The 1,153,433-nt window shown below is 38.4% G+C and overlaps 5 protein-coding genes across 7 annotated transcripts in view; all 5 read left to right on the top strand.

Moving 5' to 3' along the window:
- The first annotated feature begins 41,295 nt into the window (after nt 1-41,295).
- Nucleotides 41,296-641,706, top strand: xkr7 (XK, Kell blood group complex subunit-related family, member 7). The gene is made up of 3 exons (XM_039734772.1): nt 41,296-42,788; nt 566,526-566,725; nt 639,256-641,706. Exons 1-3 carry the CDS (start codon nt 42,268-42,270, stop codon nt 640,197-640,199), a joined length of 1,665 nt encoding a protein of 554 aa, XP_039590706.1. The 5' UTR covers nt 41,296-42,267; the 3' UTR covers nt 640,200-641,706.
- Nucleotides 641,707-721,638: 79,932 nt separating this feature from the next.
- On the top strand, nt 721,639-791,348 carry ccm2l (CCM2 like scaffold protein). Of its 2 annotated transcripts, XM_039735838.1 has the most exons (10): nt 721,639-721,704; nt 734,950-735,117; nt 739,458-739,541; nt 742,561-742,744; nt 748,143-748,738; nt 748,878-749,013; nt 754,156-754,219; nt 769,456-769,615; nt 784,738-784,876; nt 790,764-791,348. In XM_039735838.1, exons 1-10 carry the CDS (start codon nt 721,675-721,677, stop codon nt 791,039-791,041), a joined length of 1,839 nt encoding a protein of 612 aa, XP_039591772.1. In that variant the 5' UTR covers nt 721,639-721,674; the 3' UTR covers nt 791,042-791,348. The 2 variants fall into 2 exon arrangements, with proteins under 2 accessions (XP_039591772.1, XP_039591773.1); XM_039735839.1 differs by lacking the exon at nt 734,950-735,117 and having other exon boundaries at nt 721,644-721,704.
- Nucleotides 791,349-795,848: 4,500 nt separating this feature from the next.
- cables2b (Cdk5 and Abl enzyme substrate 2b) lies at nt 795,849-857,053 on the top strand. The gene is made up of 9 exons (XM_039735537.1): nt 795,849-796,376; nt 825,784-825,876; nt 828,874-828,951; nt 835,931-836,039; nt 836,472-836,631; nt 842,073-842,176; nt 846,725-846,831; nt 852,450-852,654; nt 855,360-857,053. The coding sequence occupies exons 1-9, from the start codon at nt 795,850-795,852 to the stop codon at nt 855,498-855,500; spliced, it is 1,524 nt and encodes a 507-aa protein (XP_039591471.1). The 5' UTR covers nt 795,849; the 3' UTR covers nt 855,501-857,053.
- Nucleotides 857,054-872,320: 15,267 nt separating this feature from the next.
- rps21 (ribosomal protein S21) lies at nt 872,321-885,198 on the top strand. Its single transcript, XM_039735232.1, has 6 exons — nt 872,321-872,424; nt 872,972-873,062; nt 879,184-879,247; nt 879,338-879,409; nt 883,785-883,840; nt 885,134-885,198. Exons 2-6 carry the CDS (start codon nt 873,013-873,015, stop codon nt 885,141-885,143), a joined length of 252 nt encoding a protein of 83 aa, XP_039591166.1. The 5' UTR covers nt 872,321-872,424; nt 872,972-873,012; the 3' UTR covers nt 885,144-885,198.
- A 131,084-nt stretch (nt 885,199-1,016,282) lies between these two features.
- Nucleotides 1,016,283-1,153,433, top strand: part of lama5 (laminin, alpha 5) — a 262,210-nt gene continuing 125,059 nt past the window's right edge. For both annotated transcript variants that reach the window (XM_039735916.1, XM_039735917.1), the window contains exons 1-20: nt 1,016,283-1,016,802; nt 1,028,398-1,028,550; nt 1,099,923-1,100,040; nt 1,118,607-1,118,725; nt 1,120,714-1,120,884; nt 1,122,228-1,122,325; nt 1,126,561-1,126,676; nt 1,127,455-1,127,573; nt 1,130,197-1,130,287; nt 1,132,087-1,132,221; nt 1,132,315-1,132,374; nt 1,133,691-1,133,831; nt 1,135,650-1,135,787; nt 1,139,712-1,139,846; nt 1,140,163-1,140,297; nt 1,141,522-1,141,659; nt 1,147,561-1,147,613; nt 1,148,997-1,149,096; nt 1,152,611-1,152,663; nt 1,152,872-1,152,977. In XM_039735916.1, the coding sequence (XP_039591850.1) occupies nt 1,016,527-1,016,802; nt 1,028,398-1,028,550; nt 1,099,923-1,100,040; nt 1,118,607-1,118,725; nt 1,120,714-1,120,884; nt 1,122,228-1,122,325; nt 1,126,561-1,126,676; nt 1,127,455-1,127,573; nt 1,130,197-1,130,287; nt 1,132,087-1,132,221; nt 1,132,315-1,132,374; nt 1,133,691-1,133,831; nt 1,135,650-1,135,787; nt 1,139,712-1,139,846; nt 1,140,163-1,140,297; nt 1,141,522-1,141,659; nt 1,147,561-1,147,613; nt 1,148,997-1,149,096; nt 1,152,611-1,152,663; nt 1,152,872-1,152,977 (2,455 nt within the window). In that variant the 5' untranslated portion in view covers nt 1,016,283-1,016,526. The remainder of the gene's footprint in view (nt 1,016,803-1,028,397; nt 1,028,551-1,099,922; nt 1,100,041-1,118,606; nt 1,118,726-1,120,713; nt 1,120,885-1,122,227; nt 1,122,326-1,126,560; nt 1,126,677-1,127,454; nt 1,127,574-1,130,196; nt 1,130,288-1,132,086; nt 1,132,222-1,132,314; nt 1,132,375-1,133,690; nt 1,133,832-1,135,649; nt 1,135,788-1,139,711; nt 1,139,847-1,140,162; nt 1,140,298-1,141,521; nt 1,141,660-1,147,560; nt 1,147,614-1,148,996; nt 1,149,097-1,152,610; nt 1,152,664-1,152,871; nt 1,152,978-1,153,433) is intronic.

The raw sequence follows: 1,153,433 nt of genomic DNA on the forward strand, positions 1-1,153,433 counted from the left end.
ATACCATAGCATCTTAATTGGATTCAGGTCAGGACTTTGACTAGGCCACTCCAAAGTCTTCATTTTGTTTTTCTTCAGCCATTCAGAGGTGGATTTGCTGGTGTGTTTTGGGTCATTGTCCTGTTGCAGCACCCAAGATCGATTCAGCTTGAGTTGACGAACAGTATGGCCGGACATTCTCCTTCAGGATTTTTTGGTAGACAGTAGAATTCATGGTTCCATCTATCACAGCAAGCCTTCCAGGTCCTGAAGCAGCAAAACAACCCCAGACCATCACACTCCCACCACCATATTTTACTGTTGGTATGATGTTCTTTTTCTGAAATGCTGTGTTCCTTTTACGCCAGATGTAACGGGACATTTGCCTTCCAAAAGTTCAACTTTTGTCTCATCAGTCCACAAGGTATTTTCCCAAAAGTCTTGGCAATCATTGAGATGTTTCTTAGCAAAATTGAGACGAGCCCTAATGTTCTTTTGCTTAACAGTGGTTTGCGTCTTGGAAATCTGCCATGCAGGCCATTTTTGCCCAGTCTCTTTCTTATGGTGGAGTCGTGAACACTGACCTTAATTGAGGCAAGTGAGGCCTGCAGTTCTTTAGACGTTGTCCTGAGGTCTTTTGTGACCTCTCAGATGAGTCGTCTCTGCGCTCTTGGGGTAATTGTGGTCAGCCGGCCACTCCTGGGAAGGTTCACCACTGTTCCATGTTTTTGCCATTTGTGGATAATGGCTCTCACTGTGGTTCGCTGGAGTCCCAAAGCTTTAGAAATGGCTTTATAACCTTTACCAGACTGATAGATCTCAATTACTTCTGTTCTCATTTGTTCCTGAATTTCTTTGGATCTTGGCATGATGTCTAGCTTTTGAGGTGCTTTTGGTCTACTTCTCTGTGTCAGGCAGCTCCTATTTAAGTGATTTCTTGATTGAAACAGGTGTGGCAGTAATCAGGCCTGGGGGTGGCTACGGAAATTGAGGTATCACTCAGGTGTGATACACCACAGTTAGGTTATTTTTAACAAGGGGCAATTACTTTTTCACACAGGGCCATGTAGGTTTGGATTTTTTCTCCCTAAATAATAAAAACCATCATTTAAAAACTGCATTTTGTGTTTACTTGTGTTATATTTGACATTTAATGGTTAAATGTGTTTGATGATCAGAAACATTTTGTGTGACAAACATGCAAAAGAATAAGAATATCAGGAAGGGGGCAAATAGTTTTTCACACCACTGTAGATTAGTGGCTGACCAAGAATTTGAGCTCAGTCTCCTTAAGCTCTTCATTAGCCAGACGTTCTTATGTGTGTTTGGGGGTTGACATTTGTTTATTATAATACATTATGTATATTGTGGCTGATTATGGAAATTATAACTTTGAAGACAGCAAGGAAATGTTGGGGTGCCAAACAGGTTAACATGTTTATTTCCCTAAACCATAAACAAAACAGTGCAGATGAGGCAATACCAACAGAAATGCCCAAGGTTTAAAGAAAATAACCTCTGTGGCCAGATTAGAGCCATTCTCTAAGCAGGTCTCTCGTAAGGGACAGAGCTCCATCCTGTGGTCAGGTCTGTGATGCAATCTTCTGGGGAGCTGGGGCTTTGTAGGGCTCTTGACTGGATGGGGCACAGTCAATTGCCCTCATGGGGCATTTTCTCAAATCTGTGAACAGAAATGGAGATGATAAAGTCAGCAACAGCACCCCCTTTTGTCTCAGGGTGATACGACATACTTCTGATAAGCCCAGAAGGTGTACCTCTGACCTGCATGTGTGACACTATATCTACTCCCTATATATAAAATCCTAAGCCTAAAATTGCAACGATTTTATGTGACTTTTTATTTCACGTTTTTTAAAACACATGAAAATCGAGTTTATTTTAAAAGCTTCATATATATGTTTGGTATCATTCTTTTCAGAATTTATTGAACTTTAATATGATGTTAGATTTTCAGATTCTTATTCCATTTTTAAATTATAAACTAAAAAATATCAAGAACTCACGTCCTGCAAGACGAGACTTTGTGCCAACAGATTTAAACACGCCCGGGGCTAGAAATAAAAGACAAAGAGTAAGTGACAAAGACAGCTGCTGTACAGGCTTATAAATGTTCAAAGTGCTGTGTGAGATGCAGGTCATGCGGCATGACAGCAGCAGCAAGCCTGCAGCTGATTGAGCAAAGAGGAGGTAAAAAAAAAAACTGTATTTGTTGCCAATTGTATCACCGTTTAAGAGGGGGTTTTGGAAGAGCGACCTCATCTCTTTGGGATGCGTTCAGCCCCCCTCTTTACAACACGAGCAGCAGAGACAAGAAGTGGGTGGCACGTAATGCAGGCAAGGGGGGGTTGGCGAGCGAAGCGAGCGGGGGTAAGCCTCCTGGTGCTGCCTTCTCCATGCAGATGTCCAGATCGTCTGCCCTTGACTGCCTTTCACATTTTTTTTTTTTATAACCTCCATCTTCTGTCCCATTCTTTCATATCTTTCATTCCCATCCCCTTGTGCTGGCCCATACATATACATCTCAGTGGGCGCAGCGCCTTAATTATACGCCGCAGGAAGCCAATTTGAAACAAGAACTCACCCCAATTACCTCATCAACTTCCCACAGTTGTGCAATTGCGTCCATGGAGACGGACACGACTAACTGGATTTAAAAACTGGCCATATTTTTTTTGAAACCGCAGACCTGCTATACCACACCCCGAATTTATAGTCTTCCAACCACAAGGGGTGGAGTCAGTTGCCCTCACTGGGAGTCTTCTCTGTACTGTGGGAACAGAAGGTACAATACCATTAGCAACATCATCCCCCCTCATGCTGGGGTGGTATTGCTTACCATGGATGAGCCAGGAAGGCAATCCTCAGATGCACATGTGTGGTATTATATATTGTGAACAGGCCGAACGCACCCCCTAGGAGACGTGGTCGCTCATCTGAAACCCCCCCTTAAATGGTGATTCAATGGGAAACGAATACAATTTTTTACCTCCTCTTTGCTAGATCAGCTGCAGGCTTGTTGCTTCTGCCATGCACATGATCTGCATTTTGTGCGGCGCTTCGAACTTTTAAAAGCCTGTACTGCAAATGTCCTTTTGTCTCACTGCCTTGTCTCTCTTCTCCCCCAGCCACCCTCTGCTCTTGTTGTGGCGGAAGATTTTCTATTCTTTTAATTGAGAGATGGAGCTGTTCCCCCTCAGGTACACACGGAGCCCAAATTACTCCTGAAACTCACTTATGTTTGTTTGAAGTGTTTGAATAAAGTTTCTGTCTCTAGAATCTCCTGAGTGTATTGACCCAAGCGTGACAATATACAGTACACTACATGTCAAAACATTGTGACTATATTTGGGTAGGGTATGTTTGGTATTTCCAGTTAGACAGTAGTGTTAACTTGCTTTATTTGTTTGTTTAGATGTGGTTAGAAGGTGGATGCTGTGCAGCCTCATCCATGGTTCTCCTAGAGTTGTTAAGGATCATACAAACATTCAGTGCCTTATTTATATACTAGCATTAATAAAGGTGAGAAAAAAAATATTTTACAATTTTCAAGTTTGACATAACATAGTTCACAGCACTTTGGTACCTTTCAAGCATTTGAGAATCAAAATGGCATGTACGTGTTTCGGAGCCATGTCTTTGGTATTGCCATTCGTTTTCCTGATATCTATCCCGAATCTGCAATATTAATAAAAACAATTCATCAAACAGATGTGACTTTATAAGCATGAATAGCAGCTACATACCAGCTTCATATTCTTTACAGCCCACACTCTTAAAAATAAGGGTTCTTTGGTGGCACTTTATGGTTCTTTACTGTTGTTCCTTGTAAAACTCTTCCTTGACAAAGCACAATTTCATTCTGCGATTGTTCATTGTATATGAAGTTGGTTCTTTTTGCTTTGAAAAATTTCCTCTTATGCAGAAAAAAAGATAATTCTTTAATGTACGAGGTGTGGCAGAAAAGTAATGAGACTGGCAACACTGCAAGCGATCTGGCAACGCTGCGCTGTTGTCCTTGATAGAGCACGTGTATCAGTACCCTCCCATAGCTCAGTGCGAGTTTCAACTCCTTCCGTTAACTACGTGATTTTTGTGACTGCTATTAGCGAAGTTGTGTTTTTGGTTGTGCGTCACGCAAAATGGAACAGCAGAATTTGGAGCAACGTTGTGCCATTAAACTGCAAGTGTGACGTTTGAAAAGATAAAACAGGCCTATGGGGAACATTCTTTATCGCGAGCTCAATTTTTTCGCTGGCACAAATCATTTTTGGAAGGCAGAAAACACGTTGAAGATGAACACTGTTCAGGGAGGACTTCAACTTCGAAAACCAATGAAAACATCGAACGTGTGAACACTCTTGTGAGATCAGACCGTCGTTTAACATTAAGAATGTTGAGTGAACAATTAAATTTGAACAGATTTACCGTTCATCAAATTTTGACTGAACATTTGCACATGCGAAAGGTCTGTGCCAAAATGGTGCCGAAAAACTGCCCTCTCCGTAACAGAATTTTTGACCTCAAAAGGCATTCCTGTGGTTCCCCAGCCCCTTATTCACCTGACCTCAGTACGTGTGACTTTTTCCTTTTTCCTAAACTGAAAAATGTCCTCAAAGGACGTCATTTTGGGACTTTAGAAAACATCCAAAAGAGTGTAACGGACATGCTGAAGACCATACTGGTTGAAGACTTCCAGCGCTGCTACCAACACTGGGAACAGTGTCTCCATCTGTGTGTAGCTGCCCAAGGGAATTACTTTGAAGGGGATAACATTGATGTTTGAAAAAAATAAAAACTTTGGTAAATAAAAAATCAATTTCATTACTTTTCTGTCACACCTCGTATGGTAGGCTACCTTTAAGGACACTAACAGATTAAGAAAACCTGAAATTAGTCTGTATTACTTTATGTATGCTGTGGGAGATCTTTTAAAATCATAACCCACTGGTATTTCATAAATCTGTTACCATCTGTGCATGGTTACTAACTGCATGTAGCCTGTTACAGGTCTAAATAAATAAAGGTTCTTCCTGAAACTTTCATGTGGATGGGCCTTTTGGGAATCAAACACGGTTCCCTTATGGCATTTCTCTGAAGAGTCATTCTGGCATCTTTATTTTTAAGAGTCCAGGACGTCTGTGAACTGGTCAGCACAAAATGGTCAGCATCACTGCCAAATGTGTCTCTGGAAAAAGTATCGAATTTGTGTCACAAATGAAAAAAAATCTGACTAAAAATGTAATGAATATAAGAGAGAGAGAGAGAAAGAGGTTCGGAGCACACACTGATACAGTGCATTGCTGCACCCACCACATGACAAACCAACTCAGGATCCCAGATTAGGACCTGAGTGCAGCCATGCAATGGGTGACACCTCAGCACCACACAAAGTGCAGGGTGGCTTATAATAATGTTGATAGCACCATTGTATTTTTTTTTCTTTGCAGACCCATAATCTGTAACCATGTAAATTATATTTAGGCTCGTGAACTAAACTGATTAGCCTAATATTATCAAATATTGAATGAAATCTAAATATAATGATTAACTCTTACACCTACCCATAGTTCCTTTTACTCTATTGTTACTCTACTGTTTTACTCTCTTGTCTACAGTATGAGGATTATTACTTTTTATTATTGCTAGATTATTATCTACATGCTTTAACCTATAAATTGTGCCCTCTATCCTCCATTGTTTATGCCAGGTCAGTGCATATGCATTTCAAATTGTATAAATTCTGCTTATACAGCTTTGTAAAATTTTGTTAATTTCTGCAATCTGTTTAAGGTGTCAGTCATAATTAATTTCTGCTAAGAGTCTCATAAATTTGCACTGTGGCTTTAAGTTGCAGTACAGAGTTTGAAATGAAGAAAGCTGTTTAGACAAGCATGTGGAATGAGCTTCACATTAACCATTTGAATTATTTTTAATGCCTATTTTGCATTTTGTTATTTTAATGGTGATCTTCTTAAATTTTTTTCCAAAAGTAAATGTAGCTGCTGGTGAGTAAGGCAGGATCAAGTATGGGTTAAACGTGTGCTGAAAGAAATCTCTCATTCCAAAAGTTCATTTTTAAAGATTTTGTGACAATTCAAAGCAAATAGTCCACACAAGAATAAAGAAAAAAAAGTTATTACACACGTAGAATAAAATATGTAAAAAAATGTTTCTTCTAGCTTTTCTTGTCAAACTTCAGTTGTTTCTGTACTTAGAAATGTTTTATTTTGCCTTCAGTAAGCTCTAACGAACAGCGCTGTACGTTCAATAGAGCATGTTAACTTTCATACTATTGAGGACATAAGGCACAGTTTAAAACTGTGTGCCCTCCATGTCTTACTGGTCACTAACTGAGGCTAATCTCCCTGTACAGTCAGAGGGGCAAGAAGTAGTTACAATATACCAATTTAATTAAACTTGTGGGGGTTATAAGAACCTCCCATAGACTATGCACTAATATTTAGGCAAACATTTAATATAACTTAAATAACTAACAAATGGCTCTTACAGCAAAATATTTATATTTATGCCTGTTGTCCAGGGAATGCATTGTATCATGAAGCCTGAATATGTAATATATATGAATTAAGAGTATCATCTCATGTCTAGTAAGGATAAATCTTGGACGTGGGAGTTGGCGGTTAAAGGGTGGCAGAAATGCACTTTGCCTCAGATGGCATTGTTCCACAAACTGGCCCTGGAACAACATTTAGTACATATTTTACAGCTCATCTTTTTATGAACACAAGATGACAAGTCTTTAAACCTCATGTTTACTCTGACATTAACATTGTAACAGTGAGAAGACATGCATTGCTCACGTTTACCACTAGCCCCGTGATGTCTTTAAGAGGCGAAGTATAATCTGGTATTCCCCTTGCGAAAGGCTGTTTATTTTTTACCACATGTAATGTGTTCTCTGCACACATGACACACATTTATGTTTAACTAGAGTCTTTTTAGGAGACTTTTCAGCCATCGAAGGTTTATCCTTACTGTGAGTATAGGTTTCATGGTCAGTCCCTGCTACATGAAAACACCATCCCTTTTTTGAGCTCCACCTTCATGACGTGTCGGATTGATCCCCATCTAATTGTTCGATCATGTTTGTCTCCAGACGTGTATGTCTAATTTCTGGATCAGTCGCACAATTTATTGACCAAGAGTATACATTAAAAACTATATGAGTTGCAATACATTGAAGATCCTGAAAACATTTTGGGTAATAGATGGGTTTTAGTACAGGTGTTTGTGTATGCATCTACTGAACCTGGTTACTGAATTATGGGTTTTCTTTATTTTAATAGTATTATCCACTCCATGTGACGTGCAAAAACACAGAGTGCTTTGCCATGAAAGCCACACATATTTAATATCCAGTACCTTTCTTTCCCTTAGTGGTATATACTGTAAAACACACAGCTCTAACATACTGATTTTTACCCCATGATTAGGAATAAACATCATCCTTAGTCAGAATTATGAGAGGAGGCAATGATGTGTCCTTTTTATATGTGTGCTTGTAAGATAGAGAGATAGTGGTAGAGGGATAACTCCTGACAGTTAATGATTTGCTATTTGTAATGCTGTTGGGCAAAAAAAAAATGTCGATCTAGCTTGCTCACTAAGAGCAGAAAACTTTATGTGTTGGTGCTAGTACAACACTGTGTGCTTTCTGACTCACATACCCCACATGAACTGATGCGATAGCTGCCAAATAAAAAATAACTTTGCCAGGATTTTACTTACTGAGACAAGTGTCTAATAGAAATGCCAGCTGACATTTCAGTTAATGGAGTTAAAAAGTGTTGCACTCTATCTAGTTAAGGCTAGGTTGGTGGCAGCAGGGTGCCAAGTGCCAGATTAGGCAATATCTGGTTAGCCACTCAGTTTAACTCAATCCATTTATTCTGAGCTCAAGGAGGAGCCAAAGGAGCTATAAATAAGGGGATCAAATGAAAAGATACTGAGCCGATGAAAGAGTTTGAGACAGTAAACAAAATGGACACGGTGGTATACTTTACATGTTATTGAACACAGATCCCACAAGGTGCCAGGCATTAGCATTAACTACAAAGAAAGAATTCACACCCTTGAAAATGGTCACATTTTGTGGTTATTCAAATTTGTTATACAACATTGAATTATAGTGGATTTAATGTGTCTTTTTTGATACTGATCAATAGAAAAAGACTCTTTAATATTAAAGTCACAACAAGTTTCTGAATAGTGATGCAAATGAAATTTAAGTATAAAACACAAAATAATTAATTGCATAAGTATTCATAGCTTTGATATGGCACAACTAAACCATCACTGGGGAAGCTAGCTGGTTTTAGAAATCCCATAATTAGTTAAATGGAAATCACCTCCCTGAATGTATGATAAATTCACTTTATCTGAAAGGTCCAAGTTGTGGTGAGTTAGTATGGTGGCCTAACCTACACATTGAAGTCAAAAGTGCACTGCAAGTTAAGTCCATTAAAAGGAGATTGAAAAGCATAAGTCAGGGGATGGAGACTAGAAAATATCCAAGTCACTGAATATCCCTTGGAGTCTAGAAATGCAAACAATATGGCACAGCTGTTAATCAACCCTTCTCAAAAACAGAGTGACAATGCAAGAAGAAGACTACTGAAGGAGGCCACCAAGAGACCAATGATCAATCTGAAAGAGTTACAAGCTACTTTTATCTGGGTCTTTCACCTTTCCGCAGCTTTATGAGAGCTTTAGGACAAAGAGAAAATCATTGCAAAAAAACAACACAATGTGACATCTCACTAGAGTTTGTCACAAGGCAAATACAAGACTCTAAAGTCAGCTGAAAGAATGTTCTATGGTGTGATGAGACCAAAATTCAGCTTTTGGCTATTAGATGAGAGACCATGTTTGATGTTAGTCAAGCACTGCACATTAGGAAAACACACCGTCCCCACCATGAAGCATGGTGGAGGAAGCATCATGCTGTGTGAATGTGTCTCTGCAGCAGGCCCTGGAAGGCACGTGCTGATAGAGGTTACAATGAATGCAGGAAAATGTAGGGAAACCCTGGAGGAAAATTTGAGAGATATTTGTTTTCCTTTAAGATAGCAACCCTAAGCATAAAGCCAAAACTACATAAGAATGGCTAAAAATAACAATATTAACGTCCTGGAATAGCTGATTCAGAATCCAGATCTTAGTCTAATTGACAGTTTATGACTGGACATGAAACAGTCTGTTCATTTACAATCTCCAAGCAACTTGATAGAGTATGAGCAGTTATATAAAGAAGAATGGGAAAAATTCCAGTGTCCAGATGTACAAAGCTGATAAAGTCCAGTTCAGACAGACCACACAGGCCATCATGGCTGCCAATGGTGTGCCTAGTAAATACTGAACTGAGGGGGGTAGATACTTATGCAATTAATTATATTTTGTTTTCAGAATTAACAAGCCGTCCCCCGTGGCTCTGCCCATGTAGTAGTGAAACAGGTCAGTGAGGAGGGCCCCAGTTGGCTCCCCACTCCTGACGTCACGCTTCATCCTTCCCTTGGCCCCTGTCTTGGATTAGAGTGAATATATCACTCCTGCAAGCAAACTATGATTCTTAGCGCAATGAAAGGAGTTGCAAAATCAACCGGAATCTTCAAGCAAATTCTAGAAAAAACCCCATCTAAATCATTTAAGTAGTTCTCTCGTAAAAAGCGGACAGAACGACAGACAGATGCTGGATTGTATATATATATATATATATATATATATATATATATATATATTGTCACGCATGCGCGAGTAGGAGACCGCAGATGGATCTTAAACCTCTTCGAAAGACGTTCGCCGGTAGGGAGTGGCGGGTACTAACCTTTCTCCTTTGTCTTCCAGGAAAAGAGACGCTCCGCCATCATAGCATTCCCGCAGCACGTCCACTTCCGCTCTTCCTCCGCCATCTTTCCTGACGTCAGCAGTCCCATCCTCCCTCACGGTTCCTTCCCAGCATTCCTCCACTTCCGGCTCCTTCTCTATAATGGCCGACGCCTCTGAAGGGCGTCGCACATATGAACTGCTTTGTTTATATTTTGACCACCTTTTCTTTGAATTTATTGTGGATAATCTGTAATATATGGGGTCGGAAAACCCCAAACCTTTATGTTGTCTGTTGCTTCATCTTTTACAATATATACATATACTAGCAAAATACCCGCGCTTCGCAGCGGAGAAGTAGTGTGTTAAAGAAGCAATGAAAAAGAAAAGGAAACATTTTGAAAATAACGTAACATGATTGTCAATGTAATTGTTTTGTCACTGTTGTGAGTGATGAGTGTTGTTGTCATATATATATATATATATATATATATTTACACACACACACATAAACATATATATATACATATCTATACATATACACATACATATACATACACACATACATACATACACACACATATATACACACAAATACATATATATATACATACATACACACACACATATATAAACATATATATACATATACATACATATCTACATATATACACACACAGCTATTTCGTATCAGTGCAATACGCTGCTTGTTAAAACGGATGACACCCGCTCTTACGTGCAAGTCTGCGTGGATATTATGAACTATCGTATTTGTTCAAGTTCTATTTAAATTTTAAATAGAAGGAATTTTTATTTAGTCAACAGAAATATCTTAGGTAGAAATGGTAAAAACAGACAGGAATATTATTCGTGAATAAATCAACTCAAACCTTAAACAACTTATAATATTTTGCTCTCTATAAAAATATATCCTGTCTAAATTATACAAGTTAGAAATAAAGTAAACGTTAAAAGAACAAACATTCAAATTTCTTTACTCTTATGTAATTTTATATAAAAATAAACTTAGATTTTAAATATCCCAAAAGATTTTGCTCTCCATAAAAATATATCCTGTCAAAATTATACAAATTCAAATATGAACATGCTGCATAACAAAACCTAGAAATATAAATAAAATGTGTTCCTTTCAGCAATAACAAATCAAATCATTCAGTTGTCTTTGCTCATATGTGATTTTAGAGCTGGACACCTGGCATCTTTTTTTGGCCACAAGTTCGTTTATGTTTGGTGTGAGGTTCTGTGTTGTGGAGATTCTCAGGATGGATTGCAGGTCCTCATCAGTGAGGCGACACCTGTGTGCTGTTTTGTTAGTCTTTATCACTGAGAAGAGCTTCTCACACAGATATGTGCTACCAAACATGCACAAGGTTCGAGCCGCATGTAGACAGACTTTTTTTGTTCTTCAAAGTCACCAAAGCGCTGTGCAAACAGTGCGCTCAGTTTATCAGCAAAGTGCGTATTTGGGAACACCGTAGTGACGACTTGGTTTAACGTTACTTGGCAACAGGGAAAGTGAGGCAAGGTGCAAGGGTGCATTTGTGTCTCCCATAAAAGCAGCTTCACTTGAAATCACTTTGTGATTGTGCACGGGTAAAAACGTCCGCTAAAGTGTCAGATTCTTATTTAATTATTCTGCTTTCTGTATCTTCTGCATTGCATTCAGGTTACCCTGATGTTTTGTCTCATAGTGCCGTCTTAGATTAAATTCTGTAATTACAGCCACATTAGCTCCACAAATGAGACACACGGGTTCAGTAAACATATACTCAGCCTCCCATCGGTTTTTAAAGGCTCTATTTTCAGAATCAACTTTTCTCTCCAGCATCGTGTGAGCTAGCTTCGCAATAACTTGCAGCACTGTCTTCCTTTAGCGGGACATTGACTTTTTCCACCGTGTGCTTTGTTTCCGCAGTAGCTGGATTTATGAATATGCTTATCAGACGCTTCATATTTTTTGCTGCCTTTTCAATTGTGTAATTCGGTTTTTGTTCAGCGTTCTTTGGAACTGTTGCCTTTTATCTGTGCACTGCGTCAGTTCACGTGAGCCGCTCGGTGTACATGCATCGAAGGTTCCCAGCTGTGCTGGTGCCATCTCGTGCTATGTCCATGGCTGTATTTAATGTTACCTTAGTCCTGGCACTTAAAACTTTCTCTCGCAGTTTCGCTGAGTTTGTGTCAAACACACACAAGTGAGTGAGTGAGTGAGTGAGTGAATGAGGGCTTTGCCTTTTATTAGTATAGATATATATATACTAGCCATGTGTGCCCAACTACGTTGCGCGTGTTAAAGTTGTCTGTGAACGGCTCCCTGTTTAAATGTGGCTGCCAGTCATGAACTGGGCCCTTTGTCGCACAGCATTATGATTTTTTTATAAGAGAAACAAAATTACAAAAGAAAACCTTTGGACATTGATTCGATAGGAACGGCCTACTCGGAATCACTGTTCGAATAGTAATTATGTGGTGGTGTAGGAGCATTTCTGCTTCTGTCCGTTCACAGTCCGTCTCATTTTCACGATGCTATTGTTTCCTCTCACGATGTCTTCTCAACCTTTCTCCAATCTCGCAGGTTGCTTTGTGGCAATCCAAAGAGTAAGGCAATATACACGGAGCAATGGTTATAAAAGGGGGACACATAGGTATCCAGGCTCTTTAAAGCATAAATAGGGATCACTTCACGGTACAACTGTGAGACGCGCAGCACTCGCCGGCTACAATGTAACAATAATAATTTCCGGAACGTGCTGTTACATTGTCATTCATTTTACTCACTGTCTTTCTTTCATTCATATGTTACATAGGCACATACCTTTTATCTTCGGCAATCTCATTCTCTAACCAGGCCTCAGGAGCTAACCAGCGTAACCCCTTTTGTTATTCCGGCACATTGTTGACTTCTGTGAGTAACAACAACGTACTAAACTGGAAGGTGATCTACGCATGTGTGGAATTCGCGGACAAACAAAGATCAAGATCTAAATGAAGATCTATTTAGTTAATTTAATCACAACAATTTGTTTAGTTTGAATGTCTGTGTTTTGAGGTGTGACTAGAGTACTACAGTCTTCAGTAATATAAGCCTGGAGGAGATTCTTAATGCAATGCCTATGTTTTAGCTGTCTCTCTACTGCCATCTAGTGCTTCTTCTTCTAATTCATTTCGCGGACAAACAAAGATCAAGATCTAAATGAAGATCTATTTAGTTAATTTAATCACAACAATTTGTTTAGTTTGAATGTCTGTGTTTTGAGGTGTGACTAGAGTACTACAGTCTTCAGTAATATAAGCCTGGAGGAGATTCTTAATGCAATGCCTATGTTTTAGCTGTCTCTCTACTGCCATCTAGTGCTTCTTCTTCTAATTCATTCGCGGACAAACAAAGATCAAGATCCAAATGAAGATTATATATAGAGATAAATTAGAATACTTTGCAGTGATCTGTTATCACTTTGACATTAAAGAGTCTTTTCTGTTGATCACTGTCAAAAAAGCCAAATTAAATACACTGGGATTAAATGTTCTATATTAATAATATGTGAAAACATCCAAGTGGGTGAATATTTTTATAGACGTTGTATTATTTAAAAAAAACAGTAGAAATGACACTAATATATGCAGATAAGTAAAACCTTTTAAAACCTCTGGGACACATAAATTTTAGAATGTGTTATGATTTTTTCTGGGGGGGGGTGCAGGTGGAATTCTGACTGATGATTATAATTCAATAGGTAAATGACGGGATTAATTTCACTTGGGATTCAGTTTAGGTGTCTTTTCTCAGATCTGATACTCCTGCTTTAGTCAAATGAATCTTTCATGATCTGCATCTTAAGTCTAGCTGTGCAGACTATGGGAAAACCACGACTATTAATGAAACGTTTTTAATTCATATTATCTGGCAACACAGTATGTTTGATTTAATACAATAATAAAATTACAATATCTACATTTGGTTTCAAATCCAATTTTCTTTTCATTTTTTTTGAAGCAACAAATAGGTTTGGAAAATTGTGAAGAAAATTTTGACGTAAAGACCACTGGGCTTCTGCATCTCAGTGCACCAGGGATTAGCTAAATATTTTATGCATGCTTTTCTAATTATCAATCTGGACTCAATTTGTAAGATAATAACATTGAGATGTGCCTAATTATTTGTCTTTAATTCATAATATAACCTAGTGAATTATGATAAGAATAACAAGTTCTTTCTTTTTCCCTTCATTCCTTCCTTCTTTTCTTCATTTCCACTCCTAAAGAAATTTGACTTGATAAAACAATAGGACATAATGCAAATGTCATTACTGAAATCCCAAGATTTATAGCAATAAGTAAAAAGTCAAGTTACATGAATTATGATCCTGGCTCATATTGAAATAATGAGCATTTGCCCTTGTTACAGAGAACCTTGCCTAGCAGGCAACACTAGAACCTAAAGAATGGGTTGTGTGATCCTTATTGAACTACAGAAGTGCATGGCAACTTGTTTCAAGCCAATGAGAGGTGTAAATGTCTGAGCTGACGTCATAAAATAGCAGTCAAAGTTCTAGCACATAACAGGACTCTAAGGTGAAATCTTCAACATACAGTAGCCCACATTTCAGGGGTGGCATATTTTCCCTGAGATATACATCATATTTTATTTTTTTGCTGTTTTGTGAGGCCATTTAGTATGGTGTTTTGTTTATGTTTGCCGCCATTTTCTTTATTTTATCTGAGGTTGTGGGGCATGTGTCAACCTGCCTGCATCACTTAATTAATTTTCTGATGATATATAATTTTGCAACAGACAGTATGTATTGACCACACTTTTGAATAACATAAAAAGCAAATGGTCATTTTTACTTCAGTTAATCTTTAGAGAAAGGAGCTTTAGCATCAGTGAACATTTGGGGCAACCACCCATACAGTTTCCCTGGCTGCAAAAGGCTTAAGTTTGTGTACAATGTGTACAAGTTAGAATCCAAAACAGAACTGATCAAGTATGGAGGATGAGACGTTTTATAGGCCGGGATAGGAAGTGATGTCCTCTGAGCCAGAACAGGCAGGATTTTTCGTATTTGGTCTGTGAAGAGAAAAGAGAGAGGTTCAGTGCAACCCGTCGCCCCCTGGCCTGGCGTGGAATTTGCGTTTTCTGTTCCCTTTGGTTGACTCCCAAGCGCACATATGTGACACTGGATAAGAACAGGCCAAACAGCCCAACAAAGCTTGCCAGTCCTATCCACTTAATTCCTCCAAAATAACATCATATAAGTTTTTCAGGATCTTTGAAATCCTGCTGTATGCCGAACTACTTTGTAACTTATTCCATGAGTCTGTGGTTCTCTTTGTGAAGAAATCCAGTATTCTCTAATGTTTGTGCGAAATTTATCCTTAATATGTTTCCAGCTGTCTCCACAAGTTCTTGCTATTGGAAATTCCTCCAGAGTTTATAATTAATTCTATCTGGCTGGAGACACAATTAAAGTGAAGAAATGGTTTTAATGATTAATATTGATTTCATTCAGGCACACCAGATACAGCTAAAGATAATTAGATAGATAGATAGATAGATAGATAGATAGATAGATAGATAGATAGATAGATAGATAGATAGATAGATAGATAGATAGATAGATAGAGGCTCAGAAACAGTTTCATCCTAAGAGCTATAAACGCACTCAAAAAGTCCATCAAGTGTTCCCGGTAGAACTGCTTGTACTTATAATTACAATTACCTCACTGTAAACTTGCACTACAACTGTAACATTGCACAACCTGAGCCACTTTGTGATATCTGCTTGGCCGTGTCATTTTTTGTGGGCATGCTTGCGTAACCACAGGGAATTGATGAGGTAATTGGGGTGAGACACGTGAAGGTGCAATCGTTCTGGATTGTTTCATTGGCTTCCTGCGGTGTGTGATTGACGCGCTGCTCCCATGGAGCCATATAAATACAGGCCAGCACAGGAGAAGGGAAAAAAAAGAGGGAGAAAGGAAAGAGAGGAAAGAAACAGAAGAGGAAAAACAAAAGAGAGAGAAGGCTTGCAGAACAAGAGTGCGGCATTGGGACAGAGAAAGAGGATAAGCCAGTCAGCTAGAGAAAGAGAGAAGGCAGCGTGGTCAGGGGTCCCATGACATAGTGAGGGATCGACGCTCTAGGGATGGATTGTACCCACTGATTGTGCTGAGAAACGGGTGTATGATGAGAGGACAACCGACCCTAATCAGTCTGACAGACACTGACAGAGGCAGCCGAGATGGGGGTCGGGATTGAGAAGACCACGGCTGCTAAAGTTTTCACCAGTTGAGTGATCCATAGGTGAGCTGTGGAGACATGGAAGAAGTTGTGCCCAATGACTGTTGCTGGTTTTTAGTCTCGTTTTATGGCCCAGTTTTAAACATTTGGATTTTTCACTGTTTTTAAGGATTATTTATGAACTATGAGATCTACACTTTTGGACACAAACTGTTTTGAATTTTTTGTTATAATAAAAGCACTTTTGCACTTTGCACCATCCCGTTGCTTCGATAAAAGTTTTGAAGAATCGGTGTTCTAAGTTTACAGCTGGTTTTACATTTATTACAGAGCTCACTATGTGGCGATTGGTTACATGGAGAAAGAAAACAGAAGGACAGGAGCTGAGGGTTGGTATGTTTGACAGAGACAGTACTGCTGCAATAAATTATTCCATTCAGGGTCGTGTAGGAGGCAGGAACAATCCCTGGAAGGGGAAGGCAGTACCACTCTGCCACCATACCTCCACATGTTTAATACAGGCTTTAATGCATTTCATCATGAAAATGATATCAAGTATACGTCTTACTATTCTAAAATGTTCTGAGGGCTATAATATCATGAATGCAATGTATTCTGTGAATCGATCACTGCCTGTGCACTCCTGTCTACAAAAGAGAAAGTCCATTTATGAAGCACATAGTGATTCACACACACAGAACACATAGAATACAAAACATTTAATGTGCTACTTCAGTTACGATGAGATGTGAGAAACTCTAGTAAATTAAACATTGATTTTAAGATGAATTTTACGATGTTCTACTTTAATGACAAAATAAACTATGAGATTAAAGTGGAAATTAAGAGATTAAGTCTACATTTCAACCTTTTTTTGTTCTTTACTGTGTCCCTATTTTTTTTTTCTTTTCTCAGTGCCCTAGTACACTCCCGCATGACACTCTGACGGTGGGCTACGACTCAACTTTTCATCTCGACTTTGACATCTGACCACTTCTTTTTCATTTAAAACTATTAAGTACCACTCCATCAATTCCCTTTTGTTGCTCATATCACTGCCTAAGCCACCAAACAGTACATTTTTCATTGCCTCCACTTCACTGAGTAGGACCTCCACTTCGCATTTGCTGAAGTTTTTTTTTACTGTACTTTTGCCATCACGAAACGCTGAACAAAAGGGGTTGTTTATATTCATTAGCATATTTAAGGGGGCTAATTCTGGGAGGAGTCATGGTGGGGTGGCAGGCACGTGGATGTGTGTTACATTTCATGCTAACTGCGATTTATGGAGCTGAAGTGTGTGTAAGTTGGCTTGCACACAGTTTTGTGCATCTGTTTTTTTTTTTGTGTATACGCACATTTCCACTTTTGTCTGTATGCCATGTTTTAGTGTGATTTCTATGTGCAGTGTTATACATGAGGCCCCTGGTGTTTTCTGAATGTGTGTGTACAGAGCAGACAAATAAGCATCCTAGGCCACTAAGCATTAATGTGGTATTAAATGGTAGTTTATATGACGCCTCACTTAATATTTACACTCAAAGTGAAGCACTATTTGTCCTGACAACAGTGTGACAATGTTATGCTAAATCCACTACCCCCTCGGGTTGACCCTTTGGTGGAATACAACCCCAAAATTATGAAGTTTCCCATAAAACAGAAAAATGAACAAAATGGTCATCTTAGCTAAAGTGCCATTACTCTGTTGTGTAGGGCTCACTACACTATTTAGCATAAGTGCTGCCCCTTATTTTGACTTTAATACAAAACGAGCGGACAAGTATAACATTTATAAATACAGGATATCTGAATATTTTGAGGTAAATCAATTTTGAATTTAAGTGTAAGAAAAGATGAGATGCAGCTGAACTTTAAACATCTTTGTTTCAATTTCTTGTTAATTGCAAAACAAAATGAATGTGAAAAGGTTTGACTTTTTTTAGTGGTTTGCTTACTTTTTATGGGTATCCAAAGTGGGATTTTAAGTCTACTATTGAAGAGATAATAAACTACAAACGGTGGCACAGTGGGTAGCACTATTGCCTCACAGTTAGAAGAACCGGGTTTGCTTCCCGGGTCCTCGCTGCATGGAGTTTGTATGTTCTCCCCGTGTCTGCGTTGGCTTCCTCCGGGTGCTCCGGTTTCCTCCTACAGTCCAAAGACATGCAGGTTAGGTGCATTGGCGATCCTAAATTGTCCCCTGTGTGTGTGTGTGTGTGTGGCCTGGCAGCCCTGCTCAGGGTTCGTTTCCTGCCTTGCGCCCTGTGTTAGCTGGGATTGGCTCCAGCAGACCCCCATGACCCTGTAGTTAGGATATAGTGGGTTGGATGATGGATGGATAAACTACAAACACAATACTGTTGTCTCCTTGGCCTCAAAATACTAAAGGTATATATCATGCAAAGGATACAAGCCCATAGTGCAGAATGGATAGGAGTAATATACTTACATTAATCATTATATAAAGTATTAGTAAGGATATCTGATACTTGTACACTTTGTCATGAGTACTAAAGGTACCACTTTGGGTATCTGATGTAAATTTATACACTAAATCTGTATTTACATTTTTATCTTTGAATGTATGCTGCAATGGCAAAGTTAATAGTACTTTCGCCTTGCTGCACATTGACTCTGTTTAATTCCTGGCAGAGGTCTCACATCTGTGAAGCATATTGCTCCTACATTTGCATGGGCTTCCTCTGGAGGCTCCAGCTCACTTACTACATTCTAAACCTGTGATTTGCTACTCCAGTCTTCTACTTCATTAATAATTTGGTGGATGACTTGAAGTGTTATGAAGGATATGCATCTTCAGCTTGTTCTACACTTTACACCAATTCCAGAAGGATAGGCTTTTGCTTCTTAGAATCTGAATAAACGGGCATTGAAAACAGGTGGCAGATTTCAAAAATATCCATATTTTAGGCAATTGTTAATTCTATGATAATTTGATATTCTAATCTAAAGTATAATCATTCTACAGGGTGGTCCAGATCTAATTATGTAGATCCAGATTGTCTGGATGACTTTGATTAATGCGGGGACGATTCCAGTTCGGCGCAAAGATGATTCTTCATGTTGTCAGTTCACACACTTCACGGTGGTCTGGGATTTTTCGGGTGATTTTCTCTGTAATAAACTTAATAAGTTATAGCATAATGAAAATTGCATAATTAGATCTGGACCGCCCTATAAGTCTTGATAGTACTGTGATCAAGAATTGCCCCCGTATGATTTTTACACTTTTTTTACACAGTTTTGTGATGTTTTTTTTCTTTTGATTGTAGTGGCATTTACAGCAGAGTTTGAGTTTTTCTCTTTTCCTTGATGTGTAAGGTATTCAAACATGCACTCTTCAGGTGTGAAATTGATCACCCTGCTCCCCTCCTCTCAAGATGAATTCAATTTAAATAAAAGGGGGCAATATGATTTAGCTGTTTGAATGTTGTGGGTAAAAATCAGGCCTGACCATTATAAATTGGGCTAATGTTTGCACTTTTAAAAAGTTATGTTCTTATGTTTCTAGTCATGTTCTGCCTGTCATTGACTTGCTGACAACGCATTGGCCTGTTTTGGTGATGGTGCTCTGGCCAACAGATGAGTGAGTCATGTGAGACTCAGAGACCGAATTGTAAGTCTTGGATCTGAGACAGCAGTCAGTCAGAGAAATGAGCAGGACTAGCGGCTATGTGAATGATAAAGACAGCATGTGCCTCGTGGTGTCTCTGGAGATTTGACTTCATGCAGAAACAGACTTTTCTTAAAAGAGGCAAATAACTGTTACTTGTACTTGTAAAGCAATGTTCTCTGTTTTATCCTCACTGGCTAAGATGAAGTCTGGCAGCATCACTAATTTAAAATTCAATCCCTTTAATTAAACTGTGATTTGCATTGAGTCTGCAAAGTAATAGCCATGTAAAAGAAAGAAATTAGGATGCTGATGAGACAAATAATGTTTTTTGTACTGTATATACAGCAGTTTGATATGTAATGGGATTTCAAGTGTGTCAGGAGTTCAGATCCAGTTCTATCTTGACCTTACCCTACATGATAAGAAAAAGCAGTGTTGTTCGGCTCTGACTACGATACATGATTTCATGTGCACTTGTAATTTTTGTGACTGAGAGCTTTTGTCTAGTGTTAATGAAAATGGCCACTCTTCAAGTAGTTTTATGGCAAACTTCATACAGTAAGTGTGGGGTTGTAATCCACCAAAGGGTCAATCTGAATAACATTGAGAAGGCCAAAAGATGCAGAAACAATGATGCATTTTGTAAAAAAATATGTTTAAGGAAACAGGAGGAGAACATGTAGCATAAAATAAACAACTTAACAAACACTAGTGTCTGTAGTGTCTTCATGAAACAGGAAAATCACTCTGTTTTTTACTTGAGGTGATTAGACCACATCTCATTTTCTGCATTTTCCTGGCACTCTTCTCTATTTCTCCGACCTCTCCATGCCCTTCTTCTAGCTCCACATTTCCTTAATTCTCTACTACAGCAGCATCTGTGAACCTCCACTTGGACTTCATGTCCTGAGCTTTTATTTGGAAGAGTTTCAGACAGAACCCTGGTAGAACCTACAGTTACACATTTCTGGTCAGGTCACACTTTCTTTTCCCTGATGATGCCCTCTCTGTAACTCCTCGCACCTGTAGGGTGTAATGCCTACAGATGGAATCTCTATATAGACGTGGTGGCGTGTTGTACGCTGCCTTTGAATTGCATATATTCTCATAGTGCCGCTGCATCTTATCACAGTAACCAGACTGCAGTTTTGGGCCAGACCTGAACCTAGGTAAAAGTATGTGTGACATTTGTTATTTATATCTCCTCCTTCATAACTCATTTAGGAAGTATCAGCTTTAATAGTCCAGGGAAAGCCCCCAATCCTCCTTTACTCACCTTGCAAACCCCAGAGAAGTAAAATGACTGTTTTTATAGTTGTGGAGAATTTTACAAGTCATGTTCTGACTGATCAAACTCCACAGAGATACAAGAAGAGTATATATTTTACACTTTTTACAGTAATACTGAGTTTTTCATTTAATGCTATGAATTATGGCACTCCATCGGGATTTAAAGGGGGATTCATAGTTCACACAGTGACAGGTTTTATCTAGCTGGATTATGGAGCATTTTCTGTTGCATTCTCATTTTTTTCACTCTTGTTCTTTAGACTGCCTCTCCTGTAGAACTGTATTCAACTTCAGTTCTAATTTATAACACAGCCCCGGTGTTCTGAGCTCAAATTCCCTGCCCAGTCATTTTACATGTGGAGTTTACACATTTTTCTTCTGTCTGTGTTAGGTTTCTTCTAGATCCTGTGGTTTTCTTCCCATATCACCATACTCTTACCCATACTCCCAACTCTTTGAACTTGCTACAAAACCTACCAGACTTTTGAGGGTGTGTGGGTCTAAAACTAGCCAGTTACAGAGACAGATAAGCTAGACAGAGAGAGAGAGATCTTGAAAACTTTACAACTGGGCACAATAGGATGCTGCATCTGTGAGATTGTAGTTATAACCACTGCAGCTCACGGCCGCAGTCACTAATTAAACAAGTCTGTTCATATTTGGAAGGCTGAATGGCACCAGAGTAGCCAAAGATGAGCTTTGAGAAAATATGCAGATTCAAAGAAGCAGTGCCCAGGCTAGGATCTGTTACTTGGTGCCAACCAGCATGTGTCTTACTCACAAGTAGATGCCATTAATAGTTTGCATAATGGCAGGTGGAATGCTGAAAACTCTATAAAGTTGAGCTGGTTAAGGTGAAGACTGAATCAACAGCTTTATAAACAGTTAGTAGTGGTGTGCCCTGTGAAAACAGCTGAATTGGCCAATTGAACTTTATAGTTTATAGTCTAGCTCCTTACCTGCTTGACCACAATGCCCACATGAAACATCACAGATAAAGTCACCACCACAATGACCAACCTTTGCCAGTTATAACATTCTCATAAAGTTACTTTCAACTTCCAGTTTTAATGGCTTCACTTTTGTCTTGAAGTCAATGCTCAGTATGCACATATATTTCATGTATACTAGCATAAACAGATGGTAGCTTTATACCTTCACCCCATAAAAAAACCTCACACTGTTCCAGTTGTGCTGAGGTGTCACCCCGGCTGCACTTGGGTCCCAATCTGGGTGGCTTGTTTTTTGGTAGGTGTGGCAACCCCCTTTAAAATAATAAAAAAAAAAATTAGATACAGTAATCAGCTGAAATCTGGAATGGTGCAGCTTAAGTACTGTCAGCCCAAACTCTGTTATCACAGGAAGCAACATTTGCTACTTTATTGTGAAAGGTTTTTCTTTCGTTACTCTGATTATTTTGCCAGCAGAAGCCTGTGGTGTGAAGGTCTGTCTAACGTTGGCATTTCACTGCTAGCATTTTTTAAGTGAAGGCAGCATTTATTGGGGTCATGTGAATAGTCAGACTTTAATTGAAATTCATTTTTAGATACAATAAATGTCTCTGGCCATCTACTAATCTCCTACATTTTCTTATTCCTATTGGGGTCAACTCATCAGTAATGAAATAAAGCCAAGACATTATCTATAGCCAGGGCACTGAGTTTCCTGGACATGTCTCTCCATGAAATGAAACATATGCACTACTTTGCTGTGACTTCATATACGGTACCTAGTTAGTCACCTTTAATCTGAACTAAGTTGTGTAAAAAAAAACAAACAAATCACCATTTATTAGCCGAGCTGAAGCTCTGTACCTAAAATCTGTCATTTTGTAACACGACTTATGTTGATACACAATGACAATTTCACAACAAGCAAAATGGAAAACTATATTGTAGGCACCCAATATGACAGCTAAATGACTGAAGTCTTCATTGATAGAAAACACCTAAAAAACAAGAACAATAAAAAAGCAATAATCAGATATTGAACAGAAACCAGTTGTCACAAGTACTAATAACTTCACAAAAACATTGCTGTGTGCTCTGTTTGCAGTATCGGCTGTGAGTCCTTGAATAAAATGTAATGCTAGTGGAGATTATATCCATCTATTCATTCATTATCAAACCTTCTTATTCAAGTTAATGGTTACTGGGGCCAGAAGCTATACCAGCAACATGAAGCAAAAGGCAGGAACCAAACCTAAACAGAGAGGCAGTCCATCACTCTCATTTGCTCATACTGGGCCAGTTAATCAGGACTGGCAAGAAAACTTGTTTAAATTAAAAATTTCTAACTAATTCAAGAGTGAACAAAGCTCAAATATTACACAGTAATATGCTAAAAACACCAAAATGCTAATAAATAGAGGTAGATAGATAGATATTCATTCAGGCACACCAGATACAGCTAAAGATAGATAGATAGATAGATAGATAGATAGATAGATAGATAGATAGATAGATAGATAGATAGATAGATAGATAGATAGATAGATAGATATTTGTCCTCAGGGAGAAATATGGCTTTTTACAGAAGCTCCTTTTTGTAATCTTTTTAGTTAGCCAATAAAAGGTGTCATTTTGCTTGGCTCTTCTCTACATTCATAATGGCTAACATGGTACAACACCCTAGTACTACAGAAATAAATACATGCACCCACATTATGGTCTGGACACACATTAGAATGACTAGAAAGAAAGAAAATTTCTGATTACAGTCACACTGAGGCTTTAGGCAGGTATATTGCAGTTGGTATAAGGGTGTGGCACCCTATGCAGTGGCAAGGATGGTACCAGACTACTCAGTGGGCATCTTGTACTTCGGGACCGACAGGGATCAGACTTGAGAGAAGTCAGACATGGAGACACAGACAATATAAGGTGTCTCCAAAAAAAATAATGCCCCAATCAAAAATAGTGAATGATATTTACAGTGGATTTTGCCAGTCCCAAAATGAAAAATAAAGACAAAACGGTAGTCTTCTAAAGATAGAAAACATTCAGGAAGAAACTACACACAGCAAAGTCCAGAGAGTCCCAAATATATTTACAAGGAAAAAAAAATGTATTTACAAAAAAAGCAAAGTGCCCTGCAAACCCAAAATCTATATAAATACCTCAATTATCAAAACAAATCTTACTGGAAGATATCTATATCTATTTATATACAAGGGCGTTGCATATTGTAATCTTTTTAGTTAGCCAATAAAAGGTGTCATTTTGATTGACTTCTCACCATATTTATACACAAGAAATAGCATGCCACAACTTAGAGAATGGCACTGGCCATCACAGAGTTGTAGAAGAAATGAAGGATGTCCCTTCACACATTAAGGGAATGCAGTCTCCTACGGCAAAAGAGAGCCTATGGTAAGAATGCAATAAAAATATAAATGTTTCAGAGAATATACCAAACAGTTTTCCTGTTCATCCATATAAAACTTGTAACTGAAAAGCTTTCTGATTAATAAAACTCCTTGATAAATGGATCAATATACAAAACTGAGTAATGACATATTGTATATTAGTCAGATATGAAAGTAACAATTTTGCTGTACCCTGTACACATGATAGCAAGCTTGAGGTGGAATTAAACTTGAAATTAGCCAGCCATTATGGATACTACTGTATCTTACAATGTCTGAATGCAGTTGTCTAGTTATTTTATACATTCTGCACGTACATTTTACGAAGCAGGTTTTTATTGTATCAGGTATGACATGTTCTATATACAGAGTAACATGTAACTTCTTTTCTTCTGTATAATGCTTTATTTGTAGTTTTTGCATACAACTTTAAAGCTGATAGTCTGGGAAACAAAGGAATGACACCACATATGTTCTTGTAAGACAAAGTATGTGAAATAATATGACAAGCAAGAAAAACAGCAGTGTACGTAAGAAGTAATCATATAAATTCTAATCTGAATTTACATCACCTAATTGACCATAAAATGTATAAATGGGCTAATATCGGTTCAGCTCTGACTGATAGGATGTGAATGTTCCACATATGACAGTTCTGTTAAGTGATATTTTAGCCTGTGAATGAAATAAATGGGTTAATCACAAAGCATATCATTTGAGTTGTACAGTATATATACAGCATGTACATAAAGGGTTTATTTAAGAAAGCAATTTGAATATTGTATTTGAAGGAAAAAAAAAATGATGAACTAGCAGTCTATTTTATCTGCACTCCATTAAGTAATTAGTAAAAAAAAAAAAAAATTAGCTTTAACTAAATTAATGCTCTCAAATCAGATTGAATGTCTAAGTTTTGGCAGCCAAGTCCCTATGACAGTTTTCATTAAGATATTGCCTTAAATATATATGAAGTGCTGACTGGCGCTTAGGAGAGTACCCAGAATTAATCTTTAGCACTTGTTAAAGTGTCTCTTCCTCCTTATGCAGCTTTCTTAATTTCTTGAAGTGTATTAAATCCCTTGTTTGCTGTGCATGGCCCTATCTTAGTCTCCATCTTTCTCTCTTTCTGGTTGTCAAATTTTTGACTGCATGTTTAATTACAGGATGAGAAATTAATGACATTGCAAATGTACAGAATTAAACAAATAACAAAACTGAATGCAGCTATTTGTGGTCAAATATATCTCTAGGAATACAGCTTGACAAATGCTACCTAATTTCAAGTCATTTGATTGAATTTACTATTAACCTATACAAGAGGCATGATGATGATGTTACAATGTAGGCCTCCGTTCTGCCCGAGGTTTTCTCTCTCACCTGACCTTTAAATTTTACAGAAATTATGCTGCTTTGAATTGTAGAGTTAAGATAGCTCTTTTCACATTTTATACATGTCTGTCTCAATCTAGCTATGTTGGTTTTTTTTTACACAATGGAAACTGGAACATTACATACAATTTATTCCTGGTCATACATTTTTATTAAATGAACGTCTTGCAAAGGTGGGGCCAATGAATTACTTTATGTAGTTTATATTGTCAAGTTCTGAGTGTAGAAAGCTACCACAACATTTTTTCCACTTCAATTTACACACATGTACACTGTACATGCATACATTACTTACATACATACATACGTACATACATATCTACAGCATGTTCTCAAATATGCTTAATCCAGTTCATGATCACAAGGCGCTGCATCCACTTCTGAGCACAAGACAGAAGCCATCCATAGACAGGCAACTTGTTTATCATAGACATTTGAAATTTCATTATACTGTATGTAATGAGATAACACTGTTAATTATATACAAGGAATCAGAATAATCATTGGAATCGCCAATGTGCAAAGCGTTACTGGAGAAAGAACTAGAAAAAAATGAAGGGAACAGAACAAACAAAAAAAACAATATTTTCATTTTAACATCAAATTACCGGTAAGTAGAACTGAAGGGGAGTTGCTGAAGAAACGCTGGTTTAAAATAGAGTTTGATTTCACTCACAATTGCGTTTACTGTAGTAGTACCAGTATGCACTATGAAAAACGTCTGGGAAGCAAGCATAATGAGCAGTTTAAAAAAAACGAAAAAATTTAAACTTGGCACAGAAATTCAGTGTCTTCAGCAATATAAAGGTTGGAGTAGTTCAAATTTTTGGAATTCATCTAAGGGTCAGTATTAACAGCATTGTACAATATCGTGTAGTTAAAATGTAGCCTAAATAGATTTGTGGTGAATCAATAACTTTCATATGCAGCAGATTCCAAAACAAGTGATGTAAAAATGGAATTTATTGATGTAAATTAGTGGTGGAGGGTCTGTGACTAACTGATGTTCAATTTTATTAAACCTAGGGATTCATCAAGATTGTGTAAATAAGAACTTGAAAAGGAACTGATTTATTGTATTAGGGAAATGCTTAAAGTGACACTTATCATTAAGTTTTTAATGATTTTAAGTTGACTCCAAAGAAACCTAGAAGCAAAAGCAGCAACTCTGTTCCGAATCAACCATAACGTTAGCTCAGTCTGTTGTGTTATACTGCTAAGTAATTCATTGCACACAAACGGTAACCTTGTCCTTCATTTGGGTTTGCGACACAATTAGCCTCTTCATATACCACACTTATTGCATGCCCAGCAGCTCTGATCTTCTGTCCATGTATTATTAGTTAGTTAAAGCACTGTTTAGCTGCAGGTTAATAATGACACTTCTTTACAGTAATAATGTGCAGATAATATTTGTTCCATCAATTCAGTTGAATTTTAAGTTACATATTTGCTTTCTTTTTACATTCATTTTTGGAGAAGTCACTTTTTGGTATGTGGTTATCTCACCTAAAGTAGAAGGAAAAGAATGTTATTGTATGAGCTGCTTGTACGCTTAATTTTCCTAATTCACTTACATTGGACATCCAAGTGGCTGTCAGATGAGTCAATGAGGAAAATATACAAAATATACAATTTGATGTTGTCACTGTAAAGGTAAACTTGAAACGGTAAACTAATTTGTTGTTAAAGTCACACAGAGTGTTTCAATCATAGAATCATGAATACTTTTCAATGCGAGAATTTGAAATTCCAAAGTTTTCTGCAGCGCAAGCTGTTCAAGATATCTTCACAAATTGTTTTGAAGAATAAGTGCACCAAATTTCAATATAGTCAGTCCATTGGTGGCGGAGTTGTTTCTGGCAGATGAACAGACAGACAGACAGACAGATTTACAGGTATATTTCAATAGGTGCCTCTTGCATTGTGTTAAAAATAAATTTCTGGTTAGTTTGCCAATGCTGGTCGAGTTAGCTTTGTGCTGTTGAAGCTTTTGCTTATCATAAACACATACTTCACATGCAGTCACAAGCCAGATTTAGATGAACAATGGACATGCTGTCATTGGCCAGTTTTGTTTCTGTAACAGATTTCAGTTGAAATGTTATCAAAGTTCTTCATGAAAGTCCATAATGATAAAAAAGTACTATTTATTGCTGAAAAGCACACCTTATTATTATCACAACTAGTCCTTATTTTGGAAGTACATGATCCTCGTATTGCAGGTTATGAAGTATGTTAGTACTGAAGTATTTTAAACATGCAAACACTGCAACTTCCTGTACACTTAATTTGTGAGGGGAAGTTGTACATGTTTTAAATTCGAGGGAAGAAGTGGAGAAAAAAATGTCCTGTAAATATTACATTTTTAAAATGAATACATTATGTAGTGGGTTGGCATGCTGAGACGGTGGGAAGCACTGCCACACTCAAAAGCTGTCCATGATGAGTCTAAACATTCTTCTTCTGTCTCTGTGGGCTTTCCAGTGGGTACTTTGACTTTTATCCTGCATCCCCAAAAATGTGCATGTTAGGTTAACTTGTGATTCCAGATTGATCCACGCGTCAGTGCAAGTGTAGCTGTGTGCCTCACGTGTGTCCTACAATCCTGGGTTGTTTCCTGTCTTGGTTCACTGCTGGCGGGATAGGCTCTGGCACCCTCCATCCTTAAATTGCATTAAACAAGTTTGAAAATGAAATAAGATGGGACATTCTGCATGAATTTACTGTATGAGCCTATTAAAAGGAACATCACTTAATGTATCTATCATAGGGCACAGTACAGCCCTGGTAGGCACCAGCATGGGACTCTTTTCAAAGAACCACACCCAACACATACCTGCAACAATAAAACTGCACACAAACCACCTCCTGTAAAGAAATGTTAATTGAAACTGCAACCCTGCCTGACCTACTGATTTAAGAACTGTGATCAGAACTGAACTAAGCAAATGTTTATTAATAGGAGTTGTTCTGCCCAACATCTTGTTAGTTGAGACTGTTATTTGTTGAACTGTGCTCCCCCTTCATCTTGTCATTTATTAACACACCAATCAGGCACGTCCCACACTCACAGTGGTGCTATAAAAGTCTATGAAATTCACGTCAAGCATGTAGGCCCCATAATAAACATTTGAATACAATACACCCCATGTGTCTCACGTAGTCACCCCTTAATCTCTTGTTTCCGTCACGTCCAAAACGTATCCTTAGGGTATATAAACCCCTCTGTCTGGTTAGTTGTGATACGCAGCAATTTGAACCTACGCGCTTCTCTTTGACTTGATCTAACCGTGGAAATCACTCACCTTGTAAGTGTCTTTTAAAGCTTTATTGTTTAATGCACACTGTCTGCAATGTATTACTTAGTAAATCATTCCTTATTGTCTTTGATTGTACACCTGTAAATGCAGTATGTTTCTTTTGTATATATTTCAATTTACAACGAGGTACGTCCAGTAAAAGCCTTCAAGAAAAGCTTGCTAACCCCTTGTCGTTTTTTATGTGGATGTGCTGAGTTGTTTAATCTCTCTGTGGCCACATTGCACAAACAGCGTGGAGTGAGGCAGAAAAGGAGTAAATACAAACAACAGAGTATCAGAATAGTTATTTGGAAATGTGTACTTAATAGTATAAAATGAACATAACCAAAATGTTTAAAGGTGTGGCATAACAGGAAACCTGAAATTAGCAAAGCTTACGCATCAACTTCAAAGAAGGGTGATAGAAGGCCTAAAAATTAAGGGCCTGTCTGGTTCTGCATTAAGATAGAAATGAAGACAGTTTCAGAGTCAGACAGCAAAAGCACAAACTGCTAGGGGGTGGTAAAGCCTATAAGGCATGATGGTCAAGGTAGGCTACTTTGCAGGACAACCAATGTATTGTAGGTGAGAACAAGTGTCAGTGAAAACACTAGAAAGCAAAGAACCAGCAGGTACCACTGATATGAGATCCCCATCAAGAGAGATGAGCCCTGTGATATGAGATCCTCATCAAGAACCTCCATCAAGAGAGACAGCAAAGTAAGCAAGATGGAAAGTTAAGTTTCAAGGGTGGCAAGAGGCCAATTTTACAACTATCTCATCCATATGTTAAAGGAAAGCATAGAAAATGGACAACTATGGCGTTTTGACTTGTAAAGGTTACAGAATGCTTAGTGCTCCAATCCACAAGGAAAAATTTAATGTTGGTGTCCATATTGCAGAAGAAATGCTGCCATTGACTCTTATTTTTTCCACAGACACCATGGCGGCATCATTCTAGGTGAGGAGAGTTGCAACGAGTGTGTCACCTTATACTTTATATACTGCATATAATCACATGAACATTATATACACAAAGGGGAAAAAATGCTGTGGAAGGGCTAAGGAGCTGATGGAGGTTCAGAGTGGGGCTGTCTTCATTCTTCTAACAAAGAAACTAGACATTCCTGCCTTAAAAGGACCACTAGAAGACCAAGGAGCTCAAAAGGAGAAAACAAATTCCAAAATTCTTATTTTGACCTGAAAGATACAAAAACTGTTTGAGAGGTTTACTGGAGTACTCATTGTGGAGGATGATCACCAAAGAAGCACTTGTAGACATTAAATGTAAAGCATAATTATAGCTAAAGATTTATATTTACACATGGCATGGGTAGCTTTACATGTTATCCCTGTTGTATTGAGGACCTTATAATGTTTACCATCTCTGTTTTTCTCTCTTTTGCTGCTATATATAGAGTTTATGGTTCAGTCACAATATAAATAATTAATTCATTCTTCCATCCATTTTTTTTAACTCCCTGAATTCAGTCTGGAATCATGGGTGCTTGAGCTTACCCTGACTACATCAGGCACTAGGCAGAAGCAATCTTGCAAAGGATGCCAATCAATGTCAAGAAAAATTAATAATTCTTTTTATATACTGCAGCTCAGTGGTTCTCATGTTCAGTCCTGGAGGCCCCCTGTGGCTGCAGGTTTTCATCACAACCAGTTTCTGCTTTTAATTGGACTGCTATGTAACTTCCCAGTGTTTTTTGTATCACCCCAGAAATTACAAGCTGGTTATTCTAGATTTGCACTGAATCAAGAAGGAATTTATGTGCATAAGATTTTTTTTTTCCTTTTTAGCATTTTGTTGTTTTCCATTTTTTCCATTATTTATGCTACTATTTACTCATGAGCACTCAACTAGGTAACACTGAAACAGAAAAAATGCCTGCCTTTTTAGATGTCAGTGTCTCTTACCCTGGGATGTGCTGTGCTTGCCATTAATTGCCATTATTTGGATCCGATTAAGACAGCAGACCACACAGAAAAGGTGAACTTAAAAGAAAAGTGACAGTTAAGATATGGTAAATGTAACACTAATGCACTTTTCTGAATGGAAAATATGAGAGGAAAATAGGAAAGACATATTAAACAGTGAGATTAATGTAAGATAAAAATGACCTACTGATCATGAAATTGGAAGGAACAAAAACCTACAGCCACAGCAGGCCTCAGCATTGGGACTCACAATGGATAAAGATATGCAAATTGATCCCTGCTCTTTATTCACAAAGACTTTACACTACCATTTTTTATTATTATAAAAAAGAAACTAATGTAATATTCTAATAACAGATACCTACAATAAAATCCAGCAGATTGATATACATCAGGAAGGAAGAACAAGACAAAAAGCTATGTAATGAAATAAAGAGGATTTGAGTCTTCTGCTGAAACTAAAAGTTTAGGCCCAGTCAAGCTAACAAACAAACAATGGGAAAGAATTCCAGATAATGCATGTATTCGCTATGGTAAATTCACGAAAAAAGAGTTGAAGTCTTGGTTATTGCACAGCTTTCTTGGCAAGATCTGAATAGCTCTGCTGTGTCACTGGCAGTATCATGGCCTAATATGACACCAGCTCAGCTCAGGCTTGTAAAACGCTGCTGAAGATGATGAAGGAAGAACAGAATAGTACCATCAACCGAATGTCTTATGTATAACACACACTAAAGAAAAGCAAATGATTTAATTAAAGAACTTGTCCATCTTGCACAGCTGCTTTCCTTTCTCTCACTTTCTGGAAAATGGTACAGGACTATCGGCACTCACACAGAGAGATTCAGAAACAGACTCTGTGCACAAGTTGTAAGGCTACTGAACAACTAGTTATAGTAACAATACTGTACATGATTTGTTATATATATATATATATAATCTATCTATATATATCTGTCTATATATATATTGTGAAAGAAACAGTCGGACACACAACGAAGGTTTGGGGCAGCCACCCGTATAGTTTCCCTAGCTGCAAAAGGCTTTAAAGTAGAGCACAATGTGTACTGGTTAGAGTCTAAAACAGAACTGTTTAAGAATGGAGGATGAGGGATTTCTATAGCTGGATCACAGGAACTGACGTCCTCGGGGCCGGGACAGGAATGATTTCTTGTGTTTGGTCCACGGAGAGAAAAGAGAGAGGTTCAGTGCACCCCACTGCCCCCTGGCCTGGTGTTGTCGTTTCCTGGTCCCTTTGGTTGACTCCCAAGCGCACGTGTGACAACATATATATATATATATATATATATATATATATATATATATATATATATATATATATATATATATATATATATATATATACTATATATATACTGTATATATATATATATATATATATATACACACACACACACACTGGGGTGGGCAAAAGTAGGTTTACAGTTGTTTGTATGGAAGAAGACATAAAGGTTGTGATTATTACAATAGCTTTATTAACTCAATAGCTTTAAGAAGACAAATACAATAATTAATAAATAAAACAAGAATAAACTGTTTTAGCATACTCGCAACTGTAAGCCTATATTTGCCCATACCTGTATGTGTGTGTGTATGTGTATATACAGTGTGTCCCAAAAGTCACTTTATACTTTTAATAAATTCTTACAAATTACACAAGAAACTGATTTTATTAATATTTCTAGCATCAACAAAGGAGTCGTTGCAGTTTAACTTGCTAGGCTTGCCAACATGTTCCAATGCCTTGAAGACTAGTTGTATACCTCCACATGAGTGCCTCCATTTTCAACAACTTTCAGCCACCTTCAGATGCAAGCGTCTCCGATTTTTTGCAGCATCTCTTCCCCAACATCGCTGCAGGCTATACGTTGTAATAAAGCACAAACACAAGCATAAAGGGTTGGGATTTTTAGCATTGTATACTGAAACAAAAGGTTGGATATTTTCCATACAAAAATCATCAGACAAAAAGGGGTTGGCCGATGGACAACTTATAGTGTCGGACCATAAATGAAAAACAGTGCAATGCTGGGAAATTCGTGGTGGTGGATGGATACTGATGTCATCAAGGAGGGACCAGAGGGTAGAAAGGTACCCGGAAGCAATGCGGTTCTGTAGATGTCCGGGCGGAATTATGGTGGCGGTGCTTCGTTCTTTCTGAGGAAGCAAAAAGAGAGAGGTTAGTACCCCGCCGTTGTCCCCTGGCACAACTTGTCTCAATGCGCGCTGGGTCCTTAAGCTGATACCCATGCGCTCATGCGTGACAATGGATTCTTTCCTCAAGCTGTGACAGGTTACGGGGCTTAGTGGCATACACCTTGCTTTTGATATAGCCCTACAAATAAAAGTCACAAGGTGTAAGGTCATGGGAGTGTGGAGACCATTCGAGGGGACCCCTCGACCAATCCATCAGTCAGGAAACATGATATTCAGGAGATCTCTGACTAACCTGGCCAAGTGGTGAGGGGTGCCATAGTAAAGGGAATGATATGCTTACAAAAACTGTAAAGCCCAAGTTGTCATATACTGATGGCTTAAGTCTCTCTGAATGATACCTGGAACGAAATAGAAAAAAGTAAGTGTATAGTGACTTTTGGGACACCATGTATATGAGTATATATGTATATATATATATATATATATATATATATATATATATATATATATATATATATATATATATATATATATATATATATATATATATATATATATATACGAGGTGTGGCAGAAAAGTAATGAGACTGGCAACACTGCAAGCAATCTGGCAACGCTGCGCTGTTGTCTTTGATAGAGCACGTGTATCAGTACCCTCCCATAGCTTAGTGCGAGTTTCAACTCCTTCCGTTAACTACGTGATTTTTGTGACTGCTGTTAGCGAAGTTGTGTTTTTGGTTGTGCATCACGCAAAATGGAACAGCTTATGGGGAACATTCTTTATCCCGGGCTCAAGTTTTTCGCTGGCACAAATCATTTTTGGAAGGCAGAAAACACGTTGAAGATGAAAACCGTTCAGGGAGGACTTCAACTTCGAAAACCAATGAAAACATCGAACGTGTGAACACTCTTGTGAGATCAGTCTGTCGTTTAACATTAAGAATGTTGGGTGAACAATTAAATTTGAACAGATTTACCGTTCATCAAATTTTGACTGAACATTTGCACATGCGAAAGGTCTGTGCCAAAATGGTGCCGAAAAACCTCACAATTGAGCAGAAGGACAATCTAAAAAACGCATTCTTGTGGTTCCCCAGCCCCCTTATTTACCTGACCTCAGTCCGTGTGACTTTTTCCTTTTTCCTAAACTGAAAAATGTCCTCAAAGGACGTCATTTCGGGATTTTAGAAAACATCCAAAAGAGTGTAACGGACATGCTGAAGACCATACCGGTTGAAGACTTCCAGCGCAGTGGGAACAACATCTCCATCGGTGTGTAGCTGCCCAAGGGAACTACTTTGAAGGGGATAACATTGATGTTTGAAAAAAATAAAAACTTTGGTAAATAAAAAATCAGTCTCATTACTTTTCTGCCACACCTATACTGTATATATATATACAGTATATGTGTATGTGTGTGTGTGTATGTTTATATAATAAATATACACACACATGTATGTATATAAGGATATGATCTGTGCCAATAGAAGTCAAAGAAGCCATTATAAGGCTGTAAAACAAGAATTAAACTATTACAAACATTGGTCACACTTTAGGATTACCTAAATCAACTGTTTGGAATTTCATTAAGAAGAAAGAATGCACTGATGAGTTCAACAATCATAAAGAGACTGGTAGGCCATGGAACACTTCCACTGTTGATAACAGAAGAATCTTCACTATGGTAAAGTAAAAGCCCCAAACCCCTGTCTGACAGATCAGAAACAGTCTAGAGGAGGCAGATGTGGGTGTGACCGAGACGACTTTTTGTAGAAGACTTCATGAACAGAAATACAGAGGTCACATGGCAAGATGCAAACTAGTAGTATAGATTTTGCCCTACTTTCCTTCAGGCCTGAAAAAGTCTCACGTTCTGATTTAAATTGAGTTATTTCACTAAGCCTGCCAAAAAAAAGCTGCATCTATTTGTCTAGAGAAGTGTTTTCCAACCTTTTTTTCCTCTACTGGCATTTGTAACCAAAATCATCACAAGGCACACTACTATGCTACTAACCACAAACACATATATATCTCATCTATTGTTCTGGATGGGATGTGTCAATTTTTGGTCACCTCTTCATTGTGCCTTTTAATGCCAATCATGTAGCCTTCATCTAGCTGTTCAGCAATACTAAGCCTGCCAAAAAAATGTAGCTTCATGCTAGTGTCTAGATGACTACAGCTACTATCATGCTGCTTGCATTTCTCAGAAAGATGTTTTAGATCTCAAGCTCCTGTCTTTGTCCACAATGCTTCGGTACAAACACTTTGACATAGCAAACAGGGAATGCAAAAAAGGCATTACTTACACCACACCCAGTTAGCCAACTCCGTTTGTCATAATGAGCTGGAATATCCTTGCCATTGATTACCTGCCTGCTGCTGAATTCTTAAGTCAGGTTGCTCCATTCCACACTCACTAAGCACTCCTTTACAATAGTCAAATAATTATGCTCCCTGGGTAGCAGCTTTCTGCCGAGAAACAAGATGGGGTGCTCTTCCCCCTCAAAACATTGTGAGAGCACTGCTCCTAAACTGATAGCACTAGAATCTGTTTGCAGAATAAATTCTTCAAAAAGTCAGGATTGCGTGGAACTGGGAATGATGATAAGTGGCTTTTAGGTCTGCAAAAGCTCTCTAACAGGCATCGGTCCAGACAACTCTGATTCTTTCTGCCCTTTGTCAAGTCAGTGAGGGGCGTGGCCCAATGTGCAAAATTGGGAATGAACTGCGTATAATACCCCACAAGCCCTGCCTCTGTGTTTCAGGACAAGAATATGCAAGCACCTCCCCTTTGTCCATTTGAGACTTGAGGAAACCCTTCCCCATTGAATATCCCAGATAATGGGTTTCCGTCATACCTAGCTCACACTTCTCAGGGTTTGCCATTAACCCCGCCAACTGTAAACTGTCAAGCACCACCCTAAGGTGCACAAGATGAGATTCACAGTCATTACTGAAAAAGACCACATCATCAAGATAGGTACCCAGGGACGCAGGATCTGGTCCATCATTTGCTGAAAGGTCAGTGGTGCACTATGGAGACCAAAAGGGAGTGCTGTAAATTCAAACAACCCATCTGGAGTGGCAAATGTGGTCTTCTCACTCCTCCAAGGGGACCTGCCAATAACCCTTCGTGAGGTCAAGTGGGGAGATATATGAAGCCCGCCCAAGCTTGTCCAACAGCTCGTCCCCACGTGGCATCGGGTATGCATCAAACTTGAAAACCTTATTCAAACACCTAAAATCAATACACCGAACTGTCTGACTTTGAGATGAGTACAATTGGACTTCATCATTTGCTTTTGCTTGGCCAAATAATGCCTAATTGGACCATCTGCTGGACTTCCTCATGTATTACTTTCCTTGTTGCCTCTGGCAGGCGATATGGGGCACCTGTATAGTAACACCGGGTGAAGTGACAATCTTGTGTTCTGCAGTCGTCATCCGGCCAGGTGTTGCAGAAAAGATCAAGTTCCACTTGATCAACAAAAGCATTTCTGCTTTTAGGGTGTTGGTTAAATCGTCCCCAATAAAGACCTAAGTCTGGGGGACCACTGAGGCCATGACCAGGACTTTGTGATGGTTGTGCCACTGCTTTAAAAGATTAATATGCAAAATCTGTACGAGTTCTGCCACCCGGGAATTCTGACTTTATAATTCACTGGGGACATACGCTCTTCTATCACTGCCGGTCCTTGCCATTTGACCCAAAATTTATGTGGCTCGGACGGGATCAACATCAGCACGCGATCCCCCTTTTTAAACTCACGGAGTTTACTTGTCCTTTCATAATTACGTTTTTGTGCCTCCTGCTTGCACTGCTGATGTTCCACCACAATAGAGGACAACCTGGCAATCTGCTCTTGTAATGAAATGACTCGGTCGACATACCTTCCCCCAGGGGTTGTATCGCGAGTCCCCATCCATTCTTCCCAAAAAATGTCCAACAACCTGCACAGTCTCCGGCCAAACAATAGTTCAAAAGGGCTCATCCCAATGGACGCTTCCTGGACAGCAAACAGGTGGAAAGGTACTACAGTATCCCAGGAAACTGGATCATCATGGGCTACCTGCCAAATCATCTGTTTTAGGGTTTTATTAAATCGTTCAGTCAGGCCGTTCATCATAGATGATAAACTGTGGAGTGTAACTGCTTAATTCCAAAACTTTTGCTTTGCTGTTTCAAAATGCAAGACATAAAGGTTGTGCCCTGATCAGTGAGAATCTCGCGAGGGACACCCATACGTGTGAACATATCAGAGAGCACTTTTGCGATAGTTCGGTCATCCACCCGTTGCAACACTGCTACTTCTGGGTATCTTGTGGCATAATCGATTAACACGAGCATATACTGAAAGCCACTTTTAATCCTGGGAAAAGGGCCTACAATATCTAATCCCTCCTTCTCAAAGGAGATATCTTAAAAGAGGCTTTGGTATGAGGGGTGCCCTGACGGGTCAATGACCGGAAACTATTTGACAGTCAGGACAGGTCTTACAAAATTGCTCCACATCCCAGCCCATAGCCACCCAATAAAAGCATTTTGAAATATGTTCCCTTGTCTTTTCATTGCTGAGGTGACCCCCCCAAAACGTGACTGTGAGCAATTTTTAAATCCTTCTCCCTATGCTCACTTGGTACTACTAATTATTAGATACGTCCATCACCCATAAAATCAGAAATCGCTCGATACAGAAATCCATCCTTAAGTAAAAAATGTGGTGTTTTAAAATTCGGGTCCTCTCTCTCCAGATAGTAAGATTCATTTGCAACGTGGGCTTGTCTGAATGCAAAATTCATGTTATCGGCTTATTGTAGGCTAGCAAACTCCCCCTGGATGGCAGTCTCTGCTTCCTCCATGTTTGATGCAGAATTACACTCACCTCCCACTGCTATTTTGTTTTCGTCCAGGTCCGGCATGGAAAAGTTTGCTAGCTATCCCGGGTCTTCACGGCAGACTACACAGAAGTCGCTACCAGAGTCCAACAGTGCAGAGAAATCCCATCTGGCCAATGTAATAGAGACATTAAAATTGTCCTCTTTTAACATCTTGGGGGAAAGTTGTGAGCCACATACCTTGGCCAGACCAATAGCCATTGTTTGTGCAGGTGGGAGGTGACACTCCTGAGCCAGATGTCCCTGTTGATCATAGAAGAAGTAGCTGTGTTTAGTCTACACTATGGTGTTCACTTTCTGGCATCTTGTACCCATGTTGCTGGTGACCCTGAAGGTCTGTGCTGGCTGGATCGAAATTGAGGTCAAGCCTAGAAGCCCCGTTGTTTCCAGGTGGCTTGTGCACCCTCTAGTCTGTGGGTCAGATCCAGCAGTGAGTGGATGTCAGTCTGTAGAATTTCATCACAAAGGCTCTTGTCTATCCCTGACAGGACTGCATCAGTAGCGAGCTTCTCCACAATGTGGTCAAAAGGGTCTCCGTGGATCCAGCTTTGAATTAGATCCACTAATCCCTAGATCTGTCCTCATACAGAGTGATCCAGATCAATATGCCAGAGCCAAAACTGACTCCCCTTGACCGACTCACAGCCGTGCGGAGAAGGATCTGTTGCTTTAGTTTGTCATAATCATCAAGCCTTTCAAGATGGAAATTCCATATGGCTTGGAGGGCTTCTCTGGTTAAAAACGGGGCCAAAATAGCTGCCCAGACTCCCCTGTTCCAGCACATCAATGTTGCCATATGTTCAGAGCAAAATAGGAAACACTCTGGGCCATCTGAGGGAGCTGTCTCCAGCAGCACATCTCGTGGCCATGCAAGCTTCATCTTACTCCAGGGTTTGCCGTACCTATTGGGGATCCATTAGTTCAAGAACCCCACTTCTGGTAGCATGTGACATGTGAGTCTCTATCTTGCACCCCAAAACATGAGGCTGAGTCTCAGTACCTTAGCAAAACCAGCTTTATTCAGCTTGAAACAAGAATAGCACAGTTATTTATTGTAGCAGGATCTATTACTCTCCTGTACACAGACACAGCAAACAGGCAGGGTCGTGGCCAAATATTACTGTTCCCTAAATTTAAAATGTTCCCTGCACCACCCATCGATGACAGGCACTTGCAGCATGACGCGGTCGGCTCGGATTTGCTTTTGCTGCGAGCTGCTACAGCGCTGGGAGGCTGCAGTTGCCCCGGCAACAGATAGGCTGTCTTCCACAGACGTGGTGATCATGCTTTGGGATGCTCTTCGGCGTGTTGTCCCATTAGGGGAGTCCCAAAAGACTTTAGAAACTTTACTATATATATATATATATATATATATATATATATATATATATATATATATATATATATATATATATATATATCCATTTTCCAGTCCGCTGAATCCAAACACAGGGGTCTGCCAGAGCCAATCCCAGCCAACACAGGGCACAAGGCAGGAACCAATCCTGGGCAGGGTGCCAACCCACCGCAGGACACACACAAACACCAAGCACACACTAGGGCCAATTTAGAATTGCCAATCCACCTAACCTGCATGTCTTTGGACTGTGGGAGAAAACCAGAGCACCCGAAGGAAACCCACGCAGACACAGGGAGAACATGCAAACTCCACGCAGGGAGGACCTGGGCTGCCCTATATATATATATATATATATATATATATATATATATATATATGCGACTTTTAGCTGATATTTGTGATGTGATAGTATGAAATAATACTAATGTCAAAGGAATAGCATATTGTACCTGATTATTATTGGCTGCCAAAAATATAAAAACGTATTCTTTTGTCACCCTTGCAACGAAACATTTTTTTCAAACCTTACTTTAACAGGAACTATATGGGTTAGATATTATCTGGGAGGGTCTGCCACTAAGGTTTACCATTAACAGGAGAAAGGGAGGCTAGCAAAAGTTCACCACAGCAGCACTCAACACACCATGTCTGTGTGCCACACCCCATGTTGTCGACCTCTTTTTCCCATACACAAATTTAGGGTCAGTCAAAATGAACACAGCCCGAAGTCCCCACCCAATGGAAGTCCAAAGCTCAAATAATGTGAACAATGCACCAGCCAACACGTTAAACACTAAAAGAGAGGATCAGTTGCATTCAGAAAATGTTTTTATTTTGTTTATGCTAATTATTTTGATAGGTTCCTGGTAATAGATATATAATGGTATTTGTATTTTTACATTTTCCATTCTTTAGGGTTACTACAGCTATAAATTATGATAAAGTAACTAAAGACAATATGACATTTTTACATGAATATATCCGTTTTACTAAAAAGTGAGCATGTTTATTGGACGCAGAACAGATCAGTATATCCCGCCTCAGCCCCACACCCAACTGAGAAATGAACAAAACAACAAATGAAGCCTTGACTTTCCTGGGGGCATGGATGTCGTATCCCCTTCAGAAGATGTGCACAGGGTTTAATGCATGTTGATCTGCTAAGCGCTCTGATGTGCTCATTCACGCCGTCCTGTCCGTTTTATGTTTTTGCATAATTTTCTTTGACAAATATGAAAGACACTATCAAGGCTCCAAAAAATGGTCTCTGCAGGTGCGAAGTCACAAGTTCCTCATTAACTGACATTTGGAAGCTAATACACCAACACATCCAAATCATTAAATTTATTGCAATCCGAACTTTGACAGTTTCATTAATAGCTCGTAAATACATATTGATGGTCTCTATGTATCTGAATATTTTTAAAGCTGTCAAGTTTATGCACATTGGGAGTTGCGAGAGTTCACGTTTTATCGGTTTGGGAAAACAAACATAAGAATCTCTATTTCACGGAGATTAATATACAAAAGCGTGTATCAGACGGCAGTTCATTGAAAATAAATATTTACCAACACATTCATGCGATAATTTTACAATCAATCCATACTGATGCTCGCACATAAAAATCTCACCTGCCCGCGTCACTTTTAAAAGAACTAACTCACAAACGTTTCATGTTTCTTTCCAAATGAATTTTTGGAGGAGAACTGACCGCCTATCATTTTAAAACGAGTCTGCATAAAGCACATCATATACCGTAAACGCTAAACAAATCGCCGGCAGAAGTGAAAGCGCACTCGCAGAGCAGGAAGCAAGGAAGCCACACTCTTCATCCACGGAATAGAGGGGAGGACTCCGTAGCCACGTTTCTCTTTACAGTCTGCCGTGACAATTGGATTATTTCGCGATGATGCATATGAAGAGGAGTTTCGGAGAGAAATTATTGAGCGTAAAGGGCATCAAGGATAAAATGAGATGCAGCTGTCTTTAATCAATGCAGTTTTAATGGAGTTCAGCTCTGCTTGTCAAGACCCTCTCTATTTCTCTTCTGTGGTTTTAAAATGGTCGGCTAAAGAGTACCTGTCGTCCGGGATCCTTTTACATTTATTACATGGATACTCGTATGTGCGAAATGCAAAGAACTAGTTAAACATGCTACATCACCTTATTTACAGATGACTGAAAAGCGGGATAAACAGCGGGAATAGCCGCCCTGTGTTTGGATAAAAAAATGGAACGTACAATTAGGTAAACGGCACTTTCTTCTTTTACTTTACCTCAGCATTAGTCCTTTTCTTACACGACGGCAGTGCTTGTAAAGTGAGCCCACCAAAACGTTCTTTATTTCCACGTGGCGATGAAGACTGTTTTTTAAGTTTAAGACAAAGAAAGTCTTGAATGAAATATTTTCAAAAGCAGCTCAGTAGTTCCCAACAAACAGCATGAATAACGGGACGAATTTCCTAATCGATATTGTATTACTAGAGGTTTGGTCTCTATGCTAATGAGCCAAACCATCCCCGTCTCTGACAAGCAGCCCAGGTTGATCAAACCGCGGCGGCGACAGCTCTGAGGCTGCAGCTCTGCACAGTACAAGGAATAAAGGAAACCGAAACATCATGCCGACAGTTTTATTGCCTGTGTACGCGTTCAGTTGTTTTTGCACTTCGATATACAAAGCAAGCCAAACAGGCAGGCGAAGTAAATAAATAAATAAATAAATAGATAGATAGCTTGTCTCTTTCAAAATTACTCCCAGTCTAATCCGGAAGTCTTAATTTTTTTTTTCTTCAACAAACATGGCCGCTAAATCTGACGGAGCAGCAGTATCTGTGCAGAACGTGAATCCGTCCCGGAGCCCTGATCGCCTGCACCAAGCCCACCGTCATCGTACCGAGCAGCGCTACTCCTTGCTGGACTGCTGTTGGGTGCTGTGCGCCTTGCTAGTCTTCTTCTCAGACGGTGCCACGGACCTGTGGCTGGCGGTGGACTACTACCTTAAGCGAGATTACTGGTGGTTCGGACTCACGCTGGTCTTCGTGGTAGTCCCTTCAGTGGTCGTGCAGGTGTTAAGTTTCAGGTGGTTCGTCTACGATTACTCGGATCACAATGCCCGCACGGCGGCGGCTGCTGCAGCAGCAGGAGGGGATTTTAATTTCAGCACCAAGAACAGCGACCCGCGGAGAGGTCCTGGAAGTAGCATGGGGGCAAGGGCAGTGCCCGCGACGGGCAGCAGGAGCGGTGCCCAGAGCTGCTGCCGAGTTTGTATGTGGTGTTTCCAGTCTATTGTGCATGTTCTGCAACTCGGCCAAGTCTGGAGGTAAGAAAAAATAGTTTCTTAACAATGAAATGGAGCAGTATTTAAAAAAAATAAATAAAATGATCTGCAATGGAGGAGTGTTTCTGGGTGTGAAAGGCAAATTCGTTAATTGTTAAAATTTAATAATGGGAAAATAAATACTATTGAATGAAAAATGAATTGGAAATTCAATTTAAATAATAATTTCAAATGTTTCCATTACTGACTTCTTTCCCTGAGTGCCCTAGAAGTTTTCTTAAGGATGTATTAGTATGTGATGGATGAACTACATACTTTTCAAATGCTTAGCTAACTGTCCATTAGTCGTTTAGAAGAATATTTCTGCGTACTGTTTGATATTTTTACTGTTTCAGATATTTGTGTAAAATGCTTTTAATATGTAGAATCAACTTCTTTGCAAGTTATGAAATGGTTTTTTGCAGTGTTATCTCTGCAATTAGGATTGTTGTCATTTTTGGAAAAGATATTTATGATGCCACTGTCCAACATATAATTTACAAAGATTTCATATTATTTCTTTCAACACAGGAAAGTGACATGTATTTTTGTGTTTTATCTATATCTATATATGAGGATTTTAAATAGCAGTTTTCTTAAACATTTGAAAAATGAAATAATAATGTGGACTGTGTCTGTGCCTGGGATAATGCAATGACAGTAGTTCTGCAAATGTGGGAAAATGTGCCAAATGAATGCATCTTGATTCCTAAAGGTATTATTTTGAATTCTAATGACCTAATGATCATTCTGTAGGTGCTTCATGCTAGTTCATTAGCTTATTGAACCATTCTTTCAACATGTAATACTAGTGTGCAAGAGACTGCCCTCCCTGTCAAACCTAAAGAAAGCTCTTGAACTTATGCTTCATTGAATTCTCCACTGTATTCTCCATTGATAAATTTCTGGGAATAAAGTACTTAGGATATACAAGCAGCCTGAATCTGTCAATCAGCTATTGCATTTTTAATGACTAAATGATATGTGGTAGTAGCTTATGTACTGTTTATTTTTTAGAGTCTAGTCATTTTATATATAGAAGCAACAAAATTGTAGATATTAATTGCAAAATCAGAGAGTTAATTCTATGCATAAAAAATATATAAATCTAGGTAAATGCTGAGCTTTAATTTACAACTTCTCTCACAACGTCTTTGGGAATGTATAAAATCTTAATTTCAATTTAGGAATTTTTAATTTTCCAAACCTTTTGCTTCAAAATTGTGCTGTAAACAGAACGCATTAGTAAATTTATTTTCTAAAGGAGACTCTATGCAAATCCCCTATACTGTATTAGTATTTTATCCGGAAAGTCCTTTACATATAGCAAGTATGCTTTTATTATTTAAATGAAATATTCAAGGCCACCTTGATCTTATTTAGTTTAAAATGTCATACAGATCAATGAATAATTGTGTCAGTTAAGTTTAAAAAGGGGAATGTTGATCAATAGAATTGTGTTTTTGCTTTGGGACAGCCCTAATCCTTTAGATAGATGGAATAGATAGAAAGTTTCTAATCAACATGCACTTCATGATTTTCACACTAGAGGTCAGTGAAATCAATGTGGTATTTTATGTTCTTTGACTAGAAGCATCTAATCAGACTACATAACCCTAAATACAACCTCAACAGCAGTATAAAGTGTAATGTGAAGTCAGAGTCCCATTTCATTCTTTTGGCATCTTTCATTGATTATTGTAGAATATACTAGTGATGTCCTAGTAGAAAAAAAGAAAGGAAGAGCTCTACATTACCATTACATTTCAGAAAGTCCAACCTATAAACATAGTTGTCTAGTGACTTCCTCTTCATTTTGGTGGTATTGACAAAAAGTGCAGATGCTACCATGTCATAAAGCATCTAGCTAAGGTACTGTCAATTTTGAATTGTGGCACAAGTGAATGTGAATCAGCTTCTTATTACAGAATCAAACAGTTTTCTTAAAATCTGAAGTTCAAGTGGGAATGAGGTTTAATGTGTTTTATTAAAGTAGAACAAAATGTAGATTGTTTGTTCTTTCAGTATGAGTGCCTATAGCTTGGTTTTCACTATGGCTGGGGTACAGTGTGTTACATCTTTTTAAGAATATTCAGTCCTTCAGCAAGTTGGTACTGCCTTTTGACTCAAGTGTGAGATATATTCAATCTCCGCTTTCATGAATGCTTCAAGAATTTAATATATACGCTGTTTATATTTAAATTATTTTTTTTAAGCTTTGACAGAATACTGTATTTTGTAACACATATGATATGCGATTGTTCTTAAGTAGGAATATTTCTGCAATGAATGCATACTGCTGAATATCGAGCCTAAAGACTGCCATTAAAACTTGAGGTATGTCATAATGAGTGAGGATTGTTCAGATTATTAAGAACTCGTGGGACATTGGTTTCATTATTACATTTTTGAAAGTATATTTGACATACATCAGCTTGACCGATTCTATTGCATATATTGTGTACCTTATTCTCAAAAAGACATAATTGAAGAGAAGGCAGTAATCACCACTTTTGAAGGTGTTCCCCTTTCCTAGCATCTGTTAACCTACGGAATGACTAAATGAAGTCTTTAAGCTGATAAAAGAATAAAAGAGCTTAATAAGAAAGTGTTTGCTTGTGTGTTTTCTCGTGGTACCTAAATTGAATAACTGGGATGATGCACTTCTTTTACTCTTTTCCTCCAGTAGCCAAGTGTTTTGTTCTAGGGGAACTATTTCTTACAAAAAGATGTCTTTTTTTCCCCCTATACTAAAATTCAGATCAGGGTGGTATATAACAGGGAGTAAAACCGCTTCAGACGGAAAACAGCTGCCACAAAAAACAACAAAAAAACAATTAATTTGAAACAGTGAAATATAGCATAAATTGAGCTGCTTCAATGACTAATTCAGAGACAGTCCCACTGCTGCCAATCTCATTCACTTATTTATTTATTTTTTAAAAAAGGTTAAAACTATCAAGACTAAGAATTTTTTATATGTTTATTATAAGCAGTGGTGTAATTAGTACTGTTGATTACTATAGTTAGACTCTCACACTTTTATGAATGCCTGTTTTGATAACCACTGTAAAGAATAATACACCATTTATATAGGTTTACATATACTTAAACTATATTAATATTAAGATGATTGAATACTCAAAAAGTAAAAAAATACCATATTCCGGATTACACAAATGCGACTGTCCTATGTACTGTATATAACTTTAAATAAAGCAAACATTCATTTTAGCGTTTATTTAATATTTTTTTTGAAAGACCTACACTAACTGTCATGAGCATCTTAAGCAGCTCTCAGGTCTTTACTGCTGTGATCAACTTCAAACTACTTTGATACTTCCAAAATAAGTCTTCTTGACTACGGGCTACACTGATCATTTGAATCCTTACCCACTGCAGATCACTGCTGCTTCTCTGCCAATACTTTCATTAATCTTCTTAACAGCAGCTCAAAAGGAAGAACATGAAAGTGAGGTTCTGCTTTAGACACCAAGCTGACAATAACAGAAGATGGCCATTGTTTTGGTCTGGCTGCACTCCGGTGCCTACAAAACATAATTAGGCCACTGATAGAGTAAGTGGCAGTTAAAGGAGATTGTGAATGATTGCCAGTTCCCGCCTTTTCACTGTCCTCTGGGAACATTAGGAACTTGTATATATTCTTACTAATAGCCAGCATGGAAACTGTCTTTAGAGGAAAAATGAACTGGGCGGACATGTATTACAGTTGTTGTTGTTTTATTTTGTATTTATCTATACCTAATTTGCAGAAAAATACATTTGTAATACTATATGTTTTAATATGCTGCTTCCTTTAAAGATGGAATATGTTCAAACAGGTTTTTCTAGAACATCACTGATTCCATCGTTGATGGTGCTTCCATCTATCATTGAATGAGATACAAAATTGCATCTGCTTTTATTCTTACTTCATTTCTGCATCTTCCCTTCAGTTTACTATTTCTGTCTTTACCAATATAATCAGCCTTTGCACTGTGACTCACTGGAAGTTTGTTGAACAGCATGCAGCAGCATAAAAAAATTCCAAAAGCTCACTCGGCATTTACTGGTAATAGACGTGCACCTGTTCACAGTGCTAACTAATTAGTGGTTAAATTAAATATCACAGTGTAAAAATGCAACCCCGTTTTTATGTTGAAACCTTCGCCACTCTAGGCTGCTGTAAAATCCTTGGGTGAACTGTTAAGCGATCGAGATTTATTTAAAGCCTCTGGCACTGTAATTATAGCAATGAACTGAAATCATTGATGCAAAACAAATTTTACTGTATTTCATCATACATTTTAGATAGTTATGGGGACTGCATGCATTTGACTATGAAAGCTTACCGTATCAATAGGAAGAGCTTCTTTTTTGTAAGTTATGATTTAAGCTGACTGTTCTCATACTCCCCACTGAGTACAACAGCTATTAAAATACTGATTCATATGTATTTTCTTTGGTCATCCTTTGAGCGGCAGATACTGTACATATCTCAGTTTAAGCCTCATTACTTAAAAAAAAACCAAAATATACTGAATTTTGTAAGGTGCACGAAAAGTAGGTTGGCATTTTCATTTGTGCACAGCAGGATTTATAAAGATCAAAGTCAGTGCTCAACTCCACTTAGGGAAGAGATATCTGCTAATACTGATGCCATGTGCTGCTTGTAATCAGATGCAAGTAGTCCCTGTGGTATGCAAAATGTAAAATAAAATACACCAAAATTAGGTCTGCATCAGTGGTTTCAATTCACGGCTATAATTACATTTAGTGTAAGCAACAATTATATGGGTAAGGGTTTACAGCAAGGGAGGACTGGCAATTTTCTGATTATCAATCTTTTGATTAAGGCAATGAACATTCTCTTTGAAAGATGGAGATCACAAAATACACAAGCTTTTGCAGAATGGACAAACAAACAAACTTACTGCGCAGAAGGTCGGTGAGAGGAGACATTAATAATGATTAAACTGATTTTTGGTACCTTTCTGGTACTGGTAATATTTTTAGAATCATTTGGTGGTAGCCCTTTGTTCATGTGTGTTCATTTGAGACCTTCTTGAGACATCAGAGGTGTTTTGGTAATTTAATGAGACATGCCACCAACTACAAGTCCAATGCAGTCACTTTAACGGTGAGAATTAGCACCTCTTGAACAGTTGTAATTATCAGGTATCAAGTCTTAATGGTCCATATACTAATAGTGTTTTTTACTTGTGACTTTATTCTTTTGACACCTAATGTAACTTAATTTCCCTTTAACGATTCTTTGCTGAATATTATGCATTGATGCAGTATATTTGAGTAATCGAAGCAAAAAAAATGGTAGACTATCTTCAAAATGCATTTTGTCTCATAGATTTGAAGAAACGTCTAATATTTGTGAGTTTGTGGGAAGAAGGCCTATTACTGCTGGAGTGATGACAGTGGAGAAGTTTCTATAGGGGGGAAAAAAATAATTATATATATTGTAATAAATACAGACAACAATGTCATAAAGGTTTGGGGTTGTTAGCCCCGGATACTGTAAAGAAAGGTCAAAATAATTCCACAAAATCATTAAACATAGAAGGGCGGGTAGACGGACAATTTATGGTACCGGACCGGAAATTAAAGATTGGGATGCTAGAAAAATCTTTGTGATTGATGGGTAGTTGACATCATCAAACGGGGACCAGAGGGTAGAAAAGGACCCGGAAGTGTTGCTTTTCTTTGAGTCATCCGGGCGAGATTATGGTGACGGTGCTTCGTCTGTTCTGAGGAATCAGACAGAGAGAGAGGTTAGTACCCCGCCGTTGTCCCCTGGCATGACTTGTTGCGTTGCACGTCGGGTCCTTAAGCTGCTTCCCATGCTCTCATGTGTGACATGACTCCCCTTCAGCCCAGGCCCATCGGGTCGGGCAGCCTGAACCAAGAGGTCGTGAACCCATGAGAGAGCATCAGCATTGGCTTGGAGGTTATCCCAGCGATATGTGATGGTGAACTTGTATGGCTGCAAGTCCAAAAACCGCCTAGTGACCCAAGGCTTCGAGTCCCTGTGAAGAGCCATCCATTGGAGTGCGGCATGGTCTGTCACCAGGGTGAACTCCCATCCCAACCGGTAGTACTGCAGGTATGTTACCGCCCACTTGATGGCCAGGGCTTCCAGTTCCACCGCTGCATACCCTGTCTCCTGGTCCAACAGTTTCTGGCTCAGGTAGATCATGGGGTGCTCGACACCATCGATGCTTTGGCTCAGCATGGCACCTAGACCTGTGTCCGAAGCATTGGTCTGGAGGAGAAAAGGAAGAGAAAAATCAGGAGTTCTCAAAACAGGTGCCGTTGTGTGGGCCATTTTTAAGTCACTGAATGCCTGTCAAGCTGTTCCACAGCACATGCAAAGGGGCCCTTTTCTTTGCCAAATCGGCCAAGGGGGTGGCCCTCTCAGAAACCTGATGTTCAAACTGGCGGTAGTAACTCGCTAGTCCTAAGAAGGCTTGCACTTGCTTCTTGACTATTGGACATGGCCATTCCAGGATGTCTTTTATTTTGGAACACTGTGGCTTCACCATTCCCCTTCCTATCAGATAGCCCAGATATTTGGCTTTGTTCAACTTGAAATAACATTTCCAGGGATTGATATGCAGCCCGGCTTTTGCTACCATCAGGAGGACAGAGTATACCTGCAACACATGTTCCTCCCAGGTGCCGGAAAAGATGGCAACGTCATCCAGGTAGGCGGCACAATAGGGCTGGTGGGGCCTTAGCATTCTATCTACCAGACGCTGGAAAGTTGCTGGCGCTCTGTGCAGCCCGAATGGAAGGACCTTGCATTGCCAGTGCCCACTAGGGGTGCTAAAGGCCATCTTCTCTCTTGCGGATGCCGTTAAGGGAATTTGCCAGTATCCCTTTGTCATGTCAAGAGTAGTCAGATAGCGGGCCATCCCCAGCCTCTGGCGGAGCTGATCCACTCGGGGCATAGGATAGGCATCAAACTTGGAGACTTGATTAAGACGTCTAAAGTTATTGCAGAATCTCCACAACCCATCTGGCTTAGATACGAGGATTATAGGACTGGACCAGGGGCTATGGCTTTCTTCAATGATGTCCACGTCCAACATTTGTTGCACCTCTAGCTCCACTTCAGCACGTTTCACCTCCGGGTGACGATAAAGCCGTTCCCTGACTACCACCCCCTGAGTCTGTCACGATGTCTTGATGAATCAGCGAGGTCCAGCCGGGTGCTTCACTGACCACTTTCGGGATAGACAGGATTGCACCTTAGAGCTCCTGCCGCAGGTGTGCAGTCAGATTGTGGCCATGGTTAAGTTTGGTTTTCTCCAAGAAGAGGGAAAGGGTGGGGGCGGAAGGAGGGCGTTCTTCCCTTCTTCACATTAATCTATTGGATAGATTAATGTGGTACACCCCCTCGCGCGTTCAACGATTTGGTTGACTCACCAAATAGTCCACGAACCCTTTCCTTTCTTTAACCTCATATGGGCCTTGCCAATTTGGAGTGAGAAGTGGGCACAAGCACCATTACGCTGTCTCCCGGCTGGAATTCCTGTTGTAATTCCGGGCTTGCGCTGCTTGAGCCCTGGACATTTATTTTTTTTAAGGAGGGGTTCAAATTTTCTCTAGCCAATCGCGTAACTGCGCGATATACTCTAGGATGTTAGTGGAGGGAAGTGCCTCCCTTTCCCAACCTTCTTTTAGCGCGTCTAAAATGCCCTGGGGTTGTCGTCAATATAGGAGTTCAAAAGGAGAAAACCCTGTGGAGGCTTGTGGCACCTCCCGGTAAGCGAAAAGTACTAGCAGTAAAAGTTGATCCCAGTTCCTACCGTTCACGCTGACTACCTTGTGGAGCATCTGTTTCAGGGTCTGGTTAAACCTTTCTACCAGCCCATCCGTCTGGGGATGGTAGACCGGTGTCCTGAGATGCTTAATGCAGAGTAACTTGGCGACTTCCCTGAACATATTCGAAGTAAAGGGCGTACCTTGGGCCGTAAGGACTTCTTTAGGTACGCCCACTCGGGGGGGAAAAAAGTCCTACAAGTTCCTGTGCAAAATTTTTTGAGTTAGTGGCTCGCAGGGGAACCTTTTCAGGATATTGAGTTGCATAGTTGACCATAACCAATAAATATTTACGGCCTTGTGTCGAAGGTTCTAGGGCTCCTATCAGATCGACACCAATCCTCTCAAAGGGCGCGTCTACAAGGAGAATCAGGACGAGAGGAGCGCGATCCCTCCAGGGTCAAGACTGACAGAAACGTCGGACCTCCTCATTGATCCCGGGCCAATAAAACTGGAGCTTCACTCTCTCCAATGTTTTCTCGGCCCCAAGGTGGGCGCCTAGGAGGTGGGCATGAGCTAGTTTGCGTACCTCCCACCAGTAGTCTGCAGGGCTAACAACAACTTCTGCACCTCACCTTTGTGTTCTGCAACTCGATGTAGCAACACATTTTCCAAAACAAAGTAGGGTCCCGGTGGAGTGGAATCAGCTGACGATATGCTGTCTATGGACACAAAATGGCATTCTGGGCAAAGTTCAGGGAATCATCATTCACTGTTCTCTTTTACAGGACACTGGCGTGGACCGAAACTGATATTCCACACCGACGGGTGGGTCGGGAACTTGGTTGGGGGTAGCACCACTCCGGCCTGGAACCTCCTCTGGTTGTACTTCCGGGGTAAGGTCGGTAGCCAAAAAAGGCTCCCCCGGACCATCCACGTCATCAGTAGTTGCTGAGGAGCACGGCGTGGGAGCAGATGGGAGGACCCCTTGCCCTTCCATAGTCGGACCCAGCTTAAGTTTCGGAGTGGTGACAGCTCTACCGCGGTTACTTTCTGACCAGTCTTGTCCCAGTATAACCAGAAAGGGGGGCTCGGGCAGCACAGCAGCGAGCAGTTCTCTAGGATTCCCATCGAGTTACGCTCGTTCTTTGAGACACCCCTGGTTGCGGTAGAATATAATGGTTCAAACCATTGTTCCCAGAGTCGAACAATGCCACCACCAAGTGTCCATTTATTAGCACCACTCCCGTATTGGTGACTGCCAGAGGATTGGATAGAGCACAGTACCTATAGGCTCGAGCTTGAGGGGACAGGTGTTGAGGATATGTCCCACCTCAATGCACTTGAAACAGCGTGGCGGGGCAGGCACCCTGTTCCTCGGCTTAGCCGGAACCTCCACAACGCGACAGGTGGGTTCCAGGATGGCCTTACATCCCTGTCGGACCCCGCGAGCAGGCTTCTCAGACTCCCCAAGATGGGCTACCACCAGTTGGCACTCTACAGCCTCCAAAAGGCTGTTCATATCCTTAAATGGATGCCTCCTGACCTGCTGGGCTTCGTAGTCCAGCATGGCTTGAACTAATGCCTCGCAGGCCACCTGCTTGACCACCTGGTGAGCCTGGGTGACATCTGACCTTAGCCAGCATCCGATCTTGCCCCTAGAACTTGAAGGCCTGGGCTCTAGCCAGGCTGCCAGGGTCAAATCTCCACTGCTGCCATTCCCTCGCCTGCTGGCTGGAGGTTACGCTGTAGCGTTCACAGATTTCGGCCTTGAGGAGGTCATATCGGGCAGCTTCCTCCTCGGGAAGGTCATGATAGGCCTTCTGCGCCGGGCCCTTCAAATACAGTGCCAAAATGGACGCCCACTCCACCCGCGGCCACTGATTTCGAATGGCCATCCTCTCAAAGATCGAGAGATATGACTCTATGTTGTCCACCTCTGAAAGAGGAACAATAGGAGAAGGTGGAGGCTGTGCGGGCTCCGGCTTTACCGTCTCCACTGCCATCAGCCGTCTCTTGGTTTCTGCGAGCTCCGCCTTCATGGCTGCTTGGTCCACTTTGAGCACCTGGAGCTCGTTGGCCATCGTTGTGAGCATGCTATTTAGGTCCTGCCCTTCCGATATCTTTCTTGGGCCTAGATCCTGCCAGCTATGCCACTGTAATAAATGCAGACAATGTCATAAAGGTTTGGGGTTGTTAGCCCCATATACTGTAAAGAAAGGTCAAAATAATTCCACAAAATCATTAGACATAGAAGGGTGGGTAGACGGACAATTTGTGGAGTCGGACCGGAAATTAAACAGTGGGATGCTGGGAAAATCGTGGTGATGGATGGGTAGTTGACATCATCAAATGGGAACCAGAGGGTAGAAAGGGACCCGGAAATGTTGCGATTCTTTGAGTCGTCCAGGCGAGTTTATGGCAGCGGTGTTTCGTCTTTTCTGAGGAAATAGAGAGAGAGAGAGAGAGTGGTACCCCGCCGTTGTCCCCTGGCACGACTTGTCGCGTTGTACGTCGGGTTCTTATGCTGCCCCCCATGCACTTGTGCGTGACAATATACATATATATATATTGTGGTAGATAGGGGGCACTCTCGCTCCCTTGAACCCCTGTAAACGACTCCAAACACCAGGTAAAAGTCCTCAAATCGACTTTATTCAATTGCCACAGTGTACAAAGCAGACTCTCTTCCACAATACTCATATAAATCACTAATGCTAACAATAATCACTAATACTAACAATAATCACAAATACTACAATCCTCCAGCTCCCAGACACGTTGCCACCCTTCCACCCAGCTCAGCTGTGGGGAGCTCCCACAGTCCTTTTATATTCCCTGACCTGGAAGTGTTCTCAATCCCCAGTCCATGTGATCCTCAATCACTTCCGGGTCAGGTAAAAGTTCTTTTCTTCACCCCGGAAGCCCGTCGCTCTTCCTATGACGAACGTCCGGGTCATAGGGCACAAATGAGTCCTCAGTCCTCCCTGTAGCACCCTCTTGCAGTCCCTAAGGTTTCCAGCAGGGCTGAGGATAAAAACTACAGCATCCATGATTTGGGGCACCTCCATACTGCAGGGAGGGCTCCATCTGGCGGCCTGGGGGTATTGGCCGGGATGACAAGCCAGCCACATCTCACAATATACTGTATATAATATACTAAGGAGTTCCCCCTGGCAGGTGCTAAGTACCAGCCACTTTGCGTCTCTGCCACTCGCGTTGTGAATAGGGGGGCTTAACGCACCACAAGAAGACATGGCCGCTCCTCCGAAACTGATGCAATGGGAAACAAATATAGGTTTTTTCTTTTTTTTTACCTTCTCTTTGCTTAATCAGCTGCTGGCTTGGATCTGCATTTCACATGGCGCTTTAAACATTTGAAAGCCTATACAGCAGCTGCTTACTCTTTTTTAAATATTTTGGCACAAAGTCTTGTCTCGCGGTTCATGAGTTCTTGATATTTTTTAGTTTAGAATTTAAAAATGAAATACGAATTTGTAAATCTAACAACATCACATTAAAGTTTGATAAATTTTGAAAAGAATGATACCAAATATATATATATATATACTGTATGTAGGTTTTATAATGAGCCCAATTTAAAGCATGACATAAACATGTTACATAAAATCGTTGCACAAACACTATATATTACATATATATTCAGTATATATACACTATATATATATATATATGTATATACTTAAATTCATACATAATAATATATATTATGCTACAAAAGTTGCCAGGATCAAGTTTATTCTGTGATCCTCCTCCTTTACAGTCTAATCAGTACTATTCCACATCTGCAGAACCTAGTTACGCAATTCCACAGTAAATATGCTTTTCATAAAGTCTTCATACAGCTACATGCAGATACCTCAAATGATCAAAGTGAACATTTGCTCCAATCTCAGTGGATAAATAGGTTTTATAATATATCATGACGTGAATCGCTTCAATTGGAATTGGTCTGCTCTCACTGAAAATCATAGCCGCATTATCAATTATGGTAAGAGTAAACTAAAATGGTAGATTTTATCACAGCTGGAAACAAAAGAAAAGTGTTAAAGGTAACCTTTTATGCCAAATCTCACTTTCCTTAGGTGAGAAATACATGAAATACATTTCTGGCAGTGAAATATTATTTGCTTTTCTTTATGTCATAGAACACAGAGTAACATTGAGTATGCATGAAGTGAGCCATTTGAATATTGCTTTCACTGTCAACATTACTCTTAAAGGTCAAATATTAAATGGAAAAATCTTTGTTCATAACTCAATATATAACAAAAAAAAATTTGCTTCTGTTTAAGAGCATGATGAATTGAATCTGACTGACTTGGGCTGGAAGCAAACAGTTTTAACTCCAATAAGAATCAATAGTTTGAAAGATGCAACAAATCCAAAAATAATGCATTTTTTGAGAAACTTGTGTGATAAGTGTAAAGAGCAGTGCACATCTCCCTGCAAAGTGATTGTAAAGAGATGTCTTTGCTCATGTGATGGTTTGATTGGCAAGCTGGACAGCATTCTTTCCTGTCCTGTTTTAAAGTTGCAGTTCCTTCTATAACGTGTTCTTTTCAGATTTCTTCATTGAATTTAAACTTTGTCTACTAGGTAATCATGGAAATTTACAAAATGAATGAAGAAAATTAATACAATTATCATGCTGCATTTGTGCATTATGATCTGTCTTATATGTATATTTTGCTAAAAGATAATGTGCTTCTGCACTCTATAGAATTCTCATTCTCTTTTTAGTGTGAGAAAAACCATTTTCCTAGGATGGTTCATTTTTCCTTGTAAGCTGGCAACCAGTTCGAAGGACAAGGTGGGCTTATCAATATGTCTGGTGGGTAAATCTGAAATAACAGAGTGGGTTCTTCTAGAAACTGAAAGAAGGCTGGCTTCCTTTTGATTTTGCTTTCTTCTGGTATCCAATAGACTTAACTCGGGCACAGCTGGTGCAGTTGCCATTTGGGTATTTAAGCTATTAATACAAACTTAAAGTAGTTGTAAGACTACAGATTTGCATGGCATTCTTATTTTTTAGAGGTCGTGGTACCTTCATACATACCTTTATATCTTGTATTTTCACTTGTTTTGGGAGCATTGAAACATTGTCTGCTTATCTGTATGAGTCCATTTCTGTCAGTGCAGAGCGGGTGCCTTCTAGTCTTTCTGTTTGTTCATCATTCTTCCCACTCACAGTTCTGGTTCAGAAGGTCTCCCTTGAAGGGTGCTGGGTTTATCAACATGTCTAGATGCAGGGCTCATGGCACATTTCACATTTTCCGACAGGGTTTCAACTAAGGAGTTTATTGGATGGAAAGTTTATACATAAAATGTTCTATAAATCTTTTTTTTTTCTTCAAGATTCCAAATGTATATTGAGTAACACAGCTATGAATAGTTGGAGAGAGTCCAAAAAATGTAAATAAATAAAAAAGCCATTCTAAAGGAAGCAGCTCAGTGAAAATTCTTTTGGTGCTTTTTTGTTTCTGTATAACCACTGACAAAAAATGCATAGGCTTTTAAATCAAAAATGCATTAGTATTGATTTATATCTCAGGAATACACTTCCAAGTGCAGCATATGAAAAGCAAGGAGGGAAGTTTATGTGGCAAATGTGTCCTAGCTGCCAAATGTTGATCATTCAAGAACACAAAAAGTACAAATGTTACTAAATGAAGAATTAATCTGTATTATCGCCAATATTTTTTTCTGTCTCTCTATATACAATTCATATATACATTTTTGTCACGGGTGTGTATACAGTAGATGTGTATATACAGTAATATGCAGTATACACTTAGTGGCCAGTTTATTAGGTACCGGGTAAGAAGTTCTCTTGCCTACAGAACAGCATGAAGCATGGAGTTAACAAGATGCTGGAACAAATCCTCACATATTGTAATCCATGTTGATTTCATAGCATCACGTGGTTCCTGCAGACTGTTCATCTGCTACCAATTCTTGTTTCAAACTTCCCATTTCACCCTGTCCCAAAGTTGCTCTTTTGGATTGAAATTAGGGGTCTGTGCAGATGATTACAGTAACCGGAAGTAATAGTAATGTTCAGGAAACCATTTCATGATTACTTTGCTAGAAATATCCATTTCAAAAGGGTAGACTTGTGTATGTAATAGGATGTGCATGGTGTGCTAAAATTCAGATGGTGCATAGTTGGTACTAAGACAGGCTAATAAGTGCCAGGAAAACACACCAGACTCATTTACCCTACCATTAGCTTCTTACATTGTTGACAAGCTTCAGAATGCGTCCATTGATTCATGCTGCCAAATTCTGATCCTACCATCTGCATGTTAAGATTAAGATAGGACTTCGTGTGTCCCCAGGGAGAAATTTGGCTTTTCGCAGAAGCTCTGTTAATAAATGCATACAAAGATAAACAGATAACTAAATATATATATGTACACACACACACACACACTGTGGTCTGAACACACACCAGAATGACTGAAAACGAAGAAAATGTTAAAAGAAAGAAAACATCTGACTTGGCAGTCACAGTTACAGTGTGGCAATATAAAGGTGTTTTACTTTTGGTATGAAGGAGCTCCAGTAGTGTTTCTTGACACATTTCTGCTAAATCATTTGTAGGCTGAAAGTCCTCAGTGTTAATGAGTGTCAGAGAATGTGCAGCTTGTTCATAATGGCCCTCAGTTTTGTTTTAATTCTGTCCTTCACTACTACCTCCAGGGGGTCCAGAGTGCATTCCATAACACGCCCTTTTAATAAGCTTGTTGATTTGGTTGGCATCTCTTGAAACAATTTTTTTCAGACCAACACACCACAGAATATAAAACTACACTGTCCATCACAGTTGTAGAAGATGTGAAGAATGTTACTTTCCGCTTTAAAGAAACTCCAAGACTAGTCCAGCCTGACATGTCAATAATTTCTTCTGCAAGTGTTCAGTTGTCAGATATTTGTGCTTTCCTTTTTTTTTTTTTTTTTTTTTGCTAACAGGAGTGGAGCCCAATGTGGTCTTCTGGTATTTCTGTCAGATATATTGTGTATTCAGAAATGTTCTTCTACACACTATTGCAAAACAATGTTAGCTGAGTATTTGTGGCCTCTTGTCACTTTGAATAAAACTGGCCATTCTCCCCTAATCCCTGTCATTAAGTAAGGTGTTTTTTCCCCCACAGAGCTTCCACTCAATGGATGCTGTAGTGATTTATAATCCCAAGAGGGCAGCCATTTCTGAGAGGCTGAAACTGCTACATTTTGCTCTGACAATCATTCCATTGTCAGAGTCACTTAGATCAAACTTCTAGCCCACTCAAATATTTGGGTAAACAGTCACTAAATCTACTGACTTTGTCTTCAAGCATATAATATTTACAGTATATATTGAGCTGCTGACACATAATTGCTTGAAGAAGCAAGCTATTTGTGTTAATGCATATATAATAGTATTTTAATGTAATTCTTTTTATTAGTTGTTTATAGTGCACTGCAGGTTTTGCTGTATAAATAAATCATAAAAACAGCATGGCGGTATAGTGAGATCTCTGGAGTCTTTGTTTCAGATCATAGCCTGGGTTTTACGAGTCTACTTATTCTCCCAGTATACATCTGTGTTTTCTCTGCGTATTCCAGTTTCCCCTCACGTGTCTTTGTCATGCTTGTTAGTTTATGTGTCTTCTCCATTGGATGTTTCTTTTGTCAGTAGCCGATTACTGCATTGTATGCTTTACTGCTGGAGAAGCCACTGGCCCTCCAAAGCTCTCAAATTAAACTAACCATTTAGAAAATGGATACATGAACACAGTAAGTAATGGTTCTGTTTAGTTTTGTTAAATGTTTGATATGCTCCCAGTGGTTTGGTTACCAAAATAAAAGGTGTGAGTTTTCACTCCCATCTTTTTAAACTCACCTGGACATTTTTGTAAGGCTTCATCCATCTTGACATTCAGTTAAGGATATTCAATTGCTGCTTTTTTAATTCATGAGCTGCTGTTAGCCATATTGTTCACTAAATGTTTACTTGCTTAATATTAATTTACTCTGCTCTCTTCAGGAGCTTTACCCATGATTTATTAATTTATCCTGAACTGGTTGTTGTAATACCATCTTTGTGGCTTTATACTCAAAGTCTGTTTGATTTGTGTAGGCCTGTTGATACTTGCTGTTTTAAATTAATTTGGAATTTTTCTTTTTTTTTTTCTCTCTTTCTGGTGCAGTGTTTTTTGTTTTTATTTTACCACTTGGCGTATGTATTATATGCTGTAATATATCTTTGTAGCTTTCTGGCGGTACTTGCTTGTAGTTGTGCTACATGTCTATTGCACACTTACGGATTGATTTGAAAAGCAGTTCCAGTGTAGAAAATACTATTTATAAAAGTGAAGCTTACCCCAGGAAAAGCATTTTTGAGGATACGAGGGAAAAAAAGAGCTTCACAATTTCTGTGTACAAGCTGCATATTTATATCTCTGTCTCACCCAGTCCAGTTCAGGGTTGTGAGGGACTGAAGCCCATACCCTCAGCAACATTTACAGTCTGAATAAGAATCATGAATGGGGCACCAAACCATCCTCGGTCCCCTTACTCATTCTCAATGGACCCGTTTAGAGCCGTCAGTTATCTTTACAAGGACATATTTGAGGATACGAAAGAACAACCAGAAGATATGATGAAAAATTCATGCTGTCATGGTGAGAATGTCCAGACTCCACACAGACGTTTGACAGGGCCAGGATTCGATCTCATGACTCTGAAGCTGTAAAGCAGAAGTAAGCTTACAAACAATGTTTTCACCACATTGTGTTAGGGTTTTGGTTAATTGCGAGCATGCTAGCTAATATCTTACTGCGTTGACCACTTGTGGCGATTACTGAAATGTCCTGCAGGTATTGGATGCTTTATGGTTGGTACAATGTGAGAAACAACCCTGGATGGGGCACCAGACCATCACAGCTTCCTTGGACACTCAACCATTCACAATAGGGCCTATCTATAGTTGTCGGTTATCCTTACAAGTATGTTTATGGGAATTTAGGTGAAAAAACAGAAGACATGTTGAAAAATTCATACCATTAATGAGAGAATGTCCAAACTTCACACAGACAGTGACAGGGCCAGGATTTGATCTCATGACTCTTGAGGTGTGAAGTTGAACTAAATCTTGCAAAAAATAATGGTAACGGTAGGGTTTTAGTTAATGGAGAGCACTCCAGTAAATGTCTTACTTCAGTGTCCACGTATGGCCATTTGTGATATTTAGGGCATTTAGTTTATGCTTTGAAGTGAAGACGAGTTGTTTTTTTTTGTTTACAGAAGGAAATATGAAGCTAATTGCAAGGTGAGGTTTTGAAACAAATACATCCAGTCACTTATCCCATGATGGCAGGAGATACTTAGGTCAATTATATTTAATATAGACAAATGAGGTAGATGAACTCAAATGTGTTCTCTTTGGGTGGTCTCAAGAGTAACACAGCAGTTATACTATAAAATAAAAGCATATACAGAAATTTATGAACTCAAACTAACTATTATTGCCCTGTTCATAATGAATGCTTTCCTGAAATGCTTCACATTTAAGTTGATTATTTATTCAGTTACTACCCAGGAGGGATTAGTGACTTGATCAAGGCCACAAAGTGAGTAAATGGGAGATGTTGCACCATTAAGCATATCTTTTGCTATAAGCCATTAGAATGAATTGACTTAAAGAAAAACAAAATCTCCCTACCATCCACTATAACAATGTGAAAATCTTGTCATTGTAAGATATTCTACCACACGATTTTAAGTAGAATTAAACCCATTTTGATTTGCTGGTTAATATAGTGTATGCTGTCTGTGACCACCCCAGGTTGTGCCGAGTTTGTTCAAGCGCCTTTGATCGATTTTCTTTAGGCATTATCCCCATCTTTCATCCTATAGATGTGTTTTTTTTTAAGATTAATTGCCAACTCTAAATTTGTCCAGTGAGTATGTCTGATAGGATACTCTTTTTGCTAATATTATTTATGTTGTTATTGTCACTGTCAGGGTGGATCAAACATTTTAGTTTTTTTAGTCAACTTAGTTTTTTTGGGTCAGAGAATTAATTTCTGATTTTTATTTTTAGACAAACCCATTCACTGGCGACTTGCATAATTTTATGTAGTGTTTTTGCCACCCATTTCAGTCCATTATGGCAGCCACTATTAACCATCATTAGAACGAGTATTATTGTGGGGCGTGTATTCTTAGTTCGTGAGCTTATTAATTGATAGTGAGAGTGTAAAGGTCGGCTGAAGGTTCAGGTCTTTCTCTGAACTACACATTCAAAACCCTAAATAAGTCTTTGCTGAACCTTTTTTTTATTGTTCTTTTGTTATAGACCTTTGCTAGTTGGACACTTTGCTTTGTATTTTTTGATCTCTTAGTTTTGATATTTTTCTGGATTACATTCATCTCCCAGTTTTCCCATTAAATTATTTTTTGTTAGTTTTCTGGCAGAGCAATGTCTATATACTGTACACACAATGACAGACAAGCATTGATGACTTTCTGTCTTACCCATAATATTCCAGGCGTTCTGTTGATTCTGTACAACACTAAAATATGCAAAGAAAGTAGAGAAAATAGATAGATGGATACAGGCATTAAACAATAGCCTTCTAAAGCTGACTCTGCAATGATTCTTTGATTCATTGGAGAATTCACACTTTTAAAATGAAATATTGCATTGAAATCAGATTTAGCTGAAAGTATACCACAAAATAGTATTACTAATAATGAAAAATGTGAGTAGGCTTTCCCATACTGCATTTATTAACTTGTGCCCTTGGAATTGTTCACTGTACTTCATTAAGAATTTAGTCTTTCTTTTTGTCCCAGTTTCCTCTCTTAATGATTTTTAGCCGAATGGCTATTGTAGTTTCTTTTTCATCCTCCCAGCAGTGTAATATGCTTCCTTTCCATTCAACAACATCTACAGCAATAGATCTGGACAACTGTGAGAAGGCCTCCGGGGTCAAGTAATCTCCTCTCTAACTTCCTTATCTTTCCATAGTGAAGAAAATGCTCTATAAAATTAGATTGATGGTGGCATGTTACTATCAAATCAGGGACACATGACTCTCTGAAAGAAACAAATTGGGAGTTGCTTTTTCATTTAGAGGTGAGCTGATAAATGAATTTCGACTACTTTCTCCTCTGTTCAAGGCACCTGCAGTGAAGTGTATTGTGGATGATTACTAGGCCAGCCTAACCCAAATTAAAGTTATTGTAACTTAGTGTTTGGAGGCTAGAAGTCGCAACTGGATACTGATCTCTGGAAATAAGTGCCATTCTAAAAAGCTGATTTCGATGTGTTAGTCATCATATTTGGTGGTATTGCAGTATCTACTAATCAGACATAATTCCCTTTAAAGTTTGACTTCCAAAGTTGTGAATAGTACAAAGGAGCAAGGTGACAAAAGTTGAAGGCTGCCTTAAGTGGCATTTATGAGAGTTTGTTGGCGAAGGGGCACCATTGGAATCTGTTCCTGTAGTGCAGCATATCAGCACTTTTATTTCTTAGCTCTATTACCCTTTTCCAGCTGTAAGCTATATTTAATTTATGGGCAGTGACTGTACACTTCTTACACTTGATCCTGGCCACAGCAGCTATACAGTTTCAGTGTATGCTGGACTATGTAATGTGAATTCCATGAAGGTGTATGTCATGATAAGGAAAATATACTGAAAGTCTCCAGAATTCTTAGAGTTTATATGTATGGTTTTCTTGCAGTTTTGCTATAGTGTTTTGCACTTGCTCTGTAAGGTTGAACTAATCGTACAATGTAATATTTATAAGTGCATTACGTTGAATCTCTCTGTCTGTGTGGCACAGTTTGTAATTGCAAAACCCTGACTGTTCAAGTCATGCATTTTATATCATTAGATCATCCGGCCATAAACAGAAAACCTACATTGCATATAATAAAAGAAATTCTGGCCGAATATTGTCTCTAGGAGAAAGAAAAAATAGAAACAACCTAATGATGATTAAGAAGTCCTGAATCTCTTATTTTAAATGCAATGAGGGTGATTTGGAAATCTAAATTAAAGTGAGTGGGATTTTGAGAGTTCAAACTGGTTTCGAGTATCTTTGGTGAATTGTTTAAATTAATTTAAATGACTAATCAAGGGCTGTGCTTCATCTTTGAAAAGAAACCTCAAGTTTGTAACAAATACAGACTTTAGTGGTGGCTACTTTCTTATTACCGGTACCTATTTAGGTTATATTAGTGGGAGTTTAGGTGGGTTAAATGGAAGGAAACTAACAACCAATTAAGCTTCTTCTGTTTAAAACTGCATAGTCATCACCACATACACTCACCTAAAGGATTATTAGGAACACCATACTAATACGGTGTTTGACCCCCTTTCACCTTCAGAACTGCCTTAATTCTACGTGGCATTGATTCAACAAGGTGCTGAAAGCATTCTTTAGAAATGTTGGCCCATATTGATAGGATAGCATCTTGCAGTTGATGGAGATTTGTGGGATGCACATCCAGGGCACAAAGCTCCCGTTCCACCACATCCCAAAGATGCTCTATTGGGTTGAGATCTGGTGACTGTGGGGGCCATTTTAGTACAGTGAACTCATTGTCATGTTCAAGAAACCAATTTGAAATGATTCGAGCTTTGTGACATGGTGCATTATCCTGCTGGAAGTAGCCATCAGAGGATGGGTACATGGTGGTCATGAAGGGATGGACATGGTCAGAAACAATGCTCAGTTAGCCCGTGGCATTTAAATGATGCCCAATTGGCACTAAGGGGCCTAAAGTGTGCCAAGAAAACATCCCCCACACCATTACACCACCACCACCACCACCAGCCTGCACAGTGGTAACAAGGCATGATGGATCCATGTTCTCATTCTGTTTATGCCAAATTCTGACTCTACCATTTGAATGTCTCAACAGAAATCGAGCCTCATCAGACCAGGCAACATTTTTCCAGTCTTCAACTGTCCAATTTTGGTGAGCTCATGCAAATTGTAGCCTCTTTTTCCTATTTGTAGTGGAGATGAGTGGTACCCGGTGGGGTCTTCTGCTGTTGTAGCCCATCCGCCTCAAGGTTGTGCGTGTTGTGGCTTCACAAATGCTTTGCTGCATACCTCGGTTGTAACGAGTGGTAATTTCAGTCAAAGTTGCTCTTCTATCAGCTTGAATCAGTTGGCCCATTCTCCTCTGACCTCTAGCATCAACAAGGCATTTTCGCCCACAGGACTGCCGCATACTGGATGTTTTCCCCTTTTCACACCATTCTTTGTAAACCCTAGAAATGGTTGTGCGTGAAAATCCCAGTAACTGAGCAGATTGTGAAATACTCAGACCGGCCCGTCTGGCACCAACAACCATGCCACGCTCAAAATTGCTTAAATCACCTTTCTTTCCCATTCTGACATTCAGTTTGGAGTTCAGGAGATTGTCTTGACCAGGACCACACCCCTAAATGCATTGAAGCAACTGCCATGGGATTGGTTGATTAGATAATTGCATTAACGAGAAATTGAACAGGTGTTCCTTATAATCCTTTAGGTGAGTGTATGTCTGAATTTTCTATGATTTTTCCTGCAGCTTCATTATTACCAATTAAGTAGGCGACCCTTCCAATGGTGCTATTCCCTTTAGTGAAGTAGAACTTTTCTTTAAAATAACCAAATGTGCAAACATTCCTTCCACACTTAACCCCAGTGAATAACTGAAGGGTAAACTGAACCTTTGAACATTTAACACATCTATGACAGACAGAGGACTAGCATGTTAAGCAGCAGCAGCGATGTTGTTGTTATGTAGAGTGTCAGACCACACAGTGATTAGGGGAGCAACTTCTTTTGGGAAACCTGGCCTGACCATTGTCTGTGTGCAGGAGTTTGTCTGTTCTCCCTATAGCTAGGTGTACATTTACATGCTCATACAAAACCGAGATAAAATGAGGAACCTGGTTAAAGCAGAAACCTGCTTTCTTAAAAAATCCTGTTTATGGCGATCTCCCTTAGCAAAACACTCCATCATCAAACTGTGCAAAGCTGCAAAACAAGCACGGAGCCTGTGTCTCCTGTCAGTGGGCTGCTGCGTTCAGCACTGTATGTTCATATCATCAACATAAAATTAGAACAAAATTAGAACAGGATAACCTAACCGAACACGGACATGCACAGGCTAACAAGTGCAATAGACATGCGCAGATTATATAATCCTTAAGTGCAGTGTGGTCAAGGGTTCAGGAGTATGTGTGAGTTAACCCAGTTATTCAGAGGCCAATATTCAGATTTCTCTAACTGGAGTAAGGGTATGCGTAACATTTCTGAAACCGGGTTTCTGTGAATAAATGGATTAAGAAAGAACATGTAAATGGACTCTGTGCTGGTCTTGTGGATTCTCCGGTTTTTACTCTCGTATCCCAAAGAAACATAATTTAATTTAACTGCCAAATCTAAACTAGCCCCATATGACTGAGCCAATATTTCTGCATGACTGTGCTTTTTTATGCACTGGTAGGGAGGTAAACACTAAATTACATTCCTTTGCCTAAATTACAAATAAAGACATACAAAATATTTATCAAGTTATATGTAAAATCTCACATCACAACAGGTGCACTGGCAATTCTGAATTGTCCCTAGTGTGTGCTTGGTGTGTGGGTGTGTGTGTGTGTGTGCCCTGAGGTGGGTTGGCGCCCTGCCCAGGGTTTGTTTCCTGCCTTGCGTCCTGTGTTGGCTGGGATTGGCCAAAACCCGTGACCCTGTAGTTAGGATATAGCGGGTTGGATAATGGATGGATGGATAATTCAGGAAGTGGATGAAGTTTTATTGGCCTATAAAATAATTAATAAAAATATAATTTGTTACTCAAGATATCAGCTTCATGTTAACATAGCATTGTTGAACATACTTCATCCAAGTCAGAGTCATGGAGAGCCAGAGTCTGTCCGTGCAGGACCAGTGTGCACAGCAGGAGATAGCCCTGGATAGGACACTGTTACATCACAGTACACCACACACTGGAAAGTCTTTAATATGAGAACACTTTGCCAGAATTTTGTAACTATTCATTCAATACTGCATTTTTTTAAAATCACCTATTCCAGTTTAGACCTAGAATGTTATTGTTGGAGCCATCCTCAGATGGGATGCAAGCTCATTCATTCACACATCCAGCTCACTCATATTAGGTCAACTTAAGTGCCAGAAGGCCTAATCCTCCACAGCTTTGAATTTTTTTTTTTTGGCAGCAGCGTCAACCTTTGTGCTAACCTGTTGCCATAATGTATATTTGTGATGTCAGACCTAATGTTTGCTTTCTGCACATTCTATTGGTTAGCACACAGTTTCTCATCTAAACAAGTAGCTGAATAAAACTAGATTCTAGTCCTCTTTCATACTACATTATATGTTTTGTGCTGATTTCTATGTGGTTATACATTTAAAGTAAAAGTTCATCGCAAGTTTCAAACAGAAGAGAGAAATCTATCCCCAATATCGTTAAATTTCAACTTGTTTTCTTGTCGTTTTTTTGGAAATCTTCCAAAAGGACTTTCTCCTATTTAAAAAGTAATAAAACAGTGTAAAGTAAGTTAACCGACTCCCAATCATAACACATATTATAATCATATTAACACTAAATGTGTTAGAGAATCTTAAAGACTATTGCTCCCTGTCAATTAACATAGATGTGTCTTAAACAAGATGTCCGTCTATACATGGAAAAGCGTAATAAAACTGTAATTTCATTAAAAAGTGGTGCTCTCACTTGCACCACTGAAGAGACAACCCTTTAATGTGCAACACAAATGTGCGCATAACCTTTACAGAACTAAGCTCCACTCTTGCAGCACTAGGTGGTCTGATGAAAAAGCAATTTGAAAGCATTTGTTTATTGAATAGGGAGTGGGAGGTATTTGCACATGCATGATTCTGATTATCTATTTATAGAGGGAATTCTTTGCCTTTCAACATATTATAAGTGCAAATACCTAAAAGGTCAATTCTCCCGTGGCTTTTTTCCCCAAGCTGTGCAGTTACTATGGCACAAGTGAGTGATTTGAAAATGTCATCCATACATGCTTTTCTGCCCCTTAGTGTACGAGAGATGTGAACATGACTGATAAGAAAAATGCACATGTAGAACAGATTCTTGTGTAGGTTAGTTACATCCTGATGGTTTGTATTTCTAAAGGCATTCTTTGTGTTTTCATTCCTAATGCTTAAGCCTGCATTACACGGTACGTTTATCTTTCTGAGCTTTCCTGTAAGTCCTGTTTATTGTGTGTATATTGAGGTGCAGAGTGAAACTTTTCATGATTTTTGCTAAAAGTAAAGTACATCTGAAATGCATTTTGAAATATATGCATTTCCAATAGTATTGTAAATATTTCTGTTTATTATACTTTGCATACCGAATAATTTCACATACTGTAATATTTTCACATAATAAAGATCCATCATTTTTCAGACTGGCTTAATCCAATCATTTAGTTGTTAGAGGCAGGGATCTGTCTGACAATGTCAGTTGTGGGAAAGGAAATTGACCTTGACTGAGCTAATTCTCCATCACAGGGGATACCCACACACACCCACATTTTTATTTCATTCAGACAAACCCAGTTTAGAATCACTATTCTTTGTGTTGAGGAAGAAAATTCATAATTCAGTGACGAAGCGAGGAAATAGTCCTACCCTGGACAATAGTTCATTGCAGAGCCCACTCACACACGCACACTCACACGCATACCCACACACATTCAAACAAGACTAAATTGAACTAATCAATTAACTTACAATGCCCATCTTTGGAGATGTGGAAGGAATACTAGAGTAGCAGTGACTTTTCATGGATTGAACTTGGTCTATAGGTTTTGTGCAGCAGAAGTGATAATCTTTCTGTAGGCATGCTGTCTCAAGAGAGACAATAGTTAGTGCACTGTAGTTTGATCATTTAGGAGTTGAGCCACAGCACTTATTATGACTGTATAGTAAGATTTTTTTTTTTAAATGTCAGAACTTGTTGCACAGAATACAGATAAAAGTGGGGTTAGTCTGTGTTGTTGCTTAGGCAGCCTTGTGATATCTTCATTTTCTTTTCTGGGCCCATAGTCTGCTTTTCCTGTCCTAAAATTCTCACCGCACTTGCACTGATGGCCTGCCTTCCTTTCTTGCGATCTGGCGTAGTGGTCTCCAATGTTGTTGGATTGATATTGCATGTCTAAATGTTAAGTTTGCATATATCTTTGTAACACAGTGTTGGCATTCCAACAGTTCTTGAGCCTGTAGCCTGTTCCCCGACACACAGGACTCCTAAAGGATCCGACCATCTGTAGAATGCATTTGGTAAGTAAAGCAAACATGCTTGGAAGGGCTGCCTGCTCCAGAACAGCGGTTAGGGTGTAGTCCTGCCATGTGATGCCATTATGCTTTGAACACAAGCAGCAGAGGTTTATTTGTGGTGCTGGCTTGTCCTTACATAAGTAAAGGGCCCCAGGAAGCAGATACTGGTTTAGGGTACAGGCCAAGTCTCTGTTTAAAATACTATAGTAGATTAAAACCTAGCGCACGGTCTGTTGCCCCATTTCTGTTTTTCACTTTTGTGTGTAGTTCTCTCCCTTTTTTCTTTTCGTACCCCATTTCTCTCTCTCAATTTCCCTTAACTACTCGCATTTATATATTTTGCACACCAATCTCAATTAACACAAAAGTGTGACCGGTGACGAATGAGCATTGGAGAAGTGAATCAGGTTTATTTTCACATAGTCCTAGACTGTGTCATACTATTCAGTAATATGGTATTAAATTACATTAAAACATACAATTTAAAATTCTTGCAATATTTTATATTACAACCTCACAGTGTGCATATAAATATCCATTTTAAAACTGGTGCATAAAGTACACCGTGTGAGTACTTATGAGATGAGAAATGGTGGGAGTAGTTAAAGGTTGAGTAAAAGATCCACTCCTATCTTCCTTCAAGGCTGACAGACAGTTTCACTGCCAATAAGGGAATCCTTTATATAGTATTATAGTATTGTATATAGGGAATCCTTTATATAGTATTATAGTATTGTATATAGGGAATCCTTTATATAGCATTATAGTATTGTATATAGGGAATCCTTTATATAGTATTATAGTACATACAGATACATGTATAGGTACATAAATGTATATTGTAAAATATGTATATTTGCCATCCGCATTTAGAACATTTGTATATCTATTTATATATATCTATATATCTATTCCCATCTTCACTGTGCTCTTAACTGTACATATCGTATTTAACTGTATATATCGCATTTAACTGTAAATATCGTATTTAACTGTACATAATATGCACATATTATATTTATTGTACTTCTGCTCTTTGCACTTCTGATTAGATGCTAAACTGAATCTCGTTGCCCTGTATTTATACATGTGTAATGACAATAAAGTGAATCTAATCTAATCTAATCTTTATATGAGGCACCACTTGATGGAGAAAGGTTTAGGTTTCTTCTTCCAGGTCTGTGGAGAAAACATATACTTTGTGAAGATTTTTAATTCCTCACAAATTAAATAAAACCACAGTTGGAAAGTTGATAGCAAACATTTTTTTCTTATTTTACTAGTTGATTGTAGAGTTTGTTAAGTCTGTGACCTGAAGTTTTTTCTGGAGTTGTTATTTTCTGAAACACGCAGATAAACCATGAATACATCTTTGGTCATTCACATGAAACATTATACACTGATTCATCTTTTTAACAACTCTAAACCTCCACCTCCTTGTCTCATCCTCCAGATTACAGGTAATTGTGCTATAAGAAGTTTTACTAATAGTAAAAATGTGAGTCAGTGATCTGATTTTTGCCTTCAATGAGTTCATGGGAACAGTATACACACACCGGGATTCACTTCTTTTTTCAAAGACCCTGTGATGTTCAGAATCAACCTCAAGGAAGAAAATGTTTGGTTGAGTAGAGAGGTTTTCGAAGGAGCATCACATATTCTTTTGAGACTACAAGCCCTCTAGCTGAGTACCACCATGGAATGATATCAAAAGGTTTAACTGATAATTAAAGTATGATCTAAAAGTGCTTATATTGTTTTCTGCTGCCTCATTGTTGTTCCCTCATGACTGTGACACTTCTTTCTTAATGTATTAGGATACGTACAAACTTCCTGGTTCTTACCACCTCTCTTATTTTTGCAGACTGATTATTCTGCTGTGCTCTTTTCAGAACAGCCAAGGCCAGAAACAAACCGGTATAGAAACCCTGATTTTCATTTTTTTTTAATGTAATAGATAATGGTTATCCAGGCGTTCATTTCCTGAACCACATGACCCAATTCAGGGTCACAGCCTACCCCAGCACCTCGTTTCTCAAGGCTTGAACCAACACTGGGCAGACTACCAGCCCAGTTCACTCATACTGTATTGAACAAAGTTAAAATCTTTGGAATATGGGAAGAGAACTACAGTATCCCCTTGTTAGACTTGCAGAGAACATGAAAACACCATGCCCAGTCAGGATACAACCCCAGTTTCTTGAAGGAGTGATGCAAGAATGCTTTAGAAAAGTATGGAACTCAGATAAAGATAGGAAAACATTTGCTTGTATAAACTGTATTGGAAAAGCACCTTGACAGTTGTTTCAAACATTATTTATTGACTACATCATAAAGCCTGGTGGTATAGTGGTTAGATCCTCGGTTCAAATCCTGTACCTGGTTATTGTCCTGGTGGTGTGTACAAGTTCTCTGTGGAGGGTTGCCTTTGATAGGCCCATATTCTTTCCACGTCCCCAAGATGCACAGTTTATGTTAATTGGTGACCCTAAATTGCCCCCCTGTGAGTGCAGGTGTTTGTATGAATGACAGATTATCCAGGATTGCTTCCTGCCTTGTGCCAAGTGCTACCAGTATAGTGAGTTGGAGAATCTTATGTAATCATAATCCCTGAGAGTTGACAAGTGTTAAGTACAAAAGAAATTAATGTAATACTAAGTTGTAGCAATCCATAAATGTTATATTCATTAAAAAATAACCAAATTTCAAATTCCAAATAAGCCTAGAGCACCTCCATTTAGTGGCATCCAAGAAGGATGCTTCACTGGATGCCCACACTTTTTGTTGTAACATTTCACACACTACCACACTAATGATTAAGCTTCATTAAACTGCTGTATTACTGAATTTAAAAATTATGGATCCATTCATTTGAATTGTTTAGATTGTTTAAGCAGTGAAACTGTTCTGCCAAAAGTTGGAAATATGGCAGAGTAGAAGGATCATGATATGAAATTGTTAGCCAGAAAGAATGAAGGGTCAAAAGTTGCAATTTAAAATTACCCAAAATCACCTAATCAGAATTGTCACCTATAAAGGGAAGCACTAAGTTAAGACTGTTAATCAAAGGTTACTTAAAGAAGCACTATAGAGTTTTATTTAAGGCATATCCACAGTCTTGGATTCTGACTTAAAACCATCGCCTTCATCACAACACGTATTGTGACTTCTAGGACAGTGTCCCCAGAAAAGGTGTGTCATATCATGGCAATACATCTACAAAATAGCACCAAAGGATTTCTCAAAACATAATAATAATAATGAAAAGCATCTAATACCAACAGCAGTAATTCCTTGATTTTCAAAATCTGCAAAAAAAATACATCTGAAGTCTTGAAAAAATGTGCTAAACGTAGAAAAAAAATTTCAACAAAGTTTGAAATAACAACAGAAACACTTTATAATTCATATGCAAAATTTATGTTAGTTTCATACAATAAACTGTGCTTATTTTATTTCAGATTAAATCAATAATTTATATTTCAGTTTGTGAATATGGGCAGAATTGTGGAGCCGGATTTGAATCCCATGCCTGAATGTTTTCTGTATGAGTCTGTATATTCTTAGGGTGACCAAATTGTTCGTGAACGTATGCGAGACAGCTCCAATGGGAGAGTGAGGTGTTATTGTAGAGAAGGACCTGGGGTATTGTAGTTTTACTTTGCAGTATACAAACCCGATTACACTTCTTATACACAAGACAACCCTGAAGAATAACATCACTTTTAAGGTACTTCATTACTTATGTTCTTTAAACAGCCCCTTTTCACATGCTGTGCAATTACTGCTATGCTGTGGTGCTATCTACAGGGTGGTCCAGATCTAATTATGTAGAACCAGATCATCTGGATGACTTTGATTTATGCGGAGACGATTCCAGTTCGGCGTGAAGACGATTCTTCATGTCGTCAGTTCGCACACATCTCGAATGTCCAGGATTTTTCGGGTGATTTTCTATGTAATAAACTTAAGTTATAGCATAATGGAAAATTGCATAATTAGATCTTGGCCACCCTATATAATGAATTTGACTCGGCTTACACATACGACAACTCAATTGAATGTGAATGCCTGGGACAGCCACTCACATCAAATTTTTCATACTGCTGAATGATTTGTGGACAGCTCTATTCTTGTATTAATTGTGTCTGCTTCAAATCGTGGCCCACCTACACTTCTTGGCGTCATTATTTTTTTGGCGTTGATATGTTGAGTAACATCTCTGCATCCTCCACATGTTTGGCATATCAGATTGTTGATCTTGGCATCCTAGCACATCTTTTTTTTATTCCAGAAATTTCAGGTCTCTCTGAAGTTCTTTGTTAAATGGTTACAAATACGTAGTCATATTGATGAGTTCAGCACGTGACTAAGGAAAGCCATCTCTGGAGTAAGCACCCTGATCTCACATTTGTGCTGTTCCCAGTTCGTAAACTTTGCATCATGAGTACAGAGTATCTGGTTGATCTGATACTGCCAATTCTGGATAGAATCAATGTGATTGGTAATTTTGTAGGATGTGCGGTCAAAAGTGCTTTTGCTTTGACAACTTGCATACTGTTCGGTCGATGAACTGTTAAGTGAGTCATATTTAAGATACAGGACAAATGAGGATTTAAATGAGGATATAAATTGGGCAAAAATACATGACTGCCCAAGGGAATTTTTATTTTGTGTCCATATGGTTTTTCCTCCAGGCATTCCTGTTTTCCTCCCACCTCCACAGAAGATGTGTAGGTTATTGCAGTGGGAAATTTGATCCTTAGAGGGTATTTGTGTGAGTGGGCCTTGTCCAGTGCAATGCGTCCAGTGCTCCTGGAATAAGCTCCAGTCTAACCACAACCATAAAACTTGATAAAACAGGCATGAAAATGTTATATTGTCAATGTCCTTAGATGGCTAATTATGTTAATTTTATTTTGTGAAAGAGCCTGGCTCCTGTTACAGCCAAGACGGAAAGTCATTGCTCACATTTGTAAGGAATGAACAAAAAATCTACTGTATTATAAAATATTATAGTCTGTGTGTGTTTGGTTCATCAGCACCAACTGATTAATTAGTTTGGCTTTGATGTGATTGGGTCAGTTTGGCTTTGGTATGTGATCGAAAGAGGAAGTGCAAGTGTGAGACACAGAACGAGGAGTAAAGGTGTAGGAGGCATGTCTCATTCAATGACAGAAAGTATAAAAGCCGAAAGGAAGCAAACAAGGCTCCTCGAAATTAGAGTCTGAGAAGCAGGCTTGACAGAAACGTGATTGAGAGGGGGAGCGATGGACAAGAGAGGTTCAGACACATGAGGATACCAAGTTAAGGCACTGAAGTTACACATGGGACAAGAGATATCAAATTTTTAAAGTTAATTCTGTTACCGGTCTTGGACAGGTGATGTGGCTAGTAATTTATAATTAGACACTTCTGACATGGGAAAAACACTAGAAACTGTAACAGTTAATAAGGGTTGGGTACCTTTTCATTAACCATTCCTGTTGTAAATTTTGAAGTTGTGATATGCACGTTTCAAAGCTTTTTACCTCGGTTACATCTCTGGTGTGTCTTCTGCCTGGAGTTTGTATGTTCTTCTTGTGTCTGTAGAGGTGTTCTCTTTGAGCTTCTGTTAACTTCCACATTCAAAAGATGTGTGTGTGGCCTGTGGACTTTAAATTTTCCTTTAGTGAAATTCTGTACCTACAAGTGATTTTTTGTCTGTATTGTTTCTACCATCACAGGCTTGTACACTGAACACTGTTAATTGTACTGTGTAGAAGGTGTATTAAAAATACCCTGCTTTTGTAGATGTCCATTCATTTCTCTGAAAAAAAGCCCAGCTTCTAGTCAGAAGAGCTGCACAACACCCTGCAAAGTTGTGCTCAACTATGAATTAGCCTTGACCATCATCTGTTCAGATTAAATACAGTACATGATTCAAAAGAATGATTAAGAAAATAAGCAGGTGGTCATATATGGGCAGAGACATACCTCGTATACACGATACAAGCAAAGATGATCAAATACCGTAATAATAGGCAAAAAATGAACAAAGGTACAATTAAAAAATAAAAATCCACAAAATGTCAAAAAAAACAGGAATTAAAAAATTGCACAGAGCCATGCAGATTGTTGAAGCAACATAAACATACAAAAGGAAGGGCCATTAGAGCTTCTACTTTGTATGTTCCCCACATTTGCCATTATATATTGTAATGGCCACATGATTCACACTACATACTGTAACAGCAAACCCAATTAAGGAAGTCACGGTTAATAAAAGGTAACAAGAAAGGCCAAGGTGGTTGATCCCATCTTCAGTGTAGCTGTACGCCCTAATTATTTCAATTCGATTGCTCACCTGAGTCATACCCCCAGTACACTAGGCAGAGTGACATCTGGCAGGATGATAGTTATCTTTCCACATTTTTACAAAATAAAATAGGTAATCCACCTGAACTAAGCATGTTTACAAATGGTCAGTACTTGAATGACAAACCATCTAGGAAAAACTTGGATTGCCACTGGAAGAAGTGTTAGTGAGGTCAGTAGAGGACACTTATCTTGTGATTTATGTGTGGATCCTAATGGCTCAATGCAGTGATATGGATACTGTGCTGTAAGAATTTCCACTGTCCTTCAGATGAGGTCTTGATTCTCTGTGGGCACCTTCAAAAAGTACTGCCGACATTGCCCACCGTGACATTACCTGTTCTGGCTGTCCTAATCATCTCCTATCTTTAATTGGCTAACTGTCTGTCGCCCTTTCCCTGCCTAATAATTAACATGTGGTGAGCATACAGGTGCAAAATGGCTGCTGTTGCATCATCCAGGTGGGTGCTACAAATTGGTGATGTTAATGTCGTGCTCCACTGCCTATATAAAGTGTTTTGAGTAGGTTAGAAAAGAGCTATACAGATGTAATTAATAATTATTAAGTGACATCTTGCTTCTTGGTCAACTCCACATGTGATCATGCTCCATTGGCAGGAGGCTCTGTAGACCCATTGTGTGAGTGTTCTTCTTTACCTCCGTATATCCATGCTAATAGATTTGCAGTAGTCTTTATTTTAAACAACACATCAGTTTAAAAGCAGCCCCTTTTAAGTTGATTTATCTGTACCGATAAGCAAGTATCTCAGTGTTTCAATTTTTAAGAGTAATGCTAGAAACCTCTAGCTGTCAACATATTGAATTCTGCTTTCACATTATGATAGATGGTTAGAATACCACCAGATGTTACACTTAAGCATAATTTGCCTTTGCATGAGAAGAATAAAAATATTGAATGGTCAAGTCAAGTAAATATAGTGGGTGTAGTACAATAATATTTTAGTATGAAGAAGAGATGGTAGAGACAGAAGCATGTGCAGGTGTACTGTCTTGGTGCAGAAACCTTCTGTGATTTCTGAGCAGTCGAAGTCATTTTTTCCTTATTTTTTTTTTTGCCAAATCAGAATGTTACTTTAAAAGACTTGGTTTACAGTTGGAAAGATGTAGACTGTTAATTGTTATGCCACATGTATGGACCAGCTCATAGCAGCACCTGAAGTAAACGTCTTTAGCTTTTTGATAGGACCTCATTCATTTGATAGGTTTAATTTCAGAATGTGCAGCCCCACTACTGTCATGCTGTGCAGCTAGTGAAACATATTTTGGAATACAGTATATTGGATTAATTTCATTATCTGGATTTTGTTAAAGAATTTAAACTGTTTTTCATATGTTTTGTTTTGGATGATATCATTCAAGATTTTGTCTCTTTGGTTACTGGTGGCTTCTTACTTCTCCGGTTGCAATCCTGATGGATCACGGGCCTCAATTTGTGATGTTGTGAATGCCATGTTATTTAAGGCTGATAAACAGCAGTGAATGTTGTCTGTCATTGTAAAAATTAAAAAATAATCACATAGAAAAGTTTTACCCAGAATTCCGGGTTTCCATTCATAGCATGTGCTCTATTATGATTCTTGTTTTGCCCATTGCAGACGTTTGATTTAATTGACTAACCTGCCCTGGTTTTTAGGTTTAGATTTCTCGTTTGTCTTTTCAGTTCTTCCTGTTAGAGATATGTTTGTTATGTTTCAAAGAGACATTCTTATTGGTCACTCCAACCTCTCTTCATCTCCTTTACCATTGTGGTATCTGTTACTCATGTTAAATGGAGTAGAAAGCCCAAATCGGTGTTGTCCTGCTCAGATCATGGATGGCCACAATGGATGTAGGTGTTCATTCTGGACACTTTTTAAATTAATAAACAACTACTGCTGCTAATTCTTTTATCTTAATTTATTTGGTTGCTTTTTTAAACTTTTTTTTCCCCTAATTAGCAGGCAAAAAAAAAACAACCCAAGAGATGCAAAGCATGCCAACAGATGACCAGCTAACTTCATATCCTTGGCATCCATGTGCACATCATATAAAATATTTGGAAAACAAAGGTGAAGGTTTGAGAAATATCGATCTGTTCTGGTCCAAAAACATGTTGATGGTGCTGCCAGAAAAAAGAGAATAAACAATTGTGGAAATGTCTGAAGTGGCAAGAGGAGCGCACTAACAGGCAAAAGAATTAAATAATGTGTTTCGGTGACAGCAAGAAATGGCTTTTAATTAAGAAATTGGTTGATGAGTCAATGAACATTTGAGACCCCTGTAGTAATCCATCTCCTGACTCAGTTTGCATCTATACATTGTTTGTCTGCTGGTTAAGTAAATAAAAAAACACGATTAACTGTTTGGAATCTTGAAAAGCAGGTCAGTTAATATTAAGGCAAAGGATGTATGTTCAATTAACAGTGTTGATTTGCTTAGTAATTAAGAAGATGGCTGGAATGAAAACCTCCTGCCACTACACCCCTTCTCGATCAGAGTTTCACACTCTGACCAAAATATCCCTACTTGAAAAACATGAATGTGGCTAGAGATGAGATAGGTAAGCACTTCAAACATGTCCTTAGCGCCAGCAAAACAGTAAAGGCCACACTGCCCATTTCCATTTGACCATGTAAGATTAGGTTGAAACACATTTATAGGATTAGATTTAAAAATTCGAACTCAGCGAATGACGGCTGACATATGTATGGCTGTTGTTCATAAAGTCTTACGGCATCATCAGCAAGGCACTTTAAATATTCAGTTAATTTTGAGTTCCCTGGATTAACCTATACAAAAATATATGCGTATCTCAAACATATATATTTTGTTCCGGCCTAATTTCCGCTTGCAACATGGAGTTTTACCACAAAAGGCAAAGCATGTGGGCATAGAATTTATGGAGCCAGAAGTGTTGATCCTATAGCTGCAAGCCTCTGCCTGTGAAAGCCTGATAGCTATGTACAAATATTTCAACTCCAAGCTCATCGCTCTATTGTGGCTGAAAGCAAACTGTATCTGTTTCTTGCAGCTGTTTACAACCTTAGGAGGGTTTAATTATGTTTACCAACGATTTAGTGAGAATATTAAACTAAAACTGAGGAAACGCTACAACTGCACCATTGCCGCTGAAAGTTAGACTACCAGCAAAAAAGATGTATTCTTGCTGAATTTGAATTCCTAAAACAAACCTGTTCTGTTTAAATTTGTAAAAATCTTCTACCAGCATGCTATTAGGCAGAAGGGGTTAACTGGAAGATTAAAAGCCTACTATGTAGTAGCAGCTTCTTTTCCAGCCAGATCGCAAGGAATGTACTGCTGGGAAAATCCATTGACAGGAAGGTTTTAAATGTTAATGGCTGGGCATTCTGGCAGTATCGTTAAGTTGTGTGCTTTTCTCAAACACAGCCAGCTCAGTTACCTGCTGAGAGATGTACTTTCAGTATATTTTTTCTGTTTATTTATAGACTCCCATATGATTATGGGATCAAGAAAATATAATTAAGGTCCTATTTTTCCCAATGCATTATGTCATTATTTAGTAACTATATAGCTGCTGTAATGTACAGTATGCACTTTATACAAAATTCTCTGTTTGATGTGATATAAATGAAAGCATTTGCAGTACTCTAAAAATAAAGGAAAATTAACCATCTGTGACCACCTGGAGGTCCATGCTAATATTACATTTTTAAATGGCCGATAAACATTGTCTATGAAGGGAAGACCCAAAGCATTCAGAATATCTTTGGCGACCAATTTTAATTATAGTTTTGCTTCCTTGATTGTGTGCAGCCTGCAGTTATAAAACATATGGATTATTTCAACCTTGAGCATACAAGTGTATACTACTGGGGACTAAGCAGGATGTTAAATTATAGTGTGTCCCTGAGGCTACTCACTGCCCATGATTTTACGTAACACTGCCCCACTTGCACTTGCTTTCGTCTGGATTATTTTGCAATGTGACATGTCAGTGTGGCTTGAGAGGCACCAGGGTTTGATACATAGAAATGTGCATTCACTGAACTGTAACTGGACAGGAAAAGTAGGGAAAAGGAGCAAAAAATCAGCTTGTGATGCAGGACTCTGAAAAGTGAGACTAGAGAAGAGTAGAGATTGGTGTCTGTGTGACTACAAGCATGCTGAAGAGCCTTGTAGATCCAACTGAGAGCATGCTGTTGCAAACTAAATCTAAATAAATGGTATTTTATGGGCAAGCATCCATCATTCTCCTTTTATTTTATATAATACCTGACATAGATAACATTATCTCAAAGTGCATGAAAAAAATAAGTTAGAATTCATATTGCAATACTGAATGTATAGTATTGCATAGAAATGAAATCAAAATTTATACGGTCTAATTCCACATAGTCAAATATAGTTAAGAGAAATACATTAATATACAGTGCATCCGGAAAGTATTCACAGCGCATCACTTTTTCCACATTTTGTTAAGTTACAGCCTTATTCCAAAATGGATTAAATTCATTTTTTTCCTCAGAATTCTACCAACAATGCCCCATAATGACAATGTAAAAAAGTTTACTTGAGGTTTTTGCAAATTTATTAAAAATTAAAAAACTGAGAAATCACAGGTACATAAGTATTCACAGCCTTTTCTCAATGCTTTGTCGATGCACCTTTTGCAGCAATTACAGCCTCAAGTCTTGTTGAATATGATGCCACAAACTTGGCACACCTATCTTTGGCCAGTTTCGCCCATTCCTCTTTGCAGCACCTCTCAAGCTCCATCAGGTTGGATGGGAAGCGTCGGTGCACAGCCATTTTATGATCTCTCCAGAGATGTTCAATCGGATTCAAGTCTGGGCTCTGGCTGGGCAGGACATTCACAGAGTTTTCCTGAAGCCACTCCTTTGATATCTTGGCTGTGTTCTTAGGGTTGTTGTCCTGCTGAAAGATGAACTGTCGCCCCAGTCTGAGGTCAAGAGCGCTCTGGAGCAGGTTTTCATCCAGGATGTCTCTGTACATTGCTGCAGTCATCTTTCCCTTTATCCTGACTAGTCTCCCAGTTCCTGCCACTGAAAAACATCCCCACAGCATGATGCTGCCACCACCATGCTTCACTGTAGGGATTGGTATTGGCCTGGTGATGAGCGTTGCCTGGTTTCCTCCAAAAGTGATGCCTGGCATTCACACCAAAGAGTTCAATCTTTGTCTCATAAGACCAGAGAATTTTGTTTCTCATGGTCTGAGAGTTCTTCAGGTGCCTTTTGGCAAACTCCAGGCGGGCTACCATGTGCCTTTTACTAAGGAGTGGGTTCTGTCTGGCCACTCTACCATACAGGACTGATTGGTGGATTGCTGCAGAGATGGTTGTCCTTCTGGAAAGTTCTCCTCTCTCCATAGAGGACGTCTGGAGCTCTGACAGAGTGACCATCGGGTTCTTGGTCACCTCCCTGACTAAGGCCCTTCTCCCCCAATCGCTCAGTTTAGATGGCCAGCCAGCTCTAGGAAGAGTCTTGGTGGTTTGGAACTTCTTCTACTCATGGATGATGGAGGCCACTGTGCTCATTGGGACCTTCAAAGCTGCAGAAATTTTTCTGTAACCTTCCCCAGATTTGTGTCTCGAGACAATCCTGTCTCGGAGGTCTACAGACAATTCCTTTGACTTCATGCTTGGTTTGTGCTCTGACGTGAACTGTCAACTGTGGGACCTTATATAGACAGGTGTGTGCTTTTTCAAATCATGTCCAATCAACTGAATTTACCACAGGTGGACTCCAATTAAGCTGCAGAAACATCTCAAGGATGATCAGGGGAAACAGGATGCACCTGAGCTCAATTTTGAGCTTCATGGCAAAGGCTGTGAATACTTATGTACATGTGCTTTCTCAATTTTTTTATTTTTAATAAATTTGCAAAAATCTCAAGTAAACTTTTTTCACGTTGTCATTATGGGGTGTTGTGTGTAGAATTCTGAGAAAAAAAATTAACTTAATCCATTTTGGAATAAGGCTGTAACATAACAAAATGTGGAAAAAGTGACGCGCTGTGAATACTTTCCGGATGCACTGTAAATAGAACATAACTGAGTAAATACAACACAGAAGGAATGTCATGGGAATTACATGGTGTAGCACTGCATCACCATTCATCTCCAATGAATGTAAAAGGAAAACTAAATACACATGAAGATAATAATTCTTTGTTCACATTTAGATGCTTGTGACCGTGAAATGGCAAATGGTAAGGACCAATTTTTAAATGCAACCGATAGCCATGCTTAACCTAATATTGCATCTCCATTTATTTTCCTCATTTTATACATATATAAACTGCTCAAAAAAAATGAAAGGAACACTTTGAAAACCAACCAGATCTCAATGGAGAAAAAAATCACTCTGGATATCTATACTGAGATGGACTGGGCAATGTGATAGGAACAAAAGGATGTCACGTAAATGAAAATTATCAACCTACAGAGGGCTGAATTCAAAGACACCCTGAAAATCAAAGTGAAAAAATGATGCAACAGGCTAGTCCATTTTGCCAAAGTTCATTGCAGCAACACAAATTTGTACTCAGTAGTTTGTATGGCCCCCATATCTTTGTATGCATGCCTGACAACGAGACGATGAGACGATGGATAGTGTCCTCGGGGGATCTCCTCCCAGATCCAAACCAGGGCATCAATGAGCTCCTGGGCAGTCTGAAGTGCAACCTGGCGGTGTTGGATGGACTGAAACATAATGTCCCAGAGGTGTTCTATTCGATTAAGGTCAGACGAGTGTGGGGGCCAGTCAATGGTATCAATTCTTTCATCATCCAGGAACTGCCTGCATATTCTTGCCACATAAGGCTGGGCCTTGTCGTGCCCCAGGGGGAACCCAGGACCCACTGCACCAGCATAGGGTTTGACGATGGGTCCAAGGATTTCATCCCGATACCTAAGTGCCATTGTCTAGCCTGTAGAGGTCTGTGTGTCCCTCCATGGATATGCCTCCCCATACCATCACTAACCCACCACCAAACCAGTCATGCTGAATGATGTTACAGGCAGCATAACATTCTCCACAGCTTCTCCAGACCCTTTCACGTGTGTCACATGTGCTCAGGGTGAACCTGTTCTCATCTGTGAAAAGCACAGGGCGCCAGTGGTGGACCTACCAATTCTGGTATTCTATGGTAAATGCCAATCGAGCTCCACGGTGCCGCGCACAGGGCCAACTAGATGAAGTCGGGCCCTCAGGCCACCCTTATGAAGTCTGCTTCTGATTGTTTGTTCAGAGACATTCACATCAGCGGCCTGCTGGAGGTCATTTTAAAGGGCTCTGGCAGTGTTCATCCTGTTCCTCCTTGCCCAAAGGAGAAGATACCAGTCCTGCTGATGGGTTAAGGACCTTCTACAGCCCTAGAGTAACTGCCTGCCTCATGGAATCTCCACCATGCCCTTGAGACTGTGCTGCAAACAGCAAACCTTCTGGCAATGGCACGTATTGATGTGCCATCCTGGAGAAGTTGGACTACCTGTGCAACCTCTGTAGGGTCCAGGTATCGCCTCATGCTACCAGTAGTGACACTGACTGTAGCCAAATGCAAAACTAGTGAAGAAACAGTCAGAAAAGATGAGGAGGGAAAAATGTCAGTGGCTTCCACCTGTTAAACCATTCCTGTTTTGGGGGTTGTCTCATTGTTGCCCCTCCAGTGCAAATGTTGTTTATTTCATTAACACCAAAGCAGCTGAAACTGATTAACAACCCCCTCTGCTACTTCACTGACCAGATCAACATCCTAGATGTTTCATTGACTTGATGCCATACTCTGATTAAAAAGTGTTCCTTTAATTTTTTTGAGCAGTATATTTATACAATACTCTCTCTCTTTCTTTATATTTCCAAAACATATTATACCACTTTGGTGTTTGCACCTCCTTAAATGTGAACAAGCTGTAAAGTGTATATACAGTGGACCTGGAAGCCCTAGAGGTGGCAATCTGTTTCATTAGTATTAAAAGTCTGAATTAGCATAAGCCGCTCTAACTCGGGGTGTTCATAAGAAACATGATGATTTACTTTTTGTAGCAGAAGTACATAATATACAGGAACAGTTGCATCAGGTACTTGAAATATTAAAATGTGTGCTTCAGTTTAGATGATTAAAGTCTAAATATTCTCGATTGTAATAGACATTGATCATTTTTCACTCTTTGGTGCAGATACCTGAAGGCTAGATGGATTAAAAAAGAGTAAAGGAGAAGGATCAAAAATCTCATCATATTTGTAATTACTGACCATAAAATAGTATAAATTGGTACCTGATATTCTTATGTTTGAAATTTGTCATTTTTAACCTTCAGGGAGTGGCTTTTAGAGGGCTAGGATTACCGGTAAAGAAACAACTAACAAAATATGATCATATTCATGATCAGGAACCTTGAAATAGTATAAAATGACACTCTACATGCTCATATTACTGATCCCAATTTTTTAGAAACTTTTGTGAAAAGGAGTAACTTTCAGCTCTCATCTCATTAGGGGGTCAATGTGGTATGCACAACTTCAAGTCCTTCAGATAATTTTTGCTGAAAACACCTATTGGTTTACTATTTATTATGAGCGTGTAATTTTCTGTGCAAAATATGGTCCAGAAATTGCCTAAAAGTGAGGTTTTTTTTCAGGTCTATTAGGAAAAAAATAGGGGGAACCCCAAAAACCTCAATGTCTTGCATAACTAAACATTAAGACAAGGTGAGCGGTACATTATATGTGGAGGTTTTCTCATACCAGTGAGTCAGGAGGTACTGCACAAAAAAAAAAACTGAAGTGATTTCAAAGTGTTCATAAGTAGTTCTTATGAACGCAGTAACACTATTATTCTTTATTTAATTGATTTGAGTGACTAATAATTACAAATGTATTAAATAATAGATGACAGATATTGAAAGCTGAAGACAAAAAATGTAACACTACAGTTGGTGTCATAGAGGGGGCCTTGAGGGACCAGGCCCATCCATCCAGACAAGTTTGTCTCCCTTGCATAAACTCAAAATGTTTATTTTCATCGAAATGGGTGTTTTTACACAATATAATTTGTGCATAATAAGATGTACCTGAATAAAAATTAACATTTGCTGAGCAGTGTAAAATGTGTCCATTTTCCTAGACTGCAATCTTGAACATGTTATTTACTTGACCATTGCAGAGGTTTAGTTTCCTGACTCGTTGAATTCAATTCTTCTAATGGCGTGTTCAGTGATTTAGCAACTGGCTCTGAACAGTATCTGTGGGTATAAACTTTGCAGTACCACAAATCAGACTTAGTGCAGGTTTATGTTATCTGTGCTAAATATTAATCCATAGGTGTATTAACTTCATTATTTCAGTAGACTTATTCATTGCATGCATTGGTAGACTACACCACAGGACAGTCATTCATTAGTTTATATGCCCATGTTTTAATTTTTGATTTCTTTTTTTTATAATTTTATCATTGCACTGAACATTATATCCAGATTTCCATATGCTTGAGCCACTGCAATTAGAGGTGGTTGATCAACAATAGGAATCCTGTGGCATTGCATTATATACAAGTTCTTCTTGCTCTAGTCTGTTGCGTTTGCGCTCCCAGGTAATTTGAAAAAACCTGGACCTCCCTGAAAAGCAACAATGCTGCTAAACTTGTTCTAGTGTTGACCCTGTTTAGTACACTAAGTAGACTCTGTGCTGGATGAAAGCTTCAGCTCGGTCTAAATCAGTGCTGCTTTGGAGGTTGATTGGGTCAGTAAAGCTGTAGAAATCCAGTAGGGAAGCAGAAGGATAGAAAGGCGACTGTACTCTGTTTACTGAACCTGCTTCATCCAAGATAGATGGAGTCTGCTGGAAGCAAATGTGTGTACTTTTTTTTTTTTGTCCCCCCAGAACTTTTCAAAATTTTGGAATACTGCTCAAGGTTGTTTACTGCTTGCATCTTTGCTGCTGAGAGTCTCTGGCCACCACAACTTTTAAATGATAATGAATGGATAGATGAATGGCATTTGATAATAAGGTAACACAAGGCATGGTATAGACAACAAAATGCAACAGCATATCCCAGTTTAGTAATTATAAAATGAACATATAGCACATAACAAACATGCCAAACAAATCTACAGTATATAAAACCTAACTTTGTGCTGTTAAGTTGCATTACATTATATTAAGAGATACATAGAAATCCAGGTGGTGATGCCGATTCCTGTACACAGTAACTGCCAAGATCACCCTGCATATGTGTGTGTGCCTTACTTTCCAATCTCCAACCATGTTGTTATGTTGACTAGTGACTGTAAAACTTCTCAGTGTGAGTGATTGTGTTTATGAGAATGCCAGTTTTGCTTCTCAGTTATACCCAGTGTGGTCAGAATAGGCTCTGACCCTGGATGACAAATCAGTGGAGAAAATAGATGGATAAATGTCTAAATATATAGATGGATATCACATTTAGTAACTGTAAACATGCCCATCTGCTAGTTTTAGTTTTTATTCACTTGGATGCATAGTGGCAGAGGACCTAACACTGCTGCTTCAAAGGCCCAGCATCTTCACTTTGCAAAATTTAGGTGAATAGAGTTTGATGAGCTCTGTTGGTAGAATTATTTGTTCTAGTCAAAAATTTTTTATATACCCTGTGTCAATGAAAGCTTCTTACATTATGTTTTCTTAACCATGTTGTATTTTGGCCTGTAAGGGACATTATTAAGCTAACTCTGAGCTCCTAAAATGCCAAGGAGTTTTAAGAAATATAATAAAAAATGCCACCATAAAAGGAAAAAAATAAAGATTGAAGTAACAAATAAAATAGACCAAACAAAAGACTAGCTGCCCTTCTAGACCTAACACTAGGTATCTCCCTACTATCTGTTAGGAAATTAACATTAGTTCTGTATACCTGTTATTTATTTATTGATATAGTTAATTTTCATGTTACTTTCAGACATTGCCATTTTGTCTTATAAGCTCATAGGTGTTGCCATGTTATTTGACTTTGACTTTGATTTTAGTTCATCCCCCAGATTCACTTGGCTCTTATTGCCTTTTTAACTGTCCTTTTAAGAGCATGTATTTTCCAAGTTCTTCCGCTACATAAATCCCGATCAGCGTGAAAAGTAACGCATGTGCATGCGCCTGCTGTCCCGACCCAACTCCTCCCAGAATTACGCCTCTTTAAATATGTAAATCAATATTAATAGCCCTTAAGCTCAGCATTCTGTGAAAAGACAATGGCAAAAACCATGAGGAAAAATAGAACAATTTCAGCGCATACCAAGTGGAGGCAAGGAAAAACGTACTATTTGTTGGTTTATACAGTGGTATAAATAAGAAAAGGAAGCTGATCAAGTGACATAGCGTGTCGGAGAAACTCGAAAGCTCAAGTTCTCAAAGTCGCACAGTGCCCGAAATAAAAAAAGAGTCTCATATCAAAGTCCCCGTGAAAAGGCGAGTTGTAGCCCACCGTCTGAGTGTCATATGAAAGCTTATTAGGGTACAGAGAAAAAAAAAGGCACACAGTGGGGAAAAAGCAGGAAATGTCAACTTTAATCTCGAAATTTCCACTTTAATCACGTAGTTTATTTGGTCATTAAAGTAGAACATCATAAACTTCATCTTAAAATCGTTTAATTTACTAGTTTCTCAAATCCCATCGTAACTAAAGTAGTACGTTAAATGTTTTGTTTTGTATTTGATGTTCTATGTGCTGTATATGTGTTAATCACTATGTGCTTTTTAAACCGGCTTTCTCTACCTCCGACAGGACACAGAATCCATTACATTCATGATATTACTGCTCTCTGAATAACAGATGTATATGTGATATCATTTTCATGATGATAGGAGTTAAAGCATGTTATTAAACAAGGGAACATGGAGGCGCAGTGATTGTGTGCGACCTTCGATAAAATAATTTATTGCAGCAGTACTGTCTCTTTCAAATGTACTAACCTCCAATTCCTGTCCTTCCTTTTCTTTCTCCAAATACCCAATCACCACACGATCAGCTCTGTAATAGACGTTAAGCCATCTGTAAGCTTATAATGCCGATTCTTCAAAACTTTTAAGGAACATTGAAATATCTTCGTAGTACATGTTTAATTATTCTGTCCTTCACGCCAGTCCCAGTGAAGCATACAGTGCGAGGCATGCAGGAACAATCAGTGAACGGAGTGCCAGATCCTTGCTAGCGTAGCGACACCGTGTCCTTTAATTATTAGCAAATAGCAAAATACCCGCGCTTCGCAGCGGAGAAGTAGTGTGTTAAAGAAGTTATGAAAAAGAAAAGGAAACATTTTAAACATAACGTAACATGATTGTCAATGTAATTGTTTTGTGACTGTTATGAGTGTTGCTGTCGTCAAGGATTTGATTATCATTATTTCTTTCAATCAGGTTCATATTTGGAGGATGTGTTGTGTTCAAGTTATATTCCGTGTTTGTCAACCATTGTAAAGATAACAGGTTTCATTCATTGAAGTGTTCACTACCCAAATCGGTACTCGTGAATCTAAGATGTTTAACAAGCATTCCCGGTATTAAGTTGTGGATTTGCCTGCGAATATTTAGCGGCAGCGTGTCTGTGAACTTAATTTAAACTTAAGCTTTATACCTTGCTTTCCTATTGATATGTCTACAAAGGCTTGTTCAGATTCAGAGGGTTGTTCCTTTCTTACTGCATCAATAAACGTCTTCCTCTTTATCTGAGACATTACACACTGCATGCACGGGTTTACCTTTCCCAGTCCTGCAAACTTTAGCGAAGTGGTTCAATTTACCACATTTTTTTACTTTAGCTGGACATTGACTTTTTCCACCGTGTGCTTTGTTTCCGTAGTATCTGCACTTATGAATATGCTTGTATGCGTCACACGCTTCATATTCCTTTGCTGCCTTCTCAATTGTGCAATGTGTTTTTTGTTCAGCGCTCTTTGGAGGTCTTGCTTTTTGTGTGCGTTCTGCGTTCACAGTCAGTTCGCGTGAGCCGTGATCAAAAGTCTTGTTTATACCCTGCGTCTTCTCATTAAACTTGTATCTCATGAATATTGTATTCGTCGTAGGCATGACAAACGCCAGCGGCAGCGTGTCTATGAACTTAATTTAAACTTAAGGTTTACACCGTGCTTTGTTTCCGCAGTAGCTGCACTTATGAATATGCTTGTATGCGTCACTCGCTTCATATTCTTTTGCTGCCTTCTCAATTGTGTAATGCTGACGGACGGCCTTATATGGGCAGGCACTCAATTACGTGGGAGACGTGACGATGAGGGACGCAATTTTGTCTCTCACGGCGACCGAGCTGCAGGCTATGGCTGTATTTGTGCCAAACACTATTCTATCCCTGACCATCTCATCTTCGTTTGCATCAGCACAGTCCTTCACCACCAATTTTAACTCCGTTAGAAAGTGATCAAAAGTCTCGTTTATACCCTGCGTCCTCTCAGTAAACTTGTATCTCCCGAATATCGTATTCGTATTAGGCATGACAAACGCCAGCGGCAGCGTGTATACAACTTAATTTAAACTTAAGCTTTACACCTTGCTTTCCTATTTGTTTGCCTAAGCACAGTCCTTCACCAGCAATTTTAACTCCATTACAGCAATTTTAACTCTATTACAAAGTGATCAAAAGTCTCGTTTATACCCTGCGTCTTCTCATTAAACTTGTATCTCGCGAATATGATATTCGTCTTAGACATGACAAATGCCAGCGGCAGTGTGTCTATAAACTTAATTTAAACTTACGGTTCACACCGTGCTTTGTTTTTGCGGTAGCTGCGCTTATGAATATGCTTGTATGCGTCACTCGCTTCATATTCTTTTGCTGCCTTCTCAATTGTGTAATGCTGACAGACGGCTTTATATGGGCAGGCACTCAATTACGTGGAAGGTATGATGATGAGGGACGCAACTCCTCACACGGCGACCGAGCTGCAGGCTATGGCCATATGTATGTACGTAAGTAGGTTCCAGTTATGACCGTTACGCATAGAATTTTGAAATGAAACCTGTCTAACTTTTGTAAGTAAGCTGTAAGGAATAAGCCTGCCAAATTTCATCCTTCTACCTACACAGGAAGTTGGAGAATAAGTGATGATTGAGTCAGTGAGTCAGTCAGTCAGTGAAAGCTTTGCCTTTTATTAGTATAGATATAGATTATTTAAATAAAGTTAAAGTTTTATCTGTATAATATAATAAGCATATTTTGCTGCATTTCATCTTGAAAATGATGTTGTCATCATATGTAAATACGCGCTTTATAAAATGGGTCAGGTTGTGCAGTATTATAACTGTATCACAAGTTTACAGTGAGGTAATTGTACTTATAAGTACAAACAGTTCTACAAGGAGCAGTTGATGGACTGATTGAGTGCATTTAGAGCTCTTGGGATGAAACTGTTTCTGAACCGCAAGGTCCATACAGTAAAGGTTTTGAAGCGTTTGCCGTGTGAGAAGTAGTTCAATAGACAGCATGGCTGAGGCAGTGTGTGCTTGATGCCGTATACCAATAATTCTCTTTCCGGTCAGCTGCTCTGAGTGGTGCAGTGAGAGTAATATGGAAAAAGATGATCCGCTGTGGCAACCCCTAAGAGGAGCAGCTGAAAGAAGAAGAAGGTACAGTGAGAGTAACAACGCTAAAGCAGCTATTGTATTTAGAATAGTTTGACCATTCTGTGGACCATTATATTGTTACAGGTTAATTACAATCACATGCGTTAAACTAATAAAAGATATGCGCTTAATTTCAGTGTATTTATAAAGCTGCGTCAGGGATGTGGATCAGAAAAAGAAAGATAAACCACACAGGAACAGTAGCACTGCTTTGACACTGGGTGCCGCCAGTCTGCAAAACCGAGCGGAGAACTTGCGTACAACAGGGTATGAGGTACTGTGGAAATGTGCATGGCTTTACGCCAAGTTTAGGTTTTATACATTGCGATTTGAACGTGAAAACGTTCTTACCCAACATTTCTGTGCGTATGCACCGCTTATACATGAGGCCCCAGGTCACCTTGGCATATCGGCACGGGTGACAACAATGTAGACATTTCTGGACATTTACCCTTGTTTTTACTCACAAGAGCAATCTTTCGTCTGAGATAAAAGTTACTCAGTCATATTGATGTAATTATGGCACAGCAAATGAGCGTTATAAATTGGAAAAGCTGATATGTACACAAAGTGCCTCCAGCCCCATAAAATTCTAGGCCACTGTGTTCTCAAGTTTTGTTTTATTTAAAAAGACTACAGCTTGTGTTGTATAAAGAAGGTATTTAATTCAAAAAGTTTGAGCTGTGCATGAAAATGATGTAAGGTGAAAGAATGAGATCTAAGATAAACCAGGCATATAACCTTTACACCGGACTGTGACTTTTCTCTCAAGATTCTGCACAGTAAGTCTGTGCTGCAGCTACTTGCAGTCTTCTGTGTTCATTTCAACAGTACTGTTAGGAGAGTCAGACTTCCAGACCGTTAATTGTGTTTCTGAAATGTGATTTTCACTGGTTAGGAAACACTAGCATTTTGCTTGAGGTAAAATAAACGTGATATTGTAAACTCATTCTTTTGCTGTCTTTGAAAGCTGTGTCGGATATTTCTAAGATTGCATTCTGCAGACACAATTGGGTCAAGGAAACATGTGAGCTCATCACAGAAGCCCTGGAGCAGTTTGAAGACACATTTTTATCTGTGTGTAACTCCTGCAGCTGTAGTCATCAATGCAGTATAGAATGGAGAAAAGAAATTCAAAAATCAAACAGATTGCGGTATAAGGTACCTTTATAATTTTGAAAAGTTGTGGTTTTAAAAAATTTAAGAACATAAGGCTACAAATAACAAATGGAAGATACAGTATGCAGAATTTGCACCAAAATGTCATTTAAAGCAGTGTGGCCAACTTATTTTCTTGCTTGACTAGTGATAACATTAATTCTTTGTACTATCCTTCCCAGACTTCCTGAGTTGTTGTTCATTAATGCTATTCTGAGGATTACTTACACTTGGACTTGTAGTTATTTAATAAATCTCCATTAGTATCATATTGTCAGTCGTATTTAGCTTTGACATATTCTTGAGTCAGCTTAAAATGTTTAAGGACAGTATACGGTGTTGTCTTTAGCTTCCTCTGCACCTCTGACCAGCACATTCCACACAGAACGTTGCCCGGGGTATAGTTTTTAAAACTTTGTGATGATTCAAGTGTAAAGATAAGTCTACACCAGAAAACAGGAAAATGTATATGCCAAAAAAATCGGATTTATTTGACGCATCCAGACACCGCCACCTGTCTTTCCTCTCCACTCTAAGGCGTAAGGTGCTGGTGTCTGAGCAGAAAGCCATAATCACCTGGCACATGTAATGACATGATTGCTGTTGCAGTGAGCAAGTTCTCTCTGGTAGGGGCCTGTTGCCAAAAAATCAAATCTGGCTTTTTGTTAAATTGTTAAAATCTGGATATGAACAGGTAGAAACTTATTTCAGGGAATCTTTCTAATGCCGGGTTAAACTCGGCACAGAATTCCAAGAGAATGGCCTTTGGGAGTCTAAATCGGTTCATGAGTCAGTCATCATCATGGACAATAAAATTCGGCTGGTCCCTAAAGCCTTGTTCCTTTCATGTATGACCATTTATGTATTCTTCAAGCAGTTGCAAACAAGCCGTGTTTGTCAAACCATAAATATCTTGTAGGGCATGAGATTTAGAGTTTTCTGTATGCAGGGAGATAATCATGAGTGTGTTTTTACTGCTCTTTGGTTTCTGATCCTTAATATTGACAACAGGTAGACTATATAAACTGATGAAAAAACAAAAAGTTTATTGGCGCAAATACTATACATCGCATTGGCCCATTTAAAATGGAACTAAAATGGGGTCTGCACACTATATTTGTCACCTTTTGAGTTTTAATAAGTTTGTCACATGATAATTGATTAATTGATAATAATGATTGTCACACCTGATATGTATTATTATATGTGCGAGTCATCATTAAGCTGGTTTGGCTGCATTTCCCTATTCAATCAAGGGTGTCGCCATTTCCCACTTTCTACAAAATGTTGCACACGGATGGTTCAGAGTTGCCGTAAATATACACAAGATTTCCTGTCAAGTTTTCTTCTATTAATACCAATTTCTGCGTGAAAAGCTGTGCATGCACATTTCAAGCCTCTTTTTGTGCTTACACAAGTTTTCTAAATCTGACCCCAGGCCAGGATTAAAGTGTAGTCTTCTAAAGCTATAAGACAGCAGTTCAAAGCATTTTGAAAGATAAAGAATAATCAAGCATGCTCCAAAGCTGTCTTTTTTCTTACATATGTGAAAAATACGTAATTTTGAAGTCATGAATCCTTTCATGTGGTTTTAGGGGGTACTGGACAGTGTCAAAAGTAGAGGACATTCAGTTAATATAATATTCTGGTGCCAGGGTATAAAGGATCAACTTCTTATTTATTAGGACTCTGTAATACATGTGTTTAAAGACAATTTCAAATCTTTAGCCACTGACTCACTTACATTCTGTGAGCTGTAAGTAGTTCGCTGTAATGCTGGTATTGAATAATTGGACATGGACTAATGCCATTAAGATCAGTGCAGATTATGGAAAAGACAGGATTACTTACAGTTTCCGAGTTTCAGAAGTGTGTGCCTGCTTAAACAGTTAAACTCTTTAGTCAGTGAGCCAGCTACTAAATCATTCCCTTACCTCCATGTTACAAAATATCAATTTATCGTTTGTCTGTCATGTGCATGCCAATTACCTTCTGACCCCAACTCAGACACTGAAAAAGATGTTGCGCAGCTGATCAAAGAGAGTCGTCTTTATAAACAGTATGAGCAAATGATTTCTGTGCAGAAGATTTGTAAACATTTCTGTAAATATTAAACTTATAGCATGCAGAGAACTTCATATTTAACAATAAAGAAATTCATATTATTTAGTATTTCACAAATAAAACTATTCATATTTAACAATAAAAATATCCACGTTTTTGCAGATCTGCTTTTTCTTTGGCCAGGTGGTAACGGAAGCCTAGCAAAACTTTTGGATAAATTAAAATTTTGCTTTTGCTTGCCAGCAGCCTGCCAGGAATAAAGTACAGTAATGAAAAATGCACATCCTTTATAATTCCATTCTCCCATGGATGCACAGCAATTTGTCCTGAATATCATGCTGCAAAATTTACACTTGGTTTGCATTTGATTTGTCAGGGTGCTTTTTTAAATGTTATTTATGTAACTATTTGGTTACTGTCCTGCCCAGGATGATAATGTTTATTTGCATTAAAACATGTCCTGCTATGTGCTTAATGTTGCTGTGATAGGCTAAACGTCACCCACAACCTTAACATTAGATTAAGCAGGTTTGAAAATGGATGGGCATTAAAACATGAAATTAATATCTCACTTCAGAATATACATCTATTATAATTAATAATATAATTAAACCCCCTTTGTCCAGTTCATGCTTGCCTTGGCAGTGAAGGTTTCCCATCAGCATTGGTCTTAAAACAGGAACCAAAGCCTGATGGTCACCAATGCATCGCGAGACACGCTCACTCAAACCAGCGTCGTTTAGGGTCATGCCTTTGAGATGCTGGAGAAAAACTGGATTATTTGGAATGCAGATTAAGACCCTGGGATTTGAAGCCATGGCTGCCTAGCTCGCTTTGAGCAAGCAGTGCCAGTTGTATTGCTCAGCTTTGTTAGGTTACACACACAATATTGAATAAATCTAGTAAATGTATTTACCTTTTTTGACACACAAATAAAATGTATTTTATCACACTTTTTTCCACACATTCACAATATACCACAGTCTCAGAGCGTACTGCCTGGTTTCATTCATGTTGAACTGAACATACCGTGGCAGTGCATGGGAACCACATCAAAAGATGAATAGACATTTGTGATGAAGGCTGCACGGCAAGATGTTGACTCCATTAAATTCCTGGGTTATCCTCTTTCAGATTTTTGCACTTACTGGAATCTCATGATACTCAGACTTGTGCCCTGAAGGTTTATCCATGCACAAAGCACTCTCAATGTAAAGGCAATCAAAAACCAGCAGGCATAAATTGTAAGACCAGTCTCCTTATTCCCTGGCTACAACTGAATAATAATAATAATAATAATATTATATTTATTTATATGCAGTAGATATAAAATGTTGTGCTGTCATCTGATTTGAAGGCTTATAGTTTAAGTTATGACAAAGTACATTAACAAATACCTTAATACATTTATATACTAGTCAAGCCCTCAGCATCACACAGCGTGCTGATTCTAGTGTGATATAGTGCAGAGGTGTCCACTCTTTCCAAAGAATTACCCAGAGCAGATGACATGCATCTGAAGTGGTGGTTGTGTTATTTTGGAAAAGCTATAGCTTCTAGAATTTATTGCTGACTACTGACTGACTATTGTGAGCTGTGCTCATTGCCAGTGGTAATGGCAAAATTTGTATAATGCCATTCACTCATACAGAGCTCATGCTACATGAATATAGTGAAGCATAATGGAAGATGCTAGCTGAATAATACACACACACACACACACACCAAGCAGTAGTAAGTTACTGTGTAGAACATAAGTAGCATCTGATTGATACAGAATTACAGTACATGCTTACCAAGTCAGTAAATCTCTCTCACGTTAAGGAATTGATTTTTCTTTTTACTTATTTTTGTCACACAAGTAACAGTTGTAGTATCTGAATGACCTAAAGGTACCAGACATATACTCTATTACTTTACGGAATAATTTTACAAATATTTTCAAAGTGGTTTCTTAATAAAACTAAAGCATAGACACATGGAACAATCTACTAAGTAGTGTTGTAGACAGTAGGACTTTAGGAACTTTTAAAAGTAGACCTGATATTTTTTTTTTTACAAGAATTAAATGGGTATGACTGGCGAGCTTTGTTGGACTAAATGGTCTGTTCTCATGTAGATTATTCTAATGTTCTAATGTACTGTTGCAATAATTCCGACTTATCTATTAGGTCTGTCGTGGTTTACCCATTGATTTTTGTGAACGTTATTTCTTCCACTAAATATTCTTTAGTGAACCTGTCCCAGAAACTCAGAGCTCAAGAAGCAGCCTGGATGTGGGACTGTCCATTATAGTGGACCCACAGTCACACCAGGCCTACTTAAAACATCTGCAAAAGGGGTACCATTTAGTATAACTCCAAAGAAAACAATGGAGGGCAAATGAAGTTCCAGGAAGACCTGAATCCAGAGTAAAGCCAAAAGGGGCAGGTGAATGTTTGCTACTTTCATAGATTGAGTATATTTGTAAATTATATTAGCCTGCATCTGAAAACAAGCTGAGAAGACTTGCATTCTAGTCGTACAATCCTGTTTTAGGAAATCTACGGTGGTGTGTGAAGTTGTTTAAAAGCAGTGTCTCCGGGCATATAAAATTGAAATACAGTATATTACGATGAACAAAGATGCAAATCTGCAAGTAGACAAAAAGTGTTTTTGCAGTAAATTGTATTATGCAGAGCTATTCAAGTAGCATCAATGTGTAAATCTCGAAGGGTCTGCATACAGTTGTTGTGTTAAAGATTCAATATGGGGTGCTTCACGTGATTTGTGTTTAAGGCAGCGACTGACAGTAATGTAAATCAAAGTGTCACCTATACAGATGCTATATTTTCAGCACTGCATTTCCATTATAGCTACAACACTTTGTGCAAACTGGTGTTCAGTTCATCTTTGATTACTGATACACTATTTGTTGTTGAAGGTTGCTAAAGTTTAGCCTCCTGGAGAGACCTCTAGCCAACCCCAACTTGCATATGGAAACCCAAGACGTAAAGAGATTTTATATCTGCTGATTTCACATTTATTTAAAAAAATAATCTGCATGACTGAAATTTACTTAAATTTGTAAGTTGTGGTAAGTTGATAAAATACAGTTAGTATATGTAGTGAGGGTAACTATAAATGTAAAGTTCTTCAGCTTTGTAGTTGTCATGCAGCAGGTGATGTGCTCTTTCTGGCGCTAGCCGTTACTGCTGCTGTCTCAAAGTTCCTAGAGAATGGCTTTAGATTATAGCCCGGGCATTCCCTGGTCAGAGTTTGCACATTGTTTTCTCTGCCTCTGTGGGATTTCCAATCATATACCAAAAGATGAACACCTTATCTTAAGTGCAAACTCTAAATATATGTGTTGTGAGCTGGTGTACAAGTGGGCCTGAGCCTGATGATGTTTTGCTGGTTTCTGCCATGTACTCAATGCTGACAGGACCTTGAGCTGTATTTGCTAGCTTTGAAAATGGGCGAATGGGTTTGACTTGATGTTTAAAAGTGTGGTTTTGATTAGAGAAATGTAAAGGGAGGAAAGGGACAGTGTAATGGTTGGGCATCATTGAGATGCCAGCCAGAGTGTGGTCTTTAAGGTACATAGAGCTTACAAATGAGACAGCAAAGATTATGCTGTAGTGCATTGAATTATGCAGGAAAGCACAATGTAGTGGAAAGCAGAAGATGCTAGGGCAGGTAGAGTGTGGCAGATCCTGGATTTTCAGGGTGGTGATACACTGACCAAAGCAGCGGTTTTAAAATAGCAACATTCTCACTATGTGTAGCTATTCAATGTTCAGTTTTAACTGTATTAGCTTCTTTTTTTTCCAATTTGTTCTCCTTGTCCCACATTTGAAGGTGTACAGATTTATCACAGTGAGTGCTTATCTTTCTGCCGGATAAGCGTTCTGTCTTTTGTCTTAGCATTCCTCATTCATCTTTATGCAGATTGTCCCGTTTTCATTTCCTCAGCATTTCCTTCTATTATCTCTTCAGGTTTGACTAAAGCAAATGCATGGATTACACCACCCAAGATTTTGTTGTAAAACATCTGACATTTTTTGCTCCATAGCGTTTTGAAAGAGACGTGTTACTACAGCATTTTAACACCTGCCATTCACTATAAGGAGCAAAAAAAAAATATGCCAGAAAGCTATCAGTAACAGATCAGGGAAGCAGTCAGAAGCCTATTTTGATTAAATGAAATGGGAGGGGTATGCTTAGAGCACCGAAGGAGGATGGGATGTCGGAAACAAAATTAAACATGAATTGAATTTGTCTGACTTGCGCTGGCTGTCATTCACAACATGCAGAGTAGGCTGTCTAGTTGTGATGATCTCTGCGGCAGCCTCTCAGTGGAGGAGTTTCATGGGGGAGGGGGTGTGTTAAATAACAAAAAACAACAATTTCATCAGCTGTTGTGCACATCCTTCAGGGCTGTGCTGCCAGCCAATAGCTCAGAAATCCAAACCCTGCTGCATGGGGAAGTGCCTACAAGAAATGGAGGATAATTACTAACAGAAACATTTAACTATTGGCTGGGGAATATCTTTTTAGGATTGTCTTGAAGAGCTTTTTTGATATTTCAATATGCAGCTTTAAACACATTTTGTCACATTGAATATTTATGTAAGAATCACACAGCCAATCAAACCTGCTGACTGCATTAGGTGTGACTCTATATAATACAAGTTAGTGCTCATCTCAGTTCACTGTCATATTTAGAGATTAAGGGTTCTTAGTAACATGCCAAAAATGTTGTCGGTTTGCTCTTATTAATAAAAGGATACAATTTTAATGTCAGCATGGTGGAATTTTAATGTCTGGATGCTTCACAAGCATTTCTGAAGATTAAGGACCTAGTCTTCACTATTTGGGACTCTTCAAAGAAGAGCCTTCCAGAAACGCCCTTGTGTTCTTATCAAAACCCTGCTGTGATTGGAGTCTTCTGGGGTTATGAGAGGCCAGATAGGCCACAAATGACATATTTTTGTATGTAATATGTTGGTTTACATGTTCACACTATTGGTTTATGAGTAATGTACTATTTGCTTGCATGCTTACTTTATTGGTTTGTGTAAGGACAATACTGGTTTCATTCACATGAACTGTATTGGTTCGTGCATGTGTGTTAATGTATATTGGTTTCTCTGGCTTGCTTATGGACTGTATTAATTTGCACATGTATCGTGGGTTCATCTGCATTTATTATTGGTTTGTGCTTCTATACGCCAGTGGTTAGTAAAGGCATGTAAAGGTTGTGTCTGTATACGATTGGTTGGTTTACATACAGAGGATTCTGCCTGTGCCTGGCTGTTCTGACTTCTTCTCTACAATCTGGCTGTGGTTCTACCATTAACTGATGCACAGAAAGTGTTGTTTTTAACTTATGTTAATAATTTTCTACATTTTTGATGTATTTGAACAATTCAGTATCCTCATACTGTATGTGACAGTTCTGTATTTAGTAGGTAGTATGATCTATTCTTGTATTTTGCCTCGTGGTTTCTACTGTTGTATTGTATTTCTAAGATGACAAAGATAGATTGGCAATCTGTGAAGAGAGTTACTCGCATTCTGTTTTGTTTCTATTTTGCAGCTGTCAAGAAACAGAGCCTGTTAAAGCCCATTTAGTCATTCATTGTGTGATTTTGGGCAGTACAACAAATTATTGTTGTTGTTATATGTATGAGCTATGCCGATTTTATGCATGTTTTGTACTTGTTTCATGTGAGTAATATAGTATATTGGTTCTGCCTTGTGCCCCGTGTTGGCTGGGATTGGCTCCAGCAGATCCCCGTGACCCTGTGTTTGGATTCAGCGGGTTAGAAAATGGATGGATGGATGGATGGTTTTGCGTATGAACCCTATTGTTTTTATGTATGTAATCGATCGATGTTATATGAATCTGGTACTGGTTTTGCATGAGTACCATACTGGTTTATGTGCACTGCATATTGGTTTTGTTTAAAAAAAATACTAGTCTTATGTATGCCTTTTCTGTAAAATATATTGGTTTTGTATGCAAACTATATTGGTTATGCACATGATCTTGAGTGATGATGGGTTGGTCAAGAAAAAAGTAAAGGTAGGACTGGAACTGATATTTTTGTGTAACAAAGGGAATGGGTAAGAGCTGAAATGTTGAACATTTTCTTTTCTGATGCAATAAATACTGTATGTAAAAGTGCTGGTCATAAAAATTGCTGATTAAGGTTATTTAATCTTAAGTTTGAAATGAAACATACAAAGTTTAACATGTACAATATGAATTTTTTCAGTTGTTTAGAGGTTTTTGGAGAACCAAACAAAAAATGTGCATGTTTATTTTCACATGTTTATTGCAGCAAAAAAAAGTTCAGCTTTTTTGATATACAGTATGTTATGCTTTCTCCTGTTTGTTTATTAAATTATGATGTCCTGTTTACTTCATATTAGTTTGCACAACTTTATTTCAATTAAAACAAAAAAACCTAAAACGCCACCATATAATAGAAGTATTGTGTTTTTCAGTTGACTGACTTATGGCTTACGTTTACTCAATTTGACATTGCTGGATGAAAATGGCAGGTGGCTTCATTTTTTGTCACCAAGAATGAAAAAAGACTGGTGAATGTCTGATTTTCTTTTTGTCATATTAATGAGTAAAAAAAAATCATCTCTTTTAAGAGTGTTCTTGTTGTCTGTGTCATTCATTTTATCAGCCAAACCCATTTCTCACTAATCTACTGAAGGTGTAGCTTTCTGTTTAATAACAGCTTTTACTTCTACTTTAATGCTTTTTGCAAATCAGCAATGAAATACAGGCCACAAGCAATGATTCAAGTTATCTTCATTACATTTATACTGTAAAAAACAGAAATATTTTAAAGACTCCTGTATCTTATTGGTTCACTACCTTCTCTCCTACACCGTGTGAAAAGGCTCCTTCAGTCTTATTTCACAGCTGCTCAAATGTACCTCTTTTATTCCTTTCATAATGAGTATCTTATGTTAATAAAAAACTGGGTGTTATACCACTACAAGAAAACTGCAACCAGTCAGATGCTTGAATCACATCTTACATGTCCATAAGTAAACATTGCTTGCGTCAAATACATCATTGATGAAGAGTACATGAGGAGATACATGCATAACAAGATGAAAAAAGCAGGCACCGTTGATTTAAATGGATCAGAGCAAACTAAATAAATGCCTGGAAGGATGGATAAATACACTAATCTTTTGAAACATATGGCAAACAGCCAAGAGAAAAATCATTAGTTAAGTACAAAGAAAAATGCCCAAACTTCTAGAGAAAAAAGTGGCAAATTATTCAAGAAGAAAATGCCACAAACTGGGGGTAAGCATTACGACGAACGGAAAAAATGAGGAAATTGAATGAACAAAGTCATAGATGCAAGACAAACGTATCATCATCAGGAGTGCCTAATTGCTTCCTATAACTTAAAGACATTGTCAAAAGACAGTCCAGGCAAGAAGTCAGAAACTTTAGAAAGCAAATAAGAGCTAAATGTAACCAAAGCCAGAAACATTAAACAGATCCTGAAGTTAAGACATCATAGCAAGATTCCTAACACTAAAGTCTTCTTAGATGCACCCTTTAGGTACCACTAAGACTACTGGGGAAATGGTGGAGAATATTTTAAAAAAATCTAATACCTGGATGTTAGAAGCTTCATTTATAGGCAAGATAAATGACACAAAGCACCACATGGCATCTGATTATAAATAATATGGACCTGGACATGTGGAGATAGGCATTAAAGGGTAGCAACCATCCATCAAACATAACACAAGTCAGCTGTATCAGAATAATGATGAAAATAATGTACAGTAACACAAAGAAAAGAGGCTCCAAAAATTACAACAGTAAGAGTGTAGTACTAGGGTGTTGTACCATGTTAGCTATTATGAATGTAGTGAGAAGTCAAGCAAAATGGCACCTTTTATTGGCTAACTAAAAAGATTACAGTATTCAAGCTTTCGAAGCAGTTCAGGCCCCTTCTTAAGGCAAGATGTAATAAACATCAAGAGGCAAGACAGTAAGACTGATAAGGCATTTTAACTCAAGTATGGAGGGAGACACCACACCAGTGTATTAAGTAGTCTAAGGTAACTGAATAAAAAAATACCATTGTCCAGCTACAGTAGTTCTGATTGACAGTGAGAGGCCATATTAAGCCACATTTGTTCTTTTAGACATGGGTGTACCTAACCATTTGTTTAAAATCTGGTGGTTAGCAGAAGTGAAAAATGCAGACTTGACGAACACACTTCCCATGTATAAGTGGGACAAACAGCCCGCCAAATGATTCCTTGAGATTTTCATCAATCTATCACTTGGACCTCTTTCCCATTAGTTGAGTCGGGCCGCTGACTGATGCTAAAGTATCCTCCAGCAAGTCCTAGTTTGGCTTAAGATAACCTGCACACTTGTGATATGAAAGAGTAGAGCTCGGCCAATAGATTTTCATGCAGTGCACCATTTTTTCACAGGATAGTTCTTTTGTTGGTTTGTAACAGAATATTAAACATGACATTGTCCCCTCTGTTTGAATTTTGAAGAGAGACCTTAAATGTCACCACATAATCCCAAATGTTATAGTTTTCCTTGTAGTCTATAATGTGTTGTTGCTTCTTCACCCTCCTGTGCTTTAATGTGTTGGTTTTTCTATTAACTCCGTTTTGCCTACTTCCTTGACCTTCAGATTTATTCTGTTTTGTTTATCCATATCCACCTTTTAAACACATTTCTACCTGATTCTGCATTGTCTGTCTTCCACTTCAGATTCTCTTTAAATCACCTTGTAGATGACTTTCATTGTTCTTGCTTTCCAGTTATATGCTATATGCTGGCTTTAGGATAGCAATGGTTAGTTCATGTTTCTTGTCACATGTACAGAGTACAGTGAAATTGTTGTGAAACAAAAGTGTTTTTCCACAATAACTGATATTTGGATGGTGCTTAACACTTCCGTGAAATTATCAGCAGCCTAACAAAGGCCATTGGAATTAGCTTATGTATGAATGCATGTTTGATTCCACAAACTCCTGTAACATGCATGTTACACTTTATAAGCCTGGGAAGTTCGGGAAGGTAGGCGGAGACTCCCAGGGCATTGGATAAATTAGAGCCTCTTGGAAGATAAGTGGGGGAGAGGCATGGCACGCCACCATGGAACATGACCGGGATTACTGGAAGAGTGAACATGGCTTAAGAAAAAGCATCGTGGCTAGTTTCAGCATAATGTTCACTATATGAGGCATTTACCATGGCCATAATAAAGGGTTAGGTGATTCTTGGGAATGTACAGATCTGAATCATTCAATATTAAATAAACATGCCCATAATTGGTCTTTTCTCTCATTCAGTGCGTGAGTCTGTCTTCCCGTTTCAGTACTCATTACAATAATATTCTTGATGTAGTTGCAAATCGGCAGCAATTACATGTTAGCACAATATCATACCTTTTTACATTTTCTTCTTTTTTAAATATTTATTAATAGGGGGTTTCGCCCCCTGCTCGCTTCACTCGCCATCCCCTGCCTTCGCTACACGCCAGCAACTTTGCATCAGTGCTGCTCGCAAACAACAAAACTTTTAATTCTCGTGGGTAAGCCTCTTCATTGGGAAGAAACACTACTTTTCCCTGATGGCAACACGAGTTAGACAATCTACAAGTCTCCGACTTAAAGTTTAAATCCGAATTATATACTCGATCTCTTTTTGCTGTTCCATTATTTCACAGAGTAACAATTTCTTTGTTTGTGCTAATGCGATATTTACTATAGTTTTTTTGAGACTTTCGAATTTTCGTACTTCCATTATCTCTAACCTGCTCTGTATATGTATCATGCCAACATTTTTTAATTCTTTATGACATTCTACTTAGTCATTTACTCTTTGTGTTTTATTTCCGGCCCCGGGAGTGGTTAAATCTCTTGGCACAAAATTGCGTTTTGCGGGACATGAAAGTGTCTCTCTTCAAAAGATCACGTCTCTTTGCAGGATAAAAAGTCTCGTCTCCCAAGATTTTTTTATTATAATAGAGAGATTATCATCTTTCTGGTGAGGCCTTAGCATTAGTGTTAGAATAATACAAAGCATCCTCATGATTTCAAAGAAGCTACAAAACGTCATCATGAGTACGTACCACTTTGCACCACAGGGTGCAGTAAAATAATGACATCATTCATTCTCAAACTCCTACTTTGAGAGTTAAGTGTAGGATGCTACAATATTGCTTCTCATGTCTTACTCTGGGTAGGACAAATTCTTATCCTAGTCAGACTTTCAGTAGAGTTCTTAGGAGTAATTCTGAGGCACGAATAATACTGACCTGTGAAAAGGTTGGATGCATGTCAAAGTCTGTACTTTGAGGAAACAGCAACATCAAGTTTTTGTAAAGCAGTGAGGACTTGTTTTGAAGTTTTAATTACCTTATGAGTTTAATCGCATTGAGTCGTGATTCACGTTCTTTAAGTCTGTTCTCTCTCTGCTGTCACATTAGACCTGTGCAGGTGTTCTCAAGCCAAACTAGGACCTTCTGGTTAGCATTTGGATATTCTTGGACAAAGAGGACTCTGTTGCACATTGTATAGATGGCCTTTTCACAAAAACTTTTACAAGTCTGGTCTATGCTTTTTTATCAGTTAGCTGGGGAACTGCAACTGGTTGTGAAATAAATAAATGTATGTAATATAAATATGTAAAATTGCCCTGGGCAGAAAAAAGTGGACACAAATGTACATACTGGTGTTCATCTACCTACCTGTTTGATGTGTCATTACAGCGTAGTTCAGGAAATGTGTTTAGAAGTAATTTATTTTTCCATCTTTCTTTTGTAACCTTTCTCTGTAAATCTGAATTAATGCAGACACTGGGATTTTTAAGATGACAATGGAATACTATGGAGTGAAAGGTCAGTGCATTGAGTTGTTAATATGATACCCCTCTCCTGCATTTCAGACTTTCCAATTCATCCATCATGCAGGAAAAAAGCATGAGCTGACGAAGAAGACAAATGGTACTCAGGCAAATTTTGTTATAGGCATGTTTAGTGTAGTTGTCTTAGACATTGCAAAGGTAAAACATACATTAATTCAAATATAATTATTTCAAAATTGAGTTCATAACTCACTGTTTGCTTTGGTTTCTGAATCTGAATCATTACGTCTTCCAGTTTTACTCTAAACTTCTCCTGATCTTAGAAAAACCTATAGAAACTGCATGTATATTCCTCGTAGGTCTGAGTCAACACTATAACTGAGGCAGTGCCTGCTACTTGAAAATTCCTTGCACAAAAGGAGCCAAGACTCAAGAGGTTAAAGGCTTGGGGTTTGGAGCTGAGGCAGCAGAAACCACCCCATAAAAAATGAGGATGTTCCGCTAGATTAGCACAAAGAAATCAGATGCATACCAATGCCACCCCTCTGATGTAAAGTTAAAGCTTTCGATATTCAGCAAAATTGAATTACTGGTCCTTACTGCAAATGCTGATAAATCACATCCTAACAAATGTTTCTGTGTTTCATTTTCCAAAATTCTCAGTATTTGCAACAAGCTTTGCTCTTTATGAGAAATAATTGACCTGAGTGGTTAGATGAAGGATTGCAGCAGAGAAGTTCAGCATGTTCCTGCAGGTCTATTGGTAAGCAAGTGCATCCAAAGGTTAAGATATTAATTTTCAATTTAAGCTGAATTATGTCAACACTTTACAGAATAGTGCAGTAACAATGTCTACATATATAAAGTGATAAGACATCTGTCCGTCCTTTGGATGAACAAAGGCAAGTGGCCAGCGTAAGATAGTAAACCATGCAGCCTATGTCTGGGTGTCACATTGTCCAACGTCCACAATAGAGCTGGAATGTCCGATGAAGAAAGGCAAAAAGAAGCACAAAGAGAGGAATGTAAGAATTAGTGTACAATGAAAAAGAGGCAAAGAAATAAGGCTGTAAAGCATATCTGGAGACTAGAGGTTAGTAAATGCATGATGTGATCAAAACAGATGAACTTACCAATGTACCATTTTTTTTTAATAAACAGGCTTTTTGTTATGCTTGCCTTTATTATTTATTTTTGTATTCACTTATAACACATTACCAGCATCTCTAATGAGGAACTGGCAAACTGTGATTTGCAGGTAAAATTCAAGAAGCAATGTTTTAGAGTGTCTCAATGTGTGGATGTTTTGAGTTTTTCTTATAATGATGGAGCTTCCCTGGAGTATAACAAATTGTAAAAATAAAAATAATAATAATGCAGTCACATCTCCGATATACGTTCAGGTTACCGGTAGTTTGAATTTGTCAGTCACTACCAGGTACTTTAAATCACATTGTATATACAGAACTATGCACACATAATGCTGGCTCCAAGGACTTTAAAACTCATTGTCATCTAGCACTGTCTGCATTATCATTCCACTTGTTTTCTCAGTTATAATCAAGAATTGAACAAATTATACATTTTCTACCCATTTTTAATGTGTCACAGATCTGTAGTGCCCTGTAATATACACATGTGGATGAATACTCCACTGCTTCTGTCACTGAAAAACCGTGTGTAGATTCTGCTTACATCATGCTATCTCATAAATCAAGGCTGTACCATTTCCTGTGTGGGGTAGGAAGATGTTCATTCTACAACCTAACCTCTGCACTTCTTGCCCTTTTCAATTGCATCTTGATTCAGCCTGAAATGAAATGTGCCATGTAATTGTAAATGACTTAATTATGGGCATGTTAATGAGACATTGACCTCTTTTTCTTTTTCCATAAGAAAGACCAGGGTAATACCACTTACTGTATGTAATTGAAAGTTCCTTACTGTTAAAATACTGTAGAGACAGTATATATTTTATATAAGTATATTCTAGTGGAGTTTCAGTAATAAGACGTAATGATAATAATGAACAGATTTAAGTTGTTGATATGTCTGTCTATACTCTATATATGTACAACGTCCTGGAACCTTGCATCCATCCTTGTAACGTCTAGTCTAACACTCTTAATTAGGTTTATGGATATGTGGGCCTATAGCTATCTTTATAAGTCACTTTGGACAAAAAATACACAGCTTTGTGTTCTCATATTTTTTAACAAATTATTTCCTACAAGTTTAAGGAAATAAGGATTATGCTATCTGTTACAGAGGTGTGGAATAATTAGACAACTTGTGACCTCAGTTCTTCTTTGGTAGAAGTTCTCTGTGGAATCGCCACACCTTGTCTGATTAAAAACAGTCAGGAAGAGATAATGTCCAAAACATTTATTTATTGAAATACAAATCCATGCTTCTCATATATTCAGGAATTTGTTTCATAGACTAGTTGATGATTATTATTATGAAGTATGATAAATGATGACGATGTGTATATACTGTGGTATGTGTGTGGTTTCCTGCCGATGTATTCCAGAGGTAGCCAAATAGACCAACAGGAACAAGGTTTAACTCTGATGATTTCCTCTCCAAACAAGTCACCCTAACTTCTATTTTATGTCCAGGAATTTAGACTCTTAATTCATAGTTTCCTTGCATTCTACAATCCATGAAACCGGTCTTGACCCAAAAAAGCACATGGCAATATCATTAAGCAAGCTTGAAAATACTGACACAGTTTAAACAATGTCATCAGAGGTGCTATTCATGAACTGTATTAGTTAAGCGTAGGTATTACTAATTGCAAATCACAATACATTTTAAGCTACAACTTTCTGAACAATAAATAATAAATAAATATAAAATAACATGCAATAAAATATTGCTTACCTCTTTGTGGTTTATATACAGACTTTACTTTTACACAACAACGAAGACGTGTTATATAAACATAATACCTACTTCTTAACGAAGCACAATGACTAAGTTTCAGAGCTGTTCTTTTTACATCTGTAATCTCTGGCAGTTTGGCAGAGTAATAAAAACAGTCGTGAGTTCCATCCATCCATCCATTTTCTAACCTGCTGAATCCGAATACAGGGTCACGGGGGTCTGCTGGAGCCAATCCCAGCCAACACAGGGCACAAGGCAGGAACTAATCCTGGGCAGGGCGCCAACCCACCGCAGCAGTCGTGAGTTAAGTTACACATTTAATTATGTTTTTTTTTAATCAAATGTCCAGTAATATCAAGGAAGCAGAATACTATGTGAATATTGGCAAAAAATACCCTTATAGCCTACGTAGCAGAGCATCTTGCATCCATAACTATCTCTTGACTTACCATCAGTCTAGCTTTCTTTGCTATCCCATGACTTTTGAGTGGTGTATTGAAACAGGCCACGTCCCTGTTTCGGTATGGCTACTGAAATAAAGTTGTCCTCCACATGGTCTTCATGACCAGATGATGAGAGAGAGAGAGTGGTGTAAATGCAAGGTGACCAACATTATACGTTCTTACCACAAAACAAAAACCAACGGGACATCATAGTACAGAATCGTCTCTTATTCAAAACCAATCATATCTACCAATGAAAGTACTTGGGTACAACTCATCCCCGAGTTGCTTTATTTAGTCAGTTTATGGCCTTCCTGTGGGCAGTGGCTTATAGAATGTAAATCCAAACACAGTCACCCTTGTCAAGGTTGTCTGATGCTCCATCCCTCTCACCATAAATTTCACATCCTGTGTCAGTCCTAAAGACTAGCGGGGTTGGTTAGTTAAACATCAAAGCACTGCTGTTTCAATAAAGTAAAACATTCCTCCTGAAACATTAATATTACAATCTAGCTTGCAAATAAAGCTTATATTTATCAAATTATATGCAACATATCATTCAACCACAAGTGCCATATCAACAAACTGAAAAACGCTAAGTTCTTCACCTAAAATAGTCGCCTTTATTTTTGTATACCTCTCACAACCAGGTGGGTCTGTTTTTTCATATAAAATCTTGTGCTGTTTGGCATTGGGCATGGCGGACAGCCTGTCTATGGTTTCATTTCATTGCACAAGTGCACATGCAGGTAGCTGACCGTATTGAGGACAGCTTAATTTTACACTTCTAATAGATGTTGTGTCACTGAGATATGTGTAGGACAGAGTTTATGCAGTTCTATCATATTGTATTTATTATTAATGATTCTGTTTAATAACAAAGGTGAGGTATTCACATGATGGCAGGGCAGGCAGCAAGTTCCATTTACCGTGCAGGTTGCAATGTAGTTCTGTCAATGCATTGCACTGAAATGCCTCTGAAAAAAATTGTAAACTTCAAGCTCCACTTTTCATTTGTAAAATGTGACACCTACGATATGCCAGTTAATGGAAGCCATTGTTTAATTTTACTCTTGGTTTACTGTTGACTATATCTGAGCAAAGCGAATAGTAGTCAATTTTGCCAAAAGTATTAGAATGCATTTATGTGGTCACAGGAGCAAAATGGAGGATTAATGTTTACTGTTTGATTTAACATGATTGCCTTCATTTTGCCAAAAGAAAAAAATGTAACAAAAGGCAACCTGCTTGTCAAGCCTACCTCAGCATATATCTAAAACTGGTTGCTGTCTGAGGAACTGTAGGATTTAAACAAACAATAGAAAAGCTTTCTTCTGAAAGCATACAAAAGAAAAAGAATACAGTTGTTCATGGTCAAATGCAACACATTTTAGATAAGTAATGCGTAACCTAGTTAGAAATCTCTGGAATTCAGAAACAAAGCATGATGAAGTCCAGTATAAGCAGTTTCTGTTTTATTTTTGGGGTGATTTAAGGGTTGTTACGATGTTACATTTTTAGTTTTGGGAAAATCAAACTCAGCAAGAAAGATTGCGCTTTCATCTGCTGTGGGTGGTGAATATCAGACTTGCTTCCTTTGTCATTTTTTAACTGATGACTTTTTATCAATAAAACTTATTGCTTGAACCTGTTAACAGCAGGTTCATGATGTAGAACAAATTCATATAATTTCATAATAAAATATTTTTCATTCATCTGAATCATTAGTATGTTCTTCAAGAATCCTGAATTAGAGAATGTTTTACTTTTCTTTTAAATGAAGTTACTGTTGGATTTGTAGTAGGAACCCCTGATAGCAGATATGGGTAAAGTTAAAGAAAGATTGTGTTTTGTCCTTATTGTTAAAAAAAGGAAATGGGAAAAAAAATCTAAAATGTTAACAACTGATAAGGTTGCACTTCAGGATAAAATTGGAAGCAAGTGTTTTTTGGCTTTTAGTACACCTACATACAGTACATACTCATTGCACATCCTCCACAGTTGACAAATTTAATTTTCAGAATACTAATCTCTGCAGCTTTGGAGGTTTTTATATTTCAAATGCAGCTGACATTTATATAATGGTATAGTAAAAGACTAGTCACACACGATATGATATGATTCTAACTGATGTGCCGCTTTTTGTGGAGGAGTTTTACAGCAATGCATAAACCCAATAAATATCAATCAATCTTATATATGGTACCTTTTCAATTCAGGTCTGTCTCAAACTCTCTCAAAGTGCTTTGTAAAGCAAACAGTATTGAAATTCATAGGAATCAGCAATTGCATGAGGATACCAAAATGTGTGTTACCAGCAGAGAAGAAAAGACAACAGATTAGTACAACAATCCAGTAAAGGTGGAGTTACAGTAGGCTCGGATAAGGTAGAATCAGAAAGATAATTGTGAGTGATGATTAAAAATGGAAGAAATAACAGACAAGTCTTCCTCTTGGATTTGTATGTAGAGACCAAAGACACCTCCTGAACAGACACAAGGGAAGAGTTCTAAAGGATGGGAGCCACAATCTTAACCTTTCACAGAGATGTTCATCATGACCCTGGAGTACTGCAGTGAGAAGGATGGCATGGAATGGTTACAATTTTCATACTCTGTTTATACTGAAAATACAGGCAGGCCATCAAAGACCTTCTTTTCAGCACCAGTGCTAATTTTGTAAAGAGTTTTCTGTAAATTTTAAGTGTTGGTTAAAGTTTGGCATTCTTTTCTGATGTGTACAATGAGAATGGGCCAGGTGTACAGGAACACTTTTTTTTACATTCAATGAGCTTTCCTGGACTGGGCAAACCAAATACATTTGTGACTCTGAGAGAAATAATTTTATACGTACATGTGATGCGTCCAGTAGCTTTCACAATGAGATGTTCAGATTGGTAGTTCAGACAAATATTGCTTTGACCAGAACTGATCTAGATACTGAATTGGTTGTCTTAAGAAATTATCTACACAGCCATTTATCCATTCATTTTCTGTAATTACTTGTTGCTTGTAATGGTTATTAATCTCAATTGCAATGGGTGTAAAACCACTTGGAAAAACATATTACTCCAGTGCTGCACATAGCTAGTTGCACACCTGCAATAGAGAATAATATCTAGCATATGGGTTAACAACTGTTTAGTTTTTTATTAATATCTAGCAATAACATATTTTCAAATGCAGAGAGGCTGTCTAATCCAGTCCTTGCTCTGGGGCATGTACGAATAACTAGATTAGATAAGTCCTTTGGTGAAGTACTCTGCCCATCTGTTACAGGCAAGAGGAAAGTTGACCAAAATGGGCCAGGGGTGCAGGAACTCTATACACTCTATGAAGACACAAGTAAAGTTATGACGCTGAGAGAGAAGTGGGTTTAAGAAGGCAGTTTGTGATTTACTGTAAGTAGCTTTATATTCTTTCTTTCTTGTTTGTCCAAAAACTACAGTCTAACTTCTTTCGAACTGTAGAAAATGTGTGACAGGACATGAACAGGCCACAGCTGAACTAGAATGTGGGCTGAGTTTGCTTGACCAAGTGGTGTGTCAAGGACTGCCAAGACTGTACTTAAATCAAGGGCTGAGAGAGAGGTAAAGTATTTCTGTTTCATGCATGTGGAGTTCTGTGTTCTCTCTGTTATTTTGGAACCTCAAGAGCTGCCATTTCTACTGCCTTGTGCAGATGCCATACTAAATTGAAGGCCATGCTGGACAAAGCAGGACCAGAATGTAAGACAGAAAGCCACCTGGTATCAAGCATCTACCTTGGTTGTATCAGTATTATTGTTACCCTCACATTTTTTATTTTACTTATATTTGGGCACAATAGAAATTTTAGTTTAGTCTTTGTATAAATAAATGTGTAACTTTATCTCTTGCCTATTCTAGAACACTGTTTTACTGTCTGAGGTCATAAATATAAAATATGTGGTAAGAGTTCAGGATTTGAGGCATTTTGTTAAGGTCTGCATATTAAAGAGTATAAAGGAGAGAACAGGGTTACCCTGGGACCCTACCACGACAAAATAACACTTAAATCATCATATTATATTTGCCAGTCAGCATTTTAGGGGTCAAACGTAGCGTTTCATCAAAAATAAAGAGAACATAAACTTCATAAAAAGAGCAACCCAGCTAGGAAGCAAACTGAGATCTAGACATTATAAGGGAACAAAGTGACTTAGTACATCACACTATAATTTCGTTACATTCAGGTTTATCCAGACACACCAATGTCCAATTTGTAGCCTTTGAGCCAAGGTGTTCACACTTTTATAATGACAAGGTCAAAATGATCTACCTACATTAAAAATGATATATATATAGTAGCAGTAGGGGCGCTATTGCTCCCTAGAACCCCCAGGTACCACGCCAAACACCAGATAAAAGTCCAATAATTACTATTTTTATTATAATAATTATATGCACCAAGCACCCTCCACTCCACACTACTCATTAAATAATCAATATAATAACAATAATCAATCCTCCATCTCCCAGACACTTAGCCACCCTTCCTCCCAGCTCAGCTCACTCGTCTGGGTTTCCCATCGTCCTTTTATTTCTCCTGACCCAGAAGCGAATCCACCATACAGTTCATGAGATTCCCTATAACTTCTGGGTCAGATACAAAGTCTTTTTCTTCACCCCGTAAGCACGTCATTCCTACTGCTCATGTGACCAGGACGTACTTCTGGGTTATAGGGTTTCTTAGCACTCCTTAAACCTCCCTACAGTGACTCCTGGTGATCTCCATGGTATCCAGCAGGGCTGTTTATAAAAACTCCAAGGTCCATGATGCTCTGCTGTAACCCGGGGCATCTCCACGTTGCAGGAAGTGCTCCCTCTGGCAGCCTGGGGGTATTGGCCGGGATAAATGGCTGGTCATGGACCACAGTACTCCCCCCCAGCGAAGAACCAGGGTTCGAAGGGGCCAGCCCCGTGAGGGACTTCTTCTTCCAAGAGGTTGTTTTGGTCGGGCCTCGGCAACGTTCAGCATATCCACGGGAGAACCTAGGGGGAATATTAAATAAATAAGATCTACTTTCCCCTGTCCCCCGAGGACAATCTCACCATACATGGCCCGGCCTACAGCATTCATAGCACAGTTGCACTCCCCTTGTTCTTATCCCTCTGTTGGACTGAAAACACTTTGAAATCTCTGGCTCCGCCCCTTTTCCTGCTGAGTAGGAGTCCCCAGCTGCCTCTGCTACTTCAGCGCCTCTTTTTACCTTATCAGGAGACCCTTTGTCTCATTTGGGATCTCCTTTTTACTCTTGGGCTTGTCTACAGTTTGAGTCTCTCCATAGGAGAGAGAGAGAGCCCTTTCACTGTCTGCACGCCCTTTCATTTATTTGTAATAGGAGGCGGCGTCTTTAGCACTGCATCGCTCTGAGAGACAGCACTTTTCAGCTCCTCCGGTTTGATCGGCGCTTCCCCCACCCCTTCTGTCATCACACCACATTCCTTTGTAGGTCTCGCGGTGAATTGGTACCCGCTACTTATTAATTGCGGGCCTGGATTACACTGCATCCCTATATGCTGTAAGGTACTGGTCCCACTCACCTGTACCACCACATCAATCATGACGGGAGACTCCTGACCAAAATGCTGTAGGTATTCCTGTACCCTTTTCAGCGGCGCTTTGGCTGTCGCTCCCAGCTCCTCCACCCGTTTCTTCACGTCCGCCAATACCTGGAAGAAACTATGTATGGGCTCGAGCAGCTTCTCGAGATCCCGCAGTCCCACAACGTCATTTAATTTGGCCAAAGGCAGGCTACCATCATCATTTGCCTTACCTTTCGGCCAGGAGCCAATCAGCATGTCCGCTCCTGGCACGTGCTCGGCTGGGTTGCGCAAAGGCTCTTGGGAACTGGAGTCTCGCATTTTAGAGGGCCGGGGTGGCGCCACTGGCCGACTGCGATCCGCCTTTTCTAATTTAGCGGCGGACCGTTCAGTCATGTCCCATCCCTCATTACTTTCATTTATGGCTAGCGCTGCTTCGCTTGCTTCCCCCTTCCCCTTCAGGGAGCTCGATCCCATCGGGGAAACAATGACCTCACCTATGGACTGTTGTTGAACTTCTCCTTCCCATAATCCTTCTGGGGAGATCACGTGCCCATTTTCGGCGAATGGAAGGTGACCCTCATGGTCATATGATCGATTGTAGTCCTTTAGGTGTTCCCAGCCTGCTCCGGGATAGTCCATGTGACTATTCTCGTCGAATAGGATGCCCAGTTTTCGAATCCTAGATGGGCTAGACTCCTCGTCATCACGACCATCTTGCCTAGGTGGGAAGTATATCTCCGACTCATCGTCAGAAACGAGAAGACAGGCCTCTGAAAAATAATTACAGTAAAGTTCTGGCTCATCAGCCATTTTTCCGGCACCTACCTCTGAACCTTGACTACATATTTTAAGTTCATATAGGTAGTGAGTATATATATTGAGTATCAGAGGTGGGTAGTGACGAGTTACATTTACTCCGTTACATTTACTTGAGTAACTTTTTAAAACAATTGTACTTCTAAGAGTAGTTTTACTGCACCATACTTTTTACTTTTACTTGAGTACATTTGTGAAGAAGAAACGCTATTCTTACTCTGCTACATTGGCAAACACTCAAATTGTTACTTTTTTTCCATTAGATAAAGTCTGACAGACAATTTTCAATCTGCTCTGTGTAGCGTATGCTGTCAAGTTGCGCACACGCCTTCCATTGCGTCTCCAGCTCTGACGTGAGGTTTTGGATGTTCCCCAAATCAAGGCCCTGCAGCTTTGAGGACAGATGTTACATTTTTAGTTTGAAAGTATTAACTGAGCTAATCATATTGACCATTGTTTTCTCCTTTCCTTGCAGCTGTATATTAAGTTTATTCATCATGTTCGTCAGTTTCGGAAAAAAAATGCCAAGTCTAGCGGCCATTGATCATTATTAAGTTGCTTGTATTCTGCAAGTTTAATGACAAGGAGAAACTCCTTTTTCATTTGCCAGGGGTCTTGAAATCTCAGCAGGAATTTCTCCCAAGCCACCTGCCTCAACAAAGGCCTATTTTATCATCTCTCCATCTTGGAAGGACTACTTATGCTTAATGATCTAGTAACTCACCCGGAATGATGCTTCAGTGTGTCTGCCTTTGCTTTTGAATTCAGCCGAGTGAAAAATGACGGCTGTCCTATTAACTGGGATTTTAGTTACCTCTCCTTTCTCTTTCTCAGATTGCTTTTCGGAAAGAAGTGAATTTCGTAGTTTTTATGAACAGTTCGAAAGTGCCTTTCCACATTTTCCTTCTTTATAATAGCAATGATAGACTGACAGATCAGACAAACGCACTTTGATTGTGACATTGTGAGAGAAAAAAAATCCTCTTCCAATTCCACATCCAGCCCATACCCTCCCCAAACATTTTTTTTTAAATCCCTTCTTTAGTCGATATAAATTGGAAGGCTAACTAGATCACTTAGACAGCCGGAGTTTTGCAGTAGCTCACATGTTTGATCGTACGTGTGGGATGACCAGTGTGTTAGAAGAAAAGAGATCTCAGACTGGCCGCCCTGTATGTCAGTCAAGTGGCAAATGCCATAGGTAGGATATATAGACTAACATTTAAAAAAAAAAAAAGCGCGATCTATCTGCACTACCATTCCGATCTACTGGTCGATTGCAATCAACGTATTGGGCACCCCTGCTTTAAGCCACGAGTACAAAAGTTATTTCAATTACCAAATGATAATCAGATGATTGGAGCATTGTTAGACGTTAAACCAATGCCATTGGCTTCTAATCGGAAAAATAACAAATCTATCATAGAGCATTTTACTAAGGGGTGCATGCAGTAATAATGCAAGATATTAGAATGTTCTACCCCTTAACCATGGTCAGTTAAGGTCATTCTTTGTTTTTTATATTGTTTGACAAGAAATTGACTGCCTTTTGTTGCTAAATTGATAATCTTATACTATGATAAGAGCCTCCTTTGGCTTTGGCGTCATGTATGTTGCTTCTTTACAGACTCTCATATAGTGCCCTGCAGTTGGACCTTGAAAGCGCTATGTGTATGCTTGTATTTCACATGGGTCAGACTGCAATGTGTTCTCTTTGAAGACAGAAGCATTCATTTTTGCAGATTCAGTAGTGTAATATAGTGGTCCAGCATTTACTCTAGTGGGCCTTCTAAGGTCTGTAGTTAATGTGAAGCACCCTCATGTCTGCTGAACTTTAATGTGATATGATATTAAATTTTACTCTACCACAGATCCAAACCCAGTTTTACATTTATGGGTATTATGGGTGTGACGATAACTTCTATTCATCCATTTTCAAATTCAGCTTAAAATTTATTGTCCCCTTTACGGAGAATAGTGAGCAATTTAACATATCACCACTCTCTTTCTATTACTAGTCAAATGTGAACTTAACCTTGAAACCCCTGGATTATTCCTCTAGTGACATGGGAAACCTGTTTTTAACTTTTAGTTTAGTTCAAGTCCAGCTAATTCAGTTACTGGGCTTTTGGGAGAGCAGAGTATATTGGGAACAAAGCAGGAACCGTCCCTGCATGGGTACCAATCCATTATGGGGCACATTCATATTCAATCCCTCCTTCTAATTTCAGTTTTTAAATACTGTGCATTAGTATATGAACATGTAAGCAATATCTTTATATCTTTGTGCCAGTCTGTTAGCTACTCTCTTCTCACAAAATCACATAAAATCACTGTTAGTGAGACTTCAATAAGTGCATGGACACGCACAAATACATGTGCACATATCCTCACACCACATAGACCAGATGGATGGACTTTGGGTGAAATCATTGTCAACAGAGACTACTGTAAATAGTATGTGCTGATTTTGCAAAGTAGATTGAAAATCCAAACTCTGAATGCCAAGGAAGCTACGCTCATCATGATGGCCCTGTGCATTTTACTTTGCTGTTATGTGTTTTACATTTTACTGTGGCACTGCAATTTGATTTTCTTTAAGTATTTAGATAGAATTATTAAGTTTACAGGCTTTCAGTATTCATTTAAAAGGTTAAAATGCCCCAGAGGTTTACCATAGGAGCTGCTTCACAGAGAATATGGATGATTTGCTAGATGAGCACAAAGAAATCAAATGCATATCCATGGTCCCCAGCTGCATCTTAAGAACTTTCAACAAAACAGAAATTACTGGTGCCTGCTATCTCTGTTGACAACATGATCATTTTTCATTGTTCATATTAATGCTAGGTGATCGCTTATTAAATAAACAGAATTACCCTATCAAAATTCATTACTAAATTCTAATAACACTTGAACCAAACAATGCCATTTTAGACATGAAGTTACACTTTAACAAATAATCTGAATCAAGAAGCCAGGACAATTAATCCACAAAATGCCATCAGATGGGACTGAATCTCAGTGGATCACTGCCTTGTACTCTAATCTGTCCATTCTCTGCACATTTCAGTACTTCAATGGAGGGGAAACCCATCCACCACTTTCATCTTACAGACAAGATAAAGAAATATCTCCATATTACTTGCAAAATATTGATTTGATTTTGATGGATTAATACAAATCCCACTTGTATTTTTCCTTTTACTTTTTGTATTGACATGAATGGAAATGTTTGATTCAGTGTAATGGCACAAGTGCTTAAGGTTGCTGCTTCACAGTTAACTTGGATTTGAATCCTGAGCCTGGTCATCTCTTGTTGAGTCAATAGATTCTCTTTGTACCTTAATGGCATTTGTATTAGGTACATTTATGTTTGTACCTTAATGGATTTTCTCTTAGGTACTTACATTTATTTTCCATATTTGAAAAGACTTGGAGGGGCAGGTTACTTGTCACTTCCAAACTGGCTCAGCTGAAGTGCAGATTTGTGTGAGTGGACCCTGCCATGCAATGGCTATCATTCCAGGGCTCTCCGGATGGGTTCTAGGTCCTCATGACACTTTATTGGATTAAGTAGGCTTGACATTTACATTTATTTGCTCAGCAGACACTTTTATCCAAAGCAACTTTCAAAAGAAGTCAACACGATCAAGTAAGCATCAGTCTGGGGTACCTGGGGTACTGCTTGGGAACAAGTGATAGACGACAAGAGAAAAAAAATGATCTCCACAAGTGAGTGGCTTAAAACAAAATGCAAGAGTGATGCAATTCTTAGGTTACGAAACCTAACAGCTTATGTCAATTACACAGAAATTCACCAAATGCGAGAGTCTTCAAGCACTTCTTAAACACATTGAAGCAGTCTGTATTTCAAATGGATGTGGACAGCTTGCTCCATTAGACAGGAGCTACACGTGAAAAGAGTCTGGACTGAGATTTGATAGCACTCAGAAGTAGCATCCCCAGACCCATACCTGAATGGTCCAAAAAGAGCATAGAACCTCACAAATATCTCTGTATTTGTAGGTGCTGACCCATTGACTTCTCTGTAGGCAAGCATCAAGGATTTTAACTTGATACCTATCACTACAGGAAGCCACTGCAGTAATCTGGAAAGAACAGTAACACATGCCCGCCTCAGGTGGTTGAACACCAGACATGCTGCTTCATTTTGAATCATGTCTGGCGACTTGGTGACACATGTCGGTACCCTGGCCAACGGAGAGTTGCAATAGTCCAGATGTGACAAGACCAAAACGCTGGACCAGCTTTTGTGTTACATACTCTTTCTGATACTGTATGATCTTGCAGGTATTATATAGAGTGAACCGACAAGACTGAGAGACCATTGCAGCATGGATCTTGAAGGACAGCTGGTCATCAATCACCACCACAAGGTTTCGCAAAAGCTTGGTGGGTGTTATTGATAATGAACCAAACTAAATGTACTGTAGATGGTGTGCATGAATAAATGGATGCACTGGAATAACAAGAAGGTCTGTCTTTGATAGAGTGAGGCTGGAGATGGTGTTCCTTCATCCAGTTTGCAATATCAGTGAGACATGCAGAGGTTCTAGCTGATCCTGTGTGGTCCTCTAGAGGAAAAGACAAGTACTGCTGCATATCATCAGCATAAGAAAAGCCACAGCACTGGATAATATGGCCTTGTGAGGAAGTGTATATAATACAACGTGTATAATAATAATAATAATAATACATTTTATTTATATAGCACCCATATATATATATATATATATATATCACAGAGTTTAAGATAGAACGGCAGGATATACAGTGTACTGTATAGCATTGCAAGGTTGGACTCAAACCAATTGAGGGAAGTCCCAGTGATACCAATGTCAGAGAGGGTGGCAAATAGGATCAACTGGTAGTTGACCATATTGAATGCAGAGAAGTGATTTGTAGGATGAAGACAGGTGACATGTTGATAGGTCTAGTCTGCCCATGCGTAAGTAAGTAAGTCACAACAGTAAGTAGAGCTATCTTGGTGAAATAGCCCTTCTAGAAACCTGACTGATTGTGATCAAGCAGTTTGTTTTATGTAGTAAAGGAAAGAGGCTTAAAGATTAGAGACAGCACGTTCCAGTGTTTTGGAAATGAAATGATAAAGGATAGGATAGGGGACATACACATACTCAGATCAGTTCATATAATGCAAATTCGGAGTGGACAACTGGCCTAACATGCACGTTTGTAGAACATGCATAGAAAGAAAATAATGCTGACATGTGAAAGACAGGCCTCATTTATAAAATAATCATACAAACAATTTTGATATTAAATTGTGTTGATTCAATCCTACTTGAAAATTGATGTTCAAACTAGGATTTATAAACTCAAAAACTGATCTGAAAACATTCTCATATGTGCACAAATTAAAATGCATGTAATTTTTCCCTTATTTAAGCTTACTGGTATGCTACTCGTTCACTTTTCTTTCAGTCTTGAGACTAATTTATTAATGCACAAAATAAATATAAAAACCTAATCACCCAAAGAAAAGGACAAGAATTAAAATGCCATTAACATATTTGATATAGGCCAGCAAAAGGACAATGCAGAAAGACATGAGAACAAACAGTGAAAGGTTTGTTTCATAACATTTAAAAAAAAGAAAAAACCTTTAAAATGCCTCTCATTGATTTTGCTGTGGACTATAACAAAACACCCACAGTTTGTGTCTCATTATTTCAAATATCATTTAGTTAAAATGTGACATTCTGTTCACCAGTTTGGCAATGTTAGTCACCAATTAGGGCAGCATGTTTACTATCTACATACATATACGGGGGTGAGTCAAATGAAAACATTTAATGCTTTTTATCATAATTCTTTGCAGCAAATGTGTCACACAACTTCATCAGTTTTATATGTAATCTCCATGGCATCCGATACAAGTCCTACAGCACTTACAATGTGCATTGTTTCTTCTAGGAAAAAAAAAGTAATTTGGCTGTGTGTGCAGCTGCTCGTGCACCGCCTGCTACATGCCTTCATCTGGCTTGAAAGTCTTTCTGCTCAACACCTCTATGAGTGTTCCAAAGATGTGGAAATGACTTGGGGCAACTATGGCAGATGTTGAATACATACTAAGTGCAGGTCACTGATGGTTATAACCGTTGTATGCGCTTGAGCATTGCCACGTTGCAGTCAGACCCTCTGATGATGAGAGGCTCATAAGCTATTTTTGCAACCAAGAGTTCACCTAATGGACCACTGCAACAGTGGCATCCCACCTTTAAGAACCTTTCTACATGTAGTCATACTATTTCTGAGGAGGTGCAAATCTTTTCTGTGCTTGGGTTCCTTGCAACGTGTAGACGGCTCTGGAGTATCATAGCTTATTATCAGTAAAATATTGCCTACTTGCTTTATTTTGTTTGCTTTATTGATCAATATTCTTGTAGTCTTCCAAGTGATATATTTTCAAGTAATCCCAGTGCTCAGGGAACCATATAACCTATTCCCTCTGACCTCTACCTCTTGTCACAACCTCTTTCTCATCTGGAGACAGAATTTTCTTCTTGCCTCAAATTTACCATTGCATCAGCCACTTTCAGGTTGTTAGAGACATCTTGCTGTACAGGGTTGCCTAAATATTCTAGTTCCAAGAGGTCTTTTTTATGTTTTATCAAACGCTACCCATATTCTGGTGTGGTTTCATGTCATCTGTTCCTGAGTTCCCATTGATCTGTATATAGTTTTGTTTTAAAAACGTCCTTTTATCCGTTAATGACTCCTATTGAGTTAGTCCAGACTCTTTATAAAGTGTGTACTCTTACAGGCCAGACACGATTCACAGATGAAAATACACATCTGGGGACAAACCATTAAAATGTGTGTAGTGAATAGCAGCAAAATATGGTGCCTGCAAAGGCTATACCTGAAAGGCTTCTGCCTAAAACACCTACCCCTAATTTCTCCAGTCCGTGCATTTTTAAACCATGGCTGGGGTTTCTGAGAGAGAGCAAAAGATACTGAAGAAAAGGCTTGATGCTGGGAGAAAGTAAAAAGCTAAAATTATTGTTATCTATTCAGAAGCTTCGTAGCACAAGGTAACCTTATTAATTTGTTTGTTGTAATGAGCACTGCAACAGTGGACAGACAGACAGACACACACACACAAGACCACTGCAACTACTGGGCTTGCACATTTGAAAAGTGCTTCTGTCAGAACTTTTTACTGTTGCATTACTATATGACATAACTATAGAAACTAGAGTTTAGATAAGCATTGTACTTTATGGATACACTGTATGTTAAAATGCTGAGGCTATTTTGTCATGGTATGTTTGCATTTCCAATTAGACAGTAATGTTAACAGTGGTGATTTGTAATACGGGGTGTGCCCCCCCCCCCCCATTTTAAAAACACTACTCAAATGAATTAGATAGTGTCAAATAATCATGAAATACATTTGTTTATTTGCACAATGTGCCTGGTGTCAGAACATATTTAATTTTTTTGTGAATTAAAAAAAAAAATTCTGTGTGAATACCTGTATTTCTGGAGTGAAGGATGCCATCCAAATGAGAGTCTATGCAAGTCCTTGAACTTTTGGCAAGCAGGTGACCTTAGGCTGCCCTTTAATTGGTTGCTTTCAGATTTTTCCAGGGACGCAACTCCATATTTATTTGCAGCAAATTAGTATTGTTGTAGTTTTTTTTTTTATTGAATGTAATTGGACAATTGTTGAAGCACTATGTCATGTTGATGTCAGTGGTTCACAGTTTACACCTGCCTTTAATGTTACATATCTATAGATGAACAAGTGTGACATTGATGGCAACTTCAAGAAATTAAAGAAAATTGGGTTTCTTTAACGAAACATCACTTTATAAATAATTCACTTGTAGATAAAAAAGAAGGTAAGGAATATTCAACTGGACTGAACTGAATTAAGAATTCAAAGAAGAGCTTACACACTGACTTTTTCCAGCTCTTGTTATGGCAAATGGAGTTGGCTAACTGGGTATGGTGTAAGTAATGCCCTTTTCTGCTTTGTTTGTTTGCAGTTTAAAAGTGTTGGTACCGAAGCGTTGTGACAATGACAAGGGTACAAGATCTAAAACATGTTACTGAAAAATGCAAGTGGCATGACAGTAGCTGCAGTCATTTAGACAATAACATGAGGCTAAATTCTTTTGGCAGGCTTAGTATTGCTGAACAGCTAGATGAAGGCTACAGGATTGGCATTAGAAGGCACAATGAACAGGTGACCAAAAATCAACACATCCTGTCCATCTATTGGCTAACTTTTTTGGCAGGCTTAGTGAAATGACTTTAATTTAATCAGAAAGTAACTGAGAAAATTTCGGGCCATGAGGAAAGAAGGGCAAAATTTATGCAAAAAGCAAATATAGGTATCATGATCATAAAGGCAGAATAAAATGTAGCTTGGATTTGCCCTGTTGATGTAGTGTAAGACAGGTTGGAGGGAGAGTTATGTTTTAAGATGTGGGAGTCTGTGGATCTTACAATGTGAATTTGTGCTCAGGTGAGGTAGGCCAGGCAAACTTGCATAGGACTGGGCAGACTGGCAGCAAGTGTAGAATAAAATTCTGTGGGCATAGTAAATGATACAGTGGGATGTAAGACTAGAGAAAAATCAGAGGACTACTGATTGTACGAGGTGAATTTATGGAATAGAGTGGAAATTGCCAAGGTCTGGGCCATTACCAAAGGCAGAATAAGATTTGCATTGGACTTGTGTTATGAATGTGTTATAGGACAAATGGAAGTGCATGTTATTAGAGGATTACAGAGGTCGGAGTGCGGACATTATGGTGTGGGTTTATGGCAGAATGGGAAACTACACAAGTTAGCAGAGGACTTGGCAATTTAGAGACAGATGTAGTAAAGAATTTGGGTGGCAGGTGCACCTGTTCCTTTCCACATTTATAGAAATAACCCTATATAGAAATATGAAAAGAATAAGGGGACTGTGAATGTCACAGACTGAAAATTTAAAGCACAATAGAAATGGGAAAACTGGCATCAGATTGGGCAGCATAGTCAAAAGTGTGTAAAACATTTTAGCCTGTATTTGGCCTATGGGTCTGGTACTGGACAGGCAAAGATGTACATTAAAACTATGATGAGGAGTACAAGAACATGTGGAATGACCAGATAGATAGATATGAAAGATACTATATAATAAATAGATACATTGATGTGAACAGCACTAACAGATAGATGTGAAAGGCACTATATAACAGATCCCTCCAAAAGCTGTGCCCCTGCCCACATGTTTTATCAGCCTCCACTGAATGTTAAATTTCTTTAGTTTTTCATTCAGACATGCAGTCAAAAGGTGGATGTTGTACAGCCTTATCTGTGCATCAACTGGTGTTTTTTACACAGATTTTTTGATTTGGGTGTTTTGAGTACTAAAATCTACATCTCCTGTGACTGTTCATTATCAGATCTCTTCATGGCAGTCCTCTTTGACGGAGTATGACACACCGTTTACTTCAAATGCATATTTTGCAGCTGATATGTCCATGAATATAGCTACCAGTTCTTACAAGCTTACATCAACTCTTACACTTTTGTTGTAATGGTAAACAGCAGAGAGCACACACAGCACCTGCGACAACGTATTGTTAACATTTGCCACTTGTCCATTGATGCCATCAAATGCCAGTGTATAATCTGCTACAGAAAGGTTTTTCCTTGCATCAAGGTATGTTTATTTTTAAAACATGCAATGTGTTGTCTGCACACGCAACACACATTTATATGTCTAATGGATTTTTAGGAGACTTCGACTGTAGAGAATTTATAAATAGAAGCTTACTTTCTGCCAGAGCAGCGTAGCAAGAGCACCTATGATCTTTGCTGTTCAAAATCTCTGTCCCTACTTTGAGCACCACCTTCATGAGGTGTTGGATTTGTTTAGAAATGTGACACTCAGTGAGTCATCTAATTGTCCCCATCCAGTTTTAAGCAAAATTCACTCATGGATGTCTCCAGATGTATATATTATACATATGGCTTCAGTCTGTATTCAAACAACTAACATTGCAGGGTGAGCCTTCAACCTATGTCACATTACACAGCTTCTAGTCATTGGGTATGTTAAACGTATCAGTGAAGCATGTTAGTTTACAGGTTTGGAAGTGGCTGGGCATGTCACATTTGTCAACTGCATGCTGGTCTTTCAACACAGTTGGGCTTACCCCTTTTTATAATAGCTAATACCATGTTGCCTGATGGAGCGGGTACTGCACAAATAGCAGTGTGGAGAGTTCAGCCGCTATCTCTGCCCTTTTTTTAGACAGATGAGCCTCTCCTCTTTTTTTGAGGTCAAAAAAACCTGCATTCCTTATTTTAGGTGCTGCATTAGTCTTTTAAATGAGCATTCAATGGTTGTCAGCTCTCAGTTGGTTATCAGTTTGTGCGAGTCATGAACTAGTTGGAGTGAGTTGCTGGGCATATCTCATTACACAACTGGTTTCACAGGAGACTGTTTTCGACTCACTAAGTTTATTTAATTGAAGGCTACAACTGAAAATTATTGGAAAAGTCATTGAATGTTTCATGGCCTTTAGCAAACTACTTGGCAAAAACAGAAATCTTAGATCTGTCCAGGAAAGTTGAGAAGGTATCTTATTACTGAACAAGAATAAGTGCCTTGCTACTGAGCCACAGGCCATTAGTCCTTTAGATTTACCCATGTTGCTTTACAGTAGAAGAATAACTATTTGGGCAGTTTCTGGTAGACTTAACAGCTTGACACCAAGTCTGAAGATCATGGTTGCATGGTGTGCCAGCTATAAATTTAAGGCAACAAAAATTTCTCAGTAATTCTGTCTATGCACCTCAGGGAAGGTGTGCAGTAGAGCAGTAGTCTTTGAAGAGGTCTAGCTCCACAGGTTAGTGTAAGTCTCATGCCAAGTCTGCCAGTGCTTCCCTTTAGATTCTGTTTTTAAGAACATGCTTATACAATTTGAACTTTTGAATGATTTTACACACTATCCTTTCCACTTTAGGTCACCCTAAATATATCACAATCTCCTCAGTTCTTAATTAGAGTAACAGAGGCTGTTCGAAATGCTGGTGATGTTGACGAGTTACTCGGTAGGGTTTGTTTGGGGACAAGAAAGAAGGGCAATCCACTGTTTTGATAGTTTTTATTATCCCATTTCTAACTATTGAGCCTTGTACATTATGACCGAATCAGAAAAGTAAGCCATCTTTGCTTAATACATAGAAAGGCAATGCAGCGTAACAGATGAGACAGTAGAACTTATAGTGCAAGGTTATTGCTTTCTCCTCACTCTGTGACCTTCAACAAGTCTGAGATCAAATTGTAAAGATATGATATGTGCACAGTATAGTATAATTGAAAGTTAATAAAGTAATTATTTTATCTTTTGATATCTACTATATATAGTATATATGTGTGTATATAGTTATGTGAAAAAGACAAACAGTGGCTCTTCATGTATACAGTGCTTACAGATATAGGTAATATACCTGAATAAAACACATGGAAAATTTGCCTTTTCAATCAAGCAAACGTCTGGGTAACTGCTGGTGTTTTCTTGTCAATGTCCCCCCTAGTGACCCCAGGTGTTTTTCCAATTCCTTCTATTAAAGATCCTGACAACTCAGGGCTGCTTGTCCATAAAGGGGACCAAAGAGACACATATTTTGTAATGGTTCTTTCTGCTGCCGCCTAACAGTGTATGTGACTCCTGCCACGGTTCCCATCATCCTCTGCTTCTCCTTGACTTAACAGTACTTATTGAAAAGTCTTATGCCACCCAAGAAAATTAATTTTAAACTGAGTTATGGGGGCAGTAAGTGTTTATTTATTTAAGAAAACACTATAGAATATTCAAATAAATGTACTGGCGTTTAAAAAACACAAGACATTCTTGTTATATAGTGTATATATAGTAACATAAGGATGAGAGTTGGAGTCCCAGCAAAGAAAAGAGCTAGAATACCAAGAAAAGGCTCAGTTCTGTGCATCATCTGGATCAAAAAACAAAACAACAACAACAAAACTAATCAGAATGGTTAGGGAATGTTCTGTGGATGTGCACCAACGAGATTCCAAAAACAGTGTTGACCGATTTATGGAGGAGACCCACAAACAAAATAAACCAAAAACAACGTGGTTACAATGGAACTTGGCACAAATTGATATGCCAAGAATGGTAAGCAAAGCTTGTACAGTCGCACAAGATAAGGTGAATTGAGAGTGGTGATTGAGATGACTTGACGTTCATAAGAACATGACTAAATGATTGACTGATTGATGGAGGCATTATATGTAAATGATGGCACTCTGTTCATTTAAAGAAGAAATAGGAGCAAACACAGTCAGGCATTGTATATGTTTAGTATGGTGACGGTTTGGGTACTACTTCATGTTTTTTAGTTAGATTCTTTTAATACATCATGATTCATTTTTAAAGTTGGTAAAACATGGAATGGAGAGATTAAAAATGGTATAATGAAACTCACTTTAAAGGTGGTTATTTGTGAACATTTGTTGTCATCCTGAAAACTGTGGGCTCTAAGGATGTTCAGGTTACAAATTCAGATACCATTGCCGGGACATTTGTGCCCCCCCCCCAAGGTCTGTGTCTTGAGATTACAGTACGTTCACAGAGGACTGATTTACTGCCTGAAGCATAACGACAGCAATAATCTGACTTGACAGAATTATTTTTATAGTTCTCAGTTGGTTCTCAGTCCAGTAAATAAATAAATAAATAATAATTTGCACACAGACAAGAATTTTGCAAGTCAGTATAAAGTGTAGAGTATTTCAGCAGTATGGGAAGTTCCAGCTTTTTTAATGGAAGGATGTTTGAACAAGCATCCTTTGTGTGCCTTGGTAAGAGATACCGCTGAGTTTAATTTCAGAAATCAGCAAATCTATCTTACTAGACAGAATGATTGAAAGAACTCTGCAACATATGTTTGGTAGAGCGAAAAAAACAAAGGATCACAGTCGATTTAATTTCTTGATAGAGCATTCCAGCAATTTAAAGCTTGATGGACTGCTCTCAAAAGCTAAGAGTAAATCAAGAAAGAACATAAAGTATGAACTGGCATACACTTAACTGAAAGGCTGTGGCAGCTCTACACTGCAGCTTTTTAATAAATATAGGGATGGTTTATAAGTCACATATTAAAAGTGCCTTTGTTAAAAATGACCTGCATTGACCATCAATTATACTATGAAGACATGTACAACTAATGAAAGACAAAAGAAAGTTCTTTCTTTCTTTCTTTCTTTCTTGCTCTGTCTGTCTCTCTCTCATATCTACAAATACTTTTGCCTCAGGCCAAGTTAGTATCAGATTTTTAGCATGAGTTGAAGAGGAGTCACAACGAAAAATGCTAAGCGGTCTTTTCTTAGCTGAGCTGTAAGGTATTTACATATACCAACAAAAAAATTTAAAAACAGTTACCATCTTCTTGTATAAAACTGCCTCAGAGAAGCCTCTTCATATAGAAGTTGTGCTTCCAGCGTCTCTACCGTCTGTCTTGGAATCATCCCATATGCTACACTGAACTTGTATGGATTTTTTTTTCTTCTTCTAACAATTTCATTCCCATTAGGGTCAAAGTGCCTATATCTGAGAACACTGGGGAAGACAGACACAAGGAATTAAACCATGTAAAGATCAAAGTAATTATATTCAAGTCTGTTTAACAGTACTGACAAAAAATCTACTTGTCTTCCCTCTTCAAGTCTTTGTCGGCAAATTTGATGTGTTATTTAATATAGAATTGCAGATATGTACATTCCACTTGCTGTTACTTATCCAATTTAAAAATGCATTTCCCTATAATGTGAGATTTTATCCGATTTTTCTTAACCCATTTATGCCATTTCAGTACTGTGCATAAGGCAGGAACCTACTGTGATCGTCACAAGACACACTATTTGTGGAGTTTACAAACTACCAATCATGTTTGTCTTTGAAACATCCAGGGTAACTGGTGAATGCACATTGACCCTCAAAATTGTGAAACAGCACTGTTAACCAATATGCCATTGTGTCAATTGTAGCCTTGCAGTTATTTGTGAAATAATGAAGCTGTTTAACAAGACTCGATGTTGAGTCAAATTGTGTGTCTGCATTGGGCATGAACAAACAGTTATTTATTATTGCTTCATTCAAGTGGCTAGCAGCTGAACCTTTATAAGGCAGAAAGGTGTGTATTACAAAACATAGAACAATAGTCTTTATTTCAATAGAATTTCAAATTCAGTGCCTGGAGGCCGCTAAACTAATTGTATGAAGTGTTTATTATTATTTATCCCAGGTGAACAGTTCTATTGCTGGTGTTCTTGTTATAGTTTAGGCTATATCAATATTATACACTTAAAAATCCTGTGGTTTGAGCTGAGAAAAGAGCTATGGTAACTCAGATTACCACTCCCTACAGCTGTGGTGAGCAGAAAAGCATCTCAAAATACACAACACATCAAACCCTAGGCTACAACAGAACTAGAACATGTCAGGTTCCACTCCTGTTAGCTGAAACATAAAGCTGAGGCTGCAGTGGGCACAGCTTCATCAAAACTGGACAGTTAAAGACTGGTAGAACGTAGCCTGGTCTAATTAATCTCCGTTTCTGTTGAGGCACACAGATGGTAGTGTCAAAGTTTGGTGCCAATGGCATGAATCTATCCACCCAACCCACCTTGTGTCAACAGTTCAGGGTATCAGTGGTGGTGTAATGGTTTAGGTAATGATTTCTTGACATACTTTGGGCCCATAAATACCAATCAGTCATCACTTGAATGCCACATCCTATTTCAGTCTTGTGTGCTTCAATGCATGGTTTCAATTTACCCATCTTTTAATTGCTACATCAAGCATGAAACTGCACTGTGTGTCAAGGCAAAACTTTTCTCAAAGTGGCTTCATGAACATGACAATGAATTCAGTGTTCTTCAGTGGCCTTCCCAGTCACCAGATCTGAATCCAGTAGAGTACCTTTGGGATGTGGTAGAACGGGAGATTCACACAGCATGAAATCCCAAGGGAATGTTTCCAACATTTTGTGGAATCTATGCCACAAAGAACTGTTTATGAAAGCAAAAGCAGGCCCTATCCAGTATTATTATAATGTAATTTTCCTAAAAATGTATATAAAGCAACATGCATGGGGACAACATAACTTAAGTGTAGCTAACAAAATGGCTAGATTAGCAAAGATGCAATAGATTGCTTGCAATCATTTTCACTAATCAACCCAAATTTTGTAATGCTCATGAGATTGAGGCAGAGTGAAGAGAGTTGAAAGAATGAGACATAATTGTGTTAGGAATATATTTTAGATCATAAAGTTTTGATATTTATATTAATTCTTTAAGGCATTCACATCACAATTTTGATAGTTTTTAGGATCGGAGCGCTTACCGGGATAGTTTAAAGTCACATACTTTTCTATCACTGTGCATTTTGTCATGATGTTGGCATTATGCTAAATGGTGGCATGCACCTTTATGCATTCTATCATTGGATTTGAACAAATAGAGAAAATAAATAACTTTTTTTTTCTATTTGTACTTACTGTGAGGATTATTTGTTTCATATCATTTGGTTTAGTGTTTCTGAATTTGTCAGAAAGGCTTGCTGACCTTTGCTTCTTTCTGGAATAAGATTACTGCTAGCTCCTGTTAATATTTCATTCCCTGATTATTTTCTTTCTCCTTAAATATTGCCACACTTTTGCTTTCAAATTGCTAATAACAGTTAGCTCTCTGTGCAAGCTTAGGTTTGCTCAACCAGTTATGCTTTACAAGGCAGAACGCTGTGTTGTGGTTTAGCGGCTTCGAATTTTCCGCAAGAATTCTGGTCTTGATGGGCTGCACTGTGGACACTCATGCTAAAAATATAAATATGATTTTTCAAAAATAAAAAAAGATAAGGAGAACTTCCAAACTTTGTCTCCTTTTACTGTATAAGGTGGAAAATGGATGCCTCGAAATCACACTCAGAAACATGTGGCATGCCTGCCATATCATGGAGCCATGCCATTATGGAGCTGCAATGTCATTTCCACTTCAGATCCTAGAAAGCAAGGGAGGATCACCAGCCAGAAGCAGATATTGTATGAAATAATTTTAAAATGAGGTTGATTGGCCTGACATGAAGATGAAAGTCACTTTGGATGAAAGCATCTGTGAAATAAACAAATGTTAGAATGTGAAGCTGTTGGATACTCACTCCTACAGGAAACTTTGAATTATGATGGCCAGTTGTGGGACACCAAACCGTTGGTTATTGATCATGATTTGGCATAAGCAGATCAAGAGTTACCTTTTCCATATGCCAAGCTGTTTGTAAGCATACAGTATGCTCTATCCAGTGCCAAGTTGCTGCATAGACTATAAACATTTTAAAAATGTAATTGGTGCTAAGCTTTGATTAAATTAATCATTCCTATACAAAACAATTCTGCCCCGAGGGTCTGAAATAAATTATCATATGACAAAAGGAAAGCACTTCTGTTTTTAATTTTTTTTATCCATTCTCATAAACATTCCATGTTTTCATGCTGTTCACTCTACCTTATACCCAAATGAAAGGTGAGAAGCAGACAGGAAAACAAGCCTCAGGTCAGTTAGCCAGTGAAGATGATTGATGGAACTCCTTTGTGAATTTGTATTCTATTTTATACAACATTTAACCTTTACTTATGTATGCACTCTGTTGTAATAAGCTTTTGCACAGCGCATTTCATGGACCTGTCGCACAGACAAGTTCATAATTACAAATGTGCTGTATGCTGCCGCAAGGGCTTTACAACAAGTAAAGAAGATAGTAGCAAAGATCTTGTTTTTAATATTGGAAGTGTACATGTTTTAGGAGGTCTTTCCTTTAGAGGATTACACAAAATCAACCTGAAGCACTACAAATTCAACCCAAATTGATAGTCCTGAATTAAACACACAGATTTTTGTATCATATTATGCATGCTGTTAATCTTCTATGACGCAAAAGATGGGCTTATCTGATTTTCTTTTCAAACAGTAGCATTTTTCATGAAACTTGACGATAAAATGTGTAATAGCTCTGCACAATGACAGCAACTTTAAACTAGACGTTCTGGTTCCAGATGTTAAAAATGTACTGCAGATACAGTTGTTTCCTTTTTTTTTTTGGGTGGTCAGAATGGTGGTCTAACGCCACTGACCATGTTTCAGAGCATTGCTACAACATTAAATTTAAACTAAAAAAGTCTTAGAAAGGCCCTTGTACTTGAAGTGTAAGGGTCCAGTTAATGGCTGGTAAGACCCTCCATGTTCCTGATGGATTAAATGGGGATGGAAGTTGATGGCATCTGTAAGATGATTTGTATTTGTTTGTCTGTACCTCCATTTTCCAAGTAAATGGAAGATAGTAGCAAAGATCTTGTTCTTAACATTGGAAGTGTACATGTTTTAGGAGGTCTTTTCTTTAGAGGATTACACAAAATCTTCTCTGGACTGGGCTGACAGCAGAGCCTCAGGAAAGTAAGCCCAGTGTAATACAGAATGGAAAGGAGAAACAGAAGAGAGACTGGAGAGGAAATCATTTTGTAATTGTGAGGGATTTCCACAGTTGTTCCAGTTCCCATCCATAACCTAAAGACATGGCACTCAGATCCTTTAGGTCACAGTGTGCTGTGTGAACGTACTAGGACTGTTTGTTGAGGAGTATTTGCCTTACTTTGAATTGGTATCCTGTATGATTCTTTTTTAGTTCAGGAATTTTTTACACTGATAACAAATCACCAATTTCACACCCAAGTGTTCCTCAATAGTGGAATTAGGTAATTGTTTTATGGATTAAATGACTAATTATAGGCCTTTTTTTAAGTCTACCATCCCATGACAATAATTAGGCACAATTTACAGATAATCATTTTAGTTTAGGATATTACTCTCTCTTTTGTTGAAATGGGCATATTAATTGGATACAGAATTTTTCCTACAAGAAGGCTGTGGACCATCAAATGAGCAGAGATATGAAGAGAGCAGGATATCCTCCCAGTGTTCAAAAGAAAAGCTGCTTGGATCCAGAGAGCTTTCTCCAAAATCTACATTGTATTCTTTTTCTGTGTATTTTTCTTACTGAAGTCTCCTTTGGTTAGCTCACTGTTCTGAAGCTCCTAATAAAATTCTGGTATTGCTGTTAAAATGCCTCCTGTGACTGCCTCAGCCTTGCTTCCACGGTAGGCAAAGAGAGACGTGTGTTTGAAAGAAAAACCTTTAGAAGGAATTCATTACTTTTGTTGCATGTGACAAGAAGTCTAAATTTGTTTTCGAAGTAAACACATCAAATAGCAAAATAATTTAAAACACTGAAAACCTAAAGGAATTCTCATTTATCTTCAGTGTTTATTTTTGGGATGCTCTCTCTGTGGTGTTTTTTTTATATCCAAAGCAAAGAAAAGAAAGCAATCAAATAGAAGTTCAGATTCCCTTGCTGCCAGTAATATTGTCTCTAAGAAGGCTTTGTGGGGGTTGTTTACTGTAGACTCAAATGCTCCTGATCTTGGAATATCATCTCTGTTTCATGGTCTGCAAAGTATACGCTCTGTGCACTGTATTCTGGGATACACTATATTTGTATAATGGCACTCCTGATATACTGTAATATTGTGGGTTCTTTCAATGCATCTAGAAATTAACATCTGTGTACAGACACATTCAAGCACAATCTATACAAGAAGACATTCTGCCCCTATAGATATTATACAATGTTTGCATATGAATATACAGCATTTTGCTTCTATCCATCCACCTATCTGATTTCCATCAGTCCATCCATTTTCAAATCTCATTATCTTGAGCAGGGTCCTGGAGAAGGTAGAGCCTATCGTGGGCAGCAACAAACGCTATAAAAGGTGCCAGTTAATCACAAGGTGAACACATACATACACACGCACATGGGCCAATTCTGTGCCATTTCATCTAACCTCTGCATGCATTTGGACTCTGGGTGGAAACCAGCAGAGCACCCTCCAGAAACCCACATGGACATGAGGAGAACATGTAAACTTCCATGCAGGGAGCACTGAGGATGTGAACCCAAGTCTCCTTGTTGACAGTCATTGTGCTGCCCCCATCCAATTTCCAACCTGCAGCCTATTGTCATATACACACTCTGGACACGATGCCAGTCCACCTAAGGGCACATGGATATATACACCCACGTTACACATACAGAGGAATTTCAGAGTCACTCCATTCTCCATTACTAAACACACTTTAAACATTGTAGAGCTGTAGACACCTGGAAACTATCTAAGTAACATTGGGCAGAAGGCAATAACCAGTCTTTTGGCTTTCCTTCACTGGCTTCCAGTTCGTTTTTGAGTCCATTTTGAGATCCTTGTATTTGTTTTTAAATCCTTTAATAGTTGTACCCCATTTCATCTGTCAGAACTGCTGCACCCTTATGTACCATCTCGACCTTGAAGGTCAGCAAACAAGATGCTTTTACTTGTTCCTAAGGAATGATGCAAACTCCGAGGTGATCGGGCTTTTCCAGTTGCAGCTCCAAAACTCTGGAATGATTTGCCGTTGCACTTTAGGCAGGCTCCTTCACTTGCTGTCTTTATATTTCTAAAAATATACTTTTATTCCCTGGCTTTAACCCAGTATGATATGTTGCCTATCTGTGTACTTTTTATTATTAATCTCTTTGGCTTTTATGTGTTTATGTGTTTCTGTTTCTTTTACGCTTTGGTTATTGTTTGTCTGATATTTTGGGTTTTTATTGTAAAACACTTTGGTCAACATTGATGTTGTTTTTAAAGTGCTTTATAAATAAATAAATAAATAAATCTGTGTCAGAACATACTGAGACACTCACTGAAACCAGGCACATTTAGAGATGCAAGTTAAACTAACATACATCCATCCATCCATCCATTTTCTAACCCGCTGAATCTGAATACAGGGTCACGGGGGTCTGCTGGAGCCAATTCCAGCCAACACAGGGCACAAGGCAGGAACCAATCCTGGGCAGGGTGCCAACCCACCACAGGACACACACAAACACACCCACACACCAAGCACACACTAGGGCCAATTTAGAATCGCCAATCCACCTAACCTGCATGTCTTTGGATTGTGGGAGGAAACCGGAGTGCCCGGAGGAAACCCACACAGACACGGGGAGAAGATGGAAACTCCACGCAGGGAGGACCCGGGAAGCGAACGCGGGTCTCCCAACTGTGAGGCAGCAGCGCTACCACTGCGCCGCCCAACTAACATACACATCTCTGGAATGTGGGAGAAAAACCCAAAGAAAATCCTGAGAAAATGTATAAACTGATTACAGCCACAATTCAAACCTATAGCCTTCCAATATGTTGTGCCACCCAAAATGGCAATTTTCTGCGTTACCCCGAGGCTGGTGAAATACAGTATATAAGATTTGTACAAGAATGCACATGCCATATTAGGGTATGTTATAGGGAGGAAATGGGTTTAAAATGGTTAACATTTGTGAATTTCCTCTTGGGATTAATAAAGTATCTATCTATCTATCTATCTATCTATCTATCTATCTATCTATCTATCTATCTATCTATCTATCTATATCCTCAAGAAGATATATTCATATCCAGTGTGGAGCTTGCATGATGTACTTACACCTGTGTGGTCTTTTATCTTGTTTTCTTTTCAAATCCCAAAGATGTGCATGTTACTTTATACAAATGGGATCAAGTTAACTGGTCATTTGTCGACTTGGTTTGCATCTCATTATTGCTTGGCTGCTGGTTAAGGAAAACAAAAAAGCAAATAAGAGTTCTAGATCTTAAAAGCAAGTCAATCAGAAATGAAGGCAGAAGAAGCCTAGTCTATTTCCAGCAATAATTGGTGACAAATTAAGAATGTGGCAGAAATGAAAGCTTGCAATAACTGGAGCCCTCTAGGATCTGAGTTTGACACCCCTTCCACAGCAGCTAGGCCGCTACCTCATTGAAACTAGTAATTTGACTGATACATGCATCATTTTCTCAAAAATCCAATTATTTAATAATAATAATGATGATGATGATAATAATGCATTTTATAAACATAGTGTCTTCCCCATGCTCAAAGTGCTTCACAAATAATTCAAGAAGTACAGAAGGAACAATAGCACAGACAAAGATCTCATTAGTAACTCTGGATACAAACTAATGTCACACATTAAACACTAAATAATAGATGAATATATGAAAAGCAAAGATGTGAATTAGAATAAGAAAAAACAAGCAGGAATAAAAATATGGAAACATAAAATGCTAGAAGAGGACCATGAGCAAATAACATTGTAAGAGCCAGTTAAAGGTTTGAGTTAAATTCATATTAGTTTTTGTTTAATTTGAAAAGAATCTAAATTTCTTTCATTGTCATAGACAATGGTATAGTCTTTTCCCCTGTAAGTTAGTATGAAATAGAACTTTCTTGCTATAATTAAGATACAGTGTGTTAATTGTTTCAGTTGTTATTTAGAATAGGTCCCAATACACAGGGACTTAAAAGACCCATTTTCAGCTTAATAATGGAATAGGCATACAGCTTTCTAACCATTTTCAAATGGTTCAGAAACGTTTTGAAGTGATTTGTAACAATTTAAAATGAAATAATATTTAAGCTTTGAACAGAATTTTTCTTAACAAGAGCTTTTCTTTTTTTTTTTTTTTGCTATTTCAATTTTCTCTTTTTTGTGTGAACTGTTTTACTTTGAATTTTAACTAAAACTTTTAAAATCAAAGATATTTTATCTTTGGAATCATTTGAACCTTGGTAATTTTGGGAAAACTCAGTTACAAACATAATTTGTGTAAGGTCACATGTGGGAATATCCACTAAGGTGTTCAATTGTCCACACAAGTGACTATCTAGTAAAATGTCCTGACTGAGTTCACAGTTATGTCAGAGGATATTAAAGAATGATCATTAAGATAGGACCAGATTTTGTTTCCAGTTTTAGAGCCAAACCCTCGATTGAAAATGTGTGGCATTGATCGTTTCACCAAAAATTACTGACATGCACAGTGCTCACATGATATTCTCAATCCTATGTAATTCAGTTTGGGGGAGGGGCCTATTCTGGAAGCATAGCGTGCTCAGTAGGAAGCAGCCCTTTAGCAAATATTAATTTCTGATTTAGATGTATGATAGTCTCACTTAAAAGAACTATGATAAAATTATTTTCATTACATTTTACATTCACTTCAAAATGGGTTTTAAATAAAACCAGTTATTTGACAGTGATCTGAACTTATTAAGCACTGCACAATTCCCCGAACAACAGGATAATTAGTTTTGCTTTAAGCGTTTTTGATTCTAATGGGGTCTGGAGAAAGTCATCTGAAGTTAAAAGTGCCTAGCTGTGTCAATGAAACTGCGCACACATTGTAAATACGGCGGCTTCCAGATTGCTTTTTTCATTACATTTATTCTAATAGCTTACGCAAGTTTCTACTAAGTGAAAGCAATCTGTCAGTAACCAACACTGCTTGTTATTTTTGACTCATTTCTTTCATTGCTATAATGATTGAATAGTTTTGAAATTATGAAGAACTAGCTAGTCGAGCGTTCCCTGTAGTCCAATATGTGCACAGACTTGAATCTGTATAAGGCCACAGCTGCTCGGTGCTGATGGAGGTCACCATGTAGTTTTTACCAGACCATCAAATGGATGGGGCAAGTGAATTAAACAAAACCAAATATCTCCCCAGACAGTTGGCGCATCTGGAGGGAGGAAAGAGTGTGTGCTCAAGTGTTGCCTTACTTTTTTTTTTTCAGCTCTCCAACAGTACACTCGTTTTGTTTTTGTGTCTAAAAGCAAGATTTCATGTCTGTTTGGATGGTGGCTACTGAGGAGAAGGAGGAGGACGGCGGTGGGTGGAGTAATTACAAAAGCGACAGTCTGAGGGGAGATAATGTACCAGATGAATACACTGACCTTTCAACCCCTGAGACCTCATCTCAAGCCAGATCAAAGCGATACTAAATTCAAAGGTGGGATGGGCACAGAAATCAATCAGAGAGCCGCCAGGGCTGCCCATACGGACTACTGAGCTGTCAGAAAGTGGCAGCAGTTCAGCTCAAGTCTAAATGAGAAGCTCCTGACTTTAAAGTGGCTTTTCAAATAAGGCTTTAATAGCAGAATGGAACTGTAAGCAGCTACTCTGTTTTGTCATCAGGGTGTTTCCCCATTAATCATTGATCTCCTTGCCCTTGAACTTGGCCCTGTTGTGATCAAGAGTCCAGCTGCAGGCGAAACAGTCTGAATCTTCGGGCAGAATGACACCCGTAAGATGACACCCCTGTCAGCAGCAGCTCTTTTGACTCTACCCACTTTCCAGGACCCACTTCTCTGTTTCGTTGGTGTACTGACGCCTATTCTACACACCCCTCATGTTGATTTCAAATCCCTTTGGTCCTGCTGTCGAACTAGTGGACTCAGTAGTTTTGAGGCCTGTGTAGTCAGCATTTATTACACTTCTAAACTATCAAGGTCTTATAGTTCTAAATCCGAAGCAAAACCACAGAATGGATGTGTATTTTGTTATTGTGTTTATATGTGTGGGTGTATATATATATATATATATATATATATATATATATATATATATATATATATATATATATATATATATATATATATATATATATATATATATATATATATATATATATATATTTGCAGCTGGAGATCCACAAAGGGAGAAAAAATGAATCACGTATCATAAAGTAGCTTTTATTCCTGAACGTTCAACCCTGGTCTTTATCAGAGGATAATGCTTAGACTTACAAGAATCAAAGGCAATATATAGCAAAATTAGGTGGGGGTTAGGAGGAGTATGGGTCGTAAAGTTTTATCTATTATGAGAATGTTCTTCTTCTTAAGTTTGCATATGCTGGGTTCATGTCCAAATGTCTGTTAATTTTAATCCAATTCACCATGGAAAAAGAAATAAATTGACGCATCAGCTTCCTGGACATCTCCATTGAATGAAATAACGACAACACCCTGATCACAAGTATTTACCGTAAAGAATGCTATGCAGACAAGATATTACACTAAGCCACCAATCACCCAGCATCTTATAAACGAAGCTGTATTAAAACTTTATGCAGAAGAGTCCACGCCCATTGTAATACAAAGGAGACAAAAATGAACGAAAGACGCTATCTTTTCCATCTTTTCACTTCAAATGGATACTCAAAGACATTCATTAAACAAAGCCTACACAGGAGACACCAGAGAACCCAGCAAACAATTGACTCGAATCAGACCCCCCATCCCACCTGGCACACACTTCCTTATCATCACAGAGTGTTGGAAGGTGCAGTACGCATCCTGGCCAAATCAGGTGTTAGAATAGCACACAAGCCTTCGAACGATCTGCACACTGTCCTTTTTAATGCCAAAAACAAGAAATCAACAGCAGAGACACAAAACTCAGTTTATAGCATTCCATGCAGTTCTTGCCCATTGGTATACATAGGACAAATCACAACACGTATACATGAACATCGCAACATCACCAGAAGGAAGAACTCACGATTACTGATCTATACACATACAAAATCAACAGGACATACATTTAACTGAGACAATGTACAAGTAAGATTTAAGATCAGTACTTAAAGTGCTGGCTGAATCTTGGCTATCAAATGAAAATGCCATCAACAGACATTTGGACATGAACCCAGCAAATGCAAACTTAAGAAGAAGAACATTCTCATAATAATAAAACTTTACAACCAATACTCCTCCATTACAACCGCACACACTGACCTACCCCCCCTCCCCACCTAATTTTGCTATTGATTCTTGTATGTCTAAGCATTATTCTCTGATGACAGCTCCTGGCAGGGGCTGAAAGCTCAGGAATGAAAACTACTTTATGATACGTGATTCAATTTCTCCTTTTGTGGATCTCCAGCTGCATATACTGTATATATATAATTATAATAATAATTAACTTTTTTGTCTAAAAAATAAAATGATATCAATTTTCCTAGGTAAAACAGCACATCACATTAAAAGTATCTACTGTATCCCGTTAGTAAATGATTTAATTGTACAGTCATGCAAGACGGTAAATAAACATTGTCATGTTTCTCATAGAAAGGTTTTGGACCTCAAACTGAAGAGCTTGGATCTGTTGGAGGCCTAAGACTTTCCTGAGCGCTGCAGGGTACTCCTCCTCGCTACAGGCACCAATGTCTCAAGACTCTATGCTCTCTAAGCAGGGTAGAAAATAAACAGGTGATGATTGTGCTGAGAGGTTTGCATCAATGGTACAGTGTGAAAGAGCGTTGTTAAGAAACAAGATAAATACTCTATGCAATAATGTAAGACGGAATGAAAATCAATAATTGCAAAAACAGAAGAAAGTTAGTATAATCTGAACACTGAATGGTGAACTGAATGGTAATGCTTAATAACTAGATTGGTGCACTGGTCTAAAAACCTTTGCATTCCTTTTAATATCCATCTATCCGCTTTTAAAACTGTGCCTTTACACCAATAAACAGACATCTGGCATTTTAGCAGCCAATCAATATGAGGCTGTAATTTTTGAGGACACACTGATATCATGCTTGTCACATTTATTTAGTCATGCATGCTTCAAAGGAAAATTCGGTTAAACACATTTAAGATCACGGATGTTACCATTTGCCAATGGAGTGCTAAGGCTAACAACAAACACCACAGATTTCTTCATGTTAGATGGCTAGTTTGGTAATTTTGCTCTATGAAATCCCTGGCAAATGAATTTCCCTTCACGTCTGTAACTATGGATGGCACACTGGGTAATGCTGAAGTGCTATGGGTTCTGATTCCAGCCAGGACATTTTTTACAGAGTCTCTGTGAATTGATGTTTTTCTTCCATATCTTAAAGGTTGGCAATTCTAAATTAATCAGCAGAAGTGCCTGGCATTCTGTGTAGGGTTCCTACTTTTTGCCAATAGAATTCACTCTCCTATGACCCTTTAGTTGAATAAGTAAGATTGTAAAATAGGCAAATGGATGGTAAGGTATGGTAGTACTGCTTCAATCCAAGAAACCACAGTGTGATTCTTACTCATTATTTGGGGGGAGTTTGCAAATTCTCTGTAGGTTTTCTTTGAGAAGTCTATATTGCTAGTTCCACATCTAAAAAATAATTTATAATCTCTAAGTTTGTAAGTGTTCTCTATTATGAATTGTGAATCCTGTTCAGGACTGCTTTATTCTTTATGCCTAATTTGACAGGATAGGTTTCAGCCCCTGTAAAGGAAACGGTGGGCTTGGAAGATATATATATATTATTTTTTGTTCATCTGTCTGATAGTAATAATTACAATAGTAATAAAGATCATGGAGAGGCGCAGTAGTTCTGGGATAGACCTTGGTTAACGGAAATCCTGTAGAGGTTAAGCAGTTTTAGAAACAGGATGTATGAATAGATGGTATAACAAAATGACAAACACCAAAAAAAAGGATTTGGAGTACCACGGGGAGATGAAAGATGACAAAAATTAAAAAAAATGAATAATGACCATTCAGGTTGTTGTTAATCAGAATCGTTATACAGAGATATGATGCCCTTGTTGTAAGCTGTCAGATGCAAAAATCTGCAAATGAATGCCAAATTGAAGGGTCAGACATCTTAATATACTGCCCGAGGCAGAAGAGGTGGGACTTCTGGTCCAGTGTGAGTGGATGTGATGTCAGTAGTTGGGTAACTGGTCTGTCCTGGAGGCAAAACAGGAGAAAGTATTACCAACAGCACCTTCTCAAGCTTAGCAGTGGTATAGTCCTTATTACTGGAGCTTGTAGTTGGCCCCTACTCACACATGTCTAACAATAGATGTAGGTGACTCGGCATCACTTGATGAGCCCTCTGAGGTTTGATCACATTATATCCAGTTCCTTAATGGCTTTAGAAAACAAGAGTTCAAGAGTCAGGGCAATACATGTGTAGATTGGGTGTAGTTTGTCACGTTGGGCTTCAACCACTCATTTCCTTTCCAAGCAGCAGTGGCTTTTAGCAATAAATTAATTTTCTTTGGTTTTCTTCAGTAAACATTTTTATTAGTATTTTATTTGAAGCTTTTGTGATGAAGGTAATATATAGGGTGGTCCAGATCTAATTATGCAATTTTCATTACGCTATAACTTATTAAGTTTATTACATAGAAAATCACCGGAAAAATTCTGGACCATCGAGAAGTGTGCAAACTAATGACATGAAGAATTGTCTTCACGCCGAACTGGAATCGTCCCCACATAAATCAAAGTCATCCAGATGATCTGGATCTGCATAATTAGATCTGGACCACCCTGTACAAACCAAAACCAATTGATTAGCTGATATCATTACCATCTGTGCAAAATAAGCATCCTTTGGATTACGAAAAATGTTAAAAACTAGTAAGCATTTTTTGTTATTGTCTAATAAAGCAGAGTTTTGCTGGTTCTGGTCCCTTAAGAGTGGCCAAATGGCACAATGGAATATGAATCCTGACCTCTGTGTTATTTGCATGTTCTCCCCATATCTTAGTGGTATTCCTTCCACATGATGTGTGAGGTTACTTGGTCCAGCGTGAGTGTGCCATGTGAAGCACTGACACAGGATTGGTACCTGGCTTGTGCCTGATTGTTGCCATTAATTATGATGTCTGTTTAAGCTGGTTTAGAAAATTAAAGAATGGATCATTAGTAAAATGAATAGAATATATTTTATATTTTTTAAGAATATTTAGTGCTAGAATGCCATTGTGTTGCAGTGACTACAAAGCTCTCACTGTACTGCCGGGGGTTCTGTGTCTAAATCCTTGGTTAGTCAAAGTGAGTGAAGAGGCTTCTAATGCTCTGTGTCCTAATCAGAATAATTCATTTTACCCATTTTATAGACTTATAGCTTGGTTTAATGCAGACTCTAATGAGCAAATGTGGATGTATGTGTTTGAATTTGCCCTGTGATGGATTGGTGGACTGGCCCCTTATCCAGTGTTGGTTCTTGCTCTGTATCCATACTAATGGATAGGCTTGTGACTTTGGAAATGGATGGATGGATAATAGCTGGGGAATGTTTTATTGCATAAATAATACATACTCATAGGCTTTACACATTAACCACTGTGTCTAAGGTGCTTGAGAAAACAAATAAAACACTGGAAAAAAATTAACTCCTGGCAGCTGGATAAAACACAAATTTCAATTTGTTTCTGTAATGCTGTTGATGAGTAATCAGCTGGCTCTGTTAGCCTTATTTTCCTTCTTATTACACTCTGTCTGTGCTGAGAGTCACCAGATTGCATGTGAGTGCCGTTCATTTCCATAAAGCCAGTCACTGTGTGTAAAAATTGTTGCTGCTGGCTTGTGCTGCTGTCCAGTGAGCAGCATATGGCCATTCTTTGCATTAACCCCAGCACCAGGGTCACCTGAGGGAATGCCCTGCTTCAAAGACCTCAGAACGGCACATTCACTTTGTGATCTTCTTCCTTACGATTGCGTCTCTGTAAACAGGTGTGTTTGTATTCTTTCTAAGTCAGGGGGCAAATTTATGTAGTGATATCACAGATGGCTTATTGGCTTAATGACTAAAGCATAAGCAGGTAACTTCAGACTTTCAGTTTTCTTTGATATTGTGGTCAGAGCAGAAGATCTGTAAAGCCTCACTTATTTGCTTCACTCACTTTTTAATGGAGTATCAGCATCTCCAAATGAATGTGTTACTGTCTCACCGTGCATATTACGCAGGCAGCCATTTTTTTGACATGGTGTTATATGCAGGACCATGTATTTCAATTCTCTCTTTAAGGTCCATAACCACCTAGGCTTCTTTCTCCATTTGTGTTACTCCACATGAGAAGGAGCAAGTAACCAACAATGTCAACATGTTGCCCATTTATTTTGGGTTATTGGGCGCATCTGGGAAGATGTCTGTGATATGACCCTGTGCTAACCTAGTGGAACGAGATCATAATGTAGTAATGGACTGGGTTGTTGTATATTCCTGAATACTCCGTGATCCGCCTGTGGTGGTCGGTGACATAAAATGCTCAACAGAATATAAAGATTCATTAATAGGGCAGCCAGAGACAGAAAGCTTAGCACTGTTGGTTCACTTATTCTTTGGTTCAAGTCTCAGCCCAGTCATTGTCTAGATGGGATTTTCATGTTTTCTCTGTGTTCTCTAGGCATCTTATTCCTCCAAAACCCCACAGATGTACAGGCAACTCTAAACTGGCACTGTGTGAGCATGTCTAGCAATGGATTACCTTGCATTTCAGAATTGGTTACTACCTTGCATCAAACAATTTTGGGATAGGCTCAGTCTCCTTATAATCAGTATAGGACAGTAGGATTTTGGGGACTTTCAAAATGATGTTATTTTAGAAGAATTAGGTGGATAAGACTGGTGAGTGTTGTTGGGCTGAATGGCTTGTTCTCGTCTACATTGTTCTAATGTTCTAATAATTAAAAATCCACTATTGGAAAAAGTAGTTTAGGAATGACTGACTGATTGGGTAGTTGTGTTGTTGCCTCAGTGTGTAAATTCCACAGGACAGAACAATCTTCACATAATCACCTGCACCATTTGTACACTTTTTTAAATGGTCTTTCAAGTTGCTTTCCCTCCTGGGGCAGACAGGTCTCATTCCAACAATGGACAATTATTTTAAGAATTCCATTGTCATAATACACATGACTATTGAATGATCCAAAGATACAGCATTGAAAAGAGAGAAACATTCAGACCATTTTGGCAGTAAGCTTTTGAAGCACGGCTATGAATGTGACTGCTGGAAGTACAACTAAAGCCGAGCCACAGATGTCAGCTCTAGTTAAGTCCCCAAACATCCCCAGATAGATCTTTTTAAATTCTTCACAATAGCCAAAATAAATACAATTTAAAAATGGTTTCTGCAGCTTTTCAAATCTGTGAAGGTCTTAATGGCTACTGCAGCTTCTGGAGAGCATTTCTACTTTCTGCTTACAACATAGCACATCGTTTATGCCTACACTTGAGTTGTTGAACCCCATGAAATATAAAGTTTGTGCTTTGCTTTCTGGTTTATACCCTTCACTGGGATTCCACTGCAATTAATTTACTTTTGAGTGTCTTTCTTCACCTGCATATCTGTGGCCTTGCCTTAACAATAAGATTTAAAATACAGTCAATAAGTGAAATTAGATGGAGTTTCAATTATTGTGCCTACAGTAGAGCCTTCTAAAAATTATTTTGTGCATCACTGTTATAGCAGGTAGATGCATTTGTAAGAACTTAATACTTGTTTCTTTTTAATCTAAAACCACCAGTTTTGATCAAAGAGTCTAATGCTATGATTTCAAAGAGTGATGTGAAAGTATAACCTCAGAATACAATGTCTTATGATCTTCAACCCTCTAATTCCTCCTCCTGCTCTGATGTGATTAATCTGTCCATGGAAGAACAAAGTAATCTATCTATTGAACTGAGTGGCAGCGATAATCAATGCTTTAGATGAGTTGGCAGAGAAGAACAGGCTGGATTGAGCTCTAGAGTAAGTTAAATGTTCTATCACATTTATGAGTCAGAACAAAGTTAGACAAAACACAGGCATTTATACTTTAATTTGATATCACTGTGAGGCACCATCTTTTTAAATTCAGCCGGCAAAAAACAATCTTTAGGTAGGTGTGAACGTCATACTTACATGACATATACCATTACGTACTTATGTACAGGTTGTACATAAAGTAGTATTCAAATGAATGCGAGGACCCAAGGTTTTGCAAAATTGCCCAGTGCATCACAGTGCTTCACTTGGTTTTGCCTTCTTCCTATAGTGCATCCTGCTCTTATCACTCCCCAGGTAAATAACACACATCAATCCATCCATCCATCCATTTTCTAACCCGCTGAATCCGAATACAGGGTCACGGGTGTCTGCTGGAGCCAATCCCAGCCAACACAGGGCACAAGGCAGGAACCAATCCTGGGCAGGGTGCCAACCCACCGCAGACACATCAATCCAAATGATCAAAAAAAAATATATATATATATATATATATATATATATATGATTCATCGGACCAAGGCACCTTCTTCCATTGCTCCATTATCTGGTTGCTCAAGTGCCAAGTGCCCATTTGTAGGTGCTTGATAGGGTGGATAGGGGTAAGCATGTACAAACTGACTGGTCTGCAGCTCCACAGCCCCATACGCATATGTTCAGATACCATTCAATCATGGCCATCAATATGTTTTTCACAAATTTCTGCTACAGTCGCTCTTCTATGGAATCAAATCAGACAGGCTAGTCTTCACTCCCCACATGCATCAGTGAGCCTAGGGCACCCATGACCCTGTCACTGGTTGTCCTTCCTTGGACCACTTTTGTCAGGTACTAACTACGGCATACTGGGAACACCTCACAATACCTGCAGGTTTGAAGATGCTCTGACAAAATCGTCTAGCCATCACAATTTGGCCCTGAACTGACTGTTCACTTTCTGCCTAATATGTCACCCCTTGACAGGTGCCACTTTAATAAATATTATTCACTTCACCTGTCAGTGGCTTTAATGTTGTTGCTGACTGGTGTGTGGGTGTATACAGTATATATATATATATATATATATATATATATATATATATATATATATATATATATATATATATATGTATGTATATATGTATGTATATATGTGTATGTATGCATATACTGTATGTATAGGTATGTATGCATATGTGTGTGTGTGTATACTGTATATAAATTATATGGAATAAGCATACTGTAGCTAAAAATTATAAACGAGAAAAGCATTCACCTTGGTCACATGTACACAAATTTTGGCACACTTTCTACTTTCGTTATAGCTGACTGACCACATGTTCTTATTTGTGGAAACAAAATCCCCCAGATTTTTGCAAATGAGAACATCCACAGGGGTTATAAAGAATTGGATCACCTCTCTAATGAGCTGGACGCATTCAGATCCTTTGTCCTGTTTGTATAAAAAAATCTCAGTCAAAGATCATTTCTGCACAACAAAATGCTAATAAAAAATAATTAAATTAAAATCAAAATGAGGGTGGCTTCTGATTTGAACCAGTAACAGTTCCTGCTGTGAGGGTTAACCTCATGGCCTGCATTAACATACATAAAATTTGATCGCATGAAGCCATGATTCTGTTTTGTTGTGCTGGAGCAAAGATTATTATGAAGAGGTCAGCAGATGGCTGGCAGGCTAACATAGATATACATAATTAATCACTAAATGTATTTAAGGAGGGGTGAGTACTGAAAATTACAGATGGCACTTGAAACCGATAATGCTGTTCCCCCAGAGAATCAATTGAGTGGTGTGAGCTGGGCTCTGCTTTTAGTTTTCAATGCATAATAATCTGTTATAATGCTTGCTTTTTTGTTGCCAAATTGTTTCAGGTTCAATCCCAATGATTAATTTGTTAAGGTATATTAGTAATATATAAATAATAGTGGTGATTGGACTAGTAAGAATTTTTAGATCCATGTGCTGTACAGGATGCATGTGTGTGTATATGTAGAGTATATATGGTACTCTTATGTGACTGTGTATAAATATGTGTGTGCTTGTAATTCTAAAATAATGATGATATAGAAAAAATTATACCTGAAAATTTTTCTTTTGAATATTTTAATTCCCAAGACAAATGGCATAACACTCTTTATATGTGAAAAGCTTATTGGCCTTAAAGCAGACACTGACATTGTATGTATGACTAATACGTACTGCAATGTATATTTAACCATAGATGTTTCAATAAAAAGGTTATTAAATACAGTAAATCTTGTTTATAATTTGTTTATCTTAGAATATTCTTGATTAAGTGATGTAGTTTCCTCACTTCTGCATGGCCTGTCATCATCTGAGAAAATCTCACCTCTCCTTGAGCTGGAGAAGTGTTTGCATAGCTGGTGTGTATTTTAATTGAAATATCCAAATAAAAGGGAACACAGACACACTCAGAATGACTTAATGACATTACGTAATAATTCAGAAAGATGCCTGGACAATCCTGCAGATTGATAGATGTTCTTCAGTTAGGTAGATGTTTCTAAGTTTCTCCATTTCTTCATTTCTTCACAGTCTTAGCCCTACATTCAATGCTGAACAAGTCTTTGGTTTCATTATTTTATATTGTAAGTGTTCAGAAGATTTCCATGAATTGTTTGTACTGATATAAGTGGGCCATACTAAAATATTCCCTGTATTAAATGCTGTTCTACATTTGCTATTCTAAAACACCACCAGAGATCAAATAACCTGAAATGAAGTGCCAAAATGACTCTATAAACCTATAAATAAGCAGAAGTTATCAAAACCAGGCCATTTTTGATATCTTGGCCTTGATAATTTGTTTAAACTACACTAGGCAGAAGGTAACAGAAACGAAAACCCTGCTGGGCTAATTATACTAACTTTTTTCCTCTCAATTAGGTGTTGTTGATTCCCCCTAATCTGCTCATTAAAGTGGCTCATCTCCTCTACCATTTCACTCTGTCTCTCATTCTGCTTGTTACTTTATGTCTCTGTCTTCAGACTCCACCAGGTTTTAAATCTGGATGATCTCTTGAAACACTTCTATGGCGAAGAGCTTCCTACATGACTCATTTGCTGCTAGTGTACAGTAGAAAGTCATCCCTACAAGCTCCTGGAAAAATTACAAGGTATATATCATATTTTGCTCTCACAAAGAAGGAAGCAGTCCATATTATCTTTCAAGCTTCCTACCCTTAGTATTCAGCAGGAAGTTGCTAGACTTTAGCAAAGCATACCTACTGACCTCTAATGTTTCCTGTCAATCCTACATGCTTTCTTCTTGCTCTCTGTTTCTTACATGAAGGTTTTTAAAGAGTTCCTTTACTGGTCTTCCTTTGCACAAGCAGAGCTTATAGTCTTTGACAAAATATACTTGATATGTAGAGATACTCTCCCATTTTCAGTGCACATGTCCCTGTTTGGTCTGTCCCATGTCTTGTGTGCTTATAGTTTCTTTTTCACCCTGATCAGTTCTTGCCATTTATACAAACTGTTTTCAGTGGATTTCTGCCTTCTATGGTTTTGACTGTGTAGTTAGGGTGTGTATGCTAACTTGTAATAAATGTATGAAGTAATCGATGCAGAAGTTAAATGCTTAGCCCAATAGATACGCCCACATATCTAATGTTACATTCTCAAATCCTTTGAATCCCATTCAGAATTGTAATGTGGCAGAGCTTATCCAAGAAGAGTTGGGTGTAAGACATGAGCCATCTCTGGATGGGTAGGCAGTGAAATGTTGGTTTCTGGTTGGAAATGTAAGGAAGGATTTTACGGTACTCTGCTACATGTGACAATACAACTGCTACTACTACTAGTAGTACTGTACTCACCCATATTCACACTGGGCTAGTTTAGAACTGTCAAATGATACACATATTTGGGATGTGGGAGGAAAACCCACACACAAACAGGGGGAGCACGGAGGCTGGGGTCAAGGTTTATGGCAGTAATGCAGGATCCCTCAAGTGAAAGTGCTAACCCCAACCTTTTATGTCTAACAAAGAAACAAAGACTTTTACTAATAGTTTAGATTTCCTGTATTTGTTTCTTTTTCTGCTATAGGGCACACTCCATACTGTTGGCTTCAGGGATTGTGACCTTTAAAGCACCTCATTTTAGTTATAAGACCTTGATATTTATTCTAGAACGAAGAAGAATTGGCTATGACTTTTGCTACCTTGTGCTTTACTTACAAAACAATGGCTGAACTGAGCACTTGCATTTTATTTTTTTGCTTCTATTGACAATTTAAAATACTTATGATTTTGTGTAAAAACAAAATTGATATATTAAAATGAAAGTAATCCTACTTTCCAAGTATGAAATGAAAATGGAAAATTAATGTGCATGCAATAATCGAGAAACAATAAAACTCAGAGTCATGGGGAGCAGGAGCCCAACCCAGCAAATATACAGCACCTTGGACAGGGTGCCAGTGCATTGCAGATGATCTTTAATTTATATGAATGATGGTGAGGGTCAGCAGGCCCTGCTCTGCAACTTTTCCTTACACTCAAAAATCTTTCTGGCATCTTCTGTCTTATTGGGATAGCACAAGATGATCAGTTTATGCTGCAAACTGTTTTTTTTTTGTAATGGACTAGAGCAGGGCTATTCAATTACAAATTCAGTTGGGCCAGATTGTCAAACCAAGAAGGTTAGCTGGGCCAGTCATTTTAGCGGCAAAGCAGTTCGTAATGACAAATTTTAAAACCAACACAAACAAATTTATTGAAAAACATAAGATTTATTCTTTGTTTCTCTTTAACTTTGGTCAGTTTGCAGAGCAAAAGGTGCATACAAAAAGAGCTGAATTAACAGAATCTGAGGTAGCCCCTATTTTTTCCACTTACAAAAGAAAAAAAAACTGACCTAGGCGACATATCTGACCTATCTGATCACAAAGTGCATAAAACAAAATAGTGCACAGTAGTAGGCTATTAGAAATAACATTGTTTCCTTTTGAAACAAAATAAACAACTTGCACACATTTGACCCAGGAACATCTCAAAGTGCATAAAATAAAAAGTGCACAGTATTCACAACTATAACAACACTGAGGGAACATATTTTAAATCACCATGTGTGATTAGGCATGCCTCTGTTACGCATCCCACATTATATTGATGTATTGTAGGCTACAGTTACCCTGCTGACTTAGAGGGAGAAGTGACATTTTTTGTTTTGAACGAGAGCAGTGACTTTAGGCTCGTAATTTGTCAAGTTGTCAATGCAATTCGAAGGCATTGGTGGAGAGTATGGTCAGTCAGGGAGCAACGAGTTGCTTTTATGGAGTTCATGTGTGAAAACTTGACTCACATATATATGTTGATCCAAACATACTGAGCATGACGATCGCTACTTTCTTAATGTTAGGGAACTGATGTGCGTTGACATCAGTCCAAAACATTGCAGGCCCGTTAGTGGAAAGCTCCTGTGCCATGGTTACAGATGACTGCATGTCAACAAGTTTGAGTGTGAATTTTCCCCTCGTCAATGGAAGGGACCAGTTTCTTAGCTATGGCGGATAAGTACCCTTCTGTTTCAACAGTGAACGGGTCTCTGACAAAAACGGCCAACTGGGCAGATCAAGTCCATCCAATCGACCAGCAAAGTTATTTTTCAACATCGCAATGAAATCTGTCATCACATCCGTGATTTGTGCGGGGGGTAAGATGCCTTTGCGGAGTGTCGGAAAATGCAGCATTCGGCCTGTGCTCAAATCATTTGTGAAAAGGTCCAGTTTAACTTGGAATGCGCATCTGTTCCACAAGGTCGATGACAGTTTTGTCTCTGCCTTGTAGTCCCAAATTGAGATCGTTCAGGTGTTTGAATATGTCGCTCAGAAAGCAGGCATCGGCCATGAAGTTGTCGTCCAGTATGCGAATCAAGTGCGTTTCTGCCTTTTTTTGCTTGCTGCCGCGTAGGAAAATTATGATCTCTTCTCTGAGACCGCAGAAACGCTCCAGTGCTTTGCCTTTGGACAGCCACCTCACGTCATTGTGCAAAAGAAGGTTGTGGTGCTCAGCAGACATTTCTGACAGCAGCATGCGGAATAAGCGGTGTTGGAGGCTTGATGTGGAGCGAATAAAATGAATTATAGCCATAACGCTGTCCATTGTCGTTTTGAGCGCCCCGCTTAGTTTTGCGCACAACACCGCCTGATGCACAATGCAGTGTAAGGAGATCAACTGAGGTGCAACAGCGGACCAACGTGCTGCCAAACCATTCACTTTCCCTGTCATGGACGGAGCCCCATCTGTCACAAGCATGCACACACGCTTCATATCCAGACCACTGTCTTTAAAAAAGGCGGAAATTTTCCCAAAGACTATATCGCCAGTTGTGTGTCCTTCTAACGGCAGTAGGCCGAGCAGCTCCTCTCGGAAGCATTTGCCATCAAAAAAACGGACATATATGCACAACTGAGCAGTACCAGTTTTGTCTGTGGAATTATCTACTGCTATAGACATAGTATCTGCTTTCATCAGGTCTCCTAACAGCGTTTCATACACATCTGCAGCAAGAATTTCAACCCTACGAATGTCTGAAGTATCTGACAGGGGTACGTTTTTTATAGCAGATACCACGCTCATTTTAATTTTATCGTCATTTATCACCTCATCCATGACAGCCAGCATACAGTCCTTCACGGTTTCAGAGTCTGTGAATGGCCTTTTCTTTTTTGCCAGTATCCAGGAAACACGAAGGGATGCTGCAGTTAGGGTTACCACTTTTAATGCAAAAAAATAAGGGACGCATACTGCAGCGGGGGCCACATCCCTTGGGGGCCAAGAGCAATTTCATTCTCAAATACGGGACGATTCCGTATTATAAAGGACGGGTGGCAACCCTAGCTGCAGTAGCTCTCTCTTGGGCTGTGAATGACTGCACCATGGTAGTACTGCTCCGGTTGTAAGATGCAATCAAACTCTGCACTTTTGCAGCCCTCTCTTGAGATCCCTCTGGAAAATTGTTGCGAAAAGTGTGGTGTTTCTCAACATGATGCCTCCGCACATTGTAATCTTTAAATACTCCAACGCAGTCATTACAAATTAAACACATCGGTTTGGCGTTTGGATGTGGCGGTAAAATAAACAAGTATTTGTCAGTCCAGGCAGGGTTAAACTTACGGTTTTCATTGGCAATTTTACGTTTCAGTGTTGAGAAAGACATATTGATAGTAATCTAAAGCCGCTTTTCCACTGCATAGTACGGCACAGCACGGTTCAGTACAGCTCACCTTGGTTCGGCTCAGTTCGGCTCGGTTTGCGTTTCGACTGCAGTTTAGTACCGCTTTAGAGTGGGTGGGATTATTCACGTGTCGTTATAGTTGCGCCGCCTCTACTGCCGTGACACCGTGGAACTTTTACAACAACACGCAGACAACGACAACACTTTAGCTCGACGACGCGCAAGGTTAAGCATCTAAAAAGCACATTACTAGCTAACTTTTATCACTGTTGCAAAGCATAAAATGAACTTAACTGCTAGTGTAACATTAAAATGCTGATTCTGTATATTACAGATCTTCCACATTTTGCAAAAAAGTCGCCGCAACAGACCATCTGTTTGGACATTTAACCGTGCTTCAGAGTGGAGGGATGTGATTGTTCCCGGTTTTACAAACACTCAGTGGCTGGAGAACTTTCGAAACTTCCGCGTGTCTGTACCTTTAAAGAAAAGAATAGCCAGTGACGCAGTAATGACGATTTTCTCCGGCCAATCAGTGACCAGCAGAGTTTACTCGTCACATTTTGGTAACGGTTCGGCACGCTTGGAACCTCGGCTGAGGTGGTACTAAAAAAAGGACCAGGTACCAGGTACTGTTCCCAGTGGAAAGCCCCGCAAAAGTGAGCTGTACTGAACCGTGTCGTGCCGTACTATGCAGTGGAAAAGCGGCTTAAGCTACTATCGGTACGCTCTGCATTGTTTGCGCGTTGCAGGCTACGTAATTTACGTAGGAATGCGCGTTTTTGGTGGGACCATAGACATATTAAATACTTTATATTTATATTAATATACTATATATATATTAAATTATATTATATTATAATATATATTATATTATAACAATTTATGAATAATATATTTTAATTTATTATCTATGGGCGGAACCACGGGCTGGGCCACTCGGAGGTTGATTCTGGGCCGCATGTGGCCTGCGGGCCGCCAATTGAATAGCCCTGGACTAGAGGTTTTTTAAAAGAAATCTGGATTCTGTGTCACTGCTACACCTTTTTCAAGAAAGACACTGTCACTGTTCTTGGCAGCCAGGAGATTTTGTAGCCTCTATGATCTCACTCTTACTTCAAGTGAAAAATCAGATATGTCTAATACTTCTGGTGCTGTGTTGCATTTAGAATCTAGGAGAAAATTCAATGTCCTGTCCCAGCCTCTTTTAGGCCTCTAAGATTTTGCTCTTTCATGTGGAGTCAGATATCTCCAAAACCTGTGGAAAATGTAATGCCACATTTCAGTGCACAGTTCTTTAGATTGATAGACTTACCTATCCCTTGAGGTGTCATAAATGACAAGGGTCTACTGTCACTCAGCAGTCCCCACCTTTCCACACTGCTTAAGACCATTCTTTCCATATTAGGGTCTCTGTTGAAGAGCCCCCACTTTAGGAATCTCACTCCACCTAGAGGCCAAGAGAGTAAAAGTTAGGAATGATATGTAATATTTAAGCCATTCTAAGGAACATGTTTGTAGCCCAAATCATATGGAACCTAAGGGAGTTATCGACTTACAGTAGAGATAATGAAACTGAGGGAAATGAGAGTTGGGAAGTTTCATATATAACATTAAAGTTTAAAAGTAGTGTCCAATCAGAGTTGAGGTCAAGGGAACTTATTTGGGAACTGGAACACCATTATAATAGAATTTATAGAATAATGGATAGAGGAAGGCAAATTACACCTTTACTAGAAGGAAAGAATAGAAAGAAAATGTGGGAGGGCAGTTTAGAGTGAAGACAAACACCGAAAGAAAATGTGGGAGGGCTGTTTAGAGTGAAGACAGACACCATGTGTTATTAAGGCAGGGCACAGTTGTACATCAGAGTAGAAGGTGAATGAATGGATATCAAAACAAGATTAGTACAGAACATGCATGGCCTGTCATCACCTGAGAAAATGCCACCTCTCTTTGAGTAGGAGCGCTGTTCACATACTGTAACTGGTATGTATTTTAATTGATATTTCAAAATAAAAAGGAATTTAGGCATAATTCAGTTTGAATACAAACAAAAAAAAAACAGGCACATGTTAACTAGGTTTAGTATGCTCTGACTCAGGGTTGGACAGCTGTGGAATATTCTGGAGTTTGTGGACCATTTCTTTTCTCCCCTTCCAGTGTCCTTCACGATTCTTATATTTATGCGCTGCTTCACTGCAGTTCAGAAGGCTGCAGGGCCTTGATTTATAGAAACTCTCCCTCTTGCGCTAAGAGTTCCTCTGAGTTTAACTGTGCCGTTTGATACATTGCTGCTCTAATAAAGTGTCTCTTCCATGGAATACATTAAAGAACAAAAAGAACAGCAGATTTATTTTTGGTGGATCAAACATTTACCTACTGCATGTTCAAAATAGCTTTCATCAAAACATTGTTTGGCAATTTAGCATAATCAGAAAATAACACTTTAAAATAATAAGAGCACAAAGAGACATATTTAACCCTTCTCTGCACTAAATACTTGTTATAGGTTTGCAGTTGTAAATCTAAGACATACTTTTTTCATTATGATTTTAGTTATTCTAATAGTACATTGCATTTGTTCTTATTCTTTGCAACCTTTTCCATCTCATATGTGAAGCAAAAAGTTGGTGCCTACTGTTCTGAGAATGATCCTTTCATCTCATCCATTTTGAAAACTTGCTTTTTTCCATTACATGTTTGAAGGAGTGAACGGTAATCCCGCCAGCATGCGGAACAAACTCTAAAATGGCACTTTACCACAAGGTGTGTATACATAGACATCAAACAAGTGACATTTCAGTAACCAGTTATTCAAATATGCAGGTGTTTAAAAAATGCAGGCAACTGACAAGGTGATCATCCAGATCCTAAAATGGCCAGGACCTGAACTCAAAATGACGAATCTAAATACAAGCTGACCAAAGTATGAGCCAGAATAGGGCACCAAAGATTTTCATTATATCGTTATTAGTCAATGAAAATAAAAGCACTTTGAAAGCTCAAGATGACAGCATTTTGTTTTTATCCAGTTTACCTTCATGCAAGCTTTGAAACTGTCGGTTAATGCCATTATTTCAAGTAAGTCATCACCAAGGAAATCTGATATACAGAAGGATTTTTTTTTGCTGACTCCCAGTAGTTGTTTTTTTTTTTTTGCATATAAATTGGATATTTTCAAATAACATTACATTTTCAAATAATTGTAAACTAGTGATATGAACATTGTGTAAAGGGTATTAGGCTTTCATGAAAGTCCCACAAAACAAGCCAGGATATTCACAAGCATGTCTAGAGATGGCTTTACTCCCAGGCAGATAGTCCCTAACTATTATAGACAGGCTTTGGCCTGCACAGGCCTAAAATAAAGCCTGACTGTTAAGAGGAATGTCCTTCCCAATCTTCTTTTTCTGTTTTTGAAGCATCCCCATATACATTAACAAATCTTTTTCTATGAAATTAGATTCAATCATAGCCTCATTTATTTGGAATTTGAAACACCCAAAGGGCAACTCTACAATGACCTAACGCAGAAGAGGGAATGGCACTACCTACAACAACTACATTTATTTATATAGCACATTTTCATACAATGGTGTACCTCAAAGTACTTTACAAGAAGAAGAAAGAAAAGTTTATTTGTAACAAAAATAAGATTAGGCCATACTAAGTAACAAAGAATAAAGTAAGGTCAGATGACCAGAAGGACAGACAAAAACAACAACAAAAAAAAAAAAACTCTAGATGGGCCGGAGAATGCCACTAGGAATTCTGCCTAACGTGAAATGATCTAAATAAGTCCTTTTGGCTTTCAGGTTCACATGCAAGAATTTGATAATGATGGTCATGTGGACATCTGGAATACTGCCTTCAATCCATCAATGTAGTAACTGCATAGTGCCTTGATCAGGTGGTGGTGGTGCAGATCGCCACCACAAAAAAATGGAAAAAGAACAGTAGAGAATAGTAGGGATTAGTATGGATTGCAGAGCTTTAATGAAAATGATCATCCATTGCACATATAGCTTCACAGGGATACTCTAGAATGTAGTTATGAGAAAGCCATGTTAAAATGACAGGTTTTTAGTAGTTTTTTTAAATGCTTCGCCATATTAGCCTGACAAATTTCGGTAAACTATTCTAGATTTTAGGTGCATAACTGCTGAAGGCTCACCACTTCTTTTAAATTTAGCTCTTGGAATTATAAGCAGACACTCATTCGAAGATCTAAAGTTATGACTTGGAGTGTAAGGAGATACCTAACTTTCAGTTTTATTACTGGGTTGCAAATATACTAGCCAAAAAGACCTGGACATTGCCACAAATGTATGAACATACACAACCCTGGCCTCCAATAGAATTAAAATCTTGAAGTACTTCATTATATTGCCTGCTGTGTGCTCCAGTAAATACAAACTATCATCAATACACTGATAATACAATTGCCCTTCATTCACTTAGAATTTGTGACCCATGTAGAAAGCACTTTAAGACAGTGAAGCTCTTATCTGTTGCACCCCTTAACACTAGAATTACCGGGCCGGATTTACGAGCTTTCTTGTAGGCTCTGGTAATTCTAGTGTTAATGACAATTACTTTTTTCCACCCTCTCAAACATACACAGTATTTAATGTTTAGGAAATGTCTTAGATGAAAACATTTAGAGACGTGTACATAAATAATGTCTTTGCATCCTGGGAGCAATTAAACTTCAAATTTAACTCCACATCAACACAATTTTTCTACTACTTTCAAGCTAAAAACTGTGCTAATTGGGACCTGACCAATTTTTCTCACCTTCCACCTATTTATATTCCAGTCATGAAGACTTAGCATCTCTACAGTTTATTAAAACATTTCAAACTTGTCTTCCATTCAAAGATCTCAGAGTATGATGGGAAAATGATCTTTCACTTAAAATCTTCAAAAAGGAGTGGAAGGCAGCCATGCATTGAATGCATTCTATCTCCATATGCACAAAGCACTCAATCATTCAACTTAAAATCTTCTATTGAGTGCATTACTGTCATTTAAAATTATCAAAATTGATTCCAGTACAAGATATTACGTGTGAACATTGCAATCTAGCTCAAGTTTCAAAAATGAAAAAAAATCTTTGAATGATAGGCCTTGGTGTCATAATCACTCCTAACCCATTAACAGCTGTGTGTGGTGTACTGGGGGCAAAAGGATAATTTTCCTTCCTTACTGCTTGTAAAGATCTGATTTGTTGGTTGGCTCTCCTCTCTTTCTTTTGGTGTGGGTTGAATTTTGGTTAGGTTTGACTGATTGCATGGATTGTTATTTGCTTTTATAATTAAAATCAATAAAAATGGGGCTTGACATTTCAAAAATTCAAAGTATATGTTCCAAAAATACACAAAAATGCCCTTCAAGGGAGAGAATAACCATCAGCCTCTGGCTTGATAAGACAAGTCCAATAGGTATACTTGGAACATTTATTTAATTTTCACATAAAGAACAAAGTAAGCAAAAGGAGCAAAAATTATTTGCTTAAAGTGGTAAACTAGAGCAAACAAAATCCAAGAATTGAAAACTAAAATCAACACAAAAACTACACCAAACCAGAAGCTCAAAAGAAGACAATACTCGCAACACTCACTGAAAGTCTGTAAGAATCGGTCTCTTCCACAAGAAAATAGTAATAAAGGGCAGGCCTTCAGAGGTGACATCATGGTGGCCCTGCCAGTTGGGTTTCCACCTATAATCTGAAGGTCCCTCACCCATTACTATTTACTGCCTAACTTATTCAAAGTATCTAAATTAACACCACTAAAACCTGTTAAATATACTTTGATCATTGTTGACTGGTAAAACATTTTCTTAAACATTACACATCTGAAACAATAAATAACATGGGTCTTTATATCTGATCAACAAACAGAAGTGAAAAACAGCAGGTGACATCACAGAAGTGGCATACTCAAGTGGAGCTGATGCACATTTCTGTAAATGAAGCTGCTTGTGATGTGTGCAACAGACAGTGAAGATGAACACAAATTGATGGACTGTTTGTTTGCCGATTGCTTATCAGATTGATGATTAAATTAAATAGCAGATGGCATGATAATTGCACAATAATAACTCTAAACAAACTGTCTGCTATCTGAAGGCCTATACTATCTCACTTGGTTTTTGAAATGAACAGACTTATCCGTTTGTATACAGAAGAAGCTGATCTTTTCTTCTCCTCCTTGTGTCATAGTGCTCACATAAGGCATGCAGGTATCACTTCAGCTCAAAAGAAGGCCTTTTTCAAACTAACACCTATTCTAATGTAAATTTACAGTGTGCTAGTGATCAAAGTTATGAAACACCATTTATTACCACACAGTTCATATCAGTGGATTTGTTAATAGAAAATTCAATAAAATACTATTCAAATCCAAAACTTGTCAACAGCCTCATCTTTAAAGGCAGCGTTGAGGCTGTAGCTGTCTCCAGAAATGCCTTGTAAAGAACAGAGCTCAATTTACATCTTGAAAAATGAGGACATATTTAAAAATCAGCAGAAACTGTACACATAGAAAGGAAGTAGAACAAGCAGACAACCTTGAATCACAATAAAGTCTGTGCAGAACTGCTTTTGTTACACAACGAAAACATTGTTTTTAAGGGATTTACGCAATTTGCATTTATTTTATTTATTTCCTAAAATGATTTAATCATTATTAAGTTTCTGTTGTGCCTCTAAGAACAGGTGATATGAGAGGCAAAAACCCATAGACAGAAACTAGAAAGTAATAAACCCAAAACATTAAACAAAACTAAAAGTCTCAAGAACATGTTTAGTCTGTTTGCCATGAATAAATCTTCCAAACACAACTTCCAAATTCATAACATAATTATTCCAACAAAATCAACCAACCCACTTGGTTTGTGTAGGAAGTGAGAGTCTCTGCACAAGCCTAAGAGCAAAAGCCTCCCATGCAACATATAATGTCAAACCTTGACACGGTATATTGCTAGCCTTAAAATGGAGCCAAAATCCATCCATCCATTTTCTAACCCGCTGAATCCGAATACAGGGTCACGGGGGTCTGCTGGAGCCAATCCCAGCCAACACAGGGCACAAGGCAGGAACCAATCCTGGGCAGGGTGCCAACCCACCGCAGGACACACACAAACACACCCACACACCAAGCACACACTAGGGCCAATTTAGAATCGCCAATCCACCTAACCTGCATGTCTTTGGATCGTGGGAGGAAACCAGAGCACCCAGAGGAAACCCACGCAGACACGGGGAGAACATGCAAACTCCACGCAGGGAGGACGCGGCAAGCGAACCCAGGTCTCCTAACTGCGACGCAGCAGCGCTACCACTGCGCCACCGTGCCGCCCTGGAGCCAAAATACAAAGGTCAAATCTGCAAGGCTTGTTTATATTTCCCTTTATGGACAAGTATAACTTTCTACTTGCAATAAACTAGCTCCTAAAGAGCAAACAAAAAGCCAACCAGTATAACTTAAAACAGAAAAAGCCAAGCAAACCAGAATGAAACACATAGGTTTTGCTAATGAGCTTGAAATTCATGAATGATAAATTCACAAAAACATTGTCATCCTTTAAATCTGGGATTGTCTGAAGAATTGTTCTGAAATCTTAAACCTATAATTTTCTCCAGGCTCTGTTCTTAGTGTCTGTTGCTAAACAATGCTTATCATGCTGTACTCACATTATAGAGAGAGATTAAGGATGTAAATTGTGTGGTAAATCGTGTACACCTGTGCAGTGCATTGCGCAGAAGTTGCCCCTCTTGAGCTCCTCTCTGTTCCATAATGTTCTTTTCTATTTTTGCCTAGCATTTATTTTTTGTTGGCCTTGGGCTGTATTTCTAGATTCTATAGTTTTACTTTGTGTTTTGGTACTTCCCTTGACTTATGTTTGTTGACTTCTTGCCAGTTTTTGGAGACTAGCTTTAAATTTTATATTCTTACTGACCACAGTTTCTCTTGTTCATGACTGCTTGCCTGTTTTTTTTTTTTTTTTTTAATTTGCCTTTTGCTAATATGGATTAGTTGTTTAATATTTCTTATTTACCATCATGTCTACTTGTGTGGCAGCTTTTTCCAATCTGCTGAATGACTTTGGTGCAAGTCACTATTTGCACACTTTATGACTACACAACATTTCCCAGTTGGCTCATGCTGGGTATTGGGGAATCTTACTGAATGTATTTCTAGCCCTGAGAATGTAATTACCATTCAGCATACAATCACACAGAATAAAATGCTTCAAAAATTTAACAAAATCAAACATCAGATGACAGAGTCTGGCAATACCAATAAGACATCAGAAGGACTGATGATCTTAGCACGCCTCCAGGCCTTTTGTTTTAAGATGGAGGAAACAACTAGCATGACATCAAATGCTATTACAGTGTTTAAGCCATCTTAGATCTCTGGAACAAGACAATAGTTCTCCAGTTAAACAAAACCAAATAAAAAAGTGAATTAAGTAATTTAGAAAACTACATAAAATGTGCTCGTCAGGACATTAAAGCTGATGCTAGCCTTTACTCTTGCTTCTTCCTAGATATTTGGTATTTTACTAAAAGATTTTTGTAAAATTCAGGTAAATTTAGGGAGCATTATGCAAATGACAGTGGTTTGGCCATTTTTTGTAATGAGTCAGACTTCATTAAGGGCTTTATTATTACAGCATATGCCTGCTCTAGCAGTGTAAATAGAAAAGCATTTAAGAGCATCATCATGTCTGACTCTACATTGTTTGTCCTATTATGTAGGCTGGCCTTTCCTAGCTTAACTGGTTGTTTAGTTTGTGACAACATCATATTTGAGTAATGCTGTTTAAAGCATGTAGGCAGGTACTACAGCATTGTGTGTATCTGCATTTTATCAGGAACAGCAACTCTGTAGTGGCTTTCACACCTGGTTATGCAAAAAGTGTGTGAAGAATGGAGCGCCACCTGAAAAAAATATCCAGACAAAGAAACATACTGCAGATGAAATGGGTAGCTACACATAGACACAATTTATTTTAAGTAACAGAAACTCCACACCAAGTCAACCAACAAGTGTGCTGAAAAAGACGTATTAGAAGCTACAATTCATTATTCTTTGTCACTGATAGGCTTGGGCACACCAGCATTGTGATTCCTCTGTCAGCAAAACAGAAAAGAATAAAACATGATTTCAGAGCTCTGGTAACACCAAACGATTAGAATTTCTTGTCTTGATTTTGAAAATCCTGATTTCTACAAATTCATGTTGTTAGGAGGCTTAAGATTATTGAAAACTCTTGAGTCTATAAATTCATCTTATTTGGTTTCACAAATGCAGAATGGTAGTGGTTATATGTGTGTTCTTGTGGAGCATATTAACTTGATTAAATATTTTGGGACAGGGTCCTCAAGCTTGTAGTTGCAGGTTTTTGTTTTGCTTAAGTAGAAGCCAATCCTTTCCAATAACAGAACTGTTTTATCGTAGTATTTCACTCTACTTACCCTTTACCTGTTTTCTCAAGGGTAAATGTTCTCATCAAGTTCGTTATCGGGTTGGTCTACTGTTGCACTTTAAGATGAACACACACACACACATAGATAAACACACACAGACCCTAACCACAACAGTGCCCTATGAATGACACACACACGCTGATTAACCCTTAGCACTTTAAACCACACAAGTGCTATAGGAATAACAGCCTGTCATTCAGCACTTCAAGAGACTTACTTATTTTCAGCACGAACAACACACAATGTTTTAGTGATATCTCAGACCTAAATATTACTTTTGGTCTACAAGAATACATTTAAACATACAAAGACTCAGCACTCTTGACTATAGGTCATTTATCAACCAAGAAGACCTTCTTTATCGTATTGTCCCTATCTTTTGAGAGGTGCCCTCACTCTCAGCCTTATAAACTCCGCAGCACAGAAATAATAGCAAAAATCCAGGTGTCACCAGGTGCTCAAAGAAATCTAACTTATTACTTCAATCACTCTAGACATTAAGACAAAGCATAGAAAGTTAAAAGCAGCATGGTATTTATTACAAGAATAATAATAATACCACTGGAACAAAGAATAATAGAAAATAGGTACTGATAGGAAAGTCCGAATATATATAGTCTTTGGGAAAAGCTTACGAAAAAAGGTAGAGATGACAAGGATGAATGTCCCAGGGAAACGTTTGATTTAGCAATCGATGTTCATGATGCCTTTCTGATGACCAGTGCCATTTTTGTCAGTTCTTCTTCTTCTTCTTCTCTTTGCTTCTTTCTGTCTTCTATCTCAAACCCAGGCATATTTATTATGTAAATGTCATGCCTTGGTTTCACAACACATGCACCTGATTGGCTGGCTATCAATATGATGGATGAATTTTGCTCCCCAGGTAATAAAGTTCTTTGATATTGCCTCAGTTTTTCCTTTCCCAGGCAGTAATCCCAATTGATGTCACAGATGTCCATCTGTAAAGTAATCAATAGGCTGAGGTATCAGCTCAGCATCCTTTCCCAGGCTGTGATACCAAATTCACACTAAGCTGTGAACAACTGTTATAAAAGTAGGGTTTAAGGGAAGAAAACCTGCTTTAATTTGTCTAAGTTCATCTGTTGTCTTGGCTCGAACAAACTATAATGGAAACCAAAATGTACAGATTTTATTCACCATAACAAGAACTTATTTACTTTTATGGCAGGTTATTTTTTTTTTCATTTTTCAGGGTCAAGACTTTCTTCTTTTTCTTCTCTGAAAATATCATCCAAATGATCTGTGGATTTAAGCAGATTAGTAATTCTCAGTCCTTCACTTCTCTTTCATTTCTTTCCAAAAATGTATTGTATTAAATCAGTTACATCATGATGAACACACATACAGTAGGTATAAGTGGGACCAAGTTATGCTATGAACTGCTGGTCCCACTGTTATTTACATGTTCTCTTTAATTGGCAGCTGGTTAAGAAAACAAAAAAGCCACTTTCCACGTTTTTTTTTTTAAGACTAAAAGACGAAATGAAGAATTGGGAGTCTTAACAAGCAAGTTAGAACTCTTTAGTACAATAATATTGCATGAGCAGTAATTGGACTTTAATTAAGAAATTGGGTAGGAACAAAAATCTGCAGCCTCTGCGGCCCTCCAGGGATGAATATGAGGGCCTCTGCTCTTGGTGATTGAGAATCTGAGCATTATTCTTCTTTGTATTTTTTGATTGTTTTTGTGTAACAATGTGAAGAACGTTTTGGCATGGTTTCAGGATCATGATCAGAGAATTTATTTTTATACCTACTGTAGAATCTCTAGAGTGAGCCAGAGCAAGAAATTTTCTCTAGATACCCACTCACAAGATAATTTGTGTAATATATGGGACATATTGGATGACATGCACCAGCATGCCTAATTCACTTTTTGACCTTTTTTGAGTCAGTGTCAGTAGAAATTCACAATATTCTGAGGGTAAATTTAAGACCAGCATGATACAGTATTATGTAGCTGTGCCTAATAAAGTGTTCAGTCAATGTATATTTTTGTCACAATGGTTGGTGAGAATGTCAGCAACACATAAGAGGAAGATCTTGTTGCTAATTTATTTGTTTTTTCTCTGCTTACTTTGATAAAGAAAAGTCCTTGATGGGACATCTTTTATTGAAAAACTGCATAATGGATTCTAATATATTGGAGCTTATTTTGGGTCTTATTTTTCCTACTCTGTCATCCTCTTACATGTTTATTGATGCAGCAGACAAAGAAGAAAGGCTTGCTGGGCAGTAGAAGGAATGTGAATGACATTTAGTAACCAATGTAAAGGCTTCCATTTATAATATGGGAGTGCTAGTGAAATGCACAAAGCCCAGCAGTATCCATGCAGAAGGTTGTGTCTTTTTCTGACTTTTTCCGAGGCCTGCAAGTGCCATCAGTTCAAGAACCACTGTAGATTCTAGATTTAGCTTTGTTTCTGAGATTAGTTCTTTTGAACAGTGTTGTAGGTTTTTTTTTATTATTACAACAAGATGAGTGATCTTTTGAAATGTTTGATGCTGTCGAATGTCTTATCTTTGTGAACACCTAAGTAGAACGTTCCTGGTTCACCACTGCATCGCTGACTTATGTTAAGTTTAGGTATGCAAATGTCAGAAATTCTAAAGTACAGAAGCTAATGAAAAATTTGATAGCAATGTACATAATGTATGTCATGCCAGCATCTTTGTTACTTTGCATTTAATTACAAGATGTCCAATGGCCTTCAACAGTTACAGAATGGTAGGTAACAAAATAATCAAGAACTGTTAATAATATAAAAATTCTTTTTTTTGTCTGCCTGGGCAGAGAGAGATAGATCCCAAATTAGAAATGAAAATATGTAATTTACTGCTTTACTGAAAATGTGAGGTGAACCTGTTTAAATTCATAATGAGAACTCTTATGATGTTGGAGCAAACAGAAATGTAAGCCTTTAGGAAGCATGAAGGGAATTGCTGAGGGGGCTGTAGTAACTCTTAACTGTGTTAAATAGCCTAATTTTACATATGCTAATGGGGCCTACTCAATTAAAGCAGTAGTACTTGAGTGAAAATGTCAAGAAGGATCCTACTATACCCCGTTCACCGAGAGGATTTCAGAGTGATGTCATATGCCTATGTTTGTTCAAAAATAGCCAGAAAACCAAAAGACTACCCTACCTCCTATGATGAGAAAATGAGTTGATCACTCAAGGCTAACCATTTTGTATAGCGCTTAAATCCCATAGCTGCTTATTTCAGGTTTTATACAATAATGTAGTAGGAATGTGCACAAGAGAACAGGTACCTGAGCAACAATTTGTACCTTTTCAACAGAAGTCACAGCATGTTCATTTAGTCCATGTGATGGCCTCCCTGCTGTCTGTTTTACTTACTTTTTTTTTTACTCTTGTCCTGTTCTTTCCCTCATCATTTGAAATATCTCTCATTCAAACGACAAACTTAGTCCTGATGATTCTTCCTATGAGAACACAAGCATTGTTGTTTAAATTGAGACACACACAGAATTTAGTGAGGATGACCGATAGCTGCCAGAAGGTGATCAGCCAGTCTAATGTGGCTGTAAAGATTGCAAGTCAACCCTGAAGGACTTTATTTTTTTTTTTTACCTAAGGCAATACCTTTGATTGAGCCTCAAAAACCGGGTGGTCACCAAGACTTTGTGGTACATGATCAACAGTGAAAGCTGATTGATGCACTAAATTGATGTCATTAAGTAGGCAGAATAGTTAAAGAAAAGAAAGAAAAGGTTTTGCTAGGAAAAGGGAAAACAATAAATGCCACAATAGATGGGAGACAACTTATGAAAAGAACTGGAAAATCAAGTCTGATCAAACAAATATGATTCTTCTGAGTTTATAGAGTGTGACTAATGCAGCTGGTTTATAAACATGCCAAAACTCATTGCTTGGTAAAAGCAAAGTTGCTTATGGAAGTAGAAAAAGATTGTGGTTATCGGAAAAAATAACAGAGCATTACAGGAACTGAGTCCTCAAAAGTGGAGAGCCAAGCGAATGTGTCTGGAGCATTTCTGTAGAAATAATTCAAAGCATAGACATAAAAATTTTAGGTAAGATTTCTGCAGTTGGTTATTCCTGAAAAAGTAATCTATAAGATGAAGTTGAAAATATTCTGAGTGTCTGTACACGTTTCCATTAACTATTTCTATTATGAGGTTTTTAGAGATGTCAAAGTAGCCTGAATGTTGTCCTGTTCAGTTTTTAAAGGAGGAAGGAATTGGGAGTGTTGCTTAAACTGGCGCCATTAAGCTGCATATTCTTTTCCACAGAGCTGAAAGTAAAACTGTCGACAAAGTATGAAAGGCCATTTTTTCATTAAAGAAAAAGTTGTATAGAAAGAACCGTTGGGAGATTTAGAGTACATAGATAAGTTGCCTACCCTAGTAGAGAAATTTCCAAATAAATACCTGACAGCAGAAAAAATATTGGGAATGTTTTTGTCTTTTTTTTTTTTTTTGGTTTACACCCTCTTGCTATCGCTAATTATGCATAGAGTCAAATATTATTACCTGTGGGAAATGGAAACTGCAGATACTGAAGCATTGATGCTGTGAGAAAAACGGGGTTAGGTTCTGACTGACCCTATTCACAATAATGTTGTACACTTAATATTATCATCATAATGTCCCGATCTCATCAACCCAAACACCCCAAACTAAGCCCCAGAGTGGAATAGGTCTGATAATTTTTTCTTACTCTACATGGTATGGTGACATGTGTAAGGAGTCCATAGCAGTGCAGTGTTCTGTGCAGCCCTGGAGAGGTTAGTGAGGAAATTGGTTGATCACACATGCAAGTGAATGCATGATTGGTAAAGGCAATTTCTTCATTGATGCTCCGTGGATCGTTTGGTGAACCTGTCCTCACTGGGGATAAAAGGGGTCTGAGTGAGAGACTGGAGTTTGGGACAAATCCAGAAAATAAGGAATTCATGCTGACTCTTGGAGAACACGTACATTTCGCACATGGGTCAAAATGTAATCCTAGACTTCCTAGTTGTTTGGCAGTGCTAACTAAAATACTACTGTACCACTCAGTTATGCTTTTTTGCCAAAATAACAACAATGTTTAGATGGAATTTATTCACATTTGACATTTTAGATGTTGCCGCTTTATTTTTTTAATTTTTAAAAGAAATAAAGTTGAATGCACTCTGAAACATTAATGCAAAAGCAGTGCAGCAGTAAATGTACACTTTCTACTTGTCACTCAGGCTTACTACCTTAATTTACTGAACTGAGGCATCCTTTGTTGAGTATAATGTTTTAAGTATTAATGGGCACGACTGAAATGTTAGCGATTAGTCCACATTTCCCAAAAGTACCATGGCTCCTGAGACTGCTGCTGACATGCACTGACACTTTGTATTCTGAGTTCAGAAGATCATGTAGGCAGGTGCACGCCACACATCTGTCATGGCCTGTCAGAGAACCGGTGATGCCTGACCAGCCCTTTACTCATAATCTATCACAATTCACTGGAGAGCCATTTAACCAAGCCTAGTGTGCCACTTGTGCTGTGCTCTACTGTGTGCAGAGACCACATTCAATCCGCTAGGCTGGGTCAGGAGTGACAGCTTTACCCAGTGCAATCAGGCACATGCAGGCAGTGGAAGACACATTTCTATCAATTACACTTAGCCAAGGAAGCAATGTCTCCTATAACTGGCATCTCAATTTCATTAATTGAATATCAGATAAACAACTGATTTATGAGACAAAAAGTCTTTAGCTCTTTCTAGATAACTTCAAAGTTATTTACAAATCCTTCACGTTTTACTCTGAGCGCACGCAATTAGAATTTCATTGTGCATTCATAAAGTTTTTATATATTTAAAGATTTTTTTATTCAATAAATAACATGCTTGGTCTCTCTTAAATTGAAAGGTGGCTTGATCATTACAGCATAAGTAGATTTCCTCAAAATATAGACTGTGGATGATAACTACTGCATGACATGATGTACTTTTTAGATTGACAGGAATATAAAGAAAGGTGATCTCAGTCCTCATTTCAAAATAGCCTTTTCAAGATGAATATAAGGACACAACTGGAAATTTGTAAAGAATAGATTCTACAAGTCAGAAGATTGATAACAGAATCAATAGTTTCCCAAGCCTGGTGAATGACAGTGTTTTCAGCTCAGTTCACTGCTGTCAAGGACTCACAACACATCTTGTGACTCCTTCTGACAGATGTAAGTGCTCTTAAATGCATACATCTGTGCAGCCTTTTCAGAGTACCAGTTGCTGTGCAGTTTTTTAAAGACATTTTGTATTGTCTTCCTACATTTCATTCTTTTTTATTCTATCAGAGACCTACTCATGATGTTTAGTTTCACAGGAGAAACAGACCTAAACGTATTACTCCCTAATTGAATAATGTAAAGATCACAGCTGCCATTTCTTTACTTTTATATTTACTGATTGTCATATTGTGATCAGTACTGTTAATTCTGTCTTCTGTGATTTGCAGGTCAAATATGCAGAACCCTCATGTGCCTAACTAAACATGAAGATCATAAAAGATTGCATCACTTAAACAGTTTAGTTTTGGAGTTCATACTTGTAGAACCAATATAATGAGAAAAGAGCTGCTAAAAATCTCGACATCTGTCATATTTTACTGAGAGAATTTGTGGTTCCCTCCTGCTTCAAAAGGTCAACAGTTTATTTGAATAAAAAAACAAAAGTGGACTATCTGAGTGACTATATAACAGAGGGCACTCACGCCAATCATAGTAAAGCACTCTCAGAGACTGGTGTTGGAACACTATAAGCAGGATATTCCAGAGAGTCGTGATCACCTCCAGTTTGGATATCACTGAAACTGGTCCACAAAGGATATATACAGTATTGCTTATACTTCATACCATCCTGGTACATCTGGATAATAAAATCATTTATGCCAGAGTCCTGTATAGATTACAACTCAGCATTTAATACTATTGTACCATCAAAGATAACCGTCAAAAATCACGATTTAATAACTAGCATCGCTCTCTACAACTGGATTTTAGACATTTTGAGCAACAGAGTTCAACATGTGCAGATTTCTGTGTTTCTTGTTCACCTCCGACTGTGTGGGCAATCACAGCTCTAACTCCATCTTTAAATTTGCTTATGACACCATTATTAGCCTGTTAACAAACAATGAAGAGACAGCTTATAGAGAAGAGGTCTACCTGCTGACTTAATGGAGTCACAACAATAATCTAACCCTAAATGTCAAGGAGCTGTTCATAGATTTTAGAAAGCAGAAAGTAGACCATACTGTATTCTACATCAGAGGGGATGCTTTTAAAAAAGTGAGCCCTCTTTCTCATGGGTGGGGGTTGATTTGTTTCGAACCTAGTTTTGTTAATCTTGACTTGGATGTATGGAATGTTATTTGATTTTAATAAAATCAATGAAATGCTTAAAAACAAAGTGAGCAACTTTACATTTTTTACTGACAAACTGAAGCGGGCACAACAGGTTTCATCTCTTTCTTAAAGGCACACCAGAACCTCTAATTTCACCGGTTTCCAAAGGCAGCTCACATTTTTCCATCTGTAGTCTTAATCGTCTACAGTATAGATGCTCAGTAGAGACTATCATCAATGGAGTTCATCAATTCAGGTCATACAGGATACAACATTGAGCCCTTATGCACCCCTGATCCTCAATTAAAATTATGTGGCTATCCATTTACTGCTTCAGGCAGGTTTAATGTTGTCCTACTGTTTTTATTTTCTATGCAGAACAGTTTTATGAAAATTATTACTTAAACTGAGATGTTCACTACTTAAAGAGGATAATTGGTATAGTGTTTATCTGACTTTTAATTGGCCATTCAGTCAATGATGGCCCAAATTGTTGAATCTAATAGGCTGGCAACCCAGAAAATCAGATTCACCCCAATGTGCAATGTACGAGGTGTGGCAGAAAAGTAATGAGACTGGCAACACTGCAAGTGATCTGGCAACGCTGCGCTGTTGTCCTTGATAGAGCACGTGTATCAGTATCCTCCCATAGCTCAGTGCGAGTTTCAACTCCTTCCATTAACTACGTGATTTTTGTGACTGCTATTAGCGAAGTTGTGTTTTTGGTTGTGCGTCACGCAAAATGGAACAGCGGAATTTGGAGCAACGTTGTGCCATTAAATTTTGTGTTAAGCTTGGAGAATCGGCAAGTGTGTTGTTTGAAAAGTTAAAAGAGGCCTATGGGGAACATTCTTTATCCCGAGCTCAAGTTTTTCAGGGAGGCCTTCAACTTCGAAAACCAATGAAAACATCGAACGTGTGAACACTCTTGTGAGATCAGACCGTCGTTTAACATTAAGAATGTTGAGTGAACAATTAAATTTGAACAGATTTACCGTTCATCAAATTTTGACTGAACATTTGCACATGCGAAAGGTCTGTGCCAAAATGGTGCCGAAAAACCTCACATCTGAGCAAAAGGACAATCGAAAAAACGCATTCCTGTGGTTCCCCAGCCCCCTTATTCACCTGACCTCAGTCCGTGTGACTTTTTCCTTTTTCCTAAACTGAAAAATGTCCTCAAAGGACGTCATTTCGGGACTTTTGAAAACATCCAAAAGAGTGTAACGGACATGCTGAAGACCATACCGGTTGAAGACTTCCAGCGCTGCTACCAACAGTGGGAACAACGTCTCCATCGGTGTGTAGCTGCCCAAGGGAACTACTTTGAAGGGGATAACATTGATGTTTGAAAAAAATAAAAACTTTGGTAAATAAAAAATCAGTCTCATTACTTTTCTGCCACACCTCGTATTCTTCCTAAGGCATCCACCACACACCCTTGGTTAAGCTTTTAGTCTGGAGGGTTCAAGGCTTAGCTGCACATGGTTTTGCTTCAGATGTTGTTAAAGATGGGTGCAAATTTTACAATCTGTGAACTCACTGTGAGAATATTAAGGCTTGTTGGAAATACATGAGTCCACAGTTAAGCAAGACCACCAAAGTCCAAAGTTTTTGTCACATCAAAAGCGTCTGTCATCTTCTAGTGACTTTTCTCAGTTTGAAGTAAATGCTGAGAGCTTTAATTTCTTTACCTTTCTTCTCGTTCCTCTGAAACTCTCCTAATGCCGTATAAATTAATCCACTCTTTTTAAATGTGCAGTTCTATCATTCCCAGCATTTGTAATAATTTAATACATATAAGAAAATGCACAGCATAGTGGCCCTGTGCTGAACAAGGTTTCATGCCTTAGGTGTTCCCTGCGTGGAGCTTGCATGTTCTCCATGTGTCTGAACCATCTCTACAATGAGAGGAAAGCAATAGTTGAAATGCATTTCAGCAGTACATCCGCCAGGCATTCCAGCTTAAGGAGGAGGAGAAAGTTGGGGAGGAAACTTAGAACATTAGTAGGTGCAGTGTGAAGAAGCAGAGACCAGATTTTCTAAATTTTCATTTTCATTAAAGCTTGTCCTTCTCCAAATTAAATTCTACTTGCTATGGATGTGCTTGAATTAACCAGATAGCTGCATTTAATAGTAAACCTCTATTACACTGCGTGAAATATTCAGTCAAGAGGTAATCTGTTAAATAACAGCATGCAAGATTATATTTCCTAATAGCAAGGCCACATTACTTATCTAGTCATTAAATTTCTGAACTCACCTTTCTCATAACAAGCAAAACTCTACAAAGACAGGTTCTTGTGGAGAAACTTGAGTATACTGGATACAAGTCAGGAGCCTGCCTTTGATAAGATGCCTGTCCATCCCAGGGAATCATCATATCTGAATAATATTGAGTAGTCAGTCATGTAGGAGAAAAAAAAAACAGGGTTTGCAGAGAAATCTCACCTTGACACAAAATCTGTAACAAGGCTAAAAACCCTGCATTCAAGTTTGCGTTGTAGCTCAGAAAGTAGGCACATCCTTTCGGGGATAGTTATATGCACTATTGCACCCAAATAAGATTCTGTATTAGTAATGTTACTGCAAAAATGGAAATCATGAAGCGAGGGAAAAAATGAATAAAAAAACATAAAGGAAGGATAAAAGAGAGGTGCCAGCAGTCTGGGACAAAAGACAAGGCAAGGCAGCTTATAGATTAGGTTGGCAAATGAGTTGTTCGGTCAGGGCACAAAGGAGTCCCATTTGTCTTACCAGAATAGGTGCTCTGCTCTATTGAACAGCACCCATCTCCTCTTGTATGCATTCCCTACAAGGCATGGAACAATTCTGAAGCTCTCACGACAAGCAAAAATCTTTTTACTTTGAGCCACAGGACAGAAAAGACAGCTTACACAAGGTGTGGAAAGCCAAGGCTTGAGCCTGTGGGATATTTTTTGTTTGTAGTCAGACGGGCTGTGAACCATGACTGCTGGCAAAAGTACTTCCTTAAAAGGCTACACCTCCCACCCTCCCCCACCACACATGCCAGCCGCTAGGCCACAGCCAGCTTTCCATCATAGCCACCCGTGGGTATGTAGCTGCTCATGTGGTCCATTTAATACAGAGCACTTCTGAACACAGCTGTACTTTACAATCAGCTACACAGCCCATCAGCAACAAATGCGGTCAATTATTTTGAACAATTTACAATTATTACAAGCGCAGATAATGTGGCTGGGCTACAATTAGCCTCTTGCTTCAGACTAGAATCATTCACAAGCTTCACTCTATCAATAAGTGTGTAGATTACAGCCTCCGAAGACAATCATCTCAGTTTTGTTTTCTGAAAAGACATTTCCAAGAACCTTTTAGGATGCTATTTGGGGTGAAATGTGCGGTTTTTAATTGCTTGTTTCAAATTGTGATCTCTGAGGTGGGGGTGCAATTTAAATAATGAGTTAGGCTATCGCATGTGAAAAAACTGTATAATTGTTAGATTATGCAGACATTAACATTACAGACATGAATAAACAAGGATTGAGCTATGCTGTGCAGCTCAGAGAATACAAAGCCTGGTTTTCAGTAGCTATTTAAAGGAGGAGCAAAATAACATATATTTTTAAGCAAATATGTTTATTTATAAGGTACAGTAAAACCACAATAAATTACTTGAAATATTAAATCGGATCAATCAATATTTTTTATTATAAAACACATTTAACAACGGCAAATCTTGACCAAAATGTTGTGCATAAATTTAGAATAAAACATCTTCAGAGTAAAATAAAAAAAAGTATTTTATTTAAAACAGGGTGAAGAAGAAAAAATATAATAAAACACATAAATCATACCAAACCCATTAAAAAGAAAAGAATAAAAATAAAAATAGGCCAACAGTTACTACTGTGTTTAAGCTTCTCCATATGATGATGAGAAAAGAAAATATTTGAACTGAGATTTAAAAATATCAATAGAGCTGGAAGACCTAATCTAAAAGAGTAAACTATTCCATAGAACAGGGGCAGCCACATTGAAAGCAGGATAACCCTTAAGTTTCAACCAAGGCCACAGGACAGAAGGAGTTTTTGATCAGATGATCTAAAAGGTGTACAGGAGGAGTACATGTAAAGGTGATCTAAGATATAATGTGGTGTCAAACCATTGAGTGCTTCAACAGCAAATAATACAACTTTAAAGTGTATTCTGTATTTTACTGCCAGTCAGTAACAAGTGGCCAGCACAGGAGAAAAATGTATTCTTCAGGAGCCAAGTGTCTGCATTTTTTTACCAGCTGCAAAAACGGGTAGGAAAGATTAAGTACCACCCATAATGAGAGAATTACAGTAGTCAAGACAGGCAGAAATAAATGCATGAACACTTATCTCTAGGTCTTTAAGGGAAAGCACAGATTTCAATTTGGCAGTTTTCATATGCTGAAAGAAACTGCTCTTTTCTATTCTCTTAATTTATTTGTCATATTTAAGATCTAGATCAAAAATGACCCCTAGGTTTCTGACATGGGTTCCGCACATTTGCTGACAGAGGTCCTGAATTGTAAGTTATTCTACTGAGTCAGAGGAAGCAAATATTAGCTGAAGAAAATTTTTCAACATACAATCCTTAACGTCTTCATAAGGTTGTTTAATGCTTCATCAGATTTTAGTTGGGTGTGATCACAATAACTGTGGTTAGAAATGTTACATTTTTGAAAAACTGAACCTAAAGGATGCATCTACAAAGAGAAACAAGAGAAGTCACCAGTCTGAAAAAGTCCTATCTCTTAGGTAGGAGCTAAAAAACTCCAAGAGGATTATGTGATCAATGGTAGCAGAGGCTGCACTTAGGTCTAGCAAAATCCAAACGGCATCAAAAAACATCCAGAATCGACAGCCAATAAGAATCATACGATTGAAGGACATTTGAAATGTTCTTGGTGCCTCTTTTTGGTTTTTCATTTCCCAAACTGAATCTTTGATGACTGAGGTTTTCACTTAACATGTGCTTCTTTTTCAAAGGATGAATTTGAACGCTGTACCCTGTAGAAATATTAATGTTTTTACATGGTGGTTCCTTGTTTACTGATTTTTATTTTTACTTTTTCTGTAATTGTGCATTAGGTTGATTTAAGTTTTAGTTTCAAACCCAAACTAGAAATGCTTCTTGATTAGGTGTGTAGCTCATTGCTGGATCTAACTTTTTTTTTTTGCTTATTTTGACTTCTACAATTTCTTGCATTAGGAATTTGTTACTTTATTAAACTGAGAATTAATTGGATTCTGAAGACATCAACCTTAATTAAAGCAGGATTGATTCCATTTACTTCTCAGGTATTTTTCCTTTTTTTACCATTAGGTAATGGACATTAGATGAATTTTTTAGTTTTTTGTTCTTTATTTCGCCTTATACAATTTCTTGTATTAGGAATTTGTTCGTTTTCGCATACCCCTTGGGGTCAGAGCGCATGGTCAGCCATTGTACAGCGCCCCTGGAGCAATTGAAGGTTAAGGGCCTTGCTCAAGGGCCGATCAGAGTAGGATCTCTTTTGTGGAAATGCAGCCAAAAGCACCAAATATTGTGCATTCTGTAGTCAACTGTCAGGATCTCCAAGGGTCAATAAGCCTACAGTATCCACTAATACTCAAAAAAAAAAAATTAATGGCTTAATGTTAATGGTCACAGTAACGACTCGTATATTTATTTATTAAGCTTTACACCATAGATTTTATGAATGCAAAGGGAGAAATTATGTCTGCTCCAATGCAGTGAGATGTGTCTTTATTTGAGGATTCCCTTCACTTCCTGGCAGCATCAGATGCTTTGGTTTCAATATCATTGTTGTATTTGTTTTCCGTAATCTTTTTAGTAATCTTTTTAGTGTTCAGGTTTTGTACTTGAAGCACTTCTGCCTCTTTAATTTACTCTATTTGCACTGTGCTGGTTGTAAATATCTTGGCATTTGGTATTAAACAAAAAAAAAATAATAATGATGATATTAATAATAATAATGCTTTTTATTTATATAGCATACATTTATTGTATAGCAAGGCGATGCCCACACTCACACAAAAGAGACCAATTTAAAATTGTCGAGTAAATCAGTGTGAGTGTCTTTGGCACCAGAATGGAAGGAAGTTGGAGTCTATCTATCTATCTATCTATCTATCTATCTATCTATCTATCTATCTATCTATCTATCTATCTATCTACATAAAGAAAATTTCCTCGCATAATCTACAAAACACATTGCACAGTTATGGCCGTGACTGTAACTGAAGTTTGGCCTAACCATACCTATGCTAATACTAAAACTTAGATTCAAGCTGCTACTGTTGACTATGAGGTTTATTTTGACATTTGCAGGCTTATTCCTGAATTTATATCATTTTATTCCTAGAATTACTGCATTCATGTAGGCTTAGTAAGGCAAATTCTAATAATGTATACTGTGAAAGGCACTACACAAAACTGACTGATCACACTGGCTGATTATTGTTTCCTTATCGCAACATTGATTCTTTGGACATTTAAGAACAGATCATATTGATTGTAGGCTGTTTGGTTGTTCAATGGAAAGTGCTGCTGTCTTGCACAGCTCTTGAGTCTTGGGTTCAGATCAATATCTGCCCACTGCCTGTGTGAAGTTTGTTTGTCGTCGTTATGTTTACTTTTATTTTCTCTATAGACTTCAATTTAATTTCCAGTTACATCTCATAGACATACAGTTTAGATAGCCAAGTAACTTTGCGCAGGTGTAATATGGGCATGGAGGCACTCTGATTGACTATTTTTTTCTGCCTTGTCCTTCATTCTGCTGGGACAGGCTAACACCACCATGGTCCAATTGTAGATTTAGCATATTGAATAATAGATAGATGAAATTCTTTTTTTTTTATTGAGTGTGGGCAGCATGTTACAGTGGTTAATGATGCTGCCTCACAAATCTATAGTCATTAGTTTTAATCTTGTTCCTGATCTTTGTCAGCATGGAATTTACACATTCTTCTTGGCATTGAGTGGGGTTTTCCCTGGCTACTTCAGGTTTCCCCTCACTTCTTAAAGGTGCAAGTGTTAGGTGAATTTCTAACACCAAATTGCCTCTGTGTGTTTGTATGACTGGGCCTTGCAAAGGACACATGACCCATCCAGAGTGTAGACTCCTGCCTTATGCTTGATGCTCAAGGGATAGGCCTTGAACTGGATTAAGGAAGTTTCAGAATATTTTGTTATGACTAATTTTGAGTTATGTTAAACAGGGGTGGTTCCAGTGCCTTGAATAGACTCAGCATCCTGGTTCAAATCCCCATATGGACATAGACTATGTATTGTTTCCACATTCTCCTGATATTTGCCTGAATTTTCTCCCACATCCTAAAGACGTACCAGCTTAGGTTAATTTGTGAACCGAAATTGGTCTGCGATGAGCAAAAGAATGTGCCCTGTTGTCGGTCATGCTGCACCAAACTCTTGTAATCCTGTGTTGGATTAGGTAGGCTCAGAAAATGAATGAACATTATTGATCGATGAAATATATACTTTAGACATTTTATGTTATCATACTTCCACCTGGTGTGCCTTGAAAGCACAAAAGCATTTTTTGTACAGTTTAAATTGCTACTGATCCATCAGTTTGTAGTTTCAGTTTACAGAAGGTTGCACAGCTGGGTTTTAGTACCATAATTGGCAGGAAATAATAGCATGACAGTAAGATAAAAAAAAAAGCAACACACACTCGCATATTATTAATTTTGTTTACATTACTTTTAAATTTGGTAGATTGCGCTTTCTATATTTGATCAACAAATCAAATATTAGGAAAAAAAAGAAACAGCAGGAAAGATATATTGCTGCATATGATCTCATTTCGCCATTGCGCCTTTAATGGAGAAAAAAAGGCTTTGATCTTTGAAGAATGAACATCCAGGTTCCATCAGAGCCTACTCATGGGAAAAAATGCTCTCTGAGTGTTTCATTCATAATTTCTAAGGAGAATTGAGAAGGCGTGCTCTTTTGGAGTAGCTAGGCTGCTTGCCAGATCGAGCTGTAATCGAATCTGGATGAGATAACTTGGACGGAAACGGTCATCACTGGGAAACCTGATGGGGATAGCTTATGTTGCTGATGATGGAAAGAATCACTCATACTTAAGAAGTTAAATGAGGAATCACCTCATGTTTGTCTTTTTATTTATTGCTGATGAATATAGTATAATGTTTTTATGTATCTCATTTTTTGTAAGATATAGATGTCAAAGTTAGTAGTGATTATTTAATTAGCTGGCTTCAGTATTTATCTTTGTTTGTTTTTGATGGACTGTGTTTTATTCATCTTAAAATTTACACAAAGGTTATTGTTTAAATGTATCATGTGCAGTGAAATTTGTCTTTCAAAGTCAATGGCTTTTCATCTGCTTACTGAATTATTCAAAGAGAATCCAAGTGTAAGATTTATATGTAATACTTCACACACTTTTTGTCCAACCTTCATCTTACATCAACTGCTATGCTGTACTCTTTGACAAAACATGGCCAGGTTCCTCTCCTGGGATTCCCAGCAGTCAGTTTGGTCGCATGTTTGTGTCTCTGAGGATAGATTGGAAATTTATATAGAAAAAGTTCATGCTGGAGTCACTGGAGAGAGAAAGGCGGAGGAGGAGAGAGACAGAGAGGGGAAATATTGTACTTAAGGATACTATATATAAATCAAACCGCAAAGGAATCTGTGATGTGGCATGTTGAAGCAGTTGGTAATGATGATGGACTACAGTTTTTTAAGATGGGTCAATTTTAAGATGGGTTCAACATCCACTCTTACTAACTGTGTGGATTTAGCACATTTTCCTTATATCTGTTTGGATTTTTCTCCAGATGCTTTGGCTTTTTCCCCATATACCCAAAGATGTGTATTTAATGAATTGGAGGTTGTTCATTAGCCATCTAGGTGTGTGTGTGAATATACATGTGTGTTCCTCTACTGTAGATGAACTCTATACCAATTAAGGAAAATGTGTGTTCATAAAATGAGAATAGTTTTGATGGACAGACAGAAATATGACATGACCCGTGAAGGTTTGGAATGTAATCCTTCTATAATTGGTTATTGCTTTGTACCCAGTGAAACCAAAATATAAACTCAAGCTTCCTCACACCTTGTAACTGCATATGTGGGCTCAGAAAAAAAAAGCCATCAATGGATAAATGCATTAATACAACAATAGCTGGATGAATAAATAAATGGAATGATGCATGAATGGATAGCAGTACTATGCCCCTTCATTTTATAATGTTCTGTCCAGGGTTTCTCCTTATATTACCAATATGGGCTGCTATTTCCTGTAAACCTGCTATAGAAGAGAGTATTTAGAAAAGGAGAGGGTTGGATTATGATACTTTCAGGCCTGTGACAGATCAGCATCTTAGCATGCACTAGATGGAAAACGCAGGTTAAAAAATGAAATGAATGGATGGATGGGTGGTCACAGCTACTGAATGCCTTGCAATAGACTGTCCTGCAGTTCATGGCTGGATCCTACCTAATAGCAAATAATACTTGGGTAGACTGCAACTGTCTACAACCCTGTGATGAAGAAGCAGGTAGTACTTTGGAGATACTGCAGCTTTACTATTAGAGAGATTCATTGTATGAGATGCATGTTGTAGAACAGAGGAACTAACAGTGATTTTAAGGTTCATGTGAAGACACAAATAAATATATAGTTAATATACACATCAATCAAATTCAGGGTAAAGCTTTTTCGGTAGTATCGGATGGAAACCTAAACAAACATTAATAGAATATGCATTAAATCCAGGATTCCTTACCCATGAGGCAGCAGTGCTAATTATTGTGGCACCATAGTGACCAAAACAGAAGGTAATGGCAACCTAATTGAATACTTTTATACATATTAGCTGTGAAAAAATCTGCAAAGACATAGTAGATTGTGATACTAGTGATAACCCTAGTACACTTTAAAAGGTAAATTAGAAAGGTTGAAGCCACAGAATCATACAGTACTTTTTCTGACTGCTGGACCAAATGCTGTTCTTTTGAGTAAGCTGTTAAAGGAAATCAGCCCTGGCAGTAATTTATTCTCAAGATCTGGAAACCTTTCGTTGCGGAACAATTTTATCCGCTGAGCAATCCACATTTCAGTGCTCTCTCAGCTGTACTCCTGCCCTCCAATCTAGCGCCTGGGTCCAAGCACTTGTTTGCCATTTTCTTCTGCTAACAGCTGCTGTATTCACGTCATCATTCATGACAGCATCCACTTTTACAGATTTCTGTTTTGCTTCTTTCATCCACTTGATCATTGATTGTTGTTCAAGTGGTAACTTCTCCTTGCAGATGAAGATGAGATGTGAAGATAATCTGCAAATAGGTTAAGGGACACAGCTTGTTCTTGTCTCTGGGCATTTTTAAATGTTGCAAGTAGGCTTATACGGTAAGAGGAGAACGCTGTGAAATATCATTAATGGAGGCCTCAACAGATAGGTGTGCTTTTCAATTAAGTTTTCAGCATAATCATTCTATGTTAAATATCAGTTGAATGACATTAAATTATGCTTTTGGTCTTGATCAAACCCACTGGTATTTTTATATTTGCCAAAGGAGTAATGTCCAAACTAAAATTGGCCTTTAGAGAATTAATGCAACTTCGGACTAGCTCAGTTATTAGCTACTAATTTATCAAAAGAAATAAGGAATATTCAGCCACAGATAACACAGATTTAACAGATACTTTATGTAAGAGAAAGACATATTCTAATACAGTATACTTCACAATTAAACATGTTATGCTCATGAATCCCAGATTTTGTAAAGTATGGTTAAGCTTCTGGTGGGTATTTCAAACTTTCACTTTTAAAAATAAATGTCATGATCATAGGAAATCAGTAGATATATTAGGAGCTTTATAAAACAAAAGTAAATGTGAAAGTCATTAAGTTTATTAAAGCACATTCTAAGCAAAATGTGGTTTAAAAGTGCAACTGCCCATCTTTAAGCTGGGATTAAAACGTCACTACAATGTACACTGTTGGTTCTGACTTTTGAAGATCTGTACAATTCTAGCACAAAGATTGTTTTATGGGTTGAATTTTGCACTAAAACTGTTAATTCAAATGACATAATCTGAACACTCTGGTGAGTGCAAAGTGGTTTGGTGTACATGAGCGTGCATCATAACAGACTAGTGTGCCATCCAAGGATTTTTTCATTCCTTTCACCTGCTACTGCTGGGCCAGACTACAGGTCCTTGAAATCTCATTTGAAGTAGCGGTCTAAGAGCAATGATGGATGAATCATTAACACAATAGGGAAATGTCCAGAGTGATAGCACGGCATCCCAACTTGGCATTGATGTTGGTTACTGCAATTGATTAAATTGATTTATTTGCATGATATTATTGCTAAGTCATAATTTATAAACTGGGAAAAGTCTTTCTCCAAAATATAGTGCCTTATATCTGAAATGTAAGAAATCAAACAGGAGGCACACATTATCAGCTCATGGCATCAGTATTGAGCCATAGCAGAGTTGCCATTGGCAGGGATCATGGATGTTAAAGTTTTGTTGATAATGGTCAAGAGAACATGTCAAACATTTTGCATCTCTTCCACTTGTTGTTATAAGGTAGTGTGATCAGGGAAGTGACAGTTCATATGATGAAGCACCTACAATGAAACTGTCAAGCAGCAAGCTTAATGGAAACTCTTTATTAAAAATACTTACAGGCTAAACAGAGAATGTCATTCAACAGTAAGAGCAGAAAGCAGAACTAACTAACTTTAGCAGAAAGTAAATCAAATTCCTAATACTACTTTGCTTATATCATAAGGTTAAATCTCTCAAACATTCATACTTTCAAGTACCTTTAGCAAAATCAGCATCACAGTCTAATCACTGTCATCAAAGATCTTACATGCATAAAAGCAGTTTTTATCATGTATGCAATTCTCCACACAAATTCAGTCCAGTAAAAAATAATTGAACACTCCAATTCATCTTTGAAGCAACATGCACGATCAACTGTTCAAACTAGGATAATGCAGCAAAAAATATTTTTCACATTCAGACATGCCATTTAAACTTACAGTCACCAAAGTCAATTTTCAGCTCCTTACTGTCTGGCACATGGATGGCGAGGTAGAGCCACACCTTTGTCTAAGGCAGTCCTCGCATGTCCCTGCTGGTCCTCAATGGCAGTAAGTTCTATTTTATATTCTAAGACCACAAGTGATTCGATTTGCATACAGTCAGATTAGTTTAAACATTATTAATTTTTATACAGATAATGAATTTCCAGACAAGACAACAGCGTGTCACTGACACACATTTTAAATTCTTTATCACAATATAAATTAAAGAAAAACATACACATTTCTACAGGCATTGTTAGAAAGTCCATTTTGAGAATTGTAATCATAACTCAAACCCCACTCCCGTAGTGACAGCTGGCCTTGTGCAGTTTCCTTGCAGTTCTTCCACATGTGTTTGACTCCAAGTACCAAATATTCAGTTCTCTTCGGTGCTACAACACTTGGCTGTTATGATTTGTTTTCATCCTCCTCAGGCTAAGAAGCTTGTGGATGTAGAAAACTCATTTAGGTGAGAGAATGTGATTGCTTGTCACAAGCTTCACTTGCAGAATTTAGGACTTATTCAGATTTACTAAAAGCCGTGGCACAAGACTCCAAGGCAGATATTCAGTACCTGGCATACTGGCATCTTTATTTCAGCTTCAGTCTGGCTGCATAACCCTGTCTTTTTCTTTCTTTTGGCAGTTTGTTTACCTTCTGGGAAGCCTGGAGCAAGAACTCTGCTGATTAACAGAGTTCTCGGATCTTCAAATAAGAAAAGCAAACACCTTACAGTTTTTTTTTTTTTTTGTTGTTGTCCTTTGTGGGGACGGCATGGTGGCGCAATGGTAGTGCTGGTACTTTGCAGTAACGAGTTCCTGGGTCCTCCCTCTGTGGAGTTGGCATATTCTCCCTGTATCTGTGTGGGCTTCCTCCGGGTGCTCCGGTTTCATCCCACATTGCAAAGACAGCAGGTTAACTGAATTGGAGATCCTAAATGGGCCCTAGTGTGTGGTTGGGGTGTGTATGTTTGTGTGTGTGTGTTTTCACCCTATGATGGACTGGCACCTTGTCCACGGTTTGTTCCTACCTTGTGCCCAAAGCTAGCAGGGATAGACTCCAGCAGACCTCTGTTACCCTATTCAGGGCTAAGTGGATTCAAAAATGACTAACTGTCCTTTGTGGTAAGATTGCACACCACTTTCTTCTGGTTTTTCTTCATGGGCGAGAAATGTGACCTGTACTTCTGGGTCTTCATAAAGAGATGGCGACAGGCTCAGGGTCTTTGAAATTCTTAACCTCATTTATAGGAGTCTTTTTGACTTTCCTTGTCACTCTCCACAAAGAAACACTGTGCTGGAGCAATATGTTTTATTAAACAAACAAATCACAAAACTTTAGTTTGAAAAGCAGTATGGTTGCAACATTGCCTCTTTTAAGTTACTGTTTTGTTGTGGCAGATAAGGATTCACTCTGTTGCCTACACACTAAATGAATCATTCAGGCCTTGTGGAATCAAAAAAGTTGGCCCTGCTTAATTCAAATGCTGCGTTTAAATGTAAACCGGCGACACAGCTGGGCAGATCTGACCACAACCTGATCCATCATACTCCCAGTTACAAGCTCTCGTATCCTTATCCAGGTTCTTGTTGTGTGTTTGGTAGGGGTTATTATTTGTTATATTTCCATATTTCATAAGCTGCTGTAAGGTCTTAATTTCCCCTTAGACACTAAGTATCCTCAGATACCAATATGTGACACTATCTGTCTGTTGTTGCCACCAGGGGGCGCTCCAGCTCCCCAAACAGAGAGGCTCTCGATACAAGTCTCAATAAACCAAGAGGATTTTTATTCATGAGAAACTCTTCCCCAAGCGTTTTCCATGGCACAAGCACAGTACAGAATGTACAAGCAACTCTTTGCCTTTTATTCTCTTCCTCTCTTTTACTGCCTCCTCTGCTTCTCCCGACTCTGGCTCCATGAACTATCACAAGCACCTCCTTTCATGTCCCACCTGGAAGCACTTCCAAAGCAGTAGTTCAGAAGCATTTCTGAGTGAGGTGAGAGTCCGACAAAGTAAGGCTCCCAAGTCCCAGCGGCACCCATAGAACCCAACAGGTTTGAGCCGACAATCTGCAAGTCCCATGATGTCCTGTAGGAAACCGTGGCACAGCTGCAACCCTATGTATGTATGTATGTATGTATGTGTTTGTGTCTGTCTGTCTGTTTGTGTGTCTGTCTATCCGTCAGACTATATTTATATAATTATAACAAGCATACAGTATGTGAGAAAATGTAAACAAAACTGCTAAACTTTATTTTATACAGAGCCTTTCATAGTAAGCACTATGACAACACAATCGACCACACTGCAGAATGGAGTTAAATGTTAATTTCAGCAGCTGAGACTTAAGTGGAGTATTTACGAATAAATGTTAATTATTTATATTCCTTCTCCCAGCACAGACATGAAAGCTTCTTTGATAACAATATGAAAAGAGAGAATTCAAACTGTTGTCAGATGATGAAATAAGACAGCACTAAGTGGTTTTGTTCAGCATTTTGTGTCTTCCATAGTACCTTTCACAATGACTTCTGAACCAAAGTGCCTGCACAACCTGAATATATACAACTGACAAATTAATTTATTTACAATTAGATGCATCGTAGTAACAGAGTTAAATTTAATGTTTTCATCTTTATAATTTAACATTCAGCACTACATTTCATTGATCTTTTTTGATTGGTTTTTCAAATCTATAAAGAAAATTTCTGGGGTTTTTTTTTCTTCTTACGTTGCTACTTTTCCCAATAACTTTTTTTAATTAATCATTGTGATTTCTTCATTTTCTCTGCATGTCTAAATTGGCAAGTTTCAGTGTCTGGATATTTCTAAAGGGCCAGAACTTTCTTTGGTTGATATCATATTTATATAATAAATTCTGGGCAATTACAGAGTCCCAGTGAAATGATGAAAGTGAAATAATGTGTTTGGTCATCTGTAGAATTTATTTGTTTCATATAACTTTTCATTTTTACAAATTTCACTACATCCTGTGACAGATAGAGGTTGTATCGCTCCCTTGAACCCCTGTCCAAGACTCCAGACACCAGGAAAAAGTCCACAAGTTGACTTTATTTATATGCCACAGTGCACAAAGCACCCTCTCCTCCACTATACTCATATAAATCACCAGTAATCACTAATACAAATACAATCCACCACTCCCAAACGCGTTGCCACCCTTCCACCCAGCTCAGCTCGCTGTCTGGGAGCTCTCACAGTCCTTTTATTCTCCCTGACCCGGAAGTGTTCCCAATCCCCAGTCCATGTGATTTTTTATCACTTCCGGGTCAGGTACAAGTCCTTTTTTTCATCCCGGAAGTACGCTACTTCTGTTGTCGCTCCTCCTATGACGCACTTCCGGGTTATAGGGCACATATGACTCTTCGGTCCTCCCTGCAGCTCCCTCTTGCGGCCCCTGTGGTATCCAGCAGGGCTGTGTATAAAAACTACATAGTCCATGATTCCCTGCTAGTTTTCAGGGCACCTCCATACTGCAGGGAGGGCTCCATCTGGCGGCCTGGGGGTATTGGCCGGGATGACAAGCCGGCCATATACCACAATCCCTAATGTGTGTTGGTTGTTTTTTTTATTGTAGAGATGTAGTAATATTGTCACATTTACAAGGTACGGTAAAATTCTTACTTTCATGTCCAATCAGGATCTAATATGCCCAGTGCCATAGTACAAGAATGTATTAAAATACATAGCCATATAAACTTGTGGATGGACACCACTTAAACTATCCAAAATTTTTCTGTTTGTATATATTTTTTTTTTAATTATTGTGTAAAGAAATTTTTCCACATATAGGTAGGGAGATCAGTACTTATGAAATAAAATGATATTCTTCTCTAAGTCTAAAAGAAACCTCAAATAAACTGTCAGTATGGTGACAGATTTCAATCTTAAAACTGATTTATGAGGTCTGGAAAGCCACTTCTTACAAACAACAGTAGCAGCCAAAGAATGTCACTTTCAAAGTTGTCATCTTTTCTTGAGTGCATACAGGAATTTAAGCAGAAGCAAAAAGAGGCTTCTCAAAGAATTAGCCTCAGCTTACAGATGGGTAAATCCCTTAAGCTCTTGCCATCTTCTTTTACTGTCTTGGCGGTTTGAATCAGCTGGACTTCTATTTGTTATTTGTGACATGTCAGAAAGTTATACAAGGGCAGTGGGACCAAGCAGTTAACAAGTCAGGCTGGAAATCGCAGGGTCATCGGCTCTGTTCTCCACCCCTTTGTCTTTGAATGACAACAACATGAGCAAGTCACTTGCACTCATTCAATCACTCTCTTCATCCACTTGTTCTACTTGAGCAGGCAAGGTCACTCTACCCCTGAAAATAACCTGCAGGTACTTGTAGTTGATTTCCAGGTGCACTCAGGCTAGATGAGAGATACTGTATAATTCCTTCAGCATGTCCTGTTGAAAACACCTCATTACATGCCAAAACTGCTTCAACTGTCTCTCCGCGTTCTGGCAAAGTAGAGGTCATACTCCAAGGTTATTAAAAATTGTTAAGTTCTTCACCCTGTCACAGAACAATTAGCCCTGAATTCCTGCCCCAAAAACCCGATTTTGGCCTTGTGTATGTGTAATGTCATTCTTTGGGTCCTTGCACAAAGTCTGTGATTATAAATGAAGATGATCAAGTACCCTGTTAGGCAAATGGAAGGTATTTTCAACAAACTTGGTTCCTGCTTCACCACCCCAGTCTGGTAAACCATTTGTAGCCACTGTAGGTTAAACTGTCAATTGCCTCTTTCTGACTCATGAACAAGAGTTCAGATCTGGAGATACTGGTTATCATCTAACCATATCACACCCAGTCTTGCACCCTTCAGATCAATGTCTGCGGTCACACTCTGATGAAGCAAGAGGGCAATGCTGTTCTAAAATAGCAGAGTGGTACTCTTTGGGTCCAAAGCTGGATTTTTCCCCTACCTTCCACCCAGTCTTGCTACCTTGTCCAATAAAGTCACGGACACAGAGGAGAGATGATGCACTGTTTGTAGAGTATTTTGTCCACGTTTTGCACCAGTTTACACAGGCTTTCTCATGAAAGCTGAGCACTGTAGTGATTTGATAAGAGTAATCCACCCTCTGGCCTTTCACTGTCTGCCATTTCTGAAGCATTCTCCCTGCCACCCACCCAAAATCGAAGAGTTGTTATAGCCAAGAAATCTTATGATATGTGGATCTTTAAATATTTCCATTTTTTATTTAACAAATTTAGTCTAAACTGAACCAATTCAGTAAACATTGTCATGAGATATCTGTAAAAATTTGAAAATGGGAAATGTAAAAATAACGTCTATTATTGAATATGGAAGTTAGTTATTTTCTTATTTCCTGAACAGATATACATGTAGGCAAAGTCATTTATCATTCATGAAAATAGGGAGCCTGCTAATTAAACTTCGGCCATGTACTCATACACTTGATATTATGAAAGAAAATCATTGGCTGACTCTCTCAGCATTCCAATTAGTTAGTGATATTAGCAATAGACTCTGCATTTTTATATGGTTATTTCTACCTGAAGAAATGTTATTTGATTTTGTCCTCAGGAAAGCCCACTGAGTCGGGCAGAATGCACAAGAACATGACAGCATACTCACACACTGAATGTACAAGAAAGGCTTTACTGTGAAGAAGAGAGTCACGGTGAAGAATACACATCAAAGATGACAGCTTGCTATATGGATACTGCACTCTTGCACATTAGTCTTTTCCAGCATGTCCTTATGTCTGGTATTTTTATTTAGTGGCAAGTCCCAGTTACCCTTCTTCTGTCTTTTCTCTTTCTATTGATTTCATCTGGCTCACTTCACCAGCCTGTGGCAGATTTCTGATAGTGTCAGAGTGATCAGGTTTAATGAGGAAGAATTACTTTCTTCTCAAAGTCAGATCCTAAATACTGCAAATTGCCTAAATGCATGCTCAAACGTGGTTATTGTTGTATTTATTTTATTATCACATTATGCTGAAAAGCATTTAGCATTGATTACACTGTCACACTCATCCAGAGTATCTTCATAATGTGAATCACGTACAGAAACATTAGTTACAGTGGGCTGGAAATATGAACACTTTAAAGAATAAGTAATGGCTACATTTGTGCTGGTTAAACATCATTACTAAACATCCAAAACAAATTATCCTTTAGTCTTGTATTGTTGCACAGTATATTCTAAATGGTTGCTGCTGGCATAAAGGCAACCTAGAATACTTCTCCTCCACCCTGTTGAGAGAGAGAAAGTAAAACCGTGCCTCATTTCTAAGTGGGGCAGCAAGGTGCAATTTGTATTCATTTGTTTTTTGCTGCTCCCATCCTTAAAAGTACATTACAGAAAAAATAATCTCTTCAAAAGTGCTGCTGTCAGGACCTGGACATTGAAAAATGTTTTCAATTGTTATTGGGAGAAGCCTGTACTAAATAAAGTTTTACATCATTTATGCAAAGAACTGTGTTGAATTACCATACATATGGTGCACATACTGTAAGGATGCCATCCAGTGATAAAATGGAGGCATGACACCAAAACAAATGTTTGACTTTAATGGTGACATGGTGGCCCTAGGCCTGATCCTGATCACTGTATGGGGTTGACAATTTCAGTAAGAGTCATTGGGCTTTCCTCTCACCTCATTAATACATGTGTGTTTAGGTTAATTGTAGTCTGTTCATTCCACGTCCCAAGAGCCAGCTTCTGTAGCCGAGGATCGGACTGCCAAGGTCCCTGCCTTCGGCCACCACCCAACTCACATTGCACCCAACCTCCTTGGCCCCTCCTACAGGAGGTGAGCCCATGAGAAGGGGGACCAAACGTTGTCTCTTCGGACTGTGCCCGGCCGAGCCCCATGGGTGCAGACCCGGCCACCAGGTGCTCGTCATCGAGCCCCACCTCCAGGCCTGGCTCCAGAGAGCCCTAGTGACCCACGTCCGGGCGAGGGAAAACGTTGTCCAAGGTTTTTGTTCTTCATAGGAGGTTTGGTTGAAACGTTCCTACCGTCACCTATGGTCATGAGCTGTGGGTAGTGACCAGAAGAGTGAGATTGCGAATACAAGCAGCTGAAATGAGTTTCCTCCGCAGGATTTCTGGGCTTTCCCTTAAAGATAGGGTGAGAATCTCTGTCATTCGGGAGGGGCTCAGAGTAGAACTGCTGCTCCTCCGCATCGAGAGGAGTCAGATGAGGTGGCTCGAGCATCTGATCAGGATGCCTCCTGGATGCCTCCCTGGTGAGGCGTTCCGGGCACGTCCAACCGGGAGGAGGCCCTGGGAAAGACTCAGGACACGCTTGAGGGACTATGTCTCCCGGCTGGCCTGGGAACGCCTCGGGATTCCCCCGGTAAAGCTAGAAGAAGTGGCCGGGGAGAGGGAAGTCTGGGCATCTCTGCTCAAGCTGCTGCTCCCGCGACCCAACCACGCATAAGAGGAAGAGGATGGATGGATGGATGGATAGTCTGTTCATTTTTTCAGTTTGAACAAAGGTGGCTGTGCATATAGGTATGTGAATCTGCTTAGAGAAGAACTGATGCTGCATTCAGGCCTGGTTGTTAAAATGTATTCTAGCTTCTGCCACCCCAAACTGGATTAACTATGCTGTGCAGTTTTGTTTCATTACATCAGGTAAAGTTAATGACTTTTCAGGCTCAGGGTCTATATTTATGAAGCATCTCAGAGTAGGAAAACAGTCCTAACTGGCTCAAAAGTATCAAAGTGACGCAAATTTGGTTCTACTCTTAGGAGTAGGAGCAAGGGCATTTTATCAGTTTTTCTAATTTAGGTAACTACTCCTAACTTTACCAGGATTAAGGAGAACTTATGACTTGTGAGTAGTCAGAGCTACAAACGAGATTGTTGGCCGAGTTTATTTCTGGTTTTAGCTGTTTGTTAATTTGTGTTTTTTATTGGTTTTATCTTTCTCAAAAGTCTGTTGTTTTTATGGATGATTATTTATTTGAACTTCATTGGACACTATTTGTTGTTGACAATAAATGTGCACTCTGCATTTTTCCCATATTCCATTCTCAGTAATGACTGTCAGTGTCCCAGGAGATGGAAGAGACCCATGGCTGCGGGCACCCATGGTAGTATAACATTGTTGATAAAACACCACTAGGGCAAGGTAGAAGAGAAGAGAATGTGAATTACCATCATCTTATAGAATATGGTCACCAAAACATCATGTGTCACGTGTGTCATTTGCCTATTAACAGTGTAACATCTTAGCAAATGCGAGCCCTCATTCAAAACAAACACACAAAGTGCCAATTAAATGTCAATGAAGATTTTTAAAAACAAAATAACAGTAAATAAAAAAAGCTGTGTATAATTCTAAACCCAGTATATTACTAAAAAGATCTCCACAGCCTGTTTTTGACATTTGGATCTGTTTCTGCCATTGACAGTTGCTGTTTAAAGTGAGTACTTTATGTTCTAAAAAAAAGCAAAATTCAGAGTTTGAGCTCATTTAATACTCAAAATGCTCAGAGTAATTAAAAAAATCAAAGAGAGAATTTAAATCAAATCAGGATTCTGTCTTTGCTCTTAAAGAAGTCTGCTTTCGCTTGAAGGCTGTTATGCAAATATAAAGCTGAGGCTAATACTAACTGCTTTAAATTACTTGAATCAGTAGTTTTAAAATAGTAATTAATTAAGATGCGGATGAAACTGTGATAGGAAAATCAGACAAAGACACGTGAGATCTTAATTGAGCGAGGAGACGCCAAACTGAGAAAGCCTGGTGAAAATTGTTAAAAAAAAATAAATGCAGACTACATTTTTCTAACATTCGGTGAGCTCTTTCCTCTGGTATAATGAGGAGAGCCTCTGTGAGCTTACTGCATGTGTGAGGCCTTCCTAAAAGTCCTAGATGAGATCTTGCCTTATAGCATCATTAACAGCTGTGAAAAGAGTGGCAAAGGGTAGACGATAATGTAGCAGAAAAAATGAGGAGGTGTGTGCAATTGTAACTTTAGGCTAACACTTCACATCTTGAAAAGGTATCGCTTTAGCTTACAGTATGACAGAAGCTTTCAGGCGGGGTGGTGACACCGATCTTCAACTTTTCCGAGACCTTTTTTCTATTGTATTTGATTTTTAAGTGGCAATTTAACCAGCAAGCATATCCATTTGTTCATGCCATATCAAGGCTGGCTCCTGCAGAGAAGGACATGCAGCAGGATCTTTCCTTGAAGATGGATGACTGGTTATTATGTTTAAGAAAATCAGAGAATTATCACTTGTGCCAAACTACTTCAAGATCTGTGACCATTATAGAGATGACTTCAGAAAAGAATTGCTAAGGGTTTATTTTTAATAATAGGTTTTTCAGAAAATTACCCCTTTAACAAAGGTGCCTTCCCTTAAAATGATGTTTACTTTGGCACACTCAGTGAATAAAAATGTTTTTTATATAGGGACTTTTGTAACAGTGCTCTTTTTTTGGGAAGTTTCTGATATGGATGTGATCAGCACTGGAGTGCCACAAGGAACAGTCCTGTCTTTTTTCCCTCCACTCTTAATTCCTCTGACTATAAATATAACACCAGGTCACATCACTTGCAGAAATTCAGGTGGACAAGTTTATTTCTTGGTGCAAAGAGAATTGTCTGCATTTCAACATCAGCAAAGCCAAGGAACTGGCTATTGACTTCTGCAGCACCAAAGTGCCAGTATGTCCGTTCACTATTCAGGGAATGGATGTAAAGGTGGTCCACTAACACAAGTACTTGGAGATTCACATTAATGACAGATTGGACTGGTCTCAGAACACTGAGGACTTTCAGCCAATGAATTATTCAGCAGAAGAGGCTTCTTTATACCAGCAGCAATGCACCTGCATAATGCTTCACTGTGAATGTGACTGTGACAGGCAAGTCAGACATTTTCTTTCTTTTTAATTTTCTTGCTTTTTAGTCATTCTTGCGTGTATTTAGACCATATTGTCTGTGTTTATTTATTTAAAAAGCTTATGTAAAAGCCAAATTTCACCCTGGGGGCAAATAAAGATAGATCTGTCTATCTTATTTATTTTAATTTAAAACAACATCAAGGCTGACCAACGTGCTGTACAACATATAAGACACACAATAACCAAAGGGTAAAAGAAACAGAAACACATAAACACATAACAGCTGAAAAAAATCATAATAAAAAGTATACAGATAGTCAACATGGGCGGCACGGTGGCGCAGTGGTAGCGCTACTGCCTCGCAGTTAGGAGACCTTGGTTCGCTTCCCGGGTCCTCCCTGCGTGGAGTTTGCATGTTCTCCCCATGTCTGCGTGGGTTTCCTCTGGGTGCTCCGGTTTCCTCCCACAGTCCAAAGACATGCAGGTTAGGTGGATTGGCGATTCTAAAGTGTGTGCTGGGTGTGTTTGTGTGTGTCCCACGGTGGGTTGGCACCCTGCCCAGGATTGGTTCCTGCCCTGTGTTGGCTGGGATTGGCTCCAGCAGACTCCTGTGACCCCGTGTTCAGATTCACCAGGTTGGAAAATGGATGGATAGTCAACATATAATAGTAGGGTAAAGGCCAGGGAGTAAAAGTGTGTTTTTAAATAGGATTTAAAGACAGCAAATGTGTTTTGGAGCTGCAACTGAAAAAGCCCGTTCACCTCGGAGTTTGCATCGTGTCTTAGGAACACGTAAAAGCATCTGGTCTGCTGACTTGAGAGAGCGAGACGGTACATAAAGGTGTAGCAGTTCCGACAGTTGAAATGGGGCACAGCCATTAAAGGATTTAAAAAGAAATACAAGGATCTAAAAATGGATTGGAAAACGAACTGGAAACCATTGAAGGGAAGCCAAAATAGGGGTAACGTGCTCATGCTTGCTTGGACCAGTTAAAAATTGAGCAGTGGCATTTTGCACCAGCTGTAGGCGAGCAATGGAGGCCAGGCTAATTCCAAAAAGAAGCATGATGATCTATCTATCAGAATTAGTAATCTAAGAGAGAGTCTCAAGGTTTTCTGTTTTCAGTTCAGTGTAAACACACTTCATTACGTTTATCAGTAACATTTTTGTTTTAGCTGCTGTCATCTTAGAATGATACACTCCTGTATCCAATTTTTAATGTGTCTAACATAATGTGTGCACAGACATGTAAAATTTGGAGACTTAATAGATAAGTTTACTGTGAAAACAACAAGTTGCAATATCTACATATATCCACAAAGGTAACAATAAAATAAAAAGTCAAAGAAGCAATCAGTTTTTCTCATTATGATCAGAGTGGACATTATGATGGTCTTCTAGAAGCTGCAAAGTTTAGCTGAAAAACTTATGTATCACTTAGCTTTCTGCTTTCTAGAAATATCTACCAAGATCTGTTGCTGTTCTGTGTCTGTAGTTGATATCGCTGTTACCACAGTGCAATATTTTATACCATAAAATCCTGCCTTCACCATATGTCTCAGAATACTGTTTTCTTGTCTTGACCAGTGCTTCTGTTTCCTTTGTTGTAATTGTAAATTTTAAACTGGAGAGTGAGTTGTAATGTTAGTTGCTCAATGAAGTGCCTCATAATGACTCCTATTTAAAATAAAGATTAATAGACTGAATTAATGCTGGAAATGGCTTTAGTGTTTGCTTTAGAAATTAACTGTAACTGAAAATTATGGTGATAGCTGAAGCGTCTTTTGGCAGCAAGGGGTGCACAGCAAAATCTTAAACTGTAATTTAAAAAAATATAATATTCTTAAACCACTTAAACCAATTAGGGTCCACATGAGCCCGAAGCCTATCCTAGCAGCATCTGGCACAAGGCAGGGACCTAAAGAGAATGAAACAACTGTCCATCATGGAGCCCACTCACAGCCACAACACTCTCACATAGGTGTACTTTAGAACCACCAATGGATGACACACATTCATCTTTGCAAGGCAGACTGTAGTACCACTTCAGAAAATGTAAAGAAAATATAATACACATCTTACTTGTTAACTAATAGGAGTAGTTTTATAAAGAAAATCTGTGGCACCGTTGATGATCAGTGGAGCCACTTCTCCACATTTGTGTGATGTTTCTGATATGCTGTAACATTACGTGACTAAAATCCAACATATTTTCAGGATTTTATAGTATCAAATTCTCCACCTTATTTATGAAGTTCTGTTTTGTTGTATCTCTTTGTAGGTGTGGATGATCGGTAGTCTTTATACTTTTTGCAAGAATATCTTACTGTATAAAAAATGTACTTTACTACAATAATTTAATTAACTGTAAATTATGTTTTGTCTCCTTATAGTAATCATAACATTATAACTAATAATAGTAATATGGCTTGTGAATGAATCCCTACAAGCAGAAGCCTTATGCTGGACATGTTCCGGTTAGATTTTGTTGCGGGATTCTTTTAGGTTTTTTTTTCTTTATATTCTGTTCCTAGCCTTTAGTCATAATTTGTTTCCCTAAGTTTAAAAAGAGATTGCTTTTTAACGTACTGTAGAATTATAAATGATTTACTGTCAACCTGTATGAAGCATTACATTTGTTATGCATGCAAGTGTAATCTTTGTCGTCTAGGTTGCTGTCATTTCCTTATTTTTTCCTATATTTTATGGTTAGTGCATTCTTAAAGTCCAAAAAAGGTATAATAAAATAATGTTATGTTCAGCATTTCACATTAATGAAAATCTAGATTAGATTTTTTGAGGTAAATACCATGACAAGGAAAATGACTGTGTTCTCCATATTTTAAGCGCACAGCTTATTACCACATCATTCACTTTTTTCATTGATTACTATTTTACTGGAACATTATTACATATAATATTGGAGTCCTTGAACAGAAAAAAAACATTTAAAAATGTAATACACATTGTGGTTTTAGCTCAGAAAATCCCAAGGAGACTGACTAAGAGGGATAAAAGACAAAAAGGGGAAGAACTGTTCAAGAGGTTTTCTTTTTATTTATCTGAATTATAAATATTTCCCAAGAGGGGGTTCTTTGTGGAATAGGAATATTTCTCTGCCATGCAAGGAACTACTTATAACACAGGGAACATTTCTTGAAGTATCTCTAAGAACAGAACAGCCTACAACCTTCAGCTTAATTTCAGCAGTTCTCATCCTTGATAAATATGTGAATTAAAACCATAAAAATGTAGGGTGACATTAGCAAATCTCTGCCCAATTAAAAAGAATTTAATATGTCAATTACAAACGTGTATCTTCATTTTTTGCAATGTTTTCAATCGAGGATTCAAAGTAACTGGAGCCAATGCCAGCAGCCAAGCAGGAAACAGTCGTAGAAGCTACTTCAGACTATTATGTAGTTGTTTAAAATTATACACATTTTTACATAATTACATAGATGTGTAAGGCATCCTACTATCATAGATAATAGGACAGATGTGAAGATAACTGTTTGACAGATAATTGGATGTCACTGTGTCTTGTGATGGACTTCCTCACTTCAATAATCTGTTTAATTGCTTGTAAAGCAAATTTACCACTCTGCTGTCTGACAGGCTTTTGGCCATCCAATCTGCACTGTTTTAAATGTAATGATGGGCTGGACAATCTGCACCACGAGGAGTCTCTGGGTACTGTGGGGTGCTTCCTAACCCTGTGTCTCCTCTATCTCACCAGACTGAGAATCTGTGCATTGTAGTGCTTTCTCTTGTACTTCACGTTTCATCTTTGACTGGTGGATCCTTTCAGGCCTCTCTCATTCTTACAGATTTTTCCCGCAGATGCATTTTGTTATTTGTCCATTGCACTGGGCCAATAGCTTTGTGTCCATCTCTTGGACTTCCCTGGAGGTATCTTTCTATTCTCTGATCCATGTGGGTTCTCCTTCACAGGGGCTGTGTTTCGGGCAACCAACCCTCTCACCCGTTTGTGGTCTTTCCAAGCTGTTAACTGTCACCAAACTTTCTTGGTTGTCAGCTAGATCCTTCCTAGTAGTCACCGTTATCCCAGGGCAGTAATTGTTACAGAAACATCTACAGTACATGATGCTAAGCTAGCACACATCGTCAGTGAAGTTACCTGAGGTCCTGGGGTGCTTTAAGGCTTTTATACATCATACAACCTTGCCCAGGTGACCCGAGAACTTTGTTTTGAAATACAAAATGCCTATTGCAGAAAGAAAATTCATACTCTCACTCTCTTTCATTATGCACTCTCTTTTAATTTCTCTTAGCACTGCATTGTTTCATGTTCACAACATGAGGGTACATACAATATGTCCAGGAGGCAAGAAAAACTGATGATATAAAGACACTGTATATTCAGAAGAGAGTTTAAAACATGGAGAGCACAGAGACACAAACCTACAAAAAATGTTTGTTTAGCATATTTAAAAACCTAAATTCTGAGCAACATATTAATAAAAAGTTAACATTGTAGTAATAAATTCCTTTGAGATTATTAAGGTATTTGTCTTTCTGTCTATCACTACATGCAGTTGTAGATTCTGTGCTCCACCTGTTCGAATACTATTTGTGCTGTCAGAAACTAGTATCTTCACTTCCCAGGACAGACAGAGACAAGACACCTGGTCTTCTTCATAGCTTAAAGGTGATTGAGATTTTATACTGACACTTGGATGTTCATTGTAGGATATTCACTTTGTTTTTCTGATAATATTTATTGCATGTTTGCCAGCTTCCATCACACTTGCTCTCATTTTGAGCTTGAAAAGGCTAGTGATTCACACCATTGCTGACAAAAAAAAAAGAAACTGTTACTAACAAAAAAGAGACAGATGTGGCTTTTATATAGACTAAGGCAGGTGAAGCTACCTAGGAAGTGTGAGCGGTAACTACCAGTAGTATCTTTTGTTGGAAGTAAGGGTTCAGTACAATGGAAATTTTGTGCAAACTTAAATCACTGAAATTCTTTAGCCAGTTTTCTCTGTTTCTTTTTATATTAATCACCAGATATTAAATATGTTACCTGTCCCAGAGATTGACTTTACAGTGGCTTCAGAAAGTATTCAGAACCCTTTACTTTTTTCACGTATTTATGTTGCAGCCTTGTGCTAAAAAGTTTTAAGTTCATTTTTCCCTTATCAAGTAAAACTCAATAGTGTAAAATGACAAAGGAAAAACGGGATTTTAGGACTTTTTCTGAAAAAAATGTAAAAATAAAAATAGAAATATTGTATCAAAATGTGTAAAAAGTTAAAAGGTCTGAATACTTTCTGAAAGTATTGTACATGAGAATCTCATAATGTTCAAGGTAAACTGCCATCCTTAATTTATGCCATGAATTTAAAAAAAAAAAAAAGATTTTATGCCAGTGCTGAATATGATACATTTTTCTTCATGCGGTGCTTGCTGGTCGGATGAAGTGAAAGGGCCTGCCTTTGTATTTAAACGTGAGTTTAGCCTTGATGTTATTGTGTTTCTATGGAGAGGTGCAGCTTGTAATTTTAAATTATTTAATTTTCTTTGGTAAGTATGAGAAAGATTTTTTAATAAAGGAAGGGCAAAATGCAACTTCTGAGAAAATCCTACATGCTTAAATCATTGTCATGAACCTAAACCCTTTGCATATCCTTAAATCACTCAACTGAATCTGAAAACACTTCTGATGCACATGGACTTTTTCACTGCCTGTCTTAAATGCATTAGATGTCTCCTAGAACTCTACAGTTAACTGAAAAAGAGACAGAATTAGTTTTGGTAGTTTTATGAGGAACTATCAAAAGTCTTCTCTCACTAAATTATTTTTTTTTTCTAACATACTGTCTTGGTAGTTTTTCAGTTTTCTTTGATGAATTCCAAGGTCCAAACCCTAGAATGTGCTAATACTGTTAAAAGACTAGGGGGCTTTGCCACTTCACTGTTCTGCTGCTTGCACATGGGGAACCGAATGTATAATTTAAACAGATTGTTATTTTCATAGGAATTGTTACATATGCATAATAGAACTAACTATTTTAATTCTCATAAAATTAAAGAAAATTATGTTGCGTTAGAGGTATTTGTTGCGTAATACATTTTTGTTCGGGTTGACTTTGAAATTAACACGCAAATACTTACACTTTTACTGTAAAACTTCAGTAAAACAATTTTTTGAATTAACTTTTGATCAATATTGCATTCAATTTTGATTCTGTGTTTGGACTTTCATCATGACAACACAACATATAACTGCCCATGAGTGACTATCGTTTCTTTCTCTCTTATAAATAAACCGACTTTTTCGAACATTTGTCCCTGTGATTTGTTAATTGTCATAGCTAAAGCTATTCTAATGGGAAACTGTAAACGTTTTAATATGAATGGCATATCAAGATCTCTTTTGGTGTCTAATGTTATCCACGGAAGATGTACTACATTACTTTTTTTGTTGCCTGTTAAAATTTTACATATCATAATTGTTCGACCAATTTTGAATACAACTAATCTTGTCCTATTGCAAAGACCATCACTCAGACATTAATTATACAATAACATTACGATAAGTCCTTCTTTGAACAGTAATTCAGCCGGTGGAACACTGAACGGTGTTAACGGTTGTAGATATTCTACGGGATATTGTAAGTTGATGTTTCCATCTTCCTCATCATACCCACCAACTGTTTCAGCATAGTCTATTAATATGCATTTAACCAATTTGCCATGTAACTGATTGACAATTTTCGCGTTAATTTGTTTCTCGGTGCTAGAAAATGCCCGTGTACTCATTTCCTCTGTTGATAACCCTTCGGGATGAAATTCTTCAATAAGATTTGGAAATAATAAGTCTTCTTTATTTGGGAACTTAAAGTGAGGAAAACGTAAAAATTTATAAGAGCTGAGAGGTCAGAAACTGTGTCTGACAAAAGCATTCACATGAATGAGAGGTGATAGGATCGTGGGCATGTGCTGTTAACTGGAAATGGTTGAGAGGAGGGGGACTTGAAAAAATCTCTTGGTAATAGTCTCATCTCGTGGGACTTGAAAAAATCTCTTGGTAATAGTCTTGTCTCAAGATTTTATTTTATAATAAAGAGATTTGTTTTCAGATCTCTTTTTAGCATTCTCTCTAGGCGAAATATTAACAGATTACAATGTGCTCAAAATGCAACTGATATAGTGCTGTCTTGGACCATTTGCAACATGCATATTACTGCTCATGTACAGTAGTTTGCTGAAGCAGACTTTCTGTGCAGTGCAGAAACTGTCAGTAATCTTCTGCTGATTTCCAGACCTTTAATTCCCAAATGTCTGTCCTTGCCTGCCTTAAATAAATGTGTGAAACACAAGAGATCTTCTAATAGCAGCCTTCTCTTACTTTCTCAAAGCTTACCTGACAGCATTCAGTGAGCCCTATTGTATTGCATGTTCACCTCTTGGTTTGTTTTCAAGCCTTTTTCTGTGATACATTTTAAATTTATAGCTGAGGAACTGTCATTAATCTCTCGATTATAGATATGCTTTCCTCAATTTAAATTAGCATGGTTACCTAGTTAACACTACTATCTTGGTAAATTTGATTTCAACATATTCCTATTATTCTTGCATATACCATCAGGAAATTAGCTTTAAACTTAGAGCCTGACATCGTAAAGCAGGAATGGCATTAAAAGGCAGCTTTTCCTTTGTCAATCACAAAACACATACACAATCATTAGAGCTTGGCGGAGAAAAATATATCACCTCAATTTCTGAGATAAGCAGTTTTTTTTTAGATAATTATTAAAAGACATGAAATGTTGTGCATTTCTGCATACAGTCATCTGCTGGATAACTTTAATACTCCAGGGCTAAATGTAAATGACTGTCATGCAATGACAACTTTAATGTAGGTTCTGAAGCAACAGGAACTAGTGGAAATCGAATCAAATCTGTTGCTTCCAAGTTCTTTGGTTCCTCCCTGTCTGGTCGACACCTGCATGGATTATTCATGTTCTCACTCCATGTGGCTCCATGTTAATTGGCAGGTCTAGATTGAGTGTGTCCATGAGTATACAGACCATCCAGGGCAAGTTTTCTTGTGCCCTTTACCATCAGAAAAGACCAAGGTTCCTTACTATTTATTAAAATAAACAGATAAATGGGTGTCTCATTTCTTCTGTGGGATATTGGTTTATATTAGAATTAAACATCGTGATTTCCAACCAAAATTTTTGCAATATTTTCTCTAAATGGTTCCTTTATTATGTTTGTGTTGCAGTTTTTTTTTTTTTTTTGGCATTTACAACATCTATTGTATGTTTACTAGAAAAAGAAAACTAAAAATGAATGAATGAATCTTATTTGGTCTAGAAAGAAGCATTAACACTGCTTTATTTAAAAGGTGCCATGCAGATTGATTGACAAGGGAGGTTTATTATAAGAAACATTTTTGTGGGTGATAGTTATCAAGTCACAATTACTATTGTATAAGAAAGATGAAGAAAAGTGAAGAAAGTGAAAAAAATAAGCCAATTATCAAATTGAACTGGTATGTCAATACGTAGGCAAATATGATGTAATTGCATATTCAGTTATCTTAGAAAGTTTTCATTAACCATTGCTCATAAAATTTAAATATATCATCTCTGAATGGCATAATAATAATAATGATGGTAATTTTAAAAATGTAGCAATTAACTTCAGAGTTGAATAAATTGGAATATCTGAGTGTTTTAAAGATCCTCTAAAATGGTCAATGATTTTTCAGAAGTGCTACTGTGAGCTAAGATATCTACCACATACATATCGGCAGGGTTTACATCAACATGTATTAATCAATTTAAATAAAGATCTAAGATGTTCAGTAAGGATTGTTCAATATTGCCACATTAATATTAATTTTCCAATTGAAAAAAATCTTAATTTATAGTTAAGGGTCACACATGTCAACTGATAACAAATAATGTCATATTTTTGAAGATGCCTTGTACAAGCTGTCTGGTCTCACTAATCATATTGTATATGGAGATATGGTAGCTAACACAAAGTCACAATGTGACAGCCAATTCATATTTCACAGGGCAATGAAAAAGAAACTCTCGTGAGGCACCACCAGGGAATTATTGTTACTTGTGTTATGCGTGACAGATCTTAGTATTCCATATATTTCACAAAAATGGGGGAACCATACAGAAGGTCATAATACAAAGTCAAGCATTCTTTGTGTCTCTTTTGCCAGGTTTACAGTTAAGAAAGCAAAGATAAAACAGAATGGTTCAGCGTGACTTAATTTTTTTGTAAATGTAAACTATCCATCACTGTTCCTTCAACATTTGTCAATAGGATTGAGGATGTGCTTTGTGCTAAAGATTTAACAAAAAATTACTTTAAAACTTGCAGAAAAATGTTTTCCCGATAAGACATGTGTGATATAAGTTGATTAATTGATTGTACCTTGACTTGTGGTCAATGATAAATGTAAAGTGCTTTTAAAGAAAGGGTATTCAAGTTGCAAGACGGCAGGGAGACATTCTTTATGTATTAATTTTATTTAACAAATAATGTAACATCTGCCTGTGGCCATTTAAACACCATGTAGAACTAATTTCTGGGCTCTTCATCATTATCATTTCTGCACTCAGAAGATGCATTTCTTTGGCTGCCAGCTCACAGGTTACTTCTGATGTTCTTTGACCCCCTCAGCCCAGATTCAACCACATTTCTGGAAAGAATGCTGGGCTGCCCTCCTCTATTAAGTAGACAGCAGGCTCCAGAGACTTCTTTCTTCTTTCAAGGCCCTTAAAGTATTTGGCATGATAAGGAACATGCAATCTAAGGTCTTTCGGTTCTGACAAATAATGGACCACTCTTTAGTTGGGAGTCTTTTTAAGCCAGATACCTTACTTTTAAAAAAGTCACATTAATTTTAACAAATGGTTAGATCTTCTTATGCTTTGAGCCTGAAACCTCATTCCTAAGTTTGCCCAGAGACACAGAAGTGCTGCCCTAACACTAATGGTCTGCAAGCTAAAGAGACAAGTCATAAAAACCAAAGCAGTCCTATGATTCTTAACGTCTCAGCACTTTAAACATATTCTTATAATGACTTTTTTGTCTGATTAGAAATGTTGCTTCTGCTCTTGATCCAGATTCATCAAGGCACAATTGTAATGGTCCACATGAACTTCTTTCTCCTTTATACATTTCAAAAAATGTTCCATATGTTTGTGATTTGCCACAGCAGATTTTTTGTGTCTCAGCATTAAGAGCAGTTACAATCAAGCTAGCAAAATATGAAAAGAAACCCTGGTAGGTCCTCAACAATAAATACTCCATGTAGGCAATGAAAGAAGTAATAGATGTGTTACACTTGAAGAGAATCAGAAATCAAATCATAGAAGATGAAAGAATCCTTAGAGGTTAACAAACAACAAGTAGTGAAATGTTTATAAAATCAAAAGCTGTGTCCACCTTGCCAACACTAACTTGATAGAGTTACTCATAACAAATGACACTGTTTATTTTGTTTCTAAAGTTATAATTGTTTTGTGCCTTGCACATCTAAATTTTTTAAAACCAATGCCCTTGGTATCCAGAAGCGTCAGTGAAATATTTTGGCTTTTTATTTTTTTAAAGTCATAGAAATGTTCGGGAAATTAGCAGAACTCCATGAAATGCATTGAAATTGATGGGGAAGAAGTAGCTGAACTAGTTTCAAGAGTATTATAATGGTACAGTGGTCTTTTAATTGTCTTTGAAGACAGGGACGTGTCTGCCAAAAGACTGCTGAGCTGAACTGATTATTGTGGCCAGAGATGTGATATGAGCTGTGAGGCTGCGCCACTGTGCCTCAAACAACAAAAAACACAGGCGGAACGATGGACACCAACAAAAATACAACAAATGATCACAAACTAGTAATAAGTAAATAAAATATAGACCATTTTGCTCACAGAGTTCCAATCTTGAGGCATAATTTAGCCATATGATGAAGCAGTAACATCGGACTGGCTTGCTCCATTGTTTGAAGTTGCAACTCTGGACACAGCTGGAGAATCTTTTTTGTTTCACATTCTCTGTGCTGTTGTTTCAATTTTTTTTCATTCTTCAAGAATAAAAAAAATGCCTTATAAATCGTAATAAATCTTTCGTTACTATTATTATTTCACAGAAATAATAAATCACTGATTTAAGGAGGAGGGAGTTGCTTTGAGATCATAGTGGAGTACATGGCTAATTATGCAGGCAAATTAGCCATGCAGTGCTGCACTCTGGCCAGCCAGCAGCTCACAGGGAACAGTATTATATATCTAATGGCAGTACTCATTATGTTCTGCTAATGTAGCACTCAAATGAAAATACTGCAAGCTTGTTTTTTTAGTTTTTTTTTTTTTTAATTAATGTGGGATGAAAATCTGGGTTTACTGATCATATACTTGAGCAGATTGGTAATGATCTTACAGTAGGCATGTGTGAAAGTATGTGCATGGCAGTTACAGCTCTGCAATGTCCCACTGGCCTTACAAAACACCATGGGGCACTGGGACAAAACAGAAAATGGGTGCATTGTGGATTTGCATTTAATATTAGCAGAAGAAGTTCATCTATGAAAACAGCATATTTGCTGTGAAAAAATGCTTTGGCGAATTTTGCCAATCAACACTAGTTCAGATTTGTTATTCCAGTATTACTAGCCACAAGTCCTTGATAGGATGCCAATCCATTGCACAGCAACAAAAACAATATGGATTGAAACAAAAAACTAGTTTAAATTATTATTTTTTAACAGGTAATAAAACAGAGTTTAATTTAGGTTAACTGGTGATTCTAAAATTGTTATGTCAGTGATTTGACATGGTAATTTGTGAGAGAACCAAATAAGGAACAATCAGGTACAAAAGATACCAAAAGAACAGCGACAAAATCGAGCATGAGACAAAATCAAGACCAAAAAAGAGGTCTGTATCAAAAACCAATAAATAAAAAAGGTATTGTAGCAAAAGTTTGAAAGAGGTTTTGACTCTGTAGATTGGGTGAGGAATTGCACTTGTAGCCCATCTTTGGACCAGTCACCCTGATCACTATAGGTCATGACCTTTTCAGCCACACCCCAAAATGCAGAATACGGACCGAATGATTGGGAAAATGGCGGTGATCATTAAAAGTCAAAATAGTGGATGAAATGGCACAAAAAATTATACAATTCCTAAAATATTAGGAGAATCAAACAACAATTTAATCGAATTCTATGGCTTAGAAAAAAAAGAGCCCAAAATCAAGCATAACAATGTACAAAAAGGCCTAAAAAAATTATTAACGAAACACAGATAATAACAAAAAATTGGCTCTGTATGAGTGTGGCTGTTTGTATGAGTAAACTCCTCAGTAGCTTGGTGCCCCATCTAAGGCTGCAGGACTAAGCTGTAGATTGATACTGCTATGTTATGTTTTGCAGTGTCCTGCAAATCTTTATAAATTGCAAAATTTATATAATTTAAATTATAAAAGTACTTCAGCGACCCTAATAGAAGCCAATAAGGTAAAAATAACAAAATGTCATTGTTATAAACTGAGTGTTGTTGCTTTTGATCACAGTTTGATACTCTAAATCAGTACGCTACCAATCAAGTTACATCCTGGCTTTCGATGCTATTGGGAAAAACAGGACAGAAATGTATTTTCTAGAACAATATTTGTATCTATTTAGTGTCAAGTAAAGTATATCTTTCTTTGACCACTTCTGATTTGCTGTATTATATAGTATGTCTGTACTGTAAGGCTTCAATCGACATTCTTGAATGATATTCAGTTCATTGAGATAGTCCAGCATCTTGTGATAGTGCTTATGATAAATGATTCTATATAAAATGAGGCTTGATTGATTAATTGATTCTCCATAGAAAATTCAGACAAAGCAATAGTCTAATGTGTCATCTTAATGGCAAATCTGACAGCTCAGTGACTTCCATTGTATAGGACCCTACCGACATGTCTAATAGGTGGCAGAAATGAAACCGGCTCATCCTTACGGAGTATCTTAACATTTGGTAGCAAACTGCTCATTATCTGTCCAGAGTCTGCAATATATTTGTTCAGGAGTTTCTCTGTTTGATTTGGAAAATAAGTATTCTGAGTAGAATGTTCATGTCTCCCAAAGTTTTGAGTTTTTATTACTTGAGGCCTGCATAGTTTTGAGTTTGCAATACTTCAAATGCTTACATGAATTGCATCACTATGCTGTGTTCTTATAAAGATAAACATATACACATCTCTGCAATAAAAAATGTAATAATAATTCAGGAAAGAGTGCAAAATTTTGGAGTGATATTATGGTGTCCTGCACTTAATTTCAGGCCTTTGCAAAAAATAGTTATCCTTAAAAGTAAAATTTGTTCAAAGCAAAACACAAGATTTTAAGTGTAAATATGAAGAATACAAGTCAAACATAAAAGGCTGACTGTTATGAAGGAACAGATGTGAATTTCCTCTTGGGATTAATAAAGTATCTATCTATCTATCTATCTATCTATCTATCTATCTATCTATCTATCTATCTATCTATCTATCTATCTATCTACATAAAAGTTCATAGACAATCCACAATAAATTATTTTTTAACCTGTAACAGTAGAAGGCCAAGACATTAACTTCATTGAGTCCACAAGGCATGGCGGTACTGAGCTGCTTTTTTAGCAGTGTGGTATTAAAATCAATGGCTCTAGCATGCAGCCTTATTACCTACAACCCAAAACACCAATACTGTTGTAAGTTGTGTTCTTTTAAAATAAAGTGTCATCATTTATCAATCATCTGTGAAAATGTGACAATTTTGGCTTCCCAACATATGATTTATGGTTGAAGTTTTGTGAAAGCTGGGTTGTAAATTATTGTGTAATGCTCTGATTTTTTTAGACAGAGCAGTGAGATCAGGAAGCACCTAGAGAGACAGGGCACCTAATGTGTTATTACTGGAAAGCTGTGCAAATACTGTATGTAGACATTTTGGGAAGGTGATACAAAAAAACAATAAAACGTTTTAGTTACATTATATGTTAGTGTTCTGAGAGTAGAAACCAATTGTAGTGTGCAGAAAATATGCTTAATAATTTTTGCTTGTACACTTGAGTTGAATTAATGATTACTGTTGTCACCACTATTTTTTGTTATTCATTTTCATCACTTTCTGCTTTTCATAGTGAGGGTTACAGGAGCATCACCACAGACAGGACTCAATCTCCCCAGAACTTTCACTAAAATTCCCAGACATAACCAGGACTATTACATAATAGGAAGGTGCCCGGATGGCATTCTAACTGCGTGCTTCAACTGCTTCTTCTCAATTAAAATAAACAGCACCTACAGTCATGGCCGAAATTATCGCCACCCCGGAATTTTCCCAGAAAATGCACCATATCTCCTAGAAAATTGTTGTAATTACAAATGCTTTGGTATACACATGGTAAAGCTCATCGTTCTACTGTTTACAGAAAATGAAATGAGGCCTACAAAGAAAAGAACACAGTACTTACAGTCAAACATGGTGGAGGTTCTAAGATGTTTCGGGGATGTTTTGCTGCCTCTGCACTGAATGCCTTGACTGTGTGCAAGGAATAATGAAATCTGAAGATTACCAAAAGATATTGCGGTGCAATATTGGGCTCAGTGTCAGAAAGCTGGGTCTGCGTCAGAGGTCATGGGTTCCAGCAGGACAATGACCCGAAACATACCTCTAAAAGCACCCAGAAATCGTTGAAGAATGGTCGGAAATTCCGGTTGAGAGGTGTAACAAGCTTATTGATGGTTATAGGAAGCGCTTGATGTCAGTTATTTTTTCCAAAGGGCATGCAACCAAATATTAAGTTGAGGGTGCCAATAATTTTGTCCGGCCCATTTTTGGAGTTCTGTGTGACATGATGTCAAATTTGGCTTTTTTTCCCTCTGTTTTTTGTGTTGTTCCAATGCACATAAAGAAAATAAACAAGTGTATACCAAAACATTTGTAATTGCAACAGTTTTCTGTGAGAAGTGGTACATTTTCTGGGAAAATTCCAGGTGTGCCGATAATTTCGGCCATGACTGTATATTCTGAGGTCCTCCCATATGAGACAGAGACTGAGCTCAGCAACCCTGTACAGAAACCTCATTTCATTGGCTTGTACTCGCAATCTCATTATTCTAATCACCACTCAAAGCTTTAGATTAGATTATAGGTGAGGGCAGGAATAAGGACTGGTAAATCGACAGTGTCATCCATGGACTTAGCTCCCAAATCACCACCATAATCTTGTGCAACATTCATAAAATTGCTGCTGTTACACCAGTTCATCAGTTAATCTTAAATCACTTGTATCTTCATCTGTGAACATGATACCTAGATAACAAAAGTCATCCACCTGTTGCTTACCTCTTACCTGAAAGGAATATGACACTTTGTTTCTGTGAGAGGACCAGGACCTCAGACTATATATTACTAAAAAAGCAATAATTTGCTTTTAATGCAGACACTAAATTTGTCTTTTGTATCTTCCCACAGATGCCTTTATATATAGCCCATTGTATCAAAATAATGTTTGAATGGATACAAATATACTGAGGGAAAGTTATTTATTAAACAGAAAGGAGGTTTAACATAAGGAGCAATGTAATATATAAAAACAACAAAACCCTCCTACCTCTCTGGGCTTGCATATTCTTTCCATGGTCTCTCTTTAATTTACATAACATATGGAGTGACTCATCCTTCTACTCAACAACCAATAGTATCTCTGTTTTATCATGGAAAGGTTCTAGGATGACCATACCCGCAGACTCTTTATTACATAGACAGAGTGAACAGAGTGTCTCCGATTCCCACTATAGCCCTCATATTTACACTTAAGAGTTATATACCATAACAAGCAGAAGACAAGGTGTGCACTTTTAGTCATTCACTAATGATTTCTTAAGATTCCTAATATGTCGAAAGCAGTAACAAAACTAAATGTGTGACAAAATAAAACCAATAAAGCCTGGCATGCAAAATGCCTAGACTTCCAGGTGGCTCTTCGTCTTAGTAAGCTGATTGGTCTCTGATCCAGCATGGCCGATGGATGGATGGAATGAAAGATACTCTGGGCTTCTCTATTAGCCTAAATTTATGCCATTATTGTACTTCCTTGATGTACCTCATGGACCACTGGGGGTCATTGTATATTTACCAATCCTGTTCAGGGATGGATCTGCTTTTCAATCTTACCACTGAGCTAGGACAAACTAGTTTTTTATCCCTGAATATTTACAAATTGCATGTAGAGAGCAGTTTATACTATTTCTGATTTGGTATTCTTTGAGTAGAACAAACATTATCTGTCTAACCTTTTAGTGGATCAAGTTTCTCTAGTTCCCTTTACTGTTACGCTGGAAAATGTCTGGTAATTGTAATCTAAGATTAACTTGTTTAAAAATAAAAGAAAGCATTCATACTGTCAGAAGGCTATGTCCTTCTTTTAAGAAACTAATACAAAAGATGCAAATGAACAGCAAAGAGGTCAAATAACTCCAAAGAACATGAACAATGAACATGAACAATATTTCAGAAAACAAATACATTTTGTGCCATATTTAAATTAATTTCTTTTCATTTCTGAGCATTTTTAGTCTCTATTACAATATCTCACAAGCTCCCTTCAAGGTTCCATCACCCTTTTCTTTCTTTCTGTCTTTCTCTCCATCTTTTCCTATTTTAATCCTGTCCTTTGTTGCTCCTGTCAGTCAAAGAGCCTTCCAAAGCTTTCCTTTCGAATGCACAGTCCTTCAAATAAGGTGGCAGTGTTCTACCACATGGTAGGGTCAGTACTGGCCAGCTGTTACAAGCCTTACCTTTGTCAGAGGCAACTATATACTTGCTCCAAGGACACTACGCTAGACCTCCTTCAGTTGAACCCTGCATCTGTCTTAGATATCCTTTTAGGTGACAATGCTCATTCAGTGTCATATAGGAGTCTTATGTACCAACACCCAGACTGCAGCCCCCGATTAGTTCCCCATCCTATTAGAATTCTTTCATTAGGACTATTGGGATTTGACAGGCTTCATCAGTATGGTATACAAACTCAGAAACCAAAATATTAAAAAAAAAAACAAAACATGTTTTTGACAAAGAAATCAACCTGTATTAGACATGTATAGGGAATCAGAAGAATTTTGAATGAGGAAAAACAGACTGTCAGACAAATAAATCATATTGAAAATCTTTTAACAGTAAAGATCAGTCATTATAAAATATTAGATGATGATATTGTCTCTCTCTTAGGTAATCATAATAACTATGAAATGAAAATAAAAAGTGATAGGTATAATACTCTTAATTTTTCAGTATTTTATAACAACAAACATTAGAAACTGATAATTGTGTGATTAAATAAGAATTATCACGCCGACCTTACTTTTAAGTGGTTATCTCTTTCATTGTTGGATAATAGTCAGTATGAAAACAAGGAGTTCTATTCTAATAGCTTTTTGAAAGCTTCCCAGATTTTATCTATAACAATGCACATCTGGGGCTGGTGGCACTGCGATTATGTTTCATCCATTTCATCTCATTGCTAGGCAAACTGTTTTTAGCCACAGCTAACAGGATTTTATGTTTAAAAATGTGTGTGTAATTGGATGGTATAAGAAACAAAAATAAAGAAAAATGCAATAATAACAACAGAACATTTGGCACTTCTGGGATCATCAATTTCTGGTTCACTAAAAGAAGAAAAATATTGCTATACAAATCTTTTGCGATAATTTTTTACCCAATTTTCTAAGACAAGAAAGGCTGTGTCAATCATTCTGTCTGTTCTGATGGCACAAAAACAATTGGTACTGGACATAAGGCATAGTCAGTCATGGACAGAGCAGCAGTTCATTATAGGGGATCTCTTACACACACACATACCTGGGCCAGTTTAGTGTCGACGGATAACATAGCAGGCATACTTTGATTACAAGATGAAACCCTTACATTGAGAAGCTCGATTAATTCATAGAAAGAGGGAACTCTCCTTTAGCCCACCTGCTAAAATGGTTGAATTTTCCACTCTGAATGCAGTGGCTTAAGTTTGTGTCCAGCAGCTCAAATGTCTAAACATGCAACTATGAGGATCCCCATCAATTAAATTTCTTCCCACTGCCATGGACATATTGTATGAGCAAATTTTTGAGTAACTTATATTGCCAATCTCTATATCTTAATAGAGGCCCAGTTTTCTTCATTATTTATTAGTAAGCCATTGTTGTGAGCACAGCAGAAAGCTCATCCAAAAGGACAGATAATAACTATAGATGAGGAAAGGAAGGTATTACAAAGAACAAAGGTATAAGAATAATCTGGATGAAAAGCGAAGGTCAGACACCAGAAGAAATACCAATTGACTAGTTAAATATACAAAACAAAAGATACAGTGAAAGCAAAGATTCCTGGCTGCCTAAAAAATCCTTTTCTTACATAACTAAACCACAGGAGAAATTTAGTTTTGCATTTTGATTCAAACCTTGTTGCAAGACCAAAAAAAAAAAAAAAAATTTATCTGGCAATTTTTTTTTTAATCAGTTTAGCTGAGTCACAGTGTAGGGATGCCCACTTATGCTTTTAAACCCAAATGTTTCTGTTACAAAAAGAACTGGCAAGAAGAGCTGAGGATTGCAACTGTAGATATGGTGAAAATTAACACTAGAACACTAAAAAAACTCATAGATGTAATAAGATCATAAAGAAATCTCTCAAAACACACAAATGCAATGGGCACATCATAGGATATATCAATAGTATAGACCCGTCTAGACACAGCTCTAGTAACCAACTGATGCGTCCTAGTAATCACTTCAGAAAATGGTGGCACCTGCGTAATTAAACAAGACAGCACTGCAGTAGAGTCAAAACATAGTTAAATGAATAATTTCATAATTGTACAAGATTAATAAAACAAACATTATTATGTCCAAATAAATGAAACTTTCAATTTAATAATAAATGCATTAGCAAGAATGTTGTCAGTAATACCGGTCTGCTGTTTTTTAACAGCACCATTGAATCGGTGTCAAACAGCCAGAGTTCCAAAGCACATTAGTCCCAAAAAGTTTCAAAGTCAATTCCAATAATGGCCGCTACATGGGGGGATATCACTGTCAAACCCTGGCTAGTAAGAAGGGCAAGAACTGAATCTTTATCTAATAAAAAGGTTTATTTCACACAATCTGTAAATAAATGAAGCTCTGTAGAAGACACAAAGCAGAAAGGAGTTGCCAGCAAGGGTAATCCAAGGTGAACAAGTCTCAAAATAGAAATCCAAGGAAAGGTCAAAAACAGAGCAAACAGGTTGTTCACACAAAAAAGCACAGACAAAGACACAAGAACTCGCCAGCCTCAGAGTGTATTCAGTAACTTTGGAAGACTCTCTGCATTTATAGGGCAGCGGACAGTTCCTGACGGTGATCGGCAGGTGGCCCCGGATTGGGGGGAATTGAACATCCACAAAACACATGGAACTTAGCAAAGGCATCTGATATATGCGGTCAAAGCTAAAAAATAAACATTGATGTACAAAATCTACATAACTGAAAGGATCAGAAATGAACAAAAGAGACAAAAAACATACATTTGACCTGGCTGAATCATGACACACAGCAGTGTCACCGAATTATATGTATTATATTATATTATAATTATTATGAATGCTGTTCCTATAAACAACATGGTTGCAGCCATAGGGGAAAGCTCACAACAAAATGGTGCTACAATGCCATACATAAGAATGGTAAAAAATAAATCAGATCCTAGAGAATCAAAATTAAGATTTATACCAGCAGCAAGCATTTTCATATGTTGCTGTATTTTTTTATTATCAAATTTACTAGGCAAATAGTATGTTTTACGTTTGTAACGCTAACTCCTTGGTTCCTAAAGTAGGTGGTGTTGCACTGATGTCTCTAGTGAGCTGCAGCTCTGTATCACTCAGCTCGAAAACGTGTGAGAAACACTTCCTATTTGTGAACTCGTGTCAAACATTATACAGTCGGTATGCATTTGATTTTGGTTTATAGATAACTGAATCCTTTTCATCTCGCTTCTTTTTTGCATCTTGTTCAGTTAATTGTGACCAATTAGCTGGGAGTGAGTGAAACATGTCAGGGAAATGCTGTATATGAGGGGACCTGAGCAGAAATGATGATGTTTTAATGGGAAGTTTAAATTAGGGCATCTTGTAAATTTTTTAATTGATTTGTTTACATTATATCTGGTACTTTGGTAACGGTTTATTTGTATTCCAATGGCAAATAGTCATCTAGACAAATATCAGTAGAACAAAAACAGTATTGTCAACAGATTTTCAAATGTAAAAATGTATACTAGATTCGATTAACTTTATTAATCCCATGGGAAATTCACATGCATACAGCAGCAGAAACATAAAAACATGGATACAGACACACAGCACAAATAATACAGCCAAACAATGAATCGATATATGAATAAAAATAAATAAATCAATAACTATAAATAAATAAATGTATATTGTTCAGATATTTCAATATAGGCATGCTTTCAGATCACAAGTGCATTAGACCAAATCAGATTGCTTGTTCAAGTACTGTATTTTAAGAAATGGAGTTCTTCCCTATACGTTTCATGCTCTTCTGTCTATTATTAATCAGAATTCTTTTCTAGCACATTCATTTAACATCAGAGAGTTAAGGAATAGTTGAACTATTTGCATAACATTTCACATACAAAATAAATGAGGTTTGGGGAAGGTTATCTATTTTCTTTAGTTTGTATGACAAAAATATATGAAGACAGGTATTTTAATTTTTAGTTTGTTTCCATATTATGAAATTGTATAAAATGTGCACTGCTGAGTCATTGTGAAATTTGAATGATCTTCCCATGTTGGTGAGGATTATCCTCCGGGTTCCTTGGTTTCTAACTCACATTCCCAGAGATGTACCATTTAGGTTAGTTGGGGATTCCAAATTGGCTTTGTGTGTCTGTCAAGACAGTCTGTCCTCAATTTAATTAAGCAGATTTGAGATATATATTATTATGTTATATTAATGCTAGTTATTTATTAAAATGCATTAGAGTTTCATATGACCTTAGTAGCTAGTGCAAGTGGCTTCTATTTCTTGTTTTCAAAAAGTCCACTATCAAAAGTATTTACTAATTATCATTGCAATGGATAACTAAGTACAATAAATTAGATTTTAAAGATATATTTTCATATCAAAGTTTATTTGAAACCTACTTTTCTCAATGATGAAGCCATCAAGACTATACTTGCTATATGTACATTTTCTTATTTCCTACAAGAAATCATTCTGTTGATGGGTAAAAAGCTTTTTATTTTTCTTTGTTCTTAAGTTTAAGATAGTGAAAATTGGAAAGACAGTGGTTGCCTTGTCATTGAAAATTTAGAAACATTTACATAACATCCCTTCCACTTTAAATTATAGCCTTCAGATTACCAGCAGAAGACCTCAGGATTTAACAGTAGTCTAATTTCCAAAGCTTTAATTCACTGGCGCTGTTTTTTTTGTGTGTGCTTGGAAGTGTTTGTTTTTTTAGCATGGTAGCTTAGCCTTCAGGGAGGTTTGAGGATTACAAAAGAGACATTACCGATTAATTAGGGTATTGAATCAATTAAATGTCACTAGTAATGGGCAATGAGATGGACAGGTATCTAGTTCAACATTACTTCCTTTCTTTACACCTTTAGGCTTCAAAGAAAGGTTTCATTTCCCCATGTGTTGAGGATGGATGATACTATAGTGTAAAATGTGGAAACTGTTTTCATTTTTTTAAAGATAGAGCATCTTTAGTGTAGCTGAGATTCTGTTTTCTTGAATTGTATGTTATTTTGTGATATTTGCATAGTAATTCTGACACAACGATTCAAGCTTTGTGTTACTCACATCTAATGTTAATGGCCAGACTTAACTGGCATGCTTTCATTTCCATGGAGACTGATCTTTTTAACTGCAGAAATTCCTTCACTTCTGAATGATATAGCACCTATCTTTGCTCTCCAGTTTGTTTCTCTGTTGAGTATACAGCACACAATTTTCCTTCTACTGAAGCCAAATAATTTAAATATCGAAATAAAAAACAGGTCTTTCTATAATGCATTTTGGTTCAAAAGACTTAACAAATAAATTGACTGCCTAAGCTCTTCATAGGTAATGGCGAGGTGTGGCAGAAAAGTAATGAGACTAATTTTTTATTTACCAAAGTTTTTATTGTTTTCAAACATCAATGTTATCCCCTTCAAAGTAGTTCCCTTGGGCAGCTACACACCGATGGAGACGTTGTTCCCACTGTTGGTAGCAGCACTGGAAGTCTTCAACCGGTATGGTCTTCAGCATGTCCGTTACACTCTTTAGGATGTTTTCTAAAGTCCCGAAATGACGTCCTTTGAGGAGATTTTCCAGTTTAGGAAAAAGGAAAAAGTCACACGGACTGAGGTCAGGTGAATAAGGGGGCCGGGGAACCACAGGAATGCCTTTTGAGGTAAAAAATTCTGTTATGGGGAGGGCAGTTTTTTGGCACCATTTTGGCACAGACCATTCGCATGTGCAAATGTTCAGTCAAAATTTGATGAACGGTAAATCTGTTCAAATTTAATTGTTCACTCAACATTCTTAATGTTAAACGACAGTCTGATCTCACAAGATCTCGATGTTTTCATTGGTTTTCGAAGTTCAAGTCCTCCCTGAACGATGTTCATCTTCAACATGTTTTCTGCCTTCCAAAAATGATTTGTGCCAGCGAAAAACTTGAGCTCAGGATAAAGAATGTTCCCCATAGGCCTGTTTTAACTTTTCAAATGTCACACTTGCCGTTTAATGGCACAACGTTGCTCCAAATTCCGCTGTTCCATTTTGTGTGACGCACAACCAAAAACACAACTTCACTAATAGCAGTCACAAAAATCACGTAGTAAAACGGAAGGAGTTGAAACTCGCACTGAGCTATGGGAGGGTACTGATACACGTGCTCTATCAAGGACAACAGCGCAGCGTTGCCAGATCGCTTGCAGTGTTGCCAGTCTCATTACTTTTCTGCCACACCTCGTATTCTCAAATCTGCTTAATCCAGTTCAGGTTCACAAGGTGGTCCATGCCTATCCCAGGATGTTGGGAGTAAGAGAGGAATCAGCCCCAAACAGGGTGCTGGTCTATTACAGGGCCCACTGGGCTGGAGTACCCAGAAGGAAATCCATGCAGACATGAGGAGAACATGCTAGCTCGACACAGACACAGGATTCAAACCCTATATCAATAAAGGTGCAGACATAGCCACTATAGTACCATGTCACCCTTTGTGTGTAAAATTGCCGTGAAATACATTTTCATACTTAATTAATATTGTATGAAGATGACTCTTTGTACTTACCTCTTTTGTAACATTACCAGTGCTATATTTTAGATAGTGTCTACAAATGATTTGGTATATGGTTTTTACAATCTACCACAGTTTGGTTTTGAGCCTATATTGACAAAGCATTAAAAACATATCTTTCAATGCTATTTTAAACTGTCTAGCCTTGTGTAAATTATGCAATAATCTGTAAATCCAAAGATCTGCAGTAAAGGCCAGATTTTGATTTTAAGAGGAAACCTTTTATTAGGATTAGCAAGCCATCAGCAGTAAGATCTAATTCCCTACCATAAAGAATATCGATAGAGTCATCAGGTAAGAGTCCCCTAAGTTTCTTCTGAACCTGAACATACTGATAACCATGTATACCATGTTTAGTAACTCCCATTTGCCTACTGCATAATCAATTTCTGCGGTACTAACCTTTGTAGAATTCTTCTTTCCACTCTGCCTTTATGAATGTCAGGGACATGTCTCTGTCATTTGTAAAACTGGTGCTTTTGTATATAATGCATGAGGCACCTATTGTGATAGCCCATGTCTGTCTGTCTGTCTGCACGAAACAACTCAAGCTCCCGTGGACCAATTTTGTTGAGATTTGGCACACATATTCTTCAAGGGCATTTGTCTAGACAGTTCAGTTTTCATTGAGACATCTTAAATAGATCGCGCTTTACACAGTTTTAAAATTTCAGAATCTCCCATGGAAAAGCATTGGCAAGCTGATCTATCTTAAAACACAGAAACGTTCCATGCAAATTCAACTATGAATGAGTTTGTTTCAATTTAAACTTGACAGTGGTTATACCAACTTTTATTTATTTATTTATTGTACATCTTCCTCTTTTTCACCTCCGATAGCTGCAGATTGCATGTGCGGGTAGGAAGTTGCTGACACTTGCTGCTTGCGCGTGCAGAGGATGGCAATCCTTCAGTGAGACAGGTGCGCGTGGGGACTTTTCTACTTCACAAAGTTGTTTCTGCTTTATGACGTCTTCCCAGTGGCTTTAGTGCAAACACAAGGGAAGAATTGAGCAGGAGCTTCTCACTCTTCCAGATGTTTTAAGATATTACAGGTAAGTTAAATGATTTTCTAATTTGTAAATGCTCAAAATACAAGCACTGAAAACAAAAGGTTGTCTAGATATTAATGTAGTAGCCTGTGACATGTAAGCTGCTGGGTACAGAACAAATAAAAATTTTACACTGCAAAGAATGCATATACAAAAACTAGACCAAAAAAACAACTTTAAGTGGGAATTGTTTTGCTTTTATTTAGCAAAAATATCTACCAGTGGGATAAGCAAAGTTTACTTGACAAGATTTCTTAAAGTAAGCTAAAAAAATCGTAAATGCAAATTTTCCGATAAGTCAATAATTCTTACAGTATGGAAAACAAGATTTAATGTCTTGATATGCTTTTTCACTTACTTAGATTTCATTTTTTGCAATGTAGTATTTACCTTATACTAAACCACCCTCAAAGCTAAATTATTTCCAGTTTGTAATGATTCACTATTTTAATAACACTATAAATGAGTGACCAGACATCAAGGTGACAGCAACAGTCTCGACTTCAGGCTATGTGTCCTGATAAATAACTGAAGAATATCAAAATGTCCCAGTGTTAACAGGCTGCCCATCTAATAAAACACAGCTCTTCTCACACAAGCATCCTTACAATATATATAGAATATATTTATGAAACTCTAAGGGGTACGAAACCCCATACACCTGTGTAATTTATGAATCATAATGTCATCAAAATGCAGACAGGGAAAGCTTGACTAAGAACTTGTGCTGAATTTGAACTCCTTGAGAGGAAGACTGAGAAACAGACAAAAACAGACAACACTGTCATTTATTTAGTTACACTTCATGTACATACTGTATGGGCTTCTATGCCCTGATCCTTCTCTGATTACAATAAGATAAAGCAGCCATTAAACAAATGAGGATGGGCTTTATGTGTGGTCATAAATGCGACACAAGTGTCCTGGTTTGAGAAGACTTTAAAAATCTGGTCACCCTATAATTTGTCATCAAAGTGCCACATTCTCTTCATATCCATAATAGTCAGTGGCTATAAAAAAGTTTGCCTTTCACTTCTGTTCACTTTCACTTTAGTTATGCCCTAAAATTTGGAATAAGTGAACAGCTCTGCTAGTCACAGTTCATGAAAATTACTATGGCCAGATATGTTCAGGCACAGAAGGAATTACAAAAGGGTCTTTATCTATTTATTATTACGGTTATATTAATTGGCACTTGCATTTTGTCACTGTGTGCAAATGTGGTGTGTATGTGTGAGTGAGAGTGGTCTATGTGATGGACTAGAGAGTCCTGTCCAGGCCTGTTTTTCAGCCTTGTACCCAGTCCCGGTGGAATAACCTCTGGCCTCCACAACCCAGAAATGGATTGAGAAAGTTCTACAATTGATTTGCTGAACACAGTCCATTGAGGGCTATAGTGTCTGCAAAACCCTTGAACACATCCTTAAAAAAAATGCCCATATTTTGGAATCATTGGATTAAAGTAATTTTTTCTGTATCTCATCCTTTACTTTATTCCTATTGAGAATCAACTGAACAATACTGAGGTATTGTAAATGTGCTTGTTTTTGACCTTTTGATTTCATTGTGCTTATTCGTGGAATGGAATGTGGTGGAAACTTTACTAAAATGGCATGTTGTATTATCCTACATACATAATACTATATCTGATTATTAACATACTGCACTAAAAATCTTATTGCAATGCATGAAAAACAAAAGTGTAACCTCTCTCTCTCTCTCTCTCTCTCTCTCTATATATATATATATATATATATATATATATATATATATATAGTAAAAGGCTATATAGCGCCCGACCCGCACAGACCACGCAGAACACGTGTACAAAACACACAGGCTTTATTTTTTATTCAGCTGTGTGACACGTCTTCCCCGTGCCACACAGCCCAAACACAGTCCCAAAGCACAAAACAAAACAAACCACAATTATCCACCTCGCTCCACCACTCCTCCCAGACAAGCTTCGTCTCCTTCCTCCCAGCTGTGGCTCAACGAGTGGTGGTGGCTGGGCCCTTTTATAGCCCACCCGGAAGCCTTCCAGGTGATTAACCACCTGGTCCTGATTGCACCTGCGGGTAGGGCTGAAAGCTCGACTGGGCCGGGCTGTGGAAAGCAGGCAGCTCCCCCTAGCGGCCACGCCGGGGCTCAACCAAGCTGTGGGGACTCCATCTCCCATGGAGCCCTGCGGGCGTTGGGAGTCACCGTCGGTCAGGAGGCTGCCACCAAGCGTCCGGGGAGGTATTGGACTGCCCATGGCGGCTCCCCCGGAACATAAGTAGCAGGGGCGTCCCTGCCGGGCATGGGACCCGGCTGTCCTTCACAATATATATATATATATATATATATATATATATCCATCCATCCATTTTCCAACCCGCTGAATCCGAACCCACCGCAGGACACACATAAACACACCAAGCACACACTAGGGCCAATTTAGAATAGCCAATCCACCTAACCTGCATGTCTTTGGACTGTGGGAGGAAACGGAGCGCCCGGAGGAAACCCGCGAACACGGGAGAACATGCAAACTCCACGCAGGTTAGACCCAGGAAGCGAACCCGGGTCTCTTAACTGCGAGGCAGCAGCGCTACCACTGCGCCACCGTGCTGCCCATATATGTATGTATGTATGTATGTATGTATGTATGTATGTATGTATGTATGTATGTATGTATGTATGTATGTATGTATGTATGTATGTATGTATGTATGTATGTATGTATGTATGTATGGAAATAGGATTCTTTCAGACACTAAAGCCATTTTTTTCTTTTTCTTGGGTGTCAGACCTTTTTCCCTTTCAATAGACCCTGTGTGTTTAAAGCCTGATTAAACAAAAAGCAAGGATCAAAGCAATATGGATTATAGCCTCTTAAGGCTTCAAGTTATTTTAAGCACAGTGTTTACAAAATGCCTTTCAGTAATAAAATGCAATGATGCTTAAAGTGGTTCCTTTTGAAAATGTCATCTTATTTGTTGTGTCAAGAATGGTTTAGATGCATTTTTGAAATGATTTGAATAAGTGAATTGCTTTCCTAATGAGCTGAGAGTGGAAGAAATTCAATACATGCAATTTTAACAGAGTACCTTATGGTGCTTTTTCTACATAACACCATTATTAATGTACAAGAGCATGTTGACTATAATTTTGACCCTCATCTCAGGAGGTATTGTGTTGTGGCAAACAGTTGCCATGATTCTGTCACTTTATAGTAAGTCATACTGTAACAAATGAGAAGTGCAGTGATGCCTAAAATGGTGGACAGTGACAGAGTCAAAGCAGTGAGTAACAAACTCCTGTCCTTTCTGTTTGTATTTTGCTTTCATATCCCCCCTCAAAAGTTTATCGAAATTATCACATGGATTATGGATCTTCCATCTATAGAAGCTTTCTTACATTTTAATTATGATTGTCTTGTTGTACAACCTTATCGTTGTAATTTCATATCACTTCTCCTTTTCTTTAGAATTATCTCTTGTGTAGAAGACAGTTCTATCCTGGAGTGCTATTCTCAAACCCTTGACACACTCATGACCTTCTTTAACTGGTTCTCTTGGACAGTTTTGTTTAACCATTACAGTGTAAAATCAGTCATCTATTGACTGTTTAATTGAATGCAAACAATTTAACACAACATCTGTACACTCCACTGAAGATTCATTGTTTCGCAGAGCAGATGGAATTTAACTAGGGACTAGGAGAGAAAATGTAAATTTGTAACTAAGCCAAGTTTATAAACACAAAAATGTAGTCAATCTTTCTCTAAATCATAAACAAAAATCCAAAGTCAAAGTTGATGAGGTAAACTAATGATTTAAATACCAGAAACCCCAAAATGCAACATGCTTATGGTAAACAGCAGTTTTGTCTTAATTTTGGACAATCTGGTAATGCATGAGGCTGACATTTTAAGCTGCTGCTACAATGATGTCACGGCATCGATGGTAAAATCCTTAGCAATGTGGTGACCCCATTAAAACCAACATGGCATCAAGAAAAAATGCAAATAATTCTAGCTACAAAAAAAATGAAGTCAAAATCAAAAAAAGATTATAAAAACTAGAACAATACATTCCTTTATGAAATCTTGTTCCAATAACAAAGAAAAAATTAAAAACACAAAATACATCACTATAGACATTTTTTACAACTTTTTGTAGACAATATGACTATCACTGCATCATAATGCTGTCATCAGTGAATACAGTAAAGAGTGGATCCACGTGTATGTCAATTGTAGGAGATTTAACAAGAGAGAGATAACAGAAGGTTGGAGACCAACTGGGTACACTGGTTAATGAAACAAAAATCAGAAAAGTCCAAAACTCTCATGAATGTCTTGCGTCTGTAGGCAGCTAAACAAGTGTCTCCTTTGAGAAAACCTTTCTCCTCTGTGGAGCACCATCTTCCTTCATTTCAGGTTTGTTAATGAATGCCAACTTCTGTTGCCTGTGTTTCTTAAATAGCCCATGGGACAAAATGGGCTTGGCTTGTGAGGTTAACCTGAAGTGGTGCCACAGTTTGTCGCAGGGCTTATCCTCTGATCTACATGTGAGAGAGAAGAAGGTGTTAGTAATCATCTTCCCTCAGATATCTATGCCAGCAGGGTTACCTTATCTGAGCCCTGTTAATGCTTCATATGTACACATAAAAAAGCACAGTGCTACACACACATAAAGACTTCTAACTGAATTATTTCTGTTATGTTAAACATCAAAGTTTTGGGAATTCCAGCTGAGATTTTCAAAGTCCTTTTTTCATACTTACAGATTATACAAAGAAATGACAGCTTTGTTTTGTTTGATAAATGTTGACTGTTGGCTCTGTAAACATAGATAATGTTTATTATTTTGAAATAATTTTAATTCTTTAAATAGTTACCCTTTCCTTTGGGTTGAAACTAAATTCAGCCCATCCTCTACTGTCTGGTTCTGGTTTCTGTATGATACTTGCTACTTTAGCTGCTGTTTCTGATAAAGTATAGGGTGTCCCAAAATTCATGCAAGAAGTAATTTTGATATAGAACACAGGTTTTTAAATAAAAATTGTATATTTTGAATTGATTCATAAAGTATACAGTATAGGGTTATGTATGGAATAGTATATTGGGTAAATGGCCTCCACGGCTTTACTGGCACATACGCACTCTTTTGTCGAAATTTTCCATGACCGTTTTGCATAAATGTGGCTGAATTTCATTAAAACAGCGCTCAATTTACTCCTTTAAGGCGTGGGTGGTTGTGGGCTTGATGGCATAAACCTTAGACTTCAAAAAACCCCAAAGAAAAAAGCCCAACGGCGTTAAATCGCATGATCTGGGCGGCCAATTCTGATCACCAAAATGGGAAATTACACGACCAGGAAATGACTCATACAGTAATTGAATTGTTTCTCGGGCTGTATGGCATGTGGCACCGTCTTGTTGAAACCACAAGTCATCCACATCCATATCTTTCAATTTAGGCACAAAAAGCTGGATTATCATGTCGCGATAGCGAGAACCATTAACTGTTATTGCCCGACCAGCCGCATTTTCGAAGAAGAATGGTCCGATGATGCCTCCAGCCCAAAATCCGCACCAAAGAGTGACACGTTGTGGATGCATTTGTTTCTCAACAATCACTCGTGGATTTTCTAAACCCCAAATACGACAATTTTGAAGATTACTGAAGCCATCAAGGTTAAAATGAGCCTCATCGCTGAAGATGATTTTGTTCGAAAAAGTTGATGAAGTTAAATCACTATTCCGACCATATTTTGTACGAAAAATGCGAACTGAGCTGCCAAACCTTCATTATTTTAAAATATTGCTCAACAATGAAAACGCGTGGTTCTTTCGTGTAGTGCTCCATTTTTAATAACCCTGAACTGTGAGCTGTCACGCTGTCTTTTTTTTTCGTTGGCAACACTTTATTGCACAAATGGCGCCAAATTCAAATCTTGCGTGAATTTTGGGACACCCGTTATAATATCAGATTATTATAGTACACACCCAGCCAAGGTAATAATCTTGATGTTTAAACATATAGTGTAAAATTAACATTTTATTAAAGATGTTTTTTGCCCTAACCAGAGTTAGATCCTGCCTTGTGTGCAGTGCTAGCAAAATGTGATCCAGACCTGGAACTGGATTAGGCAGGTTTGATAGTAAATAGATGCATATACATACAGACTTCTTTAAATGTTCTGTCTGAAAAATGTACATTTCCAAGAAATAATCACTGTCCTTGGCCATGAAAAGCTCTTTCTCTTGGGATGAAAGCAAGCAAACTACAGCTAGTGTTCTGTTTTATATTCTAACTAGAAGGATAAATAGAGCCATTGGTTTCTTGAATCTCTGAATTTACAGCTACCCCTTTGGGTCTGTGACTTTCATCCCTTCCTAAATATTACTTACGTGTACACTTCTGATTTCATTCTGAAAAAAAGAAAAGACTTTGGGGTATCCAGAGTTCCCTTTTTGTAGGATCATATGGGTTCTTCTAGCATTCATCTTGATAAAACAGTGAGCGTGTAACCTTATACTGTATGATTACATGTTGTTGTTGAGTATAACTGTCACAGTTTGTTTTTGGCACAATATGCCTAATACTGAAGGTGTTTGGAGTCATTGAATATCATTTAGATTTGCACCATCACCAGACAAGTGTGGGGTCAGAGGAGAGGCCTAAACGTCAAAACACTAATGATAACCAGAAATGAACGTCTTAAATAATTATGATACAAGCCAAAAAACATAAACTAGTGGAATACTCTGGCTGTTCTACAAGTAGTGCTCTGCAATGGTCAGAAAAAGGCAGCAAACATACAGAAAGACAATACAAAATGGTGTTAAGGTAATGTCACTGTTATATTGTTAAAATAAACAAACAGACAAGAAATACAGAATTTATAATTCCAAAAATGTAACCAAAATGACAATAACGCATTTATGACAGGGACCAACCAAAGAGTCAATACCTCACCATATACAGTATTTTATCTATTCCTATCCAAGTGAGCAGGTATTTTATTTATAGAAAGGCAAACTGCAATTCAGTGACATGGTCTTGGTCTATGTGATGATGATTATTCTGTAACTCGCTCCCACTACAGAATGCTATTTGGATCTTTTCTTCATGTGAGCAGTCCTAATGTTCTGAGTTAGTTCCTCTTTTCTCTCAATAACACCTAACTCTTTTAAAACAGAGTTCCTCCTTTGAAATGCACCAGAAGTGAACTGCTGGTCTGGACCTGCTTCCATTTTCATTTTCCCTGAGGGTCATATGGCCAGGTACGATGGGTTTAAAAAAAACAAGAAAAAAAACCCAAAACATATGGGGTGGTGCTTTGAGTTGTTCGGTCCAAAGTGGCTTTATAGTGCATGGTGCTTTTGTCTTTTAGTTTATTGTACTTCCTGGAAGAAAGCAGAACAAGCTCTGACGTATCCAGACATCTTCTTTGTATCGACACCAGTTCTCTGTGTGTGTGCATATACTAATATAGAGTTTAGTAAGCATATTAAAATATAGTTTAGTAAGGACACCTGTCAGACAAAACTTTTTCAGGATCATTCAGTTTACTACATGAGACAATAATGTAGCTTGATCGCTTAAAACATTACCACAGGAAATTCAGAGAGAGGCTTTATATTTTTTGTCAGACACTGTCATGTTATATACCTGTATTTGTTTTACATTAAGCCCATTTAGAATTTTGACTTCCTCCTGTTTTTTGGCAAAATGTAAAGAATGACACTACCCTGATAATTCAGCCCCATGGAGCCTTAAGCATCTGTACGTTTATATGAGATCAGAAACGTCCCACCTCAGGCCTTACTGAGCTGTGGGTGAAGAACTCCACACAGACTTCTAGTAGCCCTGCATTCAGGAAGCAAGATTAAGTGATCTGTCAATTCAAAAATCTCTGTCTTAATCGTACTGGGCAACTCTGGGATTTGATCATTCACAAAGCTTTACTTGGGTTCGTTACTCTTAGCTCCAAGGGAAAAATCCTTCAGTGGGCATTAATGCATCTGTAAAGTCTCTTCAAGGTAGAAAAACAAATTAGGAAGCAAATAATTACATGTGAGTGGTTGTTGTTTTATGCACAGGGTGCAGGGCTACTGTAATATTTTAAATAGAGTTTTTCAATTTGAGTTTTTGGAATTACAAAATGTAATTCGGAATTGATCATTTTGATCATTATGATCATTTGTTAAACTTTACAAGCAGTAAATGAAATACCAAGACTTTGTTACAAATTGATTCATCATATTAAAAGATGCACAAGGATCAATTCACTCATCTGTTTCAGTTTACACCAGTGAACACTACCTTTTTAACTTATTGAAATTGACATTACAATTATCCATCCATCCATCCATATTCTAATCCCACTTTATCCTGAGAGGGGTCATGGGGAAGCTGAAGCCAATACTGCCAAGCATCATTAACAAGGCATGAACAATTCCTGGACAGGGTGCATTACAGTTAGAGATTATAAAATATACTGTATATATACATAAATTTACCCATGTGGGTTGATGACTTTTATTGTAGACCACACAACAGTTTTTCATATCTGTCACATGTAACCCTATGAGTATCCCATCAGTCTTAATCTTTATTTTCTCTTTATTATGTAAACTAGCCATGTGCGCCCAACTACGTTGCACGTGTTAAAGTTGTCTGTGAAGGGCTCCCAGTTTAAACGCGGCTGCCAGTCGTGAACTGGGCCCTTCGTCGCACAGCATTATGATTTTTTATAAGGGAAACAAAATTACAAAAGAAAACCCTTGGATATTGACTCGATAGAAATGGCCTACTCAGAATCACTGTCCGAATAGTAATTATGTGGTGGTGTAGGAGCATTTCTTCTTCTGTCCGTTCACAGTCCGTCTCGTTTTCACGACGCTGTCGTTTCCTCTCACGATCTCTTCTCAACCTTTCTCTAATCTCGCAGGTTGCTTTGTGGCAATCCAAAAAGTAAGGCAATATACACGGAGCAATGGTTATAAAAGGGAGACACATAGGTATCCAGGCTCTTTAAAGCATAAATAGGGATCACTTCACTGACATGTGAGCAAGCCACGGTACAACTGTGAGACGTGCAGCACTCGCCGGCTACAACGTAACAATAATAATTTCCGGAACGTGCTGTTACATTGCCATTCATTTTACTCACTGTCTTTCTTTCATACATATGTTACGTAGGCACATACCTTTTATCTTCGGCAATCTCATTCTCTAACCAGGCCTCAGGAGCTAACCAGCGTAACACTGTCCACCACCCCTTTCGTTATTCCAGCACATTGTTGACATCCGTGAGTAACAACAACGTACTAACCTGGAAGATGGTCTACGCATTCGTGGAATTCGTGGACAAACAAAGATCAAGATCTAAATGAAGATCTCTTGAGTTAATTTAAAGCACAACAATTTGTTTAGTTTGAATGTCTGTGTTTTGAGGTGTGACTAGAGTACTACAGTCTTTAGTATAAGCCTGGGGGAGATTATTAATGCAATGCCTATGTTTTAGCTGTGTCTCTACTGCCATCTAGTGCTTCTTCTTCTAATTCATTTGCGGACAAACAAAGATCAAGATCCAAATACAGATTATATATAGAGATATTCACTTTATAATATTCAGGTTTAACGCAATCGTTTTTGTGTAGTTTCTTATTAGAATTCAGTGTAGACTTTTCCACATAAGCAGAGTTTGTCTTTCTAAACAAATGGGAACAGCTTTGAACACCTAGAACTACAGATGAGCATTCATATTGTGTTCTTTTGGGTGTTAGTAGATATTCATTTTGAGTTTCAGGCTTCTGGTTTTCACAACATTACTTTAACAGTTGAGACCATGATCTGTACTTTGTCATTGTGAAGCCTTTATTTACACTGGATTATACATTTGAAAACCAGAGTGGTTTAATCTCATTATGTTTATTGTAGATATGGAGGCTGTTACAGAGCAACAATGTAGATTTGATTGTGCTGTATAGAATGATATTTTCATGTCATAATTTAGAAACAATCAGAAATGTACTAGATCTTTTCAGTGGTTGAGTATGAGCTTAATGAATAAAACAGAGTTCCATAAGACCTAGTGAATTAGCCATATTCTATCAGAATTAGCAGCGATGTTTATGAACACATGAGAAAATTGGTGTAGACGGAGATTGTAAACTCCAAAAGGCAGATGGAGAGAAATAGTACAAAAAATAATGGCTGTGAAGAAGCCTTCAACATGCTAGGAGATCCAGGAAATATGAGTACAATGAATAATTTGTGCATTATAATGAAAAACTAATAAAAATCAAAAGGCTAAAAACAAATAAATCATTGAGAATGAATGTGTTTTACCCAACAGTTTCCAGAGAAACTAATAAATTAAGTTAGAATTTTCAAGACCGAATAATTGTTATTCAGTACGGTTGAGTTAGGTGACAATTGAACATTTAATTGAAAGATTATGTTACAATAAAGCACAGTGGTACTGCTGCTGCCTCGCAGTTAGGAGACCCGGGTTCGCTTCCCGGGTCCTCCCTGCGTGGAGTTTGCATGTTCTCCCCGTGTCTTCATGGGTTTCCTCCGGGTGCTCCGGTTTCCTCCCACAGTCCAAAAACATGCAGGTTAGGTTCATTGGTGATCCTAAATTGTCCCTAGTGTGTGCTTGGTGTGTAGGTGTGTGTGTCCTGTGGTGGGCTGGTGCCCTGCCCGGGATTTGTTCCTGTCTTGTGCCGTGTGCTGGCTGGGATTGGGTACGGCAGACCCCTGCGTTAGGATATAATGGGTTGGATAATGAATGGATGGATGTTACGATAATATATGAGCATGTGATTATTGAAAAGTATACAGTATTATCAACTTTGTGTTTTAAAAAGAACTTCTTGTGGCAGTTCAAAAGTGCTTCATGACACCCAGAAAAAAGGAGAGCAGGCAATGCAGCTGCACAACTTAGAAGGACAGCAACCCATTTCAATTCAAATGAGCACAGTTTTGCAATGACTATCAACAAAAGCCAAGTTATTAGGAAAAGCAGGAATTAATCTGTGGCAGAATTGTTTTGACTAATGGACATTTGTATATAGCATATTCAAGAGTAAGTAGCACCAGTGATCTAATAATGATATTATTACTTATTATTTCTCCAACTCCTTTATCCAAGCTGACTTACAACATTTGAGATAAATTATGTACACTTCTTTTTGTTTTTCCATTTGGAGCAGGCAGGTGAAGTGAGTTGCTCATGGTCATACAGTTTCAAGAGCAGGATGTGGAAGTCCTTGGTCCAAAGCCTTAACAACTACACCACACTGCATGCCAATAATATATTAGCCCTTGTTTAAAATGAAAAAAACTACAAATAGTGTATATAGAAATTAGTTACATAGTAGTTCTGATACACTTGATTAAACAATAGCACTATAACGGATGCCTAATGTCTAATTAAATTTCCAAAGCAAAGCTGGGTAACGCAGTGTCACACACGTGTAAATGGGGGACAGTTTCCAGGCTCAAATAGTGTTATTCGTTAGCCAAAGTGGGGGTTGGCATTCTCACCTGATCCCCTCCCCTCTTGTTCCTCTGCAGTTCAGCCAAAGGCCCCGCCTCTCGCTGACATCTCGACCAGCCTACCCACTGCTGACATCACTTCCGCCAAGCCTGGATGACATCATTTCCGGTACCCAGAATCCACCTTCCTGCCATATCAGTTCCTGTTCTGGCTGCCCTTTTCCTCCTATCCACCATATTTAGAGAGCAAACTCAACCTGCTAGTCAGTTCAGTTATTAACTTTGCTTATGTAAAGACATATTTATTTTCTTTTGCTGATTTTTCAGAACACAGGGTGGCCATACCCAAATCTTTTTCTGTCTGTTGCCTAATTTTTTTTTACCACAACAGTTAGTATAAATATAGGAGAACCATGACCTCAGACTTGGAGGTGCTGACCCTCATCCCAGCCGTTTCACGCTCGCCAGCAATCCATTCAAAAGCTTCATCTGCAAAAAGTAACAATTCTATTCCTAGCCATCCCAACTAGACACCATCATATTGTTGGCTGCGACTTGATGTTCTATTCATGAAAACCACAAAATGTTTTTTTTTATTAAATTACAATTAAAGTATACTATAAAAAAAAAATAGGTAGCAAAAAAAATATCTCAATATACAGTAGTGTTCTGTTGTTGTGGAATGCACATCAATATCATTACCAATAGTGGTAACTCTATAATATGTTAAAGATTTGACAAACAATACATACATACTGTACATTTGCTTTAATTTGCATTTTCACTATTATTAGGGAGACGTGACGTTGGAGACTTTGGTAAAGCACACAAAGCGGAACATTCATTTTCTTTTGGTCTGCTTGTCACAGTTCTTTTTGCTTCAAACACAATACAACAATACAGTATTCAACCTCATTGTTCTTTTATAGACTGATTGATCTTGGTATGCTTTTCCATTTTAATAAATCCTCAACTCTAAATTCCTCTATTACCCAATCAAGTATTAGAGTGAGAATCTAAGTGAGTTCGGTTTGTCTACACCCGTAAGTGGCATCATTGCATATCCATTACTGTGCCCACCTTGCTCCATGCAACTTCACTTATCTGTTAATATATTAATAATGGCTTGAGTAGGCTGTCTAGAAATGTATTCCTGTATTCCTCATTTATGATATTATGAATATTAAAAGTGTTTTAAAGCGAAAAGGTTTAAACTTTGTATTGAATTGTTGACATTTTTGTTTATAAAATGTTTGACTCATTGGGAACATCTTTATAAATAAAGGATAAATCATAAAAAAACTATCAATGCCAGTTTTCCCAATTGCTATTACCGTTGAAGTCCGCATCAAACTTGAAATCCTTATCTTCTTCTTTTATTAAACAACTGTTTCAACTTCTTGTTCTGTATTTGAAGCATAGTCTAAAAATATGTTTGTTCAGTAAATGATGTTGCTTTTTACTGCAATTCTCCACCTGCTTTATGTAATAGCCCAGTCCCACTCCAGCTTGCTTGTTCACAGATTTCTGACTAAGTAGGCTATAGCCACAGGCAGTTAATGTTGAAAGCACACAGGGGTGCAAATAGCAATGTAGCCTTCTTTGAAGCAGTGAGTGGATCATCTGGTGTTCTCAGCAATGTTTATTTAGAAGACAAAGCTTCAGCTGTTTATGTATTGGGTTAGAACAGAATTAGAAATTAAGGAACTGTCCTTTCTTTAAGTTGGTTGACACAGATATGCCATTGGTTCTCCTAGGAGTAAAGAGGCCCATAGACAAAATTTTTTGTGACAGGCACCTCATGCAAGTTCTTACATATGTCTGCTGGATTTTTGAGTTAATAGTGGCTCTCAAATATCAACCAACATCTTCATTATTACTTCCTACCACTACCAAATATTCAGTGAGGTCTGTAAATTTCAGCTTAAGAATTTGACTTAAAGCTATGCTAGCCCTTGCAGTTATAGCTGACTTATAGGATTTGCTTGTAATTAGAAATTAATTGTTAATATTTTGGAAAGAAAACCAAATAGTAATTCTGCACACTGAGAAACAGAGTGATAAGAGACTTTTTTGAGTGAAACTGAAGGCTGCTTATTCAGTACATGAAGTATCTGTTTTGTTCATTCATTAACCACGTACAAAATAGCATCCAGTCCAAGGAAGGAACCAAACCTGGCTGAGACCCCAGTCTATCACAGGGTTACACTCACAATGGGCTCACATAACATAATGGGACCTGGCATAACATTCTCAAAACCACCAAAATATTTCATGATCTCAGAGAGTTGGAGTATACTGTATTTCATCAGCATTGGGAGTGACACCAACGCCAACACAGGGTACACTCACACCAGGGCGAATTAAAATTTTTCAATTAACCTAATTTACATTTCCGAGAGAATATCTGTGAGAGTACCCATAGAACATACAAAGTCTACCACAGGCAGTTCAATGACGTGATTCAACAGTGCTAATAACTACTATTCTATAGTGGAACCCTTGGTTAATATTTAGCATATAAATAAAGTGTTTCCCCGAAAATAAGACCTACTCTGTAAATAAGCCCTAGCATGATTTTCAGGCTGCTCTGTATAAACCCTACCCCAAAAATAAGCCCTAGTCAAGATCGTCAGCTGAAAAGTAAGACGCCTAAGGCCGGGTTTATACTTCACGCGATGTGACGCGTGTGCCTTAAACAGCCATTGAATTCCGAGGACACTTTGCCACAATATCTCTGAAAAGGTTGTTTAATGATTACATCCATCAATCTAGGGATGCACCCATTCCAGCAGCATCGGCGCAAGACAGAAACAAAATCCCTGGACCGGGTATCAGCTCATTGCAAGGTGAACACAAGCACACACGTACACTAGCGTCATTTTAGCGTTACCAAATCCCCAGACCTTCATGTCTTTGGATGGAAAACTGAGCACACTGTGGAAACCCACCAGGAAAAACATGCAAACTCCAGGCAAGGATCACAAGGGACGTGACTCCTTGCGAGACAGCAGTGCTACCCGCTCTGCCACCATGCCACTCCCATATGTGTAACTATTAACAGTATTCATTATTTAAACAAAGTTAACGATTTATCTGTAAATGTAACATACATATTTTAATGAATTTCATCATGAAAGTGATATCAAGTATAAATCTAAGAACTGTAAATGTGCAGAGAGCTGGAATATCATAAATGTGATGTGTTCTGTGTGGTAATCTATTGCTACTTGCCACTGCTGTCAGGTCAGGAGGAAACACCAGAAGCACATTGCAACTGGGATGATGTTTACGATGGTCTACTTTAATGACAAAGTAAGCTATGGGATTAAAGTGGACATTTCGAGTTTAAAGCCCAGATTTCCACTTTAATCACAAAATAGACCTTTTCATTATGTCTTTATTTTTTTTTCTCTGTGGCTCAATGGCCGTACATTTTGATGGTATTGTAAAGTACAACAAAAAAAAAGACGGCACAGAAGATAGCATGTGAGACTTTTAAAATATATCGTGTCGTTACTTTGGGGAATATGCAACACTTGAATATAAAGGCAACATGAATACAATTGTATGTCATCATTTTGCTTCACCACATCGAAACATTCATCAAACATTGAAGCACGCACATTGATCTGCAGAGCGGCTGGAGCAGCAAGAAATTCAGGCTGGAATTCAGGGTTTGAATGTGGAGAGTTATGACGATATTCCAGAAGAAGATGACATGACTGTATTAGGATAAATGTATATTGTTGAACATGAATAAATATAAGATATTCCTTGAAAATAAGCCCTAGTGCATCTTTTGGAGCAAAAATTAATATAAGACCCGGTCTTATTTTCGGGGAAACATGGTTCTAGAAAGGTTAATTGTGTTTTCCGGAAAAATCAATTTATTGCTAACATTTTTTATGATAAAAGCCTATTTGCTCATGGGACCTATGATGTCTTACCACTAGTGCCATCTTGCATTTGAGCTGGCAATGATTCAGTCTGCCATTTTCAACAGTAATGTTTATCCTATGTCAGGATCTTTAACAGCCGTATAGCAGTGTGTACCTGAATCTAAGAAATGAGTGAAAAAATTGGAAGCTGCTGTGAAATGGAGGAACATATTTAATGAACAGTAACCCTTGTATTCTGAAAAAACACTGACTAGGAAATTTGATTCACTGTGTTCCATTATTATGCTGTCGTTCACAGAGTTGAACACTCTTTCATTTTGCCTGGTATGCTCTGAATGTTCTGCTCATTTATGAGTTTTATAATGGAAGGGTATCAGGGTGACCCTTTCCTATTTGTTATTTGACTCACAAATATTTCCTCCACCCCAGCTCTCATTCTGGTATTCTTGCATGGATTTGTTTTGCACCTAGAACTGACTGTTACTGTGCTTCACTTTCCCTATTAGAGGACACCTTTTTTTATTCATCTATACCTTAGGTGGTAGGTAGAGCAAATATTAAATGCAAGCAAGGGGAGCAGGCAATACATTTTCATTTAGTCATTGTGATGGTGAGGGTCCTGCTCCATGCTGCCTCTTTCAGTTTTGAGAGCTTCTTGAACCCAAAACCGTTGATAGTGGTGACTGGAATGAGCTAGGCAAATGAGGATGCCACATGAAGCAAGGGGAGGATGCAGAAGTGATCAGTGCTTTTAGTAACAAAAAACAAAAACAGTGTTCAAATAAATAGTGCAGTCTTTTAAAACAATCCATAAATACATAAAAATGGGTGAACCTGTAGGTTAAAAATCCAATAAATAATTCCATTAAAAATAAGGTTAAAAGCCACTGGCAGGAACAATTATATTTTTACCTGGCGGCTCCTTTGCTTATCCCTCACGGGCCTTGCAGCAGATGAGTCACCCTAGTGCAGCTGACCTTCCACAGGTCCGGTTGCCTTGTGTCCCATGGCTACATACATTCTCCTTAACCGGAACAAGACATGGGTCCTCAATAGCCAGGGCACTCATGCTGGGGCTTAACCCCTCCACTTGACGTTCCGGTCTTAAGTGGCGAGTCATTCACCTTTCTGGTCACTCCTGCTCCTTGGCACTACTCAGCTGGAGCGATCCATTCCGACTGCCCTCAGTGTCGGCCATACACTCTTCTGCAGGGGCTCACCTCCCAGCTGCCTGCCTTCTCTCTCACAATCCTGCTCTTCCAGCTTGCTCTGCCCCCACAATGGCTCTTTCCGCCTCTTGCCTTCTTCTTCACAACAACCTCCATTCTGTCTTTTCGATCCCTTCTCACACTCGCACTTTAAAATGGGGACGTGGTACAGGAGTGACGATTAGCACCTGTGCACTTAAGTACGGGACCACCCACGTCGTGCACGGGAACTGTTCTTGCCATGCTACCATGCCCCCTCCTTAAAGCCGTGAGTCTGGCGATTTCTTATTTAAAATGGTGCCAATCAGCCATGGACCCCACTTTACTGCAGTCTTTATAGTCTTTAACTTGCTTATATTGTTAATGTGCCAAAAAGCAAAAACAAATAAAAGTAAATGGGTGTGACAAATTTGTAACGGCTGACTCACACTTTCTAACCGTCAGCTACACCCCCAAGACCCACTGTGACCTGGCAAGCTGAGGAAATTAGCTTCTTCCAAATAAACTTCCCCAATCAATGATCAAAGATAAGCCAAAAGACAAACAATATGTACAATAATAAAGTGAGTATATATTAATAAAAAAAAGAAATTAACAAACTCCAAACTATATATATATATATATATATATCATACCCCAACCAGCCCCGACATAACACTCAACCCCAAAATTGATCGGCGGAATGTAATAATAAAAATGTGCAGCAAAAAGTTAATATACAACACAAACCCTCCCTGAACATGAAATCAATGAGACACACAGAAAACACGAAACGCACATAAAAGTCCAGAAGATTAAACGGAAAAATGAATAATGTTTGTGAACCTTGTCAGCTGGAAAAGTGTCCTTTGGCTATTATATACGGATGAAAATGATGGATTTGGGATTGACAGGGCAGATTATCATGAGGGACCATGGTTCCACGGTGTTGTCCTCACCCCATCGTTTCCTGGGGAGCACATTTACATAGACACACAGACCATGTAAACAGGAGAACGCTACGAAAGACGTGACTCAACATAAAACACATTTATGATGACATTAATTCTATAGCACTACTACAGTAATACAATCTGGAATATTTCAGGAGCCGTCAGACATGATACTGGCCAACATTTCCAATGTGTGTGTGGAATTCGGTCTATTAAGGCTACATTGCCGCATCATTGCAGAGACTATGTTGTTCTTGGTTTTCTCTGTCTTCCATTCAATTTAATACTTTCATTTTAAGCTAATGATTTTTGGAAGTTTGTCAGGGCCAATGTGAACAGTCCTAGCCCCATTTCACTCAATGTGATATCAATAGACCATATCACCTTAAGGACTTTGCTTTTATGCATGCTGAAAGTCCAGAAAAATAACCTGTTTACCATGAAACCTTGTGTCTTGCCAAACTTTTTTTTACAACCATAAATTTACTTTTTCCTAGTTTAGCCTTTGGTCTGGTCCTCTACTAATACTTCTTCTTTATATGATTAAAACTTGCTGTTTTCTCAGTTATGAGCACAAGAGTAAGCTCCTATTATCCTACAGCATGCTACAGGGCGTGGGCTTATTCCATTTCTACGTAAAGCAAAACATTAGACTAACAAATTCTATAGCTGTATTGTATTGTATGCCTTCCCCTATGTTCTGTGCATGTCCTTCAGCAGGATGCAGATGCATCCAGCACACCCAAAGTGGAGAAGACATCTCCACGATGGTTTATTAATTCTGTCCTAAAGTTCCTGTCATAATTTCAGTCTGTGCTTTAATCTTCCTCTGCCTTTTTTTTTTTTTTTTTTTTTTTTTGTCACAATATTTCCTCAGTAGCCAAACTATTCTACCTCGTAAAGCTTTTTTCTTATTCTCTGAAGATACAAAAAGACTTAAAAATAGGGACTGAGACAATTTATGATTTCCACCAAAAAAAAATAATGAAATGAACAGAAAGAGGCAGAGAGCGAGTAAGAAAGACACTAGAGAAGCGTGACAGTTTTTGAATTAACTTGGCATCTGTGTCAATTTTCTGAACGCTGGAGTGGCAGATAATTGAAAACTCAACCAGTTCCCTCCTCTCTCGCTTACAGAAATATTAAAGGAGTGACTGCAAGCCTGATTGAATTGGAATCTTATTCATGTGCCGAAAATAACAAAACACACAAAACATTGTGATTTAAATTACAGGCTTAGAACCCTAAAAAAATATTGTACGGCTGGTCCTGGTGATGAGTGAACAGTAGATTTTAAAAAAGCAGAAAAAGAGTCAACTGCATATTACTCAGTGCTTGGCTTAATATATGTAAATATATATATATATATATATATATATATATATATATATATATATATATATATATATATATATTATAAATACTTCTATCATAAGGGACTTAACTTTCATAGGAGAACTTTGTGAAGTCCTAGTACTCCTTGCTGTGTTAGGACTGTTCTGTCCAACCCTGAAGCTGTAGAGTGGCTGAATCTGAAGCAGATTTTTCATTTGTTGGCAATCTTTGTTTTCAGTTACACGACTTGTTTAATTAAAGAGCTCACCTCAGCTCTCAATCTGCAGTCTCGCAACATTCATCATGATGTGACTTTTATTTCCCCATGTAATTCACACAGGTGCTTAATGCTGTCAAAGCTCCTAATCCACACAAGTCTATTCAGTTTCTCCATTTTTTTACTTCATTTTAACTTGCTTTCTTTTTAAAATTTTTTTAGTCTGCTTAATTTTTGCGTTTTGCTAATCTGCAGTTAATTACCAATGAAGAGCAAATGTCACGTTAGTCTACAAAAATGCACCTGTGTTATTGTTTATGGGTTTGAGGGTGTTGAATCCATACCTGGTGACAGAATTTCTTTGTTACATCCAGTTTTTAAGAGATGAAGATTTGAAGTGAAATGACGCTATTTTAGTGAACGATCACAATATAATTTTAAAATTATTTTCATTAAAAAATATTAATTGCACTTGTAACTATTTTAAAAATAACTGTTACTTGCAAAATGTAGTCAATTGGTCATTTGTTTCCTGTTCTAGTCCTCTAAAGATGTTTCATGCTGAAAGGGCCAACAGATGGCGGCTAACACAGACTCACTCCACTTTCCTCTATAATGTCTCTTCATCTGAGGTGGGCTGGCATCCTGCCCGGTATTTGCTTCCTGCCCTACCCCCGTGTTGGCTGGGATTGGCTCCAGCAGACCCCCGTGACCCTGTAGTTAGGATATAGTGGGTTGGATAATAAATAGATGGATGGATGGATGTCTCTTCATTTGAGCGATGTCCTGGTGGAACCTCTCCCCTTTCTCATCAGAGACTGCTCCGATGTTATTGAGGGATAAAATCCAAGTGAGAGTGTAGGAAATGGATTTTTAAAGACATGTTGCACCCAAGTTCTTGGTAAAAAGAGAGAAGCTCCTGAACTAGTTTCTTGTAGTTTTCTGCCTTTGTATTCCCTAAAAAATGTGGCTAATGCTTTTTTTTTTTCAATAAAGAAAGGGTGTGCGTTCTTTAACTCTTTGCTTACCAATTACATTGTCTATACAATGGAAGAATCAATGTGACATTACATATCGCTGTTAAAAATATTCAAACAACTTTTCTCTTTTCTAGACAATAAAAGTGCATTTCTAACCTACTAAATATAAATTCCTAACTATTCTGAAGTAATAGGAACAGTGAGAAAAGTACTGATTGAGAACATAAAATGTGTAATACAGTAAATACTAGATTTTGGGATGTTTCTACCTCAACTAATGTTAAGAAAAAGAATAAGGAAGACTACCATTTTTCATCTCAAAGTATACTTCAGGTAGTATTCTGAGCATAAAAATATATACCATAAAACAAATGTAACATATTTTAAAAAATCTACTTTTTTTTTTTTTAAATTGATTTTTTTTCACTGAAATCGATGGAAACAGCTTGCAGTAGAAGAAATACCATTCCGGAAATGGATTCAGCTTACCTAAATCTATAAAGTACAAACATTTTTTTTTCTTTCTTTTTTGTTTAGGAGGATTTGATGCAGACCAGTGATACAGATTACTAGAGTAAAAAGTGTGGCTGAGGTGTCGGACTATCAGTGACAAACCTACTGGTTCAGTCCTCACTGCAGTTTTATTCTGTGTACCCTCTGTACCTTGCAGGAATAAATTATTCAACCTATTTAACAGCTTTCACTGCAGTAAAATACGGTGGTTCCAAAACTCAGACCTGGGGACCCCATGTGGCTGCAGATTTTTGTTCCAATCATCTTCTGTTTTTAATTGGACTCCTAGCTTAAGTAGCTGGTTTGCCCATTTTTTATTAAAATATACTAAGCAGTTATATAGGAATTGTGTAGGTTTTTCTTTTTTTTTTTACTTTTTTAATAATATTTCCATCCTGATTTTCTTTCTGCTTTTCCAGATATTCTGTTTATATAATTGATTATTGTAGCTCCCTACTGGCAGGTGCCGCTTCTAATCTTATATCACATTTCCAGTTGATTGAAAACTCTGCTGCAAGAGTCTTAACACGGGCCAGCAACAGCGAGCACATCACAGCCATCCTGCTTCACCTTCACTGGCTCCCTGTGTCTCACAGGACTGACTATAAAATTCTGTTATTAACCTACAAAGCTTTAAATGGCCTTGCATCAGAATACATCAGTGACCTTCTCCATCGCTCTGCTCCTCTTCATCCAGTAAGGTCCTCTGATTCTGGCAATCTTGTTGTGCCCCACACTAACCTACACACTATGGGTGACAGGGCCTTTCACTGTTTAGTGCCCTCCCTAAATTAATTACATGAGCTGACTCCATTCATTCTTTTAAAAACAACTTAAAACTCATCTGTACAAGAAGGCTTTCAAACTAACCTGACATTCTGTCCCCTCTTTCAGTCTTCCTCTCTGTCTAGATGCTCAGTATAGTTTGTGTGTCTGTTAAATCACAAATCTAATCTAAATGTTATGTGCTAGGCTTTTCTTTCAGCATTGAATTTAGTATTTTACTCTGGTTTATTGTCTTTTTTTCTATTTATCTATCTATTTTAGTGTTCTATTCAGGAAACATCTGTATCCAATGTTACATATACCTGCTGTTTCTTTATGAGACTCTGTGTAGTGCCTTGAGCATGGGAAAGGCACTATATAAATAAAATGTATTATTATTATTATTAGTGGTCTGACACTAAAGTAGTTACACCCTTCCATTATTCAGTGTTGTTTTCCTGGATGTGAATGTGGTCAGATTAAAAACCTGCAGCCATAGTGGATCCTCAGGACTGAGTTTGGCCAACACTGCTCTAATATAACAACTTTATAATAGTTCTAATTTTTTTTTTTTGTTTATCTCTTAGTATTCTGAAGGGTTTAATTTTTAACCCTTAAACCGCTGGAATTGGCTCTAGTCGGTTTCCAATGCAATTTGCCAGCACGCCGGAGCAGAGTATCTTCAGCAACGTACATTCGTTGAACACCGCAACTGGCTATAGTCTGTTCCCAGTGAAATTTGCCAGCATGCCAAAGCTGATCAGTCCGTGCCATACATTTGTTGAGAAGCCAACTCATGACCACAGCTGCCCCCTGCAGCACTGCAGTATCACTGTCCCTGGCATTCAGCCGCTGTACTAGACTAGCCTGCAAGTGTCAGCGTTGACCTCTGTGTGATTGCGTGCAGTCAGTTCAAGCTCAGTTGGCTCAGTGATTTACTGAATTGGTGCCAGTTGCACCTTGTACATACTGTGGCAGTAGTTTTTTTTAAAATATTTTTTACAGTTCTTTGGCAGTGTGTAAAATGATCAGTGTTGCAATAATTGTGATGCTCTTTGCATGAAAAAAATGTGTTTCATTAAGATTTCACTGGTGAATTCTGATGTTAACTTAAAAAGTGCAGCAAAAGGGTATTGGGCATCCAGGGGTGCAGTAACCCCCAAATATGTGGCAGTTTAAGGGTTAACACTGTTGCCTCACAACTGTTTCATATTGGGTTTCATTCCCAGGCTCATTTACCACCAATGTTTTGTTTCTTCATCTATACTAATAAAAGGCAAAGCCCTCACTCACTCACTCACTCACTCACTGACTCACTGACTCACTCACTGACTCATCACTAATTCTCCAACTTCCCGTGTGGGTGGAAGGCTGAAATTTGGCAGGTTCATTCCTTACAGCTTCCTTACAAAAGTTGGGCAGGTTTTATATCGAAATTCTACGCGTAATGGTCATAACTGGAAGCAGTTTTTCTCCATTTACTGTAATGGAGATGTGCTTCAACGCTGTGGGGGCGGAGTTTCGTGTGACATCATCACGCCTCCCACGTAATCACGCAGTACATAGAAAACCAGGAAGACCTAAAAAAAAGCGCTGAAGAAAACATGCATTATATAATTGAGAAGGCAGCGAAACAATAAGAAGCGAGCGAGTGACATATACAACCATATTCAAGACTTCTGCTACTGAAACAAAGCACATGTAAACCTACACTTTAAATTAAGTTCATAGACAGGCTGCGCTGGCGCTTGTAATTTAGTGCCTGCCCATATAAGGCCGTCCGTCAGCGCAATCCAATAGCAAACTCCACTAAATATTCACGGGTTAAGGACTGTGCTTATGCAGAGGAAGATGAGATGGTCAGGGTGGTGTTTGGTACAAACTCAGAAACTGCGAGAGAAAGTTTTAAGTGCCAGGACTAAGGTAACATTAAATACAGCCATGGACATAGCACGAGATGGCACCAGCACAGCTGGGAAACTTCGATGCATGTACACCGAAGCTCACGTGAACTGACGCAGTGCACAGATAAAAGCAACAGTTCCAAAGAGCTCTGAACAAAACCGAATTACACAATTGAAAAGGCAGCAAAAATATGAAGCGCTGATACATACAAGCATATTCATAAATCCAAAACAAAGCACACGTTGGAAAAGTCAATGTCCCGCTAAAGGAAGACAGTGTAAAAACCCGTGCATGCAGTGTGTCAGGTCTCAGATAAAGAAGAAGACGAGCTGTTTATTGATGCAGTAAGAAACGAATCGATGAATGAAACCTGTCATCTTTACAACGATTGACAAACACGGAATGTAACTTGAACACAACACATCCTACAAATACGAACCTGATTGAAAGAAATAATGATAATCAAATCCTTGATGACAGCAACACTCAGTAACACTCACAAAACAAATACTGTATATTGACAGTCATGTTACGTTATTTTTAAAATGTTCCCTTTTCTTTTCTAGCTTTTTAACACACTACTTCTCATGATACGGGTATATATATATATATGTATATATATATAACCCGATCTACATACTCGATAATGGATACTTTATTCGCCATCAATGATTGTTTTGGTAAAGCCATACTCAGTGTATTCATTAGATGAACGGTAAAAAGTAAGAGCGAGGGAAGGATGACTTATTGAGGCATGCAGGCTGTAGTGCCAACTCTATCTGAATTGCGCGATCACATTTGAAAAAATATATCTTTTCAAGTTCTATTTAGTCCATATGTGTCAAACTCAAGGGTCAGGCCACATCCGCCCGGCGTAATTATATCCGCCCGAGATCATTTTATATACTGTATTATTGTTATTAAAGCCCGGTATATGAAGCGCTGGTAACACAATAAACTACAGATCCCATAATGCAGCGCTTCAGCTGCCTTGCCAACACTTACCGAAGTTAATCAAGTTATTGTGAAGCTAGCTCACACGATGCTGAAGAGAAAAGTTGATTCTGAAAATAGAGCCTTTAAAAACCGATGGGAGGCTGAGTATATGTTTACTAAACCCGTGTGTCTCATTTGTGGAGCTAATGTGGCTGTAATTACAGAATTTAATCTAAGACGGCACTATGAGACAAAACATCAGGTTAACCTGAATGCAATGCAGAAGATACAGAAAGCAGCATAATTAAATAAGAATCTGACACTTCAGCGGACGTTTTAACCCGTGCACAATCACAAAGTGATTTCAAGTGAAGCTGCTTTTATGGGAGACACAAATGCACCAGTGCACCTTGCCCCACTTTCCCTGTTGCCAAGTAATGTTAAACCAAGTCGTCACTACGGTGTTCCCAAATCGCACTTTGCTGATAAACTGAGCGCGCACTGAGTTTGCACGGCGCTTTGGTGACTTTGAAGAACAAAAAGTCCGTCTACATGCGGCTCGAACCTTGTGCATGTTTGGTAGCACATATCTGTGTGAGAAGCTCTTCTCAGTGATAAAGACTAACAAAACAGCACACAGGAGTCGCCTCACTGATGAGCACCTGCAATCCATCCTGAGAATCTCCACAACACAGAACCTCACACCAAACATAAACGAACTTGTTGCCAAAAAAAGATGCCAGGCGTCCAGCTCTAAAATGACATATGAGCAAAGAAAACTGAATGATTTGATTTGTTATTGCTGAAAGGAACACATTTCATTTATATTTCTAGGTTTTGTTATGCAGCATGTTCATATTTGAATTTGTATCATTTTGACAGGATATATTTTTATGGAGAGCAAAATCTTTTGGGATATTTAAAATCTAAGTTTATTTTTATATAAAATTACATAAGAGTAAAGAAATGTGAATGTTTGTTCTTTTAACGTTTACTTTATTTCTAACTTGTATAATTTAGACAGGATAAATTTTTATGGAGAGCAAAATATTATAAGTTGTTTAAGGTTTGAGTTGATTTATTCACGAATAATATTCCTGTCTGTTTTACCATTCCTACCAAAGATATTTCTGTCGACTAAATAAAAATTCCTTCTATTTAAAATTTAAATAGAACTTGAACAAATACTATAGTTCATAATATCCACGCAGACTTGCACGTAAGAGCGGGAGTTATCCGTTTTAACAAGCAGCGTATTGCACTGATACAAATAGCTGTGTGTGTGTATATGTATGTGTATATATATAGATATATATATGTATATATATATGTGTATATGTATAGATATGTATATATATATATGTTTATGTGTGTGTGTGTAAATATATATATATATACTGTATGACAACACTCATCACTCACAACAGTGACAAAACAATTACATTGACAATCATGTTACGTTATTTTTAAAATGTTTCTTTTTCTTTTCATTGCTTCTTTAACACACTACTTCTCCGCTGCGAAGCGCGGGTATTTTGCTAGTCTATACTAATAAAAGGCAAAGCCCTCACTGACTCACTCACTCACTGACTCACTCATCACTAATTCTCCAACTTCCAATGTAGGTAGAAGGCTGAAATTTGGCAGGCTCATTCCTTACAGCTTACTTACAAAAGTTAAGCAGGTTTCATTTCGAAATTCTACATGTAACGGTCATAACGGTGAACAACATCAGCCATATTGAACTTTCTTATTTATGACCCCATCTTCACGAAATTTGGTAGGCGGCTTCACTGCGCTTAACCAAACCATGTACGTGATTTAATTGGTGGTATGACGCCACTGTCGGGCGCCATATTGAACTTTCCAGCATTACTAATTCTCCAACTTCCCGTGTAGGTAGAAGGCTGAAATTTGGCAGGCTCATTCCTTACAGCTTACTTACAAAAGTTATGCAGGTTTCATTTCAAAATTCTACATGTAACGGTCATAACGGTCAACAACATCAGCCATATTGAACTTTCTTTTTTATGGCCCCATCTTCACGAAATTTGGTAGGTGGCTTCCCTGCACTAACCAAAACTGATGTAATGCATTTATTTCGGTGGTATGACGCCACTGTCGGCCGCCATATTGAACTTTCCAATTCTAATTCTCCAACTTCCCATGTAGGTAGAAGGGTGAAATTTGGCAGGTTCATTCCTTACAGCTTACTTACAAAAGTTAATCAGGTTTCATTTTGAAATTCTACATGGAACGGTCAAAACGGTCGACAACGTCCACCATGTTGAACTTTCATATTTATGGCCACATCTTCACGAAATTTGGTAGGCGGCTTACCTGCGCTAACCGAAATCAATGTACGTACTTATTTCGGTGGTATGACGCCACTGTCGGCCACCATATTGAATTTTCCAACGGTCTTTGTTACTTATGGGCCCATCTTCAAGAAATGTGGTACGCGGGTTCCCAACGCTAACTGAATCCTACTTATGTACATATATACGTCCATAGCCGGCACCTCGGTCACCGTGTGAGGCGGCATTGGGTCCCCCATCCCAATGCCTCCCACGTTGTTGGCTGCCTGCCTATATTAGGCTGTCCGTCGCTCCGGTCTCTACATTCCCTTCCTTGCTTCGCCACGGGATTCACGTCTCCCTGCTGATAACTGCAGCCTTTTTATTTAATCCATGGCTTCTCCTCTGTTTTATTGTTCGTTTATTATGATTATAGTTAATGTGTAGGTATTTTAGACTTACTTTACATTGTTTAGGTGCCCATTTCCTTTATCGTTCCAACCGTACCCCCATTAACATGTCTATAGAGTGTCACAAGAACGAGACATGGACAGATAAAGAGTTGGGGCAGCCACCCGTATAATATAGTATCCTGGCTGCAAAAGGTCGTTTTCTCAAAATAATCAGCACTGAAGTGCATTCAACGGAGTCCAGTACAAGACTGAGGAAACAAAGGAAAAGGGGCAGGTTTTAAAGGGGGAGACAGGAAGTGAGGTCATATGGATCTGGCATGTGGTCTTCCACCATTGGTTCGTAGCCGGAGGTGACATCAGAGGGACTGGAGCTGGTGTGGCCGACTTCCATTGGCTCATTCCCGGAAGTGATGTCAGGAGAGCCAGGTGAAATCCCCCGGGGATGGTCTACAGGCAAGGGAGAAAGAGTCAGTGCACTCTGCCACACCCCGGCATGCCTCCGAACTGCCTTCACTCAAGCCCTTTAGCTGCCTCCCATGCGCGCGTGTGTGACAAGACCCTAACCGAGAGGTTGTGAACCCGAGAAAGAGCATCAGCGTTGGCGTGGAGAGCGGGTGACCCGCGGATTCGACTCCTTGTGGAGGGCCATCCACTGTAGAGGTGCATGGTCCGTGACAAGGGTGAATTCCCGGCCCAACAGGTAGTACCTCAGCTGAGTAATCGCCCATTTAATCGCCAGAGCCTCCCTCTCCACCGCAGCATACCTGGTCTCCGGTCCAACAGTTTCCGCTCAGGAACATGATGGGGTGCTCCACACCATCGACGCTTTGGCTCAGCACGGCGCCCAGGCCTGTGTCCGAAGCGTCCGTCTGGAGGATGAAAGGCAAAGAAAAGTTAGGTTCCATCAAAATAGGTGTGGACGTAAGGGCCTGCTTTAAGTCACCAAATGCAGCGCCTGTTTTTTCAGTCCATGCCACAATGTTCGGGCCCTCTTCTTTGTTAAATCAGTCAAGGCGCCGCTTCTCCAAAACCGGGTACAAACCGGCGGTAGTACCCGCTAACCCGAAAGGCTTGGACCTGCCGCTTGGTTCATGGACGGGCCATTTCAGAATGGCATCAATTTTGGAGCACTGTGGCCTTACGGTACCCCACCCACCAGGTAGCCTAAATATTTGGCCTCGCTTAATCCAAGAAGCATTTCTTGGGATTAATCCGAGCCCGCCTCACCAAGTGTCCGTAATACCGCTTGGACATGCTGTAGGTGTTCCTTCCATGTGCTGGAATAGATGACCACGCCATCCAGGTAGGCAGCACTGTATGAGTTATGAGGCGAAGCACTTTGTCCACCAGACGCTGAAAGGTTGCTGGAGCCCCGTAACCCAAATGGAAGGACACGATACTGCCAGTGTCCGCTAGGGGTACTAAACGCGTTTTTCCTTCGGAGTCCGTTAAAGGAACCTGCCAGTACCCTTTCGTCATGTCAAGTGTGGTCAGGTATTGAGCCTGTCCAAGCCTCTCGAGGAGGTCGCCCACGCGGCATTGGATAAGCATCAAATTGGGAGACTTGATTGCCGACGGAAGTCATTGCAGAACCTCCAACTTCCGCCAGGCTTACCGACGAGCACAATGGGGCTGGACCAGGGACTATAACTTTCCTCAATCACACCTAGCTCCAGCATGCGCTTGATCTCAAGCTCCACTTCAGCCTTTTTTGCCTCGGGAAGACGATACGGGCGTTCTCGGACAACAACCCCGGCTCTGTCACGATGTTGTGCTCAATCAGAGAGGTCCTTCCGGGTTCTCACTGACTACCTCCCAACGGTCCGGATAACTGTTTCCAGCTCCTGCCGCTGTCTGGGACTTAAGTCCGTGCCGAAGTTAAGGTCGTGTGTGTGAGCGAAGAGTGAGCGGGGCTGGCCGGAGGAGGGATCGGGGTCCCTGTCCTTCCACGGTTTCAGCAGGTTCACATGATAAACCGCTCCTTTGGCCGACGATTGGGTTGACTCACCAAATAGTCGACCAGTCCCTTCCTCTCCTTAACTTCAGTAGGGGCCCTGCCAGTGGGCAAGCAATTTAGAGTGGGAGGTAGGCACTAGGACCATGACCCGATCTCCGGGCGGAACTCCCAAGAGACGTGCGCGGTTGTAGTACCGGCCTGTGCTGCTTGAGCCTCCTCCATGTGACTTTTAAGGACAGGCGAATCTTTCCAAATCTATCGCAGAACTGCGATATACTCAGTATGTTTGTGGAGGGAAGAGCCTCTTCTTCCCAGCCTTCTTTCAAAATATCTAATATGCCCCGAGGTTGTCGCCCGTACAGTAGTTCAAAAGGGGAGAACCCCGTGGAGGCTTGTGGGACTTCCCGATAGGCAAAAAGGACGAGGGGGAGGAGCTGATCCCAGTTCCTTCCATCCTCGCTGACCACCTTACGCAGCATTTGCTTGAGAGTTTGATTAAACCTCTCTACTAATCCGCCGGTTTGAGGATGATACACCGAGGTCTTTAAATGCTTTATTTTCAGTAATCTGGCAGTCTCCTTGAACGCTCCGAGGTGAAGGGGTCCCCTGGTCTGTCAAGACTTCTTTGGGGATCCCCACGCCAATACCCCTAGTAATTCCCGCGATGGCTTTAGAGGTAGCTGAGCGCAACGGAACAGCTTCGGGTATCGTAGCGTAATCCACGAGGACTAAAATGTACTTGTGTCCTCGGGCTGAGGGCTCCAGGGGTCCCACCAGGTCGACCCCGATTCTGTGGAAGGGAACGTCAATCAGTGGAATAGGAACAAGAGGAGCACGGTCCCTCCTAGGAATTTGTCGCAGTTGACACTCCGGCAGGAAGCGCAAAAGTTTACTAACCTCCTCATTAATTCCTGGCCAGTAGAAACGGAGCTTGATCCGCTCCAGAGTTTTTTCGGTGCCCAGGTGGCCACCTAGGAGGTGGGCGTGTGCTAGCTCGCAGACCTGCCGCCGAAGGTACGCTGCACTAGCAGCAGCCTCGCCTCCTGCCCGCCATGCATTGCTACACGGTAAAGGAGGTCATTATCTAGCACAAAGTAGGGGCCCTGTGGCATCGACTGATTAGTGCGCTGGCCCTTGACAAGGACCACTGCATTTTTTACAAACTTCAGGGAGTCGTCATTCCATTGCTCCCTTCTAACAGAAGCCGGCGCTTTTTAAATTGGAACCGCAACACGGAGAGAGGGTCAGCGCCGACCTCAATGGGCGTGGTTTCTCCCGCCCGCCGGGCGTTGGTGGATGACGGTTAGCCCGCGACGCCCGGGAGTTGCCACGCCAGTCAGGGCGACTGCTTCGCTCTCTCTGCCGGCTGATTACACGGCGTGGAGGCAGCTTGAGACGGGTTATCTCCGCCCATAACGAGGCCCAAATTAACCCGGGAGTGGTATGTGTCTCACCGCTTTGATTTTAGACCAGTCCCGCCCTAGTATCACCGGGTGTGGAGGATCAGGTAGGACCGCTACGGTGAGTTTACTTAACTGACCCTCCGTAACTGATGACACAGCGGCGGACCTGTACCAGCGGATGTCTCCGTGGACACAGGTTATACCGGTCTTAAATTTTAGCCACTGTTGCGGTTGCACAAAGCGGCGGGCAACAATGGAAATGTTGCTGCCGGAGTCGAACAAACCTGTGAGTCTTGTGTCCGCTGGACGATCACCACGCCAGTATGTGGGACCGCCAACGGATTAGCCAGAGCACACCAACCCTCCTCACCCTCCACCTGCATTCCTCCTTGCCCCCAAGGGGTTTGCGCCCCCGCTGCACCGCTGGACGCCAATACGAGCTCCGGATTGTACAGGGAGGGGCTAGGTCTTGGAACGCACTCGGCTGAGTTTGACATGAGGACGGTTCTGCTCCCCAGAGTGTGAGGCCGCCTCTGCGTCTCCATAAGCTCTATGAGCTCAGACATGTTCTTAAACTGCTTGCCCCAAACCGGCTGGGTGAAGCCACGGGGAAGCGCTTCCAGGAGCAGATAGCAAGCTACCTGCTCTATTATTTGGTAGGGCGTGTTTTCAAATGGCCGTAGCCAATGCCCTACCATTGCCCATAAGGACCAGGCTTGTTTGTTGGTCGGCCGCTCAGGGTCCAACCTCCATTTTTATTTTATTCCCCTGCCAGTCTGGGGCACCCCTAGGTGGTAAATGGGGCTTTGGTTTCGCAGGAGGCAGGCACTCTCCCCAAGAGAGCATACTGAGTCCCTTTGCCTCCCTCCAGGGCAGCCCACCTGTGAGCCCCACCCGCACACCCCTGGCCTCTCCAGATGGCCTAGTTATGAGTGCCGGGAGCGGAGCCCGCACCGGGTCACGCCGAACCACGGGGCACCCTCCCCGCCTGAAGACTCGGCCCCGCACGCCCCACCTGGGTATATTGCAGGTCCTGTCCCCTTCTCTTCTGGGACTTCTCCATCCTGCCGACTACGCCACTGTCACAAGAACGAGACATGGACAGATAAAGAGTTGGGGCAGCCACCCGTATATTATGGTATCCTGGCTGCAAAAGTCGCTTTCTCAAAATAATCAGAGCACTGAAGTGCATTCAACGAGTCCAAAACAAGACTGAGGAAACAAAGGAAAAGGGGCAGGTTTTAAAGGGGAGACAGGAAGTGAGGTCATATGGATCTAGCACGTGGTCTTCCACCATTGGTTCGTAGCCGGAGGTGACATCAGAGGGACTGGAGCTGGTGTGGCCGACTTCCATTGGCTCAGTCCCAGGAAGTGATGTCAGGAGATCCAGGTGAAATCCCCGGGATGGTCTACAGGCAAGGGAGAAAAGAGTCAGTGCACTCTGCCACACCCGGCATGCCTCCGAACTGCCTTCACTCAAGCCCTTTAGCTGCCTCCCATGCGCGCGTGTGTGACAAGAGTCAATCACCATTGATCAATGAACTGTCACTTACAGAGTGGTTTCCATGCCCGGAGATGGCACCTGTCTTTTCCATTCTCTTTGTTACATATTGCACGGCCATATCAGGCTCACTCTTGATATCCGGAGGAACATTGTGTCTTATGTATTGAATGACTGGGACAGGTTCAAGGTGTGGACTGATGACGGTACAGGAGATAATTATACTACAAAGGAGCACTATAAGAGTGAAATGCTTAAGCCCTTAACCTATGGTTCTGCAAGTGAGTTGATGGCTGCCGCTAAATTGTTAGGTTGTTGCTTTCAGGTGTACCAAAATGGCCAAATATTTTGCACCTTTTGACAACCGCCAATGCCTCTTAAACATCTTAGATTGACAGGTGACGATTTCAGTAGTGGACACTTTGATGTTTATGAATGTTTAAACTCTCAAAAGCTGGATGTGAAGTTATCGATGAAACCGGTTGTATGGTTACAACGCTTGACAGATGCCGACTGTCACTTCAACACAAGTCCTGCAAATGCTGTTGTAATTGAAACAAACCATGAAACTCAAACCGATTATGACAGCAGCAATCCAAGCTGTGAGATCTGAAACAAGATTACTGTTCACATGGCCAACTGTACATTGCATGCTCAAGAGTAAGCTCAGTGCACAGCTTGGTCATATTATAACCAGAGGGCCAAACTGACAATATGGTATACAAAGAGATCCTTAACAAATAATTATTGGTATATTTTCCCTCAGTTTAAAAAGGTTTAATTTTCTTCTTAATGAAAATTTTAAGGCAGTACTTTGCAGCTGCGAAGCGCGGGTATTTTGCTAGTATATAATAAATGGAGGCAGAGCAGGTAAAGTAGCATAATCAGTGCAATAGAGGGTATGGATTCTCCTCATATTTGTGTGGATTTGGCTAGACCATTTTTCATCCTCAGTTCAAATATATATGGATAGTATGACTCTTGACTCTGTTTCCCTAATGTGTATTTGCATATGCTTTGCAATAGATTTGCTGGCTCCTGTCTTGTACCCTTTGGTACTGGGATTAAGTTCAGAATTTCGTGTCCGGGATGTTTATAAACAGCTCACAGGATGAATGTAAAGATGGTGTAGAAAACTGAATTCTACTAATTATGTTTAATGGTAGAGTGTTAAGACATCAGACATTTATTGTATCATACTCCTGCGATGTGAACTGCAAGCACGTTCGCTTTATAAGCCTTCTCTTTTCAAGCTGCAGTGCCTTTTTCAGTAAAATTTCCCATCAAATAGGATTGGGGCCATGTTCGTTCTTGCAAAGCGTGATTACCCTGTGTGTCTTCTGGCCTACAATTCAACTAATTTCCTAGTAGGGTCTTTAGGACCAGAGGGCCTACAGCAAAAATTTTCTTTTCTTTTTCAAATCACAGGCTTGACTTTTGAGATTTGCGGTTTAGGGCATATGTTTCCATCGTTCACTTCTCAAATACTAATTCTTCCCATCTTATGTTCAAAATGATCTCCCATAAGGCCTGGCTATGTGAATTTTAAACTGATTTTTTTCAGGCCTGCTTGTTTTCTGTATCTTTACATTTTGGCATCAACTCTCCCTGTTTGTAAAAATGTAGCTGTCTACATCTGCACAGTCAATGGGTAAGAAATGGTAAGAATATCAAGAGTGTTTTAGACTAATTACACTGAATTAAGCAAAAGGTTAAGAAAGGTTCCTTCTGCACAATCCAAGTACTTGTTGCAATGTTGGAACTGATTTGTCCAGAGTGGCTACAGGCTGAAGCAGTTTCTTCATTTTGTGGTGTTGTGGTGCAAGGTTCACAAGACCCAAGAGTGGCTTTACCTTCAGAATTATGCCTTTAAAGAGAAGGCCTATAAACATAAAGTAGGCCTGGCCCTGAAACTCAAGATGCAACAACCGTGCCCAGCTTATAGATTTGAAGACAAGGACAATGATAACCCCGGCCCAATAATATCACTACTAATATTAAAATAATATTAACAGTAGTAGTCATATTGGTAGTAGTAATTAAAATTATTCAAAAAAAGAAAAAGAGTTCAAAAAGTGATTTCAAAAAAGCATATAAAGTGATCAAAACTACAATAAAATGTAATCTCTATGTCACAACACAAAATGAGCAAAATCCACATAACTAAATCGTTAACCAAGGGCAGTGTCCTGTGTATAGTAGAAAAATGCAGATCATTAAAGGGATCGGTAGATATAGACACAGAGAACCTAAGGTACACTGCAAGTCAATACTGGTAGATCAGAAAGTCAGTAACGAAGCCAAGACTTCAGAAAGATATGTGTTGGTAAGGAACTACAGAAATTTGAAATTATAAATCAGAAATCAATAGCAAACCAAACCTCTAAGCAAACTGGTGGATATAAACTCTTGATAGATTTGTAACATTATGAATTCAGAACAACACACTTTTTCCTTAACGAATGTAGTGAAGCATGTGCCACCAGTTTTTAGGGAGTCGTGTTGATGATATAACATGGCTCGACCCTCAGAGCCTCACCCCAGGCAACCTCGCATATAGCATCATGGTAATAGGACTGCAGAATTGTGTTGAAGAAAGGCACAAGCCTAATAATACAAAATGTTAACATGTCACAGAAGTATTGTTTTCAAAGATGCCAAATGAAACCACATAAAAAAGCAAAATAAAAAAGTAGGCTTGAACTTAAATAAAATCATTAGTCTTGCAGTTATAACAAAATTCAAAATAACCGACAGGCCTCCTTAAATAGGGAAGAAAATGTCCAACACCAACTCACATGGTCACACCCATCTTGTGACATTGGCCAACATTTTTTAATAACTGAGGGGCTCCTACAGTATCTGTCACAATTCTTTATAGATGTCATTCTATTGCTGTTTATGAAAGGCTGATTGAATAAGGTACAGAACTCAATAATGCTTCAGTAGTTTGCCCTCTGAGGCCTATTTTGAGGTATGTGTGGGTGTGTTTCTGGGTTAGGACCAGGTCACAAGATAAAAGAACCTATTTTTCTGGTAGTGCATGTCTCCAGCAACATACAGATTTTTTTTTTTTTTTACTTAGCATATCTGTTTAGCTCCATCTCAGTATTTTAAGCAGCATCTACCAATACAGCAGCCACACACCATCACAGTGAAAGCTCTACCGCAGTTAACATGAAACAGAGTTTTTAAAACTATTAAAATTATTTTTAAAAAGGTAGATACATGGTACTTATTTTCCTTTGCTGTTAATGAGAAATGAAAACTGCCATTGTTCGCTTACTGCACCGAATATTTAAAAGTTTTAAAACATTACAGCCATAAGTCAGATTGCTTGGGTTTAGGTCATCACTTGTGCACCATTGTCAAATGACGACCTACCGTGACATTCAAAATAAACACAAAAGTCACAAGTCACATACGAATTAAAACCAAAAAAGTGGCTTATGCATGCCAGGGGCTCCTTTTCCTTATCCATTCGGTCTTGGTACAACAAACTATGAGATCAAACTGACAAGCCTCTCTTCTGTTTACATGGTACAAAACACCCATGCTTCTTGTTTTGTTACAGCTGCATTGTATGCCTTGCCCACTCTTACAACTGGCGAAAAGAACAAGCCTGTTTGATTTTGTCAGGGTAAGTCATAGGTGCTGTGGAGATTTCACATTACACAAATGGTGGTCACGGATGTGCACAGTGACTATCAATGACTCAGTAAGATTATGTAAATGAAAGGTACAGCTGAAAATCACTGTGAAATTGGTGTAACATGACACTAGTCTAAGAAAGATAACAAATTAGAGGTAGCTATTTGTGTTCTGCTATCAGATATATTGGAGTGTCAGCTTTTTCAGGTGCCAAGCAACAATATGCAATATTCCCAGTAAAATGATACCTCATTTTAGTTTTAAATACAGTACCAAATAGTTTAAACCAGTTTTCTCGTATTCATGGTTCACTGCTCAAAAAGCTCAAACAGTTCATTTCCATTCAATTCAGTTAAAATTATGAGATCAAAATTTTAAAGTTTGAAGAACTTGGCGTACTCCTATATACTGAAGAATGTATAAGCCGATCCTTCATGTGTTGAAGTAAGTCACCACTTTTCCTTTAAGAATTGCTATTTATTAATGTTTTCATACTTAAAGTAAAGACTCCAGGGCTGTCCACTCCTAGACTGCAACTCACTTGGGTGCATTACAGCTTGAGTGCGGATTTCCTACACTTAAAGTGAACACATTTTTTATATGTTGTATAACCTTGCATTTTGTTGTATGTCGTTCTGCACATTTCGTGCACCTGAAAATAATTTTAGAATCTATTTCATTGCTTTCATTTTTTCTTTCATCAGTTCTCACTGAAAGTTTATACTGCTTTCTATATAAAAAACCTTTACCCTTACCTCCTCTGATTGTCATTTTCCACATGTCAGTCTAGTTCTAAAGCTGACTCATGTCCTGATGGAATCTGTATTTTGTTTCAGTTGTGTTATTTAAGCCTCATTAGTTACTAATGAGACACACAGCTCTGTTATTGTAAAACACAACAAAACAACATTGTTTGAAATGCCTTCACAGTGCACTAGTCATTTTGCCTTGTCGTCAGTCCTAGTTTGAAGCACATATATTTCTCTGAATAGCCATTGCATCCAACTAGATTATCATATTGTTGTGTTAGAAAATGTTGAATGGTTGGTTTGATATACTATTTTTTGCATATATAGAAAAAATAGGAACCTGTTTACTTAAGAGCAGTAGCACACATCACAACGACATCTGAGAGGCTGAATGTGAACTATTTGAGTCCTCTTTAGAAATGCCACTTGGACTCAGTGCAGTTTACCAATTGAACAAAATTGACGATTTAATTACCTACTTGCTCCACAAGACATATTCCTATCTGGACAAAGCTGGCAGCACTGTGAGGATTATGTCCTTTGGTCTTCTCCCATCTCTGGTAAAAAGTCAACTCAGGGATATCTACTGTATATGGCTGATTTTTGGATGAGGACTATTTGTCTGTTAGACTGCAGTTTGTGAGGCTCAAGAATGGTGTCTCTGATGTGGATGTGAGCAACACTGGAGCACCACAAGGAACAGTCCAGTGTCCTTTTGTTATTCACACGGTACACCTTGGATTATAAATATAAGACCAGGTCATGTCACTTGTTAAAATTCTCTGGTGATTCTACACTGATGGGGTCTAAGAACAAGATGAGACAGAGTGTAGGACTTGGGTGGAGAGCTTTGCTTCTTGGTACAAAGAGAATCTTCTGCAGCTCAGCTTTAATAAAACCAAGGAAGTGGTTATTGACTTTTGTCACACCAAGGAACTTCTATGCCCAGCTAATTTTCAGGGAGTACATGTGAAGTTAATGCACTGCTACAGATACTTAGGGGTTCACATCAGTGACAAGCTGTACTGGTCTAGTAACACAGAAACACTAAAGAACAAAGGTCAGAGCAGGCTCTTTTTTTTTCTTAGGAGACTACATTTATTTAATATGGGTCGTGACATTCTATATGGTGATTTTCTGTGTTGTGGTGTACTGGGCCAGTAGCATCACTTCAAGAGAGGTTGACTGAATCAGCAAGCTAATTATGAAGGCAGGCTGAGTTTAGCAACAAACTCTCAACTCACTTTAAGTGGTAGGTGGAAGAGAAAATGAAGACAAACCTGATAGCCGTTACGAGCAATCCTGCACATCTTGTCTATGACACACTTCTATTGAGTACATTTAGCCAACAAATTATTCAGCAGAAATGTGCCAAGCAACGTTACTGGGGCTCGTTTATACCTATGGCAGTATACCTTTCTAAGGCATCAGAGTGACTGATCTCTTATCATTAACAAAATAGGAAGGCTTTTCTTTTTTTTTTTTTTTTGTGTGTGTTAAAGAGGGATTTTTTTTTGTAATAGTCTATTATACATACAGTGTATATTTCTGGCATGCTGAATATGTCTTCTACTAAATTTTTTAGGTCTGGTATTATAATAGCACAGTTGTACTTGAATTCAGAGCAAAAACATGAGTATTTAAAGTAAACTTGGCACACAAGGGATATTCTTTAGGTATGAGACCTGGGATCATTCTTGTTCCATGTGAGGTGATGCTGATGCCACTGCATCGTGCTTGTTACAGTTTTACAGTTTCACTCCTTAATTCTGTTACATCAATAGCTAGAAATGTAGAGGACAGTGGCGACAGCACAATTTATCGTAGGCATTTTGAAGATCTTTTGCAATGTGGAAAATGTTTGCATTAATAACAAGGAGAGCTAAAAAAACGAGATATACATTGTTCACATTTAACATTTCAACAAACTGGAAATTTTAACTTGCCTTATAGATCTTATTCATTCAGGTCACATCAACGATTCTTCTTAAAGTCTGTGAAAAAATCTTCTTCAGTAATTTGCCTCTAGCAATTTCACAATATTCTCATGAGCACACAATAATAGGATGCTGGTCTTTGTTTTACTGTAGTTTCAAGTGGCCCCTTAACTGTTTTCCATCATTTGTAAAAATGATCAACATTCACTTACATTGCTAACAAATTCCACTTCAAAACACTTGCTCATAGTTAAAGCCAAAACCCAGCCGTCCATATTTTTATCTAAACTGTTAATTCTACACATGAGAGCCACAGATAACTTGTGCAGCTAAAGAAAGTGATCATTAAGTAGGAGATGTCTTTACACACTTTGCTCACTGATGTTTTGCTGTTCCTTTTTTGTGTGTACTGTACTGAAAAACAAAATCTGTGTACAGTTTACCACCCTTTCTCTGTTGGGAAATAGGCCTACAATTCCATCCATCCATCCATTTTCCAACCCGTTGAATCCGAACACAGGGTCACGGGGGTCTGCTGGAGCCAATCCCAGCCAACACAGGGTGCAAGGCAGGAACCAATCCTGGGCAGGATGCCAACCCACCACAGGACACACACACCCACACACCAAGCACAAGTTTAGAACCGCCAATCCACCTAACCTGCATGTCTTTGGACTGTGGGAGGAAACCGGAGTACCTGGAGGAAACCCACGCAGACACGGGGAGAACATGCAGACTCCACGCAGGGAAGACCCAGGAAGCAAACCCGGGTCTCCTAACTGCGAGCCATCAGCGCTACCACTGCGCCACCGTGCCGCCCGCCTACAATTACCTAAGAAAATATTATGCTGAGGCAGAATCACCTTTCCTTACAGTGGTATAACTGTTTAGCTGGTTGTGGTCTTCCTCCTCTAGCTCCTATTATCATTCCATCCATCCATCCATTATCCAACCCGCTATATCCTAACACAGGGTCACGGGGTCCTGTTGGAGCCAATCCCAGCCACCACAGGGCGCAAGGCTGGAAACAAACCCTGGGCGTGGTGCCAGCCCACCACAGGGCACACACACACACACTAAGGACAATTTCTGATTGCCAATGCACCTAACCTGCTTGTCTTTGGACTGTGGGAGGAAACTGGAGCGCCCGGAGGAAACTCACGCAGACACGGGGAGAACATGCAAACTCCACACAGGGAGGACCCAGGAAGTGAACCCGGGTCTCCTTACTGCGAGGCAACAGTATCACTGTGCCACCGTGCCGCCCTAGCTCCAATTATGTGAAATAGAATAAAGTGGCCGTGTAAGAATAGGAACGGAAAACGTTGAGAAAGGAATTCAGCAATCAAGAAGAAAGAAATACTTCTTGAAAGATGCAGTTCTGAATAGGTGTTTTGCTGGAGACAATTTGTGTCAAGAAATAACCCACTGATAGGAACAGGCAGTTGCCACATCCCGGAATAGAGATGACGTTGTACAAAAGCCCATCGACAGTGAAGATACTGTCGTTCATTTTATAACAAAGGCTTAGGAAACAACTGTCGTAGTATAACGAAAATAGCAAGGTGTATGGGAGGCTGCAGACAGCGTGGGGAAGGGTTTGGAAGAGGACGAATAGGAATCAAGAAATGCCATGTTGGCTGCGTGTGGGCGGGACTGGTTTTGAAGTGGAAGCAGGAAAAGCAGAAGAGAAATATATATAAGAGATAATCAAAACTCTAACATTCAAAACACAAACAGAACCATTTTCCAATCACTATAAAGTGATCTTTAGAGGCAATCCCAAGGTATACTTAATTATGACATACAATCCGCTCATCTTCGTTTAGATACTATTTATTCCATTTTGGGGTTGTGGGATGCTAAAGCCTGTCTCAGCAGCAAAGGCTAAAGGACAGGAACAAACCCCAGACAGGATTCCATTCATTGCAGATTAGCTACAGTCATTTAAGTGTGTCTGTCGGATTATATTTGCCACACAGATTTACTTTTTGATGTCCATCCATCAGCATTGAATATCCACATTATCCAACTTGAGGGTCATGAGGGTTTAATCATATTCTAGAAACATTAAGTACAAAGTAGAAACTGCTATTGAATAGCACAACAATTGAATCAGCGAAAACTCTGATGGCAATAGGTCTAACGGAAAACTCATATAAGTGCTGACAATTAACCTAACATAGAATACGCTCCATTTTCTACCCAATCCTAAAAATATGTAATTAGATAAAAACCTAGGAAGAATTTGGAGGCTCCACATAAATCATGACTGGGCCAAAGTCTGAGCCTGGCAGCAGCAGTTGGGGTGCAATGGCACTTTCTTCTGTACTTTTCATAGTAGGCTACACAATATACTGTACATGCTTATTAAGAGCAAAATTTGTGTTATTATTATGATTAGAATAAATGTATATATGGTATACAGAAAGGGTTCAATATCATTAATAAAATATATTGCTTCTATCTGTCCTGGATCAGGTTCGGGATATTGAAATGAATGCACTTCTTTTATTGCAGGAGATTTTTTGCATTTATTTGTATAACACTGTTTAGATAAATAATCACAACCTTCCTACCTGATGTATTCCAATCTACATTTTATCATAGGTCTAAGATGTTTTATTCCACATGTGCTTAAAAATATCTTGGAGGAAAAGAGTGATTCATTAGTTGCTTAAAGTGGAAACCAAGCTAATGCAATTAAAAATGCAAAGATGTGACAGCTAGGCGATATCCCTGCTAGCTGTCTACACCTTATATAGACAGCTCGTTATAGTAGGACTGACAAATCTGAGAGTCTAAAATAGCAGTAACAACTTTGTAAAAGAAATTCCTTTATAACAAAATCAGTATTGAAAGCACTATGGTGCATGCATGGATTTAAATACCAGTGACTAGAATTCTGTAGTATTCAACGCGCAACTTCCTTGAAGTGTCAACAGAAGGCGTGATAGGCACTTAATAGGACAGTGGTCGATGTAAGGAATTGTCATCTTCAACTGTGAAGCAAAGACTTCGAGCTGCATGTTTGACAGGTCAAGTGGCAATAAGAAAGCCATTGTGAAAACTGCAAAATGAAAAAAAGAGGCTTGTCAGGGCAAGGAATCACCATCAGTCTCAATGCGCTGTGAAAATAAAATATAGAAAAAATAAACTATTGCAGGTATGGATACTGCACCACTGTCAATCTGTGCTTGAAGCTGTTGTCCTGTGAGGTGCCTGTCATGCAAGCAGTTGACTCTCAGTAACTTGTCTTCTGATTCTGTTGCAGCATTGGGTCTGCCAGATCTGTTCTTGTCAGAGTTTCCTCCCGTTTCCAAGTTCCTTTTGGTGTAGAAAACTGAACAGTTTGTTCCAACCCTCCTTCTATACCGGGGTTCTTAATCTGAGGTCTGTGGACCCCTAGGGGGTCCATGGATGGGTTTCAGGGGTTAGGGTCAGATAAAAATAAACATTTATATTCACTATACAGCCTGGTACTATTGATTTAGAGTAGATGTAGTAGTAGTAGTAATTGTAGAAAACGTTCTAGTAGTAGATCTGTTTTAATATGCACAAGAGGATTATATTTCATAATTATAATGAGTGGCCATTACTTTTTACTTAAAAAAAGGAGTTTTTTTAAAGTGCTTACTTTAAAGTTTAATAATACATTCTGCATGTCATATGTATGAGACAATCAAATCTTGATGTATAAAGTACATTATATTCATTACATGCAAAGTTGTGTTTATGTGACTATTTCTGGGGAAGGGGGTCCATAGCTTTTATCAGATTCTTAAAGGGGTCTGTGACTCAAAAAAGGTTAAGAATCACTGTTCTATACAAACAGGATTTGTAAGTAAGGGACACCTTTAGGAAGTGTTTGTATAAACTTCCATGGCTTCATTAACTTCTACCGCTCCAAGTGGGCTACTGCAAAACACCAATGAATGGTGGCAGGAGAAAAGAGCAAGACTCATATTGGGGTTTGCTGCAGAATGCCGGGTGATGGCAAGAACATGATCCTGTTTTAAGGGTTGACTGTGCTTGTCGGTGGGTGGCTCTGCCTGCTTAAAGGACCTGTTCAGGTGAGAGTCAGAGAAGCAGTTTTTTGATGAGGCTCATGGTTTTTAATGGAAGTGTTCTGCCAGTTATTTTAACCTCATATTAGATATGTTTTTATTATTTGTTGACTTTTAACTTCCATCTGAGAACGCCTGTTTTAACCTGGATTATTGACTATGTATATATTTAATTGTATTGGCTCTGTATGGTTTTGGCCAATGTGCATTTTTAATAAAAGCACCAAAGCAGACTGCACCATCTCTTGCGGGTTTTGTGTCCTCATGGCCAAGTTCACCCTGGTAATAACTGTCGATGGTTCTGGGTTCAAGAGGAACGTGGTAGCTTCAGCCAAGCCACACCTTCATATTTGGTGGCAACAATGAGGTAGTAACCTAAAATTATTATTATTTTAACCTCAAGCAGTTTACTGCTTCCTTTTGCAACATTTCATTGGACTTCAGCTGCTTAAACTTCAATAAAAAGTGGAAAAATAAGAGTGTTCTAAAACTTTTGACCAGTAGTGTGTATGTATATGTGTATGTGAATCTTCGTCTCTGTAATCAACCTGCTTAGTTCAATGTGGGTTGCAGTCAGTTACAGCCAGCTTCTGGTACATATTGTATGTGAAATGTTTAAATCAAATGTCAAACTGAATCTAAGGATCTGTCATTTCCCTTTTACCTTGTCACATTTAACTATATTTATATTTAATAACCACTAGGAATTTTGATATTTCATCTAAGGCAATGGAAAACAATCTTGTCTTAAAAAGGCCAATCACTTAAGACATTAGTGCATTGTATTTCTCTGTTACAGGATTCACATTCTTTTAAGGTTTTGCTCACAGATGTGACATTCTTCTGTACAATTCTTTACTCCTCCAGTGACTGCAGGCTGTCAGGGTTCCAAGCAGATCTGTTCCAGTATATTGCCACAACCATGCCTCATTTTCACAAAATGCAATGACTCTCAATTAAACCAAAATGAGCGAAACCTCATTCTAATAGCCTTGTGCATTATCAAGTTGTCATGGAGCAAAATAGTAAGGCACACAGCGATGTTCTTTTCAAAGTGCAGTGGTTTTTACTTTCATTGTTTCAAGTGCTGTTTGGACTCAGGGTCAGAGTGGCATATTCAAGTTCTATCCAGAGTGATGAAATGCTTCTGAAATTTTTCTCAGTCCAAATTCATTAGCTCTTCTGTTTCTTTTTCCGGTTTCTTTGTGGTGGCGGCCTGCGCCACCACCACCTACTCAAAGCATCATGATGCTCCAACAATGATGGACTGAAAGCCAGAAGTCTACGTGACCATCATCATCAGGTCCTTCCATGAAAATATGATGATTTATGTTAGGTAGAATGCCCAGAGGGGACTGGGCGGTCTCTTGGTCTGGAACCCCTACAGATTTTATTTTTTTCTCCAGCTTTTGGAGTTTTTTTTTGTTTTTTCTGTCCACCCTGGCCATTGGACCTTACTCTTATTCTATGTTAATTAATGTTGACTTATGTTTATTTTTTATTGTGTCTTCTATTTTTCTATTCATTTTGTAAAGCACTTTGAGCTACATTTTTTTTGTATGAATATGTGCTATATAAATAAATGTTGATTGATTGATTGATGATTGATAAGTTGCTCCTTGAATGCAGTGATGCGTAATTTCAGGAGTAAATATTCTGGGTCATTACAATACACAGACTTTGTTAATTCTTAATTGTTCATGAAGAATGAATTCATCTGGCCCTAATATGATTGCTACCTTACACCCTGGCACACATTCTCAGTAACAATTTGTTAAACACTTGAAGACCTGTTAGACCATGGAATGTTCTGCCCCTATGGCTTTCTGTAGCCTATTTCCTGAACGTGGTCATGCAGGGCTGGTTTTCTTCTTCACATTATGCCTTCTGTAAGACATATATGGCATACTGTTGATTCTTATATTGTGACCAATAATGGGGCATTAAATAACCAAAGTACAAGTTGTTTTGAGTAAGTTTAGAGCCACAGCCCTAGGGATAACCTTATTATATGTCTGATTCTCCAACCAGAAACTGATCAATAGAAACAGTTTTTTTCCCCTCAGTTGGCAGAGTAACTTCTGGGGTTGACCATTTACAGATGCTACTGTTCTCCTCATTTAAGGAAAACCAGGGAATTTAAAGTTTACATCAAGCAAACCACTTTGAAAAAGAGATACAAAAAATGTAATGTTGTATCTGATGCTATTTTATAAAAATAAATGATTGAATACTTATTTTCTTTTGAATTGTGCTCTTTCATTCCCTACTGGCTTCGCTGAGCAAAAGTTAGTACTGCTGACTCAAAGCTTCAAATGCCTGAGTTTGAATCCTTACTTGTCGCATATTCTCACCATGTCTGGTAACTTTAATCTGACGTGGTGGTACAGTATGAGCGAGAGTAGCAGGGTGCTGGAGTGTGCCCTAAATGATCTAATACCCAATACATGTTTGGCTCCTGCTCTGCACTCCATGTTGCTAGAATCCTTAAATGGATAGTTCATCCCAATACATTATATGATGAACTGCAATCTTGCATGTAATATGTTCTTGTAATTAACAAATAACATAGTTAGACTGGCATCTGCTTTGTAAAATAACAAACGTTTGTTTCCACATTGTTGTTTGTCTTGATTATGTTATGTATGTTATGGTAAACATCATAGAAATATGTGCAGCTTTTGGAGTGCTTAGCTTATTAATAAAAAATCTTGGATTTGTTTTTAGATTGCCTGGATTAGCAAATAGAAGTTTTAATGTTCTGGCCCTCAACTCACACTTCTGAAATTAAAATGTCTGCTTATGAGGACTGAACATTGCTGCTCAACATGTCTGCCATACACTTGGCTTTAGCAAGAAAGTAAAACAATAACGGAAGTGATGTTTGTTTGATTTAATGTGGATGCTGCTTGGCAGATAGAACAGCCTGGCCTTCAATATCCTCTAGTGATGAGTGAAACAGTCAAGTTTCTATTTGCATAGTTTGTTTGAAACTGGTACTAAAATTCGTTACGGGGCGATTTCACAGTTGCAAAACACTAAAATCACTAGAAAGAGTTTTTCAAGAGTGGAAAACAAGAAATATTGCTCCCAAAAGCCTAGTTTAATCCTTCACACCTCTGTGATTACTGATGTTCTTTTCTGCAGCTGTGTAATATAAATAACCTTTGACCCATCAGTAAAATCAATTCACCACGGAGGAAGGTCCTTTTAAATAGGACATTGTGTATGCTTTCCACTGTGACGGATGGCCGGGGCCCATGCCTGGCCAGGACACCCCTTCACCACATCTGCCAGGGGGACAAGGGTGGGAAAGCCCAGTATCTGCCCCTGGGTGCTAGATGGCAGCCTCCCTGGGTTGCAGCAGTGCCTCGGACTCCCCCAGAGCTTCATTGGGGTTGGAGTTCTGTGCAACTCTGTGGGGTTCTGCAGGCGCTGCCAGGGGGTGCTGCAGCAGGAGCTGCTGGCCCTTTTAGGGCACTGGTTTCACCTTACCCGGAAGTGCAGCCGGATGTCACCAATCAAGCACCTGGAGCACTTCCGAATACCGAATAAAAGGGAGCCAGCGACCACCACTCAGGGGCCAGAGTCGGGTGGAAGGAGGGCAGAGCTTGCTGAGGAGGAGTTGTGGTGGAAGAGAGAGGAAGAGTGCTTGGTGTGACTTTTATACTGTGCTTCAGACTGTGTTATGGTTGGAGGGATTATGGGGAAAACGTACCCTCCAGCTGAAGAAAATAAAAGTCTTTGTATTTTATATGTGCCTCCGTGTCCATCTATGTTGGGTCAGGTGCTTATATAGCGCCTTTTCTTACACCACATAAAGACAAACTAAAATACAGCATTGTGCACATTACTGTGTTTTCTCCATCAGAAAATCTCAGTAAACGGCACACCAAGTTTTACTTCAAATTCAGTTTCACATGAATTGTTTTGCTTGTCATTAATATCCTCACATGAAGGAAAATGCTGCAGTCCTACAGACAGGGCAATGGAGAGAGATGATGGTTTGCTTTCCATAAGAAACAGTGGATAGCTCAGGAGCTCTTCTGAAGGGGGATCAGTATCACTTGAAACAGCCACATAGCATGAAATCTTGGGCCACACTGGCACGTTTTGTTTATGGGTGTGTCCTGTTTTTGATGCATTATTGTTCTGCAATGCATATTGTATATACTAGAGGGTTTTCCCTCTGCTTGCTTTGCTCGCCAACCCCCCATGGCCTGCGCTACATGCCAGCCACTTTGCGTCTCTGCTGTTCGCTTTGCGAAGAGGGGGCCTGAACACACCCCAAGGAGATGCAGTTGCTCCTCCGAAACCCCCTCTTAAACGGTGATACAATGGGAAACAAATACAGGTTTTTTTTTTTTTACTTCCTCTTTTCGTGATCAGCTGCTGGCTTGCTGCTGCTGCCGTGCCACATGATCTGCATCTCGCGCAGCACTTCAAACATTTAAAAACCTGTTACAGCAGCTGTCCTACTCTTTGTCTTTTATTTCCGGCCCTGGGCGTGATTAAATCTCTTGGCACAAAGTCTTGTCATGAGTTCTTGATATTTTTTAATTTATAATTTAAAAACGGAATAAGAATCTGAAAATTTAACAACATCACATTAAAGTTCGATAAATTCTGAAAAGAATGATACCAAACATATATATGTAGGTTTTAAAATGAACCTGATTTAAAGTGTGACATAAAAACATCATGTAAAATCGTTGCACTTTTAGGCTTAGGATTTTCTATATATAGAGTAGATTTGTTTTCTCTCAATATATCTACATATTAACACAACTTATTGTGCAAGTATGAATAACACCTTTGTTATATTTATGACATATATCCATCCATCCATCCATTTTCTAACCCGCTGAATCCAAATACAGGGTCACGGGGGTCTGCTAAAGCCAATCCCAGGGCACAAGGCAGGAACCAATCCTGGGCAGGGTGCCAACCCACCGCAGGACACACACAAACACACCCACACACCAAGCACACACTAGGGCCAATTTAGAATCGCCAATCCACCTAACCTGCATGTCTTTGGATTGTGGGAGGAAACCGAGCCCGGAGGAAACCCACGCAGACACGGGAGAACATGCAAACTCCACGCAGGGAGGACCCGGGAAGCGAACCCGGGTCTCCTAACTGCGAGGCAGCAGCGCTACCACTGCGCCACCGTGCCACCATGACATATATGAAAAAAGTTTAAAAAAAAAAGTGTATAGCCCCAAATGTGGAGGCTCTCATTGTGAAATTAGAAACTGAATATCTGATAAAACTAGACTTGCTTCATTATTTGTTTAATGTGATTATCTTGCTGACATTGTATTGATTGTGTGTGTATTGCTTTACACATTAAAAGAAAAAAGCTCACTCTTAAGCAATACCATCCCTATTAAAGGCAGCTAGTGAAGTTAAACTGACTGGGGATACCCATCAGTCCATTTTCTTTGCAGCATTCTCTTGTCTTGCACAGAAGGTTTCTGGATGAAGCAGCGTAACCAAAAGAATTTAAACATTTAAAAGCAAATCCCTTATGCTGTGGTTTTATTTCCTAATTTCTCACCTCAAAACAGAACTGCCAAAATGATCCATTGATGTTGTTATTTTGTTTTGATTTTTATTTTTAATGTCATGCACCACAGGGGAATGTTTTGGTGGAGGGAAATGCCAGAAACTGCAGAAAGAGAAAGAGTTTCCAGCAGGAAAGTTGCATCGATTGATAATAGAGATTTTTAATTGATTTAAATCACAGAGACTATCCCCCTCTGGAGTTTGTGGCAAAGTAGCTTGATTATAGTAAAGAAAGTCAGGGAAGTCTGTGACATTCACACTATCTAGGAAAAAGTAATTAAAGGTCACAAAATAAATTATCCTGGTTAATTAAGCCACTGCCCTTCAATACATTGAATGAGAGTCTGGCTCTGTTAATAAGATGGGCTGTATTTGTCTATAGCAGACTGATAAATGCAACTCTTTCTCACTGCTACTGTCAACATCATCAGAAAGCCTTTTTATCTGAGCAGCTTTTACATGTTTTATGATGTAGATGGAAAAGAGAGTAACTCTCTACACTTACAGTGTATGAAGGATCCCACTGTGCACAGAAGAAATTAAAGTGACTGCTAAAGAAATCAAAAGCAATTTAAATGGGTTGGTATAAGAGCACTGCAGAGCGGAGATTAAGTTGTGCTCAGCTCTACAAGGAAGGCCTGTAATCTCAGTGATTTTCTGTAGATTGATGAATGGTTTGAAAGTGCAGGCATAAACTTTTCTGCTTAGTACTGGCCAGCTAATGGAATCTATTGATGCACCGTGTACTATTGCCGACATAAAGCTATAACATTAACGCGAGCATGTTAAATCAAGGATTTATTGCAGGAATAATTTCCTAAACCTTTACCATTTCCATCTCAATCTATCATGTCTGTGAATGTCCTTGAAAACATTCAAGCTTTTCTTAGTGAATGATCACCTAAAAACATTGACTTGCAAACCTGAACTTTCATATAGCATACTTAGCAATTTACCATTGCACATGTAATCATATAAATGTGTGCATGTGTATATACAGTAAATATGTGTCTGTGTATTTTTGTAATACAAAGAAAGGATAGAATAAGGTTATAATTTGTTCAAGTAACATTTTTTCAATTAAAGTCATTTTTGTTTGAATTAGAACATACAGTATATGTGACATTATATATTACTCATTCTCAGATATGCTTAATCTAGATCAGGATCACTGGTGCCTATCCCAGCATACCTGGAAGCAAACAACAACAACAATTTATTTCTTTTATAGCCCAGAATTTGTCAAGGAATGCCTAGGGCCTCTTTTCGACAGACCTCCCCAAGAATACATGAAAAAAAACTCCCAAAAAAACATTGTTTAGAAAAAAATGGAAGAAATCTTGGGAAAGGCAATTCAGAGAAAGAGAGATTACCTTCCAGGTTGGCCTGGCATGCAATGGGTGTCAAAAACTGGGGAAAATATGAAACACAAAACTAAGAACAAGTAATCCTCTTCATAGTGCAGGATGCACAATCTATTATTGCCACCTTTGGAATACAATACAGTAGTATAAGCTACATGGCAAAATGCAAGAATAAACTATATCACTCACTAAATACAGAACCATCACATGCATAATGATACAGATTTGTTGAAATACATAAAAAACAAAGTTGAAAGTAATTAACATAAATGAAAAACGAAGCAATATCTGTTAATCAGCTATCTGTAGTACCATGACCAGATTGTAGAAGAGGAGTCGGACAAACCAGACACAGTCAGAGTCCTAGAGACCTCAGCCAACAAGCAGATATTGGCCATTCTACAGCTGAGTCAGTGCTGGGCCAGCTAATCTGTTGAAAGGACCCTTCTACCCCATGATCCCCAGTGCTCCTTTACCTGTGATGACTTTTTCATAGGCAGGCAGACAACCTGACAGTAAAGCAGTGGTACTGAGAAGATAAAAAGAATAGAGGAGTGTTATTAACAGTTTATAAATATCATATTACTTATATTTTACTTCAGAACTAATGACTAACAACAGAAATGCAGTATGCACAGCTAATCAGCAGTTCTAGTCAAGGTATGCTAAACTGAAATAGTGAGTCTTCAGCCTGGATTTAAAAGCTAAAAGCAAACAACCCCGGACAGATAGCCAGCCCATCACAGGGCACACTCAAGCACACACTCGCCAAGGAAAATTTGGAATCAACAGTTAACCCAACCTGCACATATTTAGGGATGTGGCAGGAGCACCAGGATAGTTGGAAGAACAAACATGAATGTGAAAATGCATTCCTGATTGATTCCATACCCAGATGTTCATGGTCTGTGACTGGTCTTCATCTCACGGAAGCCATTAAGTAAAGACAAATAAAAATACCTGATCATATCCAGCTTGCTTTATATTTTTTAGGAAGGATTTGGAAAAAATAATGTTCAAGGGTTCTGCATGCACTTGTACATTATTGGTGAACAAGTTTCATATGGTTATCGATTAGTATCTGGTTGAAGAAAAGTTGTTTATTTTTGGGCTGAGAGTTTTTAAACATTCATATAGAAGTGAAAATAGCCTAATCTCAATTGAAATTAAGATGATGATGATATAATCAAATATATCATTGCTTTTTAAAAATGACATTGCATTGATTTGTATTTCTGCATCAACTTTACATTAAATTAATCAACAATAATCCTGTCAGACAGCAAACTGAACAATAAAATGTTTCCAGGGGATTGCACAGATGTTAAAATTACATTTCTGATTAAATATACTGCAGATGTGTAGGGCAGATATTCTGAGGTTATAGTACTTCTGTCTATCTGCATATTCCGCCTTCTTTTACAGGAGTTTTAAAATAGACTGGATATGTGTATATGCTTGTAAGCAGTCAATCTAATTGTGACTACATCAAATCATCTTATCCTGTGTGAGTCGTGACCAGCTGGGCAGAGATGGCCTGGCAAGCCAAGAGATAATCTGTCAGTCTTGACATTATTGTTGAAAAGCACATGATCTATCTATCTATCTATCTATCTATCTATCTATCTATCTATCTATCTATCTATCTATCTATCTATCTATCTATCTATCTATCTATCTATCTAAAGAATTAAAAGAATTCTGCTTTAAAGTATGTCCTATGGATCACATATCATACACAATATCTTTTGTCAGTAATCTTTATAAACATGAAACAGTCTGATTTTGTATGTTATTGCATTTTTTCCAAAGTGTTTGTAAGTTGTTAGTTGTATAGAAAAGAAAGGCCGAGAAAAGAAATACAATACAAATTTTGTCATTAACTTGGTTTGCAAGTGGTGAAAAAAATTATTGGCCTCTGAGGAAACTCACCGAGAATTAGGGTCAGCTATCTGAGTAATTTGTTTAATGAACAGGCCCATATTATTTATTATAAATATGAACCATTTTGGTTCTTATCATCAGGGTAGTTACTTAAAGAAGGTAATCCATTGAAGGAGGCCTGGTGTTAGCACTGCTACCTTACAATAAGGAGACCAAAGTTTAAGCTTGGGTGCTTCCCATGTGGAGTCAGCATGTTCTCTCCATGTTCTCATGCATTTGTTCCAGTTTCCTCCTGCAGTCTAACAACATGCAGGTTAGGTGAATATGTGATGCTAAATTGGCCCCTGAGATATATATCTTCTTATATAATATGCTACCGTGGCTGTCTGTTTGTCTGTCCAGGATTTTAAATCACCTGTTGCTCGCAAACCGTTTGAACTATTGACCTAAAATTTGGTACACTTATACTATGTGACGTCTACTATCCGCTTTCAGGGTGATGATTGACCTCCAAGGTTATTCCTCTTTTTGATTTTTTATTTTATTTTATTGTAGAATCAACTTTGCCATGAATACATCTGGGTGCCCCTCGACAGTTCTAGAAAAATATGTCAAAAGTAGAACATTTTAGCAAGTATGGGACCTGTTATCTTTTAGCAAAGTTAACACTGTACTCTACTGTAAGAACCTCATATGAACAGTCAAACTAAATAATGGCAGTGTAATAATTTTGAGAGTTTATTTTATCAGGAACTTAGCAACTTCACTCAATTTACCAAACCCTGATTTCTGCCATGTACGAGAAGACTCTGCAAAAGGAAATTGGCTCATCGGTCGTTGAGCTAAACGTAAAACACATTCAACAAGAAATTAATCTGAAAGTCTGAAAAATATAGAGTTTTAGAATGGCATAACCAGGAGGTGACAAACCTAGAAAAAGTGGTGAAAAGCTAGCTAAGCTTTATGACTGGACACAGCTTGTCTAATGCTTAGACTTTATGATCATTCATTTATCCTTTCCCAAACCTGTTTACTTGAATATAAAACTGCAGGTGACCAAAGCTTATTCTAACAGCATCAGGAACAAGGTAGGAACAAATCTTGAAAAGGATGTTAGTAAATCATAGGCAGTGGTTTATAATGGCTAATATTGTAATTAATCAGATTATAACAAATTCTAATACTGATCTTTGACTAAGAATCGATTTTATAAGTACTTGCAATGCTACTTTTTGCTCTTGCAGTTTACTGTTAGTAATCATTCTGTAGCTCAGTTACTACTTGGTCTGTCTGAAACAAGCTGAACTTAAACATTTTTGTGCAGAATTTGTTGTATGTTTATTGATAGTTATAGTCCCTCTTTAGTAATATTTTGTGCCACACTATGATATTATTTGATATTCTTATTTTTACTACATAGTTATCAACGTGGGGACTAGCAACGAATACTTTTCCTTGGAAAAAAAGGTATACTGAACATAAAATGAAGTCATTGGAAACTATTAAAAGCAGTTTTATCATTACACCTCCAATAATGATACTATAACTGTATAACTGTAATAACTGCTCAACATCTACTATTTTAATTATACATCATCCATTTTCAGAAACCACTTTTTCCATTTTAGAATTTCCTGTCTCACATGGTGCACATCCACACAAATGCCTGCAGGTTAGGACACTTCAGCGAATACTCAGCCACTAGGAGACCATGGGTTCGTGTCCGGGGTCCTCTCTTTGTGGAGAGTGCTTTGAGATGGGGGAAAAGTGCTATATAAATGTAAATGATTATTATTCTAAAATTCTTGTGTAATAGGAATAGTTAGGTCATTATTATGATATTATGGTAACTTCCAGCTGGATGTGTAGTCTTTTACTTAGAACATTTTTGACCACTGAAATACCTGATGATGTCTATGATATCCAAATAGCATCATTATGCATGTGAAGAAAAGAAAATATAGCAAACTAAGTTCAAGCAGGTAGTTAACAGCCTACAGGCTAACTTTGCACATCTACTATCTAGCATAACAGGCTTATTTGGCTTACATTTGTGCTAATAATGATAGAGATGCCATCACACTGATAAACACGCAACACTTACACAATGACAGAATGTTTGTACCTCTGTGCTAAGTTCACCTCTGCTGCTCTTCCTTTTTTTATCTTGCCATATTGAGCGCCTGATGGCTTTTGGCTTTTCATTTTGAAACTGACCTGGATGAGTCGTCATCCTCTTGACGCCACTTCACTTGCATGCGTCTTTGGTGGAAGTGGTGAGAGGTCACATCAAAATAACCCAACAATGGCCTTGACACCTTTCCCATCCCATCCATCCATCCATCCATTGTCTAACCCGCTGAATCCAAATACAGGGTCACGGGGGTCTGCTGGAGCCAATCCCAGCCAACACAGGGCACAAGGCAGGAACCAATCCTGGGCAGGGTGCCAACCCACCGCAGGACACACACAAACACACCCACACACCAAGCACACACTAGGGCCAATTTAGAATTGCCAATCCACCTAACCTGCATGTCTTTGGATTGTGGGAGGAAACCGGAGCGCCCGGAGGAAATCCATCCAAAATAAAATGAAATTGTCTTACCATATTGCTGCCCCTCCAAAAGATGGCACCCTATGTGGCTGCCTGTATCGCCTGATGGGTTGACCATCAATGGTGTGTCCTCTTCCTTTATTGTTCCTGCAAGTAAACCACAATGTCAGAAGCATTTCTAAACTTTAACATAATGTTTTCATACTTGTGTAATCCAGTTTAGGTTTTTCTAGAGTTGGGGTCTACTATATCATTATTGGAAGTAAGGAAGGACCAATATACTATAAACATATGCTTTTCATCCATCCATCCATCATCCAACCCACTATATCCTAACTGCAGGGTCATGGGGGTCTGCTGGAGTCAATCCCAGCCAACATAGGACGCAAGGCAGGAAATAAACCCTGGGCAGGGTGCCAGCCCACCACAGTATATGCTTTCCTTATTTTACAAATTACATTTGAAATGATATTAAATTTACATGACAAAGATGCTGGAAATGCTGTTTTCCGGTAATTTCCATTCGAAATATGCATGTGTAGTAAATGGTGCCCTAATCTTGACTGATGTAGATAGAAGGATTTTTTTTTATTATTCTGAAGAAAAATTGAGCCAGCTGGGTGTTTTTATGAGGCAAGCAGCTTCTGAACACATACCTTACAGCCATTCTGTGGTGTTATGCATATTCAAGAATTCGCTGTACATTGCTCTTTATAATGAATGGCCACACATCAACATCTTTTGGTACACTGGTGCAGGACATTTGGAAGAAAGTATCAGGGTTCATTACATTTCTTACAACATGCTCCACAAGATGCCATTTCAGTGTACACAGAGAATCAAATCAACCTGAGGATATCATTTAGATCTTTTGAACTGAACTAGAAATACAGTTCAGTGCATGCATGTTAGTTTGAGTGGAAACTCTAAAGTGGTCCATGGGTTATGTGTGAGGATGTGTCCCAATATGGACTGGCAACCCTTCCATGAATGAGCATCACATGTGTGGTGTGCTGCCAGTTTCAGCTTGTGGCCTCCAAGCTGTTTGACTGGTCTAAGTGAAAATGAAAGTGAATTGGTGACTTTGATCAACTGAAAATGCTTGGGAATTTTTCAAACTGATAGTGTCTGGTGAAATGGACGATAAAGATAAATACTCAGAGAGATCTATTTAGATGAATTGACGTGGTAGTATGAGTGCACTGGCATGGTTTGATCTGCCACACAGAATATACAATATAGATCTTCTAAACCAAAGTAAATATTTTTGATTCTTTTAATCCATATCAGGTTAATAAGAGACTGGAGGCAGCAATGGACACAAGGTGAAGGATGGGTTGAGAGCCCATTGCAGGATACACCAATGTGCATACCCACATTTAAAAACTGGACCATTAATTACTGTGCCACCGGGTCACTACCCCACAAGGAGCCTGGTAGGTTCTCCAAATTATCTTGTTTGACCCCCAACCCAACCCCATTTTTAAAGGTTTGCATCACACAGAAATGGAAAAAACATGCAAAGACAACAAACCTGCTAGGAACTGCAAACTGGCATTAACAAAAGTGTCACCTTTTACAGATGGCAATGTTATTCTAAGTTTCACATGCTATGAAACCTCCATATGCTCATCTAATGTGCACCTCATTTTTGTTATTTGTTTTTTAATATGCGAATACATTTAAGAGCCCAAATCATTTGTCATGTAACACTGGGTGCATCCATTTTTTTATGCCAGCTCATGGAACAGGAGGCCAGGAGCTAACCCAGAAAAGTGTAGCAGACCTGAACTGCAAAATTTTAGTAGGCCTAAAAGGGTGTTTGATTTATATTAATGGGAAAATAAAGAGACAAAATGAATTAATTAAGAACAGACTGACCTTGTGTTCTTAGTTCCAGCACTGCCATTAAATAAAAGATGTAAAGAGCAATTAAAGTGAGTGAAAGAAATATTTGCAAAGTTCGCGGTATTACAAAGACCCATACTGGAAAATTAATCTTGGTTTATATAATGCAAATAGGCAGACTGAAGTGATAGATTTTGTGAAGATATTTGCATAGGTAATGTTTCTTAATATTCTCTGAGGAACACCAGAACCTTAATTGCCACCATTTCTATTAATATTGAAGAAAAGGTATGAGAGTTTAATTGTAAATTTTCGTGCTGGGCTTTGGGAACAGTATAATAGGAGCAACTTGACATTTTCCTTCACTCCATTTTGGGCTTTAGGAACACACAATGAACTGCTGACGTGAGACTTACCAGTTTCTAGCCCAGAGGTTTCACTGGAGGACGGAAACGAAATCAGAAGGCTGAGGTTAATAAGCATGCTGAGCTTTGTAAAATTGCCAAGGAGTGTATTTTTGTTTTATTCGTTCCACAGAGACAGCTTCCGACATCTCAGTTTAGCATTTCACCTCCACCCCTCTCGCGTATGTTGCCTGGAGCACTGGTGTGACACTGGACTACTGAGAACAGTGCTCCCCGCAGAGCCACCTAGTCCAATGCAGGCAGTAAGGCAGTAGCAGGTGCTCCTTGGAGGTCTCCTGTCAGTGACTGCCCAGTCCTGACCTTGCTTTGCTGTTGAGTTCTGACAGGATCACAATCCAAAGAGGCAGAGCTGCAAGCTATAGAAAGAATGTGTTTTCTTTCACACGCTAAGTTGACAGCATAATACATTATTCAGCATCAGCCAGTCGGCTATAATTCTATCATCAATGCCAATTTAAATAATTAGTAAATTATTGGTTTAAGCCTGTGTTAGCCTTGCCCAGCCCCTTGTCAATATACATTGAATGATCTTTAAAATATAAATGGCTATTTTTTTAATTTTATATTTTTGTTTGCTTTGAACACTCTACATTTTATTTTACCAAAGCCATTTTCCACCATGACATATTTTTTTTTAATTTCACATTTAGCACAGGAGCCCACTTTGTGTTTGTCATACTTTATTGTTCATAGTATCATTGGCTAGACATTAAAAGAATTTCAGCCATGCATCCATCATACAATACCAAATAAGTCCACTCAAGATTATGGGGGACAGGAGCCTAGGTGGAAACCAACATTGGAGACGAAAGTAGCCCTCCAAGACACATTCTGTTATGAAGTACCAGAAGACTCGGAGAAAAACAAACATGGGCATTAAAAAAAACATGCAAACACCTTGGAGACAGTGGGCCAGGATGTCAAAGATATTAATATTTGGCAAAAAGCTGACATACGTCTGGAGATCTCTTAACTTCTGTAGATGCATCTATACTTCTATAATGATAGTCCACAGCTGATATTTCAAGGCCCTATTTTGTTCTTTAAGGAATGCCATTCTTACTGCCACTTGTCCTGTCAAACCATCAGCACAAAGTCTCCTCTTTACAGTAGAAACTGAGACTTGCTTTTTTTGACCTGCACTGTTAAGTTGAGCTTAAATCAGTTGTGCTGTGAGGTGCCTGTGATCACGCCAGCTAGTGACCCTCAGTAACTTGTCTTCTGATTGGGTTGTGACTTTGGGTCTACCAGATCTCTTCCTATCAGAGTTTCTTCCAGTTTGCATTTGCCTTTGGATTGTGAAAGACACTGTACTCACTGACACTTTGACTTTTTTTGTATGATTTCTCTAAACGAAAGGCCTTCACTTCTAAGAGTAATAATGTTCTGCCACATTTCATTTGTTAATTACCATTTTCTTGCCGTTATCACTGGAATATTGTCCAAGTAGTAGTTCAGAGGGTGTAGTAATACAGTCTGTTCCTGCTCTGCTTTAAGATAAACAGTGGGTTTCTAAGCAATAAAACAAAACACCTGCACCCCTCTCCATCCAACCTTGAAACTACTATAAAGTTACTCTCCATTTGATGATATAAGGACACTCTCTACCAGATATGGTTTCAGCAGAAGACTGGTATTTAAAAGTTTGTAAAAGGAGGATTTCCAAAGGCTCAAGTATAAAGAATCTGCCTCTGTCCAGCGATAATCAGGGCCACTTTAGCAACTATTGTTCCTAAAATAAAAATAAAAAAAAATCTGGTAAAGAGAAGTTTGAGAGAAAGAGAGTGAGAGAAGAAAGATCTATGAGGAGAAAAAGATCATTCTAAGGAACAGGAATGAGAGAGATGATGTTTTATCTTGGTAGAGTAATATATATATTGCTCTACTTTCCCCTATTGTATTATTAATATGCAGCCTTAGAATGCCTAATCTCACAGACTTACCACTGTTTATAAGGTATTATTCTATATAACTTTTCCCCACCTTCCCTTCTATATCTATAACCTCAGGCAATTAGATGTAGTAAAAAGACAAGCAGGAGTTAAGTTACACATAAAATAATGTATTACTGATAATATTCATAAATAATAACAAAATGCAAAGTACATTTGAATATTGGCAACCATACAACCTGATTAAATGGTGATGTGTAATTCAGGTGGCACACAGACTTGCAGTTACTTAAAATGTCTCTAGTTAAGGCATCGTTGGTGCTCAGCTTTCAGCCACATGTCTGTTCAATATGGCTACTGAGCTGTGCTCTTCATTGTGTTGTCTTCATCATTACAGGTTAGCAAGAGAGATGCTTCTTCATCATATGCTGGTTAGAGAGAGAGAATGTGGTTGAGCAAGCAAATTTATAGGTTTTCTTTTCAACTCCCTATAGCCAATAGGATATCATGGTACTTGAAGGCCTCTGAGACAAGCCAATTCCAAACAGCCATGCCTCAGACCAGTGGGTGAAATAGAACATCTTATCTTCTGCCCCCCCAAGACCATATATTACGCTAACCTGGCTTTGTGTGGGGGATGGGAGAAAAGACTTTAGCAAAGAAATACTCATCAAACTGGTTTAAGACACATCCCCTAAATCCTGTCGTAAAATTACAAAGAAAAGTCTTAAACGGGGGGTTTGGGGGCAAACAAGAATACCTCTCACCAAAGTAACACTGAATTACATTGGTTTGCCTAAATTATAAATAAAGACATACAAAACATCCATCCATCCATCCATTTTCTAACCCGCTGAATCTGAATACAGGGTCACGGGGGTCTGCTGGAACCAATCCCAGCCAACACAGGGCACAAGGCAGGAACCAATCCTGGGCAGGGTGCCAACCCACCGCAGGACACACACAAACACCAAGCACACACTAGGGCCAATTTAGAATCGCCAATCCACCTAACCTGCATGTCTTTGGATTGTGGAAGGAAACCAGAGCACCCGGAGGAAACCCACGCAGATACGGGGAGAACATGCAAACTCCACGCAGGGAGGACCCGGGAAGCAAACCTGGATCTCCTAACTGCGAGGCAGCAGCGCTACCACTGCGCCACCGTGCCGCCCATCATACAAAACATTTATCAAGTTATATGCAAAATCTCACATCACAACATATGACTAGTACAGAGAAACAGAAGGACAGCTCCAGAACATGTGCAGAAACTTACCAGCTAATTTTGAGGGGCAGAACTGGCAAAAATATTTATAAATTGGTGTCAAGCCCTGCTATAATATACCTTTTTTGTGTTAACTTAAGCTTTGTTCTGTTTATATTGTATATTGAAGGTTAATAATAATAATTTAATAAAAATAATCTCAAGTTTTGAGTTCCCACTGATTTCAAAATTGGTGTGTGTTGGTATCCATGACATATCATTTGCCATACCATCCACTGCATTTCATGCACAATTACAGGTTACCATTTTGCAGTTTGCTTGTTTACCAATTAGTATTTTGCATTATTAAAACATTTGGAGCAGATATGTCTTGTGAAAAACTTCACAACAGAGGACAGCATTCTAACTCTTTATACTTGGGGGTCCATTATGCCTGTTAACATATTTGGTATCCATTTCTTGAGGTATTTAAAAAACACAAACAGTAATCTTGTTAGCTATGGAATAGCTAGTGTATAGTTATTTTTAATTCTTGACCATAATTTTTGGTATTAAGATCAAAAAATTGTTACTGTAGTTCATGTACTATAAGTGGTTCTTGATGTTTCCATCTTATAATTAGGGTCCTACTTATTTTTGACCCCAGGCCAGGAGTATTAATGAGTGCTACAGCAGATCATAGAAAGGCTGTGAATTCTTTGCTCATTAGTTGAGTGCAGGAATTTGCGGTCAGAAGAGGCAGGTGAGGCAGAGCCTCACCTGTCATCATGAAAAGTAAAAAAAAACTAATAATGATAAAATAAATTTGTCCACTGGTCTGTGCTATAAATTTCTTTTCTTTATGATTCCAATAATTTTGATAATTTTTATAGTCAAAATCACACACTGGGTTGGTGCATGCAATTGGCACGTGCCTGTTGCTGTCTCTCTGTGTATCGCCAATATGATGTTTGCAGACATGTTTGTTATACACCCTGACTTTCCACAGTCTGGCTAATATCTTTAATGAATGTGCATGACATTTTTAGTCTTTCTAATTGGACATAAAATTGCAGTGAAAAGGCACATGGTGAAGTAGACAGTACCATGCCTCAATGAAGGGGGCAGATGTGAACCCAACTGGTTCTTCTTCCTGCTGTTCTTCTACACAGAGGCTCTGGGCTCCAATAAGTTAGCTATATCAGAAAGTCAAGTGCACTGCAGCGGTCCATTTATTTTTATTTTTTGTTCCGACTGACTGCCAAAATGTAAGATTAAGACTTTTAAAACTAAAGGAAAATCAGGAGGACTTTTACTAGGAAGTGAGAGAGATTTTCATGGAGAAGGATAGGCGCATGGACTTCATTTGCAAATAAAGGAAAGACAATAATCGGTTTTCGATTTTATAAAAAATGTGATAAGACTAAGAAAAAAATAATCTAATATTTAAAAACTAAACTTTGACCTTATATAAAATATTCTATTCTATCCTTTTGTTGAACAGTCTGCATTAAAATTGATTAAAGCATCAGAATTCAAAACTTTTAAAAACAACTAAATATTTCAATAAAGGTCAAAATTGAAATCTGTTTTTTTTTGTAAACCACTCTATAGCATCTGTAGTGAATGAGTATAAATTGTGGAATTCCAATGGCAAATTTAGAACACATGGAGGTTGCAGTGCAAAAATGCTCTGTCACTCTGCTATAAATGTAATGTTCTTTCTCAGCCAAATATGTACTTTAGCTATATGTGTTTAAAGAATGCTGATGAAATGTTGTTATGGGGTACAAAATCTGTAAATTTTGTTCTGTATTTTCATTATATTATATTTTGTGCAAGACAACAGATGAACTACATTCAGGACAAATCAAAGTATATCCTCATCCCAGTTGTACCTCACTTTTAAAACAGCTATTCCAACAAAGAAAGGAAGACATGCTGGTGCCTAAGGATATCATTATTCTACTGGCATTATTATTCCTGTAATAAATACCATGCTGCTTTTAACTTTCTATTCTTTGTCTTAATGTCTGGAGTGATTGAAATAATAAGGTAGATTTCTTTGAGCACCTGGTGCAGCTGGAGATTTGCCATTACCTCTGTGCTGCGAGGTTTATTAAGGGCTGAGGGTGAGCACTCCATCCAAAAGTAGGGAACAGTACATAAAGTAAGGAATTCTTGGCTGATAAATGACCTATTGTAAAGGATGCTGAGCCTTTGTATGTTTAAATGTATTCTTGGTGACCAAAAGTAATATTTAGTTCTGAGATATCTTTAAAATATTGTATGTTGTTTGTGCCAATAATAAGTAAGTCTCTTGAAGTGGTGAGAGAGTGACAGGCTGTGTTATTCCTAAGGCACGTGTGTGGTTTAAAGTGCCAGAGGTTAACCAGCTGTGTGTGTGTCATTCATGGGGCACTGTTGTGGTTAGGGTCTGCGTGTATGGAAGTCTCATGAAGTCCTGGGAGAGTGACAAGTTGCGTTATTCATAAAGCACTTGTGTGGTTTAAAGTGCTAGTGATTAAACAGCTGTGTGTGCGTCATTCATAGGGCACTGTTGAGTTTCTGTGTGTATGCGTATGGCTATGTATACGTGTGTTAATCTTAAGGTGCAACAGTAGACCAACCTGGTAATGAATCTGATGAGTACACTTACCTCTAGCTAAAGGATAAGTAGAGGGAAATATCACAATAATACAAATGTGAAACATAGCCAGTAGTGAATTTGCAAGCTGCCAAATTAAAAGTGAATAAGCTACTCTTTTGGGTTCATATATTTGTAAATCTGACTCTGAAGGAATCAGTGCCTCACCAGCCATGAACATCACTGCACGTCACTGGTTGAGTGCTGGATCACTTCTTCTCTAACACATACAATGCTTTGTTATTAATATGATGCAGGATATCCTGCCACCTCCTTAGTGATATGCTTACCCCAACAAAATTAGCCACAAATGTTAGATTTTTTTCAACAATAAAAAAATGCTATTATGTGTAAAAGAAACATGTAAATTTCAAAATGTCAACATAACTACAGTAGGAAAGGTATGTCTACTGTCCTCTACTGTAAGGATGCAGATTTAGTACATGTCCTTTGTATGATATGTTTTGAAAATTCACCAACACAGAAACCAACGTCACAACTAGGACAGTAAAAATGTGTGTAGTTTGCATTTATCTTATATTTTTACTGTTACTTGTACATGAGAGGGTGGAAAGTCAGCCCCTGATCTGCAAGATTAGTGCTGCCCATTGTGATATTGTAGGATACCACAGCGCAAGGCTAAGCAACTTCCACATTTTCCTTTACACAGATGTTTGACAGTTGCTTCATTGTCAACAGTGCTTATTAGGCTAAGATCTTTTTTGTCCTTCTGCTTGATAGTTACTTTGCTCTTTTGTCACACAGCTAACTTTCACCATGCTAAAGCTTCACATGAAGTCACCAGGCATATCACATTGCTTCGGTCATACAGTGGTGTATGCATCAGTTTCATTATCCGTGTCAATGCCTGATGACTAATTCACACTGTCATCACTATCAGTTGATTCAACTAATGGTTCGGTTTCAGTTTGTTCCGAAACTGGCTTTACAGCTTTTCGTTTATACACCATTGTGTTTTTTGGTTGAAGGCTCCACCCCATTCATGAATATCAATGAGTTACCATAAATTGCAAAATTCATAGAAAGTTTCACAATTGTTTGCAGCAGGATGTTATTTCATACACAGGATGACAGTAGAATAGTCTCCCAAATGTTATTCAGACTTACCACTATATATCTCATCAAAACAAATTACCCCAAAACTTCTCAGGGTTAGCAATTTTTACATAGTATTTTGAATGTGAGAGAAGCTCTGGGTTAATATTAAGGAGGTTAAGTTATACTATGCAGATGTATTATACCTTGTGATAGTTAAGTATGATGCCTGAGGTTTACACATCAACCACATGTTGTAGCTGGCAACTATATGTTTATAAAATGGTGACAAGATTTTTGTCCTTTTTGGTTGCTCAGTTAATTTATAACATTTACTTAATTAATATCTTAAGCTTACCTCTCTATCATTAAAAAAATAAATCCTTCAGTAATATATCTGGATGCTATTGGCATCACAAACTTGATTTGACATTCTGGGTTATTTAGTCTGTCACCCTGAAACTCTGACTGAATTGATCCCATTATCTTGCTTTTTAACAGTTTTCAAAAGAAATCTTTGTATGCCGCAACATGCTTGATACCAGCAACATGAAAGTTGTCAACCTTGGCATTATAACTTTAAATATTCTTGAGCTATGCAATTAATGTTTATCAGTTATATCGTATGTAAGCTTATGTGAGATAAATTTGCCAGTTACAACTAATTGTAAACCACCAAACAATGTTTTTTAGGAATGCCATTGATTTTTGTCCTTAATTGTCAACTGGCCAAATGTCAATTATTATGTTGCATTGCCATGATATGTTTTCATTAATCATTGAGATTTAATTTTGTTTTACTGAGTGTTTAACTTAAATTGTGTGTTTATGAATGTAAATATTATACTGTTCAGCCATTCACTGTTTTTGTATTATATTTGTCAGCATACTGTATGTAAGCACTCAGTTTTCTGTAGTCAGTGAAGAGTGTTAAAGAAGGATAAATTGGACTCAACTGAATGTATGAGCTGCCCATCAGTCATATGGCACAGTTGGCACTTGCTTATTTTAAACATCTGTGCCCATATCAAGCTGTTTGTAAACCTTTGTGTCTATCACTACAAAACCTCTTGCCATCAATCTGGCAATCATGTAATCAGTCTTTATTTACTGTAACGCCACTAAAAGATGTGCAATCACATGGAGCTTTACAAAGCAAACTATACTACAGTTTCAGTGTAAAACACACAAATGGAACAAAGCTGGTCTTGACTCTGTCCTTCAGACTTTAATTAAATTGATTCTAGGTGGTACTGGATCAAACTACTTGGCCTTTAAATATATTCTCACAAAGCCTTCTCTTAATTAAAGTCTGAAATGCATTATTAAAGAATCAGTAAAAGAGACTTGCTCAGTATCATGACCTGTCTGCTTTGGGCATCACAAGTGGGCATTGCAGTCTTATATCCTATGCATGCTCTATGCCTTAAGCCTAGCTGCTTCTAAGCTGTTCAGCCTATCTTTATGCAGCATTAACTACATTGATCCCTTGTTCGTGCACTGCTCTCCTATTCATCATTATAGCTTTTGGATGCAAATTACAGAATACTGTACAATAAAGTAGATGAAAAAGTCAAAAACTCTACCAAACACGTTATTTGTATGCAGGTCATGTGCTGAGCCCAAGGCCTCTTAGATCATCAATCAATCAAGCAGTCAGTCTGTATTTACATAGGACCACAAACGGCATTGTAAAATATGAAATACTTAAAAAAAAATGATAATAATAATTAAACACTGTGAATTTTAATACATTTAAAATAAACTACAGCTTTCTCAAGCTGCACCGGCACTGTTCAAAGCTGCTTATGACTTTGTATTTCAATTATATTTTGTAAGATTCTGTAACACCTTCTAGGTTAATCAGCGGGAGTGTCAGTATTATGTGCGTTAGGCTTAGAAAGTAGTAAACACAAATCCCATTGCCATAATTCACTGTTGTGCTTTTGTCTAGACATCTACCTCTTTATGAATGTTACTATTAAACTGGATCTTTAGATGACGGTTATTTTGTAACATATTATTACAGTGCTCAAAGATAAAAGCTTATCATTGCTAAAAACAATTGATCAATACTTCCAGGTCTTCTAAGTGATCTGTGACTGTTCTTCATTATGTACAATTGTGCTGACATTTTCTTAACAGCCAGCTATATGGTGTTCTACTTTTAAAAGTGCCAGCTCACAGCCAGCAGCCATCATTTCATTTTGAACATTTTATACATACAGTATACCAGCACACAGATACTCATTTTCTTTTGAAGAGAATACTTCAGTGTGTTTAATAAAAAATAAAATAAAAACCAGAGTACACCTGTGCCTTTCCAAAAAGTTGAAAAGGGAAAGATTGGCAACAAGATTAGATAAAACTGGTTGGATCCTTTCAATAGATTTATGAAGAAGGCAACTGCTGTTATGTAGTCATGTTTAACTGGTAAGCCTGTACATAGCATTTGTATCATTTTCTATATCTCCACTAGTGTGATGTTCTAATGCCATCTTGCCCTTTACCTTAGCCTGACAGAATCTCTTTCACGCTGACATCGCATTACTTTTATTGATGAAGCTACAGTAAATTGACATATTTGCATATTCCCTCCTTTGTTTTCACTGACATAATAGACTCCAGCAGCTCTAAATGTGAATCCCTTTGGGATTAATAAAGTATCTATCTATCTATCTAAATGGGAATAAGCAGAAAAATGCGAAGACCGATCTGGGCATCAGTTACAAGACTTAAGGCCAGTTGTTTCTCCAGAATGGTCATAAACTGCACTGTGGTGCTCTAGCATAATTATGAGGCTGCACCTCTGTTTATCTCTTTACACAGTGGTGGGGTTCAATAATGTATAATAGTTTCAGTATATAATTAGTTCGTTTTTTCTATTATTTTATATGTAGTATTAAAAAAAAGATCTTTCTCTATTTTTCTTTTTATAATTGGGCCTTTCGAGAGTAACAAATCATCTACATAACATCCAAGAGGGAACACAAGAAAAAAAGATGTCAGTCCAAATGATTTACCTTATCTCTCACAAAACCCATCAAATGCTTGTCCATGTGCATTGAGCTTAGAAATTAGTCGTGGGTCTAAGATGATGATCTTTGGGGGGAATAAAAATTGGCTCAGCCAGTAAAGTACATTGTGCAAACAGAGGAAGGAATTTGCCTTTTCTAAAGAATGTCGTCAAAAAATTCATAGAACGTTTTAGGACCTTTCATGTAAAGTAACTGCATACAGAGCTCATCGAGCAGCATTTTTGAATGGCAGGCAGAGAAGCCCAGACACTGCTTGCATTGGTCCATTGCATTGTGCAGGTATTCACTTGCTAACACATACCCTTTTATGCTTTCGGTGCTTTGAAGGTGACTGCTTGTCTCAGCACTTCTGTACAGCAGTAGGTGACATGTACCTGTGAAAAGTTGAAAAGTAGACAACTTTGAATTCACATGGTTGTGTAACATCAATACTGTATGAAAAACATCTGAATTCAAAGGTGGAAAGAGCTTTTTTAGTTCTTTCTCCACTTTCCTGAGTTATAACCACCTGGTCTATACAAGTGCGGTGGCACACAGTCGAGCCAAGTATACAGTCAGGGTAAAATAAGAAGGTGTACATTCAAGAGAGGGAAAGTGTGCAAATCAGACAGGAAATTAGTTTAAAGACATCTCCTCCTCTGTATGAATACGTGTGAATGTCAGATGAGAAACTAGAGAAAAGGCATGTAAAACAAATCTGACATACTATAACAGTGAAGAGCTGGCAGATTTTTCTTGTAGGACAACAGTGTTGGTCATTTTATGTTGCTGTGTGAATATTGTTGGGCAAGCATATTTTTGTGCAGTCATGCACATTTGAGTGGCTTATATATACCTTAATATTAATAATAAGGGCAACTTGGGGATTCAGTGATTAATGCTTCTGCCGCACAGCTCATTGGGTCTACGTTTTCTCATTCAGGTCAGTGTAAAAGTTGTCAAGCACTCAGGGTTTCTGCATCCTAAGAACATGAATATTAAGTTATTTGATTACTCTAAATTGCCTGGGGGTGAATTATTAATGCTATGGATGCAAATGTGTTTAGTAATAAATTGGGAGTTGATTGGAATTATCAGTAGGAAATTGTCTCTTAGTGACTTTCTTAACCCAGAATGGCTCAGGAATAAATTTGTTGGTTAAATCGATAAAATGAAAAAGAAAAAAAAAAGCAACAAATAATAAAGCCGACCTTCTTTCTCTAGAAGCAGCCTCAAAAGGTGTCGGTCTTTGCCTGATATGTAGGTTGGATTTCCTATCTCAAAATACCACAGAACTGTCTCTCAGTTTTTCTTCATTCTCATCACTCTTTCTCTAGCCATTAAGCCATTGCCTCAACTCACCTATTGATATCAGACACAATGAGCTTTTGGTTTGAGGTGACTCGCGGCCACAGAAGATGCTACATTTAATGCGCAAGTGGAGCTCCCTCTAGTGGTCCCTGGCAGCCTGCCATTTTTTGGCCTTCCAACAACCACATCTCCAAAATACACTTCTTAAAGGGGCATACCAGATATTAGCACGGGGAACAGGAGATCTTTTCTTCTCTCTATAGCGTTTTGCAGCATAATGCTCTTTGATAGTAGATCTACCATTAGCAGTAACTATAACTATAATTGGATAGGCCCTAGTGCAGAAAAATAAATTAGGCCCCCTCATGTGAATTTAAATTAAATCCAATTAAAAAATTACTACTGTCAATTAGATATATCAAGCATACAAGCTACATAAATGGTAAATAGTCATAATTAAGCTTTATGGAGTTGTGGGATTAATAATGCTGTTAACCTTTTCATTCGCATGTTAATAATCCTTTTGAAACAATAACCATCGTTCCTGGTGCAAATGTCCCATCACACTGCCTGCTTCAATGTATACTAATATGGGAAATCAATAATAACTTCCTATCTCTCTTTTTTCCCCAGATATCACTGTGTCTGGCATATTAAGGGGATCCAAGAAACATACAGGTCATATTGCCCACTGGCAGTGCCTTTCTCTCAGTACTTGTAGTGTTATCTGCCATTGCTTCATTCTGTTTCCAGTGGCTTTGCTGGGAGTTTCCCTACTCCTGTGCTATCATTCCATTCCATCAAACCCCACACCACCCATCAGAGTGGATGTGAACATCCAAATGAGCATATTAGACTGATAATGGTAGCCTGGCTTTTGTGTCTAAGCAGCATTTCTCCCTCTCATTCTAAAGGTTACAACAACCAGAGAGGAAAATTTATCAACACTTAAGTGTCAACCAGAGCTTAAACCTAGAATCAGAAAGAACTCTTGCATGACCACAACTCCAGCTTGCAGAAAATATCAAGTTAAGTGTTTGTTTTCACCACTCGGCTTTGGCACTGCTGTCAGGTTTCAATGTGCCATTTATAAGAAGGTTTATAACACTGAATGAACTGTAAATTAAAGGCCACATGAAGCCAAATGTTTTGCGTTGGTCTTTTAATGGCAAAGTGGTGGCTCTGTGGCTAAAGGATCTGGTCTGGTAACTCAAATGTTGCCAGTTTGAATCCTGGCCGTGACAGAAGGAATGCTACTCCGTTGGGCCCCTGAGCAAGGCCCTTAACCAGATCCGCTGTACAAGTAGCTGACCCTGCGCTGTATCCCCAAAACTTTGTATGTCTCTTGGAAGTAAGTTGGGTTATGTGAAAAATGACACATTCTTAATAGAAGAAATTGTGTATGGGGATTAAAGAGTTAAAAATCAAAAGACACTAACAAATATTTAATTACATCCTTTGCATGATAAAAATGTAAGATTTGAAAACTGACGCCTATTCCTTGTCATTAACTCAATTGAGAAAATTCTTAAGAAAGTGTTAAGCATGAAATTAAATATGAAAAGAATTTGTGAAGGTGCTTGAAAACCATATTAATGTCGAAAGGTGCTAAATGCTCTTCCGTTTTGCTCTTTTTACACATTACCCTTACACACAAACAACCCTAGCTCTTACTGTACATTGGGCATATCAAAAAGACTTGGTGCCAGCTATACCAACTACCTTTTTATACCTGAAGTATGCGATTTACAGCATTTGCTTTGAAACATAAAAATAATTAAGTTCTTACTCATTTAGTGATATAGATTAACTCCTGATAAGACGATGAAACAAGGTGCCTGCCAGTACATCACTGGACCACTTCCGTCCTAGTTTAGTGTTGGTCCTATACTGCTTGCATAGTTTACAAAACCCCATAACACATTAAAGGAAGAAGCAAGTGAGAAAAATGAAAGACTAATTTACAAAATTAACATAAATTTACCTAGTTAACTCAAAGTGTAATAGCACTGAATATGTCCTATGAAACTCCATTTTATTGTGCAGTATGGTGACATCATGTTTTTGGGATTCTTCTTATCAATAGATACTGGGAAATGTCTTAAGTTTTCTCTTTCTTCTGTTGCTGATCATACCTATTGTACTTCTAAGGGAACAACGACTGACATGGTCTTGTATTCTGTGGTGGTCTCTGCAGTCTCACAATGACATGGGATATTTGCACTGTCACTGCCAGTGTGTGGGGGTTTTGAACCAGTCAGGATTTCTTTCAGGATTTAACAAGATGCTCTGCCATCTGGTGGTGCCCTTGCTGCTAGCAAATCTATGTCAGCCAGACCCCCATTCATTAAATGTATATGAACAATCTCTGTCGACAGCAGCGACAACATTTATTTGAATAGGACATTTTCATAAACAGGATGTAACTCAAAGTGTTTTACAAGAAAGAAATAGTTACATGAAAAAAACAGATAAAAATAATAATGATTAAATAATATACAACAAATAAATCAATACCCGCACAAAATAGATCTATAATTTATAGAAAAGTAGATTCCATGTATATAGTGTCACTTTTTTAGTTTCTAAAGATGAATCTGAAGGTACCGGGGAAGATGCAAGAGGAAAAAAATAAAATCCTAATTTATTGATGCTAAAAAACCACCAGCCCCACTGGGACAGAAATGTTGTTAAGTCATTCCTTATTGATTTTTGGGGTGTTTGCTTTCCTTCGAGTACTGCACAGTGGCTCAGTCAGGTGGTGGTGGTGCAAAACTGCAACTGAGTGATGTCTTTCTGAGTGTGTTACAGTAATAGGTGACCAAAAACAAAAGCACACATTCATTTCTCAGCATCCTGCAATGTTAAAGGAGTCCTAACTTTTGCAGTGTTCCTTACATAAAAAATACATTCGTAGTTTTCTAGGTAATATGTGATTGAACGTTTAGGTCAGGATTCATGATTACACCTAAATTCTCCATGTTACGGGATCAAGTTTATTTCTAAGTCCTTCACTATTTTATCTATCTATCTATCTATCTATCTATCTATCTATCTATCTATCTATCTATCTATCTATCTATCTATCGGATTAGAGAATTCTGCTTTAAGTATGTCCTATGGATCGCTTATCATACACAATATCTTTTGTCAGTAATCTTCATAAACATGAAACACTCTGATTTTGTATGTTATTGCATTTTTTCCAAAGTGTTTGTAACTTGTTAGTTGTATAGAGAAGAAAGGCTAAGAAAAAAAATACAATCAAAATTTTGTCATTAATTTGGTTTGCAAGTAGTGAAAAAAGTCATTGCCCACTGAGGAAACTCACCAAGAATTAGGGTCAGCTATCTGAGTAATTTGTTTAATGAACAGGCCCATATTATTCATTATAAATATGACTAATTTTGGTTCTTATCATCAGAGTTAGGGCAGTTACTTAAAGAAGGTAATCCATTGAAGGAGGCCTGGTGGTAGCACTGCTGCCTCACAACAAGGAGACCAGAGTTTAAGCTTGGGTGCTCCCCGTGTGGAGTTAGCATGTTCTCGCCATGTCCTCATGCATTTGTTCCAGTTTCCTCCTGCAGTCTAACGACATGCTGCTTAGGTGAATACGTGATGCTAAATTGGCCCCTGAGATATATATTTTCTTATATAATTTGCAACCGTATTATACCGTATTTCTGTCTATCTGAGAATGGTAATGTAATTAATTGAAATAAAATAAAGTGAGTTGACAATGAGTAATCATGCATGCGTTGCAAATTACATAACAGTTAATAGAAAAATTGTTGGGTATAGTCAATGCATAGGTGGCAGTTAAAAAGATAATTTCTGAAGCTTCTAGAGATTAGGTTTGAATCCCAGTGATGTCATTGTCCATGTTAAGTTTACACGTTCTGCTTGTTGTGTGAATGAGGAACTGGACCCTGCCATATACTGGAACATTATTTATTTTTCCTTCATGCTTTGCTCACAAGGTTGTTTGAGTCTCCAAGCATCACTAAAACTGGATTACGTGAGTTCAAGACTTTGATAGCTTATTATTATTATTAGTGTTGCTGTCTCTATGAAGTCTGTATGTTCTCCACACGACTGTATTTCTTTCTTCTCTAGGCACTCCAATTTCTTTCCAGATTCACGAGCAGTGTACTACATAAAGTGGCATCTCTAATAATGTCTAGAAGATGTGAGTGCTGATGTTTGTTTGTGATGCATGAATGTCCCAGCCGGGGTTTGTTTCTTAATTTGTTGTCTGCTAAGTGGTTTATGAAAATGAATGAACAAATGATTGGGTGCTAATTATCACTGTTTTTGAGATGTGATGCCATTTGAAGAAGGTGTGTATTTTCCTTTGGTGTTCAGCCTGGATAAAATGTTGCTTCTCACTGCATGTGAACAAAATACTGTGTCATGCAGCCTTGTGATCAAACTAATGCTAGAATCTATGCACCCCCTACAGACATTTTAATTATATCTGTAAGCTACTAAAATCGGCACATTCAGAGATACAGGGGAGTCCAGATCTAATTATGCAGATCCAGATCGTCTGGATGACTTTGATTTATGCGGGGATGATTCCAGTTCGGGGCAAAGACGATTCTTCATGTCGTCAGTTCACACACTTCTTGATGGTCCGGGACTTTTTGGTTGATTTTCTATGTAATAAACGTAATAATTTATAGCATAATGAACATTGCATCATTAGATCTGGGCCACCCTATAGATATGAGCTTTAATTGGTGTTAGGACTCTGATGTTATAGGAGGCTCAAGGTTTGATTCCAGCCTATCCTCTGGGTTGCCCTGTGTTTTTGAGAGTTTTCAATCAACATTTATTTATATAGCACATATTCATACAAAAAAATGTAGCTCAAAGTGCTTTATAAAATGAATAGAAAAATAGAAGACACAATAAAAATTAAACATAAGTCAACATTAATTAACAAAGAATAAGTAAGGTCCGATGGCCAGGGTGGACAGAAAAAACAAAAAAACTCCAAAAGATGGAGAAAAAAAATAAAATCTGTAGGGGTTCCAGACCACGAGACCGCCCAGTCCCCTCTGGGCAATCTACCTAACATAAGTCAGTTTTCCTCATATAGCAGCTTCCATGTACATTTTCAAGAGTTCTGCCTTTTTTTTTTTTTTTTTTGAAAATCATTCTTGTTTCAGATGGGATGACTGGGAGTGTTGCTGTACCTGGGAAAAATATATTTATCATTATTAGAATTCATAAGTGATTAAATAATTTTGCAGTGAAAGACAAAATGCATCCTTTGTCTGATTCTACCTGTTAAAGAACCTTCTGCACCTTCTTTAAGTAAAAAAAAATATATGAGGGCATCACACTGTCTATACCTCTTTGCACTGTCAAGTTATACTTAATGCAAAATGAAAAAATGACTCATTTTTCTAAATGAATAATGCATGTTGTACATTTGATTATTCTGAAAAATGGCAAGCAAAGGATTTCATGCCAAGGGATGTACTTGTCAGTACATTTTTAAGAGCATTTAGCTTGGGAGATCCCTCGGATAGATGCTGCCAGGGCGATGAAGAAAGAAACTTCTGTACAATGACTCCCACCGGCTGCATAAAGGGAGCCTGAAGTTCTCAAGGCTAAAAAGACAATGGCTCCAATAAATAATGGAAAGCAAAGATGTTTGCATGGCACTCAGTCAAATCTGACAGTACTGAGTTCACCAGTGAGCAGTACGGAAAAAAAAAAAAGTATGACTGATACAATTTCATGCTCTTTAATTTAAAAGGCAAAGTAGCTATGGAAAACAAAAACGATCTTGGTTCTCATTTTAAAAAAGAACATTTCCTAGTAATTTTGCCATTTCATACACTCAACAGCTGTACAAGGATGTCTTGTCAATTGAGTGCCTGTTAAATTGCACCTGGGGAATATGGACAGTTTTCAAAGAATAAAAAAAAATGTTGCCTTAGGAAGGCCAGCATAAGAGTACGTATTTGAGTGTGTATACACACCTGTGTCTCTGTGCACGTACTGTAAATATAGCCGTATAAAAGGAGCCTTGTGTGGCTTGTTTCCTGCACTGAGCTTCACTTTGACAGATTACTAAAATCTGCATTAGGGCCACCTGCCAGGTTAATCAATACTACAGATAAGACAGGAAATCTTCCAAACTACCAGCCGGCTGCTAATGTTTTTATCTGCCATGTCTCCTTCTGCTGTTTCAAATATGTTAAATGCATATTTGACAGGTGTCAGGAGACAGCCTGCATAAACAATAAACATTCATGTGAGGTGCTCGCTTTTATTGCTAAATTCTCAACATGATTGTGCCTTTGTAGTGGGAAATTTAAGCAGTTTTTAAGGACCCTTCAGAGGAAGCAGTTTATTGAGCAAGATAATTGTTGACGATGGGAAAATCATTTCCTCTCCTACTTCAATGATGCCAGCCAGTCCCATTCACCTACTTATCTTTAAAGTCCAGTGATCGCACCCAAAGGTTGTACCATTCTGCAGGTTGCCACAGCTGGGAGGATAATTATCTCTGAATAAATTATTTAACGTTGCAATACCCATCACAGTCCTTGAAGTAAAAAGCGTGTAATCACAACATCTAGAAAAAAAAAAAAAAAAAAAAAAAGCCTTGACATGATGCCGCCTTTTTAGTTGTCTTAAATTGATGCAAAATCTGCTAAGTGTAGCAAATTGCTTCATTGCAAAACTAAATATCTGCTTGGGAATCATTATATACAAAAGGTAGTGCTTATTGCAAACAAAAAAACACAACTGTCTGTTGATTATACCATAGCATTTGGCAAATGAGCTCTGTGTAGGAAATAGCCATTTAGACGCTGATGTAATAATTTCAGGAAGAGAGAGAGAGGGGGGGGGAATGGAATTTAAATAAGAGATGAAACAGAGTGACCTCATGGCCTCGAAGAAACGCTACCACAGGCTTACTCAGTGTTTGTAAAAATAAAGAATTAACTGATTTCAAATCATAATGAACAAAATTATTAGAGCCAGGCCCAATTTGCTAATGCGTTCAATTATGTGTATAAAGTGCAGCCACACTGACTTGCTAGAGACTGCTGTCACCAGTAATTTTATGCAGAATTCACACGGTATAGCATAAAATTAAAAAAAAAAAAAGAAAAGTAACTTTATATTGAGGTTAAAGGACTTGTTTCTGTTGCTCATAATAAAAACATTAACAGGTGTTCCAGCTTAATGTGCTTAAAAAGTCGCAGCCAAGCCCAGTTTATACAGTAAATCTGCCTGCTTTCAATACAAGTGGCTACATGTTTTATTTAAGTGTTCTATCATTATTTGTTATATACAGGTGCCAGTCATAAAATTAGAATATCATGACAAAGTTGATTTACTTCAGTAATTCCATTCAAAAAGTGAAACTTGTATATTAGATTCATTCATTACACACAGACTGATGTATTTCAACTGTGTATTTCTTTTAATTTTGAAGATTGTTACTGACAACTAATGAAAGTCCCAAATTCAGTATCTCAGAAAATTAGAATATCAATTAAGACCAATGCAAAAAAAGGATTTTTAAAAATGTTGGCCAACTGAAAGGTATGAACATGAAAATTATGAGCATGTACAGCACTCAATATTTAGTTGGGGCTCCTTTGGCCTGGATTACTGCAGCAATGCCACGTGGCATTGAGTCAATCAGTCTGTGGCACTGCTCAGGTGTTATGAGAGCCCATGTTGCTCTGATAGTGGCCTTCAGCTCTTCTGAATTGTTGGGTCTGGCGTATTGCATCTTCCTCTTCACAATACACCATAGATTTTCTATGGGGTTAAGGTCAGGCGAGTTTGCTTGCCAATCAAGAACAGGGATACCATGGTCCTTAAACCAGGTACTGGTAGTTTTGGCACTTTGTGCAGGTGCCAGGTCCTGTTGGAAAATGAAATCTGCATCTCCATAAAGTTCGTCATCTGCAGGAAGCATGAAGTGCTCTAAAACTTCCTGGTAGACGGCTGCGTTGACCTTGGACCTCAGAAAACACAATGGACCAAAACCAGCAGATGACATGGCACCCCAAACCATCACTGAGTGTGGAAACTTTACACTGGACCTCAAGCAACGTGGATTCTGTGCCTCTCCTCTCTTCCTCCAGACTCTGGGACCTTGATTTCCAAAGGAAATGCAAAATTTACTTTCATCAGAGAACATAACTTTGGACCACTCAGCAGCAGTTTTGTCTTTAGCCCAAGCAAGACGCTTCTGACGCTGTCTCTTGTTCAAGAGTGGCTTGACACAAGGAATGCGACAGCTGAAACCCATGTCTTGCATACGTCTGTGCGTGGTGGTTCTTGAAGCACTGACTCCAGCTGCAGTCCACTCTTTGTGAATCTCCCCCACAGTTTTGAATGGGTTTTGTTTCACAATCCTCTCCAGGGTGCGGTTATCCCTATTTGCTTGTACACTTTTTTCTACCACATCTTGTCCTTCCCTTCACCTCTCTATTAATGTGCTTGGACACAGAGCTCTGTGAACAGCCAGCCTCTTTAGCAATGACCTTTTGTGTCTTACCCTCCTTGTGCAAAGTGTCAATGGTCGTCTTTTGGACAACTGTCAAGTCAGCAGTCTTCCCCATGATTGTGTAGCCTACAGAACTAGACTGAGAGACCATTTAAAGGGTTTTGCAGGTGTTTTGAGTTAATTAGCTGATTAGAGTGTGGCACCAGGTGTCTTCAATATTGAACCTTTTCACAATATTCTAATTTTCCGAGATACTGAATTTGGGACTTTCATTAGTTGTCAGTTATAATCATCAAAATTAAAAGAAATCAACATTTGACATACATTAGTCTGTGTGTAATGAATGAATATAATATACAAGTTTCACTTTTTGAATGGAATTACTGAAATAAATCAACTTTGTCATGATATTCTAATTTTATGACCAGCACCTATAGAAGTGTGAAGTGAGGAAGCCAATAGAAGACCAACTAAGTCAGGGCCACAAACTCCAACCAGTTTCACTCCAAGCGGTTCCTTAATTAGGTGCCTATTCTTGTTGTTAATTAAACTTGTTCTTTAATTCCATGGCTTGTTGCTGTTCTCATTGCAGTATAGCATACATTTCTGAAACTGTTGATTTTCTCTTTTCTAAGAGCACTGTTCATATGTTTTGGCGACCTGATCAACATTCCTGGGACCTTCACCTTTCATGATTTTCAGATATTGTATGATGGTCACAGTTTGCTGGTCATGTTTTGTATCTCTTTATTATTTGGCTGCTAATTAAGGAAAAAGAAACAATTAAGGGGTCTGAGTCATCAAGAGCAAGTAACTTCAAATTAATTCAAAAGAAATTAATTATCAGAAAAAATAGGTCACTAATTGAGAAAAGGGTTAGAATGAAAACCTGCAGCCACTGGAATGGAGTTGGGGACCCCTGGTGTAGAGTGTAAGTTAACAAAATATTAACAAATATCAACAAAAAAAATGTTTAGGCTAATTTAGTTTTTTCTATAACTTCACAACATTTTAATCAAATCTGTCAATGATTTGTTGGGGTATTTAGATTCTCAGTGGGGAGTGGTTTACCCCTTCATTTTGATATATAATAAAATAATGCAGGATACTGAAAAATGGGGAGCAGGAATTTGTCAAGAGTGTCCACTGACAACAAAGTCTCTTTATCTTGTTGGTACAAACAGTATAATACTCCAACATAGAATGCACTTAATAATCCATTAACAAAAAATTACATGAAATTTAGTGGGAAGCCATGAGTGGCTTAAAAGTAGTTCACAAGTCCAATAGGTGACAACGTGCATAGGCTCTTATATTATGGTGCCAAGGCCACCTGGGGCCAGTACTCGGAGAAGTTCTAGGAAGACAGCCTCAGCAGTGCTAGAGGACATTTCTAGCCAGACTACTAGGTGTGGCCAAATGCAGGAATGACAAGCTGTAGCAGCGTAAAAATGTTGTGATGCCAACCATCTCATCCCATTTATTATAATTCTCACATCTTAAAGTAATGCCTTTTGGCACTCTTAAACAGCTCTCTTGGGGCAAAACAACAAAAGACATAAAGGGCACAAATGCCAACAAAAATCAGGGTCTTTCAGGGATCTCCAGTAGTCAGCTCAACTCACAAAAGATGCCACCTTCAATGTGGACGAGCTTCTTACGTCAGGGGTACCGGAAGGGGCGGGGCTAAGTGAAGTCACAGGGCGTTTTCTCAGAGCTGTGTGGAGAAAAGGTGAAGAAGTGGTCAGCAACAGCACCCCCTCTTGACTTGGCGGGTTATCACAAATCTCGAGTGAGCCAGCAAGGAGATGCTCTGATGCACATTTGTGACATAGAATAATCCTGAAAGTAGTATCTTGCCAGGGCTTTAAAGTTCCTTTTGATCAGCTGAGCATTGAACTTTGAGAGAGTACTGGATGGCAAGAGCTGAACACCTGGAAGAAAGAGGGGCCAAGTTTTGAGAGCAACAAAAGAGAAAAGTGAGGGGCGAAAGATGGAAAAGTGTTCTTTGAGGCGGTTAAAGGGACATGCTGGCCAGCACAGTAGATAAGGCATGTGATCTGTGTTGACAGGTACAAGGAAATGTCATTGATTGTTATTTTTCTGTTTATCTTATAACTTTTATTTCCATTAATTCCACACACTGCATTATTTTTGTTTATGTATAAAACAAAACTTTCCTTTTAAAATTCTTTAGTCTTTTTGCCATTATTTCAGGATGGGTTCTCCATCAGGCCACAGTGTCATGAGGGTAATATTAATTATGTGAAATAGATTTCAAAACAACATTTAAAAGAGCCCATAAAAAAAATGTGTGGTCTTTGTTGGTTCTGCCCACATGGCAGAGTATGTTGAACTACATGGTTCAGTAAGTAGGTTCACAAGAAACCAATGAATACATCATAGCAAAACTTTTAAGGAAAAAAACATGCATGGCCATATGAAGGATAGCTGAAAGTTTAGCACTGTTTTTTTTTTTTTTATAGTGACTAGTTTTGAATTCCCAGCCCAGCACTCTCTGTGTGGACTTTGCTTGTTCTCCCTGTGTCTATAGGGTTTCTTTCTGTGTACTCAGGACTGCCACATTGCAAAGATCTTCAAGCCATGTTGACTATTAAATCTAAGTTAGAGCGGGTTAAAGTGTGTATGTGTGCAATAAGGTTCACATTGATGGATTGGTGGCAAGTCCTGCCCTGAATCCACTGCTGTAGTGCTATTCTGAAATAATCATATTTGGAAGAAAGTATCAATGAATGTCCTTTCTTCTTTTCTCTATTAAACTCTTAAAGATCGACCTGTTAAGTTAATTATCAACTTTAAATTGGTTTAACATGGGAATGCTGGGGCAGCATGGTGGTGCAGTTGTAGCGCTGCTGCCTCGCAGTTAGGAGACCCGGGTTCGCTTCTTGGGTCCTCCCTGTGTGGAGTTTGCATTTTCTTTCCGTGTCTGCGTGGGTTTCCTCCCACAGTCCAAAGACATGCAGGCTAGGTGGATTGACGATTCTAAATTGGTCATAGTGTGTGCTTGTGTGTCCTGCAGGATTGGTTCCTGCCTTGTGCCCTGTGTTGGCTGGGATTGGCTCCAGCTGAACCCCTTGACCCTGTGTTCGGTTTCAGCGGGTTGGAAAAGGGATGGATGGGAATGCTATGTGAACCCTGTCTGTGGATGTTTCCTGCCATGTACTGGATACTGTCAGATAGGCTTAGTGCTGAGCATGAAGCGGATGGATGGATAGATGGATCCATTGTCACTGAGAAGAGTGGTGCAATAGCATAATAATTAGTGGTGCTGCCTCATAGCTCCAATGACCTGGGTTTAATCGCCAAGTCAGCTGTTAATCTGAGCGGAGTTTCCACGCTCTTGCCATATTCTTCAGATATCCTTATTTTCTCACTTATTCCTTTGCCTACTAAGTTTGGCATGTTGGCTTGATAGGCAACTCTAAACTTGAGCAAAAATGAGTGAATGTGGATGTATTTTTCTGAGTGTGCACCGTGATAGTCTGGTAAGCCATTTTGGACTACAGTATTACATTTTTAGCTACTGAGTTGTGCCTAGTGTTGCCTAGAGAATCTTTGGCTGTACATGACCATTGTGATGGACAGCCATGGCCACTACCTGGCCGGGACGCCAGCAGGGTGGAAGGACCAGGGAAAGGGCATTGATGATGCAATCCCTCCCCTGGGACACTAGAGGGCAGCCCTCCTGGGCGGGTGTGGCACCACAGATTCCTACAGGGCATGTCGGGAACTGGACTTTGGTGAAGCCCTGTTGGGTTCTGTGGGGGCGGCCAGGAGGAGCTGCAGAGCCCTGTAGAGGACTTCCAACGCACCTGGGAGTGATTCCATGTAATAGTGATGAGCCACCTGGAACACTCCCAGGACCTGAATAAGAGGAGCTGCCTCACTCCATTGAGGGGTCAGAGTCAGGAGGAAGGAGACGAAGCCTGAGGAGGAGTGAAGGCGGATGGACAGGCAGCAAGGAAGGGAATGGACTGTATATTGTGGTGTTGGTAATTTGCATAAACTGTAAGTAAACACAGGTTTTGAGTGAACCTATGTCCTGCCTGTCTGTGTCCGGGGGTTAGGGTGGTAGTACGGCCCCTAGTGGCTTACACCATGAAAAAAGAATGTTGTGAAAATGGGTGGATGTATGGATGGACAGAAGTGGATAAATTTAAACAAAAAAACATGTGGCAATTTGAAGTGAAATTAACAAATGTTATTATGTGTATGAGAGTGTTTGGCAAAGGACAACAGACTCCTGCCTTGCAAATGACACTGCAGGGCGTATTCTCTTGCATTATAATAGAAACTGGATATTTAAAAACTGCATGGATGGTAGTAAGAGAACAGTTGTGCATAATTATTCCAGTTCCATATGACAAATATAGTTTGAGCCTATTGGTGACTCAGAATTGGCCCAATGTGAAGGAAGGTTACTGTAGGAGTGTGGCTGGGTACACCCTGTTTAGGATGGGATGCTGCTGTGTAACTCTAAACTAGATAAATGAGTTAGATAGATAGATGTATGGATAAAAGTAGGTTCTGTTTGGATCTATAGTATTAATATAATGCTCCACTCAAAAATATTTTTAATGTTACTTGCCCCATGTAGTTTGTAGTGATAGCCGAGGAAAATCTTTAATGTCATGTTTTCATACAGAATGGAGATAAAAAAGTTACTGATAGAATGGGCATCTATAGAGACCAACAGAAAACAATATCACAAATGTCAAATTACTCGTCATCCACATGTCAAGTCATCCAGTCATATGCTTGCAATGTCCCAAACAAGAGTATTTTTACTAAATTAGTGTTAAATAAACAACTTCTGGAAAACACTCCTGTGAATGAAAATTGAACTTTCTCAGACATGAGTGAGCATTTGAATTTCCTCTTGTCATTACATTTATATTCATGTCCACAACTGGAGAACCTTGGGATTCTTAAGCAGCAGTCAGTGAAACTGGTGAATTAATATTCTGCTTGTTGAAGCGTCTCAGATATGCACAAGTACTGTAGTGTTTGTGGCACAATCTCTTCCTGATAATATTTTCACTTGTGTTTCTTTAACTTTTCATCTTTAGCTGCAGTCACCTGTTAGTCAGTCGCACTGTTAGGGTCATGTGAAGCACAGTGTTAGCCAATGAAAAAGCTGTTACTGGGCTGAACTCATGAACACCAAATGAGGGGGGAGGCAGCCCTGCAGTTCAAATGCTCGATCATGTTTGAGTGCGTTCCATTTTACTTCCTGAGTATTTTTCCAGAAGTGGTTTATTTAAAAACATTTAAGTAAAAAAAAAAAATACATGAATTTAAACAAACTGACTTGACATGTGGATTACTTGGCGTGAGTAATGCCAGATTTTTGTCACAAATGTCACAAAATTTTTGTTAAATATTGCTTGCTCTTGTGTGGCGCTGCTCACCATAGATGCCTATTCAATCAGATACTTTCTCTGTTCAGCATGAAGACGTGAGATTAAAAATGACTACAAACTAGGCAGTGTAAGTATCATATAAAAAGTATCTTTTTGGGTGGAATGTTTCTTTAAGAGAGGAATTGTAAGTATTCTAGTTGTTTGGCTAGATATACCAAAGAAAATTTCATTTGTCAGACTAAATTGTAGGCGTACACATAAGACTGCCCAGAAATGCACTGACATCTTGTTCAGAAGTGGCTCCTATCTTGTCTATGATGCTGCCAGGACAGGTTCTGACAAACTGCAATTAAAAAAACTAATTCAGAAAATATAAGAATTGACAAACAGATGTGTATACTTTTTACCGCGCAGGTTGCATTTCTATGTGCCACTTTAAGGTTTGTTAAAAGCATATTTTTCTATTTCGCCTCGTCTTAGAATTGCTTCTTCTTCTTCTTTTTTTCCACTATTATGACTCTGTGAAGTTTACATGTTCCTCACGTATTTTGATTTCTTCCGGATGCACTTTTTTTTTTTTTTTTGTGAGTCTGCCGAGTTGTTCTTTTGAGAGTACAGTATGTCACTATGCTCATGGGCGATGCTGTCCTGCAGACTCCAGTTCCCCACACTGAAATGAAAGTGTGGATATTGTCTTCTCAATTTATGGTTGCCTGCCCACGCTCTGTTAAACTTAATGAATAAGAACAGGAGACACATTCTTATTAAATCACACCCTTGTCATTAATAAAACTTCCATCTGCTAATATCCACTTGGCAGATAGCTTTAATAAAATACAAATAATCAAATGTTACCCAGAAGTTCTTTCATATGACTAACCTGAGCTTAGGAGAGAAGCTGAATAGCAGCAAGCAGCAGTGCTCAGTTATTGCATTGTCATATGGCTGCGTTTACTTTTAAGCGTGTTTCCACATGACAGTTTCCTAAAATCAAATGGACTTGGAGGAAAGGTTTACTGTGACATCTGTGCTGCCTCATGAAATACTTGGAAAACGATTAATAATAAATTTGCTAGATACAAATCTCACTTTTATTTTCATGCGGGCTCTCTTGATCTCCTTGGTTATAGGTGACTTGAATTGTTTTGTCACCCAGTGATCCCATTAGCCCTCGCTCGCTCTTTACGACGCTAAGCATGCATTAAATACATCTCTGTCGGATTTAAAGTAGCACAACACTTCAATTACAGTCCTTCTGTCGGGATTACACAGGTCAAACATACTTAATATTTACGCTTGTGACAACTCTCTAAACCTTTCTGTTTGTGCTACAATCAAATACTTTAGGAGGTTTATTTTTGGTGACACCTCCAGTGGAAAACATATTTATCGATGTTTTCGTTTTTGTATGAACATGTGTCTGGGTGGCATCTAAGAAATCACAGATAATGCAACATAATGCGGCTGTGAGCACATTAATTCATCAGATGGGTTTACTGACTATTTACTAGCTTCATCTCATGTTCTGTGTCACAAGTGTAGCCTGTGCATATGCTGTAAAAGCTAAACGTGCTACATTAAAGCCAATCCGCTATCAATGGCTCTTTCACAAACCTGCAATGAAATGTATCTGTTATGAATAATTTTGTTATACTGGATCAGATTAGATAATCTTTATTAATCCCATGGAGAATTCAGATGCATAGAGCAGCAGAAACCTAAAGAACAAGAATACAGACACACAGGGCAAATAATACAGCCAATCAATCAATCAATCAATTAATCAATCAGTCAGTAAATAAATAAATAATAGTAACAAGTACAGTGGGTGGAAGTATTGAACCGCCTGATAGCAATGGGCAGAAAAGAGGCGCTGTTTAGCTCACCATGGTGGAATGAGCCTGTGGCTAAAAGTTCTCCAAGAGAGCGCCTCCTGGAGAGGACAGAGGGAATTTTTCATGATGGCATCTAATTTCACCATTATCTTCTTTTCCACAGCAGCTTCCAGTATGTCCAGGGTTCACCCTGTGATGGAGAATGCTTTCCTGATAAGTTTGTTCAGACATTGTGCTTCTTTTGAGCTCAGGTTGCTTCCTCAGGAGACTGCAGTGTATAACACCAGACTAGATGGTCTTGTCTTTTGGCCTTGGAAACCATAACCTTTTTTTTTTTCCCTTTAGCACAAGTGCCGGCTTTATTTTTTTGCTTTCATCAACATCCTGGCCATTTGAGCATAGAACATATTTTCAAATCATTCTCTTAGTTTTGTTTCTTTAGTTATTAGATACATTTTCTTTCCATTGTAATTTGCCTATCGTTGTTTGTAAAGCACTTTAAGCTTGACTTCTGTGCTATACCAATACATGTCACTGTTGTCATCTAGGACAAAGCAGAAATTAGTCTTAGATGGGATATCAGTTTATTGCAGAGCATGTTTGCCAAACACCCACAGTAAGTTCACCTGCTTATGCTGTCGGAGGCAAACAGAGACGACACAGAAAAGCATGGAAGTCCAGTGCTTTAGCCAATTGACATCTTGGAAGGTTTTTCAGCCCAGTATGGAACTTCAGACAGTGTTGTCACCTATGTTTTAGAAGCAGCATTTCATCTTTCCTTCCTTTTCATTTAACCCAGTTATAGGGAAGAAGGGTGCATCTTAGCAGCACTGAGCACAAACCAACTTTGAATAAGATTTTCTTTTACCTTCACAATGGCTGAACTGAGGTTTCAGGTGTTCCTCTGCATCACTGTGGCACAATGAATTCAAACAAATGCATTTCTTTTTCTTATCGATTACACATCTTATGAATAGTGCATGCAGTGTGGTTGGAGAGTTCTAACTTTTGGTAAACACTTGTCAGACAGTAATGGCAGTAGACACTTCTTTAAAGTTGATAGGTATAGTTTTATTGTATCTTTTTTTTTTTCTTCTCTTCTTTAATTCTGAACAGCAAGTTGCACAAATTGATCCCACTTTAACAGTCCTGTTTCACTCTAGCAGGTGGTTGGCAGTCATGAAGGCTGTGTGCAGATGCACATCCATTCTTACTTTATGCCTTGATATAGGTCCCCTGTTGTGCTTTGGAGACACAGTGTGGGCTATTAGGATGGGAGATTTAGAGCTGATGTTATGTGCAGCTTCAACTGGAGAATTGGCCTGAGAAGTGCTAGGATGGTGCTGTTTATTGTTAGACTTTAAAGCTGCTCTTTCATTTTCTTCACAAACTCATCTCAGGCTGTGCATTCATATCCCATTAGGTCATTAAGATGAGCTGTGTTTTCCAGTTCTTGGCCCAAGGGGTAGCTGTAAATGCCTGGTTTCACCCCAAGTTTTATTATGAATTACTATTGTCTGCTTTCACCTTAAAAGTCCTAGATTCAGTAAAGATTTTTTCCTTGATTTAAACTTTCCCACAGGGTTCTTTTCTGTACTAAGATTTTTCACAAAGTTGTGAACGTTTAATCTACACAAGTGTTTTAGCAGTCTTGCACTTTAGGTTAGTTTTTCTTATTCTTTGTCATTGTTATTTGAAAGTCTCTACACTAATCAATACAAAATTCACCATCCTACCGTATATCTACACAAAGTTATCATGTTCATTTGTATCAAGAAAGCAATCCAATGCTATAAAATTCCAATGATTAGAGTTCTCATGCCTACAAACTTCAGAGGCAGTTAGCACCCACACCCATAAAGGTTTTTGTTTTTCTAACATTTTACACATGTTTTAGCAAAAGAAGAGAAAAGGGATAAGCAGATTGAGGTAGAATTTTGATAATATTTGATATCATGTGGAATGAATATCAGATCCACTGGGAACTTAAGGGACAGCACAGTCAAACACTTAGACACACTGTTTCTAATGCTGATAACATGTTGTTCTGTGTTGGAATTTAGGCTGCCAGACCTTAATGAAAACTGTGCTTTAGCTGTTTGGAGTTGAAACTGTGCTATTTGTAGACTGCACCTCAACACAGCTGGTGCCGGAATTATTACTGTCTCATACTGCGCTCAGTCTGTAACTGTGTGTTGATACAGATGGCAGTGCAGCTGTCCTGGTCTTAAACTACATCTTGGCATCATTTTCACTTCACCATCATATCATATATTTCATTTCCTTTAGAAGTCCAAGCACTGAACGCGCTAGTCAAGTTTGATTTCTGTATTAGTTTGTCCTTGTCTTCCATTACCACTATCTTTGAAATATAAGTCAACATTGATGCCTGAAATAATCAAAAAATAAAGGGTGTTATAGGTAGTGTTTTGTCCAAACCAAAGACTTATCTTCAATATAAGCAACTAGAGGACAATATTTAATGGAATAATTTGCTGATTTTTCACCCAAAGCTCAAAAAATCGGGTATGTTGAGTATAATTTAATGAAGATCTCATACTGCTCTGTGTTCCAGTGCTCTGTGGGTCATCTCTGAAGTAATTACTCATTTTGCAATCAATTTTGTTATTCAGAAGATATTAGAAGAGAAACACTGAATAGGCACCAACTTTGCCCTACAGTTTAACGAATGGGATGATGTTTATGGAGTGGCAGAGATCAGCAAGGACGTCGGGATTTTCCAAAAGTATAGTCAAAACCATGAGCAAAGGTTGGCACAAAAGGAGCTGTATCACTTGTGGAAGTACCAAAGGTTAATGTTCTGCCACAGAAGTCAAACACAGAGAAAATAATTAGCAGGACTAGGAGATGAGTTAGAAAGGGAGATCAAAAATGACAAAGATGGTAATTTAGTGAAATGCCAAAGCCCAATGCATACACCAGAGTCAAAGTCAAAATAGACAGAAGAAAAACTCTGACTCCCTAAAAGATATTCAAATTATAATGTGTTTATTTATCTAGAAACTGAGACACTAATATTGCATGCCACCATCTTACATAGGCACACACATTTTTTGCAAAGCTGATCTTTTGAAAAAGCTTTAAATTTCAACATTTTGATACAACTTAATATGTGAGACAATTTTAACTTAAACATAGTGGCACATGGTAGCAGCATGACATGTCCTTGATGTCACAACAGCTATGCACGTGAAAAATAAATTCAAAAGACAGCAAAAATAGAGACAATAAGTTATAAAAATATATAAAGCGCAAAAGTAAATGACATTGACGAAATAACAAAATGTTCCTGACTTACGGGAATATTATGGCAATTTCAATAGAAGTTCATCTGCCAGTAAAAAGTCACCCATTTGATATATTTATATTTATGTTAAATTGGGTATTTCATTTTTAAACACATACAGTACACATTTAAAAAGGTATTTTCTATCCCATCTAGGAAAAACAGGAAGTAGATGGGAATATTAAAAAAAAAACAGAAGATGGAATTTAGTCAAAAAACCCAGAGAAAAATCTAAACCAGAGATCCATCCTATCTTTCCCCTTAAACCCAACAGAAACCAAAAATCAGTGTCAATAAATGAGTTGACAACCCAAACAAATCAGGAACATTGTTAAACAGAACCTTCCAGATTTTCCTCATCTTGCACCCTCATCCACGCTGGAAAAAATATTGCTCAATCTCAAGGACTTAGACTCCATCTCTACAATATATAAAATCATTTTACAATCCCTTCCTTTCAAAGATCCAAGAGGACACTGGGAAAAAGATCTCTCAATTAATATATCAGAAAAGGAGTGGAAAGTAGCAATGCAGAGAATTCACTCGAGCTCCATATGCGCAAAGCATACAATTATACAACTCAAAATTATATATCGAGCACATCTGTCTCGACTAAAACTCTCCAAAATGTTTCCAGGGCATGATCCAACCTGCGAACGTTGCAACCAAGTCCCAGCCTCACTGGGTCACATGTTCTGGGCCTGCACCAAATTAACATTATTCTGGACAAAAATTTTTAATTACCTCTCAGACAGCCTTGGACTCACAATCCCTCCTAACTCATTAACAGCTGTGTTTGGGGTTCTTCCAGAGGGGCTTAAAGTGGAGAAGGACAAACAAATTGTGATTGCATTCACTACACTGTTGGCACACAGACTTATTCTGATAAACTCCAAGAACCCAAACTCTCCTCTTTTAAGTCAGTGGGAAACCGATGTGTTATATTATTTGAAATTGGAAAAAATCAAATACTCAGTTAGAGGATCCGTACAGACCTTTTTCAAAACATGGCAGGATCTAATCAGTAATATTTTAAAATAAGGTCATGAAGCACAGAGAATGTATTAATTTAGGTATGTTTACAAGCCTTAAATTTTACGCCGTTTGGCTTGCTCTCTCTCTCAGGCGTGGGGATCGATCTGTTCTTAACTCAATTCTTCTTTTTGTAAAAACTTGATTGCTTTGTATGGATTGTAATAAAATTAATAAAAAATAAATAAATGAGTTGACAACCCAAACCAAGCCCAAAGTCACAGAAAGAAACACACTCACTAACTCTCAGGTAATTTGTATCATCAGATGGCCAGAAAGTGTATTGTACAGACCTTTATACCGTCTCACTAGTGTATTACAAGTCATAACCACAGAAACCACACCTTCTTATAACAGGTCAACATATCATGGCAACGAAGCTGCAAAACGCAATTGGAAATGAAGCCGAGATAATTTAAAACTAACTCAAAGCAAAAAACAAATGTTGGGTTTTAATTACTTAGGTATCAACCCCCCAGAAATAATGTGTAACTGGAGAAATTAAATAAAAATATTGATCATAACATTTTCACTTTAAGTGAAGGATTGCTTGAATTTAAAACCTGCACGGACATATTCAGAATACTTGGTCTGCTTCTCTCACTTCTCAGATATCATCCAAGTAACTTTTGGCATACTTTGGCCATTGATAATATTTTAAATACTATTTCTTCCCACTCTCTCTTATGAATATTAGCCTATACTGGTGTAAATACTTTTTCCACATTTGTGCATCTATGCTGCAAATATTATGGTCATTTAAATAAATCCATTTCTGAATTGATGTATAATTATGTTAATTGATTATTGTCTGCCTTTGAAGTGCAAAACTTTTACCGACCCTAAATACAATTCCATGTAGACAAAATGCCAGAAGTTCCATTCTTCTTAATACAATATAGGCACAATGCATCCAAGAAGAATTTATGAATAACAATTAATTTATTTCATGTTCATTTAATGGAAAATAAAGAGAAAGGAGTAAAAAGTCAGAACCATTCAAAGAAAAATTATACAGATGATGTCTGCTTCCATTGTGTCTGTCAAATCTCTAAACATCTTTTTAGTTAAGTTTACATATAAATCACATCTCAACACTGCATTGGGAAGCCTCTACTATTGAAAATCTCTGCAGCTCTTTCTATTATTTGTTTGGATAAAGAAAAACTCTTTTCAGATAAAATTGTAGATTTCAGTGTGTCTCAAGCCTCTTTTTAACACAGCAAAACTAAGGAACAAAGACCATTCAGGACCACGACAGTGTAGTAGGTAGCTCTTCTGTCTAAAGAATCCAGAGTCCCTGGTTCATACCCTGTAGCTTGTCATTGAGTGGAGTCTACATGTTGTTCATCTTCTTGTGTGCACACAAGCCCTCCTAAGTGTATTCTAGTCATGCTGGTTAGATTAATTGGTGATTGCAAATTGTTCCTCTGGGTAAGTTAAACTGATTCAGAAAGTATTCAGACCCCTTGACTTTCTGTACACTTTATTGTGTTGTAGATGTAATTTTAAATGGATAAATTTGCCATTTGTGCCCACCAATCTATACTCAATAACCCATAATGACAAAGTGAAAAGTTTTTAGAAAGGTTTGCAAATGTGCTAAAAATTAAAAACTGATCTCTGTCATTCATGCATATATTCTAGACATTTAATTTAGCACCTACATCAAATTATCTTTGGTAAGTCTCTAGATCTTTGCAAAACTGACCTTGGGCAGTTTATTTAATTCTTCCTAGGGAATCCCCTCAAGCTCCAGTAAATTGAATGGGAAGCATCAGTAAACTGCCATCTTCAATTCTCACCACAGATGTTCTGTGGGGTTTAAGTGTGGACTTTTGCTGGGCCACTCAAGGACTGTCAGAGACTTGTCCTGACTGTATGCTTCACGTCATTGTCATGGTGAAAGGTGAACCGTTGCCCCAGTCTGTGGTTGTATACACTCTGGTGCAGGTTTTCTTCAAGGACCTCTCTGCATTTGACTTCATTCATCCTTCCCTCAATTCTGAGCAGTCTTCCTTTTCCACCCCTGGATAGACACTTTCCCATATCATGATACTACCACCACCATGATTCACCGTATTTGGCAGTAACTGGAAATGCTGGAAGTGTTTAGAGTTCTGCTCAAAGAATTATATTTTTGTCTCATTAGATCATAAAATGTTTTGTATCAGGTTCTCAGTTTCCTTTAAATGCCTTTTATTCAAGAGTGATTTCTGTCTAGCCACTCTACTGTGAGCGCCTGATTGATGAAGTGTTACTGAGATGGTCATCCTTCTGACAGGTTTTCCCATCTCAGTAGAGGACTTCTGAAGCTCTGTTAGGGCGACCATTGGATTCTTGGTCTCATCATTGACTAAGGCCCTTCTTGCACAGTTACTCAGTTTGGCCAGATGGCCAACTCTAGGAAGAGCCCATAGGATGGGTTCCATACATCACTCATTTCAGTTATTTATTGAAGCCACTGTGCTCCTGGATACACTCAAAGTGTCAGAAATGGTTTTATATCCTTGCCTTGTTCTATGACTGACTGCAATGTGATCATGGAAGTCTACAGAGAGTTCTTTTGATGGCATGGCATGGTTTTTGCCCTGACATGCAGTGTGAATTGTGGGACTTTATGTTCGCAGGTTTGTGCCTTTCTAAACTAGTCCCAATCAATTCAGTTTGTCACAGGTGGACCAATCAATTTTAAGACTCCTCTCAAGAACAACTAAAGCAAATATGATGCACGTAAACACAGCTTGGAATGCCATAGTAAAGCGTCGGAATACTTATGTAAATAAAATATATCAGTTTTGGATTTTAAATTAATTTGCAAACCTTTTTAAAAATGTGTTTTCAATTTGTTATTAAGTCTTACTGAGTGTAGATTGATTGGCAAAAAGGGCAAATGCATCGATTTAAAATTAAATGCACACAATGAAATGTGCAGAAAGCGAAGGAGCGTGAATGCTTTCTGAATCTTCTGTTTGTCCTGTCCACAGCTACTCTGTGCCTTGTGCTTATGTAGCCAGAATAGACTGAGGCTCCTCTTGACACTAAATTGAACTGAGCAGCTTTGAGAATGTCATATTATGTTATGTTAAGAACAATAGACATGCTTCCCATTCATTTAATTTTAATCCCTCAGTTTCAATGCCTAGTTTTGTTGTTTATATTTTTTAATTAAGAAGAACATTTAGCTGCCTCTCTTTTCTGCTCTAACAAATAATGGTGTAAAATAGACAGAGCAGCTTGCCTGGTGGACTCCCAGGTCTCAGTGTAGTAGCTGAAAGGTGCAAGAAACACCTTCCAGGCTCTGTAGTTCTGATCCCCTGGCTGCTTTGAAGTCCCAGCACCAACCATAAATATCTTCTTGTTTCTGTCTGGCCAAATGAGCATGTACTGGAAAGATGAGCTTGCTGACCGGCAGGCATACAGATTACTGAGGGGTCTGATGGGATAATCCCTTCAGAAAATGAAATAGAACAAGCTGCATGCCAAGTGTTGGTGCGTTTGGTTGCATTTCAACATAAAGTGATATTGTGTTGAATTATTTAAAAACAAAAGGAAGATTATCTTCTCAGATCAAGTCCGCTGCAATTAGTGGACACATCACAGGTCTGTCAACAAGTCACATGAAGTCTGGCGTCTCTTGATGATAAAATCTGCATGCTCTGTTGTTGCAATTGAATAATTAGGCCATTATACTCTTCAGACATGGGACAGTTAAGTGGATGATGGTTTGTTAATCAAATTTTACTTCCATGGATTGCCAATTATCAGCCCAGAGAGCATTTCCTTAAGCTTGAAAGAACTGTAGGAAAAAGACAGCAAAATAATATATTTTAAAGCACATTTTTTTACATTATTTTTCTGTTAATCTTTAGTAAGAACACAGTTTAAGTAATGGGTGCAATATAACAAGGTAATTTTATTCCATCTGTTTATTCATTTTCTAAATGCACCCCTTTCCATTATCGGGTCAAAGGATACCGGACAGTATTGCCCTAATGGCAGGAGCAAATCCATCCCAACAGAGAGCACATCACGTCAAAAACCAAGTAGTTTGAGCAATTAGAAGAGTTAAGTGGATAGGACGGGCGAGCTTGTTGGGCGGAATGGCCTGAGATTGTTCTAATATTCTAATATGGGGAACTTTCTTAATGTCCCTAAACTTAGAATAATGAAAAAGATGCCAAACTATGAAACACAGTGAGAGATAAGCAAAAGGAACCCATGAAAACAGACAAATTAATTATCTAGTAGTTTCTCTGCTTCCACTGACAATACACACCACACAAATAGCAAGTGGGCCCTCATTCAATCCCAGTTTCCTTAAAGGGCACTGCCATGCTAACCACAAGCCAAATTATTGTTTCCAAGACACTGTATTTATTCTTCAGTGGGAGAGAAATGGCAAACTTATAATACAGTATGTACTGGATATTTATCAGGTGTGACTATAGTTGGGAAATAAGCTCCCGTGAAATTGTTGTGCCATACAAGTACATTTTTGTAATGCAAAGCACTGATAATACAAAACATGCAAGCAGTTTTGGTATTCTGCATTGAAATATCCATTTCTTCAGCCTGAATTACAGGGAATTAGAACCAATACCAGCAACCTTATTGCAAGGCAAAAGACAAGTATGGAAGATCAATTACATTGCACCGTCACTCATATTGGTCAATCAATATAAAATGAATGGCTTTGGGAAATACTCACATGAACACAGGAAGATCATAAACTAGACTGGGATGGGGACAGGAACTAAACTGAAGTCCCTACAGCTATGAAGCCATGCTAAAAATATCCATTTATGCCAAGAGATAGCTAAGAAAGTAATCTTATATACCACATACCTCAGTTTCCTGTCATTGATTTGGCTGAATTTTCCCATGTACCTGATGTCATCAGTAAGCTTCTTTTCAGGAGGTCCCTGCAAGACTGTAAAGACAAAAATCGAGTTTAGGAAATGAAGATGGATAACCATATAATCATATAAAACACAACAATCAAGCACAAAATGTTCAAATGGGTTTTTCATTAAACACAGGTTTAAACCATCACTGTCTTTCAGTAATTCTGCACTGGTTAACATGAGTGTAAATGAGAAGCAATGTAAGTCCTGAAGGGCCGCAGTGGCTGTAGGTTTTTATTCCAAGCTAATTTCTTAATGAGAAGTCCACTATTGTTGATGAAGCACGTAAGCAAATTGTTTTGCTTCATGTTAGTTGTCTCACTTGTTAACATTTCCTACCCTTAACTGCTTATTCTAGTCTTAAAATGCTGCATTCACTGTTTTTAATTGCTCCTTATTGGCAACAAGATGTAAATGTCGAAGGAACCAGCAGTTCTCCAACTAATTTGTCTACATTTACACTTGTGCATATTCATTGTCAAAGATCTGGTTTATTAAAATATTTGGAAGGAAACTGAAGACAAAAAAAATGAAGGACTGAGAATTACTCATTTGTTTAAGGCTTTAAATCATTTGGAAGATATCCTTAGAAAGGGAGAAAAAATCTATGGTATAAAAATGACCTGACATGGCAGAATTAAAACACTAACAAGCCAAGAAATTCAACAAGATCTGTTGTTGGTGAGGGTTTGTTTCTATTTAGGAAACTAGGTTGGAACATGAACCTGCAGCCACAGTCGCCCAATGTTACTCACCAGTTACTCAACACTGCTTTGGAGCAATAGTTCCCAATTTCTTTCTTGGGACGCCCAAGGATGTATGTTTTCATCCCATCCAAGTTCTGTTTTTGTAACTCCTACATTATCCTTATTAAGATAAGTTATTTTCTAGTTGCTGTTTTTTGTGTCAGCACAGGGGGGTTTGTTAAATGTTTGACCTGAATGTATTATTTCTGTATGTTGCACAGTGATAATCTGATTTTCTTCATTTTTATTCAAAATTTTACTTGTTCTTTGTCCATTATGCAGCTGCTTTACCCAACCCTCCGACCAGTCAGCCTACTGCCTTGGCATCCTACTGAACTAAATTTAATCTCTCCTTATTGTCCATTGACTTTTCCATTGTTATCCCTACAAATGAAACACCAGTTCTCCAGATTTTAGCTTATGCCCTCAGGATCTGGCTCCATTGTGTTCCTGCCTATTTTGGTACTCCCAGGCTCCCATTTCTTTGAATGAGGCCTTCAGAATTAGTTGTCACACTTCTTTTCTATCATGGTGTTTGTGTAACACTTGGTGACATTTTTGATGGTTCCAGGTTCTCAATATTCTAGTTATTACAGTCCAGGAGTTCCATTTCTACTACTTATTCTTCCTTTTATCTCTAGCTAAGAACAATCCAAGGGAGAGGAGGTACCTCGCTGTCTTTCCTGCTCTTCTTCATCCCTTTCCACCCAATTGCTCTGCTCCTTGTCGTCAAACCAGAAGCCAGTTTTAACATTTATACTGCTCTTAGTAAAGCTTCCTATTGGGCTCATTGTATTTGCTCTATCTGGATATGTTACCTTCCTTCTGGTCCTTCATTGTCCTAAAATAATATCTTTAGTAATACCTCTATGACCTCCAAAAATATGAACCACCAACATGTTAAGTTTAAATTCATACATTTGTATCTATCTGCCTCGGAAACGTTTTGCTATGGAACTAGCATCAAATCCTTTGTGTAATCTATGCACCCATATTAGTACCTTTATCTTTTTGTTTTGGGACCATCTGCATGTCTTGTGTTTTTGGACCTGTTTCTCTATCTTTCTTTCTAAGATATTAAGTCGAGAGGATTATGGTTGGTATTTGCATTTTTTCTTTATATTACTTTAGTTAAAAAAAAAAAATCCATTTAAAAAAAATACAAAACAAATAAACACACTAGAAAGCAATGAGCAATACAAGCTCAGGAGTCCCTTAAACTCCCCCCACCCATGGGTACTTATTTATAGTGTATAGCCTCCTTGGCTGTGCACTAACTGCTGTTTCTCCTGTTGGCTACACCCTTTCAAAATATTGTTTACCTCAGTCTCTTGACATCTAATACAGTTAATTTCTTGTACAAAGCTAACACTGGGGTCCAGAAATCTGAGACCAACCTGCAGAAATAATAATACGGCAGGAGGCAGCAGGTGACCTCAGCCTACTTGGCATAATGATGTTAAACGTTTACTTGACAGCCTTGTAGAGTCGTGCTGGGTAAACACTAATCTCAGCATATGCAGTGCGTTGTTTTTTATGATGAGTGCTTCTTTGTGATTGTATCTTTATTGTGAAACAGTAAACAGTTTCACAGAATAAGCATCCTGCCAGGGAAGCGATTTAGCGAACAAGGTGCGATAATTGGAGATAACAGTGAAGTTGTTTTCATCAGCCAGGACTAAGTCCTTGAAGGACATCAGAACAAGTTGGCAGTAAATTACAGAATGGATTGTTCTGAGTGAAACCTGTGTAAAGGACTTATAGAAAAGAATCTTTTTAAAAGAACAGCGAACAGGCTGAAACCATTTAATAGCTTTTGAGTAACAGAGGGGTGAGCAATTATACAAAGTTACCATTAATAATACTGTACTGTATATTGGGCCAATTACATTCAACTATTTACTGTACTCATTGTAGCTGGAACCCAGGAAGATTTAGCGACTTGGTCAGAATGATGAGGCGAGTTGAACTGTGGTTTGAAGTGCAGTTGCCTACCCACTCCACTACATTGCTGCCACATGCAGGTTTCTTGGTGAAGATTATATTTGATTACATGTCACAACAGTGCATAGCTCGTAGTGACACAACTCAGGGAATGAAGCTGCATCTCTCCATTTTAGAGTATGGGTAGAGAGAGACATATATAAACACTCAAGATAGCCAATTAGTCATATTTTATGTTTCCTCCTTTCTCCTGAGGTCAGTCTTCTGTAAACTAAACATCATAGCAGGAAAGATGTGGGAGATTCTTTTCCTTGCTTATTATATGAAACAGTGACTTCAGCACTGTCCTTACTGGTCTCCTATTGCCAGGCACATTATTGCTGCTACATGGTGCTCCTCTTTCACTAGAATTTCACATCCATTGATTCTGAGATTTCGACCCTGAATTGATCATAAAGGCGAGAGAGACAAGAGTTTATCTTGACGAGGGGTACATGAAACTTTCAGACAAATCAAGTTAACGATCCAATTAACTAGACAAAGCAATTCAATTAATCAGTGTTTAAATATTTGTTGCTTTTTCTGCATTGCTTTAAATGTATTTTTGCTGTATATAGGGACCTAGTGACTGACAGATTTTATCTTCCACCCATCCAAATTTCCCTTTTCCTTTAATAGGATAAAAGGAGGTTGGAGCCCATGCCAGCAGCACTAAATGCAAGGCTGGCCCTGTGCCTGAATGATGTGCCATATTTCGCTCATGTCTTTGTGATGTGATGTATATGGAGACTTGAGTAGCTGATGTGCGCACAGATAGTGCCAAGGCTGACAATTAAACTCCGATACCTGGAGCAGTGAGGTTACCACTCTAACCACTGCACTAATATGCTACTTGTCTCCATACCAACACTAAATTTTCTTTTTTAAGGCTAGTTTTCTGCACTTCCTTGCTGCCAGCTAAGCATTACAAAAGATGCATTTAATTGGGAGGTCATTAATGTTTGGGTACATTGAAATGTTATCTTCAGTAAAAACCTTATAGGATCAGATGTACCATGAAGTTGAAGGATGTAATGCAGTAAAAACCTAACAGTTTGTGACAATGAAAAGGCCCATTAGCTTAGCATAGCTCATCAATTTCTATTCACCTAACTATTCTAAAACCTTATTATTTGGAGATTTTAAAGGTCCTGAGATACTATTTTCAACAGTGCTACTCTTTTTAAAAGATTTATTCTTCAGTGTTCTACTGTATTACTAAATTATTATAGAATTACATAAATTATATGTATTCTACTGTAATTGTTACTTGTTCCTTTAAAGCTGAAATTAAATTCTGCAGTATTATTATGGGTAAATGCTTAAGTTTATTTTATTTAATAATTGTGCAGCAATTAATAAACATTATGGCAACAATACTTTGGTAAGGAAAAACAATCACCAAATAGTGTCCATCTGTGTGCAGGTATTGACATGACAGCAGAATAAACTCATCTATCTACAGTGCTCTGTAATATTATTTATCTGTTGTGGTTGTCCGAGAGAATGACAGACTGATACTCCGACAAATTTTTGGAGCACCAAGCTGGCTGTCCCCATTTACTTGAAGAGTTTAACAAAAACAATGCACATTGGTGTTCAAAAAGAAACAGAATTGCTACCACCATAACATTCTCGCTAGCTTAGTCTGAATGAATCAGTCAATTACAAGTAGGCAGTAGAGCACTTCTGCTTAGGTCCCTTGGAGAAGAAGTGATTCCTTCTACTGGGCAGTCCTGCTTTTTATGCTCACTGGGCAGTTTCTCTGCACTGTGGAAGAAGAAGCCAAGGTAGTTAGTGGAGGTATCCCAGCTTGGCCCTGGGCGGAAGCATATACCTGGGTGAACTTAGAGAACTATCTATCTATCTATCCATCTATCTATCTATCTATCTATCTATCTATCTATCTATCTATCTATCTATCTATCTATCTATCTATCTATCTATCTATCTGTCTGTCTGTCTTTAGTTTCTATTCAAATAAATCTACATCTTTTATTATCTATGTTATTTTCTATTTCATATTGTATACTTGTATCATATTTCTTTTACTTTTTGCTGTATTATTAGGTACTAGCAGAATACCCGCGCTTCGCAGCGGAGAAGTAGTGTGTTAAAGAAGGTACGAAAAGAAAAGGAAAAATTTTAAAAATAACGTAACATGATTGTTAATGTAATTGTTTTGTCATTGATATGAGTGTTGTTCTCATATCTATCTATCTATCTATCTATATATATATATATATACAGTATATATATATATATGTTGTTCTCATATCTATCTATATATATATATCTATATATATATATAGATATATATATATATACCAGCTTGGCAGCGAGAAGTAGTGTGTTAAAGAAGTTATGAAAAGAAAAGGAAACATTTTAAAAATAATATAACATGATTGTCAAAGTAATTGTTTTGTGTATTTGGCGGCAGCGTCACGAAGTTTTTTTCGTCAGCTGCATCAGAAAATGTACCACGACGTCTGACACGCCTCCTTTTTACTGTTTTCTCACAGCTTGGATTGCTGCTGTCATATATATACACACACACACACACACATACACACATACATACATACATATATATATATATATATATATATATATATATATACATATATATATACACATACATATCTTCATATCTACATATCTATATACATATCTACATATACACACATATATATACATACATACCTATCTACATCATATATACACACACATACATACATACACACACAAATTATATATATGTATGTATATGTATGTATGTATGTATGTGTGTGTGTGTGTGTATATATATATATATATATATATATATATATATATATATATATATATATATATATACATACATACATATATATACACATACATATACTTGTGTGTATAGGTTTTTTATAAGTGTGTATATAGCTTTGGTCACTGAGTGCAAGAGAGAAATAATAAAATATAGTCTATAAGTTTTTAAACAGTAAAACATTAACGTTTTAAGAAGTACAGGTACATTGAGCACTACTGGAGTGGTTGGGTAAACTACATTTTAAAGACTGTGTAACACAACAGGTAAGTAACTAACAGCAGCTAAAATATATATGGATCATCTCTCGGTAGTAGATCCCTTTTGAAAGGCGCTACACGACGGCTGTGGTATAGAAATTACATTTTCTATGTGAGCGTTCAAATTTGTGCCTCTGGTAATGTGCCTTACCGGCATTTAAAGAAAATTAGTTTTGTGTCCTCTGCAGTGTTAAGAGAAAGGCTTTGGTTTGGGATAAAAGGAAAAAAGGTGTAAAGAAAGGAAAGTTGCCTTTTTCTTTTATATAGTATAGAGAGATGTGTTCGCTGGCGTTATGATCGCCTTTGGGGACAGTCGCGGTGGGTCTTGTGTAGACTGGTGAGACGTCCTCGCCATTAATCGGCTGTGATGGCACTGTCAGTCCTCCACTCGTGTGCGTGTCTTCATAATCCGGGTGAGAACCTCATAATCGTATCGTGCAAAAGAAAGTGTGAATCGCCTTAATATTATTTTGCGTGGTGTAGAAAAGGGGTCCCGTGTTTGCACTTGTCTGGGCTATAGCGCAAGGGGAGGATGAAAAAAATTAAAAGTGCTCACTTTGACTTAAGGCAGAAGCGCAGTCAGCGTCTCAAAGGCGGCACAGCTAGGCACGCGCTGGCTGCTCGACTTTTGCAGGGCAGGAGACCACAGTTTTGCAGACACGTTCATGATATCAAAAGTCTCCGTGCTTTGGAGGTCATTCATATATATATATATATATATATATATATCAAAATACCCGCCTCACGCAGGAGAAGTAGTGTGTTAAAGAAGTAATGAAAAAGAAAAGGAAACATTTTAATAATAACGTAACATGATTGACATTGTCATGAGTGTTGCTGTCATATATATGCCTGCCTAAATAAGTCACCCTCGCTTTGCTCTTACTTTATTTACCGTTCATTTAATCACGGCTAGTGGCGGAAAAATTATAAAATGGAAGGAGGATGGCTTTACCAAAACAATTATTGATGGCGAATCGATTATTCATAAAGCTTGAATTGGTGATCTGTTTTTCTGTGTTAACCTCATATTTTTCATACTTCTTCTCAAACTAAGGTGGTGTGATGGTAAAATGAATCGGGATGCTGATCAAAGTAATCGGTGTACCAGGAAATCATGCATTGACAAAAGCTCCCTTTGCTTGTAATGCAAAGTGTGATTAAATGCATTATTTTTAACGCTTATGGAGCACATGCATCGAAGCTTCTCAGCTGTGCTTGTGCTAAGAAAAGGAAAGATTTTAAAATAACGTAACACGATTGTCAATGTAACCTTTTGTAAGTAGTGCCTGGAGGATTCAGTGTGGAGAAACTCTATAGAGACAGCGTGTGTATTAACTTGTGGATTTTTCTGTGAGTATTTGGTGGCAGTCTGACCAAGTTGCTTTGGAAGACGGCGTTAGCCGTGGAGCTCAGCTCAGAGCCAAATGAGATGAATGGGAGGGGAGATGATGACGTGACTCCCCCACCCGCCTTAACTGTCAGTCCCCCACAAACACAGTCTCGGAATTTGCATAAGCACACCCCTTCACCTACAATTTTAACTTAGTTATAAAGTGATCAAAACTCTCGTTTATATCCTGCGTCCTCTCATTAAACTTATATCCCGCATTACCTGTGGGCATGTGAAACGCCAGCGGTAGCCTGTCTATGAACTTAATTTAAAGTTTAGGTTTACACCTTGCTTTCTTTCCGAGGTAGCAGCAGTCATGAATATGGTAGTATATGTCACTCGCTCGCTTCTTATTGTTTCGCTGCCTTCTCAATTATATAATGCATGTTTTCTTAAGCGCTTTTTGGAGGTCTTCCTGGTTTTCTACGCACTGCGTTGACAGTCAGTTCACGTGATTACGTGAGAGGCGTGATGATGTCACACGAAACTCCGCCCCCCCACGTCATTCCAGCTCAACTCCATTACAGTTAATGGAGAAAAATACCTTCCAGTTATGACCATTAGGCGTAGAATTTCGAAATGAAACCTGCCCAACTTTTGTAAGTAAGCTGTAAGGAATGAGCCTGCCAAATTTCAGCCTTCTACCTACACGGGAAGTTGGAGAATTAGTGATGAGTGAGTGAGTGAGTGAGTGAGTGAGTGAGTGAGTGAGTGAGGGCTTTGCCTTTTATTAGTATAGATTGTTCTGACGGCACTGCTTGTGCTCCAACTAATGATGTATTATTATTAAACGTTGCGGGTCAGATGTGTAAAAAGTCCAAATCTTGAATTAAAAAAAAACCTTTTAATCTACTTATAAAGTAAAGAAAAATCTGTTCAGTGATCACGCTGACTTGGATTATGAATTTCCAAAAACAATACAATTCCATAAGCTTTCAAAGCAACTTAGCCAATAAATAGATTAAAATTACAAATACTTCAAAGAATATATTGAAGGAAGCGATTATTAAAATACTGTATGATGTCAACCATACCCCACCCAAATCAGGCTATTTTAGTTGTTTATGAGCACTGTGATGTAATGGAAATTTTTAAAAGTGCTACTTGATTCAATGACACAAAGGAAAGAAAATGTCCATAAGCCAACTACATCCCTAGTGGTGCATGGGAATTAACTGAATTAAGTGCTGGGTTTTATTGGCAATGGTGTTAATACTGTATGGTTATGTGAGTAAATATGTAATATAATGGATGTAATGTTCATTTGTACCATCTGCCTTGTACCTAATGCTCTCAGAAAGAGTTCAGGCCTCCAAATTAAATTAAGCAAAGTGGGTTAAAATGGGTTAAAACTATAGGCTGATGATGGATGGATGGATTGGATTTGACTGGCAGTGGTTATTTGTCAAGATTAAACAACATTTGTGCTGCCTGTTTCAATGAATAAAGTGATAATGTGGACTCAAACCCAATACCAGGACATCTTTTTCTTCAAAGATGACGATAACAGCAGTTTCTTGTGAGGAATATTCAGAAAATTTGTCAGGATTTCATAGAATATGAGCAAAGATCAGACAACTTGCTTCATGATTCTCAAAATGTACAGGTCAGATAGTCATCTCCTATTCCGGAGGACAAGGACACAAAGCATAAGGCCAAGGCTAATCCAAAGTAGAAGACACCAAAAAAGGTAATTTTCTTAAGTAGCCCAGTCAATGCCCATATTTTGGTATCTAAAGAAAACACTTGACAAGGAATTCTAAATCGGTGTCCATCATCATCCAGCTGGTAAGAACTGGCAAATATTATTTTATGTACACAGGTGAAATGTGTTATCTAGTAAAGGCCATGGCTCTAATTTATGCACAATTTGGCTCCTTTGGGTATTCATGGGGGGATAAAATGGGGCTTTTTGCTGTGGCAAGGGGATTAGTCAAGCTGTGAATTCATCTGTAGTCAGTGTATTTTAGCTGCTGATCTTGTTTACCAGGGCATCATGGCAGAGCTGTGGTTAGAGCCACAAGTCCTGAGTTCAAATTCCATGCTCAGTCCTAGTCTGTGTGACGTTTGAACTTTCTCAAAATGGTCAGTGGATTGGCAACTCTCATTTGCTGCCAGACTCAAAAATAAAGCAAACAACCTGGCATCCCATTATGCCTTACATTATACTGCCTTTGTTTTACTGATAGGAAATTCCAGAAAACACATGAATTAACATCCCATGCCAAGTTGTTTCCTAGTTTTAACTTTGTTGCACTGATGCAATAGCTCCAATTTGTCCTGTGGAGTCACTGCATCCAATCAGCAATGTTGAAAAGCAGAAAACGGCCTTGCATGGAATATTAATTCATCAAAGGGTACAAAGTGAGGAAGAAAATATGGACAGATGATGTACATACAGAACAGATTAGCTATCAGACTCAGTACCCTATTTGTGAAATAAAGCAGAATACACAGTATATACAAAATCTAGATGTTGTTTTTTTGTCTTCAAAATGTGCACAGAACCATCCATAAATTTTGTGACTCAATTTGGTTTCTGCTTCACGTGTGAAACTCATGCCATTTAGAATACCTTGTGTGAGACTATGGTGATGTTGTCATCATCTACTGACTTCTGCCTATGCTTTCAAGATAATGTGAAAAATGAGGGCAAAGCATTCTTGCTGTGGGAGACACTGTAAAAACTTCAGTGGTTAGGACTGAAATTGATTTGTAAAAAAATCCAACACAGGTACGCTGGACTACATAAAATATCCAAGCAGTATGGGTTCATGGCAGCATTCAACTAAAGTTGGCATGTTTGATCCGCAACAGAAAGTTTTATTGGTGAATATTGTGTGCAGCATTAAGAAAAGAATAATAAAAAATATCATGAGTATAAGGAGCAGCAAAATGAACAATAACCTCCATATCTTTTCTAAGCCCACTTAATCCTGAGCAGGTTAGCAGAGGGGCTGGAGCCTGTCCCAGCAAGCGCAGCGCGCAAGACATGAACAATTTTATTATTTTTTTCTTTTAATCCCCGAGGGGAAATTTTCTTTTTGCATGATCTTTGGGGGTTAGAGCTGATGATCATCCATTATACAGTGCCCCTGGATCAGTTTTCAGATTAAGGGCCTTACTCAAAGGCCCAACAGAGTATGATCTCTTCTGGCAGCAATAGGATTTGAACCAACAGCCTTCCAGATACCAGAGCAGATTCTTAGTCTCAGAGCCAACACTCCACTAATTCCCAGGACAGTGTGCCAGTCCATTCCAGGGTGAACACCGACACACACACTAGCGGCAGCCTAATTTCCTACATACTAGGCTAAATACACAAATATTAATTGTTTAAGTTTGATGTTCTATATTGGATGTACAAGCAATGCCTGTTTTAGCATTATTTGTTTTAAAGGAAAATATCTACAGTCAGGCCACCAACTGTCAGGGATGAGTCTGAGCTCCATAGCTGACCATCTCCTTTAGGAAAATTTGGTATCACACTTCCCTCTGTCCAAACAGCATGACAGCATGAGTGGGAGCCTGCAACTAAAGCTTAGGACTGAGAGGTGAAAGTTCTCTGAAGACACACACCTAACAGTCAGCCTTGTTCTAGTTCCAGGTATTAGTGAAACTGCCTTGCTGAGACCTCATTTTATCTATCCATATACATGGTATATAGTAGAGTGTATAAATATGTACACCGTATAGAAAATACTATATTAATAAATCATTCTGCTTGAATGAAAATCAATTTGACCGGCTATTGTCAATTGTTTTATTACAGATCAGAGTCTGATTAGTTCACTAAAGATAAAAAGCCTAAAGATTGTTATGGAGGAACAGCAGAAAGTGATTTCAGTGTCTCTTTATCCAATGAATCATTCTTTCTCCAAGTAGCTTATATGGAACCCTATAATTAAAACAGCGTGTAATGTAATGTATAGTTTAATCTTCAAAAGTGCCTCCTTGGCATGATAAAGAACATCACGTTCTCCTGACTCACCCTACTAAACCTTGACCACATGAACAGTATGTAATAATTTATTATCCATGAGTTTCAGAACTGGAAAGTGCCAGATCATCTCATTTGATGGATGGCTCAAGTATGATTGTTCCTGGGTGTCTGTGTTGCCAATGATATTTCCCACTAAGGATATGGCCATCTGGAATATCGGGGGACTTACTTGGGATCTTATTTTCATTGTGTTTGTTATTTGTGTTCCATAACAATGTACTCGTCAGATTTATTTATTTATCAATTGAAAGACTGGTTGGCTGTATTATCTGTCCTATGAGTCTGTATCATTGCGTTTCTGCTGCTGTATGCATCTGAATTTCCCCTTGGGTTTAATATATTTTATCTAATCTAATCTAATAATGGAACAATGTTTTATACTACAGTATTTCTATTTATACATAGAATTCTTACCATTATTTAAATAATAACTGAATGATATAAATAAATTAGTTATTATAGCTGGAGCTACCAAAATGAGCTAAACTACTTTCTTGTTTTTTCTATATTGTGTATGTTGATTCTTTTTCATTTTAGAAGTCTAATTAGCCAAATCTTACAACATGAATATAATTTTTGAGTAGGCTGGGTTGCTATGATTTCTGTGTAAAAACCTTTTTCTTTTAAATGTGTGTGTTTCCAACATTTAAAAGTCATCAAGCAGTGACACTTTTCAATGTACTGCATAGAATAACAGCCACGTATTGTTTTTTTTTTTTCAACCTTCTGACAGTTTATTAAGGAAGATATCATACTCCTACAGTAAAGTCGTTACTGACACCACAAAATGGGCAGAAATCACATTGCAACTGCTGATTATAAGGCTCATTAAAAAACAGTTTCATGCTCCATTTCATAAAATTGGTTAAATCTGCAATGTTTTTATGATTCCTATGTAAAAATGGTGATAACGAATCTTCAACCTAATGCTTTAACACTTAAGAAAACTTGCAATAACAGAATTTATGTGAAGCCCTATTTATTTATTTATTATTTTTAGCAAAACTGTATAGTGCAAATCCATATGAGATCATTAAAACATCTATCCATCGAATCCATCCATTTCCTAAACCCCTTTTGTTTAATTTCTGGATTTGGAGAACTTGGGACCAGCACCAGGTACTTGGTGGTAAGCAAGTCCAACCCTGTCCACACCCACACACACATCCTCAGTCATACACCCCAGGCCAGTTTAAAGTTTCCATTTAACCTAACATGTTAATTCTTTCCTTAGTTCTTTCTAAACCTTAACTTCACCATCAGTGGTTTGTGGTGGATAAATGTATTCATAAATTAAGTGTTTTTGCTAATAGATAATAATGTAATGGAGGAGATTTTACCATCAGCTTTCTGATCATAGCTGATGGTCTTCAATTGACCGAAGTTACCTGTTTCTTAGTAAGGAATCATATTAATATACATGAAAGTCTGTTGGCTCTAATTTGTTTTATTTTCTTTAATTATTTACATTTTAGGCACACAGGCAGATGGAAAAATTAAATATAATGGCAATCTTTTATGTTAAACATGAAAACAGAGAAGAGACCATTTAACCAATCTCTTTACAGTAGGTGAAGGTAAAGATACAGTGTAACGAACTGGTTCCTGATATGCTGAAACTGTCTGATCGCTACCACTCACCTTCCAAAACTATAATGTATCTAATATAAGGGTAGGCCAATATCACCCCAAGAAGCACCCCGCTATATGTCCCCATTTTGATATAATCAGCTCTGAACAGTCAAATTAATTTATACAATATGTAATAAAGACAGTTGTGGAGAATTTCACTAAAACCTGAAAAAACATATTATATTGTAGCATTGGTGTAGAGAGATGCAATGAATAGATTTTGTGATCTTCACATTGTGCTTTGAGGTGGCTTGCTCTCCTTAAAAGGACTGTTCGTCCTTTACCACACTAGTTGGAAAAAAATGGCACTGTGCAGGCTTGCCATTTATACAGGCACCCCTGCCACTGGTGATCAATTCCAGCTCATACTTGGGTGGCCCAACCCTTGCTGACATAACTTTAATTATTACATAACATTACATTATTACATAACATTTAATTATTATAACATTACTATAAATTTAAAAAAGAAACGTGAAATCAACGACATTTTTCCTCCACATACACACAATAACCCTGTGTAAGTTTGAATAAAAATATATGCAGTGAAATGCACACCTCAACCCCCCAGAAGTTCAAACAATAGTTCAAGGTTCAAGTTGTCTTATTATAATGGGTGGATGAATTATAGAGCCGGAATAGAATCTGAAAATTGAAATGCAAAATGTTTCCACAGTCAATACTGCGCCATTATAAGAAAGGACGTCAACAAGCTCACCCGAATCCACTAGTCATAACTAAATGCAGGATTCACGTCTCTGGAACGATCAGTGACCTTCGCCTATCTAGACAGGTCTTTGTATCTGCAGTATCTTTTTTCATGGCCAGTGCCAATGCTGCTCCTTTTACCTAGTTTTCTCTTCTTTTCCCTCCAATTCTTCTTTCAGAAAACTAGGCAATTTATGCAAATTACTTCTACAACCGTGCATCTAGACTTCAGGGGTGTCATTGTCAATCACCTGTCTATTCCCAAAATAGCATGTATGGGATATCTTCTTTGTCTGCACAAGCAGACCAGACTGACAAGTGGCAAACGCATGACATTTTCTAAGTGCTGGTGCTACAAAGGGAATGCCATTCTCATATTAAAAACTGGATGGTTACCTAACCAGAAAAATGACTTACCAAATGTAACTAGAAAGTGACATTATCTCACCCCTATTCCATCACACATGGTACTGGTACATGAGTTTAAATGTGTCGTAGGTGGCCCGGACACAGACAGGTAGACATGTTTAGTTCACCCACGACACGTTTATTATACATACTACTTTCTATTTACAAGTGAAACACACAACCCCAAACAACTCCCCCAAAATCCAGGCCTCAACAAAATGCCTCACTCTCCTCAGGCCACCTCCTTTCCTCTCCTCCCGAGCTCTGTCCTTCTCCGCTCCCAACTCAAGCCAGCAAATGAAGGGAGGCGGCCCCTTTTATCCCCACCCGGACGTGCTTCAGGTGCCTCCCGATAATCTTCCGCCGGCACTCCCCTGTGTGGCGGAAGTATCGGCTGCGCACCCGGAAGCACTCCGGGTGTTCCTGGTCTTCTTCCTCCCAGCACTTCCGGATGTGGCAGAAGTCCTGAAGGCTAGGGCTCCTCAGGCATTGGGGCGCCCCCCAGCAGTGACCACAGGCCCCTATAGGGTTGAGCTTCCAAGCTCAGTTCCCGTGGTCCTCAAAGCCACCAGGGCGGTCGCCCCCTCGTGGTCTGGAGGAGCCATAAGCCCTCCTCCGGTCCTCCTGGGCGTCCCGGCTGGGTACCAACCCCAGCCACTCGCCACTAATGTTAAATACAATACCTGGTGAGCCCTCCTTACTCAAATGTTAATTCAATATTTGCAGTGCTATGGGCCATTTCTATATGGAAAAATTACATATTCACTTTATGTTTAAAAGAATGCTTGGACAGGTGTCTCTATTCAACTCACAATCAATTAAATAGACGATTTTACCATCTTTGATTACTTATTATCAGATATCCTTTTCTAAAGTATATCTACCCTTTAGTTTTAATATAGTGTAATTTACAGTATCACACGTCTGATGATACTTAGTCATGCAAAATTAACAAATTATCTCTAAACATAATTGCGAAAATATCCTGCCATTAACATTTGGAAAGATAATCTGCTTCTGTGAGTAATTCCTCATTTTCTGTTGCTTTTGACTTACTTGAACCAGAACTGTCAAAACACATTCTACAAAAAGCCTTCTGTGCACACTTAACTGATTTTCATGACACAACATAGCTACCAAAATCTTCTGACTGTTTAACAGAAAAAAAGATAAAAGGCATCTTCTCAGGAAAGGTAACATTGTGTAAATAACTGTGTTTGACTTCCTCGTTATCAGTCAAATAGTTTGTCTACACATTCTACTTTGCCCTATTTCTTTTATCTTATTCTGTTTTCCTCTACTATCAGCTTTCTTTTTAGCAATGAATAGGCTTGCTATGTTCTAAAGGAAAGTTGACTGAGGGTGCCATTGTGGTTTTTATTCTTCAGGTGGAGTCAGGCTATGAAGTAGCTGTGCTGTGCTTTCAGAAAGTATTCAGACCCCTTCATCTTTTACACACTTTGCTGTATGGCATCCTAGTGTTAAAATCATTTAAATTCATATTTTTCTTCCCTCATCAAGCAACACTCAGTACTCCAGAAAGACTAAGCAAACCTGGATTTTAAACATTTTTTGCAAATTGATTAAAAGTTTAAATTAACAGATATATTCATACCCTTTAATTGTTATTTAGTTGAAGCACCTTTGGTAGCAATTTCAGTGTGGAGTCATCTTGGGTATGACGTGATAAGCTTTGCACACCTGGATTTGGAACTTTTGTGCCATTCTTCTCTGTAGATCCTCTCAAGCTCTCCCAGGATGGATAGAGACCAAGGATATTTGATTAGGTTCATGACAGGGCTCTGGCTGGACAACTTGAGGACATTCACTGAGTTGACCCTAAGCCACTCCCGTGTTGCCTTTGCTTTTTTCCTAATGTCATTATCCTCTTCGAAGGTGAACTTTTGGCCGTCTAAGATCCAGAGTGTTCTGGAGCAGGTTTTCATTAAGGATATCTCTGTACTTTGCTCTGTTCAGCTGTTTCTCAATCCTGTCTAGTGTCCCTGTCCCTGCTTCTGAAAAACAGCCCCACAGCATGATGCTACAACTGCCATGCTTCACTACTGGAATGGTATTGCAGTTGTGATGAGCAGTGCATGGTTTGCTCCAGAAATTATAATAATCTTGGTTTTAGTAGACCAGAAAATCTTCTTTCTAGCAGTCTGCAAGTCTCATGAGCCACCCCTCAATCCAACTCTGATCATTTTAGGACTGGGATGAAGTGGCTTCATGCAACTTCCAGGGCAACCCCAGAAATCACTTTCTGGGTTAGATGTGTAGTGCAGTGGCCCTGAGTCTGTATACCTCTAGAATATCATGTGGTTTCTCCAGCTCTTTCATGTCTTAAACAATATTTAAAGGGAGCTAGTCTTCCCTAATACTCATCTGGGTTCCATTAACAATATACGTCCTCTAATAGACTTGGGACTATGCAATTCTTCTAAATACACTCCTCTGAGACAAGAATCTCTGCTCCCTCATTTAGATGACTAGTGTTCCTATTAGTAAATTAAAAGGGGTGAAATGTTTTATCTGTTCTCATTCTCCTGTTATTCTCAGGACTTTGCAATGTTGGTAAGTATACATTTCTGATTACCAACCTATTTTCACAAGGATTTTATACTGCATTCTGTAGGTATCTTCCAAAATTGAGGCTCCAGATCTCTGCTGAATAAAATATTGAGACACTGACCAGAGTGAATTTCTAATATTGTGTTTACGTCTAAGTGAAAGGATCTATCCTCTTCAAGCTTAATGAAAGCCATGAATCCAGCACACTCTTAAACAATGTATGTAATGGACAATATTCAGTTGCATTATGACACACATTGGAAAAATGTTTAGACTTTCTCATTTATCTACTTCTTCTTCACTTTAATCCATTTAACCTCAAGTATAACCAGAAGCAAATTATCCTGGTATTCCCTGTAACATTTTTAAACACTTCTGTTGGTCATTCTCATTGCCCTGCTCTTTCTTAAAAATAAATGCATGTTTTAAGCTCTTACTATTGTATCTCTTTTGTAGTATAGAAGTAAATCTTTTTAGTACCATTAACATGTTTTATTTTAAGACATGACATCGTTGAATTGAGCCAAAATTCTGTTTAGTTACGTTTCCTATTTCCCAAAGCTGACACATTACTATTCTGCTAATATTGCTAAGCCTAGGCAGGTTTTCCTTTTCTTCTTTTGCTTTTTGTTTTCTTATTTTTTAATTGTCTGTGAACCGCTGAACGAAATATACCAGAAGTCAACCTTCTTGTGTGTTTTTGCATTGATTATGGAAATTCATGTACTGTAGGTTCATGCCTGGAGCTAATCTTCAATTATGGCCTCCTCTGTCTGACTTTCAAGAAACAGAATAAAAGGAGTCAAGACTGCAGCTGGTTGTTACACATTTTTATTAATATCTTCCCTATCACATATTCCTTCTACAGATTTGCTATAAATAAAATTCTGTTCTGCAAAGACATATTTTCAACGCTCTTCTTTTAGTTGTAAATGTCATATGCCATTGTTTACTTCAATGAGAGGAGAAAAGAGAGAAAGGCTTTGAATAGCACCCTGTAGGAACATATCTATGATTGAAGTACAGATGGATTGGGATTTGCTCTGCTTTACTGAGCAGAGTTGCGTTAATAAGAGTTGTGACTTATGATAGAAGTGAGAGTTGTGTCAAAGTCAAGTAATGGGAAACATAGCCCCCAAGAGAGAACGTAGAGCTGCAAAACGGGGAGCGTCTTGAATACAAGGAGAAGAAATTGTCTCAAAAATTTGTAAGTACCTTACCACACCATATGAAACACTTGATATAATTGGTCAGTGAGCTCTAAAGTGGACTAAAAGCTTTCATTCAGCATGCAACTCCGATGCCTTTGTGAGGAGGATTATATAGCGCATCATAGATAATAGTCCAAGATACTCCTGACCGAATTTAAGGTGGCTAGGAGAAACACTGTATATTCCCGTCTTTTTCAGAGTTAGCCATGTGGTGATCTTTTGCTTTGTCACATGTGCTTCATCTTATACTTCTCAAAAATTATTATATGTGGGAAGTACTTTCAAAAAGTGCTCAATTTGACATATATACATTCTTCTTGGTCACCATGCACTCCTGCTGGTAAATTCCATGGTAAAACCATTTTTTCTTTATATATATATATATATATACAAAAAATAAGCATTGATGGCCTAATAAAATAATAAAAAGTTCCTCAACTGGATATTCCAAAAAACGGCATTTTCTCAATGCAAGTTGATGAGGTTTAGTCAAATGGCAATACATAAATATGAACTTTACTGCTCAGTGGGGATTAGGTCAGGTCAGCTAGGAGGGCATACACTGGTAAAGCAAGTTTTAACACCCATCACATGACGAAACAGCTCAGGATCTTGGTTGCCAACCCCCACAGGTAGACACGTGGTTCTGTCCCCCCATCCCCACTCTTCCCCCCCCCAAGAAATAACCATATATCTTCCACAGCCAGGTGTAACGTGGATGTCCCCTTCACCTGCTTAATCCTGTGAGCCGGATCACCCTGGGGAATCACGCCATAGCGCCGTAACTGACGCTCCCTCACAATGCAGGTAATTTGTATTGCTCTGCTCATTTGACTCAAAGTCAAACCAGCGCTACCCAAGGATTCTCTAAAGAGACACAGTACCAAACGAGTCCAGTCTCAGGTCACTGGATAGCATCCATGTCTCGCAACCACATAGAAAAACAGGAAACACCAGGACTCTAAAGACATGGACCTTCGTCCTTTTGGAAAGAGATTGGGAGCACTACACACATTCCCTCAGAACAGTAAACATCCCTTTAGAAACAAATATGAAATTTCTTGGTACTGTAAAGATTGTAAAATCTAATGATCTGACTGATGGCGTCTTACAAAAAGAATGAATAGTGTTGGCATAGTCTGTTTAAGTATATAGTTTGTTATTCAATTTACTGTACAGTGGTTGATGTTTCTAATCTCGTTAGAGAACATCTACTGCTAAATATTAAATACTTTTGTTTGAAACATACTGTAAAATGGTGAAAGCAAATGTGTAAAAGAAGTCCACAGGATAGAAGAAGTGTGACAAAAAGTAGGTGTGATAATTAAGGGGAAAAAATAGATTAATGATTCTGAACACTTAAGAGAAAATCTATCATGTCAAGACCATTTAGAGTTATTTATACAGATGAGCATACATAATATTATAGCCATGCACGTGTACAGTGTACTGGCAATAATCTGTTTCAGAAACTGAGTGTCTGCAGCATGCAATTACGTACCGGCACCTCAAACTCTGCTCAATCACCATTCCTGGCTCTTTGATATAACATATGTCTATCAGCATGCTTGAAAACTGAACTGAGGGTCACCGCCCCTGCTTTTATATACAGTACATGTCTATCAGCATCAAGCAAGGAGTCCCCTTCCTCACCCTGGTCTTCGATATAATGTATGTATAACAATGTGCTCAAAACTGCGAATGGGACTCGATTGCAAAATTGTGCAAAATGTGCACCACATAATGAGGAAGAACAGGAAGCCAACAAAAACCAAAAAAAAAAACAGTAATTGTTTGTTTCCACTTAAAGCACTGACCAAAACAACTTTAATAAACTCTTGCCAAATTCTGAAAGGAGTTAACTTGCAAAGAAGATTTGAGTTTTTCATTTATAAATAATATAAAACATCACTTTCCCATTTTCCCATTAAGTGATGAAGAGTTAGTTATGATTCTTTCTATGAAGCAAACTAATGCTGTGTAGAGTATTACCATGATTTTATTATACATTAAATGAATTACATCTGGTGTTACTTCAAATATAAAGACATTAAAAGATTACAAATAAGTGTAAATCTGACAGTACCTGACATAAAAATAAATATCTTATCCCAGAGTGGACCTAATTTAAGACACTCAGAAAACATTTGACGTAGCTATTAGTTTGCTAATGCCATGCCTGCAACTCAGTCAATGAGAGCTGCTGTCAGAGGCACACAACTTGCTCCATAAATCCCAACTTTCATTAAGAGATACATTACATGAAATGAAAAGGTAGTGTGTGGGAGAAAATATTACTTGAATGAGATTAATTTCTCTTTATTACTGTATAGGACATAGCAACAGAAATGCAACACAGAAAGAGGGCATGTTTAACACTGTGTACTCATTGTGTGTATGTGAAAAAGACTTCCTTGAGGAATTATTTTCCTGTCACCTGATTTACATTGTGTTACCTGATCATTAGCTTCTGTCATTTTTCCATCTCCCGATCTTGTCTTTGTGTAATAATTATTTCCCAGTATTCCCATTAATTGCATTGTGCTCAAATAACTGATTAAGAGTATATAACCTGCTTTGCCACCTTCAGGATCTGCATTCATATTCCATTTGACACAGTACTTTCTAATGCACCTTATATTGACTAGGTGAATTCTGGGTATATTACAGTTTGAGATCAATTAATACTTACCATTAAACCAGTATCAGTACTGGACTGGTATGCCATTAAATCCATTAACATTCTTTGTAGCATGTAGCATTTTATAAGGGGCAACAATGCACATTAGTCTTTAACCAGTCTTCATGTCCACTGCAGCTCCTTCACACCGTTTGCAATGAATATCATAATATTATGTGGATGAACTCGTTTTTGGTTAAAAGTTTAAATGTTCCCACATCTCATAAATTTCATCCAACGTAAGTTTGTAGCAAAGATCCATAGATTTATACATTTTCAAACTGAAAAATGTCAAGGCCAGAATACAACCTTTAGACTCCTGCTAGTACATTTGTATTATAACATGAATTACCCCCACTGTCCTATTACAGTGAGGGTCCAGAGATATAAGCTGTACTGGGAACAACTTTTTCACTTTGCGAACTTTTAAAAAATAGTTTCACAGAACCATTTGATAATGGACTTTTTGCTGTAGTAAGGAATCCTGACGAGTTGTGTTGTCCCTATAGATTTTTTTAAAAGTTTGACCTCACTGTTAATATTAATAAGTATGAATCAATATCAGAGTCCCTTAGAATTTTTGACTCTACAAACTGACCACTTCTGCCTTCAACTGACTGTTAACATTTCAGACATCATCCTTCCAAAAGGAAACATCATCTTAATTAAAGGGACTTGAGAGTGTTACATCTATCGATCATCTAAGTCTATTCATTCACTGACTTCCTAATTATCGTGGCAGCCCACTCTTAGACCAGCCAGACGTCCATTACCCCTTGATCTCACATTTTCAATTAATTATTTCTAATTATGAGTCTGACACTAAACCTTTAAACCATGCACACAAGTTTAACAATTAAATATTTGCAATTTGAAAGGTTTAATTATAATAATAAACTTGTAATTATAATCATGCCTGTCAAACTGAATCTGTCAAGGTGGAGAAATAAAGGAAAAGCAAGGAATATAGTCATTTAGGGCATTTAAATATTTACTTTGTAAAGTTAATTCCATATTACTTGCCTTGGGTTGCATATATACTTAGTTCCAAAGCAAAAGAAAAAATATTAATTAAGCATATTTCCCTAGTAATCATTAGGCTGAGAGTTAAAATTGCTTTAATTACCAACCTGGACAGTGAAGTTAGTGTTTCAAAATATATTTTAATTTTTTTTTAGTTTCCCTGACCTGGATCAATGAATCATTTAAATTAATGGATACAATAAGGAAGATCCAAATACAGCTTGTACAGCTTGTTCTTCCTGGGTCTGCAAGGGGCTTCCTCAATTTGTCCCTCTAAGACCCCAAAGATATGCAGCTTATGTAAACTGACAACTCTAAAATGGCCCCATATCATTGAATATGCATGTGAGTGTGTGTTGAGTGGCACCCCATTCAGGGTTCAATCTTGGATCTGGAGAGTTGCAACATGGTGCATTCTGATTAGCATGAACAATTAAGAATTTCACTATACTCTGTACACATAACATAACATAATGACCCTGCACTCTTAAAAAATAAAGGCACCAGAGTGTACTTCAGAGCGATGCCATAGGGGAACTATTTTTGGTTCCCAAAAGATCCATCCACATGAAGGTTCCAGAAATAACTTTTATTTACTTACTAGGCTGACCCGCCTTTTAAGGCGACCGACTTTTAAGTTGACCACTTCTTAAGGCAATTCAATATGTAGATCAATTTGATATTTTATACAAACTCATTAATTTGGTTATATTGCATTTGAGCGGTATTACTTTAATACTCGTAGTTTCTATTATTTTTGTGATGAAATTTAAACTTTTTTTCTATATTGAGTTCGCCCTTTTGAACCCCCCTGATATTTACTACGTGGTGAGGCATTTGTACTCCATCAACATTAATTATTTCTAGAGACATAATTTTGTCTATTTTTCCAGCGCATCGCGCACAAAAGCAAGGGAACGATGGGAGCACCAGAACTCTGCTCACATCATGTCGCCTCGCACGCAAGCTGCAAGTAGTAAGTCTGTGATAAGCAGAATACCGCTATGCTTTGCACTCACGGACGGAAGGACAATCCCGACCACTTTTATATAGTAAGAAAGAAGAAGATATTGCACAGTCTGGAGTAGAAAATCATCTTTTACCTGGAAAACGAAACTACAAATCCCATCGTGCATTGTAAAATGGACGGGCGTAGTGAAACTCCGTGCCTGCGTAGCACTCACGGACGGAAGGACAATCCCAACCGCTTTTATATAGAAGGATTTGGATTGGTAGAAGGCTCTATACATTTAATAACCATGAACAGATGGTAACAGATTTGTGAAATTCCAGTGAGTCTTGATTTTACATGGACTCTTGCTGAATATGTTCAGTAACACAGGCTAAGTGCAGGTTTTCATAATCTGTTAGTGTCCTGGAAGGTAGCATACTATACATTAAAGATTTTGCCTTTTTTCTACATATCAGGAATCTTTTAATGCACAAAGAGCCAACGTCATTTGCAAAGCAATTGCTTTATGAGGAACCACACAACCCAGTAAAGAACCATAAAGTGCAACAGCAACAATATTTATTTATATAGCATATTTTCATACAAAAAATGTAGCGCAAAGTGCTTTACAAAATGAAGAATAAAAAATAGAAGACACAATAAAAATAAAAATAAGTCAACATTAATTAACATAGAATAAGTAAGGTCCGATGGCCAGGGTGGACAGAAAAACAAAAAAAACTCAAGAGGCTGGCGAAAAAAATAAAATCTGTAGGGGTTCCAGACCAAGAGACCGCCCAGTCCCTCTGGGCAATCTACCTAACATAAATCAAACAGTCCTCTTTGTATTTAGCGTTTTCATCGAAGGACCTGATGATGATGGTCACGTAGACTTCTGGCTTTCGATCCATCAATGTTGGAGCATCATGATGCTTTGAGTAGGTGGTGGTGGCGCAGGCCGCCACCTCAAAGAAACCGGAAAAAGAAACAGAAGAGAGAGTAGGGGTCAGTACGGATTTTAGAGCCATTATGAATAGTTGTTATGATGAATTGAACATACAGAGTATCAGTATTAAGTTACAGTGAAGTTATAAAAGGCCATGTTAAAGTAATATGTTTTCAGCAGTGTTTTAAACTGCTCCACTGTATTTGCCTGGCAATTCCTATTGGCAGGCTATTCCAGATTTTAGGTGCATAACAGCAGAAGGCCGCCTCACCACTTCTTTTAAGTTTAGCTTTTGGAATTATAAGGAGACACTCATTTGAGGATCTAAGGTTACGATTTGGAATATAAGGTGTCAGACATTCCGATATATAAGATGGAGCGAGATTATTTAAGGCTTTATAAACCATAAGCAGAATTTTAAAGTCAATCCTGAATGACACAGGCAACCAGTGTAGTGACATCAAAACTGGAGAAATGTGTTCGGATTTTCTTTTCCTAGTTAGGATTCTAGCAGCTGCATTCTGCACTAGTTGCAAACGATTTATGTCTTTTTTGGGTAGTCCTGAGAGGAGTGCGTTACAGTAATCTAGTCGACTGAAAACAAAAGCGTGAATTAATTTCTCAGCATCTTTCAATGATATAAGAGGTCTAACTTTTGCTATGTTTCTTAAGTGAAAAATGCTGTCCTAGTGGTCTGATGAATATGCAATTTAAAATTCAGGTTACAGTCAACGGTTACCCCTAAGTTTTTTACTTCCGTCTTAACTTTTAATCCTAATGCATCGAGTTTATTTCTGATAACCTCATTGTATCCATTTTTGCCAATTACTAAAATTTCAGTTTTCTCTTTATTTAGTTTGAGAAAATTACTATTCATCCATTCAGAAATACCAGTAAGACATTGTGTTAGTGAATCGAGAGAGTCGGAGTCATCAGGTGCTACTGATAAGTACAGCTGTGTGTCATCAGCATAGCTGTGGTAGCTCACATTGTAACCTGAGATAATCTGACCTAACGGAAGCATGTAGATTGAGAAGAGCAGCGGACCCAGGATAGAGCCTTGTGGAACACCATATTGGATATCATGTGTCTTTGAGATGTGATAACCACAACTCACAAAGAATTTTCTCCCTGCCTGATAGGATTCAAACCAATTTAAGACACTGCCAGAGAGGCCCACCCATTGACTAAGGCGATTTCTAAGAATATTGTGATCAATGGTGTCAAATGCAGCACTCAGATCTAGGAGGATGAGAACAGATAAATGGCCTCTGTCTGCATTTACCCGCAAGTCATTTACTACTTTAACGAGTGCAGTTTCTGTGCTGTGATTTGTTCTGAAAAGTGCCATTAAATAATATTTTTTAAGAGTGTATAAACATTCATGACTTTCATTTGATGCTTCCCAGAATAATAAATGGTTATTATGCCAACAATATTTTGACAGGAGTACATCATTCAGTGAAATGTAGCTCATCAATTTCTATTCATCTACCTCATTCCAAATATCACTAAATCTAGATCTGTCAGTCCCAAAATCATTTCTGTCTTTCATACTATCTGGTTACTTGATCCACAGATATATGATATTGTATGAAGAAAACCGTTATAGCAATTGTGCAAAATTTACACTTAACCTGTGTGCGAACATTCTAGTAGAGAAGTTATTTCAAGTAACAGCTGGCATCAACCATATGAATTTCATTTATAAGTTTCTCCTCTCAACCACCTCATACTTAAACTAAAAATACTCCTTTAAAGTCTAGTCTCTTTTGCTGGACTTCCTTCAGTGCCGTTATACCTTTGTTGTGATACAGAGAACAAAACTGCACACAATATTTTAGATAAGGCCACAACAGTGTATTAAATCTTTAGAAATTTTTTGATGAGAACAGATCCTTCACCCCAACAAAGCTCAACAATGCTATCCGCATAATTTCTCCAAAATTACCTTGCATTGAAATTTAAAGTTCCCTAAAGCCCTTATGCTTACTATACCACGTATTAACTTATTCCAGGTGTCTATGGTTCTCAATGTCAAGAAAAACCTTTCAACATTTGTGTGAAATTTAACATTAAAAAGTCTCTGTCCATGTCCATGTTCTTGTTAAACTCATTTTAAAGTAACAGCCTGGATCCACTGTACTAATTCCTTTCCTAATTTTAAAAACTTCATTCATTCATGTCACCTCTTAATCTCCATTGTCTTAAACTTAGAAGGTTCAGCCCACTTTCCTCATACTTCTTAGTCTCAGAATCAGCATGGTTGCTATCCTATGGGCCTTTTCTAGTGCTGTTATATGTTTTCTTTTTTGTAACCCAAAGATCAAAACTATACACAGTACTTCAGATGAGTCCTCCCCAGTTTGTTATAAAGCTTATGAATCACCTACTTTGACTTGTAGGTCGGCCTGCGTAGTAGTGAAACAGGACAGTGAGGAGGGCCGTGCCCGGCTCTCTACTCCCGATGTCACGCTTCCCCATCCCTTTGGCCCGCAGCCTCTGTTAGCGCAAATATATCACTCCTGCGAGCGAATTTCTTAGCTCGATGAGAGAAATCGCAAAATCAACCGGAATATTCAAGCTAATTACAGTATAGAAAAAAAAAAAAAACAGCTCTAAATCCATTAAGTAGTTCTCTTGTTCGCTAGCTAAGCGGACGTAAGGTACATGCCCAGAGGCTGGCGCGTGAGTGAGGAGGGCCCCGTCCCCATCCCCTCGGCCCACTGCGTGTCTCTTGGATTCACACAATTAATTCGGTACCGCAATGAGTGAAGCCAGAAAAATCAACCAGAATGTTCAAGCAAATTATAGAAAAAAACCCTATCTAAATCTGTTAAGTAGTTCTCTTGTGAAAAGCGGACAGACATACAGACAGACAGACAGATGCTGGATTTTATATATATATAAAGATGACTAAGTAGCTTCTATACACTAGTGTGTATACTAGCAAGTAATATACTTTTTTTTAAATTAGTAGCTATTAAGATAATTCATTAGTCACCACTACAAAGTCTATTCCAGCATCAATTCACCATCATGCGGTGACCACCATTACCAGTTTAATGTCCATTTTCCAGGTTTACCTATGTTAGACAGTTGCCCCCAGATATTTTTTCTCCACTCTCCATGGTCCGAGTCATAATCTGGGGTGAGATCCATCCACCTCCAATCACGTCTTTCATGCCTCTGTCTTGGTGCAGCTCTTCACCTGATCAACTCCTGCAATTCACCCCACATACCAAACTCACTGTGACTAAGCTCACAATAAGGCCACCGTACCTCTTGAATGTATTAAAGGTAAGTAAGGAAGTTCAGGGTTTTAAGCACTTCTGCTTTAATATCTCCTTGATGTTGTAATACATCACTTGGAGCTTTACTTGATTTGAGCAGCCACTGATATAACTTCTAGAATCCACACGTTAAAGTTGCTTACTTTGCCTGTTAAAATCTGCAAGCTGCTGTAAAGATAGTTATTAGCTGAGTTAAACTAGAGTTAGGTGGTTCAGAAGCCCATCTCCAAAATGTTAAGAATTGCTTGCATAGCTTATTGTGTTCAGTCTGATGAAAGAAATTGCTGATTTCCAGACTCTAATTGGAAAAAGTAGTAATCAGTGTATCTTTTTGTCTCTGGCTCATCCTTGCTGTTTCTTTGCACAGTGATGTGTACATACAGCATTTTAAGTACTGTTCTATTTGCTGTCACATTTTTCAGCACAAAATTACTTGCTGAAAGCTAAATGGGTATTAAATTTCCAAGTATCATTTCCACATTTGGACTGTGTACTCCTATGAACATGACAATCAGACAAAACATTTATTCATTTTAGAAACAACAGTAGCAGCCATTTAATCCATCTGCAATATCCTGCTACCCATCATTTGTTTTCTCTTTTCAACAACAAATAAGCAGGAAGAAAGAAAGATTACCTTTTAGCAAAGTGTCCTCACTGCTGATTTGAGCAGAGCTGCTATTGTGACCTTGGCAATAGCGTAGGGCATTGCAGTTTACAATTATCATTTTAATTCCCTTCTCTGTACACTTTACTGAAACTTGCATTCACTTTACTCAAAGGAAACATTTAATTAGGCTTTTTTAAAGCTTAAGTGGAGACCCCAGGATTGTCCATGAGTAAAAGACAATTTGTGATATTTAAAATTAGGCTGCATTCAGATTATTGTTTGTTGGCAGCTTCCTCACAGCCCTCTATGGCATAGTTGGTCAGAACTGGCATACCCCTGCAGCCAATTGTACACTAAAGGGTCTATAAAATTTCAGCTGCCATATAGTTTCTGACCAGAAAATATGAATGTACTGTATGTCTGAAAAACTAATATAAAAGATTAATGTTGAGCTGCATTCAAGACTAGCTACTGCTTAAAGGATGAGCTTTGGCTCCCTACAAGCTTGAATTGGAATAAGTAGTTTCCAAAAAATAAATGCTTGAATAGATAGTTTAATACAAATAGTTTATAGCCCAAAAACAAAACACTTGGATACTTAGGTATGAAATCAAAATATTTTTGAATATTGCCTTATTCAGATTCCCTGAAATAAGTTGGATTATCTGTGATTGATTGTTAGTAATTTCTTGGAACATGTTTGTTTTATTCAGCTTAATGCGTAGACATAATTAGAACTATTAACAGTTTTTTTTTTATCTGGATAAAGTTTGTCTCATGGCTAGAAGTGTAAATCGTCAGTTCAATGTCACAATAAATGTAAAAAAACAAAAAACTGAACCATATATCTAGATAGTGGAAGAGAGCAGAAGAATGTTAATGTATTCTGTGAGCATTGACAGCCAAGAGCCTTTTAGAAATGTTCAAGATTCCTCCCACTGGTGGAAAGAAAACTTGGACTGGAAGAACATTTAATTATTCAGCAGTTCAGTGACTACACTTGATATAATCCATTCATCATTTAAGTAAATCATCTGAAATTGAGAAAATATTGCAGCACTGGATAATGCAGATCTAAGTCATAGATCTTACATTTTGTTTGCATTACTTCATGATGTTTTAACTGTATGTTGCATTTATGTGTGTATGCAAACTTACAATTTTTATATAATACCCAATAATGAGCCTGTGGTGTACATCAGGGGTGTCAATCTCAAGGCCCGCAGGCTGGATCTGGCCTTTTGACCTTTTAAAGCAGCCTGCTTCATCAATATTCAAAACATAGTACATGCAGCCTGCAACAGCCGATAGTTTTCTCAAAGACCGCCCTTTAATATGTATTTCATGTATAGATTGCATCATGTATAATTTAGCTATATTATACTTACGCCTACAGTAGAAAACAATGTATTTTTGTATAATCCAAAACCACACAAGGAGTGCCGCAATGGGCTTTAATAGGCCCTGTTTCTGACACCCCCCCAGCCTTGACTCTCTCAGAAGACAAGAAAAAACTCCCAAAAAAAACCCTTGCAGGAAAAAAATGGAAGAAACCTTGGGAAAAGGCAATTCAGAGAGAGATTCCTTTCCAGGTAGGCTGGGCGTGCAGACATCTGTCACTAAAATGTGTCTCCAGTGTCCAATCATGTTGTTTATCTGTGCAGCACAGAACATCGTAGCTTCCAAGCTGTAGTTAGAATGCAAACTGACCCAACAAGAAAAAGTGAAAAGAAGGCGACATGCCTCACTGGCATAAAGAACTTTAGTGTTTTAGCATGATGCCAGAGATGTGACAGTCATTTGAAGGAGATGGTAGCTGGACTTCACACATGGTGCTGCTGCCACTCTGGTCACATTTTAAAGCTGTGCAGCTGTCAGGGCTGGCCATCATTCTGCAGCTTATCTTACCTTACGACTGCTTCCACTGCCCTACATGATTCTCTTGTCTTTTCTTTAGACTTGCTTGTTGTATGTTAAAAAGCCTTTGAATTTCCACTTGCATTAATGTGATCCTTTTCCATTTCTGGCCAGTTCTGAATCTGGTGTGTGATCTGTCACTAGTGCGCTTACACCTGTGGTTTTTAATGTGGTCAAGTGCAATCGTGGCAAAGACAGAGGTCCTTGTTGTTGTAACCAGTCCATCTTTTCAACACGTTATCTCTCTGTAGAGCTTGGCTCGTTATCACTAACACCTACCAAGTTAGTATGCAACTTTGGAGTGATGATTGATGACCAGCAATCCTTCACTAACCACATTGCTACCATCTCTTGTTCATGCAGGTTAACGCTGTATAACCTCCACAACGTCAAGCTATATCTGACAAGAGTATGCAGCACAACATCTGGTCCAGTTATTGGTCTTTTCACCTCTGAACTACTGCAATTCCTGAAGAGGCATTAGCTCTCTTGGAAATGTGTTCTTTTAATATTGTGGCATATTAAATAATTAAACAATATCATAATATACCAGAAACGGCAATATCCCTCCCATCGTGATTACGGCGGTACAAGAATCACATGAGAAACAATATCTTTTAGCTTACATTTACTGACGGTTAACGTGGTTACAGACGGAGAGGCGCATGGACAGACTTAATCCAGGTGGGAAATCTGGATCAACACAGTCAGCCATTTTCTGGTCACCACGCTGGGAGGTTTTTCTTCAAGCTTTGTCGATTCCGCCTCTAAGGGTCTGGCTGTTGTCCAAGCCTTTATAATGTCTTGCTTCATTTGTTGGTCTTCTCTGTCTCCAAACAAGGGCTGAATTCCTCCTCCACAAAATATAGAAATATCATAGTGTTTACATGCCGATTCTCATTCTCCCAATAAGGAAAGAAGATTTGTGCTGATGGAGGACAGAAATACCCTAACCTGTGTTTATGCTGACTATACAAGCCTCCAGTTGTCTTTGGCTATTTAATCCAATGCTTGGCTAGCAATTCTAACTGCTGAGCCCCTGTGTGCCACAGTTAACATGCACATGTGAATAAAACTCATAACAGTATTGTCCAGATATAGTGACATAAAGAAAAATGTAGTATTACAAACCTACATGTACTATCAAGGCAATTCAAATGCTTCAAAATGCTGCAGATCTTTTGTTAAATCAGCAAAGATACAGGTCACAACCGTGCATCCTTGTAGCAGCACGCATTAAAATCAGATCCTTAATGCTTACCTACTGAGTAGTTGGTGGGTCAGCACCCATGTATACAGAGACACTTGTAAAGTCCTACACTCTTTCTTGTCCTCTGAAGTCTGCTAGTCAATGGCATCTAGTGATGCCTGTTCTGCGTACCTTCAAATCTCAAACCAGACTCTCTTCACGTGTAGCTCCTTACTGATGGAACAAGCTGCCCACTTCCATCAGAACTGCAGACTCCTTCAGTGTGTTTAAGAAGTGTTTTAAAGACTCTATCCTGTTAATATCTTTCTAGTGGATAATGGTTTTGATGTGAGGTTCAAAGAGTAACTACTCTTGTGTTGTTCTGTTTGGTTTAAAGCCCTCCACTTACCGTATGGTGGTCAATTTTGTAACCTTGTCCTATAATATTTGTTTTAAACAAGTCCTCTTGCAGGTGTTACTCAATTATGCTTGAAGTTTTTTGTAAGCCGCTCTGGATAAAAGCATGTCAAAGTGAATACATGAAAAACAGAATAAGTGTAATTTTTTCACATTTCAGGCTACTGTCTAGTGGTAGGTTTCTTAACCTTCTGACATGCTGCTCAAGGGGGACACAAGATAGAATGTACGATTGAGATGAGCAGAAATATACTTAAGTGTCTTCTTTGTAAAGAAAATGTGGCTGTAGTTATTTTCTTGATTTATTATGACCCACGTCAGGTGTATAAAGAGTACATTTTGGCCCTCAATAAAGCTGCGTTTGACACTTATGGTTTACAAGGTATATTTCCCAGACTAATCACATCTGTTAAACTACAATGCAAGTTGCTTGTTCATGTACTGAACAAGACTGTCAGAGATGCTACTATTGTTTTTAAATTATTTTGGTGTGTTTCATGATATTTATATTGGCTTTTTTCCCATGTTGTTTATTATTGTATTTATATTTTTATGTTACTTGTTTATTAAATCTTTTTTTAATGATGTTTTCCATTTTGCTCATTATATTCATTGGTGTGGATGTTCTGCCATTGGTTTAAGGAAGGGGTAGACACAGGTCCTTCACAGCATTTTAAAACAGTTAAAATTAAGAAAGTAGTTTTTTTATTTAAATAAGATAAAAAGAATGTTGGGTTTCCAACATTTGAAATTTCCAACTTTGAGCAAGGCTTATCCCGAGTACAAAATGCCCTTGCAGCTGAGCATTGGCTGTTTCACATTTCTCATTCCCAGCCTGCATATTAAAAACTCTGCCATTCAGTTTGTCTGCAAGTGGTTACTGACGTTTATGGCCAGGCACTTACTTTAGATGCCATGTGGTTTCCTTCTAGGGCACAGAATGTTATCCAACAACAAAAAAAAAAAAAAACAGCATGAAACTACTTCTATTCTCTTAGACAAAAACTCCATGGGAGTTTTCACAGATAACATTTGTTCTTCTCTCTCCTTTGCTTGGAAAATTAACTACTGAGAGTATTTGATTGATTACCATCCGTTGTCTAACACAATGACACACTAAAAACCAAAAGGCAGAATAGTCCTAATGAGCCCTATTTCCCTTGTAGAGGTTCTTACTTAATTTAATTGAAATGCCATATGAACCAGGAGACTAAAACCTTTCCACTAAGATGCATGTCTGAACCTCAGTATTAGAAATATCCTGCCCAAGTCTCATAAATGTGTGCAGCACGCTTGTCTACTCTGCTGGCAGTCAATCAGAAATCAGAGGTGTTTGCGCCCTCCATTGATTATCAAATCCCCCTTAATCTATTTTATGGTCACAGGAATTATAGTCCATTCTAGATGCACTGAGTTCAAGACAAGATCAAGCTCTGGATGGGTCAAGATGTTTTAATTTAATGCCATCAGAATGTAATCCAAATGAATTTTACAGTCTTCCAAGATTTCATCCCCTTCAGCCTTTAAAGAATTATATGTCACTACTCCTAAATCAGGTATGGATATATTTCCTTTCTATATAATTGGTGAGCATTAATATTACATAAGATTCAAATCTTTGCATCTGTGAAAATTCCTTACATATTTAATAATACAGCATTTATCCTGTTTTACTGGCCAAGTTACTCTGTTTTCTTCATCACAAGGAATATTGTATTGCTGTATTTTGTAATAAAATATTGTTTTGGCAATCTAGAGAACTCATTAAAAATGTACATGTTATTCATGTTGGTATATTTCATAGGTAAAGAAAATATATCTTGCACACACATAATGTTTCAGTGTAATTTAAGCAATGCTACTATCCTTGTGAAATTGTGTTATTTCAGCTGATCACTTGAACTACAAAAAAAAAAGGAAAAAAGAAAACTAATTATAATAAAGAATCTTTTCATGAGACACAAGACTGGATTTCTGTTTGTGATGTGCAAAAGCATAAGCTTCTAGAAGTATTAAAAAAATAATGCAATTCAACCCATCAAAGCTCAATTCTTTATAGTCTAATTAGACCTGCTCTGTTTTAATTTAATGCTGTCAGAATTGAATCCAAAATTTTACAACTCTTCAGGATTTCATCTTGTTCAGCCTTTTACAGAATCTGATGTAATTATGGCTTCTATGGGTAAAATCATGTCTTCTGCTCTTAGTGATCAGTCCTTCTTTCTGTATCACTTTAAGGAGTACCTTTGGGGAAGTGGTTCTTCTAAATGCATTTCACTTATATCCAAAGTGTTGAAGTGCTTTCAATGACTCCTATCTACAATTTCATTAGCCTTTTGTTTAGTTTGTGCTTTTTTTGTTTTTGCATAACTTTAGGAAGACAAGAATAGCAATGAAAAAAGAATGTTAATGTGACAGTAAAAGGCATTTGCGTGCCGCCTTTGCCATTCATTAGCCCCCCCTTATTATTTGCTAGACTATGACAGCACTCCCTGATGGATAGCAGCCTATTTTAATATGGCTTAGTATTCACCATGCTTAATTAGCACCTTGGATATTTTAAAAATTGTATAGGTGATTGCATTTAAATAACATTTTCATGTTATTTAAAGTATCTTATGTAAAGTATCTTAAGGTGCTATATATGGATTAGTACTGTAGATTGCATTTATAAATTTAAGTAGAAGAAAAATAACTTGATGGAATTAAGTATTCATTCTGAAATAATTCACAAGTGATAAAACACAAAGGCTATAAATATAATAAAAAAGCCATTTTTCATTCATATGGAGCAGACTTCTGGGTATACTATATAAGGACCAGCCCTGCAGGAAATTTCTGTTCATTGACCTGGAAACTGATGGAATTGTTGCTTGTAGGAGACCCTGAGGAGAAAGAGAAAACTGTTCATGTATGATAGTGGTATTTAATTAGGGGAGTTTGGTACACAGACACAGCCTACTGAGGAGCCGTTCTGCCACTGTAGGCTTGTGAGTCAAGACTTAATTTGAAGTGGACATTTTTAACTTCCTGCAAACAGTTTTACATGCACCTTCCCATGTACTTTTAATTAGCAGTCTGCTTGTATGTATGTATATGTATATATATGTACTGTGGAAGTTGACCCGGACACAGACAGGCGGACATGTTGTTCTCAACCACCACACGTTTATTTACAATATTTACAGTATTTATATTGGTCACACAGACCCAGTAATGGTCACTAAGACCCCAAATTAGTGCACAAAAACCCCAGTCACAGTCCTGGCCACAATGCCTTTCTTCGGGCCGCCTCCACAGCTCTCCTGAGCTTCGTCCTTCCTCTTCCCGACTCCAGCCTCGAATGAAGGGAGACGGCCCCTTTTATATATGACCCGGATGAGCCCCAGGTGTTCCCGGCATTCCTCCTCTAGCCACACCCCAGCGTGGCGGAAGTGCCGGCTGTCCTCCCGGCAGCTCTCCGAGCGCCGTCCTAATTCTTCCCCCCAGCACTTCCTGGTGTGGCGGAAGTGCTGGGGTAACAGGTCCCAAGGCATTGGGGCGCCTCCTGGCGGTGACCACGGGCCCCTACAGGGTGGAGCTTCCATGCCCTGTACCCGTGGCCCCCAAAGCAACCAGGAAGGCGACCCCACGTGATCCAGGGTGGCGCAGACCCACATCCGGTCCCTCATGGCGTCCCGGCCGGGTCATGGCCCTTGGCATCCCTGACAGTACTGTATATGTATATATATATATATATATATATATATATATATATATATATATATATATATATATATATATATATATATAAAAATACTGGAAAAGAAAAGCAGGGTGACAATACGTGATCTTCTCGCAAGTTCTCGGAAGACATTTAAAAGACCCGCAAGACAAAGAAGACTGGCCACGGAGTGTCTCACAGGGACCATAAACATGAGACTTGGTGCCAAGAGATTGTCCCAGGGCCGTCTCGCAAGGACATGGAACATGAGATTCTTGCAAGACATGCCCTTCTTGTCAAATAAGAGCACGGCCAGCAAAACAATCAGTTCATGTAAAGGCATGTAGCACACACACGTAGCACACTTTCTTCTTTACTCTCAGCTAAGAAGAAAGAGCAGCACGGAGAAAAGAGACCCAAAATCATTGGAGAGAAAAAAAGGCAGATAAGAGATTATAAAAACTTTGGAATTCAAAAAGCTCAACCAAACGATGGCACGATCCACATGCAGAGAAAGGTACAGAATATGAAAGCAGTAAATTTCGAAAGTATTGTAGCGTCCCAGCCAAGATGAAGCCTTTTTTGTTTTAAATGTGACTGTTAGGTCTGATTGAGGGAGGGTGGAGTACAGCACGGAAGACTGATAGCGGGGTATTGATTGATGCGGTAAGGGGGTGCGAGACCTGGGGGAGGAGGGGTTGGAGAGGGCACTAGAAAGTTGTGTTTGGGGTTACGAAGTCGGCGGTTGTTCAAGTAGAACTTTTGTGACACTTTATTACGTCAGTCGGTACAATAGCAAAAAAAAAAGATAGTAAAGATCGCATTAGCGCAAACAAAAGGTAATTAATCATCAGAACCAGGTGTGATTGAAAAAATAGCAGGACAAATCGAGGTCAGAAATAAAAGGCAAAGAGTGGAAAACGAAGTCTTTTCGCCTTTGCATCATTCAATGCACAAAACGTGGATTTACACAATAATGGACCATACGCTATGAGAATCTGTGGTCCCGCACCAGTTAAAGCAACGATTCCGAAGAAAAAAAAAAAACGCTTTTGAAATTGTATATTCGATTAACGAAACACAGGGGTTGGCGAGCGAGGCGAGCAGGGGGCAGAGCCCCCTAGTATATATATATAATGTAAAATATTGCTCACTTTATTACTAAAACAGGTATGTATTTGTTTGTAATACAAGGTGGCAACACAAGTGCTATGATGCTATAATGTATTCTCTAAAAGGGTGGTATGGTTGTAAGAGACTGTCAGCTGGCAAAGTGTCATGAATGACTAAGGAAGGGAAAACATTTTACCTTAAACATTGAGAGAAACAGATCATTTACAAAATTACATGATAATATCTAAAGACAGGGACTGCCAGGAAATTGTAGACCCTGTTACACACGGTGCACCAGAAATAATACTCCAGGAGCAGAAACTAACATTGAAAGGATTGGAACATTACAGTTAGTCCCCTACGGCACTTCAGGTCAGAGAAACACTGAAAGGGCTTTGTGTACCTTGAGAGAGGGAGACCACAAGACCCCACTAGCTATCAGAGAGTAGTATTGAGTGCCAAAATGCCATGATGGCATGGCAAAAAAGTAACATGGTTCTTGACTGGGAAGAGTGTAAATTTCTTGGCTCTTTAAGGAAATGGTCTATGAGGTGGTGCCCAATAAACCCAGCATTTTAAGGTCTTCTCAGATCTCAACGATGCAGGAACTGCAAGGGTTACAACAGAAAATTCTAGTTTGGTGATGTCTGTATTGTCATCAATGCTGTGCTTGAACACTGAACACTATATTGAGAGGACATCCAAGAAGTGGGTAAAAGCTGTCTGTGCAACTAGCAGCAACTAAGCTTTGGTTTGTCCTTGTATTTAAATGCTATTATAACTGAATGTCTAACCTCTTTACATGTTGTTGGGTTTGAAAAGTGCAATTCAAGAAAAGAGAGAGAGGGAGAAGAAGAGGAGGAATGCTCAAAAATCAAATAAAACTTAAGTATGTTGCCGCAAAATGATAAAGAAGAGGATTCAAATGGTGTCAGTAAGCAATTAAAAAAGAAAATAAAAGATTGTGTTATTTTGTAAGAACTGTGAATGTAAATCAAGGAATGTTATGACCAGACTGCAGTTCTGGTTGTAATGTCTGGTTTTACAGAAAGCAATTTTAAAAAGATGAATATTTTCGGGATAAATTGTGAGAGATAAAACAGGAAAGGTTTCAAATACAAAGAAAGAGATGATTATCAACCCAAACTCCAAACTTGAAATCAACTTAACAAATAAAAAAATTAAATCTAACTTTTTCCAAAGTATAGTGAATAAAAAAGTGTTTTTGTTTACATGGGGAATTCAAAGCTAGGATATTGAAAGCAGCACTGTGTCTTAATAGAGAAACATGGTGTACCATCTACAATTAGATGATTGGTATTGGATATCATTAGATAGATAGATAGATAGATAGATAGATAGATACTTTATTAATCCCAAGGGGAAATCCACAAAATAATTCACATTATCAACCTCAAACAGCACACTGGAGTTACGAAAACATTAATGACTATAAAAAATAAACACCATACAAAAAATAAAACCAAATACACAAAGTAATGAAAATTTGAATTTTCATGATCAAAAGCTAAGATTATGATGCTGGTCACCATGCAACAAAAAAGACACAGCAGCTCCTGAGGTTGTACAGAAAGCAGCAATCAGATGCATCCGTGGAATAAACAGAAAGGCAGGCTCAGTGAATTAAATGTCTTTAATCTTCAAAAGACTGTGTGGGAACCAGTTGTCTAAAAAAATCATAAAAACACTAATAAAATTAATCAAACACCATTCTGTCAGTTAAACAGTGAATCATGTACTGTACTTACGGACACTGGTGAAAGTATGATGTCCTTGAAAGAAGAAGAGGTGTACAAAGGAATTAATATGATTTAGCAGTCTGCAATTGGTTGGCCCTTTTTCAAAATATATAATGAAAAATAAGGCAAATAACAGTCAGACTTGGTTTGTCACTTGTCTCCTCTCTAGCACCCTTTAGTGTTCACACTGTGTTTGTTATTAAATAAAAGAAACGTTCTGCTTATATTATAACATATATAGCCATTATATACAGCTATTTACATTGATGCATATTAAACAAACTCACACTTTACACAGACTTTTGTTAGAGTAATAACTCACCTTACAAACAGTCATAAATAACAAAGGTTATAGAACAAAGAAGAAACGGGGACATTACACAAAATACCTAAATTAAATCTTCAATGAATATTACATTAAGTTGAGCTAATAACTATAAATGTAATTAAATCTTTGCCATTACACAAAGTAATTTCTAAAACAAATAAATAATTTATAACATAAAATAACTATGCATTCAAACTATTCAGCCAATTAGAGGTGGGAAGCAGGGATCAACCATAGTTTGACTGAAAGATACATCATAATTTTGTCTCTGAGTAAAGCCTGCAAATATCCGCCCATCAAATGAAATTATTCATCCACTCATCCATACCTCTATTATTAAACATACAGTAATGCTTAATCAGAATCGGGGTTGATGGGAGGCAAAGTCTAATTTGGCAGCATTAGGCACAAAGAAGAAACATGCAACCCATCACATGGCATACTCTCACATACGCTGTACATCACTTCCACCATACTCATTGGCCCACCATCCATGATAGAAATAGAACCAGCGTACTCTGACAAACAGCTTCAAATCAGATAAAGGAAATGTAAATAGGACAAATAAGGTCAGCATCTTAACAGTAAGATCAATTTTTACTGGAATCAATTCTGGGGATAGAAGATTCTTAGTGAAAACAGAATGTAAAGGCGGGTTTCCAGACATAATATGAATAAGTTGTGTTTGAAGGAAAGTTAAAGAGAAAAGCAGACACAAAGGTGAATGAGTTTTCTTTGAGAATAGTGGAGACAAGTTCTGGAATAATGAGAAGATCAATTTAGAAAGATACACTAATTTTCCTTTCTGGAATTACTCCCTCCATTCATGACCTTTCATCACTCACATGAATTTGACCAATGGAGAAGAAGATAGAAGATACAGGGTCTTATGATGGGTGGAGGATTATACACAAAAAATAATTTTAGTGGGAAACTGACACGAGAAAATCTTTGCACATGGCATTAAACAATGACAACAAAATTTGCTTTGTCGTTCAATGGTCAATTATTGTATTTGGACACAATTGTTGAAAAAATGTTTAAAGAAGAACGTATTATTCTGTGTGAATTTTTTTATAATGAAGTCTCCCTCCCTTACATACTGTATACAAAGATTAGAAAATAACTTTGTGTAAGCAATGTATTTTCACAATTTGGGGTGACTTAACTATCTTTTATGTCCAGACATTTTTAGCATTTGAAAAATAAAACTATGCTAAAATTATAAACAGCAACTACCATGCTTTGCATGCTTTGCTGTCTGTATATTGTTTTTGATTTCTCCATGCACATTTAAACAAGTACTACAGTTTGCTTAGCCAGGAGGAAGATTTTTATGTTATTTTGCGGCTTCATTATCTATAACGTGAAAATGCACTTGCTAAATGCCTTGTTTACCATATTTCCTGTTACGTTCTAATTACTAAGTTGTGTTGGTGTTTTCGTGCATATAATACATGTTTACAGTTCTGGCATAGTAGCTGAAATGCTTTTTTTAATATAACAACACACAAAAGAGTCAAATATATTTATTTGTTTTAATGGCTGAATCTAAAGGATTCAAATTACCAATCATAATTCACTCGTTAGGCAAGAGTTTTCAGGGTTCACTGTTATGGATATGCAGACCTTTAATCCTTTAAACAATGTTGGGTGAAACAGTTATTTTTTTTCTCCATGTTCATTAACATTGAAGGAGGTTTCTGATTTGTTCCCTGCAGCTCATCTGTATATTTTCATAGTTCAGAAAGGAATGCTTCATGGATCACAAATACATTAACAAATCTGAAATTCCCCCATACACTCAAGGCACATCTAACATAGTTGAATTAGAATAAGGTTATAACGTCAAACTGACTGAAGCAGCGCTGACAGCCATGAGTTCCAAAAAAAAAAGGAAAATAAGGAGAAATGGCAGCTGTTACGCCTGCCATTCTCTAATGATGGCCTTGGGAAGTTTGTTAAACTGAAGTTGTGCCTTCTTTTAGGAGTAATCTTTTGATTCTGACTGAGAGTTTCCTTTGGAATGAAACTCACCAGATCTGAGGTACGTTTGCACCCGTAATAGGAAATCAATGTAATAGAAAATAATTAAATGATTCAATTCAGTTTATACTTAATTAAACCTTCAATTCTCATGGACTATGTATGTGGTGCCCTCTGAACCATGTCTGGGCATTCCATTTAATTTATCTTACTATTGATAATATTTAATGTTATTTTAGTAATGCCATGGCTGTGCTATTTTGCTTCAGAGCCAGTCTATAGTCCACTAATAAAATCTTTAGGAGAAGAGTGAGAGGAAAGGAAAAATAGATTTTCCTTTGGGCTTAAAACAAGGTCCAAAACTGTAGTCAAATGGGCAAAGTCAGTTTCACTTAGAGAACAAATGAACAAAACCAGTGCAAATGAGATGTTAAATGGGCAAATGATTCAAACACTATGTAAATCTAACATAGAAATATATATTTTGCACCTTTTTGTCCTAGCCATCTTTACTTTGAAAATTCAATCATAATTCGGAGACACTGCAAAAACTGTCAGCTAGTTTTAAATAACCTGACTGTAGTAACATCATATGCACTCCGGCAACATGCTCAGACTCATTTTAAGAAATCATGAACTCAAAGCCTGAGGAGGAGCGGGAATGACTGTGGTGCTACTCGATGGGAGAGACCTCGCTTTAGGCTGGGAGAAAGGCATAGGAAGCCACAGGAGTGTTGGAAGGCTTAGTGAGGTGTCCTGAGGGGAGCCATGGACTGTAGAGACATGAGCCTGGCAACGGGTGTCAGAGGCTTGGTGTAGTGTCCTGCTGAAGCCACAGAATTCTGCAGGGGTCCGAGCCTAGAAGCAGGTGCAGAAGGTTGGCTGAACTGCCGATTAGTTGCCCCCTTGGCTGAAAGAGCCTATATTAGGTGTAGCTAAGGAGACATCTGTTTTTAAAGGAGTGCACCAAAGCTCATGTTTCTATGGACAGCTTCCTAAACTGTATTTATGACCTTGTTTTAATTGGTTATTTATTTGAATGGTTTTAACGTCCAACTTCCCTTTTTATTGGATTATTTATTTTTTATTTGAGCTTTCGCACTACACTTTTGAACACTATTTGATTTTGGCTGTATTTAATAAAAGCACATTAGCTCTTTTGTTTATGTACCGCTTTCTCTGGGTGAGTGTCCTCATCCACTGGCTCATCCTCTGATATGTTATCGGTGGTAGCGGGTTCATGAGGCTCCCTAGAGCAACTGGGGGAGTGGAAGCGACCCGCATAGTCACACATTTCCTTTAATGTCTTCACACTTTGCTTTTGCCGTCACTCTGATACTGTATAAAAAATATTATTTTCCAGAATTCTGCATGCTCTTTTAAGTACTTTTTCATGAATTGTAATCTGGCCATACTGTTTTTTGTGCAACTAGTAGTTTGCATCAGTGTGCCCTCTGTTCATGACACCTTCTGCAGATAGTCGTCTCTGACACATCCACATCTGCCTCCTGAAGATTGTTTCTAATGAGGTGAGACTTTTTCTTTACCATAGTGAGGATTCTTCTGGCATTGGCAGTGAAAGTCTTCTTTGGTCTCTCAATGAATTCTTTCTTCTTAATTATATTCCAGACAGTTGGTTTAGGTAATCCTAAGGTTTTGCTGATGTCTGTAATTGGTTTTATTCTTGTTTTGTAGCCTTATAATGGCTTCTTTTACTTTTATTGGCACAGTTCTTGTCCTCATGTTAGACAATGGCAGCTACAGACTCCAAAGGTCGTCTGTAGGTAGAAGCAAGCTGAGGTATCTTGCACCTGCACTAATGATGCAATGAAACACAACTGAGTAATCACAAACACCTATGACTCCAGTGACAGCAGTTGTCTAAAACATTATGGAGCTCTGAAATAGGGGGAGCATGTATAGAAAGTGTTGTCATTTCTAAATGATGGGACTAAAATGCATGCAAATACCCTTAACACTAGAATTACCAAAGCTTACGAAAAAACCCGTAAATCCAGCCCAGCTTAAATCTGCTCACACCTCTTTGTCAGCCTCTTTTGACTTGTAAATGTGTCGATAAGCCCAAGCAGCAAGCAACCTATTATCCCATCTTCCCACCGCTGCAGAAACTGCAAAAACCTCTCCCAGCTCAAGTTTATCAGGGAGTCAGGTACCTAAAGCTGTATAGGCTAAAAAAATATATTATTTGGAATACATGCATTTCACGTGTGTTTCGTGTCTACAAAGATCTATATAAGTGTAGGATGACACAAAATGCAAGAAATGTTCAACACATACATAAAAGACAAACTTTTTCCATGTTTCAGTACTAAAGACAAAATTTTGACATGAAGTGTATAATATGTGAAGACTATCAAATAATATCAAATAAGCACTTTCACAAAAGGTACAAATATAACAGAACAAGTGTGCTTTTATTCAAGATTGCAACAGAAATTATGCAATGTGCAGTTCATCCATGTCTGAATTGATTGATTTATAATTTAAAACTACAGAGGAGATGGCTAAATCAAGGAAAAATGTGTCTTTGTTCCAAACATATTTTGAGCATTTTGGGAAAAAAGTGATTCCAGTTTTTGTGCATTTGTGGTACAAATTATATGGAACTTGTGGATCTGTAACTCAAGAATAAATGGATTGATTCTTATTACTTATTGTGGATAACTTATGTTCATTTGTCTCTGATTAGTTTTGGGGTCAATACCATCTTTTCATCTTCAAGCTTTTAAAGACCACAGTTTTTAAAGCCAATGCCGACAACAGCGAAACCACTACTCAGAAGTTCATAAAATTTGGTATACCCATTCAGGTCTTTGAAAGAAAGACCTTTGCAAACATTAGGTTAAATTCAAAGCTTGAGCTTTCAAAGCTCAACATTAGAAATGCAGTAGTCACATCTCCTAAACTGTAAGCAACATAGAGTCATTGATTACATTTTACCCTTTTATTAAAATACTGGGATTTCTATTTATTTGTGGCAGGTACAAGGTTTTTTTTTGTTGAGAAAAATGTGTTCAACTTCAAGCTTTGAATTCTGCATCTTCAGTTTATGTGTTGCATGTGTTAGCACTAAGACCTGAGCAGTGTCAGAAGAGCGGGTTTGTATTCTTTGTCTCCTGATTTTTAACACCTTAATTTAAACAGACCATGAGTAAAAGTTAAAAGAAGTTAAAACAAAATGCACATAGTTACTGGAAGATTGATCAATTAATTGTCAAATATTTCATATTTTCAGTTACATAAAAAGTTGTTATTATTACATTTGCTTTGAATGCAGACTAAAATATGATTATCACCCTGTATACTGTCCTCAAGTTGCAATTATGAGGAAAGTATTGTGCGGACCATATCAGGTTTTTGGAAAGAACATTTATAAAAATAGTAAAAAGCTGCATTATTTTTTTCATAAGACTAAAAGGCTGGCAACAAAGAAATAAAAAAATGAGGTACAGAGATCGCAAGGTTGAAAAGAAAATAAATGCAAAAAAGCCGAAATATTATAAGATTATAAGATCTAGGCCCTTTATTTAAATAACCCAAAGGACCAAAAGATTTGATGTGTTTATTATTATTTTTTTTAATCCAAAGCTTGGATATAAGAGAATGCATGGCAACAATCCATTAACAGATTAGTTCTATGATGTCATATGTCACAACGGCAAATACATGTGACAACCAATAGGACTGATTTCTATGAAAAACTTGAATGAAACCATGCTAAAATATATTTCGAGGGAGGAAGAGATAAGGTATTAGTGAACAGCGCACAACTCTGTATATGCAGGATATTCACTCGAAAGAGGCCCCGAATATTCTGTAATAAATCTCGCTAGGATGAAGCAATTTGAACAAAACAATGTGCAATGTGCTCCTCAGTATATGGAGCTTCAAACAAGCCAGGATGCCCCTGTGTCAGAGCGATGACAGAGGCACTGGACAGCAATCGCAACGTTTAACCTCCATTTTCAACTTCTGTGTGCATATGACCTGTACCCCTTCACTCAGTCACTGAACTCATCAGGATGGTGGTGTACAGTATTGAGCAGCACATCTTCATGGTGCGAAGCTGTTAGGTCAACAATTCATTTAAGCGATGTCAGAATCAACTTGATGATTGTGAGTAAATAGAGGGATACTTCCAGCAAGGTGGAGCAATGTGTCACACATCAGCAAGGAGCATGGCAGAAATTGAGATCTTCTTCTGTAACAGGGGCATTTCAAAGAAGTTTTGGCCACCACGGTCACCGGATCTGACTCCACCAGACTTCTTCCTTTGGGGTATGCTCAAAGGAAAGGTCTAACAGAACAAGCCTTGCACTGTGGAAAATTCGAAGGAATGCATCCAATGTAAAATTGCTGCTATTCCCCCCCAGAGACGCGTCCCGATAAGTTCAAGAACATGGAGCGCCATGTCGAAATGTTTCTAACAGAAAACGGAAAGCACTTCCAGCATTGCATGTAATGCAATCGATTACACATACGTCAAGGTATATAGTGTATTTGTTTGGTTCAGATTGCTTCATCCCAGAGGGAGTTGCAACAAAATATTCGGGGCCTCTTTCGAGTGAATCTCCCTGTATGTATGTATGTGTGTGTGTGTATATTTATATATATAACTGTACTGTGCAAAAGTTTTAGGCAGGTGTGAAAAAATGTTGTTTCATGTTTAATGAAGACAGTTTCATGTCATGGCAAGACTGAGCACAGCAACAAAACACAAGGTAGTTATACTGCATCAGCAAGGTCTCTCCCAGACAAAGATTTCAAAGCAGACTGGGGCTTCAAGTTGTGCTGTTCAAGCTCTTTTGAAGAAGCACAAAGAAACGGGCAACGTTGAGGATCGTAGATGCAGTGGTCGACCAAGGAATCTTAGTGCAGCAGATGAAAGACACATCGAGCTTATTACCCTTCGAAATCGGAAGATGTCCAGCAGTGCCATCAGCTCAGAACTGGCAGAAACCAGTGGGACCCAGGTACACCCATCTACTGTTCGGAGAAGTCTGGCCAGAAGTGGTCTTCATGGAAGAGTTGCAGCCAAAAAGCCATACCTCCGATGTGGAAACAAGGCCAAGCAACTCAAGTATGCACGAAAACATAGGAACTGGGGTGCAGAAAAATGGCAGCAGGTGCTCTGGACTGATGAGTCAAAATTTGAAATATTTGGCTGTAGCAGAAGGCAGTTTGTTCATCGAATGGCTGGAGAGCAGTACAATAATGAGTGTCTGCAGGCAACAGTGAAGCATGGTGGAGGTTCCTTGAACGTTTGGGGCTGCATTTCAACAAATGGAGTTGGAGATTTGGTCAGGATTAATGGTGTTCTCAATGCTGAGAAATATAGGCAGACACTCATCCATCATGCAATACCATCAGGGAGGCGCATGATTGGCCCCAGATTTATTCTGCAGCAGGACAACAACCCCAAACATACAGCCAAAGTCATTAAGAACTAAAGAAGAACAAGAAGTCCTGGAGTGATGGTATGGCCCCCACAGAGCCCTGATCTCAACATCATCGAGTGTGTCTGGGATTACATGAAGAGACAGAAGGATGTGAGGAAGCCTATATCCACAGAAGATCTGTGGTTAGTTCTCCAAGATGTTTGGAACAACCTACCAGCCAAGTGCCTTCAAAAAATGTGTGCAAGTGTACCTAGAAGAATTGATGCTGTTTTGAAGGCAATGGGTGGTCACACCAAATATTGATTTGATTTAGCATTCTTTGTTTACAGCATTTTTTCACACCTGCCCTAAAACTTTTGCACAGTACTATATATATATATATATATTGTGGACGCGGCCCGGACACAGACAGGCGGACATGTTGTTCATCACTACCACACGTTTATTTACACAAATAATTTACAATAAAGTCAAGTGCGCACAAACCCCAAACACAGTCCTGGCCAAACAGTGCCTTCTTCTTTGGGCCGCCCCCACTCTCTCTCCTGCTTTGTCCTGCTTCCACCCGAATCCAGCCTCAAATGAAGGGAGACGGCCCCTTTTATTTCATCCCGGATGAGCTCCAGGTGTTTCCCGGCACTCCTCCCTGGACACGCCCCAGTGTGGCGGAAGTGCCGGCTGTTCTCCCGGAAGCTCTCCGGGTGGCCCTTCTTCTCTTCCCCCCAGCACTTCCAGGTGTGGCGGAAGTACTGAGGTCCAGGGTCCCCAAGGCATTAGGGTGTCCCCTGGTGGTGACCACGGGTCCCTATAGGGTTGGGCTTCCAAGCCCCCTTCCCGTGGCCCCCAAAGCAACCAGGATGGCGGCCCCCACGTGATCCAGGGTGGGCATAGACCCTCCTCCGGTCCCTGGCATCCCTGACAATATATATATACACTGTATATTTAATATCATAGAAAGAGATAAATTACCTGCACAGGAAGATAAAGAACAAGCTGATTAAGTTTGCAGATGATACCAAGCTAGTTGGATTGGCAGATAATCAAGAATCTGTTGAATTATTACAAAGGGACTTAGACAGCATTCGGGCACTTGTGCCAAATAATATTTAATATACTTAAATGTAAAGCAATACATTTAGGAAGTAAAAATGTTACAATATAATACACAATAGGTGTAACTTAAAAGTACCCTTTGTGAGATGGACCTAGGAGTCATAATGTACTTGTCATTATCAACCTGCATGCAGTGCTGAGAAGAAGGCAAACAGAATGTTAGGTTATCTAATATGATGTGTAGAGTACAAGTCCAAGAAGGTTATGGTTAAGATGTATAATGCACTAGTGAGACATCACCTTGAGTACTGCATGCAGTTTTTGTCCCCAGGGCTTAAAAAAGACATATCAGTGCAAGAAAAAGTCTGGAGAAGAGCAAATAGGCTTTCTAAGACTGCAGGGTGTGATTTATTATGGAAAGCTAAAGGAGTTGAAATGGAGATTAAGAAGTGACATGATTAAAGTGTTTAAAATTATGAAAGGAATTAGTACAGTGGATCGAGACTTACTGTACTTTAAAGTGAGTTCATCAAGAACATGGGGACAGATTTGGAAACTTATTAAAAGTAAGTTTTGCACAAACTTTAGGATGTTTTTCTTTACACAGAGAGCTGTGGACACATGGAATAAGTTACCAATTAGTGTGGTGGACATTAAGACTTTAGGGAAACTTAAAACTTGACTTGAATTAGATGGTCAGGATTTGCAAGTTTTATTGGGCTGAATTGCCTGTACTTGTCAAAAGTTTTTCAAATGTTCTAAAAGCCAGAATTACAAGAGCAAAATTCCAGAAAATAAACTTTTTACCTGAAGACCAAGAACATAAAGAAAGTCAAAACCTGATTAACAAAATCAAAACTGACACCAGAAAGACTGGGAGCCAAACCTCAAAGAAGCTTAACATTTGAAATGGAACACAACACCATACTTCTTTGTCTTCAGACGACCACATTACATTAGCAGAAGCACCTGAGAGTGGGTCAAAATTGGAGGTCCTATTTCCATTGGCTTTGATCTTGATTGGAAGGAGAAAAACAACAACACAAAGGAACATAATTATTAAATTAAAATTAGTTAAATTGAAATAAAAAAGAAACGTTAGGGAGGCAGGAGGCAAAGCTCCAGCCAAACCATGACAGAGAACTCTGCCTCTGCTATAATTTATGAGGTTGTGTCCATGATGCTGTGGGTTTCTTCTGTTTTAGATGCCCTGGCTTGTTTAACAGTTTAGTTTATTAACATACCTCTTGTTTTTTTGGCCTTTAGAAAATTCATATTTTTTGTATTTTTATGTTATTGTTTAGCTGAATTATAACACAATAGATATTGAAAGCAGGAAAAATAATAAGTACACTTCCTAACAGCCTGTTTTGTTTGTATTATTAACTGTTGACAAGGTTTTGTTTCAGGCATCACTCTGTAGTCACATACAAAATGTTATGAAAGAGTAAAAACAAAAATCTTTTGTTGGATCATGTAATTATTATTATAAAGAGATCACACAATACATTTCAAATAATCAAAGTAAACAAGGCACTCTATTAATAAATCTATAGAAAAGTAAAGCAGGGAAGTGAAAATTCTATCTTTAATACTGCAGTCATATGTGATACCATCCCTTACTTATGATTAGAGGCATGCCAGAACCGACTATAACACTCACTCATAGCAGGCCCCTTCTGCTCCACTTCATAAAATTGATTTTTATTAGTTGTTGGAACATTAATAGGAATAGTGCTCACATCATTTCTTGGACAGCCATAGTGACTGCATGTTTTTTGAGTAGTTTTGTAATGACCAAATAGTTTCTGCTCAGGAAGAGCTGGTAAATAGTTCATTTAATACACCAAGTTAATCTTTTGATAAAAGGCACACGTTAAATGAAGATGTTCAGAAACAGTGTTTTCTCTAGGTCTGTCTCATCTAGATTCTTACTATTTATTTATTTTTTTACTGTGCAAACCACTTTCCAATGTATTAGCAAGAGCACTGTCAATTGCTCTTCTCTTGAAATGCTCTTCAGTTAAAACCAAGGGTTGTGTTTTGCCAAAAGAGGTCAGTGGTGATTAGATATAATGAATACTTCTATTTCATTTCAACATTTACCCAGAAATTATGTTTACACAGTATGTACAATAATATGGATGGAAAGGGAAAAAAGAGCAATCTTGCTAGCAAAGAAGAATGATATGTTCATTTTTTGCTTGCCTCATTAGTATTATCTTTGTAAGACTTAAGTGTCTGTAATTAAGAGTGAAGATCAGGACTATGCCATTTAATGAAGTAGTTTTCTGGGAGCTGGTGTTAAAAGAAAGGGATGGAGCTCTGTGCACATTTACGAGTATGTTCTATTTAAAATAAAATATAACACAATACAACTACCCCAGCAGCACAGTACAGCCTGCCAATTCATTCCTTACAGTTTGGAGTCATCAATTAACTTAATCTGTACTTGGAGGAAAACCCACACAGGCATGGCGAAACTCCAAACAGACAACAAGACCAGGGCACATGTTTTAAACCCTCAACCAGAGTGCAGCATTCAGGTGACCAGAACACAAACTCTACAAACAAACTTGCCTTTTTATTAATGAACAAAATGTTTTATTACAAGTTGCACCAATGGAGTTATGTTCTCAGCATAAGGCACTCTCTAGGGTTTAAGAGTCCCAGACCCCTTCAAACTGGTCTTAAGATCTTCCCCTCCTGCCCTAAACTGCAGATTTAACTTAGGGCAGAGTGGAGTTTTTTCTTTTGTCTTTACAGAAACTGAATTTGATGACTTTGGTTTCAATATTTTCTTTAATCACTATTTTGGGATCACCTGACTGATAGTGTTGGGGCTCTTGGAGCTCTTCTTGGCCTCGCTGTACTCTCATTTTTTCCCAGGTCTTACATTATCCTTAATGGGTGTTACCCTCATACGCCATTCCCGGACCATTCCTAAATAAACAAAAGAACATGACTTGAGGTATCCACAGTTCTTCATCTATTCCTCGAGATTTTTCCTTGTGTTCACAGATCAGTTTTCCAACAGATGGGGAGCCAAGTGCTATCATATGTACTGTATACTGTACTTGTAATAAAAAATAATATAAATGTTATTTTAACACTTCAGAGACACATTCATATCCTTTATAATGTACAAGAAAATTAATAAGCTGTTTTACAGTATTTTTGAGTGGAAATAACATTTTATTTTTGCTGATACATGCTAAAATTTAGCAAAATTTATACTCATGTACTGTATATCGATTACCTCCGTTCTGTTTCCATGTGACTGTGCATTTCTGCGATGAGATGCATGCTCTCTTGGGTTCGGTGGCCATGAGTAGGACTCAAATCGAAATATCAGGGTTGCATTGACACCAGAATGATTGGTTGCATTGCATGTGTCATGGCATATGATGTGCAAGATTGAGTTTTAAAGACCGGGGTGCATGACAGACTGAAAACCCTTATGAGTTTTATATATACAGTATACATGAATATGCATGTGTAAGAACATAACACTCCACTGCACACAGACTCCAAAGAAAATTAATTTCTGGTGCCATTGGCAATTACAAAAAATAAAAAAATGCTGTTGAGGCTCTGTTTGCCATTAGCAGTATGGTGGTGAAGCCCTTCCATTGGCATTCCACAACATACCATCGTTCATGCAAATGTGAGATTATAGTGAAGGTTTGAAAATGGTTCTGTTATTGGTGTCAATAACGCCATTATTAGGTGGTATACCAAGGCAAGGAAGGAAAATATGTGCAAAATGAGAATGATTTTAAAGGACACCAAATCCATAAAATCCATATTAGTTGAGGAGCTGAGACAGTTAGAGCCATTGACAGGTACTGGTAAGTAGATTGTCTTAGAGTTTAGGATCTTTGTTTGTTTTTTAATAATTGTACTAATCATGGAAATGGTGGACACAATAATGAAAAAAAAAAATACTAATTTAATTTTTTAAACTGAAAAATAAAGATCAAATAAACTTACAGCTGAGGCAGCTCATACAGCAGTGGAGTTTGCTGTCCTCCATTACAGACAAAGAGCAGACATAATTCTTTTATATTTGGTTTTATTTTGCCAGTCCTTCTGCAGCTGGTTATATCATGAAGGGAATACAACTTCATCTCTTCAGCTTTCTTACTGACTTCATAAAAAATGTCTTCAGAAAATGTCAAGCCAGGTATTCCCAAGAAGGGAGGAAAAACAAAAGAATAACATGCATAACCTTTGCAATGAATTTTTCTGTTTGAAGCACATGATAAGTGATTTTACTATACACAGTCTTGTTCAAGAAGCTTTACTGTCTTTTCCATTGCAGAGCATTATGAGCTCTGCTGCTTTTGTAAATGACACTGACCTGAGCATTTTAATTGCAGTTATAACTGATATTGAGAGTTGTTGGCATGGTAGCTGAGTGATTAGTTCGGGGTTCAAATCTTGCTTTGGTCAGTGACTGCATGGAGTTTGTATGTTCTCCTTCCGGTTTTCATCTCAAAAGTGGATCCTGTTAGGACAGGTCCAGGACATAGCGGCCTTCAAGTGGATTAGCTGGAATATTAAAAATGGGCAGCTTCTTAGTAGGCTATTAATAAACTTTCAAAAATATATATCATTGAGTGTGATGCCTGAGGAGTATATTGTCAGAACACAAAAAGTTCCTGATGGGCTGCCGTAAAACAGCACAAGTACTAGACTACTCTTGGGATGGACAGAAAACAGACAGAAAAAGGCTGTCGGACATTAGAAAACAGTAGTACCTTGGGTCTCTTCATCAATTATTTAATTCACTGAGCTACAGGACCTTTTGATGAAGGTGCACACTAATGACAGTTGTAGGCCTATGAAAGGCTAGTGTACATGAAGTAGAGAGAAGGGGAGATGTCCAGAGTAGATGGAAAAGTAGATTGAGGAATTTGTTGTTGGAGCTGACCTGCTGACATTTGTTGATACCGTTCAGCAAGATGAATACATTTATTAAAGCCACTTTTTTTGAGTGAGCTCAAGTTGAACTTTGAGGGAAGATTATCCAGCAAAACCTATACTAGCATATCTGATTTCATGAAAGTATATCTGATATATTTTATCTGATATCTCCCTAACAGGAGCTAATTAATTAAGTAATATACTGTATTTCCCCAACGATAGACCACAGCTTATACATTAATAGTACATCTAAAAACATTTCATTTCATTCCTCGTGCATTCATTTTGATGGCTATTGTTGAAACTATCTGATTTTCCTCACGCTGCGCGAAAATCCATTCTTTAAGTAAGTTTGGCCGATTTGCTTTACTCGTACGCCTTGCGCGCCTACGTGGCGAAAGAGCATGCAAAGCTTCGTCATCTTTCTGCCAATTTCTTACTTGTTTGTCATCTACTTCAAAGTGCATCTAGCTGAACGATTGCCATTTTCTTTCGCTAAAGCAACGACCTGGAGCTTAAATTCTGCAGTGTAGGACTTGTGTTGTGGCATGATATCGGTAAGTGCAAATTTTTATCAATTTAATTGTTCAAGCTATAATGTCACTATAGAGTTGCAAAGGCCTACAGGGGAGTGCCAAATTAGATGCTTTTACTTCAGATTGGCAAATTCAGTAACGCCGCGGCTAATAACATGGGGCGGCTTATCTTAGAGTTTTAAAACATAAATGAGCATTTTCTGCGGCTTATAGAATGGGGCAGCCTATAATGTGTGGCAGCTTATCGTTGGGGAAAATAGGGTAACAACTTCGTAATTTTCCGATTGTGAGCTTCTGACTTTTCTCTAGGTGATATCAGATTGACGTTCACTTCACTCTCCCGCAATGACTATACTCCTGCCTAAGAAACCAGGCCTTCATCCAACCAGAGCTTTTCTATGTGTTATATCTGCTAGCCCAGATCCTCTAAGGCACGGGTGTCGAACTCCAGTCCTGGAGGGCTGCAGTGGCTGCAGGTTTTCATTCTAACCATCTTCTTCATTATTGAGCAGTTTTTGCTACTAATTAACTTCTTTTGCCTTAGTTTTAATTAACTTGACTCAGGCCCTTTACCTTTATCCATCCATCCATTTTCCAACCCACTATATCCTAAATACAGGGTCACTGGGGCCAATCCAAGCCAACACAGGGCGCAAGGCAGGAAACAAACCACGGGCAGGGCGCCAGCCTACCGTAGGGCACGCGCACACACTGAGCACACACTAGGGACAATCTGGAATCGCCAATGCACCTAACCTGCATGTCTTTGGACTGTGGGAGGAAACCGGAGTATCCAGAGGAAACCCACGCAGACACGGGGAGAACATGCAAACTCCACGCAGGGAGGACCCGAGAAGTGAACTCGGGTCTCCTAATTGCAAGGCAGCAGCGCTACCACTGTGCCACCATGCTGCCCCCTTACCTTTAGTTGTTTCTTTTTGCTTAATTAGCAGCCAAATAATAATGAGACACAAAACGAGCCGCCACATGACCAGCTCACCTGTGCCCATAACACAATATCTGAAAATAAAGAAAGGTGAAGGTCTCAGATCACCAAAACATTTTGACGGTGTTCTTTTTAAAAACAGAAAAAATCAATAGTTTTGGAAATGTCTGCTGTGGCAGAAGAAGAGCAACAACAAGCCATAGAATTAAATAACAAGTTTAATTAACAGCAAGACTTGACTTTGTCCCCCACTCATTTGAAAAAGTGACACTAGTTAGCTCACAGTTCAGTGTCTCTGGTCCATTTGAATTCTTTAGTATTTGGCTGAGGACTCGAAGGCTTTTTGATCATTTTATTATTCACTTTCATGTGTTTTGACATAGACTTCACTATTAGTTTTTGAATTTTTCAGGTTTCATTATGCTATTTTGGGATTATTATTTATCCTTTTTTTAACTTTTCTGTTTTGTATTATTTTGTTGTATTTTAACCCTTTATATTTTTGTTTTATATTTACTTTTTTAATTTCACATTTCCTTCTTCTTGATTTTTGCCTTAAATTAAATCTGTTTTGATTCTTTAATTAATTGTCATGGACTGGGAGTCCCAAAGCACATAAACCCCAATAAGTTCCAAAAGCACTACCAAAAATGCCCACCAGATGGGGGTTATCACTGTCAAGCAGTAAGGGAAGAACTGAATCTTTATGAAATAAAAGACTTATTCATCACAAAAAGTATTTTAATCACTATGAAGCTCCATGGAGCACAAAGGTAAAATGAAATTGCCTGAAACACAAGGCAATCTGAGCAAAGTCCCAATCAAAAGGAACAGAGCAGAAGGTCAAATAATCCATAAATCACACAAAGTTTAATAAAACAGATCTTAACTCGCCATTCTCAGGCACATTCAAAGTGAAGCGCCAGGATCTGTGGACAACTTTCTAGTTTTATAAAGCTGAACGCAGTTCCTGGTGGTGAGTGGCATGTGGGGGGCCACCCACATAACACATGACACATAACATAGGGAATTTATAGACAACATCAAAAGCAAAAGAATAATGCATATACCCAAAACAAGTGTCATTAACATAAAGGGCACAAAAATGATAAAAAAACAGACATGAAACACGACTTTCAACCCCAGCTAGGAGAGGAACCTTGGCTAAACTATCATATTAATAATTTCTTTAATCGAGTTTGTGTGACTAGATTTTTTTAGTTTATTAAGGTTTTCTTTTTAATTTTGGTAGCAGATCATCACAGGCTGAAGGTTATGTGCAGAATGGCAGGTAGTCATCTGTTTATTCTACCCAAGAGAAGGAGAGAAAGGAGAAAGTGATGACCTTTGGTGTCATGCAACCTTTTGGAAGAAGTGTCTTCCCTGGTTTATCTGGAATTAACTTCTTGGCCTGACATTATAATCAGGTGGGCATGCCATGTATATACTTTTAGGCTCATGCGTAATTGACAGATGATTATTTCTCTGTCATACTTGAAAAATGTGCAACCCTGAATTAAGGGCAATGCATTGATTTGGAAATCACACTTTCAGCGTTGTGCTGTTCCACTGCGCTTTCCTTCACTTGTTATTTGAGAGTAAAAGCCAACAATTAAGATAGTCAAGTACCCATACCCTTCTGTGCCTAACATTATCTCCCTCCACTGTGGGCATGGCGAGTAAAAGAATGGATTTGTTGCTTTGAGTAGTGTTGTAGTTTTCCCCTTGGGATTAATAAAGTATCTATCTATCTATCTATCTATCTATCTATCTATCTATCTATCTATCTATCTATCTATCAATCTATCTATCTATCTATCTATCTGTAGTTTTTAAACAGCACACATTTCCTGGGGCTACTGCATCCTGGTTGGTCACACACACACACACACCCAATGGTCCAAGATGGCACCATTGCAAAATGGTGATGCCTTGTAACCTCAGTCTTTTTTGTTTTGTTTTCTTTAAGTCTCTTTTTCATTATTAAAATATACAGTATGTGTTGCTTGGCAGTCTCTAGGGTAATGACTATGATCACTAAGTTAATTTTATCTATTTATTTTCTTGCTTATTTGACAGATGCATTGTGATATACTTGAGATACAATTGATTACATTTCTTTTGTTTTTCCAATTGGAGCACAGGCAGGTGAAGTGACTTGCTCATGGTCATAAGGGGGCAGTATTGGGACTTGAATCCACAGCTTCAGGGTTTGCTGTCCAAAGCCTTAACCTTTACACCACTATGAAGAACCTGAGCTTTCATGTGCTTTGATCCAAATAGGAGACTTTTCACAGATAATGCTTTCTTGTCTAGCCTGTGAATATCATTAATAATAAACCTGCAGAAAGCATTTGAATAGAGGAGAGGCTGAGATCAGATATCTGTTAAAACATCTGGCTGGATTTATTCCTAGTGCCCAGTTGTTACCATTGTTCCCTTAACTTGGTGGGAAGGATTCACTGGATAAACGTAAGCCACTCCGGGCTTGAGCTGTTATGTCTGAGAATCATCTCCATGTACAGTGCATGTCTTGGTCTGCCTTCATCTATTGTTGTGAATCCTGGTCCCTGGAGTAGAGAGGTAGCCATGCTAACCAATGCCCCAGTTTGACATTCAATCTAAAAGCATGTAAAGATATTAATTATAAGAATTATCAGGCCTTGTTTTGTTGGTCTTTGGACAGTGCTTAGGGGTTTCAATAACAGCTAGCTGGTGATGATCTACTGTGTATTCGGCTTCAGGATTTTTTGTGCCAATTTTTGGATAGATGTTTAATTGATTTCGACTTTAAGTACTGCCAGTCTTCATAATTGTTCTTGACTAATACTGCTTTACTGCTACACAGTTTTTAATTATTTTGCATTTTGAAAACTGCCATTCACATCTGCCGTTATCATTTTTGACAATTACAGTAAGGTTGTGCAAGCCAGTGGGAAACAAACTGACAGAGAGTGGTTTCCAATCAACAGTACATTAAAATGGTCCCTGATGACTGAAACATGATAATCAACACTATCGGACTCGGTCAGACCATGACAAACATCTATACTTGTTAAAAAAAGGGTGTTTTGTTTTTGAATTCTGGGAATGCTGCCGCCTCATGAAATGTCCAGGGAATTTTTCTACTCTAATGAAAGTAATGATTTTTCTAATGTGCCAGCCTCCAGGGTCTATCCAGAAGAACACCTTGTTTTTATAATTGTGTGAAATCTCATTCTGCTTACTATGTAAAGGAAGCAAAACTAAAATCCAAAAAAATAAATAATATTATCATTCTCCACTTGTTCACATAGATTTTCCTCTGAGTGGTCCTCCCACCTCCAAATGAAGTGCAGGTTGGGTTAATTGACATCTATAAATTGTTCTGTACAAGTTTATCAATATCCTGCTGGGATGGATACACTAAACTGGATAAGTAGGTGAACAAACTGGATGGATGGATGGATAACAGATAATTGTCTGTTTAATCATGTGACCATAAGGGGGCGCCATTGCACTCCAAACCTCAAGCACAATATTACCTATCATAGTACCAGGTTCAAATAAAGGATTTTATTTCACCAAAATAAGTCTATAAAAATAACCAACCCACAATTATAGAGAAGCTCCTGCTGTTGAGTGTTGCCCGCTGCTTTCCATCTCTGACTCATCCTGGTGAGGTGGCAAGCTCCTTTTAAGCTGAACTCAGGAATGCTTCCGCGGCCATAGTGTGTCATATTGGAAGCAGTTTTAGCTCATGCAGTTGGGTCCTTCCCCAAGCACCCTCTAAGAGCACCTGGGGACCTTGACACAGCTGCACTTCCAGACTCCAACTCCCATGTACCCCTTCAGGTGTCTAAACTGGAATGCCTCGCGAGGACCACTGTCGCCTTTCATATGGGGGATGGAATTGCTCCTTGCCTCCAGCTCCCACTGGTCCACTTCTCCAGCTGGGCAAGAAGTCATTCTTTCATCCAGCCAGAATGCCCATCTGTCCTCCATAGCACTTACAATCAGTAACATCTTTAGGAAGATACTGTATTATATAAAAGTTACAGCATCAGGTTTTGCTTTGTCACCATTCAAACAACCAACTTGTGCTTGTTTGAGGTGCTGAGAGGTTACATTCCGATATTTCAAACCCCTGCATTTGAAAAGAAATATAAAGTGTGATGTGTCTGACCTCTTTGTAAGCAGTGTTTATCTAATCAGAAATTCCAAAAGCAAGAATGAAATTTACTTCCTAATTTCAGTCACTGATCGGGAGTTAATCATGCAATTGAGTTAAATAAAAGGGCTTTTGCTGATTTTTTTTTAAATATTACATTGTGCTCTGCTTTCTTTTTCACAAGCTCTTTTATGCCACTACAGGGGTGTTGGGATTTGGAGCCCTTCTGGCAGGATCAAATAATCCTGCATTGAATGTTGATGTATCACAGGACCCACTCACATATTTATTCAATTAGCTGTTTCCAGTTAATCTAAGGTACACCTATACGGGAAAATGAAGGATCTGAATAACGCAGGATAACAAACCCCGACAGACAGAAATGGGCTCCTCCTATTTCCTTCTAATGTAATGCATGACAATTAGTGTGATGGATTTTTCGTTTCTTTTTTTTTTATGTGTTATTTCACCATAAGAAAAAAAAAATCACTCTTATTGTGGAGACATAGATATAAAATTTGAAATGAACTTTAGAATTTTCAACTGCTATCCTAGCAGCTTCAACTGGAGGGATCTGGCACTGTGTGAGAGTTCTCTCTCTCCCTCTCTCTCTCTCTCTCTCTCTCCTCTGTGCTCTAAGCGTGACTGTTGTCGTGGTGATTGTGCATATCCCATATGCAGAGGACACTCCACATTTGTGGTGTCGATCCAACAAGCAAACATAATCCTTTTCTGTCAGCCTTCATCCCGCACTTTGCCAGCAAAATACCAAAAAAGTAAGCATTTTATCATTTCCTGCATTGGTCTTTAAATCTAGTGTCCCATTTCCTGTCTTTAATATGCCAAGTTTGTTCTAGTATTGGCATCATTACAGGATAATTTCACAAATTGAAATTGATATAAAGGCTGTCAGTTGTCAACCACTGGACATGTCAAAGCTCTGTCGACCTTAACTGAAATGACAGCTGGGTAGTGCATTGACAATCGCTTTCCAATGTAAGTGTTTTTGAAAGTCCAGTAGCATTGCCTAGTGTCAACTGTGTTGCAAATGTGATAATTTAATCTGATTTCTTAAGGTGTATTTAATAGTCAGCAGTGCAACGCAATAATGTCTGCCTGACAAAGAGCATACAAGGATCCTTTGCCACATTTCACATTTATGGTTCAGGCTTGTGTGCAAAGTTCATAATGTTGTTTAAATCTGCCAGTCTATAGTTTTAGTAGATAAAATGGCAATGTTTGAAACATGAATAAAAGTACGCTTTCCTGTTCCACAATAATTATTACCTGTTGTATGAAAGGATTCCTTTGTAACATACTAAGAACACTAAAAAAAATTGTTCACACTGAAAGATGTCACATTCATGAAAAACAAATGTATTGAACTGCATTCTTATAAATCATTCACCACCATTGGTCCCAGTCAGGAAATTTGGAAATGCTGCTCTCTGGAGATGGTGATTGGAATTCTCCAGTTTTATTTGAACTTATCACATCTGTAAATTCAAAAGAGAATGATAATTGTCTGGATTATTTGAAATGTCAGGGAACAGAAAAAAGTGAGAAATCAGCTCACTTACTGAGTCAAGAACCATTTCAATAAATGCTGCTTATCTTGCAGATGTTCAATCCATACCCAAATACTGTATGCGTTAATTGCTGATCAACTGATATTATTTAGGCACTGTAAGAAAACAACCTCATTTGAAATGCAAAAAGGTTCCTCTCTGCTAAAGAAATTATTACTTATCTAACCTTTCATCAGTTTTCTGAACCTGCTTCATATTTTATAAGGCAAAAGCAGGTGCAAGGCAGGGTACCAGGGCCAAATGTGATGTCAGTCAATTGCAAAATATAATCTGTCTGTCCATTTCCTGAATGTGATTGTTTCATTTGAGGGTGGTTCAGAGACGGGGCTTGCCACAACAGCACTGAACACAAAGCACAAGCCAGCTCTAGAAGAGGCATCAGTCCATTACAGGACACGATGACAGCCTCACCCATGCACATTCAGTTTAGTTAGTTAATTAACCTAAACTGCACATCTTTGATATGAGGAAGGAAAAAATGGAGCACCTGTAAAAAAATCCCGCACACCACACTTGGCTACCTTCTTTTAAATTACACTCAGTACAATGATGGTCATAATAGTGGAATTTATTCAACATCCACTTTAAACATATACTGTACAGTACACTAGGCACCCATAACAATATTTAAGATTTTTTCCTGGAATAGGAATTACTTTAGGGAAATTAATACAGTGTCATTCAAGAGATAAGGAGTGCCAGCAAGACTATCTGAGTGATCCTGTTTATGGAAGCCATCCGGAGGGAGATTTAAAAGAGAATCCTTATTTGAAGCCATTTTTTCCAATTTCTCTTTGTTTATGGGATATTTAGAAAGAAGATCTATTAGCTCTTGATGGGGGACCAGATGGTGGGACCAGATCTGGCATCACTAATCCTGCATTTGACCTAAGGTTATGGTGACTACAATTGCAATTGTTCTCTGTATTGAATTTTTATGTTTTCAACATGCTGTTAGAGGTCTTTTCTGGCTTCTCATCCTAAAGGTGCGCATGTTAGGTTAACAGATGACTGTAAATTGGACCAGTGTGAGCAAGTGTGCATGAGTGTGTGAGTGACTTGTGTGCCATCCAGAACTACTTTCCTACCTTGTGGCCAATGTTCCCGAATTAGTTCTCGTCTTGTGTCTTATAACTGGATTACGGGTAACTCCAAATTAATTGATTAATTCATTAAATGCAGTGGATTCAGAAAGTACTCACAACCCTTCACGTTCTACACAATTTATTATGGTGCTTTTTGACAAACTGAAAACATGTTTACAGAAAGGTTTGCAAAACAACTTAAATCTGTCATTCATATTCAAAACTTTCATTTATTAATTTTCAGAAGCAGGTCTTCTTTGGTTTGTCTCCACAAGCTTGCTTACCTGGATTTGAGCAGTTTATTCCATTCTTCCTCAAGCTTTGTGGTAGTGAATGGGAAGCATCTTTAAACTGCCATTTTCAGGTCTCTCCACAGATGCTCTATGAGGTTTAGGTCTGGGCTTTGGCTAGGTCACTCAAGGGCTTTTCAGTCAATTCTGAGCTGTCCCTGATGCTGAGGAGCAACCCCGTAGCATAGCACTGCCACCACCATGCTTCACTGCAGAGATGGTATTAGGAAAGCGATGTCCTCAAGCGCTCAGAGTCCTTTAAAATGTTAAATGCCTTTTACTCAAGAGTGGCTTCACATTACTAGAGTGCTATTGAAATGACCGTCCTTCTGAAAGGTCCTCCCATTTTAGCAGAGTGACTGTCAGGTTTCTGGTCAAGGCTCCTTTTATCCATTTACTCAGTTTGGCTTGGTGGCCAGCCCTTGAAAGAGTACTGGTGGTTCTAAACTTCTTCCATTTCCCAGCTATGGAGGTCGGTATGCTCCCTGGGGCACTAAAAGCTTCAAAAATGGCTTTATCCCTTTGCTCTGATCTATGCCTCACCAAAGTTTTATACTTCATAGGTTGCTTTTTGTCGTAACATACAGAGTGTATTGTGGGAGCATATACTGTATACACAATAGATGTCTAATAAATTCAGTTTGTCATAGGTGGACTCCACACCTTAAGGATGATTAAAACAAATAGGATGCATGTGCCCACAATTTGGAGTGCCACAGCAGAAGGTCTGATTGCTTATATAAATGAGATATTTCACTTTTTGATTTTCAATAAATCTGCAAACCTTTCTGAACATGTTTTCACTTTGTCATTATGGGTTATTGAATGTAGATTTATGGGGAAGAATTGCAAATATATCTATTTAAAATTAAATCTACAACAAAATAAAGTGTTCAGAAAGTGAATTAAATGCAGGCACACTGGTTGTACCAGGTAGGAACTTTGGCACTTGTCTTGCTTAACCATTTATAGCAGAGCTCACTTATAATGTGACTGGTCGTCAAACTGGGGAGTAAATATGCAACTTTTTAATTTTATTTGCCAAACTTCTCTATACTTTATCCACCACCAGAAGGCGTCTCAGAGTTCAAATGCATATAAAAGAGCTATGACTTCTTCTTTCTCAAAGCCTTTGGTTATTAGGATGCAAGGTCTGCCATGAAATTAATGAGACTCATTTTAAAGGGAATTTCATTAACTTATTACATGTTTTAACCAGTTACTCCATCCATCCCTGTAAGCACTTTTGGAAACTGTGAGTGCCTTCAGACCATTGGTTATGGATGTTTTCAATCAATCTCATTTCATGAAAGATCTCATATTAGTCACCATGACATGAAGGGAAAGATATTTTCATTCATGGTGATTTCTTTTTTTTTCTTGGGGATGGTGATACTTCCAGAAATGTTACTGTTCTGCTAAATACTGCAGAAGTGTGTGTTTTAGCAGATCTGACAGTATAGGACTAATTTTTTTTCATTTCTGTTCACTTATTTTATGACACAGAGTACTACTCAAAAATATGGAATCATATGTGTCAAATACCTGCATTCTTCCTTATTTAAATGCCTGTATTCTTCACCAGTACAAAACATATCACCCATTTTTGAATTTTTAGGAACAGACTGAGTCTGAACTAAGAGTATTGCAATGATTAGAGGGGCTGCAAAGGGAATTGCAAAGAGAAAGGCGATGTCCCAAAGTTCAGAAAGATAGGCTCAGAATTGTGGGAGGGCAGAGTGTAATATTATGTCCTGAATTTATAGTTAAATAACTACAATAGACATGAAGCTTAGGGAGACAGGGTCCTTTCTTGAATGTATATGATTGGTGTAGGAAATAAGTAAAAAAAGAGTCAGTTGAACTTGCATGCCAGGTTTGGTGGTATCCTTTTATAAAACTTAGCCCTACCTGTGAAATGAAATATGTTACACAGAGGGCAAAATCAGCAAAAATAATAAGAACAACATTCAAATTCTAACATGCCTCCATCGAGAGAGACAGGAAGAAAGCAAACCTGCTGAACAACTTTTTAGCAGGTTTGACCACCCTAACCCATTCTCACCTCAGAGTACTGCATCCTCTACCATCCTTCTGTTGATACCAGCATAGGAGAGAGTTTCCCCCCACCTACAATTACAGCAGCCCAGGTAAGCAGAGAGCTGAGGAGACTTTGTGCCAGCAAAGCAGCGGGTCCAGATGGAGTATCACCATGACTGTTGAAGGCCTGCGTGTTGGAGCTGGGGAGTCCTCTCCAGCACATCTTCAACCTGAGCCTGGAACAGGGGAGAGTCCTGAGGCTTTGGAAATTATCTTGCATCACCCCTGTCCCAAAGGTATCACGCCCTGGTGAGCTGAATGACTTCACGCCTGTCACCCTGACGTCACATGTGATGAAGACCATGGAGTGGCTGCTGCTTCACCACCTGAGGCCACAGGTCCGTCACACCCTCGACCCCCTGCAGTTTGCATACCAGGAGAAGGTGGGAGTGGAGGATACCATCATCTATATGCTACACTGATCCCTGTCCCACTTGGACAGAGGCAGTGGTGCAGTAAGAATTATGTTTTTGGACTTCTCTAGCACTTTCAACACTATCCAACCTCTACTTCTTAGGGACAAGCTGACAGAGATGGGAGTAGATTCATACCTGGTGGCATGGATCGTGAACTATCGTACAGACAGACCTCAGTATTTGCATCTTGGGAACTGCAGATCTGACATTGTGGTCAGCAGCACAGGAGCGCCGCAGAGAACTATGCTTTCTCCGGTCCTGTTCAGCCTATATACATCGGACTTCCAATACAACTCAGAGTCCTGCCACATGGAAAAGTTCGCTGATGACACTGCTATTGTATGCTACATCAGGAGTGGGCAGGAGGAGGAGTATAGGAACTTAATCAAGGACTTTGTTAAATGGTGCAACTCAAACCACATACACCTGTACACCAGCAAAACCAAGGAGCTGATGGTGGATTTTAGGAGGCCCAGGCCCCTCATGGACCCTGTGATTATCAGAGGTGACTGTGTGCAGAGAGTGGGGCTCTATTAAGATGTTCCACTCTCCCAATTCCTGTTTTCCTTTTTCCAGGTTTCTGTATGTCTGGCTCAGATGTTAGTTTATTTCTTCATGCGAACAGACCAGATTCCCACTGTGCTGTTGCTCTAGCACCTTCTTAGTGAACATGAAGGGGTTGACAATAAAGGCTGCGCATTTCTGGGCCCTTTCACTCCGCCATCTTCCGATGCCATTTGGCTTGACAGAGGATCAACCAGCCCAGTTGTCTAAATATAATATGGCTACTGCTGTCTGAAAATATCAGAAGCATCCCTGGCCTTACAAAATAAAACGTTTAATAATATTCACAACAGGTATCAATTATAAAATGGAAAAAAAAAAATACACAGGAACGATACAAAAGGCAAAAGCCCAATATACACAATAATATGCTTCAATTTAATTTTAATAGATGTTAGGTAGTCCCCTTGTGGATTAGCACATGCAAGTAAAAACTCCAGTGTACTTGTACACGTGACAACAAAAACCCTATAAACCTTGTGTGGTGGTCGAGAGGAGAAGGGCCAATAAACAAAAAACAGTTTGGGGTGCCAACATGGCCATCCATTTAGTAACTTTCTTTCAAATAAAAATGACACATGATGGTGTAAAGTGACAACACAAGCAGCTACCTTGTAGCAAAGTGGCCTCTGTCTTTTAGTTTCTGCCTGTGATATCACGTTCTTGTAAGGAGATTCTCTCTCGGGATCATCTCCTTGGTCAGAGACAACCTCCTTTCACGTTACCATTCTTTTAAAGTCCTCGGACCATAAGGGTTCGGGGTCAGTTGATATCACTGGGCATTTTCCCTGGGCTGTGTAGGAAGAAATAACAAGCGTATTAGCGGCACTGCCCACTCTCAGCTCTTGGTGGTACTATATACTTGCAAAGAGTTTGGATGGTGAATCTCAGATGCGCATGCAATTTTTTTCAGTAAAGATGACTGCCCTATTGCATCTTCATTTCCTTGTTGCTTGTTAAGTTTTATCTTGCATCTTATGTTACAGTATCTACTAAATAACAAAGACATGTCAATCTAAGTAGACTCTTGCGAACTTGGTTTAAACCATCTATTTTTAGATTTGCTCTGGAGACAGTGAACTTGCAAGAAATTTTTTCTAAGATAGGACACTAGTCCACAGTCCAGAAAGAAAATGATCTTCTTTCATGAGTATCTTTTTGTGAAACGTCATTGTTGCTGAGCTTCTGCCAGATGTTTTAAATTAACATAAGATGAAGGATTCCTGATGTATGTTCTGAAGCATACGACAACAATACCTTCCTGACTGAAATCAAAAGGTTCATTCTGCTGGAAAGAGACTTGTCCTCTAATCAGAAACTGAGGAAATGGTGAGTTATTTTGGATACTTAGAAGTTGGAACCGACTCATCATGAATAGAGTAACTGGACTGCTATGCTTCCCTTAGCATTTCACACCAGTCAATATCAAGCATTGGAAATTGTCCACTGATTCAAAATCAGGACTACACCAGCTGTGCTGACCACAGTCTTTTTTTCATACAAGCTGTTGTTTGTTTTCTCTCTTTGTTTCATTGTTGGAGTGGACCGTGCACTGAATATATATTATGTCATTGCTCTACCCTTTTTATGCTGCTTCTATCGGTTATTACCTTTAATTAGTTAAACTGCTTGTAACAATTTCATTGTACCTGAGATATGTAGCAAATACATTTGATAACTAATTATAAAACTTCTGCAAACAAGGCCACTAACTACCACCTGTCAGGTTGGCATTTTGATCTGTGGCACATGAAGAGACACATGTAGGATGAGGGACCTGCTCCTGGGAGAAGAGGCTCTGCTTATTACACTCTAGTTTTGCTGAACCTTTACCATTTTATTTTAATAGAAGAAGATTCACCCTCATTTGGGCTCTCTAAATGCTGTAGGAGAAGGAGGTTGTAGTTTGTTTGATGGCTATACTGTATATTGTTTTTGGACAATAGTTCAGTTATACCTCACAGTGTATGGATGTTATTGTTTGTGTTTAATTCTTTTCATAAAATAAAAATAATAGAGAAAGCTCAGAGATTTGACACTTTGCAATCTCTCAAACTTCTAAATGAGCAGGGTCCAGCCTGCATTCTATTTCTCTGGCAAGGTGCAGACATTTCTTTTCTTACAGCAAGCCCATGTAGCACTTCTTATTAAATGTAAACATGAAGACTCCTTGCCCAACTTTCTGAAGTTGCAACTGCTTCTGTGCCTTAAACCTCCAAATGGTTCTGACACCAGCTATACCCTGCAACACCCCCAATTACAAATGCTTGTATTTTAATGAAGATGCCATCTTCTGTGAATCCATTGGTGAGGGCTTGGTGACACAGTATGTCTTAGGCAAGCATTTCTTTTTAAATTACTCATGTCATTTACTTCTCTAACCACTTAAGGGCTCAGAAGAAATCATTAATATAATGAGTGCGATGAAGCACAAAGGTCTAATTGAGTTTGACTCACTGGTTATATCAGCATTCTCCGCAAAGGTCTTCAAGTAAAAAATCCTGAGACAACATCAAGGTTTAAAACATGATTGATATGTCTTCAGACTGCAGACACACCTCTTTTCTGCTGCATTATGAAAGAGACAATGCCATTTTACATCCTTAAGACACTGCACATTCTGTACTCTACCTCACTTTTATTCTAGTATGCACTTCTGGCAGTTTACTGTTGTCGATTGTCAGAGCCGGCACGTGGGGTGAGGTGGCAGGGTGATTATCTCAGGCGGCACTTTGGTGAGGGCAGCATTTTCATTCAACATTATATTTTTAACGTTACAAAATAATACAAAAAGCAGATATATGGAAAAAAATAAAAGTTATGCCTGAACCTTTCAAATTACATAGAAATCCAGTTACTTGTTTATATCCTTTAGAATCTGCCTGCAGTTTGCACAGCTCCGCTACAGTGTGAACTTCAAAATTGGCACATACACTCCTCAAAGGCATTTTGTCATATCATATTGTGTTATAAATTGATTGTCATTTTGTAGAATTTTGTTAATTTCTGTAATGTTATGATGTTATCAGTCACATGTACAATGTCTGTTAATTGGCCCTTACATTTGCACTGCATATGATTAGGTACAATTGACAGGTGCTTTTTTATTACAGAATAGAGCTTGCATGGGGCAAATTATTTAGGAAAGTGTGAGTGGAGTAGCAGAGTATCATTTTGGATTCAATATTCTGTTTCAAATTTTGAAAACTGAAAAGAATATTTTTGAGGTGGTCATACAGAAGTAGTGAAGAATTGATACATCTTAATTGTTTTTAATGACTATTTTGGGTGTTTTATTGTTTTAAATGTAATCTTTTTTCACCTTTTCCAATTTTGTCATGTTCTTTGTTATTGCAGTTTCTATTGTATGTAAATTTAGTGCATTGGCTCATGCCTAGTAAGGATGTGGGGTTGGAAAATGTGTACCTCACCCCAGGAGCAAATTTTTAACACACTTGATAGTACAAATATTCCTTTCACCTTATCATATAGTGGTTTTCATATCTATCTATCTATCTATCTATCTATCTATCTATCTATCTATCTATCTATCTATCTATCTATCTATCTATCTATCTATCTATCTATCTATCACCTTTGAACTATCAATCCATTTTCTGAGTCTACTTTAAGACATGCAGGTTAGATGCATTGGCAATCCTAAATTGTCCCTAGTGTGTGCTTGGTGTGTGTGTGTGTGTGTGTGTGTGCGCGTGTGCCCTGTTCCTGCCTTGCGCCCTGTGCTGGCTGGGATTGGCTCCAGCAGACCATCGTAACCCTGTGTTTGGATATAGTGGGTTGGAAAATGACTGGCTGGATGACACTTTATTCTAAACACCTTTAAAAGATGCTATTTCTTAACTAGAATATTTACATTTTAGAACTCAAAAATCCCACTTTCTATATTTCTGCTGAGAAAATCCAAATCCATGTCTAAATGAATATCTTGGGATACGCTGTTAAATTAATTCCAGTAGAAATTCCATGAAAAATAATATTATTAGAAAAGAGATTATTTTGAGTACACACATTTTTCTTTTCTGGAAGCAAACATAAATTACTATTTTTATGGACTCAACTACATGTAATTCACACTTTTCATTGTAAACACCATCCTAATGTAGAATAAATAGATAGATCTGAGTGCAGGCAGGTTAGGTGGCCTGCTGAGAATTTCCTACTGGCATAGTGGAAATTGAAATTTTCTGCTTTTAAGTCCAGCAATTTATTTGGCACATTTTAAATACTTTTAGCTATTCTTTTTTATTAATAAACAAAATGTAATACAAAACAACAACACCTTAATTATTTACCCATCACATAATCAAGGACATGCATGCTAGGGCTACAATCTATCCCAGCAGCATTGGACATGGCTTGGACATCATACCACTGCATCACTGGGCACACTTACATACATACCCATTCTCTGTTACACTTATTATGTTAACATGAAGTACCAGTAAAACACACCCATACAAAGTCCAAAGGATGTTGGATAGTGTGAGGAAGTGCCACCATTCTACCAGCATGTTGCAATCTTCATTCTTATAATTAAGTCAATTGACCTGCTGATATTATGAAACAAGTCTTTTCTATTTTCTTTGCTTAGCTCACTGCAAACACACAAATGGAAATTTTAGACGAATACAATGATCAAATTTAAGAAACAAATCTTGTCTGCCCACTTGGCCAGAATGTAGCCCATATCATGCCTTTTATTCCTTTCTGCTGCTCCTCTCAAACAGTTGATTTCAATCCTGAGCAGTTGCCTGAACTCACTTTCAGTCCTTATATTCAGCAGAATTCTACTTGGGCTCCCATTTTATTACTCTGTTTCCATAATTAAAAGCATTCAATGGGCATAATGAGAATCAGTCGTCATCTTAGAAATGCCTTCCTGACAGCCAAAGACTTCACAAAACCCCAGATGATGTAAATATATATATATATATACACTAGGGGCTTACCCCCCGCTCGCCAACACCCCTTGCCTGCACTACGCACAAGCCACTTTGCGTCTCTGCTGCTCGTGTTGGTGAAGCGGGGGGCTGAACGTTCCCCAAAGAGACGCAGTTGCTCCTCCTAAACCCCTTCATAAACAGTGATACAATGGGAAAAAAATACAGTTTTTTGTTTTTTTTTTTACCTCCTCTTTGCTTGATCAGCTGCTAGCTTATGATACCAGCATAGGTGAGACATCCCCACCCACAATTACAGCAGCCCATGTGAGCAGAGAGCTGAAAAGACTTCGTGCCAGCAAAGCAGCGGGTCCAGATGGTGTATCGCCACGACTGCTGAAGGCATGTGCGTTGGAACTGGGGAGTTCTCTACAGCGCATCTTCAACCTGAGCCTGGAACAGGGGAGAGTCCCAAGGCTTTGGAAAACATCTTGAATCACACCAGTCCCAAAGGTATCACGTCCTAGTGAGCTGAATGACTTCCGGCCTGTTGCTCTGACGTCACATCTGATGAAGACCATGGAGCGGCTGCTGCTTCACCACCTAAGGCCACAGGTCCGTCACGCCCTCGACCCTCTGCAGTTCGCATACCAGGATAAGGTGGGAGCGGAGGATGCCATCATCTATATGCTTCACCGATCCCTCTCCCACCTGGACAGAGGCAGTGGTGCTGTAAGAATTATGTTTTTGGACTTCTCTAGCGTCTTCAACACCATCCAACCTCTGCTCCTTAGAGACAAGCTGACTGAGATGGGAGTAGATTCACACCTTGTGGCATGGATTGTGGACAATCTTACAGACAGACCTCAATATGTGCATCTTGGGAACTGCAGGTCTGACATTGTGTTCAGCAATACAGGGGCGCCGCAGGGGACTGTACTTTCTCCGGTCCTGTTCAATCTATATACATCAGACTTCCAATATGACTCGGAGTCCTGCCACGTGCAAAAGTTCGCTGATGACACTGCTATTGTGGGCTGCATCAGGTGTGGGCAGGAGGAGGAGTACAGGAAGCTAATCAAAGACTTTGTTAAATGGTGCGACTCAAACCACTTACACCTTAACACCAACAAGACCAAGGAACTGGTGGTGGATTTTAGGAGGCCTAGGCCCCTCATGGACCCTGTGATCATCAGAGGTGACTGTGTGCAGAGGGTACAGACCTATAAATATCTGGGAGTGCAGCTGGATGACAAATTGGACTGGACTGCCAATACTGATGCTCGGGATCCCCACCCTTGGGGTTTGGGGGGGGGGAGCCCAAAAGGTAAAGACGTACCATCCCTTGTTAAAAAGGGGGGATTTTAAAAATTAAAAATTGAAAAAAGTAACCACTGTCCACTTACGGCATTAGGGAAAACTTTTGTCAATTTAAAACCTCCCCCACCTACAATTTTAAATTTCCCCCCGGGGAGTAAAACTCATTAAATTTTTTTTTTTTTTTCCTTTTTAATATTTAATTTTATTTTTTTTTACAGAAAATGCTAATTTTTTATTTAAATTTTTTCATTTTCCCTTTTATTACTAAATTATTTTTGTTTTTGGGGAAATACCCCCATTTGGTTTTCCCCATTTAAAAGCTCACTTTCTTCTTTTATCACTTTTCTTTTATTTCCCCCGATTAAATCGTTCAAAATCATCCCAACAGTTAACATTTTGCTTATAATTTAAAAAAAATGCTAAAAAAAACCCACATTTAAATTGGTTACAAAAATTTATTAAAAATAAAAATTAAAATTGACAAAAAAAATTTAAAACCCAATAAAATCGAAACAAAACATTATTTTTTAAAAGTGAGATATAAAATATATATGCGTTAAATTTTAGGCGAATTAAGGCGTGGGCAAAGTTTATAAAAAAAACCTAAAAAAAAAGGGCCCCTTTAAAACTACTTTAATAGTTGAGTTATATAAAATATTAAAGAAAGTCTTTTTTTAGCAAAACCCTGCCCCCCCGGCTTGACCTTGCATGAAAAAAATCCGAAATGTTTCTTTAATTTTTTTTTTATTTTTAAATTAAAGGTTTAAGAACATTGTTGTCTCTGGCAAAAAAAGATAACAAAACCCAAAATTGAGGCCAACAACAATAGCCTCTAAAAAGGTTTTTTTTGTTTCTTAATTGCTTAAACAAACGATTTTGCCCGTAAATAAAGGGGCACTAACTAAAAGGGGGGAAATGTAAAATAATTGAATTTTAAATTTTTATTTTTTTTTTATATAGTAAATAAGAACCATATAGGAATTTCCCAATCTGGCAATAGTATTTTTTTGTTTAATTTTTTTGGGGAAAAGCTGTCCCTTCCAATTTCTTTTTTTCTATTCAAAATCCAGGGAATGCATTAATATGCTAAGAAAATTTTAATTTTTTAAAAGAACTAAATTTAAAAAAGAAAATTTTTAAAAAAAGGTGCAAAATGGCCCATAGTTTTCTTTTTTTCCAAAAATTTCTAAAAATGTGGAACCTTTTTTTCTGTAACCTTATAAGGAAAAAAGGGAAAAATTTTGGGCCAAAAAGGGAAATTTTCTTTAAATTTTGAAATTGCTGCCATTTTTGTTAAAATTTTGTTTTTGAAAATTTTTCTTCCTTATTCCAACCTTTTTTGGATGGGGTTTTTTAGTTTACTGAAATTCAAAAATTTGGAAAAAAAAAGTTTCTTAAAATTTATTTCCAAATGAAATTGAATAGTTTAAAATTTTGAAACATTTATAAATAAAATTAAAAAATATTTTAAAAAAGGAATGCAGTTTTGGTTCTATTTTAACCCTCAAACCCCAAAGATCATTTCTTTGGGAAAGAAGTAGGGTGAAGGCTCCCCTTCCGTTCATTTATTTTGAAAATTTGTAAAATTGTACATTTCTGGGGGAACAAAAGTTTGAAAAAGACCAAACCCCGGTTTTTTTTTCCCTTTTTTAAAAAGTTGTTAAAAATTGCAGCTAAAATTTCCCCCATACCATTTATGGAGTCTGAAAGGTTTTACCCCTTCCAGAAACCTTTAAAATGGGGGTTTTTTTTGCAAGGGGTTGTGATTTTTTGTCCTTTTAGGGGGTTTAACTTTTGCCAAAAAAAAAAAATTTTTTTGGTAAATTTTAAATTTTCCAAATGAAAATTAGTGGATTTTTAAAATTTTTTTAAACTTTTTTTAATTTTTATTTTATAAAATTTAATGATTCTGTTTGTAAAACCCAAATTTCAAATTCAGGGTTAATCCCTTTTAAATTTTTGTCTTTGTTCTACGGTGGGGCAATTTACATTTTAAAGAACTCAATATTTTTCAAACCTAATTCCCTGGGTATTGTTTTCCTTTGGAGTGGACGCCTTTTAAAACCAACCCCAACCCTTGTTTTCCTGTTCTTTTCCACCCACTTTCCCGGAAAAAATGTCAGTATTGGGGTGTTTTTTGGTAAATTTTCCCCCAAAAAATATTATTTAGTTTAGTTTTTTTTGACTGGTGTTTTTTCCCCAACCAAACCCGTGGTTAAAAAAACGAAAAAACGAAAATAATTCGGATTTGTTTTTGTGGTGCTCTAAAAAAAATTTTTTCCAAGGGGTTTGATGCAATAAGACCCTTTTGTTACTCAAAAACTAAAAAAGATTTTTTCTAATCTAAAAGGGGGTAATATACAAAAAAATGTTAATAACTGAATTTTTTAAAAAAATAAAAAAAGGGGAATTTTTTAAATTTCTAAATTGAACCTCTAAAAATTGTGGTTATCGCTAATGCCAAACCCTGCCTGACCCTCTTAAGCCACGAAAATTAAAAGTGTGTATCGTTTTTCACCTCATAGCATACCGTGTGTGGTGTTCATCATAATTGTATAGCACTTATTACTCTCAATTAAATAAAAATATTACTTTAAAAAGGTCAATGTGCACAATAACTATTTATGTTTTATTAGTGATGACAAGATTTACTATCTTTAAGTGCTGACCTGTGTGTTTTATAGAATTGGCTTAACTAAGAAAAGCTTTGATAAAAACCAGGCTGTTTTCAGCTTATCTTTTTAAAAAATATCAAGTCAAGAATTGTGCGTCCTCAAGGTACTGCTATTTAGGACACTTCTTAGTACATTAAATGGATGTTGACAGTATTATCCATGGTTTAATACCATAAGGTAGTTATTTCAGGTAAAGATGGCAAGTTTTGAGGTGAGGTTGCTCTCTTCGTTAACAATGGCACCAGAGAGTGGAAACATGTTGCATGTTGATTTAGCACATAAGACTTTCACTGTACTCTCTACAGGTGACAATTTTTCTTTCTTGAAAAGTATGAAGTTAGACAAAGCAAAGTTATGTTTATTGTAGCACAAAGCTATTCCTGAGGAGGACCTATTAGAAATACACTTTGAATGTTGCAAAGGTGGTGAATACAGATGATCCACAGCTCATTGGAAGCTTCGATATTTGGCAGTAAATTGAAAGAAATGATGCCATATGGAGCTGTCAAGCACAGCTTGCATGCGGTTTTAAACCTTTCTACATGGATGACCTGCATGGACCTCTAAATAAATCCTTGGCGACTGCTCATTGCCTTTTCTTTCTTTTTTTTTTTTTTTTAAACCACATCTCAATTCTGTACTTGCATTGCTCAATACTAAAAAGGCATTGTACTTGATGGAGATCTCCATGGAAACAACAAGGTCTGCAATAATGGCTAATTCATATAGCTAACTTTGTCAGGCTTCACACCGAGGTACTTTTCCCTGATATTTATCTTTGATTGTTAGGTTAGAGCACATCGGAACCACTTTTATCATGGTCTTTTCCATTTTTCAGGAAGAACATACTGGACAGGGCATATTTACTAGAAAAAAGGTTTTGTTTCTGTCATAAGATGCTATCCTTTCAAGTCAAATGTTACTTTTGTTTGGAAAAGGTCATATTTTGTTACATTATAATAAGGTACTTTAAACCCTGTAGGTCATGGAATTACTCTAGTAACTCATCAGTGGGACAGGATATAAAATTGCATACAGCATTAGTAATGTCAAGTCATGTCAATGTATCTGTGCATAGTGCTGTTCACTGAGCTTGTATTCAGATGTGGTCTCATTGTTGTATTATAAACCTTGACCATAAAATCCAATGCCTCGTAGAATTCTATTAGCCTTTCATTAATTTCTGCACATTGTCTGTGGACAGTGACGAATCCACCGGGACTCTCTTGTCTTTCTCATTAGGTATACTTTATAGTTTAGAGTTTAGACTTTATATTTCACACAATATGATTTTACCTTATTATATTATCTACCAATTGCATACATATTTATCTTGTTGAAACTTCACTTGCCACAAATCAGCCCAAATCTCACTTTTGCCCCAATTCTTTTGTAGACATTTAGTTTCTAATCCAAATGATTTACCAAAAGATGAATATAAAACTAGTTCAGTTTAATTGTTTTCTGAATTATTGATATTCATTAGAAACAGAAGAATCGTCAGATTCTTGAACCATAACTTCTTGTTTTGTGTGTGTAGGCCATCATGCCATGAAACTCTGGCACTTCCGTTTTACTAATTAATCTGTCATGACATACTGTACCTTATCATATACTCTGCTATCGGTATGTTACATGTTTGCTAATAAAAAGCACATTTTAGTAAAATTGGATGTTACATTTTAACTCACTCCTAACTCTATGTTAACTGCCTAAAACATTAACCCAAAACTAGTGCATAGCTAATTTCAAAAACAAAAATCTATAGTAGTTTGGCCTGTAACATATAAATATATTTTGGAGTAATTTATCGTTTGCTATTTTTTTTTTTTTACAATGGAGTCTTCCATAGATATTTTAAAGTTCAGACAGTTCTAATGTGTGCAGCCATCTATTATAGCATGGCATGTGCATAATTTGCCTCACAACCATGCGGTGTGTATACATTGGATACAGTATACAGGGAGTGCAGAATTATTAGGCAAGTTGTATTTTTGAGGATTAATTTTAATATGGAACAAACACAGTGCTATCAGTCAATCCAAAATGTTAATAAACCTGAAACCTGAATGTTTCACAACGGAAATGTGAGTGTGAACATCATCAGGGGAATACATATGTGCGCACAATTATTAGGCAACTATTAGTGTGCAGATTTATTATGCAACTAAAGGAAAAATGAAAATTTTCCCATCTCACTTGTTTATTTTCATCTGTTATAGTGAGAATAATAAACAAACACCTCAAAATTTACAAATAAACATCTCTGACATTTCAAAAAAAATCAATCAATCAATCAATGACCAATATAGCCACCCTTCTTTCCAATAACAGTCATAAGCCTTTCCATTCATGGAGTCTGTCAGTTTCTTGATCTGTTGACGATCAGCTTTTTGTGGAGCAGTGACTACAGCCTCCCAGACACTCTTCAGAGAGGTGTATTGTTTTTCTCCCCCGTAAATCTAGCGTTTAAGAAGTGCCCACAAGTTCTCGATAGGGTTTAGGTCAGATGAGGAAGGGGGCCATGTCATTATTCCTTCATCTTTAAGGCCTTTACTGGCTGGCCACGCAGTGGAGAACTTCGATGCAAGTGATGGAGCATTGGCCTGCATAAAAATCATGGTCTTCTTCCTGTATCACTGTTTGAAGAAAGTGTCTTCGAAAAACTGGCAGTAGGTTTGGGAGTTGATTTTGAGTTCATCTTCAATGCAAAAGGTCCAACTAGCTCATCTTTAAAAATACCAGCTCATACCAGTACCCCACCTCCACGTTGGAGTGGAGCTCTGTGCCCATTACTGATCCACAGGTCCATCCATCTGGTCCATCAAGAGTCACTCTCATCTCATCGGTCCATAAAACCTTTGAAAAAATCTGTCTTCAGATATTTCTTGGCCCAGTTTTGACGTTTCAACTTATGTTTCTTGTTCAGTGGTGGTTGGGTTTCAGCCCTCCTTACCTTGGCCATGTCTTTGAGCACTGAACACCTTGTACTTCTGGGCACTCCAGGTAGGTTGCAGCTCTGGAATATGAAAGTACTGGAGGATAATGGGTTCCTGGTAGCTTCACGTTTGATTCTTCTCAAATCTTTGGCAGCTAATTTGCGTCTTTTGTTCTCAACACGTTTCTTGCGACCCTGTTGACTATTTGCAACAAAATGTTTGATGGTTCTGTGATCACACACCAATATCTTAGCAATTCCAAAAGTGCTGCATCCCTCTGAAAGACTTTTACAATTTTTGACTTTTCAGAGTCAGTTAAATCTCTTTTTGGCCCATTTTGCCTGAGGAAAACTAGCTGCCTAATAATTCTGCACACCTTGATATAGGGTGTTGATCTCCTTAGGCCACACCCTCCCTCATTACACAAATACACATCACCTGACGTGCTTAAATCCAATAAGCATTCAAGTTAATACAGCTTGGAGTTGGAATATACGCATTAAAAATGATGATATGGTCAAAATACTCACTTGCCTAATAATTGTGCACACAGTGTATATATATATATATATATATATATATATATATATATATATATATATATATATATATATATATATATATATATATATATATATATATATATATATATATATATATTGTGGTCCCCAGACGGGCTCCAGCCCAGGAGGACCAGAGGAGGGCTTGTGCCTCCTCCAGACCGCGAGGGGGCATCCGTCCTGGTTATGTTGGGGGCCTCGGGTACAGGGCTTGGAAGCCCAGCCCTATAGGGACCCGTGGCCACCGCCAGGCGGCGCCCCGGTGCCGGAATATCCCTTGTGGTCCCGAGGACCAGAGAAGGGCTTGTGCCTCCTCCAGACTGCGAGGGGGCGATCGCCCTGGTTGTATTGGGGGCCACGGGTACAGAGCTTTGAAGCTCAACCCTGTGGGGGTCCGTGGTCACCTCCAGGCGGCGCCCAGGTGCCTGAGGAACCCTGGAGCCCAGCACTTCCGCTACACCAGGAAGTGCTGGGGGGAAGACGACAAGGGACACCCGGACGGCTTCCGGGTGCGCAGTCGGCACTTCCGCCACACTGGGGTGTGGCTAGGACTGATTGCTGGGAAGCAGCTGGAGCCCATCCGGGTTCCCATTTAAGGGGCCGCCTCCCGTCCCCAGTCAGGAGCGAGAGTCGGGTGGAAGAGGACAGAGCTGAGAGAGAGGACGGGAGGCGGCCAGGAGAAAGGCATTGGACTTGTGAGGCCTGGACAGTTGGGGGAATCGGTGCAAGAGGCACTGGGGTTTAAGCACGTGACTTTAATTGTAAATATTGTAAATAAACAAGTGTGTGGTGGAACCAACGATGTCTGTCTGCCTGTGTCCGGGTTCAAGTTCACAATATATATATATTACAGTCATATTAAAACGTTTAGGAACCCCTCTTATTTTTTTGGATTTTTGTTTATCATTGGCTGAGCTTTCAAAGTAGCAACTTCCTTTTAATATACACATGCCTTATAGAAACAGTAGTAGTTCAGCAGTGACTTTAAGTTTATTGGATTAACAGAAATTTGCAATATGCATCATAACAAAATTAGACATGTTGCAAAAATTTCGGAACCCCAACAGAGATATCATTACATCATTACTTAGTTGAGCCTCCTTTTGCAAATATAACAGCCTCTAGATGCCTCTGAATTCTGGATGGAGGTATTTTTGACCATTCCTCTCCAGTTCAGTTAAATTTGATGGCTGCTGAGCATGGACAGCCTACTTCAAATCATCCCATAGATTTTCAATGATATTAAAGTCAGGGGACTGTGATGGCCATTCCAGAACATTGTACTTCTCCCTCTGCATGAATGCCTTTGTAGATTTCAAACATGTTTTGGGTCATTGTCTCGTTGAAATGTCCAACCCCTGCGTAACTTCAACTTTGTATCTGATGCTTGAACATTATCCTGAAGAATTGGTTGATATTGGGTTGAATTCATCTGACCCTCGACTTTAACAAGTGCCTTAGTCCCTGAACTAGCCACATAGCCCCACAGCATGATGGAACCTTCACCAAATTTGACAGTAGGTAGCAGGTGTTTTTCTTGGAATGCGGTGTTCTTCCTCTGCCATGCAAAGCGCTTTTTGTTATGACCAAATAACTCAATTTTTGTCTCATCAGTCCAAAGCACTTTTGGACTCACTTTAAACAGCAGTTCCCAAATGAATCTGGCTTGTCTAAATGAGCATTTGCATACAACAAGTGACTCTATCTGTAACGTGAGTGCAGAAAGGGCTTCTTTCTCATCACCCTGCCATACAGATGTTCTTTGTGCAAATTGCGCTGAATTGTAGAACAATGTACAGATAACCATCTGCAGCAAGATATTTGTGCAGGTCTTTGGAGGTGATCTGTGGGTTGTCTGTAACCATTCTTATAATCCTGTAAATATGCCGCTCCTGTATTTTTCTTGGCCTTCCAGAACTAGGTTTAACAGCAGCTGTGCCTGTGGCCTTCCATTTTCTGATTACATTCCTTACAGTTGAAACTGACAGTTTAAACCTCTGAGATAGCTTTTTGTAGCCTTCCCCTAAACCGGGATACTGAACAATCTTTGTTTTCAGATCTTTTGAGAGTTGCTTTGAGGATCCCATGCTGTCGCTCTTCAGAGGAGAGTCAAAGCGAAGCACAACTTGCAATTGACCACCTTAAATACCTCTTCTCATGATTGGACACGCCTGTCTATGAAGTTCAAGGCTTAACGAGCTAATCCAACCAATTTGGAATTTGCTGTTGCAAGTAATCAGTATTGAGCAGTTAAATGCATTCCACTCAGCAAAATCACAAGGGTACGCACATTTTTGTACATCCAGTTTTTCACATTTGATTTAATTACATACAACTAAATACTGCTTCATTTAAAATCAGATGTTCCTAGGAAATAAAAGACATACCACTGTTATCTTTTTTGTTGAAAGTAGAGTAAAATATTATGCAGGCTGAGAGGGGTTCCCAAACTTTTTCACATGACTGTGTGTATATGTATATATATATATATATTGTCATTACCTCTGAGCTGAGAGGGGGCCCCACCACTAACTGTTTTGTCATCTTCTTACTCTACAGTGCATAGAAACTGCCCAATGACAGCTATTAACCCGGCTCATTCTGGCGCCTGTGCCATAAAGTTATGACTAACCCCAAGGAGGCATCACTTCATATCCTAGCTTCCTAAGCAGAGGAGCTGTTCAGCCTAAATATAACTGAAGAAGCCTTTCAGACTAACTTCAGACTGTTACAGTGGTAATTTTGTTTCTTTTTGAAAGCCATTGTGTGTTGTTTTTGTTCAAACCTATAAGTAAATGAGGATGACCAGACTGGTGCCTTTAAAATTGTATTTATTGTATCAACCTGTCATTCCTTTGGACAACCACAATATATATATATATAATTTCACTGCAAGCATGAGATATATTCTAAATATACAGCACCTGCAAAGCACATTGGGGTAATGTTGACTATACTGTATACACAAGAAGCTGAGGCTGGCAGTGTGGTTCAGTGTTCAAAACTACTGCCTCACAGGCCCAGAGAGTTGCCGCTGTCATCACAACCTATGTGGGGATTCCATATTCTCCAAGTGCTTGTATGTGTTTTTCCTGGATGTATTTTCTACAATGTCACGTGTACACTACCAGATCTTGATTCCTGAATAAGAACTGGTAAAGAAATTTTGTTTTGTGGTGTTTACATTGTACTGTGTGGATATAGCCTTATGGTTTACATACACATTTAGCTTATATGAAATATATGTGTTGTGCATGAGTTGTAATTTACGACTCAGGTCAGACGTAAACATGAATTCCCACATTTTTTTTCTGCTGATTCTCTTCAATTTTCTACCTATCAAACATTATTTTTGCAATATGCTGAGTCAGTGTAAAAGGTCTATGACATTTTATGCTTTAGGTTTTTTTTTTTTTTAAAAAAAAAACATGCTTTCCTTTATGTCCATTCAGAGTAGAATTTGGACACTCAATGGCCGTCAGCTGATGAGACTATATTGTAAGCTGCTTTAGTGTCTTCAAATGGCTGGAGAACTTTTAACTGAGATTAATATTTGTTTCTTTGCTGCACCATTGACTCCTTTTATTTACCATATTTGTTTTAACATGTTTCATGAGTGTGCCCTGCAAGTACTAGCATGGATGGTTCCTGCCTTCTGGTTGTTATTGCTGTGATAGGCTCCAGCTCCTTCCAATCTTGTAATGAATAAGTAGAGTCAAAAGTATATTGAAAACAGCCAACATCCAGAAAGGATGTGACAATTTGATTTAAAAATATGACAGCTATCAAAAGGAGGTTTACTTGTTGATTTCAATATACCGGTAAAGGGTGTCAATAAAAGGTTTATTTCTCATGCTGTCTACAAGCTGTTACAGTACATATTTAAAAAGATGGTTAGGCTTTTGAGGTTAGAAAGTTAATCACATGCTAAAGTTTGTATAGCAAAATTAAGCCAAATTAATATAAGAGTGCAAATACTAATACTATGCCAATGGTTATAACTTGGTAAGTTGTTTTTGTTATGCTCTCAGTCACAAATGCCTTTGTTAAATGGTTTCTTTTTTCTTTCTTTCTCTTTCTTTCTTTCTTTCTTTCTTTCTTTCTTTCTGGTAAATGCATCCATTGCAGTAGTTTTCATATTATAATGCCACTCAGTCTGTCCAACTGGTGAAGCTATAAACTATTTAATATCTTTGAATTTCTAGGATTAGGCAGTGATGGGAAAATATTTTTGGCAAGCAATTTTACGGATTTTGATTAAATCTCTTAAATTTAGCCAGAACAGTCAATTTACTTACTTTTTTTTTTTTCTAAAACTTGTATCTTACCTATTACTGGTGTAATTTCATGAAAACTGTTTTTTTTTTTTTAATAATAATAGTCTTCTTGGTCACTCGTCATGGAATGATTAACAAGTTTCAGTACACTGACAACTCTTCTTAAATCACTTACTTGAAGAAATTGTAAGCGTTTTTTACCATCTCACATGTTAGTGACCTTCAATGAAACATGAGGCACTTAAAAGCTCACTCTCTTTATGTTTATATAACATAACAATTGTTCCATGAAAGATACAACCAGCCTTCACAACTTCAGGCCACTTTGCAGATGATGTGCTAAGTCTTCTTTTAAAGTAATCCAAAATTGTGTTATGCTGCCAAAGGTAAGACTGCAAGAGATACAAATAACAAATCCCACAAAAATAGGATTTAAAGCAATACGATAGGATAGTTCAGGATGCTCATCCTTCTATCCATCCCTTATCTGTAAACACTGTTTTTATTACGGGATTACAGGGATTGAGAAAACTGGAATGTGTCTCAGGAGCCTCTGGCACAACGTAAGAAAATGGACGAAACATCAAAAGAAAATCATTTCAATACACAAGTCATAAAAAAATGAAAATGTACACAGGAGGAGCCGATAAGCACCACAATAAGGTAGTACAGTAGGTACAGGTCAGGAGAGCCAAACACGGAGTGGCAAGCAAAGGAAGAAAAGATATCATTAGAATGTCAGCACAGATAACAGAGCCAGTGAAAGACTTCCAGGGAGCAGACGCAACACAACAGAAAAGGAGTCTGACAGGGACAATGCATGAGTGCATCCCATGATGGGTTTGCAAATCATTCAGAACGGGCAGTTGGCTGCTACCTTATGCTGATCCTGCTCTCCTGAAATTAAAATTGAATTGGTTCACAATTTGGATGGCTGCCTGGATGGTGGCTTAATAAGGCCTTTTAATGGAGTAGTAAGAAATTCTTTATCAGAAACTTTAATGTGATTGGGATTTTGATGCAGATAGTAGGTATTCTAGAATGTGGTGGTTTACTGATTTGGAAATTGCTAGAAAATAATTTGATTACAGAAAGGAAGCTAATGCAATTGACCCAGCAGATGGATGATAGGTTCATTACGTTTAGTCATTGTCAAAACCCTGCCCGTTGCATTTCCAATCTTCTATAACTTGTTATATAATAATAATAACAATTCTTTGCATTTATATAGTGCTTTTGTCACTACTCAAAGCGCTCAGCAATTGCAGGTTAAGGGCCTTGCTCAAGGGCCCAACAGAGTAGAGTCCCATTTACAGGATTCGAACCGGCAACCTTCCGATTGCCAGTGCAGATCCCTATATCGGCATGGTGGCACTGTGGTTAAAAATGCTGCCTCACAGCTTCAGAGACCCGGGTTTGAATTGCATTCTAGTCATCACCTGTCTAGAGTCTGCATATTATGCTCATGTCTGGGTTGATTTTTTTTTGAGGGGGGACTCATTTTTTTCCTTCCATTTCTCAAGTACACTTATGTTATATTTATTAGGAATTCTGTAGTGCCCTAATGTAAGTGAGTAGAAGAGTGCTACCCCATCCCCACATTGAGCCTGATGCTGCCAGGTATAGACTCTAGTCATCATGACCTTCATTTAAACTAAGTGGGCACTGAAAAGGGATGGAAGTGTAATTTATTAATACTTGTGCAGTTGGAATATTCCCTTTGGCAGAGTTTAAGGAGTGACTCCTTAAACTATACATTACATTACTAAATTAATTTCCAATGAGGGGATTTTTTTTCCTCAAAAGTATTGTATTTTGGGCGGCACGGTGACGCAGTGGTAGCGCTGCTGTCTTGCAGTAAGGAGACCCAGGTTCACTTCTCGGGTCCTCCCTGTGTGGTGTTTGCATGTTCTTCCCGTGTCTGCATGGGTTTCCTCCCACAGTCCAAAGACATGCAGGTTAGGTGCATTGGCGATCCTAAATTGTCCCTAGTGTGTGCTTTTTGTGTGGGTGTGCGCCCTGCGGTGGGCTGGCGCTCTGCCAGAGGTTTGTTTCCTGCCTTGCACCCTGTGTTGGCTGGGTTTGGCTCCAGCAGAACCCAGTGGCCTGTAGTTAGGATAGAGCGGGTTGGATAATGGATGCGTATTTTATTTTTTATAAGACCACATCTAATCTGATCAGCTCTGTCTTGTGTGTCTGTAAACAGTGAGGCATTCTGTACAAGTTCAATTACAGATTAGTCTACAGTTTGAATTTTAGCTTGAGATAGGTCATTGCAACTAATTCTGTATATTTGTATGTTTCGTTTACATGCCTGATCATCTAGGCAAACAGATCCTTACTAGTCAGTCCCAGTGATTAAAACAACCAGAGATTCGCCAACATGCCCGGGGTTTATGCCCTGGGCAAATCTCTATCTGTTATACTTAAGCCAGTGCTCCTTCTCTGGTTTATGTTTAAATCTCTTTTTTATGTCTTTTTGTTCATATTTAATTATATCATTTATGTTATTTAACTATAGTATATTATTTGCCTAATTATGCATTTTTTGTTCATTTATTTTCTGTATGTGCAATTACTGTCTGTTGTTATTTAGTTATGTTGCGGTTCATTCAAGTGTGCTCTGTGAGTATTGTGCTCTATGTGTTATCTGGATTTACAGTTTTGCTACATTTTTGCCTATGTGTATTGGATTATGCTTGGATTGAGATTTTGGGACTTAATTCAATTTTCTGCCTCATTTTTGTTCTCTTGAGTTTTTTGTAATATTTTCATTTTTTTGTATATAAATTTACCTTTTAAAAATATCTTTTTTGCCACACTCTTTATAAACCACTGATGGTTATCCTCTTTTTTGTAGGGCATTTTGATTATGTTTTGTGACAATCGTTTATTTTTGAAAATCGTGAAGCCAAAGGGATGTTTAGCCAGGTGTAGGTTGAAGTCAGCCTTTCAAGTGGTCACTCAGACTGCTGGAAGGCAAGGTTGTTCTCGAATGGTTTAGTCGGATGTTGGCCTGTTTTCAGGCTTATTTTAGAGGTTTCACACCTCAACATTGTTGTGTTCTCGGAATGATAACACAATCGCATGTCACACACACGCCTGTTACAAAATATTCAATAAACAAAAGCAAGATAAAGTACATTGAAAGTTAAAAATGCTCCAACTTTCCATCCATCAACCTATTTTGTAAACCTGTTTATCCAGATGAGGATTGTGGAGTAGCTGGAACCTATCCCAGTAAGCACTAGGTGCCTAGCAGCCAGCCCATTGCAGGAAGAACAAACACATGCATATCAGAAGCCAGTTTTGCAACACCACCTGACCTGAATGTCTTTCAAAACATTTATGCCAATCCCAGGTCATTAGAATGATGTGGATGAGAACAGGCCATTCAGCTCATCAAAGCTTGCTGTTCCTGTCGACTTAATTCTTCTAAAATAACATTAAGTCGAGTTTTGAAAATCCCTAAAGTCCTACTGTCTACCACACTATTTAGTAATTTATTCCATGTGTCTATTGTTCTCTGCATAAAGAAAAACTTCCTAATGTTTGTGCGAAATTCACCTTTAACAAGTTTCTGTGTCCCTGTGTTTCTGATGAACTCATTTTAAAATAACAGTCTTGATCCACCGTATTGATTCCCTTCATAATTTTAAACATTTCGATCATGTCTCGTCTTAATCTTCTCTTGTGTAAACTGAAAAGGCTCTGCACTTTTAAACTTTCCTCATAATGTATCCCTTGTATCCCTTGAATCAGCCTAGTTGCTCTTGTCTGGACTTTTTCCAGCTCTTCTATGTCATTTTTACAGCCTGGAGACCAAAACTGAACACAGTATTTGAGATGAGGCCTCACCATTTATAAAGCCTGAGCAGAACACCCTGAATGTTACCACATGCATACATTTTCTAACTTGTTTAAAAAATTAGAAAGTGCTTATTTTGTCACAAAAGCAAACTAAAAATCAATTTCTTCATATCATCAATGGAACATGTGCAACTTTTTGCAATTTCATCCATCCATTTTCTAACCCGCTGAATCTGAACACAGGGTCACGGGGGTCTGCTGGAGCCAATCCCAGCCAACACAGGGCACAAGGCCGGAACCAAGATTTAAATGTGTTATATTTTTGGAGATTTAGGTTATATTGAAACTTGTACTATGAACAAATGATGATATTTGACATGGGGAATGGTGTAAATATGTAGAAGTAAGGTTTATGCACATTTCCAATTATTTTGTAAATGACAAACTCCACCTATGACTTTACCAGTACTTTGGAGGTGATAGAAAGAAGTTTAAAGAACAGCAATGTGACATTCAAAGATTAGAGTGTTATTGAATGTGACTCTATGATAAGTAATAGAGAAGAGATTGAGGTAAGTTTGTAGAATATGAGATACAAACTTCTTTGACTCATCTGGAGGTCCCAAAAGAAGTAGTTTAGTTATCCTTAATGATCAGCTGAGGGAGTCATGCTGGCAATGAGAAATCAGTTGCCAACATGCTTCCAAGAGTGATCTAAGAAAACAGGAACATGAAGCTGTTCTGAAGAATTAGGTGTCCCAGTGGTAGCAACTTGATAATAAGTCAGACAAAGCACTGAATGGTGAGTCTCATGCCATGTAACTAGAGAGACAGCAACACATCCATGTGATCAAGAAGGAGAAACAATACAGTCTGAATGTTTAGACAAGAAAGGAAGATTTGAAAGTTAATGAACATTCTCAGAGTAAATATGGCAAGGGTTGGCATCTTCTGTTTCCTTTCCAACTTGGTTCACTCTTACCTTTTGTGAGTGTACATTTAGTATATTAGTTTTTCTCAGCATTTCAACCAGTTTCATTCACAGTTCCTCTATTAAAGTACCCTTGCCCTCATCTTTTCCTTCAGGTCACTATTTGCGAATCCCAATTTTGTCTGCTTATTCAAATTATCAATCCTGCCCAGCATTCAATCTTTAAAATGTGCAGTCATTGCATTAGCATCTGCAGACTGAATGTCCTTCAATAACTCATCCCTGACCTTGATGTTTAAAAGTAATTATGAGAAATAATAAATCAGAGCTGTTTACGAAGCTGCTACCTTCACTTGCATTTGAGCACAGTGCATCATCCTTATTGGTAAACCTGCAGAAATTTATCAGATCAGGTTGAATATCATGTGACTAAGCTGTCAAACTTTTACTAAGCAGCTTGTAGCATCTTCCAAGGCTAAGTGATGTATCGGGGAGAATTTCGGTACCTCCATTTATGACTTGACTAATATTACATAAAATTTGGAATGATTAAAAACAAGTGGCCTGAACTTAACATGGGATTGCATAGTTTCAGGAACTGGAAGGATGATCTGGAAATAAGGAAATAATTCACACACAAAAAAACAAAGAGTAACCTTGTGGTGCTCTGGTTAGTATTATTGCCCTATGGCTCCATGGACCCAGGTGCATAAACTTTGTCATCACTTTGTCTGTGCGGGTTTTTCCCAGGTACTCTCACATCTCAAAAACATGCAGGGTAGGTTAAGTGGTTACTGTATACTGGCAAGGTCCTTGTGTCCAATGCTGCTGGGAAAGGCTCAAACTCTTGTTAGCTTGTGCTGGATTAATCAACACATGATTGGGATGTGAGAGATAATAAACTGGATGGTGTGAGAAAAACTGGATGATGGATTATGTGTAATACACAGCTCTTCAAGAAACTTTCCAAAGCAGGCAAAGGAACAATTATTTTATTTTACTTTCCTCCATTTCTGCTGTGAGAGTGGGTGCCCAAATATCCCTTAATTGCATTTGATTTAATTCATGTCCAAGTAATGCCTCCTTAGACTTTTTTGCTTGTAATGAAATAATTCCTGGAATCAGGAGGTCAGCTTCATTGTTGGTTTCAGACGGCTACTGGTTTTAATAAAAATCAGCAACACTGGCACAGCATGCAGTATAAAAGGAAGTATATAGGTGATTGCTTCCTGAAGCTATTCCTGCAGTGCTAAAAGTGGTCTGATACTAGCAGACTAAGCTAAGTATCATGAAGTATTACCTTGCCAGATGGGTCCAAACCTGACTCTGTAATTGGCAGCCCACCTAGGCGATAAAGTGATCGAAGTTTAGCAACCCATTCAGTGGAAATTTTACAATTACAGAACAATTAAGTGTCCCACTCCAAAAGGAGTCTGGGTGTTGACTGACTGATATAGCAGTACCAGCTTACAGTCCTTGTACCCTAGTTTAATGTTGTTCTGCAGATTTTTTTTTAAAGCAAAATGTGTGTGTTTGTCTCTCTATAATTTTGCCGGCCACTCTCCCATTTCCCCAATTCACAATCCCTCTTCACACTTACATACAAATATAAATAAATATATTTTTATATATTTTAATAAACCAACACACAAAATTCTAATTTTAACTAAATGCAAAATTTAAAATTAGTAGGCGTGAAGATGCATTACTCAAAATTGGAGGCACATCCATCCTGCTCTAACCATGACACAGTTGATGAGTAGCAAGCTGAATGCATTTTCAGAATGCAGCATAGCTAAACTAGCTAAAAATGGAAAACGTTTGTGATAAGATAAATGGTAAGCACATGCAGAGATGGGCAAAAATTACTGTCGTGGGTGTGAAAAAAGAGAAAAGGAAACAGGAAGGGAGAAGACACAATTTTGGCACTTAAAGGGTCTTTTAAAATTTTGGTTGGGAAAACTAGAAGCTAAGGTAAAAAAGGACATGAATAATGATCTCAACAACAATGACAAAGATACCAGTGAAACACCTGAAGGTATCGATAGCATTAGCAGCATCTTCTTATCCCAGCTAGGTAGCTAGTTTATCATTTAACCGCTACTCCACACATGAATCCTACAACAGCCACTGCTTGACTCAAATTCTACCTTGGGCCAAACCCTCACCCCTTAAGGTGGCTGTGAGTAGAGACGTCGACTTAGAGAGAGAAAACTATAATTTAGATTTCTACTGTGTTCATTCCGCACTTAATTATATCTCACTAAATGGAATCATGTTTTGTTTTATTTATTTTATTTCATATTTATCCATTTTCAACTTCATGTTTTGTCTTATTAACGTTCAGAACAAAACTTTAGTTCAAACTATCAAAACCTTTGTGTTTGAAAGCAAAATTGACCTTTTGTTTTACTTTGGTCCACTATATTCATAATTCTTGACCTAAAAGGCTCTCCATGGCTCTGCTCCTCAGTACCTCCTGCTTCCTTCTGACTCAGCACGAGGTCTTTGTTCTTAAGGTCATCTTAAAACAACCTGCGAAAATCTGGACAAAAGGAGATTCATTAGGCAGCCACAGATCTGTTACACAAAGCTAGAAATCCATTGTAATGTTTCATTATGCTAAATTAAAACTTCAAATTGGAGTTCAAACCAGGCCATAGTCTAAATGGAATATTTCTTTCTTTCTTTGTATTACTCTAGCACTTGATTTCATTATCAACTTTACGATTCAAAATTTGGGGATTAGAGGATGCATGCCACTATCTTTTACACTAGTCTGTTGCTGTTGCCAGGAATAACATGTTGACACGCATGAAACTATTGTGCAAAATTCTAACAATAAAAGGGCAAAAGTAAAAAATTAGATACAAAAAAGTCAGTTAATTCTACAAACAGGAATTGTTAACAAATAATAGTAATACTTGCAATATGGGGAACAAAATTAAGAGCACAAATCAGAACATTTACTAATGAGATTCTGGTTTCACCAGACATGCTAAAACTGGACTATGCTTCTCAATTCGCACTCCAGTATGTTATGATCTGGAATTTTCTCCAACGTGAAATTGGTGTTTGCATCAAAAAAACAGGCTAGGAATCAAAAAACCCAGTAAATCCAGTGCTTACCTGAAACTCAAATGTAACGAATGTTTCCCACACCTGAGGCTCTTCAGTTTAAGTAGTCTGAAGGTGGGCTGAGAAGTGGTGACATCAGGGCAGTCCTGCGTTTTGAGGCTCCACCTATGAAGACCATGGAACATCAGTACATTTAAAGTCAGTTCACTTTTATCATCTCACTTATAAAACCAATAGAAATAACATACAGACAAGAAAAATAATATTTCCAAATTAACAAAAACAACAAATAACAAAAAAACAAACCACCCACAACTTCAAACAGATACATGAAACAATTGCTGAAATGGGCTTTCCTTGATCGCCTGTCTTTCTCTGCCTTGGCTCATCTCATTCATTCTTCCCCTCTGCTCTCTCTCTAGGTGTTACAGTTGTACATACAGTAATTAATTAATTGGAAAATGACTATTTTGTCACTTGAAATCTGGATTTTCTTGTAGCATATGGGTTATCTTTGATACTGCTTCTTTTTTCTTAATTTTAATTTTGTTCTCTGTTGTTAATGTTGTACTTTTGGTTTGCTTTTGTAAGATTGCAAAAATAAATAACAATAATAAGCTAAAAGACATCTTTTCTATTTGTTGTAGTCCTTCCTCGGTCTGTAAAAATATCCAAGGCATTGTTTTGGAGGTTTTACAGATCAAGGAATCTAGTTGTTACATTTATTTTTGAAGTAGATGTGCGTTTAATTATATTGAAAATGAATATGGTTTTCCCGCTATGCCATTTTGTTTTTGTTATTTGAGCTGCTATTTAGTGAATTTTTGTTATTTTGTGCCATTTGTTGTCTTTGTTGCCAGGCAGTTGCTAGGTAAGGTCAACCGGAAGTGTGCTGTGCATGATATCATGGGTTCAAAGGTATAAAGGTCAATGTCCGGCACTTCCTGGTTTGTCCAAGTGTGTGGATATTCAAGAAATACTTAGCATTTTATTCAAAAGCTCTTTGGTTTCAAACTCTCTTCTGTCCTTGATTAGGATTAAAGCCTGTCATTTTGGCTCCAGTTACATGTACTAATTTGGCCTGTGATCCTTTTAGTTTGTTCTTTTACTAAGATTACAGTTACACATTCTGAATTTTTTATCTAGATTTCTGACTACCTGATTTTAACTTTGTCTTGATTTTCCTCATTGTTCTCTCTTCTGTTTCCGATTTCTAATAATACTTTCTGCCACCCTGTACAATCAGTCCACTAATAGTGGATCACCGTATAGAAAGAGGAGTATGTTGACTGCACTGTGCTATGTTAACTCAAATATGTCTAGGAACATGCATTTCATAATGGTGGTTAACTAATTGAGCATTTGTGGGGTACATGCTTAATTTGGGGGAAATTTGTTAGTGTGTTTTATATATAAAATATAGTGAGACATATCAATTATTGGAAAATTCTGCACAAACTATGAATAAGCATACATCTATATAGATTTAGAGGCACTAAAATGTAAAAAAAAATATCCTAACTGAGCTAATTAAAAAAAATATTGGCGTTTTAATGGCACACAAATCAGCACACCCAGGGTACACCCAATTATTAAGCTCTCAACTGGGCCTGACAAGAAGTCTCTGGCCCATTTCTGGCATTTAAACTAGACCCATGCAGATTAAACACATGTCCAATGAGAAGCTCACACATACAGTATACAGTAGGAAGAGCGCTAAGATACATTGGGTACTCTACTGCATCAACCCACCATCACATCCTGCAGTTAGTCCTGTTTACATGGTCAGTAGTCAGATCATAAAACTTTCATCTTCAAAGGTCAACACACGACACCAGCTTTACAATATCTGACTTGGTCGTCAGTGCTTGCCAGGTGATTCAATATATTGCTTGGTTGAAAGAATCGCATAGTTACAAAAAAATTAGAGTGCTTCCACCAACTTTACCAAGTAGCAACATTCACAAACAAAAAAAAAGATGATGACTGCTGTAATTTTTTTCATAAAAGAAGATATTTTTTTTCAGCTCTGAATTCAACACTTATGAATCAGTATTTTACCTCTTTAGGCACCTTCTCATAAATGACTAAATACAGCCAATATGCTGTCATGTGCCAAGACCTTAGGACATTTACCATATGTATGAACTGAATTCTTTTTTTAATTGGTATAGATTCTCAGTCGTACGTGCAATTGACTCTACAAGATCAATACCTTATTTTGTGTGGGGATAATGAAAACATCTGCTTTTTGTAGGATTAAAAACAATCATATCATATCAAAATGAACAGGAGTCACAGAGGTGCCGTAATTAGCACCATTTTCTCTCCACTCCAGGAGACTGGATTTGAATCTATGCATGAAGCAGACCTATTCTCTTTGTGCCTGCTTGGCTTTTTCTCTGCGTACATTCATTTTAATTTCACTTCTAGGACTGGCCCCAAATGAGTGGTTTTAGAAATTAGTGTGTTATGAGGTAAAGAGGGCCTAAGTACAAGATCTCAAAATATCTCCAAAAATGCCCAGAGGTGGGAGAGTTAAACACAGGCTAGTCAAACAGTGGCACATGTTGAATCTTTATAAATAAAAAGATTTATTTAACAAAAACTGCTCTGTAACAAGAGGCAATGAAGAGCACAAAGACAGTTTCAAAATGAAATCCAAAGAATGGCCAGAAAACAAAGCAAAAAGTTACAAAAATCAAGAAAATCACAAAAGGCACAGAAGAAAAAATTCACCACACCACAAGAACATTCAAAATGAGCCACAAGGTATTGTGGGTTTTCCTTCTCCTTTCTAGGACTATAGGCAGGCTCTTGACAGTGATGGCCGTGCCTCTTGGGGGACAATAACATTCTTAGGAAAAGATGCGTAGACATAAAGAAACTAAATCACTTTATTATATAAAAAAATCTTGGGATGAGACTTTTTCAGAGAGACGAGACACTTTCACATCCTGCGAGACAAAGAGTAGATGACAAAGTAGAACGTCATAAAGAATTCAAAACGTTGAAGCAATACACATGCAGAGCAGGTTAGATATAATGGAAGTACGAAAATTCGAAAGTCTCCAAAAAATGACGGAACAGTGAAAAGAAATCAAATATATTGTTTGGATTTAAACTTTAAGTCGGAGACTTGTAGATCGTCTAATTCGTATTGCCATCAGGGAAAACTGGTGTTTCTTCCCAATGAAGAGGCGTATCAACAAGAATTAAAAGATTTGTGGTTTGGTGATATTGAAATCCACATACGCTGAGGGTCACAGAGTTGCACAGATACACAGGAGATTTTAGAGACAGAAACATTATTCAAACGCTTCAAACAAACATAGGTCTCTTACAGGAGTGAATCGAGCTCTGTGTGTAGTTGGAGAGGACGGTTCAATCTCTCAGTTAAAAAAATAGAAAATCTTCCTCTTCATAGGGCCGTGACTCGGGAGCGGGATCGACAAAAGGAGCAGAGGATGTCTGGGGGAGCAGAGAGACAAGGTAGTGAGACAAAAGGACAGCTGCTGTACAGGCTTTTAAATGTTTGAAGTGCTGTGCGACATGCAGATCATGCCGCATGGCGGCGGCAGCAGCATCAGCAGCAGCAAGCCAGCACCTGATCGAGCAAAAAGGAGGTAAAAATAAAAACTATATTTTTTTCCAAATGTATCACCGTTTAAGAGGGGGTTTCGGAGGATCGACTGCGTCTCCTTGGGGTGCGTTGAGTCCTCCTCTTCACAACGCGAGCAGCAGAGATGTGAAGTGTCTGGCGCGCAGCGCAGGCCAGGGGAGGGGGATTGGGGGGGTTGGCGAGCAAAGTGAGCAGGAGGCAAAGCCCCCTAGTAATCAAGATCATTAATATTAAAAAAAAGACATTAAAGAGATATTTGAACATCAGCCAGATGTTAGGGAGGTGTGTAATTGGGATGCTAGCTGAAATATGACATAGTGGTGTATCCATCAAATATCTGCATAAATGTCTGACATACAAATTCCTTTTGAAAAGTGTTAAACTTGCAGCACACATGGAAAAACATATTACTCTGTGTCATTTATTTTAATATTGAGTTAGATTATGGACCTGTACAGTTCTACGTTGTATTGTTTTCATGCAAAGAAAAATGGAAGAACAGTCTGACATGACTATAATAATAACACTTCAGCTGCAACTAAGAACTTTATCGGGTCTCTTTATCATCAAGGCTTGCCTCTAGCGTCTCAGCTCCTTACACACAAGTCCAGTTATCTTCGTCTTTGCATCATCAGGTGAACCAGTGCACACAAAAAGTGCTATACTCCTTTTCTACCAAAGCTAAAAACAAGCTTTTTGAAATGAGCAGGAAGTACTAATCACAAAACCAAGCCAAGCTACCATACATCAGCTTGAATGATCAGTTCATGGCCTTAAATGTGAATAGCAAACATATTTTTTCCTTAACGGTCTTCAGCTCACCACAATCAGGAAAACTGAAAAGCAGTTGCAGTTTATACAAAAGCTACAGCAACTGACCTTAATTAATTTTTCTTTTTCTTCTTGTGGATACTTCTCGATCAAGGAAAGATGGACTTAATAAAAACAATTAGAATTCATCATCCGTCTTGTGTCTCAGTGAAACAGCTGTAATAGATAGATAGATAGATAGACAGATAAATAGATAGATAGATAATGTTGTAATATAAAAGGAACTAAGGACAGCAAAGTAGTAAAACAACAAGCCTGTTTATTACGCCCAAATAAACTTAAGGGTGGTAAACACAAAAAGCCCAAGAAACAAACGGAAGACCCTAAGCAGAGCACCTTATCTGCCATCTCTCTTCAAAGGTCAGCACAGTTCCCTTTGTTCCCTTTTGGGACTATTTTCTCTCTAGCAGTGAGGAGGTGTTGTCACTTCTTTTGTTGCCTTCCAGGTCTCTCTCTGCCTTTTTGTCCCTAAATATTTTAGATCAAGTTGGGACTCTGTCTGTCTTACTTGTGGTGGTGCCCCTGTCTACTACTCTTCCAGCACACCTGGCACACATGCAGGGTACACAACCTCCTGTCCGCTTTTTTCCCACACTGTCACTTGGAAACATTTCGTTGTTACCCTTGTGGTTAATCTTGCACCCTTGCCTTATGCCTCTTTTGGTTTTATCATCTCCTTGCCAGAAAAGGAGTGCCTAATGATAGATAGATAGATAGATAGATAGATAGATAGATAGATAGATAGATGGTATTTCTAAAGGCTGCATCCACACTTTTACCTTTTATGCTGACAATAAGCTCAGTTTTTGCCTTCCCTCCACACTACTCCAGCTGTTTAACCCCTGAGAACAGAGACTTGAATATGCTCTGTAGAGCCATATATTTCTGAAAACATCAACTCGACGTTGTATTGTGAAAACAGAGAGTTTGGAAGATGCAGGTGCTTAATAAATAGCCCTTCCCTGATTAGATCCTGCTAATCACAATGTCCTTCTGTGACTGGTAAACCTTCATGGAAAAAAAACATTTTCCAACATAGCAGACAAATAGGAGTTGCTTTCATTGCGCTTGATGTGTTGCTTACCTATATGCATCTAAATTGCATTTTGCAGTTTGAACGCTATGTACATGCGCAATAAGCAAATAATTTACTCGTCGCTACAGTTAAGGATTTTTCCACCAAAACACATATGCCAATTGTGGGCAAATACGTTATGTGCGTTTTCCTTCTTTTTAGTGTGGACAGAGACTCTTTCGTAAATAACATCAAAACACTAGTATGGACAGAATTGTTTTTCATTTAAAATACCTTTTTAAGCAAAAAAGTAGTAGTGGAGATGATGACTAAATGTTTGAGTTTTTATTATTAAGAAGAAACGGTGCAATGTAATCATAAATTGTAGACCTGATTAAAAATGTACTGAATACGGATTAAATACATATAAATTAGTATAATAATTGTGGGTATTTTCTAACAGTCTTGTAAATAATGACACAAATATTTAGTGATAACAATATTAAATGTTCAAATCATACTCCAAGTAATATGCTTCAGACATAGCAAACAGTATAAAGATGTGATAATCAGAAGAGTAGTAATAAAAGGTTATCTTGTTAGAACAGGGCAAGAATGTATACAATGGCAGTTCAGCAGCAGTTCATTCATAGCTCAAATGGTAATCATTAAAACAGTTATTGTAAAAATAATTAGTATGGAAAGACAAGAATAAATTGTATAATGCACAATGAAAATGCCCCTTCAGGCAAAACTCAGTTTTTAAAAAATATGATGTACAGTAATTGTAATAGTGAGCTCTTTTAAAAAAATAAGTATCTTTATATCTTACATTTGTGATCAGAATAAATAATCTGAAATGTGCTGACATTCACTGTAAGTATTACCTTCACAGGTCTGTAATAGCATGTTCAGTCCCCCATTGTATAGTTGGATTGGTATTACTTGCTTATTTATTTATTAGTCTTGTGTCTTATTTATTTGTTTATTATTTTTCATCTAGCTTCTGAGTTTTCTTTTTAAGGAAACTGGGCCTTCAGTGGCTGCAGGTTCCCCTCTGGCGCTGGCTGCTCCCTCTAGACAGCGAATTGCAAGCGTGAAAGAAAAGGGTTGGTCAGTAATTTCTGTTTTACCCCTCAAGGGGGACGTGTACACCTCATCACCATGGAGAATTTATTTTTTTTTTTTAACTTTCCCAAACCATAACACAGCAGCAATGCACAGGCTCATCTGACTGTCATAAAAGAGATCCAGCGATGCAGAAATGTTGTACTAATACTGTATCTAACAATAGCACATTGGATGCTTCAGAGCTTTTTCTTCGTGGCAAGCAGAGGTGCATACAAAAGTAGTGCGTGCATGGATTATACAAGGCCAGTGACTGCTGACAGATGGTGTAAAATATTCTGGTGTGCAGCAATAATGTGTGTTGAATGTAGGACAAAAACTGAAAGGCATAGTAATGTTTTTAAATATCTGGAGCTAATATGATTTTAAATGCAGTTGATACATTTGTGAAGATGTCTTTGTACTTTTCTGTCACATAAAAAATACACATAATATGCAGCTGCAGAAGAGGTTTCGGTAAGTGCCAGGATGGCAATTCATTTCAGTCAGTATATTAGTGCAGGAAGGGAGTCAAACTGTAAGAGGTACTAGATAGATAGATAGATACTAGCGACACTCCTTCCATTATATAAGGATGTCCGTTGTATAACTGGATCTTGAAAGCAGGGATTGCAGGTCCACCAGGCTACAGGTTCCTGTATTGGCTTTGGCAGTGCCTGCTCTCCCTGCCATAACCAGGGTAAGATGTATTGGATGTAGCAATTAAAAAATTGAGGTGTTTATTTAAGTGAACATTAAAGGTGTGTAACAAAACATGGTAATTTGGCTTGCAATAAAATAGTGCTTTAAGCAAGTCACTTATGGCATACTCAAAGCAGAATTAAAACAAAAAAAGGCAAACCAAGCCAAAAGAAAAAATTAAATACATGCTGTCAAACATGCACATGATCGGGTCACCCTCCAAGTTCCTCCCATGTATGTGATACTACCCTGGACTGAGATGGGATGCTGCCACTAACTCTCTAGTCTTCTTCTTCCTTCCTTCCTTTGCTCAATGAGCACAGCTAACTCTGCCCCTTCTGTTCCCTGGGCCATAAAAGCACAAGTGCCTGGGAGGAGGCTTCACTTCTTATCCAAGCAAACAGAGCAACGGAGCTCCATAGTTAAATAATGACTGATGAAGCCATTGACAAAGATTTCGCCACATGTTTTCAGTGGCAGTATCTTCTATTTCTTTCGAGTGCCATCATATGTTATTTTTATTTAAAATGTTAAGTAAAGATGGCCAGATTGGTACCTGTAAATGTATCTATGTATCAGCCTGTTGTTTCCTCAGATGACCACAATGCATACAAAATTAACAACCAAAGTTTAAAGAGTAGCTGATAACCTTGAATTGAAGGGAAAGATTTGTTTTTTAGTAAGTTCTAGAGAAGACAAAACAAATGGTTACTGCTTGAGGAAAATTAGGCAATGTCAGAAGTTTTAAACTGCGTTTATGTGCTGACAGTACATAAGAATTTCCAAGTCAGAAATTCCATCTGAACACCCTACAGAATTGGAGTTATGAGGTTATGAGACACTTTAGAGAAAACCAAGCTACTTGAATTCTCTGAGTTATGATGTAACGCTGACCTTTCTCCTTAGTCGATTGTAAAAAATAAAAAGTACAACCTGGTCAGCCAGAAATGCCATTTTTGTGCTAGAACTGCATTTAGAGCGAAGTGATACACATTGAATACATTTAGTTTGCTCCTTATTTTGAGAAAAAAAACATGTAGTTTATCTTTAATGTCTTTTTCTTATAGACCAAGCAATAAATCAGCAGTGAATTTATTTCTATGAATAGTCTGACTGGAAAGTCACGTGAACACACAGAGGTAGAAAGGTGTTGAACATCACAATTTTGAGCTTCAATTACTCTTAAAGACATATGAATGCAGCATTAGCTGGCTGACAGAGAAACCCACCCAACCCAAAAAAAGCCTGTCACAATAGTGTCACATCAGCGTGGTCACGTGAACCAAGGGACAAAATGATTATGGAGGTCTTGTGATGAATGTGTCAGTTTCTGGCATCCAAGCTTTCGGATCTGCTGTGAATCGTTTTCATCTGTATTTTGTTATGGAAATATTGTCATGTTTCACCACTGTTTTTTGCAGTTTTGAATTTTGTGGTATTCAGTTATGTCAGCGGGAGATTAAACTGAAAGTTATTTGAATGGCTGGCTTTTATACCATGTTTATTTATTCACACATGCATCCATTAGTTGTTTTGCTGCCTTTGTTATAATTCAATGGCACTCGTACATGATGTCACTTAAGCAACGGGATGAATGATCACCCTTCTGTCTTTGCTTACGTTTATTTTTCTGCTCAATTCTCTGGTTAAAGACCCTTGGCTACATTATTTTTTGACTTTCATTTTTGCTGTACATTTTGAGGCTAGCCAATAGTTCTCTTGAATTCTTGGTTAGGATCTTTGCTTCGGTTATCGACTATCTCTCTTCTTCTGATCCTTTTTCCATTTCTCTGGTCCTGATTCTCTATTCAGCGTAACACCACTCACAATTGAAACCAAAGAACGCTGTTAAGTGATAGTTTGAAGCAACTAAAACAAACCAGTATTAGGACCTTGGAAACATATCAACAACAACAACATTTATTTCTATAGCACATTTTCATACAAATGATGTAGCTCAAAGTGCTTTACATGATGAAGAAAGAGAAAAAATAAAAAATAAAAAATAGAATTAGGGAACACTAATTAAAATAGAAGAAAAGTAAGGTTCGATGGCCAGGGAGGACAGAAAAAACAAAAAAGAAACTCCAGATGGCTAGAGAATAAAATAAAATCTGCAGGGGTTCAGAGACCATGAGACTGCCCAGCCCTGTCTAGGCATTCTACCTAACATAAATGACCTCAATCAGTCCTCATGGTATTCAAGGTTCACATGGAAGAACTTGATGATAATGGTCATGTGGACTTCTGGCCTTTAATCCATCAATGTAGGGACATCACGGTGCTTTGATCAGGTGGTGGTGGCGCAGATCGCCACCACAGAAAACCGGAAAAAGAACAGAAGAGAAACTAGGGGTTAGTACGGATTTCGGAGCCACCATGAATGATAATGATAATTAATTGAATATACAGAGCATTAAACTAAAATGAAGCTATGAGAAAGCCATGTTAAAGTAATGGGTTTTTAGCAGTTTTTTAAAGTGCTCCACTATATTTGTCTGGTGAATTTCTATTGGCAAGCTATTCCAGATTTTAGGTGCATATCAGCAGAAAGCCATCTCACCACTTCTTTGAAGTTTAGCTCTTGGAATTCTAAGCAGACACTCATTTGAAGATCTAAGGTTATGATTTGGAGTGTAAAGTGAAAAACATTCTGAAATATAGGATGGAGCGAGATTATTTAACACTTTATATTTCTGGATTGTGAAACTTTTTTGAAGTTTTTTGGCTATGACAATCACTTCAATTTGACATTCTCATTAATCTGACCCTTGTCTGTTCTTGGGCTTTGAAATTTCCAAAACATTAAGTTTATTCTTCTTTAACCATTCTTTGTTAGAACGACTTGTGTGCTTAGGGTCATTGTCTTGCTGCATGACCCACCTTCTCTTGAGATTCAGTTCATGGACAGATGTCCTGAAATTTTCCTTTAGAATTCTCTTATATAATTCTGAATTAATTGTTCCATCAATGAAGGCAAGCCGTCCTGGCCCAGATGCAGCAAAACAGGCCCAAACCATGATACTACCACCACCATGTTTCACAGATGGGATAAGGTTCTTATGCTGGAATGCAGTGTTTTCCTTTTTCCAAACATAACGCTTTTCATTTAAACCAGAAAGTTCTATTTTGATCTCATCCGTCCACAAAACATTCTTCCAATGGCCATCTGGTTTGTCCACATTATCTTTAGCAAACTGCAGACGAGCAGTAATTTTTTTTTTGGAGAGCAGTGGCTTTCTCCTTGCAACCCTGCCATGCACACAATTGTTCTTCAGTGTTCTCCTGATGGTGGACTCATGAACATGAACATTAGCCAATGTGAGAAAGGCCTTCAGTTGTTTAGAAGTTACCCTGGGGTCCTTTGTGACCTCACCGACTATTACACACCTTGCTCTTGGTGTGATCTTTGTTGTTCGATCAGTCCTGTGGAGGGTAACAATGGTCTTGAATTTCCTCCATTTGTACACAGTCTGTCTGACTGTGGATTGGTGGAGTCCAAACTCTTTAGAGATGCTTTGTAACCTTTTCCAGCCTGATGAGCATCAACAACTTTTTTTCTGAGGTCCTCAGAAATCTCTTTTATTCGTGCCATGATACACTTCCACAAGCATGTGTTGTGAAGAGCAGACTTTGATAGATCCCTGTTCTTTAAATAACACAGGGTGCCCACTCACACCTGATTGTCATCCCATTGATTGAAAACACCTGACATTAATTTCACCTTCAAACTAACTGCTAATCCTAGAAGTTCACATATTTTTGCCACTCACAAATATGTAATATTCGATCATTTTCCTTAATAAATAAATGACCGAGTATTTTTATATTTTTTGTCTCATTTGTTTAACGGGTTTCTCTTTATCTACTTTTAGGACCTGAGTGAAAATCTGATGCTGTTTTAGGTCATATTTATGCAGAAATATAGAAAATTATAAAGGGTTCACAAACTTTCAAGCATCACTGTATGGCACACTTCCTTTGGTTTTAGAGGCTTGTTTATGTAGGCGGGTACTCACAGTAATTTTCGGAGGCCAAAGGCGCAAAGCAAATCATTGCAGGCTCCATGATAAGGTCTCCAAACCAGAAAAACTCAAGAAAAGAATGTTTGGGAAAATTACACCTTGAGCAGTTGTTTGTTATTCGTACAATAACTGTTTAAATCAAAGCAACTCAGTAGAAAAATGCTCCATCATCCCCATCTAAACTCACTGTTTTCTACCTATTTTAATAAGCTATATGGGTTTTCTTTACTCTTTGAATGTGCTTTGAACCAGACAATAGTTCTTTGCTTTTCATTGTACTGTAAAAGGTTTGATACTTTACCTTGTAATCATAGGTGCTATCATATACAGTATAATAAAGCCCAGTATTGATTGTTTTGTGTCTATAACACCATTGTACATCACTACCATGTTATTATTTTTTAATCTGTTACTCTTTCATGTAATGCTCAGTCAGAGGATGGATCCTCTGCTGCAATGATAGGCTCTGCTTTTGCTGATTAAGAATTAGAATAAATGGATCGAGAAAATGAATGGATGGATGAATAAAGGCAACCTCTAATCATTCCTGTCTCTGTGATCACCATAAATGAGTTCTGAAGAGAAACATTTGAACATTGTGAAATGTATCTCATCAGACATGCATTGCCACATCTTTAACTTTCATACTTCAGAAAATTTCAAACACCTTACATTTTACAGCTTATTAATCACAACATGTTTTTCTTTTCCTTCTTCTGTATCCTCCTGGTTGTACAACATTCTGTAAGCTGGTGTACATGTACTGTATTTGTATTGTGAATATGGTACATTTAACACTTGTGCTATGCCATACAAAACAGCATGACTGATGTGAATTTTAGAAAGACGTTATAATTATAGAGCAGTAGAAGATCAGAGGATCATCAGAGAGCACCTTATAGTGTATTAAAATTGTGTATACACAAACATGTAATTAAATAAAGATATACAGATTGCATCGCTGTCATGGCTTATACACACAGTGATCTTCCAGGATTGAAGACAACCCCTCTTGTTCCTCTACTGATTGAGACAGACAATTCCCTTGTTGCTCAGACAAGTCCTCATTATCTTGAGGTCTTTTTCAATGTTTTCCATTTGTTCTATAAAAAGTCGGCAACCATACTTGGAATTGAATATTTGTATATTTGTGTATGTATGCCTTTTACATATGTGCATCTTACAAAGCAATAGCACAGTCTTCAATTTAATCAGACAGAAAAATAACTGAGAGTGTTTAATAGATGGGTCACATTAAGTTGTTTCCTGGCTAAAGCATGCTAAGTAACAGCTTGGGGTGCTGTGGCCAATGAGGGCCTATGTTTGAATTGTTTTTGATAGCTTGTGTTCTTGATATATCAAGGAATAATGAATGGACTGGGTTAAAGTGGATACCAGGAACAGTTCATACCGCCACAAGGAAGATAGCAGTGTTCCTCCAGGCTGTTCCCAATCAACACACCCGCACACTTGCATGGGAATTTGAGTATAAAAGAGCAGCCCTGTCAGGGTCCTTGAGTGCCAGTAGAGTATGTTGCCAGGGGAGGAAAACACTGATTTCCACGTGACCAGGAAGTGCTCCCAATATGCAGTACAGTGACACTGGAAACACTGAAAACTCACCAGGAGGAGTTGAGGACATTTATACAGTGATATTATGGTATTTGTAATAGTGTACTCTGAGAAAGGAGGTCAGCAAAACTAAAAATCTGTTATTTTAAACCTGGTAATTATATATATATATATATATATATATATAGAGAGAGAGAGAGAGAGAGAGAGAGAGAGAGAGAGAGAGAGAGAGAGAGAGAGAGAGAATCTTAGAAAGCTTACTGTGTCAGTGTCAAAGAGGTTGTTGCCCTGAGTGGCTGAAGCATGAGTTTTGTTCTCCAACATCCAAATGAAATTGTGTCACTTTCTGTGGTGTATCTCTGCCTCTAATGTTGCTCTCAGGTCTTATTGATAGGCCTTTATTTATGGACCTTGTGATATTTCACACATATGACTTGCTAGTTATCGTGGCGATGAATGTTTCTGCCTATAAGTTTTGACCCTTGTACTTTACGTCTGCAGTCTTTTTCTTTCTCCCATTTTGTTGTTCAGTGACAATTTTGAGCTAAGAAATACCATAAATTACTTAGATAACAAGTAAGAAAGAACTTACGAATTTAGTTAGGTAAAAAAGAAAGAATGAATACACAAATGCATTTACTTTAAGTCATAAAACTTTAGCTCACAAGAAAAAAAGAATGCAGAAAGAGCTACACAAAAGTCTGTTTGAACACATACTTGTTATTAAAGCAGATTGTAGCTTGTTTTTAGTATATTTTTATTATACTGTCTGTAGATTTTTATCCCTCTATTAATAATAACGGAGGAAAAGGGTTGGCAACCAACAAACCTGGATAAACTGAAAAAATCACTGTTAAAAAACTGATGACGATGAAGGTTACTCATTCTGGTGGTCCTCAGTATAAATATGTTTACAAGATCATTAACACCTATAAGACATCTTGTCTTCTATGTTTGTCAGACCTTTTTTGTTGAAAAGTAGCATTTTTATGGAGATTTTAAATGATAGTAACTAATGGACAAAATGCTGAATATCAGAAAGTAGAAGTTTAAATTCAGTTCTTACTCACACTTACCGTGCGTAATTGTTGATTTTGGTACTGAAGTAAATACAGTGAGATGAAAGGAGCTGCAGTTTTGAAAATAAATCCTGTTGTAGTACAGAGCATTTTTAAATATTGTGCAGTACCATTCACTAAGACAACAGCAGCTGGATAAAGCTTGTATTTTCAAGGCACAGAAGAACTAAAAAAAGCTGGATAATGTGTTAAAGAAATGTACTATTCTCAAATGTGTACATCCAGAGGACTTATGCTGAAACAACACAAAAGGGGTTTATCCTCCGTCTCCCATCCCCCAAAGCTACTACGGCATATACTATTTTTGGCTCTGGAAAAAAAAAAGGTTCTTCACTTAGAAAAATGCACAGAAACAGAGCAACTAATTGGGACAAGGGTGTGAGCTCCCAGGAGGGAGTGCAGTGTAAGACTCAGAAGGAAAAAATTAATAAAAATAATAAGGATCAATGAGCTGCTGAAAGCAAAGGTTGATTAAAGAAAAAAATGAAGATTACACCATGTGAAGTGATACCTAAGCAGCTCTTTTAACCAGCAGCATTAAAATCATCTAAGAACGTCACATGCCTGCCACCTTTACTGTTTTGGACTTGTGACCTGGATACCCAGCATCGCTTGAAATGGCTACACTGGTGGCAGGTTTTTGTTCCAACTGATTTCTCAATTCTCATGTCAATCTTGTTGTTAATTCCTTATTTACTCAGGCTCACTGTGGCTCTCTTTGTGCTGTTTTAAAAGCTAAGAGATACTTTCTGATGCTATAACTTTAACTCTTTGAGGGCTGAATATTTCTTTCAAAAACTCTGAAGAGCACACAAAGCAATGGTTTAACACATAAATCAACCTAAAATGTCTGTTGCTACATGCTGTGGCTGCAGTTGGCGTATGTTTGGCATCTCTGTGGCTGTGCAGGGGCACCTCGATAGCAAGTAGGAATGCACAGTGGGCTGGCTACCTGCCTGTCTTCGCACAGCAGGTGGGCAGTGGTGGCAGTCGCAGTGTGACGCAATATTGCTTGTACCTCTTGTCATCATCATAAGTGGTGGTCCTCCCAAGTGAACACTGCTGTGGGTGCATCAGCTACCCAAACATTTTCAGCACCACGAGGTCAGCTGGGGACTGATCAGCTGATTCTGGTACCTCACTTTTATTTTTGATATTCATCTCCTGATCACTTGCATCAAATTCCAAGTCCAACAAGTCAGAGTTATATTCAGCAATAATACGTAAAATGTCCATGGAGTATTTTAATTTACACATCTGCTTTAGTCTCTCGCCAGATGTCGATGCCATTTTAGAAATTGTTTGCTCTTTGCCACTCATGCAGGGAATCAAGGTCAAATCAACAAAGCTACTTAACTTTCCTTGTAGCAAGAGAGTCGAACTAAAACGTAAGGGCGAGTTTAGTCGTAGTTTACATCCAATTACTCTCCTCTGCCCCTGAATTTCGTCAAAAGTCGACATTAGCCCTAAAAGAGTTAAATTCAAAGAGGCTCCACATTTTCTGCCATTTTTATTCATTTTAAATCACTAAATTGTCAGGAATTTTAAATTCTTTATTGCTTTATTGTTGTCCACAAAGTGAATAACTATTAGTCACAAATAACAAGGAAGACAACGGTGCTAATCAGTTATATTTGCACCATTACCAACTGTATATATATATATATATATATATATATATATATATATATATATATATATATATATAAAAATACCTAAAGCGGAGAAGTAGTGTGTTAAAGAAGTTATGAAAAGAAAAGGAAACATTTTAAAAATAACGTAACATGATTGTCAATATATTTATATATATAATTGTTTTGTCACTGTTATGAGTGTTGCTGTCATATATATATATATACACACACACACACATATAAACATATATACATATACATACTGTACATATATACATATCTACATATACACATACATACACACACACATATACATATATACATATACACATACATACACATACATATATATATACACATACATACATACATACATACATACACACACACACATATATATATATATATATATATATATATATATATATATATAGCAAAATACCCAGCGCTTCAGCAGTGGTGAAGTACTGCTGTAAAATTTTTATTAAAAAGAAAATTAAACCTTTTTAAACTGAGGGAATATATACCAATAATTATTTGTTAAGGAGCTCTTTGTATACCACATTGTCAGTTCGGCCTCCGGTTGTAATATGACCAAGCTGTGCGCTGAGCTTACTCCTGAGCATGCAACGTACAGTTGGCCATGTGAACAGTAATCTTGTTTCAAATCTCACAGCTTGGATTGCTGCTGTCAAAATCGGTTTGAGTTTCATGGTCTGTTTCAATTACGACAGTATTTGTAGGACTTGTGTTGAAGAGGCATTCGGCATCTGTCAAGCGTTGTAAGTATACAACCAGTTTCATCGATAACTTCACATCCAGCTTTTGAGAGTTTAAACATTCATAAACATCAAAGTGTCCACTACTGAAATCATCACCTGTGAATCGAAGATGTTTAAGAGGCATTGGCAGTTGTCGAAAGGTGTCAAATATTTGGCCATTTTGATACACTTGAAAGCGACAACCGAACAATTCAGCGGCAGCCATCAACTTACATGCAGATGCATAGGTGAAGGGCTTAAGCATTTCACTCTTCTAGTGCTCCTGTGTAGTATAATTATCTCCTGTACCGTCATCAGTCCACACCTTGAACCCGTCCAGTCATTCAATACATAAGACACAATGTTCCTCCGGATATCAAGAGTGAGCCTGATATGGCCGTGCGATATGTAACAAAGAGAATGGAAAAGGTAGGTGCCATCTCTGGGCATGGAAACCACTCGGTAAGTGACAGTTCTTTGATCGATGGTGATCACCTCAATAGACATGTTAATGGGGGTATGGTTGGAATGATAAAGGAAATGGGTACCTGAACAATGTAAAGTAAGTCTAAAATACCTACACAATAACTATAATCATAATAAATGAACAATAAAACAGCGGATAAGCCGTGGATTAAATAAAACAGCTGTAGTTATCAGCAGGGAGGCAGGCAGCCAACAACGTAGGAGGTGTTGGGATGGGGCACCCAATGCCGCCTCACACGGTGACCGAGCTGCAGGCTATGGATGTATATATGTACGTAAGTAGGATTCAGTAAGCGTTGGGAACCCGCGTACCAAATTTCTTGAAGATGGGCCTATGAGGAACAAAGACCATTGAAAAATTCAATAGGGCGGCCAACAGTGGCATCATACCACCAAAATAAGTACCAAATTTCAGCCTCCTACCTACACGGGAAGTTGGAGAATTAGTGACGTTGGAAAGTTCAATATGGTGGCCAACAGTGGTGTCATACCACCGAAATAAGTACGTACATCGGTTTTGGTTAGCACAGGGAAGCCACCTACCAAATTTCGTGAAGATGGGGTCAGACTTCTACCTACACGGGAAGTTGGAAAATTAGTGATGTTGAAAAGTTCAATATGGCAGCCGACAGTGGCGTCATACCATCGAAATAAGTACATACATTGGTTTTGGTTAGTGCAGGGAAGCCGCCTACCAAATTTCATGAAGATGGGGCCATAAATAAGAAAGTTCAACATGGCGGACGTTGTCAACCGTTATTGACCGTTATGACCGTTACGTATAGAATATCGAAATGAAACCTGCTTAACCTTTATCAGTAAGCTGTAAGGAATAAGCCTGCCAAATTTTAGCCTTCTACCTACACGGGAAGTTGGAGAATTAGTGATGAGTGAGTGAGTGAGTGAGGGCTTTGCCTTTTATTAGTATAGACATATATATATATATATATATATATATGTCAGGGATGCCAGGGGCAACGACCCGGCTGGGACGCCATGAGGGACCGGATATGGATCTGCGCCCAACCTGGATCTCTTGGGGGCCGCCTTCCTGGTTGCTCTGGGGGCCACGGGTTGAGGGCATGGAAGCCCCACCCTGTAGGGGCCCGTGGTCACCGCCAGGAGGCGCCCCAATGCCTTGGGGACCTGTTACTTCAGCACTTCCGCCACACCAGGAAGTGCTGGGGGGAAGAATAAGGAGGATACCCGGTGAGCTGCTGGGAGAACAGCCGGCACTTCCGCCACGCTGGGCCGTGGCCAACGGGGGAGTGTCAGGAGCACCTGGAGCTCATCCGGGTCATGTATAAAAGGGGCCGTCTCCATTCAGGGCTAAAGTCGGGTGGAAGACGGACAAGGCAAGAGAGAGTGGAGGCGGCCCGAAGAGAGGCATTTTGTGGCCAGGACTGAGAGTGACCATATTTGTGTAAATATTGTAAATAATAAACGTGTGGTGGTGAGAAACAACATGTCCGGCTGTCTGTGTTCGGGTCGCATCCACAATATATATATATATATATATATATATATATATATATATGTTTTTTTTTCCCACCTTTAAGTAACTGCATGGAGGAAACAAGAAAAAAAAAAAAAAAACCTTCAGGTATTGAGAAGTGCTTATGCAAGCCATTTTGTTCATCTTCATAGAATATAAGATTCTGCCTTTGCCCCAACCCAACTCACTTCCTGACTCCAAACTCAAGGAGCATTGCCAGAGACCAGCCCTTAAACTTTACCTTAATGTTAATTCCGTGGTCAAATTAACTCCTTAAAAGTTCATGAGCCATTTTCTCTGAGTTATAATAGTTACCTCTGTATTTCCAACCACAAACTCATATCTTGTTGGCTCATCCATAATATTCAGGAGAGTCTGGCCTGGGCTTCAGAAAAGCCTTTTACAGTCACCTCATCTAGCCTTTTGTTAAGTGAGTCTGTTTCTAGACATATGCCAGTGCTAGAACTATTCCAACCTTGCCTTATCAGCCAGGAATCCTATTACTAATAATAAATATTTCAAATAACATACAACTATGTAGATGTTGTGGACTAGGAGTCCTAGGCACTAAAGCTTTCTTAAAGCATTTCCAAAAATGGGTATACTGCCAAACCCTGCTGGTAATAAAGGCAAGAACCAAATCTTTATTAAATCTTCTTCTTCTTTCGGCTGCTTCTGTTAGGGGTCACCACAGCAGATCATCTTCTTCCATATCTTTCTGTCCTCTGCATCTTGTTCTGTTACAACCATCACCTGCATGTCCTCTCTCACCACATCCATAAACCTTCTCTTAGGTCTTTCTCTTTTCCTCTTTCCTGGCAGTTCTATCCTTAGCATCCTTCTCCCAATATACCCAGCATCTCTCCTCTGCACATGTCTAAACCACCGCGATCTCGCCTCTCTGACTTTGTCTTCCAACTATCCAAACTTGAGCTGACCCTCTAATGTACTCATTTCTAATCCTGTCCATCCTCGTCACACCCAATGCAAATCTTACCATCTTTAACTCTGCCACCTCCAGCTCTGTCTCCTGCTTTCTGGTCAGTGCTACCGTCTCCAACCTATATAAAATAGCTGGTCTCACTACTGTCTTGTAGACCTTCCATTTCACTTCTGCTGATACCCATCTGTCACAAATCACTCCTGACACTCTTCTCCACCAATTCCACCCTACCTGCACTCTCTTTTTCACATAAAAAGGTTTATTTCACAATAAGCAAAAAGGAGTTGCCAGCAAGGGTAATCCAAGGTACACAAGTCCCAGAACAGAAATCCAGGACAAAGTGAAAACAGAGTATACAAGTAAAAAAATCCAGAAATTCACAAAAGGTACAGAAAGAAATAACCAAAACCAGCATGCATTAACAGTGAACTGCCTGGAACTGCTAAAGACCCTCCAAACTTATAGGGCAAAGGGCAGTTCCTGGTGATGATTGTCTAGTGGTTCTGTTCACGAAACATGTGGAATATAATAAGTGCTGCTTAAATACATAGACAAAACCAAAAATAAAAAATTATATACATAATAAACATAAATAAAAAGAATCAAAAATGAATTTTTACCCCAAAAAGGGTTGAAACCCTGGATGAGACATGACAGTAGAGAAGGAGATACCCACAAACCTGTCTAAATATATGTAAGTGGTATAGCAGGTTTACACAGATTGGCCTTCTTCTGGACTCCATCCAGGATTTCACTCTTTGTGGCCCCAACTTGTTTTGTAAACAAAGACAATTATCCCAACAACTTATTGGAATGTTCCAGTTATCATGAAATGGAGCCTTCCAAAAGGCAAAAAGGATGCAAGGCCTTCAAACATAAGCTAAGAAGTGGGCCAGGACCTTAATTAACCCAGCTCAGAAGAGGCTTACCTAAGCTCAGCCAGGCCACAAATACTACTTACTGGCTTTAGTAGGATCAGGTCCCAAAAATGGGGAGCTGGCAGAACAATACAAAATATCCACAAATATATCAAACAGCCCCACAAGAAGAGGGAGATCTGACAACCTCCTGCTTGTGAACAAAAAAGGGCAACAAGGAATCCTTATAAATCAAAAGTGTATTTAGAAACAAATTAGAAAAATACCCAACAGAGACAAAGAAGCTGCCTGAAAGGCAGTCCTTCAGCAAGCAAGCATAAAAAATGACTATCTATATGTCATTCCATTGTGGTCCCTGGCCAGGGCTGGAGCCCGGCCGGGACGCCCAGAAGGACCAGAGGAAGGCTTGTGCCTCCTCCAGACCGCAAGGGGGCGATCGCCCTGGTTGTATTGGGGGCCACGGGTAGAGGGCTTGGAAGCCCAACCCTGTAGGGGCTCTTGGCCACCGCCAGGCGGCGCCCAGGTACCTGAGGAACCCTGGAGCCCAGCACTTCCGCCACACCAGGAAGTGCTGGGGGGAAGAGAACAGGAGACACCCGGACGGCTTCCGGGTGCACAACCGGCACTTCCGCCACACAGGGGTGTGTCCAAAGGAGAGTGCCGGGAAGCAGCTGGAGCCCATCCGGGTTCCCATTTAAGGGGCGGGTGGAAGAGGACGGAGCTGAGAGAGAGGCGGCCAGGAGAAAGGCATTGGACTTGTGAGGCCTGGACAGTTGGGGGAATCGGTGCAAGAGGCACTGGGGTTTGAGCACAGTTTTGTAAATATTGTAAATAAACAAGTGTGTGGTGGAACCAACGATGTCTGTCTGCCTGTGTCCGGGTTCAAGTTCATACCATATAAGTAAGAAAGTCACAAAAACCAACTCCAATGAAAAATAGCAATATCTATTCACAGTGAACAACATGATCTCCTGCTCCTGAGCCTTCCTAGCATACTTAAATAGGCAGAGGAAGGGCTCAGGAGTGATGATGTCAGGATTGTCCCAGCTCCTGGGGCTCTTCCCACAAAGAGCAAGTAACAGAGGTAACTGTATATATAAATAGACAGTACATAGTAATGGAAAATATCTAAAACTATAACACAAACAGTAGCAACCTCAAAAATAGCAATAAAATTCATAAACACAAGGTAATACTTAACACCACTAGTCAGAAATTGTGACTACCACTGTAGCCATCACTGCAGAAGCATGTCACCTTTGATAAAGACTTGCTCATATATGACCGATGTAACCAGCCCACTTCTCACCTCCTACAGATCAGTCTTCTTCTGAATTTATTTTTGTTTCAGAGTTGGGAAGATTGGAAACAAGAGTAATAGATTGATTTAGCCTGCTGAGATCATTTTTTCTTTCCTTTAGATTGTGAAACTAATAATACTTTTCATTGCAGAGAGAGCCACCGCTTAATTGAGCTTCTATAGAATTAAATTGAAAGATGAAATTTCTTATTTATTAATGTAATTTCCTTTTGTTTAGAGACTCTGGTCTGAAGTCAAACCACCAAACATACATTGACAAAAACAGTAAACTGAGCTGAAATCGTATTTGTGAGCTCTCCAACAAATGTCTTTATTTACCAAGGGACACAAAGTAAACTTCCCAAGCAAAGGGCACAGCAGCCCACAATCAAAATGCTGTAAAGTGGTGACATTAAATTGGCTATCTACCGCCTTTCAAAATTTAGCTGTCACACTAGAAAACATCTTTCACTTTTAAAAAGTTTAATATGCAGGAAAGAGCCCCTGTATGTAATAAGATTGGGGGGAAATGATTATCAGCTCCCTGCTCTTTCTATCTAAAGGTAGAGAGGATTTAAATTTAATTTTTCATTCTTGATTGCCCAAATCATTAAAGATTTAATGAAAAGCTCTGATCTCTCTGATATTCAGGTGAAAGGAAAAAAGAAATCAATCCTCCCAGTTCATATTCAGAAAAAGCATCATTCACTCCAGGTCTCAGCCAACACTCCTTTTAATTCCAAGAAAGAAGCATAAAGGTTTCTTTAAAGTGATGGAACGTCTTGTTATTTGAGACGCTTGTGTATTCTTTAAAGCTAACACCTTGGCATACTCTTCTAGGCTTTTTAGATTCTTTAAAATATAATGCAAGAGCTTCTAGCAGTTACATCAACACAGGCATTTTGAAATGAATCAATCATGGATTTATCCTCTGTTTTCTTTTTCTTGTGGTTTTTGTAATAGCAAGTCAGGACAAATGCATCTGAAATATGCATTTCTGGTAAGAGCATTGTTGTGATGTTTTTCTTTTTCTTACGTTTTATTTATCCTCTTATATCTGGACTTGGTGGAATGTACAAAAGGGAGCTTTAGTGCCACAAGGTTTAGAGCTGCATAGAACATTCAGTGAGATCCTGCGGCTGTGCTGTTTTCCACTAGAAATTCTAAACATAAAGTAAGCTTGTGATAGCATATTTAATATTCGGCCATAGATAAAATATTTGGGTATGGGAGTAAAAAGCCAAATACCCCATATTGGTGATAAGGGGGGTTTATGTACTGTTTACAAGTGTATGTTGGACTAAAATGCACTCTGTTTTAATAGAGGATATGCTGTCCACAAATACCTTGGGCCCAGACATGTTATATTCACTGGTATGTAAAACATAATATCGAAAAGGACAAAAATCCCCTCTGTTCTACTTTACCCACCATGCATCACCTTGTCACCTTTTGGCCTGAGTGATTTAGGAAGGTAGAATATGCTAATGTGTGAGTATTTAGGGCCATTTAAATCAGTTCTGAGTGATGTGCCAATGTAGAGTTTACTCCTGCTGCCTCACAACTCAAGGTTTTCATTCCTTCATTTGGCCTTACCTGCAATAAACTGGTAATAGACTGGCATATTCTTCCAGGATTCACACAGAGTTTCCCAAAATGTGCATTTTTAGGTACTTGCCAACTGTAAATTTACTTTTTTCAGTAAGAATGAGCATTTATATTGGTGTACTCTATGATGGTCTGGCATCCTTCTGAAAGTGGGTATACGAGGTGTGGCAAAAAAGTAATGAGACTGATTTTTTATTTACCAAAGTTTTTATTTTTATTTTTTTCAAACTTCAATGTTATCCCCTTCAAAATAGTTCCCTTGGGCAGCTACACACCGATGGAGACGTTGTTCCCACTGTTGGTAGCAGCGCTGGAAGTCTTCAACCGGTATGGTCTTCAGCATGTCCGTTACACTTTTTGGATGTTTTCTAAAGTCTCGAAATGACGTCCTTTGAGGACATTTTTCAGTTTAGGAAAAAGGAAAAAGTCACACGGACTGAGGTCAGGTGAATAAGGGGGCTGGGGAACCATAGGAATGCCTTTTGAGGTCAAAAATTTTGTTATGGGGAGGGCAGTTTTCCGGCACCATTTTGGCACAGACCTTTCGCAAGTGCAAATGTTCAGTCAAAATTTGATGAACGGTAAATCTGTTCAAATTTAATTGTTCACTCAACATTCTTAATGTTAAACGACAGTCTGATCTCACAAGAGTGTTCACACGTTCGATGTTTTCATTGGTTTTCGAAGTTGAAGTCCTCCCTGAACGGTGTTCATCTTCAACGTGTTTTCTGCCTTCCATAAATGATTTGTTCCTGCGAAAAACTTGAGCTTGGGATAAAGAATGTTCCCCATAGGCCTGTTTTAACTTTTCAAACGTCACACTTGCCGTTTAATGGCACAACGTTGCTCCAAATTCTGCTGTTCCATTTTGCGTGACGCACAACCAAAAACACAACTTTGCTAATAGCAGTCACAAAAATCACGTAGTTAATGGAAGGAGTTGAAACTCGCACTGAGTTATGGGAGGGTACTGATACACGTGCTCTATCAAGGACAACAGCGCAGCGTTGCCAGATCGCTTGCAGTGTTGCCAGTCTCATTACTTTTCTGCCACACCTCATATACTTTGTACCCAGTGTTAAAAGGCTATACTGTAGATTCCAGACCCTGTAATGGTTTTCAAAAGTGAAATCATGGCTAGATCAATCAGTTGTACCCTAGAGGGCCAAACATTGTCCAGGTTTAAGGAGTAATTTCTGTAGGCAGACATTCTTGTGAAAATGCTTGGGTTGTGCAGCAGGTTGTGGTCAACTACTGAATGCCAGCCCTTTGGTAGTATTTCTCATTCTACCACTGGGCAATCTGTCATACAGCGAGAATGTGCCATGTCCATTAGACAGTGACAATGTGTGAGTTGTGATACAGCAGTGCACTGCCATGCCACTCAGCTCTCAATGTGTAGTTACATTTTTTGAAGACAGGAGTTCCACATGCTTTATACAAAGATATATTTAAATGAAGTAAAAACAGTACTTATTTAGTGGTGAGATAAGTAAAAGGTATATTTTAAGACAGAAGTCATATACCAGAATAGTCAACAAAGGCAGATCATTCAGTATGCAGTAGGCTGACTTCTGTTTAAAAAACAACATTAGATTGACCTTTTAAATTCTGCATTTGATTTAGAAGTTTACTGTAGTTTCAAATATTTGATTATAGGTAAAAGCAGAATATCTTTCATAAAATATATTATTTTCCACAGGAAAATCTTGCACTGTAATGACCTGTTCCACTGAAAAAGCAATTTAAGTTTCTATAAAGAAATACCTAAATAAAAAGAGAGAATCTTTAGAGAATTACTATCGAAAAGATGATAAATGAAAGAGATCCATTCATTTATTTTTTTTATTATCTAGTATATAATCATGCTGAAGGTCTCATCCAGCGATTTCTTGAATGGCTGTGGCATATCCTTTTCAGCAATATCACTGAGTGGTTTAGCTACCTTCTCAATCAACAAGTGCTTTTAATTTGAAGAGTCACGTATTCTACTTCTTAGTTAAATGGAGTCCAAATTGAAATATACTCAGAGTGGCCACTTAGGTTCACCTCGCTAACAACGACTTTATACTCCATTTTCCCTCAGGGCAGCCTTTATTAGACATTTAACTGAACTGGTTGTTAAAAGTGTGGGACAGGGATTATGGCCCATATTGACTGCAATGTGTCCAATAATTTTTGCTAATTAGTTACTGGGGGATTTTACTCCAAATGGATCACTCCGTGTCATCCCACAGATGTTCTGTTGAACTGAGATGGAATAAATTGTTTAAACTTCTAGAATGTGCTAACTTCATTCTCATATTCATGGAAATATTCCAGGATTCTTCTTGCCTTGTGAGGATGAATCTTTTCCTCCTGAAAAGGGCTATTACATTGAGTGATTTGCTATTTTGAATAATCAGCAACAATGTTCAGATATCTTGACCATATTTATAACATGAGATTCAACGTGTTCTGTAAAATCATACCATACACCATTACACTTCTTGCACCATGCTGCATTGTTGACACCTGGCAGACTGGATCCATGGATTGAGGAATTTTTACAACATGTCCTAGTATTCCCATTAGCAGTCCCAGATTTTTATCAGAGCATAGCAATGTTTTACCAGTACTCCAGAGTCTAATGAATGTTTTCCTTATCCCACTTCAACTTCATGTTCTTGACTTACATTGCCATGAGTTGTAATTTGGCTTGGGCATTGGCTACAACAACAACAACAACATTTATTTATATAGCACATTTTCATACAAATGATGTAGCTCAAAGTGCTTTACATAATGAAGAAAGAAAAAAAAGACAAATAAGAAAATAGAATTAGGGAATGCTAATTAACACAGAATAATAGTGAGGTCCGATGGCCAGGGAGGACAGAGAAAACAAAACAAACTCCAGATGGCTGGAGAAACAAAATAAAATCTGCATGGGTTCCTAGGCCACAAGACCACCCAGCCCCCTGTAGACTAACATCAATGACCTCACAATCAGTCCTTCAGGGTTCACATGGAAGAACTTGATGACAGTCATGAGGACTTCTGGCCTTTAATCCATCAATGTAGGAACATCACGGTGCTTTGATCAGGTGGTTGTGGCGGCTCAGATTGCCACAACAGAAAACTAGAAAGAGAACAGCAGAGAAAGTAGGGGTTAGTATGGGTTACAGAGCCACCAGGAATGATATTGATAATTAAATGCATATACTGAGTATCAGGATTAAACTAAAATGAAGCTATGAGAAATGTATGTTAAAGTAATATGTTTTAACAGTTTTGTTAAAGTGCTCCACTGTATTAGCCTGGCGAATTCCTGTTGGTAAGCTATTCCAGATTTTAGGTGCATAATAGCAGAAGGCTGCTTCACCACTTCTTTTGCTCTCGGAATAATAAGCAGACACTCATTTGAAAAACTAAGGTTGTGGGATTGTAACCTTACAGGAGTGTAATGTAAAAGATATTCTCAAATATAGGATGGACCAAGATTATTTAAGGCTTTGTAAACTATAAGCAGTATTTTAAAGTCAATTCTAAATGACACAAGTAACCAATTAAGTGACGTCAAAACTGGAGAAATGTGCTCAGATTTTCTTTTCCAAGTCAAGATTCTAGCAGCTGCATTCTGCACTCGTTGCAATCAATTGATATCTTTTTTAGGTAGTCCTGAGAAGAGTGCGTTACAGTAATCTAGTTGACTGAAAACAAAAGCGTGAACTAATTTCTCAGCATCTTGCAGTGTTATAAGAGGTCTAACTTTTGATATATTTCTTAAGTGAAAAAATGCTGTCCTAGTAATCTGATTAATATGTGATTTAAAGTTAAGGTCAGAGTCAATAGTTACCCCTAAATTCTTTACCTCCGTCTTGACTTTTAATCCTAATGCATCAAGTTTTGTTTCTAATAACCTAATTATATCCATTTTTACCACTAAAATTTCTGTTTTCTCCTTATTTAGTTTGAGAAAATTACTACTCATCCATTCAGAAACACAAGTAAGACATCAAGAGAGTCAGGGTCATCAGGCGCTATTGATAAATACAGTTGTGTATCATCAGCATAGCTGTGGTAAGCTCATGTTATGATCCTAGATAATTTGACCTAATGGAAGCATGTAAATTGAAAAGAACAGTGGACCCAGGATAGATCCTTGTGGAACACCATATAGAGTATCATGTGTCTTTGAAGTATAATTACCACAACTAACAAAGAATTTTCTACCTGCCAGGAAGGATTCAAACCAATTTAAGACACTGCCAGAGTGGCCCACCCATTGACTAAGGCGATTTCTAAGAATATTGTGATCAATGGTGTCAAATGCAGCACTCAGATCTAAGAGGATGAGAACAGATAAATGGCCTTTGTCTGCATTTACCCACAAGTCATTTACTACCTTAACGAGTGCAGTTTCTGTACTGTGATTTGTTCTACTATTTCCCATCCTTAAATGGGTGTGATGTGATGCATGTATTGTTACGCCTTTTTCAGCTCTACTGTAGTGCTGAACATTTAGCTGACTGACAAATCCCTGTGGTTCTACAACCAGTTGCAAGCAACATAAATATGTTTCAAATACTATTTATTTGTGTTTTGATTATTAAATATTGTTTTTCCTGCAGTCTACTGTTGTGCTGCTAAGACACCCCTGAGTTGTCAGTGTGATCCCATTAAGAAGTATTTTTGAAGATGAGGGACAGGGAGACGCCTTTTTTATTTTTTATTTGGGAGATCCTAAAGAGAAGTCAGACAAAGAGGATGAATTTCACTACAGCACACCAAACCAAATCAAATAACAAATTAACTTGTGTGTCATTAATGGGCAAAGCTTACAATCTCCATTAAACCAAACAAGATGTTTAAAATGAAAAATAAATTGTTATTTGGAACAAATCTTAAAGAGCACATGGCAACCAACTTGAAAGCCAACCTTACATAATATGGCAACTGTGACATGAATCACCACGCCACGCACATGCAAGAGTTCCAATAACTTGATTGGCAGGAATCCACAGATGATATCACCATAAAAAGAGTAAACACAAATAAGATAGAATTACTTTAAAAAGTTATGAACTCAGTGAGATAGAATAGAAGGAGCACTGCTGTAACATACTGTAAGCTAGCTTGCCTGACATTGCTTCTGTGAGGCACTGACTATAGACAGCGAGGGAATTCTTTTCATGTGTTCCACAGGCCAAAAGAAGGAATTTCATAAGGGAAAATTGTGAATCTAATAAAGAAAAGAAAATGAAAATGAGGATTGCCAAAACTATTTTAATCATTGTCATAGCCTTGGGCAGCATGACAGCTCTGTGGATTGCACTGCCACTTCACAGATCCACTGTTGTGGATTCAAATCCCATGCCTGGATGTGATCCATATAGAGCACTATAAGTATAGCTTTGTAAATATATCTGGTTATTCTATTCGAACAGAATAGATTTGATAAACTTTATTAATCCCATGCAAACATTTATATGTATATAGCACCAGAAAAATATAAAAACAAGGATACCTATTCATAGGACAAATAATGCAGCCAATCAATCAACTGATAATAAATAAATGTATATCGTGCAGATATTTCAAAATGAACTAACAAGCACATTAGAAGGAAGCATTGAACTGCCACATAGCAGTGAGAAGACAAAACTCCCAGAGGTGCTTCTTAGCACACGTGGAGGAATGAGCCTGTGGCTAAAAGTGCTCCAAGAGAGCACCTCCTGGAGGGGATTTTTCATGATGGCATCCAATTTCGCCATCATCCTCTTTTCTACAACAGCTTCCAGTGTGTCTAGGGTTCGCCCTGTGATGGAGCAGGCTTTCCTTAGAAGTTTGTTCAGGCATTGTGCTTCTTATGTGCTCAGGTTGCTTCTCCAGGAGACAGCAGTGTAGAACACCAGACTGGCTACTACGGATTGGTAGGACATTTCCAGCAGCTTGTTAGCAATTAAAGTCCTTCTTGTACAGTGCGTGCCACTGTGTTGTCAGACCAGTCCAGTTTGTTGTTTATGTGAATCACCAGGTACTTGTAGCTCTGCATCACTTTCATGTCATCCCCGTAATGATAACTGGAATCAGGGGCTCCTTGGCACATTGGAAGTCCACCACCAGCTCTTTTGTCTTGCTGATGTTGAGTTGCAGGTTGTTGTCCCTGCACCACAAAACAAAGTCCTCCACAACCTTCCTGTACTGTAACTTGTCTTCATTTTTAATGCACCCTATTATGGACGAGTCATCAGAAAATGTCTCTTTACCAGTTCCTCCTACAAATTAGATTTCAAGTTGACAACACATTTGTATTTATTGTTTCTTGTTTTCTGTTACATAGTTTCTTAAACTCTGGGTTGCCACTTTCTGGGTCGTGTAGGGTGTAAATGCACCATTGTATTCAATAGGAAAGAGTCACGTATGGTTTTTGAAGTGTCTCTCGATGGGTCGCCACAAGCAGTTTAAACAATTGACATTGCTCTGGTATGACTTTTGGCAGAGATTCTCCGATGGGGACCTGACAGTTGGCTTGGAATGGGTCTTGAAAACAATAAGAAGGGCAAGATTGGGTCATGAGAATAAAACAAATTAAGAAACACTGCGCTATGATATTCTGCTCTTCTTAATTTCATAGCTTATATTCCTTAATAATTTTGTAACTAGGGCAATGCCTTTCCCCAAAGTCCAATGTCACTCTCCCCTGACCTGGATGTCATTCTAAGAGGCCCATCAGAGAGCTGTCAATGGTACTGCTAACAAAGATTTCCTGTAGGCTGGGAGGTTGGCCTGGCTGTTATGTATTGGTGATGGGGGAGTTTCAGTGCCTTCACTGAACACTGTTATACACATCCTCATTTAATTTGTCATTCTCAGCAGAGGACATTCTATTTCTGACAGGATTATAACTGAGAAAATGAGAGTTGTAATGCCATTTTTCAATTTTATAGGACATGTGTGAGCATTGTTGTTTTTTTTTTTGCTCAATATTATGAGATAGAAGCTTGATCAGGAAGCTGGAAAAAGAAATGTAAAACATTTTAAACCTGAAACTAAAACATGGATTCTGTTTAAGAGTGATGGGCAGTTGCAACTGGAATGAGTTGTCATAAATGACAGTATTTACAAACCACACTACACCACCCCCATGCCAGCACAATGGAACAAAAAATAAGCACACTGCTGTTAATGCAATTTGACTCAACACAACAAAATAAATAGCCTTCATCCTGTTTCAAAACCAGTTGACAGGTTTTGACAAGGAAAACGTAGTCAATGTTATGCTGCCGTGAACTTTACCAAACTCACAGCATCAACATGATACCATCTGACATCTGTGTTATAGGAATTGAGCTAAGCCATTATGAGAATTGGGACTCATGGTTTCTACTTCATAAGACAAGCGCTGAAGAAATTAGACTTTGGACATTACTTTGTGGTCACTTACTCACAGCATAAAGAATTCTTCAGTTCTAAGATTACAGTACATCTCTAATTGTGAATTCTACAGTGTGAAGGTTATACTTCTCTAACTTGAAGAGGCCTAACAACCAAGTAAAGTGACCCACTTGTGTATTGGATAGAATGGTATTCATTTTTTTTTTGTAATTTAAAACCTAATTTAAAAACACAGAAGAGTATTTTCTTTGATGATACATATACAGTATATGTTTGTTTAGAAAGAGATATTCATGAATTTTGCTGACAGTGCTGTGTTATACAATAAAACCAATAAAAAAACAATATGGGATTAATGTAAAAAAGGGTTAAAAATTCAATTACAGAAAAAAAAACCCAAAAGGAAGCAGTAAACAAACCAAAAGCAACAACATAAAACTTCATAAAAGGCTAATATAAAAAGATTAGTTTTTAAGTAAGCTTTACAACACTTCATTGACTGTACCTTCTGTGTGAGAAGCAAGGAATTACACTGCAAGGGCCCCTGATATAAAATGAGCTCTCCTCTTATGTTTTGAATCTTGTTTATGGAAAGAAATATCAAAGATATGGAAAACAGTGTAAACGGCACTATATAGCGCCTGACCTGACACAGATTGGACACTGGAGGCACGTGTAAAATAAAATTCTTTTTTATTCTTCTTCAGCTGGAGGGCACGTCTTCCCCGTAATCCCCCCAGCCACAACACAGTCCCAAGCACCAGTAACCACCAGTGCAGCACAATCACAAACACTCCTCCCTCACAACCTTGTCCTCCTCCACCCGACTCTGGCCCATGAGTGGTGGTCACTGGCTCCTTTTATAGGTCACCTGGAAGTGCTCCAGGTGTTTGATCACCAAGATTTCACGGCACTTCCAGGTGTGATGAAGCTGCTGTCCATATGGGCTCAGGAGTCCCAAACACAGCACCCCCTGGCGGTACGTGCGGGACCCAACAGGGCTGCCCCCAATTCCAATTCCCAGAGAGCCCTGTGGGAAACTGAGGCACTTCACCAGGCCAGGGGGGCAGCCATCTATCGTCCAGGGGGAGGTATTGCACTGTCCACGGCTGCTCCCCCTGAATACAGTGTGCAGGGGCGTCCCGACTGGGCATAGACGCCAGGCGCCTGTCACAACAGCTATGCAGGTTATTGTACATGAGTATACTAGTGTGTGCTGTACAGGTAACATTTCATCAGTAGATTATCACAGGATGTAAAGCGTGAACTGTAGAGCATTTGGATATCTGTGTTTTTATACTTTTTCTAATGTTGAACGTTTTTAATTTTTAGCATTTGTCTGTTTGAATTGTTCTCAATAGACAGAAATACAGTTGGAGAAAATAAAATAACAGTTCTAAAACCTACAAATGATCTTTTCTGCACCCCTTTAATTCAAGGGTGACTTCTTTTTTCCCTGATGAACACAGGGTGTAGTTTTACATAAATGTGCTTCCAGCCTGAGGTTGCCAAACTGGTGGGCCTCTGCCTCCTATTAGAAATTAAAGTAAACTAAACTTCATCCTTCTCGATTCCCCCCATTTTACTCTCAATGAGTCATGTGACCAAAAGGGGTGGGCTTTTTTTCCCCCAGGGTCTTGGCCTTTATGGGCTCACTTGGTTTCCTGCAGAGTGAGTTCTAAAATATCTACGGTTCTCCTCCCAATTTCCTAAGGAGTGCTAACTTTTATTTTGTATATGAATGCTAAATTAATTACAAATTGCTCAAGTATTCACCCCCTTTAATATTACACACCTAAGTCATCACTGGAATAGCCAATTGTTTTCACAACTCACATAATTAGATTTGCTTTCACTTTGTCATATTTTTTATTAAAGTCAAAAGCCAAATTAAATGCACTGTGATTGGATGCTATATAATAATAAAATGTAAAAAAACTTTGAAGAGACAAGAATACTTTTTTCTAGGCACTGTATATGTGTAGTATATATAAAGCTAGGTGTGAGTGTCTGTATTATACTCTATATCACTGTGTAAATATTGCATAGCATTTTGTGTTCAGAAGTTTGTTTTTGTGTTTTGTCTTTTTGTCTTCTATTATACCCATACTACATTTGTAATAGTTATCTGTATTTGCAGGTGGTCTGCTTTAGTTTTACTTGACAGTTCATGTTATAAGAATGAAATATATTCAATTAAAGATCTTTAGAGACTTCAAAGAGAGTTGTATCAAAAATGCAACAAAGCGATAGATAGATAGATAGATAGATAGATAGATAGATAGATAGATAGATAGATAGATAGATAGATACTTTATTAATCCCAAGGGGAAATTCACATCATCCAAATGTAGTTAATAGATGACCTAACACATTAAAAACAATAAAAGACCATTCCTAGCAATAAATAAATAAATCTTTAAAACATGAGATTGCACATTAAACTGTCCACTTAAAAACAGGAGCACAGAGTGTTCAAAAATATCAAAGAACATCTGACTAGGAAAAGATTTTTTTATTAGTGTTGATAAATCCACAGACCTTTTTGTTACATATAATCATAAAGAATGAACTCAGCACACCTTATAAAATCTTTAACTAGACAGACCGCTGTCTTCCCAACTAATTTTGATTAGCTGATCACTAAAGCCCTTTGCACTCTGTACTGCTTTTCACACTTCATATTGAGGTTAAGTTAATACCAATAAGATGATGGAGCTCACATTCTTTTACACTTTTCACCGTATTTACAAACCACACAATTATAAAACTTTTGATGTTTCTCTCAAATGCTCTTCCTTAAAATGATTGAAAGGATTTCGAAGCTTCATGCCAACCTTACTGGTTTAGCAGCTCCCATTCAATGTGCCATAATAACTTATTAGTGATGTTCACACTGATGTTTTCGGACTGCAGCTGCATGTACTCCTGCTATTTGTCGGTGAATTACAGCTTGGTTGGTGTCTTTGGAACACAGAAATTAGATCTCATTGCACACTTCTAGATTTGACCATGGTCCAAGATGTTCTGCTATCTTCCAAATGACATAACCTTAAACAATGTATTAACAACTGTGCCTCTTCAGACACGTCACACAAATTCTGTTTTTAAATATTTTATTAGCTTTCCAAAACATATACAGTCCAGGATGTATACTCTAAAAACTATGAGCCAGATATCCTTAACAAACTGCTCTCTCTACAACTGAATATCATTTGAACGTTGTCTAGTTTAAGTTTTCAAAAGTGAAGAATCACTTTCATTAGCCATGTTAAGTTGATTCAACAAACGTCATTCACCCTTTTGAACACCTCTTAGATAGTGGTTCTTCATCATTGTTATATATCAAATAATTATCAACTTAGTGTAGGCAACATTCTCATATTACTTGAGAGTATGCTGCTTCCTAAATCAATCAATCAATCAACATTTATTTATATAGCACATATTCATACAAAAAAATGTAGCTCAAAGTGCTTTACAAAATGAATAGAGAAATAGAAGACACAATAAAAGATAAACATAAGTCACCATTAATTAACATAGAATAAGAGTAAGGTCCGATGGCCAGGGTGGACAGAAAAAACAAAAAAAAACTCCAAAGGCTGGAGAAAAAAATAAAATCTGTAGGGGTTCCAGACCAAGAGACCGCCCAGTCCCCTCTGGGCAATCTACCTAACATAAATCAAACAGTCCTCTTTGTATTTAGGGTTTTCATTGAAGGACTTGATGATGATGGTCACGTAGACTTCTGGCTTTGAGTCCATCAATGTTGGTGCATCATGATGTTTGAGTAGGTGGAGGTGGCGCAGGCCGCCACCACAAAGAAACCGGAAAAAGAAACAGAAGAGAGAGTAGGGGTCAGTATGGATTTTGGAGCCACTGTGAATAATTATTATGAAGAATTGAACATACAGAGTATCAGTATTAAGTTAAAGTGAAGTTATAAAAAGGCCATGTTAAAGTAATGTGTTTTCAGCAGTATAAAATGGAAGTGCCTATGTGTACTGTTTATTTATTAAAATAAAAACTTAATTGAATTACTGCCAACCTTTTTCTGCAATACATTTAAGCTAGTGTCACTGTTAGTTTTGATTCTGATATGGGATGTCTTTTTTTCTGCAAAATCTTCTGCAAGCATGTTATTTTTTTCTTTTGAGTTGACTCTAGGCTGTTGAACTCACTTGTTTCATCATCAGGTGCGAACTTTGATTTCCTTACAACCAATGCATTCATTATTCTTAAATTCAGGCTAAATTATTCAGCAATCAACATCAGCCTACAGTTTTGTTTCTTCTTATCAAATGACTTATATGATTTCTCAATTATTTTAACTAATCATACATACAGGATTGTTTTACATTGCAGATATGCATTGCCTGAATGGGGCTATTTTTGTGTATTTTTGTTTCGGACAAATCCTCCACATTGTAATAATGTATCAAATTGTAATAATCTTTACTTTGAGGGATCTTGTACCCCTTGTGTAACAAGATGGTTTGAAAGAGACCCTGCCTTATTGGCTGTTTACTACAAAACTGTCAGTTATGGAATTAGACCTAACAAACATTAGTCATTGATTAAAAGCAAATAAAAGCCTATACAATCAAATCAAACTTAACAAAACCAAAATTCAACCCCCAGAAAGGAAAGCCAGCCGACAAAGCAAAATCTTTGAATCAGGAAGGAAGTGTAACCTTTTCCCTGCTACTGAAGTTTGTTCTAAAATGTTATTAATTAGATCATGCCATATCTTAAAAAAATCTTTGAACAGATCCTCTGAGTGAGAATTTGATTTTTTACCAATTACAGATAGTATAGGACAGTGATGGCGAACCATTTAGAAAGCTTGTGCCCAAACTGCAATCCAAAACCCACTTATTTATCGCAAAGTGCCAACATGGCAATTTAACCTGATTACCACCTAAAACTGAACACCAGCATAACCAAGGAGCTGGTGGTGGATTTTAGGAGGCCCAGGCCCCTCATGGACCCCGTGATCATCAGAGGTGACTGTGCAGAGGGTGCAGACCTATAAATACCTGGGAGTGCAGCTGGATGATAAATTGGACTGAACTGCCAATACTGATGCTCTGTCTGTCTATCTATCTACTGAGCTTTTAGTTTAGAAAAGCAACTCATACATTAACATCTTTTGTCTTAAAAGAAAAACATAATAACGGAGCTTTCAATGATACAAACAACTTTTTGTTGAAAGGTAAAAGTTTGCATTCGGTATGCTTTTGAACAATTAATGTGCTTTTTGCTGTTGTATGCATGCTGATAATTTGTCTAACCTTGGCTCATACTTTGTAAGTCTGAGAGCAACACATGCAGCACTCAGGTCATCTGTTAGTCTGTTTCTGGTGTCAGATTTGATTTAATTCAAAGCTGGAAACAGCTGCGCACAAGCATAAGATGTTCCAAACAAAGTAAGGAAAGCAATCTCAAGTGCCTTCATTGACTTAAGATTATTTGGCAGAGAATTCCACACTTTAAGGATTTCATTTTCATAACTAACTGTGCAGTCCTTTGTCATCCCTTCAATCCTCTCAAGTGTTTCACGCAGGTCTTCCCTATTAAGCTCCGCCCCCAAAGCTTCCATTATATATTACGGGTCGTGGATCAGGTGTGGCGATTAGCAACTCCCGGCAATAATTACAGATGCGGACGACTCCTCACCTGTGCGCTTAAGCGAGGACTGCCCGCATCACAAAGCTCCCGGAAACCGCTCCGGCCACTCTACCTTAACCCCCTTTAAGCCGCGAGTGCGGCAATTATCTGTTAAAACTGGCCTTTTCAATTTTGAGCTGTGGACCCGCTATACCACATCCCCTCTAACCCCACCACGGGAATCACAGACTCAAAAGGCTGCAGTCCGTGCCGCACCCTCAAGCAGCATGTGTGTCGCCCGCCTTACCCCAGACAGGAGAGGAAGGAAGCGCTCTCATTGGGCTGCTGGGCGGAGGGGCGGGTGATGTGAGAAAAGTCCTCCGGCGCGTGAAGAGGGGGAGCGGTGAGGGGAGCAGCCCGGCCCCGCATTCCTCTGGCTTTATAGTAACGAACTCTGCTTGGGTGACGGCGCGCATGCCCACTGAGAGGGCTCTGAGTGCCTCCTTTGGCACGCGTGCCATAGGTTCGCCACCACTGGTATAGGACATCAGTTAGCTACTGACTGTGGTTGGGTGGGAACATAAGTCTACGTTCTATTAGTGTAGTAAAGGCAATTACGATTTGTTTGTCTTTCTCCACTTTAAGCCCATCTGGGAGGACACCAAACACAGCTGTTAATGGGTTCAGAGTGAGTGTGACTTCAAGGCTGTCTGACAGGCATTCAAAGATCTTGGTCCAAAGTTATGTTGATTTGGTACACGCACAAAACATGTGGCCTAGTGGGACTGGAGCTAAATTGCAATGTTCACAGGTTGAATCTTGCCCTGGAAACATTTTGGACAATTTTAAACAAGATAAATGCGCTCAACAGAAGATTTTAAGTTGAATAATTGAGTGCTTTGTGCATATGGAGCTAGAGTGAATTCTGTATGTGGCTGCCTTCCGCTACTTTTCTGAAATGTTAAGTGAGAGATCCTTTCCCCATTGTGCCCTGTGAACTTTGAAAGGAAGGGATTTAAAATGTTTATAGCAATTGTGGAGATGCTATCTGAGTCTTTAAAACTGATCGATATTTCTTCTGGAATAGAAATAGGTGGAAGGTGAGAGCAATTGGGCAGGTTCAGTTTAGCAAAGTTTCTAGCTTGAAAGTAGTGGAAAAGTTGTGTTAAAGAGAAGTTAATTTTGAAGCTCAATTGTTCGTAGGATGCAAAAACATTATCAAAGTCTCTCAGTGTTTTAATCTCAGACATTTTCCAAGCATTAAATACGATGTAGTTTGAGAGGGTGGAAAAAAGAGTGGTTGTCATGTAGAGGTGCAAAAGGTAAGAGTTTATCTGTCTTAAAGTGCTTCCTGCATTGGTTCCATATTCTCAGTAAATAAAGAGGAATTGAATTATTAATGTATTGACGATAATTTAGATTTACTGAGGCATAGAGCAAGGAATTTAAAGAAGTAGTTTAAGATTTATTTCCATTGCAGTCCAGGCTTGTGTATATTCATCGATTTGGGTCGATGTCCTTTATGGCTGTAATATTTGCCACCTAGTAATAAAATTGAAAGTAAGATAGTGCCATGCCCCCTTCTGCTTTAGGTTGTTGTAGAGTCACTCTTTGGATGTGTGGACGTTTAGAATTCCAAATAAATTAGGTTGTGATTGAATCTAATTTCTTAAAAAAAAATTTGTTGATGCATATGGGGATGGTTTGAAATAGAAAAAGAAGCTTGGGAAGGATGTTCATCTTAACAGTGTTGATTCTACCTGCTAATGTGAGATGTAGGGTGGGCCAACTATTCACATCATGTTTATTTTTTTCCATGCAGACAGCAGTATTTTGTTGAAAAAGAGCTTGTGATACTTGTGATTTTTACCCTTAGATATTTAAACTGATCTGCTAAGATATATGGGAAGGTGTCTATATTGTGTGCTAGAGAGTTAAATGGAAAAAGCACACTTTTATTCAAATTAATTGAGTCCGCTACAGCTACTGCTTTTAGGATTACTGCCACAGATGTTTGTGGGTCAGATATATACAGTAGCATATCATCTGCATATAAAGATATATCTCTGAAAATCCCCTATATCTCTGATGCATTTCGAAAGTAAATAGTCAATGTCTCAATGATAATAGGGGACATCCTTGTCTAGTAATCTGAAATAATGTTGTTAATGTGAACTGAAGCTTCTGGACTAGTATAGAGTAGTTTGATCCATGCACATATGTTTGGGTCAAACCCAGGTTTGTGCCATGTGGTGAACAGGTAGTCCCATTCAACCATGTCAAATGCTTTTCCTGTATCCGAAGATAGTAAGATCTCTGAGGTGCTAGATTTAAAGGTTGAATATATTATATTAAACAAACGTCGAAGATTTGAAGCTAAGTATCTGCCTTTATCACCAGTTCAAAAATAATTTAGTCTTGTGATATTACATAAGGAAACACTTTCTTCATCATTATTCCGGAGTGAGATTGGTCTATATGATGCTCATTATAGTCTTTATTCTTCTTAGGAAAGACAGTACTTATACTTATTACTTTCTAAATGTGTGAGTTATATTTTTATGGTCTATGAGTTTATCTCCGTCTGTGTTGGTAATTGCTGTTTTTGCGTTGTCAACTTGCTGCTTGTGGATTTGTTGAGCTAAAACCTTATTGGCCTTCTCTCCATATTCGTAATAATAATGTCATGATTTAAAGGTGAGCTGTTCCATTTCTTTAGTAATCAAGAGATTAAATTATGATTGGCCTTTTCCTATAAAGTGCCTCATTTGGAGACCTGCCACATTCTAGATCTATTCTGGTAATTTCTCTGATTAACTCATAAGCCTTCTTGGTTCCCAATTTATTTTTGTGAGAAAGATCTGAAATAATATGTCCTTTTAAAAACACCTCCAGAGCTTCCCAGAGTATTCCTGCAGAGACCTCTGGCGATGCTTTTGTCTCCAGAAAATAATCAGTTTGCTTAGATATGAATTCTGTACAGTGCACATCAGCTGATGACAGGGAGTTAAGATGGCAACTATGAAATGAGTGTGTAGGGCAGAGGGGCATGGTCGAAAATGACAATAGTGTCGTACTTACTCTATTTGATAATGGGCAAAAAAATTGTCTATGACGAAATAATCAAGTTTTGAGTAACAATGATGAACTTGTGAGAAGAAGGAATATGCTCTAAGGTTAGCATTTAAAAACCTCCATGGGTTTGATCATAGGCTCTGGTCCATTACAAGCTGTGTAATTATTAATTATTTTTTGCAGTATTAAATGTTATCACTGCTGTAGCTGAAGACCTATCCAGATCTGGTTTTAATACACAATTAAAGTCTTTGGCCATTATAATTTTAAAAGTGTTCATGTTAGGAATAGATGCAAATACATTTTGGATGAAATCTCTATCATCCACATTAATTGCATAAATATTTATCAGAATCACTTTAGTATTAAATAAACTGTCCATCACTAGGACATATTACCCTCAGGATCACATATTGTGTCTGATGCTACAAATGGGACAGTTCTGTGTACTAAGATTCCTACACCCCTAGTTTTCTTTATATAACCAGAGTGAAAAATTTGTCCAATCCAATCCCATTGCAACCAAAACTGGTTCTTAATTATTATGTTAATCTCCTGTAAAAATACAGGAGATTGGCATTTAAACCTGTTATGTGAGTGAATACTTTCTTTCTCTTTAATTCATGATTGAGACTTTTAACATTCCAGCTCACAAAGTTCACTGGTCATAAAAACATTGCTTCTGATCTTTTGCTGACATTTTGTAGTCTTAATGTAGTACATTTTTATATATGATAGCTTTGACCTAGATTTCATATTATTGTCAGGTGTGAAGCCTATTGTTGTGTTGGCATTAACGGTTATTGGAGTAGAACATGCAGCATATTTAGCCAGCAGTCATTCATATTTGCTGTTTTCAGTATTTGACCTCAGTAAGCAGGGCACAAGCAGGCCAGTATATTCAGTATTTTTTGTTTATTATGGCCTATTGATTACACACAGAGAGGTCAACAGCTCAGTTCACTAATGTGACTAGTAAAATTGCTATAAAGAAAGAAAAGCTTAAGACATGTCAGCAAATCATTATCTATGCAGTTTAGTAAGGATAATGTCTATTGATACAAAATTAGTTTATTATAAATAGCATTGCTATTTTCTTCGAAAGCATTGCTTTTTTGTTTGCAAGCTTCATAAACAATCATAATATTGCCTGCTCCTAACATGAGATTTTTATTTTGACAGATATCTAATCCAGAAACATGACAGACTGCCCTGACACAATCATTCATAAGTGTACTTTTTAACATCTGTCAGAATTGACTAAGTAAGGTTCCAGAGAACAACTGAAATGTTTTGTAAACATATCTGATCGGATGTAGACGATGCTTAGGAATTACTGTTCTGTGAAACAATGGGTCTGTTTTCATTTTAATCCATTCCCTTGGCACTGCATATTGTCACGACTCAGCTGTCAGAAGACTAAGTAGGGGGATCTTGGAATTTGTGCATTGTAGTGCCAGGCTACAGTAACATTTCTTATGAAGACAATTTATAGGCAAGACTTGTGTCTTGTTGGTACTTGCTTTACAACAAAGCACTTTCAACACTAAATAAATACATATCCTTTGGAGTGTCAAAACATCAGATGTGTTCAAGGACGCTTAATATAGAAATAATAACCAGCAATATGCACTGCCTGTCTGTTTTCTACGGTACATTCCAAATTTATTCACATGATTCACTATTTTTGGCTGCCTGGCTTTACAAGCTGGCTTAGCAAACTTTAAAACAATATTTTATGAAGGACGAAGTAGCCCTAAAAGATTCTGAAATTCTACCAAAATGAAATCAGTGTTGACATTACATGAATTATTTTGGATTAAAGTGATGAACTATGGTTCCTATACCATAATTTCAAAATTGTAATACTGTAATTTTGAAAAGTATAATTAGTAGAAATTAACCATAATTTACCACAAATGAGCACATATTGTATTGCTAGAATTTATATGAAAATGTTAATTGCTAGATTGAAAATGAAAACACAGCAGGACTACAAGGCTCAGCAGAGAATGGTACAGTTAGCCTGAACATCACTGGATGTGCGCTCTCTAACCTCCAGGACATCTGCACTAAGCAATAGTGGACCAGGGCAAAGAAAATGAATACTGTAGTGAGATCAGCCATCTCAGCTACTTCTCTTGGCTTCAGTCTAGAAAACAGTACTCGGTTCAGAGAGTGTGGGGAGAAGCTTCTTTAAACAGTGCATCTGCATTTTGAATGAGAAAAGTTTCTATAAGTACGTGATGCCCTATTGTTGATTCTCTAATACTGAGTTTTTGTAATTCTGGTGTAAAGCATACTATTACATTGTGTATTGCATTGAATTTTGGAGTCGCAGTGAACTCGATACTATCACCTTCCAGACAGTTTTCAGAAGCAATTAACGAGTCTAACAAAATATTAGGTTATGTAGTATGATGTGTAGAGTACAAGTCCAAGGAGGTTATGCTCAAGTTTATAACACATTGGTGAGGCTTCATCTGAGGTACTCTGTACAGTTTCAGTCTCCGGGCTACAATAAAGACATAGCAGCACTAGACAAAGTCCAAAGAAGAGCGACTAGGCTGATTCCAGGGCTACAGGGGATGAATTATGAGGAAAGATTAAAAGAGCTGAGCCTATACAGTTTAAGCAAAAGAAGATTAAGAGGTGACATGATTGAAATGTTTAAAATTATGAAGGGAATTAATACAGTGGATTGAGACTGTTACTTTAAAATGAGTTAATCAAGAACTGGAGACACAGTTGGAAATTTGTTAAGGGTGAATTTCGTACAAACATTTGGAAGGGATGATGCACACAGAGAACCATAGACACATAGAATAAGGTACAGAGTAGTGTGGTAGATAGTAGGACTGTAAGGACTTTCAAAACTAGACTTGGTGTTATTTTAGAAGACTTAAGTGCATATGACTGACAAGCTTTGTTGGGCAGAAACGCCTGTACTCATCTAGATTGTCTAATGTTGTACTGCATGGTATGGACATGTAATGAGAGGAGAACATGAATATGTGGGCATAAGAGTGATGGGAATGGAAGCACAGAGAAAAAGAGGGTAAGGGAGGCCAAATGGATGTGGATGGAAAAAGTAAAAAGATTTAATGGAAAAGGGTTTGACTTTGGAGGAGGTGCAGGACTAAGCTGTTTGGTGAAGGCTGATCAAGCACATTGACCCCACATTGACGTGGGAAGATGATGCAGAAGAAGAAGGTGTAATGATTTCTATTGATATTTGTAAAGCCATGTATTATTGTTTATTGTCCATTTACGTTCTTCGTTACTTCACAGTCTAAACATTTCACTACATTTTGTATTGTGTGTATAATTCTAAGTGACAAATAATATTTGACTTGATTTGATGAAGGCAAAGTGGGTTGATAAAATGTAAAGGGTACAACTTGGAATTTAGTAACAACAATCAATTAAACAATCAATCACTCATTCATTCGTCAATACGCTTACTTGGAAAATGATGCACTAAACACCTTTTCATAGTGTTTAAAAAATTCAAACTCAAGACAATCATGTAATAAACAAAGAAGAGACTATAGACCGTACAAAACACACAACAAATCAAAACTTCGGAGATAAACTGCAGATCAGGGGAGGACAAAACTCAAGAAATAAGTTAAATTGATGACGTTTTTCAGTTAGTATTTTTAAAAGTTTCTAGTATTACAATGTTGAGACCAAATAGGACATTGACACAGAATTTGACGAGTTTAATTCTGCTCAAGAAAAAAAAAAACACATCCCTGGTCCTTTCTATAATACTTGAGTTTTGGTGCATAATTTTTATAGATTGTTCTTCAACACCTTTATTCCATATAATTCCCATGTATTTTGCCTAGTATATTATACTACTGAACACACTTAGCAGTTCTTTGTGCATAAAGTGGCACTTACAGGCACAATGTGTGTTTCTTTAACTTACAAATGTATCATCAAAAAATCAACACTCTACTAAAAAATGTAAATAGTTTGCCATCAATGCTTGATAGCTTTAATTTTTTACTGTGGATCAAAATGTCTGCAGGGTGAGCTAAGACACGTGTCAGTCTTCTTTTCACTCCATGTGATTAATGCCATGATGCCTGCCAACAGCACCCACAAAGTTTCCAACACATGACATGGGCACCAAAAAAAAGAATTAAATTCATAGTAGTAAACTGTCTAGATCATTGTCACATGCTGAATTCAGAAAGAACCCATTAAAATTGTGCATATGTGTTGGAGCTATATATCACTTTTTCCACTTGGATTTAGTATGTAGCGCTTTCTACACTTTTTAAACCATGGGCAGTGCCCTGAGATTTAGTATAAAAAAAATGTACATTTAGTATGTAGCGCTTTCTACACTTTTTAAACCATGGGCAGTGCCCTGAGATTTAGTATAAAAAAAATGTACAAGAGTTTTGTTTTTCTAAAATCCCCTTTCTATTTAAAAGTAAATCATTTGAGTTTATATCTATTCACTGCTCAACAGCATTCACACTTCTTAACTACTTCATTTATCAAATTCAGTGCCTATTGAAAATGCCGAGCCCAAAGAAATCAATTGTTTAAAGTTCAAAAAATTCAAAATATTTATTAATATAAAAGTAAGGCAACTCAATAAACATATACAAATGAATTATTTAAGTAACCAGTTAAACTCTGTTATTGAATTTCCTTTCTCTCCCAATGCACTTCAAGACCCTGCATTTATTTCTACATTTGCTTTATATTTCAGGTCTCAAAATTTCACAATAAACTGTTTCAAATCTTACAGGCTTCAGTACCTCTCATTAAACCTTTATGGGCCCGGACACAAGCACACACAGGTGATAAACAGCAAACGGGACATCCAATAAATATAAAATAATTTAAAGATACACATGAAATCCCCTCTTGTTGCAGGCCTGAGTGATGCTGGGATGCATAGCAGTAAAAAAAAATGAAACTGCCTGTTTACTTTCTTCTGAGAAAATACGTAAGAAAAATTGAATATTCACAAAAGTAACACAGAGTGTTCAAAAACCTGAACAACTCATACCCCAGGGCTTCGTCTTTTGTGACTCCCATAGTGTTGTCTCATTTCTCTTTTTTATTATTTCAAGATTGTAACCCAGTCCAAATGACTACTTCACTGACACGCTACTGAGTACAATGCCAGCATTCACGCTCACCAGTTACTTTTGTACTTTACCACTGAATTTCTTCCTTTCAATGTTTTCATGTTCTGAGTGATTTTTTTGTTGGTTTGTTTCTATCATTTCCCTTTCCCAAGTAAAACACAGCAGGAGTCAGGCAGCCCCCCAATCGCTTCCCAGTCTTTTTCTAAGTCTTCCCCATTTGCTCCTTTAGACCAATCCCATTGCATGAACAGAATACAGACCCTCACTCAACCAATCACAACAGAGATACTGTCAATATGAGTTGTGCTCAGCATGTTAACCAGGCACTTCTCAAACAGCAATTCCAAAAAAAAAAAATGATTGTACTAGGGTGTTCTACCATGTTAGCCATTGTGAATGTAGTGAGAAGTCAAGCAAAATGACACCTTTTATTGGCTAACTAAAAAAGATTACAATATGCAAGCTTTCGCGGCAACTCAGGCCCCTTCTTCAGACAGATGTATGGTTTATTAAAATTAAACTAAAGGCACTCTGAAATTTAAAAGTAAATGTCAACAAAAATATCACATTCCAACATAGATTTGTGGAAGGCTGGAGCCAATTTTGGCTTCACTGGATGCAATATAGGAAATAGCCATGGACAGGACGCCATTATTTCACAGGGTTTGTTTGTAATCACCAAGAAGCCCCTTTCTCAAAATGCAAATATGACACATCAAAGAGTAAACCTACTTCTGGATAGCCAGTAGTGGATTGAGTTTATTACCCATCTCACCTTTTCCTTCAAAAGATTGATTTTCTGTGTAAGAAGTATTGTTGAAAAGCACTCCAAAAGTGAGCAAAGGTTACATATTTTCAACAGAAAACTTCCTTCATAATTACCAAGGTAAGTTTCTTAACTGTTTTATACCAGTAGTAATGGTTTCAGCTAACCAGTGTTTTATATTTAATATTAGCTTTCTCAGTTTCAACAGATGTCAGTATGTTGTAATATTGAATAAACAATGCACTTTCGCTGTATTGATCTAAATTGACTGTACAGTACATAATCTATATGTTTTCCTAGTGACCGTTTACCTACACGTTTAGTTTAATTCAGTGTCAAATGTAGTCAACAGCGACGTGGTCATGAGAGATACATTTTATAGATCAACTGGAAAGAACAAGATGCAACATCACCCTTCATGGTACTCTTTATAAAAAAAAAATCAATTTCTGAAATTTGCTATGCTATTATAATTAATTAAATTCAGGTTGCATTTAAATGTAATGACTGCAAGATTGTCGGAGCAACATACAGGGTTGTTTGTGATTTTAAGCTTACCATTTAAGTTATTAGTAAGAAAAAAAAAATCATTTTACATTTACGTGAAGTTTTGAATATGAACTCACAGAGTCGTTTTCAATTGAGAGGAGAGGGTGTGTAGACTGTCACACATTTACTTCGAGACAAGTTGATTTCTATGTTAGTAGGACACCAATGTTCTTCCAGCTAAAATCCTCGGCTTAAAGTGTAGATTCTGTATAGTCAGATTGCAAGGTCCAGCTATGGATGTACATGCTGCTCTGCCATTGCATATAAAAACAACTGTAGTCCATTGTCTCTTTCGATGGCTTGCTTCACTTTTCCTCTCTGAGTTTCAGCTACAGAAAGTGAGCACTGATGGACTCTACAACAGCTCTTGTTTCATGATTCTGCTATTGTTTTAAACAACCCAGTAGAGCTTTTACCCCTCGATCAACCTTCCAGAGGGAAAAATAAGGAAGCGTGGGAAGGTCCTATTAACCCAGCATGCACTTCCAAGGGGATGTGAGACCCACATAGACGTGGGGTGATTATCCAATCTCCACATGGAAGGGTATATGATTCAAACCTAGGATGCTGAATCTCTGAGGCAACAGTGCTAACTATTGTGGCACCATGACTCGCACAGTGAGTTTGATATGACAAAATACATAAATAAATAAAATGAAATCCCCTTTACTTGAAATTCTTTTCAGGTCTCACAGTAGTTAGCTTTATTCATTCATAATTTTATTTGACTGAAACAGCACTTAATAATGTATTTACATAATGCCTTTGGCATTAAACATTTGAGTTACAATTGGTTAGATTTCTTTTTTTGTTTTTTCCAATTATTGCACGGGTGGGTGAAGTGACTTACTCATGGTCACACACTGTCCGTGGTGGGACTCTGACCCACACCCTCTGGGTTTGAAGTCTAAAGCCTTAAATCACTGCACCACTGCCTGCCCTGTACTGATAATCCTTGTAATGTATAATGATATGTCAAAGGCTATTTAACAGCTAACAGTCCTTTACTGTTGTATTTTAATTGTTTAGATTTTTATTTGGCCAACTAAGATTAAGAAAAATATTAACTTTTCATTTGATTTGGTTTTGGGCTCAGTATTTTCAGTCTAGATCAGATTTATTGCGGAATTCATGTCCACACAGGTGGCATTATTTATAGTGGCTGCATGGTGGGTCACTGGAGTTGATAGTGAAGTCGACAGTTTGGAAGAAATTGTATTTACTTGTGATGATCATGCTATAAGAAGGTTTTATTATACTCATTATTAACAACACACTAGTAAAATTATGAAATTAAAATTGAATATATTCATGTATAAAGCATGTTCAATAGTGAGTCTTCACGTATAAGATTCACAGTATTATGGAACAGGATAGGAAAAAGGATTTGAAGACGTAATGGAGTGTCAATAAAACAGTAGTGCGGCAATGCGTGTTTCTAACTTTTGGAATGAACCGAAAGACAGAAGGCTATCAGTTAATGCAATGCAGCTTCTTGTAAAGTGAATGCCAATAATTAGGATCTTTGAATGAAAGGGAGGATCAAATGTATCGTGAGAACCCAACTGTTTTTTTTCACATATGATGGAAGTCTGCTTCTTTTCACTTTTTTTCTACCCTGCACCTCAAACAGTATTAGTAGAATCAAACAAAAAAGCTGAAAGGACTTCAGTTTGTGTTTCAGAGCCTTTTATCAGCAAATATCCAGCAGATGGATTTCTTTTGATAATGGCAGAGTAATCACTTAAATTGTCATGCATGGTTTAATATTTTTTGACATCTTATGGTTAGCGCTGAATCTTTTCTTAGAAATAAATAGATGATGTTCACTTTTAATTAAATAATATGGTGTACAAAGTCATTTTTCTCTTAAGAGTTCTGGGTCATTGTAGAATCTATAAACTCAGCTGTCTGAAACAAGTTTTACCTTTTCAGGATAGCAAATTGCATACACTTTCATAGCATGCTTCAAGAAAACATCAAATGGGCACAAATGAAAATCAAACCAAGCAAATCTTACAGCATATCAATTGTCAAAGGCCAACTCACAGATGAACAATTCTATATTAATAATGAACCAATTCCAATATTTACTTGAGAAGCCCATCAAGGGCCTCAAAAGGTGGTATAACGCAGACCTTAAAGACACCTGACAAATGCAACAACTCGAGCAGGATACAGTCAATGACCTCAAGAAATTTAACAGCACTTGAGGGAAGTTGAAGCTGTGATGCTTTCAGTTTGGGTTGCTACCCCAACTCATGTGGCCAGTTACCATGGATGAGCTCAAACTATTCCATGCCAATTGACCGGAGAGGCTGGTGAACTCACATGTCAGGAAATGGCTTGGGATACCAAGGTGCCTCAGCAGCATTGGAATCTAATGGAACAGAGTTTTCTCATTGCCAGTCTCTAGCCTATTGGAGGGATTCAAACATGCCAAGGCAAGTTTGGACATGTCCCTCACCGAATCCCGGGACCCAGTGGTAAGTGGAGTTGCACCTACTCTAGCAACAGGGAAGAAATGACTCCAGCCACAGCTCTGCTGTATGCTAAATCTGCCCTCTGGTACCAAGACATAGTAGGCCACATCCAATAAGGCAGAGGAGGCTTTGACCTGGAAACAAAAACACCTACCTGTCAGAAGGCAACCCTGAATGAAAAGTGGAATATGGTATTAGAGGAAGTGTGCCGAAAGAAAGAAGCAGCCAGGAGATCCAAAGCTGTAGGTCAAGCGAGACAAGGGCGCTGGACGGAATATCTATCATTTTCAGTTTAAAGTCCCCGATTAACCTAGCACACATGTCTTTGGTACTTGAGGAAAAACTGAGGTCCCTGGAGAAAACAGATTTTATGAAGTTTTATGATGTCTCTAATTATTGTGAATTTCCCCTTGGGATTAATAAAGTATTTATCTATCTATCTATAAGTGTGAATACATCATTGGGTAAGATATTAAAATGGAGGGAAATTTTCATGTTATCTTATTTAAAGTGATTCATTCTAATACAAATAATAAACTAAGTAAAGTAAAGACGGGGATTTTGTTTTATAAAAATTTTTGTACAGTTCATATGACAAAAGAGAATCAATTTATTGTGTGAATCATTTGTTTCACATAAAGATTCAGAGAAGACTAATTGAAAATATTAATATTGTATTTAGAACATACATTCTTGGAAGAACAAACTCATCTGTTTGTTGATTGCCTGTAAAGTGGGTCCAGATGGAAAGCATTAACGGCTCAGTGGTACGGCTGGCTGTCGTAATTATATGTAACAGTTGTTGATGACATACTAGCTAACTAGAATGATGTCATTATTCCAAAATTAAACCACCAGGGACACCAGAGAGCCCCAAACCCATGACACAGTATAACACAAGACATTATATGAATGAAATAACAGGTATTTATTTACACCAAACACCTTTCCAATAACCACCTCTACAAAATAAGACATAATTTCACAAAACAAATTAATTCTTCCTCCACCATTCAAGTAAGGCAGCAGGCTTCCTTTTAAACCAGACCCAGGGACTGCTTCCAGTCCCCTGTCTAGGTTGTCCAGAGCATTTCTGGGTTGTGTGGAAACCAGGGCAGTCCTCCCCCAACAGCTCCCTCTAGTGGTCCCCAAAGACCCTGACAGGGCTGCATTTCCAGATCGGGTTTAGGTTAGAGGGACACTGCCACCTGTTGTGTGAGGGAAAGATCCGCTCCTGGTGAGCCCGTTCACCTGTCCCTTCTGTTATGTCCTTTTGACCAGGCATGATTCCTTCCTTTATCCTGGCCAGGATGCCTGACCTTCTTTTCTGGCGCTTGCATCTGTGCCTTGTAAGGGTCAGCGTCCAACCCTGCAAGGGTGTAAGCACTGCAGAGGCGGTCATGCATTTTCCAGCTCTACAGTCCATCCTCTGCAAAAAGAAAAGACACAGTCACTGGGTGCACCTTGTTGTCATCAATATGCCTCTTGTTGGGTTTACGGCCATTGCTGCCTCAGTGGCGACTCTGTCCCAGTGAACTGTCACCAAGGACAGTGTGTCTATTGGTGTTCCAACCCTTGGCATTCGAAACACCGACCTTTTTAACTTTTAAAACAGAGGGGAAACTGGATAGGGTCTGCTCCTCTGATACTCTCTCTATTTGTGATTCACCCGACTCTGAGATTTCATTAGCTGACGTGGCTAACATTGGCAGGGGTAAGAAGTCACAACACCTTGGCCAGCATACCTGATTTGTCTCTTCAGATTTTTTGGGTGAGTCTTTCATTTATGAGCGACTGCCCATTTTCTTTTGCGGCCTGCAGACAGTTTGGGACACTCTACTGATTATACAGGGGCCCTCCACCGTCTGTGTGGCCTTGTTTTGTGGCAGAACGTGCTACTTGACACCCACTCATATCATCAGATGTTTCTTCGCACTGCATCCCTATTTCTCTACCTGATTGGTCCTCAATAGTCTGAGAAGACAACTCCAAGATCTGAGGTCCGATCCAGGGAAAATTTTCTAACATTTTAACCAGCACTCTCGGATTGAATCCTGCAGGGTTCCCCTCAGCTTTGTCAGCATCAGTTTTGCACTGCATCCCCTGATTCTGTACCATACAGGCTTGACTGGCCTGTAAGACCAAATTGACATACTCTGGCATTCCTCTTCCTGCTGTCTGGACGTATCCATCCAGAACCTCAAGCTGAGCCCTGGCAGTCTCCTTAATCTCCTTCTGCGTGGTTTCTGAATTTCTCAAAATAAACTAATTTGTCTTTACCAGGTGAAGGAGTTCTTCAAGGTGTTGCAAATTAATATGAACTTCATCTGGGCTCTGCAAACTTTGGGTGGAATTTCAGTTCCTATCAGCTTATGAACGCAAGTCTCTCGGCATTCAGGCAGTCATTTTCCTACGGCCTCATGGAAGTTTGAGTCAAGAAGCCCACTTTCCAGGAGCATCTGCTCTGTTTCGAATATTTTATCAGTGGAGCTTAGACATGAATTCATTTTTAAAAAAAGGAGGAACATCACTTACCCCTGGCTTAGACTGTGGGGCATCTGGGCTAAGACATCCAAACTTTGAGATCTTACTTGCACTGTCAATGTCAGTGTCATCACAGTCTCTCACCATCTCTTGGCGTTCCTGTCAGGGACCTGAAAAAAACAGAAGACTGCCTGCCACAGCTTCACTGTTTTCACGGAGTGAGTCAAGAGGGTCTTCTCAACTCTTTTCAGGGATCTTGACCCTGTGCTAGTGCAGACCTCATTAATATTCCAGTTGAAGAGGCCATTCAGTATACTCCTCCTGTCCATATGGATCCCAATCTTGGAGTTGGTACATTGGCTATCGTCTTCCATGCATTTAGCACTTCCAGACAAATCCAGGGATCCAGTGCTATCTATTGATTTCCCTTTGGCTGGCTTTTTTGCCCGATTTCCTGCCCATTTTTGGAGCGTGGTGTAGTGCTGGTAATGTGGGATTACCAGTCTGGGATTTGGCCACAATCAAAGGTATTAAATGGCAGATTTCTACCAAAAAGACGGCCAGAAAATCCTGCTGACTATACCAATCCCAACACATAGTATAACACCAGACATTATATGAATAAAAGAATGGGTATTTATTTACACCAAGCACCTTTCCAATAATCACGTAATCAAAGAATCCGATAGGGCTTCATTTTCGGACTCCAACTCCCCTGCCACCCTGCCTGCAGTTGTCCTGATCGGGTTTAGGTGGAGGGACAATGCCTGCTGTCATGTGAGGGAATGATCTTCTCCCTGTGATCCTGCTCCCCTCTCCCTTCCATTATGGCCTCCTGGCCAGGCATGAAATCTTCCTTTAATTCCTGGGAAATTGATTATAAATCCCTAAAACACCTCTGCGACCTAATTGTCTCTAAGAATAACTAGCATACATGTGCAGACCCATAGAGATCCATAGGTTTGTCTGGAATATATGATCTGTCCATTTCTCATGAACTTACTTGGACCCAGGTTATAATCCATTACAGACAACATTGTAGCTAGGCTGAGTGTTATAAGAGCAAAAAATTGGAAAGAGATATTAACTCCATTATTCCATCAGAAATATCTGTCACTTTTTTACCTTAAAACAGAGACACCCGATTGCTGTGTTCTCTGTCACACAAAATCAAGTCCAGGATGGCTTTGCTCAGCATCTACTTTGCTGAAAAATGCTCTGTAACAAAGTGGATTGATGCTTTCTACAATTTGTATGTAATTCTTTTTTTTATTCATGTTAGGATATACTATTTCCAAAATTGATGCTATTTGCTACAGACAGTAGAGTTTGCTTTTCTAACATGGTTACTGTCTTTGTGATACAAGCATAATTTTCCCATACCTGTATAAGATTTCTCTAGATACTCTCCCTTAATTTACAGACATGCATGGGGGGGGTTAGATTGTGATTCCATATTGGCCAGCCATATGTGCAATGGTACCCAACTAAGGGTTATGCCCTTTTGAATGCCCACAAGAATGAGCTCAGGTTCCTGGTGACCCTTTGTTGGAGAAAATGGAAGCAGGCGGCAGTGAAGATTAATGATATTCAGTGCATCACTGAAGTCTCTGAATTTAATGTGCTTTGCACTCATATACTGTAAATAGCCTGGTTATGAAATATTATTCTTTCATTTATGATATACAGCATATGTTTTTATTTCTGAGTATTATTATCAGTATGTTACAGTGCTTTTTTCCTTTTTATTATGCATCTCTTGCTTTTGTTTACATTCTTGTGTTGTATAAATCCACAAGAACATATTTCTAGGTTTCTGTTGAGATAACGGTATTGAAAGTTGTTTGTATTGGAGACCTCTAGAAAAATGATTGAATTCAATACCAGTGAGTGTTTCTGTATAAAAATAATATTATCCTAAAGTTATAAATACAGTATTAGTACCAACCATCACTAGACCCTGGACACATTGGTTCCCTGCCGCTGCTTTAACTTCTTAAACCTGGGGTTTTATAATTGCTGCTCTCCTTAACTATACACACCAAACTTCTGTATCTTCATCAATGTTAATCTTTGGTCTCCTAGCAGATACTTGCTGTCGATTTACAAGCTAGAAGTTTTGATTAATATTATTATTACATATTATTTGGCTGACTCCTTTATCCAAGCTGACTTACAACATTTGAGGTAGAATTGGTTCCATTTCTTTTGTTTTTCCAATTGGAGCACAGGCAGGTGAAGTGACTTGCTCGTGGTCACACAGTGTCAGTAGCTGGGTTTGAATTCAAAACCTCGGGGTTTGATGTCCAAAGTCTTAGCCACTATGCCACACTGCCTCCCTTTAGTATAAATGTATTACCTGGGTCATGACTAGTTCTTACTATTCTTGTTTTTGTGGTATTTTATCATCATTGTGGCCCTGAAGCAGCGCTGTAAGTGGAACAACCTTTCCACCATGTGATTTCCAGCATTAAGCCTAGTCCATTTATGGAGTCAATGCTCCCTGTCGGGGACAATGGTTTATGAAAATGAGTGAATGAATAGTTTCAAAGTGAAATCCATTCTTTTAGAAATCTTTTCTAAGACTGATGAAATTTTGCCAGTGAATTTTGGAGCCTGTGATTTATCCAGCTGTTTCAGATAAGACCACAAACAGTGAAAGCCTTAGCAGGAGGAATGCATTGTGTAGAGGAGCAAAAAAAAAGCAAAACAAAAGTCTGACAAATGAGATCAAGTTTTTCTGGTTAGCTTATAAGTAAGCTATCCCAACATTTCTTCTATGTTCTTATTAAAAGTTCTCAAAGTTTTGCCTTCATCTATATGAATTCGTAGTTTGTTGCAGATTGCACCTTGAATACATTCTGCCTTCAATTTCCACAGGTGTCTTCAAGTACATGATATATTCATTAACTCAAAGAATTCTGCTGGATCAATTTTATCGATTAATTTAAGAATTTTGAAGATGTGGATTAGTTCCCTACCTAATCTTCACTTGTCAAGACTTAATTCCCTTCACCTTTAGCTAAGGGATGCACTTGATTGCTTGCCTGTGCATATCTTTTGCTGGAGCTATGTGGGTTTTTTTTTTTTGCAGCATTGCGACCTTAAACACGCACCCACACCCCCCTCCAGATGAAGTCACATGAGGGAGTTAGAGTCTGTCCATAATGCCACTGATTTACATGCAGCAGTTTTTATAATATAATCTAACCTTTTTCTTTTTGCCCCTTTAATTGATTCCACGCGTTTCCAAGACAATGTAAATTTTCTATCTACATAAACCTCTACAAGCTTTCCAGAGGCTGCTTCCTGTAGGTCAGTGTCACCCAGCTTGTATTATGATCAATGATCATTTCCCATGTACCCTGTATAGTACTGTACTTCTGTATATTAAACTGCATTTTCCAACCATTTGCCTAATTTTGAAGATTGACCAGATTTGTAACCTTCTCTGTGTTTGCTAAGGTGGTCTTTAGTGATTTGAAAATTGTCACGGGAGAAGTGCTGTCAGGTAAACAGGCTCAAATGTAACAAATCACCAAGACCAGATAACATTAATAAAGTATCTATCTATCTATCTATCTATCTATCTATCTATCTATCTATCTATCTATCTATCTATCTATCTATCTATCTATCTATCTATCTATCTATCTATCTATCTATTTGTCCTATTGGGCTAATGAGTATTTATATATAAATCCATATTTTTCCAGAATCCCTGTACACTGGGGGAATTCCTAATGATTAGAAGATACCAAATATCATCCCATTGTATAAAAAAAGATGATCAGGCTGGTCCCAGTAACTAAGTTTAACATGTACCACAAGTAAATTTATGCAAGAAATTGTTAAAGAAAAAATCCAGCAGAACATATTTAAGACAAGTGTGCTAGCAAACAGTCCTCATGGGTTTAGATGGGAAAAGTCATTTTTCATTTGTATGCTTGAATTCTATGAGGAAACAACAAAAACATATGATCAGAGAGGTGTATATGATATTATTTATCACTGGGCACTGAAGGTTGATGACTACAAAATTGACAGTAGTTACAAATATGGTGGAAATGGTGTGAAGCCTCCTAAAAGACCCATTAAATCAGTCTTTGACCTTACTGACCAGGCCAGAAGATGCTAACCCAGTCTAACTTACTCCAACTACTAACAGAAGGCTTTTCGCCTGACTAGATCAAAAAATTGGAGAAACTGGTGTTCATTGTTAGAAATATCAAAATATACCTCACAAGAGGGAGAAACAATGAACAACTGTGGGTTTTGGACACAAAGCAACCATAAATCTTTATAAATTAATAAATTATTAACATAAAAGAGAGCAAACAGAGCAAAATTCTCAAAAGAGAAATATGAGTATCCCTAAAAAGAAAAAAAAGTAAAAATATGCAATCCAGAATCAAAATCCAAAGATAGGAGAATAATAAATTACAAAAATCAGAAAGTCAGAACAAATAGCAATGTTTACCCAAACTCCAATATACTGTAATATAAATGAACCACTCCTGGATTTCTCTTCATTTCAGCCCATTATGAGGATCCAGTAGCAGTGATGTTAGGGTGGCCCTGCCTCCTAGGGCTCCACCCACAAGAAATGCAAGAGAAAAGAAAATGTAAAGGGGTAGTACTGTCATAATTAAAAATACCAAGAATAACAAAACAACAAAATAAAAAAAAATCAAATATAATAAAAGTATCAGAACAAATAAACATAAATAAAAGCTAGGGAAATTGTAACACAACAACATGAAGCAAATGGTTATGATGAGAGGACATTTTACAAATTTCAGTAATATAAGTGGTGTCCCTCAGGTCAAGTTTGCAGATGGTAACTAAACTATATGGAAGAGCAGATCATTTAGAATCAGCCGAGTCATTACAGATGAACTTGGACAGCATACAGGCTTTGGAAAGATTAGTGGCAGATGAAATTTAATACAAGCAATTGTAAAGTGTTACATGTAGGACATAGAAATGTTTGATTTGAATACACAATGGGAGATCAGATACTGGAAAGTACACCTTATGAGAAGGACCTAGGAGTCATAGTGGACTCATCACCATCTTCATCAAGACACTGAAAAGAAGGGATCAAGAAGGCTAATGACAGTTGGATTATATATTTTATGATGTGGAGAATACAAGTCAAGTGAGGGTATGGTTAAAGTTTAAAGTTTATAACACTCTGCGGAAGCCTCATCTGGAATATTATGTGCAATTTTAGTTTCCAGACTACAAAAACAGACACAGCAGCACTACAGTAAATCGAGAGAAGAGCATCTAGGCTGATTTAAATTCTGTACGGTTTGAGTTATGAGGAGAGACTGAAGGAGCTGAAACTTTCCAGTTTAAGCAAATTAAGATTAAGAGATGACATGTTAAAATTATGTGTTAAAACTTATGATGTAAAATTAGTACAGTGGATCCCATCTGTTACTTTGAAATGAATTATTCAACAAGTAGATGGGGGCATGATTAGAAACTTATGGACAAATTTTGCACAAATGTAAGAATTAATTTTTTTCACACAAAGAAATATAGACAAATTAAGTACATTTCCAAGTAGTGTGGTGGAAGGAAAGACTTTAGGGACCTTTACATTTTAACTTAATTTTATTTTGCAAATTCTAGGTGAGTAGGATTGACAAGCTTTTTCTGGGCTGAAGGGCCTGTTCTTGTCAAAATTGTTCTAATGATCTAATTGCTCCAATGTTGGTAGTTTTATAATTCCTGGTTGCATTTATTTTCCCTCAGACATTTCTAAAGATATTAAAATGATTTAAATATGTTTATGGGGTTTTATGACCCCAAGATCTGTTTTCTGGCATTATTAAGAGTTAATTTTGAAGTTTACAGTGTTTTTCCAGTCTTTTTTAATTTCATTTTGTTTTTTTTCTTGGTGCTGCTGTGTTAAGGTTCTTGTGTTTCCCGTTGTCATGGGAATTCTTCCCATAATGCAGCGGTATTGAGTGATAGTATAGTAACCGGTGCGACCGCATAAAGGTCACCTCAGCCTCACATTATCTGAGACAAGATTAATTATTACAGACTACAGTGTGTTATATTTTGAGAATTTTTTTGCGATTGATATTTTATTGCTCTCTATTTATACTTCTTGGGTTAGCATTACTAGTATTGTCATTTCTTTCCTTGATCTCTGGTTTTGACTATTTTTTTTGTTTCTTCTTCTCTCACTGATGTTAGTACAGGTGTCATCTGCAATTTTGTAATTTTACAACGTCGACATTTATGTCATTAATGTAGCTATAACTTATAGCAGCAAAAAGGTTCTCTTTAGTTGAATTCCCTGACAGTAGCCAACACCCATCAATGAAGAAAACAGTCATCTCCAAGCCAGGTTAGCCATATTCTATCAGTAGTCAGGCTAAACTAGTCTAAATATGTGTTTACGCCCAGTGTTGGAATGGCAGAGTGAAAGGGGAAGAAAGTCTGTGGAGATATTGACAAATATAAAGATACCATATCGTACTGCCATTATTATCGTGGTGGACGGCCATGTTGGTATTTCAGGTAGAAGAACTGATAAATTGATTGGTAATTTGCATTATATTTTATTTTTGTTGAGTCACATTGCATGATAGCAACTGTGTTGTTACAGGAGATCAGCAAGGAATAGACTACCAAAGCTCGAGAATGGTTCTGCCACTTTGTCACCCCTCTGACATTGTCTCAAGTACCCTTCATCACAGGAATCATTCAGTTGTTTGAAATCACCATGGTAGGAATCCACGTTAACCTGTTTTTAAGATATTTAACTAAGATTGCTACTTAGAGTGAAGTTTCTTTCTTTCCCCTTCTCTGTGGGAGGTTGGCCATTGTTTTACTACCTGAACCTGAAACATGAAAATCCCACCCAGTGTGGCTGTCGCCTCTGGTGCAACAGAGTCCGTTTAAGCTGCATGTGATTAATTTTCTGCCTGTTTTGACTTACTAGCCAATGGAGGGGGGGTTTCAAAACCCAGTTAACCACTATATTTTAGCAGCTCATTCTACTGTATATTGTGTTTGATTGTTAGTATATATTTTGTAGGAGAAAAAAATAGAAAAATGAATGTTGATAAATGTGCAGAGTCATAAACTGCAAATTGTACAGATTCAGAATTGCTGGAGAGGGCTTCAGTTGAAATTCATCATTAGTTATTTTCAGAGACTTAAAGGCCACAGTTAAAATCAGCTTTGGATTCTAAATTGTAAAGTGATGGAAAAGACTTTATTCGAGGACCTTTGCTATAGGAAATACAAATAAATGTTGAATAAAATGGACAGAATTCAGTGTACAGTAGCTTTCAGGTTTCCTTGGGAACTTTGAGTTCCATTATGTTTAAAAGAGAGTGCAAGCCAAATAGTCCCACTCCTGTTTTATTAGTATTTTAAAAAGCATCAACAGATTACCATCAAACCTTTTAGCCCATTAACCAAGCATGCAGTCCTTCAGCCGCCATCAGCTTTACCATTTAATCCATGTGGCATCTCTTGTAAGTCTTTTAAGCAACTGAATTTGAATCTGAACAAATAAAATAATATGAATACTGAAAACTTCAACTGGACAGTGATCGGGGATTAGTTCACACATTAGTGACATTGCAGAGGGTTAAAGATATTGTTTTTATTGCATACCATCTCTTTTATAACAAAATGGGGGGGAAGCAGTGCCATATGCAGGACAAGATAACTGACTCTGCCTTCAAACAGAGAATCCATTAATCAGCCTATAAGGTATCTCTGCAGAAATTTCAAAAAAAGAAGCTATGCAAAGGCTGAACAAAGACAAAAAAAGGGGAAAATGCTTGTATTTATAAGGTGACAGTGCTGATTGATGATGCTATAAAACGAAAAAGGCCATAACTGCCTGCTGAAACCCTCATATTAGTCATAATAGGTTTGACTGCAGATGTGACGCAAATGGACCAAATCCTAATGCTATGTGCACAGCTTAGTGGCGATAAGGACATCTTTTAGCTGATCAAATTATTATTGTGATTTTTTTTTCTTCACTGTGAATGGTTTAGTGCACCATATTGGAAATAGAGGTGTTTGCAAAAACCTTGTGGCTTCTAGTCTCTGAAATGCTGGGTCTTTCTCTGGGAAACTTCATTGAATGCAGAACATGTGTATACTCAAAAATCTGTTATGCAGAGTTTGTGATCATTTGGTCAGGGGCAGCAAATAAGTGTAGACCTTAGCTGCAAATGTTCTGGATTCCAGCCTGAATACTGTCTGTGTGGAGTCTGCATTTTCTCTTTGTGCATATGTGTTTTAATTTCTTGCCCTCATTCGAAAGAAGTCCATATTTGGGTGATCAACACTTTGTGGAAGCCAGCCCGGACACAGACAGGCAGACACGTTTAAATCACCCACAACACGTTTATTTTCCATATCTACAACAAGTGCACACACACCCCAATGTCCCTAAAAGTCCAGGCCAACTATCAAATGTCTCACACTCTTCAGGCCGCCTCCTTGCCTCTCCAAGACCTTGTCTTTCTCCTCACCCGACTCCAGCCGTCAAACGGAGGGAGGCGGCCCCTTTTATAATCAACTAGATGTGCTCCAGGTGTCTCCCGACAATCTTCCCAGTGTGGCGGAAGTGCTGGCTGCACACCCGGAAGCACTCCGGGTGTCCCCGATCCTCTTCCCACCAGCACTTCCAGGTGTGGCGGAAGTGCTGAGGTCCAGGGCGACCCCTGGAGGTGACCACGGACCCCCACAGGGTTGAGCTTCAAAGCTCTGTACCCGTTGTCCCCATAGCCACCAGGGCGGTCTCCCCCACGTCGTCTGGGGGAGGCGTAAGCCCTCCTCTAGTCCTCCGGGGCGTCCCAGCCGGGTCAAAGCCACCTGTGACAGCTTCTGAGTTATGAATGTGAGCGGGAGACACCCCATCCAGGGTTAGTTCTTGTCTTATGCGTGAATAATGCCAAGTTAAGCTCTGACCAACACAACATTAAAATGAACAAAGCCAAGACAGATAAACACAAATTGTGGCCATCTGAGGAAGTGATTGTCTCAACCAAATAAATGTAAGGGCACAAACCTGCCCATCCCTGTTTGGTTCAACTGGGAAAAGAAAAACAAACACACAATGGCATCAAAATATTACAAAACAGCAGCCTCCAGTTAACTCTGGACTAAATGATATAAAGGTTCTTTTTAGGTTATAGAGGAGCTCCAAGTCTCTTTTTGCTCAATCCTTAAAGTGTCGACTCCTTCCGGACAGTCATGCTTTAATGACCCAGGGACTGGAAAGGAGCAGCATCAGTAACCCTCACTGAGCGGTTTCTTGGCTGGCACTGTGAAGGAAAAGGGAGACAGCACAGTTAGCGGCAGGGCCCCCTCTCGCCCACTTGGGGTGAAACTACATACCAGGGAGAAACTCGGAGGAGACACTCTGACACTCAATTGTGACAAAATTAAAATCATGTCATTGACAAATTTCACCTCTGCAGGTGATAAATAAGGGCTATAGATACTTTGTGTAGTTTGGAGCTATTGCTGTTTCATTTCATTTGTTCTTATGATATCAACCTTATAATTTTGCAGATCTATATTTTTTGTGCTTTTTCCATTGAGCATTTTCCCTTTCCTGCCTCTCCAGACTTCCTTTCATACAAGCCATCTTTTGTTAGCACTTTTCATTGGTTTTTCCTTCAAAACACCTGAGCCTTACCAACCCATACCCATTCTCCACAAAGATCACATTAATAGCTTAATGTCACCTGAGGCTCAAGAGTCTTTAGGTCATGAGAATGTGGTCTCTGAGTTGCCTAAGACACTTCAGAGTGATATTCTATTATTTATCCCACTCTCATTTTTATTTCAGCATTGAAAAATATGTAACAAATAAATAAGTTTCACTCAAAACAGTCAACTCACTCCATAGCAACATTCAGTCAGTGCAGGGTAGCAGACAGTAGAATTCAATCACATCTCCTTCACAAGACTCAGGTACCTCAATTGTTTTGGACTTCTTGTCTGTCTCATAGAAAAGAGAGAAACAGAGAATGAGCTTGTGGGCAGAAACGCCCATTCTCAATCCGTGTCAGGCTCCTCTTTTGTAGTTACTCAAGTTGTCTTTGGTATTTTCTGAGCATATTTGATTATTTTTCTTCTGCTGCAAGTCTCTGGAGCAGTTTGTGCCAGCTTCTGCCTCCCATGAGACTGTGAACTTGTGAGGCTGATACAGTAGGTAAGGTGGGTGTGCTGCTCTGTTGAGGCGAGTGAAGTGGTATAGTGTGGTGCTTTTCATAAACCGGGCTTACAGTCTTCACCAGAAAACAAGATAGCTGTTAAAACAAAGTGGGGGTGTTCAGTCTAGTAAACTAATGCAATAAATGAAAGAATCTGAAAAATATGTGCAGAAGAACATCACCATAATGAAGGTCACTGCCCAATGTTTATACAGTAAATCAGCATAAAATGTTAGAACTCTTATTTAAACACCACACACCAAAGTGCAGGTGCATGCCACTCATGTTAGCTGGGCTATAGGAATGATACTCGACTGCTGTGCCCTGGGCTCTCATCTCATTAATGTGATCCATGATTTTAAATGATGAATGCTTCAGTTCATTGACAAAGCTACTCGGTAGTTGCAACTCCTTATAATTCACAACTCAGAGATTATAGGATATCTACATTTTTATGTAACACCAAATACCACAAGCTTGAAGTAGTTAAACCAATTAGAAGATGGATGGTGGAAAAATTGTAGCTTCCAGAGTCATTGTTGGTAAATGTCTGGCTTTCAACAACTCACTTTCTATGTTTAAATAAAAATAGCTTTTACTTTGAACTCAGAAAATTTGTCATCTTGCAGTATTCATTTTTTCATGCTTACTCGTGAATTTGATTGAGCTCGACCAATCTGTTTGTAAACAAAACACAAACAAAAAGAAAAATCAGAAGTAGTTTGCACAATATGCGCAGAAAGTCTACTGGATCAATATAAGAGTTCTATAATCTGTTTCACACAGCTCTCTGGCAGCTGATTGCTGTTAGGGAATTTATGGGTGAAGCACTGTATTATCAATACTTTGCATCTCTGTCTGTTTATTTTAAAAGAAGCAATGTTTTCTCCTGAGCATTTTCCTCTTTTTAGTAAATACAAATTGTATCACAAATTAAACTTAGCCAGCGAGCAAACAAATAAAGGAAGAATGCAACAGAGAATATATCTTCTTCCAAGTAGCCACCCCTTGCACCTCTTAAACGTGTAATACCATGCATTGGTAATAGGAGTAACACACAAGAAGACTTTGCCACATCTACCCATGGCATGGTGTCTCATTCTTTTCAGACTCTGCTGATGTGATTAGTTTGGAAATGGAACCGGTCAAATGAGCTAAGAGATTCCACTCCAAAGTGAAAGGGGGTGCTGTCACTAGAAGTATTTTCACTTTCTCCCACAGCAGTGAGAAGACGCACAGTGAGGGCACCCAAACCCAACTATGATACCCAGAGCAGACTCTACCATTTCTGGTCGGGACACCATAAAAAGGAATGACCTCAGAGCATGGTGTTTCATTCACAAGCAGGACTTGATGACATACAAGCTCCCATATGAGATACTAAACCGAAAGACAAGCTCAGAGAACACTGTATAGGTTGATTTTGATCAGTGCCTTTTTTTTGTTGTGCCTTGGTCAAGCTTTTGCCTTTTCTTTCACTATAATTAAACTTAAGTTGGTACCCCAATCATTCTGCTGCTTCACTCTGGTTCCCTGCTGCCAGTCACAACAGATAAATGGCATTTGGCTTTTTACAACAAATATCCTCTCAAAAATACACTAGAATAACTAAAAAGAAAGAGAGCTTCTAGCCTAAAGATAAAAAGATCAGTCCCCGTGAGTCATTATGCAAGTGTATTGCTATTGATATGAAGGAGCCCCAGTAGCGTATTCTGACACTCTTCTGCAGAAATATATTAATTGGCTGGAAGTTCTCAGTGTCAGTGTGTCAGAGAGAGGATGTACAGAATTGTTCATAATGGCACTCAGTTTTGTTTTAATTCTCTTCTTTGCCACTCCCTCCAGGTTATCCAGAGTGTGTCTCATAACTGATCCTGCCCTTTTAATTAGTTTGCTGATCCTGTGGGCCTCTGTCAATTGATTTGACTGACCCTGCACAACACCACATAGAAAATGGCACTGGCCATCACAGAGTAGAAGAAGATATGAAGGATGTTACTACTCACATTAAACTCAAATTTTGCTCTGCCCTTTCTTATATATTTAATCTATGTTACAACATCAGTCGAGCCTGTCATTGATGTAGAACCCCAAGTACTTATAGCAATGTACGACCTCCACATTCGCTTCCTGAATAAGTGACCGGTTCTAATGGTTCATTGATGTGGTAAAAGTCAATAATACGTTGTTTGGTTTTATTGATGCTTAGTTAAAGATAGTTACTACTGTACCAAGAAACAAAGTTCTCCACCTATACTCTGTCTCCTCTCTTCTGTCAATCCACCCCATTAGTGCAGAATCACCTCAGATTGCAAGTGACAAGACCTGGGGCCTCATGCATAACGCCGCGTGTAGGATTCGCACTATAACTATAAGCACAAAAGCTGAAATGTGCTTACGCACAGAAAAATCTAGATGCAGGAATCTGTGCATACTCCAACTTCCACGTTCTTCCGCTACATAAATCCCGGTCAACGTGAAAAGTAACGCTCGTGCATGCGCCTTCTGTCCCACCCCAGCACCTCCCAGAATTACGCCTCTATGAATATGCAAATCAATATAAATAGCCCTTAAGCTCAGCCTTCTGTGAAAAGACAATGGGAAAAGCACGGGGCGAAATATAAGAACTTCAGCGAATACCAAGTGGAGGCAAGGAAAAACTTTCTCTTTGTTGGTTTAAACAGTGGTATTATCAACAAAAGGAAGTTGATCGAGTGAAAGAGTGTCAAGTCCACCGTACCCGAAATAAAAAAGAAGTTGTCAATTATCCAAGTCGCAGTGAAAATACGAGTCGTAGCCCAACGTCTGAATGTCGTTTGAAAGCTTATTAGGGTACAGAGAAAAAAAATAGGCACACAGTGGGAAAAAGCACGAAATGACAACTTTAATCCCGAAATTTGATCACGTAGTTTATTTTGTCATTAAAGTAGAACATCATAAACTTCATCTTAAAATCGATTAATTTACTAGTTTCTCAAATCCCATCGTAACTAAAGTAAGACATTAAATGCTTTGTTTTGTATTTGATCTTCTTTGAGCTCTGTGTGTGAATCACTACGTGGTTCTTAAACCAGCTTTCTCTTCCTCCGACAGGACACAGAATCCATTACATTCGTGATATTACAGCTGTCTGAATAATTAATATACTGAGATGTATACGTGATATCTTTTTCATGATGATAGGAATGAAAGCGTGTTATTAAACATGGGAACACGTTGGCGGTACTGTCTCTTTCAAACGTACTAACACTCAATTCCTGTCCTTACTTTTCTTTCTCCAAATACCCATTCGCAACACAATCAGCTCTGTAATAGACGTTAAGCCATCTGTAAGCTTACAACGATGATTCTTCAAAACTTTTAAGGAACATTGAAATATCTTCTTAGTATGTGTTTAATTATTCTATCCATCTATACTTCCAGCATACAGCAATCAATCAGGATCAATCTGTGAACGTAGCTAGTAATGCGGCACCGTGTCCTCACATGTTTAATTATTAACAATACAGATTATTTAAATGAAGTTAGTTTTATCTGTATAATATAATCAACATATTTTGCTGCATTTCATCTTAAAAATGATATTGTCATCATATGTAAATACACGCTTTATAAAGTGGCGCAGGTTTGTGCAATATTAAAACTGAAGTGCAAGTTTACAGTGAGGTAATTGTACTTGTACTTCTACAAGGAGCACTTGATGGACTGATTGACTGTGTTTAAAGTTCTTGGGATGAAACTGTTTCTGAACCGCGAGGTCTGTACAAGAAAGACTCTGAAGCTTTTTGCCGTGGCTGAGGCAGCGTGTGCTTGATGCTGTATCTCGATAATTCTCTTTCCAATGAGCTGCTGCTGTGATTCACCACTCAGATACAGTGATATAAATACTCTGAGTGGTGCAGTGAGAGTAATATGGAAAAAGATGATCCACTGTGGCAACCCCTAACAGGAGCAGCTGAAAGCAGAAAAAGAAGGTGCAGTGAGAGTAACAATGCTAAAGCAGTTATGGTATTTGGAATACTATGTCTATTGCCTGGACCATTATATTATTACAAGTTAATTACAATCAGATGCATTACACTAATAAACAATTTGCAGTTAGTTTCAGTACTGTATATTTATAAAGCTGCGTCAGGTAAAGGAAGGATAATCACACAGGAACAGTAGCACTGCTGTGACCCTAGGTGCCGCCAGTCTGCAAAACCGAGCAGAGAACTTGCGTACGACCAAATGTGCGTGGCTTTATGCCAAGTTTAGCTTTTATACATCGTGATTTGAACGTGGAAACGTTCTTATGCAACATTTGTGTGTATACGCACCATTTATACATGAGGCCCCTGGTGTTATACAGTAGTCTGAAGTGTATACAGGGAAAAGAGAAAAGGAAACAAGACTGACCCTTGTGGATCTCCATTGTTGCTTACATCCATATCATAGACACCTTACAAATTGTGGTCTAACTGGCATATACTCCATTATCCAGGACACTATAGGCTCATCCTTAATATGGATGGCTGGATGGTACTGAAGGCACTGGAGAAATCAAAACACATAATCCTTAGTGTTTCCAGCTTTGTCCTGATGGGACAAGGAGTAAGCCCAATGGAGCAGATAGATAATTGCGTCTTCCACCTCAGTCTTTGTCTGATACACAAACTGCACTAGGTCCAAGTCGTCTTTTACAAAAGGATTCATATGTTCATAGTCCAGCTTCTCAATGGTCTTCACGATGTAAGACATTAAGGCCACTGGTCTGAAGTCATTAGGTAAAGAGCCTTCTTTGAAGCGGGAACAATGCAGCATTGTTTGCAGCCCTAACGACAGACTGAACAGTTGTTCAGAGAACACCACAAAGTTGGTCAGCACAGGCCTTACGGAATCAAGGACTGAATCTGTATGGTTCTATAGGTTTTCCTGTGTGTAGACTCCTCATTTGGTCATCAGTTATGCACAGTTCATACAGATGATCAGGAATGTTCTCATCACTGGTAGTAGTAGTTGTTGATGTAGCAGAGATAGTGTGAGGGGATTCATCAATGGAAGAAAGTGGTGGTGGTGGTGGTGGAAGAAGGGTCCAGCTATTTAAAAAAAATTAAATGCGACCTGGATTATTTGACTCCGGTAATTATGCACAGTTAATTCCAGACATCCTTTATATTATTCTGTGTGGGTTTGTTTTCTGTTTTACATCTGTAAACTTCCTTTCCTTCATAACAAAGCACAATAACAGGAAAGGCAATAAGATGCTTTACCCAGTACTGTATAAGGCATAAGGGCTGCTGCCCAGTTACAAAGCACCTCTCTTCTTCCATATATTAATGCCAACGCTAACTGCTGTTTTCTAATTTAAACGGATCTGTAGGCAATGCATTATTCTATTCTACTTGTATTAATGCAGATTTTTTGTTTTACATTTTAGAACAAGCAAATTCTTCTTGTAAAACATCACTCTGTTTTAAATTAATTTCCAGTAACAAGAAAATAAACACTGCAAACACTTTATCTTTCGCTGAGTAGTCATCCCACCTCCATAGCTTTACAAAATGAAACTGTGCAATAATAATAAAAGTTTAGGCATGCAAGACATACAACCACTCACACTTTTGAAAGCCTCCAATTCTTTTCTGTGTTATGCTGATATGTTATGGATTTGATTGAATGATTTCAAATGGAGCTACTGCCTTATCAGCCATGCTCGTACATACAAAACTGGCTTGGTGTTGCCTAATGGAGTCAACTAGTCAGCTGGGGCATATTTAAAATAAATGGATGCCATATTTATGCCATTCCCTTATAGTCAATGTGTACAGCACTGCAGAGTCACTATTCCCAATCCAATTGACTTCCGGGTAATACTTAATCTTCTTGCTGTATTCAAGGCTTTGCTTTCTGTCCTGCCCACATTGTTCTTTTTCAGCACTTTTGCTCATCTTATCTGTGTTTTGACATTTTGCTTGCCTTCTTGATTATATAGTATCTTTGTCTACTTTGTCAACCCTTTCCAAATCCAACCACAACACATTCGTAAATGTACCTCTAAATAAAACCACTCATATCTGACTTATTGTTGTGATTTAAAGGCTCAGATCAGTGCTTATGTGTATGTAACTCTTAACTCACTGAACCACTATGATTGCTCATTTTAAATAGGACACTGTTGGTATTAAATCCCTTCTTTAGTAAAACAAAAAATAGATTTCAGAGCCCATGTATTGGGCATAACATTGACATTAAAGATTATTCCACACAACTTCTGTATATCAGTGTTCAGCAGAAAGAACTTTTATTCTGACTTCTTGTCAGCCCCACATCCTTGAAGGAGTTAACTCTATTTGGACTGCAGCTAACTGTGAATAGGTTATGTTGTTATCATTCCCTAGATACTCTGATATAATGAGATAATTGGAGCCATCTGACAATCAATTAATCAGCGTTTCTTTAAAACCTGTGCCTTGTCAAGGTAGGCAGTTGACATTATCTCATTACCATTCCATCTTCTGAGCGCTAAGTTGTCACTTCAGAAACCTCGATGTGAATTTCAAGAAGCTGTGCAGCTCAGGCTTCTTTAATGCCTGCTTCTACAACCTTAAGCTACCTAGTCAGTCTGCTGTGCCTAGTTTTGTTTTTAATGATTTACTTTATATTAATCAAGCCGCTATTTTATTATGGCCCATTTCACTGGGGTGGTAGCAAACATGGCAGTCACACACTTTACGGTTGCCAGATAGGAAAAGGACATTGAAGTGTGAATGGATTTCAAATGTTGTCACTAAGTTGGAGCACAATTTAGCATACTTTTCAGATCTCATATTTTTACAGGACTCTGTGTACAGTATACTAAAAGTGGGAACACAGTGAGTACATGCTGTACCCTTATTCTCGTACATACCAATTAGTAATCAGAATTCATTCAAGCTAAAAAAATAGGTTTCTTTTACTTGTGTCTTCAAAAAATTCTAAGCTCTTGAACTGCACCTAAAGGAGTTCTTCTTTTTATAAACAGACACACACACACTAAACATAAGAAGAGAGGATGACAGTCTTTAATATGGACTGAATGCTGTTAGCATGTGTTTGTAGAACATTGAACATGAACACAACCAACTCCCCGAACCACCTTCCGACATTATCCATAATTCTGTTACAGGTCTGCATTAGTTCCCATATAGATTGGTAAAAACTTTAAATTTGGGATCATTTGGGCAGCAGAATGTCTAAAGATGCAAGAGAAGCCATAATTCTGGAAGATGGAAGGATAAATATAAATAAATGTTATGTATATAAAGAGTTAAGTATGGCTACCGCTGCTTTCACAACAAAGCATACTTCAGTTATTTCCATAACTTCATTTTATTTTTCTTGTTGCCAGAGAGTGATAACATCTTATATATAAACGCCTACGCGTGGAAGTGTGTGTGTCGTCTGTCCGGCACGGAAGTGCGAGGCTACCACATGAAGCTCCAAGAGCCAGCAAGTCGTCCCCAAGTTATCGAGTCAGAAGAAGAACAAAGTGCGAGGCTACAGCAAGTAGCTGAAAGAAAGTGACTCTGTCACCAAAGTGAAACCACCGAGGAAAGACAATTAAACAAAATCGCTTACCCATTGATAGACAAGGGGGGTGATTACACCCACAAAACAAAACCACGGACTCTGCATTTCAGTTTTTTTTCAGATGATTTCAGTACTTTCTAGGAAGCTTTTTACTGCACAGGCTTACACAGCTAGTGTTATATGTTGATAGAACATGCAAGTACTCTGAATGAAAACTGTGGATATTGGAGCTTTAATGCAATAGTGTTTACACTGCCATATTAGAAAAATCAAATGGTATTGTAAAACACCTTGTTATACTAAACTCAACAACTTCTTAAGTTTAAAAACAAGTCCGTTTTGATTATTGCGACCCAAGATATTCAGACCAAGTCTGATGCATTGTTTGAGGAAGTTCTTTCAAAACTTTTTCATCACTAAACAAGGCTAGAATTCAAAGTAGCAGTAATGCTGAACTCACAATCATTTATTGTTCAGTTATTTAAATCCAACATTAATTCCCCCAAACTACACAAGCACATCCACCATTAGCCTTTGGGTGGACTACACACTGAAGATGTGGTCCTGTTGGCTTTCTCAGGTGGCGAGTTCAGGTGTAAGTGTAGCCAAGTGTGAAGTGGCTGGGATAAGGATCAGCACCTCCAAGTCTGAGGTCATGGTTCTTCACCGGAAAAGGGTGGAATGTCCACTGTAAGTTGTTGAGGAGATGCTACCTCAAGTGGAAGAATTTAAATGTCTTGGCGTCTTGTTCATGAGTGAGGGAAGAAGGTGAGTGAATGATCAACAGGCAGATTGGGGCAGTGTCTGCAGGTATGCAGATGTTGTACTGGTCAGTCATGGTGAAGAGAGAGCTGAACCGACAGGCAAAGCTTCTGATTTACAGCTCAATCTATAGTATGTTCCCAATCTCATCTATGACCATGACCTTGGGGTAATGATTTAAAAAACTAGAGGATAGATAGGTGCAATAAGCAGAAATTAGCTTCCTTTAAGGGTGTTTGGGCACAGAATTAGAAATTGGATTTGGAGTGCAGATAATTGGGAGAAGCTTAAAGTAGAGACTCCACTGCATCGGAAAGGAGACAGTTGAGATGGTTTGAGCTTTTGGTTAGCATGTCCAGCAGATAGGACATCATTATATCTCAACTCGCCTGGAAATGCTTCAGTATTTTCCTGGAGGAGGTGGCGCAGAAATGGAACATTGCGGCATCTTTGATTAGACTGCTGCCAACATAACTTACCAGAAATTGGATGGATGGATACACTTGAAGGTATGTGGATATGCATTGTGTGTAAGTAAGCTCAAGAAAGAACATGTAGACATATAGAGAAAGTGTAAACCCAGAATGCTGGATCTGTGAAGGACTGAGTGCAATACTCATTTATTAAGCATATATGTTTCTTTACATTTTATGTCCCAAAAGTCATGAGCAGATTAAATTATTGGTAAAAGCAACAGGAACTCTCAGCAGCCATGCCATTATTGCTTGCAGGTGACGTTATGAGGCCTTATTTCTAAAAAAAAATACTATCACACTGTTCCTTATGCTGTGATCCTGCCAGTTCAAAATCTCAAAACTATGGTAAACCTCACAAACAGAAAGACAGACGTTTGTTCCACACCAGGTCTGCACCAGCAGAGCAGGCCTCACCATTACTAACAATCTGGCCCCAAACTTAAGAGGTAGGCATAAAGCCCAAATATTGAGGCAAAGGCTAAAAATCACAAATATAAAAGGGAAGGGGGGAAAAACCCTGGACCAATTCAAGTAACCAAAGATTCTTTAATAATTAAAGAATTACTAGAAATTTCCAAAAGGATTCCATAAAAATGAAGCAAAAACAGAAAGCAAGCAAATCCAATACAAAACCAGAAAAAGTGCCTTAACTCATAAGCATGGCTCAAAACCAGGAAATACAATTGCAAAATGAAAAGCACAAACCACAAGACAGGAAACAACCTTGATACCAAAGCAGCCATGTGAACAGCTGCTCCTCTTTAAATGATGCTAGGGGTGACTCTGACTCCTTTGGCTCTACATAAACAGAAAACTTAGAACACTAATATATACAGTAACAACATAAGACCAAAATGCAAAATAATTAATAAGCAAAGGAAATAAATACCGTAATATTTAATAGCTGAAGCACAGAAAGAGTGAAAGCACAGATATAATCAATAATACAAAATACTGAATAATATTTAAAAGACCACAAAAAGATTAAATACAAAGAAAATAAACTAGACCTAGAGATAAAATCATGGCTGAACCATAATACCTTATATAAACCCTTCTGTGAAAAACATAGATTTGTAACCTGAAATCTTCAAGGAAATAAGCAAACAATCGAGTACTTACACTTAAGGCAGGCTAACCTTAGATGGAAACTTCAGGTTTTCTCTTTTTGTTGAATAATTTTGAGATTAGTTTTTGACTGTCAGAAAAAATTAAGGCCACAAGATTACTTAATATTCAGGTCAAATTATTATCTGTCGCTATTTCTAAAATAAATTTAATCCAACAATATTTACTCTATGCATCAATTAGTTCGGTCAACACATATATATAAATACAAGTATATTTATAGCCTATCTTCAGTTAATTAACATCACGTATAGAAAATTAAGTATTTAATTTTTAACATTACATATGACTAGTTGGTACTGTATAAGAGGAAAACAAAGCTATAATTTAGTGGTCCAGGGGAAAATTAAACTTTCTATTTTATCATTCTCCTTTTTAATAAAACTACAAATACAATATATATTTAATACAATATATACTTAACCTGCAATTGCTCCATCCTGGGTATGATGTTAATCTGCATCCAGCCCTGCAAGTAGGCCCTCCAACCTGCAGGGAAAAACTTGGGGGTTGGTGGCAGAATTGGCACTCCAGCCACCATAAAAAACCTCGCACTGTTCCATTACATCTGAACTAGTGTGATGCTGAGGTGTCACCCGTTCCATGGCTGGATCTTGAGTTGGTTTGTCATGTGGTGGGTGCGGCAATGCACTGTATCAGTGTGTGCTCCTAACCTCATCATCATCATATTTAATAAAACTACAATACCCAGCAATACACCACACATTATTAGAGTAAAATAAAAACATTTTATTCTCTCCAAAGGCACTTTCCACAATCCTTCCCAGATGTAAACCACATAATATAATCATACAATAAATTGACAATTCTTTCTCCTTCTCTCCTCCAGTTGGGTGTTGCCCATTTCCTCCCAACGCCGACTCATCCATGTGTGGCAGCGGATTTCTTTTTCTGCTGGACCTGGGTGTGTTTCTGGTGCCATGTCATATCCTCTGTGTCATAAGAAAAATAGGGAGGTCATCCCCTGGCAGCGCCCTGTATTGATACTTAGAGACTGAGACAGAACTGCACTTCCGCACTCCAATTCCCAAGCATCCCTGTGCGTATTTTCCGTGATGTTACAGCACCAACCCAGCTTTTGTCTTTCTCATTTGCTTGTTTTAATAAAGATTTTGGTTAACATTTTGGTTTTGATGTTTTGTATTTATAGAGTTATTGGCTTTTGGCTCTGTTAGTTTATTGGTTTTCAGTTTCATCTCTTGATCCTTTGCCTTGCCCTTGTGGCCTTTCATTTCTTCATTAGAACAAGGTTAAGTCAATTTCTATTGGCTCACTGATGGCTCACTGACCACCTGGTCCTGCTTCACCCACCCCTCAGACATTCTACTGTATATTACATGACTTGATGATGGGATGATGCTGCAATTGTCACTATTAATATGATCAGGACACACCTTCACTAACATGTCATTCAATACACAGAGAAGAACATTAGATTGGTAAGATTAGTAATCAAAAACTGACAAGAAATCTGGAACATCTGAAAAAATGCATAAAAGATGAACCTCACTCAGGCAGTGCCAGGCCCAGAATTCAAAGTCAGTAATCTGGGGCAGTGGTGCTGAACATCAAGCCACTGTGATTGCCTTAATTACAGTTTAAACAAATTACTGTTAGATGTTTAAATACTAGGAACAGCTTTGGTGGCAGTTCCATTCAAAATCTGACACATTACCTTAATTAATCTTCATCTTTGATTTAAATGCTGAGACTGATGAGGCCTCAATAGTACAGGCTGGTAGATCATTCCAGAGAGCTCGAATCCTGAAACTAAAGGCTGAATGTCCTATCCATCCATCCATCCATTTTCTAACCCGCTGAATCCGAACACAGGGTCACGGGGGCTGCTGGAGCCAATGAATGTCCTATAAATGTTTTATTTATTTTTCACATGTAAACAGGCCTGCCTCTTGTGCATTTGTATGAAAGAGGAGAAAAGACTGTGCATTTTCTTGTGAAAATGTCTTCAGGGTGCTGCATTACTTTTCCAGAATGAACATTTAATTCAGAATACAAGACTTTAAATAATAATCCTATGCACATCACTTGTTACCAGAACCAGATCAGGATCAAATCTGGCAGTTTAAATTTGGTGCTCTGAATTTGCTACTGCAGTTAATGGAGATCCTTTAAAATGCATTCACTTACACTGCAACTGGCACTCTGATGGTAACCTGACAATAGGGAAAACATTAAAAACTAATATATTGCCCATTTTGTGTTTATTTTTTTAAGTGAAGTTCACTGAAAATGATTCCTTGTAATGCAGAGAAACCATTTGGCAACCTTAGTACTTCATTGTTATGCCAATGATGAAGATGAAGAGAGAACGGAGACGGGAGAGATCTGCATGAGGCGAATTCCAATTACCAACTGATTAGAGACAGGAAACCGGAACAAACCGGAATGAACAAACCAAACCCAGCAGCACTTCAATCACAGCGGCCAACCAAATTGTGGTCCACAGTCTCCATAAGTCATTTTATGACCCTGCTGTACTGACTAGAAGGACTGGTGGAATTTACTGCAAATAAATAATCTAAAATTCTGTCATTTGAATGTAGACACTTTGTCCCATTTATTCAATGTTTCCATCATTTTCCTTTGGAAACGTATTGTTACGCTTCCAAGAAAACAGCTATTGTGACTTTTGTGTATCTTTTTCTGTCCTTCTGTTTACTGCCGACCCAATTTCAAGCTCAACATTTAATGCTGCTGGTTGGAATTGCTACAATAAATGATGTATAAGTACTGTACTGTATATACTCATTAATTGTAAAGCAAAAAATATTAATGTGAACACCTTAAACATTTAACACTGGAGGAAAACACACTGGTCTAGTACTACATATGCAAACTGATCTTCATATTGAGAAATTCCCCTGAGGACATGACTGATGCTGCTTTGCTGACTTCAAAGCTGGAATATCTAGCTAGGCTAGTGGCAGCTTTAGCCTTAAATCTGGTTCCACATCCTGCTTATCCTGGTACTTTGATTTTAATGTAACAAGCGTGGAACATCTACTTTAAATTCTAAGTTAGGGTCGCTGTAGTTTTGGTCCTCATTTGTGGCCTATTTTCATTTAGTTGAAAAGGATTGCTTCATATTTCTTTGGTAATGTATTGCTCCTTTGTTTCTTTTCTTCACACTCATGCATTTTTTCACTCTTTCTGTTGTTCTATTCTCTTTTGATATCAGAAGCCTATGCTACAGTTTTCACCCGAAGCTCATTTTATGCAAGAACTACAAATTTAATAATATTCTATACATTTATAAATAAAACATAAACACTCAAACACATACTACATATGTAAACACAAAGATACACACTTTATATGTATAAGTGAACTTGTGACTCTGAGCTAAGGATCTGCGCTGGTAACTGGAAGTTTGCTGGTTCAAATTCTGTTACTGCTAGAAGTACTCTGCTGGGCCCTTAAGCAAGGCCAGTGGTGCTGTACAATTGCTGACTGTGCACTCTGACCTCATGCAAAAAGAGAGTTTCTTCATGGGGACTAATAAAGTATATCAAATCAAAAATAAGTATGAGAGTGCCAATATGGTATATGTTGTATGTTGGTCAGACTTGCAAACTGTACTCTGCATACGTGACCTGACTGCTACATACTGCTACACCTACAGGACCAACAAACATTCATATGTGTATTTACACAGTCATGTGAAAAAGTAAGTACACCCCATGAAATGTTTTTGTTTTTTTTATTTATTTACTGTAGATCACATGTGGGAAAGGTAATTACACAACTACATTCATCACTACCTCACAAACCTTAAATTAGAATCATCAGGTGCTAACAATTAGAACATCTTGAAAGATGATCCTGGAGGAACCTGTCTTTGGATTTTTACATTAGTTCAATAAATACACAAAGACAGCAATATATGAAGTTTGCATCGGCTGTTCTTCCCAGTAAGCCACATGAACCCAAACATACTGCAGTTGGATTTCATCCTGCTTTCTAGAGAACTGGGGTACTCCTTACAGATCATTAGGAGTTTGGTATCGTCTGCACAGTGGTGGTCTAGTAGCACTCACTGGTGGCTGAAAATGGAATCATATCCTATGTGAATAAGGCGCTATATAAAGCGCCCGACCCGGCACAGATTCACACTGAGGCATGTGAACGTCTTCTCCGTGTCCCACAGGCCCAACACAGTCCCAAACACTTAAACACAGTTCAAACACTCTTCCCCTGTGGGGCATGTCTTCCCCGTGTACCCCACAGGTATAACACAGTCCCAAAGCACCTTACTTTAAACACAGCAATCCTTCCGCTGGCCCCACCACTCCTCTCAGGCAACCTCATCCTCTTCCTCCCGATTCTGGCCCAGAGTGGTGGTTGCTGGTTCCTTTTATGGCCCTCCCGGGAGTGCTCCTGTTGCTTGCTCACCTGTTCCCAATTGCACTCCCGTGTGGGCCCGATGATTAAACCAGCTGGACTTAACTATCTCTGCCTCGCCCCCTGGCGGCCATCCTGGGTCCCCACAGGGTTGGGGAGAACTCCATTTCCCATGAAACCCTGCGGGAAACTGAGGCATCATCAATCAGGGAGGCTGCCACCAAGCGTCCCGGGGGAGGTACTGAGAAGTCCATGGCTGCTCCCCCGGACCATATACAGCAGGGTCATCCTGACAGGGCATGGGACCTGGCTGTCCATTACACCTGCCGCAGCCTCAGTTCATACCCAATCCTGACTTGAAATAGCTTCACATAACAAACAAGAGGAAATTAAAATAAATGTTCTTTGAATTGACCAAAATTAATCTGATCTTAATATTTCATGGGTGGCCATGTGAAACATCCTGTTCTGTGTTTAATTGATTCTGTAAGCAATTTCCACACACCAACATATTGTATTATTGGGAGAATTTGTTTTGATAGGCAAAGCACTTCCAGGAAAGAAAATCTGAAAATGTTGCAATCTGTAAATAAACTGTTTTTGCAGTTTATCCTGCTCTTTGACAGTTGCATTACTTTAAGCTATTGCCTCAACAAATCTTCTAATTTTAAGCATCAAATAAAAATGTGCTAATATAACCAAGCTGCATTAAGCTTTAAGCTGTTATGTTTCATTTTCCACATACTGTGTTTACTTAGATAACAAAATGGTTAAACTCGTGATTTTCAGGTTGGGCATGCAGAAGATGTCATTGCTTTACCCCTTGAGTTCCTATCACATATCCATACATAAACACACACTCACACACACTCAGTCGGGTAGTTTAGTTAGCCCATTCAACCTACCAATGTGTCTTTGGGTCTGAGTTCTCAGTAGAAACCATTATGCAGATTGGGAGGACATGCAAACTACCCTTAGAAGCCACCTCCGCTTAGATTCTATCCAGAGTGTTAACATCACATAACATCACAAATTCAGTTTCATTTGGAGTCGTTACTTGGGTGCAAGATAGGAACTGGCCTGCATTGCTGTGCCCACTTCTCCACACACCCACACTCACAATTGCACCAAGCCAATTCAGAATTGCCCGTTAAAACTGATTGTGGAAGTATGAGAAATCCAGAGTTCCAAAAGACAAAACTACATAGACAGGGGAGAACACATAGAGCAACCCACATCCTTGGAAATAAGTACATTCTTTGTTAATTTAATCTATTAACGTTCATATAGCTGTTGCTTTCACTTTCAGGAGATGGCTACAGATTTGATTGTTTTATTGGAACAGTAGGATATTTTACATTATTCACTGCAATTGAGACTCATTGTCTCGTTATTGGACTTGTCTTTTCAGTCTGCAGCTAAAGACTGGGTATTCAGAAAGAGGGACTGCACTGCGTAGGCAGACTCCAGCAATACTAGTGCCAGAAAGTGTCGCTATGATCATTAAGAAGTCAAAACTACAGGCAACTAACTTTTGATCGGTCAGAAATCCTGATAATGTGGATGTGGGAAGGGTAGGGGAAAAGTATATTGCTTATAATTTGCTATTTATAAATAGCTGCTGTCAGAATTGACTTTATTTTCCATAACCGGCACATAATAACATACAGACTGATAAGAAAGCTTCTTCTATCAGTACACCATATCTCTTAGACTGTAGGGCACAGCAAGGTGAAATAGCTGGTGGGTAAGGAAACTATGGAAGCAAAAATGCTGGTGTATTATAGGACTGCTTTTGCAGCTTTGGGGCATCACTGTGGTCACTTTGTGTGACCCCTCTGCAGGCATAGTAACTACCATACAAGACTTAGTGGAAAGTGAAGTTCTGATGTAATGTCTGTTGTCACATAGAAGTGATTAATTCTGCATAATGAAGTAGCCCACGGATTCAAGAGTTTAATCAACTCTAATTAGGAGGGAAAATGTGTGATTGTAACTTTTAAGTTTGGCAAATTAAGTTCTTGATAAAGGAACATTAAATGCTGCCAGAGTGGCTGTAGAGCAATGAAGGAGCTGAGAAGGTTACTGTAGGATATGAACATTAAAAATGCTAAACGAAGGCGTTTTGGTGGAGAGTTGGTCTGTTGTGTACTGTGCCACCATTAGTGTTTGCAAGAAACATCAGACTGAGTGTTTGATTTATTCCAGTTTGAGGAGAAATTATTAGGCATCACTTGTTGAGTCCATCTAATCCACATCTGGTTCTACAGATGAAATTATATAGTTTGAAATTTTATTTTTCATTGATCACATACATTCCACAATTCTAGAGCAACAGAGCATTTTGTGTTCAGTCTCCTGCTACACAATTTTATTTGAGCATATGCATGTATAAGGATGCCTTGTACATGTTAGTGTGTAGGCTCACCTGAGTAAACGTGTGCATGGATTGGTCACTATAAATGTGTTGTGATAAGAAGAGACAAGAGACATGGCAAGATTTGGGGCAGCCACCTGTATAACTCAGTATCCTGGCTGCAAAAGTAAATGCTTTTTAGTTTGAGTCAAGTTTACAAGACCGAGTCCAAAACAGAACTGAATTCCAGGGAAAAGTTGTGAGGCTTTATAGGAAGTCTGGGGGAAGTGATGTCGTCCTCGGGGCCGGGGCTGGAAGTGATGTCGTCCTCAGGGTCAGGACCAGAAGTGATGTCGTCCTCGGGAGTGGGGTGTCCCGAGTCGAGGTGCTGGCTCCTGGTGGGATTTCCTGAGAAAGGTCTGCAGGGAACTTAGAAAGAGTGTCAGGGCACCCCTCCACCCCCTGGGCAGATGTATTACCATTCTTCTCCAAGCCCTTCAGCTGCCTCCTATTCACATATGTGTGACAGTGTCTATGTCATATTATAGTAGTGTATTTGTGCACTACTATATTTAACAAACTTAATTTAGTGGGCCACACAACTCCGGTGCAATGGCTTGTGCTCACAGAGAGGTTGTTGACTGTGTCGAGTCATTATGTTGTCCTCACATTCACGTACACTCTCTCTGGGTACTTCAGTTTCCTCCCACAAGGAGGGGTCCTACTCTGTTGAGCCCTTGAGCAACGCTTTAACCTGAGAAATACTGCACAATGACTGGCCCTGCACTCTGACCTCCAAAGGTCATATGAAAAGAGAATTTTCCCTTAATTAATAAAGTGTGTTAAAAATGAAACATTACATGTTAGCATAGACATCAGGTTTGTTTCTGCTGTAAAGATAAGCTCAGATTGCCAATGACTGTAATGAATGGAAAAGTGGGTTTTGGAAATGGAGGGACGCATGCATTTAATATAGCTCAGTAAAATAAAACATGCGAGGGAAAATGTTGATAAAAGGATTTTTTTCATTAAAAATACAGGAGCAAGAAAAGATATGATTTGTTAAAATGCATGAACTTGTCTTGAACCTGAAAGAACAAAATGGGTCTATTGAAAGGAAAGGCATGGAAACTTTTCAATCCACTCTTGAGTGTTTAGTATCCTATTATTGTTATTGAAGGTATGTGATGGAGGGCCATTTCACATATCACACTAAACAATAACAGTCTTTAGAAAGTGAATATATCCTCAAGTACCAAAAGACCATAGCACAGTGCATTGAACAGTATGTTCTCCAAGGACATGACAGATAAAATGGTTTTACTGTTACTCTGTTTTTTCCAGGTGCTGTTCCCATTAGTTCACAATACTACATGAGTTTAAACTTTCTGCTGTCTTTGTAGGGTAAACACAGCCTTATGGCATCAATCCTATTGATAATACTCACTAAAAAAGAATTTGATTAGCTGTTTTTGATATAACCTGATCACTGCTTGTACGCAGTTGGCACCATCCCACATATCTGCATTTTCTTTTCTAGCTAGCCTTACTCCATTTCTCCAGTACTGCCTTGATTTGTTTGCCGACTCTGAATTGAATGTTATACTTTATCAAATATGTCTTTGATATCAAGTCATCAGATGAGATTCACCCCTTAGATGTGTTTTTGAAGGTACAGTCTTAAGGACTAAGAAAAATTTCCTTACAAATGGAAGCTGTTTATAAATTTTATGATTATTTATTTAGAGGCCTTGTTTGTGGAAGGTCAGGAGTGATACATTATAATAAACTCTAAGCTTTGCCCATGTGAAATTGTTCAGTGGTCTGCTGTACTCAATTCATATGTCTGCGTTTAAAAGGAACTCTGCGGAAGTGATCCATTGAGAGGGCATCAGTGTATCTGTCTTTAAAAGGACTGAGCTTTTTTCAGTTTAGTGCTCACAAGCCCACAGATAAATTATGACAAATCCACACTGAGATGACAGAAAAGCTGGTAGTGTCCTCTTTTTGTTCTTCCATCTGTCCATTCATTTACTGGACCATTGTAGGAATCCTGAGACTAAGCTTGCACCACCAATCAAACCAAGTCAATGTTACCCTGGGCAAGATGACAGGGACTTTTGTATTTTGAGAAACTATGGGGCTTCGCCCCCAGCTGGCTTCTCTCGCCAACCCCCCTGCTTGCTCTACGCATGAGCCACTTCGCGTCCCTGCCACTCGCAAACAGCAAAACTTTTAATTCTCGCAGATAGGCCTCTTCATTGGGAAGAAACAGTACTTTTCCCAGATGGCAACACGAATTGCAGACTTAAAGTTTAAAGCCAAACAATATCTATATAATTCTGTCATATAACCTATGTGCATATATTCAGTCTTTTTTTGCTTTTACCTTTTCGTCAATATCACATTGAATTTTGATTCCGTGTTTGTAATTACATCGTGACAATGCATATATAACTAAATGAGAAATGACTGAACCGTGTGCGTGGTTGTAAATATTTTAGTGGGCAGGACTTTTCCAAATCTCTTTGCATTATGTCTTGTCCTTTGGGGCTTGAAATTTTTTTTTGCGGGATTTCACTTTCACCAAACAACAAATCTTTTAATTCCCGCAGATACGCCTATAGTAATAATTTCCGTTTGTTTGCACTAATGCGATCTGTACTATCATTTTTTTGAGACTTTCGAATTTTCGTACTTCCATTATCTCGAACCTTCTTGTGTATTGCACCAATGTTTTTGAATTCTTTACAACATTCTACTTTGTCATCTACTCTTTGTCTTTTATTTCCAGTCCCGGTCGTGGTTAAATCTCTTGGCGCAAAGTCTCAGCTCGCGGGACGTGAAAGTGTCTCTTTTCAAAAGATCATGTCTCATTGCAGGATAAAAAGTCTCGTCTCCCAAGATTTTTTTTATTATAATAGAGAGATGTTAAAAAATAGACAGTGAGGTATCAAACTCAAGCTGCAGCAATGCATAATTCAGTCTTTTGAAATTTATTAATCAAGTTGTGTCTTGGCCAAAAAGAACAATTTCCTGTTAACACTGTTACCTCCTTGGCAAATTTTGATTTTCTAAATCAGGCTTCTTTTATAGTGACCAGTAAACATTTGAAACACTGCATGAGAGAGAAATCTTGCTAGCTGCTAAATTTATTTACTTATACGGTTCAACTCATCCAGTACAATTAGTGAAGTTTTAGAGCACTTTCTATCAAACAGGCTGACCATTATCAAAATGTCCAAGTAAACAATCGCTACATTTTGATCAGTAAATAGCATATTCCAAAGGAGAATTCAGTTTTTAAATGTTTAAATTTAATGTCATGTTGTGATCACCCACAGTGTCATTCTTTCTTTTTTCCTATTTAATAGGCACGTTTTTAGAAAACAATGTTATGTATATGTGTGCATATATGCATATATATATATTTTATATATATATATATATATATATATATATATATTGTGGAGCCGACCCAGACACAGACAGGGGACATGTTGTTCTTCTCCACCACACGTATTTATTATTTACAAATATTTACAATATTTGTGGTCACTAAGACCCAGTCCCGTGCACAAACCCCCAACACACACAGTCCTGGCCACACAAATGCCTCTTCTTCGGGCCGCCTCCACACTTCTCTCGTGCCTTGTCCTTCTTCCACTCGACTCCAGCCTTGAATGAAGGGAGACGGCCCCTTTTATACACTCCTGGACGAGCTTTGGGTGATTCCTGGCATTCCCCTCTTGGCCACGCCCCAGCGTGGCGGAAGCTCCGGCTGTTTTCCCAGCAGCTCTCCGGGTGTCTGTCTAATTCTTCCCCCCAGCACTTCCTGGTGTGGCGGAAGTGCTGAGGTCACAAGTCCCCAAGGCATTGGGGCACCTCCTGGCGGTGACCACGGGCCCCTACAGGGTGGGGCTTCCATGCCCTGAACCCGTGGCCCCAAAGCAACCAGGAAGGCGGCCCCGACGTGATCGTTGGCATTCTTGACAAAATATATATATATATATAAATTAGGATCAAGTGAACTCTCTCCCATTTAAAACAGAATGATTTGCAAAAACAATTTGAACAAGAACTGGCCATTCAACCCAACAAAGCTCACCAATTGTGACCACCTAATAAAATAACGTCAAGTTCAGTTTCAAAGGTCCCTAAAGTGGCACTCCACTACACTACTTTGTAACGTATTCCATGTGCTTATAATTCTCTGTATGAAAAAAAACTTTCCATCGTTTGTGATCAGAATTGCTCACCACATGGTTCCATTAGTACTTCATGGAGTTTAACCTTATGTTCAGCAGGGTTTAGACTATATTCAATTTTCCACCTTTTTAATTGTGTTTCTACATTGCCTTGAGGAAAAAATGTTGCATTAATGTAAATCTTGAAATCCTTTTCAGAGGTTGCTTCTTGTTCATCAGCCTCTTCCATGTAACAGTTTGATTTGCCTACAATATATGTTTGTCCTGTTTTGAAGACTGAAAACATTGTTTCTGGCTCTTTAAAATTTCCTATCTTTTTGATATTGAAATCATTTGCAAACTTCACTCACAATATCAGAATGTGTGTAAATAAAGAAATCAGAAAGAGGTACTGTCCAAATACAGACTCCACAGGGATGACCTCATCCAATATGGTACATTCTCCTTTATGTTTGTTTTGTGTCTCCTGACTATTAAAAAGGCTGAAATTCGCTTTTGTAAATTGCCACTTCAGATACAATCTTTAAAATTAACTTTCATCATGGATCCATATCAAATTCTTTTTAAGCCTAAGGTTAATTATCACATGTGTTTTGCTTCTAACAGATTGGGTTGCTGGGATTGTCTTTTTTCTAAAGCCAGACTGACTGTTATTTAGTATATTATTTTCATACTATGTATTGTATATCACTCTGTATGTATATTATGCTTATAGAACTCAGGCCTATTGACTGGTACTGGTGTGTCTTTCTTTTTCTCAGACTGGAATCCCATTAATAATTTTCCAGTCATCTAAACTTTCTCCCATCTGAAGTGTTTATTAGAATATTCGTACTATATGTTTATAAATAAGGAATTTTTAGTCTTCAATGTGCCTGAAGCACATCTGACTCATCTGTTTTAAAACCTCTAAGCATGGAGCTCATTTTTACTTTTGCCTGAAGTATTACATTTATTTCTTTTCTTGTAAGTAATTTGTTGAAATATTTATTTAGCTAATTTGCTTTAAAAATGGAATACCATAATGATTCTAGAATGTCTCGCCTGACTTTAAAAGCAATTATGAAATTGGGTAAAATGATTTTGGTTGGAAAATACATTTTAGCAAAGTGGACATATCAGTAATGATGCCTTTTTGCAATATTCTGGCCCTCATTTGTTTTCAGGCTTTAAATGTTTCCCTCTACTTACCTGTCACATTGCAAAGAAATGGCATAAGTGTAGGTACTAAATCAACAGTTAGTGTTTCTTGTGCACCCTATGCCTATTATAATGGATTTCTTTGCATAATCTCCAGCCCTTTCAACCTTATTTTCATCCAAGATCTGATACTGTGTATTTAACTGGCTATACAATCATCATCCTTCACTGGATATTCATGTTCTATCCCCCACAATAAAGGTCAGACATTTCTCTTTCGGAATTTTTCAGTTAGGTTATACACATATGTTACAGCAAAATAAGTTGCAAAATTCAATAATGTTCTTACCAAAATATTCACTTTAGAAGTGTCAGTGAATGTGTCAATAAAACCCAGTAAAATATGTTATGAAGCATCTCAAAGTAATGTATTTAGTTTTACAGTTTTGAAAACAGCTTTTGCTGTTTTCAAATAAGTATCCATAGCATTAATATCCATTATTGATGACCCCTGGTCTATGCATCATTTTAAAGGGAAGATCTTACTCTGTCACAAGTTATAAAATTGGCAAAGAAATTATATTGTGTAACAAAATTATTGCACCAATAAAATTCAAAAATCTCTGTACAAAAAAGAAAAACTTCTGAAATATAGAAAGTGGAATGTAGTGTCATTTTAAAGCTTATCCACCCCACTCATTAAGCAGATAAACCGTCTGTCTGTCTGTGACAATCCAGTTCAGCTCCATGATCCCAAGGTCACTTCCAGGAGCCTCTTGAAACCAGAACCATTGATATTTTTCCTGAGGATGAGCCGGACAAATGAGGACACACACACTCAGTAAGGGGTTGGTGCAAAGTGGAGAAGTGCTGTTATTTACAAATCAAACAAAGTTTTCAAATGTTCAGTGTATTCTAAATTGCCAATAAATAAATAATCCATAAAATCCTGTGATTTTAGAGGTTAAAAAGTTCAATAAATAAATCCAACAAAAATGAGATTAAAATCCTAGGCAGCATCTATTCTTTAAAAACTAATCCCGAGCCACAGTGCCTCCTTTCTAAAATCACAGGCAGGATCTCTGCAGCCACAGGAGATGTCCACTAACAGGTGCAGTCAACCATAACACAGTTCTGGTCCCTGTTACCAGTACCTGGGCAATCGGGGTACCACGCTAAGCCTTCCTCCTGCGAATCCCGCTGCCATTCCTCAGCCTTATGTTTAAGCCCTGCTGGAGCAGTCAGTCACTCCTGCTCCCCAAATCGCTCAGCAGGAGAGACCTCTGCCCCTCCAGCATGCTTCACCATAGACCTCTTATCACAACGTCAAATTGTATACAATTGAACAAGGTTTAAGAAAGCTTATATAGGGTTAAGGACAGGTGGGTGTTGCTGTGATACAGCAATTCAGTCATCTTTGAGGGAAGAAAGAGAAACATTGCAATGTTGTATCAGTGTATTCATTGCAGTATTTTATCCGTACTTTAATTATATTAATGAGGAAATGAATGATTTTATGCAGTATTTTTAAAATTTTGCATTAGTGTTTTGGTCCCGCCAGTGGGTCCAAAACAATGGGGCTGAATTTAAAAATGTAGTCAAGTAGGAGATTGTGTGTGGCTAAGACTGAGTGTGCCTTGCCATGGCTGGGCATCCCTTCCATTCATTGGTACCAGCTTTGTAACACCCTGAACCCTGAATAAAAAATCAGGCAAAATAAGTATGAACAAATGTTACTGTATATCCAGCACTCTTTGACATTGTTCTAGCTGGTTTGGTCTTTTCATATTAGGAGATATTATCATCTCCATGTGCAATATCTCTCTGTAGCGTAGTATGGCTTTTACAGAATTCTTTGAGCAGCAGCTGCTAAAACTGTGATATAGATGTCTGAACTGAGCTCTACATGCTTATCTAATTTACTGAATGCTTTGTTGCTGGTTTTTTTGTTTTGTTTTGTTTTTTTACCTACTTGACACTTTTACTAACTTCTTGCCAAGAACCAAAGTGAGTGTTGTTCTGCATAATGCCAATACATAGAGCTTGTTGCAGAAAGCTTTATTTCTTTATTTTCTCAATTCATCTTGGTGGACTGCAGATTCAATTAAAATTGGGTGAGATTTTTGTTCTTTCTTCTTCTTAAGAGGTATGTAAAAATAAATATTGTATGTAAAACATAGCAGGTACAGGTTACAGTAGAAACATTGAAGTATATTGAGAGCTTTCGCTTGTAGTTGCTCAGAGAGCCAATTACAGACTATAAACAGCGAACAAACCCCAACTCCTGTTGTCATTGATTTTTTTCCAGTCTGTCTACCTTACATAAGCACTGATTGAAATCAAAGGCTGGCCAATTAAGAAAAGGCTGCTAGAGTGTGAAATTATTTTCAGTCAATTAATTATTAATGGCCTAACACCATTACAACCCTCTGAAAATATAGGCAGCAAAAAAGCGGAGTGAATGGAGGATTAATACATAAAATAAATAAAGAAGTAAAAGACACATGTTCCATGCCTGAAGATTTTAGCTCGCTTGTTATTGATTTTAATAGCAGCTTTATAGTTTCTTTTGGAAAATGTAATAAAACTGAGTTCTGCTGATATTTTCAGTTTAAAATTTTTATTAGCTGAGGCAGAATAGTTGAAAGTGCCAAATCAGCGCATGTCCTGCCAACCAGTACTACTTAGATTCTATTTTTTTAATGGGTCTTAACTTTAAAGATAAGAAACTTGATGATTATCCTTTTATTGTGTGTTTCTACTATGTCAGTTTTTTTTGGCTTGGTAGTCCAGTTTTATACTTAAGGCTATGTGAAAAAGAAATAACACACGTGTTCATTTTTGTGTTGTTTAGTCTGCCTCTGTCAAGTTTACACATCTACCTCATTTTAACTGCTCTGGCTTCCTCCCACATCCCAAAGCAGTGCAAGTTAGATTGATTAGTGACCTGTTTAAGAAGCAGTGCCCTTTGAATGACTAGCTCCCTGCCCAGGGTTTATTTCCCACATTACTCCTGTTGATGATCACCTATGACCCACCTTATTTGGCCTACTATGAATAAGTGTAGGTGTCTGAATATGTCCTGTGATTGACTGGTTTATGAACCAGAGAACCTGCCAGACTTTAGTGGCACACCAGGGGCCTCATGTATAAACGGTGCGTACGCACAGAAATGTTGCGTAAGAACTTTTCCACGTTCAAATCGCGATGTATAAAACCTACACTTGGCGTAAATCCACGCACTTTTCCATGGTACCTCATGCCTTGTCGTACGCAAGTTCTCCGCTCGGTTTTGCAAACTGCCGGCACCCAGCGTCAAAGCAGTGCTACTGTTCCTGTGTGGTTACACCTTATTTTCCTGACGCGGCTTTATAAATACACAGAAACTAACTGCATATTGTTTATTAGTGTAATGCATCTGATTGTACTTAACTTGTAACAATATAATGGTAGAGGGAACAGCCATAGTATTTCAAATACCATAACTGCTTTAGCAACTCTCACTGCACCTTCTTCTTCTTCTTTCAGCTCCTCCCGTTAGGAGTTGCCACAGCGGATCATCTTTTTCCATATTACTCTCACTGCACGACTCGGAGTATTTATATCACTGTATCTAAGTGTGAATCACAGCAGCAGCTGATCGGAAAGAGAATTATCGGTATACAGCTTTAAGGACACGCTGTCTCAGCCACGGCAAAACGTTTCAAAGTCTTTCCTGTACGGACCTCGCGGTTCAGAAACAGTTTCATCCCAAGAACTTTAAATGCACTCAATCAATTGCTCCTTGTAGAACGGTTTGTACTTATAAGTACAATCACCCCACTGTAAACTTGCACTACAGTTATAATATCTCACAACCTGAGCCACTTTATAAAGCGCGTATTTACATATGATGACGATATCATTTTTAAGGTGAAATGCAGCAAAATATGTTTGTTAAATTATACACATAAAACTTTAACTTCATTTAAATAATCTATATTCTTCACTGGGAGTGTCGTGAAGGATAGAATAATTAAACATGTACTACGAAGATATTTCAATGTTCTTTAAACGTTTTGAAGAATCGGCGCTAAGCTTACAGATGGCTTAACGTCTATTACAGAGCTGATTGTGTGGCGATCGGTTACTTGGGGAAAGAAAAGCACTGACTGCAGTGACGGCTACGCCAATATATATTGAATATAAAACAGAAAGAGAAAATAACAACACAGCTAAAAACGCAGCGACAAATTTCGACAAAAGATAAATGCTTGTGTCATGAGCACAAGACTGCTATGCAGTGTCCCCAACGGACGAGGCCATCCACCGGGCATAAGATACCGTACTGACATTGGCGGACGAAGGAGCCACCGATTCTTCCTCTGCCAAGTGCCACCACAAGCCTAGAGCCGCCCCTGAGTACTGCTGCAATAAATTATTGAATCGAAGTGAAACACATGTTTAATAATGTGCTTTAACTCCTATCATCATGAAAATGACATCACGTATACATCTCAGTATTTTAGTTATTCAGAGAGCTGTAATATCACGAATTTAATGAATTCTGTGTCCAGTTGGAGGAAGAGAGCCAGTTTAAGAAGCAAGTAGTGATTCACACACATAGATTACATACGAGTAGAAGATCAAATACAAAACAAAGCATTTAACGTGCTACTTTAATTACGATATGATTTGAGAAACTGGTTAATTAAACGATTTTAAGATGAAGTTTATAATGTTCTACTAAATGACAAAATAAACTACGTGATTAAAGTGGAAATGTCAAGATTGAAGTTGACATTTCGTGCTTTTTCCTCACTGTGTGCTTTTTTTCTCTGTACCCTAATAAACTTTCATATGACACTCAGACAGTGGGCTTACAACTCTTCTTTTCACGGCAACTTTGATATGTGACTTCTTTTTTATTTCCGGCACTGCGATTTTGTGAATGTGAGCTTTCAAGTTTCTCCAACACGCTATGTCACTCGATCAACTTCATTTTGTTGATTATACCACGGTTTATTTGAACAAATAGTATGTTTTTCCTTTGCCTCCACTTGGTATTCGCTGAAATTCTTATATTTTCCCCGTGCTTTTCCCATTGTCTTTTCACAGAAGGCTGCGCTTAAGGGCGATTTATATTGATTTGCATATTCAAATAGGCGTAATTCTGGGAGGATTTGGGGCGTTACATAATGCGCGTGCATGAGCGTTAGTTTTCACGCTGATCGGGATTTATGTAGCGGAAGAACGTGGAAGTTGGAGTACGCACAGATTCCTGCATCTGGATTTTTCTGTGCGTAAGCACATTTCGGCTTTTGTGCTTACGCCATGTTATAGTGCGATTTCTATGCACGGCGTTATACATGAGGCCCCAGGCCTGTTAAGGCCTGAACTCCAGCTTGTACCAGGATCTTCCTGAACTTCCTCTGATAACAAAGGATTAATCAGAGTTGCACTGACATCTCTCCAGAGGCCCCTCTGCAGGCTGCTTAAGCCAGAAGGCACGAAATGGACTCAAGCAAAGGACAAAGATCCATAATTCAAGCAATGACAACTAAGATGGACAGAAGAAACCACCTATTAACAGGCGCTAATTTTGTAACTGGAAGTGACTTTAATCCAATCAGGAGAAGGTTCAGCCTTTAAAACCATATGCACCCCATTTCAATAATTAGGAAGAAGTGAAGAGAGAACAGAACAGAAAGGACATTCATTGAACTCCCTGGGTATTCTTTCTGGGCACCCTCTCTGGGATTCTCTCGGGGAGAGGGAACTCTTTAAAATGACTGAAAACATCTGAAACCTGATCTCTGAACCTAAAAGCTATGTGCTGCTTCCTTTGGGAGACAAAGTCAGCAAACCCTTCTTTTTGTGAGCCTGAGAGCTGAGATCCAGTTTGCCTAGCTAAGCACCGAGCCCGGTTTGTTTAGGGGCAGCCATTACTGTACTTCAAGAAAGGAGATTCAGCATGTAAACTCTTCGGCTATTTACCCTATAAAGTGGCAAAAGACAGTGGAGGAAGCTACACAGTACTGAGCAGGATCAAACAGCAAAGAGAAAGAGTATACTCCAGTTCATGGAGAATCCTCCACTTGCAGCAACAAAGCAATAACTCCACATAACATCGGACATCATCTGTAAAGACATGGTATCTTAAAACTATTTATCTGGGCCATGATAAACTAGAACTGTAAATCCCAGCAAACATCCATTCTATATTTTATACGTTTGTCTAGTCTGTCTGCATCCAGTCTTGTATGTCAACATATATACTTACTTATATAATTCTTTTATAATCCTGTGTTTATTAATACATTTTATTATTCTGTATCTTAAAACAAGAGTGGCTCAGTTAACTTAATATAATCTTAAAGGCTGGAGACCCACCTCCTACAACAGAAAAAGGTAAGGAAAATAAAAGTAGGAGCCTTGCCGAATTATTGGGTTAATTATTGGTATTACCAACGGCAAAACTGATAATTAATTAATCAAGTTAAAAATCTATTTTCCAACTCCATTATTATGAAGTTCTTCTAGGTGGGCATCTTGTTTGTTAATCATCAAAATTCCTCACCTGTCTTGTACCTAAAACTGCTGGGGAGGGAACTAGTTCTTTGCAAACTTGTGTTAGAATTAACAAGCTCAGAAATTGGATGGGTGCCGTGCCTACGTATATAGTGACACTTTCTTGTTATGCTCAGTGTTTTGCTTGATTCCTTCAGTTTCATAATATTGCTTTTAATTACCTATCAAATAATGTACTTATAAAAATATTATAACAATCTCAAATTTGCCCAGTCCAATTCAGGGTCATTGGTGGGGCTTACTTACCTAAGGGGCAGCAGCCACAAGTTAGAGTTAGAGTCCACATTAAACTAACTAGCAGTTTACTCATTTTCTTGCCAAGTACCAAAATAAATGTTACACTGCAAATGACAGTACATAGTGCATGTTGCAGAAAGCTTTCTTTTGAGGATATGACAGAAAAACTGGAGCACATGAAGAAAACCCAAAGCAGACATAGAAAGATCATCCAAACTCTACACAGAACACAGTTACAGGATAAGAACCAAAGATCCTGGGTTTGTGGAGCAGAAGTGTTGATCATTGCTCCCCAGTGTCACTCATAATGCAGACAATTGATCTTTATGTTATACATTCAATATAAAATGCAATAAACCACATTCAAGTGCAATAATAACCAGACGGGTGCAGTGAAGTGAGTGGTATTAATGCCTTGAGAGTTTATGTCGCCAGTGTTAGCATAGCAGGATCAGAAAACGAATGGATGGATGAATTCTTGTTGTCAGTCAAGATGAAGCATGTACAGTAGATTTGCTCCATCTCTGCAACAGTCACATCTTGCTGGACTTTTATGCAAATAGAATAGTAGGGTTAGGCATGTTGTTCTTGCTCAGCTACTGGCGCCATCAACATAATGCATTATAGCTAGAAAATGCAACGCTTTGCATATACATAAGGACAGATATTTAATAGAACAAAATCAATAGCACAGCACATGACAATATTAGAATAAGACACTATTTGTGATATCTGGGATTGATTGTATTGCTGATTGGACTGACTTTTTGTTTATGGCAATGTGTGTTCAATTATTATAAGATTTGCCTTGCAATGCATAGTTCTAGAATTAAATAAAATGTATTTAAAAAAAGAGAGTGAGGGGTAAAAATGTGTTATTATGTTAGTTCATTATCACTGAGCAATGGTGGATATACATACTTTACTACCATAGTCTGTACTAAACTTCAGATTAGAACTGGGCAGCACATACAATGTTCTACAGAGATGAGAGACCAAAGGAAAGATTTATGACAGGATACTTTATTTTAGGTTATTGTCAGAAAATCCATGTCAATATAATGTTAAAGTAATACTACAACTAAATTTATGTTTTTATATGTTTCTTAACCCATATTGTTTGTAGTGATGAAACAAAATATTTTTATCTCATGTTTTCATGCAGATGGAAGAGTTTCTCATGCAATATAAGTCAATGGTGGTCAACATTGAACAACAGGAAACAATATCAAAACATAATAATAATAATCCAAGAAAAAAATCTCACCTTACTCGTTTTGTATAATCCACATGTCAAGTTATCCAGTCATATGCTTACAACATCCAAAACAAGTGTATTTTTACTAAAATATTGGTAAGTAAGTCACTTATGGAAAATGATCTTGTAATTTACCCTCACCTAAAGGATTATTAGGAACACCATACTGATACGGTGTTTGACCCCCTTTCGCCTTCAGAACTGCCTTAATTCTACGTGGCATTGATTCAACAAGGTGCTGAAAGCATACTTTAGAAATGTTGGCCCATATTGATAGGAGAGCATCTTGCAGTTGATGGAGATTTGTGGGATGCACATCCAGGGCACGAAGCTCCCGTTCCACCACATCTCAAAGATGCTCTATTGGGTTGAGATCTTGTGACTGTGGGGGCCATTTTATGTGAACTCATTGTCATGTTCAAGAAACCAATTTGAAATGATTCGAGCTTTGTGACATGGTGCATTATCCTGCTGGAAGTAGCCATCAGAGGATGGGTACATGGTGGTCATGAAGGGATGGACATGGTCAGAAACAATGCTCAGTTAGCCCGTGGCATTTAAACGATGCCCAATTGGCACTAAGGGGCCTAAAGTGTGCCAGAAAAACATCCCCCACACCATTACACCACCACCACCAGCCTGCACAGTGGTAACAAGGCATGATGGATCCATGTTCTCATTCTGTTTACGCCAAATTCTGACTCTACCATTTGAATGTCTCAGCAGAAATCGAGACTCATCAGACCAGGCAACATTTTTCCAGTCTTCAACTGTCCAATTTTGGTGAGCGTGTGCAAATTGTAGCCTCTTTTTCCTATTTGTAGTGGAGATGAGTGGTACCCGGTGGGGTCTTCTGCTGTTGTAGCTCATCCGCCTCAAGGTTGTGCATTTTGTGGCTTCACAAATGCTTTGCTGCATACCTCGGTTGTAACGAGTGGTTATTTCAGTCAAAGTTGCTCTTCTATCAGCTTGAATCAGTCGGCCCATTCTCCTCTGACCTCTAGCATCAACAAGGCATTTTCGCCCACAGGACTGCCGCATACTGGATGTTTTTCTCTTTTCACACCATTCTTTGTAACCCTAGAAATGGTTGTGTGTGATAATCCCAGTAACTGAGCAGACTGTGAAATACTCAGACCGGCCCGTCTGGCACCAACAACCATGCCACGCTCAAAATTGCTTAAATCACCTTTCTTTCCCATTCTGACATTCAGTTTGGAGTTCAGGAGATTGTCTTGACCAGGACCATACCCCTAAATGCATTGAAGCAACTGCCATGTGATTGGTTGATTAGACAATTGCATTATTGAGAAATTGAACAGCTGTTCCTAATAATCCTTTAGGTGAGTGTAAATGGAATGCACTCAGATATGAACAAGCATTTGAATTGTAGACCCACCTCTCATTATGATATTAATATTAATTTCCACAACTGGGATTATTTAGCAGCAGGCTCTTCAGCTTCACCAGTAAAATGACCTTCTGCTTGTTGATGTTATCACTTGATTTTCTTTAACTTTTAATCTTTAGTTGTTCTTGCCCTTCTGTGAACTTTGCATTATCAATATCAAATTAAACTCAAAATGGCAGCCAATGAATAAGCTGTTACTGGGCTTAAGTTGTGAGCAGTGGGTGACATGGAGAGCTGTATCTTCAGTTCAAATGCTTCGGTTAAGTCTGAGCATGATCTATTTTAGCTCACAAGGGAATTTTGTGAAAGTGAATTGTTTAATAATATTTTAGTAAATAATTTCAGAGTTGTGAGCAATCGACTGGATGATAAGACATGAGTAACATGAGATTTTTTTTCATGGCCATTTTGATATTGTTTGCTGCCATCCAGCATTGTACACTGACTGGCTTAGAGTAACTTTTTTTTTTGCAAGCTCCCAATGATGCTTTGTGAGGCCATCATGACATTAGAAAGCTATAGCAGCCAATATTGGATGGGACGGCCCCCCAAGTATATAACACTGGTCCTAGTAGTGGGCTAACAGCAGGAAACCAGAGAATGCAGTTAAACATAAAGTGCGCACACAGAAGGAAACTGACAATGTGTCATTGTATTTATGTCTTAAAGGTTATATCTTTTTGTATGGATTTGTATGTGACCTGTGTTTAATATTTGAGTCTATTCCTTTAATAATATTACCCAGTGTGCTGTACAGCTGATGCAAACAGGAAGGAGTGAAGAATATACCATACATGCTTTAGTGTGGCACTTTTCTGGTGGCAGTGGCAGTGTGTGAGCAAAAGTGTCAGGGAAAAAAAAATCAGATGTACTGTTTGGTTTGAGAGGGGTGAGCACCTGCTATTGAATCCGTGGGGGGCAAGCTTTAGTGAATGCATGCTTCCTACCTGTCACTGTCTGCAAGACATTTTACTGTTTTGATATTTCATTTTATTAATTTTATCACAGTAGCGCAATGGTAAGTACTGCAAAATCACATCTCAGGTCACATTTTTTTGTCACAATGATTGGTCTGGCATAGTTGGTAGATATTTCCCTAGCCATCAGGGACCATTAAACCATTACATTCCACTCAGAACTAGTTCAGCTTAATGCATTTTGCTGAGTTCAGTGAAGTGCCCAAAAACTTCCACAATTTTGACAAACTGAAGGCAAAGTGAATTCATTGGGGTTTGCTCATCACTACATCAGACATCCTACATTTACAATGATGAGACTGATAAACTAATAAACATGCCATCCTTTTCAGTCTCCTGTAGTAAGTAAGAAATGAGAGGATAATTTGCCTTTTGAAGTCCTTGGTCACAGAATGCTAATACACTTGTCACAGGATCATGTGATGTGTGTCAGATCATTCAAGCAATTACTCCACATTTTACTTCTTTCCCTCTTCCTATTTCCTTTTTTCTTGACTGTTCTTTTGGCTCCAGGAGAAGCTGATCAATGACTGGGATTATGTTTTACTTTATTTTCCTTATTGTTCATTGAAGGGAGGTGAATGAACTTTACCATCCAGGCAGCCTGCCATTATTGAACTAATTATGGCTTGTGCCAAAAAAGAGCCAAAAACAGTTTGCTCATTGAGCCAAATTTTACAGTGTGCTGTTGGCAGTGTCACACCATCAATACAATTTGAAACCAAGACGTTAATGCCATGGCAGCCAGATAGTCCTTGTTGACCAAAGGTCATAGAATTATACAGACCCAATGACAGATTCCCAAGCAATCTTGTCTGTCAGTGCCATTCATCTTCTTCCACTTCTGGCTCGCCATCAGTGCCCTGTCTGTGTTGTTAATACTGCTTGAGTTACTTGCTGAGGCGAGCCATTTTTTTTTTAATCTTATTTGAGTGATCCTTTGCAATGAAAATGTAATTTTCACAAAGAATATCAGGTGTAAATAAAAATAGCCACCTGTGTCTTGCATAATTGAAGAGGAACCTGTCAGTCCGATGCTTTATTGCCAGGGTGGGGTGCTGGTTTACTCATCTTATGTAAAACACGTATACTCTTTGAAGCATTAAGCCGTCAGGAATAAATGAAGCAGACAGTAAGCAGTTCAGATGAACCATCTAATAAACAGTTTTTAATAAAATTGATTTACTAAGAGAGGTGTTTAGGTTACTGCACCAAGTAACCTTAATTATTGCATTATCCTTTAATGCCTGTTCACTCTTGTTTCCAGAGTGTGCTCTTGCTGGCAACAATATTTTGACTGCATGCTAATAATCTCTATGTTGCCTGGCTGAAAGGCAGTTTGTAGTGACAGATTGCTGTACCAGGCCACACCCGACACATACATGCATTACATAAAATGAAATCAGAAATTTGCCAACTGCTCAATCACAGTGAGATGTGTGATTTTGAAACCAACTGGGCTGATCGCTTTCATGAAAAGAAGCCCTTGTGGTAAAACTAGGCCTTTTTTAAAATAATAGCATGTGCTTGCTTTAGTTGAAATGAAACTAGAACTTTGGCAGCAGGAATTCCTTTATCCCATGACATTTACTTTTACTGCTGCTGTTGGCAGCTTTTGTTTTCTAAATAAACAGCAAACTGCTGTACATGGTGCATTGCATGATTTAGGAAAGATGTAACTAAACCTCGAATGGTGTGTTTGTATCATAACAGAGCAATCCCAACAGCTTTTACATCAATGCTTGTTGAACACAAAGGGTGATCAGGCTGTACCACATTGAGACCAGTAGGACAGCAGTTGAGTAGCAGGTTACATCACTCCAAATGTGGAGCTTATCTGTATAACTGAAAAGGTGTACTGTGAAGATTAGAGAACAAGGAGTCATTACTCCACCCATCATTGTAATTTTACTTATTTGCAAAGATTTTGCGCTGTAAGAGAGTCAAATGTCATGCTAGTGGCCTTCTCTTGTTAATATAAGATAACCTTATCTTACCTAGTCAATTTACAAGTGTATTAGTGTGATCATACAATCTGTCTTTTCAAATGCATTGCTGCCAATTAATTTTATCACAGTCTTGCTCATTATTTATAATGATCAAAATATTTTTGGGATACAAAAAAAAAAAATAATGGAACATGTTAAATTTAAACCTATTACAAGTGTAATTACTTTTAGCATGACCTACAATATTATCTGATGTTTGGATAACATGAAATAATATGCCCGGTATACTTGTAATTTGGCAAGTAAAAAAAAAGTGAATAGACAAACTCTTTTCAGACGGAGCTCAGGAATGAACTGATTAAGAATGGACAACATGGCGGTTATACAGAGTTGAGACAGGAAGTGAGGTCAGAAGAGCTGGAATGAGAATTGTAGCCATTAGGGGGGATTTCCTTCTGTAGCTCTACAGAGGAGGAACGAGAGAAATTGTTAGGTGACAGCATCAACCCCTGGTCCAGCAGATAATTACAATTATCCCTCCTCTTGTGTTAGCTTTCTGTTATCATCTCTTATGTTAACGGGTCGGTTTTGACCCATGTATTAAATCAGCTATAAAATACACTAAAAACAATAAGCTATCATCCAATTTGTTTCTCATCTCTTGGGTACCTTGTTACGCTTCCTTATCCATGAAAATGTTGGTTTTAATACTTTTGGTGTGGGCCTCTGGGCCTTTTTTTGTCAGTATACCCCTTGATTTCAATTTAAAAAAATGGTAAAATGAACCTCAAGAGAATCATATTAATAAATAAAAGGTTGTTGTGTCTGCTTGGGCAGACCTGACACCTCTTTCTGAGGACTCTTGATATTATTTGAAATGTCTGAAGTGACATTGTTGCCCGGAAAATATTTCTGCCTGTTGATGCGTCCCATAGACTATCAGTGGCCTCATTGCAGGATCTGTACACTCCAGCAAGAAGAAGAACACCAATGAAAGCATCCAGGTATTCCTCATCAATGTCTTTCCACATGTCGCCATGGACTTTTTTTCCTTCAAGGTTTGTCATAGTAATGATGATTCTTTTTAGTGACAATGGCATAAATAGCTCAAAACATGTCTTGATGTCACTGACTCTGGTCAGAGCAAACCTTGTGATTCCAGGGGTCATTTTGATGACATTTGCAGCAGCTGCCCTGCCATGTACATCATTAGGTACTGAGCTCCAAAAGATCTTACCATTTTTGGACTTGAATCTTTCAGCAGGAGAAGCTTCAGCACCAGTGACCTCCTCATCCGACTCATCAGATGTGTCTGTGTCTTCTGGATGATACTCCACATTGTCTTCCTCCTCAGAAACCTGCTCATCTGAATCGCTATGCTGCTCTGTGTCCTCTCCTTCATTTTCACCAAAAATATGATCCAGAACTTGGCTCACTGTAAATCTTCTTCTCATTTTTGCATGCTGCAAATTGTAAATGTGCACTCTGCAAGTCAAATGGCCACTCAAATGAGTGAATTCACGTCACATGTCTGAATATGCCCATCTTTGTTTGTTTTGTTTTTGTGCAGGTATACTGGAAAGCCACGCAAAATGAGAAAGCTCACATGATTAGGAGAGGAGCTGGTTGTCAGTGTGTCAGCTGACAGTGCACGTAGGATTTCAGTTTTGGCTCTAATTATTGCTTTATCATCGTATTATCATAACTGGGTCGAAACCGACCCTAACAACACAAAGGTCATAATTTCAACCAGAGCATTTTATAATTTAGTAAATTTTTTTATTTTGCTTTATTTTGTTGAAATAGAGGTTCCTGACAAAGTCAAAAAGCCTTGATGCAATAAACAAATTTATGTGATTCTTGTATGCATTTAAAATTTAAAATGGGTCGGTGCAGACCCTAACACAAGAGGAGGGTATTCAAGGCTTTAAACTGTCTCTCATATGCACTGTATGGCAACATTTACTACCATAAATGATGTACTTAATTGCAACATGAAAATAAACCATTGTTGTTGACTAAGATTTGCATTTAATGGTTTGTCATTTGATGAAGGGATACAATATCATAAGGAGACTCTGAACAGCAGAGATGAAATTAGGGTCTTATTCACAAAGGATGCTTGAATTGGGAATGGCCAGTTATTAGTTACTTATTGTCCAGAATTAACTAGTATTTCAATTCAAACTATTTTTGTATAATGCTCTTTAATGAGTACAGATTCAGAATGTTTGCACATATTTACAATTATAGTATATTAACAGTAAATCACAAGCATGCAACATTAACATAGAGTATATTAACATACATGTAAAGGAGAGTGCACACGGGAGACTAGCCTGTTGGTAGCTCAAGAAAAAACACAAGGTATTCCCGGCCTTAGTCAGGAATATGGCAGAAGATGTCAGTTTAGAACTGGGTATATTGGTGTGCTGGCAGGGTTGGATCAAGGAGTTATTCCCAACCAGGAGGCCAGTATGATAGAAGGAGACAGCTGGTCAGGGCTACATGCCCCCCAGTACTGGGCGGCACTACCAAAATGGGCAACCACAAAGCATGCTGGGAACTGTACTCCCTTGGGGCAGCTTTGTTGGGTTCCAGGGGTGCTACCAGAGGGTGCTGTGAGAATTTATGATCCCTATTCTTGGGGAATTTCCACTTGACCCCAAAGTGTTTCCATCGGACTATGCCTTAGCACTGGAAGTACTCCCGGGTCTAAGATATAGGAAACCAATAGACCTCATCCAGGCAAGTCGGAGTCTGGAAAGGAGCAGGGCAACATTTACTTAGGAGGAGTGGAGGAATAGAGAGCATTAGTGACTACTCAGCATATAAGAAACCTTTTTGTAAGGTATTTTTATTAATAAATATTTTTATTCCTACTGGGACTTGTGTCGTTGTGGTTGTGTTTGGGGTTTGGGATGCTGCAACGCCCCTTACTGGTCATAATAAACATTATTGTAACACACAACAAAATGTATCAATTTTAGTGATTATCATAAGCAAATCATGTCAGTTAAAAGCTTATTAACATTATCTCTTTATTATAAAAAGAAATCCTGGAAAGCAAAAGCAAGGCAATGATATGTGATCTTCTCGCAAGTTCTCGAAAGATATTTAAAAGATCCGCGAGACAAAATAGACTTGCCACGGAGTGTCTCACGGGGACCGTAAACATGAGACTTGGTTCCAAGAGACTGTCCCAGGGCCGTCTCGCGGGAACGTGGAACATGAGATTCTTGCAAGACACACCCTACTTACAAAAGATATCATATAAGAGCACATCCATCAAAAAACAGTCAGTCGTGTAAAAGCACATAGTGCACATAGATGCTATGCTCTCAACACATATAAAGCATGTAAGGACAATACGGAGAATAGACACCCAAAGGCGTTGGAGAGAAAAAAAGGCAGATAAGAGATAAGTTGTTCAAGTAAAACTTACAAGGGATGCTATTGGCGGATGGCTGACAAGCTACCAAATCAGAGCATGTATTACATATTAAATACAACTCCTCAATTATATACGATATAATTCCCGCACGGTGCTTCGCATTCTTAAAAACCCGAACAGCACGCATTGATTTTTGATTGTTTGCTTTTCTCTGTCTCTCTCACTCTCTCTGACATTCTCTGCTCCTGACGGAAGGGGTGTGAGCAGAAGGACTGTTTGCACACTGGCCTAGAGGATGCGGACGCTTCCTCTGAAAAATGCTGAAAGACTACCTTCACATTGCTGCCTTCCATGCAGCTGCTTTGTCGCGGTGCTTCGCATACTTAAAAGTCTGAACAGCACGTATTGATTTTTGATAGTTTGCTTTTCTCTCTCTGTCTCTCTCGCTCTCTCTCTGACATTCTCTGTTCCTGACGTGCACTCCTTTGAAGAGGAAGATACGTTTGCGTTCTTTTAATTGTGAGAGGGAACTGTCATCTCTGTCATGTCATGGAGCACAGTTTAAACTCTTGAAAAAGAGACAAATGTTTGTTTGCAGTGTTTTAAAGTCACTGTCTCTAAAACCTCCTGTATTTCTGTGCAAATCTGTGACCCAAGCGTGACAATATAAAAATAACAATATAAACGTATGGTTTTAACTTCACGGATTTTCACCTTTCGTGGGGGGTTCTGGAACGCAACCCCGCGATCGAGGAGGGATCGCTGTAATCATCAGAACCAGGTGTAATTAAAAAAAGAGCTGGACAAATCGAGGTCAGAAATAAAAGGCAAAGAGTAGACAACAAAGTCTTTTCGCTTTCACATCATTCGTGATGAACGTGGGTTTACACAATAATAGACCATACACTATGAGAATCTGTGGTCCCGGAACAGTTAAAGCAACGACAAGTTGAATTTCAAAGAATACACAATTCGGTCAGGTGTATATTGATGATCACGGGGAAGCGATGCAAATTTTAACAGGTAATGTATATATTCCGCGAATAACATTACACACCAAAGGAGATCGTGATATGCTATTTGCGTTAAAATGTTTACAGTTTACCGTGAGAGTAGCTTTTGCTATGACAATCAATAAATCACAGGGACAAACATTAGAAAAAGTCGGATTATTTATTAGAGAAACAGAAACAATAGTCACTTACGGGCAGTTATACGTTGCGTTGTCACAATGTGTCTCCAACAAATATTGTTTTTAATGAAGCTTTAAAGTAAAAGTGCAAATAATGAAATTGAAACAATTCCAAAGAAAAAAAATGAAAATTGTATATCTGATTAACCAAACACAGGGGTTGTCGAGCGAAGCAAGCAGGGGGCAAAGCCCCCTAGTAATTTAAAATATGGTCAGTTGATACCAAAGAGGAGAGAGACCAAAAGCCCCAGTAAACAGCATTCATTGAGAGTTCATAGTTGGCTTTGGCAGAAAAGGTGACATGGTGCATTTTTAGTACTAACCAAAAGGATTAGTGCAAAGCTACATTTGCAGTGAAACTCTGTGTTTTACTTTGAAAAAGTCTGAATTAGAGTAAGCCACCTCATTCAGGGTGTTCATTAGAAATGTAATGATTTGCTTCATGAGGTAGGAGTACATAATAAACGCTGCATAATCAGGCTGGTTTTTTAATGATTTTTAAGCACAGGGAGAAAATTAACATTTGAAAAATCAGTAATGTAATAAATCAGCAAGAAAAGCAACATTGTAACAATGCACGGAACGAACTAACACACAATCGTCCGTGACTGAAAACTGGCGGACCGCCATCGCTCATGTGCCCACCTCCAACTCGTCACTTGAGTCGTTGTCGTCTTTGCACAGTCCAGATGCACCTGTGACTCACGTAGACTTTCCGTGTTCCTGCAGGAGCATCTAAGAAGACGCACGTTTGTCGCGGATGTGAATTGCTGTATGTAGCGTGTAAAACAGTTTGCTAGGGTGCACGTGGTCGTGTGTCATAACCGAAAACTTGGTTTTTAAACACTGCTTACTTCATTGTGTTTTAACCTCAGTTGTAAAGGATTGTTTTAAGGATCCCATGGGATACCCCTCGCAAACCGTTTTACACGCCGCATATGGCAAATCACCTCCGGCATGGCTCCTTCCTGCGTGCGCCATTGGTGTCTTACTTGTCGGCGGTTTAGTGAATCCACACCCCTTCTGGCGTGCTTTCCATGGGTGTCTTGCCTTAGTAAATTATATATATAGATATTAAAATGTGTGTTTTAGTTTACATGTTTCAAATCTAAATATTGTCAATTCTAATAAAAATTTGTAATTTTTTCACCATGTGATATGGTAGATACATAGTAAAGGATCAAAAATAACTTCACATTTGTAATCACTGAACTTGAAAATAGTCTAAAATGATATGCCTATGTTTGAACTTTGTAATTTTTAACCTTCTGGGAGTGGCACTTAGAGGGGTAGAACCACCAGTAAAGTGTCAAGTGTTAAAAAAGTAACATTATATTGATTTACTCATCATAAGTGTATAAATGTCTACACAGAATATTGTCCAAATGGGGACTGGCCCAAAAGGCATTTCTTTTTGCATAATTACACATCAAGACAGTGCATCATATGTGGGGGTTTCCCTGTACCTTTGAGTCAGGAGCTGCCAGGCAAAAAAATATGAAGTGATTTAAAAGTGTTCATAAGTAATTATGGATGCAAAAAACTGAGAAACATGTGTCTCGCTTACAGCAAAATTGGTGCAGTTTACACAAGAAAGGTGTTTGGTTCTATCTGGGAGCATTTAGGTGTATTTATTCTGCATGAATCAGCATGCCATTTAGTATTTAAATGAAGATCTGTGGTGATAAAACAGATCACCAGACCCATTTCCCGTCAAATGCAGACATTATCTAGTACCACCACTTTTCCAATTATAATGGCAAACTGGGCAATCGCAATCCTAAAGATGCATTGGAGACAGATAAGAAATTGGAAGCTCCATGACTCTTACAGACTACATAGCCTCAGTTTCTTCTGCAGGAATCTGGAAACAGGATAGGGAGGTTGCTTTCTACCTACTTACTGTATATGTGGGGTTGGCTTCCAGTGTAGGTTTTCTTGTGGAGAAAACAAGTATAATGTGCATGATGGCTTTAGTGTGTCTTCATGTGGAAAATATGCAGCATGTCACATTTTTAAAAAGCGCACTGTGCTCCTCATGGTGACATAAAAGAGAGTCATAAATAGAACTGATTTTACTAGTCATATGAAGTACACTGCTGCAGTAAATAAAAATAGATAAAAGGAGAAGTATGAACAAAGCCATAGGAAGCAATATACTTTGGTTTACGCCAACAAAAATCTCAGTTTTGCAGGTTTTGCAATTGTAAAATGGCCTGCAAAATTAATTTTGTTGTCAGGTTTGCAAAACTGAATGCAAAATTGAGACTTGCCTGTTTTACGTATCACTATACTTTATCTTAGTGGCGGTATCCATTGTCAGACACTTACACACAAGATGTCCTGCTGCCAGCACACCACCATATTTCAAAGTAGTTTAAGTATGCAACTCAAACCAAAGCAATAATGGTATTTTTACATACACAAGGATGTCTTGTTTTAAATAAATCATAGGTTTCCATGTTTTCTGTTCTCTTTCATTACTAAAATGTGTGATTTGCATATGCATATGCTGAAGTGAGCAGCACGCCACAGCTAAGAGAATCCGCTTTTATCAAGCATCCCACCTATGTCGCAGTGAAAGATTCATTACCATTGCACAGTTGAGTTTCAAAGCTTTTCAGTAATCAATAGTTGTCTATGATTGCTCAGGAAATATATTGCTTATGCGACAGTTCATGCATCGTTGTGTACAAACTTGTGTGAGACTGCATTCAGATTGTTTGGTTGATGTGCAATAAGACTTGAAGTTTTCACTAGGGAAATGCAATCTTCTTCAAAAACAGAAAACGTGCAGTTGAGTAAGTCCTAGAAAAGAATGCCATTGATATGGAATATGAAGACCATGAGTCATGAGTTTATTGAGAATGATCTGTTTTTTAAAGGACTCTTTTAAAAGACTATGCTTGATTTGTAAATACTGCTTAGTGTAACTGTGAAGCATCGTGACGTGCACTTTTACAGTTCAAGTGTCATGGGTTCAATGACCATATCCAGACACTGTTTGCTGCACGTTCACCTTATATCACTTCTCTGAGCAGTGCTCTTCTAGTTTCATCTTGTATGCTGCACCTGCTCAAAGTCTCGTGAGGAGCCCTTTAATAATAATAATAATAATACATTTTATTTCTATAGCGCCTTTCCCATTGATCGAATATCACTGGCCATGTGAACTTTGACGCTGTATAGCGCTGTACTAGGCTGCTCTTTGGTGTTTCATGTTGGACCAAGCAAATGTCACCGAATCACATCATGCAAACTTTCAATGGGGTCTGCTCTTCAATCTTATGTCACTGTATCATGCAGTCCACATTGTTTTGGCTGGTGCCTTGGAATCCTCGCAAACTCCAACTCAAGGGATAGACAGCTTATCAACACTATGCAATATTTTTTATCCTGTTTCTAGTCCCTGCCACCCAGACATTAGACATGTAGATAAGAACTTCACTGCACTATGTATACTGTATCTAATAAGTTTATAGTGTGAAGCCAGTTTATGTGTTCATTGTTGTTTAGTATTATGTGCAAAGCAAAGCCATTTTCACAAACCTTTGTGTGCTTAAAAGCAGTTTTTTTTTTTTGTAAATAGTGTGGATGTTATGTAACTGATCATTGCTCAACAGCACTCAGAACTGCAGCATTTTACCAAACAACTCAAAAATAGAATTCAACTGGCATTCAAGTCGGGCGGCACGGTGGCGCAGTGGTAGCGCTGCTGCCTCACAGTTAGGAGACCCGGGTTCACTTCCTGCGTCCTCCCTGCGTGGAGTTTGTATTTTCTCCCCGTGTCTGCGTGGGTTCCCTCCGGGCGCTCCGGTTTCCTCCCACAGTCCAAAGACATGCAGGCTAGGTGGATTGGCGATTCTAAATTGGCCCTAGTGTGTGCTTGGTGTTTGTGTGTGTCCTGTGGTGGGTTGGCACCCTGCCCGGGATTGGTTCCTGCCTTGTGCCCTGTGTTGGCTGGGATTGGCTCCAGCAGACCCCCGTGACCCTGTAGTTAGGATTCAGCGGGTTGGAAAATGGATGAATGGAATTCAAGTCTATTTCCAAAAGAACTTATGTCTACAATGCACAAGTACTATATTGCTTTTCCTTCAAAATACAATGCGAAGAATGGAAATCTCTCTCCTTCTTTCTGTGTATATATATATACATATATATATATATATATATATATATATATATATAAGAAATAGCTTTGTACAAAAGTAATTTAACAAGATATTTTCAAGCTTTTATCAAGTCTACAGTTGATTGGACAGAGAAGTTAAATTATGAGGAGCAGCATGGTGGCACAACTGTCTCACACTGCTTGGACCCATCAAGGTGTCATAAATATATGGATTTTTTCCTGTTCTCACGACTTCCACAGTCCAAAGTCAGGTTGATATGTTAGCTGTGTGCTCAAGTCATCACTATGATGGACTGCTGTGCTAACAAGGCTTGCACCCATTGCTGCTGGCTCCCTGTCACAAATGCTGAGAAACTATGCACCTCACTGGAACTGCACCTCCAGATAGCAGATGGACAGTAATGAGCTGGGTGGAAGGGTAAAACCTAGTAATGAACCCACAACACCTGCTATACAGACATGAACCTCCAAGACAACCACTGAGATCCCAGAAGAGATTTCTGACAACAAGGGCAACTTCGCCAATGACACCACCATATGGTGAACTGCAGCTGAAAGACTGCCCACTTGTATCAACCACAACTGAACGATATGGAAGGCCTTGAATAGATTATGAACTAGAGTTGGCAGGTCACAAGTCAAGACTCGAAAGTGGGGCCTTAAGAATGCGAATGTGCGAACGTCATCAAGTGATGGAGCACCTACTTCAATGCCCATCCATACAACCGCAATGTAGTAATGAAGATCTGGCTGCTGCTAACTAGACAGCGATTGCTTGCGCGCACCGATGGTGAAAGGTGGTGTAACAACACGGTAAGAAGAAAGAAGAACTCATCACTTTATAACTGTGCCACATTTCTTCAATTCACTGCTAACTGATTGCATAAAAACTCATTTGAGATTTGTCTGAATGCTGGAATTGATTATCAGAGAAAGAAACAGCCTAAGATTCAGTTTTTAAAAAAGAAATATCTAGGAAGGGAAGTCGGTTTACACCAAATAAGAAGGCAAAAGATTAAAACAATGGAGTCAATATGTATTGTAGACCAGAATCTAAAAATCTCTGATGACTTATGACCACTCATACACAGAAAGTGCATGGTAACCACAAGAGAAAATTGAAGGCAGTTTGTAAGATTTTGTACTAGTTGAATTTCTTCAGCTTTCTGGCTGTGTGAATATTATAGTTAAAATTACTACATTTATTTTTAGTTTTTGATCAGCACATGTTTGGTGGGCTGATGTGTAAGCTTTGGCACTTGTGTTACATTCTTCTTTGGAATACACACATTAGGCTGCAAATTTAACCTATTCTTGTCAGAAACAGAAAATGATAAAAATAGTATTTTTTAATTTTGCTCTTTTAATTATATGCCTAGTGCTACCTTGATGGCTCTTTTAATTTATTTTAATCAGTATTTGTTTTCATTTTTACAAATTTAGCACCACTTCCTCACAGCTGGTGAGACCTCAGTTTCATTTCAAATTCTCTGTAACAATGTTTTCTTAAACAACAGATTCACGTCTATAATTGGGTCATGCTGAGTCGTGAATCACAATTGTACTGAATAGAAAGGGTCGCAAACGATTTGCGGAAACCCTCATTATGGGTTGCTGCTTGCATCGCTAAAATAAACCTGCTAGATGATGATTGCCGTCTATTCTCCAAGGGACCCACTGATCCTAAGGAGGATAGTTTACTGTTCTGCAGCGATTATGAGTCACAAAGATGCGAGATAGGCAAAATTGGGTTGCGAGAAAAAAAGTTTAGGAACTTCTCCTGTTCTAATTTGTTATTTTGAATTGAGCTATTTTTGCACATGGTGGCACAGGAGACAGGCTTTGTATCTTGACCTGGTCACTTCCTGTTTGGAGTCTGCAGATTCACCTCATATCTATCTGGTTTCCTGCCAAATCCTAAAAAATGTGCATATAAGCTAACTTTAAATTAGGCCACAGTGGTGAGCTGTGGGTGTGTGAATGAGTGTTCTCTGTGATGGACTGGTAATCTGCCCGGGGTGGACTCATTCCTTGAGCCCATTTTGCCTTAATAGACTCCAGCTCCACAATAACTTGAGATGGAAAAGGCAGGTTGGATGAATTCATTATGAAAAGAAGCTTTAAGTAGATCTATATTTTGTTAGCTAAACATCTGAAATCACAATTTTGTAAACTGGGCAAAAGGAACTTCGGTTATAAATACAAGATGACCTAAAGGAAGCCATTTCTGAAAAGGATTTAAAAGTTTATATCGAGACAGCACTTTCATTACCTAACCAATACACAGAAGCAATTAAAAAGTCAAATAGATCTTCGGTTATATAGTAAAAACTGTTGAATTTAAGTATTGGGATGTTTGCTCAACTACTGTATATAATGCATAAGTCAGACTGCATCTGGGATATTGTGTACAATTTTGGTCATCACACTACAAAAAATACATAGCTCCACATGAAGTTGTGCAGAGGACAGCAACAAGGTGCATCCCATGACTTTAAGGACATGTCCTACTGTGACAGACCCAGAAAATGAAAACAGTTTAGTCTCAAGCAGAGGAGACTGCATAGGGACCTAATTCAGGTCTTCTAAATTGGCAAAAGCATTTGTAGATCCAGCCAAATTCTTTCTGCTTAGTAGGGAATCACATACTTGAGGACACCAGTGGGAATGATGGCACTTCATGTCATATAAACATTGCACAGAGTGGTCTGAGAGGGGTGAACGAAAAGGAAAGAAAAGCGAGTTAAAACATTATCAGGTGGGAATTCTAATAATAATAATAATAATACATTTTATTTATTTGTAGGCGCCTTTCTAGACATTCAAGGACACTGAACAATAGACAAAACACAGATTATAAAGAAAAGTAAAATACAAAAGTTAAAATCAGACAGAGCAATTGTAATCAAAGAGAAAAAAGCAGTCTTAAACAAATTAATTTTAAGTTTAGATTTGAAAAGTGAAAATGATTCAATATTTTTAAGCTTAGGTGGTAGCGAGTTACAAAGCTGGAGAGCAGAGCAACTGAATGTTCTGCTCCCCATAGTGGTAAGATGGACGAAGGGGACAGTCAAGTGGATGGAGGAAAAGGATCTAAGGGTACGGGAGGGAATAGCAACATGGAGGAGGTCAGACAGATATGGAGGGGCAAGGTTGTGGATAGCATTAAAAGTTAGTTGGAGAATTTTGAATTGAATTTAGAACTGAACTGGAAGCCAATGAAGCTCCTGAAAAACAGGAGTGATATGGTGAATAGAGGAGGGGTTCTAGTAATGATGCGGGCATCTGAATTCTGGACCAGTTGAAGCTTATAAAGAGATTTGCGAGAAAGACCAAAGAAAAGGGAACCCAGACGAGAAGTGACAGGGCTATGAACAAGGATAACAGTGGTATGGGGAGTGAGGGAAGGGCGAATACAATTAATGTTACGCAAGTGGAAATATGCAGACCAGGAGATGTTATTGATGTGGGACTGAAAGGATAAAGTACTGTCAAGGATGACACCCAGACTCTTAACCTGTGGAGAAGGGAAGAGAGAAGAATTATCAATAACAAATGAAAAATAATCAGTTTTGGATCATGTTGATTTTGTACCAATGAGGAGAACCTCAGTTTTGTCACTATTTAATTTAAGAAAATTTGAAGAAAACCAGGATTTGATTTCTGCTATGCAATCAGTAAGTGAGAATATGAGAATAGTAATTAAACCAGAATTGGCTGCCATAAGGAGGTCATTTGTAACTTTTATAAGTGCCATTTCTGTACTGTGGAGGGGATGAAAACCAGACTGGAACTGTTCACACAGATTATTTTGAGATAAATGAGAATGAAGTTGAATAGCCACTATTTTTTCAAGAATTTTGGAAATGAAGGGTAAATTAGAAATAGGACGAAAATTACTGAAATGAGTTGGATCGGCACCAGGTTTTTTCAGTATTGGGGTTATTGCAGCAGTTTTAAAAGATGAAGGAACAGCACCAGTAGTGAGAGAAGAGTGGATTATAGCAGAGATAAGGGGGACCAGAGAGGGGAGGCAGGCTTTGACTAGGACTGTAGGGAGGGGGTCCAGTTGACAAGTGGATGGCTTAGACTTATAGACAAGATCTGAGATTTCTGAGAAAGTAGGAAGCTGAAAACAGGAAAATTAGTGAGTTGGTGGGGTGAAATTCAAATGAAGTACTGGAGGTACAGAGAGACTGACGAATCTTCTGGATTTTTTCATTAAAAAATGACATAAGGGAATTGCAAAATTCAGTTGAGTAAAGGTGAGAAGGTAAAGAATCCGGGGGTTGTGTGATACTGTTAAGTAACGGAAACAATGACTTGGTGTTTCCTTCATTGGAAGAATCAATGAGAGTATAATAGTTAGATTTAGCTCAGGCAATAGTCCTTGTAATAAAGTATATGGTTTTTGTACATCTCTTTGTGAACAAAGAGTACAGTTTTTTTATATAATTGTTCAAGTTGCCAGCCTTTGGCTTACAAAAGCCGAAGTTCAGTCGTGAACCAAGGAGCAGAAAAGGATAAAGAAACAGATCTAGTTTTTAATGGAGCGACAGAGTTAAGAATACCATTAAGTCCAGTGTTATAGTGTGAGACCAGTTCTTCAGGAGTGGATAAATTATCAGTGTCCATAAGGGAATCAATACTAGAGGTAAGAGAGGCTGTTAATATTCTTATTATTCTTAATATTACGAAGACATGAGACGGGGAAGAAAGAAACAAAGTGATCAGTTATGGGGAGATCATCTGCAGTACAATCAAGTAGGGTAACTCCAGAACAGCAAATCAAGTCCAAGATATTTCCTTTGGAATGAATATGCAGCTGGAATCCAAAACTCTCAAGGCAGGATGTAAAGTCTCTAGTAATAGGGACATTGATATTATCCATATGTATACTGAAATCCCCCAGAAGTATTATGTTTAATGAAACAGTAGATAAGTGTGTAAGGAAAACAGCAAAGTCATTCAGAAAGTCATTATTTGGTTTAGGGGGCCAGTAAACAGTTGCAATAATATTAGGAATAGGTCCATTTAATTGACATACAAGAGATTCAAAAGAACTGAAGGCAGGAACAGACAATGGCAGGACTTTCCATTTCTCACTATACATTAACGTGAGACCTCCACCTCGGCCAGAGCCACGGGGTTGAGAGATGTAAACAAACTCCGGGGGAGTGGATTCGTTAAGTTGGGAAAAGTCATGAGGTTGTTGCCATGTCTCAGTTAGACAGAAAAAGTCAAACTTACGATCAGTGAGGAGATTGCGAATGAGAGGCCCCTTGCTCATGAGTGAGCGGATGTTCAGCAGACTGAAGTTAACAAAGGCGTTATAGCATTTAGCAGCGGTGTTAGCTGACTGGACTAGGCAGGCTAATACACTGTGGTAAGTGACTCTGCCTAAATTACGTCGAGAACTGGATCAGATGGAGTTTATTATTTTTAAACTGTCAGCTTGGATACTCCGGCGGGACCCATGGTGGATGTATCTCCAATGGGGGAGGAATACGATGTCTGGGTGTAGATATAGGCCAGTCAGTGGAGGCTCTGTCAGGTGAAAGCGGAGTCAGAGTAGCTCAGCACCTGAGTACTGGAGCAGGCCCATCGCAGGTTGGATTGCGAGCGACAGGAGGGACCAAACAAACACGAACCAAATAAATATCCTACCGGTCCACAGGTTAAGTGAAAAGGCAGACAAATCGGATGTTCCGGAGAACAAAACTAGGGAAGTCCCAAGGCCGAAAAATAGTCCATACACAGCCAAATGAGCAGTCAAGCTAGTAATCAGTCTAGCTTTAAATGATTGGAAAATAAAACTCAACTAATAAATCTGCCCGAAATGAAAATTAAAACAGTTGCTTAGTTCATTAGATTGTAAGTTAATCATAAACAAGTTAAAAGAAAAAAGTTAAATAGTTACCGGAGAACAGCAGCGATCAGTCACGCCCGCATTCGCTCAACCGCATTATGCTGCATATTTGTGTATATCCAAGGTGCATCAATAAGCAGAAGGTCAGTTCAGTGGTGCAGTTTCACAAACTATGTTTGAAAAACCCACAAATATGCTCCTGCAATGAATTAAAGGAGAGGCAATGCTTTGACTCAAAAGCTCGATCCCATTTGAACGCACTCCCAAGTCATTCACAAGGAGGTTTTCCAGAGGTGGTTTATTTAACATTATTTTAATAAAAATAAATGTGTTTGAGATATGGTAAGTATACACTTGGATATCTGGCATTTGAATTATGCAGTAAGAGTAAGATGAGATTTTGTTCATGGGCATTTAGATCTTGTTTGCTGTTTGTTCAGCATGGTCCCCAGTAGAAACCTGTTGTGTTGGGAATATTGTTATCTCTGTTCTCCATAAAAACATTTTCTCAGTAATTACTATAAACAATATAGGGTAAGTAACAGATTAGTTATATGGTTATTTTTGGGTGTTGTATTCCTTTTATCTCTTTTTAGTAAAATATTTTTGGTAAAATATTCACAGACCTGTTTCTTCCAGCTCAAGCTAACTTTTTAACAATTTGCTACTTTTTTCATGGAACTAGTGTGACCATAAATCAGTGGTATTAAGATAAGCCTAAGGTGGGCTGTGGGAGGGGAGGGTGGGGGGATTATGGGGGTCACAGGTTTTCCCACCAATGCCTGCTTTCCCACTAATTCAGTATAAATTAGACATGCTCCTCTGTGCCGTTTTCTTTATTTCACTCCTAGTCAATCCAAGGTCTTGAATTTAAAACAGGATCCAGCACAGGACTGGGTACCAGATCATCACAAGGCTCACTCATCACATCTCCATTAGCTCTTATACTGGTAACATTTTGACCAAACATGCATGTGTGAGATGTTGGATGAAATCAGAACACAATGAGGATTCCTGCATAGACATTGGGAAAATATGAAGTGCTGGGAATCTAATCCAGTTTCCCAGCTCTGATCTCTCATTCCACCTCAACTTTTATTGTGTTTTTTCCACTTTCTACCAGGATTTAAAGCTGTGACTTAGTGTTACTGATTGTGCAATATTGCTTCCTAGTTTTTTAATGTTTTGGATAGTTAAGCAGTTCCTCACTAATGATCATGCGAATGGAAATGTCATTGATGCAGCTGCTCCTCCTCAGAATTCATTGAAATTTACACCCTGTGCTCTTTGTTAATTAGATACAATCAAGGGAGCTAACTCTATGGAACAAAACAAAAAGAAAACAAATGTATGGCAAAAAATAGAAATCACATGTTGCAGTGGCTTTCTGACCACTAAATGAGGACAGGAAAAGACAGTAAGTAACAATCGTAATGGGAAGCAGTAGTGTAGTAGTGGCAGTCCAAAGCTTTAAATTCACATGCAAGAGATCTTGCTGACTTAAAGTGAAAAGATTTATTTCTGTCAGAGTTTGCTTATAACTCATTTTGTAAGCCGGTAGCTCTTCTGTTGACTCTTTTATAGAACCTTTATAAGGGATATTTAAGAAGAATAAACCTATTCATTCAATTAGTTTAGCCTCAAAAAATCTCTTTCCGTGTCTATTTTCATCTCCTGCACTCCCTCCTTCAGCCTGATCAGCACCTCCACAGCAGCAGTCCTTTGATTTCACAGAGGACATTCATGTTATCTTCAGCTAGGCCATTCGTCCCGGTTGAACACATTGTTCCTGTTGAAAATCCAAAGAGATTAACTTTTGCCAGTCAAATACATTCTGCTGGTAAGTTGTAAAATTGAAAAAGAAATTTGAACCTACATAGACAATACTGAGAAAAAGAGAGATACAGAGAGAGTATGAGACAGGGTAGAGGTAAATTGTCCCAATTATCCTCACTGGCTGTCGACAAGGACAAGGCTGGTTGATGCATAGCTAACACTCAGAAAAAGATTTTTTAGCCACGCTGACCTTGAATTTGCTACCATGAAATGTTTCTTTCTCATACTAGAATAATCTTAAAGATACATACATGGAAAATGGCATGATTTAAAAATATACTGAAAATGGATTTGGAAAAAAGCGGCACTGCAAAGAGTCAAAAGGGTGAAGCACTTCTAGCTCGGATGCCCAAACATTTCAATTTTCTCCTGATTGCCATGTCAATCAGCTGTTGGCACTGACCTGGCACTTGATTTGTGAGACTTTTTGATTTTTTCCTGTAGTCTTTTTATTTTGATTCTCTAATATTTTCTAGTCCTAATCATTTTCTGCTTTTGCTTTGTCTTCATATCTGTTTTGCTGCAATCTGAACTTTACTTTGCCTGCACCATTTTTGCATGTTCTGTGCTCTCACCTTTCTTAATCATCTGTTGTCTCAACATCAGTCTCATCTTTAAAACAAGCTGCTTACAGCTTTTATTTACTCCCACTTGTCACCCACATATGGCCAGACACTCAATGAAAGTATAGTTAAATGCATTTAAAATTGGTGGCAAATGGCATTGTGTGGCAGGCAGCAAGATAATCGCAAATATTGAACACTAGCAAAATACCCAAATATTGAACATAATATTTTAGGCATACTTTCACAAGCACATGTTTTTAAGAAAACTTGTATAATCCTATATGTTCTTTCTAAGTTTCTATTGCATACAGTTAAAGGTGATATGTTAATCTTAAGACTTTTTCATACTTTGTGCTCTGTGTTTAACCAGTATAGAAGCAATGTTCTTCAGTTTATCAGGTACATTTTTTATTGACTTGCTTGCCATTATTAATGTTAATTGTCTTACCATATTTGCATTGCCAAGTCCAAATAATTAAGTCTATGCCTCCATTGTATGAGCTAGTCTAACTAACAGAGCCGACTATACTTCCTTAGAAGACTGGCGTCCTTCAACATCTGCAATAAGATGCTGCAGATGATCTATCAGACGATTGTGGCGAGTACCCTCTTCTATGCGGTGGTTTGCTGAGGAGGCAGCATAAAGAAGAAGGACGTCTCACACTTGGAGAAACTGGAGAGGAAGGCAGGCTCTATTGTAGGGACAGAGCTAGACAGTTTGACATCCGTGGCAGAGCGACGGGCACTGAGCAGGCTCCTGTCAATCATGGAGAATCCACTGCATCCACTGAACAGGATCATCTCCAGACAGAGGAGCAGCTTCAGCGGCAGACTGATGTCACCGTCCTGCTCCACTGACAGACTGAGGAGACCCCACACTATGCGACTCTTCAGTTCCACCCGAGGAGTTGAAATGCTAACATTATTCAAAGTTATTGTCTGTTATATCTGCATTGTTATCACTCTTTAATTTAATATTGTTTTTTATCAGTATGCTGCTGCTGGAATATGTGAATTTCCCCTTGGGATTAATAAAGTATCTATCTATCTATCTATCTATCTATCTATCTATCTATCTATCTATCTATCTATCTATCTAACATCATGCAATCAGTCCACTTAACTAACTTGCTTTTTCCATCTCATTTAAAACACTCCTAATTTCTCATCCTCTCTGAACCATATTTATAATATGTGAATGAAAATCTTTTACTGTAACACACTTTTTTTTCATTTGCTGAACCTATTAGCAGACAGTCTGCTCATGACAACTGGTATGCAGTATAATAATTCTTCTGTCAAGGGTTGATAGTTAATAATGGCTACTTGCTTTATTAAAAGGAGAATCTGTGTATGTTATCGTCAGACAACTGAAAGGTCTTTGTTTCAGCAGTTTTCTAAAGCAATGAATAATATTTTCAATTCATATGCATTATTTATGGAAGGTGTGTGGAACCATCTTTAAACATACAACCATATTTTTCTTTTCTTGGTGAGTCAGCAGTGTAAAGATAACTTTGTAAAGATAATTTTGATACGCTATCTTCAGCATTTTTGGAGTTGTGACTCTTCTTCCTATTTAAAAACAAAACCCGAACTCCTTTATAGTATTATAGAACTTAAACAAGCCATTCATTTTCTGAAATCACTTTCCTCAGACTATCATTTCTTTTATGCTTCAGTATTGTATATGCCTTTCAGCCTCACTGTTTTTCTCTGCCGATGTCTCTTACTGGTAGTTGCTTGGCAATTGCAATTACTTGGTGGTCACCTTTTCAGACTTACAATATTGCTGTTATACTTAAACAGTGTTGTGATGTGGACTCTCAAACAGAACAAAATGGGTATGAGGCTTCCAAATTTAGCCACACGACAGGCCAGGACCTTCACTGGCCAGTCCAGAACAGGTTCACACCAATCTATCTAACTATTCCTTGCTGATAACTGCTTGCTTCCATCCTTGCAGGCCCCACACAAAGACATCTTGCAAAACAACTAGAAATGTCCCAAAATAAAGCAAAATCCCCACAAGGAGGAGGGTTGTTGTAACAAAAAGGCAAATAAGGAATTTTTGGTAATTGAGAGATTTATTAACAAAATTAGAAATATAAGCCTAAATGAGAATGAGAAATACAAAAGGATTTGCCCAAAAAGGCAATGCACAGCAAACAAGTTTCAATACATAATCCATAGACAGTATTAAAGAAAACAAAGCCAGAAAATCACCATAACAGAAATAATGATGCTTATAATTCCAATGCAATCTCAATTAACTGCTACTGGATTTCTCTTCTGCTCTCAGTCTTATGAACAGAGGAAGAATCCAGTAGCAATAATGTGAGGGTAGCCCCGTCTCCTGGTGATCCACCAGGGCCGATCCAAGCCCATTTGGAGCCCTAGGTGAGATGGACAGACACTGCCCTTTGACTTCCTTTGTGTGTAATAGGTATTAGTAGACTTCAGCAACCATTATGATGGCCTGCATGTGCCTCTTCAGTAGCACAAATGGCTTCCCTTTGTGCATGTACCGTAGACTTTATGGAGCATGTCATCCTTAGTGTACAGAGTGTGTGCTCCTTTACTTTCAGAAACAGTGTCCAGTGGGTAACAGTGCCCACTCTGTATCATTACAGTTTGACCACCTTCCTCTGCGGTGTCCTTAACTTTCATAAACAGCACCCCTCTGATGATAGCAATCTAGACAGGCACCTTAGTCACCTAATGGATTGACAGGCTCCGGGCTCCACACATAAAGCAATAAGGAATACAACAACATTAATAGAGACAGTTACAGATTCACTAATTAAATCAACAGAAATAACATAAAGACATGAAAAACAAAAATAATTAATGTTTAACAAAAATAGAAAAACACATAGCAGGTTTAAGCCAGGGAAGGGACCCTGTCTGTAATATTAAAAAAAAAGCTTCTGGACATTATTCACTGAGACATTTTTCAGTCTTTCTCATTTTTTTTTTTTTTTGCTTTTTGTTGTTTTTAGAATTTGTTTGCGTTTGCCCTTTTTTATTCTGGTTTTCTAATTTGTGTTTTCCTTCTTTGGTGGTTTAGACTCTTGTTTCCTCTTCTTTTGGCTGTCACACTTAGATAAACTCTTCCTATAATGATGTTGCCAGTCATTTTAGTTTTCTAACCTAAAGCCTAGACTTCCCTGATGACGGAAAAAAAGGGGGTTAGCAAAGAGTGATGAAAAGTTGTGAAGGTTTTGCCGTGAGCTTGGATAAATTGCTGCTGTTGGACTGCACCGTCTGTCATCTTGCAAAGGACAGAGTGTTTCATGTAAAAGTGCTGATCTACCGATTCGGGAAGGTGCTTCTTTGATATTGACTGATCGGTGGATTTTACATTTGATTGACTTTAATAGAAGCTTTTCTTCACTTTTTACACTATGCACATTGTGCCACAGAAGAGGTTCATTGATTGAATGTAAAAAAGCAGTCGAACTCAAATGTGCAGAAGCAACTGACAATGGAAAGTATTGATAGTATCTTAAAATGTTATTTTCATTAAATTTCAAATCTCAATGAGTATTATAGACCTGATTTTCAGTGTGTAGATATTAATTCCTGTTTGTCATTAGTTTTCTTTTGTTTTAGATTTTGTATTAGATTTTGTTTTCTTTTATAGGGAATTCATCCATCCATCCATCCATTATCCAACCCGCTATATCCTAACTACAGGGTCACGGGGTCTGCTGGAGCCAATCCCAGCCAACACAGGGCGCAAGGCAGGAAACAAACCCCGGGCAGGGCACCAGCCCACCGCAGTAGGGAATTCATATGTATTCAAAGTAACATCTATTTGTATGTATAAATATTGTAATTGATGGCTTCAGATAATGCAAGGGTTAAGTATTATAACCGATGGCTTCAGGCAATGTAAGAGTTAAATATTATTGCCTTATGCCTATATTTTTAATTTCTAAGTAATTTCAGATGCCACCAATATTTACAAGCCAAAGGTTAAGAATGTGACTGATAATTAAGAGGCGATCACTCCTTTGGCCAGATGGCAACATGCCTCTAGGGTCAAAATAATGGTGGCAGGTAATGGACAGAAGGCAATGATATCCATTAGAAAATTATTAATGCCCATTAAGCACAGAAATCATATCCATTAGAAAATTATTAATGTCCATTAAACATTAGAAAATATTGGGAGCATAAGCAAAAGAGAGGAATGGGGGAGTTGGATACCAGAAGTCAGAAATATGCAGAGTGAGGTAATCTTGAGATAAGATTTGTAATAAATATGAGGGTCTATCGGGCTAATGGCATTCACTTCATTGAACTGAGACGGCTTTGTGCTCAGTGCAAAAAAACTCTTATTCTGATTGCTCATCCAGAGACTCTGTGTGTCTTTTCTGAAATGAGAACGAGTTTTTCTCCACAACACTCTTCAGTAAGCATGTTTAATTTATGCAGTAAATTTACACTGTAGTATGTATGCACAGATCAATGTAGGCAGGCACACATATTTCATTTTGTGATGGACAGTGCTTTAAAAAAAAAGTGATTTTAATGTGATAAATATTAAATTGCTTATCCAGCTGTTACATTCGCTTTGTCTGACAGTACTAAAATGCCTTAAGAACAAAACTAAATGAAATAACAAATAAGTGCTTACACATGGCCAGAAACCATCACAATTTAAAATCTCAGAAGAATCTTTTAATTGCAGTAGAGTCCATTATCAGAATGACTAAAAGATACATGTCATAAATGAACAGGAGTAACATTAAAAACAATGACCAAACTGATCATCAAGCAGGCCATTTGTGATGTCAGCTGTCGACAAACATTTTATTTTACAAGTCTACAAAATGTACAGGGTAATAATGAAACATCCGTCCACTATCTTAACCCAAATCCTTTAAACAGCACCATTAGGTTCAGGGTAGAAACCAACACTGGATGGGACAAAAGTCCATCTCAAAGGATTCATTCATTCATACAGAGTGGAGTCACCAATGACGTGGAAGTTAAGACAGCCCTTGGAGAAAGGATGCAAGGAGAATGTTTATCTATGTTCTTCCTTCCAACCAAGGCTCTTCAAGTCATGAAAGAAATTAATTTAATTAGAGAAGAAAAACAAAATTTATGGATCTGACTCTTCATTATTACAAGTACTAAATTATTATCAGAACCTTTGGGTGTGCGTTGTCCTAATCTCTGCATGCAAGGAGTAAATAAATGGCATGATATAACGTGGCTAGCAGTAAGTATCTTGTGTGTAATTTCATGTGAATCAGTTCTAAGCACCTGTGCACCAAGTGAAACACGGCTGCTAGGGATCGGAGCTGCTGGTGCGAAGCAGAAGTGACTGCTCCAAGACTGAAAGGGAAGCTCTGTCACAAAACAAATTCGTCATATAGGTACTGTTGTGTTTATATTGCTATTACAAAGAGCCTGTTAGAACATTCAAATAGCTAGTTCATTCAGAATTAGCAATAATTTCTTGCAGGTTGTCTAATGTGAATTTTTTTTCTCATACTGTACATTCCCATGGCAGCATAATTTATTAAAACCCATTGAAGTGCAGCTTCACTGGACTTCAGTTGCACTTCAGAATATGCTTTGTTTTTAGTGCGGCAAAGCTAGACGTTTATTGGAAAAATGCTTCAAAATGTCATTTCCTGGGAAGCTCAGTCTCTGGATGTAAATGGGTCATTGGGCTGGCCAGGACACTGGGCTGCTGCATGGTGATTGGAGGAACTGGCAAAGTGGCTGGACCTCTCTTTGATTGGCAGCATTTTGACAATCGGGGCATTTCAAGTTCAGTCCAATGCGAATTTTTGATAAATCATGAGACAAGCTGCTGCTCCTTGTGGTCTGTTTATTGCTGGCGATTTATCCCATCATTTTCATTTATATATATATCCTACTGCAAATAAAAACATAAATATAGTATTCTTCAATTTGCTTCTCGTTTCAGTTTAGTAAAGATTGTTTGTTTATTTCAAACTAGGTCGCTGGGGACTAGCCAGCCAGCCAGCTAGCTAGCTGAGCGTAATGATGGACAGTACAAATAATGTTGACCTGATGTTTGATAGTCTTCCTTATGAGGAGAGACTCAGAACTAAACACCTGGGCAAATCAATGTCTAGGATTGATTTGGTTCAAACGTCAGGGAAAAATAACCGGTCTTTTCAACTCTCCCGGTATGGCAAGGTGCGCTGGCTGACTGGAAGTGCTGTGACAAAGAGAATATACTGTTGATTATGCCTCTTAATGAAACCATCTCGGGTTGGTTGACAGGGCATACAAAAGTCATGAGAAAAGCAATGGACATGGGAGATCAGGTGCACGAATAAATTGTCTTAGCAGAGTCAGAGTAGAACATGCAATTAACGATGGTGTTTGCATTTAGGTGGAAAAACACAATGAAACAGTGAAAAAAATCAGGTTCTTCCTTAACTGCCTAATTGACATGACTTTACTGCTTGGTCGTCAAGAGCTGGAATTCAGTGGGCATGATGAGGGTAGTGAATCTGCTAACAAGGGGAATTACAGAGAATTCACTGAGACATCATCCAGATATGATTCTGTCTTGGCCACACACTCCCAGTCATCTTCTGTGTTTTCTGGCATTTCCCATTCTAATCAAAATTATTTGATTTCTGTTATTGCAGCCACTGTTGTTGATGAAATCAAAGGTCAAGTTCCAACTGCTCCCTTTAATGCATGGCAAGTAGATAAGGCAATTGACATTTCACGTCATGTACAACTGTCTGTCATAGTTCAATATGTCCATACTGCAGGTCAAATTCAAGAGCAATTTGTATCAGAAGAGTGAGATGCCCAGTCTGTCTTTGATCTTTTAAATGAAAACATGCAGGGCTATAATTACAAAGAAAAACCTGTGACTCAGACCTATTATGGGGATGCTGTCATGGCTTAGTCTCTGAATAGACTTTAGACTAAAGTTAAAGCAATAGCCCCCAATGCAATGTCTGTATACGTGTATGCACACAGACTGAACCTAGTGTTGGGCAAAATGCTCATCTGATTCAAGAATATTTTTTTGCATCTCTCTCTGGGTTTGCCACATTTTTTTTTGTAAATCTACCAAGAGAATGTCTTTTCTCAGGTCAGCAGGGTGTTCACGTTTGCCCAGAAACACTCCTACTTGGAGGAACTTTACATAATGAATAGTGAACACTATGGCAAACAACTATGATGGGCTCCTGTAGACTTTTGAAAAGATTATCAAGGATGAGAACATAGTAGGTGAAGACACACTCAATGTTGTCAAAGACGTCTTAAGGACACCTCAGGAATTTGACTTTGTTTTCATTTTTACACATATGAACAAATCTTCTCAGAAACTGATGTGGTGTTTAACTATGGATTTTCTTTACTGCAAACTAAGAATTGAGAGTCTCCTTGCTTTTGAAAATGAGAAGAGGTCAGAGGAGACTTCCAAAGCTGTTTATGCAAAATAGGCAACTCTCACGTCAGACCCTCAAAATAAGCCTAATCAAAAGCATCTGTATCTGTCACAATTTCAGGATCCCCAGGAGTGTTTCAGAAATCTGTACATGGTCATCCTAGAAAAACTTATGGGGCAGATTTCTCAGCTTTTTTCAAATTTGGAACATGAGTTTTCTTGAAATGATCAATCCAGAGAGATTTGATGAAATGAGACACGTGTTTCCAAAAGGAGGCATTCCAAAGTGTCCTGAAAAGTTTTGTCAATTTCTTTAATGAAGGGAGACTGAGATCTGAACTCCAAATCCTATATTTAAGTCATGACTTGCAAGGTAACAGGGGAAAGCTGTGTGACATCCTGGTGTTTTTTTTGAAGACCTATAGTTGGATAGTGCAATGTTTCAGCTCTACAAGGTATTGTCTTTAATGGCAACAATTAGAGCTACATCAGCAGGTGTCGAGAGGAGCTTCTCCTGCTTAAAACGAGTCAAGTCGTGCAGCCGCAACACAGTGAGCAAAAAATGTTTAACACTAGAATCCCTGAAGCCTATGAGAAAAGTCGTAATCCTGGGTCACGTTAAATTCCTTCGCAACTCCTTATCATCGTCTTTGTTTTGTAAATGTGTCAATCAGCACCGGCAGCAGGCAGCCTGCTATCCCATCTGATGCAGCTGAAGTTGCATAGAAGATTCTCAGAGTTCAAGTCTGTTTATCTGAGTGTGAAGTGCCTGGAGTTGTATAGGGTAAATAATATATCAGTATTTGGAATACATACATTTCATGTGTGTTCAGTATCTACAACAATCTATGTAAATGTAGGATGACAGGAAATGCGAGGCAGGACATGTTGAACACATAAAGAAAACAGAAACATTTTTCATGTTTTAGTAATAATTGACAAATTGTTTTCATGAAGTGTATAATGTGTGAAGACTGAAGTCCAAATATCAAATATACATGTTCACAAAAGGTATAGGCACTGCGGCCTTTGACAGTACACTGGTCAAGTCTCTGGAAAAGACTGCCAGTTCGTATGACAGGGTCACAGACCATTTTCTTTAAAATGAAAGGAGGGCAGAATTTACATATAAATAACACGATACAATAATTGACTTTTGTTATAATGTAGGCCTGTTTGAAAGACCACCAGCCTTACCTGGTACGAAGGTACAAATAATGTCAAAAAATGGAATTATTGGGCATTTGAAAACATGAATTGCAAAATGAAATAGAAAACACTGAAGTGAAATCAGTCCTAGTAAATGATCTTATAGATTTTTGAGTAATTGTTATGACATGTATGCAATAATAATTTAATCAAAATGAGCGTGTTGTTTCTGTGTGCTGGAGGAATTTAGTACATTAGGTCATAGGCTACATTTCAGCACAGGTATGGAAACCAATAATGAGTAGTTTATCTATTAAAATACAATGAGCCTGTCCACTTAAAGCATAAACACAAAGCTGCAGTCCAAAGCTTATACAAAATGGAGAGATGCAAAATTCAAACTGTCTTTGTCTAAGAAAGTGGAAATCTCATTGCAATAACAGCCTAACCTCCCTTACAGTATCTGTCTTCTGGCAATATGCGATTGATGACAAAATAAGAAGAAACAAGCCCCTGCCTTGTCAATTATACAGTCAGTTATGTCAAGTAATTCCTCCAAGCGAGCCCAGGTTCTGTAGGTGTAATGAAGCTGCCACACCTTGGCACCTTATCCTTCTGCACGTCCCCACAACAAGGAGAGTGGTTGCTGTTGTGGTAACAACTAAACAGTGATTGCTCTTGTGTAATATGTATCATAAAGCTTAAATAATAACACATTTTAACAAAAATTGATTAAAGGTTACAAGCCATTTTTTGTGAGGTTCTATAATGCATGGTGCCTTTTTTTGCTACATCCCTTTAAAGCAAGCAGAGGCTTTTTTGCTAGACAACAGACATAGACATTCATTACTTTAATGAGTATTTGAGCAACTTGTGTTCATCTTAGATTTTATTTTACCATTTTTCTGAAGTTGTCCCTTTTCTGTGCTATATCTTGTATTGTACTTCCTGCACTTCTGTTGTGAGTTTTTGACCTTTTTTGATTCTTTTGTGGCCTCTTATAATTTTTCCTCAGCTTTTTCACTGTTGTGTATGTACCATCCTGGGTCACTGCTGGTGACTTTCCTTCTCTACCACATTTAGTGCACACCTGACTCTCACACAGTGTCTCTAAAGCAACTGCTATTATCGGATCGATGTTGTAAGCAGAAGACTATTCATTTAAAATTTGTCATGTTTAATCAGACAGTACTTTCCTCCTACCTCAAAATGCACTCTTTCCAGGGGTATTATTACAAAAAAATAGCTAATTTATCTGATTATGTGAAGATGTCAGTCATGCAGTGGGTGATGGTGTTTCCACACAGCCTTTGAGCCCAATTCAGTTCTAGGATTAGTTGCTTTTCTTATAAGAGAGACTCTTCCGGGATTGTGGGGAGAAGACAATAGGAACGATAGATCAGTTCAGTCTAAAGTCAAAAGCGAGGAACTCTGTAGACAGCACAGGCAACCAAACTACAGGAATGAACCAAATATCCAAGTAAGTTTCAAAAAATCTCCAAACAAATCTAGAACTTTACTTACTTGTTTTTTTAGCGTACCGAGAGATGTTTACAATTGGAATAGTAGGGTGATATTTATACTTAATATCCAATGACATCAAAAGTGCAACAATCACAGTTACATAATGCACACCTGCTGATCAAGAGAAGACAAATATTGTTACAAAAATAAACAAAGCAAATTTAAAACTTAAATTCCAAACAGCTGAAAACCTTAAAATGCAATTAAAGATATGAATAATGACTCTAAAAGCACCACCACAAGTGTGCAGTTATAGCAGCCTTTTACTGTATATGTGGTTTGTGCAGATTTCCTATATGCAGTAAGAAATGATGCTATCTCCATTCCAAATTGCATTATGGGAATGCATGCATGAGTGATGAATGCTCGTTATGGCACGTTACACGTCTCACTGTTGTTTTTCACACCACTTTTACCATGTTTAGTAATTTTTTTACCATTCTTGATATCATTTTGTGAATGGTTGTTTATCTTGTGGTGTTTGTAATGGCTGAAGAGATGCCTTTTTATTACATTCTGCAACCATTTGTTATCCTAGTGTTGGATAAATTCCTAAAAATGAAAAGCAAAAGAAGTGTTGTCAAAAATGTGGCTGATTGTGTGGCAAAGAAAATAAAGATGGTGTTGGGACGTTTTTGCAACATTATTTTCATCTTGGAATTTTGTTTTGTGTATTGGCTTTTACATTTGGTTAGTTTTTTGGATTTCAGATCCTATCACTCTTACAAATAAAGGTGCCAGAGTGGATCTTCAGAGCAATGTCACAGGGGAACCTTCATGTATCTAGATCTATAACAGGGACCAAACAGTAAATAACCATGATTAGATGATAATAGATTTGTGAAATACCAGGAAGTCATACATATTATAACACAGGCTAAATGCAGGTTTTCTTAATTTGTAGCCTATCATTATTATATTTTTTTACATATTACGACATTGTTCAAAGCACAAAGAGCCAACTTCATATGCAAAGAACCTTTCCTAAAATAGAATGGTACTTTGTCAAGCAATAGTTCTATGAGAAACCACAAAACCCAATAAACTACCATAAAATACAATTAAAGATCCATTATTTTTAAGAGTGTAGCCTATTTTGTGAATATGATGTTACCAGTCCTGTTTGTGTTTTCCATGCCCTGGTACTGTTTGTGATCTTCATAAAATCTCTTTAGAGCATCAATTATTTTTCCAGCTGTTCACATCACATGCCTTACTTTATATCCTAACTTGCATTTGCTATGGAAATAAATTCAAGATGATCATTTCTGTAGCAAAGAAACATGAACATCAAAGTCAATGAATAGACAAAGGTTTATGATTTGACCAGGGTAGACAATGTTTAGATGCATTAGATTATTCATTAAAACTTTGTCAGATCCACATTTCATGTATGTTTAATTGTGATGCTATTGAAATAGTTAAAAGATCAAAGTTTTTGATTGAAAACAAATTTGGTAAAAATGAGTCTTCATTAAAAATGTCATTTCCTAGTTTGTGTCTCTCTGACCTGATAAATCCAATTTGAGCTGCATGTTCAAATTCCTTCTCACCTGAATACTCAAATTTCTCCAGGTAAAAGCTTTGTAATTAAATATTATAAAAATTTGTATCATACAAAAGACAAAGGGTTAGACATGGGCTTTCATCAGGATATAGTATGAGTCAACTACAATTTTTTTTTTTACCATTAGCTCTCCATCCGTGACTTACTTATGAAATGTTCATACACCTTAAAGTAATGGACTGCATTTGTTTTAGTCTTAATTAAGTATCGCTTCTAATGGCTCTGTCAGAGAGTTTGAAACTAAAAGTGTCTTGAATTCTGTTTTGCTGGTTTCCATTGAGCTTTTGAGTTGTCTGAAGGTTGTAGTTACTATAAAGGAATGTGTGTATCAAAGTGATGTACATCTGTTCATTCTTCTTTGTCTTTTTTTATTTCAAAAGAGATTGAGGATAGAAATGAACACAACAGATGTACTCTACTCAAGATATTATAGTTATAAAGTGTGAGGTAAAGTTGGCAAAATCCAGAGGTGGAACATTACAACTAGAGTTTCAGTTGTTTATCTGTAAAAAAAACAATTGTGTTTTATTTGTGTTTATGTCACATTAAGAAGAGTTGGGCAAGAAGATATAAAAAAAAAATGGGTGCATGTGTATATATATATATATATATATATATATATATATATATATATATATATATATATATATATATATATATATATATATATATACTGTGTATGTATTAAACAAGAGAAGTAGTAAAAGAGAACACAGAAACTAGAAAAAGGTTTTGGGGATCCACCCCGTATATTGTCGTAACTCATGAGCTCCATAGAGTAGTCTCAACAGACTGAGTCCTGAATGGAACTGACTGGGGAAGGCAAGTGGAAAGGAAGAAGAGGGTCTAGCAGGGCACCGTTGGAAATGAGGTCAGAAGGAGGGCATGGTCTGGAGAGGTAAGTGGAAATTGGTTAGGCTATAGCCAGTCTTCTATTCTGTGGTTCTGCAGAGGTGGGAGAGGAGATGTTAGTGCACTTCATCAACCCCCAACCCAGCATTTTACCCTTAAGACTACCTCCCATATGCACTTGTGTGACTATATATATAAATGACATGTATACTGTATATAATATTACAGTATACATATATATTATTTATATGTAATTACCTGCTGCGTGTATCTCTTTTTTCTTGGAATGCCTATTTGGAGCAGTTTGCAGAAAACCCTGAATAGTCACTTGAACCAAATGAGAGCTTCTTTTCCTTGACCAGTAAAAGGTGAGTTTTCATCTCTAACTATATAAAGGGTTGAACTGGAGTTTGTAATCTGCATGTACAGCAGTTTGCAGCAACGGTGTGAGGTAAACTCAGCTATTCTGTTTAGTGCAAGGGAGCACTTCCCTACGAGGGCCAGGTACAGCAAGACATAGTGTTTCATAGCTCAACTGAGTGAGCATTTTACAAAATGAGCTCTCTTACTGAAAGCCCAAATAGCCACTTGAGCAAAAGGAATGCTCCTTTAGCTAAACTGGTTAAGAAAATTGCTTTTTCATTTCTGTACGGAAGGCAGGATCTTCTTTGTGTCCCAGTTTTGATTTACTGTTGACTTTGCTCTATCTGCCTCTTCCTGTGTTTAATTTAAACAGTGGGATTGCTCATGGATGCCTTTCACTGTAGACACTGGTCATATTTTATGATGAAAAAGAACATTCAACACATCGTGTAACTCAAATGTAGCATCTTTTTGTGGAAGTGTTTACCATATATACTCGCATATAAGTTGGGTTTGAAACCCGAAAAATCAATCATAAAACCAGACCCCGACTTATACAGCCGTTCAAAAATATGAACATTATGATTTTTTTTTTCATCTTGCTGCCTCCAATCTCGCACCAGTTTCCCTGTAACAGTGAATTTTGTTCCAGCAGCGCAGTTACCAATTTCCTTCCCCTCTTCAACGACTTTTAATTTAAAACCAGCTTCATATTTTCTTATGATCGAACACTCCATCGTAGATAAGGGATGCTCTTACGATAAAGGCGTATGAGGGTGTGAGATACAAAAAATGCTAAACAGTACAAACGTCACTTTGAAATAGTTTGAGCATTACCGTGTGGTCACGTAGGCACTATACATAGAAAAAAAAGGCAGTGTGCTCCATGGTTAATCTCAAAGGGGGGCGTTAGCTTATCATAATCTCTTGGACCGATAGTTTTCCACATTCGACTTATACAACCGAAATTATAAAATACCAGAAATTTGTACGGTAAAATCAAGCCTTGACTTATCTGCGGGAGAACTTAAACATGAGTATATACGGTACTCCAAAAGATGTGCATGCTAGCAACAGATAAATAAGTCAATAAACAGATTTTGTTTTTACTGTTGAGTTTTAAAGACCCACTAATCTGTCACATGGTGTTTTGTCATGGAATCACATTGTGATCTGTCCCAGTTCAAACACGTGCACCATGGTAACTGGCAGTGGCAAGCTATAAAACCATAATATCTACATTACAATTGCCCTCAGAAGCTTCTTACCTTATGAACAGCACCGACCACTATTATCTTCCCAAACACAATGCATATCCTGCCAACTACACCAAGAGTTTTTGTCACAGAATCACACCATGATCCATCCTTATCTGATCAATGTCACTGTGTGTTACTGTTTGTGGCCAGCCATGTATTCACAATATCTAAAATGCAAAAACCCTAAGCAGCAGCTCCTTCTTCCACTGAGCAAATGAATAACTCCTATGCTCGGGCATGCAGGGACTGGCAGTAAGCACTGCAAGCAGAACACTTCCAGGTGACGTCAGCTAAAGTCTCTCACTCTTACTCAGTACCCTCGCCCTCTTTGCACAGTACTGCCATCACGTGTGGTAAATTCTGAAAACACAACACTTCACTGCTGCTTCTTGGATTCAGAATCCTAAGTTTCAATGCAATGTCTGAGTGAATTAGCATGTTCATTCAGTATCGGTAAAGGTTCTTTGCAGGTTCTCATATGTTCTTGCTCAATGCATATGTGCTTGGATATCTGGAAACTCTGAAGTTGACTTAGATAAGTGTGGATGTGCTTATAACCCAGGCTCCATATACAGTATATATGCCTGTTAGACTGGCTTGAAAATCTAGAGGGAATACCCTGTTGCTGTCATTCTAGACACTTGACAAACCCACACACAGGGTTAGACAGTGCAGACACCCATCATTAAGTTTTTTCCCTATTTGCATGGTGTTATATAAAAGGATGAAGAAGTTTTAGGCACATGTTCTTCTAAGATCAGCGAACATGCAGGATTTAGCCTCACAGAAGCTTGTCTCGGAAGCTACTTTTAGAACAAGTGGGCATTTGGTGGGAAAGGTTTGTAAACTTGTTCCTACCAGATTTATTGTATTCTACCTAATCATAAATATTTAATAGATTCAAATATTTTCAAATGTAAAATCCATCAAACTCCTCACATTTTAGTCAGCTAAGCAGACGACTAACTAAAAAAAAAGCTCAGACAATTTATGAATGCAGGCATAAGTGGGGGTGATGTGGTGTGATACAGTATGACAGTTTATGGCCTGGGGCCCCCCCTAAGGCTTTCTAACATGTCACTTCTGGTCTTGAGGCCTAAAGAGCAATTATCCTCAACCAGTAAAAGCTTTGAAGTGTCCCTGAGTGACAGACAAGCAAGGGAAGGCAAATGCAGGGAAATCTTACATGAGCTGTTTGTTTCCTTTATCAGAGACTTTGACACTTGTCCAATATGATTCCATCCACTTTCATTAGTTGCTTTTAGCTTCCCAAATCGATTTGATCAGGCTTTTCAAAGCGAATTCTATCATCCAGCCATAACCTATGCACAATTTTTTACTTTCACTAGTGTTAAAGCTCCCGATGAGAACTATAATAATGAGCCCATTTATTTGACTTTAAGGAACTCGAGGTTCATCAGCTAAATATGCAGAAATGCTTTTTTATGATTCATTGCTGGCGTTGTCGGTGGCAGGAAGTGGAATATGTTTGTTCTGACCTGAATTTCAGAAGCAAGGATTATGTAAACAGCTTGAAATCATTTACAGCTAAATTAAAGATGATGGCTAATATTATTGTTTTCCCTGCAGTCATATCTCATCTAAGCTTTCCCCTCAAAGTGGAATATTTTTGATTTTGGTTTAAAGAAATCTTTCTTTTTATGTTTCAAGTTAAAAAAATATATTCCTTTTTTATTAGGGAAATGTCTTTCTGACCCTTCAGGAGATTAAAATATTGGAACATATTGTATATTAGTACAAAATATTAAGCTGCACTATCCTCAAAGGAAGCTGTGCACGCTAGGAGTATTTCTTCATTAATTGATAGATTTTCACCTTTTAGCCAAAGCCCTGTCAAGGTTTAAGTAGACTTATAAAAAATAGTGTTTCAGGCTAATTCATTTCTTTTGTAGAAATGGAAATTCATTTGCCAAAGCTCAAACACATAAAACGTGAATATAATCATGCAACATAAAGACAAAAGAGCTCCAAACAACTGATTTGTTAATGGCACACTTTTACTGAGTAGTGTGGTTTGAGAGCAGGACCTTCAGATCTTGGCTCGGTGTTATTTTGGACAATCTACGTGAATAGGATAAGCCAGCTTGTTGGGCTGTAGAGCCTATTCTTGTCATAATGTTCTTAAACATGTTAATCAAATAATATAGAATATATAGTTAAAAAATCTAGTAGAGGTAATAACCAAAAGTCTAACCAATCTTCCATCAGGAATTGAAACTCTAACCAAAAAATCGAAGACCTAAATACCATAAGCAAGCTTGTTAACTAGGAAAATGTTTTATTGCAAAAATCACACACCAACACCATTTATATCCAATCTCTGATACCATTAAGTGTTTAAGCTTGCCAGTCGTAGACCAATAGCAACTGCTGCAATGAAAGTGCACAAAGTGCCCTTACACAGAGAGTATAAAAGGGGATAAAGACAGATTAAGTTTTGGGCCAGCACTGTAAATAAAAAAAATGTATATGAAAAATAAAGTGTTTTTCAGCAAAATTAACATCTCCCAAGATTCGAGTCTAAAATGAGACTATCCAAGATGACGACATGTCTGGTAAAGTACAGGGCAGGCAGGAAGAGGCAGGCTCAGGTGGATAGACACTGGAAGTGACATCATTGGTGATCAGATTGTCTGTTGCAGGAGGAAGAGAAGAGGCATTAGTATACAGTGCCACCCTCAGGGCTGTCTTAACAGCATTATAGGCTCCCGGGCAAAGCAGCGCACTGGGGCGCCTACCTACATAACCACTCAGCAAGTCACAACATACATAGATAAGCATGGAGCCCCTATGCTCATGGGGCCCCCGGGCAACTGTCCAGTGTGCCCCTGCGTTAAGATGGCATTTACCACCCTGTAGATCAGCCAGAAATTACCACCACCAGAGCTTTTAAGCTGTTACCAAGGCGTATGTGTGTGACATCACATATGCTATAAAAAATTAATCACAAAGCGCCACATAAAATTACATAATAATGTACAAAACGTATATAGACATTTGGGTAGTGTAAAGTGTTACCGACACAGGTTTAAGCAGATGTCAAAATATTTTTTGTAATATTTTTTTTGTTGCTTGCACCTAAGAGGGTGGAATGTCAGGGCCTGACCCATGTATCATTATAGCCTACCACAGTGAAAGGTATTGTGGCTTCCATTTTCCCCAACATGACAGTTGCTGCATTGTGAACAGTGCTTTAAAAGCAAACATCTTTGTTGTCCTTGGACTTGACCACAATCATTTTGCCTTTTTGCCGCACAGCTACTGTACCACGCTGCAGCTTGATGCATTCGTGTGACAGGAGTCACTAGGCATATCACTGCAATTCACTCATACAATACCATATGCATCTGTTTTCCTTTAAAATTAAATCTCTGATCAGGTCAGGTATTGAAATTGTCCACCATTATGCAGTAACCTTAGTCAAGCAAGGGGTCCACCATTGACAGCACAGATAATGTAGCAGTGCCACATTGAGTATACTTACCATCCCACTTGGTACCTCTACCAGAGTAAAGTATTGAGTTCCAAATATACCCTGAGCTGGCTTTGCACAGGAAGTAGAACTTGATAATGAATCAGACTCATCTGGATGTAATTCACTCTATCCACAATAGTCTTCTCTTTTGACCCATGAGACCTTCATCAACACTTACGTCACAATTGGGAAGATACCCCTGTACATTTTGATCATCACCTGATACACATCCCAAAGTTTATACAGTTTCAGTGCTGAGTGATTTGCTTCATCATATTCATTGTTATTAGTGAAATTGCAGTATTTCGTAAAGAGTGTTGTGAGAGATGGCCGGCAGCTTATCCCGGCCAACACATCTGGGCCGCTAGATAGAGTCCTCCCTGCAGCATGGAGGTGCCCCGGATTCCCGCAGGGCATCGTGGGAGATGGAGTTCTACTTCATAGCCCTGCTGGGTGCCATCAGGTGACGCTGCAGGGAGACACAGGGATTTCTATTTTCCTTATAGCCCGGAAGTACTCCCAAGTCACGGGGACAGAAGAACTGAAGTCTTCATCTGACCCGGAAGTGCTATTGGATCACATGGACATGGGTCACGGACTACATAAAGGACTATGGGAAACCCAGCAAGCGGAGCTGGAGTTGGGTGGTAGAGTGACGGAGCTGCTGGGAGGAGAGGAGGATCATTATTGTTATTATTATTATTGATTTATAGTTTATGGTGGTGATAGTGGTGTCTACTGTGGCACAATATCAGAAAGAAGTAATTAAGATTATTTCTGATGCTTTTACCTGGTGTCTGGACGTTTGTCTGTGGGGTTTAGAGAAGCGACAGCGACCCCTAGTGTCACAGTGTAAAACAACACTCATTCAAAACTTCACCATAAATGGGTGTCTGCAGCAACCGGTTTGTGGACCAGTGCCATCTCTGGACTATTTTATCTACTATATCTGCAGCACCAGGAGACTGAAAAACACCCACCTATTGTCTGCAGCGATAGGCTTCCCTGGACTGTGACAAGCAAATGATTTTCTGACATTGCTCAGCATAGCGGTTCATTTCAGCAGCAATTTTCTCCATCAGACTATCTTCAATATATTGTAAATATTCCAGTTAATCATGATCATTAGAAATGTCTAGAATGGATTTACTCATAAATGTAACAAGGAGGTGCAGGATTGTCAGCAGTAGTATGAAGCTAACACCAAACATGCACATCACTGAAACTTGGCAGGTTGAACTTACCAAACAATCAATTTTACTCTCCATATTAATGTCTGATAATCAGTTCACATTGTCATCACTATAGCTCAATCCAACCCAATGTTGGGTTTCAGTTTGCTCTAAAACTGGTTTTTCACTTGTCATTGTGTGTTTTTTTGAAGGCTGCACCCCACTCATGAATGTTAATGAGTTACCATAGAGTAAAGTAACAGAACACAGAGAAATGTTCCAGATTTTTTGCAGCATGATGTTAATTCACACACTCAATGGCAGCAGAATGCTGAGCTTTTGGCCTAACACTGTAAAATGGACTGTGTTTCTTGGCGTTGCTATTTTAATGGCCAGCATTGTAGTATTTTCTTATTATGAAGTGATACTTATTTGCTTTATTGAAAGGTTTTATTTTATACATATGAATGTATAAAATAGAGGATGGTTTTGTTCTTAGCAAAACCCCTATATAGTGTCCAAGCTTTGTATCTTCTTTAAAGGCCTTGCTTTCCTAATTCTTTATACAGTATTAATACTCCATCAAGAATAAACCTTAGACAATCTGTTTGCAATATGGTGTTCTTCCCTGAGTGAAATAGCAGACAAAACTGATCAGGGTCTGTGAATTGCCCCGGTGAAGGCTAATACAACAGTATGTCCTCAAGTGGACGTGTATCTCATCTTAGGCTAGTTCTACCCTTATGACCCATAACAGCAGAAAGGTCTTCTAAACAATAAAAAGATTAGTAGGCTAATATCCTTATAGTCATTAGTACAGAATAAGGCTGATCTCTGCTTTTGTTTCTTCAGCTTATTGCATTAGGAAAGCCTTTGATTTTGAGGGCAGCAGACACAGAGCTTCATGGAGAACACCTTTGGGGATAGCACACGTTAATTACAGCTAAGAGCAAATGACAAGGGTGTGAACGCTGCAGCTTTGGCTGTTGCGTATCCTGTCAGCGCTCTGCACCCTTGTAGGCAGAGATAAAAGTAATCAGAGGACAGAAAACATACAGCAGTCACATTGCATCTATCAGGCAGGAGTCATTTATTTCTCCCCATAGACATTAACAAAGAGTGCTGTAGCTGTGTACAGTATAGTCAAACTGAGCCTGAACAGTCCATAATTAATTAGCACTTGGAGTCATCCTTATTTTGCAGTTCTTTTACATTAGTTTGACTTTTGATTTTTTCAAATACTGTCAGTAATTTTTTTTTTTATTGGGGCACATTTTTAGCAGGAAGTGACACCTATTGTCTAATGGGTGAGAGAATGATGTTTAAAGGAAAGGTCACATATCCTGCTTATGTACATTATGAATATCTGCATGGCATTTAGGAGTCAAACATGTTTAGGATGGTGATCCTTGAAGAAGGTGTAACATAAAATAAAAATGCATAGACTAATCCCTAAATATCACAGTGGCACATTGGGTAGAATTGCTGCCTCCCTGCTCTCGTCTCTCTCATGCCCGTGCAAGTTTCCTATCACATCACAAAAACATCTGTTAGATTAATTGGCAACTTTAAATTACTCTAATATAGGTGTGTGTGGACGAGTGTTCCCATATAATATGGGTTTGCTGTATGCTTTTCATCTGTGTCAGCCATACTCAAATAATAATAATAATAATTCTCCATTTTTACAAAACCATTTTTGGATATTATTCGTCTATTGCAAGCCAGTTGACTCAGACAGTTACCTTTTCTATAGCTCCTTCCATCTTTGGAATACTAAAATGTCTCTGCCTCTTTCACAGCTCCTTAGACTCCTTGCCACCTCTGCAAATGATGAGGGTGACTTCTGTAATGAGACACTCAAAATGAGGAGTTTTTTCATCAATAGAGGATACTCTTCTTATATTGTGGATAGAGCCCTAAATCAAGCCAAGAGCAGACCTTGCACAATTGTGTCTAAGAAGAACCCAATAATGAAACCCACATCCTGATGGCCCATCTATTCCATGCTAACTCTCTATCTCTCCCACAAGTCATTAAACAAAAATTCCATATTTTGCAATCTGATCCTTCCACAGGAGCCTTTTTTTCCTAACACTCCTTTGATCTCCTTTAATCAGCAACATAAACTAGGCAAACTTCTTATCCACAGCTTATTTCCTCAAAGGAGAGCCATGTTCCCTACGAGGCACTATAAGCTGTAACCGGAGCTGCTGTCTCACTTGTAAATATGTATCTTGTAGGAAGTGCCCAGCCTTGTCCATACATGAAAGAGAACGGTGGCTAGCAGACCATTTCAGGCAGAACGTTGAGCCATTAAAATTACAAATATTATAATGCCTATAGTAGGACACTTTAATCCCTTGATCATAGCCACACTGAACTTTCTTTTTGTGTTCCTTCACAGGGTTTCAAAGACACTTTTCATTATGTAGTCCTCCCCTATATTACCTGCTTTTGTTTTCATTTGTCGCCTCATGAAGGTGGTACAGCTGTCTTTTACCTTCTTTCCTTTGCATTGTGGTAATAACTATTAACCTCTTTTCTCCATGGCAAATTAATCTTAAACTTTAAGATCTTTCAAAACTCAAAAATCTTCTAGTAGGCCAGTGTGTCCTTAAACTGTACAAAGCTAAACAGCAAACCATCTGAATTCAAAGAATCAAATTTTCGTGTATGATGTAAATTGAACATTTATTTTGTTGTTCCATAACATTATGATTATTGTTTAAATGTCTTTCTATTATAAAAGGAAATCCTGCAACAAGACATTCTTGAAGATAATTTAAAGTCCCGCGAGAGATAATTTCAAGTGCCACAAGACGAGATTTTATGCAAAGAGATTTTGAAAAACCTCATAAACATTTACAACCACGCACACGGTACAGTCATTTCTCATTCGTGTGAATGCTATTGTCAGACACAGTTCATGTGCTGTCAGCGCCAATACATTTTTACATCATGATATAAGTCCAAACACGGAATAAAAATTCAGTGCGATATTGATGAAAAGGTAATTCCAAATATTAATTTTACTGAAGTGTTACAGTAAAAGTGTAAGTTTAAAAAGTATTTGCGTGTTAATTTCATAGAAAATTATTATGACGCAATGAATACCTCTAAAGCAACATGAAACATAAATGCAGAGCAGGTTAGAGATTACGAAAGTACTAAAATTCAGAAGTCTCAAAAAACTGCTAATAAACATTGCATTGCTGCTAACAAATAGAAATCCTTACTCTGTGAAATAACGGAACAGCAAAAGAGAGCGAATATATGGACATAGGTGATATGAAACAAGTGTGTAGATATTGTTTGGCTTTAAACTTTAAGTCGAAGACTTGTAGATCGTCTAATTCGTGTTGCCATTAGGGAAAAGTAGTATTTCTTCCCAATGAAAATGCGTATCTTCCATAATTAAAAGATTTGTTGTTTGATGAAAGTGAAATTCACATACAGGAGCAGCAGACGTGAAATTGCTGGTGTGTAGCGCGGGCAGGGGGGTTGGCGAGCGAAGCAAGCAGAGGGCGAAGCCCCCTTAGTTTATATTTAATATTTACCATTTCATACACTTCTGTAGCCATGGTCATGTTGTTCCTACCAACAACTGTGGTTGCCAGGTGTGTGATGCTCTGTTGCATTGTATATGATGTTTTAATGTCAGTCGTGTTTAAGATTGTGGAACGCCTTGAACCATATATGTTGGGAAGCCAACAAGATATTTAAAGCAAAGCAGAGAGCAAGACTAAAGTCAAGATCATAAGATCAAAGTCAGGAAGTCAAGAGATCAAATCAGAAAACAAGTAATAATTGAGAGGTTTAGCAAAGGTTTTTTCTATCCACTGGTCAGATAAAGACATGGCAAAATGGACGACTTTTTAAACACATCGGTGCAGTTACCAATAGGTTATCAACCTGTGGGAGGCCACCAACCAACAATAGGAAAGCTTACCCTGGCAACTGAAGCAAGCTGAGGTGCAATCAAGGCCCACGAAATGGCTACTTAAATATAAAATTCAAATTTGCTATTTAGAGTAGGATGTCTAGTTAGTTCAGAACCACTGCTTCAGTTTCTTTGACCTTTGATTTTTGTGATGTTTTGCTTTGCTCACTGACTCTATGACCCTTTCTCGTTTTAGCAATCATTTATTTTGGTTTGCATCTCCAAACAGCTTCTCTTCTGGTCTGAATTTAAATTTGTCCATTTTTGGAAATACCTATTTTACATCGAATGACACATTAAGGAGTTGCAGTCTTTTCATACCTTTGGTGGTCATCTCAGACACAGAGAGATTAATTGTTGATATACTTTACATGTTTCAATATCTTAAAAAATAAAAAATGTGTGTCAACCACACATATCCTTCCAATTCAAGCACCCCTTATTTTTTCCATATTCGCTACAATTTAGAAACTTTCAGCACTGTGTTTTCTGTAGATTATCCATTCCCCTTCCCTAACCATCCATCTTTGCTTTTTGTGCCAATAGGCAGTAGCACGACTGAGCAAAGACATTTTTAGCTGGCAGTGTGCGCAAATAGAGCAACTTTTACTTTATCTAGTGAGAGAGTTTGATGGGAGGGCAAAATGATATCTCATGCTTCCAGTGACTTTGATTTTGGACTATACCACATAGTAAAACAGGGGTGTAGCCTCAGGAAGTCTCCTTCAATGAAGCAATTTTTTTTAATTGGGCTAATTAGTCAAATGTGCACAGCCTCCGGTCTCTACTGAAGTATTAAAGCGGCTTAAACAGGCCTAGCAATCATAAACTATTTTCTGAACCTGCTTCTTCTAATATTGGACTATCGTGAGGTGAAGCCCATTCCTGCAGTGTCCAGCCATAGACAACAAAATGGGAAGGGCTGGACAAGCTACCGGAGGGATCTCAAAGGTTCACTACTATGTAAACATCTGCAGACATTACCTTTCAATTTTCAGGGCTTATTTGCACTATTTTTTTGTTTGCCCAAACCTATATTATATTTTTCAAATTTTTCAAGTTTCTTGTTCTGTTTATTTCAGTCATCCTATTGAAACAGTGCATCTATTCAGCAGGTTATATCACTGCATCAACTACTTTGGCCGAAAAAGTGAATATCTGCTCAGTCAACATCACCAATTTGCTATCAAGTCACTTATGCTTAGCAGTATAAAGTACAATGTATGTAAACAGTTGTGCTGTGCAAATAATGTGTTTTGCATTGGTGTTCACTAAAGAAAGTTGAAATATTAAAAAAGATCCTCCATCTGTGAGGGTGAGGGAATCAGAATTGGTATCCCTGTTTCTAGCAATGTGCCTTCAGAAAATATTCAGTACTTTTCACTTTTTCACATTTTATGGTGCAGCTTTATGCTAAAGTAATTTAAATTTATTTGTGAATGCCATGGAGGACAAAAGGTCATCCCAGCTGTATAACTGCATGACCTCCAACCATAGATGGAAAGTGCCAGCAGATGTATGAGGAGAAGTCAGAGGCCAGAAACAGTTTCATCCCCCATATATTAGTGGGCAGTTGTCTGCTTTAGGTTCCCCTGCTTGGACACCTGCAGCTATTCATGGGAAATGGAGTCTGGAAGTGCAGCACTTTTGGGGTCCCTGTGTACCACGAGGGCTCTGTCAGGAGAGGACTGTCCTGTTTCTCAAACATCCCAGAAGTGCTCCCAACAAGTTATGATGGGTCTCCAGAAGCCATTCCGGGTCCAGTATGAAAGGATCTGACTCCCGACTCTGACTCCACAAGGTAAGGCAGCAGGCAATGCCCAATTGTAGGTGGAAGAGGAGGAAAGTGTTTCATGGTTTTATGTGATTATTAGCTGTGCTTAATTGTATAAAGTGCTTGGTGGATTAAGCAACCAATACTTGAACCCATGATGTGTTGCACATTACTGGGTCCAGGATTTTGGGTTTGGTGGTGCCCCCTACTGGTTACATTTTTCCCTCATCAAGAAACCTTCAGTAACTTAGAATGACGAAGAGAGAACAGGATTCTAGGAATTTTGGCAAATGAATTAGCAACCGAAATATCACATTGATTCAAGTATTCAGACCCTTTACTGTGACATTTGTATTTGGCTCATGTGTATCCCATTCTAATGATCATCATTGAGATGTTTCTGCACCTTTTTTGGAGTCCATCTTGTCTTCTACTTCTTCTTCTTCTTTCGGCTTCTCCTGTTAGGGGTTGCCACAGCAGAACATCTTATTCCATATCTTTCTGTCCTCTGCATCTTGTTCTGTTACACCCATCACCTGCATGTCCTCTCTTATCACATCCATAAACCTTTGCTTAGGCCTTCCTCTCTTCCTCTTCCCTGGCAAGTCTATCCTTAGCATCCTTCTCCCAATATACCCAGCATCTCTTCCCTGCACGTGTCCAAACCAACACAATCTCGCCTCTCTGATTTTGTCTCCCAACTGTCCAACTTGAGCTGATCCTCTAATGTACTCATTTCTAATCCTATTCATCCTCGTCACACCCAGTGCAAATCTTAGCATCTTTAACTCTGCCACCTCTAGCTCTGTCTCCTGCTTTCTGGTCAGTGCCATCATCTCCAACCCATATAACATAGCTGGTCTCACTACCGTCCTGTAGACCTTCCCTTTCACTCTTGCTGATACCCGTCTGTCACAAATTACTCCTGACACTCTTCTCCACCCATACCACCCTGCCTGCACTCTCTTTTTCACCTCTCTTCTACAATCCCCATTACTCTGTACTGTTGATCCCAAGTATTTAAACCCATCCACATTCGCCAACTCTACTCCCTGCATCCTCAACATTCCACTGACCTCCCTCTCATTTACACACGTGTATTCTATCTTGTTCCTACTGACCTTCATTCCTCTCCTCTCTAGAGTTTTTCAGAGGCAGGGACTGGGAGACTAATCAGGATGGAGGGCAAGCTCAAGTTAGCAAAGTAAAGAGATATCCTTAATAAAAATCTGACATAGCTTGAGAGGATCTTCAAAGAAGAATGGCAGAAAATTTTCGAAGTGGTCTACAGTGTTAGTGGGAGTCAAGGTCTGAGATGTCCAAAAGAAGGACAGTAAAATAGTTAAATTGTAAAAGGAAGGTTTGAGAGAAATTAAAATGTCAGGGCAGTAAAGATCAAACAAAGCTTAATATAAGGGAAGTCTTGAAAATTCTGAATGAAGCTAACCTCCATCAAAGCTACCCACTCCTTATTATACCACTGTATGTTATATTGTGTTATCAAAGGTCCAATTTAAGTGATAGGACAAACCCCAAAGTAACGATACATTGCAGTGAGGCCATAAGTCCCCTTCATTAGAATAAATGTTTTCGGTCAGTATGTGCCTTGGGCAAGTGTGCATCTGTTTCACTTACTTAAAGCAAAAATGTCCACAAAACAACAGCTCATTAAAGATGGGAATTATAAAACATGCATACTGTATAATGCACCACACAGAAGCTCTCCCAAAACAAAAATATCCATAAACAGTTCCAAGGGCAGCGTTTCCTTCCTTTCACTAATTACGTACAGATAAACCATTGGTAACCAATATAAGTTGGTACACATATCCTGATTTTCTTTAATATACAGTACTTTGTAACATATATATAACTATGGTAGTGACCGGGTCTGGGACATGCAAAAAGTAAGTAGTAGGCATTGAATCTCTGTTTTGGTGCCTGCATTGCTTTACATCTGTGCTGATTGGTTCTGAACAATAAAGCACATTCTTTTTAAAGCTCTTCTCCTTTTGCAAAATGTTTGTAAAACATGAAACTAATAATCTGGTAGCATGCTACCTCTTTGTTTGGTGACAGTCCCTTAGATATAGCATAGTGCCACCTAGTTATCAGTGTTGCAATGGGATCCAACGTAGCACAGTCTTGTACACAAGGGCACTGCATTAGGTCAAATGTGCATTCAAACACTTTCCACCTCAGAAATCTTTGAAACCTACCATTTCAGCTTCTTTAGGGTCACCATTTTATTATCAGTGAGACGCACTGAATCCAGTTTTCACCCCATCCCTGAGGCAACAGTCAACTAACTCAACTTGAGCCCTGAGGCACATCACTTGTGCTTAGTCAGCTAGCTGGACTGTTGGAAATCTGCTTGATGGCCTCACTAATTTGATATATGCAATGGATTATTAATAAGACCCAGACACAGATTTTTAACAAGATTTCTATTGGAACTTTTACCTGCCTTCTATTTTTTCAAGTGAACAAGATGGTGGCACATACATTGGCTAAGCTGCCTGTATGGATTTTGCCTTTCCTTCACATGTCCTCAAGAGTGTTTTCTTGGTGTTCATTTTGTCTCATATGCAAAAAATTGGTTAATTGGTGACTCCAGGCTCATTTTGTGTGAGTGAGTGCATGAGGGTCCCAGACTTCTACCCAATGTTCCCAACACAGACTGTAGCACATTGTGATTACACATTGCAATTAAGTGGGTCAGTAAAATTCATTTACTTCATGTTTCATTTCCAAAAATCTGATTCATAAAACAAGTACAGAAAAAAAGAAGTACAAATTATTCACTGCATGAATAGAGAGCCCTTCCTACCTAACACTCCTCAATATTATATTCAATTTGTAATTTAGCTCATTTCCCCGAGGTGGACATTCTTCAATATTTATTCCATTCTGAATCATGCTCACTTCACCAAGGGGGACTGTTTGCTCTCTCCTCTTCAGTGTTAATTGCGCTTGATTCACCAGTGGGGACCCACTGATGAAACTGAATCATTGACCTGCAGTTTTTTTCATTTGAATCAGCCATCCATTGGTTAATTTTCTGCACCAACATTATCCAGCATCTGGTTCCATGCTGAAAAGAGCCGTATACATGATGCCAGCTTCTTACTAAACAGATGCCTGTCCATACCTACATTCATTCACACAGAGCCCGTTTTAGAGTTGACAGTTAATCTAACATACTGTACATGTCTTTGGATTAAAACAGGAAACTAGAGGGCAAGAAGAAAGCCTATAAAGACTTGTGAAGAACACACCGATGCACCACACCATAAGTGATATGATGTGCACTTGAATTGTGAGGTACATACTAAAAACTGTACCACCATGCTTCCAATCCTTAATCATTTTGTCACAGATTGTTTGATGCTTATTTACTTTATGACAATTCAGATACATAATGAAAAATTTCAAACTCTAAGATCAATTAAACAGAACAAAGGTTTTTTGATAAAAAGGGAATTCAGACCTTAATATTGTAGCTCATTAATTCTTGCTAAATTAAAAGTCCCACAATATGAGCAAGTCAAGGTCTGAAAGTTCTGAAAACACTACTTACAAAGCACGACTTAGCAGCTCAGTCCATATATCCAAATTTCTTAACATTGTATGAAATATTAGGACATTACATGTTCTTGTTGAAGAAGTTGCTATGAAAATAACACCTGGTATCCTCCATACTATTTAATGTAACATAATGTACTATTTTCCTACCCAATTAAGCTAGTTTAGGGTTTCTGGGACCAGCATCATGCACAAGGCAGGGACCAACCCTCGGATAGTCCCATCACAGGGTCTATTTATGACCACATCCACATTCACATAGAGCCAAGGCAGAGTTGCATGCACGTCTGTGGAGATGTGGGAAGACACCTGGAGTACTCAGTCAATGCCCAGTAGTAGAATTCAAATGTGGAACATAGGAACCTCTGCGCCACCACAATTTTAAACACTTTTATGATGCCACCTACTAATCTGTGCTTGTTCAGGTTGATGTACCCAGGTACCCAGTTTTTACAATTTTTCCTCATGGCTCTTACCCTGCAATCCTAGGCACAATCTAGTAGCTCAACTCTGGACTATTATATCCTTCTTGCAGCATAGGTAATTAAATTACACACAATAGTCCAGATGTGGCCTGTAAAGTGCATTATGCATCATATGGATAACCTCTCTCAGCTTGTCTTGTAACCTCAGGAAGGGTAATGTCCTTCTGGAAAGACATTAGCCTGTCATGAGATTTACACGCTTGAACTATTGATCGCAGTAGGTGCCATATATTTTAGGTGGAAAGATTTTTTTCAGGTACAGTTTGTGAATGTAACTTTGCTGAGTATTTTTGGTGCTGAGCTAAATAGTATACAGCTTGTATTTTTCTTGACCCTGACTGTCTTTACTGACCAGAAACTTGACTCTCATTAGCATTTTCAATAGGTGGTGCTATATACTGTGACCACTAGGGGGCATTGCAGCACCCCAAACCCCAGGCACAACTTCACTGATACAAGTACCGGTTTAATAAAAAGTTTATTTGTGTAAATTCGTTTTTCTTTCTTTCTTTCTTTCTTTCTTTCTTTCTTTCTTTCTTTCTTTCTTTCTTTCTTTCTTTCTTTCTTTCTTTCCATCCACACCTCCTAGGCAAGCTTTGTTTGTCCTCCACACCCAACTCAAACTCACCTGGATCTGGGAGTACTTCTGCTGCTAGGGCATAGCCCATTAGAAGCACTTCTAGGTCAAAAGGAAGCCCTACCAAGTAGGGATTGCTAATTCTGGCAGCTTCCCTTGGCGACCCCTACACTGCCCCACAGGACTACAGGTGTCTTTGTGAAAATACTAGTCAAGGGTTGCAGCCATCAAGCATATTGGTGGATGGTCCAAGCAGGTTACCTTCCCCTATTCTACCATTATATTGGCCTGCCAGCCAGGTAAGGAGCCTGAACCTGTCCCAGCAGGAATGTCAGCACACTCACTTCCATTTTGGCATCTCATGCTTGTCTCCTGGCTGAGGCAGGTTAATCCTTGCCTCCGTTTTCTTACTTCTGAAGGGCTGGCCTCCTGGAACCTTGTCCATCCCGGCTTGTATGCCCACCCATGTGTGCTGCACATCACAATACTTTGTTATTTGCTGCTTTAAAGCTATTTATTTACATGTTATTTACCACAATGGTGTAGTAGTATATCTTCTTGGGTTGTAATGGCCACTTCCTCTGAATGTGCATGTTCTTCCTGTGTCTGTGTCTGTATAGGTGTCTCTCTGGTTACTGCATTTTCTTTCCACATTCCAAAAATAAGAAACTTAGGTTAGCTGGTAATTTCAAATTGGGCCTTGTGTGCAATGCTAGAATAGACTTCAGCCAGTGGTGTAGCAATGCAGAGTGTGTAGTGTGCAGATTGTGCAAAGCACAAGGGCCTACGAGCTTGAGGGGCCCACTCTGGGCCGTACAGATTTTTTATTTTTAATAACTTAACTAAAACAGCGGTTTCACAGTCACGATACAGTGGCTTCAATGTTTAGTGTCTTGTTATGTTGATGGCTGACGAAGAATTGTATGCTACTGCCAGTCTCATTGAACGCTATAGCACCAACATTTCAACGGCGTTTTCTGCTCAATAACCAAGTCAACTATTTTCAAAGTAGCTGATAGATCATTGTGCACTGTCTTCTACTTCCAGTGACATCTGCACGGCTTACACGTTAATGCTAACTATACCAGTGACTGTTAATGCTTGTGAACGAGCGTTCTCCAAGTTAAAACTGATCAAAAACGACATCAGAAGCACCACGTAGCAAGACAAACTTAGTGGCTAGGCTGTACTCTCAATCGAAAATGAGCGTGCCAGACAACTTGATGTGTCAAACATTGCTGAGACATTTGCATAACGGAAGGCACGCAAGCAAGTATTTTAAGGTACCCGCTGTGACAGCTCCTAACGGGAGTAGCCGAAAGAAGAAGAAGAAGTGATATTATAAGTAATATGATTTGTGACTTGTCAGTCAATTCCATTTTTGTAAGCTTTAACAGTTTAACACATCTGTATTCTGTGTTATTGTGTACCTTAATATGGCTTACTGTGCATTAGTGTCACTACTATGAGGATTTGTGAGCGTGACCACTTGAGGATGTCCATTTTCTCAGAACTTGTGTAAAACGGGTCGATTGTGTAGTAGTATCCTGTCAGCCGGTGGTGTTGTTTTGATTTGTTACAAATTGAAATGGTTTCTTTTTATAGCACAGAACAGTTTCTACTTTCTAGCTTACTTTACATTTTAATGATCCTCTTTCACAAAGTTGACTTGGATAAAAAAAGCGGGTCCACATTTTACATATATTTATGTACGACTACTACTACTATTACCCACACCTCCCACATTCAATTTTCACAATTTTTTTATTACAGCGGCTGTAATGAAGTGATTTAAAAAGTTATTAAAAATTTCATTTAGAGAGACGGTTTGTTTGTCACCAGCATGACACCACTGCCCAGCCGGCCCCTAGGATCTAATTGTGAATAAATTACTTAGAGTTATGCTGGAGAGTAGGGGCCCACCTCAGGACGCTGCACGGGGGGCTTCAGCAAGCTAGCTACTCCATTGACTCCAGCTTCATTGTCCCATGAGTAGATTAAGTGGGTTTGAGAAAGTAATTTTTAATGATAAAAATAAAAATATTTAATTTTCAATCTGTATAATTTTTCTTTTAAATGACATGAAATAAACAGGTTGAAAACTCTAGGCTGATAACAAAATGTACTTTTACGTGGGATCCATGCTGTTGATATTCATCTGCCTGTTTGAATATATGCATATCACGTTGTAGCACATGGAGATCTGTGAGGTTTAGCACCCCTCACATCCAGTGTAAATATTTCATTAAAACATGTATACCAGAGAAGGCAAAAACACTCTTGGACTGCTTGGAGCACTGCCATGCTTAAATGAACCTGCATCTTTATGTGTTAACATCTTTTTTTCTTCTTCTCTGAAGGAATCGAAAAGATTAATTGGTATGCTCTAGGAAATTATTCAGAAGATAAATGTGAAGTGAGTGTAACCAATTCTTCCCTGCTTCTTAATGGCAAATATTTGGCAACATCTGTTCTTTGCATTTCTGTCCAGTGCCCACACAGCACCGTCTCACAACTGCTCACCCTGTCACATTTAATTAGATCAATTTGGAAGTGGAGAAATATATAAAAAGTTAATACTCCAGACTCATAAAAAAAAAAAAAAAATCTGAAAAAAATCTACTGAACTGGAATTGAGTCCTTAATATCACTTCACAGATTTGCATAAACATCAGCAGTTACAGATATATAGATATAGGTGAGCTATCTTCGACAATAAGCAGACACTAAACAATAGCTACTGTTCTTCACAAGCTGTGGTATTTAACACAAAGTTGCTTTGGTGTCTGTTGATGGAAAGCTTCTTGAACATGGAACCTAGGGCCACAATGCAGAACACATTAAACACTCAGTTATTAACTACATATGTCACATTAATGATAACATCCATCCATCCATCCATCATCTAACCCGCTGAATCCGAACACAGGGTCACAGGGGTCTGCTGGAGCCAATCCCAGCCAACACAGGGCACAAGGCAGGAACCAATCCTGGGCAGGGTGCCAACCCACCGCAGTAATGATAACATGAATTTTTGTATTTAATGTTTTGAGATATAAGGAGCGTTTCTATTTAACTGTAACAATGTTATCCAATTTTAGAAACATGGGCAGTAAGGGCCAGTTCGTTGCAGAGCATCATTCACACACACTGTCATGAAGTCATGCAGGCCAGTTAGATTACCAAGTGCATCTGTGACACAGAAAACAGAAGAAACAACCGAATACCTACAGGAAAAAACATAAAACAGAATACATGAGGAAGCAACATCAACTATCAGCAATCATGAGGAATGTTGTAAAACTTTGAAGTCATTCAAGCAGTCTCTATTCTAATTTCATTTTTATGTAGGATGGAATCAGAAAAATATGGAGGCAAATGGGTTGATTGTGGGATTCTTAATTAGCCTTTTAAATACCATAAAAGCAAAAATATGGTTGGGCAGACCCTGCAAATAATTTCTAAAAACATGGTATGGTGTTAAAAATCATTGAAAGCCCGTTATTAGATTTATGAGAAAGTTTTGCAACAGCTAGCAGACAGCTTTTTTTGGGCATCTTAGGAAGGCAGGTGTCTGTGAGAACTGAACAGGCTGAATGGATGTGTCAGTGTCCAGGGAAAGGAATCACATCCTTTGACAAGCCTTGAGAGGATTTGTGAAACTGGGTAGTGACTTTTAGATACAAAGTACAAGTAGATGTTCTACAAAGCTATTATTGTTTGCCCTCATCTCAATAATGCTTGAAGAGAATGAGAGTAGATAACAGAAAGTAATGATGGTTGCCAATTTTGTAATACTGTCAACATTCTTGGGGCAGGAAACATGCGTTTACCCTCGAAATGGAGTGCTTCTGCCTTGTGTGCACTTAACTAACTAGAGATGATGATCTCTGGCAGTGTTATTGTTTGACTTGCTGCACACCATTATCATAATCCACATGATGAAACAGCCATTTTAGCATTGCCTCCATATATCTAAGTGCACGCACCTTGTGAAAAGTGTGATGTTCTGTTTGATCCTCGTCAGAAGTTCGAGTTGATTTGGCTTTTGTTTGCAGATTCCTTATTCATGTATGATGCAATTCATCTACTCAAGATAAATATATGCATATAGCTAATTTATTGTATATTCTGTTGTGTCAGCATAAAATTTTAGTGGTCAGCACTCAAAGGATCCCTGATTGCCACAAGGTTTTTCACACACTAGCGTTGATGCAATGAAAAAAGTTTTTTTATTATTTTATTTAGAAGCAGATAACATTCCATACAGTCAAGTCAAACTTAACAAGGCAAAGCAAAAGTCAACCTCTCCAGAGAGAAAGAAAAGAGAGCCAATAACAAAATGCTACTTTGTTAAAGGAACAAGAAAGGAAGAGTGTCCTTTTCACTGAAAAGGAAGCTTATTCAAAAATGTTATTGATTAGATCCTGCCTTATTTTAAAAAAGTTTGGAACAGATCCTCTAAGTGAGAAGCTGATTTTTTCAATTTCAAGTAGTGTATAACATCAGTTACCCACTGACTTAAAAAAGGTGGGCTAGGATTCTTTCAGCTGAGCAAGATAAGTCTACGTGCCAGTAGTGAAGTAAAGGCAATTACAGTTTCTCTGTCCTTCTCCACTTTAAGGCCATCTGGAAGTACACCAAACACAGCTGTTAGTGGAATAGTAGGGATTGTGACTCCAAGGCTGTCTGAGAGGCAGGGAAAGGTTTTTGTCCAAAATGTTGCTAATTTGGTGCAGGTCCAGAACATGTGGCCCAATGAGGCTGGAGCTTGATTGCAATGTTCACAGGTTGATTCTTGCCCAGGAAACATTTTAGACAATTTTAATCAAGATAAATGCACTAAAATAAAAATTTTAATTTGAATTATTGACTGCTTTGCACATATGGAGCTAGAGTGTATTCTGTGCATGGCTGCCTTCCACTCTTTTTCTGACATATTAAGTGAGCGATCCTTCCCCCAATGTATTCTGGGGTTTTAGAAAGCAAGGGACTTTAAGATATTTTTGTATACTGTAGAGATGCTATCATAATCTTCAAGACTGATCCATATTTCTTCTAGAATAGAACAAGGTGGGAAGTAAAGAAAATTGGGTACATTCTGTTTAGCAAAGTTTCTCGCTTGAAAGTAGTGGAATAATTGTGTTAATGAGTGGTTGAATTTGAAGTGTAATTGCTCATAAGACGCAAACACATTATCTATGTAGAAGTCTCTAAGTGTTTTAATCTCAGACATTTTCTACACATTAAATTGTGTATATGTTTGAGTGGGTGGAAAAAGGTAGTTGTCATGAAGGGATGCAAGAGATAAATTCTGATAGAGTGAAGGGAAATTGGATTATTAGCATATTGACAGTAATTTGTATCAACTGGGGCACAAAAGAGGGAATATAAAGAAGTACTGCAAGATTTTATTTATATTGCAGACCAGGCTTATGTATATTCAGTGATTTGTGTTGATGTCCACGTCTTTATAGCTTGTACATTTGCCACCCAGTATTAAATGTGAAAGGTAGGTAGTGCCATGCCACCTTCTGTTTTAGGTCATTGTAGTCGCTCTTTGGATATGTGGATGTTTTGAATTCCAAATAAATTAAGTTATGATTGAGTCTAATTTCTTAAAAAATGATTTGTTAATGTATACTAGCCGAAGCCCGCCGTAGCATACGGTGGTGTAAGAATAGGAGCGGAAAACGGTGAGAAAAAAATTCAGTATAACAAAGGCTTAGGAAACCACCATCGCAGTTTAATGAAAATAGCAAGGAGCGAAACCCAAGCCAATGGTCAAGAAAGAACCTTTCTTGTAGCAGACTATGGAAAACATAGACATATATAGATAGACGCCGCATTCATTGTGTTGACCAGTTGACACGATAAGTCAGTGCGTCTGCCCTATTGCGAGTGGTAAAAGTGCCATTTAAAGTAATGCAGGTAGACGTGGAAACCGGATTTTCTGATGAAAAAACAATAACATTTCAAACAGTATTGTTTACATACAACAGATTTTGGCGAATCGTTTACATGTAATTATTTATATCCATTTATACATTAAATGTGTGCGTATCCCATGGTCTTAGAGTTGGTGGGCGGGGCTCTGTGAGTTGGCGGTCATGGCTCTCTGTCTTGCGTGCGCGCTCTGTCTTGCTGGCCCTTAGTTAGAGTTGGCGGGCGGGCTTTGGCGGGCGTGGCTCTCTGTCTTGCGTGCGCTTTCTGTCTTGCTTACCCTTAGTTAGAGTTGGCGGGCGGGGCTCTGTGAGTTGGCGATCGTAGCTCTCTGTCTTGCGTGCGGTGTAAAGTCAACGTGGCTCAGAGGTGCATGTGGACTTTTGCACAGACGAAAGCGACTGAGGCTGTGTTTGGTGAGTTGTTGCGTGTCTCGAGAGCGACGCTGGACTCGGGAGGACGGTTACAGTTGACGTACATGACTTTGTCATGTGTATCCCATGGCTCTGTCTTGCTTGCGCTCCCTGTCTTGCGTGCCCTCAGTGTCTTGTGTGCCCTTAGTGAATTATATATATAGATAGGGATGCTTTGAAATAGGAATAGAAGCTTGGGAAAGATGGTCAACTTAACAGTGTTGATTCTCCCTGCTAATGTAATGAAGAAGAAAGTATTTTTAAAATTGGTGTCCATATTTTCTGCTTTTGGTGCTGACCCATCTAATTCAGGACACTTGACTAACCCTATAAATACCATGACATCAGTATTTGTAGTTATGCTGCATGTTTTTTTGCCTTCCAACACTTGCAGGGTGTTTAAACCTAAAATACATTGCTATTCATGAGAATCTTTATATACATTTATGTTTATGTGCTGTATTCCTTATACTTTATATGTTTGAAATCTTGTGATTATTTTTTCAGAACATTTAGCACTATCATTTATAAACAGCCACTTCCCTTTAAGTTCTAAATCTCTGAGAAAAGAACAGTCTAGAGCTAAGGTCCCTTCATCTAATAAAATTATTCTGCACAATGAATTCCACTAAAACACAGTAACTCATATATATATATATATATATATATATATATATATATATATACATATATATATATATATATATATATATATATATATATATATATATATATACTCAGCGTCCCTTTTTCAGGACTGTGTATTTCAACAATAATGTTTTAAAAATCCAAATAACTTTACAGATCTTCATTGTAAAGGGTTTAAACAATGTTTTCCATGCATGTTCAATTAACCATAATCAATTAATTAACATGCACCTGTGGAATAGTCGTTAAGACCTTAACAGCTTACAGAAAGTAGGCATTTAAGGTCACAGTTCTAAAAACGCAGGACACTAAAGAGACTTGTCTACCGACTGTGAAAAACACCCAAAGAAAGATGCCCAGGGTCCCTGCTCATCTGCGTGAACGTGCATTAGGCATGCTGCAGGGAGGCATGAGGACTGCTGATGTGGCTCGGGCAATAAATTGCCATGTCCGCACTGTGAGACGCCTAAGACAGCGCTACAGGGAGACAGGAAGGTCAGCTGATCATCCTCGCAGTGGAAGACCACGTGTAACAACACCTGCACAGGATCGGTACATCCGAATATCACACCTGCGTGACAGGTACAGGATGGCCACAACAACTGCCCGAGTCACACCAGGAACACACAATCCCTCCATCAGTGCTCAGACTGTCCGCAATAGGCTGAGAGAGGCTGGACTGAGGGCTTGTAGGCTTGTTGTAAAGCAGGTCCTTACCAGACATCACCAGCAACAACGCCGCCTATGGGCACAAACCCACCTTCGCTGGACCAGACTGGAGTGGCAAAAAGTGCTCTTCACTGATGAGTCACGGTTTTGTCTCACCAGGGGTGATTGACGGATTCGTGTTAATCGTCGAAGGAATTGAGCACGTCTGGTACCTGTTGGATCGCAGGGTGAGGGCTAGGGCCATTGCCCCCAGAAATGTCCAGGAACTTGCAGGTGCCTTGGTGGAAGAGTGGGGTAACATCTCACAGCAAGAACTGACAAATCTGGTCCAGTCCATGAGGAGGAGATGCACTGCAGTACTTCAAGCAGCTGGAGGCCACACCAGATACTAACTGGTACTTTTGATTTTGAGCCTCCCTTCATTCAGGGACACATTGTGAAACATTTTTAGTTTATGTCTTATGGTGTTGACTCTTTTAGTGTTCATACAAATATTTACACATTAAGTTTACTGAACGGAAAAACAGTTGAAAGCCAGAGGACGTTTCTTTTTTTGCTGAGTATATATATATATATATATATATATATATATATATATATATATATATATATATATATATATATATTAATCACCCAGCAACAAGAGCATCAACTTCTCAGTGTTATTTGATAAAACCTAACAGACAGACTGAGTCAGAAGGTCCTATCACAGCATTATGGAGTGAACCGATTACATCAAGCAGTGCTATGACATCGACATGCTGCCCTGAAGGACACAGGCCGTACAGATCCACTCCTTCAGCTCTGAAGTCTGCAATAATTGTTCAATTTGCAGCCCTGCAGTGGGCTGATCAGCATGAGGTCATGGCAGGGGTCATGCCTGCAGCAAGTATCGAAAGCGTGTTTTTATTGTGAGGATGAGCCACTTCTTGTTTTTTAGTTTACAGCAGAAGTTCCAATTTTTTCTCTTTTCTTATTTGCAAAAGTGGTACTTTTTTGGTATATAGCAAATCCTCTAAAAAGTAATGTCATTAAGAATATTTGAAATTTTAAAAAAATGTATAATTATGCCATCAAGTGATACAATATGGTCATGAAAATGAAGGATGAATATGAATATACTATATTAAAATAGCTTCCCATTTCCCAGTTATTGCTTGCTTAGTAACAACACTCAAAGGTATTTGTTCTTTAGAAAGAAAATGTAACATTAGCAGAAGCATTTTTAAATGTCCTGCTTAAACCACAGCTGTCACTGTGAAGAATTCCCAATTCATTGTGTTCTTCTCTGATGAGTCCTCAATATGTGTCACTGATAAAATGTAGATAATAATAAATGCTTCTGAAGACAGACTTGGCACAGAGGCTGACTGGGAGGACGAGTGCTGTGTCTAATCCAAACTCTGCAGAACTTATTTTACTAATCACAGATTGCCATCTGCCATTCAATTTGCAAAAGATAAAGAGCTTGAATTGTGTTTTAGGAGAAAAGATTAAGAAAGATTTAATGGAGAGACGTGCAGCTGACACAGAAAGTTGCATGTCAAAGGCTGAGCATTTAATTTCCTTTTTGGCTAATTTTGCAATAAGCAATTGATTTTAACATTAATATAACACAACATGTTGGTGGTGTCATTATCAATCAAGTAAAATCACTATAAACACCCAACAGGGGGATTAAACTGTAATACATACTATATAACGAAGATGCTGAAAAAAATGAATGTATCTCTTCTCTAAGCTTTGTCATGTAATATATGATATTCGTTTATAATCTGCCATACTTGTACCCTCCCAGGCACTAAACAAAGCAACCTGTTAAACAGCTGGCAAGAACTCAAATAATCCACAACAAGCAGCAGGCTTCAAGTCAGAGTTGGTTAAATTGCTCTTTTGTGATCTGACTTTTGTTACCTCCAAGGAGCACCATTAGTATGTGACAGAGTGTCAGGATGTAAAACCTCATGTTTCACAAGCTGTGGGCTCCTCAAGGGTAATGACAACCCCAAGCACCTCATTGCCACCATTCATTGCAAGAGGTGATCAGACAGACCTTTGTGTCCTTGACTGCCAGCCCAGAACGTTCATCTCTAGTTGATGCCTGTTTTTTGTTTTTTTTCTCATTGCTGTGATCCCGAACAATATAATTCACATATTGTAAAAATGAAAACAGATCATTTATTTGCTCCCTGTAAATGCCACTTTTCAACTCTCATCACAAATTTGCTTTAAGGTGCTCATGTGATATGTGGATGGTGTCCTCTTTTAATTCAGTGTTAGAAATCTTTAATGTATCTCTCCTGAATCTGTGCACTGCCAGAATAAATATCTGTTCCTTCATTCTGCAGGGTTCAATTGCTGAAAACCTAGGAGCATTTTCTTAGAAATTTCATTGATTGCTGACTTTCGTGCCATAGGGGGTGACTGTGTTAGTTATTTTGTAAGAATGGAAAAAGAGTGGAGGTGCAGGTTGTTTGGTGACATCACTCATTATTATTACTTAATTATTTTGAGGATGATCCCTTTGTCCAAGGTGAATGACCACTGATTCCAGTTTCTTTTGTTTTTCCAATTAGTGCACAGGCAGGTGAAGAGGCTTGCTCATAGTTGCAGAGTGCCAGTAGTGGGGTTTGAAGTTCAAAGTGTCAACCACTATGCCATACTGCCTACTTAATTGTCATCTTTAATCTGCTTTACCGCAAATAAGTGCTTTACAGGGAGATACGTGTGAGTGTGTAGTTGAGTGGGCAAAACTTTGGTGTGACCACCTGTACCACCTGATTATCACTTTAGACCTCTAAAAAAAATTTTCAGCCATCTCCACAAAATAGAAATTCCATGCACCTACGCAGATCAGCTGCCTCAAATTGGGACCGATTGCTGCCATTCAGTAGACGACGCCTCAACACCACACCAGTTCCATTCCCCAACAGGCCGGACCCCATTGGCTCTGTGATGGGTTTGACTCTTCCCAAATGAGGCCCATTACCTGCATTGTGAGACAGCATCAGTTATGGCAGTACAGTCATGTGGCACGATTCCCCAAGGGTGACCCGGCTCACAGGATCCTCACTGTTGAGGGCCCGAGCAACTGGACCAGGCCAATGGGACACGCACGTAACACCAGGCTGCAGCAGATAGATGGAGGGTGAGACTGGACCGTGTGTGTGCCTGGGTGGGTTACCAACCAGGATCCCAAGCTGTTTTGTCATGTGATGGGTGCAGCAATGTGCTGTACCAGTGCAGGCTCCCCAACCTGATCTGACCTGACCTCTACAAAGTACATGGTGCAAGTTACATAAAAACTAATCAAATTTTTGGATGGAGTCTTCTGTTAAATATTAACTTTAGTCTTTATTTTTTCTGATTTTTCTTTTTTTTGTTATACTGAGGGTAGATGAATTATTAACATATACTATGTGAAAAAATTGATAAAGACATAAAGGTGGTAAAATGTATGCATCCACATACAGTAAAGTATGTAAATAGAAATAGAAATGAAACCCTTCACATAAAACTGAAAGTTTAAATCTCTGTATAAGAGCCTTATTTTTCTCAGTTCATTTTTTTTTTCTTGAGGCAGAGTATTTTAAAATTATAAGTCTAAACTCTTGAAGCATATTATATATGCTTATGATGATGGACTGTACATTTTTTTTCCCTCTGATTGTTGCACCTTTAAAATTTTCTCGTTGTAATGTCTGCTGCTTTTCAGATAACAATGCCTTCTTGGATAAGAACTGGAAATGGAAGCTTTTATGAGGCACAGATGTATCTCACTGTTGGGGTATTTATTGAACGCATGACGGTTTGGGGCTTTGAAGTTATAATCAGGTAAACAGACACCTATACCCTCAAAATAGCATAGCACTGATAGAGAAGACCTCTCCATTTTTTTTCTTTTGTCTCCTCATATTCCCACATTAGAATGTATTGCAAAATTAGGGTCAGTAGTCAGACCCGGTATTTAGTATGTAGTGAATAGATTCTTGATTTATTGGGGATGATGGGGTAGGTGTGCATTGTTTAATTGCTGTAATTTGATTTATCTGTGTATTAATGCAGTATATGCCATTTATGAAGAACAGAACAAATTAGAGGGTGGGAAGCTTTCATTTAAATGAAGGGTGTGCGGGCTAATAATTGTGTTTAAAATATGTGAAATTTTCTTTTTAAATCTTGGAAAGTGGTCAAATCAGACAGAGAGATTAAGCATTACTGGCATTGCTTCAATGTTGTGGCATTAAGTAGGCCCTGTTTCAAGTGTATTTTACTTATCTGCAAAGTACAAGGGCATTCTTATTTGTACTTGCTCTCTAAGTAACAATTTTTAAGAATTATATTCGGTAACACGTTTTTAAATTTATGTAGTGTTTATATTAAATAAACAGCAATAACAAAAATATCAATATACAAGCATTATTAAAATTTACAATACCTGAAAGCAGTATATTAAAAATGTACAAAAAGGACTCTATGTTTGGACTGCAAAGCAGCAGCAAGCCTTTCATTTTACACTCTTCTTCTAATTTAATTATCTTTAGCAAGGGGGTTAAAAGGAGGGCAAGGCTATGGTTAGGTGTACTCAGCAATTGCCATGGTTGGAAATGACTAAAATGAGAGAGTTTTGTATTTTATTTAAGTTCAGTGTACTTTGCTGTTCTCCTGAAAAATATTTGATTGGCTCCAGCAGACCCCTGTGACCCTGTGTTAGGATATAGCGGGTTGGAAAATGACTGACTAACTGACTGACTGACTTCTATTCATCCATATTTTGAGCTCTGAATCTTCTTCTTCAAATTCAGCATTGCCAGGAACCAGCAGCACTGGGCTCAATGAAACAGGGCAAACCCTTGTTGAGCTGAACAAAAACATATAAATTGCTAAAAACAATATAAGAGTCACAATTGGGTCTGCCAAGTTGGAGGGGTGTCAAAGCGACTGAGTGGAAAGAGCCTCAATTTTCAGTTACGGGATTTGCAGAAAATCGGGATTTACTGTTTTGTTGTACTACTCCCTGATTTTAGTATTAACATACCTTCAAGTTTGAAAGACACATCGTCCATGAACTCTTAGACATATATTCATTTTGCCTTGAAAATTTTTGAAACAAATAGGTTTGAGTTGGAGTGATTTACTTCAGTCCCAGTTCCAGTAATATAAATTCAAAACAGATTGCTGAAGATCTGTCTCCTCTGATGCAACATCAGTACCAATCAATTTGCAACAGCCTACTCAGGTGTATAGTTAATTTAGTTAAGTAATTCAGGTTAATTCCAGTGTTTTATGGTATTTGGGGCAGTTTTGATGAGGAACCAAGAGCATGCAGTGAGATCCTCCGAGTCAGATCCCAATGGCAACAGCAACCATCCACTACAATGTGTGATTCTCATGAGAACTTTGTTCACTGTGAGGTCTATGGCCATGCCTCAGCTGGAAGACAATATCCTGCACATCTGCATTTTCCAAAAATCAAATCTGCAGCTAGGTGACCAATACTGCAGGAACGTTGTGGTCATTTTACATGTGACATAAGAAACAAAAAACAAAATAAGTAAACAAAAAACTATGAAATAAGGCACCAGCACACAAGACACTCCCATAAATTAGCGCCATCTTTGAAGTAGTACAGTACAGTGTAATAAGACATAGATACAAAAGATAATTCTTACCATTGAGAAGGGTCACTGAGCTCATTAGGCAGGTCCGTTTATCCATTTATCTTCTTAAAGCAACTTACCACTACAGCACTGAGCAGAAGGCAGATCCCAAATCGTCCAGGACATTTCTGTGAACATTCACACACTTTCTCAAACTCACTCATGCCAGACCAATTTAGAATTGCCAAGTAATGTTTTAGTGTGCAGAAAATACCTCCACTCTTGACAGAGGGAGAATCTACAAACTCTACACAGACTTTGACCAGACAAAGAATGCAATCTGTGTCCTCAAAGCTGTGAAGCAGCAGCAAGGAGCGTGTCACCACTGAGATCCTGATACCAACATTCCATATTAGACAAAAATCTGTACAAGAAGCAAGAGTGATTAGTAAAAATCATGAATGCAAATGCATTGTTGTGACTGTTAGTGTTGTAAGTCTAAATGTGTTATCTAGTTGCACGCTGTTTGCATAATTCCCTTTACTTTATTAATTCAATTATTTTCAGTTCTGTTTATTATTAATTTATACACTTATTAGCCAAGCAAACTATACAATAATCATAATATAAAAAAAATGAAATGGATCATAAACACAAAATGTAAAATATATACAGTATATTTACATGCAGTATAGTAGTTTTAAGTCCAGATAATTGCCTTTTGTCAGCCACATTGTGACAGGACATCACTCCCACACATTATATTACATGGACAATGCCCTAGCCTTTTTACTCTTTGAAATATAAAACATCTAGGACATGAATTTTATTTCGTCGAATAGCTGATATGTTGCCAATATTGTATTTACTATTTAGTCTTGTATTGCAGAAAAGCTTAATGGGTGTTCCTGATTTGGTGTTACTCTTTTCAGTTTTTTGTCTATTATATTTGTGAACAAAGAATCCATAGACTAACCTTCTACTTCAGAAATTTCACATGTCTTCTGGCCCATGGAAATGAAGGCTTGATTTTATCTGTTTTACCTTTCCTGTGAAGCCCAGTACTTGGCATACCCAAGAGAACATATGCACGGTTTCTCTCATCTTGCCTGTTGAACACTGTCATTGCTCCACAGCAGCCATTATTTTTTAGTGACTTCCCACTAACAATTGCCCTTCTCATTTGATACTTAATTATAGAAGATTCCCTGTTCTGCTTGACACTAACATAGAAACTTCTTCTATTTCCTCTTCATCTTCTCTCGCTTCTAAGTAGGGTCGATGTGCTTGACCAACCTTCTCCAAATTGTTCAGTGCTGCACCTCCTTCTCAGTCAAACCCTTTTCCTTTAGTTCTTCTTTTACTTTATTCATCCACCTCTGCTTTGGCCTCCATCATTTTCTCTTCCTCTGTACTTACATTCCCATCACTGTTTTGCCCACTTCATTGTCTTTCCTCTTCTCATTTCCATATCACTTCAACCTGCTTCAGTGTACTTTCTTAGCTATCTCTGCCGCTTTTGTTGTACCTCTTATTGACTCATTTCTTTTTCTGTCCATATATCTATCTCAACATTCTCATTTCTTCCACGTCTAACATCTTCTCCTGTACTTCTTTTACTGCCCATGTTTCAGCTCTATACCTCACTGCAGGTCTTAAGGTTGTCTTAAAAACCTTATCTTTAACCTTCACCTTAATTCTTCAATCACACCATACTCCTGATACCTTCTTCCAATTGTTCAATCCCCACTGCACTCTATGGGTTCCCTGCATCTAATTTTCCATCTTGGGCTACCATTGATCCTAGATATTTAAATTTATACAGTCTTTTAAATAGCTCTCCCTGTAAGCTAATGTCTGAATCTCGATCATCATTAAACCTCATACTGTATATTCTGTCTTCTTCCTATTTAACTTCAATACTCTATCTTCCAAAGCTCTTCTCCATTCTTCCAACTTCCTCTCCGTTTCCTTTTTTCTAGTGCTACACAACACAATGTCATTAGCAAAAAGTATGCATCAGGGGATAGGTCTTTTATTCCATGACTCAATACACCCATAACCAGATCAAAGAGGTAAGGACTTAAAGAAGATCCCTGGTGCAGACCTAATCTAACTGGGATTTTGTATGTTACCCCAACACTGCTTTTAACCTGTGTCCATATCCCTCATACATATTCTGGACAATCCTTATATACATCTCTGGTACTCCTTTCTCTTTTATCTCTTGATGTGGCACTCTATGATAAGCTTTCTACAATTCAATAAACACCATATACAAATATTTCTGTTTTTCTCTACCAGCTATCTCAGTGCAAAGACTGTGTCAACTGTTCCTCTCCCTGGCATAAAAGCAAACTATTCCTGCCCTGTGGCAGTCTCTTTCCTAAGCCTTCTCTCTTTAGCCCTTTTCCAATTTTACATTGTGTGTGACATGAGATTTATCCCTGTACAGTTTCCTCAGTCCTGAATATCACCCTTCTCCTTATAAATGGGTTACAATCACGTTGCTCCTTCACTCTTCTGGTAATTTCTCCTGTTCATAGATCTTCTCCATTAGATCGCACAACACATCTACTCCCTCTTCTCCTAAACTCTTCCACCCTTCTGCTGGTATTTCATCCGGTCAGTCCTGTTGCCTTTCCATTTTTCATTCTTTTCATTGCCTCCTTTTCCTCCTCCCTACTTACAATATTCTTGTTACTAGTCCTTCATTTGGTACACCATCCCCAAATACTTTCCATATTTAAAGAAATTTTGAAAGATTTGGAGTATTTCCTTATTTACAAATTGGTGCTTTGGAATAATGATATCTTAGATGTCTTCAATGTTCCCTCAATGTGTCTTCAATGTTTGTTCCTTCACATACAATAGGTGAAACTGGTGTAAATTGTAAATTTATTTGGTTGTACCAGGTCTACTTTAAGTCTGTCATCGTACCAAGCGAAGTCATACTGAATAGCTCTGAAACCAGCCTCTTAATTTTCCTATTTAGAATTTCTTGGAAAGATATATAGATTTCTTTTGTAAATTAATCAATTGTAGGCAATCCAAATAAGTATATTTCAATTCCATACTATGACATTATAAAAAGTGAAAAGGTGTAAGCGGCTAAACCAAATCAGGTCGATATTGTAAGTTCTTTTGCCAGCAAAAACGTTTTAAGTTTTTGTTTTTGTTTTATTTTGTCTCTGCTCCTAACAACATCTGTGCCTTATTAAATGGATGATTTGTCTTCAAATGCTTTAATGCTCATGTAATAAACTTGTAACCATTAACCTTACTAAACAAATAATGTGATGGCATTATCCACGCTATAAATTATTTACTAATGAACTTGCCCTTGTTTCTAGGTGGGTAATAAATTATATTTTTACAACTATGCATGGAAAATCTTGGGGAAAAGTGTGCACTTAAAAATCCTTCATCTCAAAGTCTCGACTTCTGACTCCAACTGAAGTGTTATCAATGGCGTACATTTTGACATTTCACACCAGTCCTGGTAGCCATCTATCCATGGGTTATTTGGGACAAGGCTAACATTCCACCCTGCCAAAGAGAGAACTGTGATAGAACTCCACATCCTTTTGCTTCTAATGATCTGTTTAACATTTTCTTTCACCGCACCTTCCTTCTAGTACCCCAGTGCTACCTGCTAGGCTCTCACTCTGCTTACAAACATTGTGGTTGTCCGAGGGAATGACAGGCCCAAACATTTTTGATTAATTTTGGGGCGTCAAACTGGCCATCCTGGTTTACTTAACAGTATGAACAAAAAACAATGCTTGATGGTATAAAAAGGAAAATAAAACTGTGCTCACCAGAATAACATGGCTGGTATAATAAAAGCTGTTTCATCTGCCATCAAAAGTCTGAGGAACTCCTTTACTCTGGCCACTTATGGTCCTTATGGAATAGAAATGGTGCCTTCTTCCGGGCGGTCACGTTTCTATGGCCCAGGGACTGCCTCATTGGGCAGTTTCTTTGTACCGAGGAGGAAGAAAAAGACAAGACAGTTAGTGGCAGTGCCCCCTCTTGGCCCAGGGTGGTACCCTATACCTGGGAAAAACTTGGAGGGTGACCCTTGGACACGTATGACTGGCAGCATGCACATTGGATATTTCTCAGAAATGGAACAAAACTCATTGTGATTTCAAGTTAACTGTCAGGTAGATTTCCAGGGACAGTATAATGATAAAAATGATTGCAGGGAAAATAAATCTTCACATTATTTATGCTTAACAAACATTGCACCCAGATAAGCCTGCTTGATTTTCTAATTAAAGAGAATCACATAATGCTTTAAATAATAAATGTTAATTAAATATCTACTGTGCAATTAACTCTACAGATATTTCACTAAAACATACCTTGTAATTGGGATAGGACTGTAGATGAAAATGTACAGATAAAGTGCATATTGTGCAATTTGATCAGCTACAGTAATTAAAATATCACATTAGGTATCTTGATTAAGGTACACCTACTTTATAACTTAATTCTTTTATTTTCTTTAATTCAAATCTCCATCAAAGCTAGTTGCAAAATCAGTAGAATCTATTAATTGAAGTAGACAGTCCCACTCCCTAATATTTTCTGCCATCACTTTAAAAGAAAAGTGCAAGTATCTTCCTCAGTATGAGCTTCTGCTCTGATCACTGCTAATAGTCTTTTCCAAAGTTGGTAGAAGTCTTCATAGAAGCCTAAGCAGTCAATAAGTGTCACTTCAAGTATTTGGGTGGTTATCATTTTGTCTTTAACACATGTTCTGCATGTGTTACTGTCAAGGTGTGCATTTTCTTTGTGTGAGGTTGGCCAGTCATAAAGCAAGTTCCATAGTCGGTTGGTGCTTCTAAATAATTTTCTTTCAAATGAATGTAAGTTCATGAGTGGACAATGTGATATGTTGCACTTAGAATTGTTCCCTGCTTTGCACTTTTTCGTACTGAGTCCTCAAAGCTTTAAACTGAAAAGTTCATTTTCTGATTTATTAATTATTTTGTATATATTGTGGTCACCAGGAGGTGCCTCAGAAACCCGAACACCAGACACAACTCAAGCAAACACGATTTTAAGTAAAATAAAAGCAGACCCCCTGCAACCCTGTTCAGGACTAAGTGGGTTAGAAAATGACTGACTGACTAAAAGGTTGTTTAATGTACTGTAATTTCCTTATAGGGTTAAATCAGTCTTGTACAATAATAATGGACAATTGGTCACCTTCCATCTCCTCCCACCACTCCTCCATGAGTGTCCACATCCTCCAAACTCCCCTCTGCAGATGAGGTGGCATCCTTTATGCTGGACCTGGGGGTATTTCCAGAGTTAAAGCATTGCACACCGGAAGCACTTTCAGGACAGGTGAAAGTTCCCCAAAGTAAGGACAGTGTTCCCCTGCAGCTCCCCCTGGAGGCACTCAAGTGTCCTAACAGGACTACTTCTCAAGACTACAGCTCCCAATATGGTTACAAATAGAAGTTTCACGAGGTGGATGCTGCCACCCTGTGTATAGGGGAATACATGGCCCCAGAAAGAAGTCGCCCTCTGTCCTCCCATTATGTCCTTCCAATCTGTCAAGAAATCATCCCCCATTGTGGTTGGGTTGCTTATCTTTCCTTTCTGGCACTTTTGATATTCAGATGTGAATTTATTTATTGTACAGGCTTTCAAATCAACTTGTTCATGTCTATGGAAGTGTCAAGAAGTTAGAAACTGTATGTAGTTTATGTTTGTTAAGTAAGAAAGCAAAGGAGCATATGCCAAAGAAGTGAAATGCTGATGGAATGGCTCACCTCGCTGCTGACATAGACAGCACTGGTAAGTTAGGGAAAGGGAGGATGAACAGTAAGGTGATGGCCCACCATTGATTTTTTTACACGTTGAAAATAAGCATTTCTGTTGTTATGATTTGATTTTTATCTTTTGTATGCAAATTTCCCCTTTTGCAGCAGTGGAAAGTGTGTCTTGTTAGAATAGAAATGCCAGGCAGCATGCTGAGATTTCATCCTGTTTTGTACAAGGTACAGTATAATGATGCATTGCCAAGTAGCATTCCCGCTTCCAAGAAAAACCATCATGTGGGATAACCCACTACATCCCCTTCCACGTGAGTCAGTGCTACAGTTTTGGGACTTTGTGAGTAACTGTAAACAGAAATGAGAATATACTGTTTTCAGCCTTCTGCACATATCAAAAACGACATCTTATCTACAAAGTGAATCACCCAAGGAGACCCGGCAGTCGGAAGCCCGTGCAGTACATGCCATGGTGGAAAAAGTTTATCAAATAACATAATGATGGCAGGGATAATTTTATACTCAATTTGTGCCTTTAGTTTTACTCCATTTTGACTTTTTTCCCCCCCATGACCTGTTTTGAATATTGTAGAATTAATTTCTCATGCAATATTTTGTGGAGAGATTGCTGAACACATGTGGAATGTGACATCTCCAACGTGATGGTCCAAACATTGATTGAATTTCCTACATTTGTATAAAAAAACAAAATATTCTTGTTACATGTGTGCTTCGTGTTGGATTTTCTGGTCTAATAGACCTCTCACTTTGTTTTCTAACTTAGATTTTCTAGTTGCATTTCATAGTTTTGGTGAAAGAAAGGATGGGCTTTAGATTACAGAATATAGGCATGAATTGTGTATGCTGGTTTCATCTTCTGGTGGCACTGCTTTTCTTTGTCTGTTTTCCCACAGATATAACAAAGGACTGTAGAAACATTTTGGCTATCAATGTTAGATTGTCATTCACAATGAGTGTGCTGTTTACTTAATGTTCTCTTCGCTCAACAGAGTTCTGTTATTTAAGATATGATGGGTTACAAGATTGCAAGTTTCTGTAACCTTTTTAAAAGGTGGCAAACATGAAATCGGTGTATTTGATGTAAGAACTTTCATATATGATTTTCTTTCTTTAATATCACTTTTAAAATGGCCATCTTGGAGGAATAGTGGATGTTGCCATTCAATTAAGATGTATTATATTTATTGTAAGTTTGGCAACTGCTGCTAATGAGTTCAATAATCTAAATGTTGCTACTTTGGCACAAATTCTGAAAAAGGGCTAAATACCTAAACAATTAAAAAAGATCAGGTCAAAAAGCTTGGAAAAAAAGTAAGCCTAAATAGGCAAAGCGTGTAACCAGGCAGCTTATGCATACTAACATCTGTGCCATATTGCTTGCACTGTCTCAGTATATGTTCATTTTTGTTGAATATACAACATTTCAACTACAAAAAAACTTAACTTGCTATCATATGATTGACAAAATGGATCAGATTCATCTATGTGATGGTAAGAAATTAAATGTCAAGCCATATATGGTCCTTATGAAATGCTAATGTCAAAAAATTTTAATCAGTGTGTTATGTGTTCAATTTAACAATATGCTATATAATGTTTGCAAAGACAGGCTATGGATATGTTTTTGGTACTTATTGCTTTTTGTTGTTCTACAGTATACTGTTTGCTCAGTGCTCTAAACATAGTATGTGTATTGTTTTTCCCTCACTACCAAACCTGCGTATATGTGTCTCATGTGATGTCTGCTCCTTTTGAGCTGCCTTACAGTGGCACGTTCCTAGTATAAATTAGCAGTAAGAAATGTGTCTACTAGAGCCTCGTGCTAACTTTAAATGCCCTGGTATAGCCTGCCTATTTACGTTTTCGGTAGCATAGTTGGTAAGTGATATATGTGAGAATCTACCACGATGTATTGCTGCTTGTAGTTTCACATCAGTTATTGATATATTTGCATGTTGAAGCTCAATTGCCACTCAGATGTGTTTGCGACTGCAGCTTATGGTGGTTTACTTGTACTGATTCCCATGCTATTGAGCTATGTACTGAATATTATTTGTTTCTTTACTTTGTAGTCTCACATCTGCTCTTTATTAATAAAACTGGAGGATTGTACACCCTGTGTTAAGCCAATCTCCTAGCTTGTGATTTGATAAAGGAGGAGTTCAGCTGTCTGAATATCTTTTACCTCTCAATAGAGAGATCAGATCATGCTGCATGAGTTGAAGACCAGGTGAAAATGACACAAAGAAAGTTCTAAATCCAGACTGCCTAAATGCCTTCCAGGGTTCTGTATATACAGAAAAGAAACAATAAAGAATTTACAGTGGTCATAATTGTTCATAATAAGGTAACCCTTGCTTTGATTTCTGGTATGGCGTGCCTCCTGTTTAGTGGTGTAGGGGTTTCCTGCAGGAAGTCTGGTTAATTTCCAAACATACCTTCTAATTGAACTGACACTTTCAGTATTTAATTTTCCCCAAAGCCATGGTGGAAATAAAGTAGTTTCAGAAAAATCAAAGACAATATCATTGGGTATTGGAATGCATTTTAAAAAACAGTCACAGGCAGCTTTTAATTATGTTAATAGCTTGTAAAAGTTTTCTTCAATTGACTGTCAGAGTCTCAGTATTTTTAAAAAATTGGTACCAACTTTGTAAAGCTCTTAGTTTAATATAATATTGAAATTGGACAAACCATCTGTGTTGCCAATGTTTCCGCCTTTTTCTCTGTTACTCATATTCTTCGGCAGTTTTGCTCAGTGGTGTTCATTCTTTGATCTACAAGCAATTTTAATTTTAATAATTGTTGTCAGAATGGGCGACAATAAGGCATTGCGCCATTGATTCTTTTAACGCCAGTGCTGAAGCCAGCTTCTCCTTTTCTTTGTACTCCTCAGCTGTAGATGGCTTCCTTCCAGTGCTTCTAATCTCCCTCATTAGGTCACTAATGTGCCTCATCTCTTCCTGCTCATTCTACTGGTTTCAATTATCTCACTCAGCCTGTGTTAACTATAGATCTGACAGTCTTTATAAGTATTAATTGTCTCTCTGCTTTCTGTGGATTCAGTTTTTCCTTCTGTCTTGATCACAAACTGCACTGTAACAGAAATAAGAGAGAGGCACCTGGGTGCTCACCGGTTTAGTTACACTGGTAGTTGTATGTGTGCCACCGATACAAGAGAAACTGGTCATTATGTGTTATTTCAAAGATACCTTGTTTGGAGGTTGTGGTCCAGCCAACTGTAATTTCCACTGGCACATGAATGAATGTATCAAAAACATCCTTGACTGAATATGTGTGATTATCAGCAGTGAGTCACAGTGGTGCCTTGTAGTGACAACAATTATGATGTTATTGTCACTGCTATGATTCCATTCACAATATATAATTTCACTATGCGGTGTGTTTCTGAGGCAATGAAATGATGAAAAATGTTAAAAAGGCATAACAGGAGGCTTAGTGGTGTCATAATGCAGGCAGTGGAGTATCTGTTTTAACAGGCGTTTCTTAACTTAAATGCTGCTACATTAATGTAAACAGTGACACACAATTGGACAGTGTCTTCAGATCTTAAGAAAATATGATAGTTATGTGATTATTTTGAAGATGCCTATATTTCAATCTGTTGTTTTTTTCTCGAGGACAAAAGAAAATGACCTGTATGTCATAAAATGTAATGTGTTTTTCCAATCCGGATATGTTTGCTATCAGTTAGAGCTGTTTGAAACAGAAAACTGTTAAACATCACTAAGCATCAGGAATATACTTTGAGAAATCTTTACATTAAGAATTTCAAAGTCTAACATTTGGACTTCAGGAAATGTAGATGCAACAACAAACTTTTCTATAGCTCCATTCATGGTAAGACACCTTCCAGGGTACTTTATATTTACAGATGTACAACTGTTTCCTTTTTTATTAACCAGTTAGAGCAGAGGCAGTTTAACCAATTTGCTCAGGATCTGCAGTGGAGATGGTGAGAAGAAGCAGATTGAACCAGCACTTTTAAGGTTCAGAGTCCAATACCATCCCCATTACAACACATTGCTTGTCCGATTCTTCAGAAATTTGTCGTGTTTATCCCGTAAAGTCTGTAAGTCTGCCTTCTCTGCCAGTGCATTGTAAACGTTAGAGCTGCAGAAAACAGCCTTGACTAAAGGAATGGAACCTGTGTCTCTAAACCAAGTTGCAGGGTGAATGAAAATATCCAGCTTTGCACACAAAGTAATATATACAAAAATTGCTTAAATTGCATACATTGAACAACCTTAAATGTTCTAATATTAAGTCATTAACTTTGGCTGTAGAAAATTATTTCTAAACACCTATATTGGAAGATCTACCTTTAATAAAATGTCTAAATGTTTGTCACCATGTTTAGCCTAAAATGTATATCCTTCTATATAAAAGCGGTCGGGATTGTCCTTTCATCCCGTGAGTGCTACGCAGGTGCGGAGTTTCACACACGCCCCGTCCATTTTGCAATGCACGATAGGATTTGTAGTTTCGTTTTTCCAGGTAAAACATGATTTTCTACTTCAGACTGTGCGATATCTTCTTCTTCTTTCTTACAATATAAAAGCGGTCGGGATTGTCCTTCCGTCCTGTGAGTGGAAAGCGTAGCGGTATTCCGCTTATCACAGACTTACTACTTGCAGCTTGCGGTAAGAAGCGACATGATGTGAGCAGAGTTCTGGTGCTCCCATCGTTCCCTTGCTTTTGTGCGCGATGCGCTGGAAAAATAGACAAAATTATGTCTCTGGAAATAATTCATGTTGATGGAGTACAAATAGTAGTATGTAGTGTGAGACTTGCCCGGACACCACCAGTCGGAGACCACATCTTTATAAAAGTCACACGTTTATTATTCATTAAATGAACACAGTCCCAAAACACCACACAATGTATAAAGCAATAATCACCCAATAATCTTTCTTTCTCTCAGTCCTTGGCCGCCAATCTCCTCCTGGGAGCTTCGTCCTGCTCCCTCTCCCGACTCTAGCTCCCAGATTGCTGGGAGGCGGCGCCTTTTATTCCTGCCCGGATGTGCTCCAGGTGGCTGATGACGATCTTCCGGCAGCACTTCCTGGTGTGGCGGAAGTGCTGCCCTTTGCCCCGGAAGCACTCCGGGCGTCCCTGGCAGGTTCCTCCGCCATCTTGACAAGTGTGGCGGAAGTAATGTTCTCTCAGCTTCTAAGAGGCTTAAGATGCCCCCTGGCGGTGGCCACGGGTCCCAACGAGTTGGAAAGTTTCTCCTCCTCTCCCGTGGTCCTCTCCTGTTCCAGGACGGTTGTGTCCTCCTGACCCGGAAGTTTTTACTGCCACCTTCCGGACCTTCTAGGCGTCCCGGCCGGGTAAGAACCCCAGCCGTCTGTGACAGTAGTAAATATCAGGAGGGTTCAAAAGGGCGACCTCAATATAGAAAAAAAGTTTAAATTTAATCATAAAAATACCAGAAACTACGTAACTAAGTACTAAGTATTAAAGTAATACCGCTCAAATGCAATATAACCAAATTAATGAGTTTGTATAAAATATCAAATTGATCTACATATTGAATTGCCTTAAGAAGTGGTCAACTTAAAAGTCGGTCACCTTAAAAGGTGGGTCAGCCTAGTTTGTAGATAATTTTTGAATCAGACGTCAAAGGTTCCTTGTATATCCCTGTCATATCAATTATAGGTATAAATTAGAGAAAAAAATCTATTTACCATTTACCACCTATTTACCATTTTAACATCTTTGGATTTTGTTATTTGTTTCTGTATTAGTTGTTTGTTTGTTGTTTATTTCTTGGTGCAAAGAAAATTATCTGCATCATAACATCAGTAAAACCAAGGAACTGGTTATTGACTTTCGCTGCACCAAATTGCCTCTACTGTCCGGATGCTATTCAAGGAGTGGAAGTAGTGGTGGTTCATTTCTATAAGTTCTTGGAGGTCCACATTAATGACAGTTTGCACTTGTCTCAGAACACAGAGGAACTTAATATGAAAGGGCAGAGCAGGCTCTTTTTCCTTAGGAGACTGTATTCTATTAATGTGGGAAGTGATATCCTTCACAACTTCTATAACCCTGTGATGGCCAGTGGGATTTTGTGCACTCTGGTGTGCTAGGCTGGTAGCATCACTCCAAGAGAGGCCCACAGAATCAATACGCTAATTGAAAGAGCAAGCTCAGTTATTGGACACACTCTGGACCCCATGGAGGTGGTAGCAAAGGAGAAAATAAAAACAAAACTGAGTGTAATTTTATTAGCAGTTGTAAGACAGTACTCTAGTATACGCTGCATCAACTCTACCTTAGTCAGGGATGAAGCCAATAAGTTCTGAGATTTTCTTTATTATTTAACATTGATGTGAATGTCACCAATCTGCAAAGTCATGGTTTTTTAAATATTTACCTTAATTTACTCAGTCAGTCTGTATCAAATGAGGCATTGTTTTTGCTCTCCTGGATCTTCATGGCTAAGACGTATTTCAGTAGTGGTAAATGTGACCACAACTGATTACTGTGTGTCTGAACTAGACTGTTTATAAGGTGAATGTTCAATATCTAAAACACCATTACTTTTTATTTATTTTTTTTTTGTTTTTCTTTGGCACATCCTATTTCTGTGTTCATCCAACCATCTATTAACTGATCTTTCCGAATCCATGTTCCGGGGATGAGTATTCAGCCTACACCATCACCATACAAATGAAGGCTAGCCAATAAACCCAAAACAAATGTCTTTGGGGTGTGAAAAACTAAAACATCCAGATTATAAAACAACACAAAGTTAAGGAGAGGAATATTGAAAATTTCATAAACATTATATGCATACATTTAAAGCTATACAAAGCCATATATCTTAGCTTGACAAGAAATTATTGGCAATTTGAACACAACCAAAGGAGAGAATGTTTTAACTCATGGCTCTGAAGCTCACAAAACTGCAAACTGACCAAAAAGTTAATTTACTCTTGAAAATAAAATTGAGAAAACTGTGATGATGTTTCACATTTAATATTTAGAAAGGGTGAGGTTAGTGCCTTGTCTATAGCCATTGCAGAATACTACAGATGGTGGCATGTCTGCCTGTAATTCGACAGCATTTTGAGTCAAGTCCCACCCGTATCCTGTTTTTATCTTGAACTTATTTGTTTCCTACACAAAAATATATGCAGAAGAATAATAACACTACATAAGGGATATCAAAAATTAATTATTCATTACCATAAAATTATCTTATAAAACATCTTCCCTGTTCTAATAATTATAAAATATGTATATTAGTCTTTAATTTTGTCCATTTATTATGTATTAAAGTGAATATTTTTATTATTTTATTGTCTTAAGGGAAAATAAAATTTTTTTGGATTCTTTGAATTGTTCGTTGGCTTCTTTGGTATTGTGTAATTTAAACTGATGCAGTTATTAAAGTCATTTAAGAAGTCAGAACTGTCATTATCTATTTTGCATTGTTATTTATTTCATCATGTGTCTAGCTGAGAGTTTAAAATGATCACTCCAGGTTATAAGTACTTTATTAGTTTTCTTTAAATGTCTCCATTTCTATAAGTACTATCAGTACTATAACTGTGTTTATCCATTACACAATAAAATCTAAATAGATTGCAGAATGTACAGTAAGTCTTATAGTATATATAATATAGTAATCAATGAGGATTTGGTCAAGACAAGCATAAACGTTTAGGGAGACATCCGTTAGGGTAAGTAAGTGCAATAAAAGTCATTAAAGAACATTTCTCTCTTGTGGTCAGTGTCAATTTAAAAATGCTGCCTGGAACAAGATGGTTATGTTTCCTTTGAAAGTTCTTGATCTATCTCTCTAGCTGAGTCTTCTCTGAGTTGCATTTATGACATTGTATTCAACAACTTTCTTAACCTGAAAGCATTATTTTGACAAAAGAATCCCATTCTCAGGAAGTACACTTCTGTCATGGTGGAAAGCATGAAAACACACCCAGCTTTAAATCCTTGGCACTGTAAACCTGCAGTATTTGGAGTCATGCATAATCTGTACCCATGATAATAAACTGGAACTTGAAGTCATGTTTTTCATGCATATACAAACAGTCAATGAATTAGTATGGGCTGTCAAGGTCCAAAATTTATCAAACTAGAAGATTTTTTTTTCAGATTTCCTTTTGCCTCAGTATGTTTTTGGATTTTGTTTGTAGATCTGGAACTCAGTTAAATCACCTGTTGACATATTCATGAGAAGTTGTATGAAGTTGTGCTTTTTAATGGAAATATTGTGACTCCATCATTAGATTTGACTGACTGCTTGATTGACTAGAGCCTGTCTACTATTCTGCTAAAGTTGTGCCAGCCTTTGTTAGATCTTTACTTAACAGCCTGTCTTTAACATGTGAGGTTGAAAAGAATGGTGATATAGTGGAGCTGGGGTGTGGTGACATGTATTAAAGAAAGAATCTAGCCCTGTTAATTTTCAAAAATCTCATCATAGTCATCTGTCCTCCACCAAGCACAAACATCTTAATTTTTTCCCTTAGTTTTTCATCCTGCTCCACCCTATGTGTACATTATCAAAAGGGCTGTTGCTGTCAGGAATCGCCTGACTTTATGAAGCACAACAGTAGCCTAAATAAGACTGATCCACTGCTGTTTTACTGTTCCCTAAAGCAATTGGGAATAATTAGTTGTTATGAGACTCAAATGTAGAGCGTCCCTTTGAAACAGAATACCTGGGGAAGACTGTGGAAAGACCCCTTTTATGCCATTGTTTAGCCTATATGATGAAAGGCAGTTAGACTCGCTATTGGCCGAGTCTTTGGCCTTATATTTCAGGTATTTATGGTATTCTAACAATATAGTGAGACATTAGATCACTTGAAATAAATAAAAAGGAGATATGTCTGACTTAATGTTGGAAGAAACTACACAATTTAACAGCTAATGTGAGTTATTTCTAGGTCAGGCTCTTTTGCCATAATCTGTTCCTCCTTACCTCATCGTTGTATCAAATTTTCTTCATTGCCATTATCTCCTCACTTTTCAGGAGTTATTTTCTATTTCTCCCTTCTCCAAAATTTCAAATCTGCTTCTTGAAGATAATGCCACTTTATAAGAGTAAGTCAAACTGAACCATCACCGCTGCCTTGAGCACATTCTTCATTTAAAGAGACTAGGACATTCTGGACATGGCTGCTTTAGGAAGCTTATTTCACCATCAGTCTTTAATTGTACTGCTTCTTGTCTTCTATACTGGTAGGTGAGTGGCCCATGTTATAGATAACCCTCAGCCTCATACATCAAGAAACCAATATTCCCTGGCAGCCAGCAGATAATCCACAGTTTAACTCTGTTGCAACTCCTTACTCCTTGTTTGTTTAAGAGGTTTTAAAAGTGCACTCTAAAGGCTCAAAGATGTCATTTTATTTTGCTACTTCTTCTTCGCCGAATGCACACATCTGATAACACTTCAAGTAAATGGCTCCAACAGCACCCTTGTTAATTACAGGGAGCCTCTTTTGGTTGTTCGTACTGAATGGAGAAACGTGATCACTTGTACAGATGTCGGCCATCTCATCAGTTTCAGAGGGTTGAATACATGAGGACTCCACCCTTTACCAGAGAAGTGGCTGCTTTGGTGTAAACCCAGGGAGATTTCAATTGGATATATTTAATCTGATTAATGAAGTGGTGGAAAATGAAAGAATGAATGAAAGCTTCATAGAGTAAAGTTTTCAGAGCCTAGAAAGATAGCAAGGGAGGTAGAGTGAGAGTGAAAGAGTACTGAACAGAAGCTGTACTTGTGTTTTGTCTGGTATTGTTTCGTTTGTTTTCTTAGAGGAAAGCTTATTTGCTTTGGAGTTACTATCCTTCTATATAAAAGTGGTCGGGATTGTCCTTCCGTCCCGGAGTTTCACACACGCCCTGTCCATTTTGCAATGCACGATGGGATTTGTAGTTTCGTCTTTCCAGGTAAAAGATGATTTTCTACTCCAGACTGTGCGATGTCTTCTTCTTCTTTCTTACTATATAAAAGCGGTCGGGATTGTCCTTCCGTCCCGTGAGTGGAAAGCGTAGCGGTATTCCGCTTATCACACCTTGCAGTACGAAGCGACATGATGTGAGCAGAGTTTTGGTGCTCCCATCGTTCCCTTGCTTTTGTGCGCAATGCGCTGGAGAAATAGACAAAATTATGTCTCTGGAAATAATTAATGTTGATGGAGTACAAATGCCTCACCACATAATAAATATCAGGGGGGTTCAAAAGGGCAACCTCAATATAGAAAAAAAGTTTAAATTTCATCATAAAAATACCAGAAACTACGAGTATTAAAGTAATACCACTGAAATGAAATATAACCAAATTAATGAGTTTGTATAAAATATCAAAATGATCTACATATTGAATTGCCTTAAGAAGTGGTCAACTTAAAAGTCGGTCGCCTTAAAAGGTGGGTGAGCCTAGTTCAGTTACTAATATTTGATTTCATTTTACAACTGTGATGGACAGCAGGGAAGAACAGGCGTCCTGGACTGGATGAACTCTATACCTTTACCTGGCTGGCAGGCCAGTATAGTGGATGGGCAGTTAGAGACAGCCTTCCAAGACTGTTTGCTCTCCCAGTACACTAGGTGGCAGCATTCCAAGACAAGTGTAGCCATACGCACACCTACAGGGCTTTCTGGGAGCTGTAGTCCCTGGGTGCCACCAGGAAGAGCTGCAGGGAATGGCTGTCCATATCTTTCAGGGCTTCTGCCTAAACCAGAGATGCTTCCCTTTTCAGTGACCTGACATCAGAATCACTCCTGGGTCTTGCATAAAAGCCACCACCTCATTTCATTTGGTGATTTCGAATTGGGAGGAGGTGGACAAGGCTTGCTGGGGAATTGTGGAAAGAGAGAAAAAGATTGGATTATATTACATACTGGGTTGTGTCATGCTGTGCTGTACCAAACCGATTTAAAGAAGCCTGTCAGAGTACCCTGACAAATAAAATATCTTTATTTGAACCTGGGACTATGCTGCTTCAGTTGTGCTTGGCGTCTGGGGACTTGGATGTGCCCACATGTGGCGACACAACACATTATTATATACTATTAATGATGGTTCATATTTTATGTTACTTTGAGACACCATTCAGCTTCAATGGTGTATACTTGTTTTTCGTGTGCACCTCCAAATTGTGTCTTTATTTTCATGGTTGCTGTCATTTTGGAACCTTAGACATGTGTATTGATATGCATGTGTGCACTAAAAGACAGGTAAAATAATATCAATAAAACGTGACTCTGTATTAAAGTCCAAACTTTGAGAAAGAAAATAGCAAGAGATCTGTGCTCAAGTAAGCAAAACATTTAAGAACTGACTTTGGATTTGATTTAGTCTTGTTCTTGGCTTGATTTTAGTGTAGCCTTTGAGTTTTGGTGAATGATGCTGCGTGTTATCAATTGATCTTGGCAAATGACCCCTTCCTTAAAAAGGAAATCCTCAGTTGATCTCTGCTATTCATTTAAATCAGTCTGTACAGGCAAACTTGCTACATTTTTGTTTGAACTACAACACTAACAAGCACGATTTCATTGTTTATAATTGGTTTAATTAATCAACTCAATCAGAAACAAATTATTTTACTTCTAATTATGATGAATGAACTTACTCTAGAAGCAAATCAACCAAAAATAAACTGACTTTTCTTGTTAATTTAGTGACATGGTGCCACTGTCTCCATAAATTATCGTTATCTGCATGAAGTTAGCATGTTCCCCCCATTAGTTTTCCCCTTTGTGTTCTGGCTTCCCTCCCACATGCCCAAATAACAATATAAGTTAGTGTGATTGGTGACTTTTAAATGGCCTCAGTGTGACTGAATATGAATCAGTGGGTGTGCCGTGTCGTGAATTGGCATTCAGTCCAGGACTGTTTCTCCCCACTATGACCCTTAGACTACGGAGTTATTAGAATGTCTGTAAAACATAAATGATATTTTAATATACTTAACAGGTATAAACATTTTAATAAAATTTTGAATGTGTAATTAAATATGAGTCAAGTGAAATTCTATTGGATTTTCAGTTGTCTTCTGGTGCACCTCTTCTGAATGCAGACTGATTTCCAACTGTCTAATAACAAATTGAGCATAGCTAGATGGTGCCAGCAACTTAGAAAACAGGTTATATATTACAGAGCTGCAGCTGTATGACATGCGGCCATGCATTTCTTATAGCTTTACTAAGACAGCTTTGCAAATTCTAGAGTAAAAAAAAAGTAATGTGTAAAGTAAAGTACTGTAGTTGTTTTTGGGAGTTACAGTGCTATAGGTTTCTTATTTTTTCCATATCCTGGTGAATTAATGTAAGCAAAATACACTTGACTGCTGTTTATGTGGATTAACATTTTTTTATATCTTTTAACATTATAGATAGATAGATAGATACAGTAGATAGATAGATAGGGGGCACCCCTATCAGGGTAAAAACTGATGATTTTTATTATGCAATACTTAACAAATAGCACTATGGAAGCACTTCCCCAGGTCAAACGAAGCCCTGAAAAGACAGAGATCATGAATCCCCACAGAACCCCATGGCAACACCCATAGGGTCCAGCAGGGCTGACTCACAGCACTACAACTCCCATCATGCCCTGCAGGTGTCCACATGATTGACAAAGTCTTGGATGCTGCCATTTAGCGGATGGGGGAATAAACATATTCTGAAATAGGAGCCTTCGGCTGTTACTCCTTTGTTTTATCCTCCCACCTCATCCTATACTCATCCTGGACGGGATGCAAGTTCTTCACTGTTCTTCCATTCTAGCTTCCCTTTTTGGCAAGGGTCCCCCATTTTCTCTCCTGCCCGGCATTTACAATAGATAGATTGATAGAGATAGCTTTATCTATCCCAGGGGGAATTCTGGCTTTTTACATAATAAATGTATACCTTAATAACTAAAAAGAAAAAAAACTTCTGACTTGGCTGTCACAGTTACAGTGAGGTGTTAGGCAGGTGTATTGCCATTAGTATGAAGGAATCCCAATATAGTTTCTTGACACACATCTGCTGAATTACATAATTTAAATATCTTTGTTAAGATCTTAAAATAAATGTTATTTTTAAAAACACCAATTTGCCAGATTAACAAACTTCGCTTTTCTGTAAAATATAATTATGACTATTTTTTCTGCATAATATACATTTGTCTGAATGTATTTATTTGATTGTTTTTTTTTTTTTTGTCTAGGTATCTGCGCACTCTGTATCTTGGTGTCCAGAGTCGGTGGCGGAGTGAACATGAGCGCCGTCACTTCTACTGGAGAATGATGTTTGAAAGCGCTGACATCAACATGCTACGACTTCTGGAGACTTTCCTGAAGAGCGCCCCACAGCTTGTTCTGCAGCTTAGCATCATGATCCAGAGAATTGAAATTGAACCTCTACAGGGTAAGTGAGGGAGTGAGAGAACTAGAAAGAGATGAAGAAGGAGAACTTTTTTGGTCGGCACCTACTGTACTGTACATCAAGACACGGAGAGCATTTAAAAATGATTTTGCCTTTTATAAATGATGAATACTCCAGGGCCGTTCAAGGGTGTATTATTGTTTTAACACGTCTGATGTGTTTAACAAACACATTTGACATGTTTCTGAAACAGGTTATACTTCCTTGATTAAATCATATATTCAATGTTTAAATCTTTTAATGGAATCTACTGTTAGAGAAAATCAAAAAGACCGCTTTTTAAAGGTGATTATCACAAAACTACAAATAACCAAGTGGGTTTTCAGTATTGGAAGTGCTACCTGTATACTTTACATACTGTAGATTGTACCGGTTTCCCTGACACTTCCTAGTTGAAGTGCAGTGCAGTGATTTGCCCACCATCCCCTATTTTCCAAGTTCCATACTTTGCTGCTTCTTGACCCTTAAAGAGAGGTGATTTTGCTGAGGTTCATTACCTTTTAATATTTTATCAAAGTTTAATCAGACCCTGAGAGGGAATGAGATGGAGACATTAGCATTTCAAACAACCTTAAAGTTGATGTTTTAATATTCCAAGCTTATGTGAAATTGTTTTTTCAGTACTTTTTTTTACCCTGTGGTGGTTTTTGATAGATGGTACATACTTAGTTCATCGATAGAGTAATGTCACATTCCAGGATGTGAATATGCTGTAAATGAACACCCAGAGCTTCTGAATTTCTACATAGAGCTTAGTATCAGCTTTTCTGAATGTATGAACAAATAAGTGTCTGCATGAAATAATACTTGATCGTTATTTAAACAGGAAAAAGAAAGATAACAGATTGAAAACAATGAATTGACATCTTACCACGATACTTTATTGAACGGGGGATGTCACAAAGCCTGTTAGGCAGCTACGTGCAGTATATTAGGGTAACAATGATTAACAATGTTTTTTAAATACTGTATATATTTTTTTACATGTTGAAAAATCAAACTTGTCTATTCACAATATTTTACATCCATATTTCTGTTCTGAACTTGCAAAATGTCATGTTACGTATCTATGGCAATGCTTCATATCCTGTATCCTCCCTCACCTCATTATTAGTTTCATCATGACTCCTAAATGGCACTACACAGAGGAACTTGTTGTCAACCTCAGAAGAGCCACACAGTTCAGCACTGACAGATACCATCTGTAGGAATGGCAAGGTACATTGAATGCCAAATTGCCACAGCCTGGACACAGAACCCTGAGACTGCTTACTAGCATTTTTTCCACATTGTTGTAAAATGTCTTTTATGATTTATTATTGTTTCATATAATGCTAAGTCATATAATGCTGATTTGTAATTTTTGTTTCATCTTGATATTCACTGCAGTTTATTTCCCATTAAAACTTAGTTTTTTCAAGTATTAGTGCATGAGCAAGCAGGAGTGGTTCATACAAACATGTTAAATATATCCAAATACTCTTGAAAATAAAGCTGAAACATTCCAAACAAGAAGTGTAATGGATAAAACTGGAAGTTTATATTAATGGCATTTGTATTCTAAAATCAACCGGCATGTATAGCTGCATTCCATCATAGATGTAGTCATGTTTCCCTTCCCACCAACAACACAATTAGTTTATCAAGACTAGAAAATGTAAGGGGAACCGTCACAATTTTCTATCCTTTAATAGCAACAAGTACTCTTTCACATGGGAGCTTTGATAAAATCATGGCATGAAATGATGTAGCCATTTATGGTATAAATCACTAGAAAAGATCAATCCAGTAATGTCTGTGGTCTAGCACTGTGATGGAGGAAGAACTGAAACACCAGCGAATCAACATGGCAGTTAGAAGACAGGCTAGCTAACACTCTCATTTTCTCAAGGCTCCCACACTTTTGGCTATTGAAGAATAGAAAAACGTGACTCGTTCCACTTTGAGTAATTCTTTTCTGATGTGTCTAGATCCAGTCTCTTTCTTTCATCCAAAACTACAAAAAGGAAAAACCCGCATCTTTGGACAAACTCTAGACACAGGCAGCATTTAACAGAAAATCTTTCACATACTGTAAGCAGCTTTGAAAACCATTGTGACTAATGCAACTGTTTCATCTTCTTAGGACAGAAACAAAACAGAATGATGTACAGGGCACAGCCCCTCAAATCAAGAAAAGTGCCATTTCGGGTTATCCCACCACTGTGGTGGATGGCAATAGTAAAATATTTTGTTTGAAAAAATAGATCATTTTAGTGTAAGAAATAGACAAACAATTAAAACATATCATGTAGATGTTTATAGCTCAAAAAAGAGAGGCAAAAATGTAAAAATCAACACTCATTTTTTTTTTACTACAAAGCTAATATGTTGTTTATTGCTTATGGTGTTATAGCCTGAGTGGCAGTCTTGAATCTTTCATACCTTTATTTTATTCAAAAAACACTTTCTTCTAGTTCATATTTTGTGTGTCTATATACCACTCAGAAACTGTTACTGTATGTTTAAGCCAGGGTCTGGCTTATGTTTAAATTCTTTTCTAATGTCTTTTTTGATTATTTTTAATTCTGTAATTATTATTGTTTGTTGATATGTCTATTCTTCATATAATTTAGTATTTTTTTCAGTTTTGTTTATTATTTAGATTCTTTGTGTGAGAATTTGTTCCACCAATGCAGGAAGTCAGAATTTCTGAGTTATTCATCGGAATTTTCAACTGGAACACACCATTAAGTCGGATTTCCAATTTGGAAACCTGAGGCTTGTCTGTCAAACCTGAGGTTGTCTGACTTCAAATGATAACGTCAATCTAAAATGGCTACATATACCATGAACTTTAGTGAAAGGTGTATAGTATTATCTGTTTTTTAGGACCTCTGTCTGTTTATCTCATTCTATTTGTGGACATGCTGCTATGGTGTTTGGGTGTGCAAAATACCACATATTGTGTTGTTATCAACTTTTAATTATTCCGATGAAGCAAACACAACAAAGGTTTTCCTAGATGCAGCCATATTGGTTTTCTGAATGGTTTACTGGAATACAGTCAGCTACCTACTTCCGAGGTAAAAGGAACACAGCTCATTTCATCTGTGGCCCACCAAGAGGTGGTGCCACCTGTCCATCTCCCTCTAGGGACCACCCCCAGCCCTTATAAGGGCTTTATAAGGCTGAGGAGACAGACAGTTAAATGTGGTACATTGTATGTACTTGGTGTTGGTGAGTTTGCTTGTATTTTGCTTGTTGTTATTATTAAATTCCTCGATTTTTGACTTTCTTTCTCTGTTTTTTGACCACTCTGTGTTTTTGTGCTATATTTCCCACTTGATTAGAAACCCTAACCCTAACCTTGCCTTTCTGCTCTTTTAGCATAATTTGTTATACAAGGCATTTTTTAAAAATATATCTCTTATTTATGAAGATTCTTCATTTGCCCTTTCCATTGCCTAACCAAGGATTTACAGTCAACCCTATTCTTGTTGGGCATTTTTCATCAGTTGAAACATTTCAAATTATATCTTTGAACTTTAATTTTGATGTGAATTTTGGCCATTGGGTGAACCCAGGTCAGTCTTGGTGGATCTCAGGTTGCCTTTGTGTGCACCCTCTCTGTGCAAACAGATGGAGATTCCAGCCTGGTTTCCTGACCATTTAGGAGGTCTCACAATACTTTGGTCATTTTGAGTTAGTAGAGCAATGCAGTAACTGTGGGAAGGGTGCTACCCAGTGTTTGGATGTGAAATTCGCCATTTTAATTAACATTCCCTGTATGTTTATAAATATGATGAGGAGAAGTGATATATTCTGGAAGCATTTCATGATTACTTTAACTGCCTTCAAGATAATGTGGCATATTTCTTCTAAAATAAGCAGAATTGGTCATGTACTACATTTGTTTCTTATTGCAGTAAATCATGCAAAAATTACACTGCATACTCATTTGCATGACTTGCTTGCTGTACATTGGTGCATTGCATTTAACCAGTAATCATATCAGAACAAACTGAATCTGACCAATCAGATATCCTATGATGCCAACACACTCTTTATCAGGTTTGCAAACCACAAAAGACAACTGTAATTGAAACACAACCCTCAGACAGAGAAAAAGAAACTCAGCAGCCTGGGCAGCTCTGGAACTGTGGTCTGCAACACTTCCACCACACCCGGAAGTGCTGCCAGTAGAGGAGCTAAACTCACTTGCAGTACTTCTGCCACACCCGGAAGCGCTGCCGGATGTTAATTGGAGAGCACCTGGAGCACTTCCGGGTGCTGTATAAAAGAGGCCTCCTCATTCCACGCAGAGCTGGAGTCGGGTGGAAGTGGACAGAGCTTGGAAGAGAGGAGTGGAGGCGACAGAGAGAGAGAGAGAGAGAAAGAAAGGAGTCTAAAGGACTGTAGTATTGGTGGTTGGTGCACTGTTTGGGGTGTTATTGTGTGTTACACAATAAAACGTGTGTGCTTTGAGACATTCTGTGTCTGCCTGTTTGTGTCCGGGTCCGAATATTCCACAATATATATATACTGTATATATAATTTTTAAAAATTATTTTATTTAATATTTATATCATGGGAGGCAGAATTCTCCAAGATCTGGTTTGTTTACCCATTAAACAACAACAACAGGGATTAGACTATTATTAGACAAGTTAGTTTTACTCAGCTGGTAATATCACATCTTCCTTAGTACCAGGTGACCACAGGTTCAAACACTGACCCAGGTGAGCACTCTTATTAGGCCAGGATTATACTTCACGCGACACAACGCATGCTCCAGCAGACACTACTGCCATGCAAGTATTGTACAGTTTATAGTTGCGCGCATACTTTACGTTAACATGGAAGATTCTAGCAGGTAACAGTGCAAGATATTATCACGGTGAGAAAACATTCAGCTTTGCTGTATTGTGAATTGCCTGAAACATCCATTAAATTCTGAGGACACCTTTCCACAATATCTCTGAAAAGGATGTTTAATGATTACATCCATCAATCCAGGGATGTGCCCATTCCAGCAAGCATTGGGTGCAATACAGAAACAAAATCCCTGAACAGGGCATCTGCTCATCGCAAGGTGAATACAAGCATACACATACACTAGCGTCACTTTGGCATCACCAAATCCCCAAACCTTCATGTCTTTGGAAGGAAACCAGAGCATAGTGTGGAAACCCACCAGGAAAACATGCAAACTCCAGGCAGAGAACACAAGGGACGTGACTCCCTACTGTGAGGTAGCAGGGCTACCGCTCTCCCACTGTGCCACCCTGACGTGTAATTATTAACAGTATTCATTATTTAAATGAAGTTAACGATTTATCTGTAAAATGTAACATACATACTTTAATGCATTTCATCATGAAAGTGATATCAAGTATAAATCTAAGGATTCTAAATGTGCAGAGAGCTGGAATATCGTAAATTTACTGTGTTCTGTGTGGCGATCTATTTCTGTTTGCTGCTGCAGTCAATGCAGGAAGAAGCTCCAGAAGTGCGTAGCGATAAACAACCAGATCAGTTTTAAGATGACGTTTACGACAGTCTCCTTTAATGAAAAGATAACTACGAGATCACAAGTGGACATTTCAAGATTAAAGCCAAAATTTCCACTTTAATCACAAAATAGATATTTTCACTGTGTCCTTAATTTTTTTCTCAATGGCTCAAATACGCTGCAATACATTCTGATGCTGTTGTGAAGGTAAAAACAAAAAAACAAAAAATTAAAAAAGACAGCACAGAAGATGGCATGTGAGACCTTTAAAATGTATCGTGTCATTACATTGGAGAATATGCAACGCTTGAATATAAAAACACCACGAATGCATTTGTATGTCACACACATTGAACCATTCATCAAATATTGAAGTGCGCACATCAATCTTGTAGGATCTGCATAGCAGCTTTCTGTCACATGTACATACTAAAACAGAGACTCTGACATCACTTTCCGACTTTATCACACTGACTGTTGCCGGTACTGCAACTCGCACACGAGTCTCGTTAATTTCTGAGGGTGTGCTCAGAGGACACGTCAAATGAACGCTGGGAACGCCTGGCAGCCATGATGCGTGCGCGTACGCGTTCTGAGCATGAAGTATAAACTGGCCCTTACTGTTGTCTTTATGTTGTGTATCAATATTGGTGTGGAGTTTTGTTCATGAGATTCAATAATGAAATTCCAGATTGACATGGCAATAACGTAAAGTATTCCATGTTGCTTTAACTACAGTGGTGTGAAAAACTATTTGCCCCCTTCCTGATTTCTTATTCTTTTGCATGTTTGTCACACAAAATCATCAAACACATTTAACCATTAGTCAAATATAACACAAGTAAACACAAAATGCAGTTTTTAAATGATGGTTTTTATTATTTATGGAGAAAAAAAATCCAAACCTACATGGCCCTGTGTGAAAAAGTAATTGCCCCTTGTTAAAAAATAACCTAACTGTGGTGTATCACACCTGAGTTCAATTTCCGTAGCCACCCCCAGGCCTGATTACTGCCACACCTGTTTCAATCAAGAAATCACTTAAATAGGAGCTGCCTGACACAGAGAAGTAGACCAAAAGCACCTCAAAAGCTAGACATCATGCCAAGATCCAAAGAAATTCAGGAACAAATGAGAACAGAAGTAATTGAGATCTATCAGTCTGGTAAAGGTTATAAAGCCATTTCTAAAGCTTTGGGACTCCAGCGAACCACAGTGAGAGCCATTATCCACAAATGGCAAAAACATGGAACAGTGGTGAACCTTCCCAGGAGTGGCCGGCCGACCAAAATTACCCCAAGAACGCAGAGACGACTCATCCGAGAGGTCACAAAAGACCCCAGGACAACGGCTAAAGAACTGCAGGCCTCACTTGCCTCAATTAAGGTCAGTGTTCACGACTCCACCATAAGAAAGAGACTGGGCAAAAACGGCCTGCATGGCAGATTTCTAAGACGCAAACCACTGTTAAGTAAAAAGAACATTAGGGCTCGTCTCAATTTTGCTAAGAAATATCTCAATGATTGCCAAGACTTTTGGGAAAATACTTGTGGACTGATGAGACAAAAGTTGAAGTTTTTGGAAGGCAAATGTCCCGTTACATCTGGCGTAAAAGGAACACAGCATTTCAGAAAAAGAACATCATACCAACAGTAAAATATGGTGGTGGTAGTGTGATGGTCTGGGGTTGTTTTGCTGCTTCAGGACCTGGAAGGCTTGCTGTGATAGATGGAACCATGAATTCTACTGTCGACCAAAAAATCCTGAAGGAGAATGTCCGGCCATACGTTCGTCAACTCAAGCTGAAGCGATCTTGGGTGCTGCAACAGGACAATGACCCGAAACACACCAGCAAATCCACCAATTGAGATGCTATGGCATGACCTTAAAAAGGCGGTTCATGCTAGAAAACCCTTAAATAAAGCTGAATTACAACAATTTTGCAAAGACGAGTGGGCCAAAATTCCTCCAGAGCGCCGTAAAAGACTCATTGCAAGTTATAACAAACGCTTGATTGCAGTTATTGCTGCTAAGGGTGGCCCAACCAGTTATTAGGTTCAGGGGACAATTACTTTTTCACACAGGGCCATGTAGGTTTGGATTTTTTCTCCCTAAATAATAAAAACCATCATTTAAAAACTGCATTTTGTGTTTACTTGTGTTTTTTGACTAATGGTTAAATGTGTTTGATGATCAGAAACATTTTGTGTGACAAACATGCAAAAGAATAAGAAATCAGGAAGGGGGCAAATAGTTTTTCACACCACTGTAGATAAATGTTGTTTAGTTGGTGCTATGCGATTCTGAAAATTGTACCATTCAATGCCATAGGATATTTTATAAAGGAAAATGATACACAAAGCAAAAAAATGACCACAATAACTTCCTCTTTGCTGCTAAATTCAATCTGAAATGAAGAGTGGTCCAAGGGTTTGTAAAGGAACAGACAAACAGGACATGAAAGCACAGTGTGTGGTGAATTAAAATCAGAGTTCAGGGACGGTCAAAGGTGTTGACAAGCTGATAGAAGAGGATAACTATTAACAGCGAAACAAAAAAATCAGAACAGGGTCCAAAGAATAAAGAACAGGTCTTAAAACTAAGTTATTTTAATGGTAGTGCCTGTCTGTTACCTTCTACACTAGAAAGAAAGTGAAAAAGAGTTCTTCTATTTAACGAGAATATATAGACTTCTTAAATAATGAATATGTGACATCATCACAGGTATGAGGAATCTCAGATGAGAATATCAGTCAGACATTATTGTCTACAGCAAGATAGATTCTGTCATCAGAAGCCCCATAAAATAATGATTTCCATGGTAGCAAACTGGTATTACAATCATGTGAACAAAATACAAATAGAATATCATAACTTATAAAAATTCCTGAACACTTGAGGCTGGTTATGTTTACTTAATTCTTCATATCTATAGACAGCAGCAGAGACAGGGTCCTATTTTACCCTCAGACAGAGGAGACTATGTGGAGAGTCTGTGGACCTAACCCAGAGTTTTCACAATTCTCAAAGGCACTGATTTAATAGGTCCAGTGGAATTCTTTCAACATAACAGTGAATCACGCACTTGAGGACACCAATGGAAATTAAGAGGCAATACATTTTGAATTGAAACCATAGAGCACTTCTTGACACAAAGAGTTTTGGGAATCTAGAACAGACTACCGAGCCATGCATTTGAAGCAGAAACCTTGACAAACTTCAAGAATTATCAAAATGAGATATTTGGACAGCATAGCTATTAGCTAAACAAACAAGCATGATGGACTGAATAGGTTCATCTTGTTTGTCAAATTTCTTGTATTACTTTATTCTATATTCTCATAAATTGCCTGCTTTTAGCAACTTAGACTGAAAATATGAACATCCATTTATAATACATGCTGTAATCATTAGTACCTTGATTGCTAGTGCAGAAAGGCTTATTGTAGAAATAGTAACCTACAAATCAAATCACTCGTTTTCCCACCACATTACATTGTTTTACAGTCTACACATTAACAAGTGTCTTTAGAAGTTAGAGAGTTTGGTGTTCTGTTCACAAGAGAGCTGGAAGGCACAGCTTGCTAAGTGAACGCCAAGGGCCTGGCGTGCCAACATCTAGCAAAATCTCATATTCTCATTCACAAATCAAAGCCAAGAAATGAAGACAGCAGACCGCTTTACAGCAACAGGTTGAGATCCAACTGTTGATAGCATTCTGCCCCACACACGTAGCCACCATTAGCCTACATTAAAGCACTTTATCTGACATCTCACTGTTTTATCTAAAAAATGCCAGAGCCTCCAGTTGTTTTCTTGTTCTGTATACTGTATTCGTCTTCTTCTTCTAGAGTACTGTATGTCAATTTATCTAAAATTCTTTCTTCTCAACAGCCTTCTACCTGTTTTGGTTATGTATTAGCAAAAGAAGTAAATCTAGGAGAAAAACCCACAGAAAATAAATATAGTTTTGCAATAGAAAGAACAAATAAGCATTGGATAGTCCATGACCACTTTGGGATTTCAATGCTTATTGTTATACATTATGTCTCACTTAGGACTTCAGAGCATTGATATGAGCTATGAATAAATGACTGGCAAGCCAGGTCATTAATTACAATTTTCAAAATCTATTATTAGGTTTTAACAGTTCACTAAATAATATTACTGGAAAAAAATTGCAGATTTTTTACAATGAAAACATTTAATATAAATAACGCACACCGCTACTGTTTGCAATCGCCATTGAACCACTGGCAATACACTGTTGAAACAATGATCAAATAAAGGGGATTATCAGAGAAGGACTGGAACAGAAAATGTCTCTATATGCAGATGATATGGTACTGTATATATCAGACCCACAAAATTCTGTGCCAGCAGTCTTAACAGCACTCAAAGAATTTCAAAAGATCTCTGGTCTCAGAATTAACCTGAATAAAAGTGTACTCTTTCCAGTGAATTCTCAAGCATATAATATTAGATTAGACACCCTACCTTTTATCATTGCAGAACAGTTTAAATACCTCGGGGTAAACATCACAAGTAAACATAAAGCTCTTTATCAACAAAAGTTTGCCGTCTGCATGGAAAAAATTAAACAAGACTTGCATAGATGGTCAACCCTTCATCTCACACTAGCTGGAAGAATTAACACTGTTAAGATGAATATTCTTCCTAAGCTCCTTTTTTATTTCAAAACATCCCAATATACATCAATAAATCCTCATCTTGCACCGTCTTCAATGCTGGAAAAAATCTTGCTCAATCTCAAGGACTTAGACACCATCTCTGCAATATATAAAATCATTTTACAGTCCCTCCGTTTCAAAGATCCAAGAGGACACTGGGAAAAAGATCTCTCAATTAATATATCAGAAAAGGAGTGGAAAGTAGCAATGCAGAGAATTCACATTTGAGCTCCAAATGCGCAAAGCATACAATTATACAACTCAAAATTATATATCGAGCACATCTGTCTCGACTAAAACTCTCCAAAATGTTTCCAGGGCAAGATCCAACCTGCGAACGCTGCAACCAAGCCCCAGCCTCACTAGGTCACAGGTTCTGGGCCTGCACCAAATTAACATCATTTTGGACCAAAATATTTAACTGCCTTTCAGACAGCCTTGGTGTCATAATCCCTCCTAACCCTAACATGCACACGTACCGCTCCCGGTACATAACGACGATTGGACGACGTCACAGCCATGTGTGCATGCCCCTCTGTCATGCACCTCAACATACTACACATCAAATGAAACCTCAGAGTCTCGTCTTTCCGATGATATAAACCATTTTGACACACAACAACCACAGCACTGACACTAAATCCTTTTTTACAGAGAAGTAAATACTTTTAAGAGCTGACTTTTCCTACCTTTGACTACCTTTGAAGGCTCTCTGCAAGTCAAACATCAATATTTCCGAGCAATATTGATCTCATTCTGTCCGTAAGGCTCCAGGGAATATAATCCAGTAAAATGATTAGGTCCAAAACACACGATAGATCCTCAAAGGGACAAAAACTCCAGAAAACGTTTCTTAACTTGAGACTAGCTCCAACAATTTTTTTCATTTCTATTGGTCATATCAGACGTAATTTGTTTCTGTCGGCAATAACCATGCTAAAGCATGTTACACGGAAGTGTTAGCTTCTGATTGACACCTAAGTTGGCCAATTACGAGGGTCTGGGGTGACCGTCACCTCGTATAGCCAATGAGTGTCACAGACAGCTGAACGATGACACACAACTCCAAACCCTGGTAGAATCTACCAGTTTGATTGGACGCTGTGAGTGACACTCCAAACTTACAGCCAATGAGCAGCTGAGCACGTAGATATGTAACTTGCCATACCAACTTGTAAACAAAACCGATTGGAGTTGCGCGAAGCTGGCATTTGTGCCAGTCTGCAGACTTGGTGCGTGGTTGTTTATTGTGATTTCACCAAGTTTTTTCGCATTTTAAATATGGATAAACGTACAGATAAACGTAAATACACTCTCGATGAAGTAGTAGAGGCATGTACGCGGCGTGACAGTGATGAATCGGACCAGGAGAAGTCTGAGGCAGAGAGCGACATGTGACACGCCTTGTGCTTTCTGCCTGCTAGGGATTGCTACAATCAGTGGCACATGGAAAACGCTGAGCTGTGTTGTAACAGTTTGTAAAAAATGTATATAGTTTGTGTGCATTTTATTAAAAAAAATAAAAAATAAAATATATATATTTTTTTGGCCCATAAGACTTGTTTTGACTATTTTTATATTGAAATGTGTATTTTTATTGTTTTTAATATGGAATATGAATTTCCATAACTAATAGAGTGACACTGTGTGTAGATATAGATTCCTTTAGGTGTAAGCTTTCAGTAGAGCCCTCATTGATATCTGTGGGTTGAAGCATTCAAAAGTTATTGCACTTTTTCCATACGTTCCAAAATGTGGATAATGGATAAACCATAGGTCCCTCTAAAAGCACCTGGACATGCCCACATAAAACTGGTGTAAAATGTCATTTTTACAGGCATTCTTTTCAAATTTGAAATGTGAGTAGTCAACAAGTTATTCTGTTGGTACATAGTGTGTTTCTGTCCCCACCTACCTACTGCAGCTATAGAGGCCTTTATTTTCACAAAAAAACTTAGGCGAGAACAAAAAAATTCATTTTTTCTGTGAGTTCTAATGTGCATAACTTTTGATCAGTCACACCTACAGTGATTCTGACTACTAAGGGTGAAACTAGAGAATGTTACCTTTACAAAGAGACCAAACGTGTTTATACTCCAGATAGGTCAATAACAGCAATGATTCTAATTTGGAGAGGTCGAATTACAAGCGATTTAGCAAAAATGACCCCGCTTGATAAGTAACAGCTGTGTTTGGGGTTCTTCCAGATGGGTTTAAAGTAGAGAAGGACAAACAAACTGTGATTGCATTCACTACACTTTTGGCACGCAGACTGATTTTGCTAAACTGGAAGAACCCTAACTCTCCTCTTTTAAGTCAGTGGGAAACCGATGTTCTATACTATTTGAAAATTGGAAAAAATCAAATACTCAGTTATAGGATCTGTACAGATTTTTTTCAAAACATGGCAGGATCTAATCAGTAATATTTTAAAATAAGCTCTTAAAGCACAGAGGAAGCAATTATTTCTGTATTTCTTTTTCTTCTCCATCCATCTCTATTGGCTTATCAAACAGCCTTAAATTTTACTCCGTTAGCCTTGCTCTCTCTCTCTCAGGTGTGGGGGTCGACTTGTTCTTTATCCTACTTTTTGTAAAATTTGATTGATTTGTATGGAATGATTGCAATAAAATTAATAAAATTAAAAAAAAAAAAGAAGAATATAAATGATGCTAAAATATGGATTATTTTATAAATTAGTGAGTATTCATCAATAAAGTTCAGGCAGTTCAAAGTTCATGCTTTCATAGTATAAATCAGGGGTGGGCAAAGTCGTTCTTGGAGGGCCGCAGTGGCTGCAGGTTTTTGTTCCAACCCAGTTGTATAATAAGAAGCACTTATTGCTCAAGTAACACTTCTGCCTCACTCGTTAAGATTTTGAACCCTAATTGCATATTTTAGTCTCAAACAGCTGTGTTTTGGTTTTTAATTGCTCTTTATCAGCAACAAAGAAACCAGCATTTCTCCATGTAGCTTGTTTCCATTTACACCTGTTTGGTTTAACTATATACTTGGAAGAAAAGTGAAGAGAAAAAAAGTGAAGGACTGACAATTACTCATCCGTTTTAGACTTCAAATGTAGAAAGGAAACAAAAGTCTAGGATACAAGAATTACTTGACATGGCAGATTTAAAGCACTAACAAGCCATGAAATTAAATTATTGGCAAAGATTTGTTTTTCAATTAAACAACTGGGTTGGAACAAAAACCTGCAGCCACTGCAGCCCTCCAGGACTGACTTTGCCCACCCCTGGTATAAAGGTAGTAGCTGTGACTTCCTAATCAAGTGACACATCTGTAGCTGATCTAACCCCAAGTGTGCTGGGGGTCCTTCAGACTTGTGACGCAATCTCTGCTAATATGTAATAGCCTAAGGCCTCTGGAAGCAATTGCAGACAAACTGATGTTGGTACAGCTGTTGGCCATCCTGACCCTGGTCATTCTGTGGAGCACCATTACCATAAGGCTGATTTTATCAGGGAATTATATTGGAAGTATGTTTTTATTTACCAGTGGGCAATTAGTCATTAAAATGTGCCTTTTTTCTCTGCAATTTGTTTTGCTCCTTTTGTTAATGAATTTTAATTGTTTTGTTATTTTCTCTTAGTGTTTAATTATGTTTCATTAACTATCTACTTTTTTGTTAACCATGTTCTTATTGTCTATTACTTGTTTCTTTTTTTTTGCTTTTGCCATACCATTTTATTTGTAGCCAAAGGAGGTAGTGCCTCCTAACTATTCAGGTCACCTGCTCAGGACCTTTAAAGGGGCTTTAGTTAAGTCATCCTCAAGGCATCATTTAATTTCCACACTTTCTGTCTTTCGTGGCCTACTCTGAGGCTTTCAATGAATAACTTTCAAAGTAAAGCTTAAGTTTAATTGATTGCAATTTTACTACTGAGAATGGCGCCCTGTCCAGGGTTTGTTCCTGCTTTGTACCATATGTTTAGCTGGGATAGGCTCCAGTACCCCTCATGACCCTGTTCAGTGCTAAGTGGAATAGACAATGACTGACTATTCAGAATTTTCTTTTGAACGGGTCATTTGTTTTAGTGTGTTTTTTTTTTTTGTACCAAAGTGGCCTTTTGTATTTTTTCTTGTTTCAAACTAGCTCTTATTTCAAACTAGTTGTTGTTTGTTTGAAGCTTGGCTTTGACACGTAGTCTCTTTTTGCAAGACGCTTAATTATTGTTAATAATCCTTTGAATTGCTTTTTGTCATTTCATTTTGGTTTTACAGAATTAGTCATTATGTTGGCTCCTGTAACACATTGAAAATTAAAATATCTGTCTGTGTGTCTATAAAAGGATGCCTTCTCCAATCATGGAAACCATGGAAAACACACCAAGGTCAATCATTTTCTGAACATGCATTTTGCTTTAACGTTTCATGGACAGCACTGAGCACAAGAGAGTAACCAGGACCCTCATTTATAAGGCTTATGTATGCAGAAAAAGAAGCTTGAAATGTGTGTAGGCAACTTCCCATACAACCGTTGGGATTTATAAGAGAAAACTTGACCGAGGAACCTGTATACATTTATGGAAACTCTGACCCATGCCATATTTTGGAGAAACTGGGAAATGATGATTCCTTTTGATCAACAACAACATTTATTTCTATAGCACATTTTCATACAAACAATGTAGCTCAAAGTGCTTTACATGATGAAGAAAGAGAAAAAAGACCAAATAAATAATTAAAATTAGGGAACACTTATTAAAATAGAATAAAAGCAAGGTCTGATGTCCAGGGAGGACAGAAAAAAACAAAAAAAAACTCCAGATGGCTGGAGAAAAAAAATAAAATCTGCAGGGGTTCCAGGCCACGAGACCACTCAGCCCCCTCTAGGCATTCTACTCAACATAAATGACCTCAGTCAGTCCTCATCAAGCAGGGAAATACACCCAAACTAGCTAAATGGTGTCACACACTCATAATAATTCATATCAACAAATTGTTATTATAATGTGCGTTGATGTGAGAAATATAGGACACCTCAAAAATGATGATTATGACTGTATTTTAGTTCCCTTTTAAGAAGGCCAATGCTATGTATTTTCACTGAAGAACTTTTTGTTTTGTTCTGTCGGTTTACATAGCCTACCTGTTGCCACTTCTCAGGAAACTGGCTAGCAGGTCAAAAGTATCTTAGTCCAGCTTCACTCTATCATGCCTGCTTTGCTCAAAGCCATTTTCCAACTGGCATGGCTGTATGATGTGGGTGCACATACTGTAAACGTTGTAGATAAAACATAACAGGTTTTTGCTTGCATTAAAAAGGCAATTTGCAGCAGTGTCCGTTTCTCCTAATGTAATCGGAGCATTTTACTGCACTCAATAAGAGCATCTAACGAGAATGAAGCTGCTTTTGTTAACTGTCAGCAGCGACGTTCCATTAATAGAGAAGTCACCTGTAATGCCAAGTTGAGGCTGACAAACATTGTGTCTCCCTGGCCTGAGTCAACTCGTGATTCATTTATTTGAAGGCAAAGTAGCTTTGACAGACATGATGGTGCTGTATGCAGTGGCTGGCTTGTTGGTAGGGTAGCTAGCTTCATATAGCCTGGACTATTCATAGCAGCAGCAATCATGTCATTATATGGGCCAGGTGATAGTGGCTACCCGCTCAGACAATTGTACTTTACATCTTTTCTGGACCCCAGTAGTATAGAGGAGAGGCGCTATAATGCCGCACAGCTAGATACTCTTGAATGCAAGTGTTGGAGTCTCGACATGTCAAGAGGAAGCTGTTCTAGCAGCCAATGAAATTGTGCAGCATTACGATTGCATATGTATGAGGTTGATGCTCCATAAATGGATATTTCAGGGCGGAGTTTGAGGCACGTACATGTACACTTATTTACAAGATGAATGTGATTTATAAAAAGTAAATTGCATGGTAATGTGCATATGCTACATGTATAAATCAATTTTTTTTGGGTTGTATGCATATTTTCACACTCAAATTTTACACACAAAGTTTTACAAAAAGGACCCTTAGGACTAAACGGAGCATATCTATACTCACACTCACAAGTTGCCAGTGTGTGCTGTCTTTGGAAATTTACAAATCTTTTGTTTTTCTAACCAGTATGAAATTTAATTATTGTAATGCAATAAGAGCAATTCAACCTTTTGGGTATCATTTTCAATCCTGGTAAGTCTGGTTGATTATCCAAGTGAAAACTATAGTAATTCAGGTATTGGTTTTATTTAGTTATACCAGGCTTTTATTAATAATGATGGTCTGATGCATTTGGTTGTACCACTGACACTGGAGGTAAACAAAATGCTGAACTGTTTGTCTGGGGAATTGAGAACCAAATGCTCGCTCAGAATACACATGTGTATCATGTAGAAAATGCCTTTAAATATTTTTATTTACTGTTCATCATCTCTGGAAAGTCGTCTGTGCTGTAGAAACAGAGAACAGTAAACAGCAATTTTCTAGCCAAGAATAAATTAACATCTATATAATTACAATACCCCAACGCCTTAATTATCAACAAGCTTCATTAAGTATCTTGGAATATAAATAGTGGGTTTCACAATGAAGAATCTGTATTTTTACCACATATTAGGACAATCATATTTTAACATTGGTTGCTTTTCAGTTTGGCCCAGATTAACTGTTCTTTTTGTGTGTGTGTGTGTGTGCGTATGTGCATGCATGTGTACACGTGTGCTATTTCACAGCATTTTAAAATTAGTATTGTGGCACAATTAACTGGAAGGCAACGAAACTTTTTTTTTAATTATTAGTGCTGAATGATGGCCTTAATGGAGCATTTATCAAATTATATTATGGGACCCGTTTTCCATTCAGACTTCGTCAAGCTTCTTCCATCTCACATTCAAAGACAACAAGATATAGTACGGATGAGAAAATCCTATTATGTCCTTTGTAGCTCATCCTTTGTCAGCAGAGGAGCATCAGGTTGCATGATTTATAATCCATTTAATCTGGTCAACAGTCTGTGAGTATTTATTGATGTGCTTCATTAAAAAATAACATACAAGGTCACGTTTATATAGGCTCATCTATTGTAGATAGGAAGAACAACTGCTTAGTTCTAGCAGGGCTGAAAGGAGCTCCCAAAAGCAAATGCATCAAAAAGATAGAAGCTTGGAAAGTAGCAATCCATTTGTTAATAAGTGAATTATTACAATTTAATTCCAAAATTTGCTTCATTGGGTTTTGCTAACATTTGATTCTCTGATCATTTCTGTCCGGCTTCATTTCCACAAAGCTAGTTGACCAGCTGTGGCCATTGATCTTTCTAGCTAGGCTGATTGCTCTTCTTCACACTGTAAAATGCTTCCCTAACCAGTTATTCCCTTCTAGGTGGTGTGTACATCACATCTGAAAACTTTCCAGTACAGTTCTAAGTGAGCTGTGAGCGAATCATTTAATGAGAAATGATACTCTGCCTAAACTAGATTGACAGATTGATCAAACAGCACCACCGTCTTGAAAGGGCATAGAAGCTGTGATTAAAATGAGGCCATATCTATCACTTTGAATAGATGTCAAGGAATACAATCAAGATTTTGACATTTTGCTAAATAAAATGCTAGGAAAATAAAATGAAGAAAATATACTAACGAAATAGCATTGGGTTTACAGTGGAAATTGAACTGCATCTGTCTTCTGCACTTTCATAGGCAAAACATAATTTGCCAACATGAGTAAAGTTAGTCCCTTGACTTCATGACAGGGCAAATCATAAGGGATTACCTTATAGAAATACATATTTTAAGGACTGAAATTGACCTGAAAGGCAGTACTCATTTGATAAGTCAGAAAGAAATTGATTTAAGAATGAATTCCATTCAATTTATTCCATTGTAGCACTTTTATCTGAAGTTAGGTTTGAGTATCAGCACATATTTTTAAAGTATTAAATAGAAACAGTCTGAGAAAATACAACAAACTGCAAAAATTGATAGGTATACATATACATATACGATAAATATAGAATATGGTCAAGTCTACTTCAAAATTTCTATATAGATGTTTCATTTAATATTTCCAAAGGTAGACATTAAGTGAGTATAAGTTAATAATAATAATAATAATAACTTCATACTTGTTATTACAGGAAATGACCATTTGACAATAGTGGAGAGGAAAACAAAAAATCCAGTCAGCTTGGTCTCTGGAGAAAATAAACCTCTGAGTGGGTCTCTTGCCCCTTGTAAAGAACTATGCAGATGCACACTTAGCTAAATTGTTACCCAGCCTCTCCATGGACATGGAACAACAATCTGCAGCAATTATGGTAAATGTTAGAAAAAATTGATGAGAAACGGGACATTCGGCCCAACAAAGCTCACCAATCCCATTGACCTAATTTTTCCAAAGTAACATCATGTTGAGATCAGGTTAAGATCATGTTGTGCCCTACTCTTCGCCACACTATTTAGTAACTTGTTTCATGTTTTCATGGCTCTCTCTTTGAAGTAAAACCTCCAGCATTTGTGAAAAACTGGTCTTAACAAGTTTCTGGCAGTGTCCCAGTGTTCTTGTTGTAGAACTTATTTTAAAGTAACAACTGAGATTCACTGTACTAATTCCTTTCACAAGTTTGAACACTTTAATCATGTCATCTCTTAATCTCAACTTGTTTAAACTGAAAAGGTTCAACTCCTTCAGTGTCTCCTTATAACCCAACTCCCCTCTGTAGTCCTGGAATCAGCATAGTTGCTCTTCTCTGGACCTTTTCTAGTACTACTATGTCTTATTAGCTCAGAGACAGACCAATATTGCATGCAGTACTCCAGGTGCAACCTAACCAGTGTGTTATAAAGCTGTGTTATAATCATACTCTCCTTTAGTTTTGTACTGAATACATTGTGCTATTTAAAGTAACACTCAATAAGCTTTCTTGATTGCCACACTTTGCTGTCTGGATGTACTATGACACCTATGTTATTCTCATATAGGGTACTTTCAAGTTTCCGACCTCCCATTGTGTATTCAAATGTTTACAATGGTGCTTGTCGCAGTTAATACCACTGATTCTCAGCCCCACTGACATTTCATTCCCTATTCCAAGGGAAGCAATGCAGTTGAAGTAGTGGTGACATAAATTGCCACATTGGGAGAAAACAAAGAATGCGAGAAAGAGGGTTTAAGAAAATAACTATCAGGAGTCTGAAAAGTAAGTACAACTGAACTGGCAGTTCTGGTATGAGAATAATATTCAGAACTAATTGATCTTCAACCTTACACTAGCAAATGGATTATTCTGAAGGCTGTACCTCCTGCAGTAATTTTATTGATCCTTGGGACTGTAAGAACATCTGAGTCTAGTGTTTGCAGAGTACAATCTGAGATGTAGAAATTAATTAATTCTGCAATGTAGGGCAGGGTTTTGGTATCTCCTGTTTTTATATAGATAAAGAAACATGAACCACATGTGTCTTTACTGTAGGCAGAAAACAGGAAACAACACAGGGAACAAAAGGCCCCACCCACCTATAGGAATGTCTAATCAAAACAGCTGGTGGGGCAGACATCAGCAACAGATAAGAATCCATATGTAGCATATACATATATAACAATGGTGAAGACATAAATGGCCTTATTCAACAAAAGGATTTTTAAATTAGAGATGCTGAGTATATTGGGAGAAGGATGTTAAGGAGAAAGCTCCCAGGTAAAAGGAAATGAGGAAGGCCTAAGAGGAGGATGTGGTGAGAGAGGACATGCAGGTGATGGGTGTAACAGAACAAGATGCAGAGGACAGAAAGATATGGAAGAAGATGATCCACTGTGGAAACCCCTAACAGGAGCAGCCGAAAGAAGAAGAAGAAGAAGAAGAAGGGCTAATAATGATGTGACAGGTTGAAATTAACAAGATGTGGTAAAACAGGTGATATTAAACAGGTGAGGCAATCGTGTTATAGTATATAAGGAGTTTCAGCTAAAAAGCCCTGATTCTTCAAGTATTGGTTGGCAGATGAAGTCCCATGAAGCTTTTGAAGCTTCATTCTGATTGTGCCAGAAAAGATCTGAAGCTTCGAAGCTTCAAAAATAGTGACATCTGGTGGTTGACAGAAATTTTAGCAGCCATGAGCTCGACAGAGCCCTAGTACTTCTCACACTTGTTGATCACATATTTACAATCAGACAGGTATACTAAAACACTAAATTCTCAAGAACAATAGCGATGTAAAGAAGAGGTGCTACCAAACATTATAAGCCACGACAGATTCATAATTATGTGAAAACTTTACCACGTCAGGGGGATTTTTGCTGTGAGGCTATGTGAAAGATTAATATTCTTCCATCAGTGTTTGGGGAGTAAATGCCAAAGAGAATCATAACATGGTTTAGGGAATATGCTTGTGGAAATAGGCACACATAAGAGAGTTTAGAGAATGTTATTGTAGTAGGTGTAGAGTATTAATGACACATTATAAATTCCAATACAGAAGAAGATTATGGCATGGTATTTCCTTTATTGTCAGATAACAGGTTCCACACTTCTGGACTCCAAATTCAGTTCAGTATCTTCTGTGTATAAGATACGAGTGGTAGTTTCACATCCCCTTTCATAGTATATAGGACAACACAAAGCTTCAAAGTCATCAGTCACATGGCTGTGAAGATTCAGTACACTGCTTCAAAGTAGTGAGCTTCATTAAACCGATACAAACTTTGAAGTGTCAAATGTCCCATTACTACCTTCAAGAACAAAGAAGGGTTGAGGCTTACCAGTTTGCCAACAGATGGAGAACAACATTCCCCAAAGATAAATCAATAGGATTTTGGCTATTTCATTCCCTATATTGTATAATATAATTAAAAGATTCAAGGAATCTGGTCAAATCTCAGTACATAAAAGGCAAGGCCAAAAATACTTCTAAATGTATATGATCTCTGATCTGCCTCTGTATTAGATATAATAACATGTGCTCAGGAATATTTCGGTAAATCTTTGAAAGTTAGCACTATTCTGTAACTGTAGATGCAAGATAAGGAAAAGCAGAAGCCTACATAAACACTGTCTAGAAGTCGTGATGACTTCTCTGAACTTAGTCTCATCTGAGATGGAAAGTCGAACAGTTAAATTGAGTTTTGTGGTCCAGCAAATCAACATTTCAAATAATTGTTTTAAAAGCAGCCATTGTGTTCTCTAGGCTAAAGAAGAAAAGGACCATCCAAGCAGGTATCAGTGTCAGGTTCAAAAGTTAGTGTTTGTCATGGTATGGGGGTGTATCCATGCTTATGGCACATCTGTGAGGGCACGATTAATGCAAAAAGATATGTACAGATTTTGTAGCAACATATGCTGCCATCCAGATGGCGTCTTTTCCAGGGATGTCCCTGCATTTCCAGGAGGACGATGCTCAACCACAGTCTGCTCGGATTATGTGCATGGCTGTGTAAGCAGAGAGTGCGAGCGCTGGGTTGGCCTACCTGCAATCCTGACCTATAAAATATGGCAACAAAGGCCCTGTACACTTGTGCAGCTGAAGACTTGCATAAATGAATGGGAAAATATTCTTTTTGCTAAACTTAATCAATTAGTATTTTCAGTGCCCAAATGCTTAATAAGTGTTATTAAAAGAAATGGTGATGTTACACAAGGGTAAACACTCGAATGTCCCAACTTTTTTGGAGTGTGTGGCAGTCATCAGACTTGACATGAATGTATATTTAAAAAATAAAAAAAAATTTGCATGGTAAAAAAAATATCAAAGGATGTGTTTGTGTGTGTTTTCAGTATAGTACAGGTTGAAGCGAATTTAAAAATTGCTACTCTTTGCTTTTATTAGTATTTTCCATACTGCCCCAACTTTTTTGGAATTCGGGTTATACAGTATACTTTAAAAAGTACTCTCTTTGCTTTCCATCCCCAAGAGGCTGCACTATGCGCCAGCCACTTCGCGTCTCTGCTGCTTGCATTGTGAAGAGGGAGGCTGAGCGCACCATAAAGAGACGCCATTGCTCCTCCGAAACCCACTCTTAAATATAAAGTGGGAAACAAATATGCTTTCCTTTGCTCGATCATCTGCTGGCTTGTTGCTGTTGTGCCACATAATCTGCATGTCTGTGGTGTAGCGGGTCCACAGCTCATTGTGCAATAGCCATTCGTTTTAAATAAATGATTGCGGCTTAGCGAGGGGACGTTGGGCCATAGCGAGCCGTGGGGCGATCCGAAGGGTGTGGGCGTTTCTCACCGAGTGCACAGGTGAGGAACTGCCCACATTCGTGATTGTCCCATGGCTAATGGTGCAGCTGCTGTGGCCCTCGTCATTTAAAAAGAAGCACGAGTCGGTTTTGGGTGGAAAAATGGAAAGAGGAGAAAAGAGAGATAAGGAAAAGAAGACGGAGGTTACAGGGAGCGAGGAAGCAGACGGTGCGTGTGTGTGGTGAGCGCACGATTGAGCGCTCGAGGGCAGCTGTGAGGAAGCTGGGTGTAAGGCCGTCACCCGGGTGTTTGAGTGGATGTTGCTCCCGCTGAGCGACCATGTAGTGGGAGTGACCTGGTGAAAGCGATGAGCCGCAGAAGGCCGCGGAAAGGCAGCGGAAGTCGGGAGACTTGGTGGTGGAGTCCCCAATGTGTGCGTCCTAGCCATTGGGGTAATCAAGTCTCGGGGACTGGGATGAGAGCCAAACCGAAGCCAGGGATCGGGAGGTCTCCAGTCTCGAGTGTGTAGAGGAGGGCAGCTGCAGAGAGCGTCTTGCCTGCTGCTAAGCCCAAGCGGGATAAGCAGGTGAGACGCTAACAGAAAAGAAGCACCGAGCTTGTTTGTTGTTTTTGAAACTGCTTCCATGAGAAGATTTTAACCTCTGGTTTTTAAAGGATTGTGTTTTTTTCTATTTATTGGTTTTACCTCCATGTTCTTTTAATGGATTATTTATTTATTTAAAGAACTTTGAGAACTGCACTATTTGAACACCTGTTTTGTTGACTGTTTTAAATAAAAGCACTATTCACTTTTTGCACCACCCCTTGCACAAGTGTTTATTTGCCTTCACTGACTAGCTCACTCGGTTACGTTATCGACGGTGTTGGGTTCAAGTGCTTCCAAACATCAAAGGGAGTGTGGAGCATCAGAACCCACATCGTCACAATGTCGCGCAGCGCTTCCAACATTTAAAAGCCTGTACAGCAGCTGTCTTTTTGTCTCACTGCCTTGTCTCTCTCCTCCCCCAGACATCCTCTGCTCTTACTGGGGGTCCTGCTCCCATGGCACGCCCCTATGAAGAGGAAGATTTTCTATTCTTTTAATTGAGAGATGGAACCGTCCCCTCCGACTACACACAGAGCTTGATTCACTCCTGAAAGAGGCTTATGTTTGTTTGAAGTGTTTGAATAACATTTCTGACTCTAAAATCTCCTGTGTATTTGTGCAACTCTGTGACCCAAGTGTGACAGAATATGTGGATTTCACTTTCACCAAACACCAAACTTTCTTGCTGATACACTTCTTCATTTTGAAGAAACACTACTTTTCCCAGATGGCAACACAAATTAAAGATCTACAAGTCTCCAACTTAAAATTTAAATCCAAACAATATATTTGATCTCTTTTCACTGTTCTGTTATTTCACAGAGTAATAGTTTCCATTTCTTTGCGCTAATGCGATCTTTACTATCATTTTTTTTTTGAGACTTTAGAATTTTCGTACTTCCATTATCTTTAACCTGCTCTGCATGTGTATTATACCAATGTTTTTGAATTCTTTACGACGTTCTACTTTGTCATCTACTCTTTGTCTTTTATTTCTGGCCCCGTGCGTGGTTAAACCTCTTGGCACAAAGACTCGTCTCGCAGGACGTGAAAGTGTCTCTCTGAGAAAGTCACGTCTCATCTCTCTGAAAAAGTCTTGTCTTGTCCCAAGATTTTTTTATATAATAGAGAGAAATGTGAATACGGATTAATGAGATATGTTGAGCTGCTATGTAGCTGGGCATGAACACCACCTTTTTTGAGTTAAGTTTGTGTGCCTAGACCAGTGGTTCTCAAACTCAGTCCTTAGGACCCCCTGAGGCTGCAGGTTTTTACTCCAGCCAGATTCACAGTAAGTGATAATAATTTGATCTCCTTTAGTCAGCTGGCCTTTTATTCTCTTCTCTTATTCTTCATTCAGAAAAACTCAGCAGCTTTTTACTTTATAAGACATTTAGAAATATTTCTATTTTTGGCTGTAGCTTTAAATGCTTAAATCCCTTGTGTTGATTTCATATTATTTTTCCCTTATTCTGTGTACTCTGCTGTCTTCATTGTATTGTAAAAGTGACAATTAAAAATAAACAAATCAGACACATTAACGAACAACGCTAAATGATGAAAGGCTGGAACTGCTTCTGCGTTGGACCCATAATGAAAAGGCAGAATAGAAATCAGATATGAACATAAACAAAAAGTAAAAAAATATCCACTTGTAACTGCTTAATCTTTATTAAAATGTAATAAGACACTTACTTTTGTAATTTCTTCATTAACCCAAAAACTGGGAAATAACACCTCAATTAATTAGGCTAAGTGTCCAAAAACAGAAGTTGGTTGGATCAAAAAACTGCAACCCTAGGGGGCCCCGGGACTGAGTTTGGAAACCACTGGCTTAGACAGTGGTGCCATAAAAGACTCAAATCATCATGGCAAAGCCTTCTCCAATCAGATCTAGTTCATGCTTCGTGCACAGCTGCATTCTTAGAGAGAGAATAGTAGGGGACCTTCATGACTTTATGATGCTCCATCACTCCGATCTTTGATGTTCCAGGTTTAAAGTGTACGAAATGCCCCTAGTCAAACAATACTTATAATATGTTTTGAGTTTACCGGTCTATGCCAGAAACATCTTCCTTAAAAGAAGAATGTAACCAGTGTGAACTGGACGCTGTATAGTGCCCGACCTGGCACAGACTGACACTGAGGCAGGTATAAAAACACAAAAAGACTATTTTTCTTCACCTGTGGGGCACGTCTTCCCCATGAACTCCACAGGAAGTACTTAAACACACCAAAGCACTCCCTTCTCAAACCACCACTCCTCCTTGGCAACCTCGTCCTCTTCCTCCCGATTCTGGCCCATAGTGGTGGTTGCTGGCCCTTGTTATAGCCCACCCGGAAGTGCGCCAGGTGCTTGATCACCTGTTTTTGATTGCACTTCTGGGCAGGGCTGTGGAGTTGTCCAGGACGGCTCAGGGACCCATTCAGCACCCCCTGGCAGCCACCCCAGATCCCAACAGGGCTGTGGAGAGCTCCATTTCCCATGGAGTCCTGCTGGAAACTGAGGCACCATCATCTGCCAGGGAGGCTGCCACCAATCATCCCAAAGGGAAGTACTGAGGAGCCCATGGCTGCTCCCCCGGAACACATGTAGAAAGGGTGTCGCGGGCAGGCATGGGACCCGGCTGCCCGCCACACCAGATTGTTTCAAGAGAATGGGATCGAAGGTTTTTCCCTTGACTCCATCTCTCATGCCTCCTTGTTATTTGCTGTACCCATTGTGACTAAAATCATGAGGCAGATGCATGAATCAGTTTAAGTACGGGTGATTTTTCTGCACTCTGTGTATTTCATAAGCTTTGTTTCTGGAGTTTTTGGGTATTGGTATCTGTGCTTGCTTTTGAAATTTGCCATTATTGTCCTGAACTTTTGTTTGTCAACTCTGTGTCCCCTTCTCTCTGCCTTTTTATTGAATATGTCCCTGCTTTCTTAGATTAATAAAAGGTTTGCCTTTACTTTGATTCATTACATTGCAGCCCTTTCTTTCACTACTGCTCCTACATCTGAAATCACAGAACATCTTTCATCATGTCATGTATATGATCTGCTGCTCACCCTGTGGAGTCCTTTGCCTTTCTCAGTGCAGCACACACCCTTCAGGACACCAGCAAAGCAAAATCCCCACAGATCTAAATGATGCAAGCCCACGACATGCTTGTGTACTGGCAAAGCCTGGTAAAGCATTCATCCAATTACTGTTCGAAGTGGCACATCTATAGTCAGGTGAGAACCGGCCTAGTAGGTTTCCCCAGGTTTTGTTTTATAAGATTTGTTAGAAAACAGCACAAGAGCACATTCATCAGAATTATAAACACCATGACATGGATGAAGTGGCTTTGAAAAAGCATTAACATTCTATCCCATGCAGGATATGGTTGAAAAGGTGAAAGATTATATTTATGTAGCCACGTATGCTTTTGTTCATTTTGACTGTGCAGTTTAGTAGTAATCTAGCCTGCTGCTTTCTTGTGGAGACAAAGTTACATTTCTGTGGTTGCTGATCAATTCTTTCTAACTGAATCTCATATATAGGGTATACTAAAATTGTGCTCTTGCTGAAATCGTTTTGATACACAGAGGTTGACCTAAAGTGGTCGCTTAAAAGCTTGCCAACTAATAAGCAGTCTGCCCTTGTTCATTTTATGCTTTGTGTGTGTGTCAACACTTTCTGGGATTTCAGACACTTGGCTGCTCTCACCAGTGACTGGGCTGGCATTGACTGTCTACAGCACAACTCACTACAGAGCTGTAAAGCTCATAAAATGAAGAAAGAATAATATTGATCTTAAACTTTAAGTAGAGAAGCTCCCCAGTGCAGCTGCCTATGAAAAACAGGCTGTGATAAGAAGATGTCATTCTTTATTTGACATCTGAACAAAAAGAAAAAACTTTAACGTCAGGAAAGTATTAAGTACAGTTTGCACAAAGCAGTATTTATGCTTTTGCTGTTTTCATGTAAAAACAGTTTATTTTTCTAAAACTATCATCTTAGTTAGATTTTAGATAGTTTAATAAAAATTGCATACTATTTAAAAAGCCTAAATAAGTAAGCCACCCATGCATTTTATTTATCTCCTTGTCCAGTTCACATATGTCAATAGGAGTGATGTTTACCTTGCCAGCACTCTATCATAATGTGCCCAAAAGAACAGCAAACCACGACACACATGGGGCAGTCTAAAGGACCTACTCATGCCAACAGAGGAGTCTGCTGGAGAACATGGGAGTGTCTCCAAGAGAAGCACCTGCTCCACACTCTGCTGAGAAAAATAAAAACCTTGAAATTTGAAAATGCACAGCAACCACAATGGAAGCCGACATAATGTATCGCGTTTGTGAAGGCCTTTGGGTAGTTTGAGCACACACAGCAGAGCATCCTGCCATTAGTCTAGTTTAAGTCAAGGTCAAGTGAAGATGGATGCTCTGCTGCAGGATTACACCATTGCTGAACAACGCACTGTAGTGAGATAGTGAAACCTGCTGAAATTCATAGAAGGATGTTGGATTGTGCAGATCAGTATGCTTTCTGGGAACCCACAAACTTTACAGTACCCAAAGTCAGCATGCACTATGGCATGTGCCAGTCCATAACTGATGTGCAAATGTGCAGCAACAGTGGACAGTGTAACCCATCAGTCTTCTTTGATGAACGGATTCACCGTGTCAATGTGTGGTTTGTGTGCACGATGCTGGTGGTCAATCAGATCGAGCTCCATTGGTTACACTTGTTCTTCGTGCTTTAAAACTTTCCACACATTCATAAACTTTTTGTTCAGTCATGCTGTTTTCATTTCTGTGCTGAGCCAACCTTTCAACAACATCATAGTGAGAAAGGCACCTTGTTCAACATTGGTGAAATCCTGCAGCAGAGCATCTATGTTCATTTGACCATAGCTTTACCAGAGCACTGGTCTGCACGTGGTCAGACTACCCATAAGCCATCATGAACGTGATGTATTGCAACTTCTATCCATTGTGGTTAATGTGTAATTATTAAATTGACTTTACTTTTTGACTTACCTTGATCTTAACAAATATTTTAAGCAAAGACAGGCATTGCGATAGATAGATAGATAGATAGATAGATAGATAGATAGATAGATAGATAGATAGATAGATAGATAGATAGATAGATAGATAGCACTTTATCTGCAGGAGAAAATTTGCCTTTTTACAGAAGCTCAATAAATAAATAAATATTATTATATTTTGAAAAATGACAAACTCCGTCTCAAATACACATCAGAATAACTACAAAAAGAAATTAAACTTGTGACTTGGCTGAAGATAAAAAGAGCAGTCCCAGTCCCAGTGAGGCATTCTGCAGACATATTGCAGTTGGTATAAAGCCGCCCCAGATGTGTTTCTTGACACACTTGCTGAATGATATGTCAGCTTAATGTACTTAATGATAGTGTGTTAGACGGAGGATGTGTAGAATTGTTTATAATGGCTTTCAGTTTATTCATACCATGTTAATTCATACAGGGGTCAGTTTAGAGTCACAAGTTGAGGGGTGTGGAAGGAAAGCTTGGACTGCAATTTCTGTAGGAAATCCACAGAGACAACCACTGGTTCTAGTACTAACCGTTGCTCCACCAATGCTGCATCTCATCTCATGTGGTTCTCAAACCCATTTCATTTTGTCCTGGATTATGCTGGCCAGAGCCTATCCTGGCAGCACAAGGCAGGGCAGATCACAGACTATCACAGAGCCCATTCACACACACATCCACACAGGGATAATATAACCTGCTTCTCTCTGGGAATGTGGGAGAATAACCAGAAAATGTGAACTTCACATGGACAACAATCAGGTGTGGGATTCGAACCTGGGATGCTGCATTCACCATGTGACATGAATATGTTTCATAAATTCTTCAAATTAAAGAGCAGTATTATGAACAAGTTGAAATTTCTCAACCATATGTTCTGTTTTGTGTTAGCATTAACATCTTAGCCAACATACAATTCTAACTGCAGATTTTATTACTTTTCGTCAGTGACTAGTTTAAAATGATAATTTCCCTTCTCAATACAAGTGTTCTCAGCCACTGTCACTGTGGGGTAACTCTTGTTACCACCAAACAAAATGATAATTATTAATTTTTTTTTGTATCAACCGTGATGCTAAATATACTGAAGTAATTTATCAGTGTTTACTTATAAAATGATTAACATTGTGCTAAGGTGTAAATAATGTCTCCCAGCATTGTTACACATCAGTGGATCAATAAACAGAAACAAAAGATATGGAACCAAAATTCTGCAGGACAAACAATGCAGAGGCACAAAACTGTCATTGGTTTAATTTTATCAAACAGATAACAAACAATAAAAGATGGAGAGGATGCCTTTCAGAGAAACCAACTATTAAAGGGTATACATTTCAGCAAATTAAGCCCTTTATAAAATAAACGAAGAGAAACAGATACAAGAGAAAATGAATGTTAATGTTAGGCAGGAGAGATTGTGAAAGACAATAAACTGGACAGACATTAAAGAAATCCTAAAACATGAAAAGTGGTGGGGACAATGAAGGAAAAGTGGTAACCAAATGGATCATAGGTAAGCAGCAATTGATTTACTTCTAAGGGTGTAAGTGATCGTCAATGGATGAACTGGGTCTGTCTGTGCATTTATTACATCATTGTGGGGAAGCTGGAGCTAGCAACATCCAATATAAAGTAGGAGCTCTAGACAGGATACCAGTTCATTTAAGTGACAGGGTGAAACAACATTGAAATGAATGTCATAGAAAAAAAGTCATTAAGTCATTCCAAAAATGACACCAACAGTTTTAATCCAGGAGGAGCCTGTGGAGTTGGGAATGCCTGAATGGCAAATATAGGAATTTTAACAAACCAGAGGAGAGGAGACCATTCAGTCCATCAAGCCTGTTTGTTTAGCTAATAGCTGAGCTATCCTAATATCTCTTCCAGATTTTTCGTAAAGTTTGTCAAGGATTCTGCTTTAGCTCCATGTCTGGGCAGTTTGTTCCAGAGTCTTACAACTCTTTCAGTAAAAAAGTGTTTCCTGGCTTACGTTTTAAATACACTTCCCCTTAATTTCCACTGATGTCTTCAAGTACATGATTCATCCTTAAATTGAAAAAATGCTGCTGGATTTACCTTATCAATGCCTTTGAAGATTTTGAAGATCTGGATTAGGTACCGACACAGTCTCCAAACAGGTTTAATTCTCTGAGTATGTCAGAGTAGATGTCCCTAAGTCCTAGGAAGCACTTGGTTGCTCTCCACTTGAAGTGCTGCTATGTCTTTCTTGTACTGCGGTGTATCCAGCAGGGAGCGTTAACTCCCTTGTTGGAATGAGTTCTTTTGTAATTGCGGTTTGTTACATAACCCAAATTTATATAGGTATGATATTAAAAGGCGATACCCCTCCCTTAGTGATATGGCGGTAAGAAATCACATAGGAGAAATAACTTAGCTTTGTTTAATGACGGCTGCATAATAGATGAAGAAAGCCAATGGCAAGAACCCAGTTCGGGAGTGGGGGCCCAATGTGTAGAGTTATTTTCGCCGCTGCGTTGGAAGGATTTTCAGGATCGGATGACGTTATCTCCAATCCGTCCGTCGACTTTAAAGGTGTTCCAAGGCTTTATACTCTTTCTTCATGTGCAGGCCCTTACTTAGGTGAATAATACAATTTCAAACAAGGCAAAGATACAATTTCATGCTGACTCTGACAGATGAAAAATAGTGCACGTTTCCCCAGCTGTCTTTATCTGTCTTGTCTTATGCTTTGCCTAGAAGTTCTAAATGATGAGCGCCTGTGCTAAATTAGTGTCAACTGTGCATGCGAGTAGAAAGAAAAGTAGATTTATAAAAATATATTTGTACAGAGGACAGTGACATATTAAACTTATGTTACATGGGGTGACCAGAACTGCACGCAATACTCCAGATGCTGTCTAACTAGTGCATTATATAATCAGAGCATAATGTCCCTTGACTTAAATTCAATGGTTTTTTCGGATATAACCTAGCATTTTATTTGCCTTTGAAATTGTGTCTGTGCTTTGATTGCTTAGTCAATAAAAATGTTGCATTAACATACTGAATACTCCTAAACTCCTTCCATGGAGACGTTTCACATATTGTGAAAAGAGACATTTTACAGCAGGCTTTTCTTGGTCGGTCAATGAAAGACGGTGGTCATTGAATAAACTTGGTGCACATTGTGAGTGTCATCCTGTTATCCCTCAGTTCAGTCTGATTAGCATGTGTGTGCCTGTAACATTGTTTTGGGAAAGAAATGGAATAAATTACTTTACTTTTATTAATACTTAAGCTGAATATTGTGAAGGAAGTATTTTTTAAAAGAGTACAGAGTGGGTGCCTGCTCATTATTACCCCTGCGGAACGGGGCTAGCTCTGGCGTCCAGGAATGGTTGTACCTCAGGTACGGCAGCACCGGGACCAGAGTTAGTAGGGTGTGTATGGGGAGTGTGAATGGGTGTCTGGCGTACATCCTTGTAAGTCTTGGGTTGTATGTGTATGTGAGAGCATGAGGGAGGGAGTGTATGACTGTGTTTGTGTGTGACTGTATATGTCAGGTGGGGTTTTGGACTCCTCCCCTCTCCTGGGACATCTGGCAATACTACAACATCTTTGCCTACCCTCCCCTACCTTAAGCATCTGTCTGGTCGCTCCCGGTGGCTGCCTGGTGAGATCTGGTTCCCTGGGCTCTGTTGGGTCCTCGGCGGGGTGGGTCGCCTTTGGGTCCCGGGCTGCTGGGTTCCGGGCCCGGCCGACTCGGGGGTGAGCAGCTGCGGGCGGGCCTGAGGGCTTGCCGTTGATATCTCCCAGGACTCTGCCGGCTGCTGGTTGTGGCCCCCCGGGGTGATCCTCTGCACCTCTCAAGTGGGGGTTGGGGCTTCTCTGGTGACGGCCTCCCTAGGGTCTCCGCGCTGTGGGGTGACCTCTGGATCTCTGGGCTTGGAACTCCATCTTCCGATTTTGGGGGCAGGTCTGTGGCCCTTCACACTCACTATTGGGCTCCTATAGAGAAACCTTACACATACAAGCGTCTGTGTGCTCACATGGTGCACATGACTTGGACATCTTCAGCACATGATCTAAGGTTGTGGTGGCCCTAAATGCCTTAGTAATAATTACTGTATGATTTTCAGCAAACATTTTTACTTTTATATATCTTCATGTAGCTGATGCAGCAATGTTTTTGTCTTGTGGTTTTTTCTGCAGGTCTAGAAGCGGATCTGGTTCATTTATTGTTTATTCTATATGAAACCCCCTTCCCCTTTACCTCCATCTCTTCCTTCTCTTCTTTTCTTTCACTTTTGTCTCCGTGTCCGGTTCGAATCTTAAAAACATCTGAAAATATTTTTAATAAAGTTTTGGTATCAGGCGTGACGTCAGCAGAAGCTGTAACGCTCCACCTGAGAGAAAAACTGTAAGGCATTCAGACATCAATTCTGATTGCTTCACAGCCGAACAGGACACGGTAAAAAAAAAAAAGTACAATATATTAGGTTTGTTGGATTTGACTGCTTTCTAAGATTACATCTCACTTATTGGTATATATTGAATCTCTAAAATATCCCATTATTCATAATCACCATTTGATAAAGTTAGACCATCATAGTAACAGGGAAAAAAACAATGCAATTTATCTGAAGCTTTAAAAACAATTACCTTTGCAATTGTTAACTTTCTCCTTAGTAAATTTTATAGTAACCATCATTGTGCTGTTCATATTTTACTAATTTACTTAAAAAAATGAATTTCCACCCTTCAACATCTCAAAGGAAGCACAATTATTCTCTCTCTCTCTGTACATTTAAAGCAGCGTTTCTCAACCTTTAAGTATTTGCGACCCGAGTTTTCATAACAGTTTTAATTGTGCCCCCACCCCTAACATTTTTTGAAATGTAGATGCATATTTTATTATACCTACTTAACTTTTATCAACATTTATCTAACTCTATATTTATTGTTCTGGTATCATTTTAAGTTAATTTGTTTTGGTTTCAACAGATGTTTTTTTCATATTTTTGATTCTTGTTTTCTTTTTTTCACATCTTTGCGCCCCCCTTTTTGTTACTTCGGGCGCCTGCCCCACAGTTTAAGAAGCACTGATTTAAAGTACATTTAGAAAGTATTCAGAGCTCTTTACTTTTTTCACAATTTGTTATGTTGCAGACTTATTCTAAAATTATTTCAATTAATTTTTTCTCATCTTCAAGCAACACTCAGACCTCCAAAATGTCCAAGCAAAAACTGGATTTTAGAATTTTTGGCAAATTTATTAAAAATTTAAAACTGAAATTTCACATTAACACAAGTATTCAGACACTTTACTCAGCACATTATTGAAGCACCTATGCCAACAATTTCAGCCCACAGTCTTTTTGGTTTGTTGCAACAAGTTTTGCACACCTAGATTTGAGGATTGTCTACTGTTCTCCTGTGTAGAGGGTGTACTCACACTAGGCACGTTCTTTCTGTACCCTGCCCAAGCGTGATTGTCCTCTCTCCCTACTCCCCCGCTGGACTGTACTCACACAGAGCTTAATGTTCTGGACCCGGGCACACTTTTGTCTTGACCATGCGACTTTGTGTAAAGCCACAACAAGATCCAAACACGGTGTGGCAGCATGCATTTCAAATTTATTTTACTTATTTTGTGCTTGTTTTGGAGTTGTGTAGTGCAGGATAACACTCTACCCTCTTACAGATTTATTGAGTGTGCAGTGCAGCGGTTTGCTGTTAATTGTGCTGCACACACAAGAAGATTTTTACAGAGACAAATGATGTTAGGGGAGGAATTTGCAGCTTTTCTTGCCAACTACAATTCATGTTCAGTGTAAGGTGTGAAGGAAAACCATGTTTTTAACTCAAATGATATTGAATGAAATGAAAATTGCACTTTTTGACTCGCCGCATCATTGCCGTCATGTCTGTTTTCGGTGCTCAGGCATGTTTAGTGATCAAACTGTACATAACCTTTCTCAGGCTCACCTCTTCCAAGCAGGCCAGCATACAGCATTGTTTGCCCGGCACAAAGCAATCACACTAGTCAAACAAACTAGACTTTGCTGGGTTATATGTTTAAAAACATGCTTGGGCACAGAATGAGTTGCCAGTGTGAGTACACTCCAAGGCCCTGTCAGTTTGGAAGGTAACTGCCGGTGGACAACAGTTTTCAGGTCGCTTCAGAGGTGTTGGGTTGGGTTCAGGTCTGGGCTCTGACTGGTCCACTCAAGGATACTCACATAGTTGCTCCTAAATCCTTAACCTAAGGGACATCATCCAGTTGGAAGTTTGTAAGTACTTTGCTCCATTTTTCATGGTTTTGCAGGAAACATAACAATTTTTTGAGATGAACCAGATGTGTGCAAAAGACAAAACAAAACAAATAAAATATAAATGAAATGACAGAAACCCAGAGGAAGTGCGACAATGAAAAAACTAGGCAAGAAGTCAAAACCAGGCAAGACACAAAGATCAATTAGAAAAGAGAACACAGGATGTAACCCAGAGAACACAGGATGTAACCCTAACAACAGTTACACAAAAAGAAACAGAAAAAGCAGTAGAACCCAAAATTCAGTCCTGATCATGACACTTTTTAGCTCTACCATAGCCTCAGTCCCTGACAATGATAAACCACCCTACATCATAATAATGCTGCCACCACTTTGCTTCACCACTCGGATAGTATTGCAGAGGTGATAATTGGCGCCTGATTTCCACCAGACATGATACTTACCTAGGTTTCATCAATCCAGAAAATCTTGTATCTCACAGCCTGAGAGTCCTTTAGGTGCCTTTTTGCAATCTCCAAACGGGCTTTCATGTGTCATCTGCCCACTCTGCCATAAAGCCCAGATTAGTGGAGTGTTACAGTGGTGGTTGTCCTTCTGGAAGTTTTTCCCTTCTTCCAGAACAGTTCCTTGGTCCTCAACTCAGAGTGACTATTGGGTTCTTGGTCACCAGTCTTACCAAGGCCCCTCTCCCTTGATGGTCCAGTTTGGCCAAGGCAGCCAGCTATATAGAAGAGCCATGGTTGCTGCAAACGTTTTCCATTTAAGAGCTATGCTGGCCATTGTACTCTGTACCTTGATGCAATCCTGTCTCTAAGCTCTGCTGGTAATTCCTTCAATTTCATGGCCATTTTTTTTTTTTGCTCTGATACACATTGCCAGCTGTGGAGTCTTACAGGGGCACAGGTGTGTGTCTTTCCTAGTGATGTCCAATGAACTGTGTTGACCACAGGTGGACCCCAAACAAGGTGTAAAAACATCTGAACAATGATAAACAGTGTGATGCACCTCAGTCAGATTCCAAGTGCCATAGTAAAGGGTCTGAATGCTTGTGTCAATGTGATATAAATTTGGAAAAATTTGCAAAAATTTCTAATATTGCATTTTTGGTTTTATAATTGGTTAGTATTGAGTAGTGCTTGATGTGGAAAAAATGAATGAGAACTATTTTAGCATAGGGCTGCAATATAAATTGTGTGAAAGCGAAGAAGTCTGAATGCACGATACATACAGTATGCTGTATAATATAAATTCCACGTGGTATTTTATGTTCTTTCTTCATGCTTCAGAATAAAGAAGTGAAATTATACATTGTGGCCTCCAGGTGACACCAGCAAGCCCCAAACCCTAGACACAACCACATCAAGACAGTCCCAGGTGCAAGTAAATGTTTTTTATTCACAAAATAGCTCCTTCACAATCCACACCCAATCTTCAATTCACGATATTCCTTCTTCTCCTCCAGGTGAGTTTTGCCGTCTGCCTCCTGACACAGAATCAACTGGAGGTGGCTGGATAGCTTCTTTATATGTTAGACCCAGGACTACTTTCAGTGCCAGAGCTTAGATGGAAGGACGTCTGGGTCAAGCAGACTGCCCCCAAAACAGGGAGTCCTTTTCCCTGCAGGACCCAAACAGGATTGTCCCTCAGGACTACAAATCCCATGGATCCCTGCAGGAGTCCATACTGGGTGCATGCCAATGGAGCACTGCTATTTATTGTACTGGGGGAGGAGGTGCTTTTGACAAACAGCCTCCCCCAATTCAACCATTAATTTTTTTCACCCCAACTGGGATGATAATCCAGCCCCTTCCCAGTCAGATTATGCCTCCTCTCATGTTGTCCTTTCTTTCATCCCAGTTGGGATGCCAGTCCATCGACCTTGGTGCATACAACAATATCCTTAAAAACAGGCTTATTTGATGTTTGGTGTAGTCTTTTCTCTTTCTCCCTCTTTCTCTTTGTCATTCGATTTTACTATTTTGGAAGTAAATTTGTCAACTATTTTGAAGTGTTCATAAAAAAGAAACATTGTAGTAGTATTATTGCCCAAATAAACATCCAATAAAAAAATTGAATCCTCCTTTTCAGTAGTCACCTGTGGGAAAGAAGAAATATTAAAAACCAAGTTTACCCCTGCTCTTTTGTTGATATACAGTATACTAATGTAGTGCTTGGATCACTCTAATGCTTCCAATACTCAGATTGTCACTGTGTTATCTCAAAAAATCTCCTGAAAAGCAAAAGCTTCATCCATGTGCTTACTTTTCATAAAAAATACTTCCCAGGCAGAAAGAAATTATGATATGTTAAGTCAAAAGTTCTTGTGTGTTAAATCATGGAATTTGGTTATAGGGCAATAGTCATATGACGTTTTGACGGACAGTATAGTTTAATTTTCAGACTACTGAAATGTATGAGTTATAAGTTCTGCCCTGTTCTCCAAGGGGCGTAAATTGCAAACCTGGAATCTTAAGAATAATTCTTTATCCTGACATTTTATAATTTGTCCAAGGTAAAATCTAAAGAGTCAGTCATTGTTTACTGTGGCATTAATATCTCTTTCTTTGGAACAGTCAACATGAAAACATCAAAATGTAAAGTACTCTTCAGACAATATGCTTATTTGCTCCTTAGCTTCTTTGATTCAGTGAGGCCATTATTCTTGCATTGCTGCCCACTCAGTGATTAAATGCACTCTTAAGATGGCTGTTCATTCTTTTTGGTGGTTTACAGTATTCCAGTATGTTGATGTTAGTGATACTTAAGGCTGAGGTAGGAATTCTAATAATAGGCCAGTCAGACTTTGTAATCCACATTCCCATCCTTAAAGGGCTGTGTTTACATACAGTATCTCAGGTTGATTTTGTCACAGGCTGGCCATCCTTTAGAATGCACACTGTAATCTTGGTACATGATGCCAGTCCCATAATTATGGGTTCATTCATGGTTGCATCTAATCTCTTTGACATAGAAATGTATTGTTTCTGTCTGAAAATCAGAAAATTCAAAATTAGCAGGTAGTGCAGAGCTGGGAATTAATGCTGTAAGGCCCTGAAAGTTTTTGCTATGATTATTCTTTCCTAAATTGCTTTTACATTTTCCTAATGACTGATTGATGTCTATTATTAACTTCAGAAAGGCTGTTCACCATCTCTGCTCCAGTCCTTATTTATAGCCTATTCATATTTTTAAAAGTAGGAACTGATCTTTTTAATTCTTCTTCTGTTTCTCAGAATGTGGGTGTCGCCATTAAGAACCACTCTAAGCCTGGCTGGGAGCAATAGTCCATATCTGATGCCCACAATCCGCAGATGCTGTTTCACAGTGAGAAGCACTATGAAAAATGTTGCTTTTTTACCTTCTTCTTTCTGATGTGGAATAGCACATATTCTTTTTTCCTAGAGTTTATCATATATGAAGATGAGGACTCATAGAGAGCATTAACCCTAGCAATTTGCCCTTATACTGTATATCTTAGCTGTCTATAATGATGCCTCCCAGAATGCTGAAATACTTTTTCTTCTCCCTCTGTCTTCAGATTTGGATTTTTTTTGTGTTGTTTCATTCAAATACTTGGACTTTTGCCAGTCAAAGACCAAATGGAAGCTGGGTTCAATATGCTCCCCTTTGAATTACCAAAACAGCCGCCATCAGTGTTTATAGAGTGGATGGACTGAGTGGGAAGATCTGGCGCAGGTCTTTCTCTTGACTTACATAAATGGTGCCCCTTGTTGTCCCTTTAATATTATTAAACTTCAATGGCAGAGGAGGGGTGACCTATCAGAGAACGAAACGTTGAAATTAGCAGAATCCAATCAGGGAAAGGCCATGTGATAAGCATGAAAAAAATCAGATCACAATTATTGTCTGCCTTCTCAAAAGTCTACATTTTCACCTGTCCACATTGAGATGCCACACCAACATTTTCAGGAGTATATGGAGAGCGTTTCTAGGTACAAACACTGGTAGTGTGGATGAAAGGTAAAAAAGGAAACCGATGTCTGTACTTTTGAATGAAAACATACCTTCCCTGAGTGACATCAATATGTAATGAGGATTAAAAATACTCAGAAATTAAAATATACAAAGGAGAAATGAACTGAGTTCAGGACTGCACAATGTACACTTGTTTAATGTTCTTTTGTGGTTGTGTATTTGTAATATCTAGCATCATTATAATTGTATGGATTATGTCTTTCAAGAATATTTTTAAATTTGTGTTACATAGTGTGTTAGGACTCATGTTTTACAGTTGTGCTTTGATTCTTACCTAACCCATCTCAGAGTCTTTAGGAGAGTGTACTGACCCAGGATGTGACATTTCAGTGGGAATGATGGGGCAGGAGAGCTGCCACTGCACCTCATGCTCTGGTAGGGGAACAGGAGGAATTTAGAAACATGAGCTCCTTCTAGTGGAAGAAGGCCTAGACATGAGAGCAGGCATGAAAAGATAGTTTGTGTACCCTTTGGTCTGAAGTGTGGCTGTTTAAGATTGGCCATTCTGTCCTACGACACCTCATTAGTCCAGTCATGCAGAAACAGGATTAGATGAACTAAGAGAGTTGCCTGCACCAGTTGATCCAACTTGTATAAGTTGGTCATTCTGCCTTTTTAGCTGAGTGGTTACTTCGCCATGAAGAACTCTGTCTCAGCAGCCATATTGAGACAGGCAGACTTCCTGGAAACTCATTGCATTTGGCTTCCTTAAACTTTGGGCATATCTTTATATATAATACCCTACCGTGGCTGGCTGTTTGTCTGTCCAGGATTTTAAATCACCTGTAGTTCGCAAACTGTTTGACCTATTGACCTGAAATTTGGTGCACATTTAGTATACTATGTGACGTCTACTATCCGCTTTTGGGGTGATAATTGACCTCCAAGGTTATTCTCTTTTTATTTTATTCTACTTTATCGTAGAATCAACTCTTGGCAGCGGCCAGCAGGGTGGCCGTGTGGCGTATGCGTACGGCTGCCGTTCTCATTCCTACCACCTTCACCATTACTTACCCTACTTCTTCATATCTCAAATCATTCTTGAGGCAGATTGAAGACTTAAGATCCAGCTTAAGTGAAAAATTAAAGAAAATTTACTAAGCAATTACAACACAAACACTGACTTGATCAGTTTTAACGTGAAAAGATACCAACGAAAAAAGAGAACGGGCTGCTAGGGTGGAGAAAAGAAGAGCTGCTCAGGAAGCAGCAAGTACATCAACCTCTAAGCAAATGAATGGTAAACGTACAGAGAAAGAGGATGAAAACTAAGAATGCTCAAGTCAAATGTATTGTATAGTGCGCCGTTACTGGTTATCTATAATACAGAAATATATTAAAAGTGTAACTCTCGCCTGCCTATCCTGAATTGTATTACCTGACAAGATTGGTAAGAGTATTTGATTTGAGACATTTTGTTAAAGTCTACATAATAAAGATTATAAAGGGGAGGATAGAGTCACCTTAGATTCTATCAAGAGAAAACACAAATACTATAATAATATAATCCTATAAAGGATGATTAATAAGTTTAACATTTTGAAAATAAGTGCCACTATATTGTACACAAGCTGATCAAATTTATTCCTTCTACATTTCACATGTGGAACACCCAAGTTCAGCTTCAAAGTGATTAACATGCTCTCTTGCACACACATTAGTAAAATGAGGTGCTGTCATGAAAATTTTGGGCTGATAATCCTAGTCTGTAACCTAATCCTAGTATAATTTTGACAATCTGGAAAAAAATAGAATAATCAATAACTGACAACAAAGATATAAGATAGCAACAAAATATGGACGTTCTGTCAGTACGGGGGAGCAGCGTCCTGCAGTAGAGTGGTCACATTTGCCTGAATTCAGTTTTTAACTTAAAATTGAAATGTGTGAACCCGTGGTTCCACCAAGTCCAATTACAAAAGGCTAGATAAAAGCAACAATAAACTCACCGCCCTTTGTTTACAAATGTAAGAACTTAAACTTGATTATCCATCCATCCATTTTCCAACCCGCTGAATCTGAACACAGAGTCACGGGGGTCTGCTGGAGCCAATCCCAGCCAACAAAGGGCGCAAGGCAGGAAGCAATCCCGGGCAGGGCGCCAACCCACCGCAGGACTAAACCTGATTATGAATTCTGAATATATATGTACCGTATCCAGGGGGTTAGCAATAGACGAGCTTGCAGGGACTGTGCTTTAATTACAGTAAACTTTTCTGTCCACCAGTAAAGTGCCCACCAATTTGCCGCTACCTACATTTTTTTGAATTTCCAGAACATATTTGGTCATAACCGTTCACTTATGATCAAGATCAAGGTTCTGTCCACATTAGCAAGTATATTATATAGTATATATATATATATATAGATAGATAGAGGCGCAGGGTGGCGCAGTGGTAGCGCTGCTTCTGCCTCACAGTTACAAGACCCAGGTTTGCTTCCCGGGTCCTCCCTGAGTGGAGTTTGCATGTTCTCCCCGTGTCTGCGTGGGTTTCCTCCCACAGTCCAAAGACATGCCGGTTAGGTGGATTGGCGATTCTAAATTGGCCTTGGTGTGTGGGTGTGTTTGTGTGTGTCCTGCGGTGGGTTGGCACCCTGGCCAGGATTGGTTCCTGCCTTGTGCCCTGTGTTGGCTGGGATTGGCTCCAGCAGACCCCCGTGACCCTGTGTTTGGATTCAGCGGGTTGGAAAATGGATGGATAGGTAGATACAGTAAATGGATGTGCTTTTGCTCATTTTTTAACTCTGATAGTGTCATATTTAGAAATAGCACATCACTCTCTTAAGGGAATCATAATCATTATCCTTGGTAAACTAAATACAGTATGTCTTTAATATTGACTTTGCAGGCTAATTGATCTCAAGTGTGAGCTTTGCTCAAAACTCATCTGTAATCAAAACTTAATGCTTAGCAGAAATCCCAAGTTTGCACATGAATAAAGCCGCTCACTTAAATTCCGTAAAACATGACAACAGTCGTTCTTCAAAGAGTAAAAATAGCATTGCTGACTTGTGACACCAGAGGTGTGTCTGCAGCTTCAAGTGCATTTTTTTTACTAAACGAGGAGTTACATTTGTCACGTAAATCACCTTAACAGACCCTTTCTGTGCGATTCATCTTTGCCATGTCATAAAGCCTTTGAAATAATGCTTTTGGGATGTGTCTTGTTGTAGGGTTTTGAACTAATGGGCCGTCACGAAGGCATAAATAAAATTAGACAAAGTAAATCAAATATAACATTACCTTTTAGCAGCTTGATGTTCCTTCTTAATCATATTATTGGCTTTCTACACTGAGAAGTTAGAGTAATCTGCTGAATTTTCCTGTCTACTCTGTACAGTTAAGAGAAATTGCTTCAGCATAAATAACAATATACATTATAAATACAGTATATTCTCTGTGTGTGCTGATTTGGAAAATCCATGCAATGTATGGTTCATGCTTCATGTCCTTTAAATAAAATAAAATTTAATAGGTATCTTCATGGGCAGTGATAAGCAGATCTGGTGGCCTGAGTTTCAATCCCACGCCTAGTTAATGTTTGTTTGGAGTCTGCACGCTCTCCCCATGTGTTTGGTTTTTCATTTTATTTTTTTTCTTTCAGGATACTCTTGTTTTTCCTTCAGATCTCAAAGGCACGCATGTTATATTAATTGACAGTTCTAAATCAGCTCCAATATGAGTTTGTGTGTAACTGTATGTCTGAGAGGGCCTTCCAGTGACATGAAACCCCATTCAGGGGTGGTTCCTGCCTAGTGCCTAAAGCTGGCTTTCTACACTGAGAAGTTTGAATAATCTGATAATTTTTTTCTGTCTTCTAGACAGCTAAATTGGTTTGCTCACATTTGATAATTGTATCTTATGTTAGGCAAGTCTATTCATGAGCACTTTGTACCATAACATTTAAAATAATCCACGTGATCAATGGACATTATTGGTGGGACTGCCACATTACATCTCTGCAGTCGCCTCTACTGCTATTTATATTGCTGTTTGTAAATTTACCATAGTTGATTAACTCCACTTTCCATTGATTTCACTAGTTACAAATGCCATTTTTCTTCACTCTAATTTAAGGCCGTCTTGCAATGGTACATGCTGTTAAGGTGCAATATAAAATAAAGACACTTTTGAGGAGAGCTAGTAGGTAGTTTGCTTCACTACACTTTAAATCTTGTTCCAATGAGGAGTGCTTTCCATGTAACGGTACTAAGCTACTCTGTATTCAAACATGGTGTTTATTGCAGACAACCCAGGATTCAGTATGGACAATCCCTACACCCAGCAATCTCCTCTCCTGTATGAAAATCCTAAATAAGACTTCTCCTGATCAAGAAGTCTAATTCTAAAGACAATGCTAAGCACAGAGGTGAATTCAGCTGTTGCATATCTAGGTATATTTGTTAACCTTTTCCACAAGTTCCAGCTATTTTCTCACCAGAGATGGTACATTCCAAGTCATGATGGCCAGTTTCCATTATAAAGGAGTAGATTTGTACAACTGATTCTTGTCACACAAATGGCATTGCCCTCCAACCTCACCCTTCACCTTATAGTAATAACTTCACATGGTACCTCAGTGTGACTTTGTTCATCTGCCCATGAGAAAGCCAAGTGGGATACACAACCACCAGATGTTCACCAATAAATGCCATTGCCTTGGAGTGCGCCTAGTATTTCTTTTCAGACAATTGGATTTGCTAGGAAACTTCACCAGAGTCTTCTTCATCCAACGTCTCTGATACAAAGCTCCCAGCAAAATAATTCTTAAAAAGTAATAAAAAGTATTACTGGGGCACAAACCCGTACATCAAGGCCACTATAAACACACTTGAATAACAGTAATTCTAGAATAATAAGAGCTGCCTCTAAAAATATAATAGGTGTGTTTTCTGGAATAACAAGAAATGTTCCTCATAAGTATGATGTACTTGTGGCTTTGAAGTCATGAGAGAACATCGGTATATAAATCTCATGATAAGTTGTTACCTGTAACAATTTTGCAGCTTGACTCAGCTGTCATCATTAGTTTTTAGTAGGGGTTTGGCTGAAGATAGCAACAGGGAAATCAATAAGAGCTCTTAAATTATGAAAAGCAATTGAGTTATTTAATTGAATTTATTGTTTTTCTTGTGTGATTGTCATTTATACAGTTGTCAGTTCAGGCAAGGGGTGATTACAAACTGATTACACTCACTAGAAATTCGTACTCTTTTGTCTTATATATTGCCTTTCATGGGTGGCGCAGTGGTAGCGCTGCTGCCTCGCAGTTAGGAGACCCGGGTTCGCTTCCCGGGTCCTCCCTGCGTGGAGTTTGCATGTGTTTCCCGTGTCTGCGTGGGTTTCCTCTGAGTACTCCGGTTTCCTCCCACAGTCCAAAGACATGCAGGTTAGGTGGATTGGCGATTCTAAATTGGCCCTAGTGTTTGTGTGTTTCCTGTGGTCGGTTTGCTTTCGGGTTGGCTGGGGTTGGCTCCAGCAGACCCCCGTGACCCTGTGTTCGGATTCAGCGGGTTGGAGGATGGATGGATGGATATTGCCTTTCATAGTGTGCACTATCACAATGCATAACGTGTTTGACATTTGTCCGTCAGACTTTTAAAAGTTCATCTTGTTTCCATAGCCTAAATTCTGCGATGTAAAATGGATCTGAAGACTTATTAAGTCATGTCAGTGAAATCGCCACACTCATCTGTAGAAAGTGGAAACGACTGGTATGGATGGAGCAATGTTTTAAAAAGGAAAATACTGTCATTAAAATGAAACCAAAATGAAAGAAAACCTTTTAACGTCAAAAAAAGCAAATGGATTACTTACACATGGATCGCCATAATCAGGGAGTGTGCCTGAAAAACGTGCCGCCAGCTAGTCAAGCACAAGAAAAAGGTGTCAGACATTAAGATTTCTAGAAAACATCCATCCACCCATCCATTATCCAACCCGCTGTATCCTAACTACAGGGTCTGCTGTAGCCAATCCCTGCCAACACAGGGCACAAAGCAGGAAACAAACCCCGGGCAGGGCGCCAGCCCACCGCAGTTCAAGAAAACATTTGTTAATAATTTGATAATGGGTCAGTGACTTTTAAACAATGGAGGGCAGATTTAGTCATCTTGGGCAGGGGTTCCCAGGTTTAGTTTTGGTGTGCCATTGTGCGCACAGGCTTTCATTCCAACCAGTTCACAAATCCATGGATCACTCTGATGTCTAAGTACTCAGATTGTTTAACTAGCTTTTTACATTTCTTATCCTGCATTCAGAAAAGTGCTCTAGTGTGATATTTACATTTAGAAGAAATTCAGAAATGTGTTTTCTTTGTTATCGTAGTTTTAAATACTTACCTTTGTTTTATGTCAATTCATCTTACTTCTGTGGAGTTTGCTTCTTAAATTGTATCTGCATACTGTCGATTAATGGTGAGCAGTGCAGACATGAGTACAAATGATACTAAATGTTAAAGCAGATCCACTACTTTGGTATCACATTTATTTTTGTGCTAATTAGTGGTCCTCGTGTTCAGTCCTGTGGAGACCCCCTTTACTTGCAGGTGTTCATCCCCACCATCTTGTTCTTTTAACTGGACTCTGCTTTTATCAAGCAAGCTGTTATTTACCAGCTTCTGCTTTTGTTTTAATCCAGAAATTACAAAATGGGTTTGCTGATTTTTAGGAGACTGTAGCAAGCATATATAATATATGTGTGAGATTTATTGAATGTTGCTTTTTAAAAATGTGTTCTTTTTATTCACTGGTCATTACAGCCTTTTCTTATTAATTAGTTCACAGATGAATTTTATACTGAAGTTGCTGCTTCCCTTTAGTATTCCATGTCATTTGCACCCATGTCTGTACTGCTCATCACTGATCGCCAGTATTTGGATATAATTAAGGGATTAAACCCCACAAGAAAAGGTGAAGTAAAAGGAATATGGTACAAGAAAGTTAATATTTAAAGATATAGCAAAAACAATTTTTTTTGCATGTAAATTTACTAGCAGATATTTCTGAATGCAAAAGAAGAGAAGAAAAAGACTAAACAATTAGATGATTTAGAAGTAAGACTGAACCATTTATTTGTGAAACTAAAAATGTGCAGCAACAGTGGTACCCCAGGAGCAAACTTGGGAACCCCAGATCTAGGACATTCATGGCTGTCGGTCTTCTTTGGAAACTAAACTTCGACACCTATGAAAAAAATTATAGGTAAGATGACTGCACATGTCCTACAATGCCTGATTGTGTAATTTCATGTTTTTTTATGAAACTTTGTCTTTCCATAATTTGTGCCTGACGACCGATGTTCAGTTTCAGGAGTGGCTTCAGAGCAGCTAAGAAGGGCATAAAGTTTATGAGACCTGGGCATAGCAGTGGTCCACTCTTTACATTTTGCTATTAAAATGGACATTTCTTCTTTATTATTTTGCTTTTCTGATTGCATTAATTACTTCTTTAGTCATGGAGTGGTTCCCTTATACTATTTTACTATCAGAATGAATGCAGTTTTACTTACCATTAAATGGCTCATATTGAGCATTTTTGCTACAATGTGAAAACTCTGACAAACTTGATTATTGACACTGTTGCAACCACCTTATACTGGCCTTATTCGTTTTTAACAAGGCTAACGTAACAAAGGCCTCAACCATTCTTAAGGAGTAGAAACTGGTCCTAAACACAATACTGTATGTGTTAGCTCTATATGAGAGTGTACAGACAAACAACAGTGTTGTTTGGAGGCATCAACAGCCACAGTTTATGATACAGTCACAAAGAGGGAGCCACTATTTTAAAAAAAATGCTTGTGAAATCAATGCCATTAAAAGTGTTCACCCTCTTGGAAGTATTTACAGTTTATTGTTACACAACACTGAGAAATAGGGGATTTCATTTGGGTTTTTTTTTTTTGACACTAATCAAAGTCACAGCAGATCTCTGCAAAGTAGTATAAATTAATTACATATATAAAACACTAATCACATATTTGTTCAGTATAAGTAATATGGTCCATCTAAACCATCTAAACCATCACTGGTGCTGCTATTTGGTTTTAGATATCCCATAATTAGTTCAATGAAGTTCGCCTGTCTGGGGTTTCAGTTTATTGTAGTATAAATACAGCTTATCTGGAAGGTCCAGCTTGTGGTGAGTCAATATGAAGACAAAAGAAAACTACAAGCAACTCTGTGAGAAGGTTATTTTTAAAACACAAGTCCATGGAATGGGAACGATAAAATATCCAAGTCACTGAATAATCTTTGGAGTCCAGTTAAATTAATCTTGAAGAAATGAGAAGAATATGGCATAGCTGTAAATCTACCTAGAGTAGGACAGACACAAAAACTGAGTGATCATGCAAGAAGAGGTCTAACGAGAGAGACCTGTTATAACTCTGAAGGTATTACAGTCAATTAAATTAAAAAAGAATATGCATACAAGAAGTGTTACCTGGATGCTTCATCAGTCACCATTTTTATGAGACAACCACAAAGAGGAAACCATAATTAAAAAAAATACTATTATTATATTATATTATATTATATTATATTATATTATATTATATTATATTATATTATATTATATTATATTATAGTATTAGAGTTTATCAGAAGGTACTTGGTACACTGCAAAGTCAGGTAGAAGAAGGTCCTAAGATCTGATGAGACCAAAATTGAGCTTTTTGACCATCAGACTAAATGCCGTGGTTGGACACTGTACATTATCAAAAACACACCATCTCCACCATGAAGGGTGTTGATAGCAGCATCATTCTATGGGGAAACTTCTCTGCATCATGCTTTGGAAGGCTTCTGAGGCCAGACAGACAGACAGAAAGAAAATGTGTTCCTTCCAAAGGAAATTGCACAGTTAAAGCAGCAAATAAAAAATGCATGAATATACATAACAAGAATTATTTATAAATAAATAAACAAGGTTTAGGTATTTAGTAAATGTAAAGTGATTGCACATACTTATCAGTTATAGTTTCACGTTGAGCACATTGGCGGAGGATTTGTTACCTACCAAGACAATGATCCAAGCTTAAAGCCAAAGCTACACAGGATTGGCTTCAAAACAACAATGTGAAAGTTGTGACTGAGTCAAGGTCCTGATTTCAGTCCAAATGAGAATTTATGGGCTATTCAGTCATAGTTTTCATGCAACCTGACAGAGCTTAACCATTTTGCAAAGAAGAACGGGAAAAGTCATTTTTCTGGATGTGCAAAGCTGATAGAGACTTGTCCATGTAGACTCAAGGCTACCATGGCTGCCAGAGTTACATCTAATAAATAATGACCTGAATAGATTGATTCTTATGTGATCAATTATTTTATGTTTTAATTATGTAATTCATTTCATTTAGATCACTTTGCAGAGTTCCTTTTGATCATTGTCATAAAAGCCAAATTAAATCCGCTGTGTTTCAATGTTGTATAATAGTAAAATGTCAGTCATTTCCTAACCCACTTAATCCTGACCAGTGGCATGGGGGGTGCTGGAGCTCCCTTGGCTAACATAGGGCTAAAGGCAACTTTCAACGTTCTTGCAATGGACCTTCTCTCTGGGATGTCTGGTCATCATTCAGGGATTTGTGCTTCCTGTACCCTCCTGTAAAGTGAGCAGTAGAGATTCTGAGGCATTCTGTGTTTTTATTTTCCCTCCCAGTGACTTCCTCTGTATCACCAGTTAATTCTGTATACAGAGATAATATAATTGTGTGTGTGTTTGTGTATATATGTGTTTGTGTATTGTAACCCCTTTTGGGTGCTCAGTCAAGCATATGCAGTAATTGTTTAACATTATGCTTGCTGATCATATGTATTTCAGTCCCCATTTACCAGTATGAGGTCTTCTTTCTCTAAGTAATTGCTGAGAAGGCAGACTGAGTTCCCTCTGGGATGCCCGAAGCAGCCTCTCAGGCAGAGTTCTGTCTTCTCTAATGATGATTGGAGAGCCATCATTCTTTTCCTGTATTCTGCTTTTGAATTGCATGGAAGTGAGAGAGAGGCTATGACTGGAAGGAGCCATTGTTTTGTCACTTTCCTGAACTGGGTTGGCTCCCTTGGACCTCTGGTGGTCCTTCTAGGGTGTATCTTGGGTAATACACTTCTGGTTCCCCCTGATGGTAGATTAAAACAGGCTTTAAAGAATCTCAACACCTCTGTTTAGTTGTATTTCCAGCATATTATGCATCAGAAGCAGAGAAGCACATACACGCACACACATCTCTGTATTATAAAAGAAACTCTTGAAACGAGACAAGACTGTTGCCAAGAGATTTTTTCAAATCCCGCCCTCCTCTCAACCATTTGCAGTTAACAGCCCACGCCCACGGTCCTCTCACCTCTCATTTGTGTGAATGCTTTTGTCAGACACAGTTCCTGTGCTCTCAGCTCTTATACATTTTTACGTTTTCCTCATTTTAAGTTCCCAATAAAAGAAGACTTATTATGTCCAAATCTAATTGAAGAATTTCATCCCGAAGGGTTATCAACAGAAGAAAATGGCAAATTTATAAATCCCAATGAAGTGTGCAGAACGTGAAGGGTTGTGAATACTCTCTGAATTCACTTTATCTGCATGCTGTATATATTGAGTTACAGCTGCTTATTAGCTGTTTGGTGGAGCAGGCTGTTTATATGTTCCGTATGTGGTCAGATTATATATGAACATTTATTTTTCAATTTGTATGCTGTTATGGTGTATAAAATCTGTACATTTTGGTTTCCATTATATTTTGTTCAAGACAAGACAACAGATGAACTAAGACAAATTAAAGCAGGTTTTCTTCCCTTACACCTATAACACTTGTTCATAGCTTCGTGCTAATTTGGTTTTATAGCCTGGGAAAGGATGCTGAGCTGATACCTCAGGCTATTGATTACTTTATGGATGGACATCTGGAACAACAATTTGGTTTACAGCCTGGGACAGGAAGAACTACTGATACCTCAGAGTACATCAAAGGTTTTGTTGTGTGGGAAAACGGACAGTGAATTAATTCATCAATCATTTGGACAGCCAGCCAATCAGGTGCATGTGTTGTGAAACCAAGGCATGACATTTCATAATAAATATGCCTTGGTTTGGAAAGAAGAAGAGAGAAGCAAAGGGAGAAGAGAGAGAAGCAAAGAGAGAAGCAAAGAAGAAGAGGAATGGACAAAGACGGCCCTGGTCGTCAGAAAGGCATCATGATTGCTAAATCAAACGCCTCCCTGGGACATTCATCCTTGTCATCTGTAACTTTTTCATAAGCTTTTTCTAAAGACTATATATATTCAGACTTTCCTATCACTACCTATTTTCTAGTATTCTTTGTTCCAGTGGTATTATTATTATTCTTGTAATAAATACCATGCTGCTTTTAACTTTAAATGCTTTGTCTTAATGTCTATAGTGATTGAAGTAATAAGTTAGATTTCTTTGAGCACCTGGTGACAGCCGGATTTTTGCCATTATTTCTGTGCTGCGGAGTTTATAAGGATGAGAGTGAGAGCGCTACTCAACAGAAGGAACAAATACGAGAAAGAAGGTATTCTTGGCTGATGAATGGCCTATAGTCAAGAGTGCTGAGTCTTTGTATGTTTAAATGTATTCTTGTAGACCAAAAGTAATATTTAGGTCTGAGATATCACTAAAACATCGTATTGTTGTTCGTGCCGAAAATAAGTAAGTCTCTTGAAGTGCTGAATGACAGGCTGTTATTCCTATAGCACTTGTGTGGTTTAAAGTGCTAAGGGTTAATCAGCATGTGTGTGTCATTCATGGAGCACTGTTGTGGTTAGGGTCTGTGTGTGTGTTCATCTTAAAGTGCAACAGTAGACCAAACCGATAACGAACTTGACGAAAACCCTTACCCTTGAGGAAACAGGTAAAAGGGCAAGTGGAGGGAAATACCACGATAATACATATGCTTTTTAAAAATTTGACAATATTGCTGCTTCTTCCTTTGAGTGTCAATGGATGAGATTTTTTGGCAAGTTTTTTTCTTATTCACTCACGGTTTACAATATCAGATCATATATAAACTATTCAAACTTGCTATAATGTGGTTCTGGACTGTACATCTTCATTTCTCTGTTATCCTTTTGCCTAAAAGCCCCTCATTCACTCATGTGGCATATTTTAGCACTCACTATGTCCATCTCATTCTAGCAGCTGGCTATTCAGTGTTTTTTTTCTAATTTCAATAATTAGCTCATCATTGCATTATAAGTCAAGGAACGATCCACAGGTCAAACTGAGAAGGCATGGAAAACCTGCAGCCGCTGTGAGTCAGTCAGGTGAAGATTAACTGTAACTTCAAGACATCATTGGCCCCAAAGCCACATTAATTATAAGCCTAAGTCTTCCCGTGCCTCTCAATAGTACCATTTTGTTGGCCAAAAGGTGAAAGCATCAAATCGGTTATTTTAAGGTCTTTAATTAAAGCAGGAGACTCTTAACATTGCAAGAAATTATTGAATAATGAGAAAAGGAAAGGAATTACACTGATAGCCGTCTTTTCATGAGTTGTTTCCTACACTACGTCAAGTGTGATCTGTACTTTTAGCAGCATGTACTAAATCTCCACATCAAGCACGCATTGCTTGAGTTGACATTTGGGCTGGAAAAGAAATAGTTTGCATGCTGACCTTACATCTCTCGCTGTGCTCTCACCGCTTTATATTGGCAGTTTCTTGATTCTGTTTTTTAATTGCCCACTGCAGTTTGATCCTTAGTGCTTTACAAATGCACTTTTGCAGAATACAAATGTAACATGGACATGAATAATGAAATACAAGGCCTCTTTTTTAACATATCAAGAGGAAGTCATAAAATAATTATGTCCTTTTAATTTAAATGTGTCCCTAATGCAGTACCAAGAAATAAATAACCAATCTTTCAAACCTGACCTGACCTGTGTACTTTTTACTTTTAAACATTATCTGACTTTACTGATTGGAGTATTTAAAAGGCAGCCTGATTCCATTCCTCCAGTCTTTACCTTTCTTTTTCTCCTGTTTGGTGCTTTGTGTCTGTCATCACGGATATCTTCTAATAAGCATCCCAGAATTCTTTCAGCTGCAAGGAAGCCAGAAATCAAGATCTTCAATCCCAGTCTTATGAATTATTTATCATATGCAAACAAAAAAATATTTTTTTTTGCTTCTGCATCTAGAATGCCAGTTTGCTTGTTGAGAGACAGATGAAAAATTTTCTGTTGTCACATTACTGATATTTCATCACATTATGAGACTCATATATGAAAGAGATTGCAATTTCAACTGTTTAGAATTCAGCACAATCTGTTCAAATAATAAAAGCTTAAAATACAAAACTAAATGACCCTTCATGCGGAAGATTAACCTGTTTCTAATTCCCGATGCAGCACATTTTTGACATTTACAGTAATTAGCTATTTGCAGATATGATCACCTAACTCAGGGTATGGCTGTGCTCACTTAATTTCAAGTGACCTGCCCAGCACAGTTCTCTGCTCGTTTGCAGTGACCCTACTACCTGCAATTAGAAATTTTCACTTTTCCTTCAGTGGGGATTGTTAACTCCTAATAAAACATGAAAGGTCAATGAAGTAGATTTTAAGATATAACATATAGTGCCTTACACGGTAAATAGCATTGTTTTTAATTGTGATTTTACTTCCCCTTCTATAATTATTGGCATCCTTGGTAAAGATGAATAAAAAGGATTGTAGAGAAAATCACCTTTTGCTGAGTTATCTTAATCTTGCAATGAGAAAAATGAGAGAAAAACGACCTAGAATTAATTGGAAAAAAAATAATCATTCATCAAGAACTAAGTATTTTTAACAAAACCATATGTGCCTAGAAATTCTTATGAGCAAAGTGTAACTGAAGCCGTTTTTCCGTTAATATCCAACTTTTCAAAATTTGATCACAGTGTCCAGGAAGTTTCAAGCAGCAATCCATGCCTTCCAGTTTCGCTGAGGTAGAAATATGAGGTGGCACATAAGCCATACTCCCTTATTCATTCATCAGCATGGCAAAGATAAAAGAACACACAATTCAAAAGAAAGAAAAGTGTGTTGGCCTTTCATAAATCAGGGAATGGCTATACAAATATCTACAGTTAGGATAATAATTCAAAAGGTCAGATTAAGTGAATCTGTTCTAACTTGCCTGAAAAAGGAAATATCCAAATTTATTTTGGGTGGCACGGTGGCGCAGTGGTAGCGCTGCTGCCTCGCAGTTAGGAGACCCGCGTTCGCTTCCCAGGTCCTCCCTGCGTGGAGTTTGCATGTTCTCCCCGTGTCTGCGTGGGTTTCCTCCCACAATCCAAAGACATGCATGTTAGGTGGATTGGCGATTCTAAATTGGTCCTAGTGTGTGCTTGGTGTGTTTGTGTGTGTCCTGCAGTGGGTTGGCACCCTGCCCAGGATTGGTTCCTGCCTTGTGCCCTGTGTTGGCTGGGATTGGCTCCAGCGGACCCCCGTGACCCTGTATTCGGATTCAGTGGGTTTTGAAAATGGATTGATGGATGGATCCAAATTTATTTTGCTCCCAAACGCAGTGAGCAGGAAGGTAATCCCCAAGCATCACTGTTCGAGAAGTACAGAAAAAGAAACTTCTTGGGGTCACCCAGACTCCAAACTACCGTCAAATGCCAGATTACTTGGGAGAATAACGGCTTTTCCTGTCATTTAATCACACATATAAATGCCTAGAGTTTGCTAAATACTACTGGAACTTTGATTAGAATGGTGTTCTGTGGTCAAACAAGATGAAAATTGAGTTTTTTGGCCAAAAACACTCAAGGTGTTGTTTGGCATGGATTAAAAACATTAGAACAATCTAGATGAGAACAGGCTATTCAGCCCAACAAATATAGCCGACCCTATCCATGTAATTCTTATAAAATAACATCAAGTCGAGTTTTGAAAGTCAAAAAGTCTTACTGTCTACCACACTACTTGGTAGCTTGTTCCAAGTGTCTGTGGTTCTCTGTGTAAAGAAAAGCTTCCTAATGTTTGTGCGAAAGTTACCCTTAACAAGTTTCCAGCTGTCCCTGTGCTAAAGGAACGCACAATCAAACTTCTGCCATGGCCATCGCAGTCCTGGAGCTGAACTCCATTGAAAACCAGTGAGGTGAGCCAAAGAGGAGAGGGTACAAGGGAGGACCTAGGACCCTGGATGATCAAGACACTCATCTCGCCCCTGTAAAGAGGGATGCTCTCAGAATGCCTGCTTTGTATTCTCCAACTTTATAAGCTGTTAAAGGAGAAGACTCAGTGTTGTTTTATTGGCAAAGGGAAGCTGTGCAAATTATTAAATGCAAGAGTGACAATATTCATGGCATGTGTGGTTTTGTTAAAAAGAATTTTTTTAGTAGGAATTATTTTTCCTCTTATTTTTCAGTGCAAGATTAAGGCAATTCATCAAAATGTGAATTTTTGATTAACCATTTTTTACTCATCTTTACCATCTTTATCAACTTTGTATTCATTTTTACTCATCTTGTGGAGGGGACTGTATAACATAGCACAAGAGGGCTGGTGTGGTAGTGCTGCTGCTGTTTCATGGACCTACTGACCTGAGTTCAAATCTACGATATGACCACTAGAGGAGTTTACGTGGTCTCTGCATGTCTGTGTCTGTTGTCCTTCAGGTTGTATGGTTTTTCTACTAAATTACAAAGATGAGGCTATGTCATTACACTCTTAAGTAAAACTGCCAAAGTGGTACTACAGTGGGATGCCATAAGGGAAGCATCCTGAACTATCCACATGAAGGTTCCAGAAAGAACCTTTTATTTAGATCCCTAACAAAAAGAAGAGTAAATGATGGCAGATTTGTGAAATGCAAATGTGTTTATGTGCTTACAGTAACACAGGCTAAGTTCACATTTTTCTTGATCTATTAGTATCCTGATAGGTAGCCTACTAGACATTAAAGATTTCTGTTTTATCCACATACAGTCATGTGAAAAAGCAAGTACACCCCATTGAAACTGTTGACTTTTCCAACATATTTGAACAGACAAAGAGAACATCTTCATGGAAACAGTGCTTACAGATAAAGGTTACAGTCTTGAATTAAAAACATGAGGAAAATGTGTATTTTTAGTCATTCATTCAACAAAAATTGTAATGGTCAACTGGGGAAAATGAAGTACACCATTGGTCTCAGAAGCTGGTATCGCCCTCTTCAGAGGAACAGTCTCTGACAATGATTCTGTGAAATGTTTGACTACTCCTCCATGCAGAATTACTTCAGTTACAAAATGTTTGTGGGTTTCCTTGCACGTACTAACTCTTTCAAATCCCCCCAAAATATTTCACTTGGATTTAAATCAATACTCTGACTAGGCCAGTCCATAACCTTCTGTTTCTTCTTTTTGAGCCATTCCTTGAGCGATTTGCTAGTGTGTTTCACACCGTTTTCATGTTTAAGGTTCAATTTCCAATTCAACTACAATTTTTGGATAGATGGCCTCCATGAAGCACACTTTGGTATCATGCAGCATTCATAGTTGACTTGACTTGACTGCAAGCTGCCCAGGCCTTGTGGCAGCAAAGCAACCCAAAAACCATAACAGTTCCACCACCATGCTTCACAGTTTGTGTGATCTTCTTCTCCTGAAGTGTTTCCTTCAGTTTGCACCAAACATGTCTACTGTTACTGCAGACAAACAGGTGTATCTTTAATTAATCTGTCCAGAGTACATTGTTCCAGAAGGTCTGGTCTTTCTCTGTATGTTCAATGGCAAACTTTAGTCTTGCTGTAATATTTGTTTTAGACAACAAGTCTTGCTCCCGGCACATTTTGGACAATCTGCATTTTATATAAGACACTCTCAACCTGCATACTCTCTAAGGAGGTTCTTTTCATTGGCTCCTAAGCTGGATAACACCTGATTTTTATTTAATGGATTTGAAGTGGTGGTAAATGTAGGGATGAACTTACTTTCTTCCATGTGCCAAATCTTCATTTTTGTTGATTATGATAATCAATACACCATGTCCATTTCCCTTTATCTGTAGGCACTGCTTGCATGAAGATCTAATGTTTGTTCATGTCTCCATGTGTGCCTACTTTTTCACATGACTGTATTACGCTACCTTTTCAAAGCTCAAATAGCCAATTCCATATACAAAAACCCCTTCCGGGTGGCACGGTGGCGCAGTGGTAGCGCTGCTGCCTCGCAGTTAGGAGACCCGGGTTCGCTTCCCAGGTCCTCCCTGCGTGGAGTTTGCATGTTCTCCCCGTGTCTGCGTGGGTTTCCTCCGGGCGCTCCAGTTTCCTCTCACAATCCAAAGACATGCAGGTTAGGTGGATTGGCGATTCTAAATTGGCCCTAGTGTGTGCTTGGTGTGTTTGTGTGTGTCCTGCGGTGGGTTGGCACCCTGCCCAGGATTGGTTCCTGCCTTGTGCCCTGTGTTGGTTGGGATTGGCTCCAGCAGACCCCCGTGACCCTGTATTCGGATTCAGCGGGTTGGGAAATGGATGGATGGATGGAAAACCCCTTCCCAGAATGAAATGGTTCTTTGTAAAGCAGTAGGTCTATGAGGAACCACACAGCTCAGTGCCTTTAAAGAGCCTTTCTTTTAAGAGTGTGCCCCCAATTGGCACGCTGTCCTGGTTTGTAAGATGGCTATATGCATAGCGCTGCTAGGATAGGCTCCGGCCCTCTGTCACCCTGAATTGGATTAAACAAGTGTGAGAAGGCTGTGTAAATGTTGCAAAATATACTTTTCTCAGTCCTACTTAGTCCATTTTATGACAACAAAACTGATTTCATTAAACCAAAAAAAACTCATACATTTTATGGAATCGAATTCTACATTTTCTGTATAGTAATACAGTCATTAAACTATCCTAATACATTTACATGTGCTTAATATATCAATACATTTTTATGTGGTATGCTTGTTTGTTGACAACAGAATCATAAAGTAATTTACAGAGAAGCTATTGCATAAAGTAAAAGGCGAGTCAAACAATTCAACACACAAACAGCAGATGTGATTTAAAATTCCTGTGACATTTAAATGATAGCATCAATTTTTGCAAATTACTTTAATGTATTCTATTACTTATTTTTGTGTATTTTAAAAGCAGGACTACACATACCCGTATTTTCAAAGTAATTTCATGAAAGTGTAAAATAGAGATGACAAGTTATTCTATTCAACAAGTCAATTCACTTTTATATAATACTCATCTGCTTTGACGGCTGAGAGCACTACACATATTTACAAGTATCCATTTTTTCAACCATTAATCCAGTTTGGTGATGCAGGGAGGTGAGAGTCCACCTGATAGCACTGGGAGGAGAGCAGGAAGCACCCCAGGATGGAGCACCAGTCTAACACAGGTCACACACGCTCACTTAACCTGACATGCATGGTCTTGGGAAAGCCAGAGTTAAGTGCACCCACAGGGCACAGGGAAAACATGCCAACTGTACCCAGACAGGCTTTGATTTGAACCCAAATTAACGTTGTGCTGACCCTGCTTACAAGTATAGTTCAAATTCAATTACACTCAAAATATATGTAATAAAACACAGACACTGTGCAATATGTTAACTGAAATATGTACAATATACAGTATATCTATAGGTATTTTGGCATAATACATTAGATCCAATCAAGAACAATACACAGAAGATAAATGTTAATGGTAATTTGATTCAAAAATAAAACTATGCATTTTGTCTATGCATTCTATTCCAAAAAATAACTCTGGAGCATACAATCCAAGACCACTTAAAATCTCTCCAAATTACAATAAACCAATTGGCAGGCCACTGTCGCCTGGCACTGTGCTCATGGTAACGGTGGAAGTCCAGTTCTGCATCTGTAAGGAGTGATGATAAAGTCTCTCATTTACTATGAAGTCTTGTTCCAAGGTCAAGAGGGATGGCTTAGTACAAAATGGAGGGGACACAAATCATCAGAACAGGATGATGAGAAAGCAAACAGAATGTGAAAGAAAAAATCAGTCATTCACATGTTTTATGAAAAGCCTTGTCATCAACTGTTAACAACAGTAAGATATGCTAAAATAATGACTGCTAAGCCTGGATTTAAATACTAAAACTGAATGAGCCGACAGATCATTTCAGAGTTTGCCTAGTTTGGTAGCTTCATACATGCTGGGTCTTTTAACCCTCACAATGTCTTTATATGTGTAGAGGACAAGTCAAAGGAAGTTATGCTTAAACTGTATGACACACTAGTGAGGCCACACCTGAAGTACTGCATGCAGTTTTGGCCTCAAGGCTATAAAAAGACAAGAAAAAATCCAGAGAAGAACAACTAGGCTGACTCCACACTGCAGGAGATGAGCTACAAGGAGAGACTGATGGAGCTGAACACTTTCAGTTTAAGCAAAGGGACTTTAAGAGATGACATGACTAAATTGTCTAAAATTATGAAAGGAATTAGTACAGTGAATTGAGACTGTTACTTTAAAATGATTTTAACAAGAACATGGGGACACAGTTGGAAACTTTTATAAAGGTAAATTTCATGCAAACATTAGGAAGTTTTTTCCTCATGCAAAGAAGTATAGACAGCTGGAATAGGTTACTAGGTAGTGTGGTAAACAGTAGGACTTTAGTGACCATTAAAACTTCACTTAATGTTGTTTTTGGAGGAGTTAAATGGATAGGATTTGTTGGGCTGAATGGCCTGTTCTCTTCACTGAAGTTCTTATTTGCCTGTCAGGAGTATCTCATTAATTCTGTTTTAGTATTTTCTCTAGTGTTTCATACACAACACATATTTTTTATTAATATCTATTATATTTTATTGTTGGTTTAGCAATGTCAGTGTGCCGCTATTTACTTGTGAGTGCCAATACTTTGTGTGGTTGTTTGCATGGACACCACCATTTTGTGTTTCTGGTTACTATGATGCTGTGTGGTGTCCTACCACGTGACCCATGACATTATGGCACTCATGATATATAAGATGACTGCACACACTGAGCAGGTTTTGTTGTGGAAAAAACATTCCTCTATTTTCAAATAAATCATTCTCAGAGACAAGATGAAAATGCAGAACAGTTCTTTTATTTGAACATACTGTAGATATACACAAATGTCTCAGTACATGGAATGAGCAATCAAGAAAACAATTCATTCCCTTTTATACTTTCCTGTTCCCATTACCTTATCTAATCCATCACATCATCTGACTCATAATATGCAGAATTCTATCATCTTAGCCAATCGACTACAGCCACCAGTACACCACTTCATACGCATGGCGAGTCTTTCATTATTTGAAACACTGCTTCGCTAACAGGAGTGTCCTACGGGTTTTTCCATTCATCTTATCATCACTTCATAATAGGGGTGTTTGGGCTTTCTCACTAGTTCTCGATTTTTAAGGGGTGTTTATTACTCATTTACTTAATTTTAACCTTATTAATTACATTGACTTTAAGCCGCATTTAGTTAACCCTTTGGTTACCTTCAGTCCTTTTCCTTATGCTTTTAATAATCCATTGTTACAACTTCATTTAAGTATATAATTGATTAAAACTTAAATATGTATTGATTAAAAATATTTGTTAAAAATTCTATAGCTTCCAAACTTTAAATTATTTAAAAGAAAGACTTGTCTAGGGATTTTGTTTGAACAAACAAAATATGCAGAGTATAATTTAGGTTTTGAGATGATGTTTTTCTGACTTTGATTTGACATTGTGCATGTTGACACCTGCACTGTTTCCTAATAACTTTTTCTGCCAAATCCCTAAAAACAATTCAATTCGACCTTTGACACTCAAGCAGTTCTTTATTTGTGTGGATTAATTCCATTCACTTCATGTGTTATGATTCTAAGATTTATACATTCTTTTGAGCTTTATAAACTTATTTTTGAGCTCATACATTATTTTCTGTGGTTTAAAATTGCAGAGCCTCTCTTGTTTCTTCATTTTCCTATTGCAATATTGTTTTAGATTTTTTAATATAAATTTTCATTCTTTTGATTCATGTTTTTCGTTTTGTTAGCATGTGCCAGATGATTTGTGACGACGTATAAGCTGATGCCATAGTCTTTGAAAGTCTTGTACAAAGAATAGTGTAGGTTTTCTGGCAAATTAAATAGCTATTGAGTCTCTGAATTTAACTTTGATTCACATTCTGGTTTTGTAGAAGCACAGGCTTGATTTATTGGTGTTAACTTAGCACGTTGCTGACTTATGTGTCATTCTCTGACCTGTTTTTCTCTGCCCTTGTGGTCCACCACTTTTTCACTTTGTGCTAATACACTGCATTCTTACAATAGTGCCACTTTCTGCACTGTAGTATTTTACCATCAACATATTTGTTGTGGAATAACCAGCAGGAAAAGTGTTCACAAAGGTGGATTTCAGGAATTAGAAAGGGATTAGTACAATGGACAGGGAAAATGTCAGCTATACCAATGACAAAACCAAAAAGAAAATCTAAAAATTTGAGGTCAACAAACAGAGCACCAAGTCTGAACAGAAATTCTGATTAGAAGTCAAAGAAACCCCACATTTGTTACATTTATTAAGAAGAATCAGGATAGTATTGTTATTGAGCTGCCATGTTAAATATGAGCAATCCTATGCGAAGAATGTAGGCCTCCAAAAATATCCACAAGCAATGCCTACCCCAAATTTTACAGGCTAGCTTTGGCGTACACAGGCCTAAAAGTTGCCATGGCTTTCAAAGTTACATATGCCACAAAATGCATAAAAATCCCTTTTCAGGAACAAGAACCAGCAGGACATTTGACTGGAAAGGACAAGGCCACAAAGAAATCTTATAAATCGCCCATTTATTCCAAAATTCTTAAAAAAAAAAAAAAAGCATCAGGTAACCAAGAGGAAGCACATCCCAGTAAGTGATCCAGTAATCAAAATTCAAGTACAGAAGCAAAATAATTGAGAACCAGAAAAATCAGAACTTAAAATAACATACTCTGAATAAACCACTGAAGAAGTCACTTTCAAGTCCACCTAAACACAGGGTGATGGTCATCCTTCATCAGGTCTTCCACCACAAAGTACAAGGATAGATAGATAGATAGATAGATAGATAGATAGATAGATAGATAGATAGATAGATAGATAGATAGATAGATAGATAGATAGATAGATAGATAGATACTTTATTAATCCCAAAGGGAAATTCACATACTCCAGCAGCAGCATACTGATAAAAAACAATATTAAATTAAAGAGTGATAAGAATGCAACATAGGAGCAACACAAAAAGCAAAGAATCTAAATAGAATCTAAATATTTTAACCAAAAATACATAATTATAGATAAACATAGCTATATATGTCGTAGCATCTCCTATATACTAGTGTTTTGTTGTACAGGTGACTGTAATTTCCCCTTTATTGTGTAGAACGTAACAAAATGAGTCAAATTTCATACTTTTAGCCTTCTTATGTTACACTACCTTTTATACCTATGCCATCAGGCAACAAGACCAAACTCTAAGGAAACAGTACAATCTCAATATTGGTCATAAATCAGCACAACCTGATAATGCTAGATTTGTAGTTTCAGGGGGGAAAATCTTGTGTAGTTACGTTTGATTCTTCCTGGTGAGCTCATCATCTGCACATCTACATGTCTCAAAAGAGTTGTCTTCTCATCATGGAGGAATGGCAAAAGAGAGAATTGCTCCACTGTTCATGGAAAGATGGATAGAGGTAGCACACACGCATACTCTCACGCACACCCACACACACACACTCACACCAACACACACGCACACACGCACACTTAATGGACATTTCCTGGGACATCCACCAATAAAAAAGCTCATGTAAGCTCAACCCCTCAGTCTGGTATTTTTTTTAGTTCCAAATAAGTAAGAAAGGAAACAATTAAGCCATAATCCTGGCCCAGATGGTGTTTTCCTTATCAATTAAACTCAAGGGTAGAAAATTGGTTTGTCCACCTTCCAGACTCTTTGACATTACAAATAAAGACATACAAGATATTAATCAACATATATACTGAATATCACTTATTTTACACTCCACTACATTTAATGGGCTCCATCCTTCTAAGCAATATGGCCTCGGCCAAGCAATATGCACTTCAAGCCAGAAGGAAAAACCAGAGCAGTGGTGAAATGCAGCCAGATAAATGAAGAAAATTGACCACTAATTATACAGACAATTGCAACAAAACAGACATTTGTCAGAACAGATGGCAAATGTTACAAACTAAAACATGTTTGGCATTCCGCAGGCTGTTTTTAAGGAGCTGGGAAGTTTTCTCTTTTTCTTTCACAAATAAACTCTTTGGAACTCTGTGTAATTCACTTCTTCAAATGCAGAACAAATCAGCTTTTTAGGGAGCAGTACAGAGCAGGAGCAGTCTCACTGTCTGACTATTGAACTGGAACTAAGATGAGAGAGAATGAAGATGCTATGTAACAACTACAACCCCAACCACCACACTAGCACTTGTGTCATTCTCAAAGACTTGTAGTGTGATGAGTTTATTTTTCTTCTGTAAAAATGATCAGTTATGCAAAGCCTCTTTGGAAATGTTTGTAAGACTTTGTTGCTTCTCTAATAGTTTTATGCATCTATTTTAAGGCTACATCTCTCCACACTGGGTCAGTTTAAAGCCCCTGTTCTCATGAAATAGGTTGAAGCTTTGGGAAGAAGGCAAACACTTGCCTTGGGCAGGAAACCAGTTCATCACAGAACAAACACCCTCGGGCCATTTTAGAGTCCCAATTAACCTAACATGTCCATCCTCTGGATTTGTGAGAAAGATTGACATATGCAAAGAAAACCTGCAAGGAGGAGATGCGAATGTCACCCTAAGATTAGTCGTAAACTTTATAGACTTTTTTCTGCTTCCCTCGCTAACAAAATGTGACTTACGTATAACTGTGTTAAAATATATAATAGGTGTAAGTAAAAGAGAAAAGGTAAATTTAATCTTTCTGTGATGTATTTCTGAAGGAGTATAGTCAGTTGGAATTTCAAATGGCCATCCAGGTTAAATCACGACTGCCAGTCTTCATTAGGTATCAATGGATGTCCTGAAGCCATCTTGTATATTTAAGCAGCAAGAAATGCTTGCTTTCACTGGCTGGTGAAAACAACAAAAAATCACTCAGCTTAACTGACAGAAACATTTTCTCCTTAATCTTCAGCAAAATGAGGCTTTCATTACTTGTTCTAATAGCTTTCTTGGTTTATTTATCTGCTCTCATGCCCAAGTAATTGTCTATTTGTAATGCCATTGCCCTAGAATGAAAAAGTAGAAATTAAGTTCAGTTATCGTCACTTGTGCAGAGACTCTGTGTCCCTCCAGCACATCAGTTCTCGTCACGCTAAGTCCTACAGCCAGAGTTTATTTATAACAAAAAAAAAACAAAAAGACAAGGCACTGTTGGGATTTTTTCAAGAGGCATTTATCTCAAAATCAGTTTTGAGCAGTTGCTTTTACTAGCCTGTAACATATGGCTTATTTTTACCTTTTTTCGAAGGCTTTAAACAAATGAGATGATTGCTGTTCCTTTTCACTCCTTGTATTATTCTCTTCCCATTGTGGCTTCAAGGCTGATTTGTTTCTGATCTGAATTCCCAACCTCCTATCCCAGCTAATATATACTCAGAGACAGAAAAACGAACCTTTTTTTGCTTCAAGACAATCCTGCTATTCTCCATGTGCCACATCGTCGGCCACTACAAAGCACAGCTCAGGGCAGGCAGCAGTCCACAGAAATAATCGTATAAACAACTGGGAGGAAGTTTTAACCATTTAGAAACAGATGCTGTCTTTTTTGTATATTAAGGTGATGACATTTGGATGCAAAAAAGTACAAACCAAAAATCAGACAAAAGTGTTATTTATCATCATTTAAATCATTTTAAACAGGCATTAACACTCAGTTTAAGTCTAGCCAAAATTTTAACATTAACTCTTGAATCATCTTCTTGGGTGACTTTAATTCGTATATATAAAATGGAAAACCGTGCAACTGAATCCTCCTTTTTATTTCAAGTGCATGTAGAATATTACAAGGAGTCTTCAAGTGACGGGCCGTTCAGGTGGGTGGCTACACAACAGAATCAAGAGTGACTAGTAAGAATGATCATGGCTCACTCACTGTGTGTGCAGCGTCTGCTTGTTCTTTCCATAACTGTGTAGGTTTTTCTCCCACATGCTGCCTCTATATTAAGGAAGTGTGGTGCTCTGCACTGAAATAGACTGTGCTGCCTCATTCATTGTGCCACATGCTGCCAGGATAGGCTTCACCCAGCATGACCTTCAATTAGGCGAAGCAGTTTTAGCTAATGGATGAGTGAGGAAGTAGAAGTCCCAAGCAAGGAAATGTTGGAGCCCCAACCCAGTTGTTTTATCTTGGTAAAGTAATATATATATATTGCTCTACTTTCCCCTATTGTATTATTAATATGTAGCCTTAGAATGCCTAATCTCACAGACTTACCACTGTATATAACTTCTCCCCACCTTCCCTTCTATATCTACAACCTTAGGCAATTAGATGTAGTAACATGACAAGCAGGAGTTAAGTTACACATAAAATAATGTATTACTGATAATATTCATAAATAATAACAAAATGCAAAGTACATTTGAATATTGACAACCATACAACCTGATAAAATGGTGATGTGTAATTCAGGTGGCACACAGACTTGTAGTTACTTAAAATGTCTTGGTGCTCAGCTTTCAGCCACATGTCTGTTCAATATGGCTGCTGAGCTGTGCTCTTCATTTTGTTGTCTTCATCCTCACAGGTTAGCAAGAGAGATGCTTCTTCATCATATGTTGGTTAGAGAGAGAGAATGTGATTGAGCAAGCAAATGTATAGGTTTTCTGTCCAACACCTCCAGCCAATCCAGACAGCCATATCTCAGACCAATGGGAGAAATAGTACATTTTAACACCTGCAACTCCCCCCCAAGACCATATGTTAAGTAACCTGGCTTTGTGTGGGGGATGAGATAAAGACTTTAGCAGAGAAATACTCATTAAACTGGTTGAAGACACATCCCCCCAAATCCAAATTACAAAGAGACAGTCGTAAAAGGGGTGCAAACATGAATACCTCTCACCACTTGGTTTGCCTAAATTATAAATAAAGACATACAAAACATTTATCAAATTATATGCAAAATCCCACATCACAACACCAGTCATCCTGATTTACATTTTTAAAATCTAAGCAAAAATACAAGCACCCAATGGTGAGGAGGAAACAAAATAAATCAAAACAAAATAGCCCCATTCAGACTGTGTACTGTTGGCTTTTTTTTTTTTTCAATTTAACAGGAGTTACATGCGTTGTTGTGCTCTGCTCAGAGACTGACGCCTATTTCCGCTGACCTGTGATTTACAGCCTGCAATCCATAAGGGGGTTCAGTCAGGTGTCCTCACTGGGCATCTTCTCATTGCTGTGAAAGATATAGAAGAGGGCATGAGTAGTGACAGCGCCCATTCTCAACCCAGGGGTGGTATCACATACCTTAGGGGAGATAATATGCCACATAAAATTGCATTTTAAAGTGAGTCCTTATTTCTAAATTTTAAAAATGCCATGCCTCTTTTTGCAGCTTACTATGAGGCTAAAGGGTACATGGGAAAAAAAAACCTTAAAACTTACCAAATATTTCCACTTTGTAGCATCAAAGGTTTCAATTTAAGAAAACATGCCTTCTGCATTTATAAGGCATCAATGTATTAATAGTAGTCCTGCTGGGGTCAGTGATGCCGCCTGGGGGAGTGGAGCCTGGCTGAGACCTTTGGTGCAGCACTTTCACCACACCCAGAAGTGCTGCCAGAAGATCATCACTGGACACCTGGAGCACTTCCAGGTGCCCTATAAAAGTTGCCAGTCGCCACTACTCCAGGAGCCAGAGTCGGGAGGACGTGGACAACGGTTGCTGGAGAAGAAGTGGACATGAAGAGAGAGAGAGAAGAGAAAGGAAAAGAAAGAAGAGAAGAGTGTTTTGTTCAGTGTTGTGCTGGTGCTTTAACTGTGCTGTGAAGGTGGGAAACGGGGAATGGCTTTTCACGTGTGGAAAAAGAAAAAAAAAATAAAACGTGTGCTGAACTTGTGTCTCTTTTCTGTCTGTGTCGGGTTTGGGTGGCAGGAGCGCCCTCTGCAGGCCACAACATTCATCACATATCAGTGATAGCTGTTAGAGAATAGTTGCTGTCACAATGTAGATCCTTCTTGCTATTCTTTGTTATCTTAGACCCATGAAGTTCATTAAAAAAGTTTCTGACCATATTCAGGGTTGGTTCTAGGCTATTTACTTCAGAACAGCAGCCAGTCAATCCCTTGTCACCAATGATTGATACCTTGTATGTACTTCCAGTTGCAGTTCCAGAATTGCAATCTCTTTAGAGATCAATAACAATAATTCCAGTTAGTGGTGAATTATTTTAGCAGTCTTAGAAATTAGAATATGTGATTGGTATATGGTTCCCGTGACCCTGTAGTTAGGATATAGCGGGTTGGATGATGGATGGATATATGGGGCCATATTTCTTCATTTATGGTGGGGAGCAGATTTTTTCTTGTTGAGGGATGACAAAACTGACAGATCTATATGATCTGTTGCATTGGCCTCAAAGTTTTTTTTTCATAGAAAATGTGGGAATTTTTCTTGTCACTGGTGAATTACAAATATCTCCATTTGTTTATAATGAAACAGTTGTGTTTATCAATCATTATTACTACCTACACATATTCTATTGGTTGGTTTCTGTCTGCTTTTACCTTTTATTTTTCATTAGCCTTCAAACCATGGAGCTACATAATCACAGTAAATAACATTCTTCCATATTTATTATAATTATTCCATTTATTTGTTGAACACTCATTTTTGTCTCTTTTAAAATGTTGACAGACATGCATTTTCTTGGCACAGAGTTAAATTATTGGGCATAATTCCAGGGCCCTGACAATTATAGTAATTGATTGAATTGAACTTTAAATATTTCCAAATGATCCTCTGTGGATGCCAATTGAGGCTTCCATTGACAGACTCCTAGGATCATATAACAGCTTGGCTAAATGGAACCTCTGTAAAACTCTTGACATATAAGATAAACCAGATGAGGACACAGTGGTAGGAATGCTTCAGGATTCATTTTTTTTAATTCAGTTGTAAAACATAGTTGTACAAATTATTCTCCTGCTGCCCTTTGGACTCTGTCACTATATCTTGAGCAGTATTTTCTTGTTACAAGGCTTTCATAAAAGTATTGTGGGTGTATGGCTAAGAGATGAGCATGGTAAAATAACAAAATACAAGGAAGATAATGTAATATCTTTTGGAGAGCAGACAAAATAGAATAACCACTGTTATATTATGTTACTCACACACACATATATATATATATATATATATATATATATATATATATATATATATATATATATATATATATAGCCCTCACTGACTGACTCACTGACTCACTGACTCATCACTAATTCTCCAACTTCCTGTGTAGATAGAAGGCTGAAATTTGGCAGGCTCATTCCTTACAGCTTACTTACAAAAGTTTAGTGCCTGCTGTATTATCGTGGTAATTCCCTCCACTTGCCCTTTACCTGTTTCCTCAAGGGTAAGTGTTCTCGTCAAGTTCGTTATCGGGTTGGTCTACTGTTGCACTTTAAGATGAACACACACACAGACCCTAACCACAACAATGCCCTATGAATGACACACACACGCTGATTAACCCTTATCACTTTAAACCACACAAGTGCTATAGGAATAAAAGCCTGTCATTTGGCACTTCAAGAGACTTACTTATTTTCGGCACCGATGTTTTAGTAATATCTCAACCCTAAATATTACTTTTGGTCTACAAGAATACATTTAAACATACAAAGACTCAGCATTCTTGACTATATGCCATTTATCAGCCAAGAAAACCTTCTTTATCGTATTTGTTCCTTCTGTTGAGTATAGCGCTCTCACTCTCAGCCTTATAAACCTCACAGCACAGAAATAATGGCAAAAATCCGGCTGTCACCAGGTGCTCAAAGAAATCTAACTTATTACTTCAATCACTCTAGACATTAAGACAAAGCATTGAAAATTAAAAGCAGCATGGTATTTATTACAAGAATAATAATAATACCACAAGAACAAAGAATACTAGAAAATAGGTAGTGATAGGAAAGTCTGAATATATAGTCTTTAGAAAAAGCTTACGAAAAAAGTTACAGATGACAAGGATGAATGACCCAAGGAGGCGTTTGATTTAACAATCGATGTTCATGATGCCTTTCTGACGACCAGGGCCGTCTTTGTCCGTTCCTCTTCTTCTTCTCCTCTTCTCCCTTTGCTTCTCTCTATCTTGCTTTTCAAACCAAGGCATATTTATTATGAAATGTCATGCCTTGGTTTCACAACACATGCACCTGATTGGCTGGCTGTCAAAATGAGTGATGAATTAATTCACTGTCCGTTTTCCCAAACAACAAGACCTTTGATGTACTCTGAGGTATCAGTAGTTCTTCCTGTCCCAGGCTGTAAACCAAATTGTTGTTCCAGATGTCCATCCATAAAGTAATCAATAGCCTGAGGTATCAGCTCAGCATCCTTTCCCAGGCTATAAACCAAATTAGCACTAAGCTATGAACAAAAGTAAGGTGTAAGGGAAAAAACCTGCTTAAATTTGTCTTAGTTCATCTGTTGTCTTGTCTTGAACAAAATATAATGGAAACCAAAATGTACAGATTTTATACACCATAACACCTGCCCATATAAGGCTGTCTGTCAGCCGCAATCCAATAGACACGCTGCCACTAAATATTCGCAGGCAAATCAAAAAGTTAATACCGGGAATGCCTGTTAAACATTTTAGATTCACGAGTAGCAAGTTAAAATTGCTGGTGAAGGACTGTGCTTGTGCAAACGAAGATGAGATGGTCAGGGATAGACTAGTGTTTGGCACAAACTCAGCGAAAGTGTAAGAGAAACTTTTAAGTGCAAAGCCCTCACTGACTGACTGACTCACTCACTCATCACTAATTCTCCAACTTCCCATTTAGGTAGAAAGCTAAATTTGGCAGGCTCATTCCTTACAGCTTACTTAGAAAAGTTAAGCAGGTTTCATTTCAAAATTCTACGCGTAACGGTTATAATGGGTCCCCCATCCCAGCGCCTCCCACATTGTTGGCTGCCTGCCTATATAAGGCCGTCCGTCACTCCAGTCTCTACATTCCCTTCCTTGCTTCACCACGGGATTCACGTCTCCATGCTGATAACTGCAGCCTTTTTATTTAATCCACGGCTTCTCTGCCGTTTTATTGTTCGTTTATTACGATTATAGTTATTGTGTAGGTATTTTAGACTTACTTTACATTGTTCAGGTGCCCATTTCCTTTATCGTTCCAACCATACCCCTATTAACATGTCTATTGCGTCGATCACCATCGATCAAAGAACTGTCACTTACCGAGTGGTTTCCATGCCCGGAGATGGCAGCTGCCTTTTCCATTCTCTATGTTACATATTGCACGGCCATATCAGGCTCACTCTTGATTTCCGGAGGAACATTGTGTCTTATGTATTGAATGACTGGACGGGTTCAAGGTGTGGCCTGATGACGGTACAGGAGATAATTATTCTACACAGAAGCACTATAAGAGTGAAATGCTTAAGCCCTTCACCTAAGGTTCTGCATGTGAGTTGATGGCTGCCGCTGAATTGTTTGGTTGTCGCTTTCAGGTGTACTGAAATGGCCAAATATTTTACACCTTTTGACAACCGCCAATGCCTCTTAAACATCTTATGTTCACAGGTGACGATTTCAGTAGTAGACACTTTGATGTTTATGAATGTTTAAACTCTCAAAAGCTGGATGTGAAGTTATCGATGAAACCAGTTGTATGCTTACAACGCTTGACAGATGCCGAATGTCACTTCAACACAAGTCCTATAAATACTGTCGTAATTGAAACAAACCATGAAACTCAAACCGATTATGACAGCAGCAATCCAAACTGTGAGATTTGAAACAAGATTACTGTTCACATGGCCAACTGTACATCGCATACTCAAGAGTAAGCTCAGTGCACAGCTTGGTCATATTACAACCGGAGGGTTGAACTCACAATGTGGTATACAAAGAGATCCTTAACAAATAATTATTGGTATATTTTCCGTCAGTTTAAAAAGGTTTAATTTTCTTCTTAATAAAAATTTTAAGGCAGTACTTCACTGCTGCGAAGCGCGGGTATTTTCCTAGTTGTATATATTTAATAGTAATTTTGCTCAGATCATTTTTTGGATTGTTGTAGCATATACAGGAAAGTCTGAGGGGAGAAAATCATTTACAAGTCTGTAGCTTCATTCATTTCTTTAGTGTACAAGATAATTAAATATAAAAAAGTGATAAAGTTAGTGCCCATTTAAGTCAATCCAGTTCATATGAATATAAGGGTAAGCTGTTTGAATACTTTGGTTAAAAATCAGGAAATGAGTCTGTCCAGCCTTGTCCAATATACAAGCTAAGCCACAAAAAATATATTTATTGATAATTTACAGCATTCTAAGCATTGTCACCTTCTATATACTCCCCCTCCCGATCTCCACACCGCTCCATACGTATCTTCCATTGATTGAAACAGTGCTGGATGTCTTCTTGCGTGAAGCTCTTCAACAGTTTGCCGTTTTTGTCTTCACTTCATTCATTGAAGAAAGATGTGTTCCCTTCAGGTCACTTTTGATTTTCAGGAACAAGTAAAACTCACAGGGAGCTAAATTAGGCAAACAGGGAGGATCATTCAGGACAGGAATGTTTTTGTCAGTCAAAAACTGCTTTATGGAAAAAGAAAAAAATGCAAGAAATTTGATGTTGATTTGCTGTTGGATTTTTTCAACCGACATTAACGCTGCAACTCATGTAGCAATTGTTGTGCAAATACTGACTGGGCTTCTCACAGGATATACCTAGCCAGTCAGCTGTTTGACAGGGCATGTAGGAGGGGATATAGTTCTATGATTTACATCTGGCCAACCTCCAGACGGTTTTCCAGGAAAGCCCCAAAGCCAGTCCAGTTATTTTTGTGTCTCACCTCGTATATCTAATCACCTTTATGCCCATGTGAACTTGACTAATTGCTATCAGTCTGGAAATGATTATTAAGTTGGTTCTAAGTGTCTGGGGTTCTAATGAAAAACAACCAGGTATAAATCATCCAACCAGAGAAAGTTTGTGTTAGTAGGTAAGCTTTTATTAAGTAATAGTCTGTCAAAATCTCTTCCTGAGTAAGTGATAGCACATTCCATGAAGTCACAAAGGACCCTAGAGCAACATATAGGGATCTGCAGGCCTCTTTTGGTTTGACCAGGACAGTGCCCATGAAAGCATCATCTGAAAGGCACTGGGAATAATGTACTTCTTTGCAGATCAGAAAGGAGACAATCATGTTTGCTGAAATGCACCCTAATGATTCTTCAAAAATGTTATAACAATGTTACAGAAATAGATGAGTTAAAAATGTAATTTTATGGCTTATATGGCACCTATGTCAGCACGTAAACATGGTTAATGGTAGCATCATGGCATTGGATGCTTTGTTGATTCAAGACCCAGACTATATTTTAGCACCATAATTTCAAGTTTTTGAAATTGTCTAGGCAAAATCTAAACCTAAATGAGGTGTGGTGGAAGAACACGTAAATCATGCTTATAAATCTACAAATGTCACTACATTGAAGCTGTTGTGCAAGGAGAAATAGTCCTTCACTGTGTTGAGAGAGACTTGTCAATAATAATCAGAGGAAATGTAATCTCATTTATTATTGTAAGTGGTTTGACCAGGGCTGGTTCTACCATATAACTGAAATTGGTGATCAGCTAGGACGGCAGAGTGCTTAGGAGAGGGGTTTGCGGGATGTGCATTTTCTCAACCATCATAGTCATAACTATAAAACAACTCAATGAAATATATGGAACCCCTCCGCTGTTTGATCTAATGTCTGCACCATATTGTGCTCGTAATTCAAAGGAACACCTCCTCTTTCCATACTCTAGAATCTCATACATGTGTAACACTGTGCTCAGAATTACAAGTGGGACTCCCCATCTGCATTTTTTGATCCAATATCTGTGTAACACCATGCTCGAAACTCCATGGGGAAACAACCCAACCCCCTGCTCCTCAGTCTCATTCCTGTGTAATACTGGGCTCAAAACACAAAGGAGGCAGCTCTTCCGTGAAATATATGTAAAGTAATTGTCTTCAAGATTCTGTGGTTTTGGTGCGACAGGTTCACCTTCCCCTTGGGCAGCAAAAAGCTAGAGCCAGCACTGGGTAGACCAGTTAATGAGTCCAGTTGTGCAATGAATTTTGTACATGAGACACTTTATACAAAATAACTTTCTTTAGAAAATAAATATCTAACTTCTGTCTTATTTATTCACTCTATTGTTAAGATGACTTTTGTCCTTGGAATGGAGTTACCTGAAATGTGAATACATAGGTTTTAATTTTATACAGAGCTGGTCAACCTGAATTTCTAATGCCTTCTCAACTTTAATCATGTAGTTATTTTTTACACATGCCTTTTTATTGTAGAATGAATAATAGTTTATTTAGAACAAAATATATTTTATTTTTCATTATTTATTCAACACATAACATATTTTATAGTTTAGTGTACAGCCTCAGAAAAGGCCCAAGCATTATTTAGAAGAGCACTGTCACAGTCCAGAGGTGGATAGCGCAGGCACTTTAAACAAGAAGAGGCTTGTTTGCATCATCCTTTTAAAAGCGCTTATACCACTCATTGATGGTTTGAATGCCATATGCTTCTAGAACCATGGCAAAAGTTTTCATAAAGGGGTTCCTCAAGTTTTACACCATATTAAATGTTTGCTTGTTACTCGGGATATGTCACCTAAGGGATCTCGATGTACGCGGAGTGGTGTTCCTCTGTGCCAAACACAATGATATTAGCTACTGTATGCTCTTCTAAATTACGTTGTGACAGATTCAAGAAAATGTTGTTAGGTCAACAATTCCAGATACGTCTACCTCAAAATGTCAGTGTTTTCTGTTCTGTTCTTATACAAAGTTTGGTTAATTGGTTTACTGTTTGTAAATGTGTTAAATGTACTGTATGTGTGTATATACTGTAACACACACTTTTACTGGTTTACTTTGTTACAGTCTTAACTTTCTTTGATTGTAGAAGAGTGATGCAAGTGTGAGTTCTAAAAGGACAATTATAGCTTTCACTAATTTTTAATTGAAATTTTCCTCTCTCATACAGGTTTGTCTGCCTCAGCCTCACTAGTGTCGCTGGCTTGGATGATTGCCTCATATCAGAAGGTCCTGCGGGATTCCCGGGATGATAAAATGTCAATGTCCTACAAAGCTGTCATCATCCAAATCCTGTGGCATCTCTTCACAATCGGCGCCCGTACGATAGCATTTGCGCTCTTTGCGTCAGTTTTCCAGCTGTACTTTGGAATCTTCATTGTCAGCCACTGGTGCATCATGACTTTCTGGATCATCCAAGGAGAGACAGACTTCTGCATGTCTAAGTGGGAGGAGATCATCTACAATATGGTAGTGGGAATCATCTACATTTTCTGCTGGTTTAATGTTAAAGAGGGACGGACTCGCTACAGAATGTTCATCTATTATTTCATTACACTGACAGAAAATGCTGCTTTGACAGTACTATGGTATTTGTACCGGGACAAGGAGACCACAGACGTCTATGCTTTAATCATATTATGTGTGGTGGTCTGCAGCTTTGCTCTTGGAATGTTTTTCATGTTCGTATACTATTGTCTGCTTCACCCAAATGGACCAATGTTCGGGTCACAGTTGGGATGTATAGGAGAGGAGAGGCAGTTGCCATGTGAAATACCACCAGATGTTATCACAAGCCCTCCTAGGTCTCTGCAAAGGACTATGGGAATGGATAGAGAGCAGGTTCCAGGGGACCGAGACAGCTGCCTACCTGTTTTTCAGGTTAGGCCAAGCATTCCTCCTACTCCAGTATCCCGCACACCACGGACAGAAGGGCCAGTTATTCGGATAGACTTGCCCAGGAAGAGATACCCAGCCTGGGATGCCCACTTCATTGACCGCCGATTACGTAAAACAATTCTAGCCCTGGAGTACACCTCGCCTGTCACTCCAAGACTACAATACCGTACCATCTGTGCTCCTAAGGAAGTGATGGAATATGAGACCACAGTGTAGGCAGGCATATATGTGGTCAATAGCCTGTCCGAGAAGTATTCCTTTCCCCAGGAGTGGAAGGAAATCGTTAACGTCAAGATAGGGTGGGGAGCAGACGGAGACCCTTACCTGATGTGTTATTTTCTGGAGTACAGAAATGGATTATGTTGGGCATGAATTTGACTAAAGGCAAATGCTTGTGTGACTAGCACTAAGTGAGACTCTGCTGTTGTGATAGTACCTGTCTGATCAGTATCAGCCGTTTTTCGATTTAACCGCCCAGAACAAAAAGAATGAAAATTGGATGACTAACCATGTGAATGTGATGAGTCCATATAATATAAGGCATTTTTATCATAGCACTGATTTAATTTAATTGGTAAGGGAGGTATTGCAAGCCAAGACACATGGTGGTTTTTAGGAGTAGGAGAAGAAAGATATACAATGTGTATGTGTTTAAAAAAAAATATATAAGGGCCTGGTTAGCCAACCACAGAACATTTTGTGTAACCAGTTTTTTAACGTCTGCCTTAATTTGGGTTGTCACTGATGACAAATTAAATCTTCTTTTTCCAAGATATTACTAATACTGATTAGTCTTTTAGAAACCATGAATTGGCAATGAAGAATTATATTGTACACAACAGATGCAAAATCATTCAGAAAATCATTAAATGCAGATTGACAAACAGTGAGAGACTTGAAAAAAACCAACATACGTACATACGGTGGGGTCTGATTATTTGATAAATGGGTATCCTGACAACCATTGCAATTGAATAAGTCCACCGACTTAATGAGGATTTCTGCATAATCTGCATTTTATGAAATTTTAACACTAGATCCCACATCAAGAAAATAAAGTAGATATTGAAATGCATATCCAGCTAATCATCAATAAAGATGCTGGAGAACTCAAAACCCTGGAGTAGAGTCCGAGAGCGAGAGGCATATATTCAGAGTTGGAACTATTAAGAAAAGCATCTTCATGCAGACGGTAATTTGAGCTTGACACTGCTCCTCTGTTCTTGGTTAGGTCGAGCAGGTTAATTGTTGTTTGCTTTACCAAGGTGAAATTATACTGAGCAAATACAGAACAACAAAGTAGTAACACGTCTTTCAAATTTATATAAAGGTTAAATATGTTTGTTTAACGAAATTCTAAGCAGAAGTATATATCTTCCTATGTACCATGTACTGTACAGTATATATGTACTCTGTGTACAGCATATCCTAAGAAAGGTGGACAAGTTTTCACTAGATTGTGACATTTTAACAAGAAGAACAGTCTAGCATGAAAGCAGAGTTGATTATCTTGAAGGAAAAACAGAAAACAACTTCAAAAAAAGTGGAGGATGCACAATAGCTTTATGGAAAACAAGAGAGCACTCGGTATCAATGAGTTGTCCATTGGTGCTACTGTACTTCTGAGCCTTGTACAATCAGCAGTGTCGTTCACCACCAGTACAGCGAGGCCTTACTCTTGTCCATTTGTCATGGCCAGACTGTTGCTTCTCACTGTAAAAAAGAAAAAAAATGATAATAGTGAGAATAATTTTTTTTTTTTTTGAAAACTGTTTGAGACAGTATCCCACTGTGTAGGTTCAATATTTTGGAATCAAATGAAGAAAGCATATTTTGTGGTGAGGTGCATCATAGTGATTGACCCAAAGTTTCAGTTATTATCTCAGTCTTGTTAGTATTTACTGGCCTCGAAAAGAATAAACCTCATTTCCCAGCCATTCAGGAAAATCCTCTTTAAAAAATTTTTGGTGCTGAACTTTGCAGTATTCCAGGAAGAAAATGAAATGTAAATTAGAAAATGGCAATCGAGAACGCTGCTTTTCATTATGTGCGATGTTTTATTTTTTTATTTGTTGTTGCTAGCTGTTATGGAAATGGTTGGTGAATTCTGGAAATGGGTTTAGATTCTGACCCAGCAGGACGCCACCTTAACCCACCTGGTCTTGAATCTGCTTTGTCCACGACAGTGTGTCAGGGCGCTAGTGCCTGTCAGGTCCAAGTTAGGACAAGTCTCTCCCATCCACCAAGCAAGCTTAGAGTCCATTTGTATCCAAGCTCTTTGGGACAAGAAAACCCACAATGGGGATGGCAAGTCAACACAGGCATAAATGAAACCCTGGTGCCTCCAGATGAGAGGTAGCAGCAGTGACACCCATCATCTGGCAAAATAAATTGCAGGCCGCTAGATACAGGCTTCTCTTACAAATGAAACTTCTTCAAAGCCAAGCCCTAGACAAAAATAATTGTAACCTTGTCTGCACTACGCACACTTAAACCAATTACAGAAAATAAATAAGTTCCATGTCTTACTTGGAGCCAGACTGGGATATTTCTAATTTCCTAGGCTCACTAGATTAGACTTTTTTTTTTTTTACATTCTTTAATAACAGTATAGCTCAGTCGCTTCACATTCTGAGGAATTCAGAATAGTTCTAGTGATTCCATTTATGAAAAGAATACAAAAAATTGGATAGCTTCATTAGTAGACATATTACGTTCTTACTGGTGATGTCTGTTCTGTCTTAAAAATAATTCTAGTAAAATAATCAGAACAGTTTCTGACATTTCGTACCTTGTATAAATTACATTATTCTACTCTAATGAGACATGTTCAGATAAGAACGATTTTCCATATTATAGAGATTTTAGCATAATGAAAGTATTTCATATAATAGGATCAGTTCTGGTATTTCATAGTGGGGGGAATAATAGTGTTTATTAATATACATTATACATTTTACAGAATTTCTGTTACTTCTTTGCTTTATCTTTCAGCCTCCTCAATTTGAGTCAAACCTAAATACTAAAAGCCATTCAATCAATCTTTGTTATATAACATAATTAAAAACAAACTCCATCACGGAGGAATTCTTTTCCAAAAAAAAAAAAGTAATACTGACAGTTCAACACTCCATACAGCACCCTGAGTTGTCCTCCAGATGTTTTGTGATCTTCTTTCACAGATCATAAAAATCAAAGTCAGAGAAATGTCAAATTAAAAATAATTGCATATGAATATTCAAATCTATCCTGTGCCCCACCTGCATTGAACTTTGGAACAATCTAGACGAGAACAGGCCATTCAGTCCAACATTGCTCTCCTGGCCTTTCCATTCAATTCTGACAAAATAATATCAAGTCTAGTCTTGAAAGTCCCTAAAAGTCCTACTGCTTATCATACTACTTGATAACTATGGGGCTCTGTGTGAAGAAAAACTTCCTAATGTTTTTGCAAAATTCACCGTTAACAAGTTTCCAACTTGGTCCCTGTTATCTTGATAAACACATTTTAAAATAACACTCTTGATCCACTGTACTAATTTAAACATCATAATTTTAAACACTTCAATCATCCATCCAACCCGCTATATCCTAACTACAGGGTCACGGGGGTCTGCTGGAGCCAATCCCAGCCAACACAGGGTGCAAGGCAGGAAACAAACCCTGGGAAGGGCGCACACACACACCAGGGACAATTTAGGATCACCAATGCACCTAACCTGCATGTCTTTGGACTGCAGGTGGAAACCCACGCAGACATGGGGTGAACATGCAAACTTCATGCAGGGAGGACCCACGAAGCGAACCCGGGTCTCCTAACTGCGAGGCAGCAGTGCTACCACTGTGCCACCATGCTGCCCCTAATTTAACATCATAATTTTAAACATTACAATCATCCATCCATCCATTATCCAACCTGCTATATACTAACTATAGGGACACGGGGGGTCTGCTGGAGCCAATCCCAGCCAACACAGGGCGCAAGGCAGGAAACAAACCCCGAGCAGGGCGCCGGCCCACCACAGCACTTCAATCATGTCTCCTCTTAATCTTCTTTTGTTTAAACTGAAAAGGCTCAGCTCTTTGAATCATTCCCTGGAGTCAGACTAGTCGCTCTTCTCTGGACCTTTTCTAGTGCTGCTATGTCCTTTTTATAGCCTGGAGGCCAAACCTGCACACAGTACTCCAGATGAGGCCTCACCAGTGCGTTATAAAGCCTGAGCAGAACCTCCTTGGACATGTACTCTACACGTCATGCTATATAACCTAACATTCTGTTAGCCATCTTAATGGCTTCTGAACACTGTCTGGCACTTGATAGTGATAAGTCCACTACGACTCCTAAATCCTTCTCATGAGGTGTATTTTCAGATGACCCATTGGATATTCCAACCGAACATTTTTACTACTACATTTACTTACATGCAACGTCATCTTCCACAAATCTGCCCAAGCCTGTAATAATGAACACATTTTTAATACAGAAAAGTCTGCCGTTCAGCAGGATAAATGCTATGAAGACCAAAAATGCTGTGCAGTATTCCTCAGCTTGCGATCCTTTACCATAAAAAATCTGTTATATAAGTCTGGCAATACAGACTTTCATTGCTTAACAAATTCTTTAATAAAATGCTGGTCCTTGAAGAGCTGAGTTTCTTGAAGTAAACATTTTTGTTTCCTAATTGTTCAATTTAACTGCAAATTGGAGTTCTCCTTACAAACAACGGTTCTTGAATTGCACATCTCGTTAGATCAATTAATGATTACGTGACAAGATTTGTTTGGAAAGGTTGATTTCCAATGATCTGTTCTTACAGGACAAAGCTCAAGAGGAATGCAATACATAATAAAAACATGTGGCGATAGAACTATTAACACGAAGATGTGATTGTAATCAGAGCAGTGGTCAAGCTAGTGACCCGTAGAAACAAGGCAAAGACACGGTAAAGGTAGGCCGGAGCAGCAGCTTAGGACAGTACTTCCTTCATAGGTAATTGGAGGGTCAATCAGCCAGCCGATAACAGCCTGATGAAACAAACTGCAGGACACAATTTTTCAATTACATTTCTTTCATAACACACTAGCTGACTTTCCTTCCAGATGTTTCACGAGGTTTACTTTTGCTACAAAATTCCAAAAATGCCCAGACTGTTGGCAGAGGAATCCTGTTTTGAGAACATTTCAGACATCACCCTGATTCTTAAGCGTACCAGCCAGGTAGAGAGAATGTGCCCAGGCTATTCCTGTAAACAAAGCAAATACATGATATGCACTCAGCTCTGCTGCCCCTGTGGGTAATGCAGTCATTACAAATGGCCATCCAGCTCTCTATAAAAGTAATTGAAATACGATCACCTAACAAAGGAGATTCAGTCTACAGGCTTTATTAGGAAGCATATTCCTCCTGCCAACGTCAGTCACAGAAAGGCATTAGTATTATTGTTATTATTGCAGCCACTACAGCAGCATTATGATTATCATTGTCAAGTTTGTTATTCTTGGTTATCTATCATTTTCTTGTGTATTTTTTTTCTCTTAGTATTACACCAAATGTAATGTTTCAGAATATTGTTTTTGCCAGGCATCTTTTCCATGAAGGTGTTTTCCAGGCAGATTTGTAATAAAAAAAAATAAAACAGATTTCATTTGGGTTTGGTTTTTCCTCTAAGCTCGCATATCGTTCAGCCATGCAACGTCTGAGTAATACATCCATAAAAATCGATCCAACAATTAACGGCTCATCAGTTTGCTTGTCATCTTCTGTCAGCTGGTATGCTTACTTGATAAAGGTTGTCATTTGCAGATTGAAACACTGGTGTCTTCTGCCGCACTTAAAACATCATTTAAGATTGTTAAGCATTCCTGGTGAAGTCAGCGAGAGATAACAGCATAGAAAAGACAAGTCCTGATTTAATAATCCTGTCTCACAAGGAAGCCAGTCAGTCACGCTAATAGAGAAAGACACATCATGTAGTATATGCGTGTGTCACTTGGAGAAACAGATTTTACAACTTACAGGAGAAAGTGAAAGAAAATAATGTAGATGTTTGGCACAAATTAAAATGGACATCCATCCACCCATCCATCCATCCACTATCCAACCTATATCTGAACTACAGGGTCACGGGGGTCTGCTGGAGCCAACACAGGGCACAAGGCAGGAAACAAACCCTGAGGAGGACGCGCACACACACACACACACACACACACTAGGGGAAATTTAGGCTCGCCAATGCACCTAACCTGCATGTCTTTGGACTGTGGGAGGAAACCCACGCAGACACGGGGAGAACATGCAGAATCCACGCAGGGAGGACCAGGGAAGTGAACCCTGTTCTCCTAACTGCAAGGCTAAAAACGGACATTGTACATAAATATATTATTAATGTAAGTGTATTATATGAGATCCACAAGCAAACAATGTCCACGGAAGTGCAATTCCTAATCAGTAGTGATTTTCCATATTTGTTGTTCTGTTTATGCATGTATTTACTGGGCTGACTTTATCGAAGCTCCCCTCCTGCACTCATCACCTCAGATCATCGTCATTTACATGCGAGGCTATGGACGTAGACATATGAACAAAGGGGGACAGGTAATCTGTGCCTCACTCTCTTGATGTGCTTTACTTAGCTCCTCATGTTATGGAGCCATTGAAGCGGGTATCGTAGCACTGCAGCCGTCAGTCTGTTAGCGAGCTTTAAATTTAGCAATTATATTACAGGTCTTTCTTGTTACCTAAAAACGTTTTAAGTTTATCAGGCAAGTGCTGCACAAGATGAATGTACATAAACTGGAACAATTGGAGGCCAAGAGCAGTTTAGTGCTTTAGGTACCCAATCGGGTGAAAATGAACTGTGGTACAGAAATGACAGAATTCCGCTGACCGCACATCCAATACTGAACACGGAAATGATTTTTAGCAGCTTTCCCCATGGGTGGCTTAGAGGAGCACCCATTGGCTCCAATGCCCCCACCACTGTCCTTGAGGTCTCCCAGTGTCTGTGGGCTTATCTCAGGGTAACTCAGCTGTAAATTGACCAAGCGATGGCGAGTGTCTCTTCTTCTGTCCCATCCAGGATTTATTCCTGCTTTGTGTCCCAGTGTTGAGATGGAGGGGCGCACAAATCACTGTCTCATTTTAAGCATCTGCTTTTGTTGTTCCATCTTGTGACAAACTGGTGTCCCATGATGCCCAGGGTGACACTCATTGCTGCATTGCTCATTACACTCTGTCAGCCTGTGACTCCAGCTGGGATAACAATTGCTAGGAAAACGATTTTGGGGATGGATGTTTCTGTAGGTCCCTAGGATGGTGCTTTATTTCACTCTTTATGCTTGATCACTGGTAATGCAAAATACACGTTCCTCTGTCTTATGGATGTGGTCATTTAGAGCTGTTCAATGTAAGATGTTAATAAATTCTGATCACTATATCATTTACAGCTATTCAAATTCTGGAAAGAAAATCTGCAGTATCAGGAGGACAAGAAGTAATAATGCGCCTGTGAGAATCCGGCCTTTAAAGTATTGTGAGTATCAGTAAAATGAGGTGGATGGTTCAAAATATTCACATTAACACGCCACAGTTCACCATCAGCTTGTGACTGGAAGGCACCTCATGAAACCCCCACTGTTTTATTGTCTATAGTGGCACACTTGGGATTGTCTAATGCTGCCTCATGCTGGCAGTAGGTGCTTATCTCAGCATCGGGCTAGCTCTATGGCATCCGTTATTCATTCTCCCTACCGTTTATGTGGTGCTGATTTGCAAAAGTCACTGCTAGCATCCCCTCCATGCTGCCACGGGGAACACCATGGGTCTGTGCGACGTGAAAAGTTCCGAATGAAAGCTGGCAGGATGAAACGTTCCTCCATGTCATTTAGTTTCCCTGCTTCAGTATGTAAATAATTAAAGTCATCACACTGGTTCATTAAGTGGCTGGTGGGCCGACGCACAGGGGCTGAACTTTACTGCACATTAAACATGACATTCTTAATCAGAAATGCAGTGCTACTGTATGTGTGAAGGGTGTGTAAATGGTTAAAAAGAAACAAACGAGCTGAGCCAAAGCAGCAGAAGGGAAATTAAAAGTCGGGCACAGAGTTTGACACCAGAAAACAAGTGCGAGTTTTCCAGATATCACTGACTTGGATTTGTTTATTACTTTACCGGTGGGAGCGATTGTTCTGAATAAAAATAAATAAAAATAATAAAAAAAAAAAACAGAAAATACAACAGCCACAGAACAGAATCAGGAGGGCCTGCCAAGAATAAAGTGCGATTTATAACACGCCGCCTCCTATAATACGACCTGACGTGTGATTATTTAGAAGCCCTTTAAGCTGCCATGTAAGGGGAAATAAATTTAGTGGCTACCTGTCTAAATCAAAGGTGCTGGTGGGGTGTCCTGTGCCACCAAAGTCATCAAATCTTTGCAGGGGGATGCTGTTATGAGCAGGTGCTAAATGACATGGAAACCGTAGCGATGGTGACAGCACAAATGTGTCAAAATGTAATTCATTTCATCATTTGATAAGTTTATTGTGATTTGAATTTTTTTTACAATTGTATATTGCATACATTTGCTTTCCTTCTTTGTTTTTCTTTTGATACATCTGAAACCAGCTTGCTGACTAATTTATGCGCGCCGAGCTGTAAAATACGGCAGTTTATGAGGCACAGGCAGCCGTTCACACACAGCCGTACACTCTGCTGCTTACTGAATGAATGCTCGTTGCTTTCCTTTAAATCTAAAAATGTTATATAATAAGCAGAAAAAAAAAAGTAATATTCCCCGTGCCCTTTCAACAGAGCATAATAATCATTTCTCCAGGACTTCAGCTCGGAATAGCAAGCAAGTTCAAGGTAGCACAACCACCCTGGCGAGGCGTCTTCAAGCCAGCTGCCACAGCATCCTTGGGCGACGTAATGAAGTTTCAGAAGAACCCAAAACAAGGGGTTTGATTTGCTTCTTTTTTTTGTTTGTTTGTTTTTTTCCTTTCAAATCCCTTTCCAGCCTGTAATATAAAACACTAAATGTTAAAAAGAGGAGAGGTCGCTTTCATATTTGTATTTATGAACACCACAATGCAGAGAATAACCTCAGCTCAAAGCTCTACATTTTTCTGTTTTCTTCTTCTTCTTCGTTTTTTTAATCCTGCTGCAGTCTTAACACGGAGATGTCATAAACGGGTCATGAATTTACACTTCCACTAGACTGCAGAGATGAAAGCTGAACCCTAAAGCTGCAGTTAAAGAAACCAGAAAAGAATTACGGCCATTGCCTGCTGGAAAGAGGGGGATAAAGCTGTCTTTTAATACACAAGTCCTCAGTCATCTCATTCACGTTTTTTATACTGTACATGAAGCAGCAGCAACCCTAAACCATAAAATAGCATTACACATTTACCTGCTGGAGCACAGAAACATAATTGAAAACATTTACATTTAAATATAAAGATCAAATCAAATGTTCATTACAGCTGGTAAAAAATGCTGAGGGTTTTTGTCTGCTGTGTGTGTGCCAGCATTAAAATTCTTCCTCGGTGTACCACCATCCACTCGCTTGCTGATTCGGCACACACAAAAGAAGCCACCCAGAAGCAAAGATGGCGTTTCACATTCAGGGTTTGAAAGACCTCCAACAATCAACTTTAAAACACGCAATGCAACAAGCCTGCTTAATCCAAGTGAGGGCTGCAGAGCCTATCGTGGCAGCAATATGGGCAAATTAGAAACCCGATGCATGGCCCACTCGCTCACAAATTCACTCACAATGGACCTGTTAACTTGCTACAGGCACCTTTGGAAATGTGGAAGGAAAACCAATAACATGGAGAAATTGTACCGGCACCTCATCGAGAGTGACGTGAAGTGAGATTCAAACCTTAATGCTGGATCCTTGAGGAAACAAAGCTAACTCCCCCACAGTCAGATGAAGGAGTTAAGTTAATATGGGGTGGTATGGTATGATATATACTATGTGATAAGGTGTGGTGGAGCATGAAGTGGTATGGTGTACTATGGCATAGCATGGTATGGTGTGGTGAGATATGGTAAGTGGTATGGTACTGTATGGTATGGTATGACATGGTGTAGTGTGGTATGGTGTAATCTGGCATAGCATAATATAGAATGGTGTAGTGTGGTGTGGTACTGTATGGTATGGTATGGTGTACTATCGTATATAGTATGGTATGGTGTAATGTGATATGGTAAGTGGTATGGTACTGTATGGTGTAGTGTGCTGTCGTGTGGCAGTGTATAGCATGAAATAGAATGGTGTAGTGTGACATGGTATGGTACATGGTATGTGAAAACAGTGTGGTGGGGCATGAGGTGGTATGGTGTACTGTGGCATAGCATGGTATAGTTTGGTGTGGTGTGATATGGTAAGTGGTATGGTACTGTATGGTATGGCATGACATGGTGTAATCTCGTATAGCATGATATTAAATGGTGTAGTGTGGTGTGATATGGTATGTGGTATAGTACTGTATGGTATGTTGTGGTGTGGTATGGTATAGCAGACATGACAACTATGCAATATTGCTAAATTCAGGCTACTTCATTTGATATGCCACTATCAGGGTGGCATGCAGCCTACCTCTTTAGTGCAGAATGGGTTTGAATCCTGACCCTCTTGCTATCTTCACGCGGTATGGGTGTTCTCCCATCTCTGTAACGGTTTTCTCCAGTACTTCAGTTTCCCTCCCACATCCCGAAGATGTGCATGTGATTTTAAATGGCAATGCTATAAACTGGGCGCATGCAGGTGTGTGCTTGGACTCCCTAGTGTCGGTTCATATCTTGAACCTGATGCTGCCAGGACCGGCTTCATTCCTCACGAGCAATCTAGATGCTGTGTTTTGGATCAGGATTCACATAATTGCGCTGGTAGCAGTAAAAGCAGTACCTCTCACACGTCTGTGACACTCGATGGCTTCCTGGCTTCATTCTCTTTCTTTTGGAGGCTTTAATGGTTGAAAACTTTGAACATACCTTCTGTACGTGATCACTAAGCCAGACTTGTTTCTTCTTCCCTCATGTTTTGTTTCATAGTATGATGTGGTCATTGCTTTACTTTTTACTACTGTCTTGGATTTTTGTCTGATTTGTGATCCAGTATTTACTTGCTTATTTACAATGATTAGGAGAGTATATACAGTATGTTTGTCCATCCAGTTTTGGGATAGTCCCATTCATTCTCAGTTCAAAAACATGAATATACACATAAAAGGCTCCCCAGGGTGGTCCACCCCACATGGATGTGTAAGATTCTCTCCCTGATGTGAGTTCATATTTAAAGCTGGAAGCACAGAATATGCATTTAATTCAGAATTAGACACTTCTCCATCACGGACTGCTAAGGGTCATCAGTTAACCTCACCAACAAGTTTTTGGGTTGTGGGAGAAAAACAAAGACCTATAAACAGCATAATCATACAAAGAGAGAATATGAAACAGACGAAATCTGTAAAGATAACCAGCAAGGGTAGATTCAAACCCTGGACACTGGAGCTGACAGGCGGTGGCACTAGCAACTCCATCATTATGCTATCCTGCAGAACTAAGCAAATGAACGGCAAACTAAATACTCAGAAATAAAAAAAAAAAAAAAACTTTTGTTAAAAAACTTGAGAAGGATACGTCAGTGTGAAAGTATATTTCAATCTTCCAGTCGTTCAGAGACAAAAAAAACACAATGTATGAGACGCAAATGAATATAAAAAATGCCATTTGATGAATTATACCATCCTCATTAGTGAGAAGCAAACCTGGCAAGTTTTGATTGGCATACAGTTCCTCAAAACTGACACTTAAGTTTGTTTGGCATGCAATTTCACAATTGTGAAACTCATTAAAGGAAGATTTTGAAACTTTTTTTGGCATGTAAAAAAGGACTATTTCTCCCTAAAGCTCTTGTTCATGCTTCGATGTTGACGTGTGTTCTGTTCGGCAGCTGTGTTGTGCATGTAATCTGTTACGCACCAGTCACATCCATGTGGAGGAGAGCAATGGATTTTTTAACAATGTGACATGCACATGAAGACACACCAACATGCACATAACTGTGTTTCTCCACAGAAAGATCCCACTACACCGGACATGGTGTGCTGTTACCTTGCAAACACCCTTCCTGTCTCAAGAGGTCGAGGAGGTACACTTTCCATGTTCCATGGAGCTTCAAGTTTCTTTTCAGCCTCCGAAGCATCTTTATGGTTGTGATCACCGAGTAATTGGCAAAGTTGAGGATCAGAGTACCAGAATATGATTGGCAGCTCAGCAACTTGTTTCAGGAAATGAACCAACAAGTTATTTCCTCACTAGAGACCTTTATTTAAATACTAAATGACAAAGAGACACAATGCACGAAAACACTTCCAGAAGGGATCTAAACGCATGTCTCCTTGTGCCAATGGCATAGATTTCATTGGAAGCAAAACATAATATATTTTTTCATTTATTTTGCAAAAAAATACACTGAATTTCACCGCAAAGTCAATTTCAGACAAATCGTTTTGCTCGTCGCTACAGTGCATCCGGAAAGTATTCACGGCGCATCACTTTTTCCACATTTTGTTATGTTACAGCCTTATTTCAAAATGGATTAAATTCATTTTTTTTCCTCAGAATTCTACACATAACACCCCATAATGACAACGTGAAAAACGTTTACTTGAGATTTTTGCAAATTTATAAAAAATAAAAAAACTGAGAAATCACATGTACATAAGTATTCACAGCCTTTGCCATGAAGCTTAAAATTGAGCTCATGTGCATCCTGTTTCCCCTGATCATCCTTGAGATGTTTCTGCAGCTTAATTGGAGTCCACCTGTGGTAAATTCAGTTGATTGGACACAATTTGGAAAGGCACACACCTGTCTATATAAGGTCCTACAGTTGATAGTTCATGTCTGATTACAAACCAAGCATGAAGTCAAAGGAATTGTCTGTAGACCTTCAAGACAGGATTTTCTCGAGGCACAAATCTGGGGAAGGTTACAGAAAAATTTCTGCTGCTTTGAATGTCCCAATGAGCACAGTGGCCTCCATCATCCATAAGTGGAAGAAGTTCGAAACCACCAGGGCTCTTCCTAGAGCTGGCCGGTCATCTAAACTGATTGATCGGGGGAGAAGGGCCTTAAGTCAGGGAGGTGACCAAGAACCCGATGGTCACTCTGTCAGAGCTCCAGAGGTCCTCTGTGGAGAGAGGAGAACCTTCCAGAAGGACAACCATCTCTGCAGCAATCCACCAATCAGGCCTGTATGGTAGAGTGGCCAGACGGAAGCCACTCCTTAGTAAAAGGCACATGGCAGCCTGCCTGGAGTTTGCCAAAAGGCACCTGAAGGACTCTCAGACCATGAGAAACAAACTTCTCTGGTCTGAAGAGACAAAGATCGAACTCTTTGGTGTGAATGTCATGCGTCACATTTGGAGGAAACCAGGCACCGCTCATCACCAGGCCAATACCATCCCTACAGTGAAACATGGTGGTGGCAGCATCATGCTGTGGGGATGTTTTTTCAGCAGCAGGAACTGGGAGACTAGTCAGGATAAAGGGAAAGATGACTGCAGCAATGTACAGAGACATCCTGGATGAAAACCTGCTCCAGAGCGCTCTTGACCTCAGACTGGGGCGATGGTTCATCTTTCAGCAGGACAACGACCCTAAGCGCACAGCCAAGATATCAAAGGAGTGGCTTCAGGACAACTCTGTGAATGTCCTTGAGTGGCCCAGCCAGAGCCCAGACTTGAATCCGATTGAACATCTCTGGAGAGATCTTAAAATGGCTGTGCACCAACGCTTCCCATCCAACCTGATGGAGCTTGAGAGGTGCTGCAAAGAGGAATGGGCGAAACTGGCCAAGGATAGGTCTGCCAAGCTTGTGGCATCATATTCAAAAAGACTTGAGGCTGTAATTGCTGTCAAAGGTGCATCGACAAAGTATTGAGCAAAGGCTGTGAATACTTATGTACAGGTGATTTCTCAGTTTTTTATTTTTAATAAATTTGCAAAAACCTCAAGTAAACTTATTTCACGTTGTCATTATGGGGTGTTGTGTGTAGAATTCTGAGGAAAAAAATGAATTTAATTCATTTTGGAATAAGGCTGTAACATAACAAAATGTGGAAAAAGTGATGCGCTGTGAATACTTTCCGGATGCACTGTATTTCTGATATGCACAGCCTTTGTGTAACTTTACAAAAATTAAAAAGTTAAAAACGTCGGGCTACATTATTTGCATTCTATGCATTTTTCCAACCTGCCCTAGCAGGTCAAAGAAAGTCAGTCACTTCCAGTACGTGTGTTGTCTCCTGTTTGTGCTGCTGGATCTGTTTTGTGACGCTGCTCGTGTCTTCCTTTTCTTGTTGGTGATCCTCCGCCCATTGATGCACCATAGTTTTAGATTCACCTTTGGGCAGTTTTAGGACCTTGCCTTTGTAACTAAGTCTAGAGTTCTCGAAACTTGATCCTCTAGCTCCTAAATACCTGCCAACTCGATGTATACTATGTGACATGTAAATGAAGGGAAGCTCAGATCAAAGAAAGAATTACTTTATTCTGTTCATGACCACAGTAGCATGGTTGAACCATTTAAATTGCATTGAAATAGCAAAACTTAATTAAATAAATACATTTAGAAGATAAAAAGTTATTCTTGAACCTTTTAAGGTTGACTTTTCAGACACAGTCTCTCCTCTCCGTATAATTCTGTCATTTGTAAAAAGTCCTCTAATATTAGTAACCCTGGGCACTCAGTTATGGGCATGGCTGATCTTTTAGGGTCTTCATCTCCTCAAAGGAACTTTTCTAAAGCATGAGAGCCTAGAAAGTGAGCCCCCAAATAATAGACACTTGGGTAGCTGAGTATTCTGCTTGCTAGGTTACAAAATCATGTAAAGTTAACATCATTACAAAATGTCTAATTTAAGGTCATCCAGGATAAAAAACTTTGTGGTCCAGGACTAGGATATGTGTGGGGAGCATGGGTGTTTGTTCTCCTGTTTTCTTTGTCCTTTTGTTTTTCTAGTCCTCAAGGAACCAATGTTGCGTTTAGGTAAAAAAAGTTCTAAAACCATAACTTTTGGTCAGCAGCAATTTCTTTGAATATTCTGGACTGATCCCTGAAATAATGTAACATAGCCAGCTAAATTATTTATTCTGTTGGATTTCAATTTTGTGTAATAATTGTCCCATATGATTAATGCTATATAAAACTGTTGTAAATTTCCTTCTCTTTGTGACATAGCCAACAGAAAAGCTAAAAAAAAATCCAAAAGAAGCAGAGATTTTGGTTAACAAAGTGAATGATCGTCAAGGCATGGAGAAGTGTGAAAGAGCAGAGTAAGTGTGGAAGACATAGCAGCTCCAGAGCTTCACAGCATGGGGTCTCATTCCTGGGCTGCTCAGTCTCTGTGAAGTTTTCACATTCTCACTGGGAATTTCAGTTTTCTCCCAACTGCTGCCAGGTTGTTCAGTTGTCCATGTGTGTGCTGTTCCCATATAACAAGCACCCTGTCTTGGGTGGGCTGCTGCCAAGTGTCTGATACTGCTGGGATAGGCTGCAGCAATCATACATTGGTGAAAAAGGAACAAGAAACAATATGAATGGAGAGGTAGAAGAGTGGAATGAGTAAAACACAAAACAGTGCAATAGGATTTGGTGATATGGAGAGGCATCATTGTGATCTCCTTAATATTAGTTGTTACGGGATACTTTCTAAGTGGAATGTTATGTGATAAACCAATATAGGTTTGGAGTCATGGTGGCATGAATGGCTCAGTGGGTAGTGCTGCTGCCTTATGTAACCAGATCCTGGGCCCAGTTGTGTCTGTGCATTTTCCCCTCACAAAACGCAGGTTCGTTTGTGTGTATGTTTGAGTGTGTGAGCGAGTGAGCCCTATGATAAACCTCTCCAGGGCTGTTCCCAGCCTTACATTAATTGTACCTTGGGTAGCTATAAACTGCATTAAAATATTACAGTATGTTATGACATGGTGCCATCACACAAATCCATATCGATGCATGAAAGTTATTATTACTTACCAGTAACTGCGCACTGCACGATAACGTGCAATGAATACTCTTGACCTGAGCATTCCTAGTTTTCAAGCTCTTTCTCTGTATGCTTACCATTCATTTGTTCAGAGGTTGATGCGCTTACTGCTTTCTGAGCAGCTGTTCTTTTCTCTGCTGTAGCAGCCCACTTCTTCTCTTCCTTTGTCGGCATCTTTTTGCATTAAAACTGATCAAGTCAGTGTTTGTGTTGCAATTACGTTACGTTTTCCTTAATTTTTCACTTAAGCTGGCACTTGAGGCAGATTGAAGACTAAAGAATGATTTAAGATATGAAGAAGTAGGGGGAGTGACGGCGAAGGTGGTAGGGATGAGAACGGCGCTCACTGGCCACTGCCGAGAGTTGATTCTACAATAAAATAAAAAGAGGAATAACCTTGGAGGTCAATCGTCATTCCAAAAGAGGATGGTAGACGTAATGTAGTATATGTGCACCAAATTTCAGGTTAATAGTGCAAACGGTTTGCGAGCTACAGGTGATTTAAAATCCTGGACAGATAAATGGACAGCCACGGTAGCATATTACATAGGAAGATGATTTGGCGGACGCTTTATCCAAGGTGACTTACAACATTGGAGGTACAATCATATACATTTCTTCAATTTTTCCAAATAGAGCACAGGCAGGTGAAGTGACTTGCTCATGGTCACACTATGTCAGTATTAGGATTTAAACCCACCACCTCAGGGTTTGAAGTCCAAAGCCTTAACCAATCACCAATATGCTGCAAGGTTATGGGAAGTAAACCAAATCTTGGAAGCAAAGGACTGCAGACCACTACAGAGCAAATGCAAACAGAATTTAGAGCTATCCATGGGAACTACCACCTAGAGAAATTCACTTGAGCACAGGGAGAGGGTGAGAAAAGCCAGCAAGAAATTTTGGGAGATCAGTCTCTTCTTTTCTTGGTAGAGCAGCTATGATTTACACTTTTTACACCCACAGGTACACCAGAGATGGCGGGGCACACTGGGTTTAGCCTGTGCTTGTGATGTCCATTCACCTTGGCTGAAGTCTTCCTGACTAGGCAGAGTCTGTAGCTTTATGGATCCACTGAGTCCTCGTGGTTCTAGACGAACAACAAACAATCAAAAACATTACACATTTTAGGAAGAGCAGGAATGGAACCCTAACTGTGGCATAAAAAGCACCATGCTGGTGACACAGAATGTCTGCTTGATGTCTTTGTTTTGAAAGTAATATCTGAAAATGAGGCAAGAACATTATAGAATTAGTTACAGTTGACAAATTACAAATGAATCTTTTTGAGCAAGTGTGGAAAATCTCAAACTGAGTGGTAGAAATGGTGGGCACTTGTTTTGATGCCACACTGAAGTGACTCAGTGCTGCCAGCGTGACAAACGTTCAGACAGACACGATTGCTGGACACAGAAAGTAGCCATTGCCTGTTCAAGTTGATTTTGTTTTTCTTTACCGATAAGCCGCCTGGCACTTCTGCTGTGCAGCATGGCTGCTGCTGTTCCCTCTCAGTTACTTCTCAAGCACTCCCACTCTGCCACTGCTGAATGTGGAGGAGTGAAGCAAACACTCACATAAGAGTGCATCCAAGAAAATCTTCCACCTCAGTGCACCAAAGTATTTTTACATAAAGAGCAGAGATAAAAATAAGAATCTGTGAATGCAATGTTCTCCATTTTACCAAATATGTTCACATTTTAAACAATGATTCCCTATCAGGGGTAAATTTTAATTCAAGGATTGATGTGAATTTGTTTTTGTGAGAGTAACATTAAAATTACGCAACTTTCACCTAAATTAGAAATTAATGAATATATATTCCCTCTGCCATCATATGCAAATATTATGAAATTCATTAAACAAACCGTCTCTGGTCCTCTGCTTCTCCTGATATGATGTTACTCAACTCTATGTGGTGTCTGCATGTTCTCTTCATCTGTGAAAGTCTTTGTCCTGGGCCAGTGGTGTCTTAAGCTGTCACATTACACAACATCTGTAGTCACCGTCATGTCACATTTACCAAACAAAGTTCCTGATTGCATCAATGGACCATGTCAAGATTGACAAAAAAAATTGTCACATGTCACATTAAGTGATCATGAGGCAACTCTCCAGCACAGTCCCGCTCACCTCTTTTTGTGACGTGCCTGACGGGGCTGGCGCTTTATGAAGTGTTAACAGCTATGGCACATTCTGCTGCAATCTCTGCCCTTTTTACATACTGCTGTGTTATGTAAAACACGAGACATCGGAAAGACGATTTGAGAGGTCCGTTTCTGATCTGTTTGAGAGGTCCAAGGTCCCGCCCCGTAGTTGCTTATTTCTCGTCACTGTACACTATGCATTGAACTTTTGGATGAGCATTATTTGGAGGTCAGCTTTCACACACACAAGCCTGTTTGTTGCTCCCAATTGAAAATTAAATCAAATATGTTAGATTTTTGTCGGGGTGAATCAAGGACTAGTTGGAGTGAGTCATTGAATATGTAACATTTAGCAATCGTGTGCTGACTTTCCAGCACACTCCAGCCCTTTTCTGACAGCTAATAATGTGCTGTCTGATGGTGCTAATGTTGTGTGAAGGGTTAACAGCTATCTCAGTCCCATTTTTTTTTCCTTCTTTACTCATTCTGTTGTTGCATAGAAAAGATAGATAGATAGATAGATAGATAGATAGATAGATAGATAGATACTTTATTAATCCCAAGGGGAAATTCACATAATCCAGCAGCAGTATACTGATACAAAGAAACAATATTAAAGAATAATAAAAAGAATGTAAAAACAGACTAATAATAATAATAATAACTCCACTAATAATGTTAGCATTTACTCCCCCAGGTGGACTTGAAGAGTTACATAGTGTGGGGGAGGAACGATCTCCTCAGTCTGTCACTGAAGCTACTCTTCTGCCTGGAGATGACACTGTTCAGTGGATGCAGTGGATTCTTCATGATTGACAGGAGTTTGCTTGGTGCCAGATGCTCTGCAACAGATGTTAAACTGTCCAACTTTACTCCTACAATAGAGCCTGCCTTCTTAACAAGTTTGTCCAGGCATGTGACGTCCTTCTTCTTTATGCTGCCTCCCCAGCACACCACCGCATAAAGGAGGGCACTCGCCACAACCGTCTGGTAGAACATCTGCAGCATCTTATTGCAGATGTTGAAGGATGCCAACCTTCTAAGAAAGTATAGTCGGCTCTGACCTTTCTTACACAGAGCATCAGTATTGGCAGTCCAGTCCAATTTGTTATCCAGCTGCACTCCCAGGTATTTATAGGTCTGCACCCTCTGCACACAGTCTCCTCTGCTGATCACGGGGTCCATGAGGGGCCTGGGCCTCCTAAAATCCACCACCAGTTCCTTGGTCTTGCTGGTGTTCAGGTGTAAGTGGTTTGATTATTAGATGTGCCTCTCTTCTGTTTGTGAGGTCCAAAGCCCCCACATTGCTAATTCTTAGTCGACACATTCTATACATTGCACTTCTGGATAAGCGTTCATTGACTGTCAGCTCCCCCACACACAAACCTTCCCCAGTGACCAAGGACGAAATTAAACCTGCTAGATTTCATTGAGGTGAATCGCAGACTAGTTGGTGTGAGTCGCTGCACATGTCACATTACATGGCTGAATTTACAGAAGCGCACCATCACTTCCCTCCGACTCATTAAGATTATGTAAATGAAGGCCACAACTGAAAATCACTTTAAAGTTGTCTGTTGTGACATGGCCTTTACGTTTTGTGGCATCCCTAAACTGGCCTCGTGTGGCATCAAGTCCGTAAATGAGTGTGCCTCGTGATGGGCTGGCACTCCATCCAAGACCCACTCTCACCACTGGAGTTTAAAAATGGATTTACAGCTGGGTGATGTATCAGCTTACAATGATGCCATTGAGGTATCAGCTTGGATGGGATGTCATTTTATCTGATTCACAATGCTCTGAAGATCCAGACCCTCAATGGGCTGAGGATAATCTGAAATAAGACCCTCTTCTTCTTTTTTTTTTAGTTTTTGTATTTGTGTTTTACACGTTTGGTTTACAGATGACTTTCTCTTTTTTCAACGACCCCATATTGCTAATTCCTCCTCACTACATCTTATGTGTAGCACTGGTGTGGTATTTAAAAAAAAAAATGCAAATGCCTTTAACAAGCCACATAAATGACTTTTATTACAAATGACAAATGCAAAAAATACCATTTAATAATAATGACTCTTCAAGGCATAGCATTAGTATTTAAACACTGATTAAATTCTCTGTGTGCTAAATAAAAAACACAAACCTTACACTAAAAGAAACTAATGAAATCAACAATATTAAACAAAATCCGTGCACATCAAACCGTGAAGCAACGACATAGATGGCAAATCAATTATTTACAATAGTGAAAAAGAGCAAAGGAAAATTTGACAAGCCCCAATTTGTCTACAAGACAAATAACTTACAATTAGTAACAAAATACTTTGAAAGTCAAATATTAATAAATATATAGAAATGATTAAAGTCCCCATAAAAGTAAAACTATTTAAATAATTAAAACATACCGTATAAAAATAGTTATTTGAGGCACATGGATTTTCAGTTTCTTGCAGCTATTTAGTCGAACACAGAGTGAGTCCCCATCCTCCTCGCACTGCTCACTCCAGGCCTTTTCTGGGCTTTCGTTATACTGGATGGTGAATTAGTCTGTTAAAGAGGCAACATTAGCCCATTTCACAATGTGTTGCGATCGGCATTTCTATGTATATGTTGACCAATCGTACATTTGCATTGTTCTTTTGCCTGAGTGCTCATTGTTTATGCAGAGCCCGCCCCAACAACATCCGACAAAAATCAATGGGTGGCAGTTCATGAAGGGATGTCAGACTTCACGGCTGGCGGTGTCAGGACTCTCTTAAGTTGTACTGATTACGTAAATGAAGGCTCCAAATGAAAATCGCGGCGTAGTGAGACAGGGGCTTAACCCTGGTGTGAGGTTCAAAAAAGGCACCAGGGAGGAGAGAGACAGAAATGGAAAAAGGCGCCTGTAGGTGGAAATGGGGAGCTGGATTTAGCGTCACATCACATACACGTAGACCGCAAAAGAGTGCAGGGCTTAATGCCTGTTTTCCTTTTTGATTTTTATGCTACTTTGTTTGCGCTTCTGTTTGTGTGTGTTTGTATGTATTGTATGTGTATGTTTTAAAAATCCCTTTTTGTTACTGGGTGTATCTTTTAGCACTCTTATTATGACCTAGGTAACATTAACATGATTTAAATGCTCAATATGCTCTATTATAGTTACAGAACACTTAAAAACAGGCACATGTGCTGCGTGTAAAATAAATGCACAAACGTGTGTGAGCGCTCAAACTCGAAAGGCTGTTGGCTGTCTTTCTAATAATCCATAATCCTCTCAGTATCTCGCAGTGGTACGGTGCAGATCAAAGTAACGGCTGAAAAAATCGTGGCACATCTTCTGACAATCAAGGCTGAACTCTACGGAGAGAAACATAGTTTGAGAGAATGCGCTGGTACAGCGCTAAGCCCCACCCACCACATGACGAACCATCCAGATTGGAACCCGAGTACAGTTGTGCAGCAGTTGACACCTCAGCACCACACTGGAACAGTGTGAATTATTTAACGGTGGCTGGGGTGCCAAGAACTGCCTCAAAAGTAACATGATCATATCATGCGAGGATAATTAAAGTCCGCTTATAAGTCAGGATCGAGCAAATTGCCATTCATTAAACTGAAAGCTCAACTGAGATGAAAATCGAGCAGTCGTGACGGCCTTACTTGTGGGACGTTGGTGTGGTGAATTTCGATCAAAAGTGGCTTTGTTTTCTGAACTAAGCACTTGACCTGGCGCTTTTGTATTTTGAACTCGACCGTCTGTTTCAATTGGGATGCTATTATTGATATCGATCAGCTGTTGAAGAAAGGGTCTCGACTTATTTGTATTTAAGAGCCCTATAAGTGTTTCTGTGTATGTATGTGCACTTGGGATTGGTATCAGTTCTTATATTCAAGTTATGAACTTTTTTTTTTACAATCTCGTTTTTCCTTTACCAAAAATATAACTTTCCTATGTACTGTATAAAGAAAGGCAAGCGCATTAAGAACGTTTCCCTTTTTAAGTGGCGATGAGTGACTCTGGCAATCTGTATTAATTTATTAATGTTTGGGGTTGTGTAAAGGCGTATGTTGTAACGAAAGCACTTTCTTTCTGTCTTAATTAAAACATTGCCAGTTTCATTATGTCATTTTGTTATTGTCTTAAGAGTACATTTCTGTGGGTTCAGATAAAAGAACAGCGTGTCTATCTTTTCAAGCAACGTCTGCCGTTTTCCTACAATCCACCTCTACTACCTGAAAGTTCTACCCCAATGTAAGCCGCAGAACTCATTAACATTTAAATTGAATCGGGGCAGAAACGGCGACCTAATGATTGAGTCGGAGATTGGGCTCTGTGCTTGCTGTGGGACAAGAGTTCTCAATTCACTGCTTTAAGAAGTAGCCAAGCTTAGGAAAAACAACCAGAAGATACGTCGTGCCGATTTTATTTTGAAATCTGTTGGGATTGCAGCTTATGGAGCCCTTATTAAATGCTTAACATCAAGCTCGGCTCTTAGGATGGAGTTTTTCTAACATCTATCTCCTGGATATGGAAGACCAAACTGCTGTGGTCGGTATGTCAGAAAACAACTCCAGCGGGGCCGCGCCTCCCGGGCCAAACTCATGGTAAACCAGTGCCCCCTGCTGATGGGAAACGGGCACTAAACTCATCCTCCTGTTTTGTTTTGTTTTTTTCTTCTAATATTGTCATTATCATGTTACGTTGCAATGACATTTATTATTGTTCCTAAATCATATGTAAATCAAATAATTTAGCATGCAAAAAATTATCAATACACTTTGTAAATATTAGTTAAATGACATACTTAGTTACATAATTGGTTTAAACTGCTGCTCACTCCACGCCTGCTTCCTGGCTTATGTCCAATGCTGCTGAGACAGACGACGGCTTCCTGCAATCCCGAATTATATAAGCGTGATGAAACATTAATGGATGGATGAATGCAGAATTTCACGTAATTTGTGTCATTTATGCCAGCAGATATGTCACCTGCACTTCAGACGAAGTAATCCACCTGAAGCTAAGCATGTTTAGGCTGGGCCATTACTTGGAGAAGAGATCATCTAGAAAAAGCTTGGGTTGCTGCTGGAAAAGGTGTTGGTCAGGGCACCGGGGGAGCACTTACTGTGGTCTGTCTGTAGATCCCAAAAGGTGCTCTAAAGATGGTGCCGTCCTTTGCAGGAGACATAAAAGTGAGGTCCTGGCCCTCTCTGTGGTCATAAAAGATCCCTGAGCATCATTAGAAAACAGCTGGGTGTACCCCTATGTTCTGGCTAAATAGCCCACCTCGGCCTGGTCACGCCGGCCCCCTACTTAGCCCCTGTTCCTTTTTGGCACATAATCTCCTAACTAATATGAGGTGAGTGAACAGATGCCGGAATTACTGCTGTTGTGTCATCCAGGAGGATGCTGCACATTGGTGGTGGTTGAATTGCCCTCCCCTCCATCCATATAAAGCGCTATATAAATACAACGTCTTCCTTCCTTCTTCCTGTTTATTTTCAGGAGATCATTCAGCCATTGTCGGAGCTGCTTAATTCAATTCCGGCCAGTGGGCGGCCAGGTCATATCTCGGCTGCACTGGATTTTGTGCCAGTTGACAACACCCATTCTCACACACACACACTAAGGCAATTTTAGTTACCTGTAAGTCTCACCTGCACATCTTTGGATATGTGGGAGGAAAACTGACGTCTGTGCAGGAAACCCCCAAAGACCGGAGGAGAAAGTGCACATTTCAAAGTAAGGGCAGAAGAGCCGTGAAGCTGCAGAGACTTACATTTGTAAAGCTCTCTGTTTTTGGCAAGGGCATTTGAATATTGCTCTTCATAAAAATCTACTTTTCTCCTCTGTTTGACTTAAAGAAATGGCAGGTCTCCTTATTCTGGGGTCACTAATTTCACTAAGTCACACTGTTATTAAATAACACTGATGATCAAAGTTTTGCTTATTTATGCAACAGTGCTGAGTTCAAAAGGAAATGTCTGAGGAGAAAACTGCCACGATTTGTGTTGTTAAGGACTTGATATCACTAAAGTCGGCAAGTTGTTCAAATCACAGAGACTTTAGTGTGGATTGTTCTCTGATAATAGAAGATAACTCTTCTTAGCAGAAGTAATGAACTGGATAATTTTCTCCTGTCCTTTTTTCTAAAAACAAAGAAAGAGAACACTTAATTAAATAACAGGGTAGCAGTAAATGGCTATCCTCTCGGTATAATGTTTTCAAAAAAGATGACATTTTGTATTCAAATACTAGCAGTATTCACGTCGGGGACAGTCGCGTCCAGGGTGTGTGATGATGAGCTGCCAGTTCTTCATCAGAGCAAAAAGCAGCCTGCCTCCTCCGTGTGAAGCTGGAATCAGCGGTAGCACATTAGTCCGTCTCGCGGCGTTCATTCTAGTGCCTTATTTAGTGCTTGTTTTCTCAGATTTGACACCATCAAGTTACTTGTAGCTTGTTGGGAGCGTCTGTCACTTGTTACCGAGCTCCGAGAAGGCTGCCTTTGACTCTCTAACTGGCGGTTAAAAATAGGAAAATAAAAGGGCACATCGTATGCCGTTTCTCAGCCTATTCTGCCATTAAGTAATCAGCCAGTCTCGAGCAGTCCTCATTACAGCGTGCTCACCAAATGATGCATGAGAACAGACACCGACTTGGACATTCATTTTTTCCAGCTGCCCAAAACTGCTGTGATTTTCTTAGCTTAAAAGACACTATAAATCGCTACAGCATTTGGCTGGTTTTCAATAATTAATTTAACTGAAAAAATTTATTTTAAGATACCATTTGGCTCACATACATCAATTTGTAGGTAATCCTTTTCAAATCATTAATTATTTAAAGCTACCAGAGTATTCTACATAAATAATTAAACAGTTATATTTTTAATTATTAGTTTATTACTTTCTGTGAAACCATTTATACTGTGATTTTTTTTTTTTTTTTGCTACCTGCAGGCCCCCAGACCCCCCACGTATCTGATGGCCTTCATTTTGACACAGCTGAGGCTTTGTTGGCAGTGGAGGCCAGATGTACGCTGATAAAGCTGTTTTTCAGCTCCAGGTGACACTTGAGTCTCAGTGGAATTCTGAGGGTCACCGATGTGCTATTGGTGACCAATGACACAGCTTCAGGGACTTCCTCCCTCTCTCCCTCCCTCCATTTAGACAGAGGACAGCACTTCTAATTTCAACCTGCGCAGAACAGCCCTGCTCTCTGCTGCACACAGCTTTCTGAAATAACTTCATATATCTCTATTTTTAAGGGAGTATTTGGTCTTATTTGCCATATTTATTATTATCCGATTTACGTTATGACTCGGTTCAGTCACACATTTTTTTTTAATCTCACACGCTAATCCGTGCAGTCATGCCATTAAAAATGGTAACGATTTGGGCCCAAGTATAACTTCTGTCATCTTCCTAGTATGTTTAGATTCTTGTATGAGGCTTCTGAAAATGAAAATTTGACATCTTAATTGTGTGGATTTCTCATGTTGTTTTTTAAATCTTTCAAATACATTTTTGTTGAATTAAAGTTGAATTATTTAAACATCAATTTCATTGCCATATTGTTTATAGCAGGTGGTGCCATTTTGTACAGTAGTTACCAAGATTCTTAAGTGTGCAATCAGTGAAGTCACCACTCTGTATATGAAAGGCCATGACATGCACTTGCGATGTATCCAAGTTTACAGACAAAATACAGAAAGATTTAGTATGTGTTTCTTTAGATAGTGTGACAGATAGGGGGCACTGTCGTCCCCTTGAACCCTCAGATCAGTTGCCAGATACCAGGTAAAAGTCCAAAAGTAGACTTTATTAAAGCAACACAGTGCACAAAGCACCCTCCTTTCCACAATACTCATCATATAAATTAACCAATACACACTACAATAATCCTCCACTCTCCCAGACGCGTTGCCACCCTGCCACCCAGCTCAGCTCAACGTCTGGGATCCTTTTATAGTTCATGACCCGGAAGTGCTTCTGAACCTGCAGTCCATGTGACTTACTAGCACTTCCAGGTCAGATGAAAACTCCTCTTCTTCAGCCCGGAAGCACGTCATTCCCTTTGTCCATGTGACTAGGACGCACTTCGGGGTTGTAGGAAAAATACTCGTTGCTCCTCCCTGCAGCTCCTTCTAGTGTCCCCTGTGGTATCCAGCAGGGCTGTGGATGAAAACTCCATTGTCCATAATTCCCTGCCGGTATTCAGGGCACCTCCATGCCACAGGGAGGGCTCCACCTGGGGCCCGGGATGACTGGCCGGCCATAGACCACAATAGTTAGTGACTTTTGACATTTTTGATGGTGGATATTTGTAGTTCTCAGTAGTGTCGGTGGCAATGCTTTAAAAGTAACTTGTGTTTTGTAATCTGACTACTTGTCAAAGTAATGAATAAGCTAATGCAGTGTTTTTTTTTTATTGAAGTAAAAATGCATATACGAGTTGCTGTGTTACTAAATAAGATTCCCAATACACCAAAAACAAACAAAAAAAACAATTGTTATTTCTGTATTGCCTTTTTTTGCAAAGCTGTTCCCTGCTGCTGTATATGTAACATTGTGCATGCGTACGCTCTGGCTGTCTGAAGACAGTTGAGGAAGAGGTTAAGCACATGCGTACTGTGCAACCAGGAGAAGAGAACTGAACAGACATCATTGGTATTGTGGTAACCAGGGTGTGCACAGCTCCACAAACACTCAACACAACAGACAGAGAGGCACAAGTCCCAGCACAACACAGGCTTTTTTCAGTGGGGAAGTGCTTTTCCCACAACAGCACAGTACAAATAAGCACAGGTAAACCCCAAACACACAGTTCCGTTCTCTCCTTATCTCTTCACAAGCTTCGTCCTTCTTCCTCCCAACTCTGGCTCCATGTGTCAGCTGACCCCTTTTCTAGAGAACCTGGAAGTACTCCAAGTGTTCCACAATCTCCTTCCAGCCACATTTCCAGGTGTTGCAGCAGCCCCTGTAGAGGAAGGCTCAGCCGTTCTCCTTGCCCCTTCCTTGTATGTTGGCCACACTCCATGCTCCAGATCTGTAGCACTTTAACATGCCAGGGGGACTACCCTCTGTTGGTATTGCCCCATGCATGCTCCTTTTTGTACATAGTCATCCCAGCTGTCTGTTACAGTATACATTTAATCCTACATGTACAGAGGGGCAAATGAATCAATTTCCATTTAGGGTTACAGGGAGCCAGTGATTATCACAGCAGAACCGAATGTGAAGCAAGAAGCAAACCTGGTGGATGCAAGCAGGTCCTTTTCATGGCTCAGTTGCACACCTGAGCAGAAAAGATTGTGCTGTGGACAATCCACTGACAGAAGCCTGTAAATAACAAACTGTATCAGTTTAGCTCTAATCCAGCTTTTAGCTCTAGATATTTAGAAATGGTGTGATCTGGTGGTGCAGTGGTTAATGTTCAGACCATGACTCTTTGGGGGATCGCATTGAAGATGGATGTTATTAACTTCACAGCACATGAAGGACCAAACACATTTGTAACACCGAAGAAAATGATCAAAGTCGCCTCTGTGCTTCTGGTCAGTTTCAGGAAGGTTCATTTTGGGCTTAGTATTAATAACCAATAACTCATGAAACCTGAACTTTTACATTCAAAAGGAGAAAATGTAACACAAAAATAAAAAAAAAACTATAGTAAGTAACTATATAACACATTTAGTTACTTTTTTTTCTGTAAGTAATGAGTAAAGTAAGTTATTTTGTATTGCTTCCCGGTTGTGAATCATTGCTTGTTTTTTAACTAAATCCTCTCTTTCTGGATGTGCGGTTAGGGGAGGCAGATTATAGTGCGCATTTTTCAATATTCCAAAATGTTGATTGTATGCTTCCAGGACAGTGTATAAACGTTATTTTTCTATAGCTTCTTTTACAATGAATACCTTTTCAAAATACAGTAAAGATCAGCTTGTTCACACGTTTCCAGACAGTGTGGCTTCCTGTCACAGTTCACACGATTCTTATAGGTAGGTCCGTGAGTGTAAACTGGCCACTTTTATGAGTCTGTGGGTGTGATGGACTGGCATGCAGTTCTAGTCATGGCACAGTAATACGCACAAGGTCTCATTGAGTTCAAATCAATAACTTCAGTGTCATGCCTGTGAGGATATAGCGAAGTAGCAGTATTGTGGTATCCACATCGACAGTGAGTATCTTGAAATTGATGACTAGAGGGTAACGAGCAGCTTTAGGAGGGATGTGCGTAGTGTATGAGCGATTTAAGGCACTTCCCAAAACCATTCCTAATCGGCCACTTTAGAACAGAGTATAAAGTACCAGTTTTTTAACTCTACTATTAAAGTCGCCTACAAAAAGAGTCAAAAGTCATGTGAAAAATAATTGATTGGTAACACTTTGATTAGATCTAATTTTTTTGTCCTTCGGGGGGATTATAATAAAGTTAGTAAAAGTAATTTTGAAGTAAACGGGAAATCCTAATTTAAAAACCAAACAAGATAAAGCATACAGTATAAGCAGCACCAAATCAGACACCTATTGAGGAGCGCAGAAGAAATGACACCAACTGTGAAAGAAAATCACTTTCTAAAGAAAGAAAATCCCTTCCATTTTAAAGATGACAACACAGTGTCATTTATTAAAACATGCTACAGCCTTTTGAAAAGCAAGGTTGAGTGGAAACGTGACAAACAAACTGAAGTACATGCTCCCCAACCTGACCTGATGTAAACCTTTAAACACCATTGCTCTAAAGTCAGACGATTTAACAAGTACCTTCCATAAAGTCTAAGTCATAGGAGAAGTTATCGTGTGTGGCTTTTAGACTCAGCAGTCAGGATGATGCATGGACAGTGTCTTTGAGGTCTCTCTCTGTTTGATGCCTCTGTTTCATTCTGAGATGGTCTGTTCTTCATCTCATTTCAGAGACAAACACTACCTAGACAGCCTGGTGGCAATTTTAAAACGGTCCGTATGTGCATTTGATTTATTCAATCAGTCATTTTTACACAATCCTTGAAGGAAGTAAATATAATCTATTATGTATTTTTAAAAATTCCCTGACTTATTTGGACAGCACATGGTGAATTTGTTTCTCAAATTCATTCATAACTCCAGTACAACAGAAAGAAAACAAAGTATTTAAAATAGAAACTGATGAAAAAAAAGCTGTAAACGCAGTAGTGATGGTGGCCCACCAAGCATGCATGTCTGCCTGTTACAAATCCTCCTTGTTAAGATAAGGACATTTGACATTTTACAATACTCATACCCCTTAGAGCAGTGCTTTGCAGCACATATGGCTATTACAGTACGCCAAGGCTAAAGTGAAAGTCACCCAACGAAAATCTTTTAAGTAGTAGAAGTACAGTGTAGGCCAACATCTTGTGTTCCACCACACTAGGGGTTTGCTGACGTGCTCTACTGTACTGTTCTTCAGCCACTATCTTAGGTTTAGCTGCAGGCATCCCGGAGGGGAAACCCTGTCATCTAGTAGTCGTTCACCAACAAACTCTCTCTTTCTTACTTTCTAACACAATGATGAAACAACCCACTGATGAAGTCTTCTTCCATTAAAAGTGATTTAAATCACTTGTTTGTACAATGCAGAAAATGTTTGTGGTAGGTATAATTCGGCTTCAAGAAGTTGGCAGTATACATGGGTATCCACTACAACCTTCAATAATGTGTGAGTGTTGGGTTCATCCGCTGGTGATGGTCGGAGACGAAGATGCAGGATTCTGTAGGCTTTCGTTATGGCAGCCATACTACACTGTAGCTTTCCTTAAACCGTCCTTATCTTCCCATTTATTTTTGCATTTCTCCATAGCCAATTGCAATAACAGAGAAAGTTTTCTTCAAAATTCAGCAAGCTAGCTGCAACCTTAGAAAACAGACATTTGACAATATATCTACAAAATATACTCCTACAAATGTATTTTATCATGAAAATGATATCTTCTCAAGTATAAAGTTGAGTCTTCTAAACGTTCGGAGAGCAGTCATGATATCAGTTTAATGTCCTCTGTTTTGTGATCACTGTCAGTCACTAAAGTTGGTGCAAGTAGTAGCAAGTTTGAATTAATGAGTAGGCCGGGGAGCACATACATGCTACCCCAGTTACTGTGAGTTTCAGGGAACCTTCGTAAATTAACACCCGACCTTAAGATTCAGTTTACAATGTTCTTCACATTACAATGCCTTTGGAAACCCACACCAATTCTAGAGGCACTTGACTGCTTGTAGCTTTTATAAACTTTTTTTTTTTGCTTTTTTCCTATTTGTTATTTCTGTTTCTTTGATCAAGTGTCACGGACATACACTCCGATGTTTATAGGTTCTAAGAAAAACATGAGAGAGGGCTGGTTACCGCTGGAGTAACCCCTGTATAATGAGGAGAAAATAAAGCACAAAACAAACAAAATGACCACACAGGTCACAGTGAATCAAACTGTTTTAACTAATAAGCTGCTGCTGGTAGGGTGTTGCACACTCAGTTGCAGGTTCCACAATAAACAACAAGTTCCAGTGTCAGTTTTCCGTATATATCCTGTCTGGGGTGGAAGGGACAGGACTTAATGCTTCGAATGTAATGTAAGTGGTCTTGTGATGGGTCTGTCCTGGGGGCTAAAGAGGTGAAGGTGTTACTGACAGGACTACCTCACTCTTGGGAGTGCCATTGCCCTTCTTATCTCACACCCTTGTAGTTTCTCCCTAGTCATATGTGTCTGACAGGGTGTGTATTGTCACGTGTAGAGTATGGTGATGTTCGTAATCATGTATGCTAATATAAGTCCAGTATGTGCAATCCAACAAACAATTGAAAGCAAAGCTTCTGTTATGGGAAATAGCATACCACTTTCTCAGCCCCCTTAATGGTAATTAGGGTCGTGGTGGAGCTGGAGCCTAACCCTGTAAGCACAGGGCACAAGGCAAAAACAATCCCTGGACAGGGTGCCAGCCCAGTGCAGGGTGGTTATGGGAAATAGTTTTAAACCAAATACTACAAATTAAATCAAATCAAACAAATACTACTATAACAAAGTGACATTAGTAAAATGTGTCAAATTTACAAGAACCTCCATGTCAGGAATAAACAATGAAGAAAAATGAGGAAATTAAAGACTTACTTAGAGCCTGCAAGTCTAATGAGGGATGCTGAATAGCCAAAGCTTCATGGTCCACAGAGACAATTGGAACTCTTGGCTTGCAAAACCAGAAGTTCCTGCCATCAGCTGAGCTCATTGTTTAAATAGACAGCTTCTGTAGAAACTGAAACACAACACAGTGTGTGCTGGCTAAAGTCAAGCGAGGGGTTTTGTCATTGAAGAAATCCATTACTCTACATGTAGCCACCTGCTTTGTGATGTTTAAGAGCACATTGGTCAGTCTCCAAGAGGCTGGGTTCAAATTCTGGAATATATGAAGTTTGCATGTTTTCCCCCATACCTTATTTGGTTTTCTTTGAGATGAGATGTTCATTTGTGACTATGAGTTGTGTGGTGTTGCCCGTGATTTAATGGAGCCCTCTCTGTCTTCTGCTCAGTTTTATTGCGATCAACTTTCCCCCTCACCATGAGCCTGAAAAGTATTAATGCAAGTTTCAAAAAAGGATGGATTGTAATATTTGTCTTTTTATTATTATATCATTTGTTCATGTTAAAAGAGTAAAGGAGTGGATCTCCGTAGTGGAGGTTCCTCAAGGCCATGTTATTATTATCTTTAGAATTTCTTTTTCTTTTAGACATACAATCCTACTTTAGCTGTTTTAAAACAACTAACACGGAGTGAATGTAACTTTGACCTCCACTGAATATAACAGTTAAATTACTACAAGTAAGACATGGAACTCATTCCAGAAGATTCAGACATCTGTGAGTTTGTAATACTCATCCATAGTCATAATTTGCTGCTAATTTTCTATATTCGTCTGTTCTTGGCCGGGTTTCTGACTTGCAAATGCAACTAGAAATTAAACTAAGCGTAAAATCAGAAACACAGAAAGTTGAGTTAGGCAAAGACTTCCATGGCATGTGAGACATGAGTTAATATTTGATCAAAAAGATAGATAAACTAGGTACAGGTGTGGGAGGTAGTGCATTAAGTCAGAGTGCAGCAGTGTCATCCATCCATCCCCTTGAGAGCATAAGACAAACAAGAGGAGACAACTAAGGCTCATTTGGTCAACATTTTATATATACTGTACTAACACCATACACCATTGTAATCCACTTTTCAAGGACCGCAGCATCACAATACAGCAAAAAAAGCTGATCTAAGAAATGCCACCTTAACGACATTGGAAGTTGGTCGGATAGGTTTTAAACAGCAAGTGTCAGCAGGACTTTTATAAATCTTTCCGTTTAAAATACTAAAGAAAAACATGGATGTTGTCATCAACCAAGGGAATGCACAAGCCCAAAATAAAAATGTTAGGGTGCCAACAGGGTCACCACTTTTAATAACAGTGTTGTCAGGCAAAGCACTTAGTAGGCTGAAGCGTCTTCAAAATAAGTGTGAGTCAAGCTCTCTAGAGCAGTCATAGCTTTAGGCTGGAGCTCCATCAGGCGATCAGGTCTTTCCCAAAATGAAATGCCTCCTTCCAGGAGTGTCTCAGTTTTGTAGTCCCTGGACCAGAAGGGGCAGAATCAGTTGCCCTCATTTAGTGTCTTCTCGAAACAGTGGGTGGAAAAGAGATGACAGCAACAGCACCCCCTTGTGACCCGGGGTGGTAGTGTTTACTTCTGATGAGCCTGGAAGGTTACTCTCTGGCACACATGCGTAAAAATATCAAGGTGATCAATTAAAAATCCAGGACACAAGAGAACAGGGGAGCAAGTAACAGAACAGTATGAAGTAATCCAATCTGGTTAGAGCTTTTAAGGATAACATACCAAGTGAGTGTCGTACAGACATTTTTGAATATCCAGGACTGTGTAAACATAAGATAGCAGCAGTTAAAATACCAAGGAAAGCACTTGAGTCTCCACAGTGTCCCAAAAAGAAGGAGCCACAAAGGTGAAGGACTGGAGTCTTGAACCATTAAGAGATGACGTTAGCTCTATAACAGGTTCATATTCTACAAGTCACTTTGGAAAAGTATCATGCGCTTTAGAACAAACAGCTTTATACGTCAGTAAAAGTTTTGAAGAAGATTCAAAATCAAACAGGAGGCCAAAGCAGTCTACTTAACTGAGGCGTAACATTGTGTTTTGTTCAGGTCAAGATTATGGCAGCAGCATGGTAAACTTGTGTCATTAATAAACAATCGCATTCCCAGACAAAATGTAACATGCACATATTTAGCAGCAGATTTTTTGAAGAGAAACCCTAAGGAGGGGCGATTAGTAGTGTAGGTGAGCAGAGAGACAGTGTGAAAAAGCAGCCAGGATATTAGGGATGTGTGCATCAAAAGGGAGGTGGTTGTGTTCAGCATGGACTCCTTTTGGGTGAGATAATGCACACCAAACCCTTTTTCTGGTCCCTTTCCACTTTGAATCCAGAAAGCATTGCACTGCTTAGGTCTTAAACAAGTGTGGAACAGCTGCTATGTTCATGAATCAGTTTAAATTTACATTGATTAATTTTGCGTTGATGAGGTGGGCCCTTTAGCATAGTGCTTTGCGGCCCTACAATTTCAGACTACTTATTCTAGGTGGGTTACTGCTCACGGTGAGTGTTAGTGTAAGGGAGTGTGGGTGCGTTCTGCGCCTGTTTGGCCTGGCATCCTGTCCAGTGTTGATCCATGCTAGGACACCTTCTGGCACCTATGACACTGAGTTGGGTTCAGAATGATAACAGATGTATGGATGGAGTGTGTGATAGGCCAGACAACACTGCTGCCCTACAGCTCCATGGTCCTAAGTTTAAATTCTGATCTATCCCTCTCTTCCTGTACATATGTGAATTTTACCAAAGTAATCCTGTTTTCTCTTGAGTTCCAAAGATGCGTGTGGTTGGCAAATGGGCAGTCTTTAACTGCTTCAACAAAGCACTCAAAGGACTGCATTTCACCAAACATTGTCTCCTTACCACTAACAATTCTAACTACTAACTTAGTCAATGTTCTGAAAGTGAAGGGTGGACTGTGGCTAGATTGACCTTTTGCAACTAGAAAGTGAACTAATTAAAGCAAAGGATGTGCAGGCCATGATAATGGGTGGGCACACTTTATTACTCTTTTGAATGCCTACTTTCTTTTTCTTTATGGGGTGTCTGCTAAAAATAATTATGATATGAGAGCACCTACTGCTCTGTCCTCTTGAAATCTGCTGTTGTTATAAACAATCGGTGATAGCTTAGTGACAGATTGCCTCTAGATTTATCCCACAATTGTAAATAGATTGAGTGCTCTACTCCCTCCATGCACAGGACAGCTTAATATTTGTTACATTTCATTTATATAAGGCAATTTTTTTTTCTTCAAGTAAGCATCAACCCTTTTACAAAAGGTGGGCTATTTCACTACCTTTAAATGCAGTTTTAGGCTAAAATGCACTTACACGTGAGTAAAATGTAAATTAATTTCATCGTGGATGTCACACTTATGAACCCAAGTTCTGCATAGTAAGCACTGAAGGTTTGACTTCTTTATTAGTTCACAGTACGGGTGCTTCTGCCTGTCAATGTTTATGGGGAAAAAAAAAGTTTGATTGTAACTGTATATACTCTTGTTTTTTTCTAGTAATTATATTTTTAACAATTTTAGTGATTATTTCTAGACTCTCCATATTTTACACATGAAGGAAGTATTGTTTTCATAAAAAAAAGTCAAAAGGTTTCAATGGAAAAAACATTTTGACACAACCAGCAGTCATACCACATGCACCTCAGAAGAAGTCCTCCGCCCAGAACTAAGAATGTTTAGCCCGGGCCAGAACTTGTGAGGGAGACCAACCAGGAAAAGTCTGGGTTGCATGGCCAGCATGTATTGCTTGCCCTGTGGTCTGTGTGTGGATCCCAATGCCCTAGTGCAGTAACGATGACAATGGGCTTTAAAAATTGTGCCGTCCTTCAGATGAGCCTCTCCTGACTCTCTGGGATCCCTGGGCATCCTTCATAAAGAGTAGGGTGTATCCTGATGTCCTGACTCAAGTTTTCCACCACTGCCTGATCATTCTGTCCCCATCCACTGTCTGTAAATGGCCAACTGTCTCTCACCCCTCAACAGCCAATGTGTGGTAAACAAGCTGGCACAAAATGGCTGCCGTCGCATCATCCAGGCGGATGCTGCATGTTAGTGGTGGCTGAGTAGTTAGAAAAGCAGTATATAAGTGTAAAGGATTATTATCCGTAGAATGTGTTTTGTACATTTGTGTAAAAATGTGTATTTGTGTGTCGATGGTAAAAAGTTTATCTAACTTAAGAACAATTATTTGAAATTTTATGGACAAGGTGATGGATGTAACAAAGCAAGATGCAGAGGACATGAAAATATGGAAAAAGATGATCCACTGTGGCAACCCCTAATGGGAGCAGCCGAAAGAAGAAGAAGGTAGAAATGAAAAAGCCACATCTGAGTGAGATGTACATCCAAAACAGATATTCTCAAGACTGGTCAGGGCATCCATAGAATGGGAGAAGCTCCCTGAGGATATAAATACCATTTTTAACCCCCCCCGCCCCCAACTGGGAGATGAAGGGCAGACAAGTTGCTCCATTTTTGTGTGTTTGTTACAAATAAATGATCTGTTGTATTACGAGTTCTACTTCCATCCTTTCTATATGTTTTATAATTGAGAAAATGACTTCTTAGCTTTTGAAACATTTACAAAAATCCTAAAAAAAAAAAAAAGGAGCTCATTTGAAGATTATTACATAGGCTTTCAGCAGACCGCGAATATGCAGCATGAATGGGTGTAAATGAACAATGTGTTGACTGCACACCACTCTATAGTTGAAAATAAGAGCTTTTCCATAAGGATTCAGGTAATGGGAGCATCAGGAGAAGTGATTTATGTTTTCCATTCTGCATTTTAATACATTCTTGTTTATCATGGCATCGGAGAGCGGTTATTTAGGACTTGGAAAGAAAGACATTTGTGAATTTTGAGTTTAATCCAAAGCTTCAGTGGTGTTGCATCTTGCATATATATTGGTAAATTTGCAGAATATCTCATACTCATGTTGTAAATAAGGAGAAAGTCATGTGTTTCCCACATCAGATATTTTGTTTTTGCATGGCCTTCTATTTATTTATTAGTATGAAAGCAGATTTTGTGTTGTTATATAGTCCTTTTATTTTTTAATGTAGGTCTTATTTCTTAAATTGTACTTGAAAGTTAATTTCTGGACAAAATATTTAATTTTTCAGCCTTTTTTTTCATTTTACAATTTTCGAAACAAATGGAGCAATACACATTACAGCGTATAATTAAGAACCATCAAAAGAAAGCAATTTTTTTTTCTTTGAAAACATATCATACAGTATATTCTCTAAAACCTAGAAAGAAACCACTGCATTTAATTTTGCCAGTCAGAAAGATTAATTTTGTGATTTGTTTGGTTCTCCTTCTTGTTAAGATTAAGGAAAAATGCTAAGTTAACAAAAACAAAAAATAAAAAGAGACCCAAAAGACAACCAAATTGAAACTCTTCTAAATTACTGTCAAGAGTTAAATGGATAAATTGGCTTCATTTTAGAATTTTTCTCAAAGTGAGGCAATGCACAATGTAGAAGCTATTTTGTCAATAAGATGTGTGATGGAAAGTAGGCTTTGTTGGTGGTTATGGACTACCTTTATTTTATATAGCGCCTTGCTCTACTGAACTTCAACTCAATTGACTATGAAAGTAAAAAAGTAAACAAAACAAAGGCCAAGACGAAGGCTTCTAACTTTTTAATAACTGTGCACACACAGGTTAAATTCCACAGTGAAGGACTAAATTGGCATCTTTGTGTTTAAGCAACTAGACACTCAACCTGCCCGCAGTACAAATTCAAAAAGCTTCACCTCAGTAAAAGACTGCACATTAATGTCAGTTATGAAGCAAGCCAAAGGCAAACAACCGTAATATCACTATTATCAGAGTTCATCTACTATCCAGCCTCATTAGTTTAAGGAAGGCTTGGACTCCAAGCACCAGCAAGCCTCCATTTGCATGACCAACAATTTATGCTTTTCTTTTTCTCCCAAATTCCCTGTCCCTGCAGCTTTGTGGTTGTCTTAAGAGTGATTTGTTCCAAAGACAATGGGACCACTTAAACAGAAAGTAGAAAAGACCTGTCGTGTAAGAGTATTGATTGCATTTCTAGTTGGCAATGAATTGAATATGTTGATAGAATGGCACTGGTGCAGCCAGGCACCACATTTAACACTGAGGGAATCCATTTGTAAAGGGCAATTTCTACCTTTTAAATGAATTTTGTGGCTTTCTGAGGCCCTTTAAGTATGTCTTGAGCATTGTTTGGGTTGAGAAGAATGCTCATGCCATCAGAGGACCATTGATTCAAGAACTCTGTTTCATTCTGCATTTTCCAGAGTCCCTATGTGTGCAGGTTGGCACACTGTGAGTGTGCCTTTTGACAGAATAGCTCCCTGCTACTTCTTGCATTTTGCGCAGTAATGCCAGACCAAATGCTGACCCCGATGAATGATTCACTGCAGTAAAAGGGCTTTAAAAGTCAAAGTAACCAACAATCAAAAATTAAAGATTGAAGTGGTAGGGCTAAGTTCACTTTTTTACATTGACTGATGGTGGTAGCCTGGGTGACACCAGTCTGATTAGGATCCTAGTTATGGATCTGTGAGCAAACACTATTTTATTACACAAAGAAGCAAATCGCCAATAAAACGGTGAAGGGGAAAGACTGATGTACAAGTAAATTGATCGATAGTTATTTGTTGTGGCACATTTTCAATGGAAAACAATCAACAATCAGTTTTACAAAATACAACATGCAACAACATAATAATTTAAGGTAATCTGTCCAACACGGGGCGAGATGCTGGTACATCAAATGATTACACTTATGCACTTACCCAAGCCCTATTCAGGGTTTCTGATCCAGTAGGAATGTCTTTGGGATTTACCAGGAAACCAAATTTTAAAGACAAAGCTAAGAAAGACCAAAGGGGAATGTATGGATCTCACATGGAGGGGAACCATGAAGTAGCAACACTAAACACTGTGCCACCATTCAACCCCCTTAAAGATACTTCCGACCTCAAATAAGGGACATATTAGGATTCTGGGTTGTGTAATGTGGACTACTTTAAAATTGTATAGAGAATTCCTTATAACAATTAACAGACAGGGGTTGTGAAATGCTAAGTAGTCAAACTACCTAATGTAGTGATTATTGTTTTCTCCTAAATCCTCAGATGTCCTACTTATCCTCCTTGCATTATACTACAACCCTGAGTGCATCACACAGATCTTCTGAATGATGGCCTATGCTTAACTGGACAAAACTAGATGGTGAGCCTGTCAATTCCAGTCCGCTAGTCCCATAGTTTATTTCATTCATTGTAAACGGACATAACCCTTTTCACCAGGCACATTTAAGTCTAAGCAGTTTGTAAAAGTTCTGTGGATCTTGCAGGTTCAAGGGCAGCACACTCTATGATCAAGGCACCTTTGGCCTTTGATCTCATTAAAGCCACCTAGACAGTCAGACTGGGCTTCTGCTTTATATTAAAAGGTAAAGTTATTCAACAGATAGGATGAAGCAACAACTAAATTTGTTAAAATATATCAAGGAGGCACAACATTTTTGACCCCAAAGTAAGCATAACACAAGGAAAAGAGGAAAGAAGAGAAGAGAAGAGATGCAAGTCTTAACATCAGCTACACCAAAGTGTCATAGGAGGTGGACCATCCAGTCCAGATAGTGGGTGACTGAAGACTTCGGTCATTAATGACATGGTGTATAGATTAGCGATATTGTGCACCATCGAAGATACTCTATGAGATAAAGACTGATATTCCATGCTCAGTGAGTGAGAATAATTGTCAACTCAGACTGTGCTGACATCCTTATATTGTAACCCTTAATGAGCCTGATGGTGTGTTCAAGTGAGTCCCTAATTCAGAGCCATCTCAAGACCACTGATGACGATCCTCCGATACATTGGAAAGCCACTCCAGAGATACTGTAAATACACTTTATTTTTTGCACAGCACTCTCGACTGTAGGTAGATTTACAGATACAATAAAGTGTAGGGGCAGTGTCGTGTAATTAGTGAAGCACAGCATCTTCAACAACAAGGCATTAGGTTCAGCTATCTCCTCTGACTCATTAGGTAACCTTGAACACTCAATCTGCCTGTGCTCCAATTAGTAAAGATGTGTTAACAGTTCTAATATATCCTGATCTTGTTAGACACCTTGGATAATTGCGTAAACCCAGTAGTCATACTGAAGTAAACAGTCATGCGACAATAACCTGTATGAACATCCGCAGTCACTTAAATAAACGCAAATCATTTGTGCTGAATTATCTCACACATCACACATGTGTAGTCTGGAATGTCATTCCACTTTTGCAAAAGTGCATTATATGCAGAGTGGGGGCAACATGGAATGATTATGGGGTGGGAATTAGGGGCCAGTACTAATTATGAGGTCAAATTATAAATCTGTAGTTCCTCTTGTACAGGGCAGGGTTGTTATTATGATGACGCACCATCAGTAGGAGAAAACTAACGCATCTTTTGATGAACAACTGAAATGTATTGCCCTAAGGAAAAACGCTGTGTCAAAAAATGTATGGGGTATAATGTATGAATAATTGACTGTGATGAGAAGTTAGTAACTTCAAAAATGTGATCTGCAGGACTGTCCCTAAAGATAAGGATTATGTGAACTCTCTGATCATATGTGCTTAAATCCAATATGTCTTCAAATTCAGGGTCTGAAGATGCAAGAAGGTGAATCCCCAGCAAAGAATGACCCAGATAAACGCTAAGACTGTGGAAGTATTGTGGTGAGACCATATTGCTGAACCGCTTTCATTTTCTAGTGTTTTCTCAAACATGAACAAAAGTAGTGTATTAAACATGATGCGGTTACATTTTAATAAAATAATTTAAAATATGATTATATAAAGCAATTTACAAATTAGCCCTGCGGTGGGCTGGCGCCCTGCACAGGGTTTGTTTCCTGCCTTGTGCCCTGTGTTGGCTGGGATTGGCACCAGCAGACCCCGTTGTAACGATTTTTTTCCGCTACACTTTAATATGTTTAACTGAAGATTGCAGGACATCCTCAAACTGCCTTTAACCCCTTCCCACAAGGCCGAAAGGTGATTTATAATAATATTAATAATAATAAAAACGATATTAACAAACCCACACAGAGAAAAAAATGCAAAAACAAAAAAACTATAATTAATACACTTTTAAAACACCCCCACTTCCAATATATACTATGAACACAAAGCATGAAATTATATTTCCAAGACCTTCCCCTCCGTCCTTTTGATTTAGTGTTTTTCTTGTTTTACTATTTCTCCATAGTCCAGTTCATCAGGCACGCCAATCCCAGAATAAAAAAAATTACCGCTCACACTGTTTTCGATCCTTTTCCTGGTATCCTCAGTGTATCCGGAAACTTCGAGGTGGCCACCCAGACTGCAGTTGACTTGTGGTGCTCCCCGAAAATAAATCTTTGTCCTGGACTTAGAATGGTCATGTCCTTTCCTCCTTTGCCATAAAACTCGGGCTGTCTTTTCTTTTCTCTCTCCTGCCTTTTCCCGCCTCTATTTAAATAGTGCGTCTGTTTCCATGGCACTCCCGAAATTGTAAATAACAGCCCTGTACCTCCCAAAAGGTCTTCTCTATCTAACCCGCCTATCTTATATATATATATATATATATATATATATATATATATATATATATATATATATATATATTTGACAACGGGATTTTACATATAGAAAAGAAGAAAAGAAAAATATATTTTTTTTTTTATGCGGCAATGCTACACCGTAACCCTGTAGTTAGGATATAGCAGGTTGGATAATGGATGGATGGAATTTACAAATTAAACTAGTTAAAGGCCGTGATCTTAAAATGCTGCTTACTGTATATCAGACGATCGATTTGAAAACCTTATTAATCAGATTTTTGGGCCAAGGGGTCAGGGTCTCTCTGCCCTGCCATGGGTGCAATACTGTAAACAGACTTGAGTGGACCACCGGACAAGCACAAGACACGTTCACTCAAATTGGATGAATTTAGAGTCGCCAGCTAATCTAAGAAGCCCATCTTTGCCTTCTGTCAAAAGCATTGGTAGAACATTCATACTGCACCAGAATTCAAAGCCAGGCTTATGGAGTTTGGAGAAAACAGAGATGAATACTGCGCTGCTGTGCTGTCAACACTGCATGTAATGGAGGGAAACGTGTGTCATCAAAATGCCCCAAATCAAAGGTTTTCTACCAAATGATGCAACAGCTGAGCATAAAAATCAGATAGAAGAAGAACTTTTCTGATAATAATAAATCTTTTAAAATGTCAACAGATTTCCACTTCCCTCGGTGTCCAATTGAAATGTGAAATCTCTAAGGGCAAAACCCTCACAGCTTTAGTTTTAATTATTATTCTTTTGAATCTTAGATATTAGGAAAACATCATTCATCGCTTATGTCATGTCAAATGTGAAATTAAAAAGGCCAAAAGCCCAGACCGCTTCAAAACAAATGAAGCTTTGGGGAAATTAAATATGTTAAATTCCACAGTCGACATGTGCAGGAATATCTGAAGGATGAGAGGATCTTCTTTTTTCCGCTGCCTTTTCTCTCCGTGGTGCAGCTTGTTTTACATTTCTGACTGGTTAGTTGAGTGCTTCAGGAAGAAGCCATAGTCCCATCTAGTGGCTTGTTATGTACTTGCAGCTTTATGAGTTGAGTGACGCTAGCAGATACTTAAAAGGGGCCAACAAAATGTCCACTGTCACTCCTACCCAGGGGTTTGGCTTGTATTGGTAAAGTTTGCTCTTTTATAGCTAGTAAAATGATTTTTCCATCCATCCTTTTAGTTGATATCAAAGTATTCTGAGTCAATTAACCACTTGCAGTGAAGTGTTGGATGTGCTGTGCCACAGATTCCTTCAAACTGCCATTCTTGACAGAGGGAGAAAAGTTTGCAGGTGTAATGCCCAATTAAAACCAAGAAGAAGAAAAATAAATATGGGCATGTGAAAAAATAAGTACACCATGTACAATATTTTTTTTTTCTTGTTTAATATGTGGATGTTTCAAAATTTGATTATCAGACAAAGGTGATATAATTGGAGAAAAAAAAATAAAATTTGATGTTGCAATAATTTATTCAACAAAGAAATGATCAGGGGCCTCATGCATAACGCCGCGCATAGAATTCGCACATGACGTAAGCACAAAAACCGAAATGTGCTTACGCACAGAAAAATCTAGATGCAGGAATCTGTGCGTACTCCAACTTCCACGTTCTTCCCCTCCATAAATCCCAGTCAGCGCGAAAAGTAATGCTCGTGCACGCGCCTTCTGTCCTGCTCCAACTCCTCCCAGAATTACACCTCTATGAATATGCAAATCAATATAAATCACCCTTAAGCTCAGCCTTTTGTGAAAAGACAATGGGAAAAGCACGGGGGGAAAATATAAGAATTTCAGCAAATACCAAGTGGAGGCAAAGGAAAAGCATACTATTTGTTGATTTAAACAGTGGTATAATCAACAAAAGGAAGCTAATTGAGTGACATAGCGTGTCAGAGAAACTCGAAAGCTCAAGTTCACAAAGTTGCACAGTGCCAAAATAAAAATGAAGTCACATATCAAAGTCGCCATGAAAAGGCGAGTTGTAGCCCACCGTCTGACCTTATTAGGGTACAGACAAAAAAATAGGCACACAGTGGGAAAAAAGCACAAAATGTCAATTTTAATCTCGAAATTTCCACTTTAATCACGTAGTTTATTTTGTCATTAAAGTAGAACATCATAAACTTCATCTTAAAATCATTTCATTTACTAGTTTCTCAAATCCCATCGTAACTAAAGTAGCACATTAAATGCTTTGTTTTGTATTTGATCTTCAATGTGCTCTATGTGTGTCCAACAGGACACAGAATCCGTTACGTTCGTGATATTACAGCTCTCTGAATAATTAAAATACTGAGATGTATACGTGATATCATTTTCATGATGATTGGAATGAAATCATATTATTAAACATGGGAACACGATGGTGCAGTGATTGTTCATGTCTCATACAAGATGCTGCTGTGTTATGCTAGACCTTCGATGAAATAATTTATTGTAGCAGTACTGTCTCTTTCAAACGTACTAACCTTCAATTCCTGTCTCTACTTTTCTTTTCCCAAATACTCAATCGCCACAAAATTAGCTCTGTAATAGACGTTAAGCCATCTGTAAGCTTACAACGACGATTCTTCAAAACTTTTAAGGAACATTGAAATATCTTCATAGTACATGTTTAATTATTCTATTCATCTATCCTTCCAGTGTCGCGCCAGCCTCAGCAAATATACAGCGCGAGGCAGGAACAATACGTGAACTTGCTAGCGCTGCGGCACCGTGGCCTCACATGTTTAATTATTAACAATACAGATTAATTAAATAAAGTTAAAGTTTTATCTGTTGTGAACGCGGCCCGGACACAGACAGGCAGACATGTTGTAATCCACCACCACACGTTTATTTTACAACTAATATTTACAATTCAAAGTCAAGTGCACACAAACCCCAAGCACAGTCCTGGCCACACAATGCCTTCTTCTTCGGGCTGCCTCCACACTCTCTCCTGCTTCCACCCGACTCCAGCCTCGAATGAAGGGAGATGGCCCCTTTTATATCATCCCGGATGAGCTCCAGGTGTTTCCCGGAATTCCTCCCTTGACACGCCCCAGTGTGGCAGAAATGCCGGCTGTTCTCCCGGAAGCTCTCCGGGTGTCCCTTCTCCTGTTCCCCCCAGCACTTCCTGGTGTGGCGGAAGTGCTGAGGTCCAGGGTCCCCAAGGCATTGGGGCGCCCCCTGGCGGTGACCACGGGTCCCTACAGGGTTGGGCTTCCAAGCCCTCTACCTGTGGCCCCCAAAGCAACCAGGATGGCGACCCCCACGTGATCCAGGGCAGGCGTAGACCCTCTTCCAGTCCCTCAAGGCGTCCCGGCCGGGTCGTTGCCCCTGGCATCCCTGACACTGTATAATACAGTATAATCAACATATTTTGCTGCATTTCATCTTACAAATGATACCGTCATCATGTGTAAATATGTGCTTTATAAAGTGGAGCAGGTTGTGCAATATTATAACTGTAGTGCAAGTTTACAGTGGGGTAATTATACTTACAGTATAAGTACAAAAAGTTCTACAAGGAGTAATTGATTGAGTGCGTTTATAGTTCTTGGGATGAAACTGTTTCTGAACTGCGAGGTCCGTACAGGAAAGGCTTTGAAATGTTTTGACGTGGCTGAGGCAGCGTGGGCTTGATGCTGTATACCGATAATTCTCTTTCCGATCAGCTGCTGCTGTGATTCACACTCAGATATAGTGATATAAATACTCTGAGTGGTGCAGTGAGAGTAATATGAAAAAAGATGATCCGCTGTGGCAACTCCTAACGGGAGCAGCTGAAAGAAGAAGATGGTGCAGTGAAAGTAACAACGCTAAAGCAGTTATGGTATTTGGAATACTATGGCTATTCCCTGGACCATTATATTGTTACAGGTTAAGTACAATCAGATGCATTACACTAATCAACAATATGTGGTTAGTTTCTGTGTATTTATAAAGCCGCATCAGGAAAATAAAGAGTAAACACACAGGAACAGTAGCACTGCTTTGACGCTGAGTGCTGCCAGTCTGCAAAACCGAGCGGAAAACTTGCATACGACAGGGTATGAAGTACCTTGGAAAAGTGTGTGGCTTTACGCCAAGTGTAGTGTTTTATACATCGCGATTTGAATGTGGAAACGTTCTTACGCAACATTTCTGTGCGTACGCACCATTTATGCATGAGGCCCCAGGTATGCCATTCCCATTTTTAGAAAATGTCAGTTTGTCCTTGGCTCTGGTGGCTGGTATTACCCTCTTAAGTAGGTTGTTTATTGTAACTGTCTACTAGCCTCCATGCAGAATTCTTTCAGCTGTGCACCGCCTTTTTCAAATCACGCTATAGCATCTCGATGGGATTCAAATCTGGGCTTTGATTTGGTCATTCGAGAATTTTCCTTTTTTCTTTTCAGGCATTCTTTGGTGGATTTAGTGGTATGTTTAGGGTCATCATGTTGCAAGTACCACTTTAGGTTGAGCTTCAGTCTTCTGACAAATGGTTTCACACTATCCTTAACCATCCTCTGGTATAATGAGGAATTCACAGTGGATTCTACAATGGTGATCTGCCCAGGCCCTGATGCAGCAAAGCAGCCCCATAGCTTAACAGTTCCACCACCATGCTTTACAGCTGGTATCAGGTTCTTCTAGTCAAGTGCTGTCTTTAGTTTTCACCAAACGTCCGGTATTGTGGCCAAATAACTATTTTTGTCTCATCTGGCCAGTGCACAACTCCTGGTCTTTGCCTAGATGTTAATGGGCAAACTTTCCTCTTGCCCTGATCATCTTCCTGGATAGCAAAAGTTTACCCCTGACATACCTCCCGTGTAGATCTAATGTGTGTAGTCTCTTTCTAAAGGTGGACTCTTACTTTGACATCAACTGTGGCAAGAGCTACTTTATAGGACCTATGGTGAAATTGTTATGTTCTTAAGAGTCTTCTTTCAACATCTTGGGTTGATATTCTGAACAGCAGAATTGTTGATTTCAAATTGGAGATATTTTTATATCCTTTCCCAGAGTCATGGACATCTACAACCTTGTTTTTGAAGGGCTCTAAGACCTCTTTAAATATCAACATGGGGATTCATCAAAAAAGAGCAAAGCAACAAAAATATCTGTGGTTTAAATAAGACAGGTTCTTCCAAGACCCTCTCTAATGATGTTGTAATGATTTGTACCTGATTCTGTTTGAGATATTTTAGGTAGTGATAAATATACTGTAAGGGTGTACTTGCTTTTTCCATGTATGCAATTTGCACTTATGTTTATTTAAATTATACAATAGACTACAAAATGCAAATTCAGTATAATGTTATATTAAATCACTTTTATCTATAGATACTGAATAAACAAACACCAAATCTTGATATGACCACATACTAAGCCAGCCATGGCATAAGTGAACTAAACGGCTCCATAGGGTCCCAATTTGCTCAGCCTGTCATAAAAAATGTGAAAGATGGGAAGTGGATAGTTGACAAATGACGACTAATCAACTTATGGTGTGCCCTCAGTGCCAGATTTAACTGACCCAACTCCCCTGCTCTTCAGTCACATTGGTTTGTCTAAAGGGGAACTAATGCACTCTTCAATCATGTTCGGCCCTTAAAAAGGGACCCCCCATCTTCAACTGCACTCATCCTTGCAATGCTTCTCGCCCCCAACTTCTTAGTGATGCCTCAGTGAGACCATCTAGTGCAGCTTTTTAAAATCTTTACTTGGCTGATAAAGCCGACCCTGTCCACTTATATTAAAAAGAAAAAAAATTTCATGGGCTCTGCTTACTATTTCATGTGACTGAGCACACAAAGAAAAATCACAGTCTAACAGACAGAACAAAGGACACTACAATAGGTGAAGAGTTTGATTGTTTTAGATTTTTGACAGACTATTGTTTACAGTTACATTACAGTTACAGTCCTACTGACAGACAAAAGTCTAAACCATATAAAACATTCACAACTTTCAAGCTTTTCTCCTCGCATTTTACCGCTAGGCTTTCATACATCTATTTGGTTATTTAATTTATGAAATGCAAATTCTGCCTTCAGTCTGCTTTGAATGAACACCTTGAATATTAATAAAGCATCTGTGGTTAGCCTATTTTATCCATACTGTATTTATTCTAGGTTTTTAGAAAGGCCATCTTACCTTGAACTAACAAAAAGAGGCCAAGTAAGAGTTCCTTTTTATTATTTCTAGAAACAGAACCATTTTTTTTTCTATATTGTACGAAGCTAATACCTTTGCTTAATTTTCTTGGTTTATTGTTTGAGAAGCTATGATTTTCAGTTAAGTAATTTTTATATTTGGAAGTTGTGTTTCTAGAAAAAATAAAACAGATATGTATAGTATATAGATATATAGATGGCAGATACTGTATATATTGATAGACACTATGTACCAAAAAATAGATATTTACTAGGGGGCTCTGCCCCCTGCTCGCTTCACTCGCCCACCCCCGTGTTTGGTTTACCACATATACAATTTAAAGAGATTATTATTTTCATGGGAATTGTTACATATGCATTATTTTCACTTTTACTTTAAAACTTTTGTAAAAACAATACTTTCTGCTGCTGCTGCTGGTGAGCTTCATATTCTTTTTGTTGAGCTGCACGTTTATCATTTAAAAGCCTGTACAGCAGCTGTCCTTTTGCCACTTTGTGTCTCTGCTGTTTGCGTTGTGAAGGGGGGAGGCTGAACACACGCTAAGGAGCTGCAGTCGGATCATCTGCTGGCTTGTTGCTGCCAGAGAGCTGTGTTTTCTGCTTGTCGCACTTTGCGTCGATCATTTCAAAGCCTGTACAGCTCATTTCCTTTTGGCACTCTGCGTATCTTTTTTTTGAACACACGCTAAGGAGAAGCGGTCGGATCATCTGCTGGCTTCCTGCTGCTGCTGCTGGCAAGCTGCATGTTCTGCTTGTCTCTTGTCGTTTTAAGAGCTTGGACCACATGATGTCTGTCTGCTAAAAGCATTCCAACAACTGCTTGGTTAGATATCCGTGAACTTGTGTTAAGTGTTGTCTCACTGCCTTGTCTCACGTGACGTTAAAGTGTCTCTCGCGGGACGTCAAATTGTCTTCGCATGATGTTAAAGTGTCTCTCGCAGGACATCAAATTGTCTTCTGAGAAGATCATGTCTCGTCTCCCTAGTCTCCCTCCCAGGAATTTTTTAATAATAGAGAGAGATAGATAGATATTGATAGGCACTATATACAGATAGTCTAAACCACTTTTTCAAAAAGTTTAAGATAGCTAGCTAATAAATAAATCAAAAGAGGATGGATCCATCTACGAGGATCGCTGGAAACAGTGAAAGTGGGAGGAGCAGTAATTGGTCGTGACTGAGAGTGTCATGTGACTAGTTCTGTCTGGCAAGCCGACTGCCCTTGCACTTTAGTGTAAGAGTTGTCACCCTGTGGTGAAGATAGCTGTGAAACCTATAAATTGCACCAAAAAGGAATAGCATTATATTATACACTTTTAGTGGGCAGAAGGTGTGCCAGGAGCACAAATTCATCTCCACATGTATTTTCAGTAGGGCGATAAAGTTCTTTCTTGCAGAGTCGTCTATGAGTGGATTGAAATGTTAGAAAATAGCCATAGTAGTGTGACGGATTCAATGCACTCTGGACGTCCAGCTACAGTTACGACCACGAGGAATGAGGGAAGAATACTGATGTGAAAGCAACGGTGCATCAGTGGCTACGTGCTCAACCAAAAACATTTTTTGCCTATGACATTAAAAAGTTGGTATGACGCTGGGAAAATTACATTGGAAAGGAAGGTGACTATGTAGAAAAGTGATGTAATTTGTTTTTGGAAATTCTTAATAAATACAGTTTAAAAAAAAAAACTGAAGAAACTTTTTGAACGTCCCTCGTATTTTCTAAACCATTTTCTCTTACAAAGTAGCACAGATCCAAAACCTATTCTGTCAGAATTGAGAGTGAAGCAGACAACAACTCTATATGGGGCCGCAGTCCATCAATGAGGTTGATCACACTCACACGTACTCACAGAGAGCCAGTTGAGGGACACCAAAATACCTTAACCTGCAGTAATTTGGGATTTAACAGAAAACCAAGGTTCCCTGGAGAGAGCTCATGTTGATATGGAATGAACATATAAACCATATACAGAGAGAAGTCAAGCCAAGAATGGCACTTAGTTATCCTGGATTTATGTAGCAGCACCCTAAAATTGATTATTTATCCACTCAGTGATGGCATAGCAGTGTAGTGTGGTGCAGTGATCCAAGTGTATAAAGAAATGTTTGTAAATAATAGGGGAGGTGGGGAGTGCATACTATCAATGTGGTTATAATTCAATTCATCTACAATTACAGTATGATTTGAATATGTGAAGGCAAACTTCAAATATTGTGCCAAATTTTGTTAAAAGTAAGGCTAATTAGCAGAGTGGCCCAGCAGTGAGGTGCTTGTCCATGAGATCTGATGTGTGAACCACAGCAAGTCACTTACCTGTCTTCCTCCCAGGTAGCCAGATTGTGCCTAAATGTGAGCCAAAGGAAATGACTTTGGGATTCCCATTGAACAAACAATGTGAATATAACTGAGACCCCCCTATCTTCCATATCACTGTCCCCGTTTCTGTATGATCTTTTACAAGCATGTGTGTTCAGCTCATTTTTCCCACATGCAAGTCATTTCTTTTTTTTTTTTAGCCAACCAGACACTGTCAATATTTTAATTGTTGTTACCCACATATTTCATGAGTTATGAAGAAGCTAATTCAAAGCAAACATTTTTATTTTTGTTCAATAAACTTGAAATGAAATGAGAGCTGTTCAATCCTCCTTTGAGTATTATAACTGCAGGAACAGACCAGACATATTTTGACCCAGCATTTTCCAGCATTGCAATTTACTAAACTAAGCATCCTTTCGATGCAAACTCTTTTCTTGGATATGCCTAACCCTGAAGAATTATAAATAGCAAGTCAAACCTGTGCATGTAATCACAGTCTGATATTAAAGAAACCCATCAAATAGTCCTCAGCGAAATACATATTTGAATTTGCTATTACAAAATAGCCTCCGAATGAACATGTGGGTAATTATACGGAACGTAACTAAAAGGAAAGCAAAATCAGAATCAGTGGGTGATACAGCATTGCTGCAGACAAATGTCAAAGGGTCGACACTGAAGCGTAACTAGGCACTAGATTGCTACCCTGTTCAGAGAAATATTACAATATTCCTTGATTGTTTTATTTGTCTTTGTTTGTGCTTCATTGGCTCTCTTAAATTGTTTTGCCATAAGCATTCGTCCAACTAAATAAAATGGCCACTTTTTTTTTTTTATAGTCGCAATTGCTGTAATCATAGTGATCGTCATGTTTTGTTTCCCTGCTTCTTTTAATTGCTCCATATCGCTCCATTATTCACAAAGATTGTACTGTAAAGTACCAGGACAATGGCAGCATGAGGACATTCAAGCTTCAATGCTTGTTGATGAATTGCAGTCACTTAATAAATGGGAAGGAAAGCATTGTAGCAGCAGGAACTACATAGAGAAATCTTGCCTATGTTGCCACAGCGGATCATCCATCCATTTTCCAACCCACTGAATCCGAATACAGGGTCACGGGGGTCTGCTGGAGCCAATCCCAGCCAACACAGGGCACAAGGCAGGAACCAATCCTGGGCAGGGTGCCAACCCACCGCAGGACACACACAAACACACCCACACACCAAGCACACGCTAGGGCCAATTTAGAATCGCCAAGCCACCTAACTTACATGTCTTTGGACTGTGGGAGGAAACCCATGCAGACACGGGGAGAACATGCAAACTCCGCGCAGGGAGGACCCGGGAAGCAAACCCAGGTCTCCTAACTGCGAGGCAGCAGCGCTACCACTGCACCACCGTGCCGCACAGCGGATCATCTTTTTCCATATTTTCCTGACCTAAGAACTTCATAAAGAAATATTAATCACAAATAGCAGCCATTGTCCAGTTCTGTGGCCCTGGTCTTTTTGCTGTCCCTAAAGCCAGACTTCCGTCCATAGGGTAAGTACATATTGGAATACACCTAAAGGACTAGAAGTACTTTTGCACATTGAAATTCCTCTTTTCACATTGCACATCACTCTTGACTGTGTCTATTTTATACATTTCCTTCCATTGTTGTTGTTATATTATTAATGCAGGTAATTCATTCTAATATAATACTTTTAATGGCGAGTGCTTGTGTAAATTACTCTGCAGGGTAATTCAAATTTCAGCACATAATGAAACACTACAATGCATTTAGAACTTTCATTATGGGTTGCCCTGCCAGATTGGTCAGCAATGCTGCCTCAGAGCCCCAAGGGTTCACATCAAGCCTGTCACTGAGGTTAGCGTTTGCATGTTCTCCTTGTGTCTCTGTCTATTCCCGTGTCCCTCCCTCAACCCAAGATGTCTGTGTTACATTAATATTTGACTCTGGAATTGGCCCTGTGTCACCAGATATGTCAAGGTGTGTACCTTGTAATAAACTGGTACATTGTCCAAGATTTGCCCAGTGTGTAGATGTGGGTTTCAGATGTCAACAACTGACTATTGGGTCTGAAGTTAGTCTGAATATGTTAGATATGTTAAACTACAGTAGTGGCCAAACGTTTTGGCAGTGACACAAATGTTGTGTTTTGCAAACTTTGCTGCTTCAGCATTTTCAGATTATTTCTATGGTATACTGAAGAATAATTATAAATACTTCATAAGTTTCAAAGGCTTTTTATTGGCAAATATATCAAATGTATGTAAAGATTCAGTATTTACAGTGTTGACCTGCCTTCTTCATAACTTCTGCAATTTGCTTCTGGTCCAGATCCTGACTGATGGTGATCCATTCTTGGCTTTTTAATGCTTGGACTTGATCGCAGTTTGTGGGCTACTGCATGTCAACCTGCATTTTGAGAATTGACCAAAGGTTCTCAGTAGGATTAAGATCCAGGGAGTTTCCTGGCCACAGGTCCAAACTTTCAATGTTATGATTTCTGAGTGACTTCATTACACTTTTGCCTTGTGACATGATGCTCCATCATACTGGAAAATATACAAGTCATCACCAAACTGCGCTTGAATTGTTGGGAGAAGTTGCTATTGGAGAATGTTTTGATACCATTATTTATGGCAGTATTCATGGGCCCACTCCCAACCCCAACACATGGATTGTCTCAGGATGCTTCACTGTTGGCATGACACAGGACTCATGGTAGCGTTCACATTTTCCTTGCCTTGACAATCGATTTTCCAGATGTCTCAAACAGTTGGAAGGAGGATTCATCTGAAAAAATAATTTGCAGCAGTGTTCTTCTGTCCAATCCTTGTACTTCCTTCAGATTTTCAATCTGTCCTTGATGTTTTTCTTGGAAAGAACTGGCTGCCCTTCTTGACACAAGGCCATTGTACAAAAGTCCACTCACATCTACCTGCAGCCAGTATGGTGCAAGCTCTGCACTGGTGGCAACACAATCCTACAGCTGACTCCTTAGTAGGAGACGGTCCTGGTGCATGATGGACACTTTTAGCTGATCATTTTGTGCCAGGGCCAACAATAGTGAAAATGGGTTTTTGTGATAGTTAACTTTTTATGTTAATCAAGCTCTTTGCAATGAATTAATATTCCTCAGATCACTCTGCACAATAATATAAAAACAATTTCAATTGCCATCACAAAAACTGAAGCCACAAACTTTTGGCTACTACTGTATATACAGTTAGGTCCATAAATATTTGGACAGAGACAATTGTTTTCTAATTTTGGTTCTGTACATTACCACAATGAATTTGAAATGAAACAACTCAGATGCAGTTGAAGTGCAGACTTTAAGCTTTAATTCAGTGGGTTGAACAAAAAGATTGCATAAAAATGTGAGGCAACTAAAGTATTTTTTTAACACAATCCCTTCATTTCAGGGGCTCAAAAGTAATTGGACAAATTAAATAACTGGAAATAAAATGTTCATTTCTAATACTTGGTTGAAAACCCTTTGCTGGCAATGACCGCCTGAAGTCTTGAACTCATGGACATCACCAGATGCTGGGTTTCCTCCTTTTTAATGCTCTGCCAGGCCTTTACTGCAGCGGCTTTCAGTTGCTGTTTGTTTGTGGGCCTTTCTGTCCAAAGTTTAGTCTTCAACAAGTGAAATGCATGCTCAATTAGGTTAAGATCAGGTGACTGACTTGGTCATTCAAGAATTTCCCATTTCTTTGCTTTAATAAACTCCTGGGTTACTTTGCCTGTATGTTTTGGGCCATTGTCCATCTGTATCATGAAACGCCGCCCAATCAATTTGACTGCATTTAGCTGGATTTGAGCAGACAGTATGTCTCTGAACACCTCAGAATTCATTCGGCTGCTTCTGTCCTGTGTCACATCATCAATAAACACTAGTGTCCCAGTGCCACTGGCAGCCATGCACGCCCAAGCCATCACACTGCCTCCACCGTGTTTTACAGATGATGTGGTAAGCTTTGGATAATGAGCTGTTCCACGCCTTCTCCATACTTTTTTCTTGCCATCATTCTGGTAGAGGTTGATCTTGGTTTCATCTGTCTAAAGAATGTTTTTCCAGAACTGTGCTGGCTTTTTTAGATGTTCTTTAGCAAAGTCCAATCTAGCCTTTCTATTCTTGAGGCTTATGAGTGGCTTGCACCTTGCAATGCACCCTATGTATTTACTTTCATGCAGTCTTCTATTTATGGTAGATTTGGATATCGATACGCCTACCCCCGGAGAGTGTTGTTCACTTGGTTGGCTGTTGTGAAGGGGTTTCTCTTCACCATGGAAATGATTCTGTGATCATCTACCACTGTTGTCTTCCGTAGACATCCAGGTCTTTTTGTGTTGCTGAGTTCACCAGTGCTTGCTTTCTTTCTCAGGATGTACCAAACTGTAGATTTTGCCACTCATAATATTGTAGCAATTTCTCGGATGGGTTTTTTCTCTTTTCACAGCTTAAGGATGGCTTCTTTCACCTGCATGAAGAGCTCCTTGGACCGCATGTCGTCTGTTCACAGCAAAATCTTCCACATGCAAGAACCACACCTCAAATCAACTCCAGGCCTTTTATCTGCTTAATTGATAATGACGGACTTGCCCACACCTGCCCATGAAATAGCCTTTGAGTCAACTGTCCAATTACTTTTGAGCCCCTGAAATGAAGGGATTGTGTTAAAAAAAATGCTTTAGCTGCCTCACATTTTTATGCAATTTTTTTGTTCAACCCACTGAATTAAAGCTGAAAGTCTGCACTTCAACTGCATCTGAGTTGTTTCATTTAAAATTCTTTGTGGTAATGTACAGAACCAAAATTAGAAAAAAGTTGTCTCTGTCCAAATATTTATGGACCTAACTCTATTATATTTGATTATTAAATTATTCAAAAGTAATAATGCTTTTCCATCTATTATCCAACCTGCTATATTCTAACTATAGGGTCACAGGGGTTTGCTGGAGACAATCCCAGCCAACACAGGGCGCAAGGTAGGAAACAAACCCCGGGCAGGGCGCCAGCCAACCACAGGGCACACACACATATCCAGCATACACCAGGGACAATTTAAAATCGCCAGTGCACCTAACCTGCATGTCTTTGCACTGTAGGAGGAAACCCATGCAGACATGGGGAGAACATGAAAACTCCACGCAGGGAGGACCCGGGAAGTGAACCCAGGTCTCCTAACTGCGAGGCAGCATCAGGTACAAGGCAAGAATCATAGTGAAACTGACCCTGGCCAGATCAGCTATCCATTTGAAAGGCATATCAACACACACCTGGACACACAGTAATGCCTACTGAGGGAGCATTAGAAAATGTGGGTTAACCTACCCAGCATACCTTTGGTGATATAGGAGGGGAAAGAGCAGTGAACATGAAGGGAATCCAACATGTGTTGCGGTCTTCTACAGATCTTCATTTATGTATTAGCAGCAAAAAGGAACAGAAAACTAGCATTAATTCAGTGCTTTTATGGCTAGTGTGGCTCCTGTAGTCACGGTGTAACAATTTGTCTTGAGCACTCGCCCGAGAGTAATGCTACCACTATATCTGACCTAGCTAAAGGCAGATGATAAAAGGTTAGGCCAATATCACACCTTAATACTTTTCCCGTATCACCTTTATTCATATAAAACAACCCCCCAAATATCAGTACATTTATAGGTCACTGCCACCAATAAACCATATTTATACTTGCAGTCCATCAAAATAAACAACAAATAGAAAAACAATCCCCTACACATAGATCACCCCACTCGAATATAAGTACCCTTGATTTGCAGCGCCACACACACATACATGTATCTACCCATAAACCGTTTTCACCCCTTCAATTCCTGTTCCAGAGGTAATAAATAGATCCGCAGGTAGTCCCCTGTCATACTCCCGCTACGGCAGGCGAGCTGATGAGGAGTCCTGAAAATAGCGGACTACACAACCTATCTCCTCTTCGTCATAAAAGACATACAGTCATACTTGCGCCATGATTAATGTAATAGTAAGTCCGTTTTGTAGCTCACCCGAGTCCGTCGGTAATAGCGGAACGATCGTTTTCAGGTATTAAACAGAAGACCATCCACCTTCAGACAGGACTGAATAGGAGCTCCTAGGCTTTTCCCATGGCCAGAGCAAAAGCTGATCTGCCTTTTCTTTTATCCAATGTTCTTCCTTCTTTCTCTTTCTCCTTCTCCTTCTTCCCCCCCTTTCTCAAAGACGGCGCGCTTTATGCTAATGAATCCCCGAACCAACCGGAAGTTCCACCTCTGGGGTACCGCTGTCAATCTCTGTCAGAAGAAATTCCCCCCCAACAACCGATCGACAGCAGAACACATTATCTTTATGTGGCAGCGCTACATAGATCCCCACCCCCAGTCGGCGGCACGGCGGGTCCAAAGTAGGGCTTGATATTGGCCACATGTATTGTTTCCACTATGGCATCTACACCACTACCCCTTTGTATGCGGAAATTAACCGGTCCTAATCGTTTTATTATTCTTACTGGACCCCCACTTGGGCTAGTTTAGCAGCAAATCTGTTGACAGCACTGGAGAGTGGGTGTGTCCTAACCCAAACCAAGTCCCCGACAGCAAAGGGTACCGCTCGCCGTCGTGCATTATAATACTTAGCCTGTCTGGATGTAGCACTCACTAACCTCCGTTGTACTTGCTGCTTTAATTTTTCGAGGATCTGAATTGTATTGTATGTCTTTGAATCTGGGAGAGGTGCTGGGGTGATAAGACGATCCAGGGGACTTTTGAGTTGTCGTCCGATAGCCACCCGAGCAGGGGTTTCACCAGTGGCCTCATGCACCGCTGTGTTGATAGCAAATCTGAGCTCCGGCAGCCACTTATCCCAATCTTGGTGTCGTTCACCCACATAGGAGGCTACCATAGTCTTCAAAGTCCTATTCACTCTTTCCGTTAAATTCGTCTGCGGTGGTAAGCCGTGGTAAGTTTCTGTTTGATACCCCACGCTGTATATAGTTCCTGAAGCATAGAGCTAGTAAATTGTGGGCCCCTGTCAGACACAATATACTTTGGGACCCCCAGCGGTGAAAATCTCATCTTTGAGCGTAGAACAGATCTTTGGAACCTTGGCGTCCCGGAGAGCAAAGAGTTCTACCCATTTTGAAAAATAGTCCACTACCACCATTAGCACTGTCTTTTGGGCTTTGGATGAAGGTAAAGGCCCCATTAAATCAACTCCCAGCATTTCACGGGTTCAGATGTAATCGTGGATTGGAGAAATCCTACTGGCTTACCAGGGGTTCTTCAATTGTTGACAGATTTTACATGATTTCACATGGCTCCAAACGTCCCTTCGAATGGTGGGCCACCATGCTACTTCCAGAATCTTCATCAAAGTCTTCATTCCCAAGATGCCCACCAAAAGGACTGTCGTGGTAATAATTAAGGAAGTTGGGTACATATTCTTCCGGGACCACTAACTGGCATTTGGATCCTCCGAGACTGGTCGGCACCACCCGGAAAAGGACACCCTGGATGTCCTTGAAATGTATGCGATCCCGTCCCATCTCATTAGAATCTTTGCCAACCTTCTGGCACCCAGGACAGTTGGTTTGTGCTCGAGCTAGGTCCTGCATACTTAAAGGTAGATCTGTCCATTGAGTATGAGTAGTTACCATACATATATCCCCGACATCCAATAACTCCGGGACAGCGATCCGGGACAATGTTATTGCAGCCCTTCTGATAAAATACCTTGAAACTGAAAGCTTGGAGGCGCAAAACCCATCTGGTCAGTCGAGATGACGTCTTCGGTTGATTAAAAGCCCAAGTCAGTGCATTATGATCTGTGAAGACCTCGAATTCCACCCCTTCTAGGAAGTGGCGCCATTTTTCCACGGCCCAGACTACCGCCAAACATTCTTTTTCCGAGGTGGAGTAATTTAGCTCAGCCCCATGCAGAGCCCTTGATGCATAAGCAATTACTCTCTGATCCTCTTCGCTTGTTTGGGTCAGAACCGCTCCAAGCCCGATGTTGCTGGCATCTGTATGAACTTGAAATGTGAGTTGAACATCTGGTTGGGCCAGGATGGGTGGAGATTGGAGGGCCCCCTTTAATTGTTCCACTGCATCCTGACATTGCTCTGTCCATTCCCATGGAACACCCTTCTTCTGCAAGTGATGCAAAGGTGCAGCTATGTCGGCCAATCGAGGGATAAATTTGTGGTACCACCCAACAAGACCAAGAAACCTCTGTAGACTTTTAATATCGGTGGGGGTAGGATAGTTCTGAATTGCTACCACCTTTTCAGGGTCTACTTCAACCCCTTTTCCGATACCACATGGCCCAAGAATTTAATCTGGTGTTGAAGGAAACAGCACTTCTCCACATTTAGTGTCAGATGTGCCTGCTGCAGCCTCTGGAAGACTACTTCTAGATGTTGCAGATGGGTTGCAGTGCTGGGGAGAACACCACTATATCATCAATATATACATAGCAGATTTTCCCAATTAACCCCTTGAGAACTTGCTCCATCAGACGCTGGAAACTAGCCCCAGCATTCTTTAGCCCGAATGGCATGGCTCTGAATTGGAATAATCCCTCGGGGGTAATTACGGCTGTCTTTGGTTTGCTATATTCCTCCATCTGCACCTGCCAATACCCACAGCGGAGGTCCAGGGTGCTAAAGATGTTTGCCCCATGCAGACTTTCCAAGATTTCTTGAACTAGGGGCATCGGATAAGCATCATGATGGGTTTTTGCATTTAATCCCCTGTAGTCTACACAGAAACGATATGTCCCATCCCGTTTTTTGACAAGGACTACCGGAGAGGCCCATGGTGAAGTAGACGGTTCTAGGACACCATCCTGCAACATCTTGTCCAAATGTGCTCTTATAATCTCCCTCTTCTGGGGGGATACTCTGTATGCCCGATGACGAACTGGGATCTCATCTTTAGTCCTTATAACATGAGTTATTATACGTGTCAAACCCAGTTTTTTTGTCCACACCTCTGACCATCGACATAACAGAGGCTGCACCTCCATGGGTTGTTCCAGAACGCTTGCCAGTGAGTTGGTTTTGGAGGTCATTACCTCAGCAGCATAAAAATTGAGACTAAACCATCCCAAATCTTGCGCCTTGGATAAGAAAGGCCTCATTTCACCCCCATCTATAGAGTAGCTTCTCAAATGCAGATGGATAGACATCCGGATGGAGGTAGTAAAATCCAAACCAAGGAGCAATGGAATGGTCAAGTGCTTGTCCTCCAGAACATAGACTTCAGCCTGCCATTGGGTCAAATCCATGTGGAATGGTAACGAAACCCTACCCACGGCCACATGCTTGGTGCCATCAGCCAAAATAAATTTGACGGAGGTTGCTGTTTCGAGGTTTTCCCCTGGTAGTGCCATTCTTTTCCACAAGCTTTTCTTCATTAAAGTGAAGTGGCTCCCAGTATCCACGACTGCATCTATGTGTAATCCCTCACCTGAGTCGAGACCACCAGAAGAGAAGTCTGAACCTGGACCACCGAGACCCCCACTTCAGTTAGGCTGCTTCGTTTTTTAGGTGCTTTGGCGGACTGAACTTCCTTTTTTGTAGTCTGCACTTTATTCCAGTATTCTTTGGAAGCAGCCCAGTCTCGTTCCACAAGAGAACCCACCTTCACCAGCTGTTCCACCGAGGTCACTACTCCCCTCAATCCTCCAGCCAAGCGTGGATTGCATGCGTTTAATATACGGCATACCAGCTCTTCCTCTGCCATGTCAGGTTGCCACTTCAAACACAGAGCCCGATAATCGTAAGCAAAATCTCTTATGGACTGTGTAGGGGCTTGCACCATAGACCGGAGACGCTCTTCAAGTTCCATCTTATATCCGGAAGGCAGGAAAGCATTAAGGAATTCCTGTTTAAAAGAAATCCAGTCAGTAATTTTGTGTCGGGCAGCTTGCCACCAGCTTCTACCTGGACCTTGTAAAGAGGTGTTTATCACCCCATAAGCTCTTCATTGCCCAGCGGTGTAGCAGCCACAAAAGCTTCCCCACGCTCCAAAAAGTCAATTACATCCTCTGAAGTATAGTCCGTTTTAAACTTGGGAAATTCCAAGCGCGCCGCACATGAGAAAGTGCATGAGATTGATAAACGCGCGATGCCCCCTCCCCCAGCGTTGACTGTGCAGCCGGCATTTTAATCGCGGAAATACTTTTCTGTATCTGCTTACGCAGTTCCTCCTTCCACTGGCGATCTCGCCGCTGTAAACACTGCACAATCTCTCTCTCCATAGCCGCTAGCTGGGCAGTGAAGTTGTCTTTAAGCTCTGCGATCGCTGTATCCACATAGACGCGGAGCCCCTCTTCCCGAGATATTGTACTTTCCGCCACAGAGGTTATTCTTTCGTCCAGCGCATCAAGACGTTCGGAAACCGCCGCGAGTAACAGCGGGTTGCCATCGACGTCTTCCTCGTCCGGTGCGGGTGGATCTTCCAGATACATGGACTGTAACAGACTAGATAGATCATGGGTTCCTGCAGGAGTCCTGACGGTGACGTGGCGGCCGCTACCGGATCCCCCACAGCGATACATTCGGACTGGCATCCTCCAACTCTAGCGGCATCGAAGACACACTCATAGTGACTCAGAGTAAATTTAGACAAAATACGGGGAATATAAAGACGTATATGTTCCTAATCCTCAGAGAGGGCACCAACTGTAACAATTTGTCTTGAGCACTCGCCCGAGAGTAATGCTACCACTATATCTGACCTAGCTAAAGGCAGATGATAAAAGGTTAGGCCAATATCACACCTTAATACTTTTCCCGTATCACCTTTATTCATATAAAACAACCCCCCAAATATCAGTACATTTATAGGTCACTGCCACCAATAAACCATATTTATACTTGCAGTCCATCAAAATAAACAACAAATAGAAAAACAATCCCCTACACATAGATCACCCCACTCGAATATAAGTACCCTTGATTTGCAGCGCCACACACACATACATGTATCTACCCATAAACCGTTTTCACCCCTTCAATTCCTGTTCCAGAGGTAATAAATAGATCCGCAGGTAGTCCCCTGTCATACTCCCGCTACGGCAGGCGAGCTGATGAGGAGTCCTGAAAATAGCGGACTACACAACCTATCTCCTCTTCGTCATAAAAGACATACAGTCATACTTGCGCCATGATTAATGTAATAGTAAGTCCGTTTTGTAGCTCACCCGAGTCCGTCGGTAATAGCGGAACGATCGTTTTCAGGTATTAAACAGAAGACCATCCACCTTCAGACAGGACTGAATAGGAGCTCCTAGGCTTTTCCCATGGCCAGAGCAAAAGCTGATCTGCCTTTTCTTTTATCCAATGTTCTTCCTTCTTCCTCTTTCTCCTTCTCCTTCTTCCCCCCCTTTCTCAAAGACGGCGCGCTTTATGCTAATGAATCCCCGAACCAACCGGAAGTTCCACCTCTGGGGTACCGCTGTCAATCTCTGTCAGAAGAAATTCCCCCCCAACAACCGATCGACAGCAGAACACATTATCTTTATGTGGCAGCGCTACAACGGGTCCAAGAATGAATGCCCACTTCTGGCTATCGTGCTGTTTATACAGATCCAGGGCTGGAATGGGATGTCCCAAAAGGGATGTTACTAGTCCTCAGGGTGTTTATCCTCCACTCTTAAGATGGAAGAGGAAGAGAAGCTTGTGCATGTGTTTCAACATAACTCTTCCCCTTAATGTTTTCCTGTTTGGAGTTCTCAACACAGTCCTGTAACGTGTTTTCAGAATTTGAGCCCAGGATTCACTAACCACTGTGCTACCCACTACTCAAACATTCAAACACACACCACGTGAAACTGGCTTAACTCAATATAGGGGCAGAGGTGGCTGTAGCGTTGGACTCAAGGCAGAAAGCACATCTAGAAATGGCACCAGTCCATTGCAGGATTTCGATTAACCAGTTAACACAACCTGCATGTCTTAGTGAGTACTGCAGACGAAAAGGGAAGCACTAAAATAGATACCTCCACAGCGCCGACCCTAATCATCGATTTTGTTATCTTGACTGTACAAGGCGGGGGATTGACTTTTCCCCAACACAGAAGGTTTTCATTTTTTACCTTGTATGCTAAGCTATAAAAGAAATACCAAAAACCATTTGCCTAAATGTTGGTGGTGATCACCAATTTCATGTCTCACACTTTTTCACTAAACTTTACTGCTGGTAAAATGCTGTGCTGGGAGTGGCAGGACAGCTAGAGCACTTGGAATGGCATTTTTCAGTTGAGCTGTTTAAATGAGCACTAAATGGATTTTTAAATATTTGTTCAAACATTTGTGTTTTTTGGGCTGTTTTACTATTCCAACCAATGAAAAGACCTGACCAGATTACAGTGGAAAAAAATATGCACCTGATCAGAAAGGGGGAAAATATTTTTCACTGGATTGGAATACATCAAAAGACCCCATGGATCCTGAAGTGACAACATCTCAAAATATCTGCTGTATGTGTGTACATTAGGATTAAAAGTGAAGACGGAGGTAAAAAGCTTAGGGGTGATTGTTGACTGTAATCTGAATTTTAAATCACATATTAATCAGATCATTAGGACAGCATTTTTTCACTTAAGAAACATAAGTAAAGTTAGACCGCTTATATCACTGAAAGATGCTGAGAAATTAGTTCACGCGTTTGTTTTCAGTCGACTAGATTACTGTAACACACTCCTCTCAGGACTACCCAAAAAAGATATAAATCACTTGCAACGAGTGCAGAATGCAGCTGCTAGAATCCTAACTAGGAAAAGAAAATCCGAACACATTTCTCCAGTTTTAATGTCACTACACTGGTTGCCTGTGTCATTCAGGATTGACTTTAAAATTCTGCTTATGGTTTATAAAGCCTTAAATAATCTTATATATCGGAATGTCTGACACCTTATATTCCAAATCGTAACCTTAGATCTTCAAATGAGTGTCTCCTTAGAATTCCAAGAACAAAACTTAAAAGAAGTGGTGAGGCGGCCTTCTGCTGCTATGCACCTAAAATCTGGAATAGCCTGCCAATAGGAATTCGCCAGGCTGATACAGTAGAGCACTTTAAAACACTGCTGAAAACACATTACTTTAACATGGCCTTTTTATAACTTCATTTTAATCGTAATTTAACTTAATCCTCATACTCTATATGTTCAATTCATCATAATAACTATTCATGGTGGCTCTAAAATCCGTACTGACCCCTACTCTCTTTTCTGTTTCTTTTTCCGGTTTCTTTGTGGTGGTGGCCTGCGCCACCTCCACCTACTCAAAGCTTCATGATGCTCAAACAATGATGGACGGATTAAAAGGCAGAAGTCTACGTGACCATCATCATCAAGCCCTTCCGTGAGAATCCTAAATCCAAAGAGGACTGTTTCATTTATGTTAGGTAGAATGCCCAGAGGGGACTGGGCGGTCTCATGGTCTGGAATCCCTACAGATTTTATTTTTCTCCAGCCGTCTGGAGTATTTTTGTTTTTTCTGTCCCCCCTGGCCATTGAACCTTACTCTTATTCGATGTTAATGTTGATTTATTTTGTTTTATAATTGTGTCTTTCATTTTTCTATTCTTTAATATGTAAAGCACTTTGAGCTACTGTTTGTATGAAAATGTGCTATATAAATAAATGTTGTTGTATATAATGTATGGTGATATATACTGTACAGTACCTTGAGCAGTTAAATTGACCATAAGGCATTAGCTTCACATGGATTTTTAAACACTAGCAGGTCAATTTTTCAAAAACAAATCAAGTCTAGCAATAAAACTTGAAGCACCAAGAAGATACAGCATGACTCATCTGCCTCAATCGACCATTGTGGGCTTTAAGCATCGTCATTTAATGAGTGTCCTTAAAGCTGCTATTCACGAGTGAGAACAGAGTGACATCAGCAGTGCTCCTGTGTCTCTGCAGAGGGGCTCCTGATGAACGGTGAACACGCTGCCTTGATGTTGTTTAATGGAGCTCAGTGGGCACTGCCTGGGGTGGTGATCACCAATTTCATATTTTACACTTTTTCCCTAAACTTTACTGCTGGTAAAGTGCTGTGCTGGGAGTGGCAGGACAGCTAGAATGCTTACATTGGTGCTTTTCAGCTGAGCTGTTTAAATGAGCGTTAAATAGAATTTGTTTCTGCTGAGGTGCCCAGATATGTGTTTTTCTGCTGGGATGCTTTAATAGCTGTATTTCCCTCTGTTTCTTTAAAGTCCCATTAAATGGTTTTGTTTGGTTATCTGCTCAGGTGTTTAGCATATAGTTTTTTTTTTTTATCTAGCATACTGGAGTGATTAAATGGGCCTTTTTAGAACTTTGATTTATGTTTTGTTCTGCGGGATTTGTTTACATTAATATTACCTTTTAAAGTGACTTATTGTTCTTATTTCCCACTCTTTAGAGAGACAGCATAATTTGCCAAGTGAGGAATTTTGCAACAAAATGGTGTCATTTTACATCAAAACTGTACCTGCATACACAGAGTCATGAAGACCTTCTACCGGCGGGCACATTCATCTGTTTGTACAAAACTGCCATTTAACAGATTGAGCTAAAATTAGGAAGACATTTCAGCAAAGCCATTAAGCCAGTCTTCAGAAAGATTGCAGTCTTGCAGATCAGGCTCAGCTCCTTCAATTAGAAAGCAGACATTCTGAGGTAAATGATTACAGCAGCACATTCCTCGCAGGGACACCATACTGCATAATGAGCCACTTGGCATGCTTTGACTAACCACCTGAGGAACAGGTCAGGTAAACAAGTCAGAGCACCTACGGTGGATATTTAACCTGATAAAATAATTATGAAGGTTACTCTCAACATACTGCATATAGTATATTAAGCTATTCCAGACTACAAAATTCAAAATAGTCAGCGGACAATATTATCTTAGAGGATAATAATATGATAAAAAGTCATTGTGATACATGAGCGGGGACCTTGCCCCACCGGGATGCCTGGGGAAGGGAAGGACCGGGAGAGGGGCAGAATCTTCCCCGGGATGGAAGAGGGCAGCCCCCCTGAATTGCATGGGGGGGGGCACAGAGCCTGGAAGTTTAACCCGGTGGGGGGTCATGGCCACCACCAGGGGGTGCCTGGATGCTGCTGGAACAGGAACCATGTATACCCGGACTGCTTCTGGGTGCCCATTCAGCACTTCCACCACACCAGGAAGTGCTGCAGGAAGGTCATCAGGGAGCACCTAGAGCACATCCAGGTGCAGTATAAAAGGGGTCGACTCACTCCATTCAAGGAGGCAGAGGATGGAGCTTGCGAAGGAGGAGTGGAGGCAGCAGAAGAAAGAGTAAAAGTAAAGGACTGAGTAATTGTCGGTGTTTGGTGCATTGTGTTGTGTGCAGTGAAGACACAAAATAAATGTGTGTGATTTTGGGACTTCTGAGTCTGCATGTCTGTCTGTGTTCTGAGCATCTTCCACATCATGGCTACCTCTCTGTCCAGCTTGGGCCTTATTAAACAAGACTTTATACTATTGCCTAGAAAAAACTACCCAAACAACACCATCCCTGTCACCTTCCACCAGGAAACTTGTTCCTGCTTCTGGTATAAATCATCTGATTATATGTCTTAGAGGTGTCACATTCAGGTCATAGCTGGAGTTACTGTATTTCCATGTTCAGAGGTCATCTTGATGCCATCACAACTAAAAAGAAAATACAGTTTTCTGCTACCCCAAAAGCCATCCTTCACAAATGCTAGACTCCACTGTGGAACCACAGTATGCTTACAGCGTCCATAAAAGATGTTCATTCAATTGTTTTCACATTTTATTGTTATATAACAGTGAACCATAGTGGATTTAATTTGGCTTTTTTGATACAGACCAACAGAAAAAGACTTTTTAAGGTCAAAGTGAAAAAAGAACTCTGTTAAGGGGTCTAACTTCATTACACATATAAAACTTAAACTAGGTAAGCACGTACGTTTTTACCTCTTTAATACAGTATGACACGCCTAAACTGGTCATCACTGGTGCAGCCAGCTGGTTTTAGAAGTCACTTAAGTTATTTCAATGGAGATCCCTGTGCCTGGGGTTTCAGTTGACTGTATACGTACACTTTATCTGGAAGATCCAGCTTTGTGGTTAGTCAATATGGTGGCCTAACCTACTCAAAGAAGATAGATAGATAGATAGATAGATAGATAGATAGATAGATAGATAGATAGATAGATAGATAGATAGATAGATAGATAGATAGATAGATAGATAAATACTTTATTAATCCCAAAGGGGAATTCACAAGAGCAAAAAGACAAAAGACAGAAGAGTACTCCAAGCAACTCCATGAAAAGCACAAGTCAGGGGATGGAAGCAAGAAAATACCCAAGACAATGAATATCCCTTGGAGTCTGGGTGAATCAATCATGTAGAAAAGGAAAGAGTATGGCATAGCAGTAAATCAGCCAATTGCTGACCATGCACAAAAACAAAGTGGTTGTGTAAGAAGAAGACTAGTAATGAAGGCCACCAAGAGACCTGGAATAACTCTAAACAAGTTCTAAGCTATAATGACTGAGACTGGAGAGGCTGCGCAGATAAGTGTTGCCCGGGTGCTTCACCAGTCACAGCTTAATGGGAAAGAGACAAGAGAAAGCCACTGTTACATAAAACTCACATACACAGACCTCGGCTGTAGTTTGCCAGAAGGATCATTGGAGATTGATGTCAGCTAGAAGAATGTTCTGTGGTTTGATGAGACCAAAATTGAACATTTTGGCCATCGGAGTAAAAGCCATGTTTGGTACAAGCTAAACACTGCATATTACCAAAAACACACCATCCATACCAAACCACCATCATACTGGGAGGGTACTTTTCGAAAGCAAGGTTTGTAAGGGTAGTGGGTAAAATGAATGCAGGAAGATACAGGGAAATTGTGGATGAAACCATGATGAAGTCTGCAAGAAACCTGCGCCTTGGAAGAAGATTTGTTTTCCAATAAGACAGCAAACCCAAGCATAAAAACAGGAATGGCTTAAAAACAGCAACGTGAACATCCTGGAGTGACCGAGTCAGATTTCGTTTCCCATATTTGTTACATCTCAGAAATACTCCTAGGAATTGCTGTAAAAGTCTGAATAGGATAACAATTTTCCTCAACCCAGTGTAGGACATGAAAAGTAGTCATGAAACATCCTACACCAATTCCCAGGGAGGTGTAGGAGTTCATGTTTCAGAATGAATGGTGTCCCGATTTTATGGCACCCTGAGCCAAAAAATGGCACTCATGAAGGTGTTTTGTAGTTTCTTTGGAAATATTACTGGGCAATTTTATTCAATGTAATAATTTAATTCCAATTAATGTTTGAAAATGATTTTCAAACAGTAAAATTGCAATTTTTTAAATGGTACAGTTAAAGTGTCGATCAGACACCTTAGTTTAATCAGGTGGTGTGGGCACAGAAGAGCTTCATTAGCCTCCTAAGGCCGCTCTCGATGCAAATCAGCAACTGAGATGCCAAGGGGCAGAGATTTTGGATGAAAACAGGGCACCAAGGGGAACTGACTCGCTTTTCTGCTTTGATGGTGAATCCACGTGCTTGGCTGTGTGCAGATGGTGAATTTCTCTGTGCTGGAGCTAAACGGAGTCATGTAAACATGTAAATCTATGCAGACTGGTGTTACAGTCGCTTAAAATACAAGGAAAAAGTAAGGGCCGAAGTAATGGTGTCTCCCATCACTGTATCAATAGTACTGTAAATAGTTACTGATTGCATCATTGCTTCATTCAGTGTTTTTGTTGGGAGAAATAAAGATTTTTGCATAGCAAACTGCCAGTGCAGATTTGTTCATCGAGACAGGGAAGGAGCATTACGACAAGTGACACTTCTCTCAGTTGTTTGGAATTGGTTTAGATAAGAAAGGTCGGATGTATAACAAACTATAGTAAAATACAAACTTGCAAAAAGACGATAAAAGTTAAAAGTTGTAGCACACTCAGTTTACCTTGGCACTTAAAACAGAAACAGCAGAATGGAACCCGTACAAGAAAGCATGGGATGAAGAAAAGCCTGTCCCCAACCAACGCTTCTGAGTATTCTTCGCCCTGCTTGAGCATGGACTGCACAAGGCCCACTCCCTGTTATACAGTATATGCCATTAGACACTTTACGAGCAAAGCGAAAAGAACACTCTGTCCATCATGCCTTCTGTCTGCTGCTGTGATTTGGCTATGGTGGCGAATGCACTGAACAGAGGAATAAAAAAGGAAAAGTCACTGGTGCAATAGTGGAATGTCTGTCATAGTCATATTGAGGGCTGCAAAAACAGAAAAAGACTGCAGAGTTTAATGAAATGTCTATGTAAGTGATGTGAAAGGTGTGTGCAGGGCACAAGGAAGAAGAATGAGGGCTGTAAATGTAAAAAAATAAACTACAGAAAAAGTACAGAAAAGTTTTTTTTTTTATTTTACTCACTGACAATAAAAATATATGTTTTTGTATGTCTAGGAAGGATGTAGTTGTACTTTCAATTTGCAAAATGAGAACAGCCAACAGAACTCAGTTTGTGTTTTGTTTTGGTTTTTTTTTCCTCAAGAATGGTTGAAAGTATTTCTATGTTACAATATTTAAATTGTCCATAAATTTTAAAACAATCAAGGTTTTACTTTTTTGACATACTGCCCAGCCCTAGTTGAAAAATGTTGTCAGCATTTCATTGATTGCCAGTAATAAACTGTGAGTAAAACAGCCACAGTTGCTTCTGTATTGCATCTAAAGTCAATAGTAATAATTGATATGCTTTCTAAATGGGTTGAGGCCAGTCCATGCCAAACGGCCAATTTAGAGACTGCCATTATAAAGATGGTTTGGTAATATTTTGCAGTCAGCTGGTAATAGAAGATCACATTTTAGGGGAGAGACAATTCAGGTGAAGTTAATTATTTCACTGTTTATATGGCCATTGATAAGCTGGGCTACTAGAAAAGAAACATATTAACTCTCTCAACAAAACAAAAGATTTTTCTAGTCTATTTCAGCCACACTGCTTATTTCCACCAGTATATTAAGTACACTAGTACATTATATTTATTAAGAAAAGTGTATAAGTTAGCTAGCAGTTGAATCAGCACTGAGACAATATGGTTAATGGTCATACAGTAGCCAGTTACATTGATATTACAACCTACATTTCCTTGACAATGCCATAATACAACATGAACTGAGTTACTTACTACTTCAAATTATATTCTAAATGTGTATTGTTTCAGTTGAGCTCCAAACCACACTGGCACCTCAAACAAAATGACATCAACATCTCAGCTGTCGGCCTATTTCCCACTTTTACAGTAAAAGGTTATGGAAACACCCATATGATGCCCATAAGATTAACCCAAATTTACCCCATATAGTCTTTTTTACCAGATTTACCAAATTTACCAGATTTTTCCCATTTAAAACCCATATGTACTATATTATACCCACGTGATGTGGTTTTCTCCGATTTTCCCCATATGATATGCATATACCATGAAACAACAGTACAAGGTAGCCAGTGAAGAGGAAAGGGAACCCCTTGCTGAGCTCCGCAACATTCTAAGGAAGAAGCTCATGAATTTGTGCAGGGCAGAGTGGTATCAGAGATATGGGAGAGAAAGAGCGAGGAAGCAGATAAGCTTCTGCCCCAGGTCCAAGTGGAGTCCCATACACAGTGTATAGGCATTGTCCGCAACATCTACATCATCTTTTGAATATCTTAAGGATGATCTGGCATAGGGGAAGGGTAGTTAACCAGTAGAGCTGTGCTTTGGGGGTCTGCATTCTCAAAGAAGAGAACTCAACGGCTATTAGTCAGTTCAGATCCATCTTGCTGTTGAGCATGGAAGGCAAGATATTTTTTAGGGTCTTGTCACGACTACTGACCAAGTTCCTTCAGAAGAACAATTATGTATACACTACTTTTCAGAAGGGTGAGATTCCTGGAATGCCCAACTGCTTGGAACACACTTGTATAATCACTCAACTTATAAAAGAGGTGCGAGTAGGAAAAGGGGACCTAACTGTAGTGGATGCATCTGGCAATCACATATGGATCATTACTGCACAAACTTGTTGAGTTAGCCCTGCATTGATATGATGTTCCCAACAAAATCATAGACCTTATCCTTGCCTATTATAACAATTTCAGATTAAGAGTCACCGCTGGGTCTGGTACATCTGACTGGCATCAGCTTGAGAAGGGCATTATAACAAGCTGCACCTTTTCAATCATCTTTTACACCTCTGCCATGAACATGGTTGTCAAGTCAGCGAAATCTGAATGCAAAGGCCCCTGGACCAAGTCTGGAGTCAGACAACACCCCATAAGAGCCTTCATGGATGACCTGACCATTATGACCTACATCAGTCTCAGACAGCAGGTGGATCCTTCAAGACATAGAGAAGGTTATTACATGGGCAAGGATAAGGTTTAAGCCAACAAAATCAAAGTCTCTAGTGCTGAACAGGGTGAAAGTTGTGGACAAATTCTGGTTCTCAATTACTGGAGTTACCATCCCGTCCATCAGAGAGTAACCAGTTAAGAGCCTTGAGAAAATCGTTGACTGCAGCCTTAAAGACACTGCTTCCATCAAGAAAACCACAGACGAGTTTTGGGCCTGGCTCAGTAAGATAGACAAGTCGGGCCTTCCAGGAAGGTTTATGGGCTGGATTTACTACACTCAAAACTACCCCGAATCCTGTGGCCTTTGCTGGTGTACACAATACTGATCACCACAGTTGAGTTTCTGGAAAGAAAGATCAGCAGCTCCTTGCGAAGGTGGCTAGTATTACAATGTAGCCTGAGCAGTACTGTTTTGTATGGCACCAGCAACATTTTACGGCTCCCAATTGGTGGTTTCATGAAAGAGTTCATGGTGTCATGGACATGCGAAGCTCTGCAGTATAGAGAATCCAGAGACCCAAAATTGGCAACTGCAGGCATCCAGGTTCGAACATCTCTGTTTAAGCCCATTGCAGTAGGATGAGCAGGCATGAGCAATTTCCCAGTGACCAGGCGTAAAGCCATGCACATTTCCACGGTACCTCATACCCTGTCGTACGCAAGTACTCCACTCAGTTTTGCAGACTGGCGGCACCCAGCGTCAAAGCAGTGCTACTGTTCCTGTGTGGTTATCCTTTCTTTTCCTGACGCGGCTTTATAAATACACTGAAATTAACAGCATATTGTTTATTAGTTTAATGCATCTGATTGTAATTAACCAGTAACAATATAATGGTCCACAAAATGGTCAAACTATTCTAAATACCGTAGCTGCTTTAACATTGTTACTCTCACTGCACTTTCTTCTTCTTCTTTCAGCTGCTCCCGTTAGGGGTTGCCACTGTAAACTTGCAGTACAGTTATAAAGAGTGTATTTACATATGATGACAATATCATTTTTAAGATGAAATGCAGCAAAATATGTTTATTATACAGATAAAACTTTAACTTCATTTAAATAATCTATATTGTTAATAATTAAAGGACACGGTGTTGCTATGCTAGCAGGGATCTGGCGCTCCACTCATGAATGCTCCTGCCTTGCACTGTGTAATTCACTGGGACTGGCATGAAGAATAGAATAATTAAACATGAACTACGAAGATATTTTAATGTTCCTTAAAAGTTTTGAAGAATCGGCGTTATAAGCTTACAGATGGCTTAACATCTATTACAGAGCTGATTGTGTGGCGATCGGTTACTTGGAGAAAGAAAAGGAAGGACAGGAATTGGAGGTTAGTACATTTGAAAGAGACAGTACTGCAGAGGCGGCCTTAGGCATGTGCAACTGTGTACCTGTACATGGCCGCCAAATCCCAGGGGCCGCCATACCAATATATATTGAATATAAAGCAGAAAGAGAAAATAATGACACAGCTAAAAACGCAGCGGCAAATTTCGGCAAACGTTAAACACTTGTGTCAAGAGCACAAGGCAGCTATGCAGTGTCTGCAACAGACATGGAAATTCCACCATGCATAAGATACCATATTGACATTGGCAGCCAAAGGAGCCACCGATTCTTCCTCTGCTCCGGGCTGCCACAAGCCTAGAGCCGCCCCTGAGTACTGCTGCAATAAATTATTTCATCGAAGTTCGCGCACAATCACTGGACCACTGTGTTCCCATGTTTAATAACGTGCTTTAACTCCCATCAACATGAAAATGATAGCACGTATACATCTCAGTATTTTAGTTATTCAGAGAGCTGTAATATGAATGTAATGGATTCTGTGTCCTGTCGGAGGTAGAAAAAGCTGGCTTAAGAAGCACTAGTGATTCACACACATAGAGCACATATAACACATACAAAACAAAGCATTTAATGTTCTACTTTACTTACAATGTGATTTGAGAAACTAGTTAATTAAACAATTTTAAGATGAAGTTTATGATGTTCTACTTTAATGACAAAATGAACTATGTGATTAAAGTGGAAATTTCAAGACTGAAGTTGACATTTCGTGCTTTTTCCCCACTGTACCTCTGTACCCTAATAAGCTTTCATATGACTCTCAGACAGTGGGCTACGACTCGCCTTTTCATGGCGACTTTGATATCTGACAACTTCTTTTTTATTTTGGGCACTGTGCAACTTTGTGAACTTGAGCTTTCGAGTTTCTCTGACGCGCTATGTCACTCGATCAGCTTCCTTTTGTTGTTTATACCACTGTTTAAACCAAGAAATAGTACATTTTTCCTTGCCTCCACTTGGTATTCGCTGAAATTCTTCTATTTTCCCTCTTGCTTTTGTCATTGTCTTTTCACAGAATGCTGAGCTTAAGGGCTGTTTATATTGATTTGCATTTTCATAGAGGTGTAATTCTGGGAGGATTTGGGGTGGGACAGCAGGCGCGTGCTCAAGAGTTACTTTTCACGCTGACCGGGATTTATGTAGCGGAAGAATGCAGAAGTTGGTCGAACGCACAGATTCCTGCATCAGGATTTTTCTGTGCATAAGCACATTTCGGCTTTTGTGCTTATGTCATGTTATAGTGTGAGTTCTATGGACGGCATTATGCATGAGGCCCCAGGATTGGCAGAGACCAGGGCAAGAAGTGGCAACACCTCATTTAGGAGGAAGTGCTAGCAGAGATCTTCGAGCCAGCAGGATGTTGGGGATAAGACAGTAAGGAGCATGAACGAGATGGGAAGGAGCACTGCAGCAAAAGATAACATGGACTAATATCTGGCAAGCAGAGGATCAGTGGAAAAGGTTCCTGGTACAAGCTGTCTATGACACCCTACCCATTCCAGCAAATACTCCATGTCCACGGTAAGAGTGACTCACCTTCCTGCACTCAGTGCTGTGGAAGAGGATCCTTGGAACACCTGCTCAGTAGCTTCACAAAGGTTGTTGTAGACTGGCACTATTGCTGGTGACATGATCAGATACTAAAGGCAATTGCTGACAGCATAGCCACAGCCATAAAAAAACTCCAAGAGCCACTGTCAGCTAAAGAAAATCACCTTCCTGAGAGCCGGAAGGAAATCCTGCTCACAAACTGGATTGAAAGCTGGTCTCCTCAATATTGCCAATGACTGGCATATGGAAGTGGACTTGGGCAGGATGCTAAAGTTCCCAGCCTTGATAACATCAGCACAGCTGTAGCCAGACATGCTTATCATTTCAGAATCCAGCAAACAACTGATTATCCTAGAGTTGCCAGTGCCATGGGAAGAAAATATGGATGTACCAAGTATCAGGAGCTTGTAGATGTGTGCTATAGGAGAGGCTGGTGAATGTGGTGTGAACCTGTGGAAGTTGGCTGCTATGGTTTTGCAGGTTGTTCACTCTGCAGAGCATTTCTGTTTCTGGGCATAACTGGGAAGGCAAATGGGAAAGCCATTAGACTTTAAACTGAAGCCGCAAAGAAAGCCACTAGGTGGATTTGTATCAAGAGGGCAAAACCGCGGTTGAATGCTGCTGGGACACAAGCTGGGATCTGATGAATGACGGTGGGGTCGCCTGGGAGAAGGTATCTGATGATGAAAGACCCAAAACACATGATGATCCCAGGTTACATCACTAATGATGTGTCCTAGCACCTCCAAGAGATGTATCTTTCATCTATGGGCCATCCTGTATTCTGCCCATATACGCTTACTAAGATTTTTCCTATATGATATACATATGGGCCAGCCCATATTTTGCCCATTTGGATTTTCCCAGGTTTTCACCATGGACATGCGTATGTGCTAGCCTTGATTTTGTCCATTTGGAATTTCCTATATTTTCCCTATATTATATGGATATGGGCCAACGCATATACTGCTCATATGGGCCAGTCCATATTTTGCCCATATGGATTTGTCCAGCAGATGCAAATGGTTTGCCTTTTGATCCCTGCAATGGCTTTTCCAAGTAAATATAAATTTAGGCAAAACCACATTGGCCCCCTTTTGAAACTTGCTCATATGGACCCCATCTGGGCGTGCTATCTGGGACACTGCACTTGTGTTTGAAGGCTATGCTATTTAGGCACTTGAAGTTCCCCATTTGCTTACCATGGTCCTGAACACTATACATTGGCTTCTGTCTAATGTCTTCCCACCACATAAGGACATTGTGGCCCCCTCCAGCTCTGTCCTTAATTCCTTCATTTGATTGCGGCAGTCATATTGTACGAGCCCCTTTCTATCAGAGCTTGCAGGCTAATCTTTTACATGGGCCTTTCCACCTTTATAAGAAAGGGAATGGAGCAGTGATTGAACATACTTGATTTGTTCTAAGCTTTTTATCAGTGGCATGCCACAAGACACTGGACTTGTTCTATTTGATTGTCAGTGCCTTTAAATGTAAAGCTGCAGTACAACTGAGCAGATCTGACCACATCTTAATGCTACAAGCCTGTGAGTGATAACAGAGGTCAGAAGTTCTTCATATATTTGGATCATATACAGTATGTAATATAGATTTTTTTCTTGAGCTTCTGTAAAGTTTTAATTTCACCATTGGGACAAATAAAGTCTATCTCTCTTTCTGTCTGTCTGTCTTGATGCCTATAATCATAATTATGTGCAGTGTGTAAGGCATACCTCTAAGTTACTTTTAATACAAGCTAGGAAAATAATACAAGGGTACATCTGGGATCTTGTTAAGAGAATCATTATACTCCAATATTAGACAACTTGTCTTAGATAAAAATTGACAATACAGGGAATTCAGAAGGAATACATTTCTTAGCAACATGTGAGTGGTATTGTCTCATTTAAGTTCTCTCTTGGCCTGGGAACTGATGAGCTATGATTTACTGAATGTCTTGTTCTCATCAAACATGTTTTTAAGGCTGTCATTAAGGGAACAGATGTATGCATATTATAGATGTACAACTGCTGCATGTGTTAGGGGACTCTAAAGCGAGTGCAGGAATTGATGCTGCTATACTTTCATATGGTTTATTCTCCTAGGAACTATTCAACTAATTCATTTGCTTCTTTTGGATCATAAATAAAAATCAGTTTTTGTCTTTCTTAACCACTTTAGCAGTTATGAGATTGCTGATGTCTGTGATGCACAGTCATCGTCTTCAATTAAACCTTAATCTGCCTCCTGGCTCTATGGTTCTCGGCACGGTAGCCAGAAATCATTTTATCCAGCATGTCCAAAGCTGCTTTACCCATCTAAATTTTGCAGTAAGGATGCAAGTAGCAATTTAACTTTTTTTTCACCAGATCTAATAAATACACAGTACATGGGAAATGATCCCATTACCATTCACCACAGTAGTGATCTTTAAGATTAAGAGGAGGGACACACAAAGGATGGTTTTAATGATTTTAGAGTAGTGTTTCTTAAACTATGGGTTGGGTTTGGATATGGCAAAAATGTTTGTAATGAGTTGCCGAAGGATTGTGTAATACAATTAGCAGAGATTGTTCAAGCATAAATTATTTGATGAGTGATATTCCACCCTCTATTTAGCATACTATTTATTGTGGTAGTATGCAATCTGAGATGTTATACTATCAATAATGCCATTGCTGCATCACAAACAGCTTTCATTTCTATGTCATTTAAATATAATTAATACCAGTAATAGCACACTGCACGATAACGTGCAGTGAATACACTTGACTTGAGCATTCATAGTTTTCATACTCTTTTTCTGTATGTTTAGCATTCGTTTCCTCAGAGGTTGATGCGCTTGCTGCTTCCTGAGCAGCTCTTCTTTTCTCCAACCTAGTGGCCCGCTTCTCCTCTTCTTTTGTTGGCATCATTTCACATTTAAACAGATTGGCAGATTTTGTGTTGTAATTACTTAGTCCATTTTCTTTAATTTTTCACTTAAGCTGGCACTTAGGTCTTCAATCTGCCTAAAGAATGATTTAAGATGTGAAGAGGTAGGGGAATTGATGGTGAAGGTGGTAAGGATGAGAACAGTGCCCTGCTGCCGAGAGTTGATTCTACAATAAAATAAAATAAAAATAAAAAGAGGAATAACCTTGGAGGTCAATTATCACCCTGAAACCGTATAGTAGATGTCACGTAGTATAAGTGTAACTAATTTCAGGTCAATAGTTCAAATGGGGGTGGCACAGTGGCACGGTGGCGCAGTGGTAGCGCTGCTGCCTCGCAGTTAGGAGGCCTGGGTTCACTTCCCGGATCCTCGCTGCATGGAGTTTGCATGTTCTCCCCGTGTCTGCGTGGGTTTCCTCAGGGCCCTCTGGTTTCCTCCCAAAGACATGCCGGTTAGGTGGATTGCCGATTCTAAATTGGCCCTAGTGTGTGCTTGGTGTGTGGGTGTGTTTGTGTGTGTCCTGCGGTGGGTTGGCACCCTGCCCAGGATTACTTCCTGTGTTGGCTGGGATTCGGATTCAGTGGGTTGGAAAATGGATGGATGGATAGTTCAAATGGATTGCAAGCATCAGGTGATTTAAAATTATGGACAGCCACGGTAGTGTATTATATAAGAAGATTCTTCAAGATACCAGTCTGTGAAACACTCAAACTTAGATGCCTGACAGCAAAGACACATAAAAGAAAGGATTGAAGAGGAGGGAATTACCCAGACAACTGGTGAAGTCAAGCGACCATGGCGCTGGATTGAAGTGTCAAAACGAGAAGGACGGGAAAGGCACAAGGATGTGGTGATTTTTGGAGTGTTAGGAAGGGGTGGGGTGAATCAGTATGGTGGGGTTATATAGCTGTGGCTTGAAAGTTTGTGACCCCTTTAGAATTTTCTATATTTCTTCATAAATATGACCTAAAATATCATCATATTTTCACTCAAGTCCTAAAAGTAGATAAAGAGAAACCAGTCAAACAAATGAGACAAAAATATTATACTTGGTCATTTATTTATTGAGGAAAATGATTGAATATTACATATTTGTGAGTGGCAAAAGTATGTGAACCTCTAGGATTAGCAGTTAGTTTGAAGGTGAAATTAGATTCAAGTGTTTTCAATCAATGAGGTGGCAATCAGATGTGAGTGGGCACCCTGTGTTATTTAAAGAACAGGGATCTATCAAAGTCTGCTCTTCACAACACATGTTTGTGGAAGTGTATCATGGCACGAACAAAGGAGATTTCTGAGGACCTCAGAAAAAGAGTTGTTGATGCTCATCAGGCTGGAAAAGGTTACAAAACCATCTCTAAAGAGTTTGACTCCACCAATCCACAGTCAGACAGATTGTGTACAAATGGAGGAAATTCAAGACCATTGTTACCCTCCCCAGGAGTGGTAGATCAACAAAGATCACTCCAAGAGCAAGGCGTGTAATAGTCGGCGAGGTCACAAAGGACCCCAGGGTAACTTCTAAGCAACTGAAGGCCTCTCTCATATTGGCTAATGTTCATGTTCATGAGTGCACCATCAGGAGAACACTGAACAACAATGGTGTGCATGGCAGGGTTGCAAGGAGAAAGCCACTGCTCTCCAAAAAAAAACATTGTTGCTTGTCTGCAGTTTGCTAAAGATCACGTGGACAAACCAGAAGGATATTGGAAGAATGTTTTGTGGATGGATGAGACCAAAATAGAACTTTTTGGTTTAAATGAAAAGCGTTATGTTTGGAGAAAGGAAAACACTGCATTCCAGCATAAGAACCTTATCTCATCTGTAAAACATGGTGATGGTAGTATCATGGTTTGGGCCTGTTTTGCTGCATCTGGGCCAGGACGGCTTGCCTTCATTGATGGAACAGTGAATTCTGAATTATATCAGAGAATTCTAAAGGAAAATGTCAGGACATCTGTCCATGAACTGAATCTCAAGAGAAGGTGGGTCATGCAGCAAGACAACGACCCTAAGCACACAAGTCGTTCTACCAAAGAATGGTTAAAGAAGAATAAAGTTAATGTTTTGGGATGGCCAGGTCAAAGTCCTGACCTTAATCCAATCGAAATATTGTGGAAGGACCTGAAGCGAGCAGTTAATGTGAGGAAACCCACCAACATCCCAGAGTTGAAGCTGTTCTGTACAGAGGAATGGGCTAAAATTCCTCCAAGCCAGTGTGCAGGAATGAGCAAAACTTACCGGAAATGTTTAGTTGCAGTTATTGCTGCAAAGGGGGATCACACCAGATACTGAAAGCAAAGGTTCACATACTTTTGCCACTCACAAATATGTAATATTCAATCATTTTCCTTAATAAATAAATGACCAAGTATAATATTTTTGTCTGATTTGTTTAACTGGTTTCTCTTTATCTACTTTTAGGACTTGAGTGAAAATCTGATGATGTTTTAGGTCATATTTATGCAGAAATATAGAAAATTCTAAAGGGTTCACAAGCTTTTAAGCACAACTGTATATAGTGCTATAGCAGTGTTGTAGGCTAAATGCAGCGTCAGTGGTGATGTACAACTATTCAAGTTTACTCATCAAGTTTACCGTTATGTCATACATTAAATACACATCGGTAACAGACTTTAAACCTGTATTAAGTTTCATGTGCATTACCTAGGGCAAATTACTTCTCATTGTAAAAGTGGTTTGATAAATCTCCAGTCTACTGACAGTGTTAAGACTGTGTTTGTTGGACCATTGAGAACTGCAAGAATAGCAGAAAATATTAATAGGGTGAGAGTTGCTAAAATGCCGACTTCAACATTCAACATGACATCAATTGGAAGCATTAAATATGTCAGAATGGAATTTTAACTAAATTCATCCTCAGGATTTATCATATGCATGTCTTTCAAAGAGAAAAACAGTGCATTTTTAAAAGGCGGAAAAAACTGCATATTTCCAAGTTACACAAAAATCGTTTCGTCAAAAGCAGGAATAGGCAGGAAGCCACGTGGCAATCCTGCCACTCCAGCCCCTCCACCATCACCTAACAGCCACCCCTTCCTATGTCATGATTTGTGCAGATGAGAGCTCACACATGCCATACTCCATCTTTCCTTTCTTTCTCCAAAGCATCTTTTGGATCACGATTGCTAAGACTGTCATTGTAATTGGCAAAGTTGAATGTCAGAATACCAAAACAAACAAACGGGTTCAACAAACTGTGTATATACTGTATGACAGGAAATAAATCTAGTGATTTTTATTGTTGCAAATTTTTATGTGAAGTAAAACACTGATCTTTTTTTTTTTTTTTTACTGTTAATTCAGTTTTTTACAAATGAATACTTACCAGTTGTGGTCCACCAGGGTCCAGACAGGCTGAGACACAAGTTCAACACAGCACACGTTTTATGAAACTGGGGAAGCGTCTTTCTCTTGCTTTCGACTTCACAACACAGTACAAATATATCACAGTCCTTTCTTCCTTCTTTCTTTCTCTCTCTTCTTGATTCTCCAGTCCTCCTCCTGCAGGCTTTGTCCACCCCCACCCGACTCTGGCTTCTGGACTGGTGGTAGTAAGGCAGCTCCTTTTATAGTGCACCCGGAAGTGCTCCAGGTGTTTGTTGACCTTCTTCAGGCTGCACTTCTGGGTGCTGTGTAAGCTGTTCTTCTAAGGACAGCTGCACCTGCAGCACCCCCTGGTGGCACCCACGGAGCCCAACAGAGCTCCTCCGAAGTACAACTCCCAGCATGCCCTGTGGGGAGCTGTGGTGCTATAACAACTCAGTGGGACTGCCCTCTAATGTCTCGGGGGAGATAATGTCCTAAATATGATCTCTCCCTCGGTCTTTCCACGGTAATGGCTCAAACTGTAAATGTTAATAACGACAAACGACTCAACCAAAATAATCCAGTTATAACACTAACAAAAAAAGTGGCTCAAAAACTGCAGCCAAAGTTAAAACTGACAAGCCATTTGCAAATCTGTTTTTTATTTAAAGGTTGATTAAAATCCTTTCCAGCCATTTTAGATTTTTAGTAGAATAAAAGAAAAACTGAAGAAATGCAGGGCAGTGTCTAATTGTACTGTTGTTAATTTCGTTTTTACAGAAAAGGAAAATGGCCAATTCTCAACAAATGGGACGTCTGCTCGTGTGAAATCCATAGGTCTTTCTCAATAGGACAACTTATTATGTTGGGGATTCCTATCAGAGCATTACAGTTGGGCAGGCAATTTAAACAACAATGAGAACAAAATTAGTGCTTAAAAAAAAAAAAAAAAAAATCACTAAATGATTCAGGATTAATAAACAGCTAAAGTCTCAGCAGTGGCTTTAAATTACTTTTTCTCTTTTCAAGAGACTAATGTCAAAGAAGGAGCAAGGTGGTAGTTGACCTGCATTACGGAAACTGAGATAAACAATGTAAAGAACAAAAAGTTTGACAAATGAGGGAACACCACGTACCCTATTGAATTCTTTAGGTCAGCTAGCAGCTCCCTTGTCCAGATATTTCATCCAGATACTTTATAAAAGTTGTCAAGGTTTAAGATTTAACTACATGGCTCGGTAGTTTGTTTCATGATTCAATATTTCTCTGACACTGTAATTTATTGGCAAAGTACAACAGTGATCCGCTATCTATCATGTTCAGATGCAGCCAACAATTTAAGCTTTGGAGTTCGGCACAGATTTTAAATCTCCATTGAGTATTTCTTTGAAAAACATGTAGCTACAAACTTCTCACATTCAACAACTAATAATAGCACTCAAATGTTTGCATCTGTTGATATGGAATCTTCTGTCTATGAAAGCTATTTTAGCGGCATGATATTTTAAAATAATATTTTAAAACATATTCTGTGTGGCGGCACGGTGGCGCAGTGGTAGCGCTGCTGCCTCGCGTTAGGAGACCCGGGTTCGCTTGCCGGGTCCTCCCTGCGTGGAGGTTGCATGTTCTCCCCGTGTCTGCGTGGGTTTCCTCCGGGCACTCCGGTTTCCTCCCACAATCCAAAGACATGCAGGTTAGGTGGATTGGCGATTCTAAATTGGCCCTTGTGTGTGCTTGGTGTGTTTGTGTGTGTCCTGCGGTGGGTTGGCACCCTGCTCAGGATTGGTTCCTACCCTGTGTTGGCTGGGATTGGCTCCAGCAGACCCCCGTGACCCTGTATTCGGATTCAGCGGGTTAAAAAATGGATGGATGGATGGATATTCTGTGTACTTTCTAATATCATTCTATTATCACTGTTACTATTAATATGTTGCACTGATGCAAAAATGTGTCATTAACAGAATTTTGATAACACCCTCTTTAATGTAGTGACTGAAAAATGTAAAAATGCTCCAACTTTAAAGTCAGCTACGTCTGTGAAACTTTCCTGATTTGTTTCAAAACTCTAGTCAAGCTTCAGTGTTGAAACAACAAAGTAAATCTCCTGTCAGTCGAGCATAACAAAAACACAATCCATTAAAATGGGTTTGTCTGTATTGAGCCATATAAATTATGACTTTACAGCATTGTAATGAGCACCAATTGAGTGCAGGATATCCATCAATTTAAAAGGCAAGGATAATCACTTATTTTTTTCACCTATTTAATCTATAATTTTCAGACCCCATTCTAATTAAGTTTGGTGTTTTTGTTCAAATAAAGACTCAACCTAGGAAAGAGAGCTGATAGAGATGGTTTATAGGTTGGAGTGCCTGGACCTGGGCTGCTGGTTCTGCACTTGCTTTATTCTTACTGTGCTGTTTTCTAAACATTTTGCTTTATGTGACTCAATATCAGCCCCGGGAGACAAAAGGCTGGCTGAGTGTGTATCAGAACTTCTGGTGGAGTTTCCTCTAATGTGGTACAGGAAAACAGGGCTTCCTCAATGGAGTAAAATCCTCCCAGCAAACACAAATCACAAAGAATCCCTGCAGTTGCACAAGCAGCACCGTAGCAGACGGGTGGAAAGAGGCATGGAATATGAACCCAAAAAGGGCAAAAGAGTGAGTACTTAGCATGTTCATTTTTCTCTTCAGCGCAATGTCAGACAAATGTATATGATCTTCTGGTGGGATGAAATGTTTGTCTTTTGGCAGAAAGTTTTAGAAAGCCAAGATTAAAAACTGTGTATGTCCTTTCTGAACAGACAATACGCCACTGATGTTGACTCAGTTTCAGGCACCGAACTGGAGTGTCAGCGTGAAAAAGTATAAAATTACAAGAAATGCACTTCTGAGATGGACACATAATCCAAATACTTTTTCACACGCACTCACATTTATGTGTTTTTCTTCCAATTGCATTACGATTGATATTCCTTGCTACAGTTACATTTAAAATTATTTGTAAATTGAGGTGACCAAGTTCTTTAGGTTTTCAGTATAAACACTTTAAATAATTATAATATTAAAAGATTGTATTGTAATATTGTATGAGACTATAGGAGCCAAGTTTAGGCCTTTTGAAGCATTTTATTTTATTTAGCATGCTTCACAAGGCATGTGCTGTAAACATTATTTCAGTTATCCATTCATTTCCAGAACTTGCTTATCAAGTAATGGGTGGTGGGGACCTCAGTGCTTTCCCAGCATCCTTAGTAACCACCTGTGCACCTTTGACATTGTAGCTTTTATATTTCAAAAAAATGAATGACTAGCATATGTGTATTAATTAGAGTTCCTGGAAACTAAGGTTAAATTGTTAGAATGCCCACTACAGGCTTGATCATGGTTTGGGTGGACTTTGTATGTTTTCTCCTTGTCCAGGTGTGTGTGTGTTTTTTTCTTTGTTCTCAAAATATTATGTGACCACGAACATACATGTTACTGTAAAACAGTGACTCTAAATTGAATATGGGTGTGCAGAAGTGTGCCTTGTGTCTAAAGCTAGTGTCTGTCCAAATGAATGGAAATTTTTTTCTTGAAATCTACAGTGCTGTCTGTAGTCCTTTTATATATACATCAAGCATCATTCTATCAGTTACACTTTCTGCTTTGAAAATTGTTTTAAGAAAACGTGTACTATTTCCGACTTATACTTTTAATTAATTATCACACAATAAGCATACATATCACCGTACACCCAAGTATTATATGATTTTGTGACACTGTTTGTCCCATAGGCATGTTTGTAGGAGCCAAATAAAATAGCGGAGGCTAAGGGAGGATCTCAGGATGCTTGCTTATGATGTCAAGACTGATAAGAGGGTGCCCACAAAGAAACTGTTTAGCCTGTGCTTTATTTAACTTAGATCAGGCAGCCCAGAAGCATTTCCCAGTGTCTGATCCTTTAAATGGCCTACAAGTGCAATGATATCCCAGGTTGTAAGAAGGAATGGGAATGGGAATGCCCAAGTATTATGTAAGGAATTCTGTGGTCAAGCAGCCATCCCAAAAATAACCTGAAACTGAAGTGGTCTTAGAATGAGAGCAAGCAGCTGGGAAAGCAAAAGAAGGAGAGAGGTGAGATGAAGTAAGCAAGCAAACTGTTGCATGTAGACAGGTCCTTGCAGATCATAGAAATATGGTGGTTTCAGTGTATTTTAGCCTTCCTTTGTTTCTTTTGTATATTTTGATAGCCTGGCATTTTTATTTATGGGTTACATTGGCAGAAGAATCCCTATTCCTAAATATAGCTATATAACTTCACTCAATAATGTAGTGGATATTTTCTTCCTTCTACTGTGACGACTCAGTTCTAAGCACACCAATCAGTTAATTTCAGTTCAGTTGATTTTTATATAGCACTCTTCACCTAGTGTAGGCTCAGAGCGCTCTAACAAACTCACAGATAAAATGAAATTGCCCTTTTACAAATTATTAACTACAGAATACATACACATAAAGATGCAGATTTGTTTAAACACACAGTAAAACAGATGATACTAACTGATTAGCATTAATAAAACCAAACAATATTTGTTCAGTAACATTATCATCAGAACTACGGCCAATAGAGAAGAAGAAAATTAAAGCTCCAGTCAGCAGGATCCCTAGAGGAAAAAGAATCGCTGAGTGGTCTATGGCCAGTATTGACACAAAAGGTAAAAGGACAAAGTCAGACACAATCAGCGTCCTGGAGACCTCGGCCTACTGGCCGACATACATAATCTATGCTGGACTGCTTAATATGTCAACAGATTCTATCCATCCTTTGATTGCAAGGATCCCAGAAGGTCAAGTGTCTTTCCCATGGGCAGGAAAACAGCTTGGAAGTAGAACAGTGGTACCCAAACAGGGCACCAACACGAGAAGAGAATTAGTAAGAGTTCACAGTTATTAAATGTTATATTTTTATACAAATGACTAACAAGTAGATGCAATATGCACTGCTAAACAGCAGCTCTAGTCAGGGTATGCCAGACTAAATTAGTGAGTCTTCAGCCTAAACTTAAAAGCTGAGATTGAAAATGATGGGTATTAATGTATATTTTTGTGGGGATGTTCTACTTGTGGGCGGCACGGTGGCACAGTGGGTAGCACTGCTGCCTTGCAGTTAAGAGACTAGGGTTTGCTTTCCGGGTCCTCCCTGAGTGGAGTTTGCATGTTCTCCCCATGTCTGCGTGGGTTTTCTCCGGGTACTCTGGTTTCCTCCCACAGTCCAAAGACATGCAGGTTGAGTGCATTGGCGATTCTAAATTGTGGGTGTGTGTGTGTGCCCTGCGGTGGCCTGGCACCCTGCCTGGGGTTTGTTTCCAGCCTACCACCCTGTGTTGGCTGGGTTTGGCTCCAGCAGACCCCCGTGACCCTGTAGTTAGGATATAGCAGGTTGGATAATGGATGGATGTTCTGCTTGTTTTTGTTAACTATGACTTATCTGTAGTTTTTTAATGTTATTTCTGTTGCCTTAGCAGTTATGTGCTACTTCAATAAATGTCCTTATATTCCACCTATTTTATGAGTGAAGCCAAAAGAGCCCAGACCTCTGTGACCTCACCAGCTGCTGAGTCTTCCTTTGCTTTTGTTGTTTGGAGTTGATTTGTCATTTTTTTTACGTAATTTCTCTGACCTTTTTCCTCTGGATGAAGGTTTTCATTTTAGGACCAATGTATTGGGACTTGTTTGCTTCAGGTTTACCTTTGGGCGATACCTTTTTGTCTCTTTTGCTCTTTTAAGTTTGTTCTTGCATTTTTCTTATTTTGACTTTTACTTTTTTTGCATTTTATAAATAGTTCTAGGGTGTTGTACTGTGTTAGCCATTATGAATGTAGAGAAAAGTCAAGCAAAATGATACCTTGCGGCCTGAGTTGCTTCAAAAGCTTGCATATTGTAATCTTTTTAGTTAGCCAATAAAAGGTGTCATTTTGTTTGACCTTTATTTTATCAATAAACACTTTTTGTTTTTTTCTTCTGCCTGTTATAAGCCATACATTTCTGATGGTTCTTCCTCCTTTTGGAGGCTTTTCTTACGTTTTTGGAACTCTTAAGAGCTTTTTCCCTATAGGCCTGTGAGGCCAAGAAGCTGGTCTATGGAGTGGGGATTAAGCCTATGAAACCTAGAGGCTTCCTGGGTAGTAGAGCCTGTCTTGTGGGGCCTCAGCTCTAGTTCACACCAGAAAAGGCAGTGTCTTATATAAGCACATAGATCATTCCACATCTTTGAGGGCATGTAACTAAAAGCTTGACCCCCACTATTATTTTGGTAATCCTTGGAATGTTAAATAGTGAATCTTAATGTGCCAAGGCCATTTCAGGCTCTATTTTTAAATCAGCCCTAACTTTACCTGGAAGCCAGTGTAATGACTTAAGATCAGGAGTCATGTGGTTTTACTTTCTAGTTCTTGTAATGATTTTTGCAACAATTTCGATTTCATTGAAAGCTGCATATAGAATGGTTTAAGCAGCATGATAATAACACATTGCAGTAAATCAATCCTAGTAAAAACAAATTAATTAATTTCTCTATATTCTATACTCTCCACATTTAAAAATCTTCATCTTCCATTTTTTTAAAGCTAGTAAATATGTGTGTTAAAAAGTATTGCAAAGTGCATCAAATGTGTATTGTAAAGTGTGTCAACAGTAATGCCTAAGTTGTTTGGTGCATCTGTAAACCTAATGATTAGACCAACTGAGTTAAAAAGTGGCTGAATATTTTTGTGGTCTGCATCACTTCCTCAATCAATCAATCAATCAATCAACATTTATTTATATAGCACATATTCATACAAAAAAATGTAGCTCAAAGTGCTTTACAAAATGAATAGAAAAATAGAAGACACAATAAAAAATAAACATAAGTCAACATTAATTAACATAGAATAAGTTAGGTCTGATGGCCAGGGTGGACAGAAAAAACAAAAAAAAAACTCCAAGAGCTGGAGAAAAATAAATAAAATCTGTAGGGGTTCCAGACCACGAGACCGCCCAGTCCCCTCTGGGCAATCTACCTAACATAAGTCAAACAGTCCTCTTTGTATTTAGGGTTTTCATGGAAGGACCTGATGATGATAAGTAACATCTCTCTTTTTTCTGTAACCAAAGTCAAGTCGTCAGAATCCAACCAGTGTTTTAATTCACTGAGCCAATCAGAACAAAGTTTGTCAAAGCCTAACTTTACTACTAACATTGCAAAGAGGGATTTTGAAATATATGCTCTGCCGCCCTGCCCAGGGTTTGTTTCCTGCCTTGCGCCCTGTGCTGGCTGGGATTGGCTCCAGCAGACCCCCGTGAACCTGTTTTAGGATATAGTGGGTTGGATAATCACTGACTGACTGATTGAAATATATGCTGGTTTATATTTACATTTTTTTTTACCTTTTTCACAATATTTGAATGTAATACGGTTAATGGGTGGAGTGGTGGCTCTGAGGCTAAGGATCTGCGTTAGTATCCCAATGGTTGCCGGTTCAAATCCCTATTACTGCCAAAAGAGATCCTACTCTCCTGGGCCCTTGAGCAAGGCCCTTAATCTTCAATTGCTCCAGGGGCGCTGTACAATGGCTGACCCTGCGCTCTGACTCCAAGGGTTATGCAAAAATGAACAAATTCCTAATAAAAGAAATTGTATAAGGTGAAACAAAAAACTAATAACTCCATCTAATGTCTATTACCTAATGGCAAAAAAAGGAAAAATACCTGAGCAGTAAATGGAATCAGTCCTGCTTTAATTAAGGTTGGTGTCTTCAGAATCCAATTAATTCTCAGTTTAATAAAGTAAAAGCATATTAATATTTGCAGAGGCCAGAATTAATGACAGGCTGGACTTAAAGAGACCTCAGAGGATTGCAATTGAGTGAAAGACAGCAGTTGTCTTACTAGATTCACAGCTAAGGCAGATCAGAGAGTTGCCAGCAGTTAATAAAAAAGAAATTAAGGATCAACTTGCTTGTGTGTGTGCTATTTATTCACTTTTAGGACATACCATATAATACTTTAAATTACTCCATAGAAAGTAATACACACTATTTACTCAAGCACACAGAACCATATGATTTAAAGTGTAATACTATATATTGAAACACAGTGGAAATATGAAGTTCCCCTTTGTAATAATGTATAGTTACAAAATTAAAAGCATCTCAGCAGCAGGTTTAAACTGAACATTGACGAAGCGCTGCTTCTGAGTTGCAATGTGACAACTTTTTTGGCACCCTGCTCATCTTATTATAGGTGAAAACTAAGAATATAATTACAAGTCACTCAATGGTAATTGAATGCTACTCTCTGAAGAGTATATTGAGATCCTCTTGGTAGAGAAATGTACTGTAGTTTAATTAATAAAAGTGTTTTTTTCCACACTTATAACTGTTAATTAGAATAGTTTTTTAAAACTGCTCATAAAAGAAAGTTACTGAGGGTTTAGAGGCAAGATCAGAGGTAGTGTGAAATATTATGTGCATTCTGTTATGAGTGTCTCTGTGTTAAAGATTTGACATCATCACAGTAGGTGATATCAGCACTGAATAATAATATCATTTTTCTAATCTATTACCAAGAATAAAGTCTTTGATTGAAATTTTGTGCAAGCTAGTTTAGCATGAATCTTACTGTTTTGAAACTTTTTCAAACATTTTCCTAAATCTATTGTATATGCGATCTGGGAAATTTAAGAATAAGTTAGGAAATGTCATTTACATGGTAAATGAATACAGTACTGATGAGTAGCTAGCTCTTAAGTAGGGCTGCAAGGTAACACTTGTTTGTGATACTGATTCAAGGATCTAGCATCATGGGTTTGAATTGTGTGTCTAGTCGTTGTTTGCACGGAGTCTGCACATTTTCCCAGACATAGCATAGTGTCCTGTACTCTGTAACACGTGTACAAAGCTATAAAGATAATTTAAATGGGACTCTGGGTTAGCGTGAATGGGGTTGTGCGTGTGTTTGTATGTGGCTGTGTGTGTGTTTGTCAGTTGTTCCTATGATGGGCTGGCTCTTGTTTCTTCCCTTTGACATGCTGCAGTAGGGGAAGCAAGATGAGACACAGAGCTGTTTTTCTTTTAAAATGGCTGAAGCTCACAAATAATTTATATACTTTTATATTCCTTTCTAAAGTGACATGGATACACTTTTTTACAAAATTCATGCAATCTCAAGATGCAAAATAATATTCAGTAACCTTCTTGCCTAGAAAAATGGATGTATTTGGTAAGTTTAAGTCTTTTTTATGTATGGACCCTGGTAACCTTCATACCATTGTAAACTGCAAGAACAGACAAGGCAGTTTTAAAATCTATCAAAAACGCTTCAATTTAGAACACAACTTCAAATGACAAATTAATAAACAGTATACTACGATTGTGAAGAAATCATTTTGACCTGAAAAATACAGAACATATCCTTTATACTAAACACATTTATACAAATTTACAGTATATGCTGCATTTTAAAGGCATAGTCTTTGAAGTTGAGGAACTAAGCATTTCCCTATATATTGTACTGAATGTATATTTGGTACGTGACAAATAAAATTTGATTTAATTTAGTTCAACTGGTGCATTGCAATATACAGTGGTGTTTGAAAGTTTGTAAACCCTTTAGAATTTTCTATATTTCTGCTGTGATGTATGGCTGGCTGTTCATCCTGGCCAATACCCCAACGCCGCCAGGTGGAGCCCTCCTTGCAGTATGGAGGTGCCCCGAAGACCAGCAGGGCATTATGGAAATTGGAGTCTTTATTCACAGCCCTCCTGGATACCATGGGGGCCGCCAGGAGTCGCTGCAGGGAGGCCCAGAGACTATTTGCCTTACGCCCAGGAATACGTCATAGTCACATGGACAAAGGGAACGATGTGCTTCCTGGGTGAAGAAAAAGAAGGATTTTTATCTGACCCGGAAGTGTTCCAGGTCACATGGACAGAGAGGGTGAAACGCTTCCAGGTTGAGCAGTATAAAGGACTGTGGGAAATCCCAGACGGACAAGCTGAGTTGGGAGGCAGGGTGGCTAAACATCTTGGAGTGGAGGATTGGTTTATTGATTATTGTATATTTGTTTGAGTATTGTGGAGAGGAGGGTGCTTTGTGCACTTTATTATTATAACTAGCAAAATACCCTCGCTTCGCAGCGGAGAAGTAGTGTGTTAAAGAAGTAATGAAAAAGAAAAGGAAACATTTTAATAATAACGTAACATGATTGACAATGTAATTGTGTTGTCATTGTCATAAGTGTTGCTGGCATATATATATACATATATATACACACATAAACATATATATACACACATACATATACTGTATATACATACATACATATATATATACATATACATATATATACATACCTGTATATATACACACACATACATATATATACATATATATGCATATACATATCTACATATATATATATATATTAGGGGTGGGACTCGATTAAAAAAATTAATCTAATTAATTAGAGGCTGTGTAATTAATTAATCTTGATTAATCGTTTGTAATTGCACAAGAAAATTTGCCCCAAATCGCAAACGTTTTTTTTAATTTAAAAGGGTTTTAGTGGGCAACAGAATCAAATAATAGACATGGACATGAATATTGTAAACTCAAGCTCTTTTAATTTAAAAAAAAAAAGCATTTAAACTGCATTTCAATTCAAAACAGAAACAAAAATATCTTTCCTGGCTAAAATTGGGCAGACTTAAAAATAAAGTGGTATTTTAAGTACTCTAAGTACATTTTCAGAATGGTGTTGTCTTTAAATAATAATAACAAAAATTTCAACATAAAGTGCAGTTTTACTTCTTAAAAAATAAGGCAGAAACATAATTTGACCAGCTTCACCTTTAAACTCTGAGTAACCTTAGCCAAAATTATTTTGTACATTAGGCTAAAACAGTGTGATCATTGAACATTTTGTGATTAGATGTAATTAGAATTACTAACGGTCACGGAAGTCCAATGATCCCCAGTAAGAGCCACAAAGTCCGCTCTCTGTAATGCATCGATTTTGCTTGCTTTTCAGTGTCATAAAGCTGTTGAATTTTACTTGAAATAGTCTTTCGGCAAGGCAGTTGTAAAGTTGGATCTCCTGACGCTAACTGTAGCACATTTTCTAACACCCCCATCTTCCACCACTCTTAGTGGTCTACAGTCCAAAGCAATCCATTTTGTGAGAGAATTTGTAAATTTGACAGATGTTGACTTACTAATTTTGGTCCTGAAGCCAGTCATTTCATCAGGTTTGGGCTGCCGACACGTTTTGTTGGTACTCGAACTCGTACTGCTAATGCTAACGGCATACACAGTTTCTGTGCACGCTGTAACATGTTTTGCATTTAGATGGTACCGTAAGGTTGAAGTGCCTCGGTGGTATGCAAACTCATTTTTGCACAGTTTGCACAAAACCACGCTCTTATCAAGGCTTCCATCGGGTAGTCTTTTGAAATGAAATTTGCCTCCGATCAATCCTAGCAACGCGCTTTCTTCCGACTCTCACATTTTTGTAGCTCTGATGTGTGCATCAATGTAATCGATGTACTGGGAAATCATGCATTGACAAATGTTCCCCTTTCTTGGAATGCAAAGTGTGATTAAATGCGTTATTTTTTTTAATGCGGAGTACATGCATCGAAGCTTCTCAGCTGTGCTTGTGCTAAGAAAAGGAAACATTTTAAAAATAACGTAACATGATTGTCAATGTAATAGTTTTCTGACCGTTATGAGTGTTGCTGTCATCAAGGATTTGATTATCATTATTTATTTCAATCAGGTTCGTATTTGGAGGATGTGTTGTGTTCAAGTTATATTCCGTATTTGTCAACCGTTGTAAAGATAACAGGTTTCAATCATCGAAATGTTCACCACCCAAATTGGTACTCGTGAATGTAAGATGTTCAACAGCCATTCCCGGTATTAAGTTGTGGAAATTGCCTGCGAATAATTTAGCGGTAGCGTGTGTATGAACTTAATTTAATCTTTTCCAGTCCTGCAAAGTCAGTTGACATGAGCTGCTCAGAGTACATGCATCAAAGCTTTTCAGCTGTGCTTGTGCCATATCATATTCGTTGTAGGCATGACAAACAGCAGCGTGAGTGTGTCTATAAACTTAATTTAAACTTACGGTTCACACCGTGCTTTGTTTCCGCAGTAGCTGCACTTATGAATATGCTTGTATGCGTCACTCGCATTAATAATCTTTTGCTGCCTTCTCAATTGTGAAATGGTGTTTTTTGTTAAGCGCTCTTTGGAAATCTTCCTCGTTTTCTACGTACTGCGTTCACAGTCATTTCACGTGATTATGTGGGAGGCGTGATGATGTCACATGCAACTCCGGCCCCCACGGCCATCAAGCTGAACTGTCCATTACAGTATATGGAGAAAAATAGGTTCCAGTTATGACCATTACTCGTAGAATTTCTAAATGAAACCTGCCCAACTTTTGTAAGTAAGCTGTAAGGAATGAGCCTGCCAAATTTCAGCCTTCTACCTACACGGGAAGTTGGAGAATTAGTGATGAGTGAGTGAGTGAGTGAGTGAGTGAGTGAGTGAGTGAGTGAGTGAGTGAGTGAGTGAGTGAGTTAGTGAGTCAGTGAGGGCTTTGCCTTTTATTAGTATAGATAAATCCTATTATTGAACTTTTGTCTGGTGTCTAACGAGGTGTCTGAGGGTACAAGGGTGCGAGAAAACCCTAATCTGTCACACTGCATAAATATGACCTAAAACATCATCAGATTTTCACTCAAGACCTAAAAGTAGATAAAGAGAAACCAGTTAAACAAATGAGACAAAAATATTATACTTGGTCATTTATTTATTGAGGAAAATGATTGAATATTACATATTTGTGAGTGGCAAAAGTATGTGAACCTTTGCTTTCAGTATCTGGTGTGATCTCCCTTTGCAGCAATAATTGCAACTAAATGTTTCCGGTAACTTTTGCTCATTCCTGCACACTGGCTTGGAGGAATTTTAGCCCATTCCTCCATACAGAACAGCTTCAACTCTGGGATGTTGGTGGGTTTCCTCACATGAACTGCTCGCTTCAGGTCCTTCCACAACCTTTCGATTGGATTAAGGTCAGGACTTTGACTTGTCCATTCCAGAACATTAACTTTATTCTTCTTTAACCATTCTTTGGTAGAATGACTTGTGTGCTTAGGGTCGTTGTCTTGCTGCATGACCCACCTTCTCTTGAGATTCAGTTCATGGACAGATGTCCTGACATTTTCCTTTAGAATTCTCTTATATAATTCAGAATTCATTATTCCATCAATGAAGGCAAGCCGTCCAGGCCCAGATGCAACAAAACAGGCCCAAACCATGATACTACCACCACCATGTTTCACAGATGGGATAAGGTTCTTATGTTGGAATGCAGTGTTTTCCTTTCTCCAAACATAACGCTTTTCATTTAAACCAAAAAGTTCTATTTTGGTCTCATCCGTCCACAAAAGATTCTTCCAATAGCCTTCTGGTTTGTCCACGTGATCTTTAGCAAACTTCAAACGAGCAGCAATTTTTTTTTGGAGAGCAGTGGCTTTCTCCTTGCAACCCTGCCATGCACACCATTGCTGTTCAGCGTTCTCCTGATGGTGGACTCATGAACATGAACATTAGCCAATGTGAGAGAGGCCTTCAGTTGCTTAGAAGTTACCCTGGTCTCCTTTGTGTCCTCACTGACCATTAAACGCCTTGCTTTTGGAGTGATCTTTGTTGGTCGACCACTCCTGGGGAGGGTAACAATGGTCTTGAATTTCTGCCATTTGTATACAATCTGTCTGACTGTGGATTGGTGGAGTTCAAACTCTTTGGAGATGGTTTTGTAACCTTTTCCAGCCTGATGAGCATCAACAACTTTTTTTCTGAGGTCATCAGAAATCTCCTTTGTTCATGCCATGATACACTTCCACAAATACGTGTTGTGAAGAGCAGACTTTGATAGATTCCTGTTCTTTAAATAACACAGGGTGCCCACTCACACCTGATTGTCATCCCATTGATTGAAAAAACCTGACTCGAATTTCACCTTCAAACTAACTGCTAATCCTAGAGGTTCACATACTTTTGCCACTCACAAATATGTAATATTCAATCATTTTCCTTAATAAATAAATGACCAAGTATAATATTTTTGTCTGATTTGTTTAACTGGTTTCTCTTTATCTACTTTTAGGACTTGAGTGAAAATCTGATGATGTTTTACGTCATATTTTTGCAGAAATATAGAAAATTCTAAAGGGTTCACAAACTTTCAAGCACCACTGTACAATGTGCAAATTAAAAAAAAGTTAAGAAAAGGAAGTAAGAGATCAAACATTTCAGCTACATAGCCTTCATCAGGAGTGTGACTGACAAGAAAAAGGCATGTTATGTATGTAGAAAGGGAAAGAGGGAACAAAGCTGGGAAAATGAAAGGAGCTGCCATTAGAGAAAAAGAAAAAATAGATTAAAAAGTCATTAAGACCTGGAGCAATATGTGATCCAAGGCTGAGAGTGAGCTTCACTTCTTCAGTTTTTCTTTGAAAGGTGTCTTTTATAGCCTGTGAAAGAACACAAATAGAGATATCAGAGTGGCTATGACCAAGGGATGTGAAACCCATGGCGTACCATACACCGCATAATCAGGCCGGTTTTTTAATGATTTTTAAGGAATAAATCAGCAATAAAAGCAACGTTGTAACAATGCACAGAACAAACCAACACACAATCGTCCATGACTGAAAACTGGCGGACCGCCATCGCTCATGTGCCCACCTCCAACTCGTCACTTGAGTCGTTGTCGTCTTTGCACAGTCCAGATGCACCTGTGAGTTACGTAGACTTTCCGTGTTCCTGCAGGGGCATCTAAGAAGACACATGTTTGTCGCGAATGCGAATTGCTGTATGTAGCGTGTTAAACAGTTTGCTATGGTGCACGCGTTGATGTGTCGTAACCGAAAACTCGGTTTTTAAAGACTGCTTACTTCATTGTGTTTTAACCTCAGTTGTAAAGGATTGTTTTAAGGATCCCATGGGATACCCCTTGCAAACCGTTTTACACGCCGCATATGGCAATTCACCTCCGACGTGGCTCCTTCCTGCGTGCGCCATAGGTGTCTTACTTGTCGGCGGCTTAGTGAATCCACTCCCCTTCCGGCGTGCTTTTCATGGCTGTCTTCCCTTTCCATGGGTGTCTTGCCTTAGTGAGTTATATATATACAGTAGATACTTTATGCATCACTTTTGTGTATTTTAGCTGTCTTGGTGTTAATCTGAATAGAACAGAAGCTATGAGAGAGCTTTCATATATATGAATTTTGTCACAAACAAACCTAAGACGCCTAATGCGTACATTTTTTGAACAAAGAACTTTGCTGGTCTTCTGCAGTTCCCATTTCCATCCTGAGTGCAAGTAACATTTCTGGATGTATGCTTATTATGCTTTTCCCTTTGAGTGTGAGTTGTGGTGAAGTACTATGGAGGAAGTCTGCTTGTTCATTGTTTGCGGTCAACATTTCTGTGTTCAACTTGTTTACAAGAGGCTGACTAACATTTGCTGCACATTTGCAAATGCAGCTCAACCTGGGAATGGAACAGGGTCACTTGGAACCACTGGTTGTGACACAGTCAGCTCGTTCAATGTACAATCAAGCTGACGCACCCATCATTGTAGTTGAGAACCTTTTGATTTATATATTTATATGCTGGCATTTATTTATTTAATTTAAACTAAGATATCTCATTATTTTTTTTTATAAAAGCACTGTTTTTATTGTATGTGTTATAGTCATGATTAAAAACAAACAAGCAAGGTCTAAATGATTTATCTGAAGTGGACATGCACCCTAACAGACCTACACTGGCTTCATAATCATATCTTTTTATTTTCTGTAGGGTTTTGTTTCTCCAATCAAACGCCTGGTTTTTCCTAAGGCGGCACGTAAGCAGGCTGAGAAAAATAGTCTGTACCGAAGACCCCTTCACTCTGTGCCACTTTACCCCCCGGACTATTTCATTGACCCAGAGAGGTTACTCCATGACTATGTCGAGAAAGAAGTTAAAGTAAGCTGCTCCTTTCAAATTAAAATAACAAAGTAATGATGTCATCTGAGCAAATAGAAAACATTGTGACATATGATTAACTTTTACATTATATTTAAAATTATAAATTATAAAATTAAATTATACAGTGATATTTAGGCTTTTTAAGTGTATGAGTTGCTTTCTAAGAATAGTTAAAGTGTATTTGTTAATGTTAGAATAAATTCAAGGTGAAATGCTTGACTAACAATAACAACATTTATTTATATAGCACATTTTCATACAAACAATGTAGCTCAAACTGCTTTACATGATGAAGAAAGAAAAATGACAAAATAAATAAGAATTAAAATAAGGGAACACTAATTAACATAGAATAAAAGTAAGGTCTGATGGCCAGGGAGGCTGGAGAAAAAATTAAATCTGCAGGGGTTCAAGACCACGAGACTGCCTAACCTCTGCTAAGCATTCTATCTAACATAAATGACCTCAATCAGTCCTCATGGTATTCAGGGTTCTCATGGAAGAACTTGATGATGACATCACAGTGCTTTGATCAGGTGGTGGTGGTGCAGGTCGCCACCCCAGAAAAGCGGAAAAAGAACAGAAGATAAAGTAGGGGTTAGTACAGATTTTGAACATGAATGCCATGAATAATGATAATTAATTGAATATACAGAGCATCAGGATTAAACTAAGATGAAGATGAGAAAGGCATGTTAAAGTAATGTGTTTTCAGCAGTTTTTTAAACTGCTCCACTGTATTAGCCTGGTGAATTCCTATTGGCAGGCTCTTACAGATTTTAGGTGCATAGCAGCAGAAAGCCACCTCACCACTTCTTTTAAGTTTAGCTCTTGGAATTCTAAACAGACACTCATTTGAAGATCTAGGGTTACGATCTGGAGTGTAAGGTGTAAGACATTTCCGAAATACAAGATGGAGTGAGATTATTTAAGGCTTTGTAAACTATAAGCAGTATTTTAAAGTCAATTCTAAATGACATGCAACCAATGTAGTAACATCAAAACTGGAGAAATGTGCTCAGATTTTCTTTTCCTAGTTAAGATGCTAACAGCTGCATTCTGCACTAGTTGCAATCGATTGATGTCTTTTTTGGGTATTTCCGAGAGGAGTGCGTTACAGAAATTGAGTCGACTGAAAACTAAAGCGTGAATTAATTTCTTAGCATCTTCCAGTGTTATAAGAGGTCTAACTTTTGTTATATTTCTTACCTGGAAAAATGCTGTCCTAGTAATCTGATTAATATTTGATTTAAAATTCAGATCAGAGTCAATAGTTACCCCTAAATTCTTTATCTACGTCTTGACTTTTAATCCTAATGCATCAAGTTTATTTCTAACAACCTAATTATATCCATTATTGCCAATCTCTAAAATTTCTGGTTTCTCTTTATTTAGTTTGAGAAAATTACTACTCATCCATTCAGAAACGCAAGTAAGGCATTGTATCAGTGAATCAAGAGAGTTCGGGTTGTCAGGTGCTATTGAAAAATACAGTTCCGTGTCATTAGCATAGCTGTGGTAGCTCATGTTATGCCGCGAGATAATCTGACCTAACGGGAGCATGTAAATCGAAAGGAGCAGTGGACCCAGGATAGAGCCTTGTGGAACACCATATAGAATATAATGCGTCTTTGAAGTATAATTACCACAAGTTACAAAGAATTTTCTACTTGCCAGGTAGGATTCAAACCAATTTAAGACACTGCCAGAGAGGCCCACCCACTGACTAAGGCGATTTTTAAGAATATTGTTACTAATGGTATCAAATGCGGCAGTCAGATCTAAGAGGATGACAACAGATAAACGGCCTCTGTCTGCATTTACCCGCAAGTCATTTACTACTTTAACAAGTGCAGTTTCTGTACTATGATTTGTTCTGAAACCTGATGAAACATGATGATAATGAATTTAAGCAATGGACAGTCAACCCCAAAAATGATATGAGAAACCAGTATTAATGTAAAACCATGTCCATATTCTTTGAAAAATGTTGAAGAGGACCCCACTAAGGGTTCTGCATTAACTATGTTATTCATCCACCTTAAAACAAAAGAGCATAAGAAATTTGACAAACAAGAGAAGATCATTCAGTTCATCAACATTATTTGTCTATCTAGTAGCTAAGCTGTTAAAATATCTCATCCAGATACTTCTTAAAGGTTGTCACGGTTTCTGCTTCAATTACATGTCTCAGTAGTTTGTTCAAGATTCTGAGTAAAGAAGTGCTACCTGGTCTCAGTCCAAAACGCACTTCCCCATATTTTCTACTGGTGTCCTTAAGTACGTGATTCAGCGTTGTGTTGAAAACATTCTGCTGGATCTAACTTGTCAATTATTTTTGAAAAAGACCTGAATTAGATCCCCATGCTGCCTGTTTGAGGCTAAATAGGTTTAATTCTGTGAATATGTTGTAGTATGGATTCCTAGGATGTACTTGATTGTTCTCCTCTGCTCAGATACAAGAGCTGTTACATATTTCTTGTAGCATGGTAACCAGAACCTTCAAGTAAATATTTGATTAAACCACAGCGTTCACAACGAATACACACAGATATAAATGGAGACAAGTTACATGGAGAACTGCTGGTTCCTTTACCATTTGCATCAGATTGCAAATAAGGAGTAATTTAAAGCAGCGAATGCAGAAATTTAAGACTAAAATAAGAATTCAAGGTTGGGAAATCTTTACAAGAATGACAAATAAAATGAAGTATAAAAATGTTCCTTGAACAATAAGTGCTTCAACAGGAATAATTTACTTCACATTAAGAAATTAGGTTGGGGCAAATACCTGCAACCACTATGGCCCTCCAGGACCGACAATCCTCACCCCTGAGCTATAGTATTAGCAGGGTTACAGCCTTGTGAAGATCATGGTAGGGCAACTGGGGAATCCCCAGGATATGTGTGAATGCTCCAATAGGCTGTGCGTTTCCAGGGCTACCGTTGTGTGCCGTTTACTCCTTTTTGTGGTGTGTAAGTTGTAAACTGAAGGTGGATATAAAAATAAAAAAATAATCTTCAAGCATGTGTTTTATCTGCAATATTAAGATTTAGCCAAATCTTTGAGAGTACCCAGCATGTGGTCCTGCAGTGTATACTGTATCTCTGCTGGTTGCAGATGTTGTTGTCTTTTCAGTATTTTTGGACTATGACTTCAGTGGCTACTGGGGTGATTTATAGATGAGTGTGGTGTAGTCAGTGAAATCAGCACCTCCAAATATGCTCTTATTGCTCCTTCCCAATAGAGAATGGCTTGATGTCTTCAGGCAAGGAGGAAACAGGTGACTCAAGTAGAGGTTTAACAAGTTGAGTAGCTTAAGTCATATTTTTATTTTACACACTTTTTGTGACAGTCAGTCTGTCAGTCAGCCACTCAGTTCAAATTCATTTTGTAAGCAATCCAAATATAGCATAGTGTATACATATACAGTGCATACATGGAATACAGCAAGATGTTGAGAACTTTGATGCAAAACAGTGGTTTGATAATTTGAGATCGCCAAGGGGGATGTTTTATTACTTTTGTCAATATCCATCTCCAAGACTCCCTCAGAAAGGAATATCTGCCATTTCTGTGAAAAAACACATAGGCTGGCAACAAATATATTGGCTGGCAACATTTACACCAAATTCTTACGTCTGCCATCTCTCTTTCTTACCATTGGCACAATGAGTCAGTACTGCAATCAATCTTAATTTCCAGTGCAGATATATGACAAAGGTTGCAAAATAAGAAAGTAAAATTAGTTTGGGAGTTTAAATTTCCAGACAATTTGGATTCACACATTTAAACTCGAGTCACATTCATATCTTATCGTATGTCTGCTTCAAATTTAGTACCACAAAAGAAAATGATCTAAGGTCTGTCTGATATATTCTGATTTCATGTGGGGTTTTTTTGCTGGTTCACATTTCTCTAAAATTTTTGGATTTGGCTAAAAGAATTGAGCTGCAGTATGAAAACAACCTAGGCCTACTGGTTTATTGATGTATCAGACATTAGTGGTTAAGTGAATTTGTCAGGCTAATCTCTCAATTTACAGGCCATTTGACACATCCATCCTCGGTTAAACTCATGAGCTGTGGGACTTGAATGAAACAAGATGGATTTCAAAGCAAAGAGACACATTAAGGCTCTGTTACACTTATTGTGATAGGCTGAGGAGTTTAGGAGCTTAACAATCCAGGAGGGTCTACTACTTCTACCAGATTTTCTATTTTAGTATAAACCTATTAAGCATAGATAGATCATTACAGTAGATTTTATATATATACTGTAAGTAATTGTTGCAAAAAGGATATACAAGCCAAAGTTTTCTTTCTTTTTTTGGTAGTTTTTGGGCCACTTAACATGGGTATCATGCTCTTTAAATCCTTCCAGTCGAGATGAACTTCTGCAACTCCTAGACACGGCCAGGGTATGTGAACATGTTTGTTTAACTTTTTTTTTTGTTTGTTTTTTTATTTAGTAAGTTCTTTTTGTTAGTGAATGATTCTTATTTTTTTTTATATATTAAATACAGTGTATTATTTGGTATTTGCATTTTGGTGATGTTCATAGAACAGATCCGCAGCAGGTATTGAGAGCAAATGAAATACTGAATATGTGGTGTGTATCACAGTTATCCATCCTTCCATAAATCCATTTTATGAACTTTTTACCTTTATATATACTGTATAAACAGAGTTATGGGGAACCCACAGCTTTGCCCAGGAGCATCAGGCACTGTTCCTAAAAAAGGTTGTCTGTGCTAAGAACAAACAAGGGCAGGGTAAATAAAACATTGCAATATAAAGTAAATATAAACATAATTAAATATATAAATACAATTATTTATTTTATATATTTATCCATCCATCCACCCATTATCCAACCTGCTATATCCTAACTACAGGGTCACGGGAGTCTGCTGGAGACAATCCCAGCCAACACAGGGCGCAAGGCAGGAAACAAACCCCGGGCAGGGCGCCAGCCCACCGCATTATTTATCCATCCATCCATTTTCCAACCCGCTGAATCCGAACACAGTTTATTTTAAGTTCTATTAAATATATGCATATAATTATGAAAAGAAAATCCAAACAATGTAAGAGACAAACAAAAATTGAGAAATAATGAGCTAAATGTTATTCTAAAATGGAAGTAATTATAAAAAGTCACAAGTGCACAGCAGTAATCATGCTGACAGTAGTGGAATACTCAATGATTGAAAAATGTTTTAGAAATTCTGTTAAAAACATTTTTAAAAAATCTAACAAAACATCCAAATGAGTTAAGTATGACCACACAATCTGCAATCTGTGACAATGCAAATATTGAGAAAAAAGAAGTACTTAACCACATAGCCACACTTCAATTTTGCCAGTTGTTGCACACATTGTTGTGATGTGTGTAGAATCTACAGGTTGACAGAAAAAAATTCACAGCAACCTTAGGTGAACATATAAAAATCATGCAGTTGGTGTTTGGGCATTAAACTCAAGTATTTGGAGCAGTGAGGCACCATATAATACACCACCCTTTATTATTTTCACAGTTTATCAAAGGTTAATAAATGCAGAAAGTAGCATTACCTTCCTCATCCTGTGTACAGCACAGCAATTATAATCCATCCTTATTTCTTATGGTTCTTTTAACAGTCCAAACACCCCTAAATTGCTCAATCTATTTCAATTAAATTCACTCAAATCAATTGATTGTCATTATTCCTTACAGTACAGTTTGTTCAGACGCAAATCACTAAAGAGAACAATGGCAGTTAAAAATATACTGTATAGATAAAAGTGTAACTGTTCATATTAAAAAATTAGTATCAAACATAAATGTTATATATATCAGACAGAGCATTTAATACTAAGACAGAAAAACAACATGGCTAGTGCACACATGCTGGCAGTGCATGGGTGTAGATGATTGTATGGGAGATGACAGCAGTATGCACAGTCTAGCATGTTTTCCCTTTTTATTCGTTTTGTTTAGAGGTTTTATGAACATCTGTTCATCAGATACCCAAGTTGGCCATTTGCTCCCCAAATTTGCTTCCTGTGCATTTTTTTGGGTGAGACACATTCTTTTCATAGCATCTGAGGCCACCTCCAATTATGTCTTCTTTGGCCTCATCCCCTCCACCTCTGTCATGGTTCACCTCTTCATCTAACCGTCCGTTGCTTTTCACTCCACATGGCCAGACCACCTTAGTCTGTTTCTCTTCATCACAACACCCGTTGCCTCCACACCAAGTTATTCTCTCAACTCAGCATCATCTTTCTCTCACTTTGTGACACTCTCATATCCACCTGTTCATTCTCATCATTTCTTATGCAAAGAGGTTTGCTTAAAGCCTCACCATGAGTCAGTGTCAGAGGATGAACATTTAGCTTTGTGTTTTCCGACTAGCTCATTCAAATTAGGCCGCTGACCATCTGTCTGGCTAAAAATATGCCAAAGTAGATGACAATATATAATTTAGATTAACACTCTTACTTCCCAGTTCCAAGTTGGGTTCTGATTCGTTCTGAGTTGAATTTGCATGTTGTGTTACTGTCAGCTTGAGTTTTCTCTATATCATCTGATTTTCTCCCTGAACAGAAATTTTGGGAAAATAGTTGACACTAAATTAATTCTGTATGAGTGAGAGCAGCATGTGATGGAATGGAATTGCATTCAGGTCTACCATCATAATGAGCTCTGGCTCCCCGAAAGCCTGTAATGGAATACGCTGGTTCAGAAGATTAATGGATGGAAATAGTCTGTACTGCATGCTGTATGTGTTTTAGGCATAAGCAATACACTTAAACATCAGCAGAGCATATTCTTGCACAATTCTTCTCAAACAATCATGACATGTTAAAGAGGAAGTATTTTTTAATGTTTATCATTTTTGTGACTTGATCTGATCTAGTCACTTGTGCCTTGGATAATAAGCAGCACAAGTCAAATATGAAGATGGAGTGAAGAGGGTGGATAGCTACAGTACCCACGACTCTTGTATTTAATATAGAGATTAAGAAAACTCAGGCGGGTCTGGCAGCCTTCTCAAAATAAGGTACTGCGTGTAACACCGCTGCTGATAATTAAAGCTTATTACAATGGAAGACCTGTTTGACCTTTTGCAGATTTTTTTCCCACTTCTTGCTTTATTTTGGGTTTTCAATCTATTATGCCCTTGAACATTAGGATTTTTTTTTTTCTCGAGAATCCCCCCTTGCTCGATCTTTAATAGCTTAAAATACTTGTTCCACAATTATTATGCCATTTAACTCTGCTGCTAAAAAGGAATTCATTTAATCGCTATTTTACATCACTTCATTCTGTTAATTTAATGAGTACACCTAAAGGTGCACTTGTTTTTAAATAAGTCTTCACAAAGAAAGGATAAAAAGCAAATTATACTATGTGACAGCTGCAGATGAATTTTCCAATTTCTCTCTTTATAGAAACTGAAAGAACTGCCACTTCATACAACATCTGAGCAAGACAGCATCTTGAGCCTGTCAGCGCGCTGCTTGCTTCTCACCTGGAGAGACAATGAAGAGCTCATTCTGAGGATCCCGACGCATGAAATTGCTGCAGCCTCCTATCTACGTGACGATGCGTTGCATCTGCTTGTTCTAAAAACAGGTTACTGCTTCCTTTACTTCACACAACTAATGCTGGCACTTTCAGCAATGGAGACACTCGCTGATTCTGCACACATCCCCTTAATTGCTAGACTGCTTGGGAATGAAGACTTAACAATGTAAATATTTTGTTGTCACCTTTTCAACAGGCAGTCATTGAATGCTTTGTGGTGAAAGATAAAAATAAATTAGATAATTCTGTGTGGGATCTACTCCAGTAGAGGCTTGGTGGCCTACAGTAGAGTTTTTTTTTAATGATTTCACTAGTTAAATCTCAATGAGCAGCATTAGGAAAAGGGCGTTGAGAACATCAAGATGAATAAAGTAGATGAAACCTAAGTTACCCTGGCTCTAGGATCATGCTTAGTATTGACACACAAATGATCTAGCCAGCTGAGCTAAAGATCTCCTATAGTTCAAAGGCTTGTGTTGTGTCCTATAGAGTCCTAAGTGACCTTGTTTTAGAGAAAAAACACTTCTAATGAATTATCTATTATAGATAATATGCCCAAATTATACAGAAACAGAATACAGAGTGTTGATTACAAACTAATACAACTTAAGTAGCATTGCATCTTACCTTTGTAGGTGCCACTAAGCTTATCTTGGTCTTTGCTAAAACATTGGCTTTGAATGGAGTATTGCAACAGGCCGTATTCCTCTCTCAATATGGCTGCTAAGATAGATCTGTCTTCTTTATGGAGAAAGGATAAGAGAGACATGGTTCTTCTCTTCATGTTAAGATGGCAAGACAAAGTTAGAGAAGTGGAGTAACCAACTTATGCCAATTTCTGTCACAAAGTATGAACTAATACAGAATGGCCTCCAAAGCAAGACTAATCATAAAGAGCCATGCTTAAGACCAGTGGGCACACAAACTGCTTTTCCACTCTTATGTCTAGTCTTTCTTCCTTGGGAAAGGGCTTTATAGGCTAACGTAATGTCTGCACAGATTACCCTTGCCCAACTGGTTTGATGCATGCTCCTAGCTCCCTTACCATAAATTACACAACTTAAAGCTTTATTTCTGAAGGAGGAAGCTAAGTGTACTCATTCTTCCAAATTCATCCTGTTCCCCTTCCAGGCCATGTCAAAAGTGGTAACTTCTGGTAACCCCGTCATCCCAACGACAAATGTTACATCCTAAGTCAGTACTTACCAGAATCTCCTAAAGACACTGGTGGGAGTTTGGGTAAATTTTAAAGCACAGCTGGTCTTATCACTAAAGTAAAACATGCCTCCTGAATCAGATCTGTTTCTTTTAATTATCTAATATAAATGCAAATCCATTCTTAAAAGAAAATACATACAATTGTAAAAATTCTAGATATCAAAAATACATAACAGTAAAAGAACATTAAACAAGTGCACTTTATGCAGTCTTTACATGACTTCATTTCTCCTTTGTATATTCTAATTTATGAGTATTTAATCCTCACAATAGCTTGTACAATTTGTATCTGTGAAGAAAGACTACTTCCACCAGCTCCCTAATAAGCTTGCATGTTATTTTCCAACCCAAACTTCATTGCACTTACCTGAATGCCAGAAATCATACTGTAACTCAAATAGGTAACATTACCCACAAATAGTAGTAGATGTAACATGCAGATACCTTGCCTAGATATACTTCAAGTTTTGTCACGCTCATGGAAATCACGTGCAGGTAAGGAGACAAGAAACATGTTTAACTGAGTTCTACATCTACTTTTGACCTCATTCTAACCAATACTGGTTTCTTTCTCATAGATGAACTCTGATTTCCAACCCCATACCTATCTTAACTAAACTAATCTCTTCTTTCTCAGTACAACCACCACTGGAACAATCTAATTGAAATACTTCTAATACTAAACCTGATATACAGTACAGTACAGTATGGAGTTAAACTAATGCATAGCAATAGATCTACAAGTCTTTCTCCTTCCTGCAAGCCCAATATACAGTACATCCCAGAACTACTAGAAAAAAATCAGATAGCACTTTAATAATCTAAACAAGCTATTTTAAGAAAAAACCAACCCTTCAATGCTTCCTAATATGAATTCCATCCATCCATCCATTATCCAACCCACTATATCCTAACTAGTAGTAGTAGTAGTTTATTTAACTACGGGGTCACAGGGGTCTGCTGGAGCCAATCCCAGCCAACACAGGGTGCAAGGCAGAAAACAAACTCTGGGCAGGTCGCCAGCCAACCGCAGGGTTAATATGAATTTCTTAGATGCTAAATTTGACAGTTTCCCTTTTGCCGAGTTTTACCATTTTGTTAATTTATTACAGAAATTTCAGCTTTTTCCAGAAGTCACAAAACTGATAATTTCAATATGATTACATAACTGATTACTCTTACACCAACCATCTACGATAAAAAAGTTACAACAATTATATAAACAACCTCAACATGTCTTCTCTAAAGCCAACATTTTCTTTCCATTAGTTAGTTATTCACAATCATTACAATCAGACCATCAGACTCAAATTTAAGTTTTTAATGAAATAATATCTGTTTAACGTTGTTCCATTACTAACTGAAAAAGGTTTTCACAAAGAGTCTTTCCATCCAGTAGAATTAATTCCTGAGAGGGCGGCATTGCTGGTTGAACGTTGGCTAACTTTTACATACCAGTAAAAGTTCTATTAGTTTGCATAATTTTAATAATTTTATACCTCCTTCCCCTCTGTTCACTTAAACTTAAAATTAGATGGAGCCCTAATCTTAAAAAATGCATTTTTTGATTAGATATTTTCCATTAGCCCTTTTCCTTATCTAAAATACATTTTTAACCCCAGAATTACAATACATATTACCCCTAAAAACAATTAAAACATTTTTAACATGACTCTAAAACTGTTTATAGTGACCATAGTTTTATACTGGGTCCTATATAAAAGTAAATGAATTTTTTTAATTGAACCTTACCTTTTTTGATTTATCTAACTGATTTTCAAAAGATTCAGAAAATGATTTATACATTTTATCTACTTATGGATAAACAGATATAAATGAATGGAAATGTGTGCACTTGCAATACCTCTCCAATATATCATTGTCAGAATTAATTTTGCAGCTTAATAATTCTATCTATAGGGTGCTTTTATCCTTATTTTCAGGGCATATTTTAGCAAATTTACACTTTTAACCTTTCTCTTTTAATTGCCTTTATGTAAATTACTTATAGTGGTGGCAACTTGCAAAACTGACCTGAGCTTGTTGGTCAGGCAGACGTGTTCAGAATTAATTCTCAAGTATATTTCTTTTGTTTATTGATTGTCTAACATCAGACCTCATTAAACCTTCATAAAAGACAGCAAAGTGACTTGTGATCATCTGTTTATGGCAACGTGATTACAAAAGCATGTGATATAACCAGTGCTTTTGGTACCAGCACATCTTGCAGTGACCATCTTTTCTATACCCACTTCACAGCCCCCCAGCTCTATTAGTACACTCAAAACTCCAAGGGGTGAGGGGGACCTCGCTCACCCCACCCTGCTTTTCAGTATAATTAACATACAGCAGCATGCTCGAAACAGCAAGTGATGCTCAAAACATCAAGGGGGGCTCTACCTACTAACTTCCTTGTAATATATGTATAACAGTTGAGTAAGCTGAGTACAATTAGCAAGACATTGTGAGGAATACAAAGAAGTCATGCAAAACTATGAGTTTCAAAAATTATTTGATATTACCAACAAACCTTTATTTGAGGAACGGAGGTCAGAGTGTTTCCTAGTAATACAAACAATAAGAGTTAGGAATGATATCCAAGAATTACAAACAAATTCAGTGCCTATCTATCTATCTATCTATCTATCTATCTATCTATCTATCTATCTATCTATCTATCTATCTATCTATCTATCTATCTATCTATCTAAGATTCTGCAAGGTGTTTTTTTTACAGAACAAGTCCTCAGTCTTGGTCCTGTAGCACCATGATGACTTATAGGTCTTCTAGCCAACACATTTCTCAGTTTTATGGTGTCCTAGTGGGCGGCATGGTGGCACAGTGGGTAGTGCTGCTGCCTCGCAGTTAGGAGACCCAGGTTCACTTCCCGGGACCTCCCTGTGTGGAGTTTGCATGTTCTCCCCGTGTCTGTGTGGGTTTTCTCCGGGTACTCCAGTTTCCTCCCCCAGTCCAAAGACATGCAGGTTAGGTGCATTAGGTCCTAAATTCTCCCTAGTGTGTGTGCCCTGTGGTGGGCTGGTGCCCTGCCTGGGGTTTATTTCCTGCCCTGTATTGGCTCCAGCGTGACCCTGTAGTTAGGATATAGAGGGTTGCATGATGCATATTATCCTAGTTACAATTTTTCATTTATTTTTGTGGCTATGTTTTCATTCTACTCTGTCAGACATGTCTCTCATTGGAGACTTTCAATATCTGAGAACATTATCAGCGTGTTTTGTGGAGCAAGACACATTAGGAATTTTTGGTCTTTTTTTCTTTTGAAATATTATACTAAAACAGATACTTTATAATTAATTTTACAGATGATAGCAATTAAAATATACTTCATTCTTAACAGTATAATAGAGTCAAGTTGACATGCTGACTTTGAGTGTCCTTGTTATTTGTATTTCATCATTAATCGTCAGATTTTTGAGAAAATATAATTTAGAAAGATGCTGTTCAAGAATAACAGAAGCAATGAAGGGATTCTGAATCTTAACAAAATCTATTAGCTGCAATAATTTGCTTGTAATAAAGAAAATTAGAGTAAAACCTTGCAGCTACTCAAACCCCCATTATCAAGATTAGGGACTCCCAAGTTCAAAATTATAAAATGAATTATTTTTATGATAGTATAATTTCCTTCTTATTTTTTTTTTTATTCAGTCTGAACCATTCTAGGAAATTTGAATGATGATAAGGCCTCTTTTATGAGTGATTCTTTGAACTTTACAATCAAAAAAATAATTTCTTGGACAGTTTGTTCACAGGTATCTGAACAATTTGTGATGACGTTATCAAAAGTTCATTTATTGTCAGTACCATACTATGATGGTGTTAGTCTGGGAGTGACTCAGACCAGCTTGATCCAAGTAAGCATAGGCATAAGGAAGAAATCATGTAAATTACAGGGTTCACTTATGCATACAGTGGGTTAGTTTAAAATTTCCAATTGACCTAACATACATGTGTTTGGAGATTTAGGGGAAACCACAATGCCCAGTGGAAAACTCATATAAAAGCAGAGAGAACATATATATGCAATTCAGAAAACAACCAGGTGTGAGCGACAAGTTGTTGAATCCATGAATCACTGAATGCGTCATACAAAATGTTCAAATGACCAGTGTTGACCATATTTTTATATGTTCAGGCTGGTTGCTCATACTTACCATTCAATTCAATTCTAATTCAAACACATTAATTGTCGTTGTTTCATTTCAGGGTTGGGAGTGGACCCAGTGCCTGCAGTTGGAAGTTTAGAACACCCAAGTAGCAGTTTGGAGAAGAAGCAAGGTGGTAGTAGTATTGAAAAAAGGAGGCAAACGGTTAGCAATATGGATCGCCGACCTGCAGGAGGTACCATGGAGCGAAGACACACTATCTGTAGTCTGGACTGGAAGATGTCTGGCAACCATGAGCAAAAGCAGACAGGAGGTAGCTTAGAGAGAAAAACTCCTGGTGGCAACCTAGAGCATAAACAGGTAGGAGGAAGCTGGGAAAGAAGGCAAACCCGAAAAACTGGTGGCAGCTGGGAACGTAGGCCTGTTAGTGGAAGTTGGGAACGGAGAAACACTGGAAACGTTGGTGGAAGTTGGGAGCGGAGGTACACAGGAAAGACTGGTGGAAGTTGGGAAAGGAAACACACCTATGGAGGAAGCTGGGAACGAAGACAGACGTATAGTGGAAGCTGGGAAAGAGGCAAATCATATGGAAGCTGGGAGAGACGTAATGCTGAGATTAATCCACTAGACCCTCAGAAGCCAACCCCAAGCCCAGATGCATATTGTAATTTGGTTATTCTGGCTGTTGCCAACAAGGTAAACTTTTTATATATCAATTAATTTGACTGATGTCCATTACTGTATTAGTAATAGATTTTTAAATGAAAAACTGATTGCATACATTAAAATCCAGTAGTAAACATTAAATTTTTTATTGCACTTTTGTTCTAAATAGGATGCAGCAGAGGAATACTGTGCTTTGATATGCCAAGTGTTTCAGATCATCTATGGTGATCAGACAATAGAGTGTGTAGACCGTGCAGGATACCACTATTCTTCTACAGCTGATCGCAGATGGCTCCTGCAGAGAAGTGAGTTCACTCTGAGTCGTTTTACTCTTTTAAAATATTTTTTTGTATTTTTTTTTCCTTTGTAATGGAATACAATAGGACATTGACAAAAAGTCAGCATAGTTCATCCTGGCAGTCCACTGCAAGGTGCATTCATATAAACCTACACTTTCACTAATCTGTGTATTTACTCTATGGAATGAAAATACATCACAGCATGAGGAGAACACAAAAGAGGTGTACCAGCTGGGAATCAAGTTAGGATCCATTCATTATGTGGAGAAAACCATATTCCTTTGGCAATATTAGTTAATGTTTAAACTGTTGCTTAGCATTTAGCCCTGGTGAGGATCGCAGTGGTAAAAAATTGAAAACATTAGAAAAGATTTAGAAGAAAACAAACAATTCAGCCCACCAAAGCTAGCCAGTCCTATCCACTGAGTTCCTCCAAAATAACATCAAGTCTAGTTTAAAGGTCCCCAAATTCCTACTTTCTAACGCACTACTTGGTAACTACCATGCAATGGAAAACAATATGGCTGCAATTGTGACTACACAAAACATAAGCTCAAAATGGCACTGTCAAAAAGCAAAAAAAATTATTAACTTCAAGGCAACACAAAAAAACATATACCAGAACTGCACAAATCTTTAACCATAATTATAGATGCAAGTGGAAAAAAATCAAAGCTTTCAGTACTTCTGCTTCACTATGGTTCTTTTAATCTTTCTGATGTGGCCTTTATGGAAAGAATGAAATACGAAAGTTAAACAGATATTTACACTTTTCCTGTTGTTGTTAAGCTTACACAATGGCTCCACATAGCTTCCCTGGCTGACATGGATCACTTGACCATGAGATACTCACTGGTGGACACCACCACCAGACCTGATTTCACAGGTTACTCCTTTTATTCCTGTTCAAGACACAAACCTATGGACCTACCCTTCCTTAATTCCAACATATTAGATGTTGCATTATACCCAGATTTTTCCCCACCTTCAATGCTTTTACTAGGGACATTCCACTGTCAGGGCAATAGAAATAACACATTTGAAACAACAAATACAGTATTAAGTTGAACTTAACAAAGAGCAGAGAACCACAGACTCAACACATAGAGCTCTTGATAGATAAAACCTGATGGTGGTTCTCTGGAGACATTTAGAATTCACAATATTTCTTGTGTTCTGTCTCTCATTTTTCCTATCATGAAAGTCGACTTTATGGCAGTTCTTTGTTTGTCTCAATTCCGTATAGCAAAATGTGAAATTAACAAGACCAGGTAACTCCTGATAACATAACTATAAGGATTCCTGGTGCACAAAATATCCTGCTACCAAACCAAGGTTATGGTACTAGGAGGGATTATTCATTTATCAATATCTGTTTAGTCCATTAAAGATTTTTGAAGTAGTAACAGGAAACCTGATGTGAAAGGGATACTAGTCCATCAGATGACACACTGACCATAAACCTAACCAAAATATATTATTTGGAGAAAAGCTAGAGCCCAGCTATATCTAAATCATGCATACAAACAGTAGCCAGGACTGCAAAAGGGCACAGAGCTATGAGGCAGTAGGATTTAACACTGTGTCAGCACACCGCTGTCCTATAAGGAGAGTTAAAATAGAAATAAAAAGCTCCTTAAATTGAAAAAATCCTTAAACCTTTGCTAAAGTTTCCATTTAGCTCTTGACTAAGTTTGTAGGACTAGAGTTGAATGGCTGCTAAATGGTTTTAAAAAGGGAAAAAATTATCAATTATTTAACATCAATATTCTCACTATATACTGAAGAAAGATCATTTTTAATGTAGTGCAATACTTATTAAAATATATAAGGAAAGAAACAGTTATTACTAGTTGCCCACTTAGTTCGATGATTCATTTTTTAGGTGATACTGTGAGGTGACATGCACTTCAGCAAAGTCACATGCCTACCCTCAGATCTGGACAGGTTTATCATTCATTTGAGTAGTTTATGTGAACAATACCCATGAGTGAGGTAAGAGCTAATACATTTGAATGTAAAACATAAAACTTGAGATTGGTTATCATTACAGAAAAAGACAGGGATCAGTGGTCAAGATAAATGCAGTCAGGAAGAAGCTCAGAGCAATAAGATTTAGGGTTATAACCTATGCTCTTCAGTGCATTCTAGATGTTATAGCCGCTTTAATGCAGAGTTTTTTTGTGCCTACTGCAATATTTCCCTGCCTGGATGGTATATGGCAGTTGGTTTACTGTATACAGTATCTCTATATATAATCTTTATTTGGATCTTGATCTTTGTTTGCCCGCAAATGAATTGGAAGAAGCACTAGATGGCAGTAGAGAGACAGCAAAAACATAGGCATTGCATTAAGAATCTCCACCAGGCTTATACTACTGAAGACTGTAGTACTCCAGTCACACCTCAAAACACAGACATTCAAACTAAACAAATTGTTGTGCTTTAAATTAACTAAAGAGATCTTCATTTAGATCTTGATCTTTGTTTGTCCGCGAATTCCACACATGCGTAGACCACCTTCCAGGTTAGTACGGTGTTGTTACTCACGGATGTCAACAATGTGCTGGATTAACGAAAGGGGTGGTGGACAGTGTTACGCTGGTTAGCTACTGATGCCTGGTTAGAGAATGAGATTGCCGAAGATAAAAGGTATGTGCCTATGTAACATATGAATGAAAGAAAGACAGTGAGTAAAATTAATGATAACGTAACAGCACGTTCCGGAAATTATTATTGTTACGTTGTAGCCGGCGAGTGCTGCACGTCTCACAGTTGTACCGTGGCTTGCTCACATGTCAGTGAAGTGATCCCTATTTATGCTTTAAAGAGCCTGGATACCTATTTGTCCCCCTTTTATAACCATTGCTCCGTGTATATTGCCTTACTCTTTGGATTGCCACAAAGCAACCTGCGAGATTGGAGAAAGGTTGAGAAGAGATCGTGAGAAGAAACGACAGCATCATGAAAATGAGACAGACTGTGAACGAACAGAAGCAGAAATGCTCCTACACCACCACATAATTACTATTCGGACAGTGATTCCAAGTAGGCCATTCCTATCGAATCAATATCCAAGGGTTTTCTTTTGTAATTTTGTTTCTCTTATAAAAAATCATAATGCTGTGCGACGAAGGGCCCAGTTGACGACTGGCAGTCACGTTTAAACAGGGAGCCGTTCACAGACAACTTTAACATGCACAACGTAGTTGGCATATATATATATATATATATATATATATATATATATATATATATATATATGCCATCTTGCCTAATCTTTCTGATTGTACAGACTAATACAGTTTTTTTAAGCTTTACATTGCTCTGATTAACATGTGAAATGTTTGTATTTTGATGCACTCAACAAGTATGTTTAATCATACATATTAAAACTAAACTGCTTAGCACCAGTAAGAAGCAGTGCTGTAACTGCAGTCTGTTAATTTTTCTTGAATCTGGGTCAAAAGAGTAGCTACCATTGGATCACAAAATGACTCTGCAAAAGCAGAAATTAAAAAAAAAAATACAATACAATATTTTGAATGTCAATTGGGCTAGAAAGTCAAATAGCAGAAACCAGGGACAAGCTCAAAAGGGTACAAAAAACGGCTTCTGTGCAAATCAAGTTAGTCCTAATATTCATTTGCAAACAATCATACTGCTCAAATATAAATTTCTAAATTATTTGTTCACTTATAAAACACACACACACACACAAACAAACACACACCCGCACTCGCGCACACACACACACATACAGTATATTTATTTATATATAAACACACATACATACATACTTACATATGTTTATATATATTTTCATTCATACAGTGATGGAGGGCAGCACCTTTATTAAATCAAATATTAATAGGGAAATATACTCAAAAGGAAAATTACAAAATAAAAACATCCGATCTATCCAACACTCCTATCTCTCTCCCTCTCGCTCTCTCATTGTTTCTTCTCCTCCTTCTTGTCCCAAATGAGTGTTTGTTCCACTCTCTTCCTGACTCTATGCTGCTGGTTTCTGGTAATTTTAAAACCCCTTTTTAGATAACTTCCAGCCAGACTCCAGAACCACTTGCAAGGTCGGGGGCTGTCTATCTGCTTCCTCTAGGGACACCGGGTTATTATTCCCTCTAGTGGCTTCTGGTATTGTGGCATCACTGGGCCATCAGTGAACCTGAGTAACCAAGTCAACAGGTGAGCTGCGTGACTGTTTGCAGTATATGGGGGACAGCACAGTTCCAAGCTTTCTCTCCTTGGACTGTGTACCACAGATAGCTTTCTATTTTTAGCCTTCCTCTGTCTCTCTTTTTCTCTCTCTAACTCTTTGAAGAAAGTCAGGCATCCTTGACAACGTCTGGGTTAACAGCTCCCAGGTCCAGGAGTGCCATTATAGCCTTCCTTCTCTTATACACTCCTATACATGCAGGTCCCTGTTAAAAGCTCTTCTGGGCAACTCACCACACATGCTAAACTTACTGCCTACACTGCCATATGCAGAAGATCTCCTGCACCTGGTGACATTCTTTGTTTCCTTGGATGCTGTATGTAAAATATGGCTGTCCTGTGTCAAGCTGGTGATAGTATTTTTCCGGCATCCTCTTGACAGCTGGACACCCCTTCACAGTATAAAATTGAGACACTATAAACATGTTACAAAAAACATAGTGTGCTTCAAGATTATAAAAAAAGGAACACTGAAGCCTCCTATGTACTCCAAGAACTGCATTTCATCATTAAAATTATAAATATATATTATAAATATTATACAAATATACAACTGACTGCATATACTGTTAATGGAGCATTTAGTGGAACTTTATTTTTTGGTGATTGAGTGGGTTAAATCAACTTCAAATCTAAATCCTTGAAAATAAGCATTGACTAGATGTGAATGATTTTTACAATAGTGACTTATGGCATAATATGTAAATATCTATCTGATGAAAAAGAAAAAGCTCATATATTGCCAACTGTATAGTGCTTACTGTAAATAGCATTTTGATAACACTTGAATAATTCAAATAGAAAATTCAGATATGATTGCTGGGATTATAACTTTGAAACAGTAAATCTGAATGGTATACAAAAATGTATTTCTTCCTTTTGTATAGATTGTATGCTCTTTTCTTTTCCAAGGTGACAGCCGAATGACAGATTTGACATATGGCTATGATGCTGACTTCAGCTGCTGCAGTTCTTTGTGAGTCACTTGTTCCATGCGACTATTATGTCAGTGTTTGCTTTAGAAATGTTCTGTTCATGCTGCACTACTTTCTCCTGAATTGCATGCCTGTTCCTTGAAAACTGTCAGTGTCACACATTGTACTCATGGCCTCAGTCAGGATTTTGCGTTAGAAGGGAAATGTGTAAATCCTTTTCTTACTGGGCTATATACATCTCAGTGTAAATAATCACTTTCTGACATTGCAGCCCTCTACCAAGTGGCACAGATTGTTCCCATGTTTTTTATGGCTAGAGAGTTTGTAAATTTGAATTACAAATGTTAAATAAATAGTTTATTTAATAATCAATTCATGCAAACATTGTTGGATTTGGAGTTCTCTTAAGTTTAATGATTCAGAGTCCTGTTAAACTTTTACACAATCATCACTTTTGATCAATATATTTAAAAAAATATTTTATGATATATATACAGTATTTCTTAGTAAGGTTATAAATAATAATAATAATAATGATACATTTTATTTCATAGGCGCCTTTCTTATCACTCAAGGTCACCTTACAATAAAGTTAAACAACAATTAATAAAATAAAAACAAGAAAATGATAAATCACAAAGCAATAATTAGCAAACAAACAAATATGACAGGCAGTAACAGTGCAGAATTCACAATTGATATGCCAGCTTGAAAAGATAAGTTTTGAAGGTAGTTTTAAACTGTGCTATTGAATCAAGCTGATGAATATGAGAGGGAAGATAATTCCAGAGTTGAGGAGCGCTAAGAGAGAATGCTCGAGCTCCCATAGAACTGAGTTTGATGTGTGGTACAGAAAGTAGAGCTGCAGATGAAGATCTGAGAAAGTGAGAAGGAGTGTAAATCTGGAGGACAGTGAGGTAGGGAGGAGCAAGGTTGTGGAGAGCTTGAAATGTTAAGAGCAGTATTTTGTATTGTATTCTGTAATTAACAGGGAGCCAGTGAAGTTGAGAGAGAATAGGTGTAATATGTTCAGTGGATTTAGAACAGGTTATTATCCTGGCAACAGAATTTTGAATAAATTGTAAGTGATGAATACATTTTTGTGGAATGCCAGATAGAATAGTGTTACAGTAATCTATACGTGAGGTGACTCGAGCATTAGCCAATACTTCAGTACTGTGCTGGGTAAGAACAGGGCGAAGTCTAGAAATGTTTCGGAGATGGAAGAAGGCAGTCTGAGAAATGGTACTAAAATTAATTCTTGCAGATGGCAGAATATCTTTCCTGTCTTGGGGGTGGAGAAGAGTACCATTTCTTAGTCATTTATTCTAGCAGTAGTTTGTGAGTAAAAAATTAGTACATCATCAAATTAACTTTAAACTACAATGTGTTAGGCACCGATTCTCAAAATCACTACCTGATTTTCAAAGCAACACCATTTACATTTCAACAAATGGTTTAATAACCATCTTTTCCTTAATTATCAACTCTAAATTGGCCCAGTGTGTGAGAGCATAGGTCAGTGTGTGTGTGTGTGTGTCTCAGCACCCTTTCAACAAATGATCCCTGGTTTGCACCTAATGCCATCCGAATACTCTTCATCCCTTCTGATCCTGAATTGGTTGCATGGGTGCAAAAGATAGTTTGTTCCTTTTCTGTTAGTGTGTAAAATCAGAAATATAGAAGAGTGCATGGAATGACCTTTAGGCTACAGGTATTATGGAGACATTTCTAACTGTTAAGGGTCAGATTAGAGCTGCTTTCACAAATTAGAAATATATGAGTGTGTTAATTCCATGTATTAGTACCCATAACACAATAAATTGTGACTAACCAGTTTCATCTATATACACTGCTCACAAAAATTAAAGGAACACTTTAAAGAAACACATTAGATACATCAGATCTCAATATGAAGTTGGATATCTATACAAATAACGGCAGGGCAATGTCTTAGGAACAAAAGGATGCCAAGTCTTTTAATGGAAATAAAAGTTTTCTGCCTACAGAGGGCTCAATTGTGTAGACACCCTAAAATCAGAGTGAAATGAAGATGTGGCAGGCTAGTCCATTTTTTCAAAAACTTAATTTCTGCTACTCAAAATGCTTTTCAGTATCTTGTGTGGCCCCCACGAGCTTGTATGCATGCTTGACAACGTCGGGGCATGCTCCTAATGAGACGACGGATGGTGTCTTGTGGCATTTCCTCCCAGATCTGTATGAGGGCATCCCTGAGCTGTTGTACAGTCTGAGGAGCAACCAGGCAACCCTCATGCAGTCTGTTTATGATTGTTTGGTCAGAGAGATTCACACCAGTGGCCTGCTGGAGGTCATTTTGTAGGGCTCTGGGAGTGCTCATCCTGTTCCTCCTTGCCCAAAGGAGCAGATACTGGTCCTGCTGATGGGTTATGGACCTTCTATGGCCCTCTCCAGCTCTCCTAGAGTAACTGCTTGTCTCCTAGAATCTCCTCCATGCCCTTGAGACTGTGCAAGGAGACACAGCAAACCTTCTGGCAATGACACGTATTGATATGCCATCCTGGAGAAGTTGGACTACCTGTGCAACCTCTGTAGGGTCCAGGTATCACCTTGTGCTACCAGTAATGACACTGACTGTAGCCAAATGCAAAACTAGTGAAGAAACAGTCAGAAAAGATGAGGAGGGAAAAATGTCAGTGGCCTCCACCTGTTAAACCATTCCTGTTTTGGGGGTCATCTCATTGTTGCCCCTCTAGTGCATCTGTTGTTAATTTCATTAACACCACAGCAGCTGAAACTGATTAACAACCCCCTCTGCTACATAACTGACCAGATTAATATCCCATAAGTTTCATTGACTTTATGCTATACTCTGATTAAAAAGTGTTCCTTTAATTCTTTTGAGCAGTATATTATTCAGCTACTGCTATGCAAAAAAAAAAAAACTTAATAAACTCCTTACTTGGTATTAATAAGTCTTACAAAGTGGAAACAAGAGCTTTACAATTGGGGCGACCTATATTATATTTATTGGATAATTATTGCTGTGTTCCAAGACTTAAATAAGGGCTTTGGTAGGTTCCAATAGGATTTGCAAAGTAGCAATGGTAACACTTTGGAATAGGGGTATCATAGTGTATCTGTTAGGTACTGTATTTACAGTTATGGTATGTAACAAGATAATAAACATTTTTCTTGGTGTTAATAAAGCTTACAAAGAACGAATAACAAAACTTACTGCAATATCACAAGAACTTCAAAAAGGCATTGTTTGTGGTATTTGGTAATACATGATTAATAGGCTATAGTATGTCTATGCACTGATTTTTGTAAAGTGTTTCTGAAATTTAAAAAAAAAAATCCTTCATCTGGTCTATCCTGAGTTGAATGGTGCAGAAAGAGCTTAGTGCTGGAGGAAAATAATGAGCAAAACAATTTATTGGGTGCGTAGGAAAAATGTGACCATCTGAGAAAATGATGGGTACAATTAAAAGTTGCTGAAATTACATTTATAAATTAAAGAAGTGAGTGTAAAGTTTCTGCTGTTTTTTACAGTTATCTTTAAATTTTTGTAACATAATAGAAGCACAACGCTGTGGATGTTATCAAATGAATTAAAATATGTTTGAATGGGCTTGGAGGGCTGCTTAATCCTGGAAGATCTGATCTGTCCCTATTATTATACAAATTGTCCTTTTTAAGTGGTCCATGTTGACATTAAAATGTCTACAGGGAGTAGACAAGATTTTTGAGTAATTAAGCTATTTTCGAATTGCCGTTTAGTTGTTCCACCCCTTTCTTCAACCCAGGTTTTTGTTTCTGTTTCTGTCTACTTTTTACACATGTTGTTTTGCATCTCTCAGCAAAGCAATAAGAATAATGGTTCAAAGCAAAAATGTAGCTGGCCAGTTGTATTCATGACTTGCTTCATAAATAAATAGTCAATGGTTTTAAAATGAACACTCATTAATTATTGTCCACACTATTTTCAATTTGTCATCACCCCATTTGATGCTTACAATTTTTCTTCCAGTCTTTAGAAAGGAAGCTGTGCGATAAACTGTAAGAAAATGCATGCTCCAGTTACTTATTTATGCTGTGCAGCTTGCTGTTTATTATACTGTGTAGCTAGGCATATTTAGTATTTATTATTTATTTAATAATATATTTGATTTATAAAGCAACTTTCCTACCCTCCATTTAATTAGCACACCAACAGCTATACTCAGTTAAACCTGCATAAGAAAGTGAAGCGACTCTAAGAAAAACAGACATTTTCCCACTGTACTCTGGGATATTTAAAAGGGAGGCACTTTAAAATGTTTTATATATTATTGAAATGCTGACTGAGTCCTCAAGAGTGATCAATATTTCTTCTGGAATAGAAGTAGGTGGGAGGTGTGGAAAGTTGGGCAGATTTTATTTAGCAAAGTTTCTAATTTGGAAATAGTGGGAAAGTTGTGTTGATTGGAAGCTAAATTTGGAGTGTTATTGTTCGTGGGATGCAAATATGTATCAGTGTACAAATCTCTAAGTGATTTAATCCCATACATTTTCCAAACATTAAAAACTGTGTGTAAGTTTGAGAGGGCAGAAAAGGTGGTTGTCATGTAAATTTGCCACAAATAAAACTTTCTCAATCCTGAAGTACTTCCTATATTAGTTCCATATTCTGAGTCAATGAAGCACAATTGTATTGTTAGAATATCGGTAATAACTTATATATATTTACTGGGGTACAAAGCAAGGAGTATAAAGAAGTACTGTAGGATTTTATTTCTATTGCAGACCAACCTGTGTGTGTTCATTTATTTGTGTCAATGTCCAGGTTTTTATAGCTTGTATATTTGCTGCCCAGTAATGAAATTGAAAGTTAGGTAGAACCATGCCACCTTCTGCCTTAGGTCTTTGTAAGGTCACACTTTGGATGGTTGGATCTTTTGAATTCCAAATAAATGTGGTTATTATTGAATGTAATTTCTTAAAAAATGATTTGTTAATGTATATGGGAATGCTTTGAAATAGAAAAAGAAGCTTAGGAAGGATATTCATCATGACAGTTTTAATTCTCCCTGCTAAAGTGAGATGAAGGGCAGATCATCTATGCAAGTCTTGCTTAAGTTTTTCCATGCAGTGAAATTTTGTTGAAAACCAGCTTTATGTTTACTTGTGATTTTACTCGTAAGTATTTAAACTGATCTGCGATAATAAAAGCGAAGGTGTCCAATCTAATATTGTGTGCTAGAGAGTTCACTAGAAAGAGCACACTTTTATTCAAATTAATTTTGAGTCCAGATAGCTTTTGAAATTCTGCTAGTGCTGTTAGGACTGCAGGCACAGTATTTTGTGGATCTTATATATATATAATACCATATTATCTGCATATAGTGATATTTTCTGTTCAAGTCTCTCTGATAATCCCCTTTATCACATAAGCATTTTGAAAGTGAACTGCCAATGGCTCAATGGTGATTGCAAATTGTAGTGGTAATATGGGACATCCTTGTCTAGTACCACATTCTAGTTTGAAGTAGTCTGAAACAATATTGTTAATACAAACTGAAGCTTCTGGACTGCTATACAGTAGTTTGATCCATGCGCATATGTTCGGGCCAAATCCAAATTTGCACAGTGTAGTGAATAGGTAGTCCCATTCAATCATATCAAATGCTCTTCTGCATCCAATGATAATAAGATCTCTGGAGTGTTAGACCGTGTGGGTGAATATACTACATTAAACAGGCATCGAAAATTGGAAGCTAAGTATCTGTCTTTAAGTTTTTGGTCTTGTGATATTACTGAATGAAGTACTTTCTCAGTCCTCCTACCTAAGACTTTTTTAGAGTATCTTAACCTCATTATTCAGAAGTGAGATTGGTCTGTATGATGCACATTGTGTAATAAGTTCTTATTTTTCTTTTCTTAAGAAAGACGGTAAATAATGCTTGGCGAAAAGTTTGAGGTAGAGCTTTATTGTCTCTGGCTTCTATAAATGTTTCTAATAAAAGGGGAGCTAACTGCTTTCACATTCTAATGTGAGTCAGTAATGAGTAATGAGCATTTGATAATTCTGAGAGTGACAGAGATTTATCCAATTCTGCTGCACTGAGAGTATCTAGCTGTGGTATCCATAATGCATTGAAAAGCACATTAGATTATGTCTTGTTTTCTTTAAACTGAGTAGAAAATAAGGACTTACAGTATTCTCTAAATGTTTGCATTATATTTTTATGGTCAATGATTTTGTTTCCATTTGTGCTGGCAATTAATGGTATTGCATTACAAACGCTCTGCTTGTGGATTTGTTGAGCTTAGATCTTATTGGTCTTCTCTCAGTGTTCATAGTAATGATGTCGCAATTTTAAAATGAGTTGTTCCATTTCTTTTGTTGTCAAGAAGTTGAATTCTGAATGCAAAGCCTGTCTTTTCCTGTAAAGTGCCTCATTTGGGAACCTGGCGGGTTCTTGATCTATTCTGGTAATTTCACTGATTAACTCTGATGCCTTCTCGGTTTCCGATTTATTTTTGTGAGAGAGATATGAAATAATCTGTCCTTTTAAAAATGCCTTCAGAGTTTCCCAGAATATTTCTGCAGAGACCTCTGAGGATGTATTTGAATCTAAAAAAATCTATTTACTTGGAATTTTATTTACTTGGATATAAACTCTGTAGAGTTTTCAGCTAATAACAGGGAGTTGAGACGCCAGCTGCGAGATGAGCATGTGGGACATAGTGATTTGAGCTCCATAATCTAAGGGGCATGGTTGGAGATAACAATAGCATCGTGCCTGTAAGATTTGATTGTTGGCAACAAATTGTTATCTATAAAGAAATAACCAATTCTTGAGTAACCGTGAATTACTGGTGAGTAGAAGGAATATGCTGTTGAATTTGGATTTAAAAATCTCCCAGGGTCTGATAAGTTGTAATCAATTACTAAATGTGTCATTGTTTTTGCAGTGTTAGATGTTATCGCCACTAAGGCAGAAGACCTATCCAGGTCTAGATTTAAAACACAATTAAAGTCTTTGGCCATTTTAATGTTATGAGTGTTCACATTAGGAATGGATGCAAACATGTTTGGATGAAGTCTCTATCATCCATGTTGGGTGCGTAGATATTTATTAAAATCACTTTACAATTAAATTACCCATGATGAGGCGGCATAGTGGCACAGTGGGTAGCGCTGCTGCCTCGCAGTTAGGAGACCCGGGTTTACCTCCCGGGTCATCCCTGCATGGAGTTTGCATGTTCTCCCCGTGTTTGCATGGGTTTCCTCAGGGCACTCCGGTTTCCTCCCACAGTCCAAATACATACAGGTTAGGTGCATTGGTGATTCTAAATTGTCCCTAGTGTGTGCTTGGTGTGTGTGTGTGTGTGTGTGTGTGTGTGTGTGTGTGCCCTGCAGTGGGCTGGCACCCTGCCCGGGGTTTGTTTCCTGCATTGTTGGCTGGGATTGGCTCTGGCAGACCCCGTGACCCTGTAGTTAGGCAATAGTGGGTTGGATAATGGATGGATGGATGGATACTCATGATGATCACATATCACCCTTCATAATCAGATACTACATCTGATACTACAAATTAAATTGTTCTATTTATAAAAATTTCCACACCTCTAGTTTTCTTTATATACTGTAGCTTGAGTAAAATATTTGGCCAGTCCAATCTCTTTGCAACTGAAACTGATCTTTGCTTAATAAATGGGTCTCCTGTAAAAATACTACCTTTGCCTTTAGACCTGTTAGTTGAGAGAAGGCTTTCTTTCTCTTTAATTCATGATTGAGACCTTTGACATTCCAGCTCACAATGTTCATTGTTTGGTCATAGATACATTGCTTCTGAATTTTTGTTGACATTTGTAGTCTTAAATTAAGGTAGTACATAATTACATAAGATAGCTTTAACCTTAATTTCCAGTTTTGCTAGGAGTTATTGCTATGAAGCCTATTGTTATGTTGGCAATTACAATTGTACAGATTTAAAAGGATAGATTAGAATATATCAGCCCTCCCCACTTTGCCTCCCCACATGAGGCTAGACCACACTTCACAAAGTCCCAGTCCTCTGACATACCTAGAGACAGAGCACGGCCAAAACAAAACAAGCCCCCAGCAGCAGTGTAGAAGGATTAAAGTAGAGATATGTATTGACAATACGGTCCAAATACTATAAACCTAGAAAATAATTTTAAACAGTTCCAAAAGAATAAACCCAGGGAATAACGTTAAACAGTAGCCATGGATTAGCAGATAATATATGATACTACAGTCCTAATACAATAAGCCAAGGATATAATGTGAAACAGTCCCCTTTGGGGAGAAAAAAAAATATAATTGTAATTAAAACATGAAACTGGCCAAGAAGGAAATAAAATGTATAATTACGGCAAAAGTCTCATTACAAATGGACCAAATAGCAGGTAAGAGCTTCTTTGCCTTGCTAGGACACGATTTGACTCATGATTGTATTTCAAAAAGTGTCAGGATCAATTTTCTTAGCTCTTTTTGTACTTCCTCTGAATAACTAAAAATCTAGAACTTGCCTTGAATATCCACTTGTATCTGACTTCGACTTTCTGAAGTGCTATTTAATGTTATTAAATGTGGCAAGTTTAGCAGCTGTTGAAGGTGAGAAATCAGGGAAAATAGGATTGTTTCTAGCATACCTTTAAAGGTTACCACAAAGTGATTACTTAAAAAGTTTCTCCTGGTGTTTAATATCCTGAAGCAGCTTCTCATTTCTCTTGTTTATGTCCTTTATACCATTTCTTATTTCACTTGCATCATCCTTTATGTCTCCCCTGAGAGTGGTAGTTATTGTGGTAATCATTGCAGTGATCGTTACCCTGAGCTCGGACTGTTTGTTTCAGTCTTCTCCTTTCTCCACTGGTGGAGTAGCAAGCCCTGTTGGAGTCGGTGGTGCTGGCTTGCAGGGTGTAGTTGACAGCGTGGATAGTAAGTCTATTTTTAGTTACTATGAACTTTCTGCAATCTATGAGTTCTCCTGGCCTAACTCACTTGCAGTTTTGCTCCCATTTCCACTTTAGGCTGGAGGCAATGCTTCGGTGTCAGGTCCGGGTAGATCTATTCTGTTTAACTATCTGTTCCAGGTTAGTCTCTGGTAGACCATACCTTGAACTTGAACTTGAGGACTGTTTGGACTTAAATTAAGTTTAAGCTGTCTTTTATGACTTTTACTGAGTCCTTTTCTGCTATTCATGCTTGTATATACTTGGATTTACTTTAATTAAAGCCCCTCAAGTTCAGTAAATAGAGGATACCTTGGAATGACAGTAAATAAAGTAAAATAACACCACTGTTAACAGAGTTCCACTTCAGACATCCATCTCCCAAAACGGATGAGACCAATTCTCTTCTCTAACATTTCAGATAAGGAGTAGAAGGCAGCCATGCGCAGAATTCACTCTAGCTTCATATGCATACAGCATACAATTATTGCACTTAAAATCTTTCACCTGCTTGTTTAAAATTGTCCAAAATGTGTCCAGAGTGAGATCCAACCTACGAACATTGCAATCGAGCTCCAGCTTCATCAGACCAAATGTTTTAGGCGGGAACTAAATTGACATCATTCTGGAGCAAAACCTTTAAATGCCTATCAGACAGCCTTGATGTCACAATTTCTCCTAATTCATTAATAGTTGTGTATGGGGTACTCCCAGATGGGCTTAAAGTGGAGAAGGACAAACAAACTGCAATTGCCTCTACTTCACTAATAAAAGTAGACTTATCTTGCTGAACTGGAAGAATCCTAACGCACCTCTTTTAAGTCAGTGGGTAACTAATATTATATGGTACTTGAAATTGGAAAAAAATCAAATTCTCACTTAGAGGATCTGTTCAAAACTTTCTTAAAACCTGGCAGGATTTAATTAATAACCTTATAAAATAAGCATTTATGGGGAAAAGGATTCTCTCCCCTTTTTCCTACTCTTAAAGTTTTACTCATGGGTGGGGGTTGAAATGAATTTAGTTTTGTTCAGCAAAGTTGATTTGTTTGTATGGAATGTTATTTGCTTTTAATAAATCCAATTAAAAAAAAGACATGTTTATAGTTTATACAATCATATTATCATTTTAAGGTCTTATGTTCTATGAATTCACAAAAGTACTTTGCTTTAATACTGAAAATAATGCAGATCGTTTGTTTTATATGTCACATTTCTTTTCCTTAGACCTGAATGAAACTTAATATGCTTCATACTGGTACTTTGCTGAGTTACAATACACAGTAAATGCTCATGACAAACCACCTGTATATCACACAAATCCAAGAAAAATGTGTTATCTCACAGCATCGCTAACCCAGAAATGCATGCCACATCAGAACAGGCAGAAAAGGACAAGTCACTGGAACATACAGAGAGAATAAGCATATTATCATTATCAGGAAAGCAGACGTGTAGGAACTTATCTTATCAGTTCTCTAAAAATGAATGGAATTTCAAGAATATCACACAGATATTAAAAAAATGGGAACAAATGGAGAGCAGCAGCTGTGGTAGCTGCCCTTTTATCTTAGTCAGATATTTATTATGACAGTTAGCCCAGTAAACAAGGGAGGTAGTGTGGTATAGTAGTTAAGGCTTTGGACCTCAAACCCTGAGGTTGTGGTTTCAGATCTCACTACTGACACAGTGTGACTTTAAGCAAGTCACTTCACCTGCATGCACTCCATCTGAAAAAACAATAGCAATAATAAACAGTACAATTCCACATATGCTCTTTATTTTAACTCCTTCTTTCTGTGGATCTGAATATTCCAGAATGTTCTTGAGTACAGAAATGATTTTGTGCTTGACCTTCAACTCTGTCTTGTTTGAGTGGTTTTCTGTTGATGGAACCTTGTCTCAGAGCTTACATACTACTTGTATCATCATTATTATTATTATTATTATTATTATTATTATTACTAATCAAACAAGAGCTATAATCTCTTTATATGTGTGGCTAGATTAGATTATATTTAAATGTAAGGCAGATGAAAGTGTAAATATGCAATTACAGCAGAAAATCACATATTGTCTGCAAAACCACTGCAATAATCCAGTTACAAGATCCAGACTATATCCCAGCAAGGCAAGGATTGCCCCAGAACAGTGTACCCAGGGGTAGATTTACAATCAGGGTGTTTTGGGTGCATGCCCAGGGCTCTTGAAGTGACCAAATGTCCAGTCATCCTAAATTACCAATGAAATGAATGAGTGTTTGTGTGCCAGAATCACTAAGGGGGAAACACATCCACAACTTCTTGATGAGACAAATGGGTGTTTGCAGGAAGAAATTAAATGTCAAAAGATCAACTCCTTGTTAAGGAGCTCTATTCATTAGGTCTTAATGAGTCTTAATCTGGACTCAAATGAGCCAGTTCATCATAGAGCACACCTATGGTTACAGATATATCTTTCTACACAGGGCCCATTTACTGTTTACTTAGCAGAGAATTGTATGCAGCATGTGTGCTACTTTAAATGGCGATTCTAAATCAGCCTAGTGTGAATTTGGGCATGTGTGTGAGTGGGCCCTGTGATGTACTTGACCCATGTCCAGGTCTGTCTCCTTTGTGGTGCCCAGAGCTGCTACAATAGGCTCTGACCACCTGTGACTCCAAGCTACATTAGGTTAGTTTGAGAGTGTTGTATTATTACACATATTTCAAAAGCTGTCAATGCCATCTAGACTGTGTCTCCTACGTAAAAGAAATGCTTAATTAAAATTAAACTGGTAACCTTTTATGATCAGAACTGCTTAGTGAAAATTAAACTGCTTACTTTTAATATTTTCATTGAGGGATGAAACAACAGAACATCCAACATTTTCTCAAATGTAAGGATTTTGGGTAGAATATTTAACAGGTTTATCTAAGATACCTTAGCATTGGGTGCAGTAATTGAAAAAGGAAATGGTGGATACCATAGCATGTTAGTAGGCTATGCTTGGGTCATGTGCAAGTAGATGACATGCAGTAAAGGATAAAGTCAAAAATAAAACTAGAGGTCAGCCAGAGAAATCAAGGTCATGAGAAATAAAGACTTCCAGGATGAACATTTGGTCAAGAGGAGCTCGTCCACAGAGCACACTAGGCCACTGCCCCTCATAGAAAACATTAAAAAAATAACATGAAAGTCATTGCCAAATATCACAAAAACACAGGAATACATTTTTGCAACTACTCTCAGCAAATCAATGACATATATGCAGCACATAACAGTTTTACAGGAAGTATACAAAAACTTAATACATTAATTGATCAAATTTGCATTATTCAGTTAAACATTAAATTGTCTGACATTACATGTTTATAATTTTTGTATTTCAGATATTACAGGATAAAGCATACTTCTTGTTAGGTGCAATATAGTAAAATGTGCAATGTCCAAAGGGCCACTTAAATGTAAGAAAATTATGACTGCAGTTCATCCACTTTGTGTGGGCAAAAAGCTGTTTCTTAAATTACTACAAGAGTTGGTATTAAATCAATTAAGGGTGTTAAGATCTTTAGCCCAAAAGAGGAATAGCCTATAGAGATTAATTATAAGATTATACAGAAAACAGTATCCCACAGCTCACTGGCCTCAATGGTAAGCAGTATGTGAGTGCTTCTAGGCATTAGACTACTCTGCTTTAAATTAAAAAAAAATGTCATAAGAAGCCAGTACAAACTCACAGAGAAAATTGTGATTGCTAAATTTTTGTCTAAGAGTAAAAAGATTAAGATTTAAAAGGTTATGCACTGGCGTTTTATTTTTTTTTTTTACCTCTGTGCAGTATACTGGCATGGAGTTTAGTGCTACTGCTTTATGTCTTCATTGGCTTTCTGTTTATTTCCATGCCAGACCACGCACTGTGGTGAGTTTGCATATTTTTCTCATGCCCATATATTTTTATTTGGTTCTTTAGTATACTTTTACACCCATAAATTGCACATTTAGGTTAAATAGCAGATCAAAATTAGCCCAGTGTGTATGTGGGCATACATACTCTTCCAGAATTTGTTCATGCCTTGTACATATTTCTCCTGTGACACTGTACTGAACTAAAAAAAAAAAACATGGGTGGAAGGGTACTTCGTTTTCCATTTACAAAATGTTTATGCCTGTTCCTTTATGCCATTTGCAAACAGGCAGAAATTGTATTGTTGCAAGTGTTTGGCAAACGTTTTGGAAGGAAGGAATAAAACACAAACTGCTTCCTTCCTATCATCTGAGCTCCACCTAAGAAAAATGTTACTTGCCATTGAGATAAGATGGTGCTAATTCCAACTTTAAATTACCTTTACATAAGTAAAGCTAAAAGTAAAGCCGTGATACATTTTTGAGTATGAACTTCAAAAGAAAAAACACTACACTACTCATTATTCACCACTCATAATCTCTTTTCTTTAAGAAAAAAACGGCTTATAACCTTATAGTCAAGCCTGATGTGCAACATGTGCTATAGAAAAAGCTGAGTGAAGAAAAGGATGATTACAAAGCTAGAATAGAAAACAAACCTACTTATAATAACATGAAGGATGTCTGGAGTGGACTAAGTATAATTACAGGACTCAGGCAATCCAGGCCTCAGATGCTAGAATTGGATGTGGACAAAGCTAATGCCCTAAACCAATTTTTAATAGATTTTCCCTCCCACTGCCACCTTCTTCCAATGACCCTGCACCATTCCTACTACATCAACAACTCCTACCACGTTAACTGGAATGGCCAGTGACAAGTCCACCTCTGACCATCAGTGTGGACTGCCCATAACTAAGACTAAGTAAGGAGACAACTGAGGAAGCTGCACACAGGAAAAGCTGCAGGATGGAGTCAATCCTCGAGTTCTTAAGGCCTGTGCTGGCCAATATTGTGGGGTCCTCTATCACCTATTCAGTCAGTCCTTAAGGTCTCTGCTGTGGAAGGCATCCTGCATTATTCCTGTTCCAAAGAACACAGGTGCCTCTTCACCTAATGACTACAGACCAGTGGCACTTATCACATCGTGAAGACCTTTGAGAGGCTGGTCCTTATTTTCCAACCAAAAAAACTTTAGTTTAGACATTCACATTTCACATCTGCAAAATCATCTGCAATACAAGGTTTAGCGTCACGTTTGCAGAACTGTATGAGAATTGAAACTTCCCTGTTTCACTCATCACTAGATTCATGTCAGTCTCTATTATTTTGTTCCAAAGTAAATAATAAAATCAGATATTACATTCATTATTGTCCCTTTTCTTTATGTCTTTTAAGCAACAATAGTGTCAAAAGAAAATGTGGAGCTTTGATAGCTAAATTTGTTTTTAAAGGTTAATGGTACACTAGCCAATGCAGTTAGCACCATATCTCCAGGCCATAATTTAGGAGTGATTTACCAGCTAAGTGAACTTGCTTGGCAGATCATGTCTCCTGACCATGTTGGTTTTGTAAAGAAACAGGATAATGGCACTATGAGCACAGTTTTCACTGATCTATTGGCATACATTATACTTCAAAACTGGTAAATGAATGGAAGGAGTTTAATTCATTCTTATTCATCGAAAATGGACACAAACATGTAAGGGGTAAATTAAGGCCATGAACAGAAAATGTGTCAGAAACAAAATCTATCAGGACTGTAACACTATTAAGATTTTTGAGACATTGTTAAAGAAGTTTCTCTCAACACTTAAAATTAACAAATATATACAGATTGAATTTCCTCTAAATATAAAGACATAATATGCTCCCTGTCCTGTCCTCCTGCATATTTTACTGTTGCCTAGGGGCAACCTAACCATTTTTGTACATTTTTTGGCTTTTTCACTGTATTTAAACTGTAGCATCAGTTATGTTTATGTCAGGGCTTTCATAAAAAGTCTATCTAGTTGCAAATGCAAATTAAAGAATAGGAAAACTTCAAATATCAAGTTTTTATTCCCCACTATGTAATACATAGTCAAACTGCCACAAACCCTACCAATGTAATGTTTTTAGAGATGCATTATTTCCATTTATTAAATGTCTTGGTACTGCTGACTTTTTAGACACTGTGTTATATATTTAGTTCAATATTGTCTATGTTGCTATAGTTATGAATGATCATAAAACAAACAAAACCTTTTTTGGGGAGTAATTATTTTGATTTAACATTCAGAAGCATTTGGCAGTACACTGCAGAATTAATAATCCCTATTGTGCCTGAAAATGTTGACGTCTCTCTTAAGAATAACATGTTATTTGTGTAAAGTCATATTAGAAACATACACATTAGTAATTAGACTCAATTTGTGTTTTGTATATTATCTGCTTTCCTCAGCAATGGTTCTCAGGAGACTTTTGATCCATACTACAGTGAAAACTACAGTGAAAATTCGTCCATGTCCTTCAGGCAGTCTCGACACAGTTTGGCAACACTTTGTAGTGAGAGCGATCAGAGCAACGTTGGTGTGGAATTACTGCAAGAATACATGAACACTGTAAGTCATAAAGTGTATAAATTAAATTGTGTGGTGTCAAGAGTCCGATGTGGCAAATGAATATGAAGCAAAGATGAAAATAAGAAGAATGGAAGAGTTGATGTGTGTAGTTTATTTAAAACAGAATGAAATTCACATGGGCGGCATAGTGGCGGAGTGGTAGCACTACTGCCTCGCAGTTAGGGGACCCGGGTTTGCTTCCCGGGTCCTCCCTGCGTGGAGTTTTCATGTTCTCCCCGTGTCTGCGTGGGTTTCCTACCACAATCCAAAGACATGCAGGTTAGGTGGATTGGCGATTCTAAATTGGCCCTGGTGTGTGGGTGTATTTGTGTGTTTCCTGCGGTGGGTTGGCACCCTACCCAGGATTGGTCCGTGCCCTGTGTTGGCTGGGATTGGCTTCAGTAGACCCCCGTGACCCTGTGTTCGGATTCAGCGGGTTAGAAAATGGATGGATGGATGAAATTCACATAATGTTGAGATGTTGCTGTGAAGACAAGAAGAGTTTACAGAGTAAAAAAGTTTTTGGGTGATTTTATTTGTTACTTTTGTTCAAAATCACAACAGATTTTTTTTCTGATATAGGCTCCAGCAGACCCCCATGATCCTGTGTTAGGATATAGCAGGTTGGATAATGGATGGATGGATGGAAGCTGAGGAAAATAAAAAATGTTTAGTAAATAAAAGATTGAAATCGAGGAGAGTGAAAGAATGGGATTTATTGAGGATCAGTCAGCCTCACAAATACTGAGTGCATAACACATACAAAATTGTACAGTGAGTACAACATAAGACAGAAGTGCATTCAAAACGATATTTCATTGATTGATTAATCATAACATGCATAGATATGACAGTATATGTGGTATGATTAATTTAAAGGATTTTTCCTGGTGTGTTTAATTTTATTCCATGATTTATATCCTAAAACGGTAAACATATGGGCAGACTGTGGAATATATCAAGTTTCTTTTGATACAATTTTGCAGAGCACAATCCAGAGAATTTAATCAAAGTAGTTTTAAAAATCAACTCAATTTGGGGTTCTTCCAGATAGGTTTAAAGTGGAGAAGGACAAACAAACTGTGATAGCATTCACTACACTTTTGGCACGCAGACTTATTTTGCTAAACTGGAAGAATCCTAACTCTCCTCTTTTATGTCAGTGGGAAACCGATGTTCTATACTATTTGAAATTGGAAAAAATCAAGTACTCAGTTAAAGGATCTGTACAGATTTTTTTCAAAATATGGCATGATCTAATCAATAATATTTTAGAATAAGCTCTTAAAGCACCAAGGAAGCAATTATTTCTGTATTTCTTTTTCTTCTCCATTCATCTCTATTGGCTTATCAAACTTATCAATTTAGGTATGTTTACAAGCCTTAAGTTTTACTCCGTTGGCCTTGCTCTTTCTCTCAGGAGTGGGGGTCGACTTGTTCTCAATCCTACTTTTTGTAAAAATTGATTGATTTGTATGGAATGATTACAATAAAATTAATTAAAAAAAATCAACTCAATTTATTGAGAGGAGGTACAATTGGGGAAGAATAGCATATCTACTTCTAATGTGTTTAGCAGGCAAATTGTAATATAATGACATTCTGGTGAAGATCAGTTTATGCTGACTCAACAACCTTACAGGAGATAACACCGGTACATCAAAGAAATACTCCACCTAAAAACACTTCCCCTTCGTTGTTTGAACAAACTTATCTCATTTGTACAAGAGCATTTTCTGAAAGAATATTTTAACAATAGTTTACAACAACAACAACAACATTTATTTATATAGCACATTTTCATACAGATAATTTAGCTCAAAGTGTTTTACATAATAAAGAAAAGAGAAATAAAAGACAAAGTAAGAATTAGAATAAGACAACACTAATTAACATAGAATTAGAGTAAGGTCTGATGGCCAGGGAGGACAAAAAAAAACAAAAAAAACTCCAGACGGCTGGAGAGAAAAAAATAAAATCTGCAGGGGTTCCAGGCCATGAGATCACCCAGTCCCCTCTGGGCATTCTACCTAACATAATTAAAACAGACCACTTTGTATTTAGGGTTCTTGTGGAAGGGCTTGATGATGGTGGTCATGTAGACTTCTGGCTTTTAATCCATCAATGTAGGAACATCATGGTGCTTTGATTAGGTGGTTGTGGCGCAGATCGCCACCACAGAAAACCGGGAAAAGAAACAGAAGAGAGAGTAGGGGTTAGTATAGATTCTAGAGCCACCATGAATAGTTATTATAATGAATTGAATATACAGAGTATCAGGATTAAATGAAGGTGAAGTTATCAGAAAGCCATGTTAAAGTAATGTGTTTTCAGCAGTGTTTTAAAGTGCTCCACTGTATTAGCCTGGCGAATTCCTATTGGCAGGCTATTCCAGATTTTAGGTGCATAGCAGCAGAAGGCCGCCTCACCACTTCTTTTAAGTTTTGTTCTTGGAATTCTAAGGAGACACTCATTTGAAGATCTAAGGTTACGTTTTGGAATATAGGGTGTCAGACATTCCGATGTATAAGATGGAGCGAGATTATTTAAGGCTTTGTAAACTATAAGCAGTATTTTAAAGTCAATCCTGAATCACACAGGTAGCCAGTGTAGTGACATCAAAACTGGAGAAATGTGCCCAGATTTTCTTTTCCTAGGACTCTAGCAGCTGCATTCTGCACTCGTTGCAAACAATTTATGTCTTTTTTTGGGTAGTCCTGAGAGGAGTGCGTTACAATAATGTAGACGACTGAAAACAAAAGTGTGAACTAATTTTTTTTAGCATTTTTCGATGATATAAGAGGTCTAACTTTTGCTATGTTTCTTAAGTGAAAAAATGTTGTCCTAGTGGTCTGATTAATATGCGATTTAAAATTCAGGTTACAATCAACAGTTACCTCTAAGTTCTTTACCTCTTGACTTTTAATCCTAATGCAATCAAGTTTATTTCTAATAATTTCATTGTCTCCATTGTCTCCGCCAATCACTAAAATTTCTGTTTTCTCTTTATTTAGCCTGAGAAAATTACTATTCATCTAATTAGAAACACAAGTAAGACATTGTGCTAGTGAAACAACAGTGTCTTGGTCATCAGGTGCAATTGATAAATACAGCTGAGTGTCATCAGCATAGCTGTGGTAATTCATGTTGTACCCCAAGATAATCTGACCTAACGAAAGCATGTAGATTGAGAAGAGCAGTGGACCCAGGATAGAGCCTTTAGCCAAAATATATGTGTTTTGGACATTCTTAGCATATTACTGGTCACCTGACATTTGGATTATGTGACACGTGATTTAAATTTTTTTTCATGGGCATTTTGGCATAATTTACTGTTTTCTGAACTTGGTCTCCATCAAAGCCTGTTTTATTAGGAATTTTCTGATCTTCTTTCTCCATGAAAATATGAGATTAAAAGCTTTTCCCAACCATTACAGATGTAAAACAAGATGCCTGAAGAGGGGGCCTGAGTTGCCTCGAACGCTTGCATATTGTAATCTTTTTAGTTAGCCAATAAAAGGTGTCGTTTTGCTTCACTTCTCACTACATTCATAATGGCTAACACAGTACAACACCTTAGTACTACAAGTATGATGATGACAATGTGTTGATAGGATGTACTGTATATCTGCAGAGATCATGCTAACATAGATGATTTGCTAAGTGTGTGTCAGCGTGCAATGTTAAAAAAAATGGAAATCATCTCAAATTATCACAGACACCCATTACACACACAACTTAATTTCCATGAATTAAGGAGGATAGTCGCTTTAAAACCCCATACAAAATGCTCCAGAAATTCCTTTCTTCCCAGAGCCATACATCTTTTTAATAAGAAATATCAGAGATAATAATACAATTCCAGAAATGTAGATCTTTCATGTGTATTTTGTAACAATGTTAATTAAAAATACACTATCAAACTGCTAAAAGAAGCTAGCAAAGGGTCAGTTTTTCAAATGATGCATATATTTTAGAATTTCTGTGTCAGTTTTAAACCTGTCTTGTCTCTACTTGTTTTATTTCATTTGTCTGTAATTGGATGCCTCAAAGAAGGCACATTTCATGTTTTCTGGTGTAAACGCGACAACAAAAAAAACATTAATCTTGATTGAAAAGAATATGCAAGCTTTGCACAGACATCAACCAAGTACAGGTTTCAGGTGCCCATCCCAAACCCAATCTAAATGTATGCACCAAAAACACATTTTAACATTACATGATAAGAATGGCACATTATCACCTATATGCAAGATGTGTATATATAAAATATATATATATATTTCAAGAGAAATCAGTTATTAAAAATACTAAAAATAATCATACTTTACACTTTTCAAGCTGTTGATCAGACTAAAAAGATTATTCTACATTTTTTAATAAAAGAAAAGGCCATGCAAGTTTTACAGTTTTGCATAATAGGCATACCTAGTCCTGGATCACTGTTTATTTTGTTCCAGGCTCAGCTTATTTGAGCTTCATTACTTGTCTTACCTGAATTTGATTCTCCTCAGCCTTTATGTACTGCAGACGTGTTGAGTCTGAGAGCTTGCAGCAATATCCTGAGACTTAAGTCCCCACTAAAGTCATTTTGATTTTAGGATGAAAGTCTATGTCCTGATCTTCATGAAGCATTTGACAAGAGAGTTTCATAACCATCAAAATAGTTGAAATAACCACTCAAAATGTTGACGTCATTCACTGGCAGTCTCACTTCACCTAAGCCTGTTTTGCCTGCCTGCCAGGTAATCAATAAATCTGTCAATTTTTGCATCAACTGAAATTCATCATAGTAGAATAATGCCAAGGTCATTTAATATCAGCAATAACATCAATCTGTAATCACTAATTTCATTTCATTAAACATTTTTTTAAATTTAAATTTTACTAAGTGTTACATAGGATAAATCATTATAAACTTTAAAACATAAATAGTGTAACATTTAAAAAGAGGAATGATGTCTACATAACATCTTTTCTGCGCATACAGCAAATACTGTATGCTTATCAGCTAGAAATAGAAACAAGCTTATTCCAACCGAAAAAGGCAATTTATACACACCATTTTAATCTGTACTCAAACCCCAAAAAACAGCGACTAAAATTATGTGTTAATATATAAATGTTCAAAAAGGAAGTAATTTAAATATTTTACAATGTTTAAGACAAACTATATAAAAATGCTAAACACAATGGCAATCAATTTGCCTTTTTAGTGGTAAATGGCCTGTATTTGATATAGCGCCTACTAGAGTTCAAGAACCCCCCTAGGCGCTTCACAACACAACAGTCATTCACATGCTGGTGATGATAAGCTACTTTGTTGCCACAGCTGCCCTGGGGTGCACTGACAGAGGCGAGGCTGCCGAACACTGACGCCACCAATCCTTCCGACCACCAGCAGGCAAGGTAGGTTAAGTGTCTTGCCCAAGGACACAACAGCTGCATTCTTAGCCGGGAGCCAGGATCAAACCTGCGACCCTCCGATTGCTGGACAACCCGCTCTACTGACTGAGCTACTGGTGCCCTAGTGTTGAGGTCATGTTTTTTATACTGACACTTATTTAATTAATCTGGATTAGAATGAGTTTTAGTGCACAGGTTGAAAAAGCTTTAGTTTTTGCAATACTTATAAAACACTTAAAATCATCAACAACTCTTCACATTTAGGTCACAACCTTTTTGAACTTCTCCCATTGGCAAGGCATAGTAGACTAAACTATGCCAAAACAAGTGAATAAAGGAATAGTTTCTTTCCACAGGCCATCAGACTCATAAATGGTTTATTTTGCTGTCTTGTTCATTCAACCACTTCACCCCCACCCCAAGTATCTTGAAATATTTTTAACATAAATCTAAAGCTTAATTCAGTATTTCTTGCACTGTCTTAAACATTGTTTGCATATGTTTACATTTTTTGTCTTGTATTTATCTCAGGTGCATACTTATTGTGTGCATGTTTGTCATGTCATATTTGAAGAATCGTCCAAAAAAAACTGTGACCATACTTGGCCAATAAATGTGATTCTGAATTTGATTCTGAATGTGAAAATAAACTGCAGCTGAAGGCATCTAAAAAGCACGACTTCCATCTAGTGTGAGTAATGAAAAATTACAGTACAGTATACCTTAATGTATTCATTTTAATACAGTAAATAAAGAGGGATATCTTCAGCTCTTCAGTAACCATTACACAAACAAAAATATTTAATCCTAGCATCTGATATGCTGAGTATAATGAGTCTAAAACTACTTTATTAATTTTAAATAGATTTTAGTTATACTATGCAAACAAATACACCAAAAGATTCCAAATAAAGCTTATGCGTTATAACACATGTCCATAGTGTACATTAATTTAATAATACTAAGCCATCAAATGTTTCCATTACATGAACAGAATCCGCCAACCACTTTGCATCTCTTCAGCTCGCATTGTGAAGGAGAGGGATGAACACACACTAAGGAGAAGCAGATGGATCAGCTACTGTCTTGCTGCTGCCGCCGCCGAGCTGCATGTTCTGCGTGTTGCGCTGCAAGTTGATCATTTAAAAGCCTGTGCAGCAGTTGTCATTTTGTCTCACTGCCTTGTCTTGCGGGACGTTAAAGTGTCTCTCGCGGGACGTTAAAGTGCCTCCGAGAAATTCACGTATCATCTCCTTCCACGATTTTTTTTTTTAATAATAGATATTTATATAGTAAAATGAAGCAAACAACAAAGATTCGTGGGCTAGGGTCTCACATTATGCCCCATTTAATTTTGATGTCCCTAGGACGAAAATGTACTATACAAAAAATCTGCTTAATCTTCAGAGGCTCAAAGCACTGTGATCCTCAGGAGCTGGTCCGTAATTGAACAGTGACTCTAGGTTATACTATATATATATGCCTGGGGGGAAAATGTGATTCATCATACCAGGCACCATTCTTCCATTGCTTCATTGTCCACATCTGATGCACACAAATGCGGATTGCAGTTGCTTTCAGTGGTGGACTGGTGTCTTCATGGGCACTCTCACCCATCTGTGGCTATACAGCCCGGTATATAGCAAGCTGTGATGCACTGTGTGATCTGACAGTTTTCTCTCAAGATCAGCATTAAGTTTTTCAGTAGTTCTTCAGTAGTTCTTCTGTGGGATCAAACCAGATGGGCTAACCCTCACTCCCCACACGCATCAATGAGCCTTGGACACCCATGACTCTGTTGTCAGTTCACTGATTGACCTTCCTTGGTAGGGACTAGCCACTGCATACCAGCAATACCTCACAAGACCAGCCATTTTAGAGATACTCTAACCAGTCATCCCTTATCAAAGCCACACTTTTGCCAATTGTTCCTGCATTAAACACGTCACCTTCAAGATTATTCACTTGCTGCCTAATATATTGTGGTCCATGGCCGGTTTTTCATTCCGGCCAATACCCCCAGGCCGTCAGATGGAGCTCTCCCTGTAGCATGGAGGTGCCCTGGATACCAGCAGGGAATCATGGACTATGGAGTTTTCCCCAACAAACCTGCTGGATACCCCAAGGGCCAACAAAGGATGCTACAGGAAGGCTTAGAGAGTCATATGTGCCCTATAACCTGGAAGTGCGTCATAGGCAAAGCGACAGCAGAAATGATGTACTTCTGGGATGAAGAAAAGGACTTTTTATCTGACCCGGAAGTGATTAGGAATCACATGGACTGGGGATTAGAGCACTTCCTTGTCAAGGACTATAAAGGACTGTGGGAGATCCTAGACAATTGAGCTGAGTTGGGAGGCAGGGTGGCTAAGCGTCTGGGAGTGGAGGATTGTGATTTGATTTGTATTGTTGAGTTTGGGGAGTGGAGGGTGCTTTGTGCACATTATTATTATAATAAATAATAATTCTGGACTTTTACCTGGTGTCTGACAAGTGGTCTGAGGGTTCAAGGGGACAACAAAACCCTAATCTGTCACAATATCCAACCTCTTAGCAGGTGCCATTGTAACAAGACAATCAATATCATTCACTTGATTTGTCAGCAGTTAATGTTGTGGCTCAATGGTATAGTGGATGACATTGCTGCGTAACAGATCCAGCGTCCTGTATTTGAACCTCACGTACAGTTATTTGTCAGAGTGGAGTTTGCACATTATTCCTGTGTTTGCATGGGTTTTTCATTTTCCACTGACATCCCAAAGATGAGCATGTTAAGTTGATTAATGTTTCCAAATTAGCCCCATGTGATTGTGGGTGTTGTCCTTTCCATTTTGGATCACATGACGCCACTGGTAGAGGATTCAGTACTCTGCAAATCGGAGATGGAACAGAAGCAAGTGCAAATACAATTAAATGAAAACTTTAAAACTGTAATGCTTTGTGACAGGAATATTATGTCAAACAATCAACCCAGTTACAATGTCAAGGTCAATGAAGATGTTGTTTAACAATAATTTATGAAATAATGAAGGTTATCTGCTAAGTAAAATGAATTTTAAATAAATACAGGATGAGCATCACTAATCCAAAATTCCTGGCACCAGAAGTGTTTGTATTTTGAACAGTTTCGAAGACAGACAGAAAAGAGAGACAGAGACACACATGTTGACAACTGCATCTACTTGGCTCTACACATTTGAGAAGTGCCTCTGTCTGCTACGATATCTGTGTGTCATTTTGACGATTGCATCATTATATGGCATAACAACAGCAAATACAGTTTAGATAAGCATTGTTGTCTATGGAAATACTGTATTCTGGCATGGCATGTTTGATTTTTCTTTGAAACAGTACTGTTGACCATCTTACGTTTTATGTTTAGACATGTAGTCAGAAGTTGGATTTTGTGCACCCTCGTGTGTGCTTCTACTTGTGTTGTTGGGCACAATTACTGATTTGGGTGTTTTGAGTACTGAAATCTACATTTCCTTTGAGGCTTTATTATCATCTCTTTTAACAAGGTAATTTCACAGGGTGTGACTCATCATTTATTTCAAATGCATATTTTACAATTCACTTTTTCACAAATATAGCTGCAATTCATCCAACCTTACATCAACTCCCACACTATTGCCTTAACCAAACAGCAGTAGTTTTGGTTTCAGATTTTGGAATTTCAGATTAATGATGCACAACATTTGCATGTATACTAGAAACCATGTATGCATACTACAAACAAATCTATAAAAAGTCAGCTTAGGGAATACACTCATTTAAACACCTTGAACTGAAAAACAATTGACAGATTTAAGCAGTTTTCCCCCACATATTACCAGCAGACTACACACAGGAATTCCACCTAACCTGCTTTTCTAGTTTAGGGATATTGTGGGTGCAAGGTGGAAACAATGCTTAGATGGTGAACCAGTCCATCCCACAGAACACTCACTCATATTTGCCTAAATGAAATGAAATGAAAAATCTACACTTTGGCCTGAAACTTTAATTATTAATGCAAAGACATTACTGGCTTATGTACTGTATTTAAAGAAGTATGTAAAAGTACCATAATCAATCCCTAAGGCTTTTACTGCCAGTGCCTTTCTATTTCTGATCTTTAATTTATATTAGCATATTTATTTATAGAAATGATAATAACATGACTCTATACATCACTTTTATCTTAAAAGTCAAGACAGATTTTAGACTAATTTAGTTATATAAAATTAGTCAGAGGAAACTATGAAGAAAGAATATTCCACTGAGGATAATCTTTGACCTTTACATCATTCTCATAAATTGTTTTGCTTGTAGTGGAAAAAATTATTTTTAAAATGATATGAAAGAAATTGGATGAAGAGTGGCATTCTTAAAGAGATACATTATGAGAGCCTCTAATGTTTATAGCAAATTAACAGAGGTAAAGAGGACACTCAAAGTGTCAGATACTTTGTTTTAGTTATTAGAGCCAAATTCATCTATACAAACACAAGGAGGCAGATATGATGACTTTATAGGCATCCATTTCCTGAACTCTTTTAATTTATTTTAAAGGTCAAAAAAAGACAGCATTCAATTCAAGGCAGGAGCCAGCCCTGCACAGGGTGCTTGGGTATCACTCTGCACATGAACATATAGTATAGACCCACAATCCCAAGTGCTGGGACAAGTTGTAGTCACCAGTCTACCTGCTGTGTCTTATAGATCTGAACTGGAATACCTGGAGAAAAACATTTGCAAACATGTAGAGAATATGTGCATTCCACACATACAGTGATGAGTCTGGAGTTCAAACTCCATCTCTTTGAGCTGTGAGGCAGCAACATCACTGCACCATTATAATGTGACAATTATAACTGTTTTACTTCTCATTGATGATTGCAATATATGCAGTTAAATAAGAAAATATTATGCAACCATCCCTATGTTTACAATATCAAAGAGTATCAAAACTCATATGCCAGTCATTAACTACTCCTAGTTTTTTAGAAGTCAAAAGGCAGATCTCAAAGAACATTGCTTTCTGTTAAAAGACTAGAGCTTTCTGCAAGAGTTTCACTACATGCATCCATCGATTTTCCAAATCCGCTTATCCAGGGAAGCTGTATTCTATCCCAGCAAGCACTGGGCACATTGCAGAAACACTAACTGAACAGGGAGCCAGCGCAATGCAGCTTGAATACACACACACACACACACACAGACAAATCAGGAGCAAATGTAGCATCACCAGTCCACCTGACATGCATATCTTTAGACTGTGGGTAGAAACCAGGCACCTGGAGGGAGAACATGTAAACTCCACACAGGAGCACCCATGACATGAACCCTACCTCATTACTGTGATGCAGCAGTACTGCCATTATACCTCCTTCAATGCAAGAATGCTCATTACATAAAAGCAATGAACTGCATAAAATCTGTTAGAAGATTTCCCAAAATGTTAGAGTATATGAAAACTGATTACATTTATTTCAGGAATAAAAGAGTTCATTTTTATTGTAGCTTCCTGTGTCTTGCTTTGACACATTGCCTCAGATGTATTGACCTTACCAATGGGGAGAAAGTTTGCACTCTGTTGTATTCATAAGAATTACTTATAATTATTTTGAAATCCCTTTAATACATTTTTTGTGGTCCAGTCTCCTTTTTTTTGTTGTCTAGAAAACCCCCCACATATGACATGGCATTCAACTCATTTTAAAGTCTAGTTATGCAGACATTGAGCTTTTTGGGGTTCCACCCTATTTTTGGCCTTCTATACCTGAAAAGCACACATTTTTAGGCCATATTTTGTGCTGGAAATTAAACCTTTATAATTAAGAGTAAACCAATAGGTGTCTTCATGAAAAATGATCAGAAAGATGTGAAGTTGTGCGTGCCACATAAACCGAACCCAGGGGTTCACCTTTTAATGAGCTACGAGGGGTCAAGGTTACTCCTTTTCACAAAACTTGTGGATTGGTAATATAGGCATGAGGAGTATCATTTTATGCAGTTTTGAGTTTGGTGATTACGAATATGATAAAAGTTTTAATATTTGATTCTGTACCTGTGGTACAAGTTTTCTAATAGCCACTCTCAGAATGTTTTAAACAATTTCAAGATCAATGATTTTTGATTCTTTACTGTGGGTCTAGCCCTCTATAGACCTTCACCGGAGTGTGAAAAATTCTATATTTCTGCTGCAATTGAGAATATTTAGACTGTAAACATTTACATTGAAGCACACATTTTAATATTTGACCCAAGTCCATTCATGCATCCATTATCCAACCCGATATATCCTAACTACAGGGTCATGGGGGTCTGCTGGGCCAATCCCAGCCAACACAGGGCACAAGGCAAGAAACAAACCCCGGGCAGGACGCCAGCCCACTGCAGGGCACACACACACACACCAAGCACATACTAGGGACAATTTAACATCGCCTATGAACCTACCCTGCATGTCTTTGGACTGTGGGAGGAAACCGGAGCACCCGGAGGAAACCCGAACAGACACGGGGAGAACATGCAAACTCCACGCAGGGAGGACTCAGGAATCAAATCCGGGTCTCCTTACTGCGAGGCAGCAGCGCTACCACTGCGCCACCGTGCCGCCCTATGTCCCAAGCATTCTTGTTTATTATGTACTTCTACTTCATTAAAGTTCATTATGTTTCTTATGAATACCCCGAAATAGGGCCGCTTATGCTAATTCACACTTTTTTTTTGTTTAAACGTTTGTTCAATGACTATTTTTTTTAAATTGCCCATTACATTAACATTTTAGCGCCTAAGTTCTTTTTGAGAGACAACTACTGTTTTGTATTGGGTGCTAAAATCCTATTTCATTGCTTAAACATTACTGCTTACCTTTAAGAACTCAATATTGGCAGCTACATCAGTCATCGCATTCACACAAGATTGCTTGTGAGTAAAGCTGTTTTTCAGGGTGGGTGAATCTGGTTCATTTTTTGAACTTATTTCAACAGCTGCTCTTCTAGCTTCCACTCCAACTCCTCTACCACCTACCCATGGTTTCTGTGTTGGCACGTTCCTCCCTTAGTAATACAACCCGATTAGACAATTCCCAGTTATTCAAATATGCCAACCCAGAATACAAATATTGACCCAATCTAGATGCTTGGCTTTGCACAATTGAGACAACGCCTTTCTGTGTCAATTGTAGCAACAAAGCATTTACATTTTATTTGATAACTGTGTCAATGATAACTGGTCTGTTCTTATGTGCCTTACCTACTTTTAGTAACATTCATAGTCATCAAATCCTAAGTGATTTGTAGAAGTAAGTCCATTTGAGAAAAAGTTAAGGACACATTTGCCTATTCTTGTTACACATAGTCAAATACAATTTAACTTATTTGTAATATTTTTATTTAGCAGATATTTAGGTCACAATGTAACATAATCAGGAATTTTGTCAGGAGTTTTGCCAGTTGTTCTTTTTTTAAACTGGGGGTCTCTGTCCCCTGCTCACTTCGCTAGCCTACCCACGTGTTTGGTTTACCGGATATACAATTTAAAGAGATTGTAATTGTCATTGGAATTGTTAAATATGCATTATTTTCACTTTTACTTTAAAAACTTTTGTAAAAACAATACTTGTCCTTTATTTCTGGCCCCAGACGTGGTTACATCTTTTTCTCACAGGATGTATAACGCTGTTCACTTTGTGAAGGGGGTTGGCTGAACACACGTTAAGGAGATCTGTAGTCTTTCTGCTGCTGGCGAGCTGCCTGTTCTGCTTGTCGCATGTCGTTGTTTTAAGAGCTGGGAGCATATGATGCGTGTCTGCCAAAAGCAATCCAACAACTGCTAGGTTAAATGTCTGTGGACTTGTTTTAAATGATGGATCACTGCCTTGTCTCGCATGGCATTGTAAAAACAATACTTGTCCATTATTTCCGGCCCCGGGCGTGGTTAAATCTCTTTCTCGCGGGACGTATAACGTTGCTTGCGTTGTAAAGGGGGGGCAGCTGCTGTTGCACTGCCCATCGATCATTTTAAAGCCTGTACAGCCACTGTCCTTTTTGCCACTTTGTGTCTCTGCTGCTCGAGATGTGAAGGGGGGGTTAGGGTGGCTGAACGCACGCAAGGAGAAGTGGTCAGATCTTCTGCTGCGAGCTGTGTGTTTTGCTTGTTGCTTGTCATTGTTTTAAGAGCTGGGAGCAAGTTAAACTGTCTGTCGTGGGACTTCAAATTGTCTTCTGAGAAGATCACGTCTCGTCTCCCTAGTCTGCCTCCCCAAGATTTTTTTTTTATAATAGAGAGATGTATATGCTTAACTGTAACTTTTTGTACAAGTCAACAAACTTTCTTTCTTTTATGGCTGTCATTTGTGACTAACTGTATTCTTACTGTAATAGAATGCCATGCAGCTTTAAATACGGTTGTAAATGTTTCAAATCCCTGACGCAGTTCAAATCCCATTACCACAACTGTCTGGAAATAGAATGGCTTTTGCTCTGGAGGCTTTTCTCTTCTTCTTTTATAATCTACAGTCAGAAGGTGTATACCAAGGGTTATTGGATGGGAGACTGTCTTTTTAAATAAGGCCTTATATAAATAATGTACAATAAATGTGAGACCATATGCATATTTTAAATTAGAGAGGACTGACACTTAGAAGAATTCCTCAGACAGATGAAGAGATTATAATATGTGGCTAAACTCTCATCATCCTACAAAACAGAAAGTAATATTCTATGTGTCACATTTCATCAAGCTTCACTATAGCTTACCCAGAAGGATGCCATCTAGAATTCTATAAACTGAGGCAATGGCCCTTGCTGAAGGCTGTCTACATATATACTGCACAGCAGTGCGAGTTCTGCACATGGAGTTGACGTGCCATTTGATTCTGTATAATGATTAACAATATAAAAATTATTTTTCAAAATAAATAAGATCTATGAAAAATCATGATAAAAGACAACTTTAAAAATTAAAATGATTTAAAGTAATCAATGATATGACAGGACACAAAAAAGACATTTCAAGTGAAACGAGGGGTATGTGTAGAAGTGCAAGGACAGAGTCGGTGTAAACAAACTTTGCACTAATATCCATTCATAGAGATCCATTACAAAACAATGTAAAAAATAAAACCATGTTTATTGCAGAGAGCTTCCATAAAAAGCCACACTTCCCCCTGGGGACAATTAAAGTTAGATGGCCTGATACAGTTTATCCCAGCAGTCCAGTCACTGGTGCACCATGGTACTATGATCTCTGGTTTTAGACAATATCTACAAACTCATTCAAGTGTTTGCTTCCAGCACTCCCCATTTACCATCCATATGTTTCTTAGAACTTTCCTCCTTTTCTGACAGGGTGGCACAGTTTCTAAGAGATTTAAGCACTGCATTTTTCCTTCTTTTAAAATCATATTATATTCTGTCCAAATTGACAAAGTAGCAGATTCTTTGTTTAGCAGATTTAACACAACATTTGACTATTGGGTTAGTCCTGTGCACTGAAAATGTTTATTCTAAAATAAACAGAAGCAAAACTAATCCTTCTACAAGGAAACATGTATGGTAGCAAACGTTTTAATTCCTAAACTATTCCAGATTGTCAAATTGATTAACTGTTGACTTCTGATCACAGATGTTATTCTTGTACATTACCCAAATATTCACACAGGCAGAATATTTTGCTTTGAATGGACATGAATGATTAATTTGATTCATTTTGTATTTTCTTGTTAGCTGAGAAGCAAGCTTACTCCACCAGAAATTCAACACTTTGCTCTCCTTTTGCGTGAATACAGAATGGGGGCACCCATTGAGGATTACTGTTCAGAACTCCTCCGGCTCTATGGTGAGAAGAGGAAATTCCTTCTGTTGGGTAAGATATTAAAATAAATGCATCATCAAAATGTTACAAGTTGAATCATTTACTGTATATTTAAAAAAAAGAGATGTAAGAATGCTCACAGGACAGCAAGAAGCAATGCATGTCAAATTGATCAATAAAAATATTAATGCGAAACGCTAGACAAAGACGCACTGTACTCAGTGTGAGTTACATGTTTTAACCTTTGACACTATGTCTTAACAATCAATGCATTGACCACCTGAATAACTGCCTATCCTGTCAATGTTTATGACCCCATATCATTGTTATCTTGAGCAGTCCATAGTCCATAACAGTCCAAACAAATGACCTTTAGCTGAGCATGTTGCAAATCAATGGGTTAAAGTAAAGTACTGAGACAAATGCCACTAATTAATTAAATGATGTAGTTCAACACAAGAAACAAGCAAAAGCTGTTCTTTTTTGGGGATTGTGTGCATCTTAAACTAATGATATGCAACTGGTCCTCATGTTGCGACAATTTCTAGCATACAGTGCTTAGAGAGTTAATATACTTGTAAAAATAAAGAATATGCCTGAAGAATAAAGTACAATACAAAAGAAATAAATCTGGCTTGCTTCTATTTACAAGTTTATACATTTTCAAAATATATTTTAAAGCTAGCTTCATTCCAATGACCATTCAGGGATGGAACTAACATAAACGTAACTACAGTACATCACTTTCAAACTGATAATTACTAAAAGTAACAACCCATGAATCATTTCATTTTTTCACCTAATTAATCCAGACCAGGGTTACAGCTAGCAAAGGGTGCAAAGGAGGAATAAACCCTGGACAGGACACCAGTCCACCTCAGGGAGAACACACACATACCCATACGGCCAATTTAGTGCTGCCAGTACACCTAACCTGCATGTCTCTGGACAGTGGGAGGAAACCACAGCACTCAGAGGAAGCCCATGCAGACATGGGGAGAACATGTCAACTCTGTGAAGGGAGAACATGAACTTTGGGCTCTTTACTGAGAAACAGCAGCACCATGCACAATTCAATTCAAGAGTCAGAGAAGAATTAAAATAAAGATAGATCTTTTGAGTTTTTTAAGGTAGTAGGCCAGTCTTTTCATTTTTTTGGTGGTGGGGATGGAGTTTTTTTTTTGGTCTGGTTCTCCATCTTTCTTCAGTTTAGATTTAAGTATTCAAAGTACTAGGCATTGATAACATCATGATTGTATACCCCATGCACAGTCATAATACACAACAGACGTGCATACAGTTGGTCATGTCTTAGCTACATGCTTAAAAGTTACAGCTGCAAGTATCGCTGAGCGATATGGCAAACAATAAAACCTGGATTATTTAAAATTTGTAGATTTCATTAAATATATTAAAATATAAATTGATTCTTGAAAAAAACACAAAATTAGTGGGTTGTCCTCATTTTGCAAACTGAAAAAGGAAATCTTGCACTTTTTTGTGCAGTTTATTTTTATATTTGCAGCCACAACTCCACTTCCTTGTGGCCTCCACATTCCTTTCACAAACCTTATAGGGACCGTTCCTTAAACTCTGCAGTTTTCTTTACAACTTTCTTTGTTTGCAGCTCTCACTTCTGTTCATTATACCTTAGACATGTCTTCTGCTATCCCACCAGTGACTTTTTAAAATTTCTTTTCCTTTTCTTCAAACATATAACTTAGCTTGTAGAGTATACTGTATACCAGCTAGCTTCTTCACTCTGTTATAACTGCAGGCCTCAAGAGTTGGACGCCTATACTGTACTGGGGTCCATTACTTGAAGTAACACTCTGATAGTCCTCTGAGCACCAACTAAAGACAGCCTGCTTGCTGTTCTTCCCTCCAGAGTCTAGTCATACCTGCAGGCTAAGAAGACATGATGGACAGATCTGGCATATTCTTCATTCCTCATCCCCAGACAAAGCACGCTCTACTCTTACTGTAATTTCGATGTATAACTGCGTATAAAACAGGGAATACGCCTTGTGCGGTCCATGCTGAAGCAGGGTGAAGAACACTCTGGAGCAGTTGGTTGGGGACACGCCTTATCTTTGTTCTGACTCACACTAGTTAAATTCTGCTGTTTCTGTTTTAAGTGCTGAAATAAATCAGATGGGCTGTCACTTGTAACTTCTGTGTTTTGTTTACAAACTTTACATTTGAATTTAGTTTGTATAACATCAAGTCTTTCTTATCAAAACCAATTCCACACAACTGACATAACTTCACAGTCTTTCTTTGGAACAAACTCATTCATAAAAGAAGCACTACTCATCATATTCTATGCATGATCTGTTGCTGGCTGACTGCATAAGAACAATAAAAACCATGTAATAATATCTTTATAAAGGCAGTCACTAAACCCTCAGTGTTCGACATGGATTGGGTTAAGCCCATTTAGAAAGCACATAAATTATTATGAATGCATATTTCTATACAAAAACTTTACTCATTTGATATGAAGTCACTGACAAAAATACAGAAAAAGGACCTCTTAGCTTTAGATGTGATGGAGGTGCAACTGTTACTATTTTACTCACAATATGTTGTTGGCAAACGGTACAATACTGACAAAATGACCGTAAGCAGAGCACTTTGGACTTGATGGCCAGTCTCTTGTTTAGTTTGGGCTTTGGCATTTACAGTGTAGTGCCTAGATGACATAATCATTTTGCACACCTGTTTCTGTGACCACCACACATGTACAGTAAGAACATATGATTGGTCATATATTTCTGGTACCATGCTTGTGAACTGGGACTGTCTGTTTTAAGCAGAGTACTTTGCTGGTGCTTTATATTTAAACAATTTGCTTGTCTTTTTTGTAAGGGTCTCCTGAGCACACCCTGTCATGTTGTACTCCCAAAAACACCCAAAACTTTTCACATAAATGCTTACACATGGTGAAGTTGTAAGCTGCCTATGGTGCAATTACATTGGTCCAGTTAGCCAGGAATTTTTACATAAATACTATGGTACAATACACATAATATTCTCAAACCTGCTTGAACCAATACAGCGTCATAGATTCTGAGCCTATCCTAGTAATATCAGGCACAAGACAGAAATGAGCGCTGTATTGCACATACAACATGAGTTTGGAATTGTCAGTTAACTCTAAAAAAGTCACATATTTGGGAGGTGGGAGGAAAGCCAAAGTATCCACAAACAAAAGTAGACATGGGGAAATTTGTGAATTCCACACAAACAGTGACTGAGTGTGGTATTTGAATCCAGGATGTTGACCTGTGAGACAACAGTGCTAACTACTGCATTACCCATGCTGCCCAGTGAGATATTAATAAATTAAAAATACAGTTAGCAGTCTGTGGCCTATTCTCATTTTCTGACATATTTCATTCATAGATTATCTTCTTCTTTTTCTTTAAGAATTGTGCTTTAAAGGTCAGCTAATAAATATAAAAAGCAAATAAAGATGAATTAAAAGCAGAGGTTTGAGATTCTCTTATTAAATATGAAGCTTAATAAAAGGCAGAAATGGACCATTGGACACACTGGTCCCATAGGACAAGGTGTGAGAAATTTGCACTAAAAGTCTAAAGACTTGTTAATAAAACTACACCCAGCTTGATGGCAGTATGAACAGCTCTGACTGCCACATACAGTACGAGTATGTGTGCAACAGGCATAGCAAACTATGCAGAGTCATAGCACATTATCATATCATTTAATTCCAGTATTTAATTAAACTGTGTTAATTGTTCTGATTTTTTGGGTTGCCTGTTTAATTCTAATTTACAGATGATTTTCAACACTTATTTCATTATTTTTTATCTCTACTCAGTTAAATCATTTTATGATTTAAGAATTTGGCCTACTTTCAATTCTGAGCCGCAGCTTTGTTCATTTCTGTGCATGTGCTTAGAGACGACTATTTTGTAATTTGCATATCAATAGGGACACTGTTAAAATGATTACTTATTGGCCAAAAATACTGCACTTCAAAAGTATAGGCTATGTTCATTTCATTTTCAGATTTTAACTATGTAATAAAACTGAAAGGGTTAATTACAATAAAAATAATATCCTGTGGTGGAATTAAATTTTAAAAATCCATATTTTCAGGGATTCCATCTTATAAGCTGCTTTGTTTTGGACAAGATTGCAGGAAATGTAGAATCAGAAGTTGCGAGTTAGAAATGACCCATGAACAGGATGTTTGTCCATAATATGGAAAGGCCACAAACAAACATAAATACACTCTCACAAGGGCTCCGTTTATGGTTGCCAGTCAGTCTTAATAGAACATCTATCTAAGGTTATGGGGAAACCCAAGTTCCACATAAAACCTGTTTAACCTTTACAGACATTTGGGAATTAAACCAGAAACCAGGCCTGTTGCTAGAGGGTCCATCTGTAGTTAATATGGTGGTAATTATAAACATCAAAGTATTAACATGCTGAGTGGTCCAGGTCTATTTTTACTTATCTATCAGCCCTTAACAAAGATTTTTACAGGTTATTGTAATCATTATTATCTTGTCTACCAATTGTAAATTGATTTGCTTCTGTGCTGAATTTCTCTGAGTCCTGGGTTTGGAAGATATACTTCAAATGGTAATGCAGTAACAGAGCCACAAGTCTTCACATTTATTGAAGCTACTGTATATACTAATATGAATAAAATAAATCAGGCACCCATTTTAACCTGTCTTTTTCTGTTTGTCAGTGTAAATCATTTATTTAACTTTGTAACTTAAATGTGCAAGCTGTATGCTATTTATTTCTGCAGTAGTGTAAAATATTGCAATAACCTGCTTTATATAAATCACAATGTGTTACATTTCTCATTTGTAAAAGCGCTGCTTCTTACAGAGAGATGAATATTGGCAGGCAAAAATGTTTATGTTTTTGATCTAATGAGACATTTTGTTTATTTTATTTTTATTTTAGTAGATGCTGGGTTATGTGTTATATATTCTAAACTGAGACATGTGTTGTTGGATTAACAGCCAAAACTAGTGAGCCATGAATAGTGCTAGACAGAACCCCAAAAAAGAGAAAGGAACCCGCATTGGCAGGGACATGAAACATCCTTTCAGTTCAGAAAGTAGGACATCACCAGGGTACAGTGGCACATCCTATTTATGGAGAGCGAGTGTGTCTGAAGTTATTGCTTTTAGGACACAGAGTGGTAAAAATGGACAAACCTCAGAGTTGATAGATGGCCACTTAAATGAGACTTTGTGCTCAGGAGAACAAGAATAACTGGTCCCAATAGCGAGAGGTCAGACGAAAAGTTTCAAGAGCTTCCAGAAACTGTTCTTAATCCCAGAACTAACACTTTATTCATGTGCTATGGGAATCAAAATTTGCAAATGTGATGTCTCACCTTCCAATGTGATGTTTTAGGAGAAATGCAAGTTTGTTGTAATTTTTTTTGGTTTGCACAAAGTTAAGATGTGAGATTTCTTTTTTTGTGAAAAGCATTAAGCACGTATCACATCACCCCCAATACAATTTGGGCAAATAAAATGAAATTTCTGCCTATGTTATTATTATTATTTTTTTACATCATTGAAAAACCTGAAGGGTTACATTTTCATCACAACTGAGCAAATTGGTTAGCATTGGCTCCTATGAACTCTCCCATACGGAGTTACCATTTTGAAAGGCAGTCACATGAATTTTTTTAATGGAAAACTTATATTTCTTTATTCATTCATATCCTGAGTTTCTTATGCTCAATAAATGTCCCACTTCATGTGCCCTAAATTCATCACAACTCTGTACACGCTACAATTTTACAACTACTACTACTGCATTTTGCAATAATTTTAGTGGTATGTTTAAGCAAAAGAACACTGAATGAGAAATAATCAGCCTAAATGCTGGCTTGTAACCAGATGCATTTTTTTGTTTCTCATTGTGACAGGTATGAGGCCCTTCATCCCCGACAATGATGTGGGGATGTTTGAAAGTTTCCTTGAAAGTATTGGGATCCGGGAAGGTGGAATCTTGACAGATAGCTTTGGCCGAATTAAACGCAGCATGAGCAACACTTCTGCCTCAGCAGTGCGAAGTTACGACAGCTGGTCATTACACTCAGAATCTGAAAACTTCAACAGAATGATCACAGACATCACACATGACATTGAAGCTTTGGGCTGTGAAGAAGAAGATGACATTGAAGAAGAGGATAATTATTTGTAATGGTGACTTTTGTATCCACACAAAACATAAAAAGCATCATTGTGAGCAAAAAAATAAAAAATAAAACAAAAGCATGTTGTTCAGGCCTAGAGAGGCTATGAAGCAAAATCCAACTCTTTTGTGCAGGAGACAATAAGTTCTTTGATAATGTTTTCTGCCCTGAATTCAAGTTTGCAAAACAACCAATACAATTTTTGACTCCCAGCATCTTTACCAGTTTAGTGTAAACCAGGGGTTTGCAAAGTCATTCCTGGAGGGCCACAGTGGCTGCAGGTTTTTGTTCCAACCCAATTGCTTAATAAAAATCACTTATTGCTCTATAAACACTTCTGCTTCATTTTAGTTGTCTCCCTCACTAAGATTTTGAACCCTTATTGCTTATTTAAGTCTTAAACAGCTGCATTCTTGGTTTTTAATTGCTCCTTATTAGCAATAAGATGCAAATGACAAAAGAAACCAACAGTTATCCATTTTGCTTGTTCACTTTTACACCTGTGTGTATTTATCGTGCACTATTTGGCTTAATTAAATACTTGGAAGGAAAGAGAAGCGAAAAAAGTTAAGGGTTGAGAATTACCCATCCGTTTTACACTTCAAAGTATTTGGATGATATCCTTAGAATGGAAAAAAAATTCTAGGATATGAGAATGACTTGACATAGCAGAGTTAAAGCACTAACAAGCCATGAAATGTAATTATTGGCAAGGATTGTTTTCTAATTAAGCAACTGGGTTGGAACAAAAACCCCGCAGCCACTGCGGCCCTCCAGGAATGACTTTGCACACCCCTGGTGTAAACTGATAGGGAGTCTGGCCTCTGAAGCTATGTTCTCAACTATTCTGAGCCGAAGATAAAGATTTCCATACAGTAACCTTAATTCATATCTTCAATCCCTTTTGCCATCATTCTTGAAGAATGAAAGGAGACGACAACATCTTGGCTTTCTCCAGCACAGAATATTGCTCAGCATTAACTTCAGTTTTGTTTATTTTGTACTGAAGGGAAAGCATCAATTTTATTTGACTTATGGTGTGAATCAATCCATTTTTCCTTTACAAACACCAGAGAAAGGGGTCTTTTAACTCTTCACTGATGAAGTAATTAGGTCCCGAGAAATTGGGACAGAACCATTTTACCAAGAAAAAAAAATGAATGAATTTTGTGACCAAATAGATTTTGCCAAACTGAAATAATTTTTGAAGCATGAAAATAAAAAGAGCATTATTGTTGTCACAATACATGAATGGGTGAAATAGTGTTACTTTCACAAGGTGTGCTCATGCTAGTGGATTTGAAGCAGGTCTCGCTTTAGGAGAGGGGCAATGAAAGCTGAACCTCATGCCATACACTTCCTCTTAAATGACAAATGGTAGTCTGAGAATTGCTGGGGGATGAAATGTCATTGAACATCTGGAGCTGAATAAAATCACAAATAACAAGAGAAATCAGCATCCTAATTATTATGCCTATTTTAGTAGCAATAATTGTAAGGCAGGAAGTAGCACCGGATGGCATACTTTTTCATCACACTCACCACATTACATCATTTTCCAAGCCTGCTTAATTCTGAGGAGGGTCATGGGGGGCTGGAGCCTATCGCAGCAAGCATAGGGTGCAGGGCAGGTACAATCTCTAGACAGGGCCCCAAAAAACAATTTTATTTTGTTGTTATCAACATTTACAACATTTGACAAAGTGATCTTAATGTACATTTGAAATTAAATTGAAATTAAATTTCATCACACATGATTCAATATTAAGACAAAAATGATAGATGTTTTATTTGTCCCAAGGGGGAATTTAGCATATATATTAATTATATAATATACTTTAATGTACCCACACTCAATCATTTTGGCTGTTTTCATTTGTTTACTTTTCATTTGGTTAGCATGATCAGGTTATGGAATCTAATTTTAATAAATTCATAGTAACATCATGCTTCACATTTTAGGTAATATGGCCTTGAGTTTAGATCTGAAACCAGGAGAATTCAGGTTCAAGTTCTACCTCTTACTCACTTAACTAAAACTCCTTGTTATGGGCACTTGGTGTTTCTATACCCCATTCTATGTTACATTCTGTTAATTTGCTATAATTGGGCAGATCCTAATTGTACAATTCAAATGATGTGTTTACTATGCTTCTTATTAGAGTAATGAATAGGTTCCATTCTATACTATTATATTTTTATAGGATAATTTTGATCCCCTTGATTCACTGAATTAAGAACTCCATTTTGTCTAGGGAGACACAGTGCCCAACTATTTAGTCCTAGTACCTTGTGAATACTGACTTCGAATCGTATACTCATTCACTGTTTTGTATTTTACATTGCTTTTGCCTGTACTTCCGACTTTCTCACTGGCCAGAGAATTACATGTGAGGTTAATTGGTAACTCATATAGTGTGTTTATGAGTGGATGATGTTTATATTGCTTGGAATGGCTCCAGCGCATGCATGACCCTGAATTGGATTAAGCAGGTTTATGAAAGTTATAATTTATATTCTTACCTGCCAGGATGAGGCTGTCAGTGATTCTGCCTTTACAAAATGTATATATTTGCTCTGTGTGTACAGTCTGCAATATCTGCAGATGTTACAATGGTATAGAATCTATAATTACAAACAATAAAAGTAGAATAGTTCTTGAGTGTTTTGTCAAGTCTTTTTTGGGTGTAAGTGTAATAACTTGTCCTACATCCTCCACCTCTTTAATTCTAGTCTATTTTAACTGCAATGTAGAAGCTGCTTAAAGGTTACCACTGCTTGAATGAAGTACTGTAGCTGTAGCTCGTTAAATCTTCCCATGTAAATATTGACACTCAAAGATGGCAAGATTTTCATGAAATAAAGAACACATTTTTACAAATACTTCAAAAATTTGTTGATGTGAAAGACACATTCTGGATAAAATCTTGCAAACCAGCTGTATGTTACTCTGAACTGGATCAGCAGGTTAAAAATTCAATGGATGAATTATTTATCAAAGGTCAAAATCAATGGTAACCTGTAATAATTTGCTTACTAATGAAAATTTGATCCACTCTCACATCCTACAATATAGAAACAATACATTACTACAAGGAAGAAACCATTCAAACTATCTTAGCTAATAATTCAGATTACCCGCTACCACTGTCCAGGCACTTTTAAAAGGCACCAGTAGTATTTGCTGTGGAAGGAAGAATGAGCGCAGTTTCAAAATTTTGAGGCACCAACACAGTAACCCCCATTTAAGTAAATCAAAATGAAGGATTTTACAAAGTAAGCACACAGCCACTGCCATTAACAAATAAGGAAGCTCTTTGACTCTAAATAACTCTTTTGTATTTCTCTCACAACTGAGTCTAAATAAAAGGTGCTGAGTTCTGTTGGGCTGCTGTACATATACGTTCAGGCAAAGAAGCATGGGGCTTGGGAGGCCTGGGGGGAGTGGATCAGGCATCCTATGACTGTGATCCTTCAGAGCTGCAGATGTAAAGGTTGTTAGAGACAGTGTCCCCTCTTTTCTCATGGTTGCATTGCTTCCCCTGTTGGAGTTTTAAAGGCACCCTAAAAGTAAGTACGTGTGAGGCTATGCTTCCTAACTTTCCTTTATAATGCACTTTCACTGATCTTTGACCAGTTCTGACTGAAAAGCACTCTTTGATCTATCCATTTTCAAATCTGCTTAATCCAGTTGAGGATCATGGGATACACCAACTCTCCTGTCATGTGCTGAAGGGAAATATTGTCATCAATTTCCACCCTCCAGAGTTATATGGCCTAAAGCACTATTAAATGTACAGGCACATTTCTAAACTAGCTATATTGTATTGTTAACTAGATTGCTTTTTATGGTCACTAGACTAAGTGATAAAGAGAAGAAGAAACATCACACTTAGTTTAAAGAATAACTGATGGACCTGGTAAATGTCCTTGATCATGACCAAGGGCAGAGCGGTAGCTCTGAGGCTAAGGATCTGTGCTGGTATCCCAAAGGTTGCCGGTTAGAATCCCTGTCACTGCCAAAAGATATCCTACTCTGCTGGGCCCTTGAGCAAGGCCCTTAACCTTCAGTTGCTCCAGGGGCGCTGTACAATGGCTGACCCTGCGCTCTGACCCCAAGTGGTATACAAAACCTAACAAATTCCTAATATGAAAAATTGTATAAGGTGAAATAAAGAACAAAAATGAGGCAAAAATAGCATTATCATGTACCCGAATGACAATGAACATGCATACCAGTAATATTTCTTTGATGACACATTATTATTAGTATGTTTCTTTTTATGTTTGGTTCCACCATAAAAAGCAGTTTTAGATTAAGTATGTGCTGAATGAATAAAGCAAACTCTTTTCCCTGGTCTTGTTTAATATTTCAGGCACTGGCGGGTATAAATGACCTAAGATTACTTCTTTGACTTTTAAATCAAGTAATCAACGCTTCGAGTTTTTGAGAATTTTCTGTTTTTTAGTTTTGCCAGTTTTTATATTTCCGCGTTGTTTTGGATGGGTGAATGAATGATAGGATGGAGAGTGCCGCGCGTCCATAGACACAAGCTGTTAGTCCGTCAGTTATTAAAACCGCTAAATCCAATTTCCTGCCTCGAGCCCTTAAGTGTGTAATGCCAGACATCGAACTGCATAAGACAGGGAGATAGTCCAAAACACAGAGAGAACGACGGCTTCCTTACAAAGACTTATAAGTACAACTCTACTTTGCATTGGCCACACCCCCAGCCAATCACTTTCTGCGGGTGGGACCATCAGCAAAGCCGGGCAAAATCTGTTTTGTTTAAAGCTCTTTACTTTCATTTAGAGAATGGCGGCTGCCTTGTGCAGTTCGCGGAGTGCGCTGAGTAACAATCCAGGAAGTAAAGCACCCAAAGACCAACGGAAAACCCGGGATTCCAAGCGACGGCAGGCTGCTCTCTCCTTCCTAAGCAACATCTCTCTGGATGGGCGACCCTTGTATCAGTTGAGCAACGGAAACCCGCTCTCGAGACAGGCCGATGTTAACGATCAGGAAAGGGGGACAGCAGTTGAGGCTGCTGGTCCCCAGTCTTCCACGGCCGCGTCTGGAAACCCCCTCTGCTTAACCCCATTAGTCAGCGGCTTGCCCTCCACTCCGACGCCGAGGCCTGCCCAGTCTAACGAACCTCCACTTCTGGTGCTCCCCAAAGACAGCTTATTAGGGAAGGAGGTATTTTTGGAAACGGGCCTTTTGACACAGACAGGAGCCCTGTTGTCTCCACAGAGCGCACCGCTGCACCCCCCTCAAGTTGGCAGCAGCACAAAGCCACAGACACACCTCTGCAACTCCCTGGGTCTCGAAACCTTCAGGCAAAGGTGAGTACGGTGATCGCTGAAATACAATTCGAAAAGCTGGGGACATTTGCTGATCCTTAGCACGAAAGTATTAGTCATTAAGAAACCTGCTTTTATGGTGACAGTGGCAGCTGAAGTTTCACGGACAGTCTTTCCGTCCTGTAATCTTGATAGTATGTCTATAAACCCCTTTAAGATCCAGTAAAAGCTTGACGTTAATCCTACATCAACCAGAGTGGCGTCTTCCGGGTTCATCGTTACAACTGAGCTTTTTGTTAATGTAAAGTTTCTGTTCTAGCCATAGTTTGAGATGGATATTCAATCGCGGAATTCTATAAAGAGTCACTTAGCGATCAGTGGTCAAGTTAAGTTTTAAACAGTGTAATTTATTGTTAAGTTCATGGAATAACTACATTTAATAAGCCGATCATATTCACTTAATATTCAACCTCTCTAAACAATGACTAGAAAAAGTGGAGTATCTGTGTACTGCTAACTAAATTGCAATTTAAATGACAAGTAGGTACATACAATCGGCAGGGATTGGCTCTCCTACTATCGTGACTCGGGTATTAAACAGAGTAGAATCCATCATTCTTTCATATGGTGACTTTATACATCACACACCAACAGAAAGCAGTCTGCAAAAAGCAGAAAAAATACATTATCAACCCAAAAAGAGCAGATTAAATGGGCTTAACAGTAGAAACGTTTACAATACTATTGAAATACATATAAAATTACTCGTAACACCGCTTCCATCCAAGGTCAAGATTTGCAAAAAAAAGTCTTAATTCGTGCCAGTCACCCTAATTTGTGATGTTCATAAAGGTAGTGGTACATAATAAGCAAGAATAGTTGTTTCAGATATTTGAAATATTAATATGTGTGCTTCAACTTGAATGTTTAAAAGTCTAATATTATCGATTGTAACAGACATTTGTCGTTATTCACCCTCTGATAGAGGTCCATTGAGGGCAAAATCTATAAAAGATAAAAAACAAAGTCATATTTGTAGTCATTCACTTTGAAATATTCTAAAATAAGTGTATTTTAGTGGGCTAGGGCCACTGTCAAAGAAAATAATCAAGTATCAAAAATATTAATTTCATTATCAGCAACCTCAAAATAGCATAATATGACACTCCACATGTGTATATTACCAATCCCCATTTTTTCAAAGTTTTTTGAAAAGGAGTAACTTTGACCCTTCCACCCCCAACCTCCCCTCCACTAGGGGCTGCACCCTTGGTGTCGTTGATGTGACATGTACAAGTTAAAGTGTTTCTGTTCATTTTTGCCAAAGTCAGTGATTGCTTTATTCTTTATTATAAGGGTGTGATTTCCTGGTCTACCGATAATTAACAATATTAATAATAATCAAATTGTATAAATAAGTTAATAAATAACAATAAGTTAACCCAAAAAGTAATTTTCAACTAATGCAAATTGCTTCTCTGAATAAATAAATTAGAAAATTGCAGCTAAAATGATCTACCATAACTTAGTGACAGAGCTAAATGCAGCTGCATATTCAAATGACATCCATTCTTTGCAGGTTTACAACTAAGTTTTGTTTTTTAAACTCTTTAAATTAAACTGCATACAGACAAAGTTCTGGTTGCATTACTATCTGAACCCAAAACTGTGATATAGTTTACATGCCTGTGGCAAATCAATGTAAAGTTAAAGTTGACAGCCCTTGCTAAAAGTATATGATGTTGTTGGGCCACCGTTATTGCTTATGGGAAAAAAGCTCTAGCTTTTGACAGTTGAGCCTTGTAGGCTATTAATTGCCATGGCGGGAGATAATGGTTGTTGTACTTGTCATTTGCATGAGTGATTTTCTGCACAAAATGCAGTTCACAAATGGCCTCAAAATTAGTTTTTGGAGTCCAGAGGGTCTGTAATATGGGAACCTCAAAAAAGCTTGCTTAACTACACATCAAAATGAGTTGAACATATGTGGAGTCGCTTTCCTGTGCTGATGAGTTAGTAGGCACTGGACAAAACAACTGAAATAAATGTTCCCAAATAATTTTTATGAACACAATAAAAATATCACATTGGAGTGGACTGACCAAAATAGTTGACTAGTAGCATACAAGATTCTGAATCAGTACAGACAGACAGATAGAAAGAAACTATCTATTGCAGGATTACAGCAGCAGACCAAAAAAGGAACAACTACGCATATAACAAGAATTATAATAACCATAAGTATACTAACAAATACACATATAACAAGAATTATCTCTAAGTAATTATAACCAAGTGTAGGTACTAAGTGTTAAGGCATTAGAATTGCACATACTGTACTTCAAAGTTTCAATTTCACAGTACAGGACGTCCATCATTGGCACACTATTTTGCACATAGCACCATTGATTAAGATGTCTGCTATACCAGTTCAGTACCATTCAGCAAATGGAGAATATTACCTCCTTAGCCAAGAAACATCCTTACATAGTGCTCCTTGGAGCAACGCATATGCCTCAGGCTATTATGCACGCCAAGGCATTTATATATCATCATCACCTACACATCTTCACCATCAGTGAGAACTGGGAGCAGAATGGGCTTGACCCTTCTGAAGCCTACAATTATCAGTATGGTAGATTCGTAACATTCTAGTATAAGGTAAAATAAGCATGGCTATTATTGATATGAAGCATAGATGAGAAAGTGAGCTTTAGACAAGAACGGTATTAGAAGCTCATTTATGTGTCTGATTAGATGATGCAGAGATTGGAAATGAGAACACTAAGTCAGCATTTGTCAAGATCAGCATTATGAGACTTTTCCACATTAAAGACCAGCATCACAAGATATGCAGTTTCTCTTTGGTTCATGAAAGTTAATGTAAATTTGATGAAGAGTCAGCCTTAACAATTTTGTAAGCTATTAGCATAGTCTTGAAGATGTGTTAGTTACAGTCATGTCCACAAGTATTTGGATAGTAACAGTTTTTCATAATTTTGGCTCTGTACGCCACCACAGTGGATTTGAAATAAAGCAATCATTTTGTGATTGAAGTGCAGACTTCCAGCTTTAATTTAAGGGGTTTACCAGAAACATTATGTGTGCCATTTAGTAATAACAGTCATTTTTCTGCAAACCCCCCCCTCCCCTTTCCAGGGGCTCAAAGGTATTTGGACACTTGACTAATAAGCTGTTCCATAGTCAGATGGGAGCAGTTCTCTTATTATTTCATTAACTATTAAGCAAGTAAACTGTGAACTCTCAATATGAGAACCAAAGAGCTGCGCCTGCAAGTAAAAACAAGCCATCATTACACCGAGAAAACAAACCAAACCCATTGGAGTGATGGCAGAAACACATAGAATGGTCAATTCAACAATTTGGTAAATTCTTAGAAAGAAGGAACACACTGGTGAACTCGGCAAATCATAAGGTCTGGAAAACCACAGAAGACATCTATCCTGGATGATTGCAGAATTCCGTCCTTGATGAAAAGAACCCCTTCACAACATTTAGCCAAACCAACAGCACTCTTCGGGAGGTAGGCCTATCATTGCCAATGTCTAAAATCAAGAAAAGACTTCATGAAAGTAAAGACAGAGTTTACCACAAAGTGTAAACCACTGGTAAACCTCAAGCATTGGAAAGACAGATTAAACTTTGGCAGAAAACATTTTTTAAACGCTTATCCTGTTCTGGAACAATTTTCTTTGGACAGTGGTAACTAAGATCAATATTGACCAGAATGCTTCAAAGAGAAGAGTATGGAGATGCATCGTCTGTGAAACATAGTGGAGGCAGTTTTATGGCAGAATCGTGCATGGCTGAGAATGGAAGTCAGTCACCAGTTTTTATTGATGATATGATTGTTGGCATAAGTCGCAGGATGAATTCTGAAGTGTATAGGGCTGTACTATCTGCTGAGAATAATCCAAATGCTGCAAAACTGATAGGATTACACATCACAGTACAGACGGACAATGAGCCAAAACATACTCCGAAAGCAAACCAAGTGGTTTTCAAGGCAGGGAAGTGGAATATATTTCTGTGGCCAAGTCTGTCAACTGACTTCAACCCAATTGGACATGCATTTTACTTGCTGAAGACAAAACTGACAGCTGTAAGTCTAATGAACAAGCAGCAACTGAAGATGACTGCAGTAAAGGCCTGGCAAAGCATCAGTAGGGTTAGAACCCCTCACTTGTGGTATACTCACACAGGCAATTTGTTCCTTGCCCGAGCATGTTTTTCTGCATGTAATCCCGCAAATTCTAGTTTGTTTGACTAGTGTTATTGCTCTGTGCTGTGTCAAACATACCATGCCCTGGCCCACTTGGAAAAGGTTCAGTAGCTACAATTCAGTAGCATTCAGGAACAGTGTGATCATTAAACGTGCCCAAGCACGGAAAACAGACATGGTGGCAAATGATGCAACAAGTCAGAGTGCAATTATCATTTTATTCAATACCATTTGAATTAAAAATAGGTTTTTCTGTCACCTTACGTATGAATATTAATAGTAGTTGGCAAGAAAATCTGCAGATTCCTCTGTTGACGCCATTTGTCTCCATAAAAATCTTCTCATACATGCAGAATCCTGAGCTGTATACTCAATAAAATTATAAAAGGTTAAAGCGTTATCATGCCCTACATGCCTCCCAAGAACCCACAAAATAAGGAAAATCATTTTGACATGTATGTTGTCCACTCCTTGGTCAGATCTTGTTTTGGCTTTACAAAAGGTTGCATGGTCAATGAGAAAACGTGCCCTGGCCCAGAACATTAAGAGCAATGTGAGTGCAGCCAAGCGAGGGAGTAAGAAGGTGGGACAGTCATACTTGGGCACATTATGGAACAAATATGCCTAGTGTGAGTACACCCTTAGAGATGGCCATGGGTTCCAGACTTCAGGGAGTTTTTGGGCTATGTGGTCATGCAGGAAAATGTCTTTCATTCCTAAACAGCTCATACGATATTTTTGGTATATCTCTTAAATTAAAGCTGAATGTCTACACTTCAATCACTTAATGACTGCTTTATTACAGATCTGTTGTGGTGGCATACAGAGTGAAAATTATGAAAATTGTCACTGTTCAAGTACTTATGGACCTGACTATATAAGCTAAAGTAGTTGAAGGATGCTATAGTATTTGTATTTGATCAGGCATGAGACTTTAGAAGAAGCAGTCCAAACATTTTGTATCTGCTAAAGCTTCACACCATTAAACCACTGAAAAGAAAGCTGCAGCAAACCAAAGGTAAAAAGGGCTTAAAATCAACCACACACATTCCTAAAATGATGAACTACAAACCTGGGGGAGCCCAATAATTAATGACATGTAAACTATTTTTAATTTATTTTTAGTGGTCTTAGGTCAAAGCATCTGTCCAAAGTATATATTTAATATTTCACTTTAGTCTGTTTCAATTGTTTTGTGTAAATAAAAATATCCATAGTGTATCATTTATACACAGAATGGTCTCTTGCAACTTGGAATCCTATCTGTGGTCCTCTACTCACCTGCTACAGTGGTTCCCTATCATTTTAATAGGTCAGGACCATTTTTATATTCATATTTTGACAGATTACAAACTGTGGTCAGTGGAATATATAGTAAAAATGGTCTTTAAGAAACTAAGATGGTGCAGTTGTATTTCTGACTACAGATGGGTTTAGTGTCAATAGAGTAAGGAGTATTACAATAATACAGATGTGTTTAGTGCCAATAGAGTAAGGAGTATTGCAATAAGAAACAGGTGTTCAGCATGATTGTCTCACAGGGAAATCATTTTGCTTACTTTTAGTTGTGTCATTACTGTTTACTTCAAATGCCACTTTTTCCAGGTGGATCTAGTCAATATTGAATTTAATTTTCTTTGTACTTCAAATAGAGAGAACTTAACATTTTGGAATTTATAGCAGAGCCTGTCAATGTGCATGCAAGATTCCCTTATAGGTAAGCCCTTAACAGTATGCATTATTTGAGAAATACTCACTGAATAGGATATTAATTAAATGAAGTTAGTCCTCTGGGAAGTTTCAAAAATGGATGTTCCATTTGAGACAGGTGGTTGGCTTAGCCACATTAAGAGCAACGTTGAACAATTTTGTGAAAAAGAAGGCATTTCCACAATTAAAATTCTTAGCATTCACATTGTGAAAGAAGCTTAGTATTTTTAAGTATTATACTGAAAATGTTTGAAAGTGCTTCTTAAAGTATTTTTTAATGCCCTCACTTTATGAATCAGATTGCTTCTTACTGCACTTTGTTTGTTTTGAGTCAACTAAAAATACCCCTTCTCTTAGTAGAATTCAGACATACAGTATGAAATGTAAGGGTGGCATATAGATCAGTAAGGCTTTCCAAGACTAATGTCACATGTGGCTGGGGCTGGTGCCTCCTCCCGACCATGAGGGGGCGACCTCCCTTGTTTTGTTAATGGCCTCGGGTAGGGGGCTTGGAAGCCCAACCCTGTAGGAGCCTGTGGCCACCGCCAGGTGGCACCCCAGTGCTTGAAGAACCCTGGAGCCCAGCACTTCCTCCACACCCGGTAGTGCTGGGAGGTAGAAGAATGGGGACACTCGGAGGGCTTCCGGGTGCGCAGCCCGCACTTCCGCCACACGGGGGTGTGTCCATGGAGGAGTGCCGGGAAGCAGCTGGAGCCCATCCGGGTTGGTATAAAAGGGGCCGCCTCCCTGCATTCGAGAGCAGAAGTCGGGTGGAAGAGGACGGAGCTGGAGAGAGGACTGGAGGCGGCCAGTAGAAAGGCACAAAGGACTGTGAGGCCTGGACTTTGGGGGATCGGTGCTGGAGGCACTGTGACGTGCACTGAACCTTTATGTAAATATTGTACAGAATAAAAGTGTGTTGGGTGAAACAACGATATCCGTCTGTCTGTGTCCAGGTCCTGTTCTACACTACATACAAATGTTCCTTTATAAGCAAGCGCTAGAAGAGGGAATAAACTTAAAAACATAATCATCAGTTTTCATCTGCTTCTTATAAAATGAGATGAAGTTGTTAAAAAAAAAAAAAAAAAAGTTCAGCATTGCCTGTTTTAGCTCAGAGATGATAATCAGTTTCTCATCCACTCCATCATGATGATAAAGCAGCGACTTAAGCAAGTTTGTTTGTCTTTATGCAGTATGCAGTCTCTGCTTTATATGAATGCTTAGTTTGGACCAATATTTATATTTCAGTAATTGCTAGGGTGTTTTGTTTTTATTTAAACAAAGTGTTTGACTAATTAATCTGTTTATTAGTAGTTTAATTGGCTTTGTTTTAATTGCCTTTAATTCAGCATGTTGGTCTTGATGTGGAATTTATTCCAGATTTTTGCCAGGTCACCAGCAGATGTTAACAACCACTTGTTTACCTGCTGTTATACACTGCATGTAAATTAAAAGGCCAGTTTAATATGTATTTAACACACAAGTAAAATATTCTCAGTTTTCTGCTTTATTTACAAGTTACAAAGGTTAAATATATAAACAATAATTATTTAAAATGCAGCTTTTACAATGCTTACATGTACATGTCTTAAATTGTCAGTAACTCTGACAATGGCTCAGCTCCTCTGCTTCCTGTTTATAAATAAAAGCGAAAGAGTGTCCCACCCAGAATGATAACTCATTATTGCTCGTCAGAGTTTTCTGAACAAATGCTTTTTGACTCCTTTGAAACAACTGAACATGAAAATAAGACTAATATTAATTAATGTTGTATACAAAATCAATTTTGTCTTGAATTGAATACTGTCTTTGTAGTTGTGTGCCAAATAAGTTTGGTTATCTACATATCAAAAAATGCACATATATAGCTCTGGAAGCAAATATACCCTTTCGGTTTGTGCGTGCCGATGATTTCCGCACGTGTTGCATTGTTCTCTGTTAGACTGCCTGCCTGCAGCCCAGAAGAGAGAGTGAGCGAGCGAGCCACATGCTGGAGGGGGAGATTGCTGCACGTGTTTGCCTGCCTATCTACCTGCCTGCCTGCCTGTCTGTGCGGGGGGTGGAGTTGGGGGGATGGTTCGCGTGCACGTACTCCAGTACATGCACGCGAACGACCCCCCCAACTCGACGCAGGCAGGCAGGCTAAGAGAGAGAGAAAGCGCGCGAGCCTGGCTGGTTCATTGAAGCAGAGCCGCTCCCTATTCATTGTTCTCAGTCAGACGTGCATGTGTTACCTGCACTCTCTTTGTGCTCTACAGTATTTCGTGTGCTTTTGCAGTTAACTATGGCTTCTAAGCAAGTGAAGAGTGCTGAGAAGAAAGTTTTGAAGAAAATTGAAATCGAAGTAAAGAAAGAAATTACAAGAGGTGGAAAAACTGTTTACGAGTTTACTCATTTACCAATTTTAGAACCCTCGTGCTTTCAAGCAGCATAATGTAAACAAAGCCAGACTGCCAGTAATGTGGAGGGCAAACACGAAAGGTTGGGTCACAAGGACTTTCTTTTTGGAATGGCTGCATGAGGCTTTCACTCCCACCAGCTAAACAGCTAAAAACACCAGAAACCAAAGAAATCACAAGAGAGAAAACCCCTGAAGAAAAACACTTCATGCCAGAACTCGACTCATGCAAGATTAGTTTTCTTGGTGGTTTTTGTATTATGGATTTTTCAAAAGTTAATTTTTCAGTTCGTAGCGTGAATTGTTGCAATGTTGCTTTTCTCTTTTTTAAAATGTTCCTTTTTTTCCGCTGTGCTTAAAACTCATTTTAAAAAAAGTGTTTACAGCGATCGGGCTGTGAGGCTATTAGCATGACCTCCTGCAATGTTTTTTGGTTGCTTGTGGTTGGTTTTTAAATTAAAGTTCGGATTTGTTCAAATGAGAGAGAGAGCCTGCCCGTGTAGCTGAGCAGGGAGACTGGGTGTTTTGTGTCAGTGTTATTCAATGTTTTTACATTAGTTTACTATTACATTGTACATTCTATAGTGTAATTAACTAAACAGTATTTATGCTTAATCTTTACATATATTTACATACAGTTTGTACGGTCTGGAACTGATTAATTGTATTTACATACAATCCTATGGGGGAAATTGCTTCGGTTTACGACCAGAGTTTTGGAACAATTTATGGTCGTGAACTGAGGTTCCACTGTACACTGAGCATCTTATTAAGAGCACCAGTTAAACAGAAGTTTTGATGCTACAATTTTAAGCAGTGGTGAGGCTTCATCTGGAGTATTGTGTACAGTTTCGATCTTCAGGCTACAAAAAGGACATAACAGCAGTAGAAAAAGTTCAGAGAAGGGCGGCTAGGCTGATTCCAGAGCTATAGGGGATGACTTGTGAAGAAAGATTAAAAGAGCAGAGATTTTTCAGGTTAAGCAAAAGAAGATTAAGCAGAGACATGATTGAAATGTTGAAAATTATGAAGGAAATCAGGACAGTGGTTTGAGGCTGTTATTTTAAAATTAATTCATCAAGAACAGTTAGAAACTTTTTAAGGGTAAATTTCGCACAAACATTAGGAAGTTTTTCTTTACACAGAGAACCGTAAACATTTAGAATGAGCTACCAAGTACTGTGGTAGACAGTAGGATTTTAGGGTCTTTTAAAACTAGACCTGAGGTTTTTTGTACAAGAATTAGGTGGATAGAACTGGCTAGCTTTGTTGGGCTGAATGGGCCTGTTTTTGTCTAGATTGTTCTAATGTTCTAAATATAGAGTGCATGTTACACTCGTACACAAGTAATAACCTGCAGAGCTGCTACATCCCATTCTCTCAAAAACCTTTAGAAATAAAAGATTCCTTGTATTCACGGCAATATTCATTTTGTTGCTATTTGGATTTTATGTACCTGAATACTGTTTTAGCACCTTTGGCTGAAAACAATAATTTTCACGAATGACTGCCACCTAGTGGCACCTTCTTCTGTAGTTAAATGTTTTAAAAGACTATTATTGTCTCATATTATCAGCTGTGTTCAAGCTTAATAGTTCCAAAATGGTTTTCCTGTCAAATGTCAGGGGCCATGAATTAAATTTATTGTCTATATGCCACCTTTGACCAGCTGTACATCCCAGATTTGTTTACCAGGATGTTGTTTATGTCTGTTTTAACACTAGAATCCTTGAAGCCTACGAAAAAACTTGCAATCCTGGGCCACCTTAAATTTCTTCACACCTCTCCATCAGCATCTTTTGTTTTGCAAATCAGCATAAGCAACAAGTGCCAGAGAATTGGCTGAAACATGGCTATCCAATGAAAATGCCATTAACAGACATTTAAGCATGAACCTTGCATTTGCAGTCTTGAAAAGAAGAACATACAAATAATAAAAAAGACTTTATGAGTAACACCCTCCGAACCCCACCTCGTCAACCCCTCTCCCCCACATCCACCTGTCCTCCCGTCCTTAATTGCTATATATTGCCTTGGGTCCCTGTAAGTCTAATCATTTTCCTCTGATGATGATTCCTGGTAGGAATCGAAAGTTTAGGAATAAAAACCTATTTTCAGATATGTAATTCATGTGCTTCCTTTGTGGATTTCCAGCTACAAATATATATGTGTTACAGTACCTGCCAAATAATACAACACATGTTTTGTCCTAATTGGGGCTCCTCAGGTATACGCACCTTTGCTTCCCCTTGCGGGGATCAGAAGTTGCTTACTTGACAGGGTGAAGATCAGAGTATTACTTTCATAGGTCTGAATTGCAATCGGATTATTTGGTTGATATGCTTCTCGCAACTGATAGGATGTGGCGGATGTTTGCTGACCAACTACAAGTGTTACCTGGTAGGTAACCATCCAAATAATCAAACTGCAAGTTGACCTATACTCTTGTGTGTGTGTGTCCTCTTTGACAGGTAGCTGCTCTTAAAAGTCATTTTTTTATTTAACATTTTGCAATTCTTTGTGATTGATTCCTTCTTATTCAAATTAATATAGTATCTGTTCACTTCTTTCTAACCTTTCCCATTATTCCGTAAGAAGGAGTTTGAGATGATTTTCTTTTGATAAATACTACTGAGAGTGTTATAGCTTTGACTGCAAATTTCTTTTTCACTAACTTCTGCATTTGACAGAGCAGCTTACATATTGAGTTTATGAAAAGCTTTGGAAATGCACACATTTTACTTATTTAATACTATATAAAAGTCACGTATTATCTGTTCTAAAAATAAAAGCAGATCCTAAATTACTAGAAAACACTAGGGAAGGGATGGAGAGTTAACTTAATTTAGATCTGTTTCAATTTCTGTGACTTTGTTCTGAACTATGGATCATTAATTATGTAAGAGGATGAGATCTCTCATGTTTCAGATAGAATACAGTGTTTCAAAGGTAACTGCTTTACATTTGGATATTTTAATATTTACAGTGTTCTCCCCAGCGTCTTTTAACTTAGTTTTAATTTAGTTGAGCGCCCAGCTGCCACCTCGCATGACATTGTGAGATGACAGACGCAGATCTAATGATTGATTGGTTATGTGGAGAAAGAATAAAGAAGGATAGGAATTGGGGGTTTTGGTACGTCAGATAGGGACAGCACGCATGCAATAAAGAAAGCCCGTTTAGAAGAACATCCATTTAATCCTGTGTTCGTGTCTCCGACCACCAGATCACGAACCCAACATTTACACAATATTTAAGTTAAACCTGTGCGATACCCATTCATACATTCAGTTTATTGGAGCCTTGTCACACCTGCCATAAAGTTCTCTACACTGAACGTACACCTGGGGACCCCTTACTGCGAGGGAGCAGCACTACCGCCACACTACCGTGCATGTTTAATACATGCTTTAATGCATTTCATCATGAAAATGATGTCAAGTATTTATCTTAGCATTGTAAATGTTCAGAGAGCAGGAATATCATTAAGTGAATGCATTCTGTGCGGCGATCCCTCCCAGTGCCTCCTCAGTGCAAGAGGAAGTCCGTTTAAGACGCGCATAGTAATTAACAACTCGGTCGGGGTACACTTAACACAGCATTTAATGTACTACATTACCTTATAATGGGGTTTGAGAAAATCTAGTAAATTAAAAATTGATTTTAAGATAAAGTTTAGTTTACAACATTCTACTTTAATGACAAAATAAACTATGAGAATAAAGTGGAAATGTCGAGAATAAAGTTGACATGTTGACTTTATTCTCATCATAAACGTAGAGATTAAAGTGGAAATGTCGAGAATAAAGTCAACATGTCGACTTTATTCTCGACATATAGTTTTTTTTTTTCTTCACTGTGGTCCTAATACGCTTCCGTAGTTTTGTTAAAGTGACCCATTTGCCATTCCTTTTTGTTCATATCTTGCACTGCCGTAGTGCAAGTGTGCACTGAATATCCAACTGGCTCTCACTTTCCCTCTCAAAAGTCTTATTCATAGGTACTTCTAATTTTTTCCAAACGTTTTACCAACATGAACAAAAAAAGTATTCAGAAACCAACACTGCTCAGTTATTTCAGAAAAGAGACGCCACAAACTAATTAAGGTGCAGCATCAACTCCTCATGTGGCAATTTCAGACAGACATTGCAGAAGCTGATCCTTCTGGGGAAATGTCTTCAGCACACACTCTGCCAATCAGTAAATCTAAGGGCCGCTTATCCGGCATAAACAAACAATGGTTTAAAGATTTTGATTAGCTAATGGCCAAAAAAATGGTATGTGGTGCTCATTGTGCATGAAATATTCGAACAAACATCCCCCAAGGAGGGAGTTAGCATGTTTACCTGAAAAGAAGGCAAAAAATGAGTTGCCACCTACAACGTTGTTTGAAAAGCTGTTGGGACACTGTAAAGAAATGGGTTGTTTCTTTTTCCAATATCTCAATGTTGGTAAAAATGCACATTACACCTCTGAAAGAATAATGCAAGAGCTGCTGGATGTCTTAGCATCAGAAATAAAATCTAACATACTGAAAAATATACACGCTGAAAATTTTTTCATTATTCTGTGTGATGAAACCGCAGACATCTCAGTTGTAAAACAATAAATTATTTACATTAAATATGTTTGCCAGGTCACTAAAGAGGTCAGAATTAGTTTTGTATCAACCTGCAATATGATTGATGGCAAAGTGGAGACTATAATCAACACATTGAGTGAGACAATGGACACTCTAGGCTTGAAAGCTGCTAATCTGGTTGGACTAGGGTCAGATGGAGCGGCTGTTATGATTGGGAAACAGAAAGGTGTGGCACAACTGCTTAAAGATAAAACATCTGGACTCTTGGTCAACTGCCTCTGTGTAAACCACCGATTGGCCCTTGCAAGTGCCCAAGCAGCAGCAGCTGCTGTACCTTATTTAACAAAACAATGACATCTTAAGGCAGCTGTTCTGTTTCTTCCAAAACTTTTCAGTTAGGATGGCTGGTTTAACGGAAATTCAAAATATTCTGAACATTTCCCAGATTAAGATGAAAATGACCAGTGACACTAGATGGCTGCCTCATGACTTTGCAGTACAGTCGCTACGACAGTGTATGATGAGTGTCATAGCTGTGCTGGAAAGAGAGGCCACTGAAGAAATGACATCACAGCTGAAGGATTAAGCAGATGTATTAAAACGTACAATTTTATTTTCACTTTGATGATGCTTTCAGACGTATTACCTTTGTTGTCCAACTTATCTAAGGCTTGGCAAAGGCAAGATGTCAATCTTATCGAAATTGAGCCAGTTTTGCTCGCCACAAGATTGTCCATCATGGAGTTGAAAGACACTCCTGGGAGATATTTTCAAAGCCTTCATCATTGTCTGGCAGAAGAATGGTCAGATCTCTAAATTGTTTATACACAGAGTGATGTAATGTCATTCATAACTGCAATATACCTAGAGACAGTTGTCAAACACCTAAATGCAAGATTCCCTGACATGCCAATTATTTCCAGCTTTTCAAAAGTTTTCAATGCAGATTCAAGCAAGCCTGCTGAAATTCTTTTCGATCATTACTCCAAAAATGGTAACCCTCCAATTTTAAAATATGAAAGTAGCAGGCAAGAATGGACAGTTGTGTCAAAAATGATCAGAAGTCAATCATACAAAGACTTCTGTCCAAAACAGATTTTACTAAAAATGGCAACATCAGAGCTCAAAGAGTCCTTTCCAAATTTAGCCAGACTAGCTCATATTGGGCTAGTGATCCCAGTAATCGTAGCTGAATGTGAAAGGGGGTTTCTGCCCTTAAAATGATCAAGACATGTTTGAGAAATCACATGAAACAAAGCACGCTACATAATCTCATGCTGATCTCCTTGGAGGGCCCAGATCCTGGAGACTTTGATTATGGGAAAGCTGCAGACAACTAGGCCTCCAGGAAGAAAAGAAGAATAAATATTTAACTGAAGACACCTTCTGCATATGCAAGTTGGCTTTGAAGAATATTTTTAAAATTTTCTTCATTAGGTTTCCCATACTTTTTTTCATTGTTTTCACTTTTCTTCCTGACAGTGACAATACTTGTGCATCTTGGATTGTCATAACAATTGTTATTTAAACTTTTTGTTAGGGTTGCAGGATCCTGAATTGGATGCTTCTTAAATTTATTAAAAATATTCTGGCACAAGTATCAAACCTTAAAAAAGGAAGTCATATTGAGCATTGGAAAATAATTAGTAATAATTAACTAATAAAAACAGTACAAATTTCCCCGTCCTGCCCCACCTGGCTACTTTTTCATGCCACCCGGCTGGAAAATATTTCTGGGGAGAACACTGATTTACACCTTATTGTTAGACATTGTAAGTAAAGATTGCTTGCAATGCCAGGAAGACAGCATTACCATCAGCTTGGACAAGTTCACCCCAGATTCCACAGATCCCTGCATCCTTCCCTACCCTCAGCAGGTGAACCACCTGTTCAATCTCAGTGAGACTGGGTGGTTCACAGGTAATTGGAGGATCAGCCACAAGAACCATGGACCCAGAGAGGTCCAACATCCTACACCGGGGATAAGCTTTAAACTAGCTTTAGGCCCAGAGGGTCACAATGGCAGTATCATCCTTAGGGCTCGTTTATACTTCACGCTCAGAATGTGTACGTGCCAGCATCATGGCTGCTAAGCCTTAGATTTATACTTGATATCACTTTCATGATGAAATGCATTGAAGTATGTAACATTTTACAGATTAATCAGTAATACTGTTTAAATAATGAATACTGTTAATAATTACACACATGGGGGTAACATGGTGGCGGAGCGTTAGCGCTACTGTCTTGCAGGGGGTCATGTTGCTGATATTCCCTGCCTGGAGTTTACATGTTTTCCTGCTGGGTTTCCACATTGTGCTCCAGTTTCCTTCCAAAGATATGCAAATTTGGTTACAGTAAAATGACGCTAGTGTATATGAGTTCTTGTATTTACCTTGCGATGAGCTGATGCCTTGTGCCCAATGCTTGCTGAAATGGACAAATCCCTGGACTGATGGATTTAATCATTACACGTCCTTTTCAGAGATATTGCGGTATGGTGTCATTGGAATTTAATTGATGTTCCAGGCAATTCACAACACAGTAGAATCGAACCTTTTCTCACCATGATATCTCACACTGCCACCTGGTGGATTCCTCCAGATTTACGTAAAGTACGCGCGCAAGTATAAATGGTCCCGTCACGTGAAATATAAGCCCAGCCTTAAGGACCATTCCATCACCGCTCTGACTGCAACTCTCCGAGGAACAGATTCAGATGTGCGTAATGCCAGCGATCCACAGCCCCTGACCTTTGGCGAAGTCAAGTAACATGGAGCCACTTTCACCATGGTTGCCAGACCCAAGGGGACCAACACAATCCTCATAGCTTGCACTGTCAGTGCCAGTGGATTCTTTGAAGTCTCCAATAACCAGATGAGTTCACTTTGCGGGCTCCTATCAGCCACTGAGCGAAGCTGCAAATAAAATGTCTTCCTCACCAAGACATCACTCACCGCAGTCTGAGCACACACTGAGACAACAGACAAGGCACCCAGAGAGTGCCTTAATCTGAATCTCATAATATGCTTGTTGAATGGAGCGATATCGGACACCATCTGAAGGCATTGATCTGCCACAGCAACAGCTACTCCCTGGGCATGACAGCCATCAGAGCAACCAGACCAAAAAAAGGTGGTCCCAGGTCTACGCACCTCAGAGAGTACCACCACTGAAATGCAGATTTTATGAAGCTTCTCCAACAATAGGGAAGGATGATCATCATGCTGGAGAGATAAGATGTTCCATGTGCCTACCCAGATGGGCCATCTCAAGTTTGGACCCAAGTGCTGCTGTGCAGCGGGAGACACCTCAGCCCCACACCACTTCTGATCCCTAACAGGCCCGAGGTTTGACTCTTCTGGGGATGAGAATCCCAAGGTCTTTTCCCCCATCCCCTTCATAATGTAAGCCGCGCATTGTGGAAGCTGCAGCAGAGGTACTCCCTTCGGAAAGCAGAAAGGAGTCCTGTCTGCACTTTCGGGCATCATCCCAGCTGACTGGAAAACGGGACTTGTTGTCCCTGTCTGGAAAGGGAAGAATCCAGGCAGTAGCTTGGATTGCGGCAACTATAGGGGGATAACACTGCTCTTGGTGCTGGGTAAGGTCCTTGCAAGGGTCATCCGCAATAGAATCTGTGATCACTTGCTCACATACCAGCGATTGGAGCAGTCTGGTTTTACGCGTAAGAAGTCTACCATTGACAACATCCCTGCCCTGAGGGTTTCTTTCACTGATCTTGACTTTGTCGATGAAGCTGTGATCTTCGTGGAATCAATGGAGGTTCTGATCTGGGCTCTCAAGAGACTGTGTCTGGGCTTGTGAGTGTCCTGGATACAAAAACAGATCTAGGCTGTCTGTCTGCGGAGAGAATGTCAGCCTCTTTGAGAGGTCTGCTTACTTCAGCCGCAACATTCATGTCTCTGGTGACTCTTCCTATGAAGTCAGTAAATGGATTGGGAGAGCATGGGTGGATCATGAGGTTGCTGGAAAGGGGTGTATTTTGCTCCTATATCTTTGCAAAGGTCCAAGTCTTTAGAATCCTGGTGCCTCCTGTTTTGTTATATAGTTATGAGAAATGGACACTATCCAGTGAACTGAGATAAAGACTGGATTCCTTCAGTACTGTATCTCTTCAAAATCCTAGGGTACCACTAGTTTAAGTTTGTGTCAAATGGGCATTTGCTCACAGAGGCCCAAATGAGGCACATTACATGCATTGTGAGTGAGTGTCCGTTACGTCACTACTGTTATGTGGTGCGATTTTCAGAGGTTGATCTGGCTCACAGGATTCTCATTGTTGAGGCCCTGTACGGCTGGACCATGCCAAGGGGACACCCATATAACACCTGGCTGCGGTAGATAGATGGTCATTTCTGGGGGTGTGACTTGACTACATGTCTGCCTAGAGGGTTGCCAAGCAGGATCCTGAGCTGTTACCTCGTGCTGGTGGGTGCAAAAACATGCTGTACTAGTGCATGCTCCCCAACCTGACCTGATTGTTAGACATCAGAACCTTAGATTCTCAAGGGACAAATAAAGTATAGCAATAAAATTGAAACTGAACTCTTTTGTATTTGTTTGCTAAACATGACATCCACTTAAAAATGTGTTACGAAAATTAGTTCTCAGTAGACAATCACATACTTCTTACCCAAAGTTAATATTAGTAGCACAGTAAAAAGTCAATTTCTTTCATGTATGAAGGACAAATGCCCCCAAAAAAAGTTAAACAAAAATCTGCATAATAAATAGTATTTCCAAACCCACGCAATCTAATTAGCAATCACTGTTCTGCTTTTCTTCCCTGTCAGTTAAGTTAATCAAATTGGTTAAAGCACAGTAAGCATTGCAAATGGAATCATGGGGTTTTCTTTATGAATTTTAATCTTATGTTGCTGTAACTAAAACCAGAATCTGTTGTTCTGTGTTCTCTCTCAAGCTGTAAACAATTTCTGCCATGTTTTGCTGATTTTTACCTCCTGTTATTGGTTTATTTTTAGTTACATTTTCATTTCATATATAACTAAAACTTGTTTTAAACCGTTCTGTAGTATATTTTAGTTCATGTATGCCTTGCTATTGTCTGCTTCATATTTTTTTACTTAAAAAAACCCAGAAAATTTCAATGGCATACTGTTCAGTGAAACAAATAATAATATAACAGATAACAACTATTTACTTCATAATCAATACAGAGCAATGTAAATGAGAAATAGAAATACAAAGGGAAAAAAGCAAACTGCTTTGGCCCACTTCATTCTGTATAGTAAGCTGTTTTTGCAGAATGCATGGGTATACAGTAACATATATCAGTGCTTTATTTTCTACATTGATCTGTTACTAATGCATTAACAGAAGGCGAATGACCTATTTACTAACTTAACGCATCAGTTAACATTAATCCTAGCTTTTGATATAAAGCTGTATCTTGTTGATCTTGTGATTAAAGTATTTAAGCTGTTCCATGGTGACTCCTTTTTACCACCTAATTTGATTTATCTCATACAGCTGTTGTTTGAAGGAAATAATTTTGTCTGATTGTTGAATCAGTTTTGTGTTTGTAAAAGAGACAAATATGTAATGTTCTGTCTTTGAATCTGCTGTGATTAGGATGAACCATAATGTGCTCTAAAGCCATTATAAAGCCTTATACAAATGCGTTGTTGCAGGATTTTATAGATTTGAAACTAATAGGATTTTTCACGTTCTTTAATAATATTCTCATTTTTGTAAAGCAGTAGTGTTTGCAGATAATTTAATATTTTGCTGTGCTGTAGAGCTCAGTGGATTTAACAGCTAGCACTCTGTCTTTATTGTGTTCCGATTTTCTTCCCATTCAGTGTAGCTAATGAAATTGGATAATGTTCTTTGTACCAGAAGACACTTTTTGAATGGAAATATAAGGAACAATGTTGTTTTACATTGAAACATTTATTTTCTTTAATTGGTGGTTTGTGTTAGTTGCGTAACTTTTTATATTCAAAATACCTGCAATTGTTCCGATTTGGCACCCTGATGCAAAATTTGCAGAAATTCAATTTTTTAAATTCAAAGTCTTATATGTGCTAGCACACTGATTTTTCTAAGTCTAAAAATTTAATATTGATGGAAGCTATATTATAGCCAACATTTGTTGCTTTTTGTGTTCACTGTGTGGAACTTAGTACTCAGTATGACACCTAGTCCTATAATCTTAATCACCATCTGACAAGTACAGTGAACCCTCGTTTATCACGGTTAATCCGTTCCAGACTCTACCGTGATAAATGAATTTTTGCGAAGTAGGATTCTTTATTTATAAATCGGATATTTTCGCAGTTAGAGTATAGAAAACCTGTTTACGACCTTCTAAATAAATTTTTTAACATTATTAGAGCCCTCTAGACATGAAATAACACACTTTAGTCACCATTACAATCGGATTACCCAATATATTAGACAAAATAATAGAAAATAAGACATATTAGACGTTACAAATATATTACTAGGCGCACTCGCCTTTTAAGGCGACCGACTTTTATCCTCAATTTTTGTGCGCTCCATGTGTACATCAGGCATCAAAGTGTAGGGAATGAGAACATCAAAGTGCCCATTCATAACATCTCCCGAAAACCTACGTTTTTTTTTATCCCCTCAAGTGCCTGTCCAAAGTCGTACAATGTCAGCCCGAATCTGTACCGCTTAAGACGGAGTTTCAGGCACTAAATAAGCTATAGATGAGAATAAGCAAGCACCATCTCCCCTGATATTTACTATGCGGTGAGGCATTTGTACTCCATCAACATGAATTATTTCCAGAGACATAATTTTGTCTATTTTTCCAGCGCATCACGCACAAAAGCAAGGGAACGATGAGAGCACCAGAACTCTGCTCACATCGCGTTGCTTCGTACCTCAAGCCGCAAGTAGTAAGTCTGTAATGAGCAGAATACCGCTACTCTTTGCAGTCACGGGACGGAAGGACAATCCCAAACACTTTTTTATAGTAGATTATTGTACTGTACATTTAATTGCACACAACCACTAACCTATAAAGGCACGACCTCAGTAAGAGAGTCTTCAGAGGTGGTGCAGTATCTTCAGCAGGTGCGTTGTTGTCTTCAGTGAAGAAGTACTAGGCAGTGGGTGTCTGGGTGCGCGGCTGAAGAACATCTTGATAGGCAGTTGCTGCCGCTGTCTTTTCATATGCGTGAGGAGGCTTTTGTGGGGTATTGCCATCTTTAATCATATCCAAGAGTTTCACCTTCTCCTGGATAGTAAGCATCTTCCTCCAGCGCTTAGTTTTATTGTCAGAAGGCTTAGAAAAAGCAGCACGTTTAGGAGCCATCGTAGGGCTTAGATAAAAGTTCTCAGAAAGCGCATGTGTAGTGACATAAGCGTGTATGAGAAAAAAATTGCGATAGAGTGAAGCCGCGAAAGTCGAAGCGTGATATAGCAAGGGATCACTGTATTTGCTGTTCGCTGCTTATATTGTAAATAGTGATCAAATTAATTTTTTATATACAACCAAATGTAACTCCTAGCCTCTTTCTAAATGTTTTTTTAGACGTGCATCATACATTGATACGTATCATTTGAAAAAATACGTCTGCTCTTGTAAAAATCATTTAGAAAAAGACTGGACAGTTGTCATTACTGGTCTAGTATTGAGCTTTTGAAAGATCTAAAATCCCAAGAATCAAAATGGTGATGTAAACTATGATGTGCATGGATGGCCAGCACACTTCCTAACCTACCCATTAAAACTGAAAGGCAGCAGTGTGGTGTAGTGGTTAAAGCATATAATTTGACCTGCTTGTGCTCAAATTGGGAAACCAACAGAAATGTAGCCAATTGTATCATAAATGTTGCAAGTTGCCTTTGGTAAAGAATGTCCGCCAAATAAGTAAGTAAAAGTAAATATAAGTAAAAAAGAAGCAAATGACTTGCATTCATATACTGTAGTTAGAACTGGCTTGTATTACACTGTAGAAATGCTTTTCTTGATAATATGGCTTAGTCCTGTGGCTCATTTATTTTTCCAGAGTTGGCAGAAGCATAAGAAGACTAATTTGTTTTTGATCTAGACATGCAGCCATATATGCGCATGATTGCCGTAGATCTCCTCACAATTAAGAAAGCGGGAAAATCCTACTGCTCTTTCAGTTTAAAATGGGATTGTGTTAGTGCCCTTTTTGCCACACTGTGGCATTAGATCAAAGATAAAAATGTATGATTCATTCATGAAGTGAGAGCATGATTATATGACTAATCTGTGAAATGCAATTATTAAACTTGCAGCATCATGCATTTTGAATTATGGAGTTAGAAACGATAGCAAGAATAAATTTGCATTCATTCTATGACTAATGGACACTGCTAACAATTTCTTAAACAACTTTTCCAGTTCAACTGTGACATTACGAACTGCTTCATAGGTTCATTCTAAAATTACCTTCTTTATTTAGTTTCAAAATCTCCATATTGGTCAGATATGCATGTGGTTCAGCTTATATCACATGCACAAGACACATCTAATAACACAGTTTGTTAATATAAGTGAATAATTTGAGAGATCCACAATTATTCAGGCTGCTGAAATTAGCATACTGCTGAAAATAATTCAGCAAATACTAAGTTTGTGCAATTAGTTGGGTTATTGAAGCCAAAGTAATGTTCATTAGTATAACAACTGAAATGTGATAAACATAGGAAAAGCACAAAAAACACATATGTGTAAATGGTATGGGAGCAATATGCTACACTTTCCAGTTACTAATACTTATTTCAGTTAAGGTCAGTCAAGCAATAACAATGCCTGAGGTACCATGAAAAAAATAAAGAACAAATGAAATTGTACAGGAATTTTGAAATAGTAAATTAATCTTCAGTTGACAAGTTTGATTTTATGGAGATATCCCTAAATGTGTGATAAATGTTAAAATAAAAAAATAGAATGAGATTTGAATAATTAAAGTTTCAGAAGCATGTGACATTTGAAAAAGCAATTCATTTGGTTTGTCTATTACATTTTGCTCTCCAGTTAGTATTATTCACCTGCTAGTGTTTTCTCCATATACTGATGCAAACATAAATCTCACAACTGCAAATTTGACTCAAACCTGATAAAGTAATTTGCTGACAAGTCTGATTTGAAAAGCATGTTGTTAAAAAGGAAATTTAAAATGTTTATGTAAATGAAAATATTATGAATAAACTTGTTATTCACTAGTTCATGAGACACAGTTATTTTTATTTTTTAGCTTTATCTGTGAATAAATTAAATAAGTGCAACCCTCCAAGCCAATAAAACCTATTTTATTGTTGCAATGCAGAAAATTGTCCAAGGGGAAACACAGCTCCTGTATTGCACTAGCTAAGTCCTCATTTGTCGTAGCAAAAAGACAAACTTGAAACATGTTCATTGTATGTGTTTATTCAAATATGCTTATGATTGGTGTGCTTTTAGTCCGGTCTCAGCTACCTAACTGTGGCTCCTTCTTCTTTTTTATCCTCCTCTTCTTCCAACAATGCCACAGATCCGGTCAAGTTAGGTTGGGGAGTATGCACTAGTACAGCATGTTGCTGCACACACTACACAATGAAGTAGCTTGAGATCCCAGTTGGCAACCCTCCCCAAGCAAACACATGGTCCAGCCCCATCCTCCAGAAATGAGAGATCAATGAGGATCCGGCGAGCCAGATCACCATTGGGGAATCATGCCACATGGCTATAATACCATAACTGACGCTCCCTCACAATGCAGGCAATGTGCCTCATTTGGCACTCTGTGAGCAACCTTTTATTCGACACAAAGTCAAACCACAGCACACAAGAATTCTTCGAAAAGACACAATACTAAAGGAGTCCAATCTTTGTCACTGGATAGCGTCCATGTTTCACAACCAAATAGCAAAACAAGAGGCACAAGGACTCTAAAGACTTGAACCTTTATCCTTTAGCAAAGATATCAGGAGTGCTACACACAGCTTTCCAGTGACCTCATGACCCCCCCATGGTTTCCCAATCTGGCTACTGACTTCATAGGAAGAGTCACCAGGGACAATAATGTTGCTCTCCACAGGCAGGCCCCAATCAGAGCCGCCATTGATTCTGCAAATGACACATTTATATTAAAAAAGTAATAATTCTAAGTTTTGGTTTGTGGAATAAATAATTTCACAAAAGAAAAAATTCCATTTTGGGGTTTGTCATTCAGTAAAATCTGAGATGTAGTCAAGGATCTGACTTTTGGCACTGTGTATGCGTGTGTGTGCACATGAAATCTATAATAAAAAAGCAGTTATCTAGATTCATAAAGATAATGTAGACTTTTATAACTTTCTCTGTGTGGAAGTCTTAACTACACAACTGTATTAAATGTTTTAAAGCAGGGCTATTCAATTACAAATTCAGTTGGACCAGATTTTCAAACCAAGAAATTTAGCTGGGCCAGACATTTTCAGTGTCCAGTAAGCAGCAGGTAATGAGAAATTTTAAGCCAACACAAATGAACGTATTGATAAACAAGTAATGTTTATTCATTGTTTCTTTTTTAAATTTGGTCACATCTGACACCAGCAAATCAAAAAGTGCATAAAAAAATATAAAAAAAAGCTGTAACTGAACAGAATCTGAGATAGTAGCAATACTTTTTTTCTACTTTTGAAATGGGAAAAATAAACATTTTGGTCATACCTGTAAGCACATCGCAAATTGCGTAAAAACAAAATAGTGCACAGTAAAGCAATTACATTTGCTTCCCTTTTAAAAATAAAATAATTTTTTGAACATATATGACCCAGGCACATCATCACAAAGTGCATTTAGCAGAATAAAAAATTAATGTTCTCAAAGCTGTCAGTGCACAAACCCATAACAAAAGATAACAACAACATTTATTTATATAGCACATTTTCATATAAATAATATAGCCCAAAGTGAATATGAATACAGCGTCTGAGGCACACTGAGGTAACATAGGTTCACTTTAAATCACCACATGGTGGCGGTATGCATACTTTGCATTTGGATCATGTTTGAATTACTGTGAAGGACTCGCTCTCAATGTGAATACAAGATGGTGCAAATCTGGACATATAAACGTTAAAATCTCCAATTGCTGCAGGCACATCGAACTGTTTGCCATAAGTCTGCGTCCCTATTACTTGCCAAGAGAATTTGGACATGTGATTGTTGTTATTGTTTACATCCCCCCTCGAGTGAATGCGGAGATAGCCAGTGACATCATCCATTTCGCAGTTGCTAAGTTACAAAAGCAGCACCCAGAGGCGCTTGTGATTATTGTTGGAGACTTTAACCATGTAACACTGGATAAAAAATCACCTGCCTTCTTCCAGTATGTGGACTGTAACATCCGGGGAAATAGGACTATTGATCTACTGTATGCAAACGTTAAAGACGCATACAGCGCCACCTCTCTGCCTGCGCTTGGGAAAGCAGATCATAACCTGGTTCTGCTTAAGCCTCACTACAAACCAAGAGTGAAGGCACTACCTACAACCACACGATCATTCAGGAAGTGGTTCTCTGAGGCAGAGCAGGCTCTGAGAGACTGCTTTGGAACTACAGACTGGGATATACTGCTGGGGTCACATAGTGAGAACATTGAAGAGGCTGTTGACTGCACAACTAATTACAGCAACTTCTGTATGGAAATTGTAATTCCAGTAAGAACAGTACACTGCTATGGTAACAACAAGCCATGGATTACAAGTGACATCAAGGGCCTTTTGATCCAGAAGAAAAGGGCTTTTAAAGGTGGTGATCAGCATGAGCTCAAGCGCGTGCAGAAGGAACTCCGAGTCCAGCTCAGGGCTGCAAAAGAGCAGTACAGGAGAAAGCTGGAGCAGAAATTGCAGAATAACAGCATGAAGGAAGTGTGGGATGGGATGAAGATCATCACTGCCTACAGCTCGAAGCGGGGTGCCACCATCGAGAGAGAAGTGGAGAGAGCAAACCAAATGAACAACTTCTTTAACAGGTTTGACCACCCTAACCCACTCTCACCTTGGAGTACTTCATCCTCCAACCATCCTTCTGCTGATACCAGCATAGGTGAGACATCCCCACCCACAATTACAGCAGCACAGGTGAGCAGAGAGCTGAGGAGACTTCGTGCCAGCAAAGCAGCGGGTCCAGATGGTGTATCGCCACGACTGCTAAAGGCCTGTGGGTTGGAACTGGGGAGTCCTCAACAGCGCATCTTCAACTTGAGCCTGCAACAGGGGAGAGTCCCGAGGGTTTGGAAAACCTCATGTATCACCCCAGTCCCAAAGGTATCACGTCCTAGTGAGCTGAATGACTTCCGGCCTGTCGCTCTGACGTCACATGTGATGACGACCATGGAGCGGCTGCTGCTTCACCAACTGAGGCCACAGGTCCGCCATGCCCTCGACCCTCTGCAGTTCGCATACCAGGAGAAGGTGGGAGCGGAGGATGCCATCATCTACAGTGGGTATGGAAAGTATTCAGACCCCCTTCAATTTTTCACTCTTTGTTTTATTGCAGCCATTTGCTAAAATCATTTAAATTAATTTTTTCCCTCATTAATGTACACACAACACCCCATATTGACAGACAAAAAACAGAATTTTTGAAATTGTTGCAGATTTATTAAAAAAGAAAAACTGAAATATCACATGATCCTAAGTATTCATACCCTTTGCTCAGTATTTAGTAGAAGCACCCTTTTGAGCTAATACAGCCATGAGTCTTCTTGAGAAAGATGCAACAAGTTTTTCACACCTGGATTTGGGGATCCTCTGCCATTCCTCCTTGCAGATCCTCTCCAGTTCTGTCAGGTTGGATGGTAAACGCTGGTGGGCAGCCATTATTGGGTCTCTCCAGAGATGCTCAATTGGGTTTAAGTCAGGGCTCTGGCTGGGCCATTCAAGAACAGTCACAGAGTTGTTGTGAAGCCACTCCTTCGTTATTTTAGCTGTGTGCTTAGGGTCATTGTCTTGTTGGAAGGTAAACCTTGGCCCAGTCTGAGGTCCTTAGCACTCTGGAGAAGGTTTTTGTCCAGGATATCCCTGTACTTGGCCGCATTCATCTTTCCCTCGACTGCAACCAGTCGTCCTGTCCCTGCAGCTGAAAAACACCCCCACAGCATGATGCTGCCACTGCCATGCTTCACTGTGGGAACTGTATTGGACAAGTGATGAGCAGTGCTTGGTTGTCTCCACACATACCGCTTAGAATTAAGGCCAAAAAGTTCTTGTCCAATACAGTCCCCACAGTGAAGCAAGGTGGTGGCAGCATCATGCTGTGGGGGTGTTTTTCAGCTGCAGGGACAGGACGACTGGTTGCAATCGAGGGAAAGATGAATGCGCCAAGTACAGGGATATCCTGGACAAAAACCTTCTCCAGAGTGCTAAGGACCTCAGACTGGGCCGAAGGTTTACCTTCCAACAAGACAATGACCATAAGCACACAGCTAAAATAACGAAGGAGTGACTTCACAACAACTCTGTGACTGTTCTTGAATGGCCCAGCCAGAGCCCTGACTTAAACCCAATTGAGCATCTCTGGAGAGACCTAATAATGGCTGTCCACCAACGTTTATCATCCAACCTGACAGAACTGGAGAGGATCTGCAAGGAGAAATGGCAGAGGATCCCCAAATCCAGGTGTGAAAAACTTGTTGCATCTTTCCCAAGAAGACTCATGGCTGTATTAGCTCAAAAGGGTGCTTCTACTAAATACTGAGCAAAGGGTCTGAATACTTAGGACCATGTGATATTTCAGTTTTTCTTTTTTAATAAATCTGCAACAATTTCAAAAATTCTTTCTTTGTCTATCAATATGGGGTGCTGTGTGTACATTAATGAGGGAAAAAATTAAATTAAATGATTTTAGCAAATGGCTGCAATATAACAAAGAGTGAAAAAATGAGGCAATGGTGCTGTAAGAATTATGTTTTTGGACTTCTCTTGCGTCTTCAGCACCATCCAACCTCTGCTCCTTAGGGACAAGCTGACTGAGATGGGAGTAGACTCACACCTGGTGGCATGAATCGTGGACTGTCTTACAGACAGACCTCAGTATGTGCGTTTTGGGAACTGCAGGTCTGACATTGTGGTCAGCAACACAGGAGCGCTGCAGGGGACTGTACTTTTCCGGTCCTGTTCAGCCTATATACATCAGACTTCCAATGTGATTGGCAGTCCTGCCACTTGCAAAAGTTCTCTGATGACACTGCTGTTGTGGGCTGCATCAGGAGTGGGCAGGAGGAGGAGTACAGGAAGCTAATCAAAGACTTTGTTAAATGGTGTGACTCAAACCACTTACACCTGAACACCAGCAAGACCAAGGAACTGATGGTGGATTTTAGGAGGCCCAGGCCCCTCATGGACCCCGTGATCATCAGAGGAGACTGTGTGCAGAGGGTACAGACCTATAAATACCTGGGAGTGCAGCTGGATGACAAATTGGACTTGACTGCCAATACTGATGCTCTGTGTAAGAAAGTTCAGAGCCGACTATACTTTGTTAGAAGTTTGGCGTCCTTCAACATCTGCAATAAGATGCTGCAGATGTTCTACCAGACCGTTGTGGCGAGTGCCCTCTTCTACTCGGTGGTGTGCTGGAGAGGCAGCATAAAGAAGAAGGACGTCTCACGCCTGGACAAGCTTGTTAAGAAGGCAAGCTCTATTGTAGGAATACAGCTGGACAGTTTAACATCTGTAGTAGAGCAACTGGCACCAAGCAAACTCCTGTCAATCATGAAGAATCCACTGCATCCACTGAACAGTGTCCTCTCCAGGCAGAGGAGTAGCTTCAGTGACAGACTTTTGTCACTGTCTTGCTCCACTGACAGACTGAGGTGATCGTTCCTCCCCTACACTATGCGACTCTTCAATTTCACCTGGGGGAGTAAATACTAACATTATTCAAAGTTATTGTCTGGTTTTACATGCATTTTTATTACTCTTTAATTTAATATGATTTTTTTTTTGTATCAGTATACTGCTGCTGGATTATGTGAATTTTCCCTTGGGATTAATAAAGTATCTATCTCTCTATCTATCTCTCTATCTATCTATCTCTCTCTCTCTCTGTCTGTCTGTCTGTCTGTCTGTGTCGGCCGAGAATCCTAGCGATTTGGTGAAAAAAAAAATCTTTTAAAATTTGAAATTGAGATTTCGCCAAGTATAATAATAAGTCTTCACATTTATATAACACTTTATCCACCCCGCTTTGCAAATTCCCACATGGAGGACCCGGAACATGAACCCAACATCTGCTGATTGCAACACAGTGGCAATATGATTGCTAAACCTGTGTAGGCATATTGTGCTGCATAATATTGTGCTTGTTAGTTTAAAATTACAAACATATAATTTCTGAAAATGAAGAATATTAACCACAGGATAATAACGAGTTCTACAATCTATAAAAAAGTTACATAGTCCTGCAAAGAAAATTCTAAACTTTTTGCATGTTTTCATCAAATGCACTCTTTCTGATTCGTTCTATGCCTTGAGTGTCAATGACTGATTATCAGCCTCCTAACAGCCATGAATCCGCAGTCATATGAAGAGAAGTGCAAAGACGGTGCTTCTAATTGGAGTAACAATCTGTGAACACCCACGTTTGCACTTATATTCCAGTTCCATCAAATAAGACTCAGCGTACAATTAATTATAGAATCATTTAGTTTGTAGTTGATGCCACAACCAGCTGTAGCAGCCGAGGAACCATCACAAAAAAAAAGCATTGAATCAAAGACATTCTACCACCACTTCCAGACACACAATGTAGCGGAAAAATGCTAGGCTATGCTGAGTGTTGCATTCTTAGTCTGTACTACTGTAGGAATTAATGTAGGAATTTTTGAAGGCTTGCAAAATGTGTCTTTCTTGCTTTTTCTCTGTTTCTGATGGGACCACAGGCTGGACCAGGTTGCTTTTGGGCCGCATGTGGTTGCGGGCCGCCATTTGAATAGGCTGGTTTTAAAGTAATCTTACATCTTTACATGGTGGATCATATCTCTATAACAAAATCTCTCAATAATAATATCAGCTTTTACAATTTCATTTTACTGATACAATCACATAAAGGTTTTCTTCTTCTAATTTTATATACAGTATTGTTAAGGTCCTTTTATGACTGTCATTTTGAAAATTCATTGTTTTACTATGTGTTTAACCTAAATTAATATTTATGTGTGTGTGCATTAAGTACTTTTTAAAGCTTGTAATTGTAATTTACTAGTAAACTAGTGAGAGCACTTTGAGTCTGCACTTTGTAAATTAAAAATATCTGAGTTTTTTTTAGGACAGTAAGATTAGAATATATGAATGCACAGTTCATTCTGTGAGGGAATCAAAATTCTTATGTTTAATTTCTTGTCAATTTTATTGTTTTAATTTGGAAACTGTATTATTAAATTTGACTTCATGTAATGGAAAATCATCATTTAATGCTTTCCAGTCTGGTTTGCATAGTTTATAAATGAATCTTTTCTTTTTGTCTCATTATACCCTTTACTGTACTTTTGTTTAGATGTCGAAACTTGTCAGCATCTTCGCATCCAAGGGGTCTAAAGAAAGTACATTTTATCAAGAATATGCGGCAATATGACATCAGAAGTAGCAGGTATCTATGCATTTTTTTTCTTCCCTGTGCCCTAAATTCATAGTTATTCTGGGAGATGTGTAGTGGTGAAGGAACTGGACTTGAAAGTTCAAGATTGCTGCTTCAGTCTCCTGTCTTGACCCTGAGCAAGCAATTTAAACTGCCTGTGCTCAGGCTGCAAAATTTTAATAATAAAATAATTATACTATACTGTAGGAAGTAAGATTAATTAATTAATTGGTAACTGGTTGTTTACTCATTATCTTGGCATGGAAACTTTTATAATACCAAGTCTTTAAAGGTAATGTCCAGTGTTGAATGGGGATGTTGCTTTTCTTGCTGCTTCAGGTTCCAGTGGAGGATTCTTCTTGTGATGAGTGCAGTACACTCTTTCTCTTTACAATGTGGTCCTTTGTCTGGTGTGCTATGCTTTTTCTTCTTCATAGGGCTAAGCATTACTGTTTCCAGCACAAGAGTTTAGATGCTGAAGTTCCGTTCTTGAAGTAATGTCTGCTTCTCAGTCTTCAGATTGGGCTCAGCTTTGAGCTCCACAAAGAGGAAGCAGTAGGGATTTGCAATATTGGCAAAAAATTATATCTCAATATTTTATGGGATTTTTTTAATAGCAATAAGTAGAAAATATTTTGCATCCTTTAAAAAATGTGATTTTAAAAATCATATTGCGCTAGCTCCAGCTTGCTCATATTAATAGGATAGTAACTTTTGCTTACTAATGAGATTAATGTAAACAATATATTTAAGGAAAGCATGCCTTATTTATTTACTTAAAACTGAAGCATTCAAGTAAAAACAATACAAAAACTTTGAAATCACCAGTGCAAGTATTACTGAGATCAAAGTGTAAGCATTGAGATTGAACAGTGCAAATATTTCAAAATGGCCTAAAGGATTTACTTTGTAAACATTTGTAATTGTAAAAATATTATAATGAGAGCAACAGACATTTCTCATTAAGGTAAATAAGACCTGAATCCAAGAGAAATAATATACTAATCATAATACAGAGCATGGATAAACATTGTACTGCTCTGCTTTAAGGTAAATTGTGCAGCATATAAGCCAGCACAAAAATCTAACGTATTTTAATATAAGTCACTATTATTCGTGACTAATAAGTCACCTTGGCATGCAATTCAGGTTGATGAGTCAACTGATATTGACAACAAGGCAATACTACATGTTTATGTGCGATATATATATATCAGGAGGATGTGTATGAGGACTGTTATGTGCACTGTCAATTCCAAGCACCACCACTGGCTCAGAACTATTCATATCTTTAAATGATTACATATCAGGAAAGCTGGATTGGTCTTTTTGTGTCCGCATATGCACGGACGGAGCTGCTGGCATGACTGGACGGATTTCTGGTTTAATTGCTCGGGTTAAGGAGGTTGCACCTGAATGTGAGTCTACGCACTGTGTCATTCACAGGGGTTGCTGAAAAATGTTACCTTAACTTAACAGCGTATTGAACGATGTCATTAAAGTCATTAATTACATCAAAGCAAATGCCCTAAACTCGCATCTGTTCAAGCAGCTTTGTGATGAGATGGATGCAGAGTACAAACACCTTCTCTTACACACAGAAGTAAGATGGCTATCTAAAGGGAGATCGTTGGCCAGAGTTTTTGAGTTACGAGAGCCACTGCGGAGATTTCTTTCAAAAAAAATAAGCCACATCTCGCAGAACATTTCAGTGACATGAACTGGGTCGCAAAACTCGCTTACTTGTGCGGCATATTCAGTCTGCTTAATGAACTCAATCTGTCACTTCAGGGGAAAATGACAACTGTCTTCAAGTTGGCAGACAAAGTAGCTGCATTCAAAGCCAAACTTGTATTGTGGGGACACCGAGTGAACAGATAGATATTTGACATGTTTCAAATATTAGCAGGGGTTTTGGAAGAAACTGAGCCCGATTCAAAATTATCACAGCTCATGAACGACCACCTGTCTCTGCTTTTAAAAGAGTTCGAGGGGTACTTTCCAACCACAAAAGACCCCCGAACTTGGAAAGAATGGATACGTGACCCATTTGTGAACAAACCAGATGAATTGAGCCTGTCCGTGCAAGAAGAAAATCAGCTGCTAGAGATTGCAAATGATAGTGGCCTAAAAGTATGTTTCAAGCAACAACTCTGCCGGCGTTTTGGATTAAGATCAAGGCAGAATTTCCAGAGATCGCCGAAAAAGCACTGAATGCATGGCTTCCGTTTCCAACAACCTATCTTTGTGAAGTGGGATTTTCTGCAGTGACATCGACCAAAACCAAATTATGGAGTAGATTAGACATAAGTAACACACTTCGGGTGACATTGTCTCCCATTACCCCCAGATAGGACCAGCTCATAAGAGGGAAACAAACTCAGGAATCCCACTAATTCTGCGGGATGGTGAGTTGTATTTTTACGCACTTTGTTTTTAGCTGTTTCGATACCGGTCTGTTGAAAATATTGTTCTACATGAAACTGGTTCATGGCGCAAAAAAGGTTGGGGACCACTGCACAACAGCACACACTTCAATGTGTTTTGTTACACCTATATTATCTATCCCCCCCGGTTTGGTCCGGTCCACGGAACTGTGTATGGAATGAAACCGGTCCATGCTCATGAAAAGGTTGGGGACCACTGATTCAAGGTACCTGGAATAAAGGTAGACAATCAGATAATTACAATAATAATAATAAGGGTGACACAAAATGTCTCGCTGCTTTTTAGCAGTAAAATGTATTAACTTATTTGTGTCTCTGATTTGTTAAACTTTTGGTAATATTAATTTAGTGGCTATAATGGCCATTTATAATAAGTTACAAATCAGCCATTTTAATAATCGGTTACAGACAGATGTGTTTATACTGTGCATAGATCAAAAAGTATTACTTGCTTTATTGTATCCAATGTTTATTTTACTTTGCAGAATAAATTATATTGGCTAAAATTTGTGTTTACTCTTTCATTTTCTACATTTATTTTTTGTTTTTTTACTGCTTTTAGGATTGTTCTCATCTGTGCCAAAAGGTCTCTCTGTGCTGCATTTTCAGTGCTACCTTATGGAGAGAGCTTATATTTCAGGTAAGGCAAAATGTATGCTTAATGTTAACAAAGTTTCTTCATTTTAATGTTGCAGAACTGTATTTATAATATGTTCCATGTGAACATTGCATTTTCTGTTTTTATTTTTCTTTATTAAGTGTACCTATACATTTTTACGAAGTTTAGAACTTGACAGTGGGATGTACCCTATAGTAAAAACTGGAATTGATTGTTTCATTTTATGCAGCATTCTCTGTAATAAGTAAAGTTTTGATTGTGACATTAATTATTTACCCTTTCCAACCAAGAGGCCTTCCATTGAACAGATATGGATGTACGTTTGTTTTCCGTTTTCCAATTTTTCTCTTCACTTTAATTGCATCTTTCTATAAATCCATAGTTTTATAGTGTGTTTTAAAGAACTTTGTGCATGTCCTGATAGACATATTTGATGGCAGTTCTTAAAATTAAACAAATAATAGCAACAACAATAATCTTAGATATTCAGGGTAGTTATAGGCGTATTTTGAATTTTGCTGTCATTTCAATAAAACTATTCAGAGATACTCACTACCTTCTTATCATTTCACACTGATGTCATTACAGTTTGCATGCAAATTCACTATGACATACAACAACGATAGCCCTTTTGGGAGCATTTTAAGTTATAACTAATTTTCAAAACCTGAGACTATCAAACTTCTATTCTCAGCCTGAATGTATTTCTTCACATTGAACAAATGTCCTTTTCGGTGCATTGGCGTTTCTAAATTGTCCCTGGTGTGTGCTTGGTGTGTGTGTGTGTCCTGTGGTGGGCTGGCGCCCTGCTCGGGGTTTGTTCCTGCCTTGTGCCCTGTGTATGCTGAAATATGTATAGGTAGCTCAGAGATACAGTGGTTAGTGCTGCTGCCTCAAAGCTCAAGAGCCCTGGGATCAAACTGTTTAGTAACCTTCCATGTGGAGTGTACATGGTTTCTATGTGTTTTTGCAAGGTATTCTGTCACATCACATAGATATGTATGTGCAGGTTAGGTTAACTGATTGCTTTAAATAGAGTTTGTTTGAATGAGAGAGAGTTTTGTACTGGGTACTCCTGAAAAAAAATGTTATGTGTGTATGCATATACAGTATGTACATGTGCCTTTGCATTCCTTAATTTCTATTCAAATGTCTTGTCATCTCTGCTCTCTTCACAAAATGTTATGACCCCAGTCATCTGATTGTTGGAATCCTGTCTGTCATCCACCTGACAACATCACTCATTTGAAATGTTTTTTGGATGAGATATCAGTAGCAGTTTGCCCTGTTTCTGCCTTGTGGGTGCTGAGAAAGGCTCCAGCTTCCCCGTGACTCTACTATAGATATAACGGGTTTAGAAGATGGTTGGTTGGATGGATCAGTAGCTGTTTGTTAATTTAAGTCAAGGCCAGTAGACATCTTTAATTCAGTGCAGAGTTTTCATTGTCAAGTCTAGAGAGCCATACACATTTTTCTTATTTAGATTCACTTGAAATAAATGTGTAACATTCTGTCACGTCTGTTCTTTTGATTTTGGCATGTATTTGCTTTGAAATTTTGAGCACTGATAAATGCTTTTAGTGTTTCTACATTGTTCATTTATAATAAGTAATTTTCCTTTAATTGTACTTTAAAGTGTCCTTGAGATAATTAACACATACAGGTATGGTTTAAATTACAGATCATCAGCATTTAACTAAACAAAATATTATTTTGAATTATTTTGCCTTGACAAAGATTATGTGTGCAAATGACGGAAAGACTCTCAGTTTAGAAAAACTTTCACAGACACGTCAATTAGTAAATGTCATTGTAGTGTCAGAGAGTGAGAATTTTTAATTTTAATGTAATAGAACAGTTGTTCTTAAACTTTATTTTCTCGTGACCCAATGTTACACTTTTCATGCTTTCAAGACCCAAATTTGCTCCCAACAGTCATCTTGTTCCCCCATGGAGAGTTGCCACCGACACTCATCCCCATCCTCTTGGATAATCCACCGCCAGCACTCATCACGGGGGTTAGGTCCTACTTGAGGAATTCCTGATATAGGTGATTTGCATAAACTATCCGATCTGATGTATTGTAAGACAAACCACAAAACCGTATATGACTATTTCATATTGAGTACTATTGTGAATTTCAAACCCTGCATGGCCCAAATTTAGACAACATGCAAACCATAGTCTAAGCATCTATGCAACAGAGAAAAGACACTATGTATTTTATTCAGAGAAGAGTTTATTCTTACAATCTCAGTATTTATATTGTTGTTACCTGTTACACATTAGAACACTTGCAAAGTAAATTTGTTTTGTGGTGCCAAAAAGCCTACAGTATTAAATCTGTCACAGAAAAGTTATCCTGGCCTTCATAAACAGTTTATAGATCGTACAAAGAGGATTTACCATCACACAGGATTTGCAGTATTAAATCTAGACAGCTGTAAAATAAAGAGTAATTGCAAAACTAATTAAAAAAAAATTGAAAAGGACACATCATAAATTATAGGAATTATATGTCTACATTTTTTAGTAATATCTACTGACACTGCCAGCTAATACCAAAGATTAACTTTTTTTATAAAATTAGAATATTTTACTAGTTATTAAACAGCACTTTTTCATTTTATTTTAATCAACTATTTAATCAACAGATGTGACGTGTCCAAAGGCTTGAGGGATATTCTTGGTAATCTGTAATCCAGTATTGACCTGACATTGACCACTGGAGCAGGATATAAATGACTAAAGATATCGGTAGTTGTAGCCATTTGATTCTGTATGTGGTGGGGTGGTGTTTATTTAAGAGGCTAGAAAATATTATATTGATGATTTTGCTTGATTATGAGTAACTGCTGCATGATTTTCACTAAAAATGGAGTAACTTGAAAATGGTAGTTTTTTTTTTTTTTGTTTTTTTTTTAAATGAAGCACACAGTATTATAATTCAGTCATAGTAAACCATAAAGGAGAAGAAGCTGTTGACTATAAAAGTCAGCTTGAGAGTATTAGTAGAGATTATTATTTGTTGGAGTGAAAATTCTTTAGAGTCCAAATTCTTGTAGAAGGTACAATAAGAAAAAAAAAACTTTTTTTGGTACAGTGTATGAGTTGAAGCGCTGACAGATCCTATTTAGCACTAAACTTTTACAAAATAAATACTATCATTTGTGATTGAATCATTATGCATCTTTGACATTACTTATTGACTTTTCTTACTTCCGCCTTCTGACAAAAGTGCGTTTTCCCATGACATTACGGTACTGGAAACATCATCTGCTAGTATAGTTGCAGCTGCATCATCCGCTCCTTGATACCCTATGCATGACACAACCCCCCCACACACTGAGCCATGACCAAAGTTAATGAGCCGCAATGTTGCAATTGAAATGCTAGGCTGCAGCATGCCAGTAATAGCTCACATATTTTCACATTTTTTTGCTCTTGTTTATTTTGTGCTAGTATTGTAACAAACAGTTAGTGCAGACAACAGCTGAAGATCTGAAGTGGACGCACAAAGTTGGTGAGTTGTTTATTAACAAATTTTTGTGATTTTGAGTTTGTAAAATTAGTGTAGGTCAGGGGGCTTTTTGCATATAGGCTTACAGTGGAACCTTGGATTGAGAGTAACTTGGTTTACGAGTGTTTTGCAGGACGAGCTAAGATTTTTAAAATTAATTTTGACTTGATAAACGAGCGAGGTCTTGCAATACGAGTAGCACGTATACGCTTTGTCTGCCGAGCGTCACGTGATCACAACTGAGCTGATGGTGGTTCTCTCTATTGCTGTGGGATTGTGGGCAAGTGTCATTCGGTGTGCCTCACTGATATGGTCAACATCCGTACAAGCGTATACTGTGTACTACGGCATTGTGACTGTGTGTGTGTGTGTGCTGTGACGTACGAGTCCCCATCTTGCACCCCAAAACACGAAGCTGAGTCTCAGTACTTTAGCGACACCAGCTTTATTCAGCTTGAAACAGGAACAGCACGGTTATTTATTGTAGCAGGATCTGCCACTCTGCTGTTCACAGACACAGCATTTAGGCAGGGTCATGCCCAGCTTAGTGGCCAAGTAATACTATGCCCTGCGCATTTATGTTCCTTGTATCACCCTTTGAAGGCATGCGCTTATAGCATGTCTGCGATCTTTTTCGGATTCACTTTTACGGTGAACTGATACAGCGCTGGGAGACTACGATTACTTTGGGACGCTCTTCCGCATGTTGTCCCGTTGGGTGGAATCCCACAAGAGTTTAGAAACTCACTCACACCAGCCATGATTCTTTTCAAAGGTAACGTGCAGGTTCATTTGTTTTATGTATTTTTACTTTATATTTTGTATTAATCATTTTTATATGAATAGTTTTGTGTTGTGTTGAGTTTCCATTATTTGTTATGGGGAAATTCGCTTTGATATACGAGTGCTTTGCATTGCGAGTACGTTTCCGGAAAGAATTATGCTCGCAAACCGTGGTTCCACTGTATTTTACAATATAAACTTTGAAGTAAACCTAATAAAGTAAAATTAGATTTGTGGAGGATTTGTTTTCCAACTTGAATTGCTGAGCAATGAATTCAATGAGCGTTTTCGTGATTTCAGTTCACATGAACAGGACTTTGCACTGTTTACGTCACCATACTCTTACAACGTTGAGAATGCACCTGAGAATATCCAAATGGAGCTGATTGAACTGCAGTCAGATTCTATTCTGAAGACAAAATACAACGATGTTGGTGTGCCAGGCTTGTATGCTTACCTGCCACCCTTGTATGCTTACCTGCCACCCTTGTATGTACAGATCTGTAAGTTGGCATCGAGAGTACTGTCTTTGTTCAGAAGCACTTACCTTTGTGAGCAATTGTTTTTGTTAATGAAAGCTGCCAAAACCCCACATCGCTCAAGACTTACTGTCGAGCACCTTTCATCCCTCATAATAGTTGCATCTGCACAAGATTTCAAGCCTGATATTGATGAACTGGTTACTAACAAGAAATGCCAAGTGCTGGGACAAAAGAAATGGATCTCAGACTGTAAGACTCCTATATGAGGACCTAGCTAAGAGGCTGACTCTAATTGTACGCTGTTGTATGGAGATTGTATGGAAATAAATTGCTTTTCTTTAAATTTGAAACTTAAAGTGTTAAATTTTTTAACGTTTTCGGTATTGGAAAGAAAGCTACAGTAACTTTGTATAATAGTATAATAGTATTTGTTACAGTGCGGCCCACTGACGCACATATGGTAGTCGAAGCGGCCAACCAATGGTAGTGAGTTTGACATGCATGTTGTATATGCCCTGTTGGATGGACCGGCATCTTGACTGGGGTGAGGGATAAACCTTGGAGTCCTAACCAAGTCAGGGTGTTTTTTGGTTATTATACAAGTCAGCATAAAAGAATAATGGATGGTCAGGGGAAGAATACCTGCAAGAGCTGTTCCTCCCCAATATGATAGATGACAGTGTCCCCCTGACATAGACCCAGTATGGACACCAGCAGGGCATTCTGGGTTATGTACTTTGGAAGAACAGCCTGGTCAGGGACTTTGTTGGACTTCCCCCTGGAAGTGCTACCGTCATCCAGTACTGTGGCACCAGAGGTTCTCTTTGGTCTGCCATAAGATAAGCTGGTCCACATAGGAAGTTGTTCAGAGTTGGAAGGAGGTGGACAAGGCTGCATGGGATAAGTGAAGAGTGTAAAGAGAAAGCATTCAATTGTATATTGTGTTCACTGAAGAGAAGCCTATTAATGGCATTTCTTGAATAAAACAATAAATGTTTTGAACCTGAGACTGTCTTGGTGCACTTGTGTTTGGGGTTTGGGGCTCAGTTGCACCTCCTACTGTCCACAAAGTAAAACCCCGTTTTTTTTAGCAAGTTTTATTAACAGCTATTAAACATAAATATTTCTTATAAAAGAAACAAATATATTAAAAATGATTCATTTTTTATGTAATATATGTACCAGCCATTTATCCTAAACCTCTCACAGATTTGTTAGTTTTGGGATTGCCATTTTATTCACTTTTTGCTCCTTGTTCTTTATTGCTATGGACAGATACAATTTTTAGGCTGCCAAAGTATATTTTTGTCTTTCAAACAGTATATTCATGATTTGGCCAGATTTCAAAGGGGGTGGGGGCACACAATTTTCCCATTGCCAATTTAGGAGTGTGTTTCAAAGGAAAGCCAAGCACTTTGACCTTGACTTGGAAGCAGGGGAAGGAATTGTGTGTGTGTGTGTGTGTGTGTGTTTTTTTAAGAGGAAATTACATTGTAGGTTTTGAGAAGTTTCCTTGGGGAAGAAATTGGAGATAATGTTTCTTTCAACTTAAAGGCTGTAGCAGGGAAGAGTTTCAGGTTTGTTTTCTTAAATGTTTTTATTATAGTACATCAAATTCCTAAAAAATGATATTTAAATTTATACTTTATTTAAATTTTAAAATACTTAAATCTCTAACTTTGTTTGAGCAGTTTTTATTTAAATGTGTGTAAATGTCTTGTATATCAGTTATGTAACTAATCACATACTGTGCCATTCATAAACAGGTATACAGTTATCAAACTTCTTTCATTGGTATACTGCAAGTGTGAAATGGCTGTTAACTGTAAATGAAGATGTCAGTTTGTATTTTTGGTCTTGGACAGTCTGCATGTGTATATCTCAGATTTACAGTACATACATGTATATACTGTAGTATATTTAAGGGACATTTAAAAAGTTTCTGCACTTTTATATTTTCGTTGGAAATGGTGAAGGTGGGAGGAGTAGTAATTGTGCATTGAAAAGTTGGTATGATGCTGGGAAAATTGCATCGCACCCTAAGGTGACTATGTAGAAACGTGCTCGTAATTTGTTTTTGAAATTCTTAATAAATAGAGTTTAGAAAAAAAAGTGCTGAAACTTTTTGAACATCCCTTGTACTATGTACACATAATATGAACATTTTTATGTAGGTCAATATTTGTAACTGCTTTTGATTGTACTCTTTTTGCAGTGACCCCACACTGGATGGACAGAGACAACGACATTCTTCTGGTGGCACACTTTCCAACCTAGAAATGGTTCCAAGTCTTGAAGGAGTAGAGCTTGGTGCAGATGGAAAGGTAAAAAGGCTGGAAGGTTATTTCAGTCATTTTTCTATTAAAAAGCCACAATATTTGTAGATTATGTATTTTTATATTTTGAAATAATACATCTCTTGATCTTACCTGTTTCAAAACTCAGAACCATATTTTCTGCTCTTTTGTTCTATAGTAATGTCTGTTCAATTTGATGTAAATATTTATTAGGTTATATTTTTGCCTTTTTTTCCCTTTTTTTTTTTAATTTGGATATTTTGCTTTACTACCACATGTAATGGTGACACAGTTTCCACATAACTCCAGAATTTCTGGTTCAATAACCTAGGTAATATCCATGTGTAGTCCATATTTTTTGATAAAAGTTACTTTGCCTTTACGATATTAAGATGAAGAATCTGGTTTGAATCAGACATTGGTTTAAATTATGTTAAAACATTTTTTTTGCTTTGACAGACTGTTTCATATGCCAGATTTCTGTATCCAACAAATGCATTAGTCAAGCAGAAGACACCATCATCTGAGCCCACCGTGACAATTCAAACACCTAGAACAAGTACAGCACGAAATTTTACTTCTGCACGATTTAGTAGTACAGTTGTGGCATCAGAACCAGGTACAAAAACCTTGATTTTAAGTTAATTTGTTTTATTTTTTTATATTTCCTTCTTTATATTCCGGAGGGTGGAACTGGACTATGCATCTGCCTGGGGGGTTGCAAACTAGGATCCCACGTTTTTTCTTTGTGTAGTGGGTGCGGCAATGCACTGTACCAGTGCATGCTCCTCAACTTGATTTGACTTGACTATGTTTAGATTTAATATGTTTCTTAAATTATGTTTGTAGAAATTACATATATATATATATATATATATATATATATATATATATATATATATATATATATATGTATATATATATATATATATATATATATACATATATATATATATATATATATATATATATATACAGTAATCCTTGCTATATCGCTTTGACTTTCGCAGTTTCACTCTATCGCGGATTTTAAATGTAAGCACATCTAAATATATATCACAGATTTTTCGCTGGTTCGTAGATTTCTGCGGACAATGGGTCTTTTAATTTATGCTACACGCTTCCTCAGTTTGTTTGCCCTGTTGATTTCATACAAGGGACGCTATTGGCAGATGGCTTAAAAGCTACCCAATCAGAGCATGTATTACATATTAACTAAAACTCCTCAATGCTATAAGATATGCATCCTGCGCGGAGCTTGATTGTTTGCTTGTCTCTGCCTCTCTCTCACCCTCTCTAACATTCCCTGCGCCTGACGGAGGGGCTGTGAGCAGAGGTGCTGTTTGCTTAAAAGATACTGACGCTCCTCTAAAAAAATGCCGCTTTATTGCGGTGCTCGGCATATTTAAAAGCACAAAAGCACACATATTGATTTTTTGATTGTTTGCTTTAATCTCGCTCTCTCTCTCGTTCTCTGCGCCTGACGGAGGAGATGTGAGCAGAGGGGCTGTTTGCTTAGAAGATACTGACGCTCCTCTAAAAATGCTGTGGCAAACTTAAAAGCACAAGTATTGATTTTTTGATTGTTTGCTTTTCTTTGCGAGCTCTCTCTCTCTCTCTCCCTCTGAAATTCTCTGCTGCTGAAGAGAAGAAGATCTATTTGCATTCTTTTAATTGTGAGAAAGAACTGTCATCTCTGTCTTGTCATGGAGGACAGTTTAAACTTTTGACCTAAGGGTGTTATTTCATGTCTAGAGGGCTCTAATAATGTTAACAGTGTGGGAGACTTTATAAGGGCTTAAAATATATAAAAATAACTACACAAACATATGGTTTCTACTTTGCGGATTTTCGTCTATCGTGGGGGGTTCTGGAACGCAACCCCCGCGATCGAGGAGGGATTACTGTATACATATATATATATATAAGTTTTTAAATGATGGTTTTATTATTTAGGGAGAAAAAATCCAAACCTACATGGCCCTGTGTGAAAAAGTAATTGCCCCCTGAACCTTATAACTGGTTGGGCCACCCTTAGCAGCAATAACTGCAATCAAGCATTTGCGATAACTTGCAATGAGTCTTTTACAGCTCTGGAGGAATTTTGGCCCACTCATTTTGCAGAATTGTTGTAATTCAGCTTTATTTGAGGGTTTTCTAGCATGAACCGCCTTTTTAAGGTCATGCCATAGCATCTCAATTGGATTCAGGTCAGGACTTTGACTAGGCCACCCAAAGTCTTCATTTTGTTTTTCTTCAACCATTCAGAGGTGGATTTGCTGGTGTGTTTTGGGTCATTGTCCTGTTGCAGCACCCAAGATCGCTTCAGCTTGAGTTGTCGAACAGATGGCCGGACATTCTCCTTCAGGATTTTTTGGTAGACCTTAGAATTCATGGTTCCATCTATCACAGCAAGCCTTCCAAGTCCTGAAGCAGCAAAACAACCCCAGACCATCACACTACCACCACCATATTTTACTGTTGGTATGATGTTCTTTTTCTGAAATGCTGTGTTCCTTTTACGCCAGATGTAACGGGACATTTGCCTTCCAAAAGTTCAACTTTTGTCTCATCAGTCCACAAGGTATTTTCCCAAAAGTCTTGGCAATCATTGAGATGTTTCTTAGCAAAATTGAGACGAGCCCTAATGTTCTTTTGCTTAACAGTGGTTTGCGCCTTGGAAATCTGCCATGCAGGCCATTTTTGCCCAGTCTCTTTCTTATGGTGGAGTTGTGAACACTGACCTTAATTGAGGCAAGTGAGGCCTGCAGTTCTTCAGACGTTGTCCTGGGGTCTTTTGTGACCTCTCGGATGAGTCGCCTCTGCGCTCTTGGGGTAATTTTGGTCGGCCGCCACTCCTGGGAAGGTTCATCACTGTTCCATGTTTTTGCCATTTGTGGATAATGGCTCTCACTGTGGTTCGCTGGAGTCCCAAAGCTTTAGAAATGGCTTTATAACCTTTACCAGACTGATAGATCTCAATTACTTCTGTTCTCATTTGTTCCTGAATTTCTTTGGATCTTGGCATGATGTCTAGCTTTTGAGGTGCTTTTGGTCTACTTCTCTGTGTCAGGCAGCTCCTATTTAAGTGATTTCTTGATTGAAACAGGTGTGGCAGTAATCAGGCCTGGGGTGGCTACGGAAATTGAACTCAGGTGTGATACACCACAGTTAGGTTATTTTTAACAAGGGGCAATTACTTTTTCACACAGGGCCATGTAGGTTTGGATTTTTTCTCCCTAAATAATAAAACCATCATTTAAAAACTGCATTTTGTGTTTACTTGTGTTATATTTGACTAATGGTTAAATGTGTTTGATGATCAGAAACATTTTGTGTGACAAACATGCAAAAGAATAAGAAATCAGGAAGGGGGCAAATAGTTTTTCACACCACTGTGTATATATATATATATACTCTATATATATATATATATATATATATCATATATATATACATATATATATACATACAAGTGGAGGAAATAATTATTTGACCCCTCACTGATTTTGTAAGTTTGTCCAATGACAAAGAAATGAAAAGTCTCAGAACAGTATCATTTCAATGGTAGGTTTATTTCAACAGTGGCAGATTGCACATCAAAAGGAAAATCGAAAAATAACTTTAAATAAAAGATAGAAATTGATTTGCATTTCATTGAGGGAAATAAGTTTTGAACCCTCTAACAAAAAAGACTTAATACTTAGTGGAAAAACCCTTGTTTGCAAGCACAGAGGTCAAACGTTTCTTGTAATTGATGACCAAGTTTGCACATTTTAGGAGGAATGTTGGTCCACTCCTCTTTGCAGATCATCTCTAAATCCCTAAGGTTTCGAGGCTGTATCTGTGCTACTCTGAGCTTGAGCTCCCTCCATAGGTTTTCTATTGGATTAAGGTCCGGAGACTGACTAGGCCACTCCATGACCTTAATGTGCTTCTTCTTGAGCCACTCCTTTGTTGCCTTTGCTGTATGTTTTGGGTCATTGTCGTGCTGGAACACCCATCCACGACCCATTTTCAGTTTCCTGGCAGAGGGAAGGAGATTGTCGCTCAGGATTTCACGATACATGGCTCCGTCCATTTTCCGTTAATGCGATTAAGTTGTCCTGTGCCCTTAGCAGAAAAACACCCCAAAGCAAAATGTTTCCACCCCCATGCTTGACGGTGGGGACGGTGTTTTGGGGTCATAGGCAGCATTTTTCTTCCTCCAAACACAGCGAGTTGAGTTAATGCCAAAGAGCTCTATTTTGGTCTCATCAGACCACAGCACCTTCTCCCAGTCACTCTCTGAATCATTCAGGTGTTCATTGGCAAACTTCAGACGGGCCTGCACATGTGCCTTCTTGAGCAGGGGACCTTGCGAGCCCTGCAGGATTTTAATCCATTGCGTGTAATGTGTTTCCAATGGTTTTCTTGGTGACTGTGGTCCCTGCTAATTTGAGGTCATTAACTAACTCCTCCCGTGTAGTTCTAGGATTCTTTTCACCTTTCTCAGAACCATTGACACCCCACGAGGTGAGATCTTGCGTGGAGCCCCAGAGCGAGGTCGATTGATGGTCATTTTGTGCTCCTTCCATTTTCGAACAATCGCACCAACAGTTGTCACCTTCTCTCCCAGCTTCTTGCTAATGGTTTTGTAGCCCATTCCAGCCTTGTGCAGGTCTACAATTTTGTCTCTGACATCCTTGGACAGCTCTTTGGTCTTTCCCATGTTGTAGAGTGTGGAGTCTGCTTGATTGATTGATTCTGTGGACAGGTGTCTTTTATACAGGTGACTAGTTAAGACAGGTGTCCTTAATGAGGGTGACTAATTGAGTAGAAGTGTCTAACCACTCTGTGGGAGCCAGAACTCTTAATGGTTGGTAGGGGTTCAAAACTTATTTCCCTCAATGAAATGCAAATCAATTTCTATCTTTTATTTAAAGTTATTTTTCGATTTTCCTTTTGGATGTGCAATCTGCCACTGTTGAAATAAACCTACCATTGAAATGATACTGTTCTGAGACTTTTCATTTCTTTGTCATTGGACAAACTTACAAAATCAGTGAGGGGTCAAATAATTATTTCCTCCACTGTATATATATATATATATATATATATATATATATATATATATATATATATATATATATATATATATATATATACATACATATATATATATACATATATATATATATATATATATATATATATATATATATATACATATATATATATATATATATATATATATATATATATATATATATATATGTATAGATGTATAGATATACTAGGGGGCTCTGCCCCCTGCTCGCTTTCCTCACCAACTCCTGGGTTTGGTTAACCAGATATACAATTTAAAGAGATTATTTTATCATTTCATTCATTTTTTATTTCTGAATGCACACTAAGGTTTTGCGGTCAGATCAGCTGCTGTCTTGCTGCTGCTGCTAGTGAGCTGCGTGTTCTGCTTGTCGTGCTGCACGTCGATCATTTAAATGCCTGTACAGCAGCTGTCTTTTTGCCGCTTTGTGTCTCTGCCACTCACACTGTGAAGGCCGAGGTCTGAACACACGCTAAGGAGATGCGGTCGGATCTGCTGGCTTGCTGCTGCTGCCGGCGAGCTGCTTATTCTGCTTGTTGTGATGTGTGTCAATCATTTAAAAGCCTGTACAGCAGCTGTCCTTTTGTCTCACTGTATTGTCTTGCGTGACATCGAAATGTCTTCCGAGAACATCACGTCTCGTCTCCCTCCCAAGATTTTTTTTTTATAATAGAGAGAGACAAATTGCAAAAAAAGCATCAAGATTCCGTTCTTTGGGTCTAGACCACACACCAAGGCACAAACTGTTGTTCCTGAGGTCAATATATATATATGGTCCACATCATAGACCAGACTACTGTTTATGGCTCCAAATATAACCTAAACTGTAAATATGTTTGCTGTGGTCTAAGTGCACATTCCTGACACCAACAATGTATTAAAAGATGAATGATTTTCTTTATGTTGGTAGAAATTTATGACTGTATTTTTAGTGTATTTGTACAGTAATAAATTGTTACTTTGTTGTCTAGGCGGTGATGCTGTGGTGTTACCAGATTATGATCCTAATCTTCTAAGTGATCCCCAGTGGCCTTGTGGGAAACATAAACGAGTACTAATCTTCGCATCTTATATGGTAAGAAACTTGATTAAATTCAGTAATGTATCCTTTTCATGTAACTACAAATTTGTATGTAAACACTGTTGGTTATAAGAAAATTTTACTTTTTAACTCTTATTTAATATTGTATCTTGTATTGGTTACCAGTTTTGGAAGATGTTTGTGCTAAAGACTGGTAATATACTCATTAGGGCTGCTGTTCATAGATCCATTGTTCTGAAATCAAATCTCAAGCCAGGTTGATCCTCTTTGGAGTATGCACATTCTCCCCATTTCTTACAGTATGTGTTTTCTCTTTGGGTATTCAAATCTTCCTCTAACATCTTAAAGAAGTGGTAGGTTAATAGATCACCCATAATTGATTGAATCTGGTTGAGTGTTTCTATGTGTGTGAACGGGTCTTGTGACGGACTGGCAGCACATTTGTGGTTGGATCTTGTCTTGTACCCAGAGCTACAAATATTTGGTATAGACTCTGAACTGGATTAAGTGAGTTTGTCAATGTTATGCAATGGCTGCAGTCAGACACACCATGTACATATTTTGCAACATCAGCTGTAGGCAGACTAATAGTGTTGATCAGTGAATTTCGGTTTAGGGCAACTTTTTTCGCCAGCATCCTGTAATGCTTTTTGAGGCTAGTGCAACATCTTCCAGAGCTATAACAGCCAACATTGGATTGGACTGTCTCAGGCCAACCCCCCTCCCTCACACACACCCCTAAGTGTTTAATGCTGATCATTTGCATTACAGACTCTGTGGGACTTAGTTAGTGTTAGAACAGATAAGTAAATAATGCACGTTCTCAGCATTTTATTTTTATAAAACATACAGCATAAATAATGAGTTATATCTGCTTGTCACCAAATGTGCAGGAGGCGTGTGCACTATGCATGCCTAATTAGCCACGTGGAGATTTTAAAAAAAAAAAAAAACCTTGAAGGTGCCTGATGCACCATTACTATTTACAAGATGTTGTGGTATAGCAGGTCCAAGGCTCAGAAAAAGGTGGCTGATTTTTAATAAATACATAATTAATTGGCCATCTTGATCTCCATGAGTGTGGGGTTGCTAGAGTAACTGAGGTGAGATGAACCTGAGCATGAGGGTGGGGTCTGTCTCAATTGCTTCATCGGCAACTTGAGATGTGTGATTGAGATGTTACTCCCACGGAGGCATATAAAGAAGAGCCAGCACAAGTAAATGAAAGTGAAGAGAGATTGGAAGAAAAAGCAATTGAGAAGTTGCTACTCAGCCGGTACAGAGGTAACGATGCAGGCAGTCAAGGCTCTGCTAAGGAACAAGTGCTTATCTTTTAAGGGGTGGATTAGTTCCCTCGCTGTACAATTCAGGGGTAGTGGGGAACTAGGATGATCTCCCTAGGGATCCAGAAAGTGCCAGTTGTTGTGCATGAGGAAAAGCCGACTTGAAATGACGTGGCAGATGTACTGAAGGGGGCTTCACGTTGAGAGCTGGCTGGGGATGTGACCTTTGCTGCTGATGTCTCTGCTGACTGTGAAACTAATGAGGGGAGATTGGGGGACGCAATGTTGAAACAAGTGCTGTGGTGATGGAGAGGAGAGTAAAAGGAAAGAGAATGGAGATTATAAGATGAGAAGGAGCTGAAGGAAACAAATCGGCAGAAGGAGAGAGAAGGAGCCAGAGATTAAAAGATATGAAGGAGAAAATCAAGCAGGGAGAACAGCGAGAGAGACAGTGCTTGAGTAAGCAAGTGGGAGAAAAAGAGACGGTAGACAGTCGGGAAGAGAGACCCCTTTGGAATGAAGTGTGTGATGCTCGATTCAGTGATCAGGTGGTGCAGGAGACACACCATGCAACTCTGGGAAGGCTATGGGTGACTTTTTGGAGCCATAGACAATGGGGACCTGAGCCTGGGTTTGGATTTGGGAGTCCTGCTAGCAGCCATGTGACAGCAGGAACCCGGACCCACCCATGGAAGGATTGTGGTGACTGTTGGTTAGATGTCTTCTCCTGCAAGGTTCAGTTAGGATAACGAGAGGAGACACCAGGCTCAAGGGAAGCACCGGTGACTGGCATGTAAAAGACAGATTCCTGCCTGTGGGACTTTTAACCTTAGTTTTAATGAAATAATTTATATGATTAATTTTAACCTCGACAATTAAATTTTTTTTTTATAGATTATTTATTTATTTATTGATTTATTTATTTATAAGAAGATTTGCACTGCACGTTTGAACACTGTTCTGTTTTGTTGGATTTTAATAAAAGCACTGGTGCACTTCTATACCTACCCCTCACTACATGTGTGTTGTGTCCTCATCCACTGGCTCATCCCTCAGGTATGTTATTATCGGTAGTGGGTTCAAGAGGCTGCCTGGAAGGACCCAGTAGAGTGGGGCTGACCCACAATATCACAGACGTTTTTGTCTTTTTGATAGAAGAAAAAGTGCACAGCATCAGCCCAGACGATATGTAGAGCCTTCAGCGCAAGTTCAAAAAACAGAATGAATCAGTGGTTTCAATTATTATATGCCACTTCAAATTTTCTGCCTTCAAAAGACCTACGCATTTTTTCTGACTTTTGACAACGATTTTGGCATTTCTGCTTTATTTCGACAAAATGTCTGATTGTACATCTCTGGCTGCGTTCTTTCTTCTTTGCTTTCACAGAGGCACGATGGTGCAGTGGTTGGCACTGCTGCCACTTAGCTAAGGCATCTTTTTGGCCACAGTACAGTTGACAGATGTTTCTGTACCCCTCAGTGACACTTTAAAGATGATTGCACCATCAGTTAGTCCTTCCCCATTGACTTAAATGTATTTTGCAGATTTTGGTGATATTTGCAAACACTTAGTGATTTCTCTAAACTCAAAGCGAAACAAACACCATGGAGTTTGTTCATCATTACCAACGGAAAAAACTGCTCATGAAGGCTAATATACTAGTAAAATACTAGACTAATTTTTATAGTGTTAGTCATTGTGACCTTTCAGAAAAGCTGTTTTTGATTTTAAGAAGATATGTATTGAAACCTTTTACAAATACCAGTGAAGTTATGTATTTTATGTGTTAGCATCACAAAAAACTCTTTATTTTATTTGAGTTACAAAAATGATTTGTAATATAGTTTCAAAGCTATGGAATTTTTTTTTTTTATTGTTATTAAGTAGTAAATATTAGCATATATTTTTATGTTTCTGATTCAAATTGAAGTTTCTGAACTAAATTGATTTAGTTTGGAATTGCATTTTCATGATTATATACAGTCTTGGAATGTTCAGTGCAGAAAGGCTTTCGTTAAAGGGATAAAATGTGGTGTGTTACAGTGAAACTTTTCAACTTCGTCCACAGCAAAATCGCAATAGGTACAAGTAAAATTGAATTTTAATGTTTCATTAACTTTTACTGTGTAAACAGACCAAGCTTCACTTGTAATTTAATATATTGCTTTTTCTGTTTCAGTCTTTGTAACTCAGCCTTATTTGAGTTGCACATTTTATCAGAATGTGTAAACTCAGTATTAATTATTGAGCTGTCTCAATTGGCTTTATTAGTGGCAAGTCAGGTCATTGTGGGAGGCTGAAATTGCTAAACACAGTCCATCCTGCATCTCTTCTTAGCAGTAACCCTGGTAGAAGACTTTTTAATTGAAATGTGAATTTGTGAGAGGCTCTTGGTAACCATGAGGAATCTCGGAAACTTTGTTCTTGTGGACAAGAGGGTTGTCTTAATAGTTAGTTGTGGTGATTGCATCGAGTCCTTTTCTGAAGTCAGAGTGGCACAGCAGGGCAGTAAATGAAATTCAGTCATATTTGCTGAGGATATTGTATACTGTTGGTAGGAATTGGTTGATGTAATTTTAATGTTGCATGGAAGACAGGGATAGTATCTCTTTTCAATGTGGGGACCAGAGGACCAGTTAACAAATGATTAACCAGTCTTTCTCCCCACCAAAGTCTATATCAAGAGTACTAGATGTGAGATTCTTCCCAATATTTGAATTTCTTTTTGGTTATCTATTGAAAAATGAACCAACACTTTGTCCTGTCTACAAATATTTGAGGTTTGTGGGAAATTGCCATTTGTCATTGCAAAGGTTTTGATGACTCGGAAAGGGCTTTTGGTAGAAATTTTTAAGTAATATTCGATGCACTGCAAGTATCTAGGGTTCAAGGGCCATTTACTTTGTGTAATCAGTTCAAGTCGCCTCTGAATCAAGAGTCTGTTGTGATGCCGAGGTAATCTAGTGATGGTCGCACATTCCCCACTGGCTATCACACAGGGTCTACTAGTCACAGCTTGTAGAGGTGAAACCCTGGACACTACAGAGTAATTCTGCCTTTCTCACCATCTTAATACATGAAGCAGTTACCTAAAAATCATATGATTACAGGCTTTGTCTTTTATCTGTAGTATTCTGAGCAAAGTGTTTAAGTAAAGCAAGCCAGCCAGCTAAATGGTTTCATGTGATGATTCTTTACTATTTAAAGAGCAAACATCCTTTAAACAAAGGTTAAATTATATAAATTGGAGCATTTGACATTTTTAACTTCATATTTATTTTTTCTTTCTCCCCACAGACAACAATAATAGAATATGTAAAGCCATCTGATCTAAAAAAGGATATGAATGAAACATTTAAAGAAAAATTTCCTCATATAAAGTTAACTTTGAGTAAGATAAGAAGGTAAGTACTACTACACAACTACTGTCTGTTTTTAATATTCTCTATCATTCATTTCTAAAGATGATTTCTGTTTGCTTAAAAAGATTGGTTAATGTAGTACTGATATTTGATGAGCGAAGCTAATCTCATGGAAAAACAGGGAAAAGGTTAAGAAAATTGATAATGTGGTGTTGGCAGTAAAGTTCATCAAAACATAAATATCTTAAAAGTAATGTTTGATTTAGACAATATGTAATTTTAACTTTCAGTGTTTCTGTTATAGGTGAGAATTACCAGGGAACCCCCTCAATATGATTTTATTATTCCAGTTCTTGGTTCATGATTCAAAGATGTGTCTTTTTTGTTTCTTTTTTTAATATTAAGTACTGCAATTTAATTCTGCAGTTTATTTTTACATTTTCATTTTATGATGTTAAAGTTGAAATCATACTTCAGTAGACAAAACGTATAAATCTTATATACCAAATACCACTTGTGACGATAGATTTGAAATATCTTGGCAATCACCATAGTACTACTAGGGTGTTATACCAAGTTAATCATAATGGATGTGGTGAGAAGTCAAGCAAAATGATACCTTTTAGTGACTAACTAGAAAGATTACAATATGCACGCTTTCGAGGCAACCCGTACCCAAGTTGTAGTATAGAAATGACAGATACAGCATTGGAACACCGTTAACTGAGGCATCTTAGATGTAAAAAATTAGTACACCTCTCTAGGCTAAGATTCATTTAGCAAGAGAGGAGAACAATGTATAGTCAAGATCTTTTGATAAGATAATTGTCCAACAAAGTCTTTTGAAGTTTCTGATGAGTTTTTCAGAACAATGTGGATCTGTAGTCGGGTTGTCTGGGACAGTCTAAGAGATGCAAACAAGCCTCATATCTGGTCTGGGGAGGTCTATTATTTTTTTACATCTAAGATGCCTCACTTAAAGGTTTTCCAATGTTGTTATTTGTCCTAGTGTCTATATAAACACAGAGAACTCCAGTTTCTGTATTAAATCTTGCCTGAAGAAGGGGCCTGAGTTGCCTGAAAAGCTTGCATATTGTAATCGTTCTAGTTAGCCAATAAAAGGTGTCATTTTGTAAAACTGATTATTTTAAACATTGGTACATAACACACAGTACATTGTCTAATTTTAACATTGTTTGAATACTTGTAATTTGAGATGTTATTTTTATAGTAGGGGTATCGAATAATAATTGAGACTGGAGTTTTTTATTTTAAAACATATTTTTTAGGGGGACTTCCTAAATGTATTTTGACATAAAGTAAACTTATTAAATACTGCCAATTTTTAATTACTGAGAAACATTCCATGCTCATTTACCATGGGGAAAAATCCCGAGTTACTTTGTATTCACTTATTTTTATTATTTTAAAGACATTAGCCTTATTTTTTTTTCCTTGTAGAGCTTTGTGTCTGCTCAAATGAAGGTGAATTTGCCTATAAAAGAAATGAGTAAACACTCAGAGGAGCTTGCAACCAATGCAGCCAAATTTGACAAGCTATTTCAGCTGAGGTCTCTTTCTGCTACACTTTATCTTTGATTCATTAGTTTGTTAATTGAATGCGAATAGGCCTTCAACTGCTCCTATAAGTGGAGTTGGAGAGAGAGTCTTAGTTTATAGTGTTCTGGGACCTCATGTATAAACAGTGCGTACGCACAAAAATGTTGCGTAAGCCCATTTCCACACTCAAATCACGATGTATAAAACCTAAACTTGGCGTAAAGCCGCACACATGTCAACGGTAGCTCATGCCCTGGCGTACACAAGTTCTCCACTTGGTTTTGCAGACTGGCGGCACCCAAACGTCAAAGCAGTGCTACTGTTCCAGTGTGGTTTCCCTTTCTTTTTTAGATCCACATCCCTGATGCAGCTTTATAATTACACTGGAATTAACTGCATATTGTTTATTAGTTTAATGCATCTGATTGTAATTAATCTGTAACAATATACAGTAATGGTACTCTCACTGCACCACCTTCCTCTTTCAGCTGCTCCCGTTAGGGGTTGCCACAGTGGATCATCTTTTTCCATATTACTTACTCTCCACCGCTCGGAGTATTTATATTACTTTATCTGAGTGGGGAATCACAGCTGTACAGCAGCTGATTGGAAAGAGAATTATCAGTATACAGCATCAAACACACGTTGCCTCAGCCATACTGTCTGTTGAACTGCTCTCATACAGCAAACGCTTCAGAGCCTTTCCTGTACGGACCTCACAGTTCAGAAACAGTTTCATCCCAAGAACTATAAATGCACTCAATCATCCCATCAAGTGCTCCTTGTAGAACTGTTTGTACTTATAAGTACAATTACCTCACTGTAAACTTACGATACAGTTATAATATTGCACAACCTGGGCCACTTTATAAAGCGCGTATTTACATATGATGACGATATCATTTTTGAGATGAAATGCAGCAAAATATGTGTATTATATTATACAGATAAAACTAACTTAATTTAAATAATCAATATTGTTAATAATTAAACATGTGAGGACACGGTGCCGCAGCACTAGCGAGGAGCTGGCGCTCCATTCACAGATTGTTCCTGCCTTGCACTGTATTCTTGCTGGGACTGGCATGACATTGGAAGGACTACGAAGATATTTCAGTGTTCCTTAAAAGTTTTGAAGAATTGGCATTTTAAGCTTACAGATGGCTTAACGTCTATTACAGAGCTCATTGTGTGGCGATTGGGTATTTGGAGAAAGAAAAGTAAGTACAGAAATTGGGGGCTAGTACGTTTGAATGAGACAGTACTGCTGCAATAAATTATTTCATCAAAGGTGTCGCATGGCGCAGCAAGTATCTTGCATGAGGCATGGACAATCCCTGCGCCACCGTGTTCCCATTTTTAATAACATGCTTTAACTCCTATCATCATGAAAATGATATCAAGTATACATCTCAGTATTTTAATTATTCAGAGACCTGTAATATCACAAATGTAATGGTTTCTGTGTCTTGTTGAAGGAAGAGAAAGTCCGTTTAAGAAGTAAGTACTGATTCAAACACAAAGAGCACATAGAAGATCAAATACAAAACAAAGCATTGAACATGCTACTTTAATTACGATGGTATTTGAGAAACTAGTAAATTAAACGATTTAAAGATTAAGTTTATGATGTTCTACTTTAACGACACAATAAACTACATGATTAAAGTGGAAATCTCGACATTAATTTGATATTTTGTGGTTTTTTTCCCCACAGTGTGCCTATTTTTTTTCTCTGTACCCTAATAAGCTTTCATATGATACTCAGTCGGTGGCCTACGACTCGCCTTTTCACGCTGACTTTGATATCTGACAACTTCTTTTTTTATTTTGGGCACTGTGTGACTTTGTGAACTTGAGCTTTCGAGTTTCTCCAACACTCTATGTTACTCGATCAACTTCCTTTTGTTGTTTATACCACTGTTTAAACCAACAAATAGTATGTTTTTCCTTGCCTCCACGTGGTACTCGCTGAAATTCTTCTATTTCCCCCCATGCTTTTGCCATTGCCTTTTCATAGAACGCTGAGCTTAAGGGCTGTTTATGGTGATTTGCATATTCAAAGAGGTATAATTCTGGGAGGAGCTGGGATGGGGCAGCAGACGCGTGCATGTGTGTTACTTTTCACACTGACCGGGATTTATGTAGCAGAAGAATGTGGAAGTTGCCATTCGTACAGATTTATGCATGGATATTTTTGTGCATAAGCACATTTCCGCTTTTGTCTGTACGCCATTTTATAATTATGAATTCTACGCATGGTGTTATGCATGAGGCCCCTGGAGTGTTTAATTTTAATATGAAGACCGTTGTAAATTTCATACTACTTATCAAGCTCCTTTGCTGTAACAATGTAAAAACAAAAGTGAACTCAAAAGCTTGACTTAAAAATAGACAGTGCTTTAGGCATAAAAAAATCTCTACAGGAATGCTAATGTTTCTGTGGGCATAATCTGTTAGAATGTACTTTGTAATGCACGTAACAAGAAAAAGCATTGTTTTTTACATTTTTCACAGGTGACACACTACAGACTTAAAGCATACTGCTTCATGTATCCCTATTGTCCTACATGTATCAGATAATAGGTATTGTGATGAAAAATACTACAATATTGTATTCACATTTTGTTTCTGCACTACATGCTTAGGTTTCCTTAAAATATTTAAAAATATCAAGTGTTCACATTCTGTAGTTAATATCACAGTCCTTTGGGTGGCTTTGCATTTCTTTTTACCAGAGAAAAAAAATTCTGTAAAATGTTCTAGATTTTACTGACCATTTTTGTAATTAAACTGAAAATGTGCATAATAAGCCACTTTAATAAAAGGACAAGTGTCTGTGTGTATGCATGTCTGTGTATTTGTATGTCCGTCCAGTTGCTATGTTTCTGTTAAATGCCATCTGGTATGGGATTTGTAAAAACAGTGCTAGTGTTTCCAATTTACCATCAGTTGGGATAAAAAATGCAGTGTATTTTAGCACTACAACTGTTTGTGATGTACCATCTGCTGGAATGACCAACACATTGCATTTTATTACTACATAAATTACAAAATACATTCCAGTAGATGGTTCACAGCAAATTTTGACGTATATGCCGAGTTCTATATTGATTACTTAGATTGCAATCCGTTTTCGACAGGTAGCACAGCTTGTGTCAATATAAAATTGCTAAACTGGTATTCTTGGTTTTAGTTAGGTCAGTGATAAATTTATTTCCTTGCAAAGAGACTTAACATGATTTTACACTAATTAAAATAAGGTCATTAATTATATATTGGAAATCTGTAGGGCTTCTCTAAGCTTGCTTATTAATTAATATTAATTCTGTATGTGTATGTATATAGAGCAGTGTACTGTGTTCACGCTTAACCACAGCCACTAGATGGTGCATGAATGCACTTTTACATTTTTTTCAGGGCTTGAATGCACCTCATGCAGTTCTCATAACAAAAGACGTGTGTATGTATGAGCATTCTCTCTGTTCACGCTCAATCACAGCTACAGGAGTTGGTGTGAATTTTACGGAAGATATAGAACCTTATACAAGTGTTACTTGCACTTGGTGAGATGGCACGTGTATGTACTTTTACATTTTTTTGCCCTTTGCATGCACTTCACCCATCATTCAACCCAAACAGACAAACTGAGCTTTGTGTTACATTCACGTTGTACGTTCACACAATGAGGTGCCATACGTTTGCCTGATACAGGTCCCAGCCTGCCCCACTCAAGTTTTGCCAAAGCTACACTCGAGTATGCGTTCGTCTCGGGGGGAAAAAAAATACAACCTGTTCCAGCTCACTTAGCTGACACCTCTGCAATTTAACCAATATGGTAAAACTTCTAAGGAGACTTCGGGTTGTTTTTTTTTTTTTGTCCCGAAGACTACATGTAGCTAGTTACTATATAAATTAACAATCTGTCAAGAATCCACTATTCACACTGTCATTGCAAAGGCAATTGTGTTAATATGTAGCTACGTGGTGAAGATTCCATTTTAACTGAAGGCTTTTGGAAAACAACAAATCAACAACTTGCAAATGAAACATTATTTTAATCAGTATTGCTTTATTATTTTTTCTTTTTTTACATGTAGCCTCAAGGAAGACATGTGGAATGTGGCTGATGAGTGTGGATTACAGCCAGTAACAGTAGCAATGGCATATGTCTACTTTGAGAAGTTAGTGCTTCAGGGACGGCTGAACAAGCAGAATCGCAAACTGAGTGCAGCAGCCTGTGTGCTGCTAGCAGCCAAAATCAGCAGTGATCTGAAAAAGCAGGAAGTTCGGCAACTTATTGATGTAAGATGTTTGTTCTTTACTCTTAAACAAGTTGTACATATGCACTTTAAAATATCAGCCATACATTATTTAGTTATTTATTATCGATTTAAGAAATTAACTTACTCAGTTTTTGAGGTATAAATGGATAAACAATTTATAACTGTGTTTGCTTTGCATTTGAAAAATCTCATTAAATCTCATTTAAATATATTCATTTTTTGTAATCATGTATGGCAGGGGTGGGCAAATTCTTTCCTGGAGGGCCACAGTGGCTGCAGGCTTTTATTCCAACCCAGTGGCTTAATAAAAAGCACTTATTGCTCAAGTGACACTTCTGCTTCACTTTAGTTGTCTCGCTCATTAAGATTTTGAACCCTTATTGCTTATTTTAGTCTTAAACAGCTGTATTCTTAGTTTTTAATTGCTCCTTATTAGCAATAAGATGCTAATGACAAAAGAAACCAGTATTTCTCCATTTAGCTTGTTTCCATTTACACCTGAGTGTATTTATCGTGCACTATTGGGTTTAATTAAACACTTGAAAGGAAAGTGAAGAGAGAAAAGTGAAGCACTGAGAATTACTCATCAGTTTTAGACTTCAAATCATTTGGATGATATCCTTAGAAAGGAAAAATAAGTGTAGGATATGAGAATTACTTGACATGACAGAGTTAAATCGCTAACAAGCTATGAAATTAAATTATTGGCAAGAATTGTTGGTTAATTAGGCAACTGGGTTGGAACAAAAACCTGCAGCCACTGCGGCCCTCCAGAACTGACTTTGCCCACCCCTGATGTATGGGTTAGCATGACTTGGATAAATTACCAGGTTTTCTTTAAAACTGAATTTTGTGCAGTGAACCATCATTTAAATAATAGATCATCTTAAACATGATATTATTTTTGCAATATGGATTCAATATTGATATTGAATATAAATATTTACAAGCATGTTAAACTCTTACCATATGTGCATGGTGTGCTGCAAAATTTTCAGGTTTTCAGTCTGATTTGGTTTGTATCACTTACATTTCTTATGAAATAGGTTCTGTAATCTCCAGGTGGTCTTTACTTAATCCCGTACAATGTTCTGCTAACCTGAGACATTTAGGCAGTATGGATTATTTTATGCTTTCTATGGTTTCCAATTTAATAGCTTTTGAAAAGTTCACTAGTACTGTGGAAAGGATAATACATGACTTTGGTTTTTGTTCATTTGTTTTTTTTTGTTCTTTTTATTTCCCCTTATACAATTTCTCATATTAGGAATTTGTTAGTTTTCGCATACCACTTGGGGTCAGAGCGCAGGGTCAGCCATTGTGCAGCGCCCCTGGAGCAATTGAAGGTTAAGGGCCTTGCTCAAGGGCCCAGCAGAGTAGGATCTCTTTTGGCAGTGGCGGAGATTCTAATCGGCAACCTTTGGGATATCAGTGTAGATACTTAGCCTCAGAGCCACCCTTCACAGCAATAGCTAAATGATCATTATTTATACCTAGGCTTACAGTGGATACAAGTAAACACTAATTTGATAATAGCAAATTAGCATTGAAAAGCCATTAAAAAAAAATCTACAAATTTTAAAGTTCACGCTTGGCTTGTTCCTACATTATGTATGGTGCTGCTGGGAAACTCTTTGCTCTCTACAATCCTTGACTGGATTAAAGATATTTGGTGTTAAATGGTTGGCATTTGAATACTACATTTTACTTGTCTGAGTTTTGCGTTTTTTTGTTTTTTTTTAAGGTGTACTTAAAATAGATGTATAACTAACATGATTCATTCATACAGATTGTACTTGGTGTTTCCATTGTTAAATATGACACAGATATTTTGTTGATTATAAAAACAAATTACACATAAAATGAAATAAAAGCTGACAAATCGTTGGCATTATGGTTCCTCTGTTACAAGGTATACTGTGTATGTCTCTCTCTCTCTCTCTCTCTCTCTCTCTCTCTCTCTCTTTTATATATATATATATATATATATATATACACATATATACATACATATATATATATACATATATATATATATATATGTATATATATACATACATACATACATACACATAGTTTTTGTGTAACGTAAATAATTTAAAACAAGGGTTTTATTTCTATAAGACCTCCAGCAGGTGAAGATGTGATGAATTTATTAAATCTATAAATACTTTATTCGTGCCACATAATTTTGTTGGTACCCAAGGTTAGTGCTCAGTGCAAAATATTCTTAGGATGCAGGATATGCAGTATACACTGGCAGTTGTGCTTATATGCTAATGGTGTATTTAATTTTTAACACAAGGGCACATTTTTGTCCATCAAATATTTCGTGTTCTTTTAACTCATAGAGCTTTTTTGTTTTAGCTTTTTTCATGTTGTGACTTGGTTTAGGTCTAAGTTAAATTAACTGATTACTAACAAATAACTCTAATGCTTAACTAACCCATTCTGCATATAATGCTGACATCTGTTATAAGTATAACACAACAGTTATTTTGTAAGTTATGTCACTACTTATTATTTTAGAAAAAGTTATCTCTGGCTTCATATCCTCACAATACAAAACATTGCATGACTGAATGATATATTTAAGCATTTGTAAAGTGTAATCTAGAACTATAAATAAAAGCTTTTTTTTTTTTTGGATGTGTTTTTAGTTTTTGATTTGCTCTTTGTAACAGTTCCATTAAATATTTATGTGTGTGTTTTCTGTTACTACAGAAGCTAGAAGAAAGATTTCGCATAAACCGAAGAGAGCTGATTCAGTTTGAATTTACGGTCCTAGTAGCTATGGAAATGGCTCTTTATCTTCCAGAAAGCAAAGTAATGCCTCACTACAGACGACTTGTCCAGCAAAGTTAGTAATAAGTTGAATTTGGGGACAAATTTGGATATAGACCAGTCCTGACATGATACAGTTGGAAGAATAAGGATTGTGACACTTTATAATTTGTCTGTACTGGAATTTTTCCAGTTTAGCAATTTGCAATAACAAGCACCTTATCAAAAATATCAAGTATATATGTTATAAATGAAAAACAGCCTTTTGTTTTGTATCAACTGTGCTTCATCTTCAGAATAATGCATCTCAAAACATCTGATAATGGCCAAGTCCATAAAAAACCTTTTGTGGGTTTAGGAATATGTTAATTTCAAGGTAGAGTTCATTGACTCATTTATAGCCAGCTCATGCGTCCTCCCTGAAATATTAAATTCTCTTTACTATGTTTGAAGTTATCTTTGTTTTAAAGATAAAACCTATAAATATAGTTTTAAAGTGCAAAGATGGTGAATATTGAAATGTATTTTAAAGCTGAATAGACATCTTTAAATGACATATTATTTTGTTATCAATTTTAATTATTTGTTAGGGTGGTGTCTATCAAACTGATGGAGGACAGCTATTGTTACTGAAGACTAAATCCAGTATTTTTTCCATCTAAACCCTAAGACACTTTTTACAGTTAGTACATACTACACAAAATTGGCAAGTAGATTTGCATTGTGTAGTATTACCATTTTTAAATAAACTACATGTTATGTGACTTGTTAATAGAAATTTCTCAGACATGTATTCACCACAGAAATGGACCAGAAGTTTTTTTTTTTCTTGTTGCATTGAAACCATTAAATATGGTACACTGTGCTGAGTTTGAATGCTGTGTGTCCTTGTTAAATATTTATTTATCCTGCAAGGTACAAAAACTGTTATTCCCTTAGCAGTGCTCTGTATACAGTATTGAGCAATATTTGAAACAACTTCCAATAATTCAACATCATGTCCTCTCAATGCAGTGCTCAGGGTGTGAAGTGCTCTGATGAAAACAAAATGTGTCCAAAGAAGGTTCAGAGCAGTCTTCCTGTTTCTAAAATTAAATTGACTTGTACTTTTTCTTTCCAGTTGATTTACAGACAATGTTAAAATTATTTTTTTGTTGTAATAAGTTTTATATTATGTTCAATTTCCATGGCAATAATATTTTAAATTATCTCTTCAGTATACCAAGGGTTTTATGCAATATTTCACATTAATTTATTGAAAGCAGTTATTTGTTGGTCTTCCAGTCCAAGCCCTTCTGAAATATGATTTAATTTTAATATGGGCATTTATAGTTTAATTTCTTGTTTTATATATTTAAATATATAAAGCAAATTTTAGAGTAATGTTTTTTTTCTTAAGTTAACACACCTGGATGCAGTTTTCCTGCATGTCATTGTATTTCCAGAATTCTTCTGTATATACTATTTATGTGAGTATCAGGACAAAGGGATTTTTTTTTACATATTTAATGTTATTTCAGAGTTATTTGTTGTTAATTTTTAGATATGATTCTTAGTTACTGTATACACATGCAGTACTGTAGTGAACATAAAATACTAAGTAATGTTACTGACATTTTGTACATTTAAATGTGAACACATTAACAATTTTAACACCTATGCTTACAAAAGTTAGCAGCCTCCAAGAATAATGCTGGCCATTTCTAAGCTTTTTGTGGATGGCAAAGGATTTCATTGCCTGAAGGAAATAAATATTATTCAGTAGCATTTTATTCCTGCTGTATCTGAAGAAAAGAGTGTAACCTATTCAAAAGTTATTCATAATTTTAGAATCTTGTGGTCTTTAGCAATATTTGTGAATTTTAAAGATGTATCTTGTGAGAAGTCAAGCAAAATGACACCTTTTATTGGCTAACTATAAAGATTACAGTATGCAAGCTTTCAAGGCAACTCGGACGTCCTACCTGAAGATGGGGCCTGAGTTGCCTCGAAAGCTTGCATATTATATTTTTATTTAGCCATTAAAATGTGTAATTTTTCTTGAATTCACACTACATCCATAATGGCTAACAGGGTACAACATCCTAGTACTAAAGATGTTATGTTGAAAGGTATGGCTGATTAAATATGAAATGTAATTTAGGCCTGTGATGCCATCTTGTGGAGAAAAGAACAAATGACTGCTAGATTAAAGGGAAAATCCTATGAGACCATTAACACATAATCCAGTGGATTCATTTGGTGCCAGCCTGTTATGAATAAATAAATCCACTTTAATTTTAATAATTTGCCTGTAGATATGGATCTTGTGAAACAACATTTCCTGCTGTCATTCAGCCCTACTATATGTGATTCTTTTGGACAACTAGTATTGTTTAGTAAAGCTTTTTCAAATAAGAATTTTGTGTTGCACAAAATCTTATTCAATAGCCATGAGATGATTACTTTAAAAACTTTGTATACAGCTGATTGTAATACCTTGAAGTGCCTAAATCCTAGTAGCATTGGTCCGTGACAGTATTTGTAACTAAGAGGAGACCCAGTATAGTAGAGTATCTGAAATTATAAAATGGCACCCTAATATTGTAGACCAAACCCATTTCCAATTTTAGGTGATGTTGGTTGTGTGTAGTTAATACCACAGGCTTCAAATTTATGAGCCTTTGTTTATTGTCTCTCTGCTCTGTTATCTTTTAGTATTTATTTTTATATTTAAGCCTTTTTATATGTAAAACATACTGACTTCCCAAGTGGGTATTCAGTTGTGTGTTAAGCAGAAATTTGAAATGTTTGCTTTATATTTGAAAAAAGAGGTTTTAATTGTATTTGATGTGACAGATGCAATATGATAGTATGCAGAAGTAGTGTGTTTCATTATTTTCTAATTGATTTATTTTAGCTTATATTACCTCAAGGCTTTACAGCCTCTAACCTTATGTCACTGTGACTGTATAATATATTGCAGTTTAATGATTCTTGTTGTTGTGAACATAAATGGTTTTGTACTGTATATTTTATATCTAATGGAAATAGCTTTTAAAATATATTTTCTGAGGATGTATATCTCTTTGGAAATGTGATTCATGTCAGATCTATTCATATTAAATTAATAAAAATGTCTTTTCTAATGCCTCTGTATTTTATTTGTCTAAATTTGTATACACTGTCTTTGTGACATGTCATGAAATAAATTTGGAATGTCATACAGACCTGAGGGAACAGAAGTGCCGCTCTTAATCAGGCCTCACTCAAGCTACTCAACAGTAAATGCTTACAGAAATATGATGTAAAAGGGGCAGCTTGTAGGTTTGGTCTTACATGCTCAGCTTCAGTTTAAATAAAGATATTTCCACATTTGAAAAAGTCATGCTAGAACATCTGAGCAATCTCATGGAATGTTATGTATATTATATCGTTGTTACATTTGATGTTTGTACATTTATTTTATAGAGAGAGAGATTTACATACACACTGTGTCCTATACTTGGATGTGTGCATGTCCTCCCCATGTCTGTGGGTAAACCGATTTTTAATAGATCCTGAGTCTTTACTCTGTTTGAAAGTAACTCATTCAGACAATTGTGACTCATTATGTAAATCCAATAATTTAGTGTTCATTAATGACTTTATACTGGCATATAATGGTGGACTAATTGCTGTGAAATACCTGATAGTGCCCAGATAGCATTTGAGACTCTGCATTGCTTTGATGGAATTAACTTTCAGAGTAAAGAATTTGCTTGGGACAAACAGTAGGTGCTTCTAATAGGACAGTACAAAATAATGATGAAATCCATTGAGCTATTAAGATGAACACTTCACAGAGCTATTGCAAAAATGTAATAAAGTAAATGAAATGTCTGAATCTTAGTTTCCTTTGATCACAGGTTTGATTAACTTGAACATAAAAAATTGATATCAGTTTGCAGATCCTACAACTGAGTGGTCTTTATTTCTTCTCAAGAGGGACCATGAAAACAATTTTAATGAGGACAGGCCATTTAGCCAAACATATATTGTCAATCCCTGTTGTCCTTTTGCATAACTAGGGGGCCCGCCTACCTTCGGGTTTGGTTTACAGGACATAAAATTTAAAGAGATTGTTATTTTCATGGGAATTGTTACATATGCATTATTTTCACTTCTACTTTAAAACTTTAGTAAAAATTATATTTGGAATGAACTTTTCTTCAAGATTGCATTGCATTTTGATTCCGTTTTTGGACTTGCATTGTGACAACGCAACGTATAACTGCCTGTGAGTGAATATCATTTCTTTCTCTGTAATAAATAAAACGACTTTCTCAATTGTTTGTCCATGCTCTTTCTTCTTCGCTTTGTTGTTGACGTGTCATCTAGAACGTATAAAACTATTGTCCAGATAAAATTTTATAAGAGCTGAGAGCGCAAGAAGTGTGTCTGCCAAAACATTCACACGACTGAGGTTAGATGACCATGTTCTTATTTGAAAAGAGTTGTAAGTAGGGCATGACTTGAAAGAATCTCATGTTAAAAGTCTCAGTTTCATGGGACTAAATACCGTGCCAACGTTTTTGGAATCTTTTAATTCTCGATGGCAACACGAATTAGACGATCTACAAGTCTCCGACTTAAAGTTTAAATCCGAACAATATATTCGATCTCTTCCCGCTGTTCCATTATTTCACCAAGTAATAATTTCCGTTTGTTTGCGCTAATGTGATTTTTACTATCCTTATTTTGAGACTTTCAAATTTTCATACTTCCGTTATCTCTAACCTGCTCTGTATGTGTACCACGACAACATTTTTGAATTCTTTACAACTTTCTACTTTGTCATCTACTCTTTGTCCTTTATTTCTGGCCCCAGGCGTGGTTAAATCTCTTTCTTGCAGGACGTATAAGTGTCTTTCCGAGAAAATCACGTCTTGTCTCCTTCCAAGATTTTTTTTTTATAAGAGAGATATTATGCCATTGGGTCTTACTGAAGGTCCACCACCATCATTGGTGATTTATTCTACATGTCTTTGGTTCTCAGAGTACACTGTGTGCACAATTATCAGGTAAGTTGTATTTTTGAGGATTTATTTTAATATGGAACAAATACAGTGCTATGAGTCAATCCAAAATGTTAATAAACCTGAATGTTTTGCAAAGGAAATGTGATTGTGATCATTCTCGAGGGAATACATATGTGTGCACAATTATTAGGCAACTATTAGTGTGCAGAACTATTACACATCTAAAGGAAAAATGTCCCATCTCACTTGTTTATTTTCATCTGTTAAAGTGAGAATAATAAACAACCAAAAATTTACAAATAAAAATTTCTGACGTTTAAAAAAAAAAAATAATAATAAAAAGCAAAACAGGGACCATTATAGCCACCCTTCTTTTCAATAACAGTCATAAGCCTTCCATTCATGGAGTCTGTCAGTTTCTCGATCTGTTGACGATCAACTTTTTGAGTAGCAGCAATCACAGCCCCCCAGACACTGTTCTCAGAGGTGTACTGTTTTCCTTCCCAGTAAATCTCCCGTTTAAGAAGGGCCCACAAGTTCTCAATAGGGTTTAGGTCAGGTGAGGATGGGGATCATGCCATTATTCTTTTAAATTTAAGGTCTTTACTGGCTAGCCTCGCAGTGGAGTACTTTGATGTATGCGATGGAGCATTGTCCTGCATAAAAATCATGGTCTTCTTGAAAGATGCAGACTTTTTCCTGTACCACTGCTCGAAGAAAGTGTCTTCTAAAATCTGGTAGTAGGTTTGGGAGTTGATTTTGAGTCAATGTTCAAACTGGAAAGGTCCAACTATCTCATCTTTAATAATGCCAGTCCATACCTTTACCCTGCTCCACCTTGCTGGCATCTGAGTTGAAGTGTAGCTCTCTGCCCGTGACTGATCCAGCTACGGGCCCCTCCATCTTGTCCATCAAGAGTCACTCTCATCTCATCAGTCCATAAACTCTTTGAAAAACCTGTCTCCAGATATTTCTTGGCCTAGTCTTGACATTTCAACTTATGTATGTGTCTTGTTCAGTGGTGGTTGGGTTTCAGCCTTCCTTACCTTGGCCATGTCTCTGAACGCTGAACACCTTGTACTTCTGGGCACTCCTGGTACGCTGCAGTTCTGGAATATGACAGCATTGGAGGATAATGGGTTCCTGGTAGCTTGACGTTTCATTCTTCTCAAATCTTCTTCTCAAAAGTTAATTTGTGTCTTTTTTTCTCAATGTGTTTCTTGCAACCCTGTTGACTATTTGTAAAAAAGTGTTTGATGGTTCTGTAAATACGCCCCAAGATTTTAGCAAGTTCCTGCATCCCTCTGAAAAACGTTTTTACAATTTTTGACTTTTCTGCCTAATAATTATGCACACCTTGATGTGGGGCATTGATCACTTTAGGCCACACCCTCCCTCATTACACAAATACACATCACTTGATATGCTTATATTGAATAAGCATTCAAGTTTATACAGCTTGGCGTCTTAATATATGCATACAAATTATGATATGGTCAAAATACTTGCCTAATAATTGTGTACACAGTGTATAAAATTGCTGATATGTATGCAAATTTGTCTCATAGTAAGCTTTTATCTGTGCCACCATATTTTGTCGATCAACTAATTTTAAAATAATGACAATTCACTGTACTAATTATTTTAGTGTTTGCTCTGAGGACGTTGATGGGGAAATTTAGAGAAGGCCAGAAGGAGTTGCATTGCGTCTTTTTGGACCTGGAGAAAGCATATGACAGGGTGCCTCAAGAGGAGCTGTGGTATTGTATGAGGAAGTCGGGAGTGGTAGAGAAGTACATAAGAGTTGTACAGGATATGTACGAGGGAAGTGTGACAGTGGTGAGGGCTGCGGTAGGAGTGAAGGATGCATTCAAGCTGGAGGTGGGATTACATCAGGGATCAGCTCTGAGCCCTTACTTATTTGCAATGGTGATGGACAGGTTGACAGGCGAGATTAGACAGGAGTCCCCGTGGACTATGATGTTTGCTGATGACATTGTGATCTGTAGCAATAGTAGGGAGCAGGTTAAGGAGACCCTGGAGAGGTGGAGATATGCTGTAGAGAGGAGAGGAATGAAGGTGAGTAGGAACAAGACACAATACATGTGTGTAAATGAGAGGGAGGTCAGTGGAATGGTGATGATGCAGGGAGTAGAGTTTGAGTTTAAGTACAGTACTTGGGATCAACAGTACAGAGTAATAGGGATTGTGGAAGAGAGGTAAAAAAGAGAGTGCATGCAGGGTGGAATGGGTTGAGAAGAGTGTCAGAAGTAATTTGTGACAGATGGGTATCAACGAGTGAAAGGGAAGGTCTACAGGACGGTAGTGAGACCAGCTATGTTATATGGGTTGGAGATGGTGGCACTGACCAGAAAGCAGGAGACAAAGCTGGAGGTGGCAGAGTTAAAGATGCTAAGATTTGCATTAGACGTGACGAAGATGAACAGAATTAGAAATGAGTACATCCGAGGGTCAGCTCGAATTGGACGGTTGGGAGAGGTGAGATTGTGTTGGTTTGGACATGTGCAGAGGAGAGATGCTAAGGATAGACCTGCCAGGGAAGAGGAAAAGAAGAAGGCCTAAGCGAAGGTTTATGGATGTGGTGAGAGAGGACATTCAGGTGATGGGTGTAACAGAACAAGATGCAGAGGACAGAAAGATATCAAAGAAGATGATCCACTGTGGCAACCCCTAACGGGAGCAGCTGAAAGAAGAAGAAGGATTAATGTTATCCAGTCCCAGGGATTTACACTTTGATTTCAGCCTTTTTAATCTTGGTAGGTTTCTGCTATCTCTAACTCTTAACTACTGGGAGGTTATTGACCTTTTCACATAAGAAAAATTTCTAAAAATATGAATTTAGAGCATTTGCTATTTTTGTATGAGTATATTTACTTTCTTGCTTAATGTTCTAAATACACGTTTTGCTCCTTGATTGTTATTTTACTACTAAGATAATTAATTTCTTTAGGTCAGCTTTAGCTTTTCCCACAATACAGGGAATGCAGAATTATTAGGCAAGTTGTATTTTTGAGGATTAATTTTAATATGGAACAAACACAGTGCTATCAGTCAATCCAAAATGTTAATAAACCTGAAACCTGAATGTTTCACAACGGAAATGTGAGTGTGAACATCATCAGGGGAATACATATGTGCGCACAATTATTAGGCAACTATTAGTGTGCAGATTTATTATGCAACTAAAGGAAAAATGAAAATTTTCCCATCTCACTTGTTTATTTTCATCTGTTATAGTGAGAATAATAAACAAACACCTCAAAATTTACAAATAAACATCTCTGACATTTCAAAAAAATAATCAATCAATCAATGACCAATATAGCCACCCTTCTTTCCAATAACAGTCATAAGCCTTTCCATTCATGGAGTCTGTCAGTTTCTTGATCTGTTGACGATCAGCTTTTTGTGGAGCAGTGACTACAGCCTCCCAGACACTCTTCAGAGAGGTGTATTGTTTTTCTCCCCCGTAAATCTAGCATTTAAGAAGTGCCCACAAGTTCTCGATAGGGTTTAGGTCAGATGAGGAAGAGGGGCCATGTCATTATTCCTTCATCTTTAAGGCCTTTACTGGCTGGCCACGCAGTGGAGAACTTCGATGCAAGTGATGGAGCATTGGCCTGCATAAAAATCATGGTCTTCTTCCTGTATCACTGTTTGAAGAAAGTGTCTTCAAAAACTGGAAGTAGGTTTGGGAGTTGATTTTGAGTTCATCTTCAATGCAAAAAGGTCCAACTAGCTCATCTTTAAAAATACCAGCTCATACCAGTACCCCACCTCCACGTTGGAGTGGATCTCTGTGCCCATTACTGATCCACAGGTCCATCCATCTTGTCCATCAAGAGTCACTCTCATCTCATCGGTCCATAAAACCTTTGAAAAAAATCTGTCTTCAGATATTGCTTGGCCCAGTTTTGACGTTTCAACTTATGTTTCTTGTTCAGTGGTGGTTGGGTTTCAGCCCTCCTTACCTTGGCCATGTCTTTGATTACTGAACACCTTGTACTTCTGGGCACTCCAGGTAGGTTGCAGCTCTGGAATATGAAAGTACTGGAGGATAATGGGTTCCTGGTAGCTTCACGTTTGATTCTTCTCAAATCTTTGGCAGCTAATTTGCGTCTTTTGTTCTCAACACGTTTCTTGCGACCCTGTTGACTATTTGCAACAAAATGTTTGATGGTTCTGTGATCACACACCAATATCTTAGCAATTCCAAAAGTGCTGCATCCCTCTGAAAGACTTTTTACAATTTTTGACTTTTCAGAGTCAGTTAAATCTCTTTTTTGGCCCATTTTGCCTGAGGAAAACTAGCTGCCTAATAATTCTGCACACCTTGATATAGGGTGTTGATCTCCTTAGGCCACACCCTCCCTCATTACACAAATACACATCACCTGACGTGCTTAAATCCAATAAGCATTCAAGTTAATACAGCTTGGAGTTGGAATATACGCATTAAAAATGATGATATGGTCAAAATACTCACTTGCCTAATAATTGTGCACACAGTGTATTCCTTGCTAACACTTTCCCAGTGTCTTAACAACGTTTATTAATATAGCACATTTTCATACAACAATACAGTGCAAAGTCCTTTACAAGATAACAAGGAGAATGTTACAAGGAAAAAAAAACAATTCAAATTACGCAATAATAATAAAATTCCACTGTAAGGAACTACAAGTGATCCACCCCAACTCTGGCCAGGAGCTTATTCTCATGCCCAGTCTCCCACTTGTGAAGCTAAAAGACAAGACACTGTACCAACTCCCTTGTCACTCATGCAAACCTGAGCATCAATCCCATTAATGAATAAGACCCCTACTATCACTTCTTTCTGGGTTTGTGGTCTCTTCATCTCTTCTTATTACCTTGGGTTTTTGTGTAGCTCTGCAATGTCCTGAAAATGATTGAACACCTCTAGCTCTGGGAATGATGTCTTTAGACAATGTGTGTCTCTTTCCTTGTTCTTATGACCAACTGTGACCCAACCCCCCGTTTTTATCTCTACACACTAGAGTCGGTTGCCACGCCACTCTAGGGGTGCACATTTTCTTACTAAAAAACAAACTAGTCCTTCCTGTTCTCAATTACAACATGGATGAGCTAACTCCTGTTTAGGTTCAGCAGTCCTGGTGCTGCATTAACTGACATCTCTTATAAATACAGGCCAACTGGAGGCAAACTTTCAACAAGGCCAGGATAATACAGGGCTAGTATTGTATTGCTCTGCTCTAAATTTAACCCTTTTTAAAATAAAAATCTAAGCAGATACATGTAGCTGTTTTAAACCTGCTGAATCTCTCTAATCAGTTGTATCACCTCTTAATAATGATCTCACACCCCTCGACCTTTACTCTGTTCATACTTTTATAAATAAAATCATTTTGCAGAATGCTGTGTAACTGCAACAAAAATAAAACAAGTTTCAAATGCTTCCAGCACTTCACATGTTGTGCAGCCTTTTTTTGTCTTATTCTGCTGTTCTTTTCATTATTAGGGCTAGCTGATTAGCTGAGCAAATCGCATCTCTGTTACACATACATAGACATATGTACAAAATTAAGAATTACGATAATTATAATCTATTATTAACCCTGCTCTGTTCTGTTTCTCTTCTCAGTATCCTGATTATGGCACTTGGTACCACTGCTTCACTGTTTTCCTTCCCATGGGAGAGCCACTTGAGGTATGGGAAGCTTTGGAATCAACAGATGGAAAAATTCCATTGTCAGATTAGACAGCCCAGCACCGAGTTACTAGGAGGGGGTGGGCAACCAAGGGGTCTGTGATTGTATCTGACTCAATTTTTGACTTTCTTTTGTTATAATTGACCATGGACACTGCAGAAGTTTATTTTCTTCATAGATGCTGCTGACTGGAATTTTTGATTTCCTCACCTTCATTGTCAATTGGCCATAATTCAATAATTAATTAATGAACAGATAGTGCTGGGCTCCGTCTACTGTATGGTAATCTGTTTTAAGATGCTTTGTTATCCATTTTAAGCAAATCTGTGCCATTTTGTGTACTCATTATGGAATTACGAATTTGTAGTTTATATTTGCATTTTACCTGAACACTTGTCTCTAGCAGTCTGGCCAGGAGCTGCAAGGCAGTGTAGATTGGGGTGAAAAACAGTGCAGATCATCATTGGGACCCAGATTATGTATCTGTAGGACATATTTGCCAACAGCTGTCTGAGAAAGGCAAAACGGATCATAAAGGATCCCCGTCACCCTGCACAGACACTTTTCTCCCTCTTTCCTTTAGGCAGGCCCAGCAGAATGTTTAACAACCAAACTGTGATATTTAAGAACAGTTTCTACTTACAGAGTAATGAGGCTGCTCAACTGTCCTATGTGATGGAATGTCTGTAATCAACTAAGTGAATTAAGTACCACATCTTCTGATGTTCTAGGGTACATGTAACCAGCAGGAATTCAACTAAAGTAAATAAATATAAATCAGTAGTACATATGCATAAAATCTAGGAAACTAGTATTCCTTTCATTAAAGGATAATGTACTTCAGGGAAGTTTCTAGAGTTAAAGTCCTACTCATACTTATATCCAAACATGGCCAAATTAGAATAACCAGTTTAACTAACATGCATGTCTCAAAGAAATGGGGAGGGAAATAGGTGTACCCATATGAAAACCCACACAGACCATGACCAGACATGGGCTTTAAACCCAGGACACTGAATCTATAATACACCATCCTAACCAACTTCAAAGGTCATGCGAAGAGATTAATACAGTGTAGCAAAAAATAAGGTTTGTATTAAATGCAATAAGACAGTAGAACAAAGTAATAAAAATGATTATTAAACAAGGGGGAAAAGAAAGGTCTAAAACCAAAAAAAAAAAAAGTTTGATTGTCAAGAAATATAGAATATTATAACAAACAACAATACTCCCTATAAAACACACACAAGAATTACAAAAAAAAAACCTTTTGACTTGGGTATTAAGCCCACAGCAGTGTTTCCTGACACACTTCTGCTGAATAATTTGGTGACTGAAAGAACTCCATGTTAGTGTGTCAGAGAGAGGATGTGTAGCACTGTTCATAATGACACTCAGTTTTGTCTTCCTTCTCTGCTTGAGTGAGTACAGGACTTAAAGTTGATATAAAGCAGGTCATTGATATCGGTCTATCAGACCATTTCCTTCTACTATTTAATATAGAAATAAAGATAGAAAACGCTCATGAGAAGCATTTTGTTAAAAAACGCTTCTTTGACTCATCAGCAGCTTTAAAGCTTACAAACATTCTAAGCAATCAGTGCGTTTATAGTGCCAACTATAATAGCGAGGATAATGTAAATAGTAAAGTGGAAAACTTTAATTCTAAAATAAGAACTGCTGTTGACATAGTTGCACCTGAAAAGACAGTTAAAAAATCCTCTAGTACTGTTATTCCATGGAAGACCCAAAGAGTGTCTGATTTAAAAAGAACATGTCGTAGAGCTGAGCGTAAATGGAGGAAAACTAAACTATCTATTATGAGATATTAAAAGTTAAAATAACAGAATACAATAACACTGTCCGTCTTGAGAGGCGCTGCTATTTCTCTAATATTATAAATAACAATGCTAGTAATCCCAGAGTCTTATTTTCAACAATTGATCGTCTGTTAAACCCAGGTAACACAAAGGAATGCCCCCAGAATACTTCCAGTGAAACCTGTGAGAACATTGCTGTATTTTTCACTCAAAAAATTAATGATATTAGAGATAACATAGTATATCTCCCCAACACTGCAGAACCTCCAAAGCCCCGGTACTCCGTTATAAACAAATTAAATGCTTTCACCAGGATAGATTTACCTGAATTACATAGTATAATCTCTCAACTGAAACCTCCACCTGCGTCCTTGACCCAATACCAACCAGGTTTTTCAAAGAAATATCAGGCGTTCTAATTGACAATATTCTGGACATAGTAAATTCATCATTAGATACGGGGGTCTTTCCAGACTGTCTTAAGACTGCTGTAGTTAAACCCCTTCTTAAGAAACATAATCTTGACCCTCTGCCTTTGAAAGTTTTAGACCCATTTCTAACCTGCCCTTCTTAAGTAAAATTCTAGAGAAGGCAGTCATTATGCAGTTAAATGACCACCTAAATAAACATGCTATTCTTGATACTTTTCAGTCAGGCTTCAGAACAAATCACAGTACAGAAACTGCACTTGTTAAAGTAGTAAATGACTTGGGTAAATGCAGACAGAGGCCATTTATCTGTTCTCATCCTCTTAGATCTGAGTGCTGCATTTGACACCATTGATCATAATATTCTTAGAAATCGCCTTAGTCAATGGGTGGGCCTCTCTGGCAGTGTCTTAAATTGGTTTGAATCCTACCTGGCAGGGAGAAAATTCTTTGTGAGTTGTGGTAATCAAATCTCAAAGACACATGATATCCGATATGGTGTTCCACAAGGCTCTATCCTGGGTCCGCTGTTATTCTCAATCTATATGCTTCCGTTAGGTCAGATTATCTCAGGTTACAACGTGAGCTACCACAGCTATGCTGATGACACACAGCTGTACTTATCAATAGCACCTGATGACTCCGACTCTTCGATACACTAACACAATGTCTTACTGGTATTTCTGAATGGATGAATAGTAATTTTCTCAAACTAAATAAAGAGAAAACTGAAATTTTGGTAATTGGCAATAATGGATTCAGCGAGGTTATCAGAAATAAACTTAATGCACTAGGATTAAAAGTTAAGACGGAAGTAAAAATTTAGGGGTAACCGTTGACTGTAATCTGAATTTTAAATCGCATATTCATCAGACCACTAGGACAGCATTTTTCACTTAAGAAACATAGCTAAAGTTAGACCTCTTATATCATTGAAAGATGCTGAGAAATTAATTCACGCTTTTGTTTTCAGTCGACTAGATTACTGTAACGCACTCCTCTCAGGACTACCCAAAAAGACATAAATCATTTGCAACGAGTGCAGAATGCAGCTGCTAGAATCCTAACTGGGAAAAGAAAATCCGAACACATTTCTCCAGTTTTGATGTCACTACACTGGTTGCCTGTGTCATTCAGGATTGACTTTAAAATACTGCTTATGGTTTATAAAGCCTTAAATAATCTCGCTCCATCTTATATATCGGAATGCCTGACACGTTATATTCCAAATCGTAACCTTAGATCTTCAAATGAGTGTCTCCTTATAATTCCAAAAGCTAAACTTAAAAGAAGTGGTGAGGCGGCCTTCTGCTGTTATGCACCTAAAATCTGGAATAGCCTGCCAATAGGAATTCGCCAGGCAAATACAGTAGAGCACTTTAAAACACTGCTGAAAACACATTACTTTAACATGGCCTTTTTATAACTTCACTTTAACTTAATACTGATACTCTGTATGTTCAATTCTTCATAATAACTATTCATGGTGGCTCAAAATCCGTACTGACCCCTACTCTCTTCTGTTTCTTTTTCGGTTTTTTGTGGTGGCGGCCTGCGCCACCACCTACTCAAAGCATCATGATGCACCAACATTGATGGACTGAAAGCCAGAAGTCTACGTGACCATCATCATCAGGTCCTTCGATGAAAACGCTAAATACAAAGAGGACTGTTTGATTTATGTTAGGTAGATTGCCCAGAGGGGACTGGGCGGTCTCTTGGTCTGGAACCCCTACAGATTTTATTTTTTCTCCAGCCTTTGGAGTTTTTTGTTTTTCTGTCCACCCTGGCCATCGGACCTTACTCTTATTCTATGTTAATTAATGTTGACTTATGTTTATCTTTTATTGTGTCTTCTATTTCTCTATTCATTTTGTAAAGCACTTTGAGCTACATTTTTTTGTATGAATATGTGCTATATAAATAAATGTTGATTGATTGATTGATACAGAGTGCATCCCGTAACTGAGCGTGCCTTCTTAATTAACTGGTTGATTTGGTGGATCTCCCTGAAAGTGGTCTTACCAGGTCAGTACACCACAACACAGACTTATAGAAGATGTGAAGGATTTCATGACCCACATTAAAGAACCACAGTCTCCTAAGGCAAAAATAGAGCCTGCTCTTTTGTTTTATAAAAAAAATGGAATGGAACCAAAAGAATAAAAATTAAGATAAGGAAAGTGGTCCTAAAAGGACATTGTCTAGAACTTCATGATGTTCATTCACTTATATTAAGGTATTTAAGCTTAAGTTGCTCATTTATTTTTTAATTATTACACACTTTTACAATTTTAATACAGTGTAATGCATATGGTTGCTGTTATTTAAAATTAATATTTTTTCTGTTATATGATTTATGAAATTATCAGTGGTATCAATGATCCCAACAAGGGCCTCTTTTCTGTTCTGTGATCAATCAAACAGATCAGTTCCGATTGGCTGAGGAGGTTCTTTTTTCCACTGTTCATCCACATCTTTAGTTGAGTACAGTTTCTATGACTATGTGATGACCTATTATTGATTCTCTCATATTGTCATGTCATTTTCTAACCTGCTTAATGCAGAGCAGGGTCATCGGGGTGCTGGAGCCTGTCCAAGCTAGCATAGGGCACTGGTAAATCACACAACAAACACATACACACAGACTCACACACCAAACACACACTATAGTCGCCAGGTTACCTAACCTGCAAGTCTTTGGACAATGAAAAGAATCTGGAGCACTTGGAGGAAACTCACAGACAGTGGGAGAACATACAAACTCCATGCAAGAAGGACCTGTGAACCCTGGCCTCCTTACTGCAAGGCAGTTGTGCTACCACTAGGCCATGTTCCCTCATATTGAGTTAAGTTGTTATTATTTTTTATTGTATTTTTCTCACATTTTGTAATTTAAATGTAAACCATACTATTGCATTCATCTAACACTGTGGTATCTATTGATAATTGTAAAGTTGTGTGTTATTGTTTATTGTCCTTATATATTCTTCCTTAATTTACAGTCTTGGAATTTGGAAACTTAGCATTTGACCACATATTGTACTTTGTGATAACTGTATGGCCATTCATCCATCCATCCATTATCCAACCTGCTATATCCTAACTACAGGGTCACAGGGGTCTGCTGGAGCCAATCCCAGCCAACACAGGGCACAAGGCAGGAAGCAAACCCCGGGCAGGGCTCCAGCCCACCGCAAACTGTATGTGACAAGGAAAATTTGATTTGATTTAGATACTTTACAAGAAGTATATACTTGATTATTGTCTTTTTATATTCTATTTAATGCCCAGTCTTGGAGTTTAGCAACCAAGCATTTCACTACACATTGTACTGTGTAAAATTGCATGTGACAAATAAAATGTTAATTTGATTTTGAATTCATTTGAAGAGAAGGGATGAAGAGAAACTGAAAGACAGGCCTCTCATGGAGAAGGGGTAGAATGAATGATGATCATCAGAAGGCCAGGAGAAGAGATAAGATGGTGTATGATCTCTGAAGTTAATACTTCCAGTTTTCTGAGAAATACCTGACTATACCGGAGAAGTATATATAATTTCAGCAGCTAATAAAGGAACGTGGAAAGTAAACTAAAATAGACCTTTTAGTTTCGGATCAACTAAAATGTTAAACCAAGAATAAAATAGTTTATGAGAATAAAAATATATTCACTAACAGCACAGTTACACCTCACAAGCGATCTCCAAGAGTGCCTACTCTCTGACACACGGCGCACGATACACTTTCAAGTCCACCTACGTTACACAGTAAGAAGCTTTAACACTTTGCCACTTAAAACCCGGCTAAATCTCACTTATTGCACATATGCGTTATTTCGGCTACGAGCAATGGAAGTCCTTACAGTATTAATCATGTACCCGTCGCATATTTTGCAGCCTGAATTTCTCAGTATAATAACGGAGTGAAGGAACTCAATTTGAGAAGCTTTATTGGAAGCCGGAAATGAATGGGCTACAGAGTTTTATGATAACTTCCGGCACGAGCGTCCGGCCTTTTCCGTATCGGCCATTGAAGTGTTAGGAGGTAAGAGTTAGGCTTCTGTAAAAAAAAAACTAGGTATTTGCTAGCTAAAAATTCTGGAATGGAGATTTTACTAAAACCGAATTTTATTATGATGAATAGTGTGCTTAGTGTTACGCCAGTTTGTATTCCGATGTGCTTTTTTAATAGTATTTTGGTGTAAATAGGCGTCAGGTTCCAACCACATGTTCGGCCTTCTCGGCGGATCTCACTTCTTTGAACAATTGCTTGATTCTCTATTTCTTTTTCTAGGTGAAGTATAGTGACATATATAATGTTAAAAACTTTTGTGTTTAATATAGTGATGTGTGTTTTATTCGTACTCACGTTGCAGAGTTACTAATATTTAACGGTTGTTTAAAGTATTTGTATAAGTCAGATTATTTCTGCTGGACTCGATTGCGTGTGTTAGTCGTTTAGTCGGAGTTTTAACAAATCTAGTCAAGACCTCCATGCTTTTACAAAGTATGCTGTGAATAATTACTGTTGCTTTATTTATATTGTAGAAACATTTTCTGCGTGTAACATTTTTGTTTGTTTTTATTTTAAGGTGCCTGTCTAGCATCTACAGATACATTTCGAAGTTTCACCATGCAGAACGACGCAGGCGAATTTGTTGATCTTTACGTCCCTCGTAAATGGTATGTTACAGTTACCATTATATTTGTTTTGAATTTAATTTTTGGAACTCGTCCTTACACAGTATACTCAAGTCCATGTAAACGATTTATATTTGAATTCTCGCCTCCTAAGTACGATTAAGGCGTGAGACGTCTGTACTTGCAAGTTTTCCAAATGTCATTCTGGAAATGTATTTAGGCAATAGCCAGTTCTTTGAAGAGTGCTTATTTATTTTTTCTTTGCTGTAGCTATTTAAACAGCCCTGGGACCGAACTTGCACTCAGTCCAGTGGAAAACTCTGAGTCCAAAAATCAATCAATCAATCAGCATTTATTTATATACCACATATTCATACAAAAAAGTGTAGCTCAAAGTGCTTTACAAAATGAAGAATAGAAAAATAGAAGACACAATAAAAAATAAACATAAGTCAACATTAATTAACAGAATAAGTAAAGTCCGATTTAAATTTAAATAAAGTCAAAAATTCAGTTTTCACTAGTCAAAATGTAATTTACTTAGCGTATATGTGACTCTTCCATGTTCAGAGGGAAGAAGGCAGAATGTTGTAGTTGAAACTCGCTGCTTGTAGTGGGACCTACTAGCTAAAAGGGCTGGTGAAGCCACATTCGTAGGGTCCATATTGTATGTGCTTTTTTGTTTTTTTGTTTTGTATTTGTTTTATCCAATAGACCATGCAAGTTACTGGTTAAAATGTAACAAAATGCTGCCAAACATACTTAATAATGCATTTATACTTCTTAACCTCTTTACCTACTTATAATTTTACTTGTAATGCTGCAGTGTGAAGGTAACAAGCAATTTTTCCAGAAAATGGCAATGGTAGATTGCAGTGTCTGGACCAAAGCTGCATTAAAGTTGTGTTAAGATGGGTGCATGCATTAAAGAACAATTAAGTGCATATAGACATAATTAAAATATCATTTTTAAATAGTATTGTCCCTGACACTTTTAAAATATCCATTTTTGGACGTTTATTAAAGACATCTGATTCAGTTCTGAATGTTAACAAATTCCAATTTGCATTTTCTTTATAATCTGTTATAAAATATTGTATCTATGCAACTTGAATCTTTCCTACAAATATACATTTTTCATAAAGACTATCTGGCTTTGGGCCTGGTCGCATCAGAGAACCAGTTTTAACTTGTAACATAATTGATACATCACTTTATCTTGGGTATGCCATCATTATACTTAAGTCCCACTTTTTATACTGTCGAGTTTAGCAGGCTTGAGAATTTAAATGGCGTATCAGGCTTGATTCTCGGTTAGCTTACTTCACACTTGTAAAATCGTCACACCATATGGAATTCTGAGGATAGCACTTTCCCATTGCTTTTTAAAATGAGGATTCTAAGTTGGGATCAGTTGTCTTTATGTATGTTGCATGATGCCATATGGAAATTCGTTTCCATTCATATGCTGATGAAGCTCAGCTTTATAACAAGTTATGAAGCTGGGAAATTGTGCCTCACTTATAGTGCAGAGGAATAATTGTATCGGTTTCCTTAATATATATATTAAGGAATACATATATTTGTGTCCCATGGAATTATATGAACATTTCAAGGATTGTACAGATGATGGGAAAAGTAATAATACCATTTACTAGGGGTGTGCGGTACGACGATATTAGACTGTGATCGATCTTAAAGATTCCAGCAATCTAATTTTCAAGTGAATCATACAGATCGTGATCTATTATTATTATAATCTCTCTCTTCTTTCTCTCTCTCTCATATTCTCATATATATATATATATATATATATATAGAATGAGAGAGAGAGCGCCCTCCACAATTATTGGCACCCCATGGTTAAGATATGTTCTTAGGATTCTAATAAATTCTTTTTTTTCCCCAAAAAATATAGGCTCACAACAAAAAGAGAAAAAATCCAGCCTTTAATTGAAGTACATTTATTCATTGGGAAAATAAATCCCACATTAAGAAATACATTTTTTAAATGAAGTCATGTGTGCCGCAATTATTGGCACCCCTAACAATTCCTATAAAATAAATATAATTGAAGCATTTTTGTAATTTCTAGTTTATTTTTTAAAGTTGATCAGAGTAAATTGTAAGATTTGAGTAGAAGGACAACCATCTCTGCAGAGATGGTTGTCCTTCTGGAAGGTTCTCCTCTCTCCACAGAGGACTTCTGGAGCTCTGACGGAGTGACCATCGCGTTTTTGGTCACCTCCCTGACTAAGGCCTTAATCCCCCAGTCGTTCAGTTTAGATGGCCAGCCAGCTCTAGGAAAAGTCCTGGTAGTTTTGAGCTTTTTCCACTTACAGATGATGGAGGTCACTGTGCTCATTGGGACCTTCAAAGCAGCAGAAATTTTTCTGTAACCTTCCTCAGATTTGTGTCTCGAGACAATCCTGTCTCAGAGGTCTACAGACAATTCCTTTGACTTCATGCTTGGTTTGTTCTCTGACATGAACTGTCAACTGTGGGACCTTATGTAGACAGGTGTGTGCCTTTCCAAATCGTGTCCAATCAACAGAATTTTCCACAGGTGGACTCCAATTAAGCTGCAGAAACATCTCAAGGATGATCAGGGGAAACAGGATGCACCTGAGCTAAATTTTGAGCTTCTTGGCAAAGGCTGTGAATACTTATGTACATGTGATTTTTCAGTTTTTTTTTTATTTTTTAATAAATTTGCAAAAACCTCAAGTAAACTTTTTTTCATGTCATTATGGGGTGTTGTGTGTAGAATTCTGAGGGGAAAAAATGAATTTAATCCATTCTGGAATAAGGCTGTAACATAACAAAATGTGGAAAAAGTGATGCGCTGTGAATACTTTCCAGATGCACTGTATATAATTCAACATCTGTCCACTTTTCATTTTCATTCATTTCATTCTCAACCTTTAAGTATTTGTGACCCGAGTTTTCATAGCCGCGGTGTTTGGCTAGTACTCCATACTAATGGATCCGTGGCAAGTCCACAAACCAATAGAATGATTATCCGGTGTGATTGGCCAAATGATATCACCTGTACCCACCATGGCTTTCTTGATTGAAGAAGTTGTAACAGTTTGTTACGCAAGTAGCATGGCAAATGAGGAGCTTGTGCAAAAGAAGGACTCGGATGTCAGTAGTGTGGCAGTGGTTCGGCTATGCACAGATACTGCACAAAGCAAAGTTATATGTCAAATTTGTCAGATTGGCACTTAGGGAGCCAATACGACAAACCTATTTAATTAATTCAACCCCACTCATCTGTATCTCATGGTCGCGAAGCTTAAGCAGTTGTCATTGACATATGCGAGCAGTCGGAAAAAATATGATAAAGACAGCAAACGAGGAGACTGAGGTGGTCACATTCTACCTAGCTAAGGATATAGTACCATTCAAAGCTGTAGACAGTGTGGGTTTTAAGAAACTGATGTACACTTTAGATGCACGATATGATCCAAGTTGCAAATGTTTTTCTGAAACGGCCATTCCGCATTTGTATAGCGATTGCTGAAAGAGGGTTATGAAGCAATTAAAGAACAGCAAATTTTTTGCAACGACGAGTGCTGATTACAATTTTTTAAAGAATGTTCATGTTTGAAAGTGGCAGAATTAGAAAATTGCCCTTGTTTACATTTTATGTCTAGAATGAATTTTCTTATGTAATCTATTCACAATTAAATTCAACTTTGTTTGATATTTAAAATAAAGTGCAACTTGAGTCTTAATGAGTTTAATGAGGATATTCTCAAGTGTATGCCATATTGAAAAGAGATCGCAATTCAGATCGTTTATCATGATTTTGTATTAAAAGGATCTTTATGATTTTTTGAAAAGATCACCCAGCCCTACTTCTAACTATGTAAATGTCCACATCCTCTGCTTTCTGTCCATGGATTCTGGCTTCTTATGGTTCACTTTTAAAGTTGTCTTGTCTTACTCGGCAGGCCATGCACCAAAGATGCCTAATGAGAGAGTACTCTTTGGGGGTTGCTGGAATTTGCTCTCCATTTAAGTAGTATTGCTACAGTGTCATCTGCAGTTTTCAGCAATAGGTTGTTAAACTTGCATCATTTCCATTTAAGTACAGAAAACAAATGTGAATATTCAGATCTGAGAATCGTAAACCCATGAGTATTTCATGTTTATTATATGTATTGTCACATTTTCTTTTTTCTTTAATTATAGTTAGAAAATTCTCATATCAAAAGTATATGAGGAGCAGTAATACACTGTGTGTACAATTATTAGGCAAGTGAGTATTTTGACCATATCATCATTTTTAATGCGTATATTCCAACTCCAAGCTGTATTAACTTGAATGCTTATTGGATTTAAGCACGTCAGGTGATGTGTATTTGTGTAATGAGGGAGGGTGTGGCCTAAGGAGATCAACACCCTATATCAAGGTGTGCAGAATTATTAGGCAGCTAGTTTTCCTCGGGCAAAATGGGCCAAAAAAGAGATTTAACTGACTCTGAAAAGTCAAAAATTGTAAAAAGTCTTTCGGAGGGATGCAGCACTTTTGGAATTGCTAAGATATTGGTGTGTGATCACAGAACCATCAAACATTTTGTTGCAAATAGTCAACAGGGACGCAAGAAACGTGTTGAGAACAAAAGACGCAAATTAGCTGCCAAAGATTTGAGAAGAATCAAACGTGAAGCTACCAGGAACCCATTATCCTCCAGTACTTTCATATTCCAGAGCTGCAACCTACCTGGAGTGCCCAGAAGTACAAGGTGTTCAGTGCTCAAAGACATGGCCAAGGTAAGGAGGGCTGAAACCCAACCACCACTGAACAAGAAACATAAGTTGAAACGTCAAAACTGGGCCAAGAAATATCTGAAGACAGATTTTTTTCAAAGGTTTTATGGACCGATGAGATGAGAGTGACTCTTGATGGACCAGATGGATGGACCTGTGGATCAGTAATGGCACAGAGCTCCACTCCAACGTGGAGGTGGGGTACTGGTATGAGCTGGTATTTTTAAAGATGAGCTAGTTGGACCTTTTTGCATTGAAGATGAACTCAAAATCAACTCCCAAACCTACTGCCAGTTTTTCGAAGACACTTTCTTCAAACAGTGATACAGGAAGAAGACCATGATTTTTATGCCCCATCACTTGCATCGAAGTTCTCCACTGCGTGGCCAGCCAGTAAAGGCCTTAAAGATGAAGGAATAATGACATGGCCTCCCTTCCTCATCTGACCTAAACCCTATCGAGAACTTGTGGGCACTTCTTAAACGCTAGATTTACGGGGAGAAAAACAATACACCTCTCTGAAGAGTGTCTGGGAGGCTGTAGTCACTGCTCCACAAAAAGCTGATCGTCAACAGATCAAGAAACTGACAGACTCCATGAATGGAAAGGCTTATGACTGTTATTGGAAAGAAGGGTGGCTATATTGGTCATTGATTGATTGATTTATTGTTTTTGAAATGTCAGAGATGTTTATTTGGAAATTGAGGTGTTTATTATTCTCACTATAACAGATGAAAATAAACAAGTGAGATGGGAAAATTTTCATTTTTCCTTTAGTTGCATAATAAATCTGCACACTAATAGTTGCCTAATAATTGTGCGCACATATGTATTCCCCTGATGATGTTCACACTCACATTTCCGTTGTGAAACATTCAGGTTTATTAACTTTTTGGATTGACTGATAGCACTGTGTTTGTTCCATATTAAAATTAATCCTCAAAAATACAACTTGCCTAATAATTGTGCACACAGTGTAGTATATGATCCTTTAGTGTAAAAAGCAGCAAAAATCATTAGTATGTATTTGTTATAATACTACCTTTGTTTTTATTGCATTTTTGAGTGTGCGCCTAAGGTATGTTATAATTACATACTATGTGCATGATAAATGTAAAGTTTTGTTCAGGTGTTGATTAAAGTTTAGTTTTAATAAATATTAGTAATCTAAATTTCACATGTATGCCATATACAGTTTTAAGGTAAAATTATTTGTTCTTTTGTACACTTTATTCTGGAAATGTCAAATTTGCACTGTGTCTCAATAATAAATATTAGTAATTTCAATTCTCAAAACAAATCTGATTTTGTTTTGTTCTTAATTCTATATGGCCCAAAGAAGTTGTCTGGGCTGTGTAACATTAAACATCTTTATTTTTTTCAGTTCTGCTAGCAACAGAATCATTGGTGCTAAAGACCATGCTTCTATTCAGATAAACATTGCTGATGTAAGTATGTTTCACTGTTTTTGAAAGACTGCCAGTGACACCACATTGTGTACTTAGTTTTTTTTTTTTTTCTTCTTCTCCCCATTTCAGGTAGACAAAGTAACTGGCAGGTTTAATGGACAATTCAAAACTTATGCCATCTGTGGAGCAATCCGTAAAATGGTATGACAACATTTTCTATGATTTATTTTCAAGTGGTTTATTTTATAGGTTTAACATTCATACAGGTATTGGTTGGTGTTCACTTTGGAAATCGGGACTTATTGTTCAAGTATGTTTGCAGTCATAGTACATATACCCATCAGCAGAGAATTAACAAATCCCTTTATGAATTTACTTCCTAAAGAGATGTGGTTGTAAAATGTGGTCAGAGTTTAACATTTCATTAGTGTTTGTGCATTCAGAATATGCATTTGCAATAACTAGTCATTCCGCAGCTATCTCTGGTAGAACTCTTCCAGCTGTACAAGTTGTGATGATTAAAGAGGCTACCTGTTAGTAAGATTTTATCAGACTTTAAAGCATTCGCCTTTCCTTTATATATACCCAGTAAAACGAGTACTTGCATTTATCTCTGTGTTATTGCAGAAGTACATTTGTATTTCCTGCCTGCCTGTTAATATTGTACCACAAGGCAAACCTAATAGACTACATTGTTTCTTTGTTTTTTAATAACATCTCTCACTTTGTCTTGTCTGAAATAACGTAGTTTTGGCGTCTTCAAAATGCATTAGATCCCCATTTTTTTAAATTTTTTTTTCTGTGCCTCAATTGGCAGAGGTTTTGCATTATCAGTGGCGGTCCTGTAAGTGTAATGCACCACTTTTGTTAGTTCATAAAAACTTGACTATGAATACGGTACTGATCTTGTAAATATTGTGCTTTTGCTTTAAAAATAAGCGAAACATTAAATTCACTAAGAAATGAAAAGTGGCTTTAAAATGATGCTGTACCATAGGTTTGTCACAATACCAAAATTTCAAGCTTCAATGAAAGACTAAAAAATATTAATTCTAGGCAGTCTACACCTAATATAGTAGGAAATGTAACTCAATAAAAATACTTGTTACAATTCTGTATTTAAGAACTTTACATTGAAACAAAAAATACAAAATGTTAGCCATGTTAGCAAATATTTTTAAGTGGTGCAATCTTTGTAAATGCATTTGTAATTTATGTTGTAGTATTAATATCATGAAAAATGAGTATTGAAGTAACTTTAAAGTGTTAAAATTGGTATTTATCGATGTTTTAATTACATTTGATGCAGAATTTTTATCTGTAATTTTAAATGCAATTGGCTGTGGCCATCTGTTTTATCAATTTACAGTTATCCACATTACCTTGCATAGTCGTGGATATATCAAAACCAGATCTTTTACCCCTTTTGCTTTAACATTTCAAGTTCAGTTGTGTTCAACGGCTAACCCAAATAAGATACATCTTCACAATGTATTTTATACTCTTTTACCTAGGCATTAACATTGCTCTTAGGTTATTTTGAATTGCATTTTAACTACGCTAGAATTAGAGATTTAATTATTGTGAGTACTACTTTGGTGCGAGGAATGGTTTGGAAAATAAATTAACTGGTTAGCCCACCTGTTTCAACTAGACAGAAAGCTTTGTTCATGATGTTCTCACCAGATACAGGCTCATTCAAAATGTACAAAACTATTGATAATTCCCAAAACATATTCCTAGCAGCCTTTTATAAAAGTGAAAGATTTCCAACTATAGTTTCTACTACTTGGGTACTGCAGAATAATCTGTTTTCAGTGCCATTCATTTTGCTAATTTAAAATGTTTTTCCGCCAAAAATAATTACCCGAGTTCGGGGAATGCTGTTCCCCCCTCTTCTGCTTGGGTTTAGTGTAGGTCCGTACGTAACTTAAAAAAAAATCTACCAGGTAACCTTGTCTGTGACAATATTGACTATGTAGCGTATATCCTAATTTGCATTTATGTTGAGCTGTCTTAAATTAGTGAGTTTAAGGTTTCAATGTAAAGGACTCACCAGAGTTTACCAAATTGAGTATCCCAGGGTAATAATGGTAGTGTTTTTCTTTCCCCAAACATTCTGTTTAGGCAATTTATCTATCAACTCTTGGCTGAAGTTACTTCCTCACAGGCATAGTATATTTTAATGTGCCATATACATTATTTTTTTCCTTCTAAAGTAAAACACTTTATATAAATTTAAATAGCCTGCCTATACTCCTACATTAAAATGGGGTTCAATGGGCTCTACTTCAGTACTGTCTGCCTTGACATAAGGATACATAAAGATTGTATTTTTATGCACAGTGCTAGCAGATAGCAAAAGGGGATAAATGTTAAAGGTCATTTCTACATTAAAAGTAAAGTCTTTGCGTTTCATGATATATTGGTGCTCCCAGCATTCTGCTCTTCTATGGATTGCACTGTCCTCTCTCTCCTTGTACCATCTTCTCTTTTCGCAACATGGAAACTAGTACAGGCCGTGGGCTAATCACTCTTGAGTTATGTTTAAAGCAGTGTCAATGCCTTCTTGGTAATTTTATTTATGTATAATATATAAAGAAGCAAAGGTCTGTGATACGGTTTGTATATGTGTGTACATATGTATTCTGAATGCGTTTGGCAGGGGGCTATTTTTTGCTTATTTAAGATTGATACCTTTAAAATGCTATGCAATAGATTAAGCAAATAGTCATGTTTATTTAGAAAACAAAACTATATTAACAAAATATAGTATTAACAAAATTTAAATAATGTAAAGACCACGTAATAAGCAAACTCAACTTGGAGGTACGCGTTTCAAAATATTTAAGTTTTGTCTGTATTATGCATTTTATCATTCATAGTTGTCCTTCCTACTCGGTAAATTGAAACAATACTTGAAGCATTTTTACCTTTTCATAAATGTTTTATTTGTTTTCCGTGATAATTCCAACGCCACATACTTCCATTTATCAGCCATATAACACAATAGAAAAGCTATGAAACGGCATTAAAGCTGAAATCGTGTAACTGACACTTAGATTTTAAAATGCAGCATGACATGTGGTGCTGGGAATTAACACAACACGCTAGTAGTAGAGCGCTGTTCCAATATGCATTGATCGCAGCATATGTACGGCAGTAGTAGTACACAATGCTCAGTTTTTTTTTCTTTGGCCCAGGCATTTAACAGAGACTGACAGTGAATCGAGTGATGGATAGTCAAGGTTTTACACTGTGTATGTATATATAAACATGCACTAATCTTGCTACTGTTAATCGAGTCATGCTGTACTGCAGTACTCCTGAATTTAACATGTTGTTTGCACATCATATTTTGTTAGTCTGTCAATTTGGTTAATGCGTGTAGTAACCACAGATTTTAAACACTTGCCCAGCACCTGTGTCATTTTACTCCTGATTGTGTTTTGTTTTCCGCTTGAACCTGTGAGCTCAGATTTGCTGTTTAAAATTTAAAACTTTTAAGCATTCATCATAGCAAGCAAGCTGCTTTCTTATTACTAACAGGAAGTAATGCCATACTTCTGATTTTTATTTTATTATAACTGCCTCAAATCAAAATTTTTAAAAGTATTTTCAGTGTTAAATAAGCATACTTGGCTATCTCAACTAACACACATGTCTTTTGGAGGCTGTTACAAAATGTAAAACTGAAAATGAGCAATAAAAAAACAAGTATCCTGTTTGATTTAATCCTTTTCCTTCTTTGAGCACTGGCCAGAGGAGGGAATATTTAAAGATCATTACAATGCAACATTTAGGGCTTTCAGTATATTTGTGAAAAGCAAATCGCTGACTGACTTAACATATTTTGCACAAAAAAGACAGTAGAGCAGAGGGCTGGAGGAGGGGGTGCAGTGTCAGGACTAAAGTAATACAAGTTTAATGTGTTTAAATAATTGTGAGTAATTTATTTATGAAAAGTTCTTTATTTTTAAAAATGCTGTAATTTATAACATGGCCTTATGTTATAAATTAATATTTACTGTTACTGTGAAGAAGCAACTTAAGCTTGAAAAACTCTGAAATTATTTCTTAAATGTAACTCTTCAGAATCTGCACAATTAAAAATCCTGGAATACGCATGCTTTTGGAAATACTGTAGTATAAAGCCCCCAAAAGTACATGAACAAAATGTATTTTTCATGTGCACAAGAAACTGAAAAACTTCATGAGCACGTGAAATACAAGAGTTTTTTGTGTGCACAAGAGTTGTTTTCATTCTTATGATTTCACAGGCTCCGTAAAATAGTATGAAAATAGCAGATTTAAATAAGTGATAGATAATGTTCAACCATTGCAGTGGAATAATATTGAGTTGTTTTTACTGCTGCTCAGCATTGTTCAGTTTATTATGAGTATGAATTGCTGTGCATGATACTTACTCTAATTGCATATTCCTTGCTGCTGCAAACACAGCATATTTTCATGTGATGTGTTTAATTGTTTCATGACTCTGCTGTCTTGCATTCTGTCCGCACAGTCTAAATATTTTTTTTTAAATGATTTGGCTTTTAAAAATTCTTTGTTACAGGGTGAGGCAGATGATGCTATTTTGAGGTTGTCCAAGAATGATGGAATAGTTGCAAAGTAAGTAGTTGAAAGTTTATATGTGCATTTTCACTTTTCTCTATCGTTGTTTTTGAACTGTTTATTGCATTAAATTTGAATTTTACCAGGTTTTTTTTCTTCTGTAGAAGTCTGTACTTTTCCAAAACCACTAGTAGATCCATGTTTACATTATAATTTAGCCAAGAAAAGATTTATAAATAGCCGAAAACTGGGTAAATACCCTTCAGATTTTCAGCTCTCTATTCAAAAACTACAAAACATTGGCAGGTCCAATCTTTTTGTCATCCTATTTTACCAAGGTTTCCCTTCAGCATGTTTTTCAATAGAACTCCACATTTTCCATTTAAAATACAATGAGCGTTTAAAACCAGTGACAGGTGAATTGAATAACATTTTTTATTACAGTAGAACCTGTCAAGGGTTGAAGCAACAGAACAGTTAGTCTTTGAAGGAAAAATGGGCAAGCAAAAGGATCTGAGTGACTTTTTAATCAACGGCCAAATTATGATGGTTAGATGACTGGGTCCAAGCATCTCTAAAAAGGCAGGTCTTGTGAAGTGTTCCCGTATGCAGTGGTTAGTATCTACCAAAATGTGTTCAAAAGGAAAGACCTCTGGAAACAGGGTCATGGGCACCAAAGAAGCATAGATACACATTGGTAGAAAAGTCTAGCTTGTCTGGCCCGATCCCACAGAAGAGCTACTGGAACATAAATTGCCGAAAAACTTAACTCTCCTGTGAGAGTTAGAAGCACCTCTTAAGTGGTTATATATTAGCCTCTTATTGGTTCTTGAATCTGTTATGTTTTTTAAGGATATGAAACTACTGCATGAAATACAAACCAAAATATCCAACCTCCTGAGAGGATTTTGTGTACAGATGTGCGTCTCCACTTTTTGTTCCACTCCTCACCCCAACCATCACCACTCATTTTTCACTGTCTTTGTGGTGATGTCACCGATGTTCTTGCCGAGTCATTTCATATGCTGCTGTTACGTACTTTAAGATGCATTTTTTCCCCCTAAGTGAAATAGATTGTTTAAAGTAAGATTTTTAAATACAGGGTACCTCCCAGTTTGCATCCCAGGATCCATTTTGTATGGAGGACTAAGCCGTATAATTTTTGGGTGTTATTTGACTTCTGGGGGCTACAAAGTACTGCTGGCTTGTTGAAGGTGCATGTGTAAATTTAAAATTCATCTGCTATGTGCTTATGTTGACTGATGCCTGTCTCCACCTGACAGAATATTTTCCAAAGATTGGCTATTGGTCGGAAAACACTAATGCATTTTTTTCTTTTCCCTCTTACAGAAACTTCTGAAGCTGAAAATGTTCGTGTGAAGTTACTATGTGACAATAAAAATGGAAAAAATGTATTGCCCTGTTTATTTCATTTGTGTTTTCTAGAATTGAAATTTATTTTATCTCTTGGCCTACCTTTTAATTTGTTCTGTTTGTATGGGTTTCTGCAGGCCTGTATATTTTCTTCAAATTATTCGGGGACATGATACACATGGTGTATTAACTTGTGATGTTTTTGATTAGACTGATGATAAAGGTCCTGAAGCATTTTCATAGACTAGTAATTTTTGTGTTTCCACAGTATAAATACAGGGTGCTAAGATCCTGTCCATCGTACTCTGATAAAGGTCTGTGCCGTTGTTGAGTACAAACTTCAGTTTTCAAACTGAACTTGTCAGTCAAGGTTAGATTTGAGGCAACATTGTTTATCTGGTTAGTGATTGGCACAAAGAAGCCTTAAAGCAGTTAGAGCAGGGATGTTCAATTACAGATTAAGTTGGGCCAGATTTTCAAGACAAGAACTTCAACTGGGCTTGACATTTTCAGCAGACAGTAAGCAGTAGGTAATGCCAAACTAACAAGTTAATGTATTGAAAATGTTTGTTTCCCTTTAAAATTTAGGCACTTTATTTTTGTGTAGCCAAAAAAAAAGATGATTCAAAACATTTTAGACTGAGGCCCTTAATCAAGTGACCCTGAATAGTACAACATGAGGCAGCTCACATCACTGCCTGCACACTCAGTTAAAGGATTGCAATGGTCAGAAATGGATTGGGTGATCTGGAGGGGAATCGAGTTTCACTTGCTCAAGATTTCTTCAAAGAGATGGTTCAAAACAACAAACTGGAAGAAATAACACTGAAGTAAAGAGTACTATTGTAGTATGTGGGACAACATTTGCACATACTGTACGGTACAACAACTAATAACTTATAACTTACCAAAAGAGTTGCTCAGTAAAGGTATTGAGAACTTGCAGCAGAAATTAGTTCAATCACCTGTGAGAAAAAGTATTGAAAGAGGCCTGAATACTTTATTTTTGGTGGGTGCGTACCATTGTGCTTGTTTTTAACAAATCCTTATGGCTAATTATGAATCTGCTCCACACAGCTATGCACTGTAAATGAATGCTAAAAATACTGTCTGCTGTCCACAAGAAAGTGAAGTCTATGGAGTTTGTTTTAGATTTATTCCTTATTTTGTACTGATTGTTAGGGTGCAGCCTCTCATTTAAATACATGTGCAATGGACTGCTGTACCTGAAAAAAGTCACTTTGTTACAGTGAGTTTAATTTTGTGAACCTTTTGACCAAACATTTATGGATCACAAGAGATCAGCAGACCACACTTTGTATATAGTATATTGTATATGAAGGCGAGTCAGTAAATACCCTGTTTTTTGTGATAATATTTTGGCTGTACAGCTTTTTGAACGCACACGTGGAAACCTGGTGCAGTTGTGGTCACAGTGGTAAAGTTTTGTCTTTGATCATTCAGTTTCTCTTGCCTTCTAGGAGTGAGCATAGCTTAACCTTCCTCCTATGTTAGCTTTCTGTTACTATCTCTTGTGTTAACGGGTCGGTTTTGACCCATGTCTTTAAACAGCCATATCACCCTCAAAACAATTATTTATCATCCAATTTTTTTTCCCTTACCTCTTGGTTACTTTGTTATGCTTCCTTGCCCATTAAAAGAATGTTTTTAATATTTTTGCTGTGACCTCATGAGCTTTTACTTTAACAGCATACCTCTTATTTTCAATTTTAAAAAGTGATTAAATGAACCTAAAGAGAATTTTAAATAAAGGTTATGTTACCTGACTATTACTGAGGGGTATTAGAACACATCTCTTAAATTTGTGTTATACATTTTTTTTTATTATAATATTAATTACTATAGTAACATCTATGGTGTTACGGGTCAAATTTGACCCATATATATTTATTTCAAAGAAAAAGGCAAAAAAAGTATTTTCTAAAAAATTTTTTTTTTAATTTTATTACAATCCATACAAAGCAATCAAGATTTTACAAAAAGAAAAATTGAGTTAAGAAAAGAACTTTAATATAAATAGAAAGCTAAACAAGTAAATCTCAAAATGTGGATTTGCAAGGTCAAACAAACAAGCAAGCAAATCAAACCAATAGAAATGAGGCACTAGTTCCAAAAAAAAGTCTCTGTGTGCAAGAACATGCATGTGCATTTAGATGCATGTGTGGCAAAAAGTGACACTTTTAGTGTGTTCTTTGCAAATATATTTTTTGCAGTAGAAGCAGAGTACATTTGTCTTTCTTTCTTTATTGCTAGGATAGACCTGACACCTCTTTTAAAATCGGGTGGCCATGGTGGGGTTGTGGCTGTGTAGGTTGATGTTGAGGCAGTGCTGGCCGAAGAGGATGCTGGCACTGATGCTCTTTGTGTTGCTGATGGTGTGGACGTGAGCTCTGCAGCTGTCTGACCAAGGCTGCAGTGGCTGGGTCCCGGGGCACCTGTTCCCTTCGCTCAATGTGTGCCTTGACAAGGGAACTTCCTAACTCCTCAAACATTCTCCGCTTGTTTTTTCTGTTTGAGTTCCACCCTAGGTGAATATGGGACCACAACACAAATGCATTGTATGCAGACACATCTAGAATGTTATAAAACACAACCATTGGCCATCTCCTGGTCATTCTCTGGCAAGTGTAGGTGGCAGTCAGGTTTTCCACTCCACCTTTGTTTTTATTATAGTCCAAAATAATTATGGGCTTTTTGTCACTTGCTGATGACACAGCTGCATCTTTGTGAAAAGTGGGCATAAGTATCACATTCCGGTTTTTTTGGACAATATGAAACAACCGTGGTGGTGTCTGTAAAAGCAAATTTTGAAGAAAGTGGAGCCCTGTCCCTTCACCTGCAAAATTTCGGCAGGCAGTTCAGGTTTTTTTACTGTGCCCACCATGGTAAGTTTCCACCTGAGAAGTTCTTGTCCAAGGTCATAGCTGGTAAAGAAATTGTCACATGTGATATTGTGACCCCACATTCCAGTAGTCATATCGAGGACTACACGTTTTCCTTGATTTTTCTCAGGAATGCCACTTGCATGTTTGTTTGTGTAAATCTGCAGATTCCATGCATAGCTGGTTTTTGCATCATAGGCTGACCAAATTTTTTTTATTTCCCTGGCTTGTACTGCTAGAAAGGGCATTTTCCACGGAAAGGGACAAAACGTTCATCTACTGTTACCTCTGGCCCTGGGTTGAACATCAGTGGAAGGAGCTGCACCCACCTTTCCCAGACATCCCTGATGGGAGCAAGCTTGTCAAATTTTTCTCTAGTTTGTTTTGTTTGTTCAGGTAAGGAGAGACACAGGCAAAGAGAGAAGCCCCTCAAAGTGTGTTTGTGATTTTAGTTTTGACCCAAACTATTGTTTTATAACCTTAAATTCTAACTGGGTCAAAACTGAACCTACCAACACAAACGTAATAATTTTCACCAGAGCATTTTATAATTTAGTACAGTTTTTTTGTTTTATTTTAATTAAATACAGATTCCTGACAAAGTCAAAAAGCCTTGATGCAATAAACAAAATGAGGTAGTAGTTTTATGCATTTAAACAGTAAAACGGGTCGGTGCTGACCCAAACACAAGAGAAAGGTATTAACGAAAAGCTGCTTTGCTCTCTATTTGCACCAAAGAAGACCAGTGACCAGTTGTCTTAATAAAATAATTTGTTGGATTACTATGTAGGGAAATTGAGTTATTCATTATTTAAAGGGGGAGAAATGCTGTATTATTAAGGGAGACTAAAGGGTTCTCACAAGTGGCGGTTACAGTATGTACTCGTTCACAGTTGGTGTGCAGAATAGCAGTTTTGGAAAGTTTGTATTGTTGGGTTTTTTCAGTAATAACCATTTTATTTGAAGGTCTGCTAGTGTTCCTTAGTCATTAGTAATTTTTGAAAATATTGCAGTGATTCACTGTAAAGTATTGTGAAAATGAACAAATTGTTTGCATATGGATGTCTGAGTAAGAGCAGCTAAATGATATGGGAAAGGGCACCAGCAGCCTGCTTTAAGTAAAATATGACAGAAAAAAAATCAAGTTAATCAAAAAAAACCAAAAACAATATACAGTTAAGTAGTTAAAGCTATAGCTAAATATACAAATATTTCTAAAAGCCTTAAATTAAGAAAATCACACTATTGTACTTTTATACATGCAGAGTTAGAGAATAGGTAAATAGACCTGCTAGTTAAATGGAATCAATTAACGGTAAAATGACTGACTCATTATGAAACTGGTACAATAAAATGTAGCCAAGTGAGGGCCACTGGATTAAAATAAAGATGTCCTATGCCTTTGATGTGAAAATAGGTATTAAAATCATGAACAAAAAATACAATGTGTTTTAGATGACATGAAATAAATCGGAAGCCAGTTTTCTGAGCAGCATAGAAGGATATATCAGATGCAAGTATTCCAAGAATTAAATAAATAAGCATGTTAACAAACTCTAAACATTCACCTAGACAACTGGAGTGTTTTCATGCCTGTATCTCAAGTGGTTATGTATTTTCATTCTGGTGCCTCAGGTTCCAGACATAAAGTGGAAACAAACTGCATTGTTTTAAAGTTCTCATATACTTAATGTGGCTTTATTATTATTATTATTATTATTATTATTGTGTTTGATTATTGCCAAAAGTCCTTGTACAGCACATTTTGTAAGTGCTTCTCACTTTTGAGTGCAAGCAATTTGGTTTGATAGTTCACAAGACATTTTGAATGGGGGGCATACAGTTTTTTTTTGGTCAAATTATTTTGGCACCATTCTTATTGGAAGGTAAAATATAAAAACATAGTAGACATTTTTGAAAATGAACAACACAAACTGGACAGAAGTGAGAAGTGTTGAAGGCAAGGGCCAGAATTAACACAGCATTTGAACAAGAAGTTCTCTACCTGGGCAACCTTCTGCACTTGGTTGTCCAAAAGTTCTGCCTATCTAATGCTTCAAATATGGTATGGTAATTTAATAAACAGCTACCAAGTACAGTTTAATTTTGAAACAGTCTAGTTAATGACCTAGAATTGGAAGTAACTTAGCAGCTCCATCTTTCTGCTTTTATTATATGTGTTTTATGTCATATTTTATTCACACTTACTATGCTTAGTAGTAGTAGTGTTGTATGTGCAAAATGGCACCGTAAATGTATTGGAAGAACACTGTTGTTAGTCCATTTTGGTTTTACTTTTTTACTAATGCAGGCAAAATGGGTAAAGTCTGAATGCTTAATTTCTAACTGTAGAAAATGTCAACATGAATAGTAACTTTAGAAAACAATCATTTCCAGTTCATGTAAAAATTGTCTTTGACGACCTTCAGAGCAGGGGTTAAGTGTTTGCACACATCATTAACTTCATTATGAACTTAATAAATGGGATGTCATGTTTCATTAACCATGTATTGATGGCATCTGTTCATTCAAAAAAATTTTGATTGTAGTAACTTTGTGGTAAGTCTATGAATTTATTAAAGTTTTTGCATTTGTCTCATACATAATTTGTTTTATTGTGCGGTTACAAGGTCTGTCAGCCGAGTAGGTCATGGGCAATTAATGTATGATTCTCTTATTCTTGGAGACACTTCAATAGTCGGCACACTAGACACTGCTTGCAAAAAAAAAAACGGTCTGCTTTTTTGTACCTTAAGTGGCTGAGAGCATTCTTTTAGTTCAGTGTAATGGAAAATTACAAGAATCTGCAAAGGCGTCTTAACAGTGTCGCATTGGCAGCATCTCTCTGAGAAAATAATACTTTTGGACTGTGACAATAATAAGAGTTATCTTTTAAAAAGCAATCAATAAAGAAAACATGTCTTAAGTCCATTTCCATGCCCTGACATTTCAATAACTGTCAGGATATACAGAAATGATTCAGTGCCATGTAAACAAAAGAGCTCTGAGACCAATTAAAAAGGTTGCTGATAACCGTTAGATCTATCAGAAAAAGGATGAGTGTTGCATATTGTTTAATTCTTTGGTTCATGATATTCAGTCAATTTTTATTAATAGTGTTCCAATTCAGTGTCACTTGTGATAGTGTAGTCATGAGTTAAAAAAAAAAATTAGAAAAGATTTGAACTGAGGTAATGCAGATTGATAAGATATAAACTTTAACAACTACAACAATTCAATCAATAAAAGAGATCTCAGTTTAATTCATCCTGGTTAAGTACATGTCACAACTTAGCTGCATCAGAGCCATTGTAAATTGGATGTAATATTGGGATTTGTGATTGAAGTTAATCATTATGCTAGTGATTGTGCTCTGGCATTTAAAATGTTTGAATTTAAACTTTTTATTTAGTGTTGTTGCATTTTTTAATATTTTCCTCTTACAACAAAAGCTTAAACAAGAAAGACAGTGGCATATCTAATAGGAAATTCAAACTAAGCATTCCAAATTGCATATCTGTCCCATTATGTTGGGTTGAAAATTTCACATTTCTGAATAAACACTAGCAAGTGACTGTATAAAATCTGCAGTCTTTTATAAAACAATGGATAGTTTTCTGATACAGAATGTGTTTAACAAGTATGTTTGCAATAGACCTTCTAGTCCTGAGTTTGCTTATATACTCATTAGTTGAGATTTAGATTAGATTTTTAGATCAATGTCTCTCTCAGAAAGTATTCTTTGTCTGTTGTCAACAGTTTTTCATATACCTTGGAGTACTCGCCCTTCAAATAGGCAAGTCTGCTATACAATAAAATATTAGTCTGTGTTCATTTCCTGAAAGCAATCTAATTTGCCAGTTTAATTTGGTGATATCATCAAAAGTGGAAGTGTGAGTGTGAAAAGCACGAGAAGGAGTAGGAGATGCACTGAGAGAGTCACCTTTAAAGATGGGAAGTATAACCTGGACAGGAGGTGAGTTTGACCCCTCAGAAATAAGATGGCTTTACAGGAAAGTGCTGAAGAGAAGGAGCGCCAGTGAAGAGAAGTTCAGACACCCACGAATACTAACAAAAGGCGCTCAAGGTAAACATAAGGCAAGAGAGAGTGGATATTTTAAAGTTTTTTAACTGTTTTCCACAGGTACTGTGGCTAGTTCAATGATGTCCAAACGTCAATTCCAGAGTCGGCCTTCAACATTAGAAACAAATAGGATAGGACAGTTAAATAAGACATGCTGGTAAAGTTAGTCACTGAAGATTCAGTCAAAAATATAAATTATAGTGAGAAGTTGTAGTAAATGAAACAGCATTTTACAGTGTGTTGCATGCCTGTCTTTTAGTTTCAATTCATTTCTGTAATTAATCCTTAGGTCTCTTCATGGAGAATGTGTGTGGAAAACATAAGAGTGAGAAAGAATACCCTTAGACAGATGGAAACAGTAAGATCATTCTTATTTTTATTCTTCACTTACTACTTTGATATTCTGTTTTTTTGCTGTTTATAGGTGAGAATGAGGAGGGAAACATGGCAAAGTATGACATTTAAGGGGAGATGCAGGAATTTTTTTTTAAAGACTCACAACTGTACTGCTATATATTTACATAACATCCTATGTCAAATATTGTAAATTGTTCATAAATTTACAATATGAAGTCTAGCTTAACACATTTAAAACTTTTAAAATTTAAACCATAATGATATTTTAAGGTTGTTTGTCATTGTAATAGTGGTAAAAAAATCACTTTCTTATTTTGAGCAAGTGAGAAAAAAAATCACATTTTTGTTTAATTATTTTGTGGTATGTGTGATGTTTGATGGAGATTTCCTCAGTCCACCGCTCTGCTGTTTGTGTTGGCAGGCATAAGCACCGGGTACTTGCACACTGCCATTTTAATCGCTCATGCTTACTACTTTTACTATTGTGTTCCTTTGTCTATTTTTGAAGTGCTTTGAGAATAGGGATGATCTTTTTCTTCATTTGGTTGCTCCCGTTAGGGGTGCCATCTTTCTGTCCTCTGCATCTTGTTCTGTTCTGTAAGAGATGGCACCGTATAAAGAAAATGTATTATTATTTTTTACTGAGGATCTGTCCTTTACCAACATTAAGAGGAATACTGAAATGAAACTGCAAACAAATTTGTAATTTTGATTGTACAGAACATTTCTGTGTCAGTTGTAAAAATGGGTGAAGTGAAAGAGATGCTTTGGGCAGAGCAGGTTATAGTATTTGTTGATGCATCTATCCAATTTTTAAATTGGCTTACTCTTTTATTTTAAAAGCTAGCAGTGCTACTATTACACCTCAGTGCCACTTATTAGTTAATTATTAACATATTTACATTAGTGGAGCCCTTAACTTAATAAAACAAATACCCTTTGGATCCAAAAATAAACGGGTTAGAATACAGTCTGGACATTACTTAATGTCTATGAGCTTTGAAATATTCTGGTGAAAGAATGGTGCTGTTGAGAATCACTGGTAACGTTCAACAGCTTTGTACTGTTTCTGATTGTTGGTATTTCTTTTTCAAACCCATGTGTTTCAAAGCACGTAACAGTTTTGATATGGAATTGGCAAATGCCTCATATTAGTGACAGTGATCCTGAAGCCAAAGACATTCACAGCCTACAGGCTGCAATATCTTGGAACTTGAAGGAATGTGCTTTATTTTTGTGTGTCATTAATATGCATACAAAAGTGTGCAAAAATATATCATGTTGTACAAAAAATATAGTAACATTCTGAAACTTGCTTAATTCAATTCACAAATAGCCAAAGTCTATCTCGGCAGAACTAGGCATAAAGCAGGAAACGGCAAAGGAGTGCGTACATTGCAGGGCTCACTCACACATACAGCCTCACTTGGAACAGTTTGGGATCGCCATTTAAGCTGTTCATCTTTGGTGATTGTAGTAGGACTTAACAGAGACACTCTGTCTTCCTCATGGATAACAGCCAGACATGGAATTTGAACAACAGTACTAACTGCTGCACTAGTGTACCATCCTGTGCCATTATGCCTCTCTGTTTACAATTACAAAAGCAAAAACTTTATATAGCACCTTAGCATACATTTAGTGCTTTCCATAGATAAATGAACAAAAACAAAGATATACCTCATTTACTTGGATTATTAGAATTAATACTAAGATAATTTCTAATAAATGTAAGCATACTAAATATAAAATCAACCTGGTATTAAGCACAATATAACCGCTAAAGTGCAAACAAACCCTCACTCTTATCAGAAAAAGGTTTTCTAATTAAAATATTTATACAGTAAGGCTGACAGTAGAACAACTAGACCTAATCTTCTCTCTCTATCTAGATATATATATATATAGATATATATAGAGATATACATTGTGGAGGACTGCCGGCTTCCCATGCCAGTCCTTACCCCCAGGCCGCCAGGAGGAGCTCTCCCGACAACAGGATCGTGCCCCGAGGTCCAGCAGGGATTTATGGACTTTGTAGTGTTTATACACAGCCCTGCTGGATACCTTGGGGACCACCAGGAGTCGCTGTGGGGGGGCTTATGGGCTCTGTGATGCCGTATGACCCGGAGTACGCCACGATCACGCGATGGGAAGAAATGTCGTGCTCCCGGGTTGAAGTAAAGGACTGATTGCCCTGACCCGGAAGGAATTAGGAACTATGGACTGATGGGACAGGAATACCTCCGGGTCAGGGGCTATAAAAGGACTGTGGCTCAGTCCAGACACTGAGCTGAGCTGGGAGGTAGAGGAGCAAAGTGTCTGGGCGAGGAGGAGTGGTTTATTGTTGTGGTATTGTAGTGATTTATGAGTAGTGTGGAAGGTGCTTGGTGCACTGTGAAAAATAATAAAAAGTCTTGGACTTTTACCTGGTGTCTGGAGTTGTACCTGAGGGTTCAAGGGAGCACTAGCGCCCCCTACTGCCACAACATATAGATTATATATATATATATAAAATCCTAAGCCTAAAAATGCAATGTTTTTATGTCACGTTTTTTGTCACACCTTAAATTGGGCTTATTTTAAAACCTACATATATATGTTTGGTATCATTCTTTTCAGAATTTTAATGTGATGTTGTTAGATTTTTAGATTTTTATTCCATTTTTAAATTATAAACTAATATATCAAGAAAGTCGTGGTTTTTAATTTCAATAAATCATTTTTCAATTTAATAATTTCTTCTACTTTTGGTTGCTTCCGTTAGGGGTTGCCACAGTGGATCAGCATATTGATTTGGCAAAAGTTTACACCGTATGCCCTTCCTGACGTAACCCTCCCCATTTATCCAGGCTTGGGACCGGCACGAAGAAACACACTGGTCTGTGCATCCCCTGTGGCTGTGTTAATTATTTTAATAATTTAATTCAATAAACTACATTATTTTTGATCGAGTAAACTTTCTTTCACAGGAACAAACTATTTTAAAAAAAAAAATCTATTCATAACGCCAATGTTTGTATTTAGATGATTTAGGTAGCTGGAGGTCGAGTTATGATTACCCATTGAATACCACTTTAGTTTTAATGTGATTTTTCCCATTATTTAAATGAGTCATTTTTTTTTAAAAAAAGTTAGTTTTTTTTATCTATAAGAATGTCATTTCATTTGTTTGTAATGTTTATTTAGTCTCAGCAAGCATAGTAAATATTTTATTCGCATTTCATAGTTTTTACTCTTTTACATATTTATAGAATTTCAGGATTTTGGCTGCAAGTGTGGCGGCCTACCAGGGATTGGGTGCCAAAGGTGCCGGGGCGCTAGGCACCCCTAGTTAATATATATAAAATATATATAGTATATATCTACATTTTACCTTGGCATACTATATATACATGACAATGCATTGAACAGAAACAGTTTGATTTTTATTAAAGTAAATGAAAAGATACAAAAGCAAATAAAACACTCCGTTGATTTAGGAGGTAGATGAAGTTCTTGATTCCTGTATGTTTGTTTGACCAGCTGACGTAGAGGAGAGGAGAACAAAAACTTCTACGATGAGTCATAGAAGAAAAAATAAACCTCTGGAGGGCCATGGTCAGAAGACTGAAACAAGCAAATTCAAATAGTCTGGTCTGATGGAAATCAGTTTCTGCAACATGAAAGTCAGAATGATCTAAGCCTGCTGGTCGGCCATCCTCCACTGGGCACAGTTGATAATAGATTTCTATGTCCTCCTCGTTTTCTCCAGTACCCCAGGTAACTGCAGAATAGAGAACTCTGAGCAGGTGTGCCACCCCACAGGATGGGAGGCAAAAACAAAAAATCAATGGATTAATGCTGGTACTTATTATTTTTTTTTTTTTAATTTAATAATTTTATTACAATCAATAAATAGCAAAAAAAAAAAATTATGTTAAGAACAGGTCGATCCCCACCCCTGAGAGAGAGAGCAAGCCAAACTGTGTAAAATTTAAGGCTTGTAAAAATACCTAAATTAATAAATTCTCTGTGCTTTATAAACTTATTTTAAAATATTACTGATTAGATCCTGCCATGTTTTGAAAAAAGTCTGTACAGATCCTCTAACTGAGTATTTGATTTTTTCCAATTTCAAATAATATAACACATCAGTTTCCCACTGACTTAAAAGAGGAGAGTTTGGGTTCTTCCGGTTTATCAGAATAAGTCTGCGTGCCAAAGTGTAGTGAATGCAATCACAATTTGTTTGTCTTTCTCCACTTTAAGACCCTCTGGAAGAACCCCAAACACAGCTGTTAATGGGTTATGAGGGATTGTGAGTGCAAGGCTGTCTGAGAGGTAATTAAACATTTTTGTCCAGAATAATGTTAATTTGGTGCAGGTCCAGAACATGTGACCTAGTGAGGCTGGGGCTTATTAACGCATCGAGTAGCTAAACTTATAATCAGATCACTATCAGATCTTTTGGTTAAAATTACTTTTGCTTCATTCTGGACAAGATGTATTAGATTTGCATCATTTTTAGGTAGTCCTGATAGGAGAGCATTGCAGCAATCTAGTTGGCTAAATACAAACTTATATATTCATTTTTTTTGGCATCTTTTTTATTTTGTTAAAATCAAATATCATTCCATACAAATAATTCAAGTTTTACAAAAAAAGGTTTGAAACAAATCAACCCCCACCCCATTTTTTTGGCATCTTTAAATCTTATAAGAGATTACAGCCTTTCAGTATTCCTTAAATGGAAGAAAGCAGTCTTGGTAATATTGTTAATATTTGATCTTACATTGAGGTCAGAGTCAATAATAATACCGAAGTTCTTAACCTCTGGTTTGATTATTAGGGCCAGATGATTAGTTTTGTTTCTAAGATTCTCACTTTTTTATTTCTGCCAATAACTAACAATTCTGTTTTTTCCTTGTTTAAGGAAATTCATATTCATTCATTCTGTGGTACTAGTAAGGCACTGGATGAAAGGGCTTAGAGCCTCTGGGTCATCATGCACAATGTATAAGTAGAGCTGTGTGTCAACAGCATAGCTATGGTAATTTACATTATATTTTGACATTTTGTGGCATAAAGGAAGTACATAGAGTGAAAATAATAATGTTCCCAAAATTGATCCCTGCAGTACACCATATAGAATATACAATACAATACAATACAATACAGTTTATTTTTGTATAGCCCAAAATCACACAGGAAGTGCCGCAATGGGCTTTAACAGGCCCTGCCTTTTGACAGCCCCCCAGCCTTGACTCTCTGAGAAGACAAGGAAAAACTCCCAATAAAAACCTTGTAGGAAAATGGAAGAAACCTCGGGAAAGGCAGTTCAAAGAGAGACCCCTTTCCAGGTAGGTTGGGCGTGCAGTGGGTGTCAAAAGTAGGGGGTCAATACAATACAATATACACAACAGAACAATTCCTTAAGACAGCATAATAAAAATTTTAGAATTACGGTTTAACAGTAGATGATATGACATAATTAGGTTTGGATATTTTAGAGTCCTGGAGACCTCATCCATCTAGCTGCCTCCCCATTTGGCCATGCCACGGCTGAAACGTTGCTCATGAAAGGACCCTCTTTCCCATGATTCCTGTGATCCTCCATCAGGGATGACTTTACCATAGGCAGGCAAACAACTTGGCAGGTGGGCCGTGGCACCAATGGCCACATTTGGGTACCGAGAAAAGAAACAGAATAGGTGAGGGTTAGTATTCAAATATAATTATCATGTTACTTATGTTATAGTGCTAATGACTAACAACAGAGATGCAGTATGTACAGTTAATCAGCAGCTCTAGTCAGGATATGCTAAACTGAAGTAGTGAGTCTTCAGCCGGGATTTAAAGGCTGAGACCGAGGGGCATCTCTTATGGAAGCAGGAAGACCATTCCACAGTTTAGGGGCCCTGTAACTAAAAGCTCGACCTCCCACTGTTATTTTATTAATCCTTGGAATCCTAAGCAGACCGGCATCTTGAGATCTTAATGTGCTCAGGTTTGTAAGTCATGATAAGTTCAGACAAGTAAGCGGACCTTGGCCATTTAATGCTTTATATGTTAAAAGGAGGATTTTGAAATCTGCCCTAAACTTAACTGGGAGCCAGTGTAAAGATTTAAGAACTGGGGTTATGTGTTCATATTTTCTTGTTCTTGTAATAATTCTTGCAGCGCATTTTGGATTAACTGGAGGCTGTATAGAGAACAGTTTGAACAGCCAGTGAACACCGCATTGCAGTAGTCAATCCTACTAGAGATAAATGCATGAATTAATTTCTCACAATCCTGTTTATTTAGAAAGCGCTTAATTTCCTAATATTTTTAAGATGGAAAAACATGTTTTGGACGACTTTGTAATATGCTTTAAATGACATGCTAGAGTCAAAGATAACTCCTAGATTGCGGGCTGATTCAGTAAAATTAATTGGGATTCCAACTGAGTTAAATGACGACAAAATATTGCTGTGATCAGCGTCATTCCCTCCAACAATTAACATCTCTGTTTTATCTGTATTTAAAGACAAGTAGTTCTCATTCATCCATTCCTTTAATTCACTAACACAACTAATTAAAGACAACATCGGAGAAACTTCATTTGATTTAAATGAAAGGTATAACTGGGTGTCATCTGCATACGAGTGAAAATTAACATTATGTTTCCTAATGAGAGATCCCAGTGGAAGCATGTAAAGTGAAAACAGTAAAGGTCCAGTACTGAGCCCTGCGGACACCATATTGAACTTCTGTGTATAATGATGGAGTACTGTCTGCACATTTCTGTACATACTGGAATCGATTTGATAAATAAGAACTGAACCAAGCGAGCACGGGCCTGTAAGCCCAACATCGCTTTCTAGCCTGTGCAGTAAAATAGAATGGTCAATGGTGTCAAATGCTGCACTTAAGTCCAACAACATAATTACAGTGGAATTTCCTTCATCAGAGGATATCAGAATGTCATTTACAACCCGTGTTAGTGCCGTTTCTGTACTATGACCAGTGCGAAAGCCAGACTGGAATTTCTCAAATAAATTGTAATGCGTAAGGTGTGACTGAAGCTGACTGGCGACTACTTTCTCTAGTATTTTAGAGAGAAATGGTAAATTTGAAATAGGCCTATAGTTATTTAGTATGTGTGGGTCTAGGTCTGACTTTTTAAGTAAAGGTTTAATGACTGACACTTTTAGTGCATCAGGTACGTGCCATGCAGTAATGAACTATTGATAATGGTTAGAATAGGCTGCAAGAACATCCATTGCACTTTTACTAGTTTTGTTGGCACTGGATCTAGGGAACAAGTAGTGGGCTTCATTTTAGTAATTAAAGTTAAGACTTCCTGGTGAGTTACAGGATTAAAATTATTAAAGTGCTGAATGCAATGTGCGACAGGGTCTGCTAAGCTAGTATTTGGTTTGTACTGTGATGCTGAGATCTGGGATCTTATATTTTTAATTTTCTCATTGAAGAAGTTCATAAAGTCTGTACTGCTAATATCTGTTGGTATTTTGCACTGTTGATCTGAATTGCCATTTGTTAATTTAGCCACTGCTCTAAAAAGTACCATAGGATTTTTATTATTGCTATCTATTAATGTAGAATAGTATTCTGAGCGAGCTTTAAAGAGGGCTTTTTTATATTTATTTACACTCTCTGTCCATGCAATTTGAAAGACATGTAGCTTTGTTGTTCTCCATCTGCGCTCCAGTTTTCGACACTCTAATTTAAGAGCTCGAGTATTTTCATTAAACCAGGGAGAGTTTCTAGTGGAATAGTGGAGTTTATAGTGGAACCTCGGTTCACGAACATCTCTGAACATGTACAAATCGGGTCATGACCAAAAAGTTCACCAAACTTTTGCATCTGTTCACAACCACACACTCGGTTGACGAACAAGCCAGTTTCCCTTCCGGTTCATATGCACCGATGATTTCTGCACATGTTCAGTTTCTACCCGTACTGTACTGTACATTTTCTCGGTGTATGACGCAGAGGGACTCTCCCTGAAAACTGTAACATCCTCTCAACCCAGCTTCCTCCGGTGGTATAGCGGGTCCACAGCTCCCGTCAAAAAGGCCAGTTTTAATAAATAATCGCCTCACTCGCGGCTTAGCGAGGGGGTGTGGTGGTGTGTGGCCGAAGCGGTTCCTGTGGAGTTCGTGATGTGGGTTTTTCTCACCTAAGTGCACAGGTGAGAAGCGTTCCGCATCCATAATTGTTCCCAGGAGCTTCTGATTAGCACGACTACCACGCCTCTTCATAAATAGAAGCACGAGTCGGCTAAAGGGAAAAAGAAGAGAACAGGAAAGAACGGGAGGCTGCAGGAGAAGGCAGGAAGCAGGAGGAGAAAGCCGGTGCAGGAGCAAGACAGAGCGTGAGAGAGAGAGAGAGAGCGCGCTTGTCTCAGTGTTATTCAATGTTTTTACATTTAGTACTATTACACTGTGCATTCTATGGTATAATTAACTATTTTTGTGCTTAAAAATCTTTAAAGAAAATATATTTATATACAGTTCATACGGTCTGGAACGGATTAATTGTATTTACATACAATCCTATAGGTCGTACTTTGGGCCACGACCAAATCGGATTACGACCAGAGTTTTGGAATGAATTATGGTCGTGACCCGAGGTTCCCCTGTATGCATTTTTCTGATGCACAGTCGACATAACTAACAAAGAATTTCATTCCAGTTATGTTTGATTTTAAACAAGCCTAAGGCAGTATTACAAACCTATCATAAGCCGTTATTATAGATTATACATTTAACAATTCATCAATAAAGGCTACGTTATATTTCGCCGGATGATAAACTGTAAGTAGCAGAGAATGTGAAACCTGAACAAAATATTCGAAAGGTGTAAAATTACCAAGATTTTTAACATTGCAGTTTAACTGGTTAGAAAAATATTTGCAAGGCTGCTGCTTTTCTTCCTTTAGTAAACAGAATGAAAGAAATTATGACCTGAAGGAGCAGCTTCTAAAAGAACACTAGCATCATTCACATGTACCATGTTTCACAAAGAATTAATCCAGGCATGTCAAACTCGCTACCATTGGTGGGCTGCTTCGACTGCCATACGTGCGTCAGCAGGCCACACTGTAACAAATACTATTATACGATTATACAAAGTTACTGTAGCTCTCTTTCCAATTCTGTAAACTTAAAAAAATTTACCACTTAAAGTTTAAATAAAAGCAATTTACTTCCATACAATCTCCGTACAACAGTGTACAATTAGAGTCTTAGCCTCTTAGCTAGGTCCTTATATAGGAGTCTTACAGTTTTTTTTTTCCCCGACACTTGGCATCTCTTGTTAGTAACCAGTTCGTCAATATCAGGCTTGAAATCTTGTGCAGCTGCAAGGGATGAAAGGTGCTCGACAGTAAGTCTTGAGCGATGTCAGGTTTTGGTAGCTTTCATTAACAAAGACAATTGTTCACAAAGGTAAGTGCGTCCAAATATAGGCAGTACTCTTGATGCCAACTTACGGATCTGCACATACGAGGGTGGCAGGTAAGCATACAAGCCTGGCACACCAACTTCATTGTATTTTGCCTTCAGAATAGAATCTGACTGCAGTTCAATCAATTCCATTTGGATATTCTCAGACACATTTTCAACGTTGTTAGAGTATGGTGACGTAAACAGCACAAAGTCCTGTTCGTGTGAACTGAAATCACGAAAACGCTCACTGAATTCATTGTTTAGTAATGATGCTCTATGTAAGAAAGGTCAGAGCAGACTATACTTTCTGAGATGGTTGGCATCCTTCAACATCTGCAGTAAGATGCTGCAGATGTTCTACCAGACGGTTGTGGCTAGTGCCCTCTTCTACGCGGTGGTGTGCTGGGGTGGCAGCATAAAGATGAAAGTTGAATTAAACAATCTATTTTCCTCTCGGTGATAAAGTCACTTGCATAAAATGTTTTACTAATTAAAGCCCTAATATTAAATAAGACCATAATAAGGCTTGTTGTGTTAGCACACAGCTTTACAGAAGCCTTGGGCTGACTATTGTTACATCTTAAATTGCTTGTATTTACCCCGACTGTCTGTACTTTCTAGCGGATATGTTTCTTTATAATATGTTTAATTCAATTCTGCACACAACACCCCATAATGACAATGTGAAAAAAGTTTACTTGAGATTTTTGCAAATTTATTAAAAATACAAAAATTGAGAAAGCACATGTACCTAAGTATTCACAGCCTTTGTCCTGAAGCTCAAAATTGAGCTGAGGTGCATCCTGTTTCCCCTGATCATCCTTGAGATGTTTCTGCAACTTAATTAGAGTCCACCTGTGGTCAATTCAGTTGATTGGACATGATTTGGAAAGGCACACACCTGCCTATATAAGGTCCCACAGTTGACAGTTCATGTCAGAGCACAAACCAAGCATGAAGTCAAAGGAATTGTTTGTAGACCTCCGAGACAGGATTGTCTCGAGGCACAAATCTGGGGAAGGTTACAGAAAAATGTCTGCTGCTTTGAAGGTCCCAATGAGCACAGTGGCCTCCATCTTCTGTAAGTGAAAGAAGTTTGAAACCACCAGGACTCCCTAGAGCTGGCCGGCCATCTAAACTGAGCGATCGGGGGAGAATGGCCTTAGTCAGGGAGGTGACCAAGAACCCGATGGTCACTCTGTCAGAGCTCCAGAGGTCCTCTGTGGAGAGAGGAGAACCTTCCAGAAGGACAACCATCTCTGCAGCAATCCACCAATCAGGCCTGTATGGTAGAGTGGCCAGAAGGAAGCCACACCTTAGCAAAAGGCACATGGCAGCCCATCTGGAGTTTGCCAAAAGGCACATGACGGACTCTCAGACCATGAGAAACAAAATTCATTGGTCTGATGAGACAAAGATTGAACTCTTTGGTGTGAATGCCAGGTGTCACGTTTGGAGGAAATCAGGCACCGCTCATCACCAGGCCAATACCATCCCTACATTGAAGCATTGTGGTGGCAGCATCATGCTGTGGGGATGTTTTTCAGTGGCAGGAACTGGGAGACTAGTCAGGATAAAGGGAAACATGACTGCAGCAATGTACAGAGACATCGTGGATGAAAACCTGCTCCAGAGCGCTCTTGACCTCAGACTGGGGCGACGGTTCATCTTTCAGCAGGACAACGACCCAAAGCACACAGCCAAGATATCAAAGGAGCGTCTTCAGGACAACTCTGTGAATGTCCTTGAGTGGCCCAGCCAGAGCCCAGACTTGAATCCAATTGAACATCTCTGGAGAGTTCTTAAAATGGCTGTGCACCGACGCTTCCCATCCAACCTGATGGAGCTTGAGAGGTGCTGCAAAGAGGAATGGGCGAAACTGGCCAAGGATAGGTGTGCCAACCTTGTGGCATCATATTCAAAAAGACTTGAGGCTGTAATTGCTGCCAAAGGTGGATCGACAAAGTATTGAGCAAAGGCTGTGAATACTTATGTACATGTGATTTCTAAGTTCTAAGTTTTTTTTATATAAAAGTAAACTTTTTTCATGTGGTCATTATGGGGTGTTGTGTGTAGAATTCTGAGGAAAAAAAATGAATTTAATCCATTTTGGAATAAAGCTGTAACATAACAAAATGTGGAAAAAGTGATGCACTGTGAATACTTTCCGGATGCACTGTATGTATTCATTATATTTTAATACATATTTATGTCTGTCATTAAAAGTAGTATTTGATAGTCAAGAGTGGTGTATTACCTTAGTGATGTTTTCAGAGAGGACCCAAGCTCTGAGTTTACTGGGGTATATGCCATCCCAGAGGCCTTTCCCAGAAGAGATCCCAGTTGTCTATAAAGTCAAAACTGTTCTATTCAAAGATAGTCTTCAGCCAGTTGTTCAGGAAGTGAAGTCTGCTGAATGCTCTATCTGATCTTCTAACCATTGGAAGTGGTCTTGAGATAACCATCCTCACAGCCGGGTTCCTCTCCTTGATAGAATGAACAACAGTCCTAATTCAGTATCTCTGACTTACGGTGCAGAATATCATTTACACCCACATGAAGAGCAATACTTTTAAATTGTCTGAGCTTGTGCTTCTTAAAGATTTGTGGTGCTTTTCTTTCAATATCTGAGACATGGGCTGTAGGGCATCAGGATACAAAAGTATAAATTTCAAACAATTGAATCTCCAATAATTAATATATCTTTGCGAGGTGTAGGCAAGTCAGGGGAACAAAGAGGGCCATAGCGGTTGGTGGTTTTCAGTGGAGCAAGGGTGAAGCTGACTCAGCCTGGTATCTGAGTGGTGAGTTGCGGAGTTGATGAGGCTGAGACTACTTTCAGGGGAGTCTAGCTTTCTGTTTCTGCAGGGTGGAGTGGAGTGTGTGATGCTGCCAAATCTGTGTATCCAGGATCCTTAGCACTTTGTTGACACGCTGAAGTTCATTATCCACCATTTTGGTTGTGGCTTTAATCCTGAAAGACAAGAGAAAAAAAGAGACAGAGAAGACAATTATCAAATAAAACAATATTCAATTAAACAATAGTCAATACAGACTGATCACAATGTGCAGAATGCAAAATTCAGGAGAGCAAGCAAGTGCAGCTCATTCTCCTAAGTCCTTTACTATCCAACTTGATGTGCTCCAAGGATTTTGGCGTAGCTGTTCCTCATGAGGCTCCTCAGTTCATTTGGCACATCTGCATTCTCTGGGTTTAAAAGGGAGATAAGATTGAGATAAAGGGACAGTGAAAAAGAAAAGAGAAAAATCAAGAAAGATGACATGTTTGAATGGATGGAGGAAAGAAAACTCAAGGAAGAGTGGAAGTGAAGGAATGCAAGGAGCAGCCTAAGCCAGTCCAGACAAAGGGAACAGTGATCCAGGTTATGGATTTTAACATCCAGGAAGACACCTTTTATTGGGGAATATTTATTTGTTGAAGAACTGCAGCACACCATTCTTTATGTCCTTATTACACTATTCAGTCTCAATACATCACTATAGATGTCCTGGAAAATGAATAATGCGAAGGGTGCAAGCACTTGGGAAATCACAATACCTGAATTGTAAAAGTCAGAGGCCTAGATAGGTGGGCATACAATTTTAGTTTAAATGTATTGCTACACCAAAAGTGAAGATCATATTTATAACATCTACAGAAATTACAAAGTCCATGATCGATAGAATAATTATTGTGTAAAAAATCAATCACTTAGTAATTTGTAACACTATAAACAATTGGTTTTCTGTGGATTACTGAAGGATGACCAATGGTGAGCCTTTGAAGTAAATAAATGTTATGTTTCAGTTCCAGCTTTTTTAAAACACGTTACATTATTGCATTTCTTTTTCAATGTAGCAGTCCAGAGAAGAATTAAAACCTTCACTGTATTTCTACAAATGATGGCAACCTTTACTTATGTATTGGACTTCAGCAGTACTATTTAACTGGGTATAGCTAATTGTCATCCATTCATCCATTAAACATTTTCTAAAGATATATTTGTCACTATTGGCCCATGTGTCTAAAAACTGTAAGTTATGAACGTAAATAGTAGCATTTACACCATTCAAGATCATCCATCATTTTGTGCTTACTGTAATTGGAGTGATGTTGCTGTATTTTTGGGTGTTTCAAAATATGAATGCACATTTGTAAAACTCTGAGAAAGAAATGACAAATATTCACTTAATTTAAAATATCCAAAATACTGTATCAGAAGCATATCCCAGAGGAGGGAGTCTTTATCAAGAAATATGCCTGATTTCCAGCAGATGGTAGTGACGCACTTGCAGGAAGTTGAACGGTTAGAGCTGAGGTTTTCAATGGCAGTCCAGAGTTCTGTCAAACTTTAGAGTCTTAGTTACAGAATGTCTCTATATGATTTACCACCTAAAAGCCCTCCTTGAAAATGCTTGCCGTTACATTCACTGAAATGAAACAATTTATCTTCTTACTTATATTGAATAATTCCATGAATATTCTAGTATACATGTTTTGCAATTACAGTTGTGCTTGAAAGTTTGTGAACCCTTTAGAATTTTCTATATTTCTGCATAAATATGACCTAAAACATCATCAGATTTTCACTCAAGTCCTAAAAGTAGATAAAGAGAAACCAGTTAAACAAATGAGATGAAAATATTATACTTGGTCATTTATTTATTGAGGAAAATGATGGAATATTACATATTTGTGAGTGGCAAAAGTATGTGAACCTCTAGGATTAGCAGTTAGTTTGAAGGTGAAATTCGATTCAGGTGTTTTCAATCAATGGGATGACAATCAGGTGTGAGTGGGCACCCTGTGTTATTTAAAGAACAGGGATCTATCAAAGTCTGCTCTTCACAACACGTTTGTGGAAGTGTATCTTGGCACGAACAAAGGAGATTTCTGAGGACCTCAGAAAAAGAGTTGTTGATGCTCATCAGGCTGGAAAAGGTTACAAAACCATCTCTAAAGAGTTTGACTCCACCAATCCACAGTCAGGCAGATTGTGTACAAATGGAGGAAATTCAAGACCATTGTTACCCTCCCCAGGAGTGGTAGATCAACAAAGATCACACCAAGAGCAAGGAATGTAATAGTCGGCGAGGTCACAAAGGACCCCAGGGTAACTTCTAAACAACTGAGGGCCTCTCTCACATTGGCTAATGTTCATTTTCATGTGTCCACCATCAGGAGAACACTGAACAACAATGATGTGCATGGCAAGGTTGCAAGGAGAAAGTCACTGCTCTCCAAAAAAAACATTGCTGCTCGTTTGCAGTTTGCTAAAGATCACGTGGACAAACCAGAAGGCTATTGGAAGAATGTTTTGTGGATGGATGAGACCAAAATTGAACTTTTTGGTTTAAATGAAATGCGTTATGTTTGGAGAAAGGAAAACACTGCATTCCAGCATAGGAACCTTATCCCATCTGTGAAACATGGTGATGGTAGTATCATGGTTTAGGCCTGTTTTGCTGCATCTGGGCCAGGATGGCTTGCCTTCATTGATGGAACAATGAATTTTGAATTATATCAGAGAATTCTAAAGGAAAATGTCAGGACATCTCAAGAGAAGGTGGGTCATGCAGCAAGACAACGACCCTAAGCACACAAGTTGTTCTACCAAAGAATGGTTAAAGAAGAAGAAAGTTAATGTTTTGGAATGGCCAAGTCAAAGTCCTGACCTTAATCCAATCGAAATGTTGTGGAAGGACCTGAAGCGAGCAGTTCATGTGAGGAAACCCACCAACATCCTAGAGTTGAAGCTGTTCTGTATGGAGGAATGGTCTAACATTCCTCCAAGCCAGTGTGCAGGAATGCTCAAAAGTTACCGGAAATGTTTAGTTGCAGTTATTGCTGCAAAGGGGGTCACACCAGATACTGAAAGCAAAGGTTCACATACTTTTGCCACTCACAAATATGTAATATTCGATCATTTTCCTTAATAAATAAATGACCAAGTATAATATTTTTGTCTCATTTGTTTAACTGGTTTCTCTTTATCTACTGTACTTTTAGGACTTGAGTGAAAATCTAATGATGTTTTAGGTCATATTTATGCAGAAATATAGAAAATTCTAAAGGGTTCACAAACTTTTAAGCACAACTGTATCATAAAGCAACATTCAGCAATGCATAATAGGCATTGTACTTAAGTATTCATTCACTGTTTTGTTGACTTGAGTATTTAAAAGTGTTATGAAAATGAGTGCAGACAGTTGTGTCAGTGTTGTTTATTGACCTAGTAATATCATAGAAATCTTTGAACAAGTTTTTGTGCTGCGAAAGAAAAACACATTATCCCAAATTAAATGCGTAACGCCTGGGAGAAAATAACTAATGGAGGATTAGAAAATCCCCGCCTTATCTCCCATCTTTCACTGATTGAGCTGCATTTGTGCATGCGATGGGGTAAAATGAGATCCGTTTGTGATACTTTTTGGAGTCACAGAAAATATTGACTGCTTAACAGTTAAGCATTACTGTTCACAAATGGTTCAGTGATATTGTAAACGTGTTTTTTCTTGACTAATATTTATTTTACATTCCACCTTTCACAGAGCATGCCATCATAAACAATTCTGTTCATTATGGTTAAAGAAAAAAGATTAAACGTACACTACAAGAGCATTCAGACGCATTTTAACTGAAAGGAAAATAAACACTAGAAAAAGCATAGCAAGAAAAAAATATGCTAATTGCATATATGAGTAGACTATTGAAAGGCATCTTCCTGAAAACCAAATTTGTCTTATTCTCAAAAAGTATATTTTCATTAATTGTTTATTGTTTGATGAGATGAGTATACCTGGTATAACAGAAGAGGATATCCTAATACTGACAGTCCAAGATAAAAATACTTTTAAGGAGTCCACAATTGTGGAAAATATGACATCTATTACTAGACAAAACACAAGGGGAAGAATAAATATGGAAAAATACTAGCAGAAAGATAAATAAACCCTACTGCTTTTCCAGGTCTACATTCATACAGTTGGAATCTGAACTCCTGTCGTACAACAAACAAGTAGTGCAATCACTAAGTAAGTAACAGGAAAGTGCCGGTTGTGTGTTTCAGTATTAACCTTAAAGAGTCACAAGGGGGCATTCAAGTACCATATACAGTATACTCGCAGACAAGTTCTCCCGCAGATAAGTCGGGACTTGATTTTACCATATAATTTCTGGTATTTTATAATGTCGGTCATATAATTCAAATGTGCAAAACTCATGCTATTGGTCCAAAAGATTTATGATATGCTAACGCCCACCTGAAAGAGTAACCACGGAGCACGCTGCCTTTTGTTTCTATGTATTGTGCCTACGTGACCACACGGTAATACCTCAACTATTCCGAAGGCATGTTTGCACTGATTTGTGTTTTTTGTATCTTACACCCTCATACACCTTTATCGTAAGAGCATCCCTTATCTATGATGGAGCGTTCAATCAGAAGAAAATTTGAAGCTGGTTTTAAATTGAACGTCATTGAAGTAGCGAAAGAAATTGGTAACTGCGCTGTTGCAACAAAATTTGTTGCGTCTGAGAAACTGATGTGAGATTGGAGGAGGCAAGAAGATGTAAAAAAAACAAAAAAAAATGTAACTGTCGCATTTTTGAACGGGTGTATAAGTCGGGATCTGATTTTATGATCGATTTTTTGGGTTTCAAGACCCAACTTATACGTGAGTATATACGGTAATAGCAATTGCCATTACCAGGTATCTTCAGTCAAACAGTGGGGATGGACACGAGTCACACCTCAGGAGTAAAAGTCATTAATAAAGATTTTGTCTAGTAAACATTTGTATGGTTTTAAGAGGATGTAAGTCTATTGCTACTGTAACAAATTAGAAAAAGGCCATTTGTTACCCTGCAGAAGTTTTGAAACATATAGAAGTTTCAGGGTGACTACAGCTGAGGTGGAGCATGTCTGCAGTCCATGGTTTAACAGAGCAGGTGCTGTTGCTTGTAATACAATACTACAGCTCAGCCCTTGTGAGTGTAGGCATGCATGAGGAAATCTACATGGCTATGGATAACGTATTGTGGGAATTGGCTAATTGTTCAATTTGTACACTAGCTCAGTCAGCTCACCCATCCCTCATTTAGGTTCTGTGGATCATTAAGTGCTACGGCACACATAGCATATTATAAAGGTAGTAAGAGAAGAGCAGAGGAAAAACAAAAAGAAAAGTAAACGGGAGCAGAAGAAATCTGAAAGAAAAGGAAGGCAAAAAGAGATCAGGATTGGGCAGTTGAGTCAGTGTTAGGGAGAGGGATCAAGGTGGTCGGATGACCCTGCAATGGAAGTGAGAGGAATGGTGCTTTAGGGCTAGGTTGCTGCTGTCAAGCATGGAGAGCTACTGTGGGTCTCAAGGGTCCTACATACGCTGGCAGATGGTGGAAGGAGCCAGACTCAATGGATCCCAGTGGTGACCAACTGAGGTGACTGGAATAGGAGCCTGAGGGTTGACAGTGCTCAGTGAGCTGGGTGACGCAAGAGAGTGAGCATAGGAGTATAAACAAGAGGAGCCAATCCAGTCTTTTATTCCTGGCTTTTGACTATTTATTGAACACTTTTATTGGTTTTATCTTCTGCACTGTGCTATGTTTAGGATTATTTATTGAAAACTTTTTTTTTCTGCACCACACTTTGGACACTTTGTTGGGTTGAAATCAAAAGCACTTTGCTCTGCACTTGTTATGTTTCCTCATTGTCCTAGTCTATCTTGGTTATGAGTGTTGATGTCCCAGGAACAGGAAGAAGCCCAAAGGTGTTAGCCAGAGCCATGTGTTATTCTTTGTTTCTAATATTTACATTTTTCTTTGATACCTTGTTCAGATGTTCCATTCAAATTTGAAAAAATTTCAAGTTCCAAATTGAATTGAGCATAAATCGATGTTAGGATGGGGTGGCAGGATGCTACAGTGATTCAACGAACTTCGGTTTGAATTGTCTGTGTGGCTTTTACACATTCTCCCGGCATCTGTATACCTTTTTTCCTAACATTTCTAGAGATATGCATTTTAAAAAGCCTAGTGTGAATGTGGGTGCATACTGTATGCGAGTGGGTACTGCTGTTTCTAGCAGTTCATGATTGGACATTTTAGCACACAGACACAACCCCTCATAGAGGACCAACTTAGCATAATCAGTCAAGCGAATGGGCACTTTCTTGAGGTGTACAGTATTGTGGTCAATCTCACTATCCTTCCGTGGCCCTGGGTGCCACTGGTCTATTGCCCATGTTAATGCTCCTGACCATAAAATGAGATGCCAGAGTGATTGGAAACTTGAGGCATTCATGGCATTTGACCATAACACTATACAGAAACTTTGGACTTCAACTTGGGGTGTATGAATATAAAATGTCTGAAAGGTGAGAGCGGAGTATTTGGTTCTGGTCAGCAGAACTGTGACTTGGCTTGTTCTAAAGAGCCATGGAATCTCCAGAGGTTTGTTGTTTCTAGTAATTCTAGGATCTAGGGTTTTTGTTTCTATTCCAGTCTGCTGTCATGGCCAGATCTTTTCTTAACTAATTAAAGAGTTTAAACTTTGCATCATTGCTTATTTAGTCAGGTATGTGCTTAAATGTTGTACAGTTGAATTTTTTTACTGTTGCTATTTTATATTTTTGAATCCAAGTCAGGGTTTTACCCAGGGTCCCTGATTTCCAGTTATACTGCCCACACATGCAAGAGCCAAAGTTCAAAAGTAAAAATAAAAATCACAAGTATTTTAAAATGCCTTAAATGGTTATAATGCTTCAGACAGTGGACACCTAAACAGTTTGTTTATTAATTGTGCTTTCCTTTCAGAAACACTGAGGACATTAGAAATCATCAGGGTAACGGATCACACTGCAGTTTTCTGTCTTTTGCCCCATCCTGGCTTTGTCACCCTGCAAACAACAAACAGTAACGTAGAGATGAGAATAAACACTTTTGAATTAGTGCTGACATGACTTCCTGCTATTGGTAAATAGCACACACTGCATTGAAAGGAGCCGAGTATTGACTTGTAGGGATGAGGAATTTTCTGTTGTAAACCTGTCATTGAGACAAATAAGTCGCAACATGTTCCCCCACCTCAAAAGGACCTCTGCATTTAATGAAATTTACGTGTCCTCTAACTGTCTTGCGCTGTTTTCAAAAGAGAGAGAGAGAGAGTTTTTTTCGGAAGACTTTTGAATTCATTGTTTTCAGATAAACAGAGATTTGAAATAATTCTACAGTATATGGGATTGTTTGCTCTGGAGAGCCATCGCCTATTGTACAAACTTGAGTCTATTTTTTTTTTTTTTTTTGCATTCTCATTGCAGGATCAAGAGAATTGTCATTTATGAAAAGGGTGTCAAGTTTCATCTTGAACACATTAGTACCATATCTTTATTTATTCTTTAATTAAACACAGCCTTGTGGCCCTAGAACTCTTGCATGACATTCTATCTCCTAGTTTTCATTTTGGACACTATCACTTTAAAATCCTTATTCACATTTAATGTTTGCACTCACTAACTTTTAAGCTGCGATGTTACATATGCAAAGGTTAAAATGCAGCCTGCTTACACATCCTGAAGTAAGGTGATCTGTGGTTAGAATGAAACCTTTAAGGTACTGTAATTTTTGAGAATCTGAGAGTAGCCTCTCAGCAATTGTCTGTTTATTGTGACATGGTGGTTTATGATTTTATAGCCGTGCAGTACATATTAAAAGAGTCAGGTGACAGTGATAGCAGGGTATTTGGGGTTTGTAAGGTATTCATACGTTTTTAAGATTGTCTGTTCAGAGGTACTTTAAAGAGGTCATGTGCCAATCAATAGTGATGATAAAGATAATTCAGTATAATTCTTGCAGCTATGTAATGAAGCACATACTTAAGAACAGCGGAGGAAATTAAAGGGATGTGCATTCAACTGAAAACAGAAGGTACTTCTTCACATAGGAGTCGTGGGAATCTGGGAAAAAAAAATAAGAAGTTGTTGTAGTTCAAGCAGATAGGCATACATAGGCATTTAAAACCAGCTGGATGACATCTTGGAATGACTTAGAGTAGCAATTAGAAAACCAGATTTGTTTAGAGTTTTCAATGGTTTCCTCTTTTTTGTAAAACTTGAATGTTACTATACAGAGGTGGCCTGTACTGCCTAATACTTGTTTAGACAAAGTGTAGACATATTACAAGAACTAGGGCACCTGCAAAACAGACATGTGCTTGCAGAGATGTTATGGAGTCTGCTGGGTATCTATAACTGACACAGTGAACAGAGTGCCCAAAGACCATGTCAATGTGGCATAACATCTCCTGTGTATTTAGAAGTGGCAAAGCAGACTTATCACTTAATAAAAATAGATTTTCATTAGTCACACTAACCATGTAAAGGTAATAACAATCTGCTTAGAGTCTAATGATCGTATAGGTATTTTATGAGAAGTACAGTTTATTGATGCATGTAGGCATGTTATGGAATCTGCTGTATATTTAGTGGAGGATATAGGGATAATTATACTACGGTGAGTGATGTCTGCCTGGCAGAAAAGCTTAATAATTTCTACAGGCACTTCCATATGAATGCTGCTCGTGCCAGCCTTTGGAACAAACCATCTACAATGGGAACTCAGCCCAGTGAGGAATCAACATTCACTTTGTCAGAGCATGATGTAAAGAGATCCTTCAGAAAAGTGAGCAACAGGAGGGCAGATGTTCCAGATGGCATTTCAGGACATGTTTTTTAAGATCTGTGCCAATTAGTTTGCATGGGTGTCCATGGTAACATTTAACCTTAACCTGTTCTGTTATACCATACTTCATAAAATCCACCATTGTCCTTATACCTAAGATTTCACATCCAGCCTGCCTGAATGACTGTGAGCCTGATGCTCCAGCACCTATTAAATGAAGTGTTTCAAGAGGTTAGTCAAGAACTAAAGATGCTCTTCATTGCTCAAAGAACTAGATCCATTACAGTTCACGTATCAATCCAGTAGATTCACAGATGATGCCACCACCTTTAACCTACATATAGTACTGGCCCACCTAGGCAACAGGAGTGGGAATTGTGTTTATTGACTGTTGTTCAGCATTTAACACAATACTCTCATCATCAAGGTCATAAACCTGCTTTCGAACACTTCAATGTGCAGCTGGGTTTTTAACTTCTTGACTGGTAGACCCCAGGTAGTTCAAGTGAATATCCACACTTAATCATTAATCACTCTCAATACAGTGGCTCCACAGGGCTGTGTTCCGAGTCCTCTGCTGTACTCCCTCTATACACGTGATGCTAACATCATTGTCTAGTTTGCTGATGACATAGCTGTGGTATGCCTGATCTCCAATAACGATGAGCAGGCTTACTTGTATGAAGTGTAGAGTCTGTCATATTGGTGTCAGCAAGACAATGTAGTTGGTTGTGGACTTGGGAGAAAACAGCACAAACATTACCACCCCATCAGAATTAACAGCATGCAGATAAAGAGGGTGAACAGTTTCAGATACCTCAGTGTCCACATCACAAAAGACCTGACCTTGTCCAAGCACAATGACACTCTTATGAAGAAGACATGACAACATCTTTACCAACAGAGTCGCCTCAGAGGTTTTAGGCTGCCTCGCCAAATACTGATAAAAAATTTTCCCACCTGATTTGGAAACAGCATGCAGCAAGACTGCAGAGCTCTGCAGAGAGTGGTGTTGAGAGCTAAACACATCACCCAGTGCAGTCTTTCACGACATTCATACCAAGTGATGTCTTATCAAGACAAAGAAAACCATTAATGACACCACCCATTCTAGCAACATCTTCTTCTCTGTGTTGTAATCAAGGAAATGCTATTGCTGCCCAAGGGCCAGTTCAGACAGAGGAGGAGCTTCTTTTCACAGTGCATCTGCAATAAGGAAAATTGTCTAAGGCTACATTATGTTATTTTTAATTCTCATGTTATATGTTTGTATGCTATATTTTTTGAGTTTTTATATATACAGTATTTTTACAGGTCAGGTCAGTTTGGGGAGCATGCACTGGTACAGCATGTTGCCGCACCCACCACACAATGAAACAGCTCAGGATCCTGCTTGGCAACCTCCCAGGAAGACAAATGATCCAGTCCCACCCCCCAGAAAGGACCATCTATCTGCCACAGCCAGACGTTACATGGGTGTCCCCTTGGCCTGGTCTACCCACTCGGGCCCTCAACAATGAGGATCCTTCCTGCCAGTTCATCCTTGGGGAATCACACCACATGGCCACAGTGCTGTGACTGACGCTCCCTCACAATGCAGGTAATGTGCCTCATTTGAGACTCCATGAGTAACCGCATTGTTCAACACAAAATCAAACCAGAAGTACCCAAGGATTCTCTGAAGAGACACAGGACCAAATGACTCCAGTCTTTGTCTGAGGTCACTGGATAGCGTCCATGTCTCACAACCATATAGCAAGACAGGTAGCACCAGGACTCTAAAGACTTCCATAGATATCGGGAGTGCCACAAACCCCTTTCCAGTGACCTCAAGACACCCCCATGCTCTCCCAATCCATCTTCATAGGAATAGACACCAGGGTCATGAATGTCGTTTCCAAGATAAGTAAACCTCTCAACAAGGTTGACGCTCTCTCCTCAGACAGACACCCTATTAGTGGCTGTGCCCAAGTGGTCATTAAAGGCTTGGATCTTGGTCAGTACCCAGGACACTTGCAAGCCCAGACACTCAGCCTCCTCGCCCAGTCTCTGAGAGCCCTGATCAGAGCCTCCAATGACTCTGTGAAGATCACAGCATCTTCATCAAAGTCAAGATCAGTGAATCTTTCTTCACCAGCAGATGCCCCACAGCCGCTGGACCTCACGACCTTCTAAAATACTCAGTCCATGCAAGGATTGAACAGTGTAGAAGCAAAAACACACCCCTGATGAACCCTAGAATCAACTGGGAAAAACACAGAGGTTCTATATTTTTACAATATTGTTATAATATAAACTCCTGTTGCCATTTCATATATAAATATTTATTAAGTCTTGTATTTATTACTTATTGGCTTTGTCTATGCTTTTTCTAATACACAGTCTTGGAGTTTAGCAACTAAGCATTTCGCAACATGTTGTAGTGTTTGTGTAATTGTATGTGACAAGTAACATTTGATTTGTTTTCATGGTGTGTTGGCTAAATGTGCTTCGTTTTGTTTATCTTAGGTTTCATTTTTCTTGGGTTGCTGATACCAGGAAATTCTAATAGTGCTGGTGACGGTACAACGGTTACTACTACTGATCAGGGCACTTTTTGTGTAGAGTTTCCAGTTATGTCAACTATACACTTTTGATTTCTGTGGACAGCCAGGTTTTCTCTGATCCTCAGTAACCAGTTGTTGTGAGTAACATTCCTTTAATCGATTGGTTCCTGCTAATGAATGTTTCTTTTCCTGTAATCCTTTTGAATACCAAAGTGCATTCAGAAAATGTGCATTTGGGATGGAATCTTCTTCAAAACAGCTGTGAATTTAGTTCTGATATCTTCAATTAAGTGCATCTTATTCTTATATAGTGCACTTCACTGAGTAGTGGATAGAAGTACGTACATGTACACCAATCAGCCACAACATTAAAACCACTTGTCTAATATTGTGTAGTTCCTTCTTATGCCACCACATCAGCTCTGAACTGTCAAATTATGGACTCCACAAGACCTCTGGAGGTGCCCTGTGGTTTCTGGGACTAAGATGACCACAGCAGACCCTTTAAGGCCGGGGTTATACTTCACGCAATGCAACGCATGCTGCAGCGGACACTCCTGCTAGGCAAGCGTTGTAGTGTTTATACTCGTGCGCGTACTTTACGTAAATCCGGAGGAATCCAGCAGGTGGTAGTGCGAGATATTATCACGGTGAGAACATGTTCGGCTTCTCTGTGTTGTGAATTGCCTAAAACACCCATTAAATTCCAATGACACCTTACCGCAATATCTCTGAAAATGATGTTTATTGATTAAAATCAATCCAGGGATGTGTCCATTCCAGCAAGCATTGGGCACGAGTGAGAAACAATCTCTGGACGAGGCCTCAGCTCATCGCAAGGTGAATACAAGCGCACACATACACTAGCGTCATTTTGGCGGCACCAAATCCCCAAATCTGCATATCTTTGGAAGGAAACTGGAGCACAGTGTGGAATCCAAGCAGGGAATACCAACGACATGACTCCCTGCGAGACAGCAGTGCTACCGCTCCGCCACCGTGTCACCCCCATGTGTGTAAATCTTAACAGTATTCGTTATTTAAACGAAATGAACAATTTATCTGTAAAATGTAACATACACACTTTAATGCATTTCATCATGAAAGTGATATCAAGTATAAATCTAAGGATTCTAAATGTGCAGAGAGTTGAATATCATACATTTAATGTGTTCTGTGTGGTGATCTATTGCTGCTTGCCTTAGCGATTAAAAACTGGGATGACGTTTACGATGGTCTGCTTTAATGATAAAGTAAACTATGAGGTTAAAGTGGACATTTCGAGATTAAAGCCAAAATTTCCACTTTAATCAGAAAATATACATTTTCACTTAGTCCTTAATTTTTTTCTCAGTGGCTCAAATACAGCACTGTTCATTATGTTGCTGTTGTGAAGTTGCAAAGAAAAAAAAAAGATGGCACAGAAGGTGGTATGTGAGACTTTTAAAATGTATCGTTTCATTACGATTGGGAATATGTGACGCTTGAATATAAAAGCACCACGAATACATCTGTATGTCGTCATTTTGCTTCACCACATCGAACCATTCATCAAACATCGAAGCGCACACACCGATCTCGTAGGATCCACAAAGCTTTCTGTCACATGTAGATAGTAAACAGAGACTCTGATGTCACATTCCGACTTTTAGCACACTGAGCTCCCCGACTTTTTGCTGGTACTGCAACTTGCACATGCGTCGTGTTAATTTCTGAGGACCTGCTCAGTGGACGCATCAAATGAACGGTGAGAACGCGTGGCAGCCATGATGCGGGCATGTACACGTTCTGAGCGTGAAGTATAAACGAGCCTTTAGTCCTGTAAACTGTGAGGTGGAGTCTCTATGGATTGAACATGTTTTTCTAGCACATCTCATCTCTCATGCTTGATTGGATTGACATTTGGGGAATTTTGGAGGCCAAGGTAACACCTTGAACTCTTTGTCGTGTTCCATTGCCATGAAGGGGAAAGACCTAAGGTTTCCCAGCAGAACAATGCCCATAGCATTATACTGCCTCCGTTGGCTTAACTTCTTCCTTGGAAATAGAATACATTGGAGTTGTAATGTTCAAATTCATGAAGGGTAGTCAAGTGGCTGTGTTTGGAATGTTAACCACATAGCTGTTGTTTCAGTCCTCACTGGTGACTCACTTGTTTGACTCTATGTAAATCAATCACAAAAAATGTATTTGTATAAAAATAAAGTGTACAGTAATAAATTACAGCAACACACAGGTATGCTTTTCAGTATAGAAATGCCCTAGATATACTGTAAGGAAAACCTGTTGGCAATGAAGACAGTACAGTATATTGTTGCAGTGGGTGTTTGAACTCAGCCTGGTAAACTCCCACTGCTTATACACCATCTTCTTCACACATACTAAACACGCGGTGACCCTTTTAAGACCTGATGATTGATTGTCCTACAGTGCACTGAGGCACCTCTTGCTGCTAGGATAGGCCATGGTCATGTGGTTTATTTTTGTGATACTTTAAAAGCTTTGCCCAGCCTATCTATCTATCTATCTATCTATCTATCTATCTATCTATCTATCTATCTATCTATCTATCTATCTATCTATCTATCTATCTATCTATCTATCTATCTATCTATCTATCTATCTATCTATTGCCATCTTGCATGCTAGCCATTTTTTCTTAATACAAGAAATGAAATTATGGTAGACTACCCGTGTCTAGGAGCAATATGTTACATGCAGCCCCGCAGATGAGTGAAATCCATGGCTTATACAGAACCCTATATACTGTATGTATCACACACTAGGGACGTAACTTTAACAGTTTAAGGAGCACATGCAACACCAACACAGATTTCATTTTTCTTTTTTGTAACTTCACAAATTGATAATTCATTCTTCTACATTCTCTCAACTTCAGTATATGACTTTTTATCTTTCAATACCAAATCAAGAATATTGATTTTCTTACTTAAAGGAGGTCTTCATACTTTATTTTAGGGTTAGCAAAACTGCCAGCATCACTGCTTTTTTGCTTCACTATGTCCTGTTAAGCAAAATGAAAGTTCTATCAATAGCAATACCGCAGATGTGATTGTACAGCGTGACTAACAGTGAGCTGGAAGGCTGCAGTTGTTGACAGGAAAAATGGTGGACAACGGATTATTCATGCTGGACATGATTCGACACTGCTCAGTGAGATGGGCGTATGATTAATTCAATTTTATGAATTTTTAATTTCTGCATTTTTTTTACTGAAAAATATTTTCAGTTCAGGTAACTGAATCTGCAGTTCAAACCATATGTTTCTAATATGATGTGGAAAACCATTTAATGCGACTAATTGTTATTTTTGGTTTTCTTACAAATACATGATACATTCTTTGAGATTTTTCCCAGACACCCGCTACTGTTGAGCTCAGCAGGTAAAGGGGAAACCGTTCACATCATAACACCAAAACAGTTTCTTTCCAAGCCAGATTACAAATTGCAACATTGTACATGCGCTGAGCCAGCACAAGAGGTAAGCCTAAGTCTTTGAGCTTCTCATCATCCATTAGCTTGAAGAAGAGCTATAATTATTACAATCAGTGTCTACCAAAGACTTCAAAGATAATATGAGAAATCTAATGAAAAGAACACAGAGCATTGTAAGTGCTTTTTAGTTAACTGTTTCTAATTTCTAACCCTGAGGTACTTTGTGATGCTTTCTGCTTGCACTTTACTACTGTTCAAAACTTTAATTTCAAAGATGTGCACTGACATGCTGTATTTGCTGAAACTTTCTTACAATGTGGAGTTTCCCTTGTAAGTTCATGTACGTTTTTAATAATGGAGCCCACAAAGCTGAGCTGTGAGAGTTAGACCACGGCACAGGATAGTAATATAATGGACAAATTCACTATATTGGGTACAAATGCCAATATTTTCAGTTATTTTCAGTCTGTTATCTTGCACACAAAGGAGCAGGACTCAGTAGAAAGCCAGTTAATGAACAAATGATACTATAATTTGCTGTCTTATATCTGGGATACGAAAATACAGAACTAAAAAGTTCTGAGTTGCAGAGTGTCATTAGAGGAACACTCTATGTGGACATCTGTACTGTATCAGGATGATAGGTAATTGACCTGATCAGACAACCTGTAGGAAGTGGATGAACTAATCAGATGATCTGCATGAGGCAGCAGATAAATGCTTTTAGGTGGATTGGTAAAAAAAGAGGTCCCTGCAACCAGGAAATGGAAAAAACTGTGATGAATTAAGAGTGTATGAGGGCCTGGTGACCTAGGAAAGCTTGGATCCTTCCTACAAGCCAACAGGGAAGATTGCAAGAATACCCAGTAAGCAATCTTCACTCCCAAAAACGCATACAGGCAAATAGAATTTCGGGCTGCATGGAACTTAAATAGAATGTCAGGGAATGTAGGATCAGTGGGCTGGAGAACCGAGAGTTTTATAGGGAAGTCACTAGACACATAAATAACAGCATAATAATTAATATGCAAAATCCAATCTGAATTTTTGTGTTGTAAATTTCAGTGGCATGTTCTTCAATGTTAGTGTATCATGATTGCCCTACTAGATCTTTTACTTGCTGGGTTCTGCCACTAATTTTGGACATCAGTATTAAATAAAGTAGATGCCATTTGTAACGATTCACTTCTTAGGTCTGTTGTGAATTTTGCCCGTCAGGATCTCGATGTTGGATGTGTTGAGACAGGTGAAGGTGGTGGGCACTAAGCTGATGGGTGTGCCTCTGAAAAAACTGCCCATTCCTTGGACTGTTCAAAGTTACAGAGTGGGCATTGAGTAGCATTGGCTCACAGGATGAACATGGCAGTGAATCACATGCTCTTAACTTCTAGCAGCACACAACGAAACATGGCTGCAAGCTAGGGAAACAGATAAACACTTACTTGTAAAGGTGGTTGCTAATCATATTCAATATCATTTAGATGTTGACCATACGGTATTTAAATCATCCATATACAGAGTTTTCTGGATTTCTTCAACAATAAATGTGAGTACATGAATAGTGTTTATATATAGAGTTCATTTTCATACACAGAAGTAACTCAAAGTGCTTACAATAGTAACTAAACCAAGACAGTCCTAAAACCAAAAGTGAAAATGTAAATTAAAATTGTAAGTAAAACGTTTTCTAAGACAAGAAAACTGAAAAAACTGTCTAACTTAATAAACATATTTCTATGGTCAGATGGCCTAGGAGGAGAGGAGTACAAAAACTCCAACAGGGGAGAATGCCAGAGAAAGGTAATCTCTGGGGGAGATTCCACGGCCAAAACATGACCCAGCACCTTCTAGGCATTCTAACATGCATAAGTGTGACAACATTTATTGATAGCAATATGAAGAAAGATCTGTGTTGCTTTCTTTGTTCTTCCCAGTGGTTTCATCTTAAGGAGGGCAGTTTGATTTGTATGGATAAAAGCTAAACAACAAAATAAGCTTAAAATATATATTTTCTTACTTGTTTTTTATTGGGTGGGCACTAATCACCTACAAGTGACCCATAGCTACACTGTTGCCATAGATGTTGGTGACTAGTCTATAAACACAACCCACGAATCTGCAACAGATGGTTTGAACTGACTTTTCACATGAAGAATCTTTCCCGTCTTTTACTTTGATGATCTCCCCATGGAGACAAAGCCTGAAATTCACAATTGTGACAACACTGTGTGGAGTGGGGCCCGGAAAGCACCAGTTCATATTTGAAACCTTGATCATTGGTTGAATGTATTGTAGTTTTAGCTTTTTATAGGATGTTATCCAAATATTTTTGTGTAGGAGTGGATTTGTACTTCTAGATCCTTCGTTTTTAACTCTCTGTCTTTATGTGCTGCCCCTCTGGTCTTTGTTCCTAATCCTAACCCTAATTTCATATTATTGCTGCCTATTCACTTACCAATTATTTTCTTAAGTGTCTATCTATAATATAATATAATATGGTTCTTTACCTGTCTCTGTACTTGTCTTGTGGTTATGAATATGTTGCCCCGCAGTCCTGAGCAATGTTATTTCGTGGCACTGTATGCTGCAATACAGTGTATGGATGGGATGACAGTAAAGCCGCTTGACTTCATTTGGCTTGCGTTTTCTCACCAGTTGGCTTGGCAATGGATGCATCGCAATACCCAACCCTGCACAGGGCTCGAGTTCATCACACACATACTTGTACTACCACTAAACCAATTTAGATTTGTCAATTAACCCGCTACAAATGTGGGGGGAAAAGCAGGGCACCTGGAGCAAAACAAGCAGAGGGTGTATTCTGTTCCCCTAAGTTTTATTTAAACAGACTTTGTGATGAATGTACGCAGGTATAAAGAGAAGCTATTGAGCTGTTTGCTTTCTTCAAATTTGCATCTCATTGTTCATTGACAAAAAACAAGAAGTAGTTAAAACACTGCTATTCTAGAGTTAATAAAGCATGCTTCATTCATCAAAAGTTCTGTAAGTGATCAAAAATCAAGTGTAAGAAAAGTAGCTTACATTCACACAATGATTATCTTCTAATAAGTAAGCTGGCTGGAACATAAAGCAACAGCCACTGCAGCCTCTTATATTTAAAGTTAAGAACCACAGGTTTAAAGGGACGGATGTAAGGATAGACCTGAGTCCATAATGGAGACTCTTGGAAATCTGTAGAAACTTTCTTGTTTACCATGTATACACATTTAAATCAAACCTATGAACTTTGCAGACTACAAAACAGGGGGATACCAAACCTGGAGGTAACAGCAGAAATCATTTAGAAAGATTTAAACAATCTCCAAATCTCTACAGCCACCTAGAAAATGACATTTGATTTATTGTAAAATAATTTCAAAGAGGTGCATACAGGTATTATAAAAATTAATTCAATGATAAAATGAGAGATTCTGAGCTATAAGATAAAAAAAGTAGTGGGGCATTTAAGAGTTTATGTTGACGCAATACTTTTATCCTCCTGGCAGTGTGCAAAGGCAATTAAGAAGGCTATTAAAACGCTAGGTTGTGTCGTAAAATCTGTCAAATATAAATCAATGCTGATTCTGTTTAAATGTTATCATAACTGAACAAGAGTGCATTTAGAGTCTATCCATCCATTTTCTAACCCGCTGAATCTGAATACAGGGTCACGGGGGTCTGCCGGAGCCAATCCCAGCCAACACAGGGCACAAGGCAGGAACCAATCCTGGGCAGGGTGCCAACCCACCGCAGGACACACACAAACACACCAAGCACACACTAGGGCCAATTTAGAATTGCCAATCCACCTAACCTGCATGTCTTTGGATTGTGGAAGGAAACCGGAGCGCCGGGAGGAAACCCACGCAGACACGGGGAGAACATGCAAACTCCACACAGGGAGGACCTGGGAAGCGAACCAGCAGCAGCAGCGCTACCACTACGCCACCGTGCCGCCCCTGCAGTTAGAGTGTTTTATAAAATTTTACTTGTTATGTTAATAACATGTTACCTTCACCCATCTATCCACAGTTAAATGTACCTATTTAAATTTGCAACATCAGGAACGAGAGCCCATCCTGGAAGCCCCAAGGGTAAGGTAGTAACCAACCGTGGAAGGAGCATTAGTGAATGGCAGGGCACACTCATGTACTTACTAAGCTTGACTCATATACGGTGTCTATAAAAGGTATTCAACCATTTGGACATTTGTGACATTGATCAACAGAAATGAAACTCTGTAATATCAAAGTGAAAATAGATTTCTGCATAGTGGTCTAAATTAATTACAAAAAAAAACATGAATAATGACTTGAATAAGTATTCACCCGTCACCTACACCCTGCAGTGCAATAGTTAGCAGGCACACCGTTGTCAGCCTTGGGCTTCCTGGAGTCTTTGTGGACAGGACATTATCAGTTTTGCACATCTGGACACTACACTTTTTCCCATTCTTCTTTTGAAAATCTGCTTAAGCCCTGTCAGGTTGTGTGGAGATCGTGAGACTTTTTCAAATCTAGCCACAAATTCTCACATGGATTAAAGTCAGAACTCTGACTCAGCTACTCCACAACATTAACATTGTTCCTTTTAAGCTATTCCTGTGTAGCTTTGGCGTTATACTGGAAAATAAATGTCCCAAGACACAAATTACTTGCAGACTGCAGCCAGTGTTCCCTCAGGATTTCTCTTCCAGGGCCTGCTAAAGAGAATCATCCACACAGTATGATGCTTCCACCACCATGTTTGATGGTGGGGATGGTGTGTTTCTGATAATGTTCAATATTTGGCTTAAACCAAACTTGACATTTAGTTTCATGGTCATTTGTAGTCTCATCAGAGTATAACATCTTCTTCCAGCTTCTCCCATGAGACTTCTGGCAAATTCTAGTGAGATGTCATATGCATTTTGTTAACAGTGATCTTCTCCCATAAAGCTGAAACTCGTGAAACACCTGGGCAATAGTTGTTGTAGCTTGTCACTCCTTGAGAGTCTCTCAGTGGCCTCCCACATTGGTCATCTTCTTGTAAGATCACTCAGTTTTTGTTGGTGACCTGTTATGACAGATTTACTGCTGTGCCACACTCTTTCCATTTCTTAATGATTGATTTAACTGGACTCCAAGGAATATTCAGGATTTGGTCGTTTTCTTGTGTCCATCCTCTGACTTGTGCTTTTCAATCACTTTCTCACTGAGTTGCCTGAAGTGCCCTTATGTCTTCAGTTTGTACATTCAGCCACCATACTGACTCACCACAAGTTTGATCTTCAGGATAAGGTGTATTTATACTGCAATAAATTGAAGCCCCTGACTTCAGACAGGTGGTCTTGATTCCACTAATTATGGGACTTCTAAAACCAATTGGCTGTATCAGTGATGGTTTAGGTGTGACATATTATAGGGGATGAACATTTATGTGATCAAATTATTTTGTGTTTTATATTTGAAATTCATTTATAGCCCTTTTCAGAACTCTGTTTTCAGTTTGACATTAGAGTCTTTTTCTGTTGATAAATGTTAAAAAAGTCAAATTAAATCCACTGTAATTCAATGTTGTATAATAATAAAATGTGAAAACTTCCAGGAAGATCCTTACAAAAATATGTTTAAAATATATGTCTCAGAAATATATATTTTATTGTACCTAATACCAAGAAATATATGTAAATACATTGCACTACCTTGCAGTATACTGAAATGTATTGTACAATTTTTAAATTATTGCAGTTTTTAAATTGCAATATATTTTTCAAAATATAAAAATATACTTCTCAATATATTGAAAAATAATATGAATGATAAACTATTTTTAACCTCTGTCACACACGTGTGCATGGAAGGCAGCTGAAGGGCTTAGAGAGGACTGATTATACATCTGCCCGTTATGCTAACGCTCTTTCTGAGTTCTCTAAAGTTCTTTCCCGGGAAATCCCACCAGGAGCCGACACCTCGAAGCGGGACACATCACTTCCGGTCCCCGCCCCGAGGACGACATCACTTCCGGTTCCGGCATCGAGGACGACATCACTTCCGGTTCCGGCACTGAGGACGACATCACTTCCGCCCTCCGGCCTATAAAGCCTCCTGCCTTTGCTCTGGCAGGCAGTTCTGTATTGGACTCTGTTGAGTAAACTTGACTCTTATGAACCGATTACTTTTGCAGCCAGGAAACCGGATTAAATGGGTGGCTGCCCCAAACCTTGCCATGCCTCAAGTCTCTTCTTCTTACACCTCCTTAGCATTAACATTTTTTCTCAAATGTGTTGCATTTTTTGGCTTGAAAAGTGACATTTTTTATTAAATCTCATCTTTCTACTGTAAAGCATGCAACACACTAAAAGTACCAAGTCAGAAGTGTAGAAAGTATAATAATGATAACAATAATAATAATATGAACAGCACCAGAATCACTTTCAGTTTCACTGCCTGAAGACACACTGTCGTCACTGCTGATGAGAGGTACACCATCATAATGCTAGGAGAACACGCGTCTACACTGTTGCCCCAGTAACGTTCAAGCCGGACGCTTACACAAGACATACCTGTACTGTTGCCTGAGTAACGCTGGGCACTAATGCTGTTGGCACTTTTACAGCCCAAGTAACCCTCTCGTTTTATGCGAGATGTGTCCATACCATTGTCTGAGTGACTACTCGGGACTAATGCTTTTAGCACTTTTTTACAGCCCGAATGATGCTGAGGTCTAATGCTAAGGATGTTAAATCTCTCTATTATAAAAAAAATCCTGTGAAATGAATGACTAGGAGATGATATGTGGTCTTCACGTTAAGATCACGAAAGACAAATAAAAGAACCGCAAGACGAAAGAGAATGGAAAAAAACAAAAAAAAAAACAAAACAGTAGTGTAAAGGGAAGCAGCACACACAGATACAGGTGTCTCAGTGCATATAAAGCGAATAAAGGACAATACATTAATAATGAAACCAACGACAAGTTTAATTTCAAAGAAAACACAATTCAGTCAGGTGCATATTTATGATGACGCGAGCAGCAGAGACACAAAGTAGGAAAAAGGACAGAGGCTGTACAGGCTTTAAAAAGATCGAAGGGCAGCACGACAGCAGCCCCACCCCGACAGCCCCAAACGCGCGCAAGCACCGTTATATGTCCTACAAGAAAGAATTTAACCACGCCGGGGCCGTAAATAAAGGACAAGTATTGTTTTTACAACGTCACACGAGACCAGCCAGTGAGCCATCATTTAAAACAAGTCCACAGACATCTAACTTAGCAGTTGTTGGATTGCGTCTGTCAGACAAGCATCATGTGCTCCCAGCTCTTAAAACAACAACAAGAGAAAAGCTAAACGTGCAGCTCACCAGCAGCAGGAAGACAGCAGATGATGCAACGACATATCCTTAGCGTGCGTTCAGCCCCCCATCACAACTTGAGCAGTGTTATACGTCTGGCGAGGAAGAAATGTAACCACGCACAGGGCTGAAAATAAAGGAGAAGTATTGTTTTTACAAAAGTTTTTAAAGTAAAAGTGAAAATAATGGATATGTAACAATTCCCAAGAAAATAACAGTTTCTTTAAATTGCATATTGCCTACCTAAGGTAAAGTCAGCCCTGATGGAGGATCGCAGGAATCATGGGAAAGAGGGGTCCTTTCATCGCATTAGCACTATTTCAGATGTGTAATGACAAAATGGGGGAGGCAGCTTGATCATTGAGGTCTCCAGGACTTAAAACAAATCCAAATCATATCATGTGATATCATCTAATGTGAAATTCTACTCTGTACTTCTAGAATTTTTATTTTTATAGTGTCGTGAGGATTTATTCTGTTCTATGTATTGTACTGTGTTATATTGATCCCCTTCTTTTTGACACCCACTGCACGCCCAGCCTACCTGGAAAGGGGTCTCTCTTTGAACTGTCTTTCCCAAGGTGTCTTCGATTTTTTCCCCACAAGGGTTTTTTTTTGGGAGTTTCTTCTGGTCTTCTTAGAGGGTCAAGGCTGGGGGGCTGTCAGGAGGCAGGGCCTGTTAAAGCCCATTGCGGCACTTCTTGTGTGATTTTGGGCTGTACAAAAAATAAATTGTATTGTATATCCGGTAAACCAAACATGGGGGTGGGTGAGCGAAGCGAGCAGGGGGCAGAGCCCCCTAGTATACTATAAATTCTAGTTATTCTATTCTACAGTTACTGTTCTATGTATCTTGTTATAATATAGTATGCTATGTATTTTAGAGCAGTGTTTCCCAACCTTTCTGGTACCGAGACCCACTTTTTCCTATGTAAGTGTTATTGCAATCCACCAAAGGCACAATCCTCAGAGCGCTTGGTTTGTCAGTGGATCGAGAGCAATCATTGCAGCAGCAACCTACTTCTTAACCCACTACTATTGTACACAATGGCAACTTGTGATCCACTGCTTTAGAGTATATGGTGTCCACCAGTGATGCCTCCTTCCCAGCTGCCTTTGCTTTTATAGTCCGTGGGGCAGAGTCAGTTGCCCTCAATGGGCAGTTTCTCTGTACTATGGAAGCAAATAAAGACGTCACAGTTAGTGGCAGAGCCCCATCTTGGCCAACAGGGGCATTACATACCTGGGAGGAATCTGAAAGGTGACCCTCTCATGCGCACGCAAGATAATGGATAGTTCAAAATATTTCAATATATGTGTATATTTTTTTTGTATGTAAAATGAACACTAATAGAATTTTTTTAAGAACAGATGCTCCAATATTCCAGATGAATTTATAGTTAATATACTGTATTTTGCCTAACAGATTTGTTCATCTTTAAAAACTAATATTAAAGACATTGTGATGTAACAAATTGGTAGCACTGTAACTTTTTAAATAGTGTCACAAAACATTAAGCTTACAGAACATATTTTAGGGTGGAATACATCACATCCTATATTTGCTGGCACCAATAAACTGGTTTCATTGGGAAGTCTGTGTTTAATATTTTTTCCAAGCAAAAACAATCACAATAAATGATCTTAGAACCAAACCTAAAATATATTACATGTCTTATACACAACGGATTTACAAATATGTTTGTTACAATATATTAGGGGAATCGTATGTTTGATTTTATTTCAAATATAATTTTACATAAGTAATGTGTACCTACATAAATTTTAGATTACATTGCATGATATTTCCAGATATTTTTGAGTATAATGTAATATGTGTATTTTTTCTGAGAGGTGAACACTTTTTATAAGCACTGCAGAAGAGCAAATACACACTCCATTAGACTGACAGAAATACTCATTTGTAAAAGAACTGTAATTCTTCAGCCTTGAACAACAACACCTTTGCAGATTTCTTCCACTGTAAATTGCGCTTGAAAGCATTAGTGGAAAGAAATGCATTTAGTACAGAAATAAGAGCGACCTGGGTGAACAAAGAGACTCCCCATTTACGTCATTGAAATTGTAGCGGTTCAAAGGGCATGTCAGAGTGGCTAAGGAATGGAGGCTGAGGCTATACAGTAGTTATGGGCAGTTTGAAATGAGCAAGCTTTTCAGGGACCCACTGCTGACAGCTCCATCCCCAATAGCAGTTATGATGACAGAAACCCGTGCCCATTCTAGTGCACCACACTCACTGCGGTCGTCTTTCACTTTGTTCACTTTGTGTTAGCATGAGGGGTCATTAAAGTCTTGTTCATTCCATAGTATTATTAGTTCAACAGCATCCCCCTGCAATCAGTTCCTGAATTGATGTAAGTTTTGATTATGGTGGGCTGGAGATGTTCAAAATTGATCTGGACAGAGCTGGCCGTGGAGAACTACAGTTTTTACTATTCATTGGAGAGAACATTTAAATAGAGGGTCTCATACTACAGAGTTAGATCAGGCAAACAACCTTTAAATGTTTAAAATGGAGTAGAAATGTTCATTAATATCTCAGGTCATCAAAGTTTATTAATGTAAATTCAAAAACTCCATATTTACCACAACTCATGTAGCCTAATTTAACCTTGAACATTTCGCCTCCTCCGTGCTCCTAGAATAAACTTAAGAGTTGGCAGTGAGTGGATGTAATGGGAGAAAATACGCAGACACAAGCACATGCTTTATTTCAGTCATTGTTTTCTGGACTCCAGGTAGCCTGAAGGCTTTCAAGCAGTTTCCTACTATGCTGAAATTCCCCATAGGGAATGCATGGGTGACGTGGATAATTTTGGCTAATGGCTTGCTTTATTTTCTCATACGGCTTATTATATTTTATGACCTAATAAGGATGAGAGAAACAATTACATTTTTCAGATGATATTGTAATGGTTGCCCAAATAAGATATTGGCCACCTACTGTGATAATGGTGTAAGTATATCAAACACTTAACGAATGACTATAAGTCAAACACGATTAGGGAATTTATATATAAATATACTATAACCTAAAAGGAATTACATTAGTCATCACTGACTACTGAGCCAGTAGAAAGATTTCCACTCTTTTCCTTTTTAAGACTATTTAATTATGCTACCAGCATACCAGTATTTACTTTGGCAGCCAAATTGTTTCTCAGTACTGCCAGATTTGTTTCATTTGGAAGACGTCTCTTTCTCAGTAATGCAAAGGATCTTTAGTCTATGTCATGTTTACACTAATTCTTCATGTGGTATCAAGCTGGCACGCTCATTTTCCACATCAGTTACCCATTGTATATTCTTCTTCATCAGTAACTCTAGATACTGGTTGTGATGTAATATGTATGTGAAAAAGATCATTAATCAGAGTGAAAATTAAACCACAAAAAAAAAGAAATGCATATTTCGCACCTTATACCAGCTTTGAAATCTGAAAAACGTGCACCGCCATTCACAAATAACATTTACTGTATTGAGCTGTTTTCATTAGCTGGGACATTTTCTCCTCCCTAAGTTTGCATTGAGAATGTCTTCATTTTATTGTGATTTATTCCTTCAGTCCCATAAATTAAGACTGACCAAGGTGAGTGGACATTGTCAAGTATTGCTGAAGTCTGCTGTTCACAAACCAAGGTACAGTATATTGAATAGGTTTGAGCCGACACTCCATAGCAGGGGCATCACTAGCTTTAGCACTTATTAGGGGCCGTTACTCTTACATACTGTATATATTAGATAGAAAAGTGAATTTTCATGCAATTGAAGTGCCTATGCAGTGGAAGAGCTGGGAGAGGTGTATCTGTACAGTCGTCCACGCATTTCAGAACATGGCACGCGATTAAAAGGAGCCAAAGGGACTTAAATACAATGCCACTAGTGCTTAGCTGAATCTGTTCACTCACATTCGGGATCTCTGCCCATATTTATCAAGCGTCTCATAATTATTCCTGGAATTGTGCTAAAGATCTGACTATTATAAGAATTTGTCCTACCCCAGAGTAGGACAAGAAAAGTAGTTATGAAGTGTCCTATAACCACTTCCTGCAAGGAGTAGGAGTCCACATTTGAGAATGAATGATGTCACGATTATACTGTAGTATGAGCCACAAAATGGCACTCATGATAATGTTTTGTAGTTTTATGATACTAATAGGCTTCACCACAAAGATAATAATAATAAGTAACAAGAACATTTATTTGTATAACAACTTCCAATATAGAGTATAATTCAAGGTTCTTTACAATTTGTAGTAAGTCGAAACAAACAAAAAAAGAAACAGTAATCAAATAAATTACACTAAGCGTCAGATGGCCTGGGGGGGAAGGAAAAAAACAACCTTTGGGGTTCCGTGGCCAAGTGCCCACCCAGGCCCCACTGGGAAGTCTGTTATATATCTAAGATATGCAAACAGAAATCATCAAGGTCAGGCTCTCGGTATTCTTCTTTCTTCCATGAGCCTCAGGGAATTTCTTCCAGATGGTGATGGCACAAGGCCATCACTTTATACCGAGAATAGAAACAAAAGACAAACAATGTGATTAGTCACAAATTTAACAAAATGCCAGATTAATTTAGTTTTAAGAGGTGATTGAAACAACTCTACCGTTCTCACCTGACGTACCAGCATTGGTAGATAATTTTATATTTGTGAAGCACAGAGACTAAACGCAGTCTCGCCACTTCTTTTATGTTTTACTCTCGGAACAGCAAGCAAAGTCCAATGTGAAGATTTAAGGTTTGAACTGTGAATGTAAGCTGGCAAACATTCCAAGATATACAATATGAAAGTGCAAGATCAAATTTTGATTCCGAAAGACCCAGGCAGCCAGTGTAAAGATGCTAGTACTGGTACAATGTGGTCTGATTTTTCATTTTAGTTGTGATTCTTGCAGCTGCAATCTAATCCAACTGTAAATGATTTAAATGATTTTTGGCAACCTTGTTATGGAGTGCATTGCAGTAATCGAAAAGCAGAGTTGTAAAAAGTACTCAGAAATTACACTTGAGTAAAAGTAGAAGTACTTCATCAAATTTTTATTTGCATTTCACTTAAACACTACTTGCATAAAAGTTTAAAAAGTATCTGCTTGTAAAAGTACTCAAATATTAAAAGTAAAAGTACATTTTATAATAATAAAATGGTGCAAGGCTTTGAGTAGAGGATATGATATGTTTATTTTAATTTTAAACACACAATATTTTTGCTGCAAAGCAATGTATCATGCAACTGCAATCATGTCCACATAACTGCATTGTGTCACAGTGCTGTGGTGCTAGTGAGTGTAAATATGGCTTACACTGTGCCTCCCCTATTGGGATACCCGGCAGCAGTAGATGTGCATCTATTCCAGAGAGAGGAAGAATAAAACATAAAAATAGGAATAAAAAAATTAAGTGAATATCTCACAACCTTATCACTCGCATAGTTACACAATATAATAAAATCAACACAGATAGATTTTAGAAGGGCAGTTATTACATTAAACAGAAATACAACAATTAATATTATTTATCTTTAACAAGAATTCTCTTATGAAAACTATTGTTTCCTTTGCTCAGTTTGGTGCCCAGATTCTCTTTAAATTACTCACTCGAGCTCACTCATGTAAACTATGAAATTAACCATAATGAAACTCAAGGCATATTATTAACTATCTAACATAACCAGATGAATGCCAGTTTTCTCATAATATATATTCATATTGTTAATGCACTCCAATAGACAATTTAAATTCTACAGAATAACATTTTCTCACAAATATAATATTACCCTACAATGACTCAATTTGAATACAACATAATAATGGCAATTACAAATCTATCTGCAAGTTAGTGTTCTATTGAAGAATGCTCTGGACAGGAGTCAGTTCTGTTACATTTAAATTCTTTTTCTGAATCATGCAAAGAACTAAAAGGGCAGCTCAGAGATAATATAAGTCACACGCTTTGCAGTTCAGTGGAAGATAGAATAACAGATGTGAAGTAATCTTCCACTAATTTACCAACATAAAACAAATCACTGCTCAGCATTCACCCTTGCACATAAAACTAGAATACTCCTGTAAAATGGCACCTGTACTTTCCTAAGTCATCGTGGCTCAAGAGTAAATTCTAGTGAACAGGGCAGTGTTCTGTTAGTCTTCCCTAAGTTCAGATTTCATAAGGAACCAACAAAACTATTTATCTCTGCTTGTGGAAAAGCTGAAAGTCAACAACAACAACAACATTTATTTATATAGCACATTTTCATACAAACAGTAGCTCAAAGTGCTTTACATATTAAAGAATAGAAAAATGAAAGACATAATTATAAAACAAAATAAATCAACATTAACATCGAATAAGAGTAAGGTTCAATGGCCAGGGGGGACAGAAAAAACAAAAAAAACTCCAGACGGCTGGAGAAAAATAAAATCTGTAGGGATTCCAGACCATGATACCGCCCAGTCCCCTCTGGGCATTCTACCTAACATAAATAAAACAGTCCTCTTTGGATTTAAGATTCTCACGGAAGGGCTTGATGATGATGATGGTCACGTAGACTTCTTCCTTTTAATCCGTCCATCATTGTTGGAGCATCATGAAGCTTTGAGTAGGTGGAGGTGGCGCAGGCCACCACCACAAAGAAACCGGAAAAAGAAACAGAAAAGAGAGTAGGGGTCAGTACCGATTTTAGAGCCACCATGAATAGTTGTTATGATGAATTGAACATACAGAGTATCAGGATTAAGTTAAATTACGATTAAAATGAAGTTATAAAAAGGCCATGTTAAAGTAATGTGTTTTCAGCAGTGTTTTAAAGTGCTCTACTGTATCAGCCTGCCGAATTCCTATTGGCAGGCTATTCCAGATTTTAGGTGCATAACAGCAGAAGGCCGCCTCACCACTTCTTTTAAGTTTAGCTTTTGGAATTATAAGGAGACACTCATTTGAGGATCTGAGGTTACGATTTGGAATATAAGGTGTCAGACATTCCGATATATAAGATGGGGCGAGATTATTTAAGGCTTTATAAGCCATAAGCAGAATTTTAAAGTCAATTCTGAATGACACAGGTAAACAGTGTAGTGACGCTAAGACTGGTGTGATGTGTTCTGATTTTCTTTTCCTAGTTAGGATTCTAGCAGCTGCATTCTGCACTAGTTGCAAACGATTTATATCTTTTTTGGGTAGTCCAGTCATTTTATTTGCTCTCACATAACAAAGAACAACAAGACCTTGACATCGTTTCGTTCGGCCCTCTGCACCCTCTACTCTTTTCACCCCCTCAGAGGCCACAAGTTCTCAGTTGAACCTTGAGTTTGTCTTCTCCAGTTAACCATCGATGCTTACTTTAGCATATCAGTAACTGGGCTCATAAGAGTCCACTGCAGTATTTTGTGCATACATCATACAGATCTAGTTCACACAATATACAAACCATTGGTCAAAAGTTTTAGAACATCTCTGTTTTTCCAGTTTTTCTTAAAATTAATCAGTTGAAATGCAATTAATGGCCTGAAATGGTGAAAAGATAATTATTAAACTGCCAGAGGTTTAAATTAAGGTTTAGGTTACCAAAAAATGAAAAAAGCAATTTCAGAATATTAGAAATGGGTCTCTGCGGTGGGTTGGCGCCCTACCCACGGATTTGTTCCTGCCTTGCGCCCTGTGCTGGCTGGGATTGGCTCCAGCAGATCCCCGTGACCCTGTGTTAGGATATAGTGGGTTGGAAAATGACTGACTGCTGACTGATGACAAATGGGTCTTCTTCAGGGAACAACTAATAGGTTACAACCTACAAAGGTTCTGCAGTAATTAAAGTGAATTAAGCCTTAGAGGCTGAAGTAAACAATTTGTGCAGGCGTCCTGAATTCTGTTGATTACTTAAAAATCCTCTGTCGTAAAGCAGATTTTGGACAGATTGTGTCACTACACTCTCTAATGTACTACTTGAGCAACATTACACAGTAGAAAGTTGTATATTCCAGTGATAATGGCAAGAAAACAGCAATTATAAAATGAAATGGAACAGAGCATCTTTTCCCTTAGAATTGTAGGCCTTTCATTTAGATGAATTGTAAAAAAAAAACAACAAAAAACACAATCAAAGTGTCATTGAGTACAGTGTTCTACATAATCCAAAGGCAATTGGAAACTGGAAGAAACTCTGATAGGATGAGATCTGGCAGACCCAAAGTCACAAGCCAATCAGAAGACAAGTTTCTGAGGGTCACCAACTTGCATGATCACAGGCACCTCACAGCACAACTGCTTCAAGCGCAGCTTGACAGTGCAGGTCAAAAAAAGCATGTCTCAGTTTCTATTATGAAGAGGAGACTGTGCTGCAGGTTTGACAGGACAAGTGGCAGTAAGAAAGTTATTCCTTAAAGGACAAAATGGGGCCTTGAAAATACAAGCAGGGGACTACTGCAGACTGGAAGACAGTCTTACGGACCAATGAATCAAAATGTGATGTGTGTTTGTTTGTATGCCACTGAGTTGGTGAAAGGATGGTTCCTCTTTGTGTGACACCAACTGTCAAACATGGAGGAGGACGTGTGATGATCTGGGGTTCTTTTGCTGAAGGAAGGCAGAGTTGGTGACTTACACAGAGAGACTGGCATTCTGAATTATGATGGTTACCACAGTTGGGCTGTTATATCAGCTTAAGGTGGTTACTTTGATGAATCAAAAATATAAAAGAAATTTGTGCACTTAATGATTCCTTGACTTATTTATTATTTGCCATTGTTTATTTATTCTATGCCTTGATTTCATGAAACATTAAGACATTAAACTGCGTGCATTTCCATAAAAACTGAAAAAACTGAGGTATTCTAAAATTTTAACTGGTAGTGTAACTTGTGGTCTCAATTTATTGCTTGTTCCTATAAAATCTTTTATTATATTATTCCATTTCTATCAAATCAATATATTTTTTGAGTTCACTGTTATCTAGCATTTCCGAAACATTCTGACTTTCCCGAAATGTGTGTTCTGATCTTTGCCTGAATGAATGCCTTGTTCTTGCAGCTCCTACCAAATTAGGACAGCTCACAAACTCTTCTAAATCCTGATGAGGTTAAGAGTACATTAGACAATCTAGATGAGAACAGGAATTCAGCCCAACAAAGCTTGCCAGTCCTATTCACCTAATTCTTCTAAAAAAAAAAAACCCATCAAGTCTAGTTTTGAAAGTCCCTAAAGTCTTACTGTCTACCACACTACTTGGTCACTTATTCTAAGTGTCTATGGTTCTCTTCGTAAAGAAAAACTTCCTAATGTTTGTGTAACTCATTTTAAAGTAACAGTCTCAATCCACTGTACTAATTCCCATCATTATTTTGAACACTTTTATCACGTCACATCTTAATCTTAATTTTGCTTAAACTATAGGCTCTGCTCTTTTAATCTTTCCTCATAATTCATCCCCTGTTGCCCTGGAATCAGCCTAGTCGCTCTTCTCTGGACCTTTTCTGGCACTGCTATGTCCTTTTTGTAGCCTGGAGATTAAAAGTGCACACAGTACTCCAGATGAGGCCTCACCAGTGTGTTATAAAGCTTGAGCAGAACCTCCTTGGACTTGTACTCGACACATCTTGCTATATGACCTAATATTCTGTTAGCCTTCTTAATGGCTTTTAAACACTGTCGGGAAGTTGATAGCTCAGAGTCCACTCTGACTCCTAAATCTTTCTTATAAGGTGTACTCTCAATTTTCAGACCTCCCATTGGGTATTTAAACCTAACATTTTTACTCCCTATGTGTAATACATACAGTTTCCTACATTAGAAAAAATTATAAAATGCTATTACTGCAGTAATTTTTAACATGTGCAAAAATCTTCATTCATTCATTTTCAAACTCTCTTATTCCAATTCTTGATCTTAGGGAGATGGAGCCTAACCTAATAGTTATGGAGACATAGTAAGAACCATAGTCACGGTGGAACAATTCATAACACTGTAAAGGGAAGCGATACATATTCATTCATTCATTCATTCATCCTCCAAGCCTGCATTAAATAGTAACAGGGCGCCATAGACTTTTCTTAAATAATTTGTTCATATTTACAATGCAGGCAGCAGGGTGGCAGAGTGGTTAACACTGCTGCCCCCCAGCTTCAGAGTCCAAGGTTTGACTAAAAATCTGTTTTTCTGTTTCAGTGAAGTTTACATATTTTCCAGTTGGCTCACCAGGACTTTAAAAAAAAACACAATACACTAAATGTATAAATAAAAAAAAAGTATACATAGCAGCTTATCAAACCCCTAAAGCCCCTACTCTAAAGTCTACCAATATGTTTACATAATGCCAATACAAAATGAGAAAATAAAAGATAATGAATTTTCATTGAAGGTGTAGATGGAAGCAAACATGCAGAGTCTTGGAGTGATCTGTGATTGTGAAATCAGAAAGGATTAGAGAGCAGAGTCACAGGAAGGGAGTCAAACACTTTAATCTTAACATAATGAGGTAGTTAAATGTCCTTGTTGTGCATTAAGCTGATCAGTTTGGGATTTTGATGTGTAAGGCAGCATTGCTCCGCTGCCGCAAAGCTCATACAGCATTTAATTAGGCACGTTTTATACTAGGTTTACATGTTCCTCTTTGGTGAGTAAAACATATTTTTTTAGGTTGAACGATGAATCTAAATGTCACTGGCATGAGTGAGTGTGTATGTGAGAGTGCCCTGCAAATAACAGCCATTCCATCAGAACGGGTTCCTGCCTTGTGCCTCTTTCTGCCATGACAGGCTCCAATTCCACATATCCCATCCATAACAGGACACACTCACTAATGTGGAGTCTGTTTTTATTCAGGAAAAAACCTAACATGGATGTATGTGGAATGAGGGAGCAAATGGTCTGGTGTAGGTCAGTGTGAATGTGCTATGCGTGTATCCACTAATGCATAATGCTGTTGGATTCCTGTCTACCTGCAATTGAAATACATTTGCACAGAAAATAGATAAGTGATCTATGGGTGACTGAACTTTTCTGTTAATTAAGGCAATGGTGGTTCTAGGTTTTTGTTTTCCCTTTAAAAAGGTTGCTTTGTGGCCATCCGACTCTATACAAAGTTTTCAGCAATACAGACCCTTGGTTGTCTGTTCAGTTAATTATCAAGTACATGCCATGCTTGATTTTTCTTGGTGGCATTTTCTTGTTCACAATCACTGCTCTGAACCATCTACCATGCTGTGTGAAGTTTAGGAAAAGTAAATAAGTTGGGATGAATGCCCTTCAAATTTTAAGAACTCACATCACACCTATGCCAACTACCAGTCAATTGTTTAGAATGGCAAGGTGCTGACAGAATGGACAATAATGTTTATGGCATGTGGAACAAACAGAGAAGAAGAACAGCAGATGTTTAATAGCATCTGGACTGGGCACCGTTATGAGTATCCTTGTTTTATTTTGTTCCTTCTTAATTGTGTGAGCTTGAATTGCCAAAAAATGTCCTTCTTCAACTGTATAGTGCATGTTAACCAATATTAGCATCTCCAATGTTTTGATTGTGTAGCACAGTAGTTAGCACTGATGGCTTCCTCATCCAAATGACTGAATTTGATTCTCAATCCAGACACTAGACACTCCATCTATCCATTTTCCAAACCTGCTTATTCAGAGCAGGGTCATGAGGAATCTGAAGTCAATCCCAGCAGGCCTCATGCACAAGTTAAGAACAATCCCTGGACAGGGTGCTAGCCCATCACAAGATCAACACTCCTTCACACCATCCACACATACAGAGCATGGCCAACATAGCATTGCCAGTCCTTAACCTGCATGTCTTTGCACTGTGGGAGGAAACCCTTGTGGACATGATGAGGACATACATACTCCACACAGGAGGCCTTGAACACCAGTCTGCTTAACACACCACTGTTTTTAAGCATTCTTTCATCTCAACACCCCAAAGACATTCATGTCAGGTTAACTGAGACTGCAAACTGGCATCTGTGAATGTGCCCTGCAAAGAACTGCTGCCCCATATGCCCTGTTCTTTAAACTGAAACAGAATGAAGCCCCATTAGGGCCTGTCTATGCACTTGCGAGGTGGCCTTGTATCAGCCAAAAAGATTATTACAGCTAAAATATTGTAATTGCGAAATAGTTTAATAACTCGTAGTAACTCAATAGGTTTTTTGCATTTACCTAATAAAACTGGATAAAGTAATAAGAGTGCAAGAATAACTCTTGAATTTATTGGCTTTATCTTTTGGGCTTATGATACCAGATAAGAATTATTGCATTATTCAAATGTTTATGGCATGATTCAAGTTCATTCTGTCATATTGAAAAGTAGAGTTCTCTTTAATTGTTGCCACACACCATCTAACAGTGGGTCCTGGTATCCCACTATCACGTATTAGTACAAAATACTGAATTTACAACAAACATTTGAACAAGCAGGAATTAAGAGTACAGACTTTGTGGTAAGACTGGCAACTAAGGCTTAAAGCAAGCACAGACGCACGGCAAACGTGGCAGTCTACACTTGTGTATCTTTCAAGGGGTGTTTCTTGCTCACCTTCTGTGCATCCACAGTATTGCCAGGCTGTTCATCACATCTAGTTTGGTGCATGGCTTATCTCAGACATGTGTGGCAATTTTAAATTGGATAATAATATGCCAAGAATGATCATATCAGACAACCAGCATTTACGGAGATGGCCTTTCAGTATCTGCTTTTTTTACCCTTCTTGTTCTCCTCTACAGAATCTGCTATTGTGTTAAAATCTGTTTAAAAATGTTGTCATTCATCAGTCCATCACCCGAGGCACAGATCATTGCCAAGGAACTATTTGAACTATCACAGCACACCTGTAACCTTTCCACGGAAGAAATGATCTCATGTTTCCTAAGGTAGGCCCTTGTGGAATACGACTCCTTTAACTTATTCCTGTCAGCTTGGATTTCTCTTGTCTTTGTGGGTAACAACTGGCTGTTCAGCTGAAAACATTCCAGTCAGTCATTGCATCAAAAAAGAAAATGCACAAAGCAGGTTTAGAGAGGAAGTGGAAGCTTGTAAGCTTCTCATTGTGCCTATACAGTAATCACAATGTTTATTGCCACCATTACTTTAAAGTTTCATGAAAATATCTGTGCTAATTTTGATTAGCTGGTGTCCTGCGTTATTCAGGGAAGTTAGCAGTGTAAAGCACAAGGCTATACTGCAGTTTTCCTCACAGCCTTGAAAGAAATTTGTATTTATTCAATGTGCCTACATGATTTACTGTAACTTGTATTTTCCCAAATAATAAGACCTACTACTGCTTTAAGACTGTCTGCATGTGCTGAAGAAAAGTATCTTTAGACAAGAGCAACTTTTACCTGAAGATATAGGAAGAATCAAAATACTGAAGCCATCCAAGCACCATATCTAAAACTTGGACAGTCACTGCATACTGTAATTTCAGAAGTAACAGATTATTATTATACATTAACACAATGACATAAAGTGTCACAAATATATATATATATATATATATATATATATACAGGGTGGTCCAGATCTAATTATGCAGATCCAGATTGTGTGGATGACTTTGATTTATGCGGGGACGATTCCAGTTCCTGCGCAAAAACAATTCTTCATGTCGTCAGTTCGCACACTTCTTGATGGTCCAGGATTTTTCGGGAGATTGTCTATGTAATAAACTTAATAAGTTATACTATAATGAAAATTGCATAATTAGATCTGGACCACCAAATACATATATATATATATATATATATATATATATATATATATATATATATATATATATATATATATACACACTAGCCATGTGCGCCCAACTACATTGCGTGTTAAAGTTGTCTGTGAAGGGCTCCCTGTTTAAACGCGACTGTCAGTCGTCAACTGGGCCCTTTGTCACACAGCATTATGATTTTTTATAAGAGAAACAAAATTACAAAAGAAAACCCTTGGACATTGATTCGATAGGAACGGCCTACTCGGAATCACTGTTCGAATTGTAATTATGTGGTGGTGTAGGAGCATTTCTTCTTCTGTCCCTTCACAGTCCGTCTCGTTTTCACGACGCTATCGTTTCTTCTCACGATGTCTTCTCAACCTTTCTCCAGTCTTGCAGGTTGCTTTGTGGCAATCCAAAGAGTAAGGCAATATACACGGAGCAATGGTTATAAAAGGGGGACACATAGGTATCCAGGCTCTTTAAAGCATAAATGGAGATCACTTCACTGACATGTGAGCAAGCCACGGTACAACTGTGAGACGCGCAGCACTCGCCAGCTACAACGTAACAGTAATAATTTCCAGAACGTGCTGTTACATTGTCATTCATTTTACCCACTCTTTCTTTTATTCATATGTTACGTAGGCACGTACCTTTTATCTTCGGCAATCTCATTCTCTAACCAAGCCTCAGGAGCTAACCAGCGTAACACTGTCCACCACCCCTTTTGTTATTCCGGCACATTGTTGACATCCATGAGTAAGAACAACGTACTAAACTGGAAGATGGTCTACGCATGCATGGAATTCGCAGACAAACAAAGATCAAGATCTGAATGAAGATCTCTTTAGTTAATTTAAAGCACAACAATTTGTTTAGTTTGAATGTCTGTGTTTTGAGGTGTGACTGGAGTACTACAGTCTTCAGTAGTATAAGACTGGAGGAGATTCTTAATGCAAAGCCTATGTTTTAGCTGTCTCTCTACTGCCATCTAGTGCTTCTTCTTCTAATTTATTCGTGGACAAAGATCAAGATCCAAATGAAGATTATATATATATATATATATATATATATATATATATATATATATATATATATATATATATATATATATATATTTATACTGTATTATATATACATACATGCATACAAGGTGTGATCAAAAAATACGCTAAATGTTTTAAAAAAGAAAAGTTTCTTGCAATAAAAGATTTACAACTGCTAGTCACCCTCAAAATACTCTCCTCCACTTCGAATGCACTTACACTATCCCAACGCTCCTGCCACTTTGCAAAGCAGTTCTGGAAGTTTTCTTTCAACAGTGTCTATATTTGGGCTGTCGTGGCTGCCTGGATGTCCACAATGGATTGAAATTGTTGGCCTTTCATGGTCATTTTCAATTTAGGGAACAGTCAGAAGTCGCACGGTGACAGATCCAGCGAATCAGGTAGATGCAGACACAGTGTAATGTTTTTATTCGACAGAAATTGTCGTACTAGAAGGGATGTGTAACAAGGAGCGTTGTCATGATGAAGAACATTTGAAAAAACAAAAGTAATGTAACCAATTGTATATCAGAAGCTGTAAGATGTCTTGGCTAAAGACGTCAGTCTAATAATAAGCTTACTCTTGAAAATGCTATACACGATTGCCCAAGAGTAAAACATTCCTGCATTAGATCTTTTTCTGCTATTCCTAATGACTTGGCTTTTGTTGATGATCATTGCAAAATACAATTTTACAGAAATGTGTATTTTTTTGAAATGAAAAGGGTAGTCAATAGGAATAATGTAAATTTTTGAGTATATAATATTATCATTATTAAATGTTTACAATTTGTATTTATTTACTCCATTCACTCAAGTGCAGTATTTCTTTTTGTGTTTTTCATCAGGTGCACATAGACTCCATTTAAAGTACAAAGTTGGCAGTGTACAGTATTTGTAAAGCAGTGCTTGATATACACACTCGTTTATTAAGATTAAGAGTGTGGAGCGCGGAGTATTTCCCCACCAGAAACTCAAGTGCCTTGGTGTTTGCAGTGGTGAGTTTGGGAGGATTCTTCCTGTGCAGATTGCGTGAGGAGGAAAGGGATCGATGTTCAGCACCACAACCAGGGGATGGAGATCAATGTAGCAGAACGGATAACCAAAATGAGAGCCAGGATGCATTTAAAAGTGCTGGTAGTCAACAGCAAAAAACAGTGTTTGCTAACTGAGCTTCTCCAAACTTCCTCTTAACATTTCACAACGTGATTGTGTATCTTTTTTTTTTATTATTATTACCATGTTTTATATTAACTTCACCTGTTTGTTGTCTGCTACAAATTTTGTAATCGATATTTAACCCGCTTCCTATTGACCAAATTACTTGAAATTCTGCACACTTACTCACTTCCGATAAAGATATATGAATCAATAATCAGTTTCACGGATTGCTCAATTAATCCATGTTAATTAAGAAATGAAATTTTCATATGAAGAATAGTTCAAGATTTCACCAATAGATGGCATTAGTAACGGATAGAACTAAAACAAACCCAAGACTAAAAAGCTGAAAATAATATATATATAAAAAATACTTTTTAAAACCATGCTTATATTAAGTTAAAAAGTGTACTAAAAAGTAAAAAATAAGTCTCTCATACCTCACTCGTAAAATAAAATCGTGGGCATTTTTCATCAATCAACATTCAAAAAAAAAAAACTTCTTAAAATCTTAGCAAAAGCGCCCACCTTTTATTTGGAGAATGATGTATGAGAGTCTTAATTTTTACTTTTTAGTACACTTTTTAACTTAATATAAGTGTGGTTTTTAAAAAGTAGTTTTTGATAGATATGAATTGTCCAGGACACTGCAATGTTTTTAGTCATCTGTCCACTCTGTTGGGTAGAGGTACTGTTCATGTGGTCTGTCAATTGCTTCTTGTATGTCCTTCAATTGCAGGAAGGAAGGAAGGAACAATGCCTGGCTGAGGGGCCATTGTAATGGAAGGACAGGGGAAGACAACCAGTCAGGACTACATATTCCTCCAACACGCTAGATAGCAGTATCCATGGGCAACACTACCAGTATGGACAATCACAAGGCATCCTGGGAACTGTAGTCCCTTGCTGGGTTCTGTTGGGATTCGCTACTGGGTGCTTGTCCCAGAAGTAAAACTCATGCTATTGGTCCAAGAGGTTATGATATGCTAACACCCACCTGAGAGAGTAACCATGGAGCACTCTGCCTTTTTTTCTATGTATTGTGCCTATGTGACCTCACAGTAATACCCAACCTATTCTGAAGCGACATTTGCACTGTTTTGTGTATCTCACAACCTCATACACCTTTATCATAACATCATCCCTTATCTATGATGGAGCATTCGATCAGAAGAAAATATGAAGCTGGTTTTAAATTAAATGTCGTAGAAGTGGTGAAAGACATTGGTGACTGTGCTGCTGCAACAAAATTTGATGCGTCTGAGCAACTGGTGTGAGATTGGAGGAAGCAAGATGTAAAAAAATAATTTAAGGGTCGCATTTTTGAACAGGCGTATAAGTCGGGGTCTGATTTTATGATTGATTTTTTTGGGTTTCAAGATCCGACTTATACGCAAAACCAAGCAAAACACAAGCTCTCATAGCAGTTTCCATTCTACTTAATGGTGGGATCCTGTTACTAAATTAAATTATAAACCGTTACAAAAAGAAAAACTCTATAATTTGATATCCAGAAAAATACTGCTTTTTGTAGAATGTGAAATTGTGTTTGTGCCTTGTGATCCAAAGCTTTATTGGTCCTGCAGTGTTCAGGGGTTATTCTTGGGTATGTGTGTGTATGTAAATCCTGAACTTTCCATTTTAGTGATAGGGATTCAAGAGTCGAGCCCCTTATTATCGGTATTAAAATTTTAGTTACATGTTTGGACGTCCAATTCACGTTTTTCCCAGTCTAAGCCATGCACCCAGCACATAATATTGTACTGAACAAAATGCAACTGAGCACTAACTTGATGTTCACTTACTGCCAAGGAAGAAAACCTGATGGCGTTAATGGTGCATTCATGTGCTAGGAGAGGTTTTGGAGCTCTGACTTGCAATCTTTAAACTTCCCACTTCAGTGCATTCTTGCGAGTTTACGGTAAGATTTTTGGGAGGGTTGCATCACTTTTTGATTTCTTACACAGTCTGCAAAAAAGCAATCAAAGGTAAACAGTTTTTTTCATGAAAACAAAGAGTAAACAAAATATACTGCAGATGTATTTCGTTGCTTCAAATGCAGTACAACCACAAAATGCCATTTTTTCCTGACTAAGTTCTTTTTTATTTTATACAGTTGACTGAGATAAAAGATCAGCATTATATCACAACTCAGAGCATTTGGGTTACTTTGTTTCCTCCAAATTGAAGCTCCAACTTAATTTATAACACCATACAAATTAAAAAAAAAAACTCCAAGGAAACAGTGTGTGTGCTCCTTCCACTTCGTGGAAAAGAAGCCAGCAATTTGATGCCACTGTTTCAGAGAACAGCATAGTCCTTGTGCAGAAAGAAGCAGTATGGAGATTTTTTTTTCTTTTGTTAATTTTAAATGTTTGCCAGCCTTGCACTGTCCAGCAAACACCTGGCTACGAGACACAAGAATCCCGTTCTTTCAGTTTTCGTGAACAATCTGTGTTGTTTTATGTCCCCCCCAGTCAGTAGTAAAAGTGGAACAAATATGTTTAGTTAGCTAAGTTAATGTCAACATTAGAGGAATATTCTGGTATGTCCCCACCAGAAGTTTAATGCAAAAAAACACCATTGATATGGAAATACATATAGACGTTTGAGTTCTATGCTTTACGTTTCTTTAATTTTTAAGTTCTTTAAATGTCAACTGGTGAAACAGGACAAGAAATTAAACATGCCAGCTGATGTGTGTCATGATCTGAGTGAAAGGGTATGAGGCTTTCAAAAAGACCCATGAACCAAGTTGGGGTCTTCCCTATCCTGCCTAGAATATGCCTCACCCCAGGCAGCCTTACCCCACAACTCCACAGGCAGTCTTCAGCCTACCCAGAGCCAAAAAATGAAGAACATACTTTTAAAGTGCAAAATAACTACAGTACATGTCACATAATACAAAAAAATGCAATCAAACAGCGCCTTTCAAGAGAGAAGAACCATTAAAAAAAAACCCTGGCTTAGAAGGACAAGGATATTCATTTTGAAAATAAGAAAGACACACAAAATGGCAAAAAGGCAGAAAAGGATTTTCCTAAAAGGCCATTCAGAGTAAACAAGACCCCATAGCTGTTATGTTTCAGCCAGTGTTCATCCCTTGGTTTATGTTTAAATTTCTTTTTTCTACCCTTTGTGTTTACATTTCAATATTGTTTATTGGTTTCAATTGTTTCTGTTAGAATTGTTCAATCAGTTTATTATTTGTCTAATTATGTACCTTTTGTGTGTGTGTAAACTGTGGGTGGGACCACAACCTTACTAAGAAACCACCCCAAGTTATTTAAAGGCAGGTTGGGAAAGCGACTTCCTTGGGATTCATCCTATACCTTTTGGAGGAGTTTTCAGAGTTCTGTTTTGTGAGTACTGCCTTCTGTCACTTTGCTGTCTACAGTTTTTAATTTCTATATTTGTATGGGGCTTTTTTGCTGTTGGTTCCTCTTAAAGTATTTTTGAAGTTATTTCTAACAAACATGGTATATGCAGTGTGCATTTGCCATGTGAAATTGTGTTCTAAAGTCAAACTTTTTTAATACATTTAATAAAAGTATAGAGCCTGTTCTGACATTTTAACATTTTAACATAATCCATGAGTCAAAGAGCATCACTGGAAAATAAAAGTTTAAAAACAAATTATGTCAATTTTTCAAGCTAATAAAGTTATCAAGCATTGATCTGCATCTTAAGATTAGACACACACATTTGTAAAATAGCTTGTACATGTAATTTCTAGACAAAAAAAAAAAACGATAATATTATGTGATTTAGCCATTTTAACAGAAGACTAGCTGTGCATACCACCTCAGTGCTTGTTTTCCTCCAGAACAACCTGTCACCCCCAGGACACTGTCTCCTCTCAAAAGACAAAAATTGCACTAAACTTTTCCTGCTTAGTATTGTGTTGATTTACTTCTGCAATTATATGAGAAGTCTTCCCACAAAGCCACACAAGCAAATAGAAAATACATCCAAACCTCAAGAAAAATAGTATCGGGGATATGGAGATAAACTGTATATTTCCAGATCAATTTTATTGTCACAGACATGCATCGGAAACACAGAAGGCGTATTTCCTTATATCAAAACATTTTCTCGATTCAAAGTGGAAATATTCAGTATGTTTTAAGTCTTTCATTTTCTACTGGTGCTCCATGCCCCATGGTTTCCAATATAAAGTGCCGCGATGGGCTAGATAATTTTAAATATTTATAGAAAACACTTAAAGCACCATTTAATTTGGCAATTGCATATATAACATGCTTGTGAAGAAATAACTTTGACTTGAAAAATACCAAACTTAACCTTTAAGCAAATCCTTCAGCCTCCCTTTTGATTTTGTAAGTATTTGGGGTTTACAGTTATCCCCTCTCTTGAGTTAGATAAATAGATAGCTAGATTGATTTTCGGACATTTCTGTACATTTTGAACTATTGCGCCAGTTCTCCAACTCATTGGGCCTAGCCAGAATGAAGCCTATAAGTGGTTTTCTTGAGTCTCTGAGTCTCTTCAGGGCTGAACAGCAAAACTCTTGGCATGCTTTTGTTGTTATTTTTGGAGGCCTTGACCCCTTTTCATATGTTTCCGACTGCAAATCACAGCAATACATAATCCAAATAGAATCCACATAACAAAAGCAAAATCCAGAAATGAGAAATATCAATACTTACAAAGTGCACTCTTAGAACCTCAACAGACCACTGATGGATCCACTCCTCAAACTGACAATATATAGGCTGTATCACAGTGGCCCCGCCTCTTGGTAGGTTCCACCCAAAACACGCAAGGAATATAAGAGAGCATAAAAGAACAATGCTTACAAATGAAATAACTAAAGAAAACAAAATCAAAGGAAAATGTGATTTTACATAATTTAAAAAATAAACAACAAAAAAGGCAAATAATATTTGAAAAATATCAAAAACATTAAATGAACAAAGAATAAACTTGGCTCAGGGCTACAATCCTGGCTAAACGATCCTGTATATAATAAATCTTTAAAAAGATGTCTAAATCTGGAAGTTAACACTGTGAAGTGGGTTATAGAAAAATAATTTCTTTTTGCTGTTTTGTTTACTTGACCGAACCCATTGCCTTCTATCTCCACATCCTCCATTACTTAAGCTGAGTTATGTGGCCACATGAATTAAGGGGCAATCACTTGCCGCATGGCTGTAGTTAGGTAAAGGCAGAGACTCAATAACTACTCACTCTTTGAGCACTTCAGGTTCTTATTAGCTTATTGCCTGGTCAATTTTTTTTCTTTGTTGACTTCCTACCGCTAGTAAATATCACTGATACTCTGTTCTGGAATTTAGCCTCCTGCTTGTTATTGGACAATGACTTGGTCTGCTGCTGTCGATATGTATGCTACTTAGTTTCTGGCCATCAGCCTCTTTTCCATGATTATACTGCATTAGTGTCCTTTGCCAGAAAGAATTATAAGTATGGATCTATCATTTGACTTTTGTGATGCTGATCTTGTACAGATCTGCAGTTTCAACCTGAGATTATCAGATTAACACTGCATATGTATAGAGGAATGAGACACTTGCACACAACATAAATTGTGTCGAGGTGGCTGGCATTTGTTTGACAAAGAACCAACTAATAACTCACTCTTATTATGACACTTAACACTAAGAAAACTTTGCCTAGAACAAGGATGGCTAGACTTGCTTCTTTAGCCAGCCAAAGATGCATGAAGCTGTCACATGGGCAGACAAGGGAAAAGGTGGATGCAGGTAGAGAAGAACAGGACACATCGAGGCATGATATTCCTAACTAATAGAACCTGGAATAACACAATGCTGAAAATGTAGTACTGGCTAAAATTCTTTTGTCCTAATCAACAATGCACCAGAGGAAATAGATGTATGTTTGTATATATAATGTACAGTATATAATATATATACTGTATATATATATATATATATATACAATACAATACAATGCAGTTTATTTTTGTATAGCCCAAAATCACACAGGAAATGCCGCAATGGGCTTTAACAGGCCCTGCCTCTTGACAGCTCCCCAGCCTTGACTCTCTGAGAAGACAAGAAAAAACTCCCAAAAAAACCTCATAGGGAAAAATGGAAGAAACCTCGGGAAAGGCAGTTCAAAGAGAGACCCTTTTCCAGGTAGGTTGGGCGTGCAGTGGGTGTCAAAAGAAGGGGGTCAATACAATACAATACACAGAACGGAACAAATCCTTAATACAGCAAAAAAAATAAAAATTTTAGAAGTACGGAGCAGAATTTAACAGTAGATGATATCACATAATAAGATTTGGATATTTTTAGAGTCCTGGAGACCTCATCCATCAAGCTGCCTCCCCCATTTGGCCATTCCACGGCTGAAATGTTGCTTGGCCAGCCAATCCGATGAAAGGACCCCTCTTTCCCATGATTGTGATCCTCCATCAGGGATGACTTTACCACAGGCAGGCAAACAACTTGGCAGGTGGGCCGTGGCACCAAGTGCTACATTTGAGTACCGAGAAGAGAAACAGAATAGGTATGGGTTAGTATTCAAATATAATTATTCATGTTACTTATGTTATAGTGCTAATGACTAACAACAGAGATGCAGTCTGTACAGTTAATCAGCAGCTCTAGTCAGGATATGCTAAACTGAAGTAGTGAGTCTTCAGCCGGGATTTAAAAGCTGAGACTGAAGGGGCATCCCTTATAGAAGCAGGAAGACCATTCCACAGTTTAGGAGCCCTGTAACTAAAAGCTATACATATTTATGTCTGTATGTATGTATATATACAGTATATATATAGCTGCACATAAATAAAACATTATATCATATACTTTATATCAGGCAGGACTGAAATGATGAGATATTCTTTTACATTTATGACAATTTCTTATCAGGGCTTATCTACACATTACTGAGCATATTTGGGTTCAAACTGGCTAAAATGCAAAAGAATCATGAAAATCATCATCCACTAGTAAGTCATTTGTATATTGTTCTTACAAAATTTATTAAAGAAGATTTTAATTGAACAGCCCAATGCAACTTTGACAGAAGCAGGAAAAATGCACGCCTGTTACTTTTGATGATGTTCACCCCTAAAGGGGTAATAATGATGAAGAGAAACAGAAGCTTGCTGTTGGGGAAAAAAATGTTGGTTAGAAAATTTTAAAAGGCACCTGGTATGACTTGTTTGCTGGAGGCCACCCTTGTACAAAGTGTGTTTAGTGTGGAATGCTCAAACGCTTAGCTTTAAATTTAGTTGCTTGGTTTAAAGGCTCAAGTTAAATGTGTAAGCAAATGAAACATAGTCATAATTTCATACTGAGAGTGTTTTTACTGTATTTCATTGTTTTTAACCACTGTCAAACTCCTTTTTACTTAAATTTAAACATTATACTGTATTTTAAGAATGCTTACCTCTCTGTACCACAACGCCATCACTGAAACAAATCCGTTTCTATAGGTTTTTGTATACAGTATTCTGTCAAGCAGGTCATGGATAATATGCTTGTAAATATTAACATTTAATGCATAACTGTATAGAGGTTTCTTTTAGTCCTCCTTATATTGTTATTGTTGTTATTATTACCATCATCAATATATATTTTTCGCAGTATATTTAGCTTGTACCTGTTTTTATTTTTTCTTAGTGTAAGTTGTATGGATATTTTTGTTTAGTGTTTTAACCAACATTCAATGTATGAAATGTGCTGTGTGTGGGGACAAATTAAGATCTATCTATCTATCTATCTATCTATCTATCTATCATTTGTAACAGAGAAACAGACACAGCATAAAGATTTGGGGTTCCTAGCCCCATATACTGTAACAGAATCAAGGTCAATCGTTTCTTGCTTTACAAACCTCAAAAGACGTAGAGGGATGGGAAGATGGACAATTTATGGGGTCGGACCGGAAATTAAACGGTGGGATGCTGGGAAAATCGTGGTGCTGGATGGGTGGCTGATGTCATCACACGGGGACCAGAGGGAAGAAAGGAATCCGGAATTGTTGTGGCTTTTTGGATCGTCCGGGCGGTATTATGGCGCCACCTCCTCGTCCTTGCTCAGAAAATAAGAAGAGAAAGGTTAGTACGCTGCTGTTGTCCCTTGGCACGACTTGTTGCGGTGCATCTCAGGTCCCTAAGCTGCTCCCCATGCGCTCGTGCGTGACACATTATTAGTATTATATTTTTTGCATTTTCAGTAAGCACTTCAACTGGAGTATCACCATCACTGGTCCAATTCTTGGCTCATTCCCTCAGTCTGTATGGTCCTCCTTCTCCATTTGTGTTTTCTCCTGGAGCTCTGAAACACTGCAGTCACCGTGAGGCTCATGGAGTAATCTCTCAGATTCATTTACAGGAGGACACAGAGGCCCTGTAGTCTTTGTTGACAATGCAGGCCCTTTTCTCTTGTAGGTAAGTAATGTCTCTTTTGCTTTGAGCACCAAACACCTGCTGTCACTTGATTCCTTATACAGTATCCATGCTTACCTGATTTTTAAAACTGCATTTTGTAAAAAATTATAACACAAAAAGTATATTGACAAATTTTTATTTTAACTTAAATATTTGACAAAGTAATAATTTAATTTGGTTCCAATAAAATGTGTTTGGATAAAAAGGTAAGTGAGCTTGAATGAATAATAGACACATATAATTCTAGCTTATCAAAAAAGATACATAAATAACATAATGACATAAATAACAATGAATTTATATAAGATGCTGTTAAACGTCTGTTCGAGATTAGTAACAATATTTTTTTCAATGAAGAAAACTCCCCTGACCTTTACTTAGTTAGAGTACAGTTTCACCATGGAGAACACCAGCCAATAAAGTCACCTTACCAATAAAAGTACAATATTCCATACAAGTGACATAAAGCTGAGGAAAACTGCCCCCAGTTACACACCCCTTCAGAGAGATGCGAGGCAACATTTGGTGCTTTGGTGTCCACATGGTGCGATTGTGGTGTCTCAGTATATTTATTGATTTAGTACACATTCTCTGAAAAAGGAATTCAGGTATTCAGTATTCGGTATCTAAAGTATATTTTGAAAAAATACTGAACTTTTAAACAGAGTTATAATGAAAACTACAGATTATTTTCTTTCATATTTCAGAAACAAAATATTAATGATTGCACCTTTTTGTTTCTGTTCACTATATTTTCTTCTAATTTTATCCAATTTGAATGTACACAGATTTGATTTTTAGTACTTTGACTAAATTTGAGCAGCTCTATGGCTCTGAGTTTTGTATGCATTCCAGCAGTAGAAATAAGTGAAATTGCACAAATTCTCCCCAATGCATAAATGTTGGAATGGAAGTGTGCAAGCAGAGACTTGAAATCCAAAAGAATAACAGGAAACTAGCAGTAGGTAAAGGCACAAATGATCCATTTGTTCAGGAGGTGGGACAGTGATACTTGTTAAAACAGGGTAAGATAAGAGTCTAGCACTTGATCCATCCATTTCCTAAACCCCTCTTATCCCAGTCATGATCTTAACGAGAATGTGCAAACCCGACATAAATGAGCACCTGTCAGTCCAGGAGATCCGTCACGCAAACAGAGCTACACGTCCTCACTTCAGGAAGAGTGCAGAACAGCCAATCGACCAGTGTCCACCTTTGGAATTCCATATCAAGACCTGGAGGACATAACAGTCTGGAATGGAACTGTGCCACACACAGCAGCAAGGTGGAAATGTTTAGTCACACCTTAAATCAAATAATTCACACTTTGATCAAACAAATGCATATATAGCAAATGAGTTAAAGCAGTTTAAAAATGCATTACACTAGTAAGTCATTATTTGATGGAAATGAATTGGAGAAGAAAAAAAAGTAACTTAATAAATCATGTACTTCTGTGTTTCAGGATTAGAGCTAAACGTTCTTCCGTTATTTAGTAATTCCACTTGGGAAGTGTATTGATTGATGAATACTTGAGCATTTTCATGTTTTCATGACCAGGAAAGTGAAACATAAAGTTCCATCATCCCTGCTACTAAGCTAGGAAATACTCCTTCAATTCTGAGCACACATTCACATGCATGTACACGCACACCTGCGCTCTTATACCTAACCAATGAGCATGCGATTGGAATGTCAGAGCAACCCATCACAATTGAACCAGGTGCACAGAATGAATAACAAATCATAATGAATCACTTCACGTGCATTTATTATGCTAAATGAGTAGGTGATTAATTGCAGATCTAAAAACCAGAGAGGAGTGCAGTGGATTACGTGGCACTACCACGGGGCTAAGATATGGAGTCCTGACTTTTACTCCTGGCCCACTCATCATTTGTGTGGAATTTGCATGTTCTTTGTGTAGTTTTATGTGGGTACCCCAGTTTCTTCCCACCTCCCAAATATATTCAAGTCAAGTCAAGTCAAGTTGGGGAGCATGCACTGGTACAGTGCATTGCCGCACCTACTACACGGCGAAACAACTCGGGATCCTGGTTGGCAACCCCCCAGGCAGAAACGCGGTCCAGCCCTACCCTCCGGAAATGACCCTCCATCTGCTGAAGCCAGGTGACCCCTTGGCCTGGTCCAGCCACTTGGGTCCCCAAAAATGAGGATTTTATGAGCCAGATCACCCTCGGGAAAAACGCGCCACATGACCGTGCAACTACAATGCAAGTAATGTGCCTCATTCAGGATTCCATGAGCAACTGCAAGACAGGAAGCACCAGGACTCTAAAGACTTGGACCTTCATCCTTTTGCATAGATATCGGGCCACACCCCCCTTTCCAGCAACCCCATGTTCTCCCAATCCGTCTACTGACTTCACAGGAAGAGTCACCAGAGACATGAATGTCACTGCCAAGGTAAGTAAACCTCTCAACAAGGTCAACACTCTCTCCGCAAACAGACACACTGCTGATAGCCGTGCCCAAGAAGTCATTAAAGGCCTGGATCTTGGTTTTTATCCAGGATACTCGGAAGCCCAGTCATTCAGACTCCTCGTTCAGTCTCTCGAGTGCCCCGATCATAGCCTCCATTGACTCCACGAAGATCACAGCATCGTCAGCAAAATCAAGATCCATGAACCTTTCTTCACCAACAGATACCCCACAGCCGCTGGACCCCACGATATTGCCCAACACCCAGTCCATACAAGCATTGAACAGAGTAGGAACAAGAACACACCCCTGATGAACCCCAGTTTTTCTCAGTTGATTCCAAATATATTGTCAACTCTAAAATTGCTCTTTATGATTATGGATGTGTGTGAGCCACGGAACCCTGAACTGAATTAGGTGGGTGATCTAGTTATAATGTGTTGCATACTTGGAATCATCATGGAATCATAATGAATGTGGGAATCATGTAATCAGTTGGCACCTTCGCTTTCTCATTGTTAAGGTTGACAAAGAGATTCAGCATCTTCAGACCTAAATTTGCCATTGTCTCAGACTAGAAATCATGTCAAGGCCTGTAGTGCAAACCTGGTTTTAGTTATTTTGCATAACCTCTAAATAACCTCCAATGGCATGTGACATTTTGGCTCTCTACAGGGGATCCAAGCTGCAATTTGGAAAGGTGTGACAAAAGCTTACCAGCCTAAAGTAGAGGGAAAAAAATCAAAGAGTTTTGGAAGCAAAACAGAATTATTGTCTTGGTAGGGAAAAGGCATGCCACCTACTTGCAAATAATCTATAAAACTGTACTTTATGTCTGTCTATTTCAATTCTTTAACAGCATGCAAGGACTGGTTGTACAGTTTATCTAGTGAAAGAAAAAGAGAGAGCAGTAAACACTCAAAATAAAAAAGAAAATGGATGACAATGCTACCACGGTATGCAGTATTTTTTCTCCATACAGTTCATTAAGCATACTTTTAATTCATAAATACCAAAAGCCACCATTAACACACAGAATGGATTGCTTGATACCAACCAGTCCAGCTACAAGAGGAAACACTCGACTGAAGTGACTCTACTGACTGTGTCAACCGACTACGACTTGCTAGAACTACTAACATGTTATCGGTCCTAATCCTTCTAAACTTCTCCTCTATCTTTAACATGGTCAACCACGACACCCTTCTTGCCACCCTCTCTGACCTTGGCATAACTGGAAATGCTCTCAGATGGTTTCAGTCCTACATTATGGGCAGATACCCTTGGTGTCCTAAAGAAGAGAATTGGCAAAGGCACACCAGACATGCACAGGGGTGCTCCAAGGATCGGTGCTGAGTCCTCTATTTTTCTCTCTGTACATCACGTTGCCTGGCTCCATCATCCAATCCCATGGGTTCTCTTATCAGTTCTATGCTGATGATACATGGCTGAACCTGTCATTCCCTTCTGAGGACAACACTGTTTCAGCTAGAGTTCCTGCTTGCCTTACTGATACCATCATCTACAGCTCAACTTGGCAAAAACTGAGTTTCTTGTGATCCTGTCAAGACAGTCTGTTCAACTTCCCATCTCTGTACAGCTTGGCTCAAGGTCACTAACACCTGCTAGGTTAGTACGCAACCTTAGAGTGGTGATTGATGAGCAGATATCTTTTTCTGATCATATTTCTACTGCTTCTCATTCATAGAGGTTCACACTGTACAACATCTGCAAGATCAGACCTTATCTGACAGAGCATGCAGCACAACTTCTGATCCAGGCTTTGGTCTTGTCATGCCTGGACAGCTGTAACTCACTTATGGCAGGAGTACCCCCTGCAGATCATCCAGAATGCTGTGGCCCATCTTGTATTTAACCAGACTGAGACAGGCTCATGTCACTCCTCTCTTCAGGTGGAAGCATTGGCTCCCTGCAGCAGCAAGCATTAAGTTCACATCCCTAATGCTTGCCTACAGAGTAGTCAGTGGGTTAGCACCTAAGTATATGGAAAAACCGGTGAGGTGATATGCTCCTTCTCACCAACTCATGTCTGCCAGAAAACAGCGTCTGGTGACGCTACCTCTGCGTGGTATCAAGTCTCATTCCAGACTGTTTTCTTATGTAGTTCCTAGTTGGTGTAACAGGCTGCCCACCTCCGAACAGCAGACTCTTTCAAAGTATTTAAGAAGCAATTGAAAACCCATCTGTTCTGCGACTATCTAATTGATTGAGAAAAAGAAGAAAAGGAAGAAAAAAATTGCTCTGTGATCCTTCATACTCTGTCCTGGGTATGATGTTAAACTGCATCCAGCCCTGCAAGCGGTCCTCCAACTGCTGGGAAATCATTAGTGTTGGTGGCATGATTGGCACTCCAGCCACCATAAAAAAAAACTTCATGTAGCTCTGAGACAACAAACAAGACTCCTTTCTGCTCTCCGCAGGAATAGCTCTGCTGCAGTTGCCCATAGGAAGGCTACATGCATTATGAAGGAGACAGGGGAAAGCCTTCAGAAGCCCCATCCCTGGAAGACTCAAAACTGTAGTAGAGCCAGTGGTGTCAGTCCTGTTGGGGATAAGGACTGGTGTAGTGCTGAGGCATCACCCACTGCGCGGCAGCACTTGGGTCAAATTTGAGGCGACCCATCCAGGTAGGCATGTGGAACGTCTTGTCTCTCCGGCATGATAATTATCTTCCTCTGCTGTCAGAGGAGCTGAGTAAACTTCACATTTCAGTGGAAGCACTTTCTGAGGTGCGCAGACCTAAGATTGTCCAGATCTTTGTAGGTGGGTACACCTTTTAGTGGTCTGGTCACTCTGATGGCTGTCATACTCGCAGAGTAGCTGTTGCTGCAGTGGATCGGCTCCTTCCAATGGTGTCCGATGTCACTCCTTTCAATAAGCGTACTATGAGATTCAGATTAAAGCACTCTCCGGGTACCTTATCTGTTGTCTCATTTTATTCTCTGACCGCTGTGACTGATGTCTCGGTGAGGGAGACATTTTATTTGCAACTTTGCTTGGTGGTTGATGGGTGCCTGTGCTGTGACACTCCTCATGGGTGACTTCCATGCAACCACTGGCACTGACAGAGTTGGCTATGAGGATTGTGTCAGACCGTGGTGAAAGTGACTCCATGTTCCTTGACTTTGCAAATGGTCAAGGGCTGCGGATCATTGGAGCCTGGTTCCAGTGCCTTGAGCTGCATCGTTGGACTTGGTACTGCAATGCTGGTGGTGCAGTGAAGGAAATTGATCATCTCTTCATTGGCAGACTCTGGAGGCTGTTACAAAATGGCAAGGTCTACAAAAGTGCCCAGTTTGTGAATTCTGACCACAGACTTGTTGTTGCTATTCTGAAAATCCATCTTAGGTCCAGTAGGCTGCCACCCACTAGGAGAATGAGGCTGGACCTGACGAGACTCCAAGATCAGGTTGTTTCTGATGAGTTTGTGTGAGGAACTTACAGACTTGGGTGCAAATGCCAATCCTAATGTGTTGTGGGAGACTTTCCGTGACCAGACCCTGAAGGTTGGTGAGGGTTATATTGGTGTTGCCAGTTTTCCCAGAAGGGGGTGTTTCATCTGGCAGGGCACTCTGGATATCATCGAGAGGATTCACGGAGCACAGCTTAATGGCAACTCCTGTCTGTATCGGGAACTGAGAAGAACATCTGCGAGAGCTCTGAGGGCAGATAAGGAGGAGTTTGTTAGAGGAATCTGTGAGCAAGTGACACACCATTTATGGTCTAGTGACCCATGTCCTGCTTACAGAGGAATCGAAACATTACTCATATCCGAATCTATTCCTAAGAGAGTTACAGTTGGTGGCGGCTGATGAAACGGTCCTTATGGATGACACTGTGGTTGTGACCCACTAGGCTGGCTACTTTGAGCAACTGTTTAAAGCTGATCCTCTAGCTAGGATGTTGGATATCTCTAGGTCCACAGTTCTTGAGGCTGATCCTCCAATTAGCTGTGAACCACCCAATCTCACTGAGATTGCACAGGTGGTGAACCAGCTGAGGGTAGGGAAGGCTGCAGGGATCTGTGGTATCCATGTTGATCTTTTCCCAGTCTTGTGGTAAGGTTGCAGGAATCTGTGGTATCTAGGGTGAACTTCTCCAGGCTGGTGGTTAGACTGTCCTCCTGGCATTGCAAGTAATCGTTTCTTCCATTTGGGAGACGGGCATCATCCCAACTGACTGGAAAATGAGACTTGCCATCCCTATCTGGAAAGGAAAGGGTGATCATCTAGATTACGGCATCTACAGGAAGATAACACTGCTCTCGGTGCCGGGTAAGGTCTTTGCTAGGGTCATCCTCAATAGAATCTGTAATCACTTGTTCACCTAACAGTGACCGGAACAGTCTGGTTTTACGTCTAAGAAGTTTACCATTGACCACACTGAACTTAATACTGTGCAGAGTGGAGATAGAACTTCTGAGTTTTTTCCAGTTGATTCTGGGGTTTGTCAGGGATGTGTTCTTGCTCCCTCTCTGTTCAATGCTTGCATGGACTGGGTGTTGGACAAGGTTTTGGGGTCCAGCAGTTGTTGGCCATCTGTTGGTGAAGAAAGATTCACTGATCTTGACTTTGCTGATGATGCTATAATCTTCGTGGAGTCAATGGAGGCTCTGATCAGGGCTTACAAGAGACTGAGCAAGCAGTCTGCATGTCTGGGCTTGTGAGTGATCTAGATAAAAATAAGATCCAAGCCTTTAATGACCTCTTGGGCACAGCCATCAGCAGTGTGTCTGTCTGCGGAGAGAGTGTCAATCTTATCAAGAGGCTTACTTACCTCGGCAGTGACATTCATGACTCTGGTGACTCTTCCTATAAAGTCAGTAGACAGATTAGGAGAGATTGGGGGGTCATGAGGTCCCAGGAAAGGGATGTGTCACATTCCTGATATCTATGCAAAAGGAAGAAGGTCCAAGTCTTCAGAGTCCTGGTGCTTCCTGTCTTGGTATATGGTTGTGAGACATGGATGCAATCCAGTGACCTAAGAAGAAGATTGGACTCCTTTGGTACTGTGTCTCTTCAGAGAATCCTTAGATACCACTGGTTTGACTTTGTGTCCGTTGAGTGGTTGCTCACAGAGTCACGAATGAGGCATGTTACGTGTATTGTGAGGGAGCATCAGATACGGCACTGTGGCCATGTGGTGCATTTCCCTGAGGGTGATCCGGATAATGGGATCCTTATTGTTGAGGACCAAAGTGGCTGGGTGGGACTGGACCAAGGGGCTGCCTGCGGGGGTTGCCAACCTGGATCCCAAGCTGGTTTGTTGTTTGGTGGGTGTGGCAACGAGCTGTTCCAGTGCATGCTCCCAACCTGACCTGAACTTTAATACTCTTGGTTGATTTATTGTTACATACAGTTTAATTGTTTTATCGATTGTTAATCTATGTTTGTAAATTTATCACTTAGTAAATCTTTTTAATTGGGCAATCAGATTTTGTTACCTGCCCTACAATACTTGCTGAAAAAAACAGGCCCTAGTCTATTGTTACTCAATTGTGTTTACCTCTTTTGTAAGTCACTTTGGATAAAAGCACCTGCTAAGAAAATAAATGTAAATGTACCTTGGTGAAAACCATGAATTGCTGACATAAAACTCATTCGCAATATTCAAATTATGGTTAAAACAATGAAATGCCAGATATTCCTCAGATTCCTAGCTTTTTTTAAAGAGGACAAACACCTTTCAAGTTCAGTTGGTAATAAAGTTTAACCTTTCCACTTTTCAAAGCTGCAAGATGAAGTAAAGTGTTGATTTATGACAGACATCATTAAGAAGCCTTCTCATTGTTAAGAAAGGTTGCTCAAAAACGAAGTTTGCAAGGGCCTCTAAAGTAACCTTAGAGAATGAAAATGGGATTAGAGAAGCTGACAAATGTAAACAGCCTCCTTTGTGGAATTCCAATTAAAGTAAAAAGAAAAAGAGCAGCACAATGATATCTCAAAAGGCCGGCAGTCAAAAAATAAATAAAGCCAGCTGAGAATGATTACCTAGAAAAGCACATTCATGTTTACATCAAACATCAAAAACTCATTAATGGAAAAATAAATATTTATTTATAGAAAAAAGGACAAATTGGGCAATCCTGAGGACTTTATTAATCCTCTACCTTCAGGAGCATGAAATGAAGTATACAAAATAATCTAAATATTGTACAGTTTCTGTAGAAACTGAGACTGTTAAGTGAAATTTCATGGATTATGCTTTGATATTATTCCTCATTTTGAAACTGCTAGGTAGCAGTGAAAGGAAAGACAAAAATATGACATTAGGATGATATGTTGCATCCATTTATGCTGGATGTCTTTATCTCTCCTTTTCCCTAAAAGTGACTTTAGATCATGGTAAATATTCAGTTCCTGGAACAGTCTCTTGAGATGCAATGATGAAATAAATCTCTTCTAAGCCTGTTACATTTGAAAATTCCAGGCAGAGTAGGTTTGTGGCAATGTGCCTACCCAGTCATTAACAAAGAAAGAAAAAAATAATAACTTTTTAGGTATCTTCATTTTTAAGAAAGGAGAACAGAAAAAAAATGGTGGCATTTACTTTTCTTTTTCATTAGAAGGCATGATGATGCTTTCGCTAGCATTTTAGCAGTGCTTCAGCAGTGTAAAGGTGGGGTGCTGGCAGTCTAGGTGCAAGTCACCATGACTTATTGCTGATAAAAGCCATTAAAAACAGTGAATGCAGCTGTTTAAGACTAAAATAAGCAATTAAAGGTGGAGAACCTTAACAAATATGATCACTAAAATGAAACATCAAAATGTCCCCTGAGCAGTAAGTGCTTCATCAGAACAAAAACCTGAAGCTTCTGCAGCCGTACACATATACACACACATACTCATTGCCCTCCACAATGTTTGGGACAAGGACATTCTCAATTGAATTTGAATGGCTTGGACATTTAAGAATTTAAAATTTTTGTAGCTTTAAAAAACTGCTGTGTTGCCTTAGCCATATGTTTTGGATCATTATCTTGTTGTAGGATGAAGGACCCTCCATTGAGTTTAAGGGGATTTACTGGAACTTTAGCAGGTATGATATTTCTATACTCCTCAGAATTCATTGTGCAACTACTGTCAGCAGTTCCATCATCAATGATGATAAGTGTATCCAATATCTGTGGCAGCCATACATGCCTAAGCCATAACATCACCCACCAGATGAGGTGGTTTGCTTTGTATCTTGGGCAGTTCCTTTTTGTCTCCACATTTTGCTCTTACCATCACTCTGATGTAGGTTTGTCTTTGTCTCGTCTGTCCACAAGACCTTTGTCTAGAATTCTGCCAGCTCATGTAAGTACTTTTTCACAAACTGTAATCTGGCCATCCTGTTTTTGTGGCTAACTACTGGTTTGCATCTTGTAGAGTGACCTGTGTGTTTCTGTTTATGAACTCTTCTGCAGATAGTCATCTCTGGCACATCCACATCTATCCCCTGAAGATTGTTTCTGATCTTTAGTTTGAGCCTTTTTCTTTACCATAATGAGGATTGTTCTGTTATCAGAAATGGAGGTCTTCCTTGGCCTACCATTCCCTTTGCGATTACTGAGCTCACCAGAGCATTCTTTCTTCTTAAGGATATTCCAGACAGTTGATTTTGGTTATGCTAAGGTTTTATTGATGTCTCTTATATATATATATATATATATATATGTATATATATATATATATATATATATATATATATATATATATATATATATATATATATATATATATATACACAGTATATATATATATATATATATATACAGTATATATATTCACTTAGCTGCTAATACACAAGCAAGGCAAGCACATCAGCAAAACAAAACCTCAGAGAACAGAGAAACTCACGTAGCCGCTGATAGACAAGGGTGGGCGAGTACATAGGCAAAACAAAACCATTGATTCTGCATTTCAATTTTTTTTTGATGATTTCAATAATTTCTAGGAGCCAAGGCTTTTTACAGCACGGGCTTACTATCTATCTATCTATCTATCTATCTATCTATCTATCTATCTATCTATCTATCTATCTATCTATCTATCTATCTATCTATCTATCTATCTATATATATATATATATATATACACACAAGGGGGCTTTGCCCCATATTCCACAACCACTCTCTCCAGGGGCCTGCTTCACGCCGCCAGACTTGCGGAAGGGGGACTGAACGCACGCTCGGACGCAGCTGCTGGCTTGTGTCTGCTGCTATTTATTGTCGCGCACAACGATCATTTAAAAAGAATTGCCTTTGTACCAGTTTTTGACTTTAAGATTTAGTTTTACCCACAAATATTCAACAGTGTCTAATATTAGTCCCCTTAGCTGTGCTCATCACTTTTCGTTCTGCCTAAGGTTTCTGCCACTCTTTTCTTAAGCGTTATGAATGCTTAAGTGAATGGTATTGTTTTGTGAACCAATCTAAATGGTTACAATATTATAGTGAATGCCATCCTAAGGTGCTACTACAAAGTTTAACGTAATATATTAAAACATTAGAACAATCTGGAAGAGTACGAGCCATTCAGTCTAACAAGACTCACCAGGCCTATCCACTTAAATCTTCGAAAATAACATCAGATATAGTCCTACTGTCTACCACACTACTTGGCAACTTACTGTATTCCACATTTCCATGGTTCTCTGTGTATAGAAAAACTTCCTAATGTTTTTGTGGAATTTACTGTTAACAAGTTTTCAACTGTGTCCCCGTGTTCTTGATGAACTCATTTTAAAGTAACAGTAGAAGTCTCGATCCACTGCACTAATTCCCTTCATAATTTTAAACACCTCTTAATCTCCGTTTGCTTAAACTTAAAAGGCTCAGCTCTTTTAATCTTTCTTCATAATTCATTCCCTGTAGCCCTGAAATCAGCCTAGTTGCACTTCTCTGGACCTTTTCTAGTGCTGCTATGTCCGTTTTGTAGCCTGGAGACTAAAAACTGCACACAGTACTCCAGATGAGGCCTCGCCAGTGTGTTATAAAGCTTGAGCAGAGTCTCCTTGGATGTTTACTCCACACATCGTGCTACTATAGAACCTAACATTATGTTAGCCTTCTTAATGGCCTCTGAACACTCTCTGGCAGTTGATAGTATCAAGTTCACTCTGACTACTAAATATTCTCTTAAGGTCTCCTTTCGATTTTCAGACCTCCTATTGCAATGAGAAGTCAAGCGACATGACACCTTTAATTGGCTAACTAAAAAGATTACAATATGCAAGCTTTAAAAGCAACTCAGGCCCCTTCTTCAGGCAAGATCTAAGAAAAATGTGATTCTTGCTATTTCACTGTATTTTTTAAATTGCTATTTATTATTTACTACATTTCATTTACTACTAAAATACTGAAAGAATCTCTGGGTCATCTTCCACCTTATGTGCTATTTTCCTCTCTAACTGTCTTTTTGCAACCCTAATATCCTTGTTAATGGTTGCCCTCACATTCTCATATGCCCTTTGGTTCATATTATTCTGGCTACATTTCTTTCTATGTGGAACTCACACTTTCTCTTCTTATTTATGCTTTTCTTTTACCACATCCTCTAGTTGTCGTCCAACTAATATGGATCATGTGACAAAAAATTCACCCCATATGAGTCAGTGTAGATGTAGATAAGAGTGCCACATGATGAGCTGGCACTACATCTGACTTGGTTCCTGCATTGCACCTGGAAATATGTCCCACAACCTTGAAATGGATTAAGTGGGTTTCAGCACGGACAGATTGATATAAAACATAACTGAAATCTTGCCAAGCTAAGTGACTGTTTTAACGGGGATCAGACCTGCAACAGTGCTTTGATCTTTAGGTCAGACAGTTGGTCACTTTGCAATAGTTAGAATGGAACTCTGACATCAAGCTCCTTCCTAATCTCAAAGGTTTTTTCTTTTCATTATTTCCCACTTGTAGAAATATCTCATTTTAAAACAGTAAAATTCATATCATTCTTTCTCTTTTAAAATGCTGCAGATGATAAGGGTTTACGAAATCTGGCAGTCAACTGTGTCAGACCAGTTTTGTTGCAGTAAATCTACTTAAAATTCAGTCTACAAGTGTTAACATTTTCATGCTGTAGTCTTACAAATTGCTTTAATTCAAGGATGCTTCTGGCAATCAGTAATGAGTGATATAAAAAATGACTTCTTCTGCATACATTTCTTCATACTGAATGACACAGTCCAAAGTTATTTAAACAGTGAAGCATGGCCAACTTGACTGACGAAGATAGTGTTGGAGTTTTGTCAGCTTTCACAATCATGCTAGTAATTCTGAAATTTTATTAAAGTGGTTTCTTCTAAGACCCCTGGTGATGGCCCCTTTTAATATCAAACATTGGAGATCTCTGAAGTTGAATGTTTTGAATTGCATAGTGCACATTTATCACAGGGGTGGCACGGTGGCGCTGCTGCCTTGCAGTTTGGTGACCTGGGTTCGCTTCCCGGGCCCTCCCTGTGTGGAATTTGCATGTTCTCCCCGTGTCTGCGTGGGTTTCCTCCGGGTGCTCCGGTTTCCTTCCACAGTCCAAAGACATACAGGTTAGATGCATTAGCGATTCTAAATTGTTCTTGGTGTGTGGGTGTGTGCGCGCCCTGCCCGGGGTTTGTTTCCTGCCATGCGCCCTGTGTTGGCTGGGATTGGATCCAGCAGACCCCCGTGACCCTGTAGTTAGGATGTAGCAGGTTGGATGATGGGTGGACATTTATTACAGTTTATTGCATAGAGTATGGAACATTGTTTTGGGGTATGGCACTTATTCAGAGGGATGTTGGTCCTGGAGATGTACAAAGACCTCTCCCCTTTAAGTTCAATATTGTATAAATGGATAGTTTTGCTATTTTACAGTTGTTATAGTTTTAAAAAAAAGTACAGTAGCAGTCTCAGGCTCTTCTGGGCTTTTTAAAAGAATTGTTGGACCTTTGAAATGAACCTTAATAAATTTAGCTTGAAGGTATGACAGTGGCAAAGTATGTTACGAAGTTGTTCCCATCATGGTTTCCTTGGTACGAGCAAGGCATTCCAGTTTCCTCATCCCATACTTTTCCCGAGATCTCTAATATATTCCATACCATCTCCTGGTGTCTTTTCCAAGCTCAGACTTCGAAAACTTAAGTACACATCAGAAGAGGTTTGAAATGTACATATGCAGTTTTTCACGCAAAAGTTATGATTTATAAAAGAAAACTTGGCGGGAGAACTTGTGTATACTCTGACTCATGTGTTCGCAAGATTTTGGAAAAACTGGAAAATGACAATAGCCTTGATGAAGTAGGGAAATCAAATTAGCTAAATGACAAGTCACACACATAACAGATCCTATCACTGAGCTGTTATTAGAATGTGCGTTAACATCATAAGCATATTACACCTCAAAGATGCTAATTAAGATGTATAAACTGTTTTAGTTCCCATTTTAAAGGGCCAACATTTCATATTTGCACTGAAGAACTTTTTTGCTTATTTCAGCAGTTTATATAGTCTATGTGTTGTCCAACATTTACTTACAACATAAAACATAAGATGTTCTTACTAACATAAAAGAGCAATCTGCAGTAGTGTCCAGTTCTCCTAACGTAATCAGAGCAATTTACTGCACTCATATTGCAATCAGGGCATCTATTGAGAATTAAGCTGCTTTTGTTAACAAATCCAATAACATTCTGGTCATACTGTATGTGGTGCCAAGATGAGGCTGACAGACATTATGGCTCATTGGCCTGGGTCAGCCTGTGAAATCATTTATTCTGAGGCAAAGTAGATTTGGCAGAGGTAGTTGCTGGCTTGTAAGCTATACCCTTTGTTTTTCATATGGCCTGCACTATTCATTGTAACAGCATTCAGGTGATAGCAGCTGTCTGCTGAGTCGCTGACACCTTACGCAGAGGGAATCAGCTCTACCAGCTAATGAAGTTCTGCAGTATTGTGAATACTTATGTATGAGGCTGATTAGCATGCTCCATATATGGTTGTTTCAGGATGGCAACCAGGCAGGATTCCAGGCACGTTCATGTATGAACATTTGCAAGGTGATTGTGATTAATATATGTAAATTGGATAGAAATGCGCATAGGCCAAGTTCTATAAATCTGACTTTTTGGTGTATTTATTTTCCTGTTTTTTTGCTATATTCATATTTTCAAGCTAGATTCTTTGCAAAGTTTTATATTTGGGACCACAGGGCTTGCATCTGCCTTTATGCACAATGCTACAGTACATTGGATCATTATGCCCAAAGTTTGTAATAGGCAGGTTCAGTAAATGGGTGGAAATCTTCTTGTTTCTTTTCAGACATTTTGAACTTGGTTAACACTAACTCAAAACTTTCTAGGTGTGCCAAATGGACAGGGGAATAGGGTTTAATTCCGACATTTTATTATTTAGACCAAACTGGAGGGATACTCGGGAGTATTCAGGCATGCATGTTTCATTGGAGTTGATTAAACAGGAGGCAGTAAGAGGACCATTGAAAGGCAAGCTGCAATACCTCAGAAACAGCATGCACATTGACACGAAGAAGTGGCTGTTTTCATGTACTTAGAATGTGTAAAGTTCTGTTGGTAAAATATCTTTCAGCTTAGGATATGAAATGAAATGCAGGAGCAGTCAAGTGAGGACATCCTTAATTCATCAAAATATAAATCCTCTCATGTAAAAAGATGGAAAGTATCCATGTCTTAGCAAATTATAGAACGATAAGTATAGTATTATCATTTGAAACGTGCAAATTGGCTGTAATTAAATATACATTTAATTCATAAGGTAAAAAGTAAATGATGGTAAACAGGACATTAGAATCACCACTTCTTTATATCAGTGTCAACCACTTGTATGTGACAGGCCGTTAGGAAAGGAGACCTTTGAGTCACCATAACATCCTTCTGCAGTGCATCTTTGAGATTTTGATTAAAATCAAAGGTCAATGTCAACAATAATCAGCATGTAAAAAAACAGACAAGAGTTCATTCCAGCGTCAATTCTGGACTTTGAGCATTAATACCAATTATAGGTTGTTGGAGGAGAAAATGTTCCAGTGGAGAAAACTATAAACATCATATAAACTTTTGAAGAGGAGGCTGCACATTTTGTATTGATCAAACAAGATCAGCAATTCAGTTTTCCTTTTACAACAAGCACACTTGTATCTGTTGCCTCCAAAATGTTTATGCAGATTGCTCTTTTGTGTAATCTGTGATTTGCCATGATATGATATCCTCAAACTGATTCTTATTATTTTTAATTCATTGCATAATTTGCTGCTTAAAGACTTTGGTTTAGATTAAATAGCAGAGATGACAGAGACACAATGCTGTGTACCAGGATTAGAGCAGTAAAAAATGTCAAATAATATAAAACTGTATTGAAATCTTGCATACGCTGGCCCTGAAATAAGACATCAAGTGTCAAAATAATATTTATGTAATATTTATCCTCAAGTTCTTAAGGAGGCTAGCAAGAACATATATAAACCCTTGACACATATATTTAGGAAGTCACTGTGCATTGGGGAAATAATAGGACTGGAAAATGGCAAATATTACCCAGTTATATAAAAAGGATGATCGGGTAGATCCAAGCAACTATAGGCCAGTAAGCTTAACGTGCATCACAGGAAAATTAATTGAAGGAATTATTAAGGACTGCGGTGGGTTGGCACCCTGCCCAGGATTGGTTCCTGCCTTGTGCCCTGTGTTGGCTGGGATTGGCTCCAGCAGACCCCTGTGACCCTATTCGGATTCAGCGGGTTGGAGAATGGATGGCTGGATGGAATTATTAAGGAAAAGATTGAGCAGCACATGGCAGTCACTGGAGTTTTACTGAACAGTCAGCATGGATTCAGAAGAGGGAAGTCATGTTTTACCCACATGCTAAAATTCTATAAGGAAACGGCAAAGGATATAATCAAAGTGGAGCGTTTCAGAAAGTGTTTGATAAGGTGCTACATGAGAGGTTCAGCATCAAACTAAATGAAGTGGGAGGTCATGGTGTTGTGTTTAGATGGGTACAGAATTTACTCAGACACAGGAAGCATAAGGTTATAGTGTTAGGAACCCTGTCAGAATTGACTGACATTAAGAGTTGTGTTCAACAAGGGTCAGTGCTAGGACCACTGCAATTTTAAAAATACATAATTGATTTGAATAGGAGTACAAGTGACAAGCTGGGTAAGTTTGCAGATGATAGCAAGATAGGTGGATTGGCAGATAATCTAAAATCGTTGAATCATTACAGAGGGTATTCAGCAGATTTGTGGCTAATTAAATTTAATGTGTAAGTAAATATAAAGTATTACACATAGGAAGTAAAAATATTAGGTTTGATTAATGGGATGTCCGAAAATTGAAAGTACTTATGAGATGAATTTAGTGGACTCAACGCTATTAACTTCCAGATAGTGTTCAAAAGCTGTTAAGAAGTCTAACAGAATGTTAGGTTATATTGCACGATTATTGTAGAATACAAGTCCAAGGAGGTTATGCTGAAGCTTTATACCACACTGGTGAGGCCTCACCTTGACTACTGTGTACAGTTTTTGGTCTTCATGCTACAAAAAAGACAGAGCAGCACTTGAAAATAGTACAGAGAAAAACAACTAAGGCTGATTCCAAGATCATAACTACAGAGGATGGGTTATTAGGAAAGACTGAAAGAGCTGAGCCCTTTCAGTTTAACCCTAGAATTACCAGAACCAAAGAAAATACTTGTAAATCCGGCCCATCTTAAATCCCTTTGCACCTCTCCATCAGTGTCTTTTGTCTTCTAAATGTGTCGATAAGCCCAAGCAGCAAGCAGCCTGCTATACCATGCTATCAGAATGGGCAAGAAGTTCTCCCAGTTCCTGCCTTGATTGATTATCTGGGAGTGAGCTAGCCAGAATTGTAAGGGGAAATAATTTGATGCCTGTTTTGTGTCTATAACAATCTATGTAAGCACATCGTTAAAACAGAAACTCTTTCATGTTTTAGTAATAAATAGCAAAATGTAGACATGAACTGTATAATGTGCGAAGGCTGATGGCCAAATATCAAATAAACACTTTCACAAAAGGTGCAAGTACAATATGACAGCTTCTGTGGTGCAGCGGTAAGATCCACTGACTTACTGTATAATCCAGAGGTTGTGAGTTCGAAACCAGCTCCCTGGCAAATTTACTGTTTTAAGTAGTAAGCTGCTCTTATTGTTAATATTATACAATAAAAACATTCATTTGATTTGTACCTGTAACAGCCGGTGTAAATTCTTAGCACTTGTAAAAGTTAGTGTTTTTTTCACTTTTATTCTCTCAGTCACGATCACGATACAATAACCACCCCTCGCCCCAGATCTGACGCGGTTACTTTTTATCTGAAACTGGGAATAACTGTAGATGTGGGTGGTGTTTTGAGACAATGTAACTGGAAATTCTCTGATCTGGAGGGATAAAAACTGACACACAAACTGATGAATCTGCCTTCTTCATATCTCACTGTCACTTGAATTTTTTTTTATTCAGTTTTATTGAGTGTTCCTGCTTATGCTGAATTAGCATGCGCCTTATGTTCCATGATGTCAAAGCCTCAATGACAAAAAAACAGAGACATATGATATTTGGAATAACTCATTTTATGACCTGAATAGTACATTTCTGAAAACATTGTGGCACTGATGCAACATTATTCATATTATTCATATTCATTTGCATGCCTTTCTTTTTTCTCAATCTTGCCCAATCTCCACTTTTGTGTGCATGGGGGTGTTTATTTTGTACTCCAGGACATGCAGAGGAAAGAATAGTACAGAGAGGTCAGTTCTGCGCTTTATGCAATTATCAGATTCAAATATTAACAGTTCCCACACCCCCAAGGACCGTCCTTTCTACGTTTATGACATGTGTACCTGTTGCAATGTATACACTTCTCTCTGTGCTGTGGTTACTATTACACTGAAGGGGATGGGGAAACGGCTGTCTTGGAACAGAAGCTTTTCGATGTTGCATCCACTTTTGCTTTATCCATCGTCTTTTCTTGTAAGAAACGACGACTAAGTTCCTCTGCAAGGTGAGCAAAGAACATTCTTCTTTTCTCAGTGGCTCCCGTGCATGCCTTGTACAGTACATGTGCATTGATCACCACCAAGTCAAGCGTATTAAAGCACAAGCAACTGGCCAACTGTGTGCTTCTGCTCGCACTGAATAAGCTCAAGCCTTCTGGTGCACAATGTCAAAGCAGCACCAGGCAAAAAAGAAAGAGACAAATATAAGTGACATTTTGAAGAAATCCTTTTATGACTTGAATAGTATCAATCAGAAAACATTGTCGCACTAATGCAATATTATTTGAAACGAACAGCATTGGATCAGCTGTAAATGTATGCCATTTCTAAAAGTTAGCTTTTATTTTCAGTTTTAGTCTCTCAGTCACGTTCACGCTATCCCTCGTTCTCCAAACCCCACCTTTCTGATCTTACTGTAACTAACAGCACCAGTATAAATTCACACCCGATCTGACGCTGTTCGCCAACGGAGATGTTACGAGTTTTTTCGTTGGCTCTGGTAATTCTAGTGTTAAGCAAAAGGAGATTAAGAGGAGACAAGACTGAGTTGTTTAAAATTATTAGGTTTAATTAGTACAGTTGATCGAGACTATGAGTTTAAAATGAGTTGAAGTAGAACACAGGGACACAGCTGGAAACTTGTTAAGAGTAAATTTCACACAAACATTAGGAAGTTTTTCTTTACACAAAGAATGATAGACACTTGGAATAAGCTACCAAGTAGTGTGGTAGACAGTAAGATTTTAGGGACTTACAAAACTAGACTTGATGTTAGTTTGGAACAATTAAGTGGACAGGACTGTTGAGCTTTGTTGGGCTGAATGGCCTGTTCTTGTATAGATTGCTCTAACTTCTAATATTTTAAAACATACTTTGTCTTTTAAATATTTATACAACCAAATTTGTTTGTAAAGTGAGTATTTGCCTATATTTACATACTTTTTCTGATTTGAAAATATACAATTGTATGTTATGCACAAATCTCATGTTTCCTGACCAGGATGTGTCAATTCATATCCTGTTACAAAAATGGCAGGAGTGACCCTGTGTAGGTACTTGCAACAAGACAAATTATCCAAAATTTGGGTTCAGTTACTGATACAATTCTGTAAACTGTGGCACAGCATAACATTTTCAGACCATTAAATCTAATTTAGGGTTATTCGTACCAAGAATTTATCTCAGCTGCACGCAGGGTAGGAAAAATGGCACAGGATAGGGCAGGGCAACATTTTTTCATAGGCCCACCCACACACCAATAAACCCTCACTCATGCTTACCCAGGACTAATTGGGAATGGCTAATCAGCCTAACCAGTATGTCTATGTGTAAACAGAGGAAAGCCCATACAGACAAAGACAACAACCAGGTGCAATTTATTCAAAACTATCGAGGGAAAAAAGTAAATATTTTTTTAATGCTACTGTGTTTAGAACTTTTTACTCACAATTTTAGAATCTTGGGCCTAAATGGTAACCCAGTGGTATTTGCACAAATCTCCCTTTGTTCATATTGGTGGTCTCTGAGCGTTTCTCATTCCAGTGGCATCAGATTAATTTCTGGCCTAGGTGAGTGTAGTGTGCAGTTGAGTTATTGGAAAAATGATCAACATCACTATACGGTCTCTCTGTAGATGGAAATTATTCCAATACAACACTAGTACTGGGTCCTGCTGAACAAAAAATGAATAACTCAAGAATGAGTCTCATCATTAGAAGAGGCCTTAAATAGAAGACCAGCACTAATTTGCACTTTTTTTAAGTCTTCTGATATAAGTTGTAATGAGTGTTTTCATATGATAATACATAATAAAAGTGTGTTCTTTAAGGTAGAGAAATTTTGGATGGCATGGCTATCACTAATTCCACAGTCCTGGCTTCAAATATGAGCTCAACCACTGCCTTTCTCCCTCATCTAAATGACATGTGCATTAAGTTAGTCGGCACCTTTACATTGTGTCCTGGTGTTGAGTTTTGTTTCATCCACGTCTGGTTGATGCTTTGTGCTTGATGATACTAGGATTCCTTCTGGTCCCATGATCCAAAAATGCATAATGTATGGACAGATGGTAAGGTCTCAGATCTAACATGAATCAGAATAGGTTTTAACACACACCACATAGCTAAAAATTCGCTCTCCGGAATGTGTCCTGACATTTGTAACAGGTGCCTGTGTGCTGTTAATTGAAAGCCTTTGTGTTGCTAGTGGTTTAAACTGTTCGTCGGGTTAAAGGCATGAAATTTGCTACAGTTCTGTCAGAATTCTATGCATTTTCCCTTGTGTTAGCTCATTGCTGTTGATTTATGTACTCATTCCATCTTCTAAAAAGTGAGAAGCTTGATAACCATCTATACTTATTCTTACTACTCTGAGAAGTAGGGGCTGCCTTAAATGGAGGAGTTTAGTGTAAGTACCTCAGGGTCTTATTCATGAGTGAGGGGAAAATGGATGGTGAGATTGATAAATATATTTGAGTGGTGAGCACAGTTATGTGGTCACCATACAGGTCCATGGCGGTGAAGAAAGAGCTGAGTCAGAAGACAAAGCTCACGATTTACCAGTGGATCTATGTCCCTAATCTCATCTATGCTCATGTGCTTTGGGTAATGACCTAAAGAATGAGATTGCAGGTACAAGTGGCCGAATTAAGCTTTCTCCACAGGGTGGCTGACTCTCTGCATCGAGAGGAGCCATTTGAGGTGGTTCGGGCATCTGATACAGATGTCTCACTATGGAGGTTTTATGGGTATGACCAGCTAGGAGAAGACCCTGAGGAAGACCCAGGGCTCTCTGGGAGGATTATATCTCCCAAATGGCCTGGGATCACATTGTGATCCCACAGTATGAGTTAGCAAGTGTGGTGGGAGAAAAGAATGTATGGCCCTCACTGCTAAGACTGTTACTCCCGTGACATGGTTTCAGAAAGTGGTGAGAAATTAAATGATGAAAATGAGTTGGGGCTTCATACAGTATGTGAGAGCTTTTTGTGGACAGTTAAGGTTTGCTGCATGGATGTTTGTTGAACTATGGGAACTAAGTTTGAATCTGTGGTCTGATTGCACGGTGAATTGCAATTCACAACTCCTAACAGTAGTGCCTTTCTATTACTGAGACTGTTCCCTTTTTTTCACAAGGTAGTCAAAGGAGTTCCTGGCAGCACTGGACTCAAGGCAGGAACCAACCCTGGACAGGATGCCAGTCACTTGCTAGATGCACTTCATCAGTCCAAGCCAGTTCACCACACTCTCATGAGAGTGCAAAAAAAGAAGATACAGCAAACGTGACAGAGGCAGTGACCAGGCTGGGGTTCAAACTGAGTGTGAAATTGTGTTTTCTTTTACATTAAAGATGGAAGCAAACTTATTTGACATGTTTCTAAAAGTGTAATATGTTGCTGTATTATGCTTTATTATACTAAATTCTATAAGCACATTCTTTTGGTTTAGGACACCTCAAATCTGTTTTAACTGAACTCAAGCCACTGTTAATTCTTTAAGGCTTTTAGTCTTTTATCCTTCCTCAGCTTTTCTGAAGGCTGGCTGGGAGTGTATGCAATAATTACAAGCCATTCACAAGAGGTAATTGTTGTGGTTTTGTACCTGACTATATATTGCTTTAAGATCTTCAGACACTATAAAAATTAGACAAAGTGCATCCTTCCTTTGGTCAGCAAGCTGTGATGATTTTTTGCCCTCATGGGAAGCCGGAGATAATTTAAAATGTTTTGTCCCATGAAGCAGAAAGCAATGGTTTGACATGCAGGTTTTGATTTTTTTTCCTCTTGAAATACATTTACTGTTTACCCTACCAATCACTTGGTGTTTTATTATCTTCTGTAGGCAACAGACTTCAAAGCAGACCCTGACTGAAAGGGCCACCTGGATAGCAGTCTGTAATAACCGTGCAGACACAACAAGAGACAGGCATCGAAGCCACCCAACACATCAAAGTCAGGTTACCATAACAATGACTAACTTTCCAGATATGTTAAAGCCTACCGTGCAACCCTCACTAATCAGGTGAGACGGTTGTTTTAATGTGGTTTGCCTTTTTAAATTATAATTTATGTTAAATAATAGCAGCATGTGTACTAATACGTCAGATGATGCTGGAAAAAGGAATCTTCACTTACAACAGAATGTCTTATTTATGATCTGGTGAAAAAGCTATTTGAGTCTCTTTATCATTGGCTAATACATTATTGTTTACTGTATGTATCTGAAAACATCACTTCTTTAGCATCATTATGTAATATGAAGTGAAAATTCCTCTCTGAAACAGCTATTTGATGTAGCGTCTTCCTTTGACTTCAGTGTCTTTGGCCAGAATGCTGTGCTTTATGATTACAGTATGGAGTGCAGAAACTGGGCATTAATAACCCCTCCAGCAACCAGTGTTGAGGTTAGATATCCAAATAAAGAGATCAGTGGTCTCAAGGTGGCTTCAGTCTAAACTGTACCCCTAACTCTCCAACATATATGGTCTGTAGAGGGGGCCCATACCTTCTGAGGCCATGTCTGATCTGACATTTAGAAAGGCCTTACCTGACACATCACTAACAGATAGTGGAACACCAGCTAGGTGGAGCTTAAATGTCTTAGCGCCACACTTACCTTCCGGCTGTGCCATTGCTGTTATACCCAGGAGAGATTCCCTGATCCGGTTGTTCTTTTGGATGTATAATGTGGCTCTAATGTATCCTGCGTGAAGGGCCCTCACATACAAATTGACTCATTCACTGACCCTGTGTCTGAAGGCCTTGCCACATCAGACAACTTTTCAACTGATTTTCAGTAAAGACTTCATTTACCCGGGCGGCACGGTGGCTCAGTTGGTAGCGCTGCTGCCTCGCAGTTAGGAGACCCGTGTTCGCTTCCTGGGTCCTCTCTGCATGGAGTTTGCATGTTCTCCCTGTGTCTGCATGGGTTTCCTCCCACAGTCCAAAGACATGCAGGTTAGGAGCATTGACGATTCTAAATTGTTCCGTGGGTGTGTGCGCCCTGCGGTGGGCTGGTGTCCTGCCCAGAGTTTGTTTCCTGCCTTGTGCCCGGTGTTGGCTAAGATTGTCTCCAGCAGACTCCTGTGACCCTGTAGTTAGGATATAGTGGGTTGGATAATGGATGGATGGACTTCATTTACTCGATCTTAGCAAGTTAGAGGCAGTTAGTGCCATGCTGCCATGAAGGCCAGTCACACAAAGTGACTTATCCAACGACTCACTTTAATCAGTTTGATTCTGTCTTTAGTCATAAGGGTGGACTCTGTGTGCATGAGTGTGGACAATCAATGACTGCTTGTCTGGAAGTATAATGCATAGAATACAGGGGGCTTCAGACCTCACAAACAGAAGAGAAGCTCGTCTGTCTGATGTTTCATGTTTTACATGCCGGGACAAAATGGAAAAAAGAGAAAGGGGACAGAGATTGACATTGCAGCTTAACTTGCTATACCCGCTATTGACTATTGACTATCAGATAAAGGGGAGAGAGTGGATGTACTTTAAAGTTGATACATAATCAATAAATGTGACACAGGCAGCGATTTTTAGTCATGTAAATTGACAGGGATCAGCAACTGCAGTCAGCAAGCTAGACACACTACAACTAAAAGAGAAATAATGAGATGTTGGGTTACGTGTTAGAGACACAATGTTCCTTGTATGTGGGTACTCAGGATTCTTTATAATCCCATCCATCTGAGGTTCTTATTAGTGGGAAACTGGCCATCATTTCAATTTTTATAGCTTGGGTGCAAGTCTTGCTTGATTCCCTATCTTATTACAGGATGCTTATGAAACATATAAATTAAGGATTTAACACAAACCTTATTAAGAAAGTGTCTCAGTAGTTCATTAATTAGCAGCAATTACCTGATTTACTTATTTAGCCATTAAGTGCATTAAATACAGTATGTAACGTCTTTAAAACTCTCTCTTGCACCTAATCAAATGCTAGTTTCGAGTAGAAAGATTTTCACTTATCAGTGGTTAAAGAAATCAGACACTGCATGTACATGTTGGGAAAGATTTTTGATATTTGTGTTCTTTGATGATAAATGTGCAAACTTTTGTGGCATGGTGGTGCAGTGGTTTTTGTTGCTGCTAAAATTCGGTGTCCTTTTTCTGTCTGTGTTTAGTCTCTATGTTCTCCCTATGACTACTTTTGGGCTGTTTTGGGTACCTCTGTCTTTTCCTACATTCCAGGGGTATACATATTAGATTAATTGGTGACTTTAATGGGGCCCAGTGCTGGTGTGTAGGTAAGTGGACTTGGTAACATACAGGTACCATAAACAGTATTGGGGTTACTGCCTTGCAACTGATGCTGGGTGAGACAATCACTGTGACTTTGAATTGAGTTGGAAATTGTATAAAAAAATTAAAATTACAAATTACAGGAATGAATCACTGGTCAATGATTCATTCAAAATTAACTGCCGACATAAACAGAGAATATAAACAAAAACCGCAAGCATAAGCCTCCCTTGTTGAATCCCCCTGGTTATTCCAAATGGGCCCATTAGAACATTAAACAAATCTTTCAAATAACATTACATTCTGAACACCTGGCATAATCCAATTCAGGATATGTTTGTATGTTTACTTTTTGTCTTGGGTTACCTCATCCTAAACAAAGTGATCTACAGTTTAGATACAGTATGTATGTGTCAGTCAGCACCGCCGGCCACGCCTCTTACCTTCTGTTGCTTGGCAACAGAAATTAGTCAGCCATTACCTAAAGCTCATTTTGACCAAATCTGCTAGATTATTTAAACTGGCTCCAAACTCAACACCCTGTTTTCGGGTCTATCCCTTGTGTTCTCATGCTGTACTTGATTAATTGAACTTCTGATCTCTTCACTCCATTTCTTTTATGCCTTTAATTTGTATTTTGGGATTTCTACCTGTTTTAATATATTTACTTTTTTGGAGTCAGGTGTTTTTTAACCACTCCTAGGTTGCTCTTTCCTTATGATCAATTTTAAAACCTCCTTGTTTGCATTCTCAGGTCCTTCACTTCTGTGACTTGCATCTTCCAATTTTTCCCTAAGCAGCATTAGCAGTTTTTGATTACAAGATCTTCATGTTTAGTCCATATCAGTTTCCCAGCAGTTGGGGGGCAAAACTGGATACACAAGAGGAGGATCTGGTGAATATTTGACACTTCCTCAAACTGGTATGTAAAATGAAAAATGATGTCTTCTCCTTGCTAAGATCTCACTCTCTCTTGATGCAGTGTTTATATAGAAGAAATGGAATCAGCTCATTGCTTAATATAAAGTACCATTGGAATTTGGCTGAGGTAGAGAGGGTTTACATAACAGCCCTAAGTGATAACATTTACTGCATATTAAAGGATAAGTTTGGTATTTTTCAAGTCAAAGTTATTTCTTCACAATCATCGGAAACTGCATTGTAAAGTGAAGCATATTTTATACATTTTAAAACATAACTAGCCCTATCTGGCATTTAAAATAAAAATGAAGGGTACCGGAGTCCAAATGTAAAACAAAAGCCTTACAACTTACCAGATATGTTCATTTGGAAGTAGGAAAGGTTTCGGTTTAAGACAAAGTGACTTCTGCACTTCTGAGACATGCTTGTGACAACAAAAGTAAACTGAAAATAATACATTTTATCACACACTCTTAGTACTATTTCTCGATGTTAGGATATGTTTCTTGATCGCAGCAGGCGTCATGGTTGGAGTTATGAGACCCCTCCTTGTCAATCTGTATTCATTTATTATCTTACTTTTGCTTCTGCAGTTATACTCTGCCATGGATTTTAAAAACAGACAGATGTGTGCTCAAATCATGTGATTTTATTTTTCAAAATGGAATATATATATATATTTTATTTATTAAAATAGAAAAAAAATCCATACATACAAAACAGGATTGAAACAAATCGACTCCCACCCATGAGAAAGAGACCTAGGTCAGCAGAGTAGCACTTTAATAATAGTAAAAATATGTAAACAAATAAATAAATAAAGATAGATAAGAATAGCTGTGGTGGGCTGGCGCCCTGCCTGGCGTTTGTTTCCTGCCATGCGCCCTGTGTTGGCTGGGGTAGACCCCTGTGACCCTGTGTTAGGATATACCTGCTTGGATAATGGATGGATAGATGGATAGATAGAAAAGAAAAAGAGGTGAGAGAATCCACATCCTCAATTTAAATGCTTATTCTAAAATGTTATTTATCAGATCCTGCCAGGTTTTGAAAAAGTTTTGTACGGATCCTCTAAGTGAGAATTTAATTTTTTCCAATTTTAGATAATATATAACACTAGCAAAATACCCGCACTTCGCAGCGGAGAAGTAGTGTGTCTGATACATCAAACACTGTGTGCACGGGTTTACCTTTCCCAGTCCTGCAAAGTCAGTTCACGTGAGCCGCTCGGAGTACATGCATCGAAGCTTCTCAGCTGTGCTTGTGCTATCTCGTGCAATCTCGCGATGTCCGCGGCTTTATTTAATGTTAGCTCAGATACCGCGCTTCGTAGCGGAGAAGTAGTGTGTCTGAGACATCACACACTGCATGCACGGGTTTACCTTTCCCAGTCCTGCAAAGTCAGTTCACGTGAGCCGCTCGGAGTACATGCATCAAAGCTTCTCAGCTGTGCTTGTGCTATCTCGTGCGATCTCGCGATGTCCACGGCTTTATGTAATGTTAGCTCAGACCCGCCACTTAAAAGTTTCTGTCGCACTTTTGCTGAGTTTGTGCCAAACACTATTCTATCCCTGACCATCTCATCTTAGTTTGCATAAGCACAGTCCTTCACCAGCAATTTTAACTCCGTTACAAAGTGATGAAAAGTCTTGTTTATACCCTGCGTCCTGTCATTAAACTTGTATCTCGCGAATATCATATTCGTCTTAGGCATGACAAATGCCAGCGGCTGCCTGTCTATGAACAAAATTTAAACTTAAGATTTACACCGTGCTTTGTTTCCGCAGTAGCTGCACTTATGAATATGCTTGTATGCGTCACTTGCTTCATATTCTTTTGCTGCCTTTTCAATTGTAAGCACAGTCCTTCACCCGGAAATATTTCGCAGCAGCGTGTCTATTGGATAGCTGCTGAAGGAAGGCCTTATATGGGCAGGCACAACTCCGCCTTACACGGCAACCAAGCTGCAGGCTATAGCCGTTTATATGGACGAAAGTAGGTTCCAGTTATGACCGTTACGCATGGAATTTCGAAATGAAACCTGGCTAACTTTTGTAAGTAAGCTGTAAGCAATGAGCCTGCCAAAATTCAGCCTTCCACCTACACGGGAAGTTGGAGAATTAGTGAGTGAGTCAGTGAGTGAGTGAGTCAGTCAGTGAGGGCTTTGCCTTTTATTAGTATAGATAACAAATATAAATAAGTTGAGCAAGATAAGTCTACGTGCCAATAGTGTATTAAAGGCAATTTGCAGTTTGTTTGTCCTTCTCCACTTTAAGCCCATCTGGAAGTCCACCATACACAGCTGTTAGTAGATTAGGAGGGATTGTGACAACCAAGCTATCTGATAAGCATTTAAAGAGTTTGGTCCAAAATGATGTTAATTTGGTGCACACCCAAAACATGTTACCCAGTGAGGCCGGAACTTGATTGCAATTTTTGCAAATTGGATCTTGCCTGGGAAACATTTTGGACAGTTTTAAACAAGAGAGATATGCTCAATATATAATTTTAAGTTGAATAATTGTATGCTTTGCGCATATGGAGCTCGAGTGAATTCTGTGCGTGGCTATCTTCCATTCCTTTTCTGAGATGTTGAGTGAGAGATCCTTTTCCCACTTATATATTACAGAAATGCTGTTTGAGTCCTCAAGACTGATCAAAATTTCTTACGGTATAGAGGTAGGTGGGAGGTGAGGAAAATTAGGTTTTGTTTAACAAAGTTTCTAATTTGAAGGTAGTGAAAGAAATGTGTTGCTGGAAAGTTAAATTTGGAGTGTAATTGTTCATAGGAGACGAAGATGTTTTTTATGTACAGGTCTTTAAGTGATTTAACCCCAAATGTTTTCCAGACATTAAAAACTGCGTATGTTTGTGAGGGAGGAAAAAGGTGGTTATCATGCAGAGGTGCCACAGATAAAAGCTTCACTATCTTAACATACTTCCTACATTGGTTCCATATTCTGAGTATGTGAAGCAGTATTGTGTTGTTAGTATATTGGCAAAGACTTGTACTTATTGGGGTATACAGCAAGGAATATAAAGAAGTACTGCAGGATGTTATTTCTATTGCAGACCAAGCCTGTGTCTGCTCACCTATTGGAAGCTTAGGAAGGATATTCATCTTGACAATGTTAATTATTACAGTTAAAGTAAGATGAAGGGTCGACCATCTATGCAAGTCTTGATTATTTTTTTCAATGCAGACAGCAAATTTTTTTTGATAAAGAGCTTTATGTTTACTCATGATGTTTACCCCTAGGTATTTAAACTCATCTGCGATGATAAAAGGGAAGGTATCCAATCTAATTTTGTGTGCTTGAGAATTCACTGGAAAGAACACACTTTTCTTCAAATTAAGAGACCAGAAATCTTTTGAAATTTTGTAAATGCTGTTAGGACTGCAGGCACAGTATTTTGTGGATCTGTTATATATAGTACCATATCATCTGCATATAGAGAAATTTTCTGTTCAAGTCCTTGTCTGATAATCCCCTTTACCTGATAAGCATTTCGACGGTGAGCAGCCAGTGGTTCAATGGGGATTGCAAACAGCAGTGGTGACAAGGGACATTCTTGTCTAGTACCCTGTTCTAGTTTGAAGTAATCTGAATTAATGTTGTTAATACAAACTGAAGCTTCTGGACAGGTATACAATAGTTTGATCCATGCACAGACGTTCGGGCCAAACTCAAGTTTCTCCAATATGGTAAAAAGGTAGTTCCATTCAATCATATCAAATGCTTTTTCTACATCCAACGATGATAATATATCTGGGGTGTTTGACTTTGTGGGTGAATATATCATATTAAACAGGCATCGAAGATTGGAAGCTAAGTGTCTGCCTTTAATAAATTCAGTTTGGTCTTGTGATATTACCGAAGGAAGCTCTTTCTCAGTCCTTCTAGCTAAGACTATAGAAAATATCTTTGCATTGTTATTCAAAAATAAGATCGGTCTGTATGACGCACATTGTAATAAGTCCTTATTTTGCTTAGGAAGGATGGTAATTAGAGCTATAGAATAGAACAATAAAATAGATTTTTATTGTCTCTAGCTTCTGTGAATGTTGCTAATAAAAGAGGAGCTAGCTTGAGAACTTGAGAATTTTTTTATAAAATTCGGCAAGGTGTCTACTTTTTTCCTATTACATTCTGTATTTTTATTTTACATAGCCTATGGAGTGAGATTCATGTTATGTGGCATCATCATGAAAAGAGCACATATGAGTATCATTGTACTTTGAACACACAAAAATACAGTTGAACTAAACTGATTACACTACTTTGTATTTTTAGTAAAAGACTTTTTTTGAAAGAGCCACGTCACCTGCCTGACGCACTATCTATGGTGTGTTATGTGTGTGCACAATAAAAAACATACAAAATGAAAAACGCAGAGCATGCAATAGAGCAGATTGAAGTGCCACAAACCAGTTTTTGAATTTTGTAATATATTATGCATTATTCTTGTTGAGGATATGGTAATAAAAGTACTGATAATATGATATTTAAGTGAGTAAATTCACTGATACCAATCAATTGATAAAGACACAGGGAGAACTTGCAAACTACATTTACAAACTGGTGCTGTGAGACAGAAATGACCACTATGTGCTACCACTCCGCATATCCTAAAACATCTGTAATAAACTTACTAAACTTCAACAAGATTAAACTTATGTGAACTGGCATTGCTAAATATCCCTACTGTGTATGGATGTGGGTGTAGGTGTGGCTGCATGTTTGCCCTGCAACAGACTGGTGCCCCTTCCAGGGATTACTCCTGCCTTGGATAAGCAGGTTACAAAGATGGATGGACACCTATAATGTCTGCTCAGGTCTTGTCACTTGAGTACATGCTACATGCATGGTTAATATTCTGTCTCAACAAATCACACACGTGCATTTTCAATGTAGTTTGCAGTGTTGGCAGCAGGCAATATCTTCATGAAATAACTAAATAGTCATTGGTATAGTGAAAGACTATAAGCGATCACATGTCTGACTTTTTTCAGTTATTATTGTCTAGTTGTCTACAGAAGAGAGGTAGCAATTTCCATCTGGGCATCAACATTCAATGTCAATAACGGTGCTTGGCTTTGACTTTCTGAGGTGAACCAATGCCCATTGTGCTGAAGAGAGCCACAGAGAAAGACAAGCACAGCCAGTCTCCTTTGAATGAATCTCACAACAATGGTTTGGTTTTTGCATTTTTTTTATTTTTCTTTAAATTATATGAATATGTTGTTTTGCAGGATGTGTGTAATCTCAAGACACAGATCAATATTCAATGACATTTTTGGCTTAAAAAATAAATGTGTTTGGTAAATTTTAAGGCTTTTTTCACAATGGGACCACAAGCTGTATTGTAAAATGCAGGAGAAGGCAACTTGTTTTTTTAAAATTTATAGAATATGCTTCACTTTAGAATGCCTATTTAATGTGTGCAATTAATTTATGCCATAATTGTAAAAGAAATCACTTTGACTTTGAACTTATCCTTTAAGTATACGTACTTGAGCTGAAGGATTGGTCTAAGTGAGTGTGGGAGCTGCCATCATGGTTAGTTCTTGCTCTGTTCCCAGTATTTCCAGGAAAATTAATTGTTTTTTTTTTGTTTTTTTTTACAAACTCCAACTATTTACTTTAGCAGCAGTTTTTATTTTATCCCAGGCTGTTACACTCAATTAAACCAAATGTAATCTGTAAGTCTAATTTCAGTACAATGAATCAACAAGAGAAGAGTGCAAAGGGCTTCCTGTTTTTTTTTCCCATACTTGGACAGCAGTGTTGTTGGGACAGTTTTAGCTCACTTCACTTCATGTTTAAAATGTGAGCATACAGTAAGTGCACAGAATGTCAAGCAAGTAAAACAAAGACTGTGTCTCGATGTTTTTCTGCTTGACACATGATCCATGGACATAGGAAAATTATTTTTTAAAACATATTGACTGTTGTTTCTACAATATGCAATAATATTGAATTCCCACTGAATTGCCTGGTTTCTTAAAAGACCAAGACAAATCGTTTTAATGCCGGCAACATGTTAGAGAAATAAGCTGTGTGTGAAGTGAGGCTTGCCTGTTTAACTCTCTCATGTTGCCCTGGGTCATCATCTTCAAAGGTGTTGCGGGCAGGCATAGACATGGCAGGCACAAAATGACAGTGCATTACATTGTCTGAAGTGCTAAGTGCTCAGTGTCTCCTTCAGTAGGATGCCTCCATCTGGATTTTGTGCATGGTGTGGGAAAGATGGCTCTCGGAAAGCTCAGAAAGATCAATGTGTTTCGTCATTTGTAGAACTTTCAGGGAAGTGTTTTTAAAAATATACCTTAAAGGAATGACCCGTCCTCACCAGTTAAATCCTTCCCATCAAAGGTGGAGTTTTATTTTGTTGTGTTTGCCACTATAAAGTCAGGAATTAACAACCTAAAAACTTCATGTCTTAAATAGAGCAATAAATTAAGTTGAAAATACTATGGTAAAGAATGTGAAGGAAATCTACTCAGCACACAAATGTGTCATTTTTTGATTTGAAACCTGGCACTCTATCCATGACACTTCTTATTTCTATAGGGATTTATGGCTGAATGGTGATGTAGTTCTGTTTGTTATCTCATAGCTACAGCAATTAAAGCCTATGTCACATTAGACGACTTCTCCGGAGATCTTCAGTTTGTGATGGAAACCCAGGCGGCACCCATCCCAAACCCCGACACGAACACACAAGCACAGTCCCAGGTACAAATAAAAGAAGGTTTTTTTTTTATAAATACCTCCAGAAATGTTACACAAGCACAAAAACACTGGATTCTCTCTCTCTCAACAATAATTCTCTCACCACCGCACTGCCCTTCTCCAGACAAGTGTTGCCGCTCTACCTCCCAGCTCCAACTTGCCTGGATAAGGGAGTGCGGTCCCTTTTATTATAGACCTGGGAGTATTTCTAGTGCCAAGGCGATTGCCCAATCAAAGTACTTCCAAGTCATATGGATGTCTGTCATCTCAGTAGGGAGCTTGTTTCACTGCAATGCTGTCTGGCTTCCCACTGGGTGTGGATATCTGGGACTTCTGCCATAAAAACTGGGGGAATAAAAACACCCTAGCGATATCTCTTCTTTTACAGGGGCTGTCCGTCCATTTCTTCCTCCGGGTCTGCTTCCTGTTTCCTTCCCGGGCCTGAATGCCCGTCCAGCCCATGTGACATCTACAAGTTGTAGCTTTCATTTATGTAATCTTGGCCAATTGTAGATAGTCAGCAGCTCCATTCCTTAAAGCCAGTCCTCTAACGTGACATGCCTAAGACTGAGACCAACTAGCCTGCAAATGGCAAGGATAAAATCACACATGTTTCATTTTCTTGTTAGCCGGAGGGGTGGGCTGTGTATGTAGGAGAGGTGACAACCAAATGAAGCAATGAATGCTTGTCCTGAAGTACAATGTATAAAATGTAGTGACAGGAATAAGGAACGCACATGTTGAAACTCACAAATACTAGTGAAGCTTGTCTTGTCTGATGCCTCACATTTTATATACTATAACAGAATGGAAAAAAGAATTAAAGGCAAGAGTTTGAATTGAACTTATGGCAGCTGTTAACCCTTCTTAAAGCGCCACTCCATCAGTAAGCAAATTACTGGCTGTCAGAAAAAGGGCAAGCACAACTGTACTGGAAGGTTTGCGCCCATTTGGTAAATTTGGCATGGGTTGCAATTCAATCGTGTGATTTGAATTGGCTGGCCCAGCAACGAAATCAGCGGCAACAAAAAGTCAACAGTGCAGTGCATTAGAGAAACTAGGAGGAGACACATGTGTGCTCCAGAGTACAGACATCACAATGGATCACAATTAAAAGACATGACCATGAAATGTCATTTGAACCAATTTTCAAAGGCCAAAGGGAGGATGTCTGGTTTGTGTGTGGCTTTAATGCTTAAGTTAAATAAATAAGATGTTAGGGAAGGTTAGGTCAGGTTATCTTAAGATAAATGTCCTGCCGTTGTTGTGCTAAATGCTCTAAATCTAATCTGGATTCTCACCAAATGTTTAGAAGCATGACCAAGCATATTTTGCATATTTTTGAAGAGTAAATATTATCTGCTGGAAATTCTTAAGTAATGAATCTCTCTGTGAACTTGGCTGACCTTCAATGGGATTTTTTTTTTTTTTGGTATGCTGACCATAGTGCGTTATGATACATAGTTAACCAAAATTCTTCTAGAATCCTCACCAGCTTCTCAGATTCATGAACTAATGGCTCCTTTCTACAGGGATACAGTTTTTGTACATTTTCTGTATGCCATTCAGCTGTGCTGTTTGTGACCTCAGCACTTCCTCCCCACTTCACTCATTCATGTTTTTTTTTAAAGCCAGCCTGACAATGAGCTGGCCGGGAATTCTTTCTTTGTGTGTATTTGTTAATGAGTGCTATGTTGCATTAGGAACTGACTTAAGGATTGTGGAATTAAACAGCCAAGTGACCCATCCGTTTTCTGTCAAAGACCTTGGGGTTAAAGGGCAGCACATGAAAAGCAGCCTTCCTCAGAAAGCACGGGGCCTTGTTCTCAGCCAGACATCACATCTTCCAACCTGGGAACACCACCAAAGTCAGAAAACAGTTTAGTAAATGCTTCTTAAAATGTGTTTCGCTCCTTTAGTGTTTTTGCTTCAAAACAGTAACACAGGAAGTTTAATGGGGCACTTTACCTGACCAACATTTTTACTCTGCCCTAACAAGCTTCTGTCATATTCCCTGAGGAGTGTGGCGGTTTTACCACACAACACAGTGTGCAGTGCTTATTTCACAGTGCTCTCAAGCACACTGACTTGGGCAATTCAAGATGTCTGGGGTTTCAGTGACCTGGGTTCAAGTCATAAGCTGACCATGGTCTGTTTTCCCTGCATTTGTTTGGGTTTTCTTTAGGTACTCCAGAGTTCAGGAGATAAACTGGTCGGTAACACTCAGTACATGTTATGTGAGCGAGCGTGTGTGTCTTGTGACGGACTGGTGGCTCATTCTTCTTCGTCGGTCCCCACTTTGTGGCTGATTATACCGAAATAGCTTCCCACAAACTTATAAAAGAATGCATAGATTGGCATTGCACTTGGGTTTTGTAGTTTTTTTCTTTATATAAAAGCATTAATATAAATGTGGCAGTCTATTGAAATAGATGTGCTAAAACATTGAAATTATATCTGCAAATACTATGTGCTATTATGGCTACGATACCTTACACAACAGAATGTGCTATATTTGAAGACAATCCCTGTACACACTTCCTAGAATACAGGTTACACCAATGGCTGTGCAGTCAAACTGGCCCTTCTCCCCAAAACACTGTAGTTTAAAACATCATTTCTATGTCAGATGCAATAGTTAATGTTAATTTTTCACAGCCACAGCATCCTAGATTTGATCCCTGGGCTGGTTTGTTTGACTTTTCCTCTGGATACTCCAGTTTTCATCCCACAGCCTGAAGATTGCACTATAGGTTAATGGGAAATGCTGAATTAGCCCTGTATGCATAGTCAAAACAATAGGTTGGTCTCTTGGGGGGCTGGCCCACCATAATAGGTGGAATATTTTATTATAATAAAACTGAAATGAAAGGTATTGTTCCTCAAACATTTTTATTTTAATTTGTTTTGTCGATAATCAATGAGAACAAAAATGAAGTCGATCCTGCCCTATGAAAATCTGTTTTGCATGTGTGTGACTTTAATTATGTATTAGTTTTAATGTTTCAAATTTAGCTTTAGAGAGGTTACTTCAACTTGTAAAGTATATATTGTGTACATATCCAATAGCCACTCCTGTCGGCAAACAGATCCTCAGTAGTCAGTACAAGTAGCATGGCAATACCTCTGCCAAACTTCATACACACACTTCAGATAAAAACATTTAATAAACAGAAATGTCACTTTGATGAAGCAAATAAAAAATCAAAAATGCCACAAACAATATTAAAAATAGTATTTTTTTTTTTTTGTCATTTAAATATCATTACTGTATTTGTATACTTTTTCAGAATTTCAGAGTTTAAAATATGTTAAACATTAATGTAAATATTTAAATAAGTATGTTAATGTAAGTGAGATTTGCTTCACATTGTAACTTTATGCGATGTAAATATGGAGCATTATGGTTGTAGTTTAAAAAAAAAGCAATGATTTTTTTTTTATGCTTCGTCTGGTCCCCCCATCCTAAATGTGAAAGTTGCTCATGCCCGTCACAGTATGGTTGAGTGTAGCCAGAAATGAACTGGCATCCCACCCAGGAATGATTCCCACCTTGCACATGAACATCATTGGTGCCAACTCCCTACAATTCTGGGCAGGACTCACTGGATTCAACTTTTACTATATGAAAAGCAAACTTAACCACAGAGTAGTCATTGAAACCGGCAAATTGGAGATTTGGTTTATTTCATGCACAGAAAGGGCAGCAGAAAAACGTGTTTAGAACTTTTGCTGTTTTTCATTAAGAAGGGCTTTGTAGTGCCTTCGCCAGATCACAATTCCAAGTCAATTTTCTTTTAAGTGTCAGGGCAAAATAACACAGACGTACAGTCTGCTTTCTGTGCTGACACAGCCATCTTCTTTATCTCACCCTTTTCCTTTTCATGTGCCCAAACCTTGTTGTTTCTGAAGTATGTGATTGCCCGCAGTTAACCCATTCTTTTTTCTCATGCAGTGTCTGAATCCTTGGAGCTGTAGCTCTCTGAATTGTTTAGAATGATTTGAGATCATTTTCATAAAAGACAGCGCTATATAGTATGACATTTGTTTGAGTAAGTATCACACTATGCACATTTGTGAAACAAAGCAATCAGTTTATTAGGGAAAATCTAATAATTATTGGACTTAAAAGAAAACTTAGGAATGAACAATTTGCATTATTAGCCACTTTCATTGCTGCCTGATAACATAATGCCCTTTCTATCAGCACCACACTTTCATTACACTTCTTTAATTACACATTTTCTTATCTGTGTGCTTTAGGAAGCTGTAGTAAATATAATTCATAATTACAATGGATTCATTCATAAATTTCAGTTAAAGGCACCAAATCAAATACAATTAATTCATTGTTGTTCGTCATAATCAGCACTGGCTTTGAGTAAGGACTGTGCTAATAATGACAAAACTGACTATAAGTGTCCTGGAAATTCAAGATCTGAGATCAGTTGACCAGACCTGTCAGTTCTTCAGCTACATTCAATCAACCACCAGGTCAGGATGATTTCAGTCAGCAGAAAGACAGTGGTTCTCTGTGGCCCACTCTAAGAAAGAGGAAAGACATTACGGATGTGTAACAGTAAAAGAATTCTTGTAATATACTGTAACATGTCTAGTTAGTGATAGTCCCTAATAAATGTCAGCTAATTTCTGACTAATATATTTCATTTCTATATTGATTTCTGCATTAAAATCTTTGATACAGACCTAATTTAGACAAAGTAACGTTAGAAACTAGGATCCCGTGCTTCAAACAATATTAAATCTTTAAAACGTTTGGCCCCTTATTTTGTAATTTAAACCCATTTAAGCCATAACAGAGCATCTTTTCTAGAGCTACCACTTATGATGACAAGCCTGTCTTTTACAGTATACTCATGCATTAATCATAATAATCTGCTTTATTTATATAGCATCTTTCCCCAGACACTGGAGAAAAGAGCTATATAAATAAAATGTCCAAGTCTTAGTGTCTAGGCTTGCGAGTGTCCTGGATAAAAAAAAAAGATCCAAGTCTTTAATGATATCTTGGGCACAGCCATCACCAGTGTGGCTTCCTGTGGAGAGAATGCTGACTGCGTCAAGAGGTTTACTTACCTCGGCAATGACATTCATGTCTCTGGTACATATGAGGTCGCTGGTAAGGGGTGTACCCGATATCTATGAAAAAAGATGAAGGTCCAAGTCTTTAGAGTCCTGATGCTCCCTGTTTTGCTATATGGTTGTGACACATGGATGTTATCCAGTGACCTGAGACAAAGACTTTACTTTTGGTAAATCCTAGGATACCGCTGGTTTGACTTTCTGTTGAATGAATGGTTGCTCATGGATTCGTAAATGAGGCACATTACCTACACTGTGAGGAAGCATCAGTTACAGCACTACGGCCATGTGGTGCGATTCCCCAAGGATGATCTAGCTCATAGGATCCTCATTGTGAAGGGACCTGAGCGGCTGGACCAGGCCAATGGGTCACCCATGTAACACCTGACTGTGGAAGATAGAAGGTCATTTTCAGGGTGGTGGGACTGAATTGTGTTACTGCCTAGGCGTTTCCCAAGTGGGATCCCGAGTTCTTTTATCGTGAGATGCTTGCAGCAATACGATGTGCTAGTGCCTGCTCCCCAACCTGACCACACCTCACCTGCTCCTTTCAAATGCTCAAGCGCTTCACAGAAATTCAGAAAGAAAAACGGAGCATGTGCAACATTAGATACAAACAATATCCACATAAAACACCACACAACAATAAATATGGGATATACAATCTATCAACCTATCTACATAATTTATGATACAAACACAATCTTCCTGAGCACCTGGACAGAGAATGTAAACAGAAAAAAGTGTTAGAATGTCAGGGTAAGTTAAATGCCTTCCGGAACAAATGACTTTTAAGTTTTTTTATTAAAAACATGAATTGAGTCAGCTGATCACATTCCTTTAGAGAGTTTTTTCCAAAGTCTGGGCACTATAGAACTGAAGGCTATATTTGCGCATAGAGCAGAGGTTAGTTTAGGGTGCAACAAGATTTTCATAAGTGGTGGACCTTAGTTGGATGGTCAGGAGTGTAGTGATGGAGGTGGTTACTAATGTAGTGTGGTGCCAGGCATTTAAAGGTTTGTAGGTTATTAACTGAATTTTATACTCAAGTCTTGTATGACGCAGGGATCCAGTGATGGTGGAGGAGGATGGACGAGATGTGCTTGCTGTCGCAGGTCTGTGTAAGGACTCTTGCAGCAGAGTTTGATTCAACAGGAGTAATAGCACTTGAGTGAGATGTAATAAAATCATGGGCAAGTTTCTAAACATTAGAAAGAGAGATGAATGAGTGGACACCGGATATATTGCGGAGGTGAAAGAAATTAAGTTTTTTAATGTTATGTGATTCGATAAGAAAGGGAGGACACCGAGATTACGAGCAGAAGAAGAAAGTGTGATGATCTCATCACCAAGACTGACTGAAAAAGAGCTCATATTTGTAGGCTGAGCTTCAGTCCTAATTAGATCACCGGCAGTTCATTGTAACAGGAGGCATTTGGCCTTTGAAGGGAGTGCTTTTTCAGTGTCAGTGCACAGCAACAGGTCTATTCCATAAAAGAATAAAGTGATTAAACATTGTAAAAAATAACTGCCTTGTCACATTTATACTAGAATTTAGCATACTCAAAGTAAGGTTTAGGTAACAGCAGAATAAAGGTTCTACTGCACAGTAGAATGAATGTCTCTGCTCACTGAGTGGGCAACATTTTGCATGATAATATTAGTGGAGGTTCTTCAACAAGTGTGAAAGTGTTCTGGACAAGAGCAGTGCTCTTGAAAATGGAAATATGCCCCTAGGTTACCTGCACTGTACTCCACCCGATCATTCTCTGCCTTTCTCTGAAAACACACGTACAGTTTTTCCAAGGGTTTTGAGTCAGTTGTGAGGGGGTGTTTATTTTTAAGAACATTCAACCTAGAACACCAATCTTATGAAGAAGAATCTGTTGTATCATCAAAAGCACTTGGCCTAACTAAGTAATACTCAGAGTACATTTATCACATTTTCACTCTCTCAATGACAGATTAGAATAAGAGCAAACGTTTAAAAGTAATGTAGCCAAAAATTGAATATTAGCATTTTTTCTTCACATGTCAGAGGAAGCCCAGTTCAACACAAGTGGTACAGACAAGTCCACATCGAAGGCATTTTATTACTAGTGCTCTAAAACATTGATATATTTGAAGGTAAAATAAGAAATTAATAGTTTTTAATTTTTTTTTTTTTGTAGATGCATCTCTGGATGTTCTCACGTTTTTGATAGTATGTTTTGGTAACATCCAAATGGAAAATGTAATCATTATTTGGATATTTTTAGGTTATGAGATCCAAAGGGGTTTCTAGAGGGAATCACTGTTCTACCACTTTTGATGTTTCTGTTTTCCCATGAAGTATTAATTAACAGATGGTCTTCAGTGCTCACATAACGGTAATCGCGTGTCTGTTTGCTGGAGATGTGCATCAAAGCAAAAATTGCAGCACTTGCTGTAATGGCACATGATGACAAGGTGTTCATTTTTCCTTTTCCAACCATCAAAGGTGGTGTGACGGAAAAAACAATATCTACAAAAACCCATATGGCTTCCTATGGGAAATTTGGGCATGGTCATATCTGAAAGGTCAGTCAGGATAATACCACACCCTGACTCTTCCTCTCTTAACGATCATGCCATGCAGCACATATTCTGCAAAGAAAACTGCTTGCTGCCTTACATTTTGGTTTCTCTCCTTCAGGTGGCATGTGTGCACAGCAAAACTGCCAGAGTTAAATGATCTCTTAGAGTGTCAAAGTAACAGTTTAACGTGGAAATGTGGAAAGACTGGATCCATTTATACACTTAAAGTGTTAATTTAAAGCTGCCAATTTTGTTGTGTGCTTCCACACCCCCATTAAGTCCTTCTATGGAACTTTCATCAGATGCTTGTTGTTTTGATCTTGACTTTTATTTTTCCATTTAGCTCTTGTGGGAACACTTCCTACACTTGTTCTTTTCTGCCCTGAGTTTTCAATCCTAATTTTTAAATTACCCAACACTAAAAATGAGTCACGGTTCATCCAATGAAAGCAAAATAATAATATCTTAACTTCAAAGGGAATTGTCACATCTTGGTCTTCTGATGGATGGTTTACCAGTAGAAATACAAAATGTACAGGAGTACATCAGTCCATTAGAAAGGGGGCATGGTTGTGAGGCCGAAGTGGTTCCCAGGGTGATTTGTGATGCGGATGGTCCTCACTTAAGTGCACAGGTGAGGAGTCGTCTGCATCCATAATTGTTGCCGGGAGCTTCTGATTGCTACACCTGATCCAAGTCCTCGTAATCAATAGAAGCGCAAGGTGGCTAGAGGGGAGAAAAGGAAAAGTGAACGGAGGTTGCAGGAGAAGAAGGCAAGAAGTGGGGAGATGAAAGCTAGTGCAAGAGAATGAGAACAAGCGAGTGCAATCTGAGGGCAACTGAGTGAGCCCTAGTGGGGTGTTTGGCCGACACCTAGGGCAATCGGTAGTGGTCGCTCGTGCTGAGCGTGTAGTTGAGGAGCGGGAGTGACCGGAAGAAGGATTGCTAGCTGTGGAAGACAGCAGGAGTCGGCAGGCTTGGAAGGTGGATGCCCCAGCGTGAGCGTCCTGGTCGCTGGGCAACCCAAGCCTCGGTCTGGGGAGAGCAGAACCGATGGCAGGGATTGGGAAGCCAACAGACCAGCAGGCAGAGCAGGTCCGCTGCAGCTAGGGTGACTTCCCTGGTGCACTGCCTGGATGCGAGAAGCAGGGGAGTCACCAGTAGAAAGGCACCGGGTTGATTTTAAAGAGACAGCTTCCACCCATTGTTTTAACTACGTTGTTTTTTTTTAATGGATTGTAACCTCCACTAATTCACTCATTTTAATGGATTATTTATTCAATGACTTATTTTGAAGCACTGCACTTATTTATTTGAACTGTTTTGACTTTTGTTGTTTTAATAAAAGCACTTTACACTTTGTTTGTGCCTCACTGCCTAGCTCATCGGTGACATTACTGGCAGTGTTGGGTTCAGAGCTCCCAGAAGGAGCAAAAATGTAAATGAATTATTATGGACAACAGAACAGAACAATGGATAAAAATCTCAACAATCAATTTCAAATGTTATTCTGTTTAGGCAAAAGAATTATATTCTCGGAAAAATGGTAAACCTTACATACTGTAAGATATACACAAAAATGATTATTAGTATGTCATAGCATCCTGCTGATATTTTAAAATTTGCCTTATCATTGATAACTCTCAAACCGAATGAGATGTTTTATTTTGTGATATCCTCACACTGCTGAACAGCTGCATTTCCAAAATGTTTTCTGGCTGAAGCTTCTACTTTGCAACACTAAATGCTCCATTCTTTACTTCCAGCCTTAATGTTTTGCCTTGTAAGTATTTGCTTCTTAACTGTCCCAATATAACGGAATTTCATAACCATTTTTCCCCAACTCGAACCCTTCCACTTTCTAATGAGATGCCCAAATGACTTTTATATGACCAAACACTAACTGGAGGGGTCAAATGAACGCAGGTGTCACAGGATTTGCTACCCCACATTTGTGACCCAGTTCAGCTTTTCTGGCCTGACTTGGTTTTCTGGGTGACCTTCCCACTTCCTTACATGAAAACCATCCAACTGGCTATCTTCTCATTCTCTCCCCTTTATCACCCTTCAAGATAACCCTTTGACCCAGCTCACCTCCTATCCCTGAACTCAGTGTCAAGGAATGGTCTTTAATCCCCATATCTTGTGCATTTCTTAACTGAGTCATGCTTAGTTAAGAGATACTTCTCAAAAGTGTACGTCTATCTTAAGAGAATGTCCTCTGGAGGTCCTAAATGTCCCTGAACCTCTGATTTCCCCCACTTACTGTTTCATAATAAGCAGTTGGGCCCCATCTGTCCAGCCTTTGACATTTTGGATCTATCTGCTGACCTGGAGAATTCTACACCGGGGTCCTTTCAGTCTGTCATCTTTTGATGCCCTTTAGAGGAGCTTCTCATCTGACTGTTTGAATCTTTTTTGCGTATGCAGCTTCTATTTGGCCCTCTCTTTAATTGTGCCACCTTAGGTCTCCTTCTGCATTTGGCACGGGCACTCAGGCAAACAAGGCACAATTTAGCTGTATTCATCCATGTTCTAAAGCACATTTTTTTCTATTACAAACATGAACAGAACTGAAGTTTGTATATTGAGTACAAAGCATTGTATGGGATTTGTGCTGCCACTTCATCTTCTTTAATAAACCCTTGCCTTTATTTGAAATGCACTGTGCAAACATTCACATATCCACAGAATGCCACTCCTTTCAGACCACCTTGCTGCTCTAAACCCACCTGTGACATTAGCTCACCGTTACAGTTTGTTGCAGGGGATCAGTCCAGTCTGTGCCTCTTGTCTGTCTTAATCTTGGACAGCACAGCTCTGTGAGCCCCTGAGGGCCCCCGCAGACCCTCCCATTCAGTGTGAACCTGATTATAAAGACAGCTGTGTTTACTGAGTTTTAAGTCTTAAAAGCTATTCTCATATTTTATTAAGACATTCAAAATGAGGTCATGCACAACAAATATGTTTCTTAATAGATGAGGTATGTCAGACCCTCAAATCTCATACATAGGGTTTGTTTTTCTTCATGTCAAGCATCTAGAGGCAGGCTCCAACAGGTAGAGGTTGAGATACTAATAAAAAAATATCAAATAACAAAGTTCTGACATGTATCACTTTTAACCAGGAGCCACTATCCTACAACTTCCAGAATGATTAATTGGGTGTTGTTATTAAATGTACCAGAAAAAACAAATAATCACCGGCATACGTTAATGACTTGGAGGTAAAAACAGCAAAGAACAATGACTGGCGGAATACTGTTTTATAACTAAATGACAGGGCACTTGAGGCACAATAGAAAACAGTATGCCTTTTTTTTTTAATGGAAGAAGCAGGAGCTTTCAAATGAACCATTAAATAAACTGCAAACACTTTCAATTAATTTAACTGAAATCTAGAAAGGTCTCCCTTAAGCCATGGCATGTCCATCATGGTTTGGATTCTGGTTTGACCTCCAGCTGCAGTTTTTCCTGGGTCTGCATACTCTCTGTCTGTCTTGTGAGTGAAGGTGCCCAGCCACTACACAAATGAAATGCAAGTAAAATAGAGTTTGAAAAAATAGATTACAACTTGTAGCAATATATTTTAAAACATTCTATAAAATACTTTATGGTTAAATATATTGCAATAACTTACCATATATCGAAATGTATTGTTAAATACATAAATTATTGCAAATTTTGTATATTGAAATATATTTTTTAAAATATAACAATTTATTTCTTAATATATTTAAAAAGCTAAAAATGACATACTGTATGGTATATTCTAGAGAGCTATTTCTATATATATATATATACAGTATATATTTTTAATGTACTGTAAATCCTTCTTATAATATAGAGTATATACAGTGCCCTCCATAATATTTGGGACAAAGACACATTTTCCTTGATTTACCCCTCTGTTCCACAGTTTACAATTATGAATCAAACAACTTAGATGTGAATAAAGTTCACATTGCAGACTTTCATTTAATGGTATTTGCATACACTTCGGTCACATCATGTAGAACTGGCAACACTTTTTCTACATGGTCCCTCCATTTCAGGGCACCACAGTGTTTGGGATATCGCAATAGCGGGTCATATTTAGTACTTTGTCACATATCCCTTGTATGCAATGACTGTGACTCATAGACATCATCAGGTGTTGAGTATCGTCTCTGGTGATGCTATGTCAAGCCTCTCATGCAGCCATCTTGAGCTTCTGCTTGTTTTGGGCTCTTCTCCCATTAAGTTTGATTTAAATTGGGTGTCCAAAGACATGAAGGTTAGGTGGATTGGTGATTCTAAATTGGCCCTAGTGTGTGCTTGGTGCATGGGGGTGTGTGTGTGTCCTGTGGTGGGTTGGCACTCTGCCCGGGATTGGTTCCTGCCTTGTGCCCTGTGTTGGCTGGGATTGGCTCCAGCAGACCCCCGTGACCCTGTGTTCGGATTCAGCGGGTTGGAAAATGGATGGATGGATGGACTGTCTTGGACATTCATGAATTTTCTATTTTTTAAGCTCTGAAAAACTTCTGCATTGCCTTGGAAGTATGTTTAGCCTCATTACCTTGTTTTAGGATAAAGCACCATCCAATGAGTTTGGGGGAATTTACTAGAACTTGAGCAGATAAGATGTTTCCCTACACCTCTGAATTCATTGTGCTGCTTACACTCATTATCAATGAAGAGAAGTGTGCCAGTACCTGTGACAGCCACACATGCCCAAGCCATAACACCCCCACCACCATGTTTAACAGCTGATGTTGTATGCTTTGAAACTTGGCCTGTTCCTTTCTGTCTTCAGAGTTTGCTCTTGACATCACTCTGATACAGGTTTGTCTTTGTCTTGTCTGTCTACAAGACCTTTTTCCACAATTCTACAGGCTGTTTTTTGGAAACTGCAATTTGGCTATCCTGTTTTGTGGCTAACTAGTGGTTGGCATCTTGCAGTGAGGACTCTGTATTTCTGTTCATGACATCTTCTGCAGATAGAAGTCTCGGACATCTGCCTCCTGAAGACTGTTTCTGATCTGTTGGACATGTATTTGGCCTTTGTCCTTAGCATAGTGAGGATTCTTCTGTCATTCGCAGTGGAGGTCTTCCTTGGCCTACTAGACAATTTTTGATTACTGAGCTCCCCAGTGTGTTCTTTCTTCTTAATGATATTCATTCTATCTATCTATCTATCTATCTATCTATTCCTGACAGTTGATTTAGGTAATCCTATTATTTTACAAATGTCACTTATGGTTTTATTCTTATTTTTCAGCCTCGTAATGGCTTCCTTCACTTTCATTGTCACAGATCTTGTCCTCATGTTGAACAATGGCAACTACAGGCTCCAAAAGGTCGAAGCAGGCCAAAGTGTCATATGTTGGCACTGATCAAGCAGTGAAACACACCTGAGGAACCACAAACACCTGTGATGACAATTGTCCCAAACATTATCCATCCATCTATTTTCCAACCCACTGAATCTGAACACAGGGGTCTGCTAGAGCCAATCCCAGCCAACACAGGGCACAAGGCAGGAACCAATCCCGGGCAGGGTGCCAACCCACCGCAGGACACACACAAACAAACCAAGCACACACTAGGGTCAATTTAGAATCGCCAATGCACCTAACCTGCATGTCTTTGGACTGTGGGAGGAAACCCAAGCAGACACGGGGAGAACATGCAAACTCCACGCAAGGAGGACCCGGGAAGCAAACCCAGGTCTCGTAACTGCGAGGCAGCAGCGCTACCACTTCGCCACCGTGCCACCCAAAGTGGGGGGAGCATGTGGAAAAAGTGTTGTCATTTCTACATGGTGTGACTAGAATGTCTGCTAATACCCTTAAATATGACTAGAATGTCTGCTAATACCCTTAAATACAGCAGTAAATCAAGAAAAAAATGTATCTTTGAGATCCAACATTATGGAGAGCATTGCATATTTCAAGGTATCTATAATATTTGTGTATTGCAACATATTTTAAAAGAAATATTAACAGGACATTGAAAATATCGCCCAATAGGTATCTCATACTGTAGGTGCTTCTTATATTGTGATATATTGTAGATCACGTCACACCATAACACAACTCAAATCCTAAACCCCGTTATTAACCGAGTATAAGTAGAGTAATGAGGTTTTAAATTGAAACCTACGTATATCGGCTGAGTGACCTACCTTTCAGGTAAAAAGACAACACACGTTTGATTATCTATGGGTCTGGGCAAACAGTATATTGTGTCTCTTATAGGCAATATATATGGAAATAAGTTTGTTACATATATGAACAGATATATGTTTCATTATGTTTCAGTTATGCACTTGAGATTATATATTTGAACATCATACAATGGCGAAAAAAGAGTATATGAACCCTTTTGAAATCATTGCATATATTTAAAATGTTGCCTTATAATATGGTCAGATTTTCATCTACGGTACGTTCAGATTATTTGTTCTTGTACTGTACATAATGAATACGTCATTCCAACATTCACAGTTTAGGTTGAAAAAAGTATGTGAACTCTTAGATTAATGGCTTCAGCAAAAGCTTACTGGAGTCCAATCAATGCAATGAGATTTACAGCTACTTGAACTTCTAAAAAAGACTCAGATGTTTTGAGTTTGCTGTTCACAAAAAGCATCTACTGATATGAAGCATTACCTTGCAAAAAAGTGATCTAGAAGAGCCACGATCGAGAATTGATTTGCATAAAGCTGGAAAGGATTACCAAGTAATTTCAAAGTGTTCAGGCATTCATTAGTCCACAGTTAAACAAACTGTGTATAAATAGAGATGATTTAATACTGTGGCTAATCTCCCTAGACATGGGCGCCAAGCCAAGATGACTCAAAAGGCAGATTGCAGGGTGCTCGGTAAGGTAAAAAAGAACTCTAGAGTAACAGTTAAAGGCTTGAAGGAATCATTGAAACAGGTTAGCATCTGTCTTCATGAGTCTACTATATGTAAGACATTGAACAGGCACGGTGTCCATTGCAGGGATTCCTTGACGTTTGCAAAATGCTACCCTACACTCCACAACACTAAAGTATATCCAACTCATTATAATAACTAATACCATATCATGGTGGCTCTTAAAAATGTACTAACCCATACTCTCTCTTCTGTTTCCTTTTCCGGTATCCTTTTGGTGGTGGCTTGTGCCACCACCATCTACTGAAAGCACCGTGATGTTCCAACAATGATCGCTGGATTAAAAGCCAGAAGTCTGTATGACCATCAACATCAAGTGACTCCGTGAGAACCCTAACTACAAAGAGGACTGTTTCATTTATGTTAGGTAGAATGCCCAGAGGGGACTGGGTGGTCCCGTGGCCTGGAACCCCTGCAGATTTTATTTTTTTCTCCAGCCGTCTGGAGTTTTTTTTTGTTTTTTCTGTCCACCCTGGCCATCAGACCTTACTCCTTTTCTATGTTAACTAATTTCTTATTTTGTCTTTTGTTTTTCTTTTTTTTCATTATGTAAAGCACTGTGCTATATAAATAAATGTTGTTGTTGTTGTGGACTGATGAAACTAAATTTGAATTATTCAGAAAAAATATGCAGCGTTACATATGGCGCCAAAAGGGCACCGCCTATCAACAAGGAGACATCATCTCAGTGATGAAGTATGGTGGAGGGAGCAGCAGAACAATGACCCAAAGTAAACCTACTGCAGAAGGGCTTAAAAAAAAAGAAAATCAACCTTTTGGAGTGACCCAGTCAGAGCCCAGGCCGTAACCCAACAGAGATGCTCTGAAATGACCTGACAAGAGCTGTTCACACCAGATATTCTAGGAATATGGCTTAGCTGTAAGAGAGAATGGTGCAAAGTTTGTCCTGAGTGTTGTGCTGGTCAGATCTGTAGCTACTGTTTGAGGTTACTGCTGCCAAAGGAGGTTGAAACACTTATTAAATCCAAGAGTTCACATACTTTTTCCACAGCACAATTTGAATATTTGATAAGCTTGTTCAATAAAGTCATAAAAGATTATGATGGTGTGTGATTATCTTAAGAATATTGTGTTTGTCTGTATTTGTGCCTAGATGAAGATCAGATCACACTTTATGACAAGTTAATGTAGACAATCAGGCAATTACAAAGGGTTCAGATATTTGTTCTTGCCAATGTATGCAACATTATATTAAAATATACTGTATGTCCACATATTTTTGTGTATAATGAAATATATTTTGTTTTTGTAAGGGAGGAATTAATGATGGATCCCTGCCTATGTCTTTTTGTTGTTAAAAAAGGTTGTGACTCCCGACAATGTAAAAGAGATAAAAAAGTGGAATCTGCTAGGAAATAAAATACATATTTTTACTTTTTATTACAGGTCATATCTTTGATAGCATCTATTTCAAAGTGCACAATGCTTAATGCATTTGGGAATCTCAGGTAATCAACCATTAATCAAATGATTGTACTGATGCAGAATTGGGATTTTTGTAGCCATGCAGTAATATACAAACTGAACTCTAATGAGAGATCAGGCAACAAATTCTGGAAATGGCTTGAAAACAACTGAATGTTGCACAGTTCTCCTGTGTTGTTTCATATCAGTGTACAGTTTAAAACAGATCTGTGTTTTTTTTACTGCATTCACAAGTTACAGTGCCCCACTATGAATATTTCATTTAGCAAAAGACAAAATTGAAAAGCTAGCAGTTTAATAAGTGCTGGATTCAACTCTGGAACACTGAAGCTTCAGACAATCAAACATGAGTGGTGCAGCGCTTAATGTTATCCATTCTGCTTCACAGGAGTTTGCACATTCTTTAGATGTCTCCGTGGGTTTTTTTCACAAGCTGCCCTACTCAAAGATGTGCAGGCTAAGGTTATTTAAATAGGCCTGACGTGGCTAGTATTGCTCTGGGGCAGACTGTTGCCCTATCCAGAGTCAGTTTCTGGCTGAATATTCTTTCCGTGACTCTTCCCACAGAAGGAAGTAGACTCACAAAGTGACTGAAACAATGCATGTGCAGTTCAGCACAAAAGAAAATTCTTGTCTTGAGTCCAGCATGTCCTAAAATGTCAGTCTATCAGTCACTTTTTAACCTGTTTGATCCTGAATGGTCATAGTGGGTACGGGAGCCTATCCCAGTCAGCATAGGCCACAAGGTAGTAGCGTAAAGGAATACACCATTTAAAAATGATCATGTTTGTATCTATCTCTAACTTTGCATTGTTTGTTGTGATGGCTGAAAAAAAGAACAGAGGCAATAAAATGTTTGACACAATGGGCCATAAGAAAGCCTCAAATTATTTGTGTTGCAAAATATAAATGTTATTCAGCAATATGTTTTCAACATCGTAAACACATGCATACTTGATAAAAAAAATATTAATTAGAGCATTTCCAGCAAATGATTTTGTGTTCGATGGAATGTTCAAACGAGATCAGTCTTTTGAACTGAAGTCCCACCTCCATCCTCTGTCATTGGTCAGAAGTCCTGTCTTCAATTTAAAGGCTTGTTTGAGTGCACTGCATTGCCATGCATGTGGTTCCCCATTGTAGCAGGAATTTTGTTAACGTCATTCTCCATGAAAACATGACATTGCATTTTTTTGTCCTGGCCACCCATACACATGATGTAAAGTGAGTAACAGATACAAAAAAATGGCATTTTTAGGTGAAGTATTTCTTCAAATCTAAAGCCAATTAAAGTAACGTGTATGTTTTGTGTTAGTGATGGATGTAAAAACTGATTGAATATCAACACAGGTCCAGGTCAGTGCTATACTGAGGACTTTTGAAATAAATGATTATCTTTCCTTTTAAAAAAGCACATTTTTAGGTCCAAGCATAGTGCAATATTAGCATACTTTATTCCATAACTTTATTATTTTGTAGTAAAATCATACTGTTGTATTACTGTGAATTATTTTTAAAACTTGCTTCTTTCTTGCTATTATATTTAACATGTTGTATAATTTACTTGTTTTATGGTTTAAATAATTAATTTTAGTATTAATTCTTCATAATACTTGAAAATGAGCACATAATGAATTAAAAGACAAACTTCCTAGCTGCAAGGCTTTTCACATGACACAAGTACGAAAGTTGTTACCTTCACAAGTCTTGGCTCACAGACTTGAATCCAAACTTCCTTCATTGTGATGTGTGCACCACTCCCATCGTGTGTTTTTGTTGATTTCCACCTGGAAGTCCGGTTTCCTCCAACACTCCAAAGAACTTCTACCATGTCATTTCCTCCAGCATGTGCTGGTGAAGAATGGCATCGTGACCAGCTTTCTAAAGCATGCAGTATTAAGAATGTTTTATTAAGTACAGACTTTTAAAGCTGACATATCATGTTGAAGTGCCTGACAACTCTTGCAAACATGAGACCGGCAGTGCGGATCTCTTTCCAATGGAGAAGAAATGGTGCAAAGGCTTAAATAAGAGAACAGTTGTAGAATGCTCACTTTACAGCTTCATGCAGAAGCATGTTTCCAGTGCCCATGCCAGATAGTGCACTGGCATATCAACTGTCCAAGTGTAATAAATTGTTTATGTCATCACTTTGCTTTAAAGAAAGATGTCTGAGAGCTTGAGTCTGTCACTCTGACCTAGCACTTAACCTATCCCTTGGGCAGGTTAGTCCTTGAACCCTTCCATTTGTGACATTGGTCTGTCTGGCATTATCTACTATCTCTCTAATGTTAACTTTTAGCATAAAGTAAAGTGTGGAGTGTTATGGGTATGCATCAGACTGGACTCATGTGCAGAGGTGGGCTGTGTCTAGGCCCCAGTACTCGTTTTGTGTATGGTACTGAATAGCAAGAGAGCGACGTTAACACTTTGCTTAAGAAACAATCGCCCAGAGAGGAATGAATGGAAATGCAAAAAAACCTCAAGTCACATAAAATAATAACCACACATACTTATGCAGCACCCTTTGATCAAAAAATGATAAAATTTTGTGCACTTACAATAAGCTTGCATTTCCTTTAAATATTTATCTTCACATTTTTTGCTTAACTCTATTGAAACATTAATAATTACCTACACATTTTAGTGGTAAACATTCCAGATCTTTACAGTGTGGTCTGTAGCCCTGATTTTGGATTGCTCTTCATAGCTGGCAGAAATAATCACAACCCAAATTGACGTTCAGAATGTGACAAGAGGCAGTGAAGTAGATATGTGTGTGTTTATATACGCAGTATGTGGACTTCTCGCTGTGTTGTTCACAAGTGAAGTCAAAATATGACAAGAAGCACAAAGCAAATCAAGCTGAGATACCGGCTGGCCTGCAAAGGGTCATAATTAGTAAAAGAGGTCGACCAATCTGGAGATCCACACACAAGAAGCCCCTGTCTGTCAAAGTCAAGTCATGATGTGGGATGGCTTAGGGTTGATTTTCCATTGTGAATTTATCATCACAGAGGAGTTTTCCTGTGCATTGTTCTAACATGATACTGCTTATTTCTTTAATACTTTAACTTTCTTTTGTTAGTAACAAACCACTGTGCTTAATTCCTGTACTGTACTGAAGAATGACTAAGGCAGATCTAAAGCGACGTAATGACTGCATTCAGATAGCATCACACTGTAAACACAGCACTCATAAAATCACATCCTGTTATTTCTGAAAGCTTCCCAGCACCAGCAGTACTCTTTTATATACTTACTTGGCACTCTACATTTATTGTACTTTTTGGAGAAATGCCATGTATCAAGGAAGGCAACATCCACCCATTCTGAATTGCCTTATCATTAAACACAAAAATAGATTGCCTAGTAACACACTTAATATAGAAATGTGTCTGATAGTGTGGCCAAAGAACTTAAAACACTGTTTGCTTACACTGGCTATCACTTTGAAATATAAAAATAAATATTTTGCATTAATACAGCACATTTCTCATGCCCTCAGTTAATTTACAAATTTACAGCATATATAATACACGCAGTTACCTAAAAATACAGTATCATTTAAAGTGGGAAGACAAAATGAGGAATGAAAAGATCACGTTTGCATTCTAATTTAAAATGGCAATACACTTAGAATCTCATAGTACCTGCACTGGCCCAGTGTGACTGTGGGAACTGCAACTGGTGCTCGGGCTAGGATTGCTTTGCCTTGTGCCGAGTGCTTCCTGAATACAGGCTTCAGCCCCTTGCAACCCTTCATTGGATTGAGCATGTTTGAAAATGTAGTGTTATATTGCTTGATGAAAACTGAATTATTTTATCTGAATGATCATCAATTTTCAGTAACATTCTTACAGTATGTGGTGTCACATATGCACATCTGAGGTCACCTGCCAGACTCAGCCGAGGTAAGAAAGACCACCCCAGGATGAGAGGGGGCACTGTCACTAAATGGTATAATCACTTTCTGTTCCCACAATTCCAAGTAAAAGATGAATTAGGGCAACTCTTTACGACTGGAGGAGTATAAATTTGAAGCGCTGTCTGAAGGTGCATCTCATTTGAATGTAGACTCAGCCCAGGACAGAGCTCTACCCCAAAACTCACTGCTGCCTTGTTTTTGTTTTTATTACAGCTATTTTTACTATAGCTGGCACCATTATTAAATAGGGTGGCCCAGTTGGCACCACAAAATTTATTTTGGATCCTACATCAAACCTCACTTGACCACACCAGGTAACATCATTTATCATAGGAAACTTTATGTATCGATAGTCACTATTCTTGTTCAAGTGATAAACTGGATTAGTATAGTTTTACAAATAGTTCATGATGAATATACTTTATATCGAAATTCAAACAGAACAAGGGTATATATATATTTTCCCTTGTGGAAAGTGTCTTCCCCAGCTCCCACCATTACCACAACACAGTCCAAAGCACAAAACACTATACCATACTTTTCTTCTTTTCTTTTCTCCCCAACTCCTCCTCAGCAAGCTTTGTCTCCCTCCTCCCGACTCTGGCTCTCCGAGTTCTGTCTGCTGGCTTCTTTTATATGTTACCCAGACGTGCTCCAGGTGCTCGATGATCTACTTCGGGCAGAACTTCCAGGTGTGGTCAAAGGATCACACATACAGGCACTGGAGCAGTTGCAGCGCCCCCTGGCGGCGCTCCAGGCATCCCAACAGGGCTGTATCCATCTTCAATTCCCATGAAGCCCTGTGGGAGTCTGAGGCTCCACTGCCACCCAGGGGGGTTGCCATCTAGCATGCCAGGGGAGGTAATGCTCTGTCCACACTTGCTCCCCCAGTCCTTCCAAGGAAGAGGCGTCCTGGCCCGGCCGTCTATGACAATATATATATAATATATGAAATTTCAAATGTATGAAATGGTGCAACATTTTTTTCCTATATTGTATCATTTCATACCATGCTATTATATTATTACTGTCACAAGTCTATTCCCTCCTAGATCTGAACCATTTGTTCCTCAGCCCAGAAAACAACCTAGCCTGCTAAGCTAAAGGCTGCAATACCACAGTCGTGGCTTCATCATGTCCCTGTGTTCTTTTTAACTTAATATTTTAATTACTAGATACAAATAATGATTTTGAACAATATGGCATTTGCCTATCTTTCATTAGTTTTTCAATTGTGTATTAATTTTTCAAAAAAAATTTAGCAAAATCAGCCCAGTTACCATTGTGTTCTACAAAAATACAACGACTCATCAGCGATTAATAAAAATTCTAGTTAAAAACAATCTTTACATTGTTATAGGATCCAGTCAGTGTAGCTTTTAGAGGTGAATGATTGCTTCAAAAATTATGTTGATCCCTTTGCAAAGAGTGATAAATCAGTAATCAAACTTTACTGGTCACTGGGGCACACTTAAGACTCTGTGCTGTTAAGGAAAAAATTGTTTTCCAGCATACAACTCAAAGACTGTTCTCCCTTGATTTGTTAAGTAAAGGAACAATACAACAGAGTTACATCCATAAATTCCCAGTTCAACACAACAGTTCTCCCAGTTCTGACTGTATACTGTAGTCCCTGGTACCCTTTACCTAACTTGTGCATCCATTTATGTGTTTCCTGGACTCCCTTATTCCATAATATGAATTATTTAATTTTTTTATATATAGAAGGTGTAAGAACAAGACCAAAACCGTGAGAGTGTTGGGGCACCCTTAGGCAAGTCTTTTCTAATGCAAGTCTCATTTAGTGGACTGCCCAGGATGGCAGTTCTTCCAGTTATGTCACAAACGGGCAGGAAGAGGTGGGTCCATGTGGGCGGAAACCTGAAATGAGGTCAGAGGAGAAGAGCTGTCAATCTTTATGTCTGCAGACGGAGGAAAAGAGAAGATGTTATGACACAGTGCCAACCACTGGATTGGCAGAAAACAAACATCTCTAAACCCTTTAAACTGTCTTCTATGTGATGCATGTGACAAAAAAAAATCAAACAATTGAACTTCAGTGATTTTCTATAGCTATAGGGGTAAGCTGTGAAGATAAATGTACACCCATTTTCCTTATAAATTGTACTTTGGATGTATTTCTTAAGGTACTGTGTTGGGCCATTGGTTTGAACAAGATTCTTATTGATAATCCATGCTTGGAATATAATTCCCCCCCTTCCAACACATGGATATATAGGTGTGTGTCTACAAATATTTAAATCCAAAAATACACCCTTGTCTCTGGTTTCTTAGAACTAATAAGATGGCTTAGTGTGTGTACTTGTGCCTGGTGATGGCTTCTTATCCAGACCAACATCGTTTCATGACTTGTCCCTGACAACTTTAGTATCTGCTGACTCCACACCTAAGGGCTTAATGCACTAAAGAACACAAGAAGAGAATACATAAAAGATTTTATGGCTGGAGATTAGGCAGAACACATATACAAAAATGAACACCTAAGCATTTAAATTCCTAGTTTAACTACCGAGCTAAATGTGCATAAAGTTTATGTTCTGTTACAGTAAGTGTTTGACTTTTTTCCACTTTGTGATGTTTATTTATCCATCCATTTTCTAAACTTAGCCTGAGGGTTGTTGGAAATGACCTCAGCAAAAATGGGAAAACCCTTGAACCAGGGTCCCAGTAAATTTTTAGGCATGTTCACCAGACCCATTTAGAGTCACCAATCAACCTGAAGGTATTTAGCAAATGGAAGGAAATTGGATTACCTGAAAAAACCTGCATAGACATGTGGAGAACTTGCAAACATCCCCCAGACAGTAAGAAGATCAGAAATACATCCCTCTTTCCTGGAGCTGTGTGCCCCCCATGCCACCTCGGAACAAAGTGTTTTAGTTTCAAAACACTTCCATACTCACATGAAAGCACTTCTGTTTCTACCTTAACTGACATTTTGTCACCTTATTCTTAATTCTTATTCTTCAGATAACTGACAGGAATGAAACTATGTCCTTTTAAACCATTTTGTGCAGCGCTTCTTTATGGTAGTTATAAAGCGTATGTAGACATTTCTGTATTTTGGAATCAGCATATGCATGTATATTTCATTTGTTTTCATTGATATGCATTTTTAGTAAGTCTGACAGGAGTTTTCATAGGTCTCTAAGAAGTAAAAACACACAGGCATTTATGTGACTTTTACACCCAAACTGAAAACAAACATAGAAATTGCTTAATTAATTTTTAGGTTGGTAACCCTTTTCAGAACTGTTCCAAGTTCTTCATCTTGAGTGAATTGCTGTTATGTTTTCGTTTATCAAGAGCAATCTTCTCAGTATGCTGTTTCCTGTTATGTTATACCCAGTGTGACCTGCTTCAATACCAACAGTGCTAGTAGTGGGTATCCCTTTGACTCATTTCTGGTGAGCCTGCACTCTTCTTGACTTAACTTTTCTTTGCAACTGTCAATTTTAATATACATTGTGTTTTGCTAATTGCAGGTTTCCTCCAGGGATTCTGGTTTCCTCTCACAGTCTAAAGACATGCTGTCAGGTCAATTGGTGTCTCCAGATTTTCTCTGTGTGAGTGTATGTGGGCTGTACTTGAGCATGTCATGTAACAGGCTGATTTTCCATTTGGGGTATAATTCCAGTATATGCTGGACTAGGAAATTGAGGAATGAGTAAATCCAAAACAAGCTTGATTTATATATCCTTTGTTATAAAAATGCAACCAAATGAAGTCTCTCTCTCATCCTTTAATCTTTTTGTGATCTGACTGATCAGTGAGAGTGTTATGGTGCGGGTCCACTCCTTGCTCCCTCTTCCATAATGGGAGCCTCTTGAACCCGACACTGTTGATAACATAACCGGCTGAGCGTGGCAAATGGAGACAAAACACTGCAGGCAATGGGATGGTGCAAAGTGTTCAGTGCTTTATTAAAACAATCCAAACAGTGTCCAAATAAATAGTGTAGTGCATCCAATATCCATAATAAATAAATAATCCTTAAAACAGTGAAAAACCTGGTGATTAAAAACCAACAACAGTCATTAGGCCAACCAAGCTGAGCCCAGCTCCTTCCAAGTCTTCCAGAGCTCACCCATTGCTTGTTCAGCTGGGGAGACTTCAGCACCCACTCCCCTCTCAATCCCGACCTCCGTCTTGGCTGCCTATGTCGGTGTCTGCCAGACCGCTCGGGGTCGGTTGTCCTCTTGTCACCCTTCTCTCTCACGTAGTTGTCCCTCGTATACCTGGAGAGGACAGCACCTTGATCGCTCCCACTCTGCTGCACAATCAATGGGGACAATACATCACTAGAACGCAGATCCTTCGCTCATGCTCAGGACCACTGACCATGCTGCCTTTTCTCTTTCTCTAGCCGGCTGGCTCATTCTCTCTCTCCACCCCCAATGTCACACTCTCGCTCTACATGTTTCTCTCTATTCCCGTCTTTCCTGTGCCGGGCTTCATGGGCAGCGTCTCAATCACGCACCACAGGAAGCTGAAGAAGCAATTGAGAAAGGTCGCACCCTCACGTGCAGGTGCGTCTCGCCCAATTACTTTACAAACTCCCCTGCAGCCAATGGATTCTTCAATAAAACAACCATTCTTTCAGAGCTGTGGACCTGCTCTACCACAGAGAGTTCAATATTTCCATTTCTGCTTTCTACAATTTGTACTCATACATGTAGTCTTATAACGGGTTAAATTCAATCTCTAGAAATAAAGGGTCTGTATAAAGAAAGAATATAGTGACTCAGTGCTAGCAGAATGCTGATAGTACACAATAATACATATTGAAATGAAATTCCTGTTGAAACTTGGACTCTTCAGCTCATAAGAAGCAATCAAAGATGGTGGACTTTTGATAATTTGAAATTTGAGGTGTCTCAACTTAACTGAGCAAGGGAGACAGAACAACTAATAGGAATCCAGTTTCAGTACAGTTCAGTTCACAATGTGGTCACGGTTTGCTGTATATGGAGTTTTTGATGTTCTCCCTATGCTCACTTGCATTCTCTCCTGTCACTCTCGTTTCCTCTGACATCCCAGAGACATACACAAGTGTTTATTCCCTGTAATTCCTGGACCAGCGTAATCAAATTCAGGTTTATGGCTAGCTAGAACTTGCTCTGGCTGCATCTGGTACACAGCAGAATCCAACCCTGAAAGTCGCACCAGGGCACGATAAGTTACATGGTGTCTGTAAAATAACTCAGTTGAATCAAAGATTGAGTAGTGTGCAGAACTACAGTAGCATCCTCTTTACCGCTAGTCTGTGGTTTGTGGCTTTTGTACAGAGTAGAATTTTAAAGAAACAATGAATTGTAAGAGCTGCTTTTGGCTACGGACAGATGGGGATGTAGTCAGTATGTTCTTACATTGCATTATATCTTAAAATATCACTGTTTCATAATTAAGATTTGTTTGAGATGTGGGAGGTATAAAGTGTAGTATGTAGAAGAAAACCCTTAATGACACAGAGAATATATTCTTCATACTCCACGCAGACAGGGTGAAATTTGACTTCCCTGGTGCAGCAGTTCCAAATAGTCCGCCACGGTGGCCTCCATAACTAATATAAAAAAACAGTAACGGCACACTGCATGACAACGTGCAGTGAATACACTTGACTTGAGCATTCATAGTTTTCATACTGTTTCTCTGTACGTTTAGCATTCGTTTGCTCAGAGGTTAATGCGCTTGCTGCTTCCTGAGCAGCTCTTCTTTTCTCCACCCTAGCAGCCCGCTTCTTCTCTTCTTTTCATGTTAAAACTAATTAAGTCAATGTTTGTGTTGTAATTACTTAGTACGTTTTCCTGGCTGGCACTTAAGTCTTCAATCTGCTTCAAGAATGATTTAAGATATAAAGAAGTAGGGGAGGTGACGGCGAAGGTGGTAGGGATGAGAATGGACAGTTGATTCTACAATAAAATAAAATAAAAATAAAAAGAGGACTAACCTTGGAGGTCAATCTTCACCCCGATATTAGACATCATGTAGTATATGTGTACCAAATGTCAGGTCAATAGGTCAAACGGTTTGAGAGCTACAGGTGATTTAAAATACTGAAGGGACAAACGGACAGCCATGGTAGAACATTATATAAGAAGATAGGTATAAAATAATAAAGCACAAAATAGCCTGGAAAAACCTAGCAGAGCTGTAGGAACCTCCAGGTCAAAAGCTTGCTAAATTACATCTATCATGAACGTTGGGATCTGTACCTATTCCCAGCACAAAGTGGGTGCTCATGTGGGACCAGAATTCATCTTTACCTTGTTAATTTATTTGGAATACTGTTCTGTGAATTTAACTTTTTTTAAAAATTTTTGTTCAACAGATTTTGGTTTACATCTGCTTAATTCTCCAAACCATGATGCTGTAAGATTGAACTGATTTGAAGTGTCTATAGAGAGCTAACTGAACCAGGAGCTAGCTTTCTTTACTTCCTTAGGAAGAAAAGCCTTTGTTTGCACTTAGAAAATGTCAACTCACTCTCAAGCTTAAATCTTAGTCTGTAATCAATAGTGGTAGCTAGATATTTATATTCCTTTTCCTGTTCCATATACTGACCTTCTGCATCCATAAGTGTAGTAGGTGTTTGATCATGGCAGAAATCAGTAACTGTGTCTTTGTTTTTGGAAACCATATGTAAAAAGTTACAGTCAATATGTGTGCAAAACTAAAAAAAATGCTTACAAGGGGTTCATGCCTACTAAATGCTTAGGCAAAGCTCGATGTCTGGCCAGTAGCCATCAGTTCCATTGTATTGTAATGCCGAGGATTATTCAGACTGGTGTTGTTTTCATTTACATCACTAATAATGAGTTGTTACCTGATTACATCTTGGAGTCAAAAGAACAATCCCACGTTAAAACAGAGAGAAAATACAAAGTGCACACATATTACCGCTACTCTTAACTGAATCGTTCAATCTGCGAATGAAAATAAAAGAAATAAATGAACAGTGATTTTTAAATAATGAAGTCAAAAAAGTGGATTTAGAGAACAGCAGAAAATATTTTTTTAGTTGACTTAAGAGACATATGGAAAAAAAATTAATACTACGCCAAAAAACAAGGAGCACAACACTGCTGATGCATACACAGACTAGTGGAGAAACTGAGACTTTGAATTGGCAGTCAAACAGTTTATGGTTCCTCCTTAGATATTTTTGTAGATCATTTTTTAATTCTTCAAAGGTATTCAAAATACAATACATGGGTTTTAGCTTCAAAGATAAGCACTCTGCATGTGGACTGGCGTACTACTGGGAAAAATCATCGGAGTTCCTTTTTATTTGATTTAATAAAAATAAAAGACTTTCACTTTTTCATTTTTCTTGTATATTGGTAATGTAACATATTTACAAAAAAGGATAAATTGAGTAGCAGTGTATGTCTAATTCAAACATGCTTCTTGAAAGTCAGCAGGAAAAGTCAGTGAAAGAAAACTGCATGCTGTTCACACAAATGACTAATTCACTACTTAGATTAAATGATTCTTAATACAGCATATTAGGAAAGTTATTTTGATTAATATAGTACTTATCGTAGATGATAAATGACTGCACTTAGTGTTGGAGTCAAAAACAGAAGAGAGATTAAGAGGAATGTCTACAACAGTGTGGGAAATATAAGAAAATCAGTATTTACAACATCTATACAGATAGATAGATAGATAGATAGATAGATAGATAGATAGATAGATAGATAGATAGATAGATAGATAGATAGATAATGAGAGGCACTATATAACAGATAGATAGATAGATAGATAGATAGATAGATAGATAGATAGATAGATAGATAGATAGATAGATAGATAGATAGATACTAGAGAAACATGATGACCTACAGTCCTAAAATAAAATGCAAATAAGCTAATGATAAGGTTTCTTATGTTTTCTTGTTACTTCTTTCAGTCCCTCTACAAGTCATGAAGTATTTTACTACTTCTGGTGGCTCAGCTAGGGGAAGCAGAACTTTTCTATTTTGGCAAAAATTCCTTTGTTTTGAAAATGAGAAAAGCCATCTTGACATTGATGACATAACAGATGTAACTTTGCTAAGTTGCGTTCTTCAAAGAAACATTGATGTAAGGATGCAGAAGCATTACTTTCACATGGGTGGAAGTTTAGACTATTTGACAATCTTCCCGATTATCGCCATGCCTTTTTGGAAGTGAGGCATTCTTGAATTTGGCATCCTAGACTTTGTCTTACATGCCTATGAGCCATCATGTTTGCCTGCTGCTCATTTGGTCTATATTCAGGATTAATTCCTGCTTATCAATGTGGTTCAGCATCTTGTCTTCTTATTTATTCTCAGTCTTAATCACTTAATTGCCTTCTGCAATGTGCTTGATGTTCAGCAAATGTTACTGCTCTTTTTGGTCTTTCCTGCCATTACGGTAGTTATCACTTGGTTTTACGATCACGTTTATATAAACATACCCTCTCAGGTCACTGTACCATCCTTTATGGCCACCAGGTTGTCATTACCTAAAATTATATATTTAGGATTACATCTTGCTTGTCTATGTGTTTTAGCATCTTGTTTTCTTATTCTTTCTCATGCTTCATCACTCAATTAACTTACCATTAGTGATGTGCTTGATACTCAGCAGGTGTCGCTACTCTTCTTTTTCTTTCTCACTTGGCTTCTCAATCACTTTTCTGTAAACACATGACCACAAGTCATGGCCCCCAGGTTGTTACATAAAAATGTTTGAATTTCCATAATGTATGAGGTCACAAACTTTCAATTAAGACCAAGATAAAATTTCTAACCCTATTAGTATGAGAGTAATTGAATCACAGATGGACAGATCTTTAAATTTCATAAATATAAATATACTAGCCATGTTATCTGTCAAAAACACTTAACTTTTTACAATTTTCGATATCTCTTGTCCTATGTCCACCTTCAGCATCTTTTCTCTGTATCCTCATGTGTCTGAACCTCTCTTGACTGGCGTTCCCTCTGTCGAGTGCGTTCCTGTAAAGCCTGATTCTCAGAACCTGTGATTTCAAGGTGCTTTGCTCGTCTTCTGTCCACTTTTATATTTCCTGTCTCTAAACTCAGTGTATCTCCTACATCTTTATTTGTCTTACACTCTCACTCTTCCTATTAGATCACCAAATCCAAACTGACCAATCAGATTGCTCTAAGGGACCGGACAGACACAGCCAGACCTTAGCATTTAATATGATAGATAGACAGAATAAAGGGACACCACAGACATCCCATTAGCAGTTTCAAAACAAAGGCCAATATGGCAGAGTGCTGCTATACTAGATCATTTTGATGATTCAATAGGAGAGTGAAATAAAAACAGACTTGATTTTAAAAATTAAGTCTTGAGTTTTTTTAATTTCAAAATGATAGAAAAATAGAAATGGATTCTAATAACTGTACTTATTCTGGAGCTTTCTCATTATTCACTTTAGAGAACAAAATGCTAATAAGGTGATGTTGTTATTAGAGCAGCAGTGGCTATCAGCAAAACATAAAACATAAAATATATTTCATTCAACTTAAATGTCAGGCAGCAGTGCAGCGGTTAAAGCTTTGGACTTCAAATCCTGAGGATGTAGCTTCAAATCCCAACACTGATGCTGTGTGACCCTGAGGAAGTCACTTCACCCGCCTGTGCTCCAGATTTAAAATATGAAAAGAAATGTAACCAATTGTATCTCGAATGTTGTAAGTTGCTTTGGATAAAATTGTTGGACAAAATAAATATAAAAGATGTAGTCAACATTTAGCTTATCATTAAAAGGACATAACCTCCCTTCGAGTACTCACTATTTCCTACTATTAGTAATTTTAGTCAACCTAAGCGTGAAAGATTGCATATGCCTATTTAACGTACATGAGAGGCCCAAAGATGCTTACCTGATGAAACAGTAGAGTGTTAAGCATGTGTGGAATCTGAAATGATTTTCTAAATTTGCTTGAAAACAGTTTGTTTGTCCATTGCTTGCAGGGAAAGGTTTGTAAAGTGCTCCAGTGATTTTCATGGCTTCCTTCTAAGACTAGTCATTTCAGATTTAAGGTGGAATTGCATGTTCCCAAACTGGACTGACATTTCAAACCCACTATTTTGGATACAGAGAAGCATTATTACTATTTGTTACACCAAACAACAACAGCTTGCATAGAAAAGAAAGATGTAGTGGTACCTGTGAACAGACAATATGTACCCATGCCATGAAATTTTACATCTATATGAACTCCCAAGTACCTATATGAATGTTACCCTACACATGCACCGATGAATAATAATAATAACACTTTTGTTTATACAAGGTGCCTTTCTAAGCACTCAAGGACACCGAACAAACAATAAATAAAAAAAAACACATTATAAACAAAACTTAAAACAGCAGAAAATACAGAAAATATAAAAATTAAAACCATCAAAGCCACTATAATCATAGAGAAAAAGCCATTTTAAAAAGTTGGGTTTTAAGTTTACACTTGAAGGTTGAAAATGATTCGATATTTCTAAGCTCAGTACGTAGTGAGTTCCAGAGCTTGGGAGCAGAATGGCTGAATGCTCTGCTCCCAATGATGATTAGACGGGTGAGAGGGACGGTCAGATGGGTGGAGGATCTAAGGTTACAGAGGGAATGGCAGCATGAAGAAGGTTGGACAGATATGGAGGGGTGAGGTTATGAATGGCTTTAAATATTAACAGCAGAATTGTAAAATAAGTTTGAAACTTAATCAGGAGCCAATGATGCTGCAAGACCGGAGTAATATGGTGAATAGATGAGGTTTGAGTAATGACGCGAACAGCAGAATTCTGGACCAGCTGAAGCTTATGGAGAGATTTATTAGAGAGACCAAAGAGAAGTGAATTGCAGTAGTCCAGATGAGAAGTAACAAGACTGTGAACAAGTGCTAAGGGGAGTGAAGGAGGGGCGGATGCGATTAATATTACGTCGGTTGAAGTAAGTAGACTGGGTGATGTTATTAATGTGAGATTGGAAAGACTGAGTACTACCAAGGATGACACCCAGACTCTTATCAATATCAATATTACTCTTTATCAATAACAAGTGAAAGATTATCGGCTTTGGATAATGATGATCTTGTACCAATGAGGAGAACCTCAGTTTTGGCACTGTTTAATTTAGGAAAATTTGAAGAAAACCAGGATTTAATTTCAGCAATGCAGTCAATAAGCGAAGACGGCGGAAAAGAAGAGGTGGGTTTACTAGCAAGGTACAGCTGGGTGTCATCAGCATAACAGTGAAAATGAATGGTATATTTATGAAAGATACTGCCAAGGGGAAGAAGGTAAATAATAAAAAGGAGAAGCCCCAGGGCTGAAGTAACAGCGGTGGGTTGGGATGTGAAAGTTTAAAGCTGAATGAACCGAATGAATCACAGACACACTTGGTGAAACACTGTTTCCTTTTTCTGCTATCAAGAATGACAATAATGATCCACACACCATTGACCTAAACTTCCAGTCTCTTTCACTCACTTCCAGCTCTTCTTCAGGCAGAATGATCTGCCTTTTCATTAAAGAACATCACAGTATAAATGTCTTTAGTACTGCTACTGTATTCATATGTATATAAACTGGTGGGCTTACACACCCTTCAGTAACTCCAAGTAATAATAATAATAATAAATTGTATTTATATGGTGCCTTTCCCATACTCAAGGTGTATTGACAGTAATAGTGATGAACAACGACGACAGTGGAAACATCCTAGTTTGTTTTTCCTGGTATGCATTTCTGAACCTCATACACAATATTCTGTAACTAAAGTGGATAGATACACTAATGGCTTTTTAAAATAGCTGGATGAGATATTACATTTAACTATATGTATTGATCAGCCAAGCAAGCATAAAGAACTGAGTGTTCTGTTTGAGTTTGTAAACTTTCCCATTTATACTCAATGGATACATATAAGAAAGAACACCACCATCCCAAAGCCATTTACAGTATGGAGTCACAGCACAATGACTTCCTTATACTGTAAATGTTTCCAGCGGCAGGTTAAGAGGCTTGCTCGGGGTCACACCGTGAGTCAGCAGCGCCAGTGGGTGCAGTCAGCCTCCACTCTGAGTACACCCTTCATGGCCCGACCCTCGGCAGAATGGACATTTAGCACAAAGTCGGAACTATGCGGTGTGGCAAGTCACTTCCACAGTGGCAGAATGGCTTCTTGTCCAGGAATGCACTTTGCCAGGTTCAGGTAGCACATAATAGGTATATAGTTTGACCAAGCTTATGGATGTCACGCATTATATTTACACCAAAAAGCAAAGCCTATATTTACACACTATTATGGGTTTCCCAGACGGCACCCTGTACTGATAAACTATATATAACTTTTGCGTGTACAGTGAAAAGGTAATGGAAATGTGACTAATAGAAAAGCTGATAAGAAAACTAAACACTCAGAGAGTGCGCACACATGTGCCTGAATTTCAGACTGTCGAAACCTGTAAATACTCACGATTCCTTTCTGACAGATAATCTTCGGAGAAGATAAACGCGCAGGCTTATAATGAAAGTCATTAAAAGCGTGACTAATCTGAAGCTCCACCTCGGTGTTTGCGGAGCGAGGTCTCAACTCAACAGCAAACCTCTATTGTTTGGTTTTCAGCTTGAGAGAATAGAGGAGGGAGGGAGGAAGGGGTCATAGAAATTGATGCATCATCAGTTGATTAGGTGTCCCTGGTGAGCCGAGCGGAATTTAGTGCGGGCCGAAAGTTTTGAGCGTGTGATTCCTAGAAGTCGTGCCCTGGGCAGAGGCGATGGAATAAGGACATCTAGTTTCTCTTTGGCCCGAGCAGGATCAAAAACTTACTCGGTTTACTTTACTGAGCGTTTTCCGGATACCATGAGAAGAATGCGGACAGCAGCCGGCGGGATCTCGTGCGTCCTTTACATTGCAGCCTTCGCAGTCACCTTGCCTGCCGCCTCTGGACAGGGCTCGCTGCCTACGAACGGAGTGAACGGCTTCAGCCTGCATCCTCCTTACTTCAATTTGGCGGAAGGCACAAAAATCACAGCCACAGCAACCTGCGGCGAGGATGAAAACGGAAAGCCCATCGCGGATCTGTACTGCAAACTCGTCGGGGGGCCGGTGTCTGGCGATCCGAGCCAAACCATTCAGGTACTCAGTGTGTTCAGTAGCCGATCACAAGAAACTACTGTATGTCATTAGATAATTGTGAAGCAAATGCTGCGATTGTTTTAGTCTTAACCTCGAAATGCTTTGGATTGTTTTTCTTTACTGTAATTCTGAGTAGTTTTTTTCTGTACGAATAAGTTGAAATCATACGGTTTAGTAGAAATAAGAACACGATAAAGAGTCTGATCGTGCACAAGGTGCAGAATTCACCCAATATGAAAACGTTATTTTTTACCAGTCGTTTACGGGAGCAGAGCAGTAAGATATCCCCTTATCGTACTGTGGCATAAAACAAATGATTATCAAGATAATGGCTCCAGTAGGGACAACCACTAATTAAATGGTGGCCTTTGCTGCCTAGTAAACATCTGGCTTACAAAGTGTATAATTCTGATGTAATGTGAATGTTTTCAAGTGGAAATTAAAGGTTTGAAATCTAATCCTGGTCAGTGCGCTCCTGTGATCAGAAGCACGCAGGTTAGCGCCGAAAGTAGAAACGCGATTAGAGCTGGCACGAGACGCCTGCCCACCGCAAGGATCGCAATGGGCTGTAGGTGCGTTTCGAGTCATAACATTTTTGACAGTATGTCTGCAACGGGTGACGGGAGCTGACGATTCCCAACTATTATCTGCGACTTAAAGTAATCTCGCAAATTGTATATGAACATTGGCACGATGTTATCCCTGTCGAAATACCAAGGTAATGCCGGGAAGAATGTTTTCAGTTGTGTTATATACATTTTTTTTCCGAGACGATATTCAAGCTACAGTAGTAACGAAATTCGACTCGTCACTTAACTTCACAACCGCAAGTCGTTCTACCCGTCCTAGAGATTCAATAACTCACTTTGTTGTGGAAAAAATAACTTGGGTCAACTTAACGATGCCCAAGGGAAGTATTTTTAGTCGCTGGGACAAAACAATAGAGAATGTATTTTCTTTCGCGCTGCATTAAGAATAAGTTTGCAAAAACAGAAAGAAAGAAAGAAAGACTTTGATTACAGTCCGCAGAGCATTTCCTGCTCACACAGCCAGTCTGATGTCTTGGGAGTCTTACCTGTAATTTGCGTTTTGGATGAGGTTCAAAAGACACCTGCATTTAGCTAAGGGGCGCGCATTCCTCGTAGTATCCAAACCTGTCATTTTAATGGGAACCATCGCGTATTGTTAAAGCAGTGCTTGGGATCAGGTGATTAATTTTTTCGTTTTTTTTTTTTATATTAATGGCTGAAATATAAATCTAAGGAATGCTGCCCCCGCCTTACCGTCTGGAGGCCCCTCGTACCGTGCGTGTGCTTCCGTACAGCATAAAGAGAGGGAAGACGGGACAGAACTGCCATGGGTGGAGTGAACCTCGACAGTCCAAGGGTTGTTGCTTGAAGAATTCCAGCTATGTCGAGATAAGAGTTTAAAATGCATGGGTGCGGCTAATGGACCCGACTCCTCCAGGTTACTAAAGTGGTGGCCGCTTTAAAAACCAAAGGCAATGCAAACGGCAAAGAATCGGCATTCCCTGAAGTCGTGTGCGCTATTTTAATTTTGGAGAAACATATCTGGAGAAAAAATGTCAACTTTTTTCCAGAATTTAATATTATCACACATACATTTTCTTTAATCCCGTCTTTTTTAAGTGTTTATTTTTTATTTCTGATGTATTTTTCCTACTGCAATTTTCAATTTAATTGCTTACTGTAGATGTGTTAATTTGAACGTTTACTCACTCATTATCCAGGCCTGCTTTGTCCAGATCAGGGTCAGGTTAGGTCCATATTGTGTAGAGTCAGATCTTTAACGAAAGGAACATTTGGTGAGAGCATAAACTTTCTTAATTCGAAGCCCCCAGAGAGTCAGACCCCCGATTGAACAGCATGAGTTATGCCAGGCGCTAAATCATTCCTAATGTACAGCAGCCAGTTTAGCGTGAAATTGGGGCACAATACCGAGCTTCTTCTCAGCTTAGCACGTCCATATCACAGCCGGGAAATGTGTTATGTCAGCTGTAGGTTTAGGTTTGAGTGACAGCTGAACCACATGCATCTTCGTCCATTATTACAGCCAGCTATTGTACAATAAATCAGAGCGGCTCACACCCTCATCTTTCAAGAGTTCTGACACTGTCACTGTCTTTGTGGAGTTTGCATATATTGTCAGTGTCTGCATAGGTTTTTAAAGAGCTACTCAGCTTTTCATCATACATCCCAACGTTAGCCTTGCTGTGGTGAGTGTGGTTGGTATGTCAGTGAGACTGTGGTGGTCCGCTGCCCCAATCTGGTTTGGCTCCTGCATTGCTGATTACTGTAGGAGCTGCCTCCATCACCCTAAACTGGGTTTAATGAAGAATGGCAAGTGTAACAAGCTATTGTGTGTGTTTTTATGTCTGCCTGCTTTAACAATATCATGGTCTATATGTAAATGTGCTTACTGCACAATTTTAGTATGATATCAGTCCTTGCACATATTATAGGGAGTAAAGTGATAGACTGCATAAATACGTTACTGATCAAGCAATATGGTGAGATGAATACCATCTGTACAAATTGTTGGCATTTTGAAATAACCCTGGTAACTGGAGTAAGTGTAATAATAATGGATATTAAAAGCCCTGTGTGCCTTCTAGACATGCTGTCCTGCCCACCTGTTGGCTACTAAGGCCAACTAAAACAAATGGGATGGCTACAGCTCTGCTCAACAGTAACATATAATGCATAATGAGCTTTACATTTAATTGCTATTGGTAGCTATCAGTCTAAAGTGAGACATGTTACATTACACCACAAGATCTTTGGTCTTGTGACTATGGAGGTGATCTCGAGGTGACACATCATGGTTAGTTTACACCATATAAAGAATGATAGCCTGAAATACTTAAAAATGCACTGCATTTGTTATAATTGCTATCTGCTGCAATTAAATTGCAGATGAATGTATTATTGTTTGTTTGTTGGAATCAGGAGTAACTTAACACCCAATAACATAACATCCAATTCCAACTCTAGACCTGGTGTAAGGCTTTCTGTGTCAGTGAATCACACATACCCATCCAATTTAGAATTGCCAAATAAAACACACTCAGCCCACACATCTTTGAGGATGTTGGAGGAAATCCCTCATAAACATGGGGAGAAGGTGCAGACACCACCCAGAGATCTAGACCTGTGAGACCATCCTGCTTATGACAGTAATATCCCCAAAGTGTAACTTCAGTGATATTCACTTGTAAATTAAACCTTAAAGCTCCAAATAGATTTAAAAATTCCATCCATCCATTATCCAACCCGCTATATCCTAACTACAGGGTCACAGGGGTCTGCTGGAGCCAATCATAGCCACAACACAGGGCGCAAGGCAGGAAACAAACCCCGGGCAGGGCGCCAGCCCACCGCAGGGCACACACACTAGGGACAATTGAGAATTGGCAATGCATCTAACCTGCATGTCTTTGGACTGTGGGAGGAAACCCACGCAGACACGGGGAGAACATGCAAACTCCATTCAGTGAGGACCCAGGAAGCAAACCCGGGTCTCCTAACTGCGAGGCAGCAGCGCTATAACTGTGCCACCAGATTTAAAAATTAATATTTGGATATTGATTAAAATGATTCTAAAAACGACATGTGCTTCATTATCTGAAACTAAACATTTTTCAAAAATAAAGACTTGAAAAAGTAAGTCTGGTTGAGTTGAGTTATCTAACCTTGACCTCCAGGTAGGATAGATGTGATTATTCTCAGGACTTTTTTGACCCTGTGGCTTAAAGCTCTTGAGGTCCCAGGTCTGTTTTTGGTCAGGCACACCATCCCCACCTTACAAAGTGAGCTTGGTCCTTTGCGTCAGACGCTTTCTCTTGAGTTGAAGATTATATTAACTGGAGGTTTTCTCATAGAGACCACTTGTGGATAAGCTATTCAGGTGGCCATCCTGCCTTGCATCTTGTGTGGTATGGATTAATTAGCCACTTTGTAAAAGATAAATGTTTATATTTATTTCAGGAAGATACATTTCATTTCAAATCATATGTAACTGTTAAGTTTCCATTACTAAACATTGTTTATTTAATTGGTAGTTGTGTAGGTTTTGTGTACATACTCTTTCAAGGCTTTTCTTAAATTCACATTTTTTGGTTTAATTATTTGCTTGTTTCCTATGATCCTGCCTTTATTTATGGTCGTCTGCTTTTCAGATGTGCATGCTCTGTATAGTACTTTACATTACCATATCATTTCAGAAGAGCATTTCAGTGTTTAGGATTACTGCCTTATGGTTTAAAGGCCTCAGGTTTCAGTGCCAGCCCAGATTTTGCATCTTCTCCCTGTGTCCACGTGCACTGTTCTCAAGTGCTCCGATTTCCTCCCACATCCAGAGGACATGCAGCTTTGATTAAATAAAATCACCAAACTGGCCAAGTATGAGGGATGGTGTGGCCCATGATGAAGTCAGATGTTTCTTTACGGGTTGTGTCTAAGACTGAAGCCAGGAAACGCTTCTTTACACAAAGCGTTGTGGCACTCTGGAACAAACTGCAGAGACATGTAGTGGAAGCACAAATCCCGACAAACTTTTAGAAGTATCTGGATGAGATATTACGACAGCTTAGCTATTAGCTAAACAAATGGGTCTCCTCTCATTTGTCAAATTTCTTATGTTTTATCCCATATGCCAGATTTTTCTGTAATATTCTCAGAAGCTTGCAACCCTGTAATGAAAAAGCAGGTTCAGGACCTGGTAAATAGATGGACTAATTTCATCTAATTATTACACCTCCCTTGTTGTTAGACTTCCCTGGGAGACAAGAAAAAACATTAGCCATTACAGCCTTCCAGGGATCGCCTGAAGTATAAAGGGGCCAAGAAACCAAAAGGCTCTCTTTTTATTCCTTTATGGCTTGTCTCTATATTTTCCTTTCTCTTTTTTGTCCATTCAGCGTGCAATAGGCCTGTAATGGTGGCCATCAAAGGTCTGAATGATTGCTCACCATTTAAAGTCTAGTCTTCTGCTGTGGATGCCAGATCACTGGTCAACCAAGAAAGTGAAGGAGTTAAGTCACATACATTGAGCATTTCTTCGTTGTGACCATAAGCAAACCAAAAATGTTTGGTCCGTACTCCTTTATACAAGAGTACAAGAATTTGTACTAATGATGCTTTATTTTGAAAGTCGCCAGCCATCCCAGCCTAGTTCTTCAAAAAACAAAATGTTTTAGTGTGTTTTTGTAGGATGTTTGTGTCTTCCTCCAAGAACTTATAAACCATCCATAAAATTCCCTTCTACACAGTCCCACCTAATGTTTGGCCCACCATTGTGCATCTTGGTATGGTGGGAATAATCAACCCTGGTTATAAATTTGTTTAGTGTGAAGGTGCTTAGTGAAGATGAGACAATATCAGCCTGGCTTGCATTTGCCAATTGTGATTGTGTGGTTTGACCAGAGCTGATGGGTGTGTGCAGAGGAGATCGTATGCCATACTGCCAGTTATTGAAGTTCCCAGAGCAAACAAGCTTTATGAAGAATACAACAAAAGTCTGAGGAGAATTGCGTCTTTCAGCGTAACATGGTTCATCAGTCTCTTTTCAATTCATTTTTTCAAAAAATCTTTAGAAGTTGAAATGTGAAGGTCAGTAAACCACTACATTTACATATACATTTTTGTGTGCCTGCTGAGTTGTGATAGATATGATTTTGATACACAAAAATATTTTCTTGATTTTTATCTCTTTTACATAAAGCTTACAGCTTGCTTCTATCATCGCCTGTGTTTTTATTTTTGTATGTCTGCCTTCACCTTGGTCTTAAAATGATCTTGGCTACAAAAAAAATATGAAAAAATAGTTACTGTTTAATTATTACATTGATTTCCTCAGTGCTCATGTGCAAATTATTTTTTTAAGAATATTTAAGCCCTTCTAACTAATCATATTTAATACTAGCTGTCTCCGCCCACGTAGTAGTGAAACAGGACAAACTTTAAAAATCAATGAAAAAATAATGTAATTCTGGCCAAGCGGAAGGTAGGTACGTGGAGTAGTGGAAGCTATAATAAGAAGGGAGGTGATGAATAGTGAGCAGCAGTATGGTTTCATGCCAAGAAAGAACACCACAGATGCAATGTTTGCTCTGAGGGTGTTGATGGAGAAGTACAGAGAAGGCCAGAAGGAGTTGCATTGCGTCTTTGTGGACCTGGAGAAAGCATATGACAGGGTGCCTCGAGAGGAGTTGTGGTATTATATGAGGTAGTCGGGAGTGGCAGAGAAGTACATAAGAGTTGTACAGGATATGTACAAGGGAAGTGTGACAGTGGTGAGATCTGCAGTAGGGGTGACGGATGCATTCAACGTGGAGGTGGGATTACACCAAGGATCGGTTCTGAGGACTTTCTTATTTGCAATGGTGATTGACAGGTTGGCAGACGAGATTAGACAGGAGTCTCCATGGGCTATGATGTTTGCTGATTACATTGTGATCTGTAGCGATAGTAGTGAGCAGGTTGAGGAGACCCTGGAGAGGTGGAGATATGCTCTAGAGAGGACATGAATGGAGGTCAGTAGGAACAAGACAGAATACATGTGTGTAAATGAGAGGGAGGTCAGTGGAATGGTGAGGATGCAGGGAGTAGAGTTGGCGAAGGTGGATGACTTTAAATACAGAGTAATGGGGATTGTGGAAGAGAAGTGAAAAAGAGAGTGCAGGCAGGATGGAATGGGTGGAGAAGATTGACAGGAGTGATTTGTGGCAGACGGATATCAGCAAGAGTGACAGGGAAGGTCTACACGATAGTAGTGAGACCAGCTATGTTATATGGGTTGGAGATGGTGGCACTGACCAGAAAGAAGGAGACAGAGCTGGAGGTGGCAGAGTTAAAGATGCTAAGATATGCATTGGGTGTGACGAGGATGAACAGGATTAGAAATAAGTACATTAGAGGGTCAACTCAAGTTGGACGGTTGTGAGACAAAGTCAGAGAGGCGAGATTGCATTGGTTTGGACATGTGCAGAGGAGAGATGCTGAGTATATTGGGAGAAGGATGCTAAGGATAGAGCTGCCAGGGAAGAGGAAAAGAGGAAGGTCTAATCGAAAGTTTATGGATGTGGTGAGAGAGGACATGCAGGTGATGGGTGTAACAGAACAAGATGCAGAGGACAGAAAGATGTGGAAGAAGATGTGGTGACCCCTAACGGGAGCAGCCAGAAGAAGAAGATATACAATATATATATATATATATGATAATACAAATGTACAGTTAAAGCAACAAGAAATTGAGAAGTGGAACTAGAAGTTAGGATACTGGAGGAAGGACCCATTTTTAGTTGATTGCTTCGCAGTTAGGAGACCCGGGTTCGCTTCCCGGGTCCTCTCTGCGTGGAGTTTGCATGTTCTCCCCGTGTCTGCATGGGTTTCCTCCGGGCGCAACGGTTTCCTCCCACAATCCAAAGACATGCAGGTTAGGTGGATTGGCGTTTCTAAATTGGCCCTAGTGTGTGCTTGGTGTGTGGGTGTGTTTGTGTGTGTCCTGCGGTGGGTTGGCACCCTGCCCAGGATTGGTTCCTGCCTTGTGCCCTGTGTTGGCTGGGATTGGCTCCAGCGGACCCCCGTGACCCTATTCGGATTCAGCGGGTTAGAAGATCGATGGATGGATGGATGGATGTTTGGCACTGTCCACAGGCTGATCATAATGCTAAAAATCAAACGTTAGATCTTCATTTAACACTTGTATATGGCTGATCAGCTACGTAAAGGGGTTTGCTAGTAAAGCAGGGTGGGATTAGTGGCTAACACTTTTTCAAAACACAAAACTCCATGGCTTTGGGTGAAACTATATCAGCCAACGGCCAATGTTAGTTTAATTCGCAAGACTCAAAGTGGGCACCACTGATTAATTTATTAGTAATTTGAACTCATCCTTATTGTCTGCTGGGTTTGAACCACCATTGAATGTAGGATGAATGTGACATTAAAGAAGAACTTGTCTACAAAAAAAAAAGAAAAAAACTTTTTTTTTGTTCCTGTCAAACATGTGAAATGTTCCTTACAGATAGGTGGGTCCTGAATCCACATTTAGCAGCAGAATTGCTCTGTCACAGCCAGGATTTAGGAAATAGTTTGAAAGCATGTTATCAATTTAAAATTAATTATTTAGACTGGAAAAAGTTATAAATTGCACATATAATTGTCACAGTGGACTGACCTACTGATGTCTGCTAACGTAGGCTCACTTCACTTTCCTCTTCGTCTGTCCATTTTCTTGATATCCTGGTAGAATGCCTCGCTGTTTTCATCAGAAATGTCCCCATGTTCTCTTTTACTGTTTGCTTATATGTTACTTGGTCTGAAGACAATGAATAGATCAACTCGACCTTGCATATTTCTGTAAGAAACATTTAAACAAGAACTCTCTCTTCTTGACAATCTTTCTATCTTTCTAAATGTAGTACTAGGTTGTTGTACCATGTTAGCCATTATGAATGTAGAGAAAAGCCAAGCAAAATGACACCTTTTATTGGCTAACTAAAAAGATGTAATCATTACATCTTGCCTGAAGAAGGGGCCTGAGTTGCCTCGAAATCTTGCATATTGTAATCTTTTTAGTTAGCCAATAAAAGGTGTCATTTTGCTTGGCTTTTCTCTATCTTTCTAAATGTAAATTCCTGACTATTTTTAAGGAATAAGAGACAAGAAAAAAAATACTGTTTGAAAGGTAAAAATGTATAGTAAATAATTGATTTTGACTTGTTTCCACTCAACTAAAGTTAAGAGTGGGATGACTGCAATAGTTCAGCTCAAAATATTAACTTAAACTACAAAGTGCCCAGAAGGATTTTGGCTGAAGCCAGTGGAAGCAATCAACATACAGAATCGACTGAAACTTGTGTGAGCTTTCAAGCTGAAGGCAGAATTACACAAGCCCTGTAGCTCTTTCTCATGTGACAGTTTTAGGGTTTATCCTGCCACTGTTTTGTTCTGTGAAACAGTGTGGCCACCCTGTCTGCGAGTGGAAATCCTTTGGAAGACCAAGGAAAGAGGCTTACATAACACTTAGTCGCCCATGACAACCAGTGCATTTACAAGAAATAAAAATAATAAAAAAAAGATGTTACATTGAGAACCACCTATTACACACAGCTCTTCATTTGCTTTCATATGTAATAAAGTTAAAGTGACAGACAGTAAACGGCAAAACAGTGTAACTGTATAAGGAGTCTCAAACAAGGTGGGTCCTGTATGCCCAATAAAAGTCCATATGGCATAATAAAAGCCCACCACCCGTAACTCCCAAAAGTGCAATCTTCCTTTTGCAACTTTTGGATGACCCTGCAGGAGCAATAGTTCAAGGGTGATTAGGTCACCTTAAATTTCCTGGGTGAGATCAACAAGTGCTGCACACAAATAAAAAACAAGCAACTGATTAACTCCCTTGTATTTCATGCTTTGATGGCTCTACATGTAACAAACATTGTTAAGCTTGATTTATTTTAACAGACTGACCTGTGCGTAAGACATGCTAGCCACTGACAAGGGGCATTTGTTAAAGCAAGAGCGCTCATTTGTTAACTCCGGAAAGGAGACAAACTCACGTCAGAGTAACCTACACTGAGACTATGGGTGGACTGACTCCTCTAGCTGTATCCATGTTAGTCTGGTTAATCTTTGTGGGGCTGCATGGCTTTAACACTTTTGTGCTTCATTTGCATTGTAGCTCAGTATTCACTATGCATCCTAAGCGTCAAGGTCAGTATAGCACACATTTTAACTGCATTACATTGCAAAAAGTCCATGAAATATAAAATCTTAATAATATATAAAATATACAGTATATGCAATAAAACCATTAAATTCATCAGTGTAGCCTGCCATCACGCTGACACAGTATCCTTCCATTCATCCCTACCTTTTCAAAGCCTCGTAAGCCTGTTCTGGGTTGCTGGGACGAGAGCCTGTCCAGGCATCATCAAGCGAATTACAGTAACTGAGTTCTGAGGGTATAGTACAGGTCTAGCCATTCTGACTTCAGTCATGTAGTGGATCGTAGACTTTTGGTTAAAAAACAGGAACATCCATTTGTTCTTTTGTTTTCTTATAAGAGTCCAGTCTTCTACTTCAAGGTTTGCTTTCCTCTTGGAATTCCAGAAGCATTCTCTAGGGCAGAATTCCTGTTCCTGTTTTCCCAAATAGAAAACTGTCCATCCATGGTTCTAATCACCCTTAAGAAGTAAAAACGGAAGACAACTTCCTTCAAGAGACATCTTGGCCTTATTAGGTAGGGTTGAGCTCCCTGGACTTTTAGTGGCCCCTAAAAGACGTATCTTGGCTGTTGGATTCTGCTTTAAGGAGTGAGACGAACAGACGTTGAGGTATCTGGACTTCTTAATCCCCTCCCTGCTGGTTGTCCTTGCGTTTGCTTACACAATCATGGGAACCATCAATTAGAGCATTGAGAGGGATTATCAGGTACAGTGTGGAAATTAGTGAGTGGTGAGAAGAGATCATTGGAGATCATTATGACCATTACAGGTTCATAGAAAGTAGTAGACTTGCTCTGCAGAGCTGGGATTCACAAAATGGATAAATAAATCATCCCAGGACTATGAAATGTATAAAAGAAAATGGAGGTTTAGTAAATGGATCGCCAGCATCAACAGTATAGTAGAATTTTGTGGACAAGCTTATGTCAAGTCATGTGTCTTGTTATTGAGAGCAGACCACTGCCCAGCTGCCTTTGTGGCGAGCGAGTTAGGGGTCCATGGCAGTGCGGAGTATTTAGTAAAAACATTGCAGCTAAGATTTGGTGGGTGTGAGTGTTTTTAATCTTGATTGTCCTGTCATGACATATTTATTTGGATCTACGTATTTATTTATTAACTTTATCTCCCATGAAAGATTGCTACTTTTTATGGATTATTTATTGAAAAATGCATTTATTGGCAGCTCCACACTATTTGTTGGATACTGATTGTTGTGAATAAACTGCACTAAGCTCTTTTGCACCAGTCTTGCTGTTTATGTCCTCATTGCACTAGTCTTTTCTTGGTGCATCACTGTCAACGTCTCGGGAACAGAAAGATGCCAAGGCATGTGGGCACCTGGGTCACCACATCCTTAAAGTGAGGTAAAGGTGAGCCTGTTGCTAGTAAGGCACTAGTGAATTATAATGTTAAGAGCTTCAGAAGAAAACAAATGCAGTTGAAAGGGGTAGGATTATTTTGAAAATGTTTTGATAGGCAGGTGGACTCCTTCTTAATTGTAAGGGATACACCGGAGTGTGTTGTTAGGCCTGGACTGGAAAATGTTTTTCATTGCCTCTTTTGATGACTCTCCAGGGTGCAGAATGTTAGTGACTCTGTTATAGTGTGAGAAAGTCTGGGTGTGTGAACATGTCTTATAATGAACTGGTCTGGAGTCCCATCAAGGGTCAGCTGCCATCTCACATCCAATGCTGCTGGAATAGGCTGTGGTTCCCCATGGATTTAAGTCAGCAGGTTCTGCAAATAGATGGATGAATGATACATTTTTAATCAAACCTGTCCTGAAATTTCTAATTATTATTATTATTTTGTGACTAATAAATAATTTTTCTGATTTTCAGGGTCAATACTGTGACATATGTAGTGCTGGGGACAGCAACAGAGCCCACCCAATTACTAATGCCATTGATGGGACAGAGCGTTGGTGGCAGAGCCCCCCACTTTCTCGGAGTCTAGACTACAATGAGGTCAACGTTACACTGGACCTTGGGCAGGTAAGCCCTCCTGGTGTTGTGTTTGATGCCATATTATCAATATTTTTATTTTTTTATAATATTATAGTCGTAACAATGTGTAAGAGTGCTGAGCAGATCTGGGCTTTTTTCTGATGAAGAGTACTCTACAAGAATACGTAGAACTGAACTGTTTCATGTTCCATTAGTTATTTTGGGTGTTTCAGAATCGGAATCGGAATTTCATTAGTAAGATGGCTAAAGTTCAAACACCACTAGTGATCATTTTTTTCAAAGTGTTGCCATTATATAGTCTTCCTTCGGGGTCCTTTTTAAAATGTGTGGCATCTACTGTGAACTTTATTATCCCAAACTGCCAACAGTGCCAGATTTTGTTTTTTGTATTTCTGAGGAATTTAGAATTCGAACATCATGCCTACACTCAATTACACACGAAAATCAAATTAATGGAGCTGGTTTAGCATGACAACATTGGAGCTGAAACAGTCATCACTGAACACCCTTGCAGATTAGGCTTGCTGCTTGATACTTTAATGGTAGATAATATTTTATTTAAAAATTGAACATTAAAATTTATAAAATTTCTCTGCTGGCCAACCCATAAAGTTTTTTTTTCACAGAATTAGAAAAAGGAAATCTTCCTTTGAGCAAAAAAACAGTGTTTGCGCAGAATCCGAATGAGCCGACATGATTTACAAGTGAGCCTTTTGACTTCACTTTGAAGTAAAGCCTATCAGGTAGAATACTTCTTTTGGAATGAATCCGTTTTGAGCTGTCAGTTCTTTACTGTGGTCAGGTGGCTTTCATTTCTTAAAGTAATAAGACAAGGCCCGGGGCTTATAGAGATTAGGAGAGGATCCTCCTCCAGGCCACACGCTAAATGTGACAACAGCCTTGTCTTAACAGTGCAGGACTGCTGCATGGCTTAATAACTGTCAGTGTGAAAAATGGCAGATGCCTCTGAAACCTAACAAAACAGTATGCAGTGTAACAACATTGTTTCTTAAACTGTTTTCTCTTTTTTTGGCAATGTGGTGGCCATAGTGCAGGAGCACAAAACCTTTTCTTCATGTTAGACACTTATAACAATGACCATTTTGTCTACAAGAGCAGAAAAAAATACATGACCTTGTAAGCTGTCTTTTCAGACATCTCAAGTCCTGGCAGAAAATTATGTGTAATAATGAGAATATTCCATTTCTTATGATTGCCACATGTTAGGTGTCCCTGCAATCTTGGACGAATAGGCACTAGTCCCCTGTGACCTAGGTTAGACAGTAAATGAGAGGTCAATCACTTCAACCGACCATTTTTGATGTCTCTAGAGAGTGTCCTTGCTGTGAGACACAGTTTGGTGAACGGGGAAATGTTGGCAGGGCGGGATGTCTAAATGGTACCATATAAGAACAGGCATTCACTGCTGGTCATGAGATGGAACGGGGCAGATGCCACACTTTTACCATGTAGCCAGACTTAAGCCTGTATTCTGTTATGGTACCTTTCATGATGAGGAATGTCATTAATAGTGAAGTGAATAAATAATGTCATTACTAGCAAATTGAGTAAATACACATCTCACATAATACTCTTGAACATCCAATCCCACAAACATCTGACTCCCTCCTCATCTCATTTTCTATAGTGAGAGGTACTTGCTCTTTTATCCATGCCGAGGTATGGGTAATTTTGAGCTTATTCTAGCAGCAACTCACCTGACTGATTTGATACAAAAGTACAGATTTTTTTGAGACTCATCATTCTCACATACTGTAGCTAGAATTGGATTTGCCTATAGGACCCATTATGGCTTACATCTCCCACAATCTGCATGTTCTAGGTGACAACACAGACAAGATTCGCAAGCAGCTCCAACTAGCTTTTCTGAAGATCTTCTAGATCCTAGATGTTGAGCATCTCAGTAGTGGTGGTTCCGTCACTGTATCTTAACTGACTATAATCTTGACCGCTTTTCTAGTACAAAAAAAGTTGAGATCATTTAGGTCTTCCAATGTTAGTTGGTAGTTCACCCTTAACTTTCTGTAAATTAAGCTATTTTGGTGTTGTTCAGTGTTTATCAAACTATTTAGTAACACTTTGTAGCAGTATTATTATGTGAACTGATGACAGTGAAGTTCTTACTTGAATGCCCGAGCAACATAGTAGCAGTATACGTCAAGGGGATCTAACAACATATGGATTGGACAGCAGCTAATATGACTTGTGAAATGTTGTAAACACTTTGTTATTAAAAAGAATCTGGATCACCTCTGACTACCAACGTGATCCTAAGTAAGTCAAATAACCTGCGTAAGTAGTCTACTTCATATGTTCACAGTCCCTTCTTTTTATATGTTTTAGCAAGCTGGTTGGGATAAAATCTAAAATGATTCCTGAAGACCTGTTTCGATTCTTTCTGCACCACATCTGCCTCACTCAATTGACCTGGTTAATATGTCTTTCGGCTTCAGGCTCTCCCACATCTTTTCAAATGAAAGTACAGGATCTCTGCTTTGGGGTCAATAAACTGCCTTGTTGACCTGAGGTATCTGGTGATCTTAAACATGTCCCTGCAGGCAGGGAATGTTGATGAGATGCCTGAATGGGTGCAGGCTATTGGGAACAGTTTCCTTTTAATTATAGGTGGAAGTGTGTTGGGGTTATTTTCTCGCTGAGATGGAATCCAGGGCATGGGGAACTAAGACTGTCCGCCTAAGCCTAGAACAGTGCAGCTTATCTTAATATTTGTTCATACCTGCAGAGCCATATCAGTTGATTAATAGAGCTAATTATGATATGCACAGTTTTATTGAACTTTTATAGTTTCTTGATTGTCAGTAGGCAATGATAATTATAGTTAAGAAATCTCTGTTGTATGTCGGCATTATTCCATTGATCCATCTATCAAACTGTCAATTTTCTGCACCCACTATCCCCAATGTTGGGTTGAAAGGAGTTAGCGCCTATATTAGCCATGTCAGGCACAAGGCAGGAACCAAACCAGTCCGTCACAAGACATAGTTACATTACTTGGAGATTGGAAGGAAAACTAAAATTTAAAGAAAGTTAGATCAGCATACAAATAATGTTTCCCAAACCTCGTTCAGCCAACTAAGAATATAATAAAGAACAGGAAAATTTCACGCCGAAACTTGAAGAGGTAGTATACAGTAAACAAATAGGAAATAATCATAATTTGTATTTGTCTCTTATCTAAGTGGTTGTCACAGGGCTTTGCACCTGCAATTAGTGAAGTGCGCTATCCAAAAATAAATGGAATAAGATGTCTATATATATTCCATTTATATATCTGATGTATCACATATCTGTGAGCTGCTTCTCACAACTGAGAGGACGTGGTGGATGTTTGTTGACTGGCCGACTAACCACAAGTGTTACCTGGTAGGTAAACACCATATATTATAAATATAAAATACACATTGACCATGGTATCTGTCAAATAGTATAATTAAAAAAAAATCTGCTTCCTCTGTATTCATCTGTGTGTGTGAACATCACTTCACTTGTGCTCTCTCTCAAGCGTATTCCCATAAGGCCTGCATCTCAGACACCTTTCTCACATGCTTTCTGGTTTTATACTTGCTGTCTTTGATGGTGACTCTACTCAGCATGCCTTTATTACTCCTTATACATCTCATACTTGCACTTTGATTTTTACACTTTCTTAATTTTAATATATTTTGTTAATCCCTGAGAGGAAATTGCCTTTTCACATGACCTTTGGGTGTCAGGGCAGAGGGTCAGTCATAGTATAGCGCCCCTGGAACAATTTTTAGGTTTAGGGCAACCTTGCTCAAGGTCCTAACAGAGTAGGATCCCTTCTGAAAGTAATGGGATTTGAACCGGCAGCCTTCCAGATACCAGTGCAGATCCTCCTATTTCATTGCATCACCAACATCAAACTAACCAGTCACACCACATCCAAGCTGACCAATCAGATTGCACAGAGGGACTGGACAGAGTCCAGTTCATTAGATATACAGGGGTAGGCAAAAGTAGTTTTTATAGTTGTTCATGTGGAAAAAGACATGCAGGTTATGATTATTACAAAAGCTTTATTAACTCAATAGCTTTATTAACTTTATTAACTCAACAGAATGTCACAATGACACAGTGCACTAAGTGCTTAAATTGTCGGCCTTGCACTCTCACAACTATAAACCTACTTTTGCTGACCCCATATATATATAAACGTCAACCATGGAAGTTTGTGTGTCTGTCTGTCTGGCCCGGAAGTGAGAGGTGGAGTCGGGGTAAGGACTCTACCTCCGAGGGCACGCAAGTGAGGCCAACACATCGGCAAAATGAAACCTCCGAAGAAAGCCACTAGCTTAGCCGCTAATACAGAAGCGAGGTGAGCACATCGGCAAAACGGCATCCCTTTTACTTTTCCTCCCGCTGCTAATACACAAGCGAGGTGAGCATGTCGACAAAACTAAACCTAAAAAAAAAGACAAAGTCGCTTAGCTGCTAATACACAAGCGATACGAGAAGGTCAGTAAAACGAAGCTTCCTAGGAGAGAGACGTCCAAAGTAGTTCCTTTCAATTACCTGACATCACTACATTTCAATTGTTTTCTGATGATTTCAATAGTTTCTAGGACCCTGGGCTTTTTACAGCACACAGCTAGTGTACAGTATGTGTACATATCCATCCATCCATTATCCAACCCGCCATATTCTAACTACAGGGTCACGGGGGGTCTGCTGGAGCCAATCCCAGCCAACATAGGGCGCAAGGCAGGATAATGTTTCGGTTTGTGGTCACTACTTCTGACCACAAATCCAAAGATCTTGACCTAGTCAGTGTGTGGAGTTTCAATCTTCTCCCAACTCCAGGTAATTTTCCCTTACAGGCTACCCTATATACCAGAACCATGCATGTTAGATTGTGCCCAGTGACGATCTGGCATCAGATCTAGGGTTCGTTTCTACATTGCATGTGATGCTACTGAGGTAAACCCCAACTCTCTGTGTTCCTGTATTGCAGGTTCTCACTCCAGGAGGGGCACAGCACTGCAAATCTTTGCTCTTATCAATTTATTTGTTAGAAGACAACTCTTTCTGTTGCTGAAACTGTATAGTTTTATTAGTGTCTTGGTCAGTCATTTGTGGTATTGCCAGTTTTGCTTTTCGGAGGAAATATTTTGTGGATCAGTGTAGATTAATGTTCCTTGGTGTTTCATGTTTTACTTTTAATCTTTTGCAGAACACTTTATGCTGAACACAAATTGGTGTTAATGGGACCATGACTCTGTAGTTAGGATATAGCGGGTTGGATAATGGATGGATGGATGGGACCAAGTTATCTGGTATGCTGTTGGTTACCTTCCTAGTTTCATGTCACTGTTTATTTGACAGCTGGTTCAGAAAACAAACATCAACAAAATGTTGAATGGAATTGTTTAGGAGTTGGTGGATCAATTCATTTCAACAAAAACATGAATTAAAAACAATACCCAGAAATCAGTTGCATTAGCAGCAGTTACTAGCTTTTTCATTTTGAAACGGTCTGGGATGAAAACAAGCCGCCAGAATGTCTCCTTAGGGATGAGGCAGAGGGCATCTTTAGTTCAGAGAATGGATGCATTGAGTTTCCAATGGTCACAGTACTTTTTGTGTCTTTGCAAATGTTCTATTACCCAAAGGAAGTTCTGACGTACTACTGGTATGCCATCTGAGTTCAGTTCAAAAGTGACACATAAAATCAGTTGTTTTCCTAGCATGCATCGAGAGGTCATAGGCCTAAAGGATAAAAAGTTTCTTTTTTATATTAAACTCATGGCCCTTGTCTCACTGGCTGTGTTATTTTTGTGCTGGGGAATGTGACTGGATGCCAAGATATATTCCAACTAAGAATCCCTTTAGTTGTTTAACAAACAAATCCAAAATAAAAATCATTCCCTCCAAACATATTGCTGTTTTGAGGACAACATATTTGAAGCATGAAGTGCGCACTATTTGCTGTACCATGTAGGAGCTGAAGTGCATCAGATGAGCTGATTTCTTGCCCAGCCGTCTGGTTTGGTTCTGTCTGACTGGCTGAATGGTGTGGAGAGTTTCAGCACTGTTTTGCGATAGAAAAACACTTAACAGATTTCAGCCTCTATGTAATTAACTGCCTTATTAATTCAATACGTGCAAAAAAAAAAAAAAAAATGAAAAGAAAAAACTGAACTGAGTGTTGGCATGGAAATTCAGTGGTAGGTTTATTATTTTTCAAACAAACTAATTTTATGTGATTCTTTGAAATCATCAGAAAGCCTGGAAAACACTACATGGTAGCAATTTAACAGTCAGAAGCAGCAGTGCAAGCTATTATTATAAATGTCAAACCCACTATTTTAGTGTACAAATATTATGAAACATTTTTCTTTACAGTTATAATTCTTGCTAAAATGCACTCAAGATTTAACTGAACCACCTCTCAAGCTATGAAGAAGAAGATGGAGAAAGATTAGCTGTCCTGCCAGCATCTTTAATTTTGGAGTTTAATTAAAGTATTGTGTATATAAAAAGCTGCTGATGCAGGCATAAGTATACTCAACTGTAATTAATTAAGAATCACACTTATAACAGTGCACCCTTATTCTTCATTTTTCACTTTAAAATACATTTAATTCACCCAAATTCCATCCTGTTATAATCATTTTCATATCTTGAAAAACATCATAGGGAGACTAAAATATTTGTTAGTGTTTTGTTTGCTAGTCAGTTTGATTTTCATACAGGAGAAAACATTAAAAACGGCAACATTTCCACATTCATTTTGAAATTGCAGTAAATATTTCTTAATTATCTTGAGCTGCTTATTTATCCCTCAGTGACTGGGTAGTATCTCTTTCTCGTGACAGTGTCCACTTTTGTCACACTCCGCCTTGTGATGGCTGCTGGCTTGTGACTGGATCACTCTTTTATAAGCTATTGCTAAACCAAGCAGGTCCCTGCACTAAATGTTGGATTCATTTTGGCTGTGGCAAAAATATCACGTGTTGCAGTCAGGTCAGGCCTAGTTGTCTCTCTTTCTCTTTTCAAATTCTGGGCCAGCCATTTTTAATGCGAGTCATGCTTGAGCATATGGGTGGTAATGGATGCAAGACAATCTAAAAGCTTCCATTCCAACAGAACTGGATTTTACATTCTCCGCACTTTCACACTCAGTAAAAGGAAGCTTTGAAATGAGGCAGTATGTGTACTTCTTGAGCAGCCATCATCAAAAACACAAGCAGTGATTAAAAATGTACATCCCTGTAACTCTATTGGATGAGACTTTGTTTTTCACATTCAGTGAGAAGCATAAGGTGAATATTTCAATCCTAGAGATTAATTTACTCTAGGCAGAACACTGACTATGCTAAACATTTTGGCTCCATTTAAATTTGGGCTAGTAGGAAGCCAAACATCTTACTTCTCCTATTACTATACAGCTTAATTTGGCCAGAGTTGGACTGGATAACAGTTTGCCCAGATTGGATTTAACATCTCCGACTTGATCAAGGCCCTAGGCTGGGCTAACCTTCTATGTAGTAGGGTTAGATTGGTACTAGAATTTTGACTGTGGCATTGAAACCAATTTTCGAGCAACAAATAACTGATAATTTGTCCCCCCAAATATCCAAACAGTTGCTTCATTCCTCCAGCATGCAAACACAGGCTCCTCCTGATCCACCACTCAGTCGCATGCCTCCCTTGTATGACGCACTAAGGAAATCATTAAGAAGATCCTCCTCTTTGGAGTTTCCAATACATTTACATAAATAAATAAATATATATACTGTATCTCTACTATAATACAAAAGTCTTGGGAGATGTGATCTTTTGAACAGAGGCACTTTCAAGTCCCTCGAGACGAGTCTTTGTGCCAAGAGATTTAACCATGCCCAGGGCCGGAAATAAAAGACAAAGACACATGCAGAGCAGGTTAGAGATAATGGAAGAATGAAAATTTGAAAGTCTCAAAAAAAAGATAGTAAAGATCGCATTAGCGCAAACAAACGGAAATTATTACTCGGTGAAATAATGGAACAGCGAAAAGAGATTGAATATATTGTTCTGATTTAAACTTTAAGTCGGAGACTTGTAGATCGTCTAATTTGTGTTGCCATCAGGGAAAAAAATGTAGTGTTTCTTCCCAATGAAGAGGTGTATCCACGAGAATTAAAAGATTTGTTGTTTGGTAAAAGTGGAATCCTGGGAGAGAAAATTTGAAGCCCCTCGAGACAAGAGCTTATGCAAAGAGATTTGGAAAAGTTCTGCCCACATAACCATGCACACAGCAATCATTTCTCATTTGTGTGAATGCTATTCACTCACGGGCAGTTATACGTTGCGTTGTCACGATGTAATTCCAAACATGGAATCAAATTTCAAAGCGATATTGATGAAATGGTGAAAGCGAAACCAAATATATGGTCATAGGTGATATGACAGATGGCAGCAGCACCAAGCCAGCAGCTGATTGAGCAAAGAGGAGGTAAAAGAATACTGTGTTTGTTTCCCATTGTATCACTGCTTAAGAGGGGGTTTCGGAGGAGCGACCACGTCTCCTTGGGGTGCGTTCAGCCTCCCTCTTCACAACTCAAGCAGCAGAGATTCAAAGTGGCAGGCGCGTAGCGCAGACCTTTGAGTTGGCGAGCCAAGCGAGCTGGGGGTGAAGCTCCCTAATATATATATATATATATATATATATATATATATATATATATATATATATATATATATATATATATATATATATATATATGTGTATATGTATATATATATATATATATATATATATATATATATATATATATATATATATATATATATATATATATATATATATATATATATATATAGTATATACAGTATATACACCGTATGTTTGAAGACTATTGGTATTCGTTGGTGATTTAAGCTAGATGTAATACATATGTTAAATCGAAGAATGAAAGGTGATTGAGGGTGGTTCCCCCTTGGACTTCTAATTACATTTATAAAACAAAAGTGCGTAAGGTGCTTGAAAACTACCACTTACTTTTTTTTGTTTCCCCCAGCCTGCAAACATGCGCACCTCCTTGCTCCACTGCATGATCACATGTCTCTTGTGTACGCTGCACACTGTAAATCAATAAGAGGAGCGGTTGGGCTTCTACCTTTGAGTCTCCTGTGCATTTATAGAAATATATATGTTTGAAGAGTCAGGATATTCCCTTTGTTGATTCAAGCTATGTTAAATCAAAGCATTTGAAAGTCTGATCTAGCAAATAAATGAGTGACCACAAGGTGCTTGAAAATGAATTTATTTTCCATACTTAAATTAACAAAATGTTGGTATCATACCATCTTAATTGGATTTTTTTGTACTTTTTCAGTACTGATATACTACACAACGCTACTATGTATCAGAAAAATGAATAAGGAGTACTTACTTAGGATTGGTAAGAAAGATGAGGTGCCAGCTGTGACTATATACACTGTGTATAATATTTGTTTTAGAAATGCGTTACATATTTAATGTCTAGGTACCTGAAGATAAAAAGGCTTTAATAGATCAGCACTCAGAAGAGATACTGCTTTGAAAAATTAATATGTTATTACATATCCTGAAAACGCGTGGATTCAAACTTTAGAGACTTGTGTCTAATTTTGTTTTTTTTTGTGCAATATGCATTTTAATCAGGTGTAGGTACGGATGGGTGGGGGGTAAGCAGTGCCAACCCAATGCATAATAAGTTAAAATAAAATTTTAGTTTTTTTTGGCATTTACTTGTTCTGACATTATATCCAAATACTCACTCTAGGATGACATTGTATCAACGCCACTGATTCTAATAATGGTGATCTTTTCAAAAGATAACTTTAAACTTTGCTTCATAAAAGGTTGAATACAGTTTATGACAGGGTTATTCAGAACCTGTCAATGTCTTAATTACAAGCTAATATCTTTACAGTTGCTCATGTTTTTTGACCAGATCCTTGACAGTAAGTTCTGAACATAAAGACATTTTTTTATATGTTTGGAAGTCTCACTATTAGAAGGTTTAAGATGCCATGCTCTGTTGACACTGCTGAAGTATTTGAGATTGTAAAGCAAACATTTCTATTTGAAAGCACACAGAGTAAGTAGTGGTAAGACCTCTTCTAAGATGTATGCTACCTCTTGGGCAAGTTTTCCTAAGATAGTTGTATTTGTTAATTGGCATGAATGGTCCGCAACGTCCGGTCTGGTGAATTTTTTTAACTATTGTGAATACATTTACCTTTGTTGCTATGTCTGTTAATGCGTGTGATTTGGGGGAGTTAAACATTTATGGATTTTATTCTTATGAGGGGAAGGTTCTTTCCTTTCTTTGCCAATATACATAAACTGTCAGCTTACATTCCAATCACATTTTATTTCTCTGTAAAAAGAAATAGAATTAACTAAGATTAACCCCTAATATGTGAAATTGCCCAGAGTTGGCATGCCAGCACATCTCGGGCCCCTTTGCAGTTTCTGGACTGTTTCTAAAATGAAAAGTTCATTTTTCTGTTTGCCAAGTTACTTATTGTGCCCATAAATGATCAACATACAGTGTAATTAATACAGGCTCACCCCCATACGCCCAAAAGAAGATAAAGCAGTTTAGAAAATGAATGGCTGACTTAACATAGTCTACATTTTCTGGAGTGCATGCCAAGGGTGCATTTTTGGCTGTATGTACCCTCTGTAGTTTTAAAACTTTTCAATTCATTTTTTTTTTAAATTGCCTCAAGTATTCAAACTTTTGGCAATCAGCCACTAGTAGATAACTTGTGTGTGTGCCTGAGGACTTACAGGTGGAGATGAGGGTCTGTTTTGTGAAAAAGTGAGCTGCATGTGATAGTAGGTACTTCTGAGCAGTGCTACCTTTAATGCAGGAGGCACTCTGCTAGAGAATCTTAACGTTCATTTATAATATCATATTCTGGAGCATTGATACTTAGCAGCAACAACAACGACAACATTTATTTATATAGTACATTTTCATACAAAAAAAATGTAGCTCAAAGTGCTTTACAAAATGAAGAATAGAAAAATAGAAGACACAGTAAAAAATAAAAATAAGTCAACATTAATTAACATAGAATAAGAGTAAGGTCCGATGGCCAGGGTGGACAGAAAAAACAAACAAAAAAAAAAACTCCAGACGGCTGGAGGAAAAAAAAAATCCAGACCACGAGACCACCCAGTCCCCTCTGGGCAATCTACCTAACATAAATCAAACAGTCCTCTTTGTATTTAGGGTTTTCATGGAAGGACCTGATGATGATGGTCACGTAGACTTCTGGCTTTCCGTCCATCATTGTTGGAGCATCATGATGCTTTGAGTAGGTGGTGGTGGAGCAGGCCGCCACCACAAAGAAACTGGAAAAAGAAACAGAAGAGAGAGTTGGGATTTTGGAGCCATTATGAATAGTTATTATGAAGAATTGAGCATACAGAGTATCAGTATTAAGTTAAAGTGAAGTTATAAAAGGCCATGTTAAAGTAATGTGTTTTCAGCAGTGTTTTAAAGTCCTCCACTGTATCAGCCTGGCGAATTCCTATTGGCAGGCTATTCCAGATTTTAGGTGCATAACAGCAGAAGGCCGCCTCACCACTTCTTTTAAGTTTAGCTTTTGGAATTATAAGGAGACACTCATTTGAAGATCTAAGGTTACGATTTGGAATATAACGTGTCCGGCATTCCGATATATAAGATGGAGCGAGATTATTTAAGGCTTTATAAACCATAAGCAGAATTTTAAAGTCAATCCTGAATGACACAGGTAACCAGTGTAGTGACATCAAGACTGGAGAGATGTGCTCGGTCGGAATCCAAGGATCAAATGTTTGTCTGGCCATTGTCTTTTTGGATCTTATATGTGCTTGCGTGAGTTTCCTCTGAGCCCTCCTGACCCATCTTACGTCAATAAGATGTGCAAGTTAGCTTGAATGGAGATTTTAAATCCTGCCACCATGTCCACAATTGGTTTCTACCTCCTGTAACCTTCAGTCACCATGACCCTGTACTGGAATACGTGAGTTTGCAAAATAAATGAATAAAAAAAATCACCCTTTTGCCTTAAGGTTGAACTAGGAAAGATTAATTGAATTTGCTAATAAAGAATAAATACCATTAAACCTATATAGCAGCAGTATGAACCTTTACACCATATCTGGGGAAATTTTTACTCTTGAATCCATATAGTGGAAACAGTAGAGCTCGTACCTTCATGTGAGGCTGGAAGGCACTATATAGCAATGGCAAGAGGTCAGAATGCTGTGCATGGTGTGTGGAGTAGAAAGATTTTGGCAGCCACACTCCTGCAATGATGCCAGAGAATATATTTATGGGTGACGGCATGCAAGACAGCTTCTCTTTGAAGACAAGGGGATTTATGAATGTTGCTTGCACTTGGAAGGCCACATTTTTTACGCTCAGTGTCCCAGGACATTCCATACGGCTCGACACTCCCTCTGTAAATGGAGGGCGCACAAAGATTCTACTGTAGTAATGCCGAGGGTTACCTCTCTGCCAGGAAAACTACTTTGATTCCCTTGTCATCATGTGTCTTTCTCTGCCTTTTTACTCTTTCATTGTGCTAACCAAGCAGGAAAAAAAAAATTGGCTGCAATCAGACCTCAATGAGAAATGCTTCAGTTTTAAAAGACCGGTACTCCCAAGAGCAGGCGTGGTGACGAGTGTGTGCCGCTGACATGACTATAGCATCTGTTATTTGCAGAGCATTACAGAAATTTAAAAGCAAAGCAAAAATTGGAGCTCTGTTTTGTGGTGAAATGTACATTATGTAAATAAAAAGGGTAGCTGAAAGTTTATTGAAGGTAACTTGTGCTATCTGGCATCCAAGATAGGACGTATGCAGCACATTTACTATTTGATAGTAATCATCTGATGGGGGTGTTGGGGTGAGTGTCGTAATAGGCAGAAGTCTTTTTACAGCTGAAGTGAAGAAGACGTTATCGTCTGACCTCAAGCACCACTCTTAAGTGTCTGGAAGTCAGTGGAGTAGCAGTCAGCAGTACTGCTGCATTGAACAGCTGCTAAGATGAGGAGTGACAATGTGTTATGGTATTTGGAGAGCACAAGTAACCAATGAATAACTGATATTTGGATGTCATGCTTCAAGAAAGGAAAAAACAAAATCAGAGAACACAGCAGTGCTGTGATTTATCAACAGGTTTATTTGCCTAAAAACATTCTTTGTTGAGACTCCATGGGAGGTTCTTTGGCAATGAAGTGTAATGACATTTTTCACACTGTATGATCAAATGGGGGAGACACACAAAGACACTAACACATACTGTACAAAAGAAGTAGCAGAAATTAAAACCCAGGAGACAGAGCTCAAATCACTGCTAATTTCCCCCTCATGTTTGAATGGCTTTTTTTCTGTGGTTATTCATGTTTTCTTCATACATCCCAAAAATATGCGTGTTAGATTAATTGTTGATTCGAAATCGGCCTTGTGTGACTGAGTGAGGGTGTGAAGGTGTGTATGTGAATGTGCTCTGTGGGGGACTTTTGCTCCATCTACAGCTGTTTCCTGCCTTGCACAGTGTCTGTTTGGTTCAGCTTAAGTCCCCTTGGCAGTGAAAAGAACCTACTTGTAGCTTGATGAATGAATTGCTTTATATGAACTTATTGCTTAAATAAAACTATTATATTTTGAGTAGTCTCATCTTTGACACTACTCTTGTACAGCATTAGTGAAGGTTTTTTATTTTGAAGGTGACAGTGATCCTCAGATTACTTCTGAAGATTTCATGGTGGCTTCCGCATCATAATTTGGAGAATGAGTGAATGTCTCTCATATAGACAGATAGTTTGAACACTGTGTGCTATGATTAGCATTTTCTTAATGTTTTCTGTGGCCTTTTGTGGTGATGTCTGTGTCTTTTATGTTTTCTTTAACTGTAAACAGATTTTATTTCCATTCTTCTTCTACTTCTTACTCATTGTCTTTTTTCCACGTCTATGAGAAATTGATCTGCTTGATGAACCTTCTCCATGCAGTTCGATTCTGCATTTCCTTTATAATCAAACCCATTTCCTTCAGGTCTTTTATGTGGTATACCCTAGCATTTTCCAAAGCTGATTGGATTGACTCCAACATTAAGATTTTGGCTATGTTTTACAGCCAGATGCTCTTCCTGATACTAACCTTCTCTGTTTTCTCAAGTTGGGTTAGTTTTCCCCCCCTTGATGGCTAGATTATATACAGTATTTAGAAGGTCGTAAACAGGTTTTCTATGCTCTAACTGCGAAAATATTCGATTTATAAATAAAGAATCCTACTTCACGGAAATTCATTTATCGTGGCAGAGTCTGGAACGGATTAACCGCGATAAACGAGGGTTGACTGTACTATATTTCCAGGACTTTTTTTTATTTCTTTGAGCCTCTGTTAAAAAAGCTGTTTAATTTGGATATGGGTACTTTCCATTTTAGGCCTATGGTGCTTTTGTTTATAAGCTGATATATCCCATGATACACCGGGAGCGTGCAACCCCTGACATCACCAATGCAATGGTATTTAGGTAGTTGTGTGCAATACTGGTCATTTGAGATTTGGATACAAAGTGCTTCTTATTTTTTTATTTTTTTTGGTGTTTTCTAGTTTATTGAGACCCAGCTTTGTTATTAAGAGCTTTAATTTTTGATGGGCCCTTAGGGTTTGATGATGGATCGCTTTAGTCTTACTGGTTACCTTTGACCATGTCTTATTCTCTGTGTCTGTTATCATAAAAAACTCTCTCTGTCTCGTTCGAGATAGAACACTGTGGTGATGTCAGCCAGTGACTAAAGCATGATAAACACTGGTCTCAGATGCTGGCTAATTTCCCCATCATCTTGTTTTCTGCCAGTTTCTGGAGAGTCTAAGGTGAGTCCTGTAATACAGCTGGCTTTAATACTCACTTTGTTCAAATGCTTGACACCTCCTGACCTGGTGTTACGCAGCAAGCACACCACAGCACCAGGATCATTTTGATAAAGTTGTTATGATTTTCGTAACCCATTACAAATTAAGGAAATCCCTTTTTGAAAACAGTTAAATGTCTTCAGTTTCCTTACTGTATTTCATATCACATTTTCAGATTTCAAGTGACACCATTTTTAACATGGTCACATGCAGATGAGCAATGTCCAAATGAAAGTTTATCTTAGAGAAATCATTATATAAATTGCAAAGGAAATAAACTGTTCAAATTCAAATTTGTTTTCACTTGTGCCGAGTACATTGAAATATTGGCACCCCCAGTGTTATATGAAATTGAATCATTATGTTTAATACATATATGTTTTGTGTTAATTGTATACTATATTCCTTTGTTAAATAATGAGTGCTAGAATAAAATGATGACAAAGTTGACTTTTTTTTTATAGGCAACATGGCTCCAGTCCTTTTTTAGTCTTTTTTATATGCTGTTTAAATCAAGCATGAATCACCTATTAATTAACCATAAAATATGAAGAAAATTTGATTATTTCAAACTTATTTGATGTGTTAAGAAGTGTGTCAGTTATTCAGTACATTTAATATGGCACCCACTGTGGAGAAAACCCTTATAAAAAACAAATGTCTAATTTTATTTAAACTTTGAGATGCTGTATTCATGTAACCGTGTGGGCTGAGGCTGGTTAGTCTCTTTTTGGCAGAGAATGGGTGTAAAATCTCATTAATATGGAACTTTGGAGTTGGGGCGCTTATAGAGGGAATTTCCAACATAGGTCATCTGTTTCTGATGCAGACTTAGAGACGTTCTTAATAATGAGCATGCCGATAACAGAGGAATATCTTGAACGAATGCACACACTTGTAATGAGATGTGGGGATCATGTCTGCAGTCACCTAATAACATGGTGCTTTGATTCTAAAGTTCACGCCACTGCTATTGATTCACCACATGTTGGGTTCTGTCAAGTCTTACCATATTGTTTGCAGGTGCCATATTAGTATTTTTTCCAGACTGTGTGGTGTGTGTGGCTATCAAAGGAGTTGCCCATGTGTCTATTCCACCCAAAAAAAGAACACAGTGCCTTAAATCAGCTGGTCTAACAAATACAATTTGTTGGTTGTAAACATTCCCCTCGCTGCTTGGTATAATTTTTGTTGGTTTCAGTATGCATGCACCGACTACCAACTGACCATCTTGGGTTGGGGTGAAGGGTAATGAAAATACATCGAGCATCTTACCTTCTTCTCTTTCAAATGTTTTTAATTCCTTCCCTTTTAAACTCCGCTCTAACTAGGATATGATGAGTGCAATTAAAAGACAAAAAACTTCAGTCAGTCTGCTTTTGGCATTTCAGACATGTCTTCTCACTTTTCGTCTTTTAATATCAATGCTTTGCTGATTCATAAATGTACAGGGCTCATTTGACCATTTGAACCTCTGTCTGCTAAGAAAAAGTCTTACCTTGGCAAGGCCTCTGTGTCATATGTCATTTTCCAAAAGAATTTCTGGTGACCACATTGGAAAGTTTCAGGGTGTCATGTTGTCCTCTTCATAGCTTTATTCCACCACTCTACGGGGCTGCAGCTGCAAATGACAAGCAACTTTATAGGACCGTTTGGTGTTCACTGCTCTTTTATTTGCACACAGCCTATTAATCAGAATTGCTAGTAACCTTAATCTCAAATTCTCCTGTCTAGAAACATTAAAGTGGTATTGGCAGCAGTAAACAGCACTTTGGCACCTGATAAGCTGAATTACCTTGTAAACTGCTCAGCATGTTCTTCAGCTACATGTCTCCTGCAGTACTGTCGTTCACACCACAATACTGTATTGCATGCCACTTGATGGTATTACTAAAAATTCTATCTATCTGTAACGTGACATCAGCGTTGTGTGCGAATTGCCAGGAATTTCTTGTCAGTCAGTCAGTCAATCAGTCAGTCAATCCAGGACATGTTGAGATAGATGGAAATGTCGCATTATGTGAAGAAAAATAATTTTCACTTATCCATCAATCTCATGGCCCTGAGGCCCATAAAACTCAAGCTTCACTGAAAAGTTAATTTAATCACAAAAAAAAGAAAACTTTGATGATGCTTTACGTTTTTTTAAATATTGATCTTCTCTGTACCATAAAAACTGAGTTTGTCAGCATCAGTCAGTGTGTCAATCAGAGAAATACATACTGAGATAGACAGATAGATCTATCTATCTATCTATCTATCTATCTATCATATAGTGCCTTTATCTATCTATCTATCTATCTATCTATCTATCTATCTATCTATCTATCTATCTATCTATCTATCTATCTATCTATCTATCTATCTATCTATCTATCTATCTATCTATCAGAAAATGCACAGCATGGGGCATAGGCAATGGATAGATGAATTGTGATTTTTTTATATGATATAATTTATTAAATTATTCATCTTGCTTTCACATTAGTATTCAAGCTAACAGGGAATGCACACCACAGTGAGTGACTTTTTCGTGCACATAACTGAGCCCATATAGCAAAATACATAATCCGTATTTGAAGATGAGCAAACATATTACACCAGTTGAAGTGATTTTTAAATATATGTGGCTCATCACCAAAGGTTTCCATTTCCACAATGTAATGAACAAAATTGTTACAGAGTTTAAATACCAGCAAAGCTCCAATTGCTGTCTGATGAAGAAAAGGTCGAGGAAAAACAGAACCAAATATAGATGTGTTCTATTTTAACTAAAACGTTCAATTATTGTAGATAAATAGTTTTTTGGTTTGCAGCCTGGCCTCCTATTTACCTGAAGTCAGCCGTGAGTGTGGGACAGCCGAGGTGAGTCCCTTTTATTTTTCAGGCAGAGCTCCTTTTCTGATCACTGGACTGTTCAGTTTTCTTCTCTTTCCAGTGCAAATATTGGGTTAGCATACAAATAGGGTTTTGTTAACCTAGTGAGCTGCAGGGAAACTGTTTGAAGTTAGCAGAAAAGTGGCACTGCTTTGTTTTTTTTTTTGCTATCTCGTTATTTACAACATAAGCTATTATTTAGAAAATCAAACACAGGTTTATTACTCAGATTGGTTTGGGAGGCCAGTTGTTATCTCTCAATCAAATAATTTGTTAAATGGTGTCTCCATGATAGATGCCTCAGTTATATATGTGTAAAGCTCACACAGAATACTTAATATATTTAAATGTGACAGACCTCAAAAGAATATAAACATAAATTATTGCCAGCACTAGGTGGTTTGAAGCTAGGATAAAAGAGAGAGCCAGCTTTACCTGTGTCATCAGAGGTAACTTACTAAATTGGTTATTGGGTTGAAGAAAGAAGTTTACATAAAAGGAGAATACTCCTCACCTTATGGAGAATGAATGGTATTCCTTCTGACAAAACCAGTAAACTTGTGAAATTTACAGGTGTCAAAAATATTTAAAAGACTGCAAGCATGGCAATCAGGAAAAACCAGGACAATCTTCAAAACTGGACAAATTTGGGAAAATGTAATTTCATGGAGATGAGCTCAAGGTTTAACTTGAGGGATAAGGAACAGTTATTATAAATACAAAATACAAAAATCTGAAAAATAGGAACAAACTCTTTAAACAGGAATTAGGGTTTTAACCTGATTCAACATTTTCTTTTACCTGGTAATGTACATCAGTAAATTAAAAGGAAATTGTTATAAAATCTGTTTATGATAAACTATGGAATGTTAGGCAGAGACTCTAAATAAAGTGCCATTGAGATGTTCTTATGGTCAATAAATGCAAAAAAGCCATAGCAGCTGAAGAAGCTGTGCTGAAAACAGTGATGAACTGCAATCATGGAGTAAAGGGCCTTTTCTACTCTGACAAATGAAGGGATCACATACACAAAGTCATTGATGAAGATGAACAGGTGTGTAGTCAAGACTGAAACCAGTTGAGCTCTCTTACATTTAGTTGGTGTTCAATGGTTATAGTTAGCTAACATTGGATCAACTTAAACTAGGACGTCTTCACCACAAGAAAGGGAGCCAAATATTCAGGGTCATTGCTCGATTCCCATTAAGTGGACAACAAATGCTGATATGTCCCAGAATCATTGCTGCATTTAATGTTACTTTATATAAACTTCCTTTGATTAAATTATATCAATTAAGGTAAAAGAGTTGGGTTGAATTCTGGGATCAATAGCTGTCCGTCTAGCGTTGGCACATGCTCCCAGTTTTCACTGCGTATCTTATATATAAATGTCTACACGTAGAAGTGTGTGTGTGTGTGTCCGGCCCGGAAGTGAGAGGTGGAGTCAAGGTAAGGACTCCGCCTCCAAGGAAACAGAAAACTCGCTTAGCCACCAATAATCTAAGCGAGTCCAGCATGTCAGTAAAAACCTCAGAAGAAAGACAAAGTTGCTTAGCCACTAACATCGGCAAAATGGTATCCCTTTTACTTTTCCTCCTGCCGCTAATGCACAAGCGAGACGAGCACGTTGGCAAAACGAATCCTCCTAGGAGAGAGATGCCCAGAGTAGTTCCTTTCAATAACCTGACATCTCTGCATTTCAGTTTTTTTCTGACGATTTCAATAGTTTCTAGGATTCCGGGCTTTTTACAGCAAAGGCTTACCCAGCTGGTATACAGTATGTATATTTTTGCTCATTCCTGTTTCTTTCACAGCCAAAGTGGTGGATCTGAGGCTAAGGATCTGTGCTGGTATCCCAAAGGTTGCTGGTTAGAATCCCTGTCACTACCAAAAGAGATCCTACTCTGCTGGGCCCTTGAGCAAGGCCCTTAACCTTCAGTTGCTCCAGGGACGCTGTACAATGGCTGACCCTGCGCTCTGACCCCAAGGGGTATGCAAAAAATAACAAATTCCTAATATGAGAAATTGTATAAGGCGAAATAAAGAACAAAAAAAAGGACAGACATCTCAGGTAACCTGTAAATTTACATTGGCTTGACATAAAAGTAGAAATATGATGAACTTGTCTCTAAACCACAGTTGATTTGAATTCCCTTTAAGTACAAGCCTAATATTTAAACAGTACTTAGGAAATGTGTTTTTACATTTACCACAAACCCAATGAACATACCTTAATCCCAAAATGAAGTCAAGGGGGACAAATTAACATAAAAAAGGGTTTACTTGTAAAATAAAAAAAGACAGGATAAGTAACAAAGAGTAACTCAAAAAAATAAGAAAACAATAAAGCTGCTGCTGCCCTGGGCATGACTAAAGCCCATGTTACATTTCCTGACCTTTCCCAGTCATACAGTAGCCTTCATTTACATGATCTTAGCAGTTGCCCAATGAGACATACCCGGTGGTTCACTCCAACTAGTCTGTTACTCACTCTGATAAAATCAAACCTGTTTTGTCTTTAGTTGCCAGGGCAGGTTTTATGTGCATGAGATTTGATAGCTCATCCAGAAGTATAATTCATTCGATGCAACCATGAGAAATAAAGAATCCAGATGTTTTGGACCTCGCACTGATGTCCTGTGTTTTACATACCATCACCAAATGAAAAAAAGAAAAAAGTAGCTGGAGACCTTTCGTACAACATGAGCTCCACAAGGCAGTGCATTATTGGGCTTTAGAAAAGGGATGAGCTTGACTGTGCGTGAACAGATCGGTAAATGTGACATAGGCAGCGATTTTCAGTCATTTAAACTGATATGGTCTGATGACGTGATCAGCAACTGTGGTTGGCAAATTTGAGAAACCTCACTTCTGGAAATCGCTTAATATGATATTGGCTTAGTCCTGCCTATTGGGTTGGATGTCTACTTCAGTACCCAACAAATGTACAACTACAAACACTTTATCCTCCACCTCCTGTACCTTTGCCCCCTTTGACTCTTGTCAGATGAGGCCTTATCTACAGCAAACCCCCCCGGCCCGTAGACTGGAAAGATTTTTTAAGTACCAGTCAGGAGCTACTTCCTGAGTAGCCTCGTGAACCACTCCAGGAGTCAGGAATGAACTAGGGAACTCCTGGATCTGACTTGGGTATCCCTGCAATCTTGAAATCCACATCTTCCTTCAAGGGCCAGGCCAACTGCAGAACATTTAGTAGCTACCTAACAGAATGGAAAATTCCCAGACTACTTTTTGTTATCCCCACTGTCCTTTATTCACATATATGTCCCAGATGTAATAAACCTCAGGGTGCTGTCACTTATGTCAAGGCTCTGTTGATAGTGGTCATGTGTAACATTTTCAGTGTCTTCCGACTAGGCCTTCTTACAGCCCAACTCCTGACCTTCACAACAGGAAATTCCTTGCACTTGTAGTCTTTCCAAGAGCCTAGATTGTAACATTTAAGGATGAGTTATGAAAAATGTTCTAGTATCTCCCCTGCACTTTCAGAGTTTGTATTTATTCAAGACAACTTGGAACTAGAACGTATGGAATCAATTAATTTGAGAAACAATGCCAAGATACTTTTTAAGGTGAGAAAAGATTCCAGCTGTTACATGTGGGGCACCTCCTTCACATTTTCTAAGGACCTGCAAGGCGGCTAGCTTTAAAAGGGTCTAACACCTTGGGAGATCCTGCTAATAACAAACATGTAGCAAAGGTTACATCAGTTCAGAGGCTTGCCCCCTGTAGTGTACCACTTAAATGGAAACGCTTTTCTGGAGTATATGCTTTATTTTGATAAGCTTTTGTATTTGAGAAGGTTCCTGCATTTAAGGAACTCCTGCTGCTTTCTTGTCCGTGAAGAGACTGAGTGAGTGATACACAAACCCTTAAAGGATAAGTTTGATAATTTTCAAGTCAAAATTATTTCTTCACATTTGTGGTGCATATTAATTTGCCATAGAAACCTGTCTTCTGAAGTGAAGCATTTTTTTAATAAATTTAAAAAATAATTTGTCTGATTTAGCAGTTCACACTGGGATGAATGGATGAACAGATCCCACTATGAATGAAAAGTCTTTAAAACTTACCGAATACATCCGTTTTTCAATCTATGAATGTTCTCCAGCATTGATCTGCAGTTTGAGGTTGCACACATATTGTAAAATAGTGTATCCATGTTGTTTTAAGAGGGTGAAAAAGCAAAAAGCAAACCATTGTTGTGAGATTCAGCCATTTTCAAAGCAGACTGTGCCCTTTGCTCTGCCACTTGCCTTCTTCCGTGGTAAGGACCACTATTATTGACACTGAATGCTGATGCCATAATTTGAATTACGTGTGCTATGTAGACAACCAGGCAATAATAACTGAAAAAGGCACACTTATGATCGCTTATATTCTTTAACTATACAGAAGCTTATTTCATTAATTCGGAGAGTACTTCCACCACATGGCAACACACTTTACCACCTCACTCCACTCACTCAGGCTCAGAGGCAGCCCGTATGCCAGTCTTTCCTCCACTTCCTCTTTGCGGCTATGCATCAGGAGCACAATCTGAGTCTGCATTTTTCTACCAAACGTTTAATCTGTACTAATCTAATACTCTGTCATGTGATGTACAGCTAATGGAGCCTCCAAACAAGGTGGTAGTTTATGGGCTCAGCTAGTATTGTGTCTGCAGTCTATGCCTTTACTGCCCTACCAGGCCTCAGTACTGTTGCTGCCACCATCACCTCTGCTTTTGGAGCTCCCTTTTATATCAGCTTCTGGAGGTAGCGCAGAGATGTCATTCCTGCCTCACAGCACCATGGTCTGCATGAGATTTAAATGTTTTCCCCATGTATTTATGGGTTGACCGTTATTTGTACAAAGTACAATGAAACTGTTATGTGCTATTTTCACTACGAAGTCACCAAATGTGACTCTCACTCTGTAGGCTTTGTAAAATAACAACACAGAATATAATGGCCAAGTAGTAAGCGTCTTTTAGGAAAAGTAATCCTGATATGAATACATGTGAGTGTGTTATTACAAGATATGGCAGAATAAAACTGTTGAAAAAATGTAATTGCAGAGGCAAAAGTAGCATTATAAGAAGTATATAGCTTGGCATTAGGGGCTTGTAGAGTTCTCATAACTCCATCAGTGACGGAGGCTGTGAGGAGACTAGTTTAAAGGAATTCATTCTCACCTCAAGAAAAATCTGAACTTGTTCCTGCTTCAAAGTGAGCATATCTGGTAAATTGTAAATATTTGGTTTTGACATTTGGACCCCTGCCCCTTGACTTCCATTTTAAGCAAACGAATAAGATGCTTTTTTTTTTTATTTATAAGAAATGCTTTACTTTAGATCATAATCTGAGGTGGCAAATCAGTATCTTTATATGCAATATGCTACTGTGGCTGTTCGTTTTGCTGTCCAGGATTTTAAATCACATGTAGCTTGCAATCCGACCTATTGACCTGAAATTTGGTACATATATACTACATGACGTCTACTATCCTCTTTTGGGGATTGATCTCCAAGGTTATTCCTCTTTTTATTTTTATTTTATTTTATTGTAGAATCGACTCTCGGCAGCGGCCAGCAGTGCGGCCATGCGGTGCATGAGTACGGGCGCCATTCTCATCCCTACTACCTTCGCCGTCACTTCCCCTACCTCTTCATATCTTAAATCATTCTTGAGGCAGATTAAAGACTTAAGTGCCAGCTTAATTAAAGGAAACATACTAAGTAATTACAACACAAACACTGACTTAATCAGTTTTAACGCGAAAAGATGCCGACGAAAGAAGAGAAGAAGTGGGCCGCTAGGGTGAAAAGAAGAGCTGCTCAGGAAGCATCAAGCGCATCAACCATTGAGCAAATGAATGCTAAATGTACAGAGGAAGAGTCTGAAAACTATGAATGTTCAAGACAAGTGTATTCACTGCATGTTACTGTGCAGTGCGCTGTTACTGGTATACCATAATTAAGAAATAATCATGGTATACAAGAAATATATACTAGTCTTCAATGTTATCTTATTTATTTTATACTTTAACTAGAGAATATTGTCACAAATGCTTTAAAAAGCAAAGCAGGACAGGGGATGTATCAGGTATCTCACAGGCATGTTAACAGCAGAAACAGGAAAAAATAGTTTCCTGCTTCCCCTCCATCCTAAAGACACTCCCTTAATGTTAATTGATTACTCTAAAATTCACTACTGGGGTCCACTGTGGCTGCAGGGTTGTGTCCCAACCCATTTTGTCTCATAGTTGGGCTCCTACCTTATTTTACCAGTTTCTATGTGTTTTACTTCCAGAAATTACAAACTAGCAATGCTACCTTTGTATTGAATGATGCTGGAATGTATATGTGCTAGATGGGTAAGAATTCTTTTTTTTTCCAAATTAAATAATTTTCTGTTTTTTACTATTTTGGTTATTTAGGTACTTTTTTACTAAGAAGCACATAAGTGAGTAGTAGTTGCTCCTTTCAGAATCATTTGTGCTAGGTGGTGCACTGCTCATCATTAATTATGGTTATTCACATACATTTAAAAAAAATCAAACTCTACAGAAAAAGTGAATTAAAAATACAAAAGTAATAATTTAAAGAAATAGAAAAAAATACAAATATGTCTTAATTTGCTAAAAGTGTAAATCTGACACTACTGCACTTTTCTAAATGTAAAATAAAACAGGTCAGCTAATTAAGCAATTATATTAATTAAAGGATACATTGATTGAGTAAATGGTTGAAACAATAACAGGGTACCCCAGGGCTGAACAGGACAATCACTGGTATAAATGACCCTCATACAAGTGCGATTGAATGGGGGCTTGTGTGAGTGTGTCCCAGTCTGAGGTTGCTTCTTGCTTTGTGACGTATGCTGCTGGTGTAGACATAAATTGTATGGCTGCCTTGATTTCAGATAGACATTTCGCACAACTCAGAGATGCTTATGTTAGGTTAAACGACATCCCAAAATTGGCCTGGATTAGGTGAGTGTGTCCTGCCCAGAGCTGGATCTTACATTGCATGTGATTCTGCTGAGGTAAACTCTGTTTCAATGTTGTATTATAATCCGGATCTGAAAAATCATAGAGAAACAAATGAACAAATTTCAGAGAATAGTCTGCAAAAGAGGAGTTTTAAGCTTCAGTCAGTAGGAACCTCATGAAAAAAGAGTGGGAGAGTAGCCTCTCAGTAAATATTCATCTATCTAAACATAGTAACAGCAACATTTATTTATATAGCACATTTTCATACAAACAGATGTAGCTCAAAGTGCCTTACATAATGAAGAACAGAAAAATAAAAGACACAGTAAGAAAATAAAATAAGTCAACATTAATCAACATAGAATAAGTAAGGTCCGATGGCCAGGGTGGACAGAAAAAACAAAAAAAAAAACTCCAGACGGCTGGAGAAAAAAATAAAATCTGCAGGAATTCCAGACCAAGAGACCGCCCAGTCCCTTCTGGGCATTCTACCTCACATAAATGAAACAGTCCTCTTTGTATTTAGGGTTCTCACGGAAGGACTTGATGATGGTTGTCATGTAGACTTCTGGCTTTCAGTCCATCAATGTTGGAGCATCATGATGCTTTGAGTAGGTGGTGGTGGCGCAGGCCGCCACCACAAAGAAACCGGAAAAAGAAACAGAAGAGAGAGTTGGGGGCCTTACAGATTTTAGAGCCACCATGAATAGTTATTATGATGAATTATTATGAGTATGTACAGTATATATGTGTACGTATACATATTCTATTATAAGGTTCTTTAAAACGGGCGGCACGGTGGCGCAGTGGTAGCGCTGCTTTGGAGTTAGGAAACCCGGTTCGCTTCCGGTCCTCCCTGCGTGGAGTTTGCATGTTCTCCCTGTGTCTGCGTGGGTTTCCTCCGGCGCTAGTTTCCTCCCACAATCCAAGGTGGATAGGTGGATTGGCGATTCTAAATTGGCCCTAATGTGTGCTTGGTGTGTGGGTGTGTTTGTGTGTGTCCTGCGGTGGGTTGGCACCCTGCCCAGGATTGGTTCCTGCCTTGTGCCCTGTGTTGGCTGGGATTGGCTCCAGCAGACCCCGTGACCCTATTCGCAGCGGGTTGGAAAATGGATGGATGGATGGGTTCTTTAAAAACAATTGTTATCATTAAATTCCTGTTTTGGAGTTGGTCATTGAATGTGTCTTAGCCCAGATTTTTCCTCCTTTAAATTTACTACAAGGAATAGTTCTGACATCACTAAAGTGAGGCTAAAGACATACAAATAGTACAGTACAGAATAACGAGGGGGTCCTAAGAGTCAGTCTAGTAAGATTTTTGGAATTCCGTGCAATTCTTATTGCCGAATGAAAAACTCTTAGCCGGGTGGTCTTGGAGATTTTTTTCTAATGCTTTTATTATGGCACAGAGGTCAAGTAAATGTATTAATCACTCTCTAAATAATATAACCACTTGAGACTTTCTTGCTATTTTCCAGAGATCTGCTGTGCTTTGTTCCAGATTTTCTTTGCATTTTAGTTTACTTTACTGTCATCTTATCATACAATCGAAAGCTCCAGGCATATTTTTTAATCATGTTTAAGAAGTGGCAAATGAACATAGTAGAAACAAATTAAAGAGCAGAATCCAACTTGAGTTGGCTGGTCTTACACTTGTGCTCGCCAGATTGGATGTTGCTTTCCAAGTGATGTGCAGGTGTTGGAACTTATAGCTGAAGGAATGAAAATATTTATGGCCTTTGGGCACTGATACCATACTCTAGGTGATAGACTGAGTTTTCTTTGACTTGTTTGAACTAAAGGTGGCTGCTGAATATATTTTAAAAAAGCATATTTTGTTGGTGTCCATTTTATTTTGGAAAAATGAAATTCTGTTTAGGCTGCGTCCTCTAGATTTCAATCCATTTTCTTTTGATTCTCATTCAGATCAGGCTCGCTAGGAGAGTGAATTTACCCTGGCCTTCAGTATTCTTAAAACGTCTAGAGATAAATATAATCCATGTTAAGTTCTTAAGTGTCTTCTACATTAAAAATGAGCGTGTCATTGACTTGTTAAAAGTAAAATGACAAAATGGATTTAAACATTGCTTTTTCTTGTTAAAATGTTTAACTCTTATAGCATGGATTGCTGCAAATAGAAAGATTTTATTTCCTAGAGATTATTACAAGTAGGTGGGTAAGGTGGATGTTCTTCGGTGTTTCATAAATGGCCTTGTCAGGCTTGTCATGGGCCTCTGGGCTTTATCACCAGGGCGGCCTTTGTTCAGACTTTTCAAACAATTTTTATGTGCTGCTGAAATTCCATTACATGCACTATCCTAATATAGACAGGGCATAGCTGAAAACTACTGGCATAGTGAAAGAGCACAAAAACTATAACCTTTATTTTTGTATATTTAACTGATTGCTTTAGGCAAGGTACCTTAGAAAAATCAGGCTACATCACAGTTGATTACATACATTTTAAATGTATTTTACAGTTGCATCAAAGGGACGTTAAGTGACTAGTGTAGTGAATTGGAAGTGGGAAATGAACTGGCAACTTTGTGGTTGAATTTTCAGTTCCTTAGCCACCATACCTATGTCCCTAAACAAAGCAGAGGTTATTTTCCAGAATTAAACCAACTTGCCCAATCACCAACTTGACCTGTTCTGTGTAGAACTGAAATCCGAACTGCCTAGGAAATGGCACTTTATATCGTTCATTCCACATGACTGTCATTCGGTGCCTTTGAGCAAATTGCTCTCCGTTTTCTGCTGCCATTGTAAAAACAATATATACTGTATGTGATCTACTGTGCTGTACTGTAGCTCTATAATTGTAAAAGTCCCCGGAATCGACAGTAACAGTGCTGTCTGATGTGTACTGCATTAAACTTAAACCTCCTGTGTTCATCCACCACCTTTTATGAAGTATTCTGATTTATCTAACAATTCCATCTATCCTTCCATTCATCCATTATTTTTCAAACCTTCTAATCCGCCTGTCCTGAGAGCTTTGGGTGTGAGACAAGAACAATCCCATCACAAGAGCATACTCATTAGGCCAATTCAGAGTCCTAATTTAACCAAACCCCCATGTCTTTTGAGAAGTGGAATTTAAAAAAGGAGTGCATGGCGCAGGAAATGTTAAGGGGCACAGTAAAAATGTGCAAAATAGAAATAAACAGCAAGCTGGACAGATTGACACAGCAGCACCAGTGAGGTTGTCAGCCATGTCACCTTGTTTACCAAATAAACAATAGTAATAACAAGTACGTATGACGCAAAAATAATGTACACGTACATATGTAGAAAGTTTGAGAAAACAAACCTCAAATGTATTTATATATGTAACAGTCGAGTCGCTAATGGAGAATCAAGCATTGGAATTAAAATGCAGTTCTGTACAATCACAAGGAAAGCCCAAGAAGCCTTCTTCAAATAGTCTTTTAAAAAGATTAAAGATTACCTAACTAGTATGGGGATCCAGTATATTATGATTGCAGATATGTATGAACACAGTGTTTATTCAAGTGCTAGCAGTTCTTCATGGTCTTGTAACTTTGTGCTGAAACTGGAAATGAATCAGTGTTTTAACAAATTTACATTCTGGAATACTGCTGAACACAAAATGGTGACATTATTCAACATGCTTGAAGCCAGCCATGTTACGTATAAACTGAATCCAATGCTTTCACTTTAGTTGATAGGTTTAAAACTAGTGTTGATTGTCAAACTTTGGCACAACACATGCAAACAAAAAAACAAAAAACTTACAGAATTTTCATTTCAGGGCTACATTAGCTGACCATAATGAAAATAATATGAGTATGAATCTATAATACTGATCCCACTGAAGGGATGTGGAAATCATATTTTTTTCTACTTGTCCACGGACTTAGAAAATCCACTTGTCCGCCAGTTAAATGAACTTGTCCATAAACAAATAACAAAAGTGAAAAATAGTTTATTTTTTCTGATCTCTTTTATTGATACCAAAACTGCCTTCCATTTTAAAACTGAAAAAAGTTCTTTTAGTTAGTAGTGTTTTGCCATCTTGCTCTAGAACATTATATAAAAGATTCCCTTATCATTTTAACTCACTAATAAACATTGCCTTCATTATAGCTACACTAGTTCTGTTTCACATATTACAGTCACATAACAGAACACTGTCCTTGAGACATCATTCAACAAAACAGACGATATTGACTTCACAAACTCAACACAGGCGTCCCTGCCTCGATGGTCACTCCCTAAATTTACACCATTCTTTTCCTGCACAGAACACAGAAATTGAAAGTCAGTAAATGGCCTGTTGCGACAGTAGTGTGTCTTTTCTGTCGACTTTCTTGCCGGTAAATAATGTGGATGTTCTGTCGGCAATAAGTGGATAATGACGGCAAATTTGGCAAAAAAACGGAGTCAGTGTCGTCTGCAGGTACCCACGGAAACTCTTTGTGCCATTGCGATTGAAAAGACCGTTTTCGTTTTTATCATACTCACGGTCCCTTTCAGCTTTTGTTTTTTCTTTTCTTGCCCTCATTGTCAGGTTTTTCAGGGCCTGTTGTGCCAGTTTTAATCAAGAAACGATCCATTTCACATCCGCGAAGCTACTTGCTTTAGTTTTAGCAACACGCATACAGCGAGAAAACATGCTTACCACAGTTCATTATGGGTTACGCAGGGAATTCCTAATGACGTATTCGAAATTCCACAAGATGGTACATTTCCAAAGAAGTAAATATTACCGATGTTGTCGGGAAAAAATAATCGCGTCCAAGTGAAGGTTTTTATAGATATTTCCTAGCTCTTGCTACATTAACTACCTTTGTGGGACTTCTTTAAAGACTGTTGTTAGAAACACTTCTAGAGATGGAGCTGAAGATATTCAAAGTGTTTGGACTGGTAGCCATAAGAGTGGGGTGGTATGCTTTGAGGAATCCATAGGCCAATGTCAATAATTTATGATGGACTGCTACAGTATGGGCCTTCTGAAGCATAGTCTTAACTGCAGATTATATTGCAAAATATTCAATTACGTAAGTATAGCTCAGAAGTTAGAATATTAGTTTTATCTTTTTGTATGCTAATTCTATTCCCCATTAGGAAAAAGGTTTACTGTCAAAACTCCCTCTCTTTCTGTCTGTTTTGTGACAAGGTGAAGTGTAACAAGATTTATAATCTCAGTAAAGATTTATAACCTGAAGGAAATGTGCAGTCACGGCACTTTAAGAGTATGGGCCACATCATGCAAAAGACACTTTCAGCAGTCACTACAGTAAAACACAGACCTTTCACCAAGGCCATAAATTAAAGGGCAAGCAGTTCTGGAAAGAAAGAAAATCCCGACCCTTCCCTGTAATGGTGACAACTGCTTTTTCTTCTTTACAGCACACACGTGTAGTTGAAAGGCTTCACCTCAGGCTTACTGTGAACGCTACATCACTCACCTGCAGGCGTGTTATCCCGACAGCTTTAGAGTTCAGTATGGCATGTATAGTATTCATCAGTCACGTTTATCAATTTCAATGTTTTCTTTTCTCAGGAAATATTACTCTTTTTATTGACTTGGTGACCACTGGCACTTGTGTGGAATGTACAGCGACAAAGTAGGAGCAATCTGGAGGGGTGCTTGCCAGTCACAAAGTCCATCTGACTGGAATTAGAGATTGCTGCCGTGTTTTATAAAAGTCATATTAGCTCTTCAGTATGTGGGTGACATTTGTCTGTGATTTGACATGTATAATTGTATCCATCCACATAGCCATTTTTGTTATCTGCTTCTCTAATTCATATTCATTGAGAGTCATTGCTTTTCTTTACCACAATGGCTGCAAAATTGGAAACTAGAGAGTTGGGGAGAATGCTGGGTGCAAAAATAACACTTAAAATAGTTTGTTTGCTTAAATAAATATAGATTACTTTGAAATTGCGCACCCTTATTACCTTAATAAAATTTCTGCAAAGTTAACACCTAATCTCAAATATAATGTGTCCCTACTAAAATTTCAGCATAGAATTTCCGATTAGGTTGCTGCTTTCTTAACATTTTCTTTTCAGATCACAGTCAGCATGACAATGACTACACAAACTGAGTAGTTTTAGAAGTGGTATGCCTTTTGATTTAAAATGGTTTCGTTTGTCAGGTTCAATATCCCCCTGACTATATGGCAAATGTTGATTTTCTGTGATCAGCTGTAATGCTTGTAGCAGATAAGAAAACTTTAAAGTGGTTGGTCTTTCAACTTTTTAACATAAGGAATGTTTGGTCCTTATAGACAATTATAGAAAAGTGTACCCCCTTTTGACTTTACGCAAAAAATACCCAGATTATTAGGTCAATGATTACTGCGTGCCTTTGCCCATTCAATGAAGCAGTTCTTCTGGTTGGCACCTTTGTTTTTAAAATGAACACAAAATTGCCTCCACTGTCAGGGCATGTATCATATGCAGAAATGCAGTTTTTACACTTTGACAGGTGTATATTGTATGTACATGTATATTAGTTTGTGATTACATGGCTCCTTTCCATAATGCTTTGGATCTTTATGTACCTTGTATTTATATTTTTAATTTGATACTGTATAGATCTTATCGCTATTGTTTATCAAACTGTGTTTGTGCACTCTGTTGTTATACTTGTGTTCTTTATTATCGCTGAATGTTTGATGTTTCTGCAAAAGTGGGACTGATTTTGTATGGTATGAGGTCAATAAAAACTTTGGGGTTTTATTCTGCTTAGACACAGCATAGAATATTTTACTGAAGGCCAGAAAATGAAACATTGCCAAAGTACTATGTAAAATTTGTCACCAAAAGCTCAGAAAGATAGTTTGTCTAATCAGAAACACAATACTAAATTAGTATTTGATATTTCCATGTCAGTAATTTGTCAACCAAGAAGTTATAAAGCAAATGCACTTGCTAAATCTCGTTGTGACAATCCAGTCTTGAATGACCGTGAATCGCAAAGGACCTTTTATCCCGCTGTGGCAGAGATGTCACGAGTAGCATAATTCCAGTCTGATTTCTATAGCAACATGGAAGAGACCACACCACAAAATGAGTGTCCGTAATAAATAAAATGGCATTGGGAAAAGGTGAGAAAATATTTAACTATTTAATAAACAAACAAAAAAAAAAAAAAACTAAAGGCAGAAGTTGAATGTAGATCATAATAAATCTTTAGGAAAGGAATGCAGTGGTTTAATGAGTTTTGCATTAAAACATATAGCCTCTGAAAAGACGAAAGAAAACAAGTAAAAAAAAAAAGCATAAATGAAATGTCACAATAAGAACAGGTTTATTTTGAGTAGAAATGAATTTTACACCCATGAAACGCTGGGTTACCCATTATGATTTTGGTTGTGACTCAGTTCTTAATTGTTAATTCCGAATAAAAGTGAAATAGTGAAATTGAAAAAAAGAAAAGAAGAATACTATTTTGGACTAAGCATCTCATCCGTGAGATGTAATTGCGTAATTGAAACAACAGCTTACCTCTGCAGTTAATTAATTGGATGGAACGGGACACTCTGGCTTCTAGTTTTTTCCCACAGTGCTGCACACCTTTCTTCACATGAAGCTTGTTTTTTCTCCGTTGTGCTTGACTGGAATGCTAACTAGCAACTCAGAGCTGCCCAATCTCAGATATTATTCAGATGGTAGGAAAAAATTGCAGTTTTCCCAGTTTCTTTTAAATTAAGATTTTTTATCATTTATAAGAGGAGTATGTAATTGTACAATTATTAATATTTTTTTGTCACTACCTTAAAAGCCTAAGTTCAAATCCGGGGCTGGAAACTGCAGAGTTTGCATGTTTTCCCTCCCTTTTGCACGTATTTCTTACAAACACTCCTGATTGCTCCACAATCCCAAATACAGACAGGTGAGGTTGATTTGTAATTCTAAACTCTCTAGTATGGCTGAGTGTACGCTGTGATTCACTAATACTCTCTTCAGGAATTCTTTTGGTTTTCTGCCTTACACTGGAAATGCAGCCAGATACTCAAGGAATGAACCAGTGAAAGGTCCAGCCACCTGTGAGTACCGTTGAGCAACTGTAATAAAGAAAAGGGTGATCCTGTATTATTTCTGTGCTGCTGGGATATTCTCCAACCCTGTGAGCCAGTACTAAGAAAAGCAGGTTCAAAAATGAATAAGTGAAGTATAAACACTAAAAAGCACAGGATACTGTGGCCAGTGTATCCTAGTCTTTCTTTCTTTCTCTCATAACAATAGAAATTCTAGATGTTTATTGATTTTCCTGTAGCCCAACAAAGACAGCTCTTAACTACTTTGCCTAAGCCTCCTTGCTTCAGGTTTTGTCCCCAGTTTCCCTGTTACCTACAGTAGTCAATGAATAGAAATTAAATTGGCCTCCACTTCCGATCCACAGAATCAGAGACCATTCCAGACTGGCAGCGTGCCAAAGCTTCAGTGTTCCACCAGCTTGACAAACACTATTCGCCCGCCAAAGGTCTTTACCTAATGAACTCCTACAAAAAACATTTTCTTGAAGTTTTGAAGGTGGACAGGGAGTTCATTGAGGCTGCTTAATAGAATGCTTTTATCAGTCAGTTCACTACCCATCAATCAAGTGCAGCATTTCTCAGCTGGTGGTCTGGCGTGCAGGCTATGGGAATTCATTACTCTGGTCAACAATAAAGAAAGTGCTTAAAAATCCCTAAGGCCTGTTACTATGTTAAATCTGAAAGGGGCTTACTGAAGAGACACCCTGCCATTAAAGCCCAAGACCCCCTACATGGTGACCACTGCAAAAGTAAAAATACTGTGGCCAGAAAATGACAAGAGCCGAGGTCAAATGAACATGTTATTAGATGTTAATCAATAAATCAGTGTTACATTGCCATTTGGTTTGCCAAGTATGATAAACTGTAGGCATGTACTTTTGAAACTGGAAGTCCGATTTTTGCTATTCAAGCCAATCCAAAGAAGCATAAATTAGACATAGCCAAGCTTCCCTTAACATGTTTTGCCAAACTTATTAGAAATGTACAATGTCTTTACTCAAGATGATTTACAACTGTATTTCCCATCTGCCGGCCCACAGACTGCTACTGGTTTGTACAATATTTTTACCCTTCTGCGGAGTGTTACTGGTCCATAGAATATTTTTGATTGTCTGTGAAAATCAATAAATTTCCCAGTTATTTTTCTTTAATTATTTTTTTTTTAATCTAATATGAACTCTATTCAGATAACATTTAGAACAATTAGTTATGCTATGTTTTAGTCAGGATGTTTGAAATTTCAGCAGATCCCCTTCCCTTAGCTCTCTGATATAATGTTAGTAAATATGGAGTTTTGAAACTTGAAGGAGGACCAACATGCCTGATCTAATGTTAGTAAATCTTGACCCTCAAAACTCGAACAAGGACCTGTGCCTCTGATCTAATGTTAGCAAATCCTGACGCTCGAAACTCAAACGAGGAACAGTGCGCCTGATCCAATGTTAGTACATCTGGACAGTGTATCCCTGCTGTATTTAAAAATCATGCTTTATAAGAGAGTCCTGGTTTTCCCCGTTTAGGCACTGATTTGACCAGTTATGTTACAAAGTAAGTATTATATTTTCCACCTCTCCAGACTAAAAAGATTTTCAGAGTCAAATCAAAACAGTTGAAAACCACTAATTTAGAACAGTGAGATACATCTGTTTTTTTACGCCATGAGTTAGAGGTATGAGCTGAACTGCTGGCCTTATGGATTTGGGGGTCACGTCTTTAGCTGCCATACTCCACTGCCCTACAACTAAGAGGTTTACAAATATAAATGAACAGCAAATGTCACTTATACTTGGCTGAATGTGACATTTAAAAAAAAATGTTTTTAATCTCATTCAGGATCATCTTGAGGTTGGACTTAGTCTCGTTGTCTAGCCAGCTGAATTAAGCTAACCATATGATTTCTATGCATGACTGTCCACAAGTTGGGTCTGTTATATGGTCACCGGTTGATCAAACCTTTGCTCTTTAGATTATCAGTGGAAAGTTGGAACAACCCCAGGAAGAAAGTCATAGGAATAACATGAAGAACTTCCAAAGTACACAAGATGCCAGCCATCAGGTCATGCTATACCTGTAAAGCTTATACATCCATTCATTTTTGGACAACAATTGTCCAATTTCTGGGTCCAGGATATGATGTACAGTAATTGATACTGGAGAAGCACAGAAGAGAGAGCTTATTCTTTTGTGCTCAACAGTTTTTCTCCCATCTCTGAAAATCATGAATGTTAACTGGTAACTCCCCATTGTCCCCAATATGAGTGTGCGTATGTTTGTGGATCGTCCCATAATTAAGTGGTGTCCTAACCAAAGTTAGCTTCCGTTTTACAGTTAATGATTTGAGGACGAGTGCCAGATTGATACTTTACCTGAACTCGGGAGGTGGGTTGCCTAGGTGGGATTTTAGGGAGTACTCTTTAGATTACTTTTTACTTTCTTATATACGAAGTATAGGGAAAGTATTATAATCGTCCAAAAATCCAATTTTGAGATTTTGATGAAATCTCGACATTTTAGACCTCCCTGAGTCCGATTTACTTTCTCATAGGGAAAGTATTATAATCGTCCAAAAAGCCGATTTTGAGATTTTGATGAAATCTCGACATTTTAGACCTTCCTGAGTTTTTGAATTATGTTGGTGTGTCTATGTGTTTGTGTATGTAAACATGATAACCTGAGTACACTTTCACTTCGGTCAGCCAAATTTTGCATACAAGTATTAGGTACAAAATATAGATTTCTATCAACGTTTGGTCTATTTCTACTAATTGAAAGTGGTAATTTTTTATTCATGCAGCTGCACTGTCTGATTTATTCAACTTTTCTTTTATAATAATTATTCAGTATATTATTAATTTGATTTAATTTGTTGTTGATGGTTCTTTAATGTACATAATATAAAAATATAACCATTGTCTTGTGGTTTACTCCTCAAATATCTTTTCCCATATCTGAGTATATGAGAACGTCTAAGGGAGACCACTACCGATTTTAATAATTGAAAGCAAAGTCAGATTCCACAAGTAAAGGTTGAGAATACTTTTAGTACACCCAGTCTAAACTCATCAGGTTAAACAACAGTTGTGCTATGACCACCTGCACTTGAGTGTCCCAGCAGAAATGAATGTTTCAGTCAGAGCCCTGCTCAGAAAGCACAGAGCAGGCACTTTCCGCTACACTTAAAGATAGAATGTTAATTGGGTAAAAGCTTTGACAGAAACCATTCTGCTTGCTGGGGTGGAGCTCTGGGAGAAGTAAGAATAAAAGCCACAAACAAAACATGGAGCCTCAAGGGGGAAAAACGCATCTGACAGGAGTACAAAACTTGAGCTGCAGATTTTTCATTACAAGGTCAAGGCTGGTTTTCTTTTTCTTGAAATTAACTAGGCAGTAAATAATTTCAAATGTTTTAAAGTAATATTTTATTGTAAAGTGTGATAAAAAGGGAAAGTAAAGGCACCCTGATCAGTAACGCTGGCTTCACAGGAAGATACTGTATTAGCCAGAGCATGACTTATACCAAATGCAGAACTCCAGATGGACAGAGATGAATGCTTTGAGGTGTGCTACTCCTATAAAGGCTAAACAGTCAAGCTGGTTGGAGATTATTGAAAGTTGTGCAGTCAGTTTTCAGGCTGTGTAATTACTGTAGATATCAGCGCTCTGGACCTTGAGGCTGGGCCCTGTGAATGCCACACACAATCAAGTGAGAGGGATACGCTGGAATGAAATGCAGATTTAATTAGCTGTCCAGCCTGAAATGTTTGGCATAATTCCATACTCTGAACTGAAGGTATTTACATGTCCTTTAATTTGATGCTGTCTATGGGACACTGCTTCATCCTCCAGATTGTTGTATTCAAATGTGACGTGTTCTGTTGGATAGTTTGTTTGTAATGAGCCACACAGATCAAGTGAGATGATTCTTTTTAGGCTTAGTATTGTCAAAGAAGTTTGCTAAGGTCAGTTCAATTTGATCAATCACCAAAGTACAAAAGGCTAAATCGAAGTCAAAATCAAATCTTTTTATGCCGAAGTTTTGTTTGCTCAAGCACAAGTCTCTTGCAGAGTTTTTCCTTTTGTTTAATTCTGGCCACCATAATGTGAAAGGGTACATGACGTGAGTATCAGGCAACTAGCAACCAGACATAGGAAATGGTGCCTCCTGGGAAAAAAAATACACAAAATGTTGCACAACATAATTTCAATTAACGTGCATAATGTAATATATATTTGTTAATCAGTGCCAAGAGAAGCCCATTTTGGAGCCCTAGGTGGGGTGGACGGAAGCCACCTCTCGTTGTCCATAGCAGTTTGTCAGAATAATTAGAGTTTGATGACCTGTGGGGAGGTGGAGTCCCTTCAGTAGCACAAATGGCTCCCCTTTGCATATATACCATGGCCTTTAAGAAGCTAACACCCCTTGGTGTATGAAGCCTGCACAATTTTGTTTTCATAGATGGTGCCGAGTGGGTATCAATGCCCACTCAGTATCATTAGAGTTCCCTGTCAGTGTCAGGAGAGCAAACTCTTGAACATTCATAAATTGTGCCTCTCAGATGATAGCACCCTAAGCATCCGTTTTATATCGTCTAATGGATTGATCAGCCCTGTTGTTAATTAAACAAGAGATTCATCTAGATGGCTTCTGGCATCATATTAAGTACCTTATTTTTGTAATTATTTATTTATAGTGCATCCTTTATAGATTTGAATGAACTGTTTATTCACAGCTTGTATTCAACATACTTTAAGCACAGAAAGTTTATTTGTTAATTATACTGTACTGTTGTGGTACGTATTGCTTTCTAATCAGACTGAGTGTAATTATACATTGTATTGTGTTATTGTGTCCTACCGGTAATAAGTCAAAAGACAAACAGTATATAAAATAAAAAAATTGGGGATATGTTAATAAAAAAAGAAATGAAAAAACTCCAAAAATATATATGCTGTATATCAAACCCCAACCAGCCCTGACAAAACACTCAACCCCAAAAGTGACCAGCGGAATGTAATAATAAAAAGGTGCAGCAAAAAGTTAATATGCAACACGGACCCTCCCTTGACCCCACACTGAACACGAAATCAATGAGACACACAGAAAACATGAAATGCACATAAAAGTCCAGAAGATTAAACGGAAAATGAATAATGTTTGTGAACCTTGTTCAGCTGGAAAAGTGTCCTTCGGCAATTATATACGGATGAAAATGATGGTTTGCTCGTCTCCCCAAACAACAAGAAACAGTCTCACCATGCTTATCCTCAGTACAACGGCGTAGTCCAGAACCCCGGGGGTTTGTGTTACAAAGGTGAAGTTGTCAGGCATTGAAAGTGGCAAGTAGAAAAAGGTGTAAGAGATCTGGATTGCTGCCTTCTCCTGCCTCCACAATGAATTGCCGGTATACTAGAACAGGATTTATTTATTTTTTTTGGACCTCCTGTTTAAATAGTGAATGCCCCAGATGCAGATGATGGGATTGATTGGGCAAATTATCATGAAGGACCACAGTTCCACAGTGTTACCCTTCCCCCTTTGTTTCCAGGGGAGCATATTTACATGCTCAAGGCTAAATCGAAGTCAAAATCAAATCTTTTTACGCACAGATCTTGTAAACAGGACAACGCTATAAAAGACGTGACTCAGTACAAAATACATTTATGATGACATTAATCATGTAGCACCACTACAACTGAGTATATTACACTACATCACTGGTGGTCACAGGAGAACACTACTACTGCCTTCATCTTTCTTATATTATGTAAGTGAAATCTGTGATCGAAAATCACTAATGAAGTCATGGAATGTGACAGGGCCTGTAGATTACTTGGTCCAAAGCAGGTGAATGTGGAAGTGACTATCAGTGTGCCATACAATGGACTGGTGCCACTACCAAGGATGATGTCTGTCCTATGTGTGATGTTTCTGGGCTAAGCCACAGCTCTGGTGACCCTGTACTGGAATAAGCTGGTTCAGGAATGGGTGGATTAATGGATGGATGTAGTGTGTCAGACTGCATGCAAGTCATAACTAATAGTCAACAAGCTTTATTGAAGCAGGAGTGCACAGCCATTCATTCGTCCCTGTTCACAACTCATCAAGCCTAGTTGGCTAACCCACCAGCACTGGAAGCAAAGCAAGAAAACCCCCAGAATGTTATGTCAGTTTATTGCAGGCTAAAGTAATACACACCTTTATTTAGGTAGTTTAGAGATTTACTCAGCCTGTCAAAGGAAACTGGGACTACCCAGTGGTAATATAGGAGAACATACAAGCCACACATTGAAGGAATCCCCCTCATTAAACCTGAGGTCCAAGAGCTGTGAGGTTGGAATGCTATTTGCTGCCCCACTGTGCTAAACAAGGCTAGACGTGATATATTATATATGCCTGTAGATGCACAAACATTGATGTGCTGAATTGCAAGAAATTAGGTGTTGAGCCAGTGACATTCCAACCAAACTTATAGAAAGAAACATATTATCAAAAAAAATTTGGAGGATACTTGTAAATTCTAGTTTCGTTCTGTGATAAGTGACACAGGGATCATGAGTGTGCCTATTGGGGTTTCTATGCACTCCTAAAATTAAGACATCTGCTTTAAACAACAAATGGAAGGATTTTGCAAAAATGTTTTGACTTTATAACAGTTTTGGGGAATTTAATTTTGATTTGGGCTGGTTTGTTGAGGCAGTTAGTGGTGTAAATGGTGATTGTGGTATTTATTAGCAGAGGTGTTTGGAGTGAAATTGTTTGCTTATGATGAGCAGGTGAATGTATTTGATTTTGTCCATTAATATAAAGTCCTTATGGCTTGTTTTGGTAGGTTGTAGAGCACATTTTCATGTGATAATATTTGCATTTCAAGGTAGCCTTTGTAGTCAATACATAAACAAGTCCACTTTTCTGCAGTATAATTTTGCACACCTTCCCAAGTGTGCAGTAACTACTTTAAGCATACATTTTTAGCTTGATAGTCAAGATTCTTCCTTTTGGCTGGAATTAAAATGGTTACATCCATCCATCCATCCATTATCCTAACTACAGGGTCACGGGGGTCTGCTGGAGCCAATCCCAGCCAACACAGGGTGCAAGGCAGGAAAAAAAACCCCAGGCAGGGCGCCAGCCCACTACAGGGCACGCACACACACACACTAGTTACAGCAGCAAGAAAATATTGTTTTTGTTGTTCATCTTTCACATTAATTAATGGCTTAATATCCATATGAGTAAAATACAAAAAGTTCTGGATCCTCTCTCCCTCTTTTCCTTAAAGTGTGAAATGTATTCAATCCATTAGATGTATGTAAAGTGCATTTTCATGGCTTTGAACCCATGGTCTCCTTCAGTCAATTCTAGTACTTTTACTTACCTGAGGGCTTCATCTTTGTTCTTCTCAAGGACACGTCTTTCATTCTTGCAGTTCTATATATGCAGAGAAACCAGTAACCGACTGGAGTCTCAACTAGGATAGGACTGCTGGGATTGAGAAAGACAGACAGTTGGGTCCGGCATGAGTGGGATGTCTAGATCCCCACCCCCACTAATCCGAGTCGAGACAGCGGTTTGCCAGCAACTCACAGGAACTGGAGCAACATGCTTCACTGCCTTGATTTACACCAGCTAAACAAGAGGAGTGCAGCTGAAACCACAAATTAAGCAAAATAAATAACCAACTGGCAGTTATTCATTGCCAAAGGGACTCTGCGTCGAGTTTTAATATCTTCTTCCTAGCACTGAGCCTACAGTGTCTTCAGAGTGCCAGGTCTAGACTAGAACCCTCACAGTGTTAACAGCTGGTTGGGCTTCCTCTGGGGAAACTTGTGCCTGCTAGCCTGCAATTAAGGCTTCCTGTTCATTTAAAGTTAAAAAAATAACTTTTTTTTTTTTTTTTGCAAAACATTAATCTGAATCTTTTATTTGAAGGAGACACATTCATGAAGCCTAAAGACATAAACAGGCCTAAAGTGGTCCTATGGTTTTCTTCCCACATCCTAAAGCATGAAAGATAGATAGATAGATAGATAGATAGGACTTTTTTGTCCACTTTTACAACAGCTCAATAAATAAGTAAATATTATAACAAATCATAACAAATAACAACCCTCTCCCCAAACAAATTCTCAGAAAAGCAAAAAAGAGTGAACTATTTCTGACTTAGCTGTAGGTCTGAAGCCACCCTGCTTTATCCTGTATGGGGTCCCATCATTGAGCCTGCCTTACTAGTTAGTTTGTTGATTCAGTGGGCTTCCCCTAAAGTGATGTTACTGGCTCAGCATACGACGGTGCAGAAAGTTACACTGGCTATAGCAGAGTTATAGAATATGTAGTGGATGTCACTACACACATTAAAGGAGCACAGTCTCCTAAGAAAACAAAAAAGAGAGTCTGCTCTGCCCTTTCTTATATTGTTCATCTGTATTGTGAGACCAGTCCAGCCTACTATTGACGGAGACCCCCAAGTACTTGTAGGAGTGAATCACCACTCCTTGAATAATGACCAGACGGTGTGGTGCGGTGAAAGTCAATAACCAGTTTCTTGGTTTTTCTGATGGTGCAGAACATTCTCTTTGCTTCAAGAAAATTTTCATCCCCTTTATCAATAGAACCCATAAGTGCAGAGTCATCTGAGATTTTCTGGAAGTAACATGACCTGGTTTTATATTTATAGTTGGAGGTGTACAGAGTGAAGAGAAAAAGGAGAAAAATGGCTGTTCTTCCCTGTGGTTAAGTTAATTGGTATGTGATTGTGAGTGTTTGCCCTGCAGGACTGGCCTCCTCTCCAGTCCTTCCTTGGATTGAGAAGATTAAAAAATTTGCGGGCAATGGTGAAGTAACATCCAACTGCATCATTTCCCATTTGCCCTGCGGCGCAGTCAGGTTTCTCTAAGCTTCTTTACCAAATGTAGTGGTTGATTTTTTTTTATTTTTATTTTTAAGTGAATTTTCCACTGCTACTCTAAAGTGTCAGTGCTTTGTTGGTCATTTTTTCTTTAATTATGAAGGAGCTCATCTCCACAAACGCGGACACGCATGAAAACTGAAAAGCCATTTCCCTGGTGGCTATTTTTACTTTCAAGGTCATTAATTGTGCTGTCTCCACGGTTGAAAGATGTGGCTAACATTTACTCTCCCTGATATTTCTCTGCTTCGCTGAAGCTGCTGGCCCTTTTCACATTGTTGCCAAAGTTCTGTGTATGCAGTTGTGGAAAGCCAACCAGCTGTCAAGAGCAATTAAGACAAATCTTTCTTTGGTCGGAAGTACTGTTAAGGAGGGTATCACAAACTGAATAATGGCTGTCATACAAGTGCACCAAATTGGGCATTCTCAGAACAGCACTTGGGGTTCACACAGAGGTTTAAGTTCATCTCCTTTTTGGCTCAAAGTAGCAGATATCTAAGCTTTAAATTCTCTCAGCTCTTTAGGTAGATTTAGTGGATTTAATGTTTGCCATGCCTGAATACAAATGGTTTAGAAAATTGGGCTTTAGGGACCTATTAGTAAAAGGAATCTGCCCGGAAAAGAGGCTTCATAGAATTGGCTCTGTGTTGCTATGCCCTCCTGTTTATGGATTGCGCCTGCTGCATCCTGGCATGTACGAGTGGTTTTCAATGAACTGCAACAGGAATTCCATTCATGGCTCTGGAAGAAAAAGAAAGAAAGAAAGTAAGAGAAAGAAAGAAAAAATCAACATTTACTTGATAACAAAAATCTGTAGATATTTAAAATTCTTGCTAAAAATATGAAGAATAAAAGTGTAAGACTAATTCAGTAATCTTTTTTGGTTATACAAATAAGAAAATGCACACATGGCATGACATTCAGGTGCAGTCAGAAGCTTGGTTAGTCGGTTTGAAACATTTTTAAATGTTCTAATCACTTAATCAAAGAGTCTGTTATCACAGTTTTATTCATCACTTGTTTTTGTAACATTGAAACATATTCAGAAACAATCAAATGTAGTTACATGTTCTAGTAGCATACATAAAGCATGCTTTTAATGCCATTTTACAGTATCATGTAGCTGATGTTGGTTTCATAGATTATAGGTTCCAACTCAAGTGCCGTAAAGATCCAATGCACTACTGGGAGTTGTTGAATGTGCTGAAGACCCAAGTTAAAATTGTGTGCAACATCCAAAAATGATAAATAACAAATTAGTGATGAATTAATTACAGTGCCAGAGAAATACTGAAGTACTATAATCTTTTGATAATGAGGTTGTTTTTATCCATCCATCTATTATCCAACCCGCTATATCCTAAGTACAGGGTCACGGGGGTCTGCTGGAGCCAATTACAGCCAACACAGGACACAAGGCAGGAAACAAACCCCAGGTAGGGCGCACACACACACACACACACACACACACACACACACACACACCAAGCACACACTTGGGACAATTTAGAATCGCCAATGCACCTAACCTGCATGTCTTTGGACTGTGGGAGGAAACCGGAGCAAACCCACGCAAACACTGGGAGAACATGCAAACTCCACGTAGGGAGGACCCGGGTCCCCTAACTGTGAGGCTGCAATGCTACCCATTGCACCACCGTGCCGCCCGAGGTTGTTTTTAGTGTAACAGAAATACTGAGTACACGTTTAGTCATTATTGTCCCAACTCTCACTGAGCCATCTTTCATACATTTCTACATAAGTTAAGTTGCTTCTCTCTTTAAATGATGTGAACATCATGTCACTTACCTGCTTTGGTTTCAAGGAGCAGGAGAAGTGAGCTGCTGTGATCGAGATTCACACAAGACACATGTGCTGCCAAAGAGACGTGTGGGATTTGCAGATGCAGAAGCACACTGTATTCTGAATAGTAAGGAATGTTAATTACCCTATACAGTCATAAATGAATAAACATCTTTACTACTATATTGAATAAATAAAGAATATTGTTATTGGTGAATTGAAGAAATTAATCCACATGTAAAGTCATACCTTTCTTTTACAGAAATACTTGGCCATTCCACCCTGCCCACATGTGACCTGTCCCATCACAAAAAAAATAAATAAAAAATATACAAGCTGAAGTAACCACTCTCAAGGTAAAACTGAAACAGTAAACGAATTCATATTTGAAGTTGCACAGAGTGTTTCTCTTTTTTAAGATAGATGGGTTTGCAAATTCACCCATGCTTTTCAGAGATTTTGAAATATCAAAAAAGTGTACAGCGAACTGTAGTCAACATATCTTAAAGACAATTGAACTGTCCCAACAAATCTCCTGCAAGAATACGTGTGCCAAATTTCAACAAAATTGGTCTACAGGGAGCCTAGATGTTTCATGCAGACAGACATGGCAATTGCAGTAGGTGCATATCACTTTACATGCAAATTTTTCTAAAAATGATATTCATGTACTGAGCTTAAAAAGTAACTCTAACACTAACCCTAACCAGCAGGTGGTGGTACACACCCAGATAAGTATAAATCCCCCAAATTCACAGTGTTAAATAATCCTAACCCTTTCCTTCATACTTCCTTCATTAAAACATAAATATTTGAATGTAATTAATGTAAAAAAGTGGCAGGATGGCACAGTGGTTAGCAGCTGCAATCCCTGATTTAATTTACCTTTTGAGACATTGTCTGTTTGTGTGGTATGGATGTATCAGCTTGAGTAGGATAGCTTCCTGTTTTGCACCTTTTGCTTTTGGGTAGTTCAAATGCCAGTGAAATGTTTGTGTACTTATCTGTCTGTCTGCTGTGATGGAAAGGAGGGCGTCAGCGAGCCCCGAAACCCCAGCACGAACACACTAAGAGTCCCGGGTTCAAATAACAGTGCGTTTATTACACACACTCTTCAAGAAAATCAACAGAAATATAACACAAGCACAGGTCTCCCTCCACAATAATCTCTCCTCCTTCCAACTCCTCTCGCCGTCGCACTGCCGTCCTCCAGTTAAATGTTGCCTTTCTTCCTTCCAGCTCCCACTCGCCTGGACAAGGGAGTGTGGTCCCTTTTATTGAGAACCCGGGAGTACTTCCGGTGCCAGGGCGACTGCTTGGTGGAAGTACTTCCGGGTCATGCGCTCCCTATAATAGGACTTCAATATCTCCCTGCAGGGCCCCGTTGTGGCATCCAGGGACCCCAGCAGGGCTGTATTGCCTGACTACTCTTGCCAGCATGCCCTACTGGTTCCATACTGGGCACTGATATCCAGGGCCTCTTCCATCTAGCATCCTGGGGGAATAAAGAGCCTCCAATGACATCTTCTGGTGGGCTCTCCGTCCATCTTCTCCAGCCATCACTTCTGAGTCTGGCTCCTGTCTCTCTCCTGGTTGGAATGGCCATCTGCCTGTCCTGATCCTCCCGTCTGGGTAAGGAACCATCCCCTTATTAGATTAGATTAGATTAGATTCAACTTTATTGTCATTACACATGTACAAGTACAAGGCAACGAAAATGCAATTTAGGCCTAACCAGAAGTGCAATTAGCAGAAAGTGCAGGATAAAGGTATAAGTTCTAAGTGCACCTAAAAGGGATATGTGCAGGGAGCGCAGTCCATATTAAATAGTGTAGTGGTAATGGGAGGAGTATAGGGGTGTGTAAGATATGGGCAGGTGTCAGTGGGGGGCAGAGTTCAATAAGGAGACAGCTCTTGGAAAGAAGCTGTTAATCAGTCTGCTAGTTCTTGACCTTGGACACCTGAAGCACCTACCAGAAGGCAGGAGAGAAAACAGTTTGTGGGCAGGGTGAGAGTAATCCTTAAGAATACTGTGTGCTCGACGCACACAGTGTTTCTTTTGAATGTCCTCAATGGCTGGAAGTGGAGTCCCTATAATACGCTGGGCAGTTCTGACCACCTGCTGCAGTGCCTTACGCTCAGCAACAGAGCAGCTTCCGTACCAAACTGTGACACAGTTGGTTAGAATGCTTTCTATTGTGCAGCGATAGAAGTTCACCAGAGTAGTTGAAGACAGCTGATTCTTGTGTTCTCAAAAAGAATAGGCGCTGGTGAGCCTTCTTGACCAGGCTAGAGGTGTTGGTGGACCAGGATAGGTTCTCCGAAATGTTGGTCCCCAGGAACTTAAAGGATGAAACAGGCTCAACAACCATTCCGTTAATGTGAATCGGTTCATGTGAACCTCTTCTTCCTTTCCTGAAGTCCACAATGAGCTCCTTGGTCTTATTGGTGTTAAGAAGCAGATTGTTGTCCGTGCACCAAGTGGCCAGGTGGTTGATCTCCTCCCTGTAGGCAGACTCGTCATTGTTGCTGATGAGGCCGATCGCCGTAGTATCGTCTGCAAACTTGATGATGCTGTTAGATCCAGACACAGGCCTGCAATCATGGGTGAAGAGGGAGTAAAGGAAGGGGCTCAGCACACAGCCCTGTGGTACTCCAGTGTTCAGCATGACGGTAGTGGAGCAGATGTGGCCTGACCTAACATGCTGAGGTCTGTTGGTCAAAAAGTCCATAATCCAATTACAAAGTGAGGTGTTAATATCCAGATCTCTAAGTTTGGTAATTAACTTAGAGGGTAAAACAGTATTAAATGCTGAGCTAAAATCAACAAACAACAGTCTATCTGTTTCAACCCCTGTGGCATTTTCAATATCTATCTATCATTAGATAGCAATCTTATATACAAGCCACATCATCTTTTGAAGACAGATAATAGAATAAATTTAAAAATATTTGCTATCTCTTGTCTTGCGTATAGCTTTACCACTTTTCCTCGTTATCCATGTGTATCTGAACCTCTGCTGGCAGGTGCACCCTCTCTCAGCCATGGTCCTGTAAAGCCTGCTTCTGTGACTCTGATCTCTACTTTTATACTTCACGTTTTTGAAGGTGACTCTCTGCGTGTCTCCTACACGTTTACTCCTCCAATGTGTCTTACACTCGCGCTTCCGCTTTTGATCTCGTCTCGAAAGCCAAACTGACCAATCAGATTGTTCTGAGGGACTGGTCAATCACACATACACACCCCTTAGCATTTTATTATCTAGTAGATGGCTTCAGATCTGGAAATGAATGAACAGGTCTGGGTCGTTGTATGTTGGATATACTCACTAAATCCTGTATTTGTCTGTTCGGCTATTTTCTGATCCTGATTTTTGTCTTTGAAGGTCTTATCTTGCTAACAACAAGAGCAAGGTAGGAACCAGTCATGAATAGGATAACCAACACATTGTAGGGAATACAATGTACAATATAATATACAATGTCTTATAAGAATTGTTTTTCTTGTGGGATTAGTAATCAATACCCTTTAAATTAGTGTTCTATTATGTTGTCGCTGAATGAAAAGCTTTATATCAAACAAAGTAATCCTTTTCATTTTTTATCTTTACTTTCCAAAAATATTTATTTGGGACAGGCACAGACCCTGGGACCCTAAATTAAATTAAGCAGGGTCAGGCATGAATGGATAGATCTAGCTTTCCAGTAAATCCTTCTTGTATAGGTTTCTGGGGTCAGGTACAGTACATTAGTTGTTACCTGTAGGCATTAAGTACATTAGCATATCAGCTGCAGTTTTCTTTCTGTGTATGTTAAATGTGCGTTTAACAAAAGCAATTTTTGAAATTCAGAACCTTGAAGATGCTCTATGTGAGTCCTTGAAATGCAAACAGTTACTCCAAAGAAATGAAAAAAAAAAAATAAGTGGAGCAACTAGAATGATGTTTTGACTTGTTCCTTTCAGGAGTCCCCCTGGATGTTATTTTTTTCTGCTGTGCTCCATTGAGAACAGTTACAGAAAACATTAAAGTGAAGCTGTTTTGGCATTCAAACATGGAACTCCTTTGCAAAGCTACTTCATTATAAATCCTAACCTTTGGTTCTAACCTTTCTTCTTTTTCAGTTTTTCCTTTTAAAGGTGCAGAACCTTTTATTTCATAGGTCTTTCTCCCCCTTGCTTTCCTTGAAGTGGTACAGTGTTTTACTTGGAGGAGTCACCTTGACCCTCTGCTGCTTTTTCCATTTGCAGTGCACCACACAGTCATCCAGCCAGTCTGCCCAGAGCACCCTTTGGAGCTCTTCATCCATTCAGCATGTCCATGTGCAGATGACCCGGTCACCACAGACTTTGATCTTTACTATTGCTATTGACCTTGAGTGGCTACTTGTTGACAACATTTGCCGTCGACTCCCTGTCTGTATTACCTCATTGTTTCATGTTCGTTGTCCTTGTTAAGCTACTTAATGTTCAGTGTCGACAAACTGAGTAGCCTTGAGCATTTTCAAAATGAACCTCTCGACATAGAAGTAGGTGCGGCTGCATCTGTTGTTAAAAACTGGCGGTTCTCAGTCCGGCAAAGTGATAGAAACATGCATTCACCACTTGACAAAAATAACTTAATATATGGAGGAAATGCATTACATAACAGTAATTAAATGAGGCTTATCTTCCCGTCCACCTCACTGCTGGCTTAATTTAAGTACTTTTGGAAAATTTTATACAGCTAGCCATCAAAGAAATTTAAATTAGATTTTTAAAAGTAACCAAATGCTTAATATTTAATTTTCCGTCCGACTGAGGCTACCAAACTTTCCCACATAGTTTCAATCTGCTAACTCCTTGCTTAATGTAATTGGAATATTCTGTTTGAGATGCTCATAATTCGAGGGTTCAGACCTTGTCAGCGTTAAGATTCCTAATTTGGTACAGTTTCTAGATTATTCTGTTTAGTCTTAATTTTATGGACATACATTTTATTATAAAGGTTGTAATGGTGCTTGAAACTTCAACTCCCAGCAGTCCCTGCAGTGGCTCTGATTGGTCATCTGCTGATGGTGCAGAGGCTGTTGGGTACAAAGAGGCTGGCGCAACATTTAAAAGGGGGCTATTGTTGCCAGAATAGGAGGAAGCCTTTGGTGTTTCATGTCTGGAGTTGCCTATCTGTCTGCCTTCCATTTTGATACCTGTGGATTCTTGTTTTGTCCTGGATCATCTCCTGTTTTGAGTGTATGGACTATATTCCTTCATTTCATTTCATCAGTTTCCATTTTCATGGACTTCATAGTCTGTGATTTTTGTCAGTGGTTTGTTATTGTCGAATTTGTGTTTATTGTACATCGCTGTAAGAGGGAACTGGGGTGGGATCATTGTATTCATTTATTATTGTTTAATACATTCTTTAATTGCTGTTTTATTACTGGTCGCTTATTTGTCTCTGCTTGTGAGTGTGTGCGGGTCAGACCAAGGCTGGGTGCGTCCCTGGAATCGGCACCAAAAGAAATAAATAAATCACAGTCTTTTCAACGGTGTGAATCTTAGCAGCACCAGACCGGTGCAAGGTGATTGCCTTCGTGTAACAAACCTTGTGTGATTGGTCATGTTGATCTGGCACTTTAAATGGTTTGGGCAGGTACTTGTAATGCAGAGGCCTCTAGGAAGGCCCACTTCTTTGAACTAGACACACCCGCATGGCCCCAAATTGTTTTTAGGGACATTTAAATGTCCTTGTTTCTTCTTTGATTTTCCTTAGAGAAAAAGGCCATGATTCTCATCCATCCATCCATTTCTGGAGTCAGTTTAGGCTGGCTCATGGATGCAAGGAACAGTGCCCAGCTCTGGCATAGATAGCAGTTAATCTGGATACTCTCAAATATACAATCTCACTTGCACCACGCCTATTTAGGGGCACCAGTATAGCACACCTTGGGGATGTGCAAAGAACACTGGAATACCTGGAGAAAAACACAGAGAGAATGTAAATACCTTCAGAGACAGCATCCAGATAGAGGTCTGTAGCTGGGAGGCACTACTCACTGCTAACCACCCTGCTGCCCTCCATACTGTCCTTCATTCATTATTTTCAGAAATGATTCATTCATTTGAATACCCCTTCACCCCTCCTTCATGATTACACCTTAGCAAAGAAGAACCTTAGCACGTAATTCCATTTGTCTGAATCTTTTAACTATTTATTAAAAGGAAACTGTTTTCTGACCCCCACCTTGGTCCCCAGTGATGTGTTGCCTTTGTGAACGGTTCCAGAACAATAGACTGCCAGAGTGCTCCAGTTTTTACACCCTGTTGATGCTTTCTGTTTCCCATCTGCCAGTGAAATGTTATCAAACAGGGTCTGGCAAGGCAGTAGCGGCTCGTCTCTGGTTTTTATCTTGACTCTTAAACTTTAGAAGAGGACGGCAGCGTGTAGCTCAGCTGGATTAACAGCTTGAAAAGATGAGACCGTTATGGTTGTGATGAGGCGCGAGGGACCTGACGGCCTTCATTGTGTTTAGGTTCTGCTGCCAAATATTTTAGGGATGTCGGCCTGCAAGCTTTCAAAATTAATGTTATGTTAGTAAATCTGAACGTGTCAAAAGTAACATGTTTTCCCTTGAGGAAATGCAGACCAAAGGTGTAGGAACAGTGGACGGAGAGACAAAAATGAAATGAAAAAATATGTTCAGAATGTCTGGGGTGGGAGTTGTTCATGGGGTTTAAAAATATGCACAGCATCCAAAGTGACCTTTAATAGAATGCTCAGAGTTTATATGTTGAACACATACTGCTATGAAAAGTAAAGAGAAGTTGCTTTAAGGTTAGATTTTGCTACATTTAGGAGTGGATGATTTTTAGCTATATTCTGATTTGTTCTTTACTTTCTTTTTTACATGACTATATACCAAGTGTATGTACAATGTAAGCATGCTATGTACAATTCAGGAAGGTGTCCACTTTTATTTGACTAATAAATATGTATATATACATAGTCACATTTAAATATATATATTCATGCATACATAGGTTTGAATATATATATACAGTATATATACTGTATAAATATATAATATATATATATAAAATATATATATTATATATATATATAATATATATATATATATCTGTTACCATGTTTTAATGAACCTGTTTAGTCATGTTTAGGGTTGCGGGGGGCATGTTCCAAAAATATTCAGTGCAAGGTAGGAGTTGACCCTAAAGATGGTACCTGCCCATTGTAGGGCATTTTTACAACTTTTTTGCAACTTGAATGTACCATGTTGTTTAACTATAGGCAGCTTGCAATATCTTTGTGTGCCAGTAGGTGTTGCTATATAAATCCATACACTACTTGCTACATGAGTTGACAACATTGACTTTTTTGCTGTAGTTAAATGTTTGGAACGTTGTCAGATATCAAGCACAGACCATTAGATGAAAAAAGGAGATAACAGCGCTGGAAGAAGTCCAGAGAAGAGCAACTAGGCTGATTCCAGGGCTACACAGGGTGGGTTATGAGGGAAGATTAAAAGCCTTTTCAGTTTAAGGAAAAGAAGATTAAGAGGTGACATGATTGAAGTGTTTAAAATTATGAAGGGAATCAGTACAGTGGATCAAGACTCTTATTTTAAAATGAGTTCACCAAAAACACAGTGTCACAGTTGGAAACTTGTTAAGGGTAAATTTCACACAAACATTAGGAAGTTTTTCTTTACACAGAAAACCACAGACACTTGGAAAAAGCTACCAAGTAGTGTGGTAGACAGTAAGACTTTAGGGACTTTCAAAACTCAACTTGATGTTTTCTTTGAATAATTAAGTGGATAGAAATGGTGAGCTTTGTTGGTCTGAATGGCCTGTTCTCATCTAGATTGTTCTAATGTTGCACTACAGTGTGTTTTAACTGTGGATGGCCAGAGTAAGAAAGCAGCATTGCCTGTGGCTGAAAAGATTTGATGGATGGAATTTTCATCAAATTGTCACATGGAGTATGTTGTTTCGTTTGCATAGTAGACCAGAAGAGCTTGATACACGTGATACATATGGGGATTCTGTTATAAGGTTCAGAATAATTTTCTATTTTGCCCTTGTAGTCTTGTGGGCTGTAGTATAATGATAATCAGTTACTCATGTCATCTCAAGTCCTGTTGGGTAACTTTAATACAGTGTATCATTTCATTCTGTAAGTGAACATTCACTCAGATAAAATCAGAATGTTTAATAATAACAGTGCCTGTTGTCCCTCTGATAAATTCAAGTGCTTATCTTTCTACGCCAAAATGAAAGAGCCAGTACATCGGCATGAATTAAATTTAATTAATTCTGCTGCCCATGAAAAAAGAAGTGCTTTATACCTTCCTAAGTGCTTGCTGCTGATGGAAGAATAGTTAAGGCTTGTCTTACAGGAGGACACTAAAGTGGTTATAGAAAGATTTTTGAGAGTGCATGTTTACAATCTCAAATTCCAAGGAGTCAACTGTTGTTTCTGTACTATTGGAAGTGTTTATGGATGAGCAGAAATGTTTTTTCACCTTTCATAATGGTCATCTGTATGGATTAGGACTACAGAGCTACCATGGCTGCAGGCTTTCCTTCCTGCCACTTTCTTGATCAGTGACCAGTTTCTGCTGTTAATGGAATCATCTGTCTAAGCCTCGGCCCTTTGTATTTATTCTTTTTCCCTTAACTGGTAGCCAAGCCCAAAATGAGATGTGAAATGAACCAACAGATGACAAGTTAAGTCTGGGCATCAAACTCCGACTAACTTCAGTCCAGCCAGTTTCTTAATTAGAAGTTGATTCTTGGTGTAAATTAAACCCATTATTTACTTCCATGACCTGTTGGTGCTCTCATTATGCCAGAAGAGAAATTTCCAAAACTTTTGGTTTTCTTTTTTCTAAGAGCACCTTCAAAATGTTTTGTTGACCTGAGAAGATTAATGTTACTGAGACTTCCGCCTTTCTTCTTTTCACTTATTGTACGATGGAGAAAGATTAGCCAGTCCTGCGTTGGTTTGTATTGTATCTCCTTGTTGTTTGGCTACAACAACTAAGGGGTCTGAGTCTTAAAAATGGAAAGTCAGTTAGAATTAAGACAAAGGAAGTTAATTAGCAGCAAAAATTGGTCACTAATTAAGAAAAGAGTTAGAATAAAAACCTGCAGACACTGTAGCCCTACAGGATTGGAGTTGGTCCCCACCTCCCCCCCACGCACACACTGGTGTACAGTAATCTCTCCTGGATCACGGGGGTTGCGTTCCAGAATCCCCCATGATTGGTGAAAATCCGCGAAGTAGAAACCATATGTTTGTATAATTATTTTTATATATTTTAAGCCCTTATAAACTCTCCCATACTGTTTTTAAATATTCCCCACACAGTTATACAGCATAAACCCTTTGTATTCTCTTAGATATTAAGTAAGATTCATTGAAATTATCTATTTAAACACACTGTTTATATACTTTTAAAACCTAAATATTATTTTAAAGATATCAAGCGTCTCCGATATCACATATGTTATAGACATTACAATAGACAGGCCACCAGCAATAAATACGCATAATGCAAGAAATATTGTATACAGTAAATGTGTGTACAGTGACACTAAACATATGTACATGTACTAAGTACTGTAAGTAGAAAATGAATTATGGTTACTCACCAACAATGACACGATGACTTGTCTGATAACAATGAGTTCAATTTTACTGCACAACAAAGGAGAGCGTTACAGCCCTTCTAAAGGAGCCACTTCAGGCGATTGTGTAGCACCGCCGTTGTTCTTCTTCCGGCAGTCTTCAATCCAAATCCCTAAAGCAGATTCCATCCGGACTACTGCCTTATTACGTCCACTTACAACTCGTTTTGCGCCTTGGTTAAAAGGACACTGCAGCTGTTGATCTTATATTCTTTTCCTCATTTTTAAATAAAAAGAATCGTGGACTCATTGATGCTGTAATGGCGTCCTACAGCGGTGCAGCTTTTTCCTTCCTTCAACATATCCAAAACTTTTACCTTTTCGGCAATCGCTAGCATCTTCCATTGGTGCTTGGGCACGGCCCCTGAAGCAGTAGCAGATCATTTTGGAGCCATAACGAAGGGCTTGACTACGCACAAAGATAAACACAAAAGAGCACAAAAGTTAACTCTTTACACAGCGAAACACTCTGATGCTGAATGAGCGAGACGAGACTTCCTGGTTAACGCAGCGGAATCGAATTCAGCGCTCTGTCGCTGAGCCAATCAGCACACAGGAACTTAACTGCATGCTCTGATTGGTTACCTTCTCAGCCATCCGCCAATAGCGTCCCTTGTATGAAATCAACTGGGGAAACCAACTGAGGAAGCATGTACAGGAAAGTAAAAAGACCCGTAGTCCGCAGAACCCGTGAAGCAGCGAAAAATCTGCGTTATATATTTAGATATGCTTACATATAAAATCTGCGATAGAGTGAAGCCACGAAAGTCAAAGTGCGATACAGCGAGGGATTACTGTAGGTCAAAACTGACCAAAGAGTAAAATGGGGCATTTGATTAAATAATCAGTTTTGCTCCCAAGCTGTCCTCATATCAAGTGATGCCTTAGTACTGAGAAAGTGTGGGGCTGAGCTATGGAGCACAGTCAAGTGGTGGGCCCATGAAGGTGGATCACCCCCTAGCCAAATACTTTATGGTTGCATATTTTATAGTCTTTAGACCATTATCTAATCTGTCCAATTACGATGCAAAATCATGCCTCTCTTGTGCTATTTTATTTTATAAATATGTGCTGTTTCAGAGCTCTGCTGTCAGAAGGGATTGAGTAGATGACAACCACAGTCTTCTCTTGAGCCTGAGCTTTATCCAAGTCTCTGTACATATTTGTGTTGAAGTTTAGCATGAAGAGGACTAAGCAAAATAAAGACTAATTGACATGTGAATTCCTGCTTCTTTTTCCTGGCATTAGTGGAGGAGCCGTTGGTTTAACAAAGCCATTTCTCGGCCGTTTCTTCCTCCTCTGTGCTCCATATGCTGATTCGCTGCTCTTTGTCACTTAAAGAATGAGCCTGCCAACACATGTTAAAGCAAAACAAAATAAACAGAAGAAATGCTTCAAGCCAAGGTTATCGCAGCAGCCATCACCCCCTACTGTCGGGCCGTAATCTCAAGCTCATTATCTTCTCCAGACGTGTGCAGTTCAATGTGCTCCCGCTTCATCTTATTGAGTGGCAGCCAATACAATCCTACAATAAACAACACCTTTACAGTTGCATCCAGGACGGTGAAGAGTTCCTGGACTGTTATGTCTGTATCCTGCTTCAAGGAGTGTGTTAGGAAAACAAAGGGGGTCGATATTCTTAAGGGCATGCCGGGCTCTTTCACCAAGGCAATGTAAAGGTGGAGAGCAGGTAACGGCATGCAGTCTGACAGTGGGCCTCTCTGCTTGAATAAGATATTTGGGGGTTTCACACAAAATGATCACTTGATTTTTTTTTTTCTTTTTCTTGAATTTTTGCATTTTCTAATTACGCAGCTAGACATACCCTTGCAGAGTTTAGTTTTTTATTATTAATTTATTAAGCAGTTACATTGGTTGAGATGATATTTTGCAGCTGTTGAGTAACATTTAACAAACGTGTTTATGCAAAGATGGCATAGCATCCCATGTCAAGATACAGTAACTCAGGCCCCAAGCCATTTCCTTCACCCTGCTTCCACCCCCAGGATATGCTGTAGGCCCTCTGATGTTCTTTCACAACAAGCTGCTTTAATTATAGTGCAAGGTTGGCAAATTCCTGAAAACAGTCAAGTGGAGGAGGCAATGACATTCCACATGGAGGGCACCAGCTGGGAAGACTCACTATGGCACACACTCCCATTGTCAGTGTGGCTCTGGATCTTAAAAAAATGAAGATTAGCTGCTGCATTTTGTAGCTTTTGACACTTCTTCCATGTCTGTTTTTCTTTTTCTGAGTTACTTGAGCTTTCTTAATGTTGCGCTTCTTTTTTTTTTTTTGTATTCACTCTAATTTCGTGCAGTCTTAAACTTCCAGAATTATACCCTTCTCCTGATGCAAGGTAAAAGTTAGCCATTCATGAACTGGAACATATAAAGACAAATTTCATCTAATAGCTAATTTGGACTTGAAAGAATCTCCATGGATTACAAATAGATGACATGATAACCACAAATGAAATGTTATAAGCCCATTTTTTTTCTAAAAAAGGGACCACAGCATTCTACAAACAAGACAAGAAACAAAAACTGAAAACAACAAGTTTAAAGCAGGCTGCATTCACACAGACAGCCACTAACACCTGGATAATTGAGATCTGACAACGTGACCAATGTGCACAGAAAGGTTTGTGTCTGATTTTCATAATGGATGAATACAAACAGGTGTAGCAACAGGAAAAATCCATCCATCCATTTAATCTGTGAGAACTCACAATTAAGTCTTCACTTGCATTTTTATTTTTTCTCAGCGGAGGCAAGCTGACATGAGTCCGCTCCCACATCCCCTCCTACCATTCAGTTTAAATTTGGCAGTTGATCTAACGCACATGCTTTTCTTTCAAGTCTCTAGGAGGAAATATGAATAAGTTTATATATATTTGGAAATATGAATAAGTATATATATATATATATATATTTGTTGCGAAATGTAGTAATTTAATTCAGTGGAAAATGAATAAATGAACTGCTTGGATTATAGCTATGTAGTTGAAAATGATACGTTTAGTCTGGTAACTGTAACCAAGTATTAATTTACAGTACATGGTCACTGTAGCTTTCCTTTAATTTGACTATCACAATAATTTACCCATTATTTAGTGCAATAAATTGTGAACTGGACCCACCTGCAAGTGAAACAGTCTGCGACCTATTTAAGTCTGTTTTTTCACAATATTTGTGTGTAATACTGTTAAATAAAATGTGAGTATAGTTAAAATAATTTCTGTTATGTATACATCCACCCATCTGCTTTCTTAACTTGCTTATCCAGGAGAGGAGCCTATCCCAGCAATCATCTGGTGCAAGCAACCCCTGGGCATATTGCCACTCCATCACTGGGTGAACACACACACACACACACTAAGGATAATTTAGCAACACCGCTTCACTTAACCAGCATATGGGGACAACATGCAAACCCCACACAGGGAGCGCCTAGCACACAAAGCCCTGTCTCCTTATTGGGAGGCAGGAGCTCTACCACTGCGCTGCCCTCTAATGAATACAATGTCCGTTTATCCCAATATTTGTGTAAAAATGCCCTTTCCCTCAGTTACTGTGGAGTTTACTCATATAGCAGGCAAATTACAAGTGAGACCCATTGTAAGTGTGTGAGTAATTCCCCCATAAAACATTTCACTTACACATGCTAAGAAAATACTTCATTCTTACTATTTAGTGTTTTGATTTCATTCACTTTAGACTTGTAAAATAATAAAACACATGTGTGAGAAGAGCTATATTCCCTGTTGGAAAAACCTTGTTTAAGGAAGGTTAAAAAAAAAAGAAGAAAATAAAAGAAAGTCTGTATTAGCTTACGCTGCCGTAAGTCCAGGGTGATCATAAGAAACGTAATGAGCTAGAAGTACATAATAAAGAAGAATAGCAGGGCCAAATATTTGAGATATTCAAATGTGCATTTCTATTTAAATGATTAAATATTCTCAAATTAAATATAAATTTGCCATTTTCCACCCCCTGATAAGAGGCCATAGAGGAGATGATCCCTAGAAAATATGAGAAATCAAAAATAACATTATACTTGTTATCACTGACTGTGAAGTTATATAAAACGATATGCCATATGCTTGTTTGAAATGTGACATTTTTAACTGTCTAAGAGTGGCTCTTAGACGGCCAGGACCACAAGTAAAGAATCAATATCAAAAATATTATTATATTTGTGATCAGCAACCTCAAAATAATATAAAATTCCACACACCTGTTTTACCAATCCCCATTTTTTCAAGTTTTGTGAGGAGGTCGGTTGATGTGGAATTCACAACTTCGAGTCCTTCTGATTAATTAATTTATTCCTTATCAGTTTCTACACAAAATATGATTCAACAATGGCCTAAAAAAATTTGCATTTTTTAATAGGGTGAATTCCAAAAACCTAATATCTAATTAGACATCAAAAATGGTATATCATATGTGGTTTTTGTTTTCATATGTATGGGGAAGCCAAACAAAAAATACTGAAGTGATTTCAAAACATTTATAAGTAATTCTTATGAACACAAAAAAAGAAAAGGATGTAAGGTAGCAAGAAATGGAGGGATCGATAGTCCATTTAAAAAAAAAAAAAAAATTCCCACAATCTACCGTATTTTCTTGTTTAGTCTCCCCTGGTCAACTGATGGTCTACTTCCAACTTTGGTGTTTTTATGGCATGGACTGATCTGTTAGTTCACAGTCAGTGCAACCTCTGCTTCCTTCCCCCTGGACTTTGTTCATACTGGGATCCTGTAAGGCCCTCATGAGACTCATGTGTTTGAGGATAGGAGAAACACATTCTCCTTCTCTGGCATGTTTCATATATTCTTTAAAAAGTCTTGGCCATCCTAAAAACTCAAAGCAGCTTGTAATTTTTACAGATCTGATCTCTAAAAAAATATCAGACTACTGTCCATCCATCCATTGTCTAACCCGCTGAATCCGAATACAGGGTCACGGGGGTCTGCTGGAGCCAATCCCAGCCAACACAGGGCACAAGGCAGGAACCAAATCCTGGGCAGGGTGCCAACCCACCGCAGGACACACACAAACACACCCACACACCAAGCACACACTAGGGCCAATTCAGAGTCACCAATCCACCTAACCTGCATGTCTTTGGATTGTGGGAGGAAACCGGAGTGCCCGGAGGAAACCCACGCAGACACGGGGAGAACATTCAAACTCCACGCAGGTTAGACCCAAGAAGCGAACCCGGGTCTCCTAACTGCGAGGCAGCAGTGCTACCACTGCGCCACCGTGCCACCTCAGACTACTGTATTTATGTTTATTTATCCAAAAGGTGATAACTACTTGAAGATTAGGAGACTAAAAATATCATTAATAGGAAAAGGAATTACCATTAGTTAGTAGAAAATCTGGCAAATTGAATGTAAAACAGGATTGGATGGAAAGCAAATAGTAAATCAAACAATGTTTCAGCTGAACGTATTGAGAGAAACACCAGTAAATCCAAACGTTTCTTTTTTACGAGATGTTTCATACATTTTCCCCAATTAGAATTCACTAATGCGAGAATCTCTTTGAAAAACAGGATGCAGGTATGCTTTATTTCAAGAGTTAACAATCTGGCGGAGTCCATAGTCCTTGATCTTGTTGAATTGTTCCTGGATTCAGCTGACCCATAACTAATCACAATAGTATCTGCCATCTCACACACCATCACTTCGATTTTCCATTGTGATTCCTGCATTCATCAATAGCAATGTTTCTTCTGTTGACAGTGTCAAAAGATAGCCATAACACAAGTCAACTTTAATAGACATCCTGCCACTACAGAACTCTGTAGCCCCTCTGTTGAGGACAGAAATTGAAGGGGACCGGGCCTGTTACACATTGACTAGGTGAGAAAGATTGTGTGTTTTTTTGTGTCCATGTTGACCTTGTTCTGAAATAAAACACCTACGGTACTCTCTAAACCACAAATCCTAGGAATTTATAAGTTAGTTATGTTTATAAAACACAAGCTAATTGTTGTGCCACTTACAAAAATAGTACCTTTCAAGCACAAAACTTTACTTTACGGTCACCTCTTATAGAAATTATTCAGAGTATCTCATTATCCTGATATGCTAGGCCCATGTAATGCGATATTTGAATTTTATGTTGTTTCTTCAAATTGTGGTCTTGTTTGCTTTGTAAAATACCTTATGATGATGTGTTCAGGGAGGGGATGATACATTAAATGAAAAACGATCATTGTGTTGATACAATTACTATGTAGAATTTGGACTGTTTACATTAGGACATAGGTATGTTTATATAAATTAATGAAGGAATGGGTGTAAATAGCCCACCCTGCAAATTCCTTCTCCTTCCTACACTTTAGAAATGAAGTGAGAGTATGATGAAGAGTTTACAGTGTGGGCTGATATGAATTACCTTACATTCTCTGTGCCTCTTTTAATGAAAGAATGTAGTGTTTATCTTATCCATGCTAAAGAATATTTCAACAAAATGGAAGAATTAAGCCACATTCTGGCTACATATCGAATTCCCCAAAATTATTCATTATCCAGTTCTTAAGTATTATGTGTATAAAGATAATGATATGCCATCAGGTTTTAAAATATACTGAAAGAAGAAAGTGAGAATATAATCCATTAGAACACTTGATATACCTGCCATTTTAATGTTTGACATTTCTCTTCTATTTCACAATTCAATTTAACTAAAGTTTCAAAAAGCACACAGTGTGTCAGAGCTGTAGAGTCTCATCTTCACGTGCTTCGTAAGAGTAGCCAACTTCAAGTTTCTTTATCCTAGAATTGGCTAAAGGGGGATTGCATGTTTCTTCTAATCCTACTGGCTTTCTTGCAGTCTTCTTCAAGACTGCCCATTTAATAGAACATTTCTCTATATGCAGATGATATGGTACTGTATATATCAGACCCACAAAATTCTGTGCCTGCAGTTGTAACAGCACTTACAGAATTTCAAAAGATCTCTGGTCTCAGAATTAATTTGAATAAAAGTGTGCCGTTTCCAGTGAATTCTCAAGCACACAATATTATATTGGACACCTTCCCTTTTATCATCGCCGATCAGTTTAAATACCTAGGGATAAACATCACAAGTAAACATAAAGCTCTTTATCAACAAAATTTCGCCGTCTATATGGAAAAAATTAAGCAAGACTTGCATAGATGGTCAACCCTTCTTCTCACTCTAGCTGGAAGAATTAACATTGTTAAGATGAATATCCTTCCTAAGCTTCTCTTTTTATTTCAAAACATTCCAATATATATTAATAAATAATTTTTTAAGCAATTAGATTCAACAATAACCTCATTTATTTGGAACTCAAAACAATCACATATCCAAAGAGCGACCCTACAAAGTCCTAAGGCAGAAGGTGGCATGGCTCTACCTAACTTTCAGTTTTTTTGCTGGGCAGCAAACATACAAGCTATAAAAACCTGGACACAAATAGATGAACATACACAGAAGAACATTCTCACACAGGTCAGGTCACAGGTCAGCAATAGAGATAAAATCCTGCAGTACTTCTTTATATTCCCTGCTTTGTGCCCCAGTAAATGCAAGTTATCGTCAATATACTAATAACTCAATTGTACTTCACTCACTCAGAATATGGAACCAATGTAGAAAGCATTTGAAGATGGAGAATCTTTTATCTGTGGCACCTCTGCATGAGAACCACCTTTTTCAACCCTCGCAAACATATGCAGTTTTTAATACACTGTATCTGGAAAACGTTTGGAATTAAATTGCTTAGAGATCTTTATATAGACAACATCTTTGCATCCTATGAACAATTACATTCCAAATTTAACATTCCTGCTACACATTTCTTTCAGTATCTTCAAATTAGAAACTTTGTTAAACAGAACCTGCTCGATTTCCCTCATCTCGCACCTTCCTCTATGCTGGAAAAAATATTGCTTAGTTTCGAGGACTCAGACAGCATTTATGCAGTATATAAAATTATTTTACAGTCCCTCCCTTTCAAAGATCCAAGAGGACAGTGGGAAAAAGATCTCTTAATCAATATATCAGAAAAGGAGTGGAAGGTAGCAATGCAGAGAATTCACTCAAACTCCATATGCGCAAAGGATACAATTATTCAACTCAAAATTATATACTGAGCACATCTGTCTCACTTAAAACTGTCCAAAATGTTTCCAGGGCAAAATCCAACCTGTGAACGCTGCAATCAAGTCCCAGCCTCACTGGGTCACATGTTTTGGGCCTGCACCAAATTAACATCATTCTGGACAAAAATGTTTAAGACAGCCTTGGTGTCACAATCCCTCCTAACCCATTAACAGCTGTGTTTGGTGTTCTTCCAGATAGGCTTAAAGCAGAGAAGGACAAACAAACTGTGATTGCATTCACTACAGTTTTGGCACGCAGACTGATTTTGCTAACCTGGAAGAATCCTAACTCACCTCTTTTAAGTCAGTCGGTAACTGATTTGAAATTGGAAAAAATCAAATTCTCAGTTAGAGGATCTGTGCAGACCTTTTGGGCAGGATCTAATCAATAATATTTTAGAATAAGCTCTTAAAGCACTAAGGAAGTAGATTCTCTCCCTATTTCTTTTTTTTTCTTCTCCATTTATCTTTATCCGCCTATTAAACTCATCAATTTATGTGTTTTTACAAGCTTTAAGTGTTACTCCGTTGGCCATGCTCTCTTTTGCAGGGGTGGGGGTTGATTTGTTTTCAATCCTATTTTTTGTAAAAATGTATCTCTCTGTATGGAATGATTACAATAAAATCAATAAAATAAAAAAAATAAATAAAAAAAGACTGCCCATGCTGTAGGGAGTCAGGCAGCTGGTTCATGAATGTCACAGCTTGACATGAATACATTTGTTTATTTAATACTTCAGCCTTCCTTTTTCAGAATGTCCAAGGTCAATTCCAACAGCAAGCAATCACAATAAATTAATAACATCCATCCATCCATCAATTTCAGTATCTTCCTTTTCCAGTAGAAGGGGTCAAGACAAGAAGTGACCCTCAACTGCAGGACAGTCAATTGTTGAGTCCACTCATGCAAACACCCACACTCTCTCACACTAGATCAGATTTGAATCATAAGTCAACTTACTTTACATATCTTTGGAACACAGAAGGAAGTTAGAGCAGCCAATGTAAACCAATATGTACGTGAGAGGAATTTTTTTAATTTCGTACAGAGTGTCATTCAAAATCAGGTGTCTGAAACTAAACCAGCCCCTGTAATCATTGTAGCACTCTGCACTTCTATAATACTAATTGGTTTGCTCAGCCTACCTCAATTATATTCTGTCTCCTCAACTTGTCATGGAGAATGAAACAGATAACCTCATTTAGGAAGACCGAATCCTCTCCCTCATTCCTTCAGTAATCACTCGTGGCCACAGGTGAGAAAGCAGTGAACATTTAACTGTAAACTGAGATTTAAGCTTGCTCACTATCCACTATATCTTTTGAGGGCAAAGTAACTTTTTTGGTAGTTCTCCATGGCCTTGGATTTGTACTACTTCACTCTTGGCTGCAAAATTCAGGACTGGTCTAAATACCACTAAAAGGACCAACATGCCTGAACATAGGAGTTGTGAAACCCAGAACCCCTGGTTGGAAACTCTACAAAATCTTGTGTGTATCTTGTTCTGCTTTTAATGAAAATGAAGAACTGAAAGGGAGACCAGGTATAATTTTGACATAGTCCCATATTACAGTTAAGATTTAATATCAAGAAGACAAACACATCGCACACTCAGCGAGTTCAAAGACCGAATAGTGCAGAGTAACAGCCCCAGAACACCATGTCATACTGCATTCAGAAAATGTTAACCTGAAAAATGTGATAATAACTTTGTTCAGAGATTAAAAATACAACTTTAAACAGAACTCCAAAGGACCCTTAGAAATTAATATATGGACAAAGAGACAGTCTATTGTTTTGCTATTCTGAAGTTGTCTGGAAGGTTACATCCAGTACATAGGTATAGATTTCCCCAGGAAACTGGAAAATATAATCCTTTGGTTACTGGAACACATTCTTTAGCCCTAAATGTTGGAAATGGTGAGAACTACCGCAGTTTGGTAATTCAGAAGGACTGCATTTCCATTCAAACCTGATCCACCACTGTGTCTTTGAACATCTTACACTTAATAACATATTCAGTGCCTCGGGTACAAAACAGACCCAGCCTCACTTAATGTTTGTAGCAATGCTTGTAACAACCTCAAAGGAGGTTGATGTCTGCAAGCTTCAAAGTTTCTTCTTTCATCCCCCATTGATATGCCAAACTGAGATTAACATCCCCTGATTTAACCTGTGTGATTTACTCTGTCCTTTAAAATGTATCCAGAAGCTTGCTTGAGGCAACCTCAGATTAATTCTCAATAACTTGTCTAAAATCCTTCAAAACCTAGTTTTCACTTCTGGTTTCTCTTTGCCAGATCCAGAGATTTTCTTGTGAATAGCACATTAAATGTCTTCTTCTTGACTGCTTCCCGCATCATTACTTGCATCATTAGTGGTCTTTAACATGTTGTCTAGCTGCCACCATGATGGACACACACACCATCTAGACAGTCAAAGTTAACCCCTCCTGAGATGAACCAGAAACTGCTTGAAAATAGTAGAGTGAATTCATCCTGTCCTGAGGCATTTCTTCAGCATTCTAAATAACCGGAATCTGTACCTGGCGCTCAATCTAGACTTAGTTGCGAATTTTGTCACTAAATGTAGCATACTTACGCTATTCTGTGGCAGTCTGCCAAGTGCCATTGGTCTGTATTGTTTGTATGGCATTCTGTGTAAGTTTTTCTTGATGCTTATTAAACATGTTCTTCGATTTTTGTGATGGGTGATCATTAAGAACAGATCTACGTTAAATTTTGTTTTCTCTTAGGGGAAACAGCTGCTGAAACTATAGTGATGCTTACAACTGCTTTTAAAGAGGAAGCTTTAAGTAAAACACAGGTCTACAAGTAGATTTTCACGTTTCAGACGAGGGGAAATGTCACTTGAAGACCAAACAAAATCTGGCTGACCTTCCACAATTAGGAATGACAAAAATCTTGAAAAAGTTCACAATGCTATTTACGAAGATCGTTGGACTATTGAAGAGATTTCTTAATTGATTTGTGTGTTTTGGAGTTCTTGCCACCTTCTGTACTCGCCTGATCTTGCTTCATGCAACTTTTTGTTGTTCCCGCATATGAAAAAAGAATTCAAAGGAAAGCGTTTTTGTACCATGGAGGAAGTCAAAGAAAAATCGCTGCTGGCATTGGACAACGTTCCTCTTCAGCAATTCCAACAATGTTTCCATCTGTGGGAAAACTGATGGAATAGTGCATTCATTCACATGGAGAGTACTTTGAAAGAGACTAAAGTTTCAGTAGGGAAAAATTATTAAAACAATTTTTTTTCTTCAATTCCAGTTATTTTTGGGTACCCATATACCCTCACTTTCTATCTGGTTTGAGTAACCAATGCACAAGCTGTCTGAGCAATGACAACCCAAAGTGTTTATCTGTTTACACCTCACTTGACATCTCATACTTCTTTATGCTAAAGTGTACAAAGTAAATGGCCCAGGATCAGATGACAACTACTAAGTTAGTCACTGACCTTTGGGCTAGAGTGCTTTGAAGCAGATGATTATTCTGTTGTTTCAACATTGTCAGGCACTCCATGACTTCTCTTTGAAATCCAGTCATCTCAGGTAGCTCGAGATGTTTCTGGCATACCAAGTAGTTGGTAGCCATTCAAAGAAGTTTGGAGCTTTCAAATAAGGCTATATTTGTTCCACAGAGCTGTTAATTGCTAAACAAGAGTTTGATTGTTGTAGTCTGAAGTAATATTATAGTGACTTTCTCATCCGCTGTGGCCAGGGCAACCTCTGGCAATGTAACTCGCAGACAACTGCTCTGTCTTGCTGTGTGTATAGATGAAGACTATATCAAAGTACTGTACTCCCATTTTGTGGTACAGAACCTCAATCTCCAGCTAGTAATATTATATTTTATAGGTGTATGCTTCCATTGTCAAAGTCTTTTCATTCTAAATTTGCCCTGTAACATGTGTAGCCAATTTATATTGCACATGGTTCTCACCATTGACTTTAGAAGTTGTGTACCAACATGATGACTTCACATGGTTTCTTTGGGTTTAGCCCAACCAGGTTACGTGGTTAATTTGGCCAACACCCCCAGGCCTGGCTCCACTAGTGAGCCCCTTTAATCCTATTTCAAGGGGTTTCTCATGGATCAGTGTTAAACATCACAAGAGTTTATGTTGGGACCTTAAATGTCTGATCATACTAATATAGACCACTTCAAGAAATAACCTCCGACAACATGCCATCAAAAGTAAATAAAATGTATTATTATTAGAAGTACAAAAGCAACACAATCACATTCTAAGGAGGAGATAAATAATATGATTCATCCATCCATCCATTTTCTAACCCGCTGAATCCGAATACAGGGTCACGGGGGTCTGCTGGAGCCAATCCCAGCCAACACAGGGCACAAGGCAGGAACCAATCCCAAGCAGGGTGCCAACCCACCGCAGGACACACACAAACACACCCACACACCAAGCACACACTAGGGCCAATTTAGAATCGCCAATCCATCTAACCTGCATGTCTTTGGATTGTGGGAGGAAACCGGAGCGCCTGGAGGAAACCCACGCAGACACGGGGAGAACATGCAAACTCCACGCAGGGAGGACCTGGGAAGCGAACCCGGGTCTCCTAACTGCGAGGCAGCAGCGCTACCACTGCGCCACCGTGCCGCCCTAATATGATTCATACTTAAGTAATTTAATGGGAGATAGACATAGCAAGTAAAACTTTAGGAGCTGCCTGTGTCCATCTGTTAGTTACTACCAATGTATATAAAGACCTTCACAAATGTTTTGTTAAGTTTTAAGACTTTTTAATCCCTGCTAAATTTAGTTTGTCTATTAAATGCTTACTGCTATGTCACAAGACCTTAGTGAAGATTTTGTTTGTGTTACATACCAACAAGTGATTAATGGTTGCATTATAGCCATCCCTTAAAGCCATGGCTGCTGGTCAACAAACAATAATCTTATCTATAATGGAACAATTTAAGTATTAGATTACCAAATGATGTTGGTAGACTAAACAGTCTCCTACCATTCATAATATTTCCATTTATCCATTTTCAGACCTACTTAAAATATTTTAGGGTTGTTGAGGACCGAGGCATATATCTGCAACACCAGGAAATCATTCAGTATCCAATGAATGGCAGGACACAATCATCCAAATGGGGACAATTATTAGTCATTAATTTGCCTTAATGTGTATATCTTTGGAATGGGAAGGCGAGAGGAAATCCAGAATACCTGTAGAAAAGTTCACAGAGCAAAAGGGAGAATATTCAAAAACAGTGACTGGGCTGGGATTTAAAGGCAACATCACAGAGAAGTGACGAGTGAAACTGACAAGTTTTGATTTGCTTGCAGTTTAGCAAAACTGACAAAAAAAAAATGTTTTTACCGACAATTTTGCTTTTGCTAATCATGGAACTCACTTAAAAAATGTAGAAGTTTTAAACACAGAATGTTGCTCCCTAAAGACTTGCTCACATTTTCTTCTTTATTTTTTTGTTTTTTTCTGCAGCTCTGTAATGCAAGTAATCGCACACAAGTAGAATCAATTCAGTGTATGCCTCTCAGAAGTGCAGTGTGTGTGTTTTTTAAAAACGTGACAACCTGCTTATTTTCCACAGGAGGACACACCAACATTTTCTATTGTGCACATTACTGTTTTTTCCACAAGAAATCTCACTACCCTGAAAGCACTTACCCCTCACCCTTTCCTATTTCTTGATTCCTGCAGTTGAGAGTTCATGTGCTGCATGTGCCACGGACGTTTGACTTTCAGCTCTGTCTCCGAAGCATCTTTAGGATTACGTTCACCAAGATTGTGATCATAATTATCAAAGTGGCTATCCTTTTATCAGTAGAAACACAACACGCATCTCAAGAAAATGTTTACACATGAAAGGAAATGAGTACGGTGTTTTTTTGTTATTGTCTCTTCTGCTTTATTTAAATAGTACATGACTGGCAGACAAAATTATGCATGAAAACACAATCAGACAGTAAATAAACATTAGAACAATCTAGATGAGAACAGGCCATTCAGCCCAACAAAGCTTGCCAGTCCTATCCACTTAATTCTTCTAAAAAATATTGTCTAGCTTTGAAAGCCCCTAAAGTTCTACTGTCAACCACACTACTTGTTAGCTTGTTCCATATGTCTGTGGTGTCAAGAAAAACTTACAAATGTTTATGCAAAATTTACCCTTAACAAATTTCCAATCATGTCTCTGGTGCTCTTTCTGATCTCAATTTAAAATAATAGTCTGGATTAATTCCCATCATAATCTTAAACACTTCAATCCTGTCTCCTCTTAATCTTCTTTTGCTTAAACTGTAAAGGCTCAGCTTTTTTAATCTGTCCTCATAATTCATTCCCTGTAGCCCTGAAATCAGCCTAGTCGCTCTTCTCTGGACCTTTTCTAGCACTGCTATGTCTTTTTTGTAGCCTGAAAGCTAAAAATGCACACAGTACTCCGGATAAGGCCTCACCAGTGCATATTTGTGTCAATGGCATGAATTCACAATTATTTTTGGTGAGTTTTGGTGCAAATTGAATTGCACCCTTCTTTGTACTCCTCACTACCACTGAGCTAGTTTGTACCGTACTTATATAATATCTAATGTTATAATTCCTTAGTGATCATATGGTCTGTGGTCCCTTTTTTGTTGCAGTAAGTGGGTTCAAATCTTTGCCTATACAGACTTACATATGTGTGAAAATGATAGCTACGTATGACATGGCCAATGCTACATCTGTCTACTCATTCACTCTGTTATTATGTGGTTTCAGTGTTTTCTTTTCATTTGACCCAGTTGTGCAAATAACACTGTAAATGTGCTTTACACTAATTGGAGTTGAACTGTCTTGCAACCTTTTTGTAATTTTTTTTCTTAGTTTAGTTGCCCTAAAATGGCCAAACTTATGGAAGGGGTTTAGCTGCAAGATTTATTGGAGATAAACACCAAAAAAAAAAAAATGGTTCTTTGATTTTCCTAAAGAAGTGTTAAACCTCAAATGTTCAATACAAAAATCCTTCCTCTTTCTGATTTTGTGGCAGTTGCAATTTATGGCTCTCAAGGGCATACGAAAAGGTAAAAATAAGTCCTGATTAATCCTTGCATACAAGAAAAGAGTTTAACCTTCTAGCCTTTGCTGTTTTTAGATCCAACAACGCTAACCAAATTAAAGGTAAATCTGAAAGTCATTATCCCGAGGGCTCCTTGGACTTAAACATGTTGATTCATGGCATTTAAAGATGCGTCCCTTGAGGTCCCATTAATCAGAGGACTGTGTTTTACACAATTTCCCTAATGTTTCGTTTAAACTGCGCATTTTTTTAATGTAATTCTTATTATTTGGAAACTGGGCATTATAATAGAGCACAGCTCAGTCAAGCATATCCAAATAACATGGCAAGTACCAAAGTGGTTTATTCAGTACATTTAGTTTACATTTAGTCTGAGGGCTTTGTCAGTCTGGTCTCCCTCCATCGATTGTGATATCACCACCTGCCCATGAGACAAGTAACGCCAAGATCTTGAAATACTAACTTTTGGGAAGCATGTTGTGGCAATAGCCCTGAAATGCATAGCCTTAGGCACAGACGTGCAAACTTCCCAAATTGAGTAAAGCTGCTTTTGGAAAAGGTGCAATGGAGCTAATGCTGGGTGGGTGGGGTGGCGAGGGGATGCTTTGAGGATTGGAAATCCCGTTGGGTAAAATAAATAGACTGTAATTATCACCTTGGACTCCTGTGGCTATTTGGTTTGCATATTTAATTGTGATAGCTGGTAGGGAGAGTGAGAATGATTTGTTGTCTCTTGTTACATTCCAGGTTGTTCCCAGAGTCAATGCTTCTCATATCGCACCTATCATGCATGAAGGCTTATGTAGCTGTATTTTATTTCCTTCCATGTGTATTTTATTTTTTGTAGAAGAATATAATTTACTCAGTTATCTTATGATGCTTTGTTTTACATTCTTGTGTTGGTGTGGTGCTCTGGAAAATACTACAAATGATTGTGCAAAAAAGGAGTGTGAGACCAACAAACAAATCCCAAAAAGTGCAAGCTAGGCAGCCAGCCCAGACTACTACCAGCAGGCCTTTGGACAAACAACACAAAAATGAGAAGTCGGGCATAAAATGTTATTCAGGCATGCTACCAAAGAGTATTTAATGATAGTGACAGGGAAAAAAGATGTGGTCAAAATGTATAACAAAAGTCTGAAACAGGGAGGTCATTTAATGACAAAACTGAAGCCAAAATGAGAGACAAAACTGTGGTAAAAAAAAAAACTAAGTACAAGTCGGGAAAAGAATTTTGAAAATAACAAAAGTAAAGAGTTTTGGTATCTGCATATTCGGACAAGAAAGTGGTTGGAATGACAACCTTTTAACCTGTTGCATTGTTATCAGGAGATCAACACACGTCCTAACACAATCAAAATGATGACAGAACGAACTCCAAAAATATCACGACTACTAAAGCACACCTCAGTTCAAAAAACAGATTTCAGAGTCAGATTCCTGGTCTAGAAAAACTTCCATAGCAAAGGGTAAAAAACACCTGATTAGTGCTAATAAAAGACTCAGGATTTACTAAAAAATAACAAAAACAAATTCCGAACATTAAAGTTAGGAAATGCCTGTCAACAGAGAGATGATTACTGTCAACCTCTGGCTTAAACTCACAAGTCCAAAACAAACATCTTTATATATTAAGAGTTTATTACAAAAAAGCAAAAGGAAGAGCAAGAGAAAAAATAGTGGAAAAGGGCAAAAAGTGTTTGCCTAAAGAGACAGCCCATTGCTAACAAGCCCAGTTTGTATTCCAATGCATAGAATCCAGAGAAAAAAAGGAATCCACAAAGCCAGATAAATCAGAAGAAGACAACTTACAGTGACAACCTGAGGAAGACTGTCTGGTCCACCACAATATGAAGGTGGAGATAATCAGGGTGGACACCCACAGAACAGAAGGAATGGATGCACACTTAATGGGACAGTACATAATTACAGAATAATGAACAAAACCAACAGTGATCACAAAAATACATGGAAATAATAATTCAGATTTACCAAAAACAACAACAGAACATACAATACACATAAACACAAGTTGATACATAACAAAGATACTTCACAAAGAGCCAAGGCCTATCCTGGCAGCACATGACACATGACACGTGGCACGAGACCATCCTGTGAGGGTGCCAGCCAACTGCAAGGCAATATAGCACTTTGATTGATTTGATTTTAAATTTTTTAAAAAAGTAAGTCACCTCAGACATTGAAATGGAGGCAGTGGTTCTTCAGAGCGATGCCATAAAGGAACTATTATTAGTTTAAAAAAGTACCATCCACATGAAACTTCCAGAATGACTCTTTATTTGGATCTGTAACAGGCTTCATGACTCTCCATGAATATATGGCAAGAGATTTTGTGAAATTAGCTCATGATTTTAAAAGCACTCTATCTACTTACAATTACACAGGCTAAGTTCAGTTTTTCTTGACCTGTTAGCATCCTGCTAGGTAACCTACTACACATTTAAAATGTCTGTGTTTTCCAAATATTGGGCACCTTTTCAAAACCCAAAGAACCAATTTCACTTGCAAAGGATCCTTCGTAGAATGAAATGGCTCTTTATCAAGCAACGGTAATACATGGAACCATACAACCTAGTAAAGTGCCATTTTAGAAACATTATTTTTAAGAGTGTATTGCTCAAGCTCTTGCAGCTTTTATTTATTTAACGGTGTTTACGATAATCCTTCCTGCTGAATTATCAGTAGATTTAGCTGATGCCCCGTTGATCAAGACATTTGTTTGTAGTCATTGCTTGTTGAAGCATTAACTTACTCTATAACTATTCTAATTAAGTCTGGCTGCTTAACTGCTGGGACAAGCATGTTCAGAGAGACACTCTGTTTAGCGTATCATGAGAAATGTCAGTGGCAATAATAATAATAATAATAACAATGCTTTGTTTTCTGTTCCCCTTTCCAGCTCTTTCATGTTGCCTATGTTCTCATCAAGTTTGCTAATTCACCAAGACCTGACCTATGGGTTCTTGAAAGGTCAGTTGACTTTGGACTCACATACCAGCCATGGCAGTTTTTTGCCTGTAAGTATAACTTTTCTTAAATTTCTTTACCACTTGGTAGTTGAAATGTCAGGTTGGTGATACAGCCTCAGTTTCCAGTGACAAAGGTATGGATCTTAACCAAGTCACTGTCTACTTATCCCAAAGCTACATATGTTTTGTTGATTGGATGCTCCAAAATGACCTGCTATGAGTGAGCAGTTGTCCCTAGTGATGGACTGAGGACTCCACCCTGTCTTCCTAAAATCCACGAGTCTTTTCTTACATTAGACATTTGAGTTTTCAATTCATCTGTTAGCCCCCATTCCTCCAGTGTTTTGAGACATACTATAATATCAGTGATGGCTGGAATCCAAGAATTATGTATAGGAAATTGCCGTAATGCTTTATTTTCCAGCGTCTTTACTGAGAGCCTTTTTTTTAACCATTATAGAGTTAAATTTTGTGTTTTTATTTATACTGCATTTTTACTGGTTTTAGTATTGTAACTCATTCAACATTTCACCTGTGGGTTTTCTGTGATTTATAGATTTTAATCACTTGATTTGAACAATTATAGTGTGATGTCTGCCTATTTCTGAGTGCATCTCTGTGTTATGTCTGGGCACACGTAATTCAGGAACCTGGTCTTTATTTATTTTTACCTAAGCAAGTTTGGAGGCACTTCTATGTTTTATGTATTGTGATTGTTCATAAAAGTTGCATATTTAAAAAAATATTTGAAAATAAAGTTAAAATAGATATACACATTTTCTGCTGTTTCTAAACGTTTCTGCTGTCATTTTATCATTTGCCATGTACAAGGTTTTGCGTTTTGTTTTTTTGGAAAAATCTTTGGTGAAAAGACAGATCTACAATACATCTTTGAAATTTTTTTATTTTTTGATCATTTGTGTGCGTTGGAAGATATTATAAAATTATTAAAGAGAAAGTTGGAAATGACCACTTTGTGATTCCCCTTCATCTTTACTCCAATGCATTTAATGGGCATAGAGTATAACTCATGTTTGCTAAGGTGAGCTCTGATGTTGACAGTTATTTTCCAAATTTGGTTCATAGACACAGGTGAGGAGCCAAGGAGATTGATGAGTGAAAATAGTGTGACCTCTAGGATACTGTTTACACTTTATTAAATGACTCTGCATGGATTGCACAATAAAGATGGCATCGTCTATTCTCTTGGTTGAAGCTCAATAAATAAAAGAAATTTCCTAAGCAATATACGGTGACTAAGCAGTGGAACCACACCCTATATAAGACACATGAAAGTATGTTAGAAGTGTTTTTTCTTTAACTTCTGGTTATTTCTGAAAAATATTCTTAAGGATGGATTAGTACCTCTAAAGCGAGATGTATCTACGAAGAAGAACAGCAGATTCAGCAGATCACAAGTTACCTAGTGTATGACCCACAGTCTCCACCAGGAAGATATTCAACAATATACTGTTGCTTTTGCATATTCAATATAGAATCTAGAATCTTTTCATGACAGTGTAACAGTAACTAAACCTTTTTTATCTCAATACAGGTTGTGGGCCCTCTAAAAGTACTTCCCTTAAATCTTCTTTGTTGGTATAAAAGTGGGACATCTCTAAAGTAACATAGACTGCTGTTCTCATTGCCCTGTCTCTGACTAAACATAATTTTCAAAGGTGATGACAGACTCTACTTTGTTATGTGACATGTCACAGTGAGCCTGGGTCAACACTTGCCATCTATTATGACAACTTCTTTTGGGTTCTCTGGTGGCCATAAACTGCTGCTAGACATGATCGTTTAAAAAAAGATTGGCCAATTCCTAGCCTGCTGTTGCCATCTATTTATTATAATTTCAGATAGCCAAACAAGGACATACAATTTTAACCATGATAAATTATAATAACTTTGATCCTTTAATGCATTGCTTCCTATCTTGTGCCTAATCTCTATGTGGAGACTTCTCCCTTTGTCTCTTTTTCCCTGGGTCCTCAAGTTTTCATCCAAAATCCCAAAGACGCAAGTGTTAGGTTAACCAATGATCCTAGATTTTCCTTCTTTGAGTGAGCGAATGGTTTATACATGAGTATGCCATATTATGGACCGACATAATATCCAGGGTGCACCTCATACTGTCATGATATGTCCTGCTCTGGGGGTCTTAATCTGGATGAAGCAGGTCACATAATGAATGAATGGATAATAAATAAGTAACACTGTTCCTGTAAATAAACTTCGGTCAACACAGACAACATTTGAGCGGAAGAGGAAGGAAGCACCTCCTCATGGGGAACATTTGAAGATATCCTGCCATAGTATCAAATGAGTTCTTGTGGTACCATCATTCTCTGGCATGAGAATTGCAACAATCTATCATCACACCAGATGGAGCTTCAATGAGGAAGGACTTGGTCACATTCTGCTTAACACATTTGAAGAAAAATGTAATTGTATTGATGGTTTATCAAGTTCAATTTACAGTATATACAGCAAGTTGTGGGAAAGGAACCATTCCAAAATGGTCGCATTAGCAAGGTTGCTTGCTATAAGTGACACTAAAGTTTTAGACTCCTTAAATCTTACTAGCTACTAATTCTTTGGATAATAACAGATCTAAGAGACCCCCCTACTTGCCCTTTATTGTCTTGAGTTAGTTCCATCTTAAACAGCGTTGCCTTGTATAATATTTATACCTTCACTAGTTCAAGCACACAGTTTTCAATAATTTTTAGGCACAGCAACCTGAGGATCACCGCCATTAGAATGGGGTCAGTTATTGTAATGGTGGCTTGTAAGTTAATAATATTTTTTCTATTGCACATTTTAATAAGTTATGATTGTACAGTACAGTAAACACATGCTAGCCTCCCTCTTTGCAGTTGTCCATGTGTGGTCCAGCCTTCAGTTTGTGTTGTTATTAACTTTGTACACTATTATACAAGAATTACATAACATTAACCACTGATGTTCTGCATGCTTACCTTAAAGTACAGTATCTTCCTGAAGGTCTTGTCAGATATATTTTGTTTATAGAATAGCCTAGATAAGACTCACAGTGTTAGTGTAAACCTTTTAACTATTAGTGGTAAAAATGACTTCAATATAAACCTACTTCAAAAAATCAATTGGAATAAAGTGGGTTGTGGAGCTTTTTAAAAATTCTAGTTCCGTCCAAACACTCCTTGTTTTCCTGCATTCTGTTCTGTGTTTGTGGGGCCTACAAGGTTTGACATACGCCTCTATGGTAAGCTGCCCTTGTACATTTCCTAAGAGTAAGCAGCTAAATTCTTTTACCCTGCTCTAGTGAAAAACAGAGCTGCTCCCTGCTGATTCTGCGTTTGGCTGGTTGTGCCCATTTTTTTTACTTCTTCTAAAAGCACACTGCCTCTTTTGTTATACAAAGCACTTTCTTTGAGATTATAGCCACAGCAGGTGGGAATAAACCAACCCCCACGCTCGGCCCAATCATAAGGAAGGAGAAACATACTGATTAGTTTGCTGATCCCTCAAGGTTGGAGGAACGTCTGTGGATTAGTATTATATTCTTTTTGATTTATTAGTGCCACTGGAAATTCCAGCTGCACTTAACAATACAAAGTACCAGCAGTTTTCCCACCATGGTTAATTAGATGGATTGCTCCAGAACAGCTAAATTAAAAAATTGTAATTGGGATGGCTACTCTGCAGAGGTTAGAAAAAAATGAGAAACCTAAAGCTGGACCTCCAGAGAAATGAACAACATCTAAAATGGGAAAGATAACTAATTATGAAAGTGCTTAGATAGATAGATAGACAGATAGATAGATAATGTGACAATACAGGGTACTTTGCTGCTGATCCCAAAACCAGATAAAAATCTGTATCATCCAGATGATAGTTAGAGAGAGTATTTTATTAAACAACTTAAAAAAGTTAAATGGAGGGAGAATGGAAAGAGTGTACCCATTGCAAAAGGTAAACAAAATAACCAATAAATGACCTCTCCGCAATATTTAATACTCTGCCAGGCTCTCTACCCAGGTGTATAACCTAATGTTCCTTTCCACCCCCCAGCCTTGCTCTTCCTTAAAACACAGACCTCCTTTTCCTTCTCACCAGGGGAGCCCATTCTTGCGCTCCTCTGCCAATTCCAAACCCATCTGACTGAGGAAGTGAGGGCTCTTATGAGGCTAGTTCCAGGCAGGGGTGGATTGGCCATTGGAAGGAGGTAGGAATTTTCATGGTGGGTTGCCAACTACCATTCACTGTATCATATAATAAATAATAGTAATTTAACCAACAAAGCATATATGTAATTTGTTAAAAAAAATTACATGTATGTGTTATAGTATAAATTTATTGACTTTTAAAGATAAAAAGCCCATGGCTTTAAAGGACTACCACTTTACCACCTTCCTTACCAACTTAAAAGTTCAGGCTGATGGAGAAACATAGGTCAAGAAAAGAACAGAAGTTGAGAAAAAACAGTGGATCATTATAATATTTTGTAGTTATATGCATGAAAGTGTGCAAAAATAACAGATCTATTCACCCAAACACCTTTGTCATCTTATACGTTGGCTAGTGCTAATGAGACAAAGTGGGTGCAGAGTGTGTAATGGCAGCAGCCCTAGCCAGACACCGCAGACATATGTGCAAAGTTTGGACTGTGAGGATTCAGAAAGTAATTCAGAATGAGGTAATGAAAGAAGAACAAGGTTCTGAGTTTTCTTGCATTTCACAACCTCATCCAGATGACCTAGCCGTTTTACCCAATCGCCATCCACCCCAAGCATCTTCAAGTGCAGTTATACACAAATCTATATCTTCATCAAAGGAGGAAAAGCAGAAAGTGGTTGTCTTATTGTGAGGAAACACATGTCATCCTTCCTTTATGTGCTTAGCATTTTTTAATGGTGACAGTGTATTTGTCAACAGAATTAAGTAGTAGCACTTTAAGGATAGAAGAGTGTGAGAGAAGTGATAGAGTTCTTGTGACTGGGGCAGGATCAAGTCAAGTTTTTATTGGTATTTTTAAATTATTGTGAAGATATATAGGGTTGCTGCGGTGGGCTGGCGTCCTGTGTTGGCTGGAATTGGCTCCAGCAGACCTCTGTGACCCTGTGTTAGGATATAGCGGGTTGGAGAATGACTGACTGACATAACTATATACGGTTGTTATTTTATTTTATATAAAGTATGATTTTAGTTCTTTTAAGACCTGGGGACTTAGTACCTAGCAATTTGTTTGACACACATGTTAAAAAAAAACATGTAGAATGTCAATTTTTAAAATGAGATTTAGACCACTTTCCTGTGTGGTACTCAATCCAATGCATACATTCAACCTGTGATTGAACAGTTCAGTTGGAATTTTCTAGAACTGTTGCACAGTTACTTTGCTGTTTATGCCACTTGCGTTATATCTCCGTGTCGAAAATCAAGTCGTATGCCAAGGGAGAAAGCTTTTATAAAGACAGTGCCAGCCATTACACATCAATTGCTATGCATATGCTGACAGAAATGGCATTAAAACACATTGACATTAGTAACTGAACATCCCACTTGACGTCTGCTGTTTTTCATCCCATTCCTCCACATCTCACTCTCACCAGCCTTGGCTCCTTTTTTGTCTCCACCAGTTTCTACATACAGATATGGCAGTGATAACTGGGCTGAAAACAAAATCTATGATCTTTCCTTTTCTAGTTCCTTTCCTTGTCATCACAAGCTGATACATTTGTAAACATTCTGAGCTAAAAATGCAGGAAGCAGTGCAGCAGGCAGCAAACATTTCATTGTTAATAATGACGGCCTGACAGTAGGTTTTTTTTTTTCATTTTCGAACAGATATCTATACACACATATGTCAGATTTGAATTTACTATAATCAAAAAAATTAGAAATGAACCAAAGTTCAGAACTGAGTCACTTTTAAATATAGTGTGAACATAGCTGGCTGTGTCTACTTGTGAAGATAACATAGCAGACCATGGTACCATTCTGCAGTTAATATTATGTTATTTAATAAATATAGCAGGTGTTGAAAGGTGCATTTGCATCTGATCCAAAGAGCATAATAAGCCAGCATAATAAACAATAAGAAGAAGAAGAATTAATTACATTTATAACGCATTACTTAGACAGAGGAGAACTACTTCAACCCCCAACAATGTGACATCAGTCATTATTCTGGCAGTATGTTCCCCCCACATTAACTATTAGATGATGAAGGGGTGAGAGAGATAGTTAGCCAGTCAGGGACAGGGGATAATTAGGGTGGTCAGAATGGACAATGGACATGCTGGGCAATTTAGCCAGGACATTAAGATACGCATTACTCCTCATGATGGATACCCAGGAGTCAGGATCTCAGTTTTACGTCTCATATGAAGGATGGTACCAAATTTACAGCACAGTGTCCTTATCATTGCACTTGGGCATTTGGATCCACACAGACCACAGAGTATGCACACCCTGTTGGTCACCTCTTTCAGCAACAAGCAAAGCTTTTCCTAGATCCAAGAACTGCCGTGGTCCAAACAGGCTTTGCTTAAACTATTATCCTAGCATTTCCACCCATCTGTTATCTTGGGCGTGGCCGGTTGGGTCGGTGCCGACCCGTGTCCTAAATCAGCCTCCCTCAACCCTCATTTTTTTATCATCCAGTTTGTTTCCTTACCTCTTGGTTACCTTGTTAGGCTTCCTTATCCATGAAAAGATTTTAAAATTTGTTTTTAAAATTTTTGGAGTGGCCCTCTGAAGATGAGACGTATGATGTCAATAAAACGGCCCAGTCCAAAAAAATTGGTAAAATAAACCTCAGGAGAATTATACAAATAAATCAAAGGTTTATATGTTACCTGACTATTACTGAGGGGTATTGGAACACAACTGTAAAAAAAAAAAAAAAATTACAATTTTTTATTTTAATAATATTACTATCAATATTATTAATATTAGTAACATCTGTGGTGTTAGGGTCGGTTTTGACCCATATATATTTACTTCAAGAAGAAGGCAAAAAAAGTATTTTTTTTCCAAAAGTTGAACTTTAATTCAATCACAAAGACAAAGCCAAACAAGTAAGACAAAATAAAATACAAAATAAATTACAAAATGTAGATCAAACAAACAATCAAACCAATAGAATTAGTAGTACGGTGGTAGGGTGGTAGCTCTCCAGGAGCAGGATTGCTACTGTATGTTTACACTATGTGCAAGTAGGACAGTAAGTGACATTTTTAGTGTGCTCTTTGCAAATATATTTCTTGCATTTGGCACACATGGAATTGGTTATTCTGTCCTTGCTGCTTGGGCAGACCTGACAGCGCTTTCTTTTGGAATCCGGCAGCCTCTCTGGGTCTGTGTCTGTGGCTGTGGCAGGGCTGGCTAAAGGGAAGGATGCTGGTGCTGAAGCTCTTCGTCTTCCTGCTGACGTGGACGGAGTGCTTGCCGTGGTCTGCAGCTCTCTGACCACAGCTGCAGCGGCTGGGTCTCGGGGGACCCGTTCCCTTTTCAATGTGTCCCTTTATAAGAGAATCCCTAGTTCTTGGAGAAACATTCTTTGCCTTTGATTCTTCCCTGCATTCCACCCTTGGTGGATTTGGGTCCACAACACAAATCCGTTGTAGGCTGACACATCCAGCATATTGTAGAACAATACCACTGGCCATCTCCTGGTCATGCGCTGGCATGTATAGGTGGCAGTCAGCTTGTCCAGGTTGTCCACCCTCCTTTGTTTTATTGTAATCCAAAATAATGATGGGCTTTTTCTCTTTTGCTGATGACACAGCAGTGTCCTTGTGGAGTGTGGACATGAGTATCACACTCCGGTTTTTTTTTGGACAATATGACACAATAGTGGTTGTGTCTGTAAAGGCAAATTTTGAAGACAGTGGTGCCCTGTTCTTCAAATTCACAATTTCAGCGGGCAGCTCAGGTTTATTTTTTTTGATAGTGCCCACCATGGTGAGCTTTGCCTCAGAAGTTCCTGTCCAAGATCAAAACTTGTAAAAAATTGTCACATGTAACATTGTGCCCGCGCAGTCCAGTTGTCAAGTCGAGGACTACACGTCTTCCCTGGTTCCTCTCAGGGATGCCACTTTCAGGTTTTCCTGTGTAAATTTGCATGTTCCAAGCATAGCTTGTTCTTGCATCACAGGCTGCCCAGATTTTTATCCCGTATTTGGCTGGCTTATTGGGCATGTATTGCGGAAAGGGCATCTTCCCGGAAAGGCACAAGACGCTCGTCTCACGGTAACCTCTGGCCCTGGATTGAACATCAAAGGCAGGCGCTGCACCCATCTCTCCCAGACATCCCTTATGGGAGCAAGCTTGTCACGTCTTGCTCTCATGTCTCGATTGTCAAACCTGAGGACTCTCGAGATCATGTGGAAGCTCTTCAGTGACATCGTGGCCCGAAAAATATTTCTGCCTGTTGCTGTGTCCCAGAGACTGGCTGTGGCCTCATTGCTGGATCGGTATACTCCAGCAAGAAGAAGAATTCAATATAAGCATCCAGGAATTCTTCATCAAAGTCAATCCATGTGTCTCCGTAGACTTTTTGTCCTTCTAGGTTTGTCATGTCAAGTATTATTTTTTTCAGCGATGATGGCATGAACTGTTCAAAACTTGTTTTGATGTCACTTATCCTTGTTATGGCAAACCTTGTGACCCCAGGAGTCATTCTGATGATATTTTCAGCAGCTGCCCTGCGAGTCTCGTCAGGTGGTACTAACCTCCAGGAGATGCTGCCATTCTTGGACTGTAGTACTTCAGCTGGTGGGGAAACTGCTTCAGAGGTGATCTCCTCCTCAGACTCTGTGTCTGTGTCTTCTGACTGACACTCCACAATGTCTTCCTCCTCTGAGTCCTCCTCATCAGTGTCGCTGTGCCACTCTGTAACTTGTCCTTCAGCTAGGATATGATCCAGAGCTTGGAGTGCTGTGAATCTGGCCATTTTTACCTCTGCAAATTAGATGCTTTCTCTCCAGTCACAATCACCAAACTGAACTGGTCTGGGTCTGTTTTGTCTGGGCTGTCTTTGTTTTTTTACTCGGGGGAGGTGTGAAGAGATAAGCCCCTGACTACAGCTCGGGGGATGGGAGAGGCCTGCTACCTGACAGAGTTGTGTGGGGTGTGGGGGGGGCCAGAGTGAGCTGAGAGTGTGTTTATACTGTAACTTAAGTTTGGCCAGTATTTATTGTTTTATGATCTCTTATTGTACCCTGGGTCGTGGCCGACCCGGTAAGACCACAGGCAGTGAATCTCTGATTAGAGAAATAATTTACCTTTTTTTTTTTTTTTGTTTAAATGGAAGTTTCAGAAAAATGGAAAAAGCCTTGATGCAGTAAACAAAATGTATGTGGTACTTTTATGCATTTAAAACTTGAAAACGGGTCGGTACCGACCCTAGGGTAATAGTAGGGTTAAGTTGGATGACCTGCTCTAAAGCGCAGGTAGAATGCAGCATGCAAAGGAAAGTGGTTTCTTACAAAAACATTTGAGAGCTTAAAGATAAGACTGATTTTTTTGTCATACTCGTGCATGGCATTATTATGTGTTGGATTTTTTAAGGTTTACCGTGGCACTTTGCCATCAGGCTTGTTGTGTTGAGGCATGTCAAGTTGTAAATTTTGTGATTATTTGCACTGTGGGAGCTGTATACCAGAATTGCATATTGTTATTGTGCCCGCCATGGCAGGTATAGTTTGTTTTTACTTTCTGTATTGTTTTGTTGTAATGCTTATGGTGCAAACTAGGTCAACTGTGTGTATGAATTTAGTTTATATGGCATGTTTGAACTCGAATTACAACTTTTATTTGTTTGGGCTTGTTATCCATGTGGTCGTTTTGTGTATATCATGGTGCACAGACTTAACAGATTTATTTACACACAAGAATTTTAACTGATGTAGCTTATGTCAAGTAGACTGCCATAATCTATACATTCCTGATAAAATGTACTGTCCCAATCGGACTCTGGTTCTAGTAGTATTTCTGGCCCCTGCTCCAGTCTACTGGCAGGCACATCCAAGTCACCACTGTTCCCACAGAGACTCAAGTACAGTTCCCAAGAGTCTCTGCACGAACCTTAACCCTTGCAGGGGGAATAACGCTGCTGTCCACTAGCAGCCAGAATTTATCAGTGTGGCATTCCAGCCTGGTAATACAGTAGTGTCTCATCCAGGACATACTGCATTGTAGTGCGCACTGTCCTTCTGCTCCCTCTTACAACACATGGCAAACTGATAGATAGATAGTGATCTATCTATCTATCTATCTATCTATCTATCTATCTATCTATCTATCTATCTATCTATCTATCTATCTATCTATCTATCGAATAGATGAAATAAGGTATTTTAGATTACCAGACAGATGTGAGAGACATTATATAAAAATATATTGGAAACATATATTGTATATGTGGAGGACCACTGTATAATGATTAAGTAGATATGAACATGTCCATATAAATAGCTATTAAACGTTTACATACTGACACGAAAGGCTCACTATAAAGATCCAATAGTTATTAAATGCACTATTTTAAAGTAGACAGATATGAATGGTATTATTTAGTGATTTAGACAAATGTATGTGAAAGTTACTATATAATAATTTAGACTAATTTACATTAAAACACTATGTAATGATTGATCTGAAAGACACTTTAACAATTCATATAAAAAGTGCTGCATAATAATGCTGTTCTCAAAGTTAGATAGTTTTGTTCATTATTGTTTTTATTGTCAAAATATGTACAGTAATGGGAAAATGATTAATCCGTTCCCATGAAAAAAAATCCTATTGTTATTGGCATACTATACATTGATGGGGTTGTATAAAATAATTTAAACACTGCTTAATACTAAAATACATAAATACAAAAGCAATTAGATGAAATAAATGAAAATTCAACCTCACTTTACTTTTAAATAACGTCTTTGTTTTTCACAATCGTAGATACCGTCGTTCTCGGCAAACGGTATGCAACAGCCATGTCCCGGATACGCATGCCACCTTCATAATTTTCAACAATCAATTCAAATTTACGTGAAAAAACACAAAATCATGTTGTGACGATGCAAGTTTGCTGTATGCTCCCATCTGCTGTCGGGGAGCCCTTGAACCCTACACCGTCAGTAATGTTACCGATGAGCTTAGCAGTGAGGCACAACAAAGCATGGGATGGTGAAAAAGTGCAAAGTGCTTTTATTAAAACAATCAAACAAAACAAGGTGTTCAAATTAAAGTGCAGTGTCTAAAGTTCCAATAAATAATCCATAAAATCAGAAGTGAAACGTGGAGGTTAAAAACAATAGAAAAAAGTCTCCTTAAATACAACAAGGTTAAAATACAGCAGGACGCATTCTTTAAAAAAAACAAAAACAACAAGAAGCCCGGTGCCTTTTACCTTCACTCTGCCTGCTTCAGCTGTTCAGTTCACCTCTCCGATTCCTGGCTCCGGTAGGCTCCTCCTGACAGTAACTTGGGATCCACAGCGACCAGGGTGCCTACGCTGGGGAATACACTCGCTACAGTCACGACTCACGCGGACTTATGCAGAGAGTAATCCTCCTTCCGGTCAATCCCGTTTCATGATCACTCAGCGGGAGTGACCACTACTACTATTCCCCAGGTGTCGGCCCAACACCCAGGCTCCTTGTACAGCTGCAACGCTCTCCTGCATCTTCTTTCTTTCTTTCTTTCTTTCTTTCTTTCTTTCTTTCTTTCTTTCTTTTTTTCACAACCTCCCGTCCGTTCTTTCTTTTTCCTCCCCTTCTATCCGACTCGCGCTTCTGTTCATCAAGATAAGCAGCCCCAGGAACAATCATGAATGTGGATGGTCTCTCACCTGTCCACTTAGGTGAGAAACGCCCACATCGCGAATCGCCCTGAGAGCCGCACAACCACACAGCCACACAACCACCACGCTCCCTCACCAAGCCGCGAACATGGTGATTATTTATTTTAAAACTGGGCTTTGACAGGAGCTGTGGACCCGCTATACCACACACGTGAAAATTCACAGAGAGTTATAGCACGGGTTGTTCACTGAATGCTAGCAACTGGTGCACTGACGCACGTGGGCAGCCGTGGCTTTGTTTCGAGAGAGGTAAACAAGGGTAGCACGCGAGTTGTATTCCAAACAAAGGTCGTATACCAAGCAAAATGTTTTGCGTCCAAACAGGACGTATACGAAGTTGGACTTATTCGAAAGCGAACGTATACCGAAGTACCACTGTATTTCTTATGGGAAAAATGAGTTTGGTATATGTCCTGTTTGGTATAAGTCAAAGGATCTGGAATGGATTAAGGACGTATACCAAGGTTCCACTGTATTTAAAATATGGTGATAAAAGGAAGCACCGATGTTAATGCCTTGGGATATCCAGGGAATGTCTGTATCTGTATTTTTTGATTTTCAAGCTGATAAGAGTCACGGCCTCATCTTAAAATCCCTTTTTTAAAACTATCATCCCACTTCCCAGAGGTTCACCCTACAAGTGACCATCACCTTCTTCCACTAAGGTGTCTCCAGAGATCTCACTCTAAGTTTGAGTGTATCACTTGTAAGTGCTGTACATACAGTACACAGATCCACATCATAGAGCTCTGATCATGAATGACTGTGTCTCTTTAAACATGCATCTCTCATAGAATGTAATGCAAACAGGCAGACAACAGGCTAAAATGCCCTTTAATCTTAACTGAAATATTATGAATTTGTTAAGGAGTAGTGTAAATCTTATTTAATGAAATATTATTCTTATATTTGCTAATAAGAATAAAAAATAGTTAAATGTAGAGAATGTTTTCCAATAAGGAAATTAGTAATAGCCAAGAGAGACCACTGTCATCAGTCAGCATAGTTCTTCTTCACTCACTTCTGCTTTAGGTCTTGGCGAACAGTTTGCTTTATGGCTAAAACTTGATATGAAGTAGATGTTGTATTTCCTACAAATGCACTGTATCTATCAGTTAAAGACATTTCTCTATGCTTAAATTATTATTTAATGTGCTAAAAAATCCAGTAAGCAGCGCCTTGCAGGTCTCACTATGGTGGCTGTCAGACATATGTGACTGGCATGCTGCACATGAAACTCTCAGCTCTGCATTCCTGTATGTAGAAGGAGGCTGTGAATCAGAGTCAGTGCCATTATGAAAAATGCTGCACATCCTCTCTGTGACACACTAACACTGTGGACTTTCAGCCAATGAATTATTCAGCAGAAGTGTGTCAAGAAACACGTCTGGGGCTCCTTTACACTAAAGGCAATATATCTGCATAATGCTTCACTGGGACTTGGACAGCCATGTCAGAAGTTTTCTTTCTTTTGAATTTTCTTGCTGTTTAGTCATTCTGGTGTGTGTTCAGACCACAATGTGTGTGTTTATTTATTTATGTATTTAAAGAGCTTCTGTAAAACGCAAAATTTCACTTGGGGACAAGTAAAGTTCTATCTATATATCTATGAACCAGCAAATGTTACCAACTTTAAATATGGAGTAATGGTGTGTACACTATCAACAGTCTGCATGTGCTAAAACATATTATAAGCCTTTTTAACATGACATAAAACAGTGACATCTGACATATTTCAAGGGCCTTATTATTTTTAATGATACCTTATTTTTTGTTAATAAAAAACTTACTACAACTTTTATAGACTGTTATAAATATATCTGGGTTATAATGGACACCTAAAGTGTGACCATTATGGTTTCTGGTAAAGGATAGCTAAACTAAAGTGCCACCATTCAATCATTACTGTATGCCACTTTGTGATAATTTTCACGATGGATCTAAAAAATGTAAAAGATTTTATGAGTGCATTTCCAAAGGGAAATATATGGTAGTAAGGAGATACTGTATGGCTTATCAAATTCAAAAAAGAAAATGAAATGTAGAAAACGAGAGAATAGGCCTAAAGTTACTGTCTCTTAAATTCCCATGGGCCTGCTAAACTGTATTTAATTAAAAGTACCTGTAAGAATAAAATGTAAGATTGAAAGAGAACACAAGGATTCATGTTAAAGTACACAGTTGTAAGCTTCTCCAGTGAAACACAAAATGAATTAAATTGAAAAAAAAATGTTTAATGGAGGTTGATCAAACTAAAAAAATCTTTTACAAGATTATATTCTTCTTAAAGAACTTTGTTTGATTGTGCTTGTGTGTATATCGAGATTTCTTTTTGGAATCGGTGTAGTTACTTTTAGTGCAGTTTGGTACAGTGCCTTTCTACAGAATATTAAAGTAACTTGTGAGCTTATTATGAGGAATCTGGACAAATATCGTTCTGATTGTTCTGGGGCACACAAAGTTTTAATGCACAACCTTGGAGTTTCAAACCCAATTTCTTGTCCACTAAGCCACAGATGACATCTCTTTGTCGCAGGATATTCTCTTCAAATCGTCACAAAGCTACTGACACGCTTGCTCTAAATGATTTGCTATTTCTTTAGTGATATTTGCCTTCGGAATGTCTTGCTTCTGTTAAAACTACATTAAGGCTATACTTTGCTCTTAATTTGTTGGCTGTTTTTGCTTTTTGTAACATAGTGACTGCGCTCTGCTGTCTATTTTTGAGTTTGGGAATGATTACTTTCTTAGAATTTTAGAAAGTCCTGAAAATTAGTAAACGTCCACTGACTGTCTGCAAGATAGAATGACGATGTGTTAGACATCTGTGCAATGTCAGAAGTGAACTACTCTAGACAAAGAAACCAGTGAAAGAACGAGGCGGTATATAACCCTGTTAGAAATATTAGAGATAAGTGCACATCTGCACTAATGTGCTAAAGAAATGAACTTTTGACCCCGAAAACAGAAATAGAAGCATGGACTGTAACTGAGGTAATCTGAGTTCACTCTTATTGACGTAAACATATTGTGATGTTGCCCACCCCTCTCTGTTTTTATACCTGCTTGTGTGAAACCTGTGCTGTACTGAGTTTAAAGCAGCCCCACTCCTGACTGAAGACAATGTTATATACTGTACCTTATTAACTGCTGCTTCTGGAATCTGTGTAAGCTGAGAGGTGCTTTCTCATTAATTGTCCCAGTTGTTTAAAATTAATATTTTTCTGCTACATTTTGTAGCATAGGAATTAGCGATATATCAGCACAAAACTGCCGGTGTGGACATGTTCTCTGTTGGGTAACATTCTTCAGGCCGCTTCTTACTTCTTGATGACTGCTTCACAAACTCGACCACCACAAACCCCATTGTTATTTAAAAAAAAACATGGAATTGTATGACACAAGTAAAGGCACAGTAAGTCCATGGAATTTTTTTTAGCACAAAAACAAGTACTTCCCCTTGAACTGGAATGAAAACAATGACACGAGTGAACAGTTGCTGTAGCTCCCCAAGGCCGAGACTGCATTCCAATACTTCCAAAGACCGAGAACCATTTCCCCATAGCATTAGTGGACATCAAAATTTAAGTGGCATTTGAGTAAAATTGTGAATTTCTGATTTGTTAACTAGATTTTTCATTTTTTCAGCTATTTATAGTATATGTCACATATCAGAAACTATTTTTCTTCCCAGGATGGTAATAGCACTAGCACTACTATTACATTTTGGGCCTTAGTGTCCCATTGTAAGACAGACTTACTTGGTGATGGTTTAGCTTCCCCCATCAATTTTTTTGATCAATGTTTGTTTTAAATGATACCTTTTGTGCTTCAAGTACCCCACTGATCTTTGTATATACTGTAAGATTTAGAGAAGCTTAACTACAACCAAATGAATTTTGTCTGACTTTTGTTGTGAACGCGGGCGGCACGGTGGCGCAGTGGTAGCGCTGCTGCCTCGCAGTTAGGAGACCTGGATTCACTTCCCGGGTCCTCCCTGCGTGGAGTTTGCATGTTCTCCCCGTGTCTGCGTGGGTTTCCTCCAGGCGCTCCGGTTTCCTCCCACAATCCAAAGACATGCAGGTTAGGTGGATTGGCGATTCTACATTGGCCCTAGTGTGTGCTTGGTGTGTGGGTGTGTTTGTGTGTGTCCTGCGGTGGGTTGGCACCCTGCCCAGGATTGGTTCCTGCCTTGTGCCCTGTGTTGGCTGGGATTGGCTCCAGCAGACCCCCGTGATCCTATTCGGATTCAGCGGGTTAGACAGTGGATGGATGGATGAATTTTGTTGTGACCTACTGGTTAAATAGATGAACAGAATTTGACAAGGCTGTAGATGGAAGCCCCTCCTTTGGCCCATCCATTTAAACCTTTGTAAGTTTTATCAAGATGTACTGAATTTAGTTTTTTTGCCTTTTATTTTTTGTGTGATCAAGTTTTTAATAAGTAAACACAGAATATAAACAATAAATAAACATACAATACAAAAATACCCAAATCTCCCATCTTCCATCCAGCCCAAGGGGTTAAAAAAGAAACAAGCAATAACTGAGAGAAAAACAAGGTTGAGGAGTTACAAACCAAGATTTACTCCATTGAGCCGCAGCACATCAGGTTTCAATTGCGTTATTTTGATATCACTGACACGTATGAGTAGAACTCTTCCAGATCACCTTGTGTAGAGCCCCTCACAAAAGTTCTTTACTGTGCTATCACTTTCTCTTTGTAGTTTTTTTAATTAGCACATTCAAATCTACTGATTTTAATCATCAACTCATTGGGGTACACAGAGGATGTGGGAAAGAAACCACATTTTATTCTGTAGATAACTTATGGGGATCAGCATGTGCAAATTATGGTTTCCGTAGGTATGATAAAGAACCCTTACTCAGGGAATCCCACAATCCCTTGAGTCAAGGAAAGATTTAGTGTCCTTAGAAAGATATGGGTGGTAAATGTGGTTACATTATCCTCATATTTTTGGTACAAAAACTTTATTTTGCTTTCTGAAGGAATTTGATGGCAACCATGTAATCGTAATGGAGTGCTTACAGATTTCTTCATGAGAAAGCTCAAGGCCACGGGAAGAATGATACTCTAAGAGTTAGACTTACGGACACCATTTATGTTTAATTTTAATAGATGGATAGATAGATACTTTATTAATCCCAAGGGGAAATTCACATACTCCAGCAGCAGCATACTGATAAAAAACAATATTAAATTAAAGATTGATAAAAATTCAGGTAAAACAGACAATTACTTTGTATAATGTTAACGTTTAACTCCCGGGTGGAATTGAACACTCGCATAGTGTGGGGGAGAAACGATCTCCTCGGTCTGTCAGTGGAGCAGGATGGTGACAGCAGTCTGTCGCTGAAGCTGCTCCTCTGTCTGGAGATGATACTGTTCAGTGGATGCAGTGGATTCTCCATGATTGACAGGAGCTTGCTCAGTGCCCGTCGCTCTGCCACGGATGTCAAACTGTCCAGCACCGTGTCGCCAATAGAGCCTGCCTTCCTTACCAGTTTGTTCAGGCGTGAGGCGTCCCTCTTGTTTATGCTGCCTCCCCAACACACCACCCCGTAGAAGAGGGCACTCGCCACAACCATCTGATAGAACATCTGCTGCATCTTATTGCAGCTGTTGAAGGACGCAAGCCTTCTAAGGAAGTATAGTCGGCTCTGTCCTCTCTTGCACAGAGCATCAGTATTGGCAGTCCACTCCAATTTATCATCCAGCTGCACTCCAGGTATTTATAGGTCTGTACACCCTCTGCACACAGTCACCTCTGATAATCATGGTGTCCGAGAGGGGCCTGGGTCTCCTAAAATCCACCACCAGCTCCTTGGTTTTGCTGGTTTTCAGGTGTAAGTGGTTTGAATCGCACCATTTAACAAAGTCCTTGATTAGGTTCTTATACTCCTACTTCTGCTCCCACTCCTTATGCAGCCCATGATAGCAGTGCCATCAGCGAACTTTTGCACGTGGCAGGACTCCGAGTTGTATTGGAAGTCCGCTGTATATAGGCTGAAAAGGACCGGAGAAAGTACAGTCCACTGCGGCGCTCCTGTGTTGCTGACCACAATGTCAGACCTGCAGTTCCTGAGAAGCACATACTGAGGTCTGTCTGTAAGATAGTCCACGATCCATACCACCAGTTATGAATATACTCCCATCTCTGCTTGTCCCTAAGGAGCAGAGGTTAGATGGTGTTGAAGGTGCTAGAGAAGTCCAAAAACATAATTCTTACAGCACCACTGCCTCTGCATCTATCTATCTATCTATCTATCTATCTATCTATCTATCTATCTATCTATCTATCTATCTATCTATCTATCTATCTATCTATCTATCTATCTATCTATCTCTATTTAGACTTTGCACATTCTCTCCATGTTTAAGTGGATTTTTGCTCCAGTTTTCTTCTCATATTCAAAAGATCTGTGTGCTAGGATGAATAGCAGTGTATACTGTGAGTGAGTGTGCCCTTTGATGGGCTGGCAGCCTGTCTGGAGTTGATTTCTGCATTGCACTGGGCGATACTAGTATAAGGTTCATTCTCGTGAATCCTGAACTGTTGTAAGTGAAACTAAGATATGATGAATAAAAATCTGTTTTAACTCTTTTTAATACATTTGCATGAGATCATTTCTGCTGTTTTGTGGTTGTTTGATTTACTCCTTGCAACTAGTTCTGCAAATCATTACTGACATTTTGATAATATGGAAATATATATTTTTTGTACTATTTTTTCAGCTTCAAAAAGAGACTGCATTGAAAAGTTTGGCCAGAGAACAGTTGAACGTATTATTAAAGACAGTGATGTGATTTGTACAACTGAGTACTCACGCATTGTGCCCCTAGAGAATGGAGAGGTAAAGTATGCCTTTATGATTAGTTCCTTCATTAGTAGACAGATGAAAAGAATGTATAAGCTTTTCACCCTTATTTGCATCATAAAACCATTATTTGAGTCTCAACAACGTTAAGTAAACTGCCTTACTATCAAAAAGGAGAAAAGGGAATAATTTATACTTATGCCATAGACTGAAATGTTATTATCAAATAGGTAGTTAAAGAACCATGAATAGATGCATATTAGAGATAGATAGATAGATAGATCATAAAGTGTATTTGTAAACAGCATAATAAAGCATAAAGCAGAGGATATCTGGGGGAGAAGTGAGACAAGGCAGTTAGCAAAAAGGACAGGTGCTATACAGGTTTTTAAATATACAAAGTGCTGCGCAAGAAGCATATCATGTGACACAGCAGCAACAGCCAAACCTCTAATGGAGCAAAGAAGAGGCATACTGTGTTTCTTCCCATTGCAACAGCGTACAAGTGGGGGCCTCGGAGGAGCGACCGCATCCTTTAGGGGTGTGCACAGCCACCTTCTTCACTAGACAGATAGATAGATCGATCTGTATTTTACATTCTGCAGCAGCAAAAAATGAGTGGAAACTATTACATAAATGCAAAGCACAGAATTGTATACTGCACATAATATAACATTAATTATAAATTAACAGAAAAAATAATACACCTGTGCTAACTTGTCTATTACAACTGACTACAGTAAAAGTCAGCACGGTGGGAAGAGGCATTATATAGTCTGATGGCTACAGGCAGAAAAAAACTCTCAGCAGCCCCCAGCCTCCCCCTTAATACATTGTGATGGAATGAATTAGTGTCTTAATGTCCAGGACGAAATATATTGGAGACTATAGATGACAGGGTGAGCCATGATTGGCTGTGATTTTACCATCATCTTCTTTTCTACCAGAGTCAGTCCTATAATGCAATTGGCATTACTGATCCATGTATTCATGTGTTTGGCATCTCTTGCGCCTGAGTTAGTCCCCCAGCAGACCACAACACTGAACAATACACTGGGCACGATAGACTGGTAGAGCATCCCCAGCTTATCTCCTACCTGCTCAGGGTCTTTTTGTACAGTATGTCTGTGTTTCTTATCCAATCCAGTCTACTGCTTGAATGGACCTTCAAGTATTTATAACTTCCTCCATTGTTTTGGCAACTGGTCTAGGGTGGTATCTTACATGCCACGTGCCCACTGCCTTAGCATGGCAAGGGTATGCTATATGGGTAGGTTATATTAATATTGTTTCTATGGAAACTTGGCTGCTGTGTTTAGTGTCTGATTTATCATCTGTTCTGCAATCAGAATCAATTTTTGCCTATTTTTCATCTTTTTGCGAATTTCAGAGATTGAAATTATTATATTAATTGTGACAAAAGACTCTGCCTGACCTTTAGAGCAGTGTGCTGTGTTAAACGTCTTGAAGCAATTATATTATTTTGACATTGGCATTAAGATAATTAATGTGAGCTTGTACATCTGAAATTTAATAACTTATACCATTGTTTAACTGGGATTTGCCTGCACCCTAAAACCATTTAAATAAATGAAGGGTGGACAGCTGGGGTATAGCAGGTGTGTGACTACTAGTGTAGAGCATTGAGATGTGGGGTGAGATCAGAGTCCAAAAACTAACCATTCCCACTTAGTGAGGGTTAAAACAATAACTTTTAGATAACTTATATCTAAATAACTTTAGATTAAATCATCTCTCCATCACTGGGTGTCATTCAATTTCAAGGGCTGTTTATATTGTTGTATTGATATTAAGATCCAGTGAAAGTGAAAGCTTAGATGGCAATCCATTGATTTCTAATACAACAATGTAAAGAGGAATCAAAGGTCTTGCTATAATTTATCGAATATATGAATTAATATTTCAGATAATTTGTTTATTTTATTATAGGTTACTTTAATATTTCAGAAAACATTCCTGGATTGAAATGCAGCACAACATCACCTTTTATTATTGTATTTCAGATTGTTGTCTCTTTGGTGAATGGCAGACCTGGTGCTATGAATTTCTCCTATTCCCCTGACCTACGTGATTTTACAAAAGCCACAAGTATCCGCCTGCGTTTCCTCAGGACCAACACTTTGCTAGGACATCTGATGGGCAAAGCTCTCCGGGACCCAACTGTCACTAGAAGAGTAAGTATTGAAGTCCAATATAAATTAATCAGTGCTCATTTGGTGTAGAATTCAAATACACCACCTTCCCAAAATGTAGTAGACTTGGCTGAAGTGTGACCACTCAGCTTTGCTAAACCATGCCCAGATCAGAGGATCACCAAAATGCATAACTCCTAGTTTAAAAAGCTGCTCATTTCAGCACTTTCACCTATCACACCTCCATGGTGCTCACAATATTGGTGAAATCAAATCCACAACATGCACTGTAATTAAAAGATGACAGTCTTGATCTCAGTCTGGTTTTCCAGAAAGCGCTTTGAAGAATTGATCTGCAAAACAAAATTAAACTTGTCATATTCCTTTAATTTGATAGTTTTACTTGTTTACAGGAAATGTGTTGCATTTTGTTGTGGTGCACAATGATCATTTTCCAATGAGTATTTTATGTTATGCTAGGAAATACTGTAATTATCTGATATCTTTTGGTCTCCAGAACTCTGGTCGTAAACCGATTTGGTCGTGACCCGAAGCAATTTCCCCCATAGGATTGTATGTAAATACAATTAATCTGTTCCAGACTGTATGAACTGTATGTAAATATATATATATTTTTAGTTTTTAAGCACAAATATAGTTAATTATACCATAGAATGCACAGGGTAATAGTAAACTAAATGTAAATACATTGAATAACATTGAAAAAACTAACTGCAATAGTTTGCACAATAGCACTAAGAACTGCTCGCTAAAAACACTTTTTTAATGAGTTTTAAGCACAGGGAAAAAATGAACATTTTAAAAATCCGTAATTTAATAAACCACCAAGAAAAGTAACATTGCAACAATGCATGCATTGCTGTAAACAGAAATGAAAACAAAAACAAGCCCAGTGCATTCTTTAACTGCCTTCTCTACCTTATGCGTCCAGCTCTTTCTCTCGTGTGTGCGTGTGTCTCTCTCCTGTGTGTGTGTGTCTCTCTCTCGCGCGTCAGTGTGTCTCTGTCTCGCGCACTGTCTCTCTCTTGCGTGCCTGTGTGTGTGTGTGTCTCTATCTCGCACGCCTGTGTGTGTGTGTGTCTCTTTCACGGGCCTGTGTGTGTGTGTCTCTCTCACGCGCCTGTGTGTGTGTGTGTGTGTCGCGCTATCTCTCGCTCTCTCGCTGCACAGGAAATGCACAGGGAGAGACTGAACACGCACAAACCGAAAGGGAAACTGGCATGTTCGTATACCGAGTGTGTGGTCGTGAACAGAGGCAAAAGTTTGCCGAACTTTTTGAGCATAAACCGATTTGTGCGTGAACCAAGACGTTCGTGAACCGAGGTTCCACTGTATTAAGTTTTCTTTAATCTGTTTATCCTCAGTATTACTACAGTATTAAGGATATCAGCATTGGAGGACGCTGCGTATGCAATGGACATGCAGAAGCTTGTGATGCCAAAGACCCGACTGATCCTTACAGGTAAACTCTTTTAATAGCACAGCATTCTGGCATTAGCAACATACACATAAGAGATGTAGTCTTGATGCTTTTCTGATTTGAGTACACTTGAAATAGCGAAAAGCTGTGAGGCCTATAAAAGATCCCTAAACTAGGTCAGGATATTCCACAGCCTGCCTAGGATAGGTCACACCCAAGGCAGCCTAAACCCCAAACTTCACAGGCAGAGTTCATCCTACACACACCAAAAAAAGGGGTGTGGCTCCAAAAGTTCCAAACATATCTTTAAATGTCACAAAATACACAAGAATTACCCGCAATAATGAGGACACCATAAAAACCACAAGCATGATAGAATTAGTCCAATAAAGAATCTTTAAAAACTGCAAAAAAAATAAAAAGCCAAAAAGGGTTTGCCTAAAAAGGCATCCCAGAGCAAATTAGTCTCAATATAAAATCCAAGAACAAAAGCAGACCTCCACAATAAACCAAAAAAATCAAATGAAAACAATGGTTTCACCGCCCCACTCTTCAAAGTTCAAGGACATTCAGAAGGAATTGGTTATGTCCACTACAATATAAAGGTGGAGGGTGTTCCTTCAGAAGTGACATCATGATCTCCATAACTCTTAAGTATCATCTACAGAATACAAGAAACATTAGAACAATATGCAGTAGTTGAGAACATGCCTCGTCCGGAGTACTGTGTATAGTTTTGGTCTCCAGGCTACAAAAGGACATAGAGGCACTAGAAAAGGTCCAGAGAAGAGTGGCTAGACTGATTCTGGGGCTACAGGGGATGAATTATGAGGAAACATTAAAAGAGCTGAGCCTTTTCAATTTAAGCAATAGGAGATTAAGAGGTGACATAACTGAAGTGTTTAAAATTGTGATGCTTAATTGGTACAGTGGATCGTGACTGTTATTTTAAAATGAGTGCATCCAGAACATGGGAACACATTTGGAAACTTGTTAAGGGCAACTTTCATACAAATGTTAGGAAGTATTTCTTTAAACCATAGACACTTGCAATAAGCTATCAAGTAGCATGGTAGACAGTAGGATTTTAGGGGCTTTCAAAACTCGACTTGATGTTTTTTTAGAAGAATTAAGTGGATAGGACTGGCGAGCTTTGTTTGGCTGAATGGCCTGTTCTCATCTCGTCTATTGTTCTGATGTACAGGGAGTTCCACCTTTATGTTGTAAAAAAAGAGATGTGTTTATTTGGTATTGTGCAGTTCTAAATGGAACTGAGACTGGGCACCCTCAGATACATTGCTTTGCTTGGTTTAATTTGAAAACATGTCTGTGTGTTCTGAATAAAATAAACAGTCCAAAGCAAATGAAATTCCAACCTCTGCCTGGCAAAAATAGTCGGCATTCTAAGGCTTATGAAACGTATACACTTTGAGGTTGATTATCACTGGAATGCACTGAGCGAAGGAGTTTAGGGGTTCTGAGATAAGCAGAAGCAGAGGAAGGAGGAGGGCAGGACAGACATTTATCAGCTCTGGAATTCAACAATGTGTCCATGCCTGCCAGACTGAAAGAACACAGCTCAGCTCCTGAGGTCCACAGCTGCGCACTTGAAACACAGCCTGACCAACACACGCCCAGCCTGCTTACTTTCGCTTTGTTGCATGTTCTTGGGGGTTTATGAGACACTTTAAGTCCAATGCCAATTAGCTCTACTTTCTCTTTCTCTTTAAATTAAGATGAGCCCATTATTTTATAAGCATATTTGTGTCATAGTAGGGCCTAAACATATTACTGTATTTTTAAAATTAATTAACAACAGCTGTTTCTTAGTGCACATCAGGAAAAACTTGGATTATGGATTACAAACATAATTACATCCTGTAAATTATCAATAATTTAGAGGGTGGTTACAATTTATACCAAAGGGGACAATGCAACAATGCTGTGTTAGGAGTGTCAGGATGTCCTGCTCATTGTACCTTCCTAAGCATCACCAGGAGTTTGGTGGTGATATTGGAGCTATAAAATCAGAAAGGGATATCCTTTTGTGTTAGTTCACCGCCTTGTTCCTGATAAACTGCTTTTGGAAAACAGCTCAATTAGTTAGACGGGAACAGTTCAGGATGTAGGTTGTCTTCTAAGTATCAATAAATCAAGGGCATCATATTGGTATGGCAAGTTAGTCTTGATTCAGCATGTCTGTGTGTTTCTGAGAATTTGCCATAAGCACATTAGTATATAAATATTCTTTTGAAAAATCCAAAATGTGATTGCATCTTGCATATGGTGGTCACCTTTTTGTAGCAGTACAGAATACAGTGAAATTTTTAGTTGCATGTCTAACCAACATCACCACACTGTGGTGCCCTGATAAACAGCAATGTATAAGAACACTTCTTACTGCACAAGCACAGAGCTCCGTTCCATGCCATTGTTTCGTCTTTATCTTGGCCTCTGGAAATAATAGAGACATCATTCTGGGGTGTGGGAGGGCAAATAATTAAATGGTCTGATCATTTATTTGACTGGGAATGTTTTTGAAAATGTTGATTTTGAAATGCATCTTCCAGCAATGCCATTTTATTTTTATCATGGGTGCCGCCATTGTTTGTTTTTTGTAATTTGCTAGCAGGCTGTTGATAGGCAGTGTGTGACATGTCACATTGTCACCATGACATTATAAAGGTCAGCAACATACACTTCATAAAAGTCCAAGTTTAATTCATGCCCTCACAATTAAGACTTTTGGTTATTATTAAAATTACAATCCGTCTTCTGATTATGCAGTCAGTAAACTCTACGCATGTATGAATTTTCTTCCTAAGCTGGACAGATTTTTTTTTTATATGGACCTGAAGAGAAGACATAGTTGGAAATGTGGAAAATTTAAATATCTGGAAAGCAGTCCTATTTTTCATAAAAACAAAAGGTGCAAAACAGAAATGTTAGTCAAAAGTTAGAAAAAAAGACATTTAAAGAAATGATCGACACAGAGTACACAGTTTTTTAGCTAATCAAAGGATGATCCTTAAGCCATCGTAAGAAGTGTTTTTTTCACAGGCATATGAAAATATGTTTACTCATACATTCATTTTTAGTCAAACGCACTTAATCCAGTTCAGGCCTACATGTGGCTCGGTGGCAAAGCCTATCCCAGAAGTACTGTGATCAAGGCAGCAGACAACCCCAGACAAGGTACCAGTCTGTCACAGGGCATACTCACACCTTACGTAGATGATGGTGCAGTGGTGAGTGTCAGTCCTGGAGCTGAATGCTGGCCCAGTTAGCGTTTGTTTATGCTTTTCTGCCTGCATGACTTTTTCCTCCAGGCTAAGTTAATGGGAGACTGTAAATGAAGTGTAGGTCTACTCATGAATGCGGGCTGTAAAGTGCTGGCTCCTTGCCCTGAAACCTTGCATTGGCTTAAGCAGATTTGAGAATAGTTACATAACTGAGATTTCAATATCTGTTTAAATAACAAATTAAAAACGGCTACTCTTTCTAAGAAAAGGTTTCGCAATTTCATTTTATAGTTTGATAGGTCTGATGTGAGAACAAACTGCTACTCCACAATCAGTGGTAATGTTCTTGTGATTGTTATACACATCAGGGCTAGAGGCTGTTGGTCCTCCTTTTCGGAGGGAAATGTGTTTTTTCTCTTGTAGTTTTATAATGTTTTTACAGTTCAGGGTGAGCATGTTGGGGGTTGAACTGACACACTTTCCGAGGAGAGTGAGGGTAAAAATAATAAAGGTGAATACAGAAGTTAAGTCTAAAATCCAATGGTATACTATTGAAACATACCACAATACTGTCCTAAACTAAAAAATAAGTTAAGATAAAGAGCACCCGCAGGTTACCCAAGCAGACATCGAGATAAGAAGCAAACTCCATGCATGGAGGACCTGGGATGTGAACCCTGGTCTTCTTACTGCGAGGCAACAGCACTACCACTGCACCACCCATGTGAAATGTTATTTGTACACAAACCATTATTATATTTTTGTGTTTAATTAGTTCTTGTTTTGTGTTCACTCTAATATGATGGGAGCACCAGCAGCAGTGACTTTCAGTGTATGGAATTTATTGTCTGTCTGTCTGTCTATCTATCTATCTATCTATCTATCTATCTATCTATCTATCTATCTACCTACCTACCTACCTACCTACCTGCCTGCCTGCCTGCCTGCCTGCCTGCCTCTTTCAATCAGTAGCCTACCTTTCAGATTGGTCTATGTTTATTAATAACCCTAATGTGTATCATTTTGTACCCCTAGACTTGTATGCGATTGCCAGCACAACACTTGTGGAGGATCATGTGAGCGCTGTTGTCCAGGATTTAACCAGCTGCCATGGAAACCTGCCACAACAGACAGTGCCAATGAGTGTGAACGTGAGTGAATTCTCCACTTTTATAATTTCTTGTGGGGGGAGTCTCAATCTTGATAAAAATACTTCCATCCATCCACTTCATCAAGTGTCAGTAGCCTGCTGGGATATTCCCTGATGGTTTCTTGTGACTTATGTAAAAATGTTAAGAAAACAAATGACATCGTGTGGCCTGGCTTTGAGAGTGGTTTCCCAGGGTTTGTGTTTATGGCCACATTAAAGTCATTCACTGAAGCCAAGTTAAACAAACATGAGCACACAAGCCTGTCAGATATTGTATTTATTTTTAGATGGTTTGATAGAATTGAAATGGTGGTGGAGAAAGACTGCCAGCAACAGGTTTAAAAAAATGTGGTATTCTACCTGTTGACTTGCTGCCCACGAGCCGTGACACCACTAAGTATTTCCCTCTCTTCTCACATCTGCACAGGGCTGCCAAGCAAAAACAGACCTGACCTTCTGAAATGATGTAAGGCTGCAGCTTAGATTAGGTATTTTAGGGATTTGGAGCACTTTCAATAGTCACATACTGAAGGAAATATACTTCATCTGCTACTGAGATAGCAATAAAATAGTAATTTAAAATATGTTATCTTACAAAAAGACAATTATGAAGCCTAGCGGGATTGGCACATTATTTATTTTATATTAATTACGAGTATCTTGTGTGTTAGTAGTGTTGATGGTGAAATGTTGGCTTATCTATGTTATTTGTCCCTATGCTCCCCATGACATTTTAATGAAATAAGTGGATTTAATAACTGAATTTCTTTCTATTTCAGCATGCAATTGCAACAACCATGCATTTGACTGCTACTATGATCCTGAAGTTGAGAAGAGAAGAGCCAGCATGAATCTGCAAGGAGAATTCCTGGGAGGGGGCGTCTGTATAGACTGTCAGGTGTGGTAAAGCAAATTAATACTTTTTGTACATTTTACTATAAAAAAAAGTGAATTTAATCATTACTACTTTTTTTAATTGGACACTTTTTGATATAACATTTCTTTATAGTTAAAAATGGTTCTAATTGAATGAAATGTTGTTCCTTTTATTAGATTTTTAACACGATTGAAGACACTTCCAGTTATTTTACATGTTACTCACATTCAAGCTGTACAACCTTTAGCTAGTTGTTCCATACAATGTGCACATGTGGAACATGACACTTAAATTGCTGATATTGATAACTTGCTGCTCCATCAAATGCTTTTGCCATTTTATTGTCAATAGTCGAGGTACTCATATGGTTTAGTCTATTGCAACGAACTTAAGGAGAACAGTGTCCATACTGGAGTCATATCAGTTCAGTTTCAAGTTCTGGGCCAGTGGCATCTGAATTGATAGATAGATAGATAGATAGATAGATAGATAGATAGATAGATAGATAGATAGATAGATAGATAGATAGATAGATAGATAGATAGATAGATAGATAGATAGATAGATAGATAGATAGATAGATAGATAGATAGATAGATAGATAGATAGATACATACATACATTACATTACATACATACATACATACATACATACATTATTAATCCCAAGGGGAGATTCACATACTCCAGCAGCAGCATACTGATAAAAAACCAATATTAAATTAAAGATTGATAAAAATGCAGGTAAAACAGACAATAGCAACAACTTATATTGGGATTTGGGGTGAGAGTTATTACTCCTGCCATACCTCCACAATAATGAACTCAGTCAACAACACCTATCATTCTTACTTTTATTAACAGAAGTAAACTTTTCTGAATGGCAATGTCATACAGTAAACCCAAGAAGCCTGTTACTTTGGACCTTTCTGTCATTCTTTCTTAGCTTGCTTGCATAAGAATATTTGCTTGTGCGAGTTTGGCTTAGCTGTACCTTTCAGTTAATTTATTTTAAGCTGGTGGCACATTATGCAACTTCTATTCAGAGAGGGTATCATACTTGATGACTGAGCTTGCTAATGCCATCACCTGATGATATCAGATTTCAAGACTATAAATCACAGGGCATGACAAATTACATGAGTGTGTGACAATTTTCCAGCACCATTTTGTATTTCCAAAGTGGTACAAGCTCTCCTATTTTTCTGATAGCCAATAACATGCCAACAGACAGAGCAAGTTCTGTGCAAGTGCTTTCCAGAATGACACTTTCAGTTGCAATCTCAGGCCTTTTTTCCATTCTGTCATCGTACATAAAACACATAACATTAGACACATGAGCCTTTCTTTTCTGTTGATTAGGTTCAAAATACCTGTTTATTCCTTGTAACTGATTGCATTGTATTCAGTGTACACCCCTACAACTTAAGACAGAATCAAACGAGTTTGATTTTGTTGGTGAGAGTCACGGATTGGTTGGACTAAGTCACTGGGTATGTCAGATTACACAATTGGGTTCACAAAAGCATGCTACAAGTGCCTGTGACTGCCTCCTTCTAACTATATTAACATTATGTAATTGAAGTCTGTGACTAAATTGTTGGAAAAGCCGTGTAATGTGACAAGGCCTTTAACTTACTTTGGACTTTTGGCATTAACGGGTACCCAACTCCTGTTTCTTGTTTATAGGCACAGTGAAGTACCCATCTCTGGATAATCTGAAATGAGTGTCTCTTTCTATTTCACAAACAATGGAATTAATAGTATTGTGTATTAGGAACTTTACAAATTTTGCTTCATCAGTTCTTTTTTATAAACGCCAGTTATTTTGGCACCACCAATCTTTACTTTCAGACATCATAGTACTAATGCTGTCTGAAAAAACATTTTGTTTTATTTTGTGAAGCAAATGTTCAATTACTTTTTAAATATGTTGTCCAGCACATAGATAAATAGAAAGATAAATGTCCGGGTTAAGTATTCATCGTAGTCGTAGTAGTAGTAATAGAGTCATGTATGCAGTATATACTATATACTGTAAGTGAGATGTGCTAACTGCTTTGTCATTACAGCAGATATTTTCTGTTTAACATTTTGACATTGTCAACATAAATGTTAATAATTTTAAAAAACCTAATGCTTTTTCCCAATTGTTTGTGTGTATCTACTGTGTATATTGTGGAAGAACAATAAAGAGAGCAAAATTGGTTTTGGGGTCGGCAGAGATGCCTCCTTTAATTGAGATTGTATGCAGGAGAAATGAGTTGCAGAATCATATAAGACAAACGTTTGGTTTTGTGCCAGAAACAAAAAAGGCTTCAAGGGTGTTTAGTTCTGTCCTACTGTGAAGCTGGTTCAGGAATGAACACTGTCTACCAGTGGTAGGTCAGTTTATGAAACAGTGAATCTGGAATGGATGAGGATTGTGATGATGAGGCAGAAATAACCTTATCATTCTTCTGGGTATTTCTCCTCCTTCATTTTAGATTGTAAACAAAAAATCGGTTAGTGACGCTTTTGCAACTTTATTGTTCTCCATTTTACCGTTGTGTTCAAAAACCCATAAAACATTCACTGTGCTTACATGTTTGACTATATATGGATAGAGATCAATGTATATGATTTCTTTGTCTTTAATTTTTAGCATCACACCACTGGTGTCAACTGTGAACAATGTGAGAAGGGGTTCTACAGGTCTCCTGACCACCCTGTAACCTCCTCATTTGCCTGTGCAGGTACAAATGCTATTTACCTTTTCTTTAGAACTTAATGTACACTGCTGTATATCTAAAGTAGCCACTGGAATTTAACATGGTACTAGAGAAATGTAAGAATTGAGGTTTTGACAGTTTACAAACATGCCAAACATGATCTGGACATACAAGGTGTAACTTATTAATACCTAGAAATGCTGTGTAGTGTCATCCATGCTACAAAATACTACTGAAACATTAGAGCTGTTGAAAGTTGCATTTAGTGAGGACAAGTTTATAAGGTCAGGTGCCTTTGAACAGCATAAGAGGTTCAAGGAGGGGTGAGAAGATGTGAATGACGATGCCAGAAGTGGGTCATCCATCATGACAAAAACCCAAGCCATAATGCACTCAGTGTTTTTGCAACTTCCTGGTTAAGAAATCAACTGCCAAAGTGAATAATCCATTGGATCATAAAAACTGCCATGAAAGAACAAAGATTTTGTGACGTTTCTGACATCCAGCGCAAAATGACACAGGAACTCAAGGGTATTCCAGAAACAGAAATCCTCTTAAATTCATTATATACCTGACTGGATGACTGCAGTTTGTCAGAATGGGGGACTCGGTCTCTGGTATGGTAGTGAGCAACGTTGGGGCCTCATAAAGGACTATTCTGGCCCCATTCCTGTTCACATTATACACAGCAGACTTTAAATTTAAGTTGGATTTTTGCCACATTCAGAAGTACTCTGATGATACAGCTATTGTAGTGTTCATAATGAATGAGCAGGATGGGGAATATAAGGATCTGATTGGAGCTTTCAGTGACTGGAGCACTAAGAACTGCCGGATCTGAACACAACAAAGACCAAGAAGATGATTATGGATTTCCGCAGGTCTAAGCTCCCCCTTCAGCCTGTTAACATCCACAAGGAGGACATTGAGGTAGTGAAGACTTACATATATCTAGGCGTCCACCGTGATGACAGACTGGATCCCTCTGTGAATGCAGATGTCATCTACAGGAATGAACAGAGCTGGTTGTTTTTACTCACATGACTTAGATCATTCAGCATAGGTAGTGAAATGTTGTATTTGTTCTATCAGACAGTTGTTGCCAGTGTCCTCTTTTTTGCTGCCATTTGTTAGTGAGGCCGTATGACAGATAAGAACATAAAGAGGCTGTACAAGCTGGTGAAAAAACTGCCTCGGTGCTGGACAAGACTGTGGACTCACAGAAAGTACAGGCCATCCTTGACAATAGCAGTCACCCTCACCACAACATTTTGGCAGGTCACAGAAGTAAACGTATCAGTCGTCTTCTCTCATTGCACTGTAGAATAGAATTCTTTAGAAGATCATTTGTTCCTACTGCTGTGAGCTTTTATAATGCTGTTGTCAATACAAGTGATTCATGACCTGGTCACCACTCTTCCAATGCTGTAACAACTGACCCATCTATCTATCTATCTATCTATCTATCTATCTATCTATCTATCTATCTATCTATCTATCTGTCTGTCTGTCTGTCTGTCTGTCTGTCTGGAATTCCAGGTATGTTTCCAGCAATGGCAATGTCATCCAACTAAATGCATAGCTGCAGAATGAGATTACTTCGAAGGTGACAGTGGCTGCTAGTGCATATATTGGCACACATTTTTTCTTCAGGTTCATTCTGGCAATCAAATTATCAAAAACAATTTAAATACCATGTACTCCAAGTAGGCAGGAGGTAGAGTAAAATTAAAAGCGAGGTGACCATACAGCGTTGTTACAGACAGCAGTGATTTGTGTTTTGATTTGTCCTTTCACAACTGTTTGTTGTTCTTGTTCTCCAGCCTGTGCCTGTGATTCAAAGTTCACTGACGGTACCTGTGAAGATCTCACAGGCCGCTGTTACTGCAAACCAAATTATACTGGAGAGAACTGTGATTCCTGTGCCGAAGGCTATATGGATTTTCCTGCTTGCTACCGTGAGCCCTAGCATTTTTTTTGAATTGTACAGTTTTATATGATTCCTAGGGATGACCTACAACATTTTAATGTCTAATTTCTTTTCTTTCTAGCTGTCCCTACTTACCACAATGTAGACAATGGGGAACTTCTTCCAGCCGGATCCATCATCAGTAAGCAGGCTGCTCTTCTTTTAATTTAGTTTAACTAGTGCATGCCATCCACAGGGTGCTGCATTGGAGAGAATGCAAGTCATATTAAATAACTCGTAGACTGTGTAAAATAATGGTTTATGAGGATTAAAGATACACTAAATAATTCACTGGGACTGAATTCTGATGCCATTTACCTCAGAAATCTCTGGTTGTTTATTACATTTACATCACTTTGATGTTTTCTTTTTGGAAGTTGCTACGAATATGAAAAATTGATATGAGTAAAGGTTTTTGGCTTTATAAACACCCCTCATGTTAGTTTATCTGTTACTGTTTTAAAGGTAGATGGAGGTGTTTTGAAGGAAGTAGAAGTTCTACCACTTAGCAGACATGTTCAGTTCAGATAGAGGCGTGTGAACGTCAGGGCAAGAGGTGCAAGGAAGAAGTTCTGGGAGCTGGTTCCATTCTGACTTTTAGAAGAGTCTCTCTCTGGCATGGAAGTGTAAAGTTTATGAAAGCTGTGTGAGGAGAAGTATGCTCTATGGGGAGTGAAACGTGGCCATTGAAAACAGAACAGAGCTGAAATGAGCAGATGGATATGTGGAGTGTCACTGAGTGAGAGGAATATAAATACTAAGCCAGGAGAGGGTGATAGGTGTTGTGCTGAGGAGAAACAGACAAAGATGTTTTTGGGCATATGGAGCAAAAGACAAAGATTTATTGGGTGAAGAGGTGAATCAAGATGGAGGCTCCGGACCACAAAGAATAAATTAAAATGACTTTACAGAGCAACCAACCAGTTTGCTTTGGTTAAGCTAGAATATAGCCATTAAACTAGTTATGATGATGATGGTGATGTTTTAAAAGCAGAGTGAATTAGCTTTTCTTCTGATATAGTTAATAATATTAAAACAGCCGTTATATACTCTAGTAAAAGCCACTTAATATTGGCTGTATTCTCCATTTCTGCATACTATAAATGCTAGCTCAGTGTCATCTCCAAACTTTCATCATATTGCTAAAGAACTATGGAGTCAAATGTTAAAAACCTTAGAAAAGGTGTGTTTTCTTCCCACACATTATAGTACTCACTGATCCATGCTTAATGTGCTTAAGGCAGATAGGGTTGTAACTTCAAATTTTTAAGACATAAGGAGGGGGTCATGAAAGCATTTTGAAACATTATGAATGATCTTCAAACAAGTTCTTTAATTATCAAAATTCTTTGCATTCCTAACATCATTTTCAATCACATCCGGATGCCTGAATTTGCTTCTGCTGCTCCCTCATCAGATGTGTGGTTTTCCTCTAAGATTTTCTGTCTCCACTTTCAGATTGTGAATGTAACGCTGCTGGGACTGAGGGTAACTCATGTCGTCCAAACCCAACTAGCAGGACCTGCATCTGCAAGCCGAACTTCGAGGGGGTTCACTGTGATCAATGTGTCCCCAGGCATTTTGGACTGAACTGTCAACGTAAGCAGAAAAGAGTTTATCTCATAGAAGTGCATGTGATAGGAAACGATTGAACGTTTTCATATTATTATTATTAGCTGATACCACAGTTAATTTTATAGAATTTTTTGAAAGCATTTCAATTGTATGTCTTACACAGTGTGCAAAAGTATACTTATTTTCTCCCTTTCGTTATTTCCAAATATTCACTCTCCTCTTTTTTCCCCATCAACAGTGATGTTCTGTAAATGTGAATGCGTGAACAAACCTCAAACCCCACCCAGTTGCCACCCTAAAATAACCACATATGGATTATGTTAATGAATATCGTGCTCATGCAATCACAATGACATAGACCTTCATTGGGTGGCACAGCAGCCTCCCAGCTGGCACATTAAGACACTGCCACCTGCATCCGAGGGGTCCTGTGCTGTGCTTCACAACTGAGTGGGCCAAAAACATGCAGATAACTATACATCTTTCCTCTGTGCTCAGGGCTTCAGTGAAATGTGTAAGGCAGCAGCATGTGAGTGTTTATGCACTATCACCTGGCACATGACATAACTGCTGTTACAGTCTGTAGTATAGGATACTATATGAAACACAGGCAGTTCAGCCATTTACCATACCAACAAGCCTGCCGTCACCTACAGAACCATTAGAATCTTGTGTGCCAGTGCTACTTAATAAATGAATCACCCAGCCATGACATTTGTAAGTCACATCTTGTTATCACAGGTGACTTGTACATTAATGGAGTGTCACTGCTTACTGAAATATTAGTGCAGTCATTTGCCCAAATATGTTAGGAAAACCAGACACTGCTGCAAACTGCCTTTTTTGTGATGGCAGAAACATGTTATATATATATATATATATATATATATATATATATATATATATATATATATATATATATATATATATATATATATATATATATATATATATATATATATATATATATGTACGACCCACCCCATACAGAAACTGAATGTGTCTCGCCATCCGGTTAATGCCGTTGAGCGCAGCGGGCATGATGGAGTTGAAGCCGGGCTGAGATATTCCTGACCTGTTGCCCAGTCCCCTGAGAAGTGACGACAGGTAGCCTGTCAGTACAAACACGCCTTAAAAGAGAACTGAAATTGAGTTTGTACATCATATTCATCACTTTTGTGGTTTAATATGCTTTTCACTTCAATGCACTTGATAATAATAGATTGGTGATATGAGTTATTTTGCGTGTGACTCTTCATTTAGCTGGTTTGGCTGTAATTCTGTACTTTGTCCATAATTTCCTACTTTCTTTAAAATGTTACATGCGGATGGGTCAGATTTGCCATAAATATATCCAACTTCTTCTGTCAAGTTTTCTTTTATAAATTCTGACTTTTGCATGGAAAGAAAAAGATTTGAAATGTATGTATGCAAGTTTTATGGATCTGACAACTGGTTACTCTTTATTTGGATTTTATTGTTTGTGTGGTTGCTTTGCTTGTCTGGAGATTTACATTTTTGTCTTGTGTGGGAGTGTTCACTGTGACTAACTGGCATCCCATCCAGATCTGGTTTTTTTTGCCTTATTCCATGAAACCAGATAACAGTATAAGTAAGTACAGGAAATGACTGGATGACAAATGGATTAATCAGCATTTAAAATAATATTTTTTTTTAACTTATTCACTTTTTGAACTTCATTTCCTCCAGCATCCTTTCCAGATATCTATTCTGTGATAAGTAAAGTGAAATAATTGTAATCATTTGGAATCATTTGCTGTTTTCAATCTCTGTAGCCACTTAATCCATTTTTCTCTCTTACTGTCCTTTTCCTTTCTCCAGCCTGCAAATGCACAGGACCTGGAGTTTTGAATGGTGGATGCAACCCTGAGACTGGCGAGTGTTATTGCCGAAGTGGCTTTGAAGGGTATTTGTGTGACCGATGTGCGCCTCGCTACTTCCACTACCCCCTCTGCCAACGTGAGTGCTGTTGCCCTAAAACCATCATAAGTGAAACAAGAGCTTAAAAAGCAATGCTGTTTACATGTTCCCTTCTGTCTCTATGTGGTGCATTTTGAGCAACTGACAGATAAATAAATGTGACAGATAAATCTTTTGAATTAAATTGTACTTCACATAACATGAATACAATAGTATAGCAAATTAATCATAAGAATGTGGCTGGTATTTCATTTATCTTAAATATATTATAGCTTAAGCCTGTTGTGTATATCCAATGTGTGTGATCTTCAGCATATTGGTCAGATGTCTCATTGTGATAGTGAACTCCGTTCAGCTAAAATTTCAGTGGGAACTCAGAAACATTCTTAATAAACAAAAGTGTTCCAAGACGGTTGCTACTACGGAATACAGTAATCCCTCCTCAATCGCGGGGGTTGCGTTCCAGACCCCCCCGCGATAGGTGAAAATCCGCGAAGTAGAAACCATATGTTTCTATGGTTATTTTTATATATTTTAAGCCCTTATAAACTCTCCCACACTGTTTATAAATATTCCCCGTAGAGTTATACGCATAATCCCTTTGTATTCTCTTAGATATTAGGTAAGATTCATTGAAATTATGTATATAAACACACTGTTTATATACAGTAAAACCTAAATATTATTTTAAAGATATTGAGTGTCTCCGATAGCACATATGTTACAGCCATTACAATAGACATGCCACCAGCAATAAATACGTACAATACAAGAAAAATAGTATACAGTAAATGTGTGTACAGTGACACTAAACGTACGTACATGTACTAAGTACTGTAAGTAGAAAATTAATTATGGTTACTCACCAACAATGACACGATGACTTGTCCGATAACAATGAGTTTTATTTTACTGCACAACAAAGGAGAGCGTTACAGCCCTTAAAGGAGCCACTTCAGGTGATTGTGTAGCACTGCCGTTGTTCTTCTAACCGGCAGTCTTCAATCCAAATCCCTAAAGCAGATTCCATCCAGACTACTGCCTTATTACATCCACTTACAACTTGTTTTGCACCCTGGTTAAAAGGACACTGCGGCCGTAGATCTTATATTCCTTTCCTACTTTTTAAATAAAAAGAATCGTAGCCTTCAACAAATCCAAAATGTTTACCTTTTTGGCAATCATTAACATCTTCCGTTTGCACTTGGGCACGGCCCCTGAAGCAGTAGCAGATCGTTTTGGAGCCATAATGAAGGGCTTGACTATGCACAAAGAATAACACAAAAGAGCACAACTCTTTACACAGCGAAACACGTTGATGCTGAATGAGTGAGACGAGACTTCCTGGTTAACACTGCATTCAGCAGGCAGGAACTTAACTGCGTGCTCTGATTGGTTAGCTTCTCAGTCATCCGCCAATAGCGTCCCTTGTATGAAATCAACTGGGAAAACCAACTGAGGAAGCATGTACAGGAAGTAAAAAGACACATTGTCCGCAGAACCCGCGAAGCAGCGAAAAATCTGCGTTATATATTTAGTTATGCTTTCATATAAAATCCGCGATAGAGCGAAACCGCGAAAGTCAAAGCGCGATATAGCGAGGGATTACTGTATAAAGGAGCTAGACTAAAAACTCATAATGCAGTCCAATTCTTTCAGTTTATTAAAGCAACAGGACTTAAAGGTTTAGATCAAGTCACATAGTAACTGAGAACGTCAATACAGTGCAGACAGAATGTGCACAGGACCGTTGCTTTATGTAGCTCCTCTATAAGACTGTGGGTACTTTCTAAAACGGAAAAAAAAGATGGCCATCCAAGCAATAATATAGAATGTTCAATCAAGCCATTAGTTCATTTTCTCTATACACGTTTTCTTGTTCAGTAACATACAGAGCTGAAGGCTGCCTTCTTTAAACTAAAAATAAATGAAATAATCATCAATCCGTGTGATTGTGGCTTTCTTTACTAAGCTCATAATCCTGGATCCATTATGCTCAACTGGTAAATATGCTCAGTATTTACGTATTTAACAAATATCTGACATAGTTGTCTGGAAATATTGTCTAGTATACTTGGGGTTAACAGGTGGCTCTATTCAAAGAGGAATATCAAGTAAAGATGGAAGAAACAGGAAAAGGCTACCGTGAGGGAAAGGGCCTGGATGCTTATTATTATATCAGATCAAATTGACAATCCATGTATCAAATAAAAAATGCTGGGTCTCTGTTGATTACTTAGGTTTCAAGTCATCTTAGATAGGTAGTGCAGCTAGGCCTTTGAATATAAGGATGGAAAGTCAGCTCATTCTCTATCAAACCCTCATCTAACTGACCGACTTCTTATTGTCACACTGGTCAGCATCAATCAAAAAAAGAACAGTAGACTACCATCCCCTCCCAGAATACTGTAGTGTGCTGTCAAAAGGATGATCAAAGCTGGTAGGAAAGGCAGACTATCTTCAGTGTAAATGCACGTCTCCCAGCTTAGACCATTTTCATATCATACTTCCTTCCATCTTACCTTGATTTTCCAGATCAAATTAAAACCAAATAAGATGAGTATATACAGTATAACGGATGGACTGTATCAATGAAGGAAGAGGCAGACGTAGCCCATAAGTGCTCCAGCACTCTACTGCCTGATGTGATCTGCGATAACAAACTAGTGGCCAAGTCTGTGCAAACCGGCAGACTCCTGCTTCTCGGATTGGCTTGAGACCTTTCATTAAATACTGTATTTCTGTGAACCTCTATGGGTTACATAGCTTCATGCTTTGGGCACAATAGTTTGATATCTCAGTCAATAAAATGAGGGAACAAAGTCGAATTACAAGTTATCCCCTTATTTTACATGCACAGGCATATAAAGTACATTGCATTTCAACATTACAAAGTTGCTTACTGTAGTGTCTTCATACTGATTCAATCTTTACAGACACATAGCCATATAAGAAATACTCATTTGTAGGCACATCAGGTGGAAACAAAGACTGCTGTGCAACACCATCATTGTAGACCTCCTTTTTTAAATTTGCACAAGGGTTATCCATTTGATAGACCAATGTTCTTATTTTTATACCCTCATTTGGTATGTTTATTATCATTTTCATTTTTTCGACCCTTCGTCTATATGTTTTGCCTAATTTTAACTCTTGTCACCAGATGGACACACACACATATGCAGACACACACACAGATATAGATATTGTCCTTTTATTTTCTAGAAATACTTGTCTAGTTAAAGTGTTTATGACTATAAAACTCTTTTTAGAATATTGGTATAATTTAAAAATTATATGACCACCTTAGGCTCTTGAAAGGAGCCATATACTTTGTGTGTGTATATATATATATATATATATATATATATATATATATATATATATATATATATATATATATATATATATATCCATCCATTATCCAACCCGCTATATCCTAACTACATGGTCATGGGGGTCTGCTGGAGCCAATCCCATGCAACACAGGGTACAAGGCAGGAAACAAACCCCAGGCAGGGCGCCAGCCCACTGCAGTATATATATATATATATACATATATATATATAATATATATTTTTTTTGCAACAACTCTAATTTTCCTCATGCGTTATTTTCCATTGTCACCTAAGAAGCAATGAAAGAAGGAATAAATCTTTCAACTATGCATCCACCAGGCAAACAGATGTAACCAAATCTAACAGTCTTGGCATCTAAGATTTTCATTTGATTTACAACTCATTTGTATGGCACTTGATTGCTTGGCTCAATCATGGGGTATGATTTGAAAGGACTGGCAGAGCTCTGGACATTGGTGACAACTTGGCTGGCCATTACACAAAGTGCATGCTGTATGGCCTCTGTACTTAGAGTGCAGTAATGGAGAAGGCTCATTTGTGTATTGTGGTGTAGCTAAAATGTGTTAGGTAGGAGATGCCTAGCTTATTTGAATCTTTCTTTTAGTTTGTGGCTGCAGCATTGTGGGATCAATGCCTGAAGGGTGTGACCTGTCAGGACGCTGCATCTGCAAACCAGGGTTTGATGGGCCTCGATGTGAGCAGTGCAAAAGTGGATTTCATGCCTTCCCAAATTGTCAAGGTGAGCCTTTCATTCTCTTGGTTAATCTGCTTCAGGTTTGTTAAGGTCTGTAACTTAAAGAACATGTAATGAGCAGGAGTTTCATTTTAATGTTAAATATATTACATTTTAATAGATTTTGGCAGTCATTTGTATGCTCATATAATTTTGCTGTCAAGCTTATATATCTTTTAATGTTAATGTATCATTGTCAAATGTTTATATTTATTTAACTTGCTTTATTAATGTAGATTGTCACATATTCTACATTTGCATAAATAATCTCAGGGAACATTAATACCCACCAATCAATCCCTCAATTATTTTTAAATTGCAGCTTGCCAGTGTGACCCTCGTGGTTCAGCTGATATCAACTGCAGTCCATCAGGGCAGTGCCAATGTCTGCCTAACTTCGCTGGTGCAGCCTGTGACCGGTGTGCTTCTGGCTACTACGGCTACCCCAGCTGCACACGTAAGTCTGGGGTCAGGAGAATTTGTGGTCACGCATCTTTACTGCTGTCTTGTGCAGTAGTTATTAAGTGTAAATATATGAAAATGTACTACATTAGAGGATTTTGAAATTATAAAAAGTCAAGAAGATTATAAACACAGGTGGATGAAGTCATTCTCAAGTGAAAAACTGTGTACACTGTGAGGATGGTTTATATACCATTCACTTTTTTATGTAAGATTTATTTTTATCATTTTGAAGATGGTTTGTCTAATATTACAATTATATTATGAAAATATATTTTGGTATTTAGTTCACACCTAATGCTGTTTTTCTTTACTGGTCTGTAATGTGTATAGCAGGTTTAAGGGGAGTTGAAAGATGAAGCATGCAAACCAAATACTGTATCTCCTAATTCTGAAGGTTTAACAACTTGGGTTTTTGTTACTTGCATGTTGAGTTGGTGTTTGGTTGACAGGAGGCTCCCTGGAAAAATGCACTACCAAGATGTCTTAGGATGGGGACAAATCTTCCAAAAAAAAATTCCATAAGAGAAAGAGGGCAAGAATCATACAGGCAGGAGATATGAACAAATTTTCTCACTGTTGGTCGGTAGTGTTAGCTAGCGTGCCCTAAAGTCAAAAAGGTTTATTGCACTGAGAGTGCCGTGGGTAGGAAGAGAGAGTGGTAGTCTGAGGGAATTCTGTATGCTTCCACAGGTCACTAGTGGGTCACATCTTGTCATTTTTACAGGTAGGTGACTCAGAAGGTGACAAGGTGCCTCATGCTGTACTTAGAGATAAAGAGAAAGGCCACAGAGTCCTAGCAAGAGATTGTTTTAAACGTATTAGTGAGTAGTCGGTTTACCATCCATCCATCCATTTTCTAACCCGCTGAATCCGAATACAGGGTCACGGGGGTCTGCTGGAGCCAATCCCAGCCAACACAGGGCACAAGGCAGGAACCAATCCTGGGCAGGGTGCCAACCCACCGCAGGACACACACAAACACACCCACACACCATGCACACACCAGGGCCAATTCAGAATCGCCAATCCACCTAACCTGCATGTCTTTGGATAGTGGGAGGAAACCGGAGCGCCCGGAGGAAACCCACGCAGACACGGGAGAACATGCAAACTCCACGCAGGGAGGACCCGGGAAGCGAACCCGGGTCTCCTAACTGCGAGGCTAGTCGGTTTACATTACATACAAATTAAATATCTTATTTTTCATTCCTGCCAGCATGTCATTGTTCAGTTGAAGGGTCTCGGCAGAGTTCTTGTGACCAAGAGACGGGTCGTTGTATTTGCCTTCCAAATGTGGCTGGCCAGCACTGTGACATTTGTATTCAAGGAGCTTACAACTTCCCTAACTGTCAAGGTAAGAATATTGTGAATATGTCCCAAGTTCAAGAAGGTAATCTGTTTTTGGAGGGGTTGAGCGCCACACAGCTGAGGTGCACTGCATATTTGTGAAGGGTTAACAGTAATGTCAAAAAGGCATTTAGTAATATCAAAAGGCAAGTTTACAGGGAGATATTATAGTCATGGGGGACTTTAATTATCCAAATATTAACTGGGATAACCTTGTAGATGGAGGAGCACAAGAGCAGGAGTTTTAGAAGTTACCAGTGACTGTTTTTTAACACAGCATATTAAAGCACCAACATGGGGTGAAGCCTGTTTGGATTTAGTATTTTGTAATAATCAGGATAGAATTGAGGGTGTAGAGGTGATTGAACCACTAGGGTCAAGTGACCATAATGTAATACAATTCTCAGTATTTTGTAAGAGTGCAGATGCAAAGACTAAAATTGTTAAGTTGAACTTTGGTAGGGCTAATTTTGAGCAGATGCGACAAAGTCTAAGTAGGATAGACTGGGATAAGCTTTTAAATGTGGAGACAGTCAAGGAGCAGTGGAACAGGTTTAAAAATGTTTTACATGTAATGCAGGACAGATACATACCTAAATTTGGAATTAATAGGAAACTAAAAAACTCCATGGTGGATTAATAAAGATTTAAAAAAGAAGGAAAAAAAATGCTTTATAAGGCATATAAGACTAATGACTGCAAAGAGAACCGTAGCGAGTATGAGAACATGAGGGCAACCATTAAGAAGGATATCAGAGAGGCTAAAAGACAGTTGGAGAGGAATATAGCAGATAAGGCGAAAGAAGACCCCAAGAGATTCTTTCAGTATTTTAGTAGTAAAAGAACAGTTAAGGAGAAGGTCAAGTGCATCAGGAATAGTAAAGTGGAATTAAAAGATACAGACAATGAAATAGCAGATGCCCTAAACTTACATTTTTCTGAGGTGTTTACAAGTGAGCAAGTGGATAACCTCCCAGAGGTAAACAACTACTAAGGAGGTACTGAGGGATTTGGAAATTGTAGAGAGAAGTGCTGCTCAGATTAAATAAGATGAAATCAAACAAATCACCAGGCCCAGATAATATTTATCCTCGTGTTCTTAAGGAGGCTAGTGAGTACATATATAAACCCTTGACACATATTTTTAGGAAGTCACTGTGCACTGGAGAGATTCCAAAGGACTGGAAAATGGCAAATATCATCCCATTATATAAAAAGGGTGACAGGGCAGATCCAAGCAACTATAGGCCAGTAAGCTTAACATGCATCACAGGAAAATTAATGGAAGGAATTATTAAGGATAAGATTGAGCAACACATGGCAAGGACAGGAGTTATTCTGAACAGTCAGCATGGGTTCAGAAGAGGGAGGTCGTGTTTTACTAACATGTTGGAATTCTATGAGGAGGCAACAAAAGGATACGATCAAAGTGGAGCTTATGATATTATTTATCTGGACTTTCAGAAAGCATTTGATAAGGTGCCACATGAGAGGTTGGGCATCAAGTTAAAAGAAGTGGGAGTTCAGGGTGATGTTTTTAGATGGGTGCAGAATTGGCTCAGACACAGGAAGCAGAGGGTGATGGTGCGAGGAACCTCATCAGAACTGGCCGATGTTAAGAGTGGTGTTCCACAGGGGTCAGTGCTAGGGCCGCTGCTATTTTTAATATATATAAATGATTTAGATAGGAATATAAGTAACAAGCTGGTTAAGTTTGCAGATGATACCAAGATAGGTGGATTAGCAGATAATTTGGAATCCGTTATATCATTACAGAAGGACTTGGATAGCATACAGGCTTGGGCAGATTTGTGGCAGATGAAATTTAATGTCAGTAAATGTAAAGTATTACACATAGGAAGTAAAAATATTAGGTTTGAATACACAATGGGCGGTCGGAAAATCGAGAGTACACCTTATGAGAAGGATTTAGGAGTCATAGTGGACTCTAAGCTATCAACTTCCCAACAGTGTTCAGAAGCCATTAAGAAGGCTAACAGAATGTTAGGTTATATAGCACGATCTGTGGAGTACAAGTCCAAGGAGGTTATGCTCAACCTTTATAATGCACTGGTGAGGCCTCATCTTGAGTACTGTGTGCAGTTTTGGTCTCCAGGCTACAAAAAGGACATAGCAGTGCTAGAAAAAGTCCAGAGAAGAGCGACTAGGCTGATTCCAGGACTACAGGGGTTGAATTATGAGGAAAGATTAAAAGAGCTGAGCCTTTACAGTTTAAGCAAAAAGAAGATTAAGAGGTGATATGATTGAAGTGTTTAAAATTATGAAGGGAATTAGTACAGTGGATCGAGACTTGTATTTTAAAATGAGTTCATCAAGAACACGGGGACACAGTTGGAAACTTGTTAAGGGTAAATTTCACACAAGCATTAGGAAATTTTTCTTTACACAAAGAATGATAGACACTTGGAATAAGCTACCAAGTAGTGTGGTAGACAGTAAGACTTTAGGGACTTTCAAAGCTCGATTTGATGTTTTCTTGAAAGAATTAAGTGGATAGGACTGGCGAGCTTTGTTGGGCTGAATGGCCTGTTCTCGTCTAGAGTGTTCTAATGTTCTAATGATCCTTTTTGCCTTATTGGGACATTCTGTTTGAGCTGACATAGTCAATATTCATGTCTGATTCTTTCACTCTCCGGTACTTTTCTTTTGGCTGATACTACAGCTGTGCAGAGAATATTGTTTCAAGACAATGAGTGAAATTTGGAATACTGGTTTGCACCACTTTTCTGCAGTTGAACTAGCATTTTGGGCTAAACAGGAAGATAATAATTTGTCTAAACCAGGGGTGGGCAAAATCATTCCTGGAGGGCCGCAGTGGCTGCGGGTTTTTGTTCCAACCCAATTGCTTAATAAGAAACACTTATTGCTCAAGTGACACTTCTGCTTCATTTTTTTGTCTTGCTCATTAAGATTTTGAGCCATTATTGCTTATTACAGTCTTAAGCAGCTGTATTCTCATTTTTAATTGCTCCTTATTAGCAATAAGATGCAAATGACAAAAGAAACCAGCAGTTCTCCATTTAGCTTTTTTCCCATATACACTTTTGTCGATTTATTGTGCACTGTTTGGTTGATATCAACTTTTGTGAAAATTCAGTTGTAGAGGACGGTAATCGGCCATAAACTACAACAAAACTCACCCTTACGTTTTAGTTCGACTCTCTTTGCTGGAAGGAGTTACATAGCTTTGTTGATTTAATCTTGATTCCCTAAGTGTGCATGAGTAGTGAAGATCAAACAACCTCTGAAATGGCACCAATATCTGGCGAAAGACCAAAGCGAATGTGCAAAGCAAAATACTCCATGGACATTTTACGTAATTTTATTGAATAGGACTCTGACTTGTTTGATGAAAGTGATCTGGTGATGGATATCAAAAACGAAAGTGAGGTACCAGCACCATCTGGTCGGTCCCTAGCTGATTGTGGTGGTGAACACTTTCATGTAAGTGATGCGCCAAAGCAACATTTGCCTGGGAGGACCTCCAGTTATGATGACAAGAGGTACAAACCAGAGTGCATCACACTGCAACCGCTACCGCCACCCACCTGCTGTGCGAAGACAGCCAGGCAGCTGGCCCTCTGTGCATTCCTACTGACCATTGAGGTGCCCCCATGCAACCACTGCCGGCAAAGATGACGAACATACACCAACAGCAGCCACAGCACATAGCAACAGACATTTTATGTTGACATATATGTGAAACAATTGCTTTGTGTGCTTTTCAGAAAACTGAGGGCTGAATATTTTTTCCAAAAAACTCAAAGAGTTAATTAAATACTTGGAAGGAAAGTGAAGAGAAAAAAAGTGAAGAACTGAGAATTACTCATCCATTTTAGACTTCAGATCATTTGGTCGATATCCTTATAAAGGTTAAAGCACTAACAAGCCATGAAATTAAATTATTGGCAACAATTGTTTCCTAATTAAGCAATTGGGTTGGAACAAAAACGCTCTGCAGGACTGACTTTGCCCACCCCTGGTCTAGCCTTGGCAACCTAAAGCAAGAACACCAGCAACATTTGAACATAACATTCACCATTCCATGTCTGCCCCATCCCCTGATAACAAAAATATGCACAACATTGTGTGTAAATTACAACAACTGAACAGATCAGACAATAGTGATGACTTGAGCACAACTGGTGTCACTTGGATAAAACACAGAGAACCGTCATGGAGGATGTTGTAAGTTGTAGCAGTGTTATAATGTTTACAGAATGCAGTGACATTTTTACTCACTTGCGTGTTTGCCCAGCATGCAGCACGTCACCATCCCTCAGATCCATGATTAACACGAGTATGTTAAAATGCAGCTTTTCATTTGTTGAATGCTTTTGTCAACAGGTTGAGGTCTTACTTGGAGCTGATAAATATACTGAATCATCAAAAAGACAGTGGCGCCATTGCTAACATCAGTCATTCTGATTGCTATCTGGTAGTAAAATTCTTTTTTCAAATGTGCTCAGCAGAATACTTACTGCTCCATTGGTCCCGAACTGGAGTAAGCTGTATAAACCACATGAATTCCATTTGCTGAAATGTATCACAATTTTTGCTTTGAAACGTGGTGCTTGCTGGGAGCATATTGCAACCTTTAAGAATTAAAAGATAATGTTTTTTTAACCACTGTTACTGGGATCGACTTTGGCCTCAGCAACCCTACAATGAATTATACACATCAGGTAATTGTTGGTTTTAACCACCAGCTTAGAAATTAATACAATAAGCGACACAATTCAGCAATATAAACAATGATAATTGTATAAACCCAGACTGGAAAAAAACATAATTGTTAAATTTTAAAACATCTTAAAATATAGAGGCTTCATTTCTTTGCTACTGTCCTCCCTGAATATTCAGATGTGAATCTTTCATAGTTCCATTTCACTAGAATCAAAAACCATGCATGGAACTGGAGCTGAAGTAGATTGTTGCTCTGTGCACCCACATTAATAAAATATGTAAGGTGGAACAAGCAAACCAAGTAAACTATCAAAAATAATGCTTGCCTCACTTGACTTGCCATAAATACAATCATTTCCTAACCCATTTTTCCAGTTCAGAGTTTTGGTGAGGTGCACTGCTCACAATGTAGAAACCAGCCATAGAAGGAGCACAAGTTGTCATTTGGGGTCAGCTAAGCTGCACTACTTTGGAGATATGGGAGAAAAACTGGAATGCCCAAAGGAAAACCCACAGGCACAGGGAGAAGACACATCATAGGACCCACTCAGCCATACAGAGCCCCTTTAGGGTGCCCAGTTAAATGAACCTACATGTCTTTGAGAAACTGGTGGAAAATTGAGGAGCCCAGAGAAAAATAAAAAAAACAGATGTAGGGAAACATGGAAACTCCAGCAGACAGTGTCTAGGTCTGCGATGTGAAACCTCAGGCCTATAGGTGTGAGACAGTAGCAGCAACGATAATAACATTCCCCTATCAAGTCTGAATATTTTTATTTCATAGCCATCTACAGTTTCTAAGAAACAGTACTATCATAACCCAGTTTTACACATTTCTTTTATTGAAGATGGTACAAAGTGACAGATCAGGATTTTTAAGGCTCATCATGTGGTGAAGAGTACTAATGAAAAAATTATGTAATAGATTAACATCCTCTGCACCATAATCCTCTTTTCTTTATGCAGGCCAACTCTGTACCCTTCTGCACCCTGACCCCTGAACCTCGTTGCTGACATTTTAATCAGTATTAGTTTGTGAAGTGCCTTATTCAAAGTTCATTGTAAAACAGTTGCAGGGTGCTTGAACCACCATGTTAATGAACAAAGTCCATCAATTAGATGTGTTTGGCCAGATTGGTAATGGAAGTGCCTGCTCATGTTTGTGTAGATGCTTAATCTTTATTTCCATTTTATGTTACAGTTGGATCCTGCAACCCTGCTGGTTCAATACAAAACGAGATTGCTCCCTCAATTGTAAGTAATATTCTCTTTTTGTTGATGTGTTTTTGTATGAAATTTGAATTTCCTGCATTTCCTGAAGGCTAACAACAGGTTGCAGATAGACTGAACAAAATGGTTTTGTCTAAGTGTCAGTACATTGTATAAAGTAAAATAGATGACAACTGCATATATTCAATTAATCTATCAATATGTGATGCTGTAGTGGTAAGAAGAATAGGCTAAAGAAATGACAGGTTAAGTGTTAAGCAATTTTCTCACTTTCTCCTAAATTACTCCTAGGTTTGCTGACAGTTCATGCAGGCAAGTTAGTCAAAAATAAACACCATTCTTTATTTATTGCTTTGTTTTCTGAAGAAAAGATAGGAAAGCATTTAGTCATTAAGTGAATATGATGTGTTACGCAGAAATTCTTTAGCTGACTTCTTCTCTTTAAAGTGAAGGCTTGAAATCCATGGCTGGCTGTCAAACAGAATGGCGGCAGGAGCAGTCACATCTGCATCCCTGCTGTTCACACAGACAGTTCTTGAAGGGGAAATAATTACTGGCAGTACTCTTTTTATGGTGATACAGTAACATTCGATTAAAGGGTCCACAGTGATGCATCAACACTTGATTGTAGGGGTGGACGGTGTCCCCAGTGTCAGTACTCTGTGTTGAAATTGGATGACACTTTTGTCTATGTGGGTGTCACCTAAGCCCAATGGTATTTTTTTTATCTTTTGTAATGTAAATATGTAAGTGCTATCATAATATTAGAAGAGCCAATAGCAATCATAAAATCACATTCATCTATATTTTGCGTGTTACTGCATTCAACATTAGGAAAAATGATTTGCCTATAGCTGCAACAGGATTTTAGAATGTCAATATCACCTCTGCTGAAATAATCCACACCTAACTTCAGACTGAAAGGGCAGAATAACTTCAAACGTCATCTGCGGTCACTTACTCACCTGTAAATTATACTCCACAGATGTCTTCACTGTAACTGCAACACAGACAGTTTCTGGTAGGGAGGTGCAGAAAACGGCTTCCTTAATGTATTTAAGCCCTGAGAGCCCTGTGACAGACTGCTACCCTGTCTACTACTGTAGGTTGCTTTCTGCCCTTATAAAACTCCAGCCACCACGACTTGTGCTGGATTGAGCAGCTTTCAATAATGGATATCATTCTGCACTGGATTGTTCCACTTGTGAGGAAGCTTTTTATCACATCAACATCTTGGCATGTCTCTTGTACTGTGTTTGGATCAGTTATATTTTTAAAGTGGAGGTTCTTTAATATATAGTATCTGTTACTGTATCATTTTAAGCATCTGAATCTACCCAAGTCTGTACGGACCTATGATGTCACAGAAGTATTTTTGTTAATTATATGATTTTGTTATTTTTTCAGGGGTCCTGTGACTGCCGTCCTTATGTTGAAGGCGCAGCCTGTGACAGATGTAAACCTCTTTACTGGAACCTGACACCTGACAATCCGTATGGGTGCACCAGTAAGTCCGGTTTTCGAGCAGTCGCTGCTTTATACTCCCCAAGTAGACTTCTGCTTCTCTTTGTAAGCACAGTGGCTGTATGGAGGTCTGATTTCAAGACACAGATTATGCTCCTGTTTCTTGACTTACGGCAAAGTGATACCCATAGGTTTCAGGTTTTTATCTGATTTTCCGCAAATTCATCTTTCATGCTTTTCTGCCAGTGTTAAAGCCACCATTGTACGGTTTATTCCCTCTGTGTTCATGTGTTATATTTGCCCCTAAGCTGATTCACATAAATTCTGGTAGGTTGCCTTACTTCTGGAAGGCTTCAGTGGCTTCTAATTGAGGCCAACCCCTACTGCTAACTGAACTTCACTTTTACCTGGGTGGGCTTTGTTCTGCTCTGTGCCTGAAGTCTCTGTAACACAACAGTGCAAGTTTCTTTTGTTGAAGCTCAGAATTAAGCTTGATGCTGTGCACATAATTTATTTAACTTGGCTTTATTTAGTCCTGTGTGTGTTTTTAAAATTCATATTTATGTTATAATGCTATACATTTGTAAATTACTCACCAAAAATGACAGGCAGAAGTAAAATAATATAAAACTGAAATATTTTGTTTTTTTAATTGATAAGTTGCCTAATATGAGTGGCTTGTTGTTTTTCGTGCATCTGATTGCCCCACTGTGACTCGCCACAATCGGTCATTCTTTTGAATTCTATGCTCTTCCACTTTTTGTGCATGTTTTATATGTTTTTCATAGCTGATGTCCCTGTATGCACTCTTTATCATTAACCCTACATCTGCATATGGAGAAAAAACAATTCGCAATTATACGAGAGGGTAAGGTACAGGCAGACACCATCTTGTAATCTTTTGTTAGTCTCCCTTTGTCCTGTCAGTGACCCTTAGGAAATATTCAACTCTTTAAAGTCTGCAAAATATTTACAAAATTGTTTCCATGAAACCGAGAAGTAATAATTTCTTTTATTTTCTGCTCTTTCTAATACTTACAGTATATACAGGCGCCGGTCATAAAATTAGAATATCATGACAAAGTTGATTTATTTCAGTAATTCCATTCAAAAAGTGAAACTTGTATATTAGATTCAGTCATTACACACAGACTAATGTATGTCAAATGTTTATTTCTTTTAATTTTGATGATTATAACTGACAACTAATGAAAGTCCCAAATTCAGTATCTCGGAAAATTAGAGTATAAATTAAGACCAATGCAAAAAAAGGATTTTTAGAAATGTTGGCCAACTGAAAGGTATGAACATGAAAATTATGAGCATGTACAGCACTCAATATTTAGTTGGGGCTCCTTTGGCCTGGATTACTGCAGCAATACCACGTGGCATGGAGTCGATCACTGTGGCACTGCTCAGGTGTTATGAGAGCCCATGTTGCTCTGATAGTGGCCTTCAGCTCTTCTGAATTGTTGGGTCTGGCGTATTGCATCTTCCTCTTCACAATACCTCATAGATTTTCTATGGGGTTAAGGTCAGGCGAGTTTGCTGGCCAATCAAGAACAGGGATACTATGGTCCTTAAACCAGGTACTGTGTGCAGGTGCCAGGTCCTGTTGGAAAATGAAATCTGCATCTCCATAAAGTTCGTCAGCAGCAGGAAGCATGAAGTGCTCTAAAACTTCCTGGTAGACGGCTGCGTTGACCTTGGACCTCAGAAAACACAATGGACCAACACCAGCAGATGACCTGGCACCCTAAACCATCACTGACTGTGGAAACTTTACACTGGACCTCAAGCAACGTGGATTCTGTGCCTCTTCTCTCTTTCTCCAGACTCTGGGACCTTGATTTCCAAAGGAAATGCAAAATTTACTTTCATCAGAGAATATAACTTTGGACCACTCAGCAGCAGTCCAGTCGAGACGGTTCTGACGCTGTCTTTTGTTCAAGAGTGGCTTGACACAAGGAATGCGACAGCTGAAACCCATGTCTTGCATACGTCTGTGCGTGGTGGTTCTTGAAGCACTGACTCCAGCTGCAGTCCACTCTTTGTGAATCTCCCCCACAGTTTTGAATGGGTTTTGTTTCACAATCTCCTCTCCTATTGCTTGTACACTTTTTTCTACCACATCTTGTCCTTCCCTTCGCCTCTCTATTAATGTGCTTGGACACAGAGCTCTGTGAACAGCCAGCCTCTTTAGCAATGACCTTTTGTGTCTTGCCCTCCTTGTGCAGGGTGTCAATGGTCGCCTTTTGAACAACTGTCAAGTCAGCAGTCTTCCCCATGATTGTGTAGCCTACAGAACTAGACTGAGAGACCATTTAAAGGCTTTTGCAGGTGTTTTGAGTTAATTGGCTGATTAGAGTGTGGCACCAGGTGTCTTCAATATTGAACCTTTTCACAATATTCTAATTTTCCCGAGATACTGAATTTGGGACTTTCATTAGTTGTCAGTTATAATCATCAAAAGTAAAAGAAATAAACATTTGAAATACATCAGTATGTGTGTAATGAATGAATATAATATACAAATTTCACTTTTTGAATGGAATTACTGAAATAAATCAAGTTTGTCATGATTTTCTAATTTTATAACCGGCACCTGTATAATAATGTATTTCTTTATTGTCAGTGTTACCGCTTTGTATCTCTCCTCTTAATTCAAATGGATGTTTTTCTTTTTTTTCTTCATAGTTCAACACTTTCTGCTTGAGGTAATAAATACCCAGGCAGGAATGAACATAAACAAAGAAAATTATAAATGTTGATACTAAACTGGTGCCAAATGTTACTATTTGTGTGCTCTTTCTAAAAGAGTAGTTATAATAATATAATTAGATAAAAAGAAAAAATTTGAGGAAAAAATAATGCCTTCATTTAATGAAACAATAAGGTGAGCAGTTTTCCTGTATTTCGTGGAACCCATGTCCACACAAATTGCTGGAAAATTATCAGCTTTCCAGCTTTTCATATTCAAATGTCTTAGATGTTTCACTTTTATAGAAATAGAAAAGTGATGTATCTAACTCTTGAGATGACCAAGCAGCAATATGGACTGCCCACAGCATTTCTGAATGTTGAGTTTCAATAACAGGTGGCATGGTTGTGTGGTGGAGCCTCACTCATGTGAGTTTTTCCATTGGATGTTGTGGCTTTCCTCCCACATCACAAAAATGTGTGTGTTAGGTGAATTGGTGACCCTAAATTATCGACATATGAGGAAGTTTGTGTGTTTTAGTGATTGGTACTCCCTCCAAGGTTTGTTTCCTACCGTGTGTCTTAGTTGCTGGCACAGGCTCAGGCTCCTTGTTACCCTGAACCGAACAAAGTACAGTGAGTTATAGAATGAATGAACAAACATTTTCATAACATGAGAGCAAAACAAGAAAGCTCAGACAGAGACATGAATATGACATGCTGCCTCTGCTGACATAGTCTCTAATGTCAGCTTCCTGGAGGTGTGAGCCACCATTAAATAAATATGAACAAATTACACCATGCAGATACCTTTGTATGTCTAAATGTAAAGTACTGTCTTTATTTTTTCTTTGCAGATTGTCACTGCAGCACTGATGGCACCATAAGTGGAGTTGCAGAATGTTCTCAAGTAAGTGGTTGTTTGCTTGAACATTTTGTTTTTAAAGGAAAGGGACAAAGTAGCACTTGCATGAGCTGCGCGCAGATGTTGTAAACATGACAAAAAATAACTTGTTTTCATTCTTAAGAGTAAATAAGTAAGCCATGGGGTCACAGGTACGACAGTGATGTACAAACCTGTGAGTTTCACTTGTTAATAACACTGCCATGTTTTGCAGGGAAATGGGCAGTGCTTTTGTAAGCCTAACGTCTGCAGCCGGTCCTGCTCCATGTGTAAAGAGGGCTACTACAATCTGCAGAGCACTAACTACTTTGGGTGCCAGGGTTAGTACAACTTTCATTCTTTGGTTACAGAGGAATGCTATGACTGACAAATGTCATAATGATTGGCAAGTTTAGTTGTTTTACTAAATTCCACTATTGGCATTTTGGTAGTATGTGGAATGGTCCAGAGGTAATACACCAGGTCTTTCTTTTTTAGATTTTTAAAAAATGTCTTCAAGGGTGGACACTCACATTGCAATTACTCAACTGTCATATTCTCAAAAAACACAGCAGTCAGAGTCCAAAGCTTTATTGCTAGAGTGTTGTCATTAAGTTGTGTCTGTCTGACGATCATGTTATTCAGTATGGAGTGGAGGCTCTGAGGCTAGGAATCTGTACTGGCAATCGGAAGGTTGCTGGTTTGAATCCCGTAAATGCCAAAAGGAACTCTGCTCTGTTGGGCCCTTGAGCAAGGCCCTTAACCTGCAATTGCTGAGCACTTTGAGTAGTGAGAAA

The sequence above is a fragment of the Polypterus senegalus genome, chromosome 14 (assembly GCF_016835505.1).
Source record: "Polypterus senegalus isolate Bchr_013 chromosome 14, ASM1683550v1, whole genome shotgun sequence".
NCBI classification, from domain to species: Eukaryota; Metazoa; Chordata; class Cladistia; order Polypteriformes; family Polypteridae; genus Polypterus; species Polypterus senegalus.

What these genes read in the sequence shown, in the direction of transcription:
- cables2b (XM_039735537.1), top strand. Translation starts at nt 795,850, where the DNA reads ATGGCGGCTGCCTTGTGCAGTTCGCGGAGTGCGCTGAGTAACAATCCA. An exon ending in AGCTTGGTGCAGATGGAAAG is followed by an intron (nt 836,040 to 836,471) that starts GTAAAAAGGCTG and finishes TTGCTTTGACAG; the next exon opens with ACTGTTTCATATGCCAGATT. An exon ending in AGTTGTGGCATCAGAACCAG is followed by an intron (nt 836,632 to 842,072) that starts GTACAAAAACCT and finishes TTTGTTGTCTAG; the next exon opens with GCGGTGATGCTGTGGTGTTA.
- xkr7 (XM_039734772.1), top strand. Translation starts at nt 42,268, where the DNA reads ATGGCCGCTAAATCTGACGGAGCAGCAGTATCTGTGCAGAACGTGAAT. An exon ending in CAACTCGGCCAAGTCTGGAG is followed by an intron (nt 42,789 to 566,525) that starts GTAAGAAAAAAT and finishes TTTTTTGTCTAG; the next exon opens with GTATCTGCGCACTCTGTATC. An exon ending in TGAAATTGAACCTCTACAGG is followed by an intron (nt 566,726 to 639,255) that starts GTAAGTGAGGGA and finishes TCTCTCATACAG; the next exon opens with GTTTGTCTGCCTCAGCCTCA.
- rps21 (XM_039735232.1), top strand. Translation starts at nt 873,013, where the DNA reads ATGCAGAACGACGCAGGCGAATTTGTTGATCTTTACGTCCCTCGTAAA. An exon ending in CTTTACGTCCCTCGTAAATG is followed by an intron (nt 873,063 to 879,183) that starts GTATGTTACAGT and finishes TATTTTTTTCAG; the next exon opens with TTCTGCTAGCAACAGAATCA. An exon ending in GTGGAGCAATCCGTAAAATG is followed by an intron (nt 879,410 to 883,784) that starts GTATGACAACAT and finishes TCTTTGTTACAG; the next exon opens with GGTGAGGCAGATGATGCTAT.
- ccm2l (XM_039735838.1), top strand. Translation starts at nt 721,675, where the DNA reads ATGGAATATGAACCCAAAAAGGGCAAAAGA. An exon ending in AACCCAAAAAGGGCAAAAGA is followed by an intron (nt 721,705 to 734,949) that starts GTGAGTACTTAG and finishes TATTTTCTGTAG; the next exon opens with GGTTTTGTTTCTCCAATCAA. An exon ending in ATGTCGAGAAAGAAGTTAAA is followed by an intron (nt 735,118 to 739,457) that starts GTAAGCTGCTCC and finishes TTTTTTTGGTAG; the next exon opens with TTTTTGGGCCACTTAACATG.